Raw genomic sequence first — 1,153,433 nt, 5'->3', positions numbered from 1 at the left:
AAGCACCATAGTTTTGTTTTATGTAGGGCACACCCCTTTATATTAGGGATATATAGGCCTTTTAATTTTTATTTGAGTAAAAAAAATCAGTAACAATGCTACCATTTGATCTGTCTCCTTCTTCTGACCTACCACAGCGTACGTTAAAGAAAAGAAGGACAAAAGCTTGTGTGAATTGCATGTAAAAGAGGACCCGAGAAACACCCATCAACCGAGACTCCTAACAAACTGAAGAAGGTACTGGAATACAAATATGTATATGCAACTGATACTATAACACAGAACTTGAAAATGAAGCTTGTACATGGCATCCAGGCTTCTTTATAAGTCACATGTCAGCACATAAAAATAAGAACATTCCATAGGCATTTCTATAAATAAACCTCTGGAAGTGGATACTCCCATTTACTTGGCTATACATCCTTGTGCATTAATGTTGTGCTATATCTATTCCATGAGTTGTACAGACAAAACTCCATGTTGTGCATACCATGATCTATTAAAGGGAGAAAACCTAGTCCATCTTGTTATGATTTATGGCATTACTTTATGATATAAGTGCTTTGGCTGTTGAAAATGACCTATTGGGTGGTACTGTTTTTCGTATAAGTATTTCTTCCTTCTTTTTTCAGTGGTGCGCTCACAGTATTTAATCGGACTGCAATCGTTAACCAGATGTTCCTGGTAGCCCTGAATCCATACTTATTGTTTGTATATATTTGATATAGTTCAGAGACTTTATTTATATTCATATTCATATCTTACTGTACAAAGTATTATTTATTTATTCATATGTTTTCCATAATTTTTAATTGAGAAGCAACATTTATGAAAACAACTAACTGTTTATGTATTACTGATTTTCTAGCATAATGAACCATACCTCAGATGCTATGATCAAACACATTAAATTAATGTCATGAAATGTAAATGGACTAAATAATCCTTCCTAATGCAATAAGATTTTAACCTGTTTGAGATCTATATGATGTCATATAGCCCTATTGCAGGAAACCCATCTCAATGATATAGAAGCAGGGAAGCTTAAACGCAAATGGGTAGGTCAAACATTTTAATCTATATTTAATACAAGGGTGAGAGGTGTGTCCTTCTTAATTTGCAAAAATCTACCCTTTAAAGTTATATTTAAAAAAAAAGACTTTGAGGGGAGAATCATATCAGTGGAGAATAGGCGGCATGAGTATGCCAGCTTGTGCGCCTGATCCCCTTCCAGACCCCTTCTCCCAAACCGTGGTACACGTGGGATCCGCTGTCCCTGGAAAGCTCACCTGTTGATTAGTTTTGGTGAGCACTCCGTCCGGGTTCCTTCACTGGTCCCTTGCACGTGGTAGTCCAGTCCTGCTCTGACTAAGCCACTATACTTCAGGTAAGTGTTCCTGTTTGCCTTTGCCTTTCCTCGTCCGTTTATGTTGCATTGTAAAGTTTGTTGTCTTGTAATGCTTTCCGTTCCGCTTTTGATGTTTGCTCTTTTGCTTTCTTCCCTTGCAGGTGATGTTGCCAGCCCGGCAGAAGCTGCGGAGCTCGGGGCGGCAGCCGGAGGGAATGAGGAATGAAGCTGCAGCGTACAGTAGCTGGTAAGTTGTTAACTAGGGGGTGCGCGGGGTTCAAATGCGGTGCGGCCCTAGGACGGATGTTCTAACCATGTCTTCTTCTTCACAGGGTCCGAGTTCGTGAATGCAGAGCACCATGCTGAGGCATCGGGATCAAGATCACTGGATGTCAGGAGATGAGTGTGCAGAAGAAGCAATGAAGCACCGGTTTCCTGGAGGTGAGTATGCAGGAGAACACCTGGTTTCAAAGGTAAGTAAACTGGTCGAAGCGGCGGTGAGCGTCACATTGCACGCGAGTGCACAGTAATGCGAAGCACTGGCCTTAAGGATGGAGCAGCTTATATATCTGCGCTTCTGAAGCCACGCCCACCAGGTTCAGCATGCCTTCAGGCACGTGAAGACCAGACCTAGGGAGTCACACCCAATGAGTCAGCACATGAGGATGTTCTCTGGAAAAAAGGCTTTCAGCTCCTAGGAAGTTCTTGTAAAATAAAAGCACTCCTGCACTGAAATAAAGTGTTCCTGCTCAAATCTCTATATGAGCCTGGTGCCAAAGGCGCCAGGACTGAGTCCAGCCAGGGCCCCTGTGTTTATGGGTCTCAAAGGGACATAAGTGAGTCAAGTGACCCATTGCCCTCATCACTAGATGGTGTGGTTTTTGTGTTCTGGGGCATGTGGCCATGACACTCTGCCAGGACAGAGGAAAAGAAACCTGTGGAATATGTGAGAGTCCTTGGATATATCTCGTTCTTATTCTTTCCAAGGTCTTCAAATTGAAGATCCTATACAAGGACCAAGTATATCCAGCTCACATAGGGGAAAGGCGTGTAAGAAACCAGAAGGTATCTCACCCATTCATCCCCAGGAATCTGTCATCTAGGTGGCCAGGACAACAGCCATAACTTTTGAATCCAATTCCTGGGGGTGGACCAGTGCGTGAGGATCACCTGAGTGAGGGGTCTTCGGGGAGTGGGACACCAGATGGTGAGACTTGGTATCCCCATCCCTGTAACACATTCATCCCATCCTACCAGGTAGGATATTTCACAACTCCAAACTCTCTCTCCCCCTTGCAACACAAACACTTTTTCATGGTCAGCCCGCTATGAAAGAAAACAGACTAACGCCTGAGCTGTACACCTGACATGTACCAATACAAGGCAAGGTCAGGCAATTACTGACCCTCACACACACCTGACTTCCAGTAAGCGTCCCCTACGGATAAGAGGCGGAGCACGAGAGCACACTCTGAGCGAGGCAACGCACACAAGGAACCAGCAGTTCCAACATAGCAGTTTAACATGAGGAGAAAGACAGTGAAACAGAAGGTGATTGCAAGGAGGGAAGTTCCCTTTACCTTTTCGACAAGAAACCGTTACTTTCATGAAATCTCGAGAATAGAAAGCGTAAGACCGGGAAACCAGGCTGAAGAATCCTGCATTGTGTGTCGGAGGTACCCGTGGCCCTCCCACGTCAATAATCAAGACAGGGAGAATCTCCAGCTGCCGTGGTACTGTCCTTGGTTCCAACAACAAAGCAGCGTGAGTGAAATCAACAAAGCCAGTGAGTTGGGGAGACCGATGCAAAACCGGTCTGTGTTGAAGCCAAGGTTGCAAGCAGCAACATTGTATGACAAGCTCTGGAACAAACATTATTTGAAACGTGTGCGATAACTAACACGAGTAAAGTTTAACTGTAGATGAATTAACTTTGAAACCAAGATACGATACCTTTGACAGAGTGGTCCGGCTTCACGTGTGTGCTCGGTCAAGGGTCTCTGTAAGGTATCCAGCTGAGAGGTGACAAAAGTGAAAGAGTAGAAAAGGATTGTGAATCAAAGTGGTCCTGCAACAGGTCAAGTAAAATCCTGTACACAAACGAAAGGCTTCGATGTTGATACGGTAAAGTATGTGCATGGCAAAGTAGATAAAGTAGATCCAAGCCCTGCAGGGGGAGATCAATTGAAAACTTTGGATTAAAGCAAGTTTGTTTTAAAGTAAATTGGTCCAGACCCAGTGGAGGGAAACTGATTGAAGATTTTGTGTCAAATTAATCTGAGCCCAGCGGAGGGGTATGCAAGGTTAATAGAAAATCACCTAAGAAAATTGTATATATGTGAAATACAAAAAGGAAAGGAACTTTATTGTTTGTTTGTTGGAACAGGCCCTCTGAAAGAAGAGACTTTGAATGGCATAGAGACTTTGGCACAGAAGGTCATGATGTTGAAGGTTTGAACTGCACCCTCATGCTAAAGAAGCCAGAGACTGTGCTAAACTCTCGAGTTTCCCGCCTTGTGTCATGCTGAAAACTTAGGGAAGGGAAGCCTACGGCTTGAATATCATGACATATGATTTCTTTAACACTTTTCTTTTGCATACCATTGTTTCCCACACTCTTTGTATTTATAGGTAAGGATTGGCAATAGGTATATTAGTATAAGCCCTTTTCATTTTGACAAGAAACTACTAGGACTGTGTCATTATTTTTTTATGGTCGTAGCCTGCTCCCATTTTCAGATTTAGGATTAGATAGGCATTTTTGAAACCCAATTGAAGTTCAATAAACACCCTTGAACTGTGATAACTTGTGTCTGTCTTACTGTTGATACCATGCCTCCCTTAGACTTCCTTGAAGAAAACTGTGTCATCCTTCTATGTTGTTTCAGGCAATGGTGGATCAAACAAAGGCAAAGAGAGTATCTCTTTAAGAAACAAATTGGATTTAACTGAGACAAGTGGATCCCAAGAGGATAGACAGTATGATGCGCAGGGGAAGCCCCCCAACGTAAGCACTCATTAGAGAGGAAGCACTAGAGGAAGCCACATAGCACGGGACAGTTGGAAAGCTGCAGAAAGCCAGCCCGAGATGCAGAAGAAGTGTCAGGGAGAGAAAGCTTGTCTGACATGGTGACGTGACTATAGTCCTACTGTGGTGGGCCAGGCGTCCGGAAAACAATACTGAGACCATTATTGCAAGTGTGACAGCTCCCAGCCACCAGTGGCCATGGAATGCAACCTTTCGCTGAGATGTGAGATGCAGAGAACAAGATGTAAGCAAAGCCGGAGACAGTGAAGTCGGACAGGCAAACCGATTACCCAACCGAGTGCCGAGCCTCGCTCGGTCACCCTGGAGAAATGCAGGTACCGGGGTGAATGGGAAGAGCAGTAGGCCGTGGGGAAACCAGATGTAAGAAGTGGAAGGAGTGAAAGCCAGGAAGGTGGCATTTCCCTAATAAACCAGCATAAGTGGAGATCCGAAGAAATCATTAAGAAAGTAACGAAAAGTGCTGAACATAATACAGAGGGACATGCGCCAACTGGGAGAACCCAGGAGATCGTAACTCCTAATACAAATAATAGTATACAAAACGAAAGGTTGAATCTCAAGAAACTGAAAAGCATAAACGTAAAGGAAAGAGTGTGAGAGAATATATTGAGGAGATACATTCTAAACAGAAAAGAATATAAAACACATGAACAGTTTGGAAGGGCTACAAAAGCTCCTGAAGGAAATGCCAAGAGAGTCTCAGTGAATAGCCACATAAATAACATACTTTTTTATCAAATACATTTGTACATTAACCATACAAGGAAACATGATAAAAAACTGTTAAGAAAAAGCCTCAAGCTAGAACGAATGCATGACATGAGACTTTCTCTTGGCATACTTTAGTTATTCATATAAGTGGTAGGGTCATATAGAATAAGGTTTGGACTGAGGACATATTATTTTGGACTTCCTGACGACAAACACTCACCTTGATTTTCTTTAGTCAGGCAGGGAAAGCCCCATAGCAATAGGGATTGATAGGCCTTTTATTTATCATTTCATTAAAAGAGAGTTAACATGTCCAAAATGTGTCCGACTCCTTCTTCGGACCCGCCACAGAGCCTACAAGACTTTGTTTCAAACCTTAATATAACCTACAATTGATGAATTGTTTGCAATGCGATGACTTAAAACATATTCAGGTCCATAAGAATTGAGGGAATAACACGAAGTTTGCTCAGAATTCTCCTGGCAGAAATAGATTCCCTTTTGAAGCTAATTAAACCACTCACACATTGCTTGAGCTTCAGTGAGATCAAACCAATCCTCCACAAGCAAAAACAGGAACAGTGCTTTCACACATCTGTTTTTTCCATTAACCTTCCCTGCACTGTATACTTTCTGTACTTGTGACATGTAGAATATGTGACAAGACACACAACTTTTTCCTGACTTTTCATTGGCAACTGATTCAAAGGGAGCAATTCCTTTTCCATTTAGCTGTAGAATAACGTCCTTTGAAAGCAAGACTGGACTGTTTCAACATTTGCATCTTCAGTGCAAGGTTCTAACCTGAAATGTGTTTCATCTACAGAGTCCACACATGATTCAGTTCACTCACTATTCAACACTTTATTAAAAAGTGCATAAAAGAAAGTGGTGTTTTGCAAAAATATAAATGCATAAAATATACAGATATGTTGGAAGTTGCCACTACATTTTCCTTGGACACCAACCTAGCAACCGCCACATTCGTAAACTGGCTTTTTGGAAGCCTATTCTTGTGGCACTCCACAGGTTTAATATGTGCGCAAAACTAGCACACATACGGTACCCTTTTGGTGCCGTTAAACTGGAGGAGTGCCACAAGAAGCCTTGTTTGGGGAAAATGAAAGTGTTCATATACACCCGTGTGTTGTATATGAACACTTTCATGTACACCAAAGCGAGCAGCTTCAACGTTGCAGGATGCAACGTTGGAGCTGCTCGCTTTGGTGTACATGAAAGTGTTCATATACACCATTGCGGTGTACCTGAACACTTTCATTTAGACCAAAGCGAGCAACTTCAGGTGTAAATGAAAGTGTTCATATACACCCGTGCAGTGTATATCATCACTTTCATTTAAAGGAATGGTTCGGTCAAAAAATATTATTGACCCTATGGGTCGGTCATGTGCTTTTAATCATAATTCGATCGATCGTACAAACATTTCCTATGCACCGAGTTTTCGTCTGTTGAACGCGGCGCGGCCATTTTGTGATAACCTTATCACTTGCTGCATCGCCCTGGGTGACCTGCGGCACTAAATCATATCCCCTGCCCCTGAGCCTAACATCACTAGACGCGTACCGCCCATTTCACAACGCCAAAGCACGTCTCGTGTCAACATTCTCTGCGCCTCAGCTAATGACGTGTCGCCATGGAAACAGCAGGAAGCCTCTTTCCTCGACAAGTATAAACAGAGCGTTTCACAACACACAACAGCAGATTTTCTTTTCCGTTCCTCTCGCTGTATTTCTTTGAGTATTCTGTGACTCGTTTCTGTGCTCTGGTCAGCTACCTTCGTTGCTTGTAGCCCGTGTGAAGAGATACTAGTACGACCGCTATAAATTATTTTCGTTTCTTTACCACACAATGGCAACAATAATGCCCTACCTGTACGAGCCTAAGTATTCCGAGCAGGAATTACTGGAAAGAGAAAGCTCTGTAGACGATGTGGATTTGGACAACAGTTGGGCGGATGTTTCAACAGATGAAGAGCCTGGGCCTAGTCGCATGGACGGCATTTCCACCTGGTGTACTTGCAATCAGTGCTTGCTACTGCCAACAGAGGTGGAGAACTGCTGCTGCCAAGAAAACTCTGGATTCTTGTCCTACATATCGCAAGGCGATCCACAGCCGCAATGCGTTACCGGGCTGCTAGACTTCACGGCAGTCTGTCTCACATGGTCCGTGTTGAGGATTTTGATGGTGCTTATGCACGAACTTCGCACAACAGTTCACCCTCGTAATCCAAGTAACGAGTAAGTGTAGTCTGGTTGTGATGTCAGTTAGGCCACTACTATTTCACGGTTGTCCCCTATATTCTCGTAACTTCAAGATATCATTGTCATATCCGTTTAGTCTTGCAATTCTCTAGTAATAGTTGCATAAAAGTCGTTCAATATTGTGCAGTGTCTAGTTAGCATTTGTCAGGGAAAAAATGCTATTCCTTACAAGAATTGTCATTGACAACCAAGATTTAATACACTTATCTTGGTCATTTAAAAACAGATTGTATCTTTCTCTTTCATAGGTGGTACTGGCTGGTGGCCTATCGTTCGTACACATGGTGGCTACATGGGAGGCTTGGACATTGCGTTCGACGAGTAATACCTGCCTGTGTCGTTGGCGCCATTAGACAAACTTTCCCCAGCGACAATGGTCAGTACAGGGGATTTTCCCTCGCCGAGCTGCAACCAGACCTTTACAATGTGTAGTATTTTTGTGCCATCAAAACAAGAAACTAAATAAAACACAACATATTTTTTATCAATGGTTGTTTCAGTTTTTAAGTGAATCAAGTGCGTTTCCATTCAGCAGTGTTCCGGTGCCTTGTCTGCACGCCTCCCGGCCCATCCATCCCACCCCCACTATCAAAGGCAGTTCGCACCAGTGGATGTGCGCTGCCATGGGAGGCTGTCAGGGGTGCAAACGGCCAAGGTGCCAAACAACATGTACACTTCAAAAGGTATCCCACGCCCAGTGGCCATTGCTCATATGGCCTCCTCAGACCCTGTGTCTCCAGGCAGGTCTCCCCCGAAGCAGACCGCACCCCTGCAATGTTGATAATGCCACAACATATACACGTCATTCATTCACAAACACACCCCTTTTTGTTATTTTTTATAAACCACTGGATATTTACCATGAGAACATCCTTGAGCACTGCAAGTCAACTTGTGAACGTGCTACTCTGTGACCGCTTCGAGTGAAATCGTCAGTGTGCTACCTGTGAACATCTCCCTGTTCTCCTGCCACTAATTACTTTGCTTGCTGAATCCAACTGTTTGTTGGTCAAGGTAAGGACATGTATCCTAATCAAATCTCCTTCATTTGTAAATTTATATCTATGCCGAAGTATCCAGCTCTGTAGTGCTATGTTAATTTGTATCATTGCTATTGACTTGGGTTTCTTTTGTTATGTTATAGGATTATCAATTTTTATCATTGTCAATTGGCATCGTATTGCATCCTTCGCGGACCGTGCCTATAGTATAAGCATGTTTCATATTCGTGCATGATAGAACATTCAAGGGACGAGTAACATGTTCTGATTTTCAACACATCAATGAATCGTTTGTGAAATGTATCCTATAATACAGCCGCACACGCTGCACTGGTTTTGCTGTGGTGCCCAAAAGAAAGCGTGAATCGAACAATGTATGGTCCAATTCATTCTTTCGCACATGCTTATGCAAAATAATTTTGTAATAATGTTGACCTTTATTTTGCAGAATTTACAACAATGCCTGCATGTTCTATTTTCGGTTGCCCTTCGAAGACCCATGACAAATCTGAAGGCATTACAATGCATGTTTTCCCTAAAACTGTTGATCAAATAAGAGAATGGGTGAGACGTTGCAGATATCCACTGGAAGACCTTGAAATTAGAGTCAACCAAGTCTTGGAGGACAAGAGGGGTCATCGATACCGCATCTGCAGCCTGCACTTCTCACCGGATATGTACGACACATCCTTGTACACAAAGAGGAATCAACTCGGAAATTGCTCCCAAATGCTGTTCCGACTTTACTCGTGAAAATGCCGCCACAGGAGAGTCACGCTTCCGGATTTAGCTTTACGCCTGTATTTTCGGAGTAAATGACACTTATAGTACTTTCAATATTTATGTGATTGAATAGCTGTTGAAATAATGACTTTTTTGCTAAACATCAGTCCTTGTTTTGCAGAACCGACTTAGAAAAATGATTTATGGGGATGGATAACTATGCTATATTATGCGTTTCAATAAGTGTCATTGGGCCTCATTACGACCCAGGCAGTAAGTTACCGCCTGGGTCGTACCTTTACCACCATGGCGTAAACTATGTTTACGCCATGGTGGTTGGCGGTCTTACCGCCCCATTCCGAGGTTGGCGGGGCGGTAAGTCCCCATTAACTCATTTACCCTTCCCCATTCCCATTTTTGCCCCATAGGGCATAATGGGAGTGGGGAAGGCGTTAATTACGCCACCGTAAATTACGGTGGCGTAATTAACAACAAGGTCCCTTAGCGCCATGGATTTTAACACCTGCTAAAAGCAGGTGTTAAATCCTCCATGGCGCTAAGGGACCTCGGAATCAGGCGGTAAGGGTCGGCGCTGTTTACGCCGCCATAAACCCCTTACCGCCTGGGTCGTAATGAGGCCCATTATCTCTTATTCAGTCTCCTTACATGCCATTTTGTAATATTGGAATTTCTAAATCGAATAATACTTTCCCTTTACCACTCCATGACTATCCACCGAATATGAAGGAACAAGATTCAACATCGATGTCTTACATGGAGTCATCAACCACTTTGAGCGCGTATCAGGTAATCTTACCTACCTATTCTGTTCCAGACTGGTTTTATGTACGGAATTCTAGATAATGTGATCATATTTTTGCAACGTATAATTGCATTACACAATGTTTCTTTACCACTTTACTGTTGATAAGTACCTATGGTTAATGAAAGTACTGTGTTTCAGGGAGATGCTGAAGCCTCCACTACAATACAAACACCCCTCGTAGTAGATCCGGTGTCAGGTGTATGGCTCATCATAGCTCAATAGGACAAGATAATCCGATCATATTTTCGCAACGTATCATTGCATTGCACAATGTTTCTTTGCCACTTTACTGTTGATATGTACCTTTGTAATCTTTGTCCCGTTTCCAATCTTTTCGACCTTACTAATGCAAGTACTGTGTTTCAGGGAGATGCTGCAGCGTCCTCTACAATTACATTATCCATTGTGGGTGTTCCGGAACCAGACCATACAGTTGCTCCGGAGCCAGTGGTATGCGCACTGACAGTACCAGCGAATAAAAGAAAGTCGGTCTAATTAGATGTGTAATGCCAATGACTTATTTTAAATAGATACTATTTTTTGTAGGGATGTATACAAGATCTGTATATTGAACCGGAGGAACGTGTATCAGAGTCGGTCCACCAGTTTGCTGATGTTAGAGTAAAGAAGGTTTCCAAGAAAAGAAATAAAAATGAGGTTAGTTATAAACACTTTCTATTGTTGGCAAAGGTTTTGTGCCAAGGCCTTCATTATATGCTTTTTTTTATGTCATTTGTACAACACTGTATGTTGGATTTACACTGAACATCCCTTCTCCTATCTGTCCTGTTGTTGCCCAATCGAGTACGGACTATGCAGACACAGACAGCAATACAAATGACAGATGCTGCATGCCAAACTGTTTTCACCATGGAGGAACTATTCATTGAGGCGCGTCGTGTTCACACTCGAGATGCCTATGTCCAATGGCCAGAAAATGAATTTAATAAGACCGGCGATTCCAGCAAAGTGTTCTTGGACCATTGCTACAATGCGACCGCTCCGCCAGAGGAAGGTGCAATTTAATTTATAGAAGATAGTTTTACATTATTCGATGAGCACTTGACACGATCGACACCCGCCAAAAAAATGCCCCCCAAAAAACAGTCCACATTGATGTTTTCTCCCATCGATCGTCAAGTAACAGATGTTGAAATGACAGAAACTGAAGCATCAACACTATTGACCGACGAAACAAAGATATCGACTGTAGTATGTCCTGTTTTGCTGATATGTCCACCACGGGTCAGTCCGAAACAACAATGTTGCCTGATGACAGTATTATAAAAGAGGCCAAATACATAGTATTCGACAGCAGCTTGATGGAGATTATAAAGATGGTGAAATGTGTGCATTCAGTGACTCGTCTAACACAAGCCAGTAACCTGAAAATACATGCCGCCTGTGAAAAGTCACATAAAGCATTTTCATGGTCTGCTCAACCGATGCTGGGGAAACTGCCAGCTGGCAATCTACTGTGTGCATCAGCTTTACTTTTCAGTGGCTCTAGTTTCACAAAGTCATCCAGTTTCTTTCAGTTTTTGGGACTCCATTTCATTTCCAAAACGCAATACTACAAATACCAACGTGATTATCTATTCCCTGCCATCAGTGATGCTTGGAAAATTGAACAATTGGCTATTGAAAGTACATTTCCCGATAAACGGTTCAGGCTAGCCGGCGATGGCCATTGTGACAGACCCGGATTTTCTGCTAAGTACTGCAGCTACCATCTTCAGGGCAAGGAAAGTAAGAAAATTGTGAGTTTGGTGGTCGTGCAGGTGTCCCAAAGTAAATCCTTGGTGGCCATGCAGAAACTTGCTTTTATAAAATCACTGGAAGATCTACAATCGAGGGGAATGCAAATTGAACTCATAGCCAAGGACAGACACGTTTCAATAGCCAAGACAATGAGAGAGCAGTATCCAAATATTAAACATCAGTTTGATGTATGGCATGTTGCCAAATCAATGAATAAAAAAATCTCAGCTGCAGGGAAAAAAAAGGTTTTGAAAGTATTTCGCAATGGTCCCAGTCTTTCAGCAACCATCTTTGGTGGAGCTCCAAAACATGTGATGGGTCTGTGGAAATTCTACTGGAAAAATGGCGCTCACTGATGCACCACTGTTCCAACGTTCACCACTGGACAGGAAACCAACATTTCCACCAATGTGAACATGGCCCTTTGTCCCCAGAGCAGGCACGGAAGAAGAAGTGGTTGATACCATCTTCAGCTCCACCCAAATCTCTTGAGAAGATTGTGTTTGATAGAACTCTATCAAGAGATCTGAAGGGACTCACAGAATTCTGTCACACAGGAGATTTGGAGGTGTTCCACAATATGTGCCTAAAGTACAGGCCAAAGAGATTGCATTTTGGCATCCAGGGGATGAAATGTAGGACTTTACTATCGGTGGACCGTGAACAATCTAGGACAGCTGGAAACTTAGGGATGCTTTGCTACAATATGGCCTTTACAAAAAGAAGCAAAAAATGGGTGGTCAAGCCAGTATATGATGAAATGGAATTTGATTTTGTGAAAGATCTCATTGTTAATGTCGTCGAGATGCATAGTCATGGAATCGCGCACAAATCTGTTCAGAGCACACATACATTGCCACAAAACATTGCCAGCGTCCCATGTCCACCCAAAGAAGAGCTTGTAAAATTGTTCAAATCCCAGTCGAAATGATGAGCGTCTGTTTTTATTTTTGCAAAAAATGTTTCTATAATCTGTATAAATAAAGTATGCATTTTGTCTTTTGAAATCTATCCTCTGAGTCCTTTTCTTAAAAATATATTAAAATTATTACGATTTGTTTTCACATTTCACAGTTTAGTTGAGATACTGTGGGACCTTCATTTTTCGTGTTCATGAACAATGGGTAACAGTGTGTAAGAATATTTGGGTTTTGGCAGTTGACTTGCAATAAAGTTCTGCAAAAAGCTGAATAACTGCTGCACCTACAAAAGGGATTAGACCTAGGCCACAAAACATTCTAGGCACGCAAGAAGTACTGACTGTGAAAACATGCCACGGGGTAGGAGGCCATGAGATAAGCAGAGGTGGCCCTATTGGCAAATTTCACCTACAGCTGAGCAGCGCCATGAACAACGAGCGGACCCCTATTTCCTGAGCCCGTGTTTCAAAATTCATTTTCTCATGGATGCGTTGACACTGAATGTTTCAAAGCAAGAATGTACGTTCATTTTGAGTGACGGTCACCAGCTTTGAATTTCGGCTTGGGAGCTGTGAGGCCCCACGCGTCTCTCACACAGTATAAGGTTCTATTGTTTTTTGACCTTGAGAGGCAGGGACCATTCCGAAAGGGATTGAATTGAGGGGGGGTGTAATAACATATGATATGATAAGGTTGCCCATTCCGAAACTGCACCTAGTTACATATAAATTCAGTTTTTGAGAAAACATTGACATGAACGGAGGATTCTGCATCACGGTCTGCATTACGCCTAGAGAATGGAAATTGCAAATATAATGTAAGTTTCTCTTTAGACAATTTCATACCAGAACTAATCGAAATACGAATAGCTTCCCGTTACTGATGGGTGACATTGTACTTGTTCGTTCTGTTTGGCATATTGCAATGAAGTGCTAGTACTTCTATCTACCGGGCAACAGGCAGAGGCATAGACAGGGTAGGGCCTGAGGGGCAAGGCCCACCCAAAATGTTTAGACGTTCACTCAGCAGCACTGTGTAGGAATTTACAGATGTTAATGTCACTGTGGTGGGCCCAACTACATTAGCTTCAGGCCCCACTTGTTAGACAATCCTGGCCACGCCTCTGGCAACAGGGGCAGGCCAGCATCGAGATGTATGTAGACCACCACTCGTTTCTCCCTGGCTCTACGCTAATAAATCATTGCATTGTTTTTGCACCTCGAATTCTTGCCCCAGTTTACGCATTACGGTTAGTGCTCAACATTCTCATTCGCACTATCCGCGGAAGCAAATAGCAGAATACTTTGATATTCCACGTTGTATTCTCTCTGTTCACATTGTGTCACCTCTGCGCTAATAAAGAAAATTAATAATTGTAATAAAGATCGGCTACTGAGACACTTTTCGATTTTTATCTTTTGCAAACAGGTACATCGTGCCGTTCTGCGATTGTCATCTATTCCAGACCCCGACCGATGGCTTCTTGAACCACCAGCTGCAGCTACATGTCAATCGCTGGATCTACTTGACCGTATTTTGGGACGACAGACAAGGTCCAATCTGTCTGTACGCGGTACCGGTGGTTAGGAGCAACATAACTACCTTTATGGTGCTCTAGTGCCAAATTGAAGCACCAGCCTTGCAATTCACTGTGCGACCGAAGTGCTTCGATTACCCAAAACGAACACCCTGTGTCCCAAAAGGAACAGCGCGTGACTCACGATAAACATTTGCGGATTTATTAAATGAGAGCAAAGAAAAAAGTTCTATTTTAATTGATTAGGTCACACGCCGATTGTTATCGAAACATTTAATGTGAAATACATGTACTTTACCAATTGTACAGTCTAGTTGTCTCCTCTTAAAGTACAGTTTCATATTCCTAATTGTGACGCGCCGCGCTGTGAGATGATGTGTGTTGTTTTCCGGGTTCCGCGTCTAGTCGCGTAGGATGACGACTGGGCGCGTTTGGTCACGCTGCCCAGCAACGTCACGCAGGGAGGCAGGGAATATAAATGATTTGGTGATGTCAGGCTCAGGGGCGGGGGAAATGATTTAGTGCCGCAAACGAAGGTCACCCAGGGCGATGTGGCAAGTGATAAGATTATCACAAGATGGCCGTGCCCTGCTGCCTGATTTTGCTTGTGTTCAACAGATGAAAACTCGGGTAAGGTGCAAAGGAAATGTTTGTACGATCGATCGAATTATGGTTAAAACCACATGGCCGAACCAAAGGGACAATAATATTTCTGATCGAACCATTCCTTTAAAGCAAGCAGCTTCAACGTTGCAGTATGCAACGTTGAAGCTGCTCGCTTTAAATGAAAGTGTTCATATACACAGGACTTTAAGTGGGGTAAGAAATCGAGGGGGGCCCTCATTTGGGGGCGTGGCTTGTGGGAGGGGCGTGGCCTAAAAACGTATGCAAACCCTAAGGTATTCACACAAATATATATAAATGTTATATATTTGTGTGCGTACCTGACTATGGTTTGTGTACTTTGCAAGCCATCATTTGTAAACAGATATTTATAATGATAATGATGTGTTATTTATATAGCGCCTTAATCCAAAGCGCTTTACAGAGCACATATTTACATACAATATCACCCAACCGAAATTGGTACTCATTTATCAACCTCGGAAGGATGAAAGGCTGAGTTGGCCTTGCCAGGATTCGAACCTGCGACCTGCAGATCACGCTCAGATTGCAGCAGCGGCATCATTTATAAAAGATGGCTTACAAAGTACACAAACCATAGTCAGGTACGCACACAAATATATAATGTTTATATATATTTGTGTGCATAACTTATGGTTTGCGTAGTTTTCAGGCCATCTTTTTAAACATTTCGAGGTTTATAAAAGATGGCTTGAAAATTCAAGCCATCTTTTATAAACCTTGAAATATTTAAAGGAATCCCCAGGTTCCCCAAGGTTTAAAGATGCCTGGCGACCTGGGGAAACAAAGGGACAGTAACTGTCTCTGGTGACCCCTCATGCGAGGGGTCACCAGAGGCAGTTACCTTGACTGATGTAAGTGGCAGCCAGTCACAGGGTCGCTGTGGCTGGCTTCCACTTCTGTCAGCTTGAATAACTTCATGGTGGGCGCATCTCCCGTCACAGCAGCGGGATAATGTGTCCCGCCAATGTTGCAGAAGGGCCGGGGGACCCCAGCAGGGTCCCGGCTCAGTCCCATTTTTTGGAGACTGCCGGGGCCCGGTCTCGGGAGGCCCTGGCCTACTTAAGGCACTGCACATACACCATACAGGTCTATATGAACACTTTCCTATACACCAAAGTAAGCAGCTTCAACATCGTGCAATGTTGAAGCTGCTCACTTTGGTGTATAGGAACGTGTTCATCTGTGTTCTCTGCAGAATTTTTGTAAAACAACGAATATGTCGTTATTTTACAAAAATGCTGCCGAGATTGGATTGCGCCCGTTAGAACTAAAAACAGGCGCAATCCAAACAGATCACTGTCGTGTTTTACAAGGACGCCCAGGCCCACTTGAGAATAGTAGTGGAACCTGGGCGTCCTCTTTTGGCGCAGTGAATCGTGCTGTTTAGCACCTTCACTGTGCGAAGTTGAGAATAGGACCCTCAGTGTTGTGAAATCAAGCATGGAGGGACTTTAACATTGTTGCAGACTCCCAACGAACATTGCATGCCTAAGTACACTTACAGTCTAAGATAGGGTCACTACTTCCGAGCTGTGTATCAGCTAAGTGTTTTTGTGGTGTTGCATGCTGTTTAGTTGGTTTCCCTTTCACGCACAGTGCCATTTAAAACTTTAAAACCTCTACGTGACTCAGCAATTCTAAAGGTTACACCTTTTTTTATGGGAACTTTTTCATTAAAGAACCTTGTAGTATAAAAAGTGTTCAACCACTTCCCACCAAAGATTGTACAAACATTTCTCGGTGCACCTTTTTGAATTGTTGTCAATTCAGTACGAGCTCACTAATAAACCTCTTCAAAAGAACATTATTATGGTAGAACATTGTTTGATGCACAACCATGGGTCTTCTTGTATTTCTAAAACGAATTTAGGACTGCAGCTACTTTATACCATCAGATTTTGTCACAGATTTTTTTCTTAGTTTCTTTTCACTGTTTTTAGGCTATTATGTGTCCCTGAGGTTGCATACCTGTCTTTTAATGCACTGGTTACTTTTTATGACAGGTTAGTTAATTTCCGGATTAAGTGGTTCCATATGCTGAATAGCAACCTCGGTGTTATCTCCTGTTTTAGTGAATGTAGTATTACGTTGACTATTATCATTAACTACAGAAGTACTTACCTGACTATAGCAGTCTTGCCTCTTCTGCTGCTGCTGAAAGTCCTTTGCGTTGTTGACATTTTGTACACTATGTTAAATATGACAAAGTGTTTGTAATACCCAAACACATCAACAGATGAGTAACTCTGTCTACACGACATGTACAATAAACAAGCACACATTCTGCTTATGAAAATGATTACATGTTAGCAAATCATATATCCAAGAACTCCAAGACTTTCTGTTAAAACATATTATCAATGTTCTAATTGTACAATGCAGTGTTAGAGCACACACCATATGGTAGGCTTTTAACCACAGTTAGAGCCTGCATTCTTGTTTTTCTTCTTTTAAGAAAAATGCATAATGGGTAAAATAATTAAGCCTTTTGAATACAATCAGAATACAATATACACAAAATTATTAACAAACACGAAAACACGTTACATATAAAATCATCACCCAAATAAAATACAAAAAAATACCTTCCATGTAAATCCATCAAATAAAATCATCAAACAGGTCATACACTATCAATTAATTATTTGCCATTCTATTACATACCTTGAACATTTTCAATGTTAAAATGTATTGTTTAAAACTTCCATTCCCATTCATATCAAATTATCTCATCTCATTCTACACTCCCTCCCGTTCTCTCCGATCTGCAGATCTCTTCCTTCTCTTTGTTCCCCTGACCCCATGTGCCTCCTCTAATTTTCGCTCCTTTCAGCTCCTTGCCCCCATCCACTGGAACTCCCTCTCTCTATCTGTTCCATCCCCACCTATTCCTCCTTTCGTGTCTCCTTAAAATCTCTTCTTCTCCACTCGCCTCCCTGATACTCTCATTCCCTCCTCCAACATCCCCTCTCCCCCCCTTTTTTATCCTCCTCTTCTTACCTCTCTCCCCCTGCTTCATTTCCTCTTAAGTCCCCTCTCCTGCTCTCTCGCCTTCAGCTTATTCCACTTCCTGTTCCCCACTTCCTTCCCCTCTCCACCCCCTCTTGCCTCATTTATCTTCACTGGCAAATTGCTCTAATTGCTGTATTACTGGTTTAACTCATATTTTGCAATTGCTTCTACTGTTATTGTATTCTTGTTGTTATAATGTAAAGCGCTTTGGCGTAAAGCGCTAAATAAACACAATAAACACACAAACATAATACCCATACTCAACAGCCGTACCTATTCAAGTCATGGGTGTCAATACCACCTATATACATTTTGAGCTAGCCAATATGTTCAATGACTTGTTTCTAGGAATATACCCTATATGCGTTCCCAGACATGCATAGCTGCTGCAGTAATTACAAGAGATTCTGCTGACTAAAACTGGTCGGTTACAATACTATTTGGCGATTTTCAAAAACGCTCATAAGCCTTATAATAGAAATCAATTGCCTTTTCCCATGAGGTCAAGATGTGTCTACTAGTTTAGATAGACTTGGCATACATACGACATAATCTTCTTTCACAAGGAATATTCTGCCACGCACCAATGTAATCCATAACTAGCAAAATATTTTGTTTTAGATACATAATAAAGCATCTTAATGTATATTTACATGCTTTAATCAAATATGTGTGAGGCTGAAGAAATTCAAAACTGTGTTGGCCATACTCCTCATAGAGTCATTTTTCTCAAGTGTCCCAATTGACCTCACTCTGTCCCATTCCAATGTTGTGCACTTAAGTTTGTGTAGGTAGTAAGCCATGTCAGCTGCCTCTCACAGCGGCAATCCGATGTTGTCCAATTGAGCTCGTACGGAATCTATCAGCTCAATATATGCATTATTACCCCTACGATCATGTACATGAGTCCAAATCATCAGTTAATATAATAATAATAAAAAGTTAGTTCAGCTGTTTTGGTTGCTTGATTTATTTTTAAGAATAACTTGCTACAAGACAATTTTGTAGTGGTTTGTAAGGAAGTAGCACCCAGTTACATTCTCATGTCAGCTACGGAAACCATTGTCAGTAATCTCAGGAGAGATCTAAGGATTTTTCCTTCTAGTTTATCTAGCCAACCCACATGCTTTTCTGGAATAGTTTCTAGCCTATATAAAATACAGGGGGGGCAATGGCCTTAGTAAAGACTTCCAGTAGTCCCTCAACAGAGTATCCTCCCACTCGCTTAATAAAAACCCTCAGTACCAGCCATCCTCTTATCGCTTTAGTTTTAATATGGGTGTAATATTGTGCGGCAGAGAAGGCACTATAGAACGGTAAACCAAGATACACATAGCTTTTGAACAGCTCTAATTTAATACCACTGATATACCAGCTGAACCTTGTGGTGCACTTCCCTTTACCATGGATATGCATAACCTTGGTCTTTGCGTAATTGATCTTCAAGAGCTTTACTTCCACAAACTGAGCCAAGGTGTCAATCACTCTTTGTAGACCAAGGGGGTAGCGGTCCAGTAAGACTGTCTTCCGCGTAGGTGATCCACGGCACCGCTACCCCACCCATATGCAGCGTAAAAGTCAGGTCTAAACTGAAATGCTCCCCCATGTCAGGCACATAGAGGCAAAAACACACCCCTGCTTCAATCCTCTATTGGTAGGCAAGGGGGATGAGATATCCCCCTCTTGCGAGAGTCGGATAGTAACAGTTGTATCGGAGTATAGGGCCTTTATAAAGTATAGCAGATATTTGTCTGTAACCCATCTTTCCAGCTTTGTCCATAAGATTTGGCGGTCAACACAATCACATACTGTCGTATAATCGACAAAGCATAGAAAAGGGTCACTGTCTGCCCCACTTAACACATCAGCTGCCAACAGGCGCAGGGACCATATGGCCTGAATAGTAGAATATCCTTTCCTAAATCCTAGCTGAAAAGGTTTAAGTTGTTATTTATCTTTGCACCAATTATTCAGCAAATCTAGTAGTATTGTTGCAAAAACGTTGCTGTTTGCATCTAGCATAGCCAACAACCTGTACTGATTAGGGTCAGTTTGTGAGCCATATTTATGTATGGGTACCAATATTGAATTATGCCAAGCCCTGGGAATAACTGCCAGGGTATATATTGTAGTATACAGTTGGTACAACACTCTGACCTATAACTGTGTATTTGACTTCAGTACAGCGTTGGCTAACCCGTCCGGACCCCGGGCCCTGGATGGCGTACCCGGGCCCTGGATGGCGTATTTAAGATGTCAATGGTTTCAAAATCCAGTACTGGACCTACCCGATATTCAAGGGAAGGTTTACATTTTGTGTTAGATTGGTCCCAATGAAGCCAGTTTACATGTGCCTTCCATTTTACTTCTGCTATGGCACAGATTTACTTTGGTGTCCTTGCAGCCAAATAGATACGATAAAGGTACCAAAATCAGGCCATATACCATTTTCCAATTTGCTAAGTCAAGACTGGTTTTATGACTATAAAGCCAGTTCTTGTATTTGGAATACTCGGTGTCAATCTTAGATTTGTGTTCTAAATAGGTCAAGTTATTAAGTCTTAATGGCTGTCACTTTCTTATGTAGGTGGCACTTTTCAATGTGAATCTTGTAGCCGAATATTGATAGGTTATCCTTGCCTTGTACAGACATCTTCCCCACCATGTAAAGGCAGGGCTTAATTAGTTTACCCAAAATTGGTTACCCAAATCATCATTACAATGATTTATTAGATCTTCCGGAGTACAAACTATCCGACCCTATAAATTCATTAGTCTCTGACCACACAATTCTATAGCCCTAAGCAGTAACTGACAATTTATCCAAATCCACCTTCCTATTCTTCTGGGGGGTACACTGGAAACAAGGCCTTCAACATTGCATGAATGCTAAGTAATGTAAATATAATTTCATACCTCAGTTTTTTACAATGTAGAATATGAGTAACAAACATACAATCTAAACATGAGACACCACTCCTGTTAGTGCATGTAACAACCTCCAACAAGGATTCACCCTTAGTCGGAAGCAATGGTGTGAAAATGCATTTATTTCAGTTTAACCTTAAGCTTTTCCTATTTTGTTTCATGCTCTCACTCCATCTTGCAAAATCTCCTATTTGGAGCTGCAAGAAATCACTGCACAAGAGTGTTGAGTTTGCTGTTGCAAAGAAATGAGCTCATTGTTATTACAGCCTTGGCTTGCACCAGCACGATCAAAACGTTGTTGTATGTTCTTTTATAGCAGGAAAGGGTTACCCAAAAGAAACTAAGAACATGCTGCTGCGCAAGTAACCCTTGGTTATGAAAACAAAAAATGTTGGTAGGAATGTTTTCCTTTCAGTACGAACAGTGTTTTGTCTTGCAAGGTCAGAAAGTTAGCATATACAGAACATGGAATCACTCACAGAAATGTATGTATGTATGTTTCACAGAAAATCCTATACGTAGCATGGAGCTGTAAACTGTTCGATTTTTCAAAATTTGTGTTGGGAATGTAGTATATCTTTATATGCCAACAAAATATTTACATAGAACAGAGCCATTCAAACTGTTTACGTACATAATCATTGAAAGAACAGATCCTACATTAATAGGATTTTTGGCAGTCCAAGCGATATGATTTCTGTCATAATCGACGGTCACATACCATTTTTTGTTACAATCACTGTAGCAATGTTCTTTTTTTAATTTGATATACTCTCCAAAAAAGCTAATTCTTGTAATGTTTATCTTTCTTTCTTATAACTTTATTTCAGCCATAAGACATAAAAATACAAATAAATGACACGTGTATACATTAAAAATATTTGCATCTCACTTGACAATTGTTAGAAATGTACAAAAAAACACATGGAAATATCATTCCTAAAATTGTGTTTTGTCCAAATAATTGACTCTTCTAATTCAGTTTATATGATTCCTAAAATTATGTTTTGTCCGAATAATTGCCGCTTCTAATTCAGTTATATACGATTCCTAAAGTTATGTTTTGTCCAAATAATTGCCACTTCTAATTCAGTTATAAGAGAGTTTTAAGACAGCTACCCTAATGGCTAATACAGGATAGTACAGTTCACCTTCCCTACTACTCATGAAATCCCAGCAAATGCAGATGCTTAATAAGTGTTTTGTTCCATGTTTTATTCTGAGGACTTTAATCGTGAATAAAAAGGATTCATTGACTCCTATCAAAATCCATATTGGGAGGTCCTCTGTCTTCTCTTGACCCATTCATCATGAAGCACATGACGTTCCGTTGTCTAGAAAAAATAGTTTGTTCCGTAAATAAGCTATACTCTCGAGTTGTATTCATTGATTAAATGTGGACATGTTTGGCCTGATAACGGGCACAGGACATGGGCAAAGAGGAGCTTCACAATTGGCCCACAAGATTGCGATGAACTCTGTGATCACTGCACCGCCCGTAATACCCGCGATGAAAATGTCGACGACCACTACGGCGCAGTGCACTGATCAGATAGTTCTGCCTGCATCCCCCTACCCGGCTCCCCCCTGGCCACTTACCTTAACAACGGCACACACGGATGTGTGCTGCCGACGTCCCTCGATCCCTGCAGCGTCAGTTCCCACCCACTTACGAAAGTCAGCGCTGGCACAGCAGAGTCTCCTTTTTTTTCCTTTAAACTTTATTAGACACCGTAATGGGGGCCTGCATTTTTTTAATGCGCAGAGGCCCAGGAATCGTTCCAGGCGACATACTGTAGTCACAGTAATGGTACCATTCTGATTGCGATTACTGTTCCGTTTGTGATGGTGATGCTCCAGATTTGGGAGAAGAAACAATCCACAGGAAAATGGCATCCATGACACAAGCACATTTTTGTGAAGTTACTAGGGATCAAGAAAAGAAAGGATTTTAGTTAGTTCCCACTGTCGATAGATGTAACATTGTTACCTTAATTAAAAGTCTACATTACTTTGTATCAATTCTGTCAATACATAGGCATCATGTAAGTGAATCAAACATTGTTTTTGATAGTTTCGCGTAAATATAAAAGGTTTATGTTCATATGTCACCATGCCTGAACTACAGGTGTCTCAGTTATGGTTGTCTTGCAATTTGTTCCCGATATTAAATTTATTTTAGCATGGTAGGTTTTAAATAAAAATCTCTTTGGGTTCATTACTTTGCAAATACATGCACAGTATCAAGCTATCATTCATCACTTTTGTTTCTTGTCATTTTCAAAATTAGATAGTTATTTTAATAATTATGTTACTGTGCCCATCACGGATTTGTATATGGTCCTTGAGAAATGATAGTTCTATTTGCATTTACTTGATGCATATTATCAATTATTTGGTCACCTTCATAAGAAATTGTTATTTTAGGAATATGTATTCCTCATAATCTCAGGCACAGAATACAACATGCACGCTGTTCAAAGCCAACATCCAAGTTCAAAATTGCTTTCGTGGTTTTAAACATCTGAAAATGTGCTTTGGCTCAGAAATTTAAATGTAAATCATAATGTTACCATGCGTTATCATACAGAAAGTGAAATAGTAAGTCAGTTGTTTTTAAAACCCCAAAAACATTGTCATTTCGTTGTACCTACTGATGCACAATAATTCTGAATTAAAGTAAGCACGACTATAAACAGATATGGCACAGTGCTCTAATGTTATCCTTTGTGGTCGGCAAATGTTACATAGCTAACAAATTATCACTTCTTTTCCAGGTGAACATTCTTTCCTATTGTTTTTTTAAGATCAATAAACATAGTACAAACCAGTTTTACATAGAGAAAACATGTTGGCCTACTAACATGGAGAAATACATATTGTCATAGAAATGCTTGGGATACAAGTGTCATTGTGTTTTTAAAATATAGATAGTGACAAATCGGGCTTAGAAAGGGAATTGGCACAGATGCTGGAGGGATGTTAGTGACTCAGTTGTAATGAAATAGACAAGCCAAGGAAGAAAGAGCTCTTTATGCCACATCAGTGGATCTATCTGCGGCCTTTGATATGGTTGACAGGCCATCCCTTTGGAGAAAACGTGTGGAGTTGGGAATTGACCGTGACTTACTTGGTGTACTGGTAAACCTTTATTCAAATACCATGATATGTGTAAGTTTGTACATTAAAGGCCTCATGTCTAAAGCTATCATGCCTTGTAATTTTATTCAATCTATATGTTTCCTCTGCTGGGACATATTTGGATGGGAATGGTCTTGTATCTCCAAAACTGGGTATCTTAAACATACAATGGGTTGCTTATGGAGATGATTTCTTGTTATTTGATACTACAAAGGTCGGGCTGCAGCGAAAATGCATCAAAAACCGTGATAATAAATTTGGGCCATAGTACTAAAAAATCAGCTAACTTTTCAGATTTTGTCACAGATTTTTTTCTTAGTTTCTTTTCACTGTTTTTAGGCTATTATGTGTCCCTGAGGTTGCATACCTGTCTTTTAATGCACTGGTTACTTTTTATGACAGGTTAGTTAATTTCCGGATTAAGTGGTTCCATATGCTGAATAGCAACCTCGGTGTTATCTCCTGTTTTAGTGAATGTAGTATTACGTTGACTATTATCATTAACTACAGAAGTACTTACCTGACTATAGCAGTCTTGCCTCTTCTGCTGCTGCTGAAAGTCCTTTGCGTTGTTGACATTTTGTACACTATGTTAAATATGACAAAGTGTTTGTAATACCCAAACACATCAACAGATGAGTAACTCTGTCTACACGACATGTACAATAAACAAGCACACATTCTGCTTATGAAAATGATTACATGTTAGCAAATCATATATCCAAGAACTCCAAGACTTTCTGTTAAAACATATTATCAATGTTCTAATTGTACAATGCAGTGTTAGAGCACACACCATATGGTAGGCTTTTAACCACAGTTAGAGCCTGCATTCTTGTTTTTCTTCTTTTAAGAAAAATGCATAATGGGTAAAATAATTAAGCCTTTTGAATACAATCAGAATACAATATACACAAAATTATTAACAAACACGAAAACACGTTACATATAAAATCATCACCCAAATAAAATACAAAAAAATACCTTCCATGTAAATCCATCAAATAAAATCATCAAACAGGTCATACACTATCAATTAATTATTTGCCATTCTATTACATACCTTGAACATTTTCAATGTTAAAATGTATTGTTTAAAACTTCCATTCCCATTCATATCAAATTATCTCATCTCATTCTACACTCCCTCCCGTTCTCTCCGATCTGCAGATCTCTTCCTTCTCTTTGTTCCCCTGACCCCATGTGCCTCCTCTAATTTTCGCTCCTTTCAGCTCCTTGCCCCCATCCACTGGAACTCCCTCTCTCTATCTGTTCCATCCCCACCTATTCCTCCTTTCGTGTCTCCTTAAAATCTCTTCTTCTCCACTCGCCTCCCTGATACTCTCATTCCCTCCTCCAACATCCCCTCTCCCCCCCTTTTTTATCCTCCTCTTCTTACCTCTCTCCCCCTGCTTCATTTCCTCTTAAGTCCCCTCTCCTGCTCTCTCGCCTTCAGCTTATTCCACTTCCTGTTCCCCACTTCCTTCCCCTCTCCACCCCCTCTTGCCTCATTTATCTTCACTGGCAAATTGCTCTAATTGCTGTATTACTGGTTTAACTCATATTTTGCAATTGCTTCTACTGTTATTGTATTCTTGTTGTTATAATGTAAAGCGCTTTGGCGTAAAGCGCTAAATAAACACAATAAACACACAAACATAATACCCATACTCAACAGCCGTACCTATTCAAGTCATGGGTGTCAATACCACCTATATACATTTTGAGCTAGCCAATATGTTCAATGACTTGTTTCTAGGAATATACCCTATATGCGTTCCCAGACATGCATAGCTGCTGCAGTAATTACAAGAGATTCTGCTGACTAAAACTGGTCGGTTACAATACTATTTGGCGATTTTCAAAAACGCTCATAAGCCTTATAATAGAAATCAATTGCCTTTTCCCATGAGGTCAAGATGTGTCTACTAGTTTAGATAGACTTGGCATACATACGACATAATCTTCTTTCACAAGGAATATTCTGCCACGCACCAATGTAATCCATAACTAGCAAAATATTTTGTTTTAGATACATAATAAAGCATCTTAATGTATATTTACATGCTTTAATCAAATATGTGTGAGGCTGAAGAAATTCAAAACTGTGTTGGCCATACTCCTCATAGAGTCATTTTTCTCAAGTGTCCCAATTGACCTCACTCTGTCCCATTCCAATGTTGTGCACTTAAGTTTGTGTAGGTAGTAAGCCATGTCAGCTGCCTCTCACAGCGGCAATCCGATGTTGTCCAATTGAGCTCGTACGGAATCTATCAGCTCAATATATGCATTATTACCCCTACGATCATGTACATGAGTCCAAATCATCAGTTAATATAATAATAATAAAAAGTTAGTTCAGCTGTTTTGGTTGCTTGATTTATTTTTAAGAATAACTTGCTACAAGACAATTTTGTAGTGGTTTGTAAGGAAGTAGCACCCAGTTACATTCTCATGTCAGCTACGGAAACCATTGTCAGTAATCTCAGGAGAGATCTAAGGATTTTTCCTTCTAGTTTATCTAGCCAACCCACATGCTTTTCTGGAATAGTTTCTAGCCTATATAAAATACAGGGGGGGCAATGGCCTTAGTAAAGACTTCCAGTAGTCCCTCAACAGAGTATCCTCCCACTCGCTTAATAAAAACCCTCAGTACCAGCCATCCTCTTATCGCTTTAGTTTTAATATGGGTGTAATATTGTGCGGCAGAGAAGGCACTATAGAACGGTAAACCAAGATACACATAGCTTTTGAACAGCTCTAATTTAATACCACTGATATACCAGCTGAACCTTGTGGTGCACTTCCCTTTACCATGGATATGCATAACCTTGGTCTTTGCGTAATTGATCTTCAAGAGCTTTACTTCCACAAACTGAGCCAAGGTGTCAATCACTCTTTGTAGACCAAGGGGGTAGCGGTCCAGTAAGACTGTCTTCCGCGTAGGTGATCCACGGCACCGCTACCCCACCCATATGCAGCGTAAAAGTCAGGTCTAAACTGAAATGCTCCCCCATGTCAGGCACATAGAGGCAAAAACACACCCCTGCTTCAATCCTCTATTGGTAGGCAAGGGGGATGAGATATCCCCCTCTTGCGAGAGTCGGATAGTAACAGTTGTATCGGAGTATAGGGCCTTTATAAAGTATAGCAGATATTTGTCTGTAACCCATCTTTCCAGCTTTGTCCATAAGATTTGGCGGTCAACACAATCACATACTGTCGTATAATCGACAAAGCATAGAAAAGGGTCACTGTCTGCCCCACTTAAAACATCAGCTGCCAACAGGCGCAGGGACCATATGGCCTGAATAGTAGAATATCCTTTCCTAAATCCTAGCTGAAAAGGTTTAAGTTGTTATTTATCTTTGCACCAATTATTCAGCAAATCTAGTAGTATTGTTGCAAAAACGTTGCTGTTTGCATCTAGCATAGCCAACAACCTGTACTGATTAGGGTCAGTTTGTGAGCCATATTTATGTATGGGTACCAATATTGAATTATGCCAAGCCCTGGGAATAACTGCCAGGGTATATATTGTAGTATACAGTTGGTACAACACTCTGACCTATAACTGTGTATTTGACTTCAGTACAGCGTTGGCTAACCCGTCCGGACCCCGGGCCCTGGATGGCGTACCCGGGCCCTGGATGGCGTATTTAAGATGTCAATGGTTTCAAAATCCAGTACTGGACCTACCCGATATTCAAGGGAAGGTTTACATTTTGTGTTAGATTGGTCCCAATGAAGCCAGTTTACATGTGCCTTCCATTTTACTTCTGCTATGGCACAGATTTACTTTGGTGTCCTTGCAGCCAAATAGATACGATAAAGGTACCAAAATCAGGCCATATACCATTTTCCAATTTGCTAAGTCAAGACTGGTTTTATGACTATAAAGCCAGTTCTTGTATTTGGAATACTCGGTGTCAATCTTAGATTTGTGTTCTAAATAGGTCAAGTTATTAAGTCTTAATGGCTGTCACTTTCTTATGTAGGTGGCACTTTTCAATGTGAATCTTGTAGCCGAATATTGATAGGTTATCCTTGCCTTGTACAGACATCTTCCCCACCATGTAAAGGCAGGGCTTAATTAGTTTACCCAAAATTGGTTACCCAAATCATCATTACAATGATTTATTAGATCTTCCGGAGTACAAACTATCCGACCCTATAAATTCATTAGTCTCTGACCACACAATTCTATAGCCCTAAGCAGTAACTGACAATTTATCCAAATCCACCTTCCTATTCTTCTGGGGGGTACACTGGAAACAAGGCCTTCAACATTGCATGAATGCTAAGTAATGTAAATATAATTTCATACCTCAGTTTTTTACAATGTAGAATATGAGTAACAAACATACAATCTAAACATGAGACACCACTCCTGTTAGTGCATGTAACAACCTCCAACAAGGATTCACCCTTAGTCGGAAGCAATGGTGTGAAAATGCATTTATTTCAGTTTAACCTTAAGCTTTTCCTATTTTGTTTCATGCTCTCACTCCATCTTGCAAAATCTCCTATTTGGAGCTGCAAGAAATCACTGCACAAGAGTGTTGAGTTTGCTGTTGCAAAGAAATGAGCTCATTGTTATTACAGCCTTGGCTTGCACCAGCACGATCAAAACGTTGTTGTATGTTCTTTTATAGCAGGAAAGGGTTACCCAAAAGAAACTAAGAACATGCTGCTGCGCAAGTAACCCTTGGTTATGAAAACAAAAAATGTTGGTAGGAATGTTTTCCTTTCAGTACGAACAGTGTTTTGTCTTGCAAGGTCAGAAAGTTAGCATATACAGAACATGGAATCACTCACAGAAATGTATGTATGTATGTTTCACAGAAAATCCTATACGTAGCATGGAGCTGTAAACTGTTCGATTTTTCAAAATTTGTGTTGGGAATGTAGTATATCTTTATATGCCAACAAAATATTTACATAGAACAGAGCCATTCAAACTGTTTACGTACATAATCATTGAAAGAACAGATCCTACATTAATAGGATTTTTGGCAGTCCAAGCGATATGATTTCTGTCATAATCGACGGTCACATACCATTTTTTGTTACAATCACTGTAGCAATGTTCTTTTTTTAATTTGATATACTCTCCAAAAAAGCTAATTCTTGTAATGTTTATCTTTCTTTCTTATAACTTTATTTCAGCCATAAGACATAAAAATACAAATAAATGACACGTGTATACATTAAAAATATTTGCATCTCACTTGACAATTGTTAGAAATGTACAAAAAAACACATGGAAATATCATTCCTAAAATTGTGTTTTGTCCAAATAATTGACTCTTCTAATTCAGTTTATATGATTCCTAAAATTATGTTTTGTCCGAATAATTGCCGCTTCTAATTCAGTTATATACGATTCCTAAAGTTATGTTTTGTCCAAATAATTGCCACTTCTAATTCAGTTATAAGAGAGTTTTAAGACAGCTACCCTAATGGCTAATACAGGATAGTACAGTTCACCTTCCCTACTACTCATGAAATCCCAGCAAATGCAGATGCTTAATAAGTGTTTTGTTCCATGTTTTATTCTGAGGACTTTAATCGTGAATAAAAAGGATTCATTGACTCCTATCAAAAATCCATATTGGGAGGTCCTCTGTCTTCTCTTGACCCATTCATCATGAAGCACATGACGTTCCGTTGTCTAGAAAAAATAGTTTGTTCCGTAAATAAGCTATACTCTCGAGTTGTATTCATTGATTAAATGTGGACATGTTTGGCCTGATAACGGGCACAGGACATGGGCAAAGAGGAGCTTCACAATTGGCCCACAAGATTGCGATGAACTCTGTGATCACTGCACCGCCCGTAATACCCGCGATGAAAATGTCGACGACCACTACGGCGCAGTGCACTGATCAGATAGTTCTGCCTGCATCCCCCTACCCGGCTCCCCCCTGGCCACTTACCTTAACAACGGCACACACGGATGTGTGCTGCCGACGTCCCTCGATCCCTGCAGCGTCAGTTCCCACCCACTTACGAAAGTCAGCGCTGGCACAGCAGAGTCTCCTTTTTTTTCCTTTAAACTTTATTAGACACCGTAATGGGGGCCTGCATTTTTTTAATGCGCAGAGGCCCAGGAATCGTTCCAGGCGACATACTGTAGTCACAGTAATGGTACCATTCTGATTGCGATTACTGTTCCGTTTGTGATGGTGATGCTCCAGATTTGGGAGAAGAAACAATCCACAGGAAAATGGCATCCATGACACAAGCACATTTTTGTGAAGTTACTAGGGATCAAGAAAAGAAAGGATTTTAGTTAGTTCCCACTGTCGATAGATGTAACATTGTTACCTTAATTAAAAGTCTACATTACTTTGTATCAATTCTGTCAATACATAGGCATCATGTAAGTGAATCAAACATTGTTTTTGATAGTTTCGCGTAAATATAAAAGGTTTATGTTCATATGTCACCATGCCTGAACTACAGGTGTCTCAGTTATGGTTGTCTTGCAATTTGTTCCCGATATTAAATTTATTTTAGCATGGTAGGTTTTAAATAAAAATCTCTTTGGGTTCATTACTTTGCAAATACATGCACAGTATCAAGCTATCATTCATCACTTTTGTTTCTTGTCATTTTCAAAATTAGATAGTTATTTTAATAATTATGTTACTGTGCCCATCACGGATTTGTATATGGTCCTTGAGAAATGATAGTTCTATTTGCATTTACTTGATGCATATTATCAATTATTTGGTCACCTTCATAAGAAATTGTTATTTTAGGAATATGTATTCCTCATAATCTCAGGCACAGAATACAACATGCACGCTGTTCAAAGCCAACATCCAAGTTCAAAATTGCTTTCGTGGTTTTAAACATCTGAAAATGTGCTTTGGCTCAGAAATTTAAATGTAAATCATAATGTTACCATGCGTTATCATACAGAAAGTGAAATAGTAAGTCAGTTGTTTTTAAAACCCCAAAAACATTGTCATTTCGTTGTACCTACTGATGCACAATAATTCTGAATTAAAGTAAGCACGACTATAAACAGATATGGCACAGTGCTCTAATGTTATCCTTTGTGGTCGGCAAATGTTACATAGCTAACAAATTATCACTTCTTTTCCAGGTGAACATTCTTTCCTATTGTTTTTTTAAGATCAATAAACATAGTACAAACCAGTTTTACATAGAGAAAACATGTTGGCCTACTAACATGGAGAAATACATATTGTCATAGAAATGCTTGGGATACAAGTGTCATTGTGTTTTTAAAATATAGATAGTGACAAATCGGGCTTAGAAAGGGAATTGGCACAGATGCTGGAGGGATGTTAGTGACTCAGTTGTAATGAAATAGACAAGCCAAGGAAGAAAGAGCTCTTTATGCCACATCAGTGGATCTATCTGCGGCCTTTGATATGGTTGACAGGCCATCCCTTTGGAGAAAACGTGTGGAGTTGGGAATTGACCGTGACTTACTTGGTGTACTGGTAAACCTTTATTCAAATACCATGATATGTGTAAGTTTGTACATTAAAGGCCTCATGTCTAAAGCTATCATGCCTTGTAATTTTATTCAATCTATATGTTTCCTCTGCTGGGACATATTTGGATGGGAATGGTCTTGTATCTCCAAAACTGGGTATCTTAAACATACAATGGGTTGCTTATGGAGATGATTTCTTGTTATTTGATACTACAAAGGTCGGGCTGCAGCGAAAATGCATCAAAAACCGTGATAATAAATTTGGGCCATAGTACTAAAAAATCAGCTAACTTTTCAGATTTTGTCACAGATTTTTTTCTTAGTTTCTTTTCACTGTTTTTAGGCTATTATGTGTCCCTGAGGTTGCATACCTGTCTTTTAATGCACTGGTTACTTTTTATGACAGGTTAGTTAATTTCCGGATTAAGTGGTTCCATATGCTGAATAGCAACCTCGGTGTTATCTCCTGTTTTAGTGAATGTAGTATTACGTTGACTATTATCATTAACTACAGAAGTACTTACCTGACTATAGCAGTCTTGCCTCTTCTGCTGCTGCTGAAAGTCCTTTGCGTTGTTGACATTTTGTACACTATGTTAAATATGACAAAGTGTTTGTAATACCCAAACACATCAACAGATGAGTAACTCTGTCTACACGACATGTACAATAAACAAGCACACATTCTGCTTATGAAAATGATTACATGTTAGCAAATCATATATCCAAGAACTCCAAGACTTTCTGTTAAAACATATTATCAATGTTCTAATTGTACAATGCAGTGTTAGAGCACACACCATATGGTAGGCTTTTAACCACAGTTAGAGCCTGCATTCTTGTTTTTCTTCTTTTAAGAAAAATGCATAATGGGTAAAATAATTAAGCCTTTTGAATACAATCAGAATACAATATACACAAAATTATTAACAAACACGAAAGCACGTTACATATAAAATCATCACCCAAATAAAATACAAAAAAATACCTTCCATGTAAATCCATCAAATAAAATCATCAAACAGGTCATACACTATCAATTAATTATTTGCCATTCTATTACATACCTTGAACATTTTCAATGTTAAAATGTATTGTTTAAAACTTCCATTCCCATTCATATCAAATTATCTCATCTCATTCTACACTCCCTCCCGTTCTCTCCGATCTGCAGATCTCTTCCTTCTCTTTGTTCCCCTGACCCCATGTGCCTCCTCTAATTTTCGCTCCTTTCAGCTCCTTGCCCCCATCCACTGGAACTCCCTCTCTCTATCTGTTCCATCCCCACCTATTCCTCCTTTCGTGTCTCCTTAAAATCTCTTCTTCTCCACTCGCCTCCCTGATACTCTCATTCCCTCCTCCAACATCCCCTCTCCCCCCCTTTTTTATCCTCCTCTTCTTACCTCTCTCCCCCTGCTTCATTTCCTCTTAAGTCCCCTCTCCTGTTCTCTCGCCTTCAGCTTATTCCACTTCCTGTTCCCCACTTCCTTCCCCTCTCCACCCCCTCTTGCCTCATTTATCTTCACTGGCAAATTGCTCTAATTGCTGTATTACTGGTTTAACTCATATTTTGCAATTGCTTCTACTGTTATTGTATTCTTGTTGTTATAATGTAAAGCGCTTTGGCGTAAAGCGCTAAATAAACACAATAAACACACAAACATAATACCCATACTCAACAGCCGTACCTATTCAAGTCATGGGTGTCAATACCACCTATATACATTTTGAGCTAGCCAATATGTTCAATGACTTGTTTCTAGGAATATACCCTATATGCGTTCCCAGACATGCATAGCTGCTGCAGTAATTACAAGAGATTCTGCTGACTAAAACTGGTCGGTTACAATACTATTTGGCGATTTTCAAAAACGCTCATAAGCCTTATAATAGAAATCAATTGCCTTTTCCCATGAGGTCAAGATGTGTCTACTAGTTTAGATAGACTTGGCATACATACGACATAATCTTCTTTCACAAGGAATATTCTGCCACGCACCAATGTAATCCATAACTAGCAAAATATTTTGTTTTAGATACATAATAAAGCATCTTAATGTATATTTACATGCTTTAATCAAATATGTGTGAGGCTGAAGAAATTCAAAACTGTGTTGGCCATACTCCTCATAGAGTCATTTTTCTCAAGTGTCCCAATTGACCTCACTCTGTCCCATTCCAATGTTGTGCACTTAAGTTTGTGTAGGTAGTAAGCCATGTCAGCTGCCTCTCACAGCGGCAATCCGATGTTGTCCAATTGAGCTCGTACGGAATCTATCAGCTCAATATATGCATTATTACCCCTACGATCATGTACATGAGTCCAAATCATCAGTTAATATAATAATAATAAAAAGTTAGTTCAGCTGTTTTGGTTGCTTGATTTATTTTTAAGAATAACTTGCTACAAGACAATTTTGTAGTGGTTTGTAAGGAAGTAGCACCCAGTTACATTCTCATGTCAGCTACGGAAACCATTGTCAGTAATCTCAGGAGAGATCTAAGGATTTTTCCTTCTAGTTTATCTAGCCAACCCACATGCTTTTCTGGAATAGTTTCTAGCCTATATAAAATACAGGGGGGGCAATGGCCTTAGTAAAGACTTCCAGTAGTCCCTCAAGAGAGTATCCTCCCACTCGCTTAATAAAAACCCTCAGTACCAGCCATCCTCTTATCGCTTTAGTTTTAATATGGGTGTAATATTGTGCGGCAGAGAAGGCACTATAGAACGGTAAACCAAGATACACATAGCTTTTGAACAGCTCTAATTTAATACCACTGATATACCAGCTGAACCTTGTGGTGCACTTCCCTTTACCATGGATATGCATAACCTTGGTCTTTGCGTAATTGATCTTCAAGAGCTTTACTTCCACAAACTGAGCCAAGGTGTCAATCACTCTTTGTAGACCAAGGGGGTAGCGGTCCAGTAAGACTGTCTTCCGCGTAGGTGATCCACGGCACCGCTACCCCACCCATATGCAGCGTAAAAGTCAGGTCTAAACTGAAATGCTCCCCCATGTCAGGCACATAGAGGCAAAAACACACCCCTGCTTCAATCCTCTATTGGTAGGCAAGGGGGATGAGATATCCCCCTCTTGCGAGAGTCGGATAGTAACAGTTGTATCGGAGTATAGGGCCTTTATAAAGTATAGCAGATATTTGTCTGTAACCCATCTTTCCAGCTTTGTCCATAAGATTTGGCGGTCAACACAATCACATACTGTCGTATAATCGACAAAGCATAGAAAAGGGTCACTGTCTGCCCCACTTAACACATCAGCTGCCAACAGGCGCAGGGACCATATGGCCTGAATAGTAGAATATCCTTTCCTAAATCCTAGCTGAAAAGGTTTAAGTTGTTATTTATCTTTGCACCAATTATTCAGCAAATCTAGTAGTATTGTTGCAAAAACGTTGCTGTTTGCATCTAGCATAGCCAACAACCTGTACTGATTAGGGTCAGTTTGTGAGCCATATTTATGTATGGGTACCAATATTGAATTATGCCAAGCCCTGGGAATAACTGCCAGGGTATATATTGTAGTATACAGTTGGTACAACACTCTGACCTATAACTGTGTATTTGACTTCAGTACAGCGTTGGCTAACCCGTCCGGACCCCGGGCCCTGGATGGCGTACCCGGGCCCTGGATGGCGTATTTAAGATGTCAATGGTTTCAAAATCCAGTACTGGACCTACCCGATATTCAAGGGAAGGTTTACATTTTGTGTTAGATTGGTCCCAATGAAGCCAGTTTACATGTGCCTTCCATTTTACTTCTGCTATGGCACAGATTTACTTTGGTGTCCTTGCAGCCAAATAGATACGATAAAGGTACCAAAATCAGGCCATATACCATTTTCCAATTTGCTAAGTCAAGACTGGTTTTATGACTATAAAGCCAGTTCTTGTATTTGGAATACTCGGTGTCAATCTTAGATTTGTGTTCTAAATAGGTCAAGTTATTAAGTCTTAATGGCTGTCACTTTCTTATGTAGGTGGCACTTTTCAATGTGAATCTTGTAGCCGAATATTGATAGGTTATCCTTGCCTTGTACAGACATCTTCCCCACCATGTAAAGGCAGGGCTTAATTAGTTTACCCAAAATTGGTTACCCAAATCATCATTACAATGATTTATTAGATCTTCCGGAGTACAAACTATCCGACCCTATAAATTCATTAGTCTCTGACCACACAATTCTATAGCCCTAAGCAGTAACTGACAATTTATCCAAATCCACCTTCCTATTCTTCTGGGGGGTACACTGGAAACAAGGCCTTCAACATTGCATGAATGCTAAGTAATGTAAATATAATTTCATACCTCAGTTTTTTACAATGTAGAATATGAGTAACAAACATACAATCTAAACATGAGACACCACTCCTGTTAGTGCATGTAACAACCTCCAACAAGGATTCACCCTTAGTCGGAAGCAATGGTGTGAAAATGCATTTATTTCAGTTTAACCTTAAGCTTTTCCTATTTTGTTTCATGCTCTCACTCCATCTTGCAAAATCTCCTATTTGGAGCTGCAAGAAATCACTGCACAAGAGTGTTGAGTTTGCTGTTGCAAAGAAATGAGCTCATTGTTATTACAGCCTTGGCTTGCACCAGCACGATCAAAACGTTGTTGTATGTTCTTTTATAGCAGGAAAGGGTTACCCAAAAGAAACTAAGAACATGCTGCTGCGCAAGTAACCCTTGGTTATGAAAACAAAAAATGTTGGTAGGAATGTTTTCCTTTCAGTACGAACAGTGTTTTGTCTTGCAAGGTCAGAAAGTTAGCATATACAGAACATGGAATCACTCACAGAAATGTATGTATGTATGTTTCACAGAAAATCCTATACGTAGCATGGAGCTGTAAACTGTTCGATTTTTCAAAATTTGTGTTGGGAATGTAGTATATCTTTATATGCCAACAAAATATTTACATAGAACAGAGCCATTCAAACTGTTTACGTACATAATCATTGAAAGAACAGATCCTACATTAATAGGATTTTTGGCAGTCCAAGCGATATGATTTCTGTCATAATCGACGGTCACATACCATTTTTTGTTACAATCACTGTAGCAATGTTCTTTTTTTAATTTGATATACTCTCCAAAAAAGCTAATTCTTGTAATGTTTATCTTTCTTTCTTATAACTTTATTTCAGCCATAAGACATAAAAATACAAATAAATGACACGTGTATACATTAAAAATATTTGCATCTCACTTGACAATTGTTAGAAATGTACAAAAAAACACATGGAAATATCATTCCTAAAATTGTGTTTTGTCCAAATAATTGACTCTTCTAATTCAGTTTATATGATTCCTAAAATTATGTTTTGTCCGAATAATTGCCGCTTCTAATTCAGTTATATACGATTCCTAAAGTTATGTTTTGTCCAAATAATTGCCACTTCTAATTCAGTTATAAGAGAGTTTTAAGACAGCTACCCTAATGGCTAATACAGGATAGTACAGTTCACCTTCCCTACTACTCATGAAATCCCAGCAAATGCAGATGCTTAATAAGTGTTTTGTTCCATGTTTTATTCTGAGGACTTTAATCGTGAATAAAAAGGATTCATTGACTCCTATCAAAATCCATATTGGGAGGTCCTCTGTCTTCTCTTGACCCATTCATCATGAAGCACATGACGTTCCGTTGTCTAGAAAAAATAGTTTGTTCCGTAAATAAGCTATACTCTCGAGTTGTATTCATTGATTAAATGTGGACATGTTTGGCCTGATAACGGGCACAGGACATGGGCAAAGAGGAGCTTCACAATTGGCCCACAAGATTGCGATGAACTCTGTGATCACTGCACCGCCCGTAATACCCGCGATGAAAATGTCGACGACCACTACGGCGCAGTGCACTGATCAGATAGTTCTGCCTGCATCCCCCTACCCGGCTCCCCCCTGGCCACTTACCTTAACAACGGCACACACGGATGTGTGCTGCCGACGTCCCTCGATCCCTGCAGCGTCAGTTCCCACCCACTTACGAAAGTCAGCGCTGGCACAGCAGAGTCTCCTTTTTTTTCCTTTAAACTTTATTAGACACCGTAATGGGGGCCTGCATTTTTTTAATGCGCAGAGGCCCAGGAATCGTTCCAGGCGACATACTGTAGTCACAGTAATGGTACCATTCTGATTGCGATTACTGTTCCGTTTGTGATGGTGATGCTCCAGATTTGGGAGAAGAAACAATCCACAGGAAAATGGCATCCATGACACAAGCACATTTTTGTGAAGTTACTAGGGATCAAGAAAAGAAAGGATTTTAGTTAGTTCCCACTGTCGATAGATGTAACATTGTTACCTTAATTAAAAGTCTACATTACTTTGTATCAATTCTGTCAATACATAGGCATCATGTAAGTGAATCAAACATTGTTTTTGATAGTTTCGCGTAAATATAAAAGGTTTATGTTCATATGTCACCATGCCTGAACTACAGGTGTCTCAGTTATGGTTGTCTTGCAATTTGTTCCCGATATTAAATTTATTTTAGCATGGTAGGTTTTAAATAAAAATCTCTTTGGGTTCATTACTTTGCAAATACATGCACAGTATCAAGCTATCATTCATCACTTTTGTTTCTTGTCATTTTCAAAATTAGATAGTTATTTTAATAATTATGTTACTGTGCCCATCACGGATTTGTATATGGTCCTTGAGAAATGATAGTTCTATTTGCATTTACTTGATGCATATTATCAATTATTTGGTCACCTTCATAAGAAATTGTTATTTTAGGAATATGTATTCCTCATAATCTCAGGCACAGAATACAACATGCACGCTGTTCAAAGCCAACATCCAAGTTCAAAATTGCTTTCGTGGTTTTAAACATCTGAAAATGTGCTTTGGCTCAGAAATTTAAATGTAAATCATAATGTTACCATGCGTTATCATACAGAAAGTGAAATAGTAAGTCAGTTGTTTTTAAAACCCCAAAAACATTGTCATTTCGTTGTACCTACTGATGCACAATAATTCTGAATTAAAGTAAGCACGACTATAAACAGATATGGCACAGTGCTCTAATGTTATCCTTTGTGGTCGGCAAATGTTACATAGCTAACAAATTATCACTTCTTTTCCAGGTGAACATTCTTTCCTATTGTTTTTTTAAGATCAATAAACATAGTACAAACCAGTTTTACATAGAGAAAACATGTTGGCCTACTAACATGGAGAAATACATATTGTCATAGAAATGCTTGGGATACAAGTGTCATTGTGTTTTTAAAATATAGATAGTGACAAATCGGGCTTAGAAAGGGAATTGGCACAGATGCTGGAGGGATGTTAGTGACTCAGTTGTAATGAAATAGACAAGCCAAGGAAGAAAGAGCTCTTTATGCCACATCAGTGGATCTATCTGCGGCCTTTGATATGGTTGACAGGCCATCCCTTTGGAGAAAACGTGTGGAGTTGGGAATTGACCGTGACTTACTTGGTGTACTGGTAAACCTTTATTCAAATACCATGATATGTGTAAGTTTGTACATTAAAGGCCTCATGTCTAAAGCTATCATGCCTTGTAATTTTATTCAATCTATATGTTTCCTCTGCTGGGACATATTTGGATGGGAATGGTCTTGTATCTCCAAAACTGGGTATCTTAAACATACAATGGGTTGCTTATGGAGATGATTTCTTGTTATTTGATACTACAAAGGTCGGGCTGCAGCGAAAATGCATCAAAAACCGTGATAATAAATTTGGGCCATAGTACTAAAAAATCAGCTAACTTTTTATGGCACTGTGATGGCACTAAAATCAAACAACAAAAAACTTTGAAACATCTAGGTTTTGCATTTGCAAGTGTTCCAACAAATAGCTTTGTTAAAAATAGTTTGAAGCAGAAGGCCTCTGATGCTGCTAAACAGCTGAAAGTCATTGAAAGGAAATACGGAAGTTATTTCATGTATGCTTGTATTGAATTTTACAGTGAAAACAATAATCCCCCGGTTTCGAGTTTCTCCCAGATTTACTTGCATCATACTTAAAGTTTATTGAACCTATGATATGGAGAAATTTACTGTTTTTCCTGCCAAAATGTATTCCACTAGAAATAATTCGGTACGAGCTTGGTTTGTCCTCATTAAAAAGTTCTACGTTATGGAAAAAAGCTGCTTTACTAAGGAAATGCCTGACTAGTGAAAGTAAACATTTATATCGCAATTTAGCGGATGATAACACAGGTTATTTTATGCGTATGCTGAATGATGGAGTGGAATGTTCATTATCAAATCTAGGCGTATCGTTACAAACTCTAATTGATAAACCAATGAAAGTGAAATCTTTGATAAAAGCATTCGACTGGGTTGAGAACAATGCTACATTATTAAATTCAAAGTTATATTCTCAAACTGTGTCATTTTGGAAATGGTTCCCAGAACCAGAATCATAGATGCTAAAATATCCTGCACGGGTAATTAGAAACAGTGCAATGAGATTCAAGAAATACGTAATATTCGATATCCTACAGTAGGAGAGTATAAATACTGTAGGTACTGCCGGATATTAGGAGAAAAGGAAACGCTACATCATCTGCTCTTAATGTGCCTGGAATTACTACCAAAAAGAATTGAATACTTCGAACATTTTGTTGTTGATATATCCCAAGTAAATAGTACATTTTTATGGTTTGAAATGCTCCATGGTAAATCAATGCCATTGAAAATAAGAACGATTTCATTCCTAAAGAATGTTTGTGAGCTGGAATGGCATATGGCAATTTGGGGTATGATAGGAATTTCATGCCTAGTAATTCGTCCTAATTCATTGAGGAGAATTTTGCTTCCATTGATCTTCTTTATCAAATGTGCAGAAATCTGTATTTGAATGTAATATGAGATTTATTATTTATCCTAGATTATTTTTGTTGTTATTCTAAATTCTATTATATAATCTTGTTTTTCATACAATGTATAAATCAAAGCAATAAATGTATTTTAAATTTGTAAATTTGGAAAATCAGAATTTTGTAAATTATTTTGCTGTTCTTTTAAGTTTTTGTAAAGGTTTATACAAACAAAACAAATCATAAATATATATATATATATATATATATATATACATATATATATATATATATATTGAGTAGTTGAGGTAGATTATTAAAACAAGAAGGTTGTCATCCGTTTGTACAGAGAGAGTGAGGGAGATAGGTGGGGAAACATGGGGGAAAGGAATGGAAAGTGAGTGTGGGACAATGTTGTGGAGACAGAGGTACAGGTATGTAGAGAGACAGGTAGAGACATGGTTAGAGAGGGATAGAGATAAAGAGAGAGACAGAGAGAGAGAGCGTGAGAGACAGAGAGAAAGAGAGAGAGAGAGAGAGAGAGAGAGATAGAGAGAGAGAGATGGGGATCAGAGAGGGAGTGAGGTAGATGGGGAGGTAGAGGGCGTGATTGAGAGAGTGAGTTAGGGGGTCGTAGAAGAGTGAGTAAGAGGGTGAACAAGTGACAGTGAGTGTGATTGAACGAGGTGGGCATTGGTAAGCCCAGAGCAATAAATAGCCCAAACGGCACACCCAGACATGCACCTTTGGCCAAAGGATGTGTGGCTGTACCACCTTTGAGTCTGGAGTGATGGGGTACATAGTCACAAACAGAGATGATCGATATTATCAGACACAGCACTTTAGACAGTGAGTTGTAGGTGGTAGTGGCAGAATGATAGAGTTACAACATTTTCAGAGGTACATTGGACAAAAATAAAGAGATAAACAAATAGAGACAGAAACAAAATTCCAGTCAGTAATACCAATAAATAACGAAATAGTATCATATATTGAAAGGATATTTATGGGTGAAATATATGGTGAATTATTGAAACATGGACAAAAGTTGATATAAAAATATTGTCTTTCACAAAGAGTGAGGGCAAATTCTTTTGCAATTTTTTTTTGCTTATTAAATTTATTTTAAAAATATGGGCATGTAATTTTATGAATGAATAATATTGTTTGTAAAACAGTTTTTACTAACTAGTTAGTCCTTCCACTATTTTCCAGAGGACTCCTTCGCTCTGGCCATGGACACTGGTCCTGCGACCGCTCCCGGCACCATTTAACGCTGGCAGAGAGGTATATTCGTAGCAACTATCACTGCTTTTGATTTCCCTTTACTCTGCTCGACCAAGCAGGGTTTTGCTCAAATACAAACAAACTTTTTGTTCATATTGTTATGACAAGGTGCACTCCTATTGCCAGTATTTGATATTGTATGTGTATGGTACATCACTTTTCGATTACCCACACCCTCCTACTGACCAGTATTCGTCCTACAGCAGTGTGTCAGGCTAAGACAGTTGTACAGTGCTTTGCGACAATCCAGTACCATTCTACTCCGAAGACTTCAGACCTTCTTTATCCCTGATGAATTTCCACATAAATGGTTCAATAATGAAGATGGAAAGAAACATGTCGGTCTTTTGATTGGTCTCTTGATTTTTGTCCTAATTAATTATCAATTAATGTGACAAGTTAAGTTTTCTAGTTTTAGGAAACTTTACATTTAGCAGTACAGTGTTGTTTGTCACTGGCTAGATTTTATGAATGGTGCTATAATAATTTGTGTTAATATTTCCTTTGTTTATGCTTATGCATTTTTTTGACTATCATTGTATTTTAGGTGTGTATGAGTGCAGTATGGATGGAGTCATTGGTCATGTGAGTGGTTCTGGGTTTGTTGCACACTATCGGGGTAATTCATAGATTTCAATGCAGAGGCAGCCCACGCGAGCAGCGCAGAGAGGGAGCGTGCGCCAGCGTGCGCAAGCCGTGTGCGCCATACAGCATTCTGGCGCACCGCGTATTCATGGGACTACCAAGCCATTTTGAGCGCCGGCGCAGAGAACATCCCGCAGCGCCAGTTACGCCCCCAAGAACGCCCCTTGCACAAGGAAAAACCATTGAAATCCCCAATGCAGCGCAAAGGACAGCGCTAACCCTGGAACAGCTAACAGGGCCGCTACACTGCAATCGCATGAGCGGGGAACGTGTATTTCGGGGGATCGCAGGAAGTTTCACACGCGATAGCCTTGGGCGAGCGGGGTACGTGATTTTGGGGTGCGTGGGAAGTTTCACACGCGATAGGCCTTGGGCGAGTGAGGTATGTGTATTCCTGGGGTGCGCTGGAAGTGTCACACGCGATAGGCCTTGGGCGAGCGGGGTACGTGTATTTTGGGGGTGCGCAGGAAGTTTCACACGCGATAGGCCATGGGCGAGCGGGGTACGTGTATTCCTGGGGTACGCGGGAAGTTTCACACGCGATAGGCCTTGGGCGAGCGGGGTACGTGTCTTTCTGGGGTGCGCGGGAAGTGTCACATGCGATAGGCCTTGGGCAAGCGGGGTACGTGTATTCCTGGGGTGCGCTGGAAGTTTCACACGCAATAGGCCTTGGGCGCGTGGTGTATGTGTCTTTCTGGGGTGCGTGGGAAGTGTCACACGCAATAGGCCTTGGGCGAGCGGGGTACGTGTATTTCTGGGGTGCGCAGGAAGTTGCACAGGTGATAGGCCTTGGGCGAGCGGGGAACGTGTATTTTGGGGGTGTGCGGAAAGTTTCACACGGGATAGGCCTTGGGCGAGTGGGGTACGTGTATTTCGGGGGTGAGCGGGAAGTTTCACACGCGATAGGCCTTGGGCGAGCGGGGTATGTGTATTCCTGGGGTGCGCGGGAAGTATCACACGCGATAGGCCTTGGGCGAGCGGGGTACGTGTATTTCGGGGGTGCGCGGGAAGTTTCACACGCGATAGGCCTTGGGCGAGCGGGGTACGTGTATTTCTGGGGTGCGCGGGAAGTTTCACACGCGATAGGCCTTGGGCGAGCAGGGAACGTGTATTTTGGGGGTGCGCAGGAAGTTTCACACGCGATAGGCCTTGGGCGAGTGGGGTACGTGTATTTTGGGGGTGCGTGGGAAGTTTCGCACACGATTTCACTGGCCGAGAAGGGTACGTGTATTCCTGGGGTGCCCCAATGCGAATCGGCAATGTGTGTCCTCCCAGGTGAGCCCTCACCCCCCTTCCCAGGGCCTGCAGGCAGCCCACACCACAGGGGACTAAGCTGCACCCCTGGCCATGCCCCGCAGGCAGCCCATCCACCCTGGCCATGCCCCCTAGCCAGCCCACATGTCACCATGCACAAGTGAGCACTGACACATGTCCCCCTGCACCCCCCCACCCAGCAGTGACAGGCACCTCCCAGCAGGCCCCGACTCATGTCCCCCTGCACCCCCACAGCAGTGACGGGCACCTGACAGCAGGCCCCGACTCATGTCCCCCTGCACCCCCACCCACCCAGCCAGCAGTGATGGGCACCTGCCAGCAGGCCCCGACTCATGTCCCCCTGCACCCCCACCCACCCAGCCAGCAGTGACGGGCACCTGCAAGCAGGCCCCGACTCATGTCCCCCTGCACCCCCCCACCCAGCAGTGACAGGAACCTGCCAGCAGGCCACGACTCATGTCCCCCTGCACCCCCCCACCCAGCAGTGACGGGCACCTGCCAGCAGGCCCAGACTCATGTCCCCCTGCACCCCAACCCATCCAGCCAGCAGTGACGGGCACCTGCCAGCAGGCCCCGACTCATGTCCCCCTGCACCCCTCCATCCAGCAGTGACAGGCACCTGCCAGCAGGCCCCGACTCATGTCCCCATACACCCTCCCCAGCAGTGACGGGCAGCTGCCAGCAGGCCCCGACTCATGTCCCCCTGCACCCCCACCCACCCAGCCAGCAGTGACGGGTACCTGCCAGCAGGTCCCGACTCATGTCCTCCTGCACCCCCCAACCCGGCAGTAACAGGCACCTGCCAGCAGGCCCCCACTCATGTCCCCCTGCACCCCCCCACCCAGCAGTGACAGGCACCTGCCAGCAGGCCCCGACTCATGTCCCCCTGCACCCCCCACCCAGCAGTGACAGGCACCTGCCAGCAGGCCCCGACTCATGTCCCCCTGCACCCCCACCACCCAGCAGTGACGGGCACCTGCCAGCAGGCCCCGACGCATGTCCCTCTGCACCCCCCCACCCAGCCAGCAGTGACAGGCACCTGCCAGCAGGCCCGACTCATGCCCCCCCCAACATGTCATAAAGATGCACATTCATGGGCCTCATGTCCACCAAAATCCCACTGCACGCCACCCCAGTCTTGAGACCCAATCAAGTTTCCCATCCACCCCACACTGAAAGGCCTATTACATGACACAAACCAAAAGTCAACTATGTACATCAACACATGTCCGTCACACACATACACTGGGTGGCAGTGATTGTGTAAACCCACATTCTGACATGCAGTAAACCAATGAACAAATACCACACATGGAAGTAATAAATCAAAATGTATTTTCCACAAAATTAAGGCAATGGAATGAAAACATGAAAAATATTTTAAACAAGAAAATAAATGCATGTCCAAAAATGAATACAAAAAATTAAGTCTCAAACCAAAGTAATCCAAAAGAAAGTTCGTCCAAACTCTCCGTCCACCAAAGCAAATCCAAAGGAAACGTAAATTGGAAAATCCATTGATCCATGGTGATTTTAAAAAATGTTGTTTTCATAAATCCACAGTTCAACTATGTACATCAATCCAGGGTCCATGAGCCCAACAAATGAAATGAAACCTATGAAAAAAATACCTAACAAATAACTATATACAAAAGGGTGGGGCATTGTCCAAGCACCCCAAAATAAAGCAAAACAAAATGAAACCTAACACTACAAACTATATACAATGGGGGCGGGCTAGTCCGACGGCTCACTTTTTGATTTCCCGGGCTAGGGCATCATCGAACTCCTGGTCTATGTCCTGGAGGCGGGCCTCTTGCATGGCCCGAGGTTTCGCAGGGACGATGCCATGTTGAACTCCAACTCCCTGCGAATTGCCTTGAGGCACTCGGCCCGCCTCAGCGCCCTGCGCATGGAGTTCTCTGCCCTGACCATTGTGAGCCGTGCCTCTTCCGCCCGCCCCCGCTCCGCATCCATGGCCTGGCCCAACGGCTGCCACACGGAAGACACTCCAAATCCAGGGTCCTTCTGCCCTCTGGCCGATGCCTGCCCCTCTGATGTAGATGGCCCGAGCCATCATCGCTCCCAACTTGTGCCTGCTGCTGTGCTGTGCCCTGCCTCTTGCTGCCTGCACGTCCTCCTCAGGCTGGTGTGAAGTTGTTGTGGTGGCCACCCCTGCTGGACGTCCGACTCCCGACTGTGGCAGGGATGTGTCCTCCACAAGCCTGGCCGCTGGGTCAGAGGCAGCTCCACAGGGTACCCAGGTGATACATGGGTGGGAAGATGGCATGGAGGACGACTGACACATAGGGGGTTCAGGTGAGGAGGGGGTCGTAAGAAGGTCCAGCACACGGAGGAATCCAGCACTGGTGACCCGTCCTAGTAGGTCAACGCAGTTTAAGAGGCATCGAGATGACGTGCAGTGTCTTCACGAAAACACTGCAGGTCAGCTCGCATGCCCCGTTGAGACACAACGCCAACCCAGCCAGGACAGGCTCAACCCGGTCCCGGATTGCCACGTCCGCAGGGAGAGGAAGGCCAGTTGTTGTGCACTCATCCCCTCCCTGAAAACGGGTCTGGACGTAGGCATCCCTGCTGGTGCGGGATGATGCAGTCGCATGATCGGGAACAGGATTACACACATGCACCTCCGCGGCGGCCTGTGCTGCCTCCTGTCCCTGTGTCATGATCACTGCTTCCAAGGAGTCAGGAACAGCCCAACGTCCTTGGAAGCAGGCCCCTAACCGTTATCTTAGGCACTGGGACCTTTTGTACCTTGTCCTGGCGCCGGTGGCACCAGGCTCATCAAAGCCATCGGTCCCGGCACTGGAAGCGCCGGGCTCATAATATGTATGAAGATGCTTGGGTGGACTTACCTGCAGCAGACCATGCTGCTTACTTACCAGCCACATAGGAATCCTCTGTGAACAGGAACTACTTTCTTACCTGGGTGGGGCAAGCTCCACTCCCTGGATACAACACAGGAACTCTTCTGGAACTCTTTTCTTACCTAGGCGGGGCCGTGGAGGAAGACGCCTCATCACTCCAAGGCTATTTAAACCACACCCGATTGAACAAACGTGCTTCGCGTTATTCTGCATCTGCAGCAGAACGCTCACTGAGTCTGTTCCAGCCTTTCTTCCTTCCGATCCTGAACCTGCAAGAACAATACTTACCACTCCTGTATCCAGTATTCAGCAGCACCTGCAAAGACAAGAAACAACAGGTTAGCACTGCAACCTTTACACGCAGCGCTTTCCTCACCTGATCCATCGGCAGCGAACATTTCTTCACGCTGCACCTCCGCCTGTGAAGACAAAAGCATTGTTATTACTTACCGGCACTCCGCGAATTCCGGATTTCTTCAACGCTGCAACCCAGCATCTGAAAGACAAACAAAGAGACATTAGACAGGTATTTACTCACGTCCATCGCGCTCGCCACAGTAGAACGCCAGCAAATACTCCGGCGTTTTCCAGCATCTCTTCAGCACGAACTCACAGCTGCAAGGGAAAAGAGACAGTTAGAGCGCTTGCATTTACTTACGCATTTCCAAGCGCTTCATTCCAAGGCTCTGGCTCCAACTTCGGCTCTCTTCACACCATCTCCTATCTCAAGAGCCCTGCAAGACAAATAGGAAAAAGCATTATACAGAGTCCTGTTCTATATTAACGTGCCCGCGCACCTAAAGACTAAAAGGACTAAAAAGGTGTCCAGAAACTCACCGCTCGTGCAGTTAACGACGGTAGCGATCCTCTGATTTCAAGAGGCCTATGTTTCACCAGTGAAGGAACTGGCAACGGCACCCTGCACCAGACGCAGATGGAGAGTCCAGCATTCACCTATCTAAGGTGAGCACGTTGACCTGGGGGCTCTACGGAGAAGCTAAGAAGAGAGAGAGAGAGAGAGAGGGACATTCATTAACCCCCTATTCTTTCACCTGCAGAAATCTCACTCTTCGAGTTCGACACACAGTGCGAAGAGGTTCGGCCCCAGAAGCAAATCGAGTCCTGCACATCACTTTTCGGGTCACAGACACCTTCCTGCCAAGACCAGGGCCTCCGTGGGAATCAGGTGAGCGTTACACCCTGCCCCTGGATGGCACCACTAGCACCAGTGGAATCCCCCCCTCCAGACCCCGTGTGTGTCCCTTCCACAGCCTCCTCCTCCACCAAACCCCCCACCAACCTGGATGACTCCATGCCATCTTCCTTCGTTGGACCCTGTGGGGTCTCAGCTGCCCCTTCTGCTGCCGAGGAGTCCAGCTCCGACCTCCGCCTCTTGGACCTGCCCTCGGCAGCTGCGGCCTGGGACGCGGCACCAGACTCGTCACTCCCCGACGAGATGACAACATGGGAGGGGAGCTGGGCCTTGCGTCTCCGGCTGGCGATGCAATCCCTGCCGCTTTGCTCCACAGTACCCTCTCTGCCCTTCTTCATCAGTTGACGCTGCAGACAAGGAGAGATAGAACACAGGCATCAGGGCACTGTACAATGGACTGATACACACATGACATTTGTACATGAGTGGCAATGTCAAACTTCAGACATGGCATCACACTCCCCAACACACATGTCATTTCAACTCACACACATGAGCAAATCAACAGGAGTGTTGCACCAGGCAGCAGCATCCATACACAAACAACAGCATGAGCAGCCTAAGGTGAGCCTGACGTCACATGAAACACCGGGAGTGCACAACACATGCACACACGCCACCAGACTTACATGCATCTGTACATCTCCACCACCTGTCGCAGTGATAACATCGCCATCCATGTCACACCTGGCAATCAGCCTCCTACATGTCAGTGTCACATGGATCCATGTTGCATCACAGTTGCACACTTCTCAAATACACACACATGCACATGTACGTAGTGCAGATACATGCAGCAGGAACCAGTATCCATGTGTGACACCACAACCATGCCACAGTACATACACATACATTTGTACATGTGTGCACCCACACATGTATTTGCCCAGCATGCTTACCAACACATACACCATTGATGTGTCTCACACATGAGAGGAATCACATGTGGCAGGTTCACGTCCCTGTACGTACGCATCCATACATGGCCCTACAAAGACATATGTGCAACCTGCACACTCCTGGCACACCTCAACATGCACAGCGTCCAATCAGTACGCATGTACACTTACCGCTCGACTCCAGACGGGTCTGCCTCTCAAGGACCTGGACGTGAAGCACTGGGTGTATACATTCCAGGAACCTCATTTGGTTGTTGGTTAGGTGGACCCGGCACCCCTTGGCATCTGCTGCCTTCAAGAGGCGCCGGGCCTTGTTGAGGGTCCTGGACCTGAGGTCCCCCCAGCACTTCCGGACGTGTTGAATGTCACAGACTGCCACCACCTCCTCCTTGATGGCAGTTACAATGTCCATCCAGATCCTCTTCCGTCCTTCATTGTCGGCGCACAAACTTCCAAAGAGGGCATCATACTGCCCCAGGACTTGCTCCACCAGGATACCAACTTCACTGGCACTGAAGCTGGTAGCCCTCTGCCTCTCTGGCTGGGGGTTGCCAGTGGTGCCAGATGGTGTTGTGTCTGACATGGCAACCCCAGAGGCAGGTGTGGGTGGGCAACTGGGTCCTGGGGCTGGGCTGTGGAGTGATGGTATCCCAGTCGGGAGTCTTCAGTTCCAGCAGGTGTGGTCACAGCAACTGCACCCCTGCAGATGGCTGACATGCAGGCACCAAATAGCAGAGCACGTGGCCAGCAGGCAGGCAGGCAGCAGCAGATGGCAGGTGGGAGCATGCTCAGGGCTCTGGGGGGCAGGTAAATGGCCTTCTGGGCAGGAGCGTGGTCTTCCATGTGTTGTCGCGTGGCCCGCTTGATACGGAGAGATTTGGCACGTGAAAAAAGTGAACGTCAGCGTGAAATTCGAGGAAAGGCCCTTACCGCGTAAGCGTGTCTGTGACATTACGCGTGCGGGCGTTTCCCACAACACGGGTGAATGTTTATTGTACACGTGAAAAAACTGCACATCCGGGTGTCACTAGGTGTGATTGGAGGAAAGGCCCTTAGCGCGTAGGCGCCTTAGTGACGTCGCACGTGTGGGCTGGTTTAAAAGGCACGTGTAGGACGCCATTTTCTTGTACGTGCTTTTTGTGGAGAGCGAGCCGGTGATTCTTGTACTTCTTGTCGGTTCACACGCGATTACTTCACAACGGTTCCAGTTTGTTTCCTCAGACAGCGTTCAATTCTTCTTTTGGCAGGGGTGTTGCCAACGCGCACACGTGTGTCTTTTTCACGTTCTTTTTCCAGGTAGACAGTGAGTCGCGCATGTATTTTCCAACTGTGGTTGCCCCTGTGTGTCGCGTATCCCTTCAGAGGTCATTGTAGGCTGTGTGTATCATGCGTACGCTTATTTTTGTGTTTCTGGGTGCCACAGCGTAGTGCGGGTTCATTTTTCCACGCACGTGGTCTACCAGAGGTTGCGTGCACGTTTGATATTGTTTTTGGGGTGCCTGTGCGTTGCGTGACAATTGTTTACTGCAACTCCCATACGCACAACAACATCAGTGCCACGGTTGGGAGGCTACCAAGCAGTAAGGGAGGCAAAGGTGGCTGACCTCCAAAAGGTGGGCGTGGTAGGGGACGTGGCCAGGATGTGCAGGGTGGCCCAAGAGGGCAGTGTGTGGAGGACCAATCGGGGCCACCTATGCCCCTCCCCCCCAAATGGTTGTGGGAAATGTAGCTGACACCATCCCAGCTCAGCCCTTGTTAAACCGGCCCATATTGTCAACTGAACCGGCACAGGATGACTCCCAGGCTGACTTCCGTGTCACCAAGTCTAAGCCACGTGTGGCGGTGAAAGTTGCTGTCACCAGGCCAAGTGGATCTGGGGCAGCAATGTCATCTGCTGCCCCAAGTAGCCAGGGTGAGGAGGCTGCAGGGGCAGCTGCAGCTCAATCCACCCCAGCTCCGAGTCTCCCAGCCGGGACAGTGTCGGTCCAAGTACATCACACCGAGGTTGGTCCTGCCAGCATCACCCTGCAGCCAATGCCTGCAGTGAGACCTTTGGTCATTGTGCCTTTGGAAAATTCAAGTACCCAGTCCACCTGCGCATCTGCCCCTACCAACCAGAGCGGCGTAAGCCACTCAGGATTTGCACCACCTTCTAAGAAGAAGAAGGGTGCTCTTGCACTACAGGCTGGGACCCCAGACACGGCTGCACACTCCGGCACGTCAAGGAAGCCTAGCTTCAATGACGCCGAACTAGATGCACTTGTGGCCTATGTGTTGGCACATAGCCGCGAAATGGTGGTGACTGCAGGGTGCAAGACTACGCCTGCTCAACATAGGGCCCACTGGCAGACCATCGCAGACCACATTAGTGCCCTTGGATTTGTGAGGCGCACATCTGATGATTGCTATAAGCGGTGTAATGACCTGAAACGCAGAGCAAAGAACAAGCTGGCTTCCAATCATGCCTCTACTCTGGTGACTGGCGGTGGGTCTCCACCAGAGGATGACCAACTCACTGAACATGAGTCTGTCGCTGGAACCTTCATCACAGAGGAACAGATCTGAGGCGTGGGAGACCTACCAGATCTTCAAGCATTGTCCGGTGAGTGCCCATGCATGTGTGTGCAATTCATGTGTATGTTGCTTGGGTGATGTGTTCTGATTGAGTGCCAGGTGAGGCTGTGTAGTCATGACTGGTATGGGTCACCCATGTGGTTCCTCCAAACCATTCCCCCGGCCTTGGGTTTGGGTATGACAGTATCCCTTCTGACCACAGTAGCCACTTTGTACCAGATTACTGCAGTTGCCCTTCAACTGTCATCTTGCAACAACATTGTTCAAAATGTTTTCCTGTTCATTCATCCTGATTGTTTCAATCCTTGGCATTTTTATGACGCATTTTTTCTGCCCTACCGCCACAAATGTGACATACTTCTGTCATAGATTACACCCCACTATGGCCCACATTTATTACCTTGTTATGGGAATGATTTACCCATTCAGGCTGATTGAGTAATGGCCTGCACACAATCATTTTTGGGCCCTGTTTGAATGTTAAACATGACTGTTGTCTTCTGTCATGTTGAAGTGACCAACCATTGATGTATCCATCTGCCTGCCATCACTGTATAATTGAACACTGGATCTGTTGCAGCGTGTGGCACATGCGTTTTTGTCACACTATTTTGCATGTTGTATCTCATGATGTCCATCTCACATGGATGGGTGACAGTACTTATTTCCTACCATATGGCTGTACTTGTCAAATGTACCATGGCTATGCTATGTGCCATCTGTGTGCTGGCATGTGTCATGTATGTGTATTGGACATGCTACTCACAGGCTAATGTGTGATGCCAGTGCTATCCAGCATGCAGCACATGTGTGCTTATCCATCTTGGAGTCCTCAGTGTGTGCTTCTTGCCTCCCCTTCCAACTCATTGACAGTGCATGCATGCCAGGTTTATAGTCATGTGGGACATGTGTAATTTATGTACTGGATCTCTGCCTCGTCAGGCCTATGTGTGTGCTATGGTGCTCATGCCTGTTTCCATTTGTTATCTTTCATGTTTTTGCAGGTGATGAGGCACTTGATGCTGTTGAGGAGGAGGAGATGGTGCAGACCCAGGAGGAATCACAGCCACAACCAGGCACCACTGGAGGACGTAGGGTGGTGGTGGGTGAAAACCCATTTGTCCTACAAACCATGCTGTCCAGGGGTGTCTCTGGGTACACCTCCGCAGACCTCTATGAATCAGGTGCTGAATCGGACAGTGAGACATATGTGCCGTCGCAGGTGAGTGTTTCTGGCAGGGATGCTGTTCTGCCCAACCCACCTGCACCGGGGATAGACCCCTCTATGGGGATTTCAGTGTTGGTAAGTCCGCCTTTGGCGGTTACGGATGCAGGGTCACACTCCACAATATTTGCTCCTGTTCCTGGGCCAGCAGATCAAAGGAGGAATGCAGTCCTGCAGCCTCAGGCAGTGCCAGCACAGCAAGGTGCAGATCGCTTTGCCCCAAACAGGAGTGGTGCCCGTCAACGCGGTGGCCGTGTGCCACCAGGCAATACAGTGTGGGAGAACTCCATGTACAGTATTGCAGCACAACAGGGAGCATCGTGTGAAATGATGGCTCAGGCAATGGATAGGGTGGCCACTTCCATTCTCCCCCCTGAAAGGCAGATGGAGCTCCAGCAGCAGGCAACAGACTCCATTTGCCACTCACACAGGGAAGACATGTTGGCATCCAACAGGGACCGACGGGCTGGACTGGAGGCTCTGCGCGAAGCCATATCTGTAGAGTCACATGCCCACAGGGAAGCCCTGAGGTAAGAACACGTGTTCCTCAGAGATACTCTGGGTGAACTTGAGGCTTCCCGGAATTTTAGGTCAGAACAGCAGCTGGAGCAGCTCACACGTTCACTCTCAGCTGAGCACCAGGCAACCCGTGCAGAGATCCGGGCATCACGCGAGGCCCTGCAGGCAGAAATGCGGGCAACCCGTGAGGTGCTGCATGGGGATCTCTGTAACATCATCCTGCAGAACCAAACCTTCCAGACCTGCATGCTTGCTGCCATGGAGTACCATAGCAGGGCTTTGCGTGGGCTGCCTCCCATATCACGGCCACCTCCTGATGTAGCAGCAGAAGGTGAAGAGAGCGACGGCAGTTCTCCCACTGTAGCGTAGCAGTGCAGGCCATGAGCCCATGGAGGTATTTTTTTTTCTCAACATCCACGCATGTGGGTGTTGGGGTGCACCCTGTACCTTGAACCTCCTGGGTGGCCTCCCTCCGACCCCCTGGTCCACACGTGGCCATTATTTTCTGGTTTTTTTACAGTGTGTTGCTTTGTGTGGCTCCCGTGGGCATCCAGTGTGTATTCCAGCTGGGCACATGCAGGCTTGTCCTGTCTTTGGGTTAGATGCTTGGTTTCCTGACACACACACTCCTCCTGCTTCCCCTTTCCATGGGCTTGCAAAGGGTGTGACCAAGTGACAGTAACTTACACAGTGACATTGGGCTCCCATGAGTTGTGTGGGCAGTCTGTAGTCAAAACAGTGTGTACATCCCTAGTGGGGATTGTTGTTGGATTCTACACTGCATGGTGTATTGATATGTGCTTGTGCATCCATGTCTTTCTCCTTATATACATGTAGGTTCTTCATGTCTTCACAAGGCCGTCTCCTTTGCAGATGCAGTTCATGTTGTATGCAGTACACAGACATTTGCCTGACAGCAACACTCTGCAGTTGGAAGGAGTCGATGTGCTGCCTTAGTCAGGTTGTGAGACTTGCACTACTTCAATGTTTTACTGTCATATATTGACACGGTTTCATCCTAAACTGATGCTTTGTGTTGCTGGTAAGTATTTGTTCATGTGTGCTGTTTCTTATTGATTGCTGAGCGCATATTGTCTGTGGCCTGTTTACATTAGGGACAGTGCACTTTGTGACACTTGTGTCATGTGTTGTGCATTCATTTGGTTGCTTTCACATTGCAAGCCATGCCATGGTGTGTTGGGTAGCTGAGATGGGGAGGGGTTGGGTGACATGGTACTATTTTGATGTGGTATTTTGCAAGGGTGTAGTCATTCCTGCTGCATGAATGTGTGTCTTTTTGTTACACAGCATTGGGTGTTTTTAAGTAGGTAGGGATGCACACAATGTAACACTTCCAGGTGAACAATCTCAGGCTGGTATGGTTGTGACAGTTGACTGTCCCTTTTGTCATCATCATTGATTGTCAGCTGGTATGTGCCAGGCCTGTGTGCACTCCGCAGGGGTGGGATTTTAGGTGAATTAATTTGCCACAAGCTGGGTACGGGCTGCTTCACCACATGCCCTTTCACCTCCCATGTGCAGCGGCCGTGCATGTGGTTGGGGATGTGGGGGCACCACCATGTCCACCGACACGCCCCGACGGGTTGCAACGTTGTGCAGGACACATGCTGCCACTATGATCCTGCACACTACTGGGGGCGCATATAGCAGCTGCCCACCAGAGCGGTCAATGGAGTGAAAACGTGACTTGAGCACTCCGAATGTGCGCTCCACTATGTCCCGGGTTGCAATATGGGCTGTGTTGCATCTTACCTCGTGTGGTGTGGTGGGGTTCCGAATTGGCGTCATCATGTAGGTGCTCAGAGGGTAGGCACTGTCCCCTGGGGAGGTGATAATGGTTGTCATTAATGGGGTTTTCCCATTTCTCAGTTTCTGACATGCATGCATGTGCAGAGGCATTTATACTCACCAATTAGCCATGTGTCGCCATGCCGGCCAGCTTCCAGGTCCCGGTTTAGGGGTGACATTCTGAATATGAAACTATCATGGCTGGACCCTGGATAGTTGGCATATACTGAGGTGATGATTCCCTTGGCATCACATACAACCTGCACGTTGATGGAATGCCAGTGCTTGCGGTTCTGATAGATGTGCTCAGTGGCCCTGGGTGGACTTAGAGCCACATGGGTGCAATCAATGGCACCTAGGACTTTGGGGAAGTGTGCCACCCCGTAAAATTGCTGGACAACAGCCTGCCTTTCTGCAGGTGTTCTGGGCATGTATATGTGCCTGCGGACTGAGGGGCGTGCAGTCATGATGGCCAACACCTGGTGTAGGCAGCGTGACTGCGTGGCCTGTGACACCCCCCCCCCACTATGGCACTTGTCCGCTGAAATGAACCAGTAGCCAAGAAGTGCACTACATTGAGCACCTTTTCCAAGGGGCTCAGTGCTTGCGAGCACAGGGTGGGTGATGTGAGGTCATCCTCCCACTCCCTCACCAGGTCTAGGATTATGTGTGGTGGAAACCTGTACCTCCCATACACCTGGTCATCAGGCATCCCAAAAAGGCTGGTCCTGGGTAAAAGAATGCGGGGCCTGGCTATCCTCCTCCTGCGGTGTCCCATGACCACTGCTGCGAGGAACGGTATATTCATCGTAGCGTCTGAGCTTGTTTGTTGTTTGTGTGCACTTTTATGCTGCGCTGGGCCGCTTATGCTTGCTTCCCGCTGGCGTATGTGTTTCCGGATTAGCGCATCTTTTTTGACGCACGCCTTTCCCTTGTTCGATTCCATGAATACGTGTTGTTGGTGCGCGTGTGGGCGTTGCGAGCATTTACCTCCTGTACTTCCCCCGTAACACCCACATTTTCACGCGTTGTTCCCCATTCCACGTGTTACGCCCCGTGTTCCGCCCACTTTTGTTGTGTGCGCTGCGCTATGTGCGCTTTCCCTGTGTGCATAGCACACGCCGTTTAATGACGTGTGCGCCCACGTGTGCCTCCCACGATTTTAGCGAACATCCCAGGATTTACACGTGCACTGAATTCCATGAATCGATGTGCACGGCTTTGGCACGCGTGCGCTGCGATTTTCACGCTTGCGCTACCCTTTTTGGCACACATTTATTCCATGAATCGGCCCGTTAGTGTGGTCAATGCTATTAGCAATTATTATGTCAATATGAATTATTAGGCTTCTCCTTTTTCTATTGTTTCTATCGTTTCTGTCTTTTGATACATTATGAGATTTTATAATCCTTATGGTATATTTTAATAAATTAATACATTTATTTTACTAATATGTTTATGGATGTGAATTGAATTCTTTCACCTCCTATTGAGTGATGGGTGCACTCAGTTGTGTTGATAACAGGTTGTATTAAGTAACTTTTCCTGTCTTGCCGTTCACCCAAATAAGTTTGCTGATTCTGGCCTCCTAGTTGCTTTTTATACATTTGGTCTTTCCAGGCATGGCCGTGGATTTACTTGGCCTGGAGTCCCCATTCTAGTGTTTTTGCAGTAAAACAGTTTTGCCACAATGTCAGAGTTTTGGGGACAAACTAAATGTACAATGCTCTTTGACAGACACTGTCCCTTAGCCACATATTATGTTGTCAGTCTGTGCATTTCCATTGTCAGCGCAGTCAAAGTCAGATCTTTCACAAACTCAAATAGCATCTGCTCCAATACTGGCTTTTTGGTAAAGGCCATGGTGTAACGCAGCATACCAAAAGCACCAGCAGTTCTTGCTTGTTCCCTACCAACGTTCTCATTGTGAGCAATGTGGAGAATCCTGCGGATCCTCCCCCAAAACCCTACCTGGAGTCTCCTCCCAGGTGGCCAGTACAGGGCAGACACTTTCTGATTCCAATCCGGGGGTGGTGTACTGCAGGAGGATCACCTGGGGGACACAAGACCCGGGACAGTAGGGAGGTTTCAAAGGATGAAACATGGTACTGTTCGTCTGATGCTTTTAAGACCATTCCGAGAGAGACTATAGCATGGTGCCATTCTGATGAATTTCAGCCTATGGTTAACATGAAACCAATAAAACCTAGATTAAAACATCTAATACTGTCACATCCCCAGAACCACCCTAAATGTCCTCCTCACTATCCAAGGTATCCCAAAACGAATGATGGAAATATAACCTTTTCTGTATCATCTGTCTCTAAAAGGGATACACTCTAAAATTCCTCTCTTATTACAATCAGGGGAAGTAAAACCACTGTTAGAAATAATAAGGAAGAATAAAAACCTAATTTCCTTAAAAAGGACTACATGTCCCAGAATCCCTCAGGGACTGTGACGAAGGAGAGGGTTGAAGAGGCACGTAGAGCTAAAGGAAAGGCAGGCAAGCCTAACCACTTTTGGCAGGGTGAGGCAATTAACTCTAAGGGCCTACACCAGAAGCCAATTAACCCACCTGAGGGGCATAAAAGGCTCCTGCAGGAAGGAGCAGTAGAAAGAAGCTGGAGCAGGAGCTAGAAGGTCGGCAGCAACAGTAGAAGAAGAAGCAGAGCACGAGGCTGGCAAATCCCTAGGACGTGTGACCACAGAAGGCTCGGGGTCAGTGATGAAGGAAAAGCACAGTACTCCTTCAGGCTCTGAGTTGGTCCTGTGCTCACAAACTCTACTTTGCTTTGGCTGTGCTGGAGAAAAGACGACTCTCCATTGTCGTGGCCGGGTCGGAGACACCCGTGCAGCAGAAGAGTGTAGGTTTCCAAGTGCGCCTGAAGTAGTAGTAGCAGGAGTGAAGAAAGTCGGGAAGTGGAAGCCGCCTGCAAATGCTGTAACTTTGGAGCCGGTGATTGAAGCTCCATACTCCAAAGCACATGAATGACCTTGCCAGTAACTGTAGCCAGCAGAAATCATACTTGCGTAGAAGTTGAAGCGAGTGAAGTTGTTTGCAGTTGTGGGAAGTCTTCTATAACAAAGGGGATTTGTATTGCACATTTTTAGCACAAGTTAAAGTGCTTGCATAAGAATAAAATATTTATTTTCCCATTGTTCCCTTTAAAACCATTTCTGAGATGTCACGCGTGCCTCTGATTAAGCAGGAGAGCGTTATCGATAATTGGTCCTGAAGTAGAAATTGACTTTCCCAAAGAGTTACAAGAATATTTCACATCACAGAAAGGTCGCGCCTGAGAAACTGTGTTGCCAGATCCTTGTTAAAGCAGAAGGCTGCCTGAATAAAAGGCAATGCAAGTTTGTAAGTTGAGGTTTGTCTTCAAAGAGAGATCGCGTATACCTAAATTTGTTTGTGTAGTGAAAACTGACTCTTGTGACATTCAGAACAAATACTTGACACTTGTAGAATTTGCTGAAGTCCCGAGCAGAAAAAGCTTTACCAAAGCTAGTAGACAGTTCCTTTATAAAGTGAAACCAGCCCGATTAAGATCTGAACACTGATGTTCTGAGGTTGTTGAAGCTGATACAAACCCAGAGTTCTCTGACACAAGAGTGACAAGGTTATCCAAGGCTGAAAGAGTGGCAATACAGCTTTGGGGTAACTACTGTAAGTCATAAGGTGTACATAAAGCTGTGGAAGGGAGCTGGATGCTTGTTAAAAAGAATGGCCAACAATCTGTAAAGGAGAGACTGTTGAAGCTGACAGAGAGAAGCAGTCCAGACGCTAAGACACATTTTTGTTGTAGCTGCAAGACTGATAGGAGAGGCTGCCCTTTCTTACAGTATAGAAAGAAGAGTACCTTGCCAACCTGTAGAGGTCGAAGAGTCTTATCTAAATTTGCCTAACATCATTTTTAAATACCCATTTGCAGCAGAAGCAGTAGAGCTGTGGTTGTCTATCATTTTGTCAGAAAATGTTTTCTTTGAATATAGTTGAAGCAGAAGTAGACTGCGAGGCAAAGGAGCCCCCTTCACAATATCATTTGCGGAATGGAGTTGTCAAGGAGAAAAGCAACCCCCTTAGAAGAGGCATCCTGACAAATGTTATTGTTGTTAAAGCAGAAGTGGTATTTTCTCTGTTTTTAACTTTATCCATTCCATCCTGGATTGAGGTTATCCAGTATCACCATTGGTGATGTTTTTTGTGGAATTTAGAAGGGGAACTTAACAACAAACCAAGAAGGAACTGTTACCAGTGGATTTTTGTTTGAGTGAACATTTGCTTCTTTGGAACATTTCAAGAACTGATTTAAGTCTTTATTGTCCTTGCAAGAAATTGACTTTGGACATTCTTGGGGAAGAAGATCTACCCAGGCCAGATAGAAGTCATCCAAGACACTGGCTTTTTGGTATTCTTGTATTTCTGTTGTTTATGCTTTGTTTGGATTGTTTTGTTGTTTAGAGTGAGCGCCAGTTTTGCATATGCTAGGAGATTTCCCCTTAGACCCTAGACTAGGTAGGGAATTCCCTGGTAGTATAGGCTTAGTTAGGTTTTATTTGCATATTTTCTCTGAAATTAAATGGCAATATTGAGAAAGCCTTGTTCAGGTCTCCATAACGTCATACCAAAATGCAATTCTTTTGGCCTGCATTTTAGACACATAGTATGGAAAACCTAAAAAACCCCAGTGAGGCCCTTTAAACCATTGGTAAGTACTTTCTCGCACTGTATCTTTTGAAAGGCTGTGTAAGCAGGGGAGCCGGTCACCAACCACTTTTCCGTTTGCTCCTGCTCGTCACTCAAATGTTCATGTTCACATGCGTGATCATGCTCGTTATGTTTCCATGAAGGTTGGTTTGAAGAATGATGGAGCACTGAAGCCACTTTTCTAAAAGAATCCACTGAACGCTCACAGTTTTTGGAACACCACCATAGAAAGTTGCAGATTGACTATGACCATTTTAGAGTTTTTCTGAACCCATTCTTTACTAGCAGTAGTAACTGTTTTGTTTATTGATTCAGTGACGTGCCATTTATAAAATTGATGCTTTACAACCAGGAACTGCTCTCTCATGACCTGTGCTATGCCCACATGCCTGTCTGTTGCTTTCAATTCTGTTTGAATTCCCCTTCATTGCAGAAGTTCAATGGATTTGACAAAGCCATATTTCTCTATGGCAACAGAGGATGCACATTCTGACACTTGCACCACGACATAGATTACTATTTTTTGAGTATCAATTGTAGGGAGGGCATGGTATCACAAGTATTGACACTGACACAATGGATACAATTTGTAAAACCTGTATTGAAAATTTTGGGGTTGGAGAAACTCTTAGTTTGCCCTATAACTAAGATGAGAGTAGTCTCAACCATCAAACGATAAACAAAAAGTCCTAGTGGAGTCCGTCAAATTAAAATGACCTAACAAAACCAAATGCCTGCCCATTCTCTTGTACAAAAAGTATAAAAAGGAGAAATGTATGCAAAAGGAAAATCAGTGTTCAAATGATAATCTGGCTGAACCAGCTCTCCTCCCCACGTTAAGCCTCACGGAGTAAGGCATCCTTGTAGGCAGGTTGACACACTCTGGCTCGGTTTCCAATCCAATTCACAGTTCAAAAGAGTTGATCGAGGCCCACCTGGCCTTCCACATTAAAGTATCTTTTCCTGACTTCCAAAAAATTATTTCAAACAAAACGTTCACAAAGATCCCCCTCTGCCGGGCTCAGACCTTTCACCACACAGTTCTCGTAGGTGTCATGCCACTCACCCGGCGGTCTGGTCTTTCCGCTCCTGCCCGATCGGCTCCCTCCTGGCGGCTCTATCCTCGCTTCCGCTCTTGGGGTTCGGCTCCCCGGGGTATTCCGGGAGTCCGGCGTTATGTTTCGCTGCGCATGCGCGGTCGCTCGTGTCCTCGCGCCCGCGCATGCGCAGTGTATTGGGCACTCGGAGCAACGAGGGCTTGCTTCTCAAGCCTCGTTCTGGGCTCGCCAGCACCTGGGAACGAGGCGGATTGCGGTACAAGCCTCTCAGGTGCTGGCAGCCCTATAAAATGAGTCCAGGCCATGTTCTATCGCGTCTCAACGCGGTTTTGCCCAGACCGTGTTTTCGCTCCGCTCCCCTATCCCGTTGGTTCACACCTGTTCCAGGCCATTACCTTTTACCTGCTGATCTCCTGGTTCTAATCTGTGTCCTGGGCCCATTCCCTTCCACCTGGTTGCTCTCCTGGTTCAATTCTGTTTCCCTGGTCAGTGTCCTCTATCAGGTTGCTCCCTCCTGGTTCCCTTCGGTTCCCCTGGCCATTATCCTTACCTGCCAGACCCTATCAGTTCCCTACCTGTCCTTTTGACCATAATCAGCTTGTTCTCCCCCAGTCCTTCTGCGCTCCTGCCTTGCCTGCCTCTTCCTTGGTGCTTGTCTGCGAACTCCCCCTTGCCTGCCTGGTACCTAACCGCCGTGGACAAGACCCGCCTGCTACCGGATATTTCTTCTACTGCTACGGAAGGACAAACCATTCTCTGCTCCCCCTGCCAGTGCTCGCACTGTCCTGACGTCACGATAATCAGGGGTAAAGCACACCGTGACGTTGGGAGTCGGTTCATCCTCCGCCCAGTTGCTAAGTTTGGGTTTAGGTTTGGACTGGCTACCCGCGTTACACTAGCTTCGGAGAAGAACAGACAGTCTGGCTGCCAACCAAAGACCTTCAGCAAGACAAACAGGTACCCACCGATCTCGTGATATCCACTATAACAGTAGGTCCTCCTCTGTCGGGATCAGACCTCTCGCGTAAAGTTCAACACAAAGTTGCAAGGGGGCTCCCTTCCCCAAGCTTATTATACTTTGGGTCTCCCTCAGTTGGTCTCGGACCACTTCCGGATGTCAAAGTCTTTTGAATGTGCATGGCTTTCTTTACAGACCACCGCGGGACCACTTCGACTCAATGTTCACCATTTTACTTTCACTCTTCCCTTCTCTAGCAATTGATCTTCTTCACTTCACTCTTGCTTTTTGTTCGCCTCTTAGCTTCAAACAATGTACCTTTCACAGTGACTTTCGAATGGGCTACTTCTTTTCACCAGACCACTCTGTTACTTAGTATCGCTGATCTCACAGCTGCCTTTACTTTAAAGTTCATTCACAGGTCTGCCTTTCTTTGCATCTCATCCACACGCGTGCATCCTTCACTTGTGATATAATGCTGCTACTTCATTCGGTTTGACACACACCGGTCTCTCAGGCCGCTTGCCAACTCACCAATGATTTCCAATTTATGAGTCAAGGTTAGTACCATAGGCTTGGCCTCATCTCCCCAACTCTGCCGTTCACCCGGGAGGGTCGTTGGCATCCTTGAAACATCTTCACTTGTGGGATCTGGCCTTCTCCGTGTATCTTTTGCGGTCTGTCAGAGGCAACGACCTCTGCTAGGGAAGTATTGGGGTATTCGGACCACTTCTCTCGTCCCTTGGTCCTTTGTTTTGCTCCAGTTGGTGTGTCCTCCTCACTGAGGTTCTGTTCACACTCATGTTCCACTTTGCTCAGAGTGTGCGCCTTTTATTCGTGTGAAGAGAGCCAACTGGTATCAGGTGTATGTACTTAGTGTAATGTGCCTGACTTTGCCTGACCTGATTAACGGGACATGTCCAGTACGATGAGAGAGAGTTAGTCTGATTACTCACAGGTGAATGGGGGGTTGGGACTTAGGAAAATCCTAAAAAATAGGATTGGGTAGATGAAAAAAAGGGGGGAATACCACGTATCAACATCGGCTATCTCACCCCCACTCCCTGAGATGGAAGAGACACAGATGCAGACTCCTTTTATACAACAAACCATGAAAGAAGCATTAAAAAAATATTGATATTATGAAGATTTCATATTGCATTTCATTTAGGATAATAAATAGATATCCAAACGTTAAACATGTATGATATCAAACAAATGTAGAAAAGGGGCCGTGTCTGCATGAACATTTTTTCCTATAAACAATAAGACGAAGGTACGGTAATGATATGAAAAAAGTGGACATTGTTATTGTTGATCACATTTCTTTCTGAAGAGAAAGAACATGATTAGAATAATCAAAAATTCTGAAAATAGATTAATTATGAAATATACCTGTTAAACTTCACTGGTGTAGACAAATGTATTAGAGTATAAATAGAGTAATGAACCCAGGCTTTACTGTATACAGACAAACCTTTTTTCTACTGTCTTCATAAAAATACAATTCATTTAAAAAAAGAAGAGAAATAACAAAAAATTCAAACAACACATGGTGGTGACTCTGACCCTCTCCCCGGTTTAAACATCAACAAAGTTCATGTCAAAGCTATGAATACAAATTGTATTATACAATTCATGTATTAAAACTGGTATTGCACAAAATGTAACACCACATAAACCCACTACAAACAACAAAATGCATTGTACAATTAGAAAACAACATGTATACCTACATTTTATATAATACAACCCACACTCAGGCCTTAGTGTAAATCTACAATGGCCCAGAACTGTGTGGTTCTGTGATCAACCCAAAATAAATATTTATTAACACCAAGAATATGTAGTGTAGAAAGTTAGTTTAGAAAGTTAGTTTACTTTTCTTGCTGTTTAGTTCTTCAGTATATAAAAGCATACATTAAGCATGTGGAGGATAAGGTAATCTATCAAAGGGATCTAAACTCATACTTTGATATAGGAATTACAGTCAATGTTGCATGGTGAAAGGAGCAGGACACAACATTGAAGATTGCATGCATTGATAGTTTTCTAAAAGGTCATTTATAGAAAATACAACAAGGAACAGTTAATTAATTCCATCATCCAACAGATCTTCACATTTTTAACATTACATTTACTCTGTGCCCAAATTGCATTGTGTGACCTCTGAATTGCATTGTTAGGCCTCTCTCCCATTGTGCAGGTGTCTCAAACTTAGCAGGGCCTCTGTGCCCGGGTGGCGCTGTGAGATCTCCAGGCTGCATTGCTGGGCCTCTCTCCCACTGTGCGGGTGTCTCAAGCTTAGCGGGGCCTCTGTGCCCAAATTGCATTGTGTGATCTCCAAACTGCATTGCTAGGCCTCCCTCGCACTTTACAGGTGTCTCAAACTTAGCAAGGCTTCTGTGTCCAAATTACACTGTGTGATCTGCTAACTGCATTGTTAGGCCTCTCTCCCACTATACAGCTGTCTCAAACTTGGCAGGGTCTCATTGCCCAATTACATTGTGTGATCCCAAACTGAATTGATATCAGGGCCTCTGTGCCCAAACTGCATTGTGTGATCCCTAAACTACATTGATAGCAGGGCGTCTGGACCCAAATTGCATTGTGTGACCTCCAGACTGCATTGATAGGCCTCTCTCCCACTAAACAGGTGTCTCAAACCTAGCTCACTCTCACATTCAGCAAACACTCAAGTGAGACAGAAACCACCAACGAATTAAGGTGGTGGGTCACTCTAACAAAGGGCCTCTCGCATCACAAGGCGAAAGTCCAAACTACGCCCATCCAAGCCACCAAACCAGCGGATATCCTTCCTAACCCACACAGCCTGCTCACCACAGTGAACCACGCTTAGGGAGACGGACAGTAAAGAGAGCCACCGATAACACCCAACTTAATAAACCTTAACTCCCCCCTTCCACACAGACGGAGCCCAAACCACCCGCGGACACCCCCTCACCAACCACTACACCACAAGACCACAAGACAACCCGACCTAAGCAGGACCATTTAGACCTCACCAAACAAAGACCAAACAACTCTCAGTCCTACAATGCCGCGCAAACGACCAATTCCGAGGAGAAGACAAAGAGATGAAAGAACGCACACGCCAGAACAGCAACCTAGAACAACCACAGACTGGACCCCCACAGGCAGGAACACAAACCGAAGGAACTCTGAGAGAAGAGCAAAATCCCTCTACCTAACTCCATACCTCGCAGACAACTGGCCACCACAGCAATCCAACCCAACATTAGAAACAGCAACATCAATCAACCTAACACAAGCAAGTAGAAGAAGGATGGCCAAACCAAACAACAAACAGACGACCGACCCAATAACCCCCTACTTCACCAAAGCAAGAGGAACTTCCAATCAACAACCACAACTCCCGGAAGATGAACCCAATGAAAACACTAAAAACCCAAGATAAAACCTAGGAGAACTCTTCGAAGATGCTGACGCCCCGAAGCCCACAGCCCAACAAGTGGCCGACCAAGAAGGAAACCTCAACACAGAGCGGAAGACGACCTCAACAAAAACCAAACCAAACAACACCTCCAAACTTCACTGCAATCTAATAAACGCAAGATCCATGTCAAAACACTCAACAGAGATCCTCGACCTACTCAACGACAACGGCATTGACATCCTGTTCATCACAGAAACATGGCTGGACGACAACTACAAAATCACACTCCAAAGCTGCCTTCCGACCGACTTCAAATGCCTACAAATAAACAGAAAAAACAAAAAAGGAGGAGGCATCGCCATAGCATTCAAAGAACACCTGAAAATAAAAACTGACGAACCACTCAACATCCTCAACTGCGAAACCATGGTAATACACCTAACAGCGAGCCCAAAAACCAACATCACATTCATCCTGGCATACAGACCACCAACATATGATGCAACATTCGTCGATAACTTCATAGAAGCCACCACCAATTTAGCCATCAACCACGAACACCTAATCATCCTGGGGGACTTCAACAGCTGGTTTGAAGACAGCCACGCCAACTCCCAAAACTCACTAATTGATCAACTCAGCGCCATGAAACTACGACCACTAGTGAAAGGAGCAACACACTCGCCAGGACACACCCTAGACGCAATTTTCGGCAAAGAAAAACTCATCACCACAGCACCTCCGATTCAAATACTATGGAGCGACCATCTCATCATCCCATTCGTGATTACTCTGCCTACCCAAGCCTACATCCAACATCCAAAACTCACAACCACCACCAAAAGAAAATGGAAACACGTCAAAGAAAGCAACCTATTCGAACAACTGGAATTAACGAAACCCTCAACTACAGAACTGGAGCGAGCTGACCTAGACGGAAAAGCAGAGATACTGCACAAATGGATTGCAGATACTATAGACAAGATCGCTCCAGAAAAACCGTTCATCCTATCAAAAAAAAAAAAAGCAATGGCAAAATGGTTCACCCCACAATTAAACGACATGAAAAAGGAAAACAGAAAGATGGAATTGGAATGGAGGAAAGAATATAACCCAGGGAAAAAAAATTATACCAGAAACAAATCCGTGCATACAAGAAGGAAATTCAAAAGGCAAAGAAAAGACATTACGATGACAGAATCAATAATGCCACCAACACACAAAAAGAAATGTTTAACATCATTGAAGAAATGAGAAACCCACCAGGCTGTGATAACACCCCAACCCCCTCAGAAAAACTATGCAACGACCTGACAGATCACTTAAAAAAAAAAAAATCAATGACATCCGTCAAACCATACAAAAGCGACCAACCAACCACAACATACAACCCAACAAACCCAACTCGGAACCACAACACAAACTCTGAAGCTTTCCTGAAATATCAGCAGAGGCATTCGCAATGCTGGTTAAACGAAGCAAGAAAGCGGGATTACCCATGGACCCATGTCCCCCAGACATCTACAAATCAATCCTCGCACAAGGATCACCAGCAGAACACTACAGAAACCTTCTAAATCTATCACTTTCAACAGGGACTGTACCGAAGATCTTCAAATCAGCATACATCAAGCCACTCTTAAAAAACACAAGTGGTGACGTAGATGACCTTTCCAACTACAGGCCGCTCTCCAACATCCCCTACCCAGTGAAACTTCTAGAAACCTACGTATATAAACTAACCCAAGAACACGTAGAAAAATAGCATCTGCTGGACCAAGCCCAAATTGGTTTCAGACCAGAGAGAGGAACGGAAACAGCACTACTATCCATCTCGGACAATCTCAAAACTAACGCAGACTCAAACACCACCTCAGCCCTTATTCTGCTCGACCTCTCTGCAGCCTTTGACACAGTTAGCCACGACACCCTGACCAAAAGACTAGAAGACATAGGCATAACAGACACAGCACTACGCTGGACCAAATAATTCCTAGCAGACAGAACAGAGACCGTATGGATAAAACCTTTCGAATCCACTCCACGAGTCAACGATTGCGGAGTACCACAAGGATCCTCACTATCTCCACTATATTTCAACATCTATCATACTCCAGTCATCAGAATCTTCAAAAAATACAACATTACATGTTACAACTGCGCAGATGACACTCACATCATCTACAAAATCAAAGACACCGATGCCGACCATCCAACCCTAACAGACTGTCTAAAAGAAGTCTTCAACTGGATGGATGCCAACAACCAAAAAATCAACCCAGGAAAGAAAGAAATCATGATCATATCCAAAGACCAAGAGAATGAAACCACCGTCCCATGGCCAACAGAAATGGGAAACGCACCAACACCATCGAAGGTAGTAAAAAATCTGGGAGTCCTAATGGACAACAACCTAACCCTGGAACCACAAATAAATGCAACAGTGAAGAAATGCTTTTTCCTCCTCCGCACGGCAAGAAGAATTCTACCTTTGCTCTCCTTCATGCACAAAACACTCACTATCGTCGCCCTAATCATGTCTAAAATCGACTATGCAAACAGCCTCTACCTCGGAATACCAGAATACCTCCTTAAGAAACTGCAACGGATCCAAAATGCAGCAGCAAGACTACTCCTCAAACTATCCAGAAGAGACCACATCACTCCAGCCCTAAAAACATTACACTGGCTCCCAGTAAAACATTGCATCACCTTCAAAACAATGTGCGTAACGCACAGGGCAATCAGCGGACAAGGAGCAGAATTCCTACAAAAGAAAATAGCAGTCTACAAACCAACGAGACCCCTCCGATCAAGCAACGAAATCCGCCTGGAACTCAAACCATACCATAAAAAAAAACTTGGAGGCACCTCCTTCTACCACTTAGCCGCAAAAACCTGGAACAACATCCCAAAAGAAATAAGAAACACTGAAGTTCACGTAAAATTCAGGAAATCGCTAAAAACCTGGCTCTACAACACCACAGATTAAACCAGGAAACCAAAACTGGAAAAGGATGACTAAACCAAAAGACACGGACATCCCGGACCTGAGAGAGTAACGCCCACAGCACCTGGATGGGTGACACAGGCTAGACTGGAACACAGGCGATACGCACAGAGACTGAGTCAACTGCCCCAGACAATCCCACCAACACTTTCGCCCGCCCCCTTAATTAACTACCGCCAGGTACCATATGGGTGTGGAATTATCGAGATATTGGCAATTGCCCACTACCCTGAGAGGTTGTCATTGGCAGGTGCAATGGCCACAGGAGGATGAATGGAAGATAAGGGGAGCTATGAGAGAGCATGTCAGAGGCGGGGGCCAGAGGAGTAAGGAACCTGTAGGCCAGTCAGACCCAGTTCAGGACAGAGCCCCAACAGGGGAGACTACGCAAACAGAGCGCATCAATTCAGGATAGAGACGCAAACTAACCAACCCCTACTAACTATTTCCCTTTCTGCATACACCACTCAAACTCCAAACACAACCAAAACCTACAGCACAACAAACCGCACAACCTTCAATACACTGCAACAACAAAACAAAAACACACATAGCCTTGCACAACAGTACACGATGACTACCGGCCGCAAACACCCCAGGCCCAGCCAACGGACCCACCGGGCTGAGGCCGTCAACAGCACATCACTGCCCTCGTGCACTTTTCCTGCTTCCTCCCACTAACTCAACCTCCCCTCCCTTCTCAGAGCCGCCAGAGCGCCAAGGGACCACTCCGGTGGTGATAGTGCGCGGCACAAATGTCCTTTAACATTAACATTAACATTTAATAGAAAAATAGGTCAAATTTCACTCATCATTAAATAATGTTAAAATAACACGTCATACCCCTCCACCTGTGCAGTTCCGATTGAAGGTACCTGCATACTCCTGTATATTAAATATAGTCATTCATAATTATAATGTATGAAGAATGAAGAGAAAGATAGCAATATATCCAAATGTAACAAGAGATGCAAAAATGTTAAAACAAACTAAATTGCACATTTTGGCAAAACGAAAAATATCACAAATCTTGTTAATCGATGAAAAGTTGAACTTGACATTGTACATCAGCAGTATACTTACAGACAAATTAAGAATTAAAAGAAAAATAGTACTTGTAAGCCATGTGAGATTTCTGTTGATCCCAGAAAAGTGGTTGATGATGAAGCTTGATCCTTTATAAAACTGATATGTTCATGAACATAGTCAATAGAACAAATATATTATTTCTAAAACATGGAAAATCTAATACACTACATTGCAATCTCTTGACATGTCATTAGGGCTCACCATTTGGTTAGTCGAAGTGTCGGTCATTTCTTCTGAGGTAACGGGCTGCGCTTCCATGGGATAGTGTGGTGAACTAGAGGAAAGAGTCAGATAATTTAGTAGCATGTTCAAAAATGGTTTTATTTGAATTGAAAGAAAACTTCTAACTTGCCCTATCGTTATGAGGGAAGTTCCCTACCTAAAAAAAGTAAAACTCAGAGTGCACGTCAGGTCCAAACAAAAAGTCTGAATCCTAAGTACCAAATTGGCCCTACCACTTTAGAAAAATACCTAACTAAAAAGAAAAAAGAGAGGCTTGTATAATAATCTTGGTATGGACTCAGTTTCACAGTTCTTGCAGATTGTCTTCAAAGTTTCAGTATCAAATCCTTTTGGAAAATTAACAAATGTTGTCATTCTGGATTTTCCTCTCCCTTTGATTCCTCCACAATGTCTTGAAAGTTCAGTTCTTTCTTTACCAACTTCGAAGCGTTGGGACTTCCAACAGTCAGGTAGCTCTGTGGTTAAGTGTCTTATTTGTTGGTAAACACATAGTTTAGGGCTTCTGCCCAGATGGGATTATAGCTTCCTGTGATTTCATGCACTTTGTGGTCAGGGTGATAGAGTATTCACCTTCCCATTACTCTGTTTCAACATAGGCCCCGTGTCTGTGCTTGCTTGATACTCTTAGCGGTTATTGTAGCTTTGATATACTGTGTCTGTATATTTTCCACTCATGTACTAGGGCTGTGTGCCCGTCTCGTTTTCTTCACTCCTCATACTTTTGGCATCTATTCAAGCCTAGTGCTATTCTAGCCAGTCTTTGTATCCCTTTCCTCTGGGTTTATGGGGCCGGGTGCCCATTACATTTTCATTATTTTTTACACGTTTGGTGGATATTCCAGCCTCGAATCATATTGTTTGTATCCCTTTCTCTCAGGGTTAGTGGGGCTGGGTGCTTGTTACAGTCACTTTCAGGGTAATTCATAGAATTTCGCCGAAAAGTGTCGCAAGCGGCTGGCGCAGAGTGTCCGCGTGCGATTGTGTGCGCCAGGAACGTGCGCTAAAAGCGATTTCCGCGCACAGCGTATTCATGGATTTTAGGCTCCCAAACCAGCCGTGGCTCAGAGAATCGCAGCGACCCTGCAGCAGCGCCAGTAACGCCCCCAAGAACGCCCTCGCGCAAGGAAAAGCCATCAAAATCGCTAAATCATCGCAAAGGGCTGCGCTAACCCTGGACCAGTTCACCGGGCTGGCAAACAGCAAACGCCAAGCAGGGAACGTGTATTTCAGGGGTGCGCGGGAAGTTCCACACGCGATTTCAGCAGGGTACGTGTATTTCAGGGGTGCGCGGGAAGTTCCACACGCGATTTCAGCAGGGTACGTGTATTCCAGGGGTGCGCGGGAAGTTCCACACGCGATTTCAGCAGGGTACGTGTATTCCAGGGGTGCGCGGGAAGTTCCACGCGCGATTTCAGCAGGGTACGTGTATTCCAGGGGTGCGCGGGAAGTTCCACACGCGATTTCAGCAGGGTACGTGTATTCCAGGGGTGCGCGGGAAGTTCCACACGCGATTGGCCCAGTGCGAGCAGGGTACGTGTATTCCAGGGGTGCGTGGGAAGTTCCACACGCGATTTCAGCAGGGTACGTGTATTCCAGGGGTGCGCGGGAAGTTCCACACGCGATTGGCCCAGTGCGAGCAGGGTACGTGTATTTCAGGGGTGCGCGGGAAGTTCCACACGCGATTTCAGCAGGGTACGTGTATTCCAGGGGTGCGCGGGAAGCTCCACACGCGATTGGCCCAGTGCGAGCAGGGTACGTGTATTTCAGGGGTGCGCGGGAAGTTCCACACGCGATTTCAGCAGGGTACGTGTATTCCAGGGGTGCGCGGGAAGTTCCACACACGATTGGCCCAGTGCGAGCAGGGTACGTGTATTTCAGGGGTGCACGGGAAGTTCCACACGCGATTTCAGCAGGGTACGTGTATCTCAGGGGTGCGCGGGAAGTTCCACACGCGATTTCAGCAGGGTACGTGTATTCCAGGGGTGCGCGGGAAGTTCCACACGCGATTGGCCCAGTGCGAGCAGGGTACGTGTATTTCATGGGTGCGCGGGAAGTTCCACACGCGATTTCAGCAGGGTACGTGTATTCCAGGGGTGCGCGGGAAGTTCCACACGCGATTGGCCCAGTGCGAGCAGGGTACGTGTATCTCAGGGGTGCGCGGGAAGTTCCACACGCGATTTCAGCAGGGTACGTGTATTCCAGGGGTGCGCGGGAAGTTCCACACGCGATTGGCCCAGTGCGAGCAGGGTATGTGTATTTCAGGGGTGCGCGGGAAGTTTCACACGTGATTTCAGCAGGGTACGTGTATCTCAGGGGTGCGCGGGAAGTTCCACAGGCGATTTCAGCAGGGTACTGTAACGCTCACCTGATTCCCGCAGAGGCGCCGGTCTTGACTGGGTGAATGCCGTATCTTCAAAGGTTATGTGTAACACACGGTTGGCTCTTTGGGCTGGACCTCTGTGCACTGTATGTCTGACTCGAAGAGTAAGATGTCTGCAGATAGAAAATATGGGATTAATGGACTGGGGTTATTGGGTGCCTCTCTCCTCTTCCCTTTCTCTTCTCCTGTAGAACCCCAAAGGTTAACGCCCTCACCTTAGGTAAGTGAACGCCGAGCTCTCCATCTGCCTCGGGGCAGGGTGCCGTAACCAGTTTCTTCACTGGATAAGGGTGCAGGCCTCTTGACCTCAGAGGACTGCTGTCCGTCGTTAACTGCACGAACGGTAAGTTCTGGGCACTTCAAATGTCTTAAAGTCTTTTGTAATGATATCTCTTGTTTTGCAGGGTTCCGGCGATGGCGGATGGCGGGCTGATGAGAGTTGAGGATCGAACCCGCGTGAGGAATAGAAGCGCCTGGAAGCACGTAAGTAAGCGCTTGTAGCCTGCTTCACGATGCGCACTGACTGTCCCTTTTATCTTACAGGTACAAGTTCGGAGCTTTAGAGAAGCTGAAGGGTGCTGGAATACCCACTGGATTCGGCGTGGGAAGGAGTAATGGCACGTGAGTAATAAAGTTGCCCAATGTCTTTAAACGCACCTTCTTTTGTCTTTCAGATGCGGGATGCAGCGCCGAAGGCCTCCGGAGCGTGCGAAGAGCTGGTAAGCTTTTGTCTTTCAGATGCCGGAATGCAGTGCGAAGACCTCCGGAGCATGCGAAGAGTAGGTAAGCCTTTGTCTTTCAGATGCCGGAATGCAGCGCGAGGCGTTGGTGACAGCCGATGGACCAGGTAAGAGATGCGCTGCCACTGAAGACTGTAGTGCTAACCTGTTCTTTCTTTGTCTTTACAGGTGCTGCTGAAAACTGGATTCCAGGATGGTAAGCCTTTGTTACCTTAGGCCCAGGATCAGAAGCAGAAGACACGATGAGCGTTCTGCTGCAGAGAATACAGAATAACGCAAAGCAAGATTCATCCATCGGGTGTGGTTTAAACAGCCTCCTGTAGTGCTTAGGTGTCTCCTTCCACAGCCACGCCTAGGTAAGAAAAGAGTTCCTGCTTTCCAGAAGAGTTCCAGTGTTCTGAACCTAGGGAGTGGCTCCTGCCCCACCCAACAGGAAAAGTAGTCCCAAACAGAAGAGGATCAGGGGTTCAACTGGCAGGTAAGTAAGCAGCATGGTCTGCTGCAGGTAAGTCCACCCAAACATTATGAGCCCGGCGCTTCCAGCGCTGGGACTGGGCATCTTTATGAGCCTGGTGCCACTGGCGCCAGGACAGGGTCCAAAAGGTCCCAATTGGGACTGGCTGACACTCGGAACCGGGGTTATGGGTCTGCTTCCAAGGGAGTCGGGCAAGTCCTGATCTTTTGGAAGCAGAGATCATGACAGGTACGTGTATTTCAGGGGTGCGCGGGAAGTTCCACACGCGATTGGCCCAGTGCGAGCAGGGTACGTGTATTCCATGGGTGCGCGGGAAGTTCCACATGCGATTCCAGCAGGGTATGTGAATTCCAGGGGTTCTGCGGAGTACTACACGTGAATTGGCCGTGTGGGTCCTCCCAGGTGTACGCTCGACAACCTCCACGGCCCCTGCAGGCAGCCCACACCACGGGGACTACCCTGCACCCCTGCTCATGTCCCGCAGGCAGCCCATCCACCATGGGCATGCCCCGCAGCCAACCCACATGTCACCTTGCACTACTGATCAACAATGCATGTCTCCCACCACCCCCACCCCCCAGCAGTGCAGGGGCACCCTCCACCAGGCCCCCACTCATGTCGCCCACCACCCCCACCCCCCAGCAGTGCAGGGGCACCCTCCACCAGGCCCCCACTTATGTCTCCCACCACCCCCACCCCCCAGCAGTGCAGGGGCAGCCCCCACCAGGCCCCCACTCATGTCTCCCACCACCCCCACCCCCCCAGTCACCAGGGGCACCCTCCACCAGGCCCCCACTCATGTCTCCCACCACCCCCACCCCCCAGCAGTGCAGGGGCAGCCCCCACCAGGCCCCCACTCATGTCTCCCACCACCCCCACACCCCCAGTCACCAGGGGCACCCTCCACCAGGCCCCCACTCATGTCTCCCACCACCCCCACCCCCCCAGTCACCAGGGGCACCCTCCACCAGGCCCCCACTCATGTCTCCCACCACCCCCACCTCCCACCATCCAGGGGCACCCTCCACCAGGCCCCCACTCATGTCTCCCACCACCCCCACCCCCCAGCAGTGCAGGGGCAGCCCCCACCAGGCCCCCACTCATGTCTCCCAGCGTGCTACGTGTATTTCAGGGGTTCGCGTGAAGTTTCTCACGCGATCGGGCCTGGGGGAGCGGGCTACGTGTATTTCAGGGGTTCGCGGGAAGTTCCACACGCGAATAGCCTGGGCGCGTGTATTTCAGGGGTGCACGGGAAGTTCCACACGCGAATAGCCTGGGCGCGTGCATTTCAGGGGTGCGCGGGAAGTTCCACACGCGAATAGCCTGGGCGCGTGTATTTCAGGGGTGCGCGGGAAGTTCCACACGCGAATAGCCTGGGCGCGTGTATTTCAGGGGTGCGCGGGAAGTTCCACACGCGAATAGCCTGGGCGCGTGTATTTCAGGGGTGCGCGGGAAGTTTTACACGCGATTTCAGCAGGGTACGTGTATTTCAGGGGTGCCGGGGAGTCCTACATGTGATTTGACAGTGTGGGTCCTCCCAGGTGTTCCCTGTACACCCTCCACGGCCCCTGCAGGCAGCCCACACCACAGGGGACTACCCTGCATCCCTGGTCATGTCCCGCAGGCAGCCCACCCAACATGGGCATGCCCCCCAGCAAAGGCACATGTCTCCTTGAACTAATGAACACCAACTCATGTCCCCCACCACCCCCACCCCCCAGCACTGTGGGGCACCTGCCAGCAGGCCCCCACCCATGTCCAACTCATGTCCCCCACCACCCCCACCCCCCAGCACTGTGGGGCACCTGCCAGCAGGCCCCCACCCATGTCCAACTCATGTCCCCCACCACCCCCACCCCCCAGCACTGTGGGGCACCTGCCAGCAGGCCCCCACCCATGTCCAACTCATGTCCCCCACCACCCCACCCCCCAGCACTGTGGGGCACCTGCCAGCAGGCCCCCACCCATGTCCAACTCATGTCCCCCACCACCCCCACCCCCCAGCACTGTGGGGCACCTGCCAGCAGGCCCCCACCCATGTCCAACTCATGTCCCCCACCACCCCCACCCCCCAGCACTGTGGGGCACCTGCCAGCAGGCCCTCGCCCATGTCCCATCCATGCCCCCCTGCACCTGGGTCCCAACAATCCCCAATCATGTCCGTAATGGCCATCCTCCCCTGCCAAAAGGCCCAACCAACTATCACATCCACCCACATATCAAAGGCAATTACATGTTACACACCCAATGTAAATAATGCAAATGAACACATGTCTGTCACACACAATGGCTGCAAGTGAATGTTAAAACAGCCAACATGACATGCATGAAAGCAATGAGATGATACGACACATTGAAGGATGAAAATAAAAATGTATTGAAAATCAACTTGAATGGAAATGAAATTAGAAAAACCACAAAGCAAAACAACAAAAAGAAGATGAATGTCCATGAAAAAAATTCAAGAAATCAAAAAATCCATAGAAGAACTATTTACAAGACAATCCCGGGTCTATGAGCCCAACCAAATGAAACCTAACTATGTCAACTAACTAAAAACTGAACTATATACAAAAAAGTGGCGCATTGTCCAATCGCAACCAAATAAAAAAGAAATAATTTAAAGGAAACCTACCACTAACTATATAACTATATACAATGGCAGCGGGCAAGTCCTGCGGCTCACTCTGTGATGTTGCCGGCCAGGGCATCATCGAACTCCATGTCGATGTCCTGGAGGCGGGACTCTGTCCTGGCCCCGAGGTCTCGCAGGGATAACCCCATGTTCACCTCAAACTCCCTGCGAGCTTCCTCGAGGCACTCAGCCCGCCTCAACGCCCGACGCATGGAGAACTCCGCCCTGACCATGGTGAGCCGCACCTCTTCCGCCCGCTGCCGCTCCGCACCTATCCGCTGGACCAACTGCTCCCACACGGAAGACACTACCATCCCAGGGTTCTCCTGCCCTCCGGCCGATGCCTGCCCCTCTGATCTTGATGGCCCCGAGCCATGATGCCTCCCACGTCGAGCCTGCTGCTGCCTCCGACGCCACTGCCTCTGCCAGCACGATGGCATCCAGGATGATGGAAACCACCGACGCCGTCGTGCACGTGCCCTGCCCGATGATGCCGTCACATCCTCCATCTGCTGGGGTCCAGTTGCTGTGTTGTCCACCCCTGCTGGACCTCTGACTCCCGACTGTGGCAGGGATGGGATCCCCACCAAGCTGGCTGCATTGGTCAGGGCAGGTCCACAGGGGGCCCTGGTGGCATCTGGGCCGGAAGACGGCAAGGAGAACGACTGGCGTATAGTCTCCACAGAGGAGGAGAGGGCCGCCAGATTGGCAGACACATGCAGGAAACCCCCGAACATGGCCGATCCCAATTGGGCCACGTCGGCACGGTGCACTTCGTGATGACGTGCGTGCTCCTCCCGGGAAGCACGCACGGCATCACGAATCACAGCCATGCGCATCGCGACCCCAATCAGGACCTTCTCCACATGGCCAGGGGTCCCCTCGTCCGCAGGTGGAGGGGAGTCAGATGACATGGACATCCCCTCTACCTGCGGACGGGCCTGGGACGGGGCATCCCTGCTGGTGCAAGGTGGTGCACCCACAGGTTCAGGGACAGCGACATGCACAGGCCCCTCCACGGTGACCTGTGCTGCCTCCTGCCCCTGCCCCTGGACTGCACCACTTGCACCAGCAGGGATGCCCCCACCAGGCCCCATGTGCGCCTCAGTGGCGGCCTCCTCCTCCTCTGTGGAAACCACCAACCTGGATGGCTCCTCGCCGTCTACCGCCGTAGCAGGCCCCTGTGGGGGCTCACCCACCCCTTCCGCTGCAGCCGTGGGGGCATCCCCGCCGCCTTGCTCCACAGCGCCGTCTCCGCCCTCTCCTTCACTAGCCGCTGCGTAGAGGGAGACATAGAACACAAGCATCAGGGTACTGTACAATGGTCCCCTAGACAGGAAGCAATAGCAGATGAGTGCCACTGTCAAAGTACACTTCCATCATGTCACACCACAACACATGTGAAGGTCCAGGCAAAACAATCACAGTGACAGTCATGGTGCGTGCCATGGACATTTCAATGCATGTCCAATGGACTCTCGAATCATACAATGTAATGGGACTCACATGCATCATGGGTCATGCCTATCACATGCACACACTTCACCTCAGTCACATCCATCTGGCCCCGTACATCCCAATCACAGTGCATACAAGGATGACTAGGCTGCATCAGTGAATCTGTACATTGTCACAGACATGTGTCATGCATCCATGGCACTCACAAGTCACAGACACGCAGGTCAGGCACACAGACATGGATACCACATATGTATCTGGCATCAGCACCCATCTCTCGCCCCCACCCATGTCCAGGAACAGAGACTGCCATGCTCTCATGTGTGCAATCTGCACAGGGCTCTCCATGTCGCATTCAAACACATGCAACAACCGTGCGGTTCACACATTACAGGTCGCACATGCATTCCCATGATGTCCCTGCACACATACATGCGTACATGGCCTATGTCACACATGCAGGCAAGTATCAGACAACCAGCACACTGCAACATGCCCTGTCTCACACAGCAATGCTTGGCCACTTACCGCTCAACTCCAGACGGGTCTCCCTCTCAAGGACCTGGGCGTGGAGCGCTGGGTGTGCGCGTTCCAGGACCCTCAACTGGATGGAACTCATGCGGCCCCGGCCCCCCTCCACGAGGCGCCGGGCCTTCATGAGGGTCCTGGACCTCAAGTCTTCCCAGCGCTTCTTGACCTTCTGGATGGTGCGGGTTGCCACCCCCTCCGTGTTGATGGCAACCACACAGTCGGCCCAGATCCTGTCCCGTCCTTCCTTGTTGGCGCGGGACGATCCGAAGAGGGCATCATACTGCCCCAGGACTTGCTCCACCAGGACACCAACTTCGGTGGCAGTGAAGCTGGTGCCCCTCTGCCCCTCTGGCTGGGGGTTGCCACTGGTGCCAGATGTTGATGTGCCCGACATGGCAACCCCAGGGGCAGGAGTGGGTGGCCAACTGGGTCCTGGGGCTGGGCTGTGGAGCGATGTTATCCGAGTCGGGAGTCTTCTGTTCCAGCAGGGGTGGACACAGCAACTGGACACCTGCAGATGGCTGATGTGCAGGCACCAAATGGCAGGGCACGGTGGCAGCAGGCAAGCAGGCAGGCAGGCAGCAGCAGATGGCACGTGGGAGGCTGCTCGGGGCACTGGGGGGCAGTAATTCGGCCTTCTGGGCAGGAGCGTGGTCTTCCGTGTGTTTTCGCGTGGCCAGCTTGATACGGAGTGATTTGGCACGTGAAAATCCTGCACGTCAGCGTGAAAATCGAGGAAAGGCCCTTAGCGCGTAAGCGCGTCAGCACGCGTACGCGATTTCATTGGACCAAAGGCCCTTACAGCGTAAGCGCGTCTGTGACGTTTTGCGCACGGGCGTTGCCCTGGCAGGGCTTGGTGATCCCGCGTGCCTTTATGTTCTGTACGTGCTTTTCGTGCGGTGCGTGTGTTTTCCATCCGTTGGGGTTCACACGCTATTACTTCACAGCGGGTGTTGGCTACGCGTTCTTCTACACGCAAGGCAGACGGTGAGTGGTACCCCGCTCCCCCAGGCCCGATCGCGTGATTAACTTCACGCGAACCCCTGTAATACACGTAGCCCGCTCCCCCAGACCCGATCGCGTGAAAAACTTCACGCAAACCCCTGAAATACACGTAGCCCGCTCCCCCAGGCCCGATCGCGTGAGAAACTTCACGCGAACCCCGTAAATACACGTAGCCCGGTCCCCCAGGCCGGATCGCGTGAAAAACTTCACGCGAACCCCTGTGATACACGTAGCCCGCTCCCCCAGGCCCGATCGCGTGAAAAACTTCACGCGAACCCCTGTGATACACGTAGCCCGCTCCCCCAGGCCCGATCGCGTGAAAAACTTCACGCGAACCCCTGTGATACACGTAGCCCGCTCCCCCAGGCCCGATCGCGTGGAAAACTTCACGCGAACCCCTGTAATACACGTAGCCCGCTCCCCCAGGCACGATCGCGTGAAAAACTTCACGCGAACCCCTGAAATACACGTAGCCCGCTCCCCCAGGCCCGATCGCGTAAAAAACTTCACGCGAACCCCTGAAATACACGTAGCCCGCTCCCCCAGCCCGATCGCGTGAAAAACTTCACACGAACCCCTGTAATACACGTACCCTGCTGAAATCGCGTGTGAGACTTCCCGCGCACCCCAGTATACACGCACACGTATTTTTTGTCAGCGGGTGTCCGTGTTTGTGGGCACCCCTTTGCACGTCATTTGTCCTGGAGGGCCACAGTATAGGACATTCATCATGGCAGTATATAGGTGCTATTTGTTGGCACACCTTTTGGCGCACATTTCTTACAGCCGCAGAGACGCTACCGTCTGCTTTCTTGTGGCGGTCGTGTTTGTGCCTGTGCGCTGGTTTGAGCGTGCGCTTTTTTCCCCTATTCTATTCCATGAATACGTGTTGTAGGCGAGCGTGTGGGCATTCCGCGCACTTGTGTCCTGTACTTTCCCCCGTGACGCCCACGTTTTGGCAAGTTGTTCCCCATTCCGAGTGTTACGCCCGTGTTACGCCTACTTTTGTTGCGTGCGCCGCGCTATGTGCGAATTTCGCTGTGGCCTGTGCGATTTTCGCTGTGACCTGGCGCACGCTGTTAGATGGCCTGTGCGCCAACGTGCGCCGCGCACTTTTTTATCGCACATCCGCTGGTTTTCTCGCGCACGGACTTCCATGAATCGATGTGCGCTGCTTTTCGTGCGATTTTCGCACTTGCACTGCGATTTTCGCTATTCCACTGCGATTCGCACGTTTTTGCCCACTTGCGCCGCGCTAATTATTCCATGAATCGGCCTGTTAGTATTTGTTCCTGCCTCAGTTTCGTTCCTCCTGGTAACCCGCTGTCCTATATCTTGCTCACCTCCACACACCAGAAGCATCTCTTTCCCCATCTGTACCTCCTGGTGGGTTAAAGGCGGTTGTCGACAGGAAATCGGGAACCCAGGCTCCTCACTTCTTTAGGGTCTCAGTGTTGATTGCTGGGCACCAGGCCCACCACTGCTCTTCAGTGGTCATGCTACCCATGAAGGCGACTGGCTTTCTAACCTCTCCTTCCCGTTGGCCAGAGCATCTTTCTCGGTCAAGGTACCCACCTTCCAGCCGGCTGGTTTCTCGGCCGGCATGTCACCACTGGCTCTGCGGCTCGATGTGACTCTGCCTCGCCAGGACACGGATGCTTAAGGAACTCGCCTCTGCATGGCACTTGCTCTCCTCCCAGCGGAGGAGATCCTCCCTCATTCACTTTTCGTTCTCTTCTTATATATGTCATTAGGATCAATTAAATGATATTTTTGAAAAAAACAGATGTTGCAGCCAATGTCGGCTTGAGTTCCTATCTGGAGTGATGCCTTTGTGCCTCTCTGGTTCCTTTCTCAGATGGCCAAGGGTCTGCACCAGGGGTGCCTGTATTGTGGCTGCAGCAATATATGTACAATTCCGAGAAATAAAGTTGGTACCCTTTAGTGCGCTCCTTGGGAAGAATTACTCAATCACTTGGTTATGTTAATTCCAATTTGTTTATTCAGTATAGGTTCTGGATACTCCATACACTTAAAGTTTCAATAAACAAACTTTGTCTCCCAAATTGTCTCCCAACACGTGTTTCCCCATGACTTTAGCCACGGTTCCTCAGGGGAGATTCCTTGTCATGTTTCTCATAATTCTGATTCAGTATTGATTGGTATTCAATTTTCTCTCTCATCGGCTCTCTATTTGTCTTCCTTTTGTTCTTTTTCCCTTTTTTTTTTTTTTTTTTCCCTTTTTTTTCTTTTTTTCCCTTGTGTGTAGATTCTTGTGGATTCAAAGATGTTCCTTTCTCTCGGTACGATTGCCTCTGTGCATCCGTGGTTCCCGGATGCACAGAGGCAATCGTACCGAGAGAAAGGAACATCTTTGAATCCACAAGAATCTACACACAAGGGAAAAAAAGGAAAAAAAAGGAAAAAAAAAAAAAGGGAAAAAGAACAAAAGGAAGACAAATAGAGAGCCGATGAGAGAGAAAATTGAATACCAATCAATACTGAATCAGAATTATGAGAAACATGACAAGGAATCTCCCCTGAGGAACCGTGGCTAAAGTCATGGGGAAACACGTGTTGGGAGACAATTTGGGAGACAAAGTTTGTTTATTGAAACTTTAAGTGTATGGAGTATCCAGAACCTATACTGAATAAACAAATTGGAATTAACATAACCAAGTGATTGAGTAATTCTTCCCAAGGAGCGCACTAAAGGGTACCAACTTTAATTCTATCAATTAAATGATGTCCGTGTTCCTTGATCATGGCACTCAGGTGAGGTTCGCCATTACCTGAAGCCAATAGAATCAAGGAAGAATCTATGTACATTATAGTTGTAACAGGTAATGTGGAGCCATTCCAAAAGACAAACAAAAGCATAATGAGATGCTTTTGGATATGCTCAAATTCTGCCAAGAAAACAATGTATTTCTGTTTCAATAGAATTATTACAAACAAGTATGTGGTACTGCAATGGGTTCTTGAGTGGCCCCAATCTATGCAAACCTATATAAATAGGATGGTGGGAGGAAACTGTGGCTTGGCCAGACCAATTTGACAGATATGTAAATCATATAGTACACTGGTACAAATGCATTGATGATTTCTTAATGATTTGGAATGGCTCCATAGAACTTCTTATCAGAATATTTAGACTGAACAATATTGATCTAAATCTGAGGTCAACAATGATGGCAAGTAGTGTGAAATTTATTTTTCTAGATGTGGAGTTTGAAGTCAGTGAGAATCATCTCACCAGCAAATGATTCAAAAAGATGGCATCCACTAACCCTGTATTGCATGCTAGGATTTACCATCCTAAGAAACAAAAAGGACCATATCCCCTATGGAGCACCCCTCAGAGCTAAACGCAATTGTTCAGAAGAAGTTGATTTTAAAACAGAAGCCCAACTTTTGGGAGAGCGATTCCTAGCTAGAGGGCATTCTCCACAGGTTATTGAGAAAGCATATCAGAGGACTAAGATCCATACTAGAAAGGAACTGTTAAAAGGTGATTTGAGAAAATTCAACTCCGCTCACATTAGGTTCATAACGAAATATAACAACCAATCTGTTAATGTGAAATAAGTCCTTGAAAAACATTAGCCGATACAATGAAGTGACAAAGACCTGGTCAAAATTTTGGACAGCTCTCCTAATTTACTTATTTGAAAGCACCAACTATAAAAGAAAAAATATCTCCTAGTATGCCTCGTAATTTAAACAATGAGGCCACTATATTTTCATTGAAAAAAAAAAAAACTAGCTCTTTAAATGCAACAAACATTAAATGTGCGATCATACAATTGTTACTGATCACATATATACGAAAGATGGCCAGTCTTTATGGAAAATAACACACAAAATCACCTGCTTGACCACAATTGTAGTATATGTCATTACCTGTCCATGTAAATATATTGGCTCTTCTATAGACCCTGTTGTGCATTGTACAACACTAAGAAGCAATCAAAAATGGAGGCCTTAGCTACCTACTGACCACACATTATATTGAGAAACATAATGGCAATGGATACGATATGACATTTCTGGGAATTGCACATGTTCCCCAGAACCCCAGAAAAGGTAATGGAGAACTCCAATTACGTAGACTCGAATCCAGTTTGATTATTCATTTTAATTCTAGAAAACAACTGAATTGAAAGTGGATGAGGACTTATTTGTACTTCTCAATTAAGTCTGTGGACTATTACCTACATTGTTGTTTTTATAATTGAGAAGGACTCTTTTCATATGATAAGTAAACTGGAGTCTTTAAAATGAGGCGTCCGCTATCCTGTGTAGGATAACCCAATATGTATGAAAATACCCACTTGGGTTTACTATTTATATTTTGCAATTTGATGATATGTCACATGTATATTGTTCTGATTTGGTACTGATGAATGAACTTTCCTATTGCTGCTATTGAAACTCAATTTTGTTGATGTATATTTTTATTTGGAATTGTGGTACTTGGAATTTTTTACTGCTGACCTATTGGTCTCTTTTCAGCTGTGTATTTGTTACGATGTATTTCTATAGGAATAATTGTAATTTATATATATGATCACTAGCACTTTAGGCTTCTTACATTTTCACTTTAAGATTTCTTCTTTTGAAGATCCATCACTCTCTAGTCTAGATAGTTGGTAAAATTGCCAATTTTCAGTACTATAGTGCTGCATTTCTTTTTGTTTCGTAAGCTAAATTCACAGAGTTATGTTCTAAATGTAGTACATTACTCTGTTTCAAGATGGTGCTGAACATTGGCACTAAAAGTTAAGCCACTTGGAGCATGTCAAATGACTTGACAGGTGACAGAGAGCGTGATGGACCTTCTTTTCTCATTAAATTTTCGAGCCACGCTCGGAGAAGGATAAACTATTGCCTGATGAAGTCCTGGTATAGGATGGAATGTGTGGCATCTATCTACAAATGGGTTAGTCTTTCCATCTCTGTATTCATGGCATTAATCCTTTGCAAACAAAATGGGATGATTTTTATCTGAATAAAAGGTTGCACTAATGTGCTTTACAGAATGTATATCCCCGTGCTTTATAGATTCAGTGCACAGCGCACCACTTGGTTCACCTGACTGCGCGAGATGAAACACAAATGGAACAGCATTGGGAAGTAACTTACGAGGCAGTCCTGGGCGACCCTTATTTGTGAACTCTGATGTTTCATAGATATGTTCTTCTGAGACACAGAATCGATTACTCCTCAAGTCCTCAAAGACATCCTTGGCTTGGATGTCAAGCTCAGAAACTGAGAAGCTACAGTTGAGCTACCATGATTGTAACAAAGATATGTCCTTCGGGAAAATGTGCAGCACTGTACAAGGAATGTTAGTATGGCTGAAATTAGGACAACCCAAAACAATACAGGAAGGCATTGTTTTATGCTCCAGAAGATCTAACGAAATGTATAAAAAGTAAAAAATTATCAAAGTATTCATCTGATTTATAAAACAATAAATAGCTCTGTAAGCAACTCTGGCTGATCAAATTACCCACCCGCATCTATGTCATTGGTCAAACAATACCTGGTCTTTTGAACATCCTTGGTGCCACAAAAAGATGAGAGTAATGACAATACATTATATGGTTAAAAAGTACATATAATGAGTTTCTAAAGATACATTACTACATTACAAAGTTAAGAATTGATAAATAATGGGGATATATGAATAGAAATGGGTTCAAATGCAATATAAATGCACTTATAAGAAAAAGTATAATTAACAAGACTTCAATTAACTGTGTTTTAAAAATCTACGAGGAGATTCTGCAACGAAGAGAAATAGCCATGGAATGGCAATCTCTGTAGTAGACTACAGTGATGTTTTATTGGTAAGGATTTGAAGTAGTTTATAAATACTTAGAAAAGTGGGTGTGTATGCATGTTTGTCACTTTTAGGGACTACCCTTAGATTGTGTTGGTTGTTTTCTCTAGATGGACATGATATAATATTGGGTATTGCCATATTTGGGTGTATGTAAACTTTGAGGTAGATGTTGGATTGATGATATAACATTTTGTAAAGGAATGTGGGCACACCAGCGACCATTCAGAGTGCAGGGTCTAGGAGAGAACAGACATTGACAAGGGAAGGTGGGGTGGATCAGGATAAAGTGAGCTGAATCAGTCCGGGCATTTGTCAAATGACTTATCCATATGTTGATTTGATGGGCCCGGGTCTTCAAAGGGGAATGGCAATGTGGCAAAGCATTTCTAGCCACAAGACCACATTGCATTGTACATTGAGTTAGACTCCGGGGACATTGCAGGCCCCAAATCCACCCCCATTGAGAGTATATGGATGAAGTGAAAACAGTCCTTTGCTGAGGGAGTCTTTGTGGGGTAGATGATCAAAGTCTAGGTAATATAGGTAATGCATTCAAAGCACTACCAATAACATGTGTTGATCTGGCTGACAAAGCATACGATTTGTATTGTTGGGTTCTGGTGTTGTTGACTTTGACAAACACTATTATTTACATTTCATCAAATTAGATTATTACTTTTATTTTAAAACGTGTCAAGATATTTTGGTATTGTGATATGTATGTGTATGCTTTGTTGTATGTGTTATAAAACATATCAAAACAACTTGAAATTCTTTACGTGGGTTCACAGCCAACCAAAACGCTGGAATAAAATACTCAAATTTCTAAGTCACATACAGTGGAAATGACTTCCATGCAATGAGGATCAGGATATTGCGAACAATCGTCACCACTTTCACTCAAGTGAACATTTTTTGCTTGCTTCCTCAAACATTTCCTCAACTGTTTACTCTGCTTCGTTTGAGGAAAAATACTGTGGGGGAAAAGAGTAATGTTTCTTTTTTTAAATAAATTAATGCATTGATGGTTCTTTTTAAAATGGTATTTAGAAGAAAAGTGAGAAGAGAAAACAAAGTCAATTCATAAAAGTCCATAGTGCAAAAAAAACAGCAACAGACAAAATGTAATCATTTTCACATGAAACAACTTACTGATCCAATAACTTTTTACATATGGTTTAGCAAATGCATTGGTCAGTTATGTAATAATTATTGAAAAGTGAAGCAAATGCAGAAAAAAAGTAATTTAAACTACTATAAGAACCTTTTTGTGTTGTATATGCATCATAGTTGGTAGGTGAACAGAGCAAAAAGGAGGAACCTTGCAGGCTAGGAATAAAATAGTTATCTGAGGTGAAAGGGTTTGTGGATATTTATTGAGAAAAGAAGCATCCTGTGATTTCCATGGAAATAAATTGTGCAAAGAGGATATTTGAATGAGTCGTGAAAGGAAGGCATAGTATCAAGAATAGCCAGACACAATTGATCACAGTTCAAGGGTGTTTATTAAACTGTATAGGTAGGGTGGAGAAACACCTAATCTAAACCTAAATCTAAGGTGGGAGTAAGCTACGACCATCAAATCAAAATAAGGCAGTCCTAGTGGCGTCTTGGCAAATAAAGAAGGCCTATACTAAGAAAAACCTATTGCCAATCGTTATGCTAAAATACAAGATTGTGGGCTAAGGATCATAAAAAATAAAGAAGTGTTCACAAACAATATGTCAGGATACAGTAGTTGTGGTCTCCCTTCCCCACGTTTTGAGCACGGGATAAGGAGGGACTCTGGAGCATAGCACGCGCTCGAGCTTTCCCAGCACGTGCCGACAGTTCCGTTTTCAGCTATCAGGATCTTCGATGGCTTTACTCTAGTCAACACTCTGTTCCTTTGGGATTTAAGACTTTGCCCCTTTTTATCAGCATCACTCCTTTTGGTTCACTCATGTCAATCTCACAGTTACTTTTACTTTCTTACGATGTGGGATTCACTTTCCTTATTCACAGTCATCTGCCGGTCAAAGACTTTCGACTGTACAGAGGATTTTACTAGACCCCCGTAAGACCACTTTGACCCTCTTATCACATTTCGCAAGGCCTTCTTTTAATAGTAGTTTCAACAATCAGGTAATTGCCCACAGTTTCTCGAGTGAGCACACACGTGGAGCCTGGATCATCTGCAGCTGGCTTTCCCCTTTTACATCAACAGTTTTTTGTACATTTTGCAATCAGCCGTTTGCTACTTTTGTTCAACACAGTTCGGTTTCTTTATCGATCCTCCCCTCGACTCACCGGCTGTGATGAACCGATTGGCTTTCTTCGTATCGTGAGTCAAGGCCAGTAACACGGTAGCAGGCCTCTCCCTCTGTCCTGCTTATCAACGTAGGCACGCTCTGTGTACCCTGGACATCTGCTGCAACACACTTGGGCTACTGTTTGTGGTCTTACAACTCATTCCACAGAGGTCTCACGGGCCTTGGATGGAAAGGGCAAGGTCACTTCTGTCCTTGTCACCCTCTCGGTTTGAGCCGCCTTTCTCCTCCTCTTGAACTGCTGTGCCTGGATAGCTGTCTCGTTGTGTGGTCTGCCTTGCTAGTATGGTGCTCTCGTTATCCACATTTTATCCCAGTGGGGAAGGGAAAGGGCTGTCAGGTGTGTTTGTTTCAGGTCAGTTGCCTGACTTTGCCTGACCCGTGTCGTGTGTTGGGACACGTCAGGTAAACGGATCTGGTGTTTTTCCATCGTCTTTCATGATGTGCGAAAGTGTTAGAGTTGGAAAGAGGGAGTAGAGTGTTTGAATATCCTATGTGGTAGGATGGGAAAAACGTGGTATAAGAAGAGGGATACTGCATCTCACCCATCAGTGTCCCACTTTCACTCCCTGAGGACCCCCATCCAGGTGATCCTCCCTCACTGGTCCACCCCCAAGAACTGGATCCAATAGGGATGGCCGTGTCGTGGCCACCTAGACAGAGGAGGCGCTAGAGTCTATACCTGACACTAACTAATTGCTCATTTCCAATCTGGCTAACTTGAATCTCATCATGCCAAATTTCCCTTTTGGCCAAAGGACTTTCCTTTGTGCCAACTACTGACACAGATTGGTACGAGACGGAAACAGAGATACGCCGTTTTTTCGTAATCTAAGACTCCAAATGTTCTTTCAAGATCATAATGAACAAGAAACCGACTCCGACACAGGTTTACAACCACAGTAGTCCTTTACACCTTCGGATAATCAGATACCTGATGACATACTCACCTTCGAGAGATGTGTTCTTAGAGATATCAGACAGATGAAGAAAAACAAGAGTAAATGACATCAAAATGTAACTATAGGTGAAAGGAAAGCGCTCAAAGATCTGTCTAATAACCAAGATTTGGTGATCAAACTGGCCAACAAAGGGGGCGGCATTGTTTAATGACGAATGATCAATACACCCATATGATCATGTCTTTACTTAATGATGATGTTAGCTATCGCAACTTGAAGAAGGATCCAACCAAAGAAATGAAAATAGAAATTTCTGAAATGGTCACCTATGCCCAGGAAAGGAATTGGATCACTGAGAAGGAAGCTGCTTTTTTGACAACATCACAAAACCGCACACCGTGCCTATATGCTCTCCCCAAGATTCATAAAAATATACAGGACCCAACAGGGAGACCGATTGTTTCAGGATGTGGTTCAATTTTAGAACCCATAGGTTGATTCATTGATTATTTCCTCAAACCTTTAAGTGTAAAAACTAAATCATACCTCAGGGACACGATGCATCCTATTCAGATATTATACCTTTTGACTGTAAACAGCAGCTCTTAGTAACTATGGACATCAAATCATTATATACATCGATCCCACAGGATGCAGCAATAGATTGTATATACGAAAACCTGACCCGCGAATACGCCCAGCCCGGACCGTACCGAGTACCGTCGGAATTCATTATCGAATTAGCCACCTTAACTTTGTGCAAAAAATTCTTTACATTCAATAACCGGTTCTATTTTCACGTTAAGGAACAGCGATGGATGCGACATTCGCACCAAGTCTAGCAATGCTCTACATTTGAGGATTTGTTCATATACAGTCAAACTAACCAGTGGAGTTCCAAAATCCTTCAATGGCATTGTTACATTGACGATATTATCTTCATTTGGGCAGGTGATGAGGCGCCCCTTAAACATTTCTTGGATTGGCTCAACACATGTAATAATAACATTCAATTTACGATGGAGTACAGCAATGCACAGATACACTTTCTGGACCTTCAAATTCTGTGTCTGGAAAACAAACTTACCTGTAATCTGTTTAGAAAGACTACGAATTGAAATACACTCCTACATTATCAGAGTGACCACCCCCAGCAGATCAAGCAGAATCTTCCGTTTGGCCAATTTTTGAGGGTCAGAAGAAACTGCACCTCGTTGGAGGATTTTTACAAAAATGCAAATGCATCGGGAACACGGTTACGGGCACGTGGTTACCCAAAAAGATTTTACCCAAAAAGATTGGTGACTTACGCGAACAATTGAGCCAGATTCACCTAAAGGGATCTACTTTTGACACCCCGGATGGACTCCTACCAGCATAAAGAAGAAAGACTGACCTGCGTCATCACACATGGCCCCAACACCTTCAACCTCAAAAAGTGATACAGAAATATTGGCCTATAGTCAGGCTACAACTCACAGACGAACCAATACCAAGGTTCGCCTTCAAAAGAGCAAGGAACATCAAGGAACATCTGGTTCACTCTTCATTCACCCGGGACCCACCACGCATGGGACTTTGGAACCTACGGAAAGTGACAGGGCACTACCCATGCGGCTCCTGTTCGGTGTGCAAATTCACCAAGAAAATACAAACATTTGAAATTGGTGACAAACAATGGTTTCTCAAAAACCAGTCTAACTGTAAAAGCAGTCAAGTAGTATACTGCATCGAGTGTCCATGCGGCCTCCATTACGTGGGCCATACGATGCGGAATGTGGGTACACGGATTTCAGAGCACCGGTCCAGGATCCGATGCAAGAACACCACTGCACCCTTGGTCACACACTTTTTGGCTAATAACCATACATCAGACGACATGCTCTGGTGGGTCCTGGAAAAAATCCAAAAGGGCCAAAATATACAGAACAGACTTCCTAACTTGGAAAAGAGGGGGATCCATAGATTGGATTCTTTGGAAAATGGGCTGAACGAACAGGTTCCCCCCTAATATGCATTAGGCAAATTTGGATTTCCTCTGACATCCCATGGTACATCTCTATGGTCCATGGACTAGATACACATTCTGCATTCGCAGCATCACCGCCCCGTGATTAGGAACGTATGCCCATTTCTCCACACAGGGCACTACTAATGGGCACAGAGATGGATCTCCCCTTTTTAGGACTTCACTCCACTGTTCTCCGGTTTGAGTTGTGTCAGGGACATCCCGGCTCCCTCAATTAGGAACGTATGCCCCCTTCTCCACATAGGGCATTATTAATGGGTACACACAGGGATGGATCCCCATCAGGATTCCACTCCATCACTCCACCGTTCGAGGTATGTCAGGGACATAATTGCTCTCACACACTTACTCATACCTCCTTTAATAAGCGCTACTCACGCATGACTTAGTCCCCATATGGGCGGGATTCATTTCCCCCACTGCCACTTGATGCAGCACATCCTTTCTTCTGTTACGAACATTACTCACTGTGATACAGAGATGGCCGGAACCACTTCATGTGGGACTGAATGCCAACACATAATGATATGTGATCCCGACGATCATGCACTTATAAGATTAGCCGCGTGGTGGTCCATACAGGAACCGGAGGCAGATCACAAACATTTTGAAGTCGTTAGTAGTGCTATGACTGCACGATATGGAGCCACTGCACCCGGCTTTCCTGATTGTCCCTCCCTCCCTTCGGGGTCACGTCACAGTGACGCTTCACCTCTCGGTACCTCCCACTTATGATGTGCTCCAATCAGGCAACACGGCACACTCTCTGCCTCTGCACAAGACGCCGTAACCATGGTTACATACAAGTGCTCTTCTGCATTCCGCGACGGACTGACGCGCGGCAGCACTTGAAATTCGGTGTTGCAGAGCTCCTGCAGCCTCGACTCCCGAGCACAACAAGGAGAGTACTTCATTTTGATTCACCAGGTACGTGCTCTCCCTCGCCACGCGTACCCGGACAACATGTCCAAGATCCCACTGCCTCTCGCCCCTGCAGAGAACACCCACTGGCGTTTGTACATACATTTACACACCAGTCGAAGAGAGGCTCGCTGTTTCATTTTGAACACCCCTCCCCTTTCTCTTTTCTCTCTGATTCAGACATACCACGCCACCATTTGGAAGATCCACGTGGATGCTGAATTGGAGACCGACAAAATAGGTTGGGCACCCCTCTTAATCGCCCAATACATGGCGAATGACACAAGCTGCTGTCTCTGCCTCACACCGTACCAGACAGCGCACAGCTGACTCATTACAGGTACCCTTCTCTACCTTTTTCAATACACCTGCTGGCGGACACGGCATACGCCAGCTGTGACCTTGGGTCGACATGTATAAAGGATGAGATGATGCACCAACATTCTCACCACTCTTACCCCACATATATGATTAGAACATCGCATCTTTATTTTTTCTTTATTTTTTTCCAGGTGCACTTCACCTGATGGCTTACTTTCAGTCACCAGACTTCTGTGACTTCTTCCACATGCAGGAGCATTGAATTATTACTCCAATCAGGAACACAGTGTTTGCACGCTGGTTTCAACTGGTAGAGGTGAGTTTGTCATCTCCTATGGGGTACCTCACCTAGTTACTGATTAGGATCGCCACCCCTCTCCCCCCTTTCCGTTTTTTCTACATGAGGAGTATTTCCCTGGTCATTTAAGCCTGGGATCCGTGTGTGTTTTTAGAAGGGGGCCCCCAAACTATGATTCTATTTCCCCCGGGGACTTTATCTGCAAGCAGTTGGAGTATCCCCGTAATTGGCACTGTATACATGGTTTGGAGCCTTTGACTAGCATGTTTATGCTAACTGTGATGCAATTATTCAACTATGCAATTTTACATACTATAGATATTGAACCCCTAATCATAGTAGGTATAACCTCCCTTTCTACCCCAATGTCTTTCCTTCAACATTTCCTCATTACCCTCTTTTTCTCCTCTTTTCCTTGAACCACAGGGTCCTGTTACCCACTGCCCTGATGAAGGCGGATCACTTTCTTCTGTTTTGAACAGATGACTTTACCTGTATATAACCGTCACAATGCACTACTACAAGAGGGGATTAAAGATCCTTTACAGATTACATCATCCACCTGGACCTCGGACTGCTAAAGTCCACATTTGAAGGAACATCTGTCTAGGTTACTCCTGAGTTCCCCCTTCTGCGTTGGCAGACCCAACCCCAGTTTAGAATAATCTTCAATTCTGGGACTCCCTCACAATTTCAGAAGAGGATTTATTTTCCTCTCGTATCTCAAATAAAATGTTCTTCATTTTCTTTTTTTTGAGTTAGTAATATAGTCAGAAATATAATTTGGCTTCACATAAAAAATAAGCCTTGCTTCTGATTAAACTAACAGACTGAGCGTGTAATTTACACATGCCCCTTTCCATGTTCAGTTTGTTTTTGTTTTAATCTTATGTACCTTATGTCTTTGTTGATGTAAATGTTATTTCAATGTGCCCCTTAATGTTGGGCTACAATGTATGTATTTTTCCGTTTTTCCTGCAATTGTAACATGTAGGATGTTTCTTATTAATTTTCTTTTTCTGATATGACTGTGTTTTCAATAATAACTTTTTTATTTTCTATAAACTTGAGGCTGATAAGGTATCTTTTGTTCTGTATGGTTGAATGTAATAAGAAAAACTTTTGTTGGTTAACAGGATTGGACCAGGTAATTCCATTCAAACAATTTAAACCTAATAGGGTCAATCCGCGACGTAACAGTACCCTTTTGTCTTGATACTGACCCGGGTTTTGGCAGACCTGTTAATTGACATTTATTGTCTGTTTTTTCATGCTTTTTCATGTTTTTCACTATACATTCATCTACTGTGGAAATATATAATTTTTTGTTTGTTATTTCAGATTTGCAGACTTGCAAACTGATTTCGAATTGATTTCATAAGATTCATTTTTGTTAAGCACCACTGTTTCTGTTTCTAATTAATATATGTTTGGTGTGTTTTATCATTATAATTTTAATTTTTTCTTCTCTTTGTTCTCTGATCCTGATTGAGTTATGTTCCTAAGGGAATTGAATAAGGATATCTTTGGATACCATGTTTTGAATAAGTAATAGGATTTATCTCTCAATTTAGTATACAGCTTTTTGGATTTCTTGTTTTCACTTCAGGTAAACGGCTCTGGTGTTTGTCCGTCGTCTTTCATGACGTGCGAAAGTCTTAGAGTTGGAAAGAGGGGAGTAGAGTGTTTGAATATCCTACGTGGTAGGATGGGGAAAAGGTGGTATTAGAAGAGGGATACTGCATCTCACCTGTCAGTGTCCCACTTCCACTCTCTGAGGACCCCCATCCAGGTGATCCTCCCTCACTGGTCCACCCCCAGGAACTGGATCCAATAGTGATGGCCGTGTCGTGGCCACCTAGATGACATATCCCTCGGGACTAGTCTGGGAGACCCCATCAGATTTCTCACAGTCGGCACTGGAACGGTGGCAAGGGGCATAAGCTTAGCATTTTATCTGCTGATGTTAGCTAGAGGGGCGCAAGTTATTGCAATTAGGGCACTTGAACTTAGGGTGATCGTGCAACGGATTAGCCTATCACAAGATGGTGGTTTCCAACACATGCAGTTCACATGTGTAAATGTCTGGAAATCAAAGGTCAGATGCATTGGAAGAAAAAAAGTAATTGATCGACATATGCTTAAATTACATGCCCTATCCATTGTACTAATAGAATTCCTGAGAGATCTTCTCTGTTAACTAATTAGGCAAGTTAGTATGTAGTCACAGGTGTCCTGCAGTCTGATAGGGCCATGCCACTATGGTAAAGTAGACACATGACCTTTACTGGTATTCGTATCCAACTAAAAGCTCTACACAATCATATCTGCACTGAACACCTACTCCCATATGTGGTATACTGTGTTCCTCCTCCCAGGGCTGATTAAACACATAAGCTTTAATGATTGCCGTCAATACCAAAAGTAATTTAAAATAAATATCAGTAATGTCCAGCATTGACAATGAAGGATGAAAAGGCATCTGAGTCAGCTGAAAGTGTATATTTATTTATATAGCTTGTCAACACTACCAGAGAGAAAATGGAGACAAATGTCAAACCACCACTTCTTATTCTGCAGAGGTAAAAGTATTGTTTCATTGATTTAAACCTTTTTAAAGCAATGAACCAGTGAAACATTTTAAATCGTAGTAAAGTATCAATATTGTCCAGTGAAAAGTGGTAATACTGTCCCTCCTAAACATTACAAATTGGTTGAAATGGATGTGTGGCCACAAACAAGTGGCGTGAGCTATATTTTGAAGTGTTGCCCAGGAGCTAATCCTATTCACAATTTCCGCAAAATATGACACAATTCTCCAAAGATTTATAATTCAAATAACATTCCCTTTCTAGAAAAATAAATGCCATAAGGCAGGTCTTAAAATATCGGACCCCAATAACTTTCCCCCTGCTCCAAATGTTCTGTTTGTCTCTAAATTGCTGGGAGGAGTAGTCATCACGCAGCTACAGCCTTATGTTGAAAGTAATGTCCTACTTGATCATCAGCAAACCAGGTTTGGACCCCGCAGAGGTGCAGAATATGCAGCCATTGAAGCCCTTCATGATCTCAGACATCCATATGATCAATTTGGATCAGGTGCACTAGTTCCCCTTGATCACTCTCTGGCATTCAGTATGGTATACCTAAAGTATTATTGGACCATCTGAATGCCACAGGATTGTGAGACTTGCTCTTAGATTACTAGCATTTTTTTGTAACATTTAACTTTGCTTGATTGTCTTTTTTAACAGCAGAGAATACATTCCCTCCGAAACTGTAAATGTACACTACACTTACCTCTAATGAACAAAAAAAACAAAGGTTTCAGGAATCACATAGAACTGCAGAAAAATATTGAAACCAGGTATCTTTTCCTTGTAAAACTATTCTCTTAATAAAAGCATGGTGCTTTCTCTACTCCTATGGAGACAAGAGAAACTGAATAGAAGCCACAAAATGGAAGCTAGTAAAACTTAAACAAGAGCAGAAATTGAAAGGAGGTCCAAATCTCAATTATTCCAAATGACCACCAGCAATAATCCCACAGCAAATTACTATACACTACATTAGACTCATACCGCAGTATCACAAGAAACAGCGGTACATTCGAACTTTCACCTGTCCGTGAGCTAAGGCATGTTCATTTATAAATATTGTTCGTTTATTGATGTATTTCTGGGTTTTGAAAGATATTCTTGCAACAACATCAAGTGAAATGTTTAGCATATAGAACACCAGGGAGAGTAACAACAGAGAAAAAGAGGACAGCCAGCAGGATCAAAAGGTTCTCTAGTGAAATCTGGTCTTATTTTTTAACCACCTCCCTCTTTGGCTTCTTTGCAGCTTCTGTTGATTGGGTAAAGGAGGCCTTTCTCCCCCCTTGACCACGCCCAGTCTATTTCAAAAACTACGTGCCCTGCGCACTTGCGCGCGCACACGTGTAAAGTACACGAAAGTACTGTTGACTGTTTGCTGTTCTGATGTTCATGTACTGAGAGCCAGAATATATTATTGCCTTGTGACATAGGGAAAAAACTTTAGAAAAGACAAACTTTGGTGAGTGTAATCCCCCTCCTTTTATTTTCCAGATATTTTTCTAGTGCCCTTGTTGATTTCTAACAAAATGGTATTAACCTTGAAAACTGGAATGCCGCCCCAGGACAAAATTAAAGCTTGTGTTGCTGCGGCCTTCCAAACCCCGAAATCTTCTACACGTTGCATTCAGCTAGTACACGCGTCTAAATCTGCTTCTAACATAAGGTCTTGTACCCCCATAGCGGATATACGTAAATTCTGTGAATGGGGTACTAAAATGGGTGGGGGGTCGAAAAATTGCAAGCCTCCCTATCTAACAAGGGGTTATGCTCCAACTATGTTGAAGAAAAGGAAATAAACGGGGAGGTGGTTGATCTGAGAAATACACCCCCTGATTCCTTAGTGGCCGCTGGTGCTTTGGCCATTATTGAGAACCAAGTGGAATCAGGAGGTGAGGTGAGTGAAGGTGAACTAATCACAAATCCCTTAAAATCATCAATGTCTCTGACATTAGATGAGCAGGTTGAATCTAGAAGAGAAATAGCGTCCAACGATGCACCTTTGGAATTAGCAACATTAAATGAGGAAGACTCAATTAAGAAAACTGATGAGTGTGGCGAGTGTATTCCTTCTGATCACGATGAAGTGGTGGATTTGGTGACTGGAACTAGAGAGAGTTTTCACAACATATCCAAATCCCCAATGATGTTTTCTCCTTCGCCTAAAGAGTCGTCTGTGTTGTCTTGCTCTTTTATGAACCCTACTCCACGGCGCAATCCAAATGCCTTAAATTTAAACAATCATCCCTCCCAAGGAACGTTCATCGTAGGTGTAGAGACTTCTCTACAAACAATGAACGCAGCCTTATTTTCTTTGACACGCTTATATGATTCTCTAGATTCAAAAATGAATGAGCAACAGGTGCTATTAGCTAAATTATTACAGAATCAAACAAAAAATGCTGAATCTCTATGTGGCTGTCTTAAAAACAAACTTGAGTGTGATCCATGTGTGAATGAAATCTGTGAAAAGATAGGGGGCAAAAAGTATGTTGAAAATGTACAAACTTCTGATGTACTTTTAATTGATTGCTCTCAGAATCAACAAATTGTATTACAACACCAGACAGGGAAAGCGAAAATACCTGTACAATCTAATGAAATGGTGGAAAAAACTGATATAAAGGTGACAGAGAATAAATGTGAGATGTCTAAACCCAGTTCTGTGTCGGGAAGCAATATAAAGGAGAAATGTGTTGTTGGACAGAGATGTTCTAAGAAAAGCAAGGCAAAATTGAAGTACACTAATACTCTACCCCCTTCCTCTAGTGAGGTCTGCCAACAACTTAAAGATGCTGAAATTGTAAAAGACCCTGATTCAGATAGTAAGGGGTCGACTTATCTTATATTTGAAAAACAACCTAAAAAAGCACACATTCTGACACCAAATGCCATAAAAAAATCTAAAAACGTCAAATCCATTCCTAATTCCAAGATCACTGGAACTAGACAATTCATACAGTCATTATCTAAACCAAACTCTGCAATCACCTTGGCTCGAAAAAATATCGCCAACAAATATCGTGACATGTTACTGTTTAAAGCTAGTCAATCCAAACTGGCCAAAACAGCGTCCTTGATGTACGAACCTTTGGACAGTTTGGTTTTGATGAGCGAACAGGTCAATAAAAATGTCTCTATGCAGAAATCACTGGCATCAGCTCCTTTGGTGAATGATATAGGCTCCCAAGAGGATGTCTCGACAACCAAACCAAAGCCTGTAGAAATGAAATTTAGCGGAGAACCCTTGCCAGTAGAGCCTGAAAAATTGAAGAGTGTGGACACAGTAGTATTGAAAGAATGGAAAGAAGACATAGAGAAATCGATTCAAAGAATTGTTTCCATGGTAAATAACACAAATACTAAGGTCTCTATGGAAAAAAACATGTTGAACACAATGGGTGCTTTTGCCTATCCCGATAAACCAGCAAATCAAAAAGATCTTAAGTCGAATTCACTCATAAAAGGAGCCTTGAGAACTCCAATAAAAACTGGGACAGCACACCACCTAATCTTGCAGTGCCGCTCGCATCCGTTCCATGCGTTCAATCTTAATAGACAATCAGTCATGAATATCCTTGCAGATGTACCGGCTCTAGAAGGTATATGTTCAGCAGATTTCGAGCAAATAGAGTTTTTACATCCAACTGATCTTTCTGTTGTAAAGCTGTGGATGAAGTCAGGCTTTATAAAAAACGCATTATGACAAGCAAGAATGGATGTATATGAATTGGGATTCATTCTGCTAAATAACACCTTGACTGATCCTCCACAAATATCTGCAATCAGAAATCAATATCAATCTAAATCCGTTGTAGATGTGCAATATCACTCTAGAAATCGTCAATCAGAGACAGTCTTTGAAAATGAAAGAGTACAAAATGATAGAGAGGAGAGACAATGTAGAAAGTAACTATGCCAGCAGTCAATCTCTCTCTCTCTATCGTCATGGAACACGAGAGGGTTCAATCATTTGATAAAAAGCAATGACAGCATATTGGGAAAATTTGACATCTTGGCTTTCCAAGAGATATGGCTAGAATGTGCGCCAATCTGGGATAATCACATTATAACCTTGATTCCAGCAATTGTGCCTGCCAAGGGGAGACCCATGGCTGGTCTAATGGTAGCCATAAAAACTACTCCGTACACTCAATTAGAATAATGGGTTTCCCCCAATAGCTTTTTGCAGTTGGTGAGGATAATAATTAACTCCAAGGTTATAGGTTTGATAAACATCTACTGGAACCATGCAGCCATCACTGATCATGAATTTTTCACCGCCCTTGAGGATCTTTTGAATGTAATCTATTTAGATCCTACCTGTGATCATGTTATTGTAACGGGAGATCTTAACATAACATGTCATGCGCGAGGGGGGAAATGCATATCCACAGCTGCCCAAAAATGGAATGCATTAATGGAAGAACGTCTCTTATGTAAGCTAAACGGTGCCATAAGGGGGGATATTCCCCAACACATAACCTGGCACCGAGGTGCGCAATCAGCCATGATCGATTATACATTTGTAGATGAGCAATTGTTCAAGAGCATAACGAATTTCTCTATTCTCCCTCAACATGTTAGTGATCACGATATTCAATGCATGAGTTGGTCATGGTCCGTCTTTGAGAAACACTATGAAAAATCCTTGGCAACGAATATGTCCTTGAATTATGGGATGAATAGATTTAAATGGTGTCCAAAATCCTTACACATGCTAAATCATAACTTGATCACGAGCGAGTTGAAGAGAGTGAAGAATGGTCAAACTGATACTCAGTCTTATGTGGAAGAAATGCAAATTTTTGCTGTTAAAAGAAATAATTTAAAAACAAATGGCATCAAGTTTATGCATACATATGATTATGAAGTTGCAATTCGGAAAGCCCAATATAGAAAAGATAGAAGGCATGTGATGAATTTAAACCACTGTGATAGGGGTAATATACTCAGAGCTTTAAAATGTAAATATAAAAACTGGCTGAGATCGAAACATGCGATTTTATATCAGAAGGATGCGGAAAACATGTTAGACAAATTAAAATCTAAGAACTCATCCAGAATCTGGTCCCTACTGAATTATAAGCAGTGTAAACAGCAATTTATTCATCAATTAAATCCCATACCTCAGGAAGTATGGGCGTCCTTCTATAAATCTCTGTATGCTGATACAAATTTAAAAGGGGAAATCACGGGACCTGATAAGTCTCGCGTTAAGGACCTCTCTTTTGACATCGATGACATACTGTTTCAGATCTCTAAACTGTCAATCTCCCGTGCGCCAGGGCCAGATGGTTTGTCGAACTTTATGATCAAGCAACATCCTATGGCTTGGGCCAAAATTTTTCTAACCATTTTCTTGAAAATAATAAGAACGCAAATTTTACCTTGCTCTTGGAAAAAAGCAATAACCATACCTATTTATAAAAAAGGGGATCATGAAAAACCTGCCAATTACAGGCCCATTTCTTTATTAGATATTCCAAGCAAAATTTTTGCAAGATTGCTGTTGAGAGACCTGAATATATGGCTGAATGGGGTCCAGTTGAGAGACCCACATCAAACGGGATTTAGGCCTGGTATGGGAACGGCAATTAACCTGCACATATTAGAAGTCATAAAAAAACAAGAACAGATAAAAGGTCAATCCATCTATCTGGCCTTCATTGACTTCCAAGCGCCCTTTGATTCTGTGTGTAGGAAATTGCTGGTGAAAAAACCTTGTGAGGCAAATTGTCCTGAATATATAGTATTCTGGATTAAAGAATTGCACACGAACACCACGGTGCAAATCAGATTGGCCTCACATGGAACTTTATCCAACCCCATTCCGACTCACAGAGGTCTCAAGCAGGGCTGTATTTTGGCCAGTACCCTTTTTAACTTTTTTATGGCAGCCGTCCGGCATGAATTTTTGAATTGCAGAGCTGATGCTCCGCGAATTGGTGGTCACCCAATACCTTGGTTATTCTATGCGGATGATCTGGTACTTTTGGCCAAAACTCCTGTGGGATTGCACAACCTTCTTGATTCTTTGAGCAGATACGTAGACGCAAACTTATTAACAATAAATCAAAAGAAATGTAAAATCATGATACAAAGCTCCAAGAGAAAAACCCCTCATGCAAAATATTGATGGGCAATACAAGACATAGAGATAGAAATAGTAACAGAGTACAAATATCTAGGCATCCAATTTAACAATGATGCAGCTGATAAACCATATTATAGAGTGTTGAAAGAAAAACTTAAAACGGGAATAAATCAATCTAAGATAATACAAGCCAAATATGGCAAATTTTCCTTGATGCCTGCTGTAATCTTTTACAAACAAAAAGTTGTACCCACAGTGACGTATGCATCAGAAACAAAAGCAGTTATGAAAAAATCTATATGGGTTAAAATGGAAGGCGAATTCTGGAAGTCGATATGTGGCCTTCCTACCTCAGCTTCAATGTGTCTGATAAGACATGAATTGGGCCTGGTTTCACTAAATGCAATCTATCTCTGGAAAATATTGAGTTTATATCGTAAGTATGTGATGGCTTCTGAAGATGATGGTGTGATGTACTTGATGGGAAAATACATGCTGAATACTGATAATATGAACACCGCCAAGTGGCGCAAGTGGAGCCTTTTGGCTATGACAGAAGCAGGCATTGATGATGAGCTATTGGTAAATAATCCAGAAAGAGCGAAGAACAAACTATGGATGTGGGATTGGATTGAGACTAGAAATGCATGTGCCAAATTAAAAACTTTCAGATGTCATTCATTTGCTGTGAAAGAAGTACATAAAATAGAGCAATACCTCATCAAATTTCCCAATCCTAAAAGCAGATTCAATTATCTGAGAATAAGATTGAATGCTTTTCCATCAAATGAAATACGATTCATGCGAAAGTTGACTACTAATGGGGATTGCAGATTTTGCAAGGAGTCGGGACAAGTTGAATCTTTAAAACATCTAATTGCTGTATGTCCTGCACTTATTGGAAAGAGATGTACTTTCTTTAAACATTTGTTTGAGAACCAGGTTATCACTGACCATGATGTGTTATGGGATAAATTATATCATAGCCAACTGGTCAAAATAAACTTAGCTATATTAATGTTTGTGGAGGCACTAAAGCTGAAAGATGGTACTAACATATGTCTGCTGGAAAATGTGTAACTGTGTAGGAAAAGATGGTTTAAAACATATTTCCAGATATCTAACAAATTCATGGACGAGATCTTGAGATGATAACGGGTAAGGTGAAATATGGTAGAGATCTCCTAACATGCAGAATCTAGTGTGATAAATACAGGTAGCATGTAAATCAGGCAGTTTAAAATCAAATGAAATTTTAATATTCATCAAGGTGTATGTTGCAATTTTTATCCTAAGAATGTAACAAACTCATATGTAATGATTGATTTCCTTGTTATGTTCCACCTTGTGCAACGTTTCAATTTTTATGATGTATATTTTATTGTGTGTTTTTTTTTGAAAGGCTGTTTTTTACAGCTAAATCAAATTAAAAAAAAAAAAAAAAAAAGTTGGCAAAGACCTTTATTGAATTGGATAATGGTTTCACAGAAGTTCCATTTGTGTCCTGGGGGAGTGACTCCCTTCCCCTAGCAAAGTTCAGAATGTGCACAGGGACTCTTGGCCAGTTCTTCATGGGTGCCTGCATCTTCTCTTGCTCTGCAAATCTGGTCAGTGACGGTGCAGGTGCTGTTGCTGCACCACTTGGTCCACCTCTAAGAGGTCACGCCACCGTCTTCCAGAATCCAGTCACGTCCTTTACCTGATCTACAACACCAGGCAAAGGAATCCTATCGTCTGCCTCTTGCCTTAGGGAGTGGACAGCTCTCAGCTTTCCCACAAGCATCCTCTGCTTCTCCATTGCATTCCCGGGCTAGACTGTCATTCGGGCTGGCATGAGGTTCTCTTTCTCAAAGTCCTTTGTCAGTGTTTATGGGTTTCTCAGGACGATTCCTCCGCACAGATGTTCCTGTATCTTCGCCGAGCCATTCTTCATGGCTTCTGGTGGCCACCTCATCTCAGTACTGGCCTTGCTGGTAATCTTCATGCTTTGGGTGATTTTGGTGTGCCCAAATTTTCAAACTATTTAATAGTGCATTCGGCATTGAATACCCAGTTTCTGGAAGATATGATTTTGTCAAGAGTAGTTACACTTTGGGCCAAGATCGGGACAGAGAAAAGAGTCCTTTTCGATCAAGGAACTTTGGTAAAAACCAGTTTAGGTTAAATAGCTTAAATGAAGAACGTCTAGATTGGGCAGAGCTGGCAGAAAAAACGTGGTTTACCGCTGTGGATGAAATTGGCAAGCATGCAGTATTCAACATTAAAGAAAGTGTATGGATTCCAAGATGGCCGCGGGGGGGGTGGAGGGGGGACATGCTGATCGTAGCTCGTCTCCAACCTAAAGGTGTTTAACAAACTGTATTTTTTTCTCCTCCACCTTCTCCTCCTTAGTCGGTGGCCCCCATTGGATAGAGAACAGCGTCCGTGAACTGAACTAACACCCGGCAGTTATATTTCCATGGAAAATAAGAGGGCATGGAGATTGTAGTGCATGTAGGGACGTGGTGGCTCCCTCAAACGTCCGAGTGGGCAGATCCCTACTATTGAGAGACGAGGTGCATCCTATAACTTTCATCCTTTTAAAAGTAATAATAATAACATTTTTTAAAAAACAACCTCAAAGAGAAAACGGCACACGCAATGACATGTGTGGTGTGCTCTAGGAGGAGGGCTCCTTACCTCTGGACACAAGTGGGCAGGAGCGGCAGTGGGGACAGGTCAGCTGCAGCAACGAGCGGCAGACGGGAGAAATATGACAGAGCATCTGCAAGTTTGTGGTGGGATTGTGGCCTTTCGGGGGCAACAGTGGTGACAGGCTCCTCCTCTATGACATTGACATTGGTGGCGCGGGTGGCACCTATCTTCTCATATATATGTAATGTGATCTGCAGCATTGAAGAAGAGGCTTTGGGGAGGATAGTGCAAGACCTCGTTAAGATATGTGCACACTAGGTGGACAAATAGCTACAATCAAGGTGGAGCGCTGCGCAGGGGAGGAGGAGCTGAGGCCTGAGTCAGCCAAGACACAAAAGCCACAGTGTGTGTGCAATTTCGGTGAGGAAGCCTCTGCAATCCAGACTTTTTGATACATAGGAATGATGCACAGTGGAGGGAATTTACTCCAGATCTAGTGGAAGGCTGAGGGACCAACAGCTTGGTGGAAGCCCCCCTCACTATATCGAGACTTCTGTGGTGACTGCAGTTGGGAGGGCCCTTACTATATCGAGTCCTTGAAGCGGGCAGTGCCTGAGGCTTATAAGACATTGAGTGGAGTGGATTTGCTCATCAGCCTAAACTCGAAGTGGTTTGACAGATACTTGCTGAGTGTAATGTGTAAGGGACCTAAATAGTGTTGATACACATGTTGAAAACTAAAGGAAGAGTCCGGAACAAGGGTACCCCGGCACATCCCACGTCGAACTCTCCAAGCGCTGAGGGCACGAGTACCAAGCGTTGGCAGACAGAGGTGCAGGGAACTTCATGTGTGGCCCAATCCACACAATCACTGACACGAGACGAGGCAACTCCAGAACATTGGGATGCAATGGCAATTACTAAAGAAGAATTGATGCAATTCTTGGTGGAACATCAGCAACCTCTTAAGGAAACTCTTCAGAAATCTCTCCAAGACCAGATTGCCACCTTAAAAACGGACATAAAAGGTGCAGTACAAGAAATAAAAGTTAACATATTCAAAATTAGGATAGCGTGTTGATACGAATTAACAAGCCCTGCAAGAATTGCCAGAGGACTCCCGGAAAAATGACAACGCTGTAGAACATCTTGCACAGATTTTGCACAATCTTGAGCTTCAGTGCGAGGATCTCGAAAATAGATCAAGGTGCTCGAATATTAATTTAAAATTTTTTTGGAAGAGATTGTGGCTAAAGATCTTAAGCAATCTATTCAAACCTTCTGTGCTGACCTGCTTCTGGGGACTCCCCCGGATGAGATTCATTTGGATAGGATTTCATTTGGATAGGATCCACTGTGTGGGAACGACAAGAAAAGAACCAGGTCCCAGGGATGTGCTGACCTGCTTCTGGGGACTCCCCCGGATGAGATTCATTTGGATAGGATCCACTGTGTGGGAACGACAAGAAAAGAACCAGGTCCCAGGGATGTGCTGACCTGCTTCTGGAGACTCCCCCGGATGAGATTCATTTGGATAGGATCCACTGTGTGGGAACGACAAGAAAAGAACCAGGTCCCAGGGATGTGCTGACCTGCTTCTGGAGACTCCCCCGGATGAGATTCATTTGGATAGGATCCACTGTGTGGGAACGACAAGAAAAGAACCAGGTCCCAGGGATGTGCTGACCTGCTTCTGGAGACTCCCCCGGATGAGATTCATTTGGATAGGATCCACTGTGTGGGAACGACAAGAAAAGAACCAGGTCCCAGGGATGTGCTGACCTGCTTCTGGAGACTCCCCCGGATGAGATTCATTTGGATAGGATCCACTGTGTGGGAACGACAAGAAAAGAACCAGGTCCCAGGGATGTGCTGACCTGCTTCTGGGGACTACCCCGGATGAGATTCATTTGGATAGGATCCACTGTGTGGGAACGACAAGAAAAGAACCAGGTCCCAGGGATGTGCTGACCTGCTTCTGGGGACTCCCCCGGATGAGATTCATTTGGATAGGATCCACTGTGTGGGAACGACAAGAAAAGAACCAGGTCCCAGGGATGCGTTGGCAGCATTTACGTCCTATGGGCAGAAACAAGAAATTACGAGGGCAGCGCGGGCAGGTGCGTCTTTAACCATCAATGGCTCGGAAACACAGCTCTTCCAGGATTTGGCATATTTTACTTTACTTACGAGGCTGATGCTACCAGTTACCAGCAATCTTAAATCAGGAAAAGGTCCGATATAGGTGGACTTTCCCTTTTGGTTTGTTATTTTCCTGGCAAGGTAGGCAGCACAGAGTGACGATGTTTGAAGAAGGTCTCGACGTGGTGGCACCATAGGGCAGCAAGCGGACTGGGACACAGGACTTTGGAAGTTGCACCACCCAGCAGAGGCGGCAATGGGAGTGGTCCATGTTGAAGCAAGACAATGGGAAAGCCTGGGCCCGACACGCCACGTACAGAGAAGTAATGGAGGGGGAAATAGAAGGCAGTCATTATTAACAAACAAAAAATAAAAAGCATTATTCATCAGCCAGTTTTTTCTTTAAGAAAACTATGAGGTTTAAAGTGTCCACAGCTGGTGACAAGCAAGGCCTACTGCAAGATAATCATTATTTGAATTCCGTACATGCAAGTAAGGTAAAATGTACTTTACTATGTATTGATAATAGGAATTCATTGATGTCTGGAACACATCTTCATTATTTCACATGCAACACAAAATCCCATTTGCTGAAAAAGGGAACTTTATGTGAAGCTTTGCTGAATATTCTTGGCAAAAACAGGCATTTCAAACAAATATTCTTTCCCATGGGACAGAACACATCTTTTTATTTCAATAAGTTTAAAAACCTCAGACACATTTGGGGATCCCTGAAGGCATGGTGGGTAGTATGAATTCCTTTCTCCACAGGGACAATTAGCTGTACGCAAACTACGCAGGCATGACACTCAGGCTCTTAAACTCCTCTGAAATCAGCTAGTTAACAAGATAAACTTGTAAAATGATGCAGAAAACTCAAACTCATGTTTCCTCAAGGGGCAGGAATCTCAAATCTGCTTTCCTCTAGGGTGCCATTATGTCATGGTGACACCATTTTTTAAACTGCAAGACTTCTGCAAGAATGTAAAGTACATATTGGGCCTCATTTCGAGTCCGCCGACCTGGACTTAACGCCACCGGTATAACCATACCGGCACCGTTTCCGTGACCGTGTAATCACGACCCACGATCCCGGAAAAACCACCACCACAAACCGCCGAAGCGGAGTTAAGGGATCCGTAAAAAATGCGTCGGCGGTGAAACTCCCCAGTTACCGGCAACACGAAACACCATGGGCATGATGAGTACCACGGACATAGAAACCCGCCATAAAAATGGCAGAAAATCCATGGCCACGGAGGCGGTATCGGCACCACCGCGAACATGACGTTCAACAGTGCCTGGTGAACTGAATCAGGCCACAGGTGCCCCAAATGAGCCCAGCTGGACCCAACAGGTCACTGGGAGCCCACAAAAGGGCCACACCCACACCCAGGCGAACTCCAAACACAACTATGCAGGCAGCAGCTGCAGCACCATTGGGACTGGGGCTATTGAACCTACAGGCAGCAGTGCACATGGTGGCAGTAATGGTGCAGAGGAGGATGATGCGGAGGAGGTGCAGGCGGCAGTTAGCAAACCCTGCACCCATGCCAAGCCCAATTGTGCGGCTGGCATGACCCCGCAGGCAGCCTGCAATACCCCGCATCTGGGCCTCATCCTGGAACCTGACCCCAGGACAGATCCACACATTATACCGGCTGGACCGGCCAACAATCATGTACATCACTGCCGTGATTGAGGACGACATCAGCAGCCACATTGCCATTTCGACCTCAATCCCCCCCCCTCCCGAAGGTGGTGTCAGTACTGCATTTTCTAGGCACCAGAACTTATCAGCACACAGTTGGTGAGCTGCACGGGCTCTCACAACCCTGTTTCTCTAAAATATTGGGACAGGTACTGGATGCCCTGCTGCGCCATGTGTCGGAACATATCTCGCCCTACCCCGTACTCTTGCAGAGGTCATTGCCACCAAGTTGGCCTTCCATGCCATTGCAGCCATGCCAAATTGCATAGGTGCAGAAGACTGCACCCACATAGAGCTGACAGTACCACGTGCAATGGAGATGGTGTACCGCAATAGGAAACAGTACCACTCTCTGAATGTACAGATGGTATGTGATACCGGACAGGTGATTACACATTGCTGCGCACGTTTCCCAGGGTCAACACATGACTCAATGGTCCTACGCAATTCCACATTGCCACGCTACATGGAACGCTACACTGGACAAAGCACATGGCTATTGGGTGAGTACAACCACCAATGCACAGGCCCTGTGGAAGTGTGTTGTGTGCCCAGGCCAATGACCTGTGTGAGTGGGCTGCTACAACTGCACATGCATCACCCCCTGGCCCATGTAATGTACAGTCAGCATAACCCACATATCACAAAGCTACACATGACAGGTTGGCACAGTACACACACTGCCAAATGAGACATACGACCAATGCTACCCCAAGGCCATACAAGTTGATCCACTCAATTGAGCCACCCATACTTAGCACCACTGCCCCCCCAACGCACATGACGGCTGCACATGAGACATCCTGCAACAGCCAAATCATCACAGGCCATAGATTGACTCCTCCATTTGTGCACGTCATTGCACAGTGCCATACTTACCAACCACTATTGTCCGCAAGGGCAATTACATATGCACAGCAAGTCATTGGGCAATGTCCAAATGCCACCATCTTCAACAATTACCCATGATTGGCAATCAGCCATCCGTCCAAGCACTGCTTGGCCCATATGGATGAATGAATGATGACACAAGATTGCACTGCATCAAATCAAGAGATGATACCACAAACACTGACATGTCCCACACATTTCCATCCCATGTAGGTGATGCTGAATATGCACCCACGCCATGGCTGATGACGCCTGTACGGAGGCCAAGGAACAGGCATGAGGAGGCGTACAACAGGGCACACGTCCGCACACGTGGCATGATTGAGCGGACATTTTGCCTACTGAAGGCCAGGTTCCGCTGCTTTCGCTGTCAGTGTGCTGTGATCCTGGATGCCATGATGGTGTTGCCCAACGATGGCCATAGTAGGAGTAAAACTACGCAATTAATATATTTACTAATCCTTAAAGGGACAAGAAAAACGGATGGTGAAATGGAGGATAGAACCTCAAAAGACCCCTGGTTGAGTTGGTTTCTGCCCTTCATTTTCCTCTAGCAAATAGAACGTCTGATTAACATGATCCATTTCAACTGCATTGCAATTAAAAACCGCACCAAGTCAAGGTGTTCCACAATATGTGAATGACTCAGACCTTTGAGCAAGCAACATGTTGATTACTACACTATTCCGATTTCCAAAATTCAGGATTGCATGATATTTCAAGTGATGTCCATGTCATTTACCAAAGTACTTTAATAAGGCAGCTAAAGAAAATAGAACTGATTATGTTTTTTCTGTAATGAGAAGTGCAAGGAACTCATGGTGGCAACAGTAAAGACAGACACAAGTGAACACAGTTCAAGGATGGTCATTAAACTGTATAAAGGGGTGAGTAAAACGCCTAATCTAAACCTAACTCTAAGATGGGAGCAAGCTACAACCATCAAATAATAATAAGGCAGTCCTAGTGGCGTCTTGTCAAATAAAAGGGCCTATACTAAATAAAAACTAGTACAAATCCTTACAGCTACGTTTCAAAATAGTGTGGGATAATGTTCATCAGAAAAGAAAGAAGTGTTCACAAAATGATAAGTCAGGATGGTATAACTGGGGTCTCCCTTCCCCATATTTTTAGCATGGGACAAGGCAGGACTCTAGAGCACAGCACACTCCTGGTCTTCTCCAGCAGGTGCTTAGAGTTTGTTTCCAAAATATCAGGGCCTTCTGTGGCCAAGTCTCTTTTACAACAAGTCTCTTGCCTCAGAGGGCTTGATGTGCTATAAACAACAAAAGAAAATTTCCTTACAATAATCTTCCCGTTGTGTAATTTCCCTTCACCCGTGGGTCCCCTCAACCGGGCTCCTATCCTTCGCGTTCACATTTGCCAGTTTAACAGAGTTCACATAGTTGTAACACCTGGAGGGATTCACTTCCCTTAGCTTTTTCCAGCCCCCAGTCAGGCTTTCTCTTAAGCTCCAGTCAGTCTTCGCACATTTACAGTTTGCACAGCGTTTCCATCAGCCGGGCACACACGGCTGTTTCACAATGTCAAAACTTAGGTAATGTGTTAAGGACTTTTAATGGTACAAGGGATTTTGTCTCGAACCTTGAATGACCACCTTACCTCTCCATGCCGGCCTTTCCTATGGCCTCTTGGTACTATAATGTACACAAGAAAAGGGGAACAGCAAAAGTCTTTCGAATGAGCGCTCAGGTGGCGCTGGACCACTCTGCAACTTATCTTTCCCTGGGCTTTAAAAGCTCAGTAGCGCACACGTTATTTGTTCATATCATGTTGCCGTTTGCAACCTTTGTTCAACAGCATCCGGTTTACTATCAGTTCTCCCTCCGACTCACCGGCTGTGCTGAACTCCTTGTCGTTTCATGTCTCTGGAGTCAAGGACGGTACCACCGTAGCAAGCACACCTTGCCTCGGTTATCAGTGCGGGAGGGTTCTGTGCACCGTTGACATCTATTACACCACACGTCAGCTGTAGTTCACAGTCTTATGATTTCTTTCACGCAGGCTTTGCGGGTCTAGGTCAAAAAAGGGCAAGGACACTTCCCTCCTTGTCATCCTTTCTGGTCTCGCTGCCTTTCTTCTCCATTTGAACTGCCTTCCTGGAATAGCTACTTCCTCATGCCTTCGGCCTTGCTCAAAGTGTGCTCTTGTGCTCCGCCTTTTATCCCTGTGGGGAAGGGAATGGACCATCAGGTGTGTGTAGTTATTGTCATTTGCCTGACTCTGCCTGACCCTTGTGTTGGGACATGTCAGGTAAACGGCTCTGGTGTTAGTCCATTATCTTTCACGGTGTAATAAAGTGTTTGTGTCGGAAAGGGGGTGGGGAGATACCAGGACCCGATAGCGATGGCCATGTCCTGGCCACCTGGATGACAGATCTCTGGGACTACCGGGTGAGACACCTTCAGGTTTCTCACATAGGCAGTCTTATACTAACTAATTATACACTCACTGATAGAATGGTGTGTGTTTTGAATAAATGTTGGAAATTGAACTATATTCTAATTGTTGAAAGGTAGCAAGCCTTAGACAGGTTTTTTAAAAAAGTTTTTTATTGGCATTTGTAAAGTACATATGTTCACATATCAGGTGTTTACATTGTAGCAAAAGTGTCCATGCCTTATAGCAGCCTGCCAGTAATAACGGTAAACAAGTTAACAAACAAACAGTTTCTTCGCTTGACAGACATAGTATTGTTCAACTATCGCATGTGCACGTAGAGTGGCGGAAGGACCAGTGGTGATGAATAACATCAACAGGCAGACAGCAGCCCCCAGCTTCCACTAATTATACAGCAGTTGTAATCGATATATGAATAGCATCTGCCAACAACGGGTCTATTGATGTTCAGGGGGGGTTTGTCGTCCGACGGGTGGAACATATCCCAGACCAACAGTTTCCACGCTGCGCCTTTATCGGTACCTTCTGCGTCAGATCCACAAGCTCCCTCCATCCATACCCTAGTCTCAGCCTCAGCCCAACGTTCAAATTCCCGGTACCAGCAAACATACTGTGGCCCCCTAGATGACTTCCAGGCCATCGCAGTGAATGTTTTGGCCAGTATGCATGCCATATCCATGAACCCGACCACATGCTTGTATTTGCTATTTCTGGGATATGCGCCTAGCAAGAATTCTTTCGGTGTCCATTTGTATTTCACTTTCCCAGCCTTCTTGCATGCCTGTTCCATCTCTGGCCAGAACGTTTGCACTCTCACACATCCCCAGAACATGTGTATAAAATCTGCATCACCCAGTGCATACCAGGGACATTTAGGTGGTGTAGTGTCGCTGAACGTAGCTATCCTATGTGGGGTCATGTACGTACGGTACATTATGTTTAATTGTATCAGCCTAAAGTGGGAATTCCTTGATACTTCCTCCCATTCTTTTTCCGTAATATCAGTACCTAGATCCTTTTCCCATTTCTCTTTCAGCAGTGCACTCTTGGGTTTTGGTCCGTCTATTATTAAGCTGTACAGTCTGGACACCAGCCACCAGTTTCTCTAAAGATACCATCCTCATACAGGTCGCCCCAGGTACAGATACACCACTTTTCCCAGTGACGCACCACAGCCATATCAGTGCTGACCTTGCAGACATCTGCCGCAATCGGGTTCTCAGGTAAGTAGGAGTGCACTATTTTTAGCAGTGTCAAAGTCCTGTTTCATGCCTTCCTGCCCAGTGTGACCAGCATGGGAACGCTCCCCTTGAAACCCAGGCCCACCCACACGATGTCTTTCAAGCGTGCCGGTGCCACTAGGCATCTCAAGAGTGCTGTTTCAGACGTGGCCTCATCTGACAACCACTTGGCCATAAAACTGAGCTGGTCTGCAAGATGATATTTCTCCAGATTCGGCAATTGCACTCCGCCTTCTCTGTAGGGCAGGCACAGTGTAACAAGTGACTGTTTGTGGCAGGTAGTGCCCCATAAGAATCTGCGCAGGAGTACGTCTAGCAAGTGGAAGAGGGAAGCCTTGATAAAGCAATGGACATTATGGAAATAATATAGAAATCTTGGTGAGATGATCATTCTGGTGATAGCAACCTTACCCATTAGGGACAGCGGCAACTCTGACCAGAATTTCATGGATTTCCGTAGACCATGTGCTACTGTTGCCGTATTGCTCCCATGGAACTGTTCTGGCATATGTCTGATATTTACCCCTAAGAATTTGAATGTTTCCAGTTCCCATATGAGCCCTACTTCCGGTAGCTCACCACTGTTTTTCCCTTTTAGTCCCGCTATTGGGAAAATACAAGATTTCTCCCTGCTAGAGCAGATCCCAGACACCTTAGCATAATTATCTAGGACATCGAGTATTGTTGGAACATTTAGGTGTGCGTCATTCAGGTACAGTAACATGTCGTCCGCAAATAGTGACACCAAATGATTGACGCCTCCGATCTAAAGGCCAGCCTCTGGAAACTGCTTCCGCAGATAAATAGCTATCGACTCAAGCCCTAGAATATATAACATGGGTGACAGCAGGCATCCTTGCCTAGTGCCTCTCTCAATGTCCCAGGACGATGACACCACCCTCCCAGTTTTAACCCTTGCCATAGGCGTGGCAGCAAATTCCTTCAATGCCGCAATAGCCATTCCCAGTACAGCGAGTCAAACGCCTTTATGGAGTCCAGCAAGATTATGGTGTAGTTTGCCTGTGATTCCCTGGTCTGCGCTAGTACGTGTTGTAGTCTGCGCAGATTTAGGCCCGTGCTGTGGCCGGGAATAAAGCCGTTCTGGTCTGTGTGTACCAGATCCCCAGTAACCTTGTTGAGTCACCGGACCAGTATGGTGGTGAGAATCTTCAAATCATAATTGAGCATTGCCAGCAGCCTGTGTGAGTCACATTCATTGGTAGGCTTCCCTGGTTTGGGTATTGGTATTACCAGGATTTCCCTCATGCTTTCTGGTAGGACTCCCTTTTCATATGCCTCTTTTAGTACCACGAGCAGAAGAGGAGTCAAGGTTGATTTGTATGTCTTATAAAACTCCGGAGGGAGTCCATCGCTCCCCAGTGTCTTGCTCGTGGTCAGTGATATGATCACCTTAGATATATCTTTGGCCGAAAAAAATGTCCTTCTCTAGCGTTTCGCATTGCGGCGTGCCCAACTTAGGTAGGCCTATTTCATCTAATGTGCTCATTATATCTTCCTGGGGCGCCCAGGCTTGTGGCTGTGTAAGGAAGAGTGTCATAAAGGTGTCATTGATTGCTTGTTGTGTTGCCTATGCAGCCCCTGCCCCGTCTTTGAGTTCCGTAGTCAAGTGCCTCAGGTGTTCCCTCTTCCGCATGAGCTCTTGCTGACTTAACCTTGTAGTAACATTTTGACAACCTCCCCCAAGCGTCCTGACAGTTGCGCCTTAGGTCCACTAGTTTTGATTCTTCCCCCTCATTCCCAGAAACTTTGGCTTCTATTTGTCTGATTTCCTCCTCCCACTTCCCCAATTCCATTGTCAGTGATTTCCTAATATCGCCCACAATAGCAATAACTTCCCCTCGGACCACCACCTTCATTGCCTGCCACACCGTGCCCCATTCCTTGACGCTACCCACATTACTTTTAATGTATTCCTCTAGTTCACCTTGCAAGTCTTCCCTGAAGGCCTGGTCTGTCAGGGCGTCTGTAGACATGCACCACATTTGTATGGGGGGGTCGCAGACCCAGTATTTTCCATTCTAGCATCAGTGGTGAGTGGTCCGAGACAGACCTGCCAAAATATCGTACCGATTCTACCTGTGTTAGGTGGGTCCTTGCCATAAATGAATTATCAATACTGGTGTACAGATTGTGGGGGAGGAAAAATGAGAGAAGCCCCTATCTCCCGGATGCAGCTCCCACCATGCATCTACTAGGTCTAACTGTTTAAGTGTTGCGTTCAGTGCCTCAGTGAGAGACACTGTGCGATCAGCTGGTGGGTTGGATCTATCTATGTTCAGATCTCGTAAACAGTTAAAGTCCCTTCCCCAAATGAAAAAACAGTCCAGGTAAGGGGCTATTTTAGCACATACTTTGGTAAGGTGGGTTGGGATCCCGTGGTTAGGAAAGTATGAATTAACTATACGTATTTCAACTTGTTCTGTGTGGCCCCTCAAAATCAGGTACCTCCCATCTGGGTCATCGTCCATCCCTAGTAACCGGAAGGGAACCACTGCGCTTATCCATGTAAATACACCCCTGGCATATTTAGAGTAAGCCGCTCGATAGCCTTGTCCGCCCCAGTGGTCCTTGACCATAGTGTATTTTATTAAATGTGTTTCCTGCGGCAGTACAATAGAGATTTTTTTCCTGTGTCAGAAGCATTTCACCCGGTTCTTTCGCATATACGTGGCCAGGCCACGAACATTCCACGTCATTATTTTAATATCAGCTGCCATGGCAATGTGAGATTGTACCCTTACACCCCCTGTCCCCATATAGCATGTATTCATTCCACACTCTCTTCTGTTGGGGAGGCTGCTGCCCCTGAACATCCCTTCGCCTAGCCAGCGCACTTCTCAGCTTGTGCGTCATTGTTTGTGAAGAACTAACAACCTTCCAAATAACAAACCAAACTAAATAAATGCGCCCAGCATCCGCTTCCTTGCTGCAGCACTCAGTCACCCCCGCACCATTCTGACCCGTCTGGGCCATCGTGTGCAAGCTGTGTAGTGTCAGCAACTGGCTGATAACAAACGATTTGTGGGGTGTGTCTATTACCCCATGTCGAGCAGCCTGGACTCACCCCGTCAAACATTCAGAACATAGTTATGGTTACGGTAAGTTTCAGTCACTTTGCAGTTGAACCGCTGCAGGTATTCTTATTACCATACTGGCCTCACCCCCCAGCATGCCTGTGAGGCTGATCGCCATTCATGTGACTGCCTCCTGCCCTTCAGCCAAGTTATTGTGTTCCATCCACATTGTGGCCGCCACCGGTGTTTCAAGGAAGACAGGCCATGCTTTGTAGATCACTTTTAACCTGGACGGGTACATCAGCATGTATTTAAGGTTTAATTGTCTGAGTCTGGCTTTAACTTGTACAAAGGAGTTTCTTGCTCTCTGTACTGCGGGTGTGTAGTCCGGGTATATAACTATGTTTGCGTTATCCTGTCATATCTCTCCACCCTATCTTGAGTATTTCAGGATAGCCTCCCTGACCCGAAAGTTCAGACTTCTTGCTATCATCAGGCGTTGGTGCGAGCCAGGCTGAGGCCATTTTTGCAGGGATCTGTAGGCCCTCTCCACCACAAATCCCTGTGAGAGATTGCCTGCCCCGGATTTCCTGCAGTATTAGGTTTTCCACGAAATCCTAATTTCGTGGAAATAAAATTTCGTGCAGTAAATGGCTTCAACGTGATAAAACAAGAGCTCCGAGCAGTAAGGTTGATGGCTCTCCAGAACAGATATGTTCTAGACCGTATCACAGCAATGGAAGGAGGGGTTTGCACCAAGATCGGGGGTTCCTGTTGCAAATGTGTGCCTAAAAATGACAAAGAGAATGGCACACTAACAGAAGCAATGACAAGATTATTGAACATGCACGCCATAAGGGAGGAGGAAGCCAAAGGAATGGGAAAAGACCAGAGCTGGTTGTCATACATATGGTCATGGATGCCAACATGGTTAGCGGATGGATTAAAGGTATTAGTAGGGGCACTAGTAATAGTACTGGTTTGACTGTCTGTGAAAAAGATATGCATTACACAATGTCTCAAAACTACTGAGGTTAATGTCTCCTTTAAAGAGAGTGCCGTACCAGACGAACTGAAATGATCCTGGGTCACTCTATTGCCCAAAAAACCAGGCCTGGCCAAAGATGACCCCTTGAACTATAGGCCCATTACCAACTCGGCCTTCTTAATGAAGATTCTGGACCGAGTTGCCTATATACAAATAGCTAAACACATAGAAAGCCATCCAATTCTTAACTGTCGGCAATCAGGCTTTAGAGCGGGTCATAGCACTGAAACGGCCCTCCTGAAACTAAAATCCAGGCTGCTTACCAACATAGACAAGGGAGTATCGACCATGCTCATGTTGCTGGACCTTTCAGCCACGTTCGACCTGGTTGACCACACGTTGTTGGTCACCAGGCTCGAACAAGTGGCAGCTTTTTCCACCAAAGCCTCTCAGTGGGTGGCTTCTTTTCTCAAAAACAGGGTCAGTTGTGTATGCTCAGACCTAGCTGAAGCAGACAATCCCGATTGAGTATGGAGCCGAACAAGGAGCTAGTCTTTCGCCCTGTTTTTATAATATCTTTACCGTCCTCTTCTTCTCTATGCTGGTGCATGAAAATATTGGGTTCACTAACTTCGCAGATGATACCCAATGTATCATTCCCCTTATGGGAGACCACACACAAGATGAAGAGCGTATAAACAAAGTCTACACCTGTATCGAGAATTGGATGGTACAAAATGGACTGGCACTTAATAGAACTAAAACGGAGCTCATGGCTGTGGGATCCCCTAATCAGATCTTAAACCTCGACCCCAGGTATAGCAAAATCCAGCTTCGTGAAGTCAAACTAGACACACTTAAAAAAGTTAAGTCGTTAGGGGTGATTCTTGATCAACATCTTTCTATGAATGCTCATGTGGGAAGTGCTGTATCTGGGGCAACCTATTATGTTAAGCTCTTCACTCACCTCAGACCTATGATTTCTCAGGCCAACTGCGAAACTCTGGCGAGAGCCATAGTAGGTGCAAAAATGGATTACTGCTGCATCTTACTGACTGGTATCAGCAAAAGGGAGCTTAATCGACTGCAAGTTAAAATGGTGCTGTGAGGGTGGTTACAGGCCTTTCCAGGCGGGACCATGTTACACCAGCAAGAAGAGCTTTACACTGGCTACATGTAGAGGCTAGAATCCAGTATCACCTTATGCTCCCAACATTCAAAAGCCTTCTGGGCATTATGCCCCGTTACATCAACAAACTCATTCTGCCTAAGTGTTCTCCTCGTGTTCTCAGGTCTCAGGATACGAATATGCTCTTAATTCCTAAAAGCAAATCCTTTAAAGTGGAAAGGGGTGCATTTGCCACAGCAGCCCCTATTGCCTGGAATTGCCTTCCCCTGGACCTTAGTTTCGAACCTACTCTCGAGGCCTTCAAAAGAAAGTTAAAAACTTGGCTCTTTGAATAAAGCCCAGTTGAATCTTTGGTTCTCTCCCCCAGCTTTATCTGCGCATATATGTTTTTTTGTTGCCTAGTCTCGTCCACGCCATCATGCCCACGGGTTTATTGCTATGCAGTACAAATGCAATAAAGTAAAGTAAAGAAGACAATAGGGATGAAAGTGTTAGTAGATGTGAACGTTGGAGAAGAGAAGGAAAAGATAGTGGAAGAAAGAAATAATCTGAGAGAAAAATAAAGGTGTGCCCACTGTTCCCGACTGAGATGATAACATTTGATAATCCCTTTGACAACAACAGTGCTGGGCAAAATGGTGATGATGCAACCTAGAGGGGGACTGCAGTTACATGACCTGGAGTTTTGATGACCATGCAAATTACTATGGACATCTTGGAGGAGTATATCAAATTATTGTGAATTACTATCTACACAGGCTGCGCTTGGTAACCAACGTAAAAGCACTGATGTGGAAAATTTAAACATAAATGATGGGGAATTAATCACAGAGATATTCAACTGATTTATTAATGACAAAGAACAAGGTTGTTTATTCACAGGTAGAGTGTAACACATTAATTGTGTTAAATAAATCAAAACTTGGATGAATTATACAGTATATTTTTGTAAAAGGAAATACCAAGCGAAAGTCATACAATGTGTTGAGTACTTCAACAACCAAAACTTGAATATATCACATTGTTTGGAATAGGCTTGGTCAATACAACACCCACAATTTATATGCAATTGCGCAGCGTATTTGTTGAGTACTTCAACGACCAAAAACTTGAATAGATCACATTGTTTGAGAAAGGCTTATTCGCCAAATCACACACAATTTATATGCAATTGCGCAGCTTGTTTAACATTAAAGGAAAGTCAAGAATTTGCCAAAACATGCCAACACGTGTTTCAACCAAAGAGGTCGTCCTCAGGGCATACCAGTGTATTTTACCATTTGCATTAATCTGTAATTATTGAACCTTGGCTTAAAATAAAAACAACCAACGTCAGAGGTAGTAGGTCAAAAAACAAGAAAAACAGGAGAGAAAAGAGAAATAAAAAGAAATAAAAACATACCGTTAGAAATAATGTATGCAATTGATTTTTCTAAATTCCTAAAATAGGAATAAATGAATCTATCCATACCTTAAATGTAATTGAGGTTTCCTAATACTTGATTCTACTTTCAGTAGTTGAGAGATTTGGTGATTTCTACATGCTTGACTGGACAGGGTCTGTAAGTTATAAAGACTAGATATGAATGGCACATATTTAGCTCAAAAGTCTACATTGCTAGTAAGTTATATAGTAATAACATCTAATATGTGAAGAGTATGGAAACTATAATTACCGGTCTTGCAAACAAGTAATAGTTGTCGCTCGACTGACGTGCCGCTGGTGCAGTATAATTGAAGTGTAACGCCCGTTTTTAGCGTACCTTGCCTTTAAATTCGGCCGTAATCTATAACATGGATATGACAGCGTATTTAAACACTTGATATGAGGAACGTGCTGCATAAGCTTTACGTTTGGTACAATTAGGGCATAGAACTGGCTTACCGGCATACGATCCAAGAAGTTAATGTGCTCAATGGCCGGTTGTTTCTCAATACTGAGGGAATCGGCACAGTCCGGGGGTTACTATAGTAACCTTTCCGGGTTGGGTCAGGTGATGTAGTCATCTGACCCGGTTGCTTGGATACTCCTTCCAAGCCGGAAATGCATAAGGCAGACATTTGAGGAACGCTTCCTATACGGAAGCTCATTCATTTACGGCAATATTTTTGCAGCGACTTAATTGCATATAGATATTTTGATGTAAATACTGCATACAACTTTGACATCTACAAAAAGAAAACTAAAATAATCCGTGCTTGTTCTAATCCTATATTAGGTGCGGATATTGGATAGTTGGTGCTATATATCAACCTCAATTAAAAAATCGAAATGAATATGGTACGCTCGAATCAGCATGCAGACATGAACCATAATAGGATATGATTAGAGTAGTCGACATTCCGTAAGTCACTGAGTAATGTAAGACGTAGGTGGGCAAATAACTGCCAATTGGGCGGTCGGAACAAAATAAACAGTAGCATCTCAAAGAGTGGGGTCACTAGGCTGAATATAGATGCCCCGGGCATAGTCGGTAAGCTGTATTGTTTTGCATGAGTTTGATTCTATGTTTTTTAGCATTGAGTTCGTACAAATTATAGAAACACATTCAATTCATGGTCTTGGTTCAAACCAAGTGACAGGCAACGTAATTTACAAATCATTCTTGCTTCCTGTTGTCGTAGGGTCAATTCTCTGTTACCACCTCTCGGATGTTGTTTGATGTGTTTGAGTCCAATGAATTTGATGTCTTTAATATTGTCCAGTTGATGATGCTTCTGCCAATGGGAAGCCAAAGGAAGTCTAATATCCTGGCTACTAAGGTTGTTAAGGTGTTCTCGAATCCTGAAGCGGACTTCTCTGATCGTACTGCCAATATAGATTTTCTGACATACACATAAGATACCATAGATAACATATTTTGTACGACAATTTATAAAGTCAAATATTTTGGTTTGAAGTCCATTATGACAGCTGAAGATTTTTGTAGGTGCTAGAGCATGATGGCAAAAATTGCATGTCCCGCACTTGTAAAAGCCTGCTGGCTTTGTGCTTGTGGTAAGCCAATTTCCCTGTCCAATTGGGTCAGGTTTAAGGAAAGAGGGACTGAGGATCTTCCTCAAAGTCTTAGCCTTAGTAAAGATAATATTGGGTCGGTCAGTGATGTACGATATCAAATCAGAATCTAGGTGTAAAATGTGCCAGTGTTTTTGCAGTATATACTGTATGAATTTGTGGTCACTTGAATATTTTGTAATGAAGTTGACATGCTTAGGATATTGTTCGCTGGACAATTTTGTCTTGTTTATCAGCAATTGTGATCTCGGTATTTTCTTGACCGCATCAGTAGTATTCCTAATTAGTTGAATTGGATACCCTCTTTCCCGAAATCTGTGTCCAATTGACTTACATTCTAATTGAAACATTTCTTCCTGGCTGCAATTTCTTTTCGCTCTTAACATTTCACCTCTGGGAATGTTTTGGATAACACTTTGTCTATGGCTGCTGGTAGCATGCAGTATAGAGTTCACTGCAGTTTCTTTCCTAAAGGTACAGGTTTCGATGTTATTTGACACAATGTTAATTTTGAGATCTAGAAAAGTAATTTCTGCTGCATCCATATGTCCTGTAAACTTGATGTCAAAGGTATTATCATTAAGGTAAAGCATAAATGCTGCAAAATCTTCTTTACTGTCGAAATGTATAGACCTTTTGAGCAACTCCCAGCCACCAGTTCTAAAAGTATACAAGAAATAGAAAATATACATTTACTTTCCAACCTCATGGAAGAGGGATCTAAAACTGTCAGTGATATACAAGTAGAACTCGGCATTCATCAACGAAATATGGATATTAAGGAATACAAGAACAGATCGAAATTCATGCCACCTATCGCTGGAGACAATGTCATTGATATCTTTTACAAGGCAATCACCAAGGAAATTCATAAACACCTAGATGGATTTCAACAAAATTGTTGCAGCAAGAAACAGAATCTCACCAAGTTGGAACGACAGGCACTACAAGATTTATGTGAGGACAGCTCAATCATTATCAAAGAGGCTGACAAAGGAGGCAACATTGTCATTTTGAATAAATCAGATTACATTAAAATGGCAATGGAACATTTATCTATGCCTGGATGTTATGAGAAACTTATTACTAACCCCACACTACTAACTTCACAAGAATTACAAACTTTACTTCAGTTTTGGTATCACCAAGGACTACTTTCAGATGATGAAAAAGCGTTTTTATCGATTTCCAAACCACTTATGCCAACGATTTACTTCTTACCCAAGGTCCACAAACCGTTTCCTATTCTTCCAACAGTTCGACCAATCATGAGTGGCCAGGGAGGAGTTACCGAAGCACTCGCTGACTATATAGACAGTAGTATCAAACACCTGGTACCTGAGATTACAGCATATATTAAAGACACAACACATACGTTGCAAATATTACAAGGGACTATCTGGAAACCCACATACTATTTAGTGACTTTAGATGTGGAAGCCCTCTATACTTCAATTCAACACCAACTGGCCCTGGAAACGATTGATTTCAGTTTCAGAACCTACTCTGCTTCACACTACACACATGTACAGATGATCAAAAGTTTTTTGGAATTTACACTTACACATAATCAGTTCCTTTTCAATGGTGACTATTACTCGCAAATTAAAGGGATTGCGATGGGGGCGAAATATGCGCCCTCTTTGGCCAACCTATTTATGGCCTACTTTGAGGAAAAATATATTTTTCAGAATAACCCGTTCAAGCACAACATTATCAGGTGGAAAAGGTATATTGATGATGTCCTGGCCATTTGGGAAGGCAGTAAAGAAGATTTTGCAGCATTTATGCTTTACCTTAATGATAATACCTTTGACATCAAGTTTACAGGACATATGGATGCAGCAGAAATTACTTTTCTAGATCTCAAAATTAACATTGTGTCAAATAACATCGAAACCTGTACCTTTAGGAAAGAAACTGCAGTGAACTCTATACTGCATGCTACCAGCAGCCATAGACAAAGTGTTATCCAAAACATTCCCAGAGGTGAAATGTTAAGAGCGAAAAGAAATTGCAGCCAGGAAGAAATTTTTCAATTAGAATGTAAGTCAATTGGACACAGATTTCGGGAAAGAGGGTATCCAATTCAACTAATTAGGAATACTACTGATGCGGTCAAGAAAATACCGAGATCACAATTGCTGATAAACAAGACAAAATTGTCCAGCGAACAATATCCTAAGCATGTCAACTTCATTACAAAATATTCAAGTGACCACAAATTCATACAGTATATACTGCAAAAACACTGGCACATTTTACACCTAGATTCTGATTTGATATCGTACATCACTGACCGACCCAATATTATCTTTACTAAGGCTAAGACTTTGAGGAAGATCCTCAGTCCCTCTTTCCTTAAACCTGACCCAATTGGACAGGGAAATTGGCTTACCACAAGCACAAAGCCAGCAGGCTTTTACAAGTGCGGGACATGCAATTTTTGCCATCATGCTCTAGCACCTACAAAAATCTTCAGCTGTCATAATGGACTTCAAACCAAAATATTTGACTTTATAAATTGTCGTACAAAATATGTTATCTATGGTATCTTATGTGTATGTCAGAAAATCTATATTGGCAGTACGATCAGAGAAGTCCGCTTCAGGATTCGAGAACACCTTAACAACCTTAGTAGCCAGGATATTAGACTTCCTTTGGCTTCCCATTGGCAGAAGCATCATCAACTGGACAATATTAAAGACATCAAATTCATTGGACTCAAACACATCAAACAACATCCGAGAGGTGGTAACAGAGAATTGACCCTACGACAACAGGAAGCAAGAATGATTTGTAAATTACGTTGCCTGTCACTTGGTTTGAACCAAGACCATGAATTGAATGTGTTTCTATAATTTGTACGAACTCAATGCTAAAAAACATAGAATCAAACTCATGCAAAACAATACAGCTTACCGACTATGCCCGGGGCATCTATATTCAGCCTAGTGACCCCACTCTTTGAGATGCTACTGTTTATTTTGTTCCGACCGCCCAATTGGCAGTTATTTGCCCACCTACGTCTTACATTACTCAGTGACTTACGGAATGTCGACTACTCTAATCATATCCTATTATGGTTCATGTCTGCATGCTGATTCGAGCGTACCATATTAATTTCGATTTTTTAATTGAGGTTGATATATAGCACCAACTATCCAATATCCGCACCTAATATAGGATTAGAACAAGCACGGATTATTTTAGTTTTCTTTTTGTAGATGTCAAAGTTGTATGCAGTATTTACATCAAAATATCTATATGCAATTAAGTCGCTGCAAAAATATTGCCGTAAATGAATGAGCTTCCGTATAGGAAGCGTTCCTCAAATGTCTGCCTTATGCATTTCCGGCTTGGAAGGAGTATCCAAGCAACCGGGTCAGATGACTACATCACCTGACCCAACCCGGAACGGTTACTATAGTAACCCCCGGACTGTGCCGATTCCCTCAGTATTGAGAAACAACCGGCCATTGAGCACATTAACTTCTTGGATCGTATGCCGGTAAGCCAGTTCTATGCCCTAATTGTACCAAACGTACAGCTTATGCAGCACGTTCCTCATATCAAGTGTTTAAATACGCTGTCATATCCATGTTATAGATTACGGCCGAATTTAAAGGCAAGGTACGCTAAAAACGGGCGTTACACTTCAATTATACTGCACCAGCGGCACGTCAGTCGAGCGACAACTATTACTTGTTTGCAAGACCGGTAATTATAGTTTCCATACTCTTCACAAATTAGATGTTATTACTATATAACTTACTAGCAATGTAGACTTTTGAGCTAAATATGTGCCATTCATATCTAGTCTTTATAACTTACAGACCCTGTCCAGTCAAGCATGTAGAAATCACCAAATCTCTCAACTACTGAAAGTAGAATCAAGTATTAGGAAACCTCAATTACATTTAAGGTATGGATAGATTCATTTATTCCTATTTTAGGAATTTAGAAAAATCAATTGCATACATTATTTCTAACGGTATGTTTTTATTTCTTTTTATTTCTCTTTTCTCTCCTGTTTTTCTTGTTTTTTGACCTACTACCTCTGACGTTGGTTGTTTTTATTTTAAGCCAAGGTTCAATAATTACAGATTAATGCAAATGGTAAAATACACTGGTATGCCCTGAGGACGACCTCTTTGGTTGAAACACGTGTTGGCATGTTTTGGCAAATTCTTGACTTTCCTTTAATGTTAAACAAGCTGCGCAATTGCATATAAATTGTGTGTGATTTGGCGAATAAGCCTTTCTCAAACAATGTGATCTATTCAAGTTTTTGGTCGTTGAAGTACTCAACAAATACGCTGCGCAATTGCATATAAATTGTGGGTGTTGTATTGACCAAGCCTATTCCAAACAATGTGATATATTCAAGTTTTGGTTGTTGAAGTAGTCAACACATTGTATGACTTTCGCTTGGTATTTCCTTTTACAAAAATATACTGTATAATTCATCCAAGTTTTGATTTATTTAACACAATTAATGTGTTACACTCTACCTGTGAATAAACAACCTTGTTCTTTGTCATTAATAAATCAGTTGAATATCTCTGTGATTAATTCCCCATCATTTATGTTTAAATTTTCCACATCAGTGCTTTTACGTTGGTTACCAAGCGCAGCCTGTGTAGATAGTAATTCACAATAATTTGACATACTTCAAGGTGATAGTGGAGGATCATCTCACTACCTACACGACAGCAGCTCAACCACAATTTTACTTCATTTCCTTTCATGAAAATCCAGTTGTGCGCATTCCTGACTAGGGCTTCACTTCCACATATCTTGGAGGAGTAACAAAGATATGGCTACCAAAAGCAAAAGTGACAAAGTACACAGGTTTGGTTGCCATGTCGACTAGAGGGAGGATTGAAGAGAGGGTCCCTGTAATGACCCTCCACTCCCCCATGAACATGACTGCCCAAAGAGTTAAAAAAACACGAAGCAACTCACTATTCGGACAGCGCCCAGGAGGGCTAGTGACATCCACATGTGGACAAGTACCCTCTTAGACAGCCATTCAAACCTTATCCAGCTAATGTATTTTTGGACACAGGTGCCTCAACACTGGTCATGGACCCATATGCCTCGATGGATGACTTTGACTAATACAGAGAAACCAATGTGCTGATGTCATTAGTGACACCACAACATAGCTACGTTAGTCATGAAGTACACTCGCAGCCAGTCACAAAGTTACACAAACACACATGTGCGCACACGAAGAACATCCTTACACAGTTCTGTAGATAAAGGACAGGTACATATACATACTGTCAAAAGCTTTTATTATTTTTCTCATTAGCCAAGTGCAGAAACGCTGAACGCAAGACAAATGAAGAGATGCAGAGAAAGCTTGCAGATGCCTATTGCAACCAACCCTATGGAACTATACGATCATGTAAGGAGCCTGGAAGGACCAAATACGACTAACCTATGGGAAACATAGCACGTATAGATATGAAGAAATCATAGTATATGTATAATGTGGATTACATGAGGCCACAAGCCGCAGGACGAGAGACGAGGGGAAGCAGAACCAGGCTGCACAGAATAGCAGGCCAGGGCTTGCAGACAAGGTTAGATATAAACCACACATCCCAAACCTAAAACAACAAGGGGCCATCTGCAGAAAAACAGACTAAATCCTCATAAATTACAGACCTGAAGAGCTCGATTTCGTGGTCCTGAACCACGTGATGCAGCCGAACCAGACAATGGTCATTCACCTGCGGTGGGGAGACAAGCGGTTCTCAGTAACACAGACATGAAGTGAAACATGGAATCGTTAACAATGTTGCAACGCTGAGGGCACTCTCACAGGCAAAAGTGGTACTGCTAATAGTTACATTGGGAACACATAGTCATTCTCATTACCTTGAGAAGGTGCACAGAGTGCTGAGAACAAGTATTGGGTCCCAGGCCTGGGGAGATCCACTCCAGCCAATCAGGGAACAGGAATCCAGGGGTGGATGGCAGAGGGCAAGGGCCAATAGTAATCCTGGGACCCTGAAACAATGTAATAGATAGTTTCTTGGGGAATAGGCTGGCCAGCCACCTGAGATGTGAGGGCCAATCAACCAAGATCTATAAGTGCTATCCATAAGGGTTACCACTCCAATCACCCAACCAGAAGAACCCATAGGTTTTTCGGGGAAGGGCCCATATTGTGATGCAAGGGTGCAACAAAATGGTCCGACACGGGTTCAGGGGCGGTGATTCTAGGAATTTTCGAATGTCCTGTCTGATCCTTGTCAGTTTGTGTAATAAACAACAGTTCTAACTTGCCCTTGGCTGAGTCCTCCGTTTGTATACTGGGGAAGGGTTGTTGGGCCCTGGGAGCTGAACAGGCACGCTCGTAGTAACTCCCAGACCTCTGGCATACCTAAGCCAACATCATAACTTGTTGCAATGTGGTAAGGTGACATGAATTCAAAGAGTTTATTTTCAAGCTGGGCCCTTCTGTATCCCCTATTTTCACTTTACACTGTTTAAAACCTAATCTTTGGGTGAAATGTACTCAAGGGCCAATATCGTTTCTGGGATTGTTTAGTGCGTGGTACAATCTTCACCATGTGTTGTGGGCTGTCTCTTAGGTGCTCAGGTGACTACCTGCATCCCACATGTGCACCCTTTTCTTAGCAATAGAAGAACTATTACTCAAGTGAAACAGCGAAGAGAACTATTCCAGAAACTCTCACTTTGAATTCAGCTAGTCTTCATTTATCTTAATTTTCTTCCACAGGTTATGTACTGAGAATTTAATGGTGCGTTGTGAGAAGGGCTGAAAAATGGGCACAAGCCTTTAGTAGACATGCATAAGGAGCAAGATGCAGATACTAAATTAGAGATCAATTAGTGAGGAAAGGTAACACTCCCAACGCCCGATTGAAAGCAGGCCTAATGAAGGTCCCAGATGACTAGAACAGTGACAAGGTGACTTTGGACTAGGTGGGCAATGTCAAGATGCTTATATTACATTGACCCATGTCAGAGACCAACAGTCTAGGCAAAGTTGGTGGCTAGTGGTGAAGATGATGACTAGGAGTAGTACCATCAGTGACTATAGCTATACATAAAGATATATCATTGATTCACACTATCTACCTTCCTGTGCTGAAGGGCCAATGTTCATACTAGACGAGAAACGTTTACCAGTTTCCATAGTGGCTGCATGTGAAGGGTGGGCCTATGTAACTACTAGAGGATCAGAGAGCATTTTGGGGGTTATGTTGGTACGTGAATGTCATTTGTTGGTTGAGACTAGATGTCAAGTGTTATATAGGTCCCAGGGAAACCGTCTCAGACTATAGCCTCACTACAGTTTATACACATATTTATTTATTGGACATTTGTAAGGCGTCTATACAACAAATGGTGTTTCAATGGGAGACTGGGTAGGGGAGACAAAGGAGAAAGTGGCAATAACGGTCCTACTAGGTCTTGTGACATTCGGATTGTGCAAGTGTAAGTGCTGGAGAAATGAAGGTCTGTGCAAAAAACGAAGTACTAAGGTGGAAAGTGAAAAGGGTGAATAGGCGAGGTGCAAGTACTCAGTGGAGGCAAGAGGGCAAGTGCCAGGGAATGCAGGTAAGTGCAGGGAAGGAGGGGTGACTTGAGAGGATGTGTCTGGAGCCCTGTAGTACTCAGGGGGAACCAGGCAGCCAGTCACTGAGGCAGAAGAAGGTGTTAGCAGGGGAGGGGGAGAGTGACAGAGGAGGAGAAATGGAGGGTCTTGAGGAGCTTCCAGAACTTAAGGTGATCCGGCTCAAGCTTGAGAGGGGCAGAGAGACCATTTGACAGGGTGGCTCCTGCAGCGGAGAGAGATCTACCCCCACTCTTTGATCAAAGAAGCATCTAATTTGCAGAAGTTGGAGCTAGCAGACCAAAGGACTCTAACAGGGAGGTATTTGGGGAGATCGAGTTGGATGTAGTGGGATCCCAAGCCCCAAAAAGCCTTGTGGATGATGCAGAGAGTCTTGAATTTGATCCTAGTAGGAACCGGGAGCCAGTGGAGACATATTAGGGCTGGAGAGATGCGGTCCCTGGGCATAATGGACATAATGGTCAACCCCAATGCCTTGCACATGCTTTTAGTCACTTGATGGATCATTTAATGAAATATTTGCAAAAAGTACCTTTGATTTGCGGAAAACTGAAGTGTCCAAGCATGTGAAACCATGTCCGGTCCCAAAAGAGAGTTTGCCCTCCATAAATAAAAGGATGTATAGAATAATGGAGCTTGGTTTCATTTCACATTCCACAAATCATAACAGGTTTTTCACCGCCATGTGGCTGGTAAAGAAGAAGCCTACCACTAATGGCAAGCTAGTTTACAGATTATGCACAACTTCAACAAGGTACAGGTGCTGATGGCCCAGGTAGTATCCTACTTTCCTAAACTTGAGGCCAAGATCAGACATGTTGCAACTAGTTATACTTGCACACATGTGGCTAATGTGTTTTAGGTCCCATACAGTAGGGAGCTTACAGTGCTCCTGTTGGAGATAAGGGGTTTCCACTGGCTAAGACTTATCTACAGGTTAATGGATTTCTTGATTGACAACAGGGAACACGTATGTGACAAGTGTATGTACATACAGGTTGTAGCTGTGCCAAACTGATGCCATCTTTTGCAAGCATTCAAAAAGGGTATGTGGAAGGTTCTGATGGAGCCTATCCGCAAGTAGGCAATGGTCCTACCAATCATGTGAGCTTTCTGCCCATCTGGCGCAAGACTACAAAGAAACTCAACAAGAAAGATGGGATTGGTACATCCAGAGTAGGGATGTAAGGGTACGAGAAAAGACTTCCCACTTCACTCCTTGAAAGTACACCTCCCACCCCTGTCGTGCAATACCCCAGGAGCTCCATAAGTGTATCCTTGAGGGGAAGGACTCAAATTATAGCAGAGGAGCAGGTGTTCTCACTTCAGAATGGGGTAGCCCAGCGATGCTGGGCAGAGCTGCAATATTAAGAGCCAACGCACCCTGCCTTGGAACCAACGGCAGACAAAGCTTTTATTTGGTTGTCGTGCCTCAACCATGCCATGGGCATTTAGTGCACAGCCATGTCATTGACTGAAAGTTACATATAGAGGGGTAAGAGGACCGATGAGTATTGGGTTAGGATTGGTTGGGGTCATAGCTAGAGTGCAGAGCAACAAGTGTCTTCTTTCAGATGCAAGTGTGAGAGGTAAATGATTCAGTAACTGAGAGCAAGGAGCCACTTGGAACATTTTTGTGCAGATGAAAAACCCTTAATGGGCTGGTGCCCAAGTTAAGCTAGAAGGGTAAGGTTTTGCCCAAAGAGTGACATCAGAGGTTCGAGGCAAAGCAGGACACCCCGACCCCTGGTTGAAGGCACCAGAGCAGATGCAGAGAGGTCAGGTCCACAGAGCATGGTAAGGAGCACACATGTCAGTGTAAGGCCTTCCCGACTCCCCAGTGAAAGACACAAGAGAAGGCACCTTGATGAATGCCCAATTTGCGACACATTCTTCCAACTTCTGTGGTCCTCCAACAACTCAGCAGAGAGCTTTCATGTGGGATGGTTATCAATGCACAATCTCTCCCTTTACACACTCCTCTTCGTTGCTGTAGAATGTTTCCATGGTTTAGTCCCTCCCCCGAAACAAGGCTGATTCTATCTCCCACTACTCCCAGTTCACATTCATTGATCCCAAGACCTCCTCATCCTGTCCCATGCCCACTCTGGACTGCCTCATGATTTGGATCACCACCACCACTGGGTATTAAGAACGTCCCAACTTTTGTGGGTTTTGAGATTGCTCTAAAGAATGACACCACCTCCCTCTGGGAGGAGACACAGCATCTTGATGCTGTCATCCCTGTTTCCCAATGATCCACAGACTAGTCTGCACTTTGGTGCATCATTTTAAATAACTTATTTTCAGTATATGTATTCACTATCACTTTCATCTAGCCCCACTTTGTTTTACCAGTGCCTCCCTTGCCACCATCTGTTTTATGTGTCATACACTATATCACATCTTATGTAAAGCACCCATAAATTGAACCTCTCATACATCCAGAAGGAGATCTTGTAAATATCTTCTTTTCGTAGCACTTTGGCCCTTGATTGATGAATACAAAATGTTGGATGCACATTTGTCAACAAACATTTACAAATATGTAATGCTATTACACTATTTAGGATTATGAGCTGAGAGGCTTTCATTCAGTGGTGACATTATTTGGAGGGTATGGAATTCATCTTTCATTGCTGGGCTCATTGAATGCTGGGTTTTTCATGATTCAAATGTGAAATGTCATGGTAAATCAGAGGCATTGGGCTTCATCACAAGGTTGGCGGTACAACCCGCTGGTAGCCGGCAGGTTGCCAACAGCCCTGTAACACTGTTTCTGCCTCCTGGCATCCCAATGCTACCGGGATCTCATAGGCGGAGGCGGAATGGTTATTTCCCATTCCCATGGGGTCCAGAGGATGTACCGGAAGCAGTATCTTCCTTCTCGAGCTCTTCACTCATCTGCCTCCAACTCCCTCAGGGTCAGTCGCTTTTCCAAGGAACAAGTTGGTGGTAGATCTCTTTCTTCTGCTGGGGCATCCCTCTGGAACAGCCTCCTTGTCTCACTGAAACTTGAGGAGAACCATCTCTGGTTCCGGAAGCACCTCAAGACCTTCCTCATTGCTTCTGATTTCTCTCCTCCTCTCCCCAGCTGATCTCCTGGCTGAAACTGCACTGGTTACCTGGCTACCCTCTGACCTCGGGCCCAAGTCCCCTCCCCACCAGTTGCTCACCTGCACTGCCCCCTGGCAACCCTTACACTCAGGGACTGTGTTTCTGTATCCCTACAGCCCCCTACCAGCACCCGACACCTGATGTCTGCACTTACCCTTGCACTTGCCACCAGCTGGCCACACTTTTATTTATGGTCTTTATTTATTTTACTGTTATCCTAAGTACTGCACTTTTACCTTCCCCCTCCCCCTGCACTTGAACGATCTCAATGTCACCTGGCCTAGTAAGATCGTTGTCTCTGTCTTCCCTCTGTTTCCTCTCCCTTGCCTCGCTGTGCTTTGAAACACTTGTGTATAAAGCCAGAAGAGGCCCGCCACCGGGTGCCGGCAACACTAGAGGCATCGGGATCAGATGGGCTTAGTAAGAGGAATGCATGACCCCAGCGCCTGATCAGAAAGCCCACCCGCCTGGTTGAAGAGTGCCCCTTTAAGGGAGAGACACGAGACGCAGGGGAGGAGAATGAAGGAGGGAGGAAAGGGAGGAGTCACGGAGGGAAGTTCAGTTATCTATGTTAAAGAATAAAGTAAGACGTGTAGCCACGCACTCCAGTTGCCGCATCCTTCATTTGAGATGGCCCAATCTGGGCAACAGTAATGACGACCAGATGTCATCATTGGGACTGACACCACGGCCACCGCATTTTTGCAATTAGTTTCAACATTAACCGGCTCATCGCCTTTAGACCTCATCACATCACTATTTATCACTGAACCCTTAGAGCTAACTCTTGGCACAGTCTCACTAGTAACATCTAAGCTAATATCAATTAAGGTTGCGCTCGGGGGCATGGCTAGCAGTGGGATGAGAAAGACGTAGGTCTTCTCGGCACCTGGGACCGCAACAAACATCCTGGTAAAATCGCCTGATATTCGACGAAATAAGAGCTGATAACACCTCCGTGTGGTGTCGGACACCCTTGGGTACAAACGAGGTGTAGAGCAGAGAAAACCGCAGCCGATTTCAAGAGAAACAACCACAAGAAGTTTGGAGGTGTACGAAATCCAGCCTCCAAAATGGCCACTGGCCCGCACAGACGAACGCCCTGAGGCGGAGAAGTGAGGCCGCACTGCAACGGAATCCAGTCTGCTACTGATCCGCAGACTACATCGGAAGAAGAGTGCAGTCCCAGTGAAGCTCCGGCGGTGTCCCTTTCAACAGGCAGACAGCAGCTGACCCGTGCGGAAGTGAGGGTGGGGTGCGTATCCACTCGAGTGGGACACCCAGGACCCCCACCGACAGTGCAGCTACTCAAGAACGAGGGACGCACACCCCCGAGTGGCCCAATGTGTGAGGCAAGCCTGAGCGCCGCCGACGGAGAAGAAGCGCCGGCGCGACTAGTAGGCGCGGGTGAGTGTCCCCGTCTGAGCCCTGCCCCCGGTGGCGACGTTGAGCAAGACAACCCGGGAGAGAGGTGGAGGACTGGGAGTGAGCCGCTTGAGCCCACGCGGCCCCGTCTACAGGTGGACTTTGCAGGCGCTGCAAACCTAACAGCACATACGCGTCCCCGTGTACTGGAACAGGGGGCCAGCGCCCCCGCTGTGGGGAGAGTGCATCGCCCCGGAGATGTGCCACCATGAGACACGGAAAGGGGCTCCCTGGGGGCGTGAGCCTGTGTGGGCCCGAGACAAGGGAAGTGGCACAGAACCCCCCCAGAGCGAGACCTCGCGGTGGCAACCGCTGGTCCACCGGGCTGGCGAAGCACACAGGGCAAGAGGTGTACAGAGGGGGTGAAGTGCTAATACTGATCGGGCCAAATAGCCCACACAGCCCACAAACTCATACTGTATCTGGACCCTGGAGGACCACCGCTCCCCCAAAAAATTGGCCGTGCTGCAGTGGAACACTGTCAGGAGCGGACTCCGTAGGGTAGCACCAACCCGCACATCGCCAGGCCCCCCAGCAGCAAAACACACCGAGCCATCCTCAATTTGCATTATTGAAGAAAGGCTAGACGCGAGGGGACAGCACCCGAAGAGGGAGAAGTGGCGGGGATAGTCGGGACACGCGGACCTCCCCCAGATTAGCCCATGCTGTGGTCCCCTAAGCGCAATCACAACGCCTATAGGGTGCGGTCAGAGCACAAATACAAAACGCAGTGAGATAATAACACCTACAAGCACGCAGAACCATAAGCATCCAGTGATAGTGGTACCATGGGGAAAGAGAAGTCTAGGAAACTCCCCACACAGAGAATGAATAACATGCAACAGCAGATCCAAAATGTCACAACCAAACTGAAGGTGCTGGAGGACAGAATTGAAGATGGAGAAGGCAGATCCAGACGTAACAATGTGCGCATACTCAGCATACCCGAGAAGGCCGAAGGCTCCTGCATGGAACTCTTTCTAGAACAATGGCTGACCGACCTGTATGAGCCAGATGCCTTCTCCAAGTTCTTTTCCATAGAGAGGCCATACAGAGTACCCACGGGCAGACCTCCGCCCGGCGCACCTCCACACACGGTAATAGCAACGTTTTTAAACTACAGGGACCGTGATGCCTTACTGCAACATGCGTGCGCAAAAGGCGCCATCACATTCAATGGCTCCAAAATTGCCTTTTCCCGACTACACCAGGGAAGTGCAAAAGGCGAGGCAATCCTTCGACCACCTCAAGAAACAACTGCAAACAATGGGAGTGAGGTATGGCCTGCTCTTCCCTGCGCAACTCAAGATTTATCACAAAGGGACAACAGTCCACTTCAATGACCCCAAGGAGGCTTGGCGCTGGGCTGAACAAAACATAGACGGAGACTGGTCAACCCCCTGCGACAACAGGTGGAAGAATAGAAGGCCTCCACCAGACCAACAGCGAGAGGCCCGTCGACTACCAGAGCAAGACCCACCGGAAGATCTGGGGGGCTGACCACTGCCTCAACGCCTGCCAGATGACCGAGGCCCTGATGGGTCACCCAGGTTGAACTACAGAACCATTTTGTCTACACACACACACGCAACATCAGGCAACACACACTTACCTGATTCGGCCGCGGTATGCAGCAAGACCGCAACACAAGGAGAGCCCCCTCCCGATAGTGAAACAAACTCCATGTTTATTATACGTGACAGCTCCCCCCTGGACACACCTCTAGAGGAGGGCTACCTCCCCCTTGGGGTCCAAGCAGGGGGAGGCCACCTGTACTTGAAGTTAAGTTAAATGCATGTAAGGTGTCCAGTTGATACCATGGGTTCTTTGTTCGGGCGACCGATGTGTCTAGTTGGGAGGAGTATGGGGAGGGGGGTTGGGGATTTGTTAAGTTTAGTTACAGATGGGACCAGTCAAACGCATAGATAATGTGGCTAGATAAGATGATGATAACCCACGGGCATGTTCGCAGCTAGCGCATAACACTGTCGGTGGCAGCACAGGCCGCAACTATCACAAGCACCCATGGCATCACATAGTGGTAGTAGCAACGCTCTCAGAACACTGAGGCTCTTGACATGGAACGTTAATGGTTTGGGCAATGCAGTCAAGCGCCGGCTAGTGCAGCAATTTCTAAACAGGCGGGGTGCTGACATAGTGTTCCTGTCTGAGACCCATCTTGCGGGCACAGAATGTAGCCTATTCAGACGTACAAACTACAAGCTGACACTCCACTCAGGTTTCACGATGGGCTCAAGAGGCGTCATGATCCTGGTACACAAAAGCCTCCCCTTCCACCTTACTACGGTAACCCATGACACAGGCGGCAGATACGTATATGTGACGGGCAAGCTATGGGATCACTCCATTGCAATGATAGCCACCTATGCACCCCCAACCCTACTAGAGCCACTACTTACTGACATTACCCCGTTAATCGCAAACAACACTTCTAACCTCATGATACTGGGAGGTGACTTCAATGAAGTCATGAATGTAACCCTGGACAGATCACACTTGCGGAATAGAAACCCCAATGTTCCCACCAGGCTTGCCACGTTTGCCAATGCACTAGGCCTCTGCGATGTGTGGAGAGAACTCCACCCAGACACGAGAGCATACTCCTTCCACTCAGAGGCACATGCAGGTTAAGCAGGCAGAGGAGAGGCACATAAATGAGGACACACCAACCTCTAATCGGACGTTGCTACTAGCACAGAAAAGGCTTCTAAACATAGCGATGGATAATGCGAAACAAGCGCATACTGCAATGCGAGCAAGACTCTATTAAACGGGCGACAAGGCTGGCAAGATGCTGGCTTGGCTGGAAAGGAAGGAGCAGGGACGCAGTCATGTCCGAAGGCTCGACACAGGAGGGTCGAACGCAGGGGTGACGGATCAGGAAATAAGCCAAGGCTTTGCGGAATACTACGCTGAGCTGTACAGAGGACCCACGACCCAGATAGACGTCACGAACATGGACTAAATTGATATCCCCACCTTAAATGAGACGCAACTGCAACTGCAGCTGCTGGAGAGGGAGATCACGGAAGATGAGATCCTAAGTGCCATGTCGGGCCTCCAAACCGGTAAATCCCCAGGACCGAACGGCTTCCCGGTTGAGCTATGGTGGAAGGTGGGAACCAATGTGGTGGCCCCCCAACTACTCCGAATGTATCAACATGTGCAAGAAAAGGGCATTCACCCACCAGATCTGCGAGAAGCAACAATAATAGTGATACCCAAGCCGGACAAGCCCCCTGAAAGATGCAGTTCATACAGGCCCATTTCAATCATCAATAGCAAGACCAAAATACTGGCGAAATTACTTGCGGACCGTCTTCAACAGGTTATTCCCTCTCTGATACCTCCGGACCAGTGCGGCTTCATGCCACAGAGATCAACTCGCTTGAACCTCCACAGACTATACTGAGCCCTGGAAAGGGCCAACAGCATACGGGGCTCACTAGCCCTACTAGCAATCGACTTTGAAAAGGCCTTTGATTCGGTGAGATGGGAGGCCATCTGGACCATAATGCGCCGCATGGGCTTCGGCGAGAACTTCATGAGGTGGGTGCGCCTGTTGTACGAATCCCCTGTGGCCAGGACCAGGGTCAATGGCTGGCGATCAGACCTCTTCAATCTGGGGAGGGGCACGAGGCAGGGCTGCCCACTGTCGGCCATGATTTTCGCAATCGCTATCAAACCACTGGCAATCCTCCTGCGAAACGCACCAACCTGGGAAGGCTTCCGTTGGTCTGAGACCCTCTATGCGGATGACCTGCTCATCTACCTGAAGGATCCGAGCAACTCCTGCCCCAGAGTCATGCACCTGTTAGAGCAATATGAGGCATTCAGCGGACTATGTGTGAACTGGTCCAAATCAATACTCTTCCCTATAGGAGACACCTCATTGGCAAACCTAGTGGCTGGCCCTTACCAGATCGAGAGGGAACAGTTCAAATATCTGGGGATACGTATCACGAAGCATCTTACTGAATACACAACCCTGAACCTCTCCCCCCCTGTAGCAAGATTTGCAGAAGATACTCACCATTGGATCACCTTGCCACAAACGCTAATGGGCAGAGCTGCCCTGTTCAAAATGATAGCTCTTCCTAAATTCTTATATATCCTGAAAAACGCTCCATTATACATCCACCATCGAGAATTCCACAAACTCGAGTGCATCCTCCGAAAATTGCTATGGGGAGGAGGACATCCGTGAATTGCTCTTGCCACGCTCCAGAGGTCCATCTGGGAAGGAGGGATTGGTCTGCCCAGACTGCAGTCATATTACTGGGCCAGCCAGATGGCGGTAGTAAATGATATGCTCCATGGGGACGGAAGCCTCCCACACATCGAAGGTCTTATCTGCAATGCCACGACCACGCCACTAGAGCACCTATATGGAGGCCTGAACTGCACACCAAAAACAGAAATGGTAATGCATTTAGTGAGAATATGGAAGGAAGCACATCGGTACTTAAGATGGGGCGGGAAAATAACGCTGGCACAACCCCTATGGAACAACTACAACCTTCCCGAAATACGAAAATTGCCCAGATGGCCCGAATGGGTCCAACGAGGAATCACCAACATAGGAGATGTGGTACACGAGGACAACCTGGCACCATTCAGGACAATGCACTTGAAGTTCTCCCTCCCAGCCACAGAAAGGTACCACTACATGCAACTGAAACATGCTTGGACGACCCATCGACAGATCACACAAGACATGCCGGAAAGCTTCCCATTAGAGCGAAACATAGTTCTGGACCGTGTGGACCGGAAGGTCACCTCTACCATGTACAATGTGGTAACATCCTTTGCGACACCGGAACGAACCAGTTTGATGACAAAGTGGGAATGAGATGTGGGACCACTTCAACCAGAGGACTGGGTGGAGGCCCTGATGTACCCGCGTGAAACAACCATTTCCTCAAGGCTCAGACTGGTCCAACTGAAGATTCTGCACCGCAGAAGATACTACCAGAGAGTGGCCCTCTTCCGCTGGGGTAAATCCTCGGATGCTCGATGCCTACGCTGCAAACGAGAAGAAGGTACCTTTTTCCATATTCTGTGGGAATGTAGTAAGATTCAGCAGCTCTGGCAGAAATGCTATAATAAACTGTCTAGCGTTATGGGTAAAGCGATACAGAGGTGCCCAAAACACCTTCTCCTAGGGATCTCCAGTGAAACTGACCTTTCCCGCTATGGGAAACTGCTGTGGTCAACTGCGATGGTGGTTCTCAGGCGGAACATTGCGCAACTGTGGGGCTCAGAATGTACGCCCAGCTACGACCAGTGGGTCATAGATGTGGACATATGCGCTGTAATGGAACATAGAGTGTACGCGGTGAGGGGTTGCCCGCAAAAAGCGGACAAAATATGAAGAAGATGGGAAGAGGCTAGCTAAATGACAGGGGTGGCCTCTGAGACTGAGAGATGCCCCGGGAACGTGGGTGTAACGAATCTGCCATGAATAGACTATACCATGTGGTCATCCTATGTCAATTTGATGGTCTGTTGGACCGTGGTCCCGGACGTCGAGTTTCTAGATGTTTTTGTTTCTTCATTGTTTCTCTCTCTACATCCCATTACTCTCACCTGGAAATGTTCATTTTGCATATGTTCCTCTCCCTTACACCCTCCCTCCCCTTTCCCTCCCCTCCACTGCTGTTCCCATCTCTCCCCCTCTTTTCCCACCTCCCTACCCTGTATTGCAGAGAGATAAGTGTAATGTTGTTTTAATTTTCAAAATCAATAAAATCTTTGATTAAAAAAAAACTAAATTAAGGCTGCGCTATCAACTGAGCGGGCACCCATCTCTAGCTACAGCTTAATGTAACACAGTAAGTTAATGACTATCACTCACCAGGGCTGAAATCTTTCGTTTGCGCGGATAAACTGATGGATGGGGTAACAGATTCAACTGAACACTATCAATCATTTGTTGAGTGAAACCCACACAAAAGAGTCTGAATGATATCCGTTGAGGTCCTGTTGGATTAATTCTCACCAAGACACACTAGTGACTTTGCTCACTGCCCACACCCACTCTCACAACCAACAAACAGCACTTCTGAGCACATCGTGATGCACACAACCTGCTCAATATATAGGTGCTTCTGGGTAAAGGGGCGGACCAATATTAAAAAAACAAATGTCCTGGAAACAATGATCCTGCACTCACAGCAGGACATCAAACAGCACTTCTGAGCCCTTTGTGATGCACGCACGCCGATGCGCGCACCCTGCTCAATATATAGGTGCTTCTGGGTAAAGGGACAGAGCCAATATTAAAAATGCAAATTCCTGGAAACACAGATCCAGCTCTCACAGCAGGACAGCAAACAACACTTCTGAGCAATTTGTGATACTCATTGAGTAATACATCACCACACCCTGCTAAACCTCTTCCATAAAGGATAGAGCGGTCACAATATTGGTTATTATGTGACAACCCCCAACAACAATCATCTGTTTAGCAGGATTCTGCACTGAAACTGCAAAAGACTTCCTACCTAACATCCTGAAATGCATGGGATCTCTTGATTCTTTTCTAAGTCAAGTTCAGGAGTAATAGGAGAGTCTTATGTGATGAATCCCAGGATGTCGTCACTGCTTCCATACTGTGAGCCCTTCCCATGAGGCCAGGAAGGTGAGGCTGTTACTCGATAGTCCCCCTGGGGGTGCTAGTCAGCGGGTGGATCTCATGGGAGGGGAAACCCCTTTGGGACCAGTAATGATTATTGTTGGAGAACGCAGTATTCTTATAACACCCACACCTACCCTTCACACACCACTCTCTTCACCTCTGCCCTCCTATCCCATGCACTTCTGTAGTATGTAAGAAGTAGAAAGGACAAAGATGAGGAAGAATAAGAATGAACATCATGATCCAAAACAAGAAAGTGCAGACTAGGAATAGGTGGTTGGGAGGTAGGATTTTATTAGCAAGGATCCATCTGTTCAACACATTTACGAATACCCTTGCAAATATCTTTGCCAGAATATCTAGCATGGCTAGGATAATTTACAAATCTTTCTCCTCTCCCTATTTCCTTCCTTATCATCTATCGTCCCCCTGGCCCTCTCTCATCCTTCTATGAAGACCTTGATCACCTCCTCTTACTTATCTCTCCCTCCCCCTCTCCTCGATCAGTGCTTGGCGACTTTAATCTTCATCTTCCTTCTCCACCTCAAACCTCTCCCCTCTTCTCCATCCTTGACTCCTACCTCCTCTCTCCCATCCTTTCCTCCCCAACCTACTCCTCTGGCTCCACCCTTGACCTCATCTTCAATTCTTCCTATCCCTCTTCCCCAGTCTCTTCTCTTCCTGTTTATCTCTCCGATCAAGCCTTACTCTCTTTCTCCCTTTCTCCTCTCTCACACTCCTCCACTGCTAATCCCTCCCCGCCAATCTACTCACAGCGTGACTTTCGTAACTTCGACGCTACCCTCTTTATTGACACTTGCTCTTCTTCTCTTCCAGCTCTCCAAGACTTTGCTTTATTTTCTGCGAATGATGCTCTATCCTCCCTTTCCTCCTCGATCTCCTCTGCCCTTGATCAACTTTACCCCCTTTCTCTCTTCCGTCCAACCCGGAAACCCTCTCATCCTTGGCTTTCTCCTCATCTCCTCTTTATGCAGTGCCTTCTCAGACGTCTGGAGAGACTCTGGCTCAAAACTCCCTCGTTTTCTAACCAAACCTCTTACTTCTCTTACCACGTACTCTACAACTCTTGTCTTGCCTCGGCTAAATCCTCCTACTACTCAGACCTACTCCAATCTCAAGACACCCACCCTCATTGTATCTTCCAAACTCTCTCTCGTCTTCTCTCTCCTCCCACTCCTGATCCCTCCTCCAATTCCACACTCTCTCCTTCTGACTTTGCTAACTTCGTCTCCTCCAAAATTCTCACCCTTCGGCAAAAAAATCAACACCCCCTCTGATTTCCCCCCTCCTACTCCCTCCTTTCCTCCCTCATCCTTCATGTCCATATTCTCACCCGTCTCCCCTTCCGAAGTCTCCGCCCTTCTATCCAAAGCCAACCCACGTCCGCCCCATCTGACCCTCTCCCTTCCCTTCTTATCCCTAAGATCTACCCTCTTCTTAACCCCTACCTTACCTCCTTCTTCAACATCTGCCTCACCTCAGCAACCTTTCCCTCTGCTTTCAAGCATGCAACGATTATTCCTATTCTGAAGAAACCTTCTGCTGATCCACTTCTCACCTCTAACCTCAGACCTATCTCTCTTCTCCCATTCCTCTCTAAGCTTCTCGAGCGCCTTGCCTACTCTCAGCTCTCATCCTTTGTTACTACTTCCTCTCTCCTACCTCCCTCCCAATCTGGCTTCCGTCCCAAACATTCCAATGAAACTACTCTCACCTCTATCCTTAACTCTCTCCTCTCTGCTCGCCATGCCAAGCAATCCTCTATCCTTATCCTCCTTGATCTCTCCGCAACCTTTGACACTGTTGATCATCCCCTCCTTCTCCACACTCTTTCCTCCTTCGGGTTCAAAGGCTCTGTTCTCAAATGGTTATCCTCTTACCTCTCTTCCCGATCCTTTGCTGTATCCTGGGGTGGCCGGACCTCTCCTACCTTTCCTCATGATTACGGTGTACCCCAAGGTTCTGTGCTTGGTCCTTTCCTCTTCTCTCTTTACACCTCCCTCATTGGCCCCGTTATCTCCTCGTTTGACATCTCCCACCATTTCTATGCCGACGACACTCAACTCTTTCTCTCTTTCTCCTCCTTCTTAACTGACCTTCACCAAAAACTCTCTTCCTGACTTACTGCCATTAAGAACTGGATGTCCTCCCGCTTTCTCTCTCTTAACACTGACAAGACCGAAGTCCTTTTTTTCCCTCCAACTCTCTTCCTCCTTCCTCTCCTCCCCCTTTCATTCACTTTCCTCCCTCTAATCTCCCTATCTCTCCCCAAGCTTGTAATTTAGGCATTCTCTTTGACTCCTCTCTCTCCTTCTCCCAACATATTTCCCTCACCTCTCGCACTTGTCGATACCACCTCTACAACATTCGCAAAATCCGTCCCTCCCTCACTTTCCACACTACCAAACTCCTAATCTCCTCCCTCATCTTCTCCCGCCTCTTCTATTGCTCTTCTCTACTCTTTAGACTACCTAAATCTCATCTTGCCCCCCTTAAATCCACCTACCACTCTGCTGTTCGTACCCTATGTCTCCTTACCTCCTGTGACTCCATCTCTACTTCGCTCTCGTACCTTGGCTGGCTACCATTTCTTTCCCAGCTAAAATTTTACTTTCTCTGCCTTGTCTTCAAATCCCTCCATGGTCTTGCTCCTCCTTATCTCTCCTCCCTCCTCTCTTTCTACTCCCCCTCCCATTCCCTTTGATCCGCTGACCATTTCCTTCTCTCTGTACCTCCATTCCCCTGTGCCTCCTCCCGTTTCCGCTCCTTCCAACTCCTAGCGCCTCTGCATTGGAACTCACTCCCTCTAACAATCCGCTCCACCCTGACCTTCTCCTCATTCCGCACCTCCCTTAAATCCCACCTCCTCCATTCTCTTCCTTGAAACCTCCCCCCCTCTCTACTTCCCCTCCTCCCTTATTCTTTCCCCTGACTCTCTCCCCTCTCCCACCTCCCCTCTCTCTCTCCCTTCCATTTCCCTCCTCCAAATCATCACCACTCCTCCCCCCCTACCCAGACCCACTCCTCTATTCCCCCTCTCCCCTCCAGTTAATTGCTCTCCTCACTGCTTTGTTCAATGATTCATAATGTAATTTTGCTTCCACCATTATTGTTGATGTTTTTATGTATTATGTTGTTCCACTGTACAGCGCCTTGTGTAAAGCGCTTTATAAATCAATAAATCAATCAATCAATAATTAGAGGGAGTCTTCCATTAACCTTTATATATAGGCAGGATAGTACTCTCTTACCATGTGGAGGGAACTAGGCCTAGTTCACCAATATTGACAAAGTGTGAAGTGCATGGGCCCACACAGCAGCAGACATCTTGAACAAGTCATTACAAGATCCATCAGGCTCGGGGGCACGCGATGTAGGCAATTTGGCAATTATGTTACATATGTCATGGTTGTTGGACATACACGTCCATTTTTCATTAACCGCTAAATGAACGTCATCAATGGGTGTCACAGCTCCGAACGTATTTTTAATGTGTCTGGCCCATCCTTCCTCAGAGACACTATTAATAGGAAGCTGTTTTTTAGCTGTCCCTCTGAATACCGTCCATATACCTATTATTGTTGGTTCTCGCATGGTGTGCTAAGTTCATCCACAGTACATGCTTGGCAGTTGCGAAACCATGCTCGGTATTTCATTTTAAGTTCTTTTATACTCTGTGCTCATTTTGAGTCTGCTTTGATATTTATACCTGTTTTCAGAAGTAATCTTATATCATTTCTCAATTGTTTTTGGTAGCCTGTATTCACTTATCAAAGGGTTGGTTGGAGCCATTTTTACTGTTCCAACATTCCCAGCTACTGATGTATTTGCGTTTCTTAAGCGTGACAGCCTTGATACTCTCCATCACCTTTGTAAACTCAGAGATAATGAGTTGCTTGACAAAGTCTGATTATTCACCCATCTCTCAAAGGAGGGGGGAAAGGCTAGTTCACAGACCGCATATTCTTACTCCAAATTGATGGGGTTCCATTTTAGTATATTAGAGGCATTGTTCATAAAAATATCTCCATTAAGCTCATACAGGTTATCACATTTAAGTGTGCCAAGTAGTACACAAACGGGTAGGTGATCACTTTCTTCTTATAAAAGCACAGCCATGTCCATCACTAGACTGAGTGCTACTTCGTTGACAAATATATAATCAAGAGTGGAGGCACATTTACTGCTAACCCTAGTATATGCTTTCATATTCAGGCTTTCAGGCTCATTCATGTCCAGCTCAGCCATATTCAGCTCATTTGCTTCTGTTGGCATAGCTGCTGGTCTTTCTAGTGTAACTGACGGTAAATGCCTTTTCAATTAGTTTTAAACCAATGCATGAAAGCGAAGCGCTCAATTCCGAAACAATTACATTCACTGCTTCCTCTTCATCTATTAGTTTCAGGCTACTTTCACTAGTGCACATAAAATATGTGCTTATTTTCGATGCATTTTTAGGAGCCTTGCCACCTTTGTTACCGTTTATTTGTCTGCTAATTGTTTTTGAAAGACACATGCTAGTTCTGCGGGGGTAAGTGTTACACGTCTCTGCCCCTTTCAAGGAGAGACACGAGATACAAGGGAGGAGAATGAAGGAGGGAGGAAAGGGAGGAGTCACGGAGGGAAGTTCAGTTATCTATGTTAAAGAATAAAGTAAGACGTGTGTCCACGCACTCCAGTTGCCACGTCCTTTATTTGAGTTGGCCCACTCCAGGCAACAACTGGCAGCGAGGTGATTCCAGCAGACCGGAGCAACCTCCACCATTAGCGGGTGATCCAATTGCGCCGTCCTCCTTGTTGCTGGTGGGTGATGCCACCGCGCCGCAGCGATCATCTAAGGACTAATACGCGTTCTGCATATCTTTCTCCACGTGTCCCTCACGTCACATCGTGCCCGATCCTGGGCGAGATGACTATGCCACCCAAGGCATCCATTGGTATGACGCTCCACAAATGGAGCAAGCACAGATTTTTCACAGCCGACTGTGCGGCTATCCGCCAGCAGTTTTCTCTTAAGCGGCAGCCCACGTGGGGAAATCTCATGTTACAGCACAACACGCACATCAAGTCAGTGGACCAAAAAGACTGTTTCTGTACCCCCCCGCCTCCTCCAACTCCACGTGCCAGCTGCCCAGCATGAGGACAGCATCCCAGCTGGGCTCCAGGCCCCTACCGGAGTAGGGGCCTACTTAAAAAAAATAAAATAAAAATAAAAACAGTAAACCAAAAGAAAGATTCACAAGGTTAAGAGGTTTTACCATCCACCCAAGAAGGTGGGATTCCTAAAGACCAGCAATACTAGGCACGTTCACCATCCAACGAGCCCCCACTGGCAATAAACACAACATGCCAATCCGACAGCAAGGGAGGCCTGCAGGGTCAGTGCCACAGCTGCCTCATCAGTGCCTCATAACTCAACTGCCACACCAGTCACCATGAGTAACCAAGGAACACCACCCCCTGTACCCAGATACAAGACAGTTTTGCTGCGCATGCCGCTCCCATTCACTATGACCCCTCAGGCAGACAAAGGCCTAAGGTGGGTCGAGTGGATGGAGGACTTCAACCATTTTATGAAAGCGGCGGGAGAGGAGAACTCACCCAACCTACACGACAAGTTTATCAACCTGGTTGGCAGTGATATAAAGACCATTGTCAAAACAATTGCGCCAGGTGACCAACGTGACTTTCCCTCGTTAATCGCTGCCCTGAACAGAAAACTTGTGATCGAACTGCCATTACGAGAGATACATGGTCAACCAATGCACGCAGAGGGTGGAAGAAACTGTCAATAAATTCATCCCCCGCCTTCGGGTAAAAGGTACCCACTGCCAATTCCATGCATACTCTCTGGACGAAGCAATACAACTACGTGTCATAGAGGGCTGCCTGTCACCAGCTTTGAAGAAACAACTGCTGAAAAAGCCTTTGTCAATTGACGAGATGAGTGAGCTGGCAAGAATTTTTGAGAGGGTTGACGTGCAGGCAGCCTCCATGACAGGTACTCCCACCACGAAGCAGGACAATACCGAACTTATTGTCGCAGTCCTGCCAGCGACCAGGAGACAGAGGAACTACACCATGCAGGATATCCAGCCAGCTTGGACCCAGAAAAAAGGAAGTGCTACCCTTGTGGAATGGCTTTCCCACATTCAGGGGCCTGCCCTGCCCTCTCACAACTAATCACGGACCATCAGGCTTTATTGTCCCTTTTTGGAAATCCACGCACGAAGATGCCGCCCAGGATAGAGGGGTGGGGTATCAGACTTCAAGAATATAACTATGACACGATCCACAGGCCAGGGAGGGACCTGAATCCAGCGGACTATTTGTCCCATCATCCAGCAGGCAAGAAACCACCCGAGCAGGCGACACAGAATACATGAACTACGTGACTGCAAGTGCACTTCCCCCAGCACTGTCACTCGAGCCGGTTGCGGCTTCATCCGCTACTGACCCATTCTTGGCATTGGCAATTAGTTTAACGAGCAACAAGTGGAAGGACTAGCGGTGTGCAGTTCTGAACAACCCAGGGGTGTGCAAAGACGAACTGGAGAGGTTGGCAAGGATACACACTGAACTGGCAGTCAAAAGACCATGTTATACTACTGAGTGGGTGTCGGTTACAGCAGAGGTCATTAAAAGAGCGCATGAAGGACACAGAGGGGCTGACAACACAAAAAGTCAGCTGCGATGCCATATGTGGTTCCCCTTCATGGACTCATTGGTCGACAGCTTGGTCAAGAACTGCCTGGCTTGCCAGTGTCCGGCAAGAGCGGAAGCCCCCATCCCATTGCAGCCGACGCACATCCCGTACCGGTGCTGGGACAGAGTAGCTGTCGATTTCTATGGGCCTATGGAGTCACAGGAATATATCTTGCTGTTCATTGATGGATACTTGAGATTTCCCTTTGTCCAGAAAGTGACCACCACTGCATACTCTCAAGTAGCAGCGACGTTCTATGAAGTGCTCAGTGAGTGGTGCATCCCAAGGTCCATCAAGTCTGCTAATGGACCCCCATTCAACAGCCACGAGTTTGCAGCCTTCGCAAAACACATGTGGTTCGCACACCAGAAAATAACCCCTAGGTGGCCACAGGCAAACAGAATGGCCGAACGCTTCATGGCGTCCCTCAAAGAGGCAATTCAAAGAGCTCGCATAGAAGGAACCAACCCACAGCAAGCGCTATGAGACTATCGCAACACGCCGCATAAAGCCACCAATAAGTCACCAGCATAATTGATGATAAAATACAAAGTGCACACTCGCAAGTGAGACACCCAAAAGCTCCTGAGGAAGGGGACTCTGGCATCATAAGAGACAGGGAGAGGAAAGACGAGCCAAGGCAGACTCATGTGACGAAGAGCTGTGCCAAAAGACTGTCACGTGGGCGACAAAGTCCTCGTCCAGCAGGCTATGACAAAGAAGTCAGACTCCTGTTATGCTCAGAAGCCTTTGAAAGTGGTTGCTGTAAAGGCACCATGGTGACCGCCCAGAACGGAGATCGTGAAGTGACAAGGGACAGTTCACAATTCAAACATCTCATAAAGAGAGAGGATTGTGAACCACCCCCTCTGAAGCACGACCCGGAGCCATGGGAGCAGCAAGATGATCTTTGGGTCCTGCCAGAAGAGGCCCGCCACCGGGTGCCGGCAACACTCGAGGCATCGGGATCAGATGGGCTTAGTGAGAGGAATGCACGACCCCAGCGCCTGATCAGAAAGCCCACTCGCCTGGTTGAAGAGTGCCCCTTTAAAGGAGAGGCATGAGACGAAGGGGAGGAGAATGAAGGAGGGAGGAAAGGGAGGAGTCACAGAGGGAAGTTCAGTTATCTATGTTAAAGAAAAAAGTAAGACGTGTAGCCACGCACTCCAGTTGCCGCATCCTTTATTTGAGATGGCCCACCAATCTGGGCAACAGTAATGACGATCAGATGTCATCATTGGGACTGACGCCACGGCCACCGCATTTTTGCAATTAGTTTCAACATTAACCGGCTCATCACCTTTAGACATCATCACATCAATATTTATCACTGAACCCTTAGAGCTAACTCTTGGCACAGTCTCACTAGTAACATCTAAGCTACTATCAATTAAGGCTGTGCTATCAACTGAGCGGGCACCCATCTCCAGCTACAGCTTAATGTAACACAGTATGTTAATGACTATCACTCACCAGGGCTGAAATCTTTCATTTGCGAGGATAAACTGATGGATGGGTTAACAGATTCAACTGAACACTATGAAGCATTTGGTGAGCGAAACCCACACAAAAGAGTCATAATGATATCCGTTGAGGTCCTGTTGGATTAATTCTCACCAAGGCACACTAGTGACTTTGCTCACTGCCCACACCCACTCTCACAACCAACAAACAGCACTTCTAAGCACATCGTGATGCACACAACCTGCTCAATATATAGGTGCTTCTGGGTAAAGGGGCGGACCAATATTAAAAAAAACAAATGCCCTGGAAACAAAGATCCTGCACTCACAGCAGGACAGCAAACAACTCTTCTGAGCAATTTGTGATACTCATTGAGTAATACATCACCACACCCTGCTAAACCTCTTCCATAAAGGATAGAGCGGTCACAATTGTGGTTATTATCTGACAACCCCCCAGAACAATCATCTGTTTAGCAGGATTCTGCACTGAAACTGCAAAAGACTTCCTACCTAACATCCTGAAATGCATGGGATCTCTTGATTTTTTTCTTAGTCAAGTTAAGGAGTAATAAGAGAGTCTTATGTGATGAATCCCAGGATGTCGTCACCGCTTCCATAGTGTGAGCCCTTCCCATGAGGCCAGGAAGGTGAGGTTGTTACCCGATAGTCCTCCTGGGTGTGCTAGTCAGCGGGTGGATCTCACGGGAGGGGAAACCCCTTTGGGACCAGTAATGACTATGGTTGGAGAACGCAGTATTCTTATAACACCCCCACCTACCCTTCACCCACCACTCTCTTCACCTCTGCCCTCCTATCCCATACACTTCTGTAGTATGTAAGAAGTAGAAAGGACAAAGATGAGGAAGAATAGGAATGAACATCATGATCCAAAACAAGAAAGTGCAGACTAGGAATAGGTGCGGAGCAACAGGAATCCCTCCAAGGAACTTACCTCAACAGTCTAGCTTTCAAATGCAGACCTTGACAGGAACAGACCTAAAAACTGACAAGGGACTTAGGCGAATGTCAGATGCTCCGGCGTGGAACCACGAGAGGTGGCGTGGCTCACGGAGAGGAGCAGCAGGAGCAGACCCAGGCGCGGTGACGCTGAAGAGGCACCCTTCACTGGATCCGCTAAGAAAACCACAGGGCTGGCTGCAGGAAGTGCTGCAGCATATCACAACAGGAACATGAGTTCTGGTGAGAAGGGAGACGCCGAAGTGGGTCTGGAGTCGTGAAGTCGCTGCGGCAGGCCAAACACAGCCCCAGAGCACCAGCGAAGCAGAGTAGGACACTGGGAAGCTCTCGACCGACCGGAGGCCTAAAGGTAATTAGGTGGCTGAGGGTGTGAGAAACCCTGAGAAGCATAGTGGATGAAACTTTACCGAGATACAGACACAAGGAGAATAGGACCTGGGACCCTTACAAGAAAAGGACATACCAAGTAACAAGAAGGTTTAATCTTCTTTGTGGCAGTACTTGGAGGGAAGGCGACCTAGGGCTGTCACATAAGAGAAACAATAAAGATAACTGTTAGAGTTATACATAGGAAGATAGTACTTGGCAGGGGAGTAAACCAAATCTGCATGTGGAACCAAGAGCACAAAGAAATGTGAGAATAATGAGAATACAGAGCTTGGCAGGCAAGTAAACCAAGTCTGTGTTTGGAATGAAGAGACCTGATAGAGAAGAAAATCAGGTCTGCCAACTAGGGTTGAGAACGTACCAGAGTTAGGAGAAGCATCCGCACTCTGCTTCTTCGTCACAGAACATTGTAGGAAGTTACAGGCCTGCTAGTCAGGGTCAGGGACCCACCACAGCTTGGAGAAGAATCTAAGCCACTCTTCTTTGTTTCAGTGCCTGGTAGGAGGAAAATCAGTCTGCCAACCAGGGTCAGGGACCCAGCATAGCTTGGAGGAGCCGCCAAGCCACTCTTCTTTGTCGCAGTGCCTAGTAGGAGGAAACCCAGTCTGCCAACCAGGGTCAGGTACCCAGCACAGCTTGGAGGAGCCTCCAAGCCACTCTTCTTTGTAGCAGTGCCTGGTGGGAAAAGAACCATGAACGCCAAACAAGGTCAGGGACCCCAGAGAAAAAGAAGAAGACTGAGAATGGCCAATTGGTTGAACTGTATTACAAGCCTAAGGAAGGATGGGGAAGGGAGGCATCCCCCAGCAGTTGATGAACTGTACCAGAAGCCTGAGGAAGGCCAGGGAAGGGAGATATACCCCCCCCCACACCCAACACTTGAGTAACTGATAAACCCAGAACTGTCTTTTATTCTAGGGGAAGAGAGTCATTCCTCTGGGCTATGTGATGAATCCGATGATGTCATCACTACTTTTCCTGGGATAGCCTCTCCCCAGGTGTCCAGGGGACGGCAGCTGCTACCTGACCCTGACCCTGGGGGCAGCTATATGAAGGGTAACCACCTGGGGGGAGGGTGCCCTCAGGGGGGTGTAGTGAAATTGTTGGGAGTCACGTGCCCTCCACACCCTTCTAGGGAAATAACCTCCTCTTCCCATGCCTTAATGGCATATTATGACAGTCTCCCCCAACACGGCACCAGACCTACTTTAAAAACTCCCCAACATGATACAAGGAACGATATACAAGTCATTGAGATGAGGAAGAGGCAATGAGTAGTAATCCTCACTCCAAAAAGGGCCTCATACCAATTCCCTCGCATAAGGGATGAGGTACTCAGAACTGGGATGAAGGAGAGTGATCGAGCACTGAGCATCACGAAGACCGGGAAACCCACAGAGCGATCTAGTTTGCAACCGTCATAGGGGGAGAGTGAACGCTGTGGGAGTGTGAGAAACCCAAAGGTGCCTCACTTACTAGTCCCCAGGGATCTGTCTTCCAGGTGGCCAGGACACGGCCATCACTATTGGATCCAATTCCTGGGGGTATATCAGTGAGGGGGGATCACCTGAATGGGGGGTCCTGGGTGTTAGGGAGAATTCTCTTTGATGGCTAATTTCCCTCACCTAGTGAGTCCCCCAGCAGCTTTGATGGACTTCTGGAGTTTATTTTTTTCCACTTGGTAAGAGTGTGAGCTTTTTCCCCACTCTTACCTGTGTTTTGCCAGGTATATTTCTCTGTTTTTGTGATTGTGGACTCTGAAGTACACCACTTCAGTAGCCCCCTTCTCTTGTGTGTTACACAGCATCTTTATTGCCGTGGCACAGGGTTGTCTTTGAGACTTCCCCCCCGACTCCATTTCTGAGGCTGACTACAGTCCCCCAGAAAAGGGTAAAGTTACCATTAACTTTACCTAGTCAATCTACTACAGATCCAGTACACCCCATCTTCTATGGAGTACTGGAAAGAGTTAATTCGTATCCCTTTTTATCTGTACCTCCTAGAGCATTGTTTCGCTCTTTTAACATTTAGACTTGGCTGGTGGCAGTGGTATCTACCCTAACTTTTCTACCGCGATTATATTAGATAAACGTGGTATTGTTCTTGGCTATTATATTAGCCTCAAACATTAACCCGCTTGACCAAATTGTCTTTCTTTTGGCTCCGGTTGGGTTTATTCACCATTTCTTTTTATTAAAGTCCTTTGTGTGTTTTACTTTGCGTGGCAAACAAGGTTCGCCTTCTTTGTTCACTGTCTTTTGGCAGGCTTCTGCCCAGAAGCCCTCCACCAGGCACCTGGGTGTCTAGGTGGGCGGAATGTGAGTGAGGTTTATGGTCACCCCCTGCACAGGGTATCCTTGGAAACCCAAGTCGCACTTTGCCATGATTGGCTGAGGTGGTTGTCCAGCTTGGAAAACCCCCTTTCTGGGTGATTGACAGCCAGGCTGTGTGAATGGCGGTTTTGCGCATAAAAGGCAGGTCTCTTGGGCTAGAAGTCAGAGAGTCGCCACTGGAACTACAAGGAACCGAAGAGAAGCGGAGAGGACGACGACTGCTGCAACTACCCCGTCCCGGTGAAGCCCTGCTGCAGTCCTGAGATATCTACCCTTCGACGACTAAGAGAAGATCCAGTCCGGAGTCTTCTTCCCTTGAGCCTGGTGGGGATAACCAGCTCATCTTCTTCAGTCGGAGGTCGCCTTCGTGGTCGAAATCGCTGCACACTGCTGTAGTGGACCGGATAGCCACCTGAAGAGCCTCTCCTGTTTTTAAGGAGCGCACCTTTTATTCATTGTCGCTGCTGCCGGCCTCATCCCTGTGTGGTGCAGACCCTCTTCAGACGTCCTCCTTCACAACGAAGCACCAGGAACTGTGGGTATGCAGGAAACCAACAGAAACAACTGCCAGGGCACTAGCTGCACCATTGGAATAAGGTACTGTGTTCTGCTTGAGGGAAACTGGGCGAAACCCTTTTCTTCTTCAAGGCTTGCCCTTGTCTGCCCTCCTTCTTATAACTTTGCTTCCGAACATTGACAATATCGAAGTACTCTTGGCTACGTTGAATCGTGAACTGTCTGACTGTGTGATCTTCGGCAACAGGTCTCCGGTATCACTTAACCCTGGCTCCGACCCTTTGATTCTTGAACTCCTGTCTGAGTGTTTCTCGATTCTGCCTGCCTAACCAAAATATTGCCTGTGATTTTTGCCTCCAACTCCCTCTGGGTATCTCAGGTGCTAAGTGTGTTTTTGCCCGATAGCATTTCATGTCACGGATACGCGTTTAGTTATTTGACAGAACTGTCAAAAAGTGATCGCAATCGTATTCACGGTAACATGTTTTGTTCATAACACCGGTCCATTCAAACACAGGGTACTTACCTTGAGACTTACTGTACCAAGTGAATTGGTTAGTTGTAGTATAATTTTCGTGTGGTTTTAAATCTACTAGAAGTGTCGTGTTTACAACAAATGGTTTAAAAATAAATGTACTTATATTTTTCTACCTGAAACCTTGAGTCAGTATTTCCTTCAGTCACAGTAATTGTGGTCCCTTTGTGTAATCTCTGCTACTGCTCATATAATCTTGAGATAAGCCTGGCTGCTCCGCCACTGCTACCACTCTGACATAGTAGTACAGGCTTGTACCAAAGGTAAAACTTGTATTGCCACTTGTAGTCTTAATTGTGTGTAGTGGTCCCTAAGGGCACTGCACAGGATTCTGCCTAACACTGGGGAGTGGAGGTGGGACACCGACGGTTGAGATGCGGTATCCCCCTTCCTTTGACACCTTTTCCCCAATTTACACACGCTTCACCCTGCTCTATTCCGATGCAAACACTTTTGCATATTGCAAAGGACGACAGACTAAGACTCAAGCCATTTACCTGACATCTCCCAACACCATGGTCAGGCAAAGTCAGCCAATTGAAAGAGATATCGTCCAAACTTTTAGACACGTCCGTCCTCTGCACATGGTTAATGCCGAGTAGCAGCCAAAAAGCTTGTTTATATACAAAGCATAGTTTAATACAGATTCTGTTTTATTAATTGTTCTTTGGGAATGGCTGCTGCTGTAGTTTATGCCTCACTCAATACTGCCTCAGGATAGCCTCTTTTGGTGCGGAGAACAGAAAAGAAGGGGACATTCCTCTGTTTTACATGTATTCATTGCAATAACATAACCAAAGGGAAAGGTATAACACATCCCCACACAGGGAAAAAGATCCTCCTTCGTGGCTTTGCCACATGTAGGACCGCAGGGGTCATCTACAGCATGAAATGCCAATGTGGATTGCTGTATATAGGACAAATGGCAAGAACTGCATGAGAAAGATGGACAGAGCCCAAGTCCAATGTAAACTGTAGGAATATGAAGTTACCAGTGGCTAAACATTATAATCAGCATAGACATTCCATTGCACACATGCCATGCAATTGACCATACTTGAGGTAGAGAAACATCCAAACAGAGGGGGAAATTACAATACCCTGTTATCACAAAAAGAAATGTTTTTGATACATTTCCTTGATAAAATAAATCCCAGGGGGATGAATGAAGAATTCTGACTGATTTGTTTAATCTAACTCATGATTGGGAACGGTACGTACTCAGAACCCAGAACGATGTTCACACTTTCAGGAGTGATACATTAAGCCTTTCCGAGATCTAAGTTCCTCAGGGGGTACAACTTGTTTATGTACAACTCTGATTGTATGTATACACACGGATCACCTAGTGTGATTTCCAGACCAATAGGAGGGAGACCCAGAGCCTCACAGGTGTGTTCAGTAACCATATGGGGTATCAACAGGTTTTTCCACAATAGAACGTCATGGGAAAAGGTACAAATATAGGCTATGCATTTTATCATCTTCACCTTTGAGGGTTTGACAGGCCACAGCTGCTGGCGTAAGGCATGCTACTATTTTACGTCCGACGGGACATAGCTTGTTCGATTACTTTAGAACACTCCATTTGGCGGGGTAAAACCTCTCACTAGGACGAGTGTACATTACCGGGCCACATGCCGCTTTTCAATATAGCGCCAGGATTGGTACGACCGTACTACAAATCTGACAATTATGAGCAGTTACATGCAATGCATGGCATCTGGATCAAGTGCTGATCTAAACCTTTAGGAGGTGTCCAGTTATGATGTCAACTGCAAAAAGTCGAATGCAAAAATGTCAAAAAAAATAAAATGTCGGGAAAAAAAATTAAAATGTTTTTTTTTTATTTGTATGTTTTTTTGGGGTCTAGCTAGTAAAAATAAACGGGGGTTTAGGGGGAAACCCCCCCATTATAAAAAAATAAACATTCACATTTTTTTTTCAACATTTTTGCAGTCAACATTTTCACTATAAACCGGTAAGTAGTAAAGCCTGATACCTTTCCTCATCAAACAAGCCTTGACAGCTTTCCACGCCCCTTTAGGGCGGGATATCCGGTCCCTATGACGTCATATCCTAGGCGTGGCCCCCTGGGGCTTCCCCCGGAAGTTCTGCCTGGGCAAAATCCTGTCCCGGAAGTGATGTAGGTGTGTTTAACAGGCCCTGGGTCCTTAGCGGGGGTGTCCCACCGGATGTGCCATCATGGGGGCTATCGGGAAGGTCCCCCCAAGGGTTGGGGCCCCAAGGGGACTTCCTCCGGATGCCCCCCAAAGAACCGGAAGTGTGGAGCGGGGTTTTGAAGGGTGGGGCGTGGCGTGTAGGGCGTATATATATATATATAGCCGTGTTTTGGCTGGAGGTCCAAGCCAATCCTGAGGAACGGGTTGAAATTCGGATTTAACAGCATCAGCGCGACCGGGCAGGTGCGGTAAGGTAAACATAAGATTGAAGCTAGGGGCGCGTTGACTAGGGGTGGCGTTGTTAAAGCGGGTCTTGAGTATAGTGTGGCAGGGTGTCTACACTTATAATAAGACAGGTAAGAATTAGAAAAATAAAAAATAAAAATAAAAATAAAAAAATCGAAAATACATTTGTAAATATATAAAAAATGGCAAATTATGAAAGATTTTATACTTATGAAAATTAATTTTTCATAATTTTCCGGCCGGTTATGCTGGTCCATAGAGCTTTAGAGGAGCTGGGCCCCCAGGCCCTCATAAGGAGGCCTGTCTCATGAAAGGGGGCTGTCAAGGGACTACACTTAAGGCACGTTTGGAGGGGAATGATGGTTTGAGCAGTAATACTTAAACCCCGTCGCCTCCAAACGATACTTGTGTGTGTGTGTGGGTGTGTGTAATGCCTAGACAACCCCCTTTCAAGGACTAGGACTGTTTTTCATAAATGCAGCCCTATCTCATGAAAGGGGGTTGTCTAAGCGCTACACACACCCACACACACAAGTAGCGTTTGGAGGAGACTGGGGGTTTAAATGTTACTGCTCAAAGAAGCACATATTATAATTCATTCATCACTGCCTAAAATGCGCTTAAATTGTAAAAAATAAAAAACATTTCAGATGTGCGCTATTGTGCATGCCTGGCAATGCCCCCCTACTACAACAACACGATAAAACAGGGAACACTACAGTTTCCAATGGGCACATAATCATGGCAAAGGGGAACCAGAGCCCCAAATACAGACAAAGACACCCGCAAAACCGGGACACCTCAGCACACCCCGCCACGGGGCCCATGGCTATGCATGCACAATACAGATGGCCACATTATTATTATCATTATTTTTTCAAAAGACAGGGCGGACTGGCAATTGTTTTTTAAAAAGCTAATATGGTGCAACTACACATATGTCTTTAAAGCACCACACGCTAACCAATGTTTTAAACATAGCGGCCCCCAGCATTTACCCCAGCGTCTAACAAACAAACATATTCTGTACCTATGTACATGTATATATTTTTAAACACAGTGGCATGCCAATAATTGAATATAAAAGATAGTACCTGGGGCAGGACTAAAATCTAGTACATCCCCTAGTGAAAGGTCTGGGAAGAGGTCCTGTAGATAAATTAGGAAAAGTTAGCATTTTACATAAAACTAATGGAGGCTGCCGCATGTCAGAGTTTATAGACCCCTTACCTGATCATTTGTCTGATCCTGCTCCTGCATGGTAGCTGTAACGAGCACGCACGATGACTTCACACACACACACACACTGGGGCTGCAGCTGGTTAATTCTTAACAGGCGTCACACAAGGGCTGACAACAGTTAAACCACCCCTCTTTATAATGGTATCTCAAAAGTGGCGGGCTTTGCAGATATCTGTGAAATTAACTCCAGATGGTCACCAGCTTCTGCCACTCAAGATAAGGCCCTAGGACTTTGAGCCCGGATCTAAGGGTGTTGGGGGAAGGGGAGGGCTGGGGGCTGCATGGTCAGCCGGATATCATCCTCCCGGAAATTTCAAGGGCTCCTCCACCGCCTGGGGCTGCAGGGGTGTGGCAACATCCCCCGGAAATTCAAAGTGATCCATCAGAGCTGCCCCTCGGGGCTCAGACCACAGCACTGCCACCCCACCCATCCTGCTGAGGGCTGCAAGAACAGACCATGCGGACACCGCGGCTATTTCCGGCCTCCCCTGGAATTTCAGAGATCAACAGCATATCCGCTGGGCCTGTTCCTGTTGAATTACAGCTGTAACACCACAGGGCTGGGCCCAACATCTTCTTTTGAGCTCTCTCTATATATATAGACGGCTGGCAGGGGTGTGGGGTGAACATGGCTTGCGCAGACCCTTGTGCATGTCATTTTGCAGCCTGAGTGCCTTGAAAAGGACAGACACCTCCACTGATGGCCCAGTATTCACAAATGGACCCTTGCAGAACCTTCGGGTCTTGCTTCACAAGCCTGTTGGACTCAGCCCCATTACCCCAACATTTATTATGAATATTATTCATAAATTATTATAATTTTTTTTTTTTTTTAATGTTTTCTCCCCAGCATAACCGGCCGGAAAATTATGAAAAATTAATTTTCATAAGTATAAAAAAAAAAAAATAATAATAATTTTCATAAGTATAAAAAAATTATTAATTTTTTTTATGTTTATGAAAATTAATTTTTCATAATTTGCCATTTTTTATATATTTACAAATGTATTTTCGATTTTTTTATTTTTATTTTTTATTTTTCTAATTCTTACCTGTCTTATTATAAGTGTAGACACCCTGCCACACTATACTCAAGACCCGCTTTAACAACGCCACCCCTAGTCAACGCGCCCCTAGCTTCAATCTTATGTTTACCTTACCGCACCTGCCCGGTCGCGCTGATGCTGTTAAATCCGAATTTCAACCCGTTCCTCAGGATTGGCTTGGACCTCCAGCCAAAACACGGCTATATATATATATATATATACGCCCTACACGCCACGCCCCACCCTTCAAAACCCCGCTCCACACTTCCGGTTCTTTGGGGGGCATCCGGAGGAAGTCCCCTTGGGGCCCCAACCCTTGGGGGGACCTTCCCGATAGCCCCCATGATGGCACATCCGGTGGGACACCCCCGCTAAGGACCCAGGGCCTGTTAAACACACCTACATCACTTCCGGGACAGGATTTTGCCCAGGCAGAACTTCCGGGGGAAGCCCCAGGGGGCCACGCCTAGGATATGACGTCATAGGGACCGGATATCCCGCCCTAAAGGGGCGTGGAAAGCTGTCAAGGCTTGTTTGATGAGGAAACATGTTGCAAGTCTCAGAAAAAAATGAAATCTTTACACCTGGCAGGACCCGTGATTTTTAGAAACCATATAACCCGTTTAATGCAGAGAGACTTTTCTCACTTGTACAGGCTTCGGAGTAACCCACAGAGGCGTCCGGTACCGCAAAAGCTTGTTTTTTAAAAAGCTGAAAATACAATAATCCTGCTCCTGATATGTGTACCGTTGTTTCTAGGGTCACGTTTCTGGAGGACAAACCGGACGTGTGGAGCGCTATCTGATGCCTGGATGTATGTGTTGGGAAAAACCTTTATACACTATGTGGAATGCGAGAATAGCGGTAAACAACCCACACAGACGGTGGAGTTTTTATGTACCGAGACTTCGATATGCGCGGATTTGTGAAAGTGTAAGCTGTACAAGTGACATCTGTAGCACCATCAAGATGCCGGTGCGTGATGAAAACGGTTCTATATTCCGATACAGCTTGGGTTCTTTATACCTGGGTCCTCGAACAGTTTTGAAGCACCACCTGGCTGAAATGTATGAAAGATTCCTACGCCTTAAAGGCTGTATTTTACAAGCCTCTGAACAATCCGAACTGTTAAATGGTACGAGTATCTGGTGTCTACAGAGTTACAGGAGGGGTAACCACATTGATGTGTATAGCTTGTTATATGATGCGTCCAATAAAATATCAGGGGTGGTAACTATTCGACACCCTGTACATGTATACCAACCAGTATAAAGAAAAGAACAATAAAATAAAACGTCATACACCAACCCTGTGTCTGGTTATTTTTTTATAGTGCATCAATGCGATCAAGATTGCATGAAAGCTATTATGATAAATGTGGTGTTGGGAGCTATGGGGGTGTTGATGCGCTTTATCGAAAATTACAGCGTGATGAACACCCCATCAAACGAGGAGCTATTAAGACATGGCTATCCGGCCAGGAGATGTAAACACTCCATAAAAATGCCAGAAAATGTTTTAAAAGAAGAATGACCATTGTCGCAGCGATACACAGTGGCAGGCTGACCTGGCGGATGTTTCAACCCTTGAAAAGCAGAACGATGGTGCGCGGTACATTCTGACCGTGATAGATGTTTTATCAAAATACGCGTTTGCAGAGGCCTTGAGGGATAAGACTGGTGCAAGAGTGGCTGCGGCCTTAAAGCATATCTTCAGCAAGGGCCACGTACCTGTAAAATTACAAACTGATGCCGGTACAGAATTTCTGAATAGGCCCCTGCAAAACCTTCTAAAGCAACACGGCGTGCATCATTTTATAACACACACAGAAGTTAAAGCGGCGGTTGTTGAGCGTTTTAATAGAACCCTGAAATCTAAACTCTGGAGATATTTCACAGCCTATAATACACAACGCTATATGGATATATTTCAGACTTTTATCGGTGTGTATAATGACAGCTATCACCGGTCTATTAAAATGCCTCCCAGGTCTGTAACCTCTGAAAACCCATTATCAGCGTGGCGAAACTTGTATGCTGGATGGATATCGGAGAAGATCAAGAAAACAGCCTTCCGCTTAGGGGACCACGTCCAAGTTAAAAGGTGTCTTTACAAAAGGCTACCAACAGCCAATAGTGACAAAAGCATCTGTGTAAGAGGGGGTATACATATATTAGCTGATGATTATGCTGATGAAGTTCTAAGCGGTAATTTCTACACAGAGGAGTTACAAAAGGTGATCGACGATCCCCAACGTCTTTATAGAGTTGAGAAAATTATTCAGAGTAAAGGTAAGGGGTCTAAGAAACAGCACCTGGTAAAATGGCAGAGATGGCCTGAGAAATTCAACAGTTGGGTCAACGCGTCCTCTCTTGAGGATCTAAAAAACAGTGACGCTCCCTGAGAAGAAGAAGAAGATGAAAAACACCGGCTTTTATATCACCTTGCCCAGTAACGCCTCTTTAGATATATTCCCCAAAAATTAAATATCGGATTATTCTGTTAAGCTGGCTAAACCTGTTAATTTACAAGGTCAGTGGGAAGCAGGGTTGATCGAGATTCAGTACCCTCATACGTGGGACACCCTGGACAAAAGAGATTCCTGGTATACCATCAGACATGGAGAACCTGCTGAATTGATAAACGTGGGTTTTCCTCACGGCTTCTACCCCACAATACAAGCGCTGCTAGATACTGTCAACAAATCAACTCGAGTGAGTCACGAGCGCTATGCAGATATACACCTGTTTCTAAATAACTCACGCTGGAAGATATTTGTAAGATCACGCGATCTTACCGTGGAGTTTATATGTAGCGGGAAACTTTCGATGGTGTTGGGGAACGTTCAGCATAAAAAAAATCATACTAAAAATACAGACAAAAAACGTGCAGATATTGATGGTGGATTTTACAGCCTCATCATCTACAGCGATATAGTAGAATACCATAGGGTTGGTGACTCATACGCACCCCTGATGCGGACCGCACAAGTCAAGGGTGAAAATAACGGCATTGTTAATATACAATACATGAAGCCTGATTATATTCCTGTTTCTAAGTGTCATTTTGACACCATCAACATCCAGATAAGGGATGATCAGGGTGATCTGGTCTCATTTAAATATGGGAAGGTCCTGGTGAAACTACACGTGCCCCCTAGAAGCGAGAGAGACAATTAGAACATGGTGATCATGAAGAATTATGGGGAGCCGCACGCTTATAGGGATTATTACCGCAGACAGGCCGGTTATGGAAATCAACCCTACTTCCAAGGCGCGCCTGTGATGTATGGTGAGGGTCTAGGAAGTATTTTCAGAAGTCTTTTTCAGAGAGCCATGCCCTTCCTGCGCAAAGGGTTTGAAGTAGCCAAGCCGCATATGAAAACAGCTGCTACAAACATTGCTAAGGATGTGGTGTCTACTGCAACAACCTCCATCGCAAATCGTTTCAACCAACCAGCACAAGAAGGCTCTGGTCTGGCTTACATGGTAAAAGCCCTGCAAAAAGAAAAAGGCACGCTTCGCACAGCCGGGGTCCTCCGAAGTCACATAAAAAATGAAGAACAACAACCAAAGCCGCTCAGAAGAGAAAATGCGTGTCAAAGAACAGACGGGTCAAGCGAAATAAAAACAGACCTGGCATCAATATTTTCTAAAAGATGGTCTTTATCCACTGTGCATCGGGGGAATGTGTGAAATCAGAACTAGATCTGTTTGTCGTGTCCCCGACACGACGAGCATCGAAAACATTTTTTTCATGGAAGTTGCGCTCCTAGCGGCACTATCAACATTAGCCCCCATCGAGTTTTACATATCGGGCTCAACAGAGACGTACCTGAATTTGAATTACACCTTACTCTACCTAACCTGCAGAATAACAAAAGAGGATGGGATGGCTATCGGTGTCTTAATAGCTCCTCGTTTGATGGGGTGTTCATCACGCTGTAATTTTCGATAAAGCGCATCAACACCCCCATAGCTCCCAACACCACATTTATCATAATAGCTTTCATGCAATCTTGATCGCATTGATGCACTATAAAAAAATAACCAGACACAGGGTTGGTGTATGACGTTTTATTTTATTTTTCTTTTCTTTATACTGGTTGGTATACATGTACAGGGTGTCGAATAGTTACCACCCCTGATATTTTATTGGACGCATCATATAACAAGCTATACACATCAATGTGGTTACCCCTCCTGTAACTCTGTAGACACCAGATACTCGTACCATTTAACAGTTCGGATTGTTCAGAGGCTTGTAAAATACAGCCTTTAAGGCGTAGGAATCTTTCATACATTTCAGCCAGGTGGTGCTTCAAAACTGTTCGAGGACCCAGGTATAAAGAACCCAAGCTGTATCGGAATATAGAACCGTTTTCATCACGCACCGGCATCTTGATGGTGCTACAGATGTCACTTGTACAGCTTACACTTTCACAAATCCGCGCATATCGAAGTCTCGGTACATAAAAACTCCACCGTCTGTGTGGGTTGTTTACCGCTATTCTCGCATTCCACATAGTGTATAAAGGTTTTTCCCAACACATACATCCAGGCATCAGATAGCGCTCCACACGTCCGGTTTGTCCTCCAGAAACGTGACCCTAGAAACAACGGTACACATATCAGGAGCAGGATTATTGTATTTTCAGCTTTTTAAAAAACAAGCTTTTGCGGTACCGGACGCCTCTGTGGGTTACTCCGAAGCCTGTACAAGTGAGAAAAGTCTCTCTGCATTAAACGGGTTACATGGTTTCTAAAAATCACGGGTCCTGCCAGGTGTAAAGATTTCATTTTTTTCTGAGACTTGCAACATGTTTGAATTTCCAAGATTGTTTTTGTTAGCAGGCCCCCCACACTTACATGTACACGCATACCCATGGTTTTATAAACACTTTTAAGCATCTGATAAACGTTATATGACTTCAACATCTGACATATTGCACGTATTGCTACCGATTGATAATTCGGGAGTAAACAATCAGGAGCATCCTGTTGCGGGTATCCGTATTTATGTCCTTCACACAAACTGTAATAGTCACGCTTCAAACATGTTTTTAAAACCGACGCCGCAAAAGCTTGAGTCGTTACAGTCTCCAAAAGGGTATCATCTTCTTGCTCATCAGAACTTTCAAAACGTTTCAAAGTATCACATCTCTTACATGTATCACCGTCTGGGAATGCTGCACTTTCGATCCTTTTTTAACAGCACACGCAATAATAATTGACAGAGTTAAACGAGTTATTCAGGCCCACAGCGCCGTTACGGTTATCTGGCGTTTTCTGTAATTCAAAAAAAAAAGAAGTTTAGCTCTTGAGCATGTGTTTTCACAGGTTTTACACACACACACACACACGCACACACGTACGCACACACACACACACACACACACACACACACACACACACACACTTCATTACTTACCATAGCACACGTTTCAGAACCAGCATCTTGCAGCATAGAGGAGCTAGTAACGTCCATAAACAACTTGTCTTCATCGGATGCTGTGTCTAATGAAGGGGTCATTGCAGCCTCTGGAAACAGTTGCTCTAAAACATTCAGATACTCATACGGGCCTCCTTAAGAGCCTTAACAGCCTCATCCATATCCACGTAGTCTGCATCGTTGTAGGAGTCATCTACACCGGAGTTGACGAACCCCAGCAGTTTCCCGCTACCAAGATTCAACATATCAAAATGCTCACAGATTGTATCCATGGCCGCTGCGTCATCAGGGCCCCCATCGACGGATAGCGCCAGTGCCGGCGGACTTTCAGGGCTGTAGTATTTTTGAAGGGTTTTCAAATCCTCGACCACTGTATTGGCCTTAGAGTAGTAGCTGTAGCGCTTCATAACTCCTGGTATTGAGGTTCTTTGGAGCTTTTGTTTTTTCCAAGGCTTCAGGAATGGGCTTGTACATCCCCCAATACCCATCTGAATATATACACCCTACAAACCACACCCCCTAAAGATGGCCGCCGCTCAAACATCAGCTCCACACTTCCGGTTCTTTGTGGGGGCATCCGGGTGAAGACCCCTAGGGGCCCCAAACCTTGGTGGGACCTTCTGGATAGCCCCCATGATGTCACATCCGGTGGGACACCCCTGCTAAGGACCCAGGGACTATTAAACACACCTACATCACTTCCGGGGTGGGATTTTGCCCAGACAAAACTTCCGGGGGAAACCCTAAGGGGTCACGCCCAGGATTGGACATCATAGGGACCGGATATCCCGCCCTAAAGGGGCGTGGAAAGCTGTCAAGGCTAGTTTGATGAGGAAAGGTATCATAGTATACTACTCCGGTAACTTCAAAAGACCAGGCAGGATTAGCTAAACTGGGAAACAAGTGATTGAGGCACACGAGTGCTATTCTTAACGATGGAAATAGATTGTGAGATGTAATACAAGTCTCTCTTCATTGCAGCACTGCACCACGGGATTGAAACGTGCCACCAAACAGAACAGATCGTATGAGGGGGAAGAGGTTTGTGTGCACCGTTTAACAACTAGCAGGGACCATATTCCTATTATACAGGTAACTCTTTCCTTTAAGTCTAGGGAGTTACGGACATTTTATTTACAAATGACCAACGTATTCGAAAGGCAATAGTGATCATGATTTCATTTACGCCTTTAGGAATACAGTGGACCCTTTGTGCATTTGAATGCACAAGGTAGGAGTGCTATTTTGGCAAACCAACATTGGGTGTGTAACCAAACTGTGGTCTCCCGGCTGTTCAGCATGGTGAGGGTAGTTACCCTCTAATAGCCACTCCAGGCATGTGCATGATTAGACATACGAGGAATGGTTGAAATGAACAGCAGAGGTACTATAGTTGAAATAATCAAATATTTACTTCTGTTACTAAATGTCTGACATGTGAACTTAAAAGCAAGTGGGAGATAGATTTGGTGATGACTACAAAACGATGTGAACTATTGTTACAAAAGCATGTATCTGTGCATTATATGAAGCTTGTGGCAAGTGCAATTCAAACAATGGTTCAGGCCCGTGTAAAATAGTGTTGTCAAGATTTCGAATTTCGTGATTTTGAAACTGGTCCTCGTTTATGTTTTGTACCTACAGAAGTTAGCTCCTGAAGAAGGGGCCATTCACCCAGAAATGTGTAGAGCATGAAGGACTTTATGAAAGAAGAGACCATTACTGGAAGAAGATTTGAAAGCTGTTTTTGGAATATATGAATATGCTATTTTGATTGGAACTATATCTGTATTAAACTGTGCTTTGTATATAAACAAGCTTTTTGACTGTTACTCAGCATTAACGGTTTGTAAGGGAGGGGAGTGTCTAAAGGTTTGGACACTATGGGCCGCATTCCGAGTTAGGCGGTAAGGGATACCGGGCACCATTAAGGAGACCGTGCTGGTAATCCCTTACCACCCAATTCTGAGGTCCCTTAGCGGGATCCGTAAAGGACGTGTGGTCTGACCACACGTTCTTTACGGGACCCGTTAAGGGACTTTGCAGCTGATAACGGGCCCGCAATTAGCGCCTTCCCCCTTCCCATTGAGCCCTATGGGGGCTCAAATGGGAATGGGGAATGGTATTTGGAATGGGGACTTACCGGGCCCGCCTAGGTCAGAATGTCCCGGTAAATCCCCATTCCACCAGACCGGACCCGGTATGGGAGCGCCATGGCTACCGCCCAACTCTGAATGAGACCCTATATCTTTGTATTGTATGCCACGACTCTGTGCCAGGGGCGGTATTCCTCCCCTGCACCCATATATTTCTTGAAGCATCATTGTAACATTTGGAAGAATATTCTCACAAATTGGTGTGCACTGATTGATTCTGATGCAGTCAGGGAATTGACCAGAACCGCACACACCCGACAGCCCGTTCCCTTCCCCACAGGGATAAAAGGTGGAGCACAGAAGTGCAATACGAGCAAGGCAGACTGCACAATGAGAGGTCTAACTCAGCACAGCAGTTCAACAGGAGGATAAAGACGGTGCAAACCGAGAGGTTGTCAAGGAGAGAAGCGACCTTGCCCTTTCCGACCAAAGCCTGTGAAACCTCTGCGGAAGGAACCGTAAGACCGCGAACAATAGCCAGCATGTGTTGCAGGAGGTGTTAACAGTAAACAAGGCCCTCCTCTGCAGACAAGCAACCCGGGGAGAGATGCTGGCCTCCCGGGTACCAACCTTGACTAGAGAGAGAAGAAAAGTAAAGCGATTCATCATAGCCGCTGAGTCAAGTGGAGTTCTGATTAGAAACCAAACTGTGTTGAAAGAAAGAAGCAAACGGCCAATTGAACTGTGAAATAACAAAGAACTATTGATACTAAGAAGGGGAAAACCAGCAGCAGAGGAGTCCAGCACCACGTGGGTGCTCACTCAAGAAAAGCTGGGCAATTACCCGAATGTTGAAACTACCAGAACCAGAAGGCATTGGGAAAGGTGAGAAGAGGGTCAAAGTGGTCATACAGGGGTCTTGTGAAATTCACTGTACAGTTGTACGTCTACGACCGACAGATGATTGTGAAGCTAAGGGAAGTAAATCCTGCATCGTAAAAGTTGAATGTGCAATTGACAAAGTTGGCAGGAGTGAACCCGAAAGAGGGATGCGAGAAAAGGGGGTTAAGTCTAAAGTACTGAAATACAGTGTGCTGAGAGGAGTAAAAAGACATTAATCTTTGCGAATGTCAAAGGGGTCTGAACCCGAACGATGGAGATCCAAGGGGTGAACAGCCATCACCTGAAGATTTGCCAATGCAAAAGGGGTCAGAGTGCGAATGAGGGAGATCCAAGGGGTGAGCAGCTATCGCCTGAAGATTTATAAATGTGAAAGGAGAAAACGTGTGAGTGAGAACCGTGGTGAACTCGACAACCAGCAACACTTGAAAGCCATAGTGAACCCAGCGGAAGGAGGCTAACAATTGAGAAGGGTCCGAGCCAGGAAGAGGGCGACTCGGGTGAAAAGCATCACCCAATGTATATGTGAAAAGGAACTCTTTGTTCGTTCCTTGAATACATCAGGCCAACAGCGGCAAGATACTTTTTAATAGAAAAGAGGCATAACCACCGAAAGCCCTGATTGATGAAAGTAGAACTGTTAGTTAATGTTGGGGAAGCTCAAGTGTGTACTCTGCCCCAAAGTCCTACCTTGTTCCATGCTGAAAACATGGGGAACAGAGACCTCAAGTACTGGATCCTGACTTATTATTTGTGAACATGTCCTTCATTCTTAAGAAAATTATCACACACATCAGATTTGATTTTTTTTGTACAGGGCTTTTATTTTGACAAGACGCCACAAGGACTGCCTTATTTTTGTTTGCTTGCTCCCATCTTTGATGTAAGTTAAGCTTAGGCGCTTTTCCAACTTACCTTTACAGTTTAATAAACACCCTTGAACTATGATCACTTGTGTCGGTCTTTACTGTTGCCACCATGAGTTCCTTACAGGAGACAGTGTTGGAGCGCAGCCAAACAGCAGCAGGGGAAGTGAGACGGCAGACGGCTCATCGCCCCCGAGCAGAAAGGCATGTGCCGTGACCGAGAGGCAGCAGGAACCATGTACCAACCCAGCGAAGGTATAATGGTTGACAGGGCACATGCAGAGCCAGCAGCCAGAGGGGAAAGAGAGCAGAGAAGCGCAGGAAACACTAACAGCACCCAGTAAGTCCAGGGAAGTGAACAGGGTTACTGGGTTGCATGAGTGTGCGCGCTCTATGATGGTCAGAAATGAGAGCTGGACACAAGGTTGTCACGTTTTTGTCAAAGATATTTATTAAATGAAAAAGGGTCAGGAAAATGCCTCTCTGACGCTATGCTAAAGTGGAGTTTCCCTAACTATGTACCAAAAAACAAAGGATCCGTTTGTGTCAGGAAATCAATAACTGAACATTCGCCCGTGTGTCAAAAAACCATCCTACAAACAAACAATCAAAGCGTGTAAGGAAAATATTTGCAACTCGAAATTCGCAAAATGTGTTCACAACCAAAGTAAGAAGAATTCCAACAACAATGTTCTACAAGGTGGAAGCCCTTGGTTTTAGAGGGAGGATCCCTTCCCCTGGATTCTTAAGTAGAGTTAAAACAGTCTATTCTACTAGCAGTTCCTGTGTTTTCTGCTTTTCTTCACGAGGTTTCTGTTTAGGTAACACATTCTGTGATTGTTTTTCTTAAATGCAACTTGCTCCTTGATTTGGAAAACACTGTCTTTCTTTAACATCAGTATTTCCTTGGTTCAAGCAACACCCTCCAATCTATACTTGGTTCAGTCAACACAGTGCTTCTTTAACATTTCTGGGGGTTTGCAAATTGCGTGCTATACTATCCTGCCAGTTTCCTTCATGCAATGTCAGCTGCCTGGTGTACTCACCTGCCTGGCCTTCACTTTATGGATTTTGTTTGCCTAGTATACTCCCTGTCAGGACTTTTTACATATCTTAATTGCCTGGTATCTTGCTTGCCAGGACTTCTCATGCACTTTACAGTTTCTCAGGGTTGCCAATACTGTATGTATTGTTCTTGGTTTCTCATGAGTTTAACAGTTTCTGCTAAGGTTTATTCAAGGTTTGCCCCACCTTTGCATTTTAGGTATTCATAGTTCATTGGGGGTTGTACTTTGCCTTTTCTGCATTCAAACAATTCTTCAAAGGTATTAGTTTCAAACTGTGATTAGTGAGGTTCCTGGAATGCCCCGGGGTTCCCACTTGCTTCGGTAGACTCATCGGCTTTCCTCATCATCTTCGGTCTGGTTTACACTTCTGCTGCATGCTGCTTTGACCCGCTTTCCAAACTGGTGTGTTTAGATGTTCTACCGGTTTTCCTCGCGGCTCCACGGTCATACACCTGCTTCCCTTCAGGTCCCAGAATGGAGAACGCCACCTTCTTGTCTTGCCGAATGCCCAGGACCTCTCCTGCGACTCCACAGCACTTCTGTCTCTGGTACAGCATATCGCCTTCTAACATGGTGGCCTCTTCTGCTCTGCCACAATGGTATATGGTCTTTGCGTTCTTGAGCTTTGAGACAGGAGCGAATATCTCCTCTTGCACTGCCACCTCAAACAGTGCGCTTTCTAGGTTTAAATATCCTGTCCACAGGTGCTTTGGAAAAACAACTAAACGGCACCTTGGATTTCAGGTTTTTGGTATCTTGTTCAAACTCCTGCTTCCTCTTCTCAGTATTTAGGGAATTCTGGGAGTTGAAGTCCATAGGTGTTATTGGATACATGGTATTTGAATAGGTCTTACTTATTTTACAAAAAAGTATTTTGGAAGAAAAAGGTGCTGTATTTGTGTTTGTGTCATAGTAAGGCACTTGACCAGAAAAATATGAAGAGGTTTCTTTACATCTTCTACAAGGGGGAACAAGCAATTGGTAATATGCCATGAGGGTCTTTGGTATTAGAGGGCCTTCCTCCTGGAAAAGGGTCTCAGGTATTAGAGGGTCATCCTCATGGGAAAGGGCAAGATACTGGGTCTCGCCCAATGAAGTCATGACATCTCCCTGGTAGCTGTCTCATCCCATGTGATCCTCCTTCATACAGCCGCTCCGAGGGTCAGGGTAAGGTAACACTGCTGTCCGCCGGGAAAAAAGTGATGAGTCCATCAGATTCATCACAGCTGCTTGAGAGAGCTGCTTGAGATATACCTGCAAGCTGTAACAAAGACGGGTCGCTGAACCCACACTTAAAGAAAGGAAGAGAACGCTGAATAAATTAGAACTGAGAAGCAGTGCTACAACCCATTGAATGAGAGAGAGAACCATTGTTGAGGTGAACACAGTAAAAGCAGGAATGGCATGTCAGCACTGCGTCAAACAAAAGATATTTATAAATAAATGCAAGCAAGTCCTGGCAGGAGCGTATACCAGGTGAAGATAAATGCTTACCAGTAAATGTGTGAAAGTCCTGGCAGGAGAGTGCACCAGGTGAAGATAAAGCATTTTGTGTAAAAGGCCTGGCAGGAAGAAATGTCTTTTGGGAAATAGTGCACAACGCCCTGGCAGGTGAGTATGCCAGGCCCATGCAAGTGTGTGTATGAGTGGTAAGAAACTCAAGGAGAGTACCTGCCCTTGAATTTGTGAACAGAGAATCTTAAGAAAAAGCCATATCTTTGAAATCCATATCGATGGTAAAGGGAATCCCTAGGAAGAGTCCTGTCCGTAGGCGTTGTGTGTTAAAAGAAGAAGAGCAACTTGGGGAAGGGAATTATTATCCCAGAGAGCTATGAACATTATTTGCATGGAACATTTTTGTTGGAGTTACATTTTTTTTGTTGGATTTGAACACTTTCAAGTGTCAAAGACAACAATACCCCTTTACACCTTAGAACCAATCTTAGAGTGCGAGGGCCTTAATAGGATTACGGACAAAGGAAATCTTGACAAAGGACAGGCCTGTTCTTTTTTGGTTGAGGTGGGGAAACACCTCCTAGAAAAGGGATAGTGAGGCATTTTCCAATGCCTTATTGTTTCAATAAAAGTTTATGGGCAAAACCATGATTCCTCTGTGTCACTGTCTCATTGCAGGCTACTCACAGCTAGGAAGACCTACTTTTTATTTAGTTTAAACTTGGAATGTGAGAGACAGAGCTACAATTCTGACATTGGGATTCTTTGCTTTTGGACATCCTGACTGCAACATTAGTAATTTTGGTTGAGGCTGGGAAGCCCCCCTTAGAGTTAGGGCAAGATAGGGTTTTCTTTTCATTTTCTCACTTGAATAACAGTTTATGACAACCACTATGACCCCTCCATGTCAGAGACTTACTTCTACACCTTTAAACTTACCATAGAGCTGCAGGCCCTCATTAGTCACCAACCATGTTAAAACATGGGCATCCTCACTTCTGCACACTCGAGGAACCTCACTCTACACTCTCTGTCCCTCTTGCTTGCATGCTTGGGGTGCTCACATAGTGAATTTTGTGGACTCTGACTTTGGGCAGTCCCACATCAGGAGGGAATCAAGGTATCCATAATTAGTTGGACTCTGCCCCACTGATTATCATAATGCTCAAGTGTCTTGAGATTCAGGATACAAAAAATCACCACCCACAGACAATTTCATGGCATTCCATCTTAAAACTATTGTTAAACCTACTAAAGGATTGTTGTGGCCCTTTAACCTCTGCCATTCTCTACCTGCAATTTCCCACCATCTGATCTGCTGCCATAATTCACTGTTCCACGTCATTCTCGCTAGGAGGGCATACAGTCTAGAATCAATGCTGGTGAACTTGATCAACAGAGTATACAAAGTGTTCCCTTAATTAAAAGAGAATAAAGTCATTAATTAAATTTGTTTTGAAGGGGACAGCATTTTAAACATCTGCTGCAACCATTGCCACTGTCTCCTTCGCATCAGCCAACTCGCCTTTGAGTACTGGGGATGGGAAGAGGTCAGCCCATTCTAAGCTCGTAGTTTGTCCTCCTTCCTTTTTGGCTGTAGGCACGTGCAACAATGTCAGTAGACTGATCTTGTCAAGAGGTTATATGGGCCCCTCTCAGCCTGGTTTGGGAGGCCTACCAGTGTGGAAGTCAAAGCCATTTCTACCCCAAAGGGGGAACCGGGCAGTTGGGAGGGCCCTAGTTCCTGTCCTCTCTCTAAGTGCTTATATGTGGTTGGGCAGTACCACCGTTAATCAACTCATACCTCTTTAAAAAGATGCTGGTCAGTTTCTTTCTTTTCATTGGAAGCCAAAACATCCATCAATAGTCTGGGTGGCACCCACAAGAAGACAGCCCACCTGGGCTCCAGACAGACTGCTTCAGTCACAAGATCTAGCAGACATAGAATATGCAGTTCATTTATTCTTCTGATTGATGTGATAGCAATTAGGAAAGCTACCTTATATGAAAGCTCTTTTAATTGTGCCTTAAGCATTGGTTCAAATGGAGGCCCTAATAGTTTGTATAGAACCTTGAAACACCTGTGTATAGGCGCGTTACAAATACCATATCATATCATAACCATATTAAGATCCCAACCAGGTGGGTGTTGTGCCACTTTGGGGTAGCTTTCCTTCACCCCTTCCATAAAAGCCTTCCACCAGGATACTTTATGTTGAGACGTTGTGCAGATGCTGCTCACACAGCTAAATTACCTTTGGGTGAATGAAAAACAAGCCCTAAATCTAGATTTCAGAAGGTAGAGCAGATAGGCGACAATGTCTGCAGCTGTGCAGTTCATGGTATTGATGTTCTTCTGGTTACAGCAAAAGACAAACCTTTTCCATATATTATAGTAGAATTCGCATATATTATAGTAGTGTTCTTGCCTCACGCACTATATGAATACATGATTAAGGCAATTGTAAATGCTCAAACTCTATGACTTTAGGAGCGAAACTCCTAGCTTGCGGAGGCATTATCTGTTGGTGTTTTTTGTGTTAACGGATTGTAATATGAATACAATTTCATTGGCGTGCAAAGAGACATGTTCAGTAAGTGGGAGTACCATGGCTGTATCACCACACTGCAGCAATTAGTATAATTGTTACATGACTGTGATGTAACTTGTGGACTAACTTGTGGAGAAGGGCTGTCTGTGGGGGGAAGCATACACAAATATCCCCATTATTTTTGTTTACTTTTTTTAAATGGGTGCCATGGAAAGAGAGAAGGGACAACGTGTAATACCTTCTCCCATTTCCATGGCAGTCATTTATTTTGTTTACTTCTTTCAATGGCCGCCATGAACATGGAAAACTGACTTTGTTTTTCCTTCCACATTGGCCATTTGTTTGACATTTTTATTTTCTGTTCGGAAACATCGGAGCGTTTTAGAACAGAAAAAAAAATGCTTTTTGTTACCCGGTTTCATGGCCAGGGTACTAATAGCAATAAGTACCTTGCAGAGGAGCATTACCACTTTGTTTGGGCCTGTAACTACGGGCCCTGGGGAATTACCTGCAGTGGTAATGCCCCCTCTGCTCGAGGCTTTTTGCTTAAGTATAGGTATGAGTACATCTAGGCCGAATTGATCAAGTAGTATAGCTGCGTTCTATTGTTCCCCTGTTACTGTGCAGAGCCGGCTGAGCTGACCATGTCTGTCCTGGTGGTTCAGGTTAATGGGTCTTGAGAGAAATCCCTGACTAGTGTGGGGTATGTTGGGATTACCCAGTTAGAAGGTCCTTGTTTCTGAAGCTCGGTTGCGGGTGCCAGAAGGCCCATTTCCCAGGTCCCTGGTCATTGTTTATAGAAGGTGGATGGGTATTCCGGACACATTTATGGTGTGAGCTGTGGAATTATATCACATCAACGTTGTCCCTTCGGAGAGCAGGAGTGCTAGAGAACTGACTGTGTAGTGTATATTCTTAGGAGATAAGAACATGTCCAACCAAGCATAGGTGCTACAGCGCTTAGGTGAGGGAGTTCATGGCATTAATTCCTAGGTCGGTCAATGTACCCTGACTTGATCAGATACCGTCTAGTGTACCCGACAGGTGACTTGATCTGGCACAATTGTAATGTTAGAACATAAGTGCTATTATGCTCTGCTATAGTGGTTCTGCATGTTATTTCCCAGATAGGGAAGAGCTTTGCACAGGATGACAAAAACATGCCCAGTCGGATTTGTCTGACCAAGGAGCTTGCGATGGTGGCTCTGCGTGTTAATTCCCAGATAGTTAAAGCTTGACATAAGTTAACAAGAACAGGCCCAATCATATTTGACTGACAGAGGAGCTATTACGCTCTGAGATTGTGGTTATGCACATTCATTCGTGGAGGAGTTGGTATGACAGTGGTTGGCATCTCCTTGGTGATAGCGCACTGCTTACTTGCCACTTTGACAAAGAAGAGAGCTGAAGAAGCATAAAGAAGTAAAGCACAGGTAAGTAGGCCTAGCAACCTTTGCCAGGGTTGGGCAATTAACACTAATGGTCTGCACCTAAAGCCAACTGCCCCACCTGGGCGACATAAAAGGCAGCAGTAGGATGAAGCAGGGGCTGGATGGCTGGCAGTAGTAGCCAAAGGAGAAGCAGGCTGGAAGTACACAAGGAAGTGTGACCACTTAAGGGACGCCAGAACAAGAGAGAAGCAGATTTCACATGTAGGTTCCGAGTTGTTCCAGTGCTCACAAACCCCATTTGGCTGTGGCTGCATTGGAAGAGACTGGGAGAAGGTAACAGCCTTTCCAAGTGCGCCTAATTGCTGTGAATGCAGAGCTGAGGTTGTGCAGTCACCCGAGGCCCATGTGCAGAAGCAAGCCGAGGTAAGTAGGAGAGAAGGAAACTTCCTGTGGTCGAGGCGGGAACTGAGACACCCTTACTGCAGAGAGGTGTGGGTCCCAAGAGTGCCTGTAGCAGTAGTAGTAGCAGAAAGAAAGTCGGTAAGTGGAAGCCGCACGCAACCGCTGCGATGTTGGAGGCAGTGAGCGAAGCTCTGTACTCCAATTCACAAGAAATTCCTTGCCGGTAACTGTAACCAGCTAAATTAACACTTGCATAGAAGTGGGAGCGAGTACAAGTTGTTTGTTGCCATGGGAAGTCTTCACAACAAAGGAAATGTATACCACACATGTTTAGCACAAGTTAAAGTGCTTGCGTAGAAGGGAAGCCTTTTATTTTCCATTGTTGCATTTAAACCCTTACAGGAGTGGCTGCATGTCTCCTATTGGAACAGAGAACGTTGTCGGTAATCACTCAAGAGGCAGCAGATGACTTTCCCCGAATTGGTACAAGAACACTTACATCAAAGAAAAGTTGTGTGTAAGAAATTGTGATTCCCGATCCATGTTAAAGCAGAACTCTACATGAATAAAAGGGAATGCAAGTCTTTAATTTGAAAGTCTTCAAAGAGTGGTTGCATGCACCTAATTTAGTTTCTCTAGTGAAACCTGACTCTTGTTACATACAGAATAAATAATTTGAGGTTGCAGAAGCTGCTGAAGTCACGAGAAGAACACACATTATCCAAGCCAGTAGACAGATGCTTTCTAATGTATTTGTATTTATTTATTGGTTATTTGTAATGTGGACTATACACAATTGTGTTTTAAGGCGCATCAAGACAGAGGGGGAACGAGGAAGAAGGTATAAAACAAAAACAAAACGTTCTTAAATGGTCTTGAAACATTTGGAACATGCACGTGCTATAGCATGAGAACAGGGGTGAGGGGGGAGGAGAAGTGAAGGAAGGAAATAGAAGTTAAACAAGCCCTATTAAGACCTAACCAACAATGTTTTGAAGTTGCTAAAGCGGTTATAAATCCAGTGTCCTCTGATTACAAGGGTGGCAAGGTTATCCAAGGCTTGAAGAATGGCAATATAGCTTTGGGGCAACTACTGGAAACAAGAAGGTGTGAATAAAGCTGGGGAAGGGAGCTGGGTGCTTATTTAAAAAACTGATCAACATCTTGTGAAGCTGAGACTGTTGAAGCTAAGAAAGAGAAGCAAACTAGAAGCCAAGGCAAATTCTAGTGGTAGCTGTAAAACGGACAGAAAAGAGGCTGCCCTTTCTTATGGCATAGGAAAGTTGAGTGCCTTGCCTACCTGTGGAGATCGAAGAGCCTTGTCTAAGATGACTGATACATTCTTAAAGTATCAAGTTGCAGCAGAACCAATAGAACTGTGGTTGTCTATAATATTGTCAGAGAACGTTATACTGAATGCAGTTGCAGCAGTAGTAGACTGTGAAGCCAAGGAGCCTGCTTTCACAGAACCATTTGCAGAAGGGAATTGTCAAGGAAAAAGCAACCCCCTAAGAAAAAGCATCCTGACAAGTTATGTCAAAGACGCTGCACAGGTTACAAAAAGAAGGACAGTTGTTGAAGCAGAAGTGGTACTTTTGTTTGAACTTTGTCAATTCTATCCCGGAAGGAGGTTATCCAGGAATACCATTGGTGCTGTTTTCTTTGTGGAGATTGGAAGGGGAGCTTTTCAACAGAGAAGGAATGGTCACCAGTGGATTTTTGTTTGGGTGAACTTATGTTTCTTTGGAACTTTTTAAGAGCCGATTTAAAACTTTACTTTTCTTTAGGAAAAATTGACTTTGGACATTCCTGGGAACAAGATCTACCCAGGACAACTGGAAGTTATCCAAGTCCTGGTTTATTTGGTAATCTTTTATTTATGTTCTTTATGGTTCGCTTTGACTGTTTGGTTGTTTAGTGGGAGGGCCAGTTGCATGTACGCTAGGAGATTTTCCCTTACATCCTAGACTAGGTAGGGAATTCCCTGGTAGAGTAGGCTTACGTAGGTTTTCTTTGCATTTTCTGTTTAAAATAAAATGTCAAATACTGAGACAACTACAAGCAGTCGTCCACTTCGCATTACTGACCCCTCAAACTTGACAAGAAAATTACCTTGCGTTTCTGGTTGTAAAGCTGACCCCTAATCCATGGATGTCTTTTAATGAAGGAAGCCTCTACTACCATTCTACCTGATGCATCTGCCTTGACAAGTCTACTTTTATTTATGGAATTTACTGAATGTTTACCCTCTGTAATAATTTTAACCATGTTTGACCTAAGTGGTTAAGAAGAAAGTGTGATTTTAGTAAAGATTTCGCCATCAAAACATTTATTTTCAGTGCCAAAAGTACTTTATGTGGTTTCTTATGGCACATGTCCGTTTCTTTATGCTTGGAGCTTAGCTTTGAGCGGTGCTAGTATACTATCTAATTTGAAGTAATCTCTTGAAATTTAGGTTGCGTGATTGTTATCTTTGAAGCGGACTGCCTAGGGTTTATGTTTCTCTTGCACAGACATATGGATGCCAGGACAAGCCTCCGCAGCATGAATTAACTATTGCCCTTTGAATTAACAAATTGCTCATGGGTGTTTCTTTCGAAGCAAACGCCCCATTCTTCTGCTTCGAAATCTTTTGCGACAGTGGATGATTCCTCAACGCCTTGTCTGCCTGCATACCGTAGGCTGATCAACGTTTATATTTAAGCTTGTTGAGCATTTTAAGTTTGAAGAGCTTACACACTCCACACCTAGTTTTGTTATGATCCCTTGGAAGACAACTATTACACACACAGTATATATGCTTCCAAGGAAACTTCGTATCACACAAAGGGCAACATTTAAATGGCATGTTCTCCATGGGAGCTAGAAGACATGGGTGAGCTTTGAGTGAGTAAACTATGGGTGTTTAGAGGCAGTCAAATAATGATAATGATGTGTTATTTATATAACGCCTTAATCCAAAGCTCTTTACAGAGCGCATATTTACATACAATATCACCAAACCCAAATTGGTACTCATTTATCGACCTTGGAAGGATGAAAGGCTGAGTTTGCCTTGCTAGGATTCGAACCTGTGACCTGCAGATCACGCTCAGATCTAAGCAGCGAGCGCTCAACCCGCTCAACCCGCGGAGCTATCTTACCTATGTAAAGTATACAAACATATGTTTGTCTCACTCACTCTCCCTACTGTTCACCTCCTAGGTGTGAAGCGCTTCCAGATTGAATATCTCAAACGACATTGTCTCCGACCATTCTTCCCATGCTGTTGTGAAACTTCCTAGGCCTTGAAGAGCACTCGAAATACTCATGCATTCCAGGTTCTAGTAAAAGAACTCTGTGTTTTGGTTCTAATCGTAATGGTGGGAAAAAACAATCTGAGGACATCGACGCATGAGGGATCATGGGAACCAGTCCTTATAGGACAGGGACTGTGTAACAGGTACACACCCTGTTGATGCCCCCTTTACACATTTTAAAATCAAGCTGTAATACCCTGCCCCAACCACTACATGTCGAAAGCATGTAAAACTAAGTAGATTCAAAATCCTAAAAAATATATATAACACCTAGAAAGTCATGGTGGTTATAAAAAGGTTTGAAAAAAACCCTTTCACCTGAAATGTGAAAATAGGAAAGTCCATTTGAGCCAAGTCAGACATTCCAAAATGCCACCTAGTAGGTAGTTGTCCTGGCAGCCTTGTAAATTTCTGTTTTGGGTTGATTAAGCTATGTATAAAGTAGCACTGCCCTCTTAGACAAATACAATTGTCTGGAGAAAAAGGTTTGCATTTGAGATAATTTGCATACCCACAATGCCTTGCTGTTGTGGCTCAGAACTGAAGGGGAACATCCAGCGATGGCTACTAGGTGGCGTTGTGGAATGTGACTTGGCTCAAATGGACATTCCTACATATATATAAATATATATGTATATATATATATTCACAGAACAAACTTTGTTAAAGGGACATTATAGTTAAGTTGCACTTATAAAAACCTTATGGTTGAAAGTAAAACCGAAAAACCCCAGACATTCACCAGTTATGGTAAGCGAAGCAGCCATAACTCGTGCCACCACCGTGTACTGCTAAGACTAGCACCCAGGACATCAAAGATGGCATCACAAATGTCATTGATTACATCACATATCTAAGCCACTTGTTTTTGTTCACTGACATATCTATGCCAGGTGTTTCTGTTCACTGACAGTTACAATATGAACATTTAAAAAGGTGCTATATATATATATATATATATATATAGAGGTTAACTGTGTTGTATGTTTTAAAGTACTTTCAGCTCATGCTACACATACACTGAGCAATAAGCAGGCCTCAAACACACAATTGATTGCCCCTATTGACAAAATCCCACCAAACATTGCAAAAAGATTCACATTTGGGTCTAAAATATTGTTGCAAACTTTTGTGCAGATTCGTAAAACAGCATCAAATGTACAAGCCTTTTAAATGTTTTGGGGACCCCATGCCACTAATTTTTCCACCGCTTGATGAAACAGTGCAAACTTTGCATACCATTCAGGGGCAGGTCTAAAATGTATTTGAAAATTTCATTCAGTTTCATTGAGTGGCGCCAAAGATATAAGCCATCCAAGAACTGCTTTTCACTGATCCTGTAATTCAAAAATATGTATGGATGCCTCCGAACATCTGAGATGTTCACGGACACCGGAGACGAAAAAACACTTGATTTTTTACTTTTTATGACCATGTACAATCCCATCCTCATCACCCCCACCTCCCCAGCGATAGTTTCATTTGTTTGACAAGTGCAATGTTGTGTTTTTTTTTTAAACTGACATTTTTATTGGCATTTTGCAAAAACTTTAACAGTAACAATTGGGACAGCCACATACTGTCTTCTTCAACCTCAACTGTTTCCCCCCTGCCCCCTTCCCTCCACGCACCCTCAATCAAATCTCTTAAAGTGAGGAGTCCGGGGCATCAGAACATTCCGAACTCACCTTTAGGCGGTATGTTGCTTGGTTTTAACTGTTGCCTCTCTTGGTGCTTGGGTCCTTGCATAGTGATGTTTCTCAAAAAGTCATAGTTCATTTACCTTGTGCTGGTTTGTCACTCCCCTCCCTCCTGATTCCCCCCTCCTTCCTTTCACCTCCACCCTGGTACCCCCCGCCACCTTCCCCTCTCCCGCATCGGTCCTGTTATAGTTTCAAGACTTCAATGTACTTCCCAACCCCAAGATTGCCTCACCCGGTCCCAGGCTGGTCGAAAAGTGCCTAGTTCATCATTGATCATTGCCATCAGTTTGTCCATAAGGAACATGTGTTTCAGTTTGTTCTGCCAATCTGTTTTACTTGGGGTCACCGGACTCTTCCATTTTTGTGCCAAGGCTACCCTCCCCGCCCGTAGCATCATTTCCCACATTCTGGGGTATCTGTACATATCGGAGTCCCTTGGGGGCATCCAAGTAACATAGTAAGTGGGTCATGCGTGAGTGGTTCCCTGGTGACCTCTTCCATCCATCCCCTCAAGTCCCCCCAGTATCTCTGTATCTGCAAGCAGTGCCACCACATGTGTCCCCTCACACCCACCTGGCCGTATCCCCTCAGATATTTCGATGAGACCCCTCGCAAACATTTTTGATAACTTTAGTGGGTCCCGATGCCAGCCCTGTAGGACTTTTATATTGTGTTCCATGTCTGCTGTAAATAGATCCCCATAGAAGGCTATTTTATGGACCTTATTCCATATTTCCTCAGTGAGGTCCTCCCCCGCCAGTTCATTCCAATAATGACAGAACGCTCTCCTCTCTGTGAGGTTATTGGTATTCAGTATTCTATACAATTTAGACACCACGCCCTTCCTAGAGTCGGTTGAATCTATTGCTTTCTTGAAAGGAGTCGACGCTCTCTTAAGCTTTTGCTCCCATTTTTGGTCGCACAGATTGCCCTTCAGCCGGAGATATTCAAAGATGGAGATAATCCGGGGCCCAGGGCCTCAACCACCTCCTCATATGCCATAAATTTGCCCTCCCTGAACAGTTTCCCCACCCTTTCCATGCCTTTGTCCGACCAGTACTATGTGTTTCTGAATCTATTATTTCCCAGCTTGATTACCGAGCCCCACAGGGATACCAGTGGGGAGGGCCATGTCGTGAGGTGATCAATGTGCTTCCCCTCCCTCTAAATGGACCAGAGTACCCCTAGGGTTGGGTGGTGCAATAGTCTGCTCTGGGTGGCTTTTCTTGGAGCCCAGAGAAGGTCCCGCACCTTGTGAAGGTGCGTGTTCATGTCCTTCAGGTAGGTCCAATATGTATTTTTATTGTGTTTCGTGTGCTCTAGGAGTGCCCGTAGCTGAGCTGCCCAAAAGTAGAGACTAAAGTCAGGTAGACCAAAGCCTCCTTCCTCCCTTGGGAGAGTGAGAGTTGTTCTCAGTCCTCAGAGTTTTCCCCTGCCAGATAAAGGCCAGGACTGCTTTCTGGAGTTCCCTGAAAGTCTGGTCTGGGACTCTCAAGGGGAGGGCCGTGAAGAGATAGAGAAGTCTCGGCAGGATGTTCCTCTTCACCGGTGTCATGCGTCCGTAGCATGACAGAATCATGTTGCCCCATCGCTTCATGTCCATCTTGACCTCCGCCACTATGGGGTGATAGTTGGTTGAAGCCATTTTTCATGAGCCCCCTAGTAAGCTGAATACCCAGATAGCGGATCAAGGCTTTCTCTATGGTAATCCCAGGAACTTGTTTAAAGGGTCTAGCATTGGATCCTGAGCTCTGAAGGAGCAACATGGATTTTGATTTATTAATTTTCAGACCAAAAATTTCCCAAAGGTTTCTATTAAGGAAAGTAGGGGTCGGGGGGGGAGGTTGATTGGTGGGGCCGCACCAGGTATCCCAGGATGTCGTCTGTAAACAGCGAGAGCTTGAATTCTACCTCTCCCCTCTGTATACCTCTAATACCTGTGTGTGTTCTTATGGCAATGGCGAGTGGTTCCATTGTGAGGGCGTATATTAAAGGGGAGAAGGATCACCCCTGTCTTGTTCCGCTCAAGATGTTAAAGGGGCCGAGAGTTCTCCGTTTACCTGTACCTTTGCTGTGGGGGCCCTGTACAGCGCTGCTATCCACTTTCTCATTTTCCCCAAATCCCATTTTTCGGAGGAGTAGCATCATGTACCCTCCATCCTTTCACCGAGTACCTTTGATGGGATTTTGACATCCGTATTCAGTAACGATATAGGTCTATAAGAGGAACATTCGGTGGGGTCTTTTCCTTCCTTGGGTAGGACCACTATGATTGCCCCATCATTATTTCGGGCAGGATATCATTCGCCAGGACCGCATTAAATACCTTTGCCAGGTGGGGAGCTAGCATAGAGTGAAACATCTTATAAGCTAGCATAGAGTGAAACATCTTATAACGTCTTACTGAGAACCCATCCACCCCTGGAGAAGTGCCTCATTTCATTCCTTTGATTGCCTGAACTATCTCCTCTTCCTCTATCAGGGCTTCTAAATTCTCTGCTACCCCTCTCGTCAGCCCTGGAACTGGGATTGTTTTGAGGAAGTCCTCGACCTGGGAGTCTTGACCTCCAAATTCCGAATCGTATAGTTCCTCGTAGTGCCTCCGGATGCCTAATCCCATACTCGGGGTATCATAGCTTAGTGTCCTCTCCTTCGTTTTCATAGCTCTCACCATTTTAGCTTTTCTGGGCTTCCCTAAGCTTCCATGCCAAAATTCGATCTGCTCGGTCCCCCTTTTCGTTTTTGAGTAGCTGAAGACTACTTTCCGTTTTATTTAGTAGGAGTTCTTTCAGGTGGATCCTATATTGCTCAAGGGCTTTCACCAGGTCAGGGGAGATGTCACTGTCCAGGGAATGGCCCCGGCTGTCGTTCCACTATTTTATCGCAAAGGTTTTTATTCCTGTGCTTCTCTTTCCCTTTCTGGCACCTGTTTTAATAAGGACTCCCTGTATTGTCACATTAAATGTGTCCCACAAGGTGTGTGGGCTGTCCTCCCAGTTATCGTTCAGGGCAACGTACTCCACTATGTTCGCTAGGACAATTTTTGTGGTCACCTCGTCTTTTAGTAGGGCGTCGCTACACTTTCACCTCCCCATTCATTTTTGACCTCACCCTCCCAGTAAGGTAATCTGCACCAGGTCATGATTGGACCAGGGAACCGGGTCTACCCTGTGATTGGTTACATGTGGAAGCAAGGCGTTATCTGTCAGGATGTAGTCGACCCTGGAAAAGGACTCATGCATCTTTGAATAATATGTGAATGGCGTGTCACCGGTGATCATGCTCTGGAGCGTGTCTTCCAAGCCCAGTTCCAGGTTTAACCTGCGAAAGCTTTGTGGAGTGGACTCATCGGCCCACTAGAGGGGATGGGGCATCAACTTCTTTCCATTTGTTGAGGGGTCCAGGACCATATTGAAGTCCCCTCCCACTATCAAGATACCGTGTATGAAGATTTGGAGCTTATCTCTCACCTTCTTTCAAAATTGTGCCTGGGCCTCATTGGGCCCATAAACCACTGCCAAAGTCATCTGGGTTCCTTGGAGCGTGCCCTTTGCAGAGAAATATAGACCCTCTGGGTCTTTGAGTGAGGCCTCTGTTTTAAAACCTATGTCTCTTGCCAGCAGGATTGCCACGCCTCTCTTTTTGGATTTGTGCGAGGCATGTAAAACCTCCCCTATCCCTCCCCCTGTTATGTTTGGTTCTTTCCCTCTAGCCCAATGAGTCTCTTGCAGGAAGAGTAGGTCCAATCTCACCCTTCGAAACTCCCCATTTATTAGGGATCTCATAGTGGGGGTGTTCAACATTCAGGGAGCCTATTTCCAGCACAGGAAGTTGGTCAACCATTTATGTTCAGCGTTTCCTTTGTTTTCCCCATAGCACCTGCCCGTCCTATTCCCCATTGCCATCGTTCCCCCTCAGTAAAACATTGATCGCCCTAAATCCTCAGCCAACTGTTGGGTCCCCCGCACCTTGCCCACTTCCCCTCCTGCCCCCATCCACCCTGAAATGAACTTGAACCTCCCCTCCACCACCACCACCCCCCCCCGGTCAGGGCGTAACCCCAACTGCCCCCCTTCTTACCTAAAACTCTAACAATCGCAAATTCCTCTGTCCTCCCTCCCCCCATCCACAGCGCCCAGTCAGTAAGTTTGACCATTCCTGGTACTTGGCCAGACCACCAACGTGCCCGCCATTGCCGGGCTGCTATTAGATCTACTACTTTTGTTGACCCCCTCTCATCCTTCCCCCCCCTCCACAATGGTGCGCTGTCCCAGAAATGCACTTCTCATACTTGCTGTTCTTTGGGATCGTGGCCATGTTTAAACTCATCCTTCAGGACTTACCCATCCTCTATCCTTTGTCAGGGGGGGAGGGCAGTTTCTTCATTTTTCTGGAGTCTGGGATTCTCCTCCTGTCCCTCGGTCTCTCTGTTCCACTTGCTCTTTGCTGCCGCAACCCCTGTGGGTCTTCTCTGGGCATCCGGGTCCTCCACGTAATCTTGGATCGCTCCTCTAATGTCCTCCTCTGTGACCAGGGTCGATCTATGTGCATGTATTCGAATGACAGGGAGAATGGATAGCCCCACCTTTATCGCACCCCCTTTTCCCCTCAGACATTGGGTCAGGGGGCGGCACAATCTCTGTTTAGTCAGAGTATATGCGGAAAGGTCTTGTAAGATTGATATCTTTGCGTTATTGTATGTCAGGTTCCTGGTAACTGGAGGCTTTATTTCTATTTCTGCAGTTTTAGGTTGTGTGTAGGTTATATTGACAACTATTTCCTTGACCTTCATGTCAGCCAGCTGTCATTCTCCTAGTTCAAGATGGGGAACTTCCTGATCAGCAATAATTGGCCAGAGCCTATTATGATGCAGTTTGGAACCTCTGGAGAAATTCTAAACTGCCTTTCATTCAAGACCAGCTTTGGAGAGGTCACAGTGCTCAAGAGCTCCTAAGAAGATTGTAGAAACCAAGTTAAAAACAATTCAACCAAGAAGTTAATCCAACAGGAAATGTCAGAGACTGAAGTTCAGATAAGTGACATTTAAAGAAGCTGTTTAAACAACTTGCCAAGGAAAGATTGCATGAGTATCTTTAATTGGAGATCTATAAATAGAAAATCAAAAGAAGAGAGTCTGTAATGTAGTAGCCTGATTAGTTAAATTGGAAACTGTAAATAGTTAAGTAGAACCTGTAAGAGACTTTAAGTTGCGCATGGTTGCAGGTGCACGAGTGAAGGAAACGTTATATCGGCGCGCGCGCATGAGTTTAAGTCAGCATTGCAATGCTAAAATCCTTGTGTCGTGAAAAGACACGGACGCATTAGACAAAAGGACCTGGCAGCGTGAATCAGAGCGCCAGTCGTGTGACGTTTGAGCCGCGTATCGCGAACGAGAAATCAGCTGAGTGGCGCAGGGAGAAATACAGTCAGCTGAGGGAAAAAAAAATATTTAATGAGCGCGGAACGTGAGCGGCGTCGTGTTCCTTAGTAAGTACAGGCGCGGCTAGTCGGCTGCTCGCGAGTGCACGATTGATAAGATTTCCACAGCTCGAGGCAAGTCTGTGAAGAAGTCGTCTTTGGGTAGTTCAATTTCAAGGACATCGCATTAACTTGTGAAACCAGATAAAATAAATGTGTGTGAAGCAGCAAACTGTGGCGGGAAGGAAGTAACAGATACATTAGAGCAGCAATTGTAAAAAATATTCAGTAGTCTTGGTGCAAACTGCAGACAGGTTTAGAGACTGTGAGACAACCAGTTTAATGAGAGCAACAAAGCACAAAAGTTGGTCAGCCGGTTTAGTTTTAAAGTTGAAGTAGCTGATCAGAGAAGCAGAGAATTCATTGCATATCAAAGTAAGGAACAGGAAGAGTGATTTCACTGTCTTCAGCAAACATGGCAGAAGAATAAGATGATTAAGAATTAAATCTTGTAAATTAGCCTCTTAGCAGAGAGCAGAGGCAGACAAGGTAAAGCGAGGTTGGGAAAATAATTGTTTTTAAATTGAGGTAAGAAAGTGCAATGATTAAACTAATTTAATGCTGAATTTTATAGGGTTTTCAGTGTTCTGAGTCGTTGGAAGCAGAAGGGAACCAAAAGAACCTTGTCCGTTTATTATTTTCTCCACTTCCCCTTTTCCCCCAGTCTGGTCAACTCAGCAGTTGTTCAACTTGACTGTGGGTGTACCTGTTTGGGGGATCTTTTGGGCTATTTGTCCGCTCCTGCAGGATTTTGGCGCTGGGACCTTACATTGTATGTAATGTCACAAGCTTTCCTGGCCTCCTCTAGCACCTTTGTTTTTTCTGTGTAGTAGTGAAAGTGGACCAAAATGGACCGCGGGCCTCCTGCCCTGCCCCCTGCCCTGTTTGCCCTGTCTATTGTGGGTTCTGTAGTTGCTTCATTCCCGAAGAGGAGGCAGATCACTTCTCTCACCACTCGATATATGTCCCTTTCCGTTTCCCCTTCCGCCTCCGGGACACCAAAAAAATCAGAGGTTATTCCTCCTCTCCCTGTTCCCAAAATCGTCCATTTGCCAGGCTCTCTCCTCATCTCTCTTCTGCCATGCTGCCAGTCTGTCTGTCTGTGCTTCCTGGGCGGTGGACGACGATTGATAAGTCTCAAGCTGTAGCAACCTGTCCTCCACTTGGTCTACACTTTGGTCAATTTTCTCCAGTTTTTGGGCTATATCTGACCTCATGTCTCTTATTTCTTGCAACATAGAGGCAAAGCCCTTTTCCATCGCTGAGGCGTCCTTTGTCATGTCCTCGAGCCGGTCCATCTCACCTCCCTGGTCCAGACTGTCCCGAAGACTTTTTGCCTCCTGAAATTGGTACTCTTGAAGGGCTTTCTTCCAGCTCATAGGGCCTTCCTGTGTGTTGTGTTGGTGAAATGGCCTCAATCCAAGTGGATCTGATGTGTCCCTCCTAGGCTCAGTGCTGGATGCCGTAGAAGGCTTTTGCTGCCTGCTCACGGGACGGGTAGGGCTGGGCCATCACCACTCTGTTTCTTTCAGGTATGAGTGTATCTTGTGGGGGGCTCCTTCAAGGTGGGCACATGCCCAAAGGCTGGCCTCTGGGGGCCCTCACCTTGTCTGCGTTCTGGCACTGCTGATTTTCCTAATGAGGCCTACCTGGGCGGGCACATGTGGCGGACGTAGTCTCGAGGGGCACCACCCAGTTCGGATAACAGCTTCGCATTTTCTGCCTTTGTTTGGGCCTGCAGGGGGATCTGCTAATGCTCCTAAGCCCTCCCTGGCAGCCCGTAGGGTTTTCCGTTCCTGGGTGCTCTTAATGGAGGGGTCGATCCCTTCCCTCCTTCCTTCTACTCTGGCCTCTGCGGTATTGACCGTAGATTAGGAACTCCCTCTGGCCCTTCGGGTTGGGGAACCCTTCCCCCTCATATAAATCCAGAGACCGTTGTGCTAGGGCCCTCTCTTGTCCCACCAGGTCGCAGTTCAAATGTCTCGGGGGGGACCGGTGGGTGATCTCGGGGGGGGGGGGTGCTAGATCAGTTGCCTCCACTGCCCGGTTGCATTTGTGGTGGCGCAGCATCCCGGATGTTCCAGGTCCTCTCCCCTGGGCAGAGTGCGGGGGCCTCACCTCTGGTCCCTGTCCTGCCCCCAACTTTGGGGGCCAGAGAATGCTGATATTAGTTCTGGCGCAGGGTTTACTCTGCGCCTGCTTGATTCAACTTCACGCTGGCGGGGAGAGGGGCGGTCCAGTGCTTCCCCTGTGGCTTTCCCAGACCTGTGCTCGGGCTCCCTCGCCTCCTGTCTAAAGTCTCCAGGGTGGGTCCGCCCTCCCTCCTACCCTTTCAGAGGGTGGTGGGGGGGCTGCACTGTGTTTCGGCCCATCGCGCTTCATCCAAGTCCCCTCCGGTGCCCGAGCTGGCCGCAAGGAGCCTCCTTGGGTCTTCCCTTCGGGGCAGTGTGCTGGGGGACTGCTGGGGGACTCTGCATCTCTGGGTCCACTCCACTTCCTTCCCCGATATCACCAGTGGTGGGGGTGACGCGAGGGACTCGCCGCTCCGATTGTGCAGCCCCCCAGATGAGCTGCTGGGGTCCTGTTGCTCTGAACCGCCTCCAACCTGTTTCCACGCAGCAACGGCTGCACCAGACTCACTATGCCGACTCCTGCTATATAACACGCAGAGCCAGCGATGTCCCGTTATCGGGTGTGCGGGGGTCTCTGGACGTCAAGTTTTTTGTTGGAATGTCCAGGGGGGGGTTCACCTTACGGTGTCTGCTCTCCATTCTCCTCAGAGGGTCGTCTGGAGGGGCTCAAGTCCTTGTTCGGCCCAGCTTGGCAGGAGCACTGCGTTCAGGCTGCCATAACCTTTGCACTGCATGGTGGCCTCCTCCTGTTGTGTTTTAAAAAAAATCTTTTTACTGCAATGTTTTGAACCGACCAATCAGTGGGCACGTACATTGTCAGCGAACGACACACTGCTATTTGATTGGCCCAGAGGCCAAATCCGAATCAGGAAATGAGTCTGCGGACCGGACCCAGATATCACTTGAAATGTACTTACTTTTCGGCCATTTTTAAAAAAAGCAAATTTAAATTCAGGCGTCCAGGCACACTCAGCACCACTGTTGCGGTGTGAGCACCAGATTACTCTGAGGTCCGTGGCGAAGTGTGGAGACGGGGAGAAGCTGTGCATTCACCTCGCCTGGGTGTGCTGCGGCCACACGCCGGCTGGGATGCAGCTATGGAGGATGGCGTCCACAGCATTTGGTGAGCTCCGGAGTGGGGACTGCTGACTGGCACCTCTTGTAGAGACCGGGGCCACACTACACCGGGCTGGATGAACGCACTGTGTAGCCCATAAGGGAGAAGGGCAGCAGACACCACAGACATGGTCCTGGAGCCTGAGTTGGGTGATGGGGGAGAGCGGGAGGCTGGCACCACCTTGGCCACATGAGCGCTGGTGCATTTTGGAAGGTGCTAGAAGGTGTGGAAGCAGGAGACTGGTGGCTTCTGAAACTGGAAGCCCAACATTATATTAAGTGAGACTCATCTGGAGCTGGGGCCTGGGAGTGGCCACTGTGGTAATAGCAGGCAGCAGAGAGGGGCCCATAGCACGACAACTGAAAGCACTGACCCCACATGGAGACCAACGGATCAATACCTGGCTTGGCCGAGTGGTTGGCAAAGGTCTGGCTGGATCTATACCCAGGCTGCCAGGAAAACGCTGTTGAGTTGGGTGGTACCTCACGCTGTACACACAGTGAGTAGTACATTGGTCAGATCTTCCTATCTCTGAAAACTGAAATGCCCACCCCACTGAAGAGCCTCAAACCTTCAAGTTGCAAATGCGACATCTGCCCTGCAAGCATCATTAGATATTGCTCAGAAGCGCCGATTACCTTCATCCCCAGATTCATGAATGCCTCATTCTCCTCAGGGCTAGTACCATCCAGCCTCAAAGAAGCCTGGGTACCGCCCTGATAAAAAGAAAAACTGCGCTTAACCTCTCTTTCCTCAACAACTATTGACCTTTCACCACAGATCCCTTTCTGCTGAAAATTCTGGATGGAGCAGCATAAATTAAATTTCAACAATTCTTGGCATCATACCACATCTTGGGAACATGCCAGTCTGGATTCCGACCTGACCATGTCACAGAATCTGCACTGCTAGACCTGAAGAACCAGTTTGATGATATCAGAGATGAGGGAACTCTGCATTACTCCTCCTTCGGGATATCTCGGCAGCGCTCGACCTGGTCAACCACCAGATCCTTTACCACCACCTCACTACCGCGGCCAACTTCTCACTTGAAAACACTAAATGGGTGGCATCATTCCTAGAGGGCAGATCCATGAATTTTTGCTGAGAACGCCAGTGCCCCTCCCCAGCACCCATTCCCCTCAGAGTGCGACAAGAATGATGTGTATCCCCCACCCTTAACAATATATTCACCAGGTCCCTTTTTGACTTGCTAGACTCCATCGGCAAATCATGCGCCAACTATGCCGATGACACCCAAAATCCTCCTCCTCGTGTCTGGCAACTATCCTGAAGACGCATGCTCACTAAACAAAGAGTACACTACAATCCAGGCCTGTATGGCTAACCACTGCCTGTGCATGAATGACGAAAAGACAGAGATCCTCTTGATAGGGCCCCAAGCAGTGATTAAGAAACGTAATGCCCAATATGCAGCATTCCAGATTGATGGCATCCCAATCCCAGTTTCCTCCTCATTGAAGACGCTGGGAGTGTATGTGGGCAATGCTCTTTCACACACACAGCAAGTGAATGCCATAGCCTCATCTGTTGCAAACTCGTCCAAACTGATTAATGCCTCCAGACCCTTCCTCTCCATGGACAGCTGCCTTACCATTGCCCGAGCCACCATCGGGTCTAGACTACTGTAATGCCTTATTTGCTGGAACCTCCCTACACAACATCCAGAAGATGCAGGTGATACAGAACAACGCCATTGGAGCTGCTCTCAACATTCCCAAACGTGAGCACAACTCAGCATCAAGAAAAGCTGTCCACTGGCTTTCGATTTGTGAACAAATCATATTCAAGACCTTGTCCATCACACATAGATGCCTTTCCAACTCAGCACCCCCTACCAGTCTCAGAAAAGCACCAGAGCCCTATCAGGCCGGCCCATAGGAGCGGCCTACACTGATGCAACCGAAAGTCAAATGAACAAATGCCAGTGGCGCAAGCTTTGCCGCCGTAGCAGCTAAACAATGGAACTTTCTCCCACCCACCATGCGAGCTGAGCAATCCTTTTGGGTGTTCAGGAGAGCTCTGAAAACCTGGTTGTTCATATAACTGCACTTGGGGAGTGGGTTGTGTATCCTTAATCGGTTCCATGTCTTTATAACGACAACACAAACAACGAAAACATTTTCTGTGAAATAAAAATAACGAAAACCTCAATTCTTATTCTATTTTTTAATTTGGGGCTCCATACCAAGCACTGTTTCCACAGCTTTTTTAACCACCCCCCTGTCCTCTCCACCCTTTTTATTCCCTTACTCCACCCCCATATATACTTTGACTAAAAAATGCAATTCTTTTTTCGTTATTTAGGTTTCACTGAAATAGCTTGTTATTTTTATTTTGTTATAAACACTATATACCTCCTTACTCATCTGTGACTCTTCATCTGTCTTGAAACCCCAGCGTTGCTTGTGGGCTACTGGTATTGCTGTTCCTCTCTGTACCCAACAATGCATGTGGGTAACTAGAACAGCGCCTTGATGCCTCCTGGCTTAGTGAGCTTTATAAATGAAAAAAGAAATAATCTAAATATCTCCACATCAAGTGAGCTGAGGGGGTGGTCTGCTCTGATCTTTGCACCCCTGCGGGCCCCATTTGGATATTTGCGCTCACGGACCTCCTAGACTAGCCCCAATTGGTGGATTGAATGGCAAAGGGGAATACAATGCAAGCAAAGCGGTCCTTTTCACAATCCACTCCTTTGCGGAAGATAAAATCTTTGGGCCCGCTTTCAGGAGCTGACTGCAGCAGTGAAGGTAGAATGGTGGCTGAGTGTGGCCCGACAGTTCATGAGGAGGCAGGGTCCTGTGTTTAGAGCATGGATATGGATGTTATTCTAACCCAGATTAAGGTTGGTTTTGACTCTGAACAATACATTGAGCAAACAGGTGGTGAAGATGGATCATATGCAACACCAGATTGAAAATGAGAGTGGTAGGATTTCAGAGGCGGAGCGGCGCACTGGGGCTTTGGAAGATGACTCAGTGGAAACAACTTAGGCACTCTGCACCCTACAGCAGGAAGTAAATGCTGTGCAGACGGAAAATGAGGCCTTGGAAGCAAGGTCCAGTTGTAAAAACATTCGGGTAGTTGGGATCCCGGAGTCGATATCGCAAAAGAACACAGATGTCTTCCTGGAGGAATTTTTCAATCAAGTCCTAGGAAATTCACTGCTTTCCCCACAGTTTCCGATTGAACATGTGCACTGTGATTCCCCAGTTGCCCCTAAACCAGGTCAGAGATCACATCCAGTGAATGCACGTCTCCTGATTCATCAAGATAGAGACGCTATACTTGCCGGGCCCGGTGAACTCAGGGATGTTCAATACCAAGGATCTTGTGTTTCTTTTTATTGTGATTTTACCCCTCCAGTTCGGAAATCCTGAATATCGGTTGCTGAAGTGAAGCGCCAACTGAGGGAAAGAGGTTTCCAATATGCAATGTTATACCCATCTAAACTGAGTGTGATCCACAACACTAAAACTCACTTTTGCATGGATCCTGCAGCAGTGAATGTGTTCCTTGATTCTTTGCCCAATTAGTGAAGTACCCTCAGTGGCATTTATGTTTGAATATTTTAATTCTGTTGACTCTTCTGGGTGAAGGTCCCCAGCTACTTGTCAGATGCTGGACACCCCTTTACGTTTGTAATCTACAGTCCTGCTTTATGTGTTGGTTTGGCTTCTTGACCAGTGCTCCAGATAAGATTTGGAAGTGGGAGTATTTTACTCTCTATTTTTTAGAGTTGGGAGTAAAATGATTTTTTAGGGAATTAAAATGTTAAGTCCAGTTCCCAATTAGAGTATTTTATAAGCGAGTAAATATATGTTTTAACAGAAAAACGTAAATGTTTTTGTAATCATTATTTCTTTGCACCTAGCCATTCACGCACATTAATAAATACAGCTTTACTTATTCCGATGAGGCAATTATAATAGTAGTTTCTTGCTGTGGTACTATGTGCACTGCTTTTCCAAACATATCCATGGAGCTATGAGGGTGAAAACAGGGGCACAAGATTATACATGACTTTTTTTCTATTTTTTGTTGGGAGTATTTTTCCTCGCCATTTTTATTTTTTGGGAGCATTTGCCTATTTTTAGGGAGTAAAAGTGGCCGATAAACCCCTTATCTGCAGAACTGGTCTCAACTATGCTTTTGTTCTCAGGGTAAAAGTCTGTTTGAATTCAAGTATGTAATGATTCGGTCCAGTTTCGTTTTCCTATTAACCAAGGTTTCGGTGCGGTCTCACCTCCTGTTGGAGGGAGAGGTTGGGCGGTGCATTTGGCGTCACTAGGTTGTTACCCACTTTCATTGTATTGGGTTGGATTATATTGGGAGAAGGGGGGATTCACTTCAAGTTGAGGTGGAAGTGGGAAATTGGGGGGTTTCTGGTTAAAATGGTTCACATCACACAGTGTTGCTTGCAGAGGCTGCAAAGAAGGCATGGTATCAAACAGTGAAGACAGACAAGTGATGACAGTTCAAGGGTGTTTATTGAACTTCAATGGGTTGGTATAACGCCTATCTAACCCTAAATCTAAGGATGGGAGCAAGCTACATCCATCAAATAATAAATAACGCAGTCCTAGTGGAGTCTCTGTCAAAATAAAAAGGGCCTATACTAATAAACTACTGCCAATACTTACTTCTAAATACAAATGGTGTGGGATAACAATGTATGAAAAAGAAAAGTGTTCAACAAAGACTATGTCAGGATAGCTGAGCAATAGGCTTCCCTTTCACACGTTTTCAGCACGGGACAAGGTGGCACATTGGAGCTTCGCACACACTCTAGCTTCCCTGCCACAAGGATACAGTTCAAAGCACAGGTATCAGGGCCTTCTGTGCCAAAGTCTCTTTACCATTCAAAGTCTCTTTATTGCAGAGGGCCTAACGTAACAAACAAGCACTAAAGTTCCTTTCTTCTCAGGTTTCTCACATTCACAAGTACTTGGGTTCACTATTCACCATGGGTCTCTCTCCTTGAGGTTCGGACCCCCTTTGGCACAATATTCACAATTGGTCTCCCTCCATTGGGCTCGGACCACGGGACTCCCTCATTCGGGCTCAGACCCTTTTACACAATGTTCTCAATTGGCCTCCTTCGTTCAGGCTCGGACCTCTTAAACACAATGTTCTCAATTGGTCTCCCTCGTTCGGGCTTGGACTGTGTAAAAAATCAAAGACTTTAGATTGTGCAATGGCTTTTGCTTCAACCGTCGCAGGACTACTTCGATTCACTTCATTTCTCATCTTTTTCTTTTCCTTTTTATCACTTTTAGCTGGACACCTTACAGAGACCTTCAATTGAGCACTCTTGCAGTGCCGGTCCCCTCTGTCACAGGTTTTGTATCTTTCTTCTCTTAGTTCAAACATCAGCAATTCAGCTTTCCCTGCGTCTTTCATCACATGTGTTACATATCTTCCTTCTTGCGCGCTTTATAAAATGTTGCGACTTGCAACCTTCAACACTGACCGGTCTTGCATTGGTTTCCCCAACTCACCGGCTGTGTTAATATTACTGGTGCTGCTTTAATCTTGGAGCCAAGGACGGTACCAAGGCGGCTGCTGCTCCTCCCCGACTCGATCAGCCATGCAGGAGGGCCCCGGGTATCTCTGATACACAATGCACTTCTCCCTCCACCCACCCCCCCCTCAGCACTTCTCCCTTTCCTCTTCCCTGCTCTTGCTTGATCTGAATGACACAGGGCCTAGTAAGATTGTTGTTTTGTCCTCCCTATGTTTCCCCCTCCTTGTCTTGTCAAGCCTAGAAACACTTGTGTACAGGAGCGTTATAAATGCCATATTACATCATACAATACGAAACTCTACATTGAGCTTATCTATCGCCGGGTGTCGGGGCAAAGATTTACAGGCCTGCTGATGGGCGTATCCCAGCTGTAGAGCTGAAAAAAAGTCAGGGTTTTCGCATGTTCTCTGTGAATGCCCTTTGTGAGAAACCTGACAGTATTCTCCCACCCACACCTCATGATCTTCCGTTCAGGTGGCATGGGAAGGATCATCGCTTTTTGATCCCGACCTAGAGGGTGAAAAATCAAGGGAGGATCACCTGAGTGGAGGGTCACGATGGATTGGGAGGATACCCGAAGGCAAGACATGGTAGTCCCCCAGTCCCAAAAATACCCCAACCTACTCTCCCTCAGCCTTTTTGGGGCATTTCCAATCTCACCCCATATCCTCCTCCCCATTTCCAACAAATACTGAGACGAGAAAGAGGCAACTAACATCAGTAAAGATTACCCATAGGAGTAGCATGGGGAAAATAAGGGAAACCTACCCTAAAAAGAACTAAAGTTGTCCCACTAAGAGTCAGACAGGGTCAGGCATTTGATAGTAAACATTCACACCTGACTCCACTTCACTGGGCATTTCACTATAAAAGGTGTGGTCTTACACAATGCAATGAGTCAGCAGGAGAGCGAGTTGGGAAGAGAGCCGAGATGCCAAAGCTGCCCAGGAGCAGAGACCGGGATGCCGAGATTCTCAGAAGCTGCAGTTGCAAAGAGCTGATGCATGGTGAGGGAGCCGTGTCTCCAGGCAGCCAAGAAGGGTTTGTGTATGGGAGCCAAGAGGCATGCTGGTAGTCTGGAGAACCTGCGAATGCGGATGCTCATTCCCCTGGGTCTGTGAGACAGCCCAGGAGTGTCCGAGGGGGAGGCGGTGAGACCGTGACCTCGGCACGAAGAACTGAAGTGCAGAAGTCAGCCCGATGAGTCGGAACGCGTTGCAGAGTCGAGTTGTGAACACTAAAAACATGTAAGAAAGAGGACCGGGTTTGTATGAATGTTCGATTGAAGCTAACAGAAACATTTCAACAAATACAAAGTTACAAGTAACAGTGTAACCTTGCGAAACCAGGGAGACGTGCGTGTGTGAAATAAAGAATGGAATAAAAGCAATGAAGTGACGGGAATGAAAAGGGGGATAGAAGTCCATAGAAGAGGTGCAAGAGGCACGGAAGGAAAAGACAGTGTACAAAGGGTGCGAGCGACATGGAAAGAAAGAAACAAGTGCAGGAGTGCACGGAAGAGTGAAAGAAGCGTGCAAGAGGCACACCGAAGAGAAGGAACAAAGGACAGTGCAAGTGTGCATGACAAAGGAAATGGAATAAATAGAAACAGAGATGGGCAAAGGGTCAGCCGCAGTGGTCGCACTGCGGAAAAGTGAAGAACCTGGCGTTTATTTGAAAGCTTCTGATTCTACCCCATGAGAGGTTGGCATGTAAGAAAGATTATATATATATGAAAAAGGCACATCTGACCAGCTGAATTGGTATGTGGACCTAGAGGGGCGTAGGCTTGAGAAAGTGTGCCTTGTGACAACAAAGAGGAACTGAAACATTTTGTTTTTGTGTTAAAAAGCTGAAGAAGCCAGGGCTTGGGAAAGGGAACCCCGAGAGGCCAGTTGAGGAAAGTAGACATTGTGATTTGTGTTGAAAGCTGGAAGAGGCCTGAACTTGGAGAAGGGAAACCTAAGGGGCCTTTTAGAGAAAAGCAAAGTGAACAAGTTGAAGCTTAGGGAAGGGAGCCCCAAGAAATTTGAAGTCACTGAAGGTATTCAAAATCACTGTAAGGTACCTGTGATGAAGGTCTTACAAACAGCCCTGTTGAGTGAACCAATGTTTGTGACATTGACCAAATTTCACTTGGTGAGAAGACCACCTGAAACCAACTTTGGTTTTGCCATTTTTGTTTAACCACTATTTTTCCTTTTCAAAAGACTTGCTATCTAATTTTTGTAAAGTGTGAGGGCAAGCAAAGGTTTAAACACAGACAGACCTTAATTTTGGACCATTAGACAACGGTCATTAGAAACATCAGTTAAGGGAACTATCCCTTTCGAGTTAGGGCCAGTCTGGCATTCCACTAACCCAGGAACCTTAGTAAATAAAGGTTTTAAATTATTTTGAGTCTGTGTCTCTCTTGATACCATGCCCGTCTCACACCTTCTTTGGTTAAGTTTTGGCAACAGAAAGGACAAGCTGCATGATCTATCAGGATCTTCCCCGAGATTTTCTATGCTGTATGTTTGGGTGGCTCCCAGGATTACCTAAAGGACAGAGGAAGCCGTTATCTATATCTATGCTGCTAGCTAAGAGGTGTGTCCTAATACTCAGGTCTAGCTCTGTAGCCCGACCTCCGATAGATGGTTAAGAGATTTATCCTGGTGCTGCGATGTGGCCCTTGAATATTGTGCATGGTTATCGGCTCGAGCTAGGTAGGCCTAATGACATCTGGGACCCAGTTAAAGTTTTTCTTCAGACAAGGGAGTTGGAAGGTGGGGATGAAACCACGAGGGAGGAGAGGGGGTAACGCTTGATACCACGAGGCTGCAATGTTAATGAGTGCCTATTCTTAATAGGAAAACTGTCTCATGAACCATGCTTATGACCAATGTCTTATATAGTCCAAAGAAAGGGCTCCCTTGGAGCAGCCTTAATTTCCTATAGAAGATTCTGGTATCTCCTTTTCTCTTATTGACTTGAATGCCTATGACGTTATGAAGTGCAACTCGCTGATGCTTTCTTTTTGCATTAATGCTGTAATGGTCAAGTCTAACTGGTAGTGATGTGAGCCTGTTTACATATAAAGTTTAAAAAAATGTTTTGAAATTTGCATGAAAAAATCTCAATTTGTAGCTAGGTGTCTCTGCATGCAAAATGTCATGGATGGCTTCATATTGTAATAAAGTGTTACTTTGATCATGTTTTGAACACCTTTTTACATGGGGTTTTTCTGCCCAATAATCTTAAAATTGGCTGCTATGATTTTCCCAATTTTTGCCATACACCTAGATTTCATCAGGAATTGATGCACTAAAAGACATTTGGAAAATCGACTTGGCAAATTTTGAGATATTCACGGTTTAAGATTTATGTATATTTGATGCATGAGCAGTTCAAGTTTTCAGGAGATCTCATGAATTTGCATGTTTGATACAAACTCTATGAAGAGGCACATGAGTTTCAAAGTTTGTATGCTACACAATTTACATATCCTGGATACAGGTCTGATTTTGATGTCAGTTTCGGGAGATGTAAATTGCATACAAGTACGAGCTGTAAAGGTCATCTACACCTCTTGTACGTATTCACAACTCACATCAAAGTTAGAGTTCACCTTATGTGAGCTTCCATATGTTTAGGAGGCATTCAATGCAGGAGCATAATGAAGGTACATTTTATATATAAACTCTACACGTACCTATGGGAGATTACTTTTTGTATATGTACAGTAATAAAAAGTAAGAAAACAGTGACCCTTAAATGATAGGATGAATGAAAGTGATGATGCAACGATGAATAGCAAAAAGGTGCATGAGTAAAGAAATCTGGTAAACAAACCCCTTTCATTGTCCCTCATAAATCATGGGTCATTTCAATTTATTTCAATTAATATCACAGCAGAACAAAAGAAAACATTGAACATTTTTACTAGATTCTTATAAAAAGTTAATAACTAACAATCAATGATAGACGTGTGGTCCCCAGAAGGGATTGCCAGTTTATGTTACATGCACATTAAAATATAGAAACAAAAAAGCACGGCACAGCTGAGGAACACCATGAGGGATTCGTAAGTCCAGAACTACACAGTTAACTTTCCTCACTAGCCCAACGCCCTTCTCAATGTCACTGGGCCTAGTAAGATCGTTGTTTTTGTTTCTCCCCTGTTCCCCTCGCTTTGCCTGGTCGTGCTCTGAAACACCTGTGTAATAGCGCGATATAAATAATATATATCATATCAAACCTACTGTGCAATGTTGTCTGTCGTAGGAATCCTAGCTGTACAGGCTTTTGGTGTTTTAGCTTGTGATGAGACCTGAGCCCAGGGTAACAGATATCAAGACAAACGTACAAACGAATTGTAACAACCTTCTTTAACTTTGAAATGAATGGTAACAACCTTCTGGAAAGCTTCTGACAAAAGGAAACCCAGTGTTGAGATGATTGTATTTTGACAAAGTTAATCTTCCATCATGTTTCCATGAGTACCTGTCTCGCTGCCTCCTCTTTCTTGAATAAAAGCACCAAAGTCTCCAAAAAGGAATGTGCACATTAGAACAGCAGCAGTCCGTTATAGAGGTCGCCACATCAAAGGATGCCTTTGAATACAAACTGGATAGCAGAACACATGCTGAGAATATTACTAGTCTGATGTGTGGTATGCACACTGTTGTGTCGAAGATACATCCTTAGCAGTGGTGGTTCCTCCAAGTAAAAGGCTGACTTCCCTCTACAAAAAGTGCTGATGGTCCATTCCTTGAATGTTCTAGCCAATTCTGATGGCATTGGGTGTCTTGATAGTACAGAACTACTAGCATTCCCGCCATGTTCCTCAGGCATCATCTACTTCTTATTTCTACGTGTCCCTTTTCTTCAAACTGGGATTCCTACAACATTTTTCTATACATTTATTGTGCCCAAAAACCTCTGGTTTACCGATATTGTGTACGGAAACAGTACATATGTATGACATGCAAAACAAGAAAGGCTCAAAATAGATGAACAAATATGCTCGGAAACGCCTGTACAAAACACAACCATGCCCCATGTGAAAAATATTTCTAGAAAAGAAGTTTGAAAGGCTTTTTAAAATACTTTTCGTTCACCCCAACATTTTTGTGGACTTGCCGATCACCTCCTTTAATTTCAGATTTGCTCACTCCCTGTAAATGGTCACATCAGAGACGGCAGTGCAGTCTTTGTTCTCATACCAAAACATATCACATCATTCTCTTAAGGCATGAAGGTTGAAGTTCTCTTTTTTTATTGAAACTAAACTCTACTGTACAATAAACACACAACATGTACAATGTACAACAATTCACAAACCAGTTTTTGTGTCCTGATTTCTACAAATAACAAACACAAAATAAAATGTCGATTCACTGTTCAAAATGTATCAAGTGTAAGTTATTTAACAGATGTAACTATATGATTTCATATGCAAATGTTTGACTCCATAGTAAAGGGCATATGGGAAAAGAGCACTGGGTTTACAGAATTAACATGGGAAACTGTACATGCAATGATAGGTAACATGGCACAAAGCATGGCACATTGTTCTGAAACAAGCATCTCACTCGGTGATGGGTGGAGCAGAGACAACCGAAAACAGCAGTTAAAATAAGTAGGATTAAAAAAATGTGTGCATCGCTAGCTGCTGCTGCTGCTTAAAAGCAAAATAAAGCTTACAAGTTCATAACGTATATTTACTAAGGTGCTCTGACACAGGGGCAGCCATTGCATGTGTGTGTTTTATAAAATTATGAAACCACAGTACAAAGGTCAAATTCAAGATGCAGAACCTAAACATATACAAAAAAATATAATTTGTGAAAATCTTCTCATCATATAGGCATTTTTACAATATGTTAGGCATGGCAAGATTTTCTCATCACATGAAACAGATTTTCACCATGTACTGTCAGTTTTTGTCTTTTTTATGGACTCAAAATAAGAGCTTAAATCTAATTGCTACTTATGGTAATATTGTAAAGTAAAACGACGATTTACATTTCAATATGAAAAATTACTCTTCATTATTCAATGCTTAAGCAAGGAGGGGCATCACCATCCCACACACTCTAAGTCTCACAACCTTTAAGTCTCTATAGCAATCATTCTCTAGGGGTTCCAAAAGTAGACTCTCTCTTATCCAGGAATGGCAGCTTGAAGCTGAACTGTGCCCTGAACTGATCGTCTACTGCTACAATGGCTAACCTTGCCACTGCTGAATCATCTCAACCAACTAAAAGGCAAAAAGGAGGGGATACTGATGCTACTGAAGGTGAAAGAAGAGATGACAAACTTCTGGAGCTTTTGACCAAAGTGACATATGACATTGCAGACATCAAGACAAAATTGTTTGCTTCAGAGGAAAGAAATACTGAGCTATCCACCAAAGTTGACTCAGTAGAAAGTCACCTGAACACAGGGGATGAAGACACACAGAGATTTGCTGAGCAAATAAGGGAATTACCAATACAAAATGAGATATTATGCCTTAAAGCCTCTGAACAGGAACATTTTTCTAGGAGAAATAATATCCTAATTGAACGATTTCCGGACAAATGGAGAAATGTCTGATAAAATTACTTAAGCTAGACCCTGAAATGCCTTTTGAAATAAAGAGAGCTCATAGGTCTCTAGGACCAAAACTAGCAACGGGACAGAGAACACAAGGCTTTATTGTGAAGAGCCTGAGATTTCCTGTAAAATAATTAATTTTCAGAAGAGCACAGGCATTGGGTGACCTCTATTGAGGGGCAGGGGGGCTACATAATTATGATTTTTGGAGACTTGAGCACAGATGTGCTTGACAAGAGAATGGCATTTAATATGGCAAAGGATAAAGCAAGAACCTAAAATATTACAGGGTCTACCCTGCAATCTTCAGAGAAGTGATTAATGGGCAAGCTCACTCTTTTACTGAACTCCGTGGGGCAGAGGTGTTCCTATCTGACCTGGATCAAGAGCCAATGGAAGAATCAACAAAGAGACAAAGGAATGTAGCTCGGGGAAAAAAGAAAAGAAAACTGTTTTCTTTTTATTATTAAAAAAAGAAAATGTGGTCTACCTTTATTATTATATTGGATCACATTTGCACCGGACGAATGGTAATGTAATATATTTCCTTATTTTCGGTTACTTATTTCGTTTCGATTACAAAAAGCCTTCATAATTATATTTAAATATAATATAATACCGAAGGTTGAAACCGTTGGAAAACGACTGCTTGTTCTCATTTGAAGCGAGCACGACTGACTATGAAAAAGGGACCTTACGATGGCAAGAGACATGCGCAAGTAATTCAGGAAGTATTTGATTGCAGTGAGCCCTGTGACATTTTGGTATTCGGAAAATGAGCAGAGACAGACACAATGAGCACCAGAGTAGCAGATTCGGGTACTGGGCAGCCTCGCCTTGAAACACTCATCAGAACGTTGCCCCATGGACCTTGTAGCAGCTCTTTGGATTACACAGTTCTTTTCATCCAGGTGTCATCTAGAGTGAATTTGGTTGCTTGAATTGACATTCTTTTTCTTCCTTGCATGACAATCAGGGCCTTCCTCGGTCAGGAGGGTCATCAGGAAAGAAAACAACAAAGTATAAAGGATAATAAGCAGAAAGAAAGGAGAAACAGGAGATGGAGAGAAAGAACCTAGGCTTCAATAGGTAATGAGTCAGAAGTAGAATGATGCGGATATGGAAAAAAATGGAGCCAAAAGGTCGTTATTAAAAGTGACACCGCGCAGGGCTGAATTATACATGTACAGATGTGCCTGACCTTTGTATTATATAAGCTGTTCTAAGACACTGATTCACTTTGTCTGACTAACTGTATAGGGGGGCTTGAAAGGTGAACTCTTGTGAAGCTGTTGAATTTTAAAATAAAACCAAGTATGCATGGCTATCACACCCTTACTAATGATCAAATCCATAAACTGTTTGTTCAATTTCCCCATCTTTAGCCTTAGAGCTGCTTTGAAGTGCTTGTGCTTTTATTCGCTGATGCATCATCCCCACCCCTGTCTCAGCCTTTCCTTTCTGCTCTGGACAGATTTCATTTATTACTAATGGGCGGCCAGATGCTGTGATTTGCAGGACTGCTGCTTCCTACTTGTGTAGTGTGTAAACGTGTCTGGAGCTAAAATGGGACGGTGAGGCTCGCTTGGGGGGTGCCCAATAAGGGTTATGGATAATTGAGGTGTGTAGATAGTAAACATGCACACATTTTGAAGCCACTAGTAATACACCTTTTTTTTGCGGGGGGCGGGGTGGAATTGCTGCCTTCAGCTTCAGATGGGAACCCTCGGTATAAATCTTACCTAATAATCTGTTTAATGAGCACAGCCCAACATGTGCCACGCCCAACTAGATTTCCTCACGGCATTAACACGGTGCCAGGGGTGGGCTGCACGGACCATGGTTATGGTAATTATTTGGTGAAATGTTTATGGTATTGAGTCACTCAGCTTGGAGGTGGCAAAGGCACCCTGTTGATCATCAGCAACCCCTTCAATATAGGAGGGACATACAGGTTCTGATCTGAGGCACGTACAAAGGAGCATCTTTCTGTAGCTGCATGGAGTATAAATGGAATTCTTTGCAAACCTAGTGTGCTTTACTGAATACCCTTGTAATCAGCGGGAGAGAGGATGGGAAGGAATGAAGGAACAAGACATGAGTAGAATGTAATTGTGTACAGATTTATTAGATAGAACTCACTATGGTAAGCATGCTTGCGACTCTCTAAAGTAATTTTAATTGAGGTACTGCAGGCTGATATTGTTCCCTAGGTGAGTGGATGTCTCGAAGTGTTTTGGAGAAATGATAAGTTACTCTCCGTAGTGACTAACTACTCCTAGTGAATAGTCCCCTTTCCTCCATACTGTATAGGGACAGGAGATGGAACATTTTTAGCCAACAAAAAATCTTCTTCCCCTTTAAATTTAGAGGCACAGCCCTGGGAGCATTCGCTCCCTGACTCCACCCACCGGCGCCATTCCTCAGTCCCCTTTGATACGTCAACAATATTACCATTGACTAATGACACCAGTTCTATTCGGGGGGAGGATGGTGGGACATATGGAGGCAAGGGGACTAAGGACTAGGAGTACGTTGGTCACTACGGTGAGTAACATAATTACTCCTACGTCCCGGACCCTTTCCTCCATACTGTATGGGTGATTAAAACTGAATGTAACCTCAGGGTGGAGAGGAGACCATCTTAAGAAAACAAGTTCCTTAATATTGCCTGACCAAACGCTGTGTCCGACCTGGAGCTTGCATCCAAGCAGTAGTGTTTGCAGAAGGCCAAAGGCGTAGCTCATGTAGCTGCCTTGATGATGATCTGGCACGGAACATGCCTCTGGAAAACCATCACTGTGGCTTTGGTTCTGATAGCGTGGGCATGCATATTTGCTGGGGGTGGTTTGTGCTGCCCCTCATAAGCCTCTTTGATGGCTGCAACCATCCATCTTGCTATGGAGGCTTTGGAAGCCTGACAGCCTGGCCTAGATCCACAGAAGATGACAGAGAGCCTCTGATTTGCACAAGCTCTTGGTTCTGTCAAGGTAGAATTTTAGAGTGTGCATAATATCTGAACAGTGCAGTACCCTATGATCCTCGTCCTTGGGGTCCACGAAGGTGGGTAGCACTATCTCATCATTCCGATTAAATAAGACTGCCTTAGGTAAGAATGCGGGGTGAGTTCTAAGTAGTGTAAGGCTCCGACACCACCAGTGCCTGGATTTCACGGACTCTTTGTGCAGAGGTAAGACCCACTCAGAGGGCCGTCTTAATGGTGACTAGAAGGATGTCTGCAGATGCCATTGGCTTGAATTGTTTATGCGCCAGGGCACCCAAGACCACGTTGTGGTTCCACACCGGGTGTGGCTTCTTGATAGGCGGGTAGAGCCTGGTGAGGCCCGCCAGATGTCTTTTAACCACCAGGTTCTCCTCTTCAGAGTTCTGCTAGGCTCCGATTCCCGCCAGAGAGGTGCAGCATGTGTCTACCTTCACACCCGTGTTTACGAGGTGTGCAGAAAAGGATAACACGTCGTCCAACCTGCAGGTCAGGGGATCAACCTCCTTTGATTTCGCCCAGTGACGAAACCTAGTCCACTTGCTTTTGTAGTGGCTCCTGGTAGCATCACTGCTAGCTCCCTGTATGATGTCTCGGTTGGCCTGTGACAGATACATATGCCTTAGTGTGACCTGTTCAGGAACCATGCTGCAAAGGGCTAACTTCTGGGGGGTCGGGGGGGGGGAACTGTGCCTCCCTGCTGTGATAGTAGATGAGCTGGGCCCAGCGGAAGATGCATCGGGGGCTGCTCTGACAGGCTATGAGAATGATGCAGAGGTGTCTGGACTCCCTTATCTTGCAAATTACCCTCTGTACCAGGGGAGTGAGCGGAAAGGCATATGCGTTCATGTTGTTCCACTGGATCGGCATTGCCCAGAGAGCCCTAGCCCTGTCCCTGCCAGGATGTGAACTGGAGGCACCTCCTGTTGTCCCAGGTGGTGAAGAGATCCACCTGAGGATGACCCCATCTGTTGAAGATCCCCTGCAGGACCTGTTCGTCCAACTGCCATTCATAGTTGTCTGCACCCAGCCTGCTGAGGATGTCTGCCTCCAGGTTGGCCTCCTCCGGGAAGTGGATCTCTGACAAGTGTATGTTGTTTACCGGAGCCACTCCCAAATGCTGACTGCTAGCGTGCAGAGGGGAGGAGACCCGGTGCCACCCTGCTCGTTGATTGAATGCATGCTGGTGCAGTTGTCCGTTTCAATGATGATCATCTTGCCACTGATCATCGGGAGAAAGGCTTTGAGAGCGAGCCAGATTGCCATCAACTCGAGCCAGCTGATGTGGGCCTCCTGCTCCGGATGGGACTATACCCCATGGACACTGTGGCCATCCAGGGTAGCTCCCCAGCCCTCTAGGGATGAGTCTGTGGTGATGGTAACCTGAAGTGCTGGTTGACGAAAGGTCCTGCCTATCCGCAGGTTGTCATCCATGCTCCACCACACTAGGTCCTGGTGGAGCTGAAGTGGGAGGCTGACAAGCTCCGCCTGGGAACCCCTCTCCTGACTCCAGGAGGCTGCAAAGTGCAACTGCAACCGCCTCATTTTGAGCCTCGTATGCGGCACTGCCATGAGACATGCCGTCACGATACACAAGAGGTGTTGGTACCACCATGCCAAGGTCACTGTTCTGCTGAGGAAATGCTCTGTGGCCTTCTTGATGGCTATGGATATGGCCTCCAAGAGGAAAATTCACTCGCAGCTCATATCCCAGATGAGGCCCAGGAAAGTTAGACTCTACATGGGCTCCAGCTGTGACTTCTTGAGATTGATGGAAAATCCCAGCTCGTGAAGTTTGTTCATGAGGGCAGCGGTGGTGTGGTGCACAGCCTCTGCTGCCCCTGCCCTGATGAGCCAGTCGTCTAGGTATGGATATATGGGTGACCCTGGTGAGGCCAAAGGGTAGAACCTGGTATTGGAAATGAATGCCCATCATCCTGAACCGCAGAAAGGACGGATGGGGCTACCCAATTGGGATGTGTAGGTACTCATCCTTCAGGTCCAGGGAGCTTATCCAGTCTCCCATTCACAATGTCTCCTCTATAAGCGCTGCAGTAACCATCTTGAACTTTTGAAGAGGAAGGGAAAAGTTCAAGGTGGAAAGGTCCAACACAACTCTCAGTCCCACCTGGTTCTTCTTGTGTATGGCAGAAATCTATGAATAGAAGCTCAGACCCCACTGGGAGGCTGGGACTTCTTCCACTGCCCGACTCTTTACGAGCGAGCAAATTTCCACCAACCGAGTTGCTATCCCAATCTGTGGGAGCAGAGGGGAGGAGAGAGTGGAATGGGTAGGCTGTAGCCTGTGGACTCTACTAAGAGGAACCAGGGGTCAGCGAAACTCGTGCGCCAGCATTGGGAGTGAAGGGCAAGCCTGCCCCCCACCAGAGACACGTGGACCCGGATGGGCGTGTCTTGCCTTTTTTCTGGCCGAGGTTGAGGAGGGGGACTGAAAAAAGCCCTTGTGCGCGGCCTTGTGTTGCTTGCGCCGATGCTGACTCAGGGACTTGTCCGGTCGCCTGGACCGTCGTTCTTGGAAGCCCCAGAAGCCACCAAACGACCAACCCTTGTCTGAACACTGGTGCATCTAGCTGTATGCATTAGGAGTGGCTTTAGTGAGGATGGATAAGGATTTGGTAGTATGTGAACTGTTCTTATCCAGTTCCTCGTCCGTAGTGGAATGGAACAGGTCGCCACCCTCAAAGGGAAGGTCCAGTATGCGCTCCCGGTTGAACTTGGTGGCCCATAGCCAGGCAGTCCTTCTCATATCCATAGCGATGCAAATGGCACGGCCTGAGGCGTCAATGTGCGCCACCATGGACTCAATGTCTTGCGCCACAATTTTGGCCTCAGCGAGCCCCACCTTGAAGTGTGCCTGACTCTGCACTTGAAGTTCGGAAGGAAGTCAGCGATTTCCCACCAAAGCCACTGGTTTACTGCAGCGAGCATAGCGTCCGCATTCAACTGACGAAGATGAAGGGAAGCGTTGGAATACATTTTCTTCTTGTATGCTTCCAGCATCTTCTCCTCCTTATGCAGGAGTGCAGAGGCTGGGGTAGCTAAAGACGATTATAGCTTGGAGTAGATCGAGGCTGCGGTGCTCACAGAGTGTGGCTGAGGGTGTGCCGACAGCAAGAGGGGGACCCCCTCCATCTGCCTAAACTTGGCATCGAGGGGCCTGTTGGTATACTGCATCGAATGGGGATTAAGCCATTCCTTTTCAGACAGTGCCACCACGTCCTTTTGTATCGGAATCTTCGTTCTAGCCCTGGGGCATAGAGTGAGGACCTCTGCTAAGACCCCCACCTCCGGCTGGGGGAGCCCCAGGTATTCGACCAATCCGGCGAGCCGCTCATGGAAGGCCATGACCACCAAAGGTGTGTCGGGGTCTTATCCGTGTCCACCAAGATGTCTTGCTGGTCAGGTGCCGCTGGAGGAGTGCTGGGTGTCGGGGGCTACAGTGTATTGACAGGAGGCGGCAGCCTTGGGGCTGCCAAGACCGTAGGAGGCGTGGGCGCCTGTGTGATGGGAACTGGCATGGGCAGCTGGGGCTGCACATAGGAGTCGGAGGCACTGAAACCACGGGCAGAGTGGCCGTGGGTGATAGCGGCAGAGCTGGAGGGAGCATTTCCCTGATCACATACTTGAGGATGATGCCCATCTGCGGAGACCTCATGAGGGTCAGAAATGTTTTTAAAAACCTGTCCACACAGGCCAGTGGAGCACTTGGGGGCGGGGGCATGGGTTGAGACCTGGGCACACTTTGCCGTACTATCTGCTGGGTGCATCTCCCCTGCGACAAAGACGGGAATCCTGAAGGCCACGTGCCCGGTGAAGACCAGTCCCACTTGGAGATTCGTTCCCCCACCTGGTCCTCAAAGGGGGACGGTGTCAGGTGAGCCGCCATTTTATCTGGGTCGGCGGCCATCTTGTCGGGCTGCATGCTACGTGCCTGCATCGTGGTACTTGCAGCGCTGGACCTGACTTCCTCCATGACTGTTGGTGGTGGAGGCCTACCCTGCACCTCAAGACGGGGCCTGGTAGGCAGATTGCCCTCAGCTGTGTCGCCAGAAGTGCTGCATACAGGCACCCCCTCAGACATGTGTCCGGTACTAGGGCGTAGCCACTAGGGCGTTTACCTGGTAATAAAACCTTGCGGTCCCTCAGTGCCCTCAACAGTAGGATCTCGCAACCACTCGGCCTGGCCGCCGGTAGCTGTAGCAGCCTAGGTACCTGCACTGGTACAAGAACCTGGGAAGGAGTCGCCCCTTGCGGGGTGCAGATGAAAACAAGTGCCCCTACCTTAGGCCTGGACTTGTGCTTGATGAATTCCTTCAAGCCCTCTGTAGGCGACCTTCTGAAGGGTTCCCTCCACTGAGCTAGCCTGTTCTTCAGAGCGTGCGGTGTTAGCGAGTCGCACGAGGTTCAGCCCTGCCAGCCGTGGTCGGGGCCAAGGCAGTGGAGGCAGAGAACATGGGGGTTGGATGTAGGGAAGAGCCCCTCGCACGCTGGACACCTGCTGAAGCCTGCGAACGTCGAACTGCGCCAGGAGAAGCATGGAGCCAGAGTTATCTGATTAAAGACAAAAAAGAAGAAGACAAAAAGGCACTTCTCAGGGGAAGAGCATGTGGAATTACTAGGCCGGAGGCCTAACCCAGGATCGCTGGTAAAAGCGGTCCATTGCTGTCAAGGCAGAAAAGAGGACTGTGGAGTGGTGTCAGTGGGCGGAGTCAGGGGAGCGCATGCTCCCAGGGCCGCGCCCCTGTGTGCTGCTAAATTTAGACTTTTTCTGGTGAAAAAGGTTCAGTCTCCCGCCCCTAGCGAGGGACAGCCCTATACAGTATGGAGGAAAGGGGGATGGGACGTAGGTGTATGAGAGTTGCATTGATTTACCTAAAATGGGTCAGTATGAGAAATTTAGTGAAGACACGGGAAGTATACCTTGCGATTTGCAAGTTGCCATTAGCATTGGAAACTTATGTCACAGGTTCTGATGATAGGGGAGGTGGGTAGATACTTAAAGTTGTTAGTATTGTCAGAAAGATCATTTAACATTATCTGCATGCAATCTCTTTTGTTCGTTTATTCATGCAAAGCATCTTTCCTAGGTTTGTACATTATTTAGCTATCTTGAATGTGGGTAGAATAAATAAAGCTACAACAGGTTTAAACTTTATAGGGCCGCACAGTGAGGGCTCACAGTTTCAATTAGATGTCCGGTAATTGTTAGGATCGCTCACTGATATCTATAGGATATCAACTGTGACGTTTCTCGGTTTGCTATGGGAATGTGGTACGTTGCAGCTGAATATACTTTTTTAGCTAGCAAGCAGCAAAGCTGAGTGATTGCTACATTGTCATGTAGGTCAGGGCTATTAAAACCCTAATATGTCTTTGGGCAATAACCCTACCCCTACATACACATCATTATATATTTCTCTACTAACTTGTCATCAATGACCACATTTCTTTCTTGTGGACAAACGAACAATAAGCCCTCATATATGTTTCCTGTTCATACAGTCTCCTGAATTGTCTATATCACTATGTTGGGTGGTAGATACTCTCTTCCCCTTTTCTGTTTATTATGTTGTTTGTTTGCAATGGAAAGGATGCATGATTTCTAAAGGATCAGGAAGACTATAATGGTCACAAAGATCACTCTAATTATTTACAGGAGTGTATTAAATAGGCAATGCAAATAGACTTGGTTACTGATTTACTTATGATGACTCTGTGATATATAAGTTACTTTGATGTAAAATGAATGACTTAGCGTGTGTGACCTAGAATGTTAAAGGAATTAACTGCCTAAAAAAAGGGAAAACGTGATGGCCAGGCTATGGAGAACAAAGACTGATGTGGTATTCTTACAAAAAACGCACTTACTAGAAGAGACTAGAAAATATCCAGCCAATGTAAAATACTCAGGTGAGTTTTCAAATTGCCACTCTTCTAAATCAAGAGGAGTTTGCATTTTATTTAGGAAGGGCCTCAATTTAAAAATTAAAAAGGTAGCTATCGACAGTGAAGGCAGAATAATCTTTGTGGACATGCTTTATAGTGGTAGGGTGATAACAATAAGATGCGTGTATGGTCCATGTCCACCAAATAAGTCTTTCTTTGGGGATATTACCCAATTGTTTCGTGATATGCAGGGAGACAACACTATAATAGGTGGAGACTTTAATTATGTCCTTAATCACACTGTTGGCGGCTCAGCGTCATGTAAGTGTATGAACCACGGGATAAGTAAAGAATTCAATCTTTTTATTAAGAGATTTGGCTTAGCAGATGCTTGGAGGACTATACATCCTTCCGAGAGAGAATACTCCTTTTTTATTCACCAAAACATGATTCTTTCTCACAGATTGATTATATACTGATTTCAGATAGGCTGCTTGATAAGGTATTACGTACGGATATTAGGGAAAGTGAAATTTCAGATCACGCTTTGGTAGATTTACGCCTTACAATGGGCGGGGAAAAATCTAGTTTTTTTAGATGGCGCATGAAAACAGGTATTTTAAAAGACGAACAAGAGAACACATTTTAAAACATTTATTGAGAAGTTCTTTAAAGAAAATAAAGGCTCAACAGATATTCAAATGGTTTGGGATAGTTTTAAGGCTACAGTGAGAGGTGAATTGATCAATAGGGCTTCTTACTCTAGGAAGACTGGACTAAAAGGAGTTACATATGCTAGAAAAAAAGCTTGCCGCCCTACAACATAAATATACACGTACTAAAAGATTGGGAGACCGTCTGAAGATGACTTGTGCGCAGGAAGATTTGAAGAATAAAACTAATATGTTGGCGGAAAGGGGTCTTTTTTTACGAGACAAAAATACTGGGAATACAGCGACAAAAGTGGTAGATTACTAGCTAGTAGATTGAAGGGGATGATGGAGACATCATATATACAAAGCAGAGAATGTGCAAGGTGGAACCGTTATTGAAAGCACAGAGATTTCCAGTGTCTCCACTCTTTCTATAAAACTATATATACACAGAGGACACCTTCCCATTAGTATCCGATTTGGAGGACTTTTTTAGTGCATTAGACGTTCCCAGGTTAAAAGCCGAGGCTAGTGTTGCATTGGATGCCAAATTTGAGATGGAAGAGATTTTACAGGCAATTGAACAACTCAACATTGGCAAAATGCCATGGTTAGATGGTTTGTCAACAGAATTTTATAGGTCATTTGGGACTACATATGCCCCGATAACATTAATTCCGAAACCTGGTAAAAGACCATAAGAAATGTGGTAATTACAGGTCAATTTCAGTGCTTAACGTGGTTAAGATATTCTGGAAAATACTTCGAATAGGCTAGATAATGTATTGGGTACCCAATTCACAAATCTCAAGTCGGTTTTATGAGGGACAGATTTGGATATGACAACATTAGGACTTGGCACAAATGGGATTCTAGATACAGTACTAGTTTTTTTATAGATGCTGAGAAGGCATTTGACAGAGTGAATTGGGCATTCTTGAAGTTTACTATGCAGAGGATGGGGTTTGGAGCACGGTTCTTACAGGCAATTAGATGTCTACATAATGATGCGACGGTGAGGATATGGGTGAACAATTAAGCTTCTGACTCATTAAAACTTGAACGGGGCACAAAGCAAGGGTGCCCACTATCACAGTTTTTATTTAACATTGCTTTAGAACCGTTTATTGCATTCATACATAGGGTAGAAGGGATTAGGGGCCTTACATTTAGAGATACAGAAATTAAAGTATTATCATGTGCTGATGATATGTGTTTACACTATCAAATCCGGAAGATGGAGTAATGCTTTGAAAAGTGCATTTGAAAGAGTGAGTAAACTCTTAGGGCATAAAGTTAACTGGGAGAAATCAAAGGTCTTCCCACTCTCGTATGTGTAGACAAAATTACTTTGCAGAATGGAACTGTAAATGGTCAGCTCCGCAGGTAAAATACCTGGGAATATACCTTATGAAGGATCTGAAGAAAATTGTAGAGTTAAATGTAAAATTTGATTGCGGAATTAATGAAGGATATCAGAAAGTGGGAGCGCTTACCCTAGGAATTTGGGCCAAGGTCGATGCAATTAAAATGACCCTGTTGCCAAAAGTATTAAATATTGTCCATTCGCTTCCCTTGCTTTTCACCAAAAAATAGTTTAAAAAAAGTTGATAGTATATTTCCGAATTTTATGTGGGGTGAGAAGAAGAAAGCAAAAATCCCTAGATATATTATGATACACAGTATACAGGAAGGTGGTTTTGGTTTTCCGGCCCTTAATAAGTATCATTGAGGTTTCATACTAAAGAAGGCTCACTAGATGATGCCCACAAATACACACAAACCACTTTGGCTGACAATTGAAAGAGATGTGTTTTACCCATTGGAATAAGATAACATTTATTCAATGGGGAAAAATTCCCATGAATCAAAATAGATTAGCGACTATAGATGCGACACATGCAATTCTTACCACTTGGCTAACTGATACTGAGCAGAACATTTATCTGCATTACAAAGCATTGGGTTTGGGGGAATCCAGGACTCCAGCTTGCAAATAAATCTCTTTGCGGGCGCAGTTGGATCCAAAAAGGTATTCCGAGGATAGGGGACACCATGCAGGATGGGCAGATACTATCTTGTTTGGAACTGCAGAAGAAGTTTGGTCTAGGGGACAGAGAATTAGGTAAATTTGAAGAAATGGAGACACGCTTACATCAGAGGCTGAGAATGTTATCAGGCCCAATGGAAAAGGAACCCTCAGGATGTGTTATATTTACATGGTGTCTGCTTATGTTAATTTAATGCCCTTAGACCATTCCACTATTAAATCGTAGGACAAATTAAAAAGCACTTGGGAGACTGAGTTAGAATGTGCTATTTCTGAGGAAGAATTGAGAAAGGTACAGCAAGTAGGTTATAGGAGTAAATTAGATTTAAGTCTAAGACTTGCACATCAGAAAATTCTGTGTTGCTTGTACTAGATGCCATCGTGCATTTATAGTCTTGACCTTTTGGACAATGAGGTATGCTGGGGATGTGGGAAGGAGAGGAGGACACTAATTCATATGTTATGGAATTGCTCTAGATCAGTTGGTTTTTGGGGGGGATGTATTGGACAGGTTGGACACAGTATTATCTCTAGACTTCCCGAGGACACCCTTTTCTGCAATTCTCTTGTTTGATAGGGGAAGGTGTGTGATTGCTAGCAGAAATAGATTTTGGATTTACAGGGCTTTAATGGTGGCAGTGAAACATATATTGAGATTGTGGAAGACTATGAAAAAAACACAAGTGGAGAATTGGGTTACCAATGTGCAATTGTTATCAGCTTTTGAGAAATATATGTATCATGGGAGAAATCAGGAAGATGTCTATTTAGATCTTTGGACACCATTTAATGATCTATATGGTCCATAGAAATAAATTGTATGAAAGAAGATCCGAGCAAAAATATCTGAATGCATGTTTTTACATTTTGGTGTATGTGTGTAATTTTTTTTATTGTTGTAGTTTTTGTTCTTCTCTATTTGTTGGGCCTCAGTAGATCTACAATTATAGTAAATGTGTTCAGAGGGTTGGTAGCAGTATGGTGTTGATATATATATTTTTTAATTAGTTAACTCTGTTGGATATCTATAATTTGTTTAGGAATTGATCAATTATTTAAATGACCAACTTACTGTATATGTTAATATTGATGTTAGGTTATTGGATAACATGTTAACTGTTCCTGAATTCTGTTCAATATCTGTGAAAAATGATAAAATGTACACACAAAAAAGAAAGTGACCTGTGCTTTGTAAAGTGACCAATGCAATATCCCATTTACAAGCGTACTTCATTGAAAATCTGCTACATTACCTACCAAATAGTGGTGCTGGGCAAAGCGGTTTATCTGGCAGTGAACATACACATTTCTTAGATCCAAGCCGACCTTGGACATTCTGTGGCTGCCTGTGGCAACGTGGCATAATTCTCGTCTCGAGTTCTACAAACATAAATGCTATATCATAACCTCTGTGCACAAGTTTTCCACAGGCTGGAAGTCAGCCTTCGTTCCACTTTACTTGCCTTTTCGAAGCATTTTTAAAATCTAATTTGTTTCAATTATATTATACTTAAAGTATGTGTTGCTGTTATTGCAGGATTTTAAGGATATGCTTGGATACTATTTTAGATTTTATAAGTGTCACGCGATAACTGCAGCCAAGTCCTACAACTGAACATCTACAAAGGGATGTAGAGCAGCCCAACGCCTTCAGGTAAAAATTTCACAATTTATAAATGGTTAAAAAAATAATGAAATGGGACAACTGTTCGACGGGCGAACATTTGCTCATCAAAGGCATCACAGTAATCCCCTTTCAACACATTGGAAAGGGTCAGGACCTATGACAGTAAGCCACAAACCTGCCCAAGATTTGATAAGATAGGATCGTCACAGTAAAAAGACAGTTTCATAGAAGACAATACGTTATTTTGATCAAGTCTCATATCAGTGGACAAACGGGTACAGACACTTTAAACGTCTGTTTAGAGGTTTCAATTTAAAGCACTAAAGTGGCCAACCCCTGGAAAACTATTAAAAAAGAAAATGTTCACCTGATGCCATGATGTGGAAAATAGGTGATACCCCAAAGCAGCATAATAAGGGTGGTCAAAGATTAGATCAAATCAATAAATAAAACAATTGTGATTTTATCAGTTCTTGGGGCATAACAAGCCCTTTCTGATCCATAGACCTAGATTTTAACCTGTGACAGAGTATATTGGGCTATACATTTCCAAACTAATTGGAATCATTCTTGATAGATGTTGAGAGATCTTACTAGGTGATGTGCAGAACATGCCACTTGGTGCTTCAGCAAAGAGTAACACCGTGTTTACCAGATTTCTAAACAATAACAGGACATCAATGCATCGAGAATTGATATACTCCGAGTCCAATTATTCTCTGCGTTCTCCAACCTATGGTTCTAATACAGTTATGCTCCGTCCCTTTTCCTCCATACTTCTACTACAGGCTATAACAATAGAGGAAAGGGATGTGCGGTGGCCGTATTAGAACCATTGGTTGGAGAACATAAGGAACAACTGACCTCTGGGTAGATCAATTCCTAATCCACTGATTTCCTTTGATATGAGATTAGTCGTGTACTCAGTCAACAAGGGACACAGGAAGATATTCATAAAACAAGCCACTATTCTTCACAAACTGATGAATGTATTGTAGATAAGCCTGTTTTTAAGACGTGCAAGAAAGGTATTAATAGCTGGCAAGTCAGTTGCCATTCTCGCTCTTACAGCCTAATTCGTAATGAGGGTGTCATGGAGAAAAAGTTCAAAGAAAGGCTTTCTGTGCCTTTCTCCATGTCGATCCCCTGGTTCACTCATTTCCATAATGCAATGGGAAAACCCTTGCGGAAGCTCCTATTTGGAGTTTCCCCTGCAGATTTAAAACATTGTGTGTGAATTCCAAAGCCTATATGTTGGTGAACAGGCCAGATTCCTGTGTATTGTGCCTTATTTCTCTATGAGTGAAATTAGAAGGCACAGTCCACATCAATCCAATTGACAATGACCGCTGCATTGCTGAACTCCATGGTGTTCCCACAGAGATCAATTTGTGCATAAGAAACAGTGAAAGTCATGGGAATCCTGGGTCTACTCATTTTTCGGTGCCAGTCACTGCTTTACGTGTTCAATGATAAGATAATCCAACAGAGAGTGTGTGAACTGCAGAAGGGGTAATAGTTAAGTTCCTTTCACCAGATGTTCTGGCTGACAGAGCAATAACTTCAGAAATCATGAAAAATTACAAAGTCCTTAGGTAGGACTGTGGATGAGCACACACATACTTTTACACAAAAATGGTAATTATTGGCACAAAGTCAGCACAAAATATTACAAATAAATGAAATAGGTATCATAGTTTTATAAGGGTTATTTAGATTATGTTTGTTTGCTTAGCAAGTTATGTACGACCCGATACAACATAGTCATAAACACTCTTGTTCCTTTAAGCTCAGGACTCTACACCATCAGAAGGCAGATGATAGGTTTTTCCCTATTTGCGTAAAGGAAAATGCCAAATACTGAGACAGAGGTGGGGCAAGAAGCAGATGGGGCTGAGTGGAGTTTGGGACCAGAGCAGGAAAGAAAAAGAAATATCACTCTGCGTGGTGACAATCAGTGTGCCAAAAAAAAAGAGAGGAGAGAGAGAGAGAGAGAGAGAGAGAGAGAGAGAGAGAGAGAGAGAGAGAGAGAGAGAGAGAGAGAGAGAGAGTCTCTACTCATTTTCTTTGAGCAAAAAGATGTGTCTAGATAGATTCATATTATTGTTAAAAAAAAGGATAGCATTCAGTGGATGAAAACAATGGTCAGATAGGATTTTCTGTGGATAGTTGCAATGCATATACTACTCAAAGGGATCAGGGTCACTTTGCAAAAATTGCCAAGGTTACTTCGGCTCAGCACTGCAGCTTCCAAGACTCACCCTCTTCAATCGGGGTTTGGTTTGCTTCTATCCTGTGCATGCTTATGTGATCCCCCGCCACAGCCCTCGCCATCTACGCCCCAGGCCCACTTTACCTGTATTTTCACCACTCCTTTCTAACGGGCCAGCTTTTGCTCCAGGGGAGAGTTGGCTCCCTGGAAAATCCATTTCCTCCAAGGTACATGGGGCTGTCTGTTCTGCCAACTCCCCTCTTTTGTGCGTTTTTTTACAGGGCTGGATGCTGATTCAATGTCATACCTATTGCGTGTGAACCCTGTATTGTTTTTTGCATTTTTCAGGACATACCTCTCTGCCACCCCTGCAGTTACTTGTTCAGCTGTACCTTGCCCTGTTGCTCGGATGGCCATGGTAAATTGCCCTGCAACAACCTTACCTCGGTATCGTGACCCACTCCCACTGAAATGACAAAATATTTGGGTCATCCAATGATAAGACGTTTCCTTTGCCACTTGAGTATGTTACGGAGAATGCTGAAGACTTCGATAACATGTTCCACTCAATCTTTCTTCCAAAAGGACTAGAACATATGCAGTTCACATTTCCAAATATGAAGTGGGTATCAACCCAATACTAGTGATTCATCTGCATCATAATAGAAACTCCAGAACTATATGGAAACTCCTGACAGATGATGGAATGAACAGAAGATAATGAAATGCAACATAGTGACTTCTGGGAACGGGATGTACCCACTTCCATCACTATACCTGTTGAGACAGAATATCTTCTATTATCATTGATAAAGAGTAAGCACTTAAATTATGCTGTTGATGTCATCACAAAAGGAATAGGTCAATGTAGGCATGCAGCAAGTAAACTATTAGAAAAATGTACATAGTATTAGACTTTGGAAAACATAACACAACAGACTTGTCAACATTGCCAGTGATATCCCGCTGAGCACCTCAAGTACTAATCTGTTGACAAAGTAATGCAGATGCTGGGAGACCTCTGCTGGCTCGGTTGGTGTCTGCTTGGAACGACAAGCTCTGTCCTTTCACATATGTACATCAGTTTTTCCTCCTGCAAGCTACACGCTGAAAACCTATTGACTTCGGAGTCGCTCCCATAACTCCCAGCACCTGCACCGCCACCAGGATTAGCTGGACTGTTTGAGACTGTAATGCCACACACCTGCTCAAAGGACTTGCTGAAAGCAGCAGTGGCAGTGCTGGCTAAACTGTGGCTACCAGGCTTGGGCAGAGACTGGCTTGTTGTTAAAGTGAGTCTTTTTAAAGACAAAAGTTCAAGATTTTCACTCATGGCTCTTTGGGTTTGCTTCCTAGCAAGGTATTCGCGGCAAGATTCACCAGCAGGTTCTTTATCTTTCCCGCTAGCTTTCAATCCTCCGGACCTCCGCTGGCTTTTCGCCAAAGGTGGCTTCCCCCCACTACTGCTGTTGTTGCTGTTATGGGATGTGACAGAGTGGCTTGTGCTGGAGGCAGTTCTCGAACAAAATCCTTCATCGACTTCAGAAATATCCGTCAGCTCTTCTTGAACTGTTAAATCGACAGCATCTGGTGAAGAAAACAGAAAAAGTCACTTGACAATTAGAGTGTCAACATTTTCTCATTGAGTACATATGACACAGTAGGACTTCAAGCCAGTGCCTGCAACCAATTATACTGTGCAAAGAGCCATTTCATTGTCACTAAAAACTGCACAGACAAGTAACAAATCAGTGGGCAAACAGCCACTAAAGCTACAAACAGCAATCAAAGATGCATGCCAACATGGCAGAATGTGGAGAATGTCAGTCTGTTATTCATGCAGAAGATTAGAAGCAGATCAGAATACTTCCCAATAGAACGATACCAGTAGGTGCATATTAATATGTGCCCATGAGCCCAGGATCCCAAGCAGAAATCAGAGTAATCAATTCAGATGATTATCAGTATCCACCAATTTGCCCCGATTATGGGAGACATTTTAGCAAACCCAACAGGTACTCTGGGACTGAAGAGTGGAAAGGTCACCTTTTTGCATTTGAAACATTCTTATGGATTTGTCTATCTTTGGGAAGCGGAATTAGTAACCAAATCCTCTTCATGATGTAGGATCTTAATCTGATAGCCATTTTATTCACAATTGTTTATGGAACCAAAGGCACGGTAAAGCCAGGGCCAAAAGCGGACTACCTGGCTCAAAAGAAATATAAAAGGCATGTGTGAGCCTGAAAGCTCACTGCGAAACTGCGACAGAACAGACAATATATCAATTGAAAGGAGGCAATCACATTAAGAGAACCTGCAGAGAGTTGGCAGTATATCTGGCCCACTTCTGATTATGCACTGGCTGGTAAAAAGACTACAAAATGGAGAGCAGGTCCAAGAAGAACTTAAACAAAGTGATTGTGGAATGCTACATGCGTCACATTTATATCTGTATTGGAAGTTGCAGCCAGGTGTGGTGTATTGGCAATGTGTTAAGAATAACCCAATTTGCTGTATCGATTTATTGAACAAGTACAATATATTTATGGCACATACTGTGGTCCTAAGAGAAAGGATCAGTAATTCCACTAGAAAAAAGGCTCTCCTGAATCGTGTATGAACGTGATACACAATAAAGACACAGCTGGTCTGTAGACCTGAGCAACACTCAAGTGCGACAGTACTTGGCGACAGGTGCAGGGAAAGTCAGTAATAATGTAAGGAATCCTGTGGGTAGAAGTAGTACAATTAATTAGTTGATATGTGCTAGAGACATTCTGATGTTCCAGATCCTGTTGGTATGGTGGAACTAATATTGTATGAAAAGGCAATTATTCACAGGATGCCCTAACTTTCTACTGAATGTGACACCACCTTGCAAGTGTAAAGCAGCTCTTAAAAGGATGATGTTTTTAAATGCCTTAGTAAGGGTGACATTGAAGGCCACGTGTAGCGAACTTCCAGTGCATTTTAAGCTAAGAACCAACAAAGAACCATTTGTCAGAACAGCACTTCAGTGTGTGCCTAGAATGGTTAATACGCCCAAGCTGATGCATGTTATGACCATGTAGCCTATGCGCCCCACTACTGGTTCTCCCAATCCCACTTCTTGGATATTTTTATTTGTGTGGTCTGTGTGCCTGTATAGGGTGCAGGGGGTATAAACCAATAAATGCACGAATGAGCCAAAGAGCAGTATCATTTTAGACGACTGGGACCTGTGCTGCTGGAGAATTACTTTTTAATGGGGGGAGCTTAATACAGTGTGAAGAGGAGCTCCTATACAGTACATGTTGGTATTCTCACCCTAATCTGCAGCTGCGCCAATTGCCAACAATATGGACCAGAATGGATCGATCAGAAGGCCATCTGCTCCGACCGGATATCTTCTCTAGAAATGATGTATAAAGAGTGCCGCATGCGGAAAGCATTTGGCCTGGACATGGAAGTCATAGCCAGGCACCCACAGACCACAGCTGAGAAGCAAGCATTATATCATATTGGCTGTTCTCCTTTACAGTATCAAAACTAAGTGGGTTAGTTAGGGTGAACGTAGAATGAATGCGGATGCTTGAAAAGTACAGAACTTCCGTTCGTTCCACCCTTGATCTCCATGTGTATCTATTTAATGTATTTGCTCTTTGGAAAGTAGATCACCCAATTTTTTGGTCTATGGAAAGAGGATCATAAACATTGACGGGCAATCATCCCTTAAGCATTTTTAACTGAAGAAAGGTTTATTTATGCAATGAATTCTATCAGTTCTTCTGCCGCACCTTCTCCTATGTGTATGCACACAATTAAGACCCTTGCATTATTATCAGTAGGAGCATAGGGCATTGCATAAAGCACAATTCTCCTGACTGACAACACACTTAAGAATGCTTATGTTTGTAGGCATGTATATGTGGGTATGTGTGTATTGGATTTACAAAGTGGCAAATCTAACTGTGAAGCAACCGTGTGCAGTACATAGTGGAGATACTCAAGGAGTACAAAATGGAATGTGGGGATGGCAGTGGAGCTGGGATAGGTAGGGTCAACATGGGAGGGGCAAGCTCCAAATGAGGAGAATTAGGGTTGAGAAGAGTGACCAGCAATTGGCCAGATGTTCTTTGAAGAGTAGGGTCTTGAGGTCCTTCCTGAAGTGTAGAATTGAGTAGACCACTCTTTTCAGCATTAGTAACTTGTTCCAGAGAAGCAATGCATAGCAGGAAAAGGTCTGTTTCCTTTTTTCCCCCTCTTGCAGTTCTACATTTTTAGTCTGGCGATGGTGTGGATATCATGGTGCGCTGGCCTCCGAAGATGGTGCGATTCTCTGTCAGGTAGAGTGGTGTATTGGTTGTAGGTTATGCAGGCTGTCTTGAACATGATGTGTGTATGAAGCAGTATCAAGTCCCTGGACAACTGTTTTGAAACTCTTGGCAGGGATGAAAGGTTTGACTTTGAAGAGAACCGCAAGCTGGTACCATGTTGATTGGGCCTTCTTGGCACTGTATGTTTTGGATGAGAGTTCACAGTTGATGGAAAAGCCAAGAGATTTTTCACTAGGTGAAAGGTAAAGCTTCATACCAATCAGCCAATTTTGGACTTAGAAATGCTTGGTGGGGTTTCCTAAGAGTATCAATTCAATCTTTGTTGAGATGACCTTCAAGGAAGCACTTGACATCAAGTCTTGGATGAGGGACAGACTGTGCTTGCATCAATGGATGTCATTGGTGAGATTGATCTTTGGGTAACACTCTGTCATTTGCCTATTGGTGTATCTTGAGGTCAGTCAGTTGTTCCCCCACATGTTTCATATTCATATAGAGGCTGAAGATGACCGGGGACAGTTCGGAGCCTTCTGGGACTCTACAGGTTACTGGGCAGCACTTTGCTCTTGTTACCTTTAGTGATGAAGTAGTTGTCTCAGATACTAGGAAGGATATTTTCCACATCCAAGCTTAATACATGGTTGTCATTTAATAGTCTCCTTTTGAATTAACAGTCTAATTCATTGTACACAAACTTTTAAAAAGCAAAAATGTTGATACCAGGGCTCCAACTCGTAGTTGGGTGATATGCAACTGTCTTTGCTACAATCAATCTTCCCCCAAATGCCGATGCCATTTAAAGGAGTTAGCCCGCACGTGAGACTCAAATGCCATGGAGGTCAAAATAAGGTAATTCTTCTTGATCCATGTTTTTAACCAGTATAACAATGTAAATTCTGGCATTTGATAAAACACGTTGTTTTCTCCCAATCTCCATGAGACTGCCCCCATGGGCCAACTTCACATTTTGCAATGCCCGTGAATTAACAAAGTCATGCATCTAAAAAGGATTTAGCTTGTTTTCAGTGTTACAGATGCTGAGAAAGCGTTCACTTTGAAGAGAGTTGTTCCAGTTGTTTGACGTTAAAGAACCTAGGGATTGGATGCACCCTTGAAGCAATGGATTTAGGTCCTCCTTATATTCAATCTTAATATCAAGTAATCCACAATGGTGTGCAGTCAAAAAGTCGAAAAAATAAAGTCTAAAGACAAAAATGTTGAAAACAAAATGTCAACAAAAAAAAATGTAATGTTTTTTTTTATTTATATGTATTTTGTAGGTTTAGGAAGTAAAAAAAAGAGGCACAATAAAAAAAATAGAAAAAAGGGGTTGGGGGAACCCCCCAATTTCGAAAATAAAACGTAATGAAAAAGAAATGCGACTTTTTTTTCTTCTATTTTTTGACTTTTGACATTGTTGTTTTCGATGTAATGACTATAAACCATCCACAACTGCACGTTTCTTCTCAGTAGCTTCCGGACATTCTCTGTTGGGGACCGTTTCATAAGCCATTCATCAAAGTAACAGATCACATGTACCTCATGCCCAGACACGTTGTGCTGTCAATCGTACACATCTTCAGAGGTGTAAGCGATGTTCTTGATTAATTTGACGATTTGATGATCAAATGCACTATGGGCAAAGCGCAGAGAGTGTTTTCCAAAAATAATTTGAGACTATTCAGAATAGAGCCAGCCCCTGTCCCCGGTGTCTTTCAGAATATTCAAAGAATTGGAGAATGACTGAAATGTCCTTGGAAGGACTTTGTTCCATGTACCTTCTGGCGGCAGCGACTTAGAGAGGGTACAGAAAACATGGGAAGCAGAGACAGAGCCAACATGAGAGTGCAATTTTCAGAAGCAGGATTACTGCTCAATAACAATCAGGCTGGGGGAAGATGTGAAATAGGGCAACCATTACTGTGGAGAATTTCTATTCCTCTGCAGAAAGAGGATGACAAACTCCTGCTAATCTACTTGGTCCTCACCCCAGAGGGTCCCTGAGAGAGACAGATATTTATTTTTTATTTAGATGGTTAGCCAGGTATGGGAAGGGGCTTACAACTAATTCTTCGTGTACAGCACTGGCGCGTCGTTCCAAGCCTAAACAGCTTCACCCTACTGTCATCTAGAGTGGCATTGCATAGAATAGCTTCCAGTTACAATCTGAGAAGACACATGGACATGTTGTGGTGTGGCACAGGTAAGTTACTTGTCAACAACTTGGTGGTAGGGTATTCTCAATGGCAGAACTGTGAGGAGTCTTTGAGGTCAAGTGTGAAGGTAGCATTTGTGAATTAAGCCATCAAGGCACAGCACCTTCAAGTCCCGCACATACCAAAACCCATCCTAAAATTAAACCGAAGCTAAAAGGCAGCAGAATGTCTGAGGAAAAAGGGTACAAAACAGCTGCAAACTGTTTCGATAAACATAGAAACTGAGATGATTGCATTTAAGGTCCAGTCCGGTAGGTGGCCATATTGAATTGACATTAGACAGCACATGCATTGCTTTGTGTAGTGTCAGACAGAAGCAGTCACATGGAGCAAGAACATGCACTTATGTCAATGTCTTGGTCAAAAAGGTTGGCCTCATAATCAGCTTCTGGTCTTGGTTGCCAGGTGGCAACAGATCCTATGAAGTTCTGGATCTGGGAGGAGTCCAGCTGTAAACCGGAACTGCATGGCTCAAAAGAAGACGCACAATATTTAAGAATAGCAATTGATACAGAAAAAAAACATGCATCTTCTCATTCCTGCCAGTTTTACACAATCATAACATATGTTAAGCCATTCACAGCTTGTGCACTTGGGGGGGGAGGGGGGTGGGGGTGTGGTGGTTACATCCATCCAATGGGTAGGATGCAGTGGGCAAGGTATGCAGGCTAGCATAGGGGGTTCCATGTGCTGGTTTTGGCATTGGAAAAGCATGCACACAGTTTAGTGCCTCTTCCTCTGTTAACATGCATTGGTGACCCTTTCACCTTCAGGTACTTCAGAGTGCAGCTAAATTACACATTCTTCTAAAACTGCACTCTGCCAGGCGTGATTACTCCATCCTCCACCATTCTTCTTACAGATTTTTGCCTTCTGATCTCTGTCACTCCTCTGCCCTCAGCTCTAGGGTCTGCAGTTGTTTCCTGCACTCCCTGCATATGCTGAACATCATTCTCTGCTTGCGTTCTGCCCTTCTCCCCATTCCCGGTTCTCTCGACTGTCACATGTGTGACACTAATCTCAGGGATGACCAGGATGCTCAACTCAGAAGCTTCAACACTGTTCTCTGGTTGTTCTAGAATGGAAGATGACAAGACAGAATGATGGCAGAAACAAAAAAGGGGCATGACACAAATGGAACAGTCACAATACAGACAATGATACAAAATAAAGAATGTCATGAACAAGATTAGAGGTATTCATACCGTATTAGCCAACGGTAGAGCGAACTAGAGCATTAGCTGTATTAGTAAGAAGGGCGTGAACATTGAACAACATCACATGAAAACCTTGCAGAGTGCTGCTGCTGCTGGTACTGAACGCTTGAAGCCCCGCGTGAGAGAAGCCCTCATTGTTTTAGTAGCACAGACTCATTGTAATAGAGACACGCTTACAACATTGTAAGATTTGCAGTGACACAAAAATATTAGCTGGTATAGGAATTCTGTCCCAATATTCCACTGTTTTCCTTTATTCATTCTTTATTGTAAACAGAAAATTCTAACTTAATTGGGTAAAATGTTCTAATAGCGAAAATGCCCCCCTCCATGAGCTACCGTCGGGTGGTAATGACCCCTGTTGCTCTTTCAAGACTGTTGTTTCGCTCAGACCTATTAACCTGGGCCAAGGATCTTACCTCCTGGTAATTGGTCCTCGGATTGGAGCATTATTGCTGAAGTAAAACGTTCTCCTTGCTGAAGGTCGATTAAACCCTAAACTACGCGTTCCATTCTACTTTGCTTCTCAGCACAATGGGAATTTAGATTTAATTTAATGAATAAACAAATGCATTTTTATTTTTTTATTAGGATTTCTTTGATCAATAGGCTATTATGAAAAACAAAGAATAAGGAACAAGTTACTTACCTGTAACTGTTCTCCAGCATGGGTCTGGCATAGATTCACATGCTCATGAATATTCCCCGTCGTCAGGCCGGGAATCCTCGGTAAAGAAAAAAATCAGTATCAGTTTCGTTTCTGATCTGTCTTTCTTAGTAGTAACCAATCCCTGATCTCTGGGTCATACTGCCCCCAGCCAATGACTGCCCTCTACCTAAGCCCCTCCCCTGGCAGCCATCCTCAGATTTGGTAGCACGTAAAGTGGCAGTATGACCAAGTGAAGAGCCGCAGAGGGGAAGGAGGGAGCGTTCGATGTGAATCCATGCCAGACCCATGCTGGAGAACAACAGTTACAGGTAAGTAACTTGTTGCTTCTCCAGCATAGGGTCTGGCATGGATTCACATGCTCATGAATATAAGAATACATAGCAGTATACACATGCACAACCACGGGAGGTGGCAACAGGCTCAACATTAAGCAATACAACAACTCAACATTAAGCATCTCTTACCTCCTCACCAGGCTCACCTTAAGCAAACAGGTTGCGCAGCACTGCTTGTCCGACCCTGGACTCCTCCCTGGAGTCCCGATCGACGCAGTAGAATCTTGTGAAGGTGTGCGTCGACCTCCACGTAACAGCCCTGCAGATGTCCAGCAGGGGCACACCAGACAGGAACGCCGTGGTAGCAGCGATCGCTCTGGTCGAATGGGCTCTGGGACGGCCGGGCAGCAGTCTATTTGCCAACCGGTGACTGTGCATGATGCAGCCGGAGAGCCATCTGGAAATGAAAGCCTTCGAGAGAGCCTTCCCTTGATTCACAGGTCCAAAGTTCACAAACAGCTGTCATGTCTTCCGAAAACTCTTTGTGCGGTCCACGTAGAACTTCAGCGCTCTAGCCACATCCAGCGAGTGCAAAGTCCTCTCGGCCGGAGACGAAGGCGACGGGAAGAAAACTGGCAACACCAAGGGCTTGTTGAGGTGGAAGTCCGACAGCACCTTGGGCATAAAAGGAGGGGTGCGTCCTCAGCATCCTTGTGTCGTGAAAAGTCAAGTATGGGGCCTTGCAAGACAAGGGCCTGGATCTCCACGACAGGAACTTCAATAGGGCTTCCACGACAGGAACTTCAACGGCGCCGAATGCATAGGCTCGAATGGGGCACCCATTAGCCTGGTCAACACCACGTTGAGTTCCCACGCCGGGGCAGGGGCCTTCACCAGCGGGAACTATCGGAATAATCCCTTCATAAATTCCTTCACCAGGCGATGAGACCACAAGGACGCCCGTCCTGTAGTTCTGGTGTATCGGGAAATGGCAGCCAGATGTATCTTGATGGAGGAGTGAGCCAGTCCAGCTTTGGCCAGCGACAGTAGGTACGGCAATACTTGAGGGGCCGTAATCCGCAGAGGGTTAATCTTCTGTGCACGGCACCAGACAGAAAACCTCTTCCACTTCTGTCCATAGCATTTGAGAGTTGAGGACGCCCTGGCTTTTGCTAGAACCTCTCTGCAGTCAGCCGGGATATCGTATCCTCCAAACTCTAGTGCTGCAGGAGCCAAGCCTGCAAGTTCAGCGACTCCGGGTCATGAGGGAGAATGTCGCCTCCTTCTCTGGAGAGAAGATCCGCGTCCGTCGCCAGCTTGATAGGTGGGGACGCTGACAAGTCCAGAAGGTCCGGGAACCAGATCTGTCTCGGCCACGCCGGTGCGACGAGGATCATCCTGCACCTGGACCTCTTGAGCTGGTTGATGAGATGGAGCAGCAACGGCATCGGAGGGAACGCGTACAGGAACAGGCCGTCCCAAGGGAACGAGAAAGCATCGCCCATGCTCCTCGGTTGTGCGAACCTGCTGGCGAACCTCTGGTACTTGGAGTTTGTCGCCGTCGCGAACAGGTCGAACTGGGGGTTTGCCCCACCGGTCAAAAAGCCGATCCACCTGGTCCTGGCGTAGTTCCCACTCGTGGCACGAGCGCAGCTCCCTGCTGAGTGAGTCGGCGATGGTGTTTTTTATTCCTGCCAGGTGGAAGGGAACCAGAAACATCCCCTGGGCGACGGCCCAGTGCCACAGATCCTGGGCCTCCTTGGATAGGGCTGGGGATCTGGTGCCTCCCTGCTTCTGGATTTAGAACATCGTGGTGGTGTTGTCAGTGAAGATCCTCACCACTTTGTCCTTGAGGGACGGAAGGAACGATTTGAGCGCCCAGAACACGGCTCGTAGCTCCAGGATGTTGATGTGAAGAGACCTCTCCTCCGGGAGCCAGAGGCCTCTTTCGTGGAGATCTCCGGTGTGGGCCCCCCATCCCTCCAGGGAGGCATCCGCCGTTACCGTCTCCTGATACGTCAGGGCCTGAAAGTCCATGCCTGCCGCTAGGTGCGCACGGGCACCCCACCATAGAATCGCCCGACGGAACTCCTTGTCGAGCGGGATCCTGTCTTTCGAAGCTGCCCGCCGCTTGAATCCAGCGGGCGTCGAGGAACTCTTGTAGCGGACGCATCCGAAGTCTGCAAAGGGGCACAAGGTAAATGCATGAGGACATCATTCCGAGGAGGGACTTGATGGACCTCACTCTGGCCACATCCGTGGCTAACAGGCGCTGCACCTTGCCCAAAATGGCCTTCGTCCTTTCTTCCGACGGAAATGCCAATCCCTTCACTGTATCGAGCTTCGCTCCCAGAAACAGTGCCACCTGCGACGGGACTAGATGGGATTTGGGGTAGTTGATGGCGAATCCCAGCTCCGTGAGCAGGCGGACAGTCCTCGCTGTGTGTTCAACGGCGAGTTCTCTTTGACCTTGCACGGATTAGCCAGTCATCCAGGTAGGGGTAGACGTGGATCCCTTTGCAGGCGCAGCCGCGCCGCCACAGGTGCGAGGCACTTGGTGAACACCCTGGGTGCCGACTTTAATCCTAACGGCAGGGCTCTGAATTGGTAGTGACGCCCCTGGACTAGAGAATCTGAGGAACTTTGTGTCCTTTTAGAATGGGGATGTGGAAGTAAGCATCCTCCAGGTCCTGTGACGATAGGAAGTCGCCCTCCTCCAGCTGTCACAGCACCTGCTGGAGGATGACCATCCTGAATTTCTGTGCCTTGATGTACTTGTTCAACCGACGCAGGTCCAGGATGGGGCGCCAACCGCCTGTCTTCTTTCTGACGAGGAAATATCTTGAGTATACTCCGGAGCCCCGGAGCCTCTTGGGGACGAGCTTGATGGCACCCTTCTTGAGCCTCGCCCTTACCTCCAACAGCAGTTGAGGGACGGGATTCTCCTTCCTGGCCACTGGAGGAATGCAAGGACACTTCTTTTGAAATTCCAGCGAGTGTCCGTGGGCCAGTGTGTCCAGCACCCAACGGTCGGTGGAGATGGACTCCCACACGCTGACGAACTTCGTCAGCCGGCCTCCCACCGTGGTGCTTCGGTGGGGGCCCGACGCTATGGCCGGTTCAGTCCTGCTTGGAAGAGGCCTTGCCGCCTTGGCCTCCTTGCCGACGTCCTGACGAAAGTCCGTCGCCTTGAGCCATCCTCTTCGTCGGAGGCAAACCCTGTTGCCCAGTAGGCGAAATCCGGTATGGCAATGTCCGTTGCCACCGTTATGGCGTGATCCGACGCCACCTCACCTTCCTGCAGAATATGTAGGGCCTCCGCCCTCTTGTCGTCCGGTAGGAAGTCTAGCAGAGGAGCTATCTTGAACCAAAGCTCCCTGTCGTAACGGGCCACAATCGCTAAGGCATTGGCCGCCTTAATAGTCGTTGCCGCCGACGAGATGACTCATCGTCCCATGGAGTCCAACTTCTTGCCCTCGCTGTCCGGCGGGGAAGTTGAAGTTGAAGCCGCCGCACCCGCTGCTTTCTTCTTGTTTGCTGTTGAGCCGACAAAGTCCGGCGTGGGCTGGGCCCTGAGGCACAAGGGGGCAGCATTGGGGACCCGGTACTTCTTCTCGTACCTGTCCCTCTTGGCGGGTGTCGTGGAAGGGTTTTTGAGGATAGCCAGCCCCTCGTCCCAGATGTCGTCAAGCAACGGCACAGCGAGGACCGTCTTTCTCTTGGCCTTTCGTCATTGGTAAAGAAAACCCTCCTTTTTCTGTTCCTCACGGCAGAGCTGGAAGAGCACGGATGCCCTAGCTATCATGGCGTGAAAAGAGCCAATTTCGTCGGGCGGAGAGGCCCGAGGGGGGGGGTGATGACAGGATGTCCGTTGTGTCATCACCACCGTCGTCGTCCGTCCCCGTCGCTGTACCCGTCGCCCTCTTTTTCCACCGGGGTCTTCACGGGGGTCTTAACGACAGTCTGGAAAGAGGATTCCCTCCGCGGTGGCAGGGAAACTCTGGGCCCGAGGCCGCCTCCACTGGCGTAGTCTCTGCCGGCTTTGCCAGGGCCACTGCGACAACCTCGATAGAGGCCTTTGCCGGGTGGATCAAGGCCCTCACCACCTTAGGTGCGTCCAGGGCCTTTGCTTTGGGGGGAGGGTCGTCGCCTCGCTCCCCCTCGGCTCCCTTCGAGATCGACTGGGGCCTCTCCAGAAGCTTACCCGGGTTCTCGGACTTCCTCTTCCCATAACCAGAGCGCTGGCTCGTGGTTGATCGTGCTGGGGAAGTTGCGCCCTGCCTGGCAGCCGAGGAGCCCGACCTTTCTGCGCTCCCGGTGCCCACGGACTCACAGTGCTTGGCCTTCTGTTGGGCCCCCGTCGCCGGGGCGCCCTCACAGGACTTAGAAGACCGCTCAGACTTTTTCTTCGCCTTCTCACCTGCTGTGCCCTTCTCCAGCCAGGCAGCGAGGCGGGAACGACGATCTTGCTTGGTCCGTTCCGACAGGTTCTTGCAGAACGCACAGTCCTTCTCCACGTGCGTCTTGTCCTCATGAAGGCAGTAGAGACATCTCGAATGCTCGTCCTCCTTGAAAACATTTTGCAATCCGCATCCTGGGCAGCTCCTCACCAGCTTGGATCCGGGCGTCGAGCTTCCCTTGTCCTGGGCCATGTCCGTTGAGGTAGGCCACAGATCTTCTGGAATCCTCCAAGAAGCGTAACTCGATGAAAACTTCCCCCTTGAGGGGTGTAGAAGAATTCCGAAACTGGTTCCCGTTATCGGAAGTAGAAACGGTGGAGCTTGAGGCTCGATTAACCGAAAAAATAAGAAAAATCTCCTGAAAGAAGCGCGAAAACACAGTAAAAGCTTGAGAGCTAAAACACGAGGACTCCCAACACTTGAACGTGCAGTAAAAATCTGAGGATGGCTGCCAGGGGAGGGGCTTATGTAGAGGGCAGTCATTGGCTGGGGGCAGTATGACCCAGAGATCAGTGATTGGTTACTACTAAGAAAGATAGATCAGAAACGAAACTGATACTGATACTGATTTTTTCTTTACTGAGGATTCCCGGCCTGACGACGGGGAATATTCATGAGCATGTGAATCCATGCCAGACCCCATGCTGGAGAACGAATGTGCTTCTCACAAACCCCATAGCATTTCCCAAAGTGTATAGTATAGGACCCTGCTCCCCCTCCGCCCCCTCTAGCCTACTTCTTCAGAAGTCTGTCCTGATGCATTCTGGATTCACCATCACCATCCTGTGGCCAATGCTGGATTTGACTTTTATGGACTTCATTGATTCACAGTGAGTCACCCTTTCTCATGGTGGCCCTGAATCATGCTGTTCCCATCTTCATCTTGTAGCCAGGCTTGCAACATTATGTGTTACAACTGACTTCTGCAATTGTATTCACTCTCCCCACTTGCTTGTCCACTCTTTTACTGCTTACTCTCTTGTTCTCTCCTCCTCTCCCTTTCTCCCTTTTCCTATCTCCTCCCCTCCTCCCCTTACTTTCTTCTATGCACTTACTCTATCAGAATTGCCCTGGACCTAGTATGATAGCAACCTCGCCTGTCTCCTCCCCATCCCCTTACTTGTTCCCCTCCCCACACCCCTCTAGCACTATCTGAAATGTCATCAAGCCTAGTATGATAGTCGCTTGTTTTGTTCCTCACCTCCCTTTCTGCACCCCTCTCCCTCGCCTTTTGTTTTCTCTGGCTCTACCAGAAATGTTGTCGGGCCTTGTACAGTAGTCACCTGTCTGGTTCCATTTCCTTCTCACTCTCCTCCTCCCTTCCTTATTTATGCCTTAGCTCTTGCACTATCTGAAATGTCGTCATGCAGAGTACGATAGTTAATGTCACATCCTTACTGTTCATGGCCTGTAAGAATGTCATTGTATTTTCCTTGGTTCCCTCCCTTGCCTTGAAGTGCTTCGAAATACATTGTGTATAGGCGCTATATAAATAAACTATCATATCATAGTATTCATCAAAAGGGACATCTAAGCCTTATTGGTATTATCTTTTTCCATTATATTTCTAGGGGGCTCATCTGCATCCCAGTCCCTATCATGCCCAGCTGGAAAATCTGAAACAATGATGGTCAGTCATGTGGAGGAAAACCATGATTTTAAACAAGTAATCCAGATTCACATCATAGATGTACTTGGCATATTTCAGTTTAAATGTAGCCAAACCAGACACAAAAAGTTTGACAATAGCAGCTGTTTGGTTTTGGCGCTTTGGTGGCGTAAACTACCTAATCGCTAAACCATTGGTACTGTAAATGTAAAAAAAAGGAGAATGGGGAGTTCGGGAGCAGTGTATTTTTTTTTTATTTATTGCATTTATTATACGCCCAAACCCGTGGGTGTCACGGTATAGTTACAGACATCTTGAGATAAATGGATACAGTTACAACATTTACACGCATGGAAGCAGTGGTACAGTTAAAACAGTAATTTTACAACTGACAGCCGTGTGTTCACGTTCTATCAGTAAGATAACGGGACATGTGAGGAAGCCTAAAATGTATAAAATGGCCACGTTTTTAGGGACTTCTTGAAGCATTGGTGGGATGGCTCATTTCTAGTGAGCAATGGGAGAGTGTTCCACAGTTTTGGAGCCATTACTGGAAAGCTGCTTCCCCCGGCCCTGGTGCATTTGTAGCATGGGACAGAGAGGCATGCATGTTTATTTGGAATAAGTACTCTTACTGACTTGTTTAGGGAGATGGTGTTGTTGAGGTACAAAGGTGCTTTCTTAGCGAAACATTTGTGAGCGATAGAGTGATTTGAAAATGATTCTGGCTTTTATGGGTAGCCAGTGGGCTTCCCTCCTGGTGGTGGAGAAGTTGTCTGATTTTTTTAGTCCGAGGGCTGCTCGCAGTGCTTTATTTTGCAGCAATTGCAGTTTGGCCACGTTGGTGTTCGAGGTGCCTAACAGTAGAACATTACAGTAATCTAACTTCGATACAATGAGGGCCCGGGCCAGGCTAGTGCAATTATCATGTGTAAGAAATTGGCGGCTTAATGCGATCAGTTTGGCTGTGTAAGAGGTAGCGGAGGATACTGGAATGGGGGTTCCGTCGAAATTGATTGCTGAGTAATCAGCGTGGAGGGCATTGATTGTAGCTGAGGAGCCTACGATAAGTATCTCCGTCTTCTCATCATTGAGGCAGAGACTGTTGATCGCCATCCAGTTTTGGATTATTGCGTAGATTTTGTTAATCAAAGTTCTCTCCTGGTCATGGGAACCAGTGATGGGGGATGAGAATCTGGGTGTCATCAGCGAAATTCGTGTAAATGACACCCATGGCATCCAGTACAACAAATAATAGCTTAGTGTACGTTTTATATAGAGTAGGCAATAGGCAGGATCTGTGTGGGACTCCTAGTGGTACCGGGATGGGATCTGCAGCCTCCTTGCCGATGGAGACACGGGATGTTCGATCAGCAAGGAAGGATTTGACCCAAGAGGTGGCTTCTTGCGAGAATTGGAAATCCTTAGCTAGTGTAGCACATAGTTTGTCATGTTCGACTAGGTTGAATGCCGCAGACAAATTTAATAGCAAAACAAAGCTTAAGTTGCCGGCGTCTCTTATGGAATCCATCTGGATTTTAAGATTCAGAAGTGCTGCTTTGGTGCTGTGATTTGGATGAAAACCGGATTGTCGCGCTCCTAAGAGTTGGGTTTGTTCAAGGCAACATTGAATTGGAGAATAGGCTATTTTATCAATTATTTTAAGCAAAAAGGGGACAGTCGTTATGGGACGATAAGTTAGAGGGGACTGTCGCATCCAAGGATTTATTTTTTTTATTTTTTTTAAGGAGTGGGGTAACCCAGGCTTCCTTAATACTAGTAGGGACGGTGCTGGTGCTGAAGGAGGCATTAATACATTTAGTAATGATGGGTGTGAGCGCAGAGTTTGACAAAATGTGCTGCAAAGCGGTCTCCTTTACAGTTAAAGGGTTTTAATTTTGAAATGGTGTCTAGCACTTGGGCTTGGCTTACTGGGGAGAAATTGAATTGGGTATTGGTATTGTTGCTGATTCTGTCAATGGTAGGTGGCGGTATGTTTTTGTTAGCCAATAGTTTTCTTTTGGTGGTGATTTTAGCTTGAAGCACTTGGATTTTAGAGGCTGGAGCGTTCTGTATGGTTGTACACCATGCTTTACTCAAGTTGATTTGTGTGGGGGGTGGGATAGGATTTTCCAGCTCTCCAAGTATTGTGAAGAGCTCTTTGGAATTTGAAACAGCCTTGCTGAAGCGTGTATTCAGGGCATTAGCTTTATGCGCTATAATGGCTGCTTTATATATTTGGTTTGCTTTTAACAGTGCATTGGCGGTGTCCGTGGTGTGTTTTTTTGTTATGGCTATGTTCCAAGGACCTTTTGTTGCACCCGAGTACTACAAGTTCATCATTGAACCAAAAGTTTCAGCGTTTGTCTGGGCGTCTTGTTTTGCTTTTAAGTGGGGCTAGAGAGTCAATGGCAGTTGTAAGGCATTTGTGGTAAATGTCTGCTAGACCGCTGGGATTGTCGATCGGGAGGATATTCACGGAGAGGGTTTCCCTCCAGGATGGGGCTGAGGCGGTCTGCTGTCCATTTACAGATATTTCTTGTCTCAACCGTGTCCATTTTAATAGGCGAGAGGTGGGGTTTCTCACGACTGGAGAGAATGAAGCTAATAAGATAATGGTCTGTCCAGTCAATTCGTACAATGGAGCCTATTACAACATCAGTATTTAGTGTGAGTATCCAGTCTAATACTCTGCCCTTATTGTGCTATGGGCGTTGACTATCTGAGAGAAGTTCATATCTGTGAATGAGGCGTAGAAGGCATTGGCTTTGTAGTCTAGTTTGTCGTTGAAACCTAAGTTCATATCGCCAAGGATTATGAACTTGATGTTGGGTTTGAGGTGAGGGGTGAGGAGAAGTGGGATGTCTAATTCAGAGTGAGAGGTATTATTGGGTGCTCTGTAGATGACCAAGATATTGATAGTGGTTTTCAGATTTGTGGTAAATTTAATAAGGAGAAGTTTGTGTCCTTCTATTAAGTCAAGTGGGCAAGATCTAAATTGCAGGTTGGATTTGGCGATTATGGCCGCTCCTCCTCCCAGTGCATTTAGTCTGTCGGTCCTAGTGATGTTGAATCCTGGTGGGATGGCTGGGGCTAGTAGGGAGCCTAAGGCTTGGTGCAGCCAAGTTTCAGTTACAACTAGTAGATCCAACTGTTGGTCTAGGATAAGGTCATAGGTCAGGATTGCATGAGCTCCCAGAGATCGTGCATTTAGCAGAGCGCCTTTGAAATTATGAAGTGGCACTGGAATGGGGTCGGGGGGGACTGTGGACTGGGACAAAGGGGTCATGGACAGAGTATCTCTTTCAGGTGCAGCATTATGGTGTACTGTTCATTTGTTAGGATGGGGTATGGGCTTAGCCTGAGATATTTCTCCATTAGAGAAAGCTGGGTGTGCAATGTTTTAGCATTTGTGGTGGCAGGAGGCTTTTGGGATAGGACTCAAGGTGTTGTAATGGGAGGTGCATGCTCGTAGTCGGTTTAGCCTGGCTGTACCCCAAATGGGGCACACAGCAATGAGGGACAAGGCTGGCGGAAGTCTGGGATTGAGTTTTGTGTATAGGTCATCGGAATGGTTGGGAGTGGTGCGACAGATCGAGTTGGGCGAAGTCGTAATGGGGGCGTCTGTAGTCATCACAGATTTGTTGCTTCTATTGCTGCCCTGAATGCTCCTCTGTGCTAAGGTGATTTGAAATGGGAGGGTCTTGGCAGCAATGGAGTGGGGCAGGGGGGAGGGGTGGTGACGGAGAAAACCCCGTCTAGCGAGGTCCATTAGCCATTGCTATGAAGGCTCCTTGTGAGCATGGTAGGGCATCTTCTATAAGTCGTAAAGGGCTCATATTGGCAGGGATATAGGTGGGTCTATCACTAGATGTACGGTGAAGATAGTGGTATATGGTGCACTACTGTTGGTGGCACTTTGAGGGGGCCCGATACATATTCAAACACAATCTTTGTAATGGGAACAGCGTTTGTAAGACACAGCGGCACGAGACAGGTAATGCAGAATAGTCTTGGTGCAAAGTAAAAACATCTAGGTGCAATAACTAGGCAATATTCAAAGGCTATAATGATACAGGGTAGTGTGTTTCAGTAAAGGCATACAATGTGAAGACTGGCCGGGTAAGTACATTCAGAATTGATGCAATGGAGAACTATTTCTCGGAATAATGGATTGCCCAACGAATATTTGCCGTTATTGTGAGTATTGTAATTAGGCATTCGCAGCAGGTACTAGTTAACATTTAGTAGCAGCATTGGTGCACAGGCAGCATCTTAGCAGATTGCTGTGAAAACCGAAGGTCGGTGCGGGGTAGTCAATGTGCAAGTATACATTAAGCAAGTAGCTGTTAGCATTTGTAATGGCAACAGTAAACCTTAACAATATACGGGGTAAAGGTAATTAACATACACGATGGCATGGCATCTTGCTGATGCTCGAGTATGAAATGGCCGAAGCACCCGTCTGGCCTTGACCCTCCCGCTCACGTCTGCTGGCTTGCTGCTGTTGCCAGGGAGCTGCGCGAGCTACCGAAGTAGGAGCAAGATGACTGCACTTAACTAGATGCAGATTTGCATTTGTATGCACCAAATGTTTTTTGTCAGATGAACTCCTGTGGGACTATGTTTAAAGTCCACGTGGAGTGATCTCGGTTTGATCTGATTTGCCTAGACCTCACTTTTGGTCACACAGTGGAGGAGCAGGCTGATGGGAGTTGAGACAGCCGACACCACGGCAAGGATCCATGAGCTGCAACACACCCGCGATCAGCAGGTATGTATGAGTGATAGGGTCAGGCATGCTAAGTGCCAACCCTCGCCGGCCCACTCCATAAGGGCCAGCTGGCAGTTACTCCGTTCAGGTGGATTTTGGCACCACAACGGCCTGCTTCTACAAGGGAGGGCTTTGTGTTCGTTGGGAGGCTTTCTGTTTGTTAAGCCTCACAACAATGGTTTGCGTGGGCAGTTTTATGCCAAGAAGGGCTGCTCACATAAGAGAGGGTCCTTCGATGAGTGTGGGGCTTTGTATTCTTTTCTGCAGACTGATGTGGCCGCTAACATTAGGTTTTCTGTGATAGGAGAGGAGTGAGCAGGTATCATCCCCTGGGTATTCCGTGGGGGCCAGGTCCATTAGAAGACCAGCATTTACGGGTATCATTGGGTGTAATGTGGAGTGCTAAGGGCGGCCGAGATGGTCTAGGTGGTCGAGATGTGTGGGTGTCTGAGATGATCTGGGTGCTGCAAGAGCTGGAAGGTACGAGTGAGGAGAGGAGGTTGGGCATGTTAATGTGCTCGACCTCGTTTCTTATGTCCAAGGGGTTGGTGTCTTCCTCACAAGGGCCGCCAGATAGTGGCTGTTTTTGTATTGCGTTTCTCGTGCCTAGTAGTTTGCTTGGATATTTTCACGCTGAGTGAGGGGCTGCAGCAGTGCCTCCAGAGCTTGTATGTGAATGACTTATAAAAAAGTGCCACGAAAGCTTGCAGGCCAACATATTGGTGAAATACGGGCCATAGCGGAGCGCTTTCTGTGTAATTTTGTGGCGACAGGTTTGGTGCGGATAACACTATTGCTGGAAAGCCTCTTTTTAGCAGGAAATAAGGTGACGCTAGAGTTCAGCCTGGATGCGATGGCAGTTTAGATAAGGCTTGACAGATAAGAGTCCTGATTACATGCAGGTTGGAGAGAGGTGCTTTCATGGAAGATCTATGAAGACAACCATGTTTGTAGAATGCTGACCCCAAAGTGACATCTTCATTAGCCGCAACAGCCCAAACTAGGCTCCTCGTCCTTGTTTGAGTACCACTTCTTTCTCTGTCCTTGCCGGTCTCCACCTGGTTCTCGCCCCATTTGCCTCCTGCCCCTGCCCACCTGTAATAATGTCAAAAGGACTCATATTGGGGGTGGAAAAAGGCACCAGCTGCTTTATTAGCTGCAGGAGCTAGCTTACATGTGTTCTGTTTCGACAGTGCAGTGTCAGGATTCTACTCTGAGCTGGTGCCCTTATACATTCGTACTTTCCCCAGGTGGTCTCCTCCGGCGACCAGCAGGTTACTCGCAATTCTAACACATTTACACTTTGCCCAGGTGCTTTGTCCTCTTTAACAGTTCTTCATTTCCCTGGTCTCCTGTTTACTAACAATTCCCCATTACCCGGTGTCTCGAACGCTTACAACTCTTACTCCTCTCCCTGAGTGCCTAACCTACTCCTTGTTCCCCCAGGCTCTGACCTTCAAAAACACATTCCATGTTCCCAGGTGCCTTACTCTTTGCTCTTATTCCTATCCCCAGGTGCTTTGACCCATTACTCATTTTCCCATTCTCTGGAGCTCTTACGCCCTTCCACCTGTATTTACGCGCCTTCATATCTTACCCAGTGCCAATTTCCCCCGGATTCATGTCCTCTTCCCCAGTTGCTCCTGCCCTGACATTCCCCATTTGGCCTGCCCTTGCCCCTTGTTGCTTCTCCGGTGGCTTGTAATCTTCCCTCTTGTTTGGTCACCCCCATGGCGTTGCCTTCTTCTAAGCATTCATTGAGTCCACAGGTATCGATACCTCTCACCTGATAATTGGGTTCATCCTTTCATCCCTCTTCCTGCGGCATCTGTGTTTTCCCTGGTGCCCCCACCTGAATTCCCCAGTTTCCGACCTGTATGTCCTCTACAACCACCCCCAGCTGAATTTAGGATTTTACATAGCGCCATATAGCAACGAAAGTGCTTCAGATCGCTTACGTGGAACTTTTATATTACAAAGGAAGTAAGAGGTGAAAAATACTCTGAGGCAGCACCCGATATTTATTGGTTGTTGGGCAGAGATGCACATGAGTGAGGATATGAAAAACTGACAAATATGAGAAAACAGAATGTAGGAATAAGCTGGCAGGGTATGATTACAGGGCAGGGTAATTTGCATTCCAGCATAGCACACCTGGGCAGCTTGCGGGCTTCCGCAGGTGACTTGTTCCTATCCCGCCCGTGATGGTGCGGGGGGTGGAGGGTGGGTACGGGGGTGTTCCCTCCAATACCAGTTTTTAAATGTTTGCAGCTGATTTTAAATGTGCATGGCTGCCAAATGTCTTTGTTTAGGAAAATGGTCAGCCATTGTGGAGTTGCAGGCAGTGTTTTTGCAATTCCTTGATGTGGAATGTTTTCTGGTAGCCATCTCTGCTGTTTTGGGGGAATTTTGGCATGAACTAGGTAGTTCAAAAGACTCCTCCTTTCTTCAATAGGGGAAAAGAAAAAGAAGCAGCAAAAGTGTAGTTTGCAGTGTGTATGCCAGCAAGCATGCAGGGAAAGTAGGTGAGGTTTGCCGGGGGTGGATCGGGCAGCATGAAGCAGGTTTCAGCAATGGCACTGCAAGGTAACAAAAGACAGTGCAAACATGCTCCAATCCATTCATTAAAGTGCCTTTAACACACTCTGGTACTTGACACAGGCCTTTTTAAGTGATTAAGGATACAATTGCATTTGTTGGTATCAATAAATGTTTGTGACGCAACATGTTGAGGTCTTTACAATATACAAACACTTGTATCCTTACTGTTTTATGGAAAATGCTTTTGAGTATTTGTTGGTATCTCTTTCTGAGTTTAAAGTACATTTTGCGTTACAGTGTGCATTTACACATTACAGCATATGTACACTGTGACCTTGTTTTGATATTAAGGTGCTTGTTAGGAGGAACTCGCGGATTGATGCGCCTGTGGCATAATGGCTGGCGGGTGTTGGTTGTTTTGCGCTACAGAATGAGCTGGACACCAGGACTGGGACAAAAGTGAGTTTGACCTGCTTCGTACAGTTGCTTATTTAATTTTAAAACGGGGTTCTGGGCCCTTTTTATCCCACACCTTCCTGCTCTAGAAGGGTTCTGCCTCTGAAGGGTTTTGGGTGCCATTTTGGTGGTTACGGTAAGTGGTGGGGGCAGCGGGTCGATCGAGGATGGCGCCAACTTTCTGCATTATTAGCTTCCGCTGGGGCTGCAAACGAGAAGAGCAGCGTTGTACAGGGATTAGGGGGCAGCAGGTTGTCCTCTATGGATGCTATAAGGCTCTGCACATTTTAATATATAGTGGGGAGCCGGGCCGTAGCGAATAGCGTGCAATTTTATAGTTAACAAAAATACTTACCAGCTTTTGCAGATGGAGTTGGGCCAGAGCGTACAGCGCTGATTAGTTGTTACATTTAGTTAAATGAAAGTGCTTGCCACTCCAATGAGAAAATCCTTCCCAATGGCTTTTGGGAGCCATTTCGGTGTTCGTGTTAAGTGGCAGGGGCAGCACGTCGAGCTATGATGGTGCCTCTCTTTTGCAATGTTCGCATCCACTGGGGTGGCAAACGGGAAGGTCAGCGTTGTGTGGGGGCAGCAGGGAGTACTTTGTAGGCGCTTCAGGGTTCTCCAGCTCCCTGATCTTGACCACCACTTTCATTCATGTCTTGGAAGTGTAGGAAACCGTCCCCACTTGATTTATGAACAGTCATATTGTGGCTTAAACCAAATATGTTCAACAATTTTGTATCTGACAACCTTTCCCTGTTGGTGGGGTAGTGTCAAGATTGCCTCTCCACCCACACCCCTCCTTCTGAATTGACCCATATGCCTTCCAATATATTTTACAAAAGCCAATTTAAAGTTATAAATTACAAAATCATTCTACTAGAATCCAAACCAGCAATGGCAAGTAGCCACCATAGGCTTCTCATTCTCTTGCACACCCGCGCCGCTTATCCCATCCTCCTTTAAATCTTTCCACCCTCCTCCTTGCACCCTGGTACAAAGAAATGCAAAATGCAATTAACTTCAGGAAACACCAATACTATTGGCATTGCCAATGCTGGTTAGTCCTGTACTGTATGGGCCTCCCTACTTGTTACAACATGTAGCCCCTTCATACTTGTATAATGTCCTTCTCTCGAATACGCAGGGATTAAACTAGTGATCGTGTAAGACATGCATTACTTACCATAAAAGCATTTCTGATGATTGTATCTGCTTAGACTCACATGCTCTGCATGTAGTCCGACATCCAGTGGTCGCTGCAGAGTATTGCATCTTGTCTTTCGAGAATCAAAAGGGGACGTCAACATGGGCGTGCCTGTAACACTATCCCCAACGTGACATGTAGTGTACCCAAAATCCCTCACCTGTCGAGGTCCTTCCGATTGTATTTTTTCTGCCGTGAGGGAGCCTAGGACCATCGTGAGGGAGTACAGAAAAGAGAGAAAGTAGTAAGACATCTATGTTCCTTCCATCCAAGCATGTGAATCTAAGCAGATACAATCATCAGAAATGCTTTTACGGTAAGTAATGCATGTCTTCTGATGCTTGTTAATCTGCTTAGAATGACATGCTGTACATAGACTAGCGAGCAGTACCCAGAGTTGGAGGTGGGTTGTTAGAAGGAACAGTAGTGAAAAGATGTCTTAGTACTGCTTGTTCCACAGAACTCCAGGTAGCCGCTTTGCAGATGGACTCAAGGGGAACATTTGCAATGAATGCTATGGACGCCCCCGTGCCCCGAGTAGAATGTGCTCTTGGCCTAAAGGGCAGTTCTCTCTTAGCAAGAGTATAGCAGAGAGTGATGCATTGAACAATCCATCTAGAGATAGTGGACTTTGAAACTGCATCCCCTTCTCTTCCTGCTGCCACCGAGACGAAGAACTGATTAGTCTTCCTCAGTGGTCTGGTTCTTTCCATGTAGAACATGACCGCTCTGCGCACATCTAGTGTGTGCAGAGTTTTTTCTCCCAAGTTGGAAGGATTTTGAAAGAACGCTGGGAGTTCTATAGACTGGTTTACGTGGAATTTTGAGATGAATTTCGGAGCAAACCTAGGGTGAGTGCGTAGAACCACCTTATCTCTGAACTGTAACGAAGGGGTCTAGAACAGAAAGAGCCTGAAGTTCACTTACTCTCCTGATGGAGGTGATAGCTATTAAAAAAGCAGTTTTAATAGTGAGGTGTTTAAGAGATGCTTTGTGCATGGGTTCGAAGGGTGAGCCCATGAGTCTGGTAAGTACCACATTAAGGTCCCATCCGGGAGCCGGGTCAGCTATCGGGGGGTGTATTCTCTTTACTCCCTCCATGAAGGCCTTTATAACAGCTGTCACGGCTCGCTCCCTTCGCTCCCGTTCCCGCCACTTGGGGGCATAGTTTGGGGTTTATTCCCTATTGGACATTTCCTCCGAACCTTACTCTACAGTACTGTGATGAATTAGGAGTACTAAAACCCTATTTTCCAAGTTACTTCCCTTCCGGATCCATTCCAGGTTTTTGGCAGCCAGCATGCTACTTTAATCTAATGACTATGCTTCCCAGAATGACTATGCTTCCCAGAATGCCTGGCTCACTGCTTCACCTCCTCCCTTGCAGGACAAGGTTGGGTGGAGGATAGGCAACACCTGTGGCTGCAGGTGCAGCAGGCGGCACACCTGAGAGGTGTGCTTGTTAAGCAGCCTTAAAAGCCTCAGTTTGCTTCAGTCCAGTGCTGGTCATTGTTGCAGCGTTCCTGTCGTGACTGGTCCCTTGTTCCTGGTTCCTAGTTTTTTGTGCCTAGTTTCTAGTTACTGTTTCTTGTTCCTTGTCCTGGAATTCGTATTTTGTATGCTTAATTGATTTCTGCCTTCTGGAATTCCCTTTCTCTCTTTCTCTGTCTACAGGCAGCCTTTCTCTGAGCTTTCCTTTTGCTGCAGCCCAATTGCCTGTGTTCACTGTTTCCTAGAAATTGTCCTTTGCTACTGAAAGACTTGATGCATTAATCTTCCCTTTACAGGTTTAGTTTCCTGCCTTTTCACCTTGGATGGGTGGGAAGGTTTCCCTTTTGATAACGTTTTCACTGCTCCTGATCCTTACCTTCTATTGGGATCCATTCCATGTTTTCCTTTACACTTCTGCATTTATTTCCTATTTTATTATTAGGTGTGGGGAGCTGTTGTAACTAGCTCCTGTGTGAATATCTTTTGTTTTCCTCACTATTCTATTCCTTCTTGCCTCTTGACTTGGGTTTAGGTATTTAGTTATCCTCACTCTTTGCTTTTACAGCCTTCTGGGTTCTTGTTTGATCTACAGGGTTGTGGGTTTAGTACAGACTTTTGAGTGGTCTTTCCGGTCCTCGTGAGTACGGACATCCAAGTGGTCATTCCGGTCTTCGTGAGTACTGGCATTCATGTGGTCATTCCGGTCCTCGTGAGTACTGTTTCCAAGTTCTTTATTCAGTACCGTCTATAGTGTCAGCTCACAGATTCTGTCCCTGCTTGCCCTCTACGTGGGCTTAGCGCTGTCAGTATCTGTAATAGCATAGTGGGTAAGGAGTTTGCCGACTTTCCTTTCAGTCATAAGGAGGTTCTAAGTGCTTACCCTACATTCCTTTTCATATAGTGGTATCATTGGTTCACGCTGTTTTCTCTCCTGGGTTTTGGTATACACGAGTCTTGGGTATTGAATGCACGTTGTTAGATTCAAGGTTGTTTACTGTGTATTTTGTGCACATTTCCCCTGCCATATCCATTGCCTTCTTCCTTTCCTGACAACAGGGATCTTCCACCACGACACCTTGAGTTGGGAAGTGGTGTATGCAGAAAGTGCTGCTACGTGGACTTTAATGGAATTGAACACTAGACCTGAATCCAATAGGTGGGTCAGGTATAGAACAATATGTGTGGGAGAGCAGTCAATCGGGTTGATGCTCTTACCCCTGCACCAGATGACAAACCTCTTCCATTTGCTAGAATAGCAGTGGCGAGTGTTAGGTTTTCTGGCTTCTTTGAGGATGTCCATGCATCTCTGCGGGAGCTGTAGATGTCCGAATTCTATGATCTCAGGAGCCAAGCTGCTAAGTTCATGTTCTGGGGGCATGGATGTAGGGTCCTGCCCTTGTCTTGTGACAGCATGTTGTACGGGCAGGGGAGTTTCACTGGGGGAGATAGAGACATCTCCATCAAGTGAGCGAACCATGGCTGTCGGGCCCACATTGGGGCCACCAGTATCATGGTTACTTGTTCCTGGTGCATCTTGTGCACCACTTTGTTGAGAAGGGGAGTCGGGGGGGAAAAGCGTAAACAAATTTCCCTGACCATTGTATCGACAGACCGTTCCCCTTGGATTGGTTCTGGAGGTACCTGGAGGCGTAGCTTAGGCATTGTGAGTTCTCCAGGGTTGCGAACAGGTCTATTTCTGGGAATCCCCATTGTGTGAAGACATCGAAGACGATGTCTTCGTGCAGTCGCCATTCGTACTCTTCGGGCAGGGGGAAATCTCTGCTGAGTTTGTCTGCCAGCAGATTGAGTTCCCCTGGTACATGTTGTGACAGTAGGAACATGTCTTGTTTGAGAGCCCACTTCCATATATTTTGGGCCAGTTTGGACAGTCCTGGAGAGTGGGTTCCCCCCTGCTTGTTGATGTAATACATGGCTGTGGTGCTGTCTGTAAGGACCATCACTGTCCTGCCTTGTAGGTGTTCCTGGAAGGCTTTTAGCGCCTTGAACACCGCTAGTAGCTCCAGTAGATTGATGTGTTTGGATGCTACGTTCGGAGTCCACACTCAGTGAGCAGTCTGATGGGATAGGTGAGCCCCCCATCCTGTGAGGGATGCGTCTGTGGTTAGAGTGGCTTCCGCCGCGGGTGTGGCAAAGGGTTTCCCTTTTCCCAGGTTTTCCTTTGTCCACCACCGTAGCGAGAGAACCAAGGCCTGCGAGACCACCACTAGATCGTCCCATAGTCCGCTGGCCTGACACCACTGGCTGTAGAGCCACTCCTGCATTGGGCGCAGGCGCGCGTGAGGTACCAAATAAATACACGACGCCATCATGCCTAGCAAGCGCATTGCTTTGCGTACCGTCACCTCTCGACCGGTCACATATTGAGGGATCTGAAACAGCATGTTTTGGACCCTCTCTTTGGAGGGGAAGACGAGGCCGTCCTTTGTTTGAATTAGAGCCCCTAGGAATTGTTTGATTTGGCTGGGGTCTAGGCTGGACTTCTTTTAGTTGATGGAGAAGCCCAACTGGAACAAAAGGTCTACAGTCTTTTGGGTATTGGAGAAGCATGTTTCGTAAGAATCCCCTATTATGAGCCAGTCGTCGAGGTAAGGGTAAACTGGGATGGACAACCTGCGCAGGTGGGCCGCTGCCACTGCCAGCACTTTCGTGAATACCCTTGGTGCTGATGCTATGCCGAAGGGTAGCACTCTGAACTGGTAGTGTTTGCCCTCTATCATGAACCTGAGGTATTTTCTGTGCGCTGGCAACATTAAAATATGAAAGTATGCATCTTTCATGTCCAATGTTGTCATGTAATCTCCCTGTGATAGCAGTGGGATCACTTCCTGTAAGGTCACCATACGAAACTTTTGGGGTTTGAAAAACTTGTTCGCTGGGTGCAGATCTAATACAGGGCGCATGGTTAGATCCTTTTTGGGTACAAGGAAGTACACTGAATAAATACCTTCCGTTACCTGAGATAGAGGCACGACCTCTATGGCTCCTTTTTCCAGCATTTGTTGTACTTCTTGGAGAAGGATGGCAAGATGTTACGGTGTCATGCGTCGTCCCCTCGGGGGTTTGTATGTTGGGGAACTGTTGAATTCGATGCAGTATCCGTGGGCTACGGTGGAAAGTACCCAGCGGTCTGACGTTATACCCTCCCATGCTGGAAGAAAGGATGTTATCCGGCCCCCGACCGGTGTTGCATGGGAGGGGACGCGAATCTTCGCGTCACTTGGTGTTGTTGGGGGCTTGGGAGCCTCTGGGGGTGGACCCCCGACCTCTTCCTTTGCCCCGGCGCTGGCCTCTTTGGCTGTACTGGCCACTATTGGTTTGGAAATTGGTGGCAGGGTACTGTTGCTGCTGGTTTTGTTGTTGGCGTTGGCCACGAAAAAAGCGTTTGTTGCCATAGCCGCGTCTGGTAGAGGGCTTAGAGATTTGGTCAAGAGTTTTGATAGTATCGAACTCTTTTTTAGCCATCTCCAGAGCCTCATCCACCGCTCTACTGAAGAGGTTAGAGTCTTCAATGCCTGTGTCTCTGGTTTGAACCCTGAGTTGCGCAGCCATACGTGGCGTTTTAGGAGTATTCCCTGAACCAGGGAACGTCCCGCTGTTTCTGCAGCATCCAGAGAGTTTTTTACAATACTCTGGTTGACCTGGGTTCCTTCGCCAATAGTTGTTAGCAGGCGTGTACGTAGAGGTTCCGGCGCTTCTTCGGCGTCTTTGCGCAGTTTGGCCCACTGCGCGTCCACATAGCTAGCGAGCAAAGAATTGTTGTTCGCAATTCTAGCCGAAAAGGCAGCCGAGGATGTAACTCTTTTTGCGAGGGCATATAACCTCTTGCCCTCCTTGTCAGGTGGTGCCTCACTGGTGGAAAGTGGTACCCCTGCCCTCTTTCTTGTATTGGTTACTACCAGGGAATCCGGGATGGAATGTCCTCTGATGTACAGCGGGTCTGAGGTCTTTAGGGGGGTTTTCGACTTCCGTAGCGGAGGTCCTGTTATCACGTTCCTCGTCACTGTCGGTGGTAGCAACGGTGGGTGAAGCATCGGCCTTTGACATAGCGTAGGCCGCCCACCTGTTGACCCTACGGTCTTTTAGAGTCTTTGGCTTAAGATGCCGACAAGCCGTGCAACCCTCCTTTGTGATCGAGGGGCAAGCAGCGGTTACACCGTGAATGCTTGTCCTTCCAAGTAAACTTGCCCTTGCAAAGCGGGCAAAACCTAAAGGGTGTCCTCTCCATAGCCGAGGCAATAAATCGTGATAACCACCCCAAGGGAAAGGAAGGTGAAAAGGAAAGGCATTCTCAGTTTAAAAGAACCAGAGATGTCCCACGACCCCCACTCTCCCTACTGTATATGGCCTGCGAGGCCAGGCCACGTGTTCGGCAACGCCGAAGGATCTCCTCCGCTCGTCCCCTCCGTCGAAGATCTTGCTCGGCGGAGACAGCTTCACAACAGCGTCGAGGGAGGGATCGATATGTTCTATATTAAATAGGAAAAACGACCAAAGGTCGAGGAGATGAAATCTGCAATGTCTCTCGAGGAGCTCCGCATAAAGGCGACCAGTAGCTGGGCGGAAAAAAACAATCTGAGGGACCTCGACGCGTGAGGGATTGTGGGTACAACACACGTCACTATAGGGATAGTGTTTCAGACACGCCTTGTCGACGTCCCTTTTCGACTACGAAAAACAAAATGCAATACTCCGCAGTGACCACTGGATGTCGGACCTATGCACAGCATGTGATTCTAAGCAGATTAACAAACATCAGAAATATCAATATATATGTACGACCAAATGTCGAAGACAACTATAGCAATTTCTCTGGACTAGCTCTGCATAAGGCGACCAGTATGCTGAGGGATTTTGGGTACACTACACGTCACGTTAGGGATAGTGTTACAGGCACACCCATGTCGACGTCCCCTTTCTATTCTCGAAAAACAAGATGCAATACTACGCGGTGACCACTGGATGTCGAACTATATGCACAGAATGTGATTCTAAGCAGATTAACAAGCATCAGAAATTATTATATTTTTTATTATGATCCAATCCATTCCTCCACCTAAAGCCACCCTCCCTTGCCATCCTTAGCATCATTATTTTGAAATTAACCCAATACAGAGAACAAGCACTGGCAAAGCCATCAGGTTTGACTTAGCCAAAGGGCACTTTTTTGTTTGTACAGACCTCCTATCAGCCCCCAGACAGAGAGATATGGCCTGCATGCAAAGAGCACTGTTACAGGAGAGGAAGCCGCGTCCCTGCACTCCACCAGCCCTACTTTCCTCCCCACTCCTGGAACAGTTTAGTGTGCACCTTCTGTTGTTTGCCACACCCCATATATCTATTGCATAATCGTTGTCTCCTTCAGGCCTTAACACACACAGATAAGCCTTAACTACATAGCCTCATTAGGTGACAGCAAAGCAACAACTATGAGACAAACTAATGTAATCCCAAGTATGTGGTGCTTATGAACCAAGACTGCAAGACACCTTACCTTCTCACACACACACACATTTATGGTGAGGACATCTGAAGCTATGGAACTGCTTTGACTAAAACTCTCTGTAATTGTGAATACACAATCAGCACGCACAAACTCACCCGCACCTGCTCTCAGTTTCTTTGTTTACCGTGTTTTGTAGGGTAATGCAGGCATATATTGTAGCCACAAGCATAATGAAATGTGCTTTCAGCAGTAAATATAAAATATATTACGGGCACAGGCTTGAAGAAAGTGTTTTACAGTGTTAATGATGGCATATGTCGGGGAAAAGGCATAGAAAAGGCTTAGCTGATTTTGCTGGTGTATATGCTGTTGGTACAGCACAGTGTGAGAAACCTGAGGGTGTCTCACTGTCACAACCCTGGGACTCCCTTTCTCAGATGGCCAGGGCACGACCATCGCCCTTGGATCCTGACCCTGAGGGTGGACGAGTGCGGGAGGATCACCTGAATAAGGGGTCCTCGGGGAGTATGATAGGGGCACCCAATGGCAAGACGTGGTACACCCTTCTTTATGACACCTTTCCACCATTCTACCAAGTAGGGTATCTAGAAACTCAACCCCCACCCCTTCCCAACATGGACACTTTCTCAGAGACAACTCACTGTGAGCGAGTTAGGGATGCTGGAAGGTGCACGAAGCAAGAGGAGGACCAGAAAAGCTGCAGAGACACTGGGAGACCTGGATGAGGAGAAAATCACCCTGACACTGGCCCTGTGAGTCCAGGGGAGACCGCACTGTGGACAGGGAGCTGTACCTCCAGAAGGTAAGACTTGGGGCAGCTAGGGTTGCCTGCAGTGCCACAGCAGGACTCCACCCCTGGGCCAGTCAGGCGAATCCCGGTCTCTGAGGGTCAGCGAAAGAGACCCTGACCCCAGCATAATATCCCATTTTAGCTCTTGCACCTCTCAATGCCAAATGTTGTTTGGGGGGCTGAGACGTAGGAGCAAAATCCTGACCATGGATTCTGGGACTCGAAGTGCCAAAACCCTTTTTGAAAACTGTTAGGTGCGAGAGGGGTTTGAGCCTGGCAGAGGGAGACCCTTGAGAACTTTTGGGAGCAGGGTCGGAGCCCGGCAGAGGGAGACCCTTGGGAACTGTGGGAGTGAAAAGGGCACCAGAGATCGAGTGGTCCGGCAACACGTGGGTGCTCATTCGAAGGTCTCTGGCTGGTACCCCCTCTCCCAAACCAGGAGAAACAACAAGTACCAAGAGACGTAGTGTAGGCTGGCGTGAGGTGTCAAGGTGGTCATACGAGGGTCAAACCGAACTCCTTGTACAGTCGAAAGTCTTTGACACGTTGTAGAGGCAGACGTGAACCAGACTGAGATATGCCTGCAAATTCAAATTCATTGTGATGATAGAACTGTGTGAAGCCTGACGGGGGGGGGGCTTAAGGGAAAGTCTGACTGGGGGCTAAGACCCAGACTTAGGTAAAGGGAAGAAACTAAGAGGTCTAGAATGACTAAGTGTGGCAAGTGTGAACCCGATGGAGGGATGCCAAGAGAAAGCTAGGGGAAGGGAAGCCCCGCTTTCTGATGAGATTTATAAATTATTAACTGTGGAAAGTGTGAACCCGATTAAGGGAATTGTGAAACTGGCGTTTGCACCATGGTTGAGGGGAATGCTGTGCGAACTGGGATATTGTGAAACACGCACTTGCCATAGAACAACAGAGTGATCCATCAAGACGTGATCGCCCTACAGAAGTCTCTGTTTAAACTGGCAAGTGCTTTGAGAGGCTAACACTGAAAAAAGTATCAGCGTCCGGCTGAGGGGTATCCAACGGTGAAGAGTAATCGCCAGACGTGAAGATAAGTAGAAGAAACTTTTGTTTTGTTGTTTATGGCATATCAGGCCCTCTAAAGCAAGAGACTTTGCATGAAAGAGACATGGACACAGAAGGTCCTGATATTGAGAAAAGGAACTGTAACCTTGTTCTGGAGAAGACTAGGAGTGTGCTGTGCTCAAGAGTCCTGCCTTGTCCCGTGCTTAAAACGTGGGGAAGGGAGACCCCGGCCATAACATCCTGACTTACCATTTTGTGAACACTTTTCTTTTCTTGTGAACACTATCCCACACTATTTTGTAGCATAGCGGTAAGGACTGGTAATAGGATTTATTTGACAAGACTCCACTTGGACAGTATTCATATTATTTGATGGTCGTAGCTTGCTACCATTAGATTTAGATTAGGCATTTATCCGACCTATTTTTACAGTTTAATAAACACCCTTGAACTGTGATCACTTGTGTCTGTCTTGCTTTGATACCATGCCTTCCTTGGAAAAGGCATCATGAAAACATGACTTAAAGGCTAATCGAGGCATACATTATGGTCACAGGCCTCATGAACATGTTCTACAGAGGCAATTCTGGCACATAATGTGGTTCTAGGGGTTACAAAAGTGTGTTTTACAGTGGTACTGCTGGTATATGTTGTGGACACTACAGGCATTGTGAAAATATGATTTACAAGGAAATGCTGGCATCTATGGTTGACACTCATTGCCATTTCTATAGGGGAGGACAAGTCCCCCCCCCCAACTTTTGTGGCATGTCTTTTTTTCCCCTTCATATTTTGGTGGGAGGGCTGGGGGACCGCAGCATTCATTGATCATGTAATTGGACAGCGCAAGCCTGGCTGAGGTGCCCAGCCAAGTTTGCGCTGTCGCATTACATAATGCCGAGCTGAGCTCAGTTGTGTGTATGTTTGTTGGAGGGCTGGGCTGCGGACTGACTCTAGTGAGGGGTCACATTTGGACAATCACATTTGGGCTCAGGGGAGTATCCAGCATTGCAAGAGTTGGGGAGTGAAGGGGGGGGGGGGGGAGTGAGGTGAGCCACGAAATGCAGTGCATGTAATAGTCTCATTCACATCCCCAAACCACCCACCCCTGCCCCAATCTCCTTTTTTGGTAACATTAGGGGCAGATGGCATTTTTACACACAAAAGAAAATAAAACTGCAGGATCAGATATGACCAGGGCTTCTGGGGCAAAATACATGGAAGCCTCCTAATTTGCATATGGGTTGCACCATCAGAAGTGACTTCACAGAAAAGGACATTGCAAGGAGCATTATCAGTTTTTGATACATGCAGGCACCATGGAAGTGCCTTTAGAATAAGTTGCCATAAGTAGACTAATTGGCAAATAACTGTGGTGCAAAATACCTAAATTGCACTATTGTTATATATGGAGCACCTCTAAAGTAATTATGCTTTTTTTATTATAATAGCATGATATAAAAACATAAGCTTTGAAGTGAATCACGTACATAGCTTCAGATAAGACACACTGTGATTAAATGAATTGCCCAGGATCACGCACTTTGGTTAAAGGGTGAAACTAGGATGTGGACAATTTAAGCAACTGTGCACATCTTCCCAGGTTTAGTTGATATAAATATTTATTAAGGTTTTGCTTTACATTTCACGTGCTTAAAAAATCATTTCTGGCAATGCCTTGGAAGCAAACCACATTATATAATAAGCCAGCCTTTCATAGCAAACTAAATGTACACTACATACATTGTCATAGAAACATGTTGAGGAATGGGTATCGGGTGATATTATCCCCAGCAATAATATTGCCAAATATATGGTTGTGGGGTAAGGCCATAGGCGTTATTATTTGTGGGGATAATGTATGGGGTTATTGGGACCGGGGGTTGTGGGGGTGTCCCCCGCTCCATTAAAAAAATTATGGGGTTTGCAGGGGTGGCTCCCGCAGGTTCCATGGCTTAATATCGCAGCAGAAATATGACAATATTTTTGTATGGAGATATTTTTGAAGGGATATTAACACATGGAACTGAGGAATGAGAGTATTGCTTTAGTTTTATTCTCCCCATCCTGCGTGCAAAAGCATCATGCAGATTAACATGAGCCTAACAAATCCCTCTTGGTTTTTAAAGCCATAGTCATTATTTCATGAAGCATGCAACATTATGCACTCTTCTCACTTCGGATCACTCCCTCCCATACACATTTCTAAAGAGACAAAAGTCCCTGCTAATAGTCGCCCCCTCCCTCCATCAGTGCCTAATGGCTCACAGTGTAATGCTATGTTGACATAGAGCAACGTGAGGACCCTCTGTTTCTCGGAGCTCCTTGACACAGATACCGTCCGGAAAGGATAAGGTGTCCTGCTGCCAGGACAATAAGCGTGCTGAGGAACACAATGCTGGCAACACATTATGCCCCAGTGGAACACCTTTCCCATTGGGCACCCTCTTTGAGGTGCCGAACGGATGTGGCGTCCCACTGACAAATGTCCCAGTCTGGCCTCCCGCTCGGTACGCTACTGCTTGGGGTCATTTGAACACAGGAAAACATACCTTAATTTTAATGGGTCAGAATGCTGCAAGCAAAAAATGAAATCAGAATAAGGAACCTAACGTGCAGTTTTAAAATCTTGCAGGCATCCATTTTGGATTATGCCTATATGCTTGTTTGAGTCAGTGCCCTGGTTGCACTAATCAAACACCAGCTCCCTTCAACCTGCTTGCAGGCCCTCTTTAGGTGGAGGGGGCACAGGCTCAGTAAATTCTAAAGACCAACTGTAGTGTTATACATTTCCGAAGACTGCCATGTCTTTAGAATTGAATTTTAAAGATGCGCCACCAGTCTCATGAAAGTTATAACACAGTGTCGGCAATGGATTCTTGTGGTGTAGTAGTTTAGTGTTATCCCTCAGAGCCACCATCCACCCTTCCTCTACCCTGCCCCTTTCTTTCAGTTGTCATGTCCCCCCCAACATTTTCAGCAAAGTCCCACTGTGGACACTGGCATCTTGAAAGAGTGTTTACGTTTGACTTTGTCGCGTCTTTCCCAAAAGAACAGATTGTAAATTGTATGACATTTTGCCCAATTTCCCCCAAGAAAATCGGTTGTTAAAATTCACCATTTCAAACCCTCATTTAAAAAGTGTCCTAGGCTTGGCCGTTTTGGCCTTGCTCACATAAACTCTGGTGAAATATTAACACGCACCACTTTAAAAAATAAATATTCACTAGCCACACACAGTACTTATTGGCTGAATGATGTGGGGGACCCTTAGCATCCAGGCAACATGTCCTTTACATGTGATACCAAATGCCACTTTTTGCGATTCAGAACACCTTTCATTTGTGCAGCAAGCGTTTACATATTGATTATCCAATATTGCACACATTTACTCACTCTACTGAATAGCAACTGGCTTTCTCCCAGTCTTGGGTGCCCCACTTGCTTCCCTTCCCATCCCAGCTCACCTGGGTGCATCCTCTTTGTACAGTGCTTTACTGATTCACAGCTCAGTTTCAGCTCTACAAATTCCACACATACATAGACAGACACAAAACACAGTTTAATTATACTGTGGCAAAACGATTTTGGTCACCTAGGCACACACCGGCTGGGCAGAAGATGAATTCATAAATGACTGCACACCTTTTTCTGAATTACAACCCACTGTGCAGACTTTATCTAATCAAAGTGCTTGCATCAAATCTATTTTGTGCTCAGATGTTATGATTCTCGTGCTTTCGGGAAAGGTTTATTTTCTGCCCGAGTGTAGATTGGAATCCCAAATAGGTGGTTTTGCAGCAAACATTGACTAGACTCAGTTGCTTCTCTGGGCTCAAGAGGCAGAGAGATTTTAACAGACATTAAATTGCATTAAAGGGTGATGCAACAAGCACACATGCTTTGGCCTCATTTTATATCGGAATGTCAATCACAAATTCTCTTGATAATTGTTATATTTACTCACACATGCTTTGGCCTCATTTTATATCGGAATGTCAATCACAAATTCTCTTGATAATTGTTATATTTACTCATCTGGAATTTTCAAAGGCAGCATACTGACAAAACAAGATTAGTTAATCTAAATAGCGACTTGTCCGTTTCCTGGATATGCACACTCCTTTTGTATTAGAGGGTGTGTGCGTGTCTCTATCTCGCTTAACACTAAAAATGATACCTCAAGCTATGATGTATGCGTGCATTGGTACAGAACAAATGAGTATTTTAGCATATTAACCTCTCTTTGTACTCTAAGCGTGGCATAACTCTGTGTAGAATGAATTATTTAAGTTTAATATGGAGAAATGCTCTGAAGGAACTTGTACTAGTAAATCAGTTAAACAGACCGCTAGGCAAAATTCAAGTCATTTTATGTCATGTAAGCTAATAAATTGAGGTTGACAAGACTCCTAGAAATGGGGTGCCATGTTCCTGTCACAAAGCACGTAATTAATCTTTCCGGGTATGCCCATCCAATATCTTCTATATCCGTACAATTTAATGTCTAGTGCCATCATATCAAACAAGGTCTTCATCGACCACATCTTGCAGATAATTACGCAGTCTCTCTGCTGAATTAAAGAAACATCCAACGAGAAACTCGCATTGGCAAAGACAATGGTTAGGACTTTGCTAAACGAGACTCCTTTGGCCGTGGAGGCCTCCTCCTAGGTAGCCGGACTGCCTGCATACACAAAAGACGCCAACCAGCGAGGAGTGCTGTGCCATGGACCACCACGGCTAGAACTGCTGCCCCCGTGCCTTTCATTGGACCAGAGAGCTGCGTGCCACACCCTATATATATTGCTAGAACAATAATCTAGCTCTCTTAATGTGGTGCTAAATCGATATCCTCAAGGTAAAACCATGCAACCGAGCAAGTACCACCCATGAGCATAACGAAACAAAAATGATGTTTTCTCATGGGGTGGTACTAAAGCAGCACCTATGAACCAAAACTAACCGTAGAACTAAAGTACCACCTGAACAAAACTAAAGGTGGCACTAAAGTGCCAACTGAGGCAAATCTGTTGGTGCTGCTAAATAGATACCTGTGAGCCAACACTAGAAGTTGCATTAATGTACCACCTATGAGCCAAAACCTTCTATGGGGAACTCAACCCCAGACAGTTTCTGCCTGCAACCCCCGCCCCCTTTCCATACGCTAAACCGATTGTATTTGCTTCACGAAGTGCCACCGATTTAGTCTAAAGGGCAAAGATTCAATTGCGTTCTCAGAGAATGAATGTTACAGCGAGAGCAGGTATGTTACAGAACAGGCTCTACAGCCAGACGTCCATTTATAAGCAGTGACCTGGATGGGCCTCATCGATGAATGGATTTGCCTGCTACTGATATTAGGGACCATGATGGCATTATTGCTATTTCTATATTTGGAGACAGAACAAACCTACAGTCCTCCATTGGAAAAAGATTGAATGAGGTTCCTCAGTTATTTTGCATCCCTGCAACTCATTAATAGAAATCCACAGACGAGCCTTTAGAACAAAAGATTCAACTCGCCTTGTGTCTTATCAAATCTATTCCACATAAATATGCAAAGTGGGCATGGAAACAGTGTATGGTTAGTTTCACAAAGGGGCACCCCACTGTTTTATCAGGGGGCTGGGTCTCCAAACTAAGCCCAGATGAACAAAAGGCAAGCGAGGAAGAAGCCTGGACAAGCGTTAAGACTATTCTTCACAGTACAGAGACTGTTCATAAGAAATTAAAAATGTGACAACATTTTCAAAAGATGTCCAGACTATGTTAAACAAAATGCAGTTTTTCCTGTAAGAGGGTGCATCATCAGCATTATTATGACAAAATGACTACTGCTCTGCAGGAGTACAGGGATGAATAGTGACTAAAGTGCTTACTTCTCGCCACACTACTACTAGACCAGCAGTGATCCCAACCATAAAGGAGATAAAAAGACACAGCCTGACAGGTCCACCACCATCACCATCTAGGGTAGTGTAGTCTGAGGGCAGGCTTTACTCTTCAGAAGATATGTGAGCTGGCACAGAAGCAACCCAAACAGCAATAGTACCAAAATCCCAAAATAAAAGGAATGCCCAGTGAAAGCTCTACTAAAACAGCGGACTTTAATGAATACATGCAACTAACAAAACACTACTGGCCCCCCTGTAAAGAAAAACACAGACTGCAGACTTTGGAAAATAGGGCCAATCTAGGTTTGAAGACAGTGGGTATACGGGAATGAATTAAAGCAGCAAATGTTCAAGTCTAACGAAGATGTCTTTCACAAGACAGAGTGTGGAGTCACACAAGTCGCTTGGGACCTTTATGGGAGACCAGAGGGACAGGTCCACTTCAAGCACCTTCCAATCTTGTTCTGTGGCGCAACAGTATTGCACCAGGCTTCTAGGAGCTTTCTGAGGAAGTGATTCAGCCTTGGGCTGGTAAGCTGTTTGACAGCATACAGCAAGCAGAGCAAGAAGCAGCGTTATGTGACACAAACAAACTTGGGACAGGCAGGCGATGTCCAGGTCAGTGAGGTTCAAAAGTGGTTCATGGTGGGAACCAAAATCCAGGTCTGTTCCTTAAATTCTGGGTTGCTTGGAGGCCCTGTCCAGGATCTCCAGGGACAAGGTAAGTCTATGTTCTGCACTTCCACATCAGGAAGGTTACCAGAGAGCACCTGCAGGAACCGCTACTTCCAATGAGCAGGACCCAGTTTAACAGTGTTCACTCAGCAGGTCAGGTCTTGGTCCCCACAGCAGCTTCAACCCAGATATCCTCCGGGACTGGCTCGAGACAAGAGCTTTACCCTTGCTCAGAGGACTTTGGAGCAGACTGTAATCTCAACCAGGCCCCAGGTGAGTCCTTCTCTTTCAATAGTTCAAAGATGAACCAACATCCCCTACCCCTCATATTGGCAAAATGCTACAGAAGATTGGTGCACAGCAGCCTGTTTTTAAGGGTCCGCTGTAACAACGGTCCTTTGCCTGCTGATGTCCCATCCAGAAGGGCCTGTCTGCATGAAGTGGGGAGGGTGACAGGAGGTTTATGAACCCAAGCAAAATCCAAGATGGTGAGATCCCTCTCTGGACTGAAGCGTTCTCCTGGCAAGTCTAACTCCGGCCCCTTCCTTTGTCCACTACTTCGCCAGGAATCCAGTAATCAGAACCTTGGTGGGAGGTGGTCATTGAAGTGACAGGGCTGTCTTTAAAGAACTGGTTCCCAGGGACTGTTCATGCTCACTGGAGTAAAGAGACAACCATTCTCAAGGGGATTAAGGAGGGGTGTTCCAGGGCTGGACCCAACATGGTTCTGTTGGGTACGCCCAATCCAGACAGCTTATTGCACACTAGGTCCTGTCATAAATGAGTCAGTGCTTGCCAAGTTGACAATAAATTACATCAAATGCTTATGGCTGTATAATTGTGTGATTTCAGTAGCCAGCAAGTCAAAACTAGACCGACTTATACTTAGATATTAATCTGCCACCAGGATGGAGGGCAGCACAATTATGATATTTATAACCAGGGGTGCATACAGTTAAAAAGCCATCTCTTTCTGTTGGAACTTTGTAATCGAGAAGCTGTGGTCAGGAATCAACATGTGGCCTTTTGACCTGCCCTTCTGCCACTGCAGGGAAGCTGTTGGGGATGGCAGGAGACAACTAGGGCAGGGTGTGTGTATGCATTATGCTTTTTGGCATTGAGCATTGTGAAAGTGGGGTCCGATTAGCAGATCTCAGTTTTGAAAACAGAATTATCTGCATCATGTTATTATTAAAAAGTATAACATCTCAGGCTATCCTGCCCTCACCAGATGGTAGTCTGTCACCGTCATATTTCTAAAATAGCTATCTTCTGGGATTTCCAAAAGAGGGTGATGTCACTGTGTGTTATTATTTTGGCAGGACGTCATGTTCTCATTTTCTGATGGTTTCTACATGCTTGCTCCGAGAAGTTATGAATGGCAACAACATGTGAAAATACAAAATTCAGGAAAGAGGCATTCGTTTAGATCACTCAAAATGCCTTCACTGATATTTCGGATTACAACAAATGATTGAAAAGTATTTGAAATAGATGTTATGTGAAATGTCCATCATGCTACCCTGTGAATAAAAGATAACAATACATTGTTTTTAAGAGCTGGCATCTGGACAGTGTGCTGGACATATCCATGTTGTGGACATTGGGATCATAGATGTGTATGTGGTATGGCTTCACCACTTTATGTCAACACCTGTGTCCATGGGACTGTAGCCCTTGATCGTGTATGGCGGTGAGCACAGTATTTCGGTGTTGGCTTCTAGAAGTCACCTGAGCAACACATTCAGGAAAAATAAACTATAGGTATGGGTAGTGATAGATGGTATAGGTGAATGAACACACATCTGTCCTAGTAATGTGTCATTAAACCTTCCTTTTGTGAGTTTCTAGCCTGGTGATTTGAACATTGTATGTGTGTCTTAGTTGCAATTGTTTGCTTCTGCTGGAAGTTAAATGGAAATATTCTCAGATGCCCAAAGCTCGACACGGTTGTTTTGCTCTACTTTTTTTCTGAAAATGTGTGCCTGTTTTTCGTTAAGTATTTTCATGATTGCTGTCAATTGAAATGGTGAAAAATGGCCTGCTGTTCACTGATGAAGCACTGAAAGTCAAATGGGGCAGGATCTGCTAATGCCATCAAGTAACTCGGTGCAGAGTTCAATGATGTTTGTAACAGTAAGCATTATATTAGTGAACAGTAAAGCCCACAACAAATAACAAAAACGTAACAATACAAAACATGATAATAAATGCAATTTTACACTCAGAATGTAAAGTGGTCTTGTAAAGTAACATCTCTGCCATTTTGGCAGCCTCGCTGTATGTGGTTCTGCAAGAAAAGATGGAGAGTGGGGTTGTTAGTGGGATAGAGGGAAAGGCAGGTGTGAATCATGTACTGTTGATGCTTGCCGATCCGAAGTACCCGAACCAGGAGTGTTGGTGTGGCTGTATCTGGTGGCTATTCCAAAACACAGATGTATTTGCAAAGCCTGAAGAGTTGAAGAACTTGAAGGTAAGAGAGAAGTACCCAAAGGGGTGAAAACAGTGAAAGCCATAGCAGACATTTTAGAACGCTGGTGACGTGAAAGGGTGATGCCTGAAGGGGTAAAGAAGGTCAGTACTCAGAGGGTTGAATGAAGTAATACAGTGAGTAGAGTGGTGGATCAAGAATACCAAGACCTGAGGTGGCCATAAAGTCAGAAAGAACTGGAAAAGAGGTATGAGGAGTTGAAACAGAAGTTGATGAAAGAAGTCGAAAAGTGGAGCTCCACAGTCCAGCCAGGGAAATTGAGAGAAGACAATGTCCAGGACCTGGACGAAGAAATAGAGGAGTAGAATTCATAAAGGGTGGCAGTCCACAGACAGCGACCTGTTGGAGAGAGGCGCAAGCACATTGAGACGGGACAGCGGAGTAAGAGTAGCTGGTCACTGTGATGAATCCTGTGACGTCATCACTAAACCCCAGTCTAAGGTCTGCTCCCATGTGGCTACGGGAGGGGCGCCGCTACCTGATCCTAACCCTGGGGGTGGTAACATGAGGGAAGATCACATGGGAGGAGACGGCTCACAAGGGTAAGTGGTGACTCTGCTAGGAGGGACACGGTATTCATCCTCTTCTGAGGATGAGATTCCCCGAATACCTAAATATCAAATGGCATGCTGTCAATGTACGGTTCCCTCATCTTGAAATACCCAAAGCACAGAATATGAAAACTCTTAACCAGAATAAAAGTGGTACATTGGGGGTTCAAGAAATTAATATCACAACTTCTAATTGTTATGATTCTGCCTTATATAGAGGTCCAATACTTAAGAGTAAACCACCAACCAGTTTAATAACCTCCCCTAACCTTGACAACTCACAGTTAACAAATCAGTTTAAGTTAACTAAAAATAAATTGAACAAAAACATTTCAAGTGCCATAATGCCTGTGGTACTTGGACGAGGGCAAGGGATTCAGAGTTCATGAAGTATAATGAGCGGTCTAGTTGTGGTAGGAAGCACCTGAGCGGGACTTTTAAATGTATAAATGAGTTTCAGGTGCAGGGGAAGAGGGATGAAGGAGAAGCTGATGGTGTAGTAGTGGTGGCAGCAGGACAAAGTGCAGGAGATGTTCTGGAAGCAGAGGAAGTGTGGCCATGCAGAGAATGTGCAACTGGAAGCAGCTCTGAAGAAAGCTACACTTTGTGGGAGATGAGCTCCCGACACGCCGTGAACCAGTCTTGTAGAGAAGTTGAACCGGAGATCACACAAAGCTGTCAGAGCTCCCCTAAAGGACTGCATGCACAGCAGAAGTCTGACCGGAGCTGGCAGAAGCACAGAGGGACCCGAAGAGCTTTGCAATAGCGAGTCAGAGGGAGAGGGAGAGGCCGAGGGGGGCTCCCAAAAAGACCGCTGGATGAATTTGATCATTTTGAATACTGACCCAATGAAGGCGCAACTCTTCTAACAAGGGATACCCGTTGGGAGATAATTGTAACCCGCATTGCCAAAGCCGCAGAACAATGACACTAAGGCATACTGGGTGCAACTCTCCTAACAAGGGATACCAATTAGGGGGACAATTGTAAACCACATTGCCAACAGACAAACGGTTGCATAAGCATAAAAGAAAACCTACATGAGCAAAGCCCTCCTGGTATGAGAGATCGATGTAAACCTGCATTGCCTTAAACTAAAAGCCAGTCAAAGAATAATAAAGAGACAGCAAGGGAGCAGCTTCCCCTTTATGGAATATCAATTTGGGGAAGTGCTATAACCCACTTTGTCAAGAGACATAAAGAGAAGCAGTTGTTCAAACCTCTTCACTTAACCCTGGTTAATTGTAGTACTAGGAGTTTTATCCTGGCAGGAGTGTAAACCAGGAAAGGGACCAATAGTATTTAACCCTGGGAGGCGATTATAGCAGAAAAGAAGATGTTTTAAAGTACTGTGGTTGTGGTAAAAAAGTGTGTTGGAAAAGAAGCATGAATTCCATCAACTTGTCTTGATGAACTGTGCATTTCAGAAAGTGTTTCTTTTGAAGAAGTATGATTACTAAGCTATACTGACCAAAGTACTACTTTTAAAAAAAGAAGGATGATGTGCTAACAACCGCTTGGCCTTTTTGGGAAGGGGGCAGCCTCGTCCCTAAGCGCATCAAAGTGACGCAAGGTGCATTGGAAATACTATGATGGGCCAGGGGGGAGGGAGGACGATGAAAGAACCACATTCCAATGCAAAGGACCCTACTTCAATATAATCAAATATAGTCAACCCACAAAGAATAGCGCAGGGCGTGAGCAACATTGCTATTTTGCGTAGATATTAGTAATCATAGGTAGAAGGTAAGGCTTTCATGGCGAAAGCAGCATTGCATACACTAGGCCCAAATTGCGAGACAAGGGAAAACTACAGCCATGCCCGAGCTCCCATGAGGACAGCCCACATCCCCAACGGCCACAACGCTTATTCATTGCTCTACCAGTGTTGCAAAGATGTGTTTTCTTACTCAAGAAGAATGTGCCCTACAAGGTTGTGATCACAGTCCGGTGCCTGGTGTGCATGTGATCTCACACTGGCCAAAGCATGACCCGTCCCATCCTCAAGTGAGCACGAGTTAAAGCCCATATAACTGACTACACCTTAAGATTACCTTAAGATTCCTGAAATCTATGGCACAAAGTGCCCTTTGACCACCAACCCCAAATTAACAAGTCCTGAAATGTTCAAAGAGGACAGACAGGGCACATTGTTGAGCGACAATCGTATGATTTGAATTGCGAGGTGCTTGGAGGGATAAATTATAGTTCAAAATGAGGGTGGAAACCTTGGAGCAGGATGGGTTGGAAGGGAGTGAGTGAAATGTATGTGTGAATGTTAAATTACCCCAGAACCTCCTTTGTGCCCGTCTTAAGGCCTGCTGGGTGCATAGTATAGTAATAAAGTAACATTAGGTTAGGAGTGTAGTTAATGTATTCTATGACCTTCGACATGAGAAGATGATCACTGCAGCACCCATGTGATGGAAGACAGACGGACTGGCCTAGAACCAATGACCCTGCATCTTTTATGGAGCAGGCGGATCATGTATAGGCGCACACCAACAAGCTGCGCAGGTTTTTACTGTATGTATTGCATCATCTATGACGATGTTTTCCTTTATAAGATTCTGCTTGTACTACTTTTCAGCAGAATGTTCTTGGCAGCAGAGTTCTTTGCTGTTGCTCTCATCTGAGTTTGAGATTAATACTTGTTATCCTTACAAGATCGACTTGGGCCTTTCTTCCCTAGCGGGTTATATTCTCTCTGGTGTGAGCGTTCAGGGACTTGCCTTCAATTGGTGACCCTGACGTGATCCCAGCGACCACCCGTATTTGCGGAGGCTTCCAGGCTGCTTCTCCAGAAGGAGCCGCACCCACCTACAGCTACCGATTTGAAAAAACACGTGTTCCAAGTGGTTTAGCAGGAGCCATTTTAAAAGAAGTCCTCTCTGCTCTTTGAAGCGGGGCCTGGCTCTGAGGAGAGTGCAGGCTGGCGTTGTAAACCAGTGACAGAGGAGTTTGGGTGAGCATGTGCATATGAGTAAACTCTTGTAAGCGATAACAAGTAGGGAACAGATGCATGGGGAAGTGTGAGCACGCGGAGAGCAAGGTTGTTAAAGTGACGTGGATGTGGTTTGTGCTATTTCATATTGGTGTTTGTCCTGGTAAGATATTATAAGGTAAGGCAAAGGTAAGGCAGGGAGCCCCTCCTAGGAAGGGGAGGCAAGGTGGTACCACAATCAAATATATTATTAAAAGGAGGAAATAAAGGTATTGATGTTATGTAAGGAGTAGACCTGGAACAACTAGTGCTTGTAATTTTAGTGCATTGTATTCATGTTCTATTGGATTAAAGAACAGGCTCGAGGAGGGGCAGTAAATGTGTGTGTCGCAGTGTGGTGCGGCATTGGATGGTTTTGTGGAGGGGGACAGAAAAGGGTGGGGGTTATTTTCCTTTTGTCACAAGTAAGCAGCAGCGTGTGCGGCGCATTAGCAAGACTTTACGGGGTCAGTAAGAGATAGGCACCGGAACACTAATAGAGTATATGTATAAGGCCCTGCCACTGTATCGTGATAAGGTGAATAAATACAATAAGCAGTGTATCGCGGAGACAGGAGGAGGAGGGATGCCCTGCCCATGGTCAGAACAGGGCTCACACAAAAATAAGAGCATCTTGGAACACATGTCCACACTTTTAGTAGCTAAGTATAAGGGGACAGCGGCTACAGAAGAGAAAATAAATCTTAGACCTCTGGCGCATGTTTGAAGATGCAGAAAACCAAGGGGATGGAGTAGGGGCACAGATACAGAAAGTGCAGGCAGGGATAAGGAGAGCGCTGGGCACCAGCGAAGTGCAGGGGATTATATCCCTTGACAGTGTGTCCTGCAGAAGTGTACACAAATCCAATCTATATACCTGTCGTGATAGGGACCCCTTCCTCAGTGATAAGAACCCCTTCCGCTGTGATATGGACCCCTTCAGCACCAGCAACACCACAGGCCATCACTTTCCCCAACCCCATACACAAACATGCTTGAAGTATCGGCATCCGTGGGTGTCAGGTCAAGAGAGTTCGAAGATAGGTTGTCAAGAGTTGTTTGAAGAACTGAACAGGATACAAGCATCCTCAAGAGAAGTGAGGGATGTAGGGGCACCGGAAGACGCATCAGGAGAATGGAGATCAAGGGATTTCTTACTTAGAATGGATAAGGGAGGAATAAGAAATGTATGTGTCGAAAAGGAAGGCGGCAGGGGTAAAGTGGACACTCTTCGGGCAAGATACAGTGGTAGGAAATGTGGAGGACGATAGTGAATCGTTCTCTGAGGAACAGGGGGAAGAAGGAAGGGGTGAGGAGGTGGCTGAGAGTACCCCCCCAAGCAGCAGGCACATTGGGGAGGGACAGGTTGAGGAGTAGGACCGGCTGGATGGCGTTAGTGAGAAAAAGGGGAAGTGTGAAGGAGGGTATAGGAAGTGGGGTACAGATGCAGATGCCCCGATACCTAAAGGGGGGGGGGGAGAACACAGTAGGTGTCCTGGCCTCAGATAAATAAGAATAATGTCATTAAAGCCCTCCCATAGCTCACAGTGGGGGCGAGCAAGTGGACATATGAGTTTTAAACAGGCAATAGGGGATATCAAGAGCTTGATGGTTGCTATAATCGGGAACCATGCTGGGACGTGTGGGTTAAAGCTGGGTATCCGGGAATAACCCCAGGGGATGATGAACATGATGGAGCATCTTTTAATAGAATTGGAGCACAAGTGTGGGATGCTGCATGGAGGGCTTTCCCGGAAATCCCCGATTTACAGTCACTGATGCAGTGTACAATGAGCGATGATGAGATGAGAATCCAGCTAAATTCATTCTCAAATTACAAAAGATGTGGAGATCTGAAACGGGAGGACCATGGGATCGTTCAATATCATTCTTCTATTTTATTGTAAAGAGAGGCTTGCCAAAGGAAGTGCAGAAAGCGTTAGACAAGATTGTAGGTACTGAAGCAAAGGGGTGGCCAGAGATACAGAGTATAATAGTGCATCATTGCAAAAGGATCAAGGAGCGGGATAGGGAAACAGCGCAAAAGGCATCAGGCAGAGGAAGCGAAGTTGGTAGCAAGAACGTGGTAAAGGGTGTTGCTCAGGTACCTGTTTCGCCACCCGTACAGGTGGAAGGGATAGAGAGCACCCAACAGGTTGTGAGCACCACTATAGCTGCGCTCTGGGCTGAAGGAGGTCCAGGACAGTGGGTTGGGGGGCACCAATATCCCGGCCCACAGTGGCAACATGGAGGACCGCAACGGGAAAGAGGGGGATTCTGAGGAGCAAGAGAGGGTGGGTTTGGACCATCACAATGTTGGTATTGTTTAAGGTGGAGGCATTTTGCAAGGGAATGCAGGAGCAGGCCTGCAATGGGGCATAATTACGGGTCACAGCAGCAGGGCCAACAGCCCCAAGGACTAGGGTATTCACAACAGGGTCAAGGATATCAGAACCAAGGGTATCCGCAGGGGCAACACCTTTGGAGGAGCAGCAGTGATGGGGATAACCATTTCTCACTCCCTTGAACGAACACCTATGATTAGGACAGCCCACAGAGAGCACTTGTGTGTCCGGTCTTGTCAAGAACCTTCCACCCTGAAGAGGAACCTTTGGTGGGGGCAGAGATGGGAAACAAACAGTTCATATTTATGGTGGACTCAGGTGCAACTAAATGATGTATTATGTAGCAAAATGTTACCTCTTATAAGGAAAATATCTTGACGCGCAGGTATTCTCTGGGGCTATTTCCAAGGTTCCATACTCTGAGGAGCTGGACATGAAGGTGGGAGGGAAGGTAGTGCTGCACCGTTACTACATTCCGATTTTCCCTGTTAATTTGGGCAGGAACCTGCTCAGCAGATTAAACATGATAAATTACAGATCGCAGTATAGTTTTCTCCACGCCTGGGATGTGCGCTATAAGAGTGATGTTGATAATAAACACAATGGCAAGGGAGGTGTTGGTCCGCGGGACTCCTGTGGACCCTGACATGTTCATTTATGGTATTACTGTGCTTGTTGAGGTGGTGCCTCAGATTGCTAAACAGTGTTGGCGAGTGCCCACCGATTTTATCTTTCATCCTGCTGTGTCACCTACGATGGTGGCGGGAACGTAATTGTCACTGGATTTACAGACATTGTTCGTCCCTGACAAGAGGCTTGTCATATTAGGAATTGACAGGGACAGGTGTGAGTGGCGCATAGTGCTCTGAATAGATCCAACAGTACAGTTAAAGGAAGTGATGGATGACTAGTTGTTTGAGAATAATGACAAAGATGTGGAAATAATATTAGAGATTTGTATCCCCTGTGACATGATACAGTACTGAAGAGTGCAGTGCCCCCTGATAGCAGTACTAACCCCACCTCTATTGCTTGACTAAGACTTTACAACACATACCTTCACAGTTGTGGACTACAAATCCACCCAATGTAGGACTACTGAAAGATGTGACCCCTGTGCATATAACACTGAAGCCAGGCGCGGTGCTGCCCATGGTAAAACAATATCCATTATCAAGGGAGGCAGAGGCGGGTATTAGAAAGATGATACAGGCCTTTCTAGAACAGGGGATCATTGTGCCATCAGCGTTCATGTGTAACATGGCAATATACCCCGTCAAGAAATCAACAGTGGGCAATTGGAGAATGATCCAGGACTTGCGCCCCCTCAATGACCTGGTACAGAAAGAAATTCCAGTCGTCCCAAATCCTGTGACAATTTTATGCAGCTTCCCCAAAGAGGCCACATACTTCACTGTAGTGGACTTGAAAAATCCATTCTTCTCGATTCCACTCCATCCTGAGTTGAGGTACCTCACACCATTTACACAGGGCCAGATGCTGTTCAAACATACTAGGTTACCTCAGGGGTCCTGTGAGAGCCAGAGCATTTTAACAGTATATTGCATGCTGATTTAGGGAACATTCAGGTTCCAAGTACGATTATCCAGTACGTGGACGATTTGTTAGTGTGAAGCAACAGTGAGCAACACTGCTGCAAGGATTCCATTATGCTCTTACAATTACTGGCCTACAAGGGGCACAAGGTTGATAAGGCCAAGTTACAATATTGCCAACAGGAGGTGCTCTATCAAGGGCAGTTCAAATCAGTGAATGGTATAGGTATATTACCAGATAGGGCAGCGTCAGTGCACGCCACCCCCAGACCCACCTCCGTTAAAGAAATGCAGAACTTTTTGGGGCTGTGCAATTATTGCAGGACTAGGATCTTAGATTACGCAGCATACACAAGGCCACTTAGGGAAGCACAAAAAAAAGGACCTTAAGTTACAGTCAATGGCAGACATGATCAAACACAGTTTGACGATTTAAAAGAGGTCACTAGTTCGGCACCCGTACTGGCCACGCCAGACTACATGGAGGAATTGTACTTATTCGCACATTCAGATGGCCAGCTCAGGACCGCAGTACTGACACCGACGATGGGCATAGACGTACTGGGGCAGCAGTGGTACGACTTGAGAAAGGGGAGTATGAGACAGTGGTCTTGAAAAGATCGCCCATGCACTATTCTGTACAGACAGCAGAAATAGCACTCAAAGCATTGAGAGCATCTAAAGGGTGCCATGTCACAACATATTCAGACTCCGCATACGTCACAACAACTGTGCACGCCGGTTTATCCTGCTGGAAGAGGAGGGGGTTTCGGAGGGCGGATGGATCTCCAGTGCAGCATGCGGCGCTGCTAGAAATGCTAGCATTATCCCAGCCATCTATTGTGGCATTCGTTAAGTGCACTGCCCACATTAATGGGACAGACACAATTTTGTTGGGGAACGCAGCCGCTGACGTGGCAGCCAAAATGGTGACATATCTGCCAAACAAAATGCCTACTGAGTATGTTGCGACTGCCCCACCAGCAAGCAAACATTCAGCTCCTTACAACACAGCACTGCCCATCTCCCAGATTATTGAGTTACAAGCAAGGGCACCTGAAAGGGAGAAAGTTGTGGTTACGGAGAGGTTGCAAGCAAACCCTGACAGATCTGTTATGGAGGCAAGAGAGCTCTGGGAAGACGGTAATGCCCCGGGAGCTCCTCGCAGTAGCTTTTGAACAGTTACATTATCCATCCCACAGTTCAAAGCAGCACATAGCAGTAGATATACAGGAAGATTGGTTTATATCAAATATTCAGGAGAGTATCACAAAAATGGTAATACATTGCACCACATGTCAAAGTTATAGTATAGGGATGAAACTACGGATGTTACGGGGCACCTTGCCCCACCCTAGTGGCCCGTTCCGTGAACTAAACAGAGATTACGCTGACATGGGTGAGTGTTGTAATGGCCCGAGGTGCCTCATGGTAGTGATTTGCCCTTTTTCAAGATGGGTGGAAGCAGGGCCGTGTGCACACCCGGATGGCAAGTGTGCTGCAAAATTTTTCGTACACAAGGTTTTCCCTCGATGGGGTGCGTGCGAGGTCTTAAGGTCAGACAATGGCACACATTTTCTCCATGCATTGTTTCAGCACGCCACAGTACTACTTGGCATCAAGCACTGGATGTGTTCAATTTACCACCGACAGGTCAACAGCATTGTGGAAAGACTAAACGGGCTCCTCAAAAGCAAATTATCCAAACTGTGTACCACATTGAAGAAGAACTGGCCTTCTTAGGTATACATACACATCCCAGCAAAGACCACCATCTGTCACCTCACGAAGTGGTGACTGGTCGGCGTATGCACACCCCATAACCCCAGTAAGAAGAGCTTCAGACTCACATAGGGCAGCAGTGGTGCTAGGCAAGGAGTTCAAAGATTATTTGACCACACTAACTAGGGCAATTAAGTGCGTCGTCTGAGAAATTGCACCTCCCAGGATTTGAGACGATAGACACCGGACGTAGCAACTAAGACGGCAACAGATCCTGAGCGCATGACCACACAACCGCTGCTGCCTGGTGATTTCATATACGTTCGTAATTTCATGCACAGATGGAACAACCCTCGGGCCCTACGAGGTGGTGTTTTGCACTTCCCTCGCGATGAAAGTAAGGGGCTTGCGCTATTAGGTCCACCTCTCCGACATCCGTAAGGCATCTCCAGATAGTTTGTTGCCATACCAATTATCTTAAAAAAGAGGAGTAGCAATACCTGTGCCCCATCCAGGTGCGATACGTGTGCCGTGGCACACTCCATTGGTGGGCCGAAGGTCAGCTGCTAGTTCCATATCTTTTTCTTTTCAGGAGTGTGTCTCTCTCTTTTTCTCTCTGTGTGTAAAAAGTACATCTTGTACGTCTCCCCTTTTCATTGTCTTGTGTATCATCTGTGTTCTCATTTCAGGAGAGAAGAAGATGGACGTGACCAATATAAATAATTTTTTAAGTAGGAACCCGAGGTGTAGATGCACGAATGCACGAATGAGAAAATATCGACCTATGTTTGGAGGTGTGCCTGGGAACAACACAACATTGCATCTTCTCTGATAGGTTAGTTTGAAAGGCTTCACTCACAGAATCACATGAGATATGAAGTGACTGCAGTGAGGCACAATGTGAAACCTCTGCCTTTCAGCATTCAGAAAAAATGTACACATTTAGAGCACAGATGTGAAGGTGAGCAGTTTGGGATGAGTCTGGATGCAAGTTTGTATGCATTGAGGGGCTGTTTGCTCAGAGGCTGGCAGGAATTGAACACACTATAGCCTCTGCGTTCCACACTTTACACTTGGATGAGTGTCAACATTCAGTGATTGAAAAAACAAAAACGTTGGTGTGTGAGTGATACACTATTTTCTCATATACGTATGGGGCACTGGATTCAGGATATGAACTGATCACAGGCCTATGTTAAAGGTGCTGTGAGTCAGAGGATTTACAATACCTCAGCTAGACATACTCGGATAGCCTCAAAGCTGAATGAATGCGCTTTAATATGTACTGGCACAGAGAATGTAAGGGCTATTTGTCCTGACTAACAGTTCCACAAGTGAGATCGACTACTGTGTGGAAAAAGAGGGAGATGACGAATGGAAGAAGCAATTGATTGAAAGTAAGGTGTTGGAGGAGGTTATGTTAGGCCTTAGGAAAGGGTGGTGTGACAGTGGGAAAAGAAGAAGAGCAGTGAGAGATGGAGTGTAGTAGTAGGTAAAGAGCAGCAGTGGGCAGAGTAGATGAGGAGCAGGAGGTGAGGAGTAGTATTAGTAGGAGGAGAGTAGTTGCATGGAGGAAGAGAATATTAGTTGGAGGAGGGGATTAATCATGTGGAGGAGGGGAGCAGTAGTGGAGAGGAGGAACAGTGGAAGTCGAGTGAGAAGAGAAGTATAACATCAAAGCTTGGAGATATGATTATAAGTGATAGACGGAAGGGTTATCAGGAAGGAGGGAGGAGTGAGTGGGAAGAAGCCAGAGGGAGAGGCGATTGTGAGCCAACCAGAGTAAGTGGAAGATACTGCCCAAATTCCAGCCAGCGTTTTAGTTCACCATCTGCAGCAGAAGTCAGCATATAGTCGGAAGTGGTCAACATTTATCAGCATTAACCAGAGTTTGCAGACAAATGGGTTAGGGAGTACAGTCAAAATGAGTTGAGTTAGAGGTATAACCCTAGGTATAACCCTAGTTCCTACAAATAAAAACAAACACCTTTGAACTATTTCTATGACTCAGAGTGATTTCTGTGCCATGTCTGACTGTGGCCAGAGGAAATGTACATGTGATTAGAGGAACAAGCATACATCAAGTTGTAGGGTGAATTGTTCTTTGAGGCAGAGGTGTTAATGCATGATCACAGATTGTGCATGTACCACTGCAGATGGTCTACTGGCCAGATAAACAGTGGTCTAAAATTACTATGGTTTTTATAGGGCCAATGAATTTGTTGTCCTGGGATGGGAATCATGCATTGGTAGTTTCTCAATACCTTATAGCAAGGTGTTATAAGGTGCTTCAGTATTTATTCAATTGTGAGTTGTGCTGGAAACACTTAAGAAAATGGTGTCAAGTTTACATCAAGAAATCTGCAATTGTTTTTGAGTGATTTGGGAATTAGGAGCCGAGTACAGCCTTGTACCATACTCTGTGGTAGGCCAATTAGTGAAGTACAAGACTGAGTTTGAATACCAGCGTGTCTTTATTTATAATGCAGTAAATGGGATAGGGATGGGAAAAAGCCTACCTATCCTGATAACACAAAATCCTCAATTAGATAGTGAAGGCCAGGACACTCAAAATGAGTCAAAATGAGTGATTATGGGTCTTTCACACGTACCTTGTACCAGGGTCCTATTCCTTAAGCAGTCCCTGTCTCACCCCCCGACTCACATAAATAATACCCTATTCTTAAGGGGTCCTTAGAAACTGCTCTATTTGTCTAAAGGTGGCCCAACGGAAACGTCCAAAACCTATCCTAAATGTTTGTCCCTAGACAGAACAGTTGGCACACTCCAAGGGAGAAAGGCTCTCTGAGCTGCATTCAGTACTGCTACTCCCTTGTCTCCTCTGTTCATATTGGGCACTTTTGTCCTTTCTCAGGATTTGTAGTGGCCTCGCGGGGTGGACCTTTTCCAATGTGGCATGTGGGAGGAGTCAGGAATGAAACTTAGCCACAGGTTTAATGTGGGTTTAGCATAAGACTTTTAATGATAAATAAAAAGGGGGAGGGAAAATGCCCTGCTGCCCCTGCACTAGAGTTGTTTCCCTACCTGAAATCAAAACTAAGGATTTGTCAGTGTGAGGATGTCCAGAACAAAACCGTCCCTTGTCCAAAGTACTATTCTGACCCTCACAATCTAAATAAAAGAATTATAAGGTGAAAAGGATAATGCCTTTGACCTGCAGTGCTCAAATAGGTAAAGAAATAGGCAACTCAAACAAAAAGTCTCTCCAGACAATGTTTACCTTCCACTGGATTCTTCTTCACGTTTTTTTTACAAATAAAAGTTATTGGTTTTCCTCTAGTTCTATTCCAATACAGAAGCTCCTTAGTTGTCTTTGCTTTGAGGGTGGTTCTCTTCTTATTTTTTCCCACCCATTTGGATATTGGTGTCAACTTAAAAACGGTGTGCTTTCTTATACATGAATTTCCCTACACAAAGTCTTTACTTCTCTGGATGTTGACAAACAAAAGGCTTTTAAGATTGGAAAGCTCTGTTTTAGAGATCGGTTCTTAGTTTGGGTAGTCCTGATATTTCCTTCTCAAGACTTCTCTTCCATTTCTTTAGTTTACCCTAAAGTAGTTCATAACCAGTTTGGCTTTTAATCTTTATGTTCTCAAGGTACCTGGTACACCCCCCTGCCCGGGATTTGTTTGTTCTTTGGCTGTTCTTTTGATTAGTAACAAAATCATACCCAACTTTGTTTGGTCTTTGTTGTTTTCTCAGCATATCTAGAGTATTCTGTCTGGTTTTGCTCCTTAGTCCTTTAGACAAATACTGTCTATGTCCTTGCTTACCGGGACTTTCCCTATGCACTTGCCTGGTATACACTCCTGCCAGGGCTTTTCACTTGTGTGCTTTTGCTCACACTTCCACTCTTGATAGTTCACCATATTAGCCTTATTGGCCAAAGCACTCGGTCTGCTGTATGCTTCTCTGTTAGCGTTTCTTATATGCATATACAGCACATACTGGCAAACTTCAAAGTCCTCAAAGTGCTCCAGTTGGGTTTGTCTGCTTCACACGGCTCTCAGGTAGGTAAACTGCTACTTTCCACCACCAGTGAACACCCAGGAGTCCTAAACTGGCTCCTGGCGTTCCCGCCATGTGTTGTCTTCTCTGCGCAGCCTTCTGCTTTTGAGCTCCTGAGCCTGCTCAAAGCAGCAGTTGTGCTGCGTTTCTTGAGGTCCTGATTTAAATGTCCCTAGAGTGCTGCCTGTGTTCGGGGCCTCTCTTGCTCTGCATTCCTCCACTCCTCTTCCTCATTGCAGTGTTGAGGTCTTTATGGGAACAGTAGTCCCTTTTTAGCAACTTGCATGAAAATGTTGGATGAATGTCCATAATGGCAAGTCGGCCATGGAGGATTGGTATGTGAAGTAATGACGGATGTTTTCAAGCAGATTTACAAGGCAAGTCCGTGTTTGAGAGATGGTCTATAAGTTGTAGCAAAAGGGATTCACTACTCTCCATGGAGGGAGCAGGGGAGGAGTTACAATAGGTCATTAAGAGTATAATAAATGGGAGGTTTATCCTGCAAGGGAAAGGGGGATACCATGTACAAATAAAATAAATAAATGTCTCACCCGCTGATACCATCACCCCCTCCTGGAGGTTGTCTCCCCCATATTATCCTCCATATCACCAGGAAAGAAGTGATCATACCATTGGATACCTCACAGATGTTATCACTTGTTTCTTGAGGTCCCCGTCCCCATCTGGACCTGGGTGTGAATTTCTCTCTTGTATCAAGGTTTGGTCTGGGAACACACCACGTTGCTGCTCCTGCACAGCGTGCTTGACTCTGCAATTTAGTTCTTCTGATGTGATATCAGGCCCCGCCTGGGCCTGTTTTTCCGCCTGCAGGTGGTGAACCGTACCCACACCCCACCTCTGGGAGCTGGGCAGGAAGACTATTATTTTCTTTGCCCAACTACCAGTAGCCATCCTCTGCCTCGGGTTGCTGGAGAAGGGTACAGAAATCCAATCTCGAATTCCCTCTAGGCTCAGAGGGGCTCAGGTTTTCTGGCTCCTGACAGTCTTCTAAATGAACAGGTTTGTCAGTGTAGTGAGTGGCAGTTTTTCCCAAATGCTATCTACATTAGGATCGCCAGACTGTGTGGTCGGCGATATGTCTTCCTCCGAGTCAAGGGATCTGAACTTTACAGTTGGATCTCTTCCAAGGTGTGGTCTTGGGGGGACCTCAGGGAGATGTTCTGTTCAACGGATTCAGAAAACCATAAGCCGATTTTTCAAAACTACAGTAACATGATACCAACAGATAAATGTCTCCTAAATACAGTAGTTAATTCATTAATGGCTAGTTTGGTGGGTCAGAAGAAGTAGGCAGACACTTGGAAGACATTTCGACTGGTATTTGTTAAAATAATAAAGATAAGGCCTAACTTTGTTAGGTATTTGTCTATATAAATAACTAAAGGTGCTCATCAGTAATTCTTAAATGAATTTGTTCATGGTCCAAAACTAGTTCTACCTGACCCTACCACTACTTTAACTAATAAATTATCCTAGAAAAACCTTCCCTCTCTCTGGATTGTCTCTTATGGCAATGTCTCTTCTGTAGTACAAAGTTCTCTTCAATAGGATATCGCTTCAGTCATTTGCCACCTTGTGGACAATATCTTTCAACTCTTTTACAATGTACATGGGTTTTATCTCCCCTTTGGGTACACTCTTTCCCACAGTCCTTTGTATCACTCTTTCAAAAATGTTTAACTAGGCTTCTCTGCCTTCCTGACTCATGTATTCCAGACCTCCTTAGATGGGGGTATGTTTTTTTAGTGCCTTGACCTCCCCCCCCCTCTCCTTGGCTTGGTCACTTTGATTATCTTTCTTCTTATGTGGTTCAGTGGGTTTTACTTCTCATTCATAATTTTAGACTTCTGTTTATTCCACTGTCGACTTCTTAAGCCTAGGGTACTTTCCCCTCTTCCCAGCGTATTTGTTTCTAGTGGTTAATGGTACCCCTCTCACCTTATTTATTTTTCTATTTATCAGATTAGTACAATTCCACTTTAATGGCTTTATATTCAGTACCTTATCAATTCCACAGAGACAAGTTTCTCTTGCCTTGTAACGCTGCCCTGGCAGCATCCCGGTCCCCCCGTTCTTCCCGTTACCTCTGATACTGCAGGGGAATGTTATTGGGCTCAGCGCTAGCTCGGGTTCAGCGCTAGCTCGGATTCTCTACCTCTCTGGTTCTCGCACTTCTTGTTGTGAAGGTCCTGCCTCTGTCCTCTCTCTTGTTGCGACGTTGACTCCTCGGCTAGATGGTTTTGTAACTGTTCGACGGGCAAACTGCCTACAACCAAGTCTACGTGGTCATGCCACTACCGGGCTGTCAGGGGTTCCCCTGTTTACGTGCTATCTCTCTCAGTGCCTCGCCTCGCCTCTCCTCTGCGTGCTCTCCCGCTTCAGCCTACTCCTCTTGGTTAAATGCATGTCTCTCCTGGTCTTCAGCCAAGACTCTGGATCTTACAACGTTCTTCATATCCAATAGTCCCATTTATGCTAGTATGGGGGATGGTCTAGGGAGTTCCTCGCAGGAACGGGAGTCCTTGTCCCCTAAGGGCGAGTCTCTCCCAGTGAGGTCTCATTTGCCCAGGGAGGGTCTTGTGGAGTGGGCTCACACTTCGAGCCTCAATGGGGGAGGCTCCCCCTTGAGAGGAAGGGATGAATACCCTCAATTGGTCACACTAGTTACAGAAAGTACCAGGATGAAGAAGAAGAGCATAGAAGACATGAAGATTACTGACTGTGCTTCTACTGGTATGCGGTGACCTTGAGGATGCATGCAGATCAAACTATCAAGAACAATGAAGGACTTTGACAATTCACCGCGTGGGCCTGGCAACAATGTATAAGAAGAAAAGAAGGACAAGATTCGGTCAAGCCCAGCCGGAAGAGGCAGCAGGTCCAGAGCGGGAGTTTCAAATCCTGTCGACTGACCGGGGAAGCCAAAGAGCGTGGGATGCCAGCGAATCGCTGAGGGAGTTCTCCGTGAGTCTAGCTGGAGCAGACCCGAACACGAAGCAGGAAGAGAGCTGAGCAGTCCAGTAGAGCACCGAGCTGCGTAAGCGCAGGAGAGAAGCCTGCAGAGCCTGAGAGACGCCCCCCAGTCCAAGGAAACCCTGGTGGCATACCGAAGTGCTCAAGAAGGTAACAAGAGACCCGGAGTGGACACAGGGGTGGGAGTGAGAGGCTTGAGCTGCTTTCTGCCTGCCCAGTAGTAAACTATTGGGAGAGGTGGCGCCAACATCCAAGGAGAACTTCCTTGTCACAGTGGCAGCAATAAACCCACTGACCACCAGACAAGGGACTGGGAACGTAACACAACTGAATCAAGAATCAGAGGCGAACTTCCTCGTCGCGGTGGCAGCAACATGCCCACTGACTACCACAGAAGGGTCTGTGACCTCGACATAAGTACACTAAACATCTGAGGAACACATCTGCGTTGCAGTGGCAGGGAAAAGTCCACTGAGGCCCGAGAAGGATTTGGGACTTTGCTAATTCCACAAGAAGGGGGTGAAAGAAATATCAATTTGAGAGATATGGAAAATAACTTAAACACCAGGCTAAGGGAGTCATTCTCCTGGTGAAGAGACTAAAAGCCCATTGATCAATAGATGCTAGGGGAAGGGGTCATTTCTCCTGGCTTTGGTATGAACTATATTGGAGTGTGTGAACCAATACCAGGAGAAGGAAGTCATTCTCCTGGGTCTGAAAGTTCACTGGTGGAAAGGTTTGTTGGAACCACAAGCCAGCGGAAGGTAGCCATTCCCCCTGGAATCCTTTTGCCAACACATATTTCTGGGAATACCAGCCAAATACGAGGAGAAGGGGAGTCATTCTCCTGGAGAAGGAGCGTTCTGTTGGTTTGGTCTTTATTTGTAGTGTAAGGGATAGAAGTAGGCTATGACACAGGATGTTGGGTAAGAATTGGTGCAGTCACACTGTGTGAGAATGCACAATACTTATTGGCTTGGTATTAGGTAACCCACCTTTTAGTATAGGTCTGTACTACACAAGTTGGTAGTGTGACTGAGCAGCCAGGCCCATCCCAAGAGGGGTAAATGTGAGCTGTACAAATGAAATCCATAAAAACAAGTAGCCAAGTAACACTTACACTCAAGGTTTCAGTTATAAATAGTTCTTTATTTATTTAAAATCAGTTTTTAAATAATCATTCTTTAAAAAGGCAATTTGTCGTAACAATGCAAATACACTTTAAAATCACTTTTCAGAATCAAAACAATTCCTACACCCTGAGGTGGCTTCGATCACAAGGACAGTAATGGCATGTATCTATCACACTAGTATACTTTATAGATTCTGAGTTGTAGAAAGGAAAGGTTAGGAGAAGTATAAAGATTAGAGCAATTTCTCAGCAAATGTAAGGACAACCAAGGACATGTAAGGACAACTAAATCCTCCAATGAAGTCTACATTAGCCTTTCCAGCAGTACCAGTATACAAAAAGCTACAACTATGAGGGACATACAGTATCATGGAAGAGTGCTTTCAGGGAGCCAGGACAGCCAAAGTCATTTGGGACACAGTCTATGGATCTGATGCACTTCTTGGATAAAAGTCTTGCACAAAGTTAGAGAGTTTCAGAAAATCACTGTAGGGTCACAAACTGTAAAGCCTGTGAGAAGGAAGTTGAAATCAACTCGAAGAGGAGGTAAGCCAATGCAATTCCCAAGTGAGAAAAGCGTGGCTGCAGGCAGTGAGGTAAGTACCCCAAGCCTAAACCGTACCTCTGGTTAGAAGAAGAGTGGTCCAGCTGGGTTCTGTCTTGCTGCAGCGGTGCAGACCCTGGTTCCTGAGCTTCAGTTGTGGGGACAAGAGGGAGGCCATCTGGAGGGCTCCTGCGGCAGTACTCAGGAGGTCATCGGCAGCTACGCGGACTTTTCGTTTCAGCGGCCCTTTGCGGTTTCAGCGATTAGCAAACAGCACTGATGAAGATCACTCCCTCGGTCCTGCACTCTGGTGAGGGGACTCTGGATCTGGAGGTCCTGCTTCTGAAGGATCCTTAGGAGGCTCCTGGAGCATCTAGCCGGATGTTTTACCACGGCAGACGTTGCACTCTACTATGGACACTCGACCCCTGGCATTGGGCTTCCGAAGCAACGGAGAGGCACAGCAAGTTGCGTAAACTGGTCCAGTGGAGTTTGTCTCGGGGTTAGTTGGTCCCACTAACCGAAGGGGAGCAGTCGTTCCATCTGGAGATTCTCTGTCGAGGTGAAAAAGGAGGTCAGCACAGCAGCAGCAGGGCTTCACTGGGAAATTCAAAGGAACAGGAGGTTGAAGCAAGCTTCGTTCAAGGTTTCTTCATCGGGTGTTTCTCCCAGTGGTCGACTGCCTGTAGTCCGAAAACCCTCCCCTTTTAAGCAGGTTTCTTCCATTCATGCACATGTTAGGCTGTCAATCACACAGGCGGCCAATCAGGACTAGTTGCATTCAGGCATTCCTAGAGATAAAGGACAGCAGAGTTTCGGGATCCTGCCTCACATCCTGACCTTCAGGAAACAGTGGAGCCAGAGACAGGCTTCAGGACTGAAGCCCGCCAAAGGCAAAACAAACAAAGGGCTCATATCTGTCTAAACACACAGGGTAAAACCCAAGAAAGAGCTCACAAACAGAAAATGGTGAAAAGAGAGAACAGGAGCCATGGGTGCTGTACTGCAGCTGAGGGTTCAGCCTGCGGTAGAAAAGCACAATGGTAGGAAAAGGTAAACCACTGCCACCAGCCATTTAAAGTAATGAGGGTAACATAAAAATGTAGGATAACCAAGTAACCCCCCAGCACTCCACATAAGAAGGTGTGTGCTGGACCAACAAAGAGAAAAGGTAAGCAAGGTCAACTTCATTTTACCATTCTTGGGAACTGTAGTTCACCCAAAAAAAGGTATTTAAACCTTAAGAGAAATCTAAAGGATTTCTCTGTGACACTACACTGAAGGTGATGTGAATAACCATAAAAATGCAGATGCCTATGGAGTTTATCAAACTTCAAAAACAGTGGAAACAAAATCCAAATCAGGTATAAACCCCTGAGAGAGTGAGAAAAAGGTATCACTCACTCCAGGGTTAAAATTAAAAAGCCCTACGTCCAACAAAAGAGCTGGGGGTCTATATGGTGGGAGGATTTTAGCACAAAAATGAACATTGTCCCCAACAGCGGACAGTGGAGTTTGATTTCAACAGACATTCTGACAGATCCTTTAGTATTAGTTTGAGGCAAGGAAACACCTCTTAGAAGATAGTGAGAGTGAGAGTTTCTTCTTTTTGATAAATAAAAGGTTTTACCAACCAAAATGCCACCCTTGTGTCAGCATCCTTCTTTGAATTCCTTACAACATGCAGTGGTGAAGTAGCCCAATGTGGCTTTTTTAGGGCACAGATTACCCCTAAACTGTGGGCGGTGCTTGCTGTTTTTGAAAGCACTTCTTGCCCTCATGTTTAATTATGATTAAGGGACTAGCACCATTTGTACTGGGGTTACTGGTGCTTGAAGTCCCATTGGGACTGGCCATTGTGCCCCACTGCATGCCTCGAATGTTGCTACATTTTTTGGTGGGAAAGGTTTTGGAGTCTGGCCCTTATGGTCACCACTCCTATTTTAGTCAGAGGCTAGTCTTCCATCCACTCATCACAGTCCAAGGTTGCATTACTCTAATTGTTTAGTTTTTCCAACCATCGCTGAAAATGTTCACCACTAATACAACACATAGTTAACCTCTCTTTTAATCCACATTATGGAGCAGCAAGTTTTAGACCCATATCTTACTCCACAGTTGCTCTGCCATCTTCCACTCAAGGGTTATTCTGCCATCCTCTACTTCAGGATGTTTGTGACATATTCGACACCCTCAATGCTTCACCATCTCCCACTCGTGTGTTGCTCCGCAGTCCCCCACTCCTGGGTTGCTGCACCATCTGAGTTTGCTCTGCCATTTCCAACTGTCAGGTCACTGCAACATATGACATTCCAGGGTTGCCCATTGGTGACTCAGGTTGTTCTGCCATCACCCACTTACTTTGCTTATTTAGTTAGCTCAGAGGTCACTCGATCGTTTTACTCAGAGCTCAAAAGCTCCTGCACCCGAGTTGGACCAACCGTTTATTCATTATAACACAATTTAGTTACTTACCCTGGTGTGGCCTGCAAGACATCAGAAGCTGCATGTACTTTCAGTATTGGAGGATTAAACAACTAAATAAAACAACACTAAAGAAGGAAGCTGGACATAAATTACACATATTAGGAATAAAATACAACACTGAAATATTAAGGAGTGCACAATGTTGGTAATGTTGCTGCTTTATATGGAATACTACCAAACATATGTGTGTAGTACCCATGATTCTAGCTTTTTAGCTATTTTTAGAAAATCATATAATTGTCTTTCTACAATATCTATACCCACTTAGACAAATACAGGTTGATGCCAGTATTGCCATTAAATAAAAGAGCTGCTGCTTACCTGACACAAATTGTTCAGATTTAAGCTGGTTGCTCAGGTTTGTGGGACTGAAACAACTAATCCTGCTACTTTCTTCATGCACAACTGGCCTGAAAATGTAATTTTCCCAGATAAATCTAAATAACCTACAGGAAAAAAGCCAGAGCAACTGCCCTAGAGAGAATGCATTGTGGATCTAGCTTATATGTCTGAAGAAAAGCTTTCTTACCATGCCTTTTCCATCGATGACCCCGGATGGACATGCTTGTCACAGCATTTCTTGATATCCTAGATGACGTAGGCGTGATTTCAACCTGTATACGTCTTGTGCCATCTTTAGTCGATTTTAAGGCACCTTGAGGCAATGATGCCTTGATCGCATTAGCAACCTAAAAAAGGAACAAACATGTCTTCAACTTCCAGTTCTTAAGAATGAGCTTTCAGCAGGAGAACACTATATCAATAATGCATAATTTTGAAATCACAAAGGTAATTGTTGTTTGGCCACCAGCAGCAGAAGTTATCACAAACTAGTTAGACATTATTCTTTACGTTTTGGGGAGTTTAACAATAAAAGGTGGTATTATCCAACTTAATGTCTACATATAGGTCTTTCGCACTGTGCCGGTTACCACCATAGTGGTCTCACAGTGACAAAGGCAAGCATTGTGGGCAGGTTGGCAAATTGTTTCCCTGCCTGGGATATCCAGGCCTGAGGTGGAAAGGAGCTGGCAAGGATGAAGTTGGAGGACAAAGTGGGAGCAGCTACAGAGAAACTGCACCTGAATAACTGATGAGGCAAAGGGTAGACCGGAAGAAGTGTGGGACACTTGCTTATGCTTGTGTGCCAGTAGAGTGAAATGTACCTACTTGAGTCGCAAGGGGTAAGGAGACAAAAACAAATACCAGGGTGCAACACACTAGAGGAGACTACAGCTGGCTGGAAGAATACTGGTACTCAAATAGCAAGCACTGTTGGATATTGTCACGCATCCACGCCAGACACATGCCGCTGCACCCCTTAGCCTCTCTTGCAAACCACACACAGCGCACCCACTTACCTGCCGGCGTCTCCTCTCATGGCACCTACATCCTCGTTGGCGTTGGTCCCCTTGGCAAAGATTGCCCCATCCTGGCCTCGGGGTGGCGCTACGGTGGGCGCCGCCCTGTCCTCAGTAGTGTGCATGCGCTGTGGCCCAGCTCCTGGGTTTTGCGCATGCGCTCTGTGGTGGCAATGGCGCTGGTTGGCAAAATCTTCCAACCAGACACAAGAGAGACTCTCTTTCATGCCGCTGGCTTATTTAAACCCCTGGTCACAGCTACAAGGCATGTCTTATTGCGCTCCAGCAGTCAACTATGTTACTGTTGTCTTTCCTATGTTTTTTTTCTGCCTTGCTCTGCTCCAGTTGCTTGCTGTTCTTGTCCTGCATTTGTGTTAACTTTTCACCCATACATTTTCCCCGCTCATTCCCTGCCACCCTGCCATCTTTTGCATCCTCTATTCCTGCCAGTCCTCCTGCCTTCCAGTCTGCCTGCCATTTCCTGTTCGCCACTTGCCTGTCTGCCATGATCTGCTTTTTCCCACTTTTTCCCCACAAAGTTATTACAAAATTTTACATTGTTATTTCACTTTATGCATTGCGATTAGGGTAAGGTTGCGCCAGCTTTTGGGTGACAGTAAAAGATATTTTGACATTAACTGTGTTTAACTCGGAGGATCAGTTTGACCGTATGGCAAACCCCCTTTCCATTTTTAGCACTGAAACAATATTTATTTAACCTGTATGGCACTACTGCACGCCGACGGCACACCTAAGGCAAGGCCAACTGTGCATAGTCCAAATCACAACACTCACCCTTTAATGTACCGTGCGCCGGTGTTGACTCTTGATTTAATCATGTAGAACTTTTCTACAAACTATTCTCTGGAATATGATTCCATCTGCAGACTGAAGTCAGATAACCTCTTTCATCCAATGCCCCTCACCAAGAGCTATTGCCTAAATAAACGTTGTGCTAATAAACTCATCTGAACCCTCTCAAATCCACCATACATAGGAGCTATGAAACTAAGCTGATTTCTTTGTAAAGTCAGATTAGTGGTTAAAAAAATATTTATGATCCCTGATGACAAATCCAGTATTATGACAGACATGAGCCCCCCCCCCTGCCCATAAATGCTCATCGAAACACTGACAGATTAAAAAGGGCAGAGGTCTAGCTATTATTTACAAATCTGATCTAAATTTCACATTATCTAATTTATCACATCTGCAATGGAACTACTCGCTTTACAAATTAAAAATTACTCTTCTGACTCCATCAGAAATTGTGCCAATAGACAAATGTGGTCTAGCTGGGCACATAATGAGTCTCTTGCACACCCCACCCCCTCAGCACCCACCCGCCCACATGCCTGACTACGTGGGTTGCTTTCTGGAACCCAGCCAGCCCATCCAACTTTTCATTAATCTTGGCCAAATACAAACACGCATCCTAAGCCTTTTGAGAATTTTCCCATACCTGGACTTCGGTCCCAGAGGGCGTCACCACTAAAGCGCATTGAGACCATAACGATAGGAAAAGGCCCTATATAAGTAACTACTACTGCTCACATATAGACACAGAGGCTGTTACTGTATGATGTAAGGACTACTTATAATTGGCTTTTTGTAACGCGATTATTACCGGACCCGGGATCAAAACCTGTGTTGCTCTGAGTCATCTTGCTTCCAAGACCAGCGCGTTGCCACTGAGCTATACTACCCACCAAAGGCTGCCTTGTGGCTGGTAGCTGTGCTGAAGAGGGCAATCTGAGAGAGCCCAGCTGAACCCAGAGAGGAGAAAGGCCATTACACCTCTGATCCTCCTGAGGAGCTTGCAGAAACACAGCCTGTGCTAGCCTATGGAGGGGACTAGAAAACCTAAAGTTCCCCAGTGGAGGTGGGACTGTGGGCGCCTGACTACTCCTGGAGTTGAAGAGGAGAGAAGAGATGAGCCCGGTTCGAAGGAGTCACATAAGAGACTCAACCCCTTTCTCTGAGTGAAGATAACCCAAGAGAGGGGATGAGAGTGAAGATACCCTAAGAGGGGGGGGGGGGGGGGGGCGCAAGAATGAAGATACTCCAAAAGAGTTAAGAGTCAAGGGACCCCAGTAGCGGGGAGGAGACAGTGAAGACACCCTGGAACAGGGAACAAAGAGAAACAAGAGAGAAATAGAGATTTAAAACATTCTCTACATCTGGGCAATCTCTTCATACACTGTTATATTACTGCATCTCCTCTTGATTTAAGCAGCTCCGATTGTCAATTGCCTTAGTGTACGTCCTATTTGGCTTTGTTAATGATGCTTTGGGTTCCCTTCTTTATATATTGCTCCTTTTTGAGGTTGGCTATTCTTATCAACCACCATATAGCAATCACCTCCTTCAAATGGAATCTTTGGAGTCTGGCTGCAAACTGCTTTGATTTTCACCAGCCTGGTATATGTTATGGTCTGTAATCTGTTTTGCATTAGTTCGGTATTCAATAGTGAGTCTGGGCTCAGGCAGCGAGTAACCAGGGTGCGCACTGGGGTCACAACTCAACTGTGAACTGACCAGTGGTGTGCGTGTCCGTGTACCTCACTGCTCCTGCTCATCTCGTTCACTTCGGCCTGACAAATTCTGCACAGTCTCCCGCTTCCTAGAGCCCTTGCGGCTCCCCCAGCGCTCGGGTGCTCCCCCGTCACTGCTAAACGCTGCATGTTGGGAAAATTCACTAGCATGTTCGCTTCGCTGCATGGCCTCTGAAGCAGGAATCTGCCACTGCTGAAGGCTTCTCTTTGGGGAAGACCCTCTCAGGACTGACATCAGCTTCTCTCACCGCTCTGTACCTGCCATCCTTGTTCTTCCATGATTGCTTCTGCTGCTTCGTGGAGAGTGTAAAACTCCTCCACTCCCTACTACCACTCTCCTGCTGCTGCTCTGGCCACATCGCCTTCTTCCGCCTTAATCTCAATCTAATGGCCTGCACCTGCAGAGGTATTGTATGCCTCTCAGCCATCCTCAGGTGTGGGTCATTAATCTTAATCGGCTGCACTCTGCTGCGCTCTTCTTCGTCCCAGTACTCTGGGAATTCTGGGACTTAAAGTCCCCATCACAAAGGTGAGTTCTTTCAATAATAATTTCCCAACCAAGTCCCTTTTTCTCCTTAAGCATATTCCTAAAAAGAGTATCACAAGTATAACAAGGTAAGTTTGGTTTGACAGAGGTTTTTCCAATTTCAAATTGGTCAATTTTAAAGACATCTCTGCAAGCTTTTCCTGAGACTTATAGGTTTTCCTATTTCTAAGAGTGTTAGATTTTGGGTAAGAGCTTTTCTCCCCCTTAATACCCGAGCGGTTATAATTGTCTTCACTCACATTGTTATAATTAACTTTTTAACTTTAGGGAACACCGGGTCTCTTTGGCAATTACGTGTACTGGCATTAATGGTATGCCCTTCCTGGAGGTAGACAAATACAGCGTATCATCCCAAGAAGTCCTCCCATTTCATTTCCCTGGGACCTTTCTCCTCCCAGATGATCCTCCCAGCCAACACCGACCCCAGGGCCAGGATGCATCTGCCTTTCCCTGGCCACCTGAGAGGAGAGAAGAGTTTTGGTAGGGTTTTCGACCCCATAGGATTAATCACAGGAGACAAGTACATGAAAGAATGATACAGTTTTTCATATTCAGCCTGCCAAATTGGCTAACAAGGCTGTATTTGAAATGGTTCACTCTATGGTTATAGCAACAAGAGTTTATTCTAAAAGTAATTTTTCAACAGAATTACTCCACAGAGTTTGGCAGATACTGCTGATGGAAAATCTTATGTATGCATTAAATGACAAGTCTGATTCATAATGTAATGGTAAACTTTCATGCTATAGTATTCATGGAACCCTGTCTTACTGCAAAGTGTTAATGTATTTGCTTGGGATTTTGAACTGATAACACAACTAATCCTAATGTGGTAATGAGGGAAACTGTTCTGATCAAGAATGCTACAACATTTGTTACTCTTTAAATTCGATCAGGCTACTGAAGAGAATCAATGGTGAGCAGGGTGATGGTGTGTTTACTTTTGTAAAGAGCACCAATTTAAGTAATGCACACCTTTCAGCTATTGCTTTGCTGTGTGTGCCCTGCTACTTGCTTGTGAATACCAATTATGTCTTTGCCCAACCCTGCCCTCACCATGCATTGCTCTTACCATCTCTTCCTTTCTCCTCTACTTCTCTCTTCATTTTCCTCTGCTCAAAACCATTTAAAATCTTTTCCCATTTCCTCGAAGCTACCCCTCTTCTCACTCACCTACTCTAAAACTTCCAACCATAACTTTGATACCGCCTTCCTCTTCTCACATCTACCCCAAACACGTCTCTACTTTGCAGACTCAACATCAGTGTGCTTCTACAAGCACATTCTCTTTATATTGCTCTTTGGAATGCACAACCTATCTGTAAAAAGACCTCCTTTCTTTTCCATTCTCTCTCCCTTGACCTCATTGGCCTTACAGAAACATGGGTGTCTCTCTCAGACTCTGCAAACCTAGCTGCCCTTCGTGACACTGTCTACACCTTCTCCCACTCTCTCCAGCCAACTGTTAGGGGTGGTGGTATAGGACTGTTTGTATCTTCCAAACTTCCTATCTCTCCTACTCCCATATCTCATGCTAGTTCTCCCACAATCACTGCTCCCAGTGGCATTCATATTATATCTCTCTATCGGCCTCCTGGCCACACTGGTCAATTTATTGACCACCTCTACCAACAAAGTGACTCACTTCCTCCCCATCATCACCTCATTGTCACTGGCGACTTTAGCCTACCCTATCACACAGACTCCTCTATCCACTGATTTTAGCTCTATTCTGCTTAACCACTCACTCTCTTCTGTCCACTCTCTGCCCACCCATTCAAATGTGAACTCGTTGGACCTTATTCTCATCTCCTCTCAACTCTATTTCTTCCTCCGATTATTCCATCATCTTTGCCTCAATCTCCACTCTTCCAACCCCACTCTCTACATCTACTGTTAGGAAGGATTTGTATATGTAATGTTCTCCCCAGTTGTGTACCCCCCCCCCAAATTGTTTGCTGCTGTTTAAACACCCTAGTCTGACTTTGCCAAGGAGCACAGCCTTCTGCTGCACTCCTCTGGGCTTTCGCTCATTTTTTATGGGGAAACTGACATGCCCTTAAGACAGTCAGTACTGGGAGACTTTGTTTCCCTTATTACTTTTCCACTGTTGCAACTTTTCTGCAACTTGTCACAAGTGTGCAATGTATCTTCCAATACAGAACACTTGGGTCTCAGTCATTTGTAAAGGCCCTAGATACTCCCGAAGGAGATGTGCAGATGTGTCATGGACAGGACTGGTGGCAGCTATCTTTTCGCATATTTTTAACCCTTTCCTGCCAGGTAAACCGGGACAACCATGTTTGGCATGAATAGGTGGCCTGGCTCCAAAATGGCCATGCCACGAGGTTCTTTGTCCTACCCATTGGCCATCTTGCCCCTTCACCTTCCCCAGGTCGAGTCGAGCAGTCAATATTGGGGCATGCATTTTCCTGTGGAACGCAAAGCTTTCGCAGGCTTCTGCATGCCTTGTGTGTGTGCCTCCTGGTTGTGGGCTGGGGTGTCTGTCCCCAATACACATCCTGGTTGCCAGAGAGTCTAGAGTGCTATGAATGCCTGGGACCACCGAGGTACATGATTGGTCCATGTATGGAGTGTGTGTTTGTGAGCAGATCTCCCATTGGGTCCCGTTCGTTTTGGCGCAAAGGAGACTCTTGATAAGAGGAGGCCACAAACGCCCATACCATGTGGATCTCTGGAGTTCTCACTGAAAAAAGGATAGGATCCAAGTATCCTGAAACTAAGAAGCCGAGTCAAGGAACTGCTGGTGACCCGCTAGAAGGTTTGGCACCCTGAGCCCGCTGTCGTCCCGTGGGACCCCTCTGCATCTGGTCGCCCTAGAAGGTCTGCGAAGACGCTTCGACCCATTAGAATAGTGGGACCAACTATTTTTGGCACATTCATCCAAACCTGCAAGTAAGCCTTCTCGGAAGTGTCCCTGGGCCAACCAGTCGGCTGACCAGCTTACACAGGACTTTTGCTCTGACTCCACCGCCGTTTTGAGGAGGCCCTCGAAACTTGGTAAACTGCCAGCTCTGTGTCCGCAGCACCCTCACACCGAATTTCACACACTTGGCATTCCCAGGTCTGAAGTGAGACGAGTGCGCCAGGCTCGGAGCCAACGCAGTTACTGTGTTGCCCTGCCGCAGCAACGATCTTCGCCGGTATGCTGCATGTGTGCCCCTCTTGCCCCTGAAGCCTACTGCAGTGAAACTGGCCCGATGCATCCATCAGGAGCAGAGAAATTGCCACTGAATCTTCGGAACTGAAAGCTGCAGAGCTGTCCCATTGCTGCATTTGGACCTGCAACCGAAGTGGACGCGACTGGCGAAGTTTGGTCCGGAGTGCGCCGGGGGTCAGTGAGTAATCGAATCCCTAACCGGTGGCCCCTAGCGCCTCCATCGATATTTACACATGAGTGGCCCCTGTGGATCCTAGCAAACTATTCCCGGATCTTGGAATCACACCTGCCTTCAAGTGGAGGCCCTCCTGGAATACTGGGAATCTATTCTTCATCGCCTCACCCATCTTCCTGTGCTGCTAGAGACCCCTGAATAGACCCTGTTTTGCCCACTGAAACAACCATGTGCGCCTGCATTGCATGTACTATTGAGCGTAAGGCTCCTCTCGTCTTAGGGCTTGGACTGCCTCTTAGGTGTGTGATGTCGAAGGGGACTAAAAACTACCTGCACTGCCCATTTTCCTTCCCTTCTAGGTTGTGAATATATTTCGTGCCTTTAACCCTTTAGACCACAATGGTCTTGTATTTATCTTGTATTGATAGTGTTGTGTTGGTTTGACAGTATTGCTGTTATTCTTTTACTGTGTGTTGAGTTACAAAGGCCTTGTAATAAATGTGTTTATATTTTTTATATATACACCTGTCTGAGAGCAATTTGTAAGTGTCCTTGCTCTGTCTGCTCATTGAAGTCCTTCAGTCACCCTCACCCCTCCTGAGACTTTGTCTTGACCGCAGACCATAGCTACGTTGATTGGTCTGGCTTGCCCAGAGGTTACACTATTCCAAGAAACTAGGCTTGCCTTCTGAACCTCTGCCCACCAGGTCAGAATTCAGAAATCCGTCTTAACATCTACCACTTTCGTTATCGAGTGCATGTTTCCCTCCTCCAAATTCTCCATCTACCTTTCTGGCCTACAACACTCTTTCCTCCAATGTTAAATTCACTATTCCATTCACTGTTAAAGCCTTCCCTACCTTTAACTCCACTCTTAATGCTCACTTCTCCTCTCACTTTCCTCTTACTAGATTCACTCCTAAACCCTCCCCTCCATGCCTTTGGATTACAACTACTGTCCGCACCCTAGAAACAACAATGAGGAAAACCCTTTGTACTTGTCAAAGCTAGAGACACATCTCAGATATCCAACTCTGCCTGACTGCTCTTCGGAGATACTCCTTTGCTCTCTACTATGCCAAACAGAACTTCTGTCTTTCATTTCATCTCAAGACTTTCAAGCTAGACACCTCTCAATCTCTCAACTCAATTATCTTGCCTCCTAAACCCTGCTCCACCTCCTCTACACTTTCTGCTAATGATCTATCTCTCTACTTTGCTTCAAATATTTCCTACATTCAAAATTTCCTTGCAAATTACCCTCCATCTTCCCACTTGCTAACCTGTATCCACATACGCTACCCTCCTCTCCTGCAACAATGCCTTCCTTTTCCCCCACTAACCTAGATGAGATTCTTGACCTTCTCTTCAGGCATAACCCTCCATGTGCCTCCCTCGATCTTATATCCCCACACATTCTGAAACTCAAAGCTCCGAGTGTTGATCCATATATTTCTTCCCTCTTCAACTCATCTCTTGAACGTGCTACTTCTCCATCATCCTACAAGTTGGCTACTGTCATCCCTATCATTAGGAAACCCGACTTGGATCCTAAATATTCTTCCAACTTTCGCCCTGTCTCTCTTCTACCTCACTATTCCAAAATCTTTGATCGTGTATTTTTCAATGGACTCACTGAGTTCCTTGACACGCACACGCTCTGGGATTTGCTTCAATCTGGCTTCCGACCAGTGCACTAAACTGAGTCGCCGCACCTCAATGTCAGCAACTACATCTCTTCCACTCGTCATACTAACCATTCATCTATTGTTATTCTTCTCGACACCTCTGCTGCCTTCAACACCGTCCACCGTTCCGAACTTCTCTCAACGCTGTCTCTCCAAGGCATAAGGGACAAGCCCCTCACTTAATTTGATTCATATCTCATCCACAGACACCAGTTGTCCTGGAACAGCCTTACTTGCCCACTCACACCCAATTACAGTTGGTGTTCCCCATGGGTCAGTCTTGGGTCTACTGTTTTCACTCTTTATACTATACTTCTGCTCTTTGCACCTTGATCTCCTCCTATGGCTTCTTCTATCGACTCTTTACTGGTTATGCTCAGATCTTCTACTCCTTTTCCTCTTTATCTGACGAGAAACAGTCAAAAATATCTAACTGCCTCTTTGCCATAAAATACTGGATGGCATCTCACTCGCTCATGCTCAACTCCACTAAGACTGATGAAGTTATCTATTTCCCATCGAAACACGCTCTCTCTTCCTCTCCCCCTCCTCTATTCTTCTCTCACGACTACCTTTGATACTCTGCTTCTGCTCGCAACCGTGGTGTCGTCTTCAACCCATCTCCTAACTTCATGCTCTTCATCTCCAAATCTGCCACTAAGGCCAGACTTATTCTCCTCAACATCAGAAAAATAAGACAAAGTCGTCCCTTTGACTCTGCCAAGCACCTAATCTCCACTATATTACTCTCTCGATTAGACTACTCGGCCACTCTACTCTATTGCAGTCCGAACTATGCTTTTTCACCTCTTGACCAAGTCCTCAACTTTGCTGTCCGTACACTCTTCAACCTTTTCTGCTTCACCTCCACCTCCCCGGCCTGTTGTCAGTTAGGCTGGTTATCTATGAGACACAGGGCAAAGTATAAACTCATTATCATCTTTAAAACGATACCTAGACTTGCCCTACCCTACTTATCAGCCCATCTCGCTCTCTACTCTCCTCCTCACTCCCTACGATCACCTCCTTGCCACCTCTTGTGCCCATTGTGCTCCCCCTCGTTTCCACTCTATTCCTCTCCTTCCTCCCTTAATCTGGAATGCTCTCTGCACTAATCCCACCCTATCTTTATTCAAACCACACCTCGTAGCCCTCCTCTTTTCAGAAGAGACACTTGCATAACATTCTACACCATCACATCTCCCTGTTCATCTCGCTGTTCACATCTTCCCTACTTCTCTACAACCACCCCAGGGCACTTATCCCTCAACCCTTCATCCTAAAACATAGTACTTCCTCCACTATTCTGTTCCTATATCATCCACTACTATTTTTGTCCCTGGTTCCTGTTTCTACCTCCCCAGCATCATTTATTCTTATATCCACATCCTCTCACCCATTGTTAAGGACATTGGTCCTCTGATCTGTAAATCAATATTAATTTTTAAGCATTTTTGTACCGAAGATGCTTGGTTTTCCCTGTAATTTATATTAAATAAATAAATGCATATTTACACAGCACGTATTTTTTTGTTGCTCATGTAGAGAAAATCACATGTTTTTGAAGGTTCCAACTAGCTTGAAGTTTAGTATTGTTTGATTTCATAACTAGTGAAACAATCTTGCTTAAAACACACATTTAAAACAAGGCATGTGCATTATTTACACAATCCTGCAAGCTCTCAGGATGAAGTCTTACAATTTCTCTTTACTTACTTTCGTTTTATTTTCATTGTCAAATAGTGTACCAACCGCGCTGCTTGATAGGATATTTTGTGTAGGGCCCCGAGTCAAGTTACGCCCCTTACAAAATTGAGACAACATTCAGAAAATTGCCCCTCGAATACGGATTGTGAAATATCTCCACAAACCTCTGAAAGTCCACACACGTTCACAAAGTCAAACACTACATTTTTGCCAAATGATTTCTTTGAGTGCGGTCTCACAAAACCAGTCACAACACACTCAGACATTAACATGCAGTCCCGTTTCAAATAATCACATAATTTCCATGGCATTTGTTCAGAACAGTTTCTGCAGTGTTTAGACTGCTTGCAGGAAAATAAATATCCATCTTAGAAATCCCTGGCAAAGTCTACTATGGTCGGCAATGATAAGCCATGGTTGGTAATGGTTGGTAATGCTTGAGGAGTGATGACCATGGTTGTCAATTGTATTGTATTTGTCATTTATATAGCACCCTTTCCCAATTTGTATGGCCTCACTGCGTTTTTGTGGAATGCCCTCAATGACTCCAGTCCATGTGTGGGAGATTCTGAGAGTTAATTTAAAAATGCATGTGTGCATTTTGCCAAGTTCGGACTTAGGTGGTTGGCTAGGCTTCAGGAAGCAGCCCAGAGATCAGGCACATAGGCTGGTGCTGTTGGTGGTTTAGGATAGAGTGCTAGTGGCAGAGAGTTAATGTGTGCCCACCCAGGTAGACCGAAATGTTTTGCAGGTTGTCGCTGTATACTAATGGCAGAGGTGTTGAGGTACGTCAGGGGTTTCAGTGTGGACGACTATGCAAGCTAAAAGACCGGAATAGCATAGGCATTGCTGCATTATAGAGTGCATGGATGGGTGGCAGTGTCTGACACCTGTGTCCACACACATGGTGCGAAGTATACATACCTTAATCTTGGGTGGAGTTCATCTTCAATGTCGTTTTTCTTGCCAGTTGTGGTCTCCCTAGAATGAAGAAACAGTGGGAGAGGGGACCAGGGGGAGCGTTGATGTACGATAGTCTGTCGGTGGGGGGTGGGAGAAGGGTGAAAAATGTGTCGCAGTGTGCTGCTGTGAACACTGCCAGCAACCGCGGGGGTATGGGTGGATAGGTGTGTTGTTGGGTTTGGGTCAGTGTTTCTGTGCATGTATCAACAGTATAGAGTGCAGCAGTGTTTCAAGAGGAGGAAGAGAAGAGACAGGTTTTGAGGGCCTTTCTGAATGCCAAGTGATTGTGAATGTTGGGGATGCACAGGGGCAGAGAGTTCCAGATGATCGGCGCTTGGACGGGGAAGGAGGATCTGCTCAGTCTGGTGGAGCAGTAATGTGGTACAACTAGTGATAGCGAGTGACTTTGTCTTGGAGGAATTCCAGGCTGGTGTTGTGGATGGCCCGTTCTGTGATGCACATGGGTTTAAAGGTAACACGTTGACCAATACGAGCCAATGGAGGACTCTTAGTGTAGGGGTGATGTGTTCTCTGGAAGCTAGGTTAATGAGCAGGTGGGCCGCAGCGTTTTGAATTATTTGCAGTCTCCTTAGTTGAAGTGCCAGTGCGCCTAGGTAAAGGCTGTTTGCATAGTCTAAGCAGGATAGGAAGATGGAGATGATAAAGAGAAATGGTGAGGATAGGTGAGGTATGGAAGATAAGCTTGAGGATGAGTAGATGATGTACGATAGTTTATAGAAACAGGTTCTGGATACGGAGTTATGCTGCGAGAGGGATGAATCTCTGTCCAGTGTGCATTTGAGGTTTTTCACAGAGATGGAGGTTGCCGGTGGGGGGCCTAGAGATTGAGGTCAAGTAATAGGTTGCGGATGCAGCGTCGTTTTCCTGCAGACTATGATTTCTGTTTTCTAAGGATTGTGGATGAGGTGGTAGGTCGTCAGCCAATAGTCATTATCGAGAGGCATGATGACAGATCTGGATGGAAGGAGCCTGGCGATTTTGGGATTTTAAGGATGATCTGGATGTCTGCGTAATTGTAGCATGTGAGATTGTGGGAGCGGATAGGTGCGGGGAGTGGGTTCAGATGGATTTTGAAGAGGGGAGATAGGAATGCTCCTTGTGGGACCCCTTTTGGTACTGGTCATGAAGTAGAGGTGAAGGAGCATGATTTATGACCGATTAAAGATGAAAGAGGAGATCCAAGAGAGGGCAGTGTCTTTGATTTCTATGGAGTCTAGCCTGTCTAGGAGAATACTGTGGTCGATGCTGTTGAAGGCATTGGTCAAGGAGAATGTTCTTTTTAGGTCGTCCCAGACAAACACTAGGGAGGACTCCGTTCCTCAGAGCGGTCTGAAGCCAGATTGGGCAGGTTTTAGGAGGTTGTTGGCTCAAGTGAAATGGTTGAGCTGCTTGTATGCTGTGCGGTCTATGAATTTGGCCATGAAGCGGGTGTTGGAGATGGGCCTGTAGTTCTGGGGGAGGAGTGGGTCGAGTGTAGCTTTTTTGAGGAGGGGTTTGATGTAGGAGGTTAAGGCTTCTGAGAAGTTTACCAATGTTAGGGAGTGGTTGTGGATTGAGCGTGCGATACTGCCTGCACAGGTTGAGGCTAGGATGTTTTTGAGGAGGTGGGCGGGGGTCTTCAGAGCAAACTGATGGGCGGTTTTGTGCTAGGAGCGAGAGGACTACTAGTGTGACATTGGAGAGAAAGGTGAAGATTTGTATCACGAGGGGGGCTCGGCCGGGGTTGGGCTGTGGATGGGGTAATGGTCAGTAATGAATGACTGCGGTTGGTGATGGAACTGTTCAGAGCACATGCACAATGCTGCCAATACAAATATATTGAAATGCCTTACCATAAATCATATTGGATCTTTATTGCCACAGATAATCCAACCCTGCGTTTACACATCTATTGCATTAATTTTGCTGCTCACATGCTAAAGTGCCACGTAAATGAGACAAAACTAAACATTATTTGATTGGCTATACAATCAATTTATGGCTGTAAGGTAAAGACAATGCATCAAAACATTTAATGCAAGAACACCATTCCAAAACATGTAATCACACTTTTCTAACGGATAGCCAGACTTTGCAAGCCACTTGCAGCTCAAAACAATACTCATTAAACTTACCAGCAAGGGTTCCGGATACAGCTCCAACTGGGCTCTGTATAAAACGTCATCTAAAGCTTTACGAGCTGGATCCCACTCGCCATTATAGCTAGAATGAGGACAAAATGTGCAACACATCAGAGCTATACCAAGAAACAATGAAAAAATAGAAAATAACATTATTTTCATTCCGTGCTTTAAGGAAATACATGAGAACATCATTTGCCCTTTTACCTTCCAGGGCCTCTAAGCGCCAGTTTCAGTACTGTGTCTCATGGTTTGCGTCTGGGATCCTATTGGCTAGGTTATGGTAAATGCTGGTTTTGTTTTGCATAACAAGTGGTTTCCTCTCTTGCATGTACAGCGAACACGACCACTACATACACATGAACAGCAATGTAAAATGAATTCTGCATTAGACAACACTACAATCAGTGAAAACATTACATAGCAACTGTGCGCACTTTGTGACAAGGCGTCACCTTGAAGAACCACTTTGACATGCATAGTCCAATTCAAGGGTGTCTGTTTAACCCAGTCAGGCGGGCTGATTGGATCTCTGGGTTTAGGACCAACTGGGGTCTGGGGGAATTTTGACTCTATGGACATCCCGTGCTCTCTTGCCTCCCTTGGGGGACCACCACCCTAGCCCAGGCGTCCGTATTCCCCGGTTCGCTTGGTAACCCCTACTGCTGTTCGTCTGACTAGTGCTGTGGTGGTTTCCCTAAATGATGGCTAGCTGAATTCCTAGGGGGGCCTTATCGCTGTCCCTCTCCTAGCCCTGCTTAGTGTTCTACACAAGTTCAGAGATGGTGTCGTCTTCCACCCAGAGACACTTGCGCGCACACGCACAATCTCACCTGGTCACTGGCGTCCCACAATGTTCTCCTCCACACCACTCAACTATCTCTCCAATGTTTCACTCAACCTTCCCACCTCCACCCTTTGATGTTAGCTTCTTTCTTTCTCTTCCTCCCTTCTCTACTCCTTCACTCTTACTGTTCTTACTACTGCTACTACCTCCATCTGCCACACTACTCTTCTCTCCATTGCTACCTCTCCTCGCTTCTACTTCACCTCCTTGCCACTTCTACTTCTCCACTACAACTACCTCCCTGCAATTACCAAAACCCCTACTCTACTACCACTTCTCAGTACCACTTCTCTTTACTACCGCCACCACTTCTGTTACCTCTCTGCTGTTGCTACTACCACTATTTCTCTTTTCCTACTATACTCACTACTACTGCCCCTACAATTACCACCTACCACTCCACTACCGCTACTACCGCAACCTTCACTTACAACACCTATCACCTCTCCTCTACTCCTACTCTAGCACTACACTTGCTCCTCTCACGCACAACTGCTCCAAAGACAGCTCCCTCCACCAACCTAAACACTTGTTCCCCTCTATCTTCCTCTGGTCTCTCGGTCCTCCTACTTCCACCTCCTGACCTCACCCTTTTACAACCCACAACTAAACTAGCCCCAAACTATTGTCCAGCTACCCCTACCCAATCATTTACCTGAGTTGAAGGGTGTGACTGGGGAAGGCTTCATAAATGCTAAGCCCCACCCTCTTTCTTACACAGTTCTGGCGCATTTTGCATATATAAAGCCCAATACTCTATAGGGGACTGTTGTTCCCAGAGCTGGCCCGAAGCATGGGGAGTCTGTACGGTACCACAGGGTCCTGCTGTCAGAGGGTCCCCGCAAGGCACCAATGTCTGCCTCAAATACTATGCAGCATCCATGTATAAAGCGTGCGTGAGGCCATGGTGTCGCCTCCCAACCCTCCTGTGGCTCTCTAGAGAGACGCCCGTTCCCATCAAATGCTGCAGGCCCTTTGTTTGTTTATTGATTTGTAATGCGCACCGGACCCTTAGGTAACTGGGCGCTACAGCATACAAGGTTACTTTAAGTTAGTTACAAAGTGCAAAAAGATACATATAGGCAGGCAATACATATTCAGCTAGTCTAGCTAATGAATATTCTTATATACATATATACATAGGGATGGATACAAGAGGGAGCAGTAGTTCAGATGATAGCTGGTGCAATGTACATTTGTTAATCAAGGAAGTCGTTAGAATGTAGCCATGTGAGGATGTTACGTCTGAAGCTGTAGTAGGATTGATCTTTTCTGAGGTCAAATGGGAGTGCGTTCCAATACTGGGCCGTCTTAACGGGGAAGCTACTTCCACCTGATTTTTTTAGTCTAAATCTATGCATTTGAAGACAGTGGGAATTGGCAGCTCTGGTGGGGCGGGTCAATGTTCTTCTGACTATTCTTTTCGCAAGGTAAGGTGGGGGTGAATTATTAAGGTACTTGAAGGTTAGAGATGCTGTTTTGAGTGAAATTCTGTCTCCGATTTTAAGCCAGTGAAGTTCTTTTCTCATACTGGAAATATGTTTCCCTGATAGGAAGGTTCAAGGCCGTTCTCAAGGCATTATTTTGCAATATCTGAATTTTGTCCGTGATGTATTTATTGGCTCCTAAGTACAGGGCATTGCAATAATCTAATCTGCAGAGTATAAGGGCATTGGCGATGATAATGCAGCTGGCTTGAGTTAAGAAGGCTCTGCATGCTCTAATAAGTTTGCAGGTATAAGCAGTTGAAGATGCTAGAGAATTTACCCGTTTCTTCAGTGTTAAGGTAGAGTCAAGGTAAAAGCCTAGTGTTTTCACTTCTTTAGCTACTGTCATTATGTTGCCATCAAGTTAAATGCGGAGTAGCCAGGGTTGAGTTTTTTTAGGTTGGCAGCGGAGCCAAGGAGCAGGATCTCTGTTTTGTCGTCATTCAGGCAGAGGCCATGGATTGCCATCCATGCCTGAATGATAAGGTATATTTTGATTACCAAGGCCGCATCGGAGACAGAATTGCCCGAAAGGAGAATTAGGATCTGGGTGTCATCTGCATAGTTAGTGTAGGTGACACCCGGTCTGTCCAATTTGTCAATCAAATAAGGGCTTGGTAAAGATATTGTACATAGTTGGCGAGACGCAAGAACCTTGGGGTACACCGCATGCTGTTTTAATTGAAGCCGTTGTGGAGAAAAACTCATTGTTCTGTTGTCTAGAAATGACTGGACAAAGGCTGTAGCCTCACTTGATAAGTGGGCCCCCCGATGCCAGGTGTTCACACAGGACTGCATGGTCCACCAGGTCGAAGGCCGTCGACAGGTCAAGGAGGAGCAGCATGGCAGTATTTACCTTGTCGTTAAGCTCATCAACTTGTGTTTTGAGATCTATTAAGGCCGTCTCTGTGCCATGTTGCGGTCTAAAACTAGTTTGGCGGGAGCCTAGGAGATGGTTAGTTTCAACAGTTTGATGACTGCTTATCACTTTCTAGCTTTAAGCAGCGCATTTACAAATGATGGCCCATTTAAGAGACCATAGTTTTGGGGGAGATATTTGTAACGTTTCTGTGCTAAGAAATGCAAATAGGGATTTTAATTCTGAAATCATGCATATAGCAGCAGTTAGCTGCCTACGTCTATGCTCTCCTCCAGGTCAATTACATTATATCATACAAAACCGCTTAAATTAGCTACATTATTTTGTGATGTTCATATTTAATGCACAACATTTTTTTACTTTTGGTAGAATGTGATATTTTCATCACATCATATATGAACCCTTGCTTTGTCAAAAACTGAAACACAATGAGGTAACATTTTTACACATTACATATTGCTGTACGTCTTGAAAATATATTTTCAAATCCCAAAGGCCATTTTTTTTGCATTCTGCACAATTGCACACATTTTGCTCAACATATTTCTGTAATTATTTATATATTTTAGTGGCTACCGTATGTGTACTTTTCAAGTCATCTTTTATAAAGCAGAGTATTGTTGAGAGCCAGGCGCGAGGCTGAGGATGGGGAATGATGACAGGGCAAGCGAGTCCTGAATATTCGCACAGGATGTGGCAAGAGAGGTTGCAAAATTATTTTTTTCCCCCATTGTGGCCATGTGCTGCTTTTCAGGGCACACGTAAAGAATACATGTGGGTGGACAGCGTAACTTTTTTCACGGGGTGGATGCAATCCCCTTGAGAGTTTTTACAGTCGGCAACGTGCTCAAGAATTTGGCTACAGGATTTCACCCCGGCTTTTATGTTTTCTGTGCAAACACTTACCCCCAAGATGCATACAATGTTTCTCAAAGCACATGCTCGTATTGGGATTTTGTTTTCTATTGAATATTTCACTAGATATTGCTTGGTTAAAAAGGTGAGCACCTGTTAGACTTGGCAAGCACATTTAATGAAAGATTTCCTCTTTTGGGTTATTTTTAGGTTGTTGCTTGCTATTTTTGAAAGGCCAATGCTCTTATCTGGTGCACTTTCTTCTAAAGGGAAAGGCCAAGTGAACTAAATTTGTGTCTTTCACTTTAAGCTATGTTCACTTACTGTGCGTATATTGTAGTGTACAAGCTTTTGATTTTCGCTATGGGCAAATGTTCCCACACTGAGCAAAGTGCGGAAGCCATACTAGTCCCCATGTCAAAACACCACATTTGACAACGTTTGTTTATTTATTTTTACATTTCAAGAGAGCACTCAAAGCCCTTGGGCATCTAGGCGCTGTTGTCGCAGGAATAAGAAAGAAGACATACGATTTACAGGAAGGTCTAAACGTATAACATCTCAGCAGCAGTCTCCCAACCTGCTCATTTGCCTTTGCAACTTTCTGCTATAGGATCCCCTGCTATTCTACCCCCATGAACAGTGTTGGCCTGCTCACCCCCTCCGATTAAGGCTCAGGGGGTACATTAATGAGGATACCTTTGCATTTTGTATTGAGAAGCACTCGATAAACGTAGTTACTGCTATAATTTTACTGACTGTCAAAATAATCCTTTGTAGCTTCGGAAATAAAAGCATATTGCTTATTTGAACAACATGCACAAATATACACACAATAAAAATAAAAACAATTGTTAAACTTCTGCAAAAACAGCATTTCTATCAATTACATCTGGAAAGAGACGTGTTCAAGTTCCTGAATTACAGACTGCTCTCAATTTCGGCCTTCACCACTTAACCTAAGTGAGTGCTACTGCAACATTTATCACACTATGCCATATTTGCCAAAATTAGAAGTCTGCGCACGGTATTCAGCGGTCTGCTAGTTCACAAAAATGCCTCTCTCTTGATATTGCCAGATAGGTAAATGTTCATATTTGACAATTCATATACTGGACGTCACAGTGTATTTGTCTACTACCTTACGCATGGCAACATCATTTTACTTCCCATGATACGTTTGCGCACTAAAGACTCATTCTGTGATATCACTAATGTCACTATGCAAATTAGAGGGGCCCACACATCTTTTTCCGTTAAGGGCCCCGCAAATCCTAGGGCCGGCCCTGGTTGTCCCCCTTGTACATGGCTTTCTCATAGAACTGGTTTTCATATATTTTTAGAGGGTGGGCTAGTGGGTTCTTTTAGTATAACCAATCCCTGGTGGGTTAGTGGTGCTCCTGCCACTGCCAGCTGGAGCCACGCTCTTCACGATCCTGAAATGCCAGCTCCTAGCGGTGTCCCTCTCGCTCCTAGCTCGGTCCTCCTCAGTGAGGGGCCACACACGCTGCCTCCCTGCATGCCACTCAGCGGGTTGCTGCTGTGCCAGGTCGGCTCACAACTCTTCTTCCTCTGTTCTGTTGCCGCCATCTTCACTGGTGGGATGGCAGCATCCCGCAACGTGCCACCAGTGCTCCGCTGTGGCTCGCCCGCAGTCTTTGCGGGTAACAAGGGGTTAGGAGTGGGTACCGCACTCAGACAACCTTGGGAAGGCAGGGGTCGGGTTCCCTCCTCCCTTGCGACAGGGCACCGTCACAACTTTCAAGGGCCATTTTATTAAGGACAAGTCATGCAAAAGTGCGTTTTGCAATCAGTAAAAGTATTGAATTGATGTTGCCAGTAAGTGCTAGCTGTGTTAATTTACGGTGTACCCTGTGTTTGATGTCCATTTCAGCAAACGGCAGGAGGCCCAATCTACTTCATTGGAGACCGCCAACTAAAATATGTAGGTTGGTGTAAGTGGCACCCAGGTCACAAAACCATAAAAAGGTTTCATTTTCAGAACAGTCAAACACAGCAGTATATCTGTTCTGTTACCTCTGAAAAGCGCTCCGTTATGCATCGGTTCTGTTATATGCCTCTTTAAAGTGCTCGTTGTGTATCCGTATTGTTGCATACCTCTGTAAAGTGCTCTGTTGCTTCTCGAAGCTAGGTCTGCGCTCACTTAATGCCATAATAATACATATAATCCAACAACATGGTCCAGCTGACTGCTTTATGGGTGGCACTAGTTGGCTGCACAAATGCCTTTCTGGTTCAACTGTCACCAATATTGCTTTGTAGGTGTCTGGTTCATATTTGCATCGATGCCTCGGATCTGAGTGGATGAAGAGGAGCATGGTCTTAAACTTGATGAGTTGGCAGACGTAGTCTGTCGTATCAAAACTCAGGTAAATCCCCAAGTAAGGTCAGTGAGTTCCAGGCCCCAAGTAAGTTCTCAGATGATGTCAGCAGGTTCCAAAACTCTGGTAAGTCCCCAAGTGTAGCCCCTGGTTGCAAGACTTCAAGCAAGGTCTTCAGTGAAGTCAGAAGCGTTGTGCAGAAGGAGGAACTGGAAACCACACATGCAGGACGACGCATGAGGTAAGCATTGCTGGAGGAGAACAAACACAGAGCATGTGCGCACTAGCACACAGTGATTATATAAGCACTGGTGCCCAAAATGGCTGCCAAGACTTACAGATCTCGTGAAACTTCCCAAGCCTTGCATGGAAATGTAGGATTTCGTGAAAATGTTACTTTACAGAGCCATTTTCTATTGTTGTGGTTCACTGGAAGGCTCTCTTGTTTTTGCATCATGCTTCTGCCTCCAATTGCACACCAGGTTCACCCAACGGACGGCCTGAGCCACAAGGTGTACGGCTAATGCCCCCCCTCTAGGCCAGGCTTCCACCTTGCCGAATTCGGGGGCATCACAGCATGCGTCTTTTAAAGTAAACCCACCCAAAACGATATTATTTTACTAATATCTTATTCAGGTACCACGACACTTCCAGAACAGTTAGACTTATCAAAACCGCATGGACTTTCCCAGACATTAGCCAAGTCCGACATCCTGCAATATACCATTGGCTCACCTAAACATACACATTGCAAACATGTCCAAAAATGCGAAACTAGCATCATGGGAGGACTGGCACCTAGTGTAGAATCGTGCATCTAAAATGGAAGGCAGGCACATAAATGTTCAACCCAACTTTAGCCAATCACGTACTTACACTCTGATTTGAATATAGTACTGTGGAATTCGAGGACCCCATTTTTTCCCCACTTGATTGTTGATTTAAAACCGCCAGAATCATTTTCACGGATTCCCAGAAAGCATGCTAGTTTGACAAGACGCTAAGATTTGGTTTATATCTGTGCAGAGGTTTCTGCTGTATCAAAGCCAAAAAATGTCCTATCGCCATTTCAATAGGAATTTCGTGTGTCCCTCTAATAACTTTTAAGGAACAAGTTACTTACCTGTAACTGTTGTTCTCCAGCATGGGTCTAGCATGGATTCACATGCTCATGAATATTCCCCGTCGTCAGGCTGGGAATCCTCGGTAAAGAAAAAACCAGTATCAGTTTCGTTTCTGATCTGTCTTTCGTAGCAATAACCAATCACTGGTCTCTGCGTCATACTGACCACAGCCAATGACTGCCCTCTACCTAAGCACCGCCTCTGGCAGCCATCTTCAGATTTGGAAGCACGTGAAGTGGCAGTATGACCAAGTGAAGAGCCGCAGAGGGGTAGGCGGGAGGGTTCGCATGTGAATCCATGCCAGACCCATGCTGGAGAACAACAGTTACAGGTAAGTAACTTGTTCCTTCTCCAGCATGGGGTCTGGCATGGATTCACATGCTCATGAATAAAGAATACATAGCAGTACACACATGCACAACCACGGGAGGTGGCAAAGGCTCAACATTAAGCATTACATCAAACCCAACATTAAGCACCTTACCTCCTCACCAGGCTCACCTCAGGCGAACAGGTTGCGCAGCACTGCTTGGCCGACCCTAGACTCCTCCCTGGAATCCCGATCGACGCAGTAGAATTTCGTGAAGGTGTGCGTCGACCTCCACGTAGCAGCCCTGCATGTGTCCAGCAGGGGCACACCAGAAAGGAACGCCGTGGTGGCTGCGATCGCTCTGGTGGAATGGGCTCTCGGACGGCCAGGCAGCGGTCGGTTTGCCAACCGATGACAGTACATGATACAGCCGGAGAGCCATCTGGAAATGGAAGCCTTCGAGAGAGCCTTCCCCTGATTGACAGGTCCAAAATTCACAAAGAGTTGTGACGTCTTCCGAAAACACTTCGTGCGGTCCACGTAGAACTTCAGCGCTCTAGCCACATCCAGCGAGTGCAAAGTCCTCTCAGCCGGCGACGAAGGCGACGGGAAGAACACAGGCAACACCAAGGGTTCGTTGAGATGGAAGTCCGACGGTACCTTGGGCATGAAGGAGGGGTGCGTCCTGGCACTACCCTCGTGTCGTGAAAAGTCAAGTACGGGGCCTTGCAGGAAAGGGCCTGGATCTCTCCCACCCGTCGTGCGGAGGTGATGGCCACAAGAAACGCTGTTTTCCACGACAGAAACTTCAACGGGGCCGAGTGCAGAGGCTCGAACGGAGGTCCCATGAGCTTGGTCAGCACCACGTTGAGCTCCCACGCCGGGGCCGGAGCCTTCACCGGCGGGAACGATCTGAACAGTCCCTTCATGAACTCTTTCACCAGACGATGAGACCACAAGGACGTCCGGCCCGTGGTTCTGGTGTATCGGGAGATCGCAGCAAGATGAATCTTGATGGACGCGTGTGCCAGACCAGCTTTGGCCAGCGTCAGCAGGTACGGCAGTACCTGGGGAGCCGTAATCCGTAGAGGGTTAATCTTCTGTGCGAGGCACCAGACAGAGAACCTCTTCCATTTGTGTCCGTAGCATTTAAGAGTCAAGGACGCCCTGGCCTTTGCAAGAACCTCTCTGCAGTCGGCCGGTATGTCGTATCCTCCAAACTCTAGCGCTGCAGGAGCCAGGCCTGCAAGTTCAGCGATTTCGGGTCGTGGTGGAGGATGGCGCCTCCTTCCCTGGAGAGTAGATCCGCGTCCACCGGCAGCTTGATTGGCGGGGACGCTGATAAGTCCAGAAGGTCCGGGAACCATATCTGCCTCGGCCACGCAGGTGCGACGAGGATCATCCTGCACCGTGACCTCTTGAGCTGGTTGACGAGCCGGATTAGCAGTGACAAAGGAGGGAACGCGTAGAGGAACAGGCCCTCCCAGGGGAACGAGAAAGCATCGCCCATGCTCCTCGCCTGGGGAAACCTGCTGGCGAACCTCCGGCACTTGGAGTTCGTCGCCGTCGCGAACAGGTCGATCTGGGGTGTGCCCCATCGTCGGAAGAGGCGATCCACTAGATCCTGCCGTAGTTCCCACTCGTGGCACGAGCGCAGCTCCCTGCTGAGTGAGTCGGCGATGGTGTTTTTTATCCCTGCCAGATGAAACGGCACCAGAAACATCCTTTGGGCGACGGCCCAATGCCACAGGTCCTGCGCCTCCTTGGACAGTGCTGGGGACCTGGTTCCGCCCTGTTTCCTGATGTAAAACATGGTGGTGGTGTTGTCGGTGAAGATCCTCACCACCTTGCCCTTGAGGGACGGAAGGAAGGACCTGAGGGCCCAGAACACTGCACGGAGCTCCAGGACGTTGAAATGGAGGGACTTCTCCGTCGGGAGCCAAAGGCCTCTCGCATGCAGATTTTCGGTGTGCGCTCCCCACCCTTCCAGGGAGGCATCCGTGGTCACTGTCTCCTGGTGGTCTGGGGTCTGGAAGTCCATGCCCGCCGTCAGATGCGCGCGGATGCCCCACCACCGGACCGCTCGGCGGAAACTCTCGTCGAGTGTGATCCTCTCCTCGAAGCCGCCCGTCGTTTGGATCCAGCGCGCGTCCAGGAACTCCTGCAACGGGCGCATCCGGAGCCTGCACATGGGAATGAGGTAGATGCAAGAAGACATCATTCCGAGGAGGGACTTGATGGACCTCACCTTGGCCGCGTCGGAAACCAACATCCGCTGTACCTTGCCCAGGATGGACCTGGTCCTTTCCTCCGACGGGGAGGCCAGAAGGGACACTGTGTCGAGCTTCGCTCCCAGAAACAGTGCGTTTTGCGCGGGTACCAGGTGGGACTTGGCGTAGTTCACGGAGAATCCCAGGTCCGTGAGAAGTTGGACGGTCCTTGCCGTGTGCTCCACGGCGAGCTCCCTCGTCTTGGCTCGGATGAGCCAGTCGTACAGGTAGGGGTAGACGTGGATCCCCTCGCGGCGCAGCTGCGCCGCCACCGGTGCAAGGCACTTGGTAAATACCCTGGGTGCCGACCGTAGTCCGAAGGGGAGGGCTTTGAACTGGTAATGACGCCCTTGGACCACAAACCTGAGGAATTTTCGGTGCCCCTTTAGGATGGGAATATGGAAGTAGGCATCCTCCAAATCCAACGACGACAGGAAGTCTCCTTCCTCCAGCTGACCCAGGACGTGCTGGAGGGTGACCATCCGGAACTTCTGCGCCTTGATGAATTTGTTCAGACGTCGCAGGTCTAGGATGGGGCGCCATCCTCCCGTCTTCTTCTTCACGAGGAAGTATCGCGAGTAAACTCCGGAGCCCCGAAGCCTCTTTGGGACGAGTTCGATGACGCCCTTCCTGAGCATCGCCTTTACTTCCAGGAGAAGCTGAGGGACGTGAAGCTCTTTCCTGGCCACGGGGGGGACGCGCAGGCACCTTCTTTGAAACTCGAGCGCGTGGCCCCGGGCTAAGGCGTCCAGCACCCAACGGTCGGTGGAGATGGACTCCCACACGCTGACGAAGCTCGCCAGCCGGCCTCCCACCGGGGTGCTTCGGTGGGGGCCCGACCCCACGGCTGGTTCAATCCTGTTTCGACGAGGCTTTGCCGCCTTGACCTCCTTGGCGACGACGGCGGGGTCCGCCGGACTTGCCTCGTCCTCTGTAGGCCTCCTGAGACGACGAGCGGGCCGCTTGACGGTAGGTGGAGAAACCGCCGCCGGAACCTTTGGAGGCACCCTTGCCTCCGCTGCTCCGAAAGGGCGTCCGTCGTTGCTGCAGAACCCCAAGGGCCCGGGCCGTCTCAGTGTCCACTTTAATGGCCCGGAGGGAATCGTCCACTGTTTTCCCAAACAGGTTGTTCCCATCGAACGGCATGTCCAGGACTCTGGTCTGTACGTCTTGACGGAAGTCCGTAGCCTTGAGCCATCCACGCCGCCTAAGGCACACGCCGTTGCCCAACTAGCGAAACCCAGTGTCGGCGATGTCCGTCGCAATAGCGATGGCGTGGTCCGACGCCACCTCGCCTTCCTGTAGGATCTCCAGGGCATCCGCCCTCTTGTCGTCCGGTAGGAAGTCCAGCAGGGGAGCCAGTTTGTACCATAGCTCCCTGTCGTAGCGGGCCACGATAGCCAAGGCGTTGGCCGCTTTAATCGTCGTCGCTGCCGACGAGATGACCCTGCGTCCCATAGCGTCCAATTTCTTTCCCTCGCCGTCCGGTGGGGAAGTCGATGTGGAGGCCGCACCCCCCCCCCCGCTTTCTTCCTGGCCGCCGCGGAGACGACGGAGTCCGGGGTAGGCTGCGCCCGGAGGCACAGGGGGGCCGCGTCCGGGACCCGGTACTTCTTCTCGTACCGGTCTCTTCTAGCTGGCGTCGTGGAAGGGTTCTTGAGGAGGGCGAGGCCCTCATCCCAAATGTCGTCCAGTAGAGGCACCGCGAGGACCGTCTTCCTCTTGGCCTCGCGCCGTTGATAAAGGAATCCTTCCTTTTTCTTCTCCTCAGGGCAGAGTTGGAAAAGCTCGGATGCCCTGGCGATCATGGAGTGGAACGACCCAACCTCGTCGGGCGGAGAAGCCCTGGTGGGAGGTGACGACGGTAGATCCTCGTCGTATACCTCGTCGTCCGTACCCGTCGCTGCCGTGTCAGTCCCCGTATCATCCCCTCGGGTGGACGGGGAGGAGGGCTGGACGGGGCGCGACGGCTGAAAAGGAGGTGGAGGGTGAATCCTTCTTTTCTTGGGCGGGGGAGCGCCAGAAGGTCCCGGTTCAGGATCCCCCGACGGGAGAGGTTCCTCCGTCGGCAACGGTAGTCTCGTCCTTATCTCTGAACATAACGACTGTATAGCCAACTAAATGGCCGCCGAGTTGTCTTGCGGCGCTGGCAGAGGGGAATCCAACGGGCGATCAGGGGCCCCGTCGGTACCCTCGACGATGTCGTCGTCACCTGCGTCGGGATCCATCCCGACGGGCCGGTCTTCTTCCACGCCAAGGCCGTGGCTTAAGACCTCGATCAGCTCTTCCTCTGAGGTTGAGGCCGAATTTACGACGACGCCCTGCTCCCCCTTTTTCTTCCCCGCCGGGGGTTTCACGGGGGTCCTATCGATGGGCACAAAAGAGGACTCCCTCCGAGGTGGCAGGGAGACTCTGAGCCCCGAGGTCGCCACCACTTGTGTAGCCTCCACAGGCTGAGCCAGGGCCGCCGCGACAGTATCGATAGAGGGCTTGGCCGGATGGATTAAGGCCTTCACCACCTTAGGTGCGCTCACCGCCTTATCCTTGAGGGGGGGGGACACTGCCTTGCTCCCCCTCCGATGGGGCCTTCGAGCTCGACCGGGGCCTCTCCAGGAGCTTCGCCGGGTGCTCGCCCTTCCTCTTACCCGACCCAGAGCGTTGGCTCGTGGCTGAAGGTGCCGGGGAGGGTGCGCCCTGCCTGGCGCCTGTAGAGCCCGACCGTTCGGCGCTCCCGGTGCCAGCGGACTCGCGGTGCTTGGCCTTGTGTTGGACCCCCGTCGCCGGGGCGTCCTCAAAGGTCTTAGAAGACCGCTCGGATTTCTTCCTCTTCTTCTCGCCTGACGGGCTCTTCCCTTCCAGCCAGTTGGCGAGACGTTGATGGCGGTCCTTCATGGTCCGCTCCGACATGTTGCCGCAAAACGCACAGTCCTTCTCCACGTGCGTCTTGTCCTCATGTAAGCAGTAGAGACAAAAGGAGTGGTGGTCCTCCTTAAAGACGTTCTGCAGCTGGCATCCAGGGCAGATCCTGAACAGCTTTCCGGGCGTCGAGCTTCCCTTCTCCTGGGCCATGTCCGGGCCTGAGAAACTTCTGGAATCCTCCAAAGCGTAGCTCGACGAAATCGTCACCCTTGAGGGGCGCAGACGAATCCGACACGGGTCCCCGTTGATCGGATGGAGAGTCGGTGGAGCTTGAGGCTCTTTTGACCGAAAAAACCGAAGTTTTTGAGAAAAAACGTGAAAAAATATCACTAACGCTCGAGAGCAATAGCACGAGGATCCCAACACATGAACTTGCGGTAAAAATCTGAAGATGGCTGCCAGAGGCGGTGCTTAGGTAGAGGGCAGTCATTGGCTGTGGTCAGTATGTCGCAGAGACCAGTGATTGGTTATTGCTACGAAAGACAGATCAGAAACGAAACTGATACTGGTTTTTTCTTTACCGAGGATTCCCAGCCTGACGACGGGGAATATTCATGAGCATGTGAATCCATGCCAGACCCCATGCTGGAGAAATACATATTTTTCAGAGCTCTAGGTATCCCCTTGTGTACATAGCATAACAGAGAACACGACTACAAAGTCTGATGTATGAAGAAGTTGGCCGCTTGATGAGAATTGCCTCTGCAAAACACTTCAGATAAAAAATAAAATGCGGGAAAGAAAAATATCAATTCCATTGTTAAGGTAGGTCTTTTTTTTAAAGAAATCTACTGACTGCAGTCCTTCCTTATCCTGTAAATACCAAGAATGAACTGAAGATTCGCAATTTCACTTCTGAGGCGCAAACTTTCATAAACGGATAGAAAGGCATATCTTTCTGATATCCTCTGTAGCACACATTTCTGAACTAATTTACTAATTCTTCGGCTGGGGCCTCCCTCTGGAACAGCCTCCCTGGAACTTGAGAACCATCTTCGGTTCCGGAAGCACCTCAAAATCTTGCTCTTTGCTTCTGCTTTTTCTCCTCCTCTCCCCTGCTGAACTCCTGGCTGAAACTTCACTTGTCACTTGGCCTCCCTCTGATCTCGGGCCCAGGTCCATTCTATCTTCACATCCAAAGAATGAAGCTGTCCGAATCGGTACACAGGGTTTAATGTTGCAAACATGTTCATGGTATGAGAGTGTTAGAAATAATGCAATGAGCAACAGGCTCAGTGTGCAATATGTAATTAGTGATTCAATGATACATCCCTTTTATCACAGATATCTGTCAAATGTAATGATCTGTAGTCATCCTTATAGTCACAAAATGCTTTTTGACTTTATGCAAACGTGCTAGAACCTTCACTGGTACCATTTGAATCCTTCCCGACTCTCAAAGGTGCATTTCACGAGTACAATAGGTACAATATAGTCCATCTTCAAATGGTAACCTATCAGAAACTAATGTATATGGTCATTCCAGGTTTTGATGTGCTTTGCTCAGTAAAACAAGTGTAACATTCTTATTGGGACTAAAAAATAGAAGTGATCATTAGAAATTGACACTGCACAATTTCAAAGCGTCAGTTTGCAATGTTAGTCCACTTACACAATTTCCTTTTTTGTTTTCTCTTTAATACCCGTTTTTGCAACAACAAAAAACTCATCTGTTTTATTTCAGTCAGTCAGCAAAGGCTGGGGTGGCCCTTGTAAAAGGTGCACCCCAGAATGTGGCTCTCGCCCACACCAAAAGAGACGGGGACAAGGTGAGACAGAGAAAGAGAGAACGAGTGAGAAAGAGTGTGAGAGAGAGAAAAAGAGAACAAACGAGTAAGATAGAGAAAAAGAGCATGTGCTAGATAGGCGTACGATACGCTGGGGATCGATCATTCATATATACACAGTCTGTGGTGGTCACACTTACAAGGCATAATATATTCCAGTTAGCATCTGCACCATAAATTCGGGAGACACAGGAATCCTGTTCTTTGCACCCTTGTATTTCCTTACATGCTGACGAGGATATCCGCATACGCAAATCCTAGAAAGAAACAAAATGTATTGCATCAAATGCTAAACAAAGGAGTTTTTCAACATTACAAGCACAACAACATTCACTCAGTAAGGCAGGATACCCACACCAAGACACCTTTACATTTTTAAATGCCCTTTTCTAAATGTCTGGAAATAGTAATCAGTTGATACATTTCTAATTTGCCCTTTTCCCATTTCCCATTAAAAACCACAGTAGGTTTCAGATTGTATGAAGTGCATGTATTGGGCTGAGAAAAGAGTATTGCATTGCTGGAGAGTGGATGGTTGCGTGGTTCACAATGTGTTTTTTGTTCCGATGGGTGGGATTTCAGGTGTATGATTTGTACAGGCGCGGCTGTATGAGTGGATGCATGAATTGTTGGATTAAAGAGGTGCATCAGTGTCACATCATACAGATGGCATCATGTGCCCATGTAGTGCTATCATATGGCTGGCTGCTATGCACATTAGCCACATATTCAGAAAATGCAACAAAGATTGAAGAGCAACCATTTCCCTCAAACACCAACAGCAGCCCATGATTCAATAAAAGATTTTAAAACAATGAATTTCGCATAATACTCTCAATATATATCATGTCATCATACTTGTATCAGAAAGCATTTAACTAAAAGATTTCCACTTATCAAGTGGCCATTGTTATTCATGATCACCACACACAATTATTGGCCTTGTGTGTCTCAATTGAGGTTCAACAATCCAATGTCTTTAATCACCTCCCATGCACTGAATAATGGTTCATGTAGTCCAGTCATTCATACCAGCTACCTTTAAAGCTTTCATACCTTAATCAAAGTTAATTTCTCACCGGTTAGCATACTACTAAACCAACATAACTATTTCATCACCCAGCTTGCATCCCGCTCATGAACACAGTTTTTCACAAATCATCTCCCTAAGTCTCTTGCAATGATTTATGGTAATTGTAGTGCCAACATATTCCTCAGAAGAATACTTTCAGGCTTTGAAGCTCATTGATAAAACAACTCAAATATTTCTTTTAAAAATGCATCACTTGGGGGAGGTTAGTTCTAGAATGAATAACCTGAACTCGTAGCTGTGATACCAGACGCTTCGCGGTATTAAAGTAAAGTGTTACTGGTAATTTATTGTTAAGCGTTCTGATACTGCTTTTAAACTCACCTATCCTTGACCCCCCCAAACTCCTCATGGTTTCCCCTCCATAATCAAGCTACAAGGGCATTTCAAAGCATAAATCACAAAATCCATTTTACACATGTAACCTTTAGTTTCTAACAACCTGAAGAGCAGCTCTAGGGTGGAAACATTACTTTTTCACACTAACAATCCTTATTCAGATCTCTGTCATCATGGTTGTTTTCACAATCTTTTGAGGGACCTTACAACTTGCTTATATGAAAAGATTGGAGGTATAATCAACAACTTATGCAAAGTCTCACCAATTTCCAACAGATTTCAAATAATCAGAATAATTCTAGAAATCGCAGAGCTCAATTCACTCAAATGTTATTTGATCTGTAGCAAGCATGTTTCTCCCTTGTCTTTGCTATAAGCTTCCTCCAGTGCCCCAGTGAACGATGCATACAGGTATCCTGGACTTCTAAACTCACTGTGCGATTCATCAGCATATTTGATAAATCACCCTTTTCAGGTAATCTATTTTTCAAGCTTAAAAACGGACCATTAATCAATCCTTTAAGGAATTGGTATAATAGCTTTCATTATGCAACACACTTTTTGAGATCAGGCGATTTACTACATAAATGAAAACTTACTTTTCCAGTGGTACTACTGTACATAAAAATGAGTAGCTTTCTGTTCTGCCTTTACAGAAAACGTAATGGTAGCATGAACGATATAGATACCAATTCTAAAAGCTTTCAGTTTGTCCATAGATCCTGACCAAATAAATATGTTAATAATGTATCAATACCACATGTCTACAGTTCATGCACCTTGCATCAGAAATAAAAACGGTCTGCAAAATATACATGAAACAATATGGGAATCCATATGCGAATTAACTGAACATGGATAATCTCAATATTCACTTCTTATCTCTTCCAATCCAAACAGTCTCTTTGTGCTCTACAACGCATTTGGCATCTTTCTTATATGCCTTTGTTAAGTTTGACTACTTTGGTGAACCAGAAGAGCTGAGATGACTAAAAAAAGATAAAAGGAAAGCGGAGACCCAGTGGGCAAAATGCCCGTCCGACGACAACAAAATCACTTGGAATGTTTTTTGTAGAGAAATCATACAATGCTGTCAAACACTGAAACAAAAAAGAACTTTTTTAACAAATAGATAGACTCAAAAAAGCTATTCGAAATTCTAAATCTTTTACAAAAACCTAAAGCAAAATCAGTTTCATTCGTGCCCACGAATCATGATTGAACAAAAGCTCAGTTGGACCTTGAGGCAAAGGTATCTAAGGCCCAGGATAAGATTAAAACAGATCTTGCTGACCGTACACATAATAAACTCCTAACATCTATCTGGACCACCTATTCTCAAAGATCAGCTGAAATTTAGATTTCTCCACCGCAGATCTGTTGAATATCTTGGCTACAAAGCACGCGTCAGCCTGCCTAGCAATACAATACGTCCCAAAATGAGTCTTGTCAATGCATCCTTCATTGACAACTTGGTTCCTGAAACTATCAAGAATGTTAAGGTGACCCCGCTTTTTAAACAAAAAACAAAAACCTGGGTTAGATCTAAATGACACAAATAATCTAAGACCTATCACTAATTGTAACTTCCTTCTAATATTTCTGGATGAAATGGCTACATTACAACTTCAAGCATTTGTGGAAACCCTTGGTGTCCTACATCCTAGGCAATCCGGGTTTAGACCATCCCACAGTACTGAAATGGTCCGCATTGATCTGCAGGCACATATTTCTGCAATCACGCTTTTGCTTCTGGAACTTTCCCCTCCTCCCTCAAGCACTCCCTTGTGTGCCCCCTCCTGAAAAGACCTTCAGCAGACCCCCACGTGCCCAGCCAACTACCGCCCCATATCTATCATCCCCCTCCTCGGGAAACTCTGAGAAGCTGGTCTTTGCCCAACTTAGTCGGCACACAGTACTTGTTGGTTGCCCCCATGACCATCAATCTGGATTCCGAGCATCCAGATGAATGGAAACTGCTCTTCTGAACACCTGTGATGAACTGCTTGCATCTCTTGACTCCAACTCTCCAGCTGTTCTCATTCTACTCGATCTCTCTTCTGCATTTGATATGGTCAACCACTCCATCCTCATAAAACGGCTCCATTATACCCTAGGTATCTCGGATTGGACACTGGACTGGCTGACCTCCTTCCTCAGTTACCGTCTGTCCCAGGTTATTCTAGGCTCTTTCTCCTCCCCTACCTCTATCTTCACCTGCCATGTCTCCCAGGGCTCCAACCTCTCTCCCTACTCTTTAACACTTACCTTGCTCCTCCGGGACACCTCATTTCCAACTTTTCCCCTAACTTCCAGTCTTATGCAGATGACACACAACGCTTGTTCAAACTTCCCTCTGACCCTCTCCTTACTTCTTCCATCATCCCAGACTGCCTATTTGCCATCCAGTCCTGGTGCACCTCCACTTCTCCTTCATCTGAAGCCAGAAACCTTGGAGTCATCTTCTCTCTTTCTTTGATCCCTCAGATTGAGAGCAATGCCAAGAAGTCCCACTTTCAACTCTACCTCCTCAAAGGAATTCCCCCTTACCTCACTTTCCCCTAGAGGCTCAATGTCTTTAGAGCTCTGGTTCTCTCCAGGCTAGACTACTGCACTAGCCTTTTCATTAATCTACCCTCTTCTTCTATAAGACTCCTCCAGCTAATCCAGAATAGGGCAGCAAGATTTATACTTGGCCTCAAGCCCAGGGACCGCATCTTTCTAGCCCTAAAAACTCTCCACTGGCTCCCGGTTGCAGCAAGGATCAAATTCAAATCCCTCTGCATCATCCATAAGGCTGTCTGGGAACGGGGACCCTGCTATCCATGGCTTGCTCTCACTAAATACTCTTCCTCCAGATCTTTATGCCCCTCTGGCACAAACTCTCTGTGTGTCAAGCGCTGCGCTGAACAGAGAGCTGGTGGCCGATCTCTTTCCTCAGCAGGACCCCTCCTATGGAACGGGCATCTCGCTTCCTCTTCGTCTTGAGCCAGTTCATCTCAAATTCCGGATGCTCCTCAAGACTTTCCTTTTCACCTCTTCCTTCCCTTCCCCCCTCCTCTGCTAATCCCACAGTTGCTGAGATTGGTGACCAAAGCCCTTATTCGTCTTTCTGGACCCTGGCCTCCCACACCCAATCACCTTCAGCCTCCACCCGCTCCAAGCACTTGCTTTGGCACCATTGGCCTATACCACCGCAGGCTTGCACTTAAGCATTTATTGGCAGCTGACCTCTCCCTAGCACTTCCCTCCTGGCACACCTAGCACTCCCCCCGCCCCCTGCCCCCTCCCCATCACTTCTTTTCTCCATGCACTTGCACGTTCTGAATGCTCACAAGGCCTAGTAGGTCTGCATCTAGCCTTCATTGTTTTAATTGATTTTCATTCCCATGCTCCCTCCCTGTTGCCCTGTGGGCACTTTGAAACACAATGTACTTGTTGTATAAGCGCCTTACAAATGCACAATAAATAAATAAAAAGCTGGAAATCATGGATAAGGGAATGACTGGACTATTGGACCTATTAGACATGTCAGCAGCATTCGACCATGAAAGCCTCCTCCATACTCAGAGACGTAGGCAATGTGCATACTAAACATCTAAGTGGGTCCAGCCCTTCCTGACCTGTCGGATGTCCAGAGTCTGCTGGGGGGAGGCCTCCTCCGTCCCAGCTCCCACTCACTGTGGCGTGCCTCAGGGGGCCTGCATGTCCCCAGTGCTCTTCAATCTGTATGCCTGATACCTCTGCAGCCTCTTGGAGGATAGGGGGGTATTTTTCACTAACTATGCTGACAACACCCAGCTGGTTTTGGAAATTGCTGGGGATTACGACCTTGATGCGGCAAACTTTGAGCACACCTACAGTCAGAATGAATCATGGATGAATGACAACTGGATGTGTCTTAATGGAGAAAAAACAGAGTTACCGATTTTGGGTCATCTCAGGCTGGAGCCAAATTGAAGCCTAACTACCAGTCCTTTTCAATCCAGGACTGTAATATTCCGGTAGTAGGCAAAGTTAAAACACTTGGCACCCACCTCGACTCCTCCTTGAGTCCAGAAGACCAGGTCAACCAGGTTACCAGAAACTGCACACGCTATCGAAGGCTGCTCAAAAACCATTTGTCCGTTTATCTATAGCATGAGCTATTATTCTAACCAAACCTCAAGTTGTACAAAACCAGACGCCGTCCGAATTATAAATATGATACCAAGAAGAGATCATATATCTCTCAGAAAACAAGCACTGCATTGGCTCCCAGTCTCAGCCCAGGTACAGTTTTAGGCAGTCACCCTTGTCCATAGATGTCTTCACAGGAAATCCCCAGCCTATCTGAAAACCTTGGTGACCCCACACGAGCCAACAAGATCTCTTCGCTCATCGAACCTGGCACAGGTGAGTTGTCCAAGCTTCAAACGGGCTAAAGGTATGGGCAGGTCGACCACTGCCTGCTCAGCAAAGATCTGGAACTTGCTTACCTTGGAGCTCAAACAAGAAGGAAATACAAGAGTGCTCAGGCAGCTGCTAAAAACCTCTCTTTAACTGAGCCCTCTTGACTGCTCTCCTTAACCCTCCTGATCCTCTTTGTCCCATCATTTATGTTCGTGCGTGTCTGTTATTGTGCACCCGAGGCCCCCAGGTTTTTGGGGCAATATGAATAAATAAATAAAAGAAGGTCTCTGAAGATTGTGAGTCATGTTTCAATGGTTTTATTAAAAAGAAAAGGAATCAAACACCCAACTTACTCTATTTCTATGAGGGAAGTTCACTGCCTAACAAATGAAGACTCTTTAGTCCAAAATACTATCAGCTAACTGGCCCTACCACTATAGAAAACACCTAACTAAAAGAAGGAAAGGGGAGGCTGTGTACCCTAGCCTCAGCAAGGCTTCTGCCTGGACCAGTTTATACTTTATTGACTATGTCAAAAGTATTCAACGTGCCAAATGACAGCCTCTAATGTTGCTCATGAATTCGCAGCTGTAGCCGAACCCTCGTCCAGATCAATTTTGGAGGCGCAAGAGCGTTCAATCGATTGATACTATGCTGAGAATTGCTTAACAGGAAACAAGGGGGCATTGCCAGAGACGGTGGAGTGCGCAGCCTTGGAAGAAGTCTTGGAATAAGCAGATTCATTCTACATGGGCAAGCAGGGTGGTAACCCGGAGGAGGACTTCATTCAGGACAAAACACTGTCCACCATACAGGGCGTTCCGGTGGCCCGTTTCGTAGTTGGAGGAGGGGGGCAATCATTATAGAGAACTCCTGTGTATTCAATCTATAATAAGAAAAACGAGTAGTAACCAGCCAGTATGTCCACCGGGTGGCCCATGGATCCCTACTTCTGTATCTCCCGACCTTCTGGGTTTAAGCCTGCTGCCAGGTGGCAAACTAGCTGTTGGGCCCAGTGTTAGTACAAATACAGACTATAGGTTAAATTTTGCCACACATCTTAACAGGCTCTTCACAGCATTTATGCAACTGAAGGATGCTTTCAGATTGTGGACGGACAGATGCGATAAGGAAGTAGGGAAAATGGATGTCTGTCTGGGGGTGATTTGCCTGCTGGCAAAGTCCCTGTCTAATCTAGTGGCAAGGGATGTTGGTATGAACAAAGACATGTATGTTCAGTCTGGGCCTGATTCCACTAGCATCCGGGTGCCAAAAGTCAACAAGAATACTTTGCTGCTTTCCTCGACAGGGAGAGAGGTGGGGCATGGAGGGGTTCCCAAACCCATGGGGGCAAAGACACACGTGCAGACAAAGGATTACAGCTACGCAGCCTGAAAGCTTGGTCGAGAGTAATAGGTTTCCCTAGCCCTCAAACAATTTGTAAGGATGACAATGTAAAGCTGGGTAACGAGTACAGATTTAATCTGGGCGGCTGTGGAAATGACGCTCTGGCTCTGATGCCACTCGGGACAACCCCTGTAGTGGCATGAAGGGGACTTTTAAGTATGATCTTCTGAGCAGCTGGCTAGATACAACCCTAATGTGTTGCCTTAAGGGCCTAACGAATGTCAATAAAAATGCTTATAAAAGAGCCTTAGTGAAGGGCCTATCGGAGGCGCTTGGGGTGAATGACATTTTGTTTCAACTGTTTCCCACTGTTCACATTCTTTCCGACTGTATGTTTTGTAAGGGGTGTAATGTTGGTTATTCTTTTGTCAATGCAAACCTTTGCTTGTGTATCCTATATTGCTGAGATACCCTAGCAAGGAGGGGGGTGGGAATATTTGAGGACACCAAGGCATATGCCATTTCATGACTCATGGTACTATTGATAAGAGGAGGGGAAAAGGGAGATGGGCTTTTCAGACCTCCACATTTCACTTCTTTGAATCTCAACCCAGGTAGCAGTATTGATCTTACCAATGATCCCAACCGTCCGATTATTGACTTGACAAGAACTTAACTTTAGCAGAGGATGAGGCAGGTTACCCCAGGGAGTTTCCAGGTCTCTAAGCAGACAAGGGAGAAGGTATATGCCTTTGCTACACAGGCCATACCTTTGAAACAGCTTTAGGGAATGTGGGCCGAAAGCTGAGATTGAGAACTGGCACGGCTCAGAGGGGCAAGTGTGTGTTGGTGTAACGCTCACCTGATTCCCACGGAGGCGCCAACCTGTTCTGGACTGCTATGACCTCTTCTAAGGTGATGCGCAGGACTCGGAAGACGGACTGGACCGGACCCCCAAACCTCGCCTGTCTGGCCCGTAGAAGAATCCTTCTGTAGATGGAAAAGGGGATTAACTGTCTGCTGGATAATGTGTCGGATTCCCCCCTTCCCTCTCTCACACTCCTCGAACCCCCTCCGCGATTCCCTGTAGAGTCTCACCTTAGAGTCTGAAAGGACGAGCTCTCCATCCTGCTTCCGATGCAGGGGCGTGTTGATTTCCAGTTACTTCACTGGATCTCGGGTTTGGTGAGTATTCAACTCCGCTTGACTTTTCCGATATGAGGCCGTAAGTATTCAGTTGCAAAAGTTCAAGCCTTAATTGTCCGTTGTCCTTTTCTCTATTTGAGATGCAGGATGAAGAATCTGCGTTGAGGAATGGATTCGCCGAAGGTAAACTCTGGTGAGTCTTTTTGATTGATGGTTCCCTTAGTGATCTTGCTTTCACCCACTAATGCGTGTGTCTTTTTCCCCTTAGTGGCCGGGGTACGGAAGTGCCAAAGAAGCGGCGCCAACCCGAGGTGAGGAAAGATTGTCCCAACAATAATCAGGTAAGTCTTAAGGTGGAAGAATCAGGCCTTCCTCAATCTGTTCCTTCGCTCACCTTTGTTTTGTCTCTTTTTCTCCTTAGGCGCTGAAAGGCGACGGATGGTGCCAATGGTCGCTGAAGAGCCCGAGGGCGCCTCGTGAAGATGAGTGGAACGCGGCGCTGCAGCGAGCGATGCGATGCGCTTCTAAAAATAATGTCTTTTTTCAGGATCGTCGGAGTGACGGTTCCGGACTCCGGATGGAGGTAGGTAAAGTTCAATTATTCACCTTTCTCTCCTTTCCTTCCTTTTCAGGTGTTCCAGGTTGCAGGCGGGCGTGGCTGGAGCCAGGATGCAGGAGCAGACACGGTGAGCGTTCAGCTGCTAGATGCAGAACAACGCGAAGCGTGAGCTGCTGTCTGGGCGTGGTTTAAATAGCCCCCAAAGTAGTTCCAGGTAAGTATTCTTCCTCTTCCACGCCCGAGTGGTAAAATAGTCCCAGAGGTAAAATAGTCCCTTTCAGACTTCAAGGAGGTCTGGATCCGGCAGCATGGTCTGCATCAGGTAAGTCCATCCAAGCACTCCCATAATGAGCCTGGCGCCTATGGTGCCAGGACTGATGCCTTCTATGAGCCTGGCGCCAAAGGCGCCAGGACAATGTCCAAAGAGCCCCTATAAGGGGTTGCTGGGTCTCTCCCTGGGGACATGTCTGCTTTCGGGGACGCTGGTCCTGAACTGGCTTCCCGGGAGTAGGCATCATGACAGTTGGTACGCTAAATGTTGTGTCTGATCAGTCCCATGTTCCCCAATCAGTTGAATCTCTGGTGATGGAATTCAAGGTGCTGGTTGACATTTGTAGTGATCATTTTCCCATCCGGCCTGTGCTTAAAATGCAGGGTAGGCAAGCACTGCCGGGACAATCATCTCGGTTTATGACAATAATTTCTATCTTCTAATACTTTGCCCAGCTGGCAAATACATTAATGGGCAAACTAATGGCACCACATCACATATGCCCCAACTTTTCTTCATCCTGGTAAAAATTTCACTTTTCTGTTCCTTTGTACAGCTGTTGAGTGCAGAATGGGCAAATTCCAGGCATGCCGATCTTGATAAAATTTAATAATTTGCATATATCATTTTTTGAACTGGTGAAGTTTACGATCAATGCCATGTCAGAAATGTTACATGTTTGCAAGCACCTGTTGAAAAAATTGTCAATGTCTGATCATTTGCCATCTGGAACGTGGATAATGGGCAAATCGGACTAATGCATGCCAAACGGTCCATCATAAAGTAATTTGCCTAACTTCTAATGGCAATCTGATTAAAATCCAAGTTTCAACAGGACCATCTTTTCTACCAAACATCAAAGTTAACCCCCCAAACACCTTCTGTAAATTGGTCTTCAAATGCTTCAAGTTGTAACCAATGTTATTTACCTAATTTTCTAACAAATGCACCACTTCCTCTATAGTTCCAGGAAGGTAGCTCAGAGGACAAGCCCCAAATCCTTCAGTAAATGTTTTTTAGTCCTAAGCACTTCTTGACCAACGTAAGAGGTACAGTGAGCTTTTAAATGCATTTTTCTCCACTAAATTTCATAGGAATTCCTCGTGGAATAACGCCCCCCAAAATCGTAGTGAAGTGGTCTTTAAATCCTACCATGCTCTGACCAGTGTTACTGGTCTTGTGTTACTATAAATATGCTACTTGCCACAAATGATCCGAAAATTCCCTCCCGGAGAACCCTAAAATCCACCCATGTTTGTTTTAAATACTGAAATTTGGGACAAATTGTACTGCCTAAATGTGCTTAATAAAAATGCAACACTTGCACCCAAATATCCTGAAAGTTTCTTGGGAAGACCTCCAAGCCATCTGTGATGTTTAAGTGATGGTATGCTTTTTTAATAATTTTACTGGCCACAGGTGTGTACAAATGCCCTGTTTGCCACTCAGTTTCCTAAACATTCCTAGAAACATCAAGGGTCACATGAAGTTTATTTATTTATTTGAACAGTTATATAGCGTGCACAAAACCCAGAGGTATCTTGGCGCTTAAGGTTACAGGAATAGGTTTCACTTGATCACAGAGGCACATGTAGAGATTACAGTGTATACTACATGTAAGGCTTTCATTATTTACACAGAGAACACATTTACACAAGTAGCATAGGTGGCAGTCTATTTGCTAGATTTGGGAGGCACCTTGTTTGAAGGGCCAACGGGACGTGTCCATTCTTAGTGAGGGAGGCAGTGTTCCAAAGTGGGCTGCAACCACTGGAAAGCTAACTCAGCCAGCCTTCTGTCTGTTGAATCTAGGCGTGGAGATTAGGCTGGTGTGGGATGATCAGGTAGGTCTTCTGTCTTGGGTTTTTGCGATTTGATTGCAAAGGTAGACTGGGGCCTTGTTCGAGAGGCATTTATGGGTCAGTGAGAACACTTTGAATTTGATCCGGTCTCTTACTGGGAGCCAGTAAATTTTGTGTCGTGTTGAATAGATGTGTTTGTGTCTGGTTGTGTCTAGGGCAGCTCTGATTGCATTGTTTTGCACAACTTGAAGTTTGCTGATGTTTCTGGAGTTGCAATCTGCATTGAGAGAGTTACAATAGTCGAACCTCGAGAGGATGAGTGCTCTGGCCAGAGTAATGCAATTGTCAGGTGAGAGGAAGGGCCTGCTAGCTCTAATTCATTTTGAGGTGTATGCCGATGAGATAATGGAATTGACCTGCCTTGTTAAGGAAAGGGTTGAGTCAATATAGACGCCCAAGGCTTTTATTTCTTTGGCCACAGCAATAGTGTTACCATCAATATTGAAGGATTTGTATTGTTGTGGGAGGTTAAGTTTTGCCTTGCTGCTTATGATGAGAAGTTCCATCTTCTCGTCATTCAGACATAGTTCATTTTGAGCCATCCAAGCTTGGATGAGGTGGTACATTTTGTTGATGGTGTCTGAGTCAGTATCGTAAGAGCCAGTGATGGGGAGGAATATTTGGGTGCCACCCAAATTGTCTAGTTTGTCGAAGAGTAGTTTGGTAAAGGCATTATATAGTGTGGGTGATACACACAAGCCTTGTGGTACACCACAGGAGACTAGGGCTGGGGTAGCAGCTACGGAGGCTGAGAAGACCCTCATGGGGTTCCAGGTAGACGTGGGCAGCTGTATCGAGATGGAGGCACAAGATATTGCGGTTGACCAAATCGAACGCTGCGGACAGGTTAAGCAGGAGGAGGATGCATAGGCCCCCCCCGTGATCTGGGAGGAAGCCAGACTGTCTAAGGCCTAGGAGATAGTTTAATTCAAGAAACTTTCGAATCTGTATATAAGCTACTCAGTCTAATATTATTTTTTGTAGGAATGGCACTGTGGGGATGGGACAGAAATTGGTTGGGATGTTTGGGTCCAATGTGTTTTTTTTTTATTTTTTAAAGTGGTAGTACCCAAGCTTCTTTTAAGTCATCTGTTACTTTGCCTGAAGCAAAGGAGCTGTTGGCGCGTGAGGTAATGAATGGGGCAGGTTTGTTTGTGAATTCCTTAATGAATGTGGGAGGGCAGATGTCCCCTTTGCATCTTGAGGGTTTAAGTCATTTGATAATTTTGATGGTTTCTGGGGTGGTCAGAGGAGTGAAGGCAAATTTGTGTGCATTTAGCTGCCTTATGGGAGGAGTATCTTCCGGGGTCTGGTCCGGGTTAAGTATAAATTTTTTGGTTTCAACTTTATTTTGTAGTAGGGTGATTTTGTCCGCCTGTGCAATTTGGATGTTTGAAAACCATTGCTGGTCCTTGATGCAGTGGTCAGGGGTAGGGGCTGGTGATTCCAGCTCATAAAGTACGTTGACGAGTTCTCTGGAGCTAGATTGGCCATTCTGGACTCTCAGATTATAGGAGTCTCCTTTGGCTTTAATGGTAGCTATTTTGTATTCCTTAGTTAGGGCAAGGAAGTGGGCCTTACACTCTGGTGATGGTGATTTCCCCCAGTTGCATTCGGCTGTCCATTTTTGCTGCCCGTAAGGTTTGTAGGTCTGCTGAGAAGCAGGGGTTGGCATGTGCCAGTGGTTTTGCTTTCCGGACCGTTAAAGGTGCTACTTTGTTAATAGCTGCTAAGATGGTTGTGTTTTCGAGGGTTGCTATGCAGGTGGGGTCTGAGTGATGGTGTGGAATGTCACTTATTGGGAGAAAGAAAGGTTGCATATTGTCTTTATTCATTTTTTTTTAAAACTTTTTGACAGAAGTGAAGAGTAGAGTGGGTTTAGCAGGTTTTGCGGTTATCGCTGTCGTGAAGAGGATGGTGTGGTCAGACCAAGGATATGGGGTATTGGCTAGGATGTCGGTGGCACAAATGAGGTTCACAAGCCTGTCTAAGGCACGTCCTTTTTCATGAGTAGGGTTGGCTATGCGACGGTTGAGCCCTTGTGCTGTCATTGAGTTGGCAAGGCACTGTGCTTGTGAGTTAAGGAGGTCATTCAGCCCAAGGTTAAAGTCACCCATGATGATCTTTGATAGGGGGTTTGAGTTGGAGGCTAGAATGGTAGTAATATCTTCGAAGGAGGAAATTGGGCCAGGGAGTCTGTACACTATGTGGAGAGCGAGGGTGCAGGTATGCGTGAGGGCCATTTTCTGCGTAATTACTTCCCCTGATGGGAATGTGTGTTCTGCCATGATCCTGTGGTCAAAGGAGTTTTTTGCAATGAGAGCTACTCCTCCTACTTCAGTTGTCATTCTATCTTTTCTGTAGATAGTGTAGCCTTCTGGGATGGCTAGAGAGATGGCCGGACCTGACACTGCATGGAGCCAAGTTTCTGTGATAGCAAGGATGCCTAACTTGTTGGTTGTAATGAGGTCTGCAATAACTAGAGCGTGGGCTGGGAACGATCTAGGGTTGATAAGAGCTCCTTTCAGGTGAATTAGGGAATCGATGCAATTGGTACTAATGTGGGTAGGTGAGAGCGTTTTCTTTTTTTTTTTTTGTTGGTTGAGTGAAATGACTGGTCTCGAGGGGAGATTTCCTTGACCTCGTGGTATTTGCACAGTTAACGTCTTGGTACTTTTAGCAAAGCGTTGTTTGATGTCTGTGAGAGGGTGTTGACCTGCTGTTTCTGATGAGTAGGGAGCGGCGCTTTGTGGTGCAGGTAGGTGCCTGACAATAGTCATAGGTTCCTCCGGGAACTAGTACAGGGAGCCTGGATGGGCATGGGATGAGTGCAGTGGTGTTCTGAGGTGGACCCTTTAGCTGGGTGCAGGGGCAGGAATGATGGTGACTTAGGTAGGAAGTGAGTAGGAGGGATATTAAGTGAGTTGGGAAGTACAGTGGCCATTTACAGTCTTTGTTGAGATTGGTAGGCCGGGCTCACTGACTGGATTGTAGTCATCTTTAACAGATATGCTATGTGTAGGGTCAGGGAGGGTAAAGTGTTTATCCTGCGAGAATCCATGGGCAATTTCTGAGTGTGTGGGGCTTGCAAAAGTGCTGAGTAAGGTGCATACAATCAGCAAGATGCAATAGTCAGGCAGAGGCCTGGAGGCTAAATAATTCTGGTGCAGGCATTCAGCAAGATGCAATGGTCAGACAGAGGGCTTGATGCTAAATAATTCTGGTGCAGGCATTCAGCAAGATGCAATGGTCAGACAGGGGGCTTGATGCTAAATAATTCTAGAGCAGACATTCAGCAAGATGTAATGGTCAGGCAGAGTAATTCTGTTGCATACAATCAGCAAGATGCAATGGTCAGGCAGAGGCCAAGATCCTAAATAATTCTGGGGTCGGTAGATAATGCAGCGATTGACTCGGCACTGGTGAGGGAGCTCGGGAAGAGGGGGGGAAGACGGCAGTGTAAGAGCCACGTGTAGGAGGGCTATTGAAGCTTGATGAGGTAATGGGGGCACCTAGGCAACACAGAGTGCGGGGACTGCACAGCTTACTTGCCGGATGATCTGAGGATTATGGCCACGGTCACTCGCTGCCACGGACAGCCACAGACAGGGGCCTGGAGTGTGGGCAGTTGGTGGGGGCCAGCGTTTGCATGCCGGCTCCCGATTTACTACCTATAGGTATGTGGGTGGCCAATCATGGCAGCAGCCTGCTGCAATCAGGAAGTTAGTAGGGCACTCCAGTTGGGGGCGGCGCAGTGGCCATCTTCAAGGGGACAGGCTTTGTTGTATCAACGTGCGCTCGGCATGGAAAGCAAGGTGGTGCACAGAAAATAAAGCTCATTCCCATGAGCGGGTTTGGGCACAATGTAATGCCGCCTAAATGATTCAATTCATCTGCATATTCCAGTCGCTTGTAAAGATTTCCGGATTGTTGTGCTTACGCAGCAGGTTATGCCACGGGTAGCCCTAGTGGGTTTAACGTATGGTAGGAAGGCGACGGGGACCATCTGTGTCCATCCTCCTCCATCAGTACAGCGAAGAGCAGCAAACAACTTCCATGGATGGTGGAAAGGTAGAAGTTAAAGGTAATTGAAAATTGCCTGATCTAAAATATAATTTATATCGCTATTAATTACTGCAATTAACAATATTATGTTTCTTTCATTTGAGATTTGGGATCAAATCATTTTGCTACCAACTGAATGCTGATATATTCCATCAAAGTAAGGATGTTGCTCAACAATATATTGGATACGCACACGTTGGAGATTTCCCCCCGCCCTGCCCCACCTCCCCTCTACAAAGTAGTTCAGTTCGGGAATGGGTGATTGAGAAATTCTCAAACTCAAGATATTCACTTTTAAAGATTGACAACATATTTGTATTTCAGGCATGCGCAGAAGAATTGAAGATAAACACGGTTATGATGGGAATAAGGCATGCTCATCAAATACGCACAGTAGAGGCGAAGGTAAACACACTTACAAATACGGATTACATCCGAACCATAACACACAACTCTGTGTTCATGATCTCAAACCGTTCTACTGTCATTTACATCTGGAAACAATACCATGACAGGCAGGACTATCGGAATCCGCGATCGCACAGCCACATCCATTTAGGCAATAAGCCCTCAGCATGGGGGGCATTACCACTTTAGGTAATGCCCTAGGGCCCATAAGTACAGGCCCAAGCTAAGCGCTCGCCTTAACAAAGGCCCTGGGGCATTACCTGAAGTGGTAATGCCCCCACCTCCTGCGAGGGGTTTACTTCTATTAGTACCACGGCCCGTAGGACCGAGGTACTAAAAGTATTTTTGTTTCTATTCCGAAACGCACCAGCATTTCAGAACAGAAGCAAAATTTGTAAAAAAATGGCCATTGTGGAAGGGAAAATGAAGTCCGTTTTCCCTTTCCCTGGCGGACACTGAAAAAAGTTAACAAAAAATGGCTACCATGGAAATGGGAGAAGGGACTACACGTAGTCCCTTCTCTTTTTCCATGACTTCCATAAGTAAACAAAAGAACACGTAGTCCTTTCTTCCTTTCCATGGCTGCCTGTTGCAGATCGTGAGCGGACACGCTGGTGACAGAAGTGTTCCCAGCGCATCTGCTCTTGAAATGGTCTGAAAAGAAGGCAGGTGGGGTTGGAGAGGGAATTCTGTGGATGGGAGTGAAGAGGGAGGGAGGGAGGGAGGGAGAGGAGAAGGGGAGGACCACACTTGCCTCATTCCCCAGCGGGGAAAATGGCAGCCTCCAGACGTGATGCGGCTCGGAGCAGGGGCGATTACCGCTAGTAATGCCCCCGTTCCGAGCCTCCTCATTGGCTGAGAGGCTGCCACACCCCCCACACACACCCCCACCAGGTATTAATCATACATAAACATCATGCTATTTTAGAATATATGGATAACATATGCTCAAAACTAACAGGTAACAGCAGCAACTGGTGTTTTAGAGACACGTGTACCCCCAGAATATGGCTTATACATGTGCGCACACACACACACACACACACACACACACACAGCCACAGACGAAACACACTTAACACATTTTCTTTTTGTAAAGTGTGAATAGTTAAGGTTGCTACCTATACATGTAGTGTCTACACATACTGACAGCTTTAAGATTACTACAAGTAGTCAGAATGAACTAATTTCCTTCTAGCTAAAACAAACCTGAACTCGCACTACATCTACACCACAACACACACTACAGCTACGTCACTGAATAACTCCTCCTTCCATTTTTCTACTTAAGTATACCTCATTAAACATATGTCAATGTTTTTGTGTGCCTTGTAGTTAGGTTATTCATCTGGTGGGTAAACTGGGCATTTCTTGCTAATGAAAGAGGTCACTGGAAAAATACATTTAGCATTGTGTACATAATATCCTTGTGACAGGTGGTGACACATTTTGTCTCACATTATCCGCGGAGATGGCTCATTTTGCTGCATTACACAAAAGGGTTTTTAAAAGAACAAACATTGCTTCGGCTTCCCAAGGCATGGATCATTTCCTTTCAATCTATTAAAGCATTGCATATGATTAGGAACTCACTAAGGAGCAGTCGAAACTAGAAAAGACACATTCGGATAAGATATACATTGGAGAGTATTTTGTACAGCCAATTCAACTCTTTTGCAAAAAGCCAGAAGCACCAGACAGCCGCCCACTCATTGGCTCCTTTCTGAGCTTAGCCTGACAAACAATTCTCCTGACTCACTCTTCTTTTCTGCACAGCCAGTGGGCGGTGTGTGAATAGTCCCAAGAAATCTACATCTACAGTACATTGCCTAATGACTATTTTTTATTCTTTGTCTATGTCCTAACCTTGCTGTTGTCAGATAATCTTGTTGCCAATCTAGTTTTTTTTGGCAGATCTGATTAAACAGTCATGCATTATTAAAGACGCCGTCTCATTGTGATTTAAATGTATAAATGTGACATTGTTTTGGTCCCATAAAAGGGGTATAGCTCTAAGCAGAAGGGACCATCATCGTTTTACTATTATTACATGAGCTGTAAGCATCTGTTGCCCGATTAAGTATTATTCACATTTTAAATCGGAAGCTTAAGCACGAAGCCTACAGCTTACACAACCTGCAAGGGGGGCCCATAAATGGTTTTGATTTCGGTAGTGTTTATGTATGTACATGTGGGATTTATAAAGCATGCACCTAGCAGCGAAGCCACAGAACACTGTACAGAGGGGGCACACCAAAGGAATTACAAGCAGGGTGCAGAGGAGCTGGAACGGGTAGAGTGAGCAAAGAAGAGGCACTCTAGAAGGGGAGAAATAGAAATAAAAGGGTTGATTGGCAAGATGGACTTTGAAGAGAAGGATCCTCGGGTCTTTCCTGATCTGTAGGATGGAGGTGGACAGTTATTTGCATTTGGTAAGTTATTCCAGGAACAGGGTGTGTAGCGAAATAATGCACATTTCCTGGTTTGTCCAGCTTGTAAATTCTTTGCTTTCAGCCTGGAGATGTTGTGGTTCTGGTGGTGTGCTGGCCTCCAGAGACGGCGAGTTCTTGGCCAAGTAGTGTGGTATTGAGGTTCACACTACTTTGTAGGTGATAGCGGCAGTCTTGATCAATATATGTGCTTCATGTGCTTGCATGGGTAGCCAGTGAAGCTACTTGAGGATGCGGGTGGTGTGGTTGCCCTTTCTTAGTCCTTTGAAGTAATGTGCTGCAGGATCATGGACAGCTGTCAGAGGGATCAAGGTCTCCTGTGAGAAGGGCGTTGCCGCTGCCCTGGTGGGAGATGACCCGAGACTGAAACCAAGGGCCAGGACCAAAGGCCTGCTTTTCAGAGGCGCACAGGCTGGTGCCATGCTGTTTAGGTTTTGTTGGCAATATATGTTTTCAAACAGATGTCGCAGTCGATAGTAAAGCCGAGATTTTGCACTGGGTGAGATTTAAGGTGGGTATCCATCAAGCTTCATGGCAGTCAGCCAATTCTGGACTTTGGCATGCTTGGAGGGGTTACCCAAGAGAATACATTTGTACTTTGTAGTGTTGGGCTTCAGGTAGGCGCTTGACATCCAGGATTGAATGAAAGACAGACAGTGCTCGAGTCGATGGAGCTGATGCAATTCATGCTTACGTAAAGCTGCGCGTCATCTGTGCATTGGTGTATCTTGATTTAGGACTTGTGTCTAGGTTGTGAGTAGATCAGCAAGGTCTGCCTCAAGTAGTACTGCAGAATGAGCTTGCAGTGCATTTGTGTTTTGGAGGTGGAATGTGGGTCATGATGAGAATGATGAGGTTCTTTGGGAGGGAAACCACATAGGAGCGGGTTTCGTGCTGGATGTTTGTGTGCGAGTGAGAGTGGGATGGAAAGGAGTGAGTGGGGTGTGATGTACATGCTATTGGCTTATGTGTGAGTGTTAAGCAGAAACCTGTGCAGTTCCCTCTGGGACCACTGCAAAAGATTTAAGATTACAGGTGTTGGCAGTAAACCCACTTGGTAGCAGTCTGTACCACACAGATTCACTGTGGTAGCTGTGGCTGAGCAGTCAGACTTCCCTCAAGAAGAGTTAGGCAGTATATAGAGGATACAGGATAGGTACAGAGTCACAGTAGTACAAACAAACACTGACCAGCGCTAGGTGTAAAGGTATATACTTATTTATTTTTAAGGCACACTCATAAAATTACACTAGCACAGAAAAAGGTAAGTAAGTCAAAACACAGTCACTATTACTTATATGTACATCCCTAGTCATTTGTTGGACAAGTCTAAGTTAACACCACTTATTTCCAAACAGAGGTGAGCGCTTAACGTCAGATGGCACTCCACAAGTTATTAGAAAAGGGAGGGAAAAGCAGAAATAATGAGAGCAGTAGGGTAAAACACTTTTCACAGAAGGTTAGCAAAGACAGTCAATGGTGGAACAAGGAGAATTCGTTCGGGGCCCGCTTCAGAGAGAGCCAGGTAAAAATATGCCCAAGATCACACAATGTCGCAAGTCTTTGCAGGTAAGTAGAAAAGGTTTTACTACGGTTCTGAAAAGTTTAGTTAGGGTGTCCCCGACCTACCCAGGTTCGAGAGCCGAGGGCTAAATCTACCCCGTACAATCGGTGGCAAGGGAGGCCGGGCGGAACACAGTACCTTTAAAAGTGGAAAGGAACCTCCAGCGGTGGTAGTTGTTCCTGGTAGTGGTTGCAAGTTGCGGCGTCGTCCAGGGGAAGAGGTGAGCTCGACGTGGAGGAAAGCTGCAGGTCGTTGCACTACCAGGGATGAGGCCAGCCGTGGAGTTTTCCGGTCACAAAGGAGTTTACCCCTCTTTCGCGATTGAGGTAAAAAGTGGTATCCTGGTTGCCGGGGTGCTTGGCACAGGCAAGGCGGCCACGAGATGCTTCGGGACGGCGAAAAGAAGGCAGCAACTCGTTGTCCCCACCAGTTAAGGGAAGGAGACTCTCTGGAGGGAGATCTCCTCTGTCGTCGGAAAAAGTGGTGAGACGGTTCCGCAAGGCTTCACCGGTGGTGTCGTCTTGGCAGGTCGTCTCGGCTTCTCCCTCTTCGGCTTCTTAGGTCCTGTGGCGACTTCTGAAGAACCAGTCCCAAAACCCCTGCTTTTATGCAGCAAACCCCCATTCATACAGCCTAGCTGTCACTCAAACATGCTAAGTGGTGAGCGGGGTGGCTCACCACTTGGGCCAATCACACTAGAGTGCGACATGAGTTGGCAAGGCAACTCAGTCCAGGGTGCCTAAACCCCCTCCCACACCCCCTGTGGTACCCAGACAGAATGGCACCACTTTGGAGGGCTTCTGTGCAGAAGCCCGCCAAAAGTGGAACAAAGGCTCGACTCGGGTTCAGGGTTACTGTAGTGAACCTAGACGCCATTTTGGCGGCGAGTTCTGGCAAAAAATCCCAACCAGTGAATTTATATTAAATAAATAAACCGGCGGTATCTTTAACATTGCACCAAAAAGTGGTGCATTAAAATCAATGGGAAATCCCATTGGGAAATATTCCGGTGGAATATTTCTGTGGTATCCACTGCCACCAGCCAGAAACTCGGCGAGGGGGGACGGGACAGTACCCCCTCGACAACAGACCCAGGGGCAATCTAATTGCCCCTACCAGTACTTCCACAGTAAGATGGTTTGTACTGGTTAAGTTCCTAAGTTAAGACTAGTAAAGTCAATGGCAACTTTACAGACCCAGGGAGACAGTAGTCAGTCCCAGGGTGTGGAGTCTATGTTTGGGGGTCTCTATGACACCCCTGTGTTACTGCACTGAGGGTGCTGTGTAACACACATTCAAAAACCAATGATAGCCTATGGGGAAAAAATACCCCCTAGCCCATAAGCACATAGCAAGTCACAGTAACACTCTCAAATCATGTCCAAGAGTGAGGGTAAAAGAGTCTCACCCTTGGCAGGAGAAAAAAATAAACCTCAAAAGTCCAGCGAAGCTGCTGGGGGACTCACTAGGTTAGGAAATTCAGCCTAAACAGAGAATTCTCCCTAACACTCGCCCCCCCCAGACTAAGGGACAGGAGGATTTAATCCACTCCTGGATGAACCTCATACCTCTAGTCGATGACATACATCCTAGAGAGTCCATCAGCATTTTAATGGTGACACCCTGACCTGTGCTCAATGGTGAAATCAAACCCTTGGAGGCAGATTGACCATCTCAATAGTTTTGGATTTTCCCCTTTCATTTGCATTAACCATCTCAAGGGTTGGTGGTCAGTCTGAATGACAAAAGTAGAACCATACAAGTATGGCCTAAACTTCTTCAGTGCCCACACAATAGCAAAACATTCTCTTTCAATTGTTGCCCACCTTGTTTCAGGATCCTTCAGTTTTCTACTGATGAAGCAAATGGGGTGTTCCCTACCCTTCTCATCCAGTTGGCTAAGAACTGCACCTATACCTACATTGGAAGCATCAGTTTGTACAATGAAAGTTTGGTGGTAGTCAGGAGCTCCGAGTACTGGAGCTTGGCAAAGGGCTTTCTTCAGGTTTTCAAAGGCCTGATTGCATTCCTCATTCCATTTGACCTTTTTAGGGAATTTTGGAGAGGAGATCACATTCAGAGGAGAAGCTATGGTCCCATAGTTCTCAATGAAATTCCTGTAGTACCCAGTGAGGCCTAAGAAGGCTCTCACCTGGGTCTGAGTAGTAGGTGTTGTCCAATTTTGCACAGCTTCAATCTTGCTGAGCAAAGGCCTTATTTCTCCACCTCCTACCTCATGTCCAAGGTAGACCACTTTACTCTGTCCAATTTGGCATTTGGTTGCCTTTATGGTCAGATGGGCCTGCTCAAGAGCCTGCAAGACATGTCCTAAGTGGGACACATGTTCCTCCCAGGAGTGGCTGAAGACTGCAATGTCATCCAAGTATGCCATGCAGAAGTCTTCCATCCCAGCTAGAACTTGGTTCACCATCCTTTGGAATGTTGCAGGTGCATTTTTCAGTCCAAAAGGCATAACCTTGAATTGGTATAGGCCAACTGGGGTAGAAAATGCAGTTTTCTCCTTGGCATGGTCTGTCAGGGCTATTTGCCAATAGCCTGACGTAAGGTCCAGTGTGCTGAGGTACTTGGCTGCACCCAGTTTATCCACCAACTCATCTGTCCTTGGCAAAGGGTGGGCATCAGTCTTGGTGACTGCATTAAGAGCTCTATAGTCCACACAGAATCTCAACTCTTTGGATCCTGCCTTTGGTACTAACACCACTGGGCTAGACCATGGACTAGTAGAGGGCTCTATTACCCCGAGATCAAGCATCTTCTTGACCTCCCCTTTGATGTGGGTTCTGATATGTTCTGACATTCTATATCCTCTGCTTTTGACTGGCAGACAGTCACCAGTGAGTATATCATGCTGTCCCCAAGGGGTCAAGCCTGGTGAAAGAGAGAACAGGGGGGCAAACTGATTTAACATCGCTTTGCACTCTTCCTGTTGCTCAGGGGTCAGATCTGAAGAGAGATTAACTCCTTCAACCTTTTCGTCCAAAGGTAAGCCTCTTAGGAGGTCAGGTAGAGCTTCACTCTCCTCCTCCTCTCCTGATGAAGCTAGAAGCAAGGCTCCTACTTCTGGTCTAGAGATATAGGCTTTGAGGCGGTTGGTGTGGAAGACTCGGGGAGCTTCCCTGGGGTTGCCCAGATCCACCAGATAGTTGACCTCTCCAAGTTTTCCCACAACCTTGAAGGGTCCCATCCATTTGTCTTGCAAGGCCCTCTGCCTTGTTGGAAGCATAACTAGAACTAGCTGGTCTTGAGTAAACTCAACCATGTTAGCTTTCTGATCATGCAAATGTTTGATCAGAGCTTGGCCAGCTTTCAAGTTGTCACTTGCTTCTGCCATCATGTGTGACATTCTCCTTCGGAGACCTATCACATAGTCAGTCACTCTGACTGGCTTGGGGGAAGGAGCACTCTCCAACCCCTCCTTAATCAGGGCCAAGGGGCCTCTGACTGGATGGCCATAGAGAAGTTCAAAGGGAGAATAACCTACTCCCTCCTGAGGGACTTCCCTATAAGCAAATAGAAGGCATGGCAGTAGAAGGTCCCACTTCTTCTTAAGGGGTTCTTCTAAAGCACCTATCATGCTCTTCATAGTTCTGTTAAACCTTTCTACCAACCCGTTTGTCTGAGGGTGGTAGGCGGTTGAGAACTTGTAGGTGACTCTGCAGGTTTTCCACATGGCTTTCATGTAGTGGGACATAAAATTTGACCCCCTGTCAGAAATCACCTCCTTAGGAAACCCAACCCTGGTAAAGATACCAAGGAGGGCCTTAGCCACAGCCTGAGCTGTAACAGTCCTCATAGGAATTGCCTCAGGGTACCTAGTAGCATGGTCTACTACAACAAGGATAAACCTGTTGCCTGAGGAGGTTGGAGGATCAAGGGGACCAACAATGTCAATCCCTACCCTCTCAAATGGGACTCCCACAACTGGGAGAGGCACTAAAGGTGCCACATTCTTGGAACCAACCTTACCAGAAGTCTGGCAGGTATGGCAGCTCCTGCAATATCTATCTACTTCAGCCCCCATCTTTGGCCAATAAAAGTAGAGGGAGAGCCTTTCCTTGGTCTTCTTGAAACTCAAGTGACCAGCCAAAGGAATCTCGTGGGCTAGTTGCAAGAACTGTTGTCTGTTCTCTTGGGGCACTACCAGGCGTTGGTAGGCTCCAGGTTCAGATTCAGTGGGTTCACTGTAGAAGAGGCCATCTTCCCAGTGTAACCTATACTTCCCAGGCTCTTGCCCATCAGCCTGAGAAGTAGCGTGCTGGCGGAGACCCTCCAGAGTTGGACATTCTCTTTGTCCCTTACGAAAAGCTGTCCTGCTGGGTCCACCTTCTGCCAGTAAAGACTGCAGCTCAGGATGGTCAGCCGGGTCCAGATCTCCAATAAGTTCTGGGCCTCCTACTAGCTCTTCTTCAGAGTCTAGTTCAACCAGACAGGGTTGTACCTCCCTCTCAGCCTCAGCTGGAGGTGGAGTTACAGGTGTAACTTTGGACAACCTCGGGGAAGTCCTCGTTGGATGCACTGGAGTGCTTGCTGTAGGCTTTTTCCTAGGAGTCTTGGGTTGCCCCTTTGCTCCTGATCTGGTAGTTACTGCAGTAAGTTGCTCCAGTGGGAGAGGAGTGATTTCTGTCATCATCTCCTGAGATAAACCTCGCAGGGTTTTCTCTCTTGCAGGTTTGGTGAGCTCCTGTAACCTTTTACTAGGAGGTCTGGGGGTATGTGACACAACTCCAAGAGCTTTCAGGTCATTTCCCAACAGGACCCTTCCTGGTACTTCACATTGTATACTGACAGGTATCTTCACAGCCATATCATTACACTGGATGAGAACTGGTAACTGGGGACACATCTGCACAGGCCCTCCAGCTAACTTGGTGAGGCATTTGGGTGCCTTAGCAACATCCTCTGCCTTGAAAAATGATTCATCCACCACAGTTATGCTGGCCCCAGTGTCCCTGATGGCAGGAGTCTCCTGACCATTCACTTGGACACTGTCCTTATAATACTCTTTAGTATTATCTGGGATAGAATTATACACATCTAAATTCTGTTGTTCCCATAACCCTAGAGAGACTAAAGAAACACTGGCTGAGACTCCAGTGGGTTCATCAGCCAGTTGTAGAAAGTTTCCACTTGCCATTGTGACTTCCTCCTCTGGAGCGAAGGCTAAGGAGACAAGTTGGACCCCTGAAGGTTTACCCTTACATCTGGGATCTCCTTTCACATGGTCAGTAGCCTTACAAACATAACAGGCCCCAAAGGTCCTTTGGAATGGAGGCTTGTTCTGACCTCCTTCTGGTTTAGCACCAGAAGGTATACTACTCTGCTGTGGTTTCCCAGGTGGCTTACCCTTATGGTTTGGTTTGGGGCCCTCTTTGGAATTGGAGTTATTAGAATTCTCTTTGGAGTCTTTCTTAGGCTGTCTTCCCTCATCCTTCTTCTGAGTTACCCCAGAATCCTTGTGAGTAGCCCTGTTGGCAACCCACAAGTCAGCAGCCTTAGCTAGTTTCCTAGGGTCTAATTCCCGTGAATCAGCCAAGTGCTGTCTGAGCTCAGGAGAGCAGGCATCATAAATTGACTCCATCATTACAAGATTCCTCATTCCTTCATAAGTGTTCACTTTGTAACCCTTAATCCATCCCTCTAAGTTTTTCAGCCCTTCACACACCCAGGTAGCCCAAGGGGTACCATCATGCTTTTTGAGGCTCCTAAACCTCTTAAGATACTGGGAAGGGGTCTTCCCAAATCTAGCTATCAAAGCTAGTTTCACACATTCATACTCTTTCCTATCCTCCTCCCCCAACTCCATTACCGCATCAGTTGCAACAGGGGGAAGCCTAGAGAACAACCAGGTGAGTAACTCATTACCTGTGATGTTCTGGAGCCCATGATTATACTCAAACATAGACAACCAATCCAACACATCCAACTTAGGTTCATACATACCAATCAATTCCTTAGGCATCCTGGGTCTTTTAGGACTGGAACTTCTAGAGGAGCCAGAGAGAGAAGCATTTTCAACAGACAATTTCTTCAATTCTAGCTCATACTTGAGCTCCATTTCTCGTAGCCTTAGTTCTTTTTCAGTTTGAGCAGTAAGTTTCTTGTACTCTAATTCAATTTTCATTCTCTCTAGTTCAAAGTATTGAGGGTTGAATGTGGGACCTGGCAAAGGCCCAGTAGGTACAGCTGGTAGAGCAGACAGAGGCCTAGGGGGAACATTTATAACAGTTTCATCCTCCTCTTCTGGTTCTGACCCAAGATCATCAATACTTTGATCAATATCAATATCATTGCTGTTCTCTACATTTGCTGGAGTGATGGGTTCCTCTGAACCATCATCCAGACTTTGGTTTTCTAACAACCTTTCTATTAGCTCCATTTTCTTTCCTTTAGTCATGAGATTCTTATGCTTACAGAGAAGTCTTAGACAATCAGCAGTTTTTGTAGCAAGGGATTCTTGACTATAACTTTCCATAGTAGACAGGATAGAAAATGACTTTTTCCTTTCTTTATGGTTAGTTTGCACTAAGGTATCTCAAAAGTACACTAAAGTGTATACTCAATACAAATCCCACCGCTGTACACCAGTGTTAAGCAGAAACCTGTGCAGTTCCCTCTGGGACCACTGCAAAAGATTTAAGATTACAGGTGTTGGCAGTAAACCCACTTGGTAGCAGTCTGTACCACACAGATTCACTGTGGTAGCTGTGGCTGACCAGTCAGACTTCCCTCAAGAAGAGTTAGGCAGTATATAGAGGATACAGGATAGGTACAGAGTCACAGTAGTACAAACAAACACTGACCAGAGCTAGGTGTAAAGGTATATACTTATTTATTTTTAAGGCACACTCATAAAATTACACTAGCACAGAAAAAGGTAAGTAAGTCAAAACACAGTCACTATTACTTATATGTACATCCCTAGTCATTTGTTGGACAAGTCTAAGTTAACACCACTTATTTCCAAACAGAGGTGAGCGCGTAACGTCAGATGGCACTCCAACAAGTTATTAGAAAAGGGAGGGAAAAGCAGAAATAATGAGAGCAGTAGGGTAAAACACTTTTCACAGAAGGTTAGCAAAGACAGTCAATGGTGGAACAAGGAGAATTCGTTCGGGGCCCGCTTCAAAGAGAGCCAGGTAAAAATATGCCCAAGATCACACAATGTCGCAAGTCTTTGCAGGTAAGTAGAAAAGGTTTTACTACGGTTCTGAAAAGTTTAGTTAGGGTGTCCCCGACCTACCCAGGTTCGAGAGCCGAGGGCTAAATCTACCCCGTACAATCGGTGGCAAGGGAGGCCGGGCGGAACACAGTACCTTTAAAAGTGGAAAGGATCCTCCAGCGGTGGTAGTTGTTCCTGGTAGTGGTTGCAAGTTGCGGCGTCGTCCAGGGGAAGAGGTGAGCTCGACGTGGAGGAAAGCTGAAGGTCGTTGCACTACCAGGGATGAGGCCAGCCGTGGAGTTTTCCGGTCACAAAGGAGTTTACCCCTCTTTCGCGATTGAGGTAAAAAGTGGTATCCCGGTTGCCGGGGTGCTTGGCACAGGCAAGGCGGCCACGAGATGCTTCGGGACGGCGAAAAGAAGGCAGCAACTCGTCGTCCCCACCAGTTAAGGGAAGGAGACTCTCTGGAGGGAGATCTCCTCTGTCGTCGGAAAAAGTGGTGAGACGGTTCCGCAGGGCTTCACCGGTGGTGTCGTCTTGGCAGGTCGTCTCGGCTTCTCCCTCTTCGGCTTCTTAGGTCCTGTGGCGACTTCTGAAGAACCAGTCCCAAAACCCCTGCTTTTATGCAGCAAACCCCCATTCATACAGCCTAGCTGTCACTCAAACATGCTAAGTGGTGAGCGGGGTGGCTCACCACTTGGGCCAATCACACTAGAGTGCGACATGAGTTGGCAAGGCAACTCAGTCCAGGGTGCCTAAACCCCCTCCCACACCCCCTGTGGTACCCAGACAGAATGGCACCACTTTGGAGGGCTTCTGTGCAGAAGCCCGCCAAAAGTGGAACAAAGGCTCGACTCGGGTTCAGGGTTACTGAAGTGAACCTAGACGCCATTTTGGCGGCGAGTTCTGGCAAAAAATCCCAACCGGTGAATTTATATTAAATAAATAAACCGGCGGTATCTTTAACATTGCACCAAAAAGTGGTGCATTAAAATCAATGGGAAATCCCATTGGGAAATATTCCGGTGGAATATTTCTGTGGTATCCACTGCCACCAGCCAGAAACTCGGCGAGGGGGGACGGGACAGTACCCCCTCGACAACAGACCCAGGGGCAATCTAATTGCCCCTACCAGTACTTCCACAGTAAGATGGTTTGTACTGGTTAAGTTCCTAAGTTAAGACTAGTAAAGTCAATGGCAACTTTACAGACCCAGGGAGACAGTAGTCAGTCCCAGGGTGTGGAGTCTATGTTTGGGGGTCTCTATGACACCCCTGTGTTACTGCACTGAGGGTGCTGTGTAACACACATTCAAAAACCAATGATAGCCTATGGGGAAAAAATACCCCCTAGCCCATAAGCACATAGCAAGTCACAGTAACACTCTCAAATCATGTCCAAGAGTGAGGGTAAAAGAGTCTCACTCTTGGCAGGAGAAAAAAATAAACCTCAAAAATCCAGCAAAGCTGCTGGGGGACTCACTAGGTTAGGAAATTCAGCCTAAACAGAGAATTCTCCCTAACAGTGAGGTTTGGAGCAGAGGTTCAGGCCATCCCCAGATCCTAAAAGAAGCAAACACGAATTGCACGTTTTCTCATCTACCCTTTGCTTTGGAAGCCCATTGAACGACTCCTTACGTTCTAAGAATTAAGGAAAAGAATGGGATTGGGCTAAGAAAAAGAGCACCAAAATAATAGTGGTGATTAGCAATTAGGTGGAGCTCAGGTGACACGACCTAGGTCCACTTGCACCAGCTGAGCAACTGCAAAACAGAAGTGTCTGGAAGGTATCTTAGGAAGGGCTAAGAAAAAGAGCACCAAAAGGCGTGCCATCACCAATAAGGAGATGGAAGACTATGAAGAACTACGACGAAGGACCAGGTCAAAGAAGAAGAACTATGATGAAGCAGACGGACAAAGACAAAGGAGAATGGATGAAGGAGAAGAACTATGGCAAAAGAGGGATAGGTCAATGGTGAACAACTACAGCAAAGGGCTTGAAGAAAGTAAGGGGAGTGGAAGGACAAAAACAAATAATCTATGGTGAAGCCAATACATGACAACAGCATTGCTACACGAACAACATATTCTGCTCCTCAACACCCTTTCTCTTATCTCTTCTCCCTGTAGCAAAACCCAGACAAAACAGCTGTTATATAGGTTGTTTTTGTTTCACGTATATCTCAGTGAGGCTTCTTGAGCACCATGATTAGGTTTCCTAAATAGCATAGCACTTACGGCAAACCAGGCTTGCTCGCCATCTACCCCCCTCCATATCCAAGAATAAATGGGGGTTTGGAACAACTCTGATGCTTTGGCACATGGGGTAAAAATGCCATACAAATGCACTCGCCACCTCAATTCTACACATAGATGCAGCACACCATGTTCTACTCACTGATAGTAGTCAATTATCACTAGCCAGTGGCTAGCAGCAAGTGCACATTCTGCACTCTGACACCAAACTATTTGAAGGAGAACATGTGAGCGTATGATGGTATTTGCTTAGAAGAGCTTCCGTTTCCGACTTCTGGGACACAAAAAGTGTCTGTTGACCTGGTGCCACCACCATAAAATGTAATGTTTTCAGATAATATGCATCCTTGCAAATCTTCAATCAATGCAATCTACAAAGTGGTGAAAGCGTTCAATACATATTCAAACTATTTACATAAAGCTGATACTCTTAGTTAGCTGGAACCCAAAATTAATCACAACAATAATCATGTAAAATAAGGTAAAAAAAATACAAGGAACTACATTACACAGATATCCCCCATAATGCTTTAAAGTAACAGTGTAACCAGATAATGATGAATCTTACATGAACGTGTGCACCTAAATTAATCTCAGGCTAGGAGAAGCTTGTCTCTCTCTTTTCTACTAATCTTTTTCCATGTAACTGCCCTTTAGACAGCCTTGTAGGAAGACTAAGCTATATGGACTGGCCGTTTAGAAACATTAATTGCATGCGTGCCATGGTAGGAGCATGTGGGCCAAATGTACAAATGTGATGCAAATTTCCAATCGGGTGCAAAGCCAATTTTGAATGCACAAACAATATTTACAAAGTACAAAACTGCCAAAAATAGTAACTTGTAAAATGTTCATTACACGGCGGAAATTGAAGGGTCTGCAGTGCCCAATGAAGGAATAATAAATATTGAATACCAAAACATATGTTCACTGCAAATTGTGCTTAAATGCTGGGTGAGGGCGTGGACTTGGCATTTCACACTGAGTGCAAGTAGGTGCAAGCTATTCAAGGGCACTCCCAAAAGCTTTCACCACATTAAAAGTGTTTTAGTGGGCTCAGTGATCACCTTGGACTGCAACTCCCATGATCCCTCACCATTGACTATGCTGGGTAGGATTGATATTAGTTGTGGCCCAAAACATCTGGAGAGTCAAAGGTTGAAAGCTCATGCTGTAGGAATGGCGCTAAAGGCCAGAATGCAAACAATATATTGTGTGTTTGAACATGTTGGTCCTCATTTCCTCAGCTGCTCTGATGTGTATGCAGCTAGATATCTTGACATGTTGAGCAAAATCCTCTACACCCGATTTTCACTTCTGTGCTATTTGTCTAAGTCTATGCAATTATGGCTTCCAACCTGTTCACTGAAATAGCCTGAGATATAATAAAGTTGGTGATACAATGAAAACCTTTCACTAACTGGATTTGGCCACAGTTACGTTTTCAGAGGTACTTCTTGCTAAGAGATGTTTAGTTATGGAAATCACGACTGATAGACATTCTTTGTGCATGCTGTATACTGAATAACATTCCTGATGCAAATGTCTGGAATAGGGTGAAGGTCCTCAGGTAGGAACGACTCAGGATTTGCTATTATTTTGTGAATTGTGACAGCAAGTTCCTAAGCATGCACTGCGATTAGGAGTGAATCGCAAAACCTACAAAGAGTCCTAAGGTTCATTTGAAATTGTAAATGTCTATTCACTCTTCTATTTAGTGATAGTTGGATATTTTAGTTGGATTTCTTTTCTTCTTTTTTTTCCTTTCTTATGTATTTTATTCTTCTTGAAAGTTCTTCTTTTGTACTTGTGAAAAAAACATGTCTGGTTTATACCACAATAGAAAAATATATTGTGAGCTCCTACATTTCTTCAAGATTGTCTCTTCTACAGTCTCATCCCCAGGTAATAAAGCAGTTAGGAATTCTTGTGCACAAATGATGTTAGCACAATACCAACCCCTTGTCAACAGTAAGAATGTTTTATCTTTTGCTATTATAACTATTTCTATTAGAGAACCTATCAGAGCAGGCCACCAAATAGAGGCCACAGCCTCTCTCATCTACTGACTCCAACCCTAAATATGAGGGTGTGGCTGTCCCGAACATTGAGGCTTTACCTTTTCCTCTCGATATTCCAAGAAGCCAATCCAATAAGATATTACGATTCAAAGAGGGTATGCCCAAGTTAGCAGACATCTGTTTGGCTAACTGTATACTGAACAAAACTACCATCATGTTTACAAATGTTCCTGATTATTCTGAAAATGAATCATAGGAGGCACTCAAAAACAAGACTATTGACTGGATAATAGGAAAAGCTGAGCCAACAATGTTTTAAGATCAAATTCAAAGTCATTCATGTGGATGCATATTCACAAATGGCACCCAACTTTAGACTGGATTCTGATTAGGTCACCTGCTAGAGATCCTCCAGAAAAATATAAATGTACAGTCAGCATTCTATCAAATAAAAATTGTTTTGAATTCCTTTGAATCATTTCTTCCCAGCCTACTCTTAGACTGATTAAGACTATTGCCATGCCTGTGCTAATTATTTATGTTTTTTTCTATATCCTTATGAAGGTGTTTTGCCTATTGACGTCTTATGTCATTTAGAATTGGGTTTTTTGTGTGGTCTTTCAGCAGTTAGCTGCCTGCGAGTCGTGCATCAGAAACGAAAATACAAATATAGTACACAACGCTTTAGAGAGTGTATAACGATCTCTACACTAAAGCAAGTGATCCCTTTACTCTTGGGCACATAACAGGTTTACTATTAATCAGCAATAACGTTGGAGACCTTACATTAGAGATCAGGAGAGCTTAACCTTGTGTGAATTATTTGCATTAAAAAGATCATACACAGTTCTCATCAGCCCAGCAAGAAGTCAGACGTGCACAAAAATGTATCTAGAACTCATAACACTTACATACTCATAAAACGCTTTCGTCAATCTAGCGGACATTCATTTATGTGTCTTCTAATATAAAAATACACACAAGCATTAGAAACAGTACAGAACAATTATAAGAAATTCCCATTTTTAGTAAGAGTTGTGACAAATCGCAGGATTCAGTCCTTCCTCCCCAGTGGGGAGCCTTTGCCTGTGAGGCTAAATACCCTCCGGAGGGGTAGAGGTAAGCGGGTCCTCAGCTGGAGAGACTGCCTCCGTGGAGACAAGGACTCATGTTCCAAAAAGAGGAACTCTCTAGCCCACCCAACTGTAAACCATCACACACTCAGATTTGCTATTGTCTTGTTGAATCCTTGAATCAAGCCAAAGCGATACACTTGCGTAGTACTGAGACAAAGAAGAGGATGGGATCAGTACAGGATACAATCATTGCAAAGAAGAAGGACTTGGACGCTCCACCGGTGAAGTCCCACGACAGAGTCAAAAAAGTATGGGGAGGAGACCAGGAAGAGTGTGAAGCCCAGGAAATTTGAACCAGCTGAAGAGGCCCAGCTGAAAGATAGAAGGACACGAAGGTTCCAATGCGAGGACAGAGCTGCTGCTTGAGACTGAGCAACTCACCAGTAAGACACAGAGGGGAAGGAGAACACTTGGTATAAGCTCCCCAGATCGAGCGAGAGAAAGGGGGGGACGTGACCAAAGCCCGGTAGACTAGGAAGTTCATTAACAACAATGGGACCACTTACCCTGAGGTCCCGTGGAGAGGGCCGGCTGCAGAGAAGCACAGATGTGAAGCAGCCAGCCTGACAAGCGGCAAACCTGGTGACGCGATCCCCAACAGAAGAAGGTAACGGGGAGAGCGGGAGAGCTGGGTGAGGAGATTAAAGTAACTAAGTCACTGTTCATACTCGGTGCAGTGATACTCAAAAAGAGAATCATAATCGGGACATAGTTACTCGTATCAGTAATGTTAAAGTAACGGAAAAGAGTGAATATCATTACTAGCATAATCATAATCGTCCCACTAGGAAAGACGAATATAACGATTGGCCTACTAATAATCGTGACAGTGAGCAAAGCAAATACAACGATTGACCTACCCATCCTTCCTCGTCCCATTAGTCAAAAGGAGTGGAAGAAGAGTGAAGAATATAAACAAGAGCTAACCAATATTAATGAGGAGAAAGTAATTGACACTGACCAAGAGAAAGGTTGGACATTGAAAGACAAGATTCTTTATAAAGTGTGCGAGGAACCTAGAGCAGAAAAATACCAAATCCCTAAATTCTCAAGGAAACGAGAACCACAAGGGAAACAAGAAAAGGGGAAGAGTCCCATTCATGGAACTGTACAAACTGATGAGAGATGTTACCAAGAACTACTTAAGAATATCTTTTTTGAAGAATGTTGCAGAGAAACCAGTCAACAGGAGAAAGATGGTCATTCTCATGTACTTTAGTTGTTAGCATAAGTGGATTATCTTAGCTTTTGGACGGTAGACCGACTTTATTTTGGACTCACTGACAAGCACCCTAGTTATTTTTGTTAGGTAGTGAAGCCCGGAAAGATAGGCAATTTCATTTTTTGTGTTAATAAACACCAGATCAAATGGAAGAATCAAGTCAGTCTCCTTCTTCTGACCCATCACAGAGTATACATGAATATTTTAGCATACCTACAAATGATGCTGTAAAATTGTACTCACAATAGTACTGCTTACAAAGGAGCTTTGTCTTGCTGTTCCAGAAACAACCACTTAAAAAAACAAAAACAAATGGTGTCTTCAAAAGTTGCTTGGCTAAGTGCAATAAATGTTGGCATTGCTGGATATCACCAGGATCCCTTCTGCATACGAAACATGATTGCGCAAGTAGCACAACTCTTAAAGGACCTGACACTATCTTATGTGACTATTTGATCTGACACTAGCTTATGACAACTCATTTTTCCTGGCTGGTCCGGTAATAGAACACTATTGGAAAAGTAAAGTAGGAAAACTGATAGATCTTCCCATAGCTGCTGCACTACAGTGCATCTCTTTAAAAAAGAAGAATATATCGGATGCTCGATTACAGATATGTTAGAATGTACTTTTTGACTCAGTGCATGGAACTGTTTGCAGCCAATTCAATTCAAAAGCTTAAAAATAAGATGGGGTATGGGCTTAATTTGTCAGATTCCTCATGGAAAGTGATGACATGGTTTTATATGGCCCAGAGCCATTTTCTATAGTCAGAGGCACAAGAAACAAAGAAAATACAGTTCAACCTTGCAAGTGCATAAATTGCACCTACTAAAATCTCTACCAGCATTACTGACCTGCATGCTGACTGAATACTACCATTTTATAACTGTGTTAAAATCTATGACTAAGTGGTTTATACATTGGTATAGGGAACGATTATTACTGCCAGTTTTAACAGCACTGCTCATCAGGCACTGTTTCCGATTTGTGATGCCTATTGAGATTACAGAAATATCAACTACCAATGTGTGGCCTTACAGTCTCTTTTACTTACTTCGTCCTTCATTGCCTGTCACAATGATTGCACTATCACATTGTGTTCCGGACCCATGATGGATGCAACTACTTGTAATTCCCTTAGATACACCAGTTGCAAGTGGGTTTGATGTGTGCCCCTGCTAGTTGTCACCATCCCACAAATCTCTTAATCTTCACAATTCTTTTTCCCTCCTTAACCCAGTCAGTTATCTTCCATTTTCTCATTTGGCCTTGACATATATATAGTTTGTGTAAACAAAACTATGCTGACCATTCCCGATTGAGCATTGGGGTGGGCACCGATCCCTAGTGTTGAGCGGTTATCAAATGTTTCCTTCTTTGATTTCACGACTTTAAACTCATATAAGGCGTTGATGTGTATTACACCAGGAACTGCAAGTGTCCCAATGATCTGATAACATCCTATATCACCAACGTTAAGTAGCATGTGTTTTTATGTTGCATCTCTGCATGAAATGTGTTTCTGGGAGAGGTGGAATGGGGTGTCACCACCCGGTCTGTCTCTCCTCTTGCAAGTGTGAGGGGCCAGAAATGTGAGACGGCCACATCGGTATAGCTTTCTCAATGTTTGGCATTTATTAAAGAAAAAGGGGTGAGATAAATGCCCATCTTTCCCCAGCCGAACAAGAAGGTCCCTACATAACAAACGAGAACTAAGGAAAGAAGAGCTAGTGTGCAAAAAGTCTCGGACCCTCACACTAAGACATACAACTAAATTATACAAGGAATATTTGGCTGACTTCATTTTCACAAAGTTCAAACTTGTGACCAGGCTTGGATTCCCTTCCCCTGGATCAATTCCAGAGTATTCTTGATAAAGTTCTGTCTCAATGTTCTTGTAAACAAAATGTTTTTTTCCCTGCACTGCGTCCTTCCACTTGGCAAAGTAAATGTATCTTTCACAAACACTTGTTCAGAAACCAAAACAGTTGTCATCCTTCACAATATTCTTCTTGAGAAGGCATAAATCTCTTTCAAAACATAAGTTCACAGACCAAGGCAATTGTTTTCCTTAGTCTTAGACAATTATTAGCACATCACAGTTATTCTTCAGTTGGAATACTTTTGTCAGGATAGCCCAACAACTAACCTTGATGATGCCACAGTTTGTCAAAATAATAAAGTTAATAATTTCTTTCCACCACGCATCTTTGCCAGTACTACACTGCTTCAAAACATCACCTTCTCTCCTAGCATACTCGCCGGCCAGGACTAACTACTACCGATCTCTTTCCTGGTGTAATCTCCTGCTAGGAAAATAAACTCCTACAACTGCAAGTAATATTAGTGGCAATATTTGTTCCAGCGTTCTCATCACCAGTATGGCTTGTGAGGAGGGCTGCCTCTTTTGTAGTTTTGCGTTAATGTGAGTTCCACAGTCCCCCAAACGGGTATCCCGAAAAAGGAGGATTGTGCCCAGGTTCCCTCCGTATGACTTCTTGATACCCCTTTGGCTGTGGGCAATGTGGGTTACAGGTTTCCCCAAAAAAGGTGACTTGCACCCTTGCTGCCGTTTTACTACTTCTTTAGAACCTCTTGGCTGATGTGAATGCAAGTTACAGGTTTGCCCAGATTGGTGTCCTATGAAAGGGTTTTTGCGCCCTTGCTACCTCTGTACTTGCACTTTATATATTCAGTATTCAAATCTATTGGGTAAGGCACAATGTCCTGCTTGGAGCGTCCCGGGGTCACCTTTAATATCAGGCCAACTCCCTGGTCTTCTGTGGCTTCCCTGCTACTTCTGCGGTGGACCTGCGTTCCGCTGCCTCTACTGCCAGCTCCCACCTAAGTGTAGTGGACTTCACCACTCCTTGTTGAAGCACTGACAGCTCTGTGGGGTCTCCGCTGTCACCGAAGCATCTCACTTCGTGTGGGAAGCTGTTCTCCCATATGCCTGGGTTTCCCTTACCGCAGCCGTCCACAACGCTGCTTCCTGCTGCTCTCTCTCTCTGCACTGCCCCACGTGTTCTCCTGCATTGGCTTCAGCTGGCGCCCCTTCTGCTGTCAACCAAACCCTGCATTATGACCTGCTACTGCCTCTACTGCTTTAGCGTCTCCTCTCAGCTGCAGTTTATCCCGGGATTTAAATGTCCCACTCAGGTGCCCACACTAAAACAACTAGACCACTCATTATGTTTAATGGCACCTTGTATATTCATTGGCTCCGAGCCCTCCTTCCTCGTCCCAGTACCATTATGGATACAGAAGTCCATAATGGATTGCAGAGCATTTTCATCAATTTGCTCAATGTTACAATAGGCCATCAATGCTTTGGGGAAAATAGGGAAATCATAAGGGGAAGAGGTCACCAATTTCTGATCCTCCCACATAATACCACCCTTGGGGCCAGGGGAAGTAGCTGTCTTCCCCTGGCCACATGAGGAGGGCCCATACCAAAGGTCTCTGTGATGTTCTCACTAGATTCATCACACAAGGTCTATCATAAAACAGTTCAAATGTTTTTCCCATCATTGTGGACTGTGCCATTAATTGAACGAAAAAAGACTAATTACAACTAGCTAAACTTGATATAGGCCATTTCAAAAGTTGAACTCTGCAATCTCTTAAGGGTGCATATAGTTGATTAAAGTCATGTCAGCATAACTATATTCCTGTTGACCTCTTATTTCTGTGAGGCACTCCTTTACGATAAACAGCTTTTGAATTGAGAAATTAAATGTGTAATGTCGAGACAAGCAAATTTCCACAATGATTTGAAAAAGTCCAGCATCTGGAAAAGAAAGAGGGATTCCTAACTTAACGAGGTCTGATTTAGTTAAACAAGAAACGTACAGGCATTTCCCTCAAGCACTTTTTTAAATTGATTAGATCAAATAAAACACAAATACAAATGGCAACCCAACAATTTATTAGCAAAAACAATCACAACTAATAAACCTGCTAAACCAAGATTAGATTCAAATGAAAAATACAGTGAAAGCAAGAAAATTGTGTGAAGAGAAGCACATTTCCTACTTCACCATTCTCTGTGACTTCTTTAAAACATATGTATAAATAATGAATGGGCAATATCACGTTTTGTCTGTGCCACAACCGATCATTAAGTTGTACTAGGGGCTGCTGCTTTGGTAACAGAAACTTTGGTTATGCCCTAACCAATTATATATTAAGCCAAAAAAGGAGTTGTTTTTGAAAATTATGCACAGCTTGTTATATAGAATGTATTCAATGAGAAAAATATCGTATTCGCTCACAAAAACTTATTAATTCAGATACGCTTATTAATGAAGTAAAGATATAATGTTCCGCCCGTCCTTCATTTTAGCCTAACCAAGACTTGTTTTGACCTTATAGTCTTATTTCAAGGCTATTCGAGTTTTAACATTGCAATTAAGTGATAGACAAAAGATAAAATGAAAGAATGATTTACAAAGTCCACCATTTACCCAACCCATATCAACAATTAATTGAAAATGTGTATTGAAATGTAGCATTGCACTAGATACTTTACAGAGGCCTTATTGTGCCCAGTAACCAAATAATTGCCTTGTTGACTACTCGTAATCAGTATACTACAAGACTACATGCATTTTATGTGATCACTAATAATGTGGCACGTAGGCCGTGCTGCCCCTGCTTCTGTGATATAAGGTATGTGCTAACAAAACCCCACTCATTAGTGGTTTGGTGTACTTTACACAGAATTAAGGCAACATTTTCCTTCTTTTTTTATTTCCCAGACCTGTTCAAGACCTGCACCATGGATCACCAGCCAAGCTACCCAGCCATTCAGCAAACCTATTTAGTGTAAAACTACATCTTATGTTACAAACGCATTGTAGCACTGATGTGGGGTTCGCCTGCTTATAGATAAGCACTGCCAAGTTGTTTATTTTGCAGAATTATAATGCAGATCAAGGGCATGTACTGAACCCTTTTACTAGACAATCTATCATATTATCCTATGTTTGTGTTCACTAAGACATTCATAGGCCTCCCACATTCAGATAAGAAATATCCTTAAAATAACTGCTTAACATACATAAAGTTATTTAATGATATCTTGTTGTATAGTGACAAACATTTTCACAAAACATATACATGTTTTTTGGGTCTTATGAATTATTAAATAGGACGGTACAAATCAAATGTGTTTGGAAACAACTTTTACAGTCTCTTCTGTATATTAAGCAGTTATTTTGGGGAGCTGTGCACTAGAAGAAGTACACTTGAGTAATCTAGTTTCAGCAACAAATTCGACATTACATAACACTTAGACTTCTTAATATCTAAATTTAGCCAAGACAGGAATTTAGCCCTAAATATTGTACTCCACAAGTTTTTGTTTAAGAAAAATCCATGTGAGCACGCGCTAACTATGTTGAACTAGAACTCTGTTGTGTCTTCTGTGGTGTTTGCATCGGATGCGTGTGAACGCTAAATAGGATTGTTCTGACCTGTCTTGCCCGATCCTGCTGGCCATCATGTGAGAGAAAGTATTGGTGTGTGGTGTGCATGACCCACTCAGGGAATGTTGTAATCAGTGGCTTGATCGAGTGTTCAATGTGTCCTTTGGGGGGCTGAGCTCCATTTAAAAGGATGTTTGGTGGGAGTATCCTGCACCTTTAGATCTCAAATAAAAGTAAATGGAACGAAAGCAAATAAATGTAAATATGGATTTGAACCATTTTGTACCTCCGCTTGGCCTATATTAACACACTATCTTCAATCTAACAGACTCCAAACAGCTCTACACAAGAAATTCAAAGAAGGGCTGATAGTAGTTGCAGTTCACAGACATCTCATGAACCAAAGGTAGCATCTTGCAGCTTTGGTATGCGTACAGTATGTGTACTAATGAAATGAGTTTAAATAATATTTTAAAATGTCAATTGAGATGAACTTTTGCATTTGCCTGATGGTTTTATGATTTATGTTGTTTATTTAGAGATGGCATACATTACTATAAATTGTATTTCGGGTGCTTGTATGCACTTAGATTCACATGCTGTGCATATAGTCAGACATCTTGTGGTAATCGTGGAGTACTGAATCTTGTTTTCTTAGTTCAAAAAGGAACGTCAACCTCGGCATGTCTGTAACACTATCCCTATTGTGACCAGTAGAGTACCCAAGATCCCCGACGTGTCGAGTTCGCCACGGTCATTTTTGTTCTGCCAATACGGAGCCTGAAGAGAATGCCTGAGTGAGTACTGTGGGGAATTCTGCAGATTCACCATCAAAACCCTTCCTAGAGTCTTCTCAGGTGGCCAGGACAGGGCAGATGCTTCCTAATCCGTCTCCTGTGTACCGCGGGAGGATCATTTGGGTGGAGACAAGGCCCACGGTAGTGGATAGATCGCGCAGGGCGAGACACAGGATTTTTCTTTGGAGAGGGATACTCTTTCCATTACGTTAAAGGATGAAGTGACTTATTGTCATTTTGAGATCTATCAACCTCCTACTAAGGTTGGAAGGGTAAACACCAAGGGTGTAACCCAACAAAGTGTTGTATCCAAAAGGACAGGTCTTTTGTAACCCTGAAATCAAACATCCTACCCAACTCAAAAGGTATACCAAAAACAATGACGAAAATGTGGCCTTTTCTATTCCATCCGTCTCTAATAAAGTTAAACCCCAAAATCTCTCTCCTAAAAATATTAAGGGAATTAAAACCATCCTTAAAAGTGTTAAAGAAGTTTAAAAAACCTAATTTCCTCAAAGTGGACTACATGTCCCAGTATCCCTCAGCGACTGTGACGAAGAAGAGAGGTAAAGATGCATGGAGAGCTAAAGGACAGGTCGAGCAGGCCTAACAGCCTTTGCCAGGGTCCGGCAATTAACAATAAGGGCCTGCACCTAAAGCCAATTGCCCCACCTGAGAGGCATAAAAGGCTGCAGCAGGAAGGAGCAGCAGAAGGAAGCAGGAGCTGGAAGGTTGGCAGCAGTAGCAGAAGAAGCAGAGCACGAGGCTGGCAGTTCACTAGGAAGTGTGATCACAGAAGGGTCGCCGGCATGAGCAGATTTCACATGGAGGTTCTGAGTTGGTCCTGTGCTCACAAACCCTGTTTGGCTATGGCTGCATTGTAAGAAACTGGGAGAGGCTAATAGTTTTTCCAGGTGTGCCTAATTGCTGTGAATGCAGAGCTGAAGTTGTGCATTCACCCAATACCCATGTGCAGAAGCTAGCCGAGAGTAGCTGAAGAAAAGAAGAGACTCTTGTCGAGGCCGGGTCTGAAACACCTGTGCTGCAGAGCAGTGCGAATCCCAAGAGTGCCTGTAGCAGTAGCATATGATATCATATGATACGATATGGTATTTATAGTGCACCTGTACAAAAGTGTTTCTAGGCGCCACAAGACAAGGGAGGGAAGACAGAGGGGAGACAGAGGGAAGACAAGATGAACAATCCTACTAGGCCTTGTGTCATTCGGATTGTGTAAGTGTGACAATGAGAAGTGCAGGGGGAATGGAGAGGGGAAAGTGCAAGAGGGAGGGAAGGGGAAGTGAAATCAGGGCAGCATGGCTCTGGGTAAGTGCAAAGAGGCATGGGGCTGTGGGGGTTACAGTAACAGCCCGAAATGGGCGGTAGGCCAAGAGGCAATGCCATGATGACTGGTTATTGAGGAGCCTAGTAAAGAGTGAGACTCTGAGGGTACCAAGAAACCAGTTGGCGCAGCAGACAGGTAGGTTAGCAAGGGAGTAGGGAGAGAAGGCAGATGAGAAAAGGAAGGTCTTGAGCAGTTTCCAGAACCTTAGGTGGTCTGGCCCAAGTCTGAGAGGGGCAGAGGGGCCATTCCAGAGGAAGGCACCTGCAGAGGAGAGAGATCTACCCCCACCTCTCTGCTTAGAGAAGCATCTGACCCTCAGAGTTGGAGGTAGCTGAGCGAAGGGCTCTAGAAGGAAGGTATTTCGGCAGAGAGAGTTGGATGTAATGAGCGCCTTATAGACAATGCAAAGGGTTTTGAACTTGACCCTTGCCACCACCGAGGGCCAGTGGAGAGATTTCAGGGCTGGAGAGATACAGCCCCTGGGCTTGAGGCCAACGATAAATCTTGCAGTCCTGTTCTGAATTAGTTGCACAGGGCGAAGATTGAGAAAGAGGCTGTTGCAGTAGTCCAGCCTGGAGAGAACCAGGGCTCTGGAGACCATGGGCTTCTGGGGGAAAGTGAGAAAAGGTAGATTACCTCTGAGGAGGTGCAGCTGAAAGTGGGCCTTCTTGGCAAAGTCAGTGATGTGAGGAGAGAAGGAGAGAGTGGAGCCGAAAATGACGCCAAGGTTTTTCACCTCACAGGAAGGTGAGGGTAGAGGGCCCAAGCAGGGCAGCCAGACACAGAGGGAAAGTGGGAGCAGGGTCTCTGTTTTACTGTCATTAAGGCAGAGATCGTTAGAAGAGCCCCAATCCTGATTTGCGGCTACACAGTCAGGAATGAGCGAGGGAGCAAAGCAGTCTGAGGGAAGCCTGAAAGAGAGCCGAGTGTCATCTGCATAAAACCGAAAGTTAGAAGAGAAGGTCGAGGGCCAAAGAGGTTACATAGACATTGAAGAGCCAAGGTGAGAGGAGAGAGCCCGTCGGTCCAAAAGGAAGGAGGGCAGCCACGCCAGGGGCCTGATTTGTGATGCCCAGGTTTTCGCAAAGGGTGGCGTGATTGACTGTGTCAAAAGCAGTGGAAGAGTCAAGGAGGATGAGGACAGAGGGAGAGCTGGGGTCAAGATTAGTGAGCAGATCTTCACGGGTGTTCAGGAGAGCAGTTTCTGTGCCTCTGGCTTCTCTGCCAGACTGATGGTCATAGAGACAACCAACAGATTCAGTGTGGCGAGTAAGCTGGGAGATGGACAGGTTTTCCAGCAGTTTGCCCAGGAAAGGAGTGCTAGAAATCAGGCGATAGTTGGCTGGACAGGTAGGATCATCTGAAGACATTTTCAGGAGGGGGTACCCAAAGGAGTGCTTGAGGAGAGAGGGGAAGGATCCAGTGGCGAAATAGTGATTGCAGAAGTCGTCCAAGGCTGGAGCGAGGGTGGCAATGGGGTCCTTGATGGTTCTGGAAGAGCAGGGAAGCACTTGTTTGGATGACACTTTCATAGATCGGACTTGTCTAGAAATATTGTCAGGTGTTGTCAGAGAGAAGGGAGGAAAAAGGAAGAGGAGAGGGAGGGGAGGGGCGGCTATAAGGAGTAGCAGGAGAAGGGAGGAAGTTGATAAGATGTGGGAGACGCCTATCAAGAAGGAGGAGATTGGGCTGAGAGCCCTGGACCATGACGGTACCATTTAGATGCACACTGATGAAGGCTTTGGAAGAATGGAAGGAGGCCAAGAGGACCTCTGTCCGAGTGCCACCATTAATGGAAGAGGTGGAGAAAGGAGAGAGAACAGTGACCCAATGAGGGGTCCATAGGTGTGGAGGGGGAACGACAAAGATAATGTTGGTGAGATTCTGTCTGGAGGAAGCACTAATGTAGGTATCAGCGATAGGGAGGCCTGGGTTGGAGACTAAGATATCCCTCTTGAACTTTTTCCTTCCAGCCTTAGCGAGAGGGTTAAGATAGTAGATAGAGTAGCAGTTTGATAATATGGGAGAGATTTAGGGCACCAAAGATGGTGCGAAGATACAAGAAGGGAGGAAGAGGGGGGAAGAAGAGGAACAGCTCAGTGCAGCACACCACAGGAAGCACTGGAGGGTTCACAGAGAGGGAGGCATACAGGATGCAACTAGCAGGCAACACTGCAGGGGGAACACAGGAGCAGTGAGGATGGAGGACGGGGGTGGTGGGACATCGCAATGCAAAACACCCTGATGTGACTTTCCTAAAAGGAGGGGGAAAAGGCCTAGTTTGAACACAACAGAAATGCAAGAATGTGACTTTCCATGAGAGATCAGAAAGATGGTTAAAGCAATACAGTTCACTGAGATGGTTAAGGGTGGTGCGGAAGGAGAAAAGACAGGGAAATTGGTGTGGTGGGTAGGTATAATAGGGTTCAGTGATTGTAATCATTCAGGAAGTAGCAGCTGACTTTCCCTAAGTGTTACAAGACTGTTTAACAGCAAGCAGAGGTTGTGCATAATAAACCATGTTTCCCGACCCATGTTAAAGCAGAACACTGCACGAATAAAAGCTAACAAGTCTTTAAGTGGAAATTCATTATCAAAGAGAGATCGCAAGTACCTAAATTTGCTTCTAAAGTGAAACCGGACTTTTGTAACATTCAGAACCATTATCTAGCAGTTGTAGAAGTTGCTGAAGTCAAGAGAAGAGCAAGCTTTACTCAAGTCATGTTTTAAGGTGAAACCAGCTCAATTAAGATCTAAACACAGATGTTTTAAAGTTGTTGAAGTGGCTACAAACCCAGAGTCCTCTGGTGCAAAAGTGGCAATATAGCTTTGGGGTAACTACTGGAAAAAAGAAGGTGTGCATATGCTGTGGAAGGGAGCTGGGTCCTTGTTAAAAAGAATAACCAACCATCTGTAAAGGAGAGACTGTTGAAGATGACAGAGAGAAGAGGTCCAGACGCCAAGACAGATTTTTGTGGTAGCTGTAGTACAGACAGAAGAGGCAAAGAGACTGCCCTTTCTTATGTTATAAAATAGGAGAGTGCCTTACCTACGTGAGGAGGTCGAAAAGTCTTGTCTAAGTTGTATAATACATTTTCAAAGTGTCAAGTTGCAGCAGACGCAGTAGAACTGTGGTTGTCTATAATTAGGTCAGAACACTTTATATGGAATGTAGTTGAAGCAGTAATAGACTGTGAAGCAAAGGAGCCTGCTTTCACAGCATCATTTGTAGAAAGGAGTTGCCAAGGAGAAAGCAACCCCCTTAGAAGAAGGACACTGCATAGGTTGCAAAAGAAGAGTTATTGTTGAAGCAGAAGTGGTACTTTTGTTTTGAACTGTATCATCTCTATCCTGTAAGAAGATTATCCAGGATTACCACTGGTGCCGTTTCCTTTGTGGAACTTGGAAAGGGAACTTTGCAACGACCGAAGACGTGACTGTTACTAGTGGATTTTTGTTTGAGTGAACTTTTGTTTCTTGGGAACTTTTCAAGAACTGATGTAAGACTTCACTTTTCTTTGGGTAAAATTGACTTTAGACATTCCTGGGGAACAGGATTTACACAGGACAAGCAGAAGTCATTCCAGACAATGGTTGTTTGGTAATCTTTCATTTATGTTGTTTATGCTTTGTCTGAACTGTTTTGTTGTTTAGTGGGAGGGCCAGTTATGTGTATGCTAGGAGATTTTCCCTTAGATCCTAGACTATCCAGGGAACTCCCTGGCAGAGGCGGCTTAGTTAGGTTTTTTTGCACTTTGTTATCAATAAAATGTCTAACACTGAGAAAACCTCAAGCAGTTGTCCATTTCGTATTACTGACCCCTCACAAGGAGCGGTCAGCTAATCGGTGTAAACGGCCTACATCTGGGGGAGACTGGCAGGCTTAAGAAGCCCTCTCAGGTGCAGCAGTATACGAGCAGAAGCAGCAAGAGCAGCATGAGAGGAGAAAGCAGTGTGAGCCGTGTATGCAGAGGAAAGCAAAGCTGAAGGCGAGAGAAGGCGCCGGGGCCACCGAAAAGCTGAAAGCAGTGGCAGGTCCTAAGGGGGTCTTTGCCTCCAGTAATCCTAATTGCAGAGGTTGCGCAGTGGAAAGCATGAGGAAAGGACGCTTGCCCATTGAAGGCTTGTTGTGCAGAACTCACACAGCGGGAAGCAGAAGCAGCAAGGGAAGTGTGCCCTCTTTAGAGGATTCATGTGGCTGGGTTGCACCTGGGTCTCTTTGGAGCAGAGGAAGCTCAATTTTCGAGTGGGCTGGAGAAGGCTGTTTGCCCGATCGCGAGGAGCCCCGACAACAGAAGACCTTCAAACACCAAGCAGAGTGCGAGTGACTTACCCAGTGAGTTCACAGCTTGGAAGTGACTCCAGAGCGCTTAAACAAGGTCCGCCTGTTCACGGCAGGCAGCTTCATCGAGGGTGAGTGAAGGAAGCAATAATATTCATTTTAAATACTGAACAGTTCAAAAATCACTTATTGAATCAAAATGACTGTGAAAGCAAGTGTGTGAGTTGGTGGAAGGCCCAAAAATCCCCTGGGAAGCTTTAGTGAGAACCAAAGCCTACAAGCAATATCCAGGCCCAAAAAATACTTAAACTCAGCAATATCACTACAACAAATATTGCTCCAGGCGAGAGGAGAACATTGGGAAACCCAAGAGCTGAAAGACTTGCTGTTCATGTGTTGTGAAATACAGATCGTCATATGATATAAAAATACATTGCCAAAGCCAAGACAGAAACAGAGTAAGGCCATATCCTGGTCACTATTTGGTTGTTGGTGTAGAATGGAAAGGAAGGTGGCAAAAAAGGCTGGCCTTCTGAATTACCTGACCCTGGCAAAGGCTATTAGGCCTACGTGCCTGTCCTTTGATTCTACATGCCTCCTCAGCCCTCTTCTTCATCTCAGTCCCTGTGAGATTCTGGTACATTTAGTTAATTGTAAGGAAATTGGATTATTCCACTTCTTTAGGTTGGCAATTGACTATCAAAAGGGAGGTCTTATGGGGAAAATTATAAAGGGGTTCCTCGCGGTCTTCCTGGTCCGATTGCTCTGCCCCCCCCCCATGTGATCCTACCGAAGTACACCATCGCCAGGGTCGGGATCAGAAAGCACCTGATTTTCCCTGGCCACATGAGGGTCCCAGACAAGGTTTCTGGGGAGAATCCCATCTGATTCTGCACATCCTACAGCAGTAGTATTCCTCTGCAGCCCATCTTCAACTTCTCAGTACTGATGGAATTCTGGGACTTGACGTCCCTGTGAACAGTTAGATTTTCTAGCCTTTTCCACTTTGATGATTTGATCCCCGCTCTCTACAATATTTATTGAAGGAGTATCATATAATTTATTCATCAGTCTTTTTTGGAAAGAGGAATAAGATTTTCTAGACATTTGTCAGTTATTCATAAACGTATTTCCATTACCCCTCTGAGTTAGGGAGGTTTCTAGCTCTATGGGTTTGAGAAGGGATTTTATTCCCTTTTCTATCACAGGAGATCTAGCTGATTTCACCCACATTAATACGTTCAGCATGAGGATCAGCTAGGTTATTGTGGCAGCAAGCGATTATATACTTTGGCATCTGTGATATGTCTTCCTTAAAGGAAGGCAAATACTGTGTCTCACCCCACGGGTTCCTATCACCTCCCTGAGCCTTTTCTCCTCACAGGTGATCCTCCTGCTGAACACTACCCCCAAGGTCAAGGTCAGAAAGTCTGCCTTTCCCTGGCCACCTCAGAGGAGACTTTAGGCAAGAATTCAGTGAGGGATCCGTAGGATTCATCACAGGTGGTACCAAGGTATCTGGAGGAACTTCATAAAGTATCCCTCCGCCACCTCCTTGAGCACCCAATTTTCTGAAGTAATCCCCTCCCATGCGTGGGTGAAGCATGTTATCCAATCTCCTAACGAAGATGCATGGGAGGGGGCCCAGACCAGAGAGTAAATTGTTGGCAGAGGAGCATTCCTACCTTTTCCTTTGCCACTGCAAAAACATTGCTGTTGAGTTCTTTAATAGGTGCTTGGCGACCCTTGAGTAAAGTACCAGGGTGAGCCTTCTATGGTGTAGGAGGCTTGTGTAGGCCTGGAAAAGGAGTGCCCTCGAAAGGATCGGTGGATGCTGAAAGCCCCATGCTGCAGATACGTTTTTGGGGAAATTTGATTCTATGATTTTAGGGTCTTGAGAGCTTTCTTGACTGCCATCACAAACAAAGCAGACTCCTCTATTGGGTTGTTAATAAGGGAAGCCTGCGTCTCTGATTTGAACCATGAGCTCCGTAACCATATGTGGTGCTTGAGTAGAGTTCCTTCAGCTAAGACTCGGTCAGCTGTCTCGGCAGAGTCCAAAGTTTTTTTTTTATATTTTGTCTAAACTCCTGAACAATAGTGAGCAACTGTGACTTGGCTGGCTCAGGAACACTTTCCAGGCCTTCTTGTACAAGACCTCATTGATGTCACTAAAACGTACAAGCAAAGTAGTGTTGTTTGCAATACAGGTAGTATAGGCCGCTGAAGATGTGAACCTTTTGTCTATGGCATACAACTTCTTACATTCCTTGTAGGAAGAAGCTTCAGCTGAAGACAGGGGAACTCCTGCAGGCTTCCTGAATGTAGTAATAACTAGATAATCAGGAACAGGGTGTCCCCAAATATATAGGGGATCCGAGGGAGCAGGTCTAAAAATGTTCTCAACGGGTGGGTTGACTGTCCGTGTCAGGTAAGGCATGAACAGAGAAGGGGCAATACGCTTCTTAATGGAAGTAATGGAACAGATTGACTCACTGGCTTTTTCTCTTTAAAGATATACTCTACAAAGTCAGGGTCATGCATACCCTCCTGAGTGTGTAACTTAAAATGTTCTGCTCCTTTTTTCAGAATATAATTATTGAACAGCAGCTGATCATCAATGAGGGTGATGTGTCTCGAGGCTGCCAACAGGTGCAGCCTCTGCCTCATAAGTGGGGGTTGTAGGCAAAGGCCCCGGGTCATTGTCATTAAGCCACTTGTTTGGTCCTGGGTAATAGGATGTTGTCTCCCTGGTCTGGGACATAATCCAAATCCTCATCCTGACCATATTGACCATCAAGAAAAATATCATCAGCGTGCTTAGGTATGAGTGAGGTAGTTTAAATAGCAGGGGGCAGAAGTGTAGGTGATTTAAATGCCCTAGGTTTCTCATCTAAGGGAAGGGTCAGAGAAAGAAATTCAGACACTTTCTCCATGGTCTGTTCAAATCTCTCCCTTGTCCAAATGTCAGGGAGGAGAAAAACAACCTCATCTACAACAGGACTTTTGTGACTCTGTAAGGACTGAGACAAAGTAGGAGAGGCCTGTATGTACCCTTGTGATAAAGCAGGAGGGGAAAAAACAATCTCAGGGACGTCCATGCTTAAGGCATCATGGGCACACTACACGCCACTGTAGGTATAATGTTCCTTTTCAAACTTCGAAAACAAGATGCAATACTCTGCGATTACCACTAGATGACTGACTATATGCACAGCTTGTGATTCTAAGCATATTTAATAGCATCAGAAATTAAGTTAATGCTGGTTTATATTTATAGCAAAGATATACATCCTGAAAGGAGTCCATATTCATCCCAGGTGAGTTCCATCTGGGGTGGAGGGATGTCACGAGGGGCAACAGTCAGGTCGGCTGGGCAGGGTGTCGATGAGAGAAATGGCAGAGGGTCAGATTTGATTGCTCGACAATTCACAGTGGATAGAATTGCAGGGCTGCAGTGCACAGTGTTGGGAAGGGGTCAGCCCCGTCCCACCCTCCTAGGTGCTTTAGAGTGAGCCAGATGCATTTGAAGCACTATGATGGGCCAGGGGGAGAGGACTGTGATGCTGGAAATGCATTGGAGGGACAGGGCCCCCCTGTCCTTGTTCTGTAGTCCTTTTTCATGTGTGTTCTGAATTGTTTTCTGCCCAGGAGTCCATATGGGACTGGCAGTGCAGCTCTTCCTGTTTTTGGTTTGGTGTACAGACCCATGGGATACCCTTATGGCACCCATGGGTGGGAGTGCAACCCTGTGCCCCTAGTGTATGTTTTTGGGCACCTGTGTATGGCCCACAGAGCAGGGTATGGCTGGTGGCAGCTCCATGCTGAATTTGACAGGTGCTCCGAGTATCCTCCATTTTGGGATATCCAGGCCCTGCCACTGGAATCAGTTGATTCCTGATAGGAAACAAGATGGCCCCTGTGGCCTCTTGCTTTCTATTGCCTGTTACCTTGTTTCCCCAAAGTCCTGGGAAGCCCTGACTCTGTCCCTTCCCCCTGACTGGCTGTTGGGTGGAAGTTCCATATATGGTGTTGTTGTGAAGTCCAGGCCAGACTAGCTGGAGCCTTCCTAGTGACTGTATATTGTGGGTACACCCTGTGGGTGGGACCTGGGGGAATGGAGTGTGTGACCAATATGCACTTCTTGTTGTGGATGGCTGGTTTCTGGTGTATGACACAATGACTGAGACAGCCCTGCCCGAAACTGGTATGAATGCAGTGTGTAGTGATGAATGGCTGGGTACCTTGTCCCAATACACATTCCTTGTTGTGAGTGTCTGAGAGGGAAGAGTATGGCCTGAATGCACTGTATGCCTGATTGGGTGACTGACTGCATGAATGCCCTTCTGTACGATTGGCTGCCGAGTGTGACCCAGCAGTGTGAGAGACAGAATAGTATATCTGGGGACCTCTCACCACTGGAAATTGTTCAGAAGCTGAGTAGACACTTGAAGAGTAACTGTAACTGCTTATCCTTGATGCCCAGCTGGAAGAAGAAGAACTGCTGCTGCTTTTGTTTCGACCCGATCCGAAAGCCATCAAGGACTGATCCGACAGAGGACCTGGTTAGGCACACTCTTCCTGTGCTCCGAGCGACCATCGAGCACCACTAACCTTTGCCGAAGCTCCCTGCAAGTCAGACCCTCGAAAAGCTGCCGACCGGAGACGGGGACCGCAGAGGAAAACGAAGTAAAGCACCCGGACATCGACACCGTCGAAGTCCATTGCCGTCGACCAGGGTTCGGAGTATCGTCGTAATCGCTGGAGGCCCAGAAGAGGGGACCGCTTGACACTGTGCCGTTGACGACCGGTGCTGCACGCTCCTTTGCCTAAGACTTTTGATTCACGGGCGTGCTCGTCCGCAGCGCTGCCCCCTTATCCCGTCGGAGAAGGTCAGGCCGTTGACGCGTCGAGGAGCATCCGCCAGTTGGTTTCCCGCCACCCGAAGACCACAAAGACTTTGACGACTCAACACCCTTGTCGGGCCACAGTTCTTCAGAAACTCTTTGCGGTCCTGAACTATCAAACACAGAGGTGCCCCGCACACCTCTTCCTCGTAGGACGTCGCCGACAAGCACCACCTGGATCGACGCCATGGTCTCGGCACCATCAAACTTTTCGTTGACGCCAAGTTCACCTTCGACGCCTCTTGACGTTCCGTGGCTCCTACTTTAAAGGGAGTCACTCAAGAAGGATCCATCGACGCCTCACCGAAGAACTCTGCTCTACCAGGTACATTGGGGGAGTAGAAACCTTATAGAAGGAAATAAGACTTATAGAACAATATATGGATTTGGCTTGTGATTTATCTTTAATTTACGGGTTGCCCAGGTGGGGGAATCCCCACACAGAATTGTGCCTAGTTGGTAGGGGTCAATATTCTGCCAACTGTTCTAACCGACTGCTTTCCTCCTATATCTATTCCTTGATCTGTGTGACATTTGACCAGAGTATAGTTGATGCACTTTAATTAGATATGATAATAATTGTGGTACCACTTTAGAACTGTATATATTTGCCATTGTGGATTTTCTGAGCACAAAGTGAGTTATTGTGATAGTGTAAATAACCTTGAATATTATTTATATAAAGACAGTGTTTTAACAAATACAGTGTGTGGACATTCCTTTGTGGGGGCTTGGGGACTACACTGTACTTAAGAACCAGCCTGCATCACCTCCTGAGAAGCTAGGCCTTGATTGTTCGACCAGCGCTACAGAGCTAGAGAGAATCTTGGCTGGGGTCCTCGGTGCCTCTCCTCTGCCATATAGAGAGCAGGAGTACAGACACCCCCCTCCAGTCTTTACAAGGACCATTTCCCAGTACAAAAGGACCCCACTCCAATTTAACCAAATATCATCTATTGACATAGTATAGAGTAGGGCGCGAGCACCATTGCTATTTTGCGTAGATATTAGTAACCATAGGTAGAAGGAAGGCCTGCATGGCGAATGCAGCATTGTATGTACTAGGTCCAAATTGCGAGACAAGGGAAATTTCCAGTCATGCCTGAGCTCCCATGAGGACAGCCCACACCCGGAACCGGCACAGCGCCTGTTAATTGTTCTAACAGTGTTGCAAAGATGATTGAGAGGAATGTGCCCTACAAGGCTGTGATCACAGACCAGCGCATTGTGTGCATGTTATCTCACACTGGCCAAAGCATGAGCCGGCCCATTCCCAGGCGACCACAAGTTATAGCCCATATAACGGACTAAAATCCAAGACCCCTGAATTCCATGGCACCAGGTGCGCTTTGACCACCAACCCTAAAGTCCTGAAATGTTCAAAGAGGATGGACATGGCACATCGTTGAAGCGACAATCGTGTGATTTGTATTGCGAGGTGCTGGGAGGGATAAACTATAGTTCAAAACGAGGGTGGAGATCTTAGAGCAGGATGGCACGGAAGGAAGTGAGTGAAATGTGCATGTGTGTGTGTGAAGGTTAGAGTGTGCCAGATCCTCCTTTGTGCCCTTTTTAAGGCCTGCCATGTGCAGAGTTTTAGTGCTAAATTGTTTGTTTGGTAGGAGTATAATTAATTTGTTCTTTGACATTCAACGTGAGAAGATGATCACTGCAGCACCCACGTGACTGAAGATGGACGGATTGTGCTTGGAACCAATTGACTGGCATCCCTTATGGGGCAAGCAGATCATGTATAGGTGCACACCAACCAGCCGTGTGGGATTTTACTATATGTATTGCGTCAAGTATGACTATGTTTTACCTTATGAGATTCTGCTTGAACTACCTTATGGCAGAACGTTCTTAGCAGCAGAGTTCTATGCTGTTGCTCTCATCTGCGTGTGAAATTAAAACTTGTATTCCTTACAAGATCGACTTGGGCCTTTCTTCCCTAGCGGGTTGTATTCTCTCTGGTGTGAGCGTTCAGGGACTTGCCTCCAATAGTTAACTGCATTCCCCTGTTGGCCTAAAGGTTGTAGGAACAGTAGGCCTTGGCACTGAGCACTCTGGCATGTGTGAACAGGTGTAAGAGAGGAAGGCATTGGGGAGGCACAGGCTGCTCCTAAGCACTCTTGAAGAATCAGAGGGGCTTATTGTGAGGTCTCTACTGAAGCACTCCCCCAGGACAACTGATAACGACCTGTGGCCATTTTCTAGCTGCAAGAGTTAATATTTAATAACAAACACACTAATAAGAACATGGACTGCCAAAACAGCAGCATGAGCGTATTTTTGTCTGAAAGGGCTGCCTACGCGACACTCTACCTGGAAAGCATTGCAGTGCACAATCGCCAAGATCTAGGGCTCAGAGCTCCTCACTGAGGCGGGTGAGAACTGATGGGGAAGGAGAGGCAGTGGTCGAAGTGAGCGGGAGCGGTGCTCCTATACTTTTTTAATTACCTTGTACAGCTCCTATACTTTTGTTTTAAAAAGAAACTGTTCCAGAATGGTTTTCTTTTAAAATAAAAGTGTAGGAAGAAGTTGAAACCTTTCACTTTCAGTGCACTGCACTGAACATTCCCTTAAGCAACAGGTGCAAGTGTTTGTGGGGTGTATTGTGTGTGGGAGGGGTTGTGGAAATGGGGTTTGTGGCGAGCAGGGGCAGGCCAGCAGGGAACATAGCTCCACTACTTCTTTTCATACACTTCGACCACTGAGGAGAGGGCAGCTTCAGCTGAACAGTGCTTTTCAACAAGCTGGTGCAGGGGGCAGTAGGGGCTCATCGAGAAGTGAAGCAAGCAAGATTGGGATGTGTGTGTTTCTTATAGTACCCAGGCAATTTGGAGCAGTAAAAATGGAAATGCAGCTGCAATATTCACACACCAATACAATTATTTACTGGAAAAAGAGGCAGGGATAAATAAGAAACAAGTAACAAACAACTGCACACTTTCACTGGCGTTTAAAGTCTGGTGCATATTATCCACACCCAATACAATTAGAGTATATTTGAAAAAAGCAGGTGATGAATCAAAAAATAAAAAACAAAAAGGTAAATGCCCCAGTTGTTAAATGTACAATTTACAAAGGGTCAGTGCATGAAGACGTAATGCCTCCTGTGCCCCGGTTGAATGGAAAGGAACCACCCTAATGTTGAAATGATAAACGGCATCTTGTACTGCTGCGTCCAGCCTGTATCAAAGCTAACAGGGCCAAAAACATGGTCTAGATGTTTTTAGAGTTGGCCTTCATTTGGCCGATGGAAAGAAAAGTCATATGTACAAATGTCGCCCCCAAGCACTGTATTCAAGCTCATTCCATGGGTGAAAGGGACGTAAATTAAACAAAAGCCCGACCTAATCCAATTGTGAAGATCTGAGACCCCAAGAAGTTGTGGGTTAGGAAAGCAATAATGACAAGTATAAGAGTTATTCATTGACATTGGCAAGCCAAGGAAGGACTGAAAATAGAATAACGGATTGCGGATAGGTCTCGCATTGTGATAATGCACAGAGTTACTGCAGAGGAGCAGGTAGACAAGTCATCCCTAGCACCCACCTTCTCACCGCCTTCATATTGGAACAGCAGGAGAAGAGCCCTATGTGGGACACCAGGTATCATTCCAATACCACAACGAGTGTATAAGAGATGATATGCACTCAGACAGCTATATCGAATACCCTGCAATGAAAGGGTGGAAGGATGTCAGCACACACCATTGGGCACCACAGAGCTATAATTGAAATCTGACAAGGGCACAGTGACGTTATGAAGGAAAGATACTGAGACGTACTGAAACAATATGAAAATATTTAAGAATAAAGATGTAACTGAAGTAACAAGAGAAACATGTAATCGAGAGTGAAGAAATCATATATGCAAAGATGATAAAGTAACCTACTGACTAATATATGTATACACGCAGAAATGCAAGGTAGATGATGTTAGATTTCTGATTCTGCACTTTATTTTGGTTTCTTTGAGATTCACTGGATACAAGTGGAATGGCCTAAAGATTTGCCTAAGAGACTGACCTAAAGCTGCACACCCAAGCCAAGCGATCGCAGAGCTGTGGAATGCTGTGAGGCCTCAGAGACGGCGTGAACAGCCCCTCCTGAGAAGTACACAGTGATGATGCTGCTGGCTCAAATTGCCTGGCCTGCTAGAGACTGCCTCGCAGAATGTACTTTCTTCCCGCTATTCGGTGAAATTACCTATTTGTTACGATACATACTGTTAGTGGGTGGAGAATAGATGTAGCTATTCCATTGTACATAAGGATGAGCCAGGCCTGGGAGGGACAGAGCAGAATGCAGCCCTCCTATGCACTGGTGTGTGTTTGCATTACAGCACTTTTCAACCCACTTCTGGTCTCGTTTATTATTTGTGACTAAGTGCTGAGTGCCTGGAATGCCTGAGGTGGCATGGGGGACTTGGATGAGCACAGGTATCAGGTGGAGCAGGACGAGGCTAACAGATAAGACATATAGAGGCTTGCTGCAGAAGAAAATATAAAGTGGCTGGGGTGGCCATGATGGAAAGATGGCCGTCGGACTCGGATTAAAACCAATCAAGCTACCTCAGAGACAGACTAGGTCTGCAGAGTCGGGAGACACTGGAAAAACTGTTTTGGGTGAGGACTAAAGAGGGGATTGTTGGCCTGGCATCAAGGATGCTACTTCAAGAAATAATTGGAAGACACAAGGGGAGTCAAAAGGATAAGTCATGTATGCAAACGCATATTTCTCTTAAATTAAGGAAAGAAGAAAACATCTGCGAGTGCCAAGTATTAGACAATCAAGGATGTTAAAAGCACATGCAAGGTGGAGTGATCAAGTTTCCAGAGGCTAAGAGGAGTAATGACACCCAGTACAATGAAGGTAATGGTGTGCCTATACTCCCTTAAAAGTCCTAGAACAGAGAACAGGCTGAAAGGTCAACTACAAACGAGAAGCCTTGGCTTAGGGCCCGACTGATGAGAGATGATGGACTAATTGGGCAAGAAGGTAGGTAGTAGTCTGACGTTACTTTCGGCACCTGAGGTCCATTTTTCTGACGTGCTGCTAACAAGCTGAAAGTCCAAGGTTGGGAAAGCATGCCAACCAATCAGAGGGTTTATGTAGCAACATGCTAAATACAATGTTGCACAGGCCAACTCATTGCTATATTCTGCTATAATCAGTATTATAAGTATTTAGAGGTGGATCAAGGCGTGCCTACCAGATAAGGGGAATCCAGTAATATTACTAATACTTACATGATATATAAGTATATGTGTTCCCCTGACCAATCCCCCCTTCAATAGGTTTTACAGTTTGCTACGTAGGATGATGTCATAAATTATGCATATTTCGGTATACAACCTTTGTATAATCAAATGTGGGTGTGAGTGTTTGGACTATAGCTTGTTGTTCGCCCTACTTTATTTTATGCTGATAATAAAGTAGTACTTTGTCATTTTCTTTGAGTCTGTCTGGTTATTTGGGTCCGAGATCGCTATTGGCATTTCTATCAAGCACACGAGACGCTTCAACGTACTACAGCACATTAATATAACATTAGGAGGAAAAAGAGTGAACATTTGGCATAACCTATGAAAACTATCTGGGGTCATGTCATTAAAAGAAACATTTAACATATAAAGATGGTTGTGCTCCCGAAGTTGCTATATCAATATCAAATGCTTCCCATTGCTGTCCTGGGATCTCACTTTGTGGAAATGAATGGAATGATCCTCAAGTTCCTGTGGCAGGGTAAAAAGCAGAGGATAGCATACTCCACGCTGATTCAGCCAAAAGAGGTTGGGGGTACGGGGTTGCCGGACATGTATGCAATTCAGGGACTAGGTTCCGCACTTATGAGGGGACAAACAGAAACAGCGGGTGGCCATCAAAAACTACAGAATGAGACCGGTCTCCCTAGGAGAATGGTTATGGGCCCCAAGGAAAGCCTTTCCGAACAGTGTCATTAATCATTTTGCTATGGGGTCTCTGTTGCATCTGTATTGGAATAAAGGTGAAATGAAGAGTCTAACAACGTGGCATTCCTCCATGAGCTGTATCTGGGCCCCGCCGATTCGCGATGACATTGTAGATCCACAGAGGTTTCAGGATTGGTACGAGGCAGGGCTCAAAACAGGGATGCATTGAGATCAAGGACTTGGAGACAGGCCTCCAAATAGGGCCCCTACAGGTGTTTAAATTTCTGCAGCTTAAAGGAAGCCTAATGGTGACAAAATGGAAGGAGAAACTAGTACGCAGAACTCACCCCTTTCGAGACAATTTTGGGAGAAACAGTCCACAATAAAGGTCTCATATTAACTCTATATGCTGCGCTTCTCAATGTGAGAGGGACCAAAACAGAGGGGCTATGCAAAAGATGGGAAAAAGACAGAGGCCCGGTAATGGCGGATGCCCTCTGGGCTAGGATGAGTAAGTCGGAACACAAGACATCCATCTCAGCCCAATACAAACTACACAGATTAAAATTGCTACACAGGTGGCAACTTCACCCCCTAAGACTCTCAAAGATGTTTGCTCAGATGTGTTCAATGTGCTGGAGAGGATGTGGCAATCAGGCCGACTATTGGCATATGTGGTGGGCCTGGCCCAAGTCAGAGGCATACTGGAAGGAGGTCCTGGCATGGATCAAGAGGATTGAGGGGTTTCCTCGGGATCTGGACCCGGTGCTGGTCCTCTTTGGCCTTGAGCACCAGGACATCCACTGGAAGAGAGTGCCTCACATGACTCACTTCCTGTTGCTCGGGCAAGGGCATGTATCACCAGAAGTTGGAAACTTCCGTCTCTCCCAGAAGAGGCCACCTGGGCAAAGAAAGCCTTGGACCTGTACGACATGGAAAACATCACTGGTCCCTTGTTGAACATTACCCTGGCAGGGGAATGGAGTGGGCTCTGTTCCTGGAAGCCTACGGAAACCGGACTGCCAGTCGAGTCCCGAATGATTTTGCTTTGTTGATAGAGATAAAACGCGATTGCTTCCTGTTTGAACACTAAAGGGGGTAGTGGGGGGGTGGATTGGGTGGGGGAGGGAGGGATGTTTTGGAATTCTTGTTTTTCTTTCCATGTTGATGACTTTGTGTCAAGACAATATTGTTCATTGGTTTAAAATGCTCAATAAAATCATTTATTTTAAAAAAAGAAACATGTAACATATGAGAAAATGTCAGCCACAATATGGAGTCGATTTACACAATATGCTATATATTTTATGATGGTATATGTTCATTGTAATAGAAATATACTATTGATTATTATTTATGATCAAACGCAGCTTTGGTATGCATTCACTATGTCTACCAATTTGTGACTGGATAAGCATTACTACTGAAATTCAAAAAAAAAAAAATGTGATTCACTGGGTTGCAATTTCAGCTTGTCTGAAGACACTTTCGTTAGAAGTAGGTCCTGATCTGTTATAATGCCAAGCATAGATACTTGAGCTCTATTTCTGTTCAAAGTATTATCTCGTCTACATGGAATTTTTGTTTAATTGTTTACAGCTTGTTTGAGGGTCCCCATCACATGAACTTGACTTTCTATGTGTTCTAAACACATGTGGTGCGCTTGCATTACCTAAGAATTGCATCAAGTCATTCCGTGCCTCGGTAAAACAAATACACAGTTATTTGCATACAATGGTGTCAGGACCATCAGTTAATTGATCCTTACAGTGTTATTGGTCATCAAATGGATAGCATTCTAAGAAATTCACTACCAACTGTACAATGTGGGATCGGTGATGCACTCTTTGTTGAATAATCAATCTGTTGTCATCTTCCTTGGTTGTTCTCCTTGTGACCTACATCTTTAGATAAAGGAGCAAGCATCGAATATTTTCAGCAACTGTTTATCCATGCCTATTTCTCCAAGATGACGCAGCACCTTCTGTTCAGCGGGACGAATGCCTTTTAGAAGCCAAACACACTGCACAATGTGTTTGAACCCTAGCAATGTGGTATTAATGATGTGAAGAAAGTTGTATATCTGTGCCCTTACTGAGTTCTCAGAATCCACACTACGGTTTTTAAAACATCACTTGTATTCATCCACCAGTGTGCATGCTTTAAATAATGTCGGCAAACAGTTTTTGCGCCAAATCCATACGCCTTATTAGCCCATAGGATTTTAGTGAGGCTGCAGAGATATTTGTAGGTCCGGCTGGAGAAAGCATTAGCTCTCTGCTTGCACATTTCCAGAAGTATATAGAAGGCGCTGTAATAGTGTCACCCATTGTGCTGCGATGAAGAATATTGCTTTCAGCAGCTTCTTTTGTTTTCATGCTGCTTGGTACATTCATGTATTTCCACTTTGTGTTGCATTACAGTGTGGTTAAAGAATGTATTCCCGAGGCTAGCATACTATTATAATCATCTGCTCTGTAATGCAGAAAAGGGTCTCTCATAGTGCAGTTGCATCTTATTCAAAGCAGTATTTTTGGAGGTTCTGTCTTGAAATAATACGGCATGCCTGACAACTTGCAGTGAACATCTGTATATTAAATTGTATACGAATATTTTTGCTTACAAATGAGTGATTTTCCAATCTATTGTAATTGCATATAGTTTTACAAAGCTTCTGCGTGGGGAGGCTGCTGCGGTGAGCATTGCTATTCCTAAAGCAGGTTATGCAGTTTCATAAAGTCTCGACGTCTAGAAGGACAACTTTATGATCATACCACTGTCTATCCACTCTCCAGTCAGCCCTGGGCAATGCATCCATTGTGAAAATGTAACATGATTCACATGAGGAAAGCAGAGCAGTCCAAGCAGGGCTTCGTAAGTATGCAAACGAGACCTGGCTGATATGCCTAGCATGCATGAGAAGTGCTAGTCAGGGAACATAACACAAAAACAGGATTGCAGAGCAATTGTGAGCCTTGGTAGTTTGGCAGGTAATATGCAGTGGACGCTATAGGAATTCTCATCTACTGTGAGTTCACAATAACACGCATTAGCCAAGCCAACAGGTTTGGCTTTGCAAATTTAGAGGGTACTTACCCCCCCCAGCCCCCGCAACCCCTCAAGGTGGTTTTAAAGAAAATCTTACTGTCTACATTTGCAAGGACAGACCAACTATGCTGGTTACACAACGGGGTGAGCATACTGAAGTTCCAGGATTCTGGGAATGCATTTAGTATTGCAAAATAACAGAAGCTCACTAGTAGCGGGATCCAAACAGATACCCAATCTATGAATAAAAACTTGCCTTCCCTCGTTTAAACGTTCTCGGTGATCTGTTTCCTACCCGATGTCTTATCAGTACACGTTTTATCATCTCATTTGTCATGTGTGCCAACATTTAAAACCATATGTTGCCATAACAAGGAACGTACATTGGGGTAACATGGAGGTGCCTGTCAGCATCTAAGCCGGCAAGATAACTCAGCGAGTTGAGCGGTCGCTGCTGCGATCTGAGCGTGATCTGCAGGTCGCAGGTTCGAATCCCGGCAAGGCCAACTCAGCCTTTCATCTTTCCGAGGTCGATAAATGAGTACCAATTTTAGTTGGGTGATATTGTATGTAAGTATGTGATCTATAAGGCACTTTGGATTAAGGCGCCATATAAATAACACATCATTATTATCTAAACGCAACACCCTCAATTTGTATCTGTCCAACAAAAATCAGCAAACAAAAACTCAAACAGAATGCCACAAAACACTTTGAACAGTAGTAGCAACAGAACATATGAAAAGCTAAATCGTGTGGCATTCAACCAGCACCAAAAGGTGACCGCCAATAGGAGCAGCTGGTGACGAGGCGGCAAAGACTGTCATATTTCTAGAACTAATCCCTCAATATCTCTGCGGATTTCAAATGGGAGCTAAAACTCAAACATGTAAGCTGCAATGTGATAAAAGTGCTTTTTATTAACAACAAATAAAAATAGTAGAAACCGCTGACATTACCAAACACTTCAATTTTTACCGCTTGTCACAATCTCGTTTTATCCCTCTGCCGAGGGAGCCATTAAGCTATATAATTGGAAGACACGGCCCAGGGATTAAAGGCGCACTGATGCGCATGTGCTATTTCTGAAACTAGATCAGTCTGATGGTACTTAGTTGAGATAAAGGTTTCTCTAAGAACCACTGACTTTCATTAAGCTCTCAGAACAGAGTGGAGAATAGGACTCACTCAAGAGCCGCCGTGATCAATACTGCCCATCAAATATGGACCTAGTCAGCCATGCAGCTCCCAGTCAGGCAAGGGCTTCGCGAGGGCACTCCAGCTGTGTGAAGAAACACATTTTGACAGCACTTTCAACATTAATTTCACCACACTTGAATTTGAGCAGAGCAAGGTCAGCTAACAAAGCAAGGCACAGCTTATCCTCTGCACGACTTTATTCATCGCTGTCACACCGCCCGGCTTTGGAGAAGGCCTCTCAAACTGTGGTTAGTCAAACACATTTGCATCAGTCTTACTGCAGAGTCCATCTCAATTCAAAATTAGACCAGCGCTTGCTTGTCTGGAGCAAATGCGTTGAACAAATCCAAACGGTACTGTATGTTTGTCTGCACTTTTGAAAGGGAGTGAATAAAGGCAATACTGCCAACCAGCCAGCCAAGCCTTCTTGCAGGGCTGAGCTCAATGAATAATGAATGTAAGTTGGGCTTTGCCAAATATGTCTCTCAGGCTTATTGACTGTGTATACAATAGTGTAATTTTGCTTTGGGAACTGTTACTATATGTAAGAGTTTGATTGAACTATGGCAATGCAGGTGTACATGTCAAGGTGCATGCAAACACATGCCTGTTCAAGGATCACAGACGCAACAATGCCAAATCGTAATGTGATCATTAAGATCCGATAACGGGGGCTCTCCAGATTGGACTAGAACTTCCATGACACCTCACCATTCAACATGTTGGCTTGGGCAGGTCAGATGGAAGTTGTAGTCCAAAACGTCTAGAGAGCCAATGGTTGCAGTCACCAGCCTGCTAGAGTAGGACATTGGTATAGGCCTCTTTTATACATCTTGTTTTATGTATGTTTGTCTGAACTGTGGCCCAAGACCCCATGATGACAGACTATGTACAAGAAGTAGGAATGATCATGGGGAACATATATGACATTAAGATGCAAGTAAGACCGAAGTCCGCTCAGAAACAGGTTAAAGCCCAAGAGGACACCTTCATAACATTAAAGCACAGTGTGCGATTCGGGTCAGTAAGCAACATTATAACTGATCTACTCTGCGCAAAGTTGACCTATTTGCTTTGGCACTGAAAAACAGAAGGGCAGGGCTGGAAATGCAACTAACTGTAAAACATTTGGGGCCGGCCAGACAAGACGGTTCCTACACTAAACCTCCCACGACAGACCAGATACAGATTTTGATCAGTGGCCAGATAGAATGACGTCGAGAGATCAAGAAGAAAATAGAGCCAGTTTTACAGGCGACAGTATTTTTTCAAATGTTCATAACACATCTGATTTTTAATAGGAGAAAAAAGACTCAATCCATTACAGCCAAGATTAACCAAAGGAAAGCAGCATGTTTAGAGAGGATGCAAGTAACAGGATGTCAAACCACAAATCCCTTACCGGAGGTAACGAGGGCTTGACAATAAATGGATGGAAAAGAGTCATTGCTTGGATTAGGCAGAAGGGGCAAAAGTGACTTGTGCAAAGTATATCATGTTCAATATTCAAAGCACATGCATGACTAAATATTGAAATGGCGAATACTTTAGGTTCAAGGTTTCAAAAAGGTAGATGTTAAAGATGTTCTGCCTCCTCATTTTTCGAACACTGAAGGGCTTTTAAAAAAATGTTTTAAGGCACAAGAAGGCGACAGTTACCTTTCAAGTAGTCTTTTTATACCTTTGTGGTGCCACTCATTATACATTTACACCCTGTGGGAGGTCGGAGCTAGGACGCGGACAACTGGACAGGTTTCTGAAATATTTCAACGTTAAAGTAAAAGAGAAGATCCTTCATCTGGATTTCTTACTATGGTAGAGGGTCCATATCTAACAAACGAAAAGAAACGTGCTTGCCAGGACGTCGCACAACAATTGTTTGTTTTATTATTTGTAATGCGCACCAGACCCAAGGGTATCAGGGCGCAACAGATACAAAAATATGCAAAGCTTAGTTACAGTGAGTCATACAATGAAAATACATTACTATACAAAGCAGGATATACAGATATTTATAGCTATTACAGGTATTGTACATAAAGATGAAGTTACCGCCGAGGGGTTAGTAGATGGGCATTACGAGTTGCAATTCGGTTACACAGTCGTGCAAATTAGTGGTCAGTGGATTTTAACCACAAGATAGTATTAGTTCTGAAGTTCTGGTAGGACTGGTCTGCTCTTAGGGAAGGAGGCAGGGCGTTCCATAGTTTGGCTGCTTTAACAGGGAAGCTGTTGCCACCAACCGTGCATAGTTTGAATCTGGGAATGGACAGGCAGTCCAGGTTTGCTGATCTAGTTGTTCTTGGGGATGTCCGTTTATGGAATCTCTCAGAAAGGTAGATGGGTGTGGCGTTGTTAAGAGATTTATGGGTGAGCGACGCAGTTTTTAGTAGGATTTAGTCATTTGACCGGAGCCAGTTGTTCTGTCGTCTGCTCGTAGAGATGTGCTCTCTTCTGGAGATACCCAAGGCTGCTCAAAGGGCATTGTTTTATAGGGTTTGGATTCTAGTAAGTATGGATTTGTTAGAACCTATGTATAGGGCATTACAATAGTCCAGGCGGGACAAGATGAGGGCTCTGGCCAGGATGGTACAACCATTGTTCAAGAGAAATGGCTTATCGGTTCTAATGAGTTTGCACATGTACGCCATGGAGGACGCTAGCGTGTTATCTTGTTTACAGAAGGATAAGGTAGAGTTGAGGTATAAACCTAATGTTTTTACCTCCTGGGCTACCTTAATGAGGTTGCCGTCAATTATGAAGGAGGCGTAGTTGGGTCCTAATTTCTTTAGGTTAGTAGGGGTACCCAAGATGATGAGTTCTGTTTTATCATCATTCAGGCATAGACCATGCATGGTCATCCATGCCTGGATGATGATGTACACTATTTACCAAGGCCAAATCCTTGTCGTAATCCCCTGTAAGTGGGAGGTGGAGCAGAGTATCATCTGCATAGTTAGTGTAGGTGGTCCAGATCGTCGAAACGGGGCTTGGTAAAGATATTGTACAGTGTGGGCGAGACGCAAGACCCCTGTGGTACCCCGCAGGTGACAGGTATGGGGTCTGCCACTGCTGAGGGCGAGAAGACACTCATTGTTCTACCGCTTAGGAAAGATCTAATCCAAGTTATGGCATCTTTGGAGAAGTGTGCTGCTGTGTCGAGATGGTTATATATGATCGTATGATTCACCAAATCGAAGGCAGCTGAGAGGTCCAGGAGTAGCAGCAAAGCTGATTTACCACTGTCTCTAAACTCGTCGACTTGGGTTTTGAGATCGATGAGGGCGGGCTCCGTTCCATGTAGGCAACTTTATCTAGTATTTTTAGAAGGAAAGGGACTGTTGTGATTGGCCTATAGTTGGTGGGAGTTAAGGGATCTAGAGTAATTTATTTTTAAAAGTGGGAGTACCCATGATTTTTGGAGGTTAGTAGGGATGGTGCTGGTGGCAAAGGATGCGTTGATGAGCTTGGATATGAAAGGTGACAGGTCTCGAGCTGAATCCTTGATGAGTTGTGCCGGGCAGAGATCACCCTTGCAATTGGTTGGTTTGAGAAAAAAAAAAATAATCTTTCCACCTTGATGATGATTAACTTTAGAGAAGTTAAATTGGATGGGGTGGTTTTCAGCGTGTGTTCATGGATAATTTAGGTGTGGGTGGAACATTTAACAATGCTTTTTTTTGTGATATTTTATTTTGTAATGTAGACACTTTATTGGCTAGTGCGTATTGGATATCTCAGCACCATTTTTTATCTTTGGTGCAAGTGTCTGGTATTGCAATGGGAGACTCTAGTTCTTTAAGAATAGTAAATAATTCTTTCACATTGTAATTAGCCTGGGAGATACGGGTGTTGTAGGATTCCCGTTTAGCAAGGCAGATTTCTTATTTGTAGAGTGATGAGAGTTTTGTAAGCTTTAGTTTGTTGGCTTTCGATGGTAGTAGTTTCCGTGCAGTTTCTTTTTTGTTGCCTTACATTTTTTAGGAATGGTGTAAACCATTTGTTTAAGTGGTTTTTTGACTTACTTGGTCTCAGTTTGAGAGGGGCAATCTGATCGAAGGAGGAAGCCATAATTTTGTTGTACTCATTGACCATGCTTTCTGGGTCGGTACTGTTAGGAAGTGAGTTAGAGGTGGGGAGGATAGCAGGGATGAACCTATCCACTCTAATGCACTTTTTATTTCTAGTTAAGGTGGGTGGAGCCCTGGGGGCAGGTATGGGGGGGGTCTGTTGGTGTAGAGCGTAAATGAGAGTAAGCAGTGGTCAGTCCAGGCTATTGGTGAAATGGAGAAGATGTTGGCATGGCAGTTGTAGTCTGCTACCCAGTCTAGTATTGTCCCTTTGTTGTGGGTGGGGTTTTTGGTTCTTTAGGTAAGGCCGTATTCTGATAGGATGTTTGCCGTTGCTAAGGCAGACTGGTCCGGAGGGTCATTGAATCCCAAGTTGAGGTCCCCAAGTAGTAGTACTTGCGTGGAGCTTTTGAGATTACTAGAGAGTATAGTATGGATGTCTTCCTCAAATGTCCTGGTTGGGCCCAGGGGGCAGTAGATCAAGTGGATATTGAGGGTCTGGGAGTTGATCAATGGTAATTTGTCAGAAAGAGCTTTGCACGAATGGATGTCGTAGGGGGGGTGCTAATCTCATAGAGAGAGTGCATTTACAGATAGTGGCAATGTCTCCGCCTCTGGTCCCTTGTCGATCTTGTCTTAACATAGTATAGCCCTCAGGAACTGCTAGCATGAGCATAGTGCCTGCTGCAGTGCGCAACCATGTCTCAGTGATTAGTAGAGTCATGAAAACGTGCGTTTGTAGGAGAAGCTAATGCAGGAAAACTTGACTGGCAGCAGAGTGCCTGCCTTGTCACCAATTTTTAAACATTGTTCCAGGAGTCTCTGGCTCAAAAGGCAGCAGCAGCAGGGCCATCATGCATTACAATGTAGAGCCACAACCATGGCTTCCCTCCTATCCCCATCAAGGGGAAGATTTGTGCTATGGAGGGAGTTGTTTCCAGCCACCTGCAAGAAAAATGAAGTGCGAAAAATACAAGTACCAGAATCCTTAGAGTCGATTAACTTTCCACACCTGAAAAGGAAATGAAGACACGCCTGAAAAAGCAAAGAAACACAGCCTCCCTGATGATTGATGGAGTCATGAAAACGTGCGTTTTTGAGGAGAAGCTAATGCAGGAAAACTTGACTGGCAGCAGAGTGCCTGCCTTGTCACCAATTTTTAAACAATGTCTCAATGATTGCAAGGAAGTCTAAATTATCGCTCAGGATCAGATCAGCAATCTCTGTGGCATGTGCTTCTAGTGATCTAGAATTTATTAGAGCTCCTTTAATAAGCGGGCTCGTGAGAGTTGTAGTGGCTAGGTGGGAGGCTAGATGGTCTTTATGTTTGGAGTGCTGGGGTATGCAGTTTTTAGTCCTAGGCGGGCCCTTGTATGCTACCTTTGAACTCGTGGGTGTTAGGTCAGGCAGTGTTTTTGGGATCCTCTTTCCTGTAGGGGTGTGTAGCAAGCTGATAGGAGGCTCGTATATTTTGGCTAGTCTCGATCTGAGACGCAAGTTCCTAGTCTACATTGTGCAAGGATTGCTCGGGATTATGCACTGAAGGTTGTTCATAGCTAGGCGACGTTTAATTATAGTATTGTTAGTTAATGCATAGTATGGCATACTTGATAGGTCCCCAATGGATAGTATATGGGGCCCTATAAAGCAGAGTGTAAAACTTGATGTGAAGAGTGGGATACAGGAAGTCTGGTAGGTGGCAGTAGTGAGCATGCTTGGACTTAGCTATGTGCTAAATGCAATAGTCAAAAGGTAAGGCACAATAGGCTAGACGCGTAGGTCAAATGGTGAGGCACACTAGGCAAATGCGTAGGTCAAGTGGTGAGGCACAATAGGCTAGGTGCATAAATCAGCGGCACCGAGAATTAGCAGTTAGTTCAAGTATGCAGGCACTAAACAGAAGATACAAGTTGCCAGCGTAATGACAGTAGGCATAACAGCAAGGAGGACCTAGCATGCACGGTACCAAGAGCATGAAGCAAGGTCATGGCAGTGCAAACGTAGGTGCAGGCACTCAGGCACTGCAGTATAGTGTGCGGACTAAAAGAATGACTAGCAGATGGGTTGGGCCTGTGGGCCTCAAGCGAGCAGTTAGATACAAGGTGGCAGACTAGCAAACCGCTTCCTCAATACATGTGTACTAGAGTTTGAATGGGTGAGCAAATTTAACAAGTGGTGTGGTCAAAGATGGGAGTTCATGGGGATGGGTACTCACGACCGTTGTGTGGGAGCACAATCTTCGCTTTAGTACTGGGATAATAAGTCTGGTGATGCTGTAGTGGCGCCAGGGGCTTTGCACATTGATAGTTATAGCCACTGTGAGCCTTCTGTGTAGTGGGGCAGTTGTTGGCTAAAAAGCAGGCTCCCAGAAAACCAGGAATTATAGAATCAGAAAGAACAAATTTGAAACCGCACTTTAAATTCTCCTGGAATTGTAGCTGGCACAAAGAAAAGTTAGCTTTGCTACACAAGTAGGGACAGAGGCGGCATTAGCTTGCAAAATTAGTGCGTCTTTTCAAACAGAATAGACTGGGTGACAGGTAAGCGTGTACGAAGGATGAGGGACTCAACACTAGCAGGGCAGAATTTCTATAGGTAGGGTCATGTTGCAGCATACCCATCTGGAGAAATGTCATGTGCCAGGCATGAACCAGGCCGGTAGGCAGAAAATAAATGCAGAGATAATGTGTATTGCAGAAGAAACATAACGTGACAAAATGCCATTTTAAAAATTGCACCAGCAGAGAATTCAACCTTGCAACTTTAAGAAAGGCCCAGTTGGACACACTCGAACAAATCAGGGAAAAAGTTGTAGCTGGCTTGATGGTGACTAGCTAAAGGAATGTCAAATGCTGATCCGTTGCAGGAAGTGCACGTGGCGAAGTAAGATATTATTGTGTTCGGTCAGTTGTAAGCTAAATTGAGTTACAAGGACACAGAACATTTTTTAAAGTTTATAACATCCCAAGAAATCAGAAGGAGGTGACAGGTTAATGTATTGTGTGGCTAGGGGTGACAGGAGGAAGCAAGGAGAGGCTTAAGAAAAAATGATTAAATGCCGCGATTACATTTTAACAGGGTAGGAGCAGGATGACTCACAGAAATAATTATTCATAAATATGTCAAGAGCAGGATGGCGATTACGGATTGCAAACAAGGCTTTGAGCATGGCATGGGAGGTAAACATGAGCTATTTGATTTAATTAAAATAAAGCGATGCAATTGTCTATCCCGCTCTCTCAACTACATGTGTGTCAGCATGCAGCCAGTTCATGGATAGTGTGACCGCATGATTAGCACATGTCTTTTCACCACAGAAGTAATTCAGGGACTGACAATTTCCAGATATGATGAGGTAGCACTTTCTTAGGGGACGGTCCGTGGGTGGGGTCTTAGAGAACGATTGTCCAATACCTAGGTTCACACATATAGGTTCCATATGTAGCTTAGTAAAGGGAACCAATGAGCAGGAGCAATAGGTTTTCATAACTGTGACATCAAAGGGACCCTTCTGTACTATATGAACTCCTGTTGTCTGTTCAAACATTGGAGAATTCTGGAGTGAGAGCTTGGCTTTTATCTTGATTTAACTCAGCAAATTGCAATAGACTGGTTACCATGCATTTAGAAAACCACAACCACTCTGTGTTGTCTCTTTTTTGACAAATGCCGGTTAGAGGGCAATTTGGCCTTTTCAGAGCCTCTTATCATTTTCCTACTTTTGCAGTATAAGGAAATAATTTTACTTAGAGAGAAATTTATCTGTTTCAATACTGGTGATTTTGGGGCTGGCTATTGGTAATCTAAGCTCTCCCTAGGGTTTTCCAACAGGGCACTATGTGGTTTCAGCTCCACAATTTTCAAACACATGCGTTTTCTATGTATAGAAAGACACAGGATAACATTGTCCAATTTGCCTCCTCAGGGTGGCTTTACAAAAGGAAAGAAAATGTGTTGTGCCTTGACTTCCAATTCACACCCTGGGGAACCATCCTGTTCAGCTCGGTACAGGCAGTACATGTAACAAGCAGGGAGGCCCACAGAGGAAGTACAATCCAAGATGGATTCAAGCCCGGGGGCGCTGTTGAGCAGCTAAAGGTCATGGCAGCCTGAGAGTAAGCTCCGCCCGGCAAAATCCTGAAAGCAAATATATTCTGCTGGGTGTCCGTTTTTGTGTCTGGAGAGCACACAGGAGTAGTGGATAGTGTGAGGCATCTGATGGCTGAGCATCGCCCATATCCGACGAAATGAAAGGGGGGTTTGGCGTGTTGTGGCAGCCAGCGAGGCGACCCGGTAACCCAATCCAGTGGAGGCCTCCACCGGACTTGAAGAGGAGTCTACGCTGATCCGTGGCACAGGCAGCCTGCAGGGGCTGGAGCGGTGAGGCCTTGCGGCCCTTGCCGAGACCGTACCCCCTAGTGTCACTGTGGTGCAGAGAGGGAGCGTTGGGCTGGTGTGAAGACCCAGGCACCCAGTGGCAAGTAGGTGGCTGGCGTGATTTATCTGCTAGCACCGGCAGATGACAGATGGAGCAGCACGTCATTAGAAGAGAGGATGAAGGCGCTTACGCTGCTTGGAAGTCATGCCTCCTCCCTGATATACCCTAAAATACAGACTGGTGGCATATATTGGGCAAAGAGGAGGATGACCGCTTGGCCAGGATTCTCCTGGTGGCATAGAGAATGTGAGGTGGAGCAGACGCTGTGGCAGAAAGGACAGAAAGCGCAGAGACTGAGGATCTGGAAGATCTTAGATGTAACCTCTTAATTACTGAGGCAATCCTTGAAGGTGGTTTATACTTTTGGGTGATTTCCACCTGAGCTGGGCAGCTGGAGCGGCAGTGCCAGAGCAATCTTGATGGAGAGGGCATTGATGGAGATGCAATGTGAGAAGAACATGCTCTGGTGACATAGCTTGTGGCCGTAAAGGGAGTGGCTGAGTGGAGTGCCCGGGACAAAAGTGGCGGCATAAAAAGACAGAGCGAAGGGAGGATGGTGCGGTTGATCCAGGCGGTTGGCAGCATTTGATCCTTTACACGGAGGACTGCTTGGCGAACAGGGCTAAACTTCCCTGTGGGGCAGGAGGGCTACAACCTTGACAGAGGGCTGGTTTAAACGCAGAGTATGATGGGAAGGAAGCAGGTGGATGGTTCGACAAAGAAAACCTTACCGGCACATTGATTGCACGACTGGGGGACCGGTGGACACAATAAGAGTGGGGCTCGCCCCTGATGTGTAGGGGTTCACATCTGGCTGGTATGGCATACTGCAATTGAGCAGGGCTTGGGTGAGGGAGAGGTAGGACACAGGCAGCAACACCAGACGGCCTCTGTGAGGTGTGAACCACCAGAAGGCGTTATGACAAAGGGAGCAGGAAAGAAATGTGGCCCTATGGATTAGTTTACTAACACACTGGTGAGAAATCCTGGAGTGGATGACTCAGAGCGTGGAGGTGGCTCAGGTGTAGCTCCAGGCGATGCCCGTGATGACCAACTAATGGCTGCCATGCAGGCGGGCTTTCTGTCCATAAACACCAAACTAGATGATGTGGTAGTGACCACCGGTTCGCTGAAAACTATGTTGGAAAAAGAAAGTGGTCGTATCAATGAGGCTGAAACCAGGATTGGGGATGTGGAGGACAGGGTGGGTCACCATGATCATGCTATAACAAATATGCAGTCGGAATTGAAGAAGATCCGGGGGCATATTGCATGATCTAGAGTCCCGCTCCCGACGCAATAATGTACGCATAGTGGGAGTGCCTGAAACAGCGAGCAGGGGCCTATGGAACCGTTTGTTGAAAATGTGCTACAGGCATTATTTGGAGCAGTGTGGTTTTCTGAACACTTTGATAGAGCGAGCACACCGCATTCTTGCTCCGCTCCCTGAGCCGGGGGCCCCTACACACACTATCATAGCGAGTTTGCTCAATTATAGAAACAGATACCTTATCCTGGAACTTTCAAGAGAGCAAGGCACGATCCGTTATGAAGCAGACACTGTCCATATATACCCAGACCTTGCTGCCGGGGTCCAGGTGCAGAGGAGATCTTTTGATCTAGTTAAGAGACTGTTGCTCGCTTGGAGGGTCTCGTATGCCCTCATGTTCCCAGCTAAAGTATGGATACAGCACGGAGAACAGGCGCACTTCTTTGAGAATCCGTCTGATGCCATAGCCTGCCACCACGCGACCCAAAGAACAATAGTGGCTCCGTCCTGGGAGCTGAGAAAGCACAGAATGAAGAAGGTGACTGAAGGGAATATCCTTGTTTCTGAGTGCTGGATAATAAACGATATAGTGAGGACACACCAGAATTGATTGAGAACGGATACCGGGGAGGGTGGCCAGGAGGCATCAACTTGAACACCATGGCTGTTCAAACCGTGCCCCTGGAGGTTTCCACACTTAAGAAGAGGACACAATGTCAGGTTGGGGGAGATATTGGGGGGGATGTTGGGGATAGGGTTTATAAGGTGGGCACCGATCATACTGGTTACAGAGGGGTGGGCAGGGTGGATAGAGAGAGGGGGTGTAGAAAGGGGTTCAGTTGGAAAAGTTCAAAAAAGTTTGTGGATGAGTTGTCTTGACAGCGCAGTGAGAGTTCATGGTCTGGCAAAAGTTAAGGCAAGCGTGAATATGATTTATTCCATGGAGACGTCAAATGGGTGAACAGATTATGTTGCTGTCGTGGAATGTATGGGGTATTAACAACTATCAAGGTGAGGAAGGACCAGGCCTATCCTGACTAGCACTGCCCTAAAATTGTTATGTTGCAGGAGACATGTCCTGGGGAAGCTACCTGACAGGATTGCTACTGCTTGAGGAGGCAAAGGAATTATACAGATTAATCATCACAAGCCACACTGATACATAGATCACTGCAATTTCAGGTGGATGAAACTTATTTGGACCTGGATGGGAGATTTGTGATAGTTAAGGGTAAGGTCTCAGGGACAGAAGTGTGGCTGGTGGACACGTATGGTCCAAATGTGAATGACGCAGACTTTTACGGACGGGTGTGTGAGATTCTGTTAAAGGCAGTGGAAACCCCAATTATATGGGGGGCACTTTAATACTATCCTGGAATTAAGTACGGATCGGTCGAGAGCTGTGCCATGAGGACTCTCTGCTATGGGCCAAATGATTAAGCAGATTATGGCGCAGTTGGGATTGGTGGATGAGTGTAGAGAGGAGCATCCTGGGGTTGCTGAGTACACTTATTGTTCATCGGCTCATGACTCAATGTCCCGTATAGATTTCTGGCTGCTTTTGGCGTGCTGGGCCTATGAGGCAGTAAGATTCATCTGCGCACCTTTTCGGATCATTCACCTGTGCAAATGACCTTCGCATTGGGGGACGCAGCTTGACCCCGTCCCATGTGGAGAATGTCCCATGCGGCACTGTCTGAGCCTGAATCTGTGTCTTCATTACAGGAGAGGTTGGAGGGTTTCTTTGAAATTAATGAAGGGATGGTGCCGCAGAGATCAACCATGTGCGAAGCATTTCAAGTATGGCTGAGAGGAGAATTGATGTCGATGACCACAGGGGTATTGAGAGACACCCAGCATGTACTGCGTGAGGTAGGTGAGCTGCGCCAACTTGAGAATGAATACGGCGTGATTAAGGATAGAGCGTTGCTGGGAATTATTAGCAGAAATATGCTTAAGTACCGGGAATTGGCAGATGGAGGTTTGCTATATGGCAAAACCTGTTCAGGCACGTAGATATGGGGAAGCAGACAGGCCTGGTGATGGGAGAGAGAGGAACTCAGACTATTACATGGATAGAGGGGAGAGCAGGGGGATTCCGGACTACGTCTGAAGAAATTAACAAGGTGTTTCTGCAGTATTATACAACGCTATATGCAAATACAGATGAAGGTACGGACGAGGAGGTGGACAGGTACATTGCAGATGTCATTCTACCGAGCTTACCATTTGGGGAGTGGGGGGCACTGGATCAACCAGTGACTGTAGAAGAAATAGTTGATGCTGTGGTCTCGCTGCCGTCCGGGAAGGCACCAGGCTCTGATGGGTTGGGAATCAAAGCCATTATTTCTGTTTTATTGAATCCAGGCAGGCCTTCGGGGGGAAATGACCTCATATAGACCATTGTCATTAACACACACGCTAAACTGTCGACTCCTGCCAAATTTTTTGCAATTAGTGCATCCGGACCAATCTGATTTTATTCCCACTCTGAGCACTGCACTGAATTTGAGGCATCTTTTTTTGCGTAATATTGAAGATAAACCCGCGGATTAGAGCAGTTGTAGCCTTCCTTGATGCCGAAAAGGCCTTTGATTCTGTCTCCTAGAGGTACTTATTTGGGGTGCTTAAGCATTTTTGGTTTGGCCCATATTTTATTAAATGTGTATGATCATTGCATACCATTCCGGTTGCTCGGGTCCGCAGTAATGGGATGGTTTCTAGGAGCTTTACGTTTGGGGCAGGGTACGCATCAGGGATGCCGGCTCTCTCCGCTGTTGTTTGCACTGAGCATAGAACCCTTGGCGCGATTAATGAGGGAGAGACATGGGCGTAGAGGAATCCGTATGACGGGGTCCCCACCGATTATTTCTTTATACGCTGATGACACATTATATATACGAGACCCTGAAGAAAACCTGGAACCGATCATGGGGGAGGTGGCTCGATTTACGTGCTATTCCGGTTATAAAATTAATCTTGGTAAAGTCGGAACTGTTCCCCCTTACAGATAGTATGTAACAGCCAGATAACCTTATGGGATTCAAATGGGTATCGGCAAGAATGAAATATTTGGGTATACAGGTGTCATGGAGGCATGCCTCGCTATATGTTGATAACCATGGGGGCGCACCTTGATGCGCTCACCACTAAATTATAGTTATGGGCTAGGTTCCCTATATCCCTGAGTGGGAAGATATCTTTGCTAAAAATGGTGGTAGTTTCCAGGCTATTGTATTACTTCACCACAATCCGGATATGGCCGGGGCGCCAGTTCTTCACTAGGTTGCAGTCTCTAGCGATTGAATTTGTATAGGGGGCAGAGTACCCCGAATGAGCTGGGAGGAGTTGACGGAGCATTACGAGCGTGGGGGACTGACTGCCCCCGAATTTGAACTATATTATATAGTAGCGCATGTGCAATATGTTGGGCACTGGTACGACCGAAAATTCAGCTGCAGTACACCGAACATTAGAGAAATATGGGGCGGCACCAACAGAATTTAAGGCGGTCATGCTGGATGATCATTATGTGGATACTTGCACTTTTGATCTGGTACGCACAACTTAACGCATGGTTGCGACAGCCCTGTATGGTGCAGGGATACCCCTGTGGAATTGGCCAGGTATCCCTCCAACATATGATCCCGATGTTCAGAAGTCCCGGGTCATGGAAAGAGTAATGACCTTGGGGAATTTATAGCCGGGCGGGAGTTTTGTCATGGTGAAGATGGGTAGCAGCTCGGTTAAAAGGCTGTAGTATTATCGTATGAGGGCAGCAGTGCGTAGCAAATGGCTGTCGTTTCCTCAGGAACCTGAGTCCCACGGCTGTATTGCTGTGGCTGTGTCGGGGGGTGAGCCCAAGGGTCTGGTCTCCAAGTAATATGGTATGGTACATGCAGACCAGCCATTCCGAAATAAGGCAAGGGCGAAGTGGGAGTGGGACTTAGCTGCGGAAATTGATGAGACAAAATGGCACAGATATTGTCTTCTTACAAAAGAGGTCTTGTTGAAGGTTAGGTTGCGCCTCATAGAGTTTAAAGTGTTAAACCAATTGTATTGTACGTGAGCGTGTCTGTCGCACATTTTACCAGATGTACTTAAGGTGTGTGTGAAGTGCAGAGGGGCGGGGGCTGATTCACTGCATTTGTTTTAGAGATGTCCAATGATCATGCAATTCTGGAAGGAAGTGACTGAGCTGATGCAGGAGATAGCGGGCATCCCCCCAGTGCTGACTCCTTAAAGTATTTGCTGGGTGATACTGGCAACGTCTTAGTGCGGGCACACAGATGGTTTAATGTGGGTTGCATAATAGCTAAAAGATGTATATTAAAAAGCTGGAAGTCTAGAGTTGCACCAACATGTCAGGAGTGGCTCAGAGACTGAAAATATGTCAATGAAAGGGAGGAGTGGTATTTGGCTACCATCATAGCGGCGAGTAGGCCAAAGCACAAATGGGGACCTTTTAGAGACTATCTTGTTCATGCACAACGGAATGAAGAAAGCAATGATGAATATTAGAGGACAATATACTTGTGTTAGAAGAGAGCACAGGTTTGCTTGGTTGGTGATGTAATAATGAGCTTGCGTATTGTATGCTGGAATCTGTTTTATTTCTCTGACACAGAAATGACAAATGTATTGTACGCCCTTATGGATAACTTGTCTGCCTGTTACTTAAATAAAGTTAAAAAGAAAAAGATGGATTCAATCCCTAATGTAGATGAGGCTCAGTCCCCTTTTTAGTCCACCTGACAAAGGTCACATTAACTATTCAGGCACAGCTCACCTCAGGATCTATCACACAGGTGCAGACCCTCACCAAGAGTCCCACTTAGGGGGATGAGAGACCACAGTATATATGTCAGGCAGCTCAGTCTGACAGGGGAGAACCACAAGCTTGCGAGAGAGGGAGCTGAAAAGATGAAGAGGAAAGAGAAGGAGGTAGCCCCTTGGGAGAGTGGGGGAGCTTGGAGGGGAGATTTTTAAGAGGGGGCGCAGGGGTTACCTAGAGATTTGGAAAGGGGTGCATGGGTATCCCAGGGATTTGGAGGAGGGCGTTCAGCAGTCACCCAGAGATTTGGAAGAGGGGCAGGTGTCATCCTGAGATTTTCAGGCAGGGCTGCAGGAGTCACCCCAAGACTTGGAAGAGGGGTGTGCATGAGCCACTCAGATTTTGAGAGGGGATGCAGGAGTGATCCAGAGATTTAGGGAGTGGACACAGTTGTGCCGAAAGGGGTAGGGAAAGTCATAAAGAGAGAGACCTGAGAAGTGGAAAGTTGTTGTTCCCAAAGTGATAAAGAAGGCAATATAGTGAAGACTGAAAGGACAGCACAGGAGGGGGATAAGGTTACTGAGGAAGTTGGACAGTGAACATCAAGTGGGGAGGAGGAGATATTGCTGGAACAAGCAGACAGGGTAGACCGAATCTAAGCTAGCAAGTCTAGGAACCTTCGACCAGACCAGGACAGTGCAAAGAAGGTAAGGAGGTGGTATGTGAGAGTGCTGCTATGCTGACAGCAAAAGAGATTATGATAGGAGTAGCAAGAGTGGCAGAAGGTCGTCAAGCTTGATACCCCACAGAGATAAATAAGGAGTTCAAGATGGAGGACACGACTACAGTCCGCAGTCTACCTTGCACAATCTTTAACCAAAGGAGCCCAACCAACAAGAACATGGAATGGGCTGTGGTACCAGGGAAGCCAACAACTTAGCAGTTTTGGACTTTGCTATTGTGTGTTGTTAGTCGTGTGGTACAGGACCCAGGAAAGCCCACAACTAGTGTTAGGACAAAAACCCAGATTACTGAACACACTGACAAAATACTGAATCGCAAATAATATGGTAAGTGGGCACCAAGTGTTTTTAACACTCTGTCTGTGATGCCGGCAACCTGTGGTACGATTGCCCTTGAGCGTTCTAGATCATGACTCTCGCAGCTCGCGGCACGAACAAAATTGTTTGTGTGCGTATAAATCACGATCATTACGGCGCTTAGTTATTTTTACAGCTGGAGACATTCACTCCACTGAAGAAATACCCTGATGAAGGACTAAGGATAGTGTGAATGCATAGGCAGCTATTGGCATCCGCAAATAAATTAATTCATAAAAAAATGTATTTGAAGACGTTTACTTGCGGTATATCCACTAACAAGCACAAAGCAGACTAAGAAAAACTGATTATTTATGTTATTGGCTGATGGAAACTTACGCAACCAGTAGAGTGGTAATAAGGGTGTGCAGCCCACACAGCAGGCTTATCAGCCTAGGTCACTTGTTCAAAATAATGAATCGCCCCATTTCCCCATGAAAAGAGGATCATTCGAGGGACATTGACCAGACTATTTCTTGTAAACCGAGGAAATATTTTCATTTGTTTATTTGTATCTCCTTTTTAGTTTTTTTTAACTACTTTAAAGGCCATCCTATATACAACAAAGTTACAAAAGAAAAGTTATTTGGTTCTTTGTCTCATTTCTTGTCACAGTCACCTGCGTGAAAGAGTCCTAAAAATAAACAGTGAGAGTTAGAGCTTGTCGCAATGCTTAAAGAGGCCACACACATGGAATATGTCATGTGTCAAAGTATGTGTACAGTATCTCAGGAAGCTGCAAAAATGTCCAAAGCAAATGGTTTGTGAATTTCTTATTAAGGTCAGGCTCAGATCATCCTTAATGGCTTTAACAAACAAAACCTGGCTCCCTTTTCATTCGCACGATCAATGACTAAGGTCAGACAGAACACATCACATACTATCGTATTCCTCTGGGCTAGTCTTGGGTGTTTATTGGCATTTCTCTGGGTTCTACTTCCCTCGATATCCCCTTTGGGAGTTTAGGTTGCTATCGCAATAGAGTTTAGTGGGCACTACCAATTTCCCTCAGCCCCCCTATGCGAACTATTGTTCTTTCAATCTTCTTTGGTTTTCCTTTGATGTGTTTTGGTTAGTCTGGCTAAAGTAAGATAGGTTTGTGGTGCGAGAACATTCTGAAGGGCTTCCATCTTACTCATCAGGATCCTTCCCTGGTACTTGTCCAACTTCCCTGATGGACCCTCTCAACAGCTTTTCTTTGCAATGGAATATTAGGAGGGTGTGGTTTGATACACTCCCTCAGTGTGTCTGTCTGTGGACTTCCTAGGTGTCAGGCCCATCTCCCATCCGGATTCTGGAAAATCTCCTGAGGGAATGCGTTCAGGTGTTTGCTGTCCAAATAACATCTTCCTCGTGGTGTCTACTTTTTCGGTTCCCCCATCTCCCTTGTAGTACCTGTTTTTAGCAGGGTCTTCATCCCTCAGTTCCTCATATATTCTATAGTGGGACTTGTTTGCCACTGGACCAATGTCCTCTGCTGGATTCTGGTTCAACACACTCACTATGGTTGATGGCGGATTGTTGTCTTCTCTTACTGATCGTGTTGAGCTTCGTAATCCAGGACTTCCCCCATAGACAGCAAGCCCAAAGTCCACACACAAATCATGGAGGGGTGTGGTCGGTGGATACCTAGGAGTTAGTTGGCAGACTCTGAAGTTCTGCAAGATGAAAATTGCAGCATATCCTCAAGTTGGAGCAGTTTCCTCCTTCTTTCTTCCCAAGTTCTACTCGGCCCCCATCTGACGGTAGATCTATGACAAGGTCAGGGAAAAGCTGGAATTCTGCACATGTCTGGGAGGACATGGCTGGGAGGATTTCCAGGTCCCGTGGCAGGAACTCTGCCTGATATTGTCTCCCTAAGATGCTTGTTGGCATCTTTCAGGCTGCTATGATCCATAGAATCAGGACCGCTGTTTGCCGAGTCTCTGTGTTTACTGGGTTTGTTTGAAATTATGATACCACCTTGATTTATTAAAAGAGTTCCTTAGAAAAGTTCAGCAGCAGCACTACCGAATTCCTTTGGTGTTCAGTGGGAATCATGGCAGAGGTAACCTTCGTTTGAGGGTATGACGTACTTTCATTGTCAGGCTTTCTAACGCCAGTCTTTTAAATGTGGAAATAACAACGAAAAAGCTCATTGAATTTTTTGGGGGTGGGAAAGGGCAGATAAGGGGTCGTGGGGGGTCGGGAATAGTAAAATAATAGGTGTAAAGAAACACACACACAAAAAAAAAAATCAATTAACTTCTTCGCTATTTTTCCCACGTTTAAAAGTCAGGCGTTAGAAAGCCTGACAATGAAAGAACATAGAACTGGTTTGAGGTCCAAACACAAACAAAGACTTTGGTAGTGGAGATAAGATCAGGTGGCAATCAGATGCAAGTTCCAAGTACACATCAGTTTCGAGCAAAGCTCCTTTCCTTTCAGAGATCTAATAGTTGTAGGCAGAAAAAAATGCCATAGGTCAAGCTAGCTAATTTCATGGGCATCCAATCTTCCTGTGTCTGGCAGATAAAGTGCAGTCTTTGGGTCACCCCTCAGCTTGGCTCACAGTTCTCATCCATGTCTTGGTTTAGCTCACAGGTCTTGTCTGTCTGGACTTCATCAGCTTCGGATAGTTGGTCAGCACATTCATAGCCAGAGAGCCACTGGTTCTTAGAGCAGGGGTCGATAATAAAAGGGCTTCTTATGGGGCTATCTCTCCTTTTCCCAATCTGAACCTAATGCGTGAAAAACCACCAGACCAGGCGGGATGAGATGTGGTGCTGAGTGACCTATTATGTCTACGCCTGTCAATCCAACCTCTGACACCATTAGTCATGAATGGTACAAGGATCAAACAGAAGCCAGACATGGAACCAGTTTCCCCAGACAGGTCTTTATTAAAGTTTTCTATAAAAGGTCAAACAAAAGCAATTTCTACAGGTTCAAGAACAGATATAAAAAGTAACTCAATAGTGAGCAGGATGGGTGTGCACTAAAGTATGCATGAGATTTGTCTGTAAGCCGCAATAGGTTCCAAAGCAAATGTTCTTTCAGTTCTTTTAAGGTTCCCGAATGTGAAAAGATAGGTCTTCTGTGTCCCAAATCAAGCAAAGAATTCAAAGAAAGATTGATCTCAAAATCTTGCCATTTCATTTCGTGGCAGTGTTTCTGGGTCTCAAATAGTGCTCAAGTCCGGTAATTGATGCCATGCTTCAGATGGCCTTGAAGTAAAGCCAAGAGCCACAGGAAGAGAGGAGGCCATACTAAGGTCTTCACAGGATCCGATCTAGGTCTCCACCACCTTGCTGCCCGGGGTCCTGGTTCTATGGCCTCCCTACTCAACCTCCATCTCCTCCTCAATGTCCCACCACACACTTGTACCTGAGGGGCATTAGCTTGTTCCATCCTTCCATCTTTATCCTAGTTCTTGTCCTGCACCACCTCCAACCTTCACCTAGGGCTTGTTCGCCCATGCTTCCCTTAAGCATCTCAATTTCCTAGTCACCTGCTATTCTATTCTCCGCCTGATCGTCCTTTCCTACTCCTCTCCTACTCCTGGTGATTCTCTGCTTCACCTCTCAACTCTGATCACTATCCCCTTTAATGGCCATCTCATTGCTCACTAGCTTCATCTTTAGACACCTCCTGCTTAGGCATGTCTACATTTAGGGCTGGCTTCTTCACCCTCTCCTCTATGGTTCTTGACACCACCACCTCCTTAGGCACTTATGTAACCAGCTTTCTAGGGGTGTGTCTCCCCCCCTCTCGCATTCCCTAGGATGTGATTTACAAGTGCTACACCGTGAATGGGGCCCTAAATTGCTTATCTAATCATCCCTATGTAGCTTACGTTACATTCCACTTTCCTGTCACTGATTTCCTTGAAGGGTATCTTCCCTTGGGCAGTAGGGCTTACAACTGGATGAAATTCTAGACCCTCTTTTCCCCACCTCAAAAGGTACGTTTTAACTTGGATGACAAGAGGTTCGTCCCTGACTTGAGTGTCGGCTGCACTGTTGGCTGCCAAAGCGAAGACAGGGGGAGTTCTGGGGATCATCCATATACCAAACCTAGTTTTTGCATCGCTCAGCAGGTGGCTTCCCATGGGCGCCAGAGTTCCCAGTCTCCCTCAGTGACCGATCAAAGATTTTGCAATCCATTACCATGAATTGTGATTAGGCCTTTCGATATCAGGTCATCAGAGACATGCACATGCAAAGACGACTCAGGAGGGATTTGTAATTTGTGGAGATCCGGACTCCAGAGGCTGCAGCACCGGGACATTTTTCCCTACAGTGGAGAATCATAGTTATGGTTTTCCCCCCTCCCCCTGCTAAGGGTAAGATGTGTGCTCCTAGTGGGGAGTCTTTCCTTGGTCACCTGAAATGAACAAATGATGTCACTACAGCTCCCATAATTCTTAGAGAATGTATTAGCAATTTAATTGGATTCACCTGAAGTGAAAGGCAACACAGCCTCCCTGAAGAGTGTTGGGACACAAAAGCGCTAGGAGGAGGAGAACAGCAGCCCAAATGCAGCATAAGGGATCCAACCCTGTGAATATTTGAAGGAGGAGAACAGCAGTACCAATGCAGCATAAGGGATCTAATCCTGTGCATATTTATTGCAACAATTGGGATCAAACCCAGTGAATTGGAGCATAGATAATTACTGAGGGGTTTGTTGGTGTGATTCTTATCACCTCTATCTCAGAGCCTTTCCTCCACTCCAAAGGGAGTGTGTACCCCAGTAGGAGCTGTGGTAGGAATAGAGGTCAACAAAAGCATATACCTGTCACTATGCATCAAAAGAGAATAGGCAACAAAACCCTGCAGTGCGGTAGCCACCCTCCCTCATCCACACAGGACTGATTTTCTAATGTCATGTAATTCTTTTTTTTTCTTTTTTTATTAGTGTTTTGGTTCAAACAACATGTGTAAAAACCTTTCACTTATTACATAGAAAAGAAATAGAAAAAAGAAAGAAAATACAATTCGCCATTTTACATATCCTGTTATAAAATAAAACAAATAAATCACTTTACATCATAAGTCAGTTTTCATAATTACGATTTTCTTCAGTGAAGTCTTCACATGTTAGATCGTCCGCTGAGTTTAGCATAATTCGACTAGTTCTTAGCACTTCAATTTTTCTCAACAGGATGGCCAAGAACCCACATAATGCAATTATCAAGCTTTGTCGTTGTCCCCCCATGCGGCTTAATCCACATTGCATCACTCACAGATAATGTTGCAAGATGTCTTTTTCTGTCCTCCCCCAATGCTGGCCAATTTGTTACCAGGTGTTTCATGGTTTCCCTGGCCGAGCAATTTCTGCAAAACCTACATCAGGTTACCTGGTACCATTTCCCACGTACTCGTTCTTTCTAGTGTAGGGAATTGATTGGTTAGAAAACGTAGGTACATGGCCTGAATTTTTGGGCATGGGAAGATAAGAATATATTTTGTGTGGAATTTCACATACTCTTCATATAAAGTGTACATACCTTATAGTAGTAGTAGTAGTAGTTTCTGTTCAGTCATATTTTAATAGCTTTTTCTTTACTTTAGCCATGTTGATAGTAAGGCTCTTCCCTAAAAGAGCCAACGACTAAGCGTGTTTTGATCATGCGTGCCCTAAAATCTGTGATGGTAGATCCTGAGCCTCTTGTGTGGTCTTCCCCCAGCATTGATAGAGGTACGTCGGTGGCAGATTTAATAATTTAGCAAACTCTACCAATGTCCTCCACTTGGCTCTAGTTGCCAGGTAGATTAAACCAAACTCATGCCTGATAATTGAGTTTGGTACTGAGTTAGCCAGGCCCAATGTTGTTTTATCGGGAACATGCTTTGGATGAAGTTAAGGTAAGCCCCCAGACCACATAACGATATGTCTAAGCCATACAGCACAGTAGGTTCCACGTTTAGTAGGTAGTACTGCAACATGGGTTTTAAAGAAAACTGACACAGCTGAGAATAGACCTGCTTTGTTTTTTCCTGCAATGGAGTGAATTTTCCCTTAAGAAAGTGTTTCCAGCCCTGCCTAGAGCTTCTATTGGTGATGTCAAAGCCCAAGTATCTCAGACTCAAACCTGTCAAGGGGTTTTTCTCCCACACGCCATTTCAAAGTCTTAGGCTTCCTTTTAATGGTGAAGATCATAACCCGACTTGTATCCATTTACCCTAAGATTATTTTCTACTGCATAATTGTAGAAGAGGGTTAGCTTCCTCTGCAGCCCAATTGTGTCAAGTCAAACAAGGCTAGATCGTCTGCAAAGGTGATCCAGTCAAGGGACACAGCACAATTTAACTGAGTTAGTGGTGCCTCCCTCCCAAATCTTTTTGAGGTCAGCCATGTAAAGATTAAACGGGATTGGTGCCACAACACAGCCCTGCCGTAACCCTACATAAGTAGCTATAGGGTCTGTCATGGCTCCTTCCCTGCTCAACCTGACCTTTAGTGTGGTGTCAGTGTGTAATAATGCCAAGAGCTGTACAAATTTGTTTGGAATATTCGTTGCCAGAAGTTTCTTCCACAACCTTGTTCCATTTACAGTATCGAAGGCATTCGACATGTCTACTGATGCCATATAGACTGTACCCACCGTTCACCTTTTTATGGCCGCAAGCATATGCAACATGATCAGGGTATTTAGGGAGGTCCCCAGACCTGCTCGAAAGCCTATCTGATATTGTGATAGCAAGTTTTGTGATGGAATCTGTGCATTAAGGTCCCTCAGTAGGAGGGTTCCAAATATTTTACTGGAGGAGTCTAGGAGAGCTATAGGTCTAAAATTCATATGGTCCATTTTGTCACCCTGCTTAAAGATTGCAATAATAAGAGATTTCTTCCACGTATGTGGAACATTAAGTGTTGAATTTATGTGTTTGAATAAATCCTATAGCGGTGGACCCAGGCCTCCGGCTTGCTTATAATTCATGCCGGAGGAATTTTATAGGGCCAGGAGCCCTTGGCGATTTTGCTTTGCCCATAGTACATCTTCTACCTCTCAAGCAAAGTCAATCTGTTCTACCCCCACTTTGTCAAGGTTTAGCTGGTCTCCATCATCTTTGGGCAAAGAATATTTGTTTGCTACATAATTCACCAGTGCTTGTGCCGTGATGCTACATTCCGTCCAATCCTGCAACCCTTTAGTGACTCCCCTCATCAGCCTCCAAAATTTAGCAATGTCATTTTGTGTGAGGGTCCTGATTACATCTTGGCTCTCTCTAATATGGCTTTCACATCTGAGAGATTTTAGGGTATGTTTATACTATAATAAAATGTGCCTCTTTGCCATCTGATATGCAGGCAGACTGGTTGTATTTTTAAGAGTGGCTTTAAATGCCTCTTAGCCTGCTTTGCCTCCCTAACCCTGATGTCGTAGACGTGATTGCGTGTTTCTGTTCCCAACTTTTTACCCCCGAAGGAAAGAAGTTTCATGCACTCTTGTAGTCTTTGATTGTAGTTATTTGCATGTATCCTGTCCCCCACCACTTTCATCTTTCTTGTTCCCAAATGGTTAAGGCTCTCCACGTTTTAGCGTTCCACTTTACGAAAATTGTCCCTTCACTGGTGTGTTAAATGTTGCACAGTATTCCAGGTGATAAGTGGTATTTGGTAGATGCATGGTTAGGATTAGGGAAAGTGGTCACTGCCAAGGGCATCCTCCCTGGCCAGAGGATCACATATGCAGCCCAGGTCAGTGGACACATAGAAATAGTCAATCCAGGATCTCCTAGTCCCTCTACACCCATGTGTAGAATCTGTTAATAGATTGTTCCCCTGGTAAGCAAACCTGGAGATCCTAGGTTGAAAAATATTGGTCCCACACAACCACCTACTGCACAGTTTGGGAGCTGGTCTTGTCTGTAGAGGGAAATCCTCCTGCCATATGTTCTTGAACACAGGTTGCATTTAGGTCCCCCGCCACAACGACATACTCTTTTTTGCCCCTCCCTAGCTGTTCTGTGAACAGAGCATAGATTTCCAAGTGCAGGTCAGTGAGTTGGATGTTAGTTTGATTCCAATATACATTCACAAATAACACATTTAAGTTTAGGCATGGGAAATCAATATTAATAGCCATCAAGACTTTAGGCATAACCTCTATCTAGGACTGGGTACAGTCATAATTTAGGTCAATTGCAATTGAGTGGCCACTTTTAGGTCGACCCTTAGGGCCTCTGTTTACTAACTTGCAGTAAGTGTGGTAGCCTTCAAGCTCAAAAGTATTTAAGGCCATGGTTTCTTGTAGTAGGATCACAGTAGCCATCTTCAAGTCCGTTCCAGTGTGTCTGTTTAGTTTCTGGAAGCCACACATGTTCCAGGACATTACTTTCAGGAGGCCTCCCTCAAAGACTCGTCTGCTTAGATTTTGTTTTCTTAAACATCTCAATTGCGGCTTCAAGCCAAGACCAGTCGTCCTCCAGGTTAGTTCTTGCCTCTACGGCACTCCCGATCTTGTTAGATGTGATGTTTACCAGGTTTTGTACCGATGATGTAGGGTTCAGGAAAGCCTCAACATCCTCTTGTGTTTGTAATTCTTCCAGCTGGTAAGCCAAGTGTTTTAAAGGATTCTCATTTGTTCCACACAATTTGTGTGATCGGGTTTGAGGTAAAGTAACATACTGACCTCTCTGCACCTTTTTTCGGGAAGGCTGCCCTTTGGATGTCGCCCGACCGCAAGTCTCGAAGCTCTGGAATAGCCTGAAATCCTTTGATCATTTCACCCATTTATATGGAGTCGGACGCACATTTGAGGGTTTCATTAAAGTGCTCACCTTCTGGTTTTTGCGAGATGGAACCCAGCTTCTGCTGCGATTTACATTGGGTGGCAGCCTCCACCGGGTGTAGATTAGACGATTGACATTGGGTGGTGTGAGATACCTGAAGGTGTCTCCCTAGCTAGTCCCCGGGGATCTGCCATCCAGGTGGCAAGGACACGGCCATCGCTATTGGATCCAGTTCCTGGGGGTGCACCTGTGAGTAAGGATCACCTGGGTGGGGGGTTATTGGGGAGTGGGACACCGACGGGCGAGATGCGGTATCCCCCTTCTTCCAACACCTTTTCCCCATCCTTCTATGAAGGATATTCCAAAGCACTGCCCCAACCCCTTTTCCACACGAACACTTTCGCACAACATTCCTTAAAAGGCATTGAAGAAATGTTTTGAATTATTTAGTTTATTGCCATTGGGGGCAGGAAATTTTTTTTATATTTTTCTTCTTTCGGAGTTTCCCTTTTCTTTTTCGTCTGCCCTTATCCATCACGCTCAACGACTTTCCTCTTCTAATGAGTCACTAATAGTTTACTCCCTCTTCATCCGCAAGGCTAGGTACATCCAATGATGTTTCCTTTTCCTTGAGAAAGTGTTAAACTAGCGGTGTAGGAATTTCTAGGGATTCACTGATTGTTCTTACCGTCTCTTGTGACTCCACCTGCCCATCTCTGTTTTCCACCCACACCGTCTCTTGTTGGATTTTACCCCTGCTTGGGACCACTTCCTTTACCCCCACAATAGTCATAACTTCGAGACCCCCTCCCCCCCCATCTTGCATTGACAGGTGGTTCTACCCTAGTAGCCAGCAACTGTCTCAGCCCTGGGCCCAGAGAATTATGCTTTAGGGCATTTTCTTGCACCACCTCTTTAACATTATTATACAGCCTAAGCAAGGATTTCAGTACTAAATGGAGAGCCGAGCTCGAAGCGGAACCTAGTGTTTCCATATGCGGCATAATGTTAGAATCCCGCAGCAGAGTCATTTTATCAGTGGTGAAGTAGTTGTCGTTTAATTATTGCTTCTGGGTTTGCCTTTTCCTTCGTGTGTTCTGATGGACGAGTATCAAACTGTTTAGGGGGCTCAAATCATGTTACTGACCGCTGCCAGATCTTCCATGTTCTGGGTGATAGTGCAGAGTCCCTTTATTGCATGTTCGGTGGGAGCGTTCCATGATACCATCCATGTCATTGCAAAGTCCCTCAAATGATTGATCCAACACACTCAAGCTTTTGTTATATGTAGTAGTGAAGTTCTACGTGTTGCTGTTGTTCCAGTGTTCAGTAGTTGGTACTTGTGAGTAGGAGCCTCTGATTTGAGTTGGCGAAAGTTACGTGAGTTTTTTCAAAGACAGGCACTACTTCTCCATTTCTACACTTGCTCTGGGCCAAAACCTCCCCTTTTGAAGTGTGACTGCTCCCTAGTACTTCTGAGTACAAGCTAGGAGTGTTCGTTTGTATAGAATTTGTGTCACGCTGTGTCTCTCTCTTATCTACCTTGTCTGCCTCAGGTAACAGAGATTTCACTTTGACATTTGTTGATGTTGACTTCCATCCCAATGGGAGCAGCATGTAGGTCTCCCACGGGAGACGTTCCGGTTTGCAGCTGCAGCCCATCCCTCAACCCTTCAGACTCCTCATGCGATCGGAGCTCTGCCCACCCCTTTTCAGTTATTAGTTTTCCATTCCGTAGTTTTGACATTTGAGTTGCTGCTCCGGGTGTGCAGAGCAGTCCAAGTGGGTATACTGCAGGTAGCTTGTATCAAAGGACTTTACGTCAGATATTAGCTCTCTTCCGACACCGTGATCTGGGTTCAAAGGGAAGAAAGATCAGCCCGGCAGTCGCCCAGTCATGGTCTGATAAGCTATCAGTAGTGATGGTATAGGCTTTTCATAATCAATTGTCCAGTCTTACTTCATAGATCTAAAAGTGGATAGAAGCCGACGTCTCTACCCTTTATGGAACAATTCAGAGTGGGCTCCTCTCCCTCCGCCAAAGACCAAGGACTCTTCCGACGACTCCACGAACGCTCTGCATTCTGTGAGAGTCTTTATGATATTGCTCCTCCACCTCAGGTGAGACTGTAGAAAGACTGCTCTGTCACACCGCACTGCCAAAGACTGACTCCTCTTACGACTGCGTGCAAATGTAATTTTATTGCAGGGTCTACTGTTCAAACCCCTACCAATCCATATACATAGACTTATTTACAACAAGGATGAGTAGGCCCAGGCCTATCATGGCAGATTGCCAGAAGAGCAAGATTTTATTGTCGTTTTATTTTCAATTTAATGGTTGTAATTTTTTTTTTAAGTTGAAGCCACTTTCGTTTCTCTGAGTCTGGATGATCCACAACACAGTAATTTTGAGCTGATAGTAGTCATTCCACTCTGACAGCTAAAGTTTTTGATGGCCAAATTTGTATATATGCTTGATATTTACAAAAGCTTTATTGTTAGGGTGACACTTGTTTTAAAAAAAGAATGTTAAAAAAAGGAAACTCGTACCAAATGCAGCATGCTTTAGGTAGTGATTCAGTTATACAACTCTCACAGACATATATGACAGATATAAAGCTCTTTGGTCATACTTATCTTCTCAAAAAGCTCTTAAATATTCAAAACCGCATTGGTTTTTATTGGTGCCACATCACATTACATTACCTTTGGAGTACTTTCTAATCAGTATATGCACACTGTGAAGAGCAATCACTTTTATAATCAAACACATGAAATGCATTATCAAACCGTTGCAAAAATTGGGGTTTTCCCTTTAGAAAAGTAAAGGTTAAAAATGATATATCATTTTACAATATTAAACGCATGACTATGCTTAAGTGAAGCATAGTGTTCCCACAGGTGGCACTAAAATGATGTTCAGAAACGAGAACTCCCCAGCCCCACATCTGAGTTAAGATGGCGAAGAGTAGATCTGAATGCGCAAGTACACAAAGAACCATTTGAAAGTATAACCAAAGCCATAAAAGGATGAGAACAAAACATGTCCACCAAGGATACAAACACACTGTTTCACAGCTGTAGAGGTGTCCATACATATATGCATTCAGCCATCTTTACAGAAGCTGCTCAGTTTTAAGCAGGCAAATGGCATCCCTGCTGGGGTTATCATGTGTCTTTGATGACATTCTGCTGCACGCTAAGTACTACTAGGAGAACCAACTGCAAAGTATGTCACACAAAGCATAACTGTGAGGTCTATGAGTAATTTTTACATTCATTATATTTTAAATACAAGGCAGGCATTGTACTGTGAAACAGTACTTCAAACGACAGCAGCACTTCTATATATATACCCACAAATCTCAAAATGTTCCTATGTATTGTACAGTCCAACCAACTCTACAGAGTTAAAAAAAAAAAAGCTAGCAAGACCTATGGCCAAAACCACACCTGCAAAGGTAATATTGTGCTGCAACTCCAGATTCATTGCTCAATTCTGGAGCATTGGGGATTTTGAACAATGGCACAAACAGCAATGATGCAAACAGAATGTACCACTTCATTGGGTATAAAAGGTGACTGCATTGTGCAACTATGAGGAATACTGTTGCTTCCCACACATGAATGTTCAGGGTCGCACTTATCCATTACTCCATCGTGAGAATGCACAATCAAACATTCCAAGAACCTTTTCCAACAGCCTTTACTCTAGTTAGGTGTTTATGTCCAGGCTGAGTTTACAAACTTCACTTATGATTTTGCCATATATTAGTGGGGTTCCAGCCTAAGGGAATGGAGGTACATCGTGTAAGAGGATTCAATTCAACACTACAGCTAAGTCAACGCCTAGTCTATAATACTGAATGAAAACCCTTATTGATAAATCTTTATGTCCAGTTCATGCGTTCTGGATGACTACCCCTATATAACACCCCTCTCTTGGAATCCTCCTGACCCCACTGAGCCAAGAAGTAGTTCTGTTTTGCAAGTTTAAAAGGTTTATTTGATAATTTAAACAATAGATATATATATCACACTTTATAATAAATTAATAATTGAATATCACACTTAATCTGATATGATAAAGATTAACAACGGAGAATCTGGCACTAGCACACTTCTTGATAATCACTAAGGAGTTGACATGAAATGGATAAGATAGCAACAATACTTTTATGGTTTCAAATGGATGCAATGTGGAATGAACTGCAGTACAGAAAATAACTTGATAGGATTTCAGCAAAAGACAATGTAATCACTTTCTTGGACAATTCACCCCCCCCTTTATGCAATGCAAGGAAATGGAAGGAAGGCACACAGTTCTCAGAAATGCAATCAAATGTGATTCAGTACACCCCAGCAGCTTAGACTACAGAAGTTTAAAACACAGGCAAAATGCTTTTATATGTGCTGGCAATTAAGTGAAAAATATGCTAAATTGCTTTTAATTCCCTCTAGAGGTTCAGGGTGAGTGGTATCTAGTTAATATTAGTCCGGGCTCACACTAGCAATGAATCAGGGATGATTAGCAGGTTAAACAAATTTTTCTTTAACGGAAGGCAAGCAGCAGCAGATTTTTACACGTGAAGAAATTTGCAAATCGCGGCAAAATGTCAAATTGCGGCTAAATTTGCGAATGCGCCGAGCGCGATTACAAGGACTATCACTATCGTTTTGGGGTCCCAAGACAGCCTAGGATCTCAGCTTCCAGATGAAAGTTACTGCAAGTCTCTAAGACAAACAGTCACGGAGATATGAGCGATTTTGTGAAGGTCGTTTTTCAGATTTGAAATTTTAAAGTTCAAAAAGACAAGTGACAGCTAGCAACTAGAAAATGACAGGTGACAGTTAGGAGGCAGTTCTACTTAGATTAAATAGATTGAATTATATTATTTTAACTAAGAGATTGTTTCTGCACAGTTCTACTATGTACTCACACTATATTCTTGAGTTAAATGGGCCTCGCCACGGATCTGGTCAGGTTTTAGACTGGACTCTGGTCTCTGCACTTCACAGTGATCTGGGTCAGCTCTCTCTGGTTCTGCTAACAGTGGTCTGGATCAGCTCTGCTCTGCTGGTCTGGGTCTCTAGTTCTGGATAGATTGAAGTCTCTAGTTTGGCTCTCTGGAGGTTTGATGGTGGTAAGGTATGGAATTTTGGCAGAGCTTCCAGCTGCAAATGGAAATGAATGTCCCTATCTGTCCTGTCTGTCTGCTTTTATGTGTTTTCAAAAATGGGTGTGTGTGCAGCATCACTAGACCCTACCCCTCTCCACTTATCATTGGCCAAGCTTTCATTTCTCCCCTGATTGGGGAAGCTAAGTTGTGTCAGAGTGATGTCATTTTACGGCCTGCAGAAAGTCCACTCCTCCTGTCAACTTACACACAAATCTAGATTTGAACCAAATACATATTTGCAGAGGTACATATTGTTTTAAAATCACACGCACCCATCATGCATTACAGGAGGTATACCCTGTTCAAACTCTGCTCTTCCTGGGAGCTTGCATTCAGAAATGGCAATATTTTGCACTTTTTAACTGGTTTGCAATACCGGACATTACCCCAAATTTACACACATGTGCGCAAGGAGTATGGACATTAGTTGATGAAGTGTCAGATTTTTCACATGCACACATTTTGAGTAATATCCTCTTTTCCGCTAAAACCCCCCTGAACATGCCACCGGTTCTAAAAACCTCTTAAAATGTGGGCAGAAAAATCACAAGAATTATGGTATCATTTATAAAATTTTCACATGTCCGCTCTATGAATGATCCATCTTTTTAGAGTTATGTTCTGGCCCCAAAGGGGTGTGGTTTTCCTCCAGCACAAGGTTGAATTTCTGGTTTTTCCAGTTCTGCCAAGCCAGCTTGCTCTCACAGGCAGTGCCCCTCCCCTTTGCTTCAGGAGGAAGCTACTTTTACGACATCTGCAATAAACCATCTGCCTGGGTCAGGACAGGGCTTTGTTCAGAGCTCCTGTATTCTGTGGGGGCTCCCCTTAATTCAATTATCAGAGAGATAGCATATCCTTAGTGTGGCCAGCAAAAGGCAGATAGGCCTGGGAACACAGCTGTGACTCAAGTTTCACTCCTGATGGGGGGTAGTTGCCAGGCAGAATTCAGTTCCTTAAAGCCAGGTTTCAGATAAAATGTCACTTTTTGTTCCCCAGTTTAAGTCAAGACAATTTTTTACATATGCAGCTAGAATGCTGATTCTAAGTTCAAAACTATGACATTTAAACAATTGCAACCTATGTGACACTCAGAAGTAGGTCACTCATTTCTTTTAAACACTTAGATTTTTTAGTGTCCTTCAGTCCAAATTTACTTAAACTGCTGAAATCCACAGCTCAGCCAGTCTTGTTATAAACCTTCAAGTCACTTCAGAATATAACTTTACATTGGATCCACCTCTCAGTAAGTCTTTCTTTGGCATGTTTTGGGTTCATTTATTCAGTTTTCTACAAAAAAGTAAAATCTGGTGGTTTTAAAACGCCGGCTTTTGGATAGTGGCGAGTACTGGTACTGCACCCTTTTTGGGATTTAAGAAATGAATTCCCCACAATTCTATGTGGCTTTTGGCAATCAGCATTTCCATTCCCAATGGTTTCAGGCTACTGTGGGGGTAGTCCAATGGGGTTTTTAGGCAGTGTCCTTCTGTGCCCATAACATCGGCAAAAATGAGTGGCAGCCTATTCTTCATGCACTTCCCTGGGTATTTTCTGGGAAGCTCTGGCCATCATGATGTTTTCCATGTCAGTACTGCACAGTTTTGAGGTAGGGCTTGGATGCATGGGTAAATACATCCCACAATCGGCAACAGCAGGTAACTTGTCTTATTTCTATTTTGCCCCCTGCTAACACCAGAGCAGTAACCATGCGACGGGGGTTGAGTTCATTTTAGTCAACATTTTTATACGATGTGCCTGTACCCCTTGCATATATTTCATATGTAAACTTTACCATTTTGACAAGACCAGATGTAGAAATTTAGTTATGCTGCATTAATATTACATACCAATCTAGGTGCTTCTTATAGAGTGACAGCAGGCAATTTGGGAGAGAAACCAGATATTGGCATTGTAACCAAAATTCCCCGTTCCAAACTTCTCTCACTTGTGTCCAGTTGGCAGACCGATTATGTTCTGCCAACCGATTATGTTCTTATCGCTTCCTCTAAAAGATTGTTTAAGGACCTAGCCGAAAGTAGGCAATTAGCCATAACAATTGCCTCTAGTGCACTCAACTGTAGAACACACTGCATCCTCCACATTTTGGGAAGCAGAGATCTGAAAAAACTCTTTCAACTAACATAACATAGAAGATGACAGGCTTGAATTAATAGAGAGTATGCAATAACTTTCTAATCCCTGCAACCGGGGGACAAAATGGGGCTTAAGGGGCGTGGAATCTGGTGAAGGTGCATATTTTGGCAGAGGTGGAGTAAAGTTGGGGGGGCATGCATTTATTTGGGCTGAGTGCAGCAGAAAGCATAAATACGCCATGGACCATATACAGTAAAACAATATACAGTATTTAAATACATAGATGCCCCACAATACGCATGCGTCAATGCTTCCAACTTGATTCTCAGTATTGAATGCTCAATGAAAGCTTTCACACACTACTATGAAGCAAGATTCTTTTTTATGAGCAATACGTCAAGGAAGCATTGTCACTATTATTGTTACTACACAACGCCATATGCAAAAGGCTATAAATGAAAATACAGCCATCATTGTCAAGACTATATGTCTACTCAAGAAGAGTCAACAATCTCAAAAACATAACAGCTCATTAAATGAAATGGACTACCACATCAATTCTCCCTAAACAGCCTTTTGACATGATGCCTTTTCAATACCTCGCCTCTTATCCAATGCAATATTAAAAATAGCTAAAACGGACCCTCATACTCAATACAGTCCTCTGATAGTAGGGAGAAGAGAGTTGATGTCTGGAGCCTTAAGTCTTGAGCCTGGAAGAAGGCTTGCTGTCTGTACAATCCAGAGAAATCCCAGAAATATCCAAATATATCATATCCAGTTGATAATAACCACCTATCAAAACATCATGGTCTCATCAAAAAGCAGCAAAAAAGTTAAAAATGCCTTAAAGGATTTAGTGTCAATTGGAATGGACCATGATGCAAACAGAAGCCAAATCTGAATAAAATAGTTCCATGGGTAGTTGGACGGTTGCCCTAGGTAGGATTACTCCCTTATGCAGCTCAATAAATAAACAGTAGTTCTCTTGATTAGCAAACCTAATTGCTTTCTGAGTCTTTGAAGCCAAAAATGCAATTTTAATTGCTTCAAAAGACAAGTCGATAAAAAGGAGTTCATGCAAGATTGCGGACAGCAATGCCTGCCCCCTCTTAGAAACCAGTCTTTTAAAGCTTTAGCACAGTTATTTACCAGATGCCATAAGCTTTTTAATTTTTTAAAGCCTGAAGCTTTTCTTTTCTCTAAAAGCTTGAAACTCATCAGTCAACAATGTCCCTCGCCATCGGCCTAGCCCAAAGCCTTGTAGTAATTCAGGACTTAGTTATTGTTTATTAGAACATTGGTAACTTTAACCAAAACAAAAACTATGGGAACACATCCCAGACCATTGGATTGCAGCCCAGAAGCTACGGTAGCTACAGTGTAACCGGGTGATCCAAAACAACTGATTAACCTGGCTCCAAGCCCAGGCTTTCACAGTAATCTTTTCATACTTGCTAATATGTGCTTACCGCATGAATACATTTAAATGCATTTTACTATTTACATGCTATCGTGCAAGACTACACGGCTTGAGATAATGCTCAATCTCATGCATGGCTAAGATACACGACAATGTGTGTGTTTGTATGCACTGGTGAGGGGAGAAGTGTGCCTGTGGTGATGTGGATGCAGAGGTGTGCAGGTGCATGGAGGGCTGTGTGAACATGTGCATCTATGTGTGGGTGCACAGGTGTGTGCAGGCATGCTGAGATGTGGGAATGTAGGGGAATGGAGGAAGCCATGCACACAGCTGTGTTCTCACATGCAAGCCTGCTTCTGAATTTGCCCATGCACACTTGTTTGCACACCCTTACATTTTGCATGCACACAACTGCATGAACACACGTCTATGTGTACCTGTGCATGTGCACATAACTACACATGAGCTTACACACCCGCTAGGAATGTGCGCACACATACACACAAACTGCACATGTACACATACACCTCCAAATGTGCTAATACATAGAGGCACATGCACACCAAACACTGTGCAAAGTCTCACACTGATATGAGTGGGCCCAGACCACTGCACATGCACTCCTAGTTGCACACACTCCTAGACACTTCTTTGCACACAAACCTCAGAGTATGCACAAGCGGACACTTGCACACATCCCCAGAAGAGAGACAGCACAATAGACATAGATTAAGATGTAATTATCAGTTATATTGTCCACTTTACAGTGCAGTGATATAACGTAGTCATGTTTTTTCTTATGTAGCTGAACGCTGTCAGGCTTCCAGTCACAAATCTAGTGGCAAACAATTTTCAAGTGACTCCCTAAAGAAGTCCTTATGAGAGTCTAATTTACATTTTAGATAAATTCTATTGATTTTCTCCAAGTTGACAATGATGACTGCATCAATTGCTTTTTATTATTTTATTATTTTTTTTTATAGGCACTGCAACGAATCTGGACTATCCGTTCCTTCTCCCCAGAGGGGAGCCGCCCACTTTTATGCTAGGGAGGTTAGCCCGCTAAGCTAGACCCTCCCTAGAGTTCTGGGAAAGTGGGAGCACACTGCGAGTGACTCCTCTTGGGGACAAGTACTCCCATTCTTGTAAGGAACTCCCGGTCCAGAACACATTGTCTGCTGACATGGGAATCAGAAAGGCTGTTACTTCTGTTTTGGACTCTTTCAAATAGTGACATTTCTTCAATCTATTTGGCTACAGGTAATGCTATATCTCACCTGAACTCCATGGTTAAAGAGGAGTGACACAGCCCTTTTGTGTTTGTTGACATAAATAAAACAACGAGGAACTTGGAATGGAGGAGAGAGAATCCTACGTATAGGCGAGCCTCTGATGGGAGCCAGCGGTAGCATGAGAAGGGAGCTGATCGATGGCAAAATTAAGAAGGCTAACATCCTGGAAGACAATGAGGCTGAAGTCGAAACAGAGACAGAGACGGTGAAGAGACCGTCTCACCTAGTGGCGCAACCATATGGAAGCTGTGGTGGGCGTGGGGCCTGTTAACAGACGGCAAGGCCAAGACCGCAGCAAAGAGATCAGATCCCCGGTCTCCGCATGAGAGGTGCACCAACTGCCGAGCAGGGCAGAGCAAAGGGAAGCAAATGCTCATGAAGAGGTGATATCGCTCAGAGGGGCAAACAGCTGTAGAAAAGGTTGGGCAAACCTAAAAGGTTACAGAAGCCAGGAAAACCTAAATGATCAGACATACAGCAGAGACCGCACTAAAGCAGCTCTATTTAAGAACCAAAAGGCTTTCGGGGGTCCTGGAGAGAGAGACATTGTTATGCAAGGCTGGGAAAGAGGAAAAGGTTAAGGGAGCCATGAAAATCCAAATGGGCAGACACCCAATGAGGCCCCGTGAAAGCAGTTCTAGTTGAGCGCCAACGGGCTTTGTGGAGTCATGGAAATAAAAAGTAAGACTGGGAACAGAGAGCACCAGTAGGGTTAAGTGCCCAAATAAAAAAAAGAAACATTTTTCAACACCAAATCAGAAATGGTGGCATTGCCTTAAAGAGACTTTTTCCACGCAAAGAAGGGAATCTGGCGCAACTGTGTAAAGATTTAAGACTGGCCAAATGATGTATGTTTATTGTCACTTTGGGGAATAACGGAACACTCATAAGCAACAAATACAGTTCAACACTCCTCCTGTTGTTATCAAATGAAGGCTTGGATACATGCCTAAGGGTGTTCAGGGTGAACTTCTAGCCGAATGCCCCACTTGGCTATAGTAGGAACACCATGACTTGGTGTTGGGTTAACAAACTCTTGTGTGGTAGGAGCAAGATCAAAAAGTTCCTGGACCAAACCTGGTCTTTCCGATCCCGTTTCCGAATGTCGCCTCTTTAACTTTGAGTTGTGTGACCTGCTCCAGAGACTCATTCGTTGCCACGAAGGTGCATCGCTCCATGTTAACCATGTCAGGTTGAATATCTCAAGCAAATGTGGCAGTAGCCCCCATCCAATTCCCTATTCTGCACAGTTCCAGGCATAGTTTCCCCAGCTAGCCATCCACAGGGCACTCACAGTCATAGGGTGCGTATAGAGCACCAGTACAATCTCTTGGCTGCTTCAGTAACTGCTCATTGGTCCCACGGTAGTGTCCTACAATGTAGACACTACAAGCCTACCAGTAAAGAATGTGTTATTCCCCTTGCCTTGGGGGATAACCAAAATGTGTTGTCCATCAGCAAGTATGTATGACACACATTGCCATTTGGGTAAATCCAAATTCCTCACCCTTTGCCCAGATTTTGTATAGACTGAAGTTATTTTCATACATCAGCTAAGGGCTGCCTTCCAGTACATTGCATGCCTGCTCTGCCCTTCCTTATTGTTCCCTGTGACTTGGCAGGCTTTGTGCTATAGCCCCCCCAGAGGGTTGTAGTAAGTTTCAGGTTCACTGGCCCGTGCAAGGACCTGGGTTAGAGCCTGCCAATAGACTCAGAGCAACATGCTTTAAAGTCTTAGATGCCTTGCTCGGTAACCTGCTCTCCTCGCTCTTTCTTTCTCTCACCTTTTCTTCACCTGCACCAGACATCCTTCTGAACGTAGGCACTCGCGGTCTCCTTCTGCCAGATTTTTTACTGTTAACTTCTTAAAGTGGTTCAATGATGTCTGAAATGGGCAAGATAATTTCTTGCTGCAACCTGACTCACAGGATTGGTCAGGGTCATTGGGTCTCACCTCCTCCCTACATTTGTCCTCCTTTCTCCGCATTTCGTCGATCTGTTGCAAATCCCACCGAACGCCATTTCTAATAACTGCATGATTGCACAGTGAAGCAGTAGCAAAGGATTTATAGCAAGCTTGTGTCAATTGGGATCAGGCAGCACTGCCTTGGTAGAATGACGCCCAATCTGGAGGACCGCCCTTGACCATGGTGCCATAATAATAGTGACTGAGAAATGGCTCAACCACTCCGTATGAAGATCTGCGTATGGAGATCTTCACCAGCGCGACTAGTAGTGCACACAAACTACTGGGCAGCCAAATTCTTGAAGAACATTTCAATCATGCTCTCCCCCACCACCTCTTACCAGACTGGCAGAAAGGTCCATCAAGGAGGTAGGGCGGGATTGAACCAAAGCATTGGTAGAAGCTGTTCGCCTGGTGGGGCTCATGGAACACCAGCGGTCACAGCATTGCCCAACAAGAAGAGCTCTTTTGGCAAACTGCAATAGCCTTACAATTTCCAAAAATAACAAGCATACACCCATCGTACAATATGTTCATCCTATCTCAGCAGGGTGGGCAGTGATCAAATCAGTGGAATAAATGCTGTTATTGAAACTACCTTTATTCCAAATTGCTTTCTGAACACCATCCAGCACTTTCCCCAAATATGTTCAGAGTGGAGTTAGATTAGCAAATTAACCCAGTCCTAGAATATGTGGGAAGTGCTTTTTGGCATTAAGAGTGCTGAGCTAGGTACACACCAGACCGAGGGGAAGCCGATACAATGCTACTGCTTAATTGTCAGTTTGTCAGTTTGAGCAAGGAATGGCATAGGATAGTTGGGAGCATTTAGATTGATTACCAAACGTAGCGTGTGCCTGAGAAGGGAGGATGGCTGAAAGGAGACAGATGTGAAACAGGAAATAAATGATGCCTCTGTACGTACACCGAGCCACCTGGGAGAAACAGAGAGGGGTTTCAGCAGAGAAGTACAGCAGACACCCCCAAGACGGAATCAGTTTCCTGCTGGTTGGGCAACCCTATTAGAAGAAATGTCATGTGTAAGCAGAGTCATCAAACAGGAAGTTGACCCCAAGACACCAGAAAGATAAAAAAAGAAAGGACTCTTATACACAGAAGAAAAGATGAAGCAGAGGATTGACTTCATACACAACCTGAGAAAAGGGAGATTGATGAGAAAACTGTTGTGAATGCACAGAATCTATGAGAGGGTGTGCATACCTTATTAGTGCGTCTCCACTTCAAAAACGGTAGGCCAATACCAAGGCTATGGTACTGAAAGCCGTTAGTATACAAACGTAGAAAATAGTGTCCTAACTTAGTGGACACTCCCGTCCCCTGCACACCTTATATACTAAAACAAAGCCAGTCGTAACTCGATATATTTTTTCGAACTTGCTACTTAGTGTGTATAGAGTGTTGGTTAGAATTTGTATAATCAAATCAATCTACATATATAACAGCTACATGAGTAAGTAATTTATTTACACAAAACAATGTACTTCAATCAAACTATTGAAGGTACAAATACTAATAGGGTGAGCTCAAGGTGTTTTAGGAGAACATCTCCTTTCATCAGGAGAAAAATTTCAAAAGATTCAACAATATTCAAAAGAAGTTCTTGTCTCATCTTCAATCGTCTAGCTTCCATCACTCATTTCTATCAATGGAGTAAATTAAATTGCTCATATCAGTATTTCCAATGTGAAACTAATTAATTTGCTTGTCAGTAGGTCAACCCAATTTCTGTAACCATAATCACCTTTTATGTTGACAGTTCCAATCCACTGAGTTTACTAGTTTTCTGTTGTCCTTGTTGCTAATATATTCTGTAACAGAGTATTAAAGGAGAAGATCTGTATAGGTGCAGGTCATCCTCTAGGCATAGCAATGTTTGAACATATTTGTTGGTGTTAATCTGAATGGCTACCTGTTCAAGGCAGCAGTAAGTTAAGTCAGCTGTGGTTATAAAAATTGGGTTGGTCTACTGTGAGAAACCTGAAGGTGTCTCACCCGGTAGTCCCAGGGGATCTGTCATCCAGGTGGCCAGGACACGGCCATTGCTTTTGGATCCAGTTCCTGGGGGTGGACCAGTGCGGGAGGATTGCCTGGATGAGGGGCCTTTGGGAGTGGAAGTGGGACACCGGACGGTGAGATGCGGTTTTCCCTTCCCTGTAACACCTTTACTCCATCCTAACAGGTAGGATATGTAGAAACTCAACCCCCCCCCCTTTTTCAACGCAAGCACTTTCTCACAGACAACTCACTGTGAGGGGAAACAGAGTAACACCTGAGCCGTATCCCCGGCATGTCCCACTACAATGGTCAGGCAGGGTAAGGCAATTACTGATTACACACACCTGACTTCCATCCCACTTCCCCACACGAATAAAAGGTGGAGCATGAAAGCACACTCTGAGCCAGGTAAAGCACACTTGGAAGCTGTAGTTCCAAGATAGCAGTTTAATACAAGGGGGAAGATGGCAAGACCGAAGAGCATTGCAAGGAGGGAAGTACCCTTCACCTTTTCACCGAAAGACTGCCTCTTTCTAGAGCCTTCGAGAATAGGAAACTTAAGACATGGAATTAAAGCTAAAGAATCCTGAATTTTGTGTCAGTGGTAGCCAGGGCTCTCCTGTGTTGATAGTCAAGACAGGGAGAAGCATTTGCCACTGTATTACAGCCGGTGCGTTGGGGAGATTGATAACAGACAGGTTTTGTGTAGGAACCAAGGTTGCAAGCAGTAATATTGTATGAAGATTATTAAGAGAGCAGATGAGTAATTGAGCTTTGAAGCTAAGATACGATACAGTAGACAGAGTGGTCCGGCATCACGTGGGTGCTCATCCGAAAGTCTGTTAGGTTTCCAACCGAAAGGGTGAGAACATTGAAAGAAAGAGAATTGTGAAATCAAAGTGGTCCTGCAGCAGGTCAAGTCAAACCCTGTGCACATTTGAAAGTCCTTTATACTTCATGTAAAATTGACATTTGTCAGGGCACAGGCCCTGGGGTCATACAGAAAGGGTCCAGGTATAGACCTAAGACTTGGCCCAGCAACAGACACCGAAAAGAAAAACACACGAAAAAGAATCCAGCCTTATAAAAGGCTTTTGTGTGCCTTATGCAGGGAAAAGAGCCTGCAAACTACATTACCCAGTGGACGCTGGGCCAAGAACTACAAATCCCTGCCCACATTGGGTAAGCACGGGGCTTGTGCTCGAACGCCCAACTGAAGCAGATGTGTCCATCGGAGCTCCAAGCAAGGGGAAGTGCACGAGGGGCCACGCCACAGACAGCCTTCTTCCAGGCCCCTCGCACACCTAAGATAAGTACTGCCAGCGCAGGGGAGTCTAGGCAAGCGCTGGGAACGACTTGCAGGCTGCTAGAAGCCGCGTTGAGGAGTGAACAAACAGGGAGCCTACCACGCGAACAGGGGCATATGCAGAGGGCGTCGCCCTGACTCTCGAATCCCCCCTGCTCAGAGAAAGCCAAGTCAATCCTGCAGTAGCGTTCCTAGCCATAACTCAATACCGCGCAACGGGGCATCCAGGGGCACAACAACTTTGCGAGCAGTGCATATTATTTGCATGCGTAATTAGCCATGTGCGCTCTCTAAAGAAACCGCAACTTGTACTGAAGTCGTACCTCGCCACGTGCAGGTAGCAGCACATCAGGAACCCATTCCACGTGTGATTTTGAACACGTGAATCAGCGTTTACGGCGGAGTCACGTGCGGCAATCTGTCTGCATAAACAGTGTTTAACCCATCACGTGGGGGGCATGCAAACTAATAGAAGCAAAGCCTGAGACATAAGGGTCTGCATGGGGAGGTGTCGCTAATCCACTGCATGTACCGTGTTGTGTGTGTGTGAGGAAACACTCACAAGATAATAACTCAAGCTCTCTTTGCAGCATTGAACTGCTCCGGATACCGGAACTGAGAGTGCGCAGACAGGAGGCCAGGTCTCACCCCAGAGATAAGTCTCTCTTTGACTCACTTTTGAGACGGAATGTATTATGTGCATGTAGTATGTGTATTCTGCGGAGTGAGTGTGTTTGTCAGTGTTGTATTATCCTATGTTCCCCTTGCCTGACAACTCCCCTCTCCTGACCTTCTTTCCGGTTACCCTAAAAACCAGTTCCTGTCCAACCAACGGTTCCCTAACCCTCTTTTCCTGCTGGGGTCTCGGGGGTCTGTGTAAGCTCTAACTTGCAGGCGCCCAGACCGCGGAGGGGGTGGTTGGTTCGTGCCACTCCTGCACCTGGAGACTGGAGCTGTGACAGAAGCACAAGCCCAAGAGTAGCAGGTGTCCGAGTGGTGTGGGCCAGCCAGGGAGAAACTTGCCAAGGTCCTGCAGGGCCTACAGGCGGAGCTCACTACCACCAGGCAAGATTATGGAGTTTTAGCAACACAAGTGCGTAGTCTGACTGCGCAAACAGCCCCCCTCCCTGGGGAATCCTCGCACCCTACTCCTGGTCAAGTCCAGTTGACCCCCGAGCCTGTCATGCCCTTAGCCCCACCTGAAAGGTATGCGGGTAACCCCCAGAAGTACCAGACCTTCATGACCCAATGCCAACTTCATTTTCTTACCAAACCAGCAGCGTTCGAAACCATCCAAGCTAGCACAGCTTTTGTAATTTCTTATCTTACGGGGATGCAGCGGCTTGGTGCATAGAGATGACGGGGTATTGTACGACTGAGACAAATTCCAGTTGGAATTCGGTAAAATCTTCAACCGCAGAGCTGCAGCCATGTGCAAGGCAGCAAAGAGTTAGTGACATATTTCACTCAGTTTAATAGGCTGGAAGCAGAAGCCGAGTGGTCACGTGAAAAGCAAATGTCTCTTTTCTACCACGGATTACGAGACAAATTAAAAGATCTCATAGCCCAAGTAGATCCACAGCCTCCGGATTGTCCCACAATAATAGACCTGCCATTAAGGTTGGACCATAGACAAGCTGAACGTCGTGGGGACAAAAGGCATGGGGATTCACAGCCCATAGCAAAGTTGGATCACTTCGGGACTTCCCGTCCCTCTACTTCTGTGGATGAAACAGGAGATGAGCCTATGCAGATAGGGTCTGCTCAAGGTCCACTAACCAAACAGGCTAAAGAAAGCAGATGTAAAGAAGGGTTGTGTTTATACTGTGGCACCACAGGACACTTTGTGAAAGAGTGACCTACTAAGCCTAAGCTGCAGGAAAACGCCTCGGCAGTAGTAGGGGTGGTACGGCCGAGCCAGGCGATGGAGATTACCCCAGCTGTGGGTTTCAGCAACTATGCCGCGCATGTCACGATGTCAGGGTGGTTAGATTTTCTGGGTCAAGAGATTGAAGTAACTCTACTCTTGGATTCTGGAGACACGGGCAATTTTATAGACATTGCATATGCTACCAAGCTGGGAGTACCCTTGTGTAGGAAATCCACTCCCGAGTCCGTTAGGACAGTTGATGGCACAATGTTATGCTTGGGGCCCATCACACAAAGCATGCAAGTTGTGACATTGCACTGCCAGCAAATTCACCTGGAAGACATCCAGTTTGACTTGAGAGCTGCACCGCAATTTGGGATCATTTTAGGTCTCCCCTGGTTTTATAAACACAACCCTTGTGTAGTGTGGTCAGAGAGCAATGTGAGCTTGGCATCAAAGATCTGCCTAGAGCACTGTACAAGGTCTAAGGAAGAGCCTTGTGTTGCCATAGTGGACCCTCTAGACAGGAGTGCGTTGCCGTCTGAATATGGGGAATACAAAGATGTGTTCAGCAAACAAGCCGCCATTTGACTGCCAGATAGATCTAGAGCCTGCAGCAGTATTACCCTGTAGTAGGGTGTATGCTCTTACTGAGGATGAAACTAAACACCTCAAGGAATATATAGACTGCAACCTGCGGAGCGGGTTTATAAAACACTCCAATTCTCCTGTCTCCTCTCCGCTTTTCTTCATACCAAAGAAGACCGGAGATTTAAGAATTTGTATCGATTACCGCAGGGTCAACCGTATTACGATCAAAAATCGGTACCCTCTACCCCTGATTCCGGTACTACTGGACCAGGTGCGTAAGGCAACTATCTACACGAAATTAGACTTCCGAGGGGCATATCATCTGGTACGAGTACGGGCTGGGGATGAGTGCAAAACTGCGTTTTGAACTAAATTAGGCCTGTACGAGTACCAGATGATGCCTTTTGGGTTGTGCAATGCTCCAGCTGCCTTTCAGCACTTCTTAAATGAAGTATTGCGTGAATACCTCGATATCTTCGTGGTCGTGTACATCAACGATATCCTGATTTACTCCCGTAATATGCACGAACTTGTGAAACACGTGAGCGGTGTGCTCAATGTCATGATGCCTACCCCCAGGCATCCGGACCAAGCCCATCAGCCCCGTGAGCAGGCATCTAGACATTTAGTAAAACCCCAGCAGCCCCAGCTAGGGGCTATCTGGGTTCAGTCCTGGCGCCTTAGGCGCCAGGCTCATAGTAGGAATCAGTCCTGGCGCCTAAGGCACCAGGCTCATAGTCATTACTTACCTCAGGCAGACCATGCTGCAAATGACTCCAATCCAACATGAAGCCTGAAAGGGACTATTTTTCTACAGGGACTATTTTTTTACTCGGGTGTGGTTATAGGGACTTCTTACCTGGGACTTCTTTTAAGGCTATTTAAACCACGCCCGACCAGCAACACACGCTTCGTGTTATTCTGCATCCAGCAGCGTAACACTCACCGTGCTTGCAGCCAGCCTGCATCCAGTCTTCTGCCACGCCTGCCTCGAATCCGGAGCTCCTAAAACAAAGAGGAAAGAAAGGGACAAGGTTAGAAAACCATCTTATTTCTATTCCACACCTGCTTCTGCATCCATCTTGTCTCCGGACCTGTAAAGAACATCATTTCTGCACGCGCCGCACCTCCAGCTGCAGTGCCGCGCCATACTCACCAGTCTTCACAGCATCCTTCGGGTCAGCGCTGCCTCCATCATTTCTTCGCTGAACTTTGGCACCTAGGAGACAAAAGAAAACCACAAGGTGAGCCGAGGGAACCAACAAATATAATTCTTACCACCATAGACTTACCTGATTTACCACCGGAGGCATCCTTTTGTGACTCTCCATATTTTCACATGCCGCATCTGTAAAGAGAGACAAAACAACACATTTTCCTCGCGCAACATTTACCGGACATCGCCGGGTAATACAGACTCTTACCTGAGCGCCACCAGCTGCCACAAGAGCATCATTTCACGAGCCAGCTGCAAGACAAGAAAGGAAGGGGGGAACAAGAGTGAACATCTGACATATTGAACTCTATGAACTTAATACTTACTGGTCCTCACCAGGAACCTCAGAGTCAATACTCTCCGGAACTCTCCCGAACCAGTGAAGTAACTGGAATCGACGCGCCCCTGCAAATCCACGCAGGATGGAGAGCTCATCTTTCAAGAATATAAGATGAGATTGCTGTGAGGGCATTTCAGAAGTGATTAGTTGGGGAGGACTGTGGGGGTGCCATCACTTGAATCCACAAGTGGCTAAATCCATCTCTCCACTTGCAGGAGAATATTTCTACGCGTTAAGCAGACAAGATTAGGAGGGCAGATCCAGTCAGTCATCGCTGCACTACGCATCACGTGGGTGGAGACCGCAGATGTGCGGGTCCGACTGGCGCTCCTGTGGGAGCCAGGTGAGCGTAGCAGAACACAAAGCCTATCTACAAATCCCCACCCGGGCGTTATGGAAACCTCAGAAACCGACCAACTAGCCCTATTGTTAGGGGAACTTAGGGCAGAAGTGCACTACGCGCGCCAAGAGACTAATGCCCTCAGGAGAGAACTGATTGTAACGCTCACCTGGTTCCCACGGAGGCGCGGCGTCGAAGGCGCAGAACTCTGAAGATGGACAGGAAGGGCCCCTCTATTCTGGCTTCCCTGGCTCGTTGGATACCCTCCTTAGGGTTTGGAAGGATGAGCTCTCCATCCTGCTTCTGATGCAGGGGCGCGTTGAAACCCAGTTACTTCACTGGATTGAGGATTGATGGGAGTTCAGGTAAGCTTGACTGTTCAGGTAAGGCGCTGTAAAAGTTCTGTTCAAAAGTTCAAGCTTAATAATAATGTTTGTTGTCTAATTGCAGCAAGCGCTAATGCTTATGTCTTTTTCCCCTTAGGGGCCGGGGTTCGGAGTGCCGGAGATATGGCGCCGACCCGAAGTGAAACAGTTCTGGATGAGCGCTCATGTAATGTCTTTGCATTCGCTCATTCAATGTCTTTGTCTTTTTTCCCCATAGGGGCCGGGGTCCGGAGATGCCAGGAAGCGGCAGGACCCAAAATGCAGTGGGAATAATCCAACAGGTAAGACTTAAAAGGAAACTGAGCTTTCCTTATTCCTTTTCTCCCTCTCACCTTTGTTCTTGTCTTTTTTCCTCTAGGCGCCGGGGCGTAGCTGAATCCGGAAGATCGCTGCTGAAGATGGAAGCGCCTTGCAAAGGTGAGTAAAATGCAGCGCTGCAGCGATCGAAACAAAATGCCTTTAAAATGATGTCTTCCTTTTCAGGGCCGTTGGAGAAATGACTCCGGGATGCAGATTTAGCAGGTAAGGGCTTTTCTTCTCCTATTCTCTTCCTTTCTCCCCTTGCAGGTGTTCCAGGGTGCTGGCAGGCGTGGCTGAAGTCAGGATGCAGGAGCTGACACGGTGAGCGTCCAGCTGCTAGGTGCAGAACAACGCGAAGCACGTGTGGCTGTTCGGGTGGGGTTTAAATAGCCTTGGAAGAAGTTCCTGGTATGTATCCTTCCACCACTCAGGTTTGTATCCTTCCCCGACCACACCCGGGTGGTAAAGTAGTCCCATTCAGGCCTCAAGAGGGCCTGGATGAAGCAGCAAGGTCTGCATCAGGTAAGTGTGCACCCAAGCACTTAAACACATATCCTCTTCTAAGAGCCTGGCGCCTAAGGCGCCAGGACTGGGGTCCGCTATGAGCCTGGCGCCTAAGGCGCCAGGACTGAGTCCAAAGGGCCCCGACTTGGGCCCGCTGCGACTTCCCTGGGGAAAATGATGTCTGCCTCTGGGGTTGCTGGGCCCGGCCTGGCTCCTTGGAGGTAGGCATCATGACACTGATTGTGTCTAAGGAGCGCACTGATGATCTTGCTAGACAATTACTGCAAAACCAAGCTTGGCAAACACCATTACCTGGACTCAGGGGGAATCCAACTCATGTTTCATCGAGCAATCCTATGCAAGTGGTTCTACCAGGAAGCATTCCTTTAGCTCCACCCGAACGTTTTGCTGGGGACCCAAAAAAGTTTGCCGTGTTTATGAACCAATGCCGCTTGCATTTTTTATGCAGACCTGGAGCTTTTCCGAACGACCAAACCAAAGTAGCCTTTGTACTATCATATCTTAGTGGCAGCGCAACGGATTGGTCAATTCCATTAGTTAACTAGGATGACCCTCTTCTTCGGGATTTTCAAGGTTTTCAATTGAGCATGGAAAGACTATTTGCCAGACATTCACAGGGACAGGTCCTGGATAACGAACTTTTATCATTACGACAAGGTAACAAGGATCTACTAACCTATATTGCCACTTTAAATAGGTTAGTGGTGGAAACCGGATGGCCAGAGGTAAAACGAATTACAGTATTTCATCGTGGACTTCGGGGTGAACTCAAAGACGTTTTGGCCCAAGTTGTGAACCCACCTCAGGATTGTGCAGAATACATAGACTTAGTGGTCCAGTTTGACCACCGACTTCAGAATAGAAAGGCTGACCGAGCTAAGTTCGAGAATCGGGTATTGGTTAAACCCAATGTTACCCTCAAAGGAACAGAAGTATCAGAACCGATGCAGATCGGGGGAGGTCAAGGGACCTTTAACTCAAAAGGAAAGAGAAAGAGAAAGAAGACGGCAGATGCAATTGTGTCTGTACTGTGGGGTCTCAGGACATTTTCTACAGGATTGCCCTATAAAAACATCTAAAAAAGTAGTCGGAGTTGCTGATAAAAATCAAACAGAACCCGATTCGGGAAACGACCACGCCCGACAAGCGTAGAGGTCTGCTTGCCGAGCTTGAAGAAGGATACTCAGACCTCGCACTTCACCATACCAATGGTCCTTATAGATCCAAGGCAGCCATCACGTATGCACGCAGTGAGGGAATACATTGATAGCGGGGCCATAGGAAACTATGTGGACCACGAGTTGGCTTCTAGGATGAATCTATCTCTCTGCAAAAAGACCACTTCGGATGTCATCACCACAGTCGATGGAACTGAAATTGCCGCTGGGCCTGTAGCTCATTCCACCGCAGAGATGACACTATTGGGTAAGGATGAGCATTGAGAGACTATTGTGTTTGATTTAATCAAAGCCCCGTAGTTCCAAATAATACTGGGGATACCTTGGTTGGAAACACATAATCCTTGTATTGATTGGCGAGAGAAGAGAATAACCTTCCCGGATTGTGCACATACTTGTTACCCAAAAAAAACCTTGAACCAAGGCCTGGCCACAGTCGCTACTCCAGTCGTGCAGTTACCTCAGGAATATCAAGAATTCCAGGAAGTTTTCCAAAAAGAACAGGCAAACACCCTACCACCTCACAGATCATACGATTGTCAAATCGATCTCATACCCGGTGCACAACCTCCATGTAGTAGGATCTACGCCCTTACGGAACCCGAAAACCTTCACCACGACAATACTTGGACCAATACCTTGCTAATGGCTTCATTCGTCCATCCAAGTCCCCTGCATCTTCAGCTTTGTTCTTCGTGCCTAAAAAGGAAGGTGACCTCAGAACGTGCATAGACTACCGCGCATTAAATCAGATCACGGTTAAGAACCGATACCCATTGCCTCCGATCCCCGAATTACTAGACCAAGTAAAGGACGCTTGCATCTACACTAAATTAGATCTCCGAGGGTCATATCATCTGGTACGTGTAAAGAAAGGTGACGAATGGAAGACTGCTTTTCGCACTAAGTACGGGTTATTCGAATACCAGGTGATGCCCTTCAGGGTGTGCAATGCACCAGCAGCCTTCCAGTATTTTATGAACGATGTCCTTCATGAACTCATTGATGTCTGTGTTGTTGTATACATAGACAATATTCTAGTGTACTCCTCTTCAGAATCAGACCATGTGAAGCACGTTCGTGCAGTCCTTGAGAAACTATGCCAGCACAAGTTATATGCAAAATTGGAAAAATGTGTTTTTCATGCTACGGAAGTTGAATTCCTTGGATTTATGTGGACTCCAAAAGGAGTCCGAATGGACTCTCGAAAAGTGGTTGCAATCCTCAAGTGGCCATCACCCAGTTCAGTTAAAGGGGTACAAAGCATGCTCGGATTTGCTAATTTCTACCGCAGATTAATTCCGGATTTCTCACATGTTGTACACCCTATCACAGCACTTTTGCGAAAAAACAAACGCTTCTTGTGGACCGAGGAAGCTGAAAAGGCCTTCCAAGAGCTGAAAGCGAAATTCACATCTGCACCTGTCTTAAAGCATCCACGCCCCGAACTTGCTTACATAGTTGAAACTGATGCATCCAGTTTAGCCATGGGAGCTGTCCTGTCCCAGAAGGATACTGAAACCAGTCAACTTCATCCAGTAGCATTTTGGTCCAGAAAGTTCTCGGCACCCGAGTTAAACTATGCGGTTACCGATAAAGAATTATTAGCCATCAAATCCGCCTTCAAGGCTTGGCGGAATTATCTTCTTGGTGCCAGGCATACCATTACGGTAATCACCGAAACTTGCAGTATTTAAAAACAGCCAACGCCCAATCGTCGCGTCAACTTCGATGGGCATTGTTCTTTGCCGAGTTCGATTTTGTGATCACTTATCGACCAGGTTGTAAAAATGGCAAGGCAGATGCCTTATCCCGAATAGGGATGGGAGAAGCATATGTGAACCCGGAACCGGTGCCTATAATTTCAGAACAAAATTCTTGGCATAACCACTCTACAGACACTAGAGGATATTCAAGTAAAGATCCAACAACTCTTCGATCCAACAGCCCTGCAGGACTGGGTGAAGAAAGGCCCGGACTACTCAGTCATCAATGACCTACCTTATTATCAAGGGCGACTATTTCTACCACACAAGGAACTACAAGAACTAGTCATCTCCAATTATCATGACACCCTGATGGAATGACACCCATTTATCGCAAAAACTGATGCTAAAATTAAGAGACAATTCTGGTGGCCAACCTGGCGAAAAGACGTGAAGTCATTTGTAATGTCTTGTTGCATTTGCGCCCAAAACAAAAGTCAGAAGAAAAAACCAGCTGGCCTCTTACAACTTTTGGATATTCCACCTACACCATGGCAAACCTTATCGTTAGACTTTATTACAGATCTACCTCCATGTAATGGATTTAACACTATTCTAGTTTTTGTGGATCTTTTTTCCAAGATGGCTCACTTTATTCCTCTAAAGGGATTACCTTCTGCTTCAATTCTGGCCAAGGAGTTCCTCGAAAACATTGTTCGAATACACGGATTTCCTTCCGTATTGGTCTCTGACCGAGGTTGTCAATTAATTTCACATTTTTGGAAGAAATGTTGTCAACTGGCGCAAATCGACGTGAGGTTATCAACCAGTCACCATCCCCAGACGGTCAGACGGAGAGGACCAACCAGACCCTTGAACAGTACCCACGTTGCATGCTACACCAGACCGAAAGTAATTGGAAAGCTATTTTATGGATTTCAGAATATGCATACAATAACTCTGTACATTCAGGAACCGGACAAAGCCCCTTTTATACCATATATGGACATCACCCTCGAACCTCAGAACTAAATTCGCCTCAGCATTTAGAAATGCCTGCAGTTAGTCATTTGCATTCTACTATTACACAAGCCTTTGAAGAGGCAACAGAACATTTGAAACAAGCAAAAGAGAAATATAAGAAAAATGCTGATCAACATAGAAGTGAAACTCCACAATACCAGATTGGGGATCAAGTTTGGCTGGCTACAAAACACATACCTCTGAAGGGAACTCAGACTTTTAACCCTAGATATTTGGGACCTTACACTATTAAGGCCATTATCAACCCGGTAGCCGTCAAATTGGAATTACTCTCTAATATGCGCATTCATCCTGTCTTTCATGTTTCACTTCCACCCGGCCCCATCTTGATAGATGGAGAACCCGAATTCGAGGTAAAAAATATCCTGGACGCCAAGACGGTTAAATCGTCAAACAAAGGGGAGTTAACAGGGCGATCCAGACGTGGACCCCTTGCTCACTGTTCTTAGAGAGGCAACAGTTTCACCTCACTGATGATGACCAACAAGGCTGAAACACGTGTATGGGGTTACCGATTGGTACCCTTGTTCAGAGGAGAATTGCCTAGCATTTCGGCGCTGGACTGCCCCTGGGCAGGACAAAGGCTTATATGCAGGGAAATTTCTTCTCTGTGAAAGGGACAGTGAGCTAAAGACTTGGTAGAGTCTCTCCCAGGGGTTATTCACCCAAGAACAAGTCATTGGGCTGTGTTCGTGCTGGTAGAGAGATTCCCAGACCCCCCTTTAGTTTTGAATAAATTAACTTTGGGTTTCACCCTAAGTTAACAGGGCGATCCAGACGTGGACCCCTTGCTCACTGTTCTTAGAGAGGCAACAGTTTCACCTCACTGATGATGCTCAACAAGGCTGAAACATGTGTATGGGGTTACTGATGGTACTCTTGTTCAGAGGAGAATTGCCTAGCATTTCGGCGCTGGACTGCCCCTGGGCAGGACAAAGGCTGATATGCAGGGAAATTTCTTCTCTGTGAAAGGGACAGTGAGCTAAAGACTTGGTAGAGTCTCTCCCAGGGGTTATTCACCCAAGAACAAGTCATTGGGCTGTGTTCGTGCTGGTAGAGAGCTTCCCAGACCCCCCTTTAGTTTTGAATAAATTAACTTTGGGTTTCACCCTAAGTTAACAGGGAGATCCAGACGTGGACCCCTTGCTCACTGTTCTTAGAGAGGCAACAGTTTCACCTCACTGATGATGCCCAACAAGGCTGAAACACGTGTATGGGGTTACTGATGGTACTCTTGTTCAGAGGAGAATTGCCTAGCATTTCGGCGCTGGACTGCCCCTGGGCAGGACAAAGGCTGCTATGCAGGGAAATTTCTTCTCTGTGAAAGGGACAGTGAGCTAAAGACTTGGTAGAGTCTCTCCCAGGGGTTATTCACCCAAGAACAAGTCATTGGGCTGTGTTTGTGCTCGTAGAGAGATTCCCAGACCCCCCTTTTGTTTTGAAAGAATCTGGGTAACGCTCTCGTACCCGGGACTAATGTCCGGCAGAGGGACTTCCAGGACCCCCTTGTTAATTGGCCCAATACATTGGAACTTGGGTCTGGGACCCACAACACGAACCTGGGGGAAAAACCGAGAGAGAGAGAGAAAGAGAAACCTTAAGGGAAGACCCATACACCTTTTGAGAGCGTGAACTGTATAAAAAGTCATGGCAGGGGAGTGGACCAGCCAGATTGCGAGTCTGGGACATGCATCTAATTGCCCTAGGTGAATGAGACAGCTCAAGGGAGGGCACATACCCTTTGAGAGAGAGAGAACTGTAAAAGAAAAGTCCGGCAGGAGATGAAACCGGGCAGATTGTGAGTCTGGATCTCTCACCCAATTGTGCTACATGAAAAAAATGGCTCAAGAGAAGACCCATACACTTTGAGAGAGTAAGAAAGTGAGCTACATGTGAAAGCCTTGGCAGACGAGTACACCAGGCAACGGGATTGCGAGTCTGAGACACACACCTACATCCCAAGTGAACCTTGTGAAAGCCTGGCAGGAGAGCACACCAGGCAATGTGAATGTTCTGTAAGAATTGGAAGAGGAAGGGTGACCTCTTAAGATTGTGGAAACTATATGGGAAGGAAACAATACCTCCTGGACAAGAAACTTGAATACATTGTGTCATCAAGGAGAGGGAGAAAAATCCCTACAGTCTAAAATCCTGGGGAAGGGAGCCATACCCCTGGATTGGAGAACAGTACAATACTTAGGTAAAATAACTGTTTGTGAACTATATAGAAGCAGAGAAACCTCAGAGAAAGGACCTCCCCTCCTGAGTATTATGGAACTTTGATCAATTGTTTCTATTTTTGGAACTTTGTGTTGGAACTGTGGAGAGAACAACAATTGACCAATTGAAAGACTATATCCCTTTTCACATTATTTTAGGTTTAGAATGTAAGAGTCAGGTAAGGATTTCCGACACAGAATAGAAAATCCTTGGCCATTCAAACACTGACTTCTTTTAGTTTTGTTGAGGCAGGGAAACCCGAGTGATAGGGCAAGATAGGTCTTTCTCCAACCCTCTTTTTGATGTAATAAAGGTTTATAACAATCAACACAATTCTCTTGTGTCCGAGTCTTACTCTTGATTCGTTACAGAGCCCAAACAAGCATGTATGTTGAACTATTGCAACTTATGATGCATGTGAATGTGAAGAGAACGTGATAAAATGTTCAATGCTTACGGAAATGCTTCTCTATGTAATTACTTTGCAAGTTCAAAAGACATGTTACTAGAACAGGAATGCAATCATATGTACAGCCTTTCGTGAAGCTCAACTGAGGCGTGCCGAATACAAAAATCATATGGCAGAGTTTCTATAGCAAACAAGAATTTGGGAACTGCAGAGGAAAGGGACTGGGAGAGAACATTCCTAGGCACATGAAGAGCTTTGAGAAATTTAGTAAAGAAGAGACACATAGGACCCAGAAGGTAAAGGTCTTTAAGTATATAAGAGTGTGAAACTAAATCCTGAAACACTAAATACAGGAAGTGGGGGGGGGAGGGTGATTCTTATTAAGGGTATTTGTGAAATAACAAGGGTATTTGTGGAACTAAACAGGCAAACCCTAAATACAGGAATGGACTGAGAACGCTCCTAAAAGCATAACTAATAGAACCATTGGGAATCAAGTTGATGGAACATTAGAGGCAGGAAGCATCACAGAAAGCGTCTGAAAACAGATCATTCTTTAAGAAATTAAGCTGAAGAATGCTCAAAGGCGTAGCTGGGTTAGAAATCTCCTAAAGTGTACGAGTCTCTTTCGGAAATCAATACGAGACACTCTTCCTAATGTGTATGCGAGTCATAGTTGTAACTGGACGCCTTACTAAGCCAGGAACTGTTACACCAAATAACAGAAGTGTAAAAAGAATACTTTCGCAGATGTGGCAGTGCAAGAAGGACAGAACCAAACATCATTATTAATACGCTCCTGTATAATCAGAGTCAAAAATAAAAGCTTGAAATTAAGCTCCCTGTGCAGATCATTTTTTGGGATTGCCACAGTTTAGATGTTGTATGCTGAAAATCTTTCAAAATAACGTCAGGTTGAAGCATTTTCATACTACTCTTATGCAATGTTAAGTGCGCAATTCTCCATAAATCACCAATCTTGCATGAACAAAACAATTTTGCCAGTATGCTGCTTCTGCATTCCTCAACTCTTACTTTTGCTGCGCTCTCAAGGGGCGACCAGTGTGCTTTTTGTTGGTTTAACTGCCCCTCCTACCATGGGATCGCCGACGTTCGTCTACACGGGGAGGTTAGCAATGTGCAGATCTGACCAATTTACTTAAATACCATGATTAATAGTGATTATAGTGTTATATAGCATTATAGTACTCTCCTTAATTTTAATGTATGTAATAAAAAGAAGAAAAGAGCAGGAGTGTCCCAAAAGGCATATGTAATATGATGCAAGAAACCCATGTGGATAAGACAGATGCTAATAGAAAACAGATGCTAATTCATTAAAGAGTGATATACTGAAATTGTGGTATCATCCTCTCAGGCGCTGGGAAAGAAAGGGGTGTCACCATTCGGCAATGGCCATAAATGTCACCCTCACAATTACGACGGCCGAAAATGCTGACTTTTCTTTAGACCCTGCTTACACAAAATATATATATGTGGGGGGGGGGTATATGATATAATATTATTATGGGGGGATGCGGGGGTCTCCCCCTGCATACATATGTGGTAAAAAGGGGTTTAAAAAATAAAAAAAGTCTGCATTTTCGGCCGCCCCAATTGTGAGGGTCGCAGTGATCACACAGATTCTCACCATTCTATTTGTCTAATCAACAAATGCAGTTATCTTAGATTGTAATGAAGGTTTGTGAATATGAAAGCTGAGATCAGAAGGTCCAACATCAACATTATCTGCTTATGTTGCCTGCGGACATATTCACCATCATTCAGGGAACAGATAACCAACAAAGCCCTAGAGGTTTACCCAGACCCTGTTGTGATGTGGGGTGGGGACTCTATTTTAGTAATTAGAAAACTTGCATACCGACTACCTAGATGCTTACATTTTGCTCCTAAAATGCAGGTTATCCTTGTATTTTTGTAAAGCTAAGATAGAAGACCCCTACCTACTGTAACCCAACTAATAAACTATTCACTGTCTTCTCTGCCTCCAGTCTCCCTTCTGGTTTCTAGATACCTCCCCCACCTGGTTGGTACCCCATTGATTAAGCTAAAATATAAAATAAGATCATGCAGCTACGGCGCTAAGGTTAAAAAGTACACAATGATGGAAACGGGTGTGACCAATCTCGACAATTCATCCCTTATCCCCAGGGGGGGGGAGTGTGACGAATCATACGAATTTGCCCCTTCTCCCCAAGGGAGAATCCCCCCCTGTGAGGATAGGCAGGTGAGCCCGATTTGCAACAACCGCCCTAGGGGTTGAGGCAAGTGGGACTTCATCGGGAGAGACTCCCCCTTTGGGTACAAGGCCTCTCATTCCTATGAGGTACTCCCTTGTACGCATTCCAAAATAACATCTTCAAACCTTGCTGGTGAACATATGTGTGAAACCAGTATGTGTTATTGCCAACAAGAAAAAAAATAATTCCCTTTGAATTCCCAGTACACTGGAATGAAGAAGAGGGCGTGCAGAGAAAATAATCTGCAGTAGACAGAAAAGGAACAAAAGCTTGCGCAGGGGAAGTCCCACGCTGACTTATGTCCAAAAAGGGGAGGAGCCTGGAGACACAAAGAAAGAGCCTGCGAGTTACCAACAGGCTTGAACGCCAAGAGGCAAGAAGCAGAGGCAAGACATGCAGGGTCCTGCAATCCTGGGAGGACGAGAGGTGATAGATTAAGATAGTGGTAGGGTCAGACAGGCTTAGAGTTGGACGGTGGACAGTTTAATTTCTAGACATTCAATGATGACTGGCTAGCACCTTAGCTAGTTTCTTTAGGTAGGGATGCCTTGTGATATAGGGAAAACTAGGCATTATTACTTTTCTTTAATAAACTGAACAGTGAAATGTCTAATCAGAGCCTGTGTCCATCTTCTGACCTACCACAGTAGCCACTCCCTTTGAGGCTAGGGAGGTGAGTCTGCTATGTTGGGAGTGACTCCCTTCTTGGGGTCAAGGACTCCCATTCCACTATGGAACTCCCTATCCAATCGACCCTTTCTGCCTATGTGGATGTTGGAAAGACCGACTTCTCCTGCAATGACTATGTTTAACAAATATCCTTTTTTGTCTCTAATGGCTTTAGGTAATGCTGAACATCGCCTGAATGCCATGGTCAAGGAAGATGGACACAATTCCCTTTGTTCCAATTATGTTTATCAGGTGAAAACAGACTGTGAATGGAGTAGAGACTCCTACGGAGGGTGAACAGCAAGTGCTACGCAGAGGCGTGCTCTGTAGCATTGACGTCATGCAGAAGCAGGGCAACGTTGAGCCACAGAGACAGCGGTTGCGTGAAGGAAGTGCTAGCTGAAGACTGGATAGCGGGTACCTTGATAGAGCAAGACCCTCTGTTCAAGGGGAGAGAGGCGACGGGAAGACAACTGTCTTCTCCATGGGTGGGTCCACTGAAGGGAAGTGGTGGGTCAGGTGCCCAGCAACTGATGCAGAGACCTGCAAGTGCCTATCCCACAGAGAGAGGTACCAACGGGGAAACAGACACTACCGACTTGTGGAGGCGAGCAACGCCAATGACTGCTGGTTTCCAGCAGTACTGAAACTGATGCAGGTAAGAGAAATAGAGTTAAAGAGATAAGAATACCGTAAATCAAGGCTGGAGCAGCCGCCAAAAGTACAAGAACTTAAGAAACACAAACAGACAAACCCTGTAAACTAAGGGTGGAATAGCTGTCAAAGACACGTGAACTTAAGAAAAACTAACGGCACACAGCCCCACTAAAATAGAGTGAAAGAGATACAAACACTGTATATGAAGGACAGACGTACGTCCGACTCTGAAACAGAGTGCAGGGACGGTGAATGCTCTTAAACATGGATCGCAAAGTGCATGAGGCCACGGGAAGCTGTATTACCCGAGTGGGCAAATCCCCCAAGATACATCTGGTGCTTGAGAAATAAAATATTTACCACAAGACTTGAGAGTCTGAGCGCCAAGATGGTGGGAAAGAAAGACGTGTATTTTGAAGTAATCCTGGAGGGACTGGAACGTTTTAATAAGAGACAGTTTTCTTCATCAAGGGCAGAGTGAAACCCATACAGAAGATAATTCTAATTTTACCCAAACGACTCGCTACAAAGAATGGGAAGACCATACCATTGTGTTCTAAAGGAACCTTGAGACTAGGAGCAAGTCAATTACAAGTTGGGCCAGGCAGAAGCCCATACCGAGGCTATTGAGCAAGCCTCCCTTTTTCTTTTAGTTAGGTGTTTTTTAAAGTGGTAGGGACAGTTAGTTGGTTAGGATTCGGACAGAAGATTTTTTATTTTTAGACTGGATGTGCACCCTTAGCTTTAGTTTTGTTAGGTAGGGAACTTCCCTCATAGAAATAGGGCAACTTAGGAGTTTTCTTTTATTTTAAATAAAACCACTTTGAACGTGTCATTAAGTCATCCGACTCCTCCTCCTGGTTCACCGCACTGTACATGTCAAATAATGCAGATGTGGTCCTTAGACAAAACCCATTCAATAACAAGTTCAGTTAACAACAAAGGTCCATTTGAAACAAGCAAATAATCAAATAAACCAATGGAAGAACACGTGCGCTTGGTAAAGAGATAGCCAGACTACAGCAGTGCATTTTTACATCCAAGCCAGTCCCTTAAGTAACAGCCAGAATGCCAAAAACTACAATATAAATATCATGGACATCTTTAAGGGCTAAGCAGTCAGGCAAAAAAAGATTGTTCATAATGCGCAAAGATGCTGAGACATTCCATCTATGGAAATGCCCTTGAATCTGGTACTTAATCCCACCTGATGTGAAACTAGATCCAGATCAAGATCTTAAAATATTATTTACCACACATATCCCATAAGTACGAACTCTCCAATGTTTTGATACTAGAAACAACTTTGTAGCTGCATATTGGGTATAATCTAAGAAAACACATCATAAAAATAATAATCATTATCTTATAGTGCGTCATGCAAATTCTTCCATCTTCTACATGCTGTAATAACAAGTGTTTCTATTATCCCATTTTATTTAAAGGTCCTCAATTTATCTACCTCACGATAATGAAAGGGTAGATCGACACTGCAAAGGGAAACACAAGTGAACACAAAGAAGCATACATCACACATCAGTAAAAGACACGTAATTGTTCCAATAGAGATTAAGAATCAGGAGGACTTTCTACAAGGAGGGCATTCACCAGAGGTGCCCCACTAACATCTACCTGCCTTTTCCATAAACTATGTAGTCCAGACAGAAAAAGGAACCTGAAACCTCCCAGAAAAACTGCCATGCAATAATGAAGAAAAAAATCAAGTTTGTTCCTAACAGGGCTCAGAGAAACTCAGAGTAGCGCAGAGAATGCAGTTGTACAGCTCCAATGACGGAAGAGAAAAATGGGTGAGAGCAAAAGCCAGTGTGCAGAAAGATAAATCTCGATAAAAGCTGCAGAGCAAGTATAAACGTGAGGAGGCCATGATCAATCCACCGAAGAATGTTACAGCTAACCTCTATATAATGACTCTGGGTGTTAAGGTTCCATCCAATCCCATAGCACATTAGTCCTTTGTTTATGTTTCTACCCAGGATCCAACCTGGGAGCCATCTTGAAATGGAATGCAGTGCAACGTATTTCTCCGGGAACTAATCAAACCTATACACCTTAGGACTCCCGATTGTTTTACCACTCTGCTTCCACACAGGGGAAAACGTTCCTCCCCCTTTGTGGTCATTTTCCCATACTGATCTTCCCTCACTTATACTACACCCATGTAATTTATTATGACTGATGACATAGCATGTAGAGATGGTACAGATTCAAGTGTGCACTATGCAACTACTACAGCGCACCTATATATCTGGACAGCACATGCTCGTGTACATTGCACTGCCTTTCGACATTGGTCTGGACATGCTGACAATTACCGTTTCCAAAGTGGAAGAACAAAACATTGTCTGTTGATTGAACACTTGTCACCTTACACTTAACCACGCAATTCCAGATCAACACTGCACTATATGCAAGGCCTCGGTGAGGCAAGAGCAGAATAAAATGGAGTGGATATTAGTAATCCCTTAATAACAACTAGAGGACATTCTGCACTGTAAATCTCTTGCAAGTCTTACCTGGAGCATATTTGGCACAATGACTTCAGAGATACAGTGGGCATATAGGTTAAGGCTGCATTGTAGCATAGCAACAGGAACGACAATACCTCAAACCTATAAAAGAACAGAGAAAATGTATATATTATGTACCAATTATTCTCAAGACACCTTAGTTAATGCAAGATTACTTTTTGAGCCTGGCATGATTATCTACGCATATGGCATAAATGGGTCAATGCAACTTTAATTCTGCAGGTTTCAAAATGTAGTGACATTAGCCCAGGAGAATGAACATATGAAGGGTCCCGTTACAGAGGCAATCCCTGGTAAAGCAAATAATGTAGAGACTCACAAAACACAGTCTACTGCCAATACCTCCAGGAACAGGGTGTGCACACGTACATCCAGTGATTCTCAGCTCACCAAACACACCAAGCCTCCCTCATCCCTTTTCCCAGCGCCATCATCCCCAAGACCGACATCACTAACTCACGTAAAACCAGCAAAGGGCCTGATGCTATAATAACAGGACCTCTGCATGCCAGTTCTGCCACAAAGAAATACAACTAACATTAATGGTATACTGGAAGAGTTTGATTTGAACTGCTAAGGATAGCAGAGACTTGGTTCTCAGATAATTTAGCAATGTACCTTGATACTCTTTGCCCCCCCTCACTCCCTCAACGTCGTCACTAATAACAGAACACAAGAGAAAAGGGGTAGTTTCACTGATGCTTTCATATGAATACAAAGTCTGGAAACAGTTACTTACCTGTAACTACAGTTCCCCAGCATTGGTACCTCTCAGATTCACATGCTTTGACTATTCTCAGTCGTCAAAACTGGGCATGCTCAGTACATTAATAAAGCAGTCTCAATTGTATGGCAAAAAACTGCACTCACTTTACTGATCTATCACAGTAATCATTGGGCCATTTGCCCATCAACCAATAGGATTTCCTCGCTTTAGCTTCACACCTTAAGGCCATGTTCAGATTCTGGTAACGCACGGAGAGTGTCCCAAACAGAGCATCAGGTGGGGTTGGCGGAAGGTGGCAAGTCACTATGAAATATACCATATGGAGAACTGTAGGTACAGATCATTAACTTTTCCCTTCATCATTGGATCTTTCACAGATTCACATTATTTGAATAGATTACAAAGCAGGTCAAACAATCAAGGCGGTACCTTACAAGGCAAAAGATGAAATGGACTTAGTTCAATGAAGCTGGCTCTCTGGCACCCTTGTGACAACTTCTACTCCTTTCTGGTCTTAATGCCCGTACAGAGGTATTTGGAGAACTAATGCTTCAGCTTCCAAGTCACTGTGCTCTACTTGCCTTTCGGGGCACCCAGGCAAGGAACCCCATTGTAGCTACCAGTGCCCTGAAAAAAAAAACTTTGACTTGTCTGGGAAGAGTCCTTGCAGCTCTTTATTGCAAATCCCGATGCATGCTGAAATCCAACTGGCTATGCCAGCTTTAGAAAGAGGGGCAAGGAGAACCAACAAGAATGACTAATTCTATGGTCTGATCAGCAAGGTTTTGAATCCCTTGTAATGCCCATGGACTTTAACAGCTTCGTGGTCGAGGAGGTAGACCAGTCAGAGAAGGTTGGTAGAACAACCGACCGGATGAAAGACAAGACAATGGAACCCTATGTGTTGCCATGTAGCAACACCTTGTTTTCATGCAATCTGCTGAAAAGTCTCATTGGTTGCAAAGACCTGGGTACCCCTATTTTCCTTGATAAAGCTATGGCTAAAGGAACTTGTTTTCCAGGAGAGATAAAGATACGCCTATAGATAATCTTGAATGGATGGCACATCCGCTCGAAAAAAGGCCACTTTGTTCTCCTGTCGATGCAATTGACTGGAGGGGATTTTCAGAAAGTTCTTTAAGCATCCCTTAATTATTCTTTTTCGGTAGCGAGAGCATGGCTCTGCGCATGTAGCTTAGTTGAAATTGCTGACAAAACACCACAATGTAAGCGTGTGTCAGATTGCCTTAACTATGCCTAACAGACAGGCAATATCAGATGGGGAAGACAACTTGAGAGACTGAGATCTTGCTGGATAAACCAGAACTAAGACTTCCTCCTATTTTATACAAATTGTAGCTTTACACGAAAGAAGTGCATCTCTGCAATTCTGAGGCACGTCCAGACGCCAGAATTTCCCAAAACCTAGGAGCTTGGTGCTCAGACTTAGAAGGGGATGCACCTTTATACCATATGTGCCCCCTTTGCATCTGGATAAGAGAATGTGATATGGCCGAAGAATAATTTGTCCTTGGTAAATATGTCCAATATGCAAGCCAGGGCTGCTAGTCCCAAAAGGGGATGTAGACCTCAACCAGTTTGATTGTTGATGGAGCATGTGCACTGGAGAGTCAAGGGAAAAAGGAGGAAGCATGCGTGACACTTCCATTCCAGGATAAGACAAAGAACTGCACCAGAGTTATTGTGGTCTTCATCGGGCAAACTGAATAAGTGTTCCATAGGGGCCAACAGGTCCTCCAAGTGCCCTTTCCACAAGATTTTGTACATCAGGAGACAGTGAATATGACATTGCACTACTCTAATCTTAAACACAATACCTAGTGGAGTGGTTGAACCTAACTATTTCCATCATGTTCCCACGCTGATACGTTTATGCAGACTGGAAAGCATATACACCAGCTATCAGTACCAGAGCATTTAAACAAATGTACTTTTCCTTGATATGATAAATCATTTAAAACGCCCCTTCCTGTACACAAATGTTTAGTTCCTTGTAGAACTAAAGGACGTAACAGGGGCTACTTTTTTGGGGAGACTTCCATAAATTGGGCAACCACTAGGATTATCCTACACAGTATCGGCATGACTTTAGAACTGGTTTTCTACCAAATTCAAGATACAAACACCCGCAAATGGGATGACTTTCGCAATTTGGTAAGATTTCTAGCAGCGGCTTGTATTCTTTCATTCAAAGTGCAGGTAAGAAAATTAGGAAGGCTATATCGTTAATAAGAACCTGGATCCATCCCTTGTGAAAAACCATAGCCACTTAGCTTGTGTTGAAGTCAGCTCCCTGGAAACGGTCTTGGCAGAGTACGAGATGACTGAAATCGAGCATCAATCGATCGTCAGAAGATGTGTTGCATAATGGAGTAAAAAGTGTAAGGGGACTCATCATTTTCATGTATGACACTTTTGAAGGTATGACACAATCTTCTACAGCAAGACCCTTAGAATGGTTAGATTTCTTGGGAAGGTGTTGGAGAAGAGAAAAATTCCCACCTATTGGTCTCTTGCCATTGCTCCTACTTGAACGCCCCTGGAAAACAAGCTTTTATTTTTTGCCGATGCGTGGATTCTAAAGAATTGTCCCTTTCCATTCATTACCTTTTGACATAAGGTACGGCTATACTCAAGCAAACAATGCATCCTGTTGCTGCTGGCACCCAGTGCTGCTGGTGTTGGACCCAGGGCTAATAACACAAGCCTGTGCGGGTAACTGACAGGGCAGTATTATTGCATTTCGTTAGGGAAATTCTGGGAAAAATGCCTTGATCAAGATCTGTGTTACTGGTAATATTAAGAGGGCCTGTGGGTATTCAAGTGCCATGGGAGATGCAAAGGGAATTTTACTTCACTCCTTACTCTGACATAAGAGCCGCTGAAAAGTACATACAAGTCCAGACTCTGATACCAGAAGTAGAAGGAGGGATAATGGAGCCGGAGGCAGCTTGCACAGCTCAATTCTCTCGTCCTCATGCAGGTAGCCAAGCAGTGGGCCAAACATGGATCCTATGTTTATTAGATAGGGTCATGATGGCTGGTGAGCTTGCTATCCGTATCATGGAGTCCATTGCAGCCAGTATCTGCTTGCTGAAAGCATTTGCCTTAGACCTGAGGTTACAAAACATGGCATGGAAGACTCAGAAGGTGCCAAACCACACTGTAGTCTGTTGAATGCAAGCCCTTTAAGCATTTACTGGTGGGCTCAACCTCGGTCTCAACTCATGCCGCAGTTAAATAGGTTTGAAGCCCCCTTTATCCTGGTATACAAACATGCAGCGAATACTGAGATGGTTATGCCAGCTATATGTACATCCTTTCGCTAAGCACACTCAACCTATTCATCATGTTGAGATGAATATGTAGAGGAGGTATCTTAATGAATACCTCTAGCCTTTGATGCAAGGCTCTAGGTTTTCTGGAGATAAGGCCTCAGATTAGACCTTCCACTGACAAAGCCTTTTGTTTACAAGCTCCGTTGCACACAAGGCTTCTCTTACATGAGGCTCTTGTAGACTAGGCATCTTACATATGAATTTGTCATTGATCAAGCCCGTCGCAGATGAAGACTTTCATAGCTAAGGCTATAGTGAATGAGACCTCTTTTAGACAAGGTCCTTTGACAATGAGGCCTCTTGCAGCAGAGGCCTTTCATTGGTCAGGCCACTTTCTGAATAAGCAGTCACGAACAAGCCCCCTTGTAGACAATTCTCTTTCATAGATGAGTCTTAGCCATAGATAGGCTCCTCAGACTGGGTCTCTTGTACAATGGGGCTTTTGTTGATGAAGCGGTCATGGAAGAAACACTTTGCATTCATGTTTTCTAAATACAAGTGTCTGCCACAGACAAATATGCCCTAATGAAGTATCCTAAATGAGCCTCTATTACAGAAGAGTCTCTGTTACAGAACTGTGAGGGGTCAGAAATGTGAGGAGGACAACATTGTGAAGGTTTCTTTTAAAAGATGCCATTTTATTAAAAGGGCAATCTCTCCCTCACACTTGTACATACAGTAACTCAACAAGGTAGTGAATGGCAGTTCAAAGGCAACACAAATATAATAGTTAAGTTCACAATATGACAACAGTCTCCTTATAATCTGGATGAATTCCCCTTCCCCAGATGATTCCTGCTCCATGGTTCCAAAAAGAATTAAGGAAATGCTGGTTTGTAACAAAAGTTCTAACTTTTATTTTATTTATTGTGCATTTTAGCCGTTATTAATTGACTTTTTACACATTTCATTAATTATAAACATTTATAAGCATTTCAGTATAAAATAGCAAAAGAAATCAGCGCAAGTGTATGGTTAAAAATCTGGGAATTTAAGGAAAGAGCAAAATAAATGAAATACAATTGCTGGTATTTATAAACAGTCTCCTAAAGCTATTAATTAAATTAGACTTTATGACTGAATTACATGAATAGGTAATTATATTCAGTTCTTATAACAGTAGGTGAGTAGTCCAAAATTAGGCATGGTCTTTCCTTACGAACCCCAGTTATACCATGATCTATACTACTTCAACTGTCAATGCCGTTCCCAGAATGAATCTGTGTGAAGCCAATCGATTGAAACAACATTCTCGTTAAATCTTTTGTTGCGTAATTCTGTAGTGCCTAAACTGTGAGAATAAGTAGATTGCACTCTCTTTTCTCCACATAGATTACATGCTTATTACAAATGGCATTATCTCTTACTTCCTGTACTTCTGCTGCGTTTGCAAGATTTAATCGAAACCTAAGGAACTCAGTGATTAGTCTCGTATCTGGGAACCAATTCAAGTAGTTCAGAAAGTAGTGTTTTGGCTTACCAAATAGCGACAGTTATGTGAAGATTTTATATTTCCTCATTTGTGCTATCATCATGATCCAATCTGTTCGTGATAGGGTCCGCTTTATGGCTACTGGGTTCACAATCAGAATATCTCATTCTCTTTCACAGACTCGCAAGATCGTCTTTGTGTATCTATTGAGATAATTTAGGAACATATTTCGGCGCTTGTTTAGTTCTTGATGAATGTCCCAGTACAGGGATTCTTCTTTTGATGTTGTGATACATCTTAATGTATGAAGAGTTTTACAGTCTAGAGACATTTTTAACGAGGGCAACCCTAGCACATATCTTAATGACCCCATATGATAACTCATTGGTAGATGTAACACATTTTTACAGAGTTTTCCTTCTATGCGTTCCCAATTAATCTGCTGTGCTTGTGGAATTGTCTCTTACCCATAGAGAAGTGATGGCACTACTTTATCTTTGTAGTATTTTAACAGAGGAATTATCACAAATTTGCAGTAGACGGTATATATTTTTTTCATTTGAGCACCAAATGATAGGATTTTTAGATCAGAATCTTCTTCATGTGATCCTTTGGACTGTGATGATTTCAATTTAATGCCTAGGTATATTAGGTCTTGGACTACTGGAATTATCTGCTCTTGTAAGATCCATTTATATTTGACTTGTCGAATTCCATTGTTCTTAAAAATCAGGATTTTGGATTTTGAGGGGTTCACTATCAAATCGTTTTTTTGCATAGGAGCCACATGCATTTAAGAGACGCTGAAGTCCTTGTTGTGTGTAGTCCAAAAGAACCACCTCATCCACATATTCAGTCCACTGTACGTTTTGAGCACCGATCTTCGGGCATGCCAGCGATTGTGATGATAGTGCCACAGATAAGTCTGCCAGGTAAAGATTGAAAAGACAGGCGGCCAGTATGCATCCTCGTCTTACTCTGCGTTCTGTTTGTACACCTTCTGTTAAATGACCTTGGGTATTCAGACATACCTGGACTGAGGGGTCTCCAGATAATGTCTTGATTATTGATAATAATCTTCTTGGAATTCCCCAAGAAGCTAGTTTAGCCCAAAGCCTTCTTCTATTGATGGTATCGAAGGCCTGAGATAAGTCCAGCCAAGCGCCATATAGTGGGCAGCCTTTTTTTTTTTACCCATGTCGGACACAAGATGATCGACATAGCCAGACCATTAAGGGTGGTAGATAACCCTTTTCGAAATATTGTCTGGAATCTGCTTAGAATTATGTTTTCCGTGATCCAGTCCTCTAGTTCTACAAGGACCACTGATGCAAATATCTTTCCATCAATGTCGAGCAGTGTAATTGGACGGTAGTCTGAAGGATCATCACAATCTCCTTGCTTATATATGGGGATGATAATTGCAGTCTTCCATGAATCTGGGAAGATCTTATTAGCCAGGCACATTTTAAACATGTGCTATAATGTTTGAGCCAATAAATCTGCATCAGAATTTAAAATCGCATTTGTGAGCCCATTAAGGGCTGCCACTCACGAGGAGGAAGATTTTTTAATTAGATATTTCACTAAATCTTTGTCTAGTTTCAAGTTCCAAGGTGCTGGTAATTGTTATTTGATTAATTCACGACTCTGGTCCCTGAATGTATTTCGAATGCAGTTGGACCAGCTTGTTTCAGAAATGTCTTACTCTGTAATTTATGCTGGGGATTATTCCTGTTCAATAATTCTCAGAAATGATGTCACTTTTTATTATCAGAGTATTTAACATCTGCTCTCCGTCTCTCTGGACCTGCAGACTCTTATGGGCTCTTTCCAGTTTCTATGTTAATTTCTGAGCTTTGTTTCTTCTTTTGCTTTGTTTTCTATTGAGAGATGTATGTATTTTAAATTGCTGATGGCTTTCCGCAGTTCTTTTTTCTTGGTCCATATTGTTTCGTCAAACGTATGTGCATGTTTTTTGGACGAGATTAGTTGTGAGGTATTAGGTGGTTGTGTCTCCCATAAGAAATTATTAAAGTTGTCTGGGGTGAGCATTTTGTATAGAGTTCATTCTCGATCGTTGTTCAAAAGATTGCAGAGCTTATTATTTAATAATCTTCCATTTTGTTTGAATTTTATGACTTTTTTGCCATTATTTACTTCAAGGGCCTCAAGATGTTGCTGTCTAGGATAAGATTTTCCTAATTTTAGTGTTGCTGAGGTCCGCTTATGATCGATTGTCGCTCCACTTAGAATGGAGACATTTTCGCAAAATTCAAATAGGGCTTCTGATAGAATCAGATAGTTCCAAATAGAAATACTTTCAGCTGTCAACCAGGTGATGTTCGCTGAGGTATCACCCTTTACGCTGCCATTCACTATTCTTAAGTTTTGATCTTTTAGAAATTGAGCCCATTTTCTTCCATTTCTTGTTATTTTTTTCAGTACTTTACCTGTGATTTTATGATGTACTGTGTTACATTGTGAGTTTAGATCTCCAAATATCACAATATTTGCTGTAGTATACTTATCGTGCACCTTTGAGAGTAAAACTGCTTCTAAAACAATGATAAGTTCCTGTTCGCATCTTCAGTCTGGCAGCTTGGAGACATTGACAATCGGTTGTAATAGGTTTGAGGTCCAAACACAGAGATCGTTGCTGAGATCATTAGGCCTCCCGATGGTCCTGCTGTTGCCGTTTGTTCTATTGTTAAAAAGCCATCTAATTTGATTTTGTCCATCAGCCATGTTTCTTGAAAGATAACTAGATCATATTCATCAAAGATTTCTTCTTTCATTGGTCTGGACCTAAATGATTTGGAGCCTCTCGTGTTCCACCCCAATATGCGGAATTCTAGCGCCCTGAAGAGAAACCTGATTTTCCCGCATTTTCTCAAATACAAAGTTCATGATTTCTAGGACGATTGTCCACATAATAATCAAGAGTTCGTCAAGTTGTCTTCCTTTCTTACAGTTTGTTATTTTAGATTTTCTTCTCCTTTAAATGGATTACTTATGCAAGTTTAGGAATTGTTATTTCCCTCTCCTTTCGCGTTCCTCGACCTATGGTCGATTTTTGATTCTCGATTGGACTTGCAGATATTTCGATACCTATATCGTTGAAAGTGTCTGCGTGCGCTTCTAAGGCTTCCGCTCCCGTTTCTGATTTTAACCCTAATTCTACTATGTGTGTGCAATTATATTGGGGGAATTGGACTTCCTCAATGTCGTTAGAGGCAAAGAAATAAAGTGCTGGGATTTGTTTTGTTATTGCTAGAATCCTACTTATTTTCAAAGGTTTCCTGTCATTTTTCCTCTTATACTGATGCAGCCATACTCTATGAATTGCATAAAGCTGTAGAGATTGAATTGGAGTCATTTTTAGGGATTCTTGAGAAGCAGATACTTCTTGGTTGTCTAGTGCATTATTAGGCATTGTGGAGTGGCTTCCTGAAACTTGAATTACTTTGCACCCTGGAAATGCCTGGGTCCCTACCATACTTACGTTGGTATTCTCTATGATGGTTTGGCTTACTCGCTTTGTTTCTGATGTACCTTGCTTAGCGACTTGATTTTTACATTGTTGGAAGATTGATTCCCATCTCACTAGATCTTGTTTTCCTCTGACATCTTCTAATGAGTCTACATAGTTACCTTCATCATTTCTTCATTACTTGTTCGAATATTGCCTTACTGAGAGTGCAAAGTATTTACTATGGATTGATATTTTTTACATTTATAAAATATAGGCTCTAATTCTGTAATTAATGGTGATATAACTGTGATGAAGTAGAAATATTTATTACTTCCTCTTTGTTTACCGGTGATCGCAGCGGAATAACCTTTTTCCAGACACGTTGATCAGGGAACTTGTCTCTATTGCTAGCTCTCAGTTTCTTTGTATCTTCGATGTCTGATCTTAAGACAGTGTACAAATGCTGTTTTTATTGAATTTTTCATTTTTGGACCTTTCTTATTTCTTGATTTAAGTTCTCTCCCCTGTGATGTAGTTGGGACTGTTCAGTCTTTGGGCATTTTTTTTTTCCTTTTGCGTTGTGAATTTTTAGGAATGTCACTTAATGATGCCATTGACATTTTGCTCACTGGAACAATTTCTTCTAGTTAGGGATCCTCCTCCTCACTTATTTCTATACTTTCTACTACGTTGGTGAGTCTCATACATTCGTCCAGCATTGAATCATACGGGTGAGTGTCGTCTAGAAGGTCTTTACTTTCTTGTTCATGATGGTCACTGTCCCTTCTCTGTTCGTTTCGGTCCTTTCTATTACATTTTCCACATGAATGAATCTGTCACAAGGGTCTGCAATTTGTCAATTTGTACATCTCGATTCATGATAATACTATGCATCGCTTTTATATCATGCACTATAGAGGAGTTAATGACTGATTTTAGACCCACTATCTCAGATTCACAATTATGCATATTTGTATGAAATTCCAAAAATGTACACTAGTGTTATTGTACTTCGGACCTCAACAATTCAAATACATTAACTAATGAAGTTAACACAAAGTTCAGAGCTGGCAGCGTCACATCTGATTGATCCCGTGTTGGGCCTATGGTTTGATTAGGAGAATAAGTACAGTTTTCCAGAGTCACCTCATGAACTGGACATGCACTGTTGATTATACATTTTTTTGTTTATGATCACTTTCTAAGTTTTCTTGATCCATTCCTATGTTTATGGTTGTGTGTATGTCATAATTAAGAGGTGTCTTACAACTGGTAATTGCAATGTTCCATAGATCTCTACTGAGTCTACATCACCACTGCTACATCTTTTATTCTTGAAGCCTTTTCCGTTTCATGTTTTTTGCAGTTATTTTATATTGCAGTCCCATTGCTCAAAATGGCGATGGAAGATCTTCTAGTGTCTGTCTCACTCAGATTATTTTGAGGTTCTGTCTCTTGGATTTCCAAAGTGACATTCACCCATTCATTAGTTGCCTCTTTATTTTGTGGATGTTTTGGCTTTGATTGCTCTTGGTGACTACCATTTTCAATTTCTGGTACTTGTAAGTCATCTGTGAATGGCCCACTTCTCAAGTTGTATATATTACTTGGGCTTCTCAATTTTTTTTGGATTGGCATCCTATTTCTCGATTGTTACAATTGGTCTTAATTTGAGAGCAAGAATTTGCTGACTGTATGAATTAGCTCCTGGATCTCACCCGATTCAAAGGGTCCTTGCCCCACAGTCATTGTGCGCAGTGTTCTCATGGCTCAAAGGACGTAAGCCCTACAGTCAATGTGTCTGCTTTTTGTGCTTTTTCTACAGCTGAAAGGGTTAATACCCTGCAGTCACCATACCAAAATTATTCAAATCTCAAAGGGTAAGTACCCTGCCGTCACCATGGGCACCTTATCCACGGCTCAAAGGGTTAATACCACACAGTAAGTGTGTTTGGTCTTTGGACGGCTCTGGGAGACCAGTACAACTGTTACCAGGATATAATTTACAGATTTCCTGACCGTGTTCTATAGTTAACAGGCGTCCTCCGCACGAGTGTGATGTTTGTTAATTATTTAATTTGTTTGTATCGTTTTAATAACTTGCAGTTATTAAAGCTGTTTTGATTGTTTTCCGCTAGTTTGCAATGAAAGCACATAGTGATGCGTGGGTCCCATTTATTTTTGAGGGCTTTATTCACTGGCAATTGAGATTGGATCCTCAACAGTTCTCAATGGATAGAAATGGCAGAAGAGAATGTTTACTCGCATTCCTCTTTCTTTTGCTCCTTACATAAATCAATTGTAATAGAAGTAGTAGCGATATAATGAGATATGGTAGAGAGTTACGAGCTGTGGAGGACTAATCGGCACCGCAAAGCAGTAGACAATTGTGCGACATAAGTATGAGGGGTTGTGATTTAATAGAACCGGTTCAGGGACGAATTCAAATGTGAAATGTCACTGGCCTGATTTGTAACTGCTGCCACTGTTGTCCCCTGCTGACCACTACGGATCACTTTACACTCCACTTTCCGCTCTGCTTTCTGCATCCAGAATGGGCCTTAAGAAGGAAAGTCAACTGCTGAGGATGTTACGGCACACATCCAATAGTAGAAATAAAAGATACTGCGACCACTACGGATCACTTTACACTCCACTTTGTGCTCTAACAGCTCTTTGTGACTAACTTAACAACAAAAGTTCCATCACTTGAGTGGTTCAACAATGGTTCTTTTCTTCCTCTTGTGATACTAAGCCTCAAAAGAATCTTCACATAAACAAATGAGATTTCCTTAGTTTATCACTATCAATATAAATTGTCTTCGATAGGATTCTTTGCAACAACTTAATATTTCTGAAGATATATAACACTTCTGCGCGACTTTCATACAGTTCTTTCTTCACAGCACATTCTATTCTACCTGGTTCATTCCATACCAGGCCTACTACTTCAATCACACCTGGTTTATTCCATTCCAGGCCTACTATTTCAATCACACCTGGTTTACTCCCATACCATGCCAACTACTTCAAGTTCTCTGATTAAGGTACACTCCCCTACCCGAATAGTAATTTACAAACAACAAATGCCTCTGTGGTTAAGATCAGATTACAACAGCTTTGCAGTGTTCATTACTTTACAACATGAGACTTTAAGAAAATCTTCAAGAAGGTAGGATTCACATTGGTGCTCTTTAGTACTCTCCAAAACGTCTGCAGGTTATGCCATTCTCATTCTGAACAACCTTTTCTAGAAGGGCTGCCTTCTTGCCACTCACGTTTTCCCACTATGTTATTAACCAAACACTGACATGGATATGGTTCTATTCTGCTTTTTCCTTCGCTTTGGCAATGTGGGTTTATACAAGCTTTTGTTATATGCTTCGTCAAATATGGGCAATAAGCTTTACAACCTTTGGAACATTCATTAGTCCCCTCGAGACTTTGGCAATATCTGTTGGTTTTAAATTTCTGTGCTTTTGCTTTCTTTTGGTTTGGGTAATGGTTGTCTGCATTAGGCTCTCAGAGTATTGCCCCCATCTTGTTGCTGGTTTCTAAATAAACGTGCATGCTTAAAGACACAGTGATTTGCTGTTGCAAAATATTTTTTTCTCTGGTTTCTAATGGTTCGATATTCAAAGTTGCCTTCGGTATTGCTTCATACACACGCAAGCATTTTCTAATTTGAAAACACCTCTATCGAGCACGTGAGCGGTCTCGGAGCATTTCGATGTCACTATCAGCTGGTGAATTATCTGGGTAAGGCTGGCGCGTCAGATTCACTCGCTGCTCACAAGTACTTGGCTTCAGTGGCACCTCGCAATCTGGCAATCTGCTAATTTCGGTCTGCTGCCTCCCGCACCACTTGTACACAGAGTTTCCTTTACTCCGGAGGCTAACTGGTGCTCGCCAGCCACCCGAGACAGCCTTGTGGTCAAGAAAGCTTCCCACACCTTTGCTTTCCGCTGCGTAGCCTCTGCAAAACAGGTCTTCAGAAAGCAAACTTCCCCCTCTCACGCTTCCCGCCGTGCATCCTTTGCAAGAAAGGCTTCTGGAGGACCAGCTACTTCTCTCTGCTAGTCAGTGGTCCCAGCATATTCTCCCTTCTCCAGTTTCTGCTGCTTACATTGCTAACACTGCTCTCCCTGCTCTCGAATGGCGTGCATCATTCCGTGGGCACTTTCTCCTCCAAGGTGATCCTCCTACAGACCACCACCCCCAAAGTCAGGATCAGAAAGCGTCTGCCTTTCCCTGGCCACCTGGGAGGAGACGTTAGGCAGGGGCTTTGTGAAGATTCCGTAGGTTTCATCACAGAACACTCCCTGTGGCAGATGACTTATGGCAGACTTGTTTAATTACATTGAAGTGGGAGAATGGAAGAACAGGCTCCCGCCAATCCCCTCTCGCGCTTGGTCTAGAGGATCACGGCCTAGACACCCGCCACGAGAGGAGTTTGCCTATCTACCAGACGACCAAATACCCTGGTACAGGAACATACGGATGTGCCCACCCACCTGCCCAGCAGCCCGCCCTGCCCATGCCGACACCTGCGGCATAGATCAACTCGACTAAACCAACACATCGTTAGAGATGCCATGACGACCTAGCAAACGGTCAGCACGCCTGTGCAAAACATACACACCGGACACTCCCACACCAATCCACACGAAGAACATACTCAGTGCTATGACGTAGGCGACGGACACACCCACGGACGTGCATCTTTATTATTTTCCACATAGGCTCTCAAAATGCAGAAACGCAAGACGCATAACGAACTTATCTAAAAAGGCTTGCTCACGCTTCTTCTAAAACCATGTACCATAATGAAGAATATAACGGAGACACGATACTGGGGATAGAGCAATATGATACCGTAACCTAAAGCGCTCTGCATCAAACGGTTCCACCTATGCACCAGGCCCAAGTAGGCCGCAAGCAAAAGCTTCCATGAACATTGAATTAGCAAGAGCTCGGTTGCTGACCCTGCAGAATGAGCCCGGCGAAAGCACACAGCCAAGGGTACAATGTTGCAATCTCGCACGCCGCAAGCCGACGTCAAGGTCCCACCTGCAAATTAAACCAGGCACACAGTGGAAAAAACAATATTAATTGTGCAGAATTCTGCCTCAAACACGGTCCCACCTCACGTGACAAAGCCAAACCTGACAGGATGCCAAGCCCAGGAGGAAGAAGGTGCCTGAATCCCACGTTTCAAAACACAAGCAGATACAATTAAAAGACTCAATGGACATCTGCGACAGTGGGAGTAGTCGGCCTTCCAGCATATGAATAAATCCTCACATTGTCTGCACCTACCTATAGTGAAACATTGTTGCAAATGACAGGTGCACCGCGAGCTGGGAACAGCGATGGTTCCAGACTTGGAGGCTCGCGAGCGGACTAATCAGAACATGGGGCTCTTATCACTGACGCCATTAATATTGACCAATCCTCAGGGGTCTTCATGTAACAATTTTCATGTATCAAATTGAAGGGACAACCCAAGTATATCACCTGACTTACCCTCAACCACTAACACCGTTCTCTATACGTATGCTATACTAACCCTACCACTCGAGTAACCAATCCAGAGTGGAGATAGGTTTTTTGCTAAACTTTCTAAGGTGACGCAAGTAGCGCGTCACACTAAGGTAAAAAGGGCCTGCGAGCCCCACGATTGTGTGTGTCAGGACGGACGCGTACGATCCTTGACCCATCCCTGCCGTTTTGTCTAATAAACAGCAGAATCACCTTGCTTCTTGCGTGTGTCTCATACTCTATCTCTTTTGGGATATACGGGAGGAGTTGGGGCCTCCCTGCCCGGAGGTCTGCGGACGGCCCGGCCGACCCCGGCAGAATTTCCCCCCGACAACATGAGTCCTTATCCAAGAATAGGCCTCCCGTTGACTAGGTCTTTTGTATAGCCAGCTGGTGGCTGAGCGGACTTTGATGAGGCCTCTCGCAGAGGAATCAGACACAGATGAACTCTCAGGGTAATCTGTCAAAGATAAGGCCTCTCATAGAAGACGTTGTAGACAAACTGGACTAGGGCCTTAATAGATGAGCCTGTGTTCGGAATACCTCTCATACTATGCTCAGCAATAGAGTAGGATTCTCACAAGGCCCACTTGTAGACTACGAATGCTTATTGTCTAGGAACTCACGTGGCCTAGGACCTCTTGTAGACGAGCCTGTCAGACCAGGCCCTATCGTTGTTGATGCTCCTTCATAGATGAGGCACACTCGTAGATAAGGCTCTCTCATAGATGGAGACTTCTTGTGGATGAGCCTGTTGTAGACTATACTTTCCCATAGAAGAGACTATCGTAGATTAGGCTGTCATAGACAAAGCAGTTGCATGCAGACATAGCCTCTCATAGAGATGTCTTTTCATACACAAGCCCTATTTTTTGATGTTAAAGAATCTTTTTTTATTATTTGAAGTAGTGCAATACAATGCATAAGGGATTGTGCTATGAATTCACAGGTCAAATCTACAATTTAATTTCACAACGTTCTCTCAGTGTCTGTGTTATTTAGAAAAAGAGAAGAAAAAGCATGTGGCTGACCACCAAAATCACCCCAACAAACAACCTATAACAAAGAAATAAAGAGTTAACAAAAAAAGAAGAAAATTCAAGCGCAAGGTATCCTGCAACAAAAAAGCACTAACCCTAACAGAAGGAGTGGGCAACACTTCCACGACCCGTGACCTCGCAACCAACCAGTCTAAAAGAACTCACCAGAAATTACTAGAGCAGCGCAAGTGGATTCAAAACACTGGTGCCCAAACATCCCTACTCACAATAACAACCTACATTGGCCCTTAAGAATCACTTCTCTCCTGCTTCCACAGACTTTGGTACCACAGGTTGTCTCTACTTCAGAATATTTGTTTCAAGCAACCAAAACCACTTTACCAGCTTTACTCGCAACTTTCTGCCAGCTATCGGCCCAAGTAATTACCCAGAAGCAGTGGTGCCACTCTCTAAGCTTCAGGTAATGCTTGTACACTTGTAATTTAAGCCACTTGGTTTTTAACAAATTCATGGTGCAGCTGGATGGCTCTTTAAGACTTAGAAAGGCTGGTTTCACTTTGAACAGGGGTTGCCTCATGGCTTGGGTAATGCTTGTTCTCGTTAACAGTTTATGGTCTTTACTTGACAGAAATGAAAGGTATATCACTTCTAGATCCAATATAAGATTTTCTTTCAGTTGGAAACAAACACAATTAGGCACATGTAACCTCTCTTTAAAGTAGATTTCAAGGTTTAAAATACGCAAATAAAATTGCATTCCTGTATAAAGGCTAAGAGTTCAGGCCTCCTTTGGGAAACACAATTAGGTATACACAACCTCTCTTTGATGTAGATTTCAGTCTTTATAACTCATGTATTGCCAAGGTTAGGTATTCGGTAATGGTTCTATCAGCGTTCCCTCTCCTTAATTCGGGACACGCAACCACTCCGCTAGACAGCAACAGTCTTTTAATATGAGAACAAATTATTTCAGTACTTTAGCTTCTCGAATGAGTATCGGGTCTTTCACGATATATGCCAGTGCTGCATTTCCATTGTTAATCATACTTTGAATGCAACAAACAACCTCTGCTCGCATAACATTATACGCAAGTCAATAAGGAGCTGGATATATTTACCGGCAAGGCTTGCGCAATGGGTTAGAATGCTGTGCCTCACTGACCAGCTTCTGAGACACTTGCTTTGTGGGTTGCACTGCTTTCCCGACTTCCACTACAACTTCTACTGCTTCTGGCTCACTGGGGACCCAGACCCTTCTCCTGAACAGGTATCTCTGGTCCAGCCATATCAATTTGGGAGGTTCTTTTGCTCCCGAGAGCCTTGGCATGCCAATTGCTTCTTGCCTTAGTCTCCTGCAAGTCCACAGCTCGGCATTCCTGGCAATCAAGCTCACCTGGGCAAAACTGTTTCTCCTGAAAGTATTCTGCTGTGCAGCCTCGACACTTCAGACTTTGGGGGAACAGGATTCTCTCAGAACTTGCAGGTGAAATCTACTGTCTCCACGTTCCAGCGTTCCTCTTGTTCTCCCATTTCTGCTTGGTTTTCCAGCCTTGTACTTTCTCTCTGCTTCTACTGCTACAGCCTGCATTCCAGCCAACGTTCCAGCTCCTTTTATTCCTTCCTTCTGTATGTGAGGGGGCCTTTTATGTCCCCCGGGTTCAACAATAATTTTCAGGTGTGGGCTATTAGCCTCAATTGCCTGACTACCTCAATGACTACTGTGCTTAATAGGCTGACTTATACATCTGCATGCCTCTTCCCCGTCTCAGTCCTTCTAGGATTCTGGGACTTGTAGTTTTTTAATAAAATCAATTTTTCCAATATTTCAATTACTTGCAAGGGTAGATTTTATTCCAATGAAGTTTTTAAGTGAGGAGCTTTGAGAGTTAGATGTTGCAGAGGAAGATGTTTTATTGAAGACATTTCCATACTCCTTAACATTGCATCCTTGGGATTGAGGAAGGTGTTGAATTTGTGATTCCCAAAAAGATCTCTTTTTTCATAAAGTTTGCTTAGATTTAATAACCTTAGGGTTCACAATCTTGGTTATAATGTGAGGTTTAGAAACATTAAAATGACAATAAGCTATTCTCTCTTTAGGTACACTGGGAAGAGTCTACCTGTCATAGGAAAAATATTGTGTCTTATCCCACGGAATCTCGTCACCACCCTAGACCCTGTCTCCTCCCAGGTGATCCTCTCGCAGTACACCACCCCCAGGGTTGGGATCAGGAAGCATCTGCCTTCACCTGGCAACCTGGGAGGAGACTTAAGCCAGGGTTTCAGTGAGGGATCCGTAGGATTCTTCACACTTCTCCCTTTATTGCATTGTTCAAGCGTGTCCGTTGAAGCAGGGGCCCCAGAATGAGGACAGAAAGGAGCAGGAAAGAGGACATCCTTGTTTTGTCCCTCTACGCAGCGGAAGGTATCTGGTAAATGCACCATTGACGTACACTGCTGCGCAAAGGTGCTTATATAGGGTTATCACAAAGGACCCCATAAGAGGCCTAAACCCATGCCACTACAACGCCCTATCGATGTTTTTCCAACCCACCCTAGCAAACGCTTTCTCAGTGTCTAATGTGGCTGCAACCCAGGGTTTGTAAGCTTGCTTATCAGATTCCATAATTTCACACAAATGTCTTGTATTAGCCGAAGAAAGCCTGCCCTTAACAAATCCTGTTTGGTCCTCATACATAAGTTTAGGAAGAAGCGGCTCAAGCATCATGGCTAACAATTTGGCATACATGTTTTTCTTCATGTTGATCAGAGATATAGGTCTATAGTTCTTCACATCTTGACAATCCTTACCGGTCTTGGGGATGACATGAATCATTGCCTCATAGAAAGTACTTTTAATTAAGTGGTCTTTATTATAATACGTAAAGAGACCTTGCATCCTGGGCACCAGCACATCCCTAAACGCAAAATAGAATTCTATAGGCAGACCACCAGGCCCAGGGGCCTTACCCTTCAACTTACAGATTGCCTGCTCAATCTCCAAAGAGTCAAAGGTATCTTGCGGAATACGTACCCGCCTCGGATAGTGGGTAGTGTCCAACTAATCATCAATTACCTCTGTATAGATGTGGGAGTCTGGTGTGTACAAGGGCTTGTAAAACTTCGCAAATTCTATCGCTATACTGTAGAAAACGTGTTCCCTTTAACTACCAGGGATGCAACTTTATTGTTCTGATTACGGCCTTTGAGATAATTTTCCAGCAAGGATCCCGCCTTATTGGCTCCCCCAAAGAATTTGGAATTGTACCACAGTAACAACCCTGATGCCCTCTCTGGGCTTACCTTATTATAATCACATTTCATTTTAATGAGGTCTCTTAGTGAATGTTCTGAGGGATTCCTCAAGTATGTAAGTTCCAGAGCCTTAATCTTCCCAAGCTTTTTCCACCCCTGCCGACGTAGCCCGCCTGTTTTCCCCAGCCACAAACCCAATTACATGTCCCCTGAAAGTAGCTTTGTAGGCATGCCATACCAACGCTGGATGTATGCCCGCCCCTTATTGAGGGAGAAAACTCCTTTGCAAATCAGTATATTGACTCACGAAAGTCAGGGGAACTGAGAAAATCTGTGTTGAGCCTCCACTTATTATTTCTAGAACGGATATCCCCCCAGTCTATAGCCGCGCCACTGGTGCATGAACTGATATTAGCAGAGAAGAAATGTCAGCCCCAATCACCTTTCGCATCAGACCCATGCTAATGAAGACAATCAATCTGTGCGTAGGACAAATGCATAGGTGACAAAAACATGAACTAACGCTGAAGGATTGCATAAATCGCTGTGCAACCTATTGTGTTGGAGATAGTTTCGGAATGCCTCGTACATTTTAGAGGGTCTGAAACTGCATTGTAACTTCTTATCCATTATTGGAGCTACAGGAAGATTACAATCCCCGCAATTATCACATTCAGGCATGTTACCCTTTGGATCATCACACTGATAACATGTCAAAATTGACGGTCATTCATATTGGGGCCATAAACTCTCATTAAAACTACAGGAACTTTGTTTACCACACATTACACCAACACCCATCTGCCATGTTCGTCCACTCGAATTCCCAATGCTCACTGACAATTTCTTGCGAAAGAGAATAGGCCTAAAACGCTCCATCATATGACATAGATCATGGTGCAGTAACGTCAATGGTGAACCATAAGCAAGTATTCCCCCTATTCCCACAGTCTCCCCTTCCAAACAAACCACTAACCAGAAGCAGCCCCCACACAACCTCAAAAATCCAGATCTCCTGGTTCGACCACAAGGTAAAGACAAACAGTGGCACAGAAGGACAGAGAAAGGGAAAAACATTAGAAAAACGACCATTCGAACTTGCGATCTGTACTGACACAACTGCCTGCTTCCCACCCATGCCGCTGTCAATCCCACCCTCCTCTACTGTGCAAAGTCTTTTGCAAAGACACCAAAAGCTCCCCAACCTCAGTGGTGAAAGGTCCACATCAGCTGTGCCGAGAGTACTGCAGGGGGTGGGTTAACCAGTACTCCCCTAAAATATCAGAAATAAAAAACAAATGAGCAATTACTGCGCATTTCACCTTGCAATTAAAAAATTGAAGCCCATAACGACGAACATGGGGAGTGGGGGTTGTGGGGTGTGATTATGGGTTTCCGGTCCATGCCATTGGAAGCAGAGACAAGAAGAAAAAAAGAAGAAAAGGGGACCATGCAGCGTCAGTTCCGACCCACGTTAGTGGAAGGGAACTGACGCTGCAGGGACAGAGGCTAGTCAGCAGCACACTTCTGTGTGTGCTGCCAGAAAGGTAAGTGGGGGCGGGGGGATATGCGGGAGACTGGCTAGCATGACCTACGTGATCAGCGGGACTTCGCGGTTCGATATTTTCGGATTCGCAATTTCCCAATGCGCAGTAATCACGTAGATCCCGGTTAACCCACAATAGCCGCCCCAGCCCCAGAACTGCTCAACATAGCTTAACTTTACCAATGGTGTAAACGCCTGTGCCCCACAAACCAAAACCCCCACCTTCCAGGATACCATCAAGAACAGTAGTCATTTAGCCAGAAGGCACCTCTGGGTCTAGCACTTTGTTGTTCTTCAATGAAGATCTGGACTTGTCCCAAGCCTCTCGGTCTGGCAACAGCTCGTACGTGCTGGTGAGTAGCCTGGGTCCCAGCCTGGTTGTTGCTCCTTTCTTATAGCTGTATCGGGATAGCTGGACCTCCACATCTCTGTGAGACACCAACAACAATGTTTCTTCCAAATAATGCTTAAGATCTTGTGGGTCGTCATAGAACCTAGAGACTGCATACTCTGCCGTAAACACCATTCTGGTGGGAGCTAAGAGGCTGAATTGCAGCCCCCTTTGGCAGAGTTCAGGGCGAAGCGCAAGGACGTCGTTTTTCCTCCAAGTCACAATGCGCTTGGGAAAGTCCTGAGAAATGAAGATCTGATATCCCTCGTAGGCCAGCTTGTCTGTTCTCTTCTGCACCATTGCAAGGATCTGGACAACCTGGGTATTTCTGAGTAGACGGTATACAGTCTTTATAATGAAAACGTAACAAACAAATTTATAACGAAAACTAAATAACAAAAAGAATTCGAAAATATATGTGGGGGTGGGGTAAATGGTTAAATCTTGTGGGGAAGTGGTTGGGGTGAGTTTTTACCTTGGGGAAACAGGTGTTTGGGGGTTGTAATTGTTGTCGTTATTTTTCTTTCGTTATATTTTCATTTGTTATTAATGCATTTGTTAATAAAACATGTAACCTGAGTAGAGATGTGATCAGGGAACTCAGCTTCTTATCTCTGCTGCCCGTTCCAGCTACCACTCTGTGTGCCCTTTAGATTTCAAGACGAGGCGTAATATTAAGTTGGAGCACCTCGGCTAGCCACTTCTCCAACCACTGGATAGCATACCAGCGCTCCTGCTCCTCATCGATCTATCAGCAGCATTCGACCTCGTTGATCACAAAACACACTGCCACCATCTCTCTATAGCAGCCAACTTCTCCCCAAAAGCATGCGCATGGATCACCTCATTCCTACAGGAAAGGGCCATGAAAGTCTTCTCGGACTCAGCATGCGCATCTCCTAGCCACATCAAATGTGGGGTGCCCCAGGGCTCCTGCATAGCACCCACCCTCTACAACCTGTTCACACGTCCTCTCTTCAATCTCCTCGATTCTATGGGCATCTCATAAACAAATTATGCGGATGACACCCAAGTACTCATCCCGCTTACAGGTGACTATGAGCTGGACAAGAACACCCTCAACTCCATCTACGCCACCATCCAAGCCTGGATGGCTGACAATTGGCTTTGTCTCAATAGCGAGAAGACCGAGCTTTTACTTATTGGGTCACCAACCATTCTAGGCAACCTTGACAAACAATACACCTCTTTTACCATCGACAACATACCGATTGCGGTATCCCAAACAGTCAAGACTCTAGGAGTCTACCTCGACTCTAATCTCACCATGGACAGGCATGTTAATGCCATAGCCTCCTCATCAGCATACTACTCCAAACTCATCTATGCAGCAAGACCCTTCCTATCCTCACAAAATGGCCTCACTATTGCTAGGGCCATCATAGGATCCAGGTTGGACTACTGCAACGCACTCCTTGGTGGGACCTCCGGAAAAAACATCGCTAAACTCCAGCTTGCCCAGAACAACGCCCTCAGGGCCGCTACAGGTTTTTCCAGGAAAGACCACATTTCTGACCTTAGGAGGCAGGTCCACTGGCTGCCCACTAGGCAGAGGATCATCTTTAAAATCCTCTCCCTCATCCATAAATGCCTCCATGACCTTGCTCCCCCCTACCTTGCCCAGAGAATTTCACGACCCACCTCGGCCAGGCCCACCAGATCTGCCTACACCAACCTGACTTCTACCCCCAAGACTTGTAGAGTACGTGCGGGCGGTTCGAGCTTCTCAGCCCTAGCAGCCTCACATTGGAACGCCCTACCTTCGCTCCTCAGGGGGATTGACTCTCACCTAGCCTTCCGCAAAGCCTTAAAAACTAGGCTGTTTGTCTAAACCTACCTGCCTTTATATCTACAGGCATACGAACGTCATTTGTAACTATGCTCCGCTCCTCTCTCTGTAACTAAGTACCTTATGTTTCCTATGTTTACATAATCTTGCTGCTTACGCATTCATGTAATAGCGCCTCGATGTCTATGGGCTGCAGTGCGCTCTACAAATGTAAATAAATAAATATGAACCTTCAGCTCTTTCTGGAATCCTGAAAACCATACTATTGTTTCTGTGGTTCCTATCTTCTAGCTGAGAAACCACAACCTCCAGCTCTCCCACTTGCCCCTGAATGTGATCAAGACCTTCTAATCCGTCTTCCAATGAGGAGATCCTTTCCAAACCTCCACCAAAACTCCCCAATGTCGTTCCTAATCAATTTAATTTCCTCTTGGACATCGTGGGTACGTCTATCAATCGCAGACACGGTTTTATGTATGAACATCAGCTCTGCCATTTTCGTCGACAGTTCTCCCTACAACAGCTGTATGGAGAGGTCCTGTAGTGGCACGCTATGTGGAGAACTTGGAGGGGACTTGTATGGGATTCAAATTGTAATGCCTTCATGGAAGCCATCCTGGTCACTCAGCTCCGTAGGGTGCCTTCATTATCCCAGTGCATTCACCTATCTTCCTGGCAGTGGTCACCAAAAAAGTGCTCTCAATCCACATACAGGAGATCAGTAACTTAACTCCAGCACATGCACCACTGTGAATGCTTCCTCCTTCACCCTTCTAAGATGGCTGCCCGCAGTGTTAGATGCTGCACGGCATGAAAACGGAAGTAGGACCATGACAGCTTTCCTAACGGCCCCAGCGCATCTCGCCGGTCCCTCCCTAGTCTCAGGAGCGCTCCTACCCCACCTGGGCTCCGCTCGCTCTGGGCACTCCACCTCAAATGCCGGCACCTGGGCTCCTGTGGCGTCAACTCGGGCAGTAGCTCTGCACTGTCAGGAGGTGGTCCACACCACTGTGCCCACCGCTCCTCATGCTGTGCACCAGTCATTCGGCGTTAGAACCGGAGCGCAGTGTTAGACTCGCCTCAGTCGACTTGTCTAGTCCGACTCCACATCAACTCCGGAGGACCCCATCCCAATCTGGCATGTTTAATCCAACTGCATCTGCCATACAATTATTACACACAGTCCTAGGGCGCGTAGCAAATAAGTTACGCGGCCATCTTGTGGACTGCTGGCCACACCTCCTCACCCCCACCCATAGACTTTTGTAGACAAGACCCACCATAGACCAGCCTGTAGTAGACGCGTTGCGCAGTAGATAAGCTTGTCGTAGACAAGGCCCCTTGTAGCTTCCTGCTAGGTGAGTAGAACCCTCAATGCGCTTGGCAGATGGGGAGGGCTCATATAGTGTCTCTGTATAAGCAAGGGTCAAGCAATTGCCTGTCACCATTTTATCCTCCTTTTCCTTCATCTTCTCTCAGGCACAGGTTCTTTGTGAAAGGTGCCTCATTAACCGAGATTCTACCTATTCACTTCAGATTACCTTTGATTTGATTAAATGAAACAAAATAAACTTAAAGAATACTATTATGAAGGAAACCCAAATCAGACAATTATCACTTTAAACAGAGGTTCTATAATCACCATGAAGTTGCCTCTGCCCCCCACCGATCATATGTGGAGTTCCCCCAAGGCTCCTGTGTCTTCCCCAAGCTCTATAACGTATTCACCAAACCGCTTTTCAACCTCCTAGACTCAAATGACATCTCCTATACAAGCTACGCTGATGACACGCAGATCCTGCTACCGCTCTCGGGCAAAGGAAAATTCCCTCACCTTGAACACAATCAACTCAACCATCCAAGCCTGGATGGCATCTAATGGTCCCCTCCAGTCCTAAAAAATCTCAGTCCTCTCTACTCAAAATTCAGCATCGACAATCTTAGCATCAGTGTCTCCGCCTCAGTAAAGACTTCAGTGTCTACTTGGATTCCTCACTCTCCATGACACGCCAGGTGAATGCCATTGCAAACTCAACGGCCTAAACAACAAAGGTGATCAACCCGCCATTGCAAGTGATACAAAATAATACCATTAGCGTGGCCCTCAACATCCCGACAAGAGAGCATATTTCGGAAGCAAGAAGAAACGCACACTGGCTTCCAATCAAAGAAAGGATCATCTTTAAAACACTTGCCATCACCCATAAATGTCTATCAAATACAGCACTGCTCTACATGTCTTGAAGCTTTGTAAAAGCCCAGTCATCCAGACCAGTCAGGAAGGCCTATGTTCACAGGCTAGTCATGCCGAAATCCAAGGGTAAAAAGCAGAGGCTCGAGTTTTACCTCAGTTGCCACCACACACTGGAACGCCCTCCATTCACAACTGAGAGCGCAACAATCTTACTGGACCTTCAGAAAGGCTTTGAAAACGCAGCTTTTCAGCTAATGACTGTCTAACTCACCACTTACTTTGGTCCTCTCCTTTACCTTTTGTATAGGAGCAAGAAAATCAATTTAATGATTTCTTTAAAGAAAAGATAGTGCTGATCCAGGAAAACATTGCCAAGAAGAGAACTGGGAAGCTGGGGGGAGGGACGGAGAATGAAGTAGTTGAAGTGGGGGAGGAGATGGAAGAGAGTTTCGAGTTTCAACTGGTAGCTGAGGAAATTATTTACTCACTACTGTTACAACTGAAACCCACAAATGACCTGTGATTTGCAATGCCAGCCTGTACAGCTAAACGTTTGGCTGCTAATTTAACACCATTCATGACATTATTTGTTAATAGATCTTTACAGAATGGTCAGGTCCCCAAAGTTCTTAAAAAGGCATTAGTAAGACCGCTGTTGAAAAAAGCCTAATCTGGATCCTAACTGGCTAAAAATTACTGGCCAGTCGCCAATTTGATTTGGCCAACTAAGATACTGGAAAAAATCATTTGTACACAGTTCCAGGCGTTTGTGGATAAAGAAAATCTATTAGACAAACTTCAATGTGGATCATGGGATGGAATCAGCACACCTAGCAGAACATGAGGACCTGCTGGAGGCTGCGGACAAAGGAGGCTCCACAGTCCTATTGATGTTGGACCTGTCCGCAGCCTTCGATACGGTGGATCATAACATCATGACACAATTTAATATGAAGGTTGGTAAGGCATCACACCTAGTAAAAGAATGGTTTGGATCCTTTCTAAAGGACAGGATGCAAAGAATGGTACTTGAGCGTTTTGCTTCAGAATGGATCTCTCTGGACTGTGGAGTACCTCAAAGGTCATCCCTGTCTCTACTCATTTTTAATTTATATTTTCGCCCTGTGTTTGGGATATTTCGGAAGCATGGTTTTCGGTTTCACTATTATGCAAATGATACTCAGGTCTACATCGAGAAACAATATGGGGAAAGCCTTCGATAAGATCAACCTGTGTATGAACAAGCTTAACGGGTGGATGGCAGATAATCAGCTCCAACTTAATGCTGCCAAGACTGAGCTGATACTCGTTAGTCCTAAAGGGAAAATGTCCTAAGAGAGTCAGAAACTGCACGTGTTGATTTCGGGGGAACTACAATATACTAACAAGATCAGGAACCTGGAATGTATATGGCAATTGAACCTCAGCAGCGAGGCTCAGGTGGGGGCTAAAGTTAAAGCAGTTTTCTACGCAATTCGTGTGCTGTGTACTGTACTCCCTTTCATTCCAGTCAAATACCATGTGGAAGTGGCGAGTCCTATGACTAGCCCCCATCTAGACTATTGTAACAGCCTGTTAGCAGGAGCCCCAGCTAAACAGATAGCCAGATTGCAGCGAGCCCAAAACGCAGCAGTCAGGCTAATTGGATAGCTCAACAGAAGGGATCACATATCTGCCTTTCGAAGATCCCTACATTGGTTCAAGGTAGAGGACAGAATCACATTCAAAGTGGCATGTCTTGTATACAAGTGTTTGAAATGACTTCCTCCGGATACCTTGTGGACAGGATTATTCACTACTGCCCACACAGAGACCTCCGCTCTAGAGACCAATCTCTAATCCGTGCCAAATTCTAAATTGGTCTTTGGTGGAGATAGAAGATTTGGTGCGTTTGTTCCGAAATTATGGAACCAACTACCATTAGAGATCAGGTCTGCTAAATTTCTAAATATTCAGAAAGATCCTGAAAACCTTTCTTTTTAGATAGGCTGCGTTCATATTTACATAACACACGCTGAATCGATAACCTGAAATTGCATCTAATAGTTTACATCTGTCTGGTGCACACTAGAAATATTCAGAATCAAAATCAACCTGGTTGTAACAGTGCCTAGATGCCTGAGGGTTTTGCACACTTAATAAATGTAAAAATAAATAAAATAAATAGATATTTGCAAACCACCCAGAAAATTATATGAAAACTCGGACAACAAATCTTTGAGAAATTAGCATTGTGACTCCCCCCGGAACAAATCCCTGATGAGGATCCAAGCAGGGTGTGTCCATCCATGGTAGAGGAGTCAGAGGAAGCTAAAATCCACAACCAGCTTCCCAAATATGATGGATATTATCTGTGTCTAGCAGGTATTCAGATCACATATATTTAAATGTTTTCCTCTTAAAATGCCAAATAAAGAGCACAGTAGACCGAGGACTCCCACATAAAAATGTTGTAAAGAATCTGAAGATGGCCTTCAGGGGTGGAGCTAAGGGGAGTAATGCCTATTTGTTGACTGGCTGAAAAATGTGTCTGATAGAGCAGTGAGTGAAATGTTTCTCTTACAATTGAAACAACTTAATTTACAGAGGATTCCCAGCTGGATGATTGGGAATAGTCAAATCATGTGAATCTATGAAAGAACCAATGCTGAAGAACCATACCTAATTTGAAACAATAAATTAAGACATTCTAGTTTGCAAAGGTGGGATTTCCATAAAGACAACCATCACTTGCATAGTTCTCTAAAGACTGTCAAAATGTAATAGCACATTTATAAAAAAATATGAGCCAAATTACTGGCCAGAATTCAAAACACTTTAAAGTTGAACATTATTTTAGGAGACAGCAAAGTTTTGTTTGAGCCTCAAGCAAATAATCTGGCTTCTCAAGCCCTGTAGACCATGACCAATTCAAATTTCTCAAATTGTAGAGCCTTACCCTGAAGCAGCCACTGCGGTAAAACATCCAGTTCATACTAGCCCCCTGTTCTCACCTTATAGGGACCATACCAAACTGAACTCCCAGCATATGCTGACCATCAGACCTATGAAGCTAGATGACCCATCTCATTTCAGGAATACCTTGAATCCCAAGGCCCTACAAGGGAACCTGCCAATGTTACCTGACCATCTGGTAGAAGAAATGGAACATGAACATGTACCAACTCTTAACATTCTCAACCTATAAAATAGAAAGAAACTCAAGGAAACTGTCAAATAGGGCAAGAGGTTTCAAAATGGACTCCACTTACTTGTTTTTATTGAGGGTGTCTATGTACACGTATTGGGCAAGGAATCAAATGAAACAAGGTTTCCCACAAGAAACAATAATAAAAATGGTCATGTTGCCCTTCTTCAAATAACTGTCTCTCCTACTGGGTGTGGGTAGACAAGCTCTTGGGTCTCTGAAGTAAATGTCCAATTCTTTTTAATTCTTGGGAGGTTGCTCTGCTGCTGCTTAAACCAGACATTGGAGGCTCACAATGCGCCTAAACACTCTTCTCTTGACTGCTCTAGATGTAGGATTTCTGGGTTCCCATACCACTCGATACCAGATGTTGTGGGCAACCGCTTTGTTGATTGTGGACTGTAGGTCGAGGTGGAGATGGGTCCCTAAGGTGGACAGCACATACTCTAGATTTCTTCGAACTCTAACCAATTTCAAACTGCTGGTAACCTCCTTGTGCCCTTATTCCTCCTCTGTGGGAAACCTCAGTGTATCCTCACACCTAATCCCCTTGGATTCTCTTCTCAGGTGGCCAGGAAAAAGCCTTTGCTTGTGGATCCTGCCCCTGGGCGTGGAGATGCGACAGAGGGTCACCACGGGGAGGGTTGGGGAGAGGATGTCCAGAGGCGAGACATGGTATTCCCCTTTTCCTTGTAATAACCAAGCTTACCCTCACCCCCTGCCTTTATAGGCTGTTGCCAATCACTTCCCTTAATTTTCCTTCATTCATACCACTACAGTACTGGGAGGTGGAAAAGGTGCCTAGGAGTGGTCTACAATAACATGTCATTTCACCACTCTGATACTGAGACGAGGAAGAGGCCTGAAGACTGTTTGTAAGGGTAAGGCATGTGCAGAGAACGCCAATAACTATGGTCAGGCAACTGGACTTGAGGGCTCACACCTGCAACCTGCTAAATGGTTGAGCCGACAATCAGGAGGGAGAGAGCAGCAGGAGAGAAGCTGGGCCGAGCATTTCAGCCTGCGAGGGAAAAAATTCTGTTGAGAAGGATGCTGCCGAGGAGGGTTCTGCCTGGAGGCCAGGACTCCGGCAAATACCCAGGAGAGACTGCGACGCCAAGGCCCGAGCAGGCAGAGAGAGTGTCACCGTGGTTTGAGCCTCCCTGGTTGAGGAGCTGTGGGGCACGGAAGAGAAATTGCTGCAGGCTACTGATAATGTGCGCAAGAGGTGAGGAGAGCTGCCGGCAACCCACAGAGGCAATAGCCAAGTGCTAACGCGGCTCACAATGCTAAGAAGACTTGCATGCAGAGCAGAAGAGGAAACAAGCAACCTGGACGAGCAGCCACCGACCAGTGAGTGAAAAAAAGTGAACACTCGTACTGGGCTCTCCTGGGGCCAAATGTAATTGACGAATGAACAAAATGAGATGTGAAAGCTAACCCAAAGTGAAGGGTTGGAGTGTACAATACCAGCAAGTTGAACTGCAAGTGAAAGAATATGAATTAAGAACTATTAGAACCCTGGCGAGGGTGAATCAGAATGTAACAACCATCTGCAAAGACATATAGTAATTTTTTGTTTTATCTGGTTCTTTTTGTAAAGGCTCATTGAGCCAAAACAAATAAAAAAAAAAATAATAATAAAAAGATTGGCCCTAGCCGGGGCTTTAAGCCGCCAGGAATCCCCCGGCCAGAATTCCCCTCCTTTGTGCCCGGCAGGAGGTGCGGCAGCCCCTCAGCCAATGAGGAGGCTCGAAGCGGGGCCATCCCTGCTCCGAGCCTCCGCACAGCGTGAGGCTGCCATCATACCCCACCGGGGATTAAGGTAAGTTATTTATTTATTTCCTCTCCCCTCCCTGCCTCGCCCCTCCAATCCCACTTAACTTCGTATTTCTCCTTTTTGGGAGGGGACACGCTGGGAACACCCATTTCCAGCGCATCGCTCGCGATGGCCACCATGGAAAGGGGAAACTGACTGTTTTCCCTTTCCCAGCAGCCAGTTCCTTTCACATTTTTTTTCTTTTCTGTTCCGAAATTGTTCCGAAATGCTGGAGCGTTTCGGAACAGAAAAGAATGCTATTAGTACCCCGGTCTTGCGGGGCCTCGCCTCGCCGCCGGGGCATTACCTGACTCTGTAATGGCCCCGCGGCTCAGGGCATATTGCTTAATTGAAAACCGAATTAAAAGAAAGCATTGATAAACCTATGAATGGAATGCAAGATTGTGTGAATCACACATAACATATTGTTAGGCAAAGAAAGAATCTTATAAAATACAATGAAAAGCCAGTAATGAACATTACGGAAGAGTGTGAAAGTAATGTGGTGAAGGAAAGCGAGCACCATGGAGTGAACTGTATGAAAGAACACATTGTGGCAAAGTTAAGAGACTGACAAGGAGAAAGCAAAGTGAATGTGAACCCGAACACAGGTGCAAGGATAGAAGCTGAAGTCTTGGGGAATGGAAACCTAAGACCTTATGAACTTTGTCGTTGTGTTGGGGAAAGAGAACCCCGAGACCATTTTTGGTACTGTGGTGTCTTCTTCGTGAAGGGAACCCCAAGACTTTTGGAACTATTTTGAACTTGGCAAGGGGAGTTGGAAAGCAAGGCAAGAGCTGGAAGAAGCTCAGAACTTTAATTTGGAACACTATTTGCGTTTTGGTTGACATCCATACACATTGTTTTGCTTTAGCTGTGAGAGCAGATATAGGTTTTGGACAGTTAGTGCTTTTACTTAAGTTGCACTCACGGATTCCATTTAGGTTGAGAAATCCCACCTTAGCATAGGGCAAGTTAGGCCTTCAACCATCCTGACATTTAAGTTAATGAAACTATTTTGTTTGAACCTGTTGTCTGTGTCTTGCTTCATGATGCCTTCACACCTCACATAGTATGGTTCTGCCTAGGGCCGACCTGGGCCGCTGGAGACTTTCTATTCTGGCTGACTAGGCCTTGCTCTCACTCTTCAATTCCTTACTGAGTCTTCTTCCCTTTTGGCACCTTTCCCACTGTACCAGTCTCTGTCTCGGATACAACAGCCTCTCTTTCACTCCTGGCCCTGAGGTATGGTCTCCATTCTTACCTCCGGCTTCTACCACCTCCCTTGTGAAGTTGTCCTACTTTTGATCTCATCACTTTCATGCATTTCTCTCCTCTATTACAATTTCCTTCTTCAACCTTTCTCCTCCTGCTAGTACCCATCTTCATGTGTTGCAACTTCCACCACTATCACTGCCTCTTTCTGGCCACTCCTGCCTCATGATATACTGGTTTCTTTTTGACTGCCTTGCGTCGTCCTTGACGCAACCTCCTCTTCCCAGGGTTGGACTATCCTTTTCACCCCATCCTTTCTACCACCTTGAGATGTTCTTTTTTGCTGCTTTTGTCTGTTGCTTCTCCTCTGATGGGAACACTTCTTTTCACTACTACCACTTCCCAATATTCACTCGAGCCTCATGTTGTTGCTTCTTTGCCTGCCACCTCCACCACTCTTTTCTCGTACTTCTTGTTACCACTTGCTTTGCTACCATGACCTTCCCCCGCACGCTCTCCTCTTACCACCACCTTCTCCACCTCCCTTTTAGCTCTCCTCCCGCTCTACACTGCTGTCACGTGCCCGCCTTCTCCGCTCGAGCCCCACCTTCTGCGCCATACAGCAGCCTCCAGCCTTTATCAAACTCAAGCCTCCGGTTCTTACAATCCACACTGCTGGACTGGGCTGTCTGCCTGATATAAGTACATTCCCCCTGCCTCTGGATACGAGTCTGGCTGGGGGAATGCACATATGGCTCCCAGGTAGCCGAGGGCTACTGGCTGCGGCTCTCAGACCCACTTTGGTTAGATTGAGGCTATAGGCGACAGCCTAAGTCTCTATCAACCCAAGTGGCCACCTGGGTTTTTATAAACAAGTATGGTGGATCATGCAGGGCTGCTGTGCCTGGGTCAAGCCTGTAAGGTGGGGGAAATGTTACAAGACAGAAATTAGCTCTCTGGGATACATGCAAGAGGGCACCAGGCCCTTATTGTTAGGAAAAGGAATTATTTAAATAACCACATCGACGAGCTAGCTAATAGTACATCAGAGACCTTTAAAATCCTTGGGGAACTGACTGCCCCACTCCAGAGTCACAACAATTAACACTGTCACAAGAAATGGTGAATAGGTTTGCTTTTTTTCTTCAGGCAAATGCAGAGTTCGCTCAGCAGGCTAATTCAATATCCAGATCTTACTTCAAAGACGTGAGTTCATGGGAAGACATTGTCAAAATTACCAAATCTATGAAAGGATTGGCAGCCTCGCCCTAGACCTTTCCAGGACCAGATATTCAATGCTGCCCTTTCCACATGGTCTTTACCTCGCCTTTAAACATTCTACAGTGTTCACTCCTCAAAAAGGTGTCCGAAGACCCTAAAATCCTTGAAGCCAACTGCCTGATCTGAATTATCCCTTTTATGGCCAACAGTTTTAAAAATGGGTCACCAATCAACTAGAAGAATACAGCCAATCACAGGGATCTCTCCATCCATCCATCTCTTAGTGACTGTTGTCCAGGCTTTGTGTGATGTTGACCTGGCTAACCAATTAATTGTTCAGATTAAGTTGGATGCACAGGACACTTTTGTTTCATAAAAGCACTAACAAATCAATATTAGGCGCTCGGCCACCCAATGCACCTGCAAATGCAGGTGTTATATTTAATATCCAGAAAACCTAAAAACTGAATAAGCTTAACTTCTTGTAATGCATTGAAATGTTTTTATGAATGCAGTTCAGCTTATTTTTAAATTAACTATCATCCAATTTTAGCAGTGTTTCCAAATCCAAGCTGACATGATAATTATGTGTACACATAACAGAGCAATCATTATTACAGTACTTTCTATTAAGAACTTTCCAGCCCTGTCCTCTCATCTTTGAAACCACCTGTTCTTGCTATGCGGAAAGAACTTGACTGCTCCTTGAAGCAAGATCCACAGTTCATAAATGCACCGAATTAAATAAAAGCACACTTTTCCAGTGATCTGGCATGTAGCACCGTCCCACGCTGAGCCCCACATTATCACCCGCCACGCACAGAGGTAGCCAAAAACAGCATAAAGCACTTTAAAAATCCCACAAATAATGTTCAGCTTGGTTCCATCACTGTGACAAATTGGGTTATTAATTTATTATCAAGGTAATTAAGCTACTGATGTGTTTGCTTCCCACGACTGAGCTATTTAATGGCTTACATTACTGTGCGTGGCAAACCTGCGCGTTTCCAGAGCAGGAATTCCAACGCCACCCCGGCAGTTCATGGAAACAGAAGTTGAAATCGTACCAAAATGCCCATCAGGGACCAGCAGCAGTTTAGTAAATTAGCAATCAAGTCCATTGTTTTGCAGGCTTTCATTAAATCATTTGTTCTTCAACTGGCCTAGCAGTAACGTGTGATTAATAAGGGTCATGTGAAGGTTTGTTTTCATGGGCATGATCCAGGAAGTTAGTCTTGCAAGTGTAACTTTTCAACGTTTAACTGAGGAGCTACATTTTGTGGAGTGGAGCGGGCATCACAGGTGTGCATTCACAGGAAAGCACCTATGGAGACAGAGTTCCCGGGACTATGGGTATTCACACTGTGATGAATCGTGCAAGCTACTCTTAGAAAGGGAAGGGCGGCTCTTAGGATAATGGGACGAGTTGCACTGCACCGGATAAATGGAACGAGTTGCACTGCACCATAGACATGCATCTAACTTCATGCAGATGGCACCGCACGATTGCTGTTGGCTGTTCTAGGCAACATGTTCATGCTCCCTGTTTGCTGCAGAACACACCGTAAACAGAATTAAATAAGAATTGCAAGTGCGGCTTGGTAATGGGCGCGTGCATGAACCAGCAGACAAGATGATTGCCGTGATAGCAAACCGGGAACATGCTTTAATGAGGAGGACGATACAATTCCTGGAAATCGCCTGCATCGTCACCAGTGGCAGTATGCAGAAAAAGAACGCAGAACAGTACGCAAAAAACAAGCATCTGCCTCGCTAACAGCTTTGCCTTTGCTAAAGGGGAACTCGGTCAGTCGTGGCGGGCTCCTCAAAGGCGCAAAACCTGAGGCATCAGGGACGAGGACTGCGTGGTGGTAAGGAGCACTGCCTTGAGAAAAGTGCAGCGTCCCACCACACCTTCCAGCCCCTGCCTACTCCATTTTCCCTGTGCGCGGTCGGTTGTGTGGTATTTCCCAATTTTCTATAACAATATTCTTCGTCTCCTCTCTTTAGAGCTAAAGTGCCACCTATAAAACAATGCCTCATTACGAGTTTGGAGGTAGCCATGCCCGGCTACCCCAAACTCGGGTCCCGCGAAAGGGGAATTACCGGGCCATTCCGACCTTGGAGGGCCCGGTAATTTCCCCATTTGTGCCCCTAAAGGCCTCTATAGGGCTCAATGGGAATGGGGAGTATGATAGCAGCGGTAACGTTCATAACGGTACCGTTGCTACCATCCTGGTCTACTCGCGGGTGACACACTGCACGCCTGGTCTGACTAGGCGTCCAGAGCGGCACCCGCTAGCAAACTCGTAATGTAGCGGTGAAGCAACAATGCCGCCGGTAGCACTACACTACAGTCGTAATGAGGCCTGTCATTCATGGGTCAAAACTATGCTGTGTAGGAAAACTTGCAGATTTGTTCTGCATCCACAATGCCATGCACCTCCCATACACACTATACATATATTTAAGATTCACTAAGTAGCACTAAAGCACATGTGCGAGACAAAAATAACTGAGGTTAGTCCCAGTGAATATTGCGTATTGTGCCAACACCAGGGTTTCTGGGCTTGGTTTCTGGTTTGGAAGAGGCACATCACAATACCCAAGGTTGAGATAGCTTTTTGGAGTCACCCCAACACTGATGGGGAAAAGGCACCCCTTGAAGCAGCAAGCTTTCATGTAAACACAATATATAGTTTGTTTCCAGATTTGTAGAGATTGCTGGAAGCCAGATACACATTACAATTTCACACTGGAGAATTACCTGTTTTGAGCTGTTAACATTTCCCGTTGTGGATGTGGTCCGCTGTACACAACTTTGCTCAGGCCATGCTGGGACAACGCGCCTTCGGTGAGAACCATCGACCCAATGCTGGATGGCTGAAGGGGAAGAACATCCACATGTATTAATTTCAGACCTTGGTATCATGCAGCATACAAAGAACATACAGCGATAAATTGCACATGGAAATAGGGGGGAGCCAAGAAAGGGGGTTTACGGGAATGGGGGGCGGGGTAAGCAACGCAAATAAGAAATGGGGGGATGGAACACAACTATTAATGGGTCAAATAGGCTAACTGTCCCCAAGGTCTAGCTCCTAGAGGTAGCAATACAGGGGTACTGCACATGGAGGCCTGGTTTGCAAGTAACTAAGGACTCGGAACACACCCGGGGAATAAGAGTGCACAGTACATAGATGCGTCTGCACACCATGCCCCGAACAAAGGTATACTGCGTTCATCATCACTTGACCTCCACTTAAACAAGCACAGTATATGTGAACCATTTATTATTATAATTATTGTATTTATTGAGCATGGACCTAGTTTCGGGAAGCAACAGAGCGCTTTACAAGTCATTGGGAGAAGGACACTGTGGGAGAAGCAGAGATACAATGGATCAATACAAGAGCGTAGGGAGCTAACAATGGGAAAGAGGGTGTGGTTGGGCAGTTTGGGAGCAAGGGATCCACAAGCAACCAGTAGAGGAAACAGTGGGGAGCAGATCGCCCAATCTCAGGTGGGCGGGGTGGACCTAGGTGTTAGGGGGGGGGGGCATTCCTTGAAGTGGAGGATCATGAGCTCCTTCCCGAAATGCAGAAGCAAAGGAGCAAGGCTCTCATTTAGGCCTCTACATTTTTTTGAAAAAGCCCATAAAAGGGAATCCACTGCTGCAGAAATCTGACTGCTTACCCAGCGGGAGAGATACAACAGCAGAAGAGGCGTTCCTTTATGTATTCATTAGTAGAGTGCAAAATGCAAACTGGGGTGCTGCTTGGGGTGGTAAACCTTTTAACATGTATAAGTGTGCTGACAAGTGGTGAGATGCTGTCAAAGGCTTAGGAGGATACAGGGGTAAAGAAGAAGTGTGATCGACATGCAAGGGCTGTAAGTGGAGCACGCTGGAGCAGGGAGGCGTTGAGCAGCAAGGTAGATTGGGGCTCAGTTGAACAACAGGAAAGAGACTCGGTGACTGCAGAACGGAAGTTGGTTTCATATTAAGGGGGCAGAAACTGATCAATTTCGGGCTACACACCCTACACGTGCCTAGATTTCAGGCCTAACAGAAGCTGGTCAGCAGAGCATGAGCTACAGGTGGCACTTCAGAAATCGGCATCTAGGTATGCGGGTGTAGCTCCACATAGTCATATAAAGACTGAGTATATCAGTTTCAAACCGATCCAGTCTTATGCAGGGATGTCATTTCACCAACATGCCAGGGGTAGCAGAAGTGACATCACACGACCCTTGACCTCTTATGACATCAAAGGAAGTGATGTAATTTGACCCCACCCCAAAGCAATATCACGGGAAGCGATTGAACACAACCTTTCACCCCTTGACAAAACAGGGAGTGACATCACATAGCATCATTCCTAAGTACACTGAGAAAAAATGTTACGATATCACTTTAATGTTATATACATTTCATACAAGAATGGATCACCATATGTATCGTTAAGATCAGTGTGTATAGGCCCATATTACCAAATTACTGTGAATGAAAGCCGACGTCCATTGCCAAATGATAATGATGTGTTATTATATAGCACTCAAGCTTAAGTGATTTATATAGAATAAATATACATACAATATCACCCAACCTGTGTTGGTACTCATTTATCGACCTCAGAAGGATGAAAGGCTGAGTTGAAGTGTTTAAGAACAGACTAAATCAACCCCCTGAAGTGTGCCTGAAATAAACCTTTAATGAGTCTAGCAATTATTGTAATGACAAATTATTTGGTATTCCTATTCTTTCTTATTTAGGGTCACTGCTGAAAATGTTAGACTTGTGGAACCACTGAAAGTGGCATGAACAAGAAAGCCAGCCACTCCAGAAGCAAAGGGCCACATGGCACTGGGCACAGCACAGGACCTTGTATTAAAATGTACACAAATAAACCTTTATTTTTTAGGGGTAGCAAGGGAGACTATAGGGGTAACAAGAAAGACATCAGGGGTTGCCGTTGCCACCCCTAAATGACGTCCCTGGTCTTACGACCAAACCCTGGTGCAGGTCCCCCCAGGAACGGGGTTACTGGGTGAGTCGAGCAAGGAGTCGGCTGGCTGCATTCCGACATGTCTGAAGACTTTTGATGTGGCACAAGGGATGTTAGCCATGTAGGTGATTGAAACAACAACTGTGGAGTGGTTCCCATACGGGGTGCATCAGAGGATTGTTTTAAGTACTTCTGTTGTTGTAGAACAATAACTTTGCAATACCCTATTTAAGGGATTCATGCTGACGGCAGAAAAACAGATGGCACCTGGTACCTCACCTTGTTGGTGATGGGGGTCATTGGTGCCTGAAAATGGAGGCGGGAAAAGGAAGGACTTTATTTTATCAAACATTTGGGTCCTGGAGTAAGAATCTCGTGGTTTTCACCATTTAGCTTTTAGACGGTTATATCGTCCATTTCGAGGGTGGATAAGTGATGGCACATTAATAAATGATACTGAAGCAACATTATTTAAAAAAAATGCAGTTTAAAGAGCACATGTTCGTGTCAATGGGCCTCATTGCGAGGTTGGAGGTAACCATGGAGCTATTAGATATTAGCTCCATGGCTGCCTCCAAAACCCTTCCGACTCCGCCCTGGGGAATGGAGAAATTACCGGTCCATTCCGAGGTCAGAGGGACCGGTAATTCCCCATTCACAACGGCCGTTCCCCATTTCCATTTGAGCCCCATAGTGCTCAATGGGAATGGGGGAAGGCGCTAATAACGGTACTGCAAATTGCGGTACCGTTATTAGCTCTAGAGTGGCACGCCTACAAAAACCAGGTGTTAAGGAAGGACCCGCGAAGGGAACTCGTAGTAGGGAGGTAAGGGATTACCGGCACCGGTGCCCTTACGGGTGCTGGTAATCCCTTACCTCCCACCTCGTAATGAGGCCCAATAACTTAAGCACCAGCACCTCTACACATAAACCTGGTTACAAAATGCAGGGTTTCAATCTAATGTGAACGCGAAAGCATTCCTTACCATGACATTATGTGAATGGCAGCGGTGCATGGCAGTAGCGTAACATGACTGTTACTTATTACATCGTCTTAAGGCCACATAGTACTTCTTACAGAAATACTGTACAAGAAGAACATGAGTAAGCAGAGTCTTGCTGTGTCCAGTTGTTCTCAAAAGGAATGGAATATTGATGAGGCAACAACCTGTTGGTGGGGATGATGTGGAACGGGAGGAAATATTACACGAGCACTGTTTTTTTTAGTATCTTCGCACACTGGCATAAGTCTAACTGAATGATAAATGAATCCAAGCAGCTCCAGCTGAGCTACAAGAACAGAGCCTTATGTGCAAGCATAATTACAAACATCTAAACTTACATTAAAGATGCTTTCAAGAAAGGCTACTCCCGGCCACCTAATATCAAGGCATGTAGGAGGATGCAACATTGTAGCCTGTTTGACTAAGCCTCATGTTTTGTGCTAAGTGCAATATAACAAGCGGGGTAGGAGGTTCATTTTCACTGCAGTTATCCAACCCATCAGTGAGATCTCTTGACCCGCTCATCGTTCCAGATCTTGTTCTAGTATTGTAATCAGAGGAGGAAAGTTTTCCCCATATAAATCTTTCAGAGTGGCAGTTAAGCACACTCCTGGATAAGCTATGGCAGTCGTGTCCCATCGGATGGGGCAGATGCCTTGGATGGCACTCAACTCGTGTGTAATGAGGCCCATCCACAGTGCCACTGATTTTCCAAAATTGATATCAAACCCCACTGCTTGACCAAACGCTCCGAGTTCCCTTAATGCCGCCTGCATGGAGGGGATGATGTTGGTGATCGATAAGAGCACATCATCGGCAAAAAGAGACATTTTATTGGGAGAATTCTGTATTATCAGGCCCTGAATTGCATCATTCCTCCGTATATGTTGCGCCATCGGCTCCATAATGAGAGCGAATAAAAGGGGTGAAAGTGGGCATCCCTGACGTGTCTATCATGTGGTAGGGATCGGGGGAGAGCGCTCCCTATTAACCTGGAATGAAGTATTCAGGGCGTAATAGTTGGCGGCTATCGCTTTCCTGAACTGGGGACCGAAAGCCAATGCCTCCAGCATCAGTTGCATAAACGACCAGTCTACCCTATCAAACGCTTTTGTAGCGTCAGGGGCCAGGATGGCCAGTTTCTCGTTATTCTTAGCGCCCCATTCTATCAAATTCACCGCCCTCCTGATATTGTACCCAGTTTTCCTACCTAATATGAATCCTGTTTGGTCGGGGTTAATCAGACGTGGAGTAGAGGGTCAAGGTGATTCGCCATCACCTTAGAATAGATGTTGGCATCTATATTCATAAGCGCAATTGGCCTATAAGAGGCCAAGTCCTTCAGATCCTTCCCATGTTTTAGCGCTAGAATTGTGGTAGAGTGCTGCATTGAGGGCGTGACACTTCCTGTCTCCCGGAATGTGTTAAGTAGGGAATCCAGGGGCTGGAGTCTAAAGAGTTTATAAAATCTAGAAGAGAAGCCATTAGGGCCCGGGCGCGAGCTTTCAGTGATTTGATGACGGGCTCCACTTCTTCCAGGCAAATCGGGGCCTGCAGCGCTTCCTTGTCTTCCTAGGCCAGTTGGGGTAGAGAAGCCTCTGCGATATATATTGTCTCTGTGCCTCCGTCGATCTATTCACACTAGTCATGCTCTCTAGTAAATACGCTTGGGCTAACTGGATTTTATCCTGCTCTTCGTTGTGGGCAACTCCTTCACGGTCTCGTAGTCCGATGATATAGTTCCTCTTCTAGGTCTTCGCCAGTTTCCCTTTCAGGAGAATATTTGCTCTGTTGCTTTTAGCATATTACGCCTGTTTCACTGCTAATAGGGTCTACACCGTCTCCTCTGCATATAGTGCCTCTAGTTTGTTGCTGGCCACCCGTAGGGCAGCGTGAATCCTTGGGGACCAACCCTTCCTCTTAGCTTCGTCCTCTATGCTCTGAATCTCTTGTTCCAGGTGGGTTCTTGACCGTTTCTTTCTCCTGTAATAGGCTGCTGTGTGTGCTATTAGGACCCCTCTGATCTGACCACTACTTTCATGGTGTCCCACGTTGTGGCCGTGGAGGTCAATTCCGTGGGGTTTTCTTAAAATGAGTTATTAATTGTTCTCACCACCTCGTCCCTTAGCGCTAGATCATCTAAGATCGGGTCATACAAGCACCAGTGTGGTCAGGTCGCTGGGGAGGGGTTCCAGGCTCTCATCTGCAGTACCACAGGAGCATGGTCCGTGAGCACCATTGGGGCAATGTCCACCTTATTAGTGTAGGATAGGAGTTGGGGCGAGACCAGGAGCAGATCAATGCGTGAACACTTGCGATGGACATGTAAAAAGAAGGAATAGTCTTTCTCCTGGGCGCAGTACACTCCATGCATCCACCACTCCCAGGGTTCTGAACATATGGAGCATTCCCAGTGCGATCTTGTAGTCTCTGGGAGCAGACGCATGTGATTTATCTTGCTCTGGGTTTGGGACCCCATTAAAATCGCCCAATGACAACGTGACCCTCCAAGAATGGGAGGAGGATGGATTCCAAGTCTGATAGAAAGCGCTCTTGGCCTTCATTTGGAGCGTATATCGAGACCAATGAATATAGCTGGCCTACGAGCCTCCCCTTCACCGCAATATAGCGCCCCTCCGGATCTATGATAGAATCCAGATCCTCAAATGCGATATCCCTGGCCACCAAAATGGCTGTCCCGCCACCCACTTTTGGAGCCGTCCCGAGGCCAGGAACTGTTTTGGGAAGTCCCTGTTCCGCAAGTGGGAGTAGTCTACCGGAAGTAGGTGAGTCTCCTGGAGGAAGATCACTGCACCATTCAGGTCCTTCAGGTGTTTTAATATGACTTTTCTCTTTACCGGCAAGTTGAGGCCATTAATATTCAATGTGACAAAGTTCAGATGTTGCGAAGAAGATTCAGGCTCAATATCTGGAGTCTGGAGATGCTGTGAGGGGTTAGCAGGGGGGGGGCGGCTAGCTTGTCAGTGTTGGCCATTGATCGCGTAACCCTTCCACTGAATATGCTGCAACTGTCTTTTGTATCAACTGAACAACAAAAAACCCTAAACTGAGTCCTAACCTTGGACTCCTAACTACTATACTGCCCCCTGTCTTCGGCAGGGCTCTCCAAGGGTCTTCAGGTGTCATCCACCTTGGAGTTGGTTTTCGACCGAGTGGGGCCCCTTCTTTCTTTCATCTTGTTTGCTGCTTCCACAGGTTGTCTAATCCGGACTGGTCTGCTTTCATGAGTTGCGGGTGCCCGGTCATCTCCTGTTATGGCCCTTCTGGACTTTTGACCAAGCTGTCCATCTGGGTTTCGGGGGGAGGGGCTTCCGGGTCACCCGGGGAGCCGGGCAGGGCGCCATCTCGCTCATCTGGTGAAGTGGGATTCAGGATAGTCTGCATCTTCCAGATGGGCGATCGTGTGGGATACCCCCTTAAAGGAGAACTGAACAGCCGCTGGGAACAGCCAGCGATATTGTATCTTTTGATCCTGTAGAAATAGTGTTAGTGGCCCGCTTCTGTAACATCACCGCCGCTAGATCCTGATAGATTTGTTGGGGGGATCCTTGGAACGACAGTTCGTCTTGGGAGCAGCCTATCTCCATTATTGCCTCCTTTGTTGTAAAGAAATGGACGTGGGTGATCAAATCTGGGGGGGGGGGGTCCTCCCTCTCCAGGCCCTTTCACTGGCGTAGCCTGTGGGTACTATCCAGCAGTAGTTGAGACCTCTCCACGTTCAGCAGGAGGGATTGAAACAAGTCACCCACGTATTCAGCCAGGCCATGGCCCGGAACCGTTGAGGGCACCCTTCTAATGCATATGTTGTTCCTTCTGGCCCTGTTCTCCAAATCCTCCTGCTTTATTCCAGAATTCTGTTTCTATCTGTAAGGGCCTGGATCTTCCTTTGAACTTCGAGGAGTGTCGCTGAGTGCTCCTGTGTCAGGTCTTCCACCTCTCCCAGCCTCTGTTCTGCTTCCGTCACCCTCTGGCCAGTGAGTTCGAGCTTAGTGGTGAGTTCAGACATACAGGAGCAGAATTCAGACTTAATGTCCAACATAAATGCCTTTATGTCTTCTCTGGTGGCCGCTGTCCGGCTCACCCTGGTATGGTTTGTAGGGGGGATTTTGTTGCCTCTGTTTTTCTCCCTTTATCACCAGTGAATAACATGGCAGAGATGTCCCCACTTTTCGGGGTCCTAAATTGTTTGAACATGGTGCCGGGCTTCAGATGTACACTACAGGATCCCAGTTATTGAAGGCGGCCACCACCAGCTGTTATTCAGTATTTGGGGGGATATACTTCGTTTGTTGCCATCTGAAAGTCCCACCAGACTGCTGCAGAGATTCCACTGGCCAGCTATCCAGAGATTGATAAAAGTACTGAGGTGGTGGGGTGGGGTCTCCCAAAGGAACTCAGGTTGGCTGGCACTGTGGCTAGATCCCCCAAGGTCTCAATGCAGGGGAGGAAGCAGGGCCAGAGGACCCAGCATTAGTTGAAGAAGGGGGGGAGGTTTCCACTACCCCCTGTTGGCTCACCTCAGCGTGCAATTTCGGAGTGTCTCCTGGAGAGCATTGTTCTGCTGGGAGAACACCAGTGATTAGCCTTACCCATGCTAGGAGCATTTGCGTATCTCCAGCTATATTTCCATCTGGCGGACTGCAGATCACCCCCTAGGGGGTCCAGGGGCCTCCTCACTCTAGCATGCCTCACCTCTCAGCTGGTTGCTCCATGGGGGCTCCAAGGGCCGGCTTGTGCAACCTCAGCCAGCTGGTGCTTCCTCGTGGCAGATTGTCCCTCATTGCCATCCTGCTGCCCCAGCTGACCGTGTTGTGGGGTACCAGGACGGGAGGACGGGTCTTGGTTCATCGCAAGAGCACTACGTTCACCCTCTCCCCGCCGGGGTGTTGTGCAGCTGCTCAGTTATCCAGGGGATCTGGCGAGCCAGAATCCGCGGCCGGCAGGATTCAGTTACCTCCCCCAGGGGTGTCCCGGCTTCACTTATCCCTCCTCGGGAATGCGGCGAGGTTGCAGCTGGCGTCTGCGTTTCATACTCAGCTGTCGCGGGGAACTCCACAGTGTCAGGTCCCCCTCCAAAGCCTCCGGTATGTCAGTTGCACTCCCTTCAGGAAGTGTGCTCCGGTACTGGGTCTGGGCTCCTAGGCTCAAGCACCACAGTCAACCCTGCTGCTCCTCCGCCCATGCGAGCTTGACAGGTCTGGTGCAGGAAGGAATCGGACGACTCACGACAAGCTGTGGAGCTGTCTCACCGCATCGGCCAAGGCTCCCCTACACCTCACCTCGAGTGGATCCAAGGTGTTAAGCAGATGGGTCCGTTCCGTGCCTCTTTCAGGGACTGCGCTCGTCCAGAGCTCTGCTTTTCAGGATGCCGCTCCTCCTCCCATTCACATCCCCCGTGGCTGGCCACCATATTGGCGCGTTGGACCCGGGGTCGTCTCAGACATACCCACCCGTTTTCACGAGTGAGGGGTTCGTAAGAGTCGGCAGCAGGCTTGTTGGATGCACAGCATCTTCCGATGACAGGTTCTACTTCATGTGGGCACAATGTTTCATGGAAACAGTAGTACATTTAGAAAGCTAAGGGCTACACTTGGAGGCCATCAGCAGAGCTGCCACATCGGCGGCACTGCTGGCCACAACCCCAATGCAGAGTCTTTTTTTTAAAGCATACCTGTAAAAATAAGTTCACTTCAGCCGGTTTGATAAAAATGTTAAATGAAAAGTCTAGTGGCTGCAAATGGAAAGTTAATCTTATGGTTATTCAAATTATGTATGGGTTACAGAAACGAGCAAAAGGCTTGGTGTGGAGAGGTATTTTGTCTGAACAAAGTGCAGTTCAAAGAAAATTTACTAAATGCTTTTTTTTTAATTCATATTTCAGCAGATTTACCATTATCCTCAGGACACGGTATAATCTGCAGTGCAGTTCCATAACTCCAAGGGATGATAGATAGCTAGTAGACACTATCTAAAGGAACCAAGCAATGAGTTAGAAATGTTGCTTAACTAAACTCAGTTACTGTACATTGAGGTACCTAGGGTAGTAACCAATGCTGAGGACATATTGGCTGGCTGTAGGGAATCTTGTTAATAGTAATTTTATTTTTGCAAGAAGGGAATATGTGGAATGGTATGTTTCTTCAATATTGAGCAGGGGGTGTACTTTTTGAAACAATCTAAATGGCTTGACAGTGGGCGGTGCCAATGCGGCACTGGGAGTATGGCAAGCTGTGGCCTAGAATGGGCCAGAAAAAATCATTTGGTGTGTCATTGCAAGAGAATAAACAGAGGAGAATGAGTGATCACATAAGGTCATTCAAGTAGAGGATAACATTTAAATACAAATGGAGAATTTTAAAAATGGGAAGCTTGTAAGGATTCAGGGGGTGACGGCTTGTATGGTAGTCTATCAACTACAATTGAGCGTTCGCCTAAACACTCAGTTTTAGCTCTGAGGTGGAGTTTTATATTTTAGTTGAATTGTTGTACTGTTTTTTTTTTATGTACCTCTCTTACGCAAGGCTTCTATTTTCAGGTTCTGATGGTTCTAGGCTGCCAATTTATGTTGGAGAAGTGGGAGAAATGACAGCTCCACTGACCGGATTTAGGGACTCTATAAATGTAGTGTCTTGGAACGTGAATGTTATTAATGGCCCTGTTAAAAGGAGACACACTTGATCAAGATGGAAGAAGTGAAAATGTGTAGGGGCTGGGTTGGGCAGGTGTTTCATTCCTCAAGTTCTAGAGGTGTAATGATTTTGATTCGGAAAAAAATTTCCAGGAGAGATTCTGGTGTTCCTTGGTGAAAAGGAAGGGCGGATGATTTCAGTGACATTGGGATCAGGACATGGTAGTGTTAGTATGTAATACACATATGCACCAGTAATGAACAGTTTTTTTGGGAGACGTGGGATGGCATTTGCAGGGTGCAAGGGAACAAAATATCTTGTTAGGTGGATTTGAATGTGGTGCTGGAACCTTTCCTGGAAAGTAGTAGTCAGAGATTTTGAGATGGGAGAAAGGGAGGCGCTGGGCCGCCTTATGGAAGATTTTAGTTTATTGGACGTGTGGAGACTGGTACATCCATCAGGCAGAGAGTACACTTTTCATTCGGAGGCACATAATGTTTACTCAAGAATAGACAACATACAAATCCGATATCTATGGGGCAAGGGGATACAAAACCCACGCTACTACTCCCAAACCCTGCAAAACATCTTGAACAGACTCATGACACGTGAGGGACAAATGTCCCTATTGACATGGAATGTCAACGGGCTGGGCTCCAGCATTAAGTGGAGGCTGGTGCTCCAGTTCCTCAACCGGCACTCCCCAGACATAGCACTCCTCACAGAGACACCTAGTTGGGACTGACTGTAACTTGTTTAGGAGATCCAACTATTCACAAGCATACCATGCAGGATTCTCAAGAGAGGCAAGGGCATACTGGTTCTCATTCACAAGAGGGTGCTATTTCTACTCAGAAAGTAACAGGCTGACCCGAGAGGCTGGTGTGTAGTGCTATTAGGCAATATGTATGGGAGTAGCTGAGGCATTATCACGATCTACGCTCTACCACCACTTACAATGGAACTTCTGAATGTGCTCCAAGCGATAACAGTTACTGAAAAAGCAGATTCATGGGCCCTGGCCGGGGGGGGGGGGGGGGGGGCTTTAACGAAGTCATGGAGATATGCAAAGACAGGACACACAGGGGCAATAGGAATTGTGATACCCCCACCAAGCTATACTCCTTTGTAGACGCAATTGGGTTAGTAGACACGTGGCGGGTGCTGCACGGAACAGACTCGGGGTATTCATTCTATTCCAATGCGCACAGCTCATTCTCTAGGATAGATTACCTTTTTATCCCCCGAAGCATGACGCATAGCTTGAAGTCCACATAATTTCTAGCAAGAGGCATCTCGATCGTTCCCCCCTATTGATGGCATTGAATAATGTGCAGGCTAAATCAGATACAACCTGGCGCATGAACGCGTTTTATCTAGAAATACCCGAAATAGTAGAAGGTCTCTCCCATAAAACGGCGGAATACTATGACATTAATGAGGGGTCTGTAAACTGTCCAATCACACTGTGGGAAGCCTACAAGTCGGTCCTCAGGGGAGAGGCTATTTCCCTAGTGTCGGCCCATTGCCAACGACATACCCAAGAGATTGTGGAAGCGGAGAGACAGGTGGCTAGGAAAGAGGAGCAACTCCTGGAAGCAGGGTCCCAGGCCGCTCCGGATGTTCGCATCATGGCGTAGGAGGTTCTGCGCAACACAGCCATAGATAACGCTAAAGCCGCTCACTGGACCATACGCAGCCAAATATACGAACCCTGGGACAAAGCCGGTAAAACTCTGGCCTGGTTAGAGCGGCAAGACCAACATAGGGGGCAGATATGGGCTATCCAAGCAGAGGAGGGGAGGGATTGCTAACTGAGGACTTGGATATCAGAGGCATTTGCTGCCTTTTATGGAAAGCTTTACTCCCCCCCCCCCCCAACCAAGGGTGCCTGGGGTAGGAGACCTAAATTTCCTAGATTCAATTGAACTTCCCCCGTCTCTCTGAACAACAAGTGGGGGATCTCGACTCGGAGATCACTGAGGAAGAAGTTGAAGCCGCACTCTCAACTTCCATCTGGGAAAACCCCCGGGCCCAACTGTTTTCCGGTGGAAGTCTGGAAAAGGCTCGGGGCGCGACGATGGGACACACGCATCGTATGTTGCTGAGTAGCAAAGAACAGCGGGAATCTACCCCCAGACCTTAGGCGGACGTGTATAGTAGTCATTCCCAAGTCAGGGAAACCCCCAGAATTGTGTGTCTCCTATAGGTCGATATCCTTAATCAATGGCGAAGCCAAGATCCTGGCGTGGATCTTCGCCAACAGACTGTTGGGGGTGATAGTAAGCCTTGTCCACCCAGACCAATGTGGGTTGATGCCTGGCAGATCCACCCAAAAGATCCTACGCAGGGTACACCTTGCCATTCAGCGCGCCTCAGAAATCTCAGCTCCACTGGCACTGTTAGCAGTGCACTTCGAGAAAGCATTTGACTCTGTGGGTTGGGATGCCTTGTGGGATATCATGGGCATGTGTCTCGTTGTATGCAGATGACCTCCTCATATACCTTAGAAGTCCCACAATCTCCTGTCCAGTGGTGGCCCACATTCTTTCAGAATACCAAAGATTCAGAGGGCGCCGCGTGACAGAGCAAAAAAACCATATTCTTCCTGCTTCTGGGGGCGGGGGGGGGAATGCTGTAATCCCTGAACATTGCCCATACTTGGTCTCGGTCCTAGGCTTTAATTATCTCGGCATACGCATTAGTCCAACCCTTGATGAGTTTCTCCAGCTCAATTTACAGCCGATGTGTCTCATTGGTGATCCCTTCCCCTATCACTAGTGGGTAAGACAACCCCGTTCAAAATGTTGTCACTCCCAAGATTCCTATATATATCCTACAAAATGCTCCACTACCCATCCCCCAAACAGTTTTTGCATCCATAGATGGTGCTCTCCTGTAGCTGCTACGGGGAGGGAAACAGCCCCGCCTTGCCCTACAAACATTGCAGCACACGGTGTGGGAGGGAGGCATTGGGTTGCCTTGTCTTCACACATATTACTGGGCAGCACAAACTGAGGCGGTTAACGAATGGCTCCACAGAGATCCTGCACTCCCAGATATTGAGGCTGAGATGGGCACAGGAGTCCCGATTACATCCCTTCAGATACTATACAGCGTAAACACAATGGTGGAGGATATGTTGAGAGTGACACTGCACGTTTGCCGTGTGTGTGAGGAGGGCCATCAACACATTGGGTGGAGAGCTATACCAACACTGGAGCAACCTTCGTGGCACAACATACACCTCCCTGAAATTCGAAAAATGGGACACTTCAGGTCTTGGGAATGATGGGGCATACACACACCTGCGTACATCGATTTTGAGACCCTATGTGCGAAGTTGGGGATTCAGCCTAACAAATACTATAGACACATTCAACTGAAACATGCCGTCAATACCCAATTCCCTAACCTGGGTGAGGTTCCCAAATGCTCTGCCTCGAGACTAATGTTCTCCCGGACCTCATTCCGACTAATATCACCTCTACACTATACCAGGTCCTCAATTCGTTCAGGACCCGGGAGCTGACAAGGCTTAAAGAGAAATGGGAAAGGGAGTTAGGCCCACTGGAAACAGAGGAATGGGTGGAGGCACTAATGTTTCCACAAGATATTGTAATTGATGGTAGACTAAGACTGATCCAACTCCGAATACTACACCGATCGTACTACTCCCGAATCAGCGATAGTACATTGGGGGGCCCCAGACAAGGTGTGAGGCCGTGACGTACTTCAGAGTGTCTTGGGGAGATGCGTTGACAACATTTCTGTGGCTTTGGTATCTCCAGTTCCACAAGACCCAAAACTGGTATTGCTGGGCATATGGGGAAAGACAGACTTCACTAAATGCGAGAAGATGTTTTTGGCTGTGGCACTGGGAGTGGGGAAGAAACAAATTGCTGCTATATGGGGTTCGGCGGACAAACTGTGTTAAAACCGATGATCTAATGAGATGGACAGATGCGTGTCCTTCAAAAAACTGATTTACAAAGCCAGAGGATGCCCTAGGAAGAATCAGAGGATCTGGGGGAGATGGGATGGTGGAGATGATTCCCTGCACGCATAGATTCTGAACACTTATGTCATCCCCCCACCCACATTTATAGAATATCTATGTGCTTGCAGAGAATGTTCTTTGAAATGTAATTGCTGGTATATGTCAAGTGCCTTTGTTGATGTTTATTGCTGATACGTACATACTATTGAATCAATAAACAGAGTTAAAAAATAAAAATAAAAAAAAAAGAATAGACAACATATCAACGTCAGGATTGGTATCACAACATTTAAAAATGTTTGAGATTGAGAACATTGTGATTTTGGATCATGCCCCAATAGAGATGATCTTTTCTTTAGATTATTCAACCAGAAGATCATATGACAGAGAATGAACACTTCTATATTAAAACATGAGGCATTGAGAGAGGAGCTGGAAAGGGAAGCAGAGGAGTACATTGAATGTAATTTGAATGGTGAAGTGGATACTGTATGGGAAAGCTTCAAGTGTGTGATGCGGCGAGTTCTAATGAGACTCTCAGGAACCAAACGAAAAGAGAAATATTAGGAGCCGAGTGCAGCTGTGAAAAATTTGGAGAAGGATATGAGGCTTCCAGATGAGAAGAATGCTTATTAAACTGAAGTACGATTTAAATAAACACCTGAGTTTGCTGAACGAGTTCCATTTAAAACAAGGTGCAGTTACTTTGAAGGTGGAGAGAAATGTAGTAGTTTACTGGCACATAGGCTGAGAGTAGTTGCTAGTAGTAAGGCCATTTGTGCGATTGAGAAGGGGTGTTGTGTTACATATGACCCTGACGAGATTAACAAGGAGTTCAGAGACTTCTATGAGAGGCTTCACCAGGAAACACCATTAGAGGATTCAGAGGTGCTAGATTAATTTTTGAGAAATCAACGTTTGGTATGTCTGACTGAGGAGGAAAAGGTGCTATTAGAAGTAGAAGTGACACTGGATGAGATCAAGAAGGCTCTGTATACTTTGAATATGGGGAAGTGCCCGGATCCTGGTGGGTTGCCTGCGGAATTCTATAGGGCAATGCGTGAGTTTTTTTTTATAAAACTGTTAAAAACACCTTGCACATTTTGCAAAGACAATGGTAGACTTCCACGTTCACCTAGACAAGACGGGAAAGCCATCTTTAGAGCCAATCCACTTGATACATTCAAACTGTAAAATACTTTCAAAAGTCCCAGCAAACAGAGTGGAGTTTTATCGTAACTAGTACACCCAACTCAGGCAGGATTTGTAAAGGGAAGAACGTCAGCAACTAATATGAGAACACCTTTGTTGACTTAGTCTGAATACAGGAAGCTAAATCTTTCACTGGATGCAGAGAAAGCATTTCGACAGAGTGCGCTGGGATTTTCTGTTTCGAACATTGAAAAGAATGAATTTTGGTTGGGAATGTATGAGCTGGGTGAAGTAACTGTATAGGAACCCAACAGCAGAAGTGTTAACTAATGTCACAATTGAATCAAAGTCTGAATTACAACGTGGGACTTGTTCATTAGCACCTTTGCTTTTTGTCTTATCTTTGGAGCCACTGGCTGTTACAATCAGGTCAGAGAAGAAGATAGTTGATCAACTACCATGGAGTAACACAGAAACTATAGCTCCATGCAGACGATTTACTCTTGGTATTACAGGACTTGACAGAGTCTACCCCGACTGGATCTTATCGAGAAGTATGGCAAGAGTATGGCATCCAGAAGTATGCAGAGTTTCAAATTATAAAATCAATTGGTTGAAATCAGAGTCTTTGCCATGCTCACAATTCAGCAATAGTTTAGTTCTGAATGGCCTTGGTTTCAAATGGTGCCAAATGAAGATGACATATCTAGGGTTATGGCTTACTGAAGATGTGAGCTTATGAGATTATGATGGATTTGAACCTAAGATTAGTGATGGAAAAATTAACTGCGGAATTGGAGCGATGGGAATCACTGAAATTATCATTGGGGGGCAAAGTGAGTGCACTGAAAATGACAGCAGCGCCATAGATCACATATGTTATGAGCATGATCCCCCTTCTGCCAAGTAACACCATGCTGAAAAAGCTGGATAGTATTGCAATCAGGTCTATCGGAGTACAAACCGCCGAGATTGAAACTTTGGAAACTACAGCTTCAGAAGGAAACGTAGGGATGATGCGTCCCGGACTTTGCAAATATCACCAGGCATTCATGATAAGACACTTTTTGCCGTTTCTGAGAGAGCCTTTTGAAGACTGGTCGATTGCTGAAATGAGCACGGCTGGTCCAATGAGGACATCAGGTTGGCTTTCCACCTCAGGCAAGGGGTGGGGGGAGAAATGAGTCTTGACTGAATATTTAAGGTCTACTTGGAAGAATATTTGCGATGTCCTTAGATATGGAACCAGTCTTGATGGGATCTGCATCTTTATGGCTGAATCCTTCGATTAAAGTCAACATCAAAACCCTGTTTTGGCAAAATTAGTATTTGGAAGGTGCAAGAACAATTGGTGACCTATTTGAAGGAGGGTCCTGGCTCTCCTTTCAAGCCTTGAAGGTCACATATGTTCTTGGGGGTTGTTCATTTGGAGAGTATCGCTCGCTCAGGGAGGCTGTACCTTTGACAGAGGTCAGGGATTCTGATCTAATGGTCACCATTGCTCGCGTGGGGAGCCAGGAACATATGGCATCGGTGCTGAACAAACTTCTGGGTACTGGTTTGGAAAGAAATACAAAACTACTGGATTTGTGGACAGATTGCCTTCAAGATGAGATCAGGGAATCGAGATGGGAGGCTTTATGTGAACATATTCCCCCAAGTTACTGAACAGAGTATTTCGGACACCAGAACGTGTGTGTAAACAAGGCCTGAGTCTTTCAGACGCCTGTTGGGGATGCGAACGGACGAGAGGAACACTAGAACATATGTTGAGGGATTGTTATAAGGTCAAATTATTTTGGAGTGATATAACAGGTGTGATAAATAAAGTCCTGGGAGTGGACAGAGACTATGATTTTGGAACTTTGATCTTGGGTGAAGATACAGATATGGAGGAACTGTTTTACCATCAAGTGTCTTGGATTCTGAGAGCTTCAATGTTTGCAAAAAGGATCATTCTAAGAAATCGGAAATCTACAATGTTCCCACCTAAGGATGCATGGTTGAAGGAAATGTACTCTGTTTGCAATATTGAGATAATTGTTATGAGATTGCAGAGGAAAAGCAAAACCTTCGATAGTATATGGAATGATTTTCTTGAATGTGATTTAGAGTGATTTGCAGTCAGGATAGATACCGAAGGAGCCTGGAAGATAAGATGAGTTATTAATTATATAATTATTATTTAATATTTTTTTACTGATTTTTTCTCAACCGCATTTCCATTCTAAAATTCCTGTTGATTTTATGGGAGGGGGGATGGTTGGGTTACTTCGAAAGTTCTCCTTGAAACCCACGAGATCTTGGCAGTAAGAGGCCTAACTAATTCAAATATATGTCGTTTTTGGCAAAAAGAGGATGAAATTGAAACAATACAGCACCTGCTCCTCAACTGCCCAGGAACCAAGGCTATAGGTTCAAAATATCTGTTGGGGCACCTGTCTGCCTCCTATACCCAAGACGAACAGGTGTGGTGGGAGAGACTAATCAGCGGTGAAAGAACTTCCTGGACAATCGCCACCGCACAGACACTGAACCAGATCCTCGGATCTTTAAATCAGCAAGCGATTCCAGCTGTGCATCAGAATTAGGGAATTAGAGAAAGTGTTTTACTGTGTTTAAAAACTTTTCTTCTTTTTTGTCTTCCTTTTATTCTTTCTCCTTCTTGTAAAAATCATTAATTTGATTAAATCAAGTAAATAAAAAAAATTATAATTATAATTATTATTTTATATTTTTTTACTGATTTTTTCTCAACTGAATTTCCATTCGAAAATTCATGTTGATTTTATGGGAGGGGGGATGGTTGGGTTACTTCGAAAGTTCTTAGTTTCTATGAGTGTTTATTAAATGTATTATTTGTATACGACTCTGTATATGCTAAGAACACAAACTTAAAGAAAAAAAAAAGGAGAAATCACTACCTGTTCAAAGCCCCAGTTTTTGTGAACGGCTGCAAGGCTTAGGAGTATCCTTTATAACAAGGGATGCAGACAGCACAACAGACTTGCATCACACATCACTTACCAAGTTAAGTTCGCCATCGGCCCTGTGCACAAAAGAATCAGCCTACAACAGTGAGCCACAGAAGAAAACGATTAGCTTCTAGGTCCTATCATCTACAATCAACAAATACCCAACAGCGGTTTCATGTGCAGTGAACTGCGAGCTACATCACTATATGCCCAGTAAAAGTTCAAGGAATCCACAAGTGGGATAGGAGAGGCAGCATGCTGAGATGCAGCAGGCCACGAAGGAGACAGAGCAGCAGAGGTTGTCGGAGCAGTACATCATGCAAGATGGCGCATGCCCCTGTTGTAAGCTAGATCTGAGGAATTGCACTGGCAAGCAGGGAGCAACGCACAACAACCGAGGAGACTAATCTGTGTGCTACGCATTCCCAGCGCCCCCGCTTAGTGAAATCTACAGTTCACAGATCAAGGGGCTGCAGCCACATGACCATAAAATAAGACCTTAAGTCTAGCCAAATGAGACAAGCGGTGGCAATGTGAGGCAAGAAGGGAGAGAGAGTATGAAGTGGAGAGGAGAGCACACAGGAGGAGGGTGAGCAAGCTGGTGCCCAGAAGTGAGGAGTGCAAAAAGGAAGAAGAGATCGGCAGGTGGTGGATAAAAGTGAAGAGACGTGGAGGTGGAAGTCGGAAGTAGAGCAGCTGGGATACATCAAAGAAAGCTGGAAGAGGAGATGAAGAGTAAATGAAGCAAAGAGCTGGAGGGATCAAGACGGTGTACAGGAGTGAGAAGAGTAAGAACTGAAGGAATAAGGGAGTAGCAGGTGGTGAAATAGAGTGAAGACTCCTCGATGGAGAGCAGAAAGTGGAGAAACTGGGATAGGGCAAAGAGCCCTGGACAAGGGATGAAGAGGGAAAGAGGAATAATGAAGCGAAGAGATCGGGAGGGGAGAATAGAGCAGAGATTAGGTGACAGAGTGGAGAAACCTGGAGAGGGCAAAGTGGAGGAGGGATAAAAGAAGTGAATCTGAGACGAAGGTGTGCACCAATGGGGAGCAAGGAGAGAAGGAAGAAAAGGATGAGAGAGCGAGAGCAAGAGAGAAAGCCTACTTATACAGGGAAGAAGAAAAGAAGCTAAGAGGGGAAATGAAGAGCCGTTGACAGAAGAGGAGAAGATAGAGGAAGTGAAGAAGAAGTAGGCCAGGAGAGCGAGAAGGGGAATTCAGAGGTCCTGCAAAGGAGCATTAATCCATCGTCAGGATAATGACAGCATAAGGAACCAACCACACGAGGAAGAAGAAAAGAAGTGCAGGGGAGACTTAGAGCACCACTGACACTGACTTTTGTTTAACCACCAGAAAGCTGCGTCCAAGACCCTGGGAGATGGACTACGATCCTCAAGTAGGCTGGAATTCCTCCTTTTGATTTCTTTGAAACCCCCAACCTCTGCACCTCATTCATTCACTCCAATGATCCCAAGCGCTGGGCCTATTTGTGTTATAAAATAAACTGGTGTTAACCCTACTTCTCGAGTCCCGAGTCAATCTTGGAGGAACTCAGAAGTGGCTTACCTCATGATACACCGACGGCTTGGCCAAGGAGGGGATTGTGAAAGACAGCACTTTGCTCTGACCATGCAAGTCCACAATTTCCTGTTGCAAAAAGAAGAACAAGTGTCGTATGTTAGCAGAAAGGTAAACTAGTGTAACCTGGAAGCAATTTGTAATCCGTCTAGGAGGCACTACTTATTTACACTTTGCAAAATAGTTTCAGAAATGCATGCAAAAGCCCAGCTTCATTCTTTATTTTGTATCAATGACTGGACAGTCTGTGTCTAAAGAATAAAGCAGGAACAATAGGCGCCATCATCAAAACATTCTCCTTTCACATTTAAAAGGCTGTTGTGTTTTATTTTTTTGCAGACTGAAAATGGTGCATGTGATAAATAGACATCTGAACCAGGTCACAACAGTCTATCGAGAGGGCAGCCCACGTTTAGCTCTTTAACAGCTAGAATATACTAGTGGGGGTATAACATGTTTCCAAGTCAAGCCAGCGAACCAATCACAAGCGCTTAATGTGAAATAATGATGATAATAATAATAAGTTATTTATATAGCGTCTTCATCCAAAGCACTTCACAGAGCACATATTTACATACAAAATCACCCAACCGAAATTGGTACCCATTTATCGACCTTGGAAGGATGAAAGGCTGAGTTGGCCTTGCCGGGATTCGAACCTGCGACCTGCAGATCACGCTCAGATCGCAGCAGCGAGCCAAGAGCCAGTACAATGTTTTCAAAATCGCCACACTACACATCGAATGTCATTGACCAAAAATGTATCTAGCCGATGCAAACGTCTGACCAATACACGACTAGTCTACCCAGCATCCCAGAGACGAATTCCATCCGATAGTGATAACTGATGAAGGAGCAATAGCGATTAGGGCCTGGTGAGGTCAGAGGGCAGGGTGTCATTAGAAGGATGATGCCTGTCCGTCATCACTGCCTTCACCATTACAAGAAATCTAGATGCCATTCACATCAATTCAATGCAGGCGCGTTGCCAGGAGTGTGAAACAAGTGGTGCCTGAAGCTAATGTAGTTGGGCCCACCACAGTGACATTTACATCTGTAAATGCCCACACAGTGCTGCTGAGTAGGCATTTACAGATTTTGCCCACTCAGACCCTACCTACTACACCTCTGCTTCAATGCGATGACTGGCAATTCCTCCCTGAATAATAACGGCTCAGGCAAAACGTGACCCATGTATGAAGGAAACTGCATTCCACTTCTAGCATAGCTACCACCATCGATTGGCAGGGTCGCCCATTAATCATGGACGCATTTACAAGAATCTGCAGATTTATGTTCTTGTCCAGGTCATCTTCACAGACGCCTTGGGTTCAAGCAGCATCTTCATGACAAAGCCCCTCTCAATGCAGCGTTGCCAAGTTCAAGGACTGCCCAAACCATGTCGCCTACATAACCACAAATACCTTGGTCTAAATACATCGTGCCCTCACCCATCTGGAATTGGAACCCTTTTGCAAATCATGAAAGGTAAACCAGCTATATTCACACACTGACGGAAGTGACGTGGCCGGGTGTGCTGTAATCCACTTGAGGGCAGTGGTGGAAATGGAAAAAATCTGGTGGGGGATCCCACAAGGCCCGAGATGGGGGCGCAGTTTTGGGGGTGGGCAGTGTCTGAGGAGGCGGGGTTTAGAGGGGCGGAGCTGGCAGGTGACCTCCGATCAAAGGAAATGTCCAAAATAATAGTTTAAAACAGCAATTTCTTTCATGCTACTTTTTTTTCAAGCTATATATCAATTCCACTTTAAACCACTTCCATGGTGCTGGTGCACCCAAAATATGATGATATTACCACTCCCCACAAACCCCACCGCCACCCCCGCGCCCTCCCATGCACAATACAAACCCCAAAACACATGTGCCTGCTAGGGTGTCCAATTGTCCCGGATTTCGTGGGATTGTCCCGCAATTAGGGACTCTGTCCTGCAGTTTGCAGAGTGGCTGTGCGGGACGCAGTTTCATCAGGACAACCTGCCTCCAGCACAGCCACTCTGCAAACTGAAGTGGGCATTTACACAGCACGGCGCTGCCCCCTGCTGCTTTGTTTCTCTGGGTGGCTCCACAGCTCTGGCTCCTTTTGAGCCTCCAGGTCAAGCTGTAATGCTCTGACTCCTGGCTTCATTCAAATGCTAAAGCTTTGTTCCTAGGGTCCTGATGGTCATGTTTGCAGTTAAAAACGTGACCATCACCTCCCAAGGACAACCATTTGCATTTCAATTAACCCAGGAATTAAGAGCCATTAAAAATATTTACATTAAAAAAGGGGCGGGTCAAATTTGAATGACGTGATGTCATCACTGGCTTGTGAGCAAGTGTCCTGCAAAAGACTATCAAAGAGTTGGCCACCCTAGTACCTGCTGTTTAGGGAAACGTTCAGTGCAGTGCACTAAAAGTGCAAGTTTGAACTTCATCCTACACTATTTTAAAATGAAACCGTTCTGGAGCGGTTTCATTTAAAATAAAAGCATAGGAACCCTGAATGTTGCATTCAAAGCAATGCCCTGTGCGAGCACTGAGCACAAAGAGTAATCTACTCTGTGTGCACTGTCCTCGCACAGGGCAGAGTAGATCTGCCGGGCCCATGACGGTGGGGGCTGTGCTGCTCGGAGGAGCAGACTGCTCGGAGCAGCACAGCCCCCACCTTCGCGGCCCGGCTGTGGTGCCTGCATGAAGAACTCCTAGTGAAAGTGCAAGACAGCCTTCCTTAAGAAGGTCTGTTCTGGTGTCCTGTTGTTATGGTACGTAGGGGGGCGGAGCCAGAAGAGCGCTAATGGCGGCAATGACCTGCTCCGCCCCCCTACGCCATGCCATTGCAGGTTTTTTTTTGTTTTTGTTCTCTCCTCGAAACCCAGGTGGAGAGCATGGGTTTGGTGTTTGGGCGGCTGACTCTGGCCGGATCCCGAGATCCGGCTTCACATCTGGTGCCGGATCTCGGATCCGGCGAGAGCAGGCCCAATGACCAGCACTGCTTCAGGGAAAGTAACCTGCCCCTGCGCTACTCCGGAATGTTTACTTTTTTTTAACCGCATCCAGCGAGGGCACGTCTCCCCCAAGAAACCGGTGCACCACCCACCTTTTGTGTAAGTGGAATTGTTTACCGTTGTAATGTAACATGCACTGTACTGGGCCTTTCAAAAGCACTGCATTATTCCACCGCGTGTACATTCCTGTGTAAATCCCCTCTTCCCTTTTTTCCTGTGTGCAGGATTTTGCACAAAGGTCCTAGATCCAGCAGCATTGGGCGCCAAGGGGTTTCTCACTCAGAACTGTGGGTGCCTGCACGTGCCTAACGGTGGTCCCCAGAAAATCGATTTAGGCCAAACTCCAATTCACACGAATTTTCATGGTATTCCGCGCAAATGCAAAAAAACTGCCTCAAATCTGGCTGGATAATATATATGGTTATAAAGTAGAGGTCGTTCATTCCTCTAAATCCCGCATACAACTAAGAGGGAGGAGTGCAGCTCTGTTTTCACATGGAGGCTATTGTAGGAACAGTGAAGGAAAGTCAGACATGTTTTGAAGCACAAAATATATCTTTTGGATATTTGATGCACATGCCCTATGATTAAGAGACTCATTTTATAACGCCCATTTCATAAAAATGTCAAAGCTAAAAGAGCCTTCTGATGGTCGAGGTTTCATTGTGAAAGGGATCACGACTAAAAAGATGACTGTTGGAGCAAGTGACAAATTAATTTGCAAAACAAAATGACATTTGCTGGAAGAGCAGGTTTGTGTGGTCTTACAGAACGCAACTGGAAATAGATAAATTAGGACTGGAAAACCCATTACATATAATTTGCAAAACAAATGGAGACCATTTTCAGCCAGGTGGCCCAGGTTTGTGCGAGATAACACAGCTTGCAGGAGATTTGTTAAGTGCACAAGGTAAATATTATTTGCAAAGCAAAAAGACATTTGCCAAAATCACATGCATGAGTGGGATCTGTGAGGGAACATTACTCAATGTACTGGAATACCTGCTGGATATCATTTGTGCATCATATTTTCCAGATAAAGCCTACGTTTTCTGAAAGGGATCAACAAGAGGAGAGGGCACGTTTGGATTCAAATAAGAAAGCTATTCATTTGTAGAACAAATTGAGAGAAGTTCTAATTTAGCAGGTCATGATTTTATCAGTAAAACTCAAATAATCCCAAATATTGAAAAGATTCAGAAAAATATATTTTTACATAACATGTCCTCCACCGAACATTTCATGAGCAGGCAAGGTGGGAAACTGTGGTTGTTTGCTGTGGAGATACCTGGATTATGTTTGGCAACGCAAGGGTAGCATTAAAAAGATGTTAATTTATTTGCAAGACTAAATTGTACGCTCAAGTGAAAGGAACGAACAAGGGCTCAATCTTGCAAGAGGAAATGATACTATCAGAGGACCACAGAGACAATGTGCTTCATTTGGAGTTTGCAGGTCCGGAAACAAGGGTGCCGGTGAGCTTCCGGATCGGCAAACTCAGTCTGTCTGCCGTGGCCGCTGTGCCCGACAGGTCTGACGCTGCCGGGCGCAGGGGCCATGGTAGGCAGACCGGTCACAGAAGCACCGGCACGGTTATCAACGGTGCCGGTGCTTCTGTGTCCCCACTCCCATACAGTCCAATAAGACACTATGGGAACTTACATTTTACCCGCGCCTGATTTTCCAGGGCCGCCGGAGTTGTAATCTCCAGGGCCACCAGGGTTGTAATCTGCCGTGGCACTGGGAAGTCAGGTGCCAGTCAAATATTATGGGTCCGGCGGCAACCCGCCGGTAGCACCTGGCAGGGTTACCGCCAGATCCGTAATGAGGCCCAATGTATCTCTCTGGAAAATATATATTGATGATGTTTTCATGGCGTGGACATGATCTGTAGAAGACCTACAAGACTTCACAAAGTGGTTGGACCTACACAACCTCATATGAAGTCCACAATGAACTTGGACTGAAAGGAGACTGCTCCTTCAGATCGGATCGTCAAACATGCAGAGGGAAAATATGCACAATACCTATTACAAAGAGTACAGATAGCAACTCCCTGCCGCAATAAAATAGTTTCCCCATCAATGTTTCGAATCACATTTTTGATGCACAGACACAGCTCGAAAGCAGCAGAGCACAGTACAGGGTATCGGTAGCCAGCGTTTGGGCTGGCATCTTTTACCAGTAGCGCTGTACTGTTAGTTGCAGTTTGTGTGTCGTTCTGTGGGTCGGTCCATTGGGGTTAGTCCTTTGTCCAGTGTTATTGAAAAGGACACATTTTGATGGATTGGCAAAATTGGAGAATTGTGGGGGCATTGCGAGCTGTTACCAGGATTCCAGAGGGTGGGTGTGTGACAAGAGAAGGATTGTTTAAGGGTCCTCTCTTTGGAGACGATTTGCGATTCAAGCTGGTTGGTCGATTTCCCATGTACAGTGGTGTGCTACTTGTAATTGCTTTGTAGATGATCCATGCAGTTATTAACAGTATCCTGGCCTGGAGAGGAAGACAAACCCCCTTATTTAGGACGGGTGCGATTCGGTCTGCACAGCTGTAATAAGACATGCACCCGCATGGTGGACTGATTTTAGGGGAGCCAAGTGAGCAGTTGGAAGTCCTGCCAGGAGGTAATTTCCCCCATCAATATGCAATACCTCAAGGGTCTAACACTACGGTCCTGAGGTCCGGGATGAAGGGTTTCATTTTGCAAAGGGTGGGAATTTGGAGCGAGTGTGCCCAAAGGCTCCATATAAAGGTTAAAAAGGATTTGTGAAGGAGCATTTGGGGAGGTAGGCGGTAAACCAATTCAGGACAGTGCCAGGGATTCGCATTCTGCTGCGATGGTGGCTGAGTAATTTGTAGCTTTGGACTCGGTAATCAGAATCCTATGGCTGGCACGGAGAGATTTGATGTTGGTAAGCGCTCCAGAATTAGAGTTTATGTGCCACCATTTTGTTTGAGGTGAGCTCGGAGGTGTACCAACGGGCAGACGGTTTCGTCTTAGTAGAGCTGTTTTTTTAGGGGGGCGCGAGTGTCCACACGTTTCATAGTGGAGATGAATAATTCTAGGGGAACCAAGGGATTCCCTGTCGTGGGGAAGTCTTTGAAGTTTGCTTCTAACTCATTGATTGGGAAGATTTGTGGTAATGGGTGAGTTTTTTTAGCCATACCTTTATGGACCGTGGTCAAATGGGTGATCAACAGTGGGATGACGATGTGGTAAGAGCATGCTGAGTGGAATAGAGTGTGCGCAGAAGATGAGGGAGAATGATATAAGGACTAGGTCTAGGGTGTTGTCGTTGTTGTGCATGAGGGAGTGCACAATTTGCTTAACCTCTATGGATTCGGTCAGTGCGAGAAGCGTGCTTCGAGCGTGGTTGGTGGCGTGAGACTTGGATGTTAACATATGTAAAATACACTATTAGTGCATTCTACTTTGGTATAGGAGAGTATGTTTGAGATGCCATCAATGAGTCACTCCTTTGAGGTGGGTCTGTAGATGAGGTAGAAGGTGCTTAACTCCTTGTGAGATTATAAAAACAAGCTTATTTTAGGAGAGGGGGTGATGGAGCATGGCCAATTGCTCCTGTGGATGATTGCCACTCCGCCTCTTGCCCTTCCTGGCCAGTCAGCGTGTAGGATGCAGTAGACCGGGGGTAGGAGGATGCCAAACACATCAGAGAAGGATGGGTTAAACTATTTTTCGTGATGAAGAGGGAATCAAATTTGTACGAAATGAGGTCAGCGATCTCAGCAGCTTGAGCAACTGCTGAGTGAGCACTGATCAGCATGACGGGCATGTGTATGTGGTATGTGGGTATTGTGAGGGGTCAAAAATGTGAGACAAACAACTGAGTAAAGGTTTTTCACAAGAGGTTATTTTATTGACTTAAAAGAGTTGGATACATACCAGACTATCCCTAACCTAACGAAGATTCCCTAGCAATCAAAATAAACTAAAGGAAACACTTTAATAAAAGGAATCTGTCCCTCGCACTTATACATCCATTAAAAATATAAAGAAAATGTGTGGCAATTCAAATATAACAGTTCAGTTCAACACAGGCCTAATAACTGGATATCCATGTAACTTGGGTAGGATCCCCCTTCCCCAGATTCAAAGCAGGATTTCCAATCAAAATAGAAAAGCTCTGCTTTGTAACCAAGTTCCAATTATAAAGTTCTACTTACTCCAAAAGACTTCTACTTGGCTTTTAACCAACAGTTCAACTAGACAACAAGTCTTTATCTCTTCAATTATTCTTATTCATTATATTGTGGACTATTCAATGTAAAGCGCTTTGGACCAAGGATTTATATAAATACAAATAGCAAAGAGTCCAATACAACTTCTCATTAGGAATCAAAACGCTTCCACAATTCATCTGTGTCAACAGAAATGTTTTGTCAAGATGATTTCACAACAGTTCACAAAATACATTTAGTGGCCTTGCCACTGCTACTACTTCACAATCTTCAACCACAACAGTACTTCAATGACTTCTTCCTGGTCCACACATCTGCCAGGACTACCACTAAAAAGTCCCTATGCTGGTATACTCGCCTGCCACTAAAACATGTTGCTAACACTACTACAAGTATGTCTGTGGTAACGTTCACTTCAAACCATCTGGTAAAGTCTTTGACTTTCAACAACATCAAAAGTTACTACTTCTTCTGGGAAGAAATGATGCACATTGGTGCTGTTTATTCCACCCTTGTGATTGCCACATGCAATGCAGGTTATGCTCCTCTGCACCTGAATGCTTCCTATCAGGGGGGCTTCTCTCCTGCCACTCTTGTTTTCCCACTTGTAAATCAAGCAAATGCAGACAATGGCTCTCTAGCACACTTGATCTTCCTTGGCTAAGACAATGCTTGTTGAGGTCTTTTTCAACTATTGCCTCTTCCTCACTCTGGCAATAAAGGTTATAATTAGCTTGCTTCAATCTTGCCCTCTCTTGGCTTTGGCAATGCTGGTTATTGTTAACTGGTTTTAATATTGCACCCTCTTGGCTTTGGCAATGAGAGTTATTGTTAATTGACTTTAATATTGTCCTTTCTTGGCTTTGGCAATAATGTTGGCTTTCAGGGTAACAATTGTAACCTTTCCTTTCATGTCTGTTCACCAAGTTCTTACTGCACCACTTCAACTTCTTTACATCAGTTCAGTATTCAAAATAAGCAATAGTGGCCAGCGGGCGATTACGGAGAGTACCAGGGTTACCCAATATTGGTGAACTCACAGGTTGCTGCATACGTGTCCGCTGGCTCTGTTGCCACAATGCCTTCTGCTTCTTAGGCCACCTGCTGCATGGCAAACTGCTTCGGTTCACTTCCTGCAGCCCGTGCCGGTTGGGAAGCAGCGCTTTTGTCTTGGCAGCAAGACAATGTGCCGCAACACAGTTTTGCATTCCAATCCCATGCTTAGAAACCACTCATTGGTATTAAGCGCAATATAAATGAACAATAAAATAGAAATAGAGAAGGAGCATTCCTTGCTCCAGGAGCACTCCAGTGCACATCTGCCACTGGAGCAACCTTCAAGAGGCGGAAAACGTTTCAAAATGACACTTCCCGCCATGCCACCTCTGCATACAAGGCCATCAAAGGTAGAGATCCTCTCGGGACCGGCTTCCACTCTGTAACTAGTGACGGTCCCGGCGTCTCTGCTCCCTTTCTTCTTCTGCTGCCACTGAAACGTGGAGTAATGGCAACCACTCCAACTCCTGCTTCTCCTTATGGCCTGAACCTGAGGGAGTTATATATACGAGGTCCCGCTCAGGTGTGGGTCATTAGAACCATCAGACTGCACCTTGCAGTCTAGTGCCTCTGAGTCCTTCTTCCTCGTCCCAATACTTTAGGCATTGTGGGACTTGAAGTCCCTGTTGTTCAAATTACCTCTTTTGTTCTGAATCTTGCCTTCAACTTTACTCACTTCACTCTTATCATTAATCACACTTTCTTTCAGAAAGACTTTTACAAGGACTTAATGGTTGGTTGAACTTAAAGGAGAGTTCGCTTCATCAGAATTTAAGATGTTAATGTTTTGATGTCCAAATCTACATTCTTCTGTTGATTACAAGAGGTTCTGTTAGTATAAATGTGGGCAACTTTGTGAAGGGAAGTCTTCCTCTTGATAAGTGATGGATTCAAATTTAAGGGAGAATCAGATTCATAAGTGGTTATATTCTTTTGTACGTATGGGCTCAGAATCACATATACCTTTTTTGAGGATGAGTTTAAAATCCATCACGCTCGATTTAGGTCTATAGGCGAGTCTGTATAGATGAATGGATGACGAATATGGTTTTAAAATGTGACCATATGTTTTACATGTGCTTCCTTCTTCAATTGAGTTACACTGATTGACTCTGCGTTTGCTACTTATAGACAAACTCATTTTATTTATGCTTTTTGTCTTTCTTATTCAAAGAGGGTCCATTTTCATTTCATCAATGATTGTCAGACCGACCTGTTCATAAGAATGCCTGCTTCTTACTGATATGGAATTAATAGACTGCAAACGTGGAACTATCAGTTTACAATGGATAGCTTTCTAAACAGATTTTTATGACGATCATAAAATGGTCAAAGGGCGTATTTGGAGGGACACTGCGTGATAATTGCTCCATCAAGGCATTTCATAACAATTGATTTGAATGTATAAAGCGCACAAAGCGGCCCTGGGGCATCGTGGCACTGTTACAGCAGTGCTTACTTGGATACACTGGATACACAGGGAAAGAAAAGAACACCTGTCTGTGGTTCGTGGTTACATTGAACCTATTGCCAAACAGATGAGAAATAAAATGACAAAGACATCAAATAAAATGGCAGAGGACGGCAAGAGGTGCCTGGATCCATGCAGTAGGATGGGAGTAAAAGGGAGAAAGCTAGCAAGGGCAGGAGACCTCCTCATGGACGCAGTGTTAGGGAGTGTATGATGTAGATTTCACGTCTCTTAGCAGCAGATACTATTTAGTGTTAATTAATGGATCACATTAGCGGATGCACTTAAAGCCCCTTGTGTCCAATCTGGGGTCACGCCTTTGGTTCAGCAATTATGATTCTATCGCAGCACTTTGCTCATTTTACGCCCTCGTCACACCTCCCAGGCGCTTCCAGATGTACGTGTCAAACACATGCTCTTGACAGAGTCCACCAAGCCCAGTAGAACCCTTTGTAAAACTGGCAACAAGGCTCAGAATGCCATGGCCTCCCATGCTGTCTGCTTAACAGATGCCTTAGTGCCAAGTGCATCGCAGACTGGACGCTCAGGCCTCAAGCTGTATTGGATATCTCAGCATGAGTGCCATACAAGTCCCCTTGCTCGGGGTTGGCTTGCGTTACCTGCACCGCAAAGAGCTCTTATGAGCCTGACAGCATACTGACTGCAAGTGAAGAGAACCGGAATCACCCCATCACAAAAGCCAAGCAAAAATGCTTATTTCTGTTTACACACTTCAAAGTTTGCAGCACTGTTTAATGGAGAAAAAAACAGCCCAGTGACTTCAACAGCTGAACAGCGGTAGCCTGGTAGAAATAGCATGACTTCCCTCCATCCTTCTCTTTTGGGGTTGGGGTTCCGATTCATAGAAAGACGAGAACAGTGTGTAACGGACGAACTACTGCTCCCCAGGAATACAAAGGCGAGTAGTGGCTAAACTGCTTTCGCGGTCCTCACACTACTACAAACCAACGCCACACACAACATCCACATCCACCAATTGGCTGAAGGCACACCATGCCTCAAGATCGACTCCATCAAGGACATCCACATGCTCAAAACCTCTCTGTGATCCAGTCTTGGATGTCCAGTGCGTACTTGAAACACAAACCCCCCTAGACCGAATTCCTACTCCTCACGAACACCACCAAACACCCAGACATACAAGCCTGGCTAGCAAACATGAACCCTGAGGGCTATCCAAGCTCACCTCCTGCACCACGTCTCTCGAGTTCCACATCTTCAAACACCTCTCCTTCAAGACACACAGCTAAGAAAACTCAAGACAGCTTGTTATCAGCTCTCCATCCTGCGGAAAGTCAAGACCTTCCTCCCCCAGACAGCTTTAGATCCACCATTCAAGCACTGGTCCTATCCCATATGCATGGGGGCAATGCCTTCCTCAAAGGCCTCCCGTCGTCCTCCTTTGTGCCCCAGAGAAGTGTCCTACATGCGGTCGCACGCCTCATCAAGGGTCTACGCATGTACGACCACATCATCCCGGCCCTCATCGACCTCCACTGGCTTCCACTGCATGCAAAAATCACCTTCAAGTCTTGCAGCATCACCTATAAGGCAGTCGCCCTCAAGTCAGCCAGCTACCTCGCTGAGAAAGTCTCAGATGACATTTGCCTTCTTGCATCATACCCAAAGTGCTTTGCTCTGTAGGAAGTATAGGAAAGAGAAGCCTCCAGACAACCAAGATGAGAAACTCTTCCCTCCAGTCCCTCTGTTCTGTCTGACTGTCCTAAATCCACCTCCCGCTTCCCAAGCATGCAGCCTCAAATGCCCTTTGGTATGCAACACATTGGTGTGAGATTGGCCCTTTTAAAAGCGGGTGTGCCTCTTTGAAGCTTGGTTACCAAGAGTCCCCCTGCTGGGATTTATGTGGGCTGCATAGATGTTACTCAACCTACCTTCCTGCCTGCCTATTGTCCTGCTGGCTGAGCACAGGCAGCATAAGTAGAATCCACATAGCGTCCCCATAGCTGGCCTGAGCTCACAGTGTTGATGTGTGTGATATACAAATCTGGTACGACTAAATTAATTGTGTGAACTACCAGTCACCAAACCAAAACCTAGGTACGGCGTATTGTTAGAGGGGTGCGTGGCTTGTAGTGAACAGTGGTCTTACCTTGCTCCTGCTGATCCTTAATTTATTTTGCCCATAACATATGCTTTATTAGACACACCGCAGCGATATTCCAGCTTTGGAAGGTGGCTGGAGCCCAACGATCCAGCTGGTGCTGAGCATTGCACTTTGGAGTGCCCGGGACGCCGACCGACACAGAACACGGGGGGGAACTAAACATGACTGCTGCTGCTTGACTTCCACACAGCACTGACAAAGCCTGGAGCAGGGGTGTTGAGGAGTGTACAGACCCGTAGCCTTTGCAAGTGGCTGCGGGGGGGAGTCACACTCGCCTGGTGGCGACCGCTGAGGCTGATGGGTACGTCAGAGGCGGGACACTGTGGACTGGAGTTGTCCCTTGACGTTCAAGCCCCCACGATCGGAGCAGAGCAAAGGTCTTGGAGTGCTGAACTGAGTGTGGCGCACACCCATTCGCCGGCGAGGGAAGGTGCCTGTAGGTGGGGATGCCACAGGAGGCCTTGCAGCTGAAGCGAGTTTGCTTCTCCACAACAGGCTCGTGGCTCCCTGAGGCTGTTGACGCTCGCAGCTGGAATTGTGTTGGAGCCTGTTCCCCCGCCAGTGTGCCCTGGAGCAAATTGGCAGCCATGCTGGTGATTTCTTGACGGCTGAGCGGGGCTGAGTGACTACAGCGCTCTGAGGGGCAAGCTCTGGGCTGCATTGTGGCTCCCCCTGCTGGAGGGTCTTGCAGGTGTTTTGTGCTGGGAGGGAAAATGGTAGTACCTGGGCGACTTCACAGTGGCATGCTGGGCTGAGGGCACTAACTTGATGTGGTATGGGAATTGGATCTTGTCAAGTGGACTGCGGCGGAGTTCCGCCCATAGTGACTGTGGGGCGCAGTGGGGCTGCCAAGGTGGTTTTGGCCAATAGGGGAGCACAGAAGTATGGCCCGGGTGGTGCTTTGTATATTGGTGCACCCCTGGCTGAGAGAGCTTGGCAGCTACAGGCACGTTGGGCCGGCCTGGTCTGGTGGCTGGGGGGCCACAGGAATCTGAGGCAGTGATGATCTGGCACTGACCAGGCTGTGTACCATCCTTTAGAGGAGACTGTGGGTGGGTGTAGAGGGAGCTTCCCTACTGAGGTGCCTTGCACATTCTGGTGAGGCGGGATGGGGCTGCGGACTGGGGTGCAGGACACACTGCTTGATTGGACTGGACAAGAAGTGATATGAGTGAAGGTTCCTCAGTGTACTAAAACCTTTTACGGAGTCGGGCCTGCCCGGGACTGTGCACAGATGCCAGATAAGCATAACAGGGACAAGGCCAAGCAGACGGTCATGGAGGCCTTCACCCAGAGTGAGGGGGGGGTGGGTTGCAGGGTGCCACCACCGACGCAAAGAGTGGGGAACCTGCTTCAGGGGCAATGAGCCAGCAAGGGGAAGATCGGATATTGGCAGCCATTGCCAACACTGCAGGCATCCCTGGAGTACAAGATTCTTAGACAGGATGTAAGCTCACTCGCAGACCGGCTTGGAACTACTGAGGCACAGGTGCAAGAAAACAGAGCTAATATTACAAGGCATCAAACTGAAATTGCCACGCTGACATGGTGCGGGAGTTGGAGCATCGAGCTGAGGATGCAGAAGGCCCAGCAAGGAGGAATAACGTGCAGATCCTGGAACTACCGGAGAGAGAAGAGGGGCAAGACCCCACTTCCTATGTGGAGAATTTATTGTTGCAGGAGGTGGGCCCCGGAACACTGCTGCAGGAGTTTGCGATGGAACGAGCTCATAGTTAATTGGCTAGGAGACCCCCGCCCAGAGCACCCTCCCCAGGCCATTGATCGCCAAGATCCTGAATTGTAAAGATCGCGCAAAGATATTGGCCTTCTCCAGGGAGGGCAGGGTGATACAGTGGGTGTCCTCAAAGCGGACCATTTACCCGGACTACACACAGCTGGTGCAGAAGAGGAGAACAGCGTCTGACTCCACCACAGAAAGGCTGCGCCGAGCCATTTTGAGATGTATCTTAACTTAATCAGCCAAATTGAAGGTGTTGCATACTGGACAATGACATCTTTTCGAGGACACCACAGTGGCACACTCTTGGATGGATTCGATGGGAAGTGCTCGGTTGCCGACGAACAGGAATAATGATCCATGACTGGGTTATCTGAAATATGTTGTTGTATGAACTGTTGCATTACAGGGCGCTTTGATGGGCATAATGCAGGAGCCAGGGAGCTGGCATTTTGACCCATCCCTTTCAGTTTTGGGGGAGGGGGTTGTTGGCTGACGCATTTGCTGTTGCCACGCTACTATAAACATAGAACTTTTGATACCAGTTTCAGGGTATCTGCTGCTGTTCGTCACCTGGGCAGATGGGAGGAGGTGCATAGAACGCAGTTTGGCCTGAATAAGATTATAACTATTGGTTCGGTATTTTGTGGTTGGAGGGATGGGGGACGTTTTTTTCTTTTTTCTTTAGTAGGTTTTCTTGCCTGTGTGTGTGCATCTGCTTTCTGTAGAGTATGTATTTTGTGACAGAGGTGCCCTTTGCCACCTCCTCTCCCTCTCTCATCTCCGATTGCCTAACTGCCATTCAAGATTGGTGTGCCGACAATGATCTTTGTCTGAATGCCAGCAAGACGGAGATCCTCCTCATTGGCACACCTTCACCATCCTTTCCCCTTACTCTCTGGCCGGCCTCCCTTGGCCCTCCTCCTACCCACACCTGCGAGGCCAAGATCCTCAGGGTCATCTTTGACTCCACCCTTTCCTTCTCCGCCCACATCTCTGAGGTCTCTAAAAAGTCAAATTTCCGACTGCACCTCCTCAGAGGTACTCTGCCTTTCCTCTCCTTCCCCCAGAAAATCATGGTAGCTCAAGCTCTGGTTCTCTCTAGCTTGGAATATTGTAGCAGCCTCTATCTAAATCTACCTGCCTCTACTCTCTGCCCTCTGCAACTAATCCAGAACAGGACTGCGAGACTTGTCCTTGGCCTCAAGCCCTGGGATCGTATCTCTCCAGCTCTGAAATCTCTCCACTGGCTCCCAGTGGATGCAAGGATTAAATTCAAAACCCTCTGCATTGTCCACAAGGCTTTCTGGAGCCTGGGTCCAAAATACCTTCAGCTATCCCTCCGCAAATACCTCCCCTCTCAAGCTCTTCGCTCCTCTACCTCCAACTCACTCAGGGTCAGTCGTTTTTCTAAGAAACGAGCTGGGGGTAGATCTCGGTCTTCGGCTGGGGCCTCCCTCTGGAACAGCGTCCCTGCCACTCTAAAACTTGAGGACAACCATCTCCGGTTCCGGAAGCACCTCAAGACCTTCCACTTTTCTTCTGCCTTCGCTCCCCCTCTCCCCTGCTGATCTGTTCTCTCTTGGCACCGTGCGCCTGGCCACCCTCTGTCTTTTGGGCCCAGGTCCTGCTCATCCTGCCACCCTCCCGCACTGCCTCCGGGCCACCCCTTGCACTGGGGTCTGTATCTGTACCCATACAGCCCCCCTTTTTTTTTCCTGCACTTATCAGACCTACTCTGTCTGCTGCCTTAAACCTAGCACTTGCAAATTGCTGGCTGCATTACCACTGTTTGTTGCCTTTATTATTTATTTGTTGTTATTTATCTGTTTCTCCTCTGCTTCGCACTTTCCACCTCTCCCCCCTTCCATGCACTTTTCCCCTCCCCCTCTCCCATGCACTTGCGCGTTCTCAATGTCACTGGGCCTAGTAAGATCGCCGTTTTGTTCTCCCCTGTTGCCCTCCCCTGCCTTGTCGCGGTCTGAAACACTTGTGTACGAGCGCGATAGAAATAAAATATCAGTCCATCAATCAAAACAGAGGGGGTGACGGGAGGCGCTGGGATCGGCATATCATGTTTGGATGTGAGTGGAGTGGCCTGGGGACTTTGGCGGAGGGCTTATGGGAATAAGAGAGGACCAAGACAGACGGCGAATTCCCAGTAGTGTGCGGGTGACCACGTGGAATGTTTGTGGTCTGAAAGGCTATATTATGCAACTCGGGGCACGGGTGTATTTGCGCAGGATGGGGGTCGGCATTGCCCTGATGCCGGAGACACATCTCACGAGAGACAGGCAGATAACGCTAGCTAGGAGATGCAGGGGCAGCTGTATGGCTCCCCCTTCTCTGAATATGCAAGGTGGGTGCTTGCTTGGATTGCACCAACTGTCCCCTTTCGTCTCCTGGAAACTAAGTGCAATTATGAAGGAGGATGGTGATATTTCCTGGGCTAATGGGGGGTAGGGAATCTGTATCATAAATGTGTACGCCCCTAACCATGTGGCTACTCCCTTCTTTGCGTCGCTCTATGCGAGGCTCTCCCCGTACAGACGTGCCCAGTGGATAGGGGGAAGCGATTTTAATTGTACCCTGGATTCCACTGTGGACACGTCTGATGACAAATCCAAGAAGCCTACTCCTCCAGCCGCTATGCGGGAATTGCTGGGGAACTTAGCGCTAACATATCTGGAGGGCAACACACGAGATGGACCGCTCCTACTCGTATTTTTCTGCCCCCCCATGGGGTGCATATTCGCATAGATAAAATGTTTACAGGGTGCGAGGCACTGGGGGAATTCCCGGATGTGACCCATCAGGCCAGGACCCGCTCTGATCATGCTCTGTTGATGGTTACTTGGATGGGGTGGTCGGATAGACCCCCGAACCCCACTTGGAGACTACGTGTGGAAGCCCTGATGGATGATATATTCAGAGCATATTTGGGAGTGGGGATAGAGACCGTCTTTGATATAAATACTGGTAGCGTGGAGGAAATGGGCACGCTGTGTGAATCTTTCAAAACAGTGATATGTGGGGATGCAATTAGCAAGATGGGTGTGCTCCGAAGGGAGCTACAGAACTCCCTGACTGGTATTGAGGCAGATATTGCAGAGATGGAATGCAGGGAGGCAGTGACTGGGGGTGAGGCGGGAGCCTTGACGCCACTGCGAAAGCAGTGCCTTGCGGCATGGAAAGGGTTGGGCAAGTTAGATTTTGCAGATTACACACGGAAGCTGCATGCAGAGGGAGATGAACCTAGCAGGCTGCTGGCTTGGCAGTGCAGCAGTGAAGATAGGCGAGGGATGGTCAGTGCTATTCAGGATGATCGGGAGGTTGTTATGCATGGGCAGGAAATTAACGTGGTGTTCTCTGTTTACTAGGAGGCCTTGTATTCGTCTGGAGTCGAGTCTGGGGGTCTTGATATTGGGGAGGCTCTGTCTGATATAGAACTGCCCTGCATGGATGTGGCGCAGAGGGAGGCACTAGGAACCCTACTCACTGTAGAAGAGCTGTTGGCAACCATGCGCGCCTTGCCAGCCGGGAAGACCCCAAGGGCCGACGGACTCCCAGGGGAATTGTACAAGACATATGCTGCAGTGTTGGCGCCCAGGCTCCTGGGGACCCTATAAGAGGCCTGTGAGAAGGGAATACTACCTGGCATCTTACGGGAATCAAAGTCCCAGTGCTTAAACCAAAAAAATCACTGTTAGACTGTAGTTTGTACAGACCTTTCCATGGTCAACATAGACTGGAAAATCCTTACGGCCTTGCTGTCTGCCAGGCTAAGGCGATTGGAGATCTGGTACACACAGCCCAGACCGGTATGTTCCAGACAGGAACACTTCATGGAATTTGAGGAGACTTCACCATATAATTGATAGTACGAGAGATCTGAATGAGAACTACGTGGTTGCTTCTCTGGATGCTGCCAAGGTGTTTGACTCTGTCCGATGGGATTGGTTGTATGGGATGTTGCAGCGTTTTGGCATCAGAGAGGGCTCCCTGTGGTGGATATGTCTGGAGTACACAGAACCAAGGGCTTGAGTCAGGACGGGCAGGCAGATCTCTAATGGGTGGGCGTTGAGGCAAGGCAGCCAACCTGGTTGTCCACTATACATGATGCTGTTTCATCCTGGCCCTGGTGCCGCTTGCAGTGTTTTTGAAATTTGAATATTCAGAAGCCGGCATCTTGATTGACGGTGTCAGACATCTGATCTCACTATTTGCAGATGATATGCTCCTATATAAATTTGCAGTATCTTCTTGATGAAATAGATCGGTTTGCTGAGTATTCAGGCATCCATGTCAGGAGGACGAAATCCTGCTTTTTTCCACTGACCAGGCTGCAAGGCCTTTGTAGGAGTCAGCTACCTGATTTAGGGAGATGGTTACTTTCAGATACCTAGGTGTGAACGTGAGGCATGATTTCCAGGCTTCGCATATCCACAATACGTAGATGGCCCTGGGTGGAGTGCAGAAATCTATAGTGTTTTGGAATAAACTCCCTCTGTCAATGCTGGAGTGAGCTATTTTGACGATGGTGGTGCTCCCCCGGTTGTTATATCACTTTGTTAATATCCCTTACAATATTCCGCAATGGTTATTTACTCCGTTCCATTCCATCGTCAGATACTTCATTTGGAGTGGCCCAAGGAATAGGATAGCACCGAGTCCCCTACAAAGGGACTTTGGGGGAGAGGGAATTAGACTAACTCAGTTTTAATTATATTTCTTGGCAGGTCAGCTGCAGTTTATTACGAGCGGGCTAGCGGACGAGTCGTCTTTGGACACATACCTATTGCAACCCCCTCTCAAACACACATTTTTGAAGGAGGTACTCTGGGTGCAGGGGAATTCACTTCTGCATTTACCCCACCCGTTGACGCTGGGGTGGGCTGTCTGGCGGAGGGTGTGGAAGCTCCTGATCCTTATTCCCCAAATATCGCCTGGTTGTGTTGTCGAGTGCACACTTTAAACCGGGCCAGGAGGTTAGGATATATTGGGAGGTCAATGGGGTGGCTACAGTGTGGAATCTGCTGCAGGGAGGCGAGGTGATGGACTTTGAGACTATGGCCCAAGCCACGGACATACATAAGGGCCAATTCCTACTACATTCAGGTCTCCTAAGGTGATTAGTTGAAGGTGGCCAGACTTTCTTGAGGGAACATATCCAGAGTCTTGGAAGCCATGTATGATATGTCGGAGGGAGGCCATGTTGTCTCCAGAGTGTACAAATTAGTTTTGGGTAGACTGAGCGAGTCAACCTTGAAGGTGAGGAGGCAGATCTGGGTAGGTCCTTTACGGAAGTGGAGTGCACTTGGAACCTGCTTCACACCAAGAAGGTCTCCAGGAATGCCATATTTAAATTGACGCAACTGTACATAACACATAGGCTGTACATGACCCCACATAGAATATCCTAGTTTCCCGGAGCAGTACTGCAGATTTGCCCTAGATGTGCTGTCGAGAAGGCAGATTTGTTGCACATGTTTTGGGGCTGCTCAGTGGTTCATATGATATTATATGATAGTGTATTTATATAGCGCCTATACACAACGTGTTTCAAAGCGCTTCAAAGATGGTCTGGGCGGCAATTGTGGGCAGGGCTGCACACTGCACACTTTACCAGGATGAAGGATTTGCTCCGCATCCTAGCCAAATGCAGAATAGCCATGGCCTGGAAGGCAAAAGAGGGACCTATAGATGCGTTGTGATGTGACTTGCAGAGATGGGCTGTTGCAGAGACATGTGTCTGGTATAGGGCCGTGTGTGCGGATACGAAGGAGGGGAGTGGTGACGTGGAAGCTTGGAATACCCTCACACAGGCGATGATTGCCCCCTCAGATGACATGCCCCCATTGAAGATTGATCTTGAACTATAGATAATGCATGGCCTCCCATATTCGTGTGCTCCACCTTGATACTTACATGGTAGCTTATGGCTAGGTTATGGTTTTGGATTGGAATTCCCGAGCGGGCAGCTTGGTAAGTTTCCTTTTTGGGTGGTGGGGGAATGCCTTGCTTTGCTCTTGGATTTTTTTTATTGCTATTAAGAGGTCCTGGGACATGCATACATTGTTATGATTGTATGAATAGCAGACAAAGCAAGGATATCAGTTGTATTGGCTGTACGTGTTTGTTTTTTTGTTTTTTCTCTTCTCTTTTCTTTGGAAACGAACACATTTTTAAAGAATTGCTTGTTGTTAGAGAATATCCTGCAACCCAATCAAAACAAGTCCCCACTACTACTCACTACAGCAATCCTCAAAGGTCACTGGATGGTGATAATTGTCAACCAGAGTATTAATTTACGTTATGGACTGGTGTCCAAATCTCGTGTAGATACATTATTTCAGTGGTCAATGCAAGGAGAATGTTGAAGAAGACAGGGCTAAAAGGATCTTTAGGATGTGCATGGTGGTGGAGGCATGGGGTCAGAAATAACCCTGGACTAACATCACCATGCAGTGCTCTTCAGTTTCACGAGTTATGGTGACCACAGTCTTGAAAGGCAAGGTTGAGTACTATCATGTTGAGTTCAGTTGAATGAGTTACTGAGGAGTCAATCCTGTGGCCTAAATGAATTTTGTTTTGCCATGAAAAATGTGCTTTTTTACCTTTGTTGGCAGCTAGGCAAACCTGTCCAATTGGGATGTTGCTGATTCTTAACCCAGTTACCCTTAGTTTCACATCTCCCAATACAAATGCCTAACAAATGAAAATACCATGGTGTGCTAAAGCTCTTTAGTGCATGTCTTTTGCAAAGGGTTAATTTAATTGAGGACTACAAAGGCAAAACATCTCCACATAAGTAGGTGGGTTGTCATGAGCAAAAGGGGAACTTGTGCTTTTAAGGCTTTCTTGGACAAAGCTCTAGTAAAGCCCTGTATATAATTTTGGAATGTGGTGTTTAATTAGCTTGAGGCTGCATCTGTTGATAACCGGTGGCACTGTACCTGTGTGGGTCAGCCAAATTGAAATACTGGTTACAAGGAAGGCATGATCTAAAGGTTCACAGATGTTAAACAGATCACTGACACTATAAGATCAAAGAGAGGGCAAAGTACACACCAAAGGTAGGAGCTTCAAAGGACTACCAAGGGAATGGTACAGTCCTAACTCAAAGAGAGAGGAGGGTGCATAACTACTTCTACCTACTGAAGTATGGATCTGTGCACAGGTTCAAAGACAATTTGAGAAGCAACTTCTGCTCCCACCACTGGGTGGTGGTAGGCCCTCACATTCAAAGGTGTGGAGAACTAAGACATAATAGTACAGAAGGTGATCATAATGTATGGCAATTGTTCACTTAATGAAAAAGTGATTGATTTTTGAGAGAAAATACTATAAGATTCACAGGAATAAGTTTGTACAACATCTTGACAGCACTATGTCTGGTAATGTGAAAAATCATCATATGTTTTAAATCCCCATGTTAAGCATAGTTCGTCATCAAGGTCCAGTGTATTGCAGTTTGTATAACTGACTTTTCATACTAGTGCAGGTATGGGTGGAAGAGCAGACAAATCCTTGTATGGCGTTTATGTACATTCCATAATTATCCTTAAATTAAACGCGATCTTCAGATTATTTATGTTTTCCACCATAATTAAATGTAGTATTATGGATTATCGAGTGAAAAATATTGCATTCTGCAAATATTACAGTGCACGTAAACTAATGTATAAAAGACACTTTATAAAAAAATATGCAGTTCTTTTTACCATTAAAAAACTCCTATCATCTAGACTTGTATGCTCAGTATTTGTCTGGTTTCTTTTTTACTACACCAGTTTATTTGACGGGGAGCTGTTGAATAATACAAGCTGCAAAAATACTATTATGGTAAGTAACTTTTTCCTTTTTCAGCACTTGAAACTATTTTAGATACACAGGCTATGCATAGATTAGAAAGCATTATTCCTTCGCATGGAAATGGGTGATTGCTTTTCCCAACTTCTGACTTAGTCCTTGTTTTAGTGTCTATGCAGTCAAGCTTTGGGAAAGTGTGAATAGAACACAAGTTGATGATTTAAATAGTCCAGCTAAAACAATGACTCTAGCTTCAGTTGCTCTAGTAGAATGGGCTGCAGGTTTGCTAAAAAGTGGTTTGTCTGCTAAACTACAGCATCCCTGGATGCATTGTATTGCCAGTTGGATAGTCCTGCTTTACATATGGAATATCGTTGTGTGCCAAGTAAAATCCACAAAATATCGAGTGGTCTTTCAAATAACTTGTATTCTGTTAATGCAATATATTACTGCCAAACAAACCTCAAGTATATGTAGACTCTGTTGTGCATCTGTCAATTCGAGTTGGGTCAAGAAGTGGAAGGTGAAGGAATGGTATATAGCAAGGCATACATTCGTTTTCTAAAATTGATTACCAGAGATTGTTAATTAAAATGTTCTTGATTAGCAAAAAAGTATTTGATTAGCAATGTTGTACTCATATGTTTAATGTAACCAGAAGTCATTCGCACCCAAGAGATCAAATTAGCCACAATATAACACTTTTGAGCATTTCCGAATTAAGACATTAGTGAGACGAAGGTCTGTAAAGGTTTACCTGCGCGGAAAGGCACACAAAAACACAAAACACGTGATAAAAATGCCCTGAAAAAAAGAGTTTTCAATACAAGGCTCTGGGTGGTTGGATGCTGTTGGTGTTGTGCAGGGCAGTGTCCCCGTATATTTTATGTCTACGTAAGTCAAAAGGTTCTTAATGTTAGAGTAAAGTCAGAGCTGGAGATAGAGTGCAGAATATTTTGTTGCTGCAAGTAGGGTAATTGGCAACTTCAGATGGACAAGTTGGCATTGCTTTTCATTAATAGAACTGATATCAGTATAGCGATATACACCACTTTCAGGGATGGGCAAGGCCAGTAACAGCAATCCAGCCCGGGCTAGGTAGGTCCTGGTGCAGCGTTAGAGCTCTGCCTGCCCCAAAAGTGTTCATCTCTATTAGCACCACAGTTGCTGATTATTTTTCGTTTTTACGTGCAGGCTTTGCGTGATTCACGCATGCCTGCTTCCCTTACAAAAAACTACAAATATATATATGTTTGGAAATAACTTTTCCCAGGGGCTGGTGGTTGCCCAGGAGGTGTGCAGGTGAGTGGGGCATGGGGTGTGGCCTGGGAGACTCTGCATTGTGGTTCAGGTGACGGACATCAGTGGAAACTCGACCTGGTGCACCGTAACTAAGATGGCCGCATGGGGAGGGGCACTGGAGCCTGGTAATTGTGCATTCTGCATGCGTTGCTGGCCTCGCGATTGGCCACCACCACTCCCAAGGTGCTAATGTATGACACAGTCATACTCAAAGGGCAAAGAGGGATCTGGAGACTAAGTATAGTGCATGGTTTTGCGACAGGTCTGATGTACAAACTGGATGGAACTATCAATTGTTACTTTGTGTAACAATCTAGTTAGCTTTGTGTATTCATATTGTAATATTAAAGACAAAGCTAGAGACCAAAACGTGTGGATGGCATTGTAGCAGACAAACTAGACACAATTTGTAGTCTGTTGTTATCAGGTTAGCTGGTTTTAAGCGACAGATTGATGAGCTAGAATGTCCAATAATTGAGGATCAGCTCTTGGGCTTAGCACCAACTGCACAGATACATTTAACCAGCAGGTCACAGCACTAGGTTTTCCATTTGTTTTGTAATAATGTACATTTTCAGAAGCGTCTTCTCATGTTTGACATATGGGATGCAGCTTCCACACTAGAAAACGAAATATAGTTTACTCTTTGATATTGATACACTAACCTAAACTACATTTTTGTGAATGGAATTGCATGATTTTCTAAACGATAAAAATGCATACCAGTCCTTGCAAAACAAAATATAGTTGGCTTAATACAAGCATCATCCCGATTATTGCTGGTTAGTAATTATTTTAAAAAACAAATAACTTTTCTTGGCTAACTCTCCCATGCAGGTCCTTGGTACTTTTAAGATTCAGGGAGATAATTATTGCTGCACTCTTTGTTGGCGCCATTGAACATTCTGTGAAAAAGGAAGAAGGGTGGGGAGGGCCCTGAGTGGAAGAGAAGAACGCAGGGTGAGCTGCGTTTTATTTGGACAGAGTAATTGAAATAGCCAGCTGTCGTACACAAGTGTCAAAGTAATGAGCAAATCTATAGAATTATATAGAAAATGACGATGTCATACTGCTTATTTATACCCTGATTAGGGATGATAGGCAAGCTTTTGGTTAGAGATGAGTTGATACTGAGATCGTACGCACCTAATGTGGACCAGGCAGGATTTTTGGAGAAGATGGCTGAACTCATAGCGACATATCGAGACCTTTGGATTATTTGGGCAGGGGATTCCAATTGCATTTTGGATGAACGTTTGGATACATCTAATTTGAGTGTGCGCCCTCTCGGATCGGATGCAAAAATGTTTAGGGTGACTCAGGGTTTGAGACTGGTTGAAGGGTGGAGATTGAAACATGGTTCTGAATTGAGGTAATCATGCTATTCGGGAGTGCCTGGAACTTACTGAAGGATAGAATGTGTGTTCACAGGTGAAGAACATGGTTGGCCATTTGGAGGCAGTGATATATTTGGATAGAATGATCCAGACTATGCACCACTATATCTGGCACTTCGTGTGCCCAAAGGCGTTCCTGGAGGTTTAGCAATGACATGCTTAAAGATGTGGCTTTTCATGGTATGCTGGGGACCGAACTGGAACATTATTTAGAATCCAATTGGGGAAGTACAAATCGTAGAGCAAAAGAACGGGAGGCTATGAAGATTTATGTTAGGGGTGTGGACATGTCTGTGGCATGTCTGAGGACTGGAGAGTGTAGGTCTTCCACTGAGACAATGCTGAAATTAGAGAGGAAATACGCAGATTTAAACAGGAGACATGAGTCGGAGGAATGCTCCTGTGACGCAACAGCATCAAGAGGGGGACAGACCCAGTAAGCTGTTGCCATGGTTGGTGAACAGAGTGGGCACGTGATCGCTTGCATTAACAATGGCATGGGCAAATTGGTTACAGACCGTGAAAAGTATTTTATGATGATTATGTAGACTTGTATGAGGCACAACCATACAGTAGAGCCAGGTCGTGTTCTTTCTTGGATGGAGGAAGCAGGCTGGGAGGCTATCTCGGAGGAGAATGGTGAACTGCTTAACGCACCAATAGACCTCTCAGATGGGGAGTGGGAAGACTCTGGGTGTAGATAGTTGGACTATACCAGAACTATAAGCATATCCTAGTTCCTAGATTATTAGAAGGTTTCAAGAATCCTTTGATAGGGGTGAGTTTCAGGGTTCCATGTCAAAGCAAGTGTGAGTGTGGGCAATGTAGACCATTTTCCACGATCAATGTATATCTGAAGGTCGTAAGTAAGTTATTGGCCCACAGACCGAGTAAGACTATATCCACGTTAGTAAATGTTGATCATTCTGGGTTTATACCTGGTACAGAGAGCCAGGCCTCAAACCAAGGGCCTGCATTTCTAAAGGCCCTTTGATCCAATTCAAAAAGGCAGGGGGTGGAACTAGGCTAGCCGGAGAGGGATCTGTACAGTCTTTGGAAGATTCTGCCATCATGGTTCTCTGTGCCTCTCATTATCTTTCCTGTCCCCTCCACGTCCTCTGTAGAAAAGCACTTTGGGTGTGACATCATAAGGGCAAAGTCCACACATTTCAAGAGCAGGGAATAGACCCCTAAAGCAGGCTAGCTTTAGTCCAATCACCTGGGGACCTTTGCCTATAAAAGAAGGGGTTTCCCGCACTTCTTAGAATCATCTGGAATCACCTTGAACTATCCTGAAGAATGTGTTGGATCCTGAGGAGAGAGCAGTCCTCTCTAATGTCCTCCAGTTGTGAGGTGGAGGCAGGTGCCCCAAGACAGAGACCATTGGGGGTGATCTGCTACTGGAACAGGACCTGCCACTCTGCCAGCCATAGCAGTGCCAGGACCTCACTGTGTTGGAGGGCCTCTGCAGTTGTCTGCCAACCTCCCCCGTGTATGAGAGCACAAAAACAATGACCCATCTTATTCCAGAGTCCCTGGAGTGGTACTCACAGCAACCTAAGAAGTGACCTGCTGCTGGAGTAAGACCATCTCTCTGCCAGCCACAGCAGTACCCAGAAACACAATGGGTTAGTGACTCCTCCTGCAGTTGTGTGCCAGCATCCCTCGTGTTTGGGAGCAAGAGTAAAGGACTCATCTTGTCCTTGAGCCCCTGGATTGGGACTCACAGCACTGTCAGTGCCATGACAGCCGGGATCCTAGGGATCCTAATGTTTTTCACCACTGAACTGCTTGGAGCGTGTTGGAACTGTTGAGCACATTTGAACCAGCATGACCCGCTGTTGCTGTCTATTGGCTGCTAACTGCCCCCTCGGTCAATTTTTGGGCCCTAGAGACTAGTTAGGTCACTTTTAACCCTTTTTTTCCCTCACAAGTACATATCCCTTTTCAAGAATATTGTTGATTTTGCTTGCGTTTCACCCCCTGTCTTTATTACCTACAGTGATACTATCTTTGCTTATTCTGTGTTCTGTGTTCTTTCCTCAGGGGTGGGTTTTGTGTAGTGTTTTTCTTGTTAGTTATTATTGCACATGGTATGTTTAATTAAAGTGTATATTTTCGTATAGAACCTTGATAGGACATTCATTTATTTTGTGCTGTTACACTTCACTTTTTGGGTTGCTACTAAACCACAGTCTTCCCTCTGCCCACGTTACCACAAAAGGTGAAGGAGGTACATCTCTTGACTGTGCTTGTTTTACCTTTATGATTATGTTGGCTCTTGGCTTGTAGAATTGTGAGGGCCGAGTGGGAGCTTTAGCCTCTACTCATCCTTGTTCTCCTGCAGGGCAGAAGTCAATTCATCACACTGCGCTCCTCTGGTTCTCCCCGTCAGGGGGTCTTGGATTGCACACCCCTTCTTGTAATTGAATATTGCTTGGACCACTTTGGTCCCTTCTGGCTCTCACTCCTCACTGGGGTCTCGGGCTGCACACCGATTCTTGGGTGTTGATTCTCTCTTGGCCCACTCTGGGCCCTTCTGGCTCTCACCCCACCTGGGGTTCTCAGGTTGTACACTCCTTCTTGAGGTCGATTCTCTCTTGAACTCCCCCCAGACCCTTCTGGCCCTCACCCCACCATGGGGTTTCAGCTTGCACACTCCTTCTGGCACTCACCTAGCACAGTGGTCTCAAATGGCCTCTCCATCCTCCTCCCAGCTCCGAGGAGCAACAGCACAGATCTTCTCCATGTGTGGTGCTGAAACACGTAGGCGTTATGTTCGGCTGATGCAGCTTCCATCCTCCGGATCCTTCTGGTGGTTACGCATCTGTAGGCGTCATGGCTCCTCTCAGGCTGCAGTTCAGCAGGTTCTTCGCATTGGCATCTGTGGGTCTTGCTTGGTCGCTGCTCGAGCACTGTTTGCCGTGGGAAAGCCCCCAGGACCAGGCTTCTCCGGTTTGGCTCTCGGCAAGGGAGCCGGGCATTCCTTGGTCTCCACCCCCTGGCACAGCTCCCCATATGAGGTCTCTCAGTCGGTCTCATCCCTGGGAGTGTCCTTGTGCTCTGCGGGACTCGCTCTCCCCCTCCTCCAGAGCTGCTTGGTCCCTTATCTTCCATTGAGTGAGAGGGTGAGGTTTCTTCCCATTCTCTGCCTCACGTGTATGAAGATGCCTGAAAAAGGTCAGAAACCATGCAAGCCCTTGGTACAACAAGAGGCAAGTCATTGCACACATACATTTTTAGGTAACACACACAACCATGGGAATCCTGGGATGAGTGAGGATGATACTTTTCCCTATTTAGGGATGTTTGACCTCAAAGGGGCGCAAATACTTAGTTTAGATTCTCGGCACAGGGACCTTATGCTAGGTTTCGCTTGATTACTCTCCCGATTGCTTTCAATCAGGAATCGTCACAAAGCAAACTTATCATAAACAGGGACCAGACTCGATCTGTTTCCCAAAACTGCTTTATTTGGGATGCTTTCAAGGTCAAGACAAAATAAGTCTCTCAGGCCTAACCCGGTGCATAAAAATAAGTAAATATATGTCAGGGCGGCCATCAGGCCTCTCAAAAGGGTCCAAAGCAAAAGTTCTTTCAATTCTTTTAATACCCATTTCCTGACTTCACACAAGATAAGACAGGAAGGAATGTACGGATACAATACAAATGAGGGTTTCATAAAAATGTCCCTCATGATTTCTCTTCTCACTGCCGTTTTCCTTTCTTTTAGTGTACTTTCAATCTTCAGGCACACGTATCTACTTGGCGAGGAAATTGTGCATCTAGTGTACGGTGGGGAGACCTCCCTGTGGGTCTCAAGTGCACACCCGAGCTCTTGCCTAGCTCTGTAGTTCAAGCACCATAGGAGTTGGTCGGAAAATAAGGTTCAGAGGCACAGACGGACACGTAAGGCTTTGTGCAGGGTTCTTACTGGGCCTCTTATTGCCTCCTTCTCTGGGTTCTAAGTCTGTAGCTACCCAAGCTGTCAATCCTCCACACCATCTTGCAGCAAATTTGTAATGTCAGGACCTTTTCTTGGTATCCTGGCTCTTGACAAACCGCCTCACCACTCTGCCAGGTGCTCACTTTATTCAACTTCGGTATTTGTGTGTTACATGGGTTCCACCTACTCCTTCTATCCAGCTCCTCTTCCACACTCATCTTCACCTCTCTCAAACTCTGCTTTTCACCACCTTCGCCTCCTCCTCTTCTCTCACTATCTCATGCTGGACTTCTCATGTCACTTCCTCCTTAGCGTCTCCCACCATCTCCCTCTTGACCCCCTCGTAGCACCTTCTCAATATGCACCTCTATACATAGTTCCAATTTCACAACCTTCCCTTACACTCCACAGACTCTTAGGTCTTTCCCTCCTACCAGCCTCCTGGGTCTGTCTCTGTCTCTCTTGATTGCCCCTCCAGCCCAATGATTGGACATCTCAATCCCCAGTCCTTTGGGTTGGGCCTCTCAATCTCCAGTCCCTTGGTAGGGTTTCTCTCTCTCCATGCTCCTGGGTCTTTTCCCTCCCCAGGGTCCAGGGTCCAGGGTCTTTCCCTCTGCAGGCTCCAAGGTCCAGGGTCTTTCCCTCTGCAAGCTCCAAGGTCCAGTGTCTTTCCCTCCCCAGGCTCCAGGCTCCAGGGTCTTTCCCTCCCCAGGCTCCAAGGTCCAGGGTCTTCCCTCCCCAGGCTCCAAGGTCCAGGGTCTTTCCCTCCCCAGGCTCTTTCCCTGCCGAGGCTCCCAGGCTCCAGGTTCTGTCCCTGTCCAGGCTCCTTCCCTCCCCAGGCTCTTTCCCTGCCGAGGCTCCCAGGCTCCAGGTTCTGTCCCTGTCCAGGCTCCTTCCCTCCCCAGGCTCCAGGGTCTTTCCCTCCCCAGGCTTCAGGGTCTTTCCCTGCCCAGGCTCCAGGGGCTTTCCCTGCCCAGGCTCCAGGGGCTTTCCCTGCCCAGGCTCCAGGGGCTTTCCCTCCCCAGGCTCCAGGGGCTTTCCCTCCCCAGGCTCCAGGGGCTTCCCCTCCCCAGGCTCCTGGGTCTCTGCTCCAGTCTTCGGTCTCTTCCTTCCCCAGCCTCTGGAGTCTCTCCTGCAGCCTTTTATCACTTCAGCCTTCTGGGTTATTCTCTTCTCTCTTCGTTAGCCATCACCATGTGAGCTGCTTTGCCAAACTGACAAAGCCCATCTATTCCCTGATGTGTTCCTTTTATAGAGGCCTTCCCAGGTGGTCGGTTAATCTATGTGTAACTTGTCTTAGAGGTAGGATTGACTTACTGTAACTCGACGGTGGTGTTTCCCATCATGTAGTTCTAATAGCTCTGGCACTGGGGGGTCCTCCTTAACCCTGTTCACCTGTACATATTTCGGGTATGGGGGTGTGAGGATGTGAGGGTGGACGCCGGAGAGCGGGACGCCCGGCCAGAGGAGCCCGCTGTACCGCGGGCGTGTGCGGCGCTAAGGGCGGGCACCGGGGAGGCGTCCCTCTTAAAGAGAGAGCCTTGTCAGCGTCCCGCGACAGTGCCGGCGTTGCAGCCGCAGCGCTGCGTGTGCCCACAGCCGCAGCGCCGCATGTGCCCACGAGGACCCGGGCCACTAGCGCTGCGGCTGGGAGACCCGCGAACACGGCGTACCTCGGCGGCGAGCGGTGGCGAGGCTCGGGAATTAGAGAGCCCGGCTCGTGCCGACCGCTCGGCGTCGGAGGTGCGCCAGACAGCTGGTCAGGAACCAGACAGGGGGGACAAAACAGAACACCCTCCTTACCTCAAGCAGGGCAGACCCCTAGCAGCAGCATGGGGCCTCGAGCAGGACGGGCCTCCGGGAAGTATACCTCAAGGGAGACACCATGTTGGGGGGACGGAGCCGATGGAGAGGGCGTGGCTGACAACAGGGAGGGGGAGCCGGAACCAGGCAGGCAGGGTAAAGGAGGAGGAGGGGAGGGGGCAGCTCTATTCATAGAGGGTGGGTGCCTAGAGTCCCCACCAATCGGAAAGGGGGGGAGGGAAGTTGTCCCTGATTGGCCCTTTTTCCCTCCAAGCACCAGGTATAAAAGGGACTGGCCTAATGGCATTTTTGTTGCTTTTTGCAGGGAGAAGGAGAGGAGAGTGAGAGCAACTGGTGGGCCTATCCGGGTCCGTGAGAGTAGGAGACACTTCAAGGGAAGAGGAACTCCTGGTGCCTTTTACTCACAGTGAAGTAACTGTGGGGTCAACCTGGAGTCCAACTACCGTGGTTAAGACATTACATTTAACCAGTGTGTAATAAAGGTCTACAAAACTCCACATCGGCTACTGTCCTGATTTCTACAGGGGGTCAGGCATGAAGGTTCTCTATGTCGGGCGGTTTACCCACCACTTCCTTCTCTATGGCGCTACAACCTCAGGGACTGCAGATCAAGCCTTTTGAATAGCCGGCATCTTAGTCCATCAAGTGGAATCCATACCTGGGAGCTTTATTGCACAGGAGGGAGATGATGTGCAGCATTCTTTGGTTGTTCTATCTGTGCAAGCATGTGGAGCATTAGAAAAGCCTTGCATACAATGACTTGCGTAAATAGTCTCTCTTTCCCTCTACCCATCTCTATATCTCCTTGCACCCCACCCCACACCATACCATAGGGTCTTGGTGCTGTTTACAGTCACCATTATAATAATCAAGTGGTCCTGGCTTATTGGGGTCACAGAGGCAGAGGAAGGGTCGTAGACTGAAAGTACCTAACAGATCTCCCATGTATACTACTGCAGACCATTAAAAGGACAGGATCCCATGGCCTCAAGTGGCAAGCCCATGCCTTCTTTTGGTGGCATGGTAGGGCAGCCAATGGGTCCTTTCCATCCATCCACCCTTAAAATCACATTGGGTACTGTGTCACAGGATGTAGATAGGAATTTAAGTCTCAAGCATTTGTACTCCCTATTTTGGAAAGTTGGAAGTAAAAGGATGAGAAAGAGTAAAACAATAATTCTTTAATTTGTATTTTGGATTTCCCCATTAAAAATAATATTAGTACACAAACAGAAAATTAACAGGAAGAACATCAAGAGACTAAAACACAGTACATCCTTACCTGAATGGACTATAAATATTAGAATATCATATAATATAATATTTCCCTGCTGTTGTGTTGGGGGTTATCTGAAAGGCCCAACTTTACCCCTGTAAAATAAATTGGATGTCTAGTCCGGGCTTAGGCTTCTATACTATGTAACCTCTAGTGCGTGTGCGAAAATGAGCTAAATAACATGGTGCTGGTGCACAGCCATTTTGGACATTCACTCCCAAACCGCAATGAAGGTCCACGTTTTTGCGAGCTCAGTTAGAAGGCACACATGATTTCTGCAACGGTTGCAATAAGGGGTGCTGAGAACAAGAGCGCGGGTGACAAGATGGGTTTTATCACAGTCTGGATTTTTCCACTCTTGCCTCCCATGCTTGCTGCCTGTCCTTCGGCCGGGGGCAGTCTGCAATCTATGAGGGGCAGGGATTTGTCCCCCTTAAGAGGAGAAGGTCCCAATAAGATGACAGAGAATTGGAACCCCTGGTGTTGAAGTCTTGTTCAGAGGGAGGACGCTCCACTCCCGACCCTGTTAGTTGATGCGTGATCTCTCTGCCTACCTGCCTCGGTACCGGGTAGTGTTGTCGTGGCTGAGATGAAGCTTTATCCTACTGTTACGCTCACCTGGCTCCCAAAGAGGCGTCGATCTGGACTGCTGCGGTCTCCACCAATGTGACACGTAGGGCCGAAATGACGGACTGGACTGGCCCACCTAGCTTTGTTTGCTTGGCCCGTAGGAATATTCTTCTGTAAATGGAGAAAGGGAATTAACCACCCGTGGAGTTGAGCGTAAATCCCCCCCCACCCCGCTGTTCTCCCCACTGATCACCTTGTATGTCCCCTCTTATAGTCTCACCTGATGATTTGAAAAGATGAGCTCTCCATCCTGCATTGAGCGCAGGGGCGCGTAGATAACCAGTTGCTTCACTGGCTCGAAGGAATTGGTGAGTTCCAGGACAATATTGACTCCGATATTCCCGGCAAGACGCCGTAAGTATGTAGTTCGTAAGGGTTCAAATGCCTGACTTTCACTCTTGTCCGATTCCTTGCAGGTTGCAGGTTGCAGGTTGCAGCTTGCAGCTTGACCCTACTGAAGAGTTCCTCGTGGCAAACGGTAATGTTCTGGTAAGGATTTGTATTAGCCAACACAGTTCGAAAAAATAATGTCCATATGTAACCTGTTGCTTTCTCCCTTATTCAGGCGCTGAGAGAAAGTATGAAGTCTCGGGGAATAATGCCTCCGGCGGTAAAATCAGGTAAGTCTTTTGTGGTGAGGAGGGTTCCCCTTGTTAGTCCCTTGATTCACCTTGCTGTCCTTTTGTTTCCCCTTAGGGGCCGGGGTTCGGCTAGGATGCAGTGGAAGCTGCGCCGACCCGTGAAGACAAATAGTACCCCCGGTGGTAAAATCTGGTAAGTCTATGGGGGGTATTCCTCTGTATTCCCTTGGCTCACCTTGCTGTTCTTGTCTTCTCCTTAGGTGCCGGAGTGTGGTGGGAACATGCAGGAGGATGCAGTGAAATGTGAAGATGCGGCGAAGGCCGGTGAGTTCAGCGCGGCGCTGCAGCAGGCGACGCGGCACGCATAAAATAACTTTTTTCTTCCAGCTCGAAGGGGCGATGGATCAGGAATTCAGGTAAGGATCAAAGGTATTGCTCTTGTTCTAACCTTTTCTCCTTCTTTCTCCCTTTTTCGAGGAGCTCCAAACTCGAGGCGGGCGTGGCAGAACACTGGATGCAGACTTGCAGGCACGGTGAGCGTTACGCTGCTGGATGCAGAATAACGCGAAGTGTGTGCTGCTCTTCAGGCGTGGTTTAAATAGCCTCCAAAGTAGTCCCAGGTAAGTATTCCTCCCCAGCCCCACCCGAGTAAAAAAATAGTCCCTAGGTAAAATAGTCCCTTCCAAGCCTCGTTTGGCTTGGAGCTCTTGCAGCATGGTCTGCATCAGGTAAGCCTTAATCTATGAGCCTGGCACCTATGGCGCCAGGACTGACTCTCCATATGAGCCTGGCGCTATATGCGCCAGGACTGCAGCCAAATAGCCCCTAGCGGGGGTTGTTGGGCTTGCTTGGGGTACCTTGATGCCTGCTTCCGGGGTTGCTGGACTTGGTCTGAGTCCCCGGGGGTAGGCATCATGACACCTACAACTTCCCACTTGTCATATTCGTCCTGTTTTATGTAGTCATATGTAATCATCTACATTTATTTCACAGTTATATGTTGGTTTATGAAGTATGAATAAAGAGCCTGTAAAGAGCCAATAATGTTCTAACTAATGGTCTAAGTGTACGTTATTGCCTTTCTGAATCCAAGATCTTTTAGTCTGTGTAATAGGGCGAGTAATTCTGAGGTCATTGCACGTGTCTGAAAAGCAAAACATAACCCTAACTTGATCCTCATCTACTTGGAGTGCCAGGCGGGAGACCCAGCAATTACCATAAAAATGTATTCCGGGCTAACTCAAGAGGGTTACAATTGCTATGGCCCCAAATTTTGCAACCATACAAAATGACACAAGCCACTTTGGGCTTGAATACTTCCAAGCATGTATCAAGTCTATGTGCTCCATACAGAAAGTAAAACCTAAGGCACCCTTTTAGATTCCTAGCTGGCATATTTTGAAACATTTTTAGTAATTAGCAATTTCTGTAAATAAAAAGAAGCAATTTCATCACACAGGCTGTCTTTATATAGGCAGAGGTGCCGTTTGTGGAAGGTGCTGCTCATGCCACTATTATGAACACAACACCTGAGCAGTGCATGACCAATCTGACAACTTCATCACTGAATCCCTGGAAGGAAGCCTCTCTTACGTTGCCAGAGAAAGGCAGAAGTGACCCGACTCTGACCCTGGCGGTGCCCATCTGCGGGAGGACCAGATGGGAGAGGATAAGCTCCAGGGAGACAGAAAGAGACGAAGTCAAGATAACCCTTGTGGGCAACCTGAAGGCATCCTCCCATCTATTCCCCTGGGTTCTTCCTCTCCGGTGGCCAGGGAAGCGCCATCGCTTTTGTATCCCAACCCTGGGGTTGGATGTGTGAGGGAGGATCACCTGGGTGAAGGGACCTTGGGGAGTAGAGGAAAGATCCCTTTAGGTGAGGCATGGTTTCCCCCTTTCCTTCGTCAAAACACATCCTACCCTTCCCTGACCTTTATAGGTTATTATCAATCTTCCCCATTGTCACACATTCCACTTGTCTCCCATTCATATCCCTTTAAGACTGGGACGACGAAGAGGCAACTAGGAGTAATGCACACTTCCATCTGTGCGCACCACTTTGGTACTGGGATGAGGAAGAGAATTGTAAAACACTGCTCTAAAGGTCAGGCAGGTCCCGTTGACAGAAGTAATTGGGGTCAGGCAAAGGACTTGTACATGTAGCCACTTGAGAGGCTACAGGTGCATATATGCATATAAAAAGGAGAAACCCACATGGAGAAGGGGAACCGCCTGGGGAACCGCTTGGGAAGCCGGGACAACGTGGAGCAGGCTGGAGAGGGGCCAGTGAAAAAGACGCTGACAGCTAATGAGAAGGGGCACCCAAGCCAAAAAACTAAAACCAATGAAATAAAAAGAGGTCAGCTACAATTGGCCCATGATTGTTGACACTGTACACAAGATATCTAGCAGTATGCATGAGACCCTCTAGTTTTTATATTATCTTGGAACTCAAGGGACTTCTCTAACATAATAAAAAATAAAGGCAGGCATTCTGAAGTCCTTTGCCATTCTTTGGTCTGCAGGAAACCCTTATGGCAGACCCACCCATAATGGATGATTATGAGGTGTATTTTAATAAAGCTAAGCAGGTATTAAAGGGCCCCTCTATGGAGGTTTGCTCTCAGCTTTGAAACTCAATCAGGGTTCTGATGGAAGACAAATTGCAACAGAGGAGAGACATATTTGTGACTATGTTAACATGGAAAGAGTCAGTGTCAGAAACATCAAAAGAATTTCATTTATGTATTTCATCCCTAGTAGTGTTCTGCTTGATGAATTCTCATATTTAATGTTAGGAGAAAGTCCTGAAGAGGGACTATATAATATACTAGGGGATTGTAACTCAGAATGTTGGATGAACAGTGGTATTGGAAACCGGACAGGGCGAGTGCCTCTAGCAAAAAACGAGTTAGAGGTCAACTAATAAGACAAGAGTTAGATGCATGGGACTTGGCCGCTCTTAACGGTTCATTGCAGGGAGATCTATCCCCGAAATGTACTTGGTACAATAACCAGTGGAGATCTACCCTTAACTATGTTTTTGCTTCCTCAGATCTGCAAAGTAGGGGAGGAACATTAGAAATATCACGTACCCCCACAGGTGATCATTGCATGGTGGTAAATATGGCACCAATAACCAGATTTGTAACTAACACAGCAGCGAGTCTATTTGTGGAGATTAAACCAAGGGATCACAGTGTGAGGTGGTACCAAAAGATTGCAACACCATATCAGGTTAATTATGGGCCAGTATAACAGTACAGACAAGGCAATATGTAATCCTACGGAATTTGAACCCACTCTTCGATCCATCCTGGGAGAATTGACATCTGCCAAGATTTTGACAAGAAGGGCAACCGATTACCTACATAAACACATCTTAGATCATGAGGTACAGAAACAGACGAGAGAATTACACACTAACCTGAGTAAGAGTATTGCAAAGAAAGAGGCCACTATCGATGTTAGAGATACGCAATTTACAAAAACAAGTTTAAAAATTGGAGACAATGTCATACATTTCACGATGCAGAAAGGATGTTGAGTTGTGTTTCGGGAAATCGCACCGATAAGTTTTGGCTTGTGATTAAATCACAAGGAATTGATTCCTTTTTGCAAACCCAACTAATAACAGAGGAGGTTTGGATTGATCATTTTAAGGAGTTATACATTGTTGATGAACTGGAAGTCCCAGTCTGTTGTAGTTGTAACAGCTGGTCAGGGGTCATTACTTGGGAGAGGGAAGATATTGTAAATGTAATTAAACGTAGAAAAAAATCGAACACACCTGGCCCTGATGGTTTATCAACTATGGCATTAAAGTCTGGTGAGTTATTGTGGGCTAAAGTCCTTTCCCCATTGTTTGGTAACATTTTATCGACCCAAGTGATTCCACTGTCTTGGAAGTTGTCAATTCTGATCTCAGTGCTCAAGTGGATGGGTGGACGGGGGGGTACAGATTCTCCCCGTTCAACTACAGACCAATCTGATTACTGAACACAACAAATTTGTTATTAAACGAATTACAAACCTGGTCTCTAAAATCAAATAACTTGGATATCTATCAAGCTAGTTTCAAGAAGGGAATTGCTACAGCACTAAACAGTTTTGCCTGTAAAATAGACAGGTGACGGAACAGGGAAGATCAGTGTACCATGCCTTCTTGGATGTAAGTAAAGCTTTTGATTGTGTAAATCAAGTACTTTTTTTGAAAGAAATGTGTAATTGTGGTTGTCCATTGCCTCCGATTACTATACTAGTCGCCCTACATAAGGATACAAAAATAAAGGTGAGGCTTGACACCCAGAGAACATGCACAAAGTGGATTAACACAAACCGTGGCCTTCGCCAAGGGTGTGTTCTGGCCTCGTTTTATTTACATTTTTACCTTAAAGATATCTACATCTTTAAAGATATCTAAGATATCTTAAAGCTCTATGCTGGGCTGCAACACAGACCAATATTCTGTATATAGGACAAACCAAAGTTCTGTACTTAAAATACGCTGACAACACCATCATCTGTGACATGACACCAACTGGCCTGCAATGGGCCCTCGACAGTATAAATATATACTTCTTAAGTTTCAAGCTCAATCTTAGTATTACAAAATCAAAAATAATAATTTTGAATGTAGAGAGATCAAAATGGAAATTTCTTAGATGGGGTATATCAAATCAATCTTTAGAAGTTGTCAATCATTTAAAAAACTTGGGTAGTTTTATATATTCAAGTGTAATGAAACAGACAATATACAAGGACAAAAAAATAACATTACTAGCATCTGCCTCTCAGTTGTCCCAATTAATGAAGACATTTTTTGGTCCAATCTAGAGGCTACGTTCAGGAGAAAGGTGCTGCACTTGCCTTGTTCGGTACCAATGGCCGCAATGAGGAACAAACTGGGTTTACTTCCTCTACAAACGTTTGTAAAGTGGAAGGTATTGCAAATCTAAGCCTCAATTTTGTCACCTGCCCACGCGTCCTTATACATTATACTAAAGGTAGAACTGAATATGGGATCAAGCAGGGCACTCTGAAATGACAAAGTAAATGTAATGATTTATTGAAAAGGTTAGATTCTTCTGCTGAGGAGCTTAGCGCTAATCCAAACAAAGTTAAAATGAAAATGTACAGAAACAAATGAATCAAGAACAAGGTTGTTTTAATGAGTTACCGTTGTTTCAACTATCATTTTAATTGGTCTGTAAACATTTTTATGTTTTGGCGCCTTATTTAAAGAAACATCCCTCAAGAGGGTTCAGATTCAAGGTTTTAAGGTTAAAACTGAACCTGGTTCCAACATTGAATCTTTTAGGTATGCGTTTGAAGCCCTCGATAGAAAAAAAAGGTCACTATTGTGTTAGGAGAACAGAGACCTTAAGACACTAACTTATTGGGTGCCCACAATTAATCGATAACACGAAACAAGATATTGGGCAGATTCACATATCACAAAGAGAGGGTGTTTTTAGAACAGCTATGGATTTGTATTTTAAACACAAATTAAATCGCTATTGAATCCTTTTTTAGAATTTGTAAACTTAGTATTGGCTGATTATTTGTCATGAATTGGATTTTAATAATAATTTGTATGTTCTGGTTTTTGTAATGTATTGACTAATAATGATGTTGAATTATTTGTGTGAAAGGTTCTGTCGAGAACCCAAAAAACACACAATAATTAAAATAATAAAGCACGCCGACAGCTGTATGCTAGCAGGAAGGACGCTGCGGCCAGAGGGAGCCACAAGAATATCCAGTGCCCTAAGCCGCATGTCCCCCGCTGGAGCTGGGCGACACCAAAGTCTCCACTACGCTGCAGGAAGCAGCATGAAGGTTTGGAGGCGAGCATGACTGGCTGGTGCTCCCAACTCGAGAGAGGGGAACGAGCGAAAGCAACAGAGGAACGCACATGCACTCAGAGGGGGGGCCGTACACCACTGAGTGACGGGGACAGAGCATTCAGGATGGGGCGCTCCTGGGGCTTGGCGCCAGCAGAGAAAAATGCCGAACAAGTTACAGTGTATAATGAATGGGTCCAGAGACCAAAAAAACTTTATTGAATATCGAACAAGGTACAAAGTGCTGAGTGAATTATTGGACACCAAACTAAACAAAACCTATGAGAAGCTATGCAAAGCAGTGGTCACAGTGTACGAAGTAGTGGAACTATGTTCCCTGCTGGCCTGCACCCACTCACCACAAACCCTATCACCACGCTTCCTCCCACACTCAGTACAAACCCCCAAACACTTGCACCTGCTGTTTAAGGAAATATTCAGTGTAGTGCACTGAAAGTACAAGTATCAACTTCTTCCTACACTGTTATTTTTAAATTAAACCATTCCGGAACGGTTTCTTTTTAAAATAAAAGTATATGAACGGTCAAACAATTTTTAAAAGTACAGGAGCACCGCTCCTGCTCACTTCAACCACTGATGCAAAGTATATGAGAATATCACGCGAATGGAGAGAAAGTGAGGTGTATTAATAAATGCAATGAAAATAAGGAAGAAGCATTTGTGAAACAATTTGAAATTATAAAAAGTGAAAACCCAGTAATGTGAGTTTGTGAAGCAAGTTAAAGGCAAATAATTAGCACTATTGGATGGTGTGTAAGCAAGGTGGTAACAAGGAAGAACCTCCACGAATTGCGCTGGGTTAAAGGCACAAGTTTGCAGAGGCAAGAGACTGCCAGGGAGAAACCACAATACAGGTGGACTAATGTCACAGGTGCAGAGAGGACAACTATGGTGACAAGAGAGTCCAATGAGAATCAGTGAACATTACAAAGTGCCAAGGGTTATCGGTTGCATGATCTTTGATGGGTGGATCATGTGGTCGGACAACTGCACCTAAACCGAGTAACCCAGAGGTTGTGCTGCATAACAAGTGACAACTTGGCTAAAGAGAAGAATAAGCCAAGTGAAGGGGTGAAACCCTGAAAGGGTTACAAAGAGGATGTTGAAACAATCTGGCAACTGAGAAGGTTGAATTAACTGTGAATTGTTTGGAACTTGGGGAAGGGAGCCCAGAGGATATTTGGTACTGTGTTGATTTGGAACTGTATTGTACTTTGAGGAGGGGAACTCCAAGACCGTTTGAATAGTGTTGAATTTGGGGGAAGAGTACGCTGAAAGTGATCCTGGAGCTAAAAGAAGCTCACAACTTTTTTAACACTGTTTCTTTGGTTGCCGACATGCCTACACATTGTATAGATTTAGTTTTGAGGGCAAGCATAGGTTTCGGACACAGACAGACTTAAGTTAAACTTCATGACACAGCCCATCCTTAGTTTCTTTAGGTAGGGAAATCCCACCTTAGCATAGGCTAAGTTAGGCTTTACTAGATTCTGACATTTGAGAAATAAACATTTCCTTTTAGAAAATTGAATCTGTTGTCTGTGTCTTACTTTGTGATGCCGTCACACCCTTTAGTTATACCTTTCAGAGACAACCAGGTACCTTTGCAACATTCATACATGGCCTATTATAATATAGATACTGATTCCTCAGGTTTTTGTAGCCCAAAACTTAATTCCCCCCCCCACCTTTTTGGATACTGAGACGAGGAAGAGAGATGGAGTAATGAGGATGACTGGACACGGTAAACCATGCTGCGTTCTAGTCAATGGAAACTGCAGAAAAAGAATGGGACATTTAAAAGCAATAAGGGTGAACCAAATTCAGGAGACCGAGAGAGACAAAAACTGAAGAGGCACCTGTTGACTTGTGCGGGCACTTCGGAGGACGCAAAAAGGCAAGCAGGCTGCAGAAAGCAGCGCAGAGGCCAATGGGCATGGTGTGCAGATGAGCCAGACTGCAAGAAGTTTGCCACTTTTCGACAATGGTTAACCAGAGCGACCAAAGTCAGAGCAAGGTGAAGCAGGAAACGAAGAACACGCCGGACGCAAGACCGGTCAATGGACCAGGAGGGCAGATGCTGGGGAAAGACAAGGAACGCTGAAGACGCCTTCCGAGATCAGTAAGCCAAGAGAGAGTGAGCAGGATATCAGGGTGTGTCTGAGTGAATCATGTGTACCGCGTACTATGCTATAGCCAGAGTGAATATTACCGATACGAGCGTTGTTGAACCGACAAACCTAAATAAAGGCAAAGTGAATATTAGTAAAGGCATTTGCATGTGAATATTACTGATTTGAACATTGTTGAAGGAACGAGCCTAAGCGAAGGCAGTGCAGGTATTACCAATACGAACATTGTTGAGAGAAAGAGCCTATGTAAAGGCAGTGCAGGTTTTAATGACACGAATACTTGACAGAAAGAACCTGAGTGAAGACAGTGAAATCATTGCAAGTACAAACTGTGTAAAAGTCAAATGCCTAGACACGGCGAAAGAAGTAAGAAAGGGTTGGTGACCCGATATTCGAACATTCTTGTAAACTGGATAAAATAGAAAGTCAAGCAAAGAGCCGAGAAGCCCTGGCAGGTTAGTGAACCAGGAAACCAGTTAGTCTGGGACTCTCACCCAAGCAAGAAAGTGATGACACTGACAGGCGCGTAAACCAGGAGTAACAAGGATAAAGGATAAAAAGGGATGGTTAATCCCCTTTTGTTTGGAACAAGGAAAAATGCATTGGTAGGCGACTATACCATGGAAAGATTCATGCCCCTTTAAAGAATTCCAGAGATAAAACCAGAGAAAGGGAAGAACCTCATCCCTTCAAAGAACCAAAGTCTCAAGAGAATAAATGAAACAATGGAGCCCTGGCAGGGAAGTAAACCAGGGGTAGAAAGATAAGTGAAGGAAAGTAATGTTTTGGAAAATCAACACGGGAGGAAGCCATACCCCTTTGAAAGAGGAACAAGAATAAGAGAGGGAAAAAAGTGAACAGTTTAAAAAAAGTGAAGATTTTAGATTCTGTGAAGATTAAAGGGGTTTAAGGGTGGAGTTGTGCCCCTCTAACCCCTTGTTAAAACTGTGAAATAACAACATGAATGAGAAGGGGTATTCAAGGAGAGAGTCATCTCTGTGGAAAACATTGAAACATTATTGGCTGCATCAGAAGTACAGAGTGATTGAAAGAAACCAAGAGAAACATAGGGGCGGGGAAGACCTGTTTCCTGGTGGAACAGTATTTCCTTTTTCCTTTTGTGTGTTAGGGAGAATTCTCATTGATGGCTAATTTCCCTCACCTAGCGAGTCCCCCAGCAGCTTTGCTGGACTTCTGGAGTTTATTTTTTTCCACTTGGTAAGAGTGTGACCTTTTCCCCCACTCTTACCTGTGTTTTGCCAGGTATATTTCTCTGTTTTTGTGACTGTGGACTCTGAAGTACATCACTCCAGTAGCGCCCTTTCCTTGTGTGTCACACAGCACCTTCAGTGCCGTGGCACAGGGTTGTCTTTGTGACTCCCCACCCCACCCCCGACTCCATTACTGAGGCTGACTACAGTCCCCCAGAAAAGGGTAAAGTTACCATTAACTTTACCTAGTCAATCTACCACAGATCCAGTACACCCCATTTTCCATGGAGTACTGGAAAGGGTTAATTCGTATCCCTTTTTATCTGTACCTCCTAGAGAATTGTTTCGCTCTTTTAACATTTAGACTTGGCTTTTGGCAGTGGTATCTACCCTAACTTTTCTACCGCGTGGTATTGTTCTTGGCTATTCTATTATAACAAACATAAACCCGCTTGACCAAATTGTCTTTCTTTTGGCTCCGGTTGAGTTTATTCGCCATTTCTTTTTGTTAAAGTACATCTTGTGTTTGACTTTGCACGGCAAACTAGGTTCGCCTTCTTTGTTCACCGTCTTTTGGAGGGCTTCTGCCCAGAAGCCCTCCACCAGGCGCCTGGGTGTCTAGGTGGGCTAAATGTGAGGGAGGGGTGTAATCATCCCCTACACAGCGTATCCTTGGAAACCCAAGTCGCACTTTGCCATGATTGGCTGAGGTTGTTGTCCAGGCTGGACAACCCCCCTGCTGGGTGATTGACAGCCAGGCTGTGTGAATGGGGGTTTTGCACATAAAAGGCAGGTCTCTTGGGCTAGAAGTCAGAGAGTCGCCACTGGAACTACAAGGAACCAAAGAGAAGCGGAGAGAACGATGACTGCTGCAACTACCCCGTCGCGGTGAAGCCCTGCTGCAGTCCTGACCTATCTACCCTTGGACGACTAAGAAGATCCAGTCCGGAGTCTTCTTCCCTTAAGCCTGGTGGGGATAACCAGCTCATCTTCTTCAGCCAGAGGTCGCCTTTGTGGTCGAAATCTCTGCACACTGCTGTAGTGGTCCGGATAGCCACCTGAATAGCCTCTCCTGTTTTTAAGGAGCGCACCTTTTATTCATTGTCGCTGCTGCAGGCCTCATCGCTGTGTGGTGCAGACCCCCTTCAGACGTCCTCCTTCACAACGAAGCTCCAGGAACCGTGGGTCTGCAGGAAACCAACAGAAACAACTGCCAGGGCACCAGCTGCACCATTGGAATAATGTAATGTGTTCTGCTTGAGGAAACTGGGTGAACCCCTTTTCTTCATTTTCAAGACTTGCCCTTGTCTTCCCTCCTTCTTATAACTTTTGCTTCCGAACATTGACAATATCTAAGTACTCTTGGCTACGTTGAATCGTGAACTGTCTGACTGTGTGATCTTTGGCAACAGGCCTCCGGTGTCACTTAACCCTGGCTCCGGACCTTTGACTCTTGAACTCCTGTCTGAGTGTTTCTCGATTCTGTCTGCCTAACCAAAATATTGCCTGTGATTTTTGCCTCCAACTCCCTCTGGGTATCTCAGGTGCTAAGTGTGTTTTTGCCCCGGTAACATTTCATGTCACGGATACGCGTTTAGTTATTAGACCGAACTGTCAAAAAGTGATCGCAATCGTATTCACGGTAACATGTTTTGTTCACAACACCGCACCATTCAAACACAGGGTACTTACCTTGAGACTTACTGTACAAAGAGAATTGGTTAGTTTTAGTATATTTTTCGCGTGGTTTTAAATCTAATAGAAGTGTTGTGTTTACAACAAATGGTTTAAAAATAAATATACTTGTATTTTTCTACCTGAAACCTAGAGTCAGTGTTTGCTTGAGTCACAGTAATTGTGGTCCCTTTGTGTAATCTCTGTTACTGCTCATATACTCTTGAGATAAGCCTGGCTGCTCCGCCACTGCTACCACTCTGACATAGTAGTACAGGCTTGTACCAAAGGTAAAACTTGTATTGCCACCTGTAGTCTTAATTGTGTGTAGTGGTCCCTAAGTGCACTGCACAGGATTCTGCCTAGCATTGTGCACCTTAGAACTCTATGTTTGGCATTTTCAGAACAAGCTATACGTTCTAGCTCAAAGAAAACCCCATTTGCACCTTGTATTCAGTTTGGCATGTACGGGTCAGTTTAAAGTTTTTTCACACAGGACGGAGGACGCTTTAAATGTTAAACATCCTGACAGACATTCATTAGCGTTGTTGATGCAGGGAAACCCCTTAGACATAGGGACAGATAGGAGTTCCCCAGCCCCTTTTATTATTTTGACAAAAAGAAAAGAGTGATTTCTTTAACATTAACAAAAGTTAATATTGTGTCTGACACTTACTACTGACCCATCACAAGCCATACACATTCATATCGGTTTGTAAAAAGAGCACACCCTCTATCAATACTCAGTGCCTCTATTTTAGCATCGGACATGCTTGTAGATTTATCTAGCTGCCAAAACTGGTCGAAAACACCTTTTCTCACAAAGAGTATTAATAAAACTATTGTTGAATGTTTGTAGATGACCATCCTTGTGGGTACTGATAATTAACAAAAGCAAGTCAAATGGCAGGTGTCGTGTATTGATCGATGTATGCAGGTGGGCTGAGCAACACACCTTGCGCATTTCATGCTTCATCAAGCTAAAAAGTGGTCTAATAACAGTGTATAGGACTTTCTACTGAGAATATCGCCGTACATATGGCCGTTTGTATCGCCATAGGCAATATTTTTGGGGAGATATTTTGTGGGAGCCGGGGTTGCGGGGGTGTCCCCTGCACATTTTAAAATAATGCAGGGGTTGCGGGGTGGATATTTTTGTATCGCGACATTTCTGCAGGTATATTAACACCTGGAACCCTTTCACCAGCAAGGGCATCTTGGCACTGACAAAAGAAAGAGAATCAAACAAACCACAACAACCTGACTAGAACAACAGAGTTTTCAGTATCGATCGGAAAGAGAAATTATGCTCAATGGCCCACAGAGACATGGGTAATTTATTCCACAGTTTGGCTGCAGTCATAGAGAAAGAACAGCCCCCTAGTCTCGACCGCTTAAATCTAGGAACTTGGATCAGCAGTGCCTGCGATCAACAAAGTGAGCGAGATGGGACATAGTGGCAGATTGTTTTCCTGCAGATACTCCGGCCCGGCCTGACGGTGTACCATATAAAGCCTTAAATGCCTCTCGTTTAACAACTTGTAGCCAATGTAGGCAGTGTAGGGCAGGAGAAATATGGGCCCTTAACGGGGTCAGGGTGGTGACTCTTGCAGCAGAGTTTTGAAGTATCTGCAATCGATGCAGTAAATAGGCCGGTTGGGAGAGTTACAATAGTCCAGAATTCTGGACATGGAAGAGGAAACAACCGGTGCGTGACAACCTTCGGTACAGAAGGAAGAACAAGACTGACAGTGGCATTAAATAACCAGGGAGAAAGTGCAAATCCCTGCAGAACACCACTCAAAATAGAAGAGGGAGTAGAAGAAAAAGGGGTTAAAGACAGACTGAGTGATCCAACAGGAGAGAGTGAAACCATTATAATTACAGGAGGTTACAAAGAGCATTGCTTTTAGTCATTATTTAATGAGGGCCACTGCTTCTAGAAGGTTGAAGTGAAGGTACACACCAGGTTGTAAATTCCAAGTAGCAGAGCCTCGATGCAGCCACTACTCTGTAGATCCCGGCTTGCAGCGACTGTGAGATAGCACCAGATAAGCTCTGGGAGGAACTGGAGTGTGAAGCGTTGCAACCGTTCCTCTCCGCTCCGGTAGAACTCAAAGAGCTGGTGGCAGACAGGCTCCAGCAACTGCACGGGGAAACAAAAGACATAGTTAGAATGGATAAAGGATATACTTACAGCAGCAGCAGCAGAACACCCTGTTCTCATTCAGGGTAACCAACCGAGCTTAGTCAGTGGAAAACACAGCCATCACAGGCCTGCTGCTAACACACGCAATGTCACATCCCAACAACCACACTATGATCAGAGGCTCCTAACGAACCAGCATAAACTTCACAACGTCATTATGGCTCAAAAGGGGAGCACATTTGCTTTACACAGTGGCAAACACTACCCAAGAAAGGTAGCACCCACATCAGAGCACCCAAGCTGTAGTAGCCTATGGCAAGTTTGAAAGGTCACTACGTGTCAGATGTGATGTTTGCACAAATGCTCTCAAGTTCAGGAATCGCCTTCCTTCCCCCCCAGGCAGCAGTACAGCACTATCGCCCCGCTGAGCCCGCTCTAACACCTCCCTGAAGTACGGAAGCATATCAAAGCCGCGGTATGCATTATACTGTTCTCTTATCATAACATGCGGGAGATACAAGGCCCCAAGGGCTCGGCTACGAGGCAACCCCGGAATGGCAGTTGGAGAAAGGCGCCGCTTACGTCATAGCCTGGGCGCGCGAGGCGAGGCCAGAGGGTGATCCAGCTCGCGCCCCGAGGGCAGATACAACACTCCCCTCAGCAGCACTGCTGATGTAGATGAAGCTTGACCCGAGCACATGAAGGCGTTCTGAGGCCCATAGAACAGTATTACACGTGATTTTACTCAAACTCTTGTCATTATGAAAACCGCGAGTGCATCAAAATACACAAACTTTGCAATATTAAAAAGCATACACTGTACATATTAGCATTTAGATATAAAGAGGCAACTGCAAAACGGCTACGAGTTATTCCATAGCAAAACTGAACAAACGTTGGTAAAGGCAGCAGTGTTGGCTTTTGCACAGGCATTAGATATGTATCTGCCAACCACTGCAATAATATGGCCAGTGCTAGCACCATTTACCAGCTTTTACCATCTTTCTATTATGGCACTGCCTGGAAAATTCCGATCCCATGCCTACACAAAAGTCAAGTCTGTTGACTTTGCCAATGCCTGTTAACAGTGCGAGGTAAATGTATGGGTTTCTTCATGCTTTAAGCAAAGCCATGCATGTCCAGCTACACGAATAGCTGCAATAGGATAGATTGTGTTATTTAATTGTCTTCCTTTTCTTTTTTTTCCAAAGCAAAAGTCTATGGGCCTCTAAGTCTATGAGGCTGGGCGTTGCACGTTGCCTAGCAACGCTGTGTAGGCAGCCCTTAAGGCCACACATCCGCCGGCAGGCGGAAGCCGGCGGCCACCCAAGGCCAACATAAGGCCATCTGCCCTGTTTGCCCCTGTTCGCACCGGGAAGCTACCGTTACCGTTGGACCTCTAAGATTACACACATTCTCCTCATTAAGGTTTCATTCTTTCATGGATTGACGTGGATGATCAAATTCATACTAGGACATAAACAATGTGAGTACTGTCACTAGCTTTTCATTTGCTACTCTATACTAGTTACTATAGTGCTCTCCTGCTACCCATATCATTTGCTATGCCCTATGGCCAAGCTCAGCCACCCATTGTCCGATGCTGTGCTTTTGATCGTTATACGGGTCTGGCTCATGCTGTGCCTGGTGTTGTGCCCTATGGTCGCCTACAGACCACTTTTGAAGTTGTGTTGTGCCCTATGGTCGCCCACAGACCACTTTTGAAGTTGTGTTGTGCCCTATGGTCGCCTACAGACCACTTTTGAAGTTGTGTTGTGCCCTATGGTCGCCCACAGACCACTTTTGAAGTTGTGTTGTGCCCTATGGTCGCCCACAGACCACTTTTGAAGTTGTGTTGTGCCCTATGGTCGCCTACAGACCACTTTTGAAGTGGTGTTGTGCCCTATGGTCGCCCACAGACCACTTTTGAAGTTGTGTTGTGCCCTATGGTCGCCTACAGACCACTTTTGAAGTTGTGTTGTGCCCTATGGTCGCCTACAGACCACTTTTGAAGTTGTGTTGTGCCCTATGGTCGCCTTTGTGTTGAGTCCCCCCACTCACAGCACTACCAAGTACACAATCATGCCCTTAGCGTCCTGCAAGCTCACCGCTGCCGCCACCACGCTGCTCACCCTCCTCTCCACTCTCACTACTCTCAAACTCTATCCTCTCATCCATCCCCTCATCCACACACCACCCAGCCCACTCTTCTGCCACAAGCATTTCGCTTTTAAGGATATCACACCTACCATGTCAGATCGTACACCCTGTGTAGTAACTCTGCACAGACTAGAAAGACTTAGAGCGCGCACACAGACCCCAGAACTTAGCACACTAGCCCTTCCCACGGAATTCAGAAACTATAGACTGAGTTCCCGCACCACCTCCACACGCTGTCCCCGCACGGAATACCCACACACCCACAGTCCACCACCCACTAACCTAGCCACACCTTGCAATACCACCTCACAGAACATACCAGACACGACCATCACTCACACCTCCACAAGCAAACATCACACACCTCACATCAAATGTGCCCTCCTCAATGTCCGATCACTCCCAGCTCATGCCTCTGACATCCATGACATTATAACCAGTAATAACATTGACCTGTTAGCCATCACCGAAACATGGTTACATGAAGCATCAGGCCCTGCCGTTACACTTGCGCTACCACCGGGCTTCTCCATACTCAGACAAGATAGGCCAGATCGAATAGGAGGCGGAGTAGCCCTCATCTACAAAGAGAACCTACAGCTCCGACCTATCAGTCACCCCTCGACCAACAACTCTGACCTCTTATCGGCCAAACTCACATTGTCACCCAACAGCACCATCAACATTCACCTACTATACCGCCCCCAGGCAATTCCCCAGACTCCCAGGACAACATCTTGCACATCCTTAGCAACAACATCAAAAGCTCCACCAAAACCATTCTACTAGGGGACCTCAACCTAGGATTTAATGATCCCAAGGACAAATCTGCAGCCACTCTCACCAAGGAACTCAATGACCTGGGCTTCATCCAAAAAGTAGAAAGTCCTACTCACATCAAAGGCCGCATACTTGACTGGATCGCAGACCATAACTGCCTCTCCTCTATCACCTCCAACTCCTCACTGCCTTGGACTGACCACAACTGCATAGAGTTCTCTATTCCTATCACCAAACACCTTAAGACTCTGACCCCTGCCAGCGCTGCACAAGTCAGAAGCTCAAAAAAACTCACAGAGGAGAACCTACGCCCATACCTCAATACCCCAGTGTTAGCCCCCCCATTCGCTAGCGACCCCAATATCCTAGCAGACATATACAAAGATGTCCTCACCAAAGCTATCGATGAAATAGCACCACTTGAATGGAAAAAAGAAAAGAAATCCCTACACTCCAACTCCTGGTTTACTGAAGAACTGCACTCATTGCGATCCCACAAAAGAGCAGCACTAAAAAACTGGCAATCTGACCCCTGCACCAATACCAAAAACATATTCAATTTAATCTCCCAGCAATACAAGAGAGCTATCTCCAATGCCAAAGCCAACGCCTTCAACACTCGTATCGCCAATGCCAAGTCACACTCCAAAGAGATTTTCGCAATCTTTAATGAGCTCATCTCCCCCCCTAATACTCCAGATGAAATAATCAAAGATGAAGCGTGGTGTACCAGCATTCAAGCTGCCATGCTTCACAAAATTGACCTTCTCCAAAAGAAAATCAAAGACCACTGCAAAGCACTTCCTCACCAGACAGGAACCAAACCGACCAACACCGCACCCACTTCCTCCAAGCCCACCATACCTGACTTCTCCTTCAGAGATGTCACTGAAACAGAAGTTATTAGCCTTCTAATAAACCTCAAACCCTCCCCATGCAAAGGCGACATTTGCCCAACTAAACTAGTCAAAGACTGCGCAGACTGCCTTGCGCCGCTCCTCACAGCATTTATCAATGCGTCCTTTAAAACAGGCATCATCCCAGCCAACCTCAAAGAGGCCTGGGTCCGGCCTCTCCTAAAAAAACCGACTCTTGACCCCTCACAACCCAACAACTATAGACCAATAACCACTGTGCCATTCTTGCTGAAATTACTGGACAAAGCCGCACACTGCCAAATCCAACACTTTCTGGAAACCCACTCCATCCTCGGGACGAGGCAATCGGGCTTCCGGAAAGGACATGGCACAGAAACAGCCCTGGTAGATCTGAAGAGCCAGATCACCCAAATCATGGACAAAGGCAAGCCGGCTCTTCTGCTTCTTCTAGATCTCTCAGCCGCGTTTGATCTGGTTGATCACAAGATTCTCACCTCCCACCTCACGCACTCAGCCAACTTCTCCAAAGAAGCAGCCGCCTGGATCACTTCCTTCCTCGAAGGCAGGGCCATGAAAGTCTTCTCGGACATCGCTAACGCCTCACCCACGACAATCCACTGCGGGGTCCCTCAAGGTTCCTGCACTGCACCCACACTCTATAACTTGTTCACCAAGCCCCTCTTTGACAAACTTGACTCATACGGCATCACCTACACGAACTACGCGGACGACACACAAGTACTTCTACCCCTCTCAGGCTCATACAATGAAGACGCAAAGGCACTCCACACTATCTACTCCATCTTCAAGGCATGGATGGCAATTAATGGCCTCTGCCTCAATGGTGACAAGACCGTAATCTGGATACTAGGTCAACAGAACACCTTAGACAAACTGGACAAACTGTACACTAACTTCTCCATTGACAACTCCATCATCCCCGTGTCCACAGCCGTCAAGACACTGGGAGTATACCTTGACTCTTCACTATCAATGACTAGACAAGTCAGCGCAATCACTTCCGCATCCGCACACACCACCAAACTTATAAACGCCATCAAGCCCTACCTCTCTAAACCTAACTGCCTCTCCATAGCGAGGGCAACCATTGGAGCCAAACTGGACTACTGCAATGCTCTCCTAGCAGGCACATCAGCCAAAAACATAAATAGACTACAAATCACACAGAACAACGCTCTCCGGGCCGCTCTTAGTATCCCAAGAAGAGAGCATATCACCCAGGCCAGGCTCTCAGCCCAATGGCTCCCAGTCAAAGAACGGATCACCCTCAAAATCCTCACCCTCACTCACAAATGCCTCTCCTTCTCCGCCCCGTCCTATCTTTCAGATACCATCCTCAAACCTTCCTCCACACGTCCCACTAGGACGCAATACGCTAACCTACTCTGCACCCCACGCATCAAAAAAGCCAAAGCCGGAGGTCTTGGTTTTCCCTACATTGCAGCACAGACATGGAACGCTCTCCCTTCAGACATCCGAACGGAAAACTCACTTCCCATCTTTCGCAGGAAACTGAAAACCTTGTTCCTTGCTAAATAACTAGCAAACTTCAGGAAGCCATGTAAATATACTGCCTTGCTATTGTATATATTTCCTCTGTAATTTATGTACTGCTTGTAACTACGGTTTCCTTTGCAACTAAGATGTCTGTAACAAGCGCCACGATGCTTCTGGGCTGTTGTGCGCTCAACAAATTTGAATAAATAAATAAATAAATATGGGCCTCATTAAAATTCAGTGGTGCCGTAAAAAAAAGTGGTGCAATTCCGTAACCACCACTTTTTTCAGCGGTTCGGAATAACCACCCCCTTTTACCGCACTGCTGAATTCAAAGTGCAGATTTGTCTACAGCAAGGTGCTCCTCCACTACAAGGTCAAAAATCTGCAGATTAACTGAGAAGCAGTTACTACTTGTGGTAAGTCTGCCAAAATCCCCATAGAGTGCTATGGATTCCAAAATGGAGACTAACACCGCATTGCCACCCCTAGAAATCCTGCTGTAAATGTGCAAGACAGTATCAGTTGTGCTATAATACCCCAGTAGAAATCACAGAATTATCGCCAAACTCATAATGAGGCCTTGTAGGTCTCAGTTTGCCGGTAATCCTGTGATTTCACAGGGAAATTACCACCAAACTCAGTCCTATGAAGTTACTGAGGAATTTCAAATGGCGGCAGCGTATATCATTCCACTGCAGTAAATTAGTCGATTTCTTACCTTGAAGTGGCGAATTTACATTAAGCATCTTGCTGGAGAAAAATCCACTACTTCAAGGTTAAACTTAGACTTCGTAAGTACAGTAAAATAGTGGCAGTAACAGAATTACCACCACTTGTTTACCACACCACTGAACTCAATATGAGGCTTCATTTCCTTGTCTCATTCCTCTATACAACAGGCTGGTGCTTAAAACAGGCGCAATTGAGTGACAAAGGATGTATTTTAGTTTTTTTCTGTTGATGTCGTGGGAGGATAGCTCCGCAGCAACGTGCTCGCCTTGGAAGCAAGACGACACAAAGCAACACAGGTTTGATCCCCGGGTCCGCGCTTAGAAACCTTTGGCTATTTAAGTGTGTTATAAATACGCAACTAAGAACAAAAAAAATAATAAAACAAAAACAAAAAACAATTCCTGTAACAGCGCCTCGATGCCCGCGTGCTGTGAGCGCTTTAAAAATGCTAAATAAATAAAAAATAAATAAATGTCTGTTTAAGTGCTGCTTTACGTGCAAAGCATACATGTTGGCTCAACTTTAGCGTCATGGGCCTTATTACAAAACTGGTGGTAAATCAGCAGTTTATCTACGGCTTTCTTGCCAAAATCGTTTACTGTAACCTCCACTCAGTCCCACAGTATTAGCAGGGGATTGCGAGTGCTGGTACAGCGATGTAAATCCTCATTTTTGGAGTCTAAAGGACTCTGTGGGGATTTCTGGTGCATTTACCGCCAGTGGTAATATGGGATGCTAAATCTGCCAATTTATGGCGATAATGTGGAGGATTCATCTCCAGCCTTTTTCAACGATTCACCTCCTCCACTTTAGCTTCAAACTCAGAATTCAGTGGTGCGGTAAAAAAAGACAGAAATTCCGTTATGCCACTTTTTGGGCGTTAATGGAATTATTGCCACTTTTTTTAAACCACACTGCTGAACTCGCAAAGAGGCTATTGATGCTTTGTGGATGATTGTATTGATCAATGCTTACTATGAATACCATCGATAACTAACAAAACAATGCCATGTGGGCTGGTTAACGGGCCAGATTTGTACAAATTGCCTCAAATCTCAAACTATTGGCTCGGCAAACTCATGTTTTTTTGTGAACGCAAAGGATTTATGACGTGTTCAATGCTGGTATGTTTACCAAAGTACATGCTTGTTACGCAGCAGCGGTTTGTGTTTCCAGTCTGATGTTGAAAGACTCGCATACGTATCCTAAAATACATTTACTGTGTGGGAAATACCCACAGCTATACTGGCAGACTACACCCTTGGAGACAGTAACACATCGTATAAACAATGGCAACCACACTGATTAAGTGCATGCTTTAGGACCTGTGACGTTATCTGCACAAATATCAGCGCAGTTCTACTGTTTTCCTTAAACCAGTTCATGTTTAACTCCTGTTTTAACTGAAATGTCTGATTATTGCACAAGGGTCAACCTTCTGTCACTACCACCTCAGGAAACCCCCTTTTTAATCTACCAGGCAAGTGTACATTCCTGAGACATTTAAAGCTAAAAGGCCAAGGGAAGAAACGATTTAGTCGAAATTATACGTGTTGTCCAGATACACAATGAAAGCTTGCAGTACTCAAACTGTAATCTATTGGGGCAAAAGCGTTGACTTTGCCAATGTTCTTTTAATAGGACTTCAGTGCAGGAAATCCATATAAATCAGACGGCTGGAGGCAAGGTGAAGACATGTTTATGACACCGGTAGGGTAGTGACAGGAGCGATTAAGTCGGATTGATTAAATGTCGAACGGTTGACGCTATTGTATGGCAGAGCTTGCTCAGAGAGATGCCAGGAGGACGTGTTTTGGGCGGGGAGGGGCAGGTAGTGGGTGAGAAATGACACCCACAAGCTGTGTCTCCCTCCTCGCGTGCCATCTCCCTCCTAGAAGCTCTCCTATGCAATCCTTTTGGCTTATAGTGGCACTGAAGCGCAACCTAATTGCCAAGCCGAACATGAAAACAACTGCTTCGTTCCAGTAGCATTTATTGAAAAATAAATGTAATTATTTTTCTCAACCCAAAATACTGTTTTAGCTGAACAAACATTGCAGGTTTAAAAAAAAGACCCAAAACTGAGGATCTTGCAAAGACGATACCGTTATCAGGCTAACTCCATGATTTGTCTGCAAGCTTTCAATACCACACGATGTCATATCCCCGGCTGGCTGTCTTCTGCTTGCTGATAGATTGGATCCATCAGCTGTGATTTTTGGATACTGAGGCTTGAGCCTCATTACTCCATCTTCTCGGGTTGATTGTGTAGTCGTGGGGTGGGAATCTTCTTGGTCTGTGTGGTCTTGTCACAGTAATGCTGGTTTCACAGGTTCTTGCAGTGATGGTGAGGTCTTATCTGTGCTGTACGAGCAGTGGTTTAAGTAGGGTGAGAAATCGAGTGGGGCTGTTACGAAGGGGTGTGGAGCTAAATGAGGGGCATGTCTAAGTGTCCCCAGCATGGGACAATTAAAAATAAAAGTGCCTTTCCTCCTGGCTGGTTGCTTTTCCTGTGGATACGAACCAGAGTCAGTACATCGCACTGTGCGATTTCATAGGTGCTCGATTTCTTTCGTTTAATTCGATCGACTGCTTGACACATACCGCCTGTTACAAGATGTATGTGTCAAGCAGTCTATTGAATTAAACTATAGGAATCCAGCATCTCCGAAATAGCACAGTGCGATGCAGTACTGGCTTGTCACCGGCAGGGCTCCGGTTTGCATCCCCATCCCCAGAACGGGACAATAAAGAAAAGTGTGTTTCCTTGCTATTGGGTGGCTTGTTTTTTTTCATTGTCTTTGCTGGGGATTCCACTCCGAGCGCTGCCGCTGACAAGCCAGAGTTGTAATTGCAATGGGTTATTTATAACGCGTTCTAAACGTGGACCCAGGGATCGAACCTGTGTTGCTCCGCATGGTCTTGCCGCGAGTTGCCCCTGAGCTATATTCCCGAGACAACGACATGGACTGTAAGATGAAAGTTTAGGGAGACTGCCGGGTTCAGCCAGGTCCGCTTAAAGCCCCAATGCTATGCGCTATGGAATGCTGTAATTTCACTGTTCTCAGAAGCACAGCAGGCTAGGAAGCTGTGAGGGTGTCCAGGCAGGCAGGTGACTTCTGCGATGTTCGCAATGGGGTGCTGTCAAAACTTATGCGGACTGCTGCCTTCTAGTATGGTCTTGATAGCAAGAAGGCCGGTGAATGTCGAGCCTCGATAGGGAATTGTAAGTGAATCAAAAGTTTACAGAGACTGAACAAGAGAGAGCAAGGATGCGATCTTGAGCTAATAGGACCAAATGTTGTTCAACTTTCTAACCTGTTGTACACAAGCATGGTGCATGTTAATGCCACCAGGAGAGGTGCGCTCATGCTGTATTTGATTATGAGTACTTCCTTTGTGGTGATGTGTGCTCTTACAAAACAATTCTCAAAGCATTTCTTTTCAGGTGGGGGCATAATCTTCCTTCTCTTTCGACACTTCGCACATCGCAGAAAATGGTCTCAGCTACACACTGCGATGAGAGATGAAGGTCCCACTTTATATTCTTTAGGGCCCGAAGAGAAGCAAGCTAATGGGTCTGCCTTCAACTACTCGTATGCCAAAGCTTGCCAATTTGGGAAGAAACATCATCATTTGTTTGAAAGATACAAATTCTACAACAGACTGCAGTCTTCTTTGGAATCCATTACTGATTTCATCAAGCACTCAACGACAAGGCGAGCATGTGGTCATTTGGAGCAGTAAACAATCAGTTCATCTGTCCAGGATTACCAAGGGCCAGTAGTCGCAGTGATTAGTCATTGGAACAGACTACCAACCTTACTAACTAGTTGCACGAAAGAGTCAAAGAAGCAAAGCCCATCTGACGGCGTGCGCACCACCCGATTCTAGCCCACAAAAGCCTACAGATGTTCTGACACGAGTTCACCAAAGCCTGCACTGTTGCGTCAGTCGCACACACATCCTGATAGGATTCTTGACTTGCTCTCAATAAAGAATTCACGAACAGCAGAAAGATTGGGCATTGTACAACGGTGTACCAAATGAGACGTTCATGGACTGTTGCCATAGCTGCAGAGCCCTCCGATGAGGACATCTACGGTGACAGCATGAGCATTCTCGTCCTGTGTGCGACAGTTGATGAGAAGTCGACCTGCAGAAAGAAACCATATTGCGTCATTGTGATCAATAATGTCCCCCTCAAGTTATTCGCAGATTATATTCTGACCACACCATTGCCCCTGAATCGATGTTCATTCCAGTGTTTGGTGACCGGTTTCATGTCAGTTACTTTTCTGATATTTCTCCTGTGGCTCAGAGTGGCCACAACATCTATCTGCTAGGGTTCTCCCATCATCGTTTCTCTTCAAGGACGGCAGCACTTCTGGGAAACTGCAAGTGTCTAAAAGCGGCCTTGCTGTTCTGTGCTGGGAGGAACAAGGTTTGTTAGCCATCAAACTGGACCCCTGTGAAAAAAGCATCCTGCCATAGGCATGTCATGCTTTATTCAATCAACAGGAATCACTCCAGCCCCACCCAGGTGCACAACTCACATAACATCACAGCTACTCTACCCTTGCTCCACCTCTTGCCATCCTAGGTCACCACATACTTCCACCCTACCTTGGAGACCACTACAGGGGAGTAATACTTCAAACCCTCCATAGATATTTTGAAAGGTTTTTAGAACCTCACCAAATCGGCTAGACTTATAATCCTGAGGCATGAACACCTTTTGCAGGGGACCCCTTTTGCTTGCCCTGGTAATGCGAGACACACTCTCGAACTCCCTTGACATCCACCTTAGGCTGTACCTCCTCCGCCATACAATGTGGGAACAACTCTGAATGTGACGCTCTCCCCTCTCATTCTAACAAAAGGTGTTCGCCACCATCATCTCTCTTAAAGAATTCCACTCCAGACCGCAAGCATGCACCAATTTTAAACTCTCCTTAAACATACGGTTGATGCATTCTGGCATGCCATTTGCTACAAGGTCATTTAATACTGTTCTGCAGTTAACTATTCCCCTCTCTCTCCCAAATAGGCTTGCATTCCTCTCAACACCAATTGAACACAATTGTCCGATGTAATAATTTGAGTATACCCCTCCCTTGAGAATATGTATTCCATAAACTGGATCACACTTGATGTTGTGTTATTACTTTTATTTATAGACAATCACAGGGAAAGCAATGCATTTTTGGCACAAAAACCTTCACTTATTTTACCATTGATAACAGAGCAGAGGACATTGGTCCTTTACAATGGAGTGAGAGAATGTGACTTGAAGACCAGATGTTTCAGGAGAAGGTGGAAACAATCCATGGTCGAGGAAAGTACAGAATGATATAGGAATGGAATGGTGGAGGAAGTGCTGGGGAAACAGGGTCTTCAGAAAGAAGGAGAGCTTTGAGGTTGGATTTAAATAGTGGTAGAGTTGGAGTACTACAGAGAGGGAGAGGAAGAGCATCCCAGAGTATTGAAGCCAGGAGAGGGAAAGAGCGGAAAGGAGAGGGAAAGAGCGGAAACGAGAGGGAGCACAGACAGTTGGTGACAAGTAGGAGAGCTGAGGATGATCTTAACAAGCGAGGAAGAGAGTAGGGAGTGAGATGAGCAGATAGGTATGGTGGGGTGAGTCCATTGATAGTTTTGAAGATAATCAGAACAAGTTTATACTTAGCCTTTGCTTCATCGATAGCCAGTCAATCTGGCGATGGGCAGAGGAGGTAGGGATTAAGCAAGAAAGGTTGAAAAGTATGTAGACCGCAAAGTTGAGGATTTTGTCCAGAGGTGAAAAAGTATAGTTGGGAAGGCCTTAGAGGAGACTGGACAGTAGTCCGATCTGGAAAGGACTAAGGTGAAGATTAGCTGTTTTGTAGTATTGGAAGGAAGAAGATGATGATATCTTTTTCTGATATGGGGGAGGTTGCATTTGACTGCAGTGGAAGATTTGCAGATGAAGTGTGAGGAGTTGTGTTTAGGGTTGAATATGACACTAAGGGAACAAGTGGAAGAAGAGTGAGGAAGGTAGTCAGGAGAGAAGAGAAAAAGAGGGGGAAGAGGAAGAGAAAGCCTGTTGGCTGGAAAGAGGAGTTGAGCATGAGTGAGTGAGACGCCATCCAATATTTGAGGACAGGGAGACAGTTTGACATTTTTTAATACAGCTCATCGGACAAGGAATGAAAGGAGAAGATGATCCAAGTGTCGTTAGCGAAGAGTTGATAGCAAAAGCCATAAGAGCTCAGCTCACCAAGAGCTGAAGTATAGAGTGAAGAGAAATTAACCAAGGACAGACCCTTAGGGAACTCCAACATTAAGGGGCGAGTGGAGAGGCAAGGCTGTTCCAGGACACCTGAATGTGTTTGGGGGCAAGCTATGAAGCAAACCAAGCGAAGACTTAATCTCTGATGTCAAGGAGAGATAATGTAGAGAAAAGTTTGACAGTAGCGAAGGCATCAGAGAGGTCAAGAAGAATAAGAATAGATGAAAGGTTTGCATACCAAGCAGAAGAGATGAAGTTGCTGATATTGAGGAGAGCTGTCTTGGTAGAATGCAGCAGTCGGAAGCCAAATTGAAGAGGGTCCCGGAAGAACTCAGTGAGTCGATTGAATACTACACGCTCTAGGATTTTGGCACAGTGTGGTAGAAGAGAGACAGGGGGAAGTTGGCAGGACAGTTAGGATCTAGACCAGATTTCCTAAGGAGAGCGTTGACAGTAGCCGTCTTACAGGATGAGAGGAAAAGTGGCATTGTCAAGAGAGGAGTTGTATAGGGAAATAAGATGAGAAGTGACACTGGGAGCCATCTCATTCACAATGTGAAGGGACAGAGGGGGCACAGGAAGGGTTAGCCTTGAGGAGTGTGGCAAGAAATCAGGGTTGGTTGGTGCAAAGGAAAACAGTCGCAGGAGAGGAGGGTAGAAAAGTGAGTAAGAGGAGGGGAGAGAAGGTCATTAGCAAGAATATTGTCAAATCTCAAACCACGTAGAAGCATAGCCAACAATTAATTGTTCAGGGGAGCCAGCTATTTGCTTTTGACCAACAATAAAACCTGTGGTGAAGGGACACCTGAGGCTAGAGCTGACTGATATGTCATGAGTTTCGATTGTTTTCTCGAGATGTGACTGGAGGCCATGCATGTCGAATTGGTAGTCTTTTAGATTAGAATGTTCCGAGGACGCCAGCAGGTTGGGGTGGGTTAGATGGTAATAGTCAGGTCAAAGGGAACCTGTTTATTCCACCCCACCCAACATTGTTGAAGTACTCTTGCAAACCATGTGCAATTACGTCCAGGGTAAGGAGGTCTCGGGCAACCTGGGACTTGTAATTAATTAAATTTGTATGTGAATATGTAACTATTTGATGATGTAATGTCCTAAAAATGGTGTACCAACTTGTGTGGTTCAGGGAGACTCGGGTTAGTTTGACACTACAGCGTCATCTAGCTCCTCCCAGCCGATTGTACAATGAACCTGCTTTACCTACAAACGTGCACTCGCTTCTTACGTGGTGGGCCTGCTTTGGGTTAAGGTGATTAAAGGCCCAGCCGCACATATTCAAATTCCTTCCTAAATCTCTCATGTGCACCAACTCAACAAGCGTGTTCCATTGACTTTGGGGAGGTATGAGCCGTTCATCACACCTTACAAATGCACAATAAAATGAAATGTTAATAAATGTGCCGTTCATGTGACAACACAAATTCCGACCTACACAGCTCATCCCTGACTTTTAAAATAGCAAGATATTAGATGCGTCACCAAGCCACCCATGCCCAATATAGTTAATGACTTCCAATAACTCCTTTTCCATTTTTGACACCCTCTATCCACACAAACCCCTTCATGGTGGCCAAACATCTAGCAATTCAGGGACTAACAAGTCCAGAGGCCAAGCTGGTGAACAAATGTTGCAAAGGTTTGTGAGCGCTCCATATCATGCACAGAATTGCCCATTCTACAATATGTTGATGCCCAGTGGCACACCAAGACCTCTCTTTCTATCATAGAATATTTTTTCTCACTGGCCCCAAGAGCTCTAGAAGCAAAAGCAATTGAGACCTCTCCGCTGTGTGACATGATTTAGCACACACATTGGATCATGAAAACACTAGATTACATTGCACCAATATAAATCTTTCACCCCCTCACTAAAGTAAACAATGGCGAGATTTTTCACACCCCACCTCAGAGCACTGCAGAAAACTCACAGGAAACTGGAACAAGGATGGAGAAAAAACTACTATCAACAGAACAAAAGAAGAAAATCACAAACCAAAGACAGATAAGACTATACAAAGCTGAAATAATCATAGCAAAAAATATACAATCCAACTAACGGATCACAAACTCCAGCAACACCAAGAAAGAGATATTCAACATTATCAATGAGCTAAGCAACTCAACGGCATGCAACTACACACTCATGCAATCACAACTTTGCAATGTCCTTGCAGACTACTTCAAAAACAAAATCACAAACATCCAGAAAGTCATTAAGAGCATGCAAAACAAAAGTTAAAAATAAAATAAAATAAACACCAACCCCCTTAACCAGCCAATGCCGGAACCATCTACAAGACTAAACTTTCGACAGAAAGACAGAAAAATACAACAGCCTAGTGAGCAAAAGCAACAGAGCCGGCTCTCCAACAGACCCCTGCCTACCAGACATACAAGACTATACGCACCCAGAAAACACCTGTAGAATATTTCCTCACCCTCTTCAATCACTCGTTAGCAAAAGAAACCCTCAAATCGACATACATCAAGCCAATCCTTAAAGACCGGTCGGGAAACACTGAAGACCTAAGAAACTACCGACCAATCTCAAAAATCCCATGCCTGGCAAAACACCTAGAAAGCTACGTTTACAGAAATTCCTGGATGAAGTAGAAAACACTTGGAAACTAGACCAGGGGACAAGGTGGCTTCAGATCAATGAGACTAACAGAAACAGCATTACTATCTATCTAGCATGATTTAAAAAACCAACGCAGACTCCAATGTCGAATCAGCACTAATACTACATGATCTATCAGCAGCCTGCGACATAGTCCACCACAAAACACTCTACAAAATACTTGAATATATACAAATCGGCAACACAGCTAAAATCCTTCATGACAAAAAGAATGGAAACAACCTGGCTAACTCCCTTCAGCTCAACCCCCTGCACAACGACTTGAGTCCCACAAGGCTCATCCCTCTCACAACTACTATTTAACATGTGCATGACCCCTCTCATCAACCTCATCAAAAAACACTGACTCGCCTGCTACAATTACACAGACACAAAAATCTACAAAATCAACGCTAGCGAACAACAAAACCCAACCCTTACCAACTGCCTCACAAAAATAAACTATTAGGTGAGTACCAACAGCCTTAAACTCAACCCGGACCAAACAAAAATTATTATCACGCACAATGACCCACCGTACTATCGCTGCACTTCATGGTTTACTGAATTGGGAAATCGACCAGAACCATCCAAAGTGGTAAAAAATCAGTGAATATTAATGGACAGGACTTGCCACTTGAACCATAAGTCAACGCTGTAGTAAATAACTGCTTCTTCCACCTAAACAAAATGACACGTTTTTCACCTTCCCACATAGAACACTCATCTTTTCTCTGATCATGTCAAGAATATACTACGCCAACAGCATCCATCTCGGAATGCCAGACTACCTTATCAAAAAAACTACAACAAATACAGAATGCTGCAGCAAGACTACTCCTCTGACTCACTAGGAGAGAACCCATCACACCAGCACTGAGAACACTACATTGGCTACCGGTCAAGAAACACATTTTCTGCGTAACGCTCTGCATAACAGTGCAATCCAGAGCCAAGAAGCAGAATTCATACAGGGAAAAATGTCACTCTACAAACCGAACCGAACACTAAGGCCCAACAACGACATTCGCCTCCAGCCTAAACAACACTCAAAGCGGAAATTTGAGGGGACAGCGTTCTCCTGCATAGCGGCAAGACTTCGGAATTCGCTCTTATAGGAAATACGAACAACAAAAGATCACCTAAAGTTCAGAAAATTGTTCAAAACATGGCTCTTTAAATTACCGGGTCAATATAAGAAACATCATTGAAGGGAAACTGCCAGCACATCACAATAGAAACACCAAAAAAAACTGAAACCTGATTAACTGAAATTTGCCCTCCCAAAGAAAAAGTATTCTGACACAAATCGCCACAAAATAATATTAACTCGACGGATCAACATAACCATGTACAAAAGGACTCCGGAGACTTCCCACTAACCCCAATAAAACTCCCGAATACTCTGCATACTCATCCTCACTGAATATATCACACTCATAACGCCACCGTAGATAAAAACTAAAACCACCACAAACTACACACACCCAACAGGAAAGTAAACCAATGCCACACAACAACCCATACACACACATGCATCAAACACCACAACATCTACCAACTAAAAACAAACCAGCACGCAGTTACAATTTTTTCCAAACTGAAGCTGCCAACAGCGCATCAAAGCTCTCTTGCACTTTTCACTCTCAATCCTACTAACTAAGCCCTCCCAATCCTCCTTCCTTTTCAGTTCCGCCAGATCAGCGGTGCGTGGTATAAATCACAACAACATAACACAGCCCCCAGACTCTTGGTACACGCGTCAACTATGACAATGGCATGCCAGACCATCCCATAATATTTTTCTCAGTAGCAGCACTAACCAGAACGTTGTCTTGGAAACAACACACAACCGGAATGGCACAGAGTAAATCCTTCAACACCCACTGAAATACAGCCAATGCCAATCCAAAAGTCATGCAACAATAATGAAATGCTCCTAGAGGTGCGATTAAGGATGTGACCGGCCCTGAATCCGGGTGCTGATTAATCTGGTTATATGTTGAAGACAAATCAAGTGTGGTGAACCATCCTGTTTCGCCCAAAGTCAATAAGTCATTCTCCTTAGGTAGGGGGTATCTGTCCACCCATATGTTCTTATTTAAATCTCATAGATCCATGCAAAACTGTATACGACTCTCCAGCCATTGTGTCACAACAATGTGGGATAGCCGTTTGCTACTCCCAATGGGTTCAATGATTCTAGCTTTACAGAGCGAGCTTAAGTCCACTCCGCTCCAGCGTCAATTTGTGTACACCTGGGGTGGCTCCAGTTGCTAATTTAATAATATAGCAAAACCTCTTATACTTGCCTGTATGAGGCAAAAAAACCTTTTGGAATCTTTCTGCCACCTCTCTCATGAAAGCCATACTCCTATCTTTCCAGACAGCTCCTATGTGCTGCTTCGTGCCTGGTTGAAGTTACATTCCCAACTTGCATTGATGTTGCCACCCTAACAGACTATCCCCAACCCGTATAACGTATCTTTGTCTATCGAGATGTACAATGGTGGCTTGCATATATCCCAGGACTTGAATTGACCCTCCTGAATTGTGATCCATGTTTGCCCACATCCGCTGGTATACAGTGTTTGGTATTAGTGCCTATGGGGACCCTGAATCCCCCCAACATCTGCACTGGTGCCCCTGCTACTCTCAATTCCATCATCTCCCTCATCAAAATGGCTTACATATACCACTCTGTTGCATAATTATCCCATTCCATTTAAGTTCCCCCTACCTATCCTATACTTTGTGTTGTTTTCTCCACTTTCATCCGTCTAATTTTACAGATCTTGACAAAATGAACTTTCTTCTTGTATTTGCAGCATGCTACTTTCAATACTAGGCAGTCTATTGCACTAGGAGTATAGTTTTCAAATCTGCACCTTGGTTATGTGTTCTTCACTAATAACCCTGTTGCTATTTTGCTAGCATTTGCGATCTCTCTTTCTTGGTACACATATTACATAGCCCACTTCCTCACTCTCTTGTAACTTGACAGTCATCTCTTGCAATACATGCACACTCTCCCACGGATTTGTCTAAGGGTGCAGAAGGAGGAGACTGACACACAGGTGGCATGGGCAAATAAAGAGATAACCTAACATTCCCTATCTCTAAGAGGGGTTTCCCTGCTTCAACTAAAACACAAAGGGTTCTGTCAGAATGATGTGCAAATCAATAGGCTGCCATCCTGTGTCAAAAACCCTACTTCTGTCCCTTAAACCTAAGACTAAACTAGAGATAAAGTGGACCTTCTTGGTGCTGAAGAATGACTCCCTTCTTCTGGACTAGGGATAGAAGTTAACCTCCTTTTTTTGGCTTCTTCTTAGTGGAATGACTCCCTTCCCCTGGTCAAAGTTATCCTCCAACACAAAAGACAAAGTTTTGACACACTGCCTATCTTTTCAAACTTTGTATCAAAAGGCTCCCTTCTCCTGGTATCTTGATTTAACAATTGAACACGAACAGGGGGAATGACTCTGTTCCCCTGGTCTTGGTTACAAGGAGAATGACTCCCTTCTCCTAGTATGTTGGCTTTCAGAGTTTGAGACAACCAGGGGAGGATTACTGCTTTCTCTTGGTCTCTTTCTACTTGGTTGTACACAGTTCAACACCACCAGGGGAATGACTCCCTTCCTCTGACTTTTCTTTAATGTCGGTAGTGCACAACACTAGGGGGGATGACTCCCTTCCCCCTCTTCCACTTAGTTTCACAACTTCATCATACCAGGAGACTAACTCCCTTCCCCTGGTCTTCCTTTCACTTGGTTCTGGGCCAACTTGGTTCACTCACTTGCCAAGCCAGGTCCAGAGGAAAACAATATTCAGGTCTCCCTGGTTTTGCGTGTGAGTCCCAGGCCTGTTTTTCCCTGCTCCTCGTGATGCTCTTTCTTTCGGTGGGGGTTTTCAGGATTCCTCTGAATTGTAAAATATCCGCTTTTAGGACTCTCTGGGATATTGTCTTTGAGGGGGCCTAATTTTGCCCCAGATGTATAGGTTTTCCTTCTTAGTGCCCCTCTGCAGTTGCCAAGACCCTCTGCTGCCCCACCACCTAGCCCATTTACACCTGTACCTTTTGTGTTCTTCTTGGGCTCTGGCCAGTCTCGGGGTTGGTTTCTTTCTTGCTCAGGTCTCTCGTGGCTTCTGCAGACTTCCCCTTCACTACGTCATCTCCGCAGTTTATGGGTCGCTTGTCTCGGTCTCTTGTGGTGATCGTTGACTTCTCCTTGGCCACGTGCGCTCTGAAGCCTTTGGCATTATGCCTCCTTGTTTCAGATTGCTCAGACCACCTCTTCTCTGAGGTTGGGTTGCTGCCTCGCCGGTTCTTTGCAGGGTCTTCTGACTTCGGACCCAACAGAGGTGCATCCTCCTGCTTGATAGCACCCTTGTGGGCAGGTGCTCGAATTTCCCATGCTGAACAGTTCCTCCGCTCTCTGTTCCTCCTGGGAAAGCTGGGCAGTCTGCTTGACCAGGTATTGAATCCTTCTTCCCTTTCTATGTTGGTTGCTGAAACAATTTGACATGAATGACTAGAATGTCCATTTGAGTTTCGCAGAGGATTATTCATTATTACATGCCTCCGCATCTCAGTCTTTCCCACACAAGTCTCCACTGGGTAGTCCCAGCTCTTCCTCGTCTCAGTGGGTATCACTGCCCTACACATATACATTGGTTGGTTGAGTATAGTATTGGGGTATACATGGTAGGGGGGTCAAGAGGTGTGGGGCTGGAGTGGCCAAAACACGTTCTTCCGAGAGGTTATCCCTGATCCCCTGAGGGGGATTCTTTCGCCATGAGATCCTCCCGCTGAGTACCACCCACAGAAGGACTATTGGGTAGCAGCCTCACCACCCTGGCCTCATGTGAAGGTGCAATCCCTTGGCGAGAAATGACAGCATCTCGGGATTGGTCACATTGCACATTCACTTGCTTCAAACACCTTATGGTAAATTTTATGCCCCTTGCTATCGAAAATGTGTCCTTCAAGGATGGATTCTTTGCTTGCCATAAATGTCCCCAGATCTTTGGGTCTGATGTATGCATCATCGTTTGGTCTTGAATGTACTCATCTTCCATACCTGTAAACCAAGAGGTGGCAAGCAAAGCCCGTCAATGAGTTACAAAGACATCCACAGAGTTATTTGGTAATTGCGCTCTAGAAAAACACGTGTTATATTTCCAATGCGATGTTAATCTGCTTTCTAAAAATTGTGCCTCCAATTTCCTCATAGCTTTGCTGTATAAACCATCTTATCCAGCTCCTCCCACTCATCTGGCGTCAACTTCGCATCCATCAGTTATTTCTTTATAATCTGTACTGCCTCTGTTCCCAGGCAACATATTAGCTGGGAAAATGTCCTCATGTCTGAGAGCCATTCTCCACCCGATGCCACAATGTTAACCTTAAAAAGGGCTTTCCAATCCTACCATGGTATTGGGGGTTCTCCTGGTGTTGCAAAACATTGCAGGGCGGGTCTAGGTTTTGCATGACGATTCTAGAATCCTTAAATACCAGATTATTTTGTAGTCACCCACTCATTTAAAAGGACTCCAGTGACATGTTCAGTGTGCTCCCTCTCCTGAGCACTTAATGGGGTTATCCTTGCATTTCCCACCAGGGTGGCAACTGTCAAAGTCCGTCCTACTGGCTCACTGTGAAGTACAGCATGTTCACCAACAGACTCCAGACTGAAACACCCGACGTACCTCAATACCTCTGCCACTAGCATACAGCTGCCACTAGCATACAGCAACCACCACCCGAAAGGAACCTAGTATAGCTGGCCTCACATACACTCTCTCGACAACAGCACTCTATCTATAACCTTCAAGAGCACCCACCCATGTGTCTGACCTCTACTGGGCTGCTTAGTCGAGCCTTGCCAGCCACCCAAGTCTCAGAATGGCAAACATGCCCACACGCATCTAAGCTAATCCCCAAGAATCTCTAACCACAATGACTATGGTCACCAGGGCGTTCAACCAAGGAAAAAGCGCATTGAGGCCACATAAATGGGGAAGAGCGCTATATAAATAACAAATACAATACAATAGGAGTTGCTGCCCATACAGAGCTCACATCCCTGTAGGACTACACCTTTACAATTTCCTGGTTCGCAGAGGATTGCAAGTCACTGCCCCTCAAACCTAGTTTGCTGCAGTCTCATGCCACTCCAGTTCCACGGGCGGCTGCCCTCAACAATGAGCAATTAGAGAGCTTACAGCAGAAATCCTGATTCATGCTTGCGGCGAGGGGCTCGGAGCTCGCCACCACAATGTAGTAAGCATCCAGCCATCTGCAAGTAATGATGACCCTTATTCAATGAACCCGAAGCGCTTCGGTCACACCCAGGTTGACAATTCGCTTTCCTGCCCACATGGCCCATCCACATGCCCCTGCGTGGGATAGGGAAACAAACAGCGCCCGCGGGACACAGACTGCTCCCACGGCCAAGCATACAGAACCCGGTAAGCATGAGAAGGTTCTGTACGTAGCTTCTTCCTCATGTCGTGACATTGTTCAGAGACGGTCAGTATTGAGGACTCGAGTTCGACTGCTCAAATGCTACGTGAATGAAATCCGGCTAAAGCCAGGCACAGTTTAAATCAAGCACAAAGTACATCCCCTAGCACTCACAGCTTTCAAGCAACTGTCAGAGCTATTTTGCATTCCCATGGATGTTCACATCCTTTAACCAGTGGAGGCCACAGAATGGCTCAGTCCAGTCGTTCTCATCCGCAAACCAAATGGAGAGGTCTCCGCCTGTATCTAGTAAAGGAGACTAAATTCAAACATCAGCGTGGACAGTTGTCCCTTGTAAGACCTGGACAGCACGGAAGCCCTATACACACATCACAGGAGACTCCTATTAATGCTAGGTCCAGCTTCATACAATTCAAAGTCCTACAAAGAGGTTATTTATTAGTCGCCAGTCACACAAACGTCAGTGGTGTTGTGTCCACGAAGGGTCATATACCCTTTGGTCTTGCCCACAAAATTTAAAAGTGTTTAGGGAAGATTGCCGAGGTACTGGAACGCTCTGGCGTGGTCATTAATATTGGGAACTAGGCTGGTTCTCCTGGGTGTGTGGTGAATTGTCCTGTTCCCAATTGCTAAACCAGGCATCCTCAGACAGTGGGGCGCTTTGGAATCATGTGCTGTCTTGTAATGGAAGACCGCACTAGACATTTGTATGGAATGCGAAAAACTAGTATATAAGCAATTTCATGTTGGGTTATGATCAAACGTTTGCACCAGTGGCCTTCTCCCCCCCTCCCCCCAACATCTGCACATGTGATGTTTTTCTTGAGACTCCCTGCCTCATTGTGCTTGAAGATCATACTTGTAAATCCGTTGTCAACTTTGATTCATTTTATTTCAATAAAGCCTGTGCCCGAGCCGCCACACACTGCACCCGCAGTGATCAGCTGCTCCCAGCGCTGGAAGACTAACTTCCCAGCGAAGGAGAGCTCTGCTGCCGTTTACATGTTCTATTGAAGCATGATCAGTGTTCTAAAGGTGCAGGTACACTTGTGTCTGGGCCATAAATAGGCCGTGGCTATGGCGTTTGGCCTGTCCCTTAACAAGCAGGAGTGTTAGGCAATTAGAAAAAAGGAGGGAACTGCATACAAATGCACGCATAGCAGGGGCGTTGCTAGGGGGGGGGGGGGCTAAGAGGGCTTTAGCCCCTGATCTTTTGGTTGTAGCCCCGGATAGAATCTCAGGAGCTACAGCCAAAGGACTCAGTTTCGACATCAGCTTAGCCCCGGTCTTTTCCAGACCTAGCAACTTCCCTGCGCATAGGTAAACACTGACGACCGGTTCTATGTTATTACATTGACTGTCTTTTATTCTATGGGTTTTTTCTTCAAAAATCTTTTTCCGAAATAACCAATTGAATTTTTTTGTAAAACTTTTTGGGGGGCAGCCAACCTCCCCTATTGTTGTTTACATATTCCCGACCCCCCCTGCCATTTATATGTCCTTGTATGTAGTACGGTTGTTTATTGTTCTGCATGTCCTTTTCCCTTAGATATGCCTCTGGCCTAGTATGCTATTTATTGTTAGATCATTCGGATTCTTCAAGGATTAAGAATGACGACTGTATTCCCTTGTTCCCTTACCGCCTTCAAGCAGTTAACTTGTGTATAACCACTTTATAAATAAACAATTACAATTCCCCCCCCTATTTTCCGATTTGTTTTCTTGTCAAAATAATTTTGAAAAAAAAAAAATCAGAAAAATGGCCATCTATGTAACAACCTTGTACCCTGCCTACCAGTACGATGCATGTTCTTTCACTGTGTTTCTTTCTCTCTTGATAGTACAATTCTAAGCATTTAGGCTCACAATCCCGCAACCTTACATGTGCACATTCATACCAATTCACCCACCAGTATAAGGGGTGGGATGGAGGCGAGGCAGCTCGCCAGGTTAGGGGCTTAAATTGGCAAATTGAAGAGGCAGGATACAAGGTAGGGGGCTTTGTTGCGGGGTGGAGTAAAGGAAAGGCAGTACTCCAAGTGGGGCGGGGGTGTGGATGCAGGAACGCATCATTCCATTAATTTTTTCATACTCTTCGACCATTAACACAAAGAACACAAACCCCACTGCTTGCTCTTACCAAATGGCTTATTGCTGGCACTGAGGTGTACTCCAACACCATCCACACACTAGGCACTGGTTAAGAGTGTGTGTGTGAGCGTGTTCGGACTGATTTTCTATACTCTGGCCTGGTGGACAGATGTAAATAAGGCCAACCTATATTGTGACAGGGACAACTCTGGGAGCTGTATCCAAACCAGTTCAAGCTAGCATTGACGAGAGGTCTAGGCTAAGTCTCAAGAGGTGGTGAGCTTGTAAGGGTCCACAAAGAGTACACAATGGGAATCACAGATTACATTTAGACAGTATATTTATTTATGGCCAAATATCACTATGAAAATTACTACTAACATTACTACTAACAGGTAGAAGTATCACACAACACTGTATATCAGTCACTAGAGTAGGGCATAATACAAATCAAACCCCTGTAAAAGAGAGTACAGATTAGTTTGTGCACTACGGGTCCACAGAGAATTAGCCCTGGCTTGAAAAATTCTTCCCCAATTTGTCTGGTGCCTTATGGCCAAAGGTTCAGGAAAGGGTCCAACAGTTTCTGATGCAGGAAAAATGAAGGTAGGGTCTCTAGGGTCCAGTGAACAGTTCCAACGGTTAAAGGACAGTTTATCCTAACTAACTAAAGTTTTCCCAACTTTCGAAAGCCAAAGTATAGTAAAGGTTTTATAAAATGTAGCAACATTTTTAAAGTGAGTTTAGAGGCAGGTAAGAACCACTAACTCACCACCCATACTCCGATTCTTTGCAAGTCTTGGCAGGTCAATGGAAGAAGGTCCGAGTTTGCTTTTCCGGCTGTCAGCCTCAGTCCTTGATTCGCAGGGGTTGCAGGTTCGAGCAGATCTCCGGTCGGCGTCTTTAGCTGGCGCAAGGACTCTCGGATGAAGAATACAGAATAACAAGATGCAGGACCCCTCTCAGGACTGGCCTCAACTCAAGTAAGCGGTTTTGGACTGTGGTCACCACAGCACAGCAACGCAAAGGGACTCACTTGTCATGGTCAGACTTTCCCTCCTATCTCGGGTACCCTTGACGCTCGGACTCCAGGATTTTGCTGAGATAAGTCTGGTAGGACAAGCAGAGGATTCCCCAAGTTCCTAAATGCGGAATGGCGAAGTCGGCAGCATGGTAGCCCAAACTGAGAGCCGGTCAGCCACAGGACGGTCCCGGGACACTTCAGACTGCTCTTCTTCACTGGGTACTGAGCAGACGTCAGGAATGGATGTTCGCTCTACGGGTCACAGCTCCCTCGCAGGACTGCTGAAGATCAATAGCAAGACAGGGCTCCTCCAGGGTAGCAGCAGAAGTTGGTCGCCAGGTCTCCTTCAGGTGGGTCTCCGGTCTCTTCACAGGTCTCACAGCTGGATAAGATGTCTTGGGTCCTTCGGTTACTCCAAGATCTCTCTAGAGTGGGTGCAGGGGTCCTCCTCTTATCCCAAAAGCCAGGTAAGAGCAGAAACTCCCATTAGCCAATAGCAGAACTAGCCTCACACACACACACCACAGCAGTGGTCCAATCAGGACCACTGGCAGGAACACTTGTGCACATCACTCGGACACACTGAAACCAGTTTGTGGATTGGGACTAGACAGTCCCAGCCCTCATTCTGCCAGCAAACACACACACAGCCCTTCAGTAGCTTGCCAAAAGCCTCTGCTTTCCTGGGTGTGGAAGTCCACACAAGGACTTTCCTGGCCTCACAGGCCAGGAAGAAGGCTAAAAAAACAAGATGGCCAAAGGACAAACAAAAAACCTTGTGGCATGGCCATGTTTGTTCACTAGCCACAGTTAGTAGCCAAACACGTTAAACGCAATAAGGCTAAAACGCAAAACACCAAATAACTGCAAAAAGACCCTGCTGCCACCAGCTTGTCCATTTAGCACACCTAGAGCAACTAAAAACCCTCTGAGTGTTAGTCTAGGGCAAAAACAAAAGGTGTACCCCATTGTAACATGCTTTGTGCAATGATAAAAGTTACCAGAAGTGATAACAAGTAACTAAAAGTAGTAAAGTAACTAGACTAAGGGAAACAATGTTTCCCAGTACTGACAGCCAGTGTGCCCATAACAGATGAGAAATAGATAGTGTAGTGAAGCTTAAGGCTTCACTGAACTGTAAAAAGTACAGGCCAGGATCAAAAATAAAAGCAAAATGTTTGGGGGTCCATAAAAATGGAAGGAAAGGTGCAGTAAGAGTGTGCGTGTGCTTCTGCCATTGTATGGAGAAAATGACATGTTGCTGCACTGTGTCAGCTTACATCAATCACTGCTGTATTTCTTCACAAAAGGAGTCAGCCTGCCCTCTGTGTCCACCGTTGTTTGATGCAATCCGATAACATACACTTTCTGGTAGTTGACCCTGCATATAACAACCTGTTCCCTCAAAGCAAACAATGCCGAGAAAAACAATGGACAGCAAATGCCTTTGCAGATGTCCTGGAACAATGAATAAAATGAAGAAAAGATATTGCTGTCTTGACAATGAGTTCCTTTCTGCACGGTTCAAAACTCTACGGCCCTCAGCATGGCCTTGGCGGTATCCCGGCAGTAATACTTCTGGGATACCGTCAATGCAAATAACGTTACCACTACTAGATCCGGCGCTATTAGCACCAGACCACAAGTAGTCGTACGGCGGTTAAGCCCCATTCCCCATTAGGTACACTGGACCAATGGGGTTTTTCAGCACTATTAGAACTGGCGCAATTAGCGCTGCACTAATAGTGCCGAAAAGTAGCAGAAAGTGGAGATTTTAACGCCAGGAAAAAGCTGGAGGTAAAACTCCAAACTTTCCGCCCAACTCATGATTGGGCCAACCCTTAAATGCGGCAGTAATAGCATTACATCCGCATTGAAGGACTACCGCCCAACTCATGATGAGGCCCTGGGTATAGTTGTTATTAAAACGCCCACGAGAATCATTTAAAAACTGTAAAAAAGCCAATGAAGGACAGTGCATGCCAACATTCTCCAAAGCGCGAATGTTCTCTAAAGCAGGGCCACCTGACAACCAAAATGCACTCCAATTTATGTACAGTGCTGCTTAAACTAACTGGTTGGGACATTCACTAATGCAATTCCCCAAAACTCTCAACCAACATAATGAACATATACATAACATCACAAACAAACATTGGTTCACCTTTCTGACAGATGAGCGTCTGCACCAAGTATGCTGGCACAAGGGGAGTGAGGAAAATAGGAAGTGGGGCTGCCTTGGCTGAGCCGGCCGTAAGGCTAGGGTTGGCTCTGGATTTCCAACCTCCTGAAAAAAAAAAAAACTCCCCACCCCTGCTTTGACAATGCCAGGTTACAGGCCTTGTCGCACACCTCCAGCCTTTCTCCCAAGTTTGCCTCCTCACCTTGTCCATGACAACTGGCTGTCTCACCCCTCCCACCCAGGACAAGATTTCTTCATGTTCTGAATGATATTGAGACCCCAATCAAATTGGGGAAGTCAGTGCCTAGAAATATTTCTTCTGGGAGCCAAACCATTATCATGGGCAACTGGACCTCGTGGTAAAGCTTTCGTAAGGAGAGTGGCACTGGGGTAGAGATATACATCTCTGGACAGGATTCCCGGGGGTTATATCCTCTGGGGAGTATATGTCTGCTTGCAAAACAGTCTTCTTGCTCCAGAGTCTAGAAGATCTTTTGTCAGGAGACCTTTGATTTCCACAGAAAATTGCATTTCTGGTCATTATCCTTCAATGCACATTCTGCCCAGGCTCGGGGTTCTGGCCCCCTTTTCTTCTGTGAACAGATACGCAAGATATTATGGGTATGCATTGGTCCCCGAGTCTTCTGCTTTTTGGTCAAAGGTGTGCCCTGGTTGAAAGAGACCAATCTCTATTGGTTCCTCCTTGGGTTTCCCTGGACAGAACCTGGCTTAGTGTTCTGGTTTCTCACAGATACAACACTGTTACCTACAGACGGGTGGTAGGTCCTGGTTTTCGGTCATCTGAGGGAGTGGTGTCCTGTGTAAGGGATCAGAAATGCAAGACAAACACAAGGTATAGTTTTCTCAATGTTTGCCATTTATTAAAATTAAAAGGGGTGAGATAAATGCCCATTACGTCAAGAATCGACTATGCAAACAGCCTCTACCTCAGGATGCCAGAATACCTCCTGAAGAAACTACAATGCATCCAAAATACAGCAGCCGACTGCTCCTCAAACTATCCAGAAGAGACCACATCACTCCAGCGCTAAAAATACTACACTGGCTCCCAGTCAAACATCGCATCACCTTCAAAACAATGTGCACAACACTCAGGGCAATAAACGGACAGGGAGCTGAATTCCTACAAAAGAAAATCATCTACAAGCCAACCAGACTCCTCAGATCAAGCAAAGAAATCCACCTGGAACCACAACCATACCTCAAGAAAAAAAACAGCGGGATCCTCCTTCTCCCACCTAGCCGCAAAAACCCGGAAACACATCCCGAAAGAAATAAACATCAAAGACCACCTACAATTAAGGAAACTACTAAAAACCTGGATCTTCACCACTGCAGATTCAAATTGAAACAATTAAACAGTCAAACAGGAAACACAATGAACAGGATGACAGAACTCAGGATGATACTGACAACACCCACAACCGACTAAGGAAACTCCGACAATAACAAGAGAGATGACGCTAAGTCGAATAGGACACAAGCCACTTCCATAAGGACAGAAATTAGCATCCCTGCCCAACTCCATCCAACAACCTCACCCACCCCATGAACGCTACCAGGTACCATACATACTTGGATAGAGTTGTGTGAATGTGAGGCAGTTGCCATACTTGAACTGAGCTTTCGACATAGGCATGTGCCAGGCCCGGACGGAGTTGTGAATGATGACAGGGGCAGCGCTTGGGCATAGCTGCATTGTTGGCATGTGCCACGCTTCAAAGGGGCTGTGAGCGATAGCCTATGTGAGCAGCTGGATAAGACTGTGTACCTACCACTCCCACATCTGGATGGAGTAGCGTTGGTTGACCGATGCTGCGTATGGACTGGATTGAGAATGTTATTCAGGGCCAAATTTGGATGGACTCGCGAACGCTTGCTTGCCCCGCATACAGACAGGTTTGATGGAGGTGGGCGGGGCCGAACTTGGACACGGTTATGAATAAGGGTGGGCGTCATATGTGAAAGCGACTGGGGGGGTATCAGCCGGTGCCGTATCTGGATGGAGGCCGAATCTGGATTGAGGCGCAGAGATGCTCGCGCGCCCCACCTGGAGGGAATATGGAAGTTTAGCGCTTCGATTCCAGGCAGCAATGTCAATTAACCAATCCACTAACAATTTCACCCCTCTGCATACACCTCTCAAACTTTAACCAAACACAACCACAACCCTATAACACAACAATCCGCACAAACTTCACTACACTGCAACAACAAAACAAACCACACAGACTCGCACAACAGCACACGACGGCTACCGAGCAGAAAACAGCACAAGCTCAGCGAACGGTGCTAACTGGGTTGAGGCTGCCAACGGCACATCACTGCTCTCTTGCACTTTTCCCGCTTACTCGCACTAACTCACCCCCCCTTCCCTTTTCAGAGCCGCCAGAGCACCAGGGGACCACTCCGGTGGCGATAGTGCGCGGTATAAATATCCTTTAACATTAACATCTTTCCCATTCCTAACAAGGATGTCCCTACCTAGCAAACTAAGCAAAAAGACCTAATGTCCAATACCTTTCTGACCCTTACACTAATACATACAACACAATTAAACAAGGAATGTTTGGCTGTTTTCAGTTCAACAAAACAATATACCAATCAAAATGTCTAGATTCTAGCAAGTACACTGTGTGACCAGGGTTGAACTCCGTTCCCCCGGATCCAGCCCTACAGATAAGCTGTGTATCGGCCTCTTCGACTCCCTACAAACTGGTAAATAATCCCAAAATTCGAGTAAAAATACTCGCAACAAAAAATAGGAAAAAGACATGCAGAATCTTCCACCCCTGCTTTCACTGTCAAAGCTCTATGGATATGTTTGGACCAGTAGTGCACAAAGTAACAGAGGAAGAAACTACTGTTTTAACTTCCTCATCCGAGGAAGAAAACCTGCATCTTTTAATGTGCATCAGGTGCAAAGAAGTAAATATTACAACATTTTTCAATTTTTCAGTTAAAACATATTTGTACTTGCTTTAAAAATACTCTCATTGGCAATTTGACTTGCATCTGTACTCCCTAAAAAATCATTTTACTCGCAACATTAAAAAATAGGGAGTAAAATACACCCACTTCCAATTTTATCTGGAGCACTGCCTGGATCAATTCAAGAATGTTCTTGACACATTTCTAATTAAACAAAGTTTGGTTCACTTAAACTCAAAATGTCTTTTGCTGCAGCTCCTTCCATCCACCTAGTGATGTAATGGTCTCTTTCACAAACTCTTGCTCCAGAATTCAAACACTTGTTATTCTTCAAAAATCAAACACTTTTTATCCTTCGCAGTACTCTTCTTGATGAGGCAAAACGTCTCTCTTACAAAACACAAGTTCATAAATCAAGGCACATGTGTTCTCTAAGGTTCAAAGAAGTTCTTAGCACATCACAGTTATTCTTCAGTTGATATACTGTCAGGATAGCACTACTACCTTTGATGATGCCACAGTCTGTCCAAATGATAACAAGGTTAATAACTTCTTTCCACCACACTTCATTGCACTACCATACTGTTTCAAAACATCATCTTTCCTGGTAAACTCGCCTGCCAGGATTAACTACTAATGGTCCCTTTTCTGGTTCACTCACCTGCCAGCACGAATAAACTCTTACGACTAAAAGTTATTTCAGTGGCAATATCAGTTCCAGAGTTCTCCCCACCGGTATCCTTTGTGTGGAGGGCAAAACACTGGTTGCCTCTTTTTACAGTTTTAGTTCTTGGCAATGTGGGTTACAGGTTCCTCCAAACTGGTATCCCGAAAAGGGAGGATTGTGCCCAGGTTGCTTCCTTACAAATTCTTGTTCACAACCTATTGGCTTTTGGCAACGCGGGTTACAGATTTCCCCAGATAGGTATCCCTTGAAAGGGGAATTGCGCCCATGCAGTCTCTTTACTTCTTCTCCTTCAAAACCTCTTGGCTGTGGGCAATGCGGCTTACAGCTTTCCCCAGATAGGTACCCCTTAAAAGGGGAATTGCGCCCTTCTTCTTCTTTATTTTATATGTTCTGTATTCAATTCTATTGGGCATGTCCCTATTTCTTGTTCGAAGCGCGCTGGGGTCACCTTTAATATCAGTCCAAACTCACCAGTCTTCTGCGGCATCTCTGCTGCTTATGCGACAGACCTTCAATGTCCCGCTGCTTCTGCTGCCAGCTCCCACGTAAGTGTAGCGGTCGGCAAGGCTCTTTGTTGAGCTTCGACAGCTCTGTGTGTCTATGCTTCCACTTCTTCACAGGTTCACGTCGTGTTGGGAGCTTGTCTGCTTCCTGTTGTGCTCTCTTTGCACTGCCACGTGCCTTCTTCCATGTCAGCCTCAGCTGGAGCTCCTTTCACATTCACAGCAAACCCCACGTTGCGACCTGCTGCTGCCTCCACTACCCCTTCAGCTTCATCTCCCAACTGTAGCTTATCCTGGGATTTAAATGTCACACTACAACAACTAGACCACTCATTATGTTCAATGGCAGGTCTAATCTTCATTAACTCAGAATCCCTCTTCTTCGTCCCAGTACCATATGCATTATGGTTCTTGAAGTCCATAGTGGCATTAAGCATTTTACATTTATTTGGTTGCAAGTATTTGGTGAGCTGAGAGTTGTTAGAGTCAGGATGTGTTTTAGAAAAGGTTTGTAATTTAACATTGTTGCAACAATCTTTACTCAAAACAGAATCATGACAATTCGGAGATGTCAGATGTAATTCCTGAACTCCCAAGGTACACATTTTACTCTGATTAGATGATTTTTCATAGTATATGCTTTGGGCATTTTCATGGGAGGGACAAGTACAATGACAGCATGCCACTGGGTATGTGGGAATGATAAGGCCTTCGTCCTCATAAGAGGTTGAATACTGCATCACTTCTCCCCCAATAGTTATCTCCTTGCATGTGATCCTCCCTCCCGATACCACCCGCAGGGTTATGATCAGGTAGCGGCTGATAAAGACTTTAGAATGAGATTCTGCGATGATTCATCACACCTGGCTCTACCCTCATCTGGAGTACTGAATCTAGTTTGTCAGATAATTGGGATCTCCTCTCTTCTCCACCTTGTTGGTCCTACAGCCACAGGTTTCTGTTGTCCCCCACTTGTTTCCTAGGGCTCATCGCCCGCTGGTGAGTGTTAGCCATATGAATGACCTTCTTTAGAGAGGGTTTGTGTAACTACCAAATTAATTTTTGCAAAGACGGGGGAAGAGAGCCTATGAATTGTTCCAACACTAGCATTGCTTCATAGTTTTGTCCTTTAGCCACTAATAGAGTAAGTCTTGCACTCGGTATGACAGCTGTGACGAATCCAGGGAATTCGTCCCTTCTCCCCAAGGAGGAGCCACCCACTTTGGGACGAGGGAGGTAAGCCTGCTATGCAATATATTCCCTAGGGCACAGGGCAAGCGGCATCTCAATGTGGGTGCCCCCCCCCCTATTAGGGGACAAGGCATACCAAAGAATAGATGCTTCCACCCATTCCCGTTTCTATCGGAGTAGGGTGTATGGCAGTAGAATCTCGTTATAATATGCCCGACACTTTGAATGGGGTTGGCTTAGTTTCTGACTCTGTTTTGGCTACGGCCCTAACTGAAGCCCAGGACCAATGGTATCCTCTCTCGAGTTCTCGCAAGGAACTGAAAAGGCTTGAGGCCCAAGTAGAAGAGGAGAGAGCTAATCTGTAGCTGGATGAAGGCAATCTACGTCTGAGCATAGATGAAGGATGCTATCCCTTCACAACAACCTGGAGGCAGGATCACGTTAGAGGTGTGGTGGGCAGAGAGCCTTTGGAAAACTGTTGAGCCCAGGGAAGAGCTGGAAAGCCTAGAGAGAGAGAGGAAGGATGCAAGGAAGCAAGGCAGCAAGGAAAGAAGGAAAGAAGGAAGGGAAACCAGATGCCAAAGTCCAGTCACCGAGCGACAGGAGGAACCAGGGACAAAGACTTGACAGCGAGCAAGTCGAATGCGTGGTTCTGCAGCCAGAGGAGATGCCGCCTTCCCCGCAACACACCACCGCAAGCAAGCAGGTATGCGGCTGGAGACTGGAAGTGGGTGGACGGCAGAGGCACCACAATAAAGAAGTTTGCAAAGGGTTAATACTGTGATGGGCCTCAAGCAGCCGGAACTGAAAATAACCAGTGAACGGCTACCATTGGCAGTAACCCGTAAAGGGGAGAATGCCGAAATCCATGAGGGGCCAAAAGTGAGACTACCCCGCAAGGGAGTCAAAAGGCAATGATGAGGCCTACATGGGGCTACCATTGCAAGTATCCCAGAAAGGGGAGAACCAAGAGAACACAGAGACTCAAAAAGGGCCAAAAGTGAGCATACCCCACAAGGGAGTAAAAGGAAAAAAGGTCTGGGAGGGGCTAAGAGGCAGAGTAACGCAGAAGGGGTTCAACATAAAACAAGATCCCCAAGGATGAATAGGCCGCAAAGCCTACAAGGAACAGATAGTAAGAATATCCTACCAAAGTGGCGTGTGAAGAATCCTAAGGATCCCTCACTGAAACCCTCCCTAAAGTCTTCTCCCAGTTGGAAAGGGGAAAGCAGATGCTGCCTGATCCTAACCCAGAGGGTAGTGTACTGCGGGAGGATCACCTGGGAGGAGACGAGGCCCAAGTTGGCGAGGTGATTCCGTGGGATGAGACACAGTATTATTCTTCTGGAACAAAGAATCTTCCCTAGGTACCTAAAGAGGTTATGGCTTATTTTTATTTTATTATCCCTGATCCTCATATCAGAACTAGAGTTATGGATCTTGAAGTTGGGAGAGTTGAGCAAACTTTACCAAAAGAAAGATCCTTTTGGGTATCCCAAAATAAATACCTTAATCAAATCCAAGGGTGCAATATACAGGAATATGGAAATAATGTCTTCAATACACTATCTTCCTCTAAAGAGGCTAACTCTCATAGCCCCACTATTTCTTACGTTAAGGGAATTAAAGCTACCCTTAAAGCCAACCTAAATATGGCAAAAACTAACCTTGTTGAAGGAAACTACAAGTCCCAGAATTCCAAACGGTCTGAGACGAGGAAGAGGGCTGAAGAGACATGTAGGTGCAGCAGTCAGGCAATTAAGCCTAACAGACATTGCAGTAGTCAGGCTATTGAGCCCAACAGCCCACACCCGAAAGGACCAGGGAGGCATAAAAGGCCCCCTCAGGTAGAGAAAGAGAAGGAGTGGAAGGAGCTGGAACGTTAGCTGGAGTACAGGCTGTAGCAGTAGGAGCAGAAGAAAGGCAGAAACTAAGCAGAAGTGAGAGAACAAGAGGGATGCAGGAACATGAAGACAGCAGATTTCACCTGCCTTTCTGAGAAAGTTTTATCCTCCCAAACCTGAAGTGCAGAAGCTGTGCGGCGGAAGACATGCAGGAGAAACAGTTTTCCCCAAGTGAGCCCAATTTGAGTGGTTTCTGAGCTGTTGGTGTGCCAGAAACTGAGGCCAGAAGCAATTGTTTAGCCGAGGGTCATGGGAGCAGAGGAGACTGCCAGAATGTGTAGCAGGACCAGAGAAACCTGTTCAGGAGAAGGTTGTGGGTCCCCAGCGAACCCAGAAGTTGTAGCAGAAGTCAGGAAAGCAGTGCGACCCACAGAGCAAGTGTTTCAGAAGCCAGTGAGTGAAGCACAGCATTCAAAAACATTGCATAAGCCTTGCTGGTAACTGTAACCAGCTTGTTTGCCACTCGCGTAAGACTTCTGAGCAAGTAGAAGTCGATCGCTGTATTAAAAGTCCTCTGGACAATGGAATTGTAACACACGCGTATAGAGTGAAGAGCTTCTTACTTGCGTAGGAATCTAATGATATTAAAACCTATTGTTCGACTAACCAAATACTATTACTGTTCAGAGAGTGGTTGTGTGTCCTTAACTAAAGAAAGGGAACGCTGTGAATACCATTGCAGAACATTTAACATGGGAAAACTACATTAATGAAAGGTCGTGTGTGCCTTATTGCGATTCCCGAAGGAGGCCTGAACTCTATCCTTTGCTTCTACAGGAATACAATCATATATTCCTCTTTAAAGTTTGAAAAGTACATCAAAGAGTGAGCCTTCTACTTTGTATAACAGTACCATACCTTTCATTTACAAGAAGTTAAAAGACTATAAACTAATGAAGAAGAGAACAAACATTACCCCAAGCCAAGAGGCACCCCATACTAATTGTAAAGCTGAACCTTTACCAGAGTTGAGAGCAATCAAGATGCCCTGTGAACTTACTAACAAACAAAATGCCTAAGATACAAGTGTGCAAGTATTACCTGAAGCTAAGAGAGTGGCACCATGGCTTCTGGATAATTATTTGGGCTGATAGTTGGGAGAATGGCAAAGGTAAAGCTGGGAAAGGGGAACTGAATGCTTGTACCAGCTATGTTGAACCTTTAAGGCCTACGACTACCAAAGCCAAAGAGAAGAGGGTCTTGAAGTCCAATCCAGGTTACTAGTGTGGCAGTTAAGACAAGAAGGGCAAAGAGGCTGCCCCTTTGACGAAAGTTACTCAAAGGAAGGTTGTCTTGCCCACCTGAGGTAGTTAAAGTACTTCAACAATCTATCTGGTCGAAGTCTGTCTAAAAGTCATAGAAGCTGTGGCAGTAGTACAAAGTATTGAAACTAAAGCGGTATATCTGGTTGTGAGTAGATGCTACATTACAGTTGTCGAAGCCAAGGTGAAATACTGTGAAACAAAGGTGACTGTTCTCATAGTGAAGCAATAAGAAGTATACTTGTATAAGTAGCAGTATAAGAAGTAATCCTGACAAATATACCCTTTTGACTGTTGAAACCGTAATTCAATAAGTCCTGTTAACCAATAACTGTGTAACATTAACAGTGTGGATGTTGTATTTTTCTTTGAACTGTGGCAAATCTTCATGTTGGATTGACAAAAGCATTGTGGCCAAGATTACCATTGTGGCTATTGTCTTAAAAGTGGAAGGAAAGTAGATACCTTAACCCCATGAAGAAGATTTGTTGCAAGTGGAAACTTTAGTTGATGAATTTTTGATTTGACTTTAAAAATCATCAAGAACGGAGCCATTTTCTTTTTATGGTTGAACATTTCATGAAGAGACTATAAATCCTGGGGAAGGGAAATCTACCAGGACATTAGAAGGTCATTAAGGAAATGTAAATACTGTTCAAGTCATAAACAGATTGCAGTCATTGGTCAACCATTGGCGAGTCCAAATTCTTAAATTTGTGGCTGGTTGTCTGCTATATGAATGTCCCTGTATTGTGGCTGCCCAATACAATGTAAAATAAGTTACTGTTTCTGATCATACAAATTGCGCCAACCTTATGTATTGTGAATAAATTACATACAAACTTGGAGAGTGTTCAAAACAGTATTTTTGTTTAATAGTACTTGTCTTTAGACAGTCGAAGAAAGTTGCAGTGGTTTGAAGTAACTAAGTTTCAAAACAGACAAAGTTAAGTCTCAAAGTAGTACTTGAGTGGTCTCTGTCTCCTTTGGTTTCTAAAGGACACCATCTGTGTTCTTAGTGGTAATTTTGTTCAGTTTAGTATTTTCTCAAATTGTGGTTGGGTAGCTTCAGATTCTGTGAAAGGTTTCTCAATGGTGTAGAATCCTTTTGGGATTCGGATGGGACTTTTGTCAGAAATAATCTTCAGTTTGTGAACGTCCTCTTCAATTCAGCCTCAACACGTCTTTCCCCATTGTGTTTATAGAGGATCATAAGGAGGTTGTAGAGAACATTTCTAAGGTAAAGAGGGAAAGGGTCTAGTTTTAATAGTGGTGATTCGCATTATTTACTATACACAGCATATTTGTTTTTGTATTGATTTAACGTTCACTTTTCTGCATGACAGTAGGTCAAAACATTTTAAGATAATGGATTCGAAGGAACACTTAACCTTGTTGCCAATTCCTTTAGGAAAGGTGTTTTTCCAGAAATGTTACTTGATATTTAGGAGAAGTAATTCTTAAGTCAAAATGAGGTAAAATGTGTTTAAAGAATTTGGTATCTTTAGACCTTTGGGGGATGCAGAGTTGTTCAGTAAAGTTTGCAAGGTTAGGGCTTTGCAAAAAGTTAGAGCAAATTTCTAGTTGTTTTTCTTACCTTTGTGGAAAAGAAGAGACTTTTTGGCTGCGATTGTCCAAAAGCTATGAGCGCAGCGATCCACAATCTGGATTGAGTGTTTAGTAAAAGGCCACCATTTTTATTTATTTTACGCGATTACATCATCACGCTGCATTCCGAGATGACATTGTGTCCTGGTGTGTGGTGGCCATCTTGGTTTAGAAAATCAAATGGGCACTGCCGAGAGGTTTGCAACAATATTGAGTTGTTGCTGCTTTTACTGGCTTTGGTCTGATTAGGTGGTAGTTCATACATTTGGACTTGATAGGGTTATATCACACACCGTGGGTAATAATAAGCAGCGCTCAGATACCCGAGGGTTTGTAGCGCTATATAAATGCCAAATTATTATTATTATTATTATAAATTTGGACTTGATAGGGTTATCTTGTCTACTTGCTCTTGTTAACACTCTTAGGAAGAGGCGATTGTGATATTGCTCTGTGGATTGGAATAATAGGGTGAGTTTTGATTTTAAGTGGAAATTCAAAATAGAAGATTGTTCCTTATTTTTTTAATTTCCATTTATTCTTTTTTGAGAATATAATTTCTTCTAGAATTAATGTAATGCATAAAACTGGGGAGTTTTGCTTATTTGTATACGGGTGAAATAAAGCAGTGTTTCTATTTTTCCTTTTTGCTGATATTTCTTCTACTAGTATGGATATTTTTGGCTACTGATGATGATTATGTTGTTATGTATATTTCTCTGATGCAGGGAGGTTGCGTTGAACTTGCATTCACTGTTTACAGGCAAGTGTGCATTTCATTGTCTTGGTTTAGACCAGTATTGCAAGTGTCCATTGAACGTATCCATTTGACTTTCTTTCTTCTCAGTACTTGCTCTTTGTTCCCTCCTATGGCTGATAGATTGACTTTCTCTATGCCAAAGAAAATAATTTCTTCAAAGTTGTGATCCGGATGTTCCTGGTTAAAGTGGGGTGCCAACAGATATTTTGAGTCCATGTTCTTGATAGGGTGTGATTAAATGTAAGGGGTTCGCCAAAGGCTACCGGTGCGCCAAAGATCTCCACCTGGAAAAATAACTGACTCTGAGGGAAACACAACCACTGCGTCTGGCACTGAACCTGATAAAAACAGATTCAGTTTTGTCCAGTGGACAGGGTTTTTTAGAGCAAATTCAGCATTTCAAGAAGGGCAGCCAACGAAATCTCATTACAAAAAAAGTCAGATTTCACAATCCTTTTATGTCAAATATTTCAATGCTACACCAGGGGCAGGAGGGTGGGGGGGGAGCAGAAGCGGCAGATCAGACGAAGATTCCGGTCGTCCCGGGATCCTGACAAGCCAATGCCAAGAAACAAATAGCCAAATGAATATGCCTAATCTGGTGGTCAATTTGTCTGCTCGTACTCTGAACGACAAGTAAATCGGGGTACTTAAAAGGACTTTCTTTCACACCAACCTCAAACACTGATTTTGTTAACTTTCAGGTTGACCTTTTCAAATGTATAAGAAAATTGAAACTAAAGAAAAAATGTTTAGACAAAGGTTCTTATGGTGGGTGGGAACCACGCGCTCTCGTTGTTATTTTTAATGTGTCTTTTACCAATTAATGGGTATTCTTTGTGGTTGACGTATTGAGGTTGAGAACCCACTGGAGGGATACTAATACATGTCAGCATATGAACAGATTCTATGCCCTCACCTGAATAAGGGGACAGCACTCTACTGAAAGTATTAGAACTGGAAAAGACAGTAGCGCCTTGAGAACGACCCGTAGGTCGAAACACGTGTCGGCTGTCCAAGCTTTAAATAAATCTCTTTTTCTAAAGCCAACACATGAGATTTGAAGAAGTTTTCAATCAAAATACTTTGCGGACTATTATATTACATATTGTTACAACGAGAGCGCGTGGTCCCCATCCACCATAAGAACTTTTGTCTATTCAATATCATCAGCTCCTAGTAGATGAGCTGGAGGGCTTGGTGATTACGCTGCCAGTTATACTGAATTATGTTTTCTGTTTTTCTCTTCTCTATTTGTTGTGCACACATTTAAGGAGTGGTCAATAGTGCACAGCTTTAACTTATCGAATCCACGGCTTTCTAAAAATAAATGTTTGCCACCAAAGTGCATACATATGTATTCAAACCAACACTTGATCCCTTGAGTGTGTATACCATGATAGACATTGCTAACACAGAAACACTTATCATTACAACCAGATTTTGACAAAGACAGAGGTGATCTGTGCAGGGAAATTGGCGTCAAGACTAGATATTTAGAAATGGCTGAATTGAAACCAAGGACAAAATTCACCCCACAATTGGGAACAGGAAATGTGATGGACATCTTTCATAAAGCTCTAATCAAAGACAGACACTTACCTTGATAGTTCACACCAATGCAACAAGAGATGAATCAAAACCAATTTAGACTATCTTGAACTTAAAGCTTTGGACGACTTAGCCAATGACATCACTATCAAAGAAGCTGACAAAGGAGGAAATATTGTCATCTTTAACACTCAGGATTATATCACTATAGGAACCAACCATTTAGCCACCCCTGGCTGCTAACAAGAACTTAGCAGTAATCCAACCAAGAGAGTCGTACAAGAGCTACATGCTTTCATTCAAGAATGGTTCTCTGTGGGATATTTAACAGATGATGAGAGGAATTTCTTACTTAAAAAACCATCAATGACAACCCTCTACTTTTTACCAAAAATACACAAACAGTTTGAGACACTCCCAGAAGGCAGGCCCATAATGATTGGCGTGGGCTGGGGGATGGAAGGCATTTCACAGTATCTGGATGAAATACTTAGACCATGTGTACTCAAAATGACAACCCATCTGAGAGATAGTACCCAGGTGTTACAATTTCTGAAAATAATCAAATGGCAACCCGATTACCTTATAGCAACTATAGACGTCACTGCCCTGTACAACAACATCGACCATGAGCTAGCAATTAAGGCAGTTGATTATACTTTTTGAAATTCATCTGCATCTTACCATAACCACATAGAAATGCTAAAGTGTTTCTTAAGATTTGCTGTGACTAATAATGCTTGCATCTTCAATGCTATCTACTATATGCAAAAGGGGGTTGCCATGGGGGCCCAATTTGCACACTCGCTGGCAAATCTCTTTATGGCTCACTTTGAAGAGACACATATACTCAATAACACACTGATGTTGTTTTGGTCATTTGGCAGGGATCACAAGTTTCCTTTGATAATTTTGTCACATTCACTAATGACAATACCTTTGGAATTACTTTATCTGGATATGCGAGTGCAACACATATCACTTTTCTGGATCTTGACCTCTTCGTTGAAAATGGTAAACTGGAAACGAAAACATTTAGAAAACCAACAGAAGTAAACTCTATTTTGCATGCAAAAAGTTGTCACCAGCAAGCCACAATCAACAACATACATGGGGGGGGCAGAGGGTGGGTTATAGGGCCTGAAGAAACTGTAGCAAAAATACTGACTTTGCGTCCGAATGTATGATATTTATACAAGGCTTTGCAGAAAGAGGGTACAATCCCAATACAATCAGGAAAGCTGCTGGCAAATACCAGAAGGCTCAGTAATTAGATCTGCTTGAACCTTGTGATAAAAACAAAAACAAGGCAAGAAACATAGCCATTATCACTCAGTTTTCAAAGGATTCTTCCACTCTTTTCAAACTGGTTTCTAAACACTGGCATCTTCTGTATTTAGATACTGACCTTCTCCCCTACCTCTCTGACGAGCCTAAATGTATCTTTACCAGAGCTAACACTCTAAAGAAAAAATTGAGCCCTTCCTTCTTTAATCCAAGCTCAACAAAACCACAACCTGAGACCACTTGGCTGCAACCACCAGTGGGTTTCAACAAGCGTGGTAACTGTAATACTTGCAAATTTGCCTACAGGAATTGCCAAGAATTCAATAATGCTACAGGAACATCTGTCAAAATCAAGGATTTCATAAACTGCAAAACCAAGTTTGTGGTGTATGCCCTTATCTGTGTTTGTGGTAGACTGTATATAGGCAGCACCATTAGATAGTTACAGGTACGGATAAGGGAACATTTGGCCAGTCTCAACAAAAATTATCCCAGACTATCCCTTGCAATGCACTGGCAAATTGAGCACCAAATGGCTCATAAGTCAGATTTACAATTTATAGACCTCATGAGAGCCAAAAAGGGCAAGCGTGGTGGTGACCTTTTGCTGAAACTCTGACAAATGGAATCCAAACTAATGTGTTACTTATGATGTACTGTCAGTGGTCTAAACACAGACCATGAAATGCATGTTTTTCTGTGATTCAATGTAAATCTTGGTATGGCGCCATGAAATGAGAAGAATTAGCTCCTATTGAGCAGGTCTCATTCTTACTCTCTGCTGTTAAACATAAATGAAATGTATTTGTTCTGATTTGCTGCTTTGGGACATGTATGCCCTATAAGTGTGTGTATTTACCAGAGTTCCTCAGGTATTGTTTCTGTAGTGTTATTATACAAGGGAAACATATGTGTCATTGCATCTCATTTGCCTTTGGCCCTTTGTCTCCGGAAATATCCTTGCTCAACATACTTCTTGCAACAGGGTATCACACACCCTGCGCACATTTTTGGAGAGTACCGCTCGCATTTATAATTCGTTCACCAGCTTTTAAGACAATTTGTCCTATGCTTTGTAGACTTCTTTTACCCAGTAACAACTTTTCAGTTCTCTCATTATCTGTCAGCCCACAGCTCTGTGGCTATGTGACTTTTAGACTCATTTGTGTGTGACCATGCTAGTCAACACCGCTGGGACCTTTAGGTCTTTATCCCAGTATGAAAACCTGATGATTCCCATCATTTGTCCTCTCTAGACATGACATTTTTTTACATAGGACATCATGTGCATGGCTGCGCGTGACGTCATCACGGCCTGCCATCGCGGTACAGTGGTTTTCTTCATCCTTATTTCATATGACACGTACATCAGTACGAGTCTCAGGCGTTCAGCACGACCTGTGCAGGGATCTAACCCTTCCACCATCTTCTCAGCTTTACTAAGACTCCATTAAAGGTGAGCCTGATCCGTGCTGACTACCACACCATCACCAATATGATTATCTTGTATCTTCGGGATCTACATATCCCTTTGCCCTGTTTCCGGGGCTTAAGCTTACCTAAGCCTTTTATCACATACTGTGTACTGTGTCTCTGTTTTGAAAAGGCACAACATTCGTTTTTCCACGCGATTTGACGCGAAAATTTGTAGCCATAGACAAATTTCATTTCTGCATCTACGAGATGATCTTTTTTACGTCACCACACCAAATGGTGAGGAATCTCATGCACAGAAAATTATTTGGTTTCATGATGCATTTGTTGCCATGTTTTCCTCGTTTTTCCCATTTTTGGCCATTCGGGAGACTGATGCTATTTCTCGTTTTTCGTTTTGCTTCTTGGCCCATAAGAGATTTATCAGAAAGATTTAAACTGATGATTGGTGGTTATTTGAGACCAACTTTTCTGCACTCATTACTCTACAGACGCTCTCTGCGGTCTTTTTCCTGACAAGACCATTATATGGTAGAATTGATTGCTACTTGATTTTCTAATGTTGGCCCTTTGTTCATAACGTTTTGAGTTAATCGCACAAGCCAATTATTAATTTTTTTCCTCTTTTTTTCTTTTTCCTTGCTCTTGGACCACCAGCTATTTACTCTCCATTCTTTAAATCAGGGTAAACCAGCATTTGTGTAACCAGGTGCATGTCAGTAGCTGCAGGCTTAAATAGGTGCTTCACACTTTGCACATACATAGAAAGGTGTGTTTTTGGACTCTTATTTTTTGGTCCTATCATTCACACACACTAAACCACAATGGCCTTGGGCCACTCAACCATGGCTGTTCATTTTGTAGGCCTGAACATTTTTCCAACTCATTGGCTTTGGGGCAAACGAAGTGCAATTTTTCTTTTAATGGACAATTGTGTTATTGATGGATTTTCCAATTGATTGCCATTTTCAGTTGCTTTCTCTTTCTTTTATCTGTTTGTTTTTATTTATGCCTTGCGCTAACCCATGAACCCAACCTCTGTTCTGCGGTATGTTGCTTTTACTTTAATATCTTCCATATGGCTTGATAACATCTCCTTTTGCTTCTATTTTTGTTTTTGATTTACAAAACTAATGTTGATCTCTAATGGACTATACTCACTAAAACCATTTTGTGAATTGCAATCTGTTTCGATTTACCTGCGGTTATCGCTCCTTTCATATATATATATATATATATATTCAAAAATGTCAGGTAAAAGTGCAAGTAAGCAGATAAAACTGACTTCAGTTCAGTTTTATCTGCTTACTTGCACTTTTACCTGACATTTTTGAATATTCAGAGCCTAGCCCGCTCTAGCCCTTAAGCACCAGCTCAATAATGAGGCAGAGCAGTGTCAAGGGGCTAACCGTTGTTTTTTCATGATATATATATATATTTATAACACAGCCTTGAGAACGACATGTTGGGTCAAAACATGTGTCTGCTGTTCACTAACTGATTACATTTTCTTATGTAAACAATACTAGTGTATTTGTGACTATAACATGATTTGTAAATAGGATTTATCCTAGAATTATCTTGTTTTGTCAGTGCGCAGTTTAATTTACTTCGAACCAATCCAAAACACTTGTTCTTGGTAGCCCTCGGGTGTTCCATGATTCACAGTGTTAACCGGCGTATAGTGCTGCCTATATACAAAAGGTCACATTTGCATTGGATGCTATAGATAATAAATGTTGTGTTGCACTTCATACACTGTAGGATTTTTCTTGTTGTGCCATTAGTTACTTGCAAAGTCTTTTTCCTGTGTATCATTTGTTTTCAAATTTTACAGGTTCCACATTTGTGGTTTCCTAGCGGTGGCGTTTGGTTCCACATTGATTGGTTTTCATTAAGATATTTGGCATACTTTGACAAAGATGTTTTGTCTCCATCCTAGATGATAAGGATATCATCTATGTAGTGACCCCAGAACACTATGTTTTTGTGTTCTGTAAATGCTGGGTGATGCCAAGCACGCTCGTTTTCAAAGTGTTCCGTGCAGAGGCTAGCATACACTGGTGCAAATTTTGCTCCCATCGCTGTTCCTTGTTGTTGACAGTAGATTTTATCATTGAAACAAAAGATGTTATTTTTCCAAGTGAATTTTAGCATTTCAATAATCATCTGATTTTGTGAGTGATATGAAATGGATCGTGATTTTAAGAAATGTGATGTTGTATGGAGGCCCATTTCATCCTCAATACTTGTATACAGTGACGTGACATCCAAAATGGCCAATCTGAAATGTGGTTCCCATGTTATTGATTCCAATTGTTGTATTATGTTTTTTGTGTCTTTGATAAAAGACGCCTGATTGGAAGCTAGAGATTTAAGGTGGAGATCGATGTATTGTGATATCCTTTCCAATGCCATTGAATATAGGTCTGCAAGGTGGAAATCAGTGAAATGTTTTATGAATTTTGGGGATGAAGTAGATAGTTGCTAGTATCGGGAATTGACCACTATTCAACTTACAGGAATACCCAGAAGAATACACCATCCAGAGATTCACATATGAACAATACATCATTATGTATCTGTTGGAAGAAACAAAGCTTAAACCAAGTTCGAAATTCATTCCCAAACTATCACAAGACAATGTGATAGATCTTTTTCAAAAAGCAGCGTTGGATGATCTAAGAGATATCTACCTATCAAACAAAAAACAAAGATCAACTACAATCTCACTCCAAAATAAATAGCTCTAACCAAACTCCAAGACAATAAAGAACTGATAACTAAAATAGCAGATAAAGCGGGAAAATAGTAATCATGAAAACAATAGAATATATATGAGAAGCAGAACATCAACTCCATGACAGAAATGCTATGCAAAACTACCAAACAGCCCACTGCCATCATTAACACAGGAGTGGCACACAATAAGCAAATAATGGCACGAGGAAGGTTTCCCCAACGCAAGAATAATATCATTACAATTCCCGATACTAGCAACTATCTACTTTGTCCCCAAAATTCATAAAACATTTCACTGTTTTCTGCCTTGCAGACCTATAATCAATGGCATTGGATCCTTAACATCTTTGTCAAAGTATGTCAAATATCTTAATGAAAACCAATATAACATTAACCTCACCATGAATGAAAACACAAAAAGAATACGTTTTCTAGATTTAGAACTTTACGTTGAAGAAAATTCAATCCATACAACTCTTTACATCAAACCCACTGCAGGAAATAGCATTCTCCATGCAAACAGCAGCCATCCACAACACATAAAGAGGAACTTCGCGTATGGAGAATTCCTTAGAATTAAAAGGAATTGCACCAATAACAGAGAATTTGGGTGGGGGCGTGGCTTAGGAGCCATGTAAAAGGACGCTTTTTCTATGGAGCTCCCGCAGATCCGGACATTATCCTGATGAAACCTGCGTATAAATGGACACATTTGTACTGAGAACAGAGAAAAGCGCATGCGGTGCTATCGTGCACAAGAATATATATATTGTGGATCTGCGAAACGGCGAGGCTGACACTGGGGATGCCGTCAAAGACTGCCGGGATTCAAAGGTTGATGAGAGAAAATGGCGGCTGCCATAGAACAAAGGGGCAAAGGACCATCGCTGACAGACTGCAAGCCCAAACACTGAAACACACGAAAATCTCACAACTGGAGTGCCCAGCACGAAACGAGGTGCCGACCGGGAGTGCTGCAGGCAGTGAAGGATAATAAGCACCCGCATCGTGGATCGGCAAAATGCAGACCTCCTAGGGTACTGAAGGCTAGTGCGGCAGTGTGTGGACTTGATGAGCCTCCAGAATGAATTTATGAGGAAACAACGGACGCGCATAGTTAACCGGGCCTGAGCGAAGATACTTTGTTGCACCGGCACGATGTGTAAGGGCGAGCGAGAGGATTAGAAGCAGCCCCGGGACCCTGAGGTTACTGAAGTAATTGCTACGAAAGAGATACATTTGTATCTGGCGACATTTCTCCTGGATGAGCTGCTATGCTCAGATGGCCTCAGTGAACAACAGAGAATGCAAGTGCTCTTGCCATGACATGACCAAGATACACGCACAGATCGTGGTAGCAGCCTGTGACACACTCTGCAGCACTCCCATATGACACGGCAGGGGCCCTAAAAGACCAAAGAGACACATGGTTAAGGTAGGGCGGATGGCACTGCCCGGTGAGACTAATTAGTCTGCATAGTGCCCAACTCAACATTGATAGGAGCAGCAACAGCACACAACGAATTATACGGAGGCACAGAAGAGCCCAGTTTATAGGAGTGGCTCATACAAGCAGCCCCTAAACAAACAGTCACCAGTGGATTGTACATTGCCGGGCCCCCCGCAGCGTGAGGGGGCTCTGAATAGTTTATGAGGCCAGTAACACCGACTGGGTGCAAGAGAACACTGGTGCCTCCCTGCCATTGAACACTGCCACACACTTTGGCACCCCTTGCCACAGCCTATTACCCCTCGTATAGGGGCAGACATTAAAGCATGCCAGCATGACGGCAGGAGCCCACTCTCAAAAACAGCGCTGCATATGGTTGGTGTGCCCCGAGGGTTGTGCCCAGCTGGGCACCACGCCGGCACCTAATAGGGACAAGAGGGCGCACATCCAGCCCTGGAATGCGTGTGTGAGCACAGGCCCCCAACATGTGAGAGGCTCCTAATCACTGGCCGCTAGAAGAACCTCGGCAGGGACTGGCTGAGTGACACTGCGCGGGAACTGGTGCGTGGGAGGACACAGTCCATTCTAGCAGTATGGGGAATGATATGGACATACCTGAATAAAGCTGAAGTGGCCTCAGAGCACTGAGTGGGGGCCTGATGCTAGGTTGGCTGTCGCAAGTGGGGCAGCTCAGCTGGCTTCAGCCTATACAGCACGGAACAATGACGGTAGCAGCAAACACACCGGGCACGATTCAGGAGATGCTTGCATCGATTGCGGACCTGAAAATCGCCTGGGAGACCAAGCTGGGCCTGGCGATGAACGAGCTAAAAGTGGGACTGGACCTCAAGATTGGAGCGGTCCAGGAAAAGTTAATTTGCTGAGGCAGGACGTGAGGACGCTTGCAGAGCGCACTGGAACCTTGGGAAAGGAGATGGCCCCAAACACGCCAGCATGCGCTGCCCATGGATCGGAATTACATGCCTTGGTACAGAGTGTGGGCAACCTGGAGAACAGGGCAGAGGAGGCGGAAGGGCGCGCGAGACGTAACATCCGTATAGTAGGATTGCCAGAAGGAATGGAAGGGCCGAATCCAATGAAATACGTGGAATCCATGCTCTTGCAGGAAATAACTGGCGGAGCACTGACCCAGGGCTTTGCAGTTGAGATAGAACACAGGGCCTTGACAAGGAGACCACCCCCAGGTTCCCCCCCCCCCCCCCCCGAGGCCGCTGTTCGCAAAGATCCTAAATTACCGTGATCGAGAGAAGATACTTGAATTCTTCCGCAAGGGTGGTACGATCGAAAGAGGGCCGGCGAAAATCACAGCGTACCCGGATTACACTTTGCACGTGCAACGCAGCAGGATGAACTTTGGGTCGGTGAAAAGGAGGTTGAGAGATGCTGGCCACAGATATATGCTGCTTTATCCGGCTAAACTGAAAGTGTTTCATAAGAACAAAACCCTGTTTTTTGAGACGCCGGAGGAGGCCATGGACTGGCTGGACATACAGGGTCGCCCCCAAGAACCGGGTATCCAGACAGAAGCTGCGGAAGATAAGTAGCACGAAGCTGGGGCATCTCCGGTCATATAGCACAAGACATTGGGACTCGTATATAGTACTAATTGAGGCTTGTGGGGAATGCGTTGTAGGAAATATTGGTTAATGGGATCCGCCAGCAGCAAATATTTCTAATTAGACAAGAGCGAGCACCTGGGAAGCATCCCTTGAACCCCATAGCATTACACTTAGTTAGGTCACTGTTAGTCAGGTGACGCCCCGCGGGGTCCTAGTCTTCGGTTCACGGGACAGGACCAGACACGGTTGGGCCCAAGATCCAGGGATGGAGCTGGGCATTTGTTGGGGCTGGGGAGGTAGGGGGAGGGGGTGGTTGTGTGCAGTGGGGTAGGGAAGAGCGGGGGAGGGGAGTTGTTAAGGTTGGGTGGGTTAAGAGTCGTAAAACAGGCCATCAGGGTAGACATCATCGGGAGTGGAGAGAGGAAGAACACCAAACTAATGGCATCGGGTAATCTCAGGGTCATGACCTGGAATGTGCGGGGCCTCAATAGTTATCTAAAACGTAATAAGGTGATGATGTACCTAAAGAGGATGCGGATCGATATAGCTTTACTACAAGAGACCCACCTCACCAAGGAAAAGTTGGAGGTGGTCAGTAGAAAATGGAGGGGTAATGTCATAGGGGCCACTTACTCAGCATATGCAAGAGGGATGATTACATGGGTGGCACCGCACGTGCCTTTTCAGCTGCTCAGCTGGGTGACAGACCCAGAAGGTAGAATGGTGGTGGTGGTGGGACTCCTGGAGAATAGAGAAGTGAATATTATAAATCTGTACGTCCCTAACCATGACACAGCGACATACTTCAGGTCCCTATACAGTAAAATCAGCCCCCTAGCGGGTGGCGCAACAATCTGGGGAGGGGACTTTAATTGCACCTTGAACCCCAGGGTAGACAGGTCGGATGACAAATCGGAAAAGCCGGCGCCAGCAGCCAAAGCGCTGAGGACACCGCTTACGGACCTCGGCCTAGATGATGTGTGGCGACGACTGCACCCTATGGATAGGCAATACTCGCATTACGTGGCGCCACATGACCTGCATACGAGTTTGGATTAGGTGTTTGCTGCGACCGAGATAGTGGGAGAGATGGTGGGCACGGAATACAAGGCCCGGGTGCTGTCTGACCATTCACCTTTGGTCGTAGAGTGTCGCCATCAACCCCCCAGAGCGAGAATCCCGACATGGAGGTTCAGAACTGAGGCTCTACAGGATGCGGGATTCCGGGAAGACTTGCGGGAGGCCATTGAAGAATAGTTTTAAATTAACATGGATAGCGTACGCTCTGTGGGAACAGTATGGGAGTTGGTGGTGTGAGGGGTGGCCATATCAAAATCCAAAGGGCTCCAGGGGGGGCATTGAACGGGAACTGGAAGAAACAGAAAGAGGACAGCGCCAAGATAAAGGATTTACAGATGGCCTGTAGCGAACTCTGGGACAGACTATGCAGGCTAAATTATAAGAAATACATAGAGAGGCTACATGCAGGGGGGGGATAAGCCGGGTAGATTACTGGCTTGGTTATACGAAAATGAGACCCCTGCCCAGTGATCAGAGGGGTCAGGGACGCGGATGGTCAAATCTGTAATACCCAAGAAGGGGTAAACGAGGAGTTCCTCAAGTACTACGGACGACTATTTGAGGACGTAGGAGAAGAAATTAGTCAAGAGATACAAGAAACAATAGAGGACATGGGGCTGCCCACCTTAGATGACCTAGAACGTGCAGATTTAGATGCCCCCCATCACCCTGGACGAATTGGAGATGGTGATCCAACATCTGCCCACATGTAAGGCGCCTGGGTCGGATGGGTTACCCAGTGAGTTTTATAAAACATATACGCAGGAGCTACTTCAGCCGCTGCTTGCCATGTTTAATGAAGCCTATGAGCAGGGGGAACTTCCGGCGTCTCTCTGCGAGGCAGTGATCGTCCCACTCCTTAAACCAGGCAAGCCGGATGTGGATTGTGGGTCTTATAGGCCCCTGTCTATGCTCAATCAAGACAGCAAAATACTCTCAGCAGTGCTTGCCAACAGACTGAAGAGGGTAATCGGTAAACTGATACACCCGGACCAAACAGGCTATGTCCCCGGTAGAAATATTACAGACAACCATAGGAGGCTGCACCACATCATTGATCAAGCCGAGGGAGACTCGGGCGAGCTGGCCATCGTGTCATTGGACGCGGTCAAAGCTTTTGATTCAGTGCGGTGGCCATGGTTGAAGGCGACCCTGAAAGGATACAGGATAGGGCCAGGTTACATCAGATGGGTCCAGATGTTATATAGCTCCCCGATCGCGAGAGTTAAAACAGGAAACCATTTCAGATAAGTGGCAGCTCAGCAGGGGGACCAGACAGGGATGCCCCTGGTCGCCCATGTTATATATCCTGGCCTTAGAACCACTGGCAATTTGCCTGCGGCAACAATACGCAGAGGTGGGGATCAGCACGACAGGAGGTCCTTTGGGAAGGTATAAGGGCACCCCTCTGGAGAGATTGCCCATCCTACAGATACCCTGGCAGCCCGTGACATTCAGGTATCTGGGTGTAAACATTTACCACAAGACAGAGACAGAGCACAAACATAATACAGAGAAAGCAATTGAGGGAATTAGGAATAACATGGCATTCTGGTCTCGCTTACCCCTAGCCATGATGGGAAGAGCGGCCCTGCTCAACATGGTGGTTTTGCCCAGACTCTTGCATTTTTTTGTGAATGTCCCATACCTTATTCCCAGACGCTTTTTTGAGAGACTACATAGCATGTGCAGGGGCTTCATATGGGGAAACTCGAGGAATAGAGTGGCCCTGTGGAAATTGCAGAACACATGTGATAAGGGGGGCATTAACCTGCCTAACTTCGAATGATATTACTTGGCGGGACAGCTGTTGTATGTGGCTAGGTGGTTGTCTGCAGAGGACTCGGCAGAGGCCAGGCTCTTGCAGAGTGATTCAGCTCCATACTTCCTGAAAGAGACAGTGTGGCTGTACAAAACTAAAATGGCGAGGATCGGGAGACTAATGAAGATGGGGTGGAAAGTCTGGCACATAGCATGGAGAACTGTGGGCGACCCGGACCTGCTTTCTCAGCAGTCCCCGCTGGCGGTGCTATGCAGTGACGACTCCCAACTGTTTAAAGGGGTCCACAGATATTGGGAACCGGTGGGCCTGGCTACCCTCGGAGATATATGGCAGGAAGGGGAGGCACTGGAATTTCAGAGGCTGCAGGAGGAAACTGGGGTTCATAGAGGCCAATATATTACTTATACCAGGCTCATGAAACGGGTGAGGGAAAGATGGCCTTAGACGGTGCTAGCGGGAGAACCCGATACCACCCTGGAAATGATGTATGAAGTCTCTGAGGGGGGGGCACGAGATATCCAGTATATATGAGCTGAGTGCGAAAGCAGGGAGGGAGCTGCTCCAACTGAGGAATGATTGGGAGGAAGAGGTAGGAGAACCCATGACAGAGAGACATTGGGATAGAGCTCAAAGGTACCACAAAAAGGTGTCCCGGAATGCAAGACTCCAGCAGATCGAGTTGTATGGCACTCACAGAGCCTATTTGACCCCCGGCAGAATAGCCACGTTTGGAGGCTCGGCTATACAGAAATGCCCCAGATGTGGGGAGGAGGAGGCAGGGCTGCTGCACATGTTCTGGGCTTGCCCCGAAGTGCGCAGATTCTGGGAAGAAATAAGGACGAGAATGGCCAGCGGGGGAGTGGTGCTTGATGCGAGGTCTGCATGGGCATGCATGCTTGGAAGTTTTCCCAGGCCGCGTAATTCAAAACATATTAGCAAGATGAAGAACCTGGCCTACATCTTGGCCAAGCGTAGAATAGCAATGTGTTGGAAAGCGGCCCATAGGCCCAGAGTGGAGACATGGTGGGCAGATCTCTTGAAGTGGGCAGAGGCAGAAACTGTGGTATGGTTTGAAGCTGTTACCAGGGGGGGGCGAGGAGGAAGTGGGCCCCCCTGATAGCCTGGAGGCAGCTGGTGACCTCATTGGCTAACCCCCATCAGGTCAATCATGAAACGGAAGACTCAGATGAGTCATCAAGCGCTGAGATTCCTGAGAATGCTCTTGCAGATGGCACGAATGAGACGGCTCGAGTTTATGGGGAGGAAGGGGGAGGACTGAGAATAACACTCTGTAACAAGATGTTTTGATATTGTTTATGGATGTCCTAAAAGGTTGTAACGTTTGATGTGTTTGTTTAAATAATAAAAATTGTTAAAAAAAAAAAAAAAGAGAATTTGATGGAGAAATTCAGACAAAGGGGTTACGATGAAAAGAACCTCCAACAAGCTTTCTGGAAAGCTAACATGAAAGACAGAAGTGAAATCCTCGTAGACCAGCCAAATCTTGCACCAAGGAAAAATAACCAAGAAATCAGAATTATAAAAACCTACAGCTTACAGGGCCTAAGGCAAATTCTACACAAACACTGGCATATCCTAAAATTGGACCAAGATATCAACACACCTTTAAATGAAACACCAGCATTAACACTCCGGAAAGCTCCAACTATTAAAAGCATTATAAGCCCAAGCTTCTTCACTCCACTCAAAACAACCAAGACCATTCAATCAATGTGGAACCAAACACTACCGCTAGGAAACCACAAAAGAGACAGAGACCTCTCAAGTACTACTTTGAGACTTAACTATATTGTCTGTTTTGAAACTTAAAGTTACTACAAATCACTGCAACTTTCTCTTCAACCGTCTAAAGGCAAGTACTATTAAAAAAAAAAACTGTTTTGAACACTCTCCAAGTTTGTATGCAATTTATTCACAATACTAAAGGTTGGCACAATTTGTATGGCCAGAAACAGCAACTGTTCAGGTCATGTTGAATTGCCATGTCTTTATGTGTTTGTTGTTTAGTGTGAGGGCCAGTTATACGGTGTTAGAGGGTGTTCCCTTAGCTTTTATACTAGGTAGGGAATTCCTCAGCAGGGGTAGGGACAGAAGCGTTTTGATATATATTCTTTAAAAATAAAATGACATATTTTGAATGATTTACAAACAGTTGTCTGCCTCGCATTACTGACCCCTCACAGGGAGGAACGCAAAACAAGATTCCTAAGGCGAGAGAGGCCAACCAGCTTAAGAAAGGGCGACAAAGAACCTTGAAAGGGTTGAATATCCCTGCGAAATCCTACGACCGAGAGGCCGACCAGCTTATTAGAAACCGACAGAGCCTTCCCAGAAGGTGAGAGCAAACTGAAAAGCCAGTGACCTAAAAGGACCAAATTGTTCAAGCCGAACTAGAGAAAAACATAGTAAGAAATTCTATCAGAAGGAATTAGAGAATTACTTTGAAGCAAGGCAAGAGACATTTTTAATACCAGCCACTTGTAAGTGTAGGAGAACTCCTGGAACTGTTGGGACAGTTACTTGGAGGCCCAGAGTTACTTTTTTCAGGAGCAGGAAAAGACTCCAAGAACTGAACTTTGAATCTTTTCCTCAAGTCAGGGCCCGAGACAAAGCAGAGAAATTAGAACTGGGTGAGGGTCAGCCACCCAGAGCCATAGTACAGTGAAGCCAATTTACTTTGGACAGTTACATGGTTTTAGTTTTTAGTGGTAGGGCTGGCATAGGATTGGACTGGGTTTGGACAGAGGACAGAAGTTATGTGAGACATCCTGACCAACACCTGTTTGTCACTTCGGTTGAACATGGGGAACCTCATCTTAGATATAGGCAGAAGAGTAGACGGGATAGTACTTGAACAGGTCTTGCCCACCCAAAATCTGTAAATGCCCACTCTGCACGTATTTACAGATTTCACTTGCAGAATGATGCACGGATCGCTTTGAGACTCCCATGCTCCACGAATGTCAGGTACCAGGAGACTCTCCCTGCTTCCTTTCTGAGTGGAATGTATTAGCCAGAGGTGTATGAAACAGCTGACGAGGCGACAGCGAGTCTGAAGGGAACCTGCAGGTAAGAAAACAAAATAAAGTATTGTTGTTTGTGTATGTGTGTTGTGGCCAAGAACTGTATGAATGTATGCATGCATGGGTGTGTGTAAGTGCACGTTTGTTTGTATGTATGTATGTATGTATGTATGTATGTATGTATGCAAGAGTGTGTAAGTGCACAAATATTTATGTATGCAATGTAAATGGGAGCAAGTGTGCGTGTGAATGCAGTGCGAATGTTCTGAGTTCTTGTGTCAATTGCAGAGAATCTGTATGGGTGCATGAAAGGTGGGTGTATGTGCATGAATGTGTGTGCCTGTATATGTATATATCAGTTTATGTATATTGCGAGGGGGTGAGAAATGTGAGGCGAACAACTTTTGCATAATTTCTCAAAATATGTAATTTCATAAAATCATACAAGTTTCATCAAACATCTCACTATCCCTACACTGGCGAGGTTTTCTCTGCCTATCAGAACTAAAGGGAAATACTCACACTTAGACATGAAATATACAAAGAAACATGGCAATTCAAAATAGCATCAGCAATGATATTGCCAGTCTTCCAGTCTTTCTTGATAACTTGGGCGAAATCCTCTTCCCCAGGTTTCAACTTCATGTTCAACAAGAAAAGAAAGAAACAAGGAAATCCAGGTTTGTAACACAGTCTTAAAACCGTTCTTGGCTCCTTTCATATCAAAGATAAAGTTCTGTTACCTGAAGTTCAAACTACAGAAAGGTTTATCTTCTGGCTGGAATAAAGACCTTCCACTTCATCCAATAGCATCAGTATTATTTCCAGCCAAGATGTTATACAACAACTTCTAGTTGTCCACGAAGAAATACTACAGATCTTTGTTAGGTTAACATAAGCCCAACTTCTAATAATATTAATGAACCACAGTTGTTGGTTAACACTTCGTAAGTATTTCTGTATATTAGGAGGCACAGTTGGTATCTTTGTCAGGATGACTTCACAGCATTGCTACTTTCATTTTAGCAACTCTCAGCTTCAAGCAACTTCTGCAAGATTTTACCACGAGGGTCTACTCCTCGTCCTCACAGTATTCCACCTTCAATGGTGCTTCTCAAGTATCAAATCCACTGACAACCAAATACACCACCACAGCTTCAGTAACTTTGTGACACTGTCACAATTTCAGTATTATGCAGCACTGCTACAGCTTCAGTAACTTGTAACTCTGCTAAAGTTTCTGATATGACCAGATGCACTTCATGGTACTTCAACACCTTCAAGTAAGCAAGGCACTCTTCGTCTGAATATTCCCTTTCCAGAGGAACAGCCTCTTTGCCACTCTTGTCTATCTACAACAATGACAACACAAGATTGCCTTAAGGACACACTTCTCTATTTGGTATTGTAGGTTGTAGCTGCTTAAAAAAAACAATGACAAGCAGCAAGTTTCCCTTCCCAAACCTTGCCTTTATGTCTCTGTATTATGTTAGCCAGAATAATTACCCAGAAGCTTTGTCACTTTCTTGGCTTCAGGTAAGACTTGCACACACTTGTCGTAAGCAATGCTGATATTCTATTTGGCTCACAGTAACATTTAGACCATTCTTCGGCTCTGGGAAAAGCTGGTTTCAATCTTAATTGGGTAAACGCGTTGTTCGTTCTTGACTCGGGCAATGCTTGGTCTTTTCAACTTGTAACGTTAATGTTCACACTTTCAACTTCGATTGTTAATTTAGTTTCACTGAGTAATACTGATTCAGGGGTCGCTCTTCCTCCTGCAATTGTAATTAGGTACAAACAACCAATTCTTTCATATGTTTTCACAAGATTAAGTTCCGCAAATAAAGTTTCACCGCACTTCTTCCTTATGCGAGTGAAAGAAGAAATGCCTGCTTACACGCGAGTGCTACATTTAAAATATTCCATTGTTAAACAATCAACTGTTGGTTTACATCACTGTGCTCATACACAAGTGATTGTATTTCTGCATACTGTTGCCGGCAGTGCTCGCGCAAGGAATCAGAATGCTCAGTTAGACTCACCTGCTTCTGTGATCATTCCTTTGCGTGCAGCAAGACTTCTGCGACTTCTGGCTTCCCTTTGGACCCACACCCGTCCTCGTTGAAGGCATCTCCAGTCCAGCCAAGTAATTAAGGAGCCCCTCTCACTCCTGAGACCCACAGCTTCACAGCAACATTTTGCCACGGTCTCCAACACGCTTCCTGCTGTGCAATCTCTGCAATTAAATTCACATGGGGAAAGACAGTCTTTGTCTTCCTATATGCATTCCACTGCGCAACCTCTGCAGTCAGAGTTTAGGGGAACAGGACTCTTACAGGACAAACAGGTAAAATCTGCTGTATCAGGGTCCTGGCATCCCTTCAACACTGTGCCTTCTTCCATCTGCTTCTGCGGCAAGCACTCCAGCCACAGCTCCAACTCCATCTAATGGCCTGCACCTGAAGGGGCCTTTAAAGCCTCTCAGCTTCCATCAGGTGTAGGTTATTAGGCTTCATTGCCCGACTACTGCTACTGCATTGCTCTTCAATCCTTTTCCTCATCCTAGTACTTATGAGATTATGGGGCTTATAGTCACCAACACCAAAATGAGGGCTTTTTTGGCAACTTTATTTTTAAGGATGTACCGATTTCCCTTAAAGGCATTTAGAGATAAATCATCAGAATTAACTGGTAAAGGGGGACGCAGTCTATTTAAGGTAACATTCATACATTCCTTTTCACTGCAACTTTGGGAGTACGTGGGATTTGTATCCATAGGAGGTTAACATGGCTTGTCCCTCCTTGAGGTTTTTACAGATTTTATGTCAACGTTGCCCCACTCCACAGGTCTACTATGTGGTTCTGATACATTATAGTGACAAGAAGCCATAACAAGCTTTGGAAAGTTTGAAAGATTCTCCCTTCTTAAGGATAAATGCAGTGTCTCATCCCACGGGATCTCCTCACCACCCTGGGCCTCGTCTCCTCCCAGGTGATCCTTCTGCGGCAGAACACCGACTGTTGGGAGAACAGGAGGCTCTGAGGGACGCAGGAGCTGCTGATGAACACCAGTGATTCCTATAGGGGAGTTGGGGATGCTAGGGCGCACCAAAGCGTTTGCAGCACACCGTTAAAAAGCTGGTTGAACATCAGCGAGGGAGCTGAAACACAGACAGCTAAAAGTAATACCGTACATCGATGCAAGTGGGTTGTGGGCCCAAGAGATGAATAAGGAGAAGTGAAAGTTTGTGAACTGTTTGAGTTTGAAACAGGACTTTTGAATAATGAAGAAATACAGTGAGTCAGGGACTCACTGTCAAGTATGAGAAAATAAGGGAATACCCATATCTCTTTAAACTGGAAACCAGTAGAAATTTGTTTCAGGGGAAGGCAAGCCCCTGAAGTAGATGAAACCTTTTCGCTGGAAAGAAGTTAAAGCCCTGGCAGGAGAGTATGCCAGGCAGTGTAACTGAGTCCGGTACCCACACCCATAGTGTACCAGAAAGTCCTGGCAGGAGAGTATACCAGGCAGCGTAATCACGAGTTTAGGACTCACACCCAAAAGATAGAGAACTGTGAGAATTAAGAAGAGGGAAGTAACCTCTTGAGAATTTGGGAACTCCAGGGGAAGGGAGCTATACCCCTGGCGCGAGACACTGTGTTGTTTGAAATATAAAGGCAACCAGCAATGGAGTGCCCTTTGAGTGTAAAAAATCCAGGGGAAGGGAACCTTACCCTCTGGGCTGGAGGAGTATAAATCTGTGAGGAAAAGAACCATGCTTGTGCTGACAAACTCAGGGGAAGAGAGGATCCCGCCCTGAGGATTGTGGAACTTTGATTACTTGTTTCTTTTTGTACCTTTTGACTTTGGGACTTTGTGTTGAAATTGTGGAGAGAACCACGATTGCTCACTTGAGAGACTATACCCCTTTTCACGTGTTGATAGGTTTGAGATGTAAGGGTCAGATTAGGATTTTGAACACAGAATTGAGAACTCTTTTGCTTTTGGACATTCTAACAGTTGACATCTTTAGTTTTGTTGAGGAAGGGAATCTCTCATAGCGATAAGGTGAGGTAGGTCTTTTTCCAACCCATTTTCTGTTCATGAAAGCCTATAGCAATTAACATATTGCCCTTGTGTTTGAGTCATACTCCCGACTCATTACAGTGCCCCACCTAATGAAACTCATTCAAACACATTGACTGACAGTCAACAACTACGCAGACGACACCCAACTCATCTTCAAGATAACTTCTGTCCAAGACCGGGACAGCACCCTCAACAAATGCCTCACCGACAAACATCTGGATAACAACCAACAATCACAAGCACAAGCTAAATCCAACCAAAAGAGAAATAATGATCTCCCCACTGCAAGACAATGCAACAAAGACATACCTGAGCTGGCCACCCACTGTGCCTCGGAACCCAATCGGAGACAGAGTGATAACAAATCTGGGAATCCTCATGGACAACAGACTCTCTAGAGCCACAAGTCAACACAATAGCAAAACAAATATTCTGCCTCCTGTGACTAATAAGAGGAATACTCTCTTACCTCAATTTCCCCCACACAGAATAGTTGGCACTATCAAGACTAGACTATGCAAACAGCCTCCACATGACACCGGCCCTGAGAAGTATGCACTGGCTACCAGTAAAAAAACACATTAACTTTAAAGCCCTCTGCATCTCCCCAAAATCTTTAAACGGACAAGGAGACAAATTTCTCCAAGCTAGAATCACCCATTAGCAACCAGGAAAAAAACCTAAGATTGAGCAACGACATCCAAATAGAAACAAGACGCTACAAGAAAAGGAAATTGGGAGGAACTGCATTTTGCTATCTGATAGCCAAACTATGGCACTTGATAGCGAAGAAAATAAGAACAAAAGACCACTTAACGTTCAGGAAATGACAGAAAACCTGGCTATTCAATTCACAGAGACAAACCGATGCGCACCTCCACAAACCATACTCTGGTACCAAAGCAAACAAGGGAAAATACAGAATGTAGAACCATCAATAAAACTACCCCACATTCAGAGTCCCCCAGAAACAAACTAAGCACACCCTCCTCTTTTCCACACCCTCACACACCTCATGTGCTACACATGCCCAAAAGGGCTAGCAAAACTTCACACCAAAAACACACAAACCACACACCCCTTGCTAATCATGCTACAAAACAAAATACTTGCAAACAAACAAATCGGACACTGGACACCACTGTTCCAGACAAGCCCAGAGCACACAACAAAGCACACCCAGAAAGCTCACACGCACAGACACCAGTTTCTCCCGGTTCTGCAAGCATCAACGGAAGAGCTATCCCTCTTCCCTTACCCCACCAACCTTTCTTACAGAGCCACATGAGTGCCGGGAGACCATTAAATTGGCAACAGTGGAGATATAAATCATCATAACATAATGCTAAGTTGTTGATGTTTCATCTACAATACCTGATAATGATGTGTAGATCTATGAATTGACAATAATTGAAGGATTGAGAATTGATGACTTTCAGGGGCTTTTTTTCAGATCCAAATGCAGCACCCCTATACTAAGTGGCAAAGACCCATACGACGGCTTTTGGAACCCAGAAGAGTCAGACAGTCATCTGGAGTGTGTGAAGGCACCATGAAGCAAGACACAGACAACAGATTCAAAGTTCAAACCAAATAACCTCTCCTTCTCTCATCAGATCTCCCTCACTGCTCGGGCATGTTGCTATCATCTCTTCAACATCCGTAAAGTCCGTCCCTCTCTCACCTTCCATGCTACCAAACTCTTAATTTCCTCCCTCATCTTCTCTGGCCTTTTCTATTGTTCTTCTCTCTTCTTCGGTCTTCCCGCTTCCCATCTTGCCCCCCTCAAATCCCTTTATCACTCTGCCATACGTCCTCTGTCTACTCTCTTCTCAATTTCACTTCCTTTATCTTGTCTTTAAATCAATCTCTTCATGACCTTGCTCCTGCTTACCTCTCTTCTTTCATTCTATACCCCCTCTCACTCCCTTCATTCCACCCATCTCTTCTTAATTTCTGTTCCCCCACCACCATGTGCCTCTTCGCGTTTCTGCTTCCTTCAGCTTCTTGCCACCTTACACTGGAACTCCCTACCTCTCTCTATCTGCTCCTCCCCCACCTATTCCTCTTTCTGCTCCTCACTGAAAGAACTTCTTCACTAACCTCCCTGATACCTTCCCCCTCTCTCCATCCCCTCCCTCCTTCTATTATCCTCTCTCTGTTCTTCTCTTTATCTGTCCCCTTCTCTACTATGAACTCCTCTCTTCTGTTGCTCACTTCACTCATAAATCACTCCCTCTCCTCTTCTACCCCCTCCTCTCCCTTCTTACTGGAAATTGTTGTAAATACTGATTTTATGGTTTAATTAATGTTTACTGTTTTGCTTCTACTGTTCCATGTTAGATGTGTTACTTGTTAACAGTAAAGCGCCTTGGATTAAGGCGCTATATAAAACAATAAAAATACAAATGCAAACGTAAATGTGAGGATGGTTGTAGGCCTAACCTGCCCTATGCTAAGGTGGGATTTCCCTACCTGAACGAAACTAAAGAAAGTCTGAGTCAAAGAATTCAAATTAGAAGTCTGTCTGTGTGCAAAACCTATCCTTGCCCTCACAACTAAAGCTAAACAATGTGTAATGATGTAAATAATGAAAGCAATAGTGATCAGCATAAAGTTCTGAGATTCTTCCAGCTCTCAGATTCCCTTTCAGCTCCCCGACCCCAAGTTCAAGAAAGTTCCACAAAAGTCTCAAGATTACCTTTTCCCAGTTGTTCAAGGCAATACAGTTCCACACATTCCAAGGGGTTCCCTTCCCCAAGTTCAGTGTAATACAGTTCACATAAAAAGGGAGTCTTGAGGCTCCGTCCTCAAGACAGTAGTTGTAGTTTCTCATATCCCTTTCTCCCTTTCCCAAGATTTCAATGTAGCTCTGGTTTCAACCTTTCAATATTCAACACAAAATAGGTCTACTTGACCCGCATTCCGTTTTGCTTTACCAGTTCACTCAAATTGCTACTTGGTTTGTTTCAATGTCTTTTGACTTTCCTCGTTTAGGGCTCACTGGTCTAGCCGCAGTTGTCAGACCACACTGTCCACCATCACAGGTTACGTAACCAGGAACCCGGTTTGGCTCTGTATGCCATGTTACACTTTTCTGATTGCTCCTAGGTCAGCACCCGTTATCCACTTCTTGCCAGCCTTTGGCTTTGCTGTATTGCATCCATTTATAAAGTTCGCTTTGTGGTGGTCTTTTCCCGGTCCCACCTTTCTGCAATATTCGTTCACACTTCCGCTTTCATCAGTAAGTTGCTTATAAATGGGCACTTTCCCTTTTTTCTGTCATCCGTTGTTAACTTTGCCCATAAAGCTTTATTCAGTTCCATATGCAATACGTTTACTTTAACTAGGTTTCAAGGTTTTCATTAATTGCGGTGTTCAATATAAGTGAATCAGCTGCGTTTCAAAGTTGCATTGAGTTTGGTATTCAATAAATGTGTGGAGCGCTTAATTGCTTTAGGCGTAGCCTGCTAGGAGTGCTGGGTGACTTCCCCGACACTGACCGGTCCTGGTGTCCCTCTCCAGGGCTCTGCTTCTCCTCCTCTGTCTTGTAGACAGATGGGCCGGCTTCTGCGAGCCCCGCTCGCATCCCGGATGCTGTCCTCCAAACACCGGCGGTCCTGTTCCTTCGGCTTTCACGCAGACGGCGTCCTTTCTTCCTCTTGACTCATTCACAGCTCCAGCTGCTTTCGTTCCCATGCAGTGGCTCCCACGCCCATGGAAGCTTCCCAGCCCAAATGGTCTTGGGCTCCACAGGTCATCTTAGATCTCAGCCGGCGTCCTGACTTCCCGTCAGTCCCCACCATTGCTGCCTCCATACCACACAACATGACCTGGGTGGTCTCTGCCACCCCAGGTCTCACTGTTTCTCTCTCTGATGCATTTTTGGTCGATGGGTTGCTGGTGTGGATTTTCAGTTGGGCTTGCCTGACCATAATTAAAAGGACATGCCTGACCTTTAAAACACTCAATAGGCATGCTCTTCATCCCAGTACTAGAGTGGTGAAATGAAGTGTAAGTGTTCATCACTCTTAGTACTGGAATGAGGAATAGGCGACTGTCAGAGGTAAAAGAGGGGAGCGGTCTTACAATATCCTATAAAGGCCGGAGAGGGTTAGTTGGTCTTTAATAGGCAAAGGGGGATACCACATCTCATCTGCGGGCACCCCAATCGCCAAGGACCCACCACCCAGGTGATCCTCCCTCGCTTCTCCACCCCCAGGGCCAGGATCAAAGAGCAATGGCCTTTTCCCGGCTACCTAAGAAGAGGATCCAAGGGGAGTAGGAGTGAGAATACCTCAGAATTCTCACAAGTGGGAGATGTAGGGTACATAATAATAATAATAGTAATCATTTAACATTTGTATAGCGCTGCGAACCCTCAGGCATCTGAGCACTGCTTATTACCCACAGTGTGTGGTGCTTATTTATGGACCTTGGAAGGATGAAAGGCTGAGTTTGGCCCTGCTGGGATTCGAACCTGCATTGGTGGGCTCTGCACGGATGTCAAAGCGACCATTCTACTCGCTGTGCTATCTGATCGGCTGCATTTTTGATCCTGCATATGATCCTGAACCTGTGTCAGAACGTTACCCAAAGAAACTTCTACTAAGCAGGGTGAAAGACAAATGCAATCAAGCTTATCCAGAATACTATCCTATGCAACCTGGCATTAGGAAGAGTAGGCAGAACAGGGGTGCCTGGTATCAGTTAAAATCTATCTATCTATGTGGGTAGAAGCAGCCAGGTACTGCCAGAAGCCAGACGGCCTTCAGCTCTCTCTCTGGGAGCAGCCAGAATTGAAGAGGAAACCATAACCAATGCCAGTCCATTCAACTCGTAACTAACTGATTAACATGCCCTCCTGGCAACCTACAGAGCAGGACAGCAGTCCCGGCAGTATCTCTACTGACAACATACATTGAAGGAGAAATTCTAGAGGCATTTTTTCAAACTTTTGAAAGGATCGCAGAAGCTGCCCAGTGGGAGAAGATCAGTCGGCCCCATTATACAGCTTTCTTACTTACCAGTCAACACCAGGCAGCGTATAAAGTCCTTAATGGCAATTGAAGAACTGACTAGGAGACACTTTATGGAACGGTATTGTGAAAGAATGAATCGAGATGCCAGGTAGCATCGCCAGCATTTGAGGGATGTTTATTTACAGGCACAGATGCATTCCAGATAGATATCCTACAGGGTCAAGTTTCCATTGAATTGGGTGGGAAGGAACACTGCAATAAAAAAGGACCAGCTCTTAGAGCAGTTCATGGCCTCACCTACCCATATTCCTACAAATAATGGCAAGGCAACTCCACAAACTAATCCTGCCATAAAAAATGCAGGCACAATAGTGGTGGCCCACTTGAAGTGACCAGCCACCCAGAAGACCAGTTCCAATGCCACCAATGAGAGACAACACACTAGTTGGAGGACAGTCACAACTGCATGTAATACCTGGGAACATGACCTCACTTTTGGTTTCATTATCAGGAACGGCTCTTAGACGCTGAAGCTAGCGTACATTATTGTACATGGAGAAGGCGGGGACATCCAAATGTTGCGGCCATCTACACTAAAGAGGACCATCATCCAGTGTTACCCCTGCAGTCATTTGGGAAGCATGGCTACTGTTTCTCACTCTCAAAACACCTGAATCAATGGACACAAGCTACTGTTCCCCAAGATATACGGAAAATGCAGACTAAGGCTGGTGGCTGGGGCCAGTGTATCAAACAATTGAGCATGCCAAAAAGACCAGGACTCTGGCCCAAGGCAAGCCAGGGCACACTTATTACATTGCCATCCATCTTAAGGGGCAACTAATTTGCGCCATATTGTACTTTGCAAGCCGGTGAGCCCACCATCCAGTTCGACTTGGCGATGGCTGAACAGGTAAACCCCCTATGATAACTACTGGTTAATAGTCCTCAAGAAGATTTAAACATGTACCCAAAGGCACACTTGAGGTTTTATGTGGGATATGAAAGTTGCAATCCATCCTACCATGCTTACCAAAGGAAGTCTTCGTGGGTATCAACTTGCCCCAATTCAATGGCTGGTTCTGGATGGCCCAGGTGGAGGAGACTGACCTACATGACGCGGGTGGCTGGTTGGGGGAGCTGCCTAATGTAATGGCACGGCACTGGTATATTCGGTCAGATAAGGATATAAACACCTTGCAAGTCCAGCCACCCCAAATCATCAAAGTGGAGAGAGGCTGTTAGTGGGAACAAGTGGCAGGGGGTGTTTAGTGAGTTAGTTTCCTACCTGGTTCTGGGGACCGACAAGGTGGGGAAAACCCAGAGGTCTTGGGGCCACCCTAAGCCAGAGGGTGGAGGGCTCGACGGGCGTTATGTGGGGGTACCCTGATTCACCCCACCTTATTCACCACCACATGGCAGGGGACAATCAAGGTGCAAGCCATCAGTCAATCCTAGGATGCCAGACCTTCCCTTCTTCCTTTGCCCAACAGGGAAATCCAACCAAGCTACCTTTTTCCCTTTCCAAAACCCCCGAGAGACCCTGCTGAGTAAATTTAGTGCACCCCCTCCACAACTGAGGACAGAACAAAAATCATAACATTAAAAATAGAAACTGTTCCTTTAAGGAAGGGTATTCCCTGAAGTCATTAATGGTAGTGAGTGTTTAGATACTGTTGCAAACTCCCACAACACATCAAAGAACACTTCTTTAGGAGATTGTGCGAATCCCCGAGAACTCTGTGGAACCACACATATATTGCTTCAAGAATGGTGAGAGCACAGTGCAGAAAGGTAACATTGTGCCTCAGCGCGGGATTCCCATCAAGGATACAATATAACATTTTTTTTTAAGAATAGTGTATGAATGCAGAAGTAAGGCTCGGACACAAGGGTGACGTAGATTTGGTCATAAACTTTTTATAACCAGTAAAAGGGCTGGAAAAATCAGCCTCTCTATTCCTAAAGCTAAGTGGGGTTTCCCTGACTGAAAGAAACCTAATGAAAATGTTAGGATGTCAAATAAATAGTCAGTCACTATCGTCTCCAAAGAAAACCTACTTCTGACCCCAATGCTAGTAACTCAAACCTAATGCGCAAGAATGTTATTATTCAGAACTAAAGTAATGAAGACCGTTCTTGTCAACAGAAAGTTCCCAATGTCTCGCATTGTCAAACAAAAGAAATTTTCCCTTTTCACAATCGAATAGTCCAACGATTAGGGAGTAGCTCCTTTGCCCTGGGTCTCAGCTTATCCAACTTGACAAGCTAGGAGTTTGTCTCCCCCTTATGTCGTTTTCTTTATTTTAGATGCACAAACGTTTCCAGCTTTACTGTGAACTTTGTTCACAGAGGGTTTATGACTGGTTCACTCTCTTGCCAAACATATTCTATGAAACTATAAACGGAAAGTCACTGTGAGGGAATTGAGGAAGACGACTAACCGTTCCCTGCGGATTCCCCTTAGGTCAGTAAACACATCACCTAGCTAGAAATAGGGCTTGTACTAAGAAATCAGACAGCCTAACGAATTCCGTAGAAGCTTAGAAATCATGACTGCTGAGATGACAATGAAGGTAAAACCCAGAAAGGGCAACTGGGGGGCGGGGGAGACTAAGATCACGACTGCCACAGGTGATGCAGTTATATGAATTTCATGGGTAGGAAATGTGACACACACAGACAGATTTCAGGGGTGGGAATTGTGAAGTACTTGGATGGATGTCAGGGTTAGGGAATCTGATGCACGTAGGTGGATTTGAGGGGTAGGACATGTGATGCGCTTAGATGGATTTTGAGGGGGGGCTGTGACAAACTTGGATTGATTCCTGGGGTGGGAGGTGTGACATGCTTGGATGGATTTCAGGGGCGGGAGTTGTGGCGCAGTTGGGTGAATCTCGGGGGTTGGGCGATGTGATGCACTTGGATTGATCCCTGGGGTGGGAGGTGTATTTGTATTTGTTTATATATAGTGCGCACCCTGCTCTGAGGCATCTGGGCGCATGTTTATAAGGCGGTTACAACATGTTTAGAAGGCGGTTACAAGTAACATTAATGTGGCACACTTGGATTAATTATGAGGTTGGGAGATGTGGAGCACTTGGGTTTAGGTAGATTTCGGGGGTGGGAGGTGTGGAGCACTTGGATGGATTTCCCAGACTTTCACCAACAATCTGTACTAATAAACTCACTCTTCTGCATACACCTCTCATACTCTGGACTTAACACAACCAGGCCTCTACAGCACCACAATCTGTACGTACTTCACAACACCACAACAACAAAACAAACCACACAATCTCGCATTACAGCACCTGGTGGCCAACTTCCGAAAATCACATTTATGCTCAGTGAACAGTGTTTCCGAACAGAAGCTACCAACAGCACATCACAGCTCTCTTGCATTTTTCCTGCTCAACCGTGACCATCCACTCTTCCTCCTTGCATTACAGATCCGCTTGAGTGCCTGGAGACAACACAATCGGTGCACGGTATAAAAACCTTTAACATTAACTGTTCAAACTTCTCCTTTCCTCTTCTTAGGAGCCAGACCCAGTGTTTTCTTGAATGCTCATCGGTTTACTTGTAGACCTTCATATGGGTGCAAGTGCCAGACCCGCTAGCTTAGTGTTCTCTCCTGCCAAGCATATGGTTTCTCCTTGTTTATTTCTTGTGCTTTCAGGGTCCCAGTCCCTCTTACTCTTCTCTGGCTCTCATATGGGTGCGGGTCCCAGACTCGCAATGTTTCTGGCCTGCTTGGTTTACTCTCCTGCCAAGAGTATACTTGTGTCTTTCTCTCACTGTTATTCCCAGGGACCCAGTCCCCCTTATTTTACACTCTGTAGCTGTTCCCCCGATTCCTCCCAGACCTCTAGCACCTCTCAGTCTGCCCTCGTACATGTTTGCATGGTTCACGTCTTCCGAGTCGCAATGCTCAGCTGCAAGGCTGTGGTAGCGTTCAGGTGCTCTCTCGCGGTGGTGGCAGCAGCTCCACCAGTTGCTTCTTACTTCTCAGGCTGTGCTTTCTGTCTCCAGCTGCGTTCGAGTATCTATGCTCATCTCCAGTGGCCCTGCCAGTCACTGTTTCCTTCTCGGGCTGCCGTTCTCGCTTCCAGTAGCTCCCTGGTCTTTGGGACGCCCAGAGGGTAGCTCGGGCAACAGACAAAGTAGCTCCTTATCCCTGGACTACCTTTGTGCTCCCGTTGACCAGCATGCACAGCGTTGTCTGCTGCACTTCCCTGTTTGCCCGGTCGGCGTCTCCCTGGTTTCCTCCTTTGAGGATGGTTCTCCCCATCTTGCTTTTCCTCTGACCAATTGAATGTTATAAAAGACCAGATCGTTCACTGGAGTGATCTTCATACTCCTAGTTATCTTCTTCACAGTACTTGCATTGGAACTATAGGGAAAGCATATAATTTTAGCTGGTGTTTCAGTCAGGCCTACTACACTAGGTTGGCTGCATTTACAATAAAAGATATTGGCACTAGTTGGGCAGAGGTAAGGAGCGTTAGACTGGGGAAAAGAGGGAGAGTGTTATAAAGCCGTGGTATACCGCATTCTAAGGGGATGGTAATTCCTAATCCCATAAGGGCTTCCTCTCCATGTGATCCTCCCCCGGTGCACCACCCAAAGAGGGATTATTGTACTGTAGATGCACTGCCCTGGCCCCATGGGAAAGGTCTCCCCCTAGGGGGGAAGGGACGACAACCACAGATTCGTCACAGAAGGCAGCTTTGATTAGACCTGGTTGGCCCCAGGCAGGACCCAATAGTATAGTTGGAAGAGGTACAAGCTAGCTCTAGGTAGCTTATTCTGAGCTTAGAGAGGTGCAGAAAAAAAAGACGACAGGGAAGTCCAGCCTGCACTTCCATCTGATTGAGAAGGAGGATTTGGGCCACATGAACACCTGCAACACCAAGGAGGGGCGAGAGGACTCCTTTTAGAAATTATTGAACTGAGATGATTGCTTCTGAAGCTGAGAGGGCCAAGTGGTCTGCTGGCCCTGGAAAAGACACTGGACAGGAGTTTTTCCTCAGGTGAAAGGGATTGGACCATGTTTAGGGAGAAAGCCATCTAGATATTTATTTTGTTCGCAGGAAAATCAAAAATGTTACTTTAAGTTTCACAACCCTGTAAGATAACCTAAAAAAACTGAGAACTGAAATCTGGTTTTGGAATCCTTCCTTAACCCAGGTGGAACCTATAACTAGGGGTGTACTGAATTGACATTCGACTGAGGTTTGGTTGAAATTACGCTATTCGGCTTCAGCTAAATACTTTCTGAAACACTCTCTCGAAGATGTAGTCCACTTTCTTTGATAAGCTATCTTCTCTCTGAGGGATAATAAGCAGTAACAGAGAATGGAACTGCAGGAGGGAAGGCTGCAGCAGCCAATACATTTTTTGCACCCTCGCTGGTGTGCCAAATGTATTTTGCTCATGAAGTTTAGATTAGTTTAGTTATTTATAGGGCGCACCTAACCCACAGGTAACTGGGCGCATGAACTTGGTACAAGGTTACAAAAAATACAAAACAGTGGTAAGAAACGACAGAGAGAGCACAGTAGTTGCAAGCTGACTCAAAGTTACAGTCGGTGGACAAGTGAATACAAGTAAGTGCGATAACGGAAGTTAGTTATGAGGCACAGGCATATGGCATAGGCTGATTAAGTGGCCTTATCTGTAAGCCAGTTCTTTATTTTGTTTTTGAATGGCCAGGAGGATTGTTCAGTTCTGATCATAAGTGGAAGAGAATTCCAGCATTTGGCAGCTTGAACTGGGAAGCTAGCTCCTCCAGCGGTATTTAGGTTAAACCTGGGGATACTCAGGCGATGTGTGTAGTTGGATCTGGTGGGTGTGGCTGATTGAGTGCTAGTGAATTTGACTGCTAGGTATTTAGGGGCAGTATTGTGCAGGCATTTATGTGTGATAGCTAGCGTGTGGAGCAGAATCCTCTCGCAAATCGGGAGCCAATTGGAGACCCGTCTGATGCTTGATATGTGGTGGGACCTGGGTATTTTTAGAGCAGCTCTCGGAGTTATTATGAAGGACCTGTAGTCTATTCAGGTTACGTTCTGAGGAACCTAAGAATAGTGAGTTAGAGTAATCCAACTTGGATGACACTAATGCTGCAGCTAAAGTGATGCAACTGTTCGACGACAAGTAGGGTTCACATGCGTTAATGAGCTTGTTAGTGTGGGCAGTTGTGACGGCAATTGCGCTCACTTGTCTTTTGAGTGATAGGGTAGAGTCTAAATAGACTCGTAGGGTCTTGACTTCCTTAGCAACCTTGATAATGTTACCGTCAATGTTCAAGGAGGAGTAACAATAGTCAAGTTCGTTCAGGCGAGTCTGGGTCCCAATGATCAAAAGCTCTGTCTTGTCATCATTGAGACACAGACTATGTTTATCCATCCAGGCTTGTATTTCCTGGTAAATGTCATTTATCAGTTTTGGGCCATCTTCATAGCAACCAGTGAGCTTGATAAGAACCTGGGTGTCATCAGCATAATTTGTATAGGTGACACCCATGTTGTCGAGACGGTCAAAGAGAAGCTTTGTGAATATGTTATAGAGCGTCGGGCAGACGCAGTAGCCTTGGGGTACTCCACAGGAGATAGGGATAGGTTCAGCTGAGGCTAGGGGTGCGAAGACTCTGGTGGTCCGGTTTCATAAGAAGGATTGGATCCAGTTAGAGGCTTTTGAGGAGAAGGAAGCAGCTCACGTTAGGTGTTTCGTCAGAATCTGGTGATCAATGAGATCAAATGCTGCAGAGAGATCCAACAGGAGAATGGCCAGCTTGCCTTTGTCTATAGATTCGTCCATTTGGATTTTTAAGTCCAAGAAGGCAGTTTCTGTGCAATGTCTCGGTCTGAAGCCAGATTGGCGAACACCGAGAAGGTTGTCTTCCAAATGTGTTTGATATTGTAGATGGGCTACTCTAGCCAGTATTTTTAGGAGGAACGGGACAGTAGTGATGGGCCTATAATTGGTCGGCGTGTTGGGACCTAAATTATTTTTAAGGAGGGGCATGACTCCTTGTGGCTGGTAGGTACTGAGCCAGAATTGAATGAGGCGTTGACGATAGTGGCGATGAAGGGGGAATAGGTCTTCAGCGCCTTCCTTGATAATCGGGGCTGGGCAGATGCCCCCCTGACACCTTGAGGGTTTTAGGCTACAGCTAATATGTTCTACTTCGTTAGGGGTGACTGGGGAAAGACGAAAGGAGAACAAGAAGGGGGTTGAGAGTCCAGCGAGGTGTTTGTATTAGGATTCCTGGGCAGACTAGTTTTTTTTTTCTCGCAATTTTAGCTTGGAGCGTAGAGATTTTGTCAGAGAGGGCATCATATATATTAGCGCACCAAGTTGTGTCCTTGACACAATCCTTGGAGTATCTCCAAGGATTTCCTTTAGAGGCGCTCACTGAACAAAATGCAAAATACTGCTGGGTTTTGGCTAAATATATTAAGGGCCAGATGGTCCCTTCTTTCAGCCTTATTTCAACTCTTTTACGGCGAACCAATAGAGTACAATTGTTGGTAGTTATTGTTCTCCTTTTGAGTATTTATTTGCTGGGCTGCAAGTTGGTTTTCTCATGTCTGAGGCTGATCAGAATGAATCATAAAAGAAAAAAGTCCTTTTTCAAAAAGGAAAAAAGGCTTAAAACCTGATTTGCGCCCTCAGCAAGCTTGTTGATAAAAAATAAAAAGAGGAATCCAAATTTGTTTGTTTCACATATTTTCTTTAATAGTTCTTTTTATTATTTCTCATAAGTCCTTAATAACAATAGTTGCCCTCGACACGTGTCTTTAATCATCTGACAGTTCTTCAGGAGGGGATACAGAGCCTTTTTTGTGACAGAAATTAGAAAAGAAACCTTTTATCGGTTTACAACTTATCCAAATTATTCTGTAAATAAAAGAATGTTGAACAATTTTTGGCTGGGTTTTGGCTGCAGCAAGAAAATACCACGCCATTTCCAGAATGTGTCTCCAGCAGTATATTAAACTTACTTCGGTAACAACAGAGGCAAGAACCACACTTTGCCCCCATTCTGAACTATTTGGTATTCGGATGAATAGTAAATTAACTATTCGGTACACTTCTACCTTTAACACTAGATATAAATTAGGGTGCTGCCTTAATATTAGAGAGCGACATTTGCACGCATCCGCCTTTTTATATTTATCGGCCATCTCATCAACACATTTTGGCCCTACTTGATCACAGACACATGCCAGATCCAGCTTTCTGAGACACCGATTATTATTTAACCACTATGTTTCAACAGAAATTAAAGCAGTCGCACCTGCATGTCCTCTCCGCAAACAGATGCACTGTGAGGAAGATGAGGATTTGGCATAGACATACTTTCATGCACATTTGCATTCAGGCACCTATCGTTCCTTGTAAATTTGGTGATCCCAAGACTGAGTGCCTGAGTAACCACACTTGATTGGGAACCCCTAATCACCTTAGGGAACCTCTCAATTCATGGAACACCACATTTCAATCCATTCCACCAATGTTATTTTGTCACCCTATACAGCAGGCCAGGCATGGTGATCTATAGAAATGTTTTGGTTGTAGCTTTCACCTTGAAACTAAGTGAGCCAAATTCTTCTCATATACTCTGTAAAGGGAAGGAACCGTCCACTCATACAAAAACACTAAAACATTACCATTTTTAAATAAGTCCATATGAATTTATTAAATATTAAGACCAATTTAAACAGATTCAAAAAGAGAGAGAGTAAGACAGCATATATAACACATCACATTAAATCACTAATACATAATCTTCTCAATCAATTCTTAAAAACAGTATCATCTGCATGGGGTTGATTGCATTAATAGACACCACTATATACACTTAAGCAGTTTACAGATATCAGACTTTCTCATTTCACAAGTCTATTGTCATGTGTCGACATGTTTCAGCCTTTTATGGAGATTTAAACACTATCCCTAGTGTCTGTACACCCAATTACTTTTTGCGGCCTTCTTCAGGATAGACAGTGTCTTTCCAAATGATGGTCACCTCTTTCAAATCCCCGTAACAGGTTTAGCACAATATCCTGGATGGACATGAGCTCAAAGCTAGCTTAATCATAGCCGTGGCTGGATATTGTTCCAATCGCCACGTATTCACAGATCAATTCTGGTGTATTCAGTGTATTCCAACCCCCGTTTTTTGTGGTAAAAACCACTTTTTTTCCATAAACGAAAACCCCCCAAAAAATGTCATTTAAAAAAAAAAATGTTATCCTTTTGTTTTCGGTCCTTTGGTGTCGACCCTTTGACCGGACACCGCTGATAACTATAGCTGGTAAGATAGCTCAGTTGGTTGAGCAGTGGCTGCTGCAATGTGCGTGATCTGCATGTTGCAGGTTCGACTCCGAGCAAGGTCAATTCAGCCTTTCATCCTGCTGAGGATGATAAATGAGTACCAACACAGGTTGGGTGACATTGTATGTATATGTGTTCTATATGAAGCGCTTAAGCATAAGGGCTATATAATAACACATCATTATCGTTTGGCCTTGGACGTCTGTTTGCATTCACAGTGATTTGGTAATATGGGCCTATACACACTGACATTAACGATACATATGGTGATCCATTCTTGTATGAAATGTATATCACTTTACAGTGATATTGTAACCATATTTTTGTAGTGTACTCAGAAACAATGTTATGTGATGCCACTTCTTGTTTTGTCGAGGGGTGAACGGTCATGTTCCATCGCTTCCCGTGATGTCAATTCGGGGCGGGTCTCATCAGAGGTCAAGGGTCGTGTGTTGTCACTTCCGCTACCCCTGGCATTTTGGTGAAATGACGTCCTTGCAAGAGCCTTTGGTATATTGCAGTACATTAGGTGGAGTAGCTGAAAAGTTGCAAAGCACAGAAAATAACTGCACGAAAGTTGGTGAACCTGAGGTTGAGAGCCTGTCTTGTAGACTAGGAACAATCAGCTCCACCAATGTAACTATGTCCCTGCATAGAGTCGGAGCTACTGAAGATTGTGAGTTTAGTTTGTGTCCACTTATTTATTATTTCTTTTTTTTGAGAGCATGTATAGTGCAAATCCATACAGCGTACAACACAATTGCCAGTGTCAGTGAATCGCAAAAAGCAGGATTATTGACTCCTAATAATTTATGGCTTTTAGCAGAGACTGTTGAGGGCAAAGAAGAAATAAATGCCGCAGAGGCTACTCCCGAGACAATGGTGAGAAAGTGGGAATTGTGTGTCGGTATTACAGAGGTGAAATAGTACGGTACAGTAGATACAGGAACTCATTTAAATAAAAAGCAAGAGGGAACCGCACTTGCCTACAGTAGGTTTGCCTGCTTGTTTGAAAGCCAGCTTGCCAGTGGGAGGTACCGAGTAACGTTTAGTGGTGGCCACCTGGGACAAATGATTGGCGTCGGGGGAAATGAGTGAAGCAGGGCAGCCCTGGGGCTTGACCTGTGCTACACCCAGACAACAGATCCAAAGAGATGCGTCTTCAGGCAGTGCTTTCGCTCTTCTCTTTCAGACACCAGAAGCCTGCATCACAGGGTTTGACAGCAAAAGCATCCCACACATCCGGTTGGTTTCTATGCAACAGACGCCACTGCAGCCATGTCATGCAAAACGCATGATGGAACAGTGTTGGGACAGCAGAAGCAAGACACCAGGGGGTACAGTGCAATGCTCTGCTGGCAAGGAGAACTGCAATAGCCTGAGAGGTTAGAGAGCATAGTGCATACTATAATCCCAGGCCTAGTGCAAAGATATTGCTGTGAGTTTTGGCCAGACCAGGTGTGCCTTTATAATCATTTGTATGGGACTCTTGGATGTTGCGAAATGGCTAAGAAGGCATACCAAGAAACAATCCATCCTTCTCGATGAGCCGGTCTTATTTTACATTGCTATTAAGCTAAAGCTGCCCACCCCAATCTGCTTACACCAGACTGATCACACAGGACTACAGTTTTCCTTTCATCATGTCTATGAAGGGTACTTTGCGCCTTCTCACTGACATGCCTTCCCGGTGGAGTGGGTGAACCCCTGCTATATCTTGGCAGCACTACGAACAGAAAAAAGTATTGCATTTGAATGAAAGAACTTAAACTGATATTGACAATGTCCTCTGCAGAACTTACAAAGTGGGTAGAGATTGACAAGTGCATCTTTATGGCCTTATCCAATACGATAGCAATGATCTCTAAATCGAGACCAACATGTTGTAGAACAAGAAGCGAACCATGCAATGCAAAATGCATGTCTTCATCGATGGAACAGCTTTGGAACATCAGAAGCCCACCACAGTACCTGCTATGCTGGCAAACTATACTAATTGCGAGAAGTTGGGGCCAGGTCCAACTCCAACTCCCATCCTCCTGTCTCATTGGCTAAGCTGGGTAAGGTTGATGGGAGCTGGAGTCCATATATTTGATGAGCCCAAGGACGTACAGTACATATCACTCCCACAACAAAAAGCAAAGTATGGTGTGGTCGGTAGTGCCTTGCCCCCCTAAAGCATAAGCCCCCTCGCTCCCGAAACCGATTTAGCAAATAGAAAACCTGTACACCCAACTATCTGTCTACAGCACACACTGCGAGGGTGTAGTTGCAGAATGGGGGCACCACAGAATGCAGGCACCACTTAGAACGAGTTCGGTTTGTAGGCAACAGGAGCTTGTGCGTTTTAAGTTAGCAGGACTCAAATGCGTCCTGTAGCCAGTTGCATAAGTAAAACAGTCCAGTACAAGCATCAGCATTTGTTATCATTTCACAACACAGACAGAAAAGTAAGACATGTCCATGGTACACAGGGGTAACACCTGCCTTAGCCTATGTGTACATTACTGCAGTTCCTAGTAATATTACAAAGAGCACTATAACTAAACAAAGGAATCTCACTATATGGAATCACCGGATGGCCAAACGAGGCATAAGCAGTGCCAAAAACATTGCACCTTACTGTGCACAAAACTAATTTTATTAGCACAAACCCGATCACATAAAATGGGACATATTGTTGCAAAGCATAGGATTGAAATCGAATGATATGATGGAGCATGGACAAAGCGGTCTATAATAAGAATAGGATACAAGACCATTTAAAAAAGAAACCGTGTGCTGCTGGCCTTGCACGCCGAGCAGCATACTCACACTCTACTGTAAAGCATGTGTGGGTTGGGAAACACCACCTCGTGGATTCAGTGATCACGCTGCTGGATGTGCGAGCTGCCTCCACACAAGCTGTTCTGCATAAACAGCCATTAGCTGCTAGGTGACGCACTGTAGCAGTCCGGCTCAACCTCGCCTTGCATATGGGAAAGACCATGTGTGCCCACAGAAAAGGTGCAAATCTACACCTACATAGGATGCAGAGGCATGCGCGAGCCTCGTTTTGGGTCGCACATGCGCGTTTTGAATAAAGAAAGTCTGTGCGGCAGTTGCTGCCGGGACCCTGGAAAGCACGGACGCATGTGTCATGTCTCAGTGATTGTGTGTTTGTGCGTGTTAGTACAGGGCGTGTGCGTGTCAGTAGGCTGACCTTGTCAAGAGGGTACAGGGACCCCTCTCAGCCTGGGGTGGGAGGCCTACCAGGGTGCAAGCCAGAGCCATTCCTACCCTGTGGGGAAGGTGGCAGTTGGGAGGGCCTCAGTTCCTATCCCATCCCCATGTGCCTTGGCAGTACCACTTTGGATCTACCCATACCTCTTGGCAAACATGCGGGCCATTATCTTTCTCTTTCTTGTAGACCCATTAAAGAGTCAGCTGAAGGCTGGGCAGACCGCCTGCAAGCAGGTGACCCCAAAATCGCTTCATGCAAGAGAATCCCATGCAACCAGAGGTGGAGAAAAAGAAGAAGAGAGGGGAGGTGAATGACGTGATAGAGAGGCTGTGCAGTGCCAGGGATGCCGTGCGCCCTAACAACAATCGCTGTGCACCCTCCCAACAATCGCTGCGCCCAACATCATTACAGCCCCAGCATCACTACCACAGACACCCCTCCTCCTCCCACACAGCTTATACAAGCTCTGGAACCCACTGGGCCTGGTCTACACTGCATAAAATAAAAATTGCGTAGCTACCCATGCGTACCATGGCAAGGGGCACCCAACGAGCTTTCCCTCTTCCATTGCTGTGTTGATGTGAACCCGACCAAAGAGCGGATGCCCCTTTTTATTCTGCCAGAGCCGTTGTCTGCATGAATGTAAAAGCAAGTAATGGTCAAGGTATTTACGAACCTACTTCGGTATACAACTTAATTCGCCCCCTCTTCCTCCTAAGCGGCCACACGTACGATGCTGTTTAATGAGGCTTCAAAGAAAAGCTGGCATTTCCCTTAAAGCCCCTGAAACATATAAATCAAATAGACTCCAAACTTCTCACTGTAATTTCTCAGTCACGTATTCTTCTTGCCAAATTTGGCAAATTTTCTTTAATCCCGGCCATAACCTTTTGGCAAATGAAAGTGATTCCTACTATACTTTACGGCTTAGAAACAGGGCCACCCTATCGCCTCCAACACTCTTGACAAATGGGAAGCAAAATTCTGGAGAAATGTATTAGATTTGCCTCAATGTATTCCGATCTCATGGTTACGCTATGAATTAGGACTCACTTCTCTGTCATCCATATTCAACTGGAGGCAGTGTGCCTAATGTCTACCCGAACAGATACCCTTCTCAAGCTTCTTTCAAATTACTTATTCAGCACAGATCACTCATTCGCTCAAAAATGGCTTCTTTCGGTGTATAAGGTTTTGGTACAGGCTGATATCACAATTGAACTCCTACTACAAAACCCTGATAAGGCTAAAGTAAAAATCTACCAAACATCATGGATTATGAATCATCAGAAATGCCTTTCATATGCCTCCAGTCAACGTTTTCCTCCTCATAAAAGAGGTACTACACAAAAATATATTTCGAAAGCACCATCTTCCAAATACAGAAATTTTATTTTCCGTTTTTGTCTACGTATTTGGGAAACCAGAGATGATCTTCATACACGAAAACTCATCTCGGTTTCACAAAATGTCTGTCGTTTTTGCCAGTCTGTTGACTCCCTGAAACTATTAAACATCTCATTACCCAATGCTCTAGTTAAGTAGTCAAAGACAACTTCATTTTCACAAGTACTGTTCCACACTCTCCATGTACGAATCTAATGAATGTTGGGATTATATATGGTTCACCTCTCTTGGGGCTCCAACTGGCTACTGTAAATTTCCTACTTTCTTTAAATTTAGATTACACCAATTCCTAGTTATTCTTGTATATCCCCTCGCGTGATTCATTGACATGGTTGATAAATTTAAACTGTACCAGTTTTCTATTTGTTTTTATAGACCATGTTTGATGCTTGTAAAAATGTATCTAAGATGGTGTATTATTGTCTATTTCTGCTTATATGTATGTTATCAAGTTTATGTCAAGGTAAAGAACTTTATGTATATTGAAAAGTTGTTTATGCAACTAAAACAATACAAAAAGCCAGTTTTTCTGCAAACGGAAAATCTGTACTCTCATCGCAGCCTTTGGCTTGCTTACACACACACACACACACACACACACACACACACACACACACACACACACACACACAATCAAGAAGGCAGGGTGCAGAATTTGCACTCGCTACTAGCCATTGGCTAGTGATAGTTGACTCTTGGCGAGTAAGTAATGGTGTGCCGTGTATACATATAGAACAGAGGGGGCGAGTTACTTTTTATGTCTGGCTAGTAGTTCACATCTTTTACCCCTGAACATAGCCTACCTACACCCCAGTCTGTCAAAACTATACTCCTCACCCTGGTCCTTAAACTAGATTACTGCCTTAGCTTGCTCCTTGTCCTTCAATTTACCTTTTTGCTCCTGTCAACAAAGTAGTCAACTTTGCTACAGGCATCCTTAACAAACTAACTAGATCCTCCTTCACCTCGGTGCACTGCCCACATGCCCGATGGCTTTCAATGCAAAAGTGCTCCCTAGTCAAGTCTCAACTCCTTATCTTCAAATCTTTCCATGGCCTAGTCCCTCCCAGCCCTCCATTTAATTGCAGATTGCACATCTCTCTCGTCTACCTCTTTAGCTCGCCGCTCTTTGACGCTTAACCACACTGACCATGCCCCTTCTGCACCACCTCACATCACACTGCTGCTCCTCCACTCCAGTAGCTGCCCATCACAGGAATGCTCTCTCCTGCGATCGAAAGATTCTATTATATGGAACTAGTCCAGTCCAGCTTCAAGCACCACCTAACTAGCCAGTGAAGGGGCATCCCGAAGCACCTCACACTCCCTACCAAGTGGCCTGCCTGCCCTACCCGAATGCTAAAGAACTTTATATGTACCAATATCTGACCCCTTCACCATCCTGCACAGCCTCATTAATGCAACCACTGATACTATGTAAAGGTACGTTGCAAGGAGACTTCCTCCACTACCTATTACAGTTGTACTATGTATGGCACTTTTGGTAGAAGACTGACCACTGATGAATTGAGGAAATTCGTCCCTTCTGCTGAAGGCTAGGGAAGTAAGCCCGTTCCACCACACAATCCAATGGGGGGGTGGGGGAGAGGATCGAGACAAGCGGGGCCTCACCGGGAGAGACCCACTCCTTGGGGACGAGGAACCCCCTGATGCCCTCAAAGTGGTGGCCTATATGGATTTCTCAAACAGAAGATAATCAATTCCATAAAGATTAAGTGAATTTATGCCATCCACAGCAGAAAACTAAGACTATCCCTTTAAATCAGTCCCTTCAATGGACTGTGTTGTTGAGGATTTTTAAAAAAGGATGATATGATGAGAGAGAGAGAGAGAGAGAGAGAGAGAGAGAGAGAGAGAGAGACCGAGAGTGAGATGCTGACAGAAGCTGCAAAGCGGAGAGAACCAAGGGAAACCCCCTGTGCGTGGCAGAGCGGAAGGAGGCAGAGCTCTCACAAAATGCAGAGCCTGTGTAAGTCACTCAAATTCTGTCGCAGAGCCAAAGACGCTGGTAGACCAGCATATGAGTGTGGAGGAAAACGTGACTGAAGAGAGTTTGGTGGTGGCGTCACCACACAGCAGCTGTGGTGGGCAGTCTACCCGCACAACAGCGCCGATACCACTGATGGGAGAAAACCACTCCAGACCCAAGATACAGAACATGTTTGATTCAAAAGACGACAATGAAATGCACGTGAACCGAACGGCGCAACAAGTGAACCGCAGAGACAAGAAGGAGAGTCCAAGACCTTAGAGGCGACGTTACCCTCTTGAAACAGAAGGCAATACAGGGCACAGGATTACTAGACAGTTGAGAGGGACTCATTACTCAAATAAAACTTGTCCCAGTGCAAATGAGAAAAGTATTGGAAATAAGCTGAAGAATGAGAACCATGTTCATGAAGGGCAGAGCTACATGAAAAATACACAGTGGATGAGAGTACAGTTGAAACCCTGTTGCCATGGGAAAAATGGAAAAGTCAACCCAGGTCCCGAAGATGAGAAAGAGAATGTAATAAATAAAGAAAACACACACCCAGGAGACTAAGAAGTCAAAGCTCATACATGAAACCACTCAGGGAAGAGAGGTTAATACCTGACAAAAAAAAGACAGCATACTTGACACAAAACCGGAGAGGAAAATGGTCTGTACCCATAAAGAATTACTGAACTTAATCCAGAAGATAACAGAATACTATTTGCGTACAGTCCACTGAGTGGAACAAAAGAAGATAGAAAACCCTTTGACAAAACACAGTAAAACCAGGAGAACGGAGCCTTTCTACCGTCCTTAGTTACATTAGTGGTAGGGTCAGATAGATTAGATTTGGACAGTGGACGGACTTGGTTTTGGACATCAACGCCGACTGACAAGCATCGTAGTTAGTATAACAGGCAGAGAACACCCCATAGATATAGGGAGAGTGAGGCCTTATTTAACTTAATACAAAACATACAAAATGTCTTCACAGTCTCCTTGTCCTCCTTCTGATTCTCCATACCACCCATCCAAATAAACCCCAAAAAATAATAAATACACACCTCACTATGTGGTTCTTGGATGACTTTGTACAAAGCAGGAACGAGGGAGCTCTTGTCTTTCAGATTTGAAGCATAGTCCCCAATGGATGCCTCCGTAAGTGTCTGGAATAAATATAAGAGCAATCACTGTTCATTCACATGCATGCAAGGACATTTCAATTGATTATATTTCACAATGGGTTATTGAAATGTGAGCTGAACTTGCTGTCTAGGGTGAATAAACACTGAATGCAGCTGTACATTCAACACAAGGCCCACCTGCTGACAACAATAGCCAATGATGCTCTCTGTCATTTACCCTATTAAAAAAAATTAGATAATTGGAAATTTGCAACTGAAAAGATGTTATAATTATTCTTCACATCTGAAAGCCTGGGCATTATATTGATTTTGATCAGCTTTCATTATTAGTTTGGGCTATTAGGTGTCGCTTGAGAGACCTATAAGCCAAAACTATTGCATTAGAGTACAGATGGGGAGGAATGGCATATGAGGAGGGACACAGCCTGTAGGTTTTTGGTTATTTGCCCACTGTGGAGAACCAGAAGGAGTTGGACACAAGTTAGAGGTTGCCATCTTCTTTTATTTAATCAAAATAATTAAATGCGTATCTTGCCATGTGACTGTGGGGTTTTCCCCTACCTACCAAATTAACTAATGGAGGTCGTCAGAAGTCAAAAACCAAAATGTCCTCCTGTCCAACAACCTAACCTATCTGGCCCCATCACTTGGAACTAATAACTAAATAAGGCCGCTTCCCTTTAGCCGACTGCCTCGACTTTATTTCATGGCTTCCAAGATACAACAGCTCTCTTAAGTATTATGAAGTTTGTATTTATAATTTATCCAGGTTCTGTAACCCTCACTGATGAGTTTTTGAAGTTCCTGATGTGTGTTCACACTTTGTCGCCTTTAGCACTTGAGACTGTCTAGTCCCCCTAATGTACTCTTTAGGGTGGTAGCCCTTTCCTTTCTTTCTTAGCAACTTGTACCCTTTCACTTCAGGCTTGTTTCTTCCTCTCTGTTGGGGTAGTGTATGCTCTTTTCCTTCACTTGATGACCTACCTCCCGTGGTCTTTCCTCCCATTTCAAACGTGTGACTCATCACAGCTGTTTGGGCTTAACTCAATATCTTCATCTCAGTCTTTTTTCCAAGAGTGCCAGTAATCATTATAAGTTATGTTATGTAACTCTTGTTTTCTTCTAATATGGGGCTTTCCGTTCTCTTAGGCTTTCAGCCCCAATATTACTATCTCTTTGGTAACATGCATGCGGTCCCCATGGCTTCCCCCTTATTAGAATCGCCCTGGTACCGTCAGTCAGCATGGGTTGATTTTGCGGGCTCGACGATGGGACATATCTGCTTTGTCTGCTTTTCACCTCCGGTTTTTCACCTCTCTCTCAGGCTCTTCCTGCTTGTTCCGCTAACTCGCGTTGGTTGGCACACTTTTGCAGACTGGAGGATTCGTTTGGCCAGCTGGTACGGGTCTTGGCATTGTTAGGCGGGTTCCCGACCCACCACAATCCTCCTCTGGTGGTCAAGTCACCATTCAGGACAGTCTCCTGGACCCCGTCCACACAGCAGTTGCTGCACTGTATGTTACGTCGGGTCTTCTGCGTTTCGCTTGTGCGTTCTCCATCTCTCAGGTTGCTGCTGGCTCCGTGGCCCAAACTTGCTCCACCTCCCCAATGCATGAGAACGTCAGAGTTTCCCCTGCGTCTTCTTTTCCCTCTGCTGCCACGATTTGCTTGTCCTTTTTAAAGGTTGTTTTGCATTCCAAGTAAGGTTACGTTTTTCTTCATATGTCTTACTAGGTGCAGCATTGGTTGAAGCCAATAGAGGGGAAACCATGTTCTTGATATTTAAAGGTAATCCCATATATGTATTGTGGGGGGGTCAGAAGGAGGAGTAGGACACATTAAGGACATTATGATTTGCTTTTAATAAACGTATAAGAAGGTGGCGTAGATTTCCCTAGTACTAGAGGGATTTTGCTGCCTGTCTAAAAGGTACTAAAGGTGCTTGTCTGTCATCAGGAAGCGTTAAAGAAAATACTGGCCTCCGTACAAATCTAATTCTACCTGGCCCTACCACTAATACAACCAATTTAGATGAGTCCAGTAGGATGGCTTATTTCTACTGGTATTCCGAGTATCCTCTGGTAGTGTTCTTATATTAATGTCTCTCTTTCTGGTGCTTGTTTCCTAACACAATCTTCTATAACAGTCTCTGGATATCTCCTTCATTAATTATTGTAGCTATTCCACAATATTTTTGGGGCTTGCACTCTCTTAAGCTATGTGTCTGTGAGATGTGTCTGTGACCGCTTCCTTTGTAAAAGCCACTCGCCAAAGAAGCCTAAACTGTCCACAACTGCATGTTTGATATTGTATAACCTGCATCGATAACTATGTAAATATTACAAAATGCCCACAAAATGCCTGTAACCATGCCTAGCACAAAGATAACTATGTAAATATCAGTAACCATGCCAAGTACAATGACAATTATGTAAAGGTCTTAAGATGTCTGTAACCATGCCAAGCGCCCAGATGCCCTATGGTCAGGCCGCGCTATATAAATAATAAACTAAATACTTTCTCACACTCTTGTTTGAACTTATAGAGCGCTCTCAGTCTGTGAATCACAGCAAGGATACGGTTTGATCCACTTTGGCATCCCTCCACTCCTGGGTTTCGCTCACTACAACTATAATGTTTACTTGATAGTCTTATCTCCAATCCTTAACTGTATAATTTTATGCCATAGTTTCTCCATTCTTCACTTTTGGCTCATAGGGTATTTTCCCTTCTTTGTTCCTGGTCTTTATCTACTTCCCCACACAGGGTTCTCCATGCTTCTCTTTATATGTTTTGTACAGTTACAGTTCAACACTTTTATATTTAGTATCTTGTCATCATTATTGGGACAAGTTTCTCTTTCTGTATAAGGTTGCCCTGCGGCCTCCTGCTTTTCCCTTTCTCCCAGTTACCTCTCTTTATGCAGGGGATAGTTGCAGGGCATGGCACTCGCTCAGGTATTCCTCTTCGTTGTTTGCCTTCTCGTTCTCCGGTATCACTGGTCTCTCATTGCCAGCTTCTCCTTGCGCTGCAGCTGCATCCGGACACTGGCATTAGGAAAACGCTTGCGCTCCCTCCTCTAATGATCTCGGCATGGTTTGTTGGGTGTGCTACCCACCATGACATGGCGGTGGTCCTGCCACCACCTTATACCGGAATCCGCTCTCCTGGACCACAATGGTTTCTCTGTTGTGGGACGTGCCCGCCCTTCGGCCTATCAGATTGGCGTTTGTGGAAAATGACACTTTCTCACCAAGAGAAGGAATCTAGTGAATAGAAAAGACTTTTTGTGACAATTGCACCCTTTTTGCCCTCTTATATTTTGCCTATAAAGGGGTTTAGGCATTCATTTAACTCTTTTTGCCTCTCACTCCTTATTTCACTTGGCTCTCTGGCCCCCTGTGGCTTAATTGCAGGAGCTGTAAAAACGCTACAAAGCGCACCAGTGCCCTGTATCTCTTCTGTGGAACACTGGTTACTGTTGGTAGCTTCAGCGTCCATCTTGTGTGCTGCACAGCACAGCAGCTCTTCTCTGCGGTGTCTCGGGTACCTCTCCGGTTCTCTTGCCACCTGGGTCTGTCTCTCTCTCTCTCTGGGAGCCTTTGCTGCTCTGCTTTCAGCGACCACATCTCTATCGATCACTCGCCCTCCTCGCAGACACTGTCACGCCTGCTACCTCCCCTTTCTGCACACCTGCTGCTCATTTCACCTGCAGCTTCTACCACTTCAATATCTGCCCAATGATTCTGCTGCTCCTTCCCTTCTGCCACATAGTTGTGGTCCATGTTGAAATTTAAAAAGTCCTGATAATTATGTGGCATTTTTAATCCTCCCGGACTCTTGGTCCTTCTTCCTCGTCCCTGTACCAAGTCCATAATGGACTACTTATTTCTTTTATGTCTACTTACTTCTATAGACATACCTCTAATTATTTATCTTTAAATAACTTTAAGGGAAATAAATCTACCCTTAAAATCAAGAAATAATTTTAAAACACGAACTGTGGTGTTGAGAACTCCAAGTTCCATAATCCCATAGGTACTGGGATGAGGAAGAGGACTGAGGAGTTATGTTGTAGCAGTAGTCAGGCAATTCAGCCTAATACCCACACCTCAAGGAACCTGGGAGGTAAAAAAACCCCCTCAGGTGCAGGCAATGAGAAGGAGCTGGAACTGTGACTGGAGTGCGTGCAGTAGTAGCAGAGGTAGAAAGAAGAAGACACAGTGTTGGCGTTCCAAACAGAAGTGGGAGAATTTAAGGGACATCCGAACGTGGATGCAGCAGATTTCACCTGCTTGTTCTGCAAGGGTCCTGTTCCCCCAAACTATGAAGTGCAGAGGCTGCACAGCGAAAGGCATGCAGGAAGGCTGTCTTTCCCCATGTAAGCCTAGTTGCAGTGATTGCTGTGCAAGCAGCATGTCCGGGTCTGGGGCGAAGAGCAGTACTGACGCTGTGGGTCTCAGTAGCAAGAGGCGCTCATTTATTGAGTGGCCGGACCAGAGACATCTTCAGCGAGGAAGGGTTTGGGTCCCGACTGAAGACCGAAGCAGTAGAAGTTGTGCAACAAGTGGAAAGATGATTGCAGAAGTTCCTTGCACAAGCACTGCCGGCAACAGTATCCTGCTTAATATTCACTAAGCAATACGCAATAAGCAGAAGTTATTAGCTGAGTCTTTAACAAGGGGACAATGGAAAAGTATCAGTTGTGTGCGATCGAATAATAATTCTTTTACTCGCGCGAAGAACAAACGCTGCAAAAGACCATTGTTAAACCCTTAAACCTTGTAAACCTTGCGAAGAAGTGGTCACGTGTCATTTCACAAAGCAAACATTACGAAAGCCATTGTTGAACATTTAACCTTTGTAAAACGTATGAAGACACGTCACGTGTGCCTAGTTTCGCTTTTCAAAGAAAGAGTGCACTCTACCCCTTTAGTCACGCAAACAAAAGTCAAGTGGTTACATATTGTATCTGCAGTTGGGGACAGAGCAAGCATTGGCCAATCCAAGGGTACTCCCCTATTAAGATTGAAAGCAGCCTTTCTCAGAGTCAGAAAACAATCTAACCAACACTGAGCCCAATCAAAGGTCAACCTTCCCTAAAATAATAGTGTGCAAGTATTACCTGAAGCCAAGAGAGTGGCACCAAGGCTTCTGGATAATTATATTTGGCTAACAGTTGGCAGAGAGGTGAAGGAAACGTTGGGGGAGGGAAACTTGTTGCTTATAAACATTATCTGAAGTTGATACAACCTATGTTGCCAGAGACTCTAGGAGAAAGAGAGAAGTTGGGGTTGTAAAGGCAAAATCGGTTTGTTGTGGCAGGCAGGCAAGGGAGGCATGGAGGCTGCCCCTTTTGAGGAAAGAAATTCAGATGAAGAGGGCCTTGCCTATTCGAAGGTGTTGAAGTACCTTAAAGTGAATCTTGCCGGAACCAGTCTTAAATTACAAAGTAATTAGTGGTATCACAAAAGACTGCAGCTTTGATGGTATATTTGGTTGTCAGTAGATGTAGGATTTCAGAGTTATAAATTAAGTGGAATGCTATGAGGCATAGAGGAATGTCCTCATGGTAAACTCTAGCAGAAGTGAAGTTGTTGAAGTAGAAGCAGCAGCACTTATTTCTTTTTATTTTATTTTTCTAGTTCAACCTTACATACATTACAAAAAGAAAAAATCTTTCACTCTCACAAGTCAATAATTAGTCAACTACAAGCACATGTAGATAAAAAAAAAGAAAAATAGACAAGCTAACAGAAAAGCTAATTAAACAATTTTACAAGATGAGCAATAAATCTTCCTCAATTAATTAGGATTAATTGTTGCTAAAATCACAGTTATACGCTCCCCGCTGAAGATCTTTAGCCATAGGTCTTCGGACGATAAATCTCAATTTTTAAAAAGATGAAAATGAGCTTTTGTTGTGGAAGCAGCAACGGGCACTCTACCTCCAGATGTTTTAAAGTTTCCAATTGGTTCCAGGATTTACAATATCAGCAGCTCCTTCCCATCATTGATTATTTCAATCTAAGTCCCAGAACTTCATTGGTGGGCCATAAATTAAAACAAAATCTTGAAAACAAAGCTCTACATTTTGATGACAGGAATTTCACAGGATAGGGAGCAACTTCATTAAAATATTTCAATTGAAAATGGTTGTTCTTAAAATTCTTGTATTTTTTTACATTCCTCCCTGGTAAACCTCCAATCATAGAGCCATAATTTCGTTTAGGCCCACTCTACTGAGATATCAGCTTCCGTCATTGCATCTACAGCAATTTTCTTCCACACTTGCACTGTATTATCAGAGTTCGAGTCCAATAGTAAAGCATTTTTTGGTTTCCAATCCATACCTTATGATCGGCACTACCTTTTGCTTATAGGTTAGTAGTGGTTCACAGGAACATTTCCCATATCCTCTATGAATTATTAATGCCTGTGAAGCTGCCACTGAGACTTTCCTCACCAGATCTAGTCTATAAGGAATCTCTTGGTTACTATTATTGGTGCTTAGTCCCAGATATTGATAATCATTCAGAGATATCAAGTTTTTTTATATAGACACCACTTAAATAGACGTCTCTTACGTCTGCCTTTTGATAATGATGTGTTTATTTACATAGCGCCTTAATCCAAAGCACTTTACAGAGCACATATTTACATACAATATCACCCAACCAAAATTGGTACTCACTTATCGACCTCGGAAGGATGAAAGGCTGAGTTGGCCCATGCAGGGATTCGAACCTGCGACCTGCAGATCACGCTCAGATCGTAGCAGCGAGCGCTCAACCCGCTGAGCTATCTTACTGGCCTTTTGGCATGAATACTAGAATATTCGATTTATCAACGTTTATAGTTAAGTTGTTCTTAGTGGCATAAAGCGCGAGGACTCAAAGAATTTTGTAAGGCCATCGGCGCCTTGTCTAGATTAACTAGGTCATCCGAATAAAGAAGCCAAGGTAGAGGTGCGGATCCCAATTTTGGCTGATATATGAGTTGACACTGTTTAAGTGATGCCCCCAAGTCGACTAAAAAGAAATTAAAAAGAGCGGGCGCTAAAATACATCCTTGCTTTAACCCTCTGAATGGTGGAATTGACTGGGTTAAAAGCCCTTGCTGTGTCAGCCTGATCTGAACAGAGGTGTCTGAATAATATTGCGAGACCAGGGCCGGAATGTAGCCTGGGCATGCTGTCCCTTCAAGCTTTAACAATAGCAAGTCCTTGGAATCGAATCAAAGGCCATTTTAAAATGTATGAAAGCCGTATAGATGGGTTGTCCTGTAAAAAGTGACCTTTTTCTAACCAAAGAGAGTGCTGACAAATTTTGTGATGTGCCCAAACCAAGAACAAAGCCTAATTGCTGCCAATCTCCCAGACATTTACCCCGAATCCAGCGAATCAGCTGCACTGTGAAGTCATCCTGACAAATATATCTACTATGAATCCTAATCTTGTGAATAACGACATACCTATAAACCAAAACGATACCTATAAACCAAAACGTGTGTTCCACTAACATTTAGGGAAGTTGTATTTCTTTTGAATTGTGTAAAGTCCTCTTGGTTAACTGCAAGTGGGGCCAAGTCATTGTGGCTGTGAATGGCATTGATGCTATGTGAGGAAGTGGAAACAAGAGCTTTGTTGTTGTTGGAACTTTGGTTAACAAAACTTGATTTTGACATTGACACTTCAATAACTGAATTGAAACTTTGCTACCTAAATTGATTTCCTGATTTCTTTTGATGAACATTGAAGCTGAATACATCTTGAATCCTGGGGAAGGTAGTTCACCCAAGTTACTAAAAGGTTATCAAGAAACTGAACACAAGTGTTTATGTTACTTAAATTGCAATATGTATATTCTTTGCGTTTGATGCTTAAGTGTGAGGGCCAGACAATCTGTGTTAAGAGCGTTTGCCTTTAGTTTTGTTAGACAGGGAAATTCTCAATAGAGTAGGGATAGTGAGGCATTTAATGTCATTTATACTTTTGTCCATGTCACATTGCTGACCATTCACAATAGGCAACCTGCAACACAGTCTTGCATGTCGTATGGAGTCGATAGTCACTGTATCGCCATTATGACCTGCAACAAGGTGGTCATGGCACATTCGCAAGACACATCTCCGGAGTTCGGGGTGGAAATTAACAATTGTTTCTCATGGAACTATAACTCATGACATTTTTGGAATAAATTCCTCTGTTGTACAGAGCATATTTCTTCCAAAGGTGTTTATTACTAAGCGGGATTCACTCTGTGTTGGAAGTTGTCGACCTGAAGAACAAATCTGGCCTTAGAAAGGATCCTCTGGAGGAGGTTCCAGTCAGTCTGCCTCGTATATCTGCAGGATAGGGGGTCAGCAAGTGCATTCTGTGGTCCAGGGGCGTAGGACATCAAGAGATCAAATTGGGAAACATTAGCCCACCTTACATGTTTGGTTTACGGCTAGTAGTTCCCTTTATAGGACTGAATAGATGTGTTTGGGAGCAGCGAGGGTCAAGAAACGATAAGCAACAGGATGTTCCATGCCGTGTGCCAATAGCTGCTTCAAACCTGTCCGATAGCAGTATTGGAGGCATCATTTTCCATCAAAAAGGGTTTCCAAGTGTCGAGCTGGCAGAGGATTGAACTGTGACAAAGGCTCCTTTGAGTCGTTTGAAAGCCCCTGTTGTTTCCGTTCCCCAACATGCTCCTTACTTTAGGAGAGATGTAATGGGTTGCACTATAGCAGAAAAGTTGGGTATGAATTTCCGGTAGAAGTTAGTAAACACGAGGAAGCATTGGATGCTGTGTGTACTTTGGAAGGGACTGACCAGTCTAGCCAAGCTGTCTCCTTTTCGGGGGTCAATTTCAAAGAAGAGGTATCCCAAATATGATACATGTGACTGATGAAACACACACTTCTCGGATTCAGCTAGGGGGCGATGGGATCGAAGACGTCCTAATACTTGTTTCACGTGGTCTTCATGGTTACCTAGGATTTGCCAAGAGCACCAGGATGTCATATCAATATACAATAACCATATGTTTCTGGAGGTCAACAAAAATATGTACATAAAGAGCTGAAAGATGGGAAGAGCATTTGCCACTCCAAAGGCCTTGACATGGTATTCAAAATTGCTGAAGGATGTCGGTAAGATCGTAATCCACTTGTTGCCAGCTTGCATATGGATAAGCCGGTAGGCCCCCACAGAGGTCTAACTTTGTGAAGATCTTTGCTATCTTCTAAGATATCTATGATATGGGGCCAAGGGCACTTGTCTTTTTATAGTTACCTTGTTTAGCCTGTGGTAGTCCAGGCAAGATCAGAGGTCCGTTGTATCTTTTTTGGGCACAAAAAGTAGGGAGGCCCCAGCTGTAGAGTTGGGTCCTCATTATAAGTTTGCCGTTCCGGAAGTAAGGTGCTGGTAACCTTGTTACTGGCACCTTTTGTGGCCCAGTAAACTACAGGTCTGCCGGTAGGCACAGTGACCTACTGGCAGGCATTCCATGCCGGTAGTTCAAGCCCCTACCGTCAGATTTTTCACTGAAGCACCGGCACGGTTACCAACTGTGGCAGTGCTTCAGTATTCCCATTCCCGCACCGTCCCTCCACTGCCTGTAAAACTCTGGTATTACCAGGATATCGGGTGGCAGAAACAGTAAGCCGAGGTTGCGGGTAGGCCGCTGGTAACTCCGGTGGCCTACCGGTAACCTCATAATGAGGTCCTTGGACTTGGTTAGGATTCCGTTCTGGAGATTCGTTTGCAGATATTTCCAGAAGGATTCTTTCTAAGGATTGGATAAGGCATACAAACGGCAAAACGGAACTGGCAACCAGGAATAAGATCTATAGAGCAATCACCGGGACGATGAGGGGGGCAGTTCCTTATACTGGTCATCTGTAAAGACATCATGGAAATCCCGATACAGATCCTGATCAAGCCAGGATAGTTGTCAAGGACTTGGTCGTTGGTTATGACAGGGGGATTGGGCCAGACTAGGGAAGTCCCAGTAAGGTATGAAATCATTTACCCTACCTTGGACCGATCAGAAGGGAAAAAAGAAGCTTAAAACTTTAACTGTACAGTAGATGCTTCAATGAATTCCTTTAATCTTTATCGTATTGACATTGAATTTCCCACAGGACAAGGGCTCCGGTGGTGTTTCCAGTGGAGGTATGTTACGTATGGGACCAACTTTCCCACCTAGAAACACTTGTGTACAGGCGCGTTATACATGCCACATAATATCATGTCATAACTGCCGCAATGTAGCATTCTCTGCCTTTAAGGTCTTCACCGCTGCCTTGAGGGCTTGAACAGATGTGACTAGCTGTTGTAATTGGTCCATGTAATCACAAACAATCGGGCAGTGTCATTTTACCTGTGTGCAGAAGCCTTCACTGCGTCTTTACAGGAGAACTTCAGAGTTTTGCAAAGCACGGAAGGTTAGATGCATCGAGTTTATGAAGCTCTTACAGGCCGTCTCCTGGCATTGCCAGCATGCCTGTGGTACAGGTGCCATCTTGAGTGTGACACATAGCACGTTGGCTGCCATCTTGAATGGGGCACAGCAGTAAATGGACCAGTGAGGGAAACCAACCAAATGCCACTGGGAGTACAGTTTTCGGTACAGGTAAGGCGGTAGCATGACAGTATTGAAAAATTTTTAAGGTAAAATCTTTAAATTATTGTAAAAAAAAAAAATCAGTTTATCTTTTATTTTCATGTATTATTACAAGGAGTTTGGATAAGAAGGACTTTCATAGGTGCATGCCGAACCCAGGGCAATCTGTGGGTGGTTGCATTACAATAGAAGTTAAAGAATAATGGACCATCAGCTGCGTAGTGATAAGCGAACAAAGGAACATGAAAGGGGACAAAAACAGGCATGAAAGGGGACAAAAACAGGCATAAAAGGCAACAAAAAGGAGTATTTACAGGGAGATGTCAAGGTACACAGAGTACAGGTGAAAAACTAAAGTTTGAAATGGGGTGGGGGCAGTGTTGGGGGAAGAATGTGCCAGAATAGGGTGGTTACCTTTTGGTTGGCACAGGGGGAATGTGCTAGGATGGGGGGGTTGCCTCTCCATGGTATACGAAATGGATATTGGATTTGGACTCGACTGCTGATGAGGTTTTGGATTTCAACCTGTATGGAGTTACAGTGGTGTGGGTCGAGAAGGGAAAAGGACCCTTTACTGGGCATGTCAATCTATGTAGAAATACTTTCTAGGGACTATCCCAATTTGTCTTCCTTCAGGGGATCTCGATGTCTGTACATACAAATGGATAACAAGTATTATCATGCCCATTATATTTTCTGCTGTATCACAGATTTCACCATTTTTATTTCAGCTGTCCACGCATTGCTGTGGCTCAGTCTGGCTAAATTTAAAAGAAAGAAAAGAGGATGCGTACGTTTCTAATATGTTTAATTTCACAATGGCTCTGGCGGTTCTCCAAGTTGAAGCAGTTTAATTTTGCAAGCGGCGCAACACATTCCTTTCGTTTCTCCATTAAATTTCAGAGCCTTGCAATAAGGACACACTTCAGTCATAGTGCCGATGAGAACATGCCGGTTGAAAGTATAATCATCAGCTGGGTTGTACCGGAATGCAAGGCGATCGTCATTGCGTTATTGCCAATCACGGAGTTGTGTTTGACGCTGATCTGCTGTTTCTCATTGACGTCTTTCAGCCGCTCTTAGCCTGTCGCATTCGAAGCAAATCTGAAGCTGCAGAACGCGATCACCATGCTCGCAACCGTGCATCCTAAAGTCTGGCTGCACGTTGCTGTGCTGCTTCCTCGGCACGTATTTGAGCCAGATTGTTGCTTTTACGTCCAACAGATGGTGCTGTTTTTCAGAAAAAGAATGTTACCTGTCACAGGTGTGACATCTATGTATACTAGGTATATAAAAACACATGCCTATTCGAATGCAAGGTTGTGTCAGAATATCAAAGCAATCGTTGAAGAACATTCAGAGATTTAAGATTTTGAACAAACGAACATTTACATTTTTATTAAGATAGATAGATAGATAGATAGATAGATAGATAGATAGATAGATAGATAGATAGATAGATAGATAGATAGAGATAGATAGATAGATGTCAGTAACATGAGTCTAAGTTTACAGCTGCAGTGCAATGGTGATGAATTCTCCAGAATGAATTTATTGGCATATTACAAAAGGGGTAGAGAGACCAGAGTATTAATTCCTGTTGCATTTAGAAATTACCTATGCATCTTGCTCATGAAAAGGGTTTGAAATAAATGCGTCCAGACATCTCCTTAAAGTTGCATGTCTGAGACGAAAACTTTCCTTTAAGGGCCTATATTGCAGGCTCAGATACAATTCTGTGTGTGGCACACCCTCAATGTAAATACTTTTGTTTGTTAGAGTGTCCTATGCTAGCTTGTTCCTGGAATCTTGCAGACTGAATTGTGTGACTCATGTATTCTTATTGTTGTATTTACTGAGCGTGAACCTAGCTTCGGGAAGCGACGGAGCCCTTTACAAGTCAAAGGGGGAAGTGCACGGCAAGGTAAGCAGGTCGCAAGGGAGCAATACACGGGTGCAGGAAGCCAACAACGTGGGAGGGCAGGGATCTATTATTTTAGTGACTTTTAACCACCACTGTGTTTCTTTCTTTGTTTGACAAACACACACTTCATTATCATTATCTAGGTTACAGATCCAGGCTTCTTTCAGTAATATTATTCTTGGCAGTTCCTAGGGTAACAAGGAAAGTGCTTGGAGCAGCGATCACTGTTAATTCCTGCTTAAACGAGAATGGAATTGAAAAACATCCTGAATGATACTCCGCATAACTAGCTAAGTTTATCACCACATAGAGAATGGTTACTGCGTCATCAAAGCGATTTACAACTGGAAGCAGCGATTTGTATTCACTATTTTTAGGTCCAAGTATTGAATGCTTTAGCTCTCTGCCAGAGTTCTTGAGCACAGCATCATATTGGAAGCTCTGTTATAGTCTGTTATTTTGTAGCATTGTGTGGATCTGTAAATTGGGCAGAGCCAGTTGCAGAATGTTGCTTTTAAGAATGTGTTCTGTTTCCATGCTGCTTGGTACATAGACGTGTTGCCCAATTTTGTGATGCATTACATTGGACCTCATTACGTGTGGTAATAAAAAGCTGGGGACAGAATTGCTCCCATTTTTCCAGCACTGCCATTTTCCGAATATATATCCCAGGGAAAATCCTCTGGCACTTGGAGCCATTCCTCAAGAAGAATTGAGGAATTACCACTAGCAGAAATTACCACCAATGCCCCAAACCCAGATGAAGTCCCGTAGGACTCCATAATGGGAAATAACACCAACTTGGAATCTGCAACATTTACCTCCAGTCCTGAGGCAGTAATCACATTGCTAATGGCAGTAACAGTATTCTTCTTTGGAGATTTATCACAGGTTAGCTTCTCATGAAATTTCTACTGTCCATAATGGATTTCGAGCCTCGTGTGTATATAAAAACCTTTACAATGTTCCAATTTCATGTAACCCAATAAATCTGGTTTTGCAAATGTAGAGGGTCTTTTAAAAACCCTTCACTAGTGTGACGAATCTCAGGGTATCATCACTGCTTCCATGGGGGGAGCCCCTTTCCATGAGGCAGGATGGTGAGGCAGATACCAGATAGTCCCACTGGGGGTGGTAGTCAGCCAGTGGATCTCATGGGGAGGGACACCCTTCATGGGACCGGTGATGATGGCCCTGGGGAAATGCGATATCCCCACCAATCACCTGACCCTATAGACCCTAGACCTCCTTTCTACTAACTTAACAGCCCATTCCCTCATAGGAGCATGATTTATTGCCATGCTAGCATTCCCCTAATAAGTACTGGGATGAGGAAGATTAGGAGTCACCCAAGTGAAGATCCTTTTCCTTGTACTGTGACGAGGAGGCCTTCCAATAACCCAAAAGGGACCCGGAAGATCAGTACTGTGATGATGGAGATGCATGGAAGTATGAGTATCACCTTGGAGACCCACAAGGAACAGTCTAGTGGTTACTGGTCTCAGATTGGTCCATCTAGAGGAGAAATAGAGGAGGGAAACCAGGAAGTGTTAGTTACTCCCTTGAGCCAGGAGGCCATTCTGCTGCTGCTGGAGGGGAGGCTCTGAGCCAGAAAGCAAGTGGACCCTTGAAGGACCAACATGGGTCCTTACCTAGTTGGGAGCTCCAGGAAAAACTGTGCCATCAACCAGCTAAGAAGGGATGCTGGGCCCCGAATCTGCTGCTACTGAGCAGACCCAGGAAGGGTCAGTCCTTCCAGCAAGGAACCTGGAGGAAGGAAGCTGTCCTGATGGCAAAGAGGTGCAGAAACAGTATTACCAGTTGCTTTCCAAGAAGCTCCAGGAAAGACTGAACAGTCCCACAGCACAGAAGGCAAGCATGAGCCCTGCATCCATTGAAGGGGGTCAGACCCACAGAGAGTCAGTCCCTCCCTAGAGGAATTACAAGGAAGTTGCTGACCAGGGACACCCGCGAAGAGTGGTGGTGTGGTCCCTTAGTGTCCTGCAGTCGACAGGACACCTAAAAAGTAGAGACTGACTGGGCCACGAGTAAGATTGCTGCTTCCCACCACAGAGATGGAAGCATCCGTCCGCTAAGCCCAAGAAGAGAAGCAAGGCGGCGTTCTGCCAAATAGGACCTGGGAACCACCATTACCCAAGGGAAGGCTGGGAGCAAGGGAAGCAGGGCAGAAGGCTGCCGCCTACTTGGGTAAGACCAAGACACATGAAACCAAGGGTCTGGGACCCACAACTATGCCAGTAAGGACTGGCAAACGAGAATTGAACAAACTGAGAAGAGAAACCCACTTCAAGAGCCCCAAACCAGTGGAGTGTGTGAGAAACCTGAAGGTGTCTCACCGACTAGTCCCCGGGTGATCTGTCATCCAGGTGGCCAGGACATGCCCATCGCTATTGGATCCAGTTCCCAGGGGTGGACAAGTGCAGGAGGATCACCTAGATAAGGGGTCCTTGGGGAGTGGAAGTGGGACACTAACTAGTGAGACAAGGTACCCCCTCCTTATCTCCTTATAACAATTCTTCCCCATCCTACCCCCTAGGATATTCAGACGTTCTACCCCCGCAATCCCCCTTTTCCGACATGAACATTTCCTTACACCAAGAAAAACGGACTAACACCAGCACCGTTTACCTGACATGTCCTTTCACAAGAGTCAAGCAATAAACACACACACTTGATGGCCCATGCCGTTCCCCACAGGGATAAAAAGTGGAGCACGAGAGCACACTACGAGCAAGGCAGACCGTGCGATGAGTTGGCTATTCCAGGAGGGCAGTTCAAGAGGGGAAAGGTGGCTAGAACTGAAAGATTGACAAGGAGAGAAGTGCCCTTGCCCTTTTCGACCCAGACCCGCAACACCTCTGTGAAAGGAATTATAAGACCGGGAATAACAGCCAGCGTGTGGTATAGTAGACGTCAACGGTGCACAGAGCCCTCCTTCACGGATAACCATGGCAGGAGGAGACATGCGCTACCGTGGCATCGTCCTCAACTCCAGAGACAAATGCTAAGTGGTTCATCACAGATGTGGAGTCTGAAGGACAACTAATAGTAAAACGAACTGTGATTAGCGAAGGTTGCAAATTGCAACATAAGGTGAATTAAAGAACAAAGGGTGTGTTACAGAATTGTTAAAATCCTGCAGGGAAAGACCAGCTGCAGAGTCGTCCTGCACCACGTAGGCGCTCAATCGAAAGACTCTGCTCGGTCCCCTTTTGTTAAAACTACAAGTACCAGAGGGCCCTAGGAGAGCCTGTCGCAAGAGGTCAAAGTAGTCATACAAGGGTCGAGTTAAAACCCCTTGTACAGTCAAAAGTCTTTGACCAACAACTTAAAAAGAAAGCCTGACTGGGGGCTTTAAAAGGAAAGCCTGATTGGGGGCTAAAAATCCAGACTTGAGTAAACAGAATAAAAAGCTAAGGCAAATGTAAACCCGGTTGAGGGATGCCTGCAAGGTTGAGTGGAGAACAGTAACCCTGTCAACATTGTGTTGGCAAGAGTGAACCCGGTTGAGGGAAGCCCACAGTAAAGGATTGTTAAAAAGACATTGATAGTCGTGAATACAATGGGTGAAATCTTTTGAGTAAAAAGCCATACTCAACCTGACTATGGGAGGCTAACATTTGAGAAGGGTCTGAGCCCAGAAGAGGGGGGATCGAGGGGTGAAAAGTAATCACCCAACGTAAATATGGAAAGGAACTTTTGTTTTGGTATTTGGAACATATCAGGCCCTCAGAGGCAAGAGACTTTGGGTAAAGAGACTGGACCACCGGAGGTCCCGATACCGCTGAGAGGAATGATAGCCACGTGCCGGAAAAGCCCAGTTGTGTGCTGTGTTTAAGAGGTCCGCCTTGTCCCGTGCTAAAAACGTGGGGAGGGAGACCTCGGTATACCATCCCGATTTATCATTTTTGTGAATCCTTCTTTCTTTTCTTGTGAACACTGTCCCATACTGCTTTTGTAACTTAGCTGTAAGGTCTGGAAATAATTTTGCATAGGCCCTTTTTATTTGACAAGACACCACTATGACTGCCTTTTTGATGGTCGAAGCTTGCTCCCATCTTAGATTTAGGTTTTGATTAGGTGCTTTTCTCACCCATTTATACAGTTTAACCCTTGAACTGTGATCATTTGTGTCTGTCTTTACTGTTGCCACCATGAGACCCTTAAAAGTGTGATCTGGGAAATAGAAAGTGTAAGACTGATGTGGAGGAACACTCTAGAGGGAAGGGAAATCCCAATGTGTGTGAACAAACTTAAAGTAAGAGTTGTGGAAATCAAGTCTGGCAGTTGAGTAAGCCAGACTTGATACACTATTGGAAAAGTCTACAGTGAGGTCTGACAGGTTAGTGAACCAGGCCTGACATGAGACTGAGAAAGACACTTCGTTTGGGCTATTGGGTGGCGCTGAAAGAGCTACCTTATAAGACAAAACGATTGTCATTAACCTAAGAGCTTCAAATATGGGCTTTGAATGAGGGTATGTAATGCGTTTCCAATGGAAATGACATTTGAGTAGGAATATACAGTTGTAATCCCTCCCATTCCTTGGCCCAAGCCAACATAATCACTATGGCTATTCCCACCCATCTCAAAACTCTTTGACTTTGTGGGACTGTCTCTAAGGAAGATCTCTGGAAACAAACCGGCCATCTTTGAATGGGAAGATACCATGCATCTTATGTCTATAATCTTTCCTTAAAATAGGTAAAGTTAAAATAGGTAAATAGAGATTACAAAACTATCAAATAATTAATAGAATAATGAGCCAAAAAGATTTTATATTTTAAAAAATTCAACTAAAAAGGTACTAAGCGAATGTGGTGTTTGCGCGCTACATTTCTTTTTAGAAAAAGAAGAGAAGCATTTTTGCATTTTACTGGAAGGGGGAGGTAGAGGGGGAGAGAGAGAGAGAGAATGAAACCCTTGATGATTCAAAGCGATATTTCATTTTAGGTTATTTGTTTTAGGGGATTTCACTCCCCACCCCTCGAACACTGAGGACCGCTAATGGCCTGGATTTTACAGCAGCAGCCATCTCCATTGGAAGCGTTTATTTTTTAAATGTTTTTCACCCCCAGACAATGGAGTTAGTTTATATCCGTCATAGGAAGAGGTATTCTTATATTTTTCTTCTAGGGGATTTACTGTGTGGTGGCACCAGATTCATTTAGTCCTTGCATAAGTGCTCGGAAAATATTTTTTGTATTTCTGTTGCATCCTCTCACTGGCTGTAACACGGGGACCTTGTCTTTCAAGCCTTTGATGAGGTTGGCATAGTAGGTAAAAATAGCTCTAGTGAGTGCTCGGGCTGCCTCTTTGACATGCTAGCATGTTCATGCATTGGAGGATCGGAAGGGGGTGTGCAGCAGGCAGGGATGCTGCATGCTGCCCCAGGTAGCAGTCTTGGACCTGGGTGGGATGAGGTAAACAGCAACTAATACTCTGCTTAGGTGTTCAGTATTTACTGCGGCATGCGGGTGAGTAACGCATCCCGCATCCATACACTTTTAAAACTGTCTGAGAACATGGACGACTGTTAGTTTAAGGGGGAGGTGGGTGCGGGACTGAGAATTAAACAGTATTCAACAATGAATATAGCATTCGCTTTCCTTCCTATTTTTGCATCAACGTGCCTGTTTGATTTTGACTTAAGCGCGGGCCACCTGGTACCTTCCTGGTTGCCACTCTTTTTCCCTACTTAAGGAGCCCTCCAGCCTCTTTTCCTTTGCTGATGGGGAGCAGGTGCAAGTGGATCTTGGTCACTTGGCGTAAGCCCCACCTGGTGCCTTCCTGGTTGCCGCTCTTTTTCCCTACTTAAGGAGCCCTCCAGCCTCTTTTCCTCTACAGATGGAGAGCAGGTGCAAGTTGATGGTGGTCACTTGGCCTAAGCACCACCCACATTCTTAGCCCTGCCTCTTCCTTCCAATCTCTTAAATCTTAGATCAAGGGTGTCTCTCGCCCAGGTGTCCAAACCTAAGGGCAGACAAAGAAAAGGGCAATTCCTGTTTGGACCAGGAGGATCCAGGGCCCGAACCCTTGCTCAGACAGCAGGTAAGCAAGCACAACATGGGTTTACTCCCTCTGTCCGCACAGGCCATCCCCACCCCCTGGCCTCCCCCTGTGATGTTCCCTTGTGCCCCCCCCCCCTTTTCGCACACATGTGTTGCCTGTTTGATTGATTCTTCTACCCTGCTCCCCGTCCCCCCCCAGCCTACTTCTGCAGGAGTCTGTCCCGATACATTCTGGTTTCACCATCACTGTCTTGTGGTAAATGTTGGATTTGACTTTTATGGACTTCATTGATTCACAGTGCGTAGCCCTTTCTCATGGTGGCCCTGAATCATGCTGTTCCTATCTTCATCTTGAATACAGGCTTGCAACATTATGTATTACTACGTGTGGGATATATTGACCCACTCAGCTGTGCTTTACCATATCACTTTGCTGCATTTGTGCAAGACACAGCAAAATGGCTGCGCTGGCTCCTGTGCGCACCATTATCTCAAAACTACGTTTTTTAACAACCAAAAAGATGGCTGCAGCATCCTGCCACCCACATTTCAGGCGGGGTGGAACAGGGGACACAAATGCAGGAGCGTGCCAGTGTGCTCTGAGACATTCAACTGGAACTAAGTGAAAGAGGCAGCAGTACTTTTCTGCAAAAGGTAAAACCCCCCCTTCAAAATGAAAACTTTCACCTTTAAAAATGTTGCTTGATGTTAAATTCATCCATTCCTTATGCAACTACTAGGATTGAAAAGGCCCTGCCATGCCCAGAAGAGGTCCTTGTGCCTCTGTGAAACCGGGCATAATTCCTGAATGAAAGGCCCAGTCAAAGTAGCTTGGAAAGAAATCAACAAGGATCTTTATTTTCACTAACACGGCAACGCGCGTACATTTTCTATACAATGTAGCAAACATCAGCTGTCTTCAAAAGAACTTTAACTATCTGAGCCTGGTCAGTTTCCTATATCAGTGTTCAGATAAAACTCATGCTTCAAAGAAAAATGACTTTAGCTGCAAGAGCATTGTGGAAATCTGAGTGAGCTGCCAAAACCGAATTAAAGAAAAAAAGGTCAGCTTGCACCACGTGTGAAAATAGGCGGTTTACAAAATAAGTAAAAACGAATGCCTACGTTTTAAAACAGTACACTGGTAAATAAAAGCTTCACAGTCTTTAGAAATAAAAGGGGTTTGTTACTGGTGGGAATATATCACATGTGTAATTTGATGTAACAGACTTATTTAATTCTGGATTTAAGATCAAAAGTGAAAGATGTTAAACCCATGGTGGCTTGAGTTACAAAGTTGAAAAACAGGTTTTCTGCCAAAAGGGCTATCTCTCTCAGCAGATCCTGCCAACCCACTGATAATTATAGGGTGGAACAGACTTTCGTCTCTGTTTCAACCCAGGACAATGCAGTTCCCAGGGAAGGAAGCCGGAGGTGTGAAAGACCCTAAAACCTCAATCAGGCTGAAGGAACCCCCCATCCTGCTTGAAAGGAAATGCCAGCTGGTGTCAGCTGGAAAGAAAAAAAAATGACAGTGACTCCCATTTGTTCTAAAGACTATTCCATAAGGAAACGTTAAAGACTTAACTCAGCAACCAAAATTAGTAAAAATGTAGAATGTTCACAGTGTAAAAGTAAATTTGTGGCCTTTAGTTTGAAACTTGGTAGAATGTAGTGACACCAAAGGGACAGAAATGGTGATATATGTGGAATTACAAGAACATTATCCATGTTGCAAATGTAAAATGTTGAACATATCTTCCTTATGACAATCCCCACTCATGTGTAAAGTTGTAGAATTTGGAGAAATGTAAATCCCAGTGAAAAGTGCAAAAAACTGGTAGAGGAGCAAAACCAGGCTCACGGAGAGGTGGTTTGGGTTGAAATGTGATGAAAAATAATATGTAACCTGTGTATCTGATTTACTAAAAGGTTGCAATTGTGTAAATATGTGTTTGTGGCAAAATTAGATTTTAGTTCCAGTAACTCTGGGAGGTTTCTGGACACTGTAAATCTCACTCCATAAACATGACATAATTTTTCTGAGATCCAACCAGCAAAGAGCTAAGCGGAGACTTCTACCTTGCCCAATCCTATTGTTAGAGGCGTGTGTAGTAAAGCCTGCCCCTGTCATGACAACACACAAGGACACACCGATTCCTGATTTTCTGCCCGGCATCCTGTCCTGTTCCTGTCTTCATCTTACATTTATTCATCTAGACTCCAGATCCCAACCACAAGGACAAACCTTGCTGATCTTGCTTCAGCTACGCCTCAAATTCTAAAAATCCCAATAACCAAGGGAAGAACAAGTTACTTTCTTACCTGGTAACGTTCTTTCGATGGGATGGTCCGACGACGTATTCCATATCTATGACATGTAATCACCACAGCTGTGCTGCTTCGGAAACTTTTCGGCGTCTGCGTCCTGCGTCGATGACGTTGATGCGCCGTCGTCGAGGACCTCCTCCGACGTCATCCGATGTGATAAGTAGGACGCACGACGCCCATAGCCTCAGTTGTAGTTTTTTCCCCCAGAACGTGTGACATAAGTCAACTGCCAGTCAGACACAAAGCCTTGCGGAACGTAAGCTGCAATCGCAAAAGAAATTCTGCAGCGGGGAAGGCAGGGCGGGAGCGATATGGAATACGTCGTCGGACCATCCCATCGAAAGAACGTTACCAGGTAAGAAAGTTACTTGTTCTTCGAGGGGATTGGGTCCTCCGACGTATTCCATATCTATGACAGACTCCCAAAGCAGTACCAAAGCAAGGAGGAGGGAAAGAATTTAGAATCAAAATTTAGAATAGCCAATCAAATAGCAGAGCAAAGGACCGCCTTGCCAAAGGCCAGATCCTGTGCTCGGATGGAATCGAGGGAATAGTGACGTACAAATGTATGTACTGAAGCCCAGGTGGCTGCATCACAGATGTTGCGAATAGGAACACCCCTCTGCAGGGCAGTAGACGCAGCCATACCCCTGGTAGAATGGGCCCGCAAGCCAGCCGGTGGATCCTTACCCGCCAATCGGTAGCACTCCGAGATGGCCAAAATAATCCAGCGAGACAAAGTCTGTTTCGTCACAGCTTGCCCCAAACGCTTTCCAGCGTAACCAATAAAGAGTTGATCATCCACTCTGACCCGGGACATGCGTGAAACATAAAAGCTTAAAGCTCTCCTAGGATCAAGCCTATGGAGCCTCTCCTCTTCCTTACCAGGATGCGGAGGAGGATAGAATGCCGGAAGAACAACCTTCTGGGCCAAATGAAATTCCGTCACTACCTTCGGAAGAAAAGAAGGACGAACTCTAAGGACAACCCTGTCCTTGTGAAATACAGTGAAGGGAGGCTTAACTGAAAGTGCCTGTAACTCACTCACTCTGCGAGCGGAAGTAACCGCAACTAAAAACACAGTTTTCAGAGTTAACAGCCTCAAAGGGCAAGAATGTAAAGGCTCAAACGGAGCACCCATAAGAAACTTAAGAACAAGGTTTAAATCCCAACCGGGCACCAGGAAAGGTGACGGAGGGAACACATTAGTGAGCCCTTTCAGGAACTGTGAAATCAAAGGGATTTTAAAGTAAGAACACTCTTCAGACGAGCGCTTAAAGATGGACAGCGCCGCCAGGTAACCCTTAACGGTACCCACTTGCAAGCCCCTGTGGGCCAAAGAAAGTAAAAAGGACAGAACCATGGGGATGTCACATGCAAAAGGATCCACATTCTGAACTCTGCACCAGTCGCAGAACTTACGCCAACGGCAACGGTACAGAGACTTTGTTGCTGGCCTTCGGGCCGAAAGCAACACCTCCATCACGTCCTCAGGGAGGTCCCAATCCTTATACCTCAACCTTTCAGAAGCCAAGCGTGAAGGTTGAGGGATCTGACCTCTGGATGGAGAACCTGACCCCCCCTCCCGTGAGAGCAGATCGTCTCGGTAGGGAAGACGACGTGGAGGGCAGATGGATAAGTCGAGAAGGTCCGGGTACCATGTCCTCCGAGCCCACGCTGGGGCAATGAGGATCATCCGGGAACCGAACTTCCGTAACCTCCGCAGCACTTGCGGGATGACGGGGACTGGAGGAAACTCGTACAGCAGCGGGAAGGACCACTCCACCACGAACGCGTCTCCTAAGGCTCCTTTTGGAGGAAATTCCCGCGAGCAAAACCTTTTGCACTTCCGGTTGACACTGGAGGCGAAGAGATCCACTTGAGGGGTCCCCCAAAGGGCGAAGATCTCCAGGAGAATCTCCTGAGCCAACTCCCACTCGTGAGAGATCGCGCTCTGCCTGCTCAGAGCGTCCGCCGTCACGTTTTCGGCTCCGGCCAGATGAACTGCCGAGATCGAAACTTCCTGCTGGATGGCCCAGAACTCGAGCTGCATCGCCTCCCTGCACAGAGGAAGTGACCCTGCCCCCCCCTTTTTGTTGAGGTAGTGCATGGCCACTGTGTTGTCCGTCAGGATCAGGACATTCTTCCCTCGCACAGACGGCAGAAAAGCCATCAGGGCTAGCCTGACGGCCCTCAGCTCCAACAGATTGATATGGAGTCTGGACTCCGACGGAGACCAACGACCGCTGACTGTCAGCCCGTTGGCATGAGCTCCCCATCCCGTGAGGGATGCATCCGTCACGATCGTCACCTCCGGCCAGGGAAGCCAAAATGGAGCCCCCCTCATCAAGTTGCCTTCGACGGCCCACCACAGAAGGTCCCGGGCGACCGAGGACGGCACCTGAATCGAGTCCGACATCCTGCCGGAGGACTGCGACCATTGCGTCTTGAGTGCCCACTGCAAAGATCTCATCCGCAGGCGAGCCTCTGGAACCAGAAGAATGCAGGATGCCATGAGGCCGAGCAACCTCAAGAACTCGAACGCTGGGAGCGTCTGGGCATGCTGAAACTTGTGCACCATCTGCTGAATGTGAATAGCCCTCACCTGGGGAGGAAAAAACAGCCCCAGGGAAGTGTCGAGCACTGCTCCGATGTACTGGAGCCGCTGTGTTGGCGTCAAATGGGACTTCTGTAAATTGAGGGAGAAGCCCAGCCTGTGAAGGGAGCGACAGGTGACCGACAGATGATCCAGGACTTGCTCGGGAGAGCTCCCCCTGATCAACCAATCGTCCAGGTAGGGGTAGACGTGAATCCCCCCTTGCCTGAGATGCGCTGCCACCACCACCATGAGCTTGGTGAAATCTCTCGGGGCGGAGGTCAATCCGAACGGCAGGACCCGAAACTGAAAGTGCGAGTCGCCAACCGCGAACCTCAGGTACTTCTTGTGCTTGGGATGGATCGGCACATGGAAGTAAGCATCCTTGAGGTCGAGTGACACCAACCAGTCCTGAAGCTGAAGGGCCTGGAGGACTTGAGAGAGAGTAACCATCTTGAACTTGTCCTTCCTGAGGAGTTTGTTCAAACCGCGCAAGTCCATGATGGGTCTCAATCCCCCGTCTTTCTTCGAAACCAAAAAATAAGCGGAATACCATCCCTTGTTCCTCTCCGCTACAGGCACCAGTTCTATGGCGCCTTTCTCCAGCAGGGCTTGAATTTCCTGCGCAAGGAGCGGATCCGGACTCTGCAAAGAGAGGTTCCCCGGTGGATTGTCGCGAGGCCTGTGCCGAAAGGGAAGACAGTAGCCGTGGGTTATGATCTCCAGAACCCACACATCTGAAGTAATGGCTTGCCACTCTACAAGATGCTGCGCCAGCCTTCCCCCAATCGGCGAACCATGGGACATGGCCTCACGACTGAGTGGGAGCGGCTGCGGCGTTACCTGAGGGCAAAGAGGCAACTGCCCGAGCGGCCTTGGCACCACGGGTACCCTGTCGTCCACCTCTGGTACCCCTGCGTTGGCCTCTTTGACTGCCAGCTCCTCTCGCTTTACTGAAGGATGAGTAATAGCGAAAGGAACCACCCCTCCACTGCTATCCCCTAGGACGAAAAGGCGGAGGTTGGCGAACTGCAGCGCCCAACGACTTCGCTGCAGCTTTTGAGGTCTGCAACCTCTCAAGGCTCTCATCAGCCTTGCTGCCAAAAAGGTGTTCACCGTCAAAGGGCATGTTGAGGAGCCGGGACTGCACATCAGGAGCAAACCCCGACTTCCGCAACCACGCAAACCTGCGTATCACGGTGCTCGCCGCCATAGACCTACTGACGCATTCAGCTAAGTCCAAACCCGACTGAACGGACTCACACATGGCATCCTTACCATCCTGGACCATAGCAAGGAAACCATCCCGTTCGTCCCCTTCGGGAATATGTTCAGCCGCTAACGCAACACAGTTCCACAGTGTGTGCGTGAAACGCAACAAGGCACAAATGGAGTTGGCCGCCTGAAGCGCCATACCACCAGAAGAAAACACTTTCTTCGCCCAGCAATCAAAACGTTTGTCGTCCCTATCAGGAGGGATGGTAGGGTACGACGCCTGCTTCGCCGGGGCCGTGGCCGCCTGCACCACCAAACTCTCCGGAGTGGGGTGCCTGGTCAAGTAGCAGGGGTCGCCACTGGCTGGACGGTATTTTCGCGACAAGGATCTGCCCACCGCCGGGAGACTCTCCGGAGCAGTCCAAGCCGCCGCCACCCTTCTCTGTAAAGCCATATGGAACGGCAGAACCGGGTCAGTTGGTCATCCTGCACAAATTCCCCTGGGGGAGCAGACCATCCCAAGTACTCAGAAACCCTAGTCATAAGGCGCCGGTACGAGGAATCAGCATGAGAGCCAGGCTCAGGCCTACAAAACTCCACCTCCGGAGAGGTGTCCAGTCCACTGGCATCATGCAGTGACTGTCTCAACTCGACAAACTGACTATGGCCCGAGACAATTTCATCCGGAACCTGACTAGGAACCAGGCCATCAGAATCCTCATCCGCCTCGGAAATATAGTCCAGGTGGCGAAAAGAAGGCACTCGAGAGTGCTTGCCCTTAACCAGAGCCTTCCTAGGGGGTCCACCCGTGCCCTGGGGTACCTCCGACACGAAAGGCGTCGATGGCGTCGAGCGAATCGGCGCCAGCGTCGAGAGAACCGGCATCAGCGCCAAGAGGATCGGCGTCGAGGAAATCGGCGTCGACGTCAGATGCAGCGCCTCCAGAATCGGTGGCGTCGACACAGCCCTCAAGGCCGGAGCCACGAGCGTGTCCCTCAACGACCTGAGCGTCGACGGCATCGACGACTTCCTCTGAGCCAGAGCCTCGAGAAAGCCTGTCGACGCCCTCGACGTCGATGTCTTCTTCGAAGACCTCACAGGTGCACACGGTCTCGAACGCGTCGAGGACCGGGACCTGGAACGGGTATGTCGAGAACGAGTCCCCTTGTCCGAACGGGACCTCTCCCGTGACTCGTGCCGACCACTCTTGCGAGCGGTGTCTCTCGACCTCACACGACCGACCCCACTCGGGGGCGCGGACGGCTGAGTACCCTGCAACTCAAGAATCGCCAGCATCTTCTTCCCGAAGGAAGCCCATTCCTCCGGCGTCGCACGGCTGGAGGGGTAAGCGACGCGCCGGGCAGAGCCCTCCGAAGAGGACCTGGAAGACGACTGGTGTCGGCGCTTCCGAGAATGCCTCGAAGAGGCTGAGGAGTGGCGAGACCGACTCCTAGAAGGAGACCCACGAGACTCCCGACGATGACACAGAGAGTCACCCCTCGAATCATCCGTCGAAAGCCCCGCAGACTTCGTCTTCCGGGGCTTGGACACCCGACCTACCGACAACTTCTTCTTACGTTCGCGTAAGGCTTTGGACGTGAGCGACTGGCAGTCGATACAGTCATCCGTGTCGTGGGCCTCCCCGAGGCACCAGAGGCAGGCGTCGTGCGAGTCCGTCACCGACATCTTGGACCCACACTCGCCGCACTTCTTGAAACCCGGACGCGGGGTCGAAGACGAAGTAGACATCTGCAGAAGGATTTCCACAAACGAACAGGTTCGAAGAACCGAGAAGAACAGAACTCCAAAGAGTCGAGGCGTTTAAACCGAGAAACACGAAGCAACACGTTCGCGGAAAAAACGGAACTGAGGCTATGGGCGTCGTGCGTCCTACTTATCACATCGGATGACGACGGACGTCGGAGGAGGTCCTCGACAACGGCGCATCAACGTCATCGACGCAGGACGCAGACGCCGAAAAGTTGCCGAAGCAGCACAGCTGTGGTGATTACATGTCATAGATATGGAATACGTCGGAGGACCCAATCCCCTCGAAGTTGTGGTGTTTTGGGAAGCTTCCTGAATTGACCTGGTTTGCTGCTCACTAAATGCATGCCGGCTGCAAACCCGCCATCCAGCTGATTCTTAGTATGCAGTGACCAGAGGGGCCGGTCCAGTGCCCTCCGGTGACCAAACTGCCGAGCTGTCTTGCCAGGCCCCTGGTCATATAGTGACCAGAAGCCTTGACGGTCCAATATCCTAGAAGAAAGTAGACTGGAAGTCTCATCCCTACCCCGTAGAAATCCAGAGTCTACGTATCTTGCTTGGTCTCTATCCCATCTCTAAACCTTCCTATCCTAACTCTAACAACTTGAAAAATTTTCAGAATCATTATTGCAACCCTATTATTGATTTATATTGCTAACGCCCTTTCTTTAGTAATTTTTAGGTTGTAAATCCCAAGCCATCCATCCTATTTCGAATGATCGGACTGGTTCCGCCAGGGCGGGCACTGGGGAACAGGGGTTAATTTCGCAGATCAACCCTGTAGCTTACTGTGTTCCTCTTTGGTATTCCAACCTGAATGCTCTAGCGTAGAGTAAAACTGTTCTTGTCTGGGCCTAACTTAATGATTTCAATGGTAACATAAAACATAAAAGATGGCAAATATTCTTCATGGAGATTTAACCAAGGCCATCAACATTAATGCAAAGAATATGGCAGTGCTAGGGGTGGATTTAAATTAAAATTACTTGAACATTACCAAGTGACCATTAAGGGTACAATGCCACATATTCACACGATGCACTAAAAGATTCCATGCAATCAGTCAGACAGATGTGATGATTTGCAAAATCAACCAGCAGAGAAGAAATCGGGGTCACATTTCTCAAGACAACCTCTGGATATGAGAAAATAGTCAAACATATGCAGGAACCATTTGCCCCCATTTTGAAAACAAATCCTGCCAAAGGAATTCTGCAAGGGGCCATAGAGTGGCAGGGTTCAAAAAAGACTGAAGTCCAGCCAACCGGTGGGATGATGAAGTTACACAAATAGGCCACCAAAGAGAAAATAATGAGGGCCTGAATTCAGGACGATATGTTGATTTTCTTAAAAGTTCGGTGCATCTTTTTAACAACCTGTCACAAAGCACCATTCGAGAAAACCAAAGGTAATCGTCCCTTTCTTTGTAGAAGCAATGGGAATATCTGAAAGAAAGATGAATAGGATCATGGAATGTGAGAGAGAATGAACTCCCGTAATGAGTATGTAGGTAATGAGAGAATTAAAAACGTGGCCCCCGGGGATTAGACAGACGCCAAGAAACACATCTATGTGAGACCACAGAGGGAGTACTGAGAAAATAACGCTACCCCTTGCAAATAACATGTAGAATGTCTAAAAAAAGACAGCTGGCATGACAACTCAGATCCACTAGGCTCCCCCATTCACAACACAATTTAGGATGGGGAGTGAAAAAGTACCCTGAAAGGCAGTCTTGGTGAAAACATCTTGAAGGTTGCATTTACTTATGCTACTACCCAACGACTGGATGCACTCTAAAAAATCTACTGCACACATCAAGAGGCTTTGTAGAAAGAGAGGTGATCTCTGCAGGACATATCACTGATAGTGGGCACAGTCAGACAGGAACCCAACAAATGCTTAAAGAGGCAGTGTAGCAGCTTTGCATTCTCTCAAGGGACAAGGTGGCTGTGTGGCAGCAAAAGCATCCCACGAGCAATACTTCCACATTCTACTCATTTCACACATCACATGCCAGGACCAATTACATTATGGTAACTCCTGCTCTAATGAAGGCTACATCATCGATGACAGGGAACACTGCTGCTATCTGAGATCATGTGCTATTAATTGCCAATGAATAGGTGCGAACAATATTAGGCATGGGTCCTACAGACTAGAAAGCTATGTATAAAGTGAACTGGCAGTCAGGCATTCATCTTCCACAATTAGTGATTACTTTGAGACAAATTCTGGGTCGGTAGAAAACCATGGGATCCTCCGAGATACCTTGAAGTTGGTCTTGCGGAGCAAATTCATGGTGTTATCTGCAAATTCGAGAAGGGTGAAAGCACATACAGGCCAGATCTTACAAAAGAAATGTAGGGTTTAGTGCAGGCTCAAGGGATCCCTCCAAACCTATGGAAGCATATCTACAATTGGAGGCTTATTATGAACGCTCCTGGCAGAAAAAGCAAGATCTAGTCCGTTATGTATAACACAGTGACGATGAGCATGGCAAAAGATCAGGGGCCATTTCAGCTCACCAAGTCAAAGCGAGACAAGAAAAAGCTTACATTTATACACTCGGAGCAGGCTAGGGACCAGCAATGTCCTCTGGAAAAGGTGAAATCAATGTTTTTAAAACATTCCTTGCAAAGCTACATATAGTACACATGGCTCATTTGAAACTAGCTCTTATACTCGCTATCTGAATAGAATGCATTTACCCAAGACTGGCGAAAGCCAAAGATGAAGAACTGGTTCTTCTGACTGAGGAGATCATCGCAGCACCTAGACAACTGAAACTCAAAAAAAGAGATCCTGGCAGATTTACAGACTGGTTAAAAAATGTGCTCCTGCCCATGTAATGTGAATCATTTTATAGGCCAACATTTTTTAAATAAATCTGGATGCCAAACTGTATACAAACATGTTAGCCAATTATCTAGAAAAGATAATTTCTTAATGCTGGAATCAGGTCTGAGTTTGAACTTTAACACAAACATTTCACAAAATACAACGCATAATCCAAATAACGGATAAAGTCTTATGATCTGCAGTCCGCCTGGTACAAACAGCATTTGATGCTGAACTATATTTCAGCAGGGCGCACTGGACCTCTCTATGCAAGGGGCTGTGAGGGGTCAGAAATGTGTGGTGGACAACTTTGTAAAGGTTTTTCATAAAATGCCATTTTATTACCTTAAATGGGTGTGACAAACGTCTCACTATCCCCACCCTAACGAGGATTTCCCTGCCTGTTAAAGTAACTCAAGGAAACACTAACAAAAGGAATCTGTCCCTCACACTTAAGGTAATGGATGGCAATTCAAATCAAAAGCAGCAGTTCTATTCAGTATACATTTGCCAACTGTTTCTCCTTGTAACCTGGTTGAAATCCCCTTCCCCAGATCCGCCAGGATTTGACTCCACAGTTCAAAATTGGTCTTGCAACAACGCTCAAATAATAAAGTTCCACTTCATTCCAAAGAGGTCTCTTACTCGGACTTCAATAGTTCCGAATATTAAACAAGTCTTTATCTCTCCACTGGTGATAGAAAGTTCAACACAACATCTTTCAAAAATTAAGACTATTTCCACAGTTCATCTGTATCAACAAAAGATTCTTTATCAGGATGACTACACAATAATTCACAATATCTTTTAGTGGTTCTGCCACTTCTTTCTCTTCACAGAATTCAACCAGAGTATAGTACTTCAATGGCTTCTAGCTGGTCCACTCACCGGCCAGGTCTACCACTACAAAGTCCCTGGCCTGGTGTACTCACCTGCCAGGACTAATGAAAACTTCTACTGCCACAACAAGTACTTCTGTAATATGATTTACTTCAACAAAGTCTTTTGACATTCCACAACACCAGCTTTAAATACTTCTTAGAAGACATGAAACATGTGTGCTGTTTATTCCACACTCATGATTGCCACATGCAATGCAGGTTATGTTGCTCTCTTCCTGAATATTTGCTATCAGGAAGGCAACCCTCCAGCCACTTCCGTTTTTCCACTTTAAGGTTAACCACCTCCTGATAATGGCTATTATTACAACTCTCTCTTCTTTGGCTTGGGCAATGCTCATTTAGGTCACTCACAACATTTGCTTCTCTCTCACTTTGGCAATATGATATACAAACAACTTTATTCTTAATTGCCCTCTCTTGGCTTTGACAATGTTGGTTTTTTATAACTTGGCTCAATATTGTCCTCTTTTGGCTCCAATAATGTTTCTGACCTCCATCTGTATAATGATACTCTTTTTGACCCAAATTTCTTGTTCGGCCACATTAATTTCTTGGTATCAGTTTGGTATTTAAAAGCATTGTTATTCTGCCCCTTTACGTTCTTATATCAGTTTGGTATTCAAAACTATCAGCTTTGGCATCAGACGATTACGGAGTGTTCCAGGGTTACACACTAGCAATGAACTCACCGGGTACCGTATACGTGTCTGTTTTCTCCGCTGCCTTCTGGTCTGCCACCTTCTCTGCTGAACGCCGCTCGGCAGCTTCCTTCCTTCCGTTTCCTGTGGCTCACGCCGGCTGGGAATGGAGCTCTCCTCGCTCCAAGGACACTTGTGTGCTCGCCAGCCACCCAGGTCCACTTCACAACAGGGACAGCTTTTACTTTTAACACTTTCCGCTGCACAACCTCTACATCTGCAGTCTTCAGGGTGAAAGCCTTCACAAGCAACACTTCCCGCTCAAAACCTCTGCATACAGGGTCAATGTTCAAATCCCCTTTTCTGTTTTGACTGTTATATTTAAGGATAGAAATGAAAATGACACATTTGGATATATCTTCTATAAGAGCTTTATAAGGACTTCATGAGTGGTTCCGTTTCACAACAGATTTAAGGTTCTCAGATTTTAACATGTTAATATTTGGAGATTTGTTTTTAGCATTCCCCTGCAGATTAAAGAGACTCTACTCATCATATCTGTAGATGGTTTTATTGGAGGGGTTCTCATTTCCAACAGATGATGGATCATTACCTTTTTCATCAACAGAGTATTTGGCTTTAGGAAAGAAAGTGTCCCTCTGACAGAAAGCCATTACATATTCTGGCAGAACGGACATTTCTTGCTTTGTGGAAGACAAATACTGCATCTCTCCCAGCAGAGTCCTCCTGTCCCCCTGGGGCCCTTCTCCTCGCAGGTTATCCTCCTGGTTAATACCACCCCCAAGGTCAGGATCAGGTAGTGGCTGCCTTCCCCTGACCACCTGGAAGCATACTTTAGGTAGGGTCTTTGTGAGGGCTCCGCAGGATTCATCACAGTACTTTGCAACTCTGGTAGGAGGACGACAATCAAAATCAATCCCTGAAAGCCAGACTTGCGTTCAATGGGTCCTATACAGATGACTTTCCCCCAGCAAGAGGAACCAAGCAATGATGTCCGTAAAGGTGCAGAAGTACGAATCTGACAATGGTGGCATGGTGATGTGCAAAGACGCATTATAGTATAAAAGTAAAGAAAACAAAACCCATCTTGCTCTATTCCTAGGGGGTTACCTGCCTCAACTAAAAATACTACAGAGTCTGTCAGGTTGTCCAAAGTAAAGAGTCCACCGCTACTCTTCTACCCTTTGGGCTCCCACAAAACGTTTCCGGCCACCCAGAGCTTCACAATGTGCTTACCAGCGCCCTGCGGTTGTCTGTGGTTTTCTCTGACCTCCCGCTCTATCATCTTCTGACTTCTACAGGGGGTGCAGTGTTTCCACTGCATTCACCTGTCCACGGGCTGTGCATCTCCCTTTGAGGCCATGCACCAGCATCCTCAACCGGCAGGCTGCCTGGGGCTTCCGATCGTCTGGCACTCCATCCACTGCAGTCTTCCATAGACACCTCTACCGGCAGGGAAGTATCTCGGATTATGCTCTCCTGACCCCCCCCTTCTCCTCTTGCATTTGAATCGGCCACTTCTTCCAAAACAAAGTCCTTCCTCCCTTTTTAATGTATGCTGCAATTTAGTTTGTTCAGGTAGTTTAGTCTGTCCATGTTGGTTCCGCAGGGTATTCCACATTTCTCTGCACCTCCTCTGTGTCTCAGTGGTGATGCCGTCACTCTCTACAAGGTTGTCAGTGGTGTTCTTCATCCCAGTTTCTGAGTGTGCCTTCCCTAACTCAGCTATACTCTTCCTTGTCTCAGTATTTCCAGAGGGAGTAATACTATCTACACTACAGAGACATATGGAAGTGTGTGGGATAGGTGGAAAGAACAGGGGAAGTGGGTGAGTTAGGGGCTAATGTCTGGGGGATATTCTGTGTTCTCCCTGCATAGTCGTCCCAGGTACCATGAGGGATATCCCTCCCATGCGATCCTCCCGCTGAGTGTCATCCTTAGGGGGACTATTGGGTAGTGGCCTCACCTCCCTGGCCTCATGGGAAGGGGCTCTGCCTAGAGAAGCAGGGACAATATCCTGGGAATTGTCATATGTCCCATTTGTTGCGGACATAAGGGACAACAGAGATCTGTTGGACTAAATGGGGAAACTTATTGTGGCGAATCTCAAGATGTCACTTCTCCCCGAGGGGGAGCCCCTTCCCATGACGCCAGGCTGCTTCCCAACAGTCCCCCTGGGGGTGGTAATTAGTGAGAGACTCCCCCTCTGGCGGTCAGAGAGAACATCTTGGGAGAACGCTGCATCCAGACCTCCACCCAACTCGTTCACACTCCCTTGTTCCATGCCACATACCTTCATATTACACTCTCCTATGTATGTCTGCGAGGTTGATGAGACAGCAGTCACTGAGACGAGGAAGAGTAGGGATGACTTGACTATGACTTCAATGCGAGGTACTGAGACGAGGAGGCGGTGCAGAGCCATAACGAATACCCATTAAACCCTGAATGAGCGGTCTAGGCATCATCGCCCCCATTCCAAATAAAGACAGAGGAAGGGGAACCAAGGCTTCCCTACCCGGTCCGCCATGCAAAAGCCGACTGGAGAGCTGGCAAATCAGGAGTGTGGAAGCAGGAAGCAGCCAGACGGTGCAGTCGTGGAGATGCAGAGCCCACCCAAAACGAAACACTGTAAAGTCACTGCAGGTACCGTGGAAGCAGCGGGAGAGCAAGATAATTTAACGAGGACGCTTGAAGTGCCCAAGACCACCGAAGTATGAACAACAGAGACCCAGAAAGTACATGGGCTGTTTACGTCAGAAAAGGGGACAAGACAAAACTCAAACCAAGGTTCTGGGACCCATATATAACAGAGGAATACTCTAAACAATAGTACTTGGCAGGAGAGTAAACTAGGTCTATCAGGAGTAAAATACAGATCAGAGAGTAGGGTCTGTGCCTCACAACCTGAGATGGAGAGCATCACTAGTCTTGTTTGTGGCAGTGCCTGGCAGGGTAGTGAACCAGGTCTGCCAAAACAAAATCACTATAGGAACTGTGATACGGGTCTGGGACCCACATCAACCAGAGTATATGAGAAAGGTCAGGGAAGGGGGACATTCCCCCTAACATTGTGAACTGTGAAATAAAGCATGATAAAGACCAGGAGAAGGGAGACATTCCTCTTGGTGTTGTGAACTGTGAGACTAAAGCCAAGAAAGGCCAGGGGAAGTGAGTCATTGCCCTAGCATTGTGAAATCGCAAAACCAAGTGAAGAGAGAGTCCAGGGGAAAGGAGTCATTCACCCCTGGTTTTGTGTGGGGAAAATACTGAGAGCCAGACACCTGAAGAAGGGAGGCATACTCCAGGAAGCCAATAGTGAAGAAGCAGCTATGCGCAATGAGGTAGGTTGATGCCTTTTCAGTTTGAATTGACAAATTTACTGTTTTAGCATTACAACCTGCAACTTTGTTTTGTGCCCTGGAAAGGGATTGCAAACTGGGGAAGGGGGTCATTCCTTCAGGTAAAGACCCCACCTAGCAACTGGAACTGTGATCCACTGTCCAGAAGAAGGGAGCCATTCTTCTGGACCATGAAGGTCCACTACCTCTTTAGTTATAAGTGTGGGGGACAGAAGCAGGTTCTTGACAAATGACGGTAGACTATTTACACGGTGTGATGAATCCCAGGATATTGCACCGTATTTCTTGGTGCAGGCCCCTTTCCATGAGGCCAGGGAGGTAAAGCTGCTACCCAATGGTCCCCCCTGGGGGTGGTACTCAGTGGGTGGAGCTCATAGGAAGGGAAATCCCTCATGGGATTGGTGACAATGGCCCTGGGAGAACACAGTATTTATCCTCTCCTTTTGTGACCCAACCGTCCTTAACCTGCAACTCAAGTCCCTCTGGTTCCCCACACCACTATATGTTATGGTTTAGCAGAGGACACACTTAAAAATACTTGGGTGAGGAAGAGGGAGACTCTCCCAAGCTGGATGCAGATATCACTGTGACAAGGACGATGAAGCACGGCGGTGAAAGCCCTCTGCGGAACCAACATGCGTGGTACAGCTGCCATAAGAAAAAAAGATGGTAAAAAGGGAAGAAGGACTCATTCCGAAGTCGAATAACCAACCCTGGAGGAGCAGGGAAGGAGGAGCAGGGAAGGAGACGCTGGTCGCGTTCCGAGGAACCCGAATACTGAAGGCCGGGACGTGGACTGCCACAGGTACCGAAGAGATCTTAGCGAGGCAGAATTGATCATTGGCAGAGACACAGGAAACCAGACCAGCAATACCGACCAGGAAGAGAGACACGGGCAGCCAAATACGAGAGACAGATGCTGGAGTTGGGGAGCTGCGAGAAGTAGAAAGCAGAGTGCGGCAGGAGCAGAGAAGATTTGTTCCAACTCCCGAAGAGACCAGAGACCGCCTGAGATTTCCCAAAGGTAGGGAAAGGCCAGACTGGTCAGGGGGGCATGGAGGGAGGTGAGGGAGCTTGTGAAAACTTCCCAACAAGCCCAAGGGGGTGAACAAGATCCTGTGCAATATTAAACAAACTTGGAAAACTTTATAACAATACCCGGAAGATTACAGGGGATGAATAAAAAGGCATACACATTGACACAAACTTTAAAAGCACACTAAGAACATCCTGAAGTGCCCAAGGGGTTAAGAAAGAAAATCTGAAATATATTACAAGTTTTGTGAAGCAGACAAACATGTCCCGAGAGACACAAGAGAGTAGGAAAAGGGAAAAGCAAGTAGATCCGAACATTGAAAGTGCGCCTAGTTGGGACAGTGCCTGACAGGGGAGTATACCAGGTCTGTCCAAGTGGACACTAGGTAACAAAGAGACAAGGATTCCGCCAAGCCAAAGGGACAAGGATTCCGCCAAGCCAAAGGAACAGGGTCTGTGAGCCAGATTAAAGAAGACAAACCCCACCCGTGGAATACATAAGGGTCGAGGACCCACCTCCAATCAAGAGGATTTACAACCAGTGGTCTGAAACCCAAAACATAAATACCTCTGATAAACGAGAGTCGTGGCAATCAAGTCTAGCAGGCGAGTAAACCAGACTTGATACACTATCAGAAAAGTCTACGGTGAGGTCTGGCAGGTTAGTGAACCAGGCCAGTCAAGAGACTGATGAGGATCATTTTTGTGGTATGGACTGGTATGGACTGAGGAAGAGAAATTCCAGAGGAACTTTGAGGAGCGTTATTTTCTGCATAAGAGAAACCAGGAACCCAAGAAGAGGTTCCCCCCAGGAGAGCGTGGAACTGAGTTAGCTTTAAATTGGCTGAACTTGTGAACAGTGAACATTGAACTGTATACATTATTTTGGCAGGAATACTGAACCTTGGTGTCAGCATCCAGAACGGGAGAGATCTCCTTCTGGAATTAAGGCGGCACCAACCTTCCTTTATTAGATTCAAAGTGTAAGGGACGGAAATAGGTTTAGACACAGAACGGTGGACATTTTTGTTTGACGGACACCCTGACCGGGTCCATAGTATTCTTTTGTTGAGGCAGAGCAACCCCTCCTAGTGGTTAGGGACAGTTGGGATTTTATCCAACCCCGTTTCCTTTCATTTTGAATGAATACAAGTTTATAGCCCAATGAATATGCCACCTGTGCCTCATCTATCTCCTTCAACACCCTTAAAACGGCATCCTGACCGAAATCTTAGTATTTTAGTTGAAGTAGGGAAACCCCAGTTAAAGTTAGGGAAAGTTGTGTTTCTCTTTATTTTTCATTACTAATAAAGGTTTATGTTAACAACCATGCCACCTTTGTGTCAGTCTCCTCCTTATGCACCCTTACAGTGTACATAAACATGCCTATTTGCAGATGACGTAATTTTGATCCTCTTGGACCCAGTCAAATTGTTGACTACCATACCTCAGGGAGTAAACTTTTAGACAGAGGTCTCTGGTTTAATGGTGAATATGTCAGCATTAGAAATAGTGAACCTGAATAGCCCCCAAAAAGTAATACCAAAAATCAAAAGTACTGTATGTTTCCAATTGGCCAAACTTTCCCACAAAGGAATAGGGGTCAACATCACAGGATCCAACAAGAGTCTCTGAGGCAAATTAACCTAATCTCTACTAGGATTTTAAACAAGATATTAAGAAATAACGTCTATTTGCTCCCAGGGAAGGGCTCTCAGCCAATGAGGTAGCTGGGAACATGGGCTTTCTTGTGCAATACGCGTGGGGCCCTCCCATAAACAAAGGTTACACTATCAGCACCCCGGAGGGAGTCCCCAGAGTGCTCGCTGAGGCCATCGCATCGCACAAACTTAACTTGGATTAGGATGGTGAGTCGTTACCAGACCTGTATGCCCACAAATGCGGGGGTGAATGCTATAATGTACCCTAGGGTGAGAAGATTGCCACGGCCAAGATCATCATCTTACACCTGTTCCAGTACCTGTGCGCTACAGTGGGACTAGGATGCCCTACAAAGGCCATCCAGAACTTTATTTGGTGCGCTAACAAACAGTGTGCACAAACATGTCATATCAAAGGGGGACGTGGGGAATATTTGACCGAACGTTAGATGTTATTTCCAGCCCTCTCAACTCCGAACATTATACCACTGGACAAAGTCAACACCAAATTCCACTGGATGCATACGGAGCAGGACCCTGCTGGGCAACCTATTTAGATGCAATCCTGCATGAATAAGGAAGATCAGCTAAGATCTCAGAGTACAAGCGCAATAACAAAACCTACTGTGGACGTGTTGAACAACAACAAAAGGGGAAATTGGCATCCGTTCCATCAGGATTTACACCCCTATTCCACAACCCTGCAACCACTCCAGGCTTGGAAGAGAAGACATTTTAAAGCAATTTGAAAAATGGTGGATGATATGGGGCAACAATCTGGTGGCAAAGTCAAATTCTTCCTTGATTGCAAGGTGCAAGATGTTCTCCAAAGAGACAGACTGCTAGGCCATGCATACAGCTATGAATCCAGGAAGGCACAGACCCTGGACACCTTCTGAAAAACCCATTAAGCGAGCAACCTCGACTATGGGAAGAGTCTCTGGTATCTACAAACTACTGCTGACAATAGCACTGTAGAAAGTTATATAGCACTGGAGAAAGTTATGAAACTATGTGGGTCAAAGTCGTAAAAATAGACAGATGGATGAACCTTGGAACGGCCTGTGGGATTGAACAGTTAGATCAATAACCAGGATCTAGCTACTCCCAAAAGAGTACATTCTTCGTTTACTCAGTCCAGACAAATAAATGCTGAAGGGGCTGTGCCATGGAAGGAAATGAATCACATCATTGATGGAGTTGTCCACCTCTGACAGTGCTTTGGACGAGAGTTAGGATCAACATCATTGACATTTTAGGTTGTCGCTTCCCAGAGAGTGAATTAGTGCGCGCAGCTCAGGGCGAGGAGTACCCACTGGGGGTGGCCATGGCTGCCTCCTAACATGGTTTCTTCTAGCTGTAAATCGATGCATAGCAACTATGGAAAAAAAGCAGACCGCTCCAATTACATTATTAAGGCTCAATTATGGGTGATAGTTTGGTCATAGAAAAAGAGAATAATCACAACTGGGGACCCCAGAGATTGCTTTTGGTATGGACTTTTTTTTTTTTACAGAGATGCCACGTGTAATAACAGACTCCGAGCGAGACTGGAAGCATGAAATATGTTTACTCTGTCAACACGGTTACGTGTAACTAACTGATCTTGTGCCGAGGATCGAGGGCAAAAACAAATATTAGTGTTTAACAGCTGAGCTTCTCCAAATACACAGTTAAAAAAAATATTTAAAGACTCCAAAACCATCAGGGTTTTTGCATGCCTGTGGCACTATTTTCAGACGACACCTTTTTTCTTCGTGTATTGACCTGTCCCTTACTTCAAAGGACAGAGGAAAGGACAGAGTAAAGGGCAAAGCCAGGGCAGCCAGATCCTGACATTTCCTTGATTCACGTGGCCTACAAACGACATATTGGCAAGGAGAGAGTCTCACAGCCAGAGAACGGAACTTTTGTCGTTTCTGTGTGAATATATTCCAGAAAGAAAAAAGTTGCAGCACTTGGTTGTTGAATGTGCTGCTTTAATTATAAAACGTCGTGTTTTTTAAGAATGTATTTAATATATATCGTCCTTTGAATGTGAATGACTTATGGCAAACTATTTTTACTTGCTCCAGACTTTCAGTCAGAATTGTAGTACCGTTTATGGACTCCGTTCTTCCTCCTCCATCCGTTCAGATTAAGAAGGCGGTTCATGTTACATCTAAAAGATGATCTGTAGCAATACCAAACCAATAGGGTCGAAGTGCATAGATCTTTTATCTCCTAGATCTGTGTTGAATTTTAAAACTATAGTCTGGAGTTTAAGGGTTCGTTTCAAGATTAAGGACAATGATTACAAGGACTCCTGATTTAAGAATCTGAATTGTTCCATTTTGAATTATATTTACTGTTTCACAGCTTTTGTCACTGTGCCCAATGAATTTTAAGATTTGTCATTGTCATTTTAGATGAAATATGTTGATGTTATAATCTTGCTTTTTATGTCACTTTTGTATTCAATTTAGTAATGAATTTGAAAGGTTGATATTTTCAGCCAACCAAATAAAAAAAAAAAAATTAAAAAAAAATATAAAAAATTGGTTTGACAAAACAGAAGCAAGCATGATGAACAACAGATACGGACCCCTCCCATCCTTGTCTTTACATTATTATAATTTGACACAAGCTGTGCTGGAACTAGATTTTCCCCGATTTCTAATCTAGCAAAATTTGTCAACAAATATTCAGAGTATGAAAAAATCAAAAGCCCGCACCCAAGGCGCCATGATCAGTTATCAGCTCCCTGAGCTATTCTGTGCTCAGACGAGCTCTGCTCCAGCTTGTCTTTTTGGTTTTGATGCATTTCTGTGCCACTTTGCCACCAAATTGAAAAAACGATTTCTTCAGTAAAAGAGATAGAAAGAGAGTTGGGAGGCAGAAAACGTGTTTCTCATGGCAACCGCCAATGCTTGGGGAATGAAAATGCTGGTGTACTGTGTGCTACTTTTCTGTTTTCTGCACCCATATGAACCAATGCGTGTTTGCGAAACATGATGTGGTCCAATCAGAAAAAGGGATAATATGTCAAGCCTCCGTGGATGTTGCCCAGCACCAGGTCCACCATTTTCCCCAGTTTCCCTCTCTCATACCAAACAATGGTCTCTCTGGGTACCTTTCATTTATGTCAAAATTGTAGATAGTGCCCCCAGTAATAAATCACCTTAGGTGACCCAAGTAGCACTGAGGGTCCTGCGGGGAATCTGCAGTACAGCAACCCCAACTGCCGTGGCGTGGCAACGTTCAGGCTCTGGCATATTTCTTTACCTTGCAACTCCAGCTGTGTTCTTCGTGCGTATTATGTGACTGACTTCAACGTTGAGTTTCCCAGAAATATTTGAGCAACCTGCAGAGCAGGCCCAGGTTCCGTGCCTTCGAGTGCATTACTTCATGTCAAGTTTGTTTTTCTGTATTTTGGTCGCGTTTGTGGCGTAGGCCTCGCAGCTTCACTTGTTGGGCCCACTTTTTCCCAGCTTTCATCTGACACCGAAGTTTCAGAGCACCAGTTTCCCTGCCCCTCCCCAGACGTGTGCGGCCTGCTTGGTGTGTTCCCCCAATGACTCAACACTTGCTCCATTTGTGGCCTGGGACACAGCGGCAATACAACAGTTGTGAGGCATCCCCTACGAGTTGGCTAAGCGCTCACTGCCCGTTTCTCGGTGCACCACTGTCCATTTCATCTCTGCAGTAAGGTTGTGAAACAACGCAGCACATGATATTGGCCTGGGAGCAGCACAGGGAACGGGCCTGAAAAAGACGGAGCAGCGCTCCGTCAAAAAACATCTTGCCGAAGTGCTGCTCCGTCCCCCAGATCAGGACTCTGGCACATCGAGCAGACCGCTTTCAGACGACTTGGCTCTGGAGCACTGCTGAGTCTTCTGAAAGCAGTCTACACGTTGAAGTGCAGGTTGCTCAGTCACTCGTGCGTTATAGAGCTGTAGAGACTGCATGCTGAAACTGCCAAAGCCCCATATACAGTGTTACAACTGTCGTCTTCTTCTTCTTAATTATCAGATGCGTGGGCGGACCCACGCAGGCGCTTCCCCATCCAATATGATGATATGTACCAACCCACCAATCAACACATAGCCCACATAAACTCACAACTCCTCCCACCGCCCCGTCTGCCTCACAAAATCCAACAACACACTGCTCCTCCTCCTGCCTCTCACCCCGTCACCTCCCAGCAAAGCCTTCCCACTCATCTCAGCCACACCCAGCGCAGACAACCAAACCCTCATCAATTCTCTCTCTACAACATGTCTCTCGCACCTGAGCAAAAAATGCCCCACAGTCTCAGGCACCTCACACACTGCACAGTCCCTCGACTCACGCTTCCCCACTCGATACAGTCATTCAGCCCCACATGTCCTATTCTCAACCGATTCAGCATCACCTCCTCCCCCCTCCTTCATTCCAGACTCCCCGCATCCACCTTCCTGCAATTTACAGACATCTCTTTTTTAGGATGAATACTGTGACCGATCAAAACAAAAGAGTCCATTATTCACTAAAAAGGGTTTCTTACTCAATCACTGCAAGACATGTTTAACATTAACAATTGTGGACATTATGATGTTCCCATAATTCTCTTTGCTTTTATGCAAATTACCAGGATTAGCTCTATGAAGATACTGTGTTGTGCAACCTGGCTGGGGGCCACGCCCCTTTGGTCCCGCCCCCCGCCTTCCCACAGCCCCACCACACCAAAGAGGTAATTGTTTTCCATTTCCAGCACTGCCTGAGAGCCCCTATATCAGGCACAACAGCTATTGTTGGTAAGTTGGCACTGGGTACATTGAGCCACGAATTTCATTATCAGATATGTTCAATGTTAAAAACAGGGTGGGGAAAATGTATTGATTATTGAGCATGTGCTTTGCGCAGATACAGTCTGGTGTTAATGATTCTAGGAGGAAGGAGCTTTTATTCACTCTGAAGGGACGCACAATCCGAGTTGTTAAGTTCTGCAGCGGCGGTTGGGGGCTTCTTCACTTTTGCAGCGCCCATTTTGTGAGAGGCTAGATTTTTGGAATGCTGCGCTTTACTGATGTTACGCATGATGAGGGCGTTGCGTTTGGCGCCAGGTGTTAAGAGTGCTAGAGTGATGAGGGCTGAGGGGGGTTCATAGCAAGATATCTTCCGTGTCAAGGTAAGTAGACTTTTAGGAGCTAGGGCGGGAGCTGGCGAAGCATGCTCGCAGTTAACTTAAATTGAAATGCCCTTTCATTAGAACAAGCTTTCTGTGGCTGAGGGGTGCTTTTTACTCGGATTGTTCATCCCAGGCACTGGACCCTACCCCATTGGACACAACAAGCACAGGGCACACAATCAAAGCACACTCAGAAAGCCAACATGCAGAGACGCCAGTTTCTCCTTGTTCTACAAGCATCAACAGAAGAGCACAACATCTATCCTAGCCCTCGTCCCTCACTAACCTACCCAACCCACTTCCTTAAATTACAAATCTATTCCTTTCTAAGCCTTTACATTAGTCAAATCCTGAATTAAAAGTCAACTACTTTTACAGTACTGGTTCTAGAATTTTCCAGTAAAATTGAACCATTGCAATTAACATGGACCCTTGAGTTCCTCCTATTAGTAGATGCCACCAATCTTACGCCAACAGGGATCTAAACTTCTCCACAAAGCGACCAAAATATTCTGTATGCTTCGAAGTAAAAGCTGACCAAGTAGTAAAAAGGTGGCAAAGGGTTTGAGTTCCCTTTTACAGAACCCACAGCCAGGATTACTCACTGCTCCTTGAGTTCTAGCTACAATAATTTCATTGGATCTACATAGATTGAAGCAGATCCTCATGAAGGCTGACCGTATTTTAGGATTTGGACATTTCCGAAGGTAGGATTGGCGTTCACCTTGGTTCTATCGCTAATTGTGTGCATAATTTTAGTTTAGCAACATCGTCCATAGTCTGCATCCAATCACATTGAAAGTTTTTTTTTTTCACTCTATCCGGATTTATCAAGAGATCGTCCATCAAACAGTTTGTCTCATTAAGGAGCTCGGAGCACTTTTTCTCCATTCATTGATATATTTGTTAGCGCCCTTCAAGAGTTCATTGCTGATAACTTTCATCATGCATGGGGGATTAAGGCCATTACACTTTCGTAACACACTTAGTAATTTACAATTTGCTGCAGATTTGAGAGAGCGCAAACCCAATTCTTTCCACACCACCTGGAAAGGGAGTGATTGTGGGAGCCCAAGCACTTTCTTCCAAAAGGACCCTTCCAGGGGGGCCCATCATTTTGCTGGTAGAGCAACGAAGACCTCAGAGCCATAGGTTAAGACCGGGGCTACTTTCATAGCATATAAGTCAATGATAGGCTGGAGTGTAAATTTACAGTACTTTCAGTATACTCGCCTGACAGGTGAGCATGTCACTTTGTTTTTAGTATACGTAGAAATTAGTGTCAGAAGGATTTCTGGGGATCCAGGTCCCCAGGTATTTGAAGCGCAGCACTTGCTCAATTTCTAGATGGTTAAGAAACAATTTTTCCATTTTTTATTCGCTCTATATGGCCTTTTTGTCAGCATGATGATCTTAGTTTTGCTGATATTGATCGCCAAATTGTTTACCTCTGCATATTCCTGGAGACGATTTGATTGCCTTTGAAACCCTACGGCAGTGTGGTCTAGTAATAGTAGGTCATCCGTGTATAGAAGATGCGTTATTCTCACTTCTCCAAGCTTAGGTGGAAAAAATCTTTCATGAAGTCACCCAAATCTTCAATGTAGGAATTATACAGTGCGGGTGCCAAGGCACAACCCTGCTTTACTCCTCCGAATGTTGGAATGTCTTCGGTTGGGTCGCCTTTCATGGATAGGCGAATTCGTATGGTCATGTTTGTATAAAGACCTTGTATTAGTTCCAGCAGGTCAGACGGGTAGTGTTTCTCCGCCATTTTACCCCAGAGAAGTTGCCTATTCAGGCTATTAAAGGCCTTGGTAAATTTCCATGAATGCCAGTTGGAGTTTGGTGTTATTCTCAGTTGTTTTACCTTTCACTAGATTGATCAAAAGTGCTAGCGGCACTGTTCCTAGGTCTTTGACAAAACCTGCTTCAAAGTGATTGTTCAAGCCGTTGGTCTGAGTGCACATAGATAGCCCTTTCAGGAGTAAGGTTACGTATATTTTCCCCAGCACATCTAGTAGCGCTATCGGCCTGTAGTTGTTCGGAATCTGCATGGCAACCATTTTTGAATATCGGAATAATGTGCGCCGTCTTCCATGATAGTGGTATGACTTTAGTTAGGAGAACATTTTTAAGCACCAGGTCAAGTATGGAAGTCCACTGCTTGGGATTTTCTCTTAGTATGATGTTAGATAGACCATCAAGTCCTGGTGCTCGCGGAAGACTCAAGCCTTTAATAAGAGTGATCAGATCTTCATGATCACATGACAAGGTCCAAGGGAGGGTTGATGTTGTCGGTGGTTTTTCTTTTTCACCAGGATAACCGAACAGAGCCAAAGAAAGTAGACCAAACCCCTTCGGATACACAATTCACCTGCAAGGACATTTGGGACTGATTTAGGGCCCTTATGAGGGACCAGGTGTCTCCCGAAGATTTGTTGGTCAAGGAGCGTAACACAGATTTCCGCATCTCTCTGGTATAGAAGGCATCTATGGCTAATATATAAGGATTTGTAATTGGATTAAATACGTTTAATTTCCATGTCTGTATTAACAAAACAGGAATTTTGTTTTTGTTCAACTGATGCAAGAGTTTCCTCGTCGCTTTCCTCTTCAAGACCAAGACCACGTCATAGCAGTGATTGTGTACCTTATCTTTGTCTTGCAGTTTATTTTTCACCCGATATGTCATCAGGATGGTAGTGTAGTCCACTGGACATCTGGCTTCAGATTTATTCCTTTCATTCAGCTTATCTGATAGGGACCTTAGAGTTTGTGCTACTGCCTTAGCATTCATTCTCAGACTGTTTCCCTTATTGGACACTTCGACCTGTGTAGTTGTTGCCCATTTGGGTCCGAGAATCTCTTCGTGCCAAGTAAGTTTCAGCCAGTTATGATAACTTTTTAACGAGGTCAAGACTTCGAGTCTCGATACTCGTAGTTCGCTTTTGAGGAATAAAGATGTAATCAATAACCAACGTGGACACACCTCTTTTCCTCTTAGGGTGCCCATCCAGATTTCTTTCGTAGCATCCATTTGTTACATGGAGGTCACGACTTAACATCAGCTCAAGCCATAGATTGATCTGGTCTGTGTATCCCATATTGATTTCTGAATTGACAACTTCCTGCAGCTGTTTCATCGAGGGATATATAGCGTTAAAGTCTCCACACAGAATAATAGTGGGGTTACTCCAGGTGTAAGCTTCATCAATGGCTTCTGCCAAATGCTCCCGCATTGCTGTGGGGCTGATAACCCCGGCAGTCCAATATATATATTGATTATAATGAGGTGGGTCAACACATTCTATGGTTTTCTAATATCAATGACCCTTCTCGGGATTGAATACTGGAGAAAAGGGCCAATCATGGAATATTGGATTATTTCATAGCTTGATTTATTATTAATTAAGGTTAGCAGACCGGTACACAGTCTTGCAGGATAGCTGGGTTAAAAAGAGATGTAAAGCCACCCAAGGACGGTTCCACCAATAGCCATGTTTCTTGGAAACAAATAAAATCCAGGTCGTCCCAGGGAATTGCTCCCTCCTCCAGTAAGTGTGTAAACCCTTGTGTATTCCATGAAAAGAGGGTCATCATATTGGACTGGCATCGTTGTCTTAATGGTTATTGCTTTTGATTCAGTGCCAGTAGTCCCGGGAACCAAGCCCATGACACTTCATCCATGAACCTCTTTAAGGAGTGAATTTGTTGCAGAGACCTCTTAGGCTGTGATAGAGCATTGGCATTTTCAGAAATGACCTTTAATTCTTGCTGTGTTGTTTTTATTGAAGGCTCTTCCCTAGACTGGTGTCTGCGGAAATTTCTAAAAAGAACACAAGGTTGATCCTCAAGTTGCCAAGATCTTAAAGGCTTATCAGCAGTGGACACCTAGTGTTGAGTTATCTTAGGTTGACTCACATCTTCGGATTTATTGTTCTCGTGTCCACCAGGGACTAAAGGGTTGCCTCAACATTAGTATCTGCTCACCATGTTAACTCTGGGTGTAGCATATGTTTTCCCCGCTGCTGCATTCATACTTCCTTTCCAGTATCCAAAATGCACTGCGTCATGCCTGTTCCTGCCTCCAGAGTCGCGCGTGGCCGTAGCTGTAAGACTATTTGGTGTCTTGGTGTGTACTTGTGTTGTTGATGGTTTAATGGGCTATGTGGGGTGCCTCACTCTAGGTGTTCTTCCAGCATCTCTGAGATGGTGGGTGTGAACATAGAATTGATTCTTGGTGTGTTTATGTGTTGTGTGGCTAGCCCAAGGTCTGGTGTAGTGGCGTTGATTGTGTTGGAGAAGCAGGAAGGGGAAGTGGGTTAGTAAGTCAGGCAGTTTGTTAGAGCCTCTGGTGTGACTCTTTGGTTGCCGCTTGATGGCATCTACCCAAGTTCTTGGTTGTGATTCATCGCCCCCATCTCACCTCCTCTCTAGTTGTTTATCTGTGATATTATTGCTACCGGTGTCAATTTGCAGTGGACATTGTCTGTTGGAGAACCAGGCTTTGAGTTATTTCCTGAAGGTGATGTGGTCTTCTGTGGTTCGGATTTCTTTGGGCATGGTGTTCCAGAGGTTTGCAGTTAGACATGAGAATGCTGCTCCGCCAAATTTCCTATTTTTTTTAATATGTTACTTCTATTTGAAGGTCATTGCTGGATCTTCGGTTCATTCTTGGGCGGTACCGGCTGATCTTGTCTTGGAGGAATTCAGCTCCTTCTCTGTGCAAGGCTTTGTGGGCGATGCAGAGTGCTTTGATTTGGATCCTCTTTTTGGCTTGTAACCAGTGTAGGCTTTTCAGTGCTGGAGCGATGTGGTCTCTTTTGTTTAGTCTTAATAGGATCCTGGCTGCTGTATTTTGCACGCTTTGGAGTATCTTGGTGAGTCTTTCCGGCATTCCTAGGCAGAGAGCTGTTTGCATAGTCAATTCTTGTGAGTATCAGGGATATGATTGTGAGGGTTCTGTGAGGGAAGGAGAGGCAGGGGAGCAATCCTCTGAGTAGTCTTAGAAGGAAGAAGCATTTTTTGGTTATTGCATTGACTTGCAGTTCCGGGGATAGTGTGTTGTCTGAGTTTTCCAAGGTTATTTACTCCCATGCCAGGTATCCAGTCCAGTTGTGGGTTCCCTTTGTCGAATCCTGCAGGTAAGAGCACTATTTACATTTTTGCCGGGTTTCAGTTTAAGGTTGTACATTCTCATTCAATTGTAGATGTCTGTGAGGCAGTTATTTTGTTCCTGGGTTCTGTTTGTTTTCACAATAAGTTGTGCGTCATCTGCGTAGTTGTAGGCGGTAAATCCGTGGGTCCAAATGATTGTCATCAGTGGGCACATGTAGATGGTGAAAAGCAGAGGAGCGAGGCTGAATCCCTGTGGGACTCCGCAGGATATATTTTTGGTGTTTGAGGTGAACGGTGGTAGGCAGGTTCGTTCAGTTTGTTAGGAATGAGGTAAGGCACTTTAGTGCAGATTCCTGCATGCCACATTCCAACAATCTTTTTATTAGAGTTGCATGGCCGATTGTGTCAAAGGCTGCTGATATTTCCTGTAGCATGAGGACCGATTGGGCATCGTCTGCGTTTGTTTTCAGGTCGCCCCATATCGATAGGAGTGCTGATTCTGTTCCTCTCATTGGTCTGAAGCCAACATGTGACCGGTAGAGTATTCGGTTTGTTTCAACGTATTTAAGAAGGCTCTTGTACACATGGTTCACCAGGATATTTGCTGAGCAGGGCAGGATGTATGTAGCTGCTCGGGTCCTCTGCACTTTCTGATAACTTTTTTATCAGTGGTTTGATGTGTGCTGATTTGAAGGCAGACGGTACGATTCTTCAGTTGAATGATACATCTATTACGTTCTGGAAGTGTGTCACCGGGGTTCTGTGGTTGAGGATTCCTTTGAAGATGTCAGGGGGGTGGCGCAGGGGACCGTTGGCATAGTTTGTAACACTTTGGCATAGAGAGAAATAAAAACCCTTCTCGAACCAATAGCAAAATGAAGTCTGTGAATAATAACAACCTACATTCTAAAGAACATTATTCCTCTCATCAATCAAGCCTGGAGACTACCCCTTATGACACTGTTAGAAAATGTTATGAATAACAGGAAAACTAACTTTGTTAGTAGGGACTTCAAGTCCCATAATTTCCCCAAGTACTGCGACGACGAAATAGGTGAAAGTAACTATGCAAGAGCGGTCAACTAATTAATGTAAATGACCCACACCTGAGGGAGACAGGCTTAAAGGGCCCCCTCAGGTGCAGGCAAATCAGAGAGGAGAGCAGTGTGAGCAGATGGAGCAGTGCAAACGGTATGCAGCCGAGGTCAGGACTGGAGAAGGAAGATGTTGGGAAGCCAAAGACTGTGGCTGGTCCGGGACAGAAGATCTCTCCAGATGTCCCAGGGGCAGAGGCTGGGCAGTGGAACGCAAATGCAGCAAGGGAGGCTTTCAAGAGGTCTCCGGTGACTGGAGTGCAAAGGCGGCTCTAACAATGAGTGGCATGGGCGAAGGCTGACCAAGAGAAACTCTTTGCCGGGTCGCAGGGATCCACTGCAGCAGAAGACCTGCAAGCGCAGAGAGTATCAGAAACGTGCAACCCACCCTGTGCGTTCAGAGCGTAAAAGTGACTCTGAGACTGCGTGTGTGTTCCAGTCAGGCAGTTTCACTTGTGTGTGAGTAAAAGAAGTGTTAATAGTACTTTTCAATACCGAACTATCAGCAGCATAAGTGGTATTTTAAGAAACCATGTGAATGTAAATTTAACCAGGTGAGTTTATGGAAAATCCAACAACCCAGTGAGGCAACATTGTTAAAAAACTAATGCCTACAAACACTACCAAACCAAGAGAATCTAAAACGTAAGCAATATAAATCCAACAAATATTGCCAAAGGCAAAATGGGGAATAATGGAAGACCTAAGGGTTGTGTAGTTTAATATTCATGTTTGATTAATTATATCATGGCCAAGAAACACTTGTGTACAGGCGGTTTATAAATGCCACATCATATAACAGTTAATATAAACACACATTGCCAAAGCCAAGAAAGAAGCAGAACAAACCTGTATCCATGTCAATATTTGGTTACTGGTGCGGTGGGGAAACAAAAGTGGCAAATAGGCTGCCCTTCTGGAAAAGGTTATTCAGAGGGAGAGGAGCATAATTTGCATAGGAGTCTTAAAGAGCACCAATGTGAATCCTGCTTCCCTGAGAGGTTCATACATGTTTAATGCCTAAAATAAGGAACATTGTGGAGTTGTTGTAAAGTTGTTGAAGGTTACCACGAAAGCATATTATGTTTGTGAAGAGCTGTTCGAGCAGGGGAAAATACCCAGATGGCAAACCTTTGAAGTAGTAGGTCTGGCATGGGAGTAGCCCAGCTAACAGTTGATAAAGTGCTGAACTGTGGTCCTGACAATCATCATTATATCATTTATATCATGTATGGTGCTGAAGGAAGAACTATATAATCTGCTGTGGAGGAGCTACATTTCATTGAAGGCTTTCAGTTGTGGCAAAAAATCCTGACCAAGACAATTTTTGGTGACTTGTGGAGAAGATCATTTTGAGATTAATTCTTACACAAAGAAGAGAAAGCACATTAGGTATAGCTTTGAAGTGTTGGAACTTTCTATTGTCCAGTTGAAGTTACAAAGAACTGTGTTGGAACCTTGTAAAAAACCATGACTATTATTTTCTTTTGGACTGTGGAGCAAGAACCCTTGTTGAATCTGGGAAAGCAGAATTCACCCAGATCATAAGCCAGGACTTTCGTCTTATTACAGGTTGAATTGTGAAATTGTTTTGTTGAACTGCCATACATTTCTTTATTGATTTGTTGAATGTGTAAGTGTGAGGAACAGATCTTCTTTATTAGAGTGTTTACATTTACTTAAGGCAGGGAAATCCTCATTAGGATAGGGATAGTGAGGAGTTTATCCAACCTTTTTGAGTTAATAAAATGGCACATTTTGAACCCTCTTTACAAAGTTGTTCACCTCACACTTCTGTCCCCCCACAAATATCAGGACAATAGTCTTTTTCGGGGGATTTTTCTAGGGATGCAAAACCATGAAAACATATAACCAATAGGCAATTCTGGGTTTCCAACCAAAATAGCAATGGTAGGGCAGAGCAGTCGGGCTTTATTTAAGCGAGGTGATTGGCTGCCAGTAGGGTATTAGTCCCAACAATTATCACCGGGTATACACTTCAGTGGTATGCTGGAAATTATACATTATGAATTTACACTTGAGCAACTATGCATTCAAATTACTACTTTGGGTTAAACAACACATAGGACACAGCATGTATGAAACCGTGTAGGGCCACAGGTGGACCCCGAGCTAAAAAGGTATGACCATTACCTTGTGATAAACTCAGTAGCAGTAAGGTGGAGAGGTCAGAGTAAAGGGAACACTAGACGGTGAAAATTGCATTCATACAGTCATGATCAGGAACCAAAATGCAAACGCATGAATCGGTCACTGTAATTCTCACAACCTCAAACATATAGTTCACTTATTATACATGCAGACTGAATATGCAATACCTAGAGAGAGTAAAAGATACCAACACTTTCACCAAGAATGCCCAGAAGGCCTTACAAAAGAATAGACAGGGCTAGACTCATAATAGACCTGAATGGTCTCATTATACTCATGGAAATTAAAATGAAATAAAAGTTACTCAGCATAGTGACTAGAGTACTCAGTCACTAGTCCCCTTTCCTCCATCCATGCGGTTGTCCTCAGGCATGGGGACAGTACCGGTAACTTTGGCAGTGAAAAAAAGGGAGCTTCCCCTTTAAATTTAGTATAGCATGCAGGGGCGCGGTGTAACCGCCCATAGCCTCGCCATCCAGCGCCTCACCTCAGTCCCCTTTTGACACACCAGAGGCTGGTAATCCTGGCTATGCTGTTATTTTAGCTTTTGGCATAATAGCGGAGGAAGGTTAATGGGATGTATGGAGGAAAAGGGACTAAGGACTTATTACTCATACGTCCAGTCCCCCTTTCCTCCATCCTTGTGGGTGATTCTCCCAAAACAAGAGAACTGGGAGGAGCTAACAAATCAGCTGGAGGCAAAGAGGTTCCCGAGAACCGTCTGCCCAAACTCTGCGTCCTTCCTGGAAATGGCGTCAACAGTGTAGTGTTTGCAGAATGCGGATGACGTGGCCCAAGTAGCCGCTTTGCTGACTACCTCCCACGGGGCGTGCCTTTGAAAAACTACTGCAGTGGCTTTGGCCCTTACCGCATGGATACCCAGAGGTACATTTTTGCCCATGGCCGCATAGGCCTCAAATGGTCAGGACCATCCAACGGGCGATGGAGTACTTGGATGCTTGGGTGCCTGGGGCAGAGCCACCAAAGGTGACAGACAGTGCCTCCGATTTCCTGACAGGAGAGGTAAAATTGGAGCACCCTCTGCAGATCCCAGGAATGGAGCACTCTTTCCACTTCACACTGCCGATTAGGATAGAACACATTTGTGTGACAAGTGGCATGGTAACGATCACAGAGCTGCTCCAATGCGTCTGGCCTGTATCTGGAATTTTACATTTCATGGGACATGACCCAGAGAATATTGCGGGGGTCGAGGGTGCACCTCTGAATCTGAGTGTGTCATCTGGCTGCCCCCATCACATATAGGTTGAGTTAGCTGCACCTAAGGGGTTATGATTAAGAAGTAGGACTAGGTGCTGGAATGATTCACTGTTGCACATACATCTTCATTCAATACTGAAATAGCAGATCTAACCAACCCTCCCCCCAACGATTACCCTACTGAACCCTGTGCCTTTCTTCCCTACCCAGCCTTGCATCTGAGTTCGCAAACACCTGCTAACCACACCGCAGCCACCCACTCTAGCTCCACCAACCCTACCTTCTCCCATCCACGCTCACCCCTACAATCACCACAATCACTTATACAGGCCCTACATGTGCAGTGAATACTTGGAAAGATGCAAACATGTCTACAGGTTCGTTTTTGTAGCCACAAGTCATTAGTGCTAAGCATTTGGTAGACCTCTATGAACTTACAATATCGTATCACCTCATCACTAATGTTATGTGTCTGCAAACACTCACTTGCAGACATGTTTGAATTACTGGGTATTATTTAACTACTATTTCAACGATCCTTGAGGTCAAGCAATCAGAATTACTTGACTTTACTAGAAGTAGGAACAAGAAGGTGGAAAATGCAGCATTCTCCACAGCAGCCTCTAAAGCTTGGAATTCGCTTCCTTTGCAGCTTCGTGGTCAGACATCTCGAACACGTTTTAAAAAACATCTCAAAACTTGGCTGTTTACTTGATTTTCCTTAACCATTGTTTCTATGAGCCTCTGTTTTGGTTAGCTCCTTGGTTAGGTTTCATGTTTTGCGTCTTGTTTGCGCCCTAACGCCCCCGGGTCCTATGCTGCACTATATAAATGTCAAAGTAAAGTATGCATAGCTCAAGCATTTATTTTGGTGTGGTCCAATCAGTTCGCCCCTCCATGGATATCCCCCAAGCATTTGTTCTAGTTCTAGCACTGCACACAAGTTCATCATTTATATGCATGCCCACAATACATTTTCATTCATTCAAACATTTCTGCAACCCTTGCCCACCTGGGTCACTTAAAAAATAAAAACCAGTATTCCAGGAACGAAGCACATGTGCAAAGCTGTATGTTACTAGATGTAGTCCTCGTCATAGTTACAATTCAAACCACGGCTGTTGGCTGTATATTGAACCAACAAAACAGGAGCGATGTATTTATTCAGCCACATTTCTTTCTTTACACAATCTTATTTTATGTAGACATACAATAAAAAGCATTATAAACTATTATACAGGAACAGGTAATAAATTGCACAAAATACACAATAATAAAACTATATATTTGTAGTAAAAGAGGAGATCTAAATAAAAAAAATAGCTGCGTCTAGCAAGACCCCAAAATGCACAAAACTAGTACTAATGGTAGTATGCACTACACTAAAAACATTTAACAATGAGGATATATAAATATGTCTGTGCATTGGGGACTGGGCTGCTCACACAGAGACTTGGCCTCCCTTATCCAAAAACAAGAAGCCATCGTACCACAAAGGAGAGCTAGATATCGCAGCTATTTTATGCTCACATCCAAATCCTGAGGTTGTCCTAATGAGTATATATGGTACATGTTATAAGCATTTTACTGTTAGGCTGAGTGATGTATAAAATTAAATGAGCACCAAGCCTAGTGTATATTGTGTACTTAGTGATTCAAGAATACAACCTTTTATCACGCACATACATACATGTAAATATAAAAATCTGTGGTCATTCTTTATGTTCCCAAAATACGCTTTGCTTTTATGCTAAGCAGCCAGGAGCCCTCATTGATACTATATGTCCCCTTCCACTATCTCAAATGAGTAAATTAGTGTACCCTACTGCCATGTTGGAATGATAACCAACCAGAATAAAATATATGCTTATTCAACGTTTTGCTAATGTACCTTGCTCAGTAATGCAAATGTAATGTCCTTATTGTGACTACACTATACAGTGATCATTAGAAATTAACATAGCACTTTAATGTTTATTTATAAAATTTTACAATTACATTTAATAGGACAGTCCTTCGTCCTCTCTACAAGATGTCTGTTTTGTTCCTCTGATTGTACTGCTGTCAGCAACAGTAGGAGTGGCTCTAGCAAAAGTGAAGCCGACAAAAAGATTCACCAGCCACTAAGAGAAAGCGACAGAGTGCGTGCAAGAGAGATAGTGAGAGAAAGTGAGACAGAGTGCAAATGAGAGTGAGCGAGAGTGACGACAGATAGAGCTAGATTGTGCATAATACTTGGGGTAGAGCTAGTAAATAATATAATTTAATATGCTTCGGTACTTGTTTGCAGTAGTTCAATATAAATATTAAATAATAGTTAATATACAGCTAATTAATATGCAGAAATCAGATTCCAACAGTGCTTCTGTAAAATCAAGGAAGGAAGGTGTTGCCTCTTAAATCAGCAGATTAAAGGGCTACATGTTGGAGTTTCGTTGTTATAGAGAGGCATGCATTGATAATAACGAAAGAAAAAAGAAATCACGAACACAAGAATTAATAAAAAATAACAAATCTCTTTAATAACTCATGTAATAATAACACATTCGATATAAAATAACATATCGAATAATGCATTGTCCTTAAATAATATGTTACTTTTAAAAATATGAACGCAGGCTACAATTGAATTTTTTACTATTTGGTGTTGCTCGCGTATATGTGTTTTTTCATTGTGACGTAAACAGAAGATGTTATCCCACCCATTTTCTTTGGTTTCTCTGATCCAATCGGATATGCTGCTGGACTTTCCTGGAGTTTTAATCTTTTTTTTTCCTTTTGGGATATCAATGGCTTTTTTTTCTCCGATGGATTTTTGGGGATTCTTTCCTGGATTTGGATATTTTTTCCATGGATTTTTGGGCTTCTTTCCTGGATTATATATTTTTTCCTCGGGATCGGGCGCAGTTTTTTCACAGTTTATTCTTTATTTTTTGGGATTCATCCAGTTCTGATGGCGTACTTACCTGAAATCTTTATGTTTTTTTGGATTGCTGTGAATTTTTGTGGACTTTTCTTGGCATTTGGATTGGCATCGATCAACTATTAAGAATGGATTCGTTAAGCTGTCAAAACTACATTGGTAAGTCATTTTAATATTCATTTTTTCAGCCTTTTCTTGATGTGTGGCATTCTTTTTATTAAGTTTGCTGTTGCGCGTTTGGCTTATTTTTGTGTTAGTACTTTAAGTTAAAAGCAACACTCTGTGGACAAGAAATTGGTTCAAAATTCTCAAAGTTAATTGTGCATTCTTTTAATGTACTTGCAGAATCTCGATTCTGCTTGTTAATGATTTTGCTTCCATTTTGGGTTCTGCAATGATTCGTCTTGGGTTCTGCAATGATTCGTCTTCGTTGTTTTGTATTCATTATTTTTGCGCCTTTACATTGACATCCATGTATTTTGTAATTTTTTTAATTAGTTATTTGTTTGATATTTTTTACCTTCGTTATTTTGTTTTTGTTATAATCACATGTAACCGAAAGAGACCCAAGCCCATACATAAAGACGACAAACACGAGAAGGACATACACAACTACTTAAAATAGATGTATTTGCTAAAGTATGTCATAGCTTACTGTGCAGCTTCAATAAGGTCAACGAGCTATGATTCACCGACCATCTACTGTTCTGGATAACGGGTGAACTCTAACAGATTCCTTCCATTGGAGTTCGATGTAAAAAAATATTGCAGGATACGAAAATCGGAAATTACAAAACTCAGGCTAGAAACAGGTCCATCATAGGAGACGGGGGTTGGGGGTGAGGGACAATTTCCTGCGGATTCATTCTCTCCACTGTTTCACTGCGATCTAGAGCTTACATGCGCAGATCATAACCTTCCATGAGGATCACTTTGGTGCACCAGCCTCAGGTATCTGAGGGGAAGGCTTGTTTTTTCCAACTCAGATGGTTGAACCTTTTCAACCTCATTTCTTTTTCACACAAAGCAATGTCCATGATGCTTTGGTGTCCGTGCAGCTGCACTATGATATGATATGGCATTTGTAACACGCCTAAACACAAGTGTTTCAAGGTTGCGACGAGGCAGGGGGGGAACAAGGGGAGGCAGACAACGATCCTACTAGGCCAGGTGTCATTCAGATCGTGCAAGTGCAAGGGTAGAGGGGAAAGGAAAAGTGCAATGGGCAAAGGGAGAGGGGAAAGTGCAGTACAGGGTTAATAGCAGACAGGAAAACAAGGGCCAGCTAGTGGCAAGTGCGAGGTAAGTGCAGACAAGTGCTAGGGAAGGGGGGCTGTAGGGATACAGACAGTCCCGTAGTGCAGGGGGTGCCAGGGAGGCAGTGCAGGGGAGAGTGGCTGGGCCAAGGACCGAGAATGGTGAGTGGCCCAGTTGCAGATCCAGTGCAGTTTCAGTAACTTTAGCAGGGGAGAGGGTGAGAGAAAGCGGAGGCGAAGAGGAAGGTTTGAAGTGCTTGCGGAACCGGAGATGGTTCTCCTCAAGTTTCAGGGAGGCGGGAAGGCTGTTCCAGAGGGAGGCCCCTGCAGCAGAGAGAGATCTGCCACCAACTCGTTGTTTGGAAAAGCGGCTGACCCTGAGGGAGTTGGAGGCGGATGAGCGAAGAGCTTGAGAAGGAAAATATTTAGGAAGAGAGAGTTGAAGGTATGTTGGCCCAAGGCCCCAGAAGGCCTTGTGGACAATGCAGAGGGTTTTGAATTTGATCCTCGCAGTCACTGGGAGCCAGTGTAGAGATTTCAGTCCTGGAGAGATACGGTCCCTGGGCTGGAGGCCAAGAACAAGTCCCGCAGTCCTGTTCTGGATGAGTTGCAAAGGGCGGAGAGTAGAGGCAGGCAGATTTAGATAGAGGCTGTTACAGTAGTCAAGCCTCGAGAGAACCAGGGCTCTAGAGACAGAGAGCTTCTGGGGGAAGGAGAGGAAAGGAAGAATACCTCTGAGGAGGTGTAGCTGGTAGTGTGACTTCTTAGAGACGTTGGATATGTGATGAGAGAAGGAGAGTGTGGAGTCGAAGAGGACCCCGAGGTTTTTTGCCTTGCAGGTAGGAGCAGGAAGAGGGCCAAGAGAGGCCGGCCAAAGAGCTGCAGGGAAGGAGGGAGTGGGTGTGCCGGTGAATAGAATCTCGGTCTTACTGGCATGAAGGCGGAGGTCATTGGCGGCACACCAGTCCTGGATAGCAGAAAGACAGTCAGAGATGAGGGAAGGAGAAGAGGAGGCTGAGGGTAGCCTGAAAATGAGCTGGGTATCGTCCGCATAGCACTGAAAGTTGGGGCAGAGAGCGGCAATGCGGTGGGTGAGAAGTGCCAGATATTGGTTGAAAAGCCAGGGGGAGAGGTTAGATCCCTGGGGGGACACCACAGGTAGAGAAAAAGATGTCAGAAAGGAAAGACCCCAGTTGGACCTGGGAGGGTCGATTGGAGAGAAAAGATGTCAGCCACGCCAGAGCCTGACCAGTGATACCCAGGTTATCACGGAGACGGTTGAGCAAGATGGTATGGCTGACAGTATCAAAGGCAGAAGAGAGATCAAGCAAAATTAGAACACATGGAGTGTTAGAGTCAAGGTCTGAGAGCAGGTCCTCACAGATGTTCAGGAGAGCAGTTTCTGTGCTTCTGGCGGCTCTGAAGCCAGACTGATGGTCATGAAGACTAGCAACAGATTCAGCATGGAGATTAAACTGGGAGATGGCCAGTTTCTCCAGGAGCTTGCCCAGAAAGGGAGTGATAGAGATTGGGCGATAGTAAGCTGGGCAGGGGGGGTCGGGAGAGGATTTCTTAAGAAGGGGGTGCACAAGGGAGTGTTTGAGAGGGGATGGGAAGACTCCAGAGCGAAGGAGTGATTGCAGAAGTCAGCAAGGGCAGGGGCCAAGGAGTCGATGTAGTCCTATGATAATAGTAATATCTTGGTAGCGCTAAAAAGTTATTGTCCAGACATCAGCGGGTCAAAACCGTAGTGGCTCATTTAATTAAAACTCCTCCTATATTTGGCCATATTTCTCCAGTGATTAAATCACTTCACAGGCTGCCCATTCCTAAACCAGTACACAAAGTCTCTCTCGGTCTAGCCCAAACACACTATGGAACAATATAGAAAGAACTAAAGGGGGGCTACTACCAGCTTGAGCCAACTACCACAAATACTAGAAAAGATAACTACTTTCACACAATCCTTTATTATGTTGTCTAAGGTGGGCCTGCACTGTCCCAGGTTGATATATGACTTGAGCCCAAAGTCACAAGAAATAGTATGTATCAAAGTAGAGCCAGGTTACTTGCGCCCATTAACCCCCCTATTATCACATAAATCAATATTCAATGTTAATTAATAGTCCAACACTCCTGTGTTTATATTCAAAAGAAAGTTTATATATGTATCATTTATTCAAAATCCAACCACAGCCAACAAGTGTTTTGGCCACTTCTTGGCCTTCCTCAGGGCTTAGATAAACCCGATCCTATTCATTTGATATAATTTATTGAAACCTCATGGGATTTCAAACTTCCTCACAATCTGAAGTCTCCTTGAATGTACTCAAGATAACAAAGGTTTGATAATCACTCTTTGAAAAATATTAAGTTAATGGAAACCCACTGCTAGATAAAACCCCTTTTATCTACCACGCAGTACGCCACCACGATCCCAGCAGGGAGCTGGGATTAAGCAACTCAGTGGATGGAACTGAAAAAGGAGTACCCTGCAACAGGTTGTTAGTACAACATGGCAGTTGTGCACACAGTGGATCTTTGCTTCCAACTTTCACCTGATCCAGCCTGCAGCGGTTTATCCCGAATGGGTGTGCGCCACACATGCCTGAGTGCGGAGGTTCCAGAATCCATAGCACTGATCACTCCAGGGTCAGATAGAGTCTAGTCATCTTTTTGCATCCACCACTCCGTGGCATGACTTTCCCTACCTCATGCAGCCAATGGGAGCACGGCAGGTTCATGTGAAGGTAGGCAGTGAAGAACTAACATTTTGTGGGAGAGGAGAGGGAATAGAGAAGAGTAACCTGGGGCATAGGATATTCCCCATTTATGGGACCAACCCCTCTATATCCGAAAGGGAGACACCACCCAGTAGGGGTACATTGCTTTACACTACAAGCCCAGAAGGATCAAAGGCCAGGAGGGCAGCGAGGACCCGGAAAAAACATGGATGAGGGGTCCTGGTGTGAGGGAGAAATTGAGAGAAGGACACAGAGCACACCTGGAAGCAGGCAGAATACAGATCAGGTAAGGGAAGGCTCTATAAATAGGACTGAACCGTGACAGAAAACTGATGAATGAATTTTCAGAAGACCAAGTCATTACATACTCTCACTTATCAAACCAGACAAAAAAGATTTTGAAGCATTGGAGCTTCCTGGAAAAAGGACACGTTGTTTCCTTAAAAAATGTACATGTCAGGGGCCATCTGGTACACACAGGTAACACAAAATGCCAATCCACTTTGAATACACTTCGACCTGCTACCGGTCATCACCTGTGTGGAGATTATTGGGCTTGCAGATTCACCAACCAAGGTACTGAACTTAAAATAGGTATCCAAAACCCCTGGAAGCATAACAAACGCACTGTGAGAGTGATATTGGCAAAACAACAAAGAATGTGCAGACACACAAAACATGACTGAAAACTGCAGTTGCATCTACACAAAAGCTTTAACAGCACCACTACCCACCTATTGCGGCATCGTAGGACACAGACAATTTGTACCGGTTCCTTTTAACCAAATTGGGTCATAATCCAGAAAAAGATATATAACAGTTAGCATTGGAACAATGGATTATATATTAATTTTCCCTAATAGGGCAGCACAAATATAGTAGAAATTGGTTTAAAGTCTCGATTGGGGACAAATGCGCTTTTAGAAGACAGAAAAGACTTTCAGGATTTGGCCTATGCAATTTGGGATAAGAAACCTGAAAACATAAGAAGGGCCGTTTCGGATGGTAATAATGCCAGGTGGGACAGGAAAGCCGCTTTTGATTCCTCCGCTTTTGGTCAGCATGTTGAAAGAGCAAGTGGGGGTAGGAGATGGGAGAAGTGAAACAAATTGCTGCCCTTTTAGTCTGTAAAAGTAAGGTATGTTCCATATTGCCCGATAGTCCCTCACAAGTTTTCAAAGAATTGGGGGCTTGTGGGAGAATAATATGTCTCTCAAGTATTTCGGGAAGTGAATGTGCTATGCTGCAACATGAGGGGTCACAGGAGCAAAACCAAGAATTGAACTCGCATTGCTTACCAGTTCGATCATATGTGTGTAAAAGCTCAGTGGCCAGGGAAAATGGGATAGAACGGAATGCATGCATTGATGAGTGGGATTGGATACTGGGCAATGGTAGTATCAAGGGTGACTGTCAGACAGCTCCCACTTGGAAAAATGATCTCTCTGAATCAATTATAGATTACTTGATACTATCAAGAGACTTGTTTGATCAATATTTATTCATGGAAATTAAGAACACTATTAACAGTGATCATACCATAGTAATGGCAAAAAACTGTCTTCGAGAATCAAGAGCTGAGATAGAAAGGCAGCAAAAGCTATTTGTTAATCAAGAGGGGTAAAGACTGTCAAGGTTTAGAGGATATGGTTCCCTGCTGAATACAAACTTAGCTGAAACATTGTGGTTGATGTCGACAAACCAATTAGAACTAGCATGTTCCCCATGAACATGATAAACCGAGATAGATCAGTGAAAACTGTATTCGATCTTGAAATGTAGTCTTGTAAAAAGGCTCTGAGAAAGAAGGGTTATTTATTGAAATGTGACATTATAAAAGGGAGAAAAAGAAGGTTGTGGCGGTTCAAAGAAATTGGGTGAGGGGAACTAGATTCCTAAAACAGCAAAAAGAAGGCAAACTCATGTTGGGCAATCTGATTTTTAAAAATTTGAGAAATGTCTGGGCCTTGATGAGAGTGGGACGCAGGACATAATGCAGAGTAATTCAGTGTCTGAAATTGATTGGCTAAATCATTTTAGAGTACTCGATAGAAAGCCGGTAGATGAGGATGATGAGTGGAAGGACAATGGCCACTGGTTATTACATTTTACCAGAGAAGGCATAGTGGCACTAAAATAACTCATCTTCAAGAGCAGCTGGGCCTAATGGCCTCCCGAATATAATCTTTAAGTCTGATATAGCCACGTCAAGAGTTCTATTGACACTGTTTAATAACATACTTTGCATGAAACAATATTGGTGAGCTGGAGAACTGCAATTCCAATTCATAATAAGGGCGATCGGGCTGATCCTGCAAATTATTGCCCGATCGCCCTTCTCACCACGGACAGTAAGCCGTTTGCACGTGCAGTTCTCAAGGAACTGGAACAAAGGGCAGAGAAGAGCCACATCCTGAATAAAGCACAGATGGGGTCCACAAAGGGTCTGTCCACCTCCCTGAATGACCAGATTATAAACCTCATGCACGGAAAGGCATGGATTGCAGATCAGCCTCCTGTCTATGGCGCTCTAGTAGACCTGTTGAAAGGTTTCAACACCGTCAATAAAGGGCGCCTCTGGAACAAACTTGACTCTGGGGGATTCCATCAGAGCTTCTTATCCATCATTGTGCATCTCCATGAGAATTTGACCATTCAGGTCAGACTCGATTGACAAGGCCATTTGACTAAGCACATCTGCACAGAGAGATGAGGCAGGGTTGAATTCTTGCCTCCCGCCTCTTCAACCTCTACCTGGTGTGAGAAATCTGAGGGCATTCTGACATTTAGCCCTCTGAGGACCCCCTCCCAGGTAACCAAGAGAAAAGTGAGGCTGCCAGATCCTGACCCCGGGGGTAGATCTGCGAGGGAAGAATACTTGGGTGGAGGGTGCTTGGAGAGCAGGAATTGGGTGCCCTTAGACAAGGTATGGTATCCCCCCCCTTTCTTGAGATTGACCTACGCTCAGCCTTCAGAGGTTATTATCACTCCCAACCCATCGTTCACCCTTCATTCCCACCAAGTACTGAGACGAGGAAGAGGAGACTAGGAGTAGTACCCACTTCACATCCTAAAAAACACTTTGCTATTGGGACAAAGAAGATGCCTGCAGAAAACTCTAAAGGTCAGGCAGGTCCCTTTAAATATGTTCAGACATGTCCCATAAATAAACTGTATAGAGGTCAGGCAATTGAACTTACTGAGACACACCTGTGGACCCTTAATACTGCCAGGGAGTATCAGAGGTGGGGGTGCATACCAGAGAGGGCAACGCCGTTGAATCTGAAATAGGAAGAATGAGGCCTGGGTGAAGGAAGATAGTAGGAGACCACGCTCCCAAGGAGGCGGCTGTGGTGGGACTGGAAAAGGAGCCAGGATGCTGGCAGATGTCCCAAAGGACTTGAGACCCCCAGCTAGTGGGTCGGGAAGTCCTATGCAGCACAGGTTTGGGAGCCTCTATGATACTGGTCCAGCAAGCAGAGCTGCAAGCAAACAAACAATGAGAGGAGGATGCCGCCCACTTCTCTAAAGAATCGGGTGGAGGGGCGGCATTGAGAAGGAAACACCCGACGTGCGAGCGGGACTTGTGACGGCGACGCTTCCCGGCTTCGGGGAAAGTTATTCCAACCCTACTTTATGGAATGAACGTGGAGTCTCAGGCTTGAAAGTTAAATTGGGCCAGACTTGAGGGTATGCTATGGAGGACAATTCAAAATCCTCCTCAGTCTCTGCTGATGATAACACTCCCATATGTACTCGGCCCACGCTTGCACCGTGTCCATCTGGATTTTAAATTAGTGCAATTGTATCGTTCTAGCTGTATTTATCAGAAATATACTTTGTTTGAGGATGTCAATTCTTTGTTGAAACAGGGTCCTAGTACATATTTACAATTTATGGAGTTCAAGGTGTTGGGAATTTTGTTCACTTGTGACAGAACTGTAGAGGACTTGATTGTCAACCCTGCGGGGTCAAGAACGCAATTATGAGAATGGACTTAGTTTTGAACTATCGACTCCGACCGCAGTTATAAACTTCATAATAGTTGCTCCCTTTTCCACAAACCAAGGGGTTCTATTCCATCGTATCTGCGAAGATTCACTATTTCAAGTTGTAGAGACGATTTCTTGAGATTCCGCTTAAATTTGCTGCCAACGTGCAGCGAGGTCGCCGCGCACAAGTTTCACTGGAAATTCAACCCTCAGCAAACTATGCCAGGCCATTTGGAAGTAAACACGGGTTCTGCCCTCTGAGGCTTCCACTAGACGAGATTTCTACCAGTCAGCCCAGCTGCTACAAACTGCTCATCTTGCTCTCTATACCTTCGAGAATCCCTGTAATCAGGATTCCAGAAATCAACACTCACAAAAACAATTCACAAAAACAAGAACCGTCACATTTGCTGTGGGATTTGAACCTGTTTGACTTCAGGCCCGTGGTGCGCCTTCTGAACCAGTGGGGTACTACAGCCCTTGCCGAGTGAGCATTCAATTAGCCCTTGCCAATGACCAGGGGTAAAGTTCTCTTTTTTCATTGTGTTCGCCCTGAGGAAGGCTTTGATTCGAATATCTTGCCCAGCAGGGGGCACTCTCACCGAAACGTGACATGGATGTTATTTCAACTAAAACCAAAACTTTTTAAAGTTCTTTTGGACCCCTTGTGATTTAAATTCTACATCGGATAGGAAAGTCTGAATTGAACTGAGTCCTGCTGGAGTCCATTTATGATTTTGGATCTCCTGATAACACACACACACACGTCGGCAGACCTGCATACATGGGACTGTGGAACTTGGAATATTAATAGAGGGCGCTGAATTTTCTTTTTAATTTCCTCTCTAATTTCCTAATTTTCTTTCTTTTCTCGTTTTTGGTTTTATTAACTAAAACCCAAGTTGGATGCATTCATTGCTTATCATTTGTCTCTATCTTCTAATGGTGTTTGACCTTTTGTGTTTATTTCAAGATTTTAATATTGCACGACTGCCACCAAGTTTTCTTTTTGGTGTATTGTTATAATTTGACTCAACATTGTTTGTCATTTTTTTGGGTTCTTGCCCTTTTCTCTAATTAGCAAAGTTTTTTTCAACTCTATATGTCAACAATATGTGTTTTTGCAATTAAAAATGCTCTATTAAATTTGTTTTAAAAATAAGGTCTGTTTTCAGCATCTACAGAGGCCTAACATAATAGTGATATCTGCTTTTGGATACAAAGATCAAAATTAAGCTTTTCACAAATTTGTTCTAGCATAGTGGATACTGATGGTATATATATTTTTTCCTGAATGTCCCCATCCACCTACTGCTTTACTCTCTACCATATTTCCTTTGTATGAAGAAACGGAAGAAATTCTGGCTGTGCAAAATAACAATCAGAAATCAGTTGGTGAATGTTCTCTATGTAAAGAAGATATAGATCAATCACTACATTTTGATTCAATGCCCAGCGGTTGACACCAGGATCATCCATTTAATATGTTTTGTAAACAACGCGGACTGGCTGAAAAAACAGAAGATTTTTGGGAAAGACTGTCCTCTGGTCACAAAACATTCTTAACTATAGGTGTATTAAAGCTGTTGAACTGTTTGGGTTTTGTTGCGTTGTATAACAATGTCAAAGAGAGTGAATCAAGGACTGGTTATATTTGTGTATAATTTGGATTTTATGCAAATGTATTTTAGATTCATTCCGTTGTATTTTTTATATGTGAAAAGTCATATCTTTGACTAACACACATTATTAATATTAATAAAAAAAGGTTTATTTTTAAAAACCAACAAACATGCTAATAGTTTCAACAAAGGAATATAAGGGCTGCAGGATCTGTGATCACTAGAGCTGAAAACAATGGTTTGTGAGTCACGTGTCATGTACCTCATTGACTTCAATTGAAAACCTATGTATTTGTAATTGGTAAACACCTGCATGACATGGTGTATTGCTTAAGTCCAGAAGAACTATGCTGCACGTTGTAGTCATGAGAAAAAGTAACTTATGATCTATTCAGGCCAAAACATGTTTACACTTTTATTAACAATAATTAAGATTTTAATAGAACCTAGAGCACTATTATAGAGGATGAATGTGCTCTAATTTTCTAAAGTCAGCTATTGACCTGTCGCGAAGAATATTATTCTGTATTATGACTTCTTCTGTTATGTACCAATAGGTTGCCATGCATAACACTGCAAATTCAGCTACGCCCCAGCACAGTGGCCTCCCCAGTAGCCTGCTACATTATTCTCCCAGTAAATACACACTCTGCACTGATATGTGCCCCTACATGGATCCAAGCCCATGGTGCATTCACCCAGGTCACATCCTGTGATGTGCAGTTTATGGCACGGCTGATCCCAACTTTTCAAGCAAAATGCCTCAAAAGATTCTGAAGTATACCTGCCTTCCGGGCCTACAATCAGTTGTAACGATTACTATCAATTGTCTTAGTCAATATAATATGGCAACCACAATGGAACCTCGAAATAACAGGTTCCCCACAGGATTGAAATAAAAGTAGGACTTTTCACAACCTTGGCTGCATTAAGGATGGAACCCAGCTACCTTGTATTTCTCCAATCAATAAACAGCTAAAAGGCGTCTTTCCAAGCAAACCACCGATTATTCAATTTGATTAATTTGATCATTATTTGCTCAGCTGCCCTGCACTTGTATTCCAGATCCTAAAGAGCAACCCCTCTTCCAAACCACTCTTACCTTTTCCATCCTGCAAAAGTAGAACTACTCACACTGATGCCACGCCCTTTTGCTAAAAGGTATTAAGGCTAACTTAAAGAAAACAAGGTCATTGCCATTTCTCAACCCGTTGTAATAATACATTGATTTAACAATGATAAAACAAGGCTTCAACTTTTTGGTCTCACGTAAATATGTTAATTTACACAGGATCAATGATCCCACTTTGAATCAATCTCGGAGATGCTGCCCTCAAAAGATGGACATGTCGGCCCCCCATTTTCTGAGACCTTGAGAAGCCTGCCATCAAGCTGGCATCCTTATGAGCAAGACTTTATACCAATTTGTTCACTTTTCTAATTTAGTTTTCAATTCCCCACTTTTCCCTCTGGTCTGCGCTTTTAATATAAAGGCTTCGAGGACCTGGAATCATTTGCACTGGCTCCTCACCAGCGAGGTAAGAGTTGATACTATTTCCAGTACCTTTGTGTATTTAATTTAAAACATCCCTGACATATTTCATATCTTTCCAGGCCTCCTCAACTGTTGCACAACTTGGATCCAGCAAAAGGGTCTGAAACATGTTTGGGTAGGAACAGACTTTCTGTACTAGGTGTGGTAAGGCAGAATCAGGAGACAGACAAGGATGCATGATTTCTGTGATTTGTATTCAAACAACCAAAACAGACTATTCGTTCACTAATCCTACAAGAAAAAGTCAAACAGGTGCTCGTCGGGATGTCAGGATGTCTAAATAAAGTCCTCAGTCCGGAATCCTGCTCTAACCTAGTCTCTTTCCTGAATTCAAAAAACGAAACAAAACAAAGGCATGCTTTTGATAACTTTCCATAGAAAAAGGTTGGCTTCTGGGTTCTGACCCACAACCCTGGGTCTTCACCAGATGCCCTCGCCTATGGGTACAGTTTGTGTTATATTGGAGTGCCATCCCGGAACTCCAGCCAATTCTCTTTGCTTCTGAATCTGGGTTTCATCAGTCTTCTACTTTCCGGGAGACATTTGTCTTTCTTGTTCTCGCAGTCTTTTATCCACTCCTTCGTACTCCACACTCTGGGGTTCTTTCCACCTTTCCCAACTCCTTCTCACTCCCCAGTCTATGGCGGTTTTCCCATTTCCCCACTGTGGGGTTCTCCCCTTTCTCAAGCCACCCTCTGGGGTTTCTTCTTTCCCTCCCCACTCTTGGGCTTGTCTCTTTCTCTCTTCCCTCTCTTGGCTTTCTTCGTTCTCTCCCTTCTTCGGGTGGGTCTCTTTCTCTCTACTCACTCTGGGGCTTCTCCTTTTTCACCCCATTATGGAGTTTGCCTCTTTCTCTCATCTCCCCACTATGGGGATTGCCTCTTCCTCTGTCCTTACTCTGGGGCCTCTTCGTTCTCTTCCCATTCCTGGGTCTGTCTCCATCTTGCTCCCCAATCTGGGGCTTTCCTCTCCCTTGCTAGCTTTGCCGCCCGCCTACCAATACTCTCCAGCCAACGCGTACCTGCTTGTATAGAGTGGTTCTCCTCGTCAACTGGACTCTACATCTACTGGCGGGGTTTCCACCTCCTCCAATCTCCTGGTGTGGGGACAGCCTCTTGACGGCAACCTCTCATAGTTTTGCCTCAGCCCTACAGGTACTACGTTGGCGTTCCCCGTGCGGACCAGAAATGTTCTGGCTACTCCTCCGCGGTGCCTAGCTGCACTTCCTTAGTGCCTACGGCAAGCCGGGAGTCCGTATCTGGCTTTCTCTCCCCCAGTTTGGCCACACCTCTGGTGGACGGTTTGGCGTAGTTAAACTCTGCATGCTTTGTGGAAGCTCTCTCATGATTTCCGATTGTATCCTTCAATGGTATGCCTCTAGGGGGCTGATTTCCTCACTTCCCTACTATTTTCTATAGATATTGGGCAGAGCAAGGGCCAGACTCAGTGTCAGCCAGTACTGAAGAGTTTATAGCAGTTTCATACACCCTAGCATCTGTATAACCTACAAAGATGTTTGTATCTGGAGAGGGATGATGAGTTATACCCCATCTGTGGTGTTTTCCTGCCTTCTAAGGGGGAGTTGCCTCCAGTGGGAGCCTACTTACCCTTTCCCCCAGAGGGGTGGGGGGAGGGGTGAAGTGTAGTGGGCTCACCTTCCTAGTCCCAAAGGTGGTGGTTCCGCACTGGGGACTGGTGCGATGTCCATGGAGCCGTCACAATGGACAGATTGTACAAACAAGGTGCAACGTTATTTTCCATGTGATATGTATTGTATCTACTGGTTTGTTTGGAAATGTTTCAGGCACCACTTATGGGGCCTGGGTTAGGTATGTAAATGTGGTGGTTGATATTTTAGAGGAAGAACATTTAAGAAAATATGAGAAAGTAATTGTTCGAAAAGAGTGTATGAAGTGTAAATATTCATCTTGAAATATACAGTCAATGTTGTTTCACATTACATGACAGGAGGATTACCTCAACTAAATAAGTGGGCCATTCAAATTGTGTCAGAGTACCATAACTGACCCAAGTCATCTACCTTTCTCCTTGGTTTTTCTGAATGAAGCCATGTGCAACCAGGAAGCCAAGAAGCATAGAAGAGGCTAAATCCCTACGACGTTGGAAGTGTGCCTGTGGGCCGTTTGAAAGACACCATGGCACTACTTTTTGATTTTCCATCATAACTTATCTTAAATCCCTCTTACTGGTAGAGAAAACCTTGAGACTGTAGGTGTTTCTCCCAACTCCCTCCCGACCCCCTACATATTTCAGTCTAGTATAAAGGTGTCGAACTATACTATCAGAGGTCTTGTGCGTTGTCACAAATGTTTGATGTTTCCAAACAGTTATGTTGAAATCTGCAGACATTGTTGTGCCAGTATAAATGATTATTATGGTAAAATATTGATGAGTACCTCCAAATAAAAGGCACTCCCTCCTAAAAAAGAACCTGCAGCTCATTTGTATTTCCATGGAGAATGTATCTGTGATATTGTATAGTGCATTTTATGCCCAGTTGTAAACATGCCATATATGTCATTAAATGCATAAGAAATGTAAAAGGGGGGAGAATGTGAACTGCAAAACTTGAACAAATAATGGCTTCAGGAATTGCCACAGCAAGGAGCAGGCAATGTTGGGAGCTCCTACTCCACTGGAATTAAAGAATGCATGTAGGTGTGGCGATTCCTTGCATGATGCCAAAATGCTGTTGGGAGGTGGACAGTACCTATGTTCACTTGCTTCTTGGTAAGCAGGTTTAGGATCATGCCACTGGGGGCCTATATTCAAAACTGCAATCCCCTGTAGTGTGACGAATCTAGCGAAGCTGTCAACAACTCGCCGGGGGAAATCTTGCATCATGTGGGCAGGGAAAGACAGAAGCTACCTGACTCTGACCCTGGGAGTGGCTATCTGTGGGAGGACCACATGAGGGAAGACAACCCTCTGGGAGGTAGGTTTATTCGCTGGACCAAAGCAGAGCTGTACCTGTTTATCTGGATAACACCCACTTGCCTTTTCCCCCTTCTAATATGGCATATTGTAATGTGAACTGAGAAACTCCACGGTAGCCGATGAACAACATTACCTCGCATCTGCCTCTAGACGATGAAGAGGTTTAGAGTAATGAAGATCACTAGAAGCGGGAAGCCAACGCCACATTCTAGTGGAGAAGATTAACTGGTGCCGGGACATTCAAATACGGCTCAACTGAAAAGAGCAAGAGACTTGTCTCTCCCAACGCTGGTTAAAAGTCAGGAGGAAAGCAAGCTGCACACCGGAGCAGAGAAGCAGTTGAGAGCGGTGTCCAGGGAAGTCAGGCAGGGGAAGGTTTACCGCGCTGGTGCCGCATGCAGCAGGAGCTAAAAAGGGAGGAAGACGGCCAGACAGAAACTGGCAAGCTGACAGGACACACTCCCAGCCAGCGATCAGGCTGAAGTGAGAACAGTGAGACGCCAGGGATGCCGAAGCCAACAATAGAGACCAGTAAGTCCAGGAGGAGGAGATTGGGACACCGGGGTGATTCAGGGAGAATGCCACGTACCGTTACCCCATCAAGAGAGCCCAAACAGGGGAGCAGGGACATTAAGAACTGCTGAGAAAGGGTTGCTGACCCAGTGTATGAACATTATAATTAGCTGGATGCAAAAGAAAATGATTAATGATGAGAAGTGTAAATACTGAATCGCCTGAAAAAGCCCTGGCAGGAGAGTAAACCAAGCATTGGAGAAAAAGGGGAAGAATCCCCTGCATGTGAACTGAAGGTGAACATCTCAAAGGGAAAAATCATATCCCTTTGGAGTGTGAACATTGTTGAACTGTGAAACTGAAGGAAACTCAGGGGAAGGGCTGTCTCCCTTCAGAGTACAGTGTGCAGTATACTAAAGTGAATTGTAAAGCCAGAAAAATCTTGGGAAAGGGAAGGGAAGGGCCATTTCTGGCAGAACTTTATTGGTTTTCTTTTCTGCACTTTAAGAACGTTGTGTTTGGAACTTTGGAAAGACGCTGCGCCGTTCAGCTAAAAGACATCCCCATTTTCACATTGTTTGAGTTTAGTGTGTGAGGGTCAGCTTAGGATTTTGGACACAGGACAGAGAACTCTTGATTTTGACATTCTGACACAGACATTCCTTAGTTTTGTTGAGGAAGGGAAACCCCTCCTACAGTTAGGGATAGGTAGGATTTCCCCAGACCTCTCTTGTTTTATTAATAAAAATCTTTAACCAACACCAAAAATGGCAGTTTGCCCGAGTCCTACTCTTGATCCCCTACAGCAGACACCTCATGTATTAAAACACAGTACTTGAGCTCTACAATAGAAGACAATACATATAAAGAGGTTCTTGTTTGATTGTACTTGCAGAATAATTTATTTTTACATGGTTTCGATAACAGGTTGAAGCTTTGCATCATCCACAGAGCATGCAGTGCTGAATGAAAAACACTACTACTTATGGCACCATTACCTTGAACTCCGATAACCACTCCTCCACGGCCCCTGTGTCCACGGCGAGCATCTTCCTACATCTGGTGTCCTCCAAATGTCACCCTGGATTTGAAAAATGAAACAATTTTAGAAAGGATCAATCATTTGTATTTGTGATTATACTATCAATAGGTACACATTTGTTGATTAGTTTGTTTCGGGCATTCCAACTACAAAAGGCTGCTGTGGCATCGGTGTTGGGAGGCTAGCTCAAGGGCAATGTGCTCGCCTTGGAAGCATGACGACGAGAAGCAACATGATTCGATCCCTGGGTTCGGACTGTGCTTAGAAACCTCTGGGTATTAAGTTCGTTATAAATAACCAATTCCAATTGTTGCACCTAGGATTAACATGCCGGGCAATGGTGGACATATTATGATGCTTTTCCTTCCAATGAACCTATGTTTAACATTACTGCACCCCTACTCTTTGGGATTTTATTCAATTTGATCCCTTAGCTGCCCCAAGCCCAAATGGCACAGGTAACTAGAACTGGACTACCCATTCTCTTTACATTTTCCACTCCAATGAGCCTGAAGCTATTCTAATATTCTTGAAGCTACACTTAATTATGATTGAGAGGCAGGCAATTTGGGGCAATCACACATGGACTATTTTACGAACATATCGAAAACTGAAGTTCGATCAGCTTCCAGTGATCACTGTAGTCTTAAATCATACGCTGTCTCAGTTGGCCAGACTGCTATATAGCTCACCTACATTGAAGACGTTGCATAGATGTGTTAGCTACTATACAAAAGATGTACAGGTACAGGTTGATGAGATATTCTAAGATAATGATATTGACGCCCCGTTGGACTGACACCGGGACAGAGGTAGTAACATATGCCCACCAGCAGTTGAGTCTCTCTGGGCTGCAGAGGTGCAGCGTAAAATAATCTGCTGCAGGGAAAATTAATAAAGCTTTTGAGGTCAGAGCACTGCTGGATTTGCCTGCCCAGTTGAGAAACATCTGCATATAAAGAGCCCGGTGAACAATAGGCACAGGAAGTTGCTTTCTGCACACAAGCCCTTGTCACTATCATGTGATGAGCTTTGCAACTAGACCCATTTAATTGGCACCTGGGCACTTTTACCCAATCTACACTCCATAATTCTGGGACTCTCTTTGCTTTGTCACACGGTTTCAGGTAATGTATTTTTCAAAATAGTTTTTTTTGTTTTTCCAGTGGAAATAGAAAATAAATGACTTTGTTTAACTTTATAAGTAGCTGTATTCGGATCCAAAAAGAAAGTTAACCACTTTATTATAATCCCACAACACAGAAGGATCTTGATGCTTTTTGTACACTTTTAAAATTGTCAAACTCCAGGTTTTAATACCTTTAAAGTTCAAAAGCCAAGCATCGCAGATAGCAGAAACGCAAATAAAAAGGGGGACAGGAGGCAGGAATACACATGTCTGTGACACAGAAAACTTGCATGCAATGCTCGTTAAAAAAAAGAAAAGGAACCGCACAAGACGCAGACATTTAAACTCAATTTTCACAGACACAATAGTGGATAAGAAGCTAGATCTGATATATTTAACAAGCAACGGCGAACAAAGCTGACATTTTCCCCCCCATTGAGACAGCACTCTAAACATACCACAAAATCATAATAAAAACCAACCAACAAGAGCAGCACTGTGGTTGGTGGCCATGGATGCACAGGAATACAAAAGTGAACCTTACAAACAAACTCTTGACACATCATTAACAGGAACTCAGTGACCGCCTACAAAGCACTTGTTGAGCAACATCAGGGAAAGTCTAATATTGCTCAAACCAGAAGCCCACAATAAGGCACATTCTTCTAACCGCTCCCACAGAGCAGCACATCTTAAGCGGATCATCTCGGGAGGCAATGAAGTAACGAAAGCTGTTTCTAATTGCTCTGAATCCAAGCTGAAAGCGGTTTCTGCTTAAACGGAATCCAGGCTGAAAGCTGTGTCTGGTTACTGTGATCAATCTGGACTATTTGTCCCTTCTCCCCATAGGGGAGCCACCCCCTTTGAGGCTTGGGAGTTGAACCCGCTAAGCCAGACCCTTCCTAGAGGTCGTGGAAAATGGGACCTCACTGGGAGCGACTCCCCTCTTGGGGACAAATACTCCCAACTCCCTGGCCAGAATACATTCTCCCTACATGGGAATCTGAAAGACTGTTACTTCTGTTTTGGATTTCCAACTAGTGACATTTCTTAAGTCTATTTGGCTTCAGGTAATGCTGAATCTTGCCTGAGCTCCTCAGTCAAAGAGGAACGGCACACCCCTTTTGTTCATAATGATGTACTTACAACAACAAGGAACTAAAGGAGGCGAGAGAATCCTACGCAGAGGCGAGCCTCTGACAGGAGGACGTCTTGGAGGGGCAAAACCACAATAGACTGCGGAGATGGCGATAGCATGGAGAGGGAGCTGATCACTAGCAAGAAGCCGGAAGGCTGGTATCTTGAATGGCAATGGTGCTGCGGTCAAGAAAGAGACAGACGTTGAATGTACCGTTTCACCTGGTGGTGCGACCCATGGAAGCCGTGGTGGGCCTTGGGCCCAATAAGTGACTCTGAGACCAAACAGCAGCAGAGAGATGTGATCCCAGAATGAGAAGTGCATGAGCTGCCGGGTAGAGCAAAAGAAGCAGGCACTCCCGAAGAGGTAGCGATGCCCCTCTCAGCGAACAGTTGTATCAGAAGCTGGGAAAGCCAAAAAGGTTACAGGAGCCAGGAAAACCCAAATTCTGGATATGGGCGCACGCCCAACCGAAGCCTCTGTAAAGTAAGCTTACAATAGGGCCAAAGGGCTTTATGGAGCTCTGGGATACCGAGAGACATTGGGAACCGAGGCTGGAGAAAACCAAAAGGGTTACAGGAGCCAGGACAACCCAATCACTAGATATGGGTAGACACCCAAATGAGGCCCTGCTAAAGCAAGCACATTGAAGGACCAAATGGCTTTGGGGAGCCCTAGAAATACAAAACATATCGAGCAAGACTGGGATCAGAAAAGACCTGTAGGGTTCTCGTGCTCCAACTCAAAACAGGAACAAACACCAAATCATTGCATTAAGGACAACCTTTTTCCCTGTAAAGAAGGAATCTAGCAGAAGTGTATAACAACTTAAGACTGGCCATTCAGAACCAGCAGAGAAGCTGAAGGACGACATTGTGAGAAGTTGGCAAAGTCTTTAAGAACCTTCTTTGGAAAGAGACCACAGTAGTTGGGCCGAGCAAAACCCTAGGATTGAGGCCATACAGTAGGGTCTGGACTAAGCACAATTTCTTTTGAACATTTCACAAGCACCATTAGCTTAGTTTGATAGGTTGGGTAGTTCACTCATAGCGTTAGTGCTTGATGGGCGTTTTTCTTATTATGTAAATAATGACCCGTACAACATTTCACATCTTAGTCTGACTCCTTCTGGTTCTCCACATTACACAAAATCCAGACTGAAAGATGTTCCTGGTTACTCTGAATCCGAGCTAAAATCTCTGCTCAGGTCAACAACCTGCATTACATAGGACACTCAATTTGGTTCTGTTGCCTTAAGTTGTCTAAAGTATCGGCCAATATCTCACTGGTCACTGTGAATGTACATAACCTTATTCAAATATTATGTATCAAAGTGTAATAGATGCTGGAGAGACTTACAAAAGGTGACCAACAAGACCTTGTGTGATTCATACTCGCACACAACAAACATGATGTTTCAATTCAAAACATTCATACTAAGGAAAATTCCATGGTTAAAATTACAGCATATCAGTATGCTAACTAACCCATTTACGGCAAACCTTGGGCTATAGTTATTACAACAATAATGACAAAAAGTGCTAACATGCCTGGAGTACTAAATGACGTGTTCCTAATTAAAACAGAAGGTGGAGTCTTATAAATGGCCAGGGGCTTCTAAGGGCACTTCAGAGCTCCTTTAAGATGGTGGCGTTTGTTAGATCTATCGGTTGCCTGGGCCATTATGAAAATAATGGATAGGTGGCAACATGGAGGACTGACCTAACTACCATGAATGTAGTGTTAACGTCACATCCTGTGCTTCTGAAGCCAAGCCAGTGATGCCATGAAGGAGTGCTATTGTCTCTCAAGACGTTTACTGTAAAATTCGATACCCAAGACTCGCCATCCGATGGTGGCAGGAAGAATTTAGTGAGGTGCGCTGCACATGAATCCGTGTTGCCGAGCTGTGCATACCCACTTTGAGGGACAGGCACCAAATGAATTACAGCAGATCACATATTGACAGAACGATAGCACCAATATTCCAGATCATAAACCATCTTGCCATTTACCAAACACTTCATCAAAATACATAGGACTGACCCTTTGTTTATAAGTTAGCATTAAATTCCCAAGTAAAAAACATCTGAATTCTCCATTCTTTTACTCTGTGTCCCTTTGCTGCCCTGCTCTCCCCCCACCGGTCATTTCCTAGCTGTGGCCCATGTTGTTGTGTTGAGGGTCACTGCAATAAAGTGTTGACCATATTTATTACAAACCATCTCGCCCCAAATAAGCACAGGGATAGAAATTAAGATTGGATAAGCAGGAGCTAAAAGCATCTCCTGGGCATCCAGCATTAACCAATGACCAGGGGCCAACACATAGCCATATTTACATAGGTGTGTTTGTTCTGCATCGGTTGGCCCAAGGAGCCAAACTTACCTCCTGGTTGCTTTTGGTATCAAAATAGCAAGGCTCCTCTAGGCTGCAAGCATTAGCTAAATAGCTCCCAGCTCCCCTCCATTTCGAACCCTGACCAAAATGGACACCTTCAGACTGGGAGCTAAATTCCTTGTTATGAACAAAATAACTACGACTCAAGTTAACCGTGATTATGGGACACACATCGTCCTCTCTTACCCATTTTGAACAGCTTCACATGACAATAAAACCTGTATAAAATCATGAATTTAATGAGTCTCTGTCCAGCATTAATGGCAATTTGCCTGTGCACACACAGAGCTTCTGCCTGGTGTTCCTCTACCAAAGTTGCAAAGCCCGTTACCTACTTGCAATTCAGTTCAGTTTTCCATTACCAACAAAATTTGACAAAGTGTTGGCTAAACGGCAGGATGATCTTAAATACGGGTATTGTTGTTCTGGCTGCTGTCCTGCTTTTGGTTCTTCTGGCATAGTAATATTCATATTTTTTTTTTAATTTCATTTCGTTTATACAAACTTTTTAAAAAAAAGAAAGAGTAGAGGGCAGCAAAAGGATGAGTAAGGTAACCAAATCAACAGAAAATCACAGCCACTTTGGGTGACTTCATCCCTCCCTTATCCGTGAATTTCTTTCAGTTCCATTAGTTCCCTCTGTGTGATAGGCCTGTCTTTGGGCTTTTCTTTTTTTGTTTTTCTGTTACCAGGACTCATCCTACTTCACATCTTTGACGTCGTCCAACTGATTTCGATCTATTAGCATCACTTCTAGTTTACGCAAGACGTTTATCAAACCATAGACGTCTTTCTCTTGGGTTAGCAAATTTCAACCACAGCTCTTCTCTGCATAAAGTATTATATAACTTTACCACTTGATTCAAATGTAACATTCTCAATGATTTCAGCCCTGCACAATAGAGTGTTAGATGTTTTAAAGTCTCTGGGTGGTTCTCATAGAAGCGACAGGTCAACATCGCTGGGGTATTTCTGAATCTCAATTTTTTTGGACTTACTCTTGTGTCAAATAGATTAAGTCGAAATTTCATAAAAATCTTTCGATAATTGGCATTTGGAGCTTTCACCAAATATTAAGGGAGATTTCTCTGGTTTTTTCCTTCTTTTGCAGCATCTCCCATTAGATTATAGCGATTTGTATCATCTACAGTTGACCAGTCTCGTTCCCATAGTTTTTTTTTCACATAATTCGGGTTATTTTTCAATGTCTCACAATCTGTGACTAACTCTTTCAGATGGTTTTCACAGGGGTTCGTCCACTTGACCGGTATAGACTCTTGTCAGTCCAGAAAAACCAAACACCCCTTAAGGGTCCAGAAATTAATGATAAATTGGTTGGCTGAAGACCAACCGCCTCATCTACAGTGTAAAAATATATATTCATTAGTCATTAATTATTACGTAGCTATTAGTTCAACTAGAGTGAAGCCATTTTAAGATGACCAGAATCGCCATTTTGTTTTCTCTCTCTGCTCTCTCTAACATTGCCACTTTGCCTCATGTAAAACTGCTTTGCTGTAGATATTATTTCGCTTCAATGGTCCAAGGCTAAGAAACATGTTGAAACATTACACTGGAGAGCGAGACAGAAATGCCCGATTCCCTCCCTCACATATCCTTGAAGACAGGGAGCAAGGCATTTAATCAGTACACGAATGCCAGCGAGTCTCCTGAAAGAATAGCAATGTATGAAACTAGCATTTAAAGAGTTGAATTATGATCTTCTTTACGGCCCCCCTTTCTGAGCCCAGTGAGGCCCAGGAGAGCGGGCTGACCTCTAGAGCGAGAATCGAAACTAAGAGATAGAGAGGTCTGGTATGTGCCAGTCTCCGACGCGCAGCTTGCCCATGAAAAACAGTAACGCTGTGTTCTAGCAAATAAAGAATGGTGTCTGTAAAATTGAAGATTGCAAACCGTTACTAAATATGGTGGGCTAAGGTGTCATATTTGTCACACTGGTCAATCATCGCCTCTAATTCAAAGGGAAATGAATTGGGGCGGCATCAAATGTGTCTTTACTGATTGTAAGATGCTCCGTTTGTATATATGTAACTAATGTACGTTTCAAGCTCTCTTGCCTCCCCTGATGTCTGTTAGACACACGTCGCGGGGCGTGGGACCAATTGGCCAACTGGGACTCCTTTGTATTGCAATAAACCCTAGATTTTGGGAACGGAACCTCGTGTCTGGTGTATCTTTTCGTGTGTGATGACTCTGCCTTGTTTCCACATTCGAGGGTCCCTCAGGGGCCCCTTCACTCTGGGTACTCATTTTTTAGATCGGATAGTATTTCAAACTGAGGTGTACCTTTGTCAATGATGGTCTTTCTATACATAGACAACATGTGCCAGAGAACTCTCGCGTTCATTGAGATCAGATTTAATTCATATCGCAAACAGGCAGATGGTATTGCCTTTTGCAGCTGTAGAACGCGCCTCCAATACTGGTTTTATAGTTGTGACCACAGGTTTGCAGGTACTCCTAGGGCACTTTCTGCACCATAGATTAATGTCGGCACTGCCTTCTAGTTGTAATGAGAAAGAACCGGTTGCATGGAAAACTTTCCATATTTTGCATTTATGACAGCAGCCTCGCAAGCTAGTTGTTATCATTTTTACTTTGCATTTCTGACCCAAGGCGCGTCATTTATATTGCTGTTGATCCACATCCCCGAGATACTTAACCTTTTTTACACAATTCAGCTCTTCATTGTTCAATCTCCATTTTGATTCACGGTTGTTAGTCAATTTTTTTATTCGAGTGAGATCTTGAAGGATTAATACTTCCAACTTTGCAGGAATAATCTTTAATTTATTTTTTGTGAAATAGCTCTCAAGGGCTGCTAGCTTCCATTTCAAGCCAATTGGCGTAAGGCCTAGTAAGGCAATGTCATCAGCATACAGCAGCCAGTTTACCGCCTCGCCATTAATTTTTGGCGGATAAGAATTAGTCACTCCAAATGTCTCTCCAATGTCTGATAGAAATAAACAAAACAGGGTAGCCGCAAGTGGGCGGCCCTGCTTTACACCATGGTTAGTCGATATTGGTTTGCTAAGTGTTCCAACATTGTCCAGTCTGATCTTAATTTCCGTTCTTGTGTGAAGTTCTTTAACAGGCTCTAACAAGTTTTCCGGACATTTCCATTTCCTCATTTTTTCCCAGAGCAGTTCCCGGTCAATGGTGTCAAATGCGTTGGACAAATCGACAAAAGCTCCGCTTCCATCTTTAGAAAATGTATCAATGTTAAATTTAAGCCACATCCAACTTCTTTAACGAAACCGGCCTGACGTGGGACAAATCTCACAGCTTCTTCAATCCACTTTAGAAGTTGACATTGTAGCTGGGTGGCAAAGATTTTACCCACCACGTCAAGGAGTGCAATCAGTTGGTAGTTCTTTGGCTCGGCTCTTTTGCCTTTTTTAAAAATGGGGACAACGATTGCACTCCGCCAAGAAGTTGGAATTTTTTCAATTTCGCAAGATAGATGCGAACAGGACATGGCAAAAGTCAGCCCATAAATCTGGTTGTGTTTTAACAGATGGTTCGTCAGGCCATCTGGCCCAGGAGCTCTCGACGTGCTGAGGCTCAAGATATTTCTTAGGATATCATCCTTTTCAATAGTAATTGACCACTTAGTTTCCAACTCTGGTTGCTTGCTGACATTGATATCTTTGTTGAAAAATATATTCGTATAGTAGTCAATCCACATTTTCTCAGACACCATGTTGTTTATGAGCGCTCCTTGAGGCATAGATACGTCATTCAGAAAGTTCCAAAGAGCACTTGTGTTTCTTTTTATTAGGGTTTCCATCATCAGTTCAGCATCACTTTGCATCATTACAGATGTGAGTGATCAGCCAGTTTTTGTAAGTTTGTTTTGCTTGTTTTATCATTCGTACGCGCTCTTCTAGCGCAATTACTTTACATTTTCTTGTGGCTTTATTCATATTAAGTTTATACATAGTAGTTTAAGTTCAACACTCCCCTCTCCAACAGAGATGTGTTAGGAAGGCCAGACTCCACTTCCTATTTGGGTCTACAGGACATGTCCTAATTTAAAAAGCACTGAAAGATCTCTCCTGTCTCAGACCAATCTTCTCTTGTAAAACAGTTAAAGACTGCAACTGGCAATCAGGAGGCGCCAAATTGTCAAATGAGAAGCCACAGAGGCCTCTAAACGGTCCCTAATTTAAAAAGAAATCTTTTTAAGGCTCTTTGACTCAGGGGCTCCAATTTCTCTTGGGATGCTGTTCGATAGCTTTGGCCCTTATACAGCCAATCGCCTGTCTCCCCTTCTGACACAGCGAGATCGAGTAATTTGCAACAACAGCTGGTCCCCCAACCATATAAACCTAGATAGTTGGTGCCAACTGAGTTTGTCCAGTAAGTATGATGGAGTGAGATAGTATCTGGTCAATCCGTTGAATGCTATTGCATCTAACACCAATCCATCGAATTATGAGCATCGAAATGACATTCCATCGAATGACCATTTTGTTGTCTAATTCGATGGATCCATCAAAAAATGTTATATTATATTAGGGTTAGGGTCGCGGCCAGGGTTAGATTTAGGGTTAGATTAGGGTTAGGTTTAGGGTTATGGTTAGGGTTGGGGCTAGGGTTAGATTAAGGGTTAGAGTTTGGGCTAGGGTTAGATTAAGGATTACATTAGCGTTAGGGGGTGGGCGTGGGTCTTGGGGGGGTTGGGGAGGGGAACCCCACCCCAGTATACATAAAAACTTTAAAACGTTACAAGGAGCTGGCCAGTGCCGTAATTTCAGCACTGGACAGCTCCATGTAACGTTTTAAAGTTACAAGAAAGCATTGAAATGCTATTTTTACATGTAAAAGTGCATTTCCATTGAAACCAGTCCATTTATATTTTCGATGGACTGGTTTCGATGGAAATGCACTTTTACATGTTAAAGATAGCATGTCGATTCTTTGGCAGACGATGGATTGGTATGCCAATGTTTTTTTTTCGACGGATTGACTAGAACCCAAGTGAGACACTTTAAGCTCTTAGAAATCAGGCAAGTCACCTTGAAGTTTATTCTATGATGCACCGTCAGCCAGTGAAGGGTCTTGCGGGCAGCCAAAACATTAGCAGACCTGTTCAGATGAAAGACAATTCCGACGGCTGCATTCTGGGCCCTTTGCAATCTCCGACGCTGCTTTGCCGGAATTCCAGCAAGGAGGCTGTTGCAGTAGTCCAGATCTGAGTTTACTAGAGAACCCACTGTAACAGCGTGATCATCACTAGAGATAAACACCAAGATTTGTCATAGCAAACACAGAGAATAAAACCCGCACCTTGGCACGGACCTGGCTTTCACTGCCAAGGTTAACTTGCCATATACAGCCCAAGTTTTTTAATTTTAGGGCCGAATTTGAGATCAGCAAACGTAAAGTGTGGATTTTGGAGGCGCTTCCCTACGGATAGAAGGTGTTGCGACCCAAATAAGGAGACATCAGTCTTAGTTTCTGGATGTCAGAAAATCAACTGCAGCTCAATCCGGCTGAATTCTTCCAGACACTGGTTAATCCTGAGGATTGTTTCATCAACATTCTCTATTTTGATGAACATCTGGAGTAATCGGCATAAGGATAAATGTTCATCAAGGGCTGTAAATAGAGGCTCAGAGTAAGGTACAAATGGTGGGATTATGTATACACATGTTATCTTGAATATACAGTCAACAATAGGACACTATCTGGTAAATATTGATTAACATATCCAGAGAGGAGTGATCCGTGATTTTTCATTTTCTTATCTTTGTGGTTTTTGTGTTCAGATAAAATGATGGGGGTGTTGGTAATTTATACACCACACTACCTTTATACCACTGCCTGTGGGGACAAGCTTTGTTTTTTTTGTAATGCATTTATATTGGCAGCACGATAGGGAATTTATTACCAGAATTCAAGAGCACTTTTCAGTAATTGGCAGCCAGGATGCATCTCTGCCACTTGCCCAACATTGGCAGATGCATCAAATCTCAAATTTGTTGGACTAAAAAAAAGTCGTTTTGGGAAATAGAGGAGGAAATAGAGAAACCATGCTACACCAAGCGAGAGGCATCCCTAATTTGCAGATTTCGCATGACTGAATTTGGGTACAACAGAGACAATTGTTTATGAGACACTAACTAATATGTGCAAACCTCATGTTTTGGTTTTTTCCGTTTTGACTATATACAGATAAACATGTATACTGTGTTTTTTGCATTTGGGATTGCACAATGTCCTGGTCATAATTTGAAATCTTCTGTCATACTTTGTTATCATTTGTCTCTATATGAAACTACTAATAGACATTACACAGCAAATGGTTTATAGTCATTTTTTTGAATACAAAAATGTCGAAAGTCATTTTTTCAAAAAAATAATATAAAAATAAAAGTCGAATTGTTTTTATCACGCTTTTTATTCGAAATGGGGGGTACACCCCAAAACCGCCCTCCCCCCCTTTTTTTGTTTTAACCATTTTTTTTATTCCCGGACCCCAAAATAAATATATAATTACAAAAAAGAAATCGACATTTTTATTTTCAAAATTATGACCGACCACCACAGCAAATTATTCTTGCATTTGGAATTGCATAATGTCCTGACCACTCTTGGACATTTTGTGCCATATCTTGTCATTCTTTTGTGTACATATGAAACCATTATTGTACTTCACAAGATACTCATTCTATTCATGAAATTACATGACTGACCTGAGACCCATTTAGGAACTTTGACTTCAAATACTCGTGTTTCTCCAATATGTGAGGATTTACTTATTTATTGCCATCCAACACAATCAAAATAGACAAACATAGGTAACATGATGTTCCCATTCAATTCAGGGTCCCCCAGTTTGTGTTTGCCCCAGAATAAACAATAATAACGGAGACAACTTTTCACTAATTGGGATTGCATCAGTACTTTGTTTTATTATTAACTACTGTATCTTGTTGCACTTCATTGTATTGAGGAGCTGCCCCTTCCGTCCCCTTCCGTCACCGTTTTTTCATGCAAACAAAATGTTCGTTTATACGTCAATGAGAACGATTGTAATTTGTTACGGATGCTTTAGTTAATCTGCTTAAGTAATTCAGAGAGCTAAAACCCCTTTTTTAGAATTTCTAACATATTGGGAACTTTTCCCTTTGATTTAACACATCTTGCGGCCTGTGAGCCCAAAATATGGCGCCAAGGCTTCCTAGCGAGTTTGAGGAGTTGCGGAAAAAGTTGTAGGACTAATCGTTACCATGGTAATACCCATAAGCCATGGAGGAACGATCAGGCTTTCTGCCAACGCGAGGAGACAGAGTTTGCTCCTTTGAGGTAAGTCCTAACAGGGATACAATGTACAGAGTAGAAAATGATAATGGGATGCTAACTTCTTCAGCTATGGCAATTTAACCACCAATCCTTTCATAAATATATGCCCCGATTTCTGTAGGTGGCTCGCTGAGATAGCTTGGATTGCAGTTTGAAATATGAGGGAAGAAACCAGAGCACAAAATCTTGTCTTTAGGGCACCTAGAGCACACTTTCCTCCTTTTTTGCAAAATTAAAATATGTGGGATACTAATGTCTAAACTTATGGCTATGGCGAGACACAAATATCATATTTATGAAAACCGTCAGGTTTGAGCAGTCTTTTGTTAAAATGCCTTACAACCCCAATGCAGTAAAAGAATATGTGGACTCCTCACATGTTTACGTGACTTCTGATTAAAACCTAATATCTTCTTCCTAGGAGGGATTTATCGCATAGACTGCACTGTTCTCCGAACTTGAACACATATACAATATCAATTAGGTAAGGCATGTATACTACCTACTTATTACAAATACTTTTCGCTGCCCCACCGGCAATGTTTAGCCAGCATATTTATTTTGACATTGATTTGTGAACCCACACTAAAACACACTACAGTTTTTGCTACGTGAACATGTATCTTGGAAGTTAGACTGGTGACAATTGAACTGACTTTATGTGCATTTTTTTCTCTGTGTTTCCGCAAACTCCTACCTCACCCACCCGACCCCCACTCCTTGTTTTTCTGCCATTATACATGTATGTCTTCTATTTGATCGATTAATGACCAATGGGATGTGAATTAGAAATCTTTTGTTTTGAAACTAGTTGGAATTAGCCCTGATTTGACAAAGACACTGTTGTGTCGAAACATCCGTTATCCAAAAGGGCACTGTTTTTCTTTGTTGTACGATTTTGAAAATGTTTAAATTCTTCTATCAAAACAATGAGTGTGGCGCAGTCCTTTATTGTGTGAGAAAATTCCTTTTTCATGTTACAATAAGAGGTTGGGGTCTATGCCCGTTTTCGCCTCACATATCTGCGACACTTTGAGAAATCAACATTGCTATATTAGGGTGCACGTTTCAGTACAGTTGGCAAAACAAAAAAAAACTGTTTTACAACTTCCTCTTTATTAACTCTCCAGCCACACCGAGGCAAGTACTAAAATGTCTATTTTAAGATCGGCACCTTTATATGTTGTTTTTTTTACATATAACAGATTCTTTATTCACACCATTTTACTTTAATTGTGTTTTATGAAACTTGCCTTTGTATGATATTCATGTGTTTGTTTCGGCTTTGCTAATTTGTATTCTAGTTATTTCATATAACATAGTTAACCAATTAACAGTTTAATTGATAAATGTTATGTATTCTTACACAAGGTTTCAATAAACTTAATATGAAAGATAAAGAGAAGATGATGAAAACTATAAGGTGGGTTGTGGTATTCCTTCCACACTTAATACAGTGAGAAACATAAAATCCATATATGTTATATATTAATCTATGGCTTCATACCCATTTCTAAGGAATGGAATTACCCCCTTAATGGTGCGCAAGTTATCAACCTCAGAAGGGTGAAAAGCTGAGTGGACATTGCCGAGATTCAAACATTGGACTCTGTTTCACACATCTGAAGCCAGCGTTCACCTTGCTAAGCTAGGCCACTACATTATGTGATGAATCCTGCAGAATCCTCACAGAATCCCAGCTTAAGGATTCCTCCCATGTGGCCAGGGGAAGGCAACCGCTACCTGATTCGGACTCTGGTGGTGGTATTCGCCGGGTAGATCACATGAGAAGAGAAGGCCATCAAGGGAGTGCGAGGACTCAGGGTTAACACAGTATTCATCCTCTTCTGAAGATGAAAGTTCCCCCAATACCTAAATATCTGATGGTGTGTTATAGTAAGGCTTCCTCTCACAGATTTTCCTCCTACGGCCTAAAGTGTGAAAGCCCTTATGGTAAACAGGTAAACGAAAAAGTCAGGGCATTAATAATGTTTCTGACTGATAATTGTACATTATGTTTGAATTGTGAAGGCAAGAAACGGCCCTTAATTCCTTGGAGAACATCCACTAAATGTACATCCTATAAATCAATACAACAGAGTAAACAGAATAATTTTAAAAGGAATATGAACATTATGGACTTCAAGTCCCATAATGCTCAGAGTACTGAGACGAGGAAGAGTAGTTCAGAGTTACAGAACTGTAGTGTGCAGTCTAGTGGTTGTAAGAACCCACACCAAATATGTAAGTACCATCAATGTTATACACTTGTCATCACATTGGGTTACATTGTTCGAATGAATCACTAGACTTAATGCTCCCCCGTATTTGACCTTCACCTTTCTTCCTTCTTCCTCCAAGGCCATATCAGTACCAATTCATCCAACAACCAATTCATCCAACAATTCTCCTGAAGAACTGCCGTAATTAAACGACGGGGAAACACGTGTTGAGGAATTATATCGTTTAGTTCTGCTCTATACCATCCAAATTGAGTCCAACACAGGACCCTTCTTTCAAAGCAACATTTCAACTTAAAAGGCAATTGTACTCATACCAGAAATCAGGATCAATCAACCATTCAGGCCACAGCCAAATTTATGAATCCACTTTTGCAACCTTGACTTAGTGACAGCAACTAAGCAGATTTCAAGTCTCAGCCAACCTACAACCTTCATTCTAACCTAGTGATAGCAACTAAAGATTACCTTAAGCCTCAACCAATTTGCAACCTTTCTTTCTGTAACTTGGACCATAATTTCAATGCCTAGTGCAAACAACTAAGGACATTAAATCTTGAAATTGACTGGATCTTCATCACAGTACAAGTAAAAACAAATCAATCAGGAATTCATCATTAGCTTAGTGCAATCCAACTAAGGACAATACATTCCTGCATTGACAAAAACTTAGTCTTATTCAGATTTAGGTCTTGTCAGGATTATCTCTCATTTGTGCTCGATTGTTTACTTTTTTTCTTCCCTAGTCAAGACCTGTTTGTCACATACATGTTCACACCTCGAGACTTGAAATCAACAAATAAATTGCTTCCTGCAAACTTACTACTTGTGACAACATATCTTTATTTGAGAAGCACGACAGGATGGCTCTTTTTTTCTTCCATTTTATTTTTTTTCTTCCACACCTGAGTGGGACCTTTAAACATTTAAAGACCTTTCAGGTGTAGGCCATCAGGAGGAAGAAAAAGCAGTCTGAGCAGCAGAAGCAGGAGGAAGAAGTAGGAGACAGAGCGGCCGCTGTTTTGGAAGTGGGACGCCGTGTCAAAGAAGTGGCAGAGGATGAAGTCCTGTAGAATGCACAGGAAGCACAGCCGGAAGTGGTACGATACCCATTTGCATATCAGTAGCACCAAGTACTGGTAGTAGTAGGAGTTTTTATCCTGGCACGCATATATACCAGGAAAGGGACAATTAGCGGTTAGTCCTGGCAAGCGAGTGGACCAGGAAGAAGATAAGTTGAAGTACTGCAATGTGGTAGAAGATTATGGTGGAAAGCAAGTGCTATATTCATTGATGTGCACTGATGTGCTCAGAGCTGGGGGGAAATCCGCCAAGGACATGATCTGGCATACCCTTTAATGCAGCAGTAATAGCGTTACTGCCGCATTTAAGGGTTACTGCCAAACTCGTGATGAGGCCCAATGTCTTTTTGGTTTGTTGAACAGCAGTTTGTGGATACTTTAACCACTGCCTTGAAGAGTGAGAAATCATATTTGAAAGTAAGATAATTATATTGCCAAGTGAAGGACTTTTTTTGATTTTGAACTTTGGTTTGAAACATCCTGAATTGATCCATGTGAAGGGGGTTCAACCCTGGTTACAAGGATTTATTTTTATAATTTCTTTGTTTAATTGAAATGTTATTTTATAAAGTTTGAACAGTCGGATAATCCCTGTAGGATTTTGTTTTATGTACGAGTGCGAGAGACAGATCTTTAGACAATAGGTAATTTTACTTTAGTCTTGGTTGGAGAGGTAGGGGATTCCTTGTTAGCTTAGGGAAAGTTAGACATTTGTCTCAGCCTTGTTTAATGAAATGGCTACTTGTGAGAAATTGATCCACTTGTCCACCTTGCATTTCTGACCCCTCACACTTACCAGCACTCTATAAGACAAATACACTTGTATCCCTATTTGTCTTCATTATTACAGTAGTTGGTCATCAAAACTCGACCGATGACCTGCTGGGGCAGTGTCATGGCACTTCTTAAGCACCTCAGTCTTAAGCTGCTTTTGAGCTTAAATCTATAGCTAAAGAGTCTGGCTGTCTCAATGCTCTGATGTGCTTCAAGGATATCACACACATCTTGGCAATAAGCACTAGCCATCAATAGACTTCCAAGTAAAGCGCAAGGGTGCCATGATGGCCTTCAAATCAGGCCACTGTTTCTGCAGATCTGTGTAGTGAGCCAAAAGTTGACTACACACAGTCTACGGACCTCAGAGGCGCTTAATGTATTTGTGCCAACTGTGCTTCTTTTAACAGTGGTGGGATGTGCCCTCCTTTCAAGTGTGGCTCCAGAGGTCTGGAATGGTCAGCCCATGTTTAAAGGTGCACAGTGTTGCTGCCCATGTTCCAAACACACTGCAAGACATACTCTTCCTGGATGGATTCGCCCTTGTACCATAGTTTTTAGAGGGTGTTGTATATGTGTTTAGCTGTTACAACCTGGAAGGTTTTATTTCTGTCATGTTGAGCGGGGACAGAGGATGGGGAACGCGCGGGGGGGGGGGGTTTGGTGGAGGCTCTAGGTCTGTGATTTTAATCATAAATAGGCATTTATTTATTGTTTATTTGTACAGCGCTTATATACAAGTGAAGTGCTCCAAAGCGCTTCAAGGCAGGAAGGGAGCAAAGGAATACAGTAGTCATTCTTAGGCCTTGAGGTTTCTGAATGATCTAACAAAAAGGAACTAGCGTACTAGGCCTGATGGCATTTCTCCTAGTGCAAGTGCATTAAGTGTTTCAGGTGCACCCAAACTAGGGAGGGAAGACAAAGGGGGGGGACAAGACGGAACCTACTAGTCCTAGTACATTCGGGTTATGCAAGGGTACAAACAGACGTGCACGGGAGTGGGTGGGTGGGGTAAGTCCACCCGGTACAACACCCTTTCATCGCGGGATGGTTTTTTGCGTTTTCTTTTTACTGCAGATTTTTAAACTAACAAAATCGACATTTTTGGGGGTAAGAAAAATATATATTTGGGGTGTGGGTGTTGGGGAACATATAAAAAAATAAAAGGGGATGGTGGTTTGGGGGGACGCCCCCAAAAATAAAAAATAGAAATGCCAGGAGTATTTTCATTGAAAAATCTGCGGTAAAAACCCTGTGAAAAAATATCCTACAATGAAATGACATAGAACCAGTGCGCCCAGTCCAGCAGGGCCCTGCGTTAAGTGCAGAGAGGTTACACCTCTCATGGAGCGAATGCTGCTAGGGCAGTAGTCTGAACATAGTGCAGAGGCCCAGAGGCAAGTGCAAAGACTGGTGGGGGAGCTTGGGACCTGTAAGGCTCTGAAGGGGAACCTGGCGACCAGTCCGAAAAAACTTAACAGAGTTAGGAAGGGAAGGAAGAGTGAGGCAGGAGAGGAAAAGAGAGGAGGTTACCAGGGGAGAGGGCAAGAGAAGGAGGAAGCGAAGAGGAAGGTCATGAGCAGTTTACAGAACTTAAGGAGCTCCGGCTCAAGGCAGAGAGGCTGTTCAAGAGGGAGGCACCTGCAGAGGATAAAGATCTACCTGCAAATCTCTGCTTAGAAAAACGGCTCATCCGCAAATAGCTGGAGGAAGACGAGTGGAGGGCTCTAGGAGAGTATTTAGGAAGAGCGCATTGAAGATAGAGCAGGCCCCAGCCCCAGGAAGCCTTGTGGACTATGCAGAGAGTCTTGAACTTGATCCTAGCATCCACAGGGAGCCAGTGAAGGGATTTCAGTGCCGGAGAGATGCAGTCCCTGGGCTTAAAGCCAAGGATAAGTCTTGTGGTTCTGTTCTGGATGAGTTGTAGCAGACGGAGAGTAGAAGTAGGAAGATTGAGAAAGAGGCTGTTGCAATCGTCTAGCCTAGAGACAACCAGGGCTCTGGAGATGGTGAGTTTTTGGGGGAAAGTGAGAAAAGGTACAATACCTCTGAGGAGGTGCAGCTGGTAGTGCGACTTTTTGGAGATGTCCGAGATGTGAGAAGAGAAGGAGAGAGTGGAGCGGAAGATGACCCCCATATTCTTTGCCTCACTAGTAGGTGGAGGCGCACGGTCAAGGGAGGCTGGCCAGTGAGAAATTGGGAAAGAGGGAGCCGGGGTCCAATGAGGACTATCTCTGTCTTACTGGCATTGAGGCAGAGATCATTAGCAGCACACCAAGGCTGAATTCTGAAAGACAGGGAGGAGGAGGATAGCCTGAAAGAGAGCTGCGTGCCATCCGCATAACACTGAAAGTTAGAGTTGAAGGTAGAGATCCTGTGGGCCAGAAGGGCCATGTAGATATTGAAGAACCATGGAGATAGGTTAGATCCATAGGGGACAGCACAAGTAGAGCGAGTGATAAGAGGATAGAAAGGGCCCAAGTTCCACATGGGAAGGACGGTCAGAGAGAAAGGAGCCATGCCAGGGCTCGATCTGTGATGCCCAGGGTATCACAGAGACGGGTGATCAGGATGTTGTGGGGTTTACCGTGTCGAAGGCAGAAGAGAGATCGAGAAGAATGAGGACAGAAGGAAAGTTAGCGTCAAGATGTGAGAGCAGGTCTTCACAGGTGTTCTGAAGAGCAGTTTCCGTGCCTCTGGATGCTCTAAAGCCAGACTGATGGTCATGCAGACAACCAACAGATTCAGTGTGGACGGCAAGTTCTGCAATAGCTAATTTCTCCAGGAGTTTGCCCAGGAAAGGAGTGATGGAGATCGGGCGGCAGTTTGCAGGGATAGAAGGGTCAGCAGAGGTTTCTTTGAGCAGAAGGTGCACAAGAGAATCGCATCTGGTGTCTATTTAAACTGTTATTTCTAATATGCCTTTATATCCAATGTCTTTATCTACTGCTACTTTGTGCAAGTCTCATTTTCACAAATGTGTTGCTTTCTTCCTGCTCCTATGGTTACTCTTTCATCATTGTTACTGCTTGTGTTACAATTCATGAGCATTTAACAATTGAACAGTGAAACTGTACAGGTTAATTGTGAGACTGAGTTTAGAATGCTCACTGGGTATTTTGTGTCTATTTTACGAAATGGTGCTTAGTCTCAGAGGTTTCCATGCAGATTGTAGCTAGCATCCTCGTTGCTAGGTAACCCCCAAGCATTTCTTGAGCTGGCACACAGGCAACCCAAGTGCATGACGCAATCTTCGACTGGCTTGCATTCATTTCTTTCTACGGAGCTAAACGTGGTGATCCTTTCTTATACTTTGATTCAATATAAAGGAAATGTGAAGGGTTAATTTACAGGCGAGTGTCACCAGAAAGCCTGGTGTAGATGAATGGCCTTTGTAACACATAGAACTCACTGCTATGTGCTAGCGATTTTCAGATAAGCTTAATTACTCTTGTAGCAATTCAGAACTTTTCACCCGTTGCCTTCTTCACATCCCACTGGATGCAAGAAAATATTTTCTGTAGACTCGTGTGCTGCAATTCCGTGATAAGGGCTAAGATTGATGCTTTGAATGTTCTAATGTTTGCAATGTTTACTGGGTGCAAGTAAGCACCTACGATTATCTGGGTGTCACATTCCAGAAACAGTGCCATCAGTCCCCTCAAATTAATCAGGACAAGGCGAGCATTCGCCCTAAATTCCCTGGGTACTAAATGTGGGAAAAGGTTACCCCTGACGATGCTCGCAGTATATGATGCTCAAGCTATCCCTGCGGCCCTATATGGCAGTGACACAAATGGTATTGGAAATCGCACCACTGTCGAAAATAAATTCATTAAGAAAATAGTGTGCTTACCCTCTGATATCCCCCACCATGCCCCTGCTGTCAGAAACGGGGGTAAAAAGCATCAGTTTTCAAACATGCATTAAACCTGTCTGTGTATACATTAAAAAAAAACTAGGAATGCGAAAAGAATTCCTGTGATGGACAAGGCGGTAAGGCTTAGAAATGGCCCGGACACATAATTGACATTATGAAATGCATTGTATGTGAGTACTTAGTTAATAAAGTCACACAGATCGGAAATGCTTGTCAGCACCATTAGTGACAAAATTAGGACTATGGATGGAGATGGATACAGAACCTCTTTTTTGAGTCTGCCTCCTAGTCCAGATTCCCTGGCTAGATTGCATTCAAATGCCGTTACTTGAAGTGTCATGTAATGCAATATGCCATTTTTATAGCGTCTATTGCCATTGCTATGGCCTCAAAGCACTGTTCGATGAATGCCCTAGAAGGACCGTAGTCCGAGGTATGAGAGATTGGTCCAAGGAGTTGAAAATACGGTTGTGCGTTTTAGCCAGTTCAAAGGTAGGTAGGGTTGGTCAAGTCTCTGTTAGGGGCCCAAGTAGAACTGGCTTGTGGTTGGGTGCTGTGAAGGCTATTGGGAGAGTAAGCAAGCCAAGGAGACCGATTGTGTGTCCAGCTAGATCACATTTGTAACGTGGGATTTAGCTGTATTCTAGTATGCCACTAGAATACAGCTAAATCCTACAGGATGTACGATATGGGATAGTGGGTGATTGCAGATGTTTGCGGGTGGGTGACCGTCCCTTGCAGGGATTCTATGCAGCTATCTTCGATCAAGATGTAGTGCGATACGCCCGTGAGTCATGGGTGATTGCTTGTTTTGTTGATGGTGTGGGTCTTTCTTGCAGTCGCCTTCATTTGACTTCTCAATGCCTCCACCTACTTTCCTGGTGTGCAAAGATACCCTGAGAGGCTGGTTTGGTCAATCAAGATGCCGGTACGAAGAGCCAGTGAACCGAAATGAAATGTACCCAATCCAAGCAGGTGCACTTTATTTGAAATTCAGACTTCCCGGTAGGTGATCTTGTGAGTAAGTGGGCACTAAATCGATCTAAATGTTGCCCATTTTAGCCAACCAAAGAAGAAACAAGAAGTCACTTTCTTCTAAAATGCAACAAGTACATGTCCTTAAGGGAGAGATGGCTCGCACGAAATATATGTTAACTACCAGGTCTGCAACCTGGCCGATGCGTTCACCCTTTGTGGATTAACAGAGCACCAAGAAGTAGCGCTTGCAGTATTTAGGTTTCTTTCCAAAGCTTGATGAACGAGACAAAATCAGGCTGCTACATAGAATAATTCGCAATGGACCGCATTTCAGTAACTGCTACTGCTAGACTTCTCATTATGATCAGCCATTTCTTTTTTATTCTTTTTAATGATTGTTTAGGATTTGAGATCATCATGAAATTGTTAAGATTTTAAATGCGTGGTGATATGCGTTTTATGCACATGTATGCTTTTATGGCCGAAATAAAGCTTTTTCTGATTCCGACAGACAAAAATTTAATTTCAGCCATTTCTCATCCACTCGTAATGTCGTCAACCGCTTGGTGAGGCTACTGGGTCCTTGGGTCTCTGTGGTATTTGAAGAGACCCGGACCTCTCACGCAGTCACCAACCCACAGCTTGTTCATTGGATTCACAACCACCTAATCCATGCAGCAAGGACCCAGATTCCCTGGTATCTCAGGGACTGAGGAAGACATTCCTAGGCCTGGCAGGGCCTACTTCACAGTCATCCCACAACTGCCCAGACCGATGCATCTAGATCAGTGGAACATTACAATTACTAGTCCCATTTGGGCTGAAGACAAGAAATACAGGGTTAAAGACTTGTGTCGGAATTCAGAAACCACAACCCTGCAATGTTCAAGTGAATACCATCACAACCAGCAATCAGGAAGGGTCAGGAATACTCAGTTCCCATGGTGGCCCTGGAGATTTACTGCGGTCCATTTTTCAACTACTTTTCAGGTGACTGATGTTCAGAAGTAGTAAAATAGCAAGACAGTCCCGAGCTGAGTGGATAGGTGTATGGACACAAAGCATTAGGAATATGGCATCAGTGGCCGAGCTTGGGGATTCTGATCATGTGTTAAGGGTAATGTATACCTAAGGGACGTACTGCTGTATATTCCAGACAACCTGGCAGAGAGTGGCTTTAAATGAAGGAATATGCAGGTGTTACCACAACAGAAATGAACGGTGGGTGCAAGTGTTGAGGGCACAGAAATGTGGTTGGGAATGAAGCAGGAAATGACTGGGTAGCACAGTGCTTCGGTGTGGATGCAACCTCTGGCTAGAGGCTGCTAATTGCCAATGTGTGTGGGGTTATAAGATATTGTAAGGAGTATGAACAGGTCCACTGAGCGGTCCCTGCCCATGCTCTACTTTGAAACACTAGCTGTTTACATACATTCTGTTGAAGACCTAATGCAAGGGCGGTCATTATCTCCTGGCATGCCTGGATAGTTTTCCCATCACAGCAGTTCCAGGATGGATCACAGATTTGGGAGACAACTGGGCCTTCACACTGATTTTCTTAAGATCCCGTTTATAGTCGGGTCCAGCTCTGCGGATGTATTTATTGGCTTGCAGCTGCCAGGCCACTTGGTTCTTTCCACCAAGAATGTTTGATTTGTGGCAACTGCCTGACAATCTCTGGCAATAGCTTGGCAATGGACCGTTTATGTACATTCATTACAGATGTTTTTAGACCAATTAGTGATTGGTAGGTGTTTTTGGAGAGCAAGTGTACCTGAGACATGGGTCTAGGCCCCAAAACCCAATAGCAATGCGCCCAAGCCAATTTTGGCCGCTGGCAATGAATACTGCTGGGCTTTTCAGCTGATCAGATGAGCCCATCACTCGTTTTCTAGAATGCCAGCAATGCGGCTAAACGTGGTCAATACATAAGTGAACACAAATTCATTACAACAGTTGTATTCAAAGTGAGCTATAGCATCTCTAACATAACACCAAGAAAGTTATGGTGGGTTTAAAAAGGTTTGAAAAAACCCTTTCACCTGATGTGCCTTGCTGTTGTGGCTCAGAACTGGAGGTGAACTTCCAGCGATGACTACAAGGTGGGGTTGTGGAATGTGTGACTTGGCACAAATAAACGTACATATATTATTTATTCATTGACAAAAACTTTGTTAAAGTTATGTTATAGGTTGCACTAATACAAATATATTAAATTCAGTAAAAAAAAAAAAAAAACTGTTAAAAGAACATTATGGTTACAAATAAAACTGAAAACACCGAGAAATGTGCCCGTTATGGTAAGCTAAGCAACCATAACTCGCCCCACCACCGAGCACTGCTAAGACTAACATTCAGGAAATCAAAGATGACATCACAAATGTCGTTGATGACATCACTGATGACATCACATATCTGGGACACTTGTTTTTGTTCACCGACATATATAGGCCAGGTGGTTTTGTTCACTGACAGTCAGAATATTAAAATTGAACAAGATTCTATATATCTAGACGTTAACCTGGTTGTATGTTCTTAAAGTACTTTCCTTATGGTGTTGTTTCAGCTCATGATGCACATACAAGGGGCAATAAGTAGGCCTCAAATACATAATTCATTCGTGTACATGAAGATGAGCTTTAATGTTACTGACATTTCCTGTTGATGTTTCTTTCTTCCTTACTTTAGTTTCCATGTTTGTGCATTGTGGGGTTCAATATGTATTGTTCATACTAACACAAATGTGTAGTAAGTCTTGAATGGTTAGCTATTTATTACAGGTTTAATATTAGTGAAAACTCTGATAAGGTAGCATTCATTATTTTACTATCCAAAATTAGCAGAGTAAACATATTGTAGTTCTATGGTGCATGCTGCAGCCACTGCCTATGTGTACGTATGATTAGGTTCCTGTATTAACAGCAACACTCCAATATAAAGTTTTGTTTAGAAGAGTACATTCTTTAATGCATGATGTAGTTCATGATAGGTCTCCTGATCACCTCTGTCATTGTGTTAGCAACATTATAAACACAACCCCTTGTAGGGGGTTTTCAGCAAAATTGATATCATCAGTGACATTTGTGATTTCATGGGTTTTTACCAATTTGCTACAACTTCCTGATATCATACTTCCCCCCCCAATATAGCAGCATTTCTGTCCAATTTAAAAGGTTTCACATTTAAACATGATCTTACCCCACCTTCTAGCATCATTTTTAACACTTCTGTACACTTTTTCCAACTTTATCCACTGTTTTTGTGTTCGCCGATGTTCTCTAACAGCCGGCGTCACTGCAGACTTCCGTATAGTGTCACGTGAGCTTGCATGCGCGTAATGATGACGTGTTTGTGAACATGTCCGTACTTCACGAACAGGTCCATGCTTTGCAAACAGTTTGAAACTGCATTTTTAGCTGATCCAGGACGTTTCAAACTGAAAATGTACCTCCGGCGCCCAGAAAGAATCATGCGTGTGGCAGTTATTTACCACCATCGGGGGTGTACCAAAGGCTAATGCTATCAAAGTGAAATGCACTCAGTCGCGGACAACCTGAGCAGTACTCCTGTGGGACCACCTCCATGCGCCGCCACACCAAATCCAACCACTGCAATGCTCTGAGAAAGGCTGTTCCTTTCTCAGGAAGTAGTAGGCTGTCTTCCTCTACCTCATCTTCCTCAACAAATACTGTAACCACACAGCCTACGTCTGTGGGACACAAAATCACACCAGTTACCTTACCAAAGCCACTAGCTAAAAGAGGCTCTCCGAAAACTACAGTACTCTGTATATACTGCAACACACCACCGCATCTTTCATAGTTAAAAAATAGAACTAACAAAAAAATAAGATTATAGACTCCATCTACTTTATATTTTACAGTGAAGTAGTTCGATTCAATAAGATTGTCCAACATTCCCATTACCATGTTTTACTATGCTAATGGAAATAATGGACAATTGTGTACTAGAAAAAAACAAAAAAAAGCACAGAAACAAAGTTATGTCTGAAATTCTTCTCTCTAGTATACAATAAAGAACATATTCCATTGCCCTTTATGACTATCCGCAGTCTCTGCATTCCCCGGTCTAGCCCATGCCTTATTAGAAAAGCCGGATTGCACATGTACACCATCACACAAGACAGCCCTTCTATTGTTTGTATTGTTATGTTTGTAATACTTCCTCACCCCCTGCTTTAAACCATTCACACATACATCCACCAATAACTTAAAAAAACTCTGCATATAGCCTATCAACATAATAAACTTCCACACACCAACTGCCACTTAACAATGTTGTTCTACAAATCTTTTGCATCTGTATTTCCTATACTTATATCAGAAATTGTACATAGTGCTCCTTTAAATGTGCATATGCATTGTGCAGTGACAGAAGTGCATAAATAAAAGGGGCAGTACGGATGGACAAGTGCTCATGGGAGCCCAAGAGGGAAGTGCAGAGGAATGCCAGGGTGGGAGGCCACTAGCTAACTGCTGGGGCAGTGATCTCCCAATGGTGGGGTACATCTTAACCGTAACATCCCTTGAACAAAGATTTTTCAGTAAATTAGATAGGTTTTTATTTGTGCAAATGTTTCATATTACATTACTGTATATTGATGTATACAAGTCATTAATAATTCCTCTTAACATATATGAAAGAACTATAAACCTCCTTTAACAAAAAATGTTTGCAAACTTATGTGTATCATTATTAGCAGCGCATGCTGGGATGCAAGTCATTGTTGAATTGCCTAGGGCATGAGTCTCGATCACGACCCCAGCCCCACCAAACCACTGCAGACATCCACTGCACCTACCAAGCATCCTAGTTCAGTATTCCCTATTCCCTCATAATGTGCCCAATGGCCAGTGCTCATAGCTTGCATGGCCAGCCTCCACAATTCATAAGGCATGGGCTTCGGCCATGCTGCATACTCCAATAGGCAAATCAGAGTATATCTTTGTCCTTGCAGAGGGCCAGGCCCACTACCCACAGCAGCCAAGTTATATCAATATTTTTTGTACTTACATTTCGACACTTTCAAAAAAGTAAAACACAGGACAGATTTGCAAAAGCATGATTTAAGACTCGGAGTACACATTTGTCTTTGCTCAGTGCCAGGCCCATTGCTCAGGCACCAAAATTAGATCACACATTTTTGTACTTCCATTTTCACACTTTAGAAAAAATATAACGCTGGACAGATTTGCAAAACCATGCTTTCAGGTCCTTGCTAATAAGCCTTGCAAATGTTTGCGGCAATCCTGTCCAACACTTCCGGCTGTAGCCACAAGCAGAATTTCTTTCTCCATTCAAACATATGCCATTTTCGAAAAACTTTACCACATAGCCGATCCCTGGTGGCCATGCCCACTTTATCCCCATTACCAGTCCCTCATGGTCATGGCCAGTAGCCAGATTGTCCAGGTCATAGCCTTTGGCCATGGCTCGAACAATTTGGCCACTGCCCATGGCCACACGGTATACCTCAGTCACCAAAAGGTAGATCACTATTTTTTTGTACCTACATTATGAAACTTTTCAAAAAATAAAACACAGACACATTTGCAAAACCATACTTTCACCTCCTTTCCAATGCTCCTTGCACAAGCTTGCTGCAAATCCGTCCAGGTTTTATTTTTTGAAAAGTGTCAAAATCGTACATAAAATAGTCATATAAATTAGCACCCACTTCACAAAATCCATTCAGACTTTGCAGAAACATTGAAGGTTGTGTGTATAATCTTTCTAAAACCTTTTGTGCACAATCATGAAGCAAGACACAAACAGATGAAAAGTTCAAAGTTAATAAAATTATTAACTCTAATGTCAAGATGGTAGAAGGCCTAACTTGACCTATGCTAATGTGGGTTGTCCATACCTAAACGAAACTAAGGAAAGTCTAAGTGAAAGAGTTAAACTTAATAGTCCGTCTGTGTCCAAAACCTCTTCTTGCCCTCACAACTAGAACAAACAAATGTGTAGGGATGTCAAAGTCAAAATAAACAGTATTCAACTTCTTGCAGCTCACAGCTTCCTCTCAGATCCGCTTCCCCAAACACAAGAAAGCTCCATGAAATAAGAGTCTTTAAGTTTACTTTTCTCCTGTTCAAAAAGCAATATAGTTCAGAATCACTCATAGGAGTTCCCTTGCCCAAGTTTCAAATACAAAGTTCAAACATAAAGGCGGGCTTCAGAGCCCACTCCCAAACCAACACATATAAACTTGCCAAGAATCAGGGTTCCCTTCCCCAAGACTTCAATTTCTCACACAGGTTCCTTGGTACTTGTTCCTGTGCATCAAGTTACTTTCACTCGCTTCCCTTTATTGCTTTCGGGACTTGAGGTGTGCTCTTTGGGCTACTCTGGTTTCTCCTCATCTGCCCTGTGTCTCTTCCTTTTCAAATGGTAGCCTCGTCACACTGCATTCACTTATTACGATTTGCTGTTTAGCTTTCCTTCAGCTTTTACGGTATTCAATTTCAAAGTTCAGGTTCATTTGTTGCTGAACAATTATTTGGTTTTATTATTATGCAGTTCAGATTGTTTAATAATATTCAGATTTAAGCTTTGAATTAATTTGTTGTGCCCCCTGAATTCAGTAATCAAAGCTTACTAGTTTGCTTCAATGTTAAATGTCCCTTAAGTTCGGTATTTAATATGCATTGTCTTTCTTTAAGTTTTCCTTCTGCTTTGGACACCCCACTCCTTTCCCTGGATTTCAGCAAAAGTCAAAATGTGTTTGTAGGTTTGCGGCAAAGCATTGTTCCTTATAAAATGACACTCTGTTTAACCAATCTGCACCACATTTTGCATGTTTACCTGTAAAGACCCTCAGGACATTACTGGCTACGTGACAGTTGGACACCCCACCCCGTTCCCCAGATTTCAGCACAAGTCAAAATGTGTTTGTGGCCTGGCGAAGCATTGTTTCTTATGCAATTCCACACTTTTTCACCAAATTGTGCATAGTTACCAGTTAGGACCCTCCAGACATTACTAGCAACATGACATTTGGACACCCCAACCCTTTCCACGGATTTCAGCACCTTCACACATGAGCCATTGCCCGACATCGGCAAAACATCAATGTGGTCGTAGAAGGACCAGTCCCGACATGAGGAACAAAACTCTAGGTCCAGGCCCTAGGTACAGATTCAGGATATGCTTCCGGGCACAGTTACCGAGTACAACTCAATCGATACGGTGGTGGATGCCGATGAAGCCATCAACTATCCAACAGAATTCCTCCACTCACTCGACCCCCTGGAAATGCCATCACATCACCTTCCACGGAAAGGTGGGTCACACCCATCCTGATGCTTTGCAATCCCAGCCCACCTAGGCTGTGGAATGGCACAAGGTTATGCCTTAAAAAATTGCTGCCCAACGTAATTGAAGAAACCGTGTTCTTCAGGAAGGTAAAGAATACATTTTGTTTATAAACAATCCCCACATTGAACATGTACTTTAGTAATATTGAACTTTAGGTCCATAGTTGTTGGCACTGTCGGCATTGTGTCACCAATCATACTGCTCAGAAATCTCTATGTTGTTCTCACGTAGAGTAATAAGCTTCATAATGAGTTTTTAAGAACAATACATTGTGTTGTGTAGTCTTCATGAGAAAACCTTTTTTTATTGAATATAGTTGAAATAAATCAACGTTTTCAATTATTACAATTTTAACAATCAATTCTAATAACAATCAATTTAATAACAATGAGATAAAAGGTTTTACATGAAAGGAATACACAACACAGTTTACAATTTCAATTACAGCAGCATGATATCACCAATAAAATAAGCATATCCAAAAGGTTAAGAATACAAGAAACCTTAAACAAAAACACCTTCAAAAAACACAATTTAAGAAGAAGAATGCACCTACAGGTAAATTGATTATCATTCATTCCATGTTCAGGGCAGTCAAAAAATTAATAGTTGATAATCTAATGTTCATGCATTCAGTAACTGCCAGTGCTACCCATCGATGTTTAGGATCAATTTGTGCAAAATACGCAAGATGTTTAGCAAAGTGGATTCTCCTCAAATGTATAAGTTCTGGACACTCAATAATTACATGTTATAATGTTTCAACAACTGTTTCATCTTTACAGAAACAACACCATTTTGCATTTGAATCAATCTGTTTTCTCCTAGCTTTAACCTCACGAGTGGGCCAGATATTAAATAGTAAACGCAATATTGCATTTCTTGTTGCAGCAGATGGCGCTAAATTTAAATACGACGCTGTTTCTCTATAGCGTTTGGGACCAAATACTGAAGTGTCAAAATCTTTGTAATGTAAACAACTGGACCTCGTATCAATCCAATCCATTAAATAAAGTTTTTTTTTTTAGCCCGCTCAGGATTAAATACGAGAGTCTCAAGAGAAATGTCAGCATTCAGCATAATAAGAATATTTCTAGACATTTGTTTCGGAAATATTTCGGAGGATTTGAGTAAATAGCTAGAAACTGTGGCTAATGTAGTGTTGTTGCATGAAGACAGCAGACATTTACGAAACAGAGCACATAGACGCCAATTATACATTGCAGTTAACGAAATTAGACCCAGTTCATAACAAATGAGTACTCCAGGGGTGCATTGTGGCAGATGTAAAGTAGCACGCCAAAATTTAGCTTCCAATGACTTCAAAAAAGTCAGTGGGATTGTGCTTTATGTCTCCAGACCATATAATATTGTGGCTACTACATTCTGACTCCAGTATACAATGGCGGGCTTTATAGAAAATGTGCCATATTTAGAGACAATCTTGTTTGATATATAGCAGTGGATAACTTGTGTTCTATTTTACGTAGTTGCAAGAGGTGAGATGGGCACCCATCAAAAATGAGACCTAGATGAATATAATTTGGTACAACTTGTAAAAAAGTATTTTCTATTTGCCACACCAGTCTATGACGATTTGAGTTTTGTTGCTATTGACAACCAATTCATTATCTTGAAAATAAGAGCAGAGTGAGGTTAACAAATTGCGCAATCCGCTCTGTGTTTGAGACTAAAACAAGATCGTCTGCGTACCACAGGGCATTCATTTTCACACCATTCAACTTTGAAGCGTCTGCCACAACCTTGGTAAAAATCCATCGAACATCATTAATATAATAATTTAAAAGCGCCAACGCTAAAATACATCCGTTTCAATCCTCTATTCGTGAAAGCAAACCCTCTGCATTTAATCTTATGAATATCTTTGTTTGAGAGTGAAGTGAAAAAATAATATCAGTTAGGGTTGGAGGACAATCTGCTTGAATCAATTTATCCATTATTTTTGGTCTTGACGCAGAATCAAATGCGGAATGTAAGTCTACAAATGCAAAGTAGACTGGCAGTCTCTTAATTTGAGCTTGGTGCCTGATAGCGTTCAGAGTGATCACGTTTACAGCGGTCCCTAGACCCGCGACAAATCCAGTTTGTGCTGGATCACGCTGACCCACTTTCACTGTCCAGTCATTAAATTCTCTAAAACCATCCTAGAAAAAATCTTTCCGGGCGCATCCAACAGCGCTATCGGCCGATAGCTTTTGGGGTCCTTACGGTTACCCTTTTTGTATATTGGTACTATTAGGGAGGTGCGCCATGAATTAACTATGATTTTTGTTTGCATGATGTGGTGAAGAGCATTATTTAAAATATTCGCCCACTCAGTTGGGTTTTGTTTAAACGGGTAATTTGAGAGGCCATCAGGGCCCGCTGCCCTTGAAGAGGACGATTTCTTAATATAGTCCTCGACTATTGATACTGAGCACTTCAAACGCCAACAGCTAACCAAGCTCCTATTGTAATTATAGTTATTCATCATATTATCAGCATACAATTTAGTAAAATGGTTAACCCATTGAACTTCTGTCACCCCATTCAGTTGAGAATTCACTTGTGAGATAGCATTGCATTTGTTTGATAACTCCCACACCTGGGCAGAGTTCATATTGTAGCATGCTGTTAAAAAGTTTTTGCTATCACTTTGAAATAAGGTCGCTTTTCTCGATCGTACCCATTTGCGATAACGACAACTGGCTATTTTAATGGCTTTGATCTGGTCAATCATAGGTAGTTTACGTAGACACCTAATCTCTTTTCTATATGCTTTTTTATGCTCATGAAGGGCCAAGTCAAAACCATGAATATGATTTTTAGAGTTCTTGTTATGCACTAGACAAATGTTCTTAAAGGTGTTTAACACGTCAACATAGGATTCGACATTGTTCATGGCTGTTATAGCACAGTTCAAGGCTGAAAGCTTATCAATCAACCATCTGAAAAGATTCTTACCATTATTAATAGTAAGCACTTGTTTAGACCATTGCCTTGAGACAAGACAATTATGATTTTCAATAGTCCAAAATAGAGACCGTAGATGATGGTCACTTTGTACCTGATTGACAACAGCAAATTTACTGGTATTCATGAAGATACTATTACTCATAAAAATATAATCAATAGTGGATTTGGAATTTCCTCTCTCCCAGGTATTCATTGGAGGGATATCACCAAAGATAGCACCATTAGCCATCATTAAGTTAAGATCTTTCATGAACAATTTCCATTTCAGACTATCAGAGTTTACACCCTTTTTGTTTGTCTCAAAGCATGAGAGGGTCAAATCACCCACTACTAATATACCAGAAATGTCTGTCAGTAGCAATTGTTTCAAAAAGAGTTGACAAGGCACCATAAAATGTATTCTCAAGAATACCAACTGGGTTTCGATATAGGTTGATCAGTGCATACGTTTCTAGACCAGCTGAGATCTTAACTAATTGCATGAACTTGTTAGGGGCTTTCCACGCAGATTTTCTAAGCCCCCCTACTGGATTTCACTGCCACTAGCAAGCCAGAAGTGGGCCTGCCTTTACCAGAGGAGTCTGCTGATAGTAAAACAAGATCATGGTCATCCCATATGGCAGAATGTAGCATCCAGGTTTCTTGTAAAGCTACAATATCATAATTATTCAGATGATCGTTTAGAGTTCATCGAAGATGAGAGGAACCTTGCGCATTCCAGCTGGCCAGCAAGATTTCAATGTTTATGCCTCCTGTTCGTGGTTATGAATGAGTATTTGACATTAGGGATGGTGTTAAATTCTGAGCATTTTCTTTGACACAAAAATGACATGCACAAACTGGTTCTACTGTCAGGCCTGTTACCTCTATATTATCAGACTCCTGAAGATTCTGACGCGGTGGGTCTTGGGCCAGTAAAAAAAGCCCAGATTAAATAAATCCATTCCATAGTAAGTTACGAACTATTCCTGATTTAATCCATAATCGAATAACAGATAGAAATCTATCACAGAGAAATTCAATTTGATCTATATCACTAGAGGATATAGCTTCCAAACCCTCAACATCACCGAAAATATTTAACACACTTGCACGGCATAGATCATATTTTGCAAATGCCCCATCACGACATTTCAGGATCAAGGTATGGAATATTTTAAATCTCTGTGTGTTAGAGTCTCTCTTATCATTCATGTGAGCTTGAGAAGATGTCTTCTGGGTATCAGAGTTTTTCTGAGGGTTTTGTACAGCCATGCTGCGAGAGCAACCACCCATCGATGGGGATACTTTAGTTTTAGAACTAGTCATTTGTGACTCTCTAAATGGAATATCTGTCTGTTCACTGCTAAAATGCACTGTATTAGTTCGAAGGGACTGTAAACTGGTAGGGGTCGCTTCTGGCAACACTTCCGTCAATCTTTTCAGAAGATAAGAGTCAACCACAGCTTTAAGAGTAGATAAGCGGTTTTCAAAACCTTGTTGCAGAGCAACAGTTGAGGCGGAGGGGTTATCAACACCCACTACCATCACTCTAGAGTGTATTTGTGTCATGGTTTCAGGAGGCTTTTGGGGTTGACCTAGGGTAGTCGCCCCTGGATTACAAGACAACAATTCAATCAGTTCATTCAATGGTGCATAACCCAACGATGATTCCTGTACCCCTATGGGATTAACTGGGGCAGGTCCTGGTCTCACAGATTAATTTTCACATGTAGACAGGCCCAACGAAGAAATCACCACTTCATTGGTTAAAATTTCTGGTGATGCCTTTGTTGTCACTGCTATAATGCAGTCAGAGGTTGTTGAGCCCGTAACAGAGGCATTCGATACTTGCTGTGTTTTAAGCTTAGTTTGAGTATTCTTACATCCTGGAGGTAACTTATTTGTCACAAGTTTGTTTTTTTTACTAAGTATTGTTTTGGGGCATTTTTTTTTGTGTAACCCGATTGGGCACTTCAAATGTTTGCACCAATCGGCTTTCGGAGTGCGCTTCTCTCAGGTGAGTCAAGACTAACCCAGGAGTCATTCTTTATTTCCCGTCACAGTATCCACACTCTCCACGGGACAAATGATTTTTGTAAATAGGGGCAACACTGATTCAGTCATGGCAGGAGAGTTACGAAGAGATTCTAATGTTGTGAGTGTCTGCATAACACTTGTGCCAATATGATCTCCAACAAATTTTTCAAATGTGAAATAATCGTAAAAACGAAGTCATTTTTCTTTTCACTTTCCTAAAGGAGCCTTTCTGAAAAGCGTAAAGCTATCTTAAAGTATTGCTAAAAAATAGTACCTATAAGAAAATAAAATCCCAGGCAACGCTAAGTATATCAACTAGTATATATGTAAAACAGAAAATCGGTGACTTTGTTTGTTCCTTATATAATTCCACACCCTTCCACCAATCTGCACCAAATGTTGCATAGTTACCTGCGAGAACACTCCGGACGTCACAGGCTACATTACATGTGGACACTCCCCCACCCCCAACCGGATTTCAGCCCCTGCAAACATGAGGTGGTTGCCTGGAAGTGGCAAAACATCAAGGTGGGCATCCTTTTAAGCGTCTCAATGTGAGGAACAAAACTTGAGGCGCCTGTAGGACCTCAGACTACATTACAAGGCCCTAGGACGCACTGTTTCTGAGATATTTGCACCGAAATGCACAAAATCGGCTAAATAATCATATTGGTTGTAGAAAGACCAGACAAAGCTAATTTTAAGCATCTAGACGCCAGGAACAAAAACTGAAGGAAAACCATGTTTCAAGGCCCTAAAATGTACCGTTTCCGAGAAATCTGGATCATAACTCACTGCACCGCGCCAGGGTGAGGCAATAGGTTGGCAGAACGCACAGAGGGTCCCAGTATGCTGCAGCATGCCAACTCTCGCCTATCCTCCACGTCAGCTGCAGTGTATGTAAGGCAGCCACATATTCCCATTCTCAGTGCAGTTTACTTCAGAGTGCAAAGCACAAGAAACGTTAAGCGACTCGGAAGAGGGACCTACAGGTTTAATTGATTTTCAACCATTACTGATAGCGTTATCATGTCCGTCTACTGGCTACATAACATTTGCACACTCCACCCCGTTCCCCAGATTTCGTCACCTCAACACATGACACGGTTCGCTGAAATAGGCGAAACATCAATGTGGTCGTAAAAGGACGGAACAAAGCTCAATTTTAATCATATTGACATAAGAAACAAAATTCAAAGATCTCAGTAGGACCTCAAAAACCACATTTCAAGGTCCTAGTACGCACCGTTTGAGACATTTTCACCACAACGCACCGTAACACACAGCACCGCACCAGGGTGAGGCAACAGGTGGGGAAAGCGCATATGGTCCTAGTTGCTACAGCACGCCAACTCTCACATTTCTGTCTGGTCTGGGGTATGTAAGCCAGCCACACATGCTAATTATCAGTGCAGTTTACTTCAGAGTGCAAAGCACATCAAGCGATAAGCAACTTGGAAAAGCGACATACAGGATCATTTATTTAAAAAGATTAATGAGTGTTATCATGTCTGTCTACAGAACCGATGCGGAGCATGGGTACTTTTTGCTAGTCACCTATAAAACCAATTAAGACCCTTAAACTGCAGCACCACACAGCAATCCTTTGGGTGATGACAGTGCATTGTGGCACCTGTGTCTAGAACTAGCAACTGACATAGCTAACCACACACCAACCAGCAACCATGCACATCACGGGCTGCAGCATTGCTGTGCTGGTAGACTGCGCTTAATGGTCAGACATCCACGCTGCTGCTGTGTTACGCAGTTGAGCATGCAGTGCCTTATGTTACCTCTGGAACCGACGCTTGAAATCCAAGGAAATAATTGTTGAAGCACATATCGCTCTACTATAGAACAATGAAATGGTTCGCTGTGCAATTTCAGACCACAGTCCACATGAAACTCAGGTCAGACTGCACTCCCAGACAGAGACTGGTGCTGCAATAGCATATTAACGGCAAATGAGTGTTTTACAAATGACTAGTAACAGGAAGAAACATGGTTCAGAAAGGTGGTAATGATGATGTATTGTACAGTGGCAACAGGGCTGGCATCCATCTTGGAACCCGTACCCATTCAAGGGGAGAGTTGGCACAACCAAACAGAGTTGGGTGATGTGGAGCAATTCAGATGAAGTTGGAACTGGAGAGAGTAGGGGGGCCATGGAAAAACAGGTTCACATGTGTATCAGTCATCATAGATTAGGGCGGCAAATGGTACAATGACAGTGAGTTGGAGAGAACACAGGAGTGCTATGATCAATGATTTTGGAATAGCACGTGGGGGCACGGGCAAACCGCATGCAAAGGCTGAGCATGAATGTTTCCTCCGTCTGGAACAAAAAGCATGTATATACCAGCCCTGGGTGTGTCAGGGGTGCAGTGCCAATGGGGCCATTGTAGGTAATGGTGCCACTGTTGGCTGAGGAGAGACGCATTCCTCTAATTATGGGTCTTGAAAAAAACTGCATAGCACTGGGGGTTTGAGTTCTACATACACTGTGTTTTGCCTCATCGGAGTCGGATCCCTCAACCAGGAGCTGGGACAGTTTTCCTAAGCTCTCAGAAGGCATCTCGAGCAGTGTATCCCTTCTTTCCTGAAATCTCTATGGAAGATGGCACCTCTCCTCAGCAGGGAGAGGAAGGATTTAAGGACCGAATCCCCTTTTCCGACTATGCAAAACATGGAAACAGATCACCGATTGTATGGAGTGCAGCATTGGGGGTATATTTTCCAGGGACGTCATTTGGGAGTCGCCAGGGGACACAACTGCGATCCATGAGGTCTCCCTTGCTACCGCTAAACTTTTTTTTTTATTAAATAAATTATTCTTTTTTTTTGGCAGGTTTTCTTGTTCAGGCCCCTTAAAAAACAGGGGGTTCCACAAGTGTAACACTTTGAGCAGTGACCCTAATTAAGAAAGAATAGGAATAATACATAATTTGTCTTTCTGGAATTCTATACAATAATTGCTAGATTATTTCAAGAACACTTCAGGGGCTGAGTCACTGATTTAGTCTTCAAATTCACAATGCAGACAAAAAGTTCCAAAAAGCACTTAGAGTAGAATAAGCATATATTTCGGACTATGTACTTTGCTTTTCGCAAGTTGCAGTTATAGCATGTTTTTTTCTGCCGTTTTCTCGGTTATGATCATCACAAGACATTCCATCCCGGTGTCCTCGGTCACTTGACAAAATCCTTGTGCCTAAAAGCTTGTGTACAGTGTAGAAATGTTTGGCCATAGCACATCAAGTGGCCCTTGATTTCATTGGGCCACATCTTAGTTTTAATGTGTCCATCTTTCCTATCCCCATTTCTGCTGCAGATGTTTGTTGGCAGTTATGAGGTAACGAGTGCCCAGAGTACGGTATGCCATGTGAGTGCGCTGCTTTCTCCGAGATACTCTAAATTCTTTAATACAGTGTTATGAACCCTCCCAATGGTATGTATTTTGCCAACCTCTGAAGCCTGAAAAGTAGACCCATGCCGTCTTGACATGTGGCCAACTTTGCACCAGACCTCCAGATGAACGGGCCTGCTGTCAAATCTCAGTTATTAGTTTAATGGTATCCACTACAGAGTGTAATTTGTTTTCTGACTTTGAGAACATTCAGACATGTAACTGCTCATTTTATTATAGCCGGTAAAATAGCTCAGTGGGTTGAGCGCTTGCTGCTGTAATGTGTGTGCGATCTGCAGGTTACAGGTTCGAATCCCGGCAAGGTCAACTCAGACTTGCATTCTTCTGGGGTTGATAAATGAGTACCAACACAGTTTGGGTGATATTATATGTAAAGATGAACCCTCGGAAGCACCCACTACTGGCAAGGCCATAAAATCCTTGACTGGCACCTAACATTGCGCATGCTCATAAAACTAACTGCCAGATGTGTTCCACCACCACTGGAGAACTGCTGTCCAAAGCCCACAAAAGGAAGCAACAAAAATATCCAAACACTCATGATCTATCCATTATTTAACAAACTTCAATTAAAAAAAAGGCAGGCTCTATGCATGTATTAAATTATTTAAACAGAAAATACTTGTTTACAATTCTATTTTACAAAAATTGAAATCCTGCTGCTAGCGTTTGCTTTCAGAACATAAAGACAGTGACATTCTTCGCCTGCTAGCTTGTATTACTGGTATTTCACTTGTAAAGCTTCTGTCTGAGTATTTAGGCGACAGGATGTCACAACAGATAAATACAACCTTGAGACATGGCGGGACCTGGAAAACAATTCAACCGCAGACTTAGTGAAGGCATAAGGGAGAGATCAGTAGAGTGTGTGCGTGCGTGTGGCGCGTGCGAGGGTGTGAAGGCGCTAGCCAAAAACGAGGATTGCGTCTCCTTCAGCTTCACCTTTGTGTGAACTTTCGCATGTAACCTAATCTTTTCATGCCCGCCAGCCATCTGTCAAAGGTCAATATTAAATGTCACTAAACATTTTACTTAATAAAAAGCAGGATTGTTTGTTCTATTCTATATGCAAGTTGCATTTAGTTTTCACTTACGCTCATCAAGTCGATATTTTGTGTAATACATCTGTCAACGTAAACCAATCCCTATTTATTTTCTGGTGCATAGGAAATAGGGAGGTCAGGGGACATATCTTCTCAAATTCTCCATCCCAGTGGCCAAAATACCATTCATTCCCCCTTCCACGTTTTTTATTTTTTTTATTTTTTATTTTTTTAACTCAGAGAGGTGTTAATGGGTAGGCAAAGGGGCATGTGCCACATGCCCCACCTGGCTGCTTGACGCAAAGAAGCCAGTGTTGCGTTACGGCGCTTCTTCTTACCGATAGATCTTTATCCATCAGCAGTGATTTTTGGATACCGAGGCTTGAGCCTCATTACTCCATCTTCTCGGGTTGATTGTGTAGTCGTGGGTTTGTAGTCTTCTTGGTCTGTGTGGTCTTGTCACGGTAGGGCTGGTTTCACAGGGTCTTCGCAGTGATGGGCCGCGGGTAGCGGTCGAAGGGATTTGCAGTGGTGGCAGTGAGTCTTCTGATCAGAGGGTTCGGGTTCTGATCCAGTCCTTGGCAGAAGTTCTTACTCAGCTTTGCTAGATGTTCGTCCAACATCTCGATGTCCAGGTCTCTGTGAAGGTCTGCTATCCTTGTGAAGATTGGAGCTCCAGATGATATCCGCAGGGCCTTGTTCAGGACTATCTGAAGATCCTTCCGGTGTCGCTCATGGCAGGTCATCCATGCTGGGGAGGCATACGTCAGAGTTGGTCTGATGATCGCCTTGTAGACGTTGATCTTTGTCCAGAGGGGCATGGACTTGGTCTTCAGGAGTGGGTACAGCGCTGCCATCTTTCCCGTTGCCTTCTGCTGAGTATGCCCGATGTGGCTTTCCCAGTTGAGTTTGCTGTCCAGGGTCACACCGAGGTAGCAACTGCTGGTCTCCCATTTGATGGTCTCCCCGTTGAGACTGATGTGCTCCTTGATCTTCTTTCTGGTGAACAGCGTTGCAGTGTTGAGTTCTATCCGCCAATCGCTGTACCACGTCTCAATGGTATCCAATGAAGCTTGCAGGTTCTTCGCCACTTCCTTTTTCGCTGAATGACTGGGAGATGACTGCAACATCGTCTGCATACAGCGCCAGGTCGGTCTTGTGGAGATCTGTCGGGATGTCGTTGGTGAAGAGGTTGAACAGGAAGGGTCCGAGGTTTGATCCCTGTGGCACGCCTGCTCGGATGAGATGAGATGAGGACATCTCAGACCGCATGTGTTGCGTTAAGTCAAATTACAGGTATTTATAATGCAGACCGCTGCCATTTGCATGGGCTCCAGGTGCTTGCTGGATCTCAAATAGTTTTTTATAAAAACCTAAATATCACGTCATGATATTGAAGAGTGCTGTCATGTATTCTATGTTCACTGTTTTACATATGCCATCACTATGGCACAGCTCGTGTTTTCACCTTTCTTTGGGGAATATATAGATCATATCCAAGAGCATTGATAAATTAGATCGCCACATGGGTTCACATGATAGTTCCTTATGTTAAGAGCATGTGTACTAAAGTACAATTCTCCAAATCGGCATGGAATCGAAAACCCAATTATAACGGCATAGGGCGTAACACTTTTATATATCGTAGTACCACCAAACAGGGCTGGCGATCAAATACGCTAAAAACAAAACCGTCTTCCCCGGCTGCATCCCTACCTCCCTGTGTGTGTAGGATCCATTTCCCACTTTCCTATCCCCTTAACTTCCTCGCTCTCATTTCTCTACACCAGCAGACTAACCTCTGGATACCGTTGCTGGGGGGCACAGTACTTCAATCCACAAATAAGACTAAGCACCCTGAGAAAACTTAAAACATAACATGTTGTAGAGATCTGTTGCACATAACAGAAGACAGCACCAAATCCCAGAAAAGACAAGTCAGCTTTAACTTTCTCCTAGGCACATAAACCTTGGTGATGCACATTCTATGCGACAAAACAATCAGCCTAAGGGAGCATGGCCTGAAGCGTTGTGGATGAAGACGTCTCCCTGATGGCCTCCGTGTGATGCCCAGCTCACTATAAATGTTTACCCGATGACCCCACCAAGAAACAGCTCCAGAGGAAACTCCCCAAAACCATTGGCACAGTTTGCTCCAAAAGAGAAGGTGGGATTCAGGCAGCTTTGCAGGGCTGATGGGGACTCATGGAGAAAACCAAGATGGCACCTGCACTCACTGCGTGAGGCCGGGACAGAAGAGGAGCAGAGTTGCAGCACCGGTGGAGTGGACGGTACTAGGCGCACCCAGTAGCCAAGAGATCCCCACTCATACAGGACCGCAGGGGACAATGCAGAGAAGCGCCAAGTCCAGTGCGTTTGCTTCCCTGGTCGGCGGTACTGCAGTGGAGGGACACAGCGAGCACCACAGGTATTGGGGAATCGTGTGGATGCACAGCGGAAGCCCCTCAACATCATCAGGGACTGTTCACTCTGGAGAAGAAACTGCACCACTCCCGCCAATGGTGGGAATTCAGTGGCCTGGCAGAACTTTTGGGGACTGACCGAGAGAACCAGGAGGGCGCCCGCACTCTATCCGTGAGGCTGGAATGGAGACGGAGCAGAGTAGCGGGTAGTGCTCCCCACTCACAGAGGACCACAGAGGATACCGTAGAAGAAGGCACACAGTGGACACCAGCGTCTCAAGCTTCCTCTCACCAAGTCAGCATTGAGGTAGCTTGTATATGCATGGAGAGAGGTGGGAGATAGATCTTGGGCCTGCAACGCTGCCCTGGATACTCACAGGGAGCACTGTGAGTGAGTTTGCTACAGAATACGGTGTAGCTCATGAGAGCACCACAGCAGCTCATTCTTCACATGCACATGCCTGTGGCCTCAGGATAATGAAATAAAATTAACCACACAAAAATGCTGACATAGCAGCCACCCTACAGGCACAAGATAGGGTGAAATAAATCGGAGACAATAGCAGCAATGGGTTCATGCAGCCCCCGAAGATAGTGTCGACCATTTCTGGAAGATATTAAAATGGAATTTCATACCTGCATAGCAGAACTGGTCACACAGGTGGCCGCTTAGATGGGAGTAGAGTAAACAGAGGAACGGATGAATGACCTAGAGAATCTAGGGACAGACCAGGCAGCAGAAGTAGCAGATCTCTCACAATGGCTGACTGCGATGGAACAAATGTATGAAAGTTGTCAAGGCATCATGAAGCAAGACACAGACAACAGATTCAGAATTCAAAATAAAACACTTTATTATATTAAATGTCAGGATGGAAAAGGCCTAACTTACCCTATGCTGAGATGGGATTTCCCTACCTAAATGAAAAAGTCAGAGTGTTCAATCTGTCTGTGCCCAAAACCTATTCTTGCCCTCAAAACGAATCTATTAAATGTGTAGGGATGTCAGCAACCAAAAGAAACAGTGGCCAACAAAATGTTCAGAGCTACTTTCAGCTCGCAGCTTCCTTTCAGCTCCCTTCCCCAAGTATCAAACAGTTCCAACAAAAAGCCTCAAAGGTAAGTTCAGGATGATATAGTTTTAACCAGTACTCCGGGTTCTGTAAGAGGATTCAATTCAGCACTACAGCTAAGTTAACGCCTAGTCTAGAATACTGAATGAAAACCCTTATTGATATATCTTTAGGTCCAGTTCATGCGTTCCGGATGACTACCCCTGTATAACACCCCTCTCTTGGAATCCCCCTGACCCCACTGAGCCAAGAAGTAGTTCTGTTTTGCAAGTTTAAAAGGTTTATTTGATAATTTAAAATAGATATATATATATCACGCTTTATAATAAATTAATAATTGAATAGCACACTTAATCTGATATGATAAAGATCAACAACGGAGAATCTGGCACTAGCACACTTCTTTATAATTACTAAGGAGTTGAGATGAAATGGATAAGGTAGCACACTGGTAAATAGGTACAGAAGTATAATGTGGTAGAAAATGCTTTATAGAGTTCAAATGGATGTAATGTTGAATGAAAATGCAATACAGAAAATACTCAATATGATTTCAACAAACAAGGTAATCACTTTTCTCTGGCAATCCCCTCCCCCCCTTGATGCAATGCAAGGAAATGGGAGGACAGCACACAGTTCTCAGAAATGCAATCAATGTAATCAGTTCAATCCCCCCCCAAGCTTAGACAACAGAAGTTTAAAACACAGATAGGAGTTTTGAAAACACAGGCCCAAATGCTTTGATATGTGCTAGCAATGGATGAGAAATATGCTGGAAATGCTTTTTAATTCCCTTTCAGAGGTTCAGGGTGAGTGGTATCTAGTTAATATTAGTCCAGGCTCACACTAGCAATGATGCAGGGATAGTTAGCAGGTTAAACGAATTTCTGGCAAATGGAAGGCAAGCAGCAGCAGTTTTTACATGTGAAGAAATTCGCAAATCGCGGTAAAATTCGCGAATGCGTGTTCCGCGATTGCGGTAAGACTATAAGGGGTAGGAATGCGGTTCTTGGTGCGATTCAAAGCTACGATTCTAAGCTATCAGAGGAAAGTTACTGCAAGTCTCTAGCCCAAACGGTCGCGGAGATATGAGCGATTTAATAAAGGTCGTTTTTGGGTTTGCAAATTTCAAAAGCTCAAAATGACAAGTGCAGCTTGCAACTAGCAAATCACAGGAGACAGCTTTACAAGTGACAGGTGACAGTTAGGAGACAGTTCTACTTAGATTAAAATAGGATTGAATTATATTATTTTAACTAAGAGATTGGTTCTGCACAGTTTTCTAGGTACTCACACTATATTCTTGAGTGAAATGGGCCTCGCCACGGATCTGGTCAGGGTTTTAGACTGGACTCTGGTCTGGTCTGGTCTGGCCTCTGCACTTCACAGTGATCTGGGTCAGCTCTCTCTGCTGGTCTGGGTCTCTCTGGGTACAGCACTGCTTTCTCTCTGGTTCTCTTAGTTCTGGATAGATTGAAGTCTCTAGTTTGGCTTTCTGGAGGTTGATGGAGGTAAGTATGGATTTTTCCGGCAGAGCGTCCCGCTGCAGATGGATTTGGAAAAGTCCCTATCTGTCCTGTCTGTCTGCTTTTATGTGTTTAGAATGTGGGTGTGTTCTAGCATCACTGACCCTACCTCTCTCTCAGCTTCTAATTGGTCAAACTTCCATTTATCATTTGATTGGGGAATGAACTGTGAGTCAGAGTGATGTCATTTTACAGCCTGCAGAAAGTCCACTCCTCCTGTCAACTTACACACAAATCTAGATTTGAAACAAATACATATTTGCAGAGGTACATATTGTTTTAAAATCATATGCACCCATCATGCATTACAGGAGGTATACCCTGTTCAAACTCTGCTCTTCCTGGGAGCTTGCATTCAGAAATGGCACATATTTCACTTTTTAACTGATTTTGCAATTTCTGACATTGACCCAACTTTACATACATGTGTGCAGGGAGTAGGGACATTAACTGATGAAGTTTCAGATTTTTAACATGCATACATTTAGAGTAATATCCACTTTTCCGCTGACACCCCCCTGAACATGCCACCGGGTCGAAAAACCTCTTAAAATGTGGGCAGAAAAATCACAAGAATTATGGTATCATTTATAAAATTTTCACATGCCCGCTCTATGAGTTATTCATCTTTTTAAAGTTATGTTCTGGCTCCAAAGGGGTGTGGTTTCCCAGGTCACATGGTATAGAAACCAGTCTTTCCAGTTTCTGCCAAGCCAGCTTGCTCTCACAGGCAGTGCTCCTCCCAGCTCCTGCCAAGAGGAAGCTACAATTTACGACTGCGGTAATAAAAACCTTTGCCTGAGTGAAGAGGGCTTTGTTCACTCTCTTGCAGAGCACAGATAATTCAATTATCAGATAGATGGCATATCCTTAGTGTGGGCAGCAAAAGGAAGGTTGGTCTGGGAACACAGTGGTGACTCAAATTTCCCTCCTGATGGGGATAGTTGCCAGGCAGAATTCAGTTCCTTAAGCCAGACTTTCAGCTACTGTCATGTTATTTGTTGCTTTTTACATTAACTTGCAATTTTACACATGCAGCTAGAATGCTGATTCTAAGTGCAAAACTATGACATTTAAACAATTGCAACCTATGTGACACTCAAAAGTAGGTCACTCAGTCAATTTAAACATTTAGATTTTTTTTTAGTGTCTTTCAATCCAGTGCAACTTAAACTGCTGAAATCCACAGCGCAGCCAGTCTTGTTATAAACCTTGTCTTATGATCTTCATTTCCCAGATTTTGTAGGCACACAAAACTCCATTCTACCAAATGTCTGCTGGTGTTCAGTGAATATTTTGCACATATTGCAGTGTTTGAAAATAGGCATTTTGACTTGCCTTCAGGGAAACAGAGTGGTTTTAAAACTGACGGCTTTTGGATAGTGGTGAGTACTGGTACTGCACCCATTTTTGGGATTTAAGAAAATGAATTCCCAACAGTTATGGGTTTGCTTTTGGCAATCAGCATTGCCATTCCCAATGGTTTCAGACTACTGTGCGGGTAGTCCAATGGTGGTTTTAGGCAGCGTCCTTCTGTGCCCATAACATCGGCAAAAATGGGTGGCAGCCTATTCTTCCTGCATTTCCCTGTGCATTTTCTGGGAAGCTCTGGCCATCATGATGTTTTCCATGTCAGTACTGCACAGTTTTGAGGTAGGGCTAGGATGCATGGGTAAATACATCCCACAGTTCCCCGTCCCAATTTCCAAGTAGCAGTTCCAAACACAAAAGAACCATGAGACTCTGTCCTCAAGTCAGTAAATGTTTCAAGTCTCGGGGTTCCCTTCCTAAAGACTTAGTTTCAGAATCAGAAAAATATTCTTTGTCTTCTTAGGGTTCTTGGTCACACTTGCACCCTCTTTTTATAGTTGGTTTTCATGTAAATATCTTGACTGTTTTGGATCAAACTTCAGGGTTCCAGTTAATTCTGCTTTCAATGTATATTTCTCTTATGTGTAGTTTTCAAACAATTTGGTATTCAATATGCTTTCCTTTGGTTCAATCTTAAAGTTTCATTCATTTAGAATTCAGCATATAGTGGTTTCACTTTTAAATTTCTGTTCACATCTGAACTCAAGATGCAACAGTTCTGCTTATTTGTAAAGTTTTCATTCAGATCGGTATTCAATAGAGATGGGTTATACTCATAACACACTTTCAATTCAACCTGCTAATTAATAATCCTTTAGTTTGCTTTAAATGTAATGGCCAGCACTCAGAGACTTTCGAAAATGTGTTCCCTTAAGAACGCAACCACTCTGATACAAAGTATTCCTCTAGAATGAAAAAGTTCAAATGCTCGTGCATCGGGTTTCTCCCTTGTTACAAACTCACCGGTCACGTTCACAGCTTCCCCAGCAGTGCGGATTGTTAAGCATTTCAATCAGGCGATACACCCTGGTCTCAGCCTAGTATGCAGCGCACAGCTGAAATGCTTATTTTATTATATATATAGGTTCAATATTCTGAGTGATATACCACTCATATCACACCCCTTCTCAAATACCCCAGGTCACGCTGGACCAGGAATCAGGCTGGTTGGTAAAGCTAATATTTATTTAAAATTCTTATCAAACATATGCTTTTTAATAGGGAGCAGCAATCACCAATGTGGTGACCATAACAGGTAAGAAGGTATGGAATGCACTTAAATTCACTCTTTAGCAACACAAATGGAAAACACCGGAGAAAAGAAAACTTTTGACTTGTTTGGAAAAGTAGCACTTAAGTTAGGATATCCCCCCTGCAATATTTCTCAACCCACAAACAAACAATTCTAACTAGATATAAGGAAGCAGCAGGTAATCAGGAATAAGGAATGGAAGGCAGAATTCGAATCCAACCTTCCCTCCCCAAACAATAGAGAAAAACGTATTTGAAATCTTACACTTTAAAATGACATTTTGGAAATGGCTGGGTAAAACAACGAATGGGTGCAAAAATCCTTAAATCAGTACAAATCTCTATGGAAGCAACATTGGAAAGTTACTAGCAATCATGAACTATAGTTTGACCAAAAGTAAACACTTTGAATCTGAATGGAAGGTCGAAAATAATTTAGAATAACAATCACACACGTAAAACTTTGCAAAATTGTGGATTCTCGCCTAAAATTAACCAAACGGTTTTTAAGACAATGGGTGTAATACACTGATTTAGAGTGCGGTTTTTGGGTTGGGATGTAGCTATAGGTCTTAGGTATAATTCAGAGTTGAAATGAGGACTCTACATATCTCCATCAGTTTAATAGATAATGTTGAATGAGAGGCGTTTTTAGAAAAATTGGGTAGTGAAAACAGAAAAGAAACTCAGTTTGGACAAGTAAATATTTACTATAGTTTTACTCTATACTAGAGCATACCAGCCAGAATACCAAGGAGGGACACAGTAAGCTGTAGAGTTGATTAATGACTAACACCAGATCCTCAGCATCCGCCCCGGCGGAACCAGTCAGATCACTTGAAGTTGGATTGATAATTTAAGATTTACACAAGATAGAAATGACTACAGAAATGGTGCTTAGCAAGATAAATCAAAGACAGGATTGCAATAAGGATTCTGACAATGTTACAAGTTATTAAGGTAAGGATAGGATGGTTTAGAGATTGGGATAAGGCAAGGCAAGGTATGCTATGTTTTTCTATGATTCCTATTAATACTTACAGTCCACTTTAATTTAGGATTTTGGACCGTCAAGGGTTCTGGTCATCACATGGATCGGGTCTAACCAAGGACAGCTGGGCAACTCTGGCAGAACAGGATCATCTGGGCTGTTCTGGTCACCGGACTGCACTGGACTGGCTCTCTGGTTACTGGAGACTGGAGATTAGTGGGATGGCGAGTTTGGAGCAGGCATGCATCTAGTAGTAGCAAGCCAGCAGGATCAGGATGCTTCCCTTGGGTTTTGGGGATTTTTAGAATTTGAGGCCTGGCTGAAAAGGGTTCAGCAATACATAGGCCTGGGCTTTGCAATTAAATCTAGTAGGATGAAGAAATCAGGAACAGGACGCCAAGCAGGAAATCAGGGAGAAAGTCAGGAATCAGTGTCTCTGTGTGCTTTCAGGTTCCCTTATTTATCATGCCAAATGACATCACAACAGTACATGGCTGGGGCAGGCCTACTACCCACACCCATAAGGCTAGGATTGGGCAAGAGCATAGTTTCCACCTTGCTCTTCACTGATTGGATCACAGAAAAGGATGTCATGTTTATGGGTTGATTTTTACAATGACTAGAAACCTCCCCTAGCTTCTGAAACCAAAATCGCATTTTACCAAAAATACATATTAATACAGTTATAACCTCTGTGAAAATCAGATACACAGGTTACATATTTTGTGCATCATATTTCAATCAAAGCCCCAAGTATGTGGGACCTGGTTTTGCCTTTCTGCTACATTTTGGCAATTTTAACCATGAAAGATTTGGACTAAGATTTCCCAACCTTGCACACATATGTGCATTTAACCCTGGGATGTGTGTACAAAAGGTTATGTGCGCAATAGCAATACTTTCCCCACAATCTGTCATTCTTTACAACTTCTGTTCTTTGTGCAGTAATGAGTTCTACCAAGTTTTCACAGAAAGAGCATAAAATTAGATTTACAACTACAAACTTTTCATATTTTTCCTCATTCTTGCTGCAAAGTTAAATGTCTTTAACGTTCAGTTACAAAATAGGCTTTTTAAAACCAACGGGAAGTCTATTGTCACTTAATCAGTTTTTTTTTCTTTTCCCCAACTGCAAGCAAATATCAATTCCTTTGAAGCAGGATGAGGGGCCTCTCTCTTCATTGAAGAGTCTTAGTCTGCTATTGTCTCAGCCTGGAGCAAAGACGAATGTCTGATGACAAGTTGGGAAGTCCCTTTGTCCTGGGTATTCAAAGTCTCCAAGCTAGCAATTAGCCTTTCCTGTGCTAGAGATTTATGATGTGTCACCCTTTCTCAGGGCTAGCAACTGGCAGAGCAAGTTTTTTTTTTTTTTAATATAGTTTGCCAACTCAGCCTGGGATTTAGCTTCGATTTTCTCCTTTTAAATCTTGATTTTAAACCTATAGAATTAAAACAGTTTAAGTGTATTTTTACCAGCACAAACCACAGGGATGTGAATAAACATTTCCTGTAGTTCTACAGAGAAATCACTGCTTCTTATTTTTTGAATATTTGCAAGTACAATTGAACTCAACAATAGTACTAAAGGAGATATGCATCAATAATAAGATGGAAATGCAATGAAATACAGCTAAAGATAAATACATGTCTACTCGTAATGAGCCAACTGAGAGCGGCAGAAATAGTGAGGTGCTTATACCTCATTTTTCCCTGCCTATAGTATTTTCAGGATCCATATGTCACAGGGTCCTTTCTTTCTGGCAGCACCAGGCAAAAAATGTAGATTAAGATTTTGAACTGATTTACTTAAGATTAACTTGGTGCCCACCCCTACTATGCCTTAAAGATTGCTATGTGAACCCGACGGAGGGATGCCAATGGAAAAGCTATTGTATTAAAGATGGCTATGTGAACCCAACAGAGGGATACCAAAGGGAAAGCTAATGAGAAGGAAATCGCCCATTTTGATAAAGAAAGGTGAACTATATATTTGGCAAATGTGAACCCGACAGAGGGATGCCTGCGAGTTGGGTTGAAGAGTAACACACTTGTGAACATTGTGTCTACAAGAATGAACCTGGTTGAAGGTTGTCCGCAGTGGCGAGTTATTTAAATTAAGACTCTTGAATATTGCAAGCTGCATTTGCAAGGGTGTAGTGAACCTGACGGAGGGTGACCCAAGTTGCAAGGAGGATCTGGGCCCGGTGAAGGGAGATCCCAGGGGTGAAGAGCCATCGCACAAGGTGCAAGATTACTGAAGGAACTTTTGTTTGTTTGTTGTTTTGATCCATCAGGCCTTCTAAGGCAAGAGACTTTGTAGGAAAAGAGACTTGGCCCCCTGAAGGTTCTGGTATCGTTGAATTGAAATTGTGAACCTCGTGCTGAAGCGGCCCAGGAGTGTGCTGTGCTCAGAAGGGAGACTCAGCCATACCATCCTGACTTATTTTGTGAATACTTCTTTCTTTTCTGGTGAACATTATCCCACACTCTTTTGGTAACTTAGTGGTAAGGATTGGCAATATTTATTTTTAGTATAGGCCCTTTTTATTTGACAAGATGCCACTAGGACTGCCTTATTATTATTAGATAGTCGTAGCTTCCTTCCATATTAGATTTAGATTAGGCGTTTATCTCACCCATTATAAAGTTCAATAAACACCCTTGAACCGTGATCACTTGTGTCTGTCTTTATTGTTTCCATCATGAGTTCCTTACACGCCTTCATTGCTCTCAGTTGCCTCTTCTTCGTCCCAGTACTGTCAGGTGTTACAAGTGGGGAACCAAGGGGAGCTGACTTAAAATAACCCAAAAGGACGGGGAAGGGTCGAGTTGGTTGTCAATAGAGCACCCCACTCCCAGCCCCCAAGGACCCTACACTCAGGTGATCCTCCCTCACTTCTCTGCCCCCATGGTCGGGATCCAAGAGCGATGGCCTTTTCCTGGCCACCTTAGCAGAGGATTCAAGGGGGTTAAGAGTGTAAATACCCTCAGGTTTCTCACAGGGCCTGGTCTCCAAATGGGAGGATATGGAAAACCGAGCCAGGCGCAATAGCATAAGACTTAAGGGGGTCCCGGTGACAGTACAAGATAAACATATCAAAGAGTTTTTCCGGCCCTTATTCCAAATATTACTACCATCACAAGCAGTTGTGGATCTGACGCTTGACCGCACACAAGACTGCGAGGTCTACCAACGCCAACACACAGTTCCCTTCTGATGTGCATACTTATGTTCACTTTTTCATTAATAAACAAAGAATAATGGTGGTGGCCTGAGGCGTTCAAAATATCAAATTCCACAACTGCTCAGTAAACATATTTATTTTAATTTTTGTACTGCCTGCAGGTCTCAGGGAGCACAATGAGGCCAATGAGGTCCCTCATATCAGGACCTTGCTTCCACTACGATACAAATACGAAGAACACTTCGGCCAATTATACTTTATTTGCAAGATGAGAAGATCCTGTGCTACTTCTCATCTTGCAAATAAAGATCCTGTGCTACTGTTCCTTTTCCGGTGATGCTCACCTTCACACAATTAGTTAATACATTGGCCACTGGCTTCCGCTGGGGAAGCGTAAGAGTTTCTAAAAAAGGGTTCTGAAGAGCCCCACAACCTGAGCTCTCTTGCGACTACTTCAGGCCAGGACGCTCCACGACCGCAATGCACTCCATGGGCTAAAGCCGGCAAGCCTCGTAAAACGCATGGTCCTAACAAGCCAAAGTGAGGTGTGTTAACCTTAACTGGTTGCTTGTTGGGGGGGGGAGTCGAACTGATTTGAAGGTTGGCCTCAAAGGAGTAGAAATATTGAGGTGGTTAGAAAACTTACAGTAGCTAGAGAAAAGTGGGCTGGGCACATACTGGAATTAGCCACAAGCTATTGGGAGAATAGCTCAATTTAGAGTTGTTGTTTATGTTATTTTTTTGTTAATTGATTGGAAATTTGGAAAAAAATGTGTTTTGGTTGTTTGTGTAGGTTGGTGGAAAATAGTTGCAGGAGTAACAGTAAGCCATGGCTGCATTCTAGTGGCGACGTATATGGGACCCTTTTGATCCTCCCCAATATTATACACTGACACAGGTACATTAAATGGACCCTCAACAGAGGTGAAGATCTTAACATGGAACGTGTGGAGACTGAACTCCCCTAGTAAGAGCAAACCACTGGCATAGGCTGGCAAAACCCAACTGTGTGATTACCTTCCTCCAGGAAACCCACTAAACCCTAGTAGACATACCTAGACTGCGCTGTAGAGAATATCCCCTGCTGTTTGTTGCTCGCAGTTGGTCGAAGGAGGGAGGGACTGCGATACTGATAGCTAGGTGAAACCTTTCTGTCAAATGGGAAATTAAAAGTGACCTGGCTGGCAGATTCATAGGAACCAAAGGGACGTGTTTTAGTAAAGTATTCACGTTGGTCTCATTATATGCCCCCAATGACAAGCTAGGTGGCTTCTTACTAGAATTTTCTAAAGGAAATGGCCCTGTTTGTAGAAGGTCCATTGATACTGGGCTGTTGGGGCTTGGGGGGTTCAATATAGTTCCAGTCCCAAATTGGGACAAAACACCCCCCCCTCCACCACTAATTAAGAATGTGCTTACATTGGCTAGACTTCTCAGGGAATTGAGCATTGTCGAAGTATGGTGAATACGACACAAAGGGGAATGAGATTACTCCCATTTCTCTCAAGTTCATTGCATGTTTTCAAGGACAGATTTATTGCTGGTCTTGCTGGCTATAGTAACTTGCATTGAAGAGGTCTTGCATTGAAGAGGTCTCCATGAAGTCCAGTGTACTGGCGGATCAGTGTCATCAGTCCTGAGGATCAATATTTAATCCTCTCTGGAGAAGCCACAATGGCGGCTTTATGATCCAATGTTAAATGAGATGGCCCTGAGAGACAAGGTGGCGACGGCCATACAAAATGACTTCAGGGAGAACTCGAATGATGGCCTATCCGATGCAACCTTATGGGATGGGAGCAAGGCAGTCATTTGGGGCGGGGGGGGTTCATCACGCATTCAGCAGCTTACACGAGAAGCAGGCTGGAAAACAGGTAAGAACTCGAAAAAGTGTTTAGGATATTTGATGCGGCTTATAAGCAGAAATTAATCGCCTACGCCACAGGGAAAGCCAAGTTTGGCAAGGAGTAAACTAGAAGCATGCTTGGTGGAGCACATCACAGAAATGTACAGAATAACAGAAATGTCAGTAGGGCTGCGGGACACTCTTGAGACGATAACATATTCAGATGATGCAAAAATAAACATTGTAGAAAGGTATTTTATGAAAACCATGAAGGCCGATCCCGCAACCTGCCAAGAACAAACTGAATATGTCAGGGGAGCGGTTTGCCACAACTTTCAGAGCCACTTCAGAAAAGCCTGGATCGTCCGATCGAACCAGAGAAAATTGTGGTGGTAACAAGATCCATGAAAAACAGGGCAGCAGGCCTGGATGGGTTCACGTCTCAGTACTATAAAACCTTTGTAGGCTAGCTGCTTCCACCCTTCACTAGGCTTTTTAACTTTTTTCGATCAGCACACAAGGTAACATCCTCAATGGTGGAATCTGTCATCATCCTACTCCTTAAGCAAGGGAAATGCTCACTGAATTGCACCTCGCATAGGTCAATAACGTTAGTGAACACTGTTATTTTAGCCTTACTTATAAAGCGCACCATCACCAAAGGTATGTTGGCGCACAGAGGATAGGCGGGATAACATTGATGCCAATATATACTCAAAGGTCCTGGCAAACAGACTGGCAGAGGTTATGCCTCCCATGGTGGACGCTGAACAAGCAGGTTTCATCATGGAGCGGAGTACTTTGATAATATCCGAGGAGTAGTGAACCTGATAGATATTTAAAAAAAGGAAAAGGTAGGTATTGGTATACTGGCATTGGATGTGCCAGAGTATTCTACAGAGTGGGGTGTCCTTTTTACTACAGGTACTCCAAGCATTCAACTTTAGCCCTGCGTTTCAATAAACTGTGTTGGCCAACAATGGCACTCCTCTCGCTCGATGTACTAATCGAATCTCGATAACCGGCGCAACAAGACAGGGTTGCCACTTATCCCCGACGATTTTCGCTTTTACAATTGAACAGTTTGCTAAATATATAAGGGTTAATCTAGGCATCACAGGGATTAGAGTTCGGGACGTTCAGTACAAGGTCTCCCTTTATGCGGACGATTTGATGTTGACGCTTACCGACTGGCACACTTCAATGAAGGCGACAATGATGGAACTAGACGTGTTTCAGCAGGTGGCCGGATTTGAAATAAGTTTCCAGAAATCGGTGGGCCTTGGTGTCTCGTTGTCAAGGGATGATCTGGATTCTCTTTGAACATTATGCAGTGGGGTACAGAGATAAATACCTAGGCGTTAAAATCCCTGAGTCCACCAACATGTATTCACTGCAAATTTCCTGTAGCTGTTTAAAATATTCAAGGAAGATGTGAAGAGATGAAGTAATCAGGAAATCTCCTTAATGGGTAGGATTACAGCGGTTAAGAGGAATCTTGTTCCAAGGATTCTCCATGCCTGCTCAGCCCTCTGAGTTAAGATCCCACGCAAACCACTTCAACAACTACAGAAGTGGGTTGTGAAATTTATTTGGGCGGTCAAAAAACCAAGAATATCTAGGAGGGTAGTATTAGGGGATACCTGAAAGGGAGGCCGGGGAGCCCCTGATTTAAGCAGGTATAATATGGCGGCACCATTTTCTCATATCCTGACATGGAATAGGGAATGTCAGGTCCCCAAATGGGTACACTTGGAACAAGCCTTTGCTGTGATCCTCTCACAAAAGCTACCATTTAAAAGGTTGAGGGGGCTGGTACTTCTAATACGCCTCTTGGCCGCCACCACTCCATCTCCAGGTTATTTGAAAACAGTCTTGAATAGTAATGGGTAACACCCCAGATGAGGTCTCTTATCGCCAACCCAGACTTTACAAAAGGCTTGGGGAAGGAAGCATTTTCCACATGGTCTCGAAAGGGGGCCAACACATTTCTCATTTATACTCTAATGGGGCTCCCTGGACTTTTGAGGAGTGCAAAGAGAAATTTGTTATAGGGAGAACGAACGATTTTGATATTTCCAGCTGCGTTACTGGATCGCCCAGCCAAAGACTAGGGAGGAAGCTTTACAGGCCCTTAGTGCTTTGGAGCTCACTATGGGAGAGGACATGTCTCGGGACCCTATCTCCAAATTATTAGGGTCAGACTTATTAACTGAGAAGCCACGATATATGTTAAATTGGGAAGCAGATCTTGGCAACCAGATAGAGGATCAATCATGGCTGAAGATATGGGCTAGAAACTATTCCTCCTCCCGCTGTGTAACAAATAGAGAATGTTTTTTTTATTAATTGTGTTATAGATGGTATTCTGCTCCCCTAACGCTGCATGCTTTTAAAAACAGTTTAGACCCGGGTTGCTGGCGGTAAGGCACTCTTGTTGGAATCTACCTACCTATGTGGTGGGAATGCCCAGTTGTTTGTTCTGGATGGATGTGACAGCAAATATTGAAAGTATAACAGCAGTGTGTCTACCAATCAACCATCAGATTGTTCTCTTGGGTATCTCCCTGGAGCAGGTGGATGCTCGCTTGGGATCCACAGCAGCCCTTATCACTCACCTGTTGGCGGCCTCAAAAATCACAATCGCACGAGGTTGGTAGTCAAAAGACTGTTTGATTCGGGTCATATGGTGGATCAAGATATGGAATATTTTGGTGGCAGAAAGTGCGACGGCTCTCATGGGGGATTGACTGCATTGATTTCTGAACATATGGTCCCTAATAATTAACTTTGATAAGGATTACCCAGCACTGACATACAAGCCCTTCCTTCCCAAGAACTATTCTGTAGAATAAAGAACTGAAGGGGGGCACCCGGCATCTGCTGGGGTATTTAGGGAAGTGCACCTTTATTGTCCTGTCGATGGTGACAATATATGTTGATTACGGTACTGTGATGCTACATTTGAAAAAGTATTTAACAAAAGTGGGTAAAAAATAAAACGGAAAAAAAAAAATATATATATATATATAAAATCAGCCTACACCAGTAACACAGAGTAATGAAAACTAATATAATATCAGTTTGGTGCAGATCAAGTGCGTATCCCTCCCCTCCAAACTAGTGTTGTAAAAAAAGGGGCAGAAGGGTATACTAATTCATTAGTGGAGGTTAGGTAGCCAAATTGGAGACGAGGGCCATATCCCAACTTTGCCAATGCAGGATACAATGATCCTGGGCAGATCACCTTATCTCATTGTACAGTGCTGGCTGGGCTGGGCTGCCTTTGCTGAAACGTTTTACCTCCTTATGTTCTGGTGGCCATTTCAGCCTAATGCCTGTTTTTTTCTTTTCTTGAATGCCTTTTAAGTGGAAAGGGGCCTAGGCAGAAGAGAACTGACCAAATGTCAGAGCTCTGGCAATCTTCTTTTAAGCTATGCTTATTTCACACAAAAATATATATTCTTTCTGCATATTTCAAATATTCTACACATCTTTATTAACAAATCGTCGAGTCTGTACCAAACAATGAAGTAGAGCAGTTGACTTTATTGCACCGTTTCTTTTACTGCGTTTAATTAAATCTTTGGACTACAGTAGTAAAACCCAAATTAAATCATTTTTAGGCTCACATCAGTTAGGATTATGGTTCTTATTGAGGTCCATTCATGATTTTGACAAAGCTATCGACCTGTTCTTTTTGTACATATTTCTCTAAAGGATGTATTTTAAATAGTATTTTTTAATCATGCGATTTGTGTTCTTTCTAAGTAAGTTATAAAAAATAGGAACTGCGTTTAGTTGTTGAAAGGAAGAGCACATTTCTGTACAAAAAGAACTGGGAAAGACTGTGGTCCGGTATCGAAATAACAAATGTGACTCGGCTCCCAGTATTACCACCGGTTATGTCCTGGACTGCTGTCTAGCAGGCCGTGCGGACCAAGGCTGGGGGCACCCAGTCGACGTGCTGGGGGCACCCAGCAGACATACCTTGACAGGTGGCAACGTGCCAGCCCATGGGCTCGGGCTCTTCCATGGCCTGGGGGCACACAGGCCAACACTAAAGACAGCATCGGCATTGCCCAGCAGGGGGGCACCGGCGCCTACAAGTTGAGCTCTGCTGGGCACACAGGTAGAGTTGCATGGCAGGTCTACAAACATGGGTGAAAGCCATCAAGGACAGCACTGTTGCCTTGCAGGGGCACTGTCCTGGTGGAGGTACCTGTAGGGCAGACTAATATGCACACAGCAATTTAAAATCCCTCTTTACTGACATCAAACAACGGAACTCTACAACCAACTTACATACCACTGCCAATGGGGACAAGTACCACAGTCACAAATGCCTATATGCTCTCAACACAGAGCACCTAGGAACAGGCCCGCGCACAGAACCCGAGCACTTCAAAACTGCACACGTCAACACAAAGCACAACTATCTTGCACTTTCACTCCTCACTAATCTAACCCATCCCCTCTCTTTCAGGTCCACCCGAGTGCCAGAGGACCCTGCACGTGGAAGCAGTGGCATAAATACCAGTAATATAGCATAACTGTGTAATCTTGGGAAGCTCATCTCATAGTGCCTAGCTTTGTGATGTAATTGAGATGTTGTTCTCAATGTATGCTCTTCAAAAATAATTACTCTAGGTTTAATTGATGCTTGGTGTTGCTTCATATACATTAATAATGACCAGCCATGTGTAGGTACCACAAGATAATTCCTTTCTTGGCTTATTCAAGGCACCACTTCTTGAAATCCATGGCTCTCTTCTAACCTCAGCCTTGGTTCAGATCCCTGCACCGGCCTGGTAACTTCAGATCCCTCCCTCCATCCATGGTATGTGTACCTTACTTGTTACTTCCAGTCTGTCTCCATGCCTCAGCGCGTGTACGTTCTGTGAAGCTGCTAATCTCTCAGTTCTGTATCTATGTTAAGGCTACAGATGCGTGCCCTGCATTGATAGTACAGCCCGTATACCCTCCTCATGGCTGCTATTGTTAAAAAGTGTGATGTGCCTACACCACAACACAAGCACCCTCACTTAAAACTGCTAATGCTCCCATTGAAATTACAGTTATTTACTACTTTGAAACCAACAAGATGGGGGTGGGGAATGTGATATCTAGAGGAAAGGACCCAAGGGTGTTCTGACGTTGCCACGTCAGAACGCAGAGGAGCGAATAAAAGGACCGACTGCCCGCCCATAACGGGACAGGGAGGGGGCCTTCAGACTAAGTTGCAGCGCTTTATTGATTGCTGCCTACAAGCTATGGATTGGGGTGGCAAACAGATGCTTGAATCCCTTTGTTTCTTTAGTTTGTAGAGTACATTTGGTTTAGTATCGGGTCCCATAAAAACGTTGAAAGGCCTTGGCTGAGTTTGGCCTGAGGAAAAGCAGCACTATGCTGTGGACAGAGGAATCCGTGCTACCGCTGGCATCAGAGCATTTGGGTCCTTGTTTTTTAAATTCTACTGACATAGCCTGGCTAAGGATGCTGGTTTGAAATGCCATGCCATGCACTTGCAGGCGTACCCTTGAATGCTATCGATTGCAAGGAAATCAGACACTGACTCAAGTAAAGCCCAGAGTCCTGGCCTTGCAAGCTGCAAAGTAAACAAACAGCTGTGGACAGTTTGCTATACAATTGCATTCCCAGCAATACACCTGGCTATGAAATGAAGCCAAGCCTCGCTGCAGCCTGCTTTGGCTGCTAGAGATTCACTGACGTCATGTTGTGTTTGTGGCTGTCAGCCACACGTTTCAAAATGTCCAGGTTTCTACGTCCACGCAGAGGGAACAGCACGTGCACCGCCGGCCTGTGCTGAGCAGCCAAAAGAAACAGCCGTCAAATCATCTATCAAGTGGGTGGCTCGAGTCAAGCTCACAAAGTAAGCACACTGCTGGATAGATGCCATAATCTGACGTAAATCAGAGAGCCTATAACTGGAAGTGTAAGTGGACATTCCCAGCTTGTGTGCCACACAGCTCCGTCTTTAGGCCTTCAGGCTGCCTTTTCTGCGACATGTCCTGAGATTGTTGCGACCAGTGCTTCTCCCCATGCCAAGTAATTAAATTGCATAGGGCTGAATAATAACTGCATGTGCAAATGCGTTACACACATCAACACACACAAACACACACGAGCACGGACTGGGCCAGCAACTGCACAGTAAAACACATTCACAGAGCGTTTTCCAATGGGGTTTTGGGCTAAATTGCACAAAAACCCCAGATTCGCTTATAGTGGAAAAGGTTGCTTTAATGTGACAGACCACAGTTTACAAATTAATGCTCACCCAGCGCCTCGGCCTTACAGACTACAGATCAATAACAATGACCAACACAATTAAACAATTCATCAATTCCTGCCCCTTATTCCCTCCCCCTCAATTCCTCTCAAACTTCATTTCTCCTTTCTCCCCATCTTCTCCCTGAGGCCACGTCCTTCCTTCTTCCATACCTCTTCAACCTTTTTGTACCCCCCGGATTAGCCTGTCTGTGCAAACAACGCTACCCCCTCCTTTAACGCACTACTACCCCTTTTTGTATCCCTCAGCCATCCTCCAAAGGGCCATTTCCCCGGCACCAGAAAGACTCTCCCCTGAGGTGTTCTTTCTGCCCACTGTGCTTTTCACCTCCACCCCTTTATTACTCCTTCCACCGCTAACCTCAAGTCCAATCAATGGTACCGATTCTCCATAACTTTCCCGTCCTGGCCCCTGTGAGTCGAGTGTCCCCCTTCTTGCTCTCTGCCTTCAGCTTCACTTCTATCATTTGTTCAGTGTTTTTCTCTTTTCACCCCCTTTCCAGCCCTTTGCCTCCATTTTTGCTCATTTCTCCTGTGTTTCAGTATTCTTTCTTTTATCATTATACCTTCTTTGTTCACCTTTCCAGGCCTCTCCTGCACCTGGTTTTCTCTGGTGACCTTTAACCTGCCCTCTTTCCGAGTGACACCACCAGGTCACTCGGAAAATCTTTAAACAGTCCAACCACCCTTCCCTCGGCCACCTCTTTCGGCAGTTTCGCCCTTACCATATCCGGTTTGTCATGAGCCGACTTAAGGTTCTCTGTCCACCACCGAACCCATGGACCCTGGTACCCGAACTTAGCCCTCCCGAAAACCTGCACTCAAAACCCTGGCCCCTCCCTATCCAGGTAGAAACCCAGCCATTCCTCGAGCACTTCTAGATTAGCTGGAGTATAGGCCTTTCCCCACAACCCCTCGCCCGCATCCCGGCCCCTCCCTCCTTCTCCAGTCACAATGCATTGCATGACAAGGTGCCGTCCTGCACACCTACTGCTGTAATGGCTAAATTTGCATACCAGCCTAGAGCACCCTTCCTTAATAAAAGGCCCAACAGGCTGCCAACGGCTGTCTCCGGCCTCATCCCCTCTGCCCCAAGAAAGGGCAAGTAAGATACAGGCAGCCATGTGAAGCATGGCTGCTGGGTGCGTATGCGTCATCCACTGTAACCATAGGTCCATATCAATCCCCCCCCCCACACTGCCATGTGGTCCTCCCCTATTCGTGCCCTGAACTCTTCATTGCACCTCACACTAAACTAGTAAAAACGTTCCTAATAGCATCCATGTACTTAAACAAAGCTAAACATCTCTCAGGGAACTTCTCACAGTAGACGCTAGCGTATATTAAAAATGCTGACATCCAGTTTTCCAATCATAACAGGCACCCGCGGTCTTGCCGCCAGCTCCTGCTCCTCTTCCTTCGAGCCCTCTTTAGCTCTCACTTCCCTGTGTAAAAGCTTGAACACTACTATAAAATCCCCCACCAATATTTTTTCCTTTGTCGCCGCCATCAAATATGCGCCCAACGGCTTTGTAATAAACATATAGGGTAACTTATTTGCATTCTCAACGCTCTCTCACATGCCCTGGGTTTGAACTTCTGCCACTGCCTGTCCCACTGACTCACATACCTTATCCCTCCGTACTTCCACTGAAGTTACACCCCTCCCTTCCGCGCTCACCAGGGCCCCCGCCGTCAACCCTCAGCCTTCCTCCCCACTTCTGATGCCCCCCTAGACCTCCCCCTTTTGTGCCACCCACCTATCCCCCAACCTGACCCATGCCACGGACCATTCCCTGCCATGCTCACCTCTTGTCACCCTGTCCTCGCCACCCAGCCATGCTACCCTGGCCTCCACACCGCTAATCCTTTCTTTCCTCAAAAGACCCCTTCTGCGGGAACAATAAAACAGCAGTGTCTCCTGCCCATCTGTCCCGCACTCCCCCCCCCCCCACAGTCCTCTCCCTCCTCTTCACCCGCTGAAACGGGTGCCACCACGTTCCTGGCCTCCAACCAGGGAGGCCGTACCCTGCCTACCCCTGTCACCGCCATCTACCAGGGAGTGTGTCCTCCTCCTCCCTCTGCACTCCTCTGCAGGCATTTCCTAAACTGCCCCCCTTTACTGATGCCCCATCCCCTGCCGCTCTGTCCTACCGTTTCCACTTCTTCACCCCACTCCTTCGTCCGCCACCACCACCCTGTGCCCCAGCCCCACACCTACTCCCCTTTCCTTCTGCTTCCACGCTCCTTACTGCCCTCCTCGCGTGTCCACCCTGCTCCTTCTAGCCCCACTTCCTCTCCACCGATGGGCAACAAGCCACCACTGCTGCGAGGGCCCCGTCTGATGCTGCCCTGTGCTGGGCTCCCCCCACCCAGGCCCCCCCACCCATTGGGCCCCCTCTCTCCCATGACCTCCTGCACTGCTCCTTCTAGCTGGGCTTTGGACACCCTGCTGATAATACTCAGTGCCTCACGCAAGGCCTGAGCATCCACAACACACCCCGACATGATCACCCTCTCTGACCCCATCAAAAGGAGGAAAATAAACCTTGCTGATAGCCCCTCCATTGGCTGCACAGACCCAGTTCCCCCAAGTCTTACATTTATTATCTAGTTATTATTTGTGTGCTTTTGATATGGTTTACTTATTTAATGATTCTTTTTTTTTTTTAACTACCTTTGCACCCCCACAACTCTCACTGCCACCTCCTCACCCCAAAACAGGCTAACTCCCCCTCCAGACAGAGCCTGGCTGCCCTTCACGCTAGCAACATGCAACCCGTGACAAAACACACCGGCATCTAGTGGGCCGGTGTCTGCCCTGCAACCCTGCCTGCACCTGTGCAGTGCGAAAATACAAATCCAAGCAGGGGGCCCGCAAAAGCAGCATCTCCCAGCTGCTCCTAATCTTTATTAAATGCCACGCTCCTTGCCCAGCCCCCCACCCTTGCAGAGCAGCTCTCACTCATGACGCAGCGTGCAGCTCCCAGCCCAGAAACACACTGTCCACGCCGGAAACCGCGCTGCAACCTGGCGGCCTGCATGAGCACTGCAGCCTCACCACATGTCCTAGCAGCGGACATCCAGGCCCCTCTCCCCGGCCCCACCAGGCACCCGCTCTGCCAGTCACACGCCACCCCCTGCTGAGCCCGAGTACCACCGGCCCATGCCCGCAACCTGTGCTGGCCTGAGCCCAGACCCAAGTCAAATAGAGCGAACAATGATCAAGGGCGCCTCTAGCCTATCTCCCCCCGCTAACTTAATTTATGTGAACTTTAATGTATATATTTTTTTTTAAACATATCCCTTAACTATATTCCACCACCTCTACTGACCTTCCCTGAGGCGAATACTCTCCCCAAATCTCCCCGAAATCACACAGGGACGGAGCGGGAGCAAACAACGCTGTAAATGCGACTAACGGCAACCGCTGTAACTTGCTCCCGAATCTTCTATGCCCCTCTTCATCCCCAGGAAAGAGGTGCTCGTGCAGTGCCCAAAATAGCCCAGGGGTTAACGAATACCCCCTCTGTGGCCCCCCTTTGCCATTATAAAACACTTCTGTGAATCAGGCCCTAAGAGTTTGTGCATTCAGCTACCATGGGGCTGGGTGAGGTTTCTAGTATATTGCACACCAGGAGCTAAAGCACCTCTTGGCGCTAGACGATTTGGTACCAGGTACCAGATGGGAGGAGAGTGGACAAGTGTGATCTCAATTTTGGGAGTATATTTTTGGGAAGCATTTCAATGATGAACATTGCACAAAGGTTAGCAAGTGCTAACTTAAAGAGCTGAAATAGGAGGAGGGGTATAGGCTCAAATAGTTGTGTGCGGATGGGCCTTTAATTACCTTAACCCAAAGTAGGCCCACCACTTAAGAAGCGAGTGCACGTTTATATGTAAAGCAAGTTTATTGTACAATCATCCGGGGAGGAGCTAGATGACGCCGGAGAGTCAAACTAACCCAAGTCTCTCTGAACCACATATACATTTTTGCAACAGTTAAAATACTTCCATATATTTTATTACAATCCACCTCCCACATGTGATTGAACAAAACCTATGCAAAGAAATACCATCTTTCTCCAGTTCTTCCAGTCTCATTGGTCAACGATATGTTAACTGCCATCTTCAGGTCATATTCATAACACACCCCTTCTTGGAATTGGTCCATGGCGGCACATTATTATACAAGCATAATTAATTACAGGCCACAACTGGCCTGAAATATGTTAACCCTAAATGTAATTGCACAAGGTTTCGTATGGATGCTTCAAATGACATGAGGAAAGCAGAATAAACAGGTTCCTTTGTACTGGCGATAACTACCTCATCCACCTCAAGTTTACTGGCATCCAGGAACACTCTAATCTAAATGACTACCTTTTCAGCAGGCACAGCACATCCTGAGAATACAATCGAACCCCCGGTATCAGTCACTCTGGCTTCGTGCATCACTTCACCCCATATTAATAGTTGGTCAAAGCAAATGGCCGGAACCCTTCTGCAAGCTTCCATGCACTTAAACGAGATTACATCTGCTTTTGCGATACTGCCCAGCCATAAAGCCCTGGGCAGTTCCTTGGCTGCCCATCTGCTCGGTTAATCTTTACTCCGTGTACAGACTTCAACTGTAGAGAATTTCCCAACCACTTAAAATTCACAGCACAAACTCCAGACCGAGGTGGTTTAATAATTCTGTAAAAGCCCACACGGTATAAATATATTTAGAGAGCACCCTTCATGTAGATTTATAAAACGTCCCTATGTATGCGCCTCAGTGTGCATGCATGTTTATTAAATATTCTCTCTTCTTTACAGTGGGTTCCCTGTGACCAGTCCTCTTCCTCGCATGCGCATTATAAAACGCATCGCTGCAGGGAAATAAGTTTATTCGTAGATGCAAATTAGAGCGGTAATAGCAAGCCAAAAAGCAACCCCCACACGGCCCCTGTAAAGCAATGACAAAGCACCTGTAAACTTTAGCAATCCAATCACGGTTCCTAGATTGGGAAATAAGATTCAACGTTTCTCAAAACACTGAAAACGTTTGTTTGTCAAGAGAATCCCTGAAAAAGATTGTGTGCAGTACAGATTTTCAGTGTCTCCAACGCCCGAGCAAAGATTCTTTAGAATGTTTTAGCTGCTGACATTCTATCCCTTTTTCTATAACCAATAAAACCACTTGTCTCTGCTTCACATAACTGCAGCAGACTGCAGCAGCACAGCGGTCTCCTCCCAAAACAGGAGAGAGCTCGACCAGATTGCAGCCAATGTGCCTATTGGATCATCCGGCCCAGTCTTGCAGTACCAGTCAGGAACTATTATCTGTTGAATGCTTGAGTAAAAGCTTATGTCTGTGAGATAATGTTCCATAATGTGGGTCTGCCAGATTGGAAGGCTTTGTGTTTTAATTCTTCTTGTAAACCATAGAGTCACAGAGCCACGTTGGAGCTAATGTGCTGGGAGTGCTGAAGGACTGCTCTTGCACATGCCACTCATCAGCGCAGTATACTGTATTGCACAAGGTAGTGCTATGGTAAATCCAAAAACACGAGACACAGAAACAAGTTTTGAAGACTTAAGCTTTGTAAGCATGTATTTGGGATAAAAGGTTATAGGAACCAGAGATTTATCTACAACCAAAAGGGATATTTTTCTCACACAACATTCTCAACAAATAGTGTCAAGGTAGGTTTAGTGCATCAGGGTGCTTCTGCCTAATAGTGGTACTGTACTCAAACAGGATCATCAACGTCTCTACACAGACTCCGAGACACGTTGATTGCTTCCAAATCATAGTCTCAAGATATGGCGCCCGGCACGCTTCTTTGCTGAGATAGTTACAGCGATACAGAGCCCACCCCCTTCTTTGCGCAGTTCACCTTTGCAGGGATATAGCAAGCAGCTCGCTACTTGTAATCCAATCCAGGAGGATAGTGCCTGACCCACTTTCTGCTTCAAAGACTTAGCGTTCAGCCCTCCATAAGGGTTATAGTGCCCTTACCACCACAATAAGGGTAATGACGCCATTCATGTGACCAGGGGTTATAGCGCCCTTTGCACAAACAAGCAGTTCAATCTCTTCATGAGCGTCCAACCTCTTAGTACTATTCACAGACCTCTTTCCTAGCTCAGTCCTCTCTCTTTCCAGTCTCGGGCCTCTATGGTCATTGTTCTCCAGCTCCTCCTGCCACTGCCATCTCTCTTTCTTCCCTTATCCCAGAATTCTTGAAGAGAGTCCTTTTTATAGTACGCGGCCAGCAAGTATCTCTCTGATTGGTTAAGACAGTCATGGGTTAAGACAGTCATGGGTTGGGTCCCAGCAATCTCATCGGCTGTTCCGCTTTGTAATTTAGGACTAGGGGAGAAAGTGTTTAAAAAGCAAGATGGCGGTTTTGAGTCCCCTCCATGTGCTGTTGTTCTGAGGGTGTTTGGTTTGCTGATGCTTGGCTGGTCAAGTGGCACAGCGAGTAGAGCGCTCGCTTTGACACCCGTTCGAATCCCGGCGGGGCCAAACTCAGCCTTTCATCCTTCCGAGGTCGATAAATGAGCACCACAAACCGTGGGTAATAATAAGCAGCGCTCAGATACCTGAGGGTTCGTAGCGCTATATAAATGCCAAATTATTATTATTATTATTGGTCTCTGCCCATTTCCATGTGAATCTCGTTTTTGGCTCCTGAGGTACTTTGGAGGTCCGTGTAAGTCATTTTATATGTTTGCCCTGCAGCTGAATGAGGGGTTGTTTATAAAATGTGGTTTACTACTTAGTGAGGGAAGGGTTTGCAATGACGGTGGTCTCCTGGGCCTGGCAGGTTCCTGGGGTATCTTGACTCCAGACTTCAAGAAAGATGGATATTGGTCTTACTAATACGAAAAGAGTTGTCTTTCCTGTTCAGTGCGGCAGATAAATCATGAATGGGTTTTTGGAGATCTCGACTCCTGCCCAGAGACCAGGGCGAATTAAAATAAATTCAGCTTGGTAGATCCTTTCATTTTTAGGCTTTACTGACCCCATGATCTCTCTATAAGGAGGGGAAAGTGTCCTCTTGGGCTGGGTCATGGCCCCGACTTCATCATAGTACATGTGTTCTACTGCATACCAGCACACAAATTGTGAAGGCATGTGCAGCATCTCAAATGGTTCACTCTCAGAGTTTCAAACTCGCACTCAGCTTTCAGGGTGTACATATGTGAAGGACTGTTTTGAGCAGCGACTTGGTGACAAAAACAAACTTGTTGCAATTGCCATTTCCTCCTAGCCACAAGAGGCTGTCACCACCCATCCTTTAGCCACTCAAAGGTCTATTGCAGACAGTTGCATGGGCTCAAGGCCCCAAAGGTAGCCTTCCAATATTTCCTACATCTTGACTTTCAATCAAGAGGCCATAATGCAGGCAGGCTCTAATACAAAGGGGAATGTCTCATTTGTATTAGAAATCCCAGCAATCATAAAAAGAGAATAACCCTCAAGGTAATGGGGAGTAATACAGCAATGCCTACTTATTTTATGTAACACATAGTGCAGGGTGCGCAATTTGGCCAGTGATCTTTGACTCTTGGCGAGTAAGAATTTGTGTGCATTTGTATAGAATTGAGGTAGAGAGTGACTTTTTTTAATGGCTGGCTATTAGTCTGCAACTTGAATTTGTGCCCTTTGACATATGTTTTTTTGCCTCTCCTTGAATAGTAAAATTCTGATGCCTATCTTCAGGCAAAATCCTAGCCACTTGCTATTCACATCACCCCGGCCCTCATCGACCTTCACCATCTTCCACTGCACGCACAAATCACCTTCAAGTCTTGCTGCATCATCTATAAGGCAGTCGCCCTCAAGCCACCCAGCTACCTCATGGAGAAACTCAGCATCTCCGGCAGACGGCACACCACCAAAAGCCAGGACACGCGCAGACTTAAAATCTGCTGCAAAAAGGAAAGGACCCGAAAAAAGTCTTCTCTGCCTATGCCCCAAGACTTTGGAACCTCCCCTCCTCAACCCCATCAGACTCGTCCCCACACTCCTACAATTCAGAAAAGAACTCAAGACCCACCTCTACAATGAGTCGCTCCTCCACAACACAGACTATTTCGTCATCCCTCGCACCTCCTGACTCGCTAGACACCGCCCGCCCCTCTTATCCCCGCCACCCGCTACAGTTGTAGCCCTCCTCTGTGCCCCTCTATATCCCACCCGTGCTGTATATATGTTATGTTACCTCTGTAAAGCATTCTGTTAGGAATCTGCACTGTTGTATACCTCTGTAAAGCGCTCTGTTATGTATCTGTATTGTTGTATAGCTCTGTAAAGCACTCTGTTGCGCTCAAATACAATAATGATTTGCATAGCCTACCCCATTTGGGTTTTCGGTAGCAGTGTTTAATTTAGCTGCTGCAATTAGCAGGGTACAATATGCAGTCTCAAGAAAAGGTATTTTGTCAGACACTAATACAGAGCACTGCAATATTCGTGGGCACAAGTACCCCACAAATGGTATAGCAATCAAAACGAAAAAGGAAAGACGGTTATCCTCTAAAAAGTCTCCATATGCGAAAACTGGACACAACCATTGCCTTTATATGGGTTGCAAAGGGAATAACTTTACCAACATTGTGCCCCAGCTTTTGCCTCTAATTACCTGGTGATATATTCTGGAACAAAGCTGGGGGAGGGGCACATTACTAGGAAGCCAGTCCAGTGCCTACCATGAGAAATGTGCTACTTGGGTCACTTAGCCAGAGCTTGTTTGAACCCCACTGTCACCAAGGTGGACGAGAGCGATTTGCAAGTCCACCTACTACTAAGCACCCATTGCATAGACCCGGAAATGTACACCAGAGGGGTTGACCTGGTCACAAAACAGTTGCCGCACATGGTGCCCTTTATTTATTTGGAATTCTTGTTTTGCAGTATATTCCCAACAAGCTGTATTGGGAGTTGTCCGGCAGAATGATGGGGTAAACTGATGGACAAAGGTCCTCATTACAAGTTTGGTGGTAAATCCACCATTATACCGCCAAAATGGAATTACATTTACTGCTACTTGGTCCCACGGATTTACCGTCAGACTACAAGTGGTGGTAGGCAGTGTAAATTCACAGTTTGGGGGATTTTGGGCAGAATTACAACCAGTGATAATTCCGCTAATTTTTTGGCAGTAAGGTGGAGGATTTAACTCCAGCTGGCGGTAAATCCTCCACCTTACCACCAAAGTTGTAATGCGGCAGTAATGTAGTGGTAACGTAGTTGCCATTTCATAACCACAATTCTTTCTGCATTGCCGTCCTCGTAATGAGGTCCAAAGTCGTTTTTCTTCTAGAAAGGGCAGGTTTTCGGGATCTTTTTGAACTGGAAGGTGGTGGGCTTGACCCCAAGTGACTTCAGTGGAAACTATAGAGGCGACAACTATCTAGTATTTACTATGCTGAAAATATGACCACACCTAAAAGGGCTCTAAACTGTATAAGAAGACACCGTGCTTTGGCACCAATTAGTGAAAACATTATTCAAGAAGAATGGCAAAAGTGTATTTGACAGACATAAAATGACTGACTGAGACGCCAGCAAGTAAACGGTGTGACGCCTTTTATTCCCTTTCACCGCAGGGCTAAGCTATTTCGCAGCATCTGTGGTCAAGTGATTTGCTAACTGTAGGGGCAGATGACCGGAAATGACACTCGACCCACGCCCGGCCTCCACTGAGGCGAAGAGCAGGAGGGGCACGGCGATTGTTTCCCTCGCACCTTCACGCATTGACTCATTAAAGTTCTTCTCCCGCTAGGTGGTCATGCATATTACTTATCGGTACACTCAATTAGAAAACTATAGAGCACGTGTCAGTGGGAGCACACGAGGAAAGGAACATCCATACGAAGGACAGACAACACCTAAACCTGCAGGCAGGAGACATGGGAAATGAAAAGGAAGACATAGTGTAGCGTTGGGCTGCGGAAAATGGCATAAAGGAAAACCACCCACAGGAAACGGAACAGAAATCTCGCACTGCCCGTGGCTTTACAAGCTGCATATGGTATGTTCGTCGAATGACCTCACAGCTCAAGCCTCTCTGGAAAGAGTGACCAATAGGAATGCTACTAAACACACAAAGATACGGAGTCAACATCTAGAGATGTACCAATGAAGGTACGGTAGTAGTTTACATTTCTGGTTGCCATCTGCTATGCTCTCTTTACTCTCCGTCTTCCCTCCAAGAGTTCGACCTCGCTCCCCTCTTGTCATGTCGCAGAACTCTCTGGAACGTTTTCTATGAAGACGCAGAGTGCTTGGGTAATGCGATTTCTTTTAATAGCCCTTGAGTGTTATCACTTAGTGTAAACCTTGGTGCACTCATGAGCTTAATGATTAACCAGCACTGAAAAAGTCAATCGTGTTTGTATTTGTATACTTAAACGTTTGGGTGTTTTAGGGGCACGAAGGGCGTGCATAGGTCAGGCTGATAGGGTCAAGGAGGACAAGGGGAGGTGCATAGGTAGTGCTTCAGTTCATTCTTTCTCAAACATTTTTAGGTACACAAAAAGGCAACAGACTCCCAAAAACAAGAACCACAAAGTCAAAAGACTTTCACAGATTATGTATGATCTGTTAAATATATCACGGAGTGGAGCCTGGGAAGTATTCAACGTGCTGATGTTTCCTTGCACGTGGCCCAGATCCCCTCCCTGCACTCACTCTGGTCAGGCTGGGAGGTTTCAGCTGCAGTGCTACTTTACCATGTGTCTTCCCAGACTTCGACATAAGGCTGGAGAGACGAACAGGGCTTTAAGTGGGCTAGGGCCTGCCGGGGCCCGAAACGGCACCTTAGCCAGGGCTCTGGCGGGGCCCACCCCGGACTCACCCCAGCCAGCCGACACCTCAGTCAGCCCGTGTAGAGGCTGCACGTTACATGAGCTGCCTGCAGATGTCAGCACTTTGGTTCTAAACCGAAGTACTGACAGCTGCAAGCAGCCGGCGTAACCGTGCAGTGCGGGCTGCCTGATGTCTACATGCTCGAAACAGGAGGAGGACTGGACTGCCCAGCTCTCCTTTTGTTTCCAGTAACTAACTAGTAATCACCCAGCATGATGCTCGGTGATGACTAGTTACTCGAAAACAAAAGGAGAGACCGGGCCCTCCAGCCCTCCTGTTTCAAGTACAGACCTTTCATTCAAGGAGCCCGTGGTTAAAGCTGGCTCCTTGAATGAAAGGACTGCCTGCTGCGTGCGGCTGGGGGGGTGTGGGGGGCACACTGGTGTCACACCTTTTGGTGCGCCCAGCCCCTTCTTTTGTTTAAAAGAAGGGGCTAGGCGCATCAAACGGTAATAATGCCAGTGTGCCCCAGCTCCATCTTTTACCAGCCGCCCCCCCCACTTAGTCGAAGGAGGGCTCTCGTTAGGGGGTGTGTCTTTAGGCCACAACCCCTAACGAGCCCCCGCCCCCGATTTCCAATTCCACTTAAAGCACTGGAGAGGGACATGCGTTCTTTGTACTACCATGATTGTCTTTATATAAACAAATGAGTGTACCCTTACTGACAATGTTTCGAACCAAACAAGGTATTTAGGTGGACAGATGCAGAGTTTTAGGTCTGTCCGCAGAGTTTAAAGTATGGTCTCATAGATTAGAGATCCAAGGAGTAAATCTGAAGGTAATAACCACTCACTGTATCTATGTACTAAATGCTGGAAAACAAATATTTATTCTCTTCAGCAGATGATCATATAAAATATGTTGGTAGACAATTGTGACATAAGTAATATCTAAAGAAACAGTAAATGGCAATTTACAATATCATAAAACAATGTGAAGACAACATTACATAGTGTACATAGTTATGTGCAGGTATCAATTATTACTTCCTCGTCACGAATAATGGAATGAAAAAGTTTTATTGAAAAAAAAAAGTGCCTGTAGATTCACACTGTATTATTGACAATTTTGGCTCAGGTGCAGGCTGATAGTTCAATAGATCTACTGCATTGTTGTGTCGAGGGGGTTTCAAAGTCTCCTTTGGAAAAATAAATATAATTTCAAATGAACAATGAATGTTCCAGGGTCATAGGATAAAAGATATCTTTTGCTACCATGATTGTCTGCCATAGAAGTTATTGACGCTTAACACTTATAGGCTTGGAATTGTATTACTTACTCTACAAAAAGTTAACTAAAGCACAGAGCACACAGATGAGGCAAGATGAATGAAGGAGGAGAGGAGCGAGGTGAACTCTACAGATGGGGTACTGACATCACTTAATCAGGTCATGCTCAGCTATCAAACTGAGGTGCAGACTCACAGATCCACACATGGCCTCCACCTATGTGCTGCCACTATACACACTAAGCCCCAGGGTCAGCTACAGCCATTATAAGATCAACAGTGGGTTCAATGACTAAGTCCCGTGCCTAGCAGTGGGCCTATCTGGTGAGTTGACCAAGGGGGCCGGGTGTTTCTCTGACCTTGCCGACGATCAGCCTACAAATGGTATGACGATGATTCCCCTGTCACCCTCATTTAGCCCCTGCAATCAGGGCTGGGGATAATCAGATATGGTCACTTTTAGACACAGCTCCCTAAATAGAAACAGCCCCATAAAACTGGGAAGTTAGGGGCCAGTAATGATGATGTGCTCTCCCAAAGCCTAAAAGAAAGTATTTTAGTTAGTACTGAAGTTATGAAACGCCCATTTTTAGAGGATTTAGTTTCGCTAATAAAAGAAGCCCTGCATGGAGGGAGTCAATTTCCCTCAACATTGCCCTCGTAGGACAAGGCCGCCGTGTTGTGCGACGCTGATATGCAGAAGACGTTGCCTGACGACACGTAGCACACAACTTCCATGCTCCCGAGCCTTTCAGAACCGAGGATCGGACCTTCTGCGGCAAAGCCCACACAGGACAAAGCTGTGGTGTTGAGCAAAGCAGGAGTTTGGTGGCGAAGGAGTAGCAACGTTGATTACGAGCGCGGACAATCTCTTCATCTATCAGCGTCTGAGGGAGAATAGCACTGCTGCACTCTACGCAACTCCCTGACCTTGCAAGTCCGTCCCATCTGACCTCTTCCATGTTCGTTCCCCCGGCACCTTAGCCTCCGCTTCTCCCGGCCTTGTGTGTCCTTACCCTCTCCCTGTCCACACGTGCGGGTCCCCTCGTTTAGGCTCGGCTTCTCCCGGCCTTATGTATCCTTCCCCTTTCTACCCACCTCCACGTGTGCTCCCCCCCCCACAACTCAGCCTACGCTTCTCATGGCCTTGCGCGTCCTTCCCATCTCTGCCCTTCCCCATGTGCACTTCCCCCTGCAACTTAATCTCCGCTTTTCCCGGCCTTGTGCATCCTTCCCCTCTGCGCCCGTCCCCACATGTGCATTCCCCCTGCAATTTAAGCTCTGCTTCCCCCTGCTCCTTGCGTCCTTCTCCCTTCTCTTTACTTCCCTCTCCAGGTCACCCCCAAGATGTGACTATTAATTGTTTAGTTGTTGCATTGTTTTCATTTTCGTCTTACTCCTCTAGGTCCTCCAGGTTTACTAGTGTTTGCGTATGTTGTACTGTGGTCTCTATTTCATCATTGCACAACACTGCTCTGTCTCCTTCTCTTTAGATTCCCCCCCACTAACTGCGATTATTGTTGTTACTGTACTTTGTGCTCACTGTACCCATCCTCCTCGTGTGCCTTTGCCTTTGTGTGCCCCTAGTGTGTACGCCCCGCCCCTACTCCTCCTTGGGCTGCCTCTTCCTCTTTGCTCCCCACCTTTCATCCATCCATGGTGCTCTCAGTCTCCCCCATCTTCTCTAACTTCTATTCTATCTCCTATCCTATCCCTCTCACTAAGTCTGGTAGGAAAAAGCTCAAAATGGACATCCTGTCTCCAACCCGGGCCTCCCTATCGCTGATACCTACACCAGTGCTTCCTCCAGACAGACTCTCACTGACATCCTCTTAGTTGTTCACTCTCCAGGCTTATGGACCTCACATATGGTCTCAGTTCTCTCTCCTTTTTCCTCCTCTCCCATTAATGGTGGCACTCGGTGGGAGGTCCTCTTGGACCCCTTCCACTCCTCCAAGACCACCATTAATGTCTATCTGAATGGCACCACCTTGGTCCAGGGCCCTCAGCCCAATCTCCTCCTTTTTAATAGACACTTCCAGTGTCTTATCAACTTCCTCCCTTCTCCTGCTACTCCTACCTACACCTCTCTGTCTCCTCCGCCACCCTCTTCTGCCACCTCTCTGGCACCCTCTTCAGCTTCTTTGGCTGCTCTGCCACCTCCTTCCTCTGCTACCTTTCTGGCCCCCTCTTCGTCCTCTCTGACTACTCTGGTTTTTCCTTCCTCCTCTGCCCACTCTCTGGCACCTCTAACACCTCCGCAGGGTGTACCGCATGCCTGTACCCACCCCCCCAAAGAAGGCTTTCAAATGTCGCTACTCTTAACTATTGCTCTGCTGTCAAACACTCCTCTGACATCTGCAAACTCCTCGAAGATCTTGTTCTGGATCTGGATGTCCACGGTCTCACCGAGACATGGTTCACTGTCAGGAGTTTTGATACTCTCCTCCCTGAGAGCTACAAGATCCTGGCTGAACCCAGAACCAACCATCCAGGAAATGGAGTAGCCCTGATCTTCCCGGAGTGGATGCCTGCTTCTGTCATTCCTACGCAGGCCTACTCCTCCTTTGAAAGCCTGGCCTACAGGCTCTCTATTTCTCCCGGCCTCTCTCTTACTTTAGCCACCATCTACAGGTCACCTGGCTAGGCCCGACACTCTGCCGGGCACACCCTGGATGTGCTTATATCGTCAGACATCCCCTCCTCAAACCCCCTCACAACTCCTATCTCTTGTACTTGTGAGCTGTGTATTAAATATTGTAGGTCTGGAAGCCATTTCGACATAGGTTCTCAAACAGAAAACTACATACAGGTCTTGCTTTAGAAATCCTGAGCTTGCAAGAACAATAAATGCCTATGTAAGGATTCAGCTGACCACTTGTACTTACAGAACAAGTTTAGCATGTTATATAGACGAGGAACAGCTGCAAGAGTAAGTTGACACCCTGGCCAGTTCAGATTTAGCCAGGGTCAAAGACCTTTGTAAGACTACACAAACTATATAAATGCTCTCCTCATGAATGGGGGGGGGGAGAGCAGACACAGACAGATAATGAGAGGGCAGGTGGTTCACATGGCAGATTGTACGACCATTTAGAGATTGCAGCAGCTATAATAAAAACCCGTGTCTCTGAGAATTCTGTTCCGGTGTTTCATTTTGCCTTAAAGTTATTTTCTGAACTCGGGCAGGAATACAAATAAGTATTTATCAACAGACTGACCACTTTCTTCTCTCCTCTCACTGGTCGCTCTCTCTGTACCTCCAGCACTGCCACCCACCTTCTCGGTCATCCGGCTCATGAAGCGTGTGTCAGCGGAAGCTTTTGCCGCTACTTTCTCTAGTCCCACTCCCGAGGCTGACTCACACTTTGACATAGCCCTCTCCAACCTGCACCTCTCAATCTCTAACACTCTTGATGTCCTTGCCCCCATCATGAGGCTCTGCCTGAAGCCCACATCCAAGTTCAACTCTTGGTATAATTCCGGCCTTGCCATCCTTAAACGTAAAGGGAGGGTGGCTGAGAGGAAGTTGCGGGCATCATGCTCATCCTCTGACAAACTGGCCTATCGCCTGCTCCAAAGGCAATATAGACTCTGTCCTTTCCAAGAACAGAGTATACATCCAAGCCCACGTCTCTGCGGCCTCTAACAACTTGGCTGAATTTCTCAAAATCTGCAAGGAGCTGGCCAATCCTGCTGCAGTCTCAACCTCTCCTGTTCCCTCCCAGGCTCTTTGCATGGCACAGGCTTCTCATTTCACCACTAAAACTCAGGATATCAAATGCACACTCTACTCTTCCTCTCCCTCTACCACTCCTGGCCACACTCCGGCGTCTCTCTTCCTCCTTCCACCTCCTTCTCCTTGTTGACTCCTGATGATGTTTCTAGACAAGTCTGATCTATGAAAGTGTCTTGTCAAAGCAGTTGGTCCACTGCTCCTCCAGAACCATCAAGCACCACATTGACACCTCGCTGCAGCTTTCGCTGATTTCTGAAATCACTCTTTTGCCACTTCCCTTCCCCCCCAAAGCACTCCCATGTACACCGCCTCCTCAAAAAGGCCTCTGCAGATTCTTCCTCTCCGGCAAATTCCACCCGATCTCAACCACTCCTTCCCTGGGCAAACTCCTGAAAAAGCTGGCCATCTCCCAGCTAACTTCATACTGAATCTGTTGGTTGTCTCCATGACCACCAGTCTGGCTTTAGAGCAACCAAAAGCACGGAAACTGCTCTCCTGAACACCTGTGAAAACCTGGTCTCCAATCCCGATGCTAGCCTTCCTCCTGTCCTCATTCTCCTTGATCTATCCTCTCATTTCGATACGGTCAACCACGCCATCCTGATCAAACATCTCTGTGACAAACCTGGGCATCACAGGCCAGGCCCTAACCTGGTTGACCTTTCTCTCTGATCGACCCTCCCAGGCCCAACATGGGTCCTTTCTCTCCGCCATCCCTATCACTACATGTGGTGTTCCCCAGGGCTCTAACCTCTCACCCTGGCTTTTCAACCATGATTTGGCATCTCTGCCCCACTTCATCTCTACCTTTCGGTTCTAACTTTCAGTGTTATGCAGATGACACTCCGCTCTACTTCAGCCTCCTCTGCTCTCTCGCTCATACCCGACTGTCTATCTGAAATTCAGGAATGGTGTGCCTCCAACAATCTCTGCCTTGATGCCAGTAAGACTGAGATCCTTCTCATTGGGAGCCCTGCTCCCGCTTTTCTTCTTTCAATCTGGCCGCAAACCCAGTGCCCTCTACCCTCTACCCTCTCCTTCTCGCCTGACATCTCTAAGAAGTCACACTACCAGCTGCACCTTCTCTTCTCACTTTCCCCCAGAAGCTCACTGTCTCCAGAGCCCTGTTTCTCTCTAGGCTGGCTACTGCAAGAGCCTCTTTCTAAATCTGCCTGCCTTTACTCTTCGCTCCTTGCAACTAATCCAGAAAAGAACTGCAAGACTTGTCCTTGGGCTACAGCCCTGAAATCTCTCCACTGGCGTCTGGTAGATGCAAGGATCAAGTTCAAGACCCTCTGCATCGTTCACAAGGTTTTCTCTGTTCATCCACCTCCAACTCTATGAGGGGCAAACGCTTCACCAGGCAGAGAGTGGGGGGTAGATCGGTGTCCTCGGCTGGGGCCTCCCTCTGGAACAGCCTCCCTGCCTCCATCTAACTTGAGCAGGACCACCTAAGGTTCCAGAAGCAACTCAAGACATTCATCTTCGCTTCTACTTTCTCTCTCCCCTGCTGATGTTCCCGTCTGCTGCGCTAACTGGTTACCTATACTCCCACTGAACCTCATGGGCACCAGGCTCCTACATGACCAGTTGCCCCTTGCACTGCCTCCGAGCCTCCCACCCACTTAGGGACTGTATCTGTAACCCTGCAGTGCCCTGTCTCCCTGCACTTACATGACCCACCACCCTGGCAGCACTTACCGTGTTTTGCCACTGCACTCTCCCCGTGGCACTTCTCTTCCCTTCCCCAATCTGAATGACACAAGGCCTGGTAAAACCATTTGTTTTGTCCTCCCTCTGTCTACCCTTCCTTGTCTTGTCGCGCCTAGAAACAGATGTGTACAGGCACGTTATAAATGAATTATATTGGAAAAAGTTCCAGATTATACCCGATACCCCATAGAAACCCTCCTGAATCTTATGATTCTCACTTGACAAGCACGCTCAAAAATCAGGGACACTCACATTACACTATGGCACTAACACAACTAACACAAAGACATCAGAGCGATACAAGATCTTCCTGCAGAACTCGCACAGTGGCTCCTGAAGACTGATCAATGCTGTGTTCGGGTTGCTGAAGACGCAGAGTCACATAGTATATGCAGGGAACTGGCACAAATGTATACATTCTTTCCCTCTGCAAAACACCTATGGAGCCCGGGAACTTGCTTCATTGTCCACACCAGGGAGAGGTCAGGGAGAGACTCGGCCGAGCAAGGGAGGAAAGGAACAGAAAGTCCAAGATGGCGCAGAAGCCCTTTAAAGTCTTGGACTAGCCCAAAAATCCCAAAACACACAGCTGAACCAATTAAAAACCATCCAATCAGATACCCACACTCATTCACAACCTAGATGTAAACCCTCTCAGGAAACCCAAACCTATGAGGAGGACCACAATGCTATATAAGCACAGAGCCTCAGAGAGAGCGTGGGTGTTAGGACTAGGTGCTGGTGGAAGCAGTCTGAAGTGAGTTGGAGAGCAAGAAATGGGTTGTGATAGAGAATGGAGATTGGAAATGAGGGTGGGATAAAGCATCAGGAGAAGTTCACATGGAGACTTGTGGAGGAGGAGGATGGTTCACAGGAAAATAGGTGGTTTGTTAGAAACATCAGGTGGTGGTGGTGGAAAGTGAACAACTGGAGCCTAGTGAGGCGCTAGCCAGGAATATTAGGAGGGAGCAAGAGAACAAGTTTGGCACAAAGCATGGGGTAGAGGAGAGGCCGAAATGTGAAGGTGTCAAGTCCACAGTGTTAGGAAGAAAGAGCATGTGGCGTGGCAATGAAGAGATGAGGACCAGAGCAGGACTTGAAGAGGATGCTCAGGACCCTAGAAGATGAAGGTGATGGAGCTCTCTGAAGACCACATGTGAAAAGTGAAGAAGAGAAATGCAATTAGATCGATCTTAACTTGGAAGAGTAGGTCAAATGCTACCCACACCTCCTGGCAGAGACGCACAGTAATGTCTAAAGGAACTACTGGACACAGTTAAGGTGATTGTATCCCACCATCAATTAGAATCAAGCAAGGAAAAGTTCAGAGAGACAGAATGTTAAGGAAATTCCAGAGCCATTTGAACTTTAAAGAAACCTTGACACTATTGGAACTTTGACAAAAGAGGATCCAAACACATGACTTTTGTCCAGGAGAGAAACACTGTTTGCTGTATAGGCATATTATAAATACCCAATAAATAAATAAATAAATAAATAAAGTCTTTTTCGGCGTCTTTGTGAACACCAATCAGGTATATAACAGTTCATATTGCCTTGCAGTGTCATCAGAAAAGTCAGATCAGGCTTTATACAGATGTGTCCATCCTCCCACACACTGCAGACTGACAGCTACTAGCTGTCCTGCTTCTTCCCCATTTCCTGCAGACAAGTCTTTTCAGCTGACTGTACTCCCAACAGAGTTCCAGGCGTGTCTTTCTTCAAGTCTTGAAAGGTCAATCAACTAAGTGGAGGGTCACCCTCCCCCTTATGTAGACAAAAGGCTACAGTGGATTAGTCCCCTTCTAGCCTTCTCCAAGGGGTCAAAATCTTGCCTGCCGTTTCAGAATCTTCTGCCTGTTGATGTCATACCCAGAGTACTTTGTTTGCAGGAAAGGGGGAGAGTGACAAGAGTCTTGGTAACCCCAGCAAAATTCAAGATGGCGGCACACTTCAGCAGACTGTAGCTTTATTCTGAGTTACCCATATTCTGCCCCTTCCTCCGTCTGCCTAGAGTAAATGGACTCCAATAATTAGCACCCGAATAGGAACTATACTGTCGGGCTCGCCTTTGAAGCACTGGATCCAAGCTAACTCCGCCAGGGAAATTTCCTGTTCGCTTTAAGGCTTGTTACCTTCTCTAAGTTGGATCAAAATGTGCGTTTCCTGGGCAAATGATTGTTTTGGGTGATCTAAACCCATACATGCAAATCCATTAACTCTGACCTTTCAATGACCTCTGTCGCCAGTTTACCTATAAAAGTGACATAAAATGATGTTGGCCTTTATAATTGTATAGCGTCCTGAGTCACCATGTCAAACGAGACATGGCTTATGACAATGCATTACTTACCGTAAAAGCATTTCTGATGGTTGTATCTGCTTAGATTCACATGCTGTGCATAGGTCCGACATCCAGTGGTCACTGCGGAGTATTGCATTTTGTTTCTCGTAGTCGAAAAGGGGACGTCGACAAGGCGTGTCTGTAACACTATCCCTATAGTGACGTGCATTGTACCCACAATCCCTCAAGCGTCAAGGTCCCTATGTTTGTATTTTTCTGCCCTGAGGGAGCCTTCTAGACGTGAGTGAGTACAGAAAAGAGAGAAATATAGTAGAGGATGTCTATGTTCCTTCCATCCGAGCGGGGAGGAAGGGCGGGCGCATGTGAATCTAAGCAGATACAACCATCAGAAATGCTTTTACGGTAAGTAATGCATTGTCTTCTGATGTTTGTTAATCTGCTTAGAATCACATGCTGTGCATAGACTAGCGAGCAGTACCCGGAGTTGGCGGTGGGTTATGAGAAGGAACAGTAGAGAAAAGATGTCTTAATACTGCCTGTCCCACCTGGGAGTCAGATCTAGAGTGTGCATCTAGACAGTAGTGTTTTGTAAAGGTGTGCACAGAACTCCAGGTAGCCGCTTTGCAGATGGTCTCAAGGGGAACATTTGCAATGAATGCTATGGAAGCCCCAGTGCCTCGATTGGAATGTGCTCTTGGCTTGAAGGGTAGTTCTCTCTTAGCAAGAGTGTAACAGAGAGTGATGCATTGTACAATCCATCAAGATATAGTGGACTTACAGACTGCATCTCCTTCTCTTCCTGCTGCCACCGAGACAAAGAACTGATTAGTCTTTCTCAGTGATCTGGTTCTTTCCATGTAGAACATGACAGCTCTGCGTACATCTAGTGTATGCAGACTTTTTTCTCCCCAGCTGGAAGGGTTTTGAAAGAACGTTGGTAGTTCTATAGATTGGTTTACATGAAATTTTGGGATGAATTTTGGTGCAAACCTTGGGTGTGTGCGAAGAACTACCTTATCCTTGTGAACTGATACGAAGGGGTCTAGTACAGAAAGAGCCTGTAGTTCACTTACTCTCCTAATGGAGGTGATAGCTATTAGGAAAGCAGTCTTAAGAGTGAGGTATTTAAGAGTTGCCTTGTGCATGGGTTCGAAAGGAGTGCCCATGAGTCTAGAAAGTACCACGTTTAAGTCCCATCCGGGAGCTGGGTTAGCTATCGGGGGGTGTATTCTTTTTACCCCTTCCATAAAGGCTTTGATAACTGGTATCTTCCACCACGACACTTTAAGTTGGGAAGTGGTGTATGCAGAAAGTGCCGCTAGGTGGACTTTAATGGAATTAAACACTAGACCTGAATCCAGTAAATGGGTCAAGTACAGAATAATGTTAGTGGCAGAGCAGTCAACCGGGTTGATGTTCTTACTTCTACACCAGATGACAAATCTTTTCCACTTGCTAGAATAGCAGTGGCGAGTATTAGGTTTTCTGGCTTCCCTGAGGATGTCCATACATCTCTGAGGGAGATGTAAATGTCCAAATTCTATGATCTCAGGAGCCAGGCTGCTAAGTTCATGGTCTGAGGGCATGGATGCAGTGTCCTGCCCTTGTCTTGTGACAGCATGTTGTACGGGCAGGGAAGTTTCATTGGGGGAGATAGGGACATCTCCATCAAGTGAGCGAACCATGGCTGCCGGGCCCACATTGGGGCTACTAGTATCATGGTAACCTGCTCTTGGTGCATCTTGTGCACCACTTTGTTGAGGAGGGGAGTCGGGGGGAAAGGCGTAAACAAATTTCCCTGACCATTGAATCAACAGACCGTTCCCCTTGGACTGGTTCTGGGGGTACCTGGAGGCGTAACTTTGGCATTGTGAGTTCTCCAGGGTTGCGAACAGGTCTATTTCCGGGAAACCCCATTGCGTGAAGACATCTAAGATGATGTTTTCGTGTAATTGCCATTCGTACTCTTTGGGTAGGGGGAAGTCTCTAATGAGTTTGTCTGCTAGCAGATTGAGTTCCCCTGGTACATGTTGTGATAGTAGGAACATGTTGTGTTTGAGAGCCCACTTCCATATATTCTGGGACAGCTTGGACAGTCCTGGAGAGTGAGTGCCCCCTTGCTTGTTGAGATAGTGCATGGCTGTGGTGCTGTCTGTGAGGACCATCACTGTCTTTCCTTGTAAGTGTTCCTGAAAGGCTTTCAGTGCTTTGAACACTGCTAATAGTTCCAGCAGGTTTATATGCTTGGATGCTAAGCTCGGAGTCCACACTCCGTGAGCAGTCTGATGGGATAGGTGAGCCCCCCATCCTGTAAGGGATGCGTCTGTGGTTAGAGTGGCTTCCACTGCGGGTGTGGCAAAAGTTTTCCCTAATAACAGGTTTTCCTTTGTCCACCACCGTAGCGAGAGAACCAAGGCCTGCGAGACTACCACCAGATCGTCCCATTGTCCGCTGGCCTGACACCACTGGCTGTAGAGCCACTCTTGCATTGGGCGCATGCGCAGGCGCGCGTGAGGTACCAAATAAATACATGACGCCATCATCCCCAGCAAGCGCATTGCTTTGCGTACCGTCACCTCTCGACCTGCCACATATTGGGGGATCTGAAACAGCATGTTTTGGACCCTCTCGTTGGAGGGGAAGACGAGGCCGTCCTTTGTTCGAATTAGAGCCCCTAGGAATTGTTGGATTTGGCTGGGGTCTAAGCTGGACTTCTTTTCGTTGATGGAGAAGCCCAGTTGAGACAAAAGGTCTACGGTCCTTTGGGTATTGGAGAAGCATGTTTCGTAAGAATCCCCTGTTATGAGCCAGTCGTCGAGGTACGGGTAAACCGGGATGGATAATCTGCGCAGGTGGGCCGCTGCCACTGCCAGTACTTTCGTAAATACCCTTGGTGCAGATGCTATCCCGAAGGGTAGTACTCTGAACTGATAGTGTTTGTTCTCCATCTTGAACCTGAGGTATTTTCTGTGCGCTGGCAACATTAAAATATGAAAGTATGCATCTTTCATGTCTAGTGTTGTCATGTAAACCCCCTGTGATAACAGTGGGATTACTTCCTGCAAGGTCACCATACGAAACTTTTGGGGTCTGACAAAGTTGTTCGCTGGGCGCAGATCTAATACAGGGCGCATGTTTAAGTCCTTTTTGGGTACAAGGAAGTACACTGAATAAATACCTTCTGTTACCTGAGATAGGGGGACAGCCCCTATAGCTTCTTTTTTCAGTAGCTCTTCTACTTCTTGAAGAAGAATAGTGAGGTGTTCCGGTGTCATGCGTCGGTTCCGTGGGGGTCTGTATTTCGGGGAACCGTTGAATTCGATGCAGTATCCGTGGGCTATGGTGGATAATACCCAGCGGTCTGACGTTATTCCCTCCCATGCTGTAAGGAACGATGTTAGCCGGCCCCCGACCGGTGATGCATGGGAGGGGACCCGAATCTTTGGGTCATTTGCTGGTATTGGGCGTGGGGCCTTTTGGACTGGAGCCGCGCCCTCTTCCTTTGCCACGACGTTGGCCTCTTTGACTGAACTGGGTGCTTTGGTTAGAGGGCCAGTTGGTAGCAGAGTAAAATTGTTGTTGGCTTTGCTGCTGGCGTTGGCCACGAAAGGAGCGTCTATTGCCATAGCTGCGTCTGTTAGGTGGCCTAGAAATTTGGTCAAGAGTCTTGATGGTATCAAACTCCTTCTTCGCATGTTCTAGGGCCTCATCAACTGCTTTCCCAAACAGATGAGTTTGCTCTATGGGCTTATTTATTAGGGAAGCCTGGGTTTCTGGCTTAAATCCCGAATTGCGCAGCCAGACATGGCGTTTGAGAAGTATTCCCTGAACCAGGGAGCGGCCAGCTGTCTCTGCGGCATCTAAGGAGTTCTTTACGATGCCCTGGTTTACAAGAGTTCCCTCTGATATAGTAGCCAACAGGCATGAACGCAGGGGTTCTGGTGCGTCCTCTGCTTCGCTGCGCAGCTTGCTCCACTGTGCATCTGCGTAGCTGGCTAGTAGGGAATTGTTATCCGCGATCCTGGTTGAGAAGGCGGCGGATGTCGTGATTCTCTTCCCAAGTGCCTAGAGCTTCTTGCCCTCTTTGTCAGGTGGTGCCTCACTAGTAGATAGTGGTACCCCCGCTCTCTTTCTTGTGTTAGTCACTACAAGAGAGTCCGGGATAGAATGTCCCCTGATGTACAAAGGGTCAGAAGACGAAGGGCTGAAGAGCTTTTCTATCCGAGGGTTGACCCCTCTGACTAAGGCCGGATCGGAAAGGGAAGGAGTTATTTTTCTCTTTATAGAAGCCAGGAGCAGAATCGATTGGCTGACCGGGGCTTTTTCTTTAATAACCTTTTCTACAAAGTCTATGTCCGGAAGGGTCTCCCCTGTGTCTATTTCAAAATGCGCTGCTGCCTTGCGCAATAGTGCATTAAGTGAAGGCTGGTCATCTATGGGGGAGGTGTTCCCAATAGGCGAGTCCTTGGGAGGAGAAGGATGAAAGACATCAGGATCTGAGTGCACTGATGGGGATTGGGCTGTGAGGTAGCTGTATCTTCTTCAAAAGCTCCTGCGCTATTGTAAGGGTCTTCCTCAAACCTCTCCTCCTCAAGTTCTTCCTCTCCACCTAAACACTCCTCATCTTCCTGGAGGTATTGCTCCTCTTCAGTGAGGTCATATGCATCTGTAGAAGGGGTAAACAGCCTAGGAATCTTGACCCTAGGGTCATCCTGGGTCCATTCTCTTGGTCTTTTGGGTGTGGGTGGGTTTTGGCTACCCAAAAACCTCTCCATCTTTTCCATACAAGAATGGAGTCTTTCCAGGGTCTCATGGGGAACCCCTGAATAGTCTAGAGGGGGGAAATCAGTGTTTTCGGCTTCAAAACGCTTCGAACGCTCCCACAACATCGACGAAAGGTTTCCGTCGCCCTCAGAAAAGCCCTCCGGTAGTTCAGAAGTGCCTTTAGATGGATGGGGCAGTTCCTGGCTACTCTTGTGCTTTTTCGGCGTTTCTATATCCTTGGGTGCGGTATTCGACGTCTGTTTCGTCGTCCGCTTACGTTTGTCCTCGGAAACAATTCTCGCCAGACTCTCGACGATGAGTTCGTCAGTCGAGGGTTCTGGAGTCGGCGTTGCCTGCGTTGCGCGTTGTTTTTCGACAGCCGCTCTATGGAGCGTTACGTCGGATGTTTTTGGGGTAGCGCCCGTATTAGATAAAAGCCCAATCGCTGGTCGCGGCTGCGTTTGCGGGTGGGGCTTGAGACCCTTGCGGTCTGAGGTCGACTCCGGAGTGCCCTGCGTCCCCTTCGGCGCTGGTGGATCCTTCGTCCTGGACAAAGAAGAGCCGTGGGTTGTGTGCTTAGGCCTATGGGATCTGTGTGCGTCCTTGTCGCCGGGGTGTTCATCCCCATAAGCAGGGCGTGAGCCGAGCCCGTCGGGGCCGGGGACGGACGTCGAGGAGCGCGAGCGCTCCTTCTGGGGGTTAATGACTTCCGTAACGGACGTCGAGTTATCACCCTCCTCGTCACTTTCTGTAACAGCGGCGGCGGGTGAGGAAACTGACTTCGACATCGTGTAGTCCGCCCACCTCTTAACTTTCCGTTCTTTAAGAGTTCTTGGTTTCAAGAGCTTACAGGCCGCGCAGCTGTCCTCTTTATGATCGAGGGGCAAGCAACGATTACAGAGCTTGTGTTTGTCCTTCCAAGTGTATTTGCCCCTACAGCGTGGGCAAAACTTAAAAGGTGTCCTCTCCATAGCTGAGGCAATAAAAACTGGTGATAACAACCCCAAGGGAAAGATAGGGGAGAAAGAAAGACATTCTCGACGAGAAGGTAAAAGTTCGAAACCCCCACTCTCCCTACTGTATGTTGGCCGGCGAGGCCTGGCCACGTGTTCGGCAGCGCCGAAGGATCTCCTCCGTCTCTTCTCCTCCGTCGAAAACTTGCTCGGCGGAGAAACAGCTTCACAGCTAACGTCGAGGGGAGGGATCTTTAACAATAAGTATATATTAAGGACCGAGGTCCGTAGTAATTGTTTAGCAATGTCTCTCTAGGAGCTCCGCGTAAGGCGACCATAAGCTGGGCGGAAAAAAACAATCTGAGGGACCTCGACGCGTGAGGGATTGTGGGTACAACGCACGTCACTATAGGGATAGTGTTAGAGACACGCCTTGTCGACGTCCCCTTTTCGACTACGAGACCACTAGACCCAGAGAACACAATCCACTTTTGTGTATCAGACAGCTGTTTACAGCCATGCACATGTGATCTGACACAGCCTGGGGCCAACTACATGGAAGCTGTAGGGGTTGTCAGTTGACTAGCAGGGATACAGCTGTGCACATGTCCAATTTCAGCATTACATTTAAACACAAAGCCTAGTCTGAAAGTGACACTGTGCAGCAGACCTGACCTTCAAGGCAGAATCAATTACTACAGCTCCAAAAATCTAAAACTATCTGGGAGATTCACCACGGCAGATGGAAACGCCTCTCCACTCCGGACCCTCCACTGGTTATCTGTATAATGCAGGATGGAATGCAAAAGCCTCTGCATCACCCATCGAGCCTCCACAGCATGCGCCCATAAGTAACCTTGCAAAGGTTCATACTATGTGCCACAGCATTGCGCCTAGATTTAGCAGCTCGTGGGGACGGTTGAACGGTACAACAGGAAATGTCAAGGAGGAGCAGCCACTGCTGTTCTAACCTCCTGAAAACATGGCCTTTCACTAGACCGCAAGAAATAACATGATGCCAATAACAACTCCATGCACCAAGACTGATTTTGCAATCAGGCACACCCATAACCATATGGCAACTGAGCCAGTGACAAACGTCACCACACACTTAGCATAGTGTTGTCCAGACAATTCAGCAAGAGGACGCCAACCACTTTTCATGCTCTGATCCAAGGAAGCCATCTCAAAAGAGAAACTAAAATCATTGAGAACTAAGCAAGAAATGCCTTTAAGGGCAATGGGGGGTACTGCTTATTCAGTTGGGCGGGCAACAACAGACATCACCTCATGCTAAGATGACATCCCTTAATGTTGACCATTCATACACCTGAACACCTCAATAAGAGGCCACACACAAGGTTTGCCTTGTTGATGATTGAGAATGACCAAAAAATGTCAATGTGCTACTGTTTATTCACAACCTGATGGAAGAAGTCTCTGATCTTCAGAAAATAAAGCAAGGAAATGCCCCTGGTGCTGCGCGTGCAGAGCCGGCACAAGTAATCCCAGAATAGCGCATAAGTAAGGGTCTGCCATGCTGGCACAAATTAGCCTAAATTACAACAAAGAAGCAAGAGAATGCCTCGGACACATCATCTTCAACAGCGATAGAAATAAGCAAGCAGCCCTCAAGGTGGGTCTCTCATAACGAACGCCGCTTACCAGCCTACTCATCCTGCATCTTTCCACCTCAAATTACACTTACCAATGAGCAAATGCACAAAGAGCAGTGGCCAGCAACTTGAATATGCTCCCACCTCCAATCTAAGGCAGACCCCGTCCTAGAGTACAACCCTCCTAGAACCGCCCAGGCGTGCAGGCTTAGAATGAATTAGCAAAGCAACAGAGTAAGGCAACACCTAGAGCTCATCAATGGCGTCCCCACACGCCATAGTCCAGCTCCCCCAGGGTCTCACTGGCACACTAAACAGGTAACTACGATTTCCATGCATCAACACATCAAGTTTAACTTATTGCCTCGCCATCTCTCCCTACTAACTCCAAACCGCCCACTCTTTTACCTTACCTAGTGCCAAGCGGCCTTCAAAAAGACAGTGACCTTGCGCACATAGACAGACAATCAGTGTAGTACGTTTAGGTAGGAAGACTGAAAACAAGTGGTATTACCAAACTCAGCAGAACTTATTTTATCAGCCTTTAAAGGATAACTATTATTATTTCTATTATTACTGTGGTATTTATTGAGCGCAGACCTGGCTCTGAGAAGCCACGGAGCACTTTACAGCGGTATACAAGAATACAGATACATACATGTTCGTTTACACAGGATTCATACCGGTGTGTTAAAGCTGTTTCAATAGTGCACCGATCTAGTAGAAGTTGTGTCATCCCCCTCCCACCCCCCACTTAAGCACATTTACCCAAATTGCGCTCATCTAGAAGGCAGGTATTGCGTTGGTAGTTCAGCTTCCCTGAAACACTAGTATCTGCAGAATAAACAGTTCTGTCATCACAACGTGAGCACTGGAATACTGCAGAGACAAGGGGCCCCTTAATTAAGCAAACAAGACACTCGTGTCATGGATCCTGCTCAACTCTAACACAAACAGGACCGGGCACGCTGTTGAAAAGTGCCCCTGGCAGAGCTGATACTTCCCTACTGCCAAAAGTAGAAGAAAGGCATGGGTTGGTACACATCTACTAAACGCTACATGACATTCATTCTTACAAACTGGCTCCCCTACATGTCCACAACCCCTCTCCGGAAACCCACAACTGCACCAAAGGAGGCACTGAGGCAGGCAGGCTCGAGCCCTGCAAATATTATTGCACACGTCTCCCCAGTCGTATATACAAAAAAGAATCCCCCTGCATGTCCCCGCTGAAAAAACTGCATGGTCACGGCCACAGAGGAAGGACTTAAGCAACCTCTCCCTGCAGAGAACAGGGACACCAGGCAAAGGAACACTGGAGAGAAAGCCGAAGTGCTCCCGTTTCTGGTGCTTACTGCAGATCTTGCCAGCAGCCACCAATGCCCATGTAATTGCATTCCAACAAACGGTAACAAAAGTGCCACTGGCACTGGAAGCCAAAACTAAAAAGGATAAATAAATGAAGGCCACTTAGAAGAACCTAGGCTCTACGAGCTACTTTTTCCTTCTCACGCCACAACAGTCACGGTACAGCCCCCATCATGGCACACCCAGAAAAAGTGAAGAAAAAAAAGACTGAATCACTGAAAAATAAGCAAAAGAGCAAAAGAGCAAAAAAGATACGGTCACAAATCTGAAAGCTAATTAAGTTTTACTGTTCCTATACTTTTATTTTAAAAAGTAACAGTTCCGGAATGGTTTCGTTTTAAAATAAAAGTGTAGGAAGCAGTTGAAACTTGCATGCACTGCCAGAGGTACGACGTTCGCTTACTTTTTTGTGAGCTGAGAACTGTTCCTTAAGTAGCAGCGCATTAAGAAATAGTTCTAGAAAATAGTCGACAGAACAGGTCGCGCACTCACCATCGACCCCAGAAGCATGCAGCCAAAGGGTCAAACAAATCCTACGAAAATTACCCCGAGTAGCAAGATCAGGTTGGCAGGAGAAACTAGGTGCAAACTAGGAGAGTGGTCATCCACTCTGCTAACCAGAAGATCCTCTCACATTCTGTAACAGCGCCTCAATGCCTTTTGGCTGCAAGTGCGCTTAACAAATGCAAATAAATAAAGACATACAAATTAAAGATTCTGACAATATCCTTTACACAGCAAGTTACAGCAGAACTATCAAACGCAAACTGGAATATTTGCTGGAACAGAAGATCTTCTGAATAGAAGAAGCCAGGACAGTTGAACCCTGGATATTTAGGGGGGCACGTCCTATGTGGATGCAGTGAAGTCCAGGAGAGAAAAACTATCACCAAGGCTGTACCTTCTCTGGTGCTACTCTCAAATGTCAAGCTAACGGCATTATAATAATGAATATAATTTTAGGTTTTTTGATTTTCAAACAGAAGAAGCTATGGCTTAAAAGTCAACCTGAAGTGTCTAGCTATTAAAGATATATTTGGGTGCAATTTCCCACGGAGATAAGGAGTGTCTGGCGACTTTAGCACCAAGGTTTGTGTCAATTATGGTAAAGATAAAAGGTGAGCTTACAACATCACATCCTGCATTCCACAATGGAATTTCTTTTAAAGAAATGTCACAAAATGAGTTATCGCTATGAAGACCTGCCCTTTAGAATTATAGATCAGATTTCTGTTGAGTATAATCCATTAAAAATGACCTCTCAGGCAAATAAATCTCTGTACCCCAGCTCGTGCACCACTTCATATCGCGCATCAACGCTGCTATAAAACGACGCCCGGCCTGCCGATCCAGCTCACTTTAAACCGTATGCGTAGAGGGCCCTACTGGATAGTAGTCGACTACTCAAAAACGAAGACTGAAGGAGTAAAACACATTACTGCACTGCAGATATTCAAAGACATTCGCTGGGCCCACCAAGACAACGATTTGGTTTCTCTCATCAATCACAGGGGCATTAAACCGTACTCGAATGAAAAATTGAAGATTCCTCATATGATCATCTTACAACGCATTACAATGTAGTAAAAGCCTCGTTAATCTGCTCCTATGGCGACCCAATGATGCAAGATCACCAAATATGCCGGACAACTGAATCTTGGCACGCTGAACGTCAAAGGGCCGGAAAACAAAGCAATACAGGCCAAACAGGACCGTTTACTGGCCTGGCGATCTCGAACCTCAGTTATATGACTCAGCACTTTTTAATCTACCATTGAGAGATGCCAGCAAATAAAGTGCCAGATAGCAAAGCTTACGCTGCCTGCCATTAAAAATAAAAAAGTATCCATTAACAAAACATTTTGAAATGCATCGAAGCCACAAGTATTTATCAAAAACTATTAATAATGTTGGGGTCAGGTGGTGGACGGCAATACAAAGTCTACAGATGTGGAATGGTATACATATACATTGCTCAAAAACATCTTTAATTTAGAAGTGATCTTACGAAGAGAACCATCATTTCATTTTATGGCAAGGAAAGTGTAATTGGAGTGATTTGAGCTGTTCTTGTATTTAAAATGTTTCAATGGGAAGTAAACTACACCGTGCCTTGTTACGAAAACCTTGCCAACCTAGTATGAGCTTGACTTTGATTTCTGGGCAAAAGTTATTTAATGGGTGTATACAAAATATCAAAATAATCGTGTAAAATGAGGCGAGAGGCCAGAACCCATCTCTTCCGCATGTTGACTGTTTCCCAGACAACTGTTTCCTGTAACGATTCCTTTTGTTTCCCATAAGCATGCGCACCCAAAATCTAACTTCGTTCAATTGGTCTAATCTACAGCTTTTACCCGCAATCACCCATAGGACTTAGACTATCTTCCCACCTATCTATACCTAGCCCAGTGCCCTCACCCCTTTTTGTTTTCTACCCCAATTTCCATTCTTCTACCAAAATGTATGTTTCAGTTTTAAGGGCATAATATTCAGTTCTTTCTTTGGTTCATGGACACACAACCTGTGTTTACTCTGAGGAATAAGCAGGATTTCTATGTGCCAACACTGTGGAACCTTTTTCATTTTACCAAGGACCAACGTCAATGTGTTTACAAATATAGCAATGGGAATTTGCCCGGCTCTGATTTGACCTATGAAGTTGCCTTTGGCCTGCAGACTTGAAAAAATGATTATCTGATCAGGTTTTCTGGCCCTCTTAACAGAACTACACATTGACACATGTGGCACAAGGTCAGAGGCCTGATTAACGAAGGATCAATTAATGTAAAATGCATGTGGTATGTTTAGAAGAGGGCACCCCTTCATGGCGAGTGACATTTTGTTTACAGGACTGTTCAACAGGGCAGTTTCTAGTCCATTTGGTGGCCAGGGCGAAACACTACAATGCCCCGTTCACCCTGCACTCGTCATGCGCGACAGTCCCAAAGTACACTCCACCGTTAAGTAACTCCTACCCAACGTCAATAAATCACTGCTATACAAATGAAACAGGTTTTATTACATCGTCATTCAAGAACTTTGCAAAAATGCAAAATGCTAGTGTGAGACACTTTTTTGACCAATGTGGGCCAGTTTGATGAGTTGCTTAACTATGCAGCTAATCATTTTGGCCATTGTTGCTGTGTAAATATTCTTTAAAAAATGGTATAATCTGCATTAAATATCAAAACTCCACTTTGGGTACTATTCAAACAATCTTTCACAAAAGGAATGAATTGCCAATTGCAACTGTGAGCCACTTTTTCATTGGTGCCTGAGCCAATTTTATGCCCTAGTCTGACCCTGGTGGATGCCAAAAGTTAGCCAAAGTTTCTGTATTCCCAGGGCTGATGGTGATGTTGGAGAGCACCGTGTGCGCAACCGCGCACCATCACATCCTGGTGGTTGCAGGGCACATGTGAGCCCAGTTTGCAGGTATGCCAGTGCTTTGTGCCGAGCAGTCCCTATAGGGGTGATATTGGCCCTTTTGTCAAGCCAGCCTTTTCTTTGGTGCAGCTGGCCTTGAATGGGCCTGGGATGCCCTTTAAACAGGTGCCTGCTCGGTTTACGTCCACTCGCATCGTTGAATACCTTGCCAGATTGGCTGGCGAGGGAGGTATCGGGTATTGCAGTCTCAATGGAGGGGCCACCTGGATAATAAGTTAGAGGCCGCAATCGTCACGTGCTTCAGAGAGACACGAGAGGGAGGGGGCAATTGTAAAGTCTCGAGACATACCTCAGGAGAGCCGAGCTCTGTTGGTCAGTGCTTGAAGGGGATGTCCTAAGGAAGAGAAACACACCTGTGCCAAGCCCCCCTACGGACTATGAGAGTCACTGATAGCGCAGGACCCCTGATTTCCAATGTTTATAAAAAGCCTAAAGGAGGAGGTCTCACCCAACCCCACAAAAAAGGAAGGAAGGAGAAAAAAAGAAGCAAAACATTAAACCTAGGGCTAACGTGTAATGAAAAAACTAAAACAAAACCTTAAGAAATGCGTCAGCGCCATAAAAGACTGCAAAAAGGTCAGAGAAATGGTAGTGTGCAGGAGGCAAGGGAGCAGCAGAGATGGGAGCAGTAGCCCGGATGGGTCCAGGTACCATTCAGCCTTCCAGGGGGGCTCACAGGTGGGTGCTGGGGACACCCAGGTTGGAAATGGGAACAGGAATCATGGGGGTGGGGAGTTCTCAATCCAGCACCCCACCTCCATTCAGCTCCCTTGCCTCCAGACCATACAGGTGGGTACAGGGTGCAAAGGGTACCTTCTTTCATTCCTCCTGCCATCGGAATCCTGCTGGACGGCTCACCACGGCTCGGTGGCTTCCAAAAGCGGATCGTCAGTCCTGCTGCTAGACAGCTGGAGTACAAAAGCAGCCACTGACAGTGAGAGGCACCATTTTGACCCCAAGCAGCAGTGCGAAACTGGAGAAAATGGTGGTCCAGACACAAAGTATTATGTGGTACGTAAGAGGGAGCCCATGCTGCCGCTACTCGCCCAGGTCTCCGAGAGCAATCGCGCCAACCTCATGACAATTGCGCATCCAGGGCAATTCGAGACCGCGGCTGGGAGGGCAATTGCGTCACGGGCCGCCACCCGCTTCGCCCGGGCCAAGAAACGGGCCTGCTGTAGAACATAATGGCAAAGCTTTGCGACTGACTTGTGAAGCTCCACCAGCATACTGTGCCAATCGACTGAATTCCTAATACTTGGGCAATAACCACAGAGCCTCGAGCCAGGTAACGCGGGTTGTTGGCCATTGTGTTTTCGAGAATGAAAATGTGGACAAAGCAAATAGCTGTACCGGGCATCAGAAATGGAAAGAGAGCTCAAAATCGAGAGCCCCTTTATATTCGGGCTGTGAGCTGGTAGCGAGGGAGTGGAAGAAAGGGGTAGGAGGGTTTGTGAATAAAAATGTAAAAGACGAGAGGAGCGCACGTGGCAGGAGATCGTGGGAACGGAGCGAGTGCAAAAGCACAACCAACAGCATGCTCGCAACACGGGCTTGTACCGATAGGTTCAGCCCGTGATCCAATCAAGCCGTTAGATTGCTAAACACGCCCCCACCGCTAATGAGGGAGTTTAAACTGGAAATTGCATGAGTAGTACACGGAAGGGGCAGGCCCTTTTCATGGAAAAACAAAAAAGAAACTGGAAATGCAAAACCGAGATCGTTTATTGCATTTTACATTTTTGGCTTACTGCACAAAAACCCAGACTCATTTAAAAGTGGAAAAGGTCGCTTTAATGTGACAGGCCAAAGCTTACAATTAAACGCTTACCTGGCTCCATGGCCTTACAAACTAAAGACATATTTTAAACAACCAATTAAATAATTAAACATTCTCATTTTTTACCCAACAATTAAATAATTAAATAAAGCCATTTCCTCCCTAACTATCCCTTGGACCCTACCGTCTCCTTAACCCTTTTCCAGGCGTCCCGCTTTCTCCCCAGGGCCATGCCCCTCCAGGCTCAATACCTGTTCCCCCGAGGTGGCCCGATTGTGCAAACAGCGCCACCGCATCCTTTCCCGTGTCATTCCCCCATTGTGCTTCCCTCCCCCCACATCAAAAGGGGCCATGCCCGCGGAACCCACGACCACTTCAATACCCCTCAGTGTCCCCTACACACCAAACTCCCCCTTCCTATGACCTGCAGCCAGTCTGACCTGCCACATCAGCAACAGAATTGTACCTTACAACTTCACTGATGCCCCGACCTGTCACACAAAACTACCATATAATAGCTCCTTAACAGACACCAAAAAACCATGTAAAACCTTGACATGGGACGTAAAAAACCCCCGCAGAAACCAAGTACAATGGTCCCCCATCCCCCTTTAATAAAACCAGACACCAGACCTAACCCAAAATGAAGGGAGTGGGAGGGCGGGACAATCACCAAGTCCAACTGTCGCCTGCCTCCCGAACCTTCCCTGGCCCCTTAAATACCCTAGGGAGGCGCTCTGCCCCCCACGGCCACTCGCTGGCCGTGTGCAGCGCCAAAAACCTCCCCGGGGGGAAACGCTTCGCGTTCCTCCCAGGGCCCCTCTTATAGGTAACAATGCAGTAAACACCTGCTTACCCAGCGATTCCAAGCATGTCTGCAAATCAGTGCTTGCAGAAAAATGTCATGACCAATAGTCATAGTAGAACGCCTTCTCTTAACTGCAATGTACATGCGTCTTGTACTATGTGTATTACTCATGTTACTTGTAAGCAAGCAGTATATTTGGAAATTCGGAGGAGAGTATGGCGATTGTAAGGAAGAGCGAGGGTGGCAGGAGTATGAGTGAGTTAAGGTGGAAGGGAGAAGGAGTGCGAAGGTGGGAGGTACTAGGCAGGGCTAAGTATGCTAGGCATGGATACGCTAGGATTAGGGGGTTGGGGAGAGGTGAACTGGAGAGCGGGGTGTATGCTGGGTATGAAAGGGTGAGTGGACAGGGATATGGTGGGGTGGTGTAGTATCGATATGAACTAGGCAGAGGTGCAGGTGGTTGGGGTGAGGTAGGGTGGGTATGGTAATGTGGGTGCGCAGGAGTAAAGCAGGAAGGGTGTTAGATTGGGGCGTGGTGGGGATGGCTGGATAAAGAGTGGGGTGCATGAGGATAGAGTGGGATATGGGTTAGGGGAGTCAGGTTGGATGAGAGTAGAATGGTAATGAAGGGTGGGTGGGATAGATTAGGGATTGAGGTCAGAATGGGTTAACCGGTACAGTGGGGTACAGGGGTAAAGTGAGAGCATGGTATTAAACAAGGGGGTAACAGTTGGGGGTTTAGACTGGTGGTCTGGGGTGGGGATGTGGAGTGGGGGTGGAGGTGTGGTATGAAGCAGAGGTGTCGGGTTTAACGTGGTGATGTTGAATGTTGGGGTGGTGTGTGAAGCGGTGAGCAGTGTAAAGTGTGGTGGCGTGGAGGCAGGTCGTGGTGGGTGTGTAGAGTGGGGTTGTGGGCTATGGTCTTGTTGAGGGGCACTTTCTTCATTAAATAATGGTTGTTATGCATGTAACATGTGTAAAACCGCGATTCCATAATTTAGAACCCGAAAGCTGCCCAGAGTGGTGTGATGGCAGGATCACAGAGGGGGCCAACATCCTAAGGCAGGGAGGGGTAAGGAGAGCGGCAGGGGTGTCCCCTGAATAAAGGAAGAGGGGAGCTTGGGCGTTTGTTTGTGGGGTTTTCAGAGGGCAGGACAGGAGTTCAAAGGATGCTCCCCGGATAGTGAAGAGTAGTGAGGGGAATGGGGAGCGGGATAACCCCATTTTGGAACTCTCATTGTGGGGTGGTGTGAAGTTAGACGATGTGGTGGTGATGTTCGTAGCGGCCCTTTTTATATTACCTGTAGCAGTGTTTTGGTATATGCCTGGTGCTAGCTCTACCAAATATGACAAAACCAACAACAATGTAAGATGGCTGCATGCCGAACTTTTTTCTCCAGGAGAATGAAATATACACGCTATTTCTTTTAAGGATCACCACATGCTGTGGCCGACACTCCTGCTCTTGTGTTGGAAAGCCCAACATACTTTCAAAAGAAGGCCAAGATAACCCACTTGCAGTGCAAAAATACCCAACAACAAGCAACACACTGGTCGAACCTGGTTAGAAAACAACCCAATAGAAATACGAAGTAGGCAGAATTTATTAAAAACATGCACACGTCACTATTTTTAGAACTTACAACGATCATAGAAAGAATGCAGAACCCTCAGGCCACCACAATGCAGGCCAATGTGGCTAAACTAAGTTGCTGAACGACAGAGACTAACTGGAAAACTGCTTCGCTCTCACTGTAGGAAGAGCTCTAAACATTTGATGGCTAAAATATATGGGAACATTGATCATCGTTTTCCTGTATTGGCGCGCAGTGTTGATCGCCATATTATTTCTTGGGAGGATATCTGTACATCCTCGGTAGTACTGCACCTCTCTGCGTTATCAATATATTGTTATGGCTGAAAATCTCCAGCTTTAATGAGGGTCAACAGAGGTCATCACAAGAAATAATATGAACTTGCGTCATTCATGTGCAGCGGCATCACAGGACTAGATTGAAAGCGGAGTGGGGAGGCAGCATAATGAGTACAGGTAAGGCACACGCCCCAGCACTCAGTGATCTGTTCTTGCGCATGTCAGCCAGAAAGTGTTTTAGCAGCAACGTCAGCTGCAGGAAACAACATCGATGAACCACCGATACTTGGGCCATTCCATGCCACAAGCACTGCCAGTTGTTATGCCAGCCAGAAAATCTGCTTCCTAACACCCCTTCTTAACTCTCTTTTACATATAGCATTGTTCTAGCATATGGGAATGCACCATGACCAAAAAAGGGGTTTGACTCTTTGGGTCTCCTAGCCTGGATATGAAGCCTGCTCATTGCAAAAAAGAGAGCTATGTGCTCAAAACTCATATGAGCCCCCAGAGTTCCCGAGTCCCCTTCTATGGTCTTCCTAAAGGTGGCGGTTAGACGGGTCACTCTATAAAAACATTGCAGGAGGCTCGAGCCAGATATCCGTGCCCTAAATAGAGAGGTCTGGCTGCAGGGAGTGGTAGATAAGAACATTGTGGGCCCCTAAAGTGTGGATAAGGAGCACGTGCCCCTTTTGCACAGGACTTCAGATATCTCAGGGGTTAAGGCAGTGTTGAGAGTTTGGTAAGCACAGTGAATAAAACTCAGTTGCAATCTTAGTGGCAAAGAGAGTGGAGCTGATAACCGCTGTCAGGGGAGAGGTGGTTATCAGTGTTGAGGTGTTGGTGGATGTTTGCTGCCCTTGTGGTGGAGAGAATTTAAGTATCAGAACGAAAATATAACTAGGTTGCACTGTGCCGGCCCGATAACTAGGTTGCACTGTGCCGGCCCGTTTACGCCTAAGAAAGCTGAAATATTTACACAAAGATATGCTATCCGAGCTCAATTAGTTAAAGAACCACAGGCATGTGTACACAGTTAACCACAGAGAAACAACACACTATGTGGCAGCGAGTCTTGAAATAATGCTCTGTTCTAGACATTTTGGTCGTCAATGTGGATAATCTCCTTGGATGTAAATCAGGGGCTGGTTGTATAATTTACTTTTGGGGAACAGATACGTATGCCTAATCACTTGATAACAGTAAACAGAACAGAAAGACAGGCTCCTCCTCCGATTATGTTTCTGCCGTAGAGTGACAATCCAGTCTCTGAAAACGGTGTGTGAAGCAGTGCTAGAATCAATTGTATTGGCCACAACCTTTAAACATTCTCAGCGGTTCATGAAGGAGGCAGCATCGAAGATTGAGGTGTGTGCAGTTCATCATAGGGCTGTGACAGGTATGCAAACCACGAGAAAAAGATGCACTCTTTGAGATTAAGTTTGCCTGTCAGAGAAGCCAAGCGCGTGCGTGCCTTATTTCCAATGCGGCAGTAGAAATCATGCTACAAACCACTGCATGAAAGCTCCCAATGCACCAAGATTGGACATTTCACTAAAGTTACCAATTTCACACAATTCTAGAGTGTATGATAGGATAGGTTATTTATAACGCGCTTAATACCGGGAGGTTTCTAAGCACGGACCCGGGGATCGAACCTGTGTTGCTCCGTGCCGTCTTGCTTCCAAGGTGAGCACGTTGCCCGTGACTGTGCGTGCATCGTCCAGGTGACCCAACTAGCACGCAGCGGATGCCACTCCCCCACATACCATCTGCAAGAAGAAAGCATACAAAGGCTGCATACCTACTGGCAGACTCTGGGTCGGACAATGCAATAATCTCTGAAGAGTTGCTGTGCCCCTCGCTTCCTCAGCGGCGTGAAACTCTGCTACCTTTGGAGATTTCCCCAGGATCTTACAGAGGTTTCAATGTTCCCGACTAGTTTCCATACACAGAACTATACTTTTCAAACACCAGTAAACCCCAGCTAAAGTGTATGCTGCTGAGAAGGAGCCAACAGTTCTCGGATGGGACAAAACATCTGTAGAACCTTTGCCTTCATCTTTGCTCGCCGGAACGAGTGCTACTTGTGGCCTTGCCGTCTTGTGACAACCTATAGATTGCATATGCAAATTTGTCCCGTTAACACCCAGGAACTCGCAATAATTATGCAGATAAAACACCTGAGAGCACTACCCCTCCCACAAATGATAGCCTGTTTCTCTCACTGCGAGATGTGAATTATTGCAAGGAACTAAAGAAATTGGTGGAAGATGGCATAATAGAAATGGTCATGGTCACAGAATTTCGGAGTCCCTTAATCCTCATTCGCAAAAGCAATGTCAAGGGGCTCCAACTCTACACAGTCTGAATAGTAATGTAGTTCCCGACAGTTTTCCCCTGAAAATAATTACTGAGCTGGTCTTTCCTCTCCAAGATTTGATTTGATTTATTTATTTATAGAGCGCTTTACACCAAGGCGCTGTACAATGGAACAACAAAATACAAAGAACCAATAACATTTAACAATGGGAGCAAATTTACATCTTGAATCATTCAACAAAACAGTGTAAAGAGCAATTAACTGAGGGGGGGTGGAAAAGGGAGGAGGGAGGAGGTGGTGGGGGGGAGTAGGAGTAGGACAGTGCAAGGGAAATGGAAGAGGAATAGAGAAGAGTAGGAGAGGAGGAGAGAGGAATAGGGTGAGAGGGGAAGTTTTCAAGGAGGAGAATGGAGGAGGAGGGATTTAAGGGAAGTGCAAAATGAGGCGAAGGTCATGGAAGAGCGGATTGTAAGAGGGAGTGAGTGCCAGTGCAAAGGTGCAAGGAGCTGGAATGAGCGGAAACGGGAGGAAGCGCAGGGGGAAGGAGGAACAGTGAGGAGGAAATGGTCAGCAGAGATGGGGAGTAGAAGGAGAGAAGGGAGGAGAGATAAGGAGGAGCAAGATCATGGAGGGATTTGAAGACAAGGCAAAGAAAGTAGAATTTAAGCTGTGAGTGGAAAGGTAGCCAACCAAGGTAAGAGAGCGAGGAAGAGATGGAGTCACGGGAGGTAAGGAGACAGAGTGTACGGACAGCAGAGTGGTATATGGATTTAAGAGGGGCAAGTTGTGATGCTGGAAGTCCAAAGAGTAGAGAAGAGCAGTAGAAAAAGATGAGGAAATCAGGAGTTTGGTGGCGTGGAATGTGATGGAGGAACGGATTTTGCGTATATTGTGGAGGTGGTATCGGCAGGTGCGGGAGGTGAGTGAAATGTGTTGTGAGAAGGTTAGAGAGGAATCAAAAAGAACACCTAGATTACGCGCTTGGGGGGTAGATCGGGAGATTAGAGGGAAGAAAGTGAATGAAAGGAGGAGGGGAGGGAGGGGGAAGAGAATTAGAGGGGAAGAAAAGGACTTCAGTTTTATCTGTGTTGAGAGAGAAAGCGGGGGGACATCCAGTTCCTGATAGCAGTGAGGCAGGAGGAGAGTTTAAGGTGGAGGTCAGGTGAGAAGGAGGAGAAAGAAAGAAAGAGTTGAGTATCGTCAGCATAGAAGTGATGGGAAATACCAAACGAGAAGATGACAGGGGCAATGAGAGAGGTGTAAAGAGAGAAAAGGAAAGGTCCAAGAACAGAGCTGTAGTAAAGCAATGTCCATACTTGTATAAGTTGCTTATTAGTAAGTTTACTTCCAGTTTCTCAGTTACATGTTACAGGACATAAGGACATTAGGTACAAGACAATAGATCACCGGCACCCATCACCCAGGGAGGAAGGGACCAACTGAACTGTTATAGAACACTCAGCACAGCATTCTTACACTCATACATCAACATTCCACTTGACACTTGCATGACATCACTAAGCACATGACCAACTTCAGCAAACTCAGACATGCACATCATAGCAAGAGCCTTGAGGAACACCGTAGATAAGAGGAAAGGAAGGAGAGGACTGGCCTCCCCACGAAACAGCAAAGGAACGGGAGGAGAGGTAGGAGGATAGCCATTTTAGAACAGGGCCTTTAAATCTGAGGGAGGAAAGAGTATGAAGTAGTAGTGGATGATCGACAGTGTCAAAAGCTGCAGAGAAATCAAGTAGAGTAAGGATAGAAGACTGCTTAGCATGACTAGCAGAGAGGAGTGAGTTAAGGATAGAGGTGAGGGCAGTTTCAGTGGAATGTTTGGGACGGAAGCCAGAAGCCAGATTGGAAGGGAGGAAGGAGAGAGGAGGAAGTAACAAAGGATGAGAGCTGAGAGTAAGCAATACGCTCAAGGAGCTTAGAAAGGAAAGGTAGAAGAGAGATAGGTCTGTAATTAGCAGTGAGAAGTGGATCGGCAGAGGGTTTCTTTAGAATAGGAATAATCGTTGCATGTTTGAACGTAGAGGGAAAGGTTGATGAGGAGAGGCAGGAGTTGAAGAAGGTGGTAAGGTAAGGGATAAGAAAAGGGTATATCTTGGGGATAAGAACGGCGGGGAGAGGGTCAGAGGGGGCTGACGTGGGGTGGGCTTTGGAGAGAAGGGGAAACAGGTGAGAAGAGGGACATAGTAGAAGATGGGGGAGAGGGGGGAGAGGGGGGAGGAGAAGAGGGGGAGTCAGAGAGGGAGTTAATTTTTTCCCGGAGTGTGAGGATTTTGGAGGAGAAAAAATTGGCGAAGTCAGAAGGAGAGAGTGTGGAGTTGGTTGAGGGATCAGGAGTTGGAGGAGAGAGAAGAGGGGAGAGCGTTTGAAAAATCCGACGAGGGTGGGAGGCTTGAGACTGGAGAAGGTTAGAGTAGTAGAAGGATTTAGCTGCTGCAAGACAAGAGTTGTAAAGTGCGTGGTAAGAAAAGTAGGAAGTTTGATTAGAAAGCGAGGGAGTTTTGAGCCAGAGTCTCTCTAACCGCCGGAGAAGGCGTCGCATAGAACAGAGATGGGAGTGTAAGCCAGGGTTGAGAAGGCTTCCGAGTAGGACGAAAGAAAGAAAGAGGGTAGAGTTGATCTAGGGCAGTGGAGATAGAAGAGGAAAGGGAAGAGAGCATCGTCCGGAGAGAGTAAAGCAAAGTCATGGGGAGAAGGAAGAGAAGCTGAACAAGTGTCGGAAAAGAGGGTAGTGTCAAAATTACGAAGGTCACAATGCGAGTAGATTGTAGGGGAGGGATTAGCAGTAGAGGAGTGAGTGAGAGGAGATAATGAGAATGAGAGTAAAGCATGGTCAGAGAGATAAACAGGAAGGGAAGAGACAGGGGAGGAGGGATAGGAGGAATTGAAGATCAGGTCAAGAGTTTAACCGGAGGAATGAGTAGGGGATGAGGGAAGGGGGGAGAGGAGGTAGGAGTCGAGGATGGATAGGAGGGGAGAAGATTGTGGGGTGAAGGAAGATGGATATTAAAGTTGCCAAGTACAGTTAGAGGAGAGGGAGAGATAAGCGAGAGGAGGTTATCTAGGTCTTCATAGAAGGAAGAGAGAGGGCCAGGGGGGGATAGATGATAAGGAAGGAGACAGGGTGGGGAGAGGAGAAGGACTTGTAGAGAAATTCAAAGGAAGGGAAAGAGGGGAGAGTTGGAGAAAAAGAGGAGGCGATGTATTTGGGGTGGTACAGGAGACCGACGCCTCCGCCACGGCCAGAGGGGTGTGAGTGAAAGAGGAAGAGGAGGTCGTCAAGGATGCGGGAACAGAGGTGTTATGAGGGGGAATCCAGGTTTCAGTAAGACAGAGGAAATGAAGGTTAAGGCGAAAGAATAAATCAAGGGTAGCTGCAGTTTTATTACAGATAGATCTGGCGTTCCAGAGAGCAGTGTTGATGAAGGCAGAGTGGTTGGCAGTGGGAGGCTAAAGAAGGTTAGGGCGGTGAGAGAAGGACTGGGGGTAATTGGAGGAGCAGGGGTGATGATAGTGAAAAGGACTAGGCATTAGGACAAGGAGGAGAGATGATAGAAGGAGGGAGAGGGGAAGGAGGAAGGGGGGAAGAGTGAGGTGGAGGGGAGTTATGGAAGATCGCATACCAAGGAATAAGGAGAGGGACAAGTAGAGAAGGGCCGTAGTTGTAGGAGTCAGGAATGTGGTGGGTAGAGACCAGTATGACAGTTACAGAAGGGGGAGGCAGTGGGCAATGAAGGACCAGGAGTAAAAGGGTGGAGTGCAAAGTGACAGGAGGGGATACAGGAAGACGCCAGAGGTGGACACGGGTCCAGCGATTAAAGTTGGCAGGTAAGGACAGAGGAGACAGAGGGAGCAAGCACACGGGATAGAAAATGGAGTACTCCAAGTACAAAATGGCGCCAAAAGTGGACTCAGGTCCAGTGATGAGAGGTGCTCCGGAAGGAGCTAAAAGCGTCGAGGGAGCAGGCACTCGAAACTGCAGTTGGAGGAGTACAGGTGCTTGGGACAGGAAAATGAGGTGGTAATATTGGACAGCTGCCAGGTGATCACGGGAGATGACCTGCAGGACCTTTAGAGGGAGAGGGAGTAGATACTAGTAGGTATGGTTGGAGGAGACCAAGCGCATTGTTCAACAAACACACCTCCAGCGGGCCAGAACGTTGTAGGTATAGACCCACAGTGACTGTAGGTTCAAAAGTTGGTAAGGTAGCCCAGGCAGGACCACATATGGTGAAGGAGGGGGCCAATACCAAAGCAGGAGCAGGGGCACACAGAGTCTCCTCGTTTCAGTCTGGGCACAGTGTGATGGAGGAAGGGCTCCGCTGGCAGCACGGAGTGAAGAGGAGGCTGCCACTTCTCCCGGAACACGTGTGATGCAGGAGGGGCTCCGGGGGCAGCGTGACGAGAGGGGGTCTCAGGAGGGATCACCCAGACACTGCCTCTGACCGAATCCAACTCACCCAGGCTCCGGCCGACGGAGAGAAGGCTCCAGGGGCCAAGAGGAGGTCTTGAGGTCCCAATGCAGGCTCTGCTGACGGCTGCAAATTCACTCGGGCCCGCACTACGAAGAAAGTTCTCCAGGGCAACGTGAGACGTGGAGGCTGGCAGAAAGGGCCCAGTGTGGGGGCTCTGGGAGTTGGAGCCGGCGCCAGGCGTGTCACGGCAGGATGAGAGGCTCGCCGCTCAGGGTGTCCGCAGAGCGGGAAGGCGGGAAGGATCTCGCAGGATCGGCCCACGACAGAGTAGGAGAAGGCCGACCCACGCCTCAGCTCGAGAAAACATACAAGGAGGATCCGATTTCAGTTGGAAATGCCGTCGGAGGAGCCCCAGTAAATAGGGAACAGGAACTCAGGAAGAAAAGGGGAAAAATTGCTGTTTAAATTGTTTTGAATATAAAATGATTCAGCCTGAATGAGGAGACGCTGGCTCAGGCAGCCATGCTCATGCGCCCCCTGGTGGTCATCATATAAAGATGCAAAAGTCAATATGAATACTGCCAAATACTCCTGCATCCTGACTCCAAGGCACTGCCTGCATTAGTCCCACTGCATGGGATGTTCCAATTTAAAAAGAGGCCGTTCGGCCTCTTTATGCGCATCGGTTTTTCAGAGACTGCTCATTCAATTACTGGTGGGTATTCCGCATGTCATGTTTTTTCAGGACAACATAGCAGCATATGGGAAACTCAAGTAAGAGCACATACATACTTGACCAGGTATTCCTCAAGATTCAATCTAGTGGCATGATCCTCAGAGCATACACATTCCTATTTGTATATATTTGTGGAGTTATACGGGGTAAGCCTAGCTAGGGAACAACAAAGCCCTGTCCATGATGTTGAGGGTAACATATAAGATAATAGTGAAGGGTTAGAATATGTGGCATGAGGGGTTGCAGGCCTGGTGGTGGGGTATGTTACAGAAACGCAAGGTGTCCATTTATAAACTGATGAGTAGGGCTTTGAGTCCCTTGCTGAACTGCAACTGCAGTGGCGAGGTCCCGATTGCCACCGGGAAGGTGTACCAAGAGGCAGGGTGTAGCAAGAGAAGGCCCATTTCCTGTTTTCTTCCTTGCATGGCAGTTTTCTCTTGAGCCTAGTGATGGTCTGGCTTCTGAGCTACATATTTAAAAAGCAAAGTACTTGGATTTGAATTATTTAAGGGCGTGCAATCAAAAACATTAGTCCAAGCCAATCAAGATGCACCAATCACACAATCAAAAGACCATGTTTCTTCATGGGTCTCAGAATATTTCATAACATGTGTAAAGGGATTCTCATCGCAATCAGAACCCCTCAGATGCCATCTTTAAAAATGGTAACCTGCTGCTCATTCTGCTTTCGATGACATCAAAAGCGACATCCATTATGTACTATATACAAGACCGTGCAGCCCGCTGCATTCAAAGTTCTAGCCATAGATGTCAGTGAACAAGGCCCCGGAGCAGTCATGCTATAAATGGCGGTTGTGGAAGAACACACCAATGCACGCTCAACCAGATCACTCATGGGCCCAGGAGAAGAATTAACCCAATATTGAGTACGAAATGTCATTTAACACTTTCGAACATATGTTTGGAGTACAAAATTTCACCAACCGAATGACCATGAACAGTTGACTCATCATCGCACTAAAAGGCATGGAGAACATTTCCTCTAATCTAGCTCACCTTGCAACCAAACTTCAAGAATTTAACTTTGAAAAATTAGAAACTTCATGTTGGAAGACTACCCAGGCAGCCTGCCTGTTCACATTACCCCTTCCCATGGACGATACTTTTCAGGCCAGTGCACACGAGTGTCATGGCCTCCATTGTTGATGGTTAAGTGCCAGGGCAGCCATCAGTAACCGGTCATGGTCAGAACTTATTGGAGGGGATTCCATCCTGCCGCAGATATTAGAATTCACTAGGAAAGAGTGGCCCTCATAAAAGCCCCTTAGAACCTCAGCTTTGACCATACTGGATGAACTCTCTTAAGAGGGCGGGTTGGTCATGAGGGGTTACAAACTGATTTCCGCAGTCTCTTTACTTAATGGTCAACTACACTTAGGTATTGCCCCTCACAAGGTGAAATATTTGTGAAAAATACTGGTGGGCCGCTATGGAGATGAAAGAGGAGAATACCATTATCTCCTATACTACTTGCCAAGAAAGTGTCCTTTCGGTCTATTTTAATTCCCCACTCACTGGTGTCAAATGGCCAAACACTGCATGCGAAAACTTTGGAATCAACTTCATTGGTCCAATGGCATTCACTGCAACACAACAGTATGTACTCACAGTTTACATTTCTAAATGAACTGAGGTTTTTTTGTAAACAGGAAAGTACCACCAGTGCCACAATTCAGATCTTTGCTCAAATCTTTGAACAGTAGGGGTACTCAAAGTACTTGGTTTCCAACAATTGTGTACACTTCACCTCACAAGTCATATTTTCTTTTCTACTGTTAATGGGTATACAACACCTCAAGGTTGCTCTATACCAGCCTAAAAAGAACAGGCAGGCGGAAAGGGCAAGCAAGGTTCTCAAAGAAAGATTACAGCTTGCCAGGAGCACAGAGGCTTACAGTCAGGAAGCTGTACAACGGGATATAGCACCCATGGAGTCACCATAAATTCCACCACATGAGTGACTCCATTTTCCCTCATGCAAGGCAGGGCTGCGATTATCAACCTGATTCCTGTCTGGGCAAATGCCATACAACACACATCAGTCCCCAACATGAACACCATTAGATTGGAAGTCATACAGAAACAGAAGAGACCGCCTATTGCACCACTCTGCATCGCGAAGAAACGTATCTTTCAGGTGGGTGACCCCCCCCCTAACAATCGGGCTACCCCAAAGGTGTATACACAGTGTGTCGAATCCTGAGATGTCACTTCTCCCCAAGGGGGACCCCCTTCCCAGGAGTCCAGGGTCGTGAGGCTGCTACCCGATTGTCCCCCTGGGGCTGGTACTCAGCGGTAGGAGCTTGTGGGAAGAGACCCTGGTTTTGTTGAACTGTTAGAAAATAGGAAGGGTGTCTGCCAAGGAGAACTGTTTGAACTTGTGTGTGTTAACCTGTGTTGTTTCTAATTGCAGATTCAGAGCTGTGGTCTTATTGAGGTACGTCCTACGATTGCCCCTGGGTGTGGTTATCAACGGGGATAGTTGAAAGTGGCCAAGAGGAGAGAATACTCCAAGACAGCGTGGTAAGATGTGGAGAATGTCTGTCACCCTACCAAATGTCTAAAGGATTAATCAATGTTATTGATATAAAGAAGTCAAGAGACTGAGAAATTAATTATATGTATTTTATTTTTCCAACTTAGGATGGATATGCACCGAGAGAACACACGTAAAAAATCGTTTAGCCCCTGATGAATGTCCAGCTTTTCGAAGCAGAAGGTCAGAAACTTGGACAAGTCGGGCTTCAAAACGAACTTGATTTTGCACGTGATAGTTATTTGATTTATCAAATTGTAAACAGGCTAATGGAGTATGCCACTGCATTTTGGGTTTAAAATGGGTGTGTAATGACGTAGTAAATTGTGTGTTTATAAACTCTATTTTTTTATACGTTTTTAAAAAAAGATATAGTGCATATATGTTTAATAAACTTGCATTTTTTTATAATGATCACATGAAGTTAATAGTGTGATGTTTACACTAATCGATTAGAGTACCCTTGGTATACAGTAAACAGAGTGTCTTTCGTTTTTTTAATAATAACCTGACTGACTGACATGAAGCTTGACATGTTCAGACCTCAACTCTCGCCCAGTGCAAAATATCTGCTTTGTCATCGCTTGTGACCCCTCTTTCAAAACACACATCGCCAAGAAGACCCAAACAGGAGGAGACCAGCTTGTACTCCTCTATAAAGTCAAGCTTTTCAGATCTGCCTGAGTTTCAGAACAGTTGTCCAAGCCCTGGTCATCTCCCATCTGGACGGTGACAATGCCCTACTGGGAGGAATCACAGATGCCACCTTCTTACCACTAAAAGCAGTCCAGCATGCTGCAACACGCCTCATCACAGGACTAGCAAAATTGAAACACATCACTCTCATACTACAGGAGCTGCAATGGCTACCCCTTAAACCATGCATCATGTTCAAGACTGCCTTCATCCCGTATAAAGCAGTCATAATCAAAACACCACTCTACTTGGCTGAAAAACTCACCATCTCCGGAGGCAAGAACACCAACAGAAGCCACAATATTGCTAGGCCAGAAACAAAGAGGGTAAAACAAAAGCCCTTTTCCTGCTATACACCTTGTCTCTGAAACAAGTTATCATGGCTGACAATATGGGTCCCCTCCATCTCACACTTCAGGAAGGACCTGAAGATCCTACTCTTCAACAAACATCTCATCAAACACCGATCGCTCCACTCAACCCAGTCCCTCCCTCTGGGGTTTCCTTCCTCCCCTGTGCCCCTTACCCATCCCAGCTCTTCTGCTACCCCTGCATCCTACGTTTAACCCTTTGGTGCCTTCCCTTTGAACAGTGCTCAGTTGCTTCCCAGCTAGGCTCGGCTTCATAATATCCATACATACATACATGCACACCTAGCACAGACTACAACGGGATCAGCAGAGAACAAGTGCAAAATTAGAGGATGTGCAGCTTGACCCAGGTAGCGATACATGGGTATCAAACACTGTCAAATGTTTAAAAGAAAAAGAAAAAAAAAATCACATCAAGCCACCCAACATCCCTGACAAGAAAAAAAATCAGAAGAAACCTGTATCGACCAACCCAACACCACCGAAGAATCCTGGCAGATGGAGAACCCCGAGCTCAAATGAACACGCATGAAGATATTGTAATGATACAAAGACTTTGAATTGTGTTATTTACACCACCTAAAGAACATCAATAATCTAGCATCTACCCAGAGCGATCCAAGTCCCGCACTTGCACCTTCACAGTCACCCTCCTGCCCCCCCCCCCCCGATAGACAACGCACCCCAGTCGGCGTATCTACAAGAGGAGGACATTGAGGCGCAGGCTACGGAGCAAGAAGAAAGCTCTGCAGCATTACCCCATAGGTGCTGCAAACCTGTGTGGGCTTGATTATAAGTTTGCAAAGAGGAAAAACATTAGAACAGCGTATTCTTCACTACTCGGTCTAACTTCAGGTTTTGAGACTCTATATCCATCTACTTTCATACTGAGGTAAATACCCATGCTCAAGCTCGGAAAATACACTAGATAAAGGTTGTTTCATGCACCAAACCACCATCAACTAGCAGAGTTATATATAAGCGGTAATAGCATTGTCATGCAAGGCCTGCGCACACAACAAGGAGCCATAAGACTCAATCTATCATGATCATTTTTCTCATATCATGTGATGTGCCCAGCCTGCTATTGCCCAATGTGCCCATTTTTTCCATGTGGGGACTTAGTACACACAACACACCAAAATACTTTAATAAAAATAAATAATTAAATGCAGTAGGCAGGTGTGGGCACCTCTAAGGATCGAGAGAAGGTGGAGGCCTGACTAGTGAGGGGACACAGGTCACATGCTAGCTTATCCCCCGATAAATATGTCTTTGATCCCCCACTCCCTTGCTTCCTCCTTAATGCTCCTCCATTCCTCCTCCTCTAACACTCCACCTCCATAATAATCTTTCCCACGTCCATCACCTCAGTCCCTCCACCTTTCCCCTGCATTCACCCTCCAACTCCCTCTTTACTACATTTCACCATCTGCAACTTGGTCACCCGCCTGCCTAACTCCCCTCACCAACAAACCAGTGGCACTGTCCATACCTTTTATTGGGAGCTAGCCTCTCCAATTGGGTCGCTATATGAAGGAATAGATGCACTTTAGTCTCATAAGGGAGGGATCAAATCCATTACTGAACTTTAGTCTGCCATAAGGTGATTGGAGCGTCAATCCCTGGGAACCTGATGCACCTATTTGCAATAACACCCTGCCTCGGTAGGCGGGCTCGCAGACCAAGCCCATTTCCAGTACGTCCGCCATCATTCTTCTGAATAGTGCACACTGGATTCTGGCAAGAGGAACACCCTCACGACTTCTCCACCCAGAGAGCAATAGTGATTGAGTATCCCAGAATGCAGGCAACTCTTCCACACTGTGACTTTCAGCTAAAGTGAGATTTGTATACATTCTGCCTAACATGGGTCACTGCAAAAGTAGGCACTGTTCACAGGACCACGTTAGTTGGACAGTAACCGTCCCGGTACAGATAAGGCAAATGTTAAGGTTGACACACACGTGGTGGTGAAATTGGTGGCATCGGCCTTTTAATCACAGAAACATCCGAACTACTGTGTTCCCTTTGTGGTGCCCATGATTATCATGATTGGCAGGCCGGATCGGGTGGTTGTACACTAATGTGAGGCCCCTGTTTAATTACTAAATATGGAGTACAAGAGTTCGGCTGAGATACTGGCCAGGAGAGTTGAACCACTACTTGAGGGGCTCATCAAGTCAGATGACATGGGTTTTATTTACAGACGGAAAGCACAGTAAACACAGTTTTCTGAGACTTAATGTACATCACAAAGCAAGCTGCCACATTAGTTCAAACAGCTGCCAAAGCCTTTGCAACTCAAGATGAGGAATTTCAATACTTGAGCTCAATGTAGCTAATTGTGGTATCCAATCTCTTTCATCTCTTCGAGAATTCTTTACAGTGTAATTGAATTGGGTGGAATATGGCCTTGAATGGAGTGAGTCACTTATAAAATACACAGAAATCAACTTCATTCATAAAATGGAAGAAACTGTGAAATTAGTGATGGATTATTCTTTGAATGTGTTAATAATCTCTGGGTGGATGGGTTGCCACCCTCCCCCCCACCACCACCACCACCACCACCACCACGCTATGTTTCCTGGTGGGTTGGCTAGCTTCTATCATGATAAGGAATTCACCTGCAAACCTATACCGTGTATCAAGGCTTCCAATTTCTTTCCCTGCAAAGTGTTTTCCCAGCAATTAACAAAACTATATTTTAAAGCTTTGTGTAGATATTGTAATCTGACTTCTCTAGGGGGTTGGAGGCGTTATTAGATCGCAGATAATTATTGGAACATGAGGCACAGACAATTCTATAGATGATGGAATAATGAATGGATACAAATTGAGAGGCAGCCATGCCCCCTCCCTGGATTTAAAGTTGATACCACAAGAGAATATAAAGAGCTTACGTTTGTATATTCAGTGCTAAGAAAGCACTTCCTCTCCCTAGCCCTGCCAGCATTTCCTCTCCCTCTCACCCCCCAAAACTAAACTCCAGCCGATCTGGCCTTTTCCCCATCAAGGATACCGACACTCTGTACAGTGTTCTGTTCTGCTGCTCTCGAGCTAGGTCCTCGCTTTAAACAAAAATAAAACGTTTTTTTTTTTAAAGAATTGATATCCCCCAACCCCCAAGGCAGAGGAGGAAACTCTCTTCCTTGTGGATGTGTACTGTGTCTAACCCCGAGAAGCGCAGGAGGGAGGTCCAGGGCCAGGAAAACCAAACGAGAAACCAAGATAGAGTGCTAGCAACTATAACCTTGACACTATGCAAACCAAGAAGCGTATTCAACTCTATACATCTGGAACTTACTGTAGCAGGTAGGGTATTGAACCTGGAAATGAGGTAAAATTAGAATCGCCCACTGCTATTGTTTCATTGCACCCGTTAGTCAAAGCTATCACCTTTTAGTTGTAGTTGGATATTCTAGATAAGATGAGCATTTAACCCATACCGCTAGTCCCCGGGGATCTGTCATCCAGGTGGCCAGGACACGGCCGTCGCTTTTGGATCCAGTTCCTGGGAGTGGACCAGTGCAGGAGGATGACCTGGGTGAGGGATCGGGGTGTAGGAGTGGGACACCAGATGGTGAGACGAGGTATTCCCCTCCCTGTAACACCTTTACCCATCCTACCACGTAGGATACGTAGGAACTCGACCCCCCCTTTCCCAACACGAAAACTCACAGACAGTTCACTGTGAGAGAAAATGGACTAACCCCCGAGCCGTATACCCGACATGTCCCAATATAATTATCAGGCAGGGTCAGGCAATTTCTGACCATTACACACACCTTACTTCCATCACACTTCCCCACAAAGAAAAGAGGCGAAGCACGGGAGCACACTCTGAGCAATTCCAATATGGCAGTTTAATACAAGGCGAAAGATGGCAAAACCAAAGAAGATTGCAGGGAGGTAACTGCCCTTGACCTTTTCAACAAAAGACTGTTACTTTCATGAACCTTCGAGAATAGGAAACGACCAGGAATCGAGGCTGAGGAATCATGCATTGTGTGTCGGAGGTGCCCGGGGCACTCCCACGTCGATAGTCAAGGCGGAGAGAATCTTTTGCCCCGTGGTGCGGTCCTTGGCTCCTAAAAAAAGCAGCGCCAGTGAAGTCAGCACAGCCAGCGAGTTGGGGAGACTGATACCAGACCAGTATGTGTGGAAGTCAAGATTGCAAGCGGCAACATTGTATAGAGAAAACTGAAGAGAACAATGTATGAAGCGTATGTGGCAAGCACCACAAACAGAGTTAAAAAGCAGATGAGTGATTGAACTTTAAAGCGAAGATACAATACCGTAGACCAAGTGGTGCAGCATCACATGGGTGCTCATTCAAAAGTCTCTGTTAGGTATGCAGATGAATGGTGGCAAATGTGAAGAGTGATAAAGATTTGTGAAATCAAAGTGGTCTTGCAGCGGGTCAAGCAAATCCATGTGCACATTTGAAAGTCTTCGATAGTTGATGAAAAAGTACATGAAGTTGATCTGAGCCCGACTGAGGGGGATCCGAGATGTAAGCCCGATTGAGGGGGATCCGAGGTGAACCGTGAGTCACCTGAGAAAGAATATCCTATGAGAAATTGGATGCATAAATAATTCACTAACATTTTATTGAGAGGATCTGAGCCTGGCTCTGGGAGATCCAAGGTGAATAGTGAATCGCCTAAGATATGGAGTATCTGTGCAAATCTGAAAGAGAAAAATAACTTATTTGTTTGTTGCATCAGGCTGTCTGAATGAAGAGACTTTGAAAGGCAAAGATACTTGGGAAGGCCCTGATGGTAATGCTTGAACGGTATCCTCGTGCTGGAGAAGACAGACTGTACTAAGCTAAGTGTACCACCTTGCCATTTGCTGATAACGTGGAGGGCCCCCCCAACCCCCCCTGAGGGCCTGAACATCCTGACATATCATTTTGTGAACACTTCTTACTTTTTCATAACATGGTTTCACACACTATTTGTATTTAGAGCTAAGGATTGGCAATAGGTTTATTAGTAGAGGCCCTTTTATTTTGACAAGACAAGGCGTTATTATTTGATGGTCGTAGCTTGCTCCCATCTGTAGATTTAGGATTAGGTAGGCGTTTTTCAAACCCTTTTTAAGTTCAGTAAACACGCTTGAACTGTGGTCACTTGTGTCTGGCTTACTGGTGATACCATGCCTTCCTTACACTACCCACTAAGAAGCGTCCACCAAGGTTCTAGTGAACCCAGACACGGGCCTGAACTCTTTCTGGAAGGACCGATAATTTACTAGACCCATTTCTTCTCCTCAGCCAGGCATCACATCCTGGACACTGCATATTTCGAGAAGCCAGAGAGATTATCCTGTTTTATTGCAACTTTCCCGATCCCTTTAAGCATTATCCCAAACCCCAACCTGCGGCTCATAGTAAATAAAGATGTTGAACATGACATCTAGTGTCTTGAATATTCTGTCACCCACATTAGTGTTAACTGTTTGTCGTGCTCATGCTGAATGAGAAGTATATATAAAGATATACATCATTTTTTGGTATATTGTTTATTAACTTTTGACAAGACCATCATTCATTATTTGGATGGTTTCATGTTTTGGACATCTTGTAAAAGAATACTAATTTCTAAACACAAAAGAGAAGTGTCAGATTGCATTCTGTCCAGTTGGCAAAGCACTGTCAACTTCTTTTACGCCAGCTGGCAGCACAATAGCAGATTGGGCAGAAACAATGCAGGACATCTCTGATTCAACTCTTTACTTCCACCTGGTCTCGCATTATAAAGGCTTGGGTATCCCCGAGCCATATTTGACACGGTTCCCTAGTAGGAAATGCTGTAACCTATATATGAGATTTTGCTTCAATGTGATACTCACTGGGGAGATAATGGAGATCTGGGGCGCACTTCCAAGAGGTTCGATTGCTTGTAGATATTGCGACAATGCAAATACAACGGAAACATTAAGACATAACCTACTGAATTGTCGTAAATGAACATCAAATCGTACTATCACCTTTGGCAAGTTTGTCAATAACCTTGAGGGAGTGGATTAGGATTCGCTCTGGTGGAAGATGCTCCCTGGAACTTCTATAGCCCTTAAGATTGCAATTGTTAGATTTATATCAGAGGTTGGGAGTTTAATGCAAGCATAATGTAAATAACTGCTATCACGCTGCACCTTGTATGATGTAGGGATATGTCTTATGACAGCAGAGATATGACGTGATGTATAAGAAGTGAAACCTGTATAACCATTATAGATATTACAATTTAGAACGGGTAAGAAGTGAAAAATGTGCATAAACTCAATGATTGTCAAAGTATGAGCTGTTTTTCAGGGATTTCTGAAGCCTATGGGTTATTTGCTTATTCATTTGTTATGCGCACCAGACCTGTAGGTAAGAGGGCGCATGCAGTATGAAAATGCGAAGCTTAGATACAAATATACATAGCATGTACAAATATATATACAAAAATTACATAAGTACAGAGTGTGCAGATATATACAGCGATAAAGTGGCCTTTGTAGTTGCAAGAATGAGCATGAGCAGTGTGCACAAATGCACCATGGCGCATGCTTAGTCAGAGCCTCCGTGCATTACTAAGGCACGCAGGTGAACAGGGACAACGGGCATGATCTATCAGGTCAGAGGCTAAGGGTCTGTGGCGATGATGTGTTTTATCACCTTTTTTATGAAGTTTAGTAAGGGTTGGTCAGCTCTCAAATCTTGAGGCAGAGTGTTCCAGCATTTAGCTGCCTTTACAGGGAAGTTATTGCCACCAATACTGGTAAGCTTGTGTTTAGGTATAATAATAATAATAATAATAATTTGGCACTTATTACATAGCGCTACGAACCCTCGGGTATCTGAGCGCTGCTTATTATTACCCACGGTGTGTGGTGCTCATTTATCGACCTCGGAAGGATGAAAGGCCGAGTTTGGCCTTGCTGGGATTCGAACCTGCGTTAGCAGGGATGTCAAAGGAGCGCTCTACTCGCTGTGCCACTTGACCGGCATGGTCAGACAATTAGCATTACCGGCTCTAGTTAATCTGTTGATGGTTTTTCTCTGAAACTTAGCTGTAAGATAGCTAGGGGCAGAGTTATTAAGGGCTTTGTGGGTCTCGCCTGTTAATCTCATTAGTATGACTAACTTTTATGAAATGTATGGCCCAGAATGGACTGTCCCATGGGGAAACATCGCCCCAAGGGAATGAATATGAAGGTTTATCCCCTTTCGTTCCTTTTTAAGTGCAAATCTGGTATTAGGCAATGTCTGTTATAATGAAGGAAGTGGAATATCGTAACTGAATGGAGAAACTGTTTTTAATTATTTAAAAGGAATGTGTATACAATTTTATCAGGATTGTTTGTGTAATGTAAAGCTCTGTATCGGTTTGCATGTTTTTTTTCCTTTCTCTTTTGTAAAGGTTTTCCATTGTAAAACCAAAACAAATACAAATAAATAGCAGATTTCCTTTTACCCTGTCAGCACAGAGGTGCCATGTCCCATTATGCCCAATGACCATAGCCGTGAGATTCCATGATGCCTATTAGGAGAGCAGTGACAGTTTCCTCTTATTTACTCCCAACCGTAAAATGTTGCTTCTAATCAGTGCACGAATGGGAGGACCACAAGAGTGATTGAGAAAAGAAAACAGGAACAAATGATCTATTTAGACTGCATTAAATGCACATGGTAGCCTGTATATATGCTGTCAATTGATTTGCTGTTCACCCCTGTCCTAGCTTACCTACGGTTGTTGGGTTCGTCATTTCAAAATTCAGAAAAACGAGTTCTATGCACGGAGTAGGTCACAGGCAGGAACTGGCCACAAGTGTAGAGATAACGTTACTTGGCTTAAACCGTGTGATGTTTCAGTCAGAAGCCATCTACTTTTTATCCCTCACATGTACTCCTAAAACGGGAGTCAAATGGATATTGTGAAAACCTTCGATGCCTGTAAACGTTTTCTGAATAAAACACCAATAAAGAACATCCAAATGGCCCTCCTTTTGAAAGATTGGGCAAATAAAAATGTAGTTTAAACATGATGTTCATCCGCAAATAGCCTTCTGTCACTTGTTAAATTGGCATCATTCCAAAGAAATGCACAACAAGTAGTTATAATTTAAGGCTGCAAATCCCCTTCCTCATCTTCCAAAAGATTCCTTCTATTCTGCTATTTTATAACTTGGAGGTGTGAAGTGCCGAAGAGGAAACCTCTCCAGTGCAGTCCTTGCCCCCTGTGCCCCAGGCTTTGCCCCACACAAAACACCAGACAGCACGCTCTCGTAGCCGTCACGTTACCCACCTGCAGCATCAGGGGCTCAAAGGCATGCTGCCGGGTTCCCGCGCACCATTTCTCCGTGCTTGGCGGCTTCCGTGGCGGCTCTGTACGAAGCGGAGTCCCGCCATCACAACATACAGAAAGAATGTCTGGCCCGGTAATCGATCACGTGACGTGGTTTCTCGGACTGCTCCTGCATATGCCTTCCCGTCACATGATGCACACATTGGAACACGTGATCTTCCAAACAGGAAATAAAACAGCTGGTCTCCCGCCGAGCATTGCTTCTCAGCGGTTTACCCGGCGTTTGGCGTTCTTGGGCTTCGGATTGTGTTTTCTGGAATCTACAATTACGGACTGTGTATTCTGGACTTCTTTTGCCTTATCCTTCCACAACTTCGTACCCAGTGATTTCACGGCTAGACCACGGATTGTTTCACGGACTGCAATTGGTCTTCCCTTGGTAACTTCGGATACCTTCAGACTTTGGAACTCAGGCTTCCAGAGCTACGTGCTGCAAGTAGCCCTGGTTCATTGACTCTGCCTTTTCTGCATTCAGGTGCTGCTGGTGGGCTAACTGGTTTCTTTCCTCCAACCCGTGGTCCTTCACATTCTCCAGCATTATAGAACAGGTCTACACACCGATACCCGACCCTCCATCAAATCCTCCCTCTGCTCCTTCATCTGGTAGGGGTTTATTCCATATTACTGATACTGCAGGACATATCTCTTTGACCCGTTTGCTTAACCTACCCATTTTCTTACAGCAGCCACTTGGAGGACTCGGTGTTCCTGTTCTTTCACCACCTGTGGCTCTAATCCTCAAACAGCGAGTAGTTTATATTTTTCGCTGTTTGTGGCTTAGGGACGGAGGTCCATTACTCCACGCTACAATCAAGTCTTGACAGAAAGCCTCTGAAGGAAGCACTAGAGCCAAGATGGATAGCTTTACTGCATAATGGTATAACGTCACTGCATTCTTTTTTTTTAATAACGAGGCAAAGTCTTAACTGACTCCAAAAAGATGATTGGGCTTCTTTCTGATACAAGCATTAAAAACAAACATTAGCGAATCATAGATCTGAAAAGTTGGCACACAAGGATTTGATCCGCACAGTCAGAAATCATTTCGAGGCCGTAGGATTGCCAATAGGTGCTTTGCTAGAGGATAAAAAAAATCTCTAGCCTGGCACCGTATGACCTCTATTGAATATCTCACACTGAAGAAATGCTACGTATTATTTGCAACCCAGAGTTTTCTGGGCAACAAACCTCGTAGCTATCTTACTAAAATCTGTAGTATCAAACTAAAGAGATTCGTTCTACACTTGCAATTGAATCTACTGCCTGTGCCCGAGGTCACAGGCGCTTGGAAACAAATTCCACGTGGGCAACCTTTGTGCTGTTTTTGTAAAAATACTATCGAAACTAGCCGCCACATATGATATGATATGGCATTTATAACGAGCCTATACGCAAGTGTTTCAAGACGCGATGATGCAAAGGAGCGGAAACAGAGGGAAGACAGACAACGATCCTACTACGCCAGGTGACATTGAGATTGCACAAGTGCAGGGGAGGGAGAAGGGGAAAAGTGCGGGGGAAAAGGGGAGGGGCAGTGCAGTACATAGGATTTTGTGAAATAAATAAAGACACAAGATAAAAGTGCAGGCAGCTAGTGGCAAGTGCAAGGGTAAGTGCAGACAAGGGGGGCAGTGCAGGTGTGCAACTTGCGAGGAGGGGACATGGGCCCGAGATCAGAGGGTAGCCAGGTAACCAGTGCAGTTTCAGATTCAGCCAGGGCATCAGCAGGGGAGAGGAGGAGAGAAAGCAGAAGCAAAGTGGAAGGTCTTCAGGTGCTTCTGGAACCGGAGATGGTTCTCCTCAAGTTTTAGAGAGGCATGGAAGCTGTTCCAGAGGCAGGCCCCAGCAGAAGAAAGATCTACCACCAACTCGCTGCTTGGAGAAGCGACTGACCATGAGGAAAATGGAGGGGGATGAGCAAAGAGCTCTACCGCTGTCCTAATTTTTAAGAGCATTATGTCAAGAGTTATACACATATTTGTACCATTGAAAGAATCGGCCTTGACCAGTTTTGGTCAACTATATACTCTGCTGAGTCGCTGGTGATTGCCGCCTCGGGCATGCATATTTGGGAAATAGTTTTTCTTAAAAACTGTCACGCTTGAAATTGTGGATATGTGAGCCAAGTTTTCTTATCTGCAACATGTGTTTTGTAGTATTTATTCTATTTTTCCTAGATTGTGAAATGTGTTTTAATTTGATATTGGTTTCTATTGTTTGCTATACATTGTGTGGTACATTTGGCAAAAGGTCAGAGTATTAGCCAGAAGCACTAAATAAAAATGTTTTTTTTAAAAAAAAACATTGGCAAAGCAAACCTTTGTGGCTATTTTGCTTTGGAATTGGGTAGACATTTGCCAGGAAGTGCCATTATGGCACTAACTGCCAATAGTGTGATTACCTGGGCATATGGGGTTGGGGGTGTCTGGTAAATGCTCATCTAATGCTTATACAAGAGCTACAAGTGATGGATGTGCTACTACTTGGTTTTAACAAGAATTCAAAGTAAGTATTAGGTGTGGGGGGACAAATGCTGCTTAAAAATGAAGTGGCTGAAGGCAGACTTTGTTAAGACATTTTCATCACACTAGCAACCGATTTACACTTGTAATTAAACCATTACCTTTCAGAAGACTGCTGAGAGATAATAAATTGCAGCCCCATTTACGCCCATAGTTTCATCTTTCTGCATGACACATTTAGCTCAAAGCGATACCATGCGGGTGTGTTTTGGGTGCGATGTGGCTTGTAGTGGGTGGGACTTGCTATCAGCATTAGCACGGCCATGTGTGCCCCATCGCACTTATATGTACTCCTATGCAATCGTGTTGCCTTTCTAGGGAGTGCTGATGTGCCACCCGCTAGCCAAAACTAAATATGTTAGTGCGTGCTCACCTGGGTGGTGTCGTGTAGCTCCCGTTCATCAACTCCTTATTTCGACACCTGTGCCACCACAACGATCCCAGGGGCTGCAGGACACTTCAAATGCAAGGTCCTCACTTTTGACTGCAAGAAACCAAACTGATCAGGTACAGCGGTTTCCTCTTGCCAGCCAGCATCATGTATGCAACATACAATACACAGCATTCCCATCCAAGCATCCAATGTCGAATCTAACACTGGCTCAAAGCGTGGCCTGCTGTACAGTTTTTTCATTCCCACAACGAAATGTAATGTCTATTCATTCATGATTGTTTCCGGGACCTCAACGTGTACTTATCTGCTCTCAGATTCACCAGCTTCTATGGCATCTGTACAACCCTCAGAAAGCGACTGCAGTGCTAAAGCCTTTGCTAATGTGCACAGTATGTTTCAGCATGGGGCTTTAAAACAATTGGCGGCACAATTGTACCAAGCAACCAATTCCGCGCGCCTGAAAAGAAGAGCCTTGCAGCGCTTCAGTGCTGCTTATGCCTGCTTTAACAATGCCAGACTAAAAGCTTTGAAACCCTCAACTAGAATTCTGTTTCTACTTTCAATATGCCTCCTGCATTCACCACCTACACTTTGACAAAATAAATTCAATCGTTTGTATTGAACAGACTCGCACATTACCTGGCAACTAGCATCTTATGCAATCATACTTTTGCACAAAGCACTCCACCGAGACTGCACTCAGAGTCCAACTGTCTAGCCTCGGCCACCCTCATCACCCCCTGTCCACCATCGTTGAGTCTGTCAATTACACGGTTCCATGTGTTAATAGCCCTGCAAAAATATTGCGATACAAAAATATCACCATATTTTAGCGCCATATTGAGGCATGGACCCTGCGGGGGACACCCCTGCAGCCCCAGCATTATTTTTAAATGTGCGGGGGACACCACCGCAACCCCTGCTCCCACAAATGATCCCCCCCAAAAAATATCGGCTATGGAGTTCCAGTCAATCATATATACAGCGATATTTTTGGTGGGGATAATATGTAGGGATACCAATAACATATTCTTCACAACTGTGTCAAACTCCGGCATCAATGGTCCTACTCTAGTGCTCCTCAACCTTCCTGCCCTCATTGCTGTGTGGTGCTTCCAAGACACCGATACAGTCCCCATCTTTCCAGTATATATACTCTCTCTGGCCATCAGCAGCTCCATGTGCAATATCGCGTACCACTTCTTTGTTGATGACAATGCCATCTTCTTCTCATTAACCTTGGCCATAGACTCAATAGAAGCTGGTGCAAAGGTCTTCCTCTCTGCCATGAGATATTGGACGCCTACAGATGCGTAAAGCTTAACACAGCCAAGATTTACATCATACCTTTATCTTCACCTACGGCGCCCAGAATCATTCCATCGTCCAAGTCACTGCCGCACAACTTCATATATCCTTCCTCCATCTTCCTAAAGGTGTAGGGCCAATATCGACAGCAAAATAAGGTTCATCATTTTTCACACCTCTAGCCAGCTACCACCCATTGATGAACTGAAATAGTCATTTGGCCTGATATTTTAATCCTTCAAGAACTTGAGTAACACACAGCTCCCCAGAACTGCTGCAACAGCCTACTCCTGGGGTACTACTCTTTCCGTCATGCCTACGTGCCCTCCATGAGAACACCCTAACAATCAACATATGTTCTGCTACCATACTCTCCTTCAGAGTGAATAGGTGAGTAATCTTGAGAATGACCCAGTGAGGGGTGAGCGACCCCCAACCTCATTGACGTGCTAGCACAAACACTAACTAGCGAGTGTGTGTGTGCGCGCGTGTGTGTGGTTGCTGGGAATAGCCGACATGGGAGAGATTAAGTGAGAATAGGGAGGCAGAACCCTAAATGCACAGTGTATTTACACAGGAGAATCTCAAAATAACGATGTCCCTGCTGCAGGCACAAACCCAGCACATTACACCAGAGCAAGTGTTTTTTTGCGATTCCCTGGGGTGCGGAGGTGGTGTGTGGCAAAGGATACATAATGGTATTATCAAAATTGCTAATGGCTATTAGTACCCGGCGAGAGTCAAGCAGAATGCAACACGCATTCTGATTGGCTCTCGCCGGGTCCATACCCTGCCTAGAATCCTTCGATTCTCGGCCGGGATTCCAGCCGCCTTATCCTCGGCGGGGGCGTGGCAGCCCCTCAGCCAATGAGGAGGCTTGAAGTGGGGCCATCCCCGTTCCGAGCCTCCCCGCAGCTGAGAGGCTGCCTTCGCCCCCCGCCGGGGACTCGAGTAAGGCTTTTTTTTTTTTTTATTCCCTTTCCTCCCTCCTCCTCCCTACCCCCACTTATCTTCTTATTCCTGCTTCCCCGGCGAGGGACGAGGGAAGCCTCCAGCCGTGTGGAGACTCGGAGCGGGGCCATCCCTGCTCCGCGCCTCCACACAGCTGGAGGCTTCCCTCGTCCCTCGCCGGGGACGCAGGTATGCTTTTTTTTTGTTTTACTTTTTTTTTTTTATTCCCTTCCCACTCCCGCCCTCCCAACCCCACTTACCTTCTTTACGCCACAGTATTTTGGGATAGAAAAAACTGCTTTTTGCCCCGGTCACGCACATAATGCGGGTCGGGGTACTAATAGCAATATGACCCTCGCGGCGGGAGCATTACCAACTCAGGTAATGCCCCGGGGCCTTTGTTAAGGCCCTCATTTCACTCGGGCCTATAACTATGGGCCCCGGGGAATTACCTGAGTCGGTAATGCCCCTGCTGCTCGGGTCATATTGCTTAATTGTAACACGTTCAGCCATAATGAATATCTGCAATTCGGGTTCCCAGGGCCATTATCAAAACGATGCAAACTGTCACGAACAGCATTATGGAAAATTGCTATATGTGCTGGCAGGATCATTATAGAATTTGATAATGGGGAAATATTGGGGACCGTGCAAGCTGACCATTTGAGCATAGTGGAATTTTGAGGAAAGGGGTCAATTGGACATACTACGCCACAACAAAAAGTGGTTATGTGGGCTGTATGTGTGGATAATGGGGCATTGTGGAATTGGACAACATGTGGATACACAGTGTTATGCAAATTGGCCATGTAGGCATCCTATGATATTATGCAAACTCTTCACATTCGCGAACTGTACATTAAAAGGATAAATATGGCTATATGGCACAGTATGGAAACTGGTAATGTGGTCACGTGGAACATTGTGGGAACCGGCTACATGGGCGGAATTGGGCATTAAAAAAAAACGAGCAATGTCTTATTGTGTAAAAGTCTGGATACACTGGCAGCCCTATCACCCATTTCATCTGGAGAAAACTGTTGTTCCCATATTGCCTTCTCCGATATCAATATGCAGAGAGTAACAGGAAAGACACTGCAACCGAAATATACTTGTGGAGAAAAACTGAGGCAGAAATAAAGGTCATAAACCCAACCAGACTGAGGTTAGTTGCAGCAAAGCTTTAGGAACTAACAGGCAATGGATCTTGCATTCACCACACGGACCAAAGAGGTTGAAAGTATTAAAACACCTTCTCTTTGGTCTGGCTGCTCTGTTGAGCCCAGGAGCCAGACTAACAAAACTTAAAAGTCTAATGTTATGCATTTGGCTGCTAGACAAATATCTAGAGTTACAGATTTCTCCAGCAGCAAATCTTTCCAAAATGCAGAGTGTATGACTATTTGGGCATACGCTTAAGCGATAATTTGTAATCGAAGCCTCACTTAGAAAGATAAAGCTCAAGATGATGTAGACACTAGGAATAAACAGCGTTTCTGTTATGAATCGTCATTCTGTCAAGCTAGTGATATATAAAACGAAAGTGATCAGTATGCAAAGCTATTGTGGAAGATCAATGTCCAGCGACACCCTGAAAATAGCAGAACAAAATTTCTTTAGGAAATTGTGGGTATAGCCCACTCCACTCCCTCCAATTTAGAACTTTCATATGCAGTTGAATGAGCCCTTTTTGGGGTGATACTCCTGCGTGTAGACCCCAAGAACTATGTGTAAGGATCTGGTCCGATAAGCAAGAATCAGTTACAAGATCACTTTTGACTGAATTAAAAGTCAGCCTTTAGTGGAAACACATCTTGTATAAATTACACTCACCAACAATTAAAAAGGATGAGACTCCAGATCCTGGTATAGCAGCGGGAACACATTCAAGTTGCCAGCTTCTAGCCAGCAGACCTTTTCTTGCTCGCCAAGAGTCAAATATCACTAGCAAATGCCTAATGATGAGTGCAATTTTGCATGCTGCTGGCAATATCCCAAAATGCTAAAAGCACAATCGAATCCTTAATGGAAGAGGCAAGCTCGAAAACAGAGTTTTAAAAGAGGGCATCAAAGAGATGGTAAAGGCATATATTTATAGTAATTATGGACATGCAACAATAAGCAGGGCTCGAAATTAGGTTTTGTTGTCCAGGAGCAGAAAGCAGCTCCTGGGTATCGGCATCCCTCCACCCCCCCTTAGGCAGGAGGTACGTCTTGGGGAACAGGAGCTAGCACATAGTGCACAGCAAATCTAACTGGTGCATAAGATGCAAACTTTAACATTTTGTCCATTTATATATTATCCAATATGCTTTAAAAGTCTTTTTGGTGTGTCAATTATTCTCTTTCATACACATTTCCAAATCTACACAGTTAATATTACAGAACTAAGTTTGTATGGCACCACTTGCCTGGGGAGTCACAAGTAGCTCCTGTTAGCTCTTGGTTTAAATGTAACTGGGGGGGAGGGCGTGGCCAGCGTGCATGGTGTGAGGAAGCAGCCCTGCTGAGCTCCCATCCGTGATTCTGTATTCGATCCCATTTCGGTGGAAAAAAGCCAAGATACCCACAATAAAGCACAATCACCGGAGAACAATCCCTTCCCTTGATACCCTGTGTGAAATCCGTCAAAAATCGGACTTGGTAAACCACTGCAGAACTCATTTGAAGGAGAGCCCCTACGACCCACAAAATGGCACTGACAGCTCGCAGCGCACAGCCAAACGGGGACTGAGCTGACAGAGCGGCATAGAACACCGGGTCCACACAGCAACTACACAGCGAGACAGAAGGTACTCATGTACCTGCTCTTGGGATATTATACCACCCGAGTATAACCCTTCATTTGAATCACCAAAGCGGAGGACACGGAGGCACGCAGTGTTACGCCTGCGGTGTGCTGTTTCCCGACTGAAGGGTGCACAGCGCGGAAAGGCACCCACACCTCCTGCCAGGGTTTTCGCCACTGGGCTGCCGCTGGAAGTCAAGGAAAGCGACCCCCCAAACCCAGAGAGGGCAGAACCCCGACACCAAGCGTGTGGAACCACCCCAGAGGACCGATCACAAGTGGAAAGTGCTGCATGTTGAGCTTCTGGGGTCTGAAGGCAGAACAACAGGGTCCGAAGCGCCTTGGTCCCGGCACCAGAAGCATACTCATGTGATACGAATGGTCAAGGCACATCCAGAGGTCCCTGGAAATGCATGCGCGGAACGGGGGTAATACAGCAGAGGGACTTTGCCCCCAACGCTGCTACACGAAAGGTTCCCCCCGAAAGCACAGAACCAAGCGCCGTACTTAACACACACAGTGACCCGTGGGGGACATGCACACTGCTGCCTCGTTACATTCCGCTGACACCTGTAACTAAAATTTGCCAGAAACGACTACATCACCTGCACTGGAGCACGTGGACAACCTGCCAACGGGATCAGAAACACACTGCTAGGCATCACAACAGCAGCTACAACACTGGCGACCAGGGAAGCAAAGATTCCACGCGGTGCTATATCCTCAGAATAGGAGCACAGCCCAAACATACCAGGACAGTGCAAACCCAACACTCAGGCACATTCAACTGGCGCCACTAACCGAGGAACGCAACTCCGAAGGAGAAAGAGCACTACGACCCAAGGAAAAAACAGTGCTACCAGCGGCACTGGATACCTAGGCCAGTGCAACGGCATGCGCACTTGCACAGGGAGCTTCCCTTGCAGCGTGCTCAAACAAGACCACTACAGAGAAGCGCAAAGTCTTGCCAGTTTACGGCAGGAACTAAGCCACACTCATGGACTGCTTTATGCACTTTGAACCGTTTGTACGCTCCTACTGTTGTGGGAAGGGCCTACCACTACTGCAGTGGCCTTGCCTAGATGTCCTGAATATTAACGCAAGACATAACTCAATTTCCCAGGGCTATTAAATCCCTACTACACCTACCGGCTTCATTCAACTGCTACCGGCGAAACCCACTTGTGCATATTGGCACACTACTTGGGCATTGAATCGGGGGGCGGGGGGTGCACTGAACCGATTCGCACCTAACCTACAAACCATGAACCTCCAAGTAGCAGGAGGCAATTCCCACATCGTCTCACACCCAAAGAAACGAGTCAACGAGCTATTGCTACAACACGACTGAGCGGTTCTGCGAATCACAGACGAAGTTGGAGGGGAATACATTTGAGGAGTGAGTCAGTAGAGCCAGTGAGAGGACTTACGGAAGCGATAGCTCAGATGGAGCAGAGAACACCAGGACGCTGGACTTGATCCCGTCACCACACACTGGTCAGAGACACGTGTAAATCCACTCACAGCTGACAGAACATTTAACTACCAACTCCGAGGGATTAAAATCCCCACCTGGGGCGGCATCCCTCTATACCGCTTGTAGCGCTGACTGCACAACGGCCTGAGCCGCTATACACACACCTGATTGGGTGAACTTTAGTGCTACGTACTAGAGGACAGGCAGAGCACCGCTGACTAATTCCAGCCGTTACCAAAAGGCAATGTCCCCTGCCAAGGGAAAAACAAGACCAACAATAAAGGATTCCTTCTTGGCGGCCAAACCAAAGGCACAGACACAGCCAGACGTGAATGAACACGGGGAATGACAGCCTTCAGAATACAACTACAAGGATGACCAAGTGTTGCAGGCCATCGCTGCACTCAGAACCTTAATAGATACAAAAATTGATGAGGTCAAATCGGACATGCAACTAATGTGCCAAGACGCACGTAATCTGACGGAGAGAGTAACGGCTGAGGTGGGACTTCAAGAAACTGCTGAGATCACGGCCGAACTGAAGGCTAGAGTACAGGAACTGAAGAAACAGTTAGCACGACTGGAAGCGAGATCAGAGGACGCGGAGGGGCGTGCCTGCCGCAACAACATCCGCATAATGGGAATTCCAGAGGGCATGAAGGGACTGAACCCGACCGGGTTCGTGGAAACCATGCTACAACAAGAAATTGGCGCCAGACGGTTATTCCAAGGTTTTGAAGTAGAAAGAGCCCATAGGTCCTTACAAAAGAGGCCACCACCGGGCTCATACCCCCGCCCGATGATTGCGAAAATCTTGAACTTTCGGGACGGGGAAATAAAACGTAGACGTTTGAGAGAAGGCGGGGAAATCAAAAGGGACGACTCCAAGATCGTCATCTACCCGGATTACGCGCCCACAGTGCAACGAGCAAGGAATTCCTTCGTGCTGATAAAGGCGAGGCTCCGACAACTGAACCTCGAATACATGTTGCTATATCCGTCCCATCTTAAAGTGCTCTACAAAGGGAAAGCAGTATTCCTGGAAACACCAGCTGCGGCCAACATGTGGCTGGAGCACAACAATTTGGCAGGCGGCGAAGAGCCAATCACATGAGCAGCTCTGAACGGTGAGGGGAGTGGAAGACCTTGAACTGAAGATCTGCACATGAAACTGTGGCAAGATGCCTGCTACAACCCACGCATCCGCTGCAATGTTATCATAATTGTTGATTTGGACGGAGAGTCTGCTGGGCCACCCGGACGGCGCACTAGAAATGACTAGTGCAGGCCTGTTGCTAGCACAATACCCTCGCCAAATGACCCAGATGGGCCTAGATGGCGTGGGGCACCTGAGCACTGCTGGACCTGTAAGGGATTTGAATCAGGCACACACCCAAGTCTTGCCTAGCATGTAGTGCGCAAATGAAACCCTCATTTTTGTCTATAAGTTCAATATTCTGAATGATATACCACTCATATCACACCCTTCTCAAAATACCCCCCAGGTCACACTGAACCAGGAATCAGGCTAGTTTGTTAAGGTAAATATTTATTTATTTTAATATTCAAAACACACACAGGTTTACTATAGATATATTGGGCAGCAATCACCCAAAGGGTGACAATACAATTCAGAAATAAGCAAAGCAATTGAATTCACTTATACTAATTCAGAATAGAAACACAGGAAAGAGAACGGTTTTGTTTTGTGCACAGATAGCGTTTAGGTTACTATTTCCCCCTGCTAAATTTTGTTTAAATACAAATGAGCAACCCTACACCAATGTGAGTAATCAGCAGGTATTCAGGAAGGAAATACAATGTCTAAAGTTATAGGCAATCTTCCCTCCCTAAATATAAGAGAGAGAACTGTTTTGCCAAATGACACTTTTAAACTGACAGATGAAAATGGCTTTGTGAAAGACTGCAAAAGGGTGCAAAAATGCTTAAAATGGAGACAAGTTCTAAAGAAAGCAACACTAATCAGGTCCTAACATACATGAGCTATAATATAAACAATACACACTTCAGATCAGGATGGGATGGAAAAAAGCACTTTGAAATGGGGAAATGACACGTGTAAACTTGGGAATTTTGTAAATTCGCGGCAATCTTTTACAATGCAATATTGAAGAAAAACGGGTCCACTACAATGGATGTAGCCAAGGATGGTAGGTATCAATGAGAATTGGAATTTTGTTTCTATCTTTAAAACTGAAGGAGTTAGAGGTTTTAGTGAGAGGCGTTTTTACAAAACAGACGCGAAAATGCAAACAGAAATGCGCTTTTGAAAATGACAGATGGATTTGATTACACTATATTATGACCTTGTTGATCTTACAGTCACGTGATCAGCGTAACCCGTCCCATTGTGGATACTCTACTTCTTCCTGGGATTTACTTTAGTTATTCAAAATCAATAGGGAGTTATGGTTTTGGAGCACAAGTAAGACAATCAGCGCAAGAAGGATTCTAACAACACTGGAGTTCTGAATTAAAGATGGGATGGGTTGAAATAGGGATAATACAATGCAAATATACTATGGGTCACTGTTCCTCCTATTAATACTTACAGAAGAAGTTATTAAATTGGACCGTCAGCTCTGGTCAATGAATTGGATCTGGTCTACCGGCAGCAGGGCACCTCTAGCGGGATAGGATTAGCAAGGCGGTTCTGGTCAATTTGGAATGCACCTCAGACTGGATTTGGAAGGGCCCCTTCTGGTTACTGGACATGGTTGATAGCAGGATGCAAGTTTTCAGCGGGCAAGCCATAATGGTAGCAAGCCAAGGTGAATCAGAATTAAATCCCTTCAAGTTTGGGATGTTTGCAATTGGGTCAGGGCTAGCAATAATTTAGCAATGCTACAGTCTGGATTCTGCAAAGAAGTCTGGATCTTTCAAAGAATTCTGGAGTCAGCTACAAGATGAAAAGTTCTGGATGGGTTCTGGAAGCAGTGTGTTTTGGAAGCAGTCCCTTCTGGAAGCAGTCTTCTGGAAGCAGTGTTTCTATGTGTAGTGAAACCCCTATATTTATCTATTACAAAGTTTATGGCCTGGGCAGAATTTCAAAACACACCCCCATGGTTGCGAGTGGCTACAGGCATGTGCTTGGTCCTGGTTGGCAGTCTAAACAAAGCTGTCATTTTATGACAGGATTTAGGAACTCCCACCTGGAGTTTTACCCAAAACATACTTTTGCACAACTGCACATTTCTACCATTATGTACCCTCATAAAATTGGACATAATTACTTTATATTCGATTGTCTTAATTTACATTTGCTCCCCATCTTTGTGAGAGCTGTATTGGTAATTCTATGGATTTTAATCAATTTTACCCATAACACTTTGGAATAATCATTTCTAATTTGATACATCTCTGGGTGCTTATCAGTGGACTGTCTACATCCGATTGTGTGTTTGTAACATTAATAGTATTGCCACAGAAATTTTTCATAACTTTGGTTCCTTAAATGATAATGTGTTATTTATATAGCGCCTTAATCCTAAGCGCTGGTACGAGTTTCCTCAATGTCTTAAAATCACAAGGCTGAAATTAGTTTAAGGTCTACAACGTTTCAGATTTATCCCTCTTTAGGTTGTTCAGTTAAAGAGTTTTACATTTTAATCAAAAATACGGATTTCACACCAAAGTCCTCCTGTGTAACCTCCCCTTTTCAGGCAGCAACTGTCCAGTCCTTTGAAGTTCACTGAGAAACCTCCTCCACATCCTGCCCCTCTTTGCAGAGGTCAATGCTTCAGCCTGTCCTTTGGTCATTCAGCAGACGAATGTCTAATGCGGCCCCATTGTGTTGTTTGCTGGCATTATGCGGGAACCATAAACAGCCATTAGCCTTCCTGTTCTCAAGGGAGTGTCAAGCGGAGATGCCAGTTTTCCCAGGCCAGGCTGTCAGATCAGAATTACATAATGGATTGGTCCCAGACTGGGCTCCTTGACATTAAAGTCTTTTCATTTGAAATATAAAATATAAGCACAGTTTATAAAGGATTTAAACATTTTAAAAGAATTAGCTCTTCACAAACATGCTTGAAACAGTGGATTTTGCAATTTTTCAATAAAACGAAAATACGGGGGGGCGCTGTTGTGCTCGGAGAAGATGCGCGCCCGAATCGCGAGCTCCGTGCCGGGAGGTGCCGTTTTCTGTGAAACCCATTACAGTGCCTCGCTGAATCCTGCTTTGTCCACAGACGTGCACTCCTGAGGCGCCCGTGCGTGTGCTGAGCCGGCTCCCGGGCCCTGAATTGGCCGCTTCGCCGACACTCAGCCCTGGGGAGCTGGACCGTGGGCTGGCGCTTCCCTCTCCCAATCCTCACTTCCAGGGATATCAATGCCAGCACCAGGGACTCGAGACCTGCTGTGGGGGGAGGGGCGTCGTGTGCGCGCGGTGCTCTCCTCTCCCCCTCTCCCACGTACATTGGTACAGCTGTAGCAGTGACGCTGACCCGACCTCCATGCACATATCCCCTCCGGGACCCGGAGGTCCGGTCTGATTGCAAAGGTCGAGAAGAATGAGGACCTTGAATCCTGCTCGAGGCGAAATAGCCTTCGCATTATCAGTGTTCCCGAGGACGGCGTCAATGAGCCGATGGAGGACTATGTTGAACGCACACTGCTGTCACTCCTCGACTCTCCACAACTCTCCCCGCAGTTCGCTATAGAGAGGGCCCACCGCGCTCTGACAGCTAAACCTAAACCGGGCGCACCCTCACAGCCCATCATAGCCAGGGTCCTGAATTTCCGAGCTCGAGATTCCCTCCTTAGGGCTGCAAGAGCTAAGGGCGAACTGCTGTTGGGAGGCGCCAGAATTCACATATACCCCGATTTTTCAGTGGCTGTTCAACGGGAGCGCAAGACCTTCTTGGCGGTAGACAAAAGACTAAGAGACCACGGAGTTAAATATTCTATGCTATACCCCACTAAGCTAAGAACTGAATATTCCAACCAGGTGTTTTTCTTCACAGTTCCAGAAGAAGCCTCCAGGTTCATTGATGAGCATTTCCCTTGCTAAACCTCTCTCTACACCACTCATTTACGACTGTTACGTTACTCTGTTGAGTGGCTACCAAAACCAGTTACCATTCTGTGTCAGTAACCTGTGAGACTATTACTCTCAAACATGAACAAATTGGTTCACCATTGTACGACCGTGCCATGCCCATTCGTATAAAATCCCCTCCAAGTTACACACAACATCATTGTTAGGCACCATGTTTATCCTTAAATTGCCCCATGGTCCGGAGCATCGCCACCAGGCCGGTTCACAGGCCCCCCGGCGTTGATGCCATTGGTTTGGATTTGGTTAATGGGGTATGGGGTTATCATTCCTCTGTTTGGGGGAGGGATGTGGGTGGGGGTGGCTTAAGTTGGGTGTTATGTTATAAAAGGCTTGGCACCCACAGAGGAGGTCGAGTACGAGGCAGGATTGAACCGATGATATTGCAGGACTGCTAGACCGAGCCATCAACCAACGGGATCATCGCTCCGACAAACACTGATCCTCAACAAATATTTCTACACTGTTAACCGAAGATAACTTTTATGAGTTGGAATGTGCGGGGGTTGGGTAACTATAAGAAAATGAGACAACTCCAGCTTCAGACTTAACGTCACGGGGCAAAATCCTTTTTCTGCAGGAGACACATGCGTGTACTGAACACTGAAAAATTCGCCAAAATGTGGGGCCCCCAAAGATACTTCACTAATTTCTCCACCCAAAGTCATGGGGTCATGAGCCTGGTTCACAGAGCCTTAGGTTTGATCCCATATCCTCACAGATTGAACCCCAGGGCAGATATGTACTACTTCATGGCACCCTTCAGTACAGGGAGGTGGTCCTACTAAATGTCTACGGCCCCAACATTGACGATCCAGAATTCTATTTACATCTCACGTTCCTCCTTGACAGCTTCCCTTTAATACCAATTCTCTGGGGGGGTGACTTGAATACAATTTTCGACGTAGACCTTGATAGATCCGGCTCCAGACCCCACCAATTTACCAAAAGCAGCCTATACTACATTGTCATCTCTCCCCTGACTTGCACTGGTCGACGCATGGAGGATTCTCTAACCCGACTCCCGCTCCTACTCCTTCTACTCCTCGGTACATGACTCCTATTCCCGAATCGATAGATGGCTAGTGTATGATATACTGATAAAGAACGTGACTCGTCTAATGATCCTTCCCAGAACCCTCTCTGACCATTCACCAGTGACTATTTCCCTTTGCTGGGGCCCAGAATGCGATCGGACTATACACTGGAGAATGAAACCTCACTCTCTCATTGACCCCGTATTTAGCTCCGAATTGGAGACGGCCATCGAAGAGTTTTTTTAAATAAACACTGACTCGGTATCTTCACAGGCCACCCTTTTGGAATCTTTTAAAGTTTACATCAGGGGCATAGTACTCTCCAAGGAAAATGGCATCCTTAAAACAATTTGAAAGGATATCGCAGAAAGCGAGTCCACACTATCGACTCTGGAAGCCCAATGCTCACTAGACCAAACCCCTGAAACCCTAGCATCCATAGGCGCGGAACTCGACACGTTTCGCTCCTTGGCGGACCGCGAGCTGAAATTCTTGAACACCCCTGGTCTTGCTAGGAAATATGGCGAAGGTGAATGTCCTGGCCACTTCCGGGCTAGGCTTCTCCGACGCGAGCTGGGTGCCCCACACATCCCTGGGGTAGAAAGACCCGCTGGCTCCCTAGCCACCTGATCGCATGATATCAATTCCGAATTCCTTTCCTTTTATGAATCCCTATATACCAATGCGGACAGTGCCCAGACGTCGGAGATTGCTCCTACCTTGATTCCCTCCCCCTCTCAGTACTCTCCCCCAAAACCATCGGCTCTCTTGACTCTCCATTTACTCCCGAGGAATTCTCAGAGCCATAGACTCACTTTCTTCAGGGAAATCCCCAGGCTCCGATGGCATCCCAATTGAATTTGAATTTTATAAACGCTATAAATCGCTCCTGCTTCCCCGCCTAATAGCCCTCTGGGAGGAATCAGTTGAGGCAGGCAAATTCCCCCCTTCTCTCTGCGAAGCCACAATAACCGTCTTACTCAAACCTGGAAAACCTCCCACACAATGCGGCTCGTACCGACCGCTATCGCTCATTAACTGCGATGTCAAAATCTATGCCAAACTATTAGCTCTACGCCTGGCCCCCTAAATGCCGCACATTATTCATCCTGACCAAGCAGGCTTTATTGCAGGATGCTCCACCTCCTTGACCCGAGGCGCCTCTTCAATATAATTAGCAGAATAAACCCAAGTGGTCACGCAGTAGCTGCCACACTCGATATGCAAAAAGCGTTTGACTCGTTGTCATGGAAGTACCTCTGGCGGGTTCTTGAAAAGTGCAAATTTGGCCCCTCCTTTCTCTCCTGGGTTAGACTGTTATACTCCGATCCGGTAGCCAGGGTCCGCACTGAGGACCGATGCTCTCCTCTTTTCCGAATTGCTAGAGGGACAAGGCAGGGCTGCCCATTTTCTGCCCTGATCTTCGCCATAGCGATGGAACCATTTGCTGACATGCTACGCCAATCCCATGCACACACAGGCTTACGAACTGCAGGCCATTCTGATATAGTCTCCTTGTATGCCGATGATGCGCTTCTCTTCATCTGCTCCCCATCCACCAATTTGGCTCCGATATTAGAAGACATCATCTGCTTCGGACACATCTCCGGACTCAAAGTGAATTGCTCTAAATCCACCATCTTCCCACTCACAGACTGCACGCGTCCCCCCCCTGACGCTCTGGGGTTTGCATGGGCTCAGTCAAAATAAACTATCAAAAGTACCTTACGAACCTTGCAACAAGGGCACTAGGCTGGAGTAGACTACCGATTTCTCTTGCATGCAGAATAGGGATACTGAAGATGATAGTACTGCCCCAACTTCTGTACAGGTTCACCTACATCCCTTTATGACCGGGTGAAGGGTTCTTCCAAACATTGACTCACACGATTAACACCTTTTTGTGGCACCCATGTACGGTCCGTCTTAAACTCAGGACCTTATCCACCCCAATAGAAGGTGGTGGCTTCGGTGCTCCCAACTTCTTCAAATACTGGCTGGTAGCGCAAGTCCAATTCACGTCACATTGGTGCAACACATTGGACCCCCCGCCATATGTCAGACTCGAAAAACTGACTGTCAGCGATCGTGACATTCGATCCATAGTTATTAAACCCATGCCGACAGCCCTGGACTCACTGGACCCGGTGGCTTGCACGTCCCTGGCCCTAGCTAAAGCATGGAAATTACTAGGCACCGCCCACCCCTTCCATGGGAACCTCCCACTCTGGAACTTCCTCCCACATGTAGCACCACTCATAGTGCGCCGTTGGGCCGAGGCAGGATATGAGCTGATCCGAGACATCTTTGAGCAGGGCAACTACATTGAATGGCCAGACCTCCCAATGTCCCTGAGACGGAGACCGTCCATATGGCTCCAGTACTCACCCCTCCGGAAAACCCTCATACGCAAATACCCTACTTTCCCAGCGATACCACCAGGTGATCCCGCAATTGCGGAGCTACCCTGCCCCACACCCACGAGGGGCAAAGTATCCAGACTCCATACTATGATTCAAACTAGGACTACCCCAGTATTCACCAAACTGAAACGCGCATGGGAAGGCGACCTTGGATTGGAAATGACCGATGAACGCTGGGCTCATATGTGCGCACGCATACACAGGGTATCCTTTAACTCCCGCTTCAAGCTAATTCAGTTTAAGGTACTCCATAGATATCACTATACCCCGAACAGACTTAATCACATGCTTAATGACCACTCCCCAAGATGCCCCAAATGTGGCTATGATACCGCTAATTACATTCACATGATCTGGTCCTGTCCCCGCCTCACCCAGTTCTGGAATCTGGTATGCTCTACCATGTCAACTATTCTTGAGTATCCTATCACTCCATCCCCAATGAGGTGTCTTTTTCACGACTTCCCCGAACTCCGACAAGATTCCAAAAAACTGGCCGTCCTCTGCATTTTACTCGCAGTACGGTCCATTTTACTCTGCTGGCTTCGGCCTACACCACCCACTCATGCGCAGTGGCTCAGGGCGGTCACTTGGGCCTCAGACACCGAAGAATCCTGGACCCTACTACAGCCAACTCACTCAAGACCCAGAGATATTTAGCTCATGTTTCGATCCTATATGTCCTCTATGGATACTGCATCTGATACTACATCTCCAGCTCCCTCCCCCCTTTCTACCTGTTCCCCCTCCTGAACGGCTGTCTCTCCAATCCCGCACCCACACTGTATACATCTCCCAAGGGCATAATCAAACTGTAAACTGACTCTGTGTACCTGTATTATCTATACTGTTACTGTATTGTACCTGCCTTGTATGTTGCTCACCTTTTCCTGTGCTGCCAAGCTAAATAAATAAGTTTTTTTTTAAAAAAGAAAAAGAAAATACATTTAAACTGGGTTCGACAGCCAATTTCCTTAGGCAGCTGTCAGGCAGTGATGCCTGGATTCCTCCGACTGCCTGGAGAATCCATGATTTCAGCACACTCTCTCCTTTCCATAATTCTCTGGGACCATGACAGAATGTTTAAGGGGATTTTCAGATTAGGCCCTTTTGTGGCCTTGTTTCAGGTGACAGATGACAGCAGTGATTCCTGTTTTTACATCACTTTGCCTGTGTATGTGGCAGGGCATGCAGTTCTTTTGGTGGTTTATGAACCATTTTGCAGATTTGGCACGCACAGGGTTTATTGCCTCAATTGTTGGCAGTTTTCTTTCCCCATTGGCAAAGGGGTGCAGTGTTTCGCATGAAAATACTCCACAGACCGTGGCAGCAGCTGGGTGAAGTTACTTGTTAACACTTTTTATTTTGTTTATAATAGTTGGTGTTCAGTTAGTTGTGAAGTCTCCAGGGAAGGAAGTGATGTGTCAGCAGGGGTTATGGGCAGGGATGGCAGGCCGAGTGGGACGGGGTGCCCGGGGGAGAGAAGGTGCTAGGGGTAGGATTGCCAGCATGGAGAGCAGGAGACTGAGGGGGGCAATCGTGGGACTTGACATAGAACAAGCATGGCAGCACAAATTAAGGTATTAACGTGGAATGTAAGGGGTTTGGGCACCTATCTCCGTAGGAACCGAATCAAATCCTACTTAAACAGGAAAAAGGCAGGCATAGCCCTATTACAGGAAACCCACCCGAAGAAAGAATCCATGGCTAAATTACAAGAATGTTGGGGTGGACAAGGGTTTGGCGCAGCATATTCAAATTATGCAAGTGGTGTATTTACGTGGGTAAGCCCCCAGATTCCCTTCAAATTGATGAGAGCGGAAGCAGACACAGGGAGCTGGTATATGATAATGTGGGGCTATATTGAGCATATATTTCCCCAACTGCAATATCCCGGCCCATCTGGATGTAATGTGCACCAAGATAACCCAGTATAGAAACAGCTTCTTCTTTTAGGGCGGTGACTTCAATTGTGTGAGAGACCCAGACTTAGATAGATCCGCTCCTCCATTACACCGAAAAGCAATGGCCTCCACGGCACTGAACTCAGCGATAGACCAATTAGACCTAGCAGATGTTTGGCGAGAGCTGCACCCGGAGGATAGGGGCTATTTTTACTTCTCATCCCCACATGACCTGTATACCAGGATAGTTCATATATTTATAGGGAGGGATCAGCTCCCTCAAATAGAAATTGCGTAATACCTGGGTCGATCTATTGCTGATCACTCGCCCCTAATGGTAGAATGGAGAATAGCTGGTCCCAGACCCCCCCATCCTATTATGCAGGATGCCCACTGAAGCGCTGATGGATCTGGCCTTTAGGGAGGACCTTCGGACTCCCTGGAGAAATACATAGAGGAAAATGTGGGCAGCGTAGATCAATGGAGCACGATATTGGAGGCCCTAAAGGTGGTGATGCGAGGGGAGATTATAGCCAAAGCGGGTCGTGTCAGGAAATCATTGCGGACAGAGCTGGAACTACGGGAGGAAGAAATTAAAAAAAGATAGAAACTGCTGCCCAGGTAACGCAGGAAGGGGGAAGAAACACTAAGTCAAATTAGGAGCAAATGCAAGGAGACATGGGGTGGACTAGCCAAGTTCGACTACACTACAAGAGTGCATAAAGAAGGGGATAAACCCGGCCAACTACTGGCATGGCTCTGCAAGAGGGAACATCCCAAGCACCTAACAACTGCACTGAAAGACGAAACAGGCATGCTCCAACAGACACAGCTGGCAATTAACAACACTTTCAAATCATTCTACACCCACCTATAAGCACATGACACCCCAGTCCCCCCAAGACGAAATCCAAAACACACTCGAGGAGATTGGGCTGCCAAGACTGACCCCCACACAAAGAGAGACCCTAGACGCTCAAATCACCACTGAAGACGTTGGAGAGGCAACAAAGTCCCTGGCCACTAGCATAACCCCTGGAAGCGACGGGCTGTCCCCAGAGTTTTATAAAACATATGAGCCATCTCTCACGCTGTAGCTACATATTACCGGAAAGCATGAGGGACACACTGGTGGTCCCGATGCTTAAGCCTAGGAAACCAGTAGACAAATGTGACTCTTACCGTCCACTCGCAATGCTCAACTATGACATCAAGATATTGACCACAATACTAGCAAAGCGGCTCTCCAGATTGATAGGTGGGTTGGTGCATAGTGATCAGAGTGGATTTGTGCCAGGCCACAAGATAACGGTGAACCTCCAAAGACTCCAACACATTATGGCCCAAACAGAGCTGGATGACGGCCCGTATGGATTGCTATCTTTAGATGCAATTAAAGCATTTGATTACATATACTGGGAGTGGCTCTTGGCAGCTCTGAGGGTGTTTGGATTTGGGGTGGGGTTAATCAAATGGGTGGAAAATCCTATACACTAAACCAAGGGCGAGAGTGAAGTCGGGGAAGACGTGTCCTCGGCCTGGGACATATGCCGGGGCACTAGGCAGGGATGCCCATTATCCCCCATGCTATATATACTGGGCCAACAACCAATTGTTATCTACTTTAGGAAGCATTTTTTTGATCCTGGGATACGAGTGAGCAGAGTGAATCATATAATCTAATTATATGCGGATGACGTCCTGTTAGATGTAAGAGACCCGCACCTGAATGTGCCAACTATACTAGAGGTTCTGGACAACTATACCATGGTCTCAGGCATACATTTTACTAGAAAACTGAAATGATGCATGAACACAACACCGAAATAGCACTCAAGGGACTACAGAAGTCCACTAGATTTTGGTCCAAATTGCCTTTGTCAGTGATGGGCAGGGCATCGATAGTTAAAATGATTGTTCTCCCGATGTTCCTTTACCATTACCAAAATGTATATTACTACATCAAGGCCCCCTTCTTTCGCCTGCTTGAAACATTACTCAGAGAGTTCTTGTGGGGATCAGGTAGACATAAGTTAGCACTAGCCTCACTAACCTTACCCTATAGAGAAGGAGGTATACAACCTCCAGATCTAGCAAGATATTACCTAGCAGCGCAACTTAGATTTGTGGCCTGCTGGCTGGCGGACGACGCCACGACAGAAACTGGATTGCTGCAACACCTGGTGGCTCCGCTACACCTAAAATAACTCATCTGGGTCCCCCAGAACTGGCTAGGCAACGTACCCATGATAGGGACCTTGGGGAGGCGAATAGGGCACAGAACCAGAACACTCCTACACATGGAACACTCATACTCACCTGAAATGCCAATGATTTCAGATGTGGGCAAAGCCAGTTTGGACCTAGCGAACATTAGACACTGGGAGAGGATGGGGCTGTACACATAGGGGGACCTATACGAGGATGGAACTTTTAGAGACTTTGACTCGCTCCAGTCCATAAAGGGTTTGCCGGGGGGACAATTCCTATGGTACCAGAGGGCCAGAAGAGTAGCAAGGGAAAAATGGGAAGTATGGCCCAAAGAGCCAACAGCGAACCCTCCTGTGGCACTGCTATACAGTCTGGGCGATGGCTGGAAACTGATGTCCAGAATATACAACCAGTTGATGGATAAACCTAACCCCTGGAGTGCCACACTAAAAACGAGATGGGAGAAAGATCTGGGGTTAGATATTGCAGAAAAAGAATGAGAGAGGGCCCTGGCGTTCCCTAAGGAAGTGTCTAGAAATGCTATATTTCATTTGGTACAATTAACCGTATTCTACCGCACATATATGACCCCAAATAGGGTGGCCGTGTTCAACAAACAAACTCGCTCCAGGTGCACATGGTGTAATACGGAGGAGGCCGGATTGATGCATGTGTTTTAGGAATGCCCTAAAGTACAATGCCTATGGACTAAGGTTGAACAAACTTGCAGGAAGACTGGGATATCTCGGTTTGACTGGACCCCCAAGGAATGCCTCTTGGGGACTTAACGCAGATTAGCTAAGGTGAAACACATTGTGAAATGTATGGATATGGCATGCATACTAACCAAGAGGACCATAGCGATGGCATGGAAACAGGTAAAGGGCCCACAGTATGCCGCACGGCACAGGGAATTGGAAAGCTGGGTGGAAGCGGAGACCAGAACTTAGGGGGATGGTGTCTCCAGATCTGAAGATGGGGCTAGTGTGGCATTTAATGCATGGAAAGCCCTGAACGAAAGATCCTGCTGGTAATCATGAGATTGTCATTGGTAGAGTGCACCTGGATATGACACCTCTCTAACCCATGATGCGCCCCCTTCCTGACCTCACCCCCACCTCCTCACACAAACTGTACTAGAACAGCACGTTGTATATGGAGACAGTTACTGTTAATTTTGTTTGGTGTTCATTTTTTGTTGCTATTGAATATACTGTATGGCATAACAAGCTGATATGCGATATACTGCAAATGTGATATTAAGAAATGCCAAAAAAATAAAGTAAAAAAAGAAAAACGAACATTAAATGTAACTAGGCTCCTCTTAGCTATAACCATAAGCTAAATAGCTCCCAGATCTTGGCAATTTTCGAACCATGCATAAGCATAAGGCAATATCAGCCAGACTGTGCCTTGGAACATTGCTGCTGAAACCGGTGGCGAGCACCAGGACGCAAGATGGTTATATGGATATGCAGATTACATTATTGACATTTGAGAGGAAACTAATAACATGCCTTGTATACACTCCCAAACATGTATGGCTGCTGCAGTAATTACGAGCGACTCTAACCGCAATCAGATCTGCTACAATACTGCGTGGCCCAGTGGAAAAACGGTGATAGCCCTTAATGTAAATTCAGTTACCTTCTCGCAATGCCGTAAATATTTGCCAACTAGTTTCTATATGTTTGGCACACAAGCGACACAATCTTTTCACTTGTGGTATTTTCTGCCAAGCGGCCGTATGATCTATGATACTTAATCGCAGATCCATAATAATGCGTCTTTGTGTGCAAGAGCTAGCCTTAATCGCGTAACTGCATGGCTTATGATATTTAAAACTTTGTTTGGCATACTCCTTGTAACCCTTTTTATGCTCCAATATGCCAATCTCACTCCGTCCCTTCCAGTGACTGGAGTTTTAATTTATGTAAATAAAAATCCATGTCTACCGCCTCTATCAAGGGCAGTCTAATATTCTCCACATACTTTTTTACTGCATCAACCAATTCAATAGGTGATTTATTGCACATTCGATAATGTGCATGTTATTTGGCCGTAGAAAATAGATCAGGAAGATCCATAGTGACACTAGCTTGATTTACTTTCAATAGTAATTTACTACAGGTTATTTTCTTAATCGTGTTCAAAGAGGTAGTACCTAGTTCCATTCTCAATGCGGCCACAGGAAGGGTCGTAGGTGAGCCAAATAGTGACACAAGTATTTTTCCTTCTAGTTTATCTAACCAATCCACATGATTTTCAGAAATGGTTTTTAAACCATATAGTATACATAGTACCATGGCTTTGGTGTAAACTTCCAAAAGACCCTATACTGACTCTCCACCGACCCTCCTGATGAATCCCCTCAATACCAGCCATCGTCGCTTTGCCTTAGCTTTAACATGGGCATAGTATTTATTGCGAGGATGTAGGAGCACTATAGAAGGGTTACCCAAGATAGACATAGGTTTTAACCTGCTCCAGCTTTATATTCTTAATAGACCAGTAAAACCCAGTAGTACGTCGACCTTTGCTCCGAATGTGCATGGCCTTGTTCTTTGCAAGGTTGATCTTCAAGCGATTCTCATCCGCGAACTGCATAAGGTTGTCAATAGCTCCTTATAGACCAAGAGGGGTGCGGTCAAGTAGAACCGTGTCGTCCGCATAAGTGATCCACAGTAACGCCACCCCTCCAATGCAATGCAAAACAATCTGTGTCGTACATACTTTCTCCCCCATGTCAGCCACATAGAGGTTAAACAACAGGGCGCAAGAACGCACCCCAGTTTTAGGCCCCTATTCGGAGGCATGCAGGAGGAGATGTCTCCATCTTGAGATAGGCGAACTGTAACTGTTGTGGCAGTGTATAGGTAGCTGACAAAACAGAAGTATTTATCAATAACCCATCTTTGTAATTTTGACCACAAAATATGACAGTCAACACAATAAAATGCTGTTGAATAATCAACAAAACATATCAATAGGTCAACATCAGGCCCACTCAAGACAACGGCGGCCAGCAAACGCAGGTCCCCCGTAACCTGTATGGTAGAATAGCCCTTCCTAAATCCTAGCTGTTAGGGTTTTAGCAGATGGTTATCACTAACCCATTTATTAAATTATTGCAACAGTATAATTGCCAAAACTTTGCTGCTAGAATCTAGCATGGCTAGTAATCTATAGTTGTTCAGGTCTATGTGTTTGCCACGTTTCTGTATCGGAATCAATATTGAATTGAGCCAACTACTCGGAAGCACTCCTGTTGTACATAATTATATATTGCGTTCAATACTCTAGCCCAAAATTGAGGATTGGACATCAATACATCGTTGGCCAACCCGTCCAGCCCGAGGGCCCTAGATGGTTTTATTAATCTTGCCAAAATATCGAGTATATCACTTGTTTCTATATTCAAAACTGGGCCACCCAAATAAGCAAGGAACATTTACGTTCTGCAATTCTTTGGTCCCAATAGAGTCCTTTTGCATTAACCTTCCAGGCTTATTCTACTATAACACAAATTTCCTTCTGAGCCATTGCGCCCAGATGGGTCCGATCGAAGTGCCAGAATTTCCCAGAATCATTTGTACGTATCAGTCAGTAGACCATTTTCCAGTTTGCTGATGCAAAACTGGCTTTATGGCCCCGCAACCAGTTCTTATGTTTAGAGGTTAATTCCCCCAATCTTGATTTTTTGTTCTTGGGAATTCAGATACTTGGCTCTCTTGGCAGCCCTAACCTCCTTACGTAGCAAACGCTTTTCAACATGACTCTGGTAATCAAAAACTCTAGGGTTTCACAGTCCTTTTCCCTGCAATAGAAAGGCAAAGCTTAATTAGTGCACATAGTGCCCCCAAATCACCTTTACAGTGATTTAGCATTTCTTCCGGGGAGCAGACTATCTGCACAATATACTCCTTGACCCTTTTTAAATTAGCCTCAGATCACACGACTATTTCCCTGGGTATTAACTGACACCTTGCCTAGATCAGTCTGCCTGATCTTCTGCACATTCACATGTAAGGTAACTTTCATCATTGCGTGGTCACTAACTGGGATAAACACGGTTTCATATTTTAGTGATTTACAATGCACCGTGCCCGTTAGGAATATGCTGTCCAAGCATGAAATGCCACACCCATTAGTGCACGCAACCACTTCCAGTAGAATTCCATTCTTACTAGGGAGTACTGGTAATAGGCTTAATTCCAGTAATATTTCTGACCACCTCTGACCCTTTAATATAAATGCACAGGCATCCTCCATGAGCAAGCTCCATTGAACCTCTGTTATGGTATCACTAACCAAATTAATGCAATGTGCATGAAAGTCACCAGCTATGATTATGCTCCCCTTGGGATGGTTTAAATTCCATTTTGTCAGCATCTGTATCACCCATTTCAGCAATGTGCAGTATATGTGCCATCCGGCCTTCATATACATTTAATATTAGGGTACAACCATTCCCATCAAGAAAATTCTTAATTTCAACTGCCAAACCGTTGACACAAGGTGTTCCAATGTCAAACCCTACTGTCTCATAACCTTGTCTAAGGCCTATCCATAGGCCACCCTTAGGTCTCCACTTCTGGGCTATAATTGCTGGTTGAAAGAATCATTGATAACCATCCATTGAGAAGGTCGACGTCAAACAAGTTTCTTGTAGCATAAATATGTCAGTTTGTGGCAAGGGCTGAAAAGCCAATAGGTGGAGTGCTGAACGATGAAAATACCTGTGTATTCCAAAAAGTAGACCCAAGTTAAGACCAATGGCCAATACCATTGCTCTTCAGCCGAGGACACCCAAGATTTGTTAGGCAAAGTTAGTTGAGTTGATTTAGTCTGTTGTCTTAGATGTCCGGACTTCTTTTTGCACCAAACGGGTTTTGATGCTGCTTTTCCCTCCATGGTATACACAGGGGTCTTGAAGCATTCCTCTTTCAGTGTACCATAATATAGTTGCATAAAACAGCCCACAGAGTACATCAAATCGACAAATTGCATGAGCCTTTCCTCCACCACGTAACTGACAAACTTTACCACCACCCAATTAAATTGGCAGTGGTAACCGGGTAATTCAACCCTTTCAATATGTGGCGTAGTTAAGACAGACAACTCCAAAATTTGTTGGAACAATGTCATCAAGCTTTCTCTAACTGGGCTCTAGCTAGCAGGCTCAATTCCCTCAATACAAATGCAATGTGGATAATATGCTAATTTAGCATGTTGTTGATAGTCCCTCCAGATGGTTAATTTTCCAACAAATCATGTGTAGAACTAGTTGGTCCTCGACTATCCTGGTCTTTTGAGTAGGGGCATACACTAACCCATTATCAGTGATTGGCTTAAACTAAAGGCCCCAGTCTCAGTTGTTATCTGGGCTGGCTCATTGTACGTGGTCAATCTACATTGGGTACCCATATTACATTTTGTCCTTTGCTCCCTGTTGACTTGCCCTTTAACCCTTTGTGTGGATGTGTGTACATTTCACTACAGGCACTGAAGGCACACTCTTCAGGAAATTTTAGCCATTTGTCTAAGGTGCCAGTTCGTTGCTTGAGTCGTTTATTTTCGGCCTTGGTATTCCAGAAATTGGCTCTCTTTGTCTTGAGTAATGAGTCATTCTTGTTTACATTAGGAATAGCCGCCAATGCCGATGCATTTTTGGGTACTTACACAGTTATTTGTTTTCTATAACTAGGCAGTTGTTTACTTTTGTTTCTCTTTCTGCGTTTCTGTGTTTTCAAATGATTATTAGGAGACGATCTGTGAGCTGGGAAAGATTTTATAGCCGACTGCTCCTGCACAGGCCTCCTTTGGCATGTGTCCACACATGACAGTGAATGATCAGAAATAGAAGGCAGAGTGTCCACCATACTTAACTTAATTGATGATTCTTTAACCAGCTTCTAATATTTCTCATGTCTGGCTCTTACCCTCGACACTATTCGCCAAAATCACATCTACTACCCTGCCCAGAAACCACTTTATTACTCTTTGCTCACATGCCAGAGTGGAGCATGACCCAAAGATGGCATCCATTATAAGAGCCATTTTATTCAAGCCTGGCCTAAAGGTACCACCCACCACCACCACCACCCAGTCAAAGGTGGCAGCCAAACCATAACTCTGAGGAGCTATCAATCAAAGTTCAGGGAACGTTCCAATCTGGCTGGTTACTCCATTTTATTTGGTCAAAGTCCAGTCACTGGACTAGTGTCTAATTAGTGACACTAAGCCTTTTAATAATCTTACCCCGAAGCAGGGTTCAAGCAGTAATCTTACAGCTAAGGGGGAGAAACAGGACGAGAGCCAGAAAATGCAATTGTAGTTGAGTGCTTAGTTATATTATAATAAAACTGAAATGAAAATCGAGTGAGCTGACAATTGTAAAGAAGGCATGGCATCAAAGTAAGACAGACACAAGTGATTACAGTTCAAGGGTGTTTATTAAACAGTAAAATGGGGGAGATAAATGCGTAATCTAAACCTAAATCTAAGATGGGAGCAAGCTACGACCATCAAATTATAATTCTACAGTTCTACTGGAGTCTAGTCAAATAAAAAGGGCCTATACTAAAAAGAAAAAAATTCTTGCCAATCCTTACCGCTATGTTACAAAAGAATATGGGATAATGTTCACAAGAAAGAAAGAAGTGTTCACAAAAAGATAAATCAGGATGTTATAGCTGGGGTCTCACTTTCCCATGTTTTTAGCACGGGACAAGGCAGGACTCTTGAGCACAGCACACTCCTGGTCTTCTCCAGTACGAGTTTACAGTTCCTTTTTTTCGATAACTGCGCCTAAGTCTCTTTCATGCAAAGTCACTTGCCTCGGAGGGCCTGATATGCCAAAAAATTACAAAAACAAGAAGGCCTTCTGCTAGACTTCAGGCGGGGTGATTTCTGTTCACCCTAGGGTCCCCCTCAGCCAGGCACTGATCCTTCTCTCAACGATATCTTCCCTCCGTCGAGCTCAGACCAACCACTCACGGTGGACATTACTCTTGTAGTTACAAAGTTCACGGGAGTATTACTGTTCAGTTTACTTCGCAGGCTTCAGTCTAGTTCATATTTGCCATAGTAACACTATGCCATAATCTCATCAGGAAGCATATTCTTTCCTTCCCCCAGTTTTCTCTCAGCATTGCCCCATCAGGTTCACAATTACCATAGTTCACAGTGCACCAAAAAGTCATTCTAGACCCCTTAGGTTCTTCCCTTTACCCAAGTCTGGATCTCAGCCCCAGTCAGGCTTTCTCTCCAAGCCCCCAGTCAGGCTTTCCCTAAAGCCCCCAGTCATGCATTCACCACAATGTTGTGGGGTGTGTTAGGGTTCACCCCCAATTCGTAGGCATCCCTCAGTCGGGTTCACGTTTGCCTCCCCAATGTGTCAGACTTTCGACTGTGCCAGGGGGTTGGTTTGACCCTCGAATTATCACTTTAACACCTTATACCGGCCTTCCCTATGGCCTCTTGCTACTTGTAGTTTTCTCTAGATAGTTCACAATATTCAACACAGTCTCTTTGTTCAGGAGAGGGGTACCCGCCAGAGATCTTCGACTGAGCGTCAACATTGCGCTGGACCACTCTGACTCTGGTACCAAATTTGCTCACAAAAGACCTCTTGTCTATCTTCTTAATGTTGCCACTGCAACCTTAAGCAGAATACAGCCCGTGTGACTATAGGTTTTCCGACTCACCGGCTGTGCTGAACTTGTGGCGTTTATTTTGCCGCAGGAGTCCTGGACGGTACCACAATGGCAACCACGTCTCCCGGCCCTTGCTATAAGTGCGGGAGGGTGCCATGTATCGCTTACATACGTTACACCATTTGCCAGCTGTGATTCCTGGTTTTATGTTGCTTTCATCTGTGGCTTTGCGGGTCTGGGTTGAAAAGGGCAAGGGCAACTCCCTCCTTGACGTCCTTTCAGGTCTCACTGCCTTTCTCCTCCGTTTCAACTGCTGTCCTGGAATGGCTTCTTCCTCGTGCGTTCGGCCTTGCTCAGAGTGTGCTCTTGTGCTCTGCCTTTTATCCTTATGGGGAAGGGAAAGGGTAGTCGGGTGTGTGTAGTTGTCGGTAATTGTCTGACTCTGCTGGACCCTTGTGTTGGGAAATGTCAGGTAAACGGCTCGGGTATTAATCCATTGTCGTTCACGCTGTGAGAAAGTGTTTGTGTTGGAAAAGGGGTCGGGGTGTCATTTTTAAGTATCATACTGGGCATGATGGGGAAAAGGTGTCAAAAGGAAGGGGATACCGCATCTCAACCCTCGCTGTCCCACTTCCACTCCCCGAAGACCCTCCCCATCCAGGTGATCCTTCCACACTGGTCCACCCCAGGAACTGGATCCAATAGCGATGGCTATGTCCTGGCCACCTGGATGACAGATCCCCGGGGGCTTGTAAGTGAGACATCTTCAGGTTTCTCACACAATATATTAGCTCAGCTCATGCTCATGTCTCATAGGGAAAGTGCGGTGACAAATGTGCACTTAAGCAAGCACACATAGCAAACACCCACCGACTCCAGAGTCACAAAAGCACCCGTCTCCCCACCTCACAAAACTGCAAAACGCCACAGGCCACCAGTCATAAGGCCACAGTCGGAACAAGTCGAGGCGGGAAACTGTGCAGGCTGCCAGCGGCAAAGAAGGAACAAGTTACTTACCTGTAACTGTTGTTCTCCAGCATGGGTCTGGCATGGATTCACATGCTCATGAATATTCCCCGTCGTCAGGCTGGGAATCCTCGGTAAAGAAAAAACCAGTATCAGTTTCGTTTCTGATCTGTCTTTCGTAGTAATAACCAATCACTGGTCTCTGCGTCATACTGACCACAGCCAATGACTGCCCTCTACCTAAGCACCGCCTCTGGCAGCCATCTTCAGATTTGGAAGCACGTGAAGTGGCAGTATGACCAAGTGAAGAGCCGCAGAGGGGTAGGCGGGAGGGTTCGCATGTGAATCCATGCCAGACCCATGCTGGAGAACAACAGTTACAGGTAAGTAACTTGTTCCTTCTCCAGCATGGGGTCTGGCATGGATTCACATGCTCATGAATAAAGAATACATAGCAGTACACACATGCACAACCACGGGAGGTGGCAAAGGCTCAACATTAAGCATCACATAAACTCAACATTAAGCATCTTACCTCCTCACCAGGCTCACCTCAGGCGAACATGTTGCGCAGCACTGCTTGGCCGACCCTGGACTCCTCCCTGGAATCCCGGTCGACGCAGTAGAATTTCGTGAAGGTGTGCGTCGACCTCCACGTAGCAGCCCTGCATATGTCCAGCAGGGGCACACCAGATAGGAACGCCGTGGTAGCTGCGATCGCTCTGGTGGAATGGGCTCTCGGACGGCCAGGCAGCGGTCGGTTTGCCAACCGGTGACAGCACATGATACAGCCGGAGAGCCATCTGGAGATGGAAGCCTTCGAGAGAGCCTTCCCCTGATTGACAGGTCCAAAGTTCACAAAGAGTTGTGACGTCTTCCGAAAACCCTTCGTGCGGTCCACGTAGAACTTCAGCGCTCTAGCTACATCCAGCGAGTGCAAAGTCCTCTCAGCCGGCGACGAAGGCGACGGGAAAAACACAGGTAACACCAAGGGTTCGTTGAGATGGAAGTCCGACGGTACCTTGGGCATGAAGGAGGGGTGCGTCCTGAGCACTACCCTCGTGTCGTGGAAAGTCAAGTACGGGGCCTTGCATGAAAGGGCCTGGATCTCTCCCACTCGTCGTGCGGAGGTGATGGCCACAAGAAAAGCTGTTTTCCACGATAGAAACTTCAACGGGGCCGAGTGCAGAGGCTCGAACGGAGGTCCCATGAGCTTGGTCAGCACCACGTTGAGCTCCCACGCCGGGGCCGGAGCCTTCACCGGCGGGAACGATCTGAACAGTCCCTTCATGAACTCTTTCACCAGACGATGAGACCACAAGGACGTCCGGCCCGTGGTTCTGGTGTATCGGGAGATCGCAGCAAGATGAATCTTGATGGACGCGTGTGCCAGACCAGCTTTGGCCAGCGTCAGCAGGTACGGCAGTACTTGGGGAGCCGTAATCCGTAGAGGGTTAATCTTCTGTGCGTGGCACCAGACAGAGAACCTCTTCCATTTGTGTCCGTAGCATTTAAGAGTCGAGGACGCCCTGGCCTTTGCAAGAACCTCTCTGCAATCGGCCGGTATGTCGTATCCTCCAAACTCTAGCGCTGCAGGAGCCAGGCCTGCAAGTTCAGCGACTTCGGGTCGTGGTGGAGGATGGCGCCTCCTTCCCTGGAGAGTAGATCCGCGTCCGCCGGCAGCTTGATCGGCGGGGACGCTGACAAGTCCAGAAGGTCCGGGAACCATATCTGCCTCGGCCACGCAGGTGCGATGAGGATCATCCTGCACCGTGACCTCTTGAGCTGGTTGATGAGCCGGATTAGCAGAGGCAAGGGAGGGAACGCGTAGAGGAACAGGCCCTCCCAGGGGAACGAGAAAGCATCGCCCATGCTCCTCGTCTGGGGAAACCTGCTGGCGAACCTCCGGCACTTGGTGTTCGTCGCCGTCGCGAACAGGTCGATCTGGGGTGTGCCCCACCGTCGGAAGAGGCGATCCACCAGATCCTGCCGTAGCTCCCACTCGTGGCACGAGCGCAGCTCCCTGCTGAGTGAGTCGGCGATGGTGTTTTTTATCCCTGCCAGATGAAACGGCACCAGAAAAATCCCTTGGGCGACGGCCCAATGCCACAGGTCCTGCGCCTCCTTGGACAGCGCCGGGGACCTGGTTCCGCCCTGTTTCCTGATGTAAAACATGGTGGTGGTGTTGTCGGTGAAGATCCTCACCACCTTGCCCTTGAGGGACGGAAGGAAGGACCTGAGGGCCCAAAACACTGCACGGAGCTCCAGGACGTTGATATGTAGGGACTTCTCCGTCGGGAGCCAGAGTCCCCTTGCGTGCAGATTTTCGGTGTGCGCTCCCCACCCTTCCAGGGAGGCATCCGTGGTCACAGTCTCCTGGTGGGCTGGGGTCTGGAAGTCCATGCCCGCCGTCAGATGCGCGCGGGTGCCCCACCACCGTATCGCTCGTCGGAAACTCTCGTCGAGCTTGATCCTTTCCTCGAAGCTGCCCGTCGTCTGGATCCAGCGCGCATCCAGGAATTCTTGCAACGGGCGCATCCGGAGCCTGCACATGGGAATGAGGTAGATGCAGGAAGACATCATCCCGAGGAGGGACTTGATGGACCTCACTTTGGCCGCGTCGGCCACCAACATCCGTTGCACCTTGCCCAAGATGGTCCTGGTCCTCTCCTCCGACGGGGAGGCCAGAAGGGACACTGTGTCGAGCCTCGCTCCCAGAAACAGTGCGACTTGCGCGGGCACCAGGTGGGATTTGGCGTAGTTCACGGAGAATCCCAGGTCCGTGAGGAGTTGGACGGTCCTTGCCGTGTGGACCACGGCGAGCTCCCTCGTCTTGGCGCGGATGAGCCAGTCGTCCAGGTAGGGGTAGACGTGAATCCCCTCGCGGCGCAGCTGCGCCGCCACCGGTGCAAGGCACTTGGTGAATACCCTGGGTGCCGACCGTAGTCCGAAGGGAAGGGCTTTGAACTGGTAATGACGCCCTTGGACCACGAATCTGAGGAATTTGCGGTGCCCCTTTAGGATGGGAATGTGGAAGTAGGCATCCTCCAAATCCAACGACGATAGGAAGTCTCCTTCCTCCAGCTGACCCAGGACGTGCTGGAGGGTGACCATCCGGAACTTCTGCGCCTTGATGAACTTGTTCAGACGTCGCAGGTCTAGGATGGGGCGCCATCCTCCCGTCTTCTTCTTCACGAGGAAGTATCTCGAGTAGACTCCGGAGCCCCGAAGCCTCTTTGGGACGAGTTCGATGGCGCCCTTTCTGAGCATCGCCTTTACCTCCAGGAGAAGTTGAGGGACGTGAAGTTCTTTCCTGGCCACGGGGGGGACGCGCGGGCACCTTCTTTGAAACTCGAGCGCGTGGCCCCGGGCCAGGGCGTCCAGCACCCAACGGTCGGTGGAGATGGACTCCCACACGCTGACGAAGCCCGCCAGCCGGCCTCCCACCGGGGTGCTTCGGTGGGGGCCCGACCCCACGGCCGGTTCAATCCTGCTTGGACGCGGCCTTGACGCCTTGACCTCCTTGGCGACGACGGCGGGGTCCGCTAGACTTGCCTCGTCCTCTGTAGGCCTCTTGCGACGACGAGCGGGCCGCTTGACGGTAGGAAGCGAAACCGCCGCCGGAACCTTTGGAGGCGCCCTTGCCTCCGCCGCTCCGAAAGGGCGTCCGTCGTTGCAGGACTCCAAGGGCCCGGGCCTTCTCTGTATCCGCCTTGATGGCCTGAAGGGAATCGTCCACTGTCTTCCCAAACAGGTTGTTCCCGTCGAAGGGCATGTCCAGGACTCTGGTCTGGACGTCCTGCCGGAAGTCCGTAGCTTTGAGCCATCCACGACGTCGAAGGCAAACGCCGTTGCCCAGCTGGCGGAACCCAGTGTCGGCGATGTCCGTCGCCACGGTGATGGCGTGGTCCGAGGCCACCTCACCTTCCTGCAGGATCTCAAGGGCCTCCGCCCTCTTGTCGTCCGGCAGAAAATCCAGCAGGGGAGCCATCTTGTACCAGAGCTCCCTGTCGTAGCGGGCCACGATAGCCAAGGCGTTGGCCGCTTTAATCGTCGTCGCTGCCGACGAGATGACTCTACGCCCCATAGTATCCAATTTCTTTCCCTCGCCGTCCGGCGGGGAAGTCGATGTGGAGGCCGCACCCCCCCCCGCTTTCTTCCTGGCTGCCGCGGAGACGACGGAGTCCGGGGTAGGCTGCGCCCGGAGGCATAGGGGGGCCGTGTCCGGGACCCGGTACTTTTTCTCGTACCGGTCTCTTCTAGCTGGCGTCGTGGAAGGGTTCTTGAGGAGGGAAAGGCCCTCATCCCAAATGTCGTCCAACAGAGGCACTGCGAGGACCGTCTTCCTCTTGGCCTCGCGCCGCTGATAAAGGAAGCCTTCCTTTTTCTTCTCCTCAGGGCAGAGTTGGAAAAGCTCGGAAGCCCTGGAGATCATGGAGTGGAAAGATCCGATCTCGTCGGGCGGAGAGGCCCTGGTGGGAGGCGACGACGGAAAATCCTCGTCGTATGCCTCGTCGTCCGTACCCGTCGCTGCCGTGTCAGTCCCCGTATCATCCCCTCGGGTGGACGGGGAGGAGGGCTGGAAGGGGCGCGACGGTTGAAAAGGAGGTGGTGGATGGATCCTTCTTTTCTTGGTAGGGGGAACACCAGAAGGTCCCGGTTCTGGATCCCCCGACGGGAGAGGTTCCTCCGTCGGTAACGGTAGCCTCGTCCTTATCTCGGAGCATAAGGACTGTATGGCCAACAAAATGGCCGCCGAGTTGTCTTGCGGCGCTGGCAGAGGGGAATCCGACGGGCGAGCAGGGGCCCCGTCGGTATCCTCGACGATGTCGTCGTCGTCACCTGCGTCGGGGTCCATTCCGACGGGCTGGCCTTCTTCCACGCCTAGGCCGTGGCTTAAGACCTCGATCAGCTCCTCTTCTGAGGTTGAGGCCGACTCTACGACGACGCCCTGCCCCCCCTTCTTCTTCCCCACGGGGGGTTTCACGAGGGTCCTATCGATGGGCACAAAGGAAGACTCCCTCCGAGGAGGCAGGGAGATTCTGGGCCCTGAGGTCGCCACCACTGGCGCAGCCACCACAGGCTGAGCCAGGGCCGCCGCGACCGTTTCGATAGAGGGCTTGGTCGGATGGATCAAGGCCTTCACCACCTTAGGTGCGCTCACCGCCTTATCCTTGAGGGAGGGGGCACTGCCACGCTCCTCCTCTGCCTTAGAGCTCGACCGGGGCCTCTCCAGGAGCTTCGCCGGGTGCTCGGCCTTCCTCTTACCCGACCCAGAGCGTTGGCTCGTGGTTGATGGTGCCGGGGAGGGTGCGCCCTGCCTGGCGCCCGTAGAGCCCGACCGTTCGGCGCTCCCGGTGCCAGCGGACTCGCGGTGCTTGGCCTTATGTTGGGCCCCCGTCGCCGGGGCGCCCTCAAAGGTCTTAGAAGACCGCTCGGATTTCTTCTTCTTCTCGCCAGAAGGGCTCTTACCCTCCAGCCAGTTGGCGAGACGTTGATGGCGGTCCTTCATGGTCCGTTCCGACATGTTGCCGCAAAACGCACAGTCCTTCTCCACGTGCGTCTTGTCCTCATGAAGGCAGTAAAGGCAGAAAGAGTGTTCGTCCTCCTTGAAGACGTTCTGCAGCTGGCATCCAGGGCAGACCCTGAACAGCTTTCCGGGCGTCGAGCTTCCCTTCTCCTGGGCCATCTCCGAGACCGGGCCTGAGAAGCTTTTGGAGTCCTCCGAAGTGTAGCTCGACGAAATCTTCACCCTTGAGGGGCACAGATGAATCCGACACGGGTCCCCGTTGATCGGATGTAGAATCGGTGGAGCTTGAGGCTCTTTTGACCGAAAGAATCGAAGTTTTTTGTAAAAAGCGCGAAAAAATAGCACTAACGCTCGAGAGCAATAGCACGAGGATCCCAACACATGAACGTGCGGTAAAAATCTGAAGATGGCTGCCAGAGGCGGTGCTTAGGTAGAGGGCAGTCATTGGCTGTGGTCAGTATGACGCAGAGACCAGTGATTGGTTATTACTACGAAAGACAGATCAGAAACGAAACTGATACTGGTTTTTTCTTTACCGAGGATTCCCAGCCTGACGACGGGGAATATTCATGAGCATGTGAATCCATGCCAGACCCCATGCTGGAGAAAGAATGGAAACATCACTCTGACGCAGCCACGCAGCGGCGGAGCATCAACACGCCCATTGCTAGATGCAAAGGCCCAGAGAAACATCAAGCCGCACCACCCAGGACCACCGCACAATGCACACCAGTGGCCACTTCAGACATCGGAGTGTGGATTGTGAATGCCAATAATCCCACTGTTAAAGCGGAGTGGATGTGTGCAGTGTATACCCACATTATATTTTTCATGTTATATGATATTAGTTGGTTCTGCTATGGCTAATTATCTATTAATTGCTGTTGGAAAACAGATTAAAAGTTTGTATTTCTTATCTTTAAATGTTTCTTTTTGCATTTGGATGCATTTCTTGCACTTTTATGCGAATAACTACTTTCCATAATAAAGGATTGTTTTGTTGTTGATGAAATACCCTCTAAAAGAGATCATTACGTATTAGAATGAAGTGGCATGAACTGGAGCTGGACTACCAGCGATGGTTACTAGGTGGCGCTGTGGCATGCATGACTTGGCCCAAATGGACTATTCTACTTTCACATTTCAGGTGAAAGGGAAAGCCTTTTTAAACCCACCGCATCGTTTCTGGTGTTTGAGAATCAAAGACAAAATAAGCGGATGCCAGCATCTTTAAACGTTGCAGGAAATGGAATACATTCATCATCCAAACAGAGGAAGAAGGTAACGGATATTAGGAGTGCATATTGCGCTGCCAGTCACAGCCTGAACCTGGACATGTCGCTGCTGACACGGCGCCCCCAGCTGTAACGGGATCAGTGTAATGCTAAATTAAGTCTTAAGCTCCATCAGGCAGATACCACCAAGTGGTCTGTCACGGCAAGCGCGATTCGGGAAACATAAGCGCTTTAAAAATCCAAGATCTTGCAAGCATTTGCGCCTTTGTCTTCGCTACAGAAGTTCTCATTAAGACCGCAAACTACAGCTCTTGTGTCAACAAATGTAGACAACACATGACTCGCTACACAGTCTTTCGTCCTTTACCATCAAACGCTGCCAGAGCTATCCTCCGGCTTTATTCTGTTATCACGCCTCCACATTCGTACCCTGCTGTAGCCCCGTCACTGTCAATTGAATGGACTTGTTAAGCCTAAAAGGGCAAGAGCCAACAAGCACCTTCCCTCACGTGAACTGCGCGTAAAGGCCGGATGGGCTTTACACGCGCCTGCGCAAACGTGTGCTCGTCTCATTAAATGGAATGTGTACTGCACGCAAGGGCGCCTGTTAGGCACGTGTGCACTGAGCAGCATCAATAATTGCGTTGCTTTCTTCTTAGATTTATTCAAGCATGCACATCCACGGTCAGTGTGAGAAGAGGTCACATGAACATGGTAAAAATGATCAAGAGAGGCCTGCCCAGATATTCACACTTACGGCACAGTTATGGTGCTCTTGCCATCACCACAGGAAATTCAGTACACCAGTTACAAATTATAACTACCAGAGACAGCAAAGTGCTTTTTAGGGCATTGGCCTATATAGGTCAAGTGAAAAAAAACAACAAGGGTATTTCTTTACCAAGGAAAACTATTAGACACTATTAGCTTGTTTGGTTGTTAGTAGTCAACAGAGCTGGCACGAGGGGGGGTGGGGGGGGAGGGGGCAGCCGGGTGACCGCCCGGGGCGCCACTCCACTCAGGGCGCCATTAGCCCCGCCACACCAGCTCGGGGAGTCTTTCGAGCTGGCGTAGTTGGAGATGGCGTGGCAGGCGGCCTTTTGCCGTCAAATGCGCCCCTCTGCCGCGGGCGCCCTGAATGACAAAAGGTGGCATTAGCCCCACACCACGCCAGCTCGGGGGAGTCTTTCAAAGGCTCAGCCGAGCTGGCGTGGTGTCAGAAGGCGTGGCAGGTGCCTCATTGTCATTGAATGCACTGGCGGCAGCGGCGGGCTCATTCAATTAAAAAGGGGATGCTGATGAAACCTACTAATATCATTACCTGCTCGCCGGAGCAAGGAGGGTAAAAAAATAAAAGTGGCCCATCCTGGCCCCACCCCTGTTAACCAGGGGTGCGCAGGGGGGCCGCCAATTTGCACAGGGCGGTGCTGCCCTTGAGGCCGGCCCTGTTAGTCAAGATGATAAAGTATTCTCATTTTGACTAACCACCCTGAAAAATGACCTTTTTCCTGCTACCCTACTTTTCTTACGACTTGGAATTTTTTTTTGTTTTTAGAAATGGGGCATGCCACCCCATTCAACCCTGATTTTATATTTAATAAGCCATGTTCTTCCTCCTTTTCGAAGTTTTTAACTTCCATTCCCTGACACTCAATTTGTCTATAGCAGTCGTTCTAAGTATTCAAGAAATGGTCATTAAAGGTCATTAGGGATTACCCTTTTTTTGTATCAAACTGACTCAAAACTATCAGTTCAGTGGATTTAAAAACACCAGCACGTTAGTAGATACATCTAGTAGAACCCATGAGGAACAGTTTCATCGAAATGTCCACTTATGAGGTACATTGACATATATGACGTATGCTGGATCCGAAGTACTGGCCAAAGTACACTCTGACAGGCTTTTGGTGTGTAGAGACACGCTACATTGTTTCCTTTCTTCGTAGGAAGTTCTGACTTTAAAGAAAACAGACCGGCTGAAGAGGAGGAGCTATAGAAAATCGCCGGGGGCGCGAAGCACTGGCAAAAGTACAGTCTGCGACAGTCAGCAGCAGGCTGGGGCTGGTTGTGGCTACAAAGGAACAAAGCGTGAGACGTGTGTGTGCACATGAACATAAGGGAAAGAAATTCCACTCACTCCAACATACGCTTGTCTACAGAATTGTTTAAAAAAAACATGAAAACGGAAGGTGGGTCAGGTTGGAATGGTGGGGGCATAGTCAAAGGAGCCCTTCTGCCAACAGCACAAGCGGAGAGCCAGCAGGATGGGCATTGTGGTATGGGAGTCCCATGATCGGAACCTCCCTGTATGGTGTGAGCCCCTTCCGGCATACAAAGTCACAGTAGGCAGTGTATCTCATCCAGGCTCAACGCGTGCTCTGCTTGAGCCCATGTGATCTGCCCCTTTTATTGGCAGCCGCACGCGTCAGAGTTACATCAGTCCGCCACGTGCGCAACTTAAAGGGGACACCAATCTCCTCCCTTTTCTTAACAAATAACACTAACAATTAACCACCACCCAATCAAACGTGTGGTAAACAAACTTCAAACACCCCACCATCGCATGCACGTATTCGTCTCCACCTGCATAACTCAGGGGTCCAGCACATAGTCATTGAGGTGGGCAGGCCTCCCACTCCCAGTTCATTAAGGACACCGCCTGTCCCTTCCCAGCTCAAACTCTCATCACCTGTGCCCCCTCGACCACAGGGATTCTGGAGGCTGGCGCCCTGTGATGCTGGAAATGCATCGGAGGGACAGGGCCTCCGTATCATTATCCTTTACTGCTTTTTATCGTGTGTTCTGTCGTGTTTTCCACGCAGGAGTTCATGTGGGACTCCTGGCGGTGCAGCTCTCTTTTGGTTTGGTGAACAGACCCGTGGGATACCCTTATGGCACTCATGGGTGGGGGTACAACCCTGTGCCCCTAGTGTATGTTTTTGGGCACCTGTGGGTGGCCCGCAGAGCAGGGTAAGGGCCGGTGGCAGCTCCATGCGGAGTTTGACAGGTGTGCAGAGTATCCTCCATTTTGGGATACCCCGGCCCTGCCATTCGGATCTGTTGATTCCTGATGGAAAACAAGATGGCCCCGGTGGCCTCTTGCTTTCTATTACCCATTACCTTGTTTTCCCAAAGTCCTGGGAAGCCATGACTGGCTGTTGGGTGGAAATGCCATATATGGTGTTGTTGTGAAGGCCCGGCCAGACTAGCTGGAGCCTTCCCGGTGATGTATGTTGTGGGTACCTCCTGTGGGTGGGACCTGGGTGAATGGAGTGTGTGACGAATATGCATTCTGTGTTGTGGGCGTCTAGTATCTGGTGGTTGACACAATGACTGAGACAACCCTGCCCGAAACCGGTATGAATGCAGCTTGGAGTGTTGAATGGCTCGGTACTTGTCCCAATACACATAACTTGTTGTGAGTGTCTGGAGAGAAGTGAATGGCCTGAATACCTTGTGTGCCTGATTGGCTGCCTGCCTGCATGAATGCCCGTAGTCGTGATTGGATGCTTGAGTGTGACCTTGCGGAATGAATGGGAGATCAACAGTATATCTGGGGACCTCTCACTGCTAGGAATCGTGTTCAGAAGCTGAAGTCCACTACGACGAGTAACTGACGCTTGACCTTGAAGCCCTGCTGGACAAGAAGAATTGCTGTGGCTCTTCTTTACAATCTGAAAGCTGCTGTGCCTCCAAGGACTGACCCAGAGAGGACCTGGTAAGGCACCCTCTTCCCGAGCTACGAGGGAGCATCGTGCACCGCTGATCTTTGCCAACGCTCCCTAGTAGAAAGACCTTCGACAGGCTGCCGACCCGATACGGGGACTGCGGTGGAACTCCAAGGAGAAGCACTCGGACTGTTGTCCGCCACTGTCGACGACCGCTGTCGCCGACCGGAGCCGCCGTGCTCCTGTTTGCCTAAGAACTTCAATTGATCGTCGGACGCGCTCGTCTGTATCGTCACCCGCTTGTCTCCCGCTGGAGAAGGCCTGACCGTCGACGCGCCGAGGAGCATCCACCGGTGGGTTTCCTGCCACCTAAAGACCAAAGAGACGCCGACGGCTCGACGCCCTTGCTGGGCCACAGTTCTTCATCATCTCTTTGCGGTCCAGAACTATTGTCACCGAGGTGCCCCACACGCCTCTTCCTTGCAGGACGCCAACGCTCTGTCGTCGACGAGCACCGCTAGGAACGAAGCTGCCACTTCCCTGCCATAGTTCACCATGTTCACTGTCGGACGTTCGACGACCCGCGACTCCTGCCTTAAAGGGAGGGCACTCAAGAAGGGCCGTCGATTCCCCCGACACCGAACGCCAAGTTCCCCGACACCTCTCGATGATCCGTGGCTCCCGCCTGAAAGGGAGGCACTCAAGAAGGATTGGTCGACGCATCGTCGGAGAACTCTACTCCACCAGGTACATAGGGGTGGTAAAACCTTATAGGAAGAAGTGAGACTATTGAACATAGGGACTGGGCTTGTGCGATATGTCTTTATTTTACAGGTTGCCCAGGTTGGGGGGGGGGGGAGGGATCTCCACACAGAACTGTGCCTTGGGGTAGGGGTCAGCATTCTGCCTATTGTTTCAACCATCTTACGTTCCTGCCTATCTCTATTGCTGGTTTCCTCGTTATTAATCTGTGTGACATTTTAACCGTACAGTTGATGCACTGAGATTCGATAACATTAGTGGTACCACTTTACAATTGTATATACTTATCATTATTGACCTCCGAGTATAAAGTGTGTTATTGTGATCGTGTACATATCCTTGAATATTAATTATAAAGACTGTTTTCAGTAATAGTGTGTGGAGATTCCTTTGTGGGGGTTCGGGGACTACACTGTACTTAAGAACCAGCCTGCATCACCTCCTGAGAAGCTAGGCCTTGATTGCTCGACCACATACTAATAGAGAATCTTGGCTGGGGTCCTCTGTGCCTCTCCTCTACCATATAGAGAGTGGAAGTACAGACACCCCCCTACCAGTCTTTACACGCCCCACCACCTTCATCCAGCTCTTCGGCACAAGCTCTGCCCGGGTACACCCCCAGCCATGTGCCTTCTCCTACTCTCTTGAATAAACTGGCATTTCTGGTCACCGTAGCTGTTCCATCGGAGACCGTCACCATCGACCCCTTCACAGCGACCACGTCCATATGGCATGGTTCATATGTTAGTGACAATTTCCCCTGGGGACGCTGATTCTTTACAATGACCTCATCTCCTGGGGCCAACTGGTACGGCCGAAGTCCCTGTCTCATGTTCTCGCTCTCATTCCGGCACCTCCTCTCTTCTTCCACCTGGGCATCGTCAATAACAGCAGGCTCTCATTCATTTGCATCGGGCAGCAGGCCCCTCAGGCATCTCCTAAACATGGCCTCTCTGGGGGTCACCCCAGTCAAGCACTGTGGAGTTGCTCGATACACCCGAAGGAACTGGTATAGGGCTCTGCGAAGGCATTGACCTGTCCATGGGCGATTCAGAACACCTTGTTGAGCATTCTCATGAATCGCTCTGCCTCACCATTAGCACGTGGCCAGACTGGGGTGATTTTTCTGTGCCGAACCCCATACTCTTTCAGGAACTCAACAAAACTCTCACCTTGGAAGGGCAGTCCATTCTTCGAATACAAAGTCTGCGGGAGGCCATGGGTCACAAAGATTTTGTCAAATGCCACTACCGCGTCCTCAAATGCCACTGACTCCACAAACTCCACTTCTGGGTACCTAGACCACAGGTCCACCACCACCAGAAAGTGGACATCCAGACCCGTGGACCCAAAGTCTGTGTACACTACCTCCCATTGCTGTGTTCCTCAAGGCATTGACTCAATTGGGGGGGGGGGGCAGGGGGTCATTCTGCGACAGGGATGCTGCCTGGCACCATACACACAGGACACAACAAGCTCTTCCTCTCTTTCTCCAAGTCCGGGAACCAGACCTTTAGTCTTAGCCTGGCCTTCCTCTTTGCCATCCCCTGAAGAACATGGGGCGCAGCTCAATTACCTGCTGTACCATGTGAGCGGGCACCACCTCTTGTCTCCTCGCAGTAGCAACCCATAGTCAGTGAACGTTAACTCGTACCAGACCCTCCATAGCCGTTTTCCAGTGTCATCTGAGCCTCCTGGGTCCTTTTACCTAGTCCTTCCAGCACCAATTTCCACTCCCCTTTTTGCAGTGCGATCCGAAGGATCCTGAAACATTCATCCCTCTCGGGCGCCTCTTTGAGCTCCTATAGGGGCATCGAGTGTAGAGTCGTTGCCTCCACGACAAGCTGCATGTGCTATTTGGTCTCTTCAGTACTGGACAGGTCTCCCTTTTCGCAGAGGGCCTTGGGGTAGCACAACAAATAGTCTGCTGCATTGTTCACCCCTGGGCGGTATAACAGGGAGACCCTGTATTCGAGCAGTGCCAGCATCCATCGCTCAATCCTGGCAGGTAGTTTGGAGGATGATCCTGCCATCATCGGCAGCAGGGGCTTGTGATCCGTTAGGACCGTCACCGGCCTTCCCAGTATGTAGAGTTGGAAATGCCGGCACCCCCACAGTAAGGCTAAGGCCTCGTGCTCAATCTATGAAAATCTCTGCTCTGTGTCCATTAGAGCGCAATTGGCGTACGTTATGGGTCTTGCTTCCCCCTTGCGTCTGTCTGCAGGAGGACAGCTCCTAGGCCAACAGGCTACCGTCCACCACCACATCTGGAGAGTGGAAGGTCAAAAAATGCCATAGTGTACTCCTCCGTGAGGGCCCCTTAAACATCCTCAAAGACCGCCTGCTCGAGGGGGCCGCATTGCCAGGTGGACTCCTTCCCCAGACTCTGCAGGGTCTCCGACCTCGTGGCAAGTTTCTTGATACAACGACCACAGTAGGTGACCATACCCAGGAAACTACGAACCTCTGTTGCATTCTCTGTGGCCCTTGCTTCCATGATGTCATTGAGCTTGCAGGGATCCGGAGACACTCCCCATGCCCCTCTCCTTGAACAAGAATCCAAAGAACTCGATGCTCGTTCGGAGGAACTCGCACTTTTCTCAATGCAGCGTCAAACCCAGAACCTGAATGTGTTCCAGAGTTCGCACCAGCCGTGTCATATGCTCATATTTGGCGAAAACCAGGATATTGTCACTGATGTTTAGGATGCCTTCAGGGTCAGCCAGGGCTCTTTGTATTAAATTCGGAAAAACCTCAGTGGCCGACGACACACCGAAGCTGATCCACTTGTATCTATACAGCCCCCGGTGTGTTGTAAACATTGTGATGTAACAAGCCTCTGGATGCAGCACGACCTGGTGGTACCCCTCCTGTGTAAGTGCTCACGTCCATCGCAAAGAAACACGCCTTGATCGACGTGTTGCCATGCACTACCATCGATACAAAACGCCAGTGGGATGGATCTGTTGCCCCCGAATGTGAATATGCACACCTTCGGACGCTGCAGGGTTGGGGGTTCTCTCAGCGACTCAGTGTACCCTCGCCATGACAGTGACCGAGGCACTGGTGTCGATCAGCACCGGAATGGACGATCCATCCACCTGCACCGTGCATTTCGGCTGCCTTCTGGACCTCACCTTCTGGACACTCACACTCGAAAGATAAAGAAGATGTTTTCATCGACGTCGGCGTCCTCCAGGTCCTGGCCGTTTCCATCCTCTTCCTGATCTACCAGCGCCACGTTTGGTGGAAGTTGTTGACAGAAAAATCCAGCTCAGATCGGCCCCCTCTGGACAACCACGTGCAGCAGGGCTCTGCACATGCAGGCGAAATGGTCCATTGTGCCACATCACCCATATGCATTGCCCTTAGCGGGGCATTCTGCCAGATGCAGCAGATCATATCCGGACTTCAGGCATGACTGGTGATCCTGTCTCTGCTGCGTAGCTGGCCGATGAGCCCCCTCTTGCCCCTTGGCAACGGCCAATGGCACACACCTCTTCCGACCTGGCCGGGCGAGTTGCTGCATCCATTCTTGATGCCCACGGCTCTGTCACCTCATGTGATCACCCTAACTCCAGAATGTGGGGCAGCGTGAGGCCTAGCTCTCGAAGGACTTGACGTCGGAGTTTCCCCGACACAGCCTCAGGTCCTCCATCTGCCTGTGCTTCATCCCTCATATTGGTGGGTGCACAAGCACCCCTTTGTGATCAGTGGCCGAAACTCATGTTGCAACGTAGTAGCCGGAGACAGATCCACCAACAGCAGAAACAATGGAAAGTCCAGAGTGCAGCACCACCGGTACCTTTCTTTCTGTTCACCTCCTTCTGCACATCCGCCCTTCCACACAACAGAAAGGCTACATTAGAAATTGTGCACAGATAGGAGGGTAGGTCCTCAACAGCTGCACCCAGTGATGCATACAAAGACCCTTAAAACACCACTGCCTAGCCAACACTGATGAAGCAGTCACAGGGAATGCAGTCAATGAAATGCTGATGGGTGGCAGAGGGGAATACCCACGTTGTGTTGTCCCTCTTCCAGCTCTACCATCCGAATTTATTTTTTTCCCATGGGAGGGGGCTTCTGACCAACCTCCCCTACCTGTGATCAAGCACCCACGTGTTCGTGTGGTATCCAAAAATTGTGCGCACAAGGCGCAGAAGAACTCTATTCAGAGCTGCGACCTCCCGCATCACGTCATACGCGCAGGCCACGCGGACACAGAGAAGGTTGGTATGCAACCTGTTGCCTCCTTCGCACTGCTGCATGGCCCAGCTGGTCCGTCTCAGGCTGATTGACCAACTTCGTCGACAGTGTTGTATGGGAGTCCCGTGATCGGAACCTCCCTGTATGGCGTGAGCACACCCACACTGCCCGGAATACAAAGACACAGTAGGCAGTGTATCTCGTACGGGCTCTTTGCGTGCTCTGCTTGAGCCCATGTGATCTGCCCCTTTTAGTGGCAGCTGCACGTGACAGAGTTACATCACTCTGCTGTGTGCACAACTTAAAGGGGACACCACAGGCACGAACATACAGAGGATCATTTGGACCCCTCACTGATCACAATTGATAACTCTCTGCTATTGTTATGTTTCTCTTTACAGAAATCCATAGCAAAATGAAATGCGCTTGGACAGTAACGGAGTGGGAGCAGACAGAAGTGAAGAAAGCATGACAAATTGAACGGAAGATACAGTACGGGAATTGCAACCTACTAAATCACCAATTAATACTCAAAAGATTATCTGCTACCCCGCCGTTATACAGAGAGGATGAAGGAAAAGAAGAAGTCAGTGCCTCAGCAGAAACCAATTTCCCACAATGAGATATACACACAAGTAACTGCGATGCAGTTCACAATGAAAGTACTGCTCAAAATGAGCGGGAAGATTTTAGAAGAAGTTTCACGTTTAAAGGTGGAACGAGTGAACATGCAGGAGTCAGCTAACGAGGAGGAAAGAGAGGGGGAAGCATTGCTGCCCGCAGCCCAACCAAACAAATAGTGGAAGTCCCCAAGACCCTGACGTCAATCAAGTAGCAGAATAAATAAATGTTAGTGGATATGAATGAAACCTCCCAATTCTTAACCAGAAAGCAAAGACGACAAATGAATTGGCGAAACAACAAAAAAACAGGTCATTAAGGTCCCAGAAGTTAAAGTGAGGATGCCCATTCAAACCTCAAAAAAGCCCCGGAAGCTAGCACGGTCACCAAGAAGATTAGTAAAAATGCAAGGAAAAAAGAAAGATAGACAGCCCGGTGCGTTAACAAACTGACTAATTAACAAAAACATGAATAAAGCAACTCCAAATGAATCTTCATCGCGCAATTGCAAACAACAGGACCCAGGCAGCACAGGAAGTTCTATAACTGATGTGTTGACAACCAAAGTCCAACAGTAGTGCAAGGAGGGCCCAACTCTCAGCTACAGCCCGGTAACACCAAGGACAAGTCTTCTGTGGCAAAGAAAGAGGAAGTGAAAACAGGCCAATTGGCCATTACTGTAAAAAAGCATGGTCCAGGGAGTCACAAAGACATACCCACATAAACAGAGCTGATTTAATGGGATTATTGTGACGAATATACCGCCTGCGAATTCTGGATTCTAAAGATTGAGTAGATGGAGCCGGTTATTAGTACAAACTCGCAAAAGTGCATTGTGGTACAAGTGAAGTGGCTGATAGCGAGGGCATCGCAGCAGGTTTGTAGACTTAGGGTACCAACTGGACCCAATTGAAGAGCCTGTGATATCAAACTGGTGAATTTTCAGCACATGACGAAAACCGCTGCCGTTTTCTCAGCAAACTAAGGTAGTGCTGGAACAATGCAAGAGAATGTTGTGGACATTTTGAAATGGTTAATACGTTCCAAAAATACAGTGAAGAATTGAAAATGGTCCTGGGGGTTTTCGCACTTGTTAAGTGATGAGGGATCATTAAAAGGGCTATTGCAAAAAGATATTATTTTTACTACAGGAAAGTTGGATTTTAGACGGGGATCCCATCTTTCTAACATTAGCCAAAAAGGTCCCAAAGGGACGCCCCTATAGGGGTGTCAAGTGTCTCGTCCATTGTAAATATCAGAGAACTTGGAGTCAATGAAACAGTTTTTAGTGAGCATGCTGCTTTGACCCTAAAGCTAGAAGACTCCAAGGCCATGGATGATTTAAGACCAATAGGTGACCTAGAGGTAAATCCCAGTGGGAAGAAGATTTGATGGTCACAGAATAACAGACAAGGTACGAAGGTTTATTATGGCTAATAAATAGCGATCTTTGACCCATTTGAGGGATTTGCCTGCATATGAAATTGAGCATTGGCTGAAAAACCTGACAACAGACCTTGCCTTGCAAGGGGATTAATTTTGTATACGGGTCAGGTAGTAATAATAAAAAACAATATAATTGTGAAATCAGGAATACCAAAGGAGAAATGAGAAGGGCTGTGAGGAGGATCCCGGGCGTTATACTGTGTCATCAGAGTAATTATAAAGTAGTAAGGGACATACAAAATAAATATGGAAGGTGGGTGAAATGGTGGCATAGATCCAACAAAAACGCACAATGGCAACCCTTTTTTATCAGCCATGTTAACCAGACACTAGAAAGATGTGGCAAGTTTTACGTAGTACAAAAACAGCAGGTGATGAACACCATTGGGGTCCAAGAAGGGGTACATTTTATCTGTTGCACCTTCGGTCTCCCTCATAACGCTTAGACAGAGATATAATTCTTAAGCAAATCCAGGAACCTAAAGATTCAAGAGCGCAAGGACCAAATGGTCTTTGCTAGCGTGGCCCTAAAGAAGGACCCGAAATTTTGGTCAGAACTACTGTTTATTTTATTCTCCAAGGTATGTACAGAGGGAAAAATACCCGATTTCTGGAAGAGGTCCTTGCTTGTCCATATTCATAAGAAAGGAAATGAAATGATCCAGTGAATTATAGACTGCTTGCAATGCTGGATGTCACTGGAAACATCTTTGCATCACTGGTTCTTGGAGAATTGACTAACTGGGTGAACCCTTAAAAAAAATATTAAATAAATTCCAAATGGGCTTTCGGCCCGGTTCGGGAACAACACATTCTCTTCGTCTCATGGACTCCCTGACACTGGAATCTAAAATTAAGGGGAATGCATAACTATCCACCGCCATGGTGGACTTTAAAGCCACCTTTGACACGGTGGACAGGTACTAGCTATGGACCAAACTTTGAGGATTCAGATGCCCAGCTGTGTGCTGGCGCCCTTGTTGTTCAACATATACATCTCAGACGTTCCGGTAGAATTAGCAGTAGTGTTTATCTGCCCTCCTAAATTGCAGAGAGAAAGGGTTCTGTGCATTTCATATGCAGGCGACCTGGTGCTATGCAATCGCACCTTTATGGGCATCAAAAGGTCCCTAATTGAACTACATAAGTATGCAAAGAAAAACACCTTGGAAAACTATGGAAAAACTAAGGTAATGCATTTCTCACAGAGAAATGACTAGACCCAAGGTTATAATCTTGGGAAATCCGATTGAACAGGTGACCAATTTTGAATATCTGAGTATTGAGTTTACGACTAAAGATGATTATCAGGGGATCATTGAGGCGAGGAAAAGAAAAGCGGTAGCGTTAACGGCCACGATTAGAAGATTTGTGAATGAATCTGCAGGCTATAACACGATTGGAATACTATTACTATACAAACAATGTGTTTGCTCAACTATGTTATATGGTCATGATGCACTGTGCAAGAAAGAATTAAACTGTTCGAAAGGTCTTAGAGGGACAGTTTTGGAGGAGAATTCTAGTTTTGGGTTCCAGTGTTCCGGTAGAATTGTTAAGACTGGAATTCGACCTCGCAGCTCTTCCCTCCCTGGCATTAAAAATGAGTTTGCTATATATTAAATCACGATCCAGACCTATATGCCCATTGCTGAATCTGCTGGGAGAGGGAGAGGATGCAAGGAAAACTAACAGATTTGCACAGTTGGTGAATTTAACGTTTGATAAATTTGGATTGGAAACCGGACTGGGACCTACATTTTCAAACGCATCAAAACAAATTTGTGTCCAAACTAGAAAGATGGGACTGGGCTTCCAATTATACACATTTGATGAAACTAAAACATAATTTTGAAGATGCAAAGTTAGCCCATAAATATAGGGCCCCCCAGAGTTAATTGACACTGTGCCTGTCACCTGCACTGCGGCGGTTCATCCTGATATTAAGAATAAACAAACTCCCAGTGTCGTGGAATTTAGGACCAGAACTTAACGTGTCGCATATGCAAAATCAAAAGGAGGGAGGAAACCGCCCACCACGCTCTCACAATGCCGTGAATTAGGACCTTTTGATATGAACATGCAGGGTAGATTGGTCAATAATCCGAAGGGATAAAGAGTGATGCTTTTTGGCATTACTGTTTAAATACTGAAAATAAATTAATGCACATGGCACTTTACAATGTATGGAGGAAAGTAAAAGATACAGTGAACTAGATTATATATTGGCATGGGGAAACGTGGTGTGGAGAAGGAAAGTATGGGTTTTAGTATTATGTGAAGATACATAAACCTGGATTGTTAATTTTTGAAATGTATGGTCAATATGTCCAGTGTATATGTGTAAATGTATTTTTGAAACATTATGAAGTAATCATTCAATTTAAAAAAAAATTAAACAAAATATTGACAGTTCACAATAATAAAATAAATGAAAATTGACAATCAATCTTGCAATGCTATTGGCTGACACCCAAATCAACCAGCCAGTTAATACACATGCATATTTTGACCCTAATGTCCCAAAAGTTTTAATTTTCGTCTTTAAAAGCTGTGAGTGCGTCAATAAACAGCAGATCAGTATAAATAAATGCAAAAGCATGCCTCAGATAAATGTTCTATTAGCCGACTGCATAGTCTCCACGCCCACACGGTTTGATTTTCCCGAAACAGACAGAGCAGTAGAAACACGATTGCACGCTGCGCAAAAAATGTGCAGCGCATCCTTTGTGACAATGCAAATGTCGGATGACTCACTGAAAGCTCTCTTCCAAATAGATGCACGGGGAGAAAGAAAGCGCGCACCTGCTTGCAACGAACATGTCCACATCATCCTTGCCTTGACATCCTCCACTGGCTCCCAGTACAAGGCTGCATAGCCCTTTTGGCTTACTGCACAAAAACCCAGACTCATTTAAAAGTGGAAAAGGTCGCTTTAATATGACAGGCCAAAGCTTACAATCAAAACGCTTAACTGGCTCCATGGCCTAACAAACTAAATAAATATTTGAACAACCAATTAAATAACTTAAACATTTTCATTTTCATTTTCCCCCAAAAATTAAATAATTAAATAACCAATTTCCTCCCTAATGATCCCTTGGATCCTACCGTCTCCTTGCCCCTTTTCCAGGCGTCCTGCTTTCTCCCAGGGGCCATGCCCCTCCAGGCTCAATACCTGTTCCCCCGGGGTGACCTGCTTGTGCAAACAGCGCCACCCCCTCCTTTCCCGTGTCATTCCCCCCATTGTGCTTCCCTCCCCCCACATCAAAAGGGGCCATGCCCCCGGCACCAGAAAAACCCTCCCCCGAGGAGTTCTTTCTGCCCCAACCCCCCCCCCCAAATTTTTCTACCTCAAACTTTTTACCCAGTCTCCCAGCCAAGAACCCAAGTCCGCCAGGTAGTGATTATTCCCATACACGGACAAGTGTACCCCATCCTCTCTAAAGATAAGGAAACCCTCATATGTTATTTCCTTATGGTCCATGACCTGCACAGCCACCGAGGCACAAACTTTTACCATTTCCCTGTTTATCCCCTTCCTGGCCCGCTCTATTGCTCCCTCACTTCTCGCTCCCCTCCAAACTCTTCGCGGCAACAACTTAGTCCACACCACCACCGCTTGAGGCCACATATCCCGCACCCACACTAAGTCCCTCTTCATTTCCTTTAGCAGAGCCACCCCCGTATCTCTCACCAGGTCATTCTCCCCTGCATGCAGCATCACCACCTCTGGAACCCCGTAGCGTTCCCTCATCCCTGCCAATATGGGCAGCAGCTGATCCCACCGCAGGCCCCCCCAAACCGTGCCATCTCACCACCACTTCCTTGTAACTGCACCCCAACTGCCTTCCAAACACCCTTTTCTCCGCCTCTTTCCCAGCCCACTTCACAATTGAATGGCCAACAATCCAAACCTGCGCCAACTCCCCCTTCTTTTGCGCAGCATCTGAAACAGAAATTACAAAAATCACTGACAAGTCAAAAATATTACAACAACAACATTTTTCCCACCAAGTCCTCCTCCACCTTTCTTCAACATTCCCCTTTATCAAAATCCCTAACGTACCCCTTGTATTTCCCCGACCTCCAACGCCCCAATCTTTTCACCTTGTCTTCTGAAAAACCCAGCCTGGTACCCTCAGATGCTGCGCCCATCCTAAAAGAATGAGTCCCAAAATCCTCAACCTTTTCTCCCACCGCCACCAGCGCCTTCCGCAATACCCCTAGCACCTGTGCCGCTGAAACCGGCGATCCCTCCGCATGCTGAAAAACCAAGCCTGACTTACCCCCACAGCGCTCCTTCCACACCTTGCCTGCCTGAACTGGGCATAAAACCTCGCTCCCTCGACCCAGCAGAACCCACGAGCCCCTTCCCTTCTGATCCGTCTTGGACCTTTTAATCTTGATGTCTAAACCTTCTTCTGTAATTTGAACATCTTCCCATTGCAGTCCCCGTACCCCAGTTTTTCCCCCGACCAACTCAGAAACCCTGAAAGCCCCAAAGAATAACCATGTAAAACAAGTCGCAAACAGTTCCCCTTCCCATACCGACCAGCAAACTCCCCCCACCACCTCAATCAACCTCTGCAGCAATTCCGCCGATATCGGCCTCCTCTTATCCTTGTCCCTCTTACTCTCCCTTGCCCATCCTTCCAACATCCTACTCGCCATTTACCCACCACTTGGCTGAAAACCCCAAAACCATTTCCCATAAAAGGCAATCCCAGCTAGCTTCCCCGCTATCGTTGCCCTCGACCAGCCCCTGTCCATGCACCTCAGGAGGAAATTCGTGACATCATCTCTCCTCCGCTCTTCCGCATCCCATCTACCCTTCCAGCTACAAGCTCCTCCTCTAATAAAATCCTCCCAGGCCCTCCTGTACGACTTCTTAGACGCCAAGGCCAAAGAACCCTCCACCAAAGCCAGCGCCCTCAGTCTCCTATCTTCCACAGCTCCTCCGGAATCTGCTGCCCCTCCTGATCTGCATCTGGAGCCAATCCATGGAATCTCTGCCATTGAAAACAAGATAATGCATCAGCGATGCCATTATCCTTCCCTGGCAAGTGTTGCCTTAAACACCACATTCCATGCAACGCAGAACAAATTCTCTCATCAGTCTTGCCACCCTCTGATCCCTAGCTGACTGCCTGTTCACCACATGGACCACGCATTCGTTGTCAACATTGAAGTTCACCTTCCTGTTTTGCAACTCCTTCCCCCACAACTCCACTGCCACTAGTAATGGAAAAAATTCGAGAAATGCTATACTCCTCCCTTCCTTCAACCACCGCGCTGGCCACTTCTCCGCACACCACTTTCCCCCCCAAAACACTCCGAAACCTCCGGCCCCTGCTGCATCCGAAAATATCTGAACTTCCCATGTCACCGGGTCTCCCTGCAACCACATTGACACTCCATTGAAATTCTCCAAAAAGCGCAACCAAATTCTGCAATCCTCCCTCACTGCCCCCGATACTCTTATCCGATGATGTGGGCACTTTGCTCCCGCCATAGCCCTTGCCATGTTCCTGCAAAACGTCCGCCCTGGGGCCACCACCTTACATGCAAAATTCAGATGCCCAACCAATCTCTGCATCTCCACCAGCATCATTTTCTTGGCCCCCACTGCTTTCTCCAACAGTACTACCAATTTGCTCACCTTGTCGTGCGGCAAGCGTGAGGTCATGGCCACTGAATCCAGTTCAATTCCTAGAAATGTTAACACCACTGCCGGCCCTTCTGTTTTGTCTTCGGCTAGTGGTACACCCAGCTCCTCCATCAATTCCTAAAACAACTTTAGCATTTCTCTGCAATCCTCCTCTCTTTTTGCCCCGCTAATGAATAGAAAATCATCCAGATAGTGCAGCACACTCTCCCACTCCGAACTGAATGAGAAAACCCACTGTAGAAAAGAGCTGAACCGTTCAAACAAAGCACAGGAAATTGAGCACCCCATTGGCAATGCTTTGTCTATGTATATCCGGTCCTCAAGCTGCAAACCCAACAACCAAAAATCCTCCGGGTGCACCAGCAATAACCTAAAAGCCGCCTTGATATTGCACTTGGCCATGAAGGCCCCTCGCCCTTCCTTCCTTATCAACTCAACCGCCTGGTGAACACTTGCATACACAACCCCACATTCTCCCAGGGCAATGAAATCATTAACTGACATACCCTCCGGCCATGACAAATGATGAATCAGTCTGAACTCCCCCAGAGCTTTCTTGGGCACCACCCCCAATGGGGATATCACTAAGTCACCCGGCATGTCATCAAATGGGCCCACTATCCTTCCTGCCATTATTTCCTTGTTCAATTTTTGTCTTACCACCTCAACATTCTCTCTCGCCGACTTCAAATTTTCAGCCCACCGACGCACCCTTGGGCCCTGGTAACCTAATCTGAACCCCTGCCAAAACCCCTCACTCAAAATCTTAGCCCCTTCCCTATCCGGATAAAATTGCAACCATTTTTCCAACACAACCACTTTAATTGGAGTAAAAGCTTTTCCCCACAACCCCTTTTCCTGAACCTCTCCCCCTCCCCCTGTCTCCCTGTTGGAAACACTGTGTGAGAGGGTGTTTTCCCCCACATTTGCTACACTCGTGCCTGAACGTACACAGGGTCCTTGTGCAGCCGTCCTTATTATACCCCCAGCACGCTGCTGAGGACTGACCCCTGCCTCCTCCTCCCACCCCCTCATGGGCGGGGCGACCAAGAAAGGGCCGGAAAGGCACAGGCAGCCCACTAGCCGTGTGCAATGTCGGGGCAGACCTCGTTGGGGGCATCCATTGCAACCAGAGATCCATATCTATCTCCCCCCAGACCGCCTGCCTGTCCTCTGCCATTCTCGCTCTGAATTCCTCATCATATCTTACCCAGGCAAAGCCCCCAAAACTCGTGAAAGCCTTCCTTATTACATCCATATATTTAAGCAGGGCCACGCAATGCTCCGGGAATTTTTCGCAATACACACTGGCATAAATGATAAACGCTGACGTCCAATTCTCGATAGTCACTGGGACCCTTGGGCGTGAAGCCAGTTCCCTCTCTTCCTCCTTAGACCCCTCCTTTGCTCTCACTTCCCTATGGAGCAATTTAAAGACATCCACAAATTCCCCCGCCTGAATCTTCTCCCTGGTCGCTGCCATCAAGTGCGCCCCCAATGGTTTTGTTATCCCCATGTATGGCAATTTTTTCTCCTTTCCTTTCACTTCGACCTCCTTGTCTTTACCAGCTTGCACTTCGAGCACCAATGGCTCCACCACCTTGTCCGTTTGGACCTCCACGGCTCCAATGGCCTGCACACCAACTTCTTTCCCTACACCTTGAAGTCCAGACCCTTCGACCTCTGTCCCCCTTCTTGTGACCCCTCTCTGCCATGCAGATGACCATTCCCTTTCCCGCTCACCTCTTTCCACACCTGCCGCCTGTGGTCTGGCGTCCACACCGATGCTCCTCCTCTCCTTTCTTAGAGGGCTCCTACTGCGGGGACAAAACATATCAGCACACTCACCCAGCCAATAGTTCCCCTGACCACTTCCCCCCGTCCACCCTGCACTTCCCTTTCCATATCCCACCTCCAACTTCTTCTCTCCTCCCCCCTTTCCCTTTCTGCCCTATAATCTTCCACTTCCCACTGCCCCACATATTCCTCCCATCCAACTTCATCACCCCTTAAATACCATTGCGGATGCAAGCTCATGCCCAAGTTGAGTTGATGCTCTTCTTGCGAGCCCGGGGCGTCCGCCCCGCCACTCCTTTGACGTCTTCTCGGCGGGGTTGTGGAAACCCCTGCCTGGTCCTCTTCTCTCGGGCGAGGCGTTCCGTCCTCCACCCTGGAATCCTCATCGCTAGGGGCTGTGCTGCGCCCTCTAGGCTCTCCTTGCGCTGACCGAGGAGGGGCCGTACTGAAACACTCTACCTCCACTTGCCCGGCGGGAGCTGCGCAGCGCCCTCCGCCCTCACTCCTCCTACCCGGGGGGGCCGTTCCGCGCCCCACTCTACCTTCCTCAATTGATGGGGACCTCTCCCTCCTTCTCCCACCTGCACTCTTCTGCAGGTATTTACCACCTCTTCCCCTCTGCCCTGACACCCCCTTCTGTGCCTCACCCCTGCCCCTACTGTTGTTCCCTCGAGCCCCCCCCTTTTGAGCATTCCCAGCTTCCCTAGGGCTATCATTCCCTTCCTCCCTCCCTTGCTGCCCACCAAACATCTTTTCTCCCCCGCCCGCCCTCCTGTCTATCTCCCTCCTCATCTTCCTGCCCCTGGATTCCCAAACCTCCCCTCTCCCTGCCGCAGGGGTGCAAGCCACCACTGCCGCGAGAGCCCCGTCTGCCGCAGCTCTGCGCTGCGGCCTGCCCCCACATACCTCTCCTTCTCCCGTTACTTCCCCTACCGCCCCTTCCAATTGGGCCTTAGATGCGCTGCTAATTAATTCCAGGGCCTCCCTCAGAGCAAAAGCTCTACAAGCAAAAGTGGAGCAGCTGAACAAAACAGGACTAGAGCATCTAACTTGAGAGTCCTTGATATGCTGATATTAGACGACAGTGAATTCCAGAATTCGCTGGTGACACAATCCTCTTTCCTTGCTTCGGGTGAGAGAAGCCCAGGGGTCACAAGTACAAAGGTCATTTTTTAGGTAGGGAGCCGGTTGTGGTCCTCACCAGACGGTTCTTCCTTGAAGAAGAATCCATACTGAAGAAAAGACTGCAGACTTGGGCAGTGCAGTCCCTTCAGGACACCTCAGTGGAGTGCTGAGAGATTGTTTCAATGGAGGTCACCATAGTCATTCGGTGACAGGTGATCTTTCAGTGATGACAATATTTTTCAGAAATCAAAAGTTCAGAGGACACAATTTACAAAAATATCAAAATTATTTAAGTAATACAAACATATTGAATAAATCATGAACAAATCAGAAACAGTTAATTCAATGCAGGAAAATAAAAGGACACAATTCACTCTCACATCTGTAGTAGGCAACATACCTCTTTCCAAATAATCATATCCACTACTCACAATCATACACAAACTAAAATTATAAAACATCACAAAATAATTAACAATATTTGCAAATTATATATTTCTCCTAGAATGGATACTATTTTATATTTTTTGTAATCACATTTTCAGGCGCTTTACCGGGACCGACCGGTTTCAGGGTATTGGGCACAGCTTGACCACGTCTTCATCAGGGAACATACAATAATCCTAAAAGGATTAAACATATAATAATTAATTGACCCACACGAGACACGTACTCTGTAACCATTTGTAACACATGAGTGCCATTTGCACCCTTTTTAATTTTTCATGTGCATGGGAACATATGGCGAACCCCAATAGTCTTCGAAAAACCTAGGTGCCACAAAAGCAAACCACACAGCCCAAAGAGCAACCACACAACAGCGGAGGGCCTGACACCATACCAAAGTGCTAGTGAACAAGACCGTTACCTCAATAAGCATTCGCTTCCGCATTCAGTACGTCACTACCAATCGGGACACTGTTTGTTTTCAGGACCCCAATTGGACGGCTGAAACACACCCATAAACTCCGGTCAGACCAACATTTCTGCACACGCTTCCAGCGTCACTGGTGGACGCTGCACGGCCGTGTCAGAAACGATTTTCTGGCTTCATAACAGCACAGAGATTTACGAGGCAGACAATATATTCAGAATCGCCTCGAGGAACAAAGCTGCTCCCGTTCCATGTGACGTCGGCTACAACACTAGCAAGTTGAGCCTGACACTTAGAGCATGCTCTGTCTATAGCTATGCTCCACTTTAAATTGAATCTCCTTTTTCACTGATGGGAAGTACAAGATGCTTCCCGAGACGAGGGTCCCGGTATTTTTTCGCAAACGGACATAAGGTGAGCCCTGTTCTCCACTCTTCACTTTAGGAAGACTGCAATGGATACCACGCGTACACCCATTTGCCTCAGGTACCTTATTTAGATTTATACCCACTTTTATTTGCATTGTCTTTTAAACACTAAATGGCTCCAATTCATTTTTGGATTCCAGAACTGCAGAGAACATCAGGCTGAGGTTTTCCACATGCCCGTTTTGCACAGGGATTTTGTAGCATGGACTTACATATCCTCTCTTTTCCATATTTCCCCTTAGAGATAGATGACCCTGGATGCATCATACTACCGCGCTTTTCATTGCCGGCAAGCGCGCACACCGCTTACCAGACTGGGCAAACAGTCCCGCTATCTGGAATTTTCCTGCCGAGTAGCGTGCCATTCGAAGAGATTTTCCACAAGCTATCTGTGGTGAGACACTCACTATTTACGCCCACCCCAGTGTGTCAGAGGTAGTAGTGACTTAATAATCCTTTTTACCCTGACTTCCTACTAGCCCATACTGAATGATGTATTGTTAAATTATTTCCCCCTCCTTTGCATTAAGTGCACTCTCTTTTACTAATTTGCCTAGAAATGTCCAGAAAGGAAACACAATTCAACCAAGAGGATACCATATTTATTTTTTCCTCGTTTGTTTTTTCTGTTACAGGGGCCGTTTAATCACCCTGATGAAGGCGGCTACTATGGACAAATAGAAATCCTCCGATTCAGTTTCACGATGGATGTTACTGCCGCCAAAACGTCAAGTTCATGCAAGGGAGAGCAACAAGCCTAGTGTTATGGGCATTTTTGACAGATTTTTCACATGATTCAAAAACACTTGGTGGTTTGACCACACCTTACCCCCTGCGACGTTGAATTATTATTATTTTTTTCCTGCAAAATGTACTAAGCAGATGTATGATCATTAGAACTTTCTAGGTATCTGAATAATTCATGATGAAGCACGCAAGTTAAGAAAAATCTACGCACCAGATATTTTGAATCTGGATATTTCTTACAATATACGTTTTTAAGCACCATTCAGGTGCAAACCCAAAGGTGTATTCATTATATATGCTATTTTCACGTTTCATGTTGTGATTTTGATTTTCCTTGAAACCACATTAGTTTCATGACCAGAATATGATTTATGCTGTTTTCTTTATGACACTAATACATGTTTTTGTCTTTAGTCTATAAATGTTTGTATATGCAAGCCACAAGAGAACCTTATTTTGTCTAAATACAATTAAGTATATTCACGATGCAGCCCCTCTTGTGCGTTTTTCTTCCTTGACAATTTCACGGGCAATTAACTTTGGGATATATTCCATGAGTAAAAGCAGGAAGGTTCCCCAATACAACCAAAATGTTTTGCTTCTCATGAGGATGCAATTGAGTTGAGCCTGTTAGTAGCAGTACTACTGCTTTTGCGTTGTTCTAATCTTTACTGCCGGAGTCTGCTACCATTCACCACAGGCATACCGAAAATGTCTTTTGATGTACGTCACTTCAATATAAACAGAATTATCTAGCGCAATAGGTCACCTATTCCTTATTCATAGATGTTGGCTGAAGTGGGGAATTGGATGCAGCCTAAATAAACAGTGGAGAAAAACAAAACTATTATTAGGCCATACCATTACACTGGTAGCAAGAAGATAAGTATCTATAATGGGCAACTCGTTATGACATATTGCAATTAGTAGTACAGTTAAAATACCTATACTCACTAAAGGCTTCCTATTGCTGACCAAACCTTATGGTACAGGGCTCATGCCAGGTTTACTTCACTTTACCTAAATCTGCATATAGCCAGTTAACATAATGCAGTAATTGGTCTTCAGAAACACGTTTCTGTCGGCACAAGGTAAACTGCATTAGGCAACCCTTTAAATGTATATATGCATTCATAAATTGACAGGGCGATCATCAAAGGAGCAATACATGTGCCCACAAACTGCATGATGGTTGCAGTAAATATTTTATTTGGGGCCATTCACCCAAGTCTATTTATCGGATCCATTTATTTGGACCCATCTATATCGCGTAACCCGTGCTGAAAAAGTCAAACGGGTCAGTCACTCTTTCCACGCATAGCTTTTGAAAAACGAACACCCGAATATGTGGGCACCCAGTGCACCTACCTATTATTGTGTGTTGCTGCTCCAGGGAGGCCCGTGTCTCCTTCGCACAACCCAATGGCGTTGATGTTTAATCGTTCACTTTTGCACAGCCCTATTGAATGTACTCTAGTCACAAGATCCAACATCATCTGATCAGGCCTTCAAGTTAGTGAATAGAGAGGGTGAAGGAGGGGTGCTGGGCCCAAATGGTTCATGAACATAGAAGGGACCTCTTCCTCAAGTTAAAAAAAAGAAGTAAACATCCGTGTTACTTTATGGGAATAATGGAAAACCTGTATAGTTTATTCTCACTGAAGCAGTCATCCCATGTACCTACACCGAGTTTGGGGAGTGCTAATAATATGAGAGCAATTTCTTTACTAAAGTCCTATTCTTCCACATGGGAAGCCAGTCAACTACAAAGGAAATTATGGGAAATTCACATAATTTGAAAGCACTTATGTTCGAAAGTCCCACTGTTCCATGGGGTTTAGGTCTCTCTCAAATGTTTTAAGGTTGGTCAGTCCATCCACTGGGTGTTCCAGGGACACTTCTGAAGGCTTCCAAGGCACAGATCCTCAAGCAGTGGGTGGAGACTGGTTGTTCACACCAGTCCAAGGGTCGAAGAACCAACCAACAGTCTTCTGAAAACAGATAAGGGAGCAAGGCTTCACCGAGCCATTCACTGGAGTCAATGCTGGTCAGCGCAGGAGTCATCCGCGGGTCGTCAGCGGGCTGCTCATCCTCATAGAAGTCTTGGTTCCAACTGTGATCTGTCGAATAGCTGTACGATGCCTCCTTTTATCCAAGATTAAGGCTAGGAGCTAGCCCATGCCCACCACTGGTAGGGATCTGCAACATTCAAACAGCCCAGGTTGTCCATTCCTAGACAACCACTGGTCATCACATCTATCCAGCAACAGACTTTCGGGTAGCAAAATATGGCGACTGGGACTAGGCAGTCCCAGGCCCTCGCCTCTGGCTCACACACACAAAGCCCACTTGCCCACAAAAGCAGCAGCTTTTACCGGGAAAGGGGTTACCATATGACCCGAGAAAGCAGGAAAAAGGACGAGATTATAAAAGAACAACCGAAGATCTTGTGGCGCACGGATACTATCCACATTTAGTAGCCATTTGCGGTAAATGCAAAAGTGCACTAGACAAAGAAAAGAGAATTCACACAGCCGTCACCAGCTTGTCTTAAGCACATCAGAGTAACCATAAAGTCAATAGGTAAAAAGTATCCTAACAGCACACCTCCCTGTAAGGTGATGTGCGCAATTGTAAAAATACAAGAATTCCAAAAGAGAGACAATGTCTTTCGGCACTGACAGCCTCAGGGACTTGTCGTTTTCCCCAAAAGAATGAACAAAACAGGCAAGGAAAGTGGAGCAGAAGTCTTTACTGACCTCGAAAAATCAGGAAAGAGTAAAAAATAATACAAAAAGACTGGGGAGTCCCATAGGAATCTATGGAGGGAAAGATGCAAAAAGAAATAATTTCCTAACAAGGTGGAGAAAAAAAAAACAAAAAGAATGATCTATGCCTTTCTTTTCATTTATCCCACTACTGGGGAGATCCTATTCCCCCCTTATCTACCCCAAAAGACCAATTGTGAGGCCAAACATAGCTGCACAAATGGATGTTGCGGGTGAAGTGTCGGGTATAGGGTGGTGCAGGATTGATCCAGCAACACTTACAATCATGACTTATATTGTCAGCAGAATAGTCCCGGTTGGTCTGTTTTCCGAAGTATGTATGTACCCATGCCAGCAGTGACACCCTGCATATCGGATAGGTGACAGTTGTAAATAAATGTGGAACAACAAGTCCACATTAAGTCCACATTTTATCCGTGCATCCACCGTATCATTTCCATTATAGGGAGAATGATAGTCTAATGAGGTAAGCCCAATGCACGCGTGTGTAGTGTTACTGTACTCGGCACATTTTTGAGAAAAAATGCCCAGTATGAATTCAATCCAACAAGGGCATGTTGTGGCGTCCGGGTCCCCAGAGCACATTGACAGCCCAGAGCTCTGAGCTGCAGCATGACCCAGCATGCACGCCTTTGGCCACGCTACACACCTGGCCTGCTTGAGAACACACACTCTTTGTTCCATTTCCTGGGCCCTGAAGCCATGCTGAGTCGTGCTCACAACTACTTTGTGCAGCTCTGATGCTTCTTTCTCAGGATGAAGCGCGGATGCATTTGCAGTCTGGTAGAAAAGGAGCGTGTAGCTCTGGCAAGCATTACAGGCTGCACATGGCACACATCTGCTTCCTATCCCAGCTTCATCGGCCGGCCAGTTGCCCAGGTGCGCCTCATAACATAAACCGGTCAAAAATAAAAGCTGTTTTTAAAATATTGGTTCTTTTATGTAAAGAGTTCTTGTGATTTTTAATTGCTATGCATAGCCTCTACTGTGCCAGGGAATAACCAATATACGTGCAAAATACTTTAAGGTTATGTGAAATACCTGAATAGTTGCTGTTCAAGAAAACGAATCTGCATGCATATATGCTCCCTCTGCCTCCCTTCTTATAACCTCTTTTACCCTATTACGATGGTCATGAAAATATCGTTCAGCAAACCATCAGTTTTAAAGTCATAATTAAATTACACTGAAAAGCATGCAGTCTACTCAACATACATGTTTGCCCACTCATTGATCCATCCATATTTATCGTACCCTACTCACGCAAAGATTCACCCATCTGACCATATTTACCCCCTCATCTATCCGCACATTCAAGAGTATTCACCCACTCATCCAGCCATATTCAAATACTCAAGACTCATCCATCCATCCATCAACATCAATTTCATGAGTCCGTTTAAATTGAGCAATACCAACTGCAATCATAAGCAGAAATATGCTGTCATGACGCGCTTATAATGTAAGCCTTATATTGTTCTTTACTCACACTTAGAAGACACACCAGACCTATTGGCTTTGCCAATGCTGGTTAAATCGTGTCTATTCTGGCTATCAAACGTTCCTCCCTATCACCAGAACATTGTACAATCTCTGAATAAGACCACATCGACCATGTGCTAGCGAGGGCTCCCACTGATGACGGATGCAAGTATGCATGTGCGGACTCTGCCTTGCCTAGTCCTTTGGCTCCCGGAAGCGCACAGAATGCTTAACTGTGCAGTTGAACGACCTGTTGTTGGGTCGGCACGCCATTGTCATTGTTTAGCTTAAATCTCCCGATGTTGAGACCAGTTTCGAAGGGAGAACTCCCCTCTTCAGTTTTCAAGTGTAAGTGGGGTGAGTGGTTTCGAGAGCACCATATGTCATGACATGTAATGCATGCTCAAATAAAATATGACATCAAAGAAACTAACTGTCTGTGTAAGTAACATCTAATGCCGTGTGTCACCTGCAACGTACTTGATCGGATACTGCATTTTAACTAAGATGTGTCTAATATAAGATGCCATACCTCTCCTTCCCACACAGAACTATCACGCCATCCCTCTGGTATTATCCAGATTAGAAGTTCCCTCCCCATTCGACGTAGTCGACATACCAGTTTGGACTAAAGGCAAAGGCACAACGAGCATAGGACTCCTGTCTGGGCATACCATTGCTGAAATACTGCCCTCCTTGCTTTCTAACTGGACATGGTATGAATATTGCGGGCCTTCCCGTGCGCGCCATGGGACCATGCAGGTGGTGACAGCGCGTGGTGTAAAAACCTTTAACATAACATGAGAGAACGCTGGCAGTTTGAGGAAATAAGGGTTCCAGGCAGCAGTGATGAAGAAACAGTAATTTATTTCATTACAGCGACAGCGGCCTATGAGAGCAGAGTGCCAACATGGCTCTCTCCCTGCAGTCTCTACTGTCTCTCATCCACATTCTTAGAATAACATTCTTAGAACTTAATGAGCTCATAGTGCAGCTCAATGTTTAACTAGGATCTGGTAATACATTTTTATGAACTTGTTTTAACTTACACTTACATCATAACACATCTCATCCCTTATGTGCATACAGCTGTTTCCCCACATAATAATCCACATACTAATCCTTAAACCAGCCGGGTTTGTTCTTGACTATGTCTCTGCTGCAGACCTTGAATTGTTGTCATCCTTGGAGCACTTATCTATGACACTAGAGTCTCTGATACTGTTATTAGCAAATTCACCATTGTCATGTTTATCATGTGCATTGTCCTTCATGCATTCTGGACATTTCACAATTCTGGACATTGACCAACACTCCCCCCCCCCTTTCTACAATTACTACATTGTTTCTTACCACAGATATTTTCTCGGGACCAATGTATTTGCTTTCTACACATTTGGGAGTGAATCTAGGGTTCTTTATGAGAATACAATCTCCCACTTTCCAGGTATTACTTTTGACACTCTTATCCTCATCAAATCTTTCTTTGTACACATCCTGTGCTTCTTTGATGAGAGTCATAATTCTCTCGCGATCAATGTTGGAACTCTTGGCTAAGTCCATCCACCCTGGACATAGTTTTGTTCCAGGTTGTCTCCCTTTCAATTACATGAACGGAGATACATTTGTAACTGAGTGTGGTGTGGTACAGTAGTTCCATATCATTTCTCTAACTACACCAAACCATCTTAGATTAGAAGCCATGGCCAATTGCAAACCACCCTTTATGAACCTATTGGCTCTCTCAACGAGGCTGTTGGCCCTTCGATGATATAAAGCAGTTCTAGTGTGTTTGATGCAAAATTTCTTCAAGAAAGTTAACATCCTTTCAGAACAGAATTGTACTCCGTTATCACTGATTAATTCTGTCGGGAAACCCTCCCTGTAAAACACTTCCTCGAAGAACAACACCATCTCTGCAGTGGTTGCCTCACGCAAAGCCTTCCATTCAATCCATTTGGAATGGTAGTCTACTAACACAACAATGTATTTATACCCATTGGCAAGGTTTTGTAATGGTCCCATCAAATCAACTGCAACTTTTTGCCATGGTTCACTCGGTACTTTGACAGGATTTATTGGTACTTCTCTAACCATCTTGGTCTTGTCACTCTTACCACACTCTCTACAACCCCTAACACACTTCTCTGCATCGCTGTCAATCCCGGGCCACCAGAAATATTGCCGCAAATATCTCTTTGTTCCTCCCATGCCCAGGTGACCTTGATGTGCTTTATTCACTAAATGAGATCCGACTCCACTGTGGGGTATTATCCTATTTCCTTTTCTAAGTTTACATCCATCCTCAGACATACTTAACTCGTCCTTCACACCAAAATATCTGTCAAACTCTTTTCCCACAATATTCTTGTGAGGCCATCCTTCTCTGGTCCAAATCATAACTTGATTCAATATTAAATCCTCCTCACCAGCTCTTATCCACATCTCTTTATCAATGGCATCATGCTCAATTTCTGCAATGCTCACATCTTGAAATTCAGGTGCTCCCTCCAATTCACCATCACACACAGGTAATCTGGATAAACAATCTGGTACCACATTCTCCCTCCCGGGAATGTAACACACCTTGAAATTATAACCCAAGAGTTCTACCATCCACCTCGAAACTCTTGGAGACCCTTTGGCCCACTCAGAACCGTTCATCAATTGAACCAAAGGCTTGTTATCTGATCTGACAATAAAAGGTCGACCCCATAGAAAGAACTTGAAGTGCGTGACTGCCCAAAATACTGCTAGTGCCTCTCTTTCAATGACCGAGTAATTTTTTTCTGCTCCTCTAAGTGGCCTGGATGCAAATGCAATTGTGTATTCAGTTTTACCCGAGTCAAACTGAGTCAAAACTGCTCCTAAGCCAAGTGTACTAGCATCAACTGAAAGCAACTTTTTCCTGCCAAACATGAATCCACTTAAGGATGGGGCCTTGACTATACAATCTTTGATTTGCAAGAATGCTTCCTGACACTCTTTGGACCATGTGTACTTCACGTTCTTTTTTAGTAACTCCCTCAATGGAGATGAGATGGATGCAAAGCCATTCACAAATTTATGGTAATATTCCGCTAGTCCCATGAAAGAGCGTAGTTGGTCCTTGTCTTGGGGCTGAGGAGTATTACTAATGCTTTCTATGAGTGACTTTTTGGGAGAAATACCTTCTTTCGAAACTTTGTGTCCCAGATACTCCACTTCCTCAACACTTATTTTACATTTGCTTCTTTGGACCGTGAACCCAGCCTCTTTCAGTCTGCATAGTACTGCTCTAAGTACTCTCATGCTCATGCTCATTACTTGCAAAAATCAGAATGTCATCTTGAAACACCTTAACATTTTCCAACCCTTTTAACACTTCCTCCATCACCTTTTGGAACACAGATGCGGCCAACCCAAATGGCATGCAATTGTATTTATAAGTGCCTTCAGGTGTGCTAAAGGCAGTGAGATGTTGCGATTCTCGGGAAAGGGGAACTTGGTGATAGGCAGCAGAGAGATCAATGACAGAGAACAATTTGGGTTTGCCAAGAGTGGAGTGTGTCTCGGAAATGTTGGGTAAGGGATGTCTCTCCACCAGAATATTGTGATTAAGACTGCGCAAATCTACACACACTCTTAATTTACCATTATTTTTGGCCACTAAAACAATGGGGGACAACCACTCTGTGGCCTCAACAGGTTCAATGACACCCTTATCTACTAAGTTATTGAGTTCACTGCGTAGTTTCGCTCTCATGTTTAACGGCACATGTCTCACTTTATGACCAATAGGCTGAGATTCTTTCTTTAGTCTAATATGGTGTTCGAAGTTCTTGAGTCTGCCCAGACCTTCGGTGAAGACCTCTGGGAACTCCCTTGACCACATATCATCAATCTCGGCAATGGTGACAGGCTCAGTGGCGCTAGCTTGCACCCTGACTCTCAACTTCCTTTGTTCCTCCCAACCTAAAAGGGAGGCTCCCTTTCTTGCAACCAAAATGTCAGCTATGCATTCTCCACCTCTGTATTGCACACTTGCAGTAAACTGTCCCAGCATCTCAATAGGGGATTCCGCATAGCCGCAGGGCCGAATTCTTGGTGAATCCAGCATTGATTCATCTTTTTTTAGAACACCTTTAAATGTCTCTTTAGAAATGATGGTCCATGGGGAACATGTGTCAACTTTCATGAGTATTTCTTGACCATCAATTACAAAAACATCTGTTGGACCTTTGCTGTCTCCTCCTCCAATGGTCGAAATCTCGAAGACATGTCTGGGGTTGTCTTGCGAGGAGTACACCTCCTGTATGTTGTAAGCTGAGTGAGCACCTTCTTCTTGGTTGTCTCTGGTTTCTAAGAGATTTATTGATGACCTCTTGCATACATTAGCAAAATGTCCTCTGGTCCTACACTTGAAACATTCAGCATTCCTTGCTGGGCACGAAGGGTAATTCGGACCATGCTTGACACTGCCACATCTGGTACACTTCGCACCCCATGTTCCTTTCCTGCTTGTATTGACATTAAGTCTCTTCCTGTGATCAACTGCGCACACAGCTTGGGTACTCTGTTTGTCAGACTTCAGTTCTTTGACATATTGTGAGGTTTGTTCTATGCTTCTGGCTAGGTCCACTGCTTCATTCAACTTCCTGTCTTTTGCCAACAATTTCTCCTGTATCCTAATATTATTTGTGCACCTCACTAACTGATCTCTAATTAACGAGTCAGATAGATGTTCGAATTCACAGGAGTGGCTTAATGTTCTTAATGAGGCTATGTACGATTCCACGGATTCTGAGGACTCCTGCGTACGCTGAAAGAACTTGTGCCTCTCGAATGTAACATTTTTCTTAGGCTCAAAATGATCCTTGAGTTGTTTAATCGCAAGGGCATATTCATCTGTGTCCTCCGCTTCACCAGCTTGTGCACTGCCTAACCCATCAAACACTGCACGGCCTTCCACACCAAGATTGTGAAGTAATAATTTTTTTTTGCGAGTTGAGCTGAATCTCCTCCCATTGCCACCAGGTAGTTTTCAAACATGTCTTTCCACCTGTCCCACCTAACTTGGGGGCGTCCAGGTCCATTCAAAAATGACATTGGCGGAGGTATTGAAGCAGCCATGTCTTAAACGGTAAAAAGGTGGTAAAGAGTGGGCTTGCTGGATGCAACCAATAGACTCTGGAACAGTTCAAGTATGCCCAGTGGATGCACAGACTGAGCAGTGACAGTGCTGTGCTATGCAGACAAAGGGATCAATCTTGTATGAGTACAATCCCTTGTGTATGATGTCACAATCCTCCTTACATCAGTCTGAATTGGAACATGATGGCTGCTCATCCACAGAATGGATACATGTCATAATGGCTGGCTCCTGAAACTTGCCAGAACTGCATGGGCAGGTTGCTCAGCAACGATAATGTCAATGCTAGGGATCCTAGAAAGTAAACACTGTTGCTTTGAGACAGAGTCAATACAGTAATGGGGAAGGCAAGATTACCCCCCAGGGGACGCGCCTGCTGACCTGTTCCGCTCCTCCTGACCTTCCTGCAGCGTCCGCTGTCGCACGGGAGCGTGGAATAATGCAGGCCGCGCTATGACGAGACTTCAAAGGAGTAGGGAGACACTGCTGAGAGCCATCCTCGTCGCCATTGAGGAAATAAGGGCTCCAGGCAGCAGTGATGAAGAAACAGTAATTTATTTCATTACAGCGACAGCGGCCTATGAGAGCCGAGTGCCAACATGGCTCTCTCCCTGCAGTCTCTACTGTCTCTCATCCACATTCTTAGAATAACATTCTTAGAACTTAATGAGCTCATAGTGCAGCTCAATGTTTAACTAGGATCTGGTAATACATTTTTATGAACTTGATTTAACTTACACTTACATCATAACACAGTTCCTGATGGAATGCTCTCCTCGGGCAGCACTGAGGCTGATGTGTGGTTGATCCCCTTATGAAATAGCACGAAATGGCTTAAAGATGATGGCATGCAAAGCCCACAGAGGTCTTAAATGAGGCTATGATTAATGCAGAGTGTAGGGATTTGGTATTATCCTGCATCCTAATGGAACCTTTGGTCAGTGTATTGATTGACAATGGAGTGTTAAGGGTTAGAATGTTTATGTGTGACTGGGGTTCTATGTGGTCAGTTGGCAGATGTAAGCCTACCTGGGAGGTTGCAGGTGTATGTTGCCCTGAACCCAGATGTACCTGACATTACATGACTATCATAATGTACTGGAACTAAATAAAGAAGTTACTGGAACTTCACCTGAGGTCATGGTCATCTGTGAGGAACAAGGAGTTCTACATTGGCGACGAGGATGCTGGCTGTGCTGGGGGGACAGCATTGAAGATGGCACATACACCTCCCCCCAACCCAAGAAGAAGACCTCCCAGGTAGGGCGAGCGCTTAAAACTGTAGGCGCAGAAGGGCCCAGCGCATGGAGCTCAGGCGCAGAAAGTAAGGGGATGCGCCAGAGCCAGGGGCCAGCTGGCCTGTCACTAGCAGGACAGGTCAGGCAAAGAGGAAAGCAAGAGACTGAGGAGGGGCTGAGGGCCCAGAGACTGATGGCTTAAGGGGTCTGGGACCACTAGCTGCAGCATGGAGGGTTTGGTGCCCATGGCAGTAGCAATTTGAAGAGGCCTGGGGTCTAGTTACGCCTGGAAATTATGAGGAAGCCTTGCTGGGCAGCTGAGGGATATAGCCAAGGCAGTAGCAACAGGAGAGGCTTGGAGCCTAAGCTGCGCCTGGAAATTAAGCAAGGAGGAGGCATGCTGTGCAACTGAGGACTATAAGCCCAAGGCATTAGCAACAGGAGAGGCTTGTAGCCTAAGCTGCGCCGGGAAAAGAAACAATGAGGAGTGATGTTGTACAGCTTGCGGCCTGGAGTTGGGGCAGCAGCAATAGAAGAGGTTGAGAACCTAAGCTGCGCCTATATGTTAAATAGAAGATTGGTGGCGAATGTGAAAAGCGCCTGGAGCAGAGGAGGGTCCTGGGGGGCCATTCCAGCGTTTGAGGGGGCTTGGAGCCCATACCTGCACCTAAGAGACTTGTAGCCCGTGGCTGCACCTTAGGGGCTTAGAGCCCATGTGCAGAGATGAAAGAATATTGCCCAAGACAACATGTGTAGTGCCTGGAGGGGCAAGGGCCCATTTGCAGCAGCGCTAAGGAGGTGCATGTAGGAGCTATCACTTATATGAGGTGATGAGGATCTTTGAGGGCATGTTGTCAGTAGTTCCTGAGGGGCTTGGAGCCTACTTAAGAACTGAGAGATGCGGTAGGAGGCAAAGGGAGTACAATTTTTATAGCAGGCGGCTGGCAGCAATGAAAAGCAGCATTATGAACATACCAGGAAAGGAACGCTTCGGGAGGTGATATTTACAAAAGGAAGTGTGGCAGATGGATTGGTAAATCCATTTCTGTTGCGGGCGGCTGCATTTCCGCCCGTTGGAATTTTTTTCAAAAAGCTTAAGTTGTGAATGATCTTAATTGCCGGAATGAATAACAGAGGTACTTTTAAGTTAAGAGATGATGCTTTCACGAGCATAAGTAAACGAAGCAATTTGGTCTTGCCTTCATTGAATTGGTTAAGTAGTTATAATTAGTTATTGATTCAGAATCTGTTGTCATGTGAGGCCTGAATGGCATTTGTACAGTGTGAGTGCATGAGAGCGTGAACCTGTATGTTGTCAGGTGTAGTTTCTTGTGGATAGGTTGTCCTGTAATAGGGGTACTTCATGGAAGTTGTTGAAGCTTAAGAGCAGAGAACAAAGTTTATAGTTTTTTAGATTGGATTTAGGTCTCAAGGGTGTTTGTAATTAGTCAACCAAGGGATTAAATGATCCAAATGTGAGGTTTTATTAAGTTAGTTAAAGTTGCATATTAGTAGAAAGAGATTGAGATATGCGTAGTAATAGTGTTTTCTGAAATGCTATTTGGTATTTATGTTGTAGGTACATTGGTATGAGAGGTATCTTGCAAGTGGTAGTTAGCATGTTTGATAGGTGTGCACGGATGGTGTGTAAAAGTCGTGGCCTCTGTTACCTCTGTCAACAAATACATGGTAATGTTATGATGCAAAGGAAAAAATTGTGGTACGGTCATGTTTAACTAACACGCTTTTCCTTCCACAGATGGACATTTAATGAAATATAGGTTGCATTGACAACATTGCTAGAGTTTGGTATGTGGAATCTGAAGTATAGTTATGTGCACTAATGTTTTATTTCCACAGGTGGGACTTTTGTAATGCAGATGTATTAAGACCTTATTTAATGCTAAAGTTTAAAGTGCTAAGTGTCAAACGAAGTTTTTGGTTTGGTTGTTTGGTTTAGAAACCATTCAGAGTTTCATGATGATACAGCAAAGACTATAGTAGAGTCATTGATGTTGGTATGATGCCTGTGTGAATGAAGTGTGGTTTCCCTAATAGGAGCTGTATTGTATTTAGGAATACTTTCAACATGGGCAATTTAGGGGTAATGGTGTCACAAGAAGTGAAGTAGTTACCCGGGTATCTGGGATACTCAGTCTAGTTGGAGGTGGTGTGTATTTAGGTACATACCGGTTTGCATTGTTGGGTGTGAGGGAGATGTGTGTGTGATCTTTTGTGGGACGATGAAGTCAAGTTTAGGAAGAGAGGTATGGGTGCCTCTATTTGTAAATGTTTTAGTAAGGATGTTTGAGCAGTTGGGTGCCTTTTCCTCACTTGGTAGAAAGAGCAAGGGGCATTGATTGTAATTGTGTCCCACGGCTGTGTGGACTATTTTGGAATATGTAATGAGACTAGCAGAATGTTCTCAGTTAGGAGTGATGAGGCAAGTGCATTGAGCGTGGGGTTGTTTGTGTGCGTGTTGTTATTAGCCATTATGGTTAAGTTATCTACTTGTGTTTTTATGTCCCTAAGGAAGGGAGATATGTAGGGATTTGGTATTATCCTGCATCCTAATGGAACCTTTGGTCAGTGTATTGATTGACAATGGAGTGTTAAGGGTTAGAATGTTTATGTGTGACTGGGGTTCTATGTGGTCAGTTGGGAGATGTAAGCCTACCTGGGAGGATGCAGGTGTATGTTGCCCTGAACCCAGATGTACCTGACATTACATGACTATCATAATGTACTGGAACTAAATAAAGAAGTTACTGGAACTTCACCTGAGGTCATGGTCATCTGTGAGGAACAAGGAGTTCTACACAGAGCTTTCCATTCTTTTATATGTGTAGCCAATAGGCCCCCAGCATATGTAAATATCACAATAATTTCAGGCAAGATGGCTAAAAGGAACCTGCTGCAGGGATTGACGTTTATCCTAAAGACCGGTATCCCACCAGAGTTGGCCCAAACTACACTCACCCCAAAATTGTGTGCGCTTTGTGAAGTCACTGCCTCTTTACTGCCCCCTGCCCCCACTTTGGCAAATACTGTGATCTAGGAGCAGTCATGGCCTTTCAAAATCTGTTCCCTTATCTGCCAAACTTCAAACCAGCAAGCGCTCTTAGACACCCAGCTATATAGTGGCAGTAAGGGCTACAACATAAAATTAACAGGCTGCCCCCACGCCCCACACACATTGGGCTTTATAGGTTGGGGAGGCTCATTATACATGCCATCCTCAGACGTGGTCTGGTGGGTACGTTGTCAGCTTCCCCACTTGACCAATTTGTGTGATCTGGGCCAAATCACAATCTTCCACCTTTCACACTTAACCCACTTATATTACCACTTGTATTACCCTGGAAGTCACCAAGTTGACTAGAAACTAGCTAAACCCTTTGTGAGAAACCTGAAGGTGTCTCACCTGCTAGTCCCCGGGGATCTGTCATCCAGGTGGCCAGGACACAGCCATCGCTTTTGGATCCTGTTCTTGGGGGGGGACCAGTGCGGGAGGATCACCTGGGTGAGGGGAGTGGGACACTGCATGGTGAGATGTGGTATTCCCTTCCCCGTAACATCTTTACCCCATCCTACCAGGTAGGATACTTAGGAACTCAACTGCTCCCCCCCTTTTCCAACACAAACACTTCCTCACGTACAGCTCACTGCGAGAGAAAACAGATTAACACCCAAGCTGTATACCTGACAATACAATGGTGAGGCAATTATTGACCATTACACACACCTGAATTCCATTACACTTCCCCACGCGGATAAAAGGCAGAGCATGAGAGCACACGCTGAGCAAGGCAAAGCCCACGAGGAAGCAGCAGTTCCAAGACGGCAGTTTAATAAAAGGCGAAAGACAGCATAACCAAAGAGGATTGCAAGGAGGGAAGTGCCCTTGACCTTTTCAACAAAAGACGTTTACTTTAATGAACCTTTGAGAAAAGGAAATGCAAGACCCAGAATCAAGGTTGAACAATCCTGCGTTGTGTGTTGGAGGAACCCGGGGCTCTCCCGTGTCAATAGTGAAAGAAGGGAGTATTGTTTGCCGCTGTGGTACTATCCCCTCGACTCCTACAACAAAGCAGCGCCATTGAAGTCAGCACAGCCAGTGAGTTGGGGAGACCGATACCAGACCGGTCTGTGTTGAAGCCAAAGTTGCAGGCAGCAACATTGTATAGGGAAAGCTGAAGAGAACAGTGTATGAAGCATATGTGGCAAGCGATGCAAACAAAATTAAACAACAAATTAGTGATTGAACTTTGAAGCCAAGATACGATACGTTAGACAGAGTGGTCCGGCGCCACGTGTGTGCTCATTCAAAAGTCTGTTAGGTATCCAACTGAAAGGTGGAAAACGTGAAGAGTGATAAAGAATTGTAAAATTGAAGTGGACCTGCAACAGGCCAAGCAAAATCCTGTGCATATTCGAAAGTCTTCAACAGTAATAGCATAAAGAAAGTTGATGACAAAGTAGATGAAGTTGGTCAAAGCACGGCGGAGAGAGATCAGCTCCGAGCTTTTAGTTAAAGCAAGTTTGTTTTAAAAGTTAAATTGGAAATTGCAATTGGCCCGAGCCCTGCGGAGGGAGACTAATTGAACATTGTGTTGAAAAGGGATAGGAGTCCGGCTGAGGGAGATCCGAGGTGAATTTGCCTGAGAAATGGAGTACTTGTGAAAATCTGAAAGAGGAAAATAACTTGTTTGTTTGTCTCACCAGACCCTCTGAAAGAAGAGACTTTGAAACGCAAAGAGACTTGGACACAGAATGCATTGATGCTAATGATTGAACTGTATCCTCGTACTAGAGAACCCAGAGACTGTGCAAAGCTCGAGTGTACCACCTTGTCCCGTGCTGAAACCTTGGGGAAGGTAAACGTGGGGAAGGGAGGCAACTGGCCTGAACATCCTGACATATCATTTTGTGAACATTGCTTTCATTTTCGTAACACTGTTTCCCACACTATTTGTATTTAGAAGTAAGGATTGGCAATATGTTTATTAGTGTTGGCCTTTTATTCTGACAAGACACCACTGGGACTGCGTTATTATTTGAGAGTCGTAGCTTGCTCCTATCTGTAGATTTAATATTAGATAGGCGTTTTTGAAACCCTTTTGGAAGTTCAATAAACACCCTTGGACTGTGGTCACTTGTGGCTGTCTTACTGTTGATACCATGCTTTCCTTACACCTGTGACAGTAAAACCCGGGACATTTCCCTGAACAGACCAAGGACATTACACCTTGTTACAAAACACATGTTACACTTGTTACAAGTGAACTTTCTACGCACAGCCTTGCACAAAACAATTCGCAAAACATATCTTTATGCTTAACTGACATCATTGTTTCAGTACACAAACGCAACCCGGTACGATTTGCAAGATTTGTTACCGGTCATCATTCTCTATCTGGCAACAAGGATGGTTTTGTTTTTGATTCGAAGAAGAAATAGTGCAGACTCAGTATCTGATCCCAGCCCTGCTACAAGGTTTGGAAATAACAGTGAAGATGCAAAAGGACTGCACGTGAAATTATTATGTTGGTATTTATTAAGAGCAAACCTATCTTCGAAAAGCTACAAAGCACTTTACAACCATAGGGGGAAGAACAAAGTGGGGGAAGCGGAGAAAAAAGGAGTGAGGAGCTGTCAACAGGGGAAGGCAGGCAATTGGCAGTTAGGGATCTACAAGCAAACAGTCTCTAGTGGGGTGAGGAGTGAAGGGGTGTGTGGTCCTAGGTGTTAGGGAGGAGCTATTCATTAAGAGGAATATATTGAGCGCTTTCCTGATCTGTAGAAGTGATAGGGCAAGTCTGATGTTAACGGGAGGAGGTTCCAGAGCCTTGGGGCAGAGACAGAGACGCCCGTCTTCTGGTTCTTTAATTCCTGCTGCTAATATATTCTCAGCATCGCCACCAGACTGAATATCATGAGAAACTAAGAAACTGATCAATTCATCCAGGCTTGGAACAATGAAAGCAGTATCACTGGTTTTTAAACTGAGAATTTTTCGGTTATAAGAACTTAATACATGTTGCTACTTGAAGTGAAAAAATTGTAAGGTTTATAACCAAACTGGCAACACTAGCCTCCTACATTTTGCTCAAAATGCGAGGCCTGGCAACAAGTGGCAATTACACAGCTATGAAACAGCAACGTCTGCTGCTGCATGCTCTATGTTAAACGAATTTAGGTCGATTTCGATTCTGTCTTTCGAAATCAATTAAATGAGGAACAATATATTGTTGTTTGCTGTGTTCTGTAACCACAACTCTGTGGCAGCAGGGGGTTTGCAAATAGCTAGATATTATTCAACATTTCTAGCTCCTTCTAACAATAGACTACACGTGTCCTGGGGCAGGCCTTTGTGGGGGAATTCACCTTTCGGGAAAACTTCTCTGCCTTGAACAGCCAAGAAATCTTAGGGACTGACCACATTCCTCCCCACTCTGTGCTGTTACTTGACACGGTTTCCCTTGGAAGCCCATATGGACAGTAGGCTTCACTGTCCAACGCATTCACTACTTAGGTAGCGCAGCTGGAGGAACTCAGGATGGGCAACGCTTTCAGGGAGGGCTACAGACAGCAGATATACATCTGCAGTCCCTTGTCAAGAATGGAACCGTCTCTGATGAGCAGACGCTTAGTCATTCAGAAAGGAGGGCGGCGGATGAAACAAACGATGTCTAGAAGCTTCCCAATGGTGAATTCGGGGGAGAAGAGTGGGGTCTCTCTCTCTAGGTTCTGGAGGTGGATTTATTCTGAAGGGGACTATTGCAGAACACCCCCTGAACGTTATGCCCAGAAAACTACCAACGGTTGAACAAACAAGGGAGTAGATGGAATTTTCAACGAGCCATGCAGCAACCCCCACCCGATGGCCGCGGTCCCCCCTCTACTGTGGAAATGTCCAGATCCGTGGAGGGAGGCTCCAGCAAAGAAAGACAAACAGTTACGGAGCTATTTTCAAAACCCAAACCACATTAAACAAACTGACCACAAATCTGTGCTAACATGTGAACGCCCAGTGACAAAATAGAGGAAACATGTGAACGCCCAGTGACAAAATAGAGGAAAGGCGACTTCTTGCGGCTTTCCACCCATTTAGAGAAACCTTTGGCCAACTATAAGAAAAGAGCACAAACAGGAAAGAATGGTGAGAGTAGTATGAAGTCTGATCCTGCTGTATGTGGACTGTATATAGCCATCCCGTGTGCACAGCTTCCTCCATGATTAGCAGACATCGTTTCTAGATGCTATGGTTTCAGGTGAAGTGGGGAAATCAGACTGGCTCCCGTTAACCAATCACAATTGATAATTTCACACTATTGAACCCAAAGATCCAGCATACAGTCCCTGGCATGTGTCACAGAGGCATGAACGGTCTATCCATAGAGAAGGTTCTGCTATGTCCCCTTCCAATATCAAGACCATGCTTTTGACCACATGTTTACAGGGCTAGAATACATTTAGCCTTTCAATGTGATCCCTTAGGGTGTGGCATTGTGTCCACAGCACCCACCGCCTAGATCAGCCTTTTCCTTAGTCATGCCCGCTACATGGCCTCAGTGACACAATGGCATTTAAGATCACAGGTAAAGGAGATTCTAACATTCCAGCAGTTGGTCCCTGTAGGAGAGTTTAACAAACACTGAATCTGGAGAAACTAAGCATGGACTTTAGTTTGCAACTCCACTCCAAAAAGATGTACACTGACCTGTGCATCTCTGGAACACTTTTCTGACCTCCAAGGAGAAACCCCTATTCTGGCCTTTTCAGATTGAGATTCAAGAAGAGTAGAAGTGGCTGTTTCTGCAGCCCCGGTACAGATCTGTGAGTAGCGGAAAGGGGAGAAGAGGGAGCTGCTGAATGTGGATCAATTGGGGGCAGGGGTCACCACATAACCAAAGAAATCTCAATACCCCCAGACTAGTCCTGCTACACAGTAGTTTCCAAGCAAGACTTTACATGGCAGACAGCATTTCAAAGTTCACGGAACGGAATCCAAGTGCTCAGAGTGCTCTCCACCTAGCTCCATCTTTGAACACACCACGGGACATGCCCAGAACCCAAAGACTGGCCATGGGTATCAACATTCAAGGCTTCTACTTTCATCACTCTTCTGTGTTCCAAAGTCACCCAACATCGCACAGGTAAGCCCAGACATGGATGCCATGCTTGCTGTGCTGGAACTCCCTTGATGCACTGCACTCATGTATGGGGGAGGGCACTTGTGGCCCCGTGCAAAAGAGATGTGAGCCAGCAGTTGGAGCAGACTATACCTTTTGGGGGGGTCGCAAGAACTGTTATTTTCATATATGTTTCCACTTCTGGTACTGGCTGAAAATTGATAAATGGAAGGATGCCCCAACAACAGCCCACGGTTATGATCCATTTAAAGCCTTTCCATACATCGCTCATCTGTATTAAACCTGGTAGTGCATCAGAGGAATACAGTCCATTTGTCCAACAGCAGTCTGACAAAGTTCCAAAGCAGGATAATGTAAATGCAGCCAGGACTAAAACGTTGCTTACCCCCTGAATTTTCCACATGCACACAGACCACCATTTCTTACTGGCCAAGGGTCAATTATCACATGTCAATCTCTAGTGGCGAATGGACATATTGAAGTCCGACTTAGACCCTCATTCCAAGGTTGGTAGTAGTCATGGCGCTATTAGCGCCATGACTACCATCAATAACGGGACCGTGTCCGCCATTGTTCAATGGGGACTTACCGGTCCAGAAAGACCTTGGCAGGACCGTTAAGTCCCCATTGGAAAAGCCATTCCCCATTCCCATTTGAGCCTCCGTAGGGCTCAATGGGAAGGCACTAAAAACGGTACCGCAAATTGCGGTACCGTTTTTAGCTCTGAAGTCCCTTAACGGGCCCTGTCCATAACGCTTGGTAATACCCAGAGTTAAGGAAGGGACCTCGGAATAGGGCGCAAAGGGATTACCGGCACCGATGTCCTTAATGGTGCCCGGTATCCCTTTGCGCCCACCTCGTTATGAGGCCCTTAGACTTTGTGTGCTGTGCATCTTGGAGTTTTGACCAACATTAATGGACCAATGCTCTTTAAAATCTAATGGACCAATGCGCTTTAAAATCATCAATGTTCATAAAAACATAAACCCAGGCAGTATTTGCAGACAAATGTCCAGAACTGCAATCTGTGAATGTGGGCCACATTTTGTTGATGTTTAGGCCCTTCTTTTCTCCAGGTACAATATCTATAATCGCAGATGAGTAGCGATGAGTAGCAACCAGAAGGTAACCAGTATTAGCCTATTTGACCCAATGACCAATTTGATTGAAATTTGGATCGGTGATTTGATCGCATATGTTGCCAGGGTGTCCCCCGCTTCCCATGTTTGATATTTTGCAATGTCAGAGGTGCAGGGGTGTCCCACGCTTCCTTAAAATTGGAGGCAGGGAAAAAAGAAATAAATACTGCATGTGTGTTTAAATTGGGCCCGAGCAGATAAATTGCGGTCAGTTTGACGTGATCAAAAGAAATTCAGTCAAACATACCCAAACTAAGGTAACCATCTAGCCAAGAATGTTTCACCATTAAAATGTAGGAAAACCTGTATGGTTAACCATCATCGAGGCATCAGCCTTTAGCTGGCAAAGGCTATGCTCAAGACTTGACTTTGATAAAGGGTTTCCGGGGCCAGGTGATCATTGGAAATTGGTCTTTCCTAGGGCAGCACTGGATTCGTTCTGATGCAGGGTAACAGGGATGTGGGAGTCTGGGGGAGGCGATCTTCAGTCCAAATCCAGTCACCCTGTGCTCTAGATTTAGCCTCTCTTGGTGTTTCAAGATTTGGTATACAAATAAAGATTTGATGAGGCGGTCTCAGGTATTGGGCATCACCCAATCAGCAGGAGCTACCGGAGAGGAACGAGAAGCTAGTGTGCCACAAATGTAACTTTCACGCGAGATGCAACCTATATGGCCATTATGCTTTACATGTCTTCTCTGGGTTTCCCCCAACACAACTTTTTATAAAGTCTAAGCGCAGAGTTAATATTAGACGTGTCAACCTGTCTGGCACCAGTTTGCCTGGGGAGTCAAAAGTGTCTCCAGGCATCAGTTTGTCTCAAACTAAACAGGCAGTTTAGGCTACAAACAGGTGCTAAATAACTCACAGCAATTCCGATTCTAGAAGGTTCAGGGTGCACATGATGAAGCGACTATCTCAACATCATTTTGTCTGTTGTACAATAAAAATAGTCTGGGGTTTTAGACAGATCGATTCTACAGCTAGAGGCTTGCGACTTTGTGGTGCTGAAAACAACAGACGTCACCAATAAACCATACAAGCGCAAGCTCATTACGCAGTCATCGATTCTAGGTTTTGTACTTCTAGAGGTGGAAACCAGGTATTCTTCAGTATTCTAACCTACTGAGCCACGTTACGGGATATAGCGGGCTATCAGCTATAGAACATCAGACCCTGGAGCATGGAGCATGGAGCATGTTTAACCCTTTATAACAGCTGGACATAGACTGGCAGACCATTGGGCCTGCTTTAGTGGACATCAATTATTACACCGTGAGCAAAATCTCTTAAGTAGGAAACCTTTATTGTTTGGACTAACAGTTCATTTTAAATGGCTATCCAACATTAGCAAACACGTGCTGTGGTGAAGTAGCTCCACAGCAAATAATTCATCTGTAACGAGGTAACTCACAAAAGGAAAAGAGCCTATTCGGCTTAGTACAACTTACAGGAAAGATAAGTATGCTCATTAAGGATATCAACTACTAGGCGCATCCACTGGTCAGCTCGTCTCTTTCCTACTGACCCTACACTAGTCATACATTCCTTTCATGCATCACACGCAGCAGACCACTTGTACCATACAATACAAATACTAATCACCACCCTACTTTCCAACAGGAGAATTGACAGGACAATTCCTCACTCCACACAGCAACACAAGGGATTCCACCCCACTGTAAATGTTTATTTTATTTATTTATTTATTTATTTACTTACTTGTATAGCGCCAGGAACCTTTGGGCATCAGGGCGCACATAGACACGAAGGACATTTATTAGTCGGGACTGAACTTTTATAAGGTAGTCTGAGGAGGATGGTAGGTGGTGCTAGTTAACCCTTTTAAACAGTTATGTTTTCAATTGGACGCGGAAGCTGTGGATATCTCGAACAGTAGCAATTCGGTCTTAGTTTCATTAAGGCAGAGCCAATACTCTATCGTCCAATTCTCTATTACTTTGAAAATGGTAGTCAAGTTCTTCCTATCCTTCTCATAGTCTCCAATTCCCAAAATAAGTTGTGCGTTATCAGCGTAGTTGGTAAACGAACCCCAAGTGACTCAAGCAGGTCACACATTGGTCTGATGTACAGATTAAATAGCGTTGGTGAGACACATGCCCCCTGCAGGACTCCACACCAAATGGGGTCCAAATGTGAGGCGACACCATCTCAAGAGACGGAGGATTGTCTACTGCATAGGAAAGATCTAAACCAATTTATGGCAAGGGAATCGTACTTCCCTACCTTCCAAAGCGTATCTATGAGGAGGTTGTGATCCAACACATCAAACGCAGCAGATAGGCCAAGAAGGACCAATAGTCCATTCTTTCCCTCATTTGCTAGTTCTAACATGCTGGCTGCATTACCACGGTTTGTTGCCTTTATTATTTATTTATTGTTATTTATCTGTTTCTCCTCTGCTTCGCACCTTCCACCTCTCCCCCTTCCATGCACTTTTCCCCTCCCCCCTCTCCCATGCACTTGCGCGTTCTCAATGTCACTGGGCCTAGTAAGATCGCTGTTTTGTTCTCCCCTGTTCCCCTCCCTTGCCTTGTCGCGCTCTGAAACACTTGTGTACGAGCGCGATAGAAATAAAATATCAAACAAACATGTTTGTCTGTAGCTCTAACAGGGCCGTCTCCATGCTGTAATGTACCCTAAAGCTTAAAGGTTTGTGGTGGAGTATATGCTCTGTCTCCAGAAATCCCTGGAATTGATTTGTGGCAATTGTGTCAAGGATTTTCAGCAAGAAGTTGGTATTAGTGATGGGCCTTACGTTCTTCACCTCCTTTGAGTCCAAGCCTACTTTCTTCACTAATGGCGAGATGGTAACAACCTTAATTTTGTCGGGAACTTGGGCATGGTCAAACAATGAGTTGACCAGTCTGGTAAAAAAGGGGGCAAATTCCTTGCTATGTTCTAGGATAACCTTCACAGGGATATTGTTTTCACTGCATGAGGAGGGATGCATTGAGGACAGGTTTGTGATTTGTATTCTCTCTCACCATTTTCCTCGCCATGGGGGCTACTTGGTCTAGCATCTGGATGAGAGATTCATTGCATTATTCCACAATCTTATCTGGGTTATCAGTGCTGTTGGTGGAAGACATAATTCCCAGTTACCAATTTTTGATATGAAATTCATGTTATAAACCGCAGAAACCGGGTTCATGGAATTTTTAGGAATTTCTTTTAAGTAGAGTGAAAATTCTACAACGCAATGGTCTGACCAAACCAAATGCATGGAGTCATACTTGTCATTTTAACCTCAAGGTTTCTGGTTTTCTGGAGATCACCCAGTCTAAGATGTTTCCCGAAATGGCGGTGGTTTCGTCATTTTCTATCTTACACCCTAGTTCCAGGAGCGACTCTTCCAATGATATTGCCTCTTTACCTTTAGGATTATGCAGCCAGCAATTTGGATTGCCAGCTACCAAAGCGGGGCAATTAGGGCCATTAATGTTTTTAACCAAAAGTAATAGCTCCTCATTAAAACGTACCATGTCCTGGGGCAGCCGATAAACTAGGATGAGATTAAAACAGCTGCTGGGGGAGGCAGAGTTTTTCAAATGCAGAACAGTCCTTGCACGTACTCATGCTCTCAGGAAACTGGAAGCGATTTTTTGCAATGACTGCCACCCCACCACCCACACTTATGGGTCGGTTATGACACTTGATAGAGTGCCTATCCGGAACCGCCATGGCGATGGTTGGGCCGTTGGCCTCGGGTAGCCATGTTTTCGTTAAGCAGAGGATGTCCAGATCTGCGAGCCAGATCACAACTACAAAAGTAGGAAATTGGTAAAGTCACAAACTTAGTATTAGGAGAAGCACTCTCAACTAGCAGCACAGACTAAAATGCATTAAACAATAGCCCCATATGATTGTGGCAACAGCTCCGCATAGAGGAGTGTAGAATGTGGACAGCCCAATGAGTGAATGGAATGTTGGGAGGTGGAAGGGTGGATGCAGATGGTGGATGTCATGCTAATCTACTTGTCTGATCACATCCAGAAGGAATAAAGAAGAATGCTCATTTCAAATTATTTCTGGATACCATCACTTCATTCCTGAGAACCGACTTTACGGTCCATGCACACAAAACCCAGAGACGATGCATCCAAAAAGGGCGGTGCTTATGCAACATTGTGGTGGACGCCTGGCATGCTTAGGAATGCGGTGCATGGAACACCTGGTCACTGAATTGCAGAGATTTACAAGGTCTGTTTTACAGGATTTGTTATGAGTTTATTGTATTTGTGCAAGGATTATCCTGCCACCTTGCTTCATTGCTTCGTGTTATGGCTCAATCAAAATCTCTGATTACAAAACAAAGCACTGCAAGATTATCACAACATTCATCACTGCAGGACTCACTTGCAATACAATAAAGAAGAGGGCCTGTGAACTCTCCTACAATACCGTATTGCAACAGATGAGCGGTCAAACCCAACACAAACACCATACCCACTGGAGCAAGGTACAATGATAGGTTTTTTATGTGGCAGACTCTAGATTGTGGAGTGGAATCATGTATTCCCCCCAACCATACCCTGAAGATGGATATACAATATCACCTAGATGCTCCGAGACCTTACAAAAGCATGAATATGGGGGCCACAGAACCGAATTATGTAGTCAGCAATGTCTTACACCATATATCCAACATTTCCAAAATGTTATCACACATTGCACATACAAACGTGAACATAAATATTTTGGTTTTATAGTTTTAGGAGTATTATAGCAAAGTGGCTAAATTGCCCTACGAGAGATGCTGCCTGTACACTGGCATCACACGTTTGGCAAGAGATTTCCATGTTATTGTGTTTATCCTCATTGCCATCTAATTATGTTTCTCATCTACTGTGACATGTCACCTGTATGGCTCTAGGGACCACAATGGGGGTGACAGAGTAGGACATCTGCCTCCCACCCTGGTGCCAGGGAATGATGGGTCCGGAGGCAGTACAGGGAGGATTGCCCTGATCCCTTCTGCCTGTCCGAGGGCAGCCACAGAGCCCATCTCTACAGACACAGTTCTCAACTACTTAAGTATGAAGATGTAGCCATCACTAAGCATACTCAATATGCTGGTTCGGAAAACAACAATACTGAGCTTTGTCCAGGGTTAACTTCATTCACACTTTGGTATCAACATTTGTCCCGATACTGTGATAGACCAACCCGATCTCAATACAATGCTGCAAGTTCAGGTTTTCTGACCACCGATTTCTCTATGCATGATTAATTCATTGTTTGCTGGCAGAGTGTTCCTTAGCCGAAGATACGAAGCTGCAAATCCAGTGCAAGTGATCCATTTCTCTATATTGGGGAGGAATTTAAAAGCTTACCAGAGTGTTTCCATGCTGAGGGTACAAGAGACCTGAGGCGCACAGGCAGCACTAGAGAGTGACCAGAAGGGAAGAGTAGAATTTGAAATGGCAAACAGGCTAGATGAAGGCTTCGTCCAGAGCTCCAAGCCCAAAGTCAGTCCATGTGCACCCAAGAGAAATAGCCAATCCCAAACCTGCCCCAATTATAAGACCCAGGTGCCGCCACTCCCCAGGAGCCCAACCCAGGGAGAAAGAAAAGGGAAGGAAACAGACAAAAACACAAAGATCGAGGAGGAGGGAAGTCCCACAGTTAGATAAACTGAGAAGGTTCCAGCAGGCCAGTTTTATTAAACGTCAGCAGAGGAATTAATTAATTCTTCCTACTACAAAAGGCATGAATTGATTGAGTCCCTCCCAATGCCTAGTGCAATAGGGCAGTAGTACGACAGCCTGTCACCATGTTACCAGAATTAGGTCTTGGAGCATAGGTGTGCCTATAGCAGGTCCAAAGGGTGGGAGGAGGAACGAGAAAAAGGCAAGGAGCTCAGGAAGAATAGTCTGGGCTACTGAGTGTGGGAAGCCCAGAGTTTGATGGAAGGAGGGAGACCAGCCCTAGGGACAAGCACTGTAATACAAGGTGCCATCAATGACCCCAGGTACAATCTCACCTTTACAGAGAAGCCATCTCTATCGGTACAGTTGGCAGAGTAACAACTCAACTGACCAGAGACATTTGTGGAACCTGGATTGGTAACAGGACTCTCAAACCGTGGTACGCCTGCAATGCCAATATGGAGGACAGGCAGTATCGAACCCAGCGACAGAGACTTGGCTTGATTTTGTTGGTGTTATCCCTTTGTTTTCGGTAATTTTTATTTTATTGTTTATTAAAAGAAATACTGTTTTTCAGTTTACAATGAAACTTTTCACACTAATTTGACAAATGCCTAAAATGGAAGCATTGATATTGATATTTTATTTCTATGTCTATCGCGCTCGTAAACAAGTGTTTCAAAGTGCAAGGTATATATTAATATAGCTCATCCAGAAAAAAAATACAGCTACACAAAATGAACACTCATACAATTCCTAATTAATCTGAGTCACATTAGTACCAGTAATTTGTCAGGGAACTGCCCGCCACAAGTAGTACACATTTAAGTTTCACAAACCATACACCAATAGTATTCTCCCTGGTGCATTACTCCATTAAGCTCTGAAAAGATATTTAACAATAGTTAGGTCAGAGCGAAGATCAAAGCTTGATTCGAGGTTAACATAAGCCTACCCCAAAAACAGTTGGTTAGAACATGAGAGACTGAATTAATAAACAGGCCCAGTTGAATGATCCTTTTCCTCGTCAATACCGAGCATTCCGTTAGCACATGAAAAACACTCAAACGACATGAAAAAGACTCAAACAGAGCCTGGCCACACAAGGGACAACCTCAGAGTTGGTTGGACAGACCTATGTTAGGGCAAATAACCTCTAGCGTAGTAAGACAATTGAGACGGAATTTCAAGCAGCAATCCCTGTGTTTCTGGGATGGAAATTTGGATAAGCAGGGCCTAAGCCTATGTGAAGGAAGATGGAAATGTCCAGGTCCTCAAAATCCATCTTCTTGTCCCACCGCTTTATTTTATTTTCCCTTACATATTCATCCTATGCATTAAGATCAATAGTCTGTTGAAAAATTAGACATCTCTTGTGGTATTGCATAACTCGAGTCAGGCCATTTTGTTAAAAATTCAAACATATGGGAGGGGCGTAGCCGGGAGCCGACCGTGTGGCATGGCTCCTTGAGTGCTCCTGGATGGCCCCGTCGTCGGAGAGAATTCCCGCGGATTGAGGACGCCGCCGAGCCGCCCCTCGGCTCTGTAGCACCATGAATACCCACCGCCGCTTTTGAGTGGGGTCAGCAGCAGTTTGGAGCAGCCCCGAGGCTCAGAGAGCCCTGCACTCTCCCATCGGACCTGCTTGAAGAAGTCCAAAATGGCGAGCAGGCGCCTGTGGTGACCGCGGCCTCGGTGGGGGAGGGGCATCCCTCCGTTAACATCTTCTATCAAATTCAGTGATCCGAGGGCCGGGGGAGACCTTGGTCGCGACCCCCACTGAGCCGCGCCAGCGTGCACTCCCCATGCGAGGCCTCGGAGGGGAGCCCTGCAAGCCTCAGCGGCCAGAGCTCCCACGCCAGCCCGGCCATGACACCAACAGGCAGAGGACTTCCTGCGTCATCCAGCCATACTGAGGATGAAGCTGCATGGTAGGAACCACCCCATGGACCCGAGTTCTCTCAAGGGTGCGGCACCCCCAGCCCGGATGCCCCCCATCAAACCGTAGAACAGGGGCTCCGAGCAAACCCCGCCTGCTGTCTCCAAACCGATCCCAGTGAGAGCGCCCAAGTGTGCAGCACAGCCCGCCTCAGCAATCCCAGGCAGTCAAGCGAGGACCGGATCCTGCCTGGAGGGCTCCCGATTCACATCTGCAGTGTCCCCCGCCTGCGCTTCAAGGGGTGCCGGATCTTGCTCTGGTCCGCTTCAACATTTCCCAGCCAGACGTGGAGGTAGCGCCCCACCGCACTCTGCACGTTGCTCTGGGGGACACCGATCTGAGAGCAGAGCGCTGGACCCAGTAGGAGGACTTCCCGGCATCCGCAACGGCCCCGTGGGGTGGTGCCGGCCCCGCTGCGGCACCATCACTGCTCCCCTAGCCGGATTCAGCTGTATCGGCCAAGAGTTTTTCACGTGCCGCACCAGGGGACTCTGTGCACAAAGCCGGTGCTGGGGCTTATTTGGAGGGCTCCAATCTCAGAACCACATCAAGGGGATCACCAGCGCTCAGAGCAACCCCCACATCTGCAGGTGCGTTGGCCAACAGCAGTAGCCACACAAATCCATTGGCAGCGACAGCTACGCACCCTGCCCCACTCTGGAAATCCCCTTTGGCTGGTGTTTGCATAGCTACGCGCACCCTCGGATGGGCCAACAATGCTTCCAGCAAGTAAAACAAAGTCTCACTCACATCTAAACCCTTTCTATACACCGCTCTTCAGCACTGTTCCGGATCTGCCGGCCCCGAAATCCAAGCATCTAGAGTGGCATCCCGGGGGGCCTCGTCCCTGGTGGAGCCTTCTAACGCTGTCTCGACCCAGCTGCGGAGATCAGCTACCCAGGATCCGCCTATAAGCATGGCGAAGAACAACAGGACGCAGGGTAGCCCCCCATAACGCACTGTGCTCATCCCTGGCGCTCGCAGCAGTCCAGCAACATAGAGGACCTCGCCAACCTCCCCCAGCGCAGGGCATAACTAGCGGAGCTCAGTCTGGTGTCTCAGAGGCGATTGGCAAGCAGAATAGCAGCAGCAGTTCCTCTCTCCACTCAGCAGAATCATGTCAAAGAGCGGCAAAACAGCAAAACAAGCAGACATCGCAACAATGATGTCTAGCACCGGCCAGAATAAAGCAGGCAAAGCCGACCCTACCACAGCTGCGATACCCGGTGTCATCCTCTCACTGGAGCAATCGCAGGCTGAGCACTTCGCCACCAAAACAGACCTAAAAGATCTCCTACTGGCCCTTACCAAAGAGATCCAAAAGGGCACAGAGGAAGTCACTAAAAAGATCGCCTCTCTGGACAGAAGGGTGGAGGAAGTGGAAAAGCGCACAGAGGAAGTGGAGAACGGCCTATGTGACAACATATTTGAGCAAGAGTGCGGCTTAAGCAGAATAGCAACCCTGGAAGCAAGATGCGATGCGCTCGAATCCAAACAGCAGGACAGCGAAAACCGTTTCCGCCGCAACAACATCCGCATCCGCAGAATCCCTACCACAATTGCCAACGCAGAACTAGAGGGTTTCCCCAACAACCTGTTTAGGTTCATAATAAACTCCTGGACAGCACCCTGCTAGAAATCGACAGAGTCCTCCGCACAGCGCCAAGGCAAGCATCATCATCCCCTCCAGACGTCCTCGCCCAGATTCACTTTTTCAGGGTCAAGGAGGAGATAATGAGAGAGGCCAGGTCCACGAAGCAAATCAACTTCAGAGGTGCTAACATTGCGCTATTTCAAGACCTTGCAAGCATAACCCTCCAGAAACAGAGAGCCCTCCGCAACCTAACGAAGTGGCTGCAAGAAAGAAAAATACAATACCGTTGGGGTCACCCTTCCACTTTATGCTTCGAATGGGAAGAAACACGCAGGCAGATCCATAACCCCCAAGGAGGCGGGCCAATTCCTTGGAAAAAGAACCGCAGACGAGGACTCCGATCATGCCACTCGCTCTCAATCTCAACCCGGCTCGCCAACACCCAATCGCTGGTCACGTGCCGGCGGGTGTCGCAGGCCTCGGGGCCCCCGGAAGCAGCACAATCCGGACTGATCGGCGGACCTCATCTTCCCGCCTGAAGCCAACTCGTCACGTTTGTGTCATATTCCCCTCGGAGATCCCCTGTGTCATGCAATCTCCACCAGCTCTCCAGATCTCCTCCTCTCACTTGGGAGGGAGAGGGATAACCCCTAGCACCCAGAGGGACACCCATAGGCAGACAACTAAGCGTATAGCCCCAGGCCCAAATTCTCTACGGGGCCCATGAGCTCGCAGCTCTGCGACCCTGCAGTTACTCTTTCTTCCCCGGCGGGGCACAACTTCTGACGACGGGGTCAACCAGTAACCCCACGAATGAGCTCTATGGTCTCATTCTCACAGTTCTGGGGGGGCGGTAGTTTTGGGCCCGAGGAACTTTTCAACTCCCAGGAGCCCCAGTGAACGGTTACAGTTTTATTTGTAGACATCGGTAATTGCAGCACTCTCTCACGCACACACGGGAATCTCCCAAAGCCTCAGCAGCTCTTTTACAGCCTTACCCGCACAATACAAGCCGCGCTCCCATAATCAATAGGCCCAGACAACGCTAGAGATGTCTGCATCTTGACCTGGAATGTCCAAGGTCTTAATTCCCCAAGGAAGCGCAAATCGGTGGAGAACAGGTTGGCGGCACTAAATGGGGATATAGTAATCCTCCAGGAAACCCACCTCTTGCCAGCCGACGAGCACCAAATCAAATTCAAGCACTTTAAACAGGGCTTCTTCACTTCTAGCGGCGAGAAAAAGCAGGGGGTGGCGATCCTATTAAGTGACAAGTTTCCTCTGTCCAACCTCACAGTTAAAAAGGATCCAACGGGCAGATACCTCTTCATTCGGGGATATATTGCAGAGCAACCAATCACAATTGCGGGGATTTACACCCCGAATGCAAATCAGGACAAATTCATAGCAGAGATACTCCCACCGCTACTACCTTTCACCTCGGGGTACCTCCTAATGGGGGGGGACTTTAACGTAGTCCCCGACCCCATAAAGGATAAATCTCTACCCCCATCCAACCCCGATTTCACCCGAGCCCTGGCCTTTGCCAGATTCCTAAAAGAGTCGGTTACGGTCGACATATGGAGGGTAGCCAATCCGGATACCTGCGATTACACGTTTTTCTCAAACGCACACGGAGGTCACTCCCAAATTCATATTTTACTAGCCACTAGCCCCTTATTTCCATGTTTTAGCAACATCGAAATCCACACACGGATTGTATCCGACCATGCACCCATCTCGGCGGACCCCTCTATCCTGGGGGGCCCCAACCCCCCTCCCAGATTCTGGAAGCTCAATGACACCCTGCTTTTAGATCAGGTGATTAGGGGTGAGGCGGAAGACGCCTTGATCAACTACTTCAAGGAAAACCAGAACCCCGAAATCTCAATTGGGCTATTATGGGAGGCCATGAAGCCGGTAATAAGAGGGGTATTCATCAGCGCAGCCGCTGAACAGTTTAGAGTCTGCAAGATCCGCACACAAGCTCTGGATTCCAAAGTCTCCTTCCTAGAAAAAGAGCTAAAGACCCAATACTCTAGAAGGGCGGACCGGGAGCTAAAAAAGGCTAGAAGAGCTCTAGAGATGCACTGGGCTGACCGCACCGCGAAGGCTTTGGCATATACAAAACAATTCTATTACCACAAAAGCAATAAGGCAAACCGGCTGCTAGCTTACAAATTGCGAAAGACTCACATCAGAAACATCATTACAAGCCTCAAAGGGCTGGATGGGGTAAGTAAATTCACCACCCCAGATATAATCAAAACCCTGTTGGATGAAAACAAGGCGGTCATGCAAGGGCCACCTACATCTCAAGAGGATAGATACCAACAGCAGCACTATCTAGAATCATTCCACACCCCAGCTGTCTCTTCCCCCCCTAGACTCCCTAGAAGCCCCGATCTCCGCAGAGGAAATCCTAGACGCCATAAAATCGCTCAAGAACGTCGCCCCAGGCCCAGACGGGCTAACGCCCAAGTTTTATAAATCATTTGCTCACATCCTTACTCCTCAACTAACACTTCTATTTAATTTTTTCCTATCCACCAAAAAGGTAACACACGCCATGGCCGAATCAACCACCATCTTACTCCACAAGCCGGGGAAGAACCCCGAACAAGCAGCCTCATACAGGCCAACTGCTTTGATGAATACCGATGGGAAAATCTATTCCAAGGTGCTAGAAGTTAGACTAGGTAGGATTCTCCCCGAGTTAATACACAAAGATCAAACAGTATTCATCCCGGGCAGGGGGACACACGACCATGTTAGACGCACACTAAATATCATCGAGTCCGCGAACAGAATGAAACTCCTCTCCTAGTGATCTCCCTCGACGCACATAAAGCGTTTGATCTAGTGAACTGGGACTACATTCGGAACACTCTATCACGCATGGGCCTAGGCCACAATTTTATAACTTGGAGGACAATGGCAAACTACGCATACCCGTCAACGGAACTAAGAGTCAATGGAAGGAAATCAGCGCTCATCCCTATATCCAGAGGGACCCATCAGGGGAACCCATTGTCGCCCTTGGTATTCGCCCTGTCGATGGAGCCATTCGCCGCGAGAATCCACCTTAACCCAAACATCAAAGGAGTCACAGTGGGCGGGATTGAACACAAAGTGGCGCTCTACGCTGATGGTGTCCTAACTATCACTGATCCGGACAGATCATTGCAGCCAATACTGGAAGAACTAGAGGCATTCGGTGTAAGTTCTGGGTTCAGAGTGAACTATGAGAAATCCTCAGTCCTCCCGATCAACTTCCAAAGGGACAGAGAAACACCCTGTGTCCCGACCTGCCGATCCCATGGGCTAACACACTGGAATACCTAGGCGTTCAAATCCCCAAATCTAGCGCATTGCTTTACAAACATAACTTCCCACAGCTATTTAAAACGCTTCGCGCAGACCTGAACCAATGGAATAAACAGGAGATCTCATGGCTGTGCCGGGCGGCGGCGGTAAAAATGAACCTACTCCCTAGAGTGCTATATCATTGCCATGCACTTCCAACTCATATTCCCGAAGCGGACCTCGCCTCCTTGCAGCGAGAAATCATGAAACTCATCTGGGGGCGGGGGGGGGAAGACCCCGCTTTGCCAGGAAAATTATGACTCGCAGCCGTCAGCTGGGTGGACTGGGGGTCCCAGATATCTCGAGATAACGGCGCGCGGCTCAACTCGCGCATGCCTTCGCATGGACACGCACCGTGGACCGCCCATCCTGGCTACAACTGGAAGAAGCATGGTGCAAGTCACCCCTGTCTGACCTGCCACACATCCAGCCCCGGAAACCTCCCCCCGCACTGAGCCCGCTTCCAGCAACTTGCAACATGCAACACGGTGGACAGCTGGAGAGCGGCGAACAGGAAGTGAGGAATCAAAAGCTCTCTGGGCCCACTGACCCCGGCCTTCACAGAATCTCAGACTTTCTAAAATAGGGCCAGCCGCTCTCTTTTGAGGACTGCAAGGCGAGGTTCAACATCACCGAGTGTCACGGCTCGCTCCCTTCGCTCCCGTTCCCGTCACTTGGGGGCATGTTTTGGGGTTTATTCCCTACTGGACATTTCCTCCGAACCTTATGCTACAGTGCTGTGATGAATTGGGAGCGCTAAAACCTTATTTTCCAAGTTACTTCCCTTCCGGATCCATTCCAGGTTTTTGGCAGCCAGCATGCTACTTTAATCTAATGACTATGCTTCCCAGAATGCCTGGCCCACTGCTTCACCTCCTCCCTTGCAGGACAAGGTTGGGTGGAGGATAGGCAATACCTGTGGCTGCAGGTGCAGCAGGCGGCACACCTTAGGGGTGTGCTCGTTAAGCAGCTTTAAAAGCCTCAGTTTGCTTCAGTCCAGCGCTGGTCATTGTTGCAGTGTTCCTTTTGTGACTGGTCCCTTGTTCCTAGCTTTTGTGCCTAGTTCCTAGTTCCTGTTTCTGTTTCTTGTTCCTCTGCCCTCGATTTCGGATTTATGTGCTTAATTGATTTCTGCTTTCTGGATTTCCCTTTCTGTCTTCCTCTGTCTGCAGGCAGCCTTTCTCTGTACTTTACCCTTTGATGCTGCCCAATTTGCCTGTGTTCTCCGTTTCTTTGATGCTGTCCTTTGCTACTGAAAAACTTGATGCATTAGTCTTTCCCTTTATAGATTTAGCTTCCTGCCTTTTCTCCTTGGATGGGTGGGAAAGGTTTCCTTTTGTGATATCATTTTCCCTGCTCCTGATCCTTACTTTCTATTGGGATCCATTCCATGTTTTCCATTGCACTTCTGCATTTATTTCCCATTGATTATTAGGTGTGGGGTGCTGTTGTTGTGAATGCCTTTTGTTTTCCTCACTATTCTATAATCACAATTCCTACTTGCCCCTTGACTTGGGTCTTATGTATTTAGTTATCCTCCACCCATTGCTGTTATAGCCTTCTGGGTCCCTGTTTGATCAACTGGGTTCGTGGGTTTACTGACATTCAAGTGGTCTTTCCGGTCCTCGTGAGTACTGTTTCTAAGTTCCTTATTCAGTATCATCCAGAGTGTCAGCACACAGATCCTGTCCTTGCTTGCCCTCTACGTGGGCTTAGCGCTGTCAGTATCTGTAATAGCATAGTTGGTAAGGAGCTTGCCGACTTTCCTTTCAGTCATAAGGAGGTTCCAAGTGCTTACCCCACATCCCTTTTCATATATTGGTATTATTGTTTCACTCTATTTGCACTCATGGGTTTTAGTATACACGAGTCTTGGGTATTGTATGCACGTTGTTAGATTCAAAGTTGTTCACTGAGCGATTCCGTGCACATTTCCCTTGCCATATTCATTGCCTTCTTCCTTTCTTAACACCGAGGAGGAACGATTCCGCTATACACAGACCCGTCACTGGATCTTGCACGCACCGTTAGAGAGTGTGGCTCCAGGGACCTAACACCCCTCGAACTCTCACTGACATCATCCCCTCTGAGGGGCAAGATCTCCACCCTCTACAAACTCTTGGAGAGATCCAGCCCAGAGTCGAAAGAAAGATACATGCTGAATTGGGAGAGGGACCTGGGGCGCTCCCTGGAGCCAGAAGCTTGGAGCAAAATATGGACAAGACTCCACAGGAGCACTCAATGTGTTACTAATAGGGAACACATTGAGTGCTCCTGTGGAGTCTTGTCCATATTTTGCTCCAAGCTTCTGGCTCCAGGGAGCCAATAGGGAAGGGGGATATACATTATGCTTCAGGTACTATATCACGTCATTCCAACTGTACAAAGCTGGCGTGAGGCCTTCACCGAACTGTTGGAGGGGCTGCTCGCAGGAGGGAACGCTATTCCACCTCCTACTGGACTGCCCAAGGCGGCGCACTATTGGAAGGGGGTTTTGACGCATGTCCAAGCAATCACAGGCCTAAATATCCCCTGGGACCAGGGAATCATTCTGTTGGGAGACCCGGTGGATGGGGACCTGCCGCTGTCGGGGAACGCAGCCCGCTTGTGCACACATTTACTATTAGTGGCCAAGATAGCCATTGCCCGTCTCTGGAAGCGCCACGAGGGTCCCTCTATCCCGCTTTGGTGGGCCAAGTGTTGGGACATCGTCATAGCGGAAATAATCACTGCACTCCACCTGGGCAACCTCAATACCTTCCAAAACACCTGGGCCCCATTCATGGACTATGCAGACCGCTATCCGGCCCTCTCGCAAAAGCCACCCAATGTCCGCTGGCTGGACTGATTTGCACATGGAGGCGCCCTCCCCAGCACGGAGATATCCCCCACCACCACCGATCTCTCAGCCAAGCATTGCTGCAAATGAGATATATGTAAAACATTTTTTGTGCCCATGTTATCACTATAATGAACTGTGCCATCTTAAGCTTATGCCAATTCCTTTGTTTGTTGTTCAATTGTTATTTTCTTTTTATTATTGATAAATAATAAAATAATTCAAACAGATAAGAACCCAACAAGGGTTTTTCAGCCTGGGCTAATTTATTCAAGTAGGACAAACTACTTTTTATGTATTGCGCCCACTAAGAGGTCAGGCTCAGTTCCAGTCTGATCACACTGATTGAGACTGAATTGGGGAAATCGAGAACTGACTTCCAGAACTTTCCTTCGATACAGTCCAAAAATGTCCTATTCTTGAAAGCAGTCAATTCACAGGCGTACAAAATCATTGCAGTTACCTTTAAAAGTATAGAACTCTATTAACCGGACCAATGAATAAGCACACAATTTACGTTTTAGCATCTTCATTAATGAGATGCACAATCGTTTTTTTCTCTCCATTATCTTTTTTGAATTTGAAGTTGGGCTTTTGTTGATATAGTAAAACCCAAGTAGCGTATTGATGTTACCCCGATAATGGTGATCTTGTTCAATCTCCAGACACAAGCTTTATTTTTTGACACAGAAGTGCATGTCATTACATACGAATTCTGAGGATTGATAATCAATTGATCATCACTCAGACAGCTTTCAACTCCACCTAGGAGCCGTTGGATTTCTGCTGGTGTGTAATCTAGCAGTACAAGGTAGTCAGCGTCAGCGATATTCACCATTAGATCTGACCATTTGGGGGCACAGCCCATCCAAGATTTACTTTCATCCTGTAGGTCTGCCAAATGCAGGTTGAAGAGGGTGGGGGCTAATACGCACCCCTGACACACTCCTTTAGTTATTGGTACATCTCTGGACAAATCTCCCAGGGTGTTCAATCTAACATTCATAGAGTTCACAATGTATAATAACTGACTCATGCGTAGGAAGCCCAGGTTATTGCCCCTCTTGATTAGTTTCTGCCAAAGGTTACTGATGTTAATATTATCAAATGGCGGCCACATGTAATGATTTCCCAAAGTTCCCACCAATATCGGACATGTACAAAAGGGCTATGGCACTCGTTATGGTCCTGATGCATTTTCTTCCCAGAACCCTGTTTGTAATGGACTAAGTCACTTAATGGACACAGCCCAAACAGTTCAATCTCTTTAAACCAATTTGGCAACAGTTTTTGACGAGTCTGGACGATAGCTGGATGGATCCGCTCTGTCGCCCCTTTAAAATATGGGAACCAGTAGGGCTTTATGCCAGGAAGTAGGACAATGTTCTCCAGCAGCAATATGCGAGAAATGCTTTAATGAGAGGTCTCCATATAATACAGGATCACCTTTGTATATTCCATTTGTATCTCCATCGGGCGCACTAGCTCTGGAGTTATTCAATTTCTCAATGTCCGTTTTGTTGAATGAGTTTGTCCAAGTGGGTCCCATCAGTGCATCAATTTCAGAACGCACAGGTCAATCGGTCATTGCTCTAAATTTACCAGTAAGATAAATTACCCAAACTTCCTCGACACTCAGCAAGACTGCATCATCTATTGAGAATTGCTGGAGTCATTCACAATCCGCCAGATTGAGTGGCTTTAATTACCAATTGCTTAAATAAAAGTAGATTTTTATGGATGTATTGTTGGATTCTGTAGGACTTGAGCCATCTCCGATAGGCCGGTCTCAGCATTATTTTCCCTTTTGTGGTTTCAGCCCTATTTGGTCGCACTGAGCTTTTCATCAACAATTTCATCAATCTCTGCAGCCCAATTTTTTTGTGATCGATTTCTTCGTCAAACGGACTCCTGTGGCCCAAAAGAAAAGGAGCGCAAAGGGGCTTAGTCCGTTTAATAGAAGGCGTGCCCAATTAAGATAGTAAAGATGGAAAATGTTTGGGGCGAGAGAATACATCTCTTCCCTCATTAGATAAAGTGTTCCACCAGCTTTGTAATCTACTGTTGGCTTTTTTTTTTATGAAGTACGATTTAGTAAATACAAACTTTTCATATTAAGTACAAAATACACTATTAGGAGAAAAAAGCAAACAAATTAAATCATCAAATCATTACAATAAACATAGGAGCAATACCAGGGAAGCGAAAGACAAACAACAAGGAACATTTCAGAACACCATTTACACCATCAAACAAATGAGTTTAAAAATGCATAGCAGCAATACCAAGGGAAGTAGCTGACAAATATTGCCACAAGTACATCAAAACTTGTCCACATCCTTGTCAGGGTCTATAAATTTACAAAACACTGTAATGCGGTAGTCAGTCAACTTCGAACAGGCAGTATATAAATGTACTACAGTTTCCTGTGCTAATCCGCACAGCCTGCACCTTCTCTCCTGTTTAGCTACCTTATTTCTTGCCCCGAGAATGTCCATTGTGGGGAACAAATCCAATTTCATTTTTAATCAACATACAGCGATAGCCTTTCGAGGGGTGAATCTTCAAGTAGGACTGCATAGCATACAGCGGCTTTAAGTCATACAAGAAGTGTGTGGAATCTTGTATGACATTACATTAGCCCTGTTCGAGATCCAATCCTCAATAAAGACTTTCCTTTTAACTTTTTGTGGGAAGAGAACCAATTCTCCAAGTGACGAGCCAGTATCCTTTAGTGCGTCTAAACGTTCTGCACCCTAAGCGTTCAAAACAGAACAAGATCTAAGCTTCCAAGTTACAGCCAGAAAAACAAAGATCGAATTCTCTGGGGGGGGGAATCAAAAAGCGACGGCATATTCAGAGTTGTGCCCAGCCTATCCTTGAGGTGAGGGAAGATATACCCAGCATGTGGCAAATTGTAGGGCGAGGCCCCCATTTCGGAGGCCCAAAAACGTTCTCCATAATTTGCCCTAAATCCGGTCCCAATTTACTTTTAAGAGATAACCCTCTGCTCCAAAAATGAGTTTCGGGACAACTTTCTGGTTGTAGTATAGAACAGTTGGCAACAATGAACATTTTCAGAATCTTCGGTCCAGCAGACGCATTTGAGTGGTTGAAGAAAGGGTCAGTAATGTTACCGACCGATGAGACGCCAGGGTTTGAAAAAATAAGCTGTACCCAGATACATAATTTGTCAACTTTTTCCAAATTCTTGCCCGCAATAGACCACCTGAAACTGGACTTAACCATCTTGGATGTGGTGCACCGCTTTTCATTGACCGTAACGATCTTAGATTTCTCTGCACTTAGCGTTAAGTCGAGCTTCTGACAGCAATCAGAGCCTGCGTTCAGAAAACGCTGTAAGCCCATCGGTTTATAGTCGATAAGAACAATGTCATTGGCAAACACGAGGCATTTAAATTGGCAAGGATCCAAGTTTAGGAGGATTTGTTATGGTATCCTTAAAGGCCAGATTAAAATCAAAAATATAAAAGCAGAACAAAAAAGGTACCAGAACAAAGCCCTGGCGCAAGCCCTGATTTACGGGAACCCAATTTGAGTACGAACCCGCCTGATCCAGACGAACTCTGAGCCTATTATCAGTTTGTATCGCAATCAGTAAATTCAAGAAGCCTTGTGGACACCCCTGATCATACATTTTTTCCATAGGGTACTTCTACAAACGCTGTCAAATGCCCTAGGGAGGTCCAGGAAATCCAAATCCTCTGTCCTATTCTGGTCCTTGGCCTGCATGAGGAGTAACTGCAAAATAAGACCATAAGAAACAGTACTAACTCATTTTTTAAAACCTGATTGAAAAGGGTCACTAATATTTGCCGCCCTTGCCCAGCAGTGCAGCTCTTTTAATAAAAACCCACTAAAAAGTTTATATAAACTGTCTAAAAGTGAAATTGGCCTATGATTATTTGTGTTTAACCGGTTAGCTTTTTTATAAATAAGAACAACAGTGGCTTCTTTCCATGTTGTAGGGATAAAGTGCATGTTTAACCTTTAAAAACAAATCATGTAAAATGTTTGCCCATAGGTTCCGGATCAAATTTGAGAGTGGCATTTGATAGTCCGTCAGGGGCGATTTAGCAAGGCATATAGCACGTCTGATTAACGTCTGGTCAATAGTAAAGCCTCCCCAACTTGTCATAGTTACATTGTTAACTAAAGTGCTATCAACAATACCCCTAGCAGTATTTGCACTATACAAAGTGGCAATGTGCGCTTCCCACACTCCTGCCAAAATTGATTTAAGTTGGAGGGCAATCTGAGTAACCAGGTTCTTAATCAATGACCAGAAGTCTCCATCAACGGGAGGATAGCTCAGGGGCAACACGCTCGCCTTGGAAGCAAGACAACGCAGGTTTGAATCCCGGGTCGGCGCTTGGAAACCTCTGGGTACCAAGCGCGTTATAAATAACCAATTATAATTATCAGATCTACTAAACAGTATCCCAAGCATTTTCTCAGCAACACAATTCAATTTCTGCATTTTCCAGGCTTTACAAAAAAAATGCTATATTGTTGCTTGAGTTTCTTAATAGAAAGGATGCCATAGGCACACTCCCTTTTTAACAGCCTGACCTTAATTCGTAGCTCTTCATAATCGGAGTTTCTTTGTCAAATAAATGGAGATGTGGTTTGCTAAACTTACTACCTCATTTAATGACAAAGGTTGAGAAGCCCTTCAGGATTTCTTGCTAATATATTGCATAATGCAAGGAGGCCAACCCCCCCTTGGTTATGCTCACTTTAAATAACGTTGTTAAATCGTACTGATAGTCTCCAGAGGAGTACATGATTACGCTCCACAACCTCCACCTGCAAAACCGGGCGCTCTAAGCGACACTCTCCTAAGTGCAAATCCAAGGTCAAAATAAGTGGACTATGGTCACAACCTTTGAGGGACGTGTCAATCTTCATTGTGACACAAAGTGTAAAAAGGTCATGAGACTGTTGGCTTTATCGCGATTTACAAATTGCTAAATTCTATTGTGTTTCCCCTTAACCACAAGATGTTGTGGCCCCCCCTTTCGACTAACTTTTTACATAGCTTGCAGAGTGTTGAATGTTACATCGCATGGTCACTCGAGGTTGTTGGGGGGGGGGGGCGGGGTTATTATCTCGAACATGCAAGCTTGCCCAATATCTATATTCGTAGTGAACAGGTAGTCCAATGGTAGATGCTGCTACCGTATTATGCCAAGTCAGAACTTTTCCCCAATGACCATCGAATGACATTCATTTGCAGGAACCCCCATCTCGAAAAGGTAGACTATAATCTCCCATATGTGCGCCTTTTCCTTGCGCCACCAGGTTGTGGTACAAAGGGGACATTGTCCTCATCAAATATATCCAGATCAGCCTTGTTAAGATTGTAATCAAAGTTAAAATCGCCTCCTACAATCATTGGACTGTCAGTGTAGCACGTTTGCTACTTTATCAATATATTTTCAATTTCGTCTAATAAGTCTAGATCTGATCCCACATGTAAATAAATCTAGTGAACTGTACTTCCCAAGTCCAATCTTTTGTGCATCCTGTTTGATCATCCTGAAAATGAATGCCACACGTGTGATATACCATGGTATTATGGAAGTCTGCACTACCACAAAGACGGGCACTCGCCACACTTCTAGCTTGGCTTACCTCCCTTGGCTCCACTCACTGGGACTTATTTAGCATGGACATGGTAGATATACCCATCCCCACCCAAAGGGGCATGCACTCTTCTCCCAAGGGTTGAAGATTGAGCTGGTCGGGGTGACGAAGTCTGGGTTGGGCATTCTATAAAGCCCGACGTGGGAGAGCGGGTCATTTACCTAGACTTCAAAGGGGGGAGGGTTAAGGTGCCCGATTTTAAATCATGGCACTGAAATATTTCTGTAAAAGAAGGAGATCCTGCCACCCAATTACTTTGTGAACAATATAACCCTGCTGATGAGGAAAAGACTCAACTTGAATAAGAGATGGGAAAATCACGTTGTGCCTCCTGCCATCTTCCAGAAGAAGAGGTATAGAAAGCAGACAGACTATAACCCCCACTCCATTAACTGGTCCTCCAAAAAAGGAGGAAAGAGTCTGCCACTACCTGACACGACAGTGACCATTCAAAGAAGTCAGCCTTTAATGCCGAGATCTCCGCTGACGAGATTAGAACTAGGTGGTGGTCTTTCTTTAGAGAAAAGATGCGATTGCGATGTTGGGTCACCAATAATCTGAGGGGGAGTTGTCAGACCAGGTATCACCTACTAGTCCAATATTGAAGAACTGTTCTAGATTTCGATCACTCTCAGCCAGACACCAAGGGGTCACCAAAACCCATAAATATGTGCTGGGTAAGGGTTTCCAGCCACACAGTACATCAGACAAATCAATATGCATTAGCTGGACTTATCTGTGAGCCAGAAAACAACCCAGAAAATGTAGCATGGGCCCCCATTCAGCCCTCACTGAGGAACCTTTCTCCCAAATTGACATGCATATTATGGAGACATGCATATTATGGAACCACTAAGCTCTGCTCAGGCATGGAATTGTTAAATCCTGATCATACTAGATTTTGCCATATAGTACCTTGAAGACTTCCCCATGAAGAGCAACACCAACCAGAGTACGGTGAAAAACCGGATACCCTACATGGGGGCATCCAATACTCACCCATCAGAGATCTCTCTTCATGCGTCAGGTCAAGACCAAACTAATAATCAGTAATAGTAGTGTTGACCGGATCACAGTACTGGGACCAGAGATCTTGGCAACTGAAGGCAGAGGGAGCAAGCGGACTAACCCTTGCATCAAGCGCCTGGGGCCTTTTAAAAACGTGCACAGCACAGAAGCAGCGCGTAAGTTCAACGATAGCATTGCGGGCAGCAGCGGCGTATGCAATGTGCTTTGCAATCACGCCAGCGAGCAGGCAATTTGAGATATGGAAAACGGGACAACGGGTGCCGAAAATGCAGCGGGTGTGCACTTGACGGAGGAATCGGCCGCAAGAGACGACCCGCAACTAACGGATTGGTGACACGGCTTTTTCCAACATCAATGCGAGCACAGAAGTGCAAGTCGGGGATCGCTCAAATGAAGAAGACCGCTACAAGAAAAGGAGGGGAGAATAATGCAGCAAACATCCATGATAAAAGCAAAATAATTTAATATTTTCCCTGTAAAGGTGATTTAACCAAACACGATGGAATGTTCTCTGAAAATATTAACACCTCCTTGACATGCTTGGGGGCGAGGATGACACAGTCCATAACAGTAGCACTGAAGCAAAGTTCCATTATCCCCCATATTAGAAGGTGGTAGTGCTCGGCCATGGCAAAGGAGGTTAGGTCACAAACTAACCTGCTGGGGCCGGCCACAACCAATAAAAAGGAATCCTGGCAAGACATTAGGGCCCCATGAATCTACCACTAAAGAACTGCACCTGGGAGACAACTTGGAGAGTAGCCCGGCTCCTTCCCCTGATGAACTTCACTTGTTTGGAATCAGAAATAAATATTAATATTTTAGAAGCAACATCAGATCCTGGGGAGCAGAGTGCCATGTTGAAATGCACCAGTAGTAATGCCAACAATGATGCAACCTATTGAATACGGAGAGGAGCATCTGTCTGAAATTAGCCAGCTTTTATTGCATAACTCTTTCCCTTCACTGTCATCTACACTTAAATTACAAGCATCGCTGGCCAAACACACAAAAGGAAGTTACCATACCAACGGAAGTCTTAAAAGAGATGCCGCAGCACCTGGGAATTAAAGCGGAAGCATCTAAAGTTGCTTGCATAATAACCGATACAATTGAAGAAATACAACTGGATGCATCTAATTAAGGGAGACTGGAGAAAAGAAGACTGCTCTCCCGCGAGGAAGGAGAAGCCAGACCTCCTCTTGCACATGCACAGGCGACGGGGTAATGACCACTGAGGATCAATGTAACAAGTCGCTAATTGAAGTGGACTGCAACATACTGAATAGGATCAGCCAGCACAATGCACCAACCTCGCGAATAACAAAAAAAAAATGGGTCATTCCGAAATCAAGAAACACCTGTGTCTGTGTGAGGTCGGACCCGGAGTTGAAGGGGTGCCGGGAGGGGTAGCGGGACTCCGCGGGGTCACGGCAGCAGCGGGCCACGATGCGGAGAGCGCAGCCCCATCCCACCTGTCCTCCCCGGGACTCCACAGGATCGCGGCAATGGGCCGCGAGACGGAAAGCGCGGCCCCCTCCCACCCAGCCTTACCTGAACCCGCCAGGGGTGACGCCGGGGCTTGCAGCCCGGGATCCGGGTTGGTGGCGGCAAACCTGCAGGAAACACGGGTGGTCGCGGAAAGCCGGCCCACACGGCCCGCCGAGCGTCTCTCACCGCCGAGAAGGGAGAGGAGGGAGAGACGGCTTGCTCGGCAAGGCGGTCCGCTCTGGAGCGGCCGGATACACGAGCCCACATGGCGGGAGGGAGAGACTTCCAAAGGAGGGGGGGACTCACGGGATGGAGTTGCCTGGGAGCGGGTCTCTCCTGGCAGCCAGCGGAATCAGGCACTTTGGAAAGCAACGGCAGCCTTTAAAGGAGGCGGGACATGGCAATACCAGCCAATGGGAAGCCAGATTGACAGGGGAGGTTTCCATTGGGGGGGAAGCAAGTCACTCACATCACATAAAAGCCCGGGAACTAATCCACCGTTTGTTGTTGATTTTCCTAGTCATACGAAGAGGACGAGGAGAGAAGGAACAACTGGTGGGCCTATCCGGACACCAAGGAGGCTTAGGAGGGTACGTCACGTCCCTGGAAGGCTGCCTAAGAGTGAAGTAACTCAAGGAGTTCATGGACTATACTTTCTTTGGTTTAAAGTCACAAGAATAAAGTATAATTTCAGCAACCCAAACCTGGTCCGGGTCTTGATTTCTACAGTCTGGAAGGCAAAGCAAATAAGAAAAGGAAAAAACAAACTAACTATAAGAACAGAATGGATAAAATGTAGGCAGGGGGACACAACTGAGCTGTTCTGAAACAGTGGAAGCAAAACTGAAAAATAAACAACGAAAAATAAAAATGGTTAAAATGATAACGACGAAAGAGGTCGTAAATAGCAGTACCGGCACATTCCGGCCTCCGCTGACCATGGAACAAAATAAGTATACACTGGAAACGAGAAAACTAGGGGCCAGTGAAAGCACACCAACGGAAACTGGTCTGTGACAGCTCTCCTCCTCAACGGCCTCAAAATGCCAGTTTCCAACAATGAGGGGAAAAACGGATCAGGACCAGAGCATTATGGATGGAAAGAGCAGACTCTTTGCTGAACCAATAGGTGACCTGAAAGAGTCACAGAAGTGAATTGAGCAAGGTGGGGGTGGGAGGAGGAAAGAAACACAGGCGACAGGAAACAAGGCTTTTTAGCCATATACTTAGTCTATCCCATAGAGGTCAAGAAACAAATCCCATAAACCAACCACGGGACAAGAGCTGCCAATGACAACTTAATTGGAATGTACCCGATCCAGATCTGGGTATTCATATAAAAAGCCTATTCTGTGCCACCCGGCAAAGGACCCCTAATCACATGGCCATACTCTTGCTGTTCCACTTATTATATCCTCTGGGATTAATTAATTTGGACAACATAAGAATAATGGGGCAGCTGGAAGAGGAACACCACATGGCTGAGGCTAACGTCTACTTCTACTCGGAATCTGTCAAAAATACGGTGCTAAACCATGGAAGAGAATTCTTCAAAATGGGATATGAATGTAGGAACATTGCCATCATCTATCCCACACACAAAGACACTCGGGACTAGTACATCACACTAGACGTCAGGGAATCTAGGAGGAGGAGAGACTGATGATGAGAATAGCGAGAAACCAGAGAAAGAACTACTCAACTCAAGGCACCTAGGCACACTTACCATAACAAGACTGAAAGTGATAATTGGGCCTGGCTGGTGGGAGTGTTCCAGCCTAAGGTCATATCTAGGCCCTAATAGTCATACTCGGGTGCTCTCATGGAACCCTCAAGGGCATTCTAACTACCAGGACCCAGAGGGCATTTGGGAACAGTTAGAACTATATGAAATTGTGGCTTTACAGGAAACATGGGCAGTTGACCCTTAACTTGTGATAGCAGAACCCATATACAGATTCTAGCCAAAAGAGCCCCTAGGACGTCATAACAGGGGGCCATCAGCGTCACTAATGCTTTGACAATTATGCAAATATCAGGATCCTCTGATTATGTACTGGCGTGTATAGTTAAGGGGCACTGGTTTGGTGAACATAATGTGACTCTGGTAATATCTACGACCCGCCTGGCACACATTGACTCCATACTGCAAGTCTATAAATAACATCAATCCGATACCCATATTAATTCTGGGTAACATGAATGCGAAACTATCCTATGAAGACATGAAAATTGGCCTGAACATACCTTTCACACATCTTAAACCAGAAATTAGCAATACGAAGGGCATAAAATTGCAGGATTTCTTCATTACTCAAGGTTTTGTTATAATTAACGGGAGAAGTGCTGGGGACATACCAGGGGATTACATAAGAATCAAAGATAGGATGGTGTCCACACTACGTTATTGCTTCATCCAGGCATGCTTTTTCTCCATGGCACGTGGATTCAACATAGGTGGTAGAGAAGAAAGCAATCATTTACCACTAGTCCGGACATGTCCCATCAGAAACAAAAGCAGTGTAGATCGCTTGGAAACCACATGAATTGGAGAAACTGGCACTCTGTTTTTTACGGGTGCAGAAGTATGGGTTTGATTCAGTGGTGGCATATTTTTGGGCAAAGACTTTTATTAACACAAAAAGGTTGCAAAAAGGCCTCTCTATTCCTAAACGCTACAAGGGTTTTCCCTGCCGCAAAGTAAACTAGTGAAAATGTCAATAGAAATGTCACTGTCGTGTTGAAAACCTACTTCTGTCCCCAACACTTACTCTCTACTCTCTGGGTAAGGGTATTCTTTACTAAAAGAAACAGTGCTCTTGGTGTTCTCAATACACAGACATTTTCCCAGATTCACTGGCATTAAAGTGTTGAAAAGAAATAATCAAAACCACAAAGTTCCAAGACTGGGGTGGTGCTCCTTTCCCCTAGACTTGTTCTTCTGTTAGAATGCTGGATCACAGATAAAGTACAGTTTCTTATATCTCCACTCTGTATATCCTATTAACTCCGCCAAGTATAGGATTCACTTTATTATTTCCAGGGTCTTTGTTCCCCTGGTTCCCAATCTTCTATGTGGATGCGAGTCCCCGATACGCAAAGGTGGTTTGACGACTTCCCCTGCCAATACAGGTGATTCTCAAAACATTTCTCTTTCACAGGGTCCCAGACCCACCAGACTTTGGACCTTGGATTCTGATTATGGGTGTGGGTCCCAGACTTGTGGAGCGTCGTTATTCCCCCTTGGATCACTCTCCTGCCAAGTGGATAACTCTCTTTGATTCACATTCGGGTCCCAGACTCTCTCCCTCTTGGGTGTGTGTCCCAGACTCGCTCAGCAGCGTTACTCCCCCTTGGTTAACTCTCCTGCCAAGTGAGAAACTGTATTTGATGCTTAGATTCCCTCTCAAGCTTCCCCGGACCACCAACACCTTCTAGTAAACCTGCGTACTGGTTATCTTCTTCTTGAACTGTCCCAGCATTTCCCCAGTCTCTGTGTTGCTCGCTGAGGCTCTGGGAGCTTCCTGGAGAGAGTCGGGGTTTGCAACGCTCGGGCGGCCTCTCTTCTCCTGGCTGTACATCCTGACTTGCAAGTGGTTCACAAGAGCCTGGATATCCGCGAGATAAGGACCAGCAACAACCAACATAGTCCTTCCAGTTTGGACCTTTGTCTGGCTTTCCCCATAGCTTGCTCTGTGGTTTCCCGTTCGGCTCCCCTCAGTTCGCCCGGTGCAGGCAACCCGCTGTGCCTCCTCAGAGAACCGTTCTCCCGAGACTCGTTCTCAGGAGGGTTGTCTCCCTCAGGCTCGTCTCTCAGCTGTTCGACAGCGGAGTTCCTTTTCAACTCCCACGTTAGCCAGCTGCCTCCATTCTGGCAATTGACATCTCAAGATAAACTAGACCGCTCGCTTTGTTTCCTCTGAGTCATCATCTTCGTCCCAGTACTAGTTTTCCCCTCTGAAGCTGGATAGTTAGGATTCTTGGATATTTCAGGTTTGTCAAATGTATCAAGATGGTAAACCTTGCAACAAAGTATATTAGTTATCCCTACAGGTGGGGGTGGTATTGGAGACAGGGCTAGGTTTATCAAGGCGGAGGAATACTGTGTTCCCTGAAAATAATAGTCCCCAATTCCACAGGGGGATTCCATCCCCATGTGATCCTCCTCCCTCTGTGCTCCATCCCGGGGGGGGACGGGGATTATTGTACTGAGGACGCACCACCCTGGCCCCATGGGAAAGGTCTCCCCCTAGGGAAGAAGGGACAGCATCCTCAGGTTTGTCAGTTTTCAAAATGAAAGAGAGGAAATACTAGGAAGAGGACAGTCATGGGATCCGCTGGGTCACTTCACCTCCCAAGGTTTGGGTGACCAGAGGACTGCTGAAAGCTATTGTAAGAAATATGAGGAACGGATATCCAAAACAATAGCCCACACAATCCCTACCAGGAGAAACAAAAGCTATTGGCTGGTGACTCATGATAAACACAGAGGGGCTTTTCGATTGACATATACGGGATAGGAAAAGCGCTCTCAGAAGAGAATTGCACAAGGCAACACAAGAACATGGCGAGCCTTTGCAGATTATTAACAAATGTAAAAAGGTAAAAAAAACAGGACTGTAAATGGCTACAATAAAAACGAAACGTGCTAACTGGAGACCCCAGTTAAGGAGAGCGAGAAATAATGATGCACGATACTTCTGGAAGATCGTTAATCGGCAGGCATAACAGTTTGGCAATGGGACCCTCAGAAGTGTCCTGGGTGAATTTTATTAAGAACACGTTGGAAAAAGCAGAAGGACAGACAGAAGAGCGGCCATGGGCAGCATACAAATGGAATTTAAAGCCAGCACAAGGTAGACTGCTAATTACATAAGTAACAGCATAGGCTCGATGGCTCTGGGGCCAGATGACATTTGTACTGCATTAATGAAAATGAATCATTGGGGATGGAGTGAAGTGCTCAACAGGCATAGCCATCTGTGAAATTGGTCACCTCCCTGAATCGTGGACGAAACAAATTGTGGTCCTGGTGTACAACCGTGGACTGCATTCTGAACAGAATAGCTGTTGCATCCTACAATGCTGGAGGCATCTCCAAAGATCTTTGCCAGGGTGTTTCTGGCAGAGCTAGAGGAATGGTCATAAATTAACAAAATTCTGCCCTACAACCAATTTGGTTAAACATAAATCCATACTTCCTTTTACCAAGCCTAGACCAACGGTCTAGTAGAGCATTTTAAACAGATTTTAAAGACCTTCTTTGAGAAACTGAGATCAGAGGATGCCAGAAACTGGGTTTTGCTCAGGCCTATAACCTGGGTCCTGGGCTGTTACTGGCCCATGGTCACTGCTGTATTCTCTTTGTACAATATATTTGGATTTGTGTCTGAATCTCACTCCTCAAAGAGTGAGGTTGATGATGGCCGCCTGCTAAAAGCGCCCTCCACTGGGTCGCTCTTTCTCACCCCTGGTCAATTTTGGGGGGTCTCCTGAGCTCCAACCCATGAGCACAGAGGTGACAAAACAGATGGGCATCACCAATGACATCACACTGTATCTACCCGTTATAGTAAAAATAAATCCTTGTTCCATTTTAACAAATATGACAAAATAGGTGTATATGTAGTTCATGGTAACAGAAATGTAATATACCTGCTGACCAGTTATGGGGTTTGGGGGAGGGTAAAGCAGCCACTGGGCCTGGCCATACGGCATTAAACCAACAAAAAATACAATTCTACTATCAAAACACCAATTATGTGCCCTTATAATAAAAAAGTGCTACACAATACAGACAAAAACACGTTCGCCATCTGTGAAATGTATTCATTTATTTTAATTCTTAGAAAAGGCGCTACACGCCCATAGGCCTCAGAGCGCGCAAGAGAAGAGGATGAGAAGAAGGGGACCAGGAAGGTTTGAGAATAAAATGAGGTCAGCAGCTAATCAGCAAGGTTGAACAGCAGCGTTTTTACATTTCTCTTGAACGTGGTCGATGGTTCTAAAGTTTTTATGGCAAGAGACTAGGCATTCCATTCACGCAATAGAGCTAATGAACTTGGTATCATTCATATTAAAGCTCCCCTGCATTACAGATAATCAGACATGTAAAATTATTGTAAAGTTTTCATAAAAAACACGGAGGATTTGCACTACTGTATCGTCCCCTTCAGTAAACCATCCTGAGAATGTTGAACATTAAACCCCTCACTAAAACAAAACACAAATTATCACACCATTCGTGTATATATATATACACACACACACACACACTTCAAAAAAATATAACATTTAATGGCAAAAGTTAATTTGTATATTACACACAAAATATAAAATAGGCAAAGAAATCAAAACATCAACACTAAAACACGTTACCCAAATGTAGGGCAAGTTAAGGTAACATCTTTGCTGGTAGAGTTTTATTTTTTGTAGTATCCATGCAAGAAGCTTCATAAAACCTTAAATGTGGGATTTCCAAGACTTGTAGGTTTAAACTTGGGTAGGTAGTAACCTTTAAAATGTTATTGTTTTATGCTAAAAACATATATATCATATATACAGACACTTATAGTCTACTTTTTATTTACCAGGAAGTGGGCTGGACCTCAAACTTCCTGTTTGAGATTTGAGACTCTATAAAACCAGGGATTCTACCTCGATAATGAAGAAACGCGTAGAATCTTCTCAACAAGATTATAGCCTCACGCGAATAGCTTTTAGGAAGTCTATCATGGTCTAATGAGAATAACCATTAAAATAAATTACTAAACCAAAGTTAAGCCTACTGAAATTGTAAGAACCAAAAGGATGACAGAACATATAGGGTTTAGCAGAAAAGGGACCAGGCTTTGTCAAGGAAAGCAGTAATAAGACACATGATAGCGTGTGTCACTTTTTAGGACTTCAGTTGTTGCTGCCATCGCTGATCTATGTTGTTAGCTTAAACCTGAGAATTTCAGAACGTTTTGCATGTTTCTAGAAACCTACCCATCTACCATCTCAACAAGGGAAGGGAGTACCACAAATTAAATTTGAAACGAAACCATAACCACACAGGTCATGAGCCAGATCAATGGACTACCGAAAGGGCAGCATGTAGCAGGTTACCTGATGTTCAGCCTCAGACGAGATAGCTCATCTCTGGCCAACATAGGAATCTAGACTGAAGCTTAGCAAGAGTTAACTTCAAGTCCTGTCTTTCCCCTTCAAAATGCCTTGATGGCACCGATCACAGGTACCTACAGAAAAAACAAAATGATATCTCCCCAATAACGCCCTGCACACACCAAAACCCCAAGTGCAAAAGAATGGCAGACATTTCTCAGCAGTTGCCGCATGCCTTAATACAACTGCAGAACTCTAGCGACTCCCCACTCTGCTGATGCACCGCTACTCGTAGCTTGCCGAACTATAACCAGGAGAACACCCATTGCACCACTTATCCCAGCTACTTCAACATCATGCAACCAGATCATTACTTCTCTGATGCTGCAACAGCACTACGGGCACGTTAGCAGGTGCTAATTGGAAGAGTGCAGAAGTAAGACTCTGGTACGAAGGGTCATAGTGTTCGCTATAAACCTTCATTCAAAGATAATAAGGAAAAGACAACGCAATCTCCAAGAAGGCTATCCCTGCCTCAACTGAAATAACTGTCGTTCACAGTTGTAATATCGCAGAAACACAATGCACACTTAGCCCCAATTCGAGAGATGTTGTCTCTTGGAGTGGCCTTTGCTGGATCGATTTCTTTTTTCCATGTCACCAATAAGCCTGAAGAGAAGGTAACTGCACCTATACACTCGCTCCACAGTGCGACGTTGGATTACAACTCGCTGCCCATGCGTGAGGCTTTTCCTGAGCGTTGAACAGCATCACCCCATGACCATTCATAATAAGGTACTCTGCTGAAAGTGACAATCACATTGCAGAGTACCAAAGCACGCAGTGATCATTTCCATTCCAGGCATGTCTGTTTCCGTTTCCCTTCACACGGTTACCATAAAACGCTGGTTTGGATTGTTGGGAGTTGTAGCCCAAACGATCCCCCGAACTAACAATGTGTGTATCACGCTGGATAGCTTTAAAAAGGGATACACATGTAAACTTTTACAACACCAAGGATTTCACCTTTCTCCTTTTTAGATTTCACATTTCATGGGATGGTATGATATGGTGAAGGTTAGGAGGGCCTTCGACACATCGGTTTACCTCTGCCATTTACCTACAGTCCGGAACTTGCTGCCCTGGGCGTATGTTTGGCATAGGCTGAATTTCTTCTCTTGTCCCATCAATTCAGTGAACCAATCCAAACGAAAAGTCCCTATTAAACAGGAGCGAATTATTTCATTTAAACGTAGGGGCAACAAGGGCGCAATGTTGCCCCATTCAAGAATGCATTCAGTGATGCATCTGTACTAGCACTAAACTGGCCTGCTTGATAACCCCAAGCAGCAGCATGAACCACTATACAGTGGCAATACATCTCCCAATGAGACTCAACTAAGCCCAGACTCTTATTGCGCACACTCAGTTGCCTCTAGAGCAAAGCTACTTGTACACACTGTCTTTTAATAAAATAAGTTGTATACATTTATTGGCTCCAATCTCTCAACAGCTAACACGTGTTTCAACCAAAAAATGGTCTTCAGGGCAAACTTGGGTTGAAAATTATGTTTCAAAAGACATTTCACCGTGCACAATAAAACACTCCTATTACTCGGTGATCCAAAAATGGTTGCCTTCAATGATTGCTCAGTGTCACCAAATCATATTGCTGATTGACAGTAGCTTCTAATGGTTTGAGAAATTATTATTTTTGAGCCCCTTGAACCCCGAAATGCCCCAGTGGGCTAGAAAGCGGTGTTCTGCTTGTATTGGTATGCAAATTAGCCCAAATGTGGGTCTTTTTTCTCCAACTTCTCTTGGGTTGATTAAGCCAGGTATAAAGTAGTGAAAGTCAATTTCCTAGAGAAAAAGGATTGCATACGGGCTAATTTGCATACCCACAATGCCTTGCTGATGTGGCTCAGAACTGGAGGTGAACTTCCAGTGATGGCTACTAGGTGGGGTTGTGGAATGTGTGACTTTACTCAAATGGACTATCCTTCTTTCAGATTTCAGGTGAAAGGTTTTTTTTTCTAGCTTTTTTAAACCCACCATAAATGTGTGGGTTTTTTGGCTACACATCTCCTCCCAACTGAACCCTCTTATATGGTTCAGGATCCCTGCTGCTCTCAGTCACATTAGATACATGCATTTATGCTACTCCTTTTCAAACATTCACCAGCCTCCACTGAAAAAGCTTCCACTTAATCTGAAGCAACTTCACCACAGAGCATTTTATGCGGGCAATATTCGAGTGGGCATGTGTCCCCCAAAACGGATTTTCAAACTGGTCCCTTTTAATCAACCAGCCAGCTTTGGCGGGTGCTCTGCTGAACAGGTTACATCACAGTAGAACATATTTATAAATCGCACACGAGTAGGTGGATATCCCTCCCTGTCTATGTTTATAAAGACCACATAGTAAAAGGGCCAGCACTCTTCATTCTCTTCCGCTTGGCGCGCTACCTGGGGCGTGTTGCCCAGTAGGCTTCCGAGTCTCAGCCCCCCCACGGCAGCCGCAAGCAGAGAGCGAGATGGCACAGGACGTTCCGCCTGCCAAGGCACAATAAAGCAAGAAGCGGTGGCCTGGGGCAGACCAGCCTGGGCGGGCAGCACTCGCTTCTGTCGTGCCTTTCCTTCCTCCATCGAACGTGAAGAGGGTCGCAATTTCATAAGGATTGCTAGGAACGCAATGGGCGTCCTCTTCCACCTCAGTAATATTCAGCTTCATCTTGTGCTGAAGAAAACACCCCCAACCCCCGACTTCCGCATGGTGGCTGTTCAGCACAACGCCCAGAAGGATTTATGTTGTGAAATCTGAACAACTGCGGCCTTGTTATGCCACAATAAGTAGATATGGTCTGGCCTCAGTTATTCAGTCAAAATGGGCTGCAGTGGGGGTGCATGCGTTGCAGGGTGGTGGACTGCCCATGTTAAGGTAAACCAGGTTAAAAATGGTTTCTTAAGCGCATAAGGCTGTGAACCCAAATGCGTTTTCCCTGCACAGTGCCTGCGGGTTGAGATATGAATAACTCTTTCATCCAATGCATAGCTTTTCGTTTTCTTTCGAGTAATGAAATATATGCGTGGCGTTCAGCCGGCGAAAATCAGAACACGGCTATAATTGGCACGTGCATTGATAATACCAGGTTTATATGCAGAGCGTCATGCCAGATGTCCCTGCTTTTTAAGTGCTGTAATAGTGCAGGTAGCCAACAGCGTTACTTTAAGATCTCTGGAGGAGTAGGGGCCGAGTCAGCCCTGTCTGGATTTGAACTGCTGTTCTTCAGGCTAGATGTCAGGCAAGGGCTTAACTTGCTGAGCTAGCTTGCTGCCTGGAGAGCTCTGGGCTTGATGCAGGGCTCCCTCCCCACGCCCCCATATGGACCAAAGCCTAGGAGCCGGCAGTACACCTAGAGAAAGGCATGACCAGCAAGAGGCCCAATTTAACGTTTACATATTTCATCACAACAACACTAAAGTGATACAATACTTATTTACCAAAGTGCTCCATTTGGCTCATCGTTAGTCAATTCAATTGTTCCCTTAATGTTGAGGCGCATTTAGAGGCTCGGTCTTCCTCCAGGCGAGCAACAGGGCCTGCGTCCTGATTGAACAAAGACTAGAAGCTCTAAAGAGGATGCATTTACACAGTGATACCAGGTGTGGTGAATACTCGGGATGCAAGAACTGGTAAAGAGACAGTGGCATGTCCAGGGAGTGGCACGTGCTACCCCTGGAATCCGACTGGCCATGCCTGGTGCCACCACATTATCCCAAACTATGATCATTGTTTCTGCGCATGCGCGCGGTTGTACTTCATGCCACCCCTCTATAAGGCAGTGACCCACTTGGGCAACCCCAGTCAAAAGAGTCTGGGCAAGCCACTGGAAAGAGAACAGAGCTGTGATTTCCTGTTTACTAGATGGCTGCATGAACAATGTTTGCCTAAAAGATCAGGTCTAATTGGCACACAGCTCATTCCATCCTAATGCGCTACTTTGCCTGCTTGAATTTCTAGAGGTTTTAAGAGTTCTCCTATCACAAAACGAGCGACATTCGTGGATTCCTCACTTTAAATTCAATCCCCACATTCTGTTCACAGCATGCAAGTAGAGGGGCAGTTTACAGAAGAGGAAGAATTTCAATTCTCTTTAGCCATGTTTGCGTCATCGGTGATACCCAACAATAACAGATTACAAACGGTCTTGTTTTTTTTTTTTAGAAGGTCTTGTTGGCTACTAGGACCCATTATGGTAGTCATTCGCCAGAGAGCTTCTTTGGGCCACCAACACCTCAAACAGTGCGAGTAGGGTATGGATACATGCATGGAGGGGATTTATAAAGCGTGACCCTAGCCTGGAAGCAACGGGCGCCCCCAGGGGCTTCTAAGCAAAGGTGGGGGGATAGCAAAGGAGCTGGGATACATTGGGAGGGGAGTCTGAAGGGGAAGAAGTAGGGTTCAGTCGAACAATCAGTGACTGGTGAGATGTTCTTTGAAAAGTAGAGTGAAGTCTACAATGTGGAACTTGTCCTCAGTTCATGATCATCAACACCATGGCTTTTAAGCAAACCTTGGAGTAGCTCTGTAGCCATTTGAAACCATAACTGGATGATGTAGTTAATCGGTATTGTATGATAGTGTGACTTATAAAGTACATGTTCCCCAGTAACCGGCAGAAAGATATGGGGTTCAATAAATAGCAGTTTGCTCGCCGTTAAATTTTTGACAGTATTTTCATTAGAAAAACAAACTTATTTTCAGCCCATAGTTGGATAGTCCTTGCAAGCCCCTGAAGCACATATTAGAGCACTCAAGGTCTTAAGCCAATAGTGTGCCTAGCAACACATGAACACAAATCATTAAACCTGTGAAGTGTCAGCGTGAGACGAAAGCAGCATTACACAGTGAGTACATCATGTGCCCTGCCTCTCTGTCTTTCTGTCCTGGAGAAGAAGAAATGCTGACTTGTGCCTCCACCCCTCCAGACATGTAGCCGCTTAGCATTCCCCACTTCAGGGTCCATTTCCTGCTGTGAAGGCTTTTGTATTGACAAGAACGACATCCTTATTAAGGGAGGTGAAACCTACCAAAATGCCGTACCCTATGATCTGTTTTGACACTTTTTAAGAGATCCCTGGTGCATCTCATTCATTATTTGATTCATCCTGTGAATGTGTGAAGCACCTGCGAGATGCCGAGTGCATCTGCATGATGCACCTGACCAGAACGGCATAGATCTTATAGGCACCCCTGAACCTCCGATCCCATGGCACCGTAAGATTTGCTTGTGACCAATTTTTAACAACCGAGTCCAGAAAAAGCTGTTGCATTACTCTGGTATGCTCCAGGACAGATTTTAGGTTCCAGTGGGACACCAAAGCCCATTCATTACAAAGCAGCCCGAGTATTCCCTACTATTTCTTTGATGCTTCAGAAACTCTAGGTATCTGCCGAGCCCCCCAATGAAAGGAGTTCAGCAGCACCGTCCTTCCTGCCACTCACTATGATACCCAGACTCCATCCATCCAGATTCCCTCACTCACACCACCCACAGAAAGAAGCAATAAGCGTTCTCCCTCTGGGTGTGGGAAGATGTAACTGTGTTGTGCACCTCAGCCCATGCAGCCGCCACACCAAATTCAACAGAGCGCGTACATGTATCGAACATCCACTAAGATCCACAACACAAATCATCAAAGCTGCCTTTCAAAATAAACTGGACTCCATATTGGCACAGAGGAAAGATGCAGAGTACCAGGTGATACACTAGACTCACTCACCACTAGACTCACTCACCAAGACCTCGTCAATTACATAAGTGACCTCTTAGTAGCAGTCTGACCACTGCAATCTACAAGGGAGTTACTGATGTGTGGACAAAAATAACATTGTATATTCACACCAAGAGAGCGCTTAAATCAGGAGTGCAGTGCTCCCCTGGGGGAGGGGAGTTCAGGGCAACGCCCAGCACTTATTTTTGAACACTGGTACTTATCGCCTCGGCCTCAGTTTTATTATGATGTGTTGTTTGGCAACTACATTTTTTAACTGTCAGTCAGGTGTACTCCCACAATAAGCAACAGTGTTCACGTGCCACATGCCGCCGCATCCCTGGTCAGCTCATTGTTCTTCGAGAACCTGATGAGCCACCCTGTCCTGCTGAGTTCGGTATCCATTTTCATGTCCAACAATGGGCCAGAAGGGGACTGTGCTGGGCGCTCGTACTGGCCAACCACACCACATTCCTGAAGTCAACCTGCAAGGCATTGGCCCCGCTCCATTACTGCAATAACCAGCAACATTGCCGCAGCAGGCGTGTGGCACAGGCAGCATTATGCCATCGGGTGAAACTAACTAGTTCAGCAGGCAGACATGCACGTCTGTGCCAGTGTTTAGGGAGTTTGTCATCAGATCCCGAGTGTACTCTTTGTAATCAGAAACTTGTCATTTTGATTTTCCCCCATTCTAAATTCAAGGCTACAAGTCCCGGACTTCAAATTCCAGACTGGATACCCTACGTGCATCAATGAGGAATATTGAGGGGTCTGGCTATATAACACCAACGTTGCACACTCGGCTCTGGTGCTGCTGTGCCCTATGCAGGCACATGTAGGGCCTTCCTCAGTTGGGCACTGCCACTTTCTTTTCTAGTAAGCACGTGCTGGCACGTGACTGGTATTTTTCCTTCACAGTTGATGGTGCCATTAGATGGACAGAGTGGCATCCGGCACAGAACAGTCTCTCACCAGCCAGCAGCACCAGCACAATCCCATGGCCAGGGGAAAGGTCACAGCCGAGGGGGCGTGAATGGGCTAAGTGGGCAAAGAAGGTTTTGCTGCAGTGGTCAATGAGCAAGTTCATCAGTTCAGTAATGATTTTGTCTGAATTTGACAATCGCTTCACGGTAGGAAGGAAGCAATTGCCCTATGTTTTTCTGTGGAGAGACAGTCAAAATGTTCCTCTTGCCACCTGTAGAATTAGAATACAACAGCAACAAGATTAGGAATTTGAAGACACATTTGGTCTCATTTCAAGGCCCAACTGGTAAGTTTTGCTACTTTGTTACATTGCTTGGCATTTATAAATTCTAAATCGATTATGGGGGATGTTCCCATCACTCCCGCCCGGGTGTGGCACAGGTGTGCAAGAAAATATTTGGGGCTTGGAATGCACCAATTAAATACGGAGGGAGTTTGTCTTGGGGCAGATGCTTGTCCCTTTGCTAACAGAGGTCCAAAGCTCTCTGTCCTCACTCTTATGTACACAACAATAAAAATGGTGTCTGGGAGACGGGGAGGGGGGGAATGGGGGAGCGAAAGAAAGAGGTCCACCCTGATTCTCCAGCAGACGAAGAGACACCCCTGAATCTCCCAGGTAATTTCAGAGACAGGCGTGAAGTCTTGATGCTTCCTTGCTGCTGAAATGAAAATGCTCTGCAGGCAGTCTATTGGTCTGTAAGACAGGTATCAAATGTGTTCAGAGCACTAAGAGACATCCGGCTAGACCAGATCGTCACTTATGTGCCTTTGGAATTTCGGTTTCTCCCAGACCAAGAACTGGCATGAAACAAGGTGCAGGTTTCGAATTTGAGGGGAGCTGGGAGCTATTTAGGTCATGCTTCTAGCATAGTAGAGCCTGGTTGGCTCGAAACCAACAGCTACCAGGAGTTACTTTTGACTCCTGGGGTCAACTGGTGCCTTCCAAACATGTAAACCCAGCATCCGGTTTAAGCTCCTGCTCATTGAATCTTAATTTCGGACCCTGAGGTGAGTGCAGCAAACCAACAGCAGAAGTGTGACTATGCCAGGCCATGACTGTACTTCAATTTCACATAGTTGGGTGGAATGCCGGTAACCTCCCCTCCCATGTTCACTACTTTTGGCCTATGGATAACCGTGCCACCCCGAAAAGTAAGCCCATGGCGGTGAATCGTGGGATGCAGGGAGGCTCCAGGCGGCCATCACGTACATTCATGTGTACGATAGGGAGAACAATAGGGTCTCAGCAGCTTTGCAGATCTACAACATTTGAAAAGAAATAGCATCCTTCCCGGTTAGGGATGTGACGTACTCTAAGAAGTAAGCCATCTTGCCAATTGAGCGGAGATTCCCCCAAATGAAACTGTGAGGGTGTCAAGACGCTTGGCTACATTTTACCGATACAAAAAGGTAGATCTGTTGAACCACCTTCCAAAGGGCTGAAGCACTAAAAGCAACAGATGAAAGGGATAAAAACTGGAGTACGAGAACAGGAGCAGTTATAATAGAAGCATGTTAGGCCCGCTCCCTGCAAAGAATGAGGCCTGCAATTATACTGTTCTGAAGTAAACCGGAAAGCCGTTTATAATGTACAATGCTAAAAGCCCAGGCATGGTCAGTCTCCCTCGTCTATAGAGGGCCGGAAACCCTGGGCCAAAACACGCAGACTTTTGGTCACCAGGCCAAGAGGGCTATGTATGTTTGCAGACATGGTGGTGGTTGTGGTGTTGTGGTAGGAGGGAATGCCCGGGAACTCTTGGGAGAGGAGGGATCGCCGACAATTCTCAGGGATTTGGGTTCATTTTCTTACACTCAGGCAAGCTTCACAGGGGACCTACTGTCAAGTTTGTTTTCATGTAGAGCTGGGTTCTGCAAACCGCAGCTCTCCTGATGTTTTGAACTACAACTCCATTGATCCCTCAGCTTTGACTGTGCTGGAAAATACTGATGGGAGTTGTAGTCCAAAACATGTGGAGTGTCAAAGGTTCTAGAACCCTGATGTAGAAGAACCAAGCCACAATAACCACGACGAAGTGCCCAAAGATCCTATTAGCGCCGGACAAGCGCAAGTGACCAAAAAGGATAGTAAAAACGCCATAAAACCCACTCGTAAATTCATAAAGGCATCATTACAATGGAAATAAAAATACAAGTAACATAGTGCAGACTCAGAGGTCGCGTTAGAGGCACTGTAGAGAGACTCCGCTGAAACTGCCGCTTGTTAACTTAGCTGCGCTTCTCCATTCTGGAATGCTGGGTAGGTAATGTGTGTTTAACTTGCTTATTTTATTACAAATCGTGCTAAACACAAATATAAAGCATTGTTACAGTTGACACGTGTTGGGTGCAAAAGATGAATGCTCCAGGGGTACTTGGGGGTGCGTCATCATCTTGAGACAAAGCAATGGCCCAAAGACGCCTCCAGCGATGGATGAAAAGTACTCTTTAAATAGCCACTGTCACCAATTACGAGGGACAAGCAAAATGTCAATCAAGTTCAAGGAAAGGCAGATCAGTACGCCCGTGCTTCCTTCTCTGCCTCCGGGCCGGTGAGAGAGGAGATGCACAGGCGTTATGGGGCTGCATGAAAGGCTCGCCTCTGTGGGGCAGAGCAGCCTGTACTGTCTAGTTAAATAGTCCCTCCCAAACAAGGGCTTCCCTTTGGCGACAGGGCCATTCACAGCGGGTTCCTTGTGTTCTGCCGGAGAAATGGCACCCTGTTGACCCCAAGACCGACACCACCTGCAAGCTGGCATTTCGATTCTGGAAAAAGGGGCTCAGAAATAAGCAGTGAACCCATAGATGGGGGCATGGGTTGGGGAGAGAGAGAGGGGTACACTTAACATTTGATTTTCCTAGAGCCTATACATTCTGCCAGCCTGGACATGAAATGCATCAAGAGATAGTCACGTCTAATTGGATGCTCAGGGGTCAAGAAGTAAACTCTGGAAAATATGTGTCAATTGCAAGGCACCCGGGTAAATGTAATTACCATAGGGATTATAGCGGCTAGTTACATGATGCATGCAGGTACGTGGGCGCCCACTGGGGAAACTGACATTCTCACACTTGCAATCAGAAGCACGACAGCACGACATGAAAACCATAAACAAAGCTCTCAGCGGCTCCTTTCCGAGGAGGGGGTCCTCGTGGGTTGCAGTTCTGTATGAGCGATGCACGCCCCACCACCACGAGCAGCGTCTTGGCCCGTGTGCTCCCAGTGTACGCATGCAAACTGGCAACCTCGAGAAATGGGTGTTCCAGTTTGAGAGGCCCCACGGGCAAACATGGGGGCTCTGTCAGTATGGGACCTATGGAGAGAGAAGGGTGTGCTGCTGGATGTCTCACCGGGGTCCGACTGTCCGCTCAGATATCCCCTGTCACACTTCCTGTGTACAGTTTTCATCACTGTGGCATGATGCCCGCATACCACTACACCCTGCGAAGTTCCCAAATGTTCACTCTAATGCGTTTACTGCTCAGAAATGAACAATCGGCTTTGTTTGAAGAGAACCAAAACTGAATGTACGGAAAACCCAAAATAGAAAGGAATCGGCGCAAAAAAGGGGCATTGTGGCAAACACCCTCCCCACTGGTTACAGCGCTGCTCCGAGTTTGGAAGACGGCGCGGGGGCATTTTTGACATTTGGGAGCGATCATGAAGTACCGCCCAGTTGGGGGCCGGGAGGGAGGCACAGACGCACCGCAAGCGCGCCGGTGCTCTCTCACGGCGAGCAAATAAAGCACACATTTTTGCAGACAGGGGCAGCAGCGGTTCGGGGGTAGGCATGCCTTGGCACAGCAGCGGTAGAGCGATGGGTACAATACCAGCAGCTGCCCTCGCAGGGAGGCTTGGCGTGCAGCGCCGTGGTGTGCTGGCCTGGCACTTTGGACTCACCCGTAAAGTTACTCACAGCGGCTGCTTCCCTCCCCATGAGATCCAACTTCAACTCACTGCAACGCGGACGAGGCGACAATCACGGTGTTGATTCGTTGGAGGAAGTGCTGTTTTCGAGGGGGTGGGAAACAAAGAGCTGGGGCTGCTGTCTCCCGGCGTGCAGCAGCAGCGAGGCTTCCCTTCCCTGGGCGCCACACCCCCGGGTGACTCAACCCGCTGCCCCGGGCCGACCCATGACGCAAGGCTAAGGCGCAGGACGGAGACTTCCAGCGCGGCTTCTGTCTGCCAAAAACAGAAAGTAAGTCCTTGTACGGCGCGCAGGCAGCTGAGACATACTGCTATTGTGCTGCGCGGCGCAGTTCCGCGAGCCGCCTGCAGGGGGGCCCCGTGAGCCCGCGCCTGCCCTGAAGCAGCAGACGAGCCGTGCGAGTCCCCTTCCTATCTGCAAGGGGAGGAAGGTCCAATATTACCCCCACTCGCACACACTGCTCGGACAGCTGCTCGCAACAGCTCTGCTTGCCGGGGACGCACGGGGAGAATACACAAGCCCTTGCAAGTAAAACGGGACATGAACCGCGACAAGAAGAACTCTGAATCATCCCAGGACAGTATTAGCAGCTAACTAGAACAACATATACCTTTGCATGCCACCAAAGAATCGTGTTCCAGATCTCCCAATTCATGATCCACTTCCTATGCGAGAAAAGGTGATTCACTCGTGTCTTTTTCCCTTTGACTTCTGTGACTTCTCGTTTTTTATTTGCTATTTGTTTACATTTAGAAAAACTACAAGTCCCAGAATTCCAGGGGAAACATAGAGGACTGGGTGACTTTCTCTCACCTGACATGGGAAAACTTGACAGCTCTACATGCTTCCCCACGCTCCTCCCACATTCCCCCACGCGTTGCTGTGTTTGTCTCCTGCTTCTATACAACATCTGGGCACCCGCACATTGCTTCACTAGGGGTCCTTGCTGTTTTTTTTTTTTTTTATGGGGAAAGGAGAACAAATGTAAGGACCGCACATAACTCAACGGATGGCTGGCGGGGCACGTGCTGTTCTAAGGAGAAAACACGATTCGATAGCTGGTAAGGATCGAATGGCAACTTGGAGACAGGTAGGAATAGTACATTGCCCCACAGCCTCTCTATTTTGTCCCATTCCCAACAAGTGAAGGCAATCTCCCTTCCCCAGACATTCTCCCAAAGAATTCCCATATTCTGTGTGCCTTTTGTCACATAACGATGTGCACCCACCTCTTGTTTGCGACCTCAAAAGTAGTCTTCTTTGTTATCTCAACACTGTTGTCCTTTTTTTTCCCCTCACTCCACTGTTTTACTTCCAACTTTCGGGGATACCCCTTGCCAAATACTCAACATATTAAACCAAGGAAGGACTCATCACGCACCCCCCGGATCAATATTTCGTTTGAGCAATCTCTTGTAAACCCAACAATGTTACCACATTTCTCAACCGCCTTAACGGTCCTCATAATCCTCTTAGTCGTGCTCTGTGTTTGAAAGGAACCATTAATGACCTCAATCCTAAAGATTGACAACGTTTCTTCTGTCGGCACCAAAATCGTCTCATCCACCTGCTTAGAAACAGAGTGACCTTCGGGTGCACCGGAAGTAGTCAACGCCAGATACTCCTGACCCCAATTCCGTTGCTCTTTGGCATGCACGTGTGCTACGGCAGCCATGTAAGACAAATTGCCATTCACCTTCACTGGCTGAATATGAACCTCTCGCAGATATGTTATGTTATGTTAGTGGTACTTGTATAGCGCACCGTCACCAACGGAATTGGTCCCCAGGCGCTCTGGCAGATCTGTAAACAGGAAGGGTGGGTAGGGTTAGTTGGGAAGAGGGGAGAAGGAGAGTGGGAGAAGTGGTGTGCTGTTGGCAGCTTCAGCTCGGTATACACTGAGTGCTGGGCTTTGGTGCTAGTATCGGATCGGGCGAAGGCCTCGAGTGCTGTTGGTGAAGTTTATGTGTTGTTGGTGCCGTGTGGTAAAGTGCGTGCGGATTGCTGGGAGAGAGATGGTTGTGTGGGTTTAAGTATGCAGAAGATAGAGGGTTGGGTTAGTGGGATTAGTATCCTGATTTAGGTACATATGGTTCCGTTAGAGTTGTATACCTGTTGGTTGGGATGTTGCTGGTTCCTCGTGGGCCGACTCGCTTTGGTGGAGTTGCGCTGATCCAACTGTATCCTATTGAGTGTGGTTTGGTGTGATTGGTGGGTGCGTCTGAACCTGATCTTCAGGTGCGGGACCGGGTGGGTGATATCTATTCTCAGGTGATCTAGTGTGACCTTGGTCGGTTGAGGCTTTGAATGGTTCAGGGTCGGGGTTGTGTTGATGTGTTGTCCTAGTGGATCCGTCTTGGTGAGCTTGCGTATTCAGACATTCGTATCCTTCTGTCCTGACTGGTTCTTTGGTTTCCATGGGGTGAACTTCGTCTGGACTGTTGTTTAGTTGTAGTTTGTGTGGTGGGGCATTGTTTCCTGCTTTGTATTGGTGGACCGTGTGTAGTGATGAAACATTCTGTTTCTCACCCATTGCATTGAGGCCCATGGTGCAGTGCTTCCTTTCCCTCTCTATGTTTTGTCCTTAGGGCTGTTGGGGAAGGTAATAGTTAAGGTCATGGTCCTATTGATGATTTGTTCTAGTCTTTGTCTTAGTTTGCTGTGTTTGCTATCTTTGGTCGTATTGTGACTGTCTCCCGTTTGGTCCTTTGGTATGTCGTGGTAAATTTACCTCGGCTTTTCCCATTGATTGATCAGTGTGTATCGCGTACGCTCTACGCTCATTGATGTTTTTAGTTATCTCAGTGCCCCTGTGGCCATTCTTTCTAGTTATGACGTGAAGAGCCATGTTTTGAGTAATTTCCTGAATAATAGGTGGTTTCTTGTGTTATTTATGTACTTTGGAAGGTCATTCCAGGTTTTCGGGGATAGGTGAGAGAAGAAGGATCCTCCTAGTTTTCTTTTGTTGTAGGGCTTCGGTTCCAGGCGGATGTCCATGCTTGATCTGAGCGTTCTTGTCAGTTGATGTAGGTGCAATTTGTCTCTTAGAAACTCAGCGCCTTCGTTGTGTACTGCTCTGTGTGTAATGCACATTGTTTTGAATTTTATTCGTTGTTTTATTGGTAGCCAATGTAGTGTTTTCAGCGCTGGTGTGGTGTGTTCTCTTTGGGGTAGTTTCAGAAGTAGTCTGGCTGCCGCGTTTTGAATGCGTTGTAGTTTTTTTAGGAGTCGTTCAGGCATGGCTAGGTATAGGCTATTGGCGTAGTCTACTTTGGACATGACGAGGGCGATGATGGTGGTCGTTTTGTTGGTGAACGATAGAAAAGGTAAGTTTCTCTTTGCCGCTCGCAGGAGGAAGAACCATTTCTTGAGGAGAGCGTTTACTTGTGGCTCTAGCGTGAGATTACTGTCCATCAGAACCCCCAGGTTTTTTACAATCTGTGAGGGTGCCATGGTTGTCCCGAGTTCCCTTGGCCAAGGGATGAATTGGTTTTCTCCTCCATTTTTTTGTGACGATCATTATTTCAGTTTTGCCTGGGTTGATTTTGAGGGAGTTAGAGTTCATCCCGAAGAATACATCGCGGAGGTAGTTTTCTAGCGTTGAGTTTCTTTCCGGGTTGTCTTGTATTTTGAAGATTATTTGTGTATCATCAGCATAGTTGTAGCAGGTGAGGCTGTGGCTTTTAATGATTCTGATCAGTAGATACAGGTATATGTTGAATAGTAGCGGGGAGAAGGATGATCTTTGTGGTACTGCACAGGTGGAATCTCTCGGGCTGGATTTGAAGGGTTTCATCCATACGGTTTCCGTTCTGTTTGTTAGGAAAGATTTGATCCATAGTAGGGCGGTGTCTGTTATTCCAAGTCCTTCTAATCTCGTTATGAGAGTGTCATGGTCGACTGTGTCAAATGCTGCCGTCAGGTCTAGGAGTATCAAGGCAGTGCTGTTGTCCGAGTCTGTGTTGATTTTTAGATCGTCCCATATTGAGAGTAGAGCTGATTCCGTTCCTCTCAATGGTCTGAAGCCAACTTGTGCCTGGTATAGTAGGCCGTGCTCTTCTATAAACTCTTGGGTTGTTTTGTATATGTACGTTTCGAGCAGCTTGGCTATATACGGGATATTAGAGATGGGTCTGTAGTTAGAGAGGTCCTCTACGTTTCCCGCTGTATCTTTGAGTAGTGGCCGAATGTATGCAGTTTTGAAGGCTTGTGGGTTGGGGTTATGGTCAGATCAGACGGTCTGCTTTGTTGGATGTTGGTGATTTTGTTTTTGAAGTGGTCTGCAAGGTCGTTGCAGAGTTTCGTGGACGGAGTTGGTGTGTCGTTGCATCCCGGAGGTTTTTTGATTTCGTTTAGGATTTTGAAGAGCTCTTTTTGGGTGTTTGGTGCTTCGAAGATTCGGTTGTCATAGTGTTTCGTCTTTGCTTTTTGTATTTCCTTTTTGTAAGCCTGGTAGTGTTGTAGGAATTTCAGTTTGTTCGCCGCATCGTTTTGTTTTCTCCAATCAAGTTCTAGTCTTCGTTTTTTTCTTTTCATGGTCCTAAGTAGTGGGGTGAACCATTTTGCCATTGACCGTTTATTAGAAGAAGCAAAGGGTTTTTCTTTGGCGATGTTGTCTATAGTAGTTAAAATCCAGGAATGCAGCAGAGTTACCTTTTTGTCCAGGTCGTCTTCTTCCATGAGTGTTGGGTGCGGTTTTAGCTCCAGGAGTTCATTCAGGTTGGAGTTTTTGATGGTTTTTATGACATAGCGCAATGACTCCCCCCACACTGCCCCCGGCCAGGCTTCTTTTCATCTAAGCATCCGTTGAAATCTTGAGCGCTTCCACTTTTAGCATAACATTGCGCACCTCTACAAACATTGGATGTATACCCAAACCACTGACACTTAAAACACCTCAACGGGGTTGACTTGTACTTAACATCCCCAAATCTCTCATAACCAATATGCAAATGCTGCAGTAGCTCCATGGACTTAAAGGTTACCAGCACAGTGGTAGACTGCACTACCCCCCTTTGACCCAGTCGTCTCACTTCGGTCACATTATCGTGCTTAAATTCCACCAATAAATCCCCCAAATCAAAACTGGCTAGCACACTGTGAATCACCCTGTGACCTTTATTCACCCTCACTGTAGGCAAGGTACATACCACAGACATACCCACCACCATCTGAAAATGGAGCAGCTTTCCACTATGTGTGAAACCTTTGCAACACATGAACAGCTTTCCCATGCCTTTCTTTCTCATGTACCAAGGCAATTGAACCCTCTCCTGAACTTACTCCACTATTTCAATGGATATACATTCTTAAGACCCCTGTCCTTTCCCCGTACTTGCCACAATCACCAAGAAATCCCTCTCTATAGAGGTACCACCATCTCCCTGATCTCACATAGTCACATGCATAGGCACTCAGTGAAAGGGTTCGGCAAGTGTGGTGCAGTCGGCAGGTGCTAGCAGGAGGTGCTAGCGAAGCGAATTGGGAGCAGAGACTTTCGTGAACACATACTACTTTCACATTGGGGCCTACATTTTTCACAGTTTGCCCATGGTCCTCATCCACACCTTGCTCGGGTACAATGTCCTTTCATCGCGGGACATTTTTTCGCAGGTTTTTTTACCGCACATATTTTTAACGAAAAAATCCCATCTAAATATTTTGGGGGGTTAGAAAACTTAGATATATGGGATGTGGGTGTTTGGGAATAGATAAAACATCAAAGGGAATGGGGGGTTTGGGTGGGGTGCCCACCAAAAATAATGTAAAACAAATCTGATGGGTTTCTTCATTAAAAAAATTCACGGTAAAAAACATCCTGCAATGAAATGACATGGAACTCTTGCTCTACACCTTTATCAGGGGACATCACCTCCTCATGCTCCAAACCTGTATACCTAGAAAGTACAGCAGAACCACTATTCATTCCCCCTATCTACAGGGGACCTTCTTCTATGCAATTTCCTACTCTTCCTTTTTAAGGGAGGAGTACTCCACCCAGAGCGAGAGCCTGAGGAGGCCCTAATTCTTTTATTTATATGGCTTTACATGGTTATACATTACAGCAAAACCTTTTGCCATTTCTTCCTTTACATCTAGAATACTTCAACTGTAATCCAGTGTTATTCCCTGTCAACGTTAATCTATAAAAAAGAGTAAAGTGTTCATACATTTACAGCATCAATCTTCTTGAAAATTTAATTAAGCAATTTAGAAAATGCCCGCGTAATCGAGACTCTGTCTTCCGCCAAAAGCATCTACCACCAGTCGTCCGCCTACCTAGATGCTTACTTGCTAATCCCTTCACTCATAAATTTCACTCTTAAATCCTTTGTTGCTGAACAATTCATTACAAAATGTTACAGTGACTCAATCAAGGATTCTGTTTGTTGTAATCTGCATGTCAAAGATCCACTGAAGTCTTTTCTAGGCCTCAATATTTCTCTGGTGGGAAATAAATTCAAACGAAATCTCATGAACTGTTCTCTATGATACCAGCTCGGAAAGAGTTGGAAGTATTTTGGTAGGGAATTTAGGCTTCTCGATTCTTGCAGAGATTTCCCATATAGTTGATATACTTGTCTTTCATCCTGCGTAACAATCCAATCGTGCATGTACATTTTTTTTAACCTTGTCTGGATTGTATAGCAAGATTTGTTCAGATTCACGAGATCAGATATTATCGCTTGGCAAATGGGTTTCCATTCTGACGGTGTGGTTTCTGTCTTCTCTTCTAAAGCCTTTTTTAGTACCACAAAACCTCCCTTTGGCTGATCTTTGATGCGCTTCCTAAAAAGTGAGAGAGATTTCCAGGTTACTATGGCCTTCAGTGATGTTAAACCCAGTTCCATGCAAATTGCCTGTATTGGAATGCTCTTTGGGAGGTGAAGTACTTTTTCCAAAAAATACCTTCGATCTTTGGCCAGTTCTCTTCCCCAAAAGAAAAGGACGTTTCTGCTCCATTGGTTAAAATGGGCGTCGCCTTCATCTGAAGAAAAGAGATCAAGGGAATCATCAAGAATCCACAGAATCTTCTAAGGAGTATTCTGCCTTGTCCCGCCAAGCTCTTTGCTTTCCTTCTCAAGGACTCTAATCTTGGAGCATTACTTTTGCATGTGTTTAAGCAAACTCCAAGATAGGTAAACGACTACTCGGATTTTCTCTCCCAGTAGGTGCCATTCCTTCCTTCATCCCGTGGCTACACCGAATGACATGATCCTTCATTTTTTTGGATTTATTGAAAGGCCGTTTGACTCTGCATACGTTTGTAATGTGTCTAATTGCCTTTGAAGGCCTACTGGTGTCTGATCCATCTGAACGCAGTCGTCCTACCACAGTATCAGCAATTTTTCGGTGGAAAACATCGGATATCTGCGAAAGCTTGTTTTATGTCTGATATAAACAGGTTGAATAGCTCAGGTGCCAACAGGCTGTCATGATTCATCGTTTCAGCCCTTTCTTGACTACGTGGTCTATAAGACACTGCAACGTTCCTTCAAGAGTAATTTCAACATGGCCGACGCCAGTGTAGAGCTACCGCTCTAGTGTTTCCAAGGATTCGCAATCTCCTTGAAAATAGACGTGCACCCGTGGCTCTGTGCGTCTTAACGCTACCTTGCCGAACTATCGGCAAGTGTTTGTCATACTTTCCCTCTTTTTCGTGCTATCACTTTGTTAGCGCATTCTACCCTTCCAGGTAGTTTACAAGTTCCATCCACGCCCCCCACTGTAATTCCCTCGCGCTCCTCCTTCCAGGGGCCCCTACCAGGCCGTTGCGCACTCGTTCCCTACCTGCTATTGGTACAAGTTCTGGTTCCCTCCTGGCTTCCTTCCTCCCAGGACTTCTTACCTGATCCTTCCTGGAGTTCGAAACGCACACTTAACTACGGTTGGATTCCTACCTGCACACTGGCGACTGAGGACACTTGCTCGTGTTTTTACAAGACCTGAGTCGTCTGGAAGAAAGAAAAACCCCAGACCAAGACTTCAAAAGATAAACAGGTGAGATTCAAGGCTAAGTGTGACACAGGCAGCCTTGCTTTAGCCCTTTATTCGTGGGAATTTGCATTGATGGCAGACCTGAGCCGTTAAACCTCACTTTTACTGTCATGTCGGAGTAAAGGTCTTTGATCGGTGCCAAAAGATCGTTAGGGCAACCCCACTGTGCAAGCTTCTTCCATAGTTTCGGACGTGTAACTGTGTCGAAGGCTTGCATTAGGTCTATAAACGCGATGAAGATCTTCTTCTCTTTCTTCCTCTCTACTGGAGCCTTCAAGATGTTTATGATAAAGATGTTCCTATTCCCTCTACAAATCCCACTTGCCATTCGTCCTGTGGCCAGATGTAATAGTCCACTTCACCAAGGTCTTCAGGATCAACAATGCAAATATCTTTCCAGCCACGTCCAGCAACACAATTGGTCGATAGTTGCTTGGATCAGAACTTGCCCCTTTCTTATAGATGGGAATAATCACTGATGACTTCCATGATGTTGGTATCCTTTGCGATTTTATGATGTGCTCAAATAAATGGAGCAAAAATCTAGACCATTGTATCATGTCCTGCTTTAACATTGCGTTACTCAGGTCCTGGGGCTCGTGCATTGCTGGATTTTTTGTGTGATCTCATGTATGGAAACAAGATCTATATATAAGTGGTCCCACTCTATGCTGTTTGTTAGGGTAGTTGCAGGGTCCAATTGGCCTTGGTCATAGAACTTGGCAAAATATTTTGCCCATGTCGTCGCCGGGGTAGGATTCAGCAATAGGGCTTCCTGTGGGGTATCTAACCGATTGATTATAGCCGAAATTTCAGCCGTGTTACTAGTTCTAATCTTTAGGAGCATTTCTTCAGCATCTCTTAGTAATAGTGTTTTCGTATAGTTTCAGCCAGTTCCGAGGGTGCTGTCTTAATTTGGAAATTAACGGCACCGCCTGTTTAGAATGTTATTTTTTTAGCCGTCGAATTTTGTGATTCAGAATCTTCTTCTTTCCAGCAACAGTCAAATCCTAAACATGGCAGTGGCACATTTGAGGTCTGTTCGCTCTCCCCTTCTTAATTTCGAAGGCATTGAATAGACATGAATAGTCTAGCCTCTGGTCTCCCCCATCGATTTTTATCTGAAATATCATTGATTTTAGATTTTCCGTTAAACCTGTGATTTTATGCACATCGATTCTCAATTTGTTCTGACCCGGAGTAATTCCCAATTCCTTGGCATAGTTTTCTCCACTTAGCTGGTTAACGGGATCTAAGGTCAGGCTTAATAGGGTGTGATCACTTGTAGGCATGGTTTTCACTGTCACTGTTCGCACTCTCATAACCATATTTCACGATATACTGATGTAATCGAGGATTTTACCCCCCCCCCCTTGCTACCCGTTTCGAGTTATCTTTCCTGGTCTGTCACCCTGGGTTCTGTCGTTCAAGATAACTATCACTCTAGGGCCTAGGGTCTTTCTCCATATTTGTCCCCTTCTTTCTGCAGCCGTTGTTAGTAACAAGTCAACCTCGATTAATAATACATTGCTGTCAAGGCAAATACAATTTAGGTTTCCACACAGGATGAACCAAGGATCTTTCCATTTAGCTCATTGACTGTCAATCAAGTCTGCCACCTGATCTTGAAAAGTTGCTGCTATCCACTCTGGTCGGATTCCAGTATAAGTTCATGAGAATTGGAGTTTTCTCAGCCTTTTTTAAACCTACATTTAACTTTCCCATCAATAATTGAATGTATGAATTGGGGGATAGTTCAACCAAAATGCTAAATTGAAGCTGGTCTTTGATTGCTATCATAAGGCCTAACATTGGTCTTCCTTTTAGCCCTTTTGTGGCTGGATTTAAAGAAACTGTATACCCGTCCAAAATAGTTGGTTCTCTCAGCCATGTCTCTTGGAGACATATTACATTGTGATTTCCCATTTTCTTGTCCCCTCTCACAAACAAGTGGGAAAATCCCCTGGTGTTCCAGCTTGCCAATGTCAGAGTTTTGTCATCCGGAGGTCATTGGCATTATGTGGCCTTGATTTTAACAGCCTATAAGCCTGTCAGCCACTACCAGTTTTCGCCAGTTCCCTCTTTCTCCTTCGATTTCTTCCACCTGATCTGTCCGATCCTCCCGCCGTCTTCCCTCAAAGCGTTCAATCAGGGTTCTCTGTATCTAGTTCATCCCCTATCTTTCTCGTCCACCCTTTCATACCTAAGGGTTTGACAATTTTGAGGTTTCCCTCTAGGTCTTGGCGATGTTGTTTTGCAATCCCTTCTTTGGGGTCTTGGTTCTATCAGGTCGAAACCTAATGGTCTCAAGCGACGATCCTCATCATTTAAAAGTTGTCTGATCAAGGGTGTAGACGGGTAGAGAACCACTCTGTCTGTTCTCTCTTTTTTGAGAAATTCCACTATGACCAAATCGTCAGATGGTAACAGTCTTAGACTTGGGCCATGGTGGAATAGTCTAATCACGTTAGCCCTATTCAAGATCAAACCATCATCTACAGTTATCATTCTTTCCAATAATAGGCCGTCTTGGTAATTAAAGTAAGATCTTCTTAGTGACCCCATTCAATCTCTTCTTTCATGATGATTTTTTTTAGGACGATCCTCCCTGTCATTACTTCCTACACTTGCTCTTGATCGTGACTTCGTTAGTTTCAATGGGGAGGTTGTATAGTCTTCTTTTTCTGAGGAAAGTTTTTCCTAAATTACGTAGGAGATTGTGTCGTGATCATTTAATTCATCCTTATGATTCGACCTGTTTGCTTTGCAAGAGTCCCTATCTAACCTTGTTCTTCTTTCTTCTGTTGTTTTTAAGGTGTCAGCCAATTGCGTGCTATCATTGTCTGTAGTGGTTGAATTTCTTGTTCCTCTCACGCACGGTTCACTCTATTTCTGTTGGACTTTTGTTTGTGTCCAGAGTGTGGGGAATCTTTGTCGCCCTGGAACGTTCAATTTTGTCCTTCACTGGTAATAGCACCTCATCATTGTGCAGGCTCACACAGACATTTCTCAACTGTGCCATTTTGTTCTAGCGATCTTCCTACGGGTTACCCCCCCCCCCCTGGCTTCCCCTAGTTTTTAATTGCTTCAGCCCAGTGGTCTTTTGTGCCATTCTGGGTTCTGATTTAGCTTCGAGTAGGCATCACTCTCGGCTGAGTCTGAATCATCAATGTGTTTTTCAATGTCCTGATGCTCAATTTCATCATCCGTGTCCTGCTCGGATACTGAATATGTCGATAGGTCCAACAGGTCTATTGGGTCACTCTCTTCTTTCACCTCATCGGGCACTGATGGATCTTGTACATTGACTACTTGTGTTTTTTTTCGTTGTTGTTTTTCAAAAGGGAGTACCTTGGTCCCAAAGTTCCTTTTTGAACTTGTGTTTTAGGTAGAGTAATGTTTTTGATGAAAGTTGGGCTTCCGTACGAGTTGTGTTTTGATGCGGCTGTTTGATTCTTAGGTTTCGTTGGGGGATTTTTCTTGGCCGTATTGACCCTGATCCGCACTTCATTCTCTTTTTGTTGTTTTTCTTTCTGTAGAAATTGCTTTGTCTTTTCTTTTGGGTTTGTTTTTGTGTTAACAAAAATTGGACATATCTTTTGCGATCGTTTGATCTTACGCTCTAATCTATCTAGTTGCTCGTTGTCATTTGACAGGTCAAAAGACCCTAGGTCGGCATTTTCAACTGTCTTCTCCTATTCTATACCTATGACCCGGTCCTTTAGTCTCGTTGTGTCACGGATTTCCCCATTTCTCACCTGAGTTCAATCCTTGCAGGAATTCTTGGAAGGAGCCTTCTTGCGTAAGGATCGGGTTTTGTACAAGCCCGCGCAAGCCTCTTCTGGTTCCAGCGTGTGTTCAGCGTCCAGCGTCCAGGGGTACTTGGAGTCTCCGGGAAGTTCAGGAAACGAGGGAGGTGTACTCGGAGGCGGTACACGAGATCCAGGAATCAAGGCAGAGTAAGGAGGGAGGAAGGGAAGAGGGGGAAATCGAGTGTCCGGGAACCAGGAAACAAGAGATTAGTTACAGCGAACTACGGAGAACACGTCTAGCCACAGCAAGCGGTAGCGTTGAGACGCGCGGGGCCACGGGGGCGTGGTCTATTTGTAGAATGAGCTACATCTGACGTGGAGGCTGGTGGAGAGCGTACCACGTTAGACGGCCGTGTTGGAAGTACCAAGGAGTGCAAGCCCCGTTGTGACAGAGACCAGGAAGTCCAAAAGAGACGCGTTCTATGGATCATGACACGTTGTATTTCTTCTCTCATCACTGTCATCCTGTGATGTGTGTTGGGGGTCACCTAGTTGCGGACTAGTTCTTATTCTGTCACTACTTATTCACGTGGAGCCTGCCTTGTTAAGGTCTACTTTTGGGTTTCTGGTTGGCCCCTCACAAAATGCCTCCATGGTGATTTGAGTTGGCACAGAACATCTAGGGGCTGGAGCCAATGTTTCTGGTAGCTGTGAATCCATCAAATCAAATACTCTTGATGCTCTCCTGCTTTGTTTCTCCTTAATAATCGGGTCAAGTATAGTATGCAACAAGTTAGAAACTTTTGCAATACTATTATCCAGATTGTTCTCGATTCCTGTGATAAAACCCTCAACGAACACCATGTCCGAATGTAATATTGCCAACATCGTTGTCTGGTCCTTTAACTGGTGCTCCATGTGTTCATATAATTTCATGAACATTGTGGATGTTAAAGTTGAAATTGTCACAAAACCAACACTCTGGGGTTCTCCACTGAGATTTTCGTTTGATTCTTTGTCAGATCTTCGTTATTAGTTTGAGTGGTGATTGAATATGTTTTCTCCCCCCCTCTAAGAGTTCTTCCAGTGAGTTAGTTCTCCCTCTTTTATGCAATCCGTTTGGCATGCTCCAGTCAGTTGTTGATAGGCACCATGGGCCTTTTCTGTATGGCTGTTGATCCGTTGAACTCATGGTAAACACTTCGAATAGGTGGCTCCCTTTGAGTATTCCTTTGAGTATTTCTATCTTTTACCTCATTCGTTGATGAGCCTATGTTGACAGAATTATTGTGATTTCCTGTGGGGCAGCCACCAACTTGCTCTGGCACTAAAGTGCTTTTGAGTAGTAGTTTGTCTGGAACTTCACTCATCACATTATGTTTGTCAGACGTGCCTGCTGTAGGTGATGGCGTTGCATCTCAATAAAAATGGTCATTGGAGGATAATTCCATGGGTTTCTATATATTCCGTTCTGTTAGCTGTCCAAAGGTTTAATTTTTCGCCAACGTCATTGTGCCTTCAATGTCAGGGCACCCTGCACCACATATATTTTTCTGAATATATCCACCTCTTTGGGCTCCTTGTGTCCTTCGACTATCTACGCTGGTAAACGGTCCCAAACACGGTTTATAGTGATAATACCGAAATACAAAATCTCAAAAAAAAAAATCTCGAATTTTTTTTTAATACGTTTTTATCTCGAAATGGGGGGGTTCCCCCCCCATCCCCCCTTTTTTCTATTTTTTTTTTTATTTTAACCCTTTTTTTTACTTACCTGACCCCAAAAACACATATAACTAAATAAATAAATAATTCGAGATTTTTGTTTTTCGAGATTTTGGATTCGATATTTTTGCAGTTCGAGATTTTGTTTTCGGTTTTTTGACTGACCACCCCCAAACACGAGTCATTCCTTTATGTAGTTGTCTTTAAAGATATTCTCTGGCGGGCCAACTTATTACCGATCGTTGAAGAGTGATCACTACTAGGTAGTGGGCCAGCATCTGTGTCATTAGGGGCCCTATCCGATTTCCGGAGAGTGTCTGTGATTAAGGGAGTGTGCTCTCTGGTGGTTGCCTTCTCAAGTTCCATAGCCATTCCTATTTCCATATCTTTTTGGAACATGACTTCAGGTGTTTGTGTAAGGTCAACTAATGGCAGCTTCCCGTCAGTTAACTCAATGATACGTGGTAAATTGTCCTCATTATCTTTTAGTTTTCCGGGTAAATTAAGGCCGCTACACGTTAGTATATTGTTGTCCTGTACGCCCGTAGTAGGCGCTGATGTTGGGTTAGAGCTCTCAGTCTGGATGTATGCCGCTGTGCTCGCGCCTATCAGCACTTTAATGTCAAACGGGCGAATAACCCCCCGGGAGTCCGTTTGCTGGCAGTCTATTGCGCCCCCCTTTAGCTCACCTCCTCTTGTGTTGGCGTCGACTTTGTTCTGTCTCCGAGCGTAGAAGAGTTTCCAAAGCCTGCGTTGGTTGAGGCGATCATATCTTGGGAAGTGTTCCCGGCGGTTTTCTCTACCTTCTCAGCTTCAGGTGCATCACTTCTATCGGGCTGGGTCTTCAGTGCCTTCCTGCCCAGACTGCCTTGACTGCCAAACACCTCTGCAAACAGCTCCGCGAACACTCCACATTGCAGGCTGTTTTTTATACAGTCTCCTCTTTCCAGCAATAGAGACTGCGGAAAGACTGGAAACAAGCTGTAAACGAAGCAGCAGCACCTTCTGCCTTGAATGCCAAACACCTCTTCAATCTTCAAACAGCTCCGCAAACGCTCTGCGGTCCGGGCTGTTTTTTATACAGTCTCCTCCTTCCAGCAATATGGACTGCGAAAAGACTGTAAACAAGCTGGAAACGAAGTGGCAGCACCTCCTGCCTTGACTGTCATTTACACAATTCTGTTTCTGGGTTGATGTCAGCCTTTCTCCCGTCAGTTTCCATCTCCCATGTCTCTCGCCTCCTAGCAATAACTCTCTTAGCACCCGGGGGTTTCCTTCTTCCCTAGTGTCTCTGCACAGATGTTCGACCCTCCATCTTGTCTCCTAAAGGACACTTCACGCATGTCTGCTCTGCTCTATTTGTGCTTCCCAAGGCTTGAAATGACGACAAGCTCAGCTGGCCAGATAGATGCTTATTTCCACAAAGAATCCCCTCCAAATCTGAAACACTTAAATTGCTGTTTACCCACCCCGGTTTTCCGCATGCGTGTAAGAGGGGTGGCCTTACCCACAATCCTGCTGTGTTTTTTTTGCTGCCTTACAAACACTTGTTCACCATGGAGCCTGCTGGGCTCGTCTCCCTACTCCCTTAAAATTGGCCAGCTTGTGGGACTCCTGCTGGACCTTATTCTCAATTGAGCACTAGACACACATCCTAGTAAGTAATGTCAGGCCTGCTCTGGCTTCAAGTAGAGCAGGGGGCTCCTTCTGTTCGCATCCTCAGAAATTCAGGGCCCTTCAATGGAGCAAAGTTATTCATGTCCAGTGAGGTGGGAGGTTGGCTCCTCTACCTCTGTCTCTGCTTCAGGGGTCTGCAAAAAGGGGCTTGCCACCCCAGGGAAGTTAGGATTCAGTTCACCATTTCTTTCTGTGTCTGGGGCCTGTGAAGGATTACCATCTGTGAAAGGTGGAGAAGCCCTGCCTTTTTGATTTTAATTTAAACATAACATTATGTGGGTAATTCTCTCTCATAGAGGGTGGTCTCCTAAGCAGATCCACCTCCACAAGACCCCATTCCAAAAGCATAGTACACACCTGTGCCCAGCTCTATTAATATCCTGATCTGCAGCCCCTGCTGTCTTGTGGCACATAGCAGTTTCAGAGCGTAGGTGCCCCCTTGAAAGCTGGAGTAATAGCCAAAGTCACTACAAGAATCAAAGGGCACACCCATTCACAAAATGAATAGCCTCACACCAGGTTGCTTCATACAAAAAGTGCATTTGATTCTATTGAGAAGGGAGGCAGTGGGTGAGTGTAGACAGAAGGAGCTCTTTAAGGCTGGAAGAAGGTTCCTGCATCTTGCTGCTCTCCTCCTTTATTTTTCCTTTCTTTCCGCCTACCCTCAGTTCCTGTAGCACAAAGCTTGTGATGTCAGGGGGCAAGGACAAAGTCCACTTGATGCAAGAACATGGATTGGACCCTTAAAGCAGGCTACCATTAGTCCAATCACCTGTGGGATTCTGCCTTTAAAAGAAGGGATTTTCCACTCCTTCTCGGATTCACTTTGGAACAGACACCAATGGAAGAATTCTGTTCGACCGCTGTTGGGAGAGTTGACTTTCCAAAGCCCTCCACCAGTGATGTTAAGACTGAGTGTCCAAGGCAGAGGCGAGACCTGTTCACTATCCACCTCCCAGGGCACGCTGGGGGTTACCCTGCTGCTGGAACAAGACCTGCATATCTGCCAGTTACACTGTTGCCCAGACCCTCATAATCGTGAAGGACTCCCGGAAGTGTGCACCAGCCCCCCTTGCATTGGGAGCCTGAGAACAAGGACTACACTTGTCCCTGAGACCCCTGAGAGGGACTCACAGCCCCAAAGAGACAAGACCGCCAGGATCCCTGTATGCCTGTCGTCCAACCACCTCGACCTTGATTCGAGCCTTTTTGACCACATCGAATGATCAGGACCCTCTGGAGCTGCCTTCAGCACTCACCCACTCTTCAACCCGCTGATGTGCATGTTCAAACCTGTTCACTGCCTCACTGAACTAGCTGAGCACATCATTGCCTCTGCTCGGCCTGCAAGCTCTTTGTTGCATCTACCACCTGAGAAACGCAGTGCGCCCCGCCAGCATCTTCTGTGCTGATCTTCATCGCCAGTTGAACCGACCCCAGTGGATCATTGAGCCCGAACTATCGGATGCCAAATTGAACCACTCGAGGTGAACTGAGTATCCAGTCTGCAGCACCTTTGCCGTTGAACCGACCCTGGTGGATCTCACGGTCCGCAGTTCCACAAGCGCTTCATCAAACCGATCTTGTAGAGCAGCGCATCCAGTCACCAGCCTCTTCGCAGTGGAACTGATCCTGGTGGCCCTCATGACCCGCTCTTCTTCAAGCATCGCCATTCAAACTACAAAACGCTCCTATCCTACCCCTGCTCGACACCATGCCCCATCTAAATCAACGTGTCCACTGCACTTGAAGAGCGTTGATCCCGACAGGCAGCACCAAGGAGCCAGGTTTGCCATAGTTGAACCCGCACAAATGTACTATTGGCCCATAACTGCCCCCTCTGGTCCATTGCGATCCCTATAGACTGATTAGTTCTCTTGTGCACTTTTTTCATCAAAGATATATCCTCTGAAAAGAACATTGTGGTCATTGAATTGCCTTTCCCCCCTGTATTCCTGTCCAGAGTGCTGCATTCTCTAGTTTCTTGTACATTCTCTGTTCTTTCCACAGGGATGGGCTTTGTACAATTTTTCTATTTAGTTTTCTTGAGATAATGTGTTTAATTAAAGTACATATATATATTTTATAGAACCCTGATTGGACTTTCCTTTTATTTTGGCCTAATGTACTTTGCTCTTTGGGTTGCTTCTCAATCACATTCACATCCCTCTTGAGAGTATAGTCTTCCCTTAGCCCAAGTTACTGCAAAAGATGAAGGAGGTATATGTCTTCACTGTGTATATGTTACCTTTATGATTGGCATCATTGTTGGTTTGTAGAAGTGTGTGGATTGAGTAGGTGGTGTGGCTGTTTAGAAGAAGGAGTTGGACACTTGATGGACATTTCTACTGATATTTATTAAAATATTGTGGATAAGGCATATCTTTCGCCTATTGCTAGAGGGGTATCCCTAAATATCTAAATAAACAAAAGGTGCTCATCAGTTGTCAGGAAGCACCAAATTAATATGTCCACATTCCAAATTAGTTCTAACTGACCCTACCACTACTTTAACTAAATTAAAGTAGATCAGGAGAATGTCTCCATTCTCCTGGTCATCTCTTATTGAAATGTCTCTTCTTTACTCAAAAGTTCTTTTCAATATATCATCTTTAGATAGGCTCTTGCCACCTTCTGGATAAATTCTTGCAAATCTTTCACAATACACTTGGGTTTTATCTCCTCTTTACCTGGTTTATTCCACTCTTTACTTCTTAAACCACAGGGTACTTTCCCCCTCTTTCCAGGGCATTGGTCCCAGTCCTTAATGACTCCTATTTTAGGATTATTCGTTATTCTCTTTATCGCTTTATCACAGTTCCACTTAAATAGTTTTATATTCAGTATCTCGTCAATTTCACTGTAATGAGTTTTCTTCATAACGATGCCCCGGCAGCCTACCAGTTGTCCCGTTCTCCCCATTACCGCTGTGTCTGCAAGGGAATGCTGTCGGCTCGGTGTTCACTCGGGTTCGCTTCCTCCGCTCTGGATCTCATGGTTCTCAATATTGCCAGCATCCCAACCCCCAGTCTTCTTTCTCCTTGCTTCCGGTTAGGGTTGCCTGCGCCAGAGAGTCTTGTCCATACCCCACCTGAATGGTTTTGTCATAGTTCAACAGGCGCATGGCCCACCACAAAGTCGTCATGGTCACATCACCAGTGGGGTTATGATTCCCTTCTCTGCTGTTTCTCCTTTCTCATGAACGCCGGACCTCTAGTGTTTTCCTTGGGCATTCAGGACTTCTCAGAAAGTTGCGTGCTCTGCGGCTTTCCTTCATTCCACCTCTCTAAGGCATGATGACGTCAGGGGGCTTCCCCTGCTTACAATTCTCTCTCTCCTTCTCCAGACTACTCATCTCAGTTAAATGTGTGTCTCTTCTTAAAGAGTCAGGCTCTTTTCCTTTTGCATAGTAGTGTATTTTTTTTTCTCCAGCCAAACATTCCAGACATTACCGTGCTCTTCACAACAGACAGTCCCATATATGCTGCTATGGTGGATATTCTAGTGAGTTCTGCACAGGAACAGTTGTCCTTGTCCCCATCGGGGATGGGGGGAGTCTCTCCCATTGAGGTCCCACTTGCCCAGACTCAGACATGAATCGTGTCGTTCCAATTGGAAGCTAGAATGTACATCGAACGTCTCCTTGATTCTTTACACCCTTAATAAGTGTGATCCTACAAGTGACTACACCACCGTTGATTATTCACAATGCCCCAATAGACAGGCTTTGCCTGTGTACCGAATGAGGAGACCACGACTTATCGAGATGAGCAAATGGTATAACAATACCGACTTTATTGAACAATCTGGACAGTTACTAAGGGGAAGCTATCTCCTGTAGTCCTCTCTCCACGACTCCATGAACTAAAAGATTGGAATCTAATCAAACCTCAGCAAATTTACCTGGTCTTTGATTAGACCAGACGAGTACAAAATTACTAAGCCACTGCTGCTGTGCAACAACTCCAGTTAGAAATATGCCCCTGATGAATTTCCAAGGATTAACTCCCTTGAAGGATTAGGAAAAGAAACATGTTGGGCTTTTTAACTAATGTTTGAATTTCTTATGTGTGAATGAATGAATATGAATATAAGAGTATTTGATTGTATGAATGACTAGTAGTGGAAGAGTGATTAATTCAAGTATGATTTTGTGATGTTGCACGATACGAGTCACTTTATCATCAAGGCCCCCGGTTTTGGATTGACCTTTGGAATTGTTTTGCACAAACTGCTGCAGTGACATTTTATCTAGTATTTTTTTTAGTTTTTTCACTACACCTGTTTTTGAACTTTTTATATGTTTAACGTGATATGTATTTTTGTATGATACTTTTTTCATTTTTTAATTAGTATTTAGACTCAATAATAATGTGTTTCTCATTGTTGGATGTTGGTTGTGGCCTGAGGATATGAGTTAGCCTTTCCCGTCTCTCCAAGAAAGAGGTAAACAAGGAGTCACAAGCTCTATTGTTTATGTTTTTAAGGGTTAAGCCCTTTATTTGAGGGTCTGCTTGGGACTCTACATAATTTCCCTCAACCTCTCCGTGTTATGATGTGGTCCCACTTGCCCAGACACCTAAGGAGGGTCTTGCGGAGCATGCTCACCTCCCTAGCCTCAAAGCAGAGTCTACACCTTGGGGAGAAGGGATGAATACCCTTGATTCGTCGCAGTGGTTTCTTCACTACTCACCCCTGCAGAGAAAAAGTTATTTCGTTACAGGGGCACTGTCGATAGAGAAAAACACACCCCTCGATCATGGGAAAATGTACTATGTTGGCCGAAGACCAACCGTCTCATGCTCTTAGTGTTAGTAATACATAAGCATAAGCTTGACCGAAGTGCGGCCATTTTAAGGTGACAGAAATTGCCATCTTGTTTTCTCTAATGTTTGCTTCTTGGTTTCTGGTCTAAATGCTTCGCTGACATGATATTCTGCTTTACCAGTGTGCAATGCAAGGCCATGGGAAATATGCTGAAACATAACATAGCAACCCTGATAGAAATAACCGGTCTCCTCCCGCGCGCTATCCTTGAAAGAGGGCAGCGAGGCATCCTAATCAGCCCACAGGTGCCAGTGTGTCTCGAAAACACAGTGAAAATACTCGGAACGAACATTAAATTGCTTGAATTATGTTCTTCTTTGCGGCCCCCCTTCTCGAGTCCTGGAGGGCGAGTTGACCCCCAGGACTCAAATAGAAACTAGGAGATAGGAAGGCCTGGAATGTGGCTCTCCCCCACGCCCCCCACATGCAGCTTGCTAGCGAGAACAGAAGCATTCTGATCTTTTCAACAAAGACTTATGTCTGCAGCCTTACAAAACTCAAACTGTTGCTAAAACAAATGTTTGAGGTGTCATACTCGTCACGATTGTCAATCATCATGCTCAGTTCAAAGGAGATGTGCAAGGGGCGGTTTTTGATGTGACACTACTGATTGTAAGATGTTAGTTTTGTATGTATGTAACTGATGTGTGTGTCTCGCTCTCTTGTGTCTCCCGAGGTCTGTTAGATACACGTCACGGGGCGTGAGACCAGTTGGCCAACTGAGACTATTTACTTTGCAATAAACCCTAGCTTTTGGGAATACAGCCTCGTGTCTGGCGTATCAGTTCATGTGTGGTAACTGTGCCTTGTTTCCACATTCGAGGGTCCCTCAGGGGCCCCTTCAGGGACCACTTATTATTGTGTTTAGTTTTGGCTATCGGGTGATGCTAAAGCATAAACCAAAACTATTGCATTGGATTACAGATAGGAAGGAGATAGGATATGAGATGGCACACAAATCTTGTAGGTGTTCTTTGGTTATTTATCCACCCATTGACTGGCCATGGCCATGCTATTAATCCCCATGGCCATTCCCACTCACTTCCTGCCCCTCCCCGCTCAAAACAAAATCCTCCTGGGATCTCTTTGAGCTAGGTTTCTCAAGCAGCAACAACAACTTGGTGCTCAAAGTGCCTGCCAGTGTTATTTCAAAGCAGTTTTCTTAGAGGTAATGGCTTAACTGGAGCTCTAAATGATGTACTACTGCTGTAATAGCCACTTCATTTATGAAAAAGGATGTGTCCCCTTTACTGAAGTCCTGTTCAAAACAAATCATTTGCAAATCCAACAATGTTGGCTTGTGTATAAGGCTTAGATAGGCATTTGCCAGTCATGGCTATGATATGCATTGGTTCTCGCACTATTTTACAGGTGCAAAACCGTGCATCATTATAATAATGTTCAGCAATGCTAACTGCCATGTTTAACAACTGCCTTATTGCCATTGCTGTGTGAGCCCTATGTTCTAATGTGCATGTCAATCGGGCGACACACCTTGATCTTAGGCTAGGATGAAGTGCACAATTGGAATGCTTTCTTTTTTATTTTCTACGAATTCAATTTGAGATGGCACGCAACTCGTCTCACACCCCCTTTTACAAATACCCGGGTCACAATGGACCATGAACCAGGCAGGTTGGTGGGAATGCAATATTTATTTATTTTTAAATTCAAAGAAATCACACTCATAATATTGGGCAGCAATCACCAATGTGGTGATAATTACAATGAAAACCACTGAAATACACTTGGTTAACCTTCTACAAGAACATATCCAAAGCACAAATAAATAGGAGCACTTTTTCAATTAGGATAGATAGCACACAAGTTAAGATTTCCCCCTGCAATGTTTCCTCAACCCACAATTAATCGAATTCTGAGTGGATGGAAAGAAGCAGCAGATAGTCAGGGATACAAGGCAGCAAACAGAACCAAAATCCGTCCTTCCCTCACAAAATTGCAATGGCTTAAAATGACACTCAGCATTTTAACAAATAATTATATGTGTGGTTATATAACAATATGTTTGTTTATTAGGTTTATATAACGCTTTAATCCAAAGCACTTTACAGTATAACAAGGTACAATATTTAAAGAAGCATATTTACAATCATGAAACAAACTAGTGATACAATATCTAGAACAATTTACTTAGAAGGGGAAGAGGGAAGGGGGAGGGGGAAAGGGAGGGGAGAGGAGGCAGGTAAGGAAGGTCAGGGGTGGAGTGGAGAAGAGCTTTCAAGGAGGAGCAGAAGGATGAGTAGGTAGGGGTGGAACAGATAGAAAGAGGTAAGGAGTTCCAATGAAGGGAGGCCAAGAGCTGAAAGGAACGTAAGCGTGAGGAGACACATGGGGCTGGGGGTACAGTGAGTAAGAAGAGATCAGCTGGAGGATTCAAGATGGCGGCCGCGGCGTAGAGACGTGCGTCAGAGCCTCTCCCGCCGGGCCGAGTAAAGATGGGACAATAAAGCATTGGGGTAAACTAAGACCCTCTGATCCCCTGCGGCACCCGTCTTCCACGGGCGCTCAAGAAGCGGAGGAGTAGACGCCGAAGCGGGGGAACGGAAAGGACTTCTGAGGCGAGCACATCTTCCCCAGTCGGAGCCGCAGCAAGAGGCAGCGCGAGACAGAAGGTGAGCCGGGGGCGGATCCGGAGGCTGAGGCGAGACGCAGGGCATCGGACCAAGACACCGCCGTGGGCTTCGGCGCCGAAGAGGAGAGTGGACTGCGCGAAGCAGCGTGGAGGCAGACACCCGGAGCCCACCAGGTGGGAATCATAGGAGTGCAGAAACCCGAAGGAGTAATAGCAAGCGAGGAACTCCAGCCTCCCCAAACCCCCCTCTACTGGAGAAGGCGCTCCCCGGACACTTTGGAATCCCTGCGCCATCGGATCGCGAGGAGCCAGCAGGACCCGGGGCCACTCGGATGTCCGGGACGCGCTGGACTCCCGCGTACAACTGGAATCGTGTGAAGCTGACCGGAGACAGCAGGGATTGCGCCCAGGAGGGCAAACGAGCAGCATTCCTGAGTAAGCAGAGCAGAAGAGCAGTAGAAGAGGCGGGAGAATAGAAGTGTGGAAGGTGAGTGAGGAGCGAATCTTGCGGATGTTGAAGAGGTGGTGCTGACAGGCATGTGAGGTGAGAGAGATGTGGTTGGAGAAGGAGAGGGAGGAGTCAATGTGGAGACCAGGATTGCGGGCATGGGTGGAGATGGGGAGATTGGAAGGGGGAAAGTGGATGAAAGGAGGGGGGTAGGGGAAAGTGTGTTAGAAGGGAAGAAAAGGGCTTCCGTATTGTCAGTGTTGAGGGAAAGAAAATGGGATGACATCCAGTTTTTAATGGCCGTTAGGAAGGAAGACAGAGTGTGATGGAGGTCGGGAGTGAAAAAAGAGAAGGAGAGAAAGAGTTTGGTGTCATCAGCGTAGAAATGGTGGGAAATGCTGAAAGAAGAGATAACGGGGGCGAGAAGGGAGGTATAAAGAGAGAAAAGAAAAGGTCCAAGTACAGAGCCCAGATATACATATGTTATATCACAAGCAACCATAAGGTAAGGTATCACAAAAGGCATACACTTCAAAAGAAATGTGAAAGTGAGAACCCAGTGCAGGCGAAATCACACGTGGAAAAGTTGCATTTACATCTTTTTCAGTTTTAAATGTCAAACGTTTTTTTTTATTTAAATGAGTGAAATATACAAAACCGGAATGCGGTTTTTGGGCAGGGTGATAGATGCACATCACAGGGACAATATGAATGTGAAAGAGTGACTTTAGCCGAAGAACTGGATGAGATTTTCAAGGTGAAAGGAGGTTCAGTTTTGGTAAAATGAAGCAATTAAGAAGAGCAAATCGGTTTGGAAAGAAAGGAAAAGTTTTACTTAAACTAGATTATTAAGACTAGATTGTTAAAGAAATACACAGTACTATCCCAGGTTAATTTGCAACTTAACCCTTTCACCCCGCGTTCAGATCTATGTGGGAATTAATTTAAATTATTCCAAATATTGCTAAGGAATTACGAGATGAGGTGAATGAAAGAATTGCGCTAACACTAGAAAAACAAGGATAGAGTGCATAGAGAATTCTAACAGTTTTGGACAAGTTACCAGGGTATGGATAGGATTACTTGGAGCGTAGAACAAAGACAAAGTATCAAGATGGGGTAGGCTATGTGTTGCTATGGGAGGGGAAATACTCACAATCCGCTCTTGGATTTGGTATTAGGAACAGCCAACCGCGTTCTGGGCTCCAAGGCTCGGGTCACCGGATAGCGGGCTCTCCTGGCAAAAGACAGCTGGGCAAAGGTCTGGTCACGGCACAGCGACGCCTCAGCGGGATGGAGCGGGTAAGCAGGGCAAGCAGGCGGCACTGGAGAATCCCAAAGCGGGCTCAGCCACCTTTCCCCTTTCTCCCTGCAGATAGTGGGATTTTGTTATGGGGTTTTTAGTGGGAATTCTTGATCAAGGACTTGTTGGATAGGATCAGCTATGTTTCGGCCTTGCAGTAGAGTCTGGAATCTTGCAAAGGTGGATCTGGAATGTCAGGATATGTAGGCAATGGAAAATCAGGAGAGAGTGTCTAGAGTTCTGTCAGCCGCCCTTATTTATAAGCCATGGTGACATCATAGGATTATATGGTGTACATGCATAGCTGGGAATGCCTCTAAACAACTGGATTGGTCAGGGGTGATTGCTACCGCCTTCCTGTCAGCTGGTTGGACTTTTAGAGACATGACATCAGCTTTATGATGTGGGTTTACTATGTCCAGAACCTCTCACAGTTAATTTTGCCACAACCCAGTTTTGACATAAATGGCACATTTTTGCAGTTGTGGCATTTTAACAAATTGCATAGGCAGGTTACATTTTTTACGTATAGCATGGCAGTCCAATTCTCACAGTCGTAGGACTTTGTTTTGCCCGTCTAATAATTTTTCGCGATTTCAGTGAGAATCACTTCACCCAAAATCCCACACCTAGGTGTGTGTGCGCATATTAACATAGGGCATATTTCTATTAATTTTTAATGTTCCACCATATGTACTTTCCCCATGATTTACATTCTCCTGGTGTTTGTGTCCCATACATGCTATGGACAGCCGCAATATCTTGTTTAGAAGCCACAAAAATCACATTTAACCTGTACAGCTTTTACATTTCTGCGCTGTCCAGTTACTGAATTTAAACGTTTATTCATCAAATAGTATTTTGAGATAGATGGTCAGCCTTTGTCATTCAACTGGGACCATTTCATTTTCTTCAGCTACCACCAACTGCCAGTTTCAGCCCTGGGTGGCCATGGGGTTTTCCCACTTTGATTGAATGTTTATGGTCACTTCCCCTACTTCACACATTGGTGTCCCAGCTCTTTTGTCTCAAGCTGAAGCCCAGACAAATGTCTGACAAGCATGTGACATCTTTGTCTTGGTCCATTCAAAGTTTTCAAAGGTGGCAATTAGCACTCATGTGTCCTAGAATCTGCTGTGACTTCTCTCAGGGGTAGGGCACTGCTGTTATCAGCACCCAAATGTCCCTTGGGCCATGGCAGAAACCTGTTTGGGCTGATTTCCCAGTACAGCCAAAAACATTTTTCTTTTTCTTTTAGTTTATTTTGTTTGGAATCAGAAGCAAGCCTGTTGAATAAACATCCCATATATGTTTCCCAGCAAAACTCCTTTACATTGCTAGGCCAGGACCGGTTTTTATTCAACATTGTACTTTTAAAACAGGTATTTTTCTTATTTGCAAAAGTACATTTAAACACGGTGTGAGGCCTGCTGGCATGTTCCTTTCAAAAGATTTTGCAGCTCGAGCCAGTTTCTTTTATAAAACAGTTTGTTCAAGACACAGATCCACTGAAATTGACATAGGCCCAGAGAGCCAGGGCTTCTTTGAAGCATTGGTTTTTGCCATTTTGTAGCCCAAAAGTAAAGCATTTTCCCGCACGGTTGAAAGTAAAGCTTCTGTTAATTTCCCAGTTCTGGCCTGACACAGCCTGTCATGCAGGGTTAATGCTTTCTTCTGCTGAAGCACCGTCTGGATATGGATGGGCATGGCAGGGCGCTCATTGATAAAAGCAATGGATGTTGAATAGATGAAAATAGCGTCAGGGCAGCATCCATTTCAATGTAAAAAATTCCCTTTTCAATGGGAACTTTTTGCAAGCCGCAGAGCAGTGCCAATTTTTAAATTTGCTTCTTTTGGTGCGCACAAGAATACATCCGGGCAGAGGGCGCTAGAGGGCCGACCAAGATGGCTGCTCCCCTGTAAGCTCTCGGCTACCTCCTGCATGAATCCTGTTTAATCGCGGCAATCCTGAGGCGAAATCACTAGATACGCAAGAAATACACTATTCTAGCGCAGCACCTCATCCCTGCTGAAAATCCGGAGAAAATCGGTCTCGCCTTCCGCGAGATACCCACAGCGCGGTATGGGCCACACAACCGCGAACCGCGTGGGCCCCTGGAACACCGGCCCGCCTGGCATCAATCCTCTGTAGACAGATAGGAGAGGCGGTGGACCCACCCGTGAGACCTGCCGAGACCAGCAACAGCGGGGAGGTGACTCCGGAGAGCAGCACTGCAAGTGTCGCTCTGCACGGTGGCGTCGCTTCACCGGCCCTGCAGAGCAGCTACACGGCTCACATCCAGCAGAAAGACGGTGTCGGAGCGGACACCCGCAGGTGAGAGGCGGAGGCGCGCGAAGGCACACAGAGGCACGCAAAACAAGCAGGACGGCAAGCCTACGCAACGCTAGCAAGAAAGGGTCGCTCTGCGACACCCCCGCCATTTTAGCCAAGTAACGGCCTTGTGACTCTCCACGCAGCCGGGTCCCAGCCCCTCCTTGTGCGGCATGCAGCAGCAAGATCAGAACTTGAGCTGGCGAGGGATAGATTCTAAACCCCGGCACGACTGCACTGCAACCCTTCAACCGTGCACGCTTGGACAGCGCCTCACATAAAACCCAAAAACCGGACGTTCCGACACTGCCGTCCACAGCACGGGACAACCAACCGAACGGCACCCATATACCCGTCAAGAACAAGATGGGGAAGCCTGACAAGTCCCAGAGAAGACTCAATTTTGACGCGGGCCCAGCACCCAAAACGCCCAGGCTGGACCACCGCTCCAAATTCCCAAATAATCCATTGGAGGAAGAGCAACTGCAACAAACAGACATTAGGGAAATCCTGATGGAACTAAAAGCTGGGATAGGTGGCCTGGACAGCAAGATAGATTCGCTCTTGTCCAAGGTGGACCTGCTGCAGCACCGCCTTGATAAACACAGTGACAGTCTAGACTCCGTCGACAGAGGGTATCGGATCTGGACGACGGCACATCAGCACTCACCACACGAGTCTCCACGCTCGAGGGCCAAATGAAAACCATACTGGCCAAAAATGAGGAGTTGGAAGGCCGCTCCAGACGAAATAATAGAAGGATAGTCGGAGTCAGAGAACAACAACTGTCAAACAAAATGGAGGAGCACATCGAGAAACTATGCACAGAACTATTTGGCCCCGCTGTTCTGTCGCAATTATTCGTGGTGGAAAGAGCCCACAGAATCCCTGCAACAAGACCTGTTCCGGGAACTCCTCCCGCCCGATCATCGCCAAGCTCTTAAGCTACAAGGACAGGGATGCCATCCCAAGAATGACAAGAGAAAAGGGCAAACTCCATTTCGATGGGGACGACATTCCGTTTTACCCGGACTTCTCGCCGTCAGTCCAAGCCCAAAGGAGGTCGTTCACCCATGTTAAACAGAGACTGCGCGCCAACCAAATCACGTATTCGATGCTCTTCCCTGCGAGGCTTCGCATTCAACTTGAGGGAAATACCCACTTCTTCAACTCCCCAGAGGAAGCCACACTGTTCCTCGACAGGCAGGGATGTGAATCCGTAAACCAAATGTCCGGAGCTACAAACAAAGAAAGAGCGGGGAGATTCCCGCCGTGATGAACACCTGTGCCACTGATCCAAAGCAAGAAGGAAACAAGCCATCAGGTCAATCTTCACAAACTGGAGGTTGGGGCCTAAGCCTTGGAAGGCCATGTGCGCCCCGTGCACAGCACGTCTTGTGTTCTAGTTGGGGGGGGGTTCCAAATGGACGAGTTGGGGGTTGTCCGTGTAAGGAAAATCATTTTACTGTTGTTGTTGTTCGAAGAGCGCGCCATGCGCCATCACCCAGCTGCGGACCTCGCCCCGGGCCCCGCCGTCACCCTCCGCACGCCCTCCCGCCTGATGCAGCTCCCATGCAACCCAGCTGCCCAAAATGCCGGGACACCACCGAGGAGTGGCCCACCGCTACTCCCCCAAACGGGTTTCATGTAAAACATCATTGTTCCAATTCAAAGTAGCAACCTGGAACATTACAGGGGACAATATCCCGGCCAAGACGCGAAAGATCCTGCAACTACTCAGACGACACAACATAGAGGTGGCAATGATTCAAGAGACCCACTTTCTACCTCAAAATGAACACCTGTGGGCCCACAGTTGGGGATGCCACTGCTACTTCTCTTCATATTCATCCTATGCCAGGGGAGTCGCAATTCTCCTTCATACTTCGCTAGGGTTTCGCTTGATCAAAACGGAAAGAGACAACGATGGAAGGGCACTTTTGGTTTGGGGCATAGTGGAGGGAGAGGAGGTGGTCTTCGTCAACTCCTACGCCCCCAACACAGATGGTGCAAACAACTTTGACTGGGTGCTGTCCCGCCTAGCGCAAGTGCGCAACGCAACCATAATCTGGGGAGGCGACCTGAATACTCATCTCGACCCACAGAAAGATAAATCACAGCGCACCCGTCCAAGGCCAGCCTACAAGTGCAGGAGATCTGCAAAGCATTCGACCTATCAGACATATGGAGGATCCAGAATTGGGAAATCAGAGACTACACATACCACTCAAGACTACATAATACGAACTCCCGCATCGATTATTTGCTAGTCTCTGCACACAGCAACTGGCAATGGGGCAGCTGCCAAATACTCCCCAAAACCTTCTCGGACCACGCCACGGTAATACTCGAATGCTGCTTACCGACTACCAGACCACAGCCCCCACAATGGCGCTTCAAACCCAGATCCCTTGCGGATCCAATATTTGCCACTGGACTACGCGAGGAGATCAGCACCTTTCTTGAACTCAATCATGGCACTGTCAACTCCGCCGGGGTGCTGTGGGAATCACTCAAATGCTATGTAAGGGGCATCTGTCTTGCCAAAGAAAAAACGGAATCCTGAAACTTATCAGACGTGATCTAGGGACCAGCGAAACCCACCTGAAAGAACTGCAAAAGCAGCAAGCTGCTAACAACTCAGACCACATCCAGGCAATGTTGAAAGAAGAATTTCTCAACTTCAGAAACCTAGCAGAACGGCAGTAAACATTTCTGGGCCACAATCATAGAATTAGACAATATGGCGAAGGCCAGAAGCCTGGGGCCCTTCTTGCACGTCTCATAGCTTCAGACAGGAGACCAACAAGGGTAGACAGTATCCGAGCACCGCAGGGAAATATGCTGCACAGAGAAGAAGACATAGTCGAAGTGTTCAGGGCATTCTACCAAGAACTATACAGTGCCGGGCGCCCAGCAGATACTGAGGCGATCCGGAACTACCTCAACGACACAGAACTGTACTGGGTGGAGAGGGAACTCCACGAGCCACTAAACGATCCCATTACTCTAGATGAGATCCAAGAAGCCATTAAAAGTCTACCGCCATCCAAAACCCCGGGACCTGATGGGTTAACTGGTGAGTTCTATAAACACTTTGCCCCTCTCATAGCCCCCTTCTTCTAAATGTCTTCGAAGAAGCGATTGAACCTGGCATTCTCCCACAAACACTAAGGGAAGCCAACGTAATCCTTCTACACAAAAAAGACAAACCACCCGAAGAATGTAAATCCTATCGCCCAATATCCTTAATTAATCTCGATAATACAATCCTGGCAAAGATTCTCGCAAACAGACTACTCACGCTAATGCCTGCACTGGTACTCGCCAACCAGGCAGGATTTGTGCCTGGCCGAAACACTACATTTGGGATACATAGAATGTTCGGGGTTCTGGCAGCACTCGACCCCGAACAGCAGGCGGTGGCGGTGCTGCTGGATGCCGAAAAGGCGTTCGACTCCGTCGAGTGGCCCTTCTTGTTTGCCGTGCTGCAGCAGCTCGGACTTGGGAAACAGTTTATTAAGCTGGTCTCGCTTCTCTACAATCGGCCCCTATCAGCAATCACTCTCGGGTCGACTCGCTCGGCATATATTAATCTCCAACGCGGCACCAGGCAGGGATGCCCACTATCTGCCATGATATTCGCCCTTGTGATGGAGCCCCTAGCAGCGGGCCTCAGGGAACGCCAAATCCAGAGAGGGCTTAAAATAGGACCTCACCGTCTGATAATATCCCTCTATGCCGACGACATAGTCCTGTACATGCAAAACCCCAGCGAAAACCTTAACCCGATTATGCGTGAAATAATAAAGTTTGGGCTGGTATCAGGGTTAAAAATCAATCAATCTAAATCAATCGTTTTTCCCTTAAACACAAGACCATTTAAAGACGATTTCAACTTCCATTGGGAAAAAGCTCACGTCCGATACTTAGTCCTAATGTCCCTGAACCACCACGACATATTCAAAGTCAACTACGAAAGCACACTGAAAACACTAAGGGAAAAGGTGAACAGGTGGAAAACTCTCCCACTCACCCTCTGGGGAAGAGCCTCATTGGTAAAAATGGTAATCCTCCCCAAACTCCTGTATCTATTTTCCAAAATCCCCATCGTGTTGACTCGGCGCTTCCTGGGTAATCTGAGAAGTCTGGAGAAGTCTGGTTCTAGACCTCATTTGGTCGCGTAAACCCGCAAGGGTGGCATACACGTCCCTCGTACTCCCTGTCACCAAGGGAGGCCTAGCTTTACCCGATTTAGAACGGTACTACTGGGCAGCACAAGCCCAGTTCCGCAGTCACTGGTATAAGCCCCAGTTCGTAAGACCACATGTACAAGTCGAACGGGCATTAGCCTCCCCCAACTTGCTGAGGGCCGTGATCATCAGCAAACAGGCCGTGCCACACACGACACAGAATATAGTGCAATCTACTTACACAATATGGCAGAAAATGGGCCAAAAGTACAAGATACAGTTCAGACACTCTCCTCTACTCCCTGTTAAATTCATCCCCGGGGTCCCACTCACTGCTGAGAAAGTGTTCCTGAACTGGGCGGACAAATGCAAAATAAATGCACTAGGCGACCTCTTCACACAAGACACCTTCATAACACCACAGCAAGCGAAGTAGAAAGGCAGCACCACCTCCCTTGATATTTTTATGTACTTCAGAGTTCAGTACACCCTTCAGGCCCTCATTCCATCGTTCCCACAACAACCACCCACATGGCAGTTGCTGCACGGAGTAATTCAGGTACAAGGGGAGGGCAAATTTGTCTCATCTATCTACAAAGCCCTTCTCATGGACACTTTACCATCAAACCCCAAAACGAAAGCAAGGTGGGAAACCACGCTACAAACGGCCATCCTAGATGAAGACTGGGACTATATCCTACAACAGACCCAAAAAGTGGCACTTAACTCCCGCTTCAAACAAATCCACTTCAACTTTCTGCACCAAACCTATCATACCCCCAAAAAGAGAAACAGACATCACCCGAGCCGAATGCATCCTGTGACAGATGTGGGACAACTGACGCTGACTTTCTGCATCTGGCATGGAGCTGCCCAACAGTGACCAAATTCTGGTCAGATGTGATTGATGAAACTGAAGCAATAATCGGCGAGAGGGTGGAGCGCACCCCACTGGTGGCACTCCTAGGGCTAACGAGATCCTTATCCTCGCACGTTTGAAAACTTGCAAGCTTGCTATTGGTACTGGCACGTAGAAGATTAGCCATGGCGTGGGGACGTGGTGCACCCCCCACACTAGCGAACTGGAGCAGAGACATTCTCTATTGCCAAGAAACAGAAACGGAATTCATGAAGACACTGCCCCTCCACGCGAGACCTCTGGATATTTGGGGCCCGTACATCTCACACCTCCTCTCCAGCACCGTGCCAACTGAGCCACCTGATCAGCCACCACAAACTGCACCCTAGTAAACCAAACGCAATAGAAGCTTGCTGCATATTGAGACTGTCGGTGGGTGGGGGGGGGCGGTCGTTGGGGGGGCCAACGACGGCATGTTTGCAGCCCACTGTTTGGGCTTGTTTGTATACATGTTTCACTAAAATGCAAAAATAAAGTTTTTTTAAAAAAAGAATACATCTGGGCGGCCTTTCTCAGTGTGCTCGCTCTTCCAACTCACCCAATAGATGTTTAGCAAGATGGTGCAGCCATCATTTTGCAGCTGCAAAATGCAGTTTTGATGCAATGGTGCTCCAAGGAGCCAACGCAGCCATTTTGCTGTTAACTGCAGAAGCGCAGCTTAGTTATGGATGGGAATTCTGCTGAGTGGATCAATGTAGCCCACACAACCTCAAAGGCTTTACCGCCTAGTGCCTAGCAGAACACGCTTCCTCAGTTCACCCCTCTGATGTGTTTCCTTTTTGGCATATAGAAGTGTATTTTAGGCTGCCACTTTCCTAGGCGAGGTGGCTTTAGCAGACGGAAGTTGTCATACAGTAAGCAGACTCACATGCCTGGAGCCATGTGTGAACTGTAAAAATAGCTTGCATAGCAATACCCTAAATGTATAACTGTTTCTCTTCCATCCTGATCCTGTCTTTCTGAACATGGGAATGCAGCCTGTGCTTAAGACTTGTATGCTGAGATACTGTCTTTGCACCTGATACATTGTTTCTTCTCAATGTCTTCCTACTTCTGAAATCTAACTCTCCATTGAAAGGCATGTGTACCCTCTGGTATTAAACACGGTGACTGGTGGAAACAGGGGTGAGGGGATTGATGTGCTGAGTCTCGTTTGCTGTTGGGATGCTGTTTGTCCTGTGTATGCTGGTTTGCTGATTGCCATTAAAGGTAATTCACCAAGCCACTGGAAGAGTCTGTAATTATTCACATCCACGACACATACACAAAAGCCAAAACTGTTGGCATTGCCAATGTTTTTTCTACTCTCTGCCATTACAGAGCACAGGCAGGGAGTATCATATCACAGTGCAGGCAAGTGGGGGAATCCAAGGCCTGCTCCACCTGCACAGGTCTAGGAAAATTAAACCATGGCAGCCCTTTTCTAGTTTTGGTCCTCAAGCTGTTCCAACAACAGGAAGGAGTTTCCAGGGTGAAACATACTGAAAAGAGGAAGAATGTTTTTAGTTCATCTGATTCCTACAGCGCCCCTCTTGCAGGAGGCCTGGTAAGAAGCAAAAGTCCAGGTCTTCTGAAAAGTGAACATTCCTCAATAGAGAAACTATGCAGAAGTAAAAGGAAGCCAGAGGCCGGACTAAAAAGAGGGGATCACAGAACCAGGCAAGCCCCCTTCTCCCACCTTCCTCTTCTCCGTCCACAGCTTCACTTCGCCATCTTCACCACTTTCTTTTTTAGATGTGGGCACAGCCGAAGAACCTAAAAGGGAATATTCGCACTAGAATGCAGTAGTCCTCGTCGTTGAGCATGTGGCCTAATGCATGGAGTACACCAATGAGGAACGGCTGAATCCCATTGTCAAGCCCACTATCCACCAGCTCAAGAAAACAGTGGAAACAGACTTGCATCTCATCCCTGACATTCGTGAGGAGATCTGGAAAGAGCCCGACAGAATCACCATTCCCAGGTTCATGGGAAGCTTATCCAGCCTCACTTGGCGTCCATCAATGGCCCCCAAGAAGGTGGCAGTCCATGACCAGCCAGACAAGGAGATCAACAGTGCCCTCAGGTAGAACTGTGCATGAGCCAACCTATCCCTGCTGGCATCGACCTTTGCTTTCTATACATCCCAAGCACTCATGGATGATTTCTGCAATTTCTATGCTCACATGAAAAGAGGAGCTGATTGCATGGCCCTGCTGGACACTGTGGTAAGTCAGAATCAGGAGACAAACAATGTGGTATTTTAGAAAACATAGTTCTTTTATTTGCACACAATAAACCTATATTACCCCTACTCTTCTCAGCCCTACTTTTTAAAGAAATAAGGCGTCAAAAGGGTGCACATCAGGATGCATTACAAAAGAATACTAATACTCTAAGTATGCTGTGCACAAAAAAACTATCCTAACTTAATTCCATTCCTTACCACTATCCAACTAAATAGAACCTATCTTAACCAAAACTATCATAAGTGTATTCTACCCAAATGACGGAATCGTGGCTGGTTTATGGCTCCACCGTAATGTCTTGGGATCAAAGGAAAAGAGCTTCTCGCCTGATGTACAGTTCCACTTCAAGGAACCAGCAAATGTCTGTGCCAGCTTTGCCTCTAGGGGTTACCTGTCAGTACTTTGTTAGTCTCTCTCCCAAGAAGGCCAGCGACTTCGGTCTAGTCTCAGCCCTTCTCTCCCTTTGGGAACTTTCTGGCTAGTGGGCCCAGACCAGTCTTTCTTCTTGGGCCCCACTCCAGGGAACCTTGTGGTGTTTTCTACACCTCAGTGCTTTCTAGATTCTTTTCCCCACCCTTGGGTCTTGGGTTTCATACTCCTCTGTGTGATTTGGCTTCTCTCCAACCACCGTGAGGATGTAGAAGGAGAGGGGCATCTTGTGGGCTACAAACCTGTATTAAATCAATAAAGAAACCTATCTCTCCCTACTTCTGTGGGGCCTGCCCTGCTTAAACCCAGGAAAACTTTGGTGAGTTGTCAGAATGTCCGTCAAAATTAAATGTTCTCTGATGTCCGTCAGAAACCAACTAATCTAACCCTAACACTATAAACATAAGCCTTTAACTAAAGTGAAGTTTGTGTTTCCTTCACCAGAAGAATGACTCCCTTCTCCTGGTTTCTTGATTCCATCTTATAGTAGAAGTAACTCCTTAAATGTTCCATCACAAAGGACCAAGCAAATGACTCCCTTCTCAATGTCCTTCTATAAACGTTCTCCACAGTGGTCTTCAAGCACTCTTGCAGAAAACCTAGATTAGTCTTTTTAACGCCTTCCAGGAAGTAGATAAACACATAGCCTTATTTGGCTTCCATTTACCACTCTGATGAGGGAGATGGCTCCCGTTCCACTCCACTTGCGCAGCAGTAATGGGTAGACCACTGCAATGAGGGAGATGACTCCTGATCCGGTCTGCTTCCTCAGTGGTATTGGGTTGACCACTGAGACAAGAGAGATGGCTCCCAATGCTATCTGCTTGGGCAATAGTGTTTGGCTGACTATTGCGACGATGGAGATGATTCTACTACGCTGAGCAGTGGTATTTGGCTGAACACTGCGATGAGGGAGATGATTCTTGATACACTCTGCTTGGGCAGTGGTGTTTGGCTGACTACTGCGAAGCGAGGGATAACTCCTTATGCACTCTGGCTCAATGGTATGGTTTGGGTTGTCACCACTGTGACAGGGGAGATAACTCCTGATGCACTCAGGCTTCTTGGTTTGGCTTTCTGGACCGCTCCCGGTCTTCCTGTCATTCCCGTTACCTTGTTGTCTATTGGGACATGGCTCCAGTTCTTCCTGGGGTCGTAGGTTCCTACCTCTGTGGTTTCCGACGGCTCTGCAGCAGGCTCCAGCTTGTGGTTTTAGCACTGTTTCCAGATCTCACGGTTCACCTTTCTGCAGTCGTGCCACCACCTCAATTGCTTCTTTGTTCTGGCGAGTCAGCTCCCAGCTGGCTCCTGGGATGTTGCAACAGCACCCCGTTATTTACAGCTTCCGCTGCAGGAACAGCTTTGCTGCGTCTCTGGTCCTCCTGGTTTGAATCTCCCGGGCAGGACTTGCATGCTGCTGGCTCCCGCGATGAGAGCTCTCTAGTCTGTTCTTGCTTTCTACTTTATATTGACTCCATGCTTGCGTAACGTCAGCACCATATTGGAAATTCTCTTGGCACTCTTCATGCCTCCAGTGATCCACCTTGTTGCAGTACTTGGCTGGTTTCGCATATGGCTTCTGTGAGAAAACTACAGTGTCCTCGGTGATCTGTCATCCAGGTGGCCAGGATATGGCCATCGCTATTGGATCCAGTTCCTGGGGGTGGACCAGTGATGGAGGATCACCTGGATGGGGGGTCCTTGGGGAGTGGGAGTGGGACACCGATGGATGACAGGTGGTATCCCCCATCTTTGAACACCCTTTCCCCAGCCTACCACGTAGGATGTTCGAAAACACTGCCCCCTTTCCCACACAAACGCTTTCGCACAACACGAAAGTCAACAGACTAACACCAGAGTCATTTACCTTACATGTCCCAATACAAGGGTCAGGCAAAGTCAGGCAATTGACCAGAATCACACACACCTTTCCCTTCGACACAGGGATAAAAGGTGGAGCACCAAAGCACATGACGAGCAAGGCAGACCGCACATTGTGAGAGCTAACTCAGCATGGCAGTTTAAGAGGAGGAGAAAGACGGAGCAGACCGAAAGGGTGACAAGGAGAGAAGCAACCTTGCCCTTTCCGACCACGGCCAATGAATCCTCCAGAGAAGGAATCATTAGACCGCAAACAATAGCCAGCGTGTGTTGCAGAAGATGTCTGCAGTACGCAAGACCCCCCCTCCGCTGATAACCAAGCCAGAAAAGGACTATGGTCTTGGTGGTACCGACCTTGACTCCAAGGATAAAGAAAGGTAAGTGGTTCATCAGAGCCGGTGAGTCGAGGGGAGAATCGATAAGAAACCGAACTGTGTTGAAGGAAAAGTAGGCACTTTGCTAATTTGAACTTTGAAAGAATTAAAGATACGTTTAGGAAAGAGGGGGGAAAACAGAAACAGAGGGGGCCGGCACCACGTGGGTGTTCAAGCAGGAAACTCTGGGAGATTACCAGAAGGTAGAAACTACCGTAACAAGAAGCCCGTGGGAAGAGGCAAAAAGAGGTCAAAGTGGTCATACAGGGGTCTTGTAAAATCCTCTGTATCAGGGAAAGTCTTTGACTGACAGATGATTGCAAAGCTAAGGGAAATGAATCCCGCTTGGTGAAAGGAGCACATGAACAGTGTGTGGTAAAAGTTGGCGAGAGTGAACCCAGAAGAGGGAAGCCGACAATCGGAGACGAAGCCTGAAGTACTGTTTAAAAAGACATTAAGACTCGTGAAAGTAAAAGGCATTGGAAGACCAGGGGAAGTGAATTGTCCCCCTTGGTAAGGGCGCCCGAGCCCGGTCGAGGGAGATCCAGGGGTGAAAAGTCATCACCAAAAGTACATTGAGAAAGGAACTGTTTGATTGATTGGTTGAATATGGTACATGAGGGGTGAAGCGGAAGAGGGGGACCCAGGGGTGAAGCCATCACCCAATGTGAATTGTGAAAAAAAAATTTGTTGCGTTTGTTTGTTGGATACATCAGGCCTCGAAGGCAAGAGACTTTTTAATGCAAAGAGGCTTTACCATCGAAGAACCTGATAGTTGGAAGAGAACTGTTGGCTCGTGCTGAGAAAGCTCAAGCCTGTACTGTGCAAGCTAGAGCGGAACTGTCGGCTTGGGCGGAGAAAGCTCGAGAATGTGCTGTGCTCCAAGGTCTAACCTTGTCCCGTGCTGAAAACGTGGAGAAGGGAGACCCCTGGCAATCACATCCTGACTTATTATTTGGAACACTTCTTTTCTTTGTTGAAATCCTATCCCACACTCTTTCTATAATTAGTTGTAAGGAACTAGCAATAGGTTTTTCTTAGTTCAGGCCCTTTTATTTTGATACAACGCCACTAGGACTGCCTTAGTATTCATTTGATGGTCGACGGTTGCTCCCATCTTAGATTAAGCTTTAGCTTTAGCTTAGGTGTTTGTCTACCATTGTTCAATAAACACCCTTGAACTGTGATCACTTGTGTCCGTCTTTACTGTTTCCATCATGAGTTCCTTACACCTCTCGCGTTCTTCTTCGTCCCTGTATGATCTACATTTATCACAGTCCTGGCTATACAATAACACATGGTTCCACTATCTATGGTGAGAGAAAAGGGTGACCATGAGGGTAGGGGGTTCTCTGACAGGTTTGTAGGCAGGCTTTTCCCAGGTTTACACCTTTATCCCCTGGAGGGGAGTCCCTCACTATGAGGGGCAACTGTCCCTTCCCAGAGTAGATCAGGTATTAGAAATTCCCCTCATAATTTTCCATCCTGAATCTCCCTTCTCCCAGGTTCCGGGATCTGTTGTCCTGGAACCGGGGAGAGAGAGGAGGATTGTTTTGGAAGTTCTGGTTTGGGGGATATCTGAGAAAAAAGTTTGGATTGGAAGGTGGAGTAATACTTCTCTCCTGAGGGAAATTCGGCGGGAAGATTCCCGGGGGCAGTACTTACCTGATTAATTCCCCCCCCTTGGGCCGGGGGAGTGTATACATACCCCAGGATTGGTTTAGTACCCTTGTACCTAGGACATATATAAGTGGCAGGGTCAGGGGGATCATTGTCCTGGGCCCCAGCCTGACTACCATTCGATTGGGCTGGGTTGTGGGGTCCCTTCTGCTTTCAATTTTGCTTGTTGGCAGGAGGGTTACTTTTAGACCCCCACTGTCTCCAGGTCCAATGGAGGGGTAGTGTTTACCTCTGCCACCTTTGCAGCAGATGGTCTGGGGGTTTTGGTGGTATTTTTACTCTCAGCAGGCTTTTGGACCTCATAAATCCTGGTGGCCTGTTCAATCACCCAATCCAGGGTCCCACACCAACTGAGTAATTATGTATTTGGGGAGAGCATTGAAATGTCTAGTTATGAACGCCCTACTATTTGTATTCACCAGCCGGTAAGTCTGAGCAAATGCTCTCTTTAACTCCTGCACAAACTCCCTAACTGACTGATCTTCCCCCACACTTCAAGTTATATGCAGGCTTACGGCCCCCTTGTGGGTTGCTATGGGTGGAAACATGATCAGTATGTCCGCCTTATAAGTGGACCATTTATGATGATTCTGGTCCTCCAGTCCTGCCAAGAAACTGGAGTACTCGGGTGAGAACGTCCATTTAGCAAATGCTATACAATTCACATCATTCCTGATTTGGAATGATGCCATCATCTGCTCATAAAGTTCCAGGTGCTCCCATACTGAATTCTTGTCATTCTTGTGGTATGGGGTCAGGATGCTCTTTATGGCTTTCATTTGTCTTATTGAGTCTTTCACTAAACCCTTGCTCTGCTTCACTGTCTTTTTCTTCCTATGCACCTGAGTCCATTTACCTTATGACTCAGAGCTGCTACGCGTACTCCTTTCCCTGTCTTCCAAGCACTCCCTATCTCTGTGAGACTGAGAATATCTCCCAGAACAACGGGGTCTGGACTCCTCTCGCCTGGACCAAAGTGAACTCTCAGGGTCACTCTCACTGGAGTTCCTTTCAGTTCCAGGCTAGAACCCAGTTTCCTCATCCCTTCTACCAGGGAGTATGGGGAATTCCCCCCCTTCCCCTGGGTAAACAGAGGTTTTTAGAATGCCCTTCCTAGGCTTATGGTCTGGTTTTTCTCCTTCAGCGAAGCGGGCAAGGTGGTCTCTTTGTAGTCACATCTTCAGCCAATCTAACTCCCTGACTCTCACCTCATAAGAGTTTTTCATGGTCTAAAGTACTTACCATATTATTCCTTACTTCCCAGGACACACTGGTCCAGCCACTTTCACTTCTGTGTGGTAGAGATGAATGCTCATCAATATCAGACAGGGACTGGCCTTCCTGATCAGTTGCACTAGGTCTGGGTAAGTCTAACTGCATTATGTCGTCCTTTTCTTGATAGGTGGCATGCATGATAAGATATGATATGGCATTTATAACGCGCCTATACACAAGTGTTTCAAGGCGCGACGAGGCAAGGGAGTGGGGGCAGAGGGAAGACAGACAACGATCATACTAGCTCAAGTGTCATTCAGATCGTGCAAGTGCATGGAAAGGGGGAAGGGATACAGTGCGGTACATGGCTTAATAGAATAAATAAAAGTAGGTAAAGTACGGCCAGCAGGTGGCAAGTGCAAGGGTAAGAGCAGACATCAGGTGTCAAGTGCCCGTAGTTGGACTGTAGGTGTACAGAAACAGTCCCCAAGTGTGAGGGTTGCCAAGAAGGCAGTGCAGGTAAGTGCCTGATGGGGGAGGGGACCTAGGCCCGAGATCAGAGGGTGGCCAGGTGACCGGTGCAGTATCCATATCAGCCAGGAAGTCAGCAGGGGAGAGGAGGAGAGAAAGCAGAAGCAAAGAGAAAGGTTTTCAGGTGCTTCCGGAACCAGAGATGATTCTCCTCAAGTTTCAGGGAGGCTGTTCCAGAGGGAGGCCCCAGCCAAAGAAAGAGATCTACCACCAACTTGTTTATTGGAGAAGCGACTGACCCTGAGGGAGTTGGAGGTGGATGAGTGAAGAGCTCGAGAAGGAAGGCATTTAGGAAGAGAGAGTTGAAGGTATAGCCCAGAAGGCCTTGTGGACAATGCAGACGGTTTTGAACTTAACCCTAGCAGCCACTGGGAGCCAGTGCAGAGATTTAGGTCCTGGAGAGATACGATCCCTGGGCTTGAGGCCAAGGACAAGTCTCGCAGTCCTGTTCTGGATGAGTTGCAGAGGGTGGAGGGTAGAAGCGGGCAGATTTAGGAAGAAGCTGTTGCAATAGTCAAGCCTAGAGAGAACCACAGCTCTAGAGACAGCGAGCTTCTGGGGGAAGGAGAGGGAAGGAAGAATACCTCTGAGAAGGTGCAGCTAGTAGTGTGACTTCTTAGAGACGTCAGAGATGTGGGGAGAGAAGGAGACTGTGAAGTCGAAGATGACCCTAAGGTTTTTTGCCTCACAGGTGGGAGGAGGAGGGCCAAGAGAGGCTGCCAGAGAGTGAGAGGAAAGGAGTGGGTGGGGTGCCGATGAGAAGAATCTCGGTCTTAGTGGCATTAAAGCAGAGATCATTGGCAGCACACCACTCCTGGATGGCGGACAGACAGTCAGAGATGAGAGAGGGAGAAGAGGTGGCTGAGGGCAGCCTGAAAATTAGCTGAGTGTCATCTGCATAGCACTGGAATTTGGGGCAGAGCGCTGCAATGTGGTGGGCAAGAAGTGCCAGGTATACGTTGAACACCCAGGGAGGAAGGTTAGACCCCTGGGGTACACCACAGGTAGAGATAGAGGAGAGGAAGGACCCAAGTTGAACCTGGGAGGGTCGATCAGAGAGGAAAGAAGTCAGCCACACCAGGGCCTGTCTGGTGATCCCCAGGTTATCACAGAGACGGTTGAGCAGGTAGGCATGGTTAACCATGTCAAAGGCAGAAGCGAGATCAAGTAAGATGAGGACACAGGGGTGTTGGAATCAAGGTTGGAGAGCAGTTCTTCACGGATGTTCAGGAAAGCAGTTTCCGTGCTTCTGGAAGCTCTGAAGCCAGACTGGTGATCATGAAGACAACCAACAGATTCAGTGTGGAGATTGAGCTGAGAGATGGCCAGCTTTTCCAAGAGTTGGCCCAGAAAGGGGGTGATGGATATTGGGCGATAGTTAGCCAGGCAGGACGGGTCATCAGAGGGTTTCTTAAGGAGAGGGTGCACAAGAGAGTGCTTCAGGGGTGAGGGGAAGACTCAGGTGGCGAAGGAGTGGTTGCAGAAGTCGGCCAGGGCAGGATGCAGGGAGTCTATGTGGTCCATGATGGTTTTGGAGGAACAGGGATGAGCCTGTTCTGACATGACTTTCATAGATCTGACTTGTCTAGAAACCTGATCTGGGGAAAAAGGGGAAAGGCAGAGAAGGAAGGAGGAGAGGGGGCCGAAGAGGGACCAGAGGAAGTTTAGTTTAGTTTATTCTTTTGTATTGCGCACCAAACCCGAGGGTATGAGGGTGTAGGAGCAACAAGGTCATTCACAGCTTAGTTACACGTTATAATGCATTACAATAATTACAATAGGATCAAAGATGGTTACGGCAGTCACGATAAAGACAAAGGTTTGCAGATTTACAAGTATACATATTTACATAGTGGAAAAACAAGGAAAGGTGCGCACTCCAATTCTCTGCATGACCTTCCAGGCCACTGGTGTACTCCTCCGACCGGTTTCTGTGCTAATACACGTCATCAGGGAGGCTGGGTGGACTTGCAGCTCACCGCAGGTGATAAAAATCTGCTGCAAGGGCTACTGGTAGATGTAGTCATCTGGTCAGCAGAGAAAACGCTCACGCCCAATCCCACAGTGGAGAAAGCGGGGGGAGTGTAGCCTCAAGTGAGGCACTCCAAAGCCGGGTATATATAACCCTGGTGCGGCACCCTGTCAGGCCCTGAGGATTCCACCCCTCAAGGTCCTGCGAAAAATGGAAAAACAAGGAAAGGTGCGCGCTCCAATTCTCTGCATGACCTTCCAGGCCACTGGTGTACTCCTCCGACCGGTTTCTGTGCCAATACACGTCATCAGGGAGGCTGGGTGGACTTGCAGCTCACCGCAGGTGCAGGTGATAAAAATCTGCTGCAAGGGCTACTGGTAGATGTAGTCATCTGGTCAGCAGAGAAAACGCTCACGCCCAACCCCACAGTGGAGAAAGGGAGGGGGAGTGTAGCCTCAAGTGAGGCACTCCAAAGCCGGGCATATATAACCCTGGTGCGGCACCCTGTCAGGCCCTGAGGATTCCACCCCTCAAGGTCCTGCGAAAAATGGAAAAACAAGGAAAGGTGCGCACTCCAATTCTCTGCATGACCTTCCAGGCCACTGGTGTACTCCTCCAACCGGTTTCTGTGCCAATACACGTCATCAGGGAGGCTGGGTGGACTTGCAGCTCACCGCAGGTGCAGGTGATAAAAATCTGCTGCAAGGGCTACTGGTAGATGTAGTCACCTGGTCAGCAGAGAAAACGCTCACGCCCAATCCCACAGTGGAGAAAGGGAGGGGGAGTGTAGCCTCAAGTGAGGCACTCCAAAGCCGGGCATATATAACCATGGTGCGGCACCCTGTGAGGCCCTGAGGATTCCACCCCTCAAGGTCCTGCGAAAAATGGAAAAACAAGGAAAGGTGCGCACTCCAATTCTCTGCATGACCTCCCAGGCCACTGGTGTACTCCTCCGACCGGTTTCTGTGCCAATACACGTCATCAGGGAGCCTGGGTGGACTTGCAGCTCACCGCAGGTGATAAAAATCTGCTGCAAGGGCTACTGGTAGATGTAGTCATCTGGTCAGCAGAGAAAACGCTCACGCCCAATCCCACAGTGGAGAAAGGGGGGGGAGTGTAGCCTCAAGTGAGGCACTCCAAAGCCGGGCATATATAACCCTGGTGCGGCACCCTGTCAGGCCCTAAGGATTCCACCCCTCAAGGTCCTGCGAAAAATGGAAAAACAAGGAAAGGTGCGCACTCCAATTCTCTGCATGACCTTCCAGGCCACTGGTGTACTCCGACCGGTTTCTGTGCCTGAGCAGATTTTTATCACCTGCACCTGCGGTGAGCTGCAAGTCCACCCAGCCTCCCTGAGGTCATACAGAGAATTGGAGTGCGCACCTTTCCTTGTTTTTCCATATTTACATAGTAGGTAACGGAGGTGGGTAGGATGGAATTAGCGGTCATTGTTCTTTACCCAATGTATGTAGTTGCATCTAAAGTGTGAGTAGGTTTGGGATGTCCTTAGAGAGGGTGGTAGGGAGTTCCAATGCCGGGCTGCTTTCACCTGGAAGCTGTTGCCACCCATTTTGGTGTGTTTGAACCTGGGAACTGTGAGTAGATTGGCGTTGGAGGTTCTAGTAGGTCTGTTGGACGTGTGTTTACTTATTCTATCGACTAAGTAGCGGGGGGGCAGTGTTGTTGAGGCATTTGTGTGTTAGTGAGGCTACTTCGAGCAGGATTTTATCTATAGTATTGAGCCAGTTATGGGCTCTCCTAATCTTAGAGATGTGTTCTTTCTTGGGGATGCTGAGCGCTGCTCTGAGAGCGTTGTTTTGTAGCTTCTGTATTTTGTTGGTAACCTGTTTGCTAGCTCCTATGTAAAGAGCATTACAATAGACCAGTTTTGATAATACAAGGGCTCTGGCTAATTAATGCAGCTCTGGGTGGATAAGAAGGGTTTGGTTGCTCTTATAAGCTTACATGTGTAGGCCGTGGAGAATGCCATGGAGCTAACCTGTTTATGGAAGGAGAGGGAGGAGTCAATGTATATTCCTAAGGTTTTCACTTCCTTAGCTACTTTAATCAGGTTCCCGTCTATTATGAAGCTGGTGTAGTTGTGGTCCAATTTGGTAAGGTTAGCAGTGGAGCCAAGTATGATGAGTAGAGGGAGGAAGGGGAGAGGAGGAGAAAGAGGACAAGATGTCCTGAGTTTTAGAGATGAAATGAGAAGCCAGTGCCGTGCAGAGGGCCTGGGAAGGGACAGGAGAGGTAGAGACTGCAGAAGTATTGGGCAGTTTCTTGCAGATTTTAAAGAGTTCAGCCGAGTTGTTAGATGCCGAAGAGACGCAGGCTTGGATGTGAGCTCTCTTCTTCACGAGGACAGAGAGCCGGTATTGCCTTTGGCGCAGGCGGCGGGCCAGTTTGTCAGGGGATGTGCATGAAGCACGCCATTTCCTCTCAGCCACTCTGCACTTGGGTTTGAGGGTGACGAGGCCAGAGCCGTACCAGGAGTTGCATTTGGCTTTGGGCTTCAGGCAGATTCTCATGACCGGGGCAAGAACATCGAGAGTGTTAGATATAGCAGAGTGGAGCATGGAAAGGGCTGTGTCAGGGTGTGAGTCAACCAAAGGGGGAGGGGGTGTGGAGGAAAGTGGCAGCGAAAGCCTCAACTGACACGCGCTTCATGGGTCAGATGACCGAGAAGGTGGGTGGCAGTGCTGGAGTTGGCTTAGCATGAGGGGAGAGAGGGTGAGCTGGGAGGAAAGGAGAAAGTGATCACTCCAGGAGAGAGGAGTGGTGAGAGGGACAAAAAGGGGAAGGTCTAAGGAGATCAGAACATCCAGAGTGTTCCCTGCAGAGTGAGTCGTGCCCGAGGTGAGAATAGAAAGTGAGAGAGAATCTCAAGGTCGCGAAAGAGTCCAGAGGAAGGACAGGAAGCATCCAGGTGGATATTGAAGCCTCCAAGGAGGAGGAGTTGAGTGGTCGAGACTAGAAGGGAAGAGAAGAGGTCCGCCCACTCAGAGAGGAAGGAGGCGATCTGACCAGGTGGCCGATAGATAGTAGCCACAGTAAGGGAGTGGCTAGGAGAGAGAGAGAGCCTGCAGGCGAGGCATTCAAAAGAGGAATAGGCCTGCGTAGGAATGACAGAGGCAGGAATCCACTTGAGGAAGATCAGGGCTACACCCCCTCCGTAGCGGTTGGACCTGGGCGCGGAGAGGATCTTGTAGCCGTCGGGGAGGAGCGTGTCAAAGCTTGTGACAGAGCTGGCTGGGAACCACGTCTCGGTAAAACCGAGGACATTGAAGTCAAGTTCCTCCAGGAGGCGGCAGATATCAGAGGAGTGTTTGACAGCGGAGCGAGAGTTAAGAGGGGCAATATGGAGAAAGTTGCCATCCTTGAAGGACTTCCGGGGAGGGGTACAGATCAGAGGTACGACCTGCGGAGGTGTAGAAGGAGCCCGAGGGGGGACAGAAAGGGAAGGAGAGGGCAAGGTAGCCAAGGAGGAGGCAGTAGGCGAGGAAGCTGTGGTGGGGGGAGAGGGGACAGCAGGAGAAGAAAGGAAAATGATGAGACGCGGGAAGCATCTATCGAAGTGGAGAAGGTTGGCCTGAGGTTCTTGGACCAGGATGGTGCCATTCACGTAAACATTAATGATGACCTTAGAGGAGTGGAAGGAGGCCAGGAGGGCACCCCACCGGGTGTCACCATTAAGGGGCGAAGAAGAGAATGGAGAGAGCACAGAGACCATTTGTAGGGTCCGTTGGTCTGGCAAGGAGGCACTGGTATAGGTGTCAGTGATAGGGAGGCCTGGGTCAGAGACCAGGATGTCCTTTTTAAACTTCTTCCTACCAGATTTAGTGAGGAGGGCAGGATAGTCTATAGAGAAGCAGTTAGATAAAATAGGAGGGTCAGAGAGCACCATAAAGTAGAAGTGGAGAGGGGGGAGGGGTGATGGGAGAGGGTAGAGGGTTAAGGGAGAGGGAAGGGGAGAACACTAGGGAAAGACACAGGGCAGGGTGCAAGCAGACAACGTTGGTTCCCATTTGTGCATGAAAGGATATACATGACTGGCATGTGCCCCTGCTGGGAGGGGTGCCACACCTTGATCAGTGGGCCCTGTCCCATATTCCGATTGGTCAGGGTCCCTCAGTTCCTGTTTATAATTTTCAAATCCTTGGTGAGGCTCTCACACCTGTGTCTCTCTTTATGTATTTGCTGTTGGTAGTCAGAGATGTGGCTTTTTAATTCTGACACTAAGGCCTGATTAATCTAATTTACCCTGGTCTGAGCTACCAACCGATCCTTGGTTTGCTGTACCTCCTGCTGAAGTGATTCATTCTCCCTCTGTGAGCCTTGTAAGGTGTGTGCATATTGAAGGCCCTCTTCCTTCAGGAGACTAATCTCTTTCTCTTGTTCATCCCTACATTTTGCTACCTCTTATAATTCAGTTTCTGCTTGCCCGCTCGCTCTACTAACTCATTCCTCTCTTCTCTAATTCTGGTCAGTTCCTGAGAACCTGACTGTTCCTTTTCTACCTGCATTTACAACTGATTTATCCTCTGTAATAGGATGCTGTTATCCTGATTCAAGAGGTCCTGAGCAAGCTGCATCCTCTGTTGTTTCCGAGTCCTTACCTGCTGATGTATCTGATCAAAATTCAGTTTGGGATTCAACCCCTTTGATAACTAACTGACTGTTTTCATTTTTCAACTGCTTTATTTGCAGTTGAAAGACCATAATGTCATCCAAAATCACTATTATGAGCGGCCAGGTCATTTACCTTGTATTCCACTGTGCTCAGATTTTCTACACACTCTTTATGTGCATTTTTAAGTGCACAAAACGGTGTTTCATGCACTGCAATCTCTTATTGCAGTGTCTTCAGCTAATCCTTGAGTTGTTGAACATGGTGCTGGGCCTGTGATGGGTCCCCAGCCTGATTCATCCTACTAGCCTCACTATTTTGTCAACACTCTTCTACTAAGAGCAAATGAAAATAGAACTGAGCAGTGAGCAGAGCCATTTGTATCTGTTCAACTTGAGCAGTTGTGGTCACATAAAATGCTTCAAGTGATTTGTGCAATATCCCAGCATCAAGTCAAATATCATTGCTTACTGAGGTAACCTTTAGCACAATTCTGGTTTGACAGTTTCCTGCATCGCCCTCAGCCCATTCTACTTTGAGAAATAATTTAGTTAGGAGATGCTCCCTGGCTTCTTCAATACGTACATTAGTCATTTCCACAATTGGCTTTTTGCACTTTAATAAAACTTTTTTTATGCAGGGGCAAAATCAGCCTGTTCCTGCTTGATTTCCCCACTCAAAGACATTTTTACACACTCTTAATTTTTGATATATACACGTCCCTGAAACTCAGGAGTCAAGTCCTAGCAGCACTTTAACCAAACAAAGATGACATTCCCTCCACCTTAATGCAACTGCATCAAAATGAATAGACAGTCACAATGTACTTGTCATGGGTCAGGAATAGGAAGCTAAATCCTGTCCAGAGCCCCCAATCTGTAATGGTTTATTGAGAAGCCACCCTCAACACAGGGAGTTCCTTCCCTCCCCACTCACGTGGTTATGCAACAAACTGTTTAACATATTCTTTTTTTTTTAGCCCTATCTCAGACACATATCATGCCCTTGGGTCCCTCTCCCCTGAGCTAAGAATGAGACAAGAACCAGGCCGGTGTACAGGCAATATATTGGTATTTATTTGGTTTAAAATAAACAGAGGGGGATTTATCGGTTTGTTTTTCAGGACCCCCCGCCCCCATGCTTTGGTCTATGTTGGGAAGTCCGACAGAAAAACTGGAATGATTTGGGAGGTTTTGGATTTCAGACCCCCCCTTACTGAAGGGTCAATTGGACAACAATGATTACCCAATTAATGTATAGGCTATTGTTTGCAGCACACACTGGGAAGTGAATTTTAACAACATTCACCCCCTAGTGGTCTGCCAAATGGGGAATTAATTAAATTAATATTTTTGGTAACATAGGCTAAGGATCTACACAGTTTAGTCCCCCCCCACTATAAAGGGAAATTATTCAAGTCAAGCAGAGCCCCCCATCTTTTGGTTTTTCAGGGCTCAGTTCAACTTACATAGCAAGCCTCTGTTTAAGGTTCAGGAAAGCCAGCTGCATCTCAGGACACTCTGGAAAGATAGGACAGGGGTCTGGTCATTCGACTCTCAAAGATGGCCTCCCCCTCTCCACCATAGAACCCAGTCAGCTTTCAGATCTTCCTAGAAATAGACAGCTCCACCCAGATGCACTCTCAGCAATCTCCTCTGGTGTGTCCTTACAGCTGTCAGATGGTGAGTTTCAGCAGCCTTCCCGATGGTCTGTCTCTTTTCTGATTGTTCCTCTCCTTCTTTTTCCTCCTGTCTTTCTCCTTTTTCTGTCCCTCTGTCCTAGTGCAGTCCCCCTTATATAGCAGTGATAACACCACCAATGTTACAATGTGGGGAAGTACCCTGCAATAATCCCTGACACTAGGATTGGACAGTTACCCTTCTCTCTCCTCCCAAACCCAGCCTCAAGTCAGGATTGGTTTAGGGGTCTGGAGCAACATATGGCAGTTCTCATTTGTCATCATCCGTTGTTCTCCTTTCACCTTTTTGGCAAATAACTAGTTATGTATCACAATTTCATAATTTTACTAGCAACTGCCAGACTAAACATATTTTCTGTTTCAACTAATCATGGGGAATTAAATAAGCCGACCACCAAATCTGTATCATGTAGCATGGTAATGTGTCACCCTTTGGCCGTTTCCATAAAAAGCACACCAGTTATGACTATGTAAGTTATGAAGCATATCCCCAATTTCATTTTCCACCTGCTCACCAACTCTCTAATTTGGAGCATGTTCAGATCAGCCAGAAACCTAGTTTAACTGGCCATTACAGTTCCAAGAGTCAAAGGTAGATAGATTTTATATCCCCTGGAATTTACATAGAAAATGGTACAAAAACGAAATCATCTGCCTTATGCTGGCTGAGTAAAAGGCCTAAATGATAATAGTCCTTTTAAATTAATTGTGAATCTTCATGTGGGACAAATGGCCCTGACTCCTGCCTTCCGGCCATTTGTTTTCACTGGGTCAGCCTGTGCCCACATTTTATTTTATATCAATCTCATTTGTGTTGGAAGCTTGCCGTTTGAAGTGGGTGCTACACATATTAGTCGTGCTCCAGCCAAGGGTGACATCGACAAACCATAGGAGACAGCATGTCTCCACAGACATCCAACTCTTTGAGGAACCTCTTTAAACAACTTGAAGCAGCATCTAAAAAATAGTTAGTAAAATGGTGGGAGATTAAAACTATGAAAATGTATCTAGAAGTAGGGAGAATACCTTGTGGCTTAAGGATTTCTATTTTCCCTTCTTTTGAAGAGGAGGCCACCGTAGCACTACAAGATTGGGAAGCTTTACTTACTAAAACATCAAAAGATATGATTATTCGAATAATTAACCAGGCAGCATTAGTTCACACAAAAACAATTGAAGAAAATAAAGAACTAAAATCAAAAGTAGAAAAGCTTAATCTTCCAGAATTAATCTTCAAGAATGACCAGATTCTAAATGAATATTTATCAAATTTTACCGAAGAACTTAAATCCAAAAAACAACGCACCTTCATTAGAGATTAAATAGATTACAAAATAGGAAGAGTTTATACCTTTCAAAGACAATCTGATACAAGAAGCAGTCAAAAAAATCAAGGCAAAAACCAATCTAACCAAAAATTCCACCAACCCAATCAACAGCGACAAATAGTGAACCTAAAAGGGAAGACATGGAGAAGTACCCAGTACCTCCATACATATAAAGAACGTCACAAAAGAAGCACACGACAATACGCCCAACTGCCAACTACAACCAATACAGGGACAGGACAATATTCAAAAACAAATATTGCAGCAACGTTCACAAATGTAAGAGGGGAAAGAGAGGAGGATCAAAGAAAAAAAGGAGGAAATCAAACAGGTATGCAAACCAGGTCGCAAATATGAGGGAACCGATGAACCTAGTTCTCAACTTACTTGATCAACCAATTGACCCCATATTATCCAAAGCACTGAATAGAGGGCTAACGTTTAGTCCCATCAACACATCAGACTACTTACACACACAAGTGGATTTATATAAGTTCTGCAGGAGATTAAAACGTAAAAAATATTTTGAAAAACAACATTCAAAACAAAGGAGTTAACACAGCAGATATTTCGACATTAACAGTGGAACATGAGGAAAACCTATTAACTTATTGAACCTTAATGCGGAAAAAGAACCTTATGCAACAGAGACATTTTTGGAAGAACAGAAAATTAACCATTTTCAAACCGAGGAGACCAAGCTCAAACAAAAATCAACATTTATTCCTACATTAATAGAGAACAATGTCATAGATATCTTTCAAAAGTCTGTGTGCAAAGATCTCAGAGAAAACAACCTTAAAAATAAAAAAGCTTAACTCCACTTCAATTTATCCCTCAAAGTTAAACGTGCAATTGAAGACCTATCAAGAAACCCTGATATAGTAAATAAAATGGCTGATAAGGGGGGTAACATTGTCCTTATGAAAAGGGCAGACTATGTGAAAGAAGGAAAGAAACATCTCCATTATCAAAATTGTTATCAAGAACTACAGAGAAACCCACTGCCAAAGCTACAAGAAATATGGCAGAATATGAGCAAAGAATGGCATGATGTTGTATTACTAACTGATTGGGAATTTGCCTACATGGATATCACACACCCAGGCATGTCCATTATCTACTTCTTACCCAAAATACATAAAATGTATGACACATTTCGACCTTGTCGTCCGATCATCAATGGGTTAGGTTCCCTTACAGAAAGAATCTCCCAATTCATAGACTTACATTTACAACCATTAACAACAGGCTTGGCATCTTTCCTTAGGGATACGAAACATGTAATACAACAGTTGGAGCAAATCCCCTGGGAAAAGGAATATCTATTTGTAACTCTAGATGTGGTTTCATTATACACCAGTATCGAACACAATAAAGGATTGGGAAGCACAGATTTTTTTCTCAAAACTAGATCAGTTTCTTTCCTCAATCAAAACAGAATGATTCTGGACATGTTTTGTTCTAGAAAATAACATCTTCACATTTCATAAAGCAATCTAGCGTCAAAAACAGGGAACGGCCATGGGCGTCAAATTTGCCCCAAATTTGTTCATGGGCCACTACGAATTAAATCACGCCTGGAAACATCAAGCATTCATTGAAGTTAACAACATTGTTTACTGGGGCAGGTACATAGACTATGTGCTCATGATATGGAACGGAGAGTGGACAGACTTACTGGACTATGTTAAATACCTGAATGAGAACAACTACAACACAAAACCTACAGAGAAGAACAGTACAGATTCAATAGAATTCTTGGATTTGCAAATGTACATTGCTGGAGACAAAATCCACACTGATTTATATACCAAACCAACGGTGGTGAACAGCATACTCCACACACAAATTAACCATGTACAACACATCATTAAAAATATACCCTACGGAGAATTATTAAGGGTCAAGGGGAATTGAAGCACTGAGGACACATTTCAAAAACATGCCAAGACTCTACAAGACAAATTTAGACAAAGAGGCTACCAACAAGAAATCCTTGACAGAGCAAAACTTAGAGCTGATAGAATCCCAAGGAACAGTCTTCTTACCAACACAATGAAAAGATCAAATACAATGACCAAAGTCAACTTCATCACTACATACAGCAGTGACTCATATATCACAAAAAGCGTATTGAAAAAACATTAGAATATTCTTAAAACAGACGACACTGTAAAGAAACATCTGGAAGATAATCCAACCATCATCTACCGGAAAGCTCCTACTTTAAAGCAACAAATGAGTGCAAGCTTTCTAAAACCTCTACAGACAAACACACTGAGCAGTTTTCTGAATGTACCATCACCACCGGAACCTTCAAATGTGGTAACTGCATAATTTGTCCAAATATAGATAATGGAATGAACAAATTAATCTTACCAAATGAACAAAATAAACTAATCAACCAGTTTATTAATTGCAACAGCCAATTTGTAATATATGGATTAATATGTGTATGTAACAAAATGTACATTGGAAGTACAATAAGAGCTCTAAAAACAAGATTGATGGAACATATGTGAGCAATAAAAAATTGAGTTCTCAGATATCCATTGGCCACACACTTCTGCTCAGAACACCACATGACCCAGATAAAAGAAATTAAGGTTTTGGGACTAGACAGAGTTAAAAACCCAGATAGGAGAGTAAACATAGAATTTTTGTTACGCAAAAGATAGGCTGAGTGGATCTGCCTTATGGACAAATGCCAAACGGGTTTGAACACAGAACATGAGATGTTATACCTGCTATAAAGTTTGGCAGAGGTTTACCACACTGGGCCCAGTTTAAGTAATTTGTCCAATGTTTTGTTTATCCTATAACATTTTTTTCTTTCTGAAATCGGCCCACATAAAAATACTTATAGTGCAGAAAATTCATGATGTATCATTAAAACCTAAAACACACAAATTCCAAAAACACACGCAGCAATTTAAAAGTGGGTGGATGTTACCAAACGCTATGACGTCATTCTGCTAGAATACAAAAGCAGAAGTGAAACAAGTAGGAAGTCACAATGCGGATCGGGCGCTGTGAAGAAGAAGACAATCTTATCTTCTCATTCCTGGAAGAAGCTTAATGTAAAAAATGTTTCTTTTTTGCATTTTCCATTTTTTTAAGAGTGTGGCTTTTTGAATTTAAGGTTAGCAGCACCTCTTTCTTTATTTATTAAGTTTAGCACTCAAAAGTAGCAGGAGCCAAATGTTACCTTGGGAGCTCCTTCACCAATGAAAATAGTATGAAGGTTTGTCTATTGGATGCGCACATCTACATATTAAAATAGGGTTGTAAAAGCATAAAATGAGTTCCTTTTTATTTGTATGAGTCAATTAGTGATTGTCGAAAACAGAATACTTACATGAATTCAAATTCACTTTATAGGTGATTAACCCCAGAAGACCATTTGTACCTTTTAAGAAATAATTTAGAAACACCACCTCATCTTTCAATTTCTAAAGAAACCTAAACTAGGGGTGAGTACCATAAACAATAGGAATGTTTGATTATTCAAGCATCCTTTAAGAAGAGAGCCTTTCACTTCATTAATGTAACCTTTCTTTCTCTTCTTATCCTTTTTTCTTTTCTATACTGTTTGTTGATGTCAACTACCTTTGAAAACAGACTCTCTCCTGATGAACCATGGACACACACTATGGGGAAACACGTGTTGACAGATATATATTGAAGTTTTGTGTAAAAAGGATGTACCAAGATACTATTAACATCTCAAAACAACAACCAATATGAATAAATTGTATGACGGAAAATACACAACAAAGAATTGCATGACAAACAATACAGACAAAAGAAAATTTCCAGTTGTATGATGAACCAATACAATTTGGACAAAGTAAACAACTGTTAGACACAAAATAAAGCAAAACTGAAGCAAATAGAAGCAAATGTTTATGTGATCTTTTAAAAAATTAAGAGTAACAGTTAGCGCACAGTCTAAAAGCACCACTCCTAAGTAAATATTAGCCAGAAACCTAGTTTAACTGGCCATTACAGTTCCAAGAGTCACATGCAGATACATTTTATATCCCCAAAATCGCCTGGGAATTACATAGAATATGGTACAAAAATGAAATCAATCTGCCTGATGCTGGCTGAGAAAAAGGCATAAAGTCCGTAATTTTCATGTCAGACAAATGGCCCCGACTCCTGCCTTCCGGCCATTTGTTTTCAACTGGGTCAGCCTGTGCCCACATTTTTGTTTTATATCAAACTCCTTTGTGATGAAAGCTTGCTCTTACAAGTGGGTACCCCCATTTTCATACATATTAGTCGTGTTCCAGCCATTGGTGACCTTTCTTGAAGTCAATGCTTTCAGAGCCAGCCGGTCTGGATGCACTGAATTTCGACACCTTTCGCAGGACATTTTATTGCAGTTGGTCATTATATGGGAAATGTGACATCCAGACTGAGAGTGGGAGTTTTCCTTGTGAAGTTTTGCCCAAAGCCAGCAAAAGGGTCTGCTTCGGGCTGACATTTTCCATGAAAATAAAGTGGCTCTTCAAATGTCACTGGAGGTTTGGTAGGTGAAACATAATATTCATTTTTTTTGGTCAGCCCGCACATCATGTTTTGTTTTCCTGACATTTTTCTGTGAGCAGTGATATTTTTTCACTTTTGCTTTTTAAAAACCGTTTTATATTTGCACAGAAATGTGCAGTGCGTTTTTTTTCTTTCAGTGTTTAAAAATCCTGTTTTCCATGTGACAGGGATCTTTTATTCCTCCTTCTTTTGTAATTTAAAATGTTGCTTATCCATTAGTAATGACAGGTAGGCCCCTTTCCAATTAAAGGCTCTTTAATTTTACTTGGTAAACAAAAACAAAGGCCAGGCCGTTTTTGTTTCAGTGTTTAAAATCCTGCAATTCATGTGAAAAGGACTTCTGTTTAGGGCCTTTAAATGCACCCCACAGTTCGATAAGGATGTATATATTTGAGTGAGAGTATGGTATGTGCACTTTTCAAGTTAGCTTTATAAAGCAGTGTATTGTTGAAAGCCAGACATGGAGGTGAGGAGGGAAAATGATGAGAGGGCAAGTAAATCATGAGTATTTGCCCACGATGTGGCAAGAGAGTTTGCAATCGTGGACGCTGGTGCAGTTATTTCCCCCTGATTGTGGCTGCTTTTCAGGGCACCAGTAAAGGAAACATGTGGGTGGACAGTGTCACTTTCTTTCAAAGGCTGGACGCAACCCCTTGTTTTTTATTTAGGTTGGCAATGTGAAAAACCAGAGGGTTTTTCACAACCTAGTCCCTGGGGATCCCATACTCAGGTGGGCAGGGAAAGACCATTGATTTTGGATCCCGACCTTGGGGGTTGATCAGCAACGGTGGATCACCTGGCTAGGGGGTCCCCGTGGAGTGGGGGAGAAGCACCTGATGGTGAGACATGGCATCCCCCTTTTTCCACAAGCCATCTAACCCCTATCTCTGTGTATTTTATGGGAAGCTCCCACAAGTCCTCCCCACTTCACATTGACAACACTACTGAGCCGAGGAAGATGAGGAATGAGGCCAGGAAGATTACCTTTACTGACATGAAATGGCTCTGTCCCTTTAATGAGACCAGGCAGAGTCAGGCAGGTAATCCTAACTATACACACCTGCCACTTGTTAACACTCCCTGTCAGGATCAAAGGTGGTGCATACAGGCACACTCTGGGCGAGGCTGGATGGAAGGAGCAGCTCTTTCGGGGGCTGATGTGAAATAGGCTATGGAAGTTGGAAGGCCAAGGGGCTGATCAGCAGATGCAAAGAACGAGAGCGAGCCAGATGAGAATTCCGCACTTTCTGGAAGCCATTAGCATTCAAAGACTGAAACCGAGTGAGAAGAAAGGAGAAACCTTCCAGATGCATTAAAGCGGCCTGCTACCCTCCCGGGTGAACAACGGAGTTGGGGAGGAGCAGAGGAGGAGTTGATAACAGCCTTGACTGCTCCATGAAAGGCATTGAAGAAAGAAGCCCAATTAACACAACCGGTGAGTTATTGAAGGCAACAAAAGCCTGTTTGTGGTAAAGGCAAAAGTAACTGTAACCTAAAGTGGAAGGTTGCATGTTGTAAGGAACTCATGGTAGCCACAAGTAAGACAGACACAAGTGATTACAGTTCAAGGGTGTTTATTGAGCAATGAATGCTGTATGCAGGTTGGAAAAATACCTAATCTAAACCTAAATCTAAGATGGGAGCAAGTGTCAACCATCAAATGAAAATTAAGGCAGTCTTAGTGGTGTCATATCAAACTAAATGGCCTATACTAAGAAACCTATTGTCAAACCTTACAATTAATACAAAAAGGGGTGTGGGATAGTTCTTAAGAAAACAAAGAAGTGTTCTCAAATAATATCTAAGGATGCGGTAGCTTCGGTCTCCCTTCCCTATGTTTTGAGCACGGGGTAAGGTGCGATCGTGGAGCACAGCACACTCTCGAGCTTTCCCAGCACGAGGTGACAGTACAGCTTTCAGCTATCATGGCCGTCGATGGCCAAGTCTCATTTCACTTGAAAGTCCCTTGCCGTCAAGGACCTGAGGTCTTCAACTAACAAAAACAAAAGTTATTTTAACAAACAAATGAAGTTCAGTTTCCAATGTTCGCTAGGTGATGGGTTCACCACTAGGTCTCCCTCTTCTGGGCGCTGACGCTTCTCAATTGCTTACCACAGTTCATGTGGGGTGATGGCTTCAAATCGGTCTCCCTCTTCCAGGTGCTGACCACTCACGTATCGTATTTCACAATGATATATTTCAGGGCTTTTCTCAAATGAAGTTTGGCTGATATCTTCACCCCTGGATCTCCCTCGGTCGGGCTCGTACCCCGCTTGACTGCCAATACGTGGGTGAGGGCTTCACCCCTAGATCTCCCTCAGTTGGGTTCAGACCCTTCTCAAATCTCAGCCAGATCTCCCTTAGTCTGCGTCGGACCCTTCTCTTCTCTTTAGCGGGATTCACTTCCCTTGTTTTCTCAATGTCTTTTCAAACTGTGCAAAGTGGACATCCCTCGCCCGGGTTCACGTCTGTCAACACACTGTTTCTCAGGACTTTAGAATTTGCACCTAATCACTGGCATCCCTCGGTCGGGTTCACTCTTGCCATCTCTTTTACTCACTTAAAGATTGGTGGGATTCACTACCCTTTCTTTCACACGGTTTGTAGATCAAAGTCTTTCGATTGTACAGGGATTTTGCTTGACCCTCAGTATAACCACTTTCACCTATTTCAGTGGGCCTCCTATGGCCTCTTGGTTTCTGTAGTTTCAAACAGATGGGGATCGACCAGAGTCTCTTGAGTTAGCACCCACATGGTGCCTGTTGTCAAGATGTGCGTCCCGTGGACGCTGCGTACCTGTACTTCCTGCAGGCTTGCGTGCCGGGGTCGCCAGGGCGTAGATTGTAGAACGAAAGATGACAGGGTAACGCCAAGAACCGGCCCAGGTCCCGTCCTGATTTGAGGGATTGAAAATGGGTCCGATTCCTGACGCCACGGATGGACACTTCCCTGTTTTTTACGTGGCGCCAGAACAGTGCAAGCACTGGCAGGGAAGGTCGGTAGATGTAAACAGAAGGCTTGAGTGCGTTGCTTGCTGATCTTGCAGAAGACCCTCTCGATGATAGTGGAAGAAGGCAGCCGAGACGGTAGTAATGGCAGCAACTGCAGGCAGCAGAGAAGGCAGAGTAGAGGCACCTTAGAGGCACTGGCACCCAAGCACAAGGCAGTGAATAATACGGGCAAGGAAAGGAGGGCAGGCAGGGAGAGGAGTAGGGCGGCAAGAAAGGGACAAGAGGAGCCCCGGACCAGGACCAGACTAAGCCTAAACCAGGGAAGCCAGACCCCCAACCAGAGGAACCAGACCAACAGGGCAGGACAGGGCAGGGGCCAACAGGGAAGGGAACGATGGAAGGCAACCAGAGTCACCAAGAAAGGACAAGAAATTCCAGAGGCGAGCGGGAGGTCAGGACCAAACCGCGTTGAGACGCGGCGAGTGCAAGACCAGTAAGCTCTTTATAGAGACTCGGCATGGAAGCGAGGTTTGACACGCAATCCGAGTCGGCGCATGCGCGGAGTCAAGGCATTCATGGAAACGAGGCTTGAACCACAAGCCCGTTCCCTGCCGTTTCCGCATATGAACGCATGCACCCCGACTCGCCCGGTGCTGGCACGCACCCCAAGTAAGTGAGGACCCGGGAGAATGCACCTTCGGCCAAGACAATACCGCGGGTACAGCCGCCAGGCATCTCCTCGCCCGCGAGGATACGGACGTCCTTGCTCCCGGGTGAGTGTCCTAACACCTGTTTCCGTCTGCAGCTGGTCTCCCCTTAACACTGTTTACCGTTCTTTCACAGTTCACTTGAATATAGTTCAAACTTGCCACGTTGCGATTCTCTCACTCAACACAGCCCGGTTCTTATCGATTCTCCCCTCGACTCACCGGCTGTGATGAACCGCTTGGCTTTTGGCTTTTCTGGAGTCAAGGCTGGTACCACAGGCGCGGGTGCTTCCTGCGCTCCTGCTTATCGATATAGGCTTGCCCCATGTACAGTTAACATCTGCTGCAAGACACATGTGCTATTGTTCACGGTCATAGGTTCTCTTCCACAAAGGTTCTGCGTGCCTAAGCCAAAAAGGGCAAGGTTGTTTCTCTCCTCGCCACCCTCTCGATTCCTGCTGCCTTTCTCCTTCACTTGTACTGCCACACCTGTTCAGCCGTCTCATCATGCTGTCTGCTGTGCTCGCCTTGCTCATCCGGGACTCTCTTGCTCCACCTTTTATCCCTGAGGGGAAAAGGAAGGGCCGTCAGGTCTGTGTGATTTTAAATCCATTGCCTGACTTTGACGACCCTCGTGTAGGGACATTTCAGGTAAACAGTCTTATTACAAGTCCAGTTTTTTATGCATCGGGGAAAAGTGTGGGTGTCGGAAAAGAGAAAAGGTAGAGTTTGTACATGTTCTACGTGGTAGGGTGGCGATAAGGTGTTATCGAAAATTATAGTCTTTGTATTGGAAAGGGGAGGGGTTGGAGTGTCAGGGTATCCTAGGGGACAGTTTAGGAAAGGTTTGTGAAATGGACGAGAATGACCAGGATGGAGAACAGAACGTAGGGGATTGTGGGAATTGTAGGGTTCTGACATAGTAGATTGGGTATTCGGGACAAAATAACTAGAGGAATGTGGAAAAGAATGTCCGGGAGTATCTGGATAACAGCCAGGAAAAGTGTGAGTCTGGGAGTTGTGGCTCTTAACAAGTTTAACAGATGTGAATGGGTTGTTGGCTTTACCTTTGGGTAAGGAAGAATCAATGGGTGGAAGAGATGATGAGCGGTAATAGCTTATAAAAGCTTCAGAGACTTTGTTCCCCTTACCATCAACCCTGTGTGGTACTGCGTCTCACCTGTGGTATTCCCTCGAGCATAACCCCGGGTTCCCATACCCAGGTGATCCTCCCCCCACTGGTCCAGCCCCAGGAACTGGATCCAACAGCGATGGCTGTGTCCTGGCCACCTGAATAAGGGATTCTCGAGGTCTTACTGGGAGAATACCCTCAGGTTTCTCACAGTGTGTGCCGATAAAACACGTAATGGAAAGAATGATTTTTGGATTGTGAAGAAAGTATACAAAGTAAAAGTGATCCTGTGAGGCGGAATCGCACGTTTGAAAGTCTCTGTGAAATGTTTGAAGTTGAAGTGTATTAAAACGGGAACCAAAGGCAAGATAGTAACCACGATCCTCAACGAAAGTTGAATAAGTGAAAAGCAAAGTATGTGAACTCTGAATCCGCCAAGAGTGCAAAGTATATGAACTTTGAAAGAGGCCAAGAGGGCAAAGTAAAGAGTATAAAAACTACAAATAACAAGAAGTGTTGGTGTTGCACATGAATTATGAAAGATGCCAAGAGAATAAGAAACTACAAATACCAAGAAGTATTGGTGTTCCATATGAACTTTGAAAGAGGCCAAGACGGCAAAGTAAAGAAGATAAACTACAAGTGCCAAGAAGCATTGGTGTTATGTGATGAGGAAGATTGTTTATTGTTGAATTGTTTAAAGAGAGGTCGAAGTGGTCATGCAGAGGTCTACGTAAAATTGTTGCAGTTTTGAAAGTCTTTGACAGTAAAAAGATATAAAGACAAAAAGTGGAGAAGGGAACCCTCACGAAGAGAACACCAGACTCGAGACCGGCAGAGGGAAGACTGTGCTGAACTGTGGTAGAGTCAAAGATAAGTGTGAAGGAAAGTGGGGAAGGAAACCCCCACAAAGACAAAGACAGGCTTGAACCCGGCAGAGGGAAGCCTGTGCTGAACTGTGATAAAGTAAAAAGGTGCATTTGAAAAGAGAGACGGGCTTGAGCCTGGCGGGGGGAAGCCTGTGTTGAATTGTGGGAATGACAAAGCCAAGAATAGAACTGTGTATTTATGACAAGGCGGATGAAGCCTAAGGGATTGATTGAACTGCCAAAAGCTTGAAGCCCAAGCCTGAACTGTTGAATTGTACCCATAAGCCAAAGTGTGCAAGACTGATAGAACTGTGCCATCCAACTATCCTTTTCAAAAAACTCTCGAGACCCTGTGCTGCTGAACGTGGGGAAGGGAGTTGTTACCTAAGCCATTCTGACATTTCTTTTAAGACAATATTTTTCCTTTTGTATTCCCTGAACACATTTGTCATTTAATAAGGACGGCAAGGATAGTTTTTTTTTAATATAGGTTTTTCCATTTTGACTAGACTGACTTGGACTTGTTTGTTATTTGTTTAATGGTCGTGACTACTCCCATTCTAGAGTTAGGGCCAGTTAGGAATTCTACCAACCCAAACAAAATACCAAAATAAAGGTTTTCAAAGCTTGCATCTATTGTATCTGTGTCTACAATTGATACCATGTTTAAACAGTAGGTTAGTGATGAAGACCTGCGCACTGCCAAGATCAAATTCCCTTTGTTAAATTGAACAGATAGTCGCAAATGTTCTTTAGAGTTGTGCTTGATAATTTATTCATATGTTCAGCCAACACGTGCTTCGACACTTGGTCGGTCTCAAGGCTGAGTAAGTACATAAGTATGTTCCAGACATGGTAACATATATTTACAAAAGGTAAATAGCAAAGCAGTTATCAATCAATAAAATTAAATAATATGAATGTAACATACTGGGGCATAGGAGAAAATACAAAGACAAATGTATGTCATCATTTGTTACACAGTAGAATTCGTTACATTGTGCACATTGGTGCGGATTTAGGATTCTTGATGTTTGCCTTTACAGTGTTATCATTATCGTGGTTACACATAGTTGTCACTATTACTGAGGCGCAGTAGTGTGCACACCCTATAAACCTGTGCCTGATATATTATAGAATTGTTTATCCTTTAAAATCTAGTTCTGTGATTGGGTCTTGTGACATGCCATATTAGCTAATCACTGACTTGATGGTGCCAAATTGTGAATTGCAATTGTTTATATTTGGTCTTCTTACCAATTTATTCTTAGTTCTAGTACCTATTAATAGAAGATGTTGTCATATATTAGAAATGACTGGTCATATTGATATATTACTCTCTCTCTTTAGGTGCCAAGCGGAAAGTCCCCAGTGTCAGGTCACTTACCCAAGAATCTGAGTTCTGGAGTTCCGCCCGCTGGCTTTACTAATGTGTGTCTCTCTTAAGTATATCTTGCATGGATACAATATCCTGTAAGACTAAATGTGGGGTATAGATACTTATTATGTGTCCCCATTAGCATTGTTATGTTGAATGGTCGCCACTTTAAAACTGGCATGTCCGGGGTCTCATATTGGGATTTTGTTTTCTATGAAATATTTCACTACAGATTACTAGGTTTAAAAGATGAGCACATTTTATACTTTGCCAGCATATTTATTGGAAGATTTCTTCTCTCATGTTATTTTTCTGGTGTTCATTCCTTTTTTTAAAAGTACAATGCTATTTTGTCTTGCACACTTTCTTCTAAGTCAATTGAACTACATTTGTATATTTCATTTTAAAATGTATGGTCACTTACTGTGCATATATTCATGGAAGCCAGATTTTGATTTTCGCTATGGGGGCAAAAGTACCTAGCCAAACGTTATTCTTGCAGCTGATTATTTTTTACCCTTTTCCATGCTGCTTAAATGCTGTTAGTTGGGGTTGCGCAATGTATCACAACAGTTGCCAAGCAACTAGGCGTAAAACGCAGGGTTTGTAGCACATTGCTTAACCAAAGTGTGTGATGCTTGGCAAATAATTTAATCTCACTGCGCATTGACTAAAACATTGTGAGTTCTCAAAGCCTGCAATCTTATATACATAATATAATAAAATAAAATAGATCGGTTTACAGCTATAGTGGGTTTCCCATCCATGCAGTAACCCGGACCAACCCTGCTTAGCTTCAAAACAAGGGAGGGCCAGTCCCCTCAGGTCCGGTCCCGGTTACTGCATGGATGGGAGACAGTCCACAGTCCCAAATGCCATGTGTTTTCCTAGTTTTAAATATGTCATAACACACAGCATCCACATTATTTATTTTAAACCATGCTACTGTTAGGCCTTGAAAGCTTTGCACTCAGAAACTATTTTTTTTGCCTTTTTCTGAATTGCATTCTGGTATGTGTAGTCTCCCAGTCAAGATGGGGAATAATTCCACAATTGTACACTTTTTGCCTAACATTGTTCTATAAGGCACATTAATTGTATGTGTAATTGTCAAGTTATCTTTATAAAGCAGAGTATTGTTGAAAGCCAGACATGGGGCTGAGGAGGGGAAATGATGAGAGGGCAAGTAAATCATGAGTATTTGCCCACGATGTGGCAAGAGATTATGTAATCCTGGACACTGGTGCAGTTATTGCCCTCTTATTGTGGCTGCTTTTCATGGCACAAGTAAAGGGCACATGTGGGTGAAGAGCGTAACTTATTTCCAGAGGGCGGATGCAGCACATGTTTTTTTTAGGTTGGAAAGCTTGCTCAAGTATTTAGCTACCAGGATTTTACTCAGGTTGTTCCCTGTGCAGAGGCTTAGCCACAAGACAACAAGCACTTGTTTCGTATTCAGGTTTTGTTTACCAGGGAATCATTCACGACAGATTGCTGGGTTTAAAAGGTGAGAACCTTTTATACTTTGTCAACATATTTATTGGAACATTTCCTCTCTCACGTTATTTTTCTGGTGTTCATTACTCTTTTTTAAAGTCCAATGTTATTTTGTCTTGCACACTTTCTTCTAAGGGGAAGGTCAAATGAACTACATTTGTAAAACATTGTGAGTTCTCAAAGCCTGCAATCTTTCATACATAACAATACCAAAGCTAAAACAGGACATCAGTTTGTGATTGATGAACGCCTTTTGAGCGATTGGTTACAAGTGTTTCAAAATATAGAGTGGCTGTGCCCACCGGCCATGGCCACAGGCCATGTTTAGTGGTTTGGTAGTGTTTGGCCGTGCAAACCAGCCATGTCCGAAGGTCATGGCTCTTGGTCCGGTAGCATTTTAAATTGGACATTGGCCATGCCCGTTGACCATTGCTGAGGACGATGGTAGTGGTCTGGAAGCATTCTAAAAATCTATTGAATAACAAAACCCTTGAAATTGAAGGAAAAGTCTTTAGTGGCAGGGACGTTAAAATGAGAACTTAACACACCAAAACCCCTGAAATTCAGCTAATTCCACCTTAACTTCGAACCCATCTGTTGCGCAGCCTAAGACCACAATGATGACATCACTGATCACATCACTGATGACATCACTAATTACATGTTGTACGAGAACACTAATGACATTACAAATCACATCACTGATGGCATCACTGCTGACAACATTAATTACATTGAATATGTCTGATTACGTAATAGAATTAGAGATAACATAATTTTCTAAGTTAGCTCATGAAAACTTTGATTACCTTAATAACAAGGCTGGGGTCACTGGCCAGCACCGAAAGCCACAGCTAGTGGTCGGTTAGTGTTCAATCTTAGCAATGTGCATGGTTAAAAGAGAAGCCTAGTAGTCCATCACTTTAAAATATGCAGTGGGCAATGTTGAAAGCTGCAGTCAGTGGCCATGGCTATATGTTAGAATATCCAGTCGGCTCAGCCAAAGGCTGTGGCCCCTGGCTAGTATTTTGTGTTGAAGACCATGGCTAGTGGCTGGCTAGTGCATATAACATACAGTGGGCACAGCCAAAGGCCATCACTTATTGCATTTTATTGCTATAAAATATACAGTGGACATGGCCAAAAGATGTACATACTGCTCAAGGTCAAAGGCCATGGCTAGTGGCCCATTTATATGTTAGACTATTTAGTGGGCACTGCCAAAGATTGTGGCCACTGGCCAGTATTGTGCTAATGTCCATGACTAGTACCTGATCAGTGTATATGATATACACTGAACACGGTTGAAAGCTGTATCCACTGGTAGAGGACAAAAGCTATGGTTGGTAGCCTGTTAGTGTTTTAAAATATTCCATGCACATGGGTGAAGGCTGTGACCACTGTCCATTACTGAAGGCCATGACTAGTACCCATTCATGTGTTAAAATATATTTGGCCATTCACACTGACCAAGGCCGAAGGCCATGCTTAATGCCAGTTACTGTTGTAATGTAATTAGTGATGTCATCAGTGATGCAATCTATGATATCATCATTGCGGTCATAGGCTGCGCAACAGGTGGCGCGACTTTAAGGTGGCTTTAGCTGAATTTCAGGAGTTTTGTTGCGTTAAGTTCTCACGTCCCTGCAACTAAAGTTTTTTTCTTGTATATATATATATATATATATATATTAGTTATAATAGGCTTTTAGCCTCCAGCAATAACCATAACCTCTACCCCCTGGCAAAGGTAATATTCTTCATAGAGCAAGTCACCCAGCCCCGGTTGGTAATCATTTTCTGAGGGTAGTCACTAGGGACATAGATACTGATTTCACCCAGGTATCACCAGCCCATCACCTGGAAGTTTTTAGAACATAGATTTTGAACACAAGTGATGATGCAGTTATTACTACAATGGCCATGAGAAAAGTTACCAGGGCACACACCATTGAAGCCAGTGTGTAACTGAAACATGTTCAAGAGCTCTCTGAGAAGGCTGCTCAAGATGCTACTGAACGTTGGTGTGAGTTTTTTTATGGGTCTCTATGACAAGTCCGTACTTTCTATGGGTATGGAAGATAATTTCAGCTGCTATGTCAATTTTACAATTTACAACAGCGAGTTTGTGCCTTATCACTTTGTTGTGAAGTTGATTGCTCTTTTACACGGGCTCCCTCCCTCTGTCCTCTATTATGCTCACAAGATTGTGTATGACTGATACACCCAGGCCCTCACTCCCCCCTCCGATGCTGCCCAAAGTGGCCAATAACGGGTGTTCACTCGCCAAGACTGACTGGCAAACAGAGAAGGGGGTCTCCAAAACATAACCATCCTCGCGCAATGCACCACGAGGTCCTCATGCACACTTGCCACACTGGGAGAGGTATGAAGGTCAACCATTAAAAGGCAGGTGGGCGTGGGTGGGCAAAGGCTGCCCTGAAGCAGATACTCGGGTTCATTGCTTTCTGCAAGCATATGCTCTGACAATCTACTATATGCCATGTCGCGTGCCTCTCTTTTCCCGAGTGAATATGGTTGGGCAGGATAGAGTGGCTTCCTGGCGCTTTAGAAATGTGGGTCATTACCTATAGAGAAGGGGCACTGGTATATCGTGCGTTTTCGATGTTGTAGGATGAATGTTTGAGATAATCTGCAGCACTCTGCGGTAGTGACCACACGCTGGTGGTAATGGAGTGTAGGATTAAAGACGTTCGCAAAGGGAAGGGTGCGTTTCTAGGAAATGGTTCAGTATCATTGATTATTGTATTGACAAGCTGGCTCCTCACGATGCTAGAACTGTTATAATTGCCATGAAATCATCGGACTTGTTCCGAGAGCGGCTCAAATTAGCCAGCGCAAGTGCACTGGTAAAGTGCAGGGAAGATATGCTTTTAAATAATACCCCCGTTTTAGGAGGACATTTCGTGCTGAATGCGTGGGTGGTAATGGGGTGGGAAAGTTGTGCTTTCAATGTTGGGAAAAGGTGAGCGGACAAGAGGATATGCCGAAGAGAACACGGGTGGAGGAAATGATTATAAAGGCAAGTTGGCCTGATTAAGTTGATATAGTTGAGATCAAGCTACATTGAGTAGACATTTATTTTATGTTTAAAGTTTGTGCGAGCAAGTTTGTGTTTACCAAATGTTGCAGGTAGTGAGAGACCAATAAAGAGGACAGACCACGAAATTGATCAATGTGGGGCGCTCTTTAGCAATAATGGCTAGGAAGGTTAAGTTAAATGCCATAGGATAATAGAGTCTAGAACATGTATTTCAAAGGAAGAGAGTGTTTTGACTAACAGGTTACATAGTTTTGGGTCGAGCAGGGGGTGGTAGTATTTTCACCTATATTGGTCACAAGGAGCAATGTCTAATTGTCCTCAGTACTGTGTGTGGCGGTTTAAGTTCAAATAAACACACAGGTGAGAGTATCATGCATCATCTTATTTATGCACTCAGCTAGCAGCCAAGAAAATACAATTTACAAAAAAGTGTTTCAAGTGTCGTATTCACAGCTATGAAGGAGAATCCTGAACTAGAGGCTCCTGATGGACTAGGGTCATAACCCCAGACCAACTAATCACCATCAGTCCCAGGGCATGAAAGCCCTCTTCTTTAGTGTTGGGAATTAGCTCCAACGCCTCTCTGCAACACCCGGTCATCGATCAGGAAGAGGAAATAGCCCATCATCAGTTATGAAGACCAATAAGCATTCTTCAGACTGCTGCTATCTTCTTGTCCATTGTCATGAACTCCAGAATGAATCCTCGGAAGTATTCTTCCAACTCTGCTCACCACTCACTTCCCATGATGACTGAGAAATAAACAGGGTGGAAGTTACAAAAATACTACAACCCTTTATTACGTGATCTCCCAACAAGTCGCCTTATTTAATGTATTACTGTTACTCTTATAAAAAACATGATTGGAAACAAAGACTGGCGACTTGGCGGTCGCTGTGCAGCCCACAACTCCTACATTTTTGTCAATTTAATGTTTATAGTATATTGTTCAATTCACAGCAAATGCATCTCAGTTTTTCAGAACCCTCGGTGTGACTGTTTGGTCGGTCGCCGTCCTGTGCTGTTGTGCGAGGCTATGTGTGGTTTGGTTTTTTGTTGCAGTGTAGTGAAGTGCATGCAGTTTGTTGTGCTGGAGAGGTATGGTTGTGTTTGGTTTAGAGTTTGAGAGGTCTATGCTGAGGGATAATTTTTTAGTGGGGTTGGTTAGTGGCGATACTTTATCATAGCCTGTAGCACTTATCCCTGCCAATGTAGTACATTGTGGTGTGCTACAATTCCCATTCCTATTTTCTGTGCAGAGGTGCAGGTCATTAACAGGGCTATTTGGTGGTGATACCTTCTCCACCCCTGTGTTCAGACTAATGGCTGTCTCCATCACTTTACCCGCTGGCACATTCCGGTGTGCAACAACCATCGTATCAAAATGCCCCTTGAGGAGGGTGCACCTCTTCCCTGAGCCCTTGAGTTCCCTGGGATGGTCTGTTCGGTCGCCACTCTTTCCCCTTTAATTCTAATGCCTTGTGTCTGGTCAGTCCCATCTCTCTCCTTTGTTACTGGTAGGGCCCTCTATGGGAACGGGTGCACATGGGTCTCCCTCCCATTCGGAGGCCTCTCTACTTCCATGCACTTTGCTGTGGTCTGGCCTAGTCCCCAGTCTTTCCCTTTGTGTGTTCATTCTTTGGGACGTCGGTGTCCCTCATTCTTTTTTGTCCCGTTCTTGAACAGCTGAAGAGCCAGGTTTCTAGAAGCTTTCTGAATTTTAGACGGTCCTTCTCGGTTCGTATTTCTCTGGGGAGCGAGTTCCAAAGTTTAACGGCTATGCAAGAGAAGGCTGATCGTCGGCTTAGGTTCCGGGCGGATCTCGTTGTTGGATCTGAGTGTTCTGGTCGGCTTGTAAATGGTGATATTCTTTTGCATGAATTCTGCTTCCTGGCAATGGCTTGCTCTGTATGTTATGCACATTGTTTTGTATGTAATTAGTTTTTTGACTGGCAGCCAACGTAGCATCTTTACCGCTGGATTGATATGATCTCTTTGTGAGCGTTTGAGGATAAGTCTAGCAGCGGCGTTTTGTATATGTTGCAGTTTCTTCAGTAAGTATTCCGGCATTCCAAGGTATAGGCTGTTGGCGTAGTTTATCCTGGACTTGATGAGGGAGTTGATGGCTAGTGTTTTGTGCGTGAAGGAGAGGAATAGTAGAATCTTTTTTTATCGTGTGTAGGTGGAAAAAGCATTTCCTGATTATCGCGTTTACTGGTGGTTCTATGGTTAGCTCATTGTCTGTTCGCATTCCAAGGTTATTGAACATTTTGGATGGTGTGGGTGCTGTTCCTAGTTCTGTGGGCCATGGTATGTATTGGTTGCTTCCTTGATTTTTGGATATAATCATGATTTCTGTCTTTCGTCTGTTTATTTTGAGGCTGTAGTGTTCATCCATTCGTAGATTTCTTTGAGACAGTTGTTAGGACAGTTTTTCTAAAGCCCTACCAAGACCTCATAAACCCCATAGCTTTGGAAGTACACAAGCTCCACTCTTAGAATAAGGCTGTACCACCTGAGAATGTTTTGGTAGCATGGGAAGAGCAGCCACCAGGCTTATTTTAGGAGGGAGAGAGGGCTATAGCTTGGTAAAAGAAATTGTAGCATACATATGGTCCAAAGAAACACTGAAAAACTATGTATTGTACAAATAAAGGGTTTATTTAAAGACAAGTAGGCCAAGATAAATTATACAAACCAACTCAATACCTATGGTATGCAAACCAAGGTATAACCTTATTTAGAGGATCAAGAAGCAAGTCAAGGTGAGTGAAACCTAAGGTTATACATTAGGATAGTATATACACTATTCTTGGGGAATAAGACCAGGTTAGATATACTTTTAGAATACAGTCAGTATTTCAAGGGTAGTTGAACCTTTCAGTCATGCAGTGATACTCCGTTATGAAATCACATAATAAATCAACCCTGTTACAAGTATACTCCTTGCAACATTTCTTTTTAGAACTCAGTTCAGAGCTAGTAAATCTACTCATATACTTTTCTGGAGGAGCCTTAAGCTACTCATTAATAAGTATGAACACTTAATATTGATCTAATTAGTGAGAGAAAACTCCCACAAAGTGCTGTGTGAAGTAATCACTGGTATTAACAATGTTCATTTGACCGGAAGATATCTGGAGATCGGTCACCACAGTGGAGAATTTAGAAAAAAGCCACTAAATGATGCTGCTATTCATGCAAGATATGGACCCAAAATATCAGACAAGTTTAGTAAACAATGAAAAGAAAGTTCACTTCCTTTGGAAAAAATAGTAATTTATATAAAGCATTGCTAAATGATGTTAACATTTTTTGTAAGATAGTCAGTAGCCTGATTGCCCTTGTATAGGGAAATGAAACCATTAGTCCAGGATGATGCATCTTATAACAGGTGAATGCTAACTGCCTGAAGATAAAATCCAAAAGGGGGCCCTTCTCAATGAAACGTTACGCCCAGCAGGGAGAGCCATGCTGTTCTTTGGGCAGTGAAAAAAACATTGCTTTACTGCAAATGTAAGGGTTTGTTTATCACAACAGACTTTTCCTAAAACTGGAAATGGGGTGCACCTTTCTTTTTAAATTTATTCCTGAAAAACAACAGTAAATATAACCTATAAGGAGAAAAATATATTTTTAAATAATTTTTATTTAGAGTGTTTCACTAAAAAAATTCACACAAAGTAATACAATATTAAAACACATAAAAAATATAACAACTACTAGACCAATTATTCACACTTCATATTATGTCCAATATCATATAAAACAATCACCATAACTCGACAACATTCATACATCTTTGTGCAATTTTCTCTTTTTAAAATTAATTTGTGTGCAAATAAATTATCCTCACATGATTCCATTATGACTAGTAATTTAATCTCTCATTACCTAAGGGGGATATACTTTCTAATCTTTGCTCTTAGTAATCGTTACCTCAACCTTAACCCCCACATCTCTTAAAGCTGTGGATAACATCATTGAGGAACCAGCAAATAGTGTACCCTGGACAATCTCGCCCTTTGCCTACTTGTAACTGCATGTTTGATGTAGCCCCCTTACAAAATGAGGTGTGGCTTTCCAAATTGTGTACCCTGGACAATTTCGCTCTTTGCCTACCTGTAACTGCATGTTTGATGTAGCCCCTTTGCAATATGAAGAGATGCTTTCCAATCTGTGCACCCTGGACAATCCCGCCCTTTGCCTGCTTGTAACTGCATGTTTGATGTAGCCCCCTTGCATCCACCATAACCAAGCCTGCATTACCGTAACCAAAGTATGTATCCTACAATGTATGCAACTGCTGTAACCAACTATCTGAAGCAAAAATGGCCCAGATGCCTCTGGGTTCAGTGCGCTATACAAATGCCAAAATAAACAAATAGAATAGGCCCAGGAAGAATCAGCGGCTATATAACCTATTGAGGAAACACATTTTATACATCCTTTTATATAGCTGCCATATGAAACCCGGCATAGTGTTGGCAAATGTCGCGTTGTTTCAGAATGTCGAATTACACATTCTACAGGAGCGCTTATGTCTGGTTATACCTGACCTCAAGCCCATCCACATCAGTGAAGGAAACTAGTTTAAGTGTAGAAGCATGATGAATCTGTGTAAACTCGGGTGAGGAACCATGCTTAAGTATCTCTGATGCAAGTGTAATTTGAACGCTTGAGTGGCATATTGAGTGAACATGCTCGACAGATATTCAGTATTAGTTTGCCAATCCCATATAAATGCTTTCTTCTTGACAGCCCAGTATACCTTTTTCTTCAGGTTGCCATTCTATAATAGTGTGAAATGTATTCCGCTCCTACACAAATGCTCTGAACGAGTCAGTGCTATTTAATTGTTTCTTAATTAAATTCTGATATAGCAATATAATGGGGTCTTCCTCGCAATACAGCATTTTAAAATGCAGAATGTTTTCCTAATTTCTGACAAAATGTTTAGTGAGGGAAGGCCGAATTCTAGTGGAATAGCTTGCATAGGAACCCCCAAGACCAAATCAAGCATGGTACGCCACATTTTTCCTTCGATGAGCACTAAGCCAATGGGATTCATTATACATTTGGTGGTATCCTGCTGGTAAATCTGGTGGGATACCACCAAATGGTATTACCGTAACCGCCACTTGCTATGCCAGAATTACCGGCAGATTACAAGTGCCATTAAGGGTGGGTATTCATAATATTACTGGCACCGGTAGCACCGGTGCCAGTAATTCTGGCATTGTTTGGTGGTGGGGTGCCGGAATTAATTGGAACTTGCTCTATTTTTTTTTATTCTCTATGTACCAAGAACTAACCCTTTTCCAAAGGACATTATTTAGTTTTTTTCCTGATTAATTATTAGATCATTGTCCTTGGAATAGGATGCCAAGACCGTTAATGCGTTTTGCAACCCAATAGGAGTTTGGTTGAGAATCACCAGGAGGTCAGCATAGCTTAGCCATAGTAAATGCTCTGATCCAGGCTTAAGGGGGAAATTTTGCGCTCAGTATAAAATGATTTGTTTAAATCATCACCCAAATTCATGATGAACAGTGCCAGAGCGAGCACACATCCCTGCTTTAGTCCTCTATTTGCAGTAATAGGTTTAGAAAGTCTGCGTTTTGCATCTATCCGTATTTGGACTAAGGTATATGAATACAAACACTTAATCATCTTTAGTACACCATTAGGAATTTTTCATTTAATAAGCTTCTGCCATAATTTATTGTCATTTGTAGTATCAAACACAGCTGTGAAATGAACCAGGGCAACGTATGGATTTGCGTCTTTGTTTGCCTTGGCGATTTCAATAAGCTGTTGGAGGATCATCACATTGTCTAGTGTTCCATATCCTGGTCTGAAACCAGTTTGAAATTGATATAAAATGTGTGTGCCAGTTTTGCATATTCTTAGTTCTTTAAGTAAAAAAAAAAGCATACAATTTGCTTACAGAATACAACATAGCCAAAGGTCGTTAATTATCTGTGTCCGTGTTTCCCCTTTCTTGTGTATGGGCATAATGTGTTTTTTTCCATGATATTGGTATCTGCATTTTGGCAGAGATTTGTCTGAGCATCCGCCAAAGTATTGGTGCCCAACACCAAGGAAAATTTTTGAAGAAGTTACACCTGAAGAAGTTACCAGAGTTGTCCGCTCTATAAAGGCTTCTTCCAACCAGGTTCCCCCCTGCTCAGCCAGAACCATCAAGGACAACAGTGGCTCTTGTGCCCCTGCACTCGCTGATTTCTGCAACCACTCTTTCGCCACTGCTTCTTTCCCTTCTTCCCTCAAGTACTCCCTTGTGCACTCACTCCTGAAAAAAACCCACCTGCAGTCCCTACCTGCTCATCCAACTACCGCCCTTTTTCAATCACCCCCTTCCTGAGGAAACTGCTGGTGAAGCTGGCCTTGCCCCAACTCTACTCGCACACTGAACTTGTTGGTGGTCTCCACAATCATCAATCTGGATTCCGAGCATCCATAGGCATGGAAACTGCTCATCTGAACACCCGTGAAGAACTGCTTGTTTACCTGCACTCTTAATCCCCAGCTGTCCTCATCCTACTTGATCTCTCCTCTGCCTCTGACACTGTCAACCATTCCATCCTCATACAAAGGCTCCATGATACCCTTGGTATTTCAGAACGGGCACTGGAATGGCTGACCTCTTTCCTAACTGTCTGCTCTTCCCAAGTCATCTTGGGTGCCTTCTCCTCTTCTACATTCTTCTCCACCTGTGGTGTCTCCCAGGTATCTATCCTCTCTCCCTGGCTCTTTAATATCTACCTTGCTCAGCTGGCACGCCTCCTCCTTCTCTCCCAACTCCCAGTTTTATGCAGATGACACTCAACTCTTTTCAGACTTCCTGCTGACTCTCTTGCACCTTCCTTCATCCCTGTCTGCCTATCTGCCATCCAGGCCTGGTGCACCCCCAGCGATCTTTGCCTCAATGCCAGCAAAACCGAGATCCTTCTGATTGGGACCCCTGCTATCTCCTTCTTCCCTTCTGTGGCCTCCCTCTGTAGGCTCACCCGCTGTTCATTCTTCTGAAGCCAGAAACCTTGGAGTCATCTTCGACTCCTCTCTCTCCTTCCTCCTTCACACTCAGGACATTGCCAAGAAGTCCCACTTTCAACCTTTCCTTCTCAAAGGAATTCTCCCTTTTCTCACTTTCCCCCAGAAGCTCAATGTTTCCCGAGCCCTGGTTCTCTCTAGGCTTGACTATTGCAACAACCTCCTTCTCAATCTTCCTTCTTCCACTCTGCGACCCCTTTAGCTAATCCAGAATAGGGCAGCAATACTTATCCTTGGCCTTAAGCCCAGGGACCGCATCTCTCCTGCTCTAAAAAGTCTCCACTGGCTTCTTTTTGCTGCATGGATCAAATTCAAATCCCTCTGCATCATCCACAAGGCTGTCTGGGGCCAGGCTCCTCACTATCTGCAACTCTCTCTTACAAATACTCTCCTTCTAGACCTCTACGTTTCTCTAGCACCATCTGCCTGTGTGTAAAGCGTTTTGCTAAACAGAGGGCAGGAGGTTGCTCACTTTCCTCAGCTGTATCCCTCTTGTGGAACAGCCTCCCCCTCCCTTTGCGTCTTGAACAGGACCGTCTTAAGTTCCGAAAGCTCCTCCATACTTTCCTCTTTTCCTCCTCATTCCCTTCTTCCCCCATCTGCTAATCTCACAGTTGCTGTGATTGGTGTCTTGGACCTGTATGCATCCTCAAGGCCCCTGACCACTCACACCCCATCTCCCCAGTTTCTGTCTACCTTCAGCACTTGCCTCAGCACACCCTCCGCACTAGACACTCGCTCTTTTCCACCCAAAGCGGCTTGAGGCCGCATAGCACTTACCATACATGGCACTTCATCTGTGGCTCACCCTCGAGCACGGACACCCCAGCACTTACCCCCCTGCCCTCCTCCTTGCTGCACTTGCACATTCTGAATACTCACAAGGCACAGTAGGATCAGCCGTTCCTTTCTGCAATCCCATGTTCCCTCCCTCTTGCCCTGTGGGCGCGTTCAAACAGAATTTATTTGCTGTATAAGCACCTAAAAAGCAACCAATAAATAAAATAAATAAGATGGAGCCCATCAGGCCCAGGAGCTCCAGAGGGGTACTTTTAATCCTATATACTATCAGGGTAATTCATAGAATTTCGCAGAAAAGTGTCGCAAGCGGCTGGCGCAGAGTGTCCGCGTGCGATTGTCTGCGCCAGGCACGTGCGCTAAAACCGATTTCCGCGCACAGCGTATTCATGGATTTTAGGCTCCCAAACCAGCCGTGGCGCAGAGTATCGCAGCGACCCTGCAGCAGCGCCAGTAACGCCCCCAAGAACGCCCTCGCGCAAGGAAAAGCCATCAAAATCGCTAAATCATCGCAAAGGGCTGCGCTAACCCTGGACCAGTTTACAGGGCTGCCAAACAAGGAACGCAAAGCGGGTAACGTTCATATCAGGGGTACGCGGGAAGTTTTACACGCGATTAGCCAGTGTACGTGTATTACAGGGGTACGCGGGAAGTTTAACACGCGATTGGCCAGGGTACGTGTATTAGAGGGGTACGCGTGAAGTTTTACACGCGATTAGCCAGGGCACGTGTATTACAGGGGTACGCGGGAATTATCACACGCGATTTGGCTGGGTACGTGTATTACAGGGGTGCGTGGGAAGTTACTCACGCGATTAGGCTGGGTGGGTCCTCACAGGTGTTCCCTGTACACCCTCCACGGCCCCTGCAGGCAGCCCACAAAACAGGGGACTACCCTGCACACCTGCTCATGTCCCCCTGCACCTCTACCCCCCAGCCACCAGGGGCAGCCTCCACCAGGCCCCCACCCATGTCTACCACCACCCCCACCCCCCAGCCACCAGGGGCAGCCTCCACCAGGCCCCCACTCATGTCTCCCACCACCCCACCCCCCAGCCACCAGGGGCAGCCTCCACCAGGCCCCCACTCATGTCTCCCACCACCCCCAAACCCCAGCAGTGCAGGGTCACCCTCCACCAGGCCCCCACTCATGTCTCCCACCCCCCAGCCACCAGGGGAAGCCTCCACCAGGCCCCCACCCATGTCTACCACCACCCCCGCCCCCCAGCCACCAGGGGCAGCCTCCACCAGGCCCCCACCCATGTCTACCACCCCACCCCCACCCCCCAGCCACCAGGGGAAGCCTCCACCAGGCCCCCACCCATGTCTACCACCACCCCCGCCCCCCAGCCACCAGGAGCAGCCTCCACCAGGCCCCCACTCATGTCACCCACCACCCCCACCCCCCAGCACTGTGGGGCACCTGCCAGCAGGCCCCCACCCATGTCCAACTCATGTCTCCCACCACCCCCCAGCCACCAGGGGCACCCTCCACCAGGCCCCCACTCATGTCCCCCTGCACCCCCACCCCCCAGCCACCAGGGGCAGCCTCCACCAGGCCCCCACTCATGTCTCCCTGCACCCCCGCCCCCCAGCCACCAGGGGCAGCCTCCACCAGGCCCCCACTCATGTCTCCCACCACCCCACCCCCCAGCAGTGCAGGGGCACCCTCCACCAGGCCCCCACTCATGTCCCCTATAACCCCCACCCCCCAGCCACCAGGGGAAGCCTCCACCAGGCCCCCACTCATGTCTCCCAGCGTGCTACGTGTATTTCAGGGGTGCGCGGGAATTCTCACACGCGATTTGGCTTGGTACGTGTATTACAGGGGTGCGTGGGAAGTTACACACGCGATTAGGCTGGGTGGGTGGGTCCTCACAGGTGTTCCCTGTACACCCTCCACGGCCCCTGCAGGCAGCCCACAAAACAGGGGACTACCCTGCACACCTGCTCATGTCCCCCTGTACCCCCACCCCCCAGCCACCAGGGGCAGCCTCCACCAGGCCCCCACCCATGTCTACCACCACCCCCACCCCCCAGCCACCAGGGGCAGCCTCCACCAGGCCCCCACCCATGTCTACCACCACCCCCGCCCCCCAGCCACCAGGGGCAGCCTCCACCAGGCCCCCACCCATGTCTACCACCCCACCCCCACCCCCCAGCAGTGCAGGGGCACCCTCCACCAGGCCCCCACTCATGTCCCCCTGCACCCCCACCCCCCAGCCACCAGGGGCAGCCTCCACCAGGCCCCCACCCATGTCTACCACCCCACCCCCACCCCCCAGCCACCAGGGGAAGCCTCCACCAGGCCCCCACTCATGTCCCCTATCACCCCCACCCCCCAGCAGTGCAGGGGCAGCAGGCAGTCAGGCAGCAGCAGGTGGGAGCGTGCTCGGGCTCTGGGGGGCAGTAGTTCGGCCTTCCGGGCAGGAGCGTGGTATTCCGCGTGCGTACGCGTGGCCAGCTTGGTACGGAGAGATTTTGCACGTGAAAATCCTGCACGTCAGCGTGAAAACTGAGGAAAGGCCCTCAGCGCGTAAGCGCGTCTGTGACGTGACCCGCACAGGTGTTTCCCACACAGCACGTGATGACAGAGCACACGTGGAAAGACTGCACGTCAGAGTGTAATCGCGTGTGATTGGTGGAAATGGCCCTACACGCAGAAGTGACAAAGCGTGTGATTGGTGGAAATGGCCCTACACGCAGAAGTGACAAAGCATGTAATAGGTGGAAATGGCCCTAGCGCGTACACGCCGCGTAAGTGACGCTGGACGTGTGGGCCTGTATAAAAGGTACGTGTAGAACACGTTTTCCTTGTACGTGCTTTTCGTGGAGAGCGAGTGGGTGAATTCTGTACTTCTTGTCGTTTCACACGCGATTTACTTCACGGCGTTTCTAGTTCGTATTCCCTGTTACCTCTGACAGCTTTTTCTCTTTTCTCTCTTTTACTGGTTTACCTGGGCCTGTTCCCTCAAACAGTGTTCCCTTCTACTGTTGTCCTGTCTCCTCAGACAGCGTACAAATCTTCTTTTGGCGGGGGTGTTGCCAACCAAACGTGCTCCTTTTACACGCTCGTTTACCTGGCAGACGGTGAGTCACGCACGTATCTAACATCTGTGCTAGCCCCGTGTGTAGCCTACCCCTTCAGAGGTCATTCTAGGCTGCGTGTGACACGCATACGTTCATTCTTGTGTTTCTGGGTGCCACAGCGTAGTGCAGGTTTTTCTTTCTGCACACGTGGTCTAGGAGGGGTTGCGTGCACGTCATCTCCCTTTTTTGGGCCTCCTGTGCGTTGCGTGACCCGTCATCTTTCCCCAGGGGTTACATTCAGCCTTGCTAGAGCACTAGGGTACAATTACCATCTGGTACCCAACCCCTTTGACCCCCAATTGCCCAGGACAATAGTCTACATCCACTCCCATACGCACATTAACATCAGTGCCATGGCTGGGAGGCGAGGATTCCGTAAGGGTGGCAAAGGTGGAAGAGCCACAAGTGGTGGCCGTGGTGGATCCGGTAGGGGACGTGGTCGTAACTTGCAGGGTGAGCCTGTCCCCCCATGTGTGGAGGACCAGTCACGGGCACCCATAATCCCCCCCCCCCTCCCATTGAGGCTGATGTGGCTGACACCATCCATGCTCAGCCCTTGTTGGACCAGCCCATTGTGGCACCAGACCTGGCTGACTCCATGGCTGACTTCCAGGTCAGCAGGGCTACGACACGTGCGCTGGTGCACGTTGATGCCATCATGCCACGTGGATCTGGGGCAGCAAGGTCATCTGCTGCACCAAGGAGGCAGGGCGGAGAGGCTGCAGGGGCAGCTGCGGCTCCATCCACCCCAGCCCTCACACACCCAGCCAGGACAGTGTCGGTCCTAGTCCATGCTGCTGACATTCCCCCTGACACCATCACACTAGAGCTAATGCCTGCACCAACTCCCATGCTGAGTGTGCAATCCCACACTCCTGATACAGAGTCCACCAGGGCTCCTGCCCCTAGTGTCCAGAGCGGCGCAGGACACTCAGGATCACCACCACCTTCCAAGCGGAAGAGGAAGAGTGCTCGTCCGGCACAGGCTGATGCCCCAGACACGGCTACACAGTCCGGCCCGTCCAGGAAGCCCAGCTTCACGGATGACGAACTGAATGCACTTGTCGAGTATGTGTCCGGACATGACAACGAGATGGTCATTGTTGCAGGATCCAAGACCACACCTGCACAACGCCAGGCACACTGGCAGACCGTTGCGGACATCGTAAGTGCCCTTGGAATTGTGAGGCGCACAGCCAATGATTGCTATAAGCGCTGGAATGACCTAAAGCGCAGGGCAAAGAGTAAGCTGGCCTCAAGTCATGCCGCAACTCTAGTGACTGGAGGTGGGTCTCCAGTAGTAGACATGGAACTCACTCCACATGAGTCAGTCGCTGGGACCTACGTCACGGAGGAACAGATCCAAGGCGTGGGAGATCTGGCTGATTACGAGGCATTGTCCGGTGAGTGCACATGCATGTGTGTGTCATCCATGTGCATGGTGTGTGTGTGAGGGCTTCTGTTCGGGTGCCAGGTGAGAGTGTGTGCGCCTGAGTCGTATGGGTCAGCCATGTGCTTCATGCAATCCTTCCTGCGCAGCTGCATTTGCCCATAGCAGTATCCCTTCTGCCAACAGTAGACATCTAGCCCAACTGCACGCCAGTTGCCCTTGAAGTGTCACCTTGCCACAACATATTTGCTTCTTTTTCACTGTTCATTCAGTCAGTTTGTTTGCATTCCACCACTTTCACTAGGCATGTCGCTGTCCACTAGTCACATGTCTGACATGGGTATGGTAAAGTGGAGTGACTTTGTTACCTGGATATCATTTGTACACACATGTCCCTGTGCAATTGGACCATTTCAGACTGGCAGCTCCAGGTGAAAAATCTGACCTGTTAGAATTAGAAAAGCAATTACATGCGGGAACTGGACTGAATGAATAGGTGCTGCCCTCCTCTCCATCTTCACTCAATAGCAATGGTACATGCCATCTGTGTGATGGCATGTGTGTTTCACCTGCCAATCACAGGCCAATGTGTGATGCCACTGCCAGGCAGCATGCAGAAAATGTGTTCATCTTCCATCTTGGTGTCATCAGTGTGTGCCATTTGCCTGCACTTCATACGAAGTGAGGGTGCATGCATGGGAAGGTTTTAGTCATGTGGGACATGTGTCAATCAAGTACTGGTTCTCTTGCTTCTCAGCCCTCAATGTGTGCCATGGTGCTAATGCCTGTTTCCATTTCTTTGTTTTCATGTCTTTGCAGGGGAAGACGCACCTGATACTGCTGGGGTTGTGGAGATCGTGCAGACCCAGGAGGGGTCCGAGGGCCGACCAACCACCAGTGAGGGACGTGGTGTGGTGGTGGGGGAGAACCCACAAGTGCTGCAGGTCGTGCTCTCAAGGGGTGTCTCTGGCTGCACCTCCCCCGAGCTGTACTCAGGTGTTGATTCGGATGAGACCTACGTGCCGTCGCAGGTGAGTGTTCCAGGGAGGGATTCTGTTCTGTCTCACCCACCTGCACCAGGGTCAGAACCCTCCATGGGGATGTCAGTGTTGGCAGCTACGCCTTCGGTGGTTACGGATGCAGGGTCACACTCCGCGACATCTGATCCTGTTCCTGGGCCAGCAGATCAGAGGGGGAATGCAGTCCTGCAGCCTCAGGCAGTGCCGGCACAGCAAGGCGCAGTTCGCCTTGCCCCAGACAGGTGTGGTGCCCGCCGACGTGGTGGCCGTACGCCACCCGGCAATACCGCATGGGAGCAATCCATTTACGGTATGGCAACCCAACAGGCTGCATCATCCGAGATGATGGCTCAGGCCATGGATAGGTTGGCCACTTCCATTGTCCCCCCAGAAAGGCTGATGGAGCGACTAGAGCAGGCAACCGACTCCATCTGCCAGTCACACAGGGAGGACATGTTGGGGTCCAACAGGGACAGGCGGGCGGCACTGGCGACTCTGCAGGAGGCCATCTCCATTGAGTCCCAGGGCCACAGGGAAGCCCTGAGGCAGGAGCTCCTTCACCTCAGGACGACTCTTGTTGAGCTTGAGGCTTCAACACACCAAAGGACAGAACAGCAGCTGGAGCGTCTCACCCGTACGCTCTCAGCTGAGATGCAGGCAACGAGGGCGGAGGTCCGGGCATCCCGTGAGTTGTTGCATGGGGACCTCCGCACACTCATCCTCCAGAACCAGACCTACCACACCCGCATGCTTGCAGCCATGGAGGAGCAGACTAGGGCCTTGCGTGGGCTGCCTCCCATAGTGCAACCACCTCCGGATGCAGCTGCACAGGGTGATAATAGCGACAGCAGTGATACTCCCACAATAGGGTAGCCGTGTGGGCCATGAGCCCATGGAGGTGTTTTATCTTCCCAGGATCCACGCAGGTGAGTTCTGGTGTGCATCCTGTCCTCGGACCTCCTGGGTGGCCTCCCCAACCCCCCCGGGCCCATCAATGGCCATTTTTGATTGTTTCTTATTTTTATTTTTATTTTGATTTCTTTTATTCCCAATTTTTTTGGGACGATCTGTTGGCTTCCGTGGTTCCTGTGGGCATACGCTGCATTGTGGCTGGGCACATGCAGGCTGGTAATGTATTTGGTTCAGATGCTTGGGTTTGAGTCACACACACCCCTCCTGCTTCCCGTTTCCATGGGCTTGTAAAGGGTGTGCCCAAGTGACAGTGAATTACACAGTGACGTTGGACTCCCATGAGCTGTGTGGGCAGTCTGTAGTCAATACTGTGTATACATTCCTAGTGCATATTGCTGTTGTGTTGTACACTGCATGTTGCATTGATGTGTAACTCTTCTTCTGTGTCTACCTCCCAATTTGCAGGTCCCTTCCTCATGTCCACACAAGGACCTCTAGTCTGGAGATGGGGTCCATGTTGGCAGCAGTGCACCTACAACTCTACATGGCGACAACACTGCACAGTTGGTAGTGGTGGGAGTGCAGGCATTTCCAGGTGGTGAGACTACTAATATGTAACAATTGTGATGTCATGTTAATGGTACTACGTGCTCAAGTATGTTGTTGGTCCGGCATTGCTGTGAGCATTTCAGGTGTTGCAGGTTTCTAATAGTGCCACTGTACATAGTGAGACTGATGTCATGTTGTGGGGATTACTTTGTTTACCTGCAATTAGCATGACATGGCACGGTGTGTCGTGTGGCGGTGCTGGGGTTGGGTTGGCTGACATGGCACTGTCCTCTTGTTGCATTTTGCAAGTGGGTATTCATTTTAGCTGCTTCAATGTGTAACTTCACAAAACTGCATTGGTGGTGTCTGTGTGGGTAGGGATGCACACATTGTGACACTTCCAGGTGAACAATCTCAGGCTGACATGGTATTCCCGGTTCATTCTCCAGACATTCAGGATCAGTGTCAGGTTGAGTCATCATTGATTGTCAGATGGAATGTGCCAGGGCAGTGTGCACTCCACAGGGGTGTGATTTCTATGTGAAGTAATTAGCCACTAGCTGTGTACGGGCTGCCTCCCCCCGTGCCCTTTCCCCTCCCATGCGCAGCGGCTGTGCATGTGGTTGGGGATGTGGGGCCACCACCATGTCCACGGCCAGGCCCCGGCGTGTTGCAACATTGTGCAGGACACATGCTGCCACTATGATCCTGCACACTACTGGGGGAGCGTATAACAGCTGCCCGCCAGAACGGTCAAGGGAGCGAAAGCGTGACTTTAGCACTCCGAATGTGCGCTCCACTATGCCCCTGGTTGTAATGTGGGCTGTGTTATATCTTACCTGGGGTGGCGTGGTGGGGTTCCGAATTGGCGTCATCATGTGGGGGCTGAGAGGGTAGGCACTGTCCCCTGTGGAGGTGGTGATTGGTATCATTGGTGGGGTTGTGACCTTGCTCAGTATCCAACATGCATGCATGTGCAGTGGCATACATACTCACCAAGCAGCCATGTATCGCCATGCCGCCCAGCTTCTAGGTCCCGGCTTAGGGTGGACATTCGGTAAATGAAGCTGTCGTGGGTGGAGCCGGGATAGTTGGCATATACTGAGGTGATGATTCCCTTGGCATTACATGCTACCTGCACGTTGATGGAATGCCAGTGCTTGCGGTTCCTATAGATGTGCTCAGATGCCCTGGGGGGACGTAGAGCCACATGGGTGCAGTCGATGGCACCTAGCACTTTGGGGAATCGTGCCACAGCGTAAAAATCCAGGGCGGCAGCATGCCTTTCTGCAGGGGTTCTGGGCAGGTATATGTGCCTGCGGACTGATGGCCGTGCAGTGATGATGTTCAAGACCTGGTGTAGGCAGCGTGACTGGGTGGCCTGTGACACCCCACCCACTATGGCACTTGTCCGCTGAAATGATCCAGTGGCTAAGAAGTGCAGTACATTGAGGACCTTCTCCAGGGGGCTGAGTGCTTGGGAGCACAGGGTGGGTGATGTGAGGTCATCCTCCCACTCACTCACCAGGTCCAGTATAATGTGTGGTGGAAACCTGTACCTCCCATACACCTGGTCATCAGGCATCCCGAAAAGGCTGGTTCTGGGTGTGAATATTCTGGCCCTGACTATCCTCCTCCTTTGGTAGCCCACTGCCACTGCTGCTAGGAACGGTATGTTCATCCTGGCGTCTGAGCTTGTTATTGTTAAAGTCCGCAAAATTATGCTTTGCGCGTGTTCTAGGCGAGCGTGTGACCCGCGCACCCCTGGAATCCAGTTCCCAGTCCAATAGCGTGTGGAAATTCACACGCACCACGGGATACAGCGTGTGACCCGCGCACCCCTGGAATCCAGTTCCCAGTCCAATAGCGTGTGGAAATTCACACGCACCACGGGATACAGCGTGTGACCCGCGCACCCCTGGAATCCAGTTCCCAGTCCAATAGCGTGTGGAAATTCACACGCACCACGGGATACAGGTTCGCTGACGTACTTGCGTGTGTAAGTGCCCGCGCACCCATTAAATACACGTACATGGGCCAATCGCGTGTACGCGCACTTTTGTCCAATTACACGCGATGACACTCTGACGTGCAGTATCTCCACGTGTGCCCCGTCATCACGTGCTGAGTGGGGAACACCCGTGCGGGTCACGTCACAGACGCGCTTACGCGCTGAGGGACTCTGGTCCAATAGAATCGCGTATGCGTGCTGACGCGCTGACGCGCTAAGGGCCTTTCCTCGGATTTCACGCTGACGTGCAGGATTTTCACGTGCCAAATCACTCCGTATCAAGCTGGCCACGCGAAAACACACGGAAGACCACGCTCCTGCCCAGAAGGCCGAGTTACTGCCCCCCAGTGCCCCGAGCAGCCTCCCACGTGCCATCTGCTGCTGCCTGCCTGCCTGCTGCCACCGTGCCCTGCCATTTGGTGCCTGCACATCAGCCATCTGCAGGGGTCCAGTTGCTGTGTCCACCCCTGCTGGAACTGAAGACTCCCGACTGGGATTACATCGCTCCACAGCCCAGCCCCAGGACCCAGTTGCCCACCCACACCTGCCTCTGGGGTTGCCATGTCGGGCACTTCCACATCTGGCACCAGTGGCAACCCCAGGCCAGAGGGGCAGAGGGGCACCAGCTTCACTGTCACCGAAGTTGGTGTCCTGGTGGAGCATGTCCTGGGGCAGTATGATGCCCTCTTTGGATCGTCCCGCGCCAGCAAGGAAGGACGGCAGAGGATCTGGGCCGACTGTGTGGTTGCCATCAACGCGGAGGGGGTGGCAACCCGCGACGTCCTGAAGATCAAGAAGCGCTGGGAGGACTTGAGGTCCAGGACCCTTGTGAAGGCCCGGCGCCTCGTGGAGGGGGGCCGGGGCCGCATGAGTTCCATCCAGATGAGGGTCCTGGAACGCGTACGCCCAGATCCTTGAGAGGGAGGCCCGTCTGGAGTTGAGCGGTAAGTGTCCATGCATTACTGTGTGAGACAGGGCATGTTGCGGTGTGCTGGTTCTATGATACTTGCCTGTATGTGTGCCATAGGCCATGTATGCATGTATGTGTGCAGGGACATCATGGTAATGCATGTGCGACCAGTGATGTGTGATGCACATGGTTGTTGCATGTGTTGAAATGCCGCATGGGGAGCCCTATGCAGATTTAGAACATGAGAGCATGCCAGTCTCTGTACCTGGACATGGGTGGGGGTGAGGGATGGGTGCTGATGCCAGGTACATATATGGTAGCCATGTCTGTGTGCCTGACCTGCGTGTTTGTGACTTGTGCATGCCATGGATGCATGACACATGTGTGTGACAATGCACAGATTCAGTAAAGCAGCCAAATTACCCTTGTATCCGCTGTGTTTGGTGTGTTTGGGGCCAGATGGATGTGACTGAGGTGAAGTGTGTGCATGTGATAGGCATGAGCCATGATGCATGTGAGTTACATATCATTGAATGTTTCAAGAGTCCATTGGACATGCATGGAAATGTCCATGGCATGCACCATGCCTGTTACTGTGTGTGTTTTGCCTGGACTGACCCATGTGTTGTGGAGGGACATGATGGAAGTGTACTTTGACAGTGGTGCTCATCTGCTATTGCTTCCTGTCTAGGGGACCATTGTACAGTGCCCTGATGCTTGTGTTCTTTGTCTCCCTCTACGCAGCGGCTAGTGAAGAGGAGGGCGGAGACGGCGCTGTGGAGCAAGGCGGCGGGGATGCCCCCACGGCTGCAGCGGAAGGGGTGGGTGAGCCCCCACAGGGGCCTGCTACGGTGGGAGACGGTGAGGAGCCATCCAGGTTGGTGGTTTGCACAGAGGAGGAGGAGGCCGCCACTGGGGCACACATGGGGCCTGGTGGGGGCATCCCTGCTGGTGCAAGTGGTGCAGTCCAGGGCCAGGGGCAGGAGGCAGCACAGGTCACCGTGGAGGGGCCTGTGCATGTCGCTGTCCCTGACCCTGTGAGTGCACCACCATGCACCAGCAGGGATGCCCCGTCCCAGGCCTGTCCGCAGGTAGAGGGGATGTCCATGTCACCTGACTCCCCTCCACCTGCGGACGTGGGAACCCCTGGCCGTGCGGAGAAGGTCCTGATTGGGGTCGCGATGCGCACGGCTGTGATTCGTGATGCCGTGCGTGCTTCCCGGGAGGAGCACGCACGTCATCACGAAGTGCACCGTGCCGACGTGGCCCAATTGGGATCGGCCATGTTCGGGGGTTTCCTGCATGTGTTGGCCAATGTGGCGGCCCTCTCCTCCTCTGTGCAGGCTATCCACCAGTCGTTCTCCTTGCCGTCTTCCAGCCCAGATGCCACCAGGGCCCCCTGTGGACCTGCCCCGACCAATGCAGCCAGCTCGGTGGGGATCCCATCCCTGCCACAGTCGGGAGTCAGAGATCCAGCAGGGGTGGACACCACAGCAACTGGACCCCAGCAGATGGAGGATGTGACGGCATCATCGGGCAGGGCACGTGCACGACGGTGTCGGTGGTTTCCATCAGCCTGGATGCCGTTGTGCTGGCACAGGCAGTTGCGTCGGAGGCAGCAGCAGGCTCAACGTGGGAGGCATCATGGCTCGGGGCCATCAACATCAGGGGTGCAGGCATCGGCCGGAGGGCAGGAGAACCCTGGAATGGGAGTGGCTTCCGTGTGGGAGCGGTTGTGCCAGCGGATAGGTGCGGAGCGGCAGCGGGCAGAGGAGGAACGGCTCACGATGGTCAGGGCGGAGGACTCCATGCGGAGGGCGCTGAGGCGGGCTGAGTGCCTCGAGGGTCTTCGCAGGGAGTTTGAGCTTGACACTGCGTTATTCCTGCGGGACCTCGGGGCCAGGGAACATGCCCGCCTCCAAGCCATTGACCAGGAGTTCGATGATGCCCTGGCCCATGACAACAACCAGTGAGCCGTCCGCATAGCCCGCTGCCTTTGTATATAGTTGTATAGTTAGGGTTAGGTTTCCTTTGTTTTTTTGATTTTTTTTTTGGTAGCGATTGGACAATGCACCACTTTTTTGTATATAGTTCAGTTTTTAGTTAGTAGTCATAGTTAGGTTTAATTTGGTTGGGCTCATGGACCCAGGATGATCTTCTTCATGGTTCTTCATTGGCTTATTTTAATTTTTCAGATTATTTTCTTGGACATTCATCTTGTTTTGTTTGATTTGCTTTGTGTTTTTTCTTATTTCATTTCCATTCTACTTGCTGTTCAATACATTATTTTTTTTATTCTTCAATGTGTCGTATCATCTCATTGCTTTCAGGCATGTCATGTTGGGTGTTTTGTCATTCACTTGCAGCCATTGTGTGTGACAGACATGTGTTCAATTGCATTATTTAAATTGGGGGTGTAACATGTAATTGCCTTTGATATGTGGGTGGGTGTGATAGTTGTTTGGGCCTTTTGGCAGGGGAGGATGGGCATTACGGACATGATTGGGGAATGTTGGGACCCAGGTGCAGGGGGGCATGGATTGGACATGGGTGGGGGCCTGCTGGCAGGTGCCCCACAGTGCTGGGGGGGTGGGGGTGGTGGGAGACATGGGTGGGGGCCTGGTGGAGGGTGCCCCTGGTGGCTGGGGGGTGGGGGTGGTGGGAGACATGGGTGGGGGCCTGGTGGAGGGTGCCCCTGGTGGCTGGGGGGTGGGGGTGGTGGGAGACATGAGTGGGGGCCTGGTGGAGGGTGCCCCTGGTGGCTGGGGGGTGGGGGTGGTGGGAGACATGAGTGGGGGCCTGGTGGAGGGTGCCCCTGGTGGCTGAGGGGTGGGGGTGGTGGGAGACATGAGTGGGGGCCTGGTGGAGGGTGCCCCTGGTGGCTGGGGTTTGGGGGTGGTGGGAGACATGAGTGGGGGCCTGGTGGAGGGTGCCCCTGGTGGCTGGGGTGTGGGGGTGGTGGGAGACATGAGTGGGGGCCTGGTGGAGGGTGCCCCTGGTGGCTGGGGGGTGGGGGTGGTGGGAGACATGAGTTGGACATGGGTGGGGGCCTGCTGGCAGGTGCCCCACAGTGCTGGGGGGTGGGGGTGGTGGGTGACATGAGTGGGGGCCTGGTGGAGGGTGCCCCTGGTGGCTGGGGTGTGGGGGTGGTGGGAGACATGAGTGGGGGCCTGGTGGAGGGTGCCCCTGGTGGCTGGGGTGTGGGGGTGGTGGGAGACATGAGTGGGGGCCTGGTGGAGGGTGCCCCTGGTGGCTTGGGGGTGGGGGTGGTGGGAGACATGAGTGGGGGCCTGGTGGAGGGTGCCCCTGGTGGCTGGGGTTTGGGGGTGGTGGGAGACATGAGTGGGGGCCTGGTGGAGGGTGCCCCTGGTGGCTGGGGTGTGGGGGTGGTGGGAGACATGAGTGGGGGCCTGGTGGAGGGTGCCCCTGGTGGCTGGGGGGTGGGGGTGGTGGGAGACATGAGTTGGACATGGGTGGGGGCCTGCTGGCAGGTGCCCCACAGTGCTGGGGGGTGGGGGTGGTGGGTGACATGAGTGGGGGCCTGGTGGAGGGTGCCCCTGGTGGCTGGGGTGTGGGGGTGGTGGGAGACATGAGTGGGGGCCTGGTGGAGGGTGCCCCTGGTGGCTGGGGTGTGGGGGTGGTGGGAGACATGAGTGGGGGCCTGGTGGAGGGTGCCCCTGGTGGCTGGGGGGTGGGGGTGGTGGGAGACATGAGTTGGACATGGGTGGGGGCCTGCTGGCAGGTGCCCCACAGTGCTGGGGGGTGGGGGTGGTGGGAGACATGAGTGGGGGCCTGGTGGAGGGTGCCCCTGGTGGCTGGGGTGTGGGGGTGGTGGGAGACATGAGTGGGGGCCTGGTGGAGGGTGCCCCTGGTGGCTGGGGGGTGGGGGTTGGTGGGAGACATGAGTGGGGGCCTGGTGGAGGGTGCCCCTGGTGGCTGGGGGGTGGGGGTGGTGGGAGACATGAGTGGGGGCCTGGTGGAGGGTGCCCCTGGTGGCTGGGGGGTGGGGGTGGTGGGAGACATGAGTGGGGGCCTGGTGGAGGGTGCCCCTGGGGGGTGGGGGGTGGGGGTGGTGGGAGACATGAGTGGGGGCCTGGTGGAGGGTGCCCCTGGTGGCTGGGGGGTGGGGGTGGTGGGAGACATGAGTGGGGGCCTGGTGGAGGGTGCCCCTGGTGGCTGGGGGGTGGGGGTGGTGGGAGACATGAGTTGGACATGGGTGGGGGCCTGCTGGCAGGTGCCCCACAGTGCTGGGGGGTGGGGGTGGTGGGTGACATGAGTGGGGGCCTGGTGGAGGGTGCCCCTGGTGGCTGGGGTGTGGGGGTGGTGGGAGACATGAGTGGGGGCCTGGTGGAGGGTGCCCCTGGTGGCTGGGGTGTTGGGGTGGTGGGAGACATGAGTGGGGGCCTGGTGGAGGGTGCCCCTGGTGGCTGGGGGGTGGGGGTGGTGCGAGACATGAGTGGGGGCCTGGTGGAGGGTGCCCCTGGTGGCTGGGGGGTGGGGGTGGTGGAAGACATGAGTGGGGGCCTGGTGGAGGGTGCCCCTGGTGGCTGGGGGGTGGGGGTGGTGGGAGACATGAGTGGGGGCCTGGTGGAGGGTGCCCCTGGTGGCGTGGGGGTGGTGGGAGACATGAGTTGGACATGGGTGGGGGCCTGCTGGCAGGTGCCCCACAGTGCTGGGGGGTGGGGGTGGTGGGTGACATGAGTGGGGGCCTGGTGGAGGGTGCCCCTGGTGGCTGCGGTGTGGGGGTGGTGGGAGACATGAGTGGGGGCCTGGTGGAGGGTGCCCCTGGTGGCTGGGGTGTGGGGGTGGTGGGAGACATGAGTGGGGGCCTGGTGGAGGGTGCCCCTGGTGGCTGGGGGGTGGGGGTGGTGGGAGACATGAGTGGGGGCCTGGTGGAGGGTGCCCCTGGTGGCTGGGGGGTGGGGGTGGTGGGAGACATGAGTGGGGGCCTGGTGGAGGGTGCCCCTGGTGGCTGGGGGGTGGGGGTGGTGGGAGACATGAGTTGGACATGGGTGGGGGCCTGCTGGCAGGTGCCCCACAGTGCTGGGGGGTGGGGGTGGTGGGAGACATGAGTGGGGGCCTGGTGGAGGGTGCCCCTGGTGGCTGGGGGGTGGGGGTGGTGGGAGACATGAGTTGGACATGGGTGGGGGCCTGCTGGCAGGTGCCCCACAGTGCTGGGGGGTGGGGGTGGTGTGAGACATGAGTGGGGGCCTGGTGGAGGCTGCCCCTGCACTACTGGGGGGTGGGGGTGCAAGGGGACATGAGTTGGTGTTCATTAGTTCAAGGAGACATGTGCCTTTGCTGGGGGGCATGCCCATGGTGGGTGGGCTGCCTGCGGGACATGACCAGGGATGCAGGGTAGTCCCCTGTGGTGTGGGCTGCCTGCAGGGGCCGTGGAGGGTGTACAGGGTACACCTGGGAGGACCCACACTGTCAAATCACATGTGGAACTTCCCGCGCACCCCTGAAATACACGCGCCCAGGCTATTCGCGTGTGGAACTTCCCGCGCACCCCTGAAATACACGCGCCCCCAGGCTATTCGCGTGTGGAACTTCCCGCGCACCCCTGAAATACACGCGCCCAGGCTATTCGCGTGTGGAACTTCACGCGCACCCCTGAAATACACGCGCCCAGGCTATTCGCGTGTGGAACTTCACGCGCACCCCTGAAATACACGCGCCCAGGCTATTCGCGTGTGGAACTTCACGCGCACCCCTGAAATACACGCGCCCAGGCTATTCGCGTGTGGAACTTCACGCGCACCCCTGAAATACACGCGCCCAGGCTATTCGCGTGTGGAACTTTCCGCGCACCCCTGAAATACACGCGCCCAGGCTATTCGCGTGTGGAACTTCCCGCGCACCCCTGAAATACACGCGCCCAGGCTATTCGCGTGTGGAACTTCCCGCGCACCCCTGAAATACACGCGCCCAGGCTATTCGCGTGTGGAACTTCCCGCGCACCCCTGAAATACACGCGCCCAGGCTATTCGCGTGTGGAACTTCCCGCGCACCCCTGAAATACACGCGCCCAGGCTATTCGCGTGTGGAACTTCACTCGCACCCCTGGAATACACGCGCCCCCAGGCTATTCGCGTGTGGAACTTCCCGCGCACCCCTGGAATACACGCGCCCAGGCTATTCGCGTGTGGAACTTCACACGCACCCCTGAAATACACGCGCCCAGGCTATTCGCGTGTGGAACTTCACTCGCACCCCTGGAATACACGCGCCCCCAGGCTATTCGCGTGTGGAACTTCACGCGCACCCCTGGAATACACGTAGCCCGCTCCCCCAGGCCCGATCGCGTGAGGAACTTCACGCGAACCCCTGTAATACACGTAGCCCGCTCCCCCAGACCCGATCGCGTGTGAAACTTCACGCGAACCCCTGAAATACACGTAGCCCGCTCCCCCAGGCCCGATCGCGTGAATAACTTCACGCGAACCCCTGTGATGCACGTACCCTGCTGAAATCGCGTGTTAGACTTCCCGCGCACCCCGGTATACACGCACACGTATTTTTTGTCAGCGGGTGTCCGTGTTTGTGGGTACCCCTTTGGACGTCATTTTTCCTGGAGGGCCACAGTATGGGACATTCATCATGGCAGTATATAGGTGCTATTTGTTGGCGCACCTTTTGGCGCACATTTCTTACAGCCGCAGAGACGCTACCGCCTGCTTTCTTGTGGCGGTCGTGTTTGTGCCTGTGCGCTGGTTTGAGCGTGCGCTTTTTTGCCCTATTCTATTCCATGAATACGTGTTGTAGGCGAGCGTGTGGGCGTTCCGCGCACTTGTGCCCTGTACTTCCCCCGTGACGCCCACGTTTTGGCAAGTTGTTCCCCATTCCGAGTGTTACGCCCGTGTTCCGCCTACTTTTGTTGCGTGCGCCGCGCTATGTGCGAATTTCGCTGTGGCCTGTGCGATTTTCGCTGTGACCTGGCGCACGCTGTTAGATGGCCTGTGCGCCAACGTGCGCCGCGCACTTTTTTATCGCACATCCGCTGGTTTTCTCGCGCACGGCCTTCCATGAATCGACGTGCGCTGCTTTTCGTGCGATTTTCGCAATTGCACTGCGATTTTCGCTATTCCACTGCGATTCGCACGTTTTTGCCCACTTGCGCCGCGCTAATTATTCCATGAATCGGCCTGTATGTCTTTTGTGTTTTAAAATGGAATGTTTCATTGGGAGTTACCCTCACTCAGGCATCAACCTAACTAGCGACAAATGTATTTTTTTTATATTTGCCGACCACGCCTCGTCGCTAATTGGATTGATAGTCCTCAGATTTCCAGCGTAATTATAGCTATTATAAATAGGCCAACATTTTTGTGTATCTCTTGCTTTTAATCCATTATGCATTATGTTCCATTGTGCTGAATGAACGATTTATGATTTTTTATCCAGTTTCTTTAGCCATTTTTCAATTTATGTATCTCCACCATCCTTACATGATTTTGGAGAGTCAAATTTCTATTAATCATTCTTATCGCTTTCCATGAGTTTTTTATTTGGCTGCAATAATCGCATCATACACAATTATCTTTTTATCATCCCTGGCAATCCTAAACTGTGTACCAATTCCGTAATAATGAGCGAGTGACTGAATAACTTGCACGGTGGAGTCTAGATTTGATGAATCAGCACATGCTAGAAGTTGTGACTGACATTTTTATATATATCCATTTAGAAGAGTCATATTTTTCTGATGCCAAACAATTCGATTGACTTTCGAGGTAATGTCGAAAGTATTTTAAGCTTATTTCTGACTGGTTCTTAATCAAATTCTACAGCCATAGACAGAGTCGCATGGTCGCTTAGATTATTGAACATGACTTGACATTTTTTAGGCAAGCAGTTATACTCTCGTCCAAACAAAATAGTCTATGGTGCTAGTAAATTGGGCATTTCGCCAGTTTGGGTTTGATGTTTTTCTTTCCTTGAATCCCAAGAGTTAGTCTGTATTTGTAAAAATATACAGCAGTGTGGTCATGAGGCCTGTACATGAAAAGACACTAAAGCAGGCATTAGGGAAAGGTATGTATGAAAGCAGGCCAAGAGTGGAAAAAACAATTAGGTAGAAGTCAAAAGGAAAACAAATGCACTGTATAATCAGAGAAGGCAAGGACAGAAACAGCGTTAACCTCCCCAAATGTAGGAACCCTTAAACAACCATAAGGGTAGCATATAGTTAATGGACCATATACCTTGGATACTGTTAGGGCCATAAAGAAGAGCAAGTCTAACATGTTAAAATGCATGAATCCATAGAAAAACACATACCCCCCAGGTTCCTCCCACTGCAGACCTTCATTACTGTCCAGCCTAACTGAGATGGAAGACTAGAAGTGAAATTTGTTATTGAAGGATTGTGGTAAAAGGACTATTCCCGCCTAGTGTAAGTACTTCCAAACCGCAAGACAAAGAAGTCTTTAACCCCTTAAGTGCCAGGCTATTATGCTTCAACCCTGTCATTGTAGCTGAAAAGAAATAGAGCAGGCTCCAATCCTTTGAGGTTGTTTGCCTGTCTCAGTACCTTTTACCTCCCACACGCCATGTTCCTCCACCTTAAATTCGCCAGCAGAATTCTATGTTTATAAATCGTGTTACAATGGAAAACAACTTTCATTCCTCTATCAATATTGATCCCTTTCTGGCAAGACCTCGCAGAGATAGGACACGGAGAAGAAATGTAACCGAAATGATTTTGAGAAAGAAGGCTGGACAAGAACAAGAGAGAAAATCCCCTGAAAATGTCGGGAGGACAAGAAAAGGAGGGTGCAGGGGAAATAGAGTATAGCAATATCTCATAGTAGAGGTTCTAAATACAATATTGAGTTACATGTATTATGAATTGTCCACCTGAGGAAAAGGAAAAAATTGTATTCTTTGTGTACAGCATCCTGACTCAGTGAACCCCCATAATCTCTAATGCCTTACCTTCCCTATCCTCCAAAAGGCACCAAGTATTTGTCACCAAACTGGGAAGGTGGGATGGATAATACTTGCTTCCATGTCTTTACCAGAATCTAGACCCCAACTCACCATAGTGAAGGGGATTAGCCATTCTATGTCAATACCAGAGGCTTCCTAACATGCAAGTTTAAAGCAGTAGAGCCCATGTCATGCAATACCTTGGGGAAGTGAGATGAAACACTCCAAAGAACAGTTTAAATTATTCGCCTTTTCTAGGCAATATGCTGCAACTACCTATGGAGCAGTATCCATTCAATAGCACCTTCATATCACTGATCCTACCGTACAGCGAAAGAACTGACGTTAAGGAATGCACAGGCCATCCTCCGCTGTGGCAGCTGATAGCAAGCTTAAGGAAGGCAACAAGAAGGATCCTAAAACCGCCTGTACAATGCCAGTTTGTGTTGCTCAGATCTCTGCAATACCGGGGAAAGTAAAGGAGACTCTTTCCATATTGGAGAGTCTGAAAAAAGACTAAACCACTAGCTGATGTTGGAACAACCTGTACTAAAAGCAATTGGCTGACTGAAACAGGGTAATAATTCAACAGCCAAAAGAGAATCTAGGCTCGCAGACGTCTCTTCCATACGGCAACCAGACCACCTGAAACTTTTAACTTTACAGGGTGTCCTCTGAGAACTAACAAAAAAAGCATAATAGGAAAGCCTGTTTAGTAATGGCAGAAATCCTAATGTGCAAGAAAAAAGGGTGAGTCTGCTGTCCAGCTCCTTTCTGGAAAGAAAGAACACCAAATAAAACCACAGTGAGTGCTTGTGAGGTAATACACGTTTTGGGTGCATCTAAAGAAAATGTATAAATTGGCTAACCACGAAAGATTGTGGCACTCAACGTGCAAAGTTATGGAAAATTCAGAAAGGGTTAAAAAAAACTCCTCATTAATCACGGGCAAGGAAGCCTTGCCTACCCGGGAGAGAGGAGACCTATGATGTGACACCCAGGACTTTGATGTTCATCTCTAGTGACAGGTAGGACATTGGCAGGTCTGCTACTGATCGTCTCTTTAGCCCCCAATGATATGTCCATTGGAAGGGATACCGGTGGGAACAATAACCAAGCAGTCACTGTAGCCTGATTCCAGAAGGTGAAAGCCACCACCCAAACAGCTGAGAGATCCTTCACCCCGGGGCATCGGCGATAGCCTCCTGTGAAACCGGAGGGAAGGACTCCCATTGCCTTTCCATGCGTGCACAGAGTGCGGAAGGGAGATAGCACCCCGAGGCAGCTCTAGTAGTTAAGTGAAATACATTTTGGAACTGCGTTTAAAACATTCCATGACCAGGCAATACCCATGAGAATGAAATGGAGAACGTCAACCGTCTCCGTGGTAAAACCAAGCAAGCAGCTCCTTATTTTCCTGTTTGTCATTGGGAAACCCATTGGGAAGAAGGACAGACATTGAGGTCATACCAATAAGTTGAGTTGAGTATGAAGTAAGTATGGGCAAATGTTATTAAACCCTGCATTGCAACGCAGCATTACGCCCAACTACTACTGCCATCATAAGCCATTCTGAAAATATATATAACAGAAGGGAAAGAAGGAAAAATATTTTCCCAAAATGTAAAACCTGTATTATTGAATTAAATGGAAACAGAACCTCTCAGATGCAACCGAGCTGACTGAGGGTCTTGAGTCGGGTCTGACACCCAAAGGACCCCTGAAGACCAGTATTTTTTTTTTTTATTACTTTTTTTAATTGTTTACAATTTTTACAAGATTGCAATTTCCTTAGCTTCTGATGAATAAGTCCTCTACTTCAGTCCAATTCATTCCTACATGAAGCCGAAAGAAAGAAATGCTAAGAGGAGCGTTGGGGTAAAAAGGAAGCAGGAGGCGAGGAGGGGAGAGGAAACCCTCCCCATGATGTCTTCCACATAATGTCCAACAAGAAAGGCTTAAGTTGGTGGCTCTGCTGGGTTTTCTATAAACCGTCCTCCTGTGACAGTTGTGTTCTTATTTGTTTAGGGCTGTTTTAATTTTCTTTCCATTGCGTTTCCGTCTTCCTTAAATTTCGTTTTGCTCCTATGCAAGTCAATGTCTGTTGCAAGATTTGTGCCACTGCAATCACCAGTGAAATCTTCTCTCCACTCATCAATCGCGACCACCAGACTTCCTCCTCGTATATTTCTGATGCGGAAAAGTGTCTGTTCTAATATGTTTTCCTTAGTTTGTTGGTTCCTGAACAGGATAATAAGAGATGTTTCACAGTTTCTATCTGCTCTGGGTTTTCACAGTGTCGGCACTTGCTCGAAGTGAACAAGCCTCTTATGGCCAAAATTTCATCGGTCTCTAAAAGGTTTAAACAGGCATTTAGAAAGATGTTCCAAAGAGCTCTGTTCGGGAACTTCTTCATGTATTCCGGGATTTGATTTATCTTTTTTGTGTTGATGCACAAATTAGTTGTTAATTTATTTTTAGCTGCAATTTCCAAGGTTTGAATCCAATCCATTTCTTCCATTTTTCTTTTGACCTTGGTTGGGTTCTGCTTTAGTTCTTCCTCTCAGCTGGCTATCTCTTTATGTTTTTCCTTGTTTTTCATTTCCCACGTCCTTAACGTTTTATTATGGCCTCCCTTGATTTCAGCGTTGATTATCTCCAGTATTTCAGGGCGTGTGGGAAGAAGTGTCTTTCTATACAGCATCAGGTTGTTCCAATCGATCGTAGCCTGGAGTGGTGGCAGACTAAGCTCTCTACGTATCGAGGCCATTGCTGTTGATATTGGCAATCCCAAAACACTTTGCCAATAGAAGCCATATTTTTGCCGGTATATATCGCATGGCTTCTGCTCCATATGACAGGGATGGAATTGCTTTTGCTTTGTAGGAATTGATTATCAGTATCGTGGAAAACTGACCACATTTTTTATCCACTGCACTTGTCTGTGCTGCTAGCTTTTTTACTTTTCCAAACAAAATTATTTGCATCACTGTTTCTGTGATGTTACTCCCAGGTATTTGAATTCCTTTACTCTGTCTATCTGGGTTCCGTCCAGATGCCACTTTAATTTTTCAGTTCTTCTGCTTGATTTTTCCAAAGACATGATTTTCATTTTGGCTTTGTTAATCTGCAGGTTGTTAAGCTTTATGTATGCATATAGATTGTCCAGTTGTTGTTGAAGACCAGCTGCCGTCTGGTCTAGTATAATCAAGTCGTCTTCAAATATATGACGTGTTATTTTTGTGTGTCCTATCGTTGGGGGGAAAGATCTTACCTTCTGCTCAGAGTTTTTGGAAATCACCCAGATATGCAATGAAAAGTGCTGGGGTGATGGGGCAGCCTTGCTTTACCCCTCTCGCTGTAGGGATCTCCTCAGATAGAACACCCTGCTGATTTAATCAAACTCTCATAGAGGTTTCGGTGTAGAGAGCTTGTACGGGCTCCAGAATGGCTTCTGGGCACTTCCAGGCTGTCAGTTTCTTCCATAATGTGCCACAATTGAGCTGGTCAAAAGCCTGCACCAGCTCAATAAATGCTATAAAAACCCTTGGGCTCCCTTCCATGATTTTCCCTTTCAATGTGCTCAATAGCATTATGTTTGCTGTTGTTCCTGTGTTTTTTTACAAAGCCTGGTTGGAACGGGTCAGCACAAGGTACCTGCCTTGCTCATGATTGAAAACGGGTCGGTGTTAGTGAGCCGAAAACTTTGTCAATAACGTCCAATAATGCTATTGGGCGGTAGTTCTTGGAGTTTTCTTTACTGCCCTTTTTGAAAATTGGAACTACCGTTAATGTTTTCCAAGATTTTGGTATTGCTCTAGTTTCGAAGCACCTTTTAAACACCATGTGTATGAAATGTGTATGAAATGTGCCCACTCCTTTGGGTGTTTTTTGAGATCGATGTTGGTTATACCGTCTGGGACTGGAGTTCGAGGTGTTCAACTTCCAAATTATTTCCAGGATGGGCTCGCTATCATGTGGGACGTCCCAGATTGTGCATAGTTTCTTTTCCACAGGGCAGGTGTCTTCAGCCGGTAATTTGAAAAGTTCCTTAAAAGGTTTACCCATGTGTTCTCCCCTACGTTGTTTTGAAGTGCATCATTGGTTGTGCTTGCTGTTGTTCTTACAAGTGACCAACATTCTCGTGATTTGGGACCACCATTTTCTCGGGTGGATCGTCAAGGCCTTTGGGATCCATGCCCACGTTTGCTGTTCGTGATTTTGTAGTACCTTATCCTCTGTATTTATTAATGTCGTGGATAAATCAATCACGTATTAGCCTAAGACCAGTATTAGCTCTTAGAGCAGCACGGTAAGTGGGTATCAGTGAACACACTGAAAAGTGAAAATTAAGTAACACTGAGCAGCGGGAAAAGTAAAACTGTTAAATGATACAAGAATGAGAAGTCCCACGTGCACAACCATAGGGCCGACGGCTAACACAAATTCAGGGCCGTGCTGGCCTGAACAATAAGCGTATGCGCTTGCAAGTTCCCCCTCCTGCCGGTGGCCCAGGAGGTTGAGCAGTTTGCACTCTCCACTTCCCAATGTTGCATTTAGCAGAGCCGACGCCGTCCTCCAGCTTTCAGAGGCTGATAAATTGAGTACAACTAAATGGGATGATACCAACCCTTGTTACAGCCTTTGGAAGGGCGACAAATACAGTAAGGTGCTTTATAACAACAAAATGTGAGTATTTAGGGGAACAACAGTGGCACTGTATGGTTGTTGCACGCTCTGATTAAACAACAGCTCACCTAACTGAAGCACGTGATTGGGAGAGTGGAAGAGGGCAGTGTTGTTTAATGCTTTATGGATTTGTGGGGTTACTCAAAAGGGTGACATTGATGTGATCAACTTTACTCGAGGGCTTGTGTGTAGTGTAGTGGTAGTGGTGGTGGCCCTGATTGATCCCTTTGTCACAGATACGTGTATGCACAAGGGAGTTCGCTGATCTGGTCAGGGCGAGATAAAGGGGTGGGGTGCCAGTGCACGTTTTGCAACAGGTTTCTGGGCGGCAATGGAAGAGAAAGATAATTTTATGTATTTATATTATTGTTCATCTATACTGTGCTTGATTAGTTGTGTTGCGCCGCGTTGTCTTGCTTCCAAGACAAACACATTACCCCTGAGCTATCCTTCCTCGTTCCTCGTTCAGTATTTGTATAAAAGGTGGTTATTGAGAATAACTATGATGATGATGATGATGACAGGTTAAATTTAACACTTTCGTATCCATATCCTATGTAGGCAGCATGCAAATGTCATGCAGGCACAAGTGTTGCTTGGAGGCGGGGGCGGAGGGGCTATAGCCCCGGGTCGTTTGGTTGTAGTCCCGGAAAGAAGCTCAGGGGCTACAAACAAAAGGCTACCTAGCCCCGAATCTCAACAGTCCCGACATTAACATAGCCCCGGATCTTTCCCAGACCTAGCAACACGCCTGCATGCAGGAATAAAATGTGGTGCTCTTCCAAGCAAAAATCACGACAGAGATGCAAACTCTACTTCGAAGGGATTGTGTCCTCCGACGTATTCCTTATCTTAGATAGAAATCCTTCAGCTTTGCTGGCCTCGGAAAATTTTTTCGCCAGAGGGCGCTGCGCGTCGATGATCGCCGAGTCGATGACCCTCGACGGCCTCCGTGCCGACGTCGACGTCATCCTGCCTATAAAGGCCGCGCGCAGCGTCCGTTGCTCAGTTCCGTTTTTCCGCGCTTCGTTGTGCCTCGGAACACCGTTGCTCAGTTCTCGTCAAGATAACGTATATAATAACTACTATTTACCTCGATATCGATGGCATCCTCCTCCGACCCGACGACCCCTCGGTCCGGTTTCAAAAAGTGCCGAGACTGCGGGAAGAAAATGTCGTTGACGGACCCTCACAGGGTCTGTTTGTGGTGTCTGGGAATCACGCACCAGAGTTCGGAGTGTGAGGAATGCCTTTCCATGACGGCGAAAGCCTTGAAGGAGCGTAGGGGGAAGCTCGAGAGAGGTAGGTCAACTTTAACTTCCTCGAAAGCTTCTTCGGTAGAGTCGAGACGTTCGTCTCCTCACCATAAAAAACACTCTCGATCTAGATCACGAAGTGGCTCCCACCACTCGTCGACATCGAGACACTCGAAGAAGAGACGTAGGAGATCCCCTTCGTCATCTTCGTCGAGTTCTCCTGAGAGAGTTCATTGCCCCACAAAACGCAGCTCGCAAGCTGAGTGGGAGGAATTCAGGAAAAAGATGCTAAGCGTCTTCGAGAAAGCGGCCTCGTCCCCCTCGAAGACAGCTGAGGGTGATACCCCGGGTAAAAAACCCAAAAAATCTAAACGCCGCGAGTCGCAGTACCCGGCGGAAAAGTCAACCCGAAAGCGCCTCGAGCCATCGGGAGATAAAGCATCATCGACGCCATCGTCGAAAACTCCTTCGAAACAGAGGTCGGCGCCATCGACGCCGTTGTCGAAGGATTCATCGGCGCATCAGTCGATCGAGTCGACGCCGACGTCGACGCCGATATCGACGCCGGTGAAGGAAAGAACCACGGCTACTCCACAGCCAACGGTTAGACAAAAGACCTCCGACTCGACGCCGAGAACGTCGACGTCGTTCTCGAGCAGGACTCCGATCCTTTCGAGTTCTTCGAGGCCTAGTACACATTTCTCGACGCTTTTCACGGCGCCTTCGAGTACTTTCACGTCGGTGTCGACGACATCGACGTTTTCAAGGTCTGTGATGATGGCTCCTTCTGCATTGGAAATGGGGTTTATACCATTCCAAAAACCAATGTATCCCCCTTTAACCTCGATTTTTGAGGAAAGGGAGGATTCAGACCAAGATATTGATTTACAGAGGACCACATCACCAGAGCCAGAGACTTTCGCCTCTGAGGAAGGAAGATTAAAAAATCTTCAGGATGCACTTCAGGAAGCTAGTGGCTTGGACACTTCTCCTGAAGCAGAATTTATCAAACCAGACCCAGGAGAACATGCGGAGACTCCATATAGAGCTCTGATGTCTAGAATCATAGAATTTATGGGTTGGTCTGCACCTTCTCCTGCCTTTCAGCAGGATGACCTCACTGACATACTGGACAAGGGCCCACAGGAGGATCCTGTGGTTCCATTTCACTCTGCTCTACAGAGAAGGATTTTGACAAACTGGGAAACGCCAGAAATTATCCCGGCAGTAAATAAAAAACTGTCAACAAAATACAGGGTGGCTAGTTCTGACCCTGAATATTTGTCAAAACACCCTACTCCTGAGAGCTTGGTTGTACAGGCTGCAACCTCATCAGGCAGCACATCTGCATACCCCACTGCTCCGCAGGATAGGGATGACAAAAAGTATGATGCCATGGCTAAGAAGGTTTTTTCTGCCTGTAGCATGGCGTTAAAGTCTATTAACGCGACCTGTACGCTCGCTAGGTTCAGCCACACCCTTTGGGAGTGCGCTTCATCAGCGGCTGACTGCCTCCAAGAAGGAGAGGAAAGGGACGCATTTTTAAACATCATCAGGGATGGTAAAGATGCGATGTGCGAGACCCTACAAACTGGCCTAGATTCTGCTGACAGTATCAGCAGGGCCATGGCGGCAAGTACCACAATCCGCAGGCATGCGTGGTTGAGGAAGTCTGGTTTTGCCTCTGACGTGCAGACCAGGCTTTTGAATATGCCCTTTGACGGTTCTACCCTCTTTGGAAAGAAGGCGGATGACAGTTTGGAGAAACTGCAAACGTCCAAGGCAGCAGCCAAGTCATTGGGAGCTGCTATCCGTCAGAATACCTTTCGTCCTTCGGGATCATCGTGGAGAGGACGGTCCTTTCGTTACTATTCCTCATATGGAAGGGGCAGGGGACGACCGGCTCAAAGAGGCCAAGGAAGATTTACCCGTGGTGGACGGGGTAGGGGAAAGAAAGCCGCACCCGCAGGAGCAGGAGCCACTTTACCTTCGGCAACTGCATCAGCCGCTTCAAAACCACTCTGAGGTCTCCCCTCACAGAACACCAGTAGGGGGCAGGTTAACTCACCATCTGACGGAATGGCAGGCTATTACGTCAGATGCTTGGGCTCTGGAGACAGTGGCCCAAGGTTACTGCCTGCCCTTCCTACATATCCCTCAGAGTCATCCACCGGGGAACAACCCTTTGAAGCTTCCAGATCCGCTCCTCTTGCAGGAGGTTTTAGACCTGCTAGAGAAAGGTGCCATAGAACTGGTACCTGTAGCGGAAAGGAACAAGGGTTGGTACTCCCCCTACTTCATAATACCGAAGAAGGACGGAGGACTGAGACCCATCTTAGACTTACGGGAATTGAACAAATTCCTCCGAAAGGACAAGTTCAAGATGGTGACTCTCTCTCAGATCCTTCAGGCCCTCCAGCTTCAGGACTGGTTGGTATCTCTAGACCTCCAGGACGCTTATTTCCATGTGCCGATCCATCCCAGGCACAGGAGATACCTGAGGTTCGCAATTGGCAGCTCTCATTATCAATTTCGAGTTCTGCCATTTGGGCTAACCTCCGCCCCGAGGGTCTTTACCAAGCTAATGTCGGTTGTGGCTGCAAGTCTAAGGAGGGAAGGGATTCATGTCTACCCTTACCTAGACGATTGGTTGATCAGAGCTGTATCTTCGGAACAGGCTCAGAGACAACTAGATTATGTTTGCCACTTCCTTCACAAGCTGGGCTTCTCCCTCAATTTAAAGAAGTCACAGATGATACCATCACAGAGACTCCAATTCATTGGAGCAGTCCTGGACACTTCCCTGGGAAAAGCCTTGCCACCAGAGGTGAGGGCTCGAGATATTCTGCAGATGGTCATCAGATTTCAGAATGCCCAATATCTCCCAGCCTACGACTTTCTGAGGTTGCTAGGCCTCATGGCATCCTGCATATTCCTCGTGCCGGAGGCTCGCCTGAGAATGAGATCCCTCCAGTGGGCACTGAGAACTCAGTGGTCACAGTTCTCAGGAAGGATGACAGATCTCCTTCGGATCCCGGTCAAAGTAGCCCGAGACCTTCAGTGGTGGGCCTGTCGGGAGAACATCCTGAAAGGAGAAATGTTTTGGCAACCATGGCCGGAGATAACAGTAGTCACGGATGCCTCACTCACGGGGTGGGGAGCTCACGCCAACGACTTGACCATCAGCGGTCGTTGGTCTCCATCGGAGTCCAGACTACATATCAACCTGTTGGAGCTGAGAGCCATCAGACTAGCGCTGAAGGCTTTTCTGCCGTCTGTACGGGGAAGAAACGTCCTAATAATGACGGACAATACAGTGGCCATGCACTACCTCAACAAAAGAGGAGGCGTAGGCTCACTACCACTGTGCAGAGAGGCGATGCAGCTCTGGTTTTGGGCAATTCAGGAAGGAATCTCTCTATCGGCAATTCACCTAGCCGGAGAGAAGAACTTGACAGCGGACGCTCTGAGCAGGCAGAGCACAGTCTCTCACGAGTGGGAGATAGCTCAGGAAGTCCTTCAAGAGATCTTCGCCCTTTGGGGAACCCCTCAAGTGGATCTGTTCGCCACCAGTATCAACAGGAAGTGCGACAGATTTTGCTCAAGGGAATTTCCCCCGAGAGGAGCTCTAGGAGATGCGTTCGTAGTGGACTGGGAGTTCCCACTTCTGTACGCGTTCCCTCCGGTCCCTGTCATTCCTCAAATGATCAGGAGGTTGAGAAGGTTTCGGAAGACCATGATCCTAATTGCCCCGGATTGGGCCAGGAGAACGTGGTACCCGGACCTTCTAGACATGTCCATCTGCCCTCCAATTCAACTGCCATACAGAGAGGATCTTCTCTCGCAGAAGGAAGGTCAGGTTCTCCATCCAGCCATCAAGACCCTCAACCTTCACGCTTGGTGTCTGAAAGGTTGAGGTACAAGGATTGGGACCTTCCGGATGATGTTATGGAGGTGTTGCTTTCGGCCAGAAGGCCGGCAACTAAAACTCTATACCGCTGCCGTTGGAACAAATTTTGCAGCTGGTGCAGAGAAAAGAATATTGAACCCTTTTCTTGTGGTACACCTATGGTGTTGTCATTCTTACTTTACCTGGCTAATTCAGGCCTACAGGTTGGCACAATTAAGGGCTATCTCGCAGCGCTATCAATCTTTAAGCGCACTGCAGAGGAGCCTTCATACTTCAAAATTCCATTGGTAATACAATACCTAAAAGGATTAACTAATGTTTATCCCCCGAAACCTTTTCAAGTTCCCTTATGGGATTTAAACCTAATTTTAAACTTCCTAAAGGGTGCCCCTTTTGAACCACTACACTCTTGTTCATTGAAGCTTCTCACCCTCAAAACTGTTTTGCTAATAGCATTGACATCTGCTAGAAGGGTTAGCGAGTTGCAAGCCTTATCGTGTAAACCTCCACATACAATCTTTTACAAGGACAAAGTTGTTCTTCAGGTGAAGCCTAACTTCCTCCCGAAGGTAGTCTCGGAGTTTCACATCACTCAGAAGATTATATTACCTTCTTTCTACCCTCCTCCTCATCCGGGGAAGGAGGAAGAGAGACTGCACAGGCTGGACCCTAAGCGAGCCTTGAGCTTCTATATCAGCAGATTGGCTAAGATCAGACAAGCAGACCAACTCTTTGTAGGTTATGCAGGACATAAGTTGGGCCTTCCAATAACAAAACAAACCATCTCCAGATGGATTATTTTAGCCATTCTGGAGTGCTACAAATTGGCAGGAAAGGAGCCTCCTCAAAATCTAAGGGCTCATTCTACCAGGGGTATCGCAACATCCTCAGCCCTTCAAAGAGGGGTGCCAATTCGAGATATATGTGCGGCTGCCACATGGTCGTCCGCACATACATTTACCAAATTCTATAGCCTGGATTCCTCCTCTAGTCAAGAAACTAGATTCGGCAAGGCTGTGTTACACTCTGTCCATTCTGGAAGGGTAACATAACTTTTATTACTCCCGCCTCCAGTCACAATACCACTGCTATGGGAGTCTATCTAAGATAAGGAATACGTCGGAGGACACAATCCCTTCGAAGAACTAGTTACTCTTACCTTGTAACGTTCTTTCGATGGGATGTTCCTCCGACGTATTCCTTATCGACCCTCCCATCCATCCCCGCAGTATGACTTCCTGTGGGTTTGCAGCCTATGCTCCTTCAAGGTGATTAGTCTAATCCAAAAACATTACTGGGGACTACAAAACGGAACTGAGCAACGGACGCTGCGCGCGGCCTTTATAGGCAGGATGACGTCGACGTCGGCACGGAGGCCGTCGAGGGTCATCGACTCGGCGATCATCGACGCGCAGCGCCCTCTGGCGAAAAAATTTTCCGAGGCCAGCAAAGCTGAAGGATTTCTATCTAAGATAAGGAATACGTCGGAGGAACATCCCATCGAAAGAACGTTACAAGGTAAGAGTAACTAGTTCTTCGTGCCCCTCCTACGCTTTAGAAGGGGACGAAAATGGGCTGGAACACAGAATCAACATTTATACACTTGATGTTGCCCAAATGTCCGTTTGCACAAAGGAATTGTGGCAAAAGACTGTGGTTACCCCTTTAACCCCCGCTCCCCTCTTTTACAGACAACATTTTTGCCTCAATTATATCACTGCACACCTTTTAAAATGACCCATACTGCAATGTATCATCAAGAAAGGTAATTACAAATGCTTCACATAGCCTGGGCGAGGAAAACTTACAGGGAAGAGATTGGCTTCATTATAGCAGCGCCTATATGTCTATAAAGTTCTACATTATAGCATACTCTACTAAGGGGTCTGCCTAAATCTTTGCTGGCTTAGTGACATTGCTGGAGCACAGCAGGTGGAGTCACAGTTCAGAAAGGGAGCATCAGGAAGGAGGTGTATGGATATACTATTCACAAGGCACTGTGTACCCATTCATCACTGACTCAACCTCGACAGGATCCTCTACTTGCTCTCTTACCAGGACCTCTGGACAAACACTCAGCATAATGGGGAGGGAAGTGTGCTTAAGTGTCAGGGCCAAAACAGTGGCATAGCCAGGGGGGCAAAGGGATTGGTTGCCCCCTGGCTCCATACCTGGTGCCTGGTGCGCACCCCCGTGGGTCCAGCTCACGAAAAGGCTGGCGGGAGAGCGTCCGTCCGACATGAATTTGCAAAATGCAAATCCATTTAAAAAAAAAGAAAATTGGCACACATGTGCTGTGGCGAGACACTGCTGCAGCTCTTGCCTACCCTAGGCCTGGGCCGGGGATGATTTTTTGTTTAGAGTTAGAGTTGCACTTTGTGTAAAACTTGCAGACTTCCACGGGCCTGCCCCAGACTATCTGGAGCCTGTCGCCTCAATTGCCCTGACAACATCAAGGCAGCTACACGCTGGGCCCGGGGATGGGAGGGGCATGTTGCACAATGATGCATTTCCTTCATCTCCTCCAGGACGTGGTGGATGGACACATTTCACATGTGCCCCCTCATTTTCACAGGGGGACATTTCAGAGAGCCACCCCACGGCACCCATCTATGGCGGCTGCAGGCCCTGGGTAAAGGTCCTGGCGGATGGGGACGGCTAAGCTGGTGTGGCATGCAAAGGGAGTGGGGGCAGGCGGCCTGGGTGGTCCCCCCTTCTCCCTGCTAACTTACACCTTAGTGGCAGTTAGTTTCAGCCAGCCCTAGGCTAGCAGACCGCTGTCAACTGCCGGCTCTCCGGGCACCAGCCCAGGTGGGTGGGGGTGGAACGGAAGAAGAAGATGACACACAGGTGCCAGATGGTGTACAAACATGACAAAAGGTGGGTCAGTGTGACAGGTCCCAGGATCAAAAGCGATGGACAAAAGGACAAAGGGGGTGGTCAGGCCGCCACACTGGACAGGTTGGGGGCCTCCCATCTGAGGTTTTCGCCTGTGTGTGCATTTGCCCTGAGGAAAGTTTTGCAGTATAAAAATATGGGCCAGAAAGAGCCCTTTCATACATTCTTCCCAATCCACACCACAGAGAGGGAGCTGAGCTTGGATTTAGAAGGAAAGGAGAAAAGCTTTTAAAAGCCACCGGTCACTGCCCAGCCCAGCAGCGGCGCAGCGTGATCCAGAGCCACCACATACCACCCAGGGCCCCCGTTGCCACATGCCGACACATAGGTGCTGCCTGCCTGCTGCTGCCAGCCAGCAGAAATTGAAATTCGGCAGGCGGAATCGAGGGAGCAGAGAGCGAGCCTGTCCATCCAGGACCAAGTCAGACAGGTCAGAAGAGGGACGAGCCGCTGCCTGCAGCACGCCGCCACACGCCATAGAACCGGAGCCTGGAGAAAATGTAAGCTACTAGTGTGTGTGTGGGTGTGCTGCTGTGTGGCCCGCCAACACCCAGGCCCACAGTCGCAAATTGCTATGTATTCCTTTTGTGACACTGTTAGTACTAGTAGCTAGCCTAGTAACCAAGGGGAATTTATGATAATGTGTGATGCAAATTGTGTATTTTAAAGAATATTTATTCAGCAACACTATTCAATACTACTAGCCACCAGCACAGTGAATTAGCTCATCAAACCGGGCCTGGCCGAAATTGGCCAACTTTGGAGTTTGGACGTTTGAGTCTGACCAAATAAACTGGCTGCCAGTACCCACCAGCATTTTGTGTTTCTTCTGTGTCGGCGCCTGCAGCCATGGGCTATTGCCCTATTTGGCCAGTCCGAGACTGACTGTGTACCGCGCTCTCCATTTGCCAGTTACGTGTGTGTGAGACCACCAGCGCCCAGGCCCACAGTCCCAAATCGCTATTCTTTCCTTTTGTGACACTGTTAGTAGATAACCTAGTAACCAAGGGGGATGATTTATGATAAAGTGTAATGCAAATTGTGTATTTTAAAGAATATTTATTCAGCAACACTGGTCAAAAGTACTTGCCGCCTGCAGTCCGCAGAGTGAATTAACTCCTGAAACTGGCTCAAATTGGCCAGGTTGGGTCGACTCTCAGTCTGCCCATAAAATTGTCTTGGGCACAGTGATTTGGGTGGCCCAGTCCCAAAGTCTGTCGCAAATCGCTATTCACGTTGCTTTTGTCTGGTTGAGTAGTAGCAGGCCAGGGGTTAGGCTTTTGATAAAATGTGATGCAAATCGTGCACTTTAACGAATATTTAGTCAGTAATACTGGTCAAATCTACTGGTGAAGTAACTTATCAAACGGCCCCACAAATAAGTGCCTGTGCCCCACTATGACCCAAAGAACTGGCCCATGCAGACAGTGCTTATTTGCTTTATTTCTGTTCAATTGTAGCTATATATGAATATTTATTTTGTCATTAAAGCATGCTGTCAGTTGAGCTTGCAGGAACACATTAGTGTCTCACTGCCTCGCCACCTCTTTGCCAAGCCTTAATGCAATTTAAATCTCAGCTCAATCCAGGTTGAAAAATTAGGAGCACTGCAAGTTATTCAGTTACTGTGTGGTAGCATAAGTATTAAAAAAAAGACTTTTCCATATATAGTTTAACAGGACAGGCATCAGCAAAATTGCTGTGACCTAAATAGTATCTCCTGCTTTCAATCAGCCTAGAAGAACCTGGTTAGCCTGGCATCAACACCTACCTACCTACCACCACCAGTCATTACGTTTGATTCATCAATCCAACCTGAACCATTGCCATACAAACATACCAACATGACTTTAACTTTCGATTGAGAATTAGTAAAGTAAAGTATGGCATAACTGCAACCATTTGAAGCATAATAGGTCTATACAAGGGACAAGCATACATTTAAAAGGGTATACATTATATTTGTGTTTAGTTAGTAGCTCCTTATTCATAGAGGTTGCTACAGTGCTAGTGTGCTGGGTATCCACCACACGTTCAAATGGATAGCTAATCTGTGTTGCTTTCCTTCTCTTTCTGCAGAAGTAGGGGAATAGAGCAACATCATGAATTCTGAGTCATTCAAACCAAAAATGGCTGGAGCCACACGACAAAACAGGTTAGCAAACAGAAAGTTACTGAAGCAGCTAAATCCTCTCAGGATATTTTGTCTGCTTTCAAGATCCAGCCCAAAGGTTCCGCTGACGAGCAGGAGCAAAGGTAAGTTATTGCCCATTCAAGTTATGCCAACATTTTTAACCACTCCATGATGTTATTGTAACTACAACAGATTCTTTCAATCAGAGGCGTTGCTATGGGGGCGGGGTGCTGAGGGGGATATAGCTCTGGGTCTTTTGGTTGTAGCCCCAGATAGAAGCTCAGGGGTTACAACCAAAAAGGCTAGGTAGCCCCCAGTCCCAACAGTCCCAAAATTAGCATAGCCCCGGATCCTTTCCAGACCTAGCAACACCTCTGCTTTCAATCCTTGCTTTCAGGACTCAGCAGCAAAACCCCCTTCATTCTGTCCCTCATGCCTCTAGTGATGAACATCTGTCTACTGCTTCTCCTTCTATCACTATACATTCCGTAGATCACCCATGCACTGACATTTCTAAGCGCCCACAATGCTCTACTGAATCACTCAACAGACACTGTTTCCCAGCCTGAAGTTAAGCTTGGTCGCACAACTGCTGATTGCACTGACACTGTTGAAGATATCAATATTGGCACACAAGTAGTACAAGAAGACATGGATACTGAGGACATTGGGGAATGCAGTGAGAATGTAAAAATGCAGGTCACACTTGACATGCAGCAAGATTACCCAACAGATCCATACCTCTTTTCAAGCAGGGCAATGTCTACGCCTTTAGTTCGAGCACTTCTTGCAGCTGGTCAGTGTCAGCCTGGATTAAAAGATGGCTATAAAAGGTGCCCCTAGGACTCCAATCCTCGAAGATTTAGCCCAGAATGGTATACAAAAAAGGTTGCAGGTGGATTCTCTGTAGTAAGGCAGTGGTTAGTGTATTCTCCTAGAAGTCACTGGGACTCATTACGAGTGTGGAGGTAGACATGCCCTTAATAAGGGCAGGCTACCTCCAAACCGGGTCCTGGGACTGGGTCCCGCAAAAGGGGACTTCCCGGGCCATTTCGACCTTAGAGGGCCCAGTAAATCTCTTTCGCGGGACCCAGACCCGGTACATCCCCATTCCTAAGGGCCCAATGGGAATGGGGAGGATGCTAACAACGAGCCCGTTAATTACGGGCCCATTAGCATCCTGGTCTGCTAGTGGGTCCCGCTTTTCATGTCTGGTCTGACCAGACGTTAAAAGCGGGACCCGCTGCAGATCTCGTAATCTGGCAGCCCGGAATGAATGGTGCCGGTCCCATACCGGCACTGTTCATTCCGCGGCTGCCAGCCTCGTAATGAGGCCCATTGTCTTTTTTGATGTGCATGTTGGCTATTTGCTGATTAAAAAAAAAGAACACATTTCAAAGGCTTGGTCTGATCCTGGCTGTGGTTTTTCCAATAACAAAAAAGGAACAGAAAAAAATGTAATGCATGAGCATTCCAAGATACACTGTGAAGCTGAAAAACAGCTACAAATAACCAAATTTAGAATTAGCCAAGATAGAACTATTGTTTCTGAGCTAATAAAAGCTGAAAGGGAACAGATAGAGAAAAACTGTGATATTCCAAGGTGACTGCTTAATGCTACATTGCATCTCGCCAAGCAAGGGATGCCTGTCCGTGGAGACAGAGAACATGCCGGGTTGGGAAGTATGTCGAATGAAGGACATCTTTTGGAACTACTCAGGATGATGTCCGAGTATGACAATGTTTTAGCACAGCATATTGCTTATGGTAAGCGGAATGAAACCTACTTGAGCCATGACATCCAGAACAATTTAATCAGTGCACTAGTGAAAGAGAGAACGTGCGCTATCCTTGAAGAAGTTAAAATGGCAACATTCTATAGTGTTATTGTTGACTCTACAATAGATGTCAGCAGAGTTGACCGATTTTCTTTATCTCTTAGATATGTTACATCATCTGGTCCTGCAGCTGAACATTTTGCACCATTTGCTGTACTCCCTGGAGCATGACCGGCAGTCCCTAGAACTTGATGTTTCCTTAATCCATGGACAGGGGTGTGATGGGGCAAGCACTATGTCCAGAGGTATTGCTGGTCTGCAAGCACTTGTGAAAGAAGTCTCGACCAGAGCTATATATGTTCACTGTTGTGCGCACAATTTAAACCTTGTGATGATTGATGCTGCACCGTCATGTATAAAAGGAAAGTTATTTTTCGGTACACTTGTGGCACTGTACACTTTCCTTACTGGTATCTGCCTCACTTGAAAGTTCTGCAAGAAGAGCAACAGGAGCATGACCTACAGGAAACAGCCCTGACATTAAAAAAGCTATCTGGGTTTTGGATGCAGAGGGGCTCTGGAACACAATTGAAAACCTTAGAGTTTCAATTCTTAATATGTTATTTCCACAAAGTACCGCAAACTGTTTATACACTGTCAACATATTTGCAAGGTATGACTTAGTAACTGTAGAACGCATGGTTGTAACATGCTGTAAGGAACTAGAGAAGCTTCGGTCAGATGATATATTTGATCGGTTTGAAACAGATGCTAGAAACATGGCTGAAGAGTGCGTTACATCAACACACTTTCAAGAGAAAAGGAAGAGGGCTAAGAAACGCTTTCATGATGAAGCAGCTAATGATAATCCTTTAGAGAGTGGGAGGCAGGCATTCAAAGTAGAAACCCTCTATGTTCTTGTTGATGCCTTCACTGCTCAGATGACAGTCAGTTTCAGTGAGTTTCAAGATTTTAGAAATACTGTGCATACGTTCTCAGCAGTGGATCCTAAACATTTTACTAGGTCAGATAATTCTAACGAATTCAAAGATTTAGCTACATTTTATGCAGGTGATGTCTCTGTGCCCGACGCTGTGGAAGAGTATTCTTCGTTTTGTGCACTGTATGGGGAAATATTCTCTGACAACAAGCAGTTACGAATAAACAATGTACTGCCTTTCTTGATAACCAACGATATGCAGGGTGTTTACCCAAACCTTTCTAATTTGTACAGAATATTTTTCGCTTTGCCTGTAAGTAGTGCCACCGCAGAACAAAGTTTTAGCAGGCTGAAGTTGATCAAAAGTTACTTACAGTCAACAATGGGTGAAGGGCGACTTTCAAATGTAGCCTTTCTAAGTATTGAAAGAGACCTGACAGACTCTGTGGATTTGATAAAGTAATTCAGACATTTGCTTCAATGAAACCATGCAGAAAGGCTTTGTAGTGCGGTCGCTCCATATTTTTTTTGCTGTGACAGAGAACTTCTGTGTCCTAATCTGTCACTGCAAAACATTTTCAAGCACAATTACAGGCCGTTTCATGGAATAATTAGCGCGGCGCAAGTGGGCAAAAACGTGCGAATCGCAGTGGAATAGCGAAAATCGCAGTGCAAGTGCGAAAATCGCACGAAAAGCAGCGCACGTCGATTCATGGAAGGCCGTGCGCGAGAAAACCAGCGGATGTGCAATAAAAAAAGTGTGCGGCGCACGTTGGCGCACGTTGGCGCACAGGCCATCTAGCGCGGCGCACGCAACAAAAGTAGGCGGAACACGGGCGTAACACTCGGAATGGGGAACAACTTGCCAAAACGTGGGCGTCACGGGGGAAGTACAGGGCACAAGTGCGCGGAACGCCCACACGCTCGCCTACAACACGTATTCATGGAATAGAATAGGGGAAAAAAGCGCACGCTCAAACCAGCGCACAGGCACAAACACGACCGCCACAAGAAAGGAGGCGGTAGCGTCTCTGCGGCTGTAAGAAATGTGCGCCAAAAGGTGCGCCAACAAATAGCACCTATATACTGCCATGATGAATGTCCCATACTGTGGCCCTCCAGGAAAAATGACGTGCAAAGGGGTACCCACAAACACGGACACCCGCTGACATAAAATACGTGTGCATGTATACCGGGGTGCGCGGGAAGTGTCACACGCGATTTGCAGGGTACGTGCATCACAGGGGTTTGCGTGAAGTTATTCACACGATCGGGCCTGGGGGAGCGGGCTACGTGTATTTCAGGGGTTCGCGTGAAGTTCCTCACGCGATCGGGCCTGGGGGAGCGGGCTACATGTATTACAGGGGTTCGCGTGAAGTTCCTCACGCGATCGGGCCTGGGGGAGCGGGCTACGTGTATTTCAGGGGTTCGCGTGAAGTTCCTCACGCGATCGGGCCTGGGGGAGCGTGCTACGTGTATTTCAGGGGTTCGCGTGGTTTCACACGCGATCGGGCCTGGGGGAGCGGGCTACGTGTATTACAGGGGTTCGCGTGAAGTTCCTCACGCGATCGGGCCTGGGGGAGCGGGCTACGTGTATTTCAGGGGTTCGCGTGAAGTTCCTCACGCGATCGGGCCTGGGGGAGCGGGCTACGTGTATTACAGGGGTTCGCGTGAAGTTCCTCACGCGATCGGGCCTGGGGGAGCGGGCTACGAGTATTACAGGGGTTTGCGTGAAGTTCCTCACGCGATCGGGCCTGGGGGAGCGTGCTACGTGTATTTCAGGGGTTCGCGTGAAGTTCCTCACGCGATCGGGCCTGGGGGAGCGGGCTACGTGTATTACAGGGGTGCGCGGGAAGTTCCACACGCGAATAGCCTGGGCGCGTGAATTTGAGGGGTGCGCGGGAAGTTCCACACGTGAATAGCCTGGGCGCGTGTATTTCAGGGGTGCGCGGGAAGTTCCACACGCGAATAGCCTGGGCGCGTGTATTTCAGGGGTGCGCGGGAAGTTCCACACGCGAATAGCCTGGGCGCGTGTATTTCAGGGGTGCGCGGGAAGTTCCACACGCGAATAGCCTGGGCGCGTGTATTTCAGGGGTGCGCGGGAAGTTCCACACGCGAATAGCCTGGGCGCGTGTATTTCAGGGGTGCGCGGGAAGTTCCACACGTGAATAGCCTGGGCACGTGAATTTGAGGGGTGCGCGGGAAGTTCCACACGCGAATAGCCTGGGCGCGTGTATTTCAGGGGTGCGCGGGGAGTTCCACACGCGAATAGCCTGGGCGCGTGTATTTCAGGGGTGCGCGGGGAGTTCCACACGCGAATAGCCTGGGCGCGTGTATTTCAGGGGTGCGCGGGAAGTTCCACACGCGAATAGCCTGGGCGCGTGTATTTCAGGGGTGCGCGGGAAGTTCCACACGCGAATAGCCTGGGCGCGTGTATTTCAGGGGTGCGCGGGAAGTTCCACACGCGAATAGCCTGGGCGCGTGTATTTCAGGGGTGCGCGGGAAGTTTTACACGCGATTTCTGCACGGTACGTGTATTTCAGGGGTGCCGGGGAGTCCCACATGTGATTTGACAGTGTGGGTCCTCCCAGGTGTACCCTGTACACCCTCCACGGCCCCTGCAGGCAGCCCACACCACAGGGGACTACCCTGCATCCCTGGTCATGACCCTCAGGCAGCCCACCCAACATGGGCATGCCCCCCAGCAAAGGCACATGTCTCCTTGAACTAATGAACACCAACTCATGTCCCCTTGCACCCCCACCCCCCAGCACTGTGGGGCACCTGCCAGCAGGCCCCCACCCATGTCCAACTCATGTCCCCCACCACCCCCACCCCCCAGCACTGTGGGGCACCTGCCAGCAGGCCCCCACCCATGTCCAACTCATGTCTCCCACCACCCCCACCCCCCAGCACTGTGGGGCACCTGCCAGCAGGCCCCCACCCATGTCCAACTCATGTCTCCCACCACCCCCACCCCCCAGCACTGTGGGGCACCTGCCAGCAGGCCCCCAGCCATGTCCAACTCATGTCTCCCACCACCCCCACCCCCCAGCACTGTGGGGCACCTGCCAGCAGGCCCCCACCCATGTCCAACTCATGTCTCCCACCACCCCCACCCCCCAGCCACCAGGGTCACCCTCCACCAGGCCCCCACCCATGTCCCCTATCACCCCCACCCCCTAGCCACCAGGGGCACCCTCCACCAGGCCCCCACTCATGTCACCCACCACCCCCACCCCCCAGCCACCAGGGTCACTCTCCACCAGGCCCCCACTCATGTCTCCCACCACCCCCACACCCCAGCAGTGCAGGGGCACCCTCCACCAGGCCCCACTCATGTCTACCACCACCCCCACACCCCCAGCCACCAGGGGCACCCTCCACCAGGCCCCCACTCATGTCACCCACCACCCCCACCCCCCAGCCACCAGGGTCACCCTCCACCAGGCCCCCACTCATGTCTCCCACCACCCCCACACCCCAGCAGTGCAGGGGCACCCTCCACCAGGCCCCCACTCATGTCTCCCACCACCCCCACACCCCAGCAGTGCAGGGGCACCCTCCACCAGGCCCCCACTCATGTCTCCCACCACCCCCACACCCCAGCAGTGCAGGGGCACCCTCCACCAGGCCCCCACTCATGTCTCCCACCACCCCCACACCCCAGCAGTGCAGGGTCACCCTCCACCAGGCCCCCACTCATGTCTCCCACCACCCCCACACCCCAGCAGTGCAGGGGCAGCCTCCACCAGGCCCCCACTCATGTCACCCACCACCCCCACCCCCCAGCGACCAGGGGCACCCTCCACCAGGCCCCCACTCATGTCTCCCACCACCCCCACACCCCAGCAGTGCAGGGGCAGCCTCCACCAGGCCCCCATTCATGTCACCCACCACCCCCACCCCCCAGCGACCAGGGGCACCCTCCACCAGGCCCCCACTCATGTCTCCCACCACCCCCACACCCCAGCAGTGCAGGGTCACCCTCCACCAGGCCCCCACTCATGTCTCCCACCACCCCCACACCCCAGCAGTGCAGGGGCAGCCTCCACCAGGCCCCCACTCATGTCCCCCAGCACCCCCACCCCCCAGCACTGTGGGGCACCTGCCAGCAGGCCCCCACCCATGTCCAACTCATGTCTCCCACCACCCCCACCCCCCAGCACTGTGGGGCACCTGCCAGCAGGCCCCCACCCATGTCCAACTCATGTCTCCCACCACCCCCACCCCCCAGCCACCAGGGTCACCCTCCACCAGGCCCCCACCCATGTCCCCTATCACCCCCACCCCCCAGCCACCAGGGGCACCCTCCACCAGGCCCCCACTCATGTCACCCACCACCCCCCAGCCACCAGGGTCACCCTCCACCAGGCCCCCACTCATGTCTCCCACCACCCCCACACCCCAGCAGTGCAGGGGCAGCCTCCACCAGGCCCCCACTCATGTCTCCCACCACCCCCACACCCCAGCAGTGCAGGGGCACCCTCCACCAGGCCCCCACTCATGTCACCCACCACCCCCACACCCCAGCAGTGCAGGGGCAGCCTCCACCAGGACCCCACTCATGTCACCCACCACCCCCACCCCCCAGCCACCAGGGGCACCCTCCACCAGGCCCCCACTCATGTCTCCCGCCACCCCCACACCCCAGCAGTGCAGGGGCACCCTCCACCAGGCCCCCACCCATGTCTCCCACCACCCCCACACCCCAGCAGTGCAGGGGCAGCCTCCACCAGGCACCCACACATGTCCCCCTGCCCCCAGGTCCTGACGATACTCAATCATGGCAATAATGGGCAGCATACCCAGCACAAACACCCAGGCAAGGATTGCATCCACCCACATAGTGAATGCAATTACATGATACAACCCCAATGGCAAGTCCGTAAATGAACACATGTCCGTCACACACACACATACACAATGGGTGCAAGTCAATGTCAAAACCCATATCATGACATGTATGAAACCAATGAGAAAATACCACAAGTGAAAGTTAAAAAGAACATGTATTAAAGATGAAAAATAAGTAAAAAAATCAAACATACAACAATGGCGATAACAAAATAAATGGTCCATGTCCGAGAACAAATGTAAAAATAAAATAAACAAAGTAATCCAAAAACAAATGTTGTCCAAAGCAAAATCATGTGGAAGTAAAATAATAAAAAACCATTTCCTCATGGTGAACACAATAATTAATAAAAAAAAAATTTCTTCAAAAAGCAAACTATATACACGAAAATTCCAGGGTCCATGAGCCCAACACCATAAATGAAACCTACTACTACCTAATGAAAATAATATATACAAAAAAGTGGCCATTGTCCGAGCGGCCCAAAAAAAAAAAAATTAATAAAGGAAACCTAACACTAAATAACTAAATAACTATATACAAAGGCAGCGGGCAAGTCCTGCGGCTCACTCGGTGATGTTGCTGGCCAGGGCATCATCGAACTCCATGTCGATGTCCTGGAGGCGGGACTCTGTCCTGGCCCCGAGGTCTCGCAGGGATAACCCCATGTCCAGCTCAAACTCCCTGCGAGCTTCCTCGAGGCACTCAGCCCGCCTCAACGCCCGACGCATGGAGAACTCCGCCCTGACCATGGTGAGCCGCTCCTCTTCCGCCCGCTGCCGCTCCGCACCTATCCGCTGGACCAACTGCTCCCACACGGAAGACACCACCATCCCAGGGTTGCCCTGCCCTCCGGCCGATGCCTGCCCCTCTGATCTTGAAGGCACCGAGCCATGATGCCTCCCACGTCGAGCCTGCTGCTGCCTCCGACGCCACTGCCTCTGCCAGCACGACGGCATCCAGGCTGATGGAAACCACCGACGCCGTCGTGCACGTGCCCTGTCTGATGATGCTGTCACATCTTCCACCTGCTGGGGTCCAGTTGCTGTGTTGTCCACCCCTGCTGGACCTCCGACTCCCAACTGTGGCAGGGATGGGATCCCCACCGAGCTGGCTGCATTGGTCGGGGCAGGTCCACAGGGGGCCCTGGTGGCATCTGGGCCGGAAGACGGCAAGGAGAACGACTGGTGTATAGCCTGCACAGAGGAGGAGAGGGCCGCCAGATTGGACAACACATGCAGAAAACCCCCGAACATGGCCGATCCCAATTGGGCCACGTTGGCACGGTGCACTTCGTGATGACGTGCGTCGTCCTCCCGGGAAGCACGCACGGCATCACGAATCACAGCCGTGCGCATCGCGACCCCAATCAGGACCTTCTCCACACGGCCAGGGGTTCCCACGTCCGCAGGTGGAGGGGAGTCAGGTGACATGGACATCCCCTCTACCTGCGGACGGGCCTGGGACGGGGCATCCCTGCTGGTGCATGGTGGTGCACTCACAGGGTCAGGGACAGCGACATGCACAGGCCCCTCCACGGTGACCTGTGCTGCCTCCTGCTCCTGGCCCTGGACTGCACCACTTGCACCAGCAGGGATGCCCCCACCAGGCCCCATGTGTGCCCCAGTGGCGGCCTCCTCCTCCTCTGTGCAAACCACCAACCTGGATGGCTCCTCACCGTCTCCCACCGTAGCAGGCCCCTGTGGGGGCTCACCCACCCCTTCCGCTGCAGCCGTGGGGGCATCCCCGCCGCCTTGCTCCACAGCGCCGTCTCCGCCCTCTTCTTCACTAGCCGCTGCGTAGAGGGAGACAAAGAACACAAGCATCAGGGCACTGTACAATGGTCCCCTAGACAGGAAGCAATAGCAGATGAGCACCACTGTCAAAGTACACTTCCATCATGTCCCTCCACAACACATGGGTCAGTCCAGGCAAAACACACACAGTAACAGGCATGGTGCATGCCATGGACATTTCCATGCATGTCCAATGGACTCTTGAAACATTCAATGATATGTAACTCACATGCATCATGGCTCATGCCTATCACATGCACACACTTCACCTCAGTCACATCCATCTGGCCCCAAACACACCAAACACAGCGGATACAAGGGTAATTTGGCTGCTTCACTGAATCTGTGCATTGTCACACACATGTGTCATGCATCCATGGCATGCACAAGTCACAGACACGCAGGTCAGGCACACAGACATGGCTACCATATATGTACCTGGCATCAGCACCCATCCCTCACCCCCACCCATGTCCAGGTACAGAGACTGGCATGCTCTCATGTTCAAAATCTGCATAGGGCTCCCCATGCGGCATTTGAACACATGCAACAACCATGTGGGTCACACATCACTGGTCGCACATGCATTACCATGATGTTCCTGCACACATACATGGCCTATGGCACACATACAGGCAAGTATCATAGAACCAGCACACGGCAACATGCCCTGTCTCACACAGTAATGCTTGGACACTTACCGCTCAACTCCAGACGGGCCTCCCTCTCAAGGATCTGGGCGTGGAGGGCTGGGCGTACGCGTTCCAGGACCCTCATCTGGATGGAACTCATGCGGCCCCGGCCCCCCCTCCACGAGGCGCCGGGCCTTCACAAGGGTCCTGGACCTCAAGTCCTCCCAGCGCTTCTTGATCTTCAGGACGTCGCGGGTTGCCACCCCCTCCGCGTTGATGGCAACCACACAGTCGGCCCAGATCCTCTGCCGTCCTTCCTTGCTGGCGCGGGACGATCCAAAGAGGGCATCATACTGCCCCAGGACATGCTCCACCAGGACACCAACTTCGGTGTCAGTGAAGCTGGTGCCCCTCTGCCCCTCTGTCCTGGGGTTGCCACTGGTGCCAGATGTGGAAGTGCCCGACATGCAACCCCAGAGGCAGGTGTGGGTGGGCAACTGGGTCCTGGGGCTGGGCTGTGGAGCGATGTAATCCCAGTCGGGAGTCTTCAGTTCCAGCAGGGGTGGACACAGCAACTGGACCCCTGCAGATGGCTGATGTGCAGGCACCAAATGGCAGGGCACGGTGGCAGCAGGCAGGCAGGCAGCAGCAGATGGCACGTGGGAGGCTGCTCGGGGCACTGGGGGGCAGTAACTCGGCCTTCTGGGCAGGAGCGTGGTCTTCCGTGTGTTTTCGCGTGGCCAGCTTGATACGGAGTGATTTGGCACGTGAAAATCCTGCACGTCAGCGTGAAATCCGAGGAAAGGCCCTTAGCGCGTAAGCGCGTCAGCACGCATACGCGATTCTATTGGACCAGAGTCCCTCAGCGCGTAAGCGCGTCTGTGACGTGACCCGCACGGGTGTTCCCCACTCAGCACGTGATGACGGGGCACACGTGGAAATACTGCAGGTCAGAGTGTCATCGCGTGTAATTGGACAAAAGTGCGCGTACACGCGATTGGCCTATGTACGTGTATTTAATGGGTGCGCGGGCACTTACACACGCAAGTACGTCAGCGAACCTGTATCCCGTGGTGCGTGTGAATTTCCACACGCTATTGGACTGGGAACTGGATTCCAGGGGTGCGCGGGTCACACGCTGTATCCCGTGGTGCGTGTGAATTTCCACACGCTATTGGACTGGGAACTGGATTCCAGGGGTGCGCGGGTCACACGCTCGCCTAGAACACGCGCAAAGCATAAATTTGCGCACTTTAACAATAACAAGCTCAGACGCCAGGATGAACATACCGTTCCTAGCAGCAGTGGCAGTGGGCTACCAAAGGAGGAGGAGGAGGATAGTCAGGGCCAGAATATTCACACCCAGAACCAGCCTTTTCGGGATGCCTGATGACCAGGTGTATGGGAGGTACAGGTTTCCACCACACATTATACTGGACCTGGTGAGTGAGTGGGAGGATGACCTCACATCACCCACCCTGTGCTCCCAAGCACTCAGCCCCCTGGAGAAGGTCCTCAATGTACTGCACTTCTTAGCCACTGGATCATTTCAGCGGACAAGTGCCATAGTGGATGGGGTGTCACAGGCCACCCAGTCACGCTGCCTACACCAGGTCTTGAACATCATGACTGCACGCCCATCAGTCCGCAGGCACATATACCTGCCCAGAACACCTGCAGAAAGGCATGCTGCCGCCCTGGATTTTTACGGTGTGGCACGATTACCCAAAGTGCTAGGTGCCATCGACTGCACCCATGTGGCTCTACGTCCCCCCAGGGCATCTGAGCACATCTATAGGAACCGCAAGCACTGGCATTCCATCAACGTGCAGGTAGCATGTAATGCCAAGGGAATCATCACCTCAGTATATGCCAACTATCCCGGCTCCACCCACGACAGCTTCATTTACCGAATGTCCACCCTAAGCCGGGACCTAGAAGCTGGGCGGCATGGTGATACATGGCTGCTTGGTGAGTATGTATGCCACTGCACATGCATGCATGTTGGATACTGAGCAAGGTCACAACCCCACCAATGATACCAATCACCACCTCCACAGGGGACAGTGCCTACCCTCTCAGCCCCCACATGATGACGCCAATTCGGAACCCCACCACGCCACCCGAGGTAAGATATAACACAGCCCACATTAAGACCCGGGGCATAGTGGAGCACACATTCGGAGTGCTAAAGTCACGCTTTCGCTCCCTTGACCGTTCTGGCGGGCAGCTGTTATACGCTCCCCCAGTAGTGTGCAGGATCATAGTGGCAGCATGTGTCCTGCACAACGTTGCAACACGCCGGGGCCTGGCCGGGGACATGGTGGTGGCCCCACATCCAACCACATGCACAGCCGCTGCGCATGGGAGGGGAAAGGGCAAGGGGGGAGGCAGCCCGTACACAGCTAGTGGCTAATTACTTCACATAGAAATCACACCCCTGTGGAGTGCACACTGCCCTGGCACATTCCATCTGACAATCAATGATGACTCAACCTGACACTGATCCTGATTGTCTGGAGAATGAACCGTGAATACCATATCAGCCTGAGATTGTTCACCTGGAAGTGTCACAATGTGTGCATCCCTACCCACACAGACACCACCAATGCAGTTTTGTGAAGTTACACATTCAAGCAGCTAAAATGATTACCCACTTGCAAAATGTAACAAGAGGACAGTGCCATGTCAGCCAACCCAACCCCAGCACCGCCACACGACACACCGTGCCATGTCATGCTAATTGCAGGTAAACAAAGTAATCCCCACAACATGACACTAGTCTCACTATGTACAGTGTCCCTATTAGAAACCTGCAACACCTGAAATGCTCACAGCAATGCCGGACCAACAACATACTTGAGCACGTAGTACCATTAACATGACATCACAAATGTTACATATTAGTAGTCTCACCACCTGGAAATGCCTGCACTCCCACCACTACCAACTGTGCAGTGTTGGCGCCATGTAGAGTTGTAGGTGCACTGCTGCCAACATGGACCCCATCTCCAGACTAGAGGTCCTTGTGTAGACATGAGGAAGGGACCTGCAAATTGGGAGGTAGACACAGAAGATGAGTTACACATCAATGCAACATGCAGTGTACAACACAACAGCAATATGCACTAGGAATGTATACACAGTATGCACTACAGACTGCCCACACAGCTCATGGGAGTCCAACGTCACTGTGTAATTCACTGTCACTTGGGCACACCCTTTGCAAGCCCATGGAAACGGGAAGCAGGAGGGGTGTGTGTGACTCAAACCCAAGCATCTGAACCAAATACATTACAAGCCTGCATGTGCCCAGCCACAATGCAGCGTATGCCCACAGGAACCACGGAAGCCAACAAATCGTCCCAAAAAAATAGGGAATAAAATAAATAACAATAAAAATAAAAATAAGAAACAATCAAAAATGGCCATTGATGGGCCCGGGGGGGTTGGGGAGGCCACCCAGGAGGTCCGAGGACAGGATGCACACCAGAACCCACCTGCGTGGATCCTGGGAAAATAAAACACCTCCATGGGCTCATGGCCCACACGGCTACCCTGTTGTGGGAGTATCACTGCTGTCGCTATTATCACCCTGTGCAGCTGCATCCGGAGGTGGTTGCACTATGGGAGGCAGCCCACGCAAGGCCCTAGTCTGCTCCTCCATGGCTTCAAGCATGCGGGTGTGGTAGGTCTGGTTCTGGAGGATGAGTGTGCGGAGGTCCCCATGCAACAACTCACGGGATGCCCGGACCTCCGCCCTCGTTGCCTGCATCTCAGCTGAGAGCGTACGGGTGAGACGCTCCAGCTGCTGTTCTGTCCTTTGGTGTGTTGAAGCCTCAAGCTCAACAAGAGCCGTCCTGAGGTGAAGGAGCTCCTGCCTCAGGGCTTCCCTGTGGCCCTGGGACTCAATGGAGATGGCCTCCTGCAGAGTCGCCAGTGCCGCCCGCCTGTCCCTGTTGGACCCCAACATGTCCTCCCTGTGTGACTGGCAGATGGAGTCGGTTGCCTGCTCTAGTCGCTCCATCAGCCTTTCTGGGGGGACAATGGAAGTGGCCACCCTATCCATGGCCTGAGCCATCATCTCGGATGATGCAGCCTGTTGGGTTGCCATACCGTAAATGGATTGCTCCCATGCGGTATTGCCGGGTGGCGTACGGCCACCACGTCGGCGCGCACCACACCTGTCTGGGGCAAGGCGAACTGCGCCTTGCTGTGCCGGCACTGCCTGAGGCTGCAGGACTGCATTCCCCCTCTGATCTGCTGGCCCAGGAACAGGATCAGATGTCGCGGAGTGTGACCCTGCATCCGTAACCACCGAAGGCGTAGCTGCCAACACTGACATCCCCATGGAGGGTTCTGACCCTGGTGCAGGTGGGTGAGACAGAACAGAATCCCTCCCTGGAACACTCACCTGCGACGGCACGTAGGTCTCATCCGAATCAACACCTGAGTACAGCTCGGGGGAGGTGCAGCCAGAGACACCCCTTGAGAGCACGACCTGCAGCACTTGTGGGTTCTCCCCCACCACCACACCACGTCCCTCACTGGTGGTTGGTCGGCCCTCGGACCCCTCCTGGGTCTGCACCATCTCCACAACCCCAGCAGTATCAGGTGCGTCTTCCCCTGCAAAGACATGAAAACAAAGAAATGGAAACAGGCATTAGCACCATGGCACACAATGAGGGCTGAGAAGCAAGAGAACCAGTACTTGATTGACACATGTCCCACATGACTAAAACCCTCCCATGCATGCACCCTCACTGCGTATGAAGTGCAGGCAAATGGCACACACCGATGACACCAAGATGGAAAATGAACACATTTTCTGCATGCTGCCTGGCAGTGGCATCACACATTGGCCTGTGATTGCCAGGTGAAACACACATGCCATCACACAGATGGCATGTACCATTGCTATTGAGTGAAGATAGAGAGGAGGGCAGCACCTATTCATTCTGTCCAGTTCCCGCATGTAATTGCTTTTCTAATTCAACAGGTCAGATTTTTCACCTGGAGCTGCCAGTCTGAAATGGTCCAATTGCACAGGGACATGTGTGTACAAATGATATCCAGGTAACAAAGTCACTCCACTTCACCATTGCCATGTCAGACATGTGACTAGTGGACAGCGACATGGCTAGTAAAAGTGGGGGAATGCAAACAATCTGACTGAATGAACAGTGAAAAATAAGCAACAATGTTGTGGCAAGGTGACACTTCAAGGGCAACTGGCGTGCAGTTGGGCTAGATGTCTACTGTTGGCAGAAGGGATACTGCTATGGCCAAATGCAGCTGCGCAGGAAGTATTGCATGAAGCACATGGCTGACCCATACGACTCAGGTGCACACACTCTCACCTGGCACACAAACAGAAGCCCTCACACACACACCATGCACATGGATGACACACACATGCATGTGCACTCACCGGACAATGCCTGGTAATCAGCCAGATCTCCCACGCCTTGGATCTGTTCCTCCGTGACGTAGGTTCCAGCGACTGACTCATGTGGAGTGAGTTCCATGTCTACTACTGGAGACCCACCTCCAGTCACTAGAGTTGCGGCATGACTTGAGGCCAGCTTACTCTTTGCCCTGCGCTTTAGGTCATTCCAGCGCTTATAGCAATCATTGGCTGTGCGCCTCACGATTCCAAGGGCACTTACGATGTCCGCAACGGTCTGCCAGTGTGCCTGGCGTTGTGCAGGTGTGGTCTTGGATCCTGCAACAATGACCATCTCGTTGTCATGTCCGGACACATACTCGACAAGTGCATTCAGTTCGTCATCCGTGAAGCTGGGCTTCCTGGACCGGCCGGACTGTGTAGCCGTGTCTGGGGCATCAGCCTGTGCCGGACGAGCACTCTTCCTCTTCCGCTTGGAAGGTGGTGGTGATCCTGAGTGTCCTGCGCTGCTCTGGACACTAGGGGCAGGAGCCCTGGTGGACTCTGTATCAGGAGTGTGGGATTGCACACTCAGCATGGGAGTTGGTGCAGGCATTGGCTCTAGTGTGATGGTGTCAGGGGGAATGTCAGCAGCATGGACTAGGACCGACACTGTCCTGGCTGGGTGTGTGAGGGCTGGGGTGGATGGAGCCGCAGCTGCCCCTGCAGCCTCTCCGCCCTGCCTCCTTGGTGCAGCAGATGACCTTGCTGCCCCAGATCCACGTGGCATGATGGCATCAACGTGCACCAGCGCACGTGTCGTAGCCCTGCTGACCTGGAAGTCAGCCATGGAGTCAGCCAGGTCTGGTGCCACAATGGGCTGGTCCAACAAGGGCTGAGCATGGATGGTGTCAGCCACATCAGCCTCAACGGGAGGGGGGGGGGATTATGGGTGCCCGTGACTGGTCCTCCACACATGGGGGGACAGGCTCACCCTGCAAGTTACGACCACGTCCCCTACCGGATCCACCACGGCCACCACTTGTGGCTCTTCCACCTTTGCCACCCTTACGGAATCCTCGCCTCCCAGCCATGGCACTGATGTTAATGTGCGTATGGGAGTGGATGTAGACTATTGTCCTGGGCAATTGGGGGTCAAAGGGGTTGGGTACCAGATGGTAATTGTACTTTGTTTAACGACCTATTTTCCAAGGAGACCTACACATTAGACTGAGACACACTATGCCGTACTTTTGCTCAAGGGCTGTGCCACTCAGTATGAAAACTATGCCACTAGGGTGGTCGAGACTATTAGTCGTATGGGTTGTAGATGTAATCCCCTTCTCTATGCGCTATCTTGAGGCTATCTGGGCATTGGCGATATAGTTCTGTGATGCACACTACATTTCCCATGATCCACTGGGAATTTAGTAGTCTACCGCGCAAGCGCACAAGGCAGCGTCATGACGCCATCACGCGAATAGGGCAGATAACAATCACGTGACACCGCCTGGTACCCTAGTGCTCTAGCAAGGCTGAATGTAACCCCTGTGGAAAGATGACGGGTCACGCAACGCACAGGAGGCCCAAAAAAGGGAGATGACGTGCCCGCAACCCCTCCTAGACCACGTGTGCAGAAAGAAAAACCTGCACTAAGCTGTGGCACCCAGTAACACAAGAATGAACGTATGCGTGTCACACGCAGCCTAGAATGACCTCTGAAGGGGTAGGCTACACATGGGGCAAGCACAGATGTTAGATACGTGCGTGACTCACCGTCTGCCTGGTAAACGAGCGTGTAAAAGGAGCACGTTTGGTTGGCAACACCCCCGCCAAAAGAAGATTTGTACGCTGTCTGAGGAGACAGGACAACAGTAGAAGGGAACACTGTTTGAGGGAACAGGCCCAGGTAAACCAGTAAAAGAGAAAAAAGAGAAAAAGCTGTCAGAGGTAACAGGGAATACGAACTTGAAACGCCGTGAAGTAAATCGCGTGTGAAACGACAAGAAGTACAGAATTCACCCACTCGCTCTCCACGAAAAGCACGTACAAGGAAAACGTGTTCTACACGTACCTTTTATACAGGCCCACACGTCCAGCGTCACTTACGCGGCGTGTACGCGCTAGGGCCATTTCCACCAATTACATGCTTTGTCACTTCTGCGTGTAGGGCCATTTCCACCAATTACACGCTTTGTCACTTCTGCGTGTAGGGCCATTTCCACCAATCACACGCTTTGTCACTTCTGCGTGTAGGGCCATTTCCACCAATCACACGCGATTACACTCTGACGTGCAGTCTTTCCACGTGTGCTCTGTCATCACGTGCTGTGTGGGAAACACCTGTGCGGGTCACGTCACAGACGCGCTTACGCGCTGAGAGCCTTTCCTCAGTTTTCACGCTGACGTGCAGGATTTTCACGTGCCAAATCACTCCGTACCAAGCTGGCCACGCGTACGCACACGGAATACCACGCTCCTGCCCGGAAGGCCGAACTACTGCCCCCCAGAGCCCGAGCACGCTCCCACCTGCTGCTGCCTGACTGCCTGCTGCCCCTGCACTGCTGGGGGGTGGGGGTGGTGGGTGACATGGGTGGGGGCCTGGTGGAGGCTGCCCCTGCACTGCTGGGGGGTGGGGGTGGTGGGAGACATGGGTGGGGGCCTGGTGGAGGATGCCCCTGCACTGCTGGGGGGTGGGGGTGGTGGGAGACATGGGTGGGGGCCTGGTGGAGGATGCCCCTGCATGCTGGGGGGTGGGGGTGGTGGGTGACATGGGTTGGGGCCTGGTGGAGGGTGCCCCTGGTGACTGAAGGTGGGGGTGGTGGGAGACATGAGTGGGGGCCTGGTGGAGGGTGCCCCTGGTGACTGGGGGGTTGGGGGTGGGGGGAGACATGAGTGGGGGCCTGGTGGAGGGTGCTCCTGGTGACTGGGGGGGTGGTGGTGATAGGGGACATGAGTGGGGGCCTGGTGGAGGGTGCCCCTGGTGACTGGGGGGGTGGGGGTGATAGGGGACATGAGTGGGGGCCTGGTGGAGGCTGCCCCTGCACTGCTGGGGGGTGGGGGTGGTGGGAGACATGGGTGGGGGACTGGTGGAGGGTGCCCCTGGTGACTGGGGGGGTGGGGGTGATAGGGGACATGAGTGGGGGCCTGGTGGAGGGTGCCCCTGGTGACTGGGGGGGTGGGGGTGGTGGGAGACATGAGTGGGGGCCTGGTGGAAGGTGCCCCTGGTGGCGGGGGGGTGGGGGTGATAGGGGACATGAGTGGGTGCCTGGTGGAGGCTGCCCCTGCACTGCTGGGGGGTGGTGGGAGACATGAGTGGGGGCCTGGTGGAGGGTGCCCCTGGTGACTGGGGGGGTGGGGGTGGTGGGAGACATGAGTGGGGGGCCTGGTTGAGGGTGCCCCTGGTGACTGGGGGGGTGGGGGTGATAGGGGACATGAGTGGGGGCCTGGTGGAGGCTGCCCCTGCACTGCTGGGGGGTGGGGGTGGTGGGAGACATGGGTGGGGGCCTGGTGGAGGGTGCCCCTGGTGACTGGGGGGGTGGGGGTGGTGGGAGACATGAGTGGGGGCCTGGTGGAGGGTGCCTCTGGTGACTGGGGGGGTAGCGGTGATAGGGGACATGAGTGGGGGCCTGGTGGAGGGTGCCCCTGCACTGCTGGGGGGTGGGGGTGGTGGGAGACATGAGTGGGGGCCTGGTGGAGGGTGCCCCTGGTGGCTGGGGGGTGGGGGTGATAGGGGACATGAGTGGGTGCCTGGTGGAGGCTGCCCCTGCACTGCTGGGGGGTGGGGGTGGTGGGAGACATGAGTGGGGGCCTGGTGGAGGGTGCCCCTGGTGACTGGGGGGGTGGGGGTGGTGGGAGACATGAGTGGGGGCCTGGTGGAGGGTGCCCCTGGTGTCAGCCACATCAGCCTCAACGGGAGGGGGGAGGGGGGGATTATGGGTGCCCGTGACTGGTCCTCCACACATGGGGGGACAGGCTCACCCTGCAAGTTACGACCACGTCCCCTACCGGATCCACCACGGCCACCACTTGTGGCTCTTCCACCTTTGCCACCCTTACGGAATCCTCGCCTCCCAACCATGGCACTGATGTTAATGTGCGTATGGGAGTGGATGTAGACTATTGTCCTGGGCAATTGGGGGTCAAAGGGGTTGGGTACCAGATGGTAATTGTACCCTAGTGCTCTGGCAAGGCTGAATGTAACCCCTGGGGAAAGATGACGGGTCACGCAACGCACAGGAGGCCCAAAAAAGGGAGATGACGTGCACGCAACCCCTCCTAGACCACGTGTGCAGAAAGAAAAACCTGCACTACGCTGTGGCACCCAGTAACACAAGAATGAACGTATGCGTGTCACACGCAGCCTAGAATGACCTCTGAAGGGGTAGGCTACACATGGGGCAAGCACAGATGTTAGATACGTGCGTGACTCACCGTCTGCCTGGTAAACGAGCGTGTAAAAGGAGCACATTTGGTTGGCAACACCCCCGCCAAAAGAAGATTTGTACGCTGTCTGAGGAGACAGGACAACAGTAGAAGGGAACACTGTTTGAGGGAACAGGCCCAGGTAAACCAGTAAAAGAGAAAAAAGAGAAAAAGCTGTCAGAGGTAACAGGGAATACGAACTTGAAACGCCGTGAAGTAAATCGCGTGTGAAACGACAAGAAGTACAGAATTCACCCACTCGCTCTCCACGAAAAGCACGTACAAGGAAAACGTGTTCTACACGTACCTTTTATACAGGCCCACACGTCCAGCGTCACTTACGCGGCGTGTACGCGCTAGGGCCATTTCTACCAATTACATGCTTTGTCACTTCTGCGTGTAGGGCCATTTCCACCAATTACACGCTTTGTCACTTCTGCGTGTAGGGCCATTTCCACCAATCACACGCTTTGTCACTTCTGCGTGTAGGGCCATTTCCACCAATCACACGCGATTACACTCTGACGTGCAGTCTTTCCACGTGTGCTCTGTCATCACGTGCTGTGTGGGAAACACCTGTGCGGGTCACGTCACAGACGCGCTTACGCGCTGAGGGCCTTTCCTCAGTTTTCACGCTGACGTGCAGGATTTTCACGTGCCAAATCACTCCATACCAAGCTGGTCACGCGTACGCACACGGAATACCACGCTCCTGCCCGGAAGGCCGAACTACTGCCCCCCAGAGCCCGAGCACGCTCCCACCTGCTGCTGCCTGACTGCCTGCTGCCCCTGCACTGCTGGGGGGTGGGGGTGGTGGGTGACATGGGTGGGGGCCTGGTGGAGGCTGCCCCTGCACTGCTGGGGGGTGGGGGTGGTGGGAGACATGGGTGGGGGCCTGGTGGAGGATGCCCCTGCACTGCTGGGGGGTGGGGGTGGTGGGAGACATGGGTGGGGGCCTGGTGGAGGATGCCCCTGCACTGCTGGGGGGTGGGGGTGGTGGGTGACATGGGTTGGGGCCTGGTGGAGGGTGCCCCTGGTGACTGGGGTTGACATGAGTGGGGGCCTGGTGGAGGGTGCACCTGGTGACTGGGGGGGTGGGGGTGGTGGGAGACATGAGTGGGGGCCTGGTGGAGGGTTCCCCTGGTGACTGGGGGGGTGGGGGTGATAGAGGACATGAGTGGGGGCCTGGTGGAGGGTGCCCCTGGTGACTGGGGGGGTGGGGGTGATAGGGGACATGAGTGGGGGCCTGGTGGAGGCTGCCCCTGCACTGCTGGGGGGTGGGGGTGGTGGGAGACATGGGTGGGGGCCTGGTGAAGGGTGCCCCTGGTGACTGGGGGGGTGGAGGTGATAGGGGACATGAGTGGGGGCCTGGTGGAGGGTGCCCCTGGTGACTGGGGGGGTGGGGGTGGTGGGAGACATGAGTGGGGGCCTGGTGGAGGGTGCCCCTGGTGGCGGGGGGTGGGGGTGATAGGGGACATGAGTGGGTGCCTGGTGGAGGCTGCCCCTGCACTGCTGGGGGGTGGGGGTGGTGGGAGACATGAGTGGGAGCCTGGTGGAGGGTGCCCCTGGTGACTGGGGGGTGGGGGTGGTGGGAGACATGAGTGGGGGCCTGGTGGAGGGTGCCCCTGGTGACTGGGGGGGTGGGGGTGATAGGGGACATGTGTGGGGGCCTGGTGGGGGCTGCCCCTGCACTGCTGGGGTGTGGGGGTGGTGGGAGACATGGGTGGGGGCCTGGTGGAGGGTGCCCCTGGTGACTGAGGGGGTGGGGGTGGTGGGAGACATGAGTGTGGGCCTGGTGGAGGGTGCCCCTGGTGACTGGGGGGGTGGGGGTGATAGGGGACATGAGTGGGGGCCTGGTGGAGGGTGCCCCTGGTGGCGGGGGGTGGGGGTGATAGGGGACATGAGTGGGTGCCTGGTGGAGGCTGCCCCTGCACTGCTGGGGGGTGGGGGTGGTGGGAGACATGAGTGGGGGCCTGGTGGAGGGTGCCCCTGGTGACTGTGGGGGTGGGGGTGGTGGGAGACATGAGTGGGGGCCTGGTGGAGGGTGCCCCTGGTGACTGGGGGGGTGTAGGTGATAGGGGACATGAGTGGGGGCCTGGTGGAGGGTGCCCCTGCACTGCTGGGGGGTGGGGGTGGTGGGAGACATGAGTGGGGGCCTGGTGGAGGGTGCCCCTGGTGACTGGGGGGGTGGGGGTGGTGGGAGACATGAGTGGGGGCCTGGTGGAGGGTGCCCCTGGTGTCAGCCACATCAGCCTCAACGGGAGGGGGGAGGGAGGGGGGGATTATGGGTGCCCGTGACTGGTCCTCCACACATGGGGGGACAGGCTCACCCTGCAAGTTACGACCACGTCCCCTACCGGATCCACCACGGCCACCACTTGTGGCTCTTCCACCTTTGCCACCCTTACGGAATCCTCCCCTCCCAGCCATGGCACTGATGTTAATGTGCGTATGGGAGTGGATGTAGACTATTGTCCTGGGCAATTGGGGGTCAAAGGGGTTGGGTACCAGATGGTAATTGTACCCTAGTGCTCTAGCAAGGCTGAATGTAACCCCTGGGGAAAGATGACGGGTCACGCAACGCACAGGAGGCCCAAAAAAGGGAGATGACGTGCACGCAACCCCTCCTAGACCACGTGTGCAGAAAGAAAAACCTGCACTACGCTGTGGCACCCAGTAACACAAGAATGAACGTATGCGTGTCACACGCAGCCTAGAATGACTTCTGAAGGGGTAGGCTACACATGGGGCAAGCACAGATGTTAGATACGTGCGTGACTCACCGTCTGCCTGGTAAACGAGCGTGTAAAAGGAGCATGTTTGGTTGGCAACACCCCCGCCAAAAGAAGATTTGTACGCTGTCTGAGGAGACAGGACAACAGTAGAAGGGAACACTGTTTGAGGGAACAGGTCCAGGTAAACCAGTAAAAGAGAAAAAAGAGAAAAAGCTGTCAGAGGTAACAGGGAATACGAACTTGAAACGCCGTGAAGTAAATCGCGTGTGAAACGACAAGAAGTACAGAATTCACCCACTCGCTCTCCACGAAAAGCACGTACAAGGAAAACGTGTTCTACACGTACCTTTTATACAGGCCCACACGTCCAGCGTCACTTACGTGGCGTGTACGCGCTAGGGCCATTTCCACCAATTACATGCTTTGTCACTTCTGCGTGTAGGGCCATTTCCACCAATCACACGCTTTGTCACTTCTGCGTGTAGGGCCATTTCCACCAATCACACGTGATTACACTCTGATGTGCAGTCTTTCCACCTGTGCTCTGTCATCACGTGCTGTGTGGGAAACACCTGTGCGGGTCACGTCACAGACGCGCTTACACTGCTGAGGACCTTTCCTCAGTTTTCACGCTGACGTGCAGGATTTTCACGTGCCAAATCACTCCGTACCAAGCTGGCCACGCGTACGCACACGGAATACCACGCTCCTGCCCGGAAGGCCGAACTACTGCCCCCCAGAGCCCGAGCACGCTCCCACCTGCTGCTGCCTGACTGCCTGCTGCCCCTGCACTTCTGGGGGGTGGGGGTGGTGGGTGACATGGGTGGGGGCCTGGTGGAGGCTGCCCCTGCACTGCTGGGGGTGGGGGTGGTGGGAGACATGGGTGGGGGCCTGGTGGAGGATGCCCCTGCACTGCTGGGGGGTGGGGGTGGTGGGAGACATGGGTGGGGGCCTGGTGGAGGATGCCCCTGCACTGCTGGGGGGTGGGGGTGGTGGGTGACATGGGTTGGGGCCTGGTGGAGGGTGCCCCTGGTGACTGGGGGGTGGGGGTGGTGGGAGACATGAGTGGGGGCCTGGTGGAGGGTGCCCCTGGTGACTGGGGGGGTGGGGGTGAGGGTGGTGGGAGACATGAGTGGGGGCCTGGTGGAGGGTGCCCCTGGTGACTGGGGGGGTGGGGGTGATAGGGGACATGAGTGGGGGCCTGGTGGAGGGTGCCCCTGGTGACTGGGGGTTGGGGGTAATAGGGGACATGAGTGGGGGCCTGGTGGAGGCTGCCCCTGCACTGCTGGGGGGTGGGGGTGGTGGGAGACATGGGTGGGGGCCTGGTGGAGGGTGCCCCTGGTGACTGGGGGGTGGGGGTGATAGGGGACATGAGTGGGGGCCTGGTGGAGGGTGCCCCTGGTGACTGGGGGGGTGGGAGTGGTGGGAGACATGAGTGGGGGCCTGGTGGAGGGTGCCCCTGGTGGCGGGGGGGTGGGGGTGATAGGGGACATGAGTGGGTGCCTGGTGGAGGCTGCCCCTGCACTGCTGGGGGGTGGGTGTGGTGGGAGACATGAGTGGGGTCCTGGTGGAGGGTGCCCCTGGTGACTGTGGGGGTGGGGGTGGTGGGAGACATGAGTGGGGGCCTGGTGGAGGGTGCCCCTGGTGACTGGGGGGGTGGGGTGATAGGGGACATGAGTGGGGGCCTGGTGGGGGCTGCCCCTGCACTGCTGGGGGGTGGGGGTGGTGGGAGACATGGGTGGGGGCCTGGTGGAGGGTGCCCCTGGTGACTGGGGGGGTGGGGGTGGTGGGAGACATGAGTGGGGGCCTGGTGGAGGGTGCCCCTGGTGACTGGGGGGGTGGAGGTGATGGGGGACATGAGTGGGGGCCTGGTGGAGGGTGCCCCTGGTGACTGGGGGGTTGGGGGTGGGGGTGGTGGGAGACATGAGTGGGGGCCTGGTGGAGGGTGCCCCTGGTGGCGGGGGGGTGGGGGTGATAGGGGACATGAGTGGGTGCCTGGTGGAGGCTGCCCCTGCACTGCTGGGGGGTGGGGGTGGTGGGAGACATGAGTGGGGGCCTGGTGGAGGGTGCCCCTGGTGACTGGGGGGGTGGGGGTGGTGGGAGACATGAGTGGGGGCCTGGTTGAGGGTGCCCCTGGTGACTGGGGGGGTGGGGGTGATAGGGGACATGAGTGGGGGCCTGGTGGAGGCTGCCCCTGCACTGCTGGGGGGTGGGGGTGGTGGGAGACATGGGTGGGGGCCTGGTGGAGGGTGCCCCTGGTGACTGGGGGAGTGGGGGTGGTGGGAGACATGAGTGGGGGCCTGGTGGAGGGTGCCCCTGGATGGTGGGGGGTGGGGGTGGTGGGAGACATGAGCAGGTGTGCAGGGTAGTCCCCTGTTTTGTGGGCTGCCTGCAGGGGCCGTGGAGGGTGTACAGGGAACACCTGTGAGGACCCACCCAGCCTAATTGCGTGTGTAACTTCCCACGCACCCCTGTAATACACGTACCAAGCCAAATCGCGTGTGAGAATTCCCGCGCACCCCTGAAATACACGTACCCTGCTGAAATCGCGTGTAAAACTTCCCGCGCACCCCTGAAATGCATGCGCCCAGGCTATTCGCATGTGGAACTTCCCGCGCACCCCTGAATTACACGCGCCCAGGCTAATCGCGTGTGGAACTTCCCGCGCACCCCTGAAATACACGCGCCCAGGCTATTCGCGAGTGGAACTTCCCGCGCACCCCTGAAATACACGTAGCACGCTGGGAGACATGAGTGGGGGCCTGGTGGAGGGTGCCCCTGGTGGCGGGGGGGTGGGGGTGATAGGGGACATGAGTGTGGGCCTGGTGGAGGATGCCCCTGCACTGCTGGGGGGTGGGGGTGGTGGGAGACATGGGTGGGGGCCTGGTGGAGGCTGCCCCTGCACTGCTGGGGGGTGGGGGTGGTAGGAGACATGGGTGGGGGCCTGGTGGTGGGTGCCCCTGGTGGCTGGGGGGTGGGGGTGCAGGGGGACATGAGCAGGTGTGCAGGGTAGTCCCCTGTTTTGTGGGCTGCCTGCAGGGGCCGTGGAGGGTGTTCAGGGAACACCTGTGAGGACCCACCCAGCCTAATCGCGTGTGATAATTCCCACGCACCCCTGTAATACACGTACCCAGCAAAATGGCGTGTGATAATTCCCACGCAACCCTGTAATTCACGTACCCTGCAAAATCGCGTGTGATAATTCCCGCGTACCCCTGTATTACACGTGCCCTGGCTAATCGCATGTAAGACTTCCCGCGTACCCCTGTAATACACGTTCCCTGGACAATCGCGTGTTGAACTTCCCGCGTACCCCTGTAATACACGTTCCCTGGACTATCGCGTGTTGAACTTCCCGTGCACCCCTGAAATACACGTACCCTGGCACCCTGGCTAATCGCGTGTATAACTTCACGCGTACCCCTGATATGCACGTTACCCGCTTTGCGTTCCTTGTTTGGCAGCCCTGTAAACTGGTCCAGGGTTAGCGCAGCCCTTTGCGATGATTTAGCGATTTTGATGGCTTTTCCTTGCGCGAGGGCGTTCTTGGGGGCGTTACTCGCGCTGCTGCAGGGTCGCTGCGATACTCTGCGCCACGGCTGGTTTGGGAGCCTAAAATCCATGAATATGCTGTGCGCGGAAATCGGTTTTAGCGCACGTGCCTGGCGCAGACAATCGCACGCGGACACTCTGCGCCAGCCGCTTGCGACACTTTTCTGCGAAATTCTATGAATTACCCTGTTAGTCTTCTGTGGCATACCGCCACGTGGGTCACATTCTCCGTCTCACCTTGCATTTAAAGGAACAGTTTCATCCTCATTAAATGTATTTTATATGTTTGTGTGTATTTATTGAGTCATTGTTATACAACAAACATTTGATATTAGGGATATTTATTTTCAGCTCAAAGGTTTGGTCACATGTTGGCTTTTTGGTACTAAGACATGTTTACAAAATATATTGCTCTGATGCACTCAGTGAATAATGACAATTGCATTGAAAGATGTATACAATTGTACTTAAGTTGTTTGCTAATGTATAGCTTTGTTTCAGGAGGATCCATATGCCTGTTACTGGGACAAAAGGTTATTTTTGGTCCCTCCCAATCTGGTATTATATTGGTATTTATATTATCATGGTGTTTTATTTTAAACTCAAATGTCTGGACAAATGGCTTGTTTGTGTCGGAGAATCTAGCAACATTATTAAAACATTTCTCCATTGCAGTCTGTGGTTTTGTATTGTTTGGCCTGGTTACCATTCGCATGGTATAGTATGTTGCTTGTAAGTAAATGTTTATTGAATTGTTCTTTTTTGCCTTCCTGATGGATGGATCCTATTCAGATCTCTAGATTTAATTGTCACATTGAAATTAAATTTTAATTGGACGTCCCCTCCATTACAAACGTGTGGTGTGTAACTGATAATAGATGTGACTTGTAGTGTACGGTTTTATAAATTAAATATATATCGGGTAAAAAAAACCCTGGCAGTTTGATCAACAGTTGCTAGTTATGCCCGAAAAAATTAACCTAATGGTAGTGAGCCCTGGCCCGATCACTCTCTGACCCGACCGGCGCGCTGTGCAGTGGCGCTCGCCTGAGTGCCACTTTGCCCCCCCGGCCTGGGCCCAAATATTATCTTTACCAAATTGGTGCCAGTAGCTCCTCACCCATGGTTACAACCACCCATGACTGCTCCCCACAGTGTCAACGTATTTGGTGTTAAAGCTGCAATTGGGGGATGAGGTTTAGGGCAGATGTGCAATTCACAAATTCCAATCAACATAACATGGAATCACATAACATACTACATGTGTTTGGAATGTGTTTAAGTGCTTCTTTAAACACACCGAGGGTCATTTTACAGTATATGCTAAATGCATGCAGGGGACCACCAACGTTTGCACTGAAGTGTTGCTGGTTACCTGTAAGCAATTTTCAACACTCACAATGCGCAATGTAATCATGAACCGTAAATCAATGCGTAATCCCCTTTACTCTTCACTTTTACTCTTTGCTTTGTGAGAAATTAAATGCTGCTTGCAAATTACTCTTTCAGGCAAATCTGCTGGGTCCTTAGCAGGTGCAAAACCAAGGCCTATTCCATAGGAATCCTTTGATTTTATGCTTGCATGAAAAGGTCATGCCTACATAAAACTGGGTTCTCTTTCAAGATGCAGGAGGAAAATAAAGGGGAAATGCAAACGCCATTTGCTGACATCTCATGTCTTGGAAAGCCACAAAAATTTGCTGGAGTGGAAAATGGAAGTGTAAAAGCAATACGTCTTGCTTTGACGTTTTCATTTTCCTCTCCACTCATTTGAAAAGGACCTCCACAATCATTGTTAAGACCTGGCTCCAATTCTATAGGTGGCAAATGGAACTTGTTGGCCATCAAACCATAGAAAATAGTGCAAACATGCTTTACTCCTATGGTAAAATGATGGACAAATGCATGCAAAATCCTTATTGAACGGATGAACTTGCCTTTCAAACACTGCAGCAAGATCTTTTTGCCTAGGTTGATATTCCCGGCAGGTCCTCCTCTGCACTTATTCTGGCATTGACTCTGTGTTGGTGTTTTTGGCTTTCCTGTTGTTGTCTACCCACCCTGCTGTGGCTCTGCTGCAGGTTATTACAGTAGCAGAGCGGCAACAATGTCATGTAGGCCGACCATGGCCACCATGGCCACCCGCATCGTCAGCTTCCAACTCATTGATATTCTTGAAAATTGATAATCAGCACTGCAGTGCCAGCATGAGGCTACAGGTATATGAATAACAATGAGACGGCCCTGGATACAGAGACGAGTGCACAGTGCACATTGTTGCTGCTTGTTCTGCAACTTCTACTGTCTCATAGTTAAAGTAGTAAGTTTGTCAAAACACCATATCATGATTAAACTGAGTCTGAGACAATAAGGTCCGGTGATCAGAAATAATTTCCAAAGATGAGCCCTGGCAAACAGCCCCAACTGTCTATGCAGGAGGTCCAGTGTAACTACTTACGGAAGTTAATGTGCTTGTTTTAACCTTTCTGTTTTTATGCCGAGGATTACTCATAGACTGACCCCATGAAGGCCCTATCACTCTAGAATCTTCTTGATAAAAGATTAGCATGTGCCAAGCCAACCAATGCTGAATAAAGACAAAAATGACTATGCAACTCACCACAGTGATGAGTTGTGTTGGAAGAGTGGAAGTGTTTGCTGGAAGACTGGCTAAGGGTACAGGTATTTCGGTTGCCGTTGTATTATTGTTGTGTTCTTTAGTTTGCTACCTCTAGATTGCTCCTCTTGCACCTATTATACGGCTTCCGCTCTTCCTCCCGGCTCTGACCCATCCACCCCTGACACAGTTCAGCCCTTGTTGACTGCCAACACTTTAGCATGCCCTCCCTAACCAGCCCATTGTGTGTGTTTGTATGCCTGGCTGTCCCGAGTGAAGAATTAGCTTTTCCTAGTGCTTCCGGGCTAACCTGCGCTCAAAAAGATCTTCTGCAATGTATGCTTGGATTTAAGGTATTTAAGAACTTAAAAGAAACAGGACAGTGCAGGAGCCTCGCTCTTTCACAATGCACTGTGTTTCAGCATATCATTTAAAATGGAGAGAAATTAATGTCAAACGGTGGCAGACATCGCAGGGAGTGGCTATGGTCTGTAGCATGTCCGTTAAGAGGGGAAAATGTTTGGTCATTAAAAATGGTAGGGGTGCATTAAGCTGCATGCTTGGTAAAACAATGAATGCAAGCAGATGATCGAATCAACTATTTTGTTTCATTCCGTTTCTTTAAGTCTTCATATCACACTTGTTAAAACACAACAATATTTTATTTTAGATTTACACTACTTGTAGACTTCAATTAATGATGGAAACATTAACCGTGTTACTATTGAGCAAGTGCTGGGTTGGTTTATTGTGTGATGTGTGCTTGTTTCAAGTCATCTCTAGAGAAAACGGCGTGTTGTTTTAGCACTGCATTTTACAAGCCGATCACTTGCTTGACCTGACCCCGCCCCTCAGCCCCGCTCCCCTCAACACTCCAGCCACTCCCTCCTGCCACACGACCTTGGAAGGTGGGTTTCTAAAGTATTTATGTATTTTATTTTAAGCACTGTCCAGGATACAGGGAGCCTCAGCTGATACACCGAAGAAAGGGTATTCTGAGGCCTGGCAGCTTGACTAACACAGAGCACCCTGCCCTCCGATTACCCCGCCCCCCTTCTTCTGCCAGCTGGAGTCCCTGCTGGGCCCCTCTCCATCTACAGGGATGGAGGGTCTAGCGTCACTAACGCACCAAAGGCAGGTGGGAAGCAACCCAGTGCCAACACAAGAAAGAAACACCCATTAATGACATTGGGTCTACCTTTTCCCCGGACTTGGCCAATCTGTTTATGGATGACTTGGAAAACCGTTCAGTTTATGCAGAAAACAATCCATTTAAACATCTGATGAAGACCTGGCATAGATACATCGACGATGTATTCATGTTGTGGTCAGGCAATGCAAAAGTTTTGACTCTGTTCCTTACATGGTTAAATGAACAAGAACTATGCATAAACTTCACAATGACAACCAGCACTGAGAAGATCGCTTTTCTAGATTTAGAAATCTACAATGGACAAAACAACACTGTGGGGACAAGATTGTTCAGAAAGCGCAACGGATAAGAACTCACTACTGGTGTTTGACAGTTACCATCCAGCCAGTTTGCGTGAGAATTTACCTTTTGGTCAATTCCTACGCATTCGGAGGAATTTTACTGAAAGAGAGGATGTTGATATGAGCAGCAAAGACTTATCCACCAGACTGAAAGCCTGAAGATATCCGTCTCATGTAATACGGAGATCCTTTAAGAGAGCTAGGTACATCAACATGCAGGACTGCCTTAAAAAACAGCCTAGGACGAAAGAAGATAAGATCACATGTGTGTCAACTTTTTCACCTGTAAGCAATGCACTGCGACGGAGTATACTTAAAAACTGGGGGATGATCAACACGGAGGACTTTACAATAAGCAAACCACGTTTTGCTTTTAAACGCATGACAAACTTGCGTGATAAATTGGTCCACACATACAAACTGGATACCGTGGAGAAGGGCCCTATGCAGCCTACGTTGTGGAACACACAACCAGTTGTGGGTCACTTCAAATGTGGTAATTGTTCTGTATGTAATCTCGCATCCAACATGAAGGAGATAGTTCTAAAGAGTAGAAATTGGAAATTAAGAACCTTTTCGAATTGCAACACAAAATGGGCAATTTATGTGATAAGATGCCTGTGCGACTTACTGTATGTTGGAAAAACTAAATGACCCATACGACAGAGGATCTGTGAACACAGGTCCTGTGTTAAAAATAAGGTACCTGATAAGCCCCTTGTGGCTAATTTCATTTCTGCTAAACATACCCATGAAGACATTCGCTGGGCCATAATCCAAGTAATTGGGCCCCACCGAAGAGGGGGGGATATAGATTTGAAATTAAGGAAGACAGAGCAGAAATGGATCTATAACCTTAACACAGTCAAAGACGCTTTAAACATTGCCATAGACTGGGGGCTATTCATACATTAAGACACACATGGGAGGAGACATACATTAAAGTATGCCCTATAGGTCGTTTCTTCATTCATGCCAGAAGCTAGATATGAAAACTGATAACAAATTCACATACTTTGTTTAACGACCTATTTTCCAAGGAGACCTACACATTAGACTGAGACACACTATGCCGTACTTTTGCTCAAGGGCTGTGCCACTCAGTATGAAAACTATGCCACTAGGGTGGTCGAGACTATTAGTCGTATGGGTTGTAGATGTAATCCCCTTCTCTATGCGCTATCTTGAGGCTATCTGGGCATTGGCGATATAGTTCTGTGATGCACACTACATTTCCCATGATCCACTGGGAATTTAGTAGTCTACCGCGCAAGCGCACAAGGCAGCGTCATGACGCCATCACGCGAATAGGGCAAATAACAATCACGTGACACCGCCTGATACGATTGCCCGGTGCAGACGAACACTTGCGCGCAGGCAAACGAGACGGAATAAACTTGCGGTAAAAGAAAAGGTAAATTAAAGGATTTTTCAACATACAAAAGAAGGCAGAGTGAGGGGTGTTGTTCACATTAGAAATGGTGTTGTTATAGGTTTAACTATCTGGGACCTCCTTTACGATGACCGACGGCCATTAAGAAACTCAATTGAATACAGAAAATCATGAATATATGCTACGTTGCGCTCGCCTTGCCTAGAGTTTTTGGGTAAGACAGAGTGATGAAGGGGCAAGGCAGACTATTTAAAAAGAGACGGGTTTATAACTCGTTTGTGGCATTGTGTGTTTTTTTGTAGATAGACAGCAGTCCTGAGTATTTGCTGAACTGACAGATCCCTGAAATTAAGAATTTCTTCAAGGGAAAAGTGAAAATAAGAGGTATTTGAGATCAGCCCAGTAGAAATAGATATTCAGAGTTGTTGTATTAGAAGTTCTGATGATGACAATGCGCCATGAGAAAAAAAATATTTTTAACAAAGTATTAAGTAAAAAGAAAAATTGTTTGATGTTCTAAATAAGTATGGCAAAGGTATATATTCAACATAAAAGAGGTTGTTGAAGAGAGTACTCTGATGAAATTATAGTCAGGGACACGTTCCTTGGGGTTTTTTGAAAAAGATGAGTTAGAACATGTATTTGACATTTTTGCCTTGTTGATGCATTACACAAAGTTCACACAAGATATTTATATGTATGTCTGTCTTTTTTAATTTTGTAGATCTGTGGGGGAATACCTTGCTCGTAGTATACAACACGCATAGTATGGTTGCGTGACATGAAAGAAAATGTGTCCTGAAGACAGAATCTATGAAAATACAAAAGACAATTGGTTTGAATTGTATTTGAAGAACTGTATAGATTCCAGAAACACATTTTGAGTGTTGACACACTGTGTTCCTTACAAAAGGGGAATATTATATCTTGTACATATCACCGGTTTGTGGATATTTGCAAGAGTCGTGTATAAGAACACGGCAGAATGTGTTTAAAAGCATACTGATTGCAATGAAATGGTGTATAGTAGAGACAAAGACAACTCTTGTTTTTACAAATGTATGATTGTTACACACTATCAACGTTGGTCGTGGTGGCAAAGCAGGAGGATAGGAAGAGCCGCACATAGCGTTATTCTATCTCTTCCCAAAGCGACAGTCCCTACTTTAGAAAGCAACGGTCTAGTTGTTCCGCGTACGACGGATTCACTCACATCGGATCACGTGACAACGCACGTGACGGCTCACGTGACCCCAGATAAGGAGGAGCCACCAGCAGACGCGTCGCTACTGCCTTTACTGACGCTCCGTGAGTTTGTTACTAGAGTTCCTTCCACAGTGCCTATTGCTTTGTCTTTCCTTCGTTTCGCTAACGCTGCCCTGTTCTTTCCTCCTAAAACACACAGACACCTCCCTCGCTCATTATTCATCTGCACCGATCTCTCGGATAGAGAGGTTCTCCAGGCAGCAGTGAGTAATCCTATACTCCGACTACTCTTTAGCCCTTTACCCCTCTCTCCCTTAACCATCCTGCTCTCCTCCTTCTTTGTCCTCTTAGTTCCTCTGCTCTGATGAGAGCGAACAGATTCCTCAGATTGCCGGAAGCATCCCAGTACACTCTTTCCTCACTAAGGACTTAAGCCTTGATACATGGTACTTTCCCCGCTTACTTTCAAACCTCGCTCCTCATTGTAGCTTCCTGTACTGACGCTCTCCTGTCTCTCTCTTTCTAATAGAAAGGTCATCGACCTTCCCTGCATTCCAAAGTGAATAGAGGAATCCATTCCGACTCGACACTTCCTTCCGAAGAGTTCCGGTTATCCAGGGTTTTCTTCCCCAGGAGGGTTTCCCTGGGGGTTCCGCTTCCCTCCTCACTGAGATTACCTGAAGGGAGAGAGGGAGCGGGGCATCCACGGGAGATTTTCCGATATCTGCCTGTTGCCTCGATTGTGAACCGCAGTTGCCCAGGTTAGTGAACTCAATTATTGAATACTATACAAGTCACCAAAGTTTACAGATAGCGAAGCCTGCCTTTTGGGTTTCGCTGCCAGGGGCGACGGCGGTTTCCCATGGAGCAACAGATGCACCAACTCATGGCTGCAATGCAGGCCATGTCTTTAGAAATGCAGACCCTAAGACAAGACAATGCTCCATTAAAACAACAGATTAGCCGGTCTTTCTCTGAAACCCCTCCGTCAACATTCCACACAGAGAAGTTTGACGGGAACCAGCTTAAGCTGAAAGATTCCTTGACAGTTGTACCATTCAGTTTACATTCAGACCCAGATTCTTTCCTTCTCAGAAAGATAAGGTGGGATTTTTGATTTCCCACTTATCGGGCCCAGCCTTAGCATGGGCTACCCCGTTAGTAACTTCGGGAAATGTCGTTCTGGACTCTACACTGCCTTCACTAACAGCCTGAATGTCACGCACTCCACTCCGTCTGGGGGTCCCATTCCTCATCCCCGTGCCCCGAACACCCCTCGCCCTCTTGCCCGGTTCTGGGACTCACAGGTTGTCTCTTCGCCCCAGTTGCCACGGCGCCGACTGCCACAAAGCTTGGGTCGGCATGCTCTTTGCACGTGGAGACGTCTACCTTCCTGGCGTCTTCCGTGGCGGCTGCTAGACCGACTTCTTCCGCGTCACATGACCGCCGCCTTCCGCTCGCGTGTTTCTGGACTACACTCACGTGATGCGCTCGCGGGTCATGTGACTGGGAGGAAATAGCAGCGCCAGTATTTAAACGGCTCTGTTGCGGGGCTTCGGTGCTTCACAGCTGTTTCTTCGGATTCCTGTACGGCGCTACATACCTTTTTGTTTCACACCTTCTGATTCTTGACCTCGGATTTGTTTCACGGACTGGCAACGGATAACCCTTGGCTTTGGTACTTGATTTTGGATCATTATTACGACCACGGACTGCTTCACGGACTCCTACTACGTTCCACCCTTCTTGTGCGGATTCTGGCATCAGGTGGGCCTGGCACTTGCAACCTTGCTGGGATACTTACATTCTGGAAGAACAGCCTTGCTGGGTCTCGGAACCTTCCCATAGGTTAAACCGCCACTCCACAGACACCTTTTGGTAAGACCGTTCCACTTACTTGTTGATTGGTTGTTGATACTGTTTTGGCTTGACACTTAAACAGTGTTTCCTTTACAGTGGTTCGGGGTTCCACGAGTACCGCAGTTCCGGAAAGAACATCTCCCACCTGTTGCCTCAAAGGCGGCACAGAGAGTGACTTTGATTCTCTCTGTGCGGCACTTGTGGACAGAGGACTCTTCGGCTACACGACAGTCAAGACACAACAGACTGTGAAGCCATCCTGTCGTGTAGCTATGGAGGGAGCTGCGGATGACCCCTTGACCACTATGGTTCAGGCCATAACCGTGTTACGTGCGGACATGGCCGCAGGTAATACAGCCATTCACCAATGCTTGGATACCATCCAGAGTGCTAGACATCCTCTACCCTCAGATGCTGAGTTTGGGGATACCCCACCAGGCCCCTCGCCCATCCAACCTCCCGTTCCACCCCTTCCTAACCCCGTCCCCGTAGTACTGCCCTCTCCTTTTCCTTTGGCTGCCCCTGAGAGGTATCATGGGGATCCCGGCAAGTTTAGAACCTTCTTGAATCAATGCAAATTGCATTTTTTGTATAGACCCATGGCTTTTCCAGACTCCACCTCTAAGGCAGCTTTTACTCTTTCTCATTTAGCAGGCACTGCTGCTGCCTGGGCCAATCCACTCCTGGAAAACAACAACCCAGCCCTTTACGACTTTGATTTGCTGGTCACTGAGATGTCACAAGTGTTCGATACGCGCCATAAGGTCCAGTCCCGAGACCTGGAACTCCTGGACCTGGGGCAGGGTAGGGGGTCTTTGATCGAATACATTACTAAGTTCAATCAGCTTGCAGCCGAGACTTCCTGGCCTGAATCCAAAAAGGCTGTTGTGTATTATCACGGCTTAAACAACGCCATGAAGGATGCCCTTGCGGTTGTTCCCTCATTACCGACCTCTTACCATGATCTAGTCGATTTAACTCTGCAATTGTACGCTAGACGTTCTGAACGTAGGGCTGAGGCCGGTCTCTTGCACACCACTGTCCCATCTCCTTCCACCTCGGCCCCCTCAAACACCAGTTCCGAACCCATGCAAATCGGGGGCATCAGGAGCCCGATCACACTTATTATTGTGGTCTACCTGCCCATTACGTGAAGGAGTGTCCTCGTCGCCCCAAGCTAAAACCATCGGGTTTTCGGAGTGCTAGATCCTAGACTCGGGGACCGGGTTGAGTGCTCCCTATCATACCCCGAACCCTGTGTTTGCTTTCGGCCGCATCAGACCCATATATGTGCAGGCCATTCTACAACCCACACCTGACATCTCACACCCAGTTACGATTATTATAGATTCCGGGGCTACAGGTAATTATATGGACATCACACTGGCCCAAACCCTGAACCTACCTCTGCTAGCCAAAACCCGGCCGGAACCAGTACAGGCAGTGGATGGGACTGCTCTGGTTTCCGGACCAATCAGACAGCAGACAGCCCCGATGCTCTTGACCATACAGGCTATACACAGGGAGACCCTGAGTTTCGATCTTATCTCAATGCCCCAGTTCGGTGTAATTTTGGGAATACCTTGGCTATGGGAGCACAACCCCTTAATTGATTGGAAAGAGGGTTCGGTGCATTTCGAATCTGATCTCTGTCAACATTTCTGTCTAACCGCAGCCACCACTATTGAGACACCCGCTCAAGCATTGGGGGTCATGGCTCAATTATCTCTAGAGGATTCCCTTGCCCCTCCACAGAACACCACACGGTTGGAATGGTCTCCACACTCATTCCGGCCGAATATCAAGACTATCTAGAAGTGTTCGACCATGGTTCATCAGAAGTTTTACCGCCACATCGCCCGTAGGACTGCCCAATAGATCTGGTTCCGGACAGCACTATCCCCACAGGTCGAATCTACTCCTTGTCTTCTGCTTAAGATCTAGCCCTCAAAGAGTACATTCAGAAGTCCCTCCGTCTGGGCCAGATACGCCCTTCTACATCCCCGGCGGCGAGTCCCATTTTCTTTGACCCCAAGAAGGAGGGTGATTTACGGCCTTGTGTGGACTACCGCACACTCAATGCCATCACCAAGAAAGACTGCTACCCCATTCCACTAATCACGCCCCTATTGGACCGTCTCACACATGCCACTGTCTTTACCAAATTAGACCTCCGCGGTGCCTACAATCTGGTACGAGTGCATTCCGGGGACGAATGGAAGACCGCTTTTTGTACTCGCTATGGCTTGTATGAGTATACGGTCATGTCGTTCGGTTTGTGCAACGCTCCGGCTACGTTCCAGAGGTTCATGAACGATATCTTTTCTGACATCCTGGACGTTTTTGTGGTGGTCTACTTGGATGACATCCTGATATTCTCCCAGACCATGAAGGACCACGTACAGCACGTCAGGGAAGTATTGTCTCGCCTACGGACGCACTCCTTGTTTGCCAAACCTGAGAAGTGCCAGTTCCATGCCGATTCCGTAGAGTTTCTTGGTTTTCACATCTCGTCGGGAGGGCTAGCTATGAACAATTCCAAGGTTCGCGCAGTGCTGGATTGGCCAGTCCCCGATTCATTGAAGGCACGCTAACTTTTACAGGCGATTTATCTCCGGGTTTTCTTCTTTGGTGGCTCCCCTCACTTCTCTGACTAGCCCTCGCACACCTTTTCTATGGACGGACACACATCAACAGGCCTTCGAGGCTTTAAAGACAGCATTCACTACTGCCCCCATCTTGCAGCACCCAGACCCAGAACTGCCATTCATACTGGAAGCTGATGCTTCATCCTTTGCCCTAGGTGCTGTGTTGTCACAGACTTGCCCTACCTCTGGTCGCCTTCACCCTGTGGCCTTCCATTTCCGTAAATTCACAGATGCCGAATCCCACTATACCGTGACCGAAAAGGAACTACTGGCGGTCATGGATGCCTTCCGCATTTGGAGGCATCACCTCTTGGGTGCTAAGCACCGTGTCACGGTTTATTCTGATCACCAGAACTTACAAGAGCTGGCTTCTCTGAAGTGTATCAACAGCAGGCAGGTCAGGTGGCATCTCTTCTTTGCAACCTTCGACTTTGTGATCAAACATCGCCCGGGTAATACCCATGGCAAAGCCGATGCCTTATCGCGTTCCCCTGGGGGGGTGGCCTTGCCGAGGTTTCCAGACAACCCTTCTGGACGTCGGCAAGGTGGTTTGTTTGTGTACTCCAACTCTGCCCTTACTTGACGCAATACGGGGTTGGGTTACTTCGCACCCAGGCCCGTTGTCCGATTGGGATTTGGTGGTTCACGATGGTCTCCCCTTTGTTTCTGATCGTCTATTCATGCCTACGGTAGACACCCGCAACATGGCCTTGCAATGGTCTCACGACGCCCCGGTTCATGGTCATCCTGGGCAGAAACGCACTTTGGCACTGCTGAAAAGGTGGTGCTGGTGGCCGTCTATGAGAAAGGATGTTGAATCTTACGTTAACGCATGTGCGGTTTGCGCACAGTGTAAGCACCATAGGGGTCGCCCTGTGGGTCTCTTGCTTCCTTTACCTGTTCCTCCCAAACCGTGGCACACCTTGACCATGGATTTCGTCACTGACCTACCCCGGATCCGGGGCTTCGATACCTTGTGGGTGGTCATCTATTCCTTTTCTAAGATGGCTCGTTTTATCCCTTGTAAGGGCATTCCCTCGGCGCCTACACTGACCTGGTTGTTCTTTGAGAATGTCTTTTGTCTTTTCGGGCTTCCCTCGGTTCTCATCTCGGACAGGGGTTCACAATTCACTTCATGTTTCTGGCGGGCCCTGACTAGGTTGCTCGGGATGGACGTTTGTTTCTCCTCAGCATATCACCCTGAGACGGACGATCAGACCGAGCGACTGAACCAGACGCTGGAGCAGTACTTGCGTTGTCTGACCCTACAGCTGCAGTCTTCCTGGTTGAGCGTACTGCATCTTGCGGAATTCGCGTACAACAACTGGTTTCTCCCCGTTCTACGTACTTTATGGTCAGCACCCTCGTGTTTTGCCCTTCAGGGATTTGCCTACTTCTGCCAATCCAGCTGCCCTTGCATGTGTTAGGGACCTGGCCTCCGTCCACGCTCGGTGTCGACTCATCTTGTCGAAGCCCAGGCGTCCATGAAGGCGCAGGCGGACACGAAACGGGTGATGGCCCCGTTGTATACTGTGGGATCCCGCGTTTGGTTATCCACCCGACATCTGCACTTGGTGGGTTGTCGCAAGCTTCTACCTCGCTTTGTGGGTCCCTATACGATTACTCGTGTTATCAACCCTGTGTCTTATCGACTTGCTCTCCCAGGTTCCTGGCGGCTTCACCAAGCTTTCCACGTTTCTCTCCTCAAGCCCTGTCCCGCTCCCACATGGCTTCGCTCTCCTGGGGCCCCGGTGTCTCTATCCACTCCGGATGTTTTTGAGGTCTCTGCCATTCTGGGATCCCGTATCTCTAGGGGGTGTCTCCAGTACCTTGTTGATTGGTCCGGGTATGGCCCCGAGGAGCCGTCCTGGGTCCCAGCTACCGGCTACTGATGTCCAGGCTCCCCGTTTGGTGGCACGGTTTCATAGGGACCATCCCTCGTGCCCACGGGGCCGTGGGCCTTTTGGGGGGGGGGGTTTGTCATGCACTCCACTCCCTCTGTGGGTCCCATTCCTCATCCCCGTGCCCCGAACACCCCTCACCCACTTGCCCGGTTCCGGGACTCACAGGTTGTCTCTTCGCCCCAGTTGCCACGGCGCCGACTGCCACAAAACTTGGGTCGGCATGCTCTTTGCACGTGGAGACGTCTACCTCTCTGGCGTCTTCCGTGGCGGCTGCTAGACCGACTTCTTCCGCGTCACATGACTGCCGCCTTCCGCTCACGTGTTTCTGGACTACACTCATGTGATGCGCTCGCGGGTCATGTGACTGGAGGAAATAGCAGCGCCAGTATTTAAACGGCTCTGTTGCGGGGCTTCGGTGCTTCACAGCTGTTTCTTCGGATTCCTGTACGGCGCTTCACACCTTTTCGATCTTGACCTCGGATTTGTTTCACGGACTGTCAACGGATAACCCTTGGCTTTGTTACTTGCTTTTGGATCATTATTACGACCACTGACTGCTTCACGGACTCCTACTACGTTCTGCCCTTCTTGTGCGGATTCTGGCATCAGGTGGGCCTGGCACTTGCAACCTTGCTGGGATACTTACATTCTGGAAGAACAGCCTTGCTGGGTCTCGGCACCTTCCCATAGGTTAAACCGCCACTCCACAGACACCTTTTGGTAAGACCGTTCCACTTACTTGTTGATTGGTTGTTGATACTGTTTTGGCTTGACACTTAACCAGTGTTTCCTTTACAGTGGTTCGGGGTTCCACGAGTACCGCAGTTCCGGAAAGAACATCTCCCACCTATGGCCTCAAAGGCGGCACAGAGAGTGACTTTGATTCGCTCTGTGCGGCACTTGTGGACAGAGGACTCTTCGGCTACATGACAGTCAAGACACAACACTGAAGACCATGTTTGGTCGAAAAGAAATCTCAGTATCCATTCAGGAAAGGTTACTTGACTTGAAACAGGGGTCTAAAGACCTCATCTCTTTCATCACACTCTTTAAACAGTTGTCCTCTGCGACAGGATGGCCGTATGATGGTCTTATCACATTATTTCGGCGAGGGCTGTCAGAGGAACTCAAAGACGAAGTTTCAAAGATTCCTCGACCAGCAAATTTGGCTGAAATGATTTCTATCACGATGCAGATAGATTATCGTTTACAAGAACGCCATCAGGAGAGGAAGAAGGGTAAGGGCCTTCGTACTCAGGTAGAGATTTTTCCCAGAAGTACAAAGACGCTCTCTACTGAAGAACCCATGCAGATTGGGACCATGAAGGGCCCTTTATCCAACACAGAAAGGGAGAGGAGAAAGACCTTAGGACTTTGTATGTATTGTGGTTCCTCTAGACACATGCTAAGAGACTGTCCTCTTGTTCCCCCTTGTAGAACCTCATCTCAGGGTTCGGGAAACGCCAAAACCCTACCGTAGGGGGAACCACGGTAGGAGTTTTTAAGCAGGGTTCCCCTTCTCCTGAACGTTCCCCAGACATAGGGCTTGTGGACCAACCTATGGTTGTGGTTTCCTTGACAATAACCCTCTCGGCTACCGTTTTAAGGGATGTTCCTGCACTTATAGATTGCGGGGCAGCTGGGAACTTTTTGGATGATGAATGGGCCACCAAAAAAGGGACCCCCAAAGTAGCCAAACCCCTAGCCACACCTATTCAGGGGGTTGATGGAACTCCACTAAGCTCTGGTCCCATCCGGGAACAAACGGTACCCTTAACTTGTTCGGTGAGGACGCACCGGGAAATCCTAGAATTTGATCTCATTAAGACCGCCCATTTTCCGGTTATTTTAGGTCTCCCATGGTTGCGATTACATAATCCCTTCATCAACTGGTCGGCTGGGACTCTCTTTTTAGGTTCAGAATACTGCATCTCTCATTGTTTGTCCCATACTTCCATAGGGTTACATATCCCGTCAGAAATGGATAGGTGTCAAAGAGTCCCATCTATTAGCCACATCAAAGGGATCCCTGAATGTCACCAACAATATATGTCAGTCTTCTCCACACCCAAATTTCCAACCCTTCCACCTCATCGCAGAGATGACTGTCACATCGATCTGTTACCTGATCAACGAATACCCTTCGGGCGCATGTATGTACTGTCCCAAAAGGAAAAGGCCGCTCTGAAGGAATACCTCCAACAAAACATTCAAAACGGATTAATTTCTGAATCCACTTCATCCGCGGGAGCATCATTGTTTTTCATTCCAAAGAAAGACTCAGACGAACTACGACCTTGTATAGACTACCGCGGTCTAAACAGGATCACCATTCCAGATAAGTACCCCATGCCGTTGATTCCCGATATCTTGGAAGCAGTTCAAGGGGCCTCATTCTACACTAAATTGGACCTTCGAGGAGCCTATCATCTCATTAGAATTACTCCCGGAGATGAATGGAAAACAGCGTTTCATACCCCTTTTGGCCACTATCAATATCACGTCATGCCATTTGGCCTGGTCAACGCTCCGGCTGTGTTTCAACGGTTCATGGACCATCTTTTCGCGGACATTCTCCTTCATTTTGTCATAATATATCTGGATGAAATCTTAATATTCTCAAAGGACAAGGAAGAACACATCCGTCATGTCAATATTGTATTTGCACGCCTTCTGGAGAATCAACTGTATTGCAAAGCTGAAAAATGCATTTTACATCAAACCCAAGTCACATATTTAGGGTTTGACCCATCTCCCCAGGGGATTGCTATGGATCCTAGAAAGGTGTCTTCTGTGTGGGATTGGCCCCCACCAACCTCCATCAAAGAAATCCAAAGATTTCTGGGTTTCACAAATTTCTATCGTAAATGCATCCCAAGTTTCTCTGAAACTGTCCTACCTATAACGAGGCTGCTAAAAAAGGGAGTTCCCTTTGATTGGGATGAGGAAGCCCAGAAGGCTTTTGACAAGCTAAAACGTCTTTTCACTGAGGCTGCCATATTGGCCACCCCAGATCAAGAAAGACCATTCATTTTGGAAACGGATGTGTCCCATCATGATTTAGGGGCGGTCTTACTCCAAAAAGACGATCAGGGAGAAGAAAGACCGGTAGCCTATCTATCCAAGACCTTCAATCCATCAGAAAGGAATTATTGTGTTCTGGAAAAGGAGTTGCTAGCTATTAAAAGAGCCTTCGAAGAATGGAGACATCTGCTATTGGGAACGAAATTCACGGTTGAAGTGCGTACGGATCACCAAAATCTCAAAGTGTTGCAGCAAGCTCATACAACGAACAGCAGACAAGCGAGATGGGCCCATTTGTTCTGCCGTACAGAATAGAGTTTACTTACCTCCCGGGAAATCGAAATCTCTGTGCAGATGCCCTTTCACGCAAGGATTTCTCCAATAACAGATTTACTCCAGAACCTCTGTTTGCAAAGGCAAGATTTGTCGCGATGACCACGGACTTCCTTCATGAACTAAGGCAGGCTACAGCACAAAACAAGCAATCATGTGAAGATATTGCAGGCCAACACCCACTTACATCATCACAAGGCTGCTATTTCCATAAGAAACAAGTCCTTGTTCCTTCAGCATCCCTACAAAAAGAAGTGCTCAGGATGTGTCATGACTCCAGAGCAGCCGGACACAGAGGAGTTCGAAACACCCTAAAACTGGTCTCTCAGTATTTTTGGTGGCCTACAGTAAAAATCAATGTCCACGACTATGTTTCCGCTTGTATGATTTGCCAACAGTCCAAGACCCCTCAAGTTCCACGTTACGGATTACTATCTTGTATGCCTATCCCAGACCAACCATGGAAATATATTTCTACAGACTTTATTGTGGACCTTCCAGTTTCATCACGACACACCACGATTCTGGTAACCATTGATTATCTTACCAAGTTGGCGCACTTCATTCCTCTTACTAAGATTCCTAGTGCTGAACAGATGGCTCAGGTGTTTATCTCACATATTTTCTCCCGACATGGTCTTCCAGACACAATAGTGTCAGATCGAGGATCTCAGTATACCTCTAAGTTCTGGAAAATTTTGTGTCGAGAGTTAGGAATAAAGAGGTCTCTCAGTTCTGGATATCACCAACAGACCAACGGCCAGACGGAACGCCTAAACCAAACCTTGGAAGGGTACCTACGATGCTTTGTCTCCGCAGCTCAAGATGATTGGTTGGAATTGCTTCTATTGGAAGAATTTGCATACAACAACACGTTTCATTCTACACTGAACTCCACTCCTTTTTATTGCTCCTATGGATATCACCCGTCATTCTTACCTTCCATCTTACCTCCTTCTTTGCAATGCCCAGGAGTCGACCAAATAGTTTGTGACATCCAAGAAGGACATAGACTGGCCCGCCACTCACTGAAAGCAGCCCAGGACCGGGCCAAGCGGTTTGCTGACCGTCATAGGAGACCGATACCTTCTCTCCAGGAAGGAGAATCGGTTTGGCTAGCTTCCCGTTTTCTTCCCAAACACTTAGTACTGTCCAAGTTGTCTCCCCGGTTTTTTGGTCCCTTCAAGATCCACTCTTTAGTAGGAACATCTGCGGTTCGATTAGAACTGCCTCGCTCATGGTCACGTATTCACCCAGTTTTCCATATCTCACAGATTAAGCTGTACGTTCCTGACCGCTTTGCTCGGATACCCAAGAGTCACCCACCTCCGATCAACACTGATACGGGTCTAGAATATGAGGTGGCCAACATCTGCGATTCTAGATAGCGACGAGGTCGCCTTCAGTTCCTTATAGACTGGAAGGGGTACTCACCCTCTGAAAGGACGTGGGAAGATGCTTCAGGGGTTCATGCCCCCAAACTGGTGAAAAGGTTTTTTTGATTCCATCCCGGCAAGCCGGGTTCGCCTCCCCTGAGGAGGGGTCATACTGTTACACACTATCTACGTTGGTCGTGGTGGCAAAGCAGGAGGATAGGAAGAGCGCACATAGCGTTATTATATCTCTTCCTAAAGCGACAGTCCCTACTTTAGAAAGCAACGGTCTAATTGTTCCACGTACGACGGATTCACTCACATCGGATCACGTGACAACGCATGTGATGGCTCACGTGACCCCAGATAATGAAGGAAGAGCCACCAGCAGACGCGTCGCTACTGCCTTTACTGACGCTCCGTGAGTTTGTTACTAGAGTTCCTTTCACAGTGCCTATTGCTTTGTCTTTCCTTCATTTCGCTAACGCTGCCCTGTTCTTTCCTCCTAAAACACACAGACACCTCCCTCGCTCGTTATTCATCTCCACCGATCTCTCGGATAGAGAGGTTCTCCAGGCAGCAGTGAGTAATCCTATACTCCGACTACTCTTTAGCCCTTTACCCCTCTCTCCCTTAACCATCCTGCTCTCCTCCTTCTTTGTCCTCTTAGTTCCTCTGTTCTGATAAGAGCAAACAGATTCCTCAGATTGCCGGAAGCATCCCAGAACACTCTTTCCTCACTAAGGACTTAAGCCTTGATACATGGTACTTTTCCCCGCTTACTTTCAAACCTCGCTCCTCATTGTAGCTTCCTGTACTGACGCTCTCCTGTCTCTCTCTTTCTAATAGAAAGGTCATCGACCTTCCCTGCATTCCAAAGCGAATAGAGGAATCCATTCCGACTCGACACTTCCTTCCGAAGAGTTCCGGTTATCCAGGGTTTTCTTCCCCAGGAGGGTTTCCCTGGGGGTTCCGCTTCCCTCCTCACTGAGATTACCTGAAGGGAGAGAGGGAGCGGGGCATCCACGGGAGATTTTGCGATATCTGCCTGTTGCCTCGATTGTGAACCGCAGTTGCCCAGGTTAGTGAACTCAAATATTGAATACTATACAAGTCGCCAAAGTTTACAATGATCTTTTTATGATTGTTTTAAATGCAATGTGATAGACATTAAAATATGTATATTTTTTGAAAAACCTTGTGTGCCTACCTGAAGTTAGAAAGGGTGGATTGTGTATGTGTCAGGCTGATGTCATAGACAGCTCTATACCCTAAAGGAAGGAAGCTGTTTATACGGGTTGCGTTTTTTTTGTGATAGAGTGTAGTCCGTTCCCATACGGCGCCTAAAAAGAGGACAATACAGCTCTTGTTAGCTGATGTTTATGGACAACCCTTTGGTTGGTAGAGCATATATAGTTTGTACATATTCCTTGATATGGAGAATGTAAATATCGTCTCATTTTCAAACGGTTTTTTGATTTGCTGTCGCTCCTAGGTGAACCCGCACCGGTAGCAGCAGTAGCCACACCTCCCAATACAAATGATCTGGACCTTTTGACACAGAAAAACAAAAAATTGATTTGTACGGAATCACATGGCCAGTTAATGGTATAGGACCTTAAACTAGGGGTGATTCCAGAGGGTTTGCAGGTTAGAAATATCCCATGGGTATTTTTAGATAATCCCAAACTTATGTCCGATTTTAGTGGTGTTGGAAACAAATGCTCCCGGGATTGGGTGATCCTGGTGATTGCTACAGCAGAACAAGAGGCCAATAAACAAAAGGAAGAGCTGGCTACCTTGGGGAAGAAAATCCAAGAGCAATCAACAATACCGGACATCAAGGTCCTATTGGATAAAATAGATGAAGACATGAAAAAATTCTAAACTTTCACCATTGATGAAAAACTGTGGAAGTTGAAGAAAGATGTCCAGAATTATAAGGAGGCGGCAACTTACCCTTATCTGGTCCCTGTTTTTTTTTACCCAAAGCAACAACAACCAAGGAGGTATGGGGAATAGCCAGAGACGACCCTATAAAAAATGTGTTACTTTTTCGAATTCTTCGAATAGTAGCGATGGAGGTTCTACCACTGGCCCACAGAACAATCCAAATGGGGTCCCATCAAGGGGACGCCCTTTTCAGAATCGGGGGCCGTGGGGGAGACCGAGACAGCAAGGCTATCACGGGATGCGATCCTGCCAGTGGCAACCACCGCCACAGACATGGTAATGCCCATTTTTAACCTAAGCACCCACGTCCTTACCTCCTCCGAAATAAGAATCTTAAGCAAAGGCCTTACTTTCGTACTTTCTGCTAATAAAGCAGATTTGTTTCAAACTGAGATCAAAATGAGGATTTTTTTTCGTATCATAAGATTACGTTATTTTTTCCGGGATGCACAAGAACAACAATAAAAAGAACAGAGCATCTCTGGGTTAAAACCTCCTTCCAAGTTTGTTCCAATATCCTCTATGGTATCGTCTGAAATTATTAGTTTTGAGAACAAAATTCTTTGTGAAATGAAGATGATGGTAAACACCAAGAACATCTATAAAGATAATCTATCCAAAGCGGAAAGACAAGCAATGAAAGATATGGCCGATAAAAAACGTTTTGTCATTAAACCGGCAGATAAAGGGGGAGGTATTCTGTTGTGGGGGACTGAAGGCTACAATGCAGAGATTGACAAACAATTAAGCAATAGGACTTTCTATAAACAACTACCAGGGGATTCAACATCAAGGATCTTGGAAGAGATTGTGAGTCTGATGACATATGCTGAAATAGAAGGCTGGATTGACAGTGAAGAAAAATCTTTTTTAATACAACATAATCCCACTGTCCCGGCCCTATACTGTTTGCCCAAAATGAACAAAAATGCAATTTGCCCCCCCGGACGCTCGATCATAGCAGCCATTGGTTCAGTTTTAGAACCGTTATCTGTCTATGCTGATTTTTTCTTGAGGCCCTTCGTGACTAAAATGCACTCATATATCCAAGATACTACACATATGATTCATATTTTGGAGAATATCTCTGTAATGGCGGATGACATCCTAGTATCATTAGATGTGGAGGCTTTATGCACAAGCATCCCGCAGAACAAATGCATAGACATCATGCATGCTTTCCTAGAGACAAGAGATGATAAGTTGGTTCCTTCCAATTCCATTACTGAGTGCATCAAAATAGCTTTGACTAACAATTACTTTATTGTAAACGCCACTTTTTATTTACAACAACATGGCACAAGTATGGGGTCTACCTTTGTCCCGGACTTGGCCAATCTGTTTATGGATGACTTGGAAAACCGTTCAGTTTATGCAGAAAACAACCCATTTAAACATCTGATGAAGACCTGGCATAGATACATCGACGATGTATTCATGTTGTGGTCAGGCAATGCACAAGATTTGACTCTGTTCCTTACATGGTTAAATGAACAAGAACTATGCATAAACTTCACGATGACAACCAGCACTGAGAAGATCGCTTTTCTAGATTTAGAAATCTACAAGGGAGAAAACAACACTGTGGGGACAAGATTGTTCAGAAGGCCTACGGATAAGAACTCACTACTGGTGTTTGACAGTTACCATCCGGCCAGTTTGCGAGAGGATTTACCTTTTGGTCAATTCCTACGCATTCGGAGGAATTGCACTCAGAGAGGATTTTGATATGAGCAGCAAAGACTTGTTCACCAGACTGAAAGCCCGAGGATATCCGTCTCTTGTAATACAGAGAACCTTTAAGAGAGCTAGGAACATCAATAGGCAGGACTGCCTTAAAAAACAGCCTAGGACGAAAGAAGATAAGATCACATGTGTGTCAACTTTCTCACCTGTAAGCAATGCACTGCGATGGAGTATACTTAAAAACTGGGGGATGATGAACACGGAGGACTTTACAATAAGCAAACCACGTTTTGCTTTTAAACGCATGACAAACTTGCGTGATAAATTGGTCCACACATACAAACTGGATACCGTGGAGAAGGGCCCTATGCAGTCTACGTTGTGGAACACACAACCAGTAGTGGGTAACTTCAAATGTGGCAATTGTTCTGTATGTAATCTCACATCCAACATGAAGGGGATCGTTCTAAAGGGTAGAAATTGGAAATTAAGAACCTTTTCGAATTGCAACACAAAATGGGCAATTTATGTGATAAAATGCCCGTGCGACTTACTGTATGTTGGAAAAACTAAACGACCCATATGACAGAGGATTTGTGTTAATAATAAGGTACCTGATAAGCCCCTTGTGGTTCATTTCATTTCTGCTAAACATACCCATGAAGACATTCGCTGGTCCATAATCCAAGTAATTGACAGAGCAGAAATGGATCTATGACCTTAACACAGTCAAAGACGGTTTAAATATGGCCATAGAGTGGGGGCTATTCATACATTAAGAAACACATGGGAGGAGACATAAATTAAAGTATGCCCTATAGGTTGTTTCTTCATTCATGCCAGAAGCTAGATCTGAAAACTGATAACAAATTCACATACTGTGTTTAACGACCTATTTTCCAAGGAGACCTACACATTAGACTGAGACGCACTATGCCGTACTTTTTCTCAAGGGCTGTGCCACTCAGTATGAAAACTATGCCACTAGGGTGGTCGAGACTATTAGTCGTATGGGTTGTAGATGTAATCCCCTTCTCTATGCGCTATCTTGAGGCTATCTGGGCATTGGCGATATAGTTTTGTGAGGCACACTACATTTCCCATGATCCACTGGGAATATAATAGTCTACCGCGCAAGTGCACACGGCAGCGTCATGACGCCATCACGTCAATAGGGCAGATAACAATCATGTGAGCCCGCCTGATACGATTGCCCGGTGCAGACGAACACTCGCGCGCAGGCAAACGAGACGGAATAAACTCACGGTAAAAGAAAAGGTAAATGAAAGGATTTTTCAACATACAAAAGAAGGCAGAGTGAGGGGTGTTGTTCACATTAGAAATGTTGTTGTTATAGGTTTAACTATCTGGGACCTCCTTTACGATGACCGACGGCCATTAAGAAACACGATTGAATAAAGAAAATCATGAATATATGCTGAGTTGCACTCGCCTTCCCTAGAGTTTTTTGGTAAAACAGAGTGATGAAGGGGCAAGGCAGACGATTTAAAAAGAGACGGGTTTATAACTCGTTTGTGGCATTGTGTGTTTTTTTTGTAGATGGACAGCAGTCCTGAGTATTCCCTGAACTGACAGATCCATGAAAGTGAGAAGAATTGCTTCCAGGGAAAAGTGAAAATAAGAGGTATTTGAGATCAGCCCAGCAGAAATAGATATTCAGGGTTGTTGTATTAGAAGTTCTGATGATGACAATGCGCCATGAGAAAAAAGATATTTTTAACATGGTATTAAGTAAAAAGAAAAATTGGTTGATGTTCTAAATAAGTATGGCAAAGGTATATATTCAACATAAAAGAGGTTGTTGAAGAGAGTACTCTGATGAAATTATAGTCAGGGACACGTTCCTTGTTTTTTTGTTGTTGAAAAAGATGAGTTAGAACATGTAGTTGACATTTTTGCCTTGTTGATGCATTACACAAAGTTCACACAAGATATTTATATGTATGTCTGTCTTTTTTAATTTTTTAGATCTGTGGGGGAATACCTCGCTCGTAGTATGCAACACGCATTGTATGGTTGCGTGACATTTTTATTTATTTTATTCAAATTTGTTGAGCGCACAACAGCCCAGAAGCATCGTGGCGCTTGTTACAGACATCTTAGTTGCAAAGGAAACCGTAGTTACAATCAATACATAAATTACAGAGGAAATATATACAATAGCAAGGCAGTATATTTACATGGCTTCCTGAAATTTGCTAGTTATTTAGCAAGGAACGAGGTTTTCAGTTTCCTGCGAAAGATGGGAAGTGAGTTTTCCGTTCGGATGTCTGAAGGGAGAGCGTTCCAGGTCTGTGCTGCAATGTAGGGAAAACCTAGACCTCCGGCTTTGGCTTTTTTGATGCGTGGGGTGCAGAGTAGGTTAGCGTATTGCGTCCTGGTGGGACGTGTGGAGGAAGGTTTGAGGATGGTATCTGAAAGATAGGACGGGGCGGAGAAGGAGAGGCATTTGTGAGTGAGGGTGAGGATTTTGAGGGTGATCCGTTCTTTGACTGGGAGCCATTGGGCTGAGAGCCTGGCCTGGGTGATATGCTCTCTTCTTGGAATACTAAGAGCGGCCCGGAGAGCGTTGTTCTGTGTGATTTGTAGTCTATTTATGTTTTTGGCTGATGTGCCTGCTAGGAGAGCATTACAGTAGTCCAATTTGGCTCCAATGGTTGCCCTCGCTATGGAGAGGCAGTTAGGTTTAGAGAGGTAGGGCTTGATGGCGTTTATAAGTTTGGTGGTGTGTGCGGATGCGGAAGTGATAGCGCTGACTTGTCTAGTCATAGATAGCGAAGAGTCAAGGTATACTCCCAGTGTCTTGACGGCTGTGGACACGGGGATGATGGAGTTGTCAATTGAGAAGTTAGTGTACAGTTTGTCCAGTTTGTCTAAGGTGTTCTGTTGACCTAGTATCAAGATTTCGGTCTTGTCACCATTGAGGCAGAGGCCATTAATTGCCATCCATGCCTTGATGATGGGGTAGATAGTATGGAGTGCCTTTGCGTCTTCGTTGTATGAGCCTGAGAGGGGTAGAAGTACTTGTGTGTCGTCCGCGTAGTTCGTGTAGGTGATGCCGTATGAGTCAAGTTTGTCAAAGAGGGGCTTGGTGAACAAGTTATAGAGTGTGGGTGCAGTGCAGGAACCTTGAGGGACCCCGCAGTGGATTGTCGTGGGTGTGGCGTTAGCGATGTCCGAGAAGACTTTCATGGCCCTACCTTCGAGGAAGGAAGTGATCCAGGCGGCTGCTTTTTTGGAGAAGTTGGCTGAGTGCGTGAGGTGGGAGGTGAGAATCTTGTGATCAACCAGATCAAACGCGGCTGAGAGATCTAGAAGAAGCAGAAGAGCCGGCTTGCCTTTGTCCATGATTTGGGTGATCTGACTCTTCAGATCTACCAGGGCTGTTTCTGTGCCATGTCCTTTCCGGAAGCCGGATTGTCTCGTCCCGAGGATGGAGTGGGTTTCCAGAAAGTGTTGGATTTGGCGGTGTGCGGCTTTGTCCAGTAATTTCAGCAAGAATGGCACAGTGGTTATTGGTCTATAGTTGTTGGGTTGTGAGGGGTCAAGAGTCGGCTTTTTTAGGAGAGGCCGGACCCAAGCCTCTTTGAGGTTGGCTGGGATGATGCCTGTTTTAAAGGACGCATTGATAAATGCCGTGAGGAGCGGCGCAAGGCAGTCTGCGCAGTCTTTGACTAGTTTAGGTGGGCAGATGTCGCCTTTGCATGGGGAGGGTTTGAGGTTTATTAGAAGGTTAATAACTTCTGTTTCAGTGACATCTCTGAAGGAGAAGTCAGGTGTGGTGGGCTTGGAGGAGGTGGGTGGGGTGTTGGTCGGTTTGGTTCCTGTCTGGTGAGGAAGTGCTTTGCAGTGGTCTTTGATTTTTTTTTGGAGAAGGTCAATTTTGTGAAGCATGGCAGCTTGAATGCTGGTACACCACGCTTCATCTTTGATTATTTCATCTGGAGTATTAGGGGGGGAGATGAGCTCATTAAAGATTGCGAAAAATCTCTTTGGAGTGTGACTTGGCATTGGCGATACGAGTGTTGAAGGCGTTGGCTTTGGCATTGGAGATAGCTCTCTTGTATTGGTGGGAGATTAAATTGAATATGTTTTTGGTAAAGGTGCAGGGGTCAGATTGCCAGTTTTTTAGAGCTGCTCTTTTGTGGGATCGCATTGAGTGCAGTTCTTCAGTAAACCAGGAGTTGGAGTGTAAGGATTTCTTATTTTTTTTCCATTCAAGTGGCGCTATTTCATCGATGGCTTTGGTGAGGACATCTTTGTATATGTCGGCTAGGATATTGGGATCGCTAGCGAATGGGGGGGCTAACACTGGGGTATTGAGGTATGGGCGTAGGTTCTCCTCTGTGAGTTTTTTTTTGCTTCTGACTTGTGCAGCGCTGGCAGGGGTCAGAGTCTTAGGGTTTTTGGTGATAGGAATAGAGAACTCTATGCAGTTGTGGTCAGTCCAAGGCAGTGAGGAGTTGGAGGTGATAGTGGAGAGGCAGTTATGGTCTGCGATCCAGTCAAGTATGCGGCCTTTGATGTGAGTAGGACTTTCTACTTTTTGGATGAAGCCCAGGTCATTGAGTTCCTTGGTGAGAGTAGCTGCAGATTTGTCCTTGGGATCATTAAATCCGAGGTTGAGGTCCCCTAGTAGAATGGTTTTGGTGGAGCTTTTGATATTGTTGCTAAGGATGTGCAAGATGTTGTCCTGGGAGTCTGGGGAGTTGCCTGGGGGGCGGTATAATAGGTGAATGTTGATGGTGCTGTTGGGAGACAATGAAAGTTTGGCCGATAAGAGGTCAGAGTTGTTGGTCGAGGGGTGACTGATAGGTCGGAGCTGTAGGTTCTCTTTGTAGATGAGGGCTACTCCGCCTCCTATTCGATCTGGCCTATCTTGTCTGAGTATGGAGAAGCCCGGTGGTAGCGCAAGTGTAACGGCAGGGCCTGATGCTTCATGGAACCATGTTTCGGTAATGGCTAAGAGGTCAATGTTATTACTGGTTATAATGTCATGGATATCAGAGGCATGAGCTGGGAGTGATCGGACATTGAGGAGGGCACATTTGATGTGAGGTGTGTGATGTTTGCTTGTGGAGGTGTGAGTAATGGTCGTGTCTGGAATGTTCTGTGAGGTGGTATTGCAGGGTGTGGCTAGGTTAGTGGGTGGTGGACTGTGGATGTGTGGGTATTCCGTGCGGGGGCAGCGTGTGGAGGTGGTGCGGGAGCTCAGTCTATAGTTTCTGAATTCAGTGGGAAGGGCTAGTGTGCTAAGTTCTGGGGTCTGTGTGCGCGCTCTAAGTCTTTCTAGTCTGTGCAGAGTTACTACACAGGGTGCACGATCTGTCATGGTAGGTGTGATATCCTTAATAGCGAAATGCTTAAGGCAGAAGAGTGGGCTGGGTGGTGTGTGGATGTGTGGATGGATGGGAGGATAGAGTTTGAGAGTGGTGAGTGTGGAGAGGAGGGTGAGCAGCGTGGTGGTAGCAGCTGTGAGCTTGCAGGACGCTAAGGGCATGATAGTGTACTTGGTAGTGCTGTGAGTGGGGGGACTCAACACAACTTCAAAAGTGGTCTGTAGGCGACCATAGGGCACAACACAACTTTAAAAGTGGTCTGTAGGCGACCATAGGGCACAGCACAACTTCAAAAAGTGGTCTGTAGGCGACCATAGGGCACAACACAACTTTAAAAGTGGTCTGTAGGCGACCATAGGGCACAGCACAACTTCAAAAAGTGGTCTGTAGGCGACCATAGGGCACAACACAACTTCAAAAGTGGTCTGTAGGCGACCATAGGGCACAACACAACTTTAAAAGTGGTCTGTAGGCGACCATAGGGCACAACACAACTTCAAAAAGTGGTCTGTAGGCGACCATAAAAGAAAATGTGTCCTGAAGACAGAATCTATGAAAATACAAAAGACAATTGGTTTGAATTGTATCTGAAGAACTGTATAGATTCCAGAAACACATGTTGAGTGTTGACACACTGTGTTCCTTACAAAAGGGGAATATTATATCTGTACATATCACCGGTTTGTGGGTATTTGCAAGAGTCGTGTATAAGAACACGGCAGAATGTGTTTAAAAGCATACTGATTGAAATGAAATGGTGTATAGTAGAGACAAACACAACACTTGTTTTTACAAATGTATGATCTTTTTTATGATTGTTTTAAATGCAATGTGATAGACATTAAAATATGTATATTTTTTGAAAAACCTTGTGTGCCTACCTGAAGTTAGAAAGGGTGGATTGTGTATGTCTCAGGCTGATGTCATAGACAGCTCTATACCTTAAAGGAAGGAAGCCGTTTATATGGGCTGCATTTTTTTTTTGTGATTGATTGTAGTCCTTTCCCATACGGCCCCTAAAAAGAGGACAATACAGCCCTGGTTAGCTGATGAATGGGGTGGCTCCAGACATCTCCAATCTAACAAATCCAACCCCATCGCCAGTTGGGGCAGTTGAAATCCCTACCACCAGCGGTGGGGCTACAATAGGGCAACAAGAAGCTGCCTGGGCCCGCACCAGCAGTGAGGCAGCAGGGGCTCCAATCTAGACATAACATCAAATCTGTCCTGGTTGTAAGGATGGACGAGTTGCTAAAATTGCTCTTTACTTGGAGCAGCAAATATCCTTGTGACAGTCCTCACCATGCGCTCGTGGGAGCAGAGGTGTTGCTAGGGGGTGGGACTGAGGGGGCTATAGCCCCGGGTCTTTTGGTTGTAGCCCAGGGTAGAAGCTCAGGGGTTACAACCAAAAAGGCTAGCTAGCCCCAAGTCGCGACAGTCCCAAAATGAGCGTAGCCCCATCTTTTCCACACCTAGCACCCCTGCTCGCGAGGATAACTCAGGGGCAACGTGCTCGCCTTGGAAGCAAGACGACATGGAGCACCATAGGTTCGATCCCGGGTCCTCGCTTAGAAACCTCTGAATAAGCTATCATGTCACATGCCTACTGCACTCCTACAACAGGAGAGCCGCCATTACTCGCACTTGGTGCTGTCACTGTGTGCGAGAGCTCGGTCACTGATAATTCCACCTCTTCCTGAGGAACTGCTTTTCAATGTCAATTCCAGTTTAACACGTTTTGAAACAATTTGGTTAGCAGTTTGCAAAACGTCAACCCATTGAAGGCAAGCAAAGGGCAAAGCACGTGCATCTATTCCCCTCAGGGGATACACTCAAGTCCACTCGTCTGGTGCTCTCTTTCCTTCCCCTTGGCATGTGTTTTGGCAGCCTGTAAGGTCTGTGAATTATTTTAAAAAGAGAGCTCATCAATTAATTTCTATGGGATGTAAGAGTCTGCTCGCCTCACGCAGACGCACAATAATGTATTCATCTGGAAAATGTATTCCACGTTTCTCAGCTGAAATCTGATTCGCTGAACCAGAACGGACTGTCTAGCCGTTGACAGGTCCATCTCAGATGCACTGCGTGCCAGAGTAGAAAGAAAAACAAAGGTGGCAACAGCCTGTAGTTTGTGTCATTGTTTGCTTTGGAGTGCATTTCAATAACAATGTTCCAATTAAACAGCGAGGAAAATGAGCAATCTTACAAAATGTCTAATATATTTTCGTTAAAATGGAGTCAGAAAAGGCAGACAGATAACATGTTCTTTGCTCGATGTAATGACGCCTGGAAAGTAGGGAAGTCCTACTTCAGCAAAGAATGACATTATTCTGCATTAATCACCTTAAATATATGAATGGGATTAATAAAACACAAATCTAACTGAGAAACCGTGGAGCACTGCACAAATGAAACCCACCCAGGGGATTACAAGTAGCCCGCACTGTTGGGGTGTGCGCTGCGGGCCTGAGGAATCCAGAGGATGGAGAAGGGGTTGCATGGAGTGATCAGCGATTGGTGAGATGCTCTTTGTAGCATGGAGTCCTCAGCTCCTTCCTCAGGTGCAGGGTGGAGTGGGACAGACTAATCTGCTTTGGTAACTTGTTCCACGGACAGGGTGAAGAGCAGGACCAGAAATGAAGTTCATTTCTGCCTAAACATGCCTGCCATTATGGGAAGGCCAGGGGTGGTTTTCATATTTAACTGCTCACCAAATTCTATATTGAAACAAACAATGCCCAGAAACGATGCCCCACCATGCATAAAAGTGCCTGCACAGACCCGATATAGTGAAATGTGAATGACTAGTGCCCGTGATGTGCTCCCCCACTATCCCTCCCCAAAGCCTACCTATGCCAATGGATGATGGGTTACGGCACATAGAGCAAGCAGTACATGTAAAACACAGGCAGGCAGACACAACTTCAGTGACTTGCTGTTAGCAATAGCTACATCTCTTGCTTGCATGCAAATGCCCATTCACTCTATATAAATGACACACCCCCTAAGCTGGCAGGATCTGGCTTAATGACCTACTACAAGGCGCAAGCTTGTCATCAGAAACATCAGAGCCATTCACGGCCCGATGAAATGCCCGGGGGGTAGGTCATGCTGTATGCAAATAAATGCTGCCATGCTGATAAGTCCCACCACTGGGAGGGAAGATGTACATTTCTTTTCTCACAGGCAACCATGTAATTTAGAGCTCAAATAAGCCACAATTCTAGGAGCCGCTGCTGCCAATTACACTTGATTTCTCACATGATCAACGTGTGAACACTCCACTTTCTATAAACAAGACGATAATTAGAAGCTTTCCTTTGAATGCAGCTGCACCAAGCTTGTAGCCCTTTCCTATAGTGCTTCTATCGTGGTTGAGGGAAAAGCGCTTGCACACAGGGGCAGTTCTATGTCATTTCATCAACAGCTATTTTTTGGACGGGTTTTTAATGAGGTTTTTCGCAGAAAAAACCTATTAAATGTTTCTTTTTCTTTTTGGGGGTACCCCCAAGCCCCCTACCTTTATTGCTGTTTTACTATTCCAGACCCCCCCAACCCTTTACATACCCTTTCCCACACCACACACTATATTTTCCGATGGGTTTTTTCGACGAAACTTTTTCGTTAAAAAACCCATCGAAAAAATAGTCGATGAAAGGACATTGTATTGCAGGGACCAACCTTCCTTTGATTTAATACCCTTGACTCTAAACACAGATGGTAGGTATTGAGAAAAACCGGACAGGCAGAGCGCCTGGGAAGGGGTCATTTTGGAAGGGCCAAAATACCTGCCGGTCTGGCCCTGAATGGTCTTGTCGCCGTAGAGAGCATACCTTCATTCGGGTAACAGTGCCAATGTGGGAAGGGGGAGCAATACTGCTGACTGTTTCTGCACAGGACTACGGATGTTTCTCCCACTTCTCTTCCATACCACAGCAAAACACAAAAAATCTTTCTCCAACGTGGCATACTGTGCCTCAGTTGCGTACCGAGCGGGTTGTGCGCAGAGGGGGCAGCTTGTCGCTCTTTCAATAGCCAGATCAGGACATTTGGCAGTGGGGCACCTCTTCCGTTGGTATCCCGCTGGTAGGCCAATGAGGGTGCCGAGCAGCACAGTGTTCTTGCTCAGCACTCTCATTGTCTTGGCAGCAGGACACCTTTCCTACTGGGCACCTTAACTGTCAATGAGGGTGCCGAATGGGAGAGGTCTCACTCTGCCAGGACAATATCCAGCGCAGCTCCTGGCAGCAGAACAGCTCTCCTGAGAACCTGCCACGTTGCTCTGTGTCAACAGAGCAGTACAATGTGAGCCATTAGCCACTGATGGGAGGGAGGGGGGACTATTACCATGGAGCAGGGGACATTTAGCCGGCCCTGTCAGCAAGGCCCACCGGCTGGATCTGGTTTCTTTCATCTGCTTTTCACTGAGAGTGAGGTCCTGTTTCCACCCTGCTGGCCATCTGTTTGTCAAGTATGTCAAGAATATCAAGAAACCGGTAGTTGAACTCGTAGTGTAGTAGTTGAGTTCTCCCTGCCAATGTGTCCCTTTGTACCTCCAAAATAACTACTAAGGGGCCAGTCAGTCGAAAGATGGAACACCAGACCGGACTTCTGCGGAGTCAGGAACAGCGTAGGATGCACAGAAGGACAACGTACTTGATCGCCACAAAACTAGAGGAATCACAGATGTAAACAGACTCAGAATCAAAATAGCGGAAAAAACAATGAACAAGTACAAGTATTACTAGACCAAACTGAAAGGCAATTTACCAATAGTGCGAGGAGAGTATTCTTCCAGAAAGATATACTGCGCAACCCAATCTAGCCCTGACACCACGACAGCACGAGAATGCCTATGCAAGTGCAAGTGTCTCTAGTCCAGTGCCTGTCCCGACGGAACGAGGACGCCTGTCGACTCTAGCTCCAATGATGCCAGTCTCTAGTCCAAGCGCTGTATTAAGGGTCAAGCAGTTTCTTTCTGGTGAATGGATGAACTCCTCAGAAGCAATGTCCACAGTAAGGTAGTGAAGTAGACACAAATGGAATCCCCTGTTGTGGACGATTGTATCAAGGTGCAGCGTGAGAATGGTAACACGGCGACAAAATGAAAGCACACGGTTATGAAAGAGAATGGTCAAACGTTCCGGGTCTGGTAACTTGCTAGCGGGGTGTTTGTTGGATTCCAAAAAGCAAACCATGGTCGAAATTCGTTCCGGGTTGTTCTGTTGCGGGCAGCGAGGTGACGAGTTCAGGAGACAGAAGATGGGTCGTAAGCGTTCCAAGTTGGGCAGAGTGCTGGCGGTGAATAGTAACAGACGACAGGCAAAGACAGGTGTTAACACAGGCCGAGGTCAATAACAGGAAGACTTCAGTGGGAATTAGGACGGGGCAAAGTAGGTAGGAACAAGGGCAAGAAAGTACCAAACAAGTACTCAGGAGCGTAGCCTAGATTCCAAAACAAAATCATAAGCAGCGAATGCAGTAACCTGGAAGCATTATATCGGGTCACTGCGAACTTGCCGAACTCCGCCTCTCCGGATTGAGTCATGTGACGAATATGTAGCGTACGCCATCGTCGCCATGGCAACCTTGCGGAGTGAGTAGAGTAAGAATGAGAGCAGTCCAAGGGAAACCATGATGCGAGTTGCTCGCGTAGGTGGCGTCACGAACAGCAGCAAATGATGTAATCATGTGGGTGGCATCCTCAGTTTTGGGGACAGGAGAATTATTCTGACTTTCCTGATTTCCGGGGCGAATCCTGACACTGTTGTTTCCTGCACATGTGGTGTTTGTGCCTGGCCGCTGACCCCTACATTAGGTAGGTGCACTCTCTGTGCATTACTGCACCTCCAGGGGAATTACTGAACCTGAAAAGTCATAATTTGGAAAAATAGAAGAAAAACTAAATTTGCTTAAAATTGTTGGAGAAGCACTGTTTTATTGCCCATTTTCATAGTGCTGCTGTGTTCTGAGCTTTTTAAATACCTGAAGCTGCCTTGCTCTTTAGAAGCCACGAGTTTTCCCAATTTTTCCTGCTTATTTCACTGATATTTGTCCCTTCCAAGATGGCAGCCATGGTTTTCTTTGTTGTGTAGGCAGGCTGGCTGAACTACCTCTCCCTGTGTAGTATTCCCATTGGTTGCTGAGTGTTTTCTTCCAGCCAACCAGGGACCAGCAGGCTTTAGCCGGCCCTCTCAGCAAAGGCCCACTTCTAAGGCCCCTGTCTGCTCCCTGTCCATTTCCGGAATGCGAATTGGGGTCCTTCCTGCTCCTTAAACACAATGAGGCTGCCACCTCACTCAAGAAATCCAGATTGCCTTGACATTGTCCCCTCCAGAACTATGGGTTAGTTCTCCCCTTCTGGACTCACTCCTACCACCTTTGACTATCACTGTTCTTTCTGCTTGTTACTCCAAGGTTGTCATCTTGATGCACAATGCTTCTTAAAACACTTTGCTAACATCTGAATCCCTGATTGGAAAGTCAAATCTTGCTGTTTTTGCTAGAAAGTCAAATCGTCCTGTTTTTGCTTTTGCTAGAAAGTCAAATCTTGCTGTTTTTGCTAAATTCTCAGTAGTTTTCTTGTATACTGTTGCTTCTCTGTAACTTGCCAGCCTAGTGACCTCAACACTCTGTTTTGTCCCACACCTACCTGCCTTAGCCCCCCCAGCTTTTCCATCCTCTCCTCACCTCCACCCCCATGGCGCTTTCTGTTTCTCCTATCTTTTCCAACTACTTTTCCATTGACTATCCTTCCCTTTTCACTAAGTCTGGTAGGAAGAGGTTCAAAAAGGATATCTTTGCCTATAGCCCTGGTCTTCCTATCGCTGACACCTACTCCAATACTTCCTCTGGACAGACCCTCACCGACATCCTCTATGTAGTTCCTTTGGCAGATCTATGGACTCTTCATATGATCTCTGTGCTCTGTCCTATCTCCTCCTCTCCCATTAATGGTGGCACTCACTGGGAAGTTCTCATGGCTTCCTTCGACTCCTCTAAAGTCATTAGTGTCTACCTTAATGGCACTGTCATGGTCCAAGGAACTCAGGCCAATCTCCTCCTCTTTGATAGGCGTTTCCATTGCCTCATCAATTTCCTCTCATCTCCTGCTGTCCCCTCTTCTCCACCCTTGGCAACCTTGCCCTCTCTCTCCTCCTCCTCTGCCCCTCCTAGGGCTCTTTCTCCTCTGCAGGGCATACCTCTGATATGTACCCCTCCCCGGCTCCCCTTAAGGCTGGCAACCTTCTTCATATTGCCACTCTCAACTCTCGCTCTGCTGTCAAACACTCCTCTGACATCTGCCACCTCTTTGAAGAACTAGACCTTGATGTCCTTGGTCTTACTGAGGCATGGTACACAGCCAGCTCTGTCATGAGCCATGACACTATCCTCCCTGATGGCTACAAGATCCTCAGCGCACCCAGATCCTCCCGGTCCGGTGGGTGGGTAGGCCTGATCTTTCCTTAGTAGATTCCTGCCTATATCATTCCCACTCAGACCTACTCCTCTTTTGAATGCTTTGTCTGTAGGCTCTCTCGCTCTCTTCTACCTATTCTCTTACTGTAGCTACCATCTACCGGCCTCCTGGTCAAATCACCTCATTTCTCTCTGATTGGGCAGACCTCTCCTCCTGGTCTCTACCACTCAAATCCTCCTCCTCGGTGACCTCAATATCCATTTAGACTCTCCTTGTTCCTCCTCTGTACTCTTCTGTGACCTCTACGACTCTCTCTCCCTCCCCATCCTCCTCTCTGGCCCGACTCGCTTTGCAGGGCACACACTCGATGTCTTGATCTCCTCCGACCTCCCCCTCTCCATCTCTCTGACCACTCCTCTCTCCTGGAGCGGTCACTCCCTCCTCTTCTCTCATCACTCCCACTCTTCCCCCCAAGCCCAGCCTAACCCAACACTGCCACCTACCTTCTCGGTCATCCGGCGCATGAAGCGTGTGTCAGTTGAGGCTCTCGCCGCCACCTTCTCTCCCCCCTTCCATCTCTAGCTGTCTAACATCCTTACACAACCCTGTCTCTGCTCTACTCTTCAATTTCTGATACTCTTGATGCTCTTGCCCCTGTCATGAGGATCCATTTGAAGTCCAAAGCCAAATGTAATTCCTGGTATGACTCCGACTTAAACGTAAGTGTAGGGCGGCTGAGAGGAAATGGAGGGCTTCTTGTTCATCCTCTGACACTCCTCCTGTTGCCTTCTTCAAAGGCAATACCGACTCTCTGTCCTCACCAAGAAGAGAGTCCACATTCAAGCTTGTGTCTCTGCGGCATCTAACAACTCGGCCGAACTCTTTAAGATCTTCAAGGAGCTGGCCAACCCTGCTGCAGTCTCTACCCCTCCTGTTGCCTCCCAGGCCCTTTGCAATGCCCTTGCCTCTCACTTTATCTCAAAAACCCAGGACATCCTATCCACCCTCTCCACCTCTACACATCCTCTCCCCTCTCCATCTGTGCTTGCTGACCCTCCTTCAGCCACCCCCGCACCCTCCTTCTCGTTCTTTCCTCTTTTCTCCCCTGATGAGGTCGCTAGACAAGTCTGATCTATGTAAGCCTTGTCAAAACAGGTTCATCCCTGTTCCTCTAAAACCATCAAGGACTACATTGACACCCTCTCTCTGGCCCTTGCTGATTTTTGCAACCACTCCTTTGCCTCATGATCCTTCTCCTCCCCTCTGAAGCACTCCCTTGTGCATCCTCTTCTCAAGAAACCCACAGCTGATCCTTCTTGTCCAGCTTAGTATCGCCCAATTTCCATTACTTCCTTTCTAGGCAATCTCCTGGAAATGTTGGCCATCTCTTAGCTTAACCTTCATTCCAATTCTATTGGCTGTCTCCATGACCACGTTGGCCATCTCTTAGCTTAACCTTCATTCCAATTCTATTGGCTGTCTCCATGACCACCAGTCTGGCTTCAAAGATGCCTGAAGCAAGGAAACTGCTCTGCAACCGTGACTCTAATATTCCCTCTGTCCTCATCCTCCTCGATCTCTCTTCTGCCTTCGACACGGTCAACCATACCATCCTGTTCAATTGTCTCCATGATAACCTGGGTATCACTGATCAGGCTCTGGCCTGGCTGACCTCTTTCCTCTCTGATCAACCCTCCCAGGTCCAACTTGGGTCCTTCCTAACATCTATCGTCCTCTCTACTTGTGGTGTTCCACAGAGGTCTAACCTCTCACCCTGGCTTTTCAACCAATACCTGGCAACTCTCACCCACTGTATTGCCATTTTCTGCTCAAATTTCCAGTGCTATGCTAACGACACTCAACTCAATTTCAGGATGCCCTCGGCCACCTCCTCTCCCTCTCTCATCTCCGATTGCCTAACTGCCAATCAAGATTGGTGTGCCGCCAATGATCTTTGTCTGAATGCCAGCAAGACTTCGATTCTCCTAATCAGCAAACCCTCGCTCTCTGGCCAGCCTCCCTTGGCACTCCTCCTAACCCCACCTGCGAGGCTAAGAACCATGGGGTCATCTTTAACTCCACACTTTCCTTCTCCAACCACATCTCTTTTGTCTCTTAAAAAGTCAAACTTCCTACTGCACCTCCTCAAATGTACTCTGCCTTTCCTCTCCTTCCCCCAGAAGCTCATGGTCTCCCAAGCTCAGGTTCTCTCTCTAGGTTGTACTATTTTAACAGCCTCTTTCTAAATCTACCTGGCTCTTCTCTCCGCCCTCTGCAACTAATCCAGAACAGGACTGCAAGACTTGTCCTTGGCCTCAAGCCCTGGGGTCGTATCTCTCCAGCGCTGAAATATCTCCATTGACTCTCAGTGGATGCAAGGATTACATTCAAAACTCTCTGCATTGTTCACAAGGCTTTCTGGGGCCTGGTTCCAAAATACCTTCAGCTATCCCTCTGCAAATACTTGCCCTCTCGAGCTCTTCACTCCTCTACCTCTAGCTCCCTCATGGTCAGTTGTTTTTCAAAGAAACGAGCTGGGGGTAGATCTCTGTCTTCAGTTGGGGCCTCCCTCTGGAACAGCCTCCCTGCCACTCTAAAACTTGAGGCGAACCATCGCTGGTCCCGGAAGCACCTCAAGACCTTCCTCTTTGCTTCCGCCTTCGCTCCCCCGCTCCCCAGCTGATCTGTTCTCTCTTGGCACTGTGCACCTGGCCACCTTCTTTCCTCCGGGTCCTGGTACCTGCTCACCCTGCCACCCTCCCGCACTGCCTCCGGGCCACCCCTTGCACTGGGGTCTGTATCTGTACCCATACAGTCCCCCCTTTTTTCTTCCTCCACCTATCAGACCTATCCTGTCTGCTGCCTTAAACCCAGCACTTGCCAATTGCTGGTTGCACTACCACTGTTTGTTGCCTTTATTATTTATTTATTTATTATTTATCTGTTTCTCCTTTGCTCCGCACTTTCCACTTCTCCCCCCTTCCATGCACTTTCCTCCTACCTTTGTCCCATGCACTTGTGCGTTCTCTGAGCCAGTGGGCCTAGTAAGATTGTTGTTTTGTTCTTCCCTATTCCCCTCCCTTGCTTTGTCGCCCTCTGAAACACTTGTGTACAAGCGTGATAGAAATCAAATATCAATATCCATATGACTTTTGTTCCTTAAGAAATGTGAATTGGGGTGATCAGAAGTGAGAACAATGAATAATACTGCATGTTTTAGGAAATAACAGCCATTTCTTTGAAACCCACAAGGGGAATTTGTTAGGCTCACATTAATCTGCATGATGCTATTGTGACTTTGCATGCAGGATGGGGAGAATAAAACTTAAGCCATACTCTGATTGCTCAACATATTTATATGGGGATGTATGTAGTGTAAAGCAAATGCAAATGAGGAGGTGTGCATGTATTTTGCCCCACAGACCATGTAATAGATGAGTTTTCTGCATCTGTAATGGTCCTGCAGTTTTATTTTTGTTGTCATGTATGTGCTAAAATGCCATTTGCTGCTAATGTTACCAAAAAAGTTGATTGGGGCGGAGGGTGGATTGGGGGCGTGAATGAGATGTATGTAATCACAGGCACTGCATTTCAGGGGGAAGTGAAACCAAACCAAAAAAGTGACGGATGGAATGAGTTTGATTACTCTGAACTACTGGAACTGCTTTGGGCAGCCTTCCTTACCACTGTTTTTTAGCCCATCTGCGCTATTGCAAAAGGGGTCCAGCCATATGCAAATCAGTCAGGCACTGCCACCAATGGGAGCGGCCCTGCCCCAACTGCCAGGTCAGCTGGGGGGGAAAGTATCAGGACATTTATCGTGGCTCGCCCCCCTACACCCCACGCTTGCAATCCTGGATACTCCCCTGCTGTGCTTGTTGGACCTCAGATCCCCATCACCTCTGAGTAGCAACTGTTTCAGTGTCTTAGGGTCTCATTAAGAGTTTAGCGATAGTAGCAAAACAGGCAGTATTTCACAATATCACCTGATTTACCACTCTGCCTAATAATTGGTCTAGGAACCCAAACTCTAAAATTCCTCCCCTATTTGTTGGAGGTTCTAACTCTGCAAAAACTGGCAGAAATGCGGCACACAGAATTATTGCATGGTGTATTGCTGGCAATCACCAATGAAGTCCAATGGAACCTCAGAAATGGGACCAAGCCAACTCTGAATGGTAGTACAAAATTGTGAAGAAAATCCAGGACAATGCGCCCAATAGCATGAAAACGTGTTTATTAAATAGGTTATTAGATTGGCCCTTTAAGTGACAACACGTGTTTCGGCCCCTCCTGGCCTTTCTCAAATCAGTGCAAATGCATTACTTGTACATCCATAAAAGTCTGGTGTAACGTATTTGAACAACATAATTTATGAAAAGCCACAAGTTCATAGTGTGATAAAACACATCATGTCCAATGCCAGATATACATGAGTGAAAATCAGCAAAACAATGTATATATTAGATTGCACAAATGCACATGAATATTAATCCATATTCACGTGCAAACCCATAAGCAATTGTGCACAAAAGACCGAGAAATAAGGGTTGGCATTGGGTGGGAATACACGGGATAAGTGAAAAACACACCAATATAATAATTAAAAGAAAAAATCAATCAATCAAATTATTATATTTTGAAATCCAGGGCAGGGGGAAAAAGGGGACAGACAAACAAACAAACATAACACAAGAGAAGGAATTGTCCATTAGTCACGTTCGTTTAGATCATACGTTAATGGTTAAAGCTATGTTGCCATAGCTTAGTGACTTTACCCTCGCCGGGAGTCATTAATTCGTCTTAATTAAGCTGATCTGTATTGGGTCTAATCCCATCTACGTAGAATCTGGTGCCATAATAGTTAAAGAGAGTCCAATTAGTCCTAATACTACGGTCATCACAATATGGAATGTCATTGTAGTTCGTGCAAAATATTTGAGGCACACCCATTAAGTAATACGTGTCAAATTGACCCTCCAATCTTGTATAGTGTAACCCAATATGACAGGTCATCTCACAAATGCCCAAAGCATTTAAGCTGTACTTAGAATTTACTTTCTGATGCACCAGTCATACGCGTTGGCTTCTTCCGATTGCAAGGCTGGCGGGCGCCATCTTGGGACTATTTGTTAAGTCGTTCCCAAGGCAATGCGTAGCCAAATCCGCCGCTGCACGTTGTGTCTGAGCACGCGGATTCCTGAGCATAACAGATAACTTTCAATGAGCTTAACAATTGTCTAACTACGTGAGAATGCATCCGTATGTAAAACATGTGAAATGTTTACTTTAAAGTGACCGTAGTTAAGAGATACGTGCTCCATTCTCTACTCTCTTGGCAGTTGTCATAGTAACCTGAATACATGTATGATTCCTTAAAGGTATACATACTCCCATTATGCTTGGCTATCTACAAATTTGCGTACATAAACTCGAATCCTTCTAGAATGTGTTTTTACATCATTAGTTCAAATAATCACTTGGGAAATCCTAAGGAGTTTCCCTCTGCTGCTGGTCTCCTCTCCACACTTCTACACTTCATTCAAAGTTAATCGGCTTTGGTTCAAAACGTACTACTTTGCGATTTTCACTCAACACAGCCCGCTTCTTATGGGAGTCAATGCCGGTACCACGGGCACGGGAGCTTCCCTCGCTCCTGCCTATCGGCATAGGCTTGCCCTGTGTACCATTGACATCTGCTGCAGGACACTTATGCTATTGTTCGTGGTTTTAGGCTCTCTTCCACGAAGGTTCTGCAGGTCTGGGACGAAAGGGGCAAGGTCACTTTTCTCTGTTTCTTGAACTGCCTCATGGTAGCCGCCTCGTCGTGCTGTCTGTGTCGTGCTCACCTTGCTTGTACTGTGCTCTCTGGCTCCACCTTTTATCCCTGTGGGGAAGGGAAAGAGCTGCCAGGTGTGTGTGATTCTGATCAATTGTCTGACTTTGTCTGACCCTTGTATTGGGATATATCAGGTAAACGGCTCTGATGTTAGTCCCTTGTCTTTTGTGTTGTGTGAAAGTGTCAGTTAGAAAGGGGGAGGCAGTGGTTTGGAATGTCCTCCGTGAGAGGATGGGGAAAAGGTGTAAAAGGAACGGGGATACTGCATCTCGCATGCCGGTGTCCCACTCCCACTCCCTGGGGACCCCCCATCCAGGTGATCCTACCTCACTGGTCCACCCCTAGGAACTGGATCCAATAGTGATGGCTGTGTCCTGGCCACCTGGATGACAGATCCCAGGGGACTAGCTAGGGAGACACCTTCATGTTTCTCACATTGGTCACAATGCACAGGTAAGAAAGACTTTGATCATTTTACCAAATTCATAATCAGAAATAATCATGTTCCTTCACTCCTATAGAAGCAGTTGTTTGCTTTATGGCCATTTCTGTCTAATTCATTTCTCGTCTCTCTTCAGGATCATCAATGCAGTCATTCTCACAGATTCAGAAGATCCGCATTTTGCATGGTACTGTATATGTAAATTCAGGCTGACGAAATCACTGTAAAACAGCTATGATACATTTCATTGCAGTGGTTATCCTCTAATCGGTGTGCGGTTCAAGGATTATTTTCTCATTACTGTAAAGCTCAAAGCTTTATTTAGTGACTTTTGAAAAGACGATGTTAACAACCAGCTCAGAACTCATATTATTTTCATCAGTAAACGCCACATATTTGTTCTGTCATATTTTGCATTGATGAAGATTTATTGTCATACTGATTTAACACAGTAAGCAATTTTGCAACTAGCTGTTGCTAAATCAGCCAGGTGGCATTTCTATAAAACGATTGCATCAGAATTTCTTTTACATAAAAATGTATACAGTATCAAATATTTTTAAAAACATATACAAATAGAATGAACAGTTTTAATATGATAATAAATCCATAGATTTTACAAATGCTGCCACTGCTAGTCCATACGAATTATTCTGAATATTCAAACACCTCCTCCACAAAGAGTCCACATCACACCAGATAATTGAGGAGAGTAGTTTGTGCATAAATCTCATTTTGTTAGCATTCATTGAGTTACAGTACAATAACTGATATTTAGGGGTAATTCATAGAATTCAGTGCACAAGTGGCACACGCGGCTGGTGCACAGTGTGCACGTGTGACTTTCTGCTCCAGCCGTGTGCGCTAAAATCCATTTCCGCGCACAGCGTATTCATGGATTTTAACATCCAAAACCAGCCATGGCGCAGGGACCCTGCAGCAGTGCCAGTTATGCCCCCAACCCCTCCCCGTGCTCCATGTACAGCGCACAAATCCCGTACATGGCGCACAGGCTCACAACCACGAAAATGCCTGTAAAACTCCCCGCACCCCTCTCCGAATACACGTACCCACTGTGCCGGTACTCTCACATGCGATTGGGCCTGTCCGAGCGGGGTACGTGGATTACTGGGGTGCGTGGGAAGTTTCACACGCGATTGGGCCTGTGCGAGCGGGGTACGTGGATTACTAGGGTGCGCGGGAAGTTTCACACACGATTGGGCCTGTGCGAGTGGAGTACGTGGATTACTGGGGTGCGCGGGAAGTTTCACACGCGATTGGGCCTGTGCGTGCGGGGTACGTGGATTTCTTGGGTGCGCGGGAAGTTTCACACGCGATTGGGCCTGTGCGAGCAGGGTACGTGGATTACTGGGGTGCGCGGGAAGTTTCACATGCGATTGGGCCTGTGCGTGCGAGGTACGTGGATTACTGGGGTGCGCAGGAAGTTTTACACGCAATTGGGCCTGTGCATGCGGGGCACGTGGATTACTGTGGTGCGCGGGAAATTTCACACGCGATTAGCCCTGTGCGTGCGGGGTACGTGGATTACTAGGGTGCGCGGGAAGTGTCACACGCAATTTGGCCCTGTGCGTGCGGGGTACGGGGATTTGGGGGGTGCGCAGGAAGTTCCACACGCGGCAGGCCCTGTGTGTGCGGGCTAAGTGGATTACTGGGGTCTGCTAGAAGTTTCACACGCGATTGGCCCTGTGTGTGTGGGGTGTGGGGATTTGGGGGGTGCACAGGAAGTTTCACATGCGGCAGGCCCTGTGCGTGTGGGCTACGTGGATTACTGGGGTGCATGGGAAATTTCACAAGCGATTGGCCCTCTGCGTGCGGGCTACGTGGATTACTGGGGTGTGCGGGAAGTTTCACAAGCGATTGGCCCTGTGTGTGCGGGGTACGTGGATTTGGTGGGTGCGCGGGAAGTTCCACACGCGATTGGGCCTGTGCGAGCCGGGTACGTGTATAACGTGGTACGGGGGAAGTTCCACACGTGCTTTTGCTGTCAGAGCGGGGTAGTGTATCCAGGGGGTGCGCGGGGAACCCCACACGTCAATTGGCAGTGTGGGTTCTCACAGGTGTGCCCTCTACCCCTCCACGGACCCGGCAGGCAAACCACACCACAGGGAACTACCCAGCACCCCTGGTCATGTCCCGCAGGCAGTCCACCCACCATGGGCATGCCCCCAGCCAGGCCACATGTCACCTTGCACTAGTGATCACCAACTCATGTCCCCTAGCACCCCCACCCCCCAGCAGTGATGGGCACCTGCCAGCAGGACCCCACTCATGACCCTCCCTTTATCCCCACCCCCAGCAGTGATGGGCACCTGCCAGCAGGCCCCCACTCATGTCCCCCTGCACCCCCAACCCCCAGCAGTGATGGGCACCTGCCAGCAGGACCCCACTCATGACCCTCCCTTTATCCCCACCCCCAGCAGTGATGGGCACCTGCCAGCAGGCCCCCACTCATGTCCCCCAGCACCCCCACCCCCCCAGCAGTGAGGGGCACCTGCCAGCAGGCCCCCACTCATGTCCCACTCATGTCCCCCAGCACCCCCACCCCCCAGCAATGAGGGGCACCATGTCCATCTCATGTCCCCCCACCCACTCACCCACCCAGCAGTGACATGCCCATCTCATGACACAAACCAAAAGTCAACTATGTACATCAACACATGTCCGACACACACACACACACGTTGCCATTGAGTAAACCCACATATCAACATGCATGAACCCAATGAGTGAATCCCACACATTGAAGTAAAAGATAAAAATGTATTAACATAAAAACCAATTGAATGTACTTAAAGCATAAAATAATGGCAAACATGAAATGAAATGCATGTCCAAAAAAGAAAAATGTAATTCCTCAAAAAAAAATAAGTAATCCAAAAGAAAAATGGCCAAAACTCTTTATCCACCAAACCAAATCCAAATGAAACGCAAAAAGGTAAATCCATTGATCCATGGTGAAATGAAATTAAAATGTCCAAATAAATCCAACGTCCAACTAAATACAATCCAATTTTCAAGGGTCCATGAGCCCAACGAAACAAATGAAACCTATCTAATAACCTACCTAACAAAAAAAATATTTACAAATACATAGTCCAAAAGCCCCAAAATAAAAATAAAAAGGAAACCTAACACTATAAACTATTTACAATGGCAATGGGCAAGTCCTGCGGCTCACTCAGTGATGTCTTCGGCCAGGGCATCATCGAATTCCATGTCTATTTGCTGGAGGCGGGCCTCTGTCCTGGCCCCCAGGTCTCGCAGGGAGGCACTCATGGCCTGTTCCAACTCCCTGCGAGTTGCCTCGAAGCACTCTGCCCGCCTCAATGCCCGACGCATGGAGAACTCCGCCCTGACCCTGGTGAGCTGTGCCTCTTCCGTCCGCCGCCGCTCCGCACCTATACGCTGGCCCAACCGCAGCCACACAGAAGACAAATCCATTCCAGGGTCTTCCTGGCCGATGTCTGCCCCCCTGATGTCGATGGCCCAGTGCCATCATTGCTCCCACCTAGAGCCTGCTCCTGCTGCTGCTGCTGTCCATGTGCCCTGTCCGATGATGCCTGCACATCCTCCATCAGCTGGTCTCCAGTTGTGGTGTCCACCCCTGCTGGACCGCCGACTCCCGACTGTGGCAGGGATGGGATCTCCACCACGCTGGCTGTGTTGGTCAGGCCAGGTTCACAGGGGGCCCTGGTGGAATCTGGGCCGGAAGACGGCAGGGAGAATGACTGGCGCATAGTCTCCACAGAGGAGGAGAGGTCCGCCAGAGTGCGCGACACATGTAGCAACCCACCGACCAGGGCCCCTCCCAACAGTGCCATGTCGCAACGCTGCTGTTCGTGATGGCGTGCGTTCTCCGCCCAGGAAGACTAACGCAACACCAATCAGGACAGAGCCCATATGGTCATGGGACCCCTCGTCCATAGGTAGTGGAGAGGCAGATGACATGGCACTCTCCCCTACCTGCGGACGGGCCTGGGATGGGGCATCCCTGCTGGTGCATGGTGGTGCAGTCACAGGGTCAAGGACAGGGACATGCACAGGCCCCTCCACGGTGACCTCTGCTGCCTCCTCACCCTGGCCCTGGACTGCACCACTTGCACCAGTGGTACTACCCCCACCGGGCCCCATGTGCGGCTCAGTAGCGGGCTCCTCCTCCTCTGTGGAGACCACCAACCTGGATGTCTCCATACCATCTTCCGCCATTGCAAGCCCCTCTAGGGGCTCACCCGGCCCTTCCGCCACAGCCATAGTGGCAGACGCGGCACCAGCCCCCTCGCTCCAGGATGATGGCAAGTCCTGGGAGGGTGGCTGGGCCTTGCGTCGCCACCCAGTGGAGGCATCCCCGCCGCTTGGCTCCACAGCGCTGTCTCCGCCCTCTTCTTCACTTGACGCTGCGTAGAGGGAGACATAGAACACAAGCATCAGGGTACAGTACAATATTACCCTAGACAGGAAGCAATAACACATGAGTGGCAGTGGCAGTGTCTGTCACTTCCATCCTGTCCCTCCACAAAACATGGGTGAATGCATGCAACACACATGCATAAACAGGCACGGAGCCTGCAATCAACGTCAGCATCCATGTATAAGGGCCTCTATTAATCAAAATGTTGCCTTCAAAATCACATGCATCATGGCTCACACTGATCCCATGCACACACATCACCGGAGGGTCATGCATCATGCCTTGTACACCACAGACACAGTGGATAGACACAGTGCATACAACGGTGACCGCACTGCATGAGTGAATGTACACATCATCACTGACATGTGTCATGAATCCATGGCATATCGAAGTCACAGACACACTTCTCAGACACACACACATGTGCACCATACATGTACATGACAGCAGCACCCATCCCTCACACCCCCACCATGTGCAAGCACAGACGCTGGCATGCTTTCATGTGTGCATTTGCCATACAGCTCCCAATGTTGCATTGGAACCCATGCACCAACCATGTGGTTCACACATTACTGGTCTCACATGCATGACCATGATGTCCCTGCACACACACATCCATACATGGCCCATGTCACACATACAGGCAAGTATCAGACTACCAGCACACTGCAACATGCCCTGTGTCACACACCAATGCTTGGCCACTTACCGCTCAACTCCAGACGGGTCTTCCTCCGAAGGATCTGGGTGTAGAGCGCTGGGCATACGTGTTCCAGGACCCTCATCTGGATGTCACTCATGCTGATCCGGCCCCCCTCCATGAGGCGCCGGGCCTTGTAGATGGTCCTGGACCTGAAGTCCCCCCAGCGCTTCTTGACGTGCTTGATGTCGCGGGTTGCCACCCCATCCGCGTTGATGGCAACCACTACGTCGTCCCAGATCCTCTCCCGTCCTTCCTTGTTGGCGCGTGATGTTCCGAAGAGGGCATCAAAATGCCCCAGGACATGCTCCACCAGGACACCACCTTCCTTCACACTGAAGCTGTGGCCCTCTGCCTCTCCGGCTGGGGGTCACCAGTGGTCTCAGATGGTGTTTGCCCCGACATGGCGACCCCAGAGGCAGGCGTGGGTGGGCAACTGGGTCTCGGGCTGGGCTGTGGAGCGATGGTATCCCAGTCAGGAGTCTTCTGTTCCAGCAGGGGTGGACACAGCAACTGGAACCCTGGCTGACGTGCAGGCACCAACCAGCAAGGCACGTGGGCAGCAGGCAGGCAGGCAGGCAGCAGCAGATGGCAGGTGGGAGCATGCTCGGGGCTCTGTGGGCAGTGATTCGGCCTTCTGGGCAGGAGCATTGTCTTCCGTGTGTTTTCGCGTGGCCAGCTTGATACGGAGTGATTTGGCACGTGAAAAAGTTACATGTCAGCATGTAATTCGAGGAAAGGTCCTTAGCGCGTAAGCGTGTCAGCACACGTACACGGTTTCATTGGACCAAAGGCCCTTAGCGCGTAAGCGCATCTGTGACGTGACGCGCACGGGCGTTTCCCTCGTGACGTGGGCATAGTGTTTCATGGCGCGTGAAAAAACTGCACGTCCGCATGTGAATGCGTGTAATCCGAGGAAAGGGCCTACGTGTCTGTGATGTGTGCGTGCGGGCGTTTCCCTCAGCACGGGTGCATGTTCATTGTACAAGTCCAAAAACTGCACGTCCGAGTGTCAGCTCGTGTAATTGGAGGAAAGGGCCTTAGCGCGTACACGCGTAAGTGACATTGTACATGTGGGCCGGTTTAAAAGGTATGTGTAGGACCCCATTTCCTTGTACATGCTTTTCGTGGAGACCAAGTGGGTGAATTCTGTACTACTTGTGGGTTCACACGCGATTACTTCACAGCGTTTCAAGTTCGTACTCCCTGTTACCTCTGACAGCGTTCATTTTTTTTGTTGGGCCTGTTTCCTCAAACAGCGTTCACTTCTTCTTTTGTCCTGTCTCCTCAGACAGAGTACAATTCTTCTTTTGGCGGGGGTGCTGCCAACGCGCACATGCGCGTTTTTTTCATGTTCTTTTTCCAGGCCGACGGTGAGTCGTGCACGTATTTACCAACCGTGCTTGCCCCGTGTGTCGCGTACCCCTTCAGAGGTCATTGTAGGCTGCGTGTAACACGCGTACGCTTATTTTTGTGTTTCTGGGTACCACAGCATAGTGCGGGTTAATTTTTCCACGCACGTGGTCTACGAGGGTTTGCATGCACGTTTTTTGTTTTCGGGGTGCCTGTGCGTTGCGTGACCCGTCATCTTCCCCCTGGGGTCACAGACAGCCTTGCTAGAGCACTAGGGTACGAATTCCATCTAGTACCGTACCCCTTTCACCTCCAATTGCCCAGGACAATCGTTTTCTGCTACTCCCATACGTACAACAACATCAGTGCCATGGCTGGGACGCGACCAAGCGGTAAGGGAGGCAAAGGTGGCTGACCTCCAAAAGGTGGGCACGGTGGGCGCGGTAGGGGACGTGGCCATGATTTGCAGGGTGCGCCTTGACCCCTACATGTGTGGAGGAGCAATCAGGGACGCCCATGCTCCCCCATGGTTGTGGGAAACTTAGCTGACACCATCCCAGCTCAGCCCTTGTTGGACCAGCCCATTGTGGCACCTGAACCGGCACAGGATGACTCCCAGGCTGACTTCCAGGTCAGCAAGTCTACGCCACATGTGGCGGTGCAAGTTGGTGTCACCAGGCCACGTGGATCTGGGGCAGCTATGTCATCTACTGCCCCAAGTAGGCAGGGTGGGGAGGCTGCAGGGGCAGCTGCAGCTCAATCCACCCCAGCTCTGAGTCTCGCAGCCGGGACAGTGTCAGTCCCGGTCCAGCAAACCCACGTTGCCCCTGCCAACATCACGCTGCAGCCAATGCCTGCACCAAGACCTATGGTCATTGTGCATTCACACACTCCTAGTACCCAGTCCACCGGTGCTTCTGCCCCTACTGACCAGAGCAGCGTAAGCCACTCAGGATCCGCACCACCTTTAAAAAAGAGGAAGAAGGGTGCTCTGGCACTACAGGCTGAGACCCGAGACACGGACATTAGTGCCCTTGGATTTGTGAGGCGCTCAGCTGATGATTGCTACAAGCGCTGGAATGACCTGAAAAGCAGAGCAAAGAACAAGCTGGCCTCAAATCATGCTTCTACTCTAGTGACTGGCGGTGGGTCTCCACAAGAGGACAACCAATTCACTGAACATGAGTCTGTTGCTGGAACCTTTGTCACAGAGGAACAGATCCAAGGTGTGGGAGACCTACCAGATTACGACACATTGTCTGGTGAGTTCCCATGCATGTGTGTGTAATCCATGTGTATGTTGTGTGGGTGACGGGTTCTGATTGGGTGCCAGGTGAGGGTGTGTGCACCTGAGTGGTATGGGTCATCCATGTACTTCCTCCAAAACATTCACTGGCCTTGGATTTGGGTATGACAGTATCCCTTCTGCCCACAGTAGCCATTTAGCGCCACATTACTGAAGTTGCCCTTGAACTGTCATCTTGCAACAACATTGTTCAGATTTTTCAGTGTTCATTCAGCCTGATTGTTTCAATTCTCCCACTTTTGCAATGCATTTTTCAGCCCTATTGTCACATATGTGACATGCTTCTGTCATTGATTACACCCCACATTGGCCCACATTTGTTACCTTGTTATGTGAATGATTAGACCATTCAGGCTGATTGAGTTTTGGCCTGCTCACATTGATTTCTGGTGCCTGTTTGTATGTGGTACTTGATAGTTGTTTCCTGTGATGTTTAAGTGACCAATCATTGATGTGTACATCTGCCTGCAATCACTGTATTCTTGTACACTGGATGTGTTGCAGTGAGTGGCACATGCGTATTTTGTCACACTATGTAGAATTTTTCATCTCATCATGTCCATCTCACATGGATGGCTGACAGTACTCATTCACTGACATATGGCTGTACTTGTCAAATGTACCATGGCTATGCTACATGCCATCTGTGTGCTGGCATGTGTCATGTATGTGTATTGGACATGCCACTCACAGGCTAATGTGTGATGCCAGTGCTACCCAGCATGCAGCAAATGTGTTGCTTTTCCATCTTTGTGTCATCAGTGTCTGCTTTTTGCCTCCCCTTCCAACTCAGTGACAGTGCATGCATGCCAGGGTCATAGTCATGTGGGACATGTGTAAATCATGTACTGGATCTCTGGCTTGTCAGGCCAATGTGAGTGCTATGGTGCTAACGCCTGTTTCCATTTGTTATATTTCATGTTTTTGCAGGTGACGACGCATTTGATGTTGGTGAGGTTCAGGAGATGGTGCAGACCCAGGAGGATTCTCAGCCACGACCAAGCACCAGTGGGGGACGTGGTATGGTGGTGGGTGAAAACACTTTGGTACTGCAGACCATACTGTCGAGGGGTGTATCTGGGTGCAGCTCCCCAGACCTCTATTCAGGTGCTGAGTCGGATGATGAGACTTATATGCTGTCGCAGGTCAGTGCTTCTGGCAGGGATTCTTTTCTGTCCAACCCGCCTGCACCAGGGGTAGAACCCTCTATGGGGATGTCAGTGTTGGTAGGTCTGCCTTTGGCGGTTACGGATGCAGGGTCACACCCCACAGCATCTGATCCTGTTCCTGGGCCAGCAGATCAGAGGGGGAATGCAGTCCTGCAGCCTCAGGCAGTACCAGCACAGCAAGGTTAGATCGCCTTGCCCCGAACAGGTGTGGTGTCCGCCGACACGGTGGCCGTGCGCCACCAGGCAATACTGTATGGGAAAACTCCATGTACGGTATGGCAACCCAACAGGCAGCATCAGTAGAAATGATGGCTCAGGCAATGGAGAGGGTGGCCACTTCCATTATCCCCCCTGAAAGGCAGATGAAGCAACAACAGCAGGCAACAGACTCCATTTGCCAATCACACAGGGAAGACATGTTGGCGTCCAACAGGGACCGACGGGCGGCACTGGAGACTCTGCGCAAATCCATATCAATAGAGTCACAGGGCCACAGGGAAGCCCTGAGGGTAGAACTCCATAACCTCAGGCAGAGTCTGCTTGAACTTGAGGCTTCCCGAAATTTAAGGGCAGAACAGCAGCTGGAGCAGCTCACACGTGCGCTCTCAGCTGAGCTGCAGGCAACACGTGAGGAGATCCGGGCAACACGCGAGGCCATGCCTGCAGAAATGCAGGCAACCTGTGAGGAGCTGCATGGGGATCTCCGCACTTTAATCCTCCAGAATCAGACCTTCCAGACCTGCATGCTTGCTGCCATGGAGGACCATACCAGGGCTTTGCGTGGGCTGCCTCCCATAGTGCCACCATCTCCTGATGCAGCAGCAGAGGGTGAAGAGAGCGACAGCAGTTCTCCCACAATGGCATAGCCATGCAGGCCATGAGCCCATGGAGGGATTTATTTTTTTTGCAACATCCACGCAGGTGGGTGTTGGTGTGCACTCTGTCCTCGAACCTCCTGGGTGGCCTCCCCCCACCCCTGGCCCCCACATGGCCATTTGTTTTTTTTGTTGTTTTTTTTACTGTGTGTGGCTCCAGTGGGCATCCACTGCATTCCGGCTGGGCACATGCAGGCTTGTCCTGGGTTTGGGTTAGATGCTTGGGTTCATGACACACACACACTCCTCCTGCTTCCCGTTTCCATGGGCTTGCAAAGGGTGTGACCAAGTGACAGTGACTTACACAGTGACATTGGGCTCCCATGAGCTGTGTGGGCAGTCTGTAGTTAATACTGTGTGGACATCCCTAGTGGCTATTGTTGTTGTATTGTACACTGCATGGTGTATTGATATGTGCTTGTGCATCTATGTTTTCATCCTAATTTGGAGGTTCCTGCCTCATGTCTTCACAAGGCCGTCTCCTTTGCAGATGGAGTTCATGTTGTATGCAGTACACTGACACATTTGCTTGGCAGCAACACTCTACAGTTGGAAGGGGTCGATGTGCTGTCTTATTCAAGTTGTAAGACTACCACTACTTTGACTTAGTACTGTCATGTTTTTGCAATGTTTCATGGTGTGTTGCTGTATTGTGTTAGTGGTAAGTATTTGTTCATGTGTGCTGTTTGTTATTGATTACTGGGAGCATATTGTCTGTGGGCAGTTTCCATTTGGGACAGTGCACTTTGTGACACTTGTGTCAGGTCTTGTGCATTGCTTTGTTTGCTTTCGCATTGCATGACATGCCATGGTGTGTTGGATGGCGGAGCTGGGGAGGGGTTGGGTTACATGGTGCTGTTTTCATGTTGTATTTTGCAAGGGGGTAATCAATTTAGCAGCATAGATGTAGGTCTTTTAATGACACAGCATTGGTGGTGTTTGGGTAGGTAGGGATGCACATAATGTAACACTTCCAGGTGGCCAATCTCAGGGTGGTATGGTTGTGACAGTTGACTGTCCCTTATGTCATCATCATTGATTGTCAGCTGGTATGTGCCAGGGCTGTGTGCACTCCACAGGGGTGTGATTTTAGGTGAAGTAATTAGCCACCAGCTGCGTACAGGCTGCCTCACCATGTGCCCTTTCCCCTCCCATGCGCAGCTGCCGTGCATGTGGTTGGGGATGTGGGGGCACCACCATGCCCACCCGCAGGCCCCGGCATGTTGCAACGTTGTGCAGGACACATGCTGCCACTATGATCCTGCACACTACTGGGGGAGCGTATAGCAGCTGCCCACCAGAGCGGTCAAGGGGGCAAAAGCGTGACTTGAGCACTCCGAATGTGCGCTCCACTATGCCCCGGATTACAATATGGGCTGTGTTGTATCTTACCTCGGGTGGTGTGGTGGGGTTCCGAATTGGCGTCATCATGTGGGTGCGCAGACGGTAGGGACTGTCCCCTGGGGAGGTGGTGATGGGTATCATTAGTGGGGTTGTGACATTACTCAGTATCTGACATGCATGCATGTGCAGTGGCATTTATACTCACCAAGCAGCCATGTATTGCCATGCCACCCAGCTTCTAGGTCCCAGTTTAGGGCTGACATTCTGTAAATTAAACTGTCATGTGTGGACCCTGGATAGTTGGCATATACTGAGGTGATGATTCCCTTGGCATCACATACTACCTGCACGTTGATGGAATACCAGTGCTTGCGGTTTCTATAGATGTGCTCCGTTGCCCTGGGGGGACGTAGCGCCACATGGGTGCAATCAATGGCACCTAGCACTTTGGGGAATTGTGCCACCCTGTAGAAATCCTGGAAGGCAGCCTGCCTTTCTGCAGGTGTTCTGGGCAGGTATATGTGCCTGCGGACTGATGGGCGTGCAGTCATGATGGCCAACACCTGGTGTAGGCAGCGTGATTGCATGGCCTGTGACACCCCCCCCCACTATAGCACTTGTCCGCTGAAATGATCCAGTGGCCAAGAAGAGCAGTACATTAAGCACCTTTTCCAGGGGGCTCAGTGCTTGGGAGCACAGGGTGGGGGATGTGAGGTCATCCTCCCACTCACTCACCATGTCGAGTATTATGTGAGGTGGAAACCTGTACCTCCCATACACCTGGTCATCAGGCATCCCAAAAAGGCTGGTTCCGGGTGTAAAAATTCTGGGCCTGACTATGCTCCTCCTGCGGTATCCCACGACCACTGCTGCAAGGAACGGTATATTAATTTTAACGTCTGAGCTTGTTTGTTGTTTGCGTGCACTTTTATGCTGCGCGGGTCCAGGTACGCCTGCTTCCTGCTGGCGTACGTGTTTCCAGATTAGCTGGTCATTTTTGGTGCACACATTAGCCCCGTTCGATTCCATGAATACGTGTTGTAGGCAGGCGTGTGGGCGTTCCGTGCATTTGCCTCCTGTACTTCCCCCGTGACGCCCACAATTTCACGTGTTGTTCCCCATTCCACGTGTTATGCCCCGTGTTACGCCTACTTTTGTTGTGTGCGCTGCGCTATGTGCGCTTTCGTTGTGCGCGTAGCCCAGGCTGTTTGAAGACGGGTGCGCCAGCGTGCACCACGCAGGATTTTAGCGCACAAAGTATTTATATCCAATAGTAGATCAGATTTTATGGACTCAAATTTCTGCCCAATTAATACAAAAAATTGAGAAGGCTTAGAAGCTACTACTGTATAATCAATTCAATTGCCCCTATCCTCATACATAGAATTACAGAGGGGATGAATCATTATCCAAAACAGAGTTAACAGTCTTCACTTTATACCCAAAAATCACGAGATAAGATTCCTAGCTCGTACCTAATAACGGAGACGGGAATCGCATTAGGGACTTGCAACACACATCTCCACAATGAGGCTTCAATGCAGGCTAGCAATTTGACGACAACCTCATCATATAATTCGAGCCCATAGATATGTTTTGGTACAATCTTACCTTCATAGTAGTCGAGAGCGGGTTTAATAGAAAATCTACCAAACATCTGATCGATTTTTAACATTTGATTCTGCAAAGCTGCAGCCTTTTGCGCCAACATTTTTTAATATTCTTTGAACCTGGGTGGTTGCTAAAATTGAAGCCTAAATATACAATACTAGCTGAGACCTTATTCACAGTATTCTCCAACGTCCAAGAGTGTGCACCATGCGTCCTGCCCCTTGTTACTGCTAAAATATGGGTTTTATTTGGATTAATGCCTAGACCATTCTCGTTAGTATAACCAGAAAAGGCCGATAGATGTCTCTGCAGACTGATCCACGAATTATCAAGGAGCAGGAAGTCATCAGCATAAGCCAACCAAGGCACACCGAATGTTCCCAACTTTGGAGTAATCATTCCCACATTTAACAAAGACTCTTCAATATCTGAAACATAAATGTTAAATAAGCAGGGGGCCAATACGCACCCATGCGTAAACCAACGTGGGAACTCATTCTCCTAGACATATCATCTTCTTTATTCAAACTTACATGTACCTGAGCCTTCACGCAAGCCCATAATCGGCTTCAAAAGACCGCACTGCAGACCCCTGCCGGCAAGTTTAACCCATAATCTGTTTTGATCAACCCGGTCAAAGGCGGCCAAGAGGTCAATTGAGGCAATAAACGTCACTACCAAGGACATGGCCCATGTTGATTCTTGGATTGCCCTCAAGATCATCTCATCAAATTGGTTGAATAACCTTTACGGAAACCCCTTTGCAATGTTCTCAAATGCTGAGGCGATTCAGCCCATTCCTCTAAATGGATCAGTGTAAACAAAGCATATATTTTAGAATCTGTGTCAATTAACAAGATCGGCCAATAGTTTCTGTGCTCAGATCGAATACCCTTTTTAACTATGGGAACCACATAAGCAGTTTGCCATGACATAGGGAACTCCTCAGTCCAAAATACTCTTAATCAGCACCACTAGTGCATTGTACCAGTTAACTGGATCTGCTTTTAACGTGTTATTCGACAGCCCATTCGGCCCTTTCTGGACCTCTCGAAAACTAAACAGTGGGAGCTGGCTCACCCATGTCCACCAACATTAGCAAACCAGCGATAGAGTCAGTTTGAGCCCCAATGCCAAAATAAGGCATTTTTGTTACATCTTCCTTCTTTCGCCCCTCATTACGGCAGTCCAGATCGCTCTCTGTTCAGAGGCAGCATATTTCCGCCCTGTTTTTCACTTGCTGGAGGCTGCACCCAGAGGTGAGCCACAGCTCTGAAGACTTGATCACCGGTCTGTTGCCTTGGCAGCGGCGTCCGCGCTGTCACGTGAACTGTAGCAGCTGCTCGCTATTGTCGGCTACGCACCTGGCGTATTTTAAAAGCGAAAGCGAGGATCGCCTCTTCTAATTGTGAGCTACTCCCTGTTAGCAACTTTTGCCATTGTTACTATTCTGTCCATCAGAAATTGACCGCCTTACGGCTAACGGACTCCTTCCGCCTCATACTTTAACCTGGTAACGTCTTTCTGGTATTTGAAACGGCTTCGTTCACAGACTGTTTTCCCGCATTCAGCCTTTGTTCTGATTGATCTTTTGGATACGAACCCAGGTTGTTTCAAGGATTGCCTCAGCCTCTGGTCTCGCACAAATCTTCATTTCTGCTACAGGTTTGAGCTTGTCTCCCACTCTTACCCATGTTTTGCCATGTGTATTTCATCTGTTTTTTATGATTGTGGACTCTGGAGTACACCACTTCAGTAGCCCCATTCTTTTGTGTGTTAACTGCACCTTCAGTGCAGTGACACAGGGGTGTCTTTTAGACTTCCCACTGATTCCATTTCTGGGGTTGACTACTGTCCTGCAGAAAAGGGTAAAGTTGCCATTAACTTTACATAGTCATTTAACCACAGATCCAGCACACCCCATCTTACATGGAGTATTGGAAAGGGTTACTTCTTACCCCTTTTTATCTGTACCTCCTAGAGCCTTGTTTTGCTCTTTTAACATTTGCACTTGGCTGGTGGCAGTGGTTTCTACCCTAACTTTTCTACTGCGTTTATACTATATGAACGTGGTACTGTTTTAGGCTATTATATTAGCCTCGAACATAAGCCAGCTTGACAAATTACTCTTTCTTTTGGCTCCGGTCGGGTTTATTCGCCATTTCTTTTTGTTGAAGTCCTTCTTGTGTTTTACTCTGCGCGGCAAACCAGTTTTGCCTTCTTTGTTCACTGTCTTTTGGCGGGCTTCTGCCAAGAAGCCCTCCTCTAGGCGCCTGGGTGTCTAGGTGGGCTGAATGTGAGGGAGGGGATGTAGTCACCCCCTGCACAGGGTATCCTAGGAAACCCAAGTCACACTTTGCCATGATTGGCTGAGGTGGTTGTCCGGGCTGGACAACCCCCCTGCTGCGTGATTGACAGCCAGGCTGTGTGAATCGGGGATTTATGCATAAAAGGCAGGACTCTTGGGCTGGAAGTCAGAGTCGCCACTGGAACTACAAGGAACCGAAGAGAAGCGGAGAAGAAGACGGCTGCTGCAACTATTCAATCCCGGTGAAGCCCTGCTGCAGTCCTGAGCTATCTACCCTTCGACGACCAGAGAAGATCCAGTCCGGAGTCTTCTTCCCTTGAGCTTGGTGGGGTCAACCAGCTCATCTTCCACAGCCAGAGGATCCTCTTCTTGGTCGAAATCGCTGCACACTGCTGTAGTGGTCCGGATAGCCATCTGAAGAGCCTCTTCTGTTTTTAAGGAGCGCACCTTTTATTCACCGTCGCTGCTGCTGGCTTCATCCCTGCGTAGGGCATACCCCTCCAGACGTCCTCCTTCTCGTCACCACGACCGAAGCACCAGGAACCGTGCGTCTGCAGGAAACTACCAGGAACAACTGCCGTGGCACCAGTTTCTTCCTTGAATAAGGTACTGTGTTCTGCTTCGAGGAGCTAGGGTGAATCCCTTTTCTCTTCATCCAAGGCTTGCCCTTGTCTTCCCTCCTTCTTATAACTTTTGCTTCCTCTGTTGACAATATCCAAGTACTCCTGGCAACGGTGAATCTTGAACTGTCCGACGGTGTGATCCTCGACAACAGGAACCCGGTTCCACTTGACACTGGCTCCGGCCTATTGACTCTTGTATTTCTGTCAACGAGTGTTCTCTGATTCTGTCTGCCCTGACAAAAGTATTGCCTATGATTTTTGCCCCCAACTCTCTCTGGTTAACTCAGGTGCTAAGTGTGTTTTTGCCCCGGTAACATTTCTTGCCGCGGATACGCGTATCTTTAGTAAGACCGAACTGTTATTACTGTCAAAAAGTGATCGCATATGTATTCCCGGTAACGGCTTTAGTTCCATAACACTGGTCCGTTAAAACATACGGTACTTACCTTGAGTTATACTGTACCAAGTGAATTGGTTGTGTGTAGTGTATTTTACGTGTGGTTTTGAATTTGTTGAAGTGTTGTGTTTAATAACAAATGGTGTAAAAATAAATGTACTTATATTTTTTACCTGAATCCTTGAGTCAGTGTTTGCTTGAGTCATAATAATTGTGGTCCCTTTGTGTAATCTCTGCTACTGCTCATATACTCTTGAGATAAGCCTGGCTGCTCCGCTACTGCTACCACTTTAACATAGTAGTACAGGCTTGAACCAAAGGTCAACTTGTATTGCCACCTGTAGTCTTAATTGTGTTTAGTGGTCCCTAAGGGCACTGCACAGGATTCTGCCTAACAACATTTTACTGAATAACACTCGCAGCAATAAAGTCCTGCTCTGAGCTGCCGTTCTTCTCCGACACAACGTCATCAAATTCAATCATACTCAAATCATTAAGTTTGTCAGTTACAACTGGGTCATTATTCTCAGTCATCATAGAACGGTCCAACACAGCTCTATCCTTAACAGGGGCAATCGATTTTCACTTCAGAGAAAAGACCAGCACAGCCAGCAACGTAGTGTACAGCCTGCAGGCTGCCACTTGTCTGCCTCACTTCGTGGGAGGATCAAGTTTATAAAGGCAGCATCTGGTGAAAAGGCAGAGCTCCAAAAAACAGCTGCAAGGGTGAAACGACCAGCACACCCAGCAGCGTAGTGTAGAGCCTGCAGGCTGTCACTTGTCTGCCTCACTTCGCCTTTGTATCGCAGTTACAGCTACTTCTTAGTGCATTGGTACCACATTGTGATTCTGCTGCTGTGACGATAATAGAAGAAAATGTCGTTTCCCACAGGGAAATATATGCTCAAACCTTCTGTCCAATGGAATGAGTGGGTGAGTGCTTGCCAAATGCTCACAAAAAAGACATTTTGTCCATGGTACAACATCAAAGCCCTCAATACCTTCTGTGACATCACCCTTCTACTCAGGGCTTTAAGTGGGGTAAGAAATCGAGGGGGGAGGTCCTCATTTGAGGGCGTGGCTTGCGGGATGGGCGTGCCTAAAAAAGTACACAAACAATAGTAAGGTAATGCACGTAAGCATTTATATATTTGTATGCGTACTTTAGTATGGTTTGCGTACTATGCAAGCCATTATTTTGGATAAAAGATGGCTTGAAAAGTATACAAACATAATAAGGTACGCACATAAATATATAAATGTTTTCATTTATATATTTGTTTGCGTGCCATATTATGGTTTGCGTACTTTTCAAGCCATCTCTTTTAAACATTTCTATGTTTATAAAAGATGGGTGGAAAAGTACACAATTCAAGTCATCTATTTATAAAGCTTTGACGTCGGCAAAGCTTTGTAAAAGATGGCTTTATGCCATCTTTTATAAACACATAAATTGGCACGAAGTCCCCAGGTTCGCCGGGGATCAAAGACGCCTTAGTGGCCTGGGGAGGGGTGGTTAAAACAAAAGGACAGTAACTTCCTCTGGTGACCCCCTCGTGTGAGGCGGTGGGGGTCACCAGAGGAATTTACAGTGACTGACAGAAGTGCCAGTTAGCCGCAGCATCGATGTGGCTGGATGGCACTTTGGTCAGCTTGCCTGACTTAAAGGCGGCCGCATCGCTTGTCGCGGCTGCAGTGGGATAATGTGTCCCGCCAATGTTGTGGTGGGACTCAGGGTTGCCGGCAGGGCCCCGACTCAGCCCCACTTTTTGGAGACTGCCGGGGCCCGGCCCTGGGTGGCCCAGCCCACTTAAAGCACTGCTTCTACTCACCTGTCTCACCTTAACGAGCGACTTAGGCGACAGAGCCATCGGCTTAGTGGTGACAACCCACCTGTGTTCACATTCCAAAGTCATTCAAGAAAACATGGCACCATTTTGGTTAAGGAAATGAGCAGCACATGTCATCATACACAGTGCGAGTCCTCTTCCAAGTAATGAATGACATTAATTAACAGCTCTCATTAAATTCTCGTAACACTGAATCAATGTGGTTTATTTCTCGTAAAAGAAGTCAATTCTGGGATCAAATTCTTCGAGGCCAAAATCTAAAGGTTTTTCCTTGAGGGGCAGAGCTTTCTGTTATACCTAATAGCCCTGTGTAATCATCTAATATGTTGCTCCGTGTCTCTCAATGGCCGTATTTACTGGTGTCCCCTAAATCCTTCCGGCGGAGGGAATTTACTGAGGCCATATCTGCGCTCTCTTCTGCGGCTTCTCATTGCTTTACTCGCTTCCTGTAACTTGCCCAAGATGTGCCATTGGATGTTCACTTATCTGTGTCAGGCGGGGGCAATCAAGCTGGCTGCTGGAAGCTCCCCACCCCACCATGGCCAGGGCAGATAGGCACACTAGCCCTCTGGTGAGATGGTGGGCCTCAAGGAAGCCACACATCAGGAAGTTGTGGGCAGACAACTTAGATGAAGGAACGGTGTGGTCTGCATGATGTCCCAACTATGGGATCCTATGCCAGTCACTCTGCAATGTAGGCTTGGTTAAGCACCTGCCAGCAGCAGCCTGCACCTCGCAGACATGGGATGGGCCGGCTGCTGAGCAGAGTAGGCCACACCACAAGGCCCTGCCTGCATTTCTTCTCTTCTCCCCGACTCTTAACCTTACATTATTTGTTAATCGTTTTCATCATGTTAGCGTTTTGATTGTACTGTTTGTTTACATGTGTTGAGCCCTTTGGCGAAAGCGCTATATACGGCTCAATAAATACAAATGCAAACGGCAGCCCTGCAATGCAGGCCCTCCCCCCTCACATTCTGCAGAAGGCAGCGGCAGCAGAAGTCACGCAGGAGGAAGGAAACTCACAGCAATGCTAGTATGCCATACTTTTGGGAATCACTCAGCTGAGAAGGTGGTACTACTAGGATATAAGGAATGGGCCTGGATTTTAGTCAATTATTGTAGTATATTTTCTCTTGCTGTCTTTTCTGGTAAAAAAGAAGGAAGGTGGATGAGTCGCGGTGTACGTGTGTGAAATAGTGGGGAAAAAAGGGGTGGGGGGAAAAAAGTGGGTTGATCTGTATTTTTGTGTACCAAGCAGCAGCATGCGCAGCATAGCCGTAAGGTCTAAGTAAAGCATTTGGGAATCACTGTAGTCAGAAGTCCAAGAGTAGACTTCACACCAATAAGTAATCCCCTAGAAGCTCTACCCTCCAGACTTGGATTTGCAGTATGGTAACACATCTCAAAGCCATCAATAAATGGGTTTGAAAGCAGCCACGTTTCCTGAAGAAAGAAGCATTCATTGAGTTTTAACATGGAGACAGTATCTATGTTTGTGAGTAAATGTAAATTCCCCTAGTATTCCAGGAAAGACACCTCAAAGTACTAGCATGGGTTAACTCCTTGAGAGGGGCCGATCTTCGCTTACAGTGGTCAATAACAGGGCTGAGGTGATTTGAGCCCAGTCCCATGCATCTCAGATAACCTCTAGTCATGGTATAAACCCTTCAGGATAGGCGTGAAGCAATCTGCTTTCTTTTCTCTTTTCCCAATCAGCATTTTGTATGTACAACTCGTATTGACTTCTGATCCCAAATATTTAAACTCATCCACAATTTGTATAGGTTCTCCATCTATATACAATTCATATTTTCTTTTAGTTTTTCCTTTCTTTCTCTATAAAAACATTATTTAAAATGTAGCTTTATTAATGATGAGATGTTTTTTATTCACAAATGTGTGTAATGATTTCAAAGATCTTTGGAAGCCCACCTCTATCTGATCCCATAATACAATGCAGTCAGCATATGACGATCAAGTTATATCTATTTATCTATCTATCTATTTGTTATATAGCGCCACTAACCCGGAGGCGTCAGACCACTGACAAGACAGACAGCAATACAAAGAAAATATGGCAGTTACCGTTTTTTGGAGCACCTCTATTTGATTGGTTAAATATAAGCCTGCCATATAGAAGTTGAAAAGAAATGGTGCCATCATGCTCCCTTCCTTGAGACCTTTGTTCGACATGATCTTATTAGTTAATGTAACGCTATTATCTTCTGTGACATAAACCAAGGTCATGATGTAAACTATATAGACCCCTTATCCACATTGTATGAAGGTCCCATTACTTGAATTCTCGAGCATAGTCATTTTTGGCATACCGTGCCAAAAGCTCTACGGAAATTAATAAATGCCACAAATAGTGACTGTGTATCTTTTTTCAGAACTGAACAAGACAATTGTGGTAGGTCTGAAACAAGAGACCAGCATTGTGAGTAACTTGCTTTTATTTTTACGCAAAATCTAAGCTGTCCCCATGTCTAAGATTATACTCTATAAAATAAAAATATCCAAAAGGGTGCTCATCAGGATGTCGGTCCAAAACCAAGAAACCCCTCTGTCCAGGGACCTGTACTAGCCTAATCGGTGGCCCTACCACTATTAACAAAACAAGAAAATCGAACATAAGATACACATGGGTCCTTGGCGCTTGCAATGGAATGGTAGCTGGTTTATGACTCCCAGCCTGGTATAATTTTCTCAATAGGGCTCCTTGCCCCTGTCACACAGTCTAAGGGTGAATGTATTTTCAGTCTGTTTGTCCTTTACACTGTTCTAACAATTCAACAAACAATGTCTATCTTTTCTCCCTTCTGGAGAGAGTCTGGTCTGTGTCATTGTGATGAGGGTATCCCTGGTATTCTTTACCAAGAGAGGTCTGTTCTTTCTTGCCCTTAAGACAGGTCCTGAATTTCACCCCACCTTGGGTTTTGGTTCTGCTCACACACCTTAGCAAATGTGTTCTGTCACCACGCCTTGGGGATTTTTGCGCCTCTCATATCACCCTGGGGTCTGGTTATGTTCATCACGTCTTAGGGTCTGGTTTCTTGTGCCCCACCTTGGGGTTCCGTTTCTCTCGCCCCTCCTAGTGGAATGGTTGCCCTCACCCTGCCCATGGGATCTTGCTTCTATCACCCCACGCTGGGGTATAGTTTCTTACAGCCAGCCTTGGGCTCTTGCTTCTCTCACCTGCCTTGGGATATGGTTTCATTCACCCTGCCTTCCAGCTTACATTGGGCTCTTACTGCTCTCGCCACCATGGGGTGCGTTTACTCTCACCTTTCCTGTGGCATAGTTTTGTTTACCCCGCATTGAAGTATAATTTCTCACTGCCCACTTTGGGCTCTTGCTTCTTTTGCCCCTACTCGGGTATGGCATTGTTCACCCAGTCTTGGGGTAGGGATTCTCACAGCACAGCTTGGGCTCTTGCTACTCCCAGCCCAATTTGGGGGTTGGTTGCTCTTACACCTGTATGCCCGAGTATGGTTTCTCGCACCCTGCCTTGGGGTATACTTTCTCGCATCCCATCTTGGGGTATGGTTTCTCACAGCTCGCCTTTGGCTCTTGTGTCTTTCACCCCACCCCAAGGTATGATTGGGCCTTGCCTCGCTGGTTACCCTTAGCCACCAAATACCTTTTGCTTTGGTGCGGTGCACCTAGGGAGGATGGGGCAGTTCAGCGCAGGCGTTGCCGGTTTGTCTGCATTTTCTGCGTTCTCTGCCTCGGGCAAAGCTTGCCCCTCTCTGCTGTGGGCTTGCTGCAGCTCTGTGGCATCCATTCCTCGGCTCGCCTATCATCACCGGGCTCAGCTTCCACACTGGTGCTCTTGACCAGGCATTTCCTCTTTCTTCTCTGGCAGGGTTGTCAGCATTATGTGTGCTAAGCCCCGGTCGGTTCAGCCGTGCTTGGTGGATGCTCTCTTCTTGCTGCCACACCTCCCAGGGGGAGGGCTGTGCACATATGCAGCTCCGTGGATGTCTCTCTCTTGGCTCTAACAGTGATTGGCCCTTTATCCCTCTGTTAGAGAGTGGGTCTTCCCATGGCTCTACCAATCCCAGCTGATCCACAGCACACAGAGGGTTGGGTGTTAACGGTAAATCCCCATTGTGTCCATTGGATCCAATGGGGAATTTTCAGCACAAATACTGCGCGCTAATACAGCCGGTGGTAATTATATCGAAAACTGGGCGCTAAATGGGATTTTGACCACCAGAAAAAAGCTGGAGGTAAAGCAGCCCATTTAGCGCCCAAATTGTCATAGGGCCAGCCCTTAAAGGCAGCGGCAATGCCATTACCGCATCAATTAAGGGCTACCAGCCAAATCGTGATGAGGCCCAATGTGTCTAATAACACAATAAGTCAATACGCGCTGGTTTTCACCACTTGCCCTTTTTAAAAATGGGAATAAGTAGAGCCACTTTCCAAGAAAATTGCATCTTTCCAGTTTTCAGAATTTTATTAAGTAAGGATGTGACAAAATGAGCCCAAAAAACAGCGTTTTGGGAAAGGATAATGTTTGCCAGCCCATTAGAGCCCGGAGCTGTAGAGCATTTTAATGATTTTTAATCATCACCTCTTCTTATTCCCATGCTGGATACATATCTTGTGTTTTAACTAGAATGGTCTCCTCCCCAAATGTTTCAAAAACAGGTACTTTGAAGTCGTCCTCAATATAAGCAATCCAGGTTTCAGCAGATTTTGCCATTAAGTGGTTATCGAGACAGTTATTGTCATCATTCGAGAGCGCCCAAAAACTGTGTATAATTACACAGATAATAATTTCCCAATTAACTGAAATTTTTGTGTATTTTAAATAGCTTCTGCCAATATTCATACTTTTGTCGTAGTTTATTTAAAGTAATATAATCTTTCTATGATAAATGTAAGCATTGAAGCTGTCTTAAATCTTTTCTAACGTTAACTTTCTTTTAGCCTTATTTCTTACGCCTGTCTTTTTCCATGGCCCAAATCTCGCAAATAATGTTGTGCTTAGATGCCTAGAGGCAAATACCTTAGTCCAGAGTTCCGTTTTTGGTTTGTATACGTATATATATCCATATTAGGTGCACCTAATACCCCAAAATCAATTGGCTGGAGTTTGATGGTCCTCACACATTTTGAGAAAAAAAGATATATACTTCTCTGACCACCTAATCATAGTACCTTTCCTATTAGAATGTATTACCCCTTGCACCAATATAGCAGCTAGGAATTACATGGGGACATCTAATTGTCACAGACAAAGATACATGATCACTGTCATTATTTCATGTTCGCATTCACAAAGAAATAATCAATAGTGGTTTTAGACATATCATCAAAAAGAGTACATTTTCCCCGGAATGTTGCCCCTTACTCTCCCATTTAATATGATTGTTCCCTGGTTTCCAAGAAACTCACACCACTCTTGACCCATCGTATTCCCTGTAGACTGCAACACGTGAGCATCTGGAATATGAGAACAAGGAAGATTTATGTCATTGTGAAAAACCAGAGATTGTTTCACAACCTAGCCCCTGGGGATCCCGTACTCAGGTGGCCAGGGAAAGGCCATCGCTGTTGGATTCCGACCCTGGGGGTGGACAAGTGAGTGAGGATCACCTGGGGGTCCTTGAGGAGTGGGGGAGAAACACCCAATGGTGAGACATGATATCCCCTTTTCCCACATCCCATCTAACCCCTATCCCTACTTATTTTATCGGAAACTGCAACTCCCATAATTCCTCTCCACTTTACCTTGACAAATGTACTGCACCAAGGAAGATGAGGGATGAGGTTAGAAGGATTACCTACTCTGAACTGCACTGGCCCGGTCCCTGTAATGAGGCCAGGTAAAGTCAGGCATGTAACTCTAACAATGTACACCTGCCACTTATTAGCTCTCTCTGTGAAGATAAAATGTGGCGTGCACAAGCACACTTTGAGCGAGGCTGGGTACGAAAAGGAACAGCTCTTCCGAGGCTGATGCGAACCAGACTGGAAGGTGGAAGGCCAACTGGCTGATCGACAGTTGAGAGGATCAAGAGAAAGCCAGGCAAGATTTCCATGCTTTCAGGAGGCTATGAGCGTTCGAAAAGCAAAGCCGAGCGAGCGGAAGAAAGAAACCTTCAAGTTGCCACAAATCGGCCCACGACCCGCCTGGGTGAATGGCGGAGTTGGGGAGGAGCAGAAGAGGCGTTGGTAATGGCCTTGAGTGTGAGCTCGCCTGGGCTTTCTTGATTTTTTTTAAAATGAAAATGAATGATGGGAGATAAACCTCCGAAAATGTGGGGGGCTAATCTGCACACATTTACTAATGCTCGCTGCACAGCAGTCCTCCCTGTCACATTAATTTAACAGGTGGGAGCGAGGGTTGCACGAAAACATCTAGAGGAGAAGGGCAACACCTTCCTCCTCCCCTGGCCAGCCTAATTAAATATCAAAGGCTCCATGGATCCGCCCTGTGCTATTGTCTACGTTCTGTGTGGTGGTGGTGCATACTGATGAGAGTTAATTGAAGCAGGCCTGCGAATAGGCCTGGTCACAGAACTTAAACAATGGGCAGAAAAACAAACACCTCTTTGACATGCAATGTGTCACCTTGAAGCTAGCTCCCACCCCTCTGTATGAAGGATAGTGAATGGCATGTCCACTATTTACCATAGGCAACCCCTGCAGAGCAGACCCGTTTCAGAGGGACGAAGTATGTGATTTGAGGGGGACAGAAGTCTGTTCTCACCACAAACTTCAAGGGAGACCTGCACTTAGTTAACCAAAGAGACACATTGATCTACAACAGGCCGGAAGATGAGTGAGTACACGCTGTCACCTCTTACCTTTCCTGTTGCTAAGCCCTCTGGTCCTGACCTCACTCATAACAGAAGATTGTTGGTGGGGACCCCATATTGGTTCCTTAAGGTATGCTTAGCCTGCACCAATCACTGGGACCTGTTTGGCTTTAAAAGAGGGCTGAGCCTCTCACTTAGCAGATCATCTGAAGGCTTCACCAGAAGCAGGAAAGAAGAACTTAGCATTGGACCCTGGCTGAAGGTACAGTCTACCCTAAATCTTCTGCCAGTGAAGGAAGGCCAGGATTTCCCAGAGGGAAGCAAGATCCCTCTCCTAAACATTTCCCAGGGAATAGAGGGAGATACCGGACTCTGAGGGCCCATCCAGCAGCTGCAGAACCTGTACCCAGCCTTCACACAGCGTGCCCTGCTAGGTTCTTCCAGCAAACTTCCTAGGTGGAAAGTGCCAGAGAGTCTCTGAACAAAGGACAAGGCTCTTGTCTGCAAACACTCTCCTCAGCTTTGGGCCATCTGCCTTGAAAGGAAACCACAAGCTCTGCGAAGAAGCTAGGAGGAGTGCCAAACAAGCATCAGCCAGTGTCCATCTTTTAAGGACATTTTCAAGGCAGTCGAGGGCTCAAACTGCGAACAACTGCACCACTGACTGTAGTCGCGCTGCAGTTACTGATGCCATCCGAGACACCTCGACCAGCATTCCAGATACGCTAAATAGCACAGAGACAATGATTTTTGGCCCTGAGCTGCCGTGTAGGCCAGCCTGCAGCTGTCTGTCCAGCCTCACTTGCTGCACTGCCTGCCATATGATACCCGCAGCGGTCTCCCATCTGGAACTCTGTTGCAGGAGCTGCCAAGCGTCCTGGTATCGACTTGATGTTATCGAGCATCAAGACCATCTCAAGCACCAGGTACATTGTGGTTCTGTCCCCCTGGTCCTTCTCCGAAGGCCCCTATTGACATTTATGACCCCTTGCTCCCTTGGTGCTGAAACCAAATAACCTTGAACAATTAAGATGGATGGCTTTACTGACTACCCTCCTAACATTATCCAGAGTGCATCCCTTTCCTTCGTGAAACTGTCTGTCCTCTGTGTTTCTTTACAGTGTGGGCTGTATTTTGTAGTGTGCTAGAACTGTCTGTTGTAATAATAATAAAGTAGATATTTGTATACAACCTTGACTAGACAGTCCCTTTTATCATTGGGTAATAACTGTATTTTCACGGTGTTGCAACTAACCAACAATCCATGACCTTGCGGAGATAAGCCTGCAGCTCTGTCCACGTTACCGAAATTGGACAAGGAGGTTCATAATTGGCTTGTATTTCAATCTGTTCGGATACCTTCTGGTGTACTAGAGGTGTGGGGCTGATTGATGGTTTAGAAACCGATATTCATCCCTGGACCACTGGTGCCCCGTAGGTTGATTCATCACACCAATTAACGTAGCCGGTGAGTTATCGACAGAAACAAAAGTCTGGTTGATGTTAAGGGGAAAGTGACTGCCATTTGAAAGTTGAAGCTTGCGCCAGTGCCGATAAAACAGGAACTAACAGAATAAGTGATGAAAGACAAGGATACAAAGTAGCAGAGTGGTCCTGCGAGATGAAGACGCACATAAGGAAGTCTCTGTGAAATGCTTATGGATTTTGAAAGATATTGCAAGCGGAAGTCAAAGGAAGCCGCGATAAGGAAAGAAAGTTGAATAAGAGGAAAGTGAGATTTGTGACTGTGAAATATGCCAAGAGTGCAAAAGTAAAATATGAGAACTGTGGAAAAAGGCCAAGCAGGCGAGTGGAAGAAAAAAAGAACTACAAGTACCAAGAGGCATTGGTGCTGCAAGTGAAAGTTGTGAATTGAAGGATTATTAAAAGAGAGGTCAAAGTGGTCATGCAGAGGTCTATGTAAAAACATTGCAGTCTCGAAAGTCTTCGACAGAGAAAAGATATAGGAGATAAAATGTAGGGAAGCAAAACCCCACAAAGGAGAGACATGCTCGAGCCCAGCAGAGGTAAACCTGTGCAGAATATGTGAACTGAGTATTGATAGCAAGGTGTGCAAAGCCAAAGGAAGTGATTGAACTACCAGAAGTTGATGTTATGCCATCGCATAACTCCCGGTTCCTCAATCGAGACCCGGGAGCCTGTCGGTTGTATGAACCCAGGCATGCGTGTTGCCGGCGCACCTGGCAGCATGCTTCCTACCCGAGTCCTGGTGGTCTGGCACCTGCCCGTGCTTCCACAGTCTTCCCCAGCTCTTTGCTGGCCGGGGTCCAGAACTACGAAGTGCGAGGCAGCTGCTCGCAGCCATGTTTTCCTGACTGTCCTTTTGGCATCATGGCCAAGGCCAGGCAAATGTGTGCGTTCCGCAAAGCATTGCCTAGCAAACATGCTCACACATATAAAAGCAGGAAGTAGACACAGCTCGGCGCGTCTCAACACTCTTGTTGCTCGCACCTGTCCCCTCCTCTTGTTCTCCGTGCATCACCTCTGGATGATTCCTTGTTTTTTGCTCTCTGCCTTGTTGCTCTCTCCCTTACTGCTCTGCCTTGTTTCACTCTGTCTTGTTTTTCCCTACCCCCTACTTCTGTGTCCCTCTTCTTCCTTGCTACCCTGTGGTTGCTTCTTGCCTTGCCTTGCCTGACAATCTTTTGTGCAATTCCTGGATTCCCGGTCAGTACCTTGCACTGTTTTTGTACCACATAAAAATTACTGGGTTCTCCATTCCGTGGTGCAAGACGTGTTGTCCTGTCTCCTGCCTCCTGGTATATTGTCCGGGTAGGCAATTACACCGGAGTGTTTTTACGCTATTCGTCTTCAGTTCCGGTCCAGCCTTCGAGGAACACCATGGCGGATACTACACCTCGGACTCCAAGATCAGGTACGCTCCAACGCTCCCTCCAGCTTGACAGTTGAAAGCCTAAGATTGATCTGTTGAATTGTACCATAAGTGTGCATGATTGACAGAACTGTGCCCTCCACCCATCCTTTGTTGTTTGACAGACTCTCCAGACCCCGTAGGGTTGAACCTGGGGAAGGGAGTTGGTGCTGAAGCCATTCTGACATTTTCTTTTGAGACACTATTTGTATTTGGCATTCCCTTAACACATTTGTTATTCTTAGAAGGAAGGCAAGGTTAGGTTTTCTTAGTATAGGACTTTTTTTATTTTAACCAGACTGACTTGGATGTATTTGATAATGTTTAATGGCCGAGATTACTCCCATTTTAGAGTTAGTGCCAGTTAAGAATTCTACCAACCCTATCAAAAGTGTAAATAAAGGTTTTCGAAACTTGTATCCATTATGTCTGTCTACTATTGATTTAATGATTTCTCACATCATCATCATCTACAGCTTTGTCCATGTATCTAGAATTAAGGTCTCCAGAAAAAAGGATAAGGGAAGCAGGGGCTACGGCATCCATGTTTCCAGTACCACTGTCAATTCATCAAATATGTTATTAGATTCAATTTAAGGCACAGTTACTGTTTATCAATTCTTTTATTTCTTTATTTTCTAGATCTGATCTTCTATAGAACCTGCCAACAAATTGGACAGAGTCTTACTTTTCAGGAATATTTGAGGAGATTCTATTTTTAATACCAACTAGAAAAAAGTACCCACGCTGTGAACAGAACATGGCAACACTCATCAATTGTTGAAAATCAATGATCCTGCTGTTCTGATTCGCTTATCGCTTGATATGCTTTGCACTCTGAAGTAAACTGCAGTGAGAATGGGCATGTGTGGCCGGCTGACATACCCAGGAGCAGACATAGGGGGGAGGCAAGAGTATGTGTGTTGTTGCATACTGGGACCTACTATGCTCTCTCCCCACCAGTTGCCTCATCCTGTCATGGTTCAGCTTCTTGCAGTGCATTGCGGTGCAAATGCCCCAGAAACCGTGCATTCTAGGGTTGAGGACTAGTCCTTCTACAACCACATTGATGTTTCACTGATTTCAGGCAACCGTCTCACGTGTGAAGGTGCTGAAATACGGGGAAAGAGGTAGGGTGTCCAAATGTTATGTAGCCAGTATTGTCAGCAAGGTCCTAACAGGTAACTCTGCAAAATTTGTTGCAGATTGGTGACACAGTGTGGAATTGTATAAGGAACAATGCTTCGTCAAGCCATAAACCCAGCCGCAAACCCACATAATTTCACTTTTATAAATATAGATATGTAATCCCCTTTAGGTCTCCATAGGGGGCCATTCATAGCTAAATTATGATATGGACCGAAACCATTTCTGTAAATGGGGGCTGTAGACCACGTTTCCTGGATTAATAGCAAATCTCCAACCTCAAAAAACTAGGCCATGAATACATTACATTCATAATCGATGGCAACCTTATCAAAGTTGCCAACAAGGTAAAAACCCTAGGCTTTTTCCTTGACTCTACTCTCACCTTCACTAAACAAGTTAATGCCATGGCTTCCGACACCGCTTACACTCATCAGAACCGGCAATTCATTCCTTTCCAAAAATAATTCCATCATCCTGGCCAGAGCCCTCATCCTGTCCAGATTGGACTATTGCAATGCCCTCTACATCGGCACCAATAAACGTATCATTAGGAGAATCCAAACCCTCCAAAATAACGCCCTCAGAGCAGCCCTTGGCTTAGCCAGGAGAGAACATATATCTGAAATCATGCGACAAAATAACTGGCTCTCCACCAATGCTAAAATTCAGCTAGAAACTGCTTCGCTTACTCATAAATCGTTCGACAATGCTGCTCCCAGTTATCTCTCAGAGAGATTCCACAGAAGGACCTCCTCAAGACCCACTAGACTAATCAACTCTAACTGCCTTAATATTCCCAGATTTAAACCCTCAAAGGTTGGGGGCAGTAGCTTCTCTATCAAAGCGGCCCAGCTTTGGAATTCCCTTCCACCTTCACTCCGAGCTGATCAATCCTACCAGATTTTTAGACATAGTGGCATCAACTGGCTTAAGACCACTGACCACTAAGGCATGCCTTGCCATGCCATACACTACACTGTACTTCAACTCTTAAAGATTGCGCCTAGGTTTTAGACATAGTGCTGTTGCTTGTGTTCTTATCTCTACTTGTGTTCATTTGAACTTGTGACCATGATGCTCCCGCTTATGCTCTTATCTCTGCTTGCGTTGACTTGTACTTTTTACCATTTGCCTAACTGCACCATTTCAACCAGATGTTATTTATTTCTGTAACCTAAGCTTTGAACCTCCTTGTAAATTCTGCGCCCTGATACCTCCGAGTCTGGTGCGCAATACAAATAAAATAAACAAACAAATCATAAACTGATAACCATTTACTTATTTCAGAATTACTTGGAATAGGGCAATGCCCCCTTGATACACATGCAAACAATCAATTCTGTGATCAGGAAGAATATGATGCATGGGTCACTAAGGTTGCTGGTAACCATCTTCAATCTTCTGCATCTTCCATTTCCTTAGGTCATGACCTAAGGGAGGATGCAATCACCCACTCAATTGAACTAGTGGTAAAATAGGTCAAATGCAAATGATCATACTGTCGCTTCATATTATTAGTGATATGAATAGCTTTTTTCCAAACCTCTGACACTGAGATCAGTCTCTAAAACTGCCTTCACGTCAAAGCCCAACGATGTTTAATTGAACAGTATTTTCCCAAAACAATTCAGGAAATAAGCACCGAAGAAAAATTAATTTTAACTTTCTTCAAATCTTCCAGCTTCAGAAACTCACTGACTCCAGATCCCTTGAGTCAATCAAATGAATCATTGGAATTAGTTAAAAGATGTGAAGAACGTAAATTATATTCAGTGGAATGTTCCCTTCTCCAAATATGTGTCTGCCATGATCAAACCCAAGTGTTTAGAATTGTGGGTCACGGGGGCGCTGTTGCGCTTGATTGAGATGGCTGCCTGAGAGCGACGCTCCATGACGGGGAAGATCCTTTTCTCCGTTCCTGCCTTGATACTGCTGCGATTTGAGCAGCAAACCGGCAGATCGATCACTTAGGACCTGCTGATCCTTCTACTCGATTTTCATCTTCCGGAGAAGAGCCGATACGGAGATCCCCGCGGTGCAGCAGGACCCCGCCTGAGCACGCTGCGCCGACCCGCCACACACATCCACAGACAGCGGGCTCCAGTGCGGGCAAGAGCCGTTGATCCTGATGCCGGCGGGGGGAGGGGAGACCGCCACTCGGCGCTGCGCACCCTTTCTGGACTGCTCTGCGCGGTCAAGGCCGCGGTCCCGGACCCCCGTGGCCCCCCTCCAATGATACAGTCTCCGCCGCGGGCTAGCCTGGGATTCCGCCCCTCTTCTCTGGCTCCTGCTGGGCTCCCCCCCTCGACCCACCCTCTGGGGGCCACGGCCTTGGGACCCGCCCCTTCCATCCCACGCTCCACCAGCTTCTGGGAGCCCTGTGGGTCGGGTGGAGCCTTGGGCTGTCTGCTCCTTTGACACACCAGCGCCGGAGACCCGAGAGCGCTGACCCGCGGCGAGCAGGGGGTGGCGCTGCCCCCCCTCCATCTTGACTCAAGGTATGGAAGCCCCCACATTTATGGCCACCCCTGTGCTGCCGCTCACATGGAGGGGGGCCCACTTTTAGTCTACTAACACTTCTCGGAATACAAAGGGCAGCAAATTAAACGCCACATAACGGTGCAGCGCCAGATTGACCCATGCAACCTGGATATTGCCACTGCCCCTCTCTCGGCGCTCTGTGACTCTGTGGGCCCACTGCCTGGTGTTCATTTATGCACCAAATGTACGGCTGAGTCCATGGACTGTCGTACTGAGAGCACCCGGCACGCCATACTGCCCTGAAAACTATGCTGCACATCCCTCCTCTGTGCAGCGGCATCCATACCTCCCTGAACCTCGGCGACTGCCTGGGGGTGCCCCCCGACTGGACAGGTCCCCCTCTTCAGTAGCCCACTGCTGCCCTGTGATCTGCAACGGCGACCCCACCGATTAAAGTCGAGACACCACGGAGAGGTACTACACTGTCCACGCACTGGGGCACGGGGTGCGAGGCTCCATTACCTACAATACCAAGAGCTGTATAGGCGCAGTTACTACGCTGACCCCACCACTGCACTTCCGGTATAAGTAAAGGGCAGAAACTGGGATAAGACCCTAACACCGCGAAGTCGCTCTGGGCCGAGCCCGCTGCACTGCGCATTGCTCAGGAGACCCACGCCTGGAGGGAGGGGTGCTGCTGCACTCAATAGACTGGTGACCTGCGGGCTGGACTCTGGACCAGAGACCCCTATACTCTGAGGAGGACACCGGCGCTTGGGTGTAGCTGGTCACTCACTCCCACCCCCCACCCCTCTGCCGACCACCCTCCACCGATATCATGACTAAAGGAGCGGTCGCAGGCAAGAAACAAACCTCCCTAAACATGTTTGCTAAGACTCCAGCTAGGCCGACGGCAGAGTCGTCTGAGGAGACCCCCTCCACATCGGCCACACCAACCCCCGATGACTCGCAAAAAATGTTGGAATACATCCATGAGGGATTCACCACTCTTCACACCAAGCTGGATGACATGAATGGCACCATCTCATCCATAAAGGCGCATATTGAGAAAACTGATGGCCGGGTGGCAGAAATTGAAACAAGGGTGGGTGCCGCTGAAGATGATCTTGGCTCTCTGCGGCCACGGTCTCCTCACTCTCTAACCGCATGCTGGCAGTTGAAAAAAAACGAATGATGACTTAGAGTCCCGGTCAAGTCGCAACAATCTACGCATAGTTGGAGTGCCTGAGGACAATATTAACGAGCCCATGGAAGACTTCGTGGAGCGCATGTTGCTGTCAGTTTTGGATTCCCCGAAACTCTCCCCGCAGTTTGTGGTGGAAAGAGCCCACTGCTCCCTGACTGCAAAACCCAGACCTGGCGCACCTCCACGCCCCATTAAAGCCAGGATCTTAAATTTTCGCGACCGTGATGCCCTTCTGAGAGCAGCGAGACTCAAGGGGGAGTTGCGGATGGGAGCAGCGAGAATCCATCTCTACCCTGATTTCTCTGTGGCGGTGCAGCAAGAACGTAAAACCTTCATGGCAGTAATGAGAAGACCCCGTAATCATGGGGTTAAATACTCCATGTTATTCTCTGCCAAACTAAGAATAGAACACTCCAATCAAACATTTTTTTTCACAATCCCAGAGGAGGCTTCGAAGTTCATAGATGAGCACTTCCAGGGCTGATTCTTGACCGCCGACATGGCGCCAATGTAGCCAGACCACTTTGAGCCGACTCAAACAGGCCCACTGGTGTGCTCACGTACACTTGAGGCTATATTACTTGGAATGCATGGGCAACTCAATCTTGTTATTCCACCAAACAGTTGATCCTCCGGTCACGCAGATTATACAAATTCAGCTTAATCAAGACTGCAGTATTGGAAATCCCCTTATATGTCCCCCAGTCCGAAGCGTCGCTGCCAGGCCAGCCAACAGCCCCCAGGCGCTGATGCCAACGAGTTTGTTGTTGCTATGGTATTTTTGGATTTTCATTCCTCTAGTTGGGGGAGGGGTGCGGGTGGGGGACGGGCAAACTGGGACTTATGTTAAAAAGCACTTGACCACAGAAGAGGCCACACATACCACTGTATTAAGTCACAGGCTTGCGGATGGCATGGAGTGCCCGCCCCCGTTGGGCTGGCAATGGCTACCACCACTCCATACCCCGGAAATCAACCAACACCCCTACGCAAATGGCCGATAGTAGCTTAGCATTCATGAGCTGGAATGTAAGAGATCTGGGTAACTACAAAATAATGAGGCAGATACAACTGTACGTGGAGCGTCACAATATTAAAGTCCTATGCCTACAAGAGACCCATGCCCATTCGGAACAATGCGGGACGTTTGCTAAACAATGGGGGCCTCAGAGATACTTCACCAACTATTCCACCCAAAGTCGGGGTGTCCTAAACTTGATACACAAGAGCCTAAAGTTCTTTTGTACCCATTCATTGATAGACCAGCAAGGGAGGTATGTGCTACTCCATGGTAAATTACAAAATCAAGAGGTAGTCATCTTAAATATCTATGGTCCAAACATCGATGACCCCGATTTCTACTTACACCTAGCTTCAGTGTTGGAAAGCTACCACATGTCCCGATCATTTGGGGTGGTGATTTCAATACGATACTCAACGTCAATCTAGACAGATCGGGGTCTAGACCCCGCCAACTATCCAGGGCAGCCTACGCAATTTTAAATACACTCCCTCGTTTGGCAATCGTAGACGCCTGGCGACTCATGTACCCTGAATCCTGCACATGCTCCTAATATTCCACAGTGCATGATTCACACTCCAGGATAGATAGGTGGCTCGTATCGGATATATTAATCAGGTGCCTGTCCTACCTAAAGATCCTCCCCAGAACTTTATCTGATCATTCACCGGTTATTATCTCACTTAACTGGGGGCAAGACTATCACAAAACGAGACAGTGGAAAATGAGACCACACGCCCTGCTCGACTAAGCCTTTGCATCTGAGCTTGAATCCTCCATCGAGGAATATTTTGAGATTAACACTAATTCAGTCGCATCACAGGCTACTCTTTGGGAAACATTTAAAGCATATATCAGAGGTAGTGCCATCTCCAAAGGGTGTGGTATCCTGAAGGAAATCCGTGCAGAAATCGCTGGCAGCGAGTCGGCTCTGGCTACCCTCGAGACCCAATATTCCCACAATCAGGCTCCTGAAATGTTGGCGTGACTGGGGTCAGAGCTAGACACTTTCTGCACCCTGGCAGAACGGGAAGTCAAATTTTTGGACAGCCCACACTCGGTTAGGAAATATGGCGAGGGAGACCGGCCAAGTCGACTGCTCGCCAGGTTGATTCACCGAGAATTCAGAACCCCCAACATACCGGTGATAGAGAGATTAGACGGAACACTAGCCATGTCCCCACAAGACATAAACTCAGAATTCCTATCATTCTACACCTCCTTGTATTCTAAAGTTGATGGCCCCCAGGTATCTGAAATTGACTCCTATTTAGAAAACCTTCCTCTCTCGGTCCTTTCCACTGATGCTAGCATGTTCTTGGAGAGACCGTTCACATCGGAAGAACTTACGGAAGCCATTGAATCATTGGCATCGGGTAAAGCCCCTGGCCCAGATGGCCTCCCCATCGACCTATATAAGCGCTTCAAATTTCTCCTAGTCCCACACCTATTAACCCTATGGGAAGAGGCATTTGAGAAGGGCACACTCCCTCCCTCTCACCGAGAGGCGATGATAACAGTCCTTCTTTAACCTGGCAAAGACCACACCCAATGTGGCTCATACCGGCCCCTCTCACTAATCAATAGTGACGTCAAAATATATGCCAAAGTACTGGCTATCCGACGGACCGCATTCATGCCCCACATCATCCATCCTGATCAGGCAGGATTCGTCCCTGGCAGATCCACTGCCCTGAACCTGAGAAGGCAATTTAATGTGATCAGTAGGATTGGTCCGGAGGTACAAGCGGTGGCTGCCACTCTAGACCTGCAGAAGGCATTTGACTCGGTGTCGTGGGAATATCTATGGCGAGTCCTCGAGAAGTGTAAATTTGGCCCCAACTTTCGCACCTGGGTTAGGATGCTCTATACTGACCCATCGTCCAGGGTCTGCACGGAAGATAGATGCTCCTCCCTTTCCAGATAGCCAGGGGAACATGGCAAAGCTATCCATTCTCCCCGCTGGTATTCGCTATAACCATGGAACCCTTCGCCGACATGATGCTCCAGTCACACTCTCATAGGGGCTTGCGTATGGCAGGCCAAGCCGATATTGTTTCCCTATATGCCGACGATGCCCTCCTTTATATTCGCTGCCCAGAGACCAACCTTGCCCCTATCCTGGAAGATGTGGTCCGCTTCGGTCACATATCTGGATTAAGAATAAACTGCCCTAAATCTATCCTCTTCCCACTCACAGACTCCACACTACCCCCCTCCGACCTAAGAGGATTCACGTGGTCCCAATCCAATATTACCTACCTGGGGGTGGTGGTGGTCTCCCGGCATTTGGCAAAGCTGCGTGAGGTCAACTACAACACGTACCTCACGCACTTGGCCACCAAAACAGAGAGCTGGACTAGACTCCCTATTTCCTTGGCGGGCCGGATAGGTATACTTAAAATGGTGGTGCTCCCCCAACTCCTTTACCGATTTACAAATCTTCCCCTATGGCCAAGTGTTAGGAAAGATTTCTTAATTGTAGGTAATTTTCCTTCCATGTGGCAACCCCTAAACCTTTTGCTGTTGTTTTATACCCTGATCTAGACTTTGCCAGAGAAGCGCAGCCTTCCGCTGACTCCTCTGAGCTTTCGCTCCATTCTTACGGGGAAACTGACAGGCCCTTAAAACAGTCAGTACCGGGAAACGTTGTTACCCGTAGTTCATTTCTCATGTTGCAGCTTTCGCACAACATGACACAAGAGGGCACTGTAAGCTAAGTTACTGCTCTCTTGGGTCTCTAGTCACTCTACAGGCCCTAGACACTCTCTTTGGATTGTTAACAAACTGTGCAAGTGAATCACGGATGGGACTGGTGGCAGCGATTGTTTCTTTGTGTTTTGAACTCCTTTTGGCTGTTTAAGCGTGTTTCTCGCGCTTAGCCCAAAATGGTGGCCTGGCTTCTAAAATGGCCAGACCACGAGGTTCTTTGTCCTGCCCGCTGACCGTCTTGCCCCCTTCACCTTCCCCAGGTCGAGCCGACCCAGGGCCTTCCTTATTTGGGCATGTACTTTCCCGCGAAACACAGATGCTTTCGTGGGCTTCTACAGGCCTGGTGTGAGCCTCCAGGATGTGGGCTGGGATGTCTGGTCCCAATACACATCCTGGGTGCCAGAGAGTCTAGTGTGTCTTGAATGCCTGGGACCACCATGGTCTGTGATAGGTCCACGTATGGTGTGAGTGTTTTGTGTGTCCTCTCCGTTTTGGCGCGAAGGGAACTCTGGATAAGAGGAGGCTGGAAACACCACTACCATGTCCATCTCCTGAGTTCTCACGAACGACGGATACAGGAGCCATGTATCCTGCAACTAAGAGGCTGAACCGAGGAATCGCTGGTAACATGCTGAAGGACTTCTCCTCTGCACTGCTGTCGCCCTGTGAGACCATTCTGCCTCTGATCGAACGAGAAGGCCTGTACTGGTACTTCAACCCTTTGGAATAGCGGGAACAACTATTCTCAGCATCTTTATCATCTCCTGCACGCAAGCCTTCAGAAGCGTCCCTGGGCCATCCAGTGGACTGACCAGCCTACCCAGGAGCCTTGCTCTGTCGCTGCCGTCAGGTTGCTGCTGTATTCCGAGTCCTTGGCACTCTCACACGATTCGTACACTTGGCATTCCCAGGTCTGAAATGAGAAGTGTGCATTGGGCTGAAATACACACGGCCGCTGAGTTGCCCTGCTGTGGTAACAATCTGTGCGGGTTCACTGCGTTTGGGACATCCTCCACTCTAACTTCTGCTGCCGCGGAATCTACATGACGCCGAGACGTCCCCAGCTCGTATCTGAACCTGCCAGCACTGAAACTAACGCGGAGAAGCCTGGGTCTGCCGGCATCGGGGACCGGTGAGTAGCAACGCTAGGAACCGGTCGCCCTCCTGCAGTAGCCTGTAGCTTTTCCTCCCTGTGTTAAACAGCACGCCTTTTTCGCACTTGTGCTCTGCTTCTGCCCACAAGTGGAGGCCGCGCTTGAGTAGCGGAGATCTGTTAGTCCTCATTTGTTCACCGCTCTGAACTGCCTGATTTCCTTGAAGAGACTCCCCTTGGCCCGTTGGCATCAGCGTGTGCAGGTACTTTTGATCACAAGGCTCCACTCTTCGTAGGGCTCGGACTTCCTCCTAGTTAGGTGGCCTCTGAAGGCGAACTGGGTCTAACGATTACTTGCACTGCCTGTTTTCCTCCCCATCTAGGTGGTTTGCATATTTCGTGCTTCTAACTCTTTAGACCCTTCGGTAATTGTCTATATATTGTATTTGATTGTGATGTGTTGGTTTACTTGAGTTTTACCGTGATTCTTTACTAAGGTCAATGTTACAGGCCTTGTAATAAATGTGTCTATATTTTTAATATAACACCTGCTTGGAGTGATGTGTAAGTGTCCTTGCTTTGTGTGCTCATTGCGGGCTTTCAGTCACTCTCACCCCTCTTGAGACCTAGTTTTGACCGCCGCCATCGCTACCCGGATTGGTCTGGCTTGTCCAGAGGTTACCCTGTTCCAAGAAACTAGGCTGGCCTTCTGAACCTCTGCCCCTCCAGGACAGAGTTCAGAAATCCATCTTAACACCAGGCGATGAGTTCTTCCGTTCGCTGCGCCGTATAACCAACACCTTTCTATGGCACTCTGGCGCAGTCTGACTCAAGTTAACGACACTGACCACCCCTAAGGAATTGGGTGGGTTTGGCGCCCCTGACTTTACCAGATATTGGCTAGTGGCCCAAGCACAATTTGCTTCCTACTGGTTTAACACCACTGACCTCCCCCCCCACATGTCCGCCTAGACAAACGAACGGTCAGTGATCGGGAGATTGGATCCCTTATTCTGAAACCTGTCCCAGCTAACCCAGTAACGGCTGATCCTGTTGCCAGTACATCCTTGGCCCTCACTAAGATCTGGAAACTGTTTCAAACACCACACCCCTTTTACGGAGACCTCCCGCTCTGGAACTTCTTCCCCGTTGTCCCGAATATCCCCCAATCCATAGTGTCCCGCTGGGCTGATGCAGGTTTCCTGGTACTCCGGAATATCTATAAACAGGGCAACTTCCTTGAATGGGCTGACCTCCCAATTCCGCTTAGACGTAAGCCTTCTCATGGTTGCAATACTCTTCCCTTCGGAAAAATCTCAAGGCCAGATACCCCAACTTCCCCACAATACCACCGGACGAGCCCATAATTGAAGAGTTATGCACCTTTGACTGCTTTAGAGGGAAGGTATCAAGGCTCTATATCCTACTGCAGACTAAGGCTACCCCCTCCTTCAGTAAACTGAGATGTAGGTGGGAGGAGGACCTGGGAGTTGAGATCACTGATGAATGCTGGTCCCAGATGTGTGCTCGCACTCATAATGTATCATAGATCTCTCGGTTTAAACTAATACAGTTTAAGGTGCTACATAGATACCATCACACTCCGGGTAAACTACACCATGTGTTTGACGAGCTTCCTACCAGCTGCCCTAAATGTGGGGCGGATCAGGCCCCCTACATCCATATGAGCTGGGACTGCCCGCGACTCACGCAATATTGGACCGAAATATGCACCACATTGTCTGCCATACTAGATTACACCATAGATCCATCCCCACTGTGGGGTCTCTTCCACGACTTCCCCCAACTGAGTCGTGATTCGAAAAAACTGGTGGGACTCTGCATGATACTAGCTGTACGCTGCATCTTGATGAATTGGCTCTGCCCCAGGGCACCCACGTATGCACAGTGGCTCAGGACGGTCACGTGGGCACACGACTCCGAGGACGCCTGGGGGGGCACTGCAACACCCGCACTCAAGGCCAAGAGACATGTGGCAGAAATTTCGTAATTATATGTCTGCCACAACCTCAAACTCGGACACTGAACCCTCCACCCCTGGCCTCTCGCTGCACAGGAGTCACCCCATGAATAATGAGTCTTAAGCCTTATACCCAGACCATCAAATAGTTCCCTGATCCTCTTGATGTACCCGAAGCCAGCACTTTATTGTGAAGTATGCATTTTTGTAATGACGCATACTGTTATGTTGTGAGAATCTCTGTTTTTTTTGTATGTCGTCAAGTTGAATAAAATAAAGTTTAAAAAAAAAAAGAATCGTGGGTCACCTCTTGCTGGACTTCTTGTCCTGCAGGGCTCCTGACCTGCCTTGTCTGCTGTTTATAATCACCTTGTCTGTCCTTTCTTTCTGATTCTTCCAGGGTTCCAATTGTTCCCCATACATTAATTTCCACCCTTCATTTTTATTCTTTAACTTGGTCACTGACAACTTTTCTAAGCTAGACACTGATGTAAAAACTTAATCGGCTGAACAATTAATTTCTTCTTCCCTTCTTTTCAAGCCTATATGAGCCTTAAATCTCCATTCATTTGATTAACAGCTTTTTTTTACTTTCTTTCCCATTTTACTTTTGTGAGCTGTAGTGACCTTCATTTTCCGTCAGATATTTATCAGAGACCCCTTCATGACTAGTAGCAACCATTTCCATCACAGATTTAGGGCCTCATTAGGACTCCGGCGCTAAACCATGGTGCTATTAGCACCATGGTCCATGGCGGAATGGGGAATTACCACCCCATTCCGAGGTTGGTGGGGCGGTAATTCCCCATGCCGCCATGGCCCTTCCCCATTCCCATTTTTGCCCCATAGGGCTCAATGGGAATGGGGAAGGCGCTAATTACGGTACCGCTAATTACGGTACCGTAATTAGCACCAAGGTCCCTTTGTGGGTCCCTACTTTAACAGCTGGTAAAACCAGCCGTTAAGGTCGGGTCCCGCAAAGGGACCTCGTAATTAGGCGCTAAGTGGTTAACGGCACCACAGCCTTTTACGGCGCCGTTAAACACTTAGCGCCTGGGTCATAATGAGGCCCTTAGTGTTAGTTTCAGTATTTGGACCATCGACCTTATGTTCTTTTTACTTATCTTTAAGCTTTGTCTAATATGATCATTAATTTGCAAAAAATCATTTTGAGGGGATCCAAAGCCTCCTCACCTGATAAGACATTCACTTCTAAGTTGATATGAGACACATTTATAGGCTCTTCTTTTTCTATCAATTCCGCCAGTTTGGTCATAAGACTTTTTTAACTAGAGCCTCTAGTGCTCTGAACAGCAATGATTTGAGCAGGAGAGGACGGAGATTGCATCAATGATACAACACGCCCTTCCATGCTCTTTCCCTTTTCACTGTTTGACACAAGGTGATGGCAGAAAGAATTCACTGAAGTGAATGTGGCCCCCTGTTATTTCACCTCACATCTCAATTGTTTGAATAGCTTCACTAATGATTTTATCATAAGGTACAGGAGCCAAAGAGTGGAAGGGGACCTGGGTTTTGGGGCTTGTCAAGCCTGAGCCCTTAAGCCCTGATTGGGCAAATACCAAGCTAATAGAAAGGCAAGAGTCACGTCTGTGATTATTCCTAGAAGTGGACATTATTGGTGGTGAAAAGGAAAAAAACTCCAATCCGCTCATCCTCCATAAAGGGCGAGGGGCTCCATTTATTCAAAGCACCATATTAATTTATTATCAAGATGTGTGACGCCTACATTACAGTGTCTGTGACAATAGTAACTGGCTGCTCCTCCCGTACCGTCATATTAACCTTGTCCAGGAGTCTAAGTGAGGACTCGTTCATTTGTGTCAAACTTTGCTCCCAACCCCCCCTGTCTCTAAATTCAATGTTGGGTGGGGATTGTGAGAAGCCAGAGGGTGTCTCGCCTTCTAGTCCCTGGGGGTCACTTGCTCCGGTTGCCAGGGCACAGCCATCGCCTTTGGATCCAGACCCTGATGGTGTACCAGTACGGGAGGATCACCTGGGTGAGGGGTCCTTGGGGAGTGGGGGTTAGGCATCTAATGGTGAGACGCGGTTCCCCCCCTTTCCAATATCCCAATCCCATCCTTTTTTTTAGGTAATTCCAACATCCCAGTCCCCCCCTCTTTCCTACACAAATACTGAGCCGAGGAAGAGGAGGTCTAAGAGGAAGAAGATTGACACTCATGTGTTACACTTCACATGTCGCATTAATATGGTCAGCCAAAGTCAGGCAATTGACCACAATTGCATACACCTGACTCACATTAACTCTGCCCACATGAATAAAAGTGAAGCACTGGGAGACCTTCGGAGCAAGGTGAGACATGGAACGAAGCAGCACTTTGAGGGCTGCGGCAAACTAATACCTATTAAATACAAATATTACAAAGGTTAATACAAAAAGCGACATTTTCTTTTTTCAGACTTTTTCCTGAAGACGGTAGTTCATTTGCATGGCCATGTCAAGGAGAGCCTGAAAGGAGCCCACCGGGCAACACGTGCCAGTTCATCTTTAATTTCCTCATTAAGTCCTCTCCTGAAAAGAGTATGGCAAGCATTTGCTGTGATCCCTGCTGCAATTCCCATAATTTCTCTTGAGCAGAAAACACCATGTCAGGCCGGTCAAACATGGCTTTAAAGGGCAGAACAAACCCATTGTAGTTGTCCAATTGTGGGTATCCAAAGACAACTAAGGAGGTAACCCAGGTAAGAGCATTGCCTCTGAGATGTGATATGATAAATCCCACCTTGGCTCTATCAGTGGAATAAAAGTAGGGCTTGAAAGTGAAGTGTACCATGCAGGAATCCAAAAATGCTTGCAACATTTTGGGAGAACATTTGTATTTTTCTGCCCCCATGGATGTTCCTTCCTGCATGTAGTTATCTCGTGACAACACCAGTTGTCTTAAAGCAGCGTTTTCAGCCTTCAAATTCTGTACCTCAGTGGAAAGCTCTTGCATAACACGTAGTAAGTTCTGGACAGAGGGATCCATGTCCACAGATGCAGAGGTTTCTGGTCATCTCAAACTGACAGAACTTGTAGATTTTGGGGAAGGGCTCACCTGTGGAGTCTTTTGTGTGGCTTTCTTGGCTGCCTTTTATCTTGGGTCTTTTCCTCTTGGTCCGAGTTCCATGAAGAAAGGGGCGAGCCTCCCCTGATCCCACCCTGCCGAGTAGATAATCCACCAAGCAGACTGACCCTGCTGAGACAACCCAAAGGCCAGGAAAAACCCTCAATGAGGGAAAAAACCTGTAGATGGTCCGTGGGTGACCCGGCGTGAAAAGAAGTCCAAGATGTAACAGCTGAGGCAACCAGGATGAAGACTGAGGAACAGGCCCAGAGAAAGGAAACTGGAAGGTATCAAGCACCAGGGAAGCGCAGGAACAGCACTGCGCAAGAGTGCACAACAGAAGGTAAGCAGCAGAATTCCAGGGGGGAAGGCAGGAATGGAGGCGACACAAGGGAGGGAGACCAGGAGTGCACCAAGCAGGGATTTAACAACCAAACGGGAGAAAGCGAAGCAGTAGCCGAGCATTGTGACGCAAGGCTCAATTGTGATCTGGGCGCATAAGAACGCTGTCAGAGAAGGCGAATAGACTGCGTTCTTTGCTGGCTGCGAACATCGAGGGCAGCCATATTGGTAAGAAAAATGTCCGCCGCGAGCCGTAAACAGAGCCTCCAGGCTTGCCATAAGGATCGGGAACGGTAAGTCATGACAATATGTTAAATTGTGAAACGCTTGTGTGGTAACTGTTGCAATATTGGTTTGGTTATTTATGTTGTTTTATTGGGCCTAAAATAAATGTATATGTATTTTTGATATATACCTGTCTAAGAGTATTCTGTGGTCTCTACTGTGTGTGCGCGCATTGTGAGCCTCTGATCACTCTCACCCCTCCTGAGACTTAGGGCCTCATTACACAGATGGCGGTCAACCATGGCGCTATTAGCGCCATGGTTCATGCCTGTAAAATACTGGCACCGCCTTGGTGGAAAGGGGAATTACCGCCCTATTCCAAGATTGGCGGGGCGGTAATTCCCCCTTCCACCATTGCCCTTCCCCATTCCCATTTTTGCCCCATAGGGCTCTATGGGAATGGGGAAGGCGCTAATTACGGTACCACAAATTGCGGTACCGTAATTATCTCCCTGGTCCCTTTGCGGGTTGGTTTTTACCGCCTGCAAAAAGCAGGCGTTAAATTCCCCAACCCACAAAGGGACCTCGTAGTAAGGCAGTAAGGATTTACCGGTACCGGTAAAATACCGGTACCGGTAAACCCTTACCACCATCCGTGTAATGAGGCCCTAAGTCTTGACCGTCTGCCAAGCTACTGTGATTGGTCTAGCTTGTCCAGAAGGTTCCCTGTTCTCACTAAACTAGGGTGGCCTCCTAAACTTCTGTACATCAGGCCAGAGTTTAGAAACCCATTCGAACAGTAGCAACCGTAACTGAGTTGGAAGTGGACTTCATCAACAAGGATGCAGGTTGACGCCAGTTGTCGCAGCCGTGCGTGGAAGGAATTGATGGGCTCTTCTGCTGCCTGGTGCGGCTTGGAACAGTTGGAACTGCTCGAAATCAGTATTGGCTTGCGGGTTGAAGATGCCCGCACTTGCTTTTTCTCTGGTGTAAGAATTGTTCATAGGCGCCATTGTTTCAAAAGATTTGTGGACTCCGGCCTAGAAGAGCATTGCTGATTTCTTGGCCTCGTTAACGTTTTTCTTCATGGTGGTGAAGTACCGCTCCTGACACCCTACCCAAAGCACCCATTTGGGGCCAAGGGCAGAAGGACTGTCTAATGTCTCAGATTTTGATAAGGCGTTTGCATGAGAGGGCATAGGGCAGTTGATGAACTTAAGCATGGTCGCAAGAGGCACACCCCAATTAACCCCTTCCTGAGTTTGTTGCCAGTTGTGAGGTACTACCTGAGAGGGTATATAGTAATAATGTTGTATAGGACTTGTATAGCGCACCGTCACCAATGGAATTGGTCCACAGGCACTCTGGCGGATCTGTAAACAGGAAGGGTGGGTAGGGTTAGTCGGGAAGAGGGGAGAAGAAGAGTGGAAGAAGTGGTGTGCTGTTGGCAGCTTCAGCTCGGTATACACCGAGTGCTGGGCTTTGGTGCTAGTATCGGATCGGGCGAAAGCCTCGAGTGCTGTTGGTTAAGTTTATGTGTTGTTGGTGCTGTGTGGTAAAGTGCATGCGGATTGCTGGGATTGAGATGGTTGTGTGGTTTTGTGTGGGTTTAAGTATGCAGAAGATTGAGGGTTGGGTTAATGGGATCAGTATCCTGATTTAGGTACTTATGGTTCCGTTAGAGTTGTATACCTGTTGGTTGGGATGTTGCTGGTTCCTCGTGGGCCGACTCGCTTTGGTGGAGTTGCGCTGATCCAACTGTATCCTATTGAGTGTGGTTTGGATTGGTGGGTCTGAACCTGATCTTCACGTATGGGACTGGGTGGGTGATATCTATTCTCAGGTGATCTAGTGTGACCTTGGTCGGTTGAGGCTTTGAATGGTTCAGGGTCGGGTTGTGTTGATGTGTTGTCCTAGTGGATCCATCTTGGTGAGCTTGTGTATTCAGACATTCGTATCCTTCTGTCCTGACTAGTTCTTTGGTTTCTGTGGGGTGAACATCCTTGGGACTGTTGTTTAGTTGTAGTTTGTGTAGTGGGGCATTGTTTCCTGCTTTGTATTGGTGGACCGTGTGTAGTGATGAAACATTCTGTTTTTCACCCATTGCATTGGGGCCCATGGTGCAGTGCTTCCTTTCCCTATGTTTTGTCCTTAGGGCTGTTGGGCAAGGTAATAGTTAAAGTCATGGTCCTCTTGATGATTTGTTCTAGTCTTTGTCTTAGTTTGCTATCTTTGGTCGTATTGCGACTGTCTCCCGTTTGGTCCTTTGGTATGTCGTGGTATATTTACCTCGGCTTTTCCCATTGATTGATCAGTGTGTATCACGGTCGCTCTATGCTCATTGATGTTTTTAGTTATCTCGGTGCCCCTGTGGCCATTCTTTCTAGTTATGACGTGAAGAGCCATGTTTTGAGTAATTTCCTAAATAATAGGTGGTTTCTTGCGTTACGTATGTACTTTGGAAGGTCATTCCAGGTTTTCAGGGCTAGGTGAGAGAAGGAGGATCCTCCTAGTTTTCTTTTGTTGTAGGGCTTCGGTTCCAGGCAGATGTCCATGCTTGATCTGAGCATTCTTGTCGGTTCATGTAGGTGCAATTTGTCTCTTAGGAACTCAGCACCTTCGTTGTGTACAGCTCTGTGTGTAATGCACATTGTTTTGAATTTTATTTGTTGTTTTATTGGTAGCCAATGTAGTGTTTTCAGCGCTGGTGTGATGTGTTCTCTTCAGGATAGTTTCAGAAGTAGTCTGGCTGCTGCGTTTTGAATGCGTTGTGGTTTTTTTAGGAGTCGTTCAGGCATGCCTAGGTATAGGCTATTGGCGTAGTCTACTTTGGACATGACGAGGGCGATGATGGTGGTTGTTTTGTTGGTGAACGATAGAAACGGTAAGATTCTCTTTGCCGCTCGCAGGAGAAAGAAGCATTTCTTGAGGAGAGCGTTTACTTGTGGCTCTAGCGTGAGATTACTGTCCATCAGAACCCCCAGGTTTTTTACAATCTGTGAGGGTGCTGGGGTTGTCCCGAGTTCCCTTGGCCAAGGGATGAATTGGTTTTCTCTTCATTTTTTGTGACGATCATTATTTCAGTTTTGCCTGGGTTGATTTTGAGGGAGTTAGAGTTCATCCAGACGAATACATCGCGGAGGCAGTTTTCTAGCGTTGAGTTTCTTTCCGGGTTGTCTTGTATTTTGAAGATTATTTGTGTATCATCAGCGTTTTTGTAGCAGGTGAGGCTGTGGCTTTTGATGATTCTGATCAGTAGATACAGGTATATGTTGAATAGTAGCGGGGAGAAGGATGATCCTTGTGGTACTCCACAGGTGGAATCTCTCGTGCTGGATTTGAAGGGTTTCATCCATACGTTGTCCGTTCTGTTTGTTAGGAAAGCTTTGATCCATAGTAGGGCGGTGTCTGTTATGCCAAGTCCTTCGAATCTCGTTATGAGACTGTCATGGTCGACTGTGTCAAATGCTGCCGATAGGTCTAGGAGTATCAAGGCAGTGCTGTTGTCCGAGTCTGCGTTGATTTTTAGATCGTCCCATATTGAGAGTAGAGCTGATTCCGTTCCTCTTAATGGTCTGAAGCCAACTTGTGCCTGGTCTAGTAGGCCGTGCTGTTCTATAAACTCGGGTTGTTTTGTATATGTAAGTTTCGAGCAGCTTGGCTGTATACGGGATATTGGAGATGGGTCTGTAGTTAGAGAGGTCCTCTACGTTTCCCGCTGTATCTTTGAGAAGTGGCCTGATGTATGCAGTTTTGAAGGCTTGTGGCACTTTCCCAGTTGTGATGGAATGGTTGAGGTCGTTCCTGTGATATTCCATGGGCGTTCCTTGCTTGAGGATCAATTTGTATATGTCTGGTGGGCAGGGGTCATCGGGGGACCCTGAGTTATTGCTTTCATTCACCAGTTTGATGAATGTCACCACTGATATTTCTGGAAAGCTTCGTAGTTTGTTTGGGTGCTCCTCCCGGGTGTAGGTTGGGGTCGTGGTCAGATCAGACTGTCTGCTTTGTATGGTTTGTTGGATGTTGGTGATTTTGTTTTTGAAGTGGTCTGCAAGGTCCTTGCAGAGTTTCGTGGACGGAGTAAGTGTGTTGTTGCATCCCAGAGGGTTTTTGATTTCGTTTATGATTTTGAAGAGTTCCTTTTGGGTGTTTGGTGCTTTGAAGATTCGGTTGTTATAGTGTTTCCTCTTTGCTTTTTGTATTTCCTTTTTGTAAGCCCGGTAGTGTTGTAGGAATTTTAGTTTGTTCGCTGCGTCGTTTTGTTTTCTCCAATCAAGTTCTAGTCTTCGGTTTTTTCTTTTCAGTAGTGGGGTGAACCATTTTGCCATTGACCATTTATTAGAAGAAGCAAAGGGTTTTTCTTTGGCGATGTTGTCTATAGTAGTTAAAATCCAGGAATGCAGCAGGGTTACCTTTTTGTGTCACAGGTTTCCCCCTTTCTCACTTGTGTTTGATGCTTACTGGATTTCTTGGAAGGAGTCTTGTTGCGTACGGTTCGGGCTTTGTACAACCCCGTACGCGCGTCTTCGGGTTCCAGCGTTCGGCCAGCGTTCTTCGTCCAGGGTCGATAGGAAACTCCAAGAAGTCCAGGAACGAAGGAGGAGTACTCAGAGGCGAGTACACGGATTCCGGGATACAGGATAAAGGAGGAAGGGAAGATAGGAGGAGGAAGCGAGGGTCCGGGAACCAGGAAGCAACAGAGTTCAGCGAAGGCAAACTACGGAGCACGTGTCTAGCCACAGCAATCAGTAGCATTGAGACGCGCGGGGCGCGAGGCGTGGCCTCTTTATAGAACGTGCTACATCTGACGTAAAAGCTGGTAGACAGCGTTCTGTGTTTAAAGGCCAGCAGAGTGTAAGCCCCGATGTGTCAGGGACCAGGAAGTCCAAAAGGGGCGCGTCCGACGGTTCATGACAGCATGCCTCCTCTGAAAACCTGTCCCACCGGGTTTGCCCGGGTGAATGAGATGGTACCTTCTGAGTAATCTGGGGGTGTTTAGGTTTGAGATTGGTTCCGAAATGCGTTCACTGGGAGGGTATCCTTTCCATTCAACCAGGTACTGAAGCTGACAACGTTTGTATCTGGAGTCACATATTCTGGAAACTTCATATTCCAGTTGGTCATTGACAAGTACAGGATTGGGCCAGAGGGTAGTCCGGGAGGACTGGATGTATGGTTTCATTAGAGACGTATGAAAAACGGGGTGAATTTTCTTCCAGGAGTCTGGTAAATTTAGTTGGTAGGCCACTAGGTTAATGATTACTTTTATGGAAAAGGGCCCATAGTACCGGGGAGCCAGTTTATTGGGTCGTAGATGTCGGGGCAGTAATTTTGAGGACAGCCAGACCTTATCTCCTACTGCATAGGAGGGACCTGGTCTTTTGGAATCCGCATAATGCTTGGCATGAGTTCGGGCCCTTTCTAAGTACTCTTTGGCTTCCTTCTGTACATTGATGAGAGATTGAATCCAGGAATCAACTTTAAGAACAGATGTAGGTTGTGGGAAGATGGAAGGTAGCACCGAAGGGTGAAATCCTTGGCTGCAAAAAAAGGGGCTGGTCTTGACAGCTGAGTTATCCGAATTGTTGTAGGCGAATTCCGCCACAGGTATTAGAAGTGACCAATCGTCCTGGACCTTGGTAGTGAAGCAAAGAAGATATTGTTCCAGGGTTTGATTCACACGTTCAGCAGCCCCATTAGTCTGAGGATGATACCCTGAAGAGAGCGCACGTTGGATTCCCAGTATCCGGCAAAGGTGTTTCCAAAATTGAGAGATGCATTGAGGCCCCCTGTCTGATATGATCCATGAAGTTGGAATATGTGTTCCAGGAAGATTCCAGCAAGTTCTGAGGAAGATGGTAGTTTATATAATGGTGTAAAATGAGCCACATGAGTGAATAAATCTATGGTGACCATGATAGTCGTGTACCCCGTGGAAGGTGGTAATTCCACAATGATGTCTGTGGCAATAATCTCCCAGGGCCTTGTTGGTAGTGTGGGCTGAAGTAGGATACCCACCGGTCTTTTGTTATCATGTTTGCTTTGACTGCAGACTGCACAAGCTTGGATGTACAATCGTACGTCAGTCATCATTCTAGGCCACCAAAATTGTCTTTGTATTAGACGGAGGGTGTTTGTGATGCCACAATGGCCGGAGTGAAGGGTATCGTGGCAAAGGGTTATTATCCTTTGCTGTACTGTCTGTGTGGGAATGACTAGACTCTTGTCCTTGAAGAGATATCCGTCCTTTGTTCTCAGATTCCATCAATTCTTTCCTGAATATTCCTTCCATAGCTCAGAGGACTGGGTTTGTACCCGAACATCGCCCAGGAGGCCGATTGCTTGAGCTACAAATATCGTATGGGGAAACATCTTAGGAAATGACCGGTCTTCAAGAGTTTCGTAGTCGGGACATCGGGATAAGGCATCAGCAATTATATTCTGTGTTCCAGGGACATGATGGATCTGGAACTGATACTGGGCAGAGAAGAAGGCCCAACGGGCTTGGCGGCTATTTCTACATTCCAGAGCCTGTAAAACTTGAAGATTCCGATGGTCCGTGCGGACCTGGTCAAGATGTTTTGCTCCTAGAAGTAGATGACGCCACTCTGTGAAGGCTTGACGGATGGCTAACAGTTCCTTTTCCAAAACAGAATAATGGGTTTCACTAGGAGTCAGTGTCCGTGAAAGATACGCAATGGGAAGTTCCAGGCTGTCCTCGAACTCCTGTTTTAGAAATGCTCCAATGGCGTAGTTAGAGGCGTCTGTTTCCAATAGAAAAGGTCGATTGATGTCAGGTTGAGCCAGGATGGGAGCTTGTGTAAATTCTGTCTTCAACCGTTGGAATGCCTCCTCTTGGGCTGTTGTCCAAAGAAAGGGAGTATCTTTTTTCAACAAGGCAATGATCGGTTGGAAGGTATGAATTTCCGGTAAAAGTTAGCAAGCCCCAGGAAGGATTGGATTTGTTTCACGGTAGTCGGACCAGGCCAGGATAGTATGGTTTTACCTTGGAGTGATCCATTCCAATACCTTCTGGGCTAAGGATAAATCCTAGATAGTGAACAGTAGAGACATGGAAAAGACACTTCTCGGGTTTAGCCAGGAGCTTGTGTTCACCTAGCCGTTGTAACACTGTCTTAACATGCTCCTCATGCTTAAGATGGTCCTTAGAGAATATTAAGATATCGTCCAGATACACTATGACGAAGAGGAACAACATATCTGAAAACATCCGATACATGAAGCGTTGGAAGACCGCTGGGGCATTTGCAAGTATGAAGGGCATGACCAAGTACTCAAAGTGTCCAAAGGGTGTTCTAAAGGCTGTCCTCCATTTGTCTCCTTCTCTAATCCGGATCAGATGGTAGGCACCTCTGAGATCTAATTTAGTGAAGATTACGGCTCCTCTTACCGCTTCCAGGATGTCTGAGATCAAGGGCAATGGATAGCGATCTTTCAGGGTCTGAGATCAAGGGCAATGGATAGGATCTTTAAGCCACGATAATCAAGACAAGGTCTGAGCTCATTGGTATCCTTTTTTGGAACAGAAAACAGTGTGTCTCTGGCTGGAGATTTGGATGGTCATATTGTGCCATTTTCAAGGATAGTATCTAAGTATTCATGGAGGGCCCTTTTCTCAGGTTCGGATAAGATGAACATCCTTCCAAAGGGAATCACAGCTGAAGGTTCAGTATTAATAGCACAGTCTTCGGGTCTATGAGGAGGTAAAGCTTGAACTATGGCAGAAGAGAACACATCAGCGTATTCCTGATAGGACTTTAGGAACCTGGATGATATTTGAGACTGTGAGCGGGCCTTGATGGTCTGCCGAGGTTCCTTCCGAAGGTGTCAGGGTGGAATCCAGGAGTAAGCAATGAGACATGCAATATTCAGAACCCAGGAACAAGGAACCTGCTGCCCAATTGATGTATGGGTTGTGTTTTTGTACCCAAAACCATTGGGTAATGGGCGGACTTGATGATGTCAAACTTTATCTTCTCTCGATGGTGGTTTATTGCGAGCTCAATTTCCTTGGTTTGAAGGGTTATGGGCCCTGAAGAAAGGGGTCCTCCATTGATTGCTTCTACGGGTTGCATGATATCCCGGGTTTCATATGGAATGTGGTGTTTAAAGACCCAATCTTGATCTATGAGTATCCCCATGGCTCCACAATCCACCAATACCAAAATGGGGTAGGTTTTCTTCTTGGATGGCGATAGAAAGGCCTGTAATATTACCAAATTGTTTTGTCCAGGACAGTTCAAGGATGGAGTAGATGTGGTGCAAACATCTCTCTCCCAAAACTGTGCTCCATCTAGGATCGGGAGCTGGCGTTTCCCGAACGCCGTGGAGGGGCTAAGGGACACTCTCTCATTAAATGTTTGTCCGAGGCACAATACATACATAACCCCGTATGGATCCTTCGCATCCTTTCTTGGGAAGATATGGGTCCATGAAAAGCCCCTAGTTGCATGGGTTCAGGTTCGTTACTAGGGACAGGAATAGAATCAAGCTTCGAGGAGGGCTCTACAGGGATTTTCTGGATGGGCATCTTGGTCTTCCTTTTCTCTGTCTTCCTTTCCTGAATGCGGAAGTCGATCTGCAGAGTGAGATCCATAAAGGCTTAGAATGAATTTGGTCGAGCCACTCTGGCTAGTTCATCCTTGATGTCTTCATTCAGTCCTCTTCAAAAAAGAGTGAAGCAGGCTTCTGAGGACCAGTCCGCTTCCTTAGCCAATTGTTTAAAGCGAGTTACATACGTAAGCATGTCTTGAGAGTCTTGCTGGAAATCGAGGAGACGTTCCTGAGCATTATAGACCTGTTCTGGGCGGTCAAACATGGTCTTAAGAGCCTGAATGAATCCTTCATAGTCATCCAGGAGGGCATCTCCGGCATTAACTAAAGGTGTGGCCTAGGTTAATGCATTCCCCGAGAGGTGCAAAATGATAAAGCCCACCTTAGCCCTGGAAGTAGAGAAATAATAGGGCTTGAAAGTAAAGTGGACTAAACAGGAATCAAGGAATCCACGAAGGTCTTTTGCAGACCCATCGTATTTGTCAACAATGCCGCCCAATAGTACGCTTTCTTTCGTAGCGGAGTCACGGGACAAGACTAATTGTTTTAATGTGGCATTCTCTGCCTTTAGATTTTGTACTTCGGTCGTTAGTTCTTGCATGCCGCGCATAAGATCTTGAACGGCCGCCTCCATGTCCGTGTTGACTTCAGTTAGATGGTGTCTCAATCTATCACAGGTTTCCCCCTTTCTCACCTGTGTTTGATGCTTGCTGGATTTCTTGGAAGGAGTCTTCTTGCGTACGGTTCCGGCTTTGTACAACCCAGTACGCGCGTCTTTGGGTTCCATTGGTCGTTCAGCGTTCTTCGTCCATGGCCGATAGGAAACTCCAGGAAGTCCAGGAACGAAGGAGGAGTACTCGGAGATGAGTACACGGATTCCGGGATACAGGATAAGGAGGAAGGGAAGATAGGAGGAGGAAGCGAAGGTCCGGGAACCGGGAAGCAACAGAGTTCAGCGAAAGCGAACTACTGAGCGCACGTCTAGCCACAGCAATCAGTAGCGTTGAGAAACGCGGGGCTGCGAGTGCATGGCCTCTTTATAGAACGTGCTATGTCTGACGTAAAAGCTGGTAGACAGCCTTCTGTGTTTAAAGGCCATCTTGGAAGTACAGCAGAGTGTAAGCCCCGATGTGTCAGGGACCAGGAAGTCCAAAAGGGGCGCGTCCGACGGTTCATGACATTTTGTCCAGGTCATCTTCTTCCATGAGTGTTGGGTGCGATTTGTTTAGCTCCAGGAGTTCATTCAGGTTGGAGTTTTTGATGGTTCTCCAATTTCTTTTCATGGTTTTTGTTGTTTTGTCTGGTTGATAGTTTGTTAGCATGGTAATTTTGTTTACAAAGGGGATGATGAGGTGGTCGCTCCAGGCACCCCCAATGTGAATTGGGGGTGCCTTGGTGAGGAGTAGTTTGTTAGCGAAGATTGCGTCAAGTGTATGCCCTGCCGAGTCGGTTGCTCCTTTGTCTAGTTGTTGTAGGTTCATTGCTGCTAGTTGGCTGGTTAACGATTTTTGTATGGTCGTGCTCTCTCCTTCAAACCAGATGTTGAAGTCTCCTAGGACTATCAGGTGATTATGTTTGATGGCTAGGACTGTGTTTGCTTCTGTGAAGGAGTCTACGAAGGTTGCATCGTACATTGGTGGTCTATATATTAGTACGAATTTCAAGTTTGTTTTGGATGTTACTGCTAGACGTATGATTAGGGATTCGCATTTATCGATGATTAGTGGGTTTTCAAGTTTGATATCCAGGTGTTCCTTGTGATTGATTGCCAGCCCTCCCCTCTCTTGGTTTTTCTGTTTGATTGGACGCATTTGAAGTATACAGGCAAGCAGTTGTTGAGGGTGATCTTGTAGCCGAGTTTCTGTTACAAATAGGATGTCGATCCCTCCGTCGCAGAGCAGATCGTATATCTCGGTGGCATGTTTGGACATTGATCTTGCATTGATTAGGTTGCAGTGGATCCTTTTGGTGTGGTTTTGCTTGTTGGTTGTTCCTTGTTTTGGTTTGTGGTTGTTTGGTTGCGGTGCATCGTTGTTAGCGTTTATTGGGGGTGGATGAGGATCAGCGAAGGCTGTATCTTCATTGTAGGATGGCGTATGAGGATCAGCGGAAGCTGCATCTTCATTGAAGCGGTCTGCTAGATTGAAAGCTTGGCTGTTCAGTGGTGTTGCTTCTCCGTTTGTGCTGGTTAGGTGAAGGTCCATGAAGGCTTCTTCTTCGTTGAATTGGTCAGTTAGGTTCATGTTTGGGTTGTTGGTTATAAGATCTTCGTCGTCGTTATGTCCGGAATGGCGCGGGTGTTGAGGGTGTCCTTCTGTTCTTGTGATGTATGGGGTGATGGGGTCGGACTCTAGCCACCTTCTTCTTGGGTGTTCCTGTCTTTTTCCTGGTTGTCTCGGGATGTTCTTTGTGTGTCTTGATGTCTCTGTGTCATTGGGGTATCCTGGTTCTTGGGTTGTTGCGAGGTACGGTGTGAGATATAAGGAATTTTCCCTTTGGAATTTTGTTCTGGTTGTTTTGGTTTTTGGTGTTGTTTCCTCCATTTGAGGTTTTGCTTCGGTGGTAGTTTGGATTTGTGTGCCTGTGTCCAGTGCGGCCTTGTCTTGTGCCCTTTCTCGGCGTCCCTTTCTGGTTCGGGGCATTTTGGTGCTCAGTGCGGAGGTGCCGTTGAGTGGTTGGCTGCTGTGTCTTGTGATGGGAGTGCTGGTATTTCTTCTTGTGTTGGTAGCCTTGGGTGCTTTTGTGCCATCTGTTCTTCCAGTTGGTCGGTTTGTGTATCCTCCGAGCGCTGTCTGATGGTGTTTTGGTGCTGGGTTACTGTCGTCAGGGGTGTAGGTCAAAGTTCAGTGCTGTCTATGTAGGTCTCTCGGAAGGGGTGAGGGCGGTTAAACTATTCTATCGCGGTCTGGTCCTCACTAGGAGTATGTTACGGTGGTTAGGCTAAGTTTGTGCTTGAGACTAATTCTGACTATGTTCTAGAGTCCCGTGTGGTGGGGGGGACCCCGAGGAGTATTGTAATCCTTATGATACAAAGATTTCGGAGCAGAGTCCCTGTTAAGTTTGGGAGACCTGTATAGTGGGAGAGAGGCCTATCAACGTAATGTGAATGGCGCAAGATGCAATTTGGATCTAGAACCCCTGCTAAGTTTGGGAGACCTGTATAGTGGGAGAGAGGCCTATCAATGCAATCTGAATGTCATACAATGCAATTTTGGAATAGAACCCCTGATCATTTTGGGAGACCTGTATAGTGGGAGAGAGGCTCACCAGTGTAATCTGAATATCATACAACTATCAAAGCGATCTGAATGTCATACAATGCAATTTTGGGATAGAACCCCTACTAATTTTGGGAGACCTGCCCAGTGGGAGTGAGGCCCATCAATGCAATCTGAACACCACGGAGTACAACCTGGGGACAGAACCCATGATGAACTTGGGGGGGACCTGTATAGTGGGAGAGAGGTCCGACAACGCAATCCGAACATCACACAATGCAACTTTGCGGACAGAACCCCTGCTACGCTTGAGAGACCTGTATAGTGGGAGAGAGGCCTATCAATGCAATCTAAATATCATACAATGCAATCTGGACACAAAATCCAACTAGATTTGAGAGACCTATATAGGTCTATACAGAAGAAGGGGGGTCTTTGCCTAACCAGTCAGATTGGTACAGTATTAAATAATGATTAAATTTGAGGGTGTGTCACAGGTTTCCCCCCCTTCTCACCTGTTGCTGTTTACTGGAGCTCCTTGAAGGAGTTTTCTTGCGTATAGTCTGGGTCTTGTACAGCCCCGTGTGGGCTTCTTCGGGTTCCAGCGTGTGATCGGCGCTTCGACTCCTGGAACGTTCAGTATGTCCGGGAAATCCAGGAAATGATGATGTGTACTCGAGACGGGTACACGGGGGTCCAGGATACAGGAGGTAAGGAAAGGAAGGGACTGAAGGAGGAAGAAAAAAGGGTCCAGGAACCGGGAACAGGTAGTCAGCGAGAGCGAACTACGGCAACGCACGTCTAGCCACTGCAAGCGGTGGCGTTGAGACGCGCAGGGGCATGGCTTCTTTATAGAGTGTGCTACGTCCGACGCGGAAGCTGGTAAACAACGTTCCGGGTCTGTCGGCCATGATGGTAGTACTGCTGAGTGCAGACCTCGATGTGTCAGGGACCAGGAAGTCCAAAAGGGACGCATCCGACAGTTCAGGACAGGGTGAGAGAGAGAGAGAGAGAGATGCAGTGGGGAGTAGTCACCTTGTTTGCGATGGGTTTGGTAAGTGGCTCGGAATCTAAGGTACAGAAATTGCTCTACTCCTGACCCTGGCCACTCCTACCTTACTGGTCCTTGTAGTTGATGGTTGACAGCTGACCACTGGCTTCCCCTGCTGACACTTCTTGGAGCTGCCTCTGTTGGAGCCACCCTTGGCCTTAGGGCACTTAGCCGCAGGGCTGCACTTAAAAAATATATGGAAACAAGGCCCGGGAGGGTCCTTGTGCTAAGCACACTCACCACCTGCCTGGGTGAAATTGGGCGCTCGCAGGCTGTGTCGGGAGCAAGGCTAGGCACCGAGAGTGCAACAACCAATCAGAGGCGAGGGGGCGGGCTCAGAGGCGGGATGTGGATTTGGGGCAGACGGGGAAGATTGTCATAAATCCCCAAAGTTATTTATGAAAAGGATACGGTAACCAAAAAGGATACAATTGATAAGGGTCTTCCGGATCCTTTAATTCACATGACTTGATAGAAGGGATGTCAATTTAGACCTTCCAAGTGATACAACTCTGACTGGTGGAACAGGCAGAGAGGAGGATCACTGGAAAGGGCGTGGGAGATTTACAGGAAGGCAGCCTAGTGAAAAGAAAGCATAATGAGAATCTATCTCAACTGGCCTTTCTGATAGAATGGTAATAATGCAGATTCCAACACTAACCTATAGGCTTAGAACTGTAGTCTTCACCAAAGTCCATGAAGTATCCAGAAAGAAAAAAAAAAACAACGACATAGGAGGGAAGGTTAGTAAGGGAGACTTATCCCGAACGGCACAAGGCTCTCGCTAGTTACCGGGTTGATGCACCACAGGATAGCGTTCATAGTTCTGTGCACAGACACCTTCAAATTAAAGTTGTAGTCGAAGATAACCTTCCTATCCCACCAGGAACAGAACTTATAACAAAATGATTCCACCTGTTACTTCCTCACAGGCTTTAATCAACCAGGTGCTGGATACACGTGAATCAACTACATGCAGCCAGACAGCCGCGCTTGAAGAGTTCCAGCATCCGCGTGTGCGATTTACACGCAATCTAATTTCACGCAGCTAGGACAGCCGTGCTTGAAAAGTTCTAGCGTCCGCGTGCGATTTACATGCAAATCCAGTACATGCAGCCAGGACAGCCGCGCTTGAAGAGTTCCAACGTTCGCGTGTGATTTTACACGCGAAAACCAGTTCACGCAGCCCGGACAGTCACGCAAGAAGAGCTCAGAGTCAGAGTGGGTTTTTTCACGTGAACAGGAAAACTGCATCCAAATGAAACCGGACCTTGCGTGTAAGAAGAGACGCTAACAAAGTCAGAGGTAGATGCAGGAGATTGCGTGTGAAGGAAACACGTCGAAGAAGGCCAAGGAAGCAACTGACTGGATGCGAGGAAGCAGATGAAAGGTTCAGCTACCAAGACGCAATCAGAAGCAGCGAGTGGCGTTTTCACGCTGCTTATAAACGTTCTGCCGTAAAACACGTGACGAAACAAAATCATGTGAATTTCAATGACGTGAATAATGCAGACGTTGTTTTCCTGGTAATACATCAAACAACCTCCATCGTGGGTAAAACGGTCTAGCTGTTCTATGAGCATAACCCGTTCTACGCACAGACGGACGGAGTTCCAGATCCAGAGGTACAGTGTCCAGCATGCATCACAAAGATGCACTGCACTCGGGTGCTGGGGGACCCAACAAACTTAAATAATATATGGAAACAAGGCCCGGGAGGGTCCTTGTGCTAACCACACTCACCTGGTCTGCCTGGGTGAAATTGGGCGCTCGCAGGCTGTGTCGGGAGCAAGGCTAGGCACTGAGAGTGCAACAGCCAATCAGAGGCAAGGGGCGGGCTCAGAGGCGGGATGTCGATTCGGGGCAGACGGGGACGATGCACTGCACGCGGGCGCTGGGGGAACCCAACAAACTTAAAAATATATGGAAACAAGGCCCGGGAGGGTCCTTGTGCTAACTACACTCACCTTGTCACGACTCGCTCCCTTCGCTCCCGTTCCCACCAATTGGGGGCATGATTTGGGGTTTATTCCCTACTGGACCTTTCCTCCGAACCTTATGCTACAGTGCTGTAATGAATTGGGAGCGCTAAATCCCTATTTTCCAAGCTACTTCCCTTCCAGATCCATTCCAGGTTTTTGGCAGCCAGCATGCTTCTTTAACCAAATGACTATGCTTCCCAGAATGCCTGGCCCACTGATCCACCTCCACCCTTGCAGGACAAGGTTGGGTGGAGGATAGATAACAGCTGTGGCTGCATGTGCAGCAATCAGCACACCTGAGGCGTGTGCTCGTTAAGCAGCTTTAAAAGCCTCAGTCTTACTTCAGTCCAGCGCTGGTCATCGTTTGCAGTGTTCCTGTTGTGACTAGTCCCTTGTCCCTTGTTCCTTGTTCCTTGCCTTTGTACCTAGTTCCTAGTTCCTGTTTTCTTGTTCCTCCGCCCTGAATCTCGGATTCATGCGCTAATTGATTTCTGTTCCCTTGATTCCCTTTTTGTCTTCCTCTGTTTGCAGGCAGCATTTCTCAGTGCTTTCCCCTTTTAGATGCAGCCCAGTTTGTCTGTGTTCTATATTTCTTTGACTCTGTCCTTTGCTGCTGTAAACCCGTATGCCTTAGCCTTCCTCTTAGATTAGCTTCCTGTCTTTTCCTTGGAGGGGTAGGGAGAAGTTTGCATTGGTTATTTCGTTTTTCCCTGCTCCTGATCCTTACTTTCTATTGGGATCCATTCCATGTTTTCCATTGCACTTCTGCATTTATTTCCCATTTGATTATTAGGTGTGGTGTGCGGTTGTAGCTAGCTCCTGTGTGAATGCTTATGTTTTCCTCACTAATTTGTAATCACTATTCCAACTTAGGTATTTAGTTTTCCTCCCATTGCTGTTGTAGCCTTTCTGGGTCCCAGTTTCATCAACAGGATTCATGGGCTAGCTGACATTCAAGAGGTCTATCTCGTCCTCGTGAGTACAGTTCTTTAGTTCCCTTATTTAATACCATCAAGAGTGTTAGTTCACAGATCCTGTCATTGCTTGCCCTCCACGTGGGTTTAGCGCTGTCAGTACCTGTAACAGCAATGTTTTGTTGTCACACTCTATTTGCACTTCTGGGTTCCAGCACACATGAGTCGTTCCTGTGTGCACGTAGTTTAATTCAAAGCTATTCACTGTGTGATTTAGTGCACATTTCCCTTGCCATATTCGCTGCCTTTGTACTCGCCTGACTAATCCTGACACACCTGGGCCGCCTGGGTGAAATACATAATGTTGCTGGGAAAATGTTGTGGTGATATTATTTACGCTAACTATATATATGGGGTCAAGGGGCGAGGGGTTGCAGGGATATCCTCCGCATGTTACATGTAATAATGTCCCTGCAAAAAACTGAAATATTTTGGCAACTTTTTTTGCCTGGCGACATGTTTGTGGGGACATTATTACATGGTATCCCTAAGAGTGTCACTAGTAAGCCCAGGGCTGTATACCCAAAGAAGCAGGCAGGTGAGCCTGAGCTCTGGGAGTCCTGGAGTGGCTGTGCCTGAGGACAGCTGTATCCCTGGATGCAGGGATACACTGTGGTGAGGAGCTCTACTCTGGCAATCAGGAGGCAACAAACTTGTGGTTATAGTGTTGCAGACCCTGCTCAGGTCCACTGCATCTTTATCTTGCTAACAGTTTTAATCTGATAGTGGTGTTTTTGGATACTGCCTCATGATTCCAATTTCTTGAGCTGAATGTGCAGTCACAGTAGTTGGTTTATATCTTGATCTGTGATATCTTGCTACAGAGTTGATGTCACTGGGCCAGCTCTGTGATGGCCAGCGGTCAAAAGAGTTTGCAGAAATGGCAGCAAGTTTCTTGATCAGTGGATTTGCATTCTGATCCAGTCCACGACAGAACTTCCTGTTCAGCTTCGCAAGATGTTCATTCAACAACTTGATCGCTAGCTCAATGTACAGGTCCAGCATTCTTATGAAGAGTGGTGCTCCAGCTGTAATCCGTAAGGCTTTGTTTTGAACTCTTTGAAGAGTCAACCAGTGGTGTTACAAGCAGGTGCTCCACAGCTACGAGGCATATGTTAGAGTTGGTCTGATAATGACCTTGGTGAAGTTGATTTTGCTCCGGATAGGCATTGACCATGTCTTCAGGTCAGGAGTGTGTCTAGTGCGGTCAGCTTCCCAGATGCTTTCTGTAGTGTACTCTCAATGTGGTTCCTCCAGTTGAGCTTGGTGTCCAGGGCTATGCCTGCGTAAATAGCAGCTGCTGTTCTCCCACTTGATGTTCTCTCAATTTAGGCGGATGAGTGGGTAGTGTCCTTTTATAAATATTGTGGTGACGCTGCCTTGCATCACTGCATACTGGCAGGCCAGCACACACTGCGCACATCCTGTGCGTGTACACCCATCGGTTATCAAATTGAGGACATTGTTGCTCACATATTAACAAACTAATCATATCATGGCTTAGGTTGCTGCTGCAATGTGATCTCCTACATCATTTTGTTAAGAGTGTTATTTATTCCAGCACGCTATGGTAAAGCCCTGTGTCAGAAAAAACAGGCACTATTTGCAAACATATTAAGTTTAAGATAAGCCTGCCTGCGAGTTCTCCTTACCTAACAAGGGTAGGGTGGCCAACCATCCCGTATTTTGCAGGACTTAGCCGGTGTCCAGTCATTATCTCGAAAACAAAATGTCGAATTACAATAATGTCGAAACAATAATGTCGAAAACAAAAATGTCGAATTTCTTTTTTTTTAATTTACATGTTTTTTTGGGGTTCCGGTGGTAAAAAAAAGGGGTAAAACATAAAAAAAAAAAAAAGGGGGGGGGGTTGGGGGGGGGAAACCCCCCCGGAACCCCCCCATTTCGAATAAAAATCAACAAAAAAAAGAAATTCGACATTTTTGTTTTCGACTTTATTTTTTCGACATTATGACTTTCGACATATTTGTATTCGAGATTATGACTATAAACCGACTTAGCCGTATTGGTGGGTTTTGGTGCACATTTTTCAGACACCCTCTGCGTGATGACGAAGATTCTGACTTTGCTTCCCCAAACCTAATGAAAGCGTTTTCTGCTTCGGGCTCACACTTGTGAAAGCTGGAGCTGCGGCAGCAGAACGGCTCTCCCCGGGTCCGTACAGCACCTTAAGTTAACACGCTGCTCCGTGCCAAAAGAGCATTGCAATTGGATCAATTAGGCACTGATGGGAGCGAGGAGGGTGGGTGCGGGTGGGGGATGAGGGGCGGGGGGGGGGGGGGGCGGTCGGGTATTGTATCTTGTTTCGCCCGAAAATATCGAGGAAAGAAAGCTGAATGCGCATTTACTGTGCATTCGACATGGGAAACAAATCGAATCTCATAATGCTGAATAAGGGGAGCAGGGGAGGTGGGGGTGTCTCCTGCTCCCCTTGTACGGCATTATCCGTTCAAGGGTTGCGTGTGTAGGGAAATAAAGGTTTTTTTTAAAAAGAATTTAGAAAACAAAAAGGGCCCTGAGGCCGGAGTTCCCTCTCCCGATTGTGGGGCAGAACTGACGCTGCAGGGAACCAGATGTGGGAAAGTAAAAACGGTACATGCACCTCGCCTTACATGGGGGTTTAGGTGTGGCGGGTAGGGGGAATGTGGGCAAGGGTAATCAACGTGATTACTGCGCGCCACGGTTTTCGAATTCAGAATTTTCCGATGTAAGATTTGTTGGCACTGCAGTAATCACGTAGATCCGTTGTATCTAACCACTATTTGAGAATGCCATCACGTGCACCCAGGGGATGACAATTACCCTTTAAGGTCAGACCCAGTGCCTCTGTCAGACCGGAGGGAGACCGCATTTGGGGTCTTGTGTGGGAGAACTTATAATAATAAATTAACAAACTTCTATTTCATGTGCTGGTCGTTCTTTACCACTCGATTGGCGATGAGGAGGCAGCCCCAACAGCAGGTGCCTGGTGCCATGGTCTGCCATGGTCTGTGTCGGTCATGGTCCGCGATTTTGTCCAGCTGTGGCGGCTGCACCAGGAGATTGATATGATATGATACGGCATTTATAACGCGCCTATAAACAAGTGTTTCAAGGCACGACGAGGCAAGGGATGGGGAACAGAAGGAAGACAGAAAACGATCTTTCTAGGCCAGGTGTCATTCAGATCACGCAAGTGCGCGGGAAGGGGGAAAGGGAAAAGTGCAGGGGGTGGGGAAAGTGCAGTACATGTGATAATAGAATAAATAAGATAAATAAAAAACGGCCAGCTGGTGGCAAGTGCAAGGTAAGTGCAGACATAAGTGCTGGTAGGGGGGGGGACTGTAGGGATACAGAAAACAATCCCCAGGTGCAGGGGTTGCCAGGGAGCTAGTGCTGGTGTGTAACTGACGGGGCCTGGTCCCGAGTTCAGAAGGGTGGCCAGGTAACCAGTGCAGTTTCAGTTTCAGGAAGGAATTCAGCAGGGGGGAGGGGGAGAGAAAGCAGAAGCAAAGAGGAAGGTTTTAAGGTGCGTCCGGAACCGGAGATGGTTCTCCTCAAGTTTCAGGGAGGAAGGGAGGCTGTTCCAGAGGGAGGCCCCAGCCGAAGAGAAAGATCTACCACCAACTCGTTGCTTGGAGAAGCGACTGACCCTGAGGTAGTTGGAGGCGGATGAGCGAAGAGCTTGAGAAGGAAGATATTTAGCAAGAGAGAGTTGAAGGTATTGAGGCTGCTGGTCCCAGGAGGCCTTGTGGACAATGCAGAGGGTTTTTAACTTAATCCTCGCAGCCACCAGGGGCCAGTGCAGAGATTTCAGTCCTGGAGAGATATGATCCCTGGGCTTGAACCAAGGACAAGTCTCGCAGTCATGTTCTGGATGAGTTGCAGAGGGCGGAGAGTAGAAGCAGGCAGATTTAGAAAGAGGCGGTTGCAATAGTCCAGCCTAGAGAGAGACAGAGCTCTGGAGACAGTGAGCTTCTGGGGGAAGGAGAAGAAAGGAAGAATACCTCTGAGGAGGAGCAGCTGGTTGTGTGACTTCTTAGAGACATCAGAGATGTGAGGAGAGGAGAGTGTGGAGTAGAAGATGACCCCAAGGTTTTTGCATCTGGCAGCAGGAAGAGGGCCAAGAAAGGCCGGCCAGGAAAGGAGGGAGCAGATGTGCCGATGAAGATAAATCTCCATTTTACTGGAATTAAGGCAGAGATCATTGGTGACACACCACTCCTGGATAGCAGACAGTCAGAGATGAGTGAAGGAGAAGAGGTGGCTGAAGGTAGCCTGAAAATGAGCTTGGTGTCATCTGCATAGCACTGGAAGTTGGGGCAGAGAGTGGCAATGTGGTGGGCAAGAATGGCAGGTATTGGTTGAACAGCCAGGGGGAGAGGTAGACCCCTGGGGAACACCACAGGTAGAGACAGAGATAGAGGAGATAAAGGACCCAAGTTGGACCTCGGAGGGTCGATCAGAGAGGAAAGGAGCCAGCCACGCCAGGGCCTGACCGGTGATACCCAGGTTATCACGGAAACGGTTGAGCAGGATGGCATGGTTGACAGTGTCAAAGGCAGGGGAGAGATCAAGCAAGATGAGGCCACAGGGGGTGTTGGAATCAAGGTTGGAGAGCAGGTCTTCACAGATGTTCAGGAGAGTAGTTTCTGTGCTTCTGGCAGCTCTGAAGCCAGACTGATAATCATGAAGACAAGCAACAGATTCATTGTGGAGATTGAGCTGGGAGATGGCCAGCTTTTCCAGGAGTTCGCCCAGGAAAGGAGTGATGTAGATTGGACGATAGTTAGCCTGGTAGGACGGGTCGGCAGAGGGTTTCTTAAGAAGAGGGTGCACAAGGGAGTGCTTCAGGGGGGATGGGAAGACTACAGTGGTGAAGGAGTGGTTGCAGAAGTCGGCCAGAGCAGGAGCCAGGGAGTCGATGTGGCAATGGTCAGTGTGGTCCACTCCAGCTGTAGCTGGACCAGGATGGTCGACACTGTGGCGCGTGCTGGCAGAGGTGGGACGTGGGAGAGCACGGAGGCAGAGGTCGGAGATGCTGGGGCATACTGCCCGGAATCTAGGTGAAGGCTGAATCTGTGGCGCGAGACACTGTACAGTGGCGTTACCCCGTAGAGCCGTTTCAAGTGGAATGATCATCTAAGGATCGGCAGGAGGAAGGGTGGCCTCACCACTGGGAAAGTATTGAGTTGGGTGGCCCAGGTCACAATTCGCTACAGTGGCACAGCCAGGGGCTGCGTCAAATGGAGATAGAGTGTTGCTGGGCCCCGCGGGGCGGGTTCGCTCTTATCCCCGTCAGTGGGGATAGCAGTGAGCTTGCGCTGATCCCAGCTCACCCTTCAGGCACCCACCTTCTTATTTCAGTATCCCTGCGTGGCGTCTCCTCCAACGGCTATGCGCCACATTGCCTGGGAAGGAACCAGTGCGAATTTATATATTTCTTTTAAAAAGTAAAGTTGGTGCATGCACACTATCATGGTCCTGCCGCCATATTGGGGATAGGCAGCATCAGGACGGCTGTGAGGAATAAAGGAGGCTGTCATTTTCAAGTCAGGCACTTTGTTTTCCACATCGAAGAGGACATCAAGTGTAACTTGCTTTATGCCAGGATACGTTTTCTTCAGGGATGGAAACCTTATCTTATATTTGTATCCCATCAGTTTAGTAACACCTTGAATATCATTTTAATATAGAAATCCTATTTCCAGATTTGTTGGACACAACCTGCTTGCTTCGGGAAGTAGCAATGCAGGTATTCCTGTCTGGAGATCGCCAGGTAGCAGTAGGATACTTAATCTGAAAGGTGCTGAGACCATGCAGAATCTTGATCCACCGCATATGTTTTTGGCTACCACAGGGAAGGCTGGAGGGACTTATTCAAATTTTATTTTGTTGCTTCGGGCGGTGAAAGATATTTAAACGAGCGCAAATATTCAACATTGATGTGTTGTCCAGGTGTGGAGGCAGTTCGAATAATAAAAAAACTGCCAGAAGTTGTGGATGAGGAGGAAGATGATGTGGGAAGAGGGGATGGCGATGGGTTGTACGGAATGGCTATGAATAAATTACAGGTGCAGTTTGGAAAACAGATTAATGTTGTGTTAGTAAAATACACGTTTTCTTTCAAGGAAACGGAGTGAGGGAAGCCATGGACTAATTTGTGGCTGATCGGAGGATACTGCTGGCATCCTGTGAATTCATGGGAAGGGGGGATGAGTACATCAGGGACCAGTTAATGATGCACACGTCGAATCCCAAAATTCAGGAACGGCTGTGGCAGGCGAAAAAACCCACATTTACAGGAGGTATTGATTTTAGCTAAAAGCATGGAGTTAACTAGCACGTGTTTGAAGGAAGTTAATGCCAAAGGGAGCAAGGTGTCAATACATGCCATAAGTGAAAATGTGGGTGATAAAGAACCCGGGGTTGGGGAAGCAAGGGTATATGTGATACGGAAAACCAATAGATTGGGGGCAGTGACGGGGGAGGTGGCCAGGCCTCAGCAGCGGGGTGGGGTCATGTGTCATCACAGGATAATCTTAAGTGGCAATGTACCAGGTGTGGTTTTGAGACACATGCAATGAATGCCAAGGAATGTCCTGCCAAGAGGGTCAAGTGCAGGAGGTGTGGCAAGATGGGGCATTTTGTTAGAGTGTGTACATTTAACAGCAAATCCCAGGAAGGCGGCAGAAGTATTCAGTATGTTGGGGGGAGAAGTGAGAATGGTCTAACAAAATTGAGCAAATTGTGAAAGAAGTAGAGGTGGATGAAGAGGGGGAATATGTTCCCCCTGAAGTGGAGATCATTGTGGCTGGATGCTTTGTGAAAGCCTTGGCTGATTCAGGATCCCTCTTTACCCTAATTTCTGAGGAAAAGTACAAAGAGATCTGGGGGTGAAAAATTGCATGTTCTACACATGGTTGATATACGGTCAAGAGCGTATGGTGGGGGAGGATTGACTTTGTGTGGAGTAACATTGTTATGGATCTAAATACGAAAGGGCAAAGGTATATGTAGCATCCAAGGGTGACTGCTTACTGGAGTAGCGTCATCAAGACAAATTGGGTCTGGAGTTGCATCCGGGGAAGGAGCTGCAGCTGAGAATGGTGGGGATTAACAAATCGGAGAAATTTGCCCAGGAGGTTGGGTCCAGATTCAGGAATGTGTTTCAGAAGGGGCATAGGCAAATTGAAGGGGTATTGTCACAAGATTCAGCTATCTACGCAAGCAGTGCCGTGGGTGCACAAGGCATAGAACCTAACATTGAGAGTGAGAAAGTGAGAGACGAGTTACGTTATGCGAGCAAGGGGTGATTGAGCCCATCGGGACCAGGGAGTGGTTGGCCCCCATTGTAGTCACACAGCGACCCGATGGTTGGCTTAGATTATGTGTAGATTAAAAGACTTAAACCACAATATTTGTGTTAACAGGCACCCTCTGCCCGAGGTTAGCGAAATGCTCATTTCACTGGAAGAGGCAGAAAGGTATAGTACTCTTGACCTCTCATCCGCATACTACCAGGTAGATTTACATCCCTCCTCACGAACTTTGACAGCGTTAATCACTCCAATGTGCACATATAATTTTAAGAGAATGCCTTTTGGATTGGCATCGGCCATTTTCCAGAGGATAATGGAAGATCTGTTAGGGGACGTACCTGGGGTGAAATGTTTCCAGGACAACACCCTCATTGGGGCTCGGAGCGAGGCTGAGCATGAAGCCAGAGTGTATGAAGTATTATGGAGATTGGAGAGAGCAGGTTTGACTGTTAAATTGGTACAATGCCAGTTTAAGGTGCACCAAGTATCTTACTTAGGCCTTAGATTGACAAAAGAGGGAAGAGTGCCAGGTCCTGGGATGGTGGAGGCCATTTTAAAGGTGAAATCACAGAGAAAGATGATTTGAGATTATTTTTAGGCCTTATCGAATTCTATTCTAAGTTTGTTGAAAATTTTGCAGCGAAACATCAGCTGTTGCGTGATTTTTTGAAGGTGAGGAAGGATTTGGTTTGGGGCTGGTGGAGGAGGAGGCCTTCCGAAGGATGAAGGAGGAAGTAGCCAATTCACGTTCCTTGCACAGGTTTGATCCAGGTGCAGAGACTACTCTGTCTGTTGATGTGTGTGCATTAGGTTTGGGGGTAGTGTTAAGTCAGGTCAGGAATGGTAAAGAAGTAACAGTTGCTTTTGCATCTCGGGCGTTGACAGAAACTGAATCAAGGTATTCGACAATAGAACGTGAGAGTATGTCATGTTATTGGGCCTCTAAGTACTTCAAGACGTACATTTGGGGGATACCCTACAAGATCAGGAGTGATCATAAGCCATTGGCACATTTGTTTTCAACTAAGGGTTCGGGTTCGTGACACCCAGAATTGCCAGATGGGTAGCAGCTCTGCAGAGTTTCATTTTTACTGTAGAGTATGTTCCAGGGCTGTGGAGTGCTGTAGCTGTTGGTCTAGAGCTCCCATAGAGGGTTGCGCTCACGTGAATGATATTTCCGATGAATGGATTGTGCAAGTTGAATGGACAGTGATTAATGCTTTTTCGAAGAAGGTTTGGTTGGACACAGTAAAGGAGTACCAGGAAATGAAGTTGGCGATGGAGTGTAGGGATCAGGGTTTTTAAGTTGGATGAACACATAAGAGCACCATACTATACATTTAAGGAAAAATTAAGCTGTTCTGTGTGGGGTCTGGCTCGCGATGAGAGGGTGATTCCTCCAGTCTCCCTGCGGTGTGAGTTGACCAGACATGACCATAGGGGACACCTGGGTAAAAGTCTAACCAAAAGGAGGCTTAGTGCCGGTTTATGGTGGCCGGAAATCGATGCCATGGTAGACGAGGAGGTGGGGTTGTGCATTCCTTGCAACATAAGCACCAAATCACTTGAAACATAGAAAGTGGAGATGGGCAGGGTGAACATTCCTGAGCAGGCATGGGAGAAGTTTGCCATCGATTTTATGGGCCTTATGAGCATGCTGGGGCAAGAGCACACGTTTGCCATAGTGGTGGTTTACTATACGTTGAGATGGTTCGAGGTAGAGTTTGTTGAAAGCAGCACGACCAGCAGCAAGATCGAATATCTGGAAAGGCTTTTTAGGAGGGAGGGGTATCCCAAGATAATCATTTCTGATAACAGTGTTCAGCTGGTGTCGAACCAAATGAGGCAAAATATTGAAGTACATGGGATGTAGAATTACTGCACTGCATTATATAATCCTAGAGCAAATTGGTTCAACCTACTAATGGGATAATCAAGGAGATAATCCAGTTGTCCAGAGCCAATGGCATGGACTGGGAAAAATGTATGCGTGAAAATGTTGTTGGCCTACCGGGATACCCCACATGCAGTGATGGGTGTCTCACCGTTCAAAATGATGAGGGGAAGGAGTTCTGACCTACATCCTCATTGGTTGATGGATAGAAATGATGCATGAGGTTGTGGATCAAACAGTATGCACAGTATGCGTTGGCGATGCCATGAGGATAAAGAAACCCTTCAGAGTACCAAAATGGTGCTCACAGTATTTTGAAACCATTAAAGTGATAAAGATAAGCGAGAAACATGTTGTAACCAGTGATGGGAGATGTTGCAGCATGAACTGTGCGGCTATTGTCATGCACCCCAAAATAAGAAAATGGGTCGCAGAGGGTTCGCACTGCAATGTGATGGAGGATATATGGTATAAGGAAGGATCGGGCGACAGCCAGATGGAGCATAGCGGTGAAAATGATGAGAACTCGAGCATGAGTGGTGACCAGAGAACTGCATTCAGTAGGGAACTGTGAGATGTATTGACCCACTCTGCTATCTTATGCGGCATCACTCTGATAGTTCTGGTGCCAGAAACAGCAACAATGGCGGCAAAACTATTGTGCAGGCCAAAAACATCAAAAATCGCGCATTTAAACACACAAAAAGATGGATGCACAACCCGCCACCCATGGTGCATATGTGGTGGGATACAGCACACACTGCAGAAAATGTACTAGTGGGCTCCATGACCATCAAACAGAGTGCAGAGAGAGGAGCAGCGATTTGCAAATGAAACTCCAAAATGTGCCTATAAATGACATTTGCTTTGTTGCTAAAAACTGCAAAATCCCTATACACAACACTTCTCAACATTCAAAATCTTGCTTGGTGCTAAAATGTATGTAATCTAATGAAGCATGGTGAATATACAAAGTCTTAAAGTGTAAAGAGCAAAACATTTCCTCAGACAAACTAGATTGTCTGTAAACTGACAGCTCCTGTCAACATCTGTGTGTAGTACATTGGGCTACCTGTGAATGACAGCTGTCAGATGAGCTCCTGGTGAAACTTCAAAGTATCTAAACTAAAGGTCTGCTGGATTAGCAAACATAGATTGTTGCTAAAAGGAATACAGATCTCAGCTGTGTTTTTGATCCTACAGAGTTAAAGCTAAGAAAGTGATGTATTTATGTTTGATGCAACAAGTTTTTATTTTTCTGGATTTAAGAAGTTAAGAATAAATGAGCCTGGCTGAGCTGCAAGAAGTGGAACAACAGGTTTCTCCCAAGGGGAGGGAAATCCTCTCAGCAGAAACTCACTGATAGATGATAATTGTGGGTTAGGTAAGACTCTTGTCTACAGAAAGAGAATGAACAATGGCAGATCCTTCAGCCCAGGAAACGGAGGTGTGAAAGGGTCATAAACTGCTCCTGGAAGGAATTCCCCAAAGGAGGGGGCCACTCTTGGACTCCAGGGAGAGACAAAGTGGCGGATCATTTGCTGTTAAGAATGAACAATGAACAGTTTTTAGAGACTCATAACTTGTGATTTAAAGTGGTAAGAAAAATACAAAGGGCAGATCTGTTAGTTTAATTTTTGGATGTACATTTCAAAAGGCGATAGAACTGTGTAACATGTTCTGGCCAGAAATGGCAATATATGTGGTTTTATGTGAACGGTAGTAATAATAGAATTGTGAAAATGTACACACACATCCCGGTGTTAAACGCACACATTTGTGGTAATTTGCAGAAAACTTGGAAAATCTGTTCATGGCGAAAAGGACACAATTCTGTAGAAAGGTGAAACAAGATCCCACAGCTGTGGGATTTTGATGAACAGCTGCTACATAAAATATGGAATATTTGTGTGTGATTTGTGTAGAGATTACCAATGTAGAAATATGTATTTAGGATAAAATCCGATTTTGAGACTAGTGGCTGAGGGTAGGTTTCTAAGGACTGTAAAGCCAAACCATAAATGTGACATCATACGGCCTTGATCCAATCACTCAGATGCAAGGCGGAGATGAGGTCTTGATCCAATCCCAGCTCAAAGGGGCAAGCTTAGTTAAGCCGGCCCATAAACCCATTTTGTGATGTCATTTGAAAGGATAAATAGAGACAGCTGACAACACATAGGGACTCACTGATTCACTCACTCTCCTGATTCCGGCGAAGCACTCTGATCCAGCATTCAACATCCAGCTTTAACATCCTTCCAGATCCAGATGCCAAGACTCTTGCCAAGCAGGAGAGAACTATTGACTTTCATCAAGGCCTAAATCCTCAAACTTACTCTCACAACCCAGTGGAGCGCTGTGGTTTGGGAAGGCCTTCTGAGCTAGTATCCTAAAACTCTCTGGCTTGCTACCACACAGCTTGCCTGAGAAACTCGCTATTCCGCTGATTTGAAATACTCAGAAACAAGAAGGGCAGATCCTGTGCAAATCCGGTGACTGGCCTAGCTGATCCAGTCCCGCGCCTGATGTGCTGTCCTTCCTTGACAGATCCAATCCATGACCAGAACTGACGGTCCAATTTAATAACTTAATCTGTAAGTATTAATAGGAAGAACAGTGACCCCTAATATATCTGCATTGTATGATCACAATCTTAAACTCATCCCATCTTTAATTCAGAACCATAGTATTGCTAGAACCATCTTTGCGCTGACTTTTCTCTCATCTATGCTACTAAACCCTAACTTCTTATTGATTTGATTAAGAAAAGTAATTCCCAAATCCAACGGAAACTAGAGTATCACACATGAATTGTTATGGGCGGCCGTGAATGACTGATTCCTGTGTAGCATTCTCTTTTTTGTAGTCTTGAATATAGTATAAGAAACCCTATCTGTCATCTTTAAACCAGAATTTCTGTTTTCCATTCTCGTGCCTATTTTGCAAAAATGAATTTTACGAAAACCTCACTAACTCACTCAGTTTTTATGATAGAAGCAGAATTGCAACTCCTACTTGTACCTAGGATCCTTAGCTATCCACAGAACTCTGAAACAGTGCGATTGGCCCGTTATAGCAAAAAAATCACATAAGGAAAAGTTTGCCGCCATTTGACATTCTGAGAGGTTTTACACGTGTGAATTAGCTTTAAATTATTTCTTCTTTGACTTTGAGATTTCAAATGTTTTCTTTTGACTAAATCATTGCTTGTGATTGTGTGCAACCGTTCAAAGCAGCTCCCATAGGAATTTATAATAATGTAAGTATTTTTGACCACATTTGGTGTTTTTGCTCAGCTAATTCCAAAGACAATTTCAAAGCCATTCTGACAGTTGAAAAGTCAATTCCGTTTTCCTCTCGTCTTTAAAAGGGGGAAGGTGGGACTGATATTCTGTTTGATTTGTGTTATTCCTGAATACCTGCTCTCTCTTCACATCTATTTAATTGCCTATTGGTGGGTTGAAGGGTGTTGCAGGGGGAACCTCTAACCATAGTGCTATCTGTCCCAAACCAACACAACAGTATTCTTTTCTGTGCTGCATTTGTTTTTGTGTTCATTATTTGACTCCTAGTGAATTAAAGAGATTATTCAGTGTTCTGTCACCACATTGGTGATTGTTGTTTACCTATTAAAATATATTGTGATTTAAATTCTAAATACATAAATAAATATTTACCTTTGCAAACTAGCCTGATTCCGTGTTCAGTGTGACTGGAGGGGGGGTCTCAGGAAAAGGGTGTGATATGAGTGGTGTATCGTTCAGAATATTGAACTTATAGATAAAAATAAATAAGGGTTTCATTTGCATTCTACATGCTGGGCATGACTTGGGGGTGTGCCAGATTGAAATAACTTACAGAACTAGGATAGGACGTGCAGCCAACTGATAAGGAGTGTGGTGGAAGGGCTACGAGGATAAGGCCTTCAAAATGCGATGATTATTATCTTCATATGTGACCATGATCTACATTCAATGTTTTCATCTGCTTTTCAGTTTATAGTAATTTTTATGCTTTATCATTGATTGAATCAATCCATTGAGTTTTCCTCATTATTCTGTTACAAAATGAAATGTACACTCTTCATTCCCATGCATAAGGAGGAACGTATGTTGTATCTAGCCCTCAGTGCATGTGGTGGCATTCCCACATTCTACTTTTGAATGTAATTGCGCGCACCAAGGCGAGGACAGTTACCCTTTAATGGTTGGTGGTGAACTGTTTGGTTAGACCCAGTGCCTCTGTCAAACTGGAGGGAAACTGCGTTTGGGATCCTATATTTGTGAGAACCTATCATAAATTAATCAACTTCTATTTCCTGTGCTGCTCTCTCTTTACCACAGGGGACATAACAGGGACTTTTGTCCATTAAAAAATGTGAATGGAGTGATGAGAAATGAGAAGGGCGCATAATGAAGCATGCCATGTGTAAAATAAGTATCACATTACTTTCCCTGGTGCTGCTGTGACCTTCCATGGAGGATGGGGAAACTAAAGCTAAATCCATACTGTCATTGCTCAACATGTTTCTATGAAAATGTGTGTAGTGTAAGTTTATTTTATTATGATATGAAATTATGTTGAGTGCATTATTGTTAAGGCATTTCTTTAAAGAAAGCTTTAATAAATATTTATATAAACTAAACCTGGAAAGACCAACTGCTTAAAATTACCTATATTCCATTTTGACCCCCTAGCCAAAGGGCATGGAGAGTGGGTAAATCATTTAATCTCAGAGTCTTTTCTGGAGTCCCAGTGCAAAGCTTATGTTATTATAAGGGTTCCATGTAATTTCAACGAAATACATCACTTGGCGGTAATTTACTTAAGGGAAATAACTTTGAATTTATACTCCGTTTTTTTAGTTTTGTTATTTTTTAATAGGGGGTCAGCTAAAACCCTCTTCACTACCACCCTTACCCGAAACCCGCACAAACCCTCTATTACATCTTAACACACAAATATATATACTTTCAAAGTAATTCCACGCAGTAAATTACCACATAGTCATTTACTGCGTAAAAACAGCGAGAGGTCATGCTTTAATGACTACAGAGTTGCTATAAATGGTCTCATTCATGTATTTCACACCACAAAGTTGACACTCAACTTACTCTAAACTCACTTCCCATGGTGCCTCTAAGTATCAAAGACTGATAATGTTTCTTGCTGAGCCCTTTCCCTGAAATCACTTCTGTTGGTGTCAGCGCGTATGCACATTAGAATGTTTGCATATATTTTGCCCTACAGGGCCTGTGCAGAGCTCTAACACATGAGTCTTGCATGTATAATTCAGATTTTCAACACATTGGTTCCAGAAAGTCATAATTCTATTAAAGACACAGAGGCGAAGGATTATGCTTTCCCATGACTTAACTTCTCGAGCAGCAATGAAAACAAACAATATTACACACACACTACAAGTCCTACTTGTTTCGAGCCTTTGGTAGTCCAGGTATTATTGGTTCCTGATGAACACGTGCCAATA

The 1,153,433-nt window shown here is 46.1% G+C and overlaps 1 protein-coding gene across 5 annotated transcripts; it reads right to left on the bottom strand.

Annotated features, from left to right (window-relative positions):
• Nucleotides 1-194,551: 194,551 nt before the first annotated feature.
• Nucleotides 194,552-906,206, bottom strand: HYCC1 (hyccin PI4KA lipid kinase complex subunit 1). Of its 5 annotated transcripts, none has more exons than XM_069648333.1 (12): nucleotides 905,834-906,205; nucleotides 671,976-672,058; nucleotides 601,639-601,740; nucleotides 521,760-521,939; nucleotides 476,513-476,593; nucleotides 456,928-457,043; nucleotides 421,973-422,068; nucleotides 303,980-304,096; nucleotides 289,013-289,100; nucleotides 275,230-275,389; nucleotides 220,142-220,356; nucleotides 194,552-214,333 (listed from the first exon to the last, which is right to left on the bottom strand). In XM_069648333.1, the coding sequence occupies exons 2-12, from the start codon at nucleotides 672,024-672,026 to the stop codon at nucleotides 214,319-214,321; spliced, it is 1,221 nt and encodes a 406-aa protein (XP_069504434.1). In that variant the 5' UTR covers nucleotides 672,027-672,058; nucleotides 905,834-906,205; the 3' UTR covers nucleotides 194,552-214,318. The 5 variants fall into 5 exon arrangements, with proteins under 5 accessions (XP_069504434.1, XP_069504432.1, XP_069504430.1 ...); XM_069648332.1 differs by having other exon boundaries at nucleotides 214,202-214,333; nucleotides 220,049-220,356; nucleotides 905,834-906,206; XM_069648329.1 differs by lacking the exon at nucleotides 220,142-220,356 and having other exon boundaries at nucleotides 195,958-214,333; nucleotides 905,834-906,204.
• Between the last annotated feature and the right edge of the window lie 247,227 nt (nucleotides 906,207-1,153,433).

Source organism: Ambystoma mexicanum, chromosome 2q (assembly GCF_040938575.1).
Source record: "Ambystoma mexicanum isolate Mex_15411 chromosome 2q, UKY_AmexF1_1, whole genome shotgun sequence".
NCBI classification, from domain to species: Eukaryota; Metazoa; Chordata; class Amphibia; order Caudata; family Ambystomatidae; genus Ambystoma; species Ambystoma mexicanum.
The sequence above is the reverse complement of the archived record's forward strand: the minus strand, read 5'-3'. Positions and strand labels throughout refer to the sequence as shown.

Bases quoted from the DNA above. Each gene is read 5' to 3' on its own strand.
- HYCC1 (XM_069648329.1), bottom strand. From the start codon at position 672,026: ATGCTCGCCGTGGACACAGGGGCCGTGGAGGAGTGGTTATCGGAGTTC. The intron at 521,940-601,638 runs GTGTGTATTTAT...TTCCCCGTGCAG, and splicing joins TCCAAGAACCACATAGTGAG to TTGCTGGAGCCTGTCTGCCA. The intron at 289,101-303,979 runs GTAAGTGTGACC...TCCTCATTCTAG, and splicing joins ACTGGAATATATTATGCCTT to CTATAATGGCGAGTGGGATC.